We start from the raw sequence: 1,140,171 nt of genomic DNA on the forward strand, positions 1-1,140,171 counted from the left end.
GAATGTTATGATTTTTGAGCCACTTTTTAAAGTGTGAATGTGTCTGTTTTATTTTTCCTTAATGCTCCAGCCCAAGCAGTCACACAGAGAGTTTAGATAATTTACTTCCTTCAACAAAGTCGCTTGTGACCTTCAGCTTCCTTCCTGGTTACCAAATCCATCTCTCCCCACCCCTACCCCTTACTTTCCTTGGGGATGCAGCTCAGCCCATCTGTATTTCACTTTTGCCCTTACCCCTCGTGTATTAAATCCGGAGATCCAGCTACCCATTTGGAATTCATTTTCATCCTTCCATTCTCTACTTCCTGCAAAACCATCTTTCTTGCACTACTCCGTGGTCTGCAGCAAACCATTATGCTACCCTATCCACCCTTCCCAGAACTCTTGGTAGACTCCTGTGGCTCTCATGCTAAACAAGATGGTGCTTATGTCACCAAAGAGTATTGCTGCCACCAGTTTCCTGGCCATAAGGAGGTTTTCCACAGGGCTTCAGTTTTTCCCACCTCCTACATTCCAGAGGATCCAAAATAAATGCATATAGCACTGACAGTATGCTCAGCAGATAAGCTGAATGCACGTGGTATTGCAACAGGAGATGATGCTGACAGGATGGTAATTTCAGCTTAGCATTCTTGTGGCCAATACTGTCGGGGCTGGCTGGCAGAGGGAATGGGAACATTCAGTGTCCGCCTTGGACCTGGAGAGTTTGCCTGACCCCTGCCCTTTCCTTGAGCAGTGGACACCTTTTGAAGACCCTGCAAGGTGATTACTTGGAGACTGAAGAACATCTAAAATGCGTATTTACTGCCCATACCCACACAGCTTGATTACAAACCTAGAAGTGTTAAGCAGGATTTAGGACTGAGAAGTGCGAGAAGTTGTATGTATGACTCCTTACTTTAAAGCAAGGAAGCAATCATTTGTCAAGGCAATCTGTTTTCCCTGGTTTATCTTCTGAGAAGAAATGTATGGCTGATAAATTTATAGAAGTTAGCATGAGCAGGTAGTTTTAAAGGAAATATTCACCACCCTCACAAAGTCCTTTCCTCTCAAATCTGTCTGGCCACTAAATGTCTCGCAGAAGGGCTAGTACTGACTGTTTTAATTCTCCCTCCTGTCCTCCACAGCTTTGTATTCTCAATCCCTCCCTTCAGGTTAACCTCCACTTTATTCTGAAGGTTGCACAGCTGTGGAGAGGAGCGACATTTGTTCAGTACAAGAATGCCATCCACTTACGTACTATGTGCTACGAAAGAACAAGCAACCTCTATCCTGTCAACTGGATTTAAGCATGATGGGAATCATGATGAATGTCTGAACTGTGGTGGCTATTCATTCATTAATGTATCTCTCCTTGATGCTTACTGTGTTGCATGAGTCCCTATGATCGTGCTATGACTGATCTGCTATGAGGAATGAAACAGGGCTCGCCTCCTGCCAGCCTCAGTATTCCTGCGTCTCGATCCCATCTCTGGGCTTCTTTGGCCTGTAGGTCTCTGAGTGGCTGCACCATCTGCACACCTGATGGATCTTCTTGTAATTACACTCTCACCATCTTCAGTGGCGTCTGCCATGATCCAGAATGGATCAGATGAACCGTGTCCATTAACTATGCAGAGACACCGGTCTGATGAGCTGAGCTTTGAAGTTCTTCACTGTAGACATCCAAAGTCTTGGTGCCTGGTACCCCCACTCTTCCCTGCAAATATGAGGTCTGCAGTTCTCTTTTGGTCAGTCACATCTGAAAGCTGTCCGCGACCATCCTGAGAGGGACCTATAGGGAGTATGAATTTAAAGACAGCAGGAAAGGAGTGAAAACTCTGTCACTTCGCTGAGATAAGCTAACATGCTGTACTCACGTGGCTACATATTCTGAACAAAACCAACTATTAATGTTCTAATTCTAGTGGGGTTCTTTTCTCCTTTTCTTTTCTTTTCTTTTCTTTTCTTTTCTTTTCTTTTCTTTTCTTTTCTTTTCTTTTCTTTTCTTTTCTTTTCTTTTCTTTTCTTTTCTTTTCTTTTCTTTTCTTTTCTTTTCTCTTCTCTTCTCTTCTCTTCTCTTCTCTTCTCTTCTCTTCTCTTCTCCCTTTCTTTTCTTTCTTTTCTTTTTCCACTTCTTGTATAAATAAAAATCTAAGTGCAATGCAGATCAGTAGTGATCTTTCTTTATATTAGTTTAGGTAAACCAGGAGAGGACACTGTATAAAGCACTTAATCAAGTAATAGGCTTAGTACTAACATATTGGGCAAATAGAAAAAGAAATTCCCAGAGGGCTCAGTGCTTTGTGTTTAGCTCACTGCCTTACCTAGTTCCTTATCCTGGTAATAGACTCCCAGTAAAGTAAAATAATGCTTAATAAAACTTACACTTGAAAAACTAATTTGCTTGGGCTATTGATTTAATTAACTTGAGTCCATTTGTTTAAGCACTGTTTGGTTTTAAATGCATAGCACAGAACCTACATAGCAGAATGTTCCTCGCTGCGGTTGAGCACTACGTACCTTGCTGCAGCGAGGTGATGTTCAGTGAGGCAGTTTCACTTTGCATGTGCCCTGTTGAAAATCTAAGGGTGGAGGGTTAAAATAATCCATTAATGACCTTGGGCCCCGGTTGAGACCTAGGCTGACATCTGTCCACTGGGATCCCTCGGTGTACTTGGTTTAATAGAATGTGTGGTTCTGGTAGGGAGAGTTGGCAGGTTTACATATATGGGGATTTTTGCCTGGAATTGGCTGTCTTTCCTTTTCATTTCAACAAATAATAATAATAAAAAGGCCTTTTAAATACCATGAAACTTTTCAGGCTTTGCAAAGCTAACACCTGTTCTACCAACTCCCTCTCTTTTTTTTTTTTTTTTGTTAAATTTATTCATCTCTATGATTTTGTGATGCCAATATCACTTCGTTAGCTATGAGTCATTCATGAGATCTGACAGAGCAAGCGTTCTAGAAGACCTCATCTGTGAAAGATCTTTCGCTGAGAGGTGGAAAGGTCCTTATTGCGCTTTCTTACTTGGTTTAGGGCTGGGAAACAGTCTTCAGGTAGAAGCAGCGGCAAGTAAAATAAGGTGATTTTAGGAAACTTAACCCTTTAGTTCAAGAGTATATAAACAGATTGCCTTGGCTTTATAATTGCTACTAAGAGATGAGAAAATGTCAGATATCTCTATTTATAAAGCTGAGATGTAAAGAGTGCTTCTTTCAGCAGTGGCATTCCTTACTCCAGTCGCTCACTCTGAACTGGAAGTCAGTAGCGTTCTGTAGGAGTGTCTCTAAAAATTATAGAACTGATTAAAAAGTGCATTTCTGTAAGGTTTTACTGGACTAGTACAGAATAAAAATTGTAGGGGAAGGTTACAACTGCCTATTGAATTCTGTGCATCACTCTTGTGGGCATGAGAATAAAGAATTACATATTCTACTAATACTAAACTTACTTTGTACAGAGAGTAGAAAGTTAAGAATATCCTCCTCTTCAAAACCTGCAGAACAAGGTGGCACAACTCTGCCATCTGGGGACCCTGACAGGTCCTGTCACCACTTAATTTTTGCCTGCAAGGCTCTTCAGCCCATATTTCCATTCATGAAATTTGCTTAAATATATTTGAGTGTTCACACTCAGATTTCGAGGACTAAGGGTGGTATGAGAACATGAACAGGATGAAGTAAAAAAAAAATAGTTTTATTCTGCTTCCTGTTAATGCACTGTATTCTTCATAAAACTCAAAGGTGGTTTTTATTTTCTTCTTCCAGCGTGATATAATTGTGTATATTGCCCTGACATTTCATTTCCCTCCTCTGCCACAGAGCTGCCTCCTTCATTAGAGTTGGAAAAGGGGGGAAGGAATTAGACAACTCCACAGAAATCAGGAAGTCACTTGGTGTCTTGGTGGGGTTCAGGCAGCTAAGTGGACACATTCACGGTGCAGCTAGTAACCTCTACTCCTTTGACAGCCAAGATACACCCCATCAAGCCGATGAAGTACGTCAAACTAAACACTCTCATTAGGTTTTGCAGTGAGGGACTCAACACATAAGCTATTGATATTTCAACTCATTTGGAGAACTCTCAGCATCCTTGAGGTGCCTGGTGCTTACCAACTGCTGGCCTTCATGGTTAGTGATGCTAATGCTCTGTTAGTTATGAGCAGGTTCATGCTCTTAAAAAATGCTGATGTGTTTACTGTCAGAGAAATGATTTCATGGTCAGCAAAGGTTTGGACAGGAAGAGCTGTTGGTAGTATTCCTCTTCTTGATTTAGATTCTCATGGACTTCAAAAGTGTTTTTATTAGTTTATTTAAGTCCCTTTATTCAATATCTCTGCCTAAAGAGAACTCAGAGCAAGAAGACACTGGGATTTATTCTGTCTATTTCCTAACATGAATGATATGTCAGAATTTTTTCAGATTGCAAATCCAGATATAAAGAACTTAGAAAATTACAGCCATACCTCTTCTTCTTTGTGCATCATTTAATTAGGCACACAAGGGAAAAAACGTGTGAAAGTGCAGTTAAAGATTTCATCGTGATGCATTTATGGATGGACTGCTTGCTTTGTATGGAATTTCACAGGGCTTTCTTTTTTAAAAGCTAAGATCACAAAGTTCACTGTGTAACCACTAGCACCTCAAGACTATATCTGAACATTGGGAAATTGTTTCCTCACGAGTATTACCCCGTCATCCTCTGGAGCTTTGAAATCTGTTCACCTAGGTGTAGAAACTGGGTTTTTCATACCAACATAGCAAAGATTATGTGTGAGTTCTAGCGTAAGAGCTGTGCAAGATGCAGTATAACATTACAAATCACCTCAGCCGTTCTACATACTGTGAGCCCTTCTGCTCCTCACCAGTTCGCCTGTGAAACCACCATTTGCAATGTTACTGGTCATTCTGGGTAGCATCTCTCCTGAAGCCATAGCAGAGGAGAAAAAAAAAAGGAAGCTGGGAGACCACTGGTACCATATTGATTGTGTGCAAATCTTTCTCAGTGCTGTTGAGAATAAGAATAAAGAAAAGGAACAGCTTTTAAATAATTAATAATTATATTAATTAAATAATATAATAGCAAGCAAGTGCTAGCTTTGTTTTTTGTTATTATTTTTAAAGAAGAGCTTATTGTCTAGCCAAGCAGGATTTTTACTGCCTTAATGAAAGCAATCATAAAACCCATAATGTGTCCCCTTCCTCCCCATCGTCTCCTCGTTGAGCTAAGACATACTTGGCCAGCTGCTGCAGTGTACTGATACTTTTAAATCCAAGCCATCCATCTCATAATTGGTTGCAATCAGTGAGGTCAAGAAAGCTTTGCAGAATCAGCTTTTTTAGGCTCAATACATGCAAAAAAATTAAAAGCCCATACTTTTGAGCTGAAGAATTCATTCAGCAAATTCTTCCTTTAATCACAATCAAACCCGATTTCTATTAACACTCACTCAGCACTTGACTGCACATGTTATAGGAACCACAGTAAATGAGGTACTAGTTGTCTTTTTTCCTTTCCTTTCCTATGACCCTTAAATCTGTACAATATCCATCGAGTACAACTAACTCCAATCCCCATATTTAATCTTAAAAAGTAATTAAAACAAAGAAGTGTGAAATGAAAAGCAATCAGACAGAAAATACAGACTCCAGTCAGAGCACTTCTATCTTTTGTTTTGGGAATATAGATTGGACTGATCGCATAACTTGGACCAGTCTAATCAAAATAGTACTGGAAATCCAAGCCAGTTTTTGAGGAGAAAAAACAGATGTCATCCATAGTTTTTCCACTGTATAGTGGACAAAAAGCAGCCAACATTGCAAAGGTCTTCTCCAGTGTTGAGTCAAGCTTGGACTGTAGGGGATGAGCCTGTGCTGGGAGTCCATGGAAAGGCTTGGGTTCTTGTTCTCCAAGGGAGGGAACAAGTGCCAGCCCTGCCAGTTCTAGTTATCACTCTGTAGCTGCTGAGTCCAAAATTACAACAGTGGGCATGCACTCTTGGCCAAATGAACAGCAGCCATGTCTGTTTTCATTTGGCATGATTCTCATGTCAGATCTTAGCCATATTCTCCTCTGGTTTTCTATTTTTATCTGATCTTCACCAAGGAGGATTTGCAACCATTAAACAAATAGTTTAAAGCTTAATCCCTTCTGTGCCAGGCTTCCTACCCTGCAGAAAAAAAAAAAAAACCAAACCAAAAAAAAGCCAGGAAAAAAAGAGAAAATAATTTCTGAGTTTAGGAACTCCTTGGGCAAGGTTTGCATGATATATATGTGTACAGCTCCCAGCCTAGCGGGAGCTTCATCTCTTTTGACTGTTTTCATGTTACCAGGATCCCTATAATAAATGAAAAGTTCATGGTCATGTTGTTTTTATGCTATAGATCAGCCCATTTGACTCAAAAATTAAATAATAATAATATGAACATCAGGTACTGATACAGATAATAAAGTTCTCAATCAGCATATCTAGGAGTGCTTCATGAAGGTGGTCAAGTACAGCAGTAACTAGACTGCAAACAAAGCAAATGTGTAATACTCAGTGTTCTCTTTCCCAATATAAGACAGGCAGGGGTCCATTTGTCCTTATCATTGTCCTTATTGTGCACTGGCTGGGCTATAAACTGTTCAAGTGGCAAATTATTTTTTTTATCAGCATTATCTATGGTCATGCAGTGGGAAAGCATCTCATAGTCTTTCATAGATGGTTTTAAAACAAACCTGCTGTGTGTCCTCTCAGGAACTTAAAATGAAAGGGAGGATCTCTAGCACCATTGGCAGGTTTTGCTCTGTTGGTAAATTCACTTCTGCATTTGGCCTATATCCACCATCAGTCTTTGGCAGAATTAGGATCAGTTCCATTGCTGCACCTCTTGGATGGATAGTGGAGGGAACTGTGAAAATATCCATGGAAAAAATAGCTTTCTCAAGGGCTATTTTTATCTTTATTTGAATCAGGATTATGAAAAATCTCAGGGCTGTGCTGTCCTTCCAGGCTGCAGATCTGATTAACATGAGCTCAAGAAGTTTGGGGATGAATCTTGCATTTAGCTGTGGTTAGGTGTAGAAGGTGGAGAGCTATGCAGCAGCAGGAAGAGGACATCCTTATCACCTTGTCCAGGCTGGTAGTCCTTGGGTCAGGGAGCAGCTGCTCCTTCCCAGACCGCAGAGCTCACTTAACTGGAGACACCTCTCCTTGATGTGAGGATGCAGTGTGCAGGGACTGGGAGACGTGAAACGGGGCTGTAGAAAGAGGGGGTAACCAGGAAAATCTGGAGGGTGTCAAGGAGCAGAGCCACATTCAAGCCGTCAGGGTGAAGGAAAGAGACATTTCTTACAGATCCGGAGGGATGCAGAGTCCACTGAGCCTCAGAAGTCACTGAGGGTTCCTGGGCTGGGATCCACTTGGGAGGAATGAACCCAACGTGAGGACCAGGAGAGATCTGTTTACAACTCCTTTACTTTCTCGTCCTGGTCTACCACACCCGTAAGACCCAAATTTAATCCACCTAAAAGTTACCTCCTCCTACTCTGTGCTCTGATAAAGTGCAGATCTTGGGCTTCCAAGACCTCTGGGAGTTTTTGATGGGGAATACGAAGGTAGATCCCTCTTGAAGCCTGGTGCCTTCACACAGCACCAGAGAGCCCAGCCAGGCTTATGTTGGGGTCAAGCCATGGTGTCCAGCAGGGACTTCACCCTCAGTCTCCCCAGCACCGAGCTAAGACCCTCGCACCAGGTGGTGGAGGAGAGGAGTCCTGCACCTTGTTTTCTGAGAACACCATGTGCCTGGGAAGGGTTGGGAAATGGCTCGGTGCAGCCAAATTTCTGACCACAAAGCCAGACCTCCCCCAGCAGGACTGAGTAGAAAAGAGGAAAATCCTGGAAATTGCCTTTGGTCCTCTCCAGTTGATAGTTTCCATAGTTTGACAGGAAGGATGACTCTGTATCTTTCATCTGGTCATTTTAACATGCCTCATGGCTTCAGGTCAAAGGGAAGAGGGAAGCAGGTGGAACACAGCATTGGATGGAGTGCTGCTCCAATGCTTGCTCATCCGGAGGGTGTGCTGTCCACCAACTAGAGGAGAGGTTCTGGATGTGCTAAGGTCTTCAACTACCCGCCTTTCCAGTCTGGCAACATGGCAACACCACAAATTAATTTATGTCCCTCATTCTTCCCGCTTCTGGTAGTGTTCCTCTCTCCTCTGTTTAGTTTTCCTGCTCTCTGTTCCTTTTCTCAAACTAATTCTCTCAGCATTTTCATCAGTGCACTGCCAGCACTGTCTCCTAATTTCTTCTTTCATGACAGCTCCCTCTTATCTTCTTTTGAGCCCAGATTACTTTTGTTTAGTACCACCCGGTGTTCTCTCACCAGCTCTATTCTTCCTCTTTACAACCCAAACTCTGTTTCCCCAGGAGGCCTGGCTCATCCCAGCTCTTTGAATTCAATTAATTGATCTTCATCATCCAGATTGCCGTTGGCAAAGAAACCCAGCACGCTGACTGTCTTTGTGCTTTAACTTCTGTTTTATCCTCATTTAATTTGTGCCCTTTGCAGCTTACTGAGCCCTAATTACCTCTGCTGCCACCTCGCTGTATTCAATTATAGCCTTCATCTCACTGACCTGATGTCTCTGTCCTCATCAAATCTCACCTCTCTGACATTGCCCATTATTTTTGTACAAAGTCAGTACCCTCCACGGGGACCTCAGCTCTTTCCATCTCACTTTGTTTTCTTGACTACTCCCAAGCATGAAGGACATGCTTGCTTTGCATTTCCCTGCCTTCACCTCTCCCAGCTATTGTGGGGTCCACCAGAGCATGGATGGGCCAGTGCCACTCAAGACAGTGGCTTCAACCAGCACACCTTGACCTGACTTGAGGAAACTTGGATCTATACACCAACATTTTACATATTTTCATACGTAAATTCATAATTCATATGGCAGAATTGAGCTCTGGGTTATGCCCATGGCTCTGTCCTCTTTCAGCAGGTTTCTTGTCAGTGCTGGTATCTCTGTGGATCACCTGAAGCAAAATTTATCTACTGATGCCAATATACCATGGTCCATGGTGCCTCTGTATCTGTTAATTCCACTCATGTCATTAGTGTTTCTTGAAAAAAAGAAATTCTGCAACTGGCAACTGCTGCCATAGTGCCCCATGTCGGGGATATTATGAGGGGAGAAGATCTGGGCATGAGGACCTGCTGCAGGAGCACAAGCCTATTAAAAAAAACCCATTTGTGTAATTTATTTCTGTTTTTTAACCCATCTCAGAGGTGAGGAGGGTCTGGGCAATTACCCTTTCTAGGTTGCACGAGCCCCAAACTCATTAATCCGGTTTCTGATTCCTTGCAACAGTCTGATTCCCATTTCAGCTCACTTCTCAGTTAGATGTTGTGCTTCATCAGTGATCCCAGGAGCTCCACTCCTCTGGTTTGGCTGAAGAGCGGCGCTTGTTTCTCACAGTGCTGATGGTGAGAAGTGGCCATGAGAACCTGTGTGCCATAGGTCTCGTGGTGTACGTGAAACCTACCCACCTGGGTCTTTCGCTGTGTGCAGGGAGCCAGGGGCTTGCAGCTGAGCCCCACCGCAGGGGAAGTCTCCAATACTGACCTTGAGCTTCTCTCTCTCACAGTGAGAGCTATTGCCCTGGGTGGGAGAGTGGCTTCTGAAATCCCATGCAAATTCCCCAGCTGCTAGTGCAATCTCAGATGAATATTCCTCCTGCGAGGGAGCAGGCTGTGAGATTTCCGCTGATTTTCTTACCTGGGACTTGCTCCAGAGGCAACGAGCAGAATTACTGCTCAATCTCTCAGTTGCAAAGGAGTGAAATATGGCATGCCAGGTTCCTCCTCTGACCTTATGTTAGAAGAGAAAGTACTTTTTAGTACTTTTTCTTTTTGACATAACTGTACTCATTTGCCTCCTTCATATTCTTCCTGAACATTAAACTCAATTGCAATCCCTTTGCTCACTACAGAAGTCCTTTCTTCCTCCCTGCCTTAACTTTGCTGTGCTATTTTAGAGAGAATAAAACTATGAGAAATGAGAATAAAACAAAAGAAAGTGTAAATTTGGAAAATACAGACCTATTTTATCTGGTTGCGCCATCCTTAAAAATACTATTTCTGTGTAGGATACTGTTTTTTGGTTTGTTTTTTTTTTTTTTTTTTAAATTGGGAGAACTCTCTGCTTTCACTGCTCATTGAGATGTTTTGTGGTACACACAGGTACAAAAATTTGACAGCAGAGCTTCAGGTATGTTCAGATTCCCATTTATCCCAAAGCTTTCCATGAAAGCAAAGTATCACAAGGTCATTGAGTGAGTCTTTTTTTAAGGCTCGCAGTCTGGACCCAGCCCCTTCCCAGGACACAATGAAATGATGTCTTCAACCCTGTTGCAATATTTAAACCAAGACATTAGAGGGGAGCGACAGAGTTGAATACTGTAATTACTGTAATTACAGTAGTGTTTTTTATCATGTCCAACTTATATCTCAGCTTTGCTTTAATTTACTTACCTTTAAGTTCAGTGTATTTATGCTCCAAATGTGCACTGTGGCTGTTTCTGCCTGGTAAAAAATAGATCATGTGTGTGCTTACAGCTTGTCATGAATGTGTATGGAAACACATTAGGAGTGTCAGATTTTCAGCAGATACAAACCAACACTAATTTCATTAACGTGTTTTGAAATACCAGCCAACTTGCACTGCTTAGAGCTATTCATAGCCATTTCCCCCTTGATAAAATGCATGGGTATCGGGGCCGTGGTTAGCAATACAACAGTGAAGAACTGGGTCAGACTGGAATGTCTGCAAGATGAATAAACTACTTCAAAGTGGTGGTGGTGCTGTAGACACCAGCTGACATCTAAATAGGCGAGTGTTAAGTGTGTGGGCTTGGGAGCTTAGTGTCTGGCAGGAGGGATTGGAAGTTTTGCTGCCTGTTTGCTCATGGACGTGCTGTAAGTGAAGCAGAATGATGCAACGACGATGGCACTGGGCGAATTACTCAGGGTGTTGTGCAGTTTGGGGCGTATCCTTCACCTAGCCACAGCCTCTGCTCACTGCGGTGAAATAAAGGTACTCCTCCTCTCCTCTGTACCGAGGACCTGACAGAAGAGCAGCTTTTTTTTTTTTTTTTAACACCAAGCCCTCATTGAGAAAGACAGGTCATCCCTGCCCCAATATGCTGCCTGTGGGGGTGAACACCAGAGCTCTTCTGTTTTGAGAGTGAATCATAAGCCCTCCTGCCAATTTTTGGGTTCCCTGGGGGAACAGGTAAAGGCAAATCTCTACAACTCGCATGAATACTCAGATGTTTTGTGAAACCTGCTAACAGGCTTCCTAGCCTGGCTAACAGAGACTTTGCCTTGATGTCATGAAAGACACTTTTACGTGTAATGTGCTTTCGGTCCCCACACTCCTCCGGGCAATTTTCTTCCAAAGCAATCTCAGAGTGGTAATTTGGGAAGTCATGCTTTAAGTTTCCAATTCCTCTGTTGACAGACCTCTTTCAGAGTCCAGGTCACTCTTTTAATGGTGATTCACCTTTTGCCACTCTGTGCAATAGGTTTGCTACTTCATAAATTTAAAGTAGGCTCAAAATGACACCTTCTGTTCTGAGGTGCTGGTAGAGCTGCAGCAGCGAAACACGGCAGCAAACCTCAGCCCATCTCCTCTCATTTAGGAGCTCTTCCATCCTTTGGAGCAGCTGGAGAGGTATTTCTTACCTTCTGTGACATCTGCTGCATGTTAGGCATCTGTCATGCCTTGGGACAGTTGCTGCACTTTGTGCCCTGTTTGCTTTTAGGGTGGATGGGTGGGAGGGGAGCACAGGCAGCCAAGGGTGGCTGAGCGTGGGGGTTTACTGCTGGGCTTTAGCTGGGAGCATCAGCTGCGTATCGCTCTGGAGCTCTGGCTCTGGAGTGAGGAGGAGACAAGGAAAGCAGGCATTTGAAGATGAAGCGTTTCTTAAGCAAGGAACATGGTCCTTGGTGCAGGGTCTCTCCAGGAGAGCACTGCACAGGAAAAGGGACTGTAAGGGAGGTGAGAAAAATAGCGCTTTTTTTTGAATGGAAGACCTTAAGGAAGATATGAAAGGTACTGGCGAGTGAGAAGAAAACAGTTCAGTCCATTTTTGATATCTGTATTAATTATCTGTGCCTGACTAATGTCTTGGGACCAGGCAGTGATTCAGCCTTGCTTTTGTGCTTAGGGGTGTGCAAGGACCTGAGAGCCAAGACCCCATTACTCGAGATCTTCTGTGGCTGAAAGACAGCTTCATCCAAACAGACAAGATCTGGGACATTTTTGAATCTCTCATTGGCCTTCTGTGTCTTGTGTCTGACATGACCTTGAGTGGCATCGCCATGTACACAGCCGAGTTCCCAGTGCCGACTCCAGTCTCCCTTCCTGGCTCCTGTTTGCAGATGACTTACTACAAAAGGGTTAATAATTCAGCTTAGAGTTTGTTCGTGCTTTGCCAGTGTTGCCACCAATAATGACTGAACAAACTTAAAGGCTAACCTGCAATGAATGAGGCTTGCTAAAGAATAATTCACTGACTTCCCAGGATCGTACCTTGCTGAGATATTTCTTCTCCTTTGGGGAAAACGAATGCTTATGTGACTGGTGCTAGAACTGGGCACAGTCTCTAGCTCCTCATCTTTCTGGCAGCATTTTTTCCAGGACCACTGGTAATTGCTTCAAGGCTGATGATGTTGAAAATTAATAATTCCCCACTTGAATTAATTAATGTATTTCAATTGTCTTAGTATTAGGAATGTAATGAAGAAAAAAGGAGATAGAGGGGAGGTGAACGCAGTTAAAATGTAATTGTTTTATTCAATTCACAGTCTTGCATTAGTGAGTCTGTGAAAAGGAGCTTTTATAATTAAAAACAAAAATAGGTTTGATGATGACCACGACCACATTGGGAGTCCATCTACATTACAACAAAATGAAATTCAAGATGCCTGTGTTTGGAAAGAGCATCTGCTATGTACCACTCCTTTCTGAGTTGCTAAGAGTCTATTAATCATTTACGTGTGAATAGGAAAAACCAGTCAGAAGAAGAAAATCTATAATGATCTTTTACATCTTTTACCACCATTTCTGGAAATATGTCATGCCTCATGGTGGGGACCCTCCTCCAGCATGGTAAGGTTTATAAGCTTGATGAAATGACTACCTACTAACTAAATTCCATCTGTTCAAAATTCTCCAGGAAGTACCGCATTGCACTAGGTTTTGGCAAACTGTTATATGAAGTTCAGCCCTGTATTAGCATTTTAATTGCTGGCTGATTGCTTTTATGTTGCAAAACTCGGTTCACAACAGTATGTAAGTTGCAATTAGTTTTTACTGTGTGATTCATTAGTTCCTATAAAGCATGTCGTGCTGCAACATTTGGAAGGTAATACACTAGAAACATTAGCACTCCCATTAAAAAGTGTGGAGTGGCATTGAAAATGTACTAGACCTGCCTTTCACAAACACATACTCGGCATTTGTTGGCAGACATATTCTCTCAAATGAGATTTAGCTGACAGCTGCAGATAAAATTGTTTCATAGTGACAGGTTTTCCATGTAAACAGCATCTTGGTCCCGCAGTCTGTTCCGTCTGGGTTTACATCTGCCTGGGATTTGACCAAAGTTGGTGGAACGGACACAGGTGTGAGAGTTTCCTTTATGAGAGCTTTCGCTGCTGAGCTCAGCCAGGTTTGTGATATTCCTCCGGGGAAGTATCTGACATCTTTTTCATGCCTCAAGAATCACATGTTTCTTTTGGAGATGCTGTCTTGCCCACATTGCTGGTGATGGGGAGGATGGGTATGTTTAAGTTACAATAATCAGTTCTGCCCTGAGAAAGGAGGATAAATTAAACAGCATCTTCAAAACTTTCCTACCTCTAGCATCCTATATTCCTTAAGCAAAACAGCAGGCATTTTGACTGTGTTAAAAACCAGCCAAGAATTATTGGCTTCATTCTGATAAGAACTGAGGTTCATTTTGCTTTGTTCCATCTCTTTTGGAAATTGTTGTCTCTGGCAGAAAATTTCAACAAATAATGCATGAGGACATGATCAGCGAGTTTTCCACTACTTACATGCATGGTATGACAGCTTTTTGAGTATCTGTGTCACTCGTGTTATTTTTATCTTCCCTGGCTGCGTGAAACTACTCTGGAAAGGTTATTCTGCATGTGGGTGCTGGCAGTCCAGATTGCAAATCCAGGCTGCAGATGGTCTGTCTGGGTGGTGGTGCCATGTCTGCTGTGCCGTGTCATACATGGCCCTTCAGCACCCACTGTTAGTACCTTGCTGACGGCGTAAAACTCAAATTGTAGCCTATGCTTTTGATAGGGTATTTGTATTTTTCAAGGCTGATGAGTGAAGAATGGATGCAAAGAACAATAGTTGAAAAATCTCTCCCCCAGGGCAATTTCCCATTGTTTTTTCTAGGTTTTCTTTCTTCTGTTTTCACAAAAACCCTGAAGATTTGATCTGAAGCCAAAATTTTGTCCCTGTTGGCAACCAGAAGTTTTACACCAGGAGCATTTGCCCAGCAAAGAAAACCACTGCTTATTCCTGCAGAAATATACTTAAGTCAAACTAAACTTGTACTTTTATAATTGCACAGCAAATTAGGTAAAATACAAACTTTCAAGACTTCATCTCAGACTCAGCTCAATTTTCTAGCATATGCTTTACACCTGTAGAAGCCAAAAGCAGCTGTAGCTGTTCAGTCTTCCCCATTGATTGGGAATAAGCAGCAGCTGTCTCCTAACCCTGGTTCTGATCTCTTGGTTTAAGCATTTGCTGCTCACACTGCACTGTGATGCAAGGTGTGGTTTGTGCTGGGAGACTTTAGTTGTGGACTCTGGTTATATGTTGATAACTTTGGTTTTGGAATAGGAGTTTCTTCATCATTATTTTTTTTTTTACTTAAGTGGTGCGACATGATCTCTGTTGTGCTAGGACAGAATGACTACTGAGAGCGTCAATGCCATGGTCAGATGTACTGATGCAGCAGCTTGAAATGCAGGTAAGATGATGACTCCAAAGGTTTTGTGTCAGTTTATGGCTCTTTTCATGTTTTTGGTGTCTGGAAAGTGCAAACCATAGCAGCTGTCCTGCCAGCGAAAGAGGTAACACTAAAGTGGGAGAGATGGAAATATTTCCCCTTCCTTTTCCTATTCTAATAGTGTATGGTGCATGGAGCCCAAGCAGCCAAAACCTTCACTGAAGTCTTGGGTGGTAGTCGCAGCTGGTCTGCTGTGCCAGCAGTGCCTGTGAATGATTTCTGTTTGAGTTTTTGTACAGTAAGAACACGTGGGATTTCCTGAACATGGGTTTGCCTTGCTCGGGTCTGAGGACCAAGTCCCACTTGACTGGCGTGAATCAACTGCTCTTTTTGTGGTGAAATAGGGGTGACTTTCCTGGGTGGCTGCACTTGGTTTATTTAAAGCCTTGCTCCAAATGTAAGAGTTCATGAAGCATCAGCTGGAGAAACCATGAGCACCATTAGCTCTGCTGATCCGCCCCCTGCTTCGAGCGCTGTGGTGAACGGGCAAGGTTCTGAAAAAGTTTATTCTTTGAGTGGGAAGGTGGAAATATGGGGGGAGCGCAGAGCAGGTGGTGTGTATCAGGGGAGGGGAAAGAATGGGCAGAGATCTGAATGGTGCAAATGCTTGTCTGGTGTGCGGGGTGGAGGAAAGCGGACAGTGAGTCTACTGAGCTGTGACTGGTCTAGACACCCTGGATTTAGTCATGTGCCACCCAAACTCTCCCTGGGATGGTGGTTATTCAACACCCAGCAGAGCTGATCTCCAGCAGTGTGGCTAAGACTCTTGAAAATCATAAGAATGTAACCATGAGGACAGAACTCCCTTGTAGGTCCCTCTCTGTTGTAGTGAAAATATTTTTTTATTTTTATTTTTTTTTTTTGGCACAGCTTAAACTGGTTAAAATGACAAGCTAAGCTGGAAAAAAGGCCACGTTAAGCTAGAGGAGTGTCTGTGGGGCATACGAGTATAACTGTGAGCAACCCAGAAGTACATGGTGCGTTATAGTGATCAAACTTCACTGCAGAGACAAATCCTTAGGCCGGACTAGTAATGCATTTGTCAGATAGCATGGCCGGAAAGGAGTTTTTTCCACGGTCATATTTTATGTCTAAGCTGTAAAGGAAAATGGTGACTTCTTTGATGTCCTATAAATTTGCATTCAAGAAATAAGTAAATACACCAAGAATTTTCTTTAAATGTGAAATTTTCTCCCCCCTCCACATTTCCCAAACATTTCTTTGGTGAAGGAAGGTGGGATGGGAGCGTCACCAACGTTTCCATGTTTCATCCTAGCACTGCTGGTCTGTGGTGGGTTTACAGTCCTCTGTAATCTGTACTGAATTCATGATATGTGGCTTCAGATGGTAACCTGCTCCTTCATCGGCTAAAATGGAAAGACGTATTTACATGTTAAGTGCTTTTTTGTCTGCTGGAAACTGAGTTTCTAAACTGACTAAATTAACTTGAGAGGTGTTTAATTTCAGAGGTTTCAGCCTCCTCTGGCTGCTGTTAGAGCTTACCCCGGAGACTCCTTTTGCAGGGATGAGGAAGGTGTTTAGAGATAAGGCATTTGCTTTGTGATGCTGCGGGGAAACAGAGGAACAAAAGCTGATGATAGCATAGGTATCGGTACGTACTGTTTAAAAAATACATGGCAGCCCAGTGCTGCTCAGACTTCCAGCTTTCTTCTCTTGTTCTTTTTTTTGCGAGCACAAGCTGTAGGTGGGGAGAGTTGAATGGAGGTGGCAGAGGCATGTTGTGTGAATCTATACTCCTTTTAACATATCCCACGTGTCACTGGCAGTGTTAGCCAGCACTGCTGCTTCCCTGAGATTTTTGATGGTGAGGTAGTGGTTTGCTCAAAACTTTCTGGATGTCCAGAAATCCTGGAAAGAAATTTTACTATTTCACTGTTTCTTATGGATTATTTTTCAAATGAAAAGCTGAACTTCTTTGCGACTCAAATCATACGGCATTGCAAGGGGAGAGGAGGGTTCATAGGCCAGCTTTGCAAATGGAAAGTGAGCGCAAAATCCTGTGTATGGGAGAAGAAAATTTGCTCCTTGCTTGGATGCCTGTGTGGGCTGAGGGAAGGGGGTTAAGGCAAGCCTGAGGTCAGCCTGGCATGGGTGCAAGGGGGTGTGTTTGGTGTCTGCTTTGCTCTGCGAGGCCATGCCAGGTCAAAGGTGTGGGCACATCTTTGGTATTTTGGCATAATGGAAAATCCAGTGTAACAGACAGCCTAACATTCTTAGGAGCTACCAGGAAACTCCTGCTCTTGTGCAGGAAATGGGAGCACAGGAAATTTTACCTTTAAAGAGAGTCTTTATATAGAAGTGTCAGATCAGAGGTGGCATGAAGCAAATGCATAAGATCCCCCCCACTCCCCCTTCTAGGTTTGGCACCAGACCAGCCGTGTGCTCCAAGATGCTATGGGAGTGCCTAGTGGTGGCAAAAGCTCATGATAAGATGAAAATAAAAATGTGGCAGTCGCTTTCAACTTGGCAAACTAGCCGATCTCTATGCTACAGCAGATCCATTAATGGCTGATTGATTTATCCGTGTATTTCTCTGGCACACCTAGCCTCCGTTTCTGGAAAAGCAAAGCATTTGTGTGGCTGCAGCATGTAAGAGTTGATTTGTCAGTGGAGTGGCTCAGGGTGTTAGTTAAACGCAAAATAATTTTGTGTATTTTACTAAATGTAATTCATCAGAAGCTCTGCAGATTAACTGGGTAGAGCTACAGTGAACACAATGGCATCTGCAGATAAAAAATGACAAATGATGATATTACTCCTGCTCTGTGATTCATTGGGAAGAACTCAGAAGCCAAGCATTTTCTTCAAACAAATTATTCAATGAAGACTGAACAGCGACTATAAAACAACAAAAACACCTCCTTTGCAATGTTTTTAAATATTGTTGTACATAAAATCTAATTTATATGGTACTAAAGGCTTTTCTTTGGACTACAAATCATCTCTGGAAAATGCTATCTTCAAAATGGTTCATCAAACACATCTCAAATACTTTTATGATTATTAGTAAATGGAATTAGAGCACCTTGTAGTAGTTTTATTACATTTTGCACAGCTGTAATGGATTACAGAGAGGCTCACACTGCTGTAGTTCAGGCTGCATAGCAGCTTCTAAGTCCGTACACGTTTTTCATAGGTTCTTTTGCTTTCTGGGAAGATACACCACTTTGCTCTGAAATGATCCATGCCTGATCTCAGCTGAAAGTGGGAGCAGTGGAACTGAGCTGCATAGGTTGGTTAAGAAAGCCCATTAGGTGTGCAAGTCCTTCACCTTTACCACCTATTTTTTGTTTCTTGCTTTATCTGGCAATTAGAAGGAGATCTGCTATGCCCCACTGAGCCATTAACAAGGCAGAAGACAGGGAGGGGTTCACCTTTAGGTAATGTTGGGTGTTGCTTGCGTAGGGTTCAGGTGACGTTAGCCCCTAAGCTCCCATGCTATGCAGTGGTGCCAAGGGAGTGATGCCAGACCTGCACCCTGCTGGGGTGGCAGCTGGTGAGTGTGCGGGGTAACCCATGGCACCCAGGACAGGGCTGGGCTCCTGTGGTTATGGGGCTGAATCTAGCCCTCTCTCTGCAGCTAAGCTAGCCAATGTAGGCTGGGCTGGAGAGAAATTAGTACGTTTAGGCCATGAGCCATCTCCATTTAGAGGTCTACTTTGTGGCATGTTAGTCTGCAACATGAATGTCTTCGTTAGGGCTGGACACGTGTATTTGGTCAGATGAAGCCAATGTGTTTAAACTAGTTGTGTGGGCTTTTCCAACAACACAGAAACAGAGTGATTCTTCTTACCTTTCTTAGTAATCCATCCCATCCGAAGGTTTCCATCTAGAGATGTTCTCCATTGCCTGCTGAGAAATCCTGGGTGACTTGTTTAGAGAGCATAGCTTACCTGTCACCAGCTCAGGTCAAATGGGATGAATCCCAGCTTTACCAGGCTGAAGAAAGATTTCTTCTGCCTAAAGTTTGCAAGTTTTATCCAGCTACGTACCATGTAGTAAAGAATACTATTTCCTCCAGAACTCATGTATTTTTGTCCTTAAATTGCCATAGTTACAGCACTGTGGCTAGGTCACACTAGAAACTGGTCTTGCCTTCTGATTTGTATAGATAATCTAAAAAATATAAGCCATTACCCAAGTAGGTTAGTGTCTTATCCTGGTAGTGGCTGGCCTAATAGCATTGGTAGGACAGTTCTTGCAGCTCCCATGTTTTTTGCTATTCACAAAAGGGTCTATGTGCATGCTAGATATGTGTTGAAGTTAAAAGCACACACATAAGTGCCTTGTTGAACAGGGATTGATTAAAATACATGCTTTGGGGCCTTAGTTAATTATGTGTCAGGGACTGCATAATTGGCACTATACTGGAGACATCTAATAGCTTTCTTCTGATAAATCTGTACATGCACAGCGGTCCTGAACTGTAATTTAGCATGATAATGCCAGCTTCATCAAAGCCCACAGAAAAAGCAGAAAGACATTTGGATCTCTGAGTCCTTGTGAGCTGACTGAATTAGTGATTGTGGTCTCTGATCTGATAAAAAGCAGCTTCAGTGTGTTGTTCCACTGAAATAGCTTCTTATTTGAGTGGAACCAAGGAGTCCCTGGACATCTGGCAGAAGCTGTGCTTCCCAAGGTAATAAGGTACGTTTTCAGCCACTAGTCAGTCATGCTGACAAACAGAAGCACAAGGTAAATTCACTGCATAATTTAGAGATATTATAATGCCCTAAATAAGTTTTAAATGGAAGTCCAGTGTGTGGTGTGCAGGACACTCACTAAAGTCTGGGTATCCTAAAAGACATTAAACTATTTCTGAGTCCTCAGCCCTGCACTTTCAGGGTCATTAGAAAACTACTACACCACCAGCAGTGACAGAGCCTCACAAAACATGCACCTTTCCTTGAGATGCAGTTCTGCCCATTTTCTTCATTTTTCTTGTAATACAGAGAGAAAAAGACACATTCTTGTGCTATCAGAGTGCAGGCATGTGTTGATGCCCACACCGAATACAAGCAGAAAGAGGTGGGAGAGAGACTGCTGAGGAAGGTGCAAGCTGTGATCCAAAGGTTGCACAGGTCAGCTTTCCAAATAAAAGTTGTGGATGTATCTACTGGGTTGCCATTCCTAGCCATGGACAGGGCTTACAACTTTTCTTCCCTGCTACTGTTTTTCTTCTCTTGGTCATTCTGCAGGGCCTTTCTCATGTCTATATGCTGGTGTGATCTCTGCTGAAGAAAGCCCAAATGAAGACTTGTAAGATGTGTTGGGGGAAAAAAATGTGGCTTTCATTGCAACTGAGAAGGCATTGATGTGTATCTTTGAGTTTTCCCGTGTGGTCCTGGAACTCAGCATGTACTGTATTGTGTAGCGCAGGGAAATAAACCTGTGCAACATTAATAACCCTGTGGCCAGGGAGTCCGTGGTGGGTGCAAGGTCCTCTCTACCTCTAAGAACCTGCAAGAAGCAGACAGGTGAATCGTGAAGTCATGAGATGTTTAAATTTTCCAAGAAAACTGGCATTTGCCAAGAAAAGCTTTTGAACACCCACCATAAAAGTGGGAAATGGTTACTCTGCAGGATAACTTGCTGCCTCCTCCAGCCAGTGCTTCAGAGCTCATGGGAAGGAGGGGTCTGCCTAGCCTAAGGCACACCTGGGGGTATTTGTCATGGGATTGGATTCATCCTACCAGCCCATGTTCAGGGCCTTGTTAAGAGTTTTTTTTCCACCAAGAGGAGAGCTGATGACTTGAACAGATACTCTTTCCTGTTCATTTACTAAAAACATTCAAAACCAAGTTCTGCTCCCCTAGGGATTATAGAAGTTTGCAGTAGTGGAGGGTTTTACTACTAGAAGTTTCTTATCCTGTAGCAGTCCATCCTCAGTATGGTTTATTTTGTCACTCAAACTTCTAGGAAAAATATTTGGCTTATTTTCAATAAATCTGAAGGCCGTTAAGTAACGAGGGATTAGGTTTATGTGGACATCTATGTATCATCACAAAATGAAGGGAGGAGGAGAGTTTGCCTTGTGTATGTTAAAGTCCTACAGTGAGAATACTTTTCTGTGAAAGCAGAGATCCAAAAGCCATGCTCCACTCTGAATCTGGCTGAAGGAGTATTTCATCAGTTCTTCCACTGTGCAGGGAGGGATGCTACCTGCTAAGCTGTCAGAACTGAAGGGTCACCTGGAGTGCACCAAACCTGCCACAGCATCTCTTCTGACATGTGCAACTGCAACCCACCAAACCCCCTTACTCATGTTCCTACAATGAATACTTTTTGGTCTTCCTGCTTCTTGCTCAGGCCTTCAGGAAGACCAGTGCTGTGCATGGTGGCTGCTGCAGTGTTGGACCTGAGGGCTCCATGCATGATCAATGTAATGACAGGGTCAGAGGTACCGAAAGCCTAGATCTGTAATGAGAATTATGAATGATTGCATTAGAAACACTCATGTTTACTGCCAACCATACTTTGTGTATTGGTATTGATGTTGAGAGCTTTTGAGGATGTACAAAGCTACAAAAAATCCTTTAACACTCCAAAAAAAACCCCAGCATCATCATCTTGAAAATGGACACATTGCATTGCTAGGATGTACTTATAGCACCTCCAGCCAAGACTGACCAGATGAGCCACTGCTTATGTGACCTTACACTGTCACAACCCAAGGAGATCTGCCTGCAGCTGTTCAGACAGAAGCATCCTTGGACGTTCATGCTTGCCTCTGAAGGCGTGAGCACAGCCTCAGGTGAAGCTGAGACTCCCTGAGTGGTGACCTGGACATGTTCACTGTAGAGCTAATAGGGCTGTAGTGCCCCCGCACCTGTTGTGCAATGAGAAGGGGCAGCACAGACCCACTCCATCTCCAAGTGAGCATCTACAGCTTAAAGGTCACCCTGGTCAAAAGGCACTTTGAAGCTCTAGTGTAGGCTGCTACGTAGCCTAAGTCCATGCGCGATCAAACACAGATCCCAAAGACATGGAGAAGGATGCATGACTGTCTGGAGGGTACTTCCATATGTGGACTGGCTCAACTTTGCCAGCAGCAAACTGGAGTGAAAAGTGGCAGGGGACCTGGAGAGAGGGCAGATGGCACAGCTTCGGATATGCTTTGCACGCTGAAGAGAAAAGTTGGTTGCATGAAACAAAGCATTTGCCAGATTCTCCCATAATTATTATATTTCCAAGCATTTAAGAAACTGAATGTATGCTTTTCTTCTCTTTTTCTTTATTATACCTTCTGTTGTTTAGATTAAATTAATTTTCTGTTGGCTTCTCTAGCACTATTGTTGCAGTGTGTTTTTACATTACTAGGACTAGATGAATAAAAGGAGGTTAAATAGCTTTTCTTTGTTTATGAACATACTGCTGATATAAATATTTTAATATCATTAAGTGGCTGTTCATCTTCATGAGAGTGCTAAATATCATGGAAAACTGAAATAGATGTTATATCGGGGAACTCCAGGGAGCAATAAGAAAAATAGTCTTTAAATCAGGACCAGAACAGTAATTTATGTTTTTACTTAATTCTGTTTCCCAGGAAATTATCCAGGTTTATAGTATAAAAAGAGTGATCTTGTCCAAAGGGGAGATATATTTTACTAAATATTGTATCACCTTAAATCAGGACTTACTCCTTCTTGAATAAGGTGGAACAGATGTTAGAACAGCATAAAAGAAAACAAAGCATCTTTGACAGTCCCCTGAAGTTAAGCAAATGGCATGCAATTGTTAAATGGAAGGTAGAAAATGGGATGTAATTTTCTAGTAGGTTTCTTTGGGGGGTGGGGGGGACGTGTAACTCCCAACCATTTCAAGATGTTTGGGAAAGGTGAAAGGTACAATCCAAAGAGATGGAGTTGTCTTCAGCAGAAGTGTTTGCTGTGCAAGGCAAACAATAAGTAGGCACAGATGCAGGTGGCCATCTCATCGTGGCCTTGCTTGTCAGAGCTGGTGCCCCCTTCTGTAGCTGCAGGCAGCCCGCAGCCATTCCAGGTAAGGTTTCTTTGGCTGCGTGAACCTTTGGAGTCCCTCTGTGATCCCTTTGTAGTCGGTAGAAGGTCAGTACTCGGCAGTAGAAACTGGATCGCTGGCATAGACTATCTACAGCAAGCCAGAGACTGTGTTCTTAAGGTCGTTTCATGGGAAGGAAGGGGATTGTGAGCTACCAGCTCAGCTGCAGCAAGTTTCCACAGGCACAGCAGCTGTGGCATGGATGGTGAGTTTTTGGGCCATGCCGCTCACTGTGTGCTATCTCCCGTGCTTTGCGGTTGAGCTTTAGCATCCAAGTATGAGTGTTGCTCGAGGGAGCGGGAGATGTGTGAAGGTGTGGGCAGGGCATGGGGATGTCTCTATGCCCTCCTCACTTCACAGAGCTGCCCGCTTTGTCTGAAGAACTATCACATCTATCCGTAGGGGCACACAAGAGGAATGGCAGGCATCTAAATTTAATGAGAGGTGTACCACAAACAAGGTAGGAGGAATATTAATTTAATGATTGTTAAGGAGCTAATAGAGAACCACAAAACTTCTGGGAATAGACAGTGATGAGGATTGAAGAGTTGTGAATAATTAACTTCTTGCCATCAGAGGCAGAGTGCCACTGGTCCTCTCTACTTCCCTGCTATGTGACTTAAATTCACCTTAGATTACAGAATCTGCCATAAAAATTAAATCACCTTGCTAAGAAAATTTCAAGGCCAAAGACAAAATGTTGAAGGACACTCCCACCTCTGCAGATGCTGGTGTTTGACAAACAGTAAAAATTTACCCAGCAGTTCAAATTTGCACCCCAGGGTTTTCTGCTGCATGTTGGTGACAATCTCACTATTCCTTCAGTCCCTGTGTCTCCTTTGAAGGAGCGTCCCTTCTGGTTCGCTCCTGCAAAGGCAAAAAGGTGCATGTGAATGAGCGTAGCTCTATCAGAGTTACGCACTGTGTTGTAGCCAGCCATATGAGATATTCCCATCGCCTTGCCAGTCCTCTGGCTGTGTGACCCCAGTCGTCTCCTATTGAAATTGCCCCTCCTCAAGTATTTGGATACTCCTCCCTCTTCTTGTGAACCAGATGGGATGCTGTTGTCCAGCTGTGCTATGAGCAGGGATCGAAGTGCTGTTGAATGGGTTCGTCCCCTGTTTTAGCTGCATGCATCTAGAGGTACCACAGAGCAAGCACCCGAACCCCTCTCTGTCCTGCATCCCAGCTACTTTTTGTGTTTGTCAGGAGGTGAGTTGGATCAATGAATGATATAAGACCCTTTTATTTGCAGCTGAATTTTCAGCTGTCAATGCATCCTGATGTAGCTTGAATGGCTCGAATGGCTACTGGCCAGCCTGGCACTGAAATGCCCAGACAGATGGTGTGACCCTGCGCTCGCTTATGAGGCAGGATTTTGAGCTTGCATGACTTTGACTCTCCGCTGTCTCCCATGCAATATCTTCTCCTTCATGCTGCTGTCACCAAAAAGCACGCGGGGATTGCTCTTGCAGCAGATTTCAGGCTGATAACAGTCCGTTGACAAATGGTGCTAGGTAATACAGAGCTTGTTCGTGTTCTGCTTTGCTCAGCTCTGCTATCAACTACCAGTTAGTTCTGGTTTCATCATTATCAGGCTGCTACAGAGACCTTAGTGTGAGGTGCAGTGTAAATTAAAGACAAAGAGGTGTATCCAATAACTCATGCCTTTCTCACTTCTGATTTAGCACTGGGAGAATATCACTTCCTAAAACAACATTTGGTGCTTGGCAAAATGCTAAATTTAGGTATTCATTGTCCCCTGTTTACCATTTTCATGCAGAAATAAATATTGCTTGTCAGCTCATTGTTATTACCTTAGAAATAGTTCAGCTGCCCTAAAAACTTACTCCTTAATTGAAATGGGCAAAAGGTGTGACAAGTACAGAAAGTAGAACAGCTAGCAGAGGTGATGCTATGCCCTTTCCTTGTATACAACTTGATTAATTCCTATTGTTTACTGCCTGGAGGGAAACGTTGCGCATCACTTCTAGGTAAATATTGTAGGGCATGACTTCATCTTTAATACTGGAGGTGATGACACTGCATTTATTATCACATTCTTAGCTATTGCAATTTGTTTTTCCTGACAAGCACAGATCCCAGTGCAGTCTATCTCAGAAGGACGTTGCTAATGGGGAAGTAGTTTCTCCAGAATGGAACTCTTTGTGGGAAAATTAACAAAAGAGCTTCTCCTTACCACTGCTCCCTTCCCTTGCTGACTTTGATAAGCAGATAGTAGGGACTGACCACAGCTTGTGCACAAGAACTTGCCGTCTACACATAGACCGTGCCCTAATTCATCTGGAGGCAGGACAGCCACCTACTCGTTGGCTTTGGTGAATTTTCTGCAGTTTCCCATGTGAGTGTATTTTGCTTTTTTATTTTTGTTTCCTTTCCTGTTTTCTTGTCTTAGGCAAAAGGATTATCTTTGCCCTGTGTGTTTGCAGAGCCGCCCACGAGGAAGGTTTGTTTCTTGACAGAAGCCCTGGGTGCTCCTGTATGTGGGTGAGCCATGAGTGTCCCTCTTGGTGCCAGAGCAGGTGTCAAAGCCAGAAGGTGATGTAAACGCACAGCTCAGGCTGTATGTATAGCTGCCATTTCTTTTCTTAGCTGCTAACGTGCAGAAACTATGCTACAAAGATGCCATAGCATTAAGATATGAGCTCAGTTTTGCAATGTTTTACACTACTAAGAGCTGCTCAGAAGCTGGAAAGTGAATTTTGTTTGCAAACCACACCTGCCTCTTGCTGGCTTGTTTGGCTGGCAGGCACAGGGAAGGCACAGGCCACTTGTTTCTGCTTCTATGTGAGAGCGTAGTGACATCTGTTCTGCTTGACGTTGCCTGTGCTGTGTGCAGGATGCTGAAACACAGGTTTTATGACTGCTGCCTCTTCGGGAACTCCAAGAAAATTAGATATTTGTCTCACGAGGTTCTTCCAGGAGGAAAAAAATATTTAAATAACAGCACAAGTCTGGAGTGATGCCATTCTTTTCCCTTAAGGTGAGAAAGCAAATTGGTTTGGTTTTGGCCCTTCACCTCCGCTGTGCATACATTTTATCTCATACTCCAGCTGATGGTTATCACCGACAAAGAGAAAAGGCTGATTTCCACAGTGCTTTTGGGCAGCATTTATACCAGTGCACACATACCAGTTTTTAACACTGGTTAATTATAATTAATAATAATAAAAGCAGTATGTGGAAATATTTAGATTTATATGAGTGTCGTGGAGCAGTGAGAATGACTCCTTCTGCATATACCTGTGCCTGTTAATTATTGGCCTGAATGAGTTAAATTTGACAATAACTGGCTATGTCTGTGTTAGGAAAGACAACCTGGAGCCGCTGGTGCTGAGCCCTCCACTAGAGCTACATACTATGATGGATTTTATTTCAGACTGAATTTAACCTGGTGCTCTGGAATGAGCATTTCCACCTTGCAGATAGCTTGAAGCTGTTCAAAGGACCAGCCCTTGGTTTGGATCCCCAAACCCTGGTTGGGAGTGGGATTTGGTGAACACCCGGGGACGAGCTTGTGCTGTAGTTTCCTCCAGAGGAAATCTATTTCACCTGTGGCAACACTACACTGTGGACCAAACCAATGCATCTGGAAGTCAGGATCATTTGGGGATTCACTTCAAAACCTGCTTGCTGCTTTGAACCAGAAAAAACACTCCAATGCACACACAACCATTGTGAACTAGGCATGACTCTTGATTTTTTTCACATGCCCTGTCCACATCAACAAGAACAAATCTATCTGCTCCCACCCTATCTGTGTTTTGGCTGTAAATGGGAAAAACAATCAATCAAAAAAATGCACATAGGAATTGGATGGGAAGTGAGTTGTAAACCCTTTATTTATCACTAGACCGGGTGAATTGTGGTCCTGAGCCAAGGCACCTTGAAGCTGTATGGGATTCATTAGCCCATGGTGACAGCCCAGCCAGGGGTCTGGCCCAAGGACCAGGACAGAAGAAACAACACAACACCCCCCCGAAAGACTCTTGAATCACATTAGAACCTGTATTTTTTGGCAGATTTTGTGGTCTTTCTCTCCCCACTCCCCTTTAATTCATATTGTTAAGCTTTTCACTTGAAGTTTGCAATTATCCTAAGAGCACACTTTGAATGAACACAATTTTCCAGTATAAGGCCATTATTAAACATTTTTGATCAGCTCTGTTGATTGTTGAATTCTTAAAGATTTCCTCTTGGCATGGTAATTCAGACTTTAAAAAGGAAATTTCTTATGAGAGATCTCAGTGGTTGGTTGTAAAAAAAAAAAAAAAACGCAAACAGATGTGGTTAGCAATGAAATCACACCATGATGTCTTTTAATTCCATATTAATACATAATTGAGTAATAAAGTAGTAGCCTAATGTTTTGCATGCTGCAGTTTTACGTACCCATAATTTAGCTTGTAAAGTTACCTGGCTTTCTTAATCTCATCACAGTATAAAATTGGAATTTCATTATTGGAATTAAATTCTAGTTCTGCTACACTTTATGTCTGAATATGCCAGGCGGTACTGAAAGCCTTCAGGACAATTTACTAGAAGCTAAAAGTGCTGTTTATCTTTCAGTATAAGATGCAAATTAGACAAAATGACATCTTCCAGTAATGTGGGTAATATGCAAAAACTGATCTCTATTTAAAAAAAAAAACCACCAACAAACAAACGGTGTGTGTTTATTTATAATTAAGAGTAGGATAGTCCCTAAGCCTATAAAGCCAGCATCCAGAATTGATACTGAAATGTTTATTCCACAGATAGTCTGGTGGTTTTTTGTGGTTGGGTTTTTTTTTCTTCAGGTATCTGTAATCTTTCAGAAAACATACAAAGCCCTGGCTTACCAACATATTTTGAATGCAACTGAAACAGTTTTTTTTTACAGCAATCCTTCAGTGAAGCTTTTCTATTGCCTACAGATTCAGTTCCCTCCTGGCTCACTCTTATGTCTAAACATTTCTTATAGAACAACATTCCTGGCTTTAATGATGTACCAAATAAAAGTATAATTGTGCTTATTCCTGTAAGTCACGATAATTTCTCTAGGATGGAAACAATACATGTGTGATTTGAAAGTGGTGTTAATGCAGAGGCTGCTGCTGCTTCAAATGCTCTGGACATGAGATTGCTTTTGGATATGGGGAGAGAATTAGATTAAACACACAAAACGGAGATCATCAGATAATTTTGGGGCTCGTTTTTTATCTCTAAGCTGGGATTTTTAGAGATGCCTTAGCTAGGTGCAATGTTTCTAAACTATAGAAGATTTGACCTGTTTTCAACAGCACATTAAGAAAAAAATACATGGATAGTTAATCTGTGGATCTAGCAAATCATAAATGTTGCATTTAAAAGCTGAGGTAGATTTGATTTTTAACAGTAGCTGGTGTACCTACCTGAAAAGCCTTGCTGAAAAATGAGGTTTTCGTTTGAAAATGCTCATTCAGCAAAGCCATGTTGCCAGAGGCGAAGCCTTTGGGAAGCACTTTGGACTCTGTGTGCAGCGCTGGCGGACGGAGCCTGGTCTGATGTGTTTCGGAGAAATGCAGCCTGTGACCTTTTGGGACTAAATGGCTTTTTGGTACCAGGTCACAGCCATGGGGAACAGGTCTGAGCTAGGACAGAAACATGGAGAAGTGCAGAAAAAGGCTTTTTTAATTTTTTTTTTATTTTAGACAATTTTCCAGGAAAACAACATTTCCCTTGGTATATCACGTGTTTTTACTGCCTTCAAATGTACTGCCAGTCATCACAAGCCTCTATTTATTGGTGAAAATGCTACATGTTATCACCTTTCATATATTTCAGTACATTTTGTTTTCGTAAACCAACTCTTAAAAATCCATACCTGTTCCACTAACAATTTTAATAGAAGTTCAGCCTTAGCAGAATCCGTATTCAGCAAGCTGCTGCGTCTGCCCAAATCCATTTACAGAGAAAAACATTCTTTCTGTTGCTGCACTAGAGATAGGAAGGGATGTAATAAATTTCACATTTTTAAAAAAGTTGAGCGAACGGATGTCAAAGGTTCTGGAAGTCTGTGTGTACTCACTGTACCAAGTCACTAGGTACAAGGTATTTCTAACAGAAAAAGTTCAGATCCAACCTTTTTCTAAGGTTTGGCCCATCAGTGCTGGGGATAACCTTAAAAGTAACCTTTTTTTTTTCCCCTTCAGAGAAAATGACTGATACGGGGTAAGATTACCTTATTTGCTGTGAAACTGGGTATCCGAGACCCAACGTACTTCACTGAATGAAATTATTTTCCTTTTTTTTTTTTTTTCCCTTTTTTTTTTTTCCTCTGACATGTTTTTAGGCGAGTTACACTTCTGAGTACAGAATTTGTTCTGGTTATTTTTGTTATAACTTGCTCTTCAGTGAATCTTTTGTGTCATAGACTTGAATACACCCCAGATGAGACTGCTCTACTTCTAAGACAGCACCTTGAAATTTTTAGCATGCAATTTTAGCACATAATTAGTATTCAGTCACCAAAAGAGTCTTTCCACTATCTTTATCTTTGCCACTGTGAAGAAAAGTTAAACTTCACCTTGACTCTACAGAAAGTGGTAATTGTTGGAGATAATTGTTTAAGAGCCTTTCAATATACATGCAATTAGTCTGGGTGTGCCTCAACATTTTGCTGTGCTGAAGGCTGACAAATGGATTTCCTATAATTTTGAAATTTCCTTGGCAGATGAAAAGTGACTGAGAGCTTATGTTACATAAACTTCCAGATCAAAGGATGGCTTTCTGACTGTGCTCTGCTGTGTTACGCAGTATGGGAGGGAAGCACCTGGGTGGAAGAAAATCATAGGGTTGTAGAATTATAGAATAGTTTGGGTCTGAAGGGACCTTAAAGATCACCTAGTTCCCAGCCCCCTGCCACGGGCAGGGACACCTGCCACCAGCCCAGGTTGCTCCCAGCCCCGTCCAGCCTGGCCTTGGGCACTGCCAGGGATGGGGCACCCACAGCTGCTCTGGGCAGTGCCTCACCATCCTTGCAGTAAAGAATGTCTTCCTTATATCTAATCTAAATCTCCCCTCTTTCAGTTTAAAGCCGTTCCCCTTTGTCCTATCGCTACATGCCCCTGTAAAGAAATCCCTCTACAGCTTTGTTGTTGACTCTTCTAGGAAATATTTATTCTTGTTTTCCTTTGAATAGTGAATGTATTAAAATTAGCAGCTCCAAGTGTGGTTGCGTTTTTCAAAGTCCCAGCCATTTCTTTGATTGCAGTAACCTTTTTCCATCAGTAGCTACTCTAAATTAACTTTCGCTGCTGCCTGTCAGATAATCAGACAATGGATTGTTTCTCTTTGAAGCACAAAGAAACAAGCAGGTTTTGGAGACATAGTTGTATATCCATGATTTCAAATATTAGTGGCTGCAGAGAAAAAATAAGCTTTATTCCAACCATTTAATGTATTGGGTTTTTTTCGTTGGAAAAGGTGCGTGTATATATATGTATAAGGTATGTAAAGGAAAGGCAGTTATATTTTTGGCCATGCACAAAGCTACTGAGATACACCCTGTTATCTCTAAGTTTTTTCCAAGATTCGCACTTACCTTTGCAGTTACTTTTGGGGGATCCCTGTGAGTGACTGTGAGTAATGCTAAAGGACTCTTCCATCCCTTCTGTAACCTTGCTGTTTTCTATCTCCTCCAAGGTTTTTGGCAACAAAGTGTTTCAACAGTCTTGCTCTTCAAAGCTATACAAATTTATTATGATTTGCTCCATTTTCATGCTGCCTTCTGAAGATCCACCATGAGCAACTGAGAAACTCTGCCTGCATAAACTACAATAAAACTTAAGGCGATTATTGCTTTCTTCAGTGATCCATGGAAAATCATATCTCCACTCATTTAAGAAAATGCAAAGCTTTTCCTTCTTTCAGGGCTTATGTCTTGCCTTGCTGATAGGATGTTAAAATCTCTGCCACTGTATTGGTCATAAGCCCTTTAATGCTCTAATGCAACCAACTGTAAGACATAAATAATCCACTGATTTGAGTTTAGCTCAAGTTCACTTAGTCTGCTTGTGTTCCCCCTGTGCTGGCTCATAGCTTCCCAGACACTGTGTCTAAGTATGATCAGTACTCATCATGGACAGCCAGCCCATGGTTGAAATCATTTTTGGAAAGTAAAAGAGCATGTGCATATGGTAATCTTCATGCACTAATCTCTTTTTCTGGCCAGGTTTGAGGCTGTTCTAAGAAATTGTTTCACAGTTGGTGGTCTGTCTTTTTTTTTTTTTTTTCCACATCAGTAGTGGAAATTCCATCAGTTTGAAGTTTCTAGTGAAGCTTATGATCCCTTGTTCTTAAAAGGGTTGCATGACTGTATGATTTTTGTCTAGGATCAAAAGTAGTGGATATGATATTGAGTAATAAAGCGTTTCAGAGATACACTTCAGTCTTCCCTAAAGTCCATTTTTTTTAATGTGCTAAAATTGCCAGATGAATAGCTTTTCCGGGAGTTGCCTAGTTTGTGCCCTTCGTTACACATTTGATTTTTTTAGACTTATTTGAAAGGTATCAATAAACTGTTGTGCTGCCTACCACGTAGTTAATAATTTTAGATTACGTACCTGTGTCATCTCAAGGGATGGACATTGAAGAAGGAGTCAGTAGCATTCCCTTCCTAGGAAGGCAGAATTGCTACTTCAAGAATGTTAACTGCCAGCTTAGCATCAGCAATGGATGCAATCTAATGGAACATTCTTCTGAGCTTCCCGGATCCACAGCCATTTCCACCTCCAGGTGCTATCAAAGCCTTGTTAAAAAGGAGATACCACAGATTCAAAATCCTCTTAACCGTTGGAGCAGTTTCCTGGTAAAAACACTTCTGAATGTAATCAAAAAACCTGGGCATTGGGACTCTAATGAGGGAAACTTCAAGGAAATCACCGAGGTGGGCTGCAAGCTGGTCAATGACATGTAAGCTGCAGTACATCTCTCAGAAATAAAATATGTACTTGAAAAGACAAAGTGCTAATGAAGTATTGGGTAAGTGCAATACATTTAGATGAAGATGGGCAAGTAGAAAATAACTTGGCTAAGATGATAGGTGGAAGGGTTCCCACCATTGCTCATATAAATACTGCACAAGGTCCCTGGGCCAGTAGTTATTATCACTGTACATAAAATCAAGAACAAAACCAGAAGTGCGGAATACAGTTAACATTAGTAATATATACACTGCAGTAGAAAATGTTGCATTCATCAGAAACGAACCTTTTGCTAATGGCTTCCTAACTCCAGATTTCACAGAACGGTGAGTTGAAGCTTCCGAAGTAAGAGATGACATCCAAGTACAAAAGATGGTCTCCTTGCTTTGAAACGCATTGTAGTCAATCATACCTTTTCTTCTTGTGAAATTGTCAAGAGAGTCAAAAGTAGTTCATCGGAGGTACTACTAAGTTATTTCAGTGATGCCTTATGTAACTGCAGATGGAAAAATAGTTCTGCTGAAAGCTCATTTTGGTTCTGTTTGCTCTGGTCACTAATACGGATTTTCTGAAAACAGCAATGCCATCTTATTCTTAGCAAATTAATGAATTACTTGTACAGTTCTACAGGGTTTAGCCTTCAGAAGTTAGGATTTGTTTCAGAACAACATGTTTACGAGAAATGTTGATCTTGCATGTTTTCTACTCCAGCTTGGAGCAACACAAGTAGACTGAAGAGGTGGGTGAGTGTAGGTGTCTAGGCTGAGCTGGATAACTGCTGATTGACTTTTTTACCTGGCTGGTAATACTGGAAAGAGTAAACAGAGAAAAGTCAACATCACAACACTGTATCTGCAGAATGGTTATAGAGAAATGTTTTTCGATTTCTGCTTTACAGATACGAGAGATTGCAAATGCTGAGAGGGAGCAAAGAATAAGTATCTGGATGCTCACATATATTCCCAAATAATTCTGTTTTCTGGCTATAGGTCTGTACCGCTAATAGATTGAGTGTGGCTGAAACAGTGAGTGGCGTTAACAAGACATTAGCCAAATGGCACATCTCTGGTCATTAGAGCTCTGTAACAATGCAGAAAGTCATGGAATTAACGTGGTGTTCAGCATCTATAAGGAGATGTCAATTAAAGATGCAGAGAAATGAAATGGGGGTTAAACACAAACATTTATTTCAGGAACACAGGTGCAGATTACAAAATCCAATCTATAGTCTCATCAGCAAGCCAAACCTTACCACATTGCAGCCAGAAAAATGGGCATAAAAAAGGATTAGAAAGATGCGGTATGCAAATTGTCTATAGTACTTGCCAGCCTCTCTGATTCAGTTAACTTAGAACACCAAAAGGAAGGAGAACTTGTGCACATGCCTCCTGAGGACCATGATCCAGCGGCTTTCTGCACGCACTGTTTGAATCCGGTAATGGATACAGAACGGTCAAACAGAGGATTGCAGTCTTGGGCTCTCTGCCTTGTGTTCAGCAATGGTAACTGTTTTCTGGTGTATAAACAGTTGGAAGAGACTTGGACACGGTTTATTGACATTAATCAATTTGCATTTTCCTTTGAAACCGTTGCATGGAAAACACTTTTTCCTGCTTGGCTTTTCAGGGGACTTTGGTAAGTGGGACCTTATTATGGATTTTACTGGTAAGAGAAAGCTGGTAAACCAAAAACTTTTCAAAGCCCACATCAGTGAACGCCTTTACCAACCCTCCTATGCCGAGAGGAGTGAATTTGAGGCTAATCACCCTGTTCCTGCGTGTGTGATGTGCAGACCATTAACAAGGAATGGGGCCATTCCTGACAGTGGGAACGTGATGGTGGGCAGGACACCTATGCTGCAGATGCCAGTGGGGTTTGTTTAGGTAGGTCATGGCAGCCAGGTGCAAAGCTGCCCTGGGGGCTGTGAAAGGCAGCTGTCTCCATTTTTGACAAATCAATGAATGCAGGTGTGTTAGTAATGTACTTGACTGTGTGGTGATGCACAAGTGTTACCAGTCAGAAGGCTGATACTGAAGAGGAAAAGAGGGTGTTAGATCGTTTCAATGAAGATAATAAGGAGGAAAAATTCACCATAGTGTCCGAAGGCTACATCAAGTGTCTCACAAGTGCCTTACCATATGTCTGATGTTCTTTTATCAGAAGAAAATACTGAGTTATTTATGTCACTTCTAAAAAGGAATATATTACATATATTTAGTTCCTTGTATGTATTAAAAACCTCCTTTTTGAGTAACAAGTAGTAAGATTTAAGTGCAAACCTAAATAATATATAAGATTAAAGATTGTCACTGTTCAGATTACCATACTGCTGCTGAGCTATCCCTCAGGGAAGGATATCATACCCAAACCATGTCTGTGACCATAGATACATTCAAAGAGCATCTGCAGTGTTTGCCTTAACAGGTAAAGTCCTGGCAACAACTAGTTTGTCTGAGGCTGGTTCGCTGCTGATTGCCAGAATCATCTTTCTGTTGTGTGTCATTTGTTTATTGAAAGCAGGAGTATTTACTAGGAGTAAATCACATTTTCAGAAGTCTTCAGCAGGAAGCGAAACTCTTATTGTTTACTTTATGTTGTCAATTCAATGTAGAATTGTCCAATTCTGTAAATTAGATAATTTTGTAGAAAAAGAATTCCCTTTATTTTTCCTTCCCATTACCTTCTGTTGGAGTACGGGGTATGTAGTCCACTTTTCCACACAGCAGCCTCTGACCCAGCTGTACTCATTGCTAGCTTGGACAGCACACGCTGGGTTGCCACGCTGCATGTGTGGTATGTGGATGATTCTCTCTTGGGAGCTGACCAGAAACTACATTGCTTTAAGTAAATAACATCTTAATGTGTTTATTTGGCATATGTCAATTGCTAGTGGCCTCAGGTCTAACCTGACTTCTGTTTTCGAAGGACTACTGGGACCATTTAGACAAGGCAGATTGTAAATGTGTTGGAAATACTATGAAGCCATTTGTCTGATATATTTTTTTTTTTTTTAAGCGTTGCTGGACTTAAGGGCAAACTCCCAGACTTTGAAGGTCTATTTCTGTCTCACTAAAGTTAGTGGGTATGTTGTTATTGATTCCCGCAGAGGGAAGGCTGAATGGTGCAGTGTGCAGCTTTCGTGCTTCATTTCCCAGTGCTGGAGGAGGTATGATGCGGATGAGAGCAGAGTGGGTGGTTTGAAAGCACCAACTAAGACACTGATCTTAGTTTTAGGTCAAAAATGACTGTGCTCCAGGTACCTAATGAGAAATCCTTATATGAGGCCAAGCACTTAGGCCAGAGTTTAAAGGCCATCCTCACTAAGGAAAATACTATGCTCTTCGTGAAGTGTATTGCCTGTGTAGGTCTGACGGAGTTCAATGGGACCAAAGCAAATAATTGAAGTTTCTACAGTGTGAGATACTCTCTGTAGCATTTTTTTTTTACCTTGCTCAATGTATTTTGTGACTACTAAAAGATCACCTCATTTGGCATGTGGTGCGATCAGGCACAACAAACTTTAATCTCCTTGTGCTTGTTCTGATAGCAGCTTTTCCCCAGCATACTTCAGATGTGTGGGGATTCCTTCTTTAATTTGACAAGCGTAAGTAGCTACAGAGCTATTTTAATAAAATTAAGATGAGTTGTTATTAGGGCTTTTTTCCATACTCCTTAGGATTCCTGTTTAGTTTTTATCTCTGAGAGATCTTTGGTCTTTTGCTTTTAGATGGAGAACAGAAAGTTGAGGACAGAAGCAATGAAGTCTTTTATATTTAATTTTTTAAAATTTTTGGTTTATTTTTTAACGCTAGATGTTATTGTAGTGGATACATCCCATGATGCTGATAATAACGATGAAAGATCAGGCACAGATCATAGAATACTATGATGCAAGAGATAATGAATTAAATGCAACTGCATTTTTTTTTATTCTGAGTCAAGTTTAAATTAAATGTGACATTCAGATCAATGAGATGGTTTTGATATTAAATACCCCAGTAGCCTCTAATGGAACAATAAATAGTGATGTAGGTGTTCCTCGATAGTAAGTCTATTTGGAATACAGTTTATCTGACTGTAGAACACTTTAGCATTCAAATAATAATAACATTTAATATGTTTGTGTGTTAACCTGATATTTTAAGATTACTGGAACCACCCTTAGGGAAAGAAAATGACAGATGCAGATCTCTTCATGAACTTGCTTATCACTCGTACTTAGTATCTCCAAGTTTTTTGTCTGAGAAGGTACTGCAGTCAGTATGTAGTTAGACTTGCTAAACGAACAGTAGAAAAGACGTAATTGAAGGGAGTCACAATAATGAAAAAACAGACAGCATAGTTAGGGTATAAATCATGATATATTTAAACAGGAAAGCAATGCCATGTCTTCATACCTCCACCCCTTGTTTCTCTTTATGCATGCAAGAGCAGGGGGCATTAATTTCAAAGTGGAAAAGCTAAACATGCAAGATTTGAGTTGTACGCTGGGTTTCTTGCCTATGCCAGGATTGACTAGGGCCTCAGAAGAAACTGGAGAACAGTGGGAGCTCTGTTAGCACTGTCCAGTTCACTGCAGAGGGACAACTAGGGGTACAGGGCTCTCAAGGGAAGATGATCTCCAAGGGAAGGAAGTCTGTCACCTTCTGGGCACTCACAAGGCTGAGAAGATCAGTGGCATTGTAGCCTACAACAGCACCATCCCTGCAAGAGGTACTCTGAAGGCAAAGCTCCTTTCTTCAGGTAGGGCTAGGTGGCTAGAACAGGTCTTGGGAAGGGTTTCCAACAAGATGAAGAAAATTCAACACACCAAACAGTAACAATGGGTTATCCTTTAACTTGCTCTTCAAACATGACTGGGTCCAATTCCTAGGTGGTGTGAATTATCATGTGTTCCTTTTTCCTTTGGGGAGAGGTTTTCTTGGACTGTGTGATGTTTTTAACAATGGGTTATCCTTTAACTTGCTCTTCAAACATGACTGGGTCCAATTCCTAGGTGGTGTGAATTATCATGTGTTCCTTTTTCCTTTGGGGAGAGGTTTTCTTGGACTGTGTGATGTTTTTAACTTCCCAAGTCCAGGCAATGGCAGTCTACCTTGGGGAGAGCACAACAGTGTCGTTAATCTAAGAGACATGTAATGCTATGGGAAAAGAATTGGCTGTGTAACCGTGGGGTTACACAGGCTCGGTACACCTAGGACTCAGTGGAACCAGAGACCCACCACCCAACGTAAACCTCTCCTGTGAGTCACTTCTGAGGTCTTTTAACTCATAGACTCATGGATGACATTTAGTTGTTTATGTGTATTCTGTTGAGGCAAAACTTTTTTTGAAGTACAAGTGAGAAAGCCATATTGCTTGGGTCTGATCTTATTAAGAAATCTCCTGAATGTTACAGATATCCATTTCCTGCAAACTTTGCAGTCAGGCTGACTTCAAAGACAGAGTGGATCTGAAGAAGTATCTGACCAGGACCCAGCTTCACAAAGAAAATAAATGTGACTGGCTTATGCCGTGATCTGCTTTCCCCAAGATTCCTCCTGCAGTTCTTCCAGGGATGACTCTACTGTGCAGAAAATATGTCAGATACTAAACTCTGAAGGCAAAATTAGTGACAGAGGTCAGAATTCACGTCGTGCTGAGTGCAGTCTGGGAAGTCTGTTCGGGAGCAGTGTGAATTTCCCTCCCTTGGAAGCAGCTAAAGCTGGGCCCTTATGAGAGCTTAGAGAGCACTTTTAGAGCACTTTTTAGAGTTGTAACACTTTGAAAGACACAGGTCAGCAGATGCAGTGCATGAAAATTATTTCCCTGTATTCAGCTGTTTTGAGTACGGTGGAGGAGCATGTTTTAGATGGCATTTGTGATTACTGCAGTGTTTACAATAGACAAATGCAGTAAATAATACACAACAGTGGTGGTGTCTCACATCTGGTGCACCTACTGCTGCTAGGTAAGGCATGCCAAATACTTTCTGTATAGCCTGATATTTTTAGATTTTTTGATTGCATTTTGTTTTTCCTGAGTGTCAAGTTTGTTTTGCCATTGAACAGAATATGAAAGTAAGAAGGTTTCATATGGGTGTGCTTTAGCTTTGCTTTGGGGTTTTTGGATGCAATACCAACAAAAAACAAAGGTTGGGCAATCCAAGCCTGATCTTGAGGTCTGTGTTGCTCCTGGGTTTAGCTTAGTGTTAACCCAATCCTCATTTTTTGAATGGGAAGGGTGGAACTGAGCTCTTGTCGACCCAGTAAACCCCTTGGGTATGAACGAATTTTGTTTGTAAGCATTATATCATGACAACTTGTTTAGTCAACTAAAAAGAACATATAGGAAACCTTGTTTATCATAGGCATTGTGGTGGCTTGTACCCTGGCTGGACATGAGAGGCCCACAAAAGCTGCTCTATCGCTCCCCTCCCCAACCAGGCAGGGGAGAGAAAATATAACGGAAGGTTCATGGGTCGAGATAAGGACAGGGAGATCGCTCAGCAATTACTGTCACAGGCAAAACAGACCCAATTTGGGCAAAATTATCTGATGATCATCCACATCAGAAAAAACACCTTTCCCCCACCCTTCCCCTTCTCCAAGGCTTAACTTAGTTCCAGATTACTCTACCTCACCCCCAGCCCCAGCAGTGCAGGGGGATGGGGAATGAGGGTTATGGTCAGTTCATCACATGTTGTTTCCGCCCCGCTCCTTCCTCCTCACACCCTTTCCCTGCCCCAGCATGGGGTCCCTTCCCACAGAGACAGTCCTTCATGAACATCTCCAATGTGACTCCTTCCCATGGGCTGCAGTTCTTCACACACTGCTCCAGCATGGGCCCCTTCCATGGGGTGCAGCCCTGCAGGAACAGCCTGCTCCAGCGTGGGTCCCCATGAGGGCACAGGCTCTGCCAGCAACCAGGAGGCTTCAGACATCCCTCTGCTCTGGCATGGCGTCCTCCAGGGGCTGCAGGTGGGATCTGCTTCACTGTGGACCTCCATGGGCTGAGGGCACAGCATGCCTCACCATGGGCTTCACCAGGGGCTGCCGGGGAATCTCTGCTCCGGCACCTGGAGCCCCCCCTGTCTCCTCCTGCACTGACCCGGGGGCTGCAGGGCTGCTGCTCTCACAGCATCGCACTCCTCTCTCATGCTAGCACAGATATTTTTTAATACATTATCCCAGAGGTGCCACCACCTTTGCTGATGTGTTTGGCCTTGGCCAGTGGTGGGTCTTGGAGCCAGCTGGCACTGGCCTTATTGGACATGGGGGAAGCTTCTGGCGTCTTCTTACAAAAGCCACCTTTGTAGCGCCCCCCCCCCCCCCCCCCCAAAAAAAAAAAAAAAACCCTTTCCATGCAAACCCATTACAGGCATGCACAAGACTGCTCCTGCTCCCCCCGAGTGTATATATCCCCTGCTGTTGCCTGTTACATCACATTGAGCAAATGGCCAGTGTCAGTCTCCTGCCCAAACTTTGCTGAGTAAGTTAACATGCTCAGACCTTTGCTTCCATTGTGTATTAACTGTGGCTAGCCTGATCTTAAACTCTGTCACATTTTGATTAATGAGTGTATTAAACTCTGATCTTGTGATGCAGCAAGAAAGAGTAATAGTATGGACAAGTGTGTTTCTGTCAAAATACGTAAAGCATAACTTAAGAAGTCTTGTATCTGACTTGGAAGCCTTTAAACCTTTAAGTACATATCTTAAAGGTTTAAGTACCTATCTTCTGTTTGTGGTCAGTGGGAAAAGCCTCCATTCTAGTTACACATGTCTGGATCCAAAATAGCTTCTCTTAAAACAATAAATCAAGGGCTTGGCTTTGCTGAAGTGATCTCAGGTTTACCAGGGTGCAGGAAAGAGCAGCACCTCGCCTATTGAAGGTGTCTAAAGGACCAAAGTAAACAGTCACTGGGACTTGGCTTGAGTAAATGGAAGAAGAGTTTGACTGAAAAGCTAAGTACACACCAAGACATGTAGTTACAGAAGATGAATTAATATTATTCTTCTTTCCTTACTTTATTTCAGTTTACTTATAGCCAGGGAAGGAGGGGAAATTAAATGTTTTTTGAGAAAATAGAAATGTTCCTGCTGAAGCTTTTGGTTCGGAAACTATTATTTTCCACTGGAACTAACATTTTGACTGGCTGATCATTCCTCTGGCTGGCAGTTTATACTGCAGCTCTGTATATTTGCTTTCAGTGTGAGCTTGGTATGCCACGTTGTGGTCCTGTTTCCTCACTGGAGTAGCTGTGAGTGTGTCAGCACTGACTAATCCACTGTGCTACATCAGTGGTCATCTTAATCCCCTTTGTACTCAAGTTGAGGCCAATATAATCTGAAATGAAGAAATCAATAGAGAGTTGGTGTCTCGGAGGGAGTGAAAAATGAAACTTGAGTTGTGAAAAAGATGCACATAAGTATGATGGTGAAAATGGCCTTAGGTAAAACAGTTTCACCTGCTTTGCTCCGCCTTTCCTAGAGAACTGGTGACTGTTGTGTTTGCCAGAACAAGCAGCATTTTCTGATAGTTTTGCACCATTTCTTATACTTGATGTGATGTTGCTCAGGTCACTGTCTTTGCTGGTCTGTCTTGCCTCCTTTTCTCAGTCTGATGTGTTTTAGTAGTTCTTTCATTTGCCTGCTCTTCAGAGACCACGTGTTGTTCTGAGCCTGCAACGTCTCCTCCTACCTCGCAACTTACTCTTTTTTATCTTTCTCTTGCTTCTGGCATCCTTCTACCATTCATGCAGCACTCCACACTTTTTGAATTGTTATCTTGTGTGCTGATTGCGATCCTTATCCTTCTTTAAATCTCATTTATTTTCTAATAAATATGGCTCTAATAAAAATCCCCCAGGCTCTAACAAAACCTTTTGAAATGGGCTGGTGCTTCTTGCATTGACATCAGCAGCCTCTAGATGAGTCTAAGCTGCTTTCCCTTAATATCTTAATTCATTAAGCTGCAAGACCTTACTGGTGAATAGCCACCTTGTCTTCTAGCCTGCAAACTCCAAATATTAGTAAAGTTGGCTTATGAGTGAGTAAGAGTTAACTCACTAATGCTGAGCCTGCAAGCGTTGAGAAGAGCTGCAAAACTGAGATCCAGACAGGTTTAAAAATACAACAGTTTGCCACCAAGGGAACTGAAATCTTGGTTTCCTGTGGCTTTATATTGTGTGGTTGGATTATTCTCCATCAAATTAAGTGCAGGCTCTGACTGAAACTTTTCCTGAATTTGTAACAGCATTTGTAACAGTCTGCACTCAGGGGGATTCTCTGATGTCTAACTCCATAATTAAACTCATGCTGAACTAATTTAAGTTTCTTTCCTCTGCACTGGAATCTCTTCACAAAACTTTTACGGACTAAATGCATTTAAGACTTCAGTTCCTCTCTTCAGAGTTTCACTGACACTGGCTGAGTGGCTCAGATGTTAAGAGAACACACGGAGCAGTATGATTGCCAACCCCTTTTTGTCTCAAACCAACCTTAGAAAAATGGTTGGAGCAGGATTCATGATCCAAATCTTTTGAAAATTGATGGCAGTTTCCTAGTGATGGGAATGGATGGAGGATCGTCTACAAAATTCTCTGCTTGTCTTTAGTGTAAAGTGTCAGTAAAACTCAACAGATACTCGCTGGATGACAAATATACTGTCAGTATCCATCATCCACGGGCATGAATAAAAACCATTTTGGCATGTCAGAAGATGTAGAGAGCAAAGTTGATTCCTGTTTTACATATAATTTGTTAAGACAGTTTCATTCTAAGTAAAAAATGGGAGATAGAACTTTGTAGAAATTTAAAATATCTCCCCTTTTCATGGAGTTATTTTTGAAGCGTGCTCCTATAGAATTAGAAAGCATGGACAACTTACTGTATAAATAATGTAAAAAGCAAGAATGTAATTTGGTTTTTGGAAGTCATTAGACAAAATCCCAGATTTTTAAGCAGCCAGAGGGCACTTGCATACTTGCCTTTTGAAAGAGATTCTGCTGGTCTGGGTAGTGTACACATCTGGCTTTTATAGTTATTGGGCAGCACAGGGGGGCATGCTTGCGTTGATTTAGGTACTTGTTCTGAATGGGGAAACCACAAAAGTGGCTTGACAGGGTCTGGGTGCTGGTAGAGAGTGGGAAGGAGTGGGCTGCTGTTGTGCATAGTCAGGTAATAAAGTACTGGTGTCTATCAATCTAAGAATGCTGCCCGTGAAAACAGAAAGGACTGGCTCCTCCACCCCCCAGTTTTTCACGCTGATGAAGCTAGGTGATGGCACAGGGTTAAATTTGCCCCCATTCACTGTGCTGCCTTGCTGTGCATTAGGTTTGAACATTTTTGAGGCAGGCATCATCTTCCCCCATTGAAATCCCAGTTGACGGCTAATGCCCATCTGCCTTATAGAAATGTCAAATGAAAAAACAAAGATGACGTGGCCTCTGATGTGAGGAACCACTTTGAAAACAATTTCTGCAGTGCTTTCTGAACACAGTGTTATTTTCCTCTGCAGAAACACTGAGAAAGGGAGTGCCTGTAAAAGTGTATTGGGATTTAGTCAAACCTGTCTTGTACTAAGTCTCCCTGAATAAACGTTATTTTTCCAAAACATGTATTTTAGAAAGGTGGGTTTTATTTAACTGCAAGGAATGGCCAGTGCCTTCTAGTCATTTGTAAGCATTGTGTAGTGATTAATTATTCTCTCCTAAAAATTTGGGTTTATTTCTTGCTGGAATTTGTTTCACTTCAGATATTGGACCATGTTACGCCTTTCTCTGCTAACCTAAAGATCCTGTTAAGTCAGAAAAATCTTCTCCTTTGAGTAGGTATTTACAGACTAATTCACCACTTAAGCCAAATTGAGCGTTTTTAAATCTCTTGGTGCAAAGCTGAGTTTTACAGACCTTGAATTATTTTGCTTTATCCTTTGTGAACCCTTTTCTGACCTCCCCACTCTAAGAATGATGATGACAAAAATCTAATGGGCTGATCTCTGGTCATGATATCTCCATGGTCTTGTGAACAGGTGGTCCTATGTTCCCATGGGATATTCCTATTTTTAGATTTCACAGTTCCACAGCCATCTCAGAGTATTGTTAAAACATCACCTGAGGTATATAGAGAAGATGTATATTTATTCTTTTTAGCTTAATAATTTAATGCTTTGCCTTTTAGGCTTCACTGGAATTTTAAAGTAAACTATAACATTTTATTATTTTTTTTCACTCTCTCCTCTTGCCTGTTTATCTGAAAACTTCAGAGAAATTAACTTCTTTTTTTTTTTGTAAAGTAAGATGTGCATGCTTAGGGGTAGAAAAGTCTCCCAAAAGGTTTTGCTGTCTGCTCTTCACTGCATCCCAGTCAAGTCCTAGGAGCTGATGAAACAGCAGTCACCGATGATTCAGAGAAAGCCAGTGGGTAACTAATCCATATTCCTCATTACTTCATTGTGTGTTCCTTGTTCTGGTGTTATCAGGCAGCAGAGTTAAAACATTTTTTTCCACTCACCAAATATATGATTAAGCCACGGAACTTGTTGCTACAGAAAAATATGAAAACCAAGTGGGATGGGACAATTTCACACAATTGCTCCACTTTTGGCTATTAAACACAATCATCCAGCTGCAACCTTCAGTTCAGAAAATTGCTAGTCATCTTCTTGCTAGGAGTATACATCATGTCGTCTTGTGAAGGAGACTTCTGCAGAGTTGTCAAAGCCAGCTCAGTGGGCATGAGTACCCTGAGGATAAGTTTCTACAGCACATGATTCCTGCCAATGGCAGAGAGAGACATCCCGGCCAAAAGGTGTCGTGAGCATCAGGGCTACAGGAATGAAAGGATTTAAAATGAGATTAGAGAAGAAAAATGGGTTTGTAATGACTGCAAGACATTCGTTTCTCAGTGTTGCTTGAGTATCAACAAATCTCTGGGACCTCTGCTCCGCAGCAAGCGGTGTCTCTTTTGCCTCAGCCGATGCTGGGGTTACACTGTCCACAGTGAAACAAGCTTCTACAGAGAGAAGTAACCTGGGGTTTACTTCTGGGTTTGGTCCTATTAGTCTTTGCTTTTTTTTAGAAGCACTCCAGCACAGCACATTCCAAGAAGGGCTTTCAGTAATAGGAACAGAGCTCAGGAAGCTATCGGGCTTCTTCCTCTCTCTGGGCAATAAGATGTACTTTCTCATTATGGAGCTTTGTTGTGGGCACATTAATCTGAAACCAGGAAGAAAAGACCAACAAGTGCTAAGGGTGATATGGGATTTGCTGATGTTTCGTGAAGGCAGCTAGATTGCTGCAGTACAGCTGGGAAATAGGAATATTAAAGTCTACTCTAAACTTCATTTTACTGTAATGATTCTTAAAATATTGGCTCTTTGCTTTAAGAGACTGTGGCTGTACAGTGGCTATGCATTTCTGGAGAAAGTATCTCTAAGTTGGGTATTAAGACTAATTTATCAAATTGAGAGGAAATGAGCAAAAGAGTTAGATTATTATTTTTTTTTAAGCCCAAATGTGATTTCTGGCCCCAGATTTTTGAGTAAAAATTGAAGATAAATCTTAAGGAAAGAAAAAATAAACTATAAATGTAATAACTTGCTAGAGCACTTTATGAACCCTCAGTACAAACAATATTTCTTGTGATAGCTTTGAAGATGGAATTTGGGTCATATTTCATGTGCTGATGCATACAACAGTAGCTGTAGTATGTGACAGATGTAATTTTTTTGAGATAGCCTATATCCCATCAGAGCAAAGACCTACCACCCAGAACTCATATTATACTTTGTTATTTTGTTCACTATAAATCTACAAGTGTTTTGTTGAGGGGAAACAAAGGACAGCAAAAAGCTGGATTATCATCTCTTTCAGTTTAGTTGAGTTCTTTATTTCTTTCGTTGGACTTCAATTTGAAGTGGACTCTAGAAATGCTGTTTGCAATGAAATCATGTCAAAGAGCCAGGTCTTTAATTCATGAAAGTAATGATGCTCTACAGAAGTCAGCGGAATTGCTCCAGATAACCCCGGCGGAGGTCTGCTCCATCTGTTCGGTGTCAGAACAGCTTAAAGCAGGGCTGATATCATTCTTCCTAGGTTCAGTTTGCTGTACAGTTATTAAGGGTGACCTCATCCTGTTCGGCTCTAGATGTCTGTAATCTAGTCATCTGCAGCTGAACCCAGCCAGTCTGTGCTCCTTTTAGTCAACAGGTCAGGTGAATTGCACCCTAAAATTGTCTGTTCCAGGGAGATGGATGAAATATGAAGTAGGGATCTAACCTTTGTAAAAAGAGGCAGAAAACAGATATTTCAAGTCCTTTGTAGATGGTTATGAGCTTGTTTTGCTCTTGGTCTGCATTTGAAAGAAATGTACTCGTATTAATGTGAATGTGTCCTGTGTTTGAGCGGGCTATACACCTGGGACATACAACAGGTACCCATACTTGCTTGGATTTGAATTTGGAGCAAGAGAAGGGCAAGCGTGTCTACCAGCACAGTGCCTCTGAGGCTGCATCCTAACTATGACCAGCCCCATCCCATGCAAGGACCTGACGTGATTTACATGTACTAATGCAGCAAGGTGGGTGAGCAGCTGAGCCAGCACTACCCGGTGTCCCCCTCAGCTGTGCGAATCCACAGCTAGGTAGCATGGGATATGAGAAAAGCTGCTGTAGGCGTGCCTTCTGGCTGGTTTTACCCCGCAAACTGCTTTTGTGTTTCACAGGTATCATCTAGCACATCTCGGTCATTTGAAGCAGGTACCCAAAGAGGGGAAGGAAGATGCTCAATGCAGAGTGCGTAGCCCTCAGGACTAACCTGCTGATAAGGAGACAGTACACAGCGAGTATCATGGAAGTACACTTATTTACACCACATGTTTTCCTTTCCCTTGTTTTGCTGCTATATCTCAAGGAGGCTGCCTGTGTCTCCTGTTGCCATAGAGCCTGCACCAGCCAGGCAGCAAAAACGGAGTTGGGTCAGAATAGCAATTTTTGGCCTCTTGTGATTACTGCAGCCTAGTGAAAACTCAAAAAGCCTGGAATTTGTTGTAAATGTGAGGGGAATATGAAGGAAGCCTGCTAGCCATCTTTTCACATCTCCTTGTCATTTTTGCTGCTTTATTCTGCTCCAGCTCACAGCAGCTGCCCAGTGAACAAGCTGAAATACAGTTTAGAGCGCCCAAGCCAGGGCAGGAATACTGAGGATGACCTTGCCTTGCAACAAGGACTCCGGTGCTGTGCGCCTTGCAATATTGTGGTGATGGGCAACATCAGTGTCCTTAAATTTGATTTTTGCTCTCAGGAGCAGACTCTGGACAGCAGTTATTGCAGCAGGCTTTAAAGGGAATGGTGAGTGGCAAACACTATGCTAGAGAGTGATTTCTCCACAATTTACCCTTGACACCTTCTCCGTCTTTCCTAGCACAGCTAAGGAAAGGTGTGAGGAAGTAGCAGCAGCTGCTTCATCGGAACCTGTGTGTACCTGCCAGGGTGGTGAGCTGGGACAGTGGCTCCGTTGCTCAAAAAGCAATGTGAGGATGTGGTTGTAGGAACAGATGACACCGAACTGTATCTCATCCTGCCCTGAGCCACTTCCAGTCCTGAATTCAGAAGTACAGTGTAGTGGTGCAGCTAACACAGCCTGCTCCTCCTGCCCGCTTCTAACCAATACAGACTTTTTTCTGGATTTAGTTACTCAGAGAAAAAAAAAATTCTCTTAAAAGATCCTTAAATCTGTGTCCAGAGATAAAATTATATTAGTGCACAAGTTAGCCTGCCTCAGGAACTGGGCAATAATCTAAATCAGTCATCAGTCCAACATACAGCAGCACAATATGCAGTGAAAAAAAAAAAAACAAACCCACATCATCTTTTTCCCTAAGCAGACTCCAATATAGTGATAACATTTAACCTTCTCTCCTATTCTGTAAATATCTGTCCCCTGAGAACCCAGACAATGGTTTAAACCCAACTGTTCAGTCCATCAGAGCTCCAGAGACATCCTGCTGTTCTAAAATGGTGACTGTGAAACAGGATGGCGATATGTCTAATTATAAAAATACCCTGTGATACCATTTGGGAGTCAATTTAGTATTCAAGAAGTGTCTTGGAGCAGGATAGAGGCTTTCTTATTTTTCATTCTCCTCTGTGATATCATCTGTGTAGGAGGCAGCTGTTAGAAGGCCTGCAGGAGCTTGAGAATTTGACTGAAAGCCATAAAGTTCCACAAATATATTCAAAAGCTTTGTACAGTTTCCACTGGAATTTGGGCTGCAAGTTTATGATGAAATCAGAAAACTTTCTCTGCCTATTATCTTTTTTGATGTGAATGTTTCAAAACATCTAATTTGAAATATTAAAATATATCTGTAATAAAAAAGAGGTATAAATACTTTCCTGGAATCAGCCCCCATGCAAGAAATTAATTACAGAAGAGAATTCTCTGCCACAGCTAGCCGTACGTCTGTTTGCATCTAGGGCTGCCGTTCATTGCTATTCAGAGGTACTTTCAAACTGTTTTGCACTATCGTGTTAATTAAGATGATGTTTTCATTAGTTTCAGTTCACATATTATTTTAATCTAGATATTTGAAGAGAAGGATTTTAGCAGATAATGGAATGTGGGCAGCACGGTGGAGGCTACAGGGAGCTCATTACCCTTTTCTCAATTCATTGTAGTTTCATCAGTCATTAATTCCACTTTAAGCTTCCCTGTTGTTAGAATGTACTTTGTGAGTGACTTTATTTTTCATATTGAACAATGTGCCACTTTCTACACATAATACAAAGGTAGAATGCAATTATTGGCAGTATTAGAATACTTCAAAAGGTTTAAAGATGTGGAAGAAGGCTCCCTGAGGAGGTGCGTTTGAGAGTGTTTGAGACAGCAACACAAATAACCTTGTAAGGCTGAAGAAAAAGGCAGAGAAGGGATGGTGTTGAACTTGATCTCTCTTATATCACAGAGTCATGGAGTGAGATAGGTTGGAAGAGACCTCTCTGGTCCAAGTCTCTGCTTAAAGCAGGGCTGACTTCAGTGTTAGGTTGTGTTGCCCAGGTCCTTTCCCAAGTGGGCTGTGAATGTCTCCAAGGATGGAGATTCCTCAGCCTCTGAGGATACTGATTCCAGGCTTTGACTACCCTCATGGTGATAAACTTTTACTTATATCTAATAGGAATTTTCCTGGTGGGAAGTAGCATCTCTTAGCCCTTGTTCTATTGCTGTTCACCTCTGAAAGAAGTGTTGGTGTGTCTTCTCTCTATAACACTCCTGATTAGGAAGTTAAAGGCAGTAATAAGATCCTCCCTTAGATCCACTCTCTTTTCCAGGCTGAACTAACCCAGCTTTTACAGCCTCCCATGGTACTTTATCTGCTCCAGACCCTGGAGCACCGCGGTGGCCATCTGCTGTACTTGCTCTGGTATGTCTGTGTGTCTCTCATCCATGGGAGCCCAAGTGAGATGCAGTACTCCACATGGTACTCCATATGCTGTCTTTCAAATGCCAGACAGAGAGGAAAAGACCACTTCCCTTGACTTGATGTCTGTGCTTTTGCCTAGTATTTGGTTGCTTTTACTTGGTGCACTGCTCACTCCTGTTCAACTTGTCCACTAGCACCCACGGGTCCTTGCCTGTGGAGCTGCTTTCCAGCTGGCTGGCCTCTAGCCTGTGCCACCGTGCAGGTTATTCCTTCCCACATACAGGGCTTTGCGATTGCTGAACTCCGGGAAATTTCTGCCAGCTCATTTCTCCAGCCTGTTAAGTCCCCCCAAATGGCAACCCTCCAGTGTATCGACGACTACTCTCCTGTTTGGTGTCATCTGCAAGGTTGCTGACTGGAGTCCATGCTTTTGCCCAGTTGTCAACATAATGCTCAACACTGTTGGCCCTCGTGTAAACCCATGAGCCGTAGGCCTCCAGTGGTGCTGTTAACCTCTTACTGCTGCTCCCTGTGTCTAACAATTTGGACAGCCATCCACTCATCTTTTACACAACACATCTGGTCCATATGTCACCACTGTGGCTAAAAGGATATCATGGGATGCCCCGCTGAAATATTTCTATATCAACAACCACTGCTCTTTTCTTGTCTTCTCTTACTGTAGAATGCAATCATGTTTGTCAGGTATGATTTGCTCCTGGCAAATCTGTCCTGGCTGATCCCAAACACCTGCCTGTCCCACACATGGCTGGAACTTGCTTCAAGAAGGGTGTGCTCCATAGCCTTCCCAGGGCTGGGGCAAGGCTGGCCTGCCATTTCCCAAGTTCCCCTTTGGTGCTGTCCTTGAAGAGGTATATGATGTTTGCCTTTTTCAAGTCATCAGAAGCCTCCACAGTCACCATGACCTTTCAAAGACTTAAAGAACAGATTCTTAATGACATCAGCCAGCAGCCTTGGATGCATCCTGCCTGGTCTTACATACTTTGGTACAGACTTATGTAGTCCTTAACTTGATGACCTTCTACCACAAGTAGCACGTCACTGCCCTTGACTCTGCCCTAAGCACAGGGATGTGGGAGGACTGAGAGAAGATCTTTCCAGTAAAGACAAGGCAGTGAAAACACAAAATACCTCAAAATACCTCATTTTTCTGTGGAGGGTTAATGTCCACACCCACATAAATTCACACATATGTGCTCATATCTTCACATCCTCCCCCCACCTGATTCACACACAAGAACCAAGGGCAGCACTATGTATATACATACAAAACCTTGTGCTCTGACATCCCTATCTCCTTTTAACTCTGCAAATGTATTATATGTGTATTACAGCCCTCACCTGGGAGCTGGAAGCAAGCTCCCCAAAATGGATTGAGCTGGTGTGGTGGTTTAACCTCCAGCTGGCAACTAAGCCCCACACAGCCACTTGCTGGCTTCCTGCTGGTGGGATGGGGAAAACAGTTGGAAGGGTATAAGTGAAAAAATTCTTGGGTTGGGATAAAGACAGTTTAATAGCTAAAGCAAAAGCCACGCACTCAAGCAAAGAAAACAAGGAAGTCATTCTTTGCTTCCCATGGGCTGGCAGGTGCTCAGCCACCATCAGGACAGCCGGGCTACAGTACCAGTAATGGCTCCTTGGGAAGAAAAATGTCATCACTGAACATCTCCCCCTTCTTCCTCCTCCCCCAGCTTTATGTGCTGAGCATGATGTCATATGGTAAGAAATGTCCCCTGGGGGGGGGGGCGGGGGGGCAGCTGTCCCACCTGTGTCCCCTCCCAGCTCCTTGTGCCCCCCAGCCAGCGCTGGTGGGGTGGGGTGAGGAGCAGAGAAGCCCTCGGCTCTGTGTGAGGCTGCTGGGCAATAACGAAAACATTCCTCTGTTATCAACGCTGTTTCCAGCACAAATCCAAAACTCAGCCCTGTAACAGCTACTGTGAAGAAAATTAACTCCATCCCAGCCAAAACCAGCGCAGCTGGTTACAGATTTATGGCTGTACTATGTTTCATTAATAGATTTACTCTCTTCTGTTGGTTGCTTATGAGGTGTCACAGCTTGGTCAGATCCAGAAGTGAAGGGTGCCCCTAGGAAAATGAAGTGATGGCAGGTTATAAGTCAGCTCTTAAGCAGATGTATGCAGGGAAAGGTAGGATAGAGAACTACCAATGATCAGAAAAGCTGAAGAATAATCCTGGCACAGTCTTATAACACACAGAGCATATTAGGTGCTGAAATTCTTATTCCTCATTTTCTTGATGAATGATGCAACAAGAGCAGAAAATGGCTAATATGAATCTTGTCTCAAGACTATGATTGCAGCAGTAATAAGGAATGATGTAAACTTAACTCATTCTTGTTATAGAGTACTAAAGGGAGTGACTTGGACTACAGGAGCAGTGTGCAGTCAGTGCAGAAGTTTGCTATGAAATATCTCTTTAATCACATTCATAATTTTTGAACTCTGTTTAACAGGAGTGGTTCTTGTGTAACAGTGACAGAAAACAAACGCCTCTTGGCTGTACCCTTTCACCAGCAAAGAGAATTTTATTTAAAGGAAGGATTTTTTGTAAGGATTATAGAATCATAGAATGATTTGGATTGGAAGGGACGTTTAAAGGTCATCTAGCCTAACCCCCTGCAATAATCTCCAACAGGTTGCTCAGAACTTGAAAGTGTCCAGGGATGGGGCATCTACCACCTCTCTGGTCTACCTCTTCCAGTGTTTCCCTAAATATTATTAAAAAAACAATGTGGTAAAAAATGCCATCCTTATATCTAGTCCAAATCTACTGTCAAAGGCCATGAAACATTTGCTCACAGGCAACGTTCTGGCCAGGCTCAGTGCTGGTTTGCTTTACTTGAACATGAAATCTTGCAGAAAACAAAATATATGATATAGAAACCATGGGAAAAGGAGGCTTCTGTTCCTGGAGAACTCTCTTTACTACTCTGTCTTTTGATTGCTTTCTACCCGATTTTAAGTGAAATATTACCAAACTAGTAAGCTCTACCCCTTTAGTTGGCTTTTATGCAGCTTTAATGTGTCTCAGTGCCTTAGGACGGGGGCACAGCCTTTGGAGGTCACTTTTTGCAGTCCTCTGGGGCAGCACGCTGCTGAGCTGTCAGAACACGATTACCAGGTGTCTGCCCCTTTTACTTGTTTCTGTCAAATTCTGAGGACTCTCCAAAGCTTGATTCCCTTAAAGATCTTGTCTTCATCTCTCATTAGTGACATGATTGAAAAGATTCTTTCTGGAACGTGTTAGCTTGGCTTAGCACTGTCCATTTTGCCAAATTTTTGTCGCTTTTTTTTTTTTTTTTTAAACTGTGGAATCACTTTTCTTCATTTGTTTGAAATGCTTTGTTATCAGCATCTCTGTTTATTTTTTGGTACGTTAGTATTTCTTTAATGCCTCCATTTATCTGTGGTCAAATGAGAACTGTCTCACTTTATTGGGATTTTCTGATTCTGGTATTTTCCTTTCTGTCACTGTAGGAGTTGGTTTGTTCAGTCCTGAAAAGAATCCCAGACAACAGTGTTAGTATTTTGATAGCAGAAATATGCGCACAGGCTGATTTTCTTGTATTTGCAATGTTTCTTCTCAAGTGATTTGTTTCTGGTTCACCTTGCAGACTTGCAGATTCAATGCAAAGCTTTTTATCATGTTTGCATGCAGGTTTACTGCTTGTTTCAGATCATTAGCTGCTCTTGAAAGTGTTTTTGCTATTACTAATGGCACCCAAGCTGAACCTCAGTTGTGATGAAGTACTGCCATATTTGCAAAACTCTCTGTGGTGATATCTGTTAGAGTTTCTTTTTTGGGTCTTGCAGCCAGTGCTCATTGATTAGTTTCTGCTTTGAAAATGCAACTCCAGAGGAAACTTGGAAATGTTATTCATAGATCCTTCCTTAGGTCAATATAGCAAATGTACCATCTATTTCAATTTGTGTACACATCTTCAAGTAGCTCTCAAACCTGTGGGTGTGTAAGAGGCTAATAAACAACGTGCTCTGTGGCTCCCAGCAGCACTGTTCCCAACCCTCCCTGCTGCTTCTGTGAGGAGAGTTTGATGTTTCAACAGGTCAAAAGTTGTTGTTTGCTGCTGATGCCAAAAGGTTCTTCTTTTCTTGCGCTCTTCTGGTTCTGTAGCATCAACACGCACTTGCCAATCTAGCACAGGTTCTCTGAGCTTTGCAGAAAGCTTACACTTACACCTCTGATTTTTGAACTGTTTTATCTTCTAGCCTTGACACATGTAATATAACTTGAAAATGAGTTTCATGGGACAAGTTATTTTGCACCTGAGAATGATAGGCTCTTGCTTGAAAGTAAGGTTTGGCTTCTTCTATGGCTTAAGATCCTTTGCTTTAGTTATTCCTAATGTTTGCTGCAGCTCAAATCCCTATGCCATCAGTATGCCCTTTCGCATTTCTCAGATACACAATGTCTGGCTTGTTGTCCAGTGAAATTTCTTTGGAGACAAACATATTCCTATAGAATGCTTAAATGGTGAGGTTGGCATGGATGTAAAGGATTCACCTCTGCTTATCAATTTAGTACTCTGTTTTCCCATTTTGCTCTCTCTTATGGCACAGAAGCTGCAAAAAGTGCCATTGTGGATTATTTGCTGCATCCCATGGCCTCGTCATGAGGGAAAGGGAATGCTCAGCTCCTTCTCTTATTAATTTTGACACTGTTGCAACTTTTTGACCAATTGCATATCAGAATTGAAAACTGTGCAGTCCAAGATAACAGTCCAGAATTCTTCCAAGGTGAAGAAAATGGTGCCTACTGCAATAGAACTTACTGTGCAAGGGAAATGTGCTGGAGGGCCACCTCCCTCTGATGGAGTTGCATAAGTATACCCAAGCTATCAACATATGTACACTTATCTAACCTGTTTTAGAAAACTGTATGAGGAATATTCAGCAGCTTCTCTAGATGGCATGCAAATATTTTTTTAATTTTGATATAACATTGCCTTCCTCCTTGCTTCACTGGTAGCCCAGGAGAAGTAAAATCTGCTGATTTGGCTCTTCACCGAATAACGACTCTTGCTTTTGTATAACAGATGCCACAGGCTCCACATCTTTTCTGAACTCCTGTGGTTTTGCTGATATACTGTGTTGAGTCATAGGATACTCTTTTGGTGAAACCTAGCAGTTCCCATTGTGCTTAATTTGGTTGCCTTCTTTAGCTATACTTGTTCCTCTGTGTCCATCTTGTATGTGTTAGGTGTGTTATTGGAATACTATTTAATTAGCAAGATCTCTTAAGAACAATGTTTAAAAATCCTTTCTGTGTTTAGAACATATCTTACTGATTTGTTGGTATACTGGAGCATAAGCGTTCCACAACAGCATAACCTTTTTTCCATTGCCTGTGCAGGCTTGAACAGGAACGTTTCCTGTACTTGTGCTGATTGCTGTGTTTCTGGCATTGCTTCCTGCTTTCCACCCTTTGCAAAATACATCAAATATGTCTCTATTGCATTTTTTCCACAATTTTGCTTACATATGCTTATTGATATATCTTCCTGGCCTTTCTCTAGGGTTCTGTGTAACTGTTTCTTTTGCTGCTTGATATATGCGTATCTGTATATATCTTGACTTCCGTGGTGTCAAATCCATCCCAGTAGAGCTCAGGAACTTGCTTTTTAATAGTTATAACCTGTCTGGTTTTTAATAAGAAAGTCTTTTATGACCCCATCTTCAGTGAAAAGAGTCCCTAAATTTGTCTTTTCATTCCATCTCCTCCTGATTGCAGTTTTTTAATAAGTAACACACAAGGCTCTAGACTTGCTATGGATCTGTAAATGCATTTCCATCTTTGCTGAGTTTTTCTATTAATTTTCACAGAATACATTGAATTCACAGGATGAAAGAAAAATAAGGTAAATGAGACTTTCTTCAAAAAATTGGCAGAAACCTGACATTCACAAGCCCTAAATCTCACGGTGGACTTAAGCCACCATGGTATCTGCTGCAAAGGCCATGCAGCAGGGCACAAGCAATCCAGCAGCTTTCTGGAGGGCACTGATGGCTGCTTCTTGACGCAGATGATTGAAAAGCTGATGAGTAGGGAAACATTCTGCTGAACCTCATGCTTACAAACAGGGAGACGGTGCTGGGGGATGTGAAATGTGGCAGAAACCTTGATGACACTGACTGTGTGGATAGTAAAAGTCAGGGTTATGAAAGAAGGGAACAAGGCAAAAAGTAGAATCGGCGCTCCAGACTTTGATAGAACACGTTTTGGCCTCTTCAGGGACCAGGGCCTTGGCCTGTCCAGTTTGAAAGTCTCCAAATCCAGAGAGCACCACTCTCCCTGTGAATTCTTTTTCCCTCTTCCATTGTCCTATCTTCTGTCCCTTCGTGGTGCAGCTGTTGGATCGTCCTGCCTCTCTTCAGCAGCTAAACACTTTCACTGAACTGAACTGTTGAAGTCAATCTGCTGTGGTCAGCCATACAGACACAGGTTTCAATTTCAGTGACTTGTTCAGGTTTCCTCTTTTGTGGGGCTTTTATTCTCTCCAGTGAACGTTTCAGCACTGCAGGTCAAAGTAGTCATAAGGTTGCTGGGGAGAGGCAAGGATGAGAAAAAAAAGGGCACAGCTGGTATTACTGTCATGCCATTCAGTCTGGGGCAGGTGTACAGGGAATGCCAACATGCATCTTGGAAGTAAATGCATGGCTACGTACCAGGAAGCTTTTGTTTTCCTTACCCAACAATGACGTTTGACATGGTGATGAGTAAAAATGGAGACCAGTGAAGATATTCGACTTGGAATTAGTCAGTCCCAGAAGTAGCATAAACAGTGATGACTTAAATGGATGTAAAAACCAGGCTGGGTTGTTCTTTGTAAAGTCATAAGACTGGATAGCAATCACTGTAATGCAAGAAGGATGAAGAATAAGCAGAAAGAGCTCTAAGTCTTTATGGAGGTTATTAGAAATGTATTTCAGAGAGTCTGTTTAGAAAGCTCTTTGAATATGCTTCTGGTGGACTTTGCTAAAGATGATTAAGATAACTAGAATAGGATGAACTTTGATTAGATACTGAACAATCGGAATAGACATTTCATTTGGTAGTGTCTAGACAAAGGCCAGGTTAGGTGAGAATGATCATGAAATGATACATCTATGATTCATAGGACTTGAAGGAAGGTAAGTAGCAAAACCGTAACAATAGTTTTCAAGCAGGAAGACTTCAACACTCATAAAATTTGTAGGTGTTGCCTGGGAGGCAAGCCTGATGGAACAGGGGATTTAAGAAAGCTGGCAGTTTCTTAAAGAGGAATATTAATAAGGCTCTCTCCTTGTGGAGGAGAGATAAGGAGTCAGTAAGAGATCAGCTTGGCTAAATTACGAGCCTTTCATTGACTTCAAACACAGGAGGAAAGCATACAGAAAGTAGAAACTAGGTCAGGCTACTAAGAAGGGGAATAAAGGCATTGCAAGAACTCTCATTGACCTAATCAAAAAGGTCAAGACATAAAGTGAGATGAAATAGCAAGGTGCATTAGTTATGAGAAGTCCAGACGTTGACATTTAATAGACAGAAGATTTGGAGAAGCCTGAAGCGATGAATGCTTTATTCTGTATTGATCTTCACTTGCCATCAGGTGGACAGCACTATTAATACCAGTGCCCAACGAGTGAAATGCCTGCCTAGAGTAGAAGAACACAGCCAAAATGATCATGAGAAGTTTTTTGTTGAAGCAATTTTAGCAGCCCTTAGCATTTTTTCTTTTTTTTTTTTTTTTTTTTTTTCTTTTTTTCTGAGAGTGCTTGGAGATAAGTAGGATACTCGGTGGGCGTAGAATGTGGATGGACACTAGGGATGTATGGTCTAGGGGAGATGACTGTACACTGATTAGTAATCTCAGAACAACATAACACACAAGCACTTCATGTTGAAAGAAAAGATAGTGTCAGTGAAGCTCTTCAGGGGTGTCCTCTGATTTTGGCTGTGCCCAGTGTTTGTGTTAGTGACATGTACAATGGAGAGAATATGGAGATAAGAATCCCTATCAGTGTGATACAGACCATAATTCAAAATTATCTTGACAGAATGGAGGTATGATCTGAAAAATGAGAATAGTATTTAATAGGGAATGGCTACATTTATGTAGGAATAATCAAGTCTATGAATATAGGATGAGAAAACTATCTGGACCTTCAGAGATAGGTAGAGAGGTTATAGAGAACTGCAAACTAAACACAGGTGAATGACAGCAAGATGTTGCAAACCATTTAGTGTCACAGGGGACATGTGAACAGGAGCACAGTCTGCGATGTAATGCAGTTCTTCTATGTAGTGAAAGGGTGGCCTTAGATGAAGAATTGTGCCATTTTTGGTGCTGTCCTTCAAGAAAGAGAAGAAAAAGATAACCTGTTCTCTAGCTGAGAACAGCTAGAAGTGTGATCTACAAGGAAATATCAAACAAATTGGGCTTGTTCAAGGTAACAAAAGAATGCTGAAGAGGACATAGTCTCTTCCTCATTTAATTTTATTATTATTTTTAATTATCCCCCCCCCCCCTTTTCTCTATTTAAAGAAAAGAAGAGAGTATCTTCTGTAAATGTATTTTGAAAATAGAAAGAGAAAAGGACTTGCAGCAAGGAAGATTCAAGTTGAGTTGTGGATACTCTATCATTAGAGCTGGTTTAAGAGTAGGTTTGACAAATATTCATCAGGAATGTCACCAAGGATCCTGCCTCAGGCAGGGACATGGGTGGACCAGTTAATGCCCTCTGGGATTTCTTTCAGCCTAATTTTCTGCAGTGTTCATGAATGAGATTTTTATTTTCATGGCTGTTTGGAGGCAATGACCCTTCTTACTAATGCCATACTGGCTTGTGAACAGAATGACATGAGGATGAATGTAAATACTGCTGACAGTAATCATTGTTTGTTGCCCTATCTTTAGTTTCAGACACCTAGTCACTGAAAAGAGGGATAACATCACATGCCATAGCCGACTGCTCACTTTATAACAGCAGCTAGTGAAATTCAGATATAAGCGTTTGATTGAAAACTGTTTAACTCTGTAATGTGTAAATACTACATTCTCACTTCACAACAGATGAGTGAGCAGAAAAGTAAACATCTTTGTGATAATTTGTTCATAATACAGACAAATCTGTTCACAATATGAAATTAAATCATTTTGCCAGCTTCTGAGAATTTTTTTTTCCAGTGTTCGTTATGCTTCAGAATTGAATTAATCTGAAAGAGCAACTTCAACAGGAAAAAGTATAATTGCTGAAAATAGAAGTTGGCCAGGGTGTTAGGACTAAATTGTCCATCATCTGTCACCTGCCAGTTGTAGAGGGGGCATAGATGGCTCTTGTTAGACTCTGAGGTGGTTTATGTTAAGACAGGGTTTGTTGTGGTCAATGGCATGAAAGCTGTCTGTGAGGCAGTATGTTTCAGCCTTTAGTGCTCTCAGTTCTCTAAAGTATTTGTAGATAGAATTTCCTTGAAATAAATGCTGCTGTGGGTTGATGAATATATATGAGCCCAAAGCACCCAAAGACGATTTGGCAACAACAAAAAAAAGTTCTGAGGGAACGAGGACAAGAGTGACACTTTTCTTCCTAATAACTCTGTTCTCATAAATCATCATGAATACTTCTGATTTTTTTCAGCACAAAAAGCATCATGTTTCAGGGTTTGGTGTGGTTATGCTTACATGTCACTTGCTCCTGTATACAGAAAATAGCTGTATTCTGTTGAGGAAGCTAGTTTGAGTACAATCAGAATGTGTAATAAATTTTGTTTGTTTTAATATTTGTTACTTGTGGGAAGTTATGCATAATGCAACATCTGAAAATACCTTTAACACCACTGGTAAAGAAAATCCATTTTTTTGAAAATCTCAGAATTTAATGAATGCAGGAATGTGTTATTCCTTGCAGTCATTATTTTGAAGATTATCCCAGGTTATTAGATTTGATTAAAGGATTTTACACTTGGCTTGCTTGAGAGCTGAGGATTAAGCAATAAGGAGCTTTCTCCTATGCTGTATCTTTGAGCTTATCATTTCAGTACTGCAGGGCGCTGATTCTTTACCCATTTTTGTAAAACATACAGACTTTGTTCATTTACAGCTTATTAGAACAGTCAGAGCTATTAAGCCTGCTAGGTGATATCCTGGTTGACAAGTCCTATTCCAGGCTAGGTTTGCTTCTGTTGGCTTGACCGATGTGTGTCCTTTGTCAATGCAGAGCACTCAGGCCATGTGGCATCTACAGGGACTTCAGTGACAGTGGGTGTGGAAATTGCCTCCCTGTTAGCAAATACACAGAAAGTTTTGGGATCAGAAGCTTTTTTATTTAACTAATATGAAGGACTTGACATTCTTCAGCTTCACCCAGAGAGAAGGACAGACACTAAGATGATTTGGGGGATGTCCGGCTGGACTGTTTGTATACTTTACTGTAGTATATACTCCTCATCTGCTTTTGCACAAGACCAGGCTTCACGTTGTGCTTTCTTCTAAAAAGTGTTTGGAGGGTAAGGTGAGGAATCCAGGTGCTCGCTTTACTGTTATAGTGGTTTCCAGGCAAGAGAAAAAAATGCATTTCCACTCTGTGGAGGCTGGAGACTGAAGATGTATGTCTGTATGTCCCGTTTCTGAGGCAGCACAGAGGTGGTCAGAAGTGCACGAACAGGGTCAGAAAATCACTGTGAATTATCCTTCTGAGGAGGAAAAATTATCCTGCACGTGGTTCTGCCTGCCATGTACCAGGAGTTAGGGCTAGGAGAGGTCTTCTCCAGGCTGATGAGTATATGCCTGGCTGTTGGGATGCATTTGTTCTCATCCACAGCAGTCTGTGTACTGGGGGTGTGGAGATGGGAATCCTGTCACTCACATCCCTCCCAGTTAAGCTGTGGCAGTTTCTGCAGATACTCTGCTGAAAGCATCTCTGCAGCTCAGTCTTCCCAGATACACTGTCAAGTATCAGGTCGAATTCAAGGGTGTGGGTTTGTGTTTTGTGGTGTTCTTCAATTCCACTGGATGCATGTCACATAAATATGGTCTTTGCCCGTGACAAGTGACTTTCCTTGTCTCTAGACAGCTGCCTCAAGGTTACAGCTTGTGTTCCCCTGACACTCCCTTGTGATGGTCCTTCAGCTCATTTCCAGTGTGGGATGAAGGACCTTGGAGTTTAGGAAAAAACAAAACCTCTATTTCTTCAACCTAACCTAGGTTGCCAACAGAAGTAGCCCAGCAGACTTCCCAGGCTGCTTTTTGTTATTTCAAGACCTTGCATGCTTACAGATTCCTTGGATGTTCTTTTAAGCATGTGGACTGGCGGTCACTTCAGTGTTAAACCTAAGTGTACAGAAGCAGATAAATACAGTTGCTGAGCTTTCACAATTGCGAATGCGTTTAATTGTTACTGTCCCATCTGACTTGATGTTCCCACTTTGGTCTTTGATTTTTTTTTTTTTTCCAGCTTTGACCTCTTTTCTGTATCAAAGAGAAAAACAGACACCATTCTCTTACTTTTTATTCCCTGAGGTCAGTTCATAACTTATTCAGCCTATTAATTGTGCGTTGCATTGTGCTTGGCTTATCTTTCTTCAAACAACTCATTTGCAGAGTTGCAGTTCGGTCTTGTTGCTGGAGTTCTGCTGCTAGTTCTCATTTAAAAGGACTTAAACCCACATTTAGCAGAAAACAGTGTCTGTAGCTAATAACCCATGGGAGCTCAGGGAAAGCTCTTCATTGTGCAGTGAGTCAACTTCTAATATGTAAGGTGGTCCAGGTGGTGATGCAGGCATAGGAGGAAAATGTTACAGCAATGCTGGAGGAAAGGTGTGAAAGGGAGCCAAGACATTTCTAATGCCGTTGATCATGTATATTCCTTTGCTTTTCTTACTTGCCATTGCTTGCCAGGACCCTCCTTCTCCTTTACATACTTTCCTTGGTAGAGGCATTTTGACAGGTTTGATGGTACAAGGGTGCATGTTTCCACATAAGCAAAATGCTCTGTTCAGCTGCTTTTCTCTCTGCTGTCCCTTTGTAAGTTTGGGAGGGATGGACCTGGGTAACCCAAGGGAGCAATAAACAAATTACAGTGACTAATAATTCAGACACCCTTCCCGGCTGAAACACATCATATTTGTTTGGTTTTGTTTTTTTGGTTGTTTTTTTTTTGGGGGGGTATTGTTTTAATCATCCAATTAAACTTATTAAAATATAAACCATATTCAGACATCAAATGCCTTTCACCTAAAATAACTTTAGGTAGAACCATTTTATTTGTGTTCTTAGACCTCCAATGAAGAGTAATGATGGTAAATCATTAGTGTATGTTCTGCCATTTTAAAAATTAAATCTGTGCCATGATGTGTTTTACTGTTTTATAGCTAATATAGGAAGCCCCTTGGGATGTTCTCATAAAAGGTGCCCCATAAATTTTATATAGCCTTGTACTGCATTACAGTTTATTGCAATATTCCAGCTTTTCAAAAAACCTCCAAGGCATCATTTTTTTTCCTAAGGCCTCCATGGGAGAAAGACATCAAAATTTGTGTTGGCAATTTCTATTGCAAACACCTACCGTTTGCAATTGTCATCTCTGCTCCCAGTGACATATTGCCTTCTGTCATTTTCGATGGAAAAAGCTTAGGAGAAAAAGATACAAAGGGAAACAGAGCTGCAAGAATAAGAGGGATCTCTTTTGTAGGTATTTCTTCGGTGTCTGATTACACATCGGTTGGTTTCTCTCTGCTTGTTTTACCTTCCCACTGAGCTTCAGCATGCTTTCCTGCAGCTCAGCTACTTCTATAAAGACAGGTGAAGCCACAACCTACAGGGGAGCGCAGCGGCAGATGCTGGGTGTGATCCACATGCTCCCAACTCCTCATCATTGCCCCTAGGGTAAAAGAGTCAGCCCTGGGGCAGCATTGAAGCTTTGGGGACATTGCCCCATAACCCCTCGTGGTAGGAACAAACAGAGACATGCCGATTCTGTCAAGCCTCTGAAGGCTTGTAGACCCTACAGAGAAGAGGAAGGATGGTCTCATGGATGCTGGCCTGAAATTTACTACATAAACTTAATTCTGCTATATATCACAATGCACTGTCTGTATATTAGTATAACATTAGAAGAGGGCATGTTTTTATTTTTTTAAATTAAAAAAAAAAAACCAACAAAATTTGTTTTTTTTTTAGGTCTGAAGAGGCAGATCCTCTGTGCATTTTCAGTATAGGGATGCTGCGATGTTCTGGGGTGTTTCAATGGTAAAATATGGAGGTGGCTATGGGGAGGAGACTGTGGGGACAGGTGGCATCTCACTGAGTGTGTGGCACCCAAGGCAGTGCTGCCTGATGGGAAGGGAGTCCGTCAGGAAAGCAGTGCTGCTGGTGTCTGCGATTCTTGCATTCCAGAAACAACAGCTGCTCCGGCTCCAAGCTTTGATGAGGAGGGATTGCAGAAACCCAGCTGCTCAAAATAGACTTTTGCAGACATTGGGGAATACAGAGGAACTTCCTTTACACTGTGAATACTCTTCAACATCACATCAGTTGTTTCTTAATGTGGAAATGAGTTTGCTGCTAGCGCTTTGCTTAAGGATTGAAATTAGTCTTTGCTTGAATTACTTTGGGACATGCAGGAAGGATATACTTTCCAGGTCTTTCAATTTCTTCAAGATCCATCAATGCTTTTCCTTAAAGCCTTACTTGCAATGTTTCTCAATTATCAATTAAAATGCTCCCCTACTTTCCAAGTTAAGATCAGAAAACATTACAAATCAGAATTCTTAAAGCTGCTTTCAGAAGGGTCTCATGAGTTTTCAAGCTCCTGATGTTTCTGAGCACTTGTCAGCCTTTTCAGTTATTTTTGGCAGAACTGGTGATGTGCCAGCTAACTCTGCCCATCTACAGATCTCAGTCAGTACAGGACATATCAGAGTTGCTGCCTCTGAGCAAATTGCTTGAGAAGTAGTATCTCTTAAGTTGTGCCTTTTGAATGATGCATATATCTCCTACCCCCTTCGACACCCACTTCAGCTTATGATCTAATTCAAAGAGTAAACTAAAACTGGAAAAAGAAAGACTGTTTCAAAGCATGTTCACTTGAAATTTTACCTCCTGAGTTCTTCCCTTGTGATCTGGTTTTGCTGTTGTATTAGGTGTGCTGTTGTTTCTAATGCCTCCGTAAGCCCATTTACGGTTCTACTATTTGCTGTGCCTGATTCTGTTCATTATTTTCCCTCCTTGTCAGCAATTTTAACCACGGCGATGAAACCAGATTAAAACTATTTAAATATGCTAATATGGTGTCAGGCAATTGAATGGCTTCTTATAAATGATTCAGAATCAAACACAGCTTCCTGTGCCTCACACAGCTGCACCTTATTAGCTTTGATATTTCTGCTTGTCAAATACATTATATTGCCACTTACTTTCTTTGTGGTCTGACTTACCCTTTTGATTGCTCTCAGTCTATTTCACATTCTTCCCAAATTGCAGTCCTGTGTTTCTCTCATCACAAAAGTGGCTTCATAAAACTGCACCACCAATTGCGCCTGATTGCATTTCTTATGCATCATAACCTACCACAGAAACAGGTGATCGGCCACGAACAGTTAAACTGTCATGTTAAACAGTTAAACAAGCCGACTGATGGGCTTAAAAGGCTAAATCAGGAATTCTTGGCATCCATTTTGCAACTAGGAAGACTGGAGACTTAAATTCAAACTTTAGAAAACACTGACTAGCAAGACATAGGAATGCACCGGTAGCACAGGGTTGCCAAATCTGCCACTGAGGGGTTTCAGCACGACACCATGACAGTTACAGGGCTGATTTTATTGCCAAGCTTAATTTGGTCAGCTAGAAGTAAGACTTTATTTCATGCTCCTGGCTAACCTAATTATGGTAGCAAAACATCATGCATTAGCAGCCTCCAGTGTAACCCTAAATGGAAAAGACAGCCCAGATCCCAGCAGAGAACCTGGCCTCTTTCATAATTCTGGCAGAGTTAGAAGGGGTGGGAATAGAAAAACAGTGTTTCTGGTTTGTGGTTGTAGCAGAAGTGGTTGTCCTGAGTGGAGTTCTGCGGCGGACACAGGCTTTGCTAGAGGATGGGATCTCTAAACAGCTTTCCTCAAGAAGTTGTTGTTTTCTGCAGTGCTTACAAACCAAGCTAGTGAAGAAACTGTTTGCAAGTTCATAACATAAGAATTGAAAATACTGGATTTTTTGGGGGTTTAGATTGCATTGTTTAGAGAAAACTAATTTGTGAAATCTTAGAGCAAAAGTTTTCCCAGATATTAACATTTCAGAAAAATTAGGAAAGTCTAATTTTATGTATTGTCTTTTTGCAACATTGTCATGAACCCCTGTGTACTATGCTGTGCTGTTGTAAACCCATAGGTTAGGCTGGGACATGTATATACAAATACTTATTTGCAAGAGACTTTAAGTCTACACACATGTAGCAGTGGTTAGATCTCAACTCGATGTTATATACATATATTGGTAAGACACTTAAAGAAAATGCTGAGCAGTCATAGACACCCTGGAGAATGAACTGTGGAAGGAGAGGCCTAGAAAATCTGACCTAAGTCTTAAATTTGCTGAAAATAGGGAGTATGAATTTTGCAGTGCTCCAGGAGCTGGACAAGAAGTAATGAGCTTAACATGCAGAAAGTGAAATTCAGGTTAGAATTACATTCAGGTCAGGAAAAAGTCTTCTTGGAAGAGCTTTAGAGCTGTGTGGGAGATGTACAGTATCCATCACTGGAGGTCTCCAAGAAGCACTCAGTTCAGCATTGCTTGGGATGATTAAGGTACAGCAGATCCTCAGCTGGGACATAGCCTGTAGGTCTGCTAGAGTCCCATGTTTTCTAATTAATGAATCAAATGGGGTAATAATAAAGTATAAAGCCACACACACACAAAAAAAATCACAATAATTTATCATTTCAAATAAAATACAAACAAAAAAAATAAAATAATACCTGGACAGCCAGAAACTCTTCCTTTGAGAATGAATTCCCAATTTGAGACTCTGCATAAATAAATGGTAGATGAATTCCATAAGAATTGTGGAAAGAGTTGGAGAGATCAAATAACATGCACATCATTCTTTTCTAAGCAAGATTCCATTTGCATACTTTGTACCACAACAAATATAAAAGTGCAGTAATTTGCCAACTCTGTTTTTACTCAAGCAAAAATGTCTCTTACTGTCACCTACACCCAATATAGCCTCCTTGAAGGTGAGCTGGGAGAGAGTGAATTGCCTTTGTCAGAAGAAGCAGGTTGTGTGTTGAAGCTACCTTGGGATGCCTTGTCTCGTTACATCACCGTTGCGTGCACCTAAGGAAGTTTTTCATGAGGTAACCAAAATCCAGCTCTTACAGGGATTTACAGTCCAACACGATGAATCATGTCTGCTACCCAGGCATGAGATTAATCTTGATCCCATTGCTACTACTCATATAAGCAGGAGCTCACTTAATGTAGGAGCAGGCATCAAAAGCGGGCAAATAATTTTATTAATTTTCTGCCCTGGTATGCATAAATGAATCTACATGCACAAGATTTGCCTCTGAGTTTAAAGAGCTGATGGAAATAAATCAGTGTCTATAAAACCAAGAGAGAAATGTAATTAATGCCTCTTAGTGCACTCTTCTCCAAATAAGAAACCTCCAGCAAAACCAACAAAGCTGCACCTGCAAGCGGCTGGATAATGTAAAGTGTCACTTACAGCCTCAGCTAATGGAGCTCTTGGTGCATAAAATGATGAGCTCCTAGCCACAGGGTTTATGGAAGATGTTAAATTGTTCAAAGCCTATGAACACAAGCTGAACTGAACTTGCTGCTCGCTTTGCCAAGTGATCTGCAAAAGGGAGATTTAAACGGGAGATGGCAGAAAGCTGCTGCCCCGGCTCCTATCCCCCTCCCCAGCCAGAGCAAGGCTCCTCTTCAGCATTTTCTAGTGTTTGTCTATATATGATCTGTGATTGAGAGGGACAGATCTGAAGATAATTACATGCTATTTTAAACATAGCTTTGAATTAATACAGAATTAGTGTTGGGTACTGAAGTGCTGTTATTCCTTTGTTGAATTATTATTGTCTCGCTGAGCTGGACCAGCCAGAAGATGTTTTTTCTTTTCTCACATAGACTTATGCTGCAGTGTTCTGTGATTAGAGCAGCAGAAAAGCTGTATTTCAAAATCTGCCAGAAATCTTAATGTAAATGGACTTTAAAAACATCATTCCTTTTGTCAGCTTTTCACTGAAATTCTCAGCTTTAGTTTTGAGTTTTATACTTCATTTTCACCTATTTATATTCCAACCTGTGGCTTCAATAACACAAAATAGCGTATTTTATTTCTTTCCTGTTCTTTCCATTTTGTGTGTCCCAAAGCTTCAATGCCAGGTCTCAGCTATGAACCGTGGCACTGATTTAAATTCAGTTCCCTGAAAGATGTAATTAGGTTGTGGTCTGCAGAAGATCTGCTTTCCTGGAGTTTGGTTTCACAGAAGGTACGATTGGAGGGAACTTCCATCTCTATGAATGAGCAGCACTAGGCACAACAGAGTCTTAGGCTTGACTCCAGTCTTTAGGACCTTTTTAGTAAAAATAAATAATAATTAAAAAGTGATTAGAAGAACATAATTACAGAGCTGTTACTCAGCATCCACAATCAAGTACTTCCCCTGGCATCATTGTTAATAGTGTTCAGCTAATCCTTTGAAAAAGTTTTTACTGCTTATACTAAATTAAATTTATTTTCCATTTTTACTTCTATTTATCAGGTTTTATGACAATGAAAGCTTGATCCATCATTATGTATGATGTATGATCTTAGTATGATCCATTTTTGAACATTTTAATCTGATTATACCAACAACGTAGCACAGAGAATTAGCGCAGCAGAGTGTGAGCAGCAGGACATTGTCTGTCTTTTCTCTTGTGGGTAGTTTGTTTCAGGGGGTATTTCTATTTTTTTTAATGAAAACAAATGAAATGGCAGTGCTGAAGGGGAATGTAGGAGAAGAAAGGATTAAGCACAAGGTTTAAATGGGTTAATAACAGCCAGGCAGAGTAGTTGTGTGAGACCTTATTAGCATCACTCCCTCCCTGGATGGTATAACCGTTCAGGTGGGGATGGCTCCCCAGTGCTCTGGTCATTCATTTTTACTGGCTCTGTATAAAACCATAGAACTAAGAGAAACTTGAGAAAATAAGATACCAGTAATGCTATCAAAAGTGACAAGCCACAGACCAGACCAGACCTGTTTTCGATGTTATGTAGATAACCCAAAGCTGATGCCTTGTTGACTTTCAAGAAGAGTAAGACCTGAAGGCTGGCGATTGAGGGCCAGGGTAGTTGTATCGATGAGTATTTGGCTGGCCAAATGCAGGTGGGGAAAAGAAGTTTCTGCTGCCACAGCTTCTTCCTTTACCCTTGAGCAGTGCAGTGGCAAAATTACATGTGCAACACAACCACACTGCAAAGCTTTTGTCAGCACAGCTGTTGGTCACAAATCACAGCTTACCCGGCGGCTGGGTGAAAGTTGTGTAGCAGCAGCTGGTGACAAAGATCTCTGCTATTGGCCCTGTTCCTCCAAAAAACCCTCCTGCTGTAGCAATTCTGGCAAAACAAGGAACCCAGACCTTGCTTTGCTTACGCCAGCATAGATGCTATTAAAAGTTAATATCAGAACTATTTCATCCTAAAGCTGCTCCACTAAGTTGTATTGGGAACTAGTTTACAAAGCTTGAGCAGAGACAAGGTTGAGGCAGTTTTCCTTTGGACATAGTTCTCACCAGAACTTTTTAAACCTTGCCAAAACCTTTCTTGGCTGTTCAGTCTTAAGAGTGACGTGTTATAGAGGTACCAAGCTGTAGAGGTTTATAAAAACAGTATCGCATAATAAAAGAACCACACAGGTTATTCATTACCCAGATAATACGAATAAGGTAAAAATAAATAGTTATAAATGGAAGTTAAAAAAATGGTCATTTCCCTGTAAAGCATCTTGTAACTTCTTGCTGCACAGCCATATCCTGGTCAGCTCAAATCACCACTTTTCTCTGTGACACAGTAAGTTCCAGATGTGACAAACTGTTTCCATAAGATCATTTTCCCCCCCTCCCCTCGTGTTTGCACTTATTGCAGAGTTCTTGTGCATTTGTGTACCCATGCAGCAGACATTAGGGGACATTTTGCTGGCAAGCCAGGTATGTGGCAAACTTCCCTTGTGTAAAGCATATGTGCACACACACAGGTCTGCTACCACCGGCTTCTCACCAGCTAAGACACACCAAAGATATTATTGGACAAGGTTTTAAGCTTCTCTTTGCCTCAAGTCTTTTACTGTATCGAGGCTTCAAACTCACTAACAATTTTTCACAACCATTACCCCCAACTCCTAAAACCCCTTGCCCTGTAACGTAAGGGTTTGGAAAACATATGAGTTAGCCGAGGGGTGACCATCTCAGGGTCAGCTACCATATCCCTAGCCTGGAAAAAATGTGAGTAGAGTGATTTAGCTTCGCTTTCTCCTCCGCAGATCAGATTAACTTGAATTGCATCATGTTTGTGGCAGGCTGTGAGTTGCCTATTCAGAGCTGGGAAGTGTGGGAGTGTGTTCAAATCCTCCTGTCAAAATCAGAATCAAGATCAGTTCAGACATGGAAAAGGTGGAAATCTTGGTAAGCTCCATGTGAAAAAGACGAAGGAAAGAGAGAGAAAAGAAAAAAAAAAAGGAGTAAGTTAGCAGGCACATCTGTGAGAGCAAGAAGCTGCTCTGCACATCAAGGCAGAGGGGTGCAAGCTGAGTGGAGTCTTGGTGCAGGAGAGAAACAGCAGGAAAAAAGATCATATTATAGGCAGATTTATGTTGGACCTTTAAAGAAAAAAGTGGGAGATCTGGACTTGATCTATTAGGAAAGAATACCTGGATTCAGTTGGACAAACAATAGGAAGGAGATTTATGGACCTCTGTGGGCAACGTTGAGGACTCTGGCTTGTATGTCACTCCAGCCAGCCCTGTTTCCCCTGACCCTCGTATACTGAAGCATGGACCTGCTAGGAAAGCAATCAATGGAGAGGGGCCAGAGCACAGAGAAGGTGGCGAGCAGCTGGGGTAATGCTGCTGTAAGTGTGGCTAATGGAAAAGGCAGTCACAGAGCTGCTGAGATCCCTGATCCAGCTGATCAACGTATTTTTTGTAAAGCTAAAAGCTCTTAAAGAACAGTCTCCATTTGATAGGCAAGAGGAGGGAATCCTGCAAACTGATTAATCTTTCCCAAAGAGGACTAATAGCTCATACAAAGGCAGAATTATGTCCTAGCTCTTCTGCCACGAGCCGTTGAACTCACAGTGAAATATGAAAATCCCATTTTTGGCCGGATTGGATTAGTTAAACAACTGCATCTATTAGCAAAGCTTAAGGCACTGTGAGATACAGTTATCCCATGGAAAATAGTGTGCTGCAATATAAAAGGTAGGTTCATTTGGCATTCTTGATGCCTAATGGCTTTGAAACGGCTTTTGTTAGAACAGTGTGTGGGGGAGGGAGGGGGGGGCTTATGAATAGAAGCAAAAAAACTTTCATATATACAGTGTATATATTAGCTGTGAAATGACTTAGGGAACATAAAGAACACAGTTTTCCCTTGGTAGTCGGTTCTTTCTATCATTTTGTGTTGGATTCTTCCTCCATTGTCATGTTGTCAAAAATAGGATGGAAAACATATGTTAGACAAATGGACAACTTGCATTCCAGCTCTGTCACATTTCATTTCTCAGTGACAACGTCCCACCTGGGACATGACAGAGGAGACAGGTACCTCAACCCAAATTTTCAGAGTAATTTTGATAAAAAAAAAAAAAAAAAAAAGAAAAAAGATTTCTAAAATAATGTTATTACAGTCTCATATTGTTTCCATGAAGAGGGAACAAAACATTTTCACCCATGTATTAGGGATGTGCACCCAGCTCTGCCTCTGAATTTGCCGCAGCAGACAGCTTGCTGGGGTAGGGCAGGACAAGCTGCCCTGGGAGGCTGCATCTGCCTGGGATGCTGCACGGGGAGCTGCAGTAACAGCATGTGTGGAAATGATGTGGTTACCAGTTCTGCCCTGGTACTGTCCAGTAGCTCCCCTACTGCACATAACACTTCCATGGTTTCAAGAGCTGGTCTGCTGACTCCTTAAATTTTTAAAGTAGTAGGGTTTTTATCTTGCATTTATATTTCACGGGTATGCCACTGTTCCCCATAAGCAGACTTCACAGCATGGACGATGTAAAGAGCTTGCTTAGTTTTCCTTTTGTTTCAGCTGCGTCTTGTATTTGCAACACGCAGCTGGGAGCACTATAATGGGATATTAATTGAATTGTAAAGACCGTTTCCAGCGGATTAAAAAAGTAATAGAAACATTAGACTCAGGTTCTGCCTAAAAATAAAATTCACTGTAATATGCTAAATTTTAATGGATAGTTTCTGTAACGCTTGGGTGTAAAGAGTCTTCTAGACTAGGAGTATGTGGAAATATTAGCAGTCTGTGCTTAATGGTATTGCAGCATCCCAGTCTGTGTCAATATATCACAACGAATCCCAACATCAATACTTATTTGCTTTACGTACTTGCAAGACTGAATGATTAATTTAGCAGTTAAAAATAACAGAATGACAATTCCCTGCTGGAGACCGCTAGAGAGGCAGCATGATTCCCTTTTCAGTAGGGTTGGAAGCCCATATGTTTTGTTACATCTTGTTTCCAGATAGTGCTGCTTAGGTGCTTGCTCAATCAGTTGAACAAAAGATGATGCACGAGGGACTCATGGTGCTCAAAGTGAGGGATCGTGTGACCTCTGCCTTCTTGTGTTTCCACTGGATGTGGAAGATGGGGCAGGGGTTATCGTCTCAGTACACGGCCTGCCGAATCCTTTTCTAGAGCTCAGAAATTCCTGTACCACATTCATGCTTTGGACTGTTGTTTTTGTTTGTTTGTTTTTGTGTTTTTTTTTTTTTTTTTTTTTTTCCTGCACAGCTTTCAGCATTTTACTCAGTCATTGTTCAGCTGTCTCTTGAGATGGAGAGTCCAGCATTTTACTATGTTTATGAGTATTTTATAATACCCATACAAAATATGCTCCTTGTTTAGAGTCTGAAATTCATAGACTCATAGAATAGTTTGTGTTGGAAAAGACCTTTAAAGATCATCTAGTCCAATGCCCCTGCAATGAGCAGGGACATCTCAAACTAGAACAGGTTGCTCAGAGCCCTGTCCAACCTGACCTTGAATTTTCCAAGGATGGGGCATCTACCACCTCTGTGGGCAACCTGTTCCAGTATTTCTCCACCCTCATTGTACACATTTTCTTCCTTCTATCTAGTCTAAATCTACCCTCTTTTAGTTTAAAACCATTACCCCTTCTCCTATCATAAAAGGCCCTACAAAAAAAGTCTGTCCCCATCTTTTCTATAAACCTCCTTTAAGTACTGAAAGGCTGCAATAAGGTCTTCTCAGAGCCTTCTCTTCTCCAGGCTGAACAACCCCAAGTCTCTCAGCCTGTCTCCATAGGAGAAGAGTTTCATCCCTCTGATAATTTTCATGAACTCCTCTGGACCTGCTCCAACAGGTCCATGTCCTGCTTCATGCTGTCTTAAACATCTCATTCTACTTTCAGAAATCCTTTTTGTCTGTGGGATGCAAGGCTGACACAGTCGCTCTCTAGGAACCAAACTAAAACCACACCAGAATCCCTGAACTAAATAATTTCAGCTATGCCCACTGACCTCCTCACAACCAGCCTTGTGTCTGCTGTTGAGCTCGTGTATACAATACAACTTTGAGTGTTCAGCTCACCTTGGTTCTCAGAGCTGGACACCTTGACTTTCTGTAGATTTCAGTAGTTGAGTCTTTCCCCAGAAACCCATTTAGAGCCCTTTACTCTTTTCAGTCTTTTACCTGGGGTTTTGCTCTCCTGTAACATCACCTTCTTGGAGACGATGTCCATGCCAGGCTGACAGATGCTGCTAATATTCCTTCTGCACCACCTCTTCCCCTAGGCTGCTTCTCAGCATTTCTGCTGTCAAAACCAATTCCCTTGGACTCTGTTATGGACTTTGAAGAACAACCTGAATGCTATCACAGAGAGGCTGTTTGACACTGAGGTACTTAATGAAATGATGCTGGCGAAGCTTCATTTATTGTTGATTTCACCCCTTTCCCAGGGCAACTGTAACCCTTGTAACCCTTAGAAAATGTACTACTTGATGTAGAAATGCTAAGTGGTGAAGTGGCATTCAGTCTCCAAGAGCAGAAACAAAAGTGGTGGTATATGAGCCACTTGTTACGGTAAATTTCTGCACTTTGCATAGAAACAAGGACACAGCAGTGTGCCTGTGCATGCATTACCTCTGGGGCCTGGTGGAGGATGTCACTTTGGCAGAAATAAGTTCAAATCCCAGCCTTGCCTAGCTGATAACAATGCTTTCCTGTCCTTGTCATATCCTGGATCTGGTACAATTAGGGCAGAATTTATCTCTTCAGGCATCCATCTCCAGTAATAACTGTGTTTTACACCCCCAGCCTCTGGTGTGAGTTGCAGGAAAATGCAGAACCTTTGCCAAATTTTCTTTCTGATCAGTTCTGTACAGAGGAGGTATTACAAATGGTTCGTTTCCCAGACATGTGGAGTAGTGGAAATTGTACTTTCTAATTAAAGATGGAATTGCCACTTAAGTAGCCAGACAGGCATTAAACCACATTCTGATCTGAAGGAAATGGCTCCATGTCAGAAAACAGGCATAAATCAGCTGGAGAGATGAGCTTGAAAGTGGTTTGGTGGGTTGGTATATAAAGGACAGCTCTCTGAGCTTTTCTAAATAGCCTGTGTTCAGTTAAGAAATAACTTGAAATACTGAAAGGATATGCTTCAGACAAGCACTAATTACTCAGCTTGATGCAGGAGTGTCTTTGATAAAGGCAAGAAATTCTGTGGCCAGGTGATACAGAAGATAAGAGCTGATGTTATAATTGGTCTCATCGGATGTTGCAACCCACAGACACTGCAGGGAGAGGGAGAAGAATGGGATAGGAAATTTGCTTTGGGAGACAGCTGAACCTGTGAATGTCAAGACTTAAGGAAAACAATCAAGAGTTTAATTCAAAATGGGAAAAACATTTGCATTTAAAATATCAGGCCTTTTCATGCTTCTCCCTCTCCAGTTAGCTGCTGTAACTGCATTGAAAGATTCAGAAATACAAAAGATACTTACCATAGATCACATCTCCATCACTTTGTTAGTAAAAGATAATTTCTTCCAGAAAGACCACTATTGTGAGCCACTGCCCCAGCACTCTGCTCTGTGGGTAAGCCCCGGAGAAATCATATTATGTCAGTGGAGGAAGGTAAGAACTGCAATGTTGGTGGAATTGGTCCCATGTATCTGAAGATCAGACTTTTAGTCAGAGGGATTTTGTCACTTGTGACCTTAATTCCCTCACCGTTATCCATGGTGGACAGTGCCTCCTGCACGTGTCTCCCCAGTGACACCAAAGGCAGTTTGTTTTCTTTTTGTGTGCCTAGGCTTCGTTTAGCGCAGCGGGGAGGACAACGGTGTCTAAGGGTTGAAACGGCGTGTGGGCTCTCCTGTGAGTAGGTGGAGACAGCAAAGAGTTGCTCTGTGTTTTTTCAGTGCTCACTGGCAGAAAATACCTTCTTGCAAGTTGTCTGGAGCCATTAGCATTTCAATTGTATTAGTGTGCTTCCTTCATGCATGTAATCACAGCCCTTGCCACTGCTTCTCTTAGAGGAAATAATTATCTAAGAGAGAAAGGAGACCTCAAGGTCAGTTTTCTATCCGAGTGCTTTGTATTTCAGACACCAGCAGTGACACAAGCCCTGGGACCTCCCCGGTGAGCCTCACCTGCCTAAAAATAGGTGTCTCGTTGGTGGAAAGCAGTGTTTCCACACATGTCCTCCATATAAGTGATGGAAGTTTAGACACTTGCCTTGACCTTGTCACTTCCACATGGTTCCTATGGGGTGGAATGAACCCTGCCTTTACTGATTAAAAGGAATTTTCTCCGCTCTCCAAAAAAATGTGCCTTTCAAAGGGTTGGCAGTTGGTGTCAATGGGATTTCTTTATGCTTGATACAAGTCAGTCAGACTAGAACTTGGAGTTTTATGTATTTATGTACTTTAAAAGAAATTTACAGGTAAGTAAAATGGTATGACATTGGGCTTGACTTCCCTGTTTGAGGCTTTTCCCAATTTTTTTAATCTGTGGAAAGTGGGAGCAAACTTTGTTATTCTAAAATGCACTCAGGTCTCACCTTTCAATATGTAGAAAAATGACATAAAGAGCGAAGGAAAATTCAGTCCCTTAAACCTATTACATTAGGACATTGAATAGTCTCCGTTCCTTATATGATGGCAGCTGCTTAGCTGTGCTGCACAAAAGGGCATGATGGCCAGGTTTTTTTGACACCGTTAAAACCTCCTCCTTTTTCTATAATACTTCATGCTGCACTTTCCCTGGGTTTTTGCCTGCCAATTGTTGCACCCATTGTCTCGTTGTAAATATTTTTCTCTTTACACGTCAGTCAGAGAGGAGCAAACTTTCAGGAGAAGCAAATGCCAGATGGAATTTTTGTAGCTTTTTGTGGACTTTTCAGAGCCAATGTCTTTCTCCCTTCCTTTCATCTGAGAATTAGAGAAGGCTGCCTTGAAGATCTAGCATTGTTTATACTTACCCATGTGGAATAGCAGGGCTCAAAACTTCGCTGGTTTTGCTATCATTGCGCTCTGAGAGATGTGCTGTGAGGATAGGGACTCGACATAACATTTCTTTTCCTGTCATCTCTGATGATGCAGATGCACAAACGAGGTTCTAGCTGTTTACTTGCATGTTAATTTTAAGCTTAATTAGTAACACAAGGGGTGTGGGGAATTACTGTTTGACAAATGGAAAAAGACACATTCAGTAGGAAAATGAAGCAATGTTTACTTTTAAGCTCCTAAGAGGCTGTTGCAAACTATGAAGAGAAAAGGAAAACAAAGTTGAACTATAGGAAAAGTACTGAGAATGTTTCCTTTGAAGCAGTCATTCCTGTACTTTAGAAGGCTAACGACTACAAATATAAAGAATGCAGCAAATTTGTCCTGTATTTCATTTGCTAGAGGAACAAGAGCCAGTTTGAACCTGGATGTTCTTTCACCAAAGAAGATATGGGACTAAGTTACAAAGAAGGAAACATTGGCTATAACCTCTGTGCTGGTTACATCTTCCTCCTAAAAGTCCTACTTACTTCCTCCTACCTGGTCAAGTTGTTCAACTGACAGAGAGAGATTTACATTTTAAAAAGGTTTTGAGACATTTATACTCTTCCTCGAAGTTTCCTCAGTTTTATTTTGAGGGTCTTACCCCATCCATCAGCCATATCAAATCACAGTGGAGCACCTGATGTATTTTCTCCTAGGGGTCACTTGTTTGGGTGTTTTCCTGTTTATGACTGTGTCTTTGTCCCAAGACTTCCTGATCTTCTCTTAGTGTTGTCCAGACATGTAGGACTTCTTCAAGTTAAATGGATTTCATAAAATAAATTTCATGCTTAGGTTAGCTTCTACTTAAAAACCCTGTACCTCTGCTAGACCCACTTCTTTTCTCTTTCTCTTGCACTGATTTATTTGTTCCCTTCTGTTGGCTATGTTCAACCCAAAGCCAGACTTTGGCAAATAACAAAAGTGCATTTCTACTGAAGGATATGCTTGGTCTCCCTGTGGCCAGCAGGTAAATCACAAGCTACATGGAGAGGCTGGTTGAGGATCCAGCCTTCCCTTTCACAAGGCTGACAGCCATCCCACTCTGCTGCCCTGTATGTACTGAGGGTGTAGAAAGGGATCAGGGGAGCCTGAGAGCTGGGCTAGCAAACCTTGGCTTGGGATTGAAGTCAGGAAATAACAGAAGAAAGCATTCTATATAATTTTATTTTGGCCCCTCTGTGATTCCACACACACTTTATCCTAGCCTTGTGTTGGGTAAAAAGTCAATAGAAGAGTCATGACTGGAGCACAGGGACTTTGGCTTGGAGGACCCCTGCCAACCCGCTTTACTCCTAAACCTTCCCCTTCCTAGCTGAAAGCAGCCGTTGTGAAGAATCTCACCTGCTGTTATTTCTAAACTCCTTCTTAGACTGCAAAATGGTGCCAAGGGTCATATAAAAGCTATTGGAGGGTCAAGACCTGGTCTGAGGTGTAGGACATGTGTACAAATGCTAAGCAACTGCACCAGTTATTTGGGGACAAGATTTAACCCTGGCTTATGTCGTACTGTTGTCCTCAGTAGTCTTAGAGGCAATATCTCACCCTTCCCTGCTGTACATGCCACTCACTCACCTGGAAACATGGAACAGCAAGATCAAAGTGCGTGCAGCAGCTACATTGCACTTGCAAGGTACTTTAAAGTTTTGCACTTGTGTTCTCGGGAAGACTGCAAGCTGTCAGTTGCACAACCTCAGCAAAACATGATGGCTTTGCTCCACAGCTTGCTTTTGATTCTGAGTGACTCTGGAGGGCAAGCACTTGATTTATTGTTGGAGGAAAAGACTGTAAAAGCTCAGTAGGAGCAGGTGAAGGGTGGGAATTACTATGCAGCTTATGCATCAAAGTGGAGAGGTCACAGTTCCTGCAGCATTTAAGCTTTGAACGGTTATCTCTTTGGAACAGTACTTTGCACAAGAAACTTGTCTCAGGTCCTCCCAGCAGCTGGGGATCCTTCTGGTTTTGTTTTGTTTAAAATGTGATTCATCAAAAGGTCACATGGAGAGGGCACACTCAGTCACCCATGTTGAAGGTTATGAGAAACAGCTCAGCAACTTCTCATCACCAGGGAGGACTCCTTCCACCGCTGTCCTCCAACAGGATTTTCCTCTTGGTGCATTTATGCCAGTGCAGGAGCATGCAGAGTTGCTTTGTTGCCTGGTTTGATTCTGGGAGTTGCCCTCACCTGTGCCCTCTCTGCATGGACAGCAAAACCCAACAGCACCTTCTGGTTTTGCTGGTCCCTGGGAGACCTCCCATGAAGATATTAGGGGCTTCTTCCATTTCCCCCACCCCCAGCTCTGTCACTGAAACTTCAATGGCCAATTGTTATTAACATTTGGTATAAGCGTTGGTGTTCAGCGTGTTTCTTCTTGCATGTACAAAGAGTTGAAGAGTAAAGAGCACGTCTCTGCCAGGTATCTATTCTGTATTGATCTGCAGACCAGGTTTGAAGACCATATGGGTTGTAAAACCTGTTGATGTGGGTTTGTGTTTTTTTTTTTTTTTTCTCCCCCTTAGAAAAATACAACTTTGGTATTTGGCATTGGGCTCTCTTCTGTTCCTTGCTAAACTGGTGAGTGTTGAGAGAAATTTCTGTGTGGCTGGTAGTGAAGCGAATTACTTGGGGCTTCTGAGTGGAGCAGCTGGCTGCACATAGATATGTCTTCATTGTTGTGTATAAGCTGATCTATACAATTTTAATTCTGCTGGTTTACACCTCCCCTGAGAAACCATTTGCTTTTCCTTGAAATAACAGGGATTGCAATGGAAAATGGATTGGTTCCCAAATGCTGTAAGTCTTTTTTCCTGGTTTTGGGAGGGACTTTCAAAATCATTGACAAAGCTACAAGCACCTACAAGAAATCTATCTCTAATGTTTACACTATGTTAGCTATCTTTATGTCTGTTTTTTTAAAACCTGTTACAACTTTTCTTAGAGCTTCAAGCTGTTAGTGCATTCTGTAGTTATTTATGGATAAATGTAGTATATGGCATATGTGGGGAAATAGTAACCTTCAGCAGCCCTCTGCTGAGTTGCTTAGAAGGAAAAAGCCCATTCTATGTTTTAAATTTACCAGCTTTAATAAAAGTAAAAGGCATAGAGAGATTTCTCCTTCCTCCTTCAGACTGAGCTGAAGCCAAATATTTTCTGTCTTCCACAAGGGACTAAGTGAAGGATGTTCGGAGCACCCTCAGCAAGGTCTTCTGAAATCACAGGGGAGGGTCTCCTTGTCATGAATTCAAAAGGCGTCAGCACAAACTCTCGTTCTCAAACCAGCACTCACTAATACTTTTCTGTCTTTATCAAGTCAGCTTTCCCTAGATCAAAGAGGGAATTTTCTAGATCTAAGAGGCATGTGGGGGTATATGTTCTGGTCATATTCGCTATGCACAGGTCATCTGATATTGTTCCAGAAATTTTCTGGACTACTGTTGCAGTGTTTTATTTTTCCATTGCTTAGCATTATTATTTGACCTGGCTATTTCAATGGAATGTTGATATGAAAATTATAATCCTATTTTCTTCTCCTGCAAAGAGAATGGTGGGTTTGGGTTTGATTTATTGGTTTATTTATTTATTAAATGTCAGGATGTAACTCCATTTTTGCTGGCAAAGTTTTAGGTCACAATCATCTTCTGAGTACATGGCTATTATAACTGAGTTGAATCTGACAACTTTTTGTCAGTCTTCTGAAGCTGGATAATAACTCTATTGAAGTTTGTGTAACGATTCAATCCCACTTCACCTGCTTTTGCCAGTCACTCATGCTCAAGTAAATCTTATTAATAAGACATAATGCTACAGACCTATGTTGACTTTGATCCTGTTCTGCTTTAAGGATAACTCCCACCCTTTTCCCTGTGGTATCGGTTTCCTGTTCTTTGTGCTCCTACAGATGATATACTGTATGCTTTCAGGTTTTGTGTTGGTCTTTTTGCTGTACTTCCTTTATGCATTCTGCTCACCTGATTGAAATTATTAATGTAAAACTTCCCTGCTCAAGTCTCTTTGCATTTTTATAAAAGTTCATATTGCTCCCCTCAGAGATACTCTTGTCTCCAATCTGCACAGTAACTTTCTCATGCACCTAAATTTTTCCCTTAGAAAGAAATTCGTATCCTCTCTTAAGCTATACATTAAGATTTTTGTTCTGGTCTGTCCATTTGAATTTGGAGAACGAGAAAAGATGATTCAACTTGATCCAATTTTTTTTCAAATCCAGAGGACATTTCTGTGCAGCTTGTTACTGAAACCTATCCTTATTACTGACCCATTCTACTGTCTGGGAGCCCATTTAAGGACTAAGTTATCCCCAGTATTTTATAACGTATGTGGAAACAGCTTTTAGTTTCCCTGCTGGTGAATGCAGTGCTCTTTTTGATTTTGTGCATTCATGCCTTTTTTTCAGCATCTTAAAAAATTATTTACAAAATAGGATTTTTACCTACTTTTAGAAAAAGAAGAGTGGTATTTTCTTCTTTCTTTCACAGACTGCTTCCACCCTTGATGAAAACTGAGCTGTTGGCACTACATCTATCTCTTCGTGCCTCCTTACTCCAGTTCTTATATTAAGGGAGATTTGCTGGTTCTGTGTTGTCTAACCCAGTGGTTCAGGTGTTTCTTGTTAGCCTGGTTGGCTGCATTCCCATCTCTGTATGTGATGTTATAGTGCTGCTTATCAAGATGATAGATGAATAACTTGGCTCTGTGGGATCTGAACAAAACCAATACTGCACGGAAGGGAAGGATTAGTAAAGTAAATCAAAATAATGAAACAATTTCGAGAAAAAATGATGTTTCCTGGTCTTAATTCTGTCTGATATTCCCTTAATAGAGAAGACATTATCCTCACATATTTCCCTATCGTATCCAGATATCCCTCCTTTTCTTCTTCCCACTGAGGTGCTTTGTGTCTTACTCCTGTGTGGCTCCACAGAGGAAGTCCACACGGACCATGAGCAAGAGCAGTGGATAATTTGGACTACAAGAGGTTTTGTCTAGTAGAAGGTTGCGAGGCTCCCTGTGATGAATGGGCTGAATTTCTCTGACTCTTTGGAAAGACAGTGTGTGTATATATGTGTGGGTGTGTGAGAAAGGGCTGGCATCACAGCAGGAGAGCAAAGCCTTCTGTTGGTGTACGCCCTTTTGGGAGGGAATGACCAGCACAGCAGAGAAATGGAGCTGGAATTTTAATTTTGGCAGTGTAGGAAATAGTCATAAAGAACCAATAGTTTAAGGCTAAACACTCCATAGACCGCTGCTAGAGCAGGCTGGTCTTTCTACTTACACCTTCCCCTGAGCCACCACAACAGAGTCACTGTCTTCTGCCAGTATGTCTGGACCTACACAGTTCATGGCTAATGGTCCTTTATATGAACTGAGCAAAGCTGCTTTGTTCTTTGGTATCTTGCCTTCCCTGGGGCGAAAATAATTTGCATCCACTTTTGCTTTCCTCTGCTGCTGTCTTTCCCTAGGGAGGGGCCCTGGTACTTTTCCAGTGTCTCTTATCTAGGTGTGTTGAGGAGACCTAAACACTACCACTTCTTCCTAAATCCTCTGCTGTCACTGGTAGTACTAGAGGTAAACATAAATCAGGACTAATGACTTTTCTTTCTCTGTGGTAATACACCTGTCTCCATTAACTTGGCCCCATCTTTCAAAAAACATCACTAGTCTGACACATTCAGGTCCTGATGTGAAAAGCTTGGTGGTGAGGGAGGAGGAGCGCCACATCCCACCCAACCTTCACACACTGTTCCTTCCCTGAAAATGCTTGTGTTTACCAATGTTGACCATGAGCATAGGGCAAGTCCAAACATGGAGCTCAGCATGAGCTGGAAAACAGCAATTTTAAATGAGAGACAATTTACAGCAATCATCAGCAGCTGTAAGAGGTAACTCAAGGAGGCACCGCTGCCTTCCCACACCATTAGCATCAAGGGCAGCCACTGTGTGGAGAGGGACACAATGCAAACAAAACAAGAGTCAAACTGTCTCTCCCATGGACTCTGCTCCTACCCCCCTAGAGGCACAGCTATTCTCAAGCCCCACTTTGCCTTCCAGTCTCCCGGTGAGGATGAGGGCTCTTTCCTGCTTCTCTCCATTTTATAGCCAGGATCAGTCCCGAAAAGCTTGGGAGATGAACATAGGACTCCTGGTTCAAAAGTTGCTACCGATTTTGCTGGGCTGTTGTCCTTTGCTTGTCTTTCTCCAGACATTAGGTTTGATTTCTTTTTAAGAGATGCCGAGTAAGCAAATGTTAAAGAATAAAAAAAATTATAAATAAGTGTCTTAATTTGTAGTGATAGAAAGAAGTAACTTAGCACGGTACTTCTTTCCCCTGCTGTCCCACCTCTGTTATCTGAGGAGATGGTTATAAGACAATTCAGAGCCTGGCCCATGCTTTGCAAAATACAGAGTGTCTTTCCCCGCAGTGATGTTCTGAAATGGGTTTTTGGGAGGAATCTCTCATTTTGATCTTCCCACTCATCAGCTTTTGTTAATACTACCTGTAAGCTTAGGAAAAGACTAAATGGCCATAAAAGTCACCTGCTTACAGACTTTAAGGTCCTTAGACAGACATAAGAAATTATGTTCATCCCTCTGAGATAAAAAACCTGTTTGTATTTATACATGTTTTCTCTCACTACTCATCTGATATTGGGAAGGAAATAAATAATTTTATCCATTTGAGGACTTTTAACCATCACTTACTGGTGAACACATCTCTGAATAATAGCAGTAGGGTAGGGCACTTGTATCTGTGCCTCCTTCACTGTATTTCTGTACCTGAGCTACAGCAGCTGAAATGAGTGGTGATAGATACAGCACAGGTGGAGCAGCTTGGTGAGGGTGTACTGGCAGCACACCCAGAGCAGCATGGGGAGCACTTGTGCAAGGACTAGGCAGTGTCAGACGGCACCCCGAACATGTCTTGTGAATCAAAATTCCTCCAGTTTGTCAGCCCTAGAAGCAGCATCTCCAAATCTGTCCGAACTCACTGATGACAGAATCATCTCTTTACAGGACACTCTCAGAAGCACATCTCCAGCAACGCTCCCAGTGCTTATGTCAGCAGAACGATGGCAGTTTCACAATGTGAATAATTTCCTAACTCAAAAAAAAAAAAAAAAAAAAAAATGAGGGAGTAAAAATGATAGCTTAGAAAAGTTGAAACTCATAAAAGTAAATTGAGTTCAGTAAAGTCAAATGAGATCCGATGGTCTTGTATTTTTTGGCTCCCCAAAATCTTGTTAATTTTAGGTCCTAGTCACTGAAGTGTTTTACATAATGAGTTCACTAAAAATAATTAGGTATGTGTTGCTGATGTAAAGGAGATTCCAGCAATGTTTGTATATAAATATAAACTGATAAGAAATGTCTGCTGGTCAAGTTCCTGGACGTTGGAGTTGGAAAGAAGATAATTATTGTAGAAATCTTGTTGACACTAGTCAATGGTTACATGAAACTGTCCTGGTCTGTTAAAGGCAAACCTGTTTTCTCAGAAATAAGGCAAAATTTTTCACAACAAGGATATCATTTGTCATTGCTGCCATTCATTTAAGAAGAGCTATATTCCCTTCATAGAAGGAGGACTGTGCCTGTACATATAGAGCTATAATTTGGATAGGACTGTGTTTCAGATAAAACAAAAGGCACCTAAATCAGAGCTGGACTCATGGTTTTGGGTAAATTCTTATCTTTTCCTGCAATTATCAATTATTATGAAGGTGCATCTCACTTCAAGCCATTTCCATCTATAAGATCACAAGGAACCGGTAGCTTGCAATTACCGCCAAGGATCTGGGAAACTGGGGGCAGAGGAAGCTGTGGGTACAAGCGTTATTACAGAAGCCTGTAGGGCCACGACATGTCTCTGGTACCAGCCCTCACCTCCTGCAGGATTTGGAGTCCAAGCCAGAACTATGGGGAGCCCAAAGGCATGGCTCAGCATCGCCCAAGGGTCAAATCTCTAGGTGCCCAGCTTGGGGGCAGCCCTGGGGGGGTAAGTCCAAAAATACCCAGAAGTCGTCAGACTGGATTTTCCCTATTAATCTTTTTCAAAACAGCAGTCGCAGAGGGTGGCTTGCCAACAGCCTGCTTTTTTTTGGAGCCAAGGACAGCCCAGGCTCCTGGGTCTGTGCTCCTCCTGCGCAGAGGCATATGAGCATCTCCATCTCTCCATGTGCTGAGGTGTTAGGAATGTTGCAGGATTGAAGGTGCCAAGATGCACAATGAACTGAATAGTTTTCATTGGGTTTTTGATGGCATTTTCAAAGTAAGGCACAGAGGTTCTGCCTCTGCTGAGGAGCTGGGGAATAGCAGCTCTGTGAAGGAGGAATTTTGTCTTGATGTTTCCAGTCAGAGGGAAGGAGGGCTGGAGAATACTAGCACAAAATTCCTCATACAAAGGCAAGGTTCATAATGAAAACATGGAGACTCCATGAGGGCAGGAATATCTGTGTGGCAAACGCTGCCTGCTTGCAAGCCAATTCCTCTTTGCACTTGGCTTGCTCTTGGCTGCTACTAATCATTGATCTTGGTGTGACCCAGCTAGTTCTCAACCCTCAGAGCCAGAGAAAGTGCTTTGAACCCTACTGTCTGCTCCACAACAACTGTTTTCTTCTGCTGTCAGCTTCCATACAGGCTAATAATGTCTTGTTGTTTTGGAAGTGGAAATGCTGCATGCCTTGGGAGGCTTAGGTTCACCTCTTGGCAGATAATTGAGTCTGAATGTCACTGAATCAGCTTCTTAAAATGATTCACTTTGATTCAGTGCTCTTCCATGAATTCAGAACTATTCTTTTGTTTGCTTCACTTTTTCCCTAAAAGCTTGCACGCCTTCAAAAGCAAACTCCAGGTAAAAGTGCCAAAACTTTGTGTTCAGTGCCAGCGTTAAAAAGATACTGGAAGCAATTACACTGACACTAATAAAGGTAATTGGAATTGTTTGGCTTAGAGGAAGCATGGTGGTTTTAAAAGCCTAAAAGCTACTGAACTCTGCAAATATAGAGATCATACTCAACAAGGAATGATTTCATTTATTGTACAGATGTGAGCTTCTACCCTGGACAATGAGTACTGAGAACAGGGTTAGGAATGTTTTGGCTTTTAGAATAACTAGCCTGATAACTTGAGTCATAGAAGAAACTTGACTTCTTAAATCCTGGTCTTCAGAAAAACTTTGTCGGAGTCCCAGCATTTGGGAGTCTTTAGACCAATTTGTATTATGAGGCCAGTTATACTGTGCTCATGCTTACAAGGAAAAAGAAGCTTGAACTGAAATCCTGGTTTCAGTAATAGTGAAACTGTTAAGTGGGAAAAATTGCTTTCATGACTTACGTTGGGAGAAAATTGATGTGGTTTACAGGTACTGTAAAAAGCGATTTCTTGTGTAAAATTAATCCAAACTGTCAGAAATGTCCACCTAAAAACCAGGGAAAGGATGTTGGAAGCCAGTCTAAACTTAAGTTCATAACTGAGGCATAAAATGTTACTCTGTGTATCTGAAAAGAGAATAGAATAGCAGAAATAACTATACTGGGAGCATTTGAAGTCCAGGTAAACATGAGTTAATGAGGTTTAAACTTCTTCCACTGAGATGAAAGTAACTTGGATTACACGGTGCTTGCTGTGGGCAGCAGTGCCTGTGGATGGTTATCAAGGCTCAGCTAGCCCATGGTAGCCGTTCCTCAGTAACCTGACTGTACATATGAACCATAAAAAAAAAAGAAAAAAAAAGAGAAAAAAAAAAAGGCTCCAAACACTTCATAAAGCACCAGGGCAAGTGAGAGTGGGATTTTTCTTTATCATTATCTGGAAGATCAAAGCTGCTGGCTGTCTAGTTTGTCTTCTCCTCTCATACTATGGTGAGCAGCCCATTTAGCCCATAGGTATGTAACAGATGATCAAAAGCTTTTATGCTTTTTCTGGCTATATCAGCTAGCCTAATAAAAATAAAGTCATCTTCCCTATGCACGTTGCTTCTCTTGTATCTTTAAAAGCCTATAGCATTATCACTGCCATACCCTTAACACATACAAAATGAGAGGGAAAACAGATGAGAAATGAAGAATTAACCCTGTATCATTCCTCCCCACTCAGTTAAGACAGTCATGTAATGATACTGTATCTATTTTAGTGTTAAGAGTATTCAGGCTTAACTGAATACTATATTTTTGCTATTTCTTAATCGGCCCTGATCTGATCCACTGAAGTCTTGAAGCTTCTCTGTTGACTTTATCAAGCTCCCAATGAAAACCATTCAGCAGGTGGTAGAACCTGCTCAGAACTGTCTGCAGTTCAGGTAGGAGACACCCAGGTCTGCAAATATTGACTTTCTCCTTTGTACCCTGCTGTGAGTGGCATTTGTTGCTCTCTATTCTCTCCTTAAAGCCTGATTACTAATATTGAGGAGCTCAACATAATCCTGACTCCTTTTGTATTACTGAGCCAGTGACTCCTTTTGTGATATTGAACTAGTTAACCTCTGATCTATTAATATTAAATTATAAAATTCAATAAGTAAGGGCAATGCTTTAAATAATTGAGCACAGGCTAGCAGGGTAATTGGATATTATGAACTGGGGGTGAAGAAGATCTAATAATCTGGGGAGAGATGCAAATCCATAGAGAAAACATCTCTAGAGAGTTACTCCTTTTTCATTTCAGGGCTGCTAGGCAGACAATGTGTAATACATGTCTGCAAACTAGTCTGTCAATACTGTGTAAGTTCAGGAGGAAAATATGTATAATGCTAACATGACCAATATGGAATATGTGCCAGCCAGAGTCCAAATAATTCAGATTAATATTTCTTAATTAGCTTAGGAAACATGTTGTAATTCAAATATATGAACACTCCTAAGCATCTTCATGATTTATTCACGGCTGTTCCTAGCTGCTCTGGAAGCAAACCATACCATACTACAAACCTCTTAGCTTCCTCTTGATAATAAAACCAAATCCAGTGGTAATTAACTCCTTATCAAGTTATTAGTCCTATGCCCCAGAAGATTTTTCTCAGGCAGCGCTGCAGGGAAAAGGTCCAGATCTCAAATTTTCCTTATTTCTGAATGAGATTAAAATACTTACTCAGAGTTTATAGGATCACTGCAGTTGGAGACCCCAGAATTTAAGGCAGGGATGTGAGGTCCCTTGGCGACCACCAGAGAGCTCCTGTTGACACAATGTGTTTAAAAATCACCTTTTGTTTTCATGAAAGACACTGGTGCTTTGATCTGAACATTTTCAAGGAAATCTTGAGAAGGTTGGTAAGTAAGTGTCTCTTGCTGTTCCCTCCTGACATTTGCTTGCAAAAGTTGAGTCAGTTTGCACATACTGTTGAAATTGCCTGCAAATATCCACCAGTTCACAGCAATTGCTCAAACTGTGATAGGGAACAAGATTTTGGTATGATTAAGTCAAGACAGAGTCTTACTGGGCTAATGCATTTTGAACTCAATGGGACCTCTCATGTGGTTAGAATTAAGTGCCCATATAGCTCTAAAATTAGTAGGCAATGTCTAGATTTCACTATCATTTTATTCACTCCCTTTCTAAGGGCATATAACTGGAAATTGTGCATCTCAAAACAGGTGGCTATGAAGGGCATCCTCAAGTAGCTTTGAATCTCTGTTAGCACTTTGTTTTAAAAAACTGGATTGGAAAAAGGGGTATTTACTGCTCCTGAAAAGAGCAATTCATCTTTCTGAGCACCCACTGTTCCTAAAGAGGAGAGAAAATCCTCCAGGCAGTTGAATTACTGACATCTGTAGCTGGACCAGTCATCCCATCTAACTGACATGCACTGAATCTCTCCGTGGTTCAGCCTCTTTGTGCGTTAGAGTTGCTATGTGAACTTACTCCTATAGCCAGCTGTATCCAGGGAAGATATGTTTGAACCATTTGCAATGAGAAGCAAAGAATAATTCAGGCTTATATCCTTTTCTGTTCGCCTTTGAACCTTTTTCTAACACAAAAAAATGGGGAACTCTTCATCTTCAGCAGAGAAAACACAGATGTTAAGTTCCGATACAGAAGCTATTCCTGTTGATGCAGGCCATTTGGACAACTGTTCATATTCAATGAGTATTCATGACTGCCTAGTGATCTCAATAAAAACCCTGAGGTCCCTGGGTAGCCCAGGATGCAGAATCTCTTGTCTTAAATTAATTCTATTCAAGGCTTCCTCTGGAGTCCCAAGAAAAATCAGAATGGTGTCAATGTCCCTAGAAGGCATGAAGAGACAGCTCTGGAGGTAAACTTAGCATCTCAGCTCAGCTTTGGCATTTATTCATTATGTGGTAATTCCCAGTGAGGCTCCTACAATGTTCTGCCGGAAATTTACACAAATGGAAGTTCTCCAAAAGAGGGAACATAGATGCTGTTTATAGATTGAAAGTAGGTTATCAGGAAATTAAATTATTTTTGTAAAATTTTGGCAGAAAATCTTCAAGGTCTCTTGGGCTGAAATAAAAAAAGAAAAAAATATGCACTGATTTATTTCTATCTGTAATTTCTGATGACTTTGGTGGTCTGTAGAATTATGTCTTCTGTGTCAGCAACATTGCTGTACGGATCCAAATGAAAACATATTCCTCACCTTGAAGAGCAGAAATAAAGGCTATGAAAAGAGAAACAGCATAAAGTGTAAAAGGAATTTCCCTCTTTAATCCACTTTTATATCTATGCTACAAGCTTTGCTGCAAGACCCTTCATGCTAATCAGTCTATATCCTCCTTTTACAGTTTAAGCAGAAAAATGAGTGATTCAGCTTTCATATTCACTCCAAATACAAAGCTCACCGGCTTGTTTGTGAATCCTTTCTTTGCTCTTTCTTAATTGCATCCATGTGTATTAGCAATCACTCATGTCTCTAATAATGTGGCAAAACTTAGAAAGGGTGAATGCCAAGAGTGGGAATACTGAAGTGTGAGTGTGCTAACTAACACGGTGTTCTTTTTTTATTGTGTGGGTGTGGGATTTTGTTTTTGCAATGTGCTGCAGAAATGGCACCCCTCAGGGATGAAGAGATTGCTTTTAGTAACCGTAGCCAAAAGAAGAATTAGGAGTAAACAAGAGGGTTTTTCCTCTTTTTCTTTTCTTTTCTTTTTTTTTTTTTTTAATAAAATCTTCCTAGCTTTGATTTTGTGTGAAATGAGAAAACTTGCACTTGTAGTAACTGTTTAATGTTATATTTAACCAGTAAAATATGTCAGGCCTCACAGAGGTGATAATAGTGCATCTCAGGTGGCAATTTATTTATTTATTCATTCCCAATTTCTATATGTACATTAATGGAGCACCTTTTCCTGCATCTAGACACCCGACCAGATAATTAAAAGTTCCACCAAATTAAGACAAGAAAGAGCCTTGGCAAAGTAGGATAAGCCTTTCTGGACACTAAAATAGTTGTCTGCAAAGACCAGATTTCTCCTTTCCACGTGTCCCTCAGATCATCTCAACCCTTATGTGCAAACACAGACGCTGTATCTCTGAAGCGCAGTAAAGACCATCCCCAATGGGATTTTCACGTGCCCTCCAGAACAGCAGACCTGGGGTCCTTTGGAAGCAAAGAAAATGAGGATTACAAGCTGCAGCATTCTCACACAGCATGTTCCAGCAGTAGCTTCCTTTCATATGTTCAAAGCAAGGTTCAGCACTTCTGTTGGTCTTATCTGTGGGAACATAGGAAGAGAGATTGCCTTGGCTTAGAGAGAAGCTGTGAAGAGAAAATACACTGATCCAGAGATATAGAAGCGTTGCCAAATGCTGAAACAAAATATTTCAAACTAACACAGAATTATAAAAGTTGTACCCATGCATTTTAAAATTACTTACTGGGTATGCTTTATTTTTTTCTTGTTATAAAGAAACCATGCAGAACTCACCCTCTAACTGTATGCATAAACATTTAAAGATGTTCAGCTTTGCAAGACCAATACCTCAACAATTTAGAAAGTGCCAGTATAAAAGAATTATACTCAGTCTTTTTTTGGTCACTTTGGGCATATGCTGTCATGGTATTGACTTCAATAATTTGTAAGCATAGTTGATTTAATTAATTTCCACAGGATTTCTATATTTCAAGACCACAGCTTTCCTATTTTTTTGTACTCTTAGATGTCACCCAGCTGCAGAAGGAGCAATGAAAGGGAATGTTTTGCCTAATTCCTGTGGTCTTGAGTTAGACCCTTCTCAGTACAAGCAGTATATTCAGAAAGTGAAGTATGGCTGCATGTGTTTGTCGGGGTTTAACCCCAGCTGACAACTAATCCCCACGTAGCTGCTCGCTCGCTCCCCCCTGGTGGGATGGAGGAGAAAATTAGAAAGGTAAAAGTGAGAAACCTCATGGGTTGAGATAAAGACAGTTTAATAGGTAAAGCAAAAGCTGTGTGTGGAAGCAAAGCAGAACAAGGAATTCATTCATCACTTCCCATGGGCAGGCAGGTGCTCAGCCATCCCCAGGACAGCCGGGCTCCAGCACCAGTAACAGGGACTCAGGAAGACAAACACCATCACTCCCAGCGTCCCCCACTTCCTTCTTCTTCCCCCAACTTTATATACTGAGCAAGATGTTCTATGGTATGGAATATGGAATATGCCTTTGGCTAGTTCTGGGATGTCCTGGCTCTGCTCCCTCCTGGCTCCTCGTGCCCCTGCTCACTGGCAGAGCACGGGACACTGAAAAGTCCTTGACTTGGGGCAATCACTACTGAGCAACAACTAAAACATCAGCGTGTCATCAACATTATTCTCATCCTAAATCCAAAACACAACACTGTGCCAGCTACTGAAAAGAAAATTAAATTTATCCCATCCACAACCAAGACAGCGTTGTAATCTCTAACCAGATCCAATCCCCTTGATCACCTGGGCTGGGGTGAGGTAAAGTGAATTTTGCCCTTACTGACTATCAGGGGAGGCTGTGGGAAATATGTCATAGACAGATATCCAAGGCTGACACCTGAATTTCCTTTCAGGATAATTTAGCAAAGAGGCAGGAGTATGTCATGAGGATAGTGGTAAGTCTACAGTGCCAAGTGGAGTCCTGTATGACTGCTTTCTGAGGCACAGAAATATTTCCAGTTCAAGTGTGGTTGCTAGTCAGCAGAATGTATGGTGAATGCATATAATGACACATGTTGTAGAGCCTGCCCCTGGTTTTTTCCTAACTAATTGCATGGACCCATTAATAATGGGTGCAGGTGTGTTCTTAGATGGTAGAATAATTGATCCATATTCTTCATTTCACTAAAAGCACATTTTCTGTGCAGCTCATTAGTCACAGAGTGAGAAATAGGAACGTGACATGCATTCCTGATGGCAGTATTTGGCTGGGAGTGTGCTGGGCATGCTGGTGGCTGGCCAAGCGAGTATCCAGGTGGCAGGTGTGCAAAAAGCAACCTCAGTTGCAATGAGCTAACCCCAGAAGAGCTCCATGTGAAGAGAAACCTGAAGTGGCCCATAAATAACAAACCTGCTGCTTTCAGTTGATGGCGCTACAGGTGAGCCACTCGTAGTGCTATCTACAGTTTGCCAGCTCTCTGCAGAGTTTCAAGACTGGTTGGTTTTTGGGTTATGGACCTTAGGTTCCTTTTGGATAAGTAGTCACTGAAGCCAACAAACTTTGCACAGGAATTAACACGGAAAGAGAGCTTTAAGAACAAGCCAATGTGAAGAGCAGGGTCTGGTGGTTGGAACAGGGCATCAAATAGACAGAGATCTGGATCGTACTGTACAGGTAGCTGGAAAATGGGCTGGTGTGGTAACAATGTCAACACAAACTCATAAAAGAAGGAGAAATAAGAATGCACAATTTATCTACCCTGGAATACTCTGTGGTATATAAATAGCAGACTGAGAAAGCTGCCTCCTCAGATAATCCAATGTACTTGGAGGACCCACTCTTTTTCAGTTGGGCCAGAAACAACATGCATTAGAAAGTCCTATGCCAGTTTGAGTTCAGCTTGAACCTGTTGTTCAAAAACTCATCTTGTTTCCAAGTTCTGTGACCTCCCATAGCCCAACAACATTCTTCCCACTAAGACCATCAACTGAACAATGCAGCTGAAAGATTGTGAGATGCCCCAGAGGCAGAGATGTAACACTGAGACACCTCATGTGCAGGCTATGTCCCTTGTCCTGTAAAGATTTGGACAAGGCAAGAGTAACTGGATGCTAATGATGCAAATGGCACCTTTAACTATTCTATGCAACAGAAGAGGTGAATTTTTGCTGTTGGTCGCACCTATGTGAACCCAAGAGAAACTTCCCTGGATTTCCATCATGACTCAAGAGCAGAGCTTGATCTACTCTTTGTTTTTGTTCTCGCTTGTATTTGTCCTATCTGCTTTCCTCTGTCCTTCAAACCCAGTTTCATCTTTTAGAGCACCTCAAAGCATTGCACAAATGTAGGTTAATTAGCAGTTTCAGACCAGCCTTTAGAAATAAGCCAGAAGCCTTTATCTAACACAGGAAGGCTAGAATGGTTTGCCCTGTTTGCTTTGGATCTGAAGGATGATGGCTATCTGTTGGATAAAATGGGTATGTGCTGACACCAGGAATGATATTTTTTTCCTCTGGTGCAGGATGAAGTTTAGCTACAATGTTCTCAGAAACTTCTAATAGTGACAGTCTACACCCCTCCCTTCTGCCTGTTCCAGTTTTTAAATATCTGTACAGTAAGATATTTTTCCTAGTGTCTAAACATCCATTTGCGTAGCTTAAGCCTCTTAGTTCTCCTAGCTATAGCTGGCATGAAGAACAGTTTATTTCTGTCTTTTTTGTATCTGTCTTTTACGTTGATGATGTTTGTTTTCTCAGTGTTCTCTTTCCACACCCAACTGACCCCATGCTTTAAGCCTTTCCTATAGGTCACCTTTTCTAGAGCTCTTGTTTTTCTCTACTCTCTCTGATCCATACATTCCTTGAACTGTGATGCTCAAAGCAAAACATAATGCGTTCTTAGCAATTTGATCAGCTTTGAGTTGCAAAGAAGGTATTCTGCTTCTATTTCAAGAGTTATTTTACAGGTGTTTTGTTGTGTTTTTTTTTTTTAATGGCAGTTTGACATTTACTTCTGTTTACTTTGAGATCCTCTAGAAACTCCAAATCTTTTTTTGTAGAATAGCTGTATAACCAGCTGCTTCCCAGATTTTAGCAGTTGATTATTCTGTGGAGTCTGAACTTGTGCTCTGCATCATGTTCCTTACAGGCCACTTCTCCAAGGGGATAGTTTTATCAACTCTTCACACTGAAAGGCAGAACTCACTAGCCTTAATTTATAGATATGCTAAACATATTCACTGCGCTTCTGTCTGGTTTAGTGTCCAGGAAAAGTGTGTCTGCACGAAATGTGGAAAAAAGCATGTAATTTTTCTTTACTTTGAGCATCTTTTATCCCATTCATGCATAATATATGTACACACTGTTAACTACTGACATGGAACCATTTTGGAACAGAGGAAGATTCACATCTAGAAGGATAGGGGAGAATTGTAGCTCACTGGAGCATTTTTCTAGTGGAGTTTTACTGAAATCTGTAGAAACATTCAGGATTTGATGTCTTGGTATTTTCTGAGGCTGAAGTGGCAGACTTCCCACCAGTATTTCCCACCGGCTCTAGGTCCGAGCTGCGTTACAGCAGGGCTTTTTTTACAGGCCAAGTTATACAGAAGATGTAGGAACTTCCTGCTCTTTTCTTTACATGAGCCTGAGAATGTTAGCTACTGGTAATTAGTAACTAGTAGAAATTAATACATGACTAATATAAGGAAATAATTTAGGTCCTGCTTATGTTCTTCTGTAAAGAACAGCACTTGCGTTTTCATGATCGCTATTGTCACAGCGTGACCTCTGATAGAATAAGAGAACTGGGGGTGTAGATCAATTTATGATCAACAGAAATATATTCAGTCTGGATGAAGCCAATTCAGTGACTGAAGAATCCTAAACAATGTCATTGAAACTCAGTGCTGTTCACTCAGTGACCGTGCCGAGGGTTGCTGCTGTGTAAGCTGTAGTGTCACGGCTGTCATACTTCGCAACTTCCAGTAAGACAAGAATCCTGCAAGTGAAGTCAGCCTGCTGCAATCTGCATATCTGTTCCTGGCTGAATTTTCACTTGGTTGTGTCCTCTTTCTTGGATATAGTTTTGCACTGTCATGTACCCCCTGAGCTACTACCAGCACCTGCAGCTCTGTCCTCTGAGCTCATAGGGTGCTCCACGCTGTCTGCCAGCTAGAAGTAGCGTCAAATCTAATTACTATAGCACTCTCTCAGGCACCAATTAAAAATGATCTTAAAATGTCTTGTAGCATGTAGCCTGAGAAACCTGAGAGCTGTATTATGAGAAGTAGGAAGATAAGCTTTCTCCCATAATTGTGGGAGTATAACACAGTATTTGTGAACAATGACTATAAATATTATATGCGTCTTTTCCATACCTGTTTTAAAATACACAATCTGTTTAGGAGCTGGAATTAAATCTCTAAAACCTCTGTGAACTCTGCTTCACTTTTTCCCATCACAGGAACATAAATCTTCACTAGGGGAACTATTTGCAAACCCAAGCAGGGGATTTCAAGGCTGTGTGAGCACCTCTTGCCTGTATCGTGGTGGATCAGTGAATACCACAGCAGCGCGATAATGCTCTGCATCAAAAATTCTGCAGGAGCCTTATCAAGACCTACCAGGGAATGAAGTTGTAAAGCGTTACTTTGAGTGCAAAGGCTGGCCACACATTTTGAGGGTGTGACTGTTAATCTCAGCACTGTCAAAAAGCATGGTACCTGGGGAAGAAAGAAAAAAAATATTTCCTTGCTTTTGTTTCATATGGGGAATGCAGTATTTCCTTTTCTTAATCCTGTTTCTGCCTTTCTCAACGGATTTCCCACCATCGTTGTGTGATAGATCAAGTCAATAACTGATAGTGCCACTTGGTTTGACTAGAAAGAAGCAGATGGTATTTTTCCCCCTTTCTTTCTGTGTACTTTTGCTTGGCTGTCCATTTGTGGTATGCATATTTTACAGATTATCCTGGAGGACTCGGTTCCTAAGGCAGAAGAAGAAAAGCATTGTTACAGATTATTCACGTCATGCACATTTTGAAGCTGACTCTCCAGCATTTTGTTGCAATGCAGCTACTTTGGAAGGAAGTAAAATTGTATTTTAACCTACAAAGCATGGCTTGCTCTTGCTTCTTTTGGGGAAGAGATCATCATAATCTCTTCCAATAACACTCTTATTAGTCTTACAGTATTTACGTTAATCAGGGCCAAACAGCTGACCTAACGTGACTCATGTAGAAATCAAGAACTTACTGTGTCTCTTAGCTCAGCATCAGTGTGATGGGTAATCAAAAGCCAATCAAGTGGTGTCCCAGTGGTTCTGGGCCATAATTTACCACTGTAGCCAGCACGATGGATTAAAGCAGTAATTCTACCTGATAAGATAGAATCCATGCTGTTTTTCCTTGTTTTAATTCAAATGACAGAATTTCATCCTTTTGGTAAGGCAGGTGATGCCATTTCAGAATATTGTATGTTTGTGATATTTGTGGGTAGATTTAAGAAGGGAGGATATGATCATAAGTCACAGGGGAGAGGAGAAAGAGGTTGTTGATAGAGCAGTAAAATACAGACAGCACAGCAAGGTGGGCAAAAGAGCCCTCATAGAGCTCAGCCCCTTTCTAACAGGAGCTGCAGTTTGGAGCAGTTCAGCTTATGCATCCTCATGGATGCTCTGAGAGCTTGTGTGGAGGGTTTTTTCTGACAGAGGGGTTCCAATATACCTCCCCACCCCCAACCTCTTACTTCCTATTTCCTACTTTTCTCCTTTGAGAGAATCTCACCTACTTGGAAAGCGAAAGTGCAAAGCTCAGAAACTACAGGCTAGCTAGTGTAAATCACCATAGTACCTCGGGAGGCTTTGTTAGCTGTGAATCTGCTGTGATGTGTCTGTGAATGGTGAAACTGTCTGGATTGATGGGGATGCATATGAAAATATGCACTGATCATCCTCTTGACTCAGTATTAATTTTGATTTATAGTTCTAGCAGGAGCTGCCACCCCAGCCATTTGGTACCCTGGACCACTCTCTTAGTAGCACAAATGGAAACACAGAGCTAAACACTTGAGGCTGTTACATTCCTATAAGTTAAGTAAAAATCACACAGTGCAGGCTAGTCATGGGAAAAGTAAATGTTTAAGAATCTGAGCCTCTTGAAGGCCTTCATGAAATTGTGTAAGATGTATCATCCTACACTTACTAATGTTAAAAAGATACTATGATAAATTAAGATGCATAATGCACTTTTTTATTTAAAGCTAAATGCATGCTTCAGAGACTGAAACCAAGAGAAGCAGGGTTGAACAATGCTAGGTGTGCTTTGTGGCTTCATCATGACTTCCTAAAATTGTTAACGTCAATCTCTAACAAGAACATGCCTTTGCTATCTATCCTCAAAGCAGTGTCATTGCACTGCTTGCTTTAGTGAACGGAAAACCACTCTCTTCTCCTCAGCAAACTCACTTGCCTGGTGAGTTTGTCATTAAAATGATGCACTGCACTGGAAAGTTCAGTGCCTGTTTACAGTAAACACCACAACCTCATATTTGACTCCATGACATTTATCATTAGTGATAATTAGTTGTGGACTGAGTCCTACAGCTTTCTCTCCCCAACATGTTCTCTTCATTCTCCTTCGCTTAATTTTCCAGAGTTCTTCCTAGAGCATATTACACCAGGAATACCTGGTTACACTCAGGCTTGTTCTTCTCCTTGATGAAGAATATGAAGCACATGGTTAGCTAAGTTTAGACCTGAAAATAATCAACTATTAAGAAACACCTTGTTTTTACTGCTTGCAATTAATGTAATCAATACCTTACTGTTTAGAAACACTTCAAACAGCATTCTTGGAGGGATGGTGTCCTAGCTGCAAACCACCAAATATAAATAACAGGTTACATTTTTGATGGCCAGCGTTATTTCTTTCTTCCTTATACACTTCTGCTGAAGTGAGATACAGACTATGAACACACAGCTTTATAAGCCGTAACGTCAGTAGTGGATTTGAATTGAGAGAATAGCTAAGACTCCTTGAAAGCGCAGCTGCCACACAGTGACTTAATGCTGCTGTAGATCAGTGGCCCTTCTCTGGTGCTGAGCCAGCTCTGGGCATCCTCGCATGGTGGTCCCCAAGGAGCTGACTCTTCTCATGTGCCTCCTGGAATCCACCTGTGTGAAGAAAGAGGCTTTTATGGTAAACCTCTGTGTTCTTCCAACAAACCGTGCACTTGTTTCTCAATTCATTTATTTTCATCTGGTTCAGTGTTGTGCTGATTCTGCAATATAGCTGATTTTCTGCCCTTCCATAGCAATGACCGGTCTCTTAACAGGCAGTAATAAAACTTGACCTCTCGACCATTTATTTTTCCCAGATAGTGATTATATTTTAATGGGGAAGGAAATACTCTCTTGGAAAACATTTTTCAAAGGAGAAGGAATAAAAATAAATAAAGGAGTGAAGGAGTAGAAAGAAAATGGGACTTGCTCTGCTTATTCCACTCCCTGTGACCTGACAATAATTTATGTGCAGTATTAAGTAAAAGTTGCCATGAAGTTTCATATTGTCTCCCTCTTGAAGGTATAATAATAGTAAAATTGCAAAACCCAGATCCAGTTTACTGTTATAAATGGATTGTATATATGAATAACTTCTGGAGGTAAGTGGTGAAACTGTTGCTTATGAAGGTGTTTATTCTATATTGCTTTTGCATGCAGGGCGATCATTCTCCACTTGTTTGTGATTTTTATTAAATATGACGCCCACTCATATTTTATGAGAAATGTTTATGCAAAGTAATCTATTTGATTCAGCATCTTAATATTTACCTAATGAATAATACTGCGTATGATTAATCTTCTTATATTTTATTGCTCCAAGCATTTAAAAAAGACTATAACCAGAGTGGGCAGCTTCATGCTATGCAATAAACTGCAAATGAATAGAGGCTTTTAGCAGAGGTGTTTGAACTTATAGCTCATGGCTGTCTTGCAGTGTTTTGCTTTCAGACAAAATGAGTTTTTTAAAAGAATTCTATTTTTTTCTTCTTGTTCTGAACCAAACTGAACTGAAATGCCTGACTTGCAGTTTATATGATTTAAGAATTTGAACTGTGTAATTGGATGGCGTCTGCAATCTGTTTCCATCCTGTGGTTGTGTTTGTCTCTTCTTGTTTTGTCAGGTACTGCAGAGGGAAAAGCTAACCCTCTTCATAGTGAAACAGAAAACGCCAAAAATATTTACAAGTTTAGACACCTTTTGCAAAGCCCTTTTATTCCCTAATATGTTTTTATAAATTAAAAACTCCTGGAAGTTGTTCTTTCAGTTACTGGTGTCAGGGCAAAGGGTGGACTACCTTTGATACACATTGGGATTCTCTCTTAATCACTATATCCCCAGAGGTGGAAGTTTCAGAAGCTCTGCAGACAGATGGCCAAAGTGATATGTGACACGTTTTATGTGACCCTTTTGTCTTGGAATCAAAATTGTGTCATGGAGGTCTTGGTCTGTCGATTCCCCTCCTATAGCTTTTGGTGCAGTTGGCCATTTTCACTCAAAACTGATGCAGAATTAAAGATGATCTTAACGATATATTTTAAACATATGTAGATAAAAGACAAGAACACTGAAGAAGGAACTGAGTGAGACCCACTGAAAGAGGCATTTAGAAGGTAATTTGTCCTGAGGGGTAAAAGCCACCTAGCCAGCCTCCATCAGCCATGTCACATATGACCCAAATTGGTCTACTGGGAAGAGCTGGAAGTACTGGTTGGGGTGGATGGGAAAGAAAGCAGAAAGCGTGATGTAGGAAGTAGGACACATCTGTGAGAAAACTTTTTTAACTTTACCATTCATGAAACAGCTTGTTTATTTTGGGGCTGGATTGAGTTTCTGATATGGTTACAGCCATGCTGTGAGTCTCTACTGACAAGCAGGACACTTTTTGTTCATGACCGATGGTCCCTATATTGCCATGCAAGGTAACAGATTTGAAGAATTGAGTCTGTGGCAAAGTTGGAGTGATGGGGAAGTAGGGAAGCTGATTAAGATATGGATATTAGCCCAATAAGTAGGAAAACAAGGCAAATAATCCATTTTCCTATAGCCTGCCAATTTAAAAATTGTTTGTCCCATTGTTTTCACACCTCTCATTTTCATGCAGATGGACAGCAGTTTGGTTTAGTGCTTTGTAAACATGGGTAAGAATAGTGTTATTAAAAATAGAAGAACCGGCTTCCTGGGCTAGACAAAAAGCATGTAGTCTCCAACCCTGTCTCTCTTAGCAATCAGTGATTCACATGGATGAGCATTAATGGGCCCTGTATGAAGCTGTCTTTATCAGGTATAGCCTACCAGCTCCTGGCAAACAGCAGTTCAAAGAATTTCTGAGCCAGTGTTAATATGCAGTGACATCTTCTCTATCAATGGGTTTAAGCTCTTTTATGAACGAGGTTTTGCTTTTGTCTCTACAGTTTCCTGTGGCAATGAGTTCCACAACTTAATTATGAAGTGTATGAAAAAGTAATTTCTGTTGGGTTTGGGGTTTTTTTGTGTGTGTGTTTTGGTTTGTTTTTTTTTTTTTCAACATTCCTCCTGATCGTTTTATTTCAGACTGCCTATTTTTTGGGCATCGTGAATAATTATTTGCAGTTTTTCTTGTCTGCACAATTCCTAGCTACACAGACCTGTCCTATCCCTTTCTTCCCTCTCTGTAATTCCTACAACCTATAATTTTGTATGTGTGGTTATGTTTCTTTTTTTCCCCGCAAATGCATTACTTTGTATTCATCAGTATTGAAATTCAACTGCAATCTTATCACCCTGTCACTCAGCATTGTGAGATCCTTTTGTGAGTCTTTGAAATCAGCACAGAATTGACTATTCTGAATAATTTTGTGTTATTTATTCCCTTTTCCAGACCATTTATGAATATGCTGAACTGAACAAACTCTGGGGCAGATCCTTGAGGGACTTCCCTGGCAACTTTCCTTCACTCAGAAGAACTTCTTTGTTATTCCTTTTGTTTTTAAATTGGTTATTAATCTGTAAGGAGGTATTTGTTCGGTTGGTCTGTCCGTGCCTGTGGTCACAGTACATTGCTTCCTGTCCGTATTCACATGATCCTGCTCCCGCTGAGTGTTTATTTCACAAAGGGAGCCCTTCCCTACTGATTACATAGGGGCGAACTGGAAGCAAGGCTAGTGGAGTTAGGAGCAGCTCAGCAAACCTAGAGATCCCACTGGTAAGGGAGGCTGTGATGCCTTTCTCTTCCCTTCATCACCACCAGGAGAGAACAACTACAACTACTGCAATAAACGCAGCCTGTGCTTAGTGCAACAGCAAGACAAGGGAAGGGGAGAGCAGCAGACCTGGCTGGCCGTTAATTGAACTTGACAAGTGTTTACATGAGGAATCAGACTGACAGTGGCCTAAAAGCTCTGATTTATAAGGCTATTGATTAGCAGTGACCCAGTCAGCAAGAGAAATGGCAAACTGCTGCTTCAGCATTGCCCATATGAGCAAAGCTCAGTGCAAACGGCCCACGCGCGTGTATTTATAGAGGTATCCATATGCTCATTACCATCCCAGACTTCTGTTAACATGTCCATATATTACAACATCTATGCATTCACCAGACCAAACCCACACTCTGTTATCTTTCATATTGATTGGGTTTTTACACACATATTGAGACAGATGTACTAGATGCACTTGTTTTTAGCTGATACATATTTATAAAGGCAAACAACTAAGTATGCACCTGTGGTCACAGTTTATCTTTTGCTGCCTTGCTTTCCTAGGAATACAATGTAGCTCTCTTCAAGATTACTTCCTTTGTTATTGGTATCTCATCTTCCACACTGAAGCTGCTTCAGTCTCTAAAGTCCTTCAAATTATAAATACATCTTAGTACTCCCTGATGCAATACATTATATGTATGCATCTCACACTCCAAGTATGAAATATTCACTTGGTCTACTCGGCTTGCTGTACGTGGAATATTTTAATATTGTACAAATCAGCTTTTTCCAGGCAAATATTTTTAATCATCTTAATATTGCAGGACTTTTTTCAGATGTGTAAACAAATCCAGTATTTTAAAATCCTCATTTATACTACTGCTTTTGAACATGAGATACAAATACAGTGCAAAACAAGAGCTTCATCACTTGCCCTTTCTCTGATAGCTCAGAGAAATATTCTATTTCAAGTCCACTTTCAAGTCCAGTGAGCTGACTCCCTCAAATGCCTTCTGTTCTGATGAAGTTCCATCTCCTGAGAGGATGTGAGCCTTTTAACAGTAAATTCCCAACCAGTTCCAACATGCTCTGTGTTTGAAACTCTGCAATTCTCTTTCTCCATCTGTGCTGTATCTATCTATTTACGCACAAAATGCTGAGAAATATGGATGCAGAACCCAAATGCGCTGGAGCCCTAGGGAACCTTCTCAATAATATTGCCTCTCCTGATTTACACAGCTCATTCATATCAGTTGTTATTCACATTTATTATTTTTCCTTCCTCCCTTTGCACAACTTAGCAATGCTCAAGAGCCCTGGGGCTGGTGGCTGGGAAAGCTAGAGCAGCCAAGGGTAACACCAAAATGCCCTTCTGCGCATCCAGACTTCCCCTGACCATCCATCAGGCAGGGACTTCTCCCAGTTTACCATCACTAGGTGAAGGATATTTTTCTTTCTGCTTCTCAGGTGAATCAGACCTGACTTCATGATTTCCACATGCCATTGAGTTTCTAAGCTTCTTCGGGAGGGATCTAGCTTCTGGCAGGTGCCTCTTGAGAGATGGTGGCTGGAAGCAGGGTTTTGAAATCACAGGCTTTTCCTTTCAGAAGCAACATCGTAGATATTGAAGTCAGCCAGAGCCAGCAGCTAACACAGCTACCCAGTGTGGCACGGGCATACTTTGCTTCCTTGGGCAGCTTTTGGAGTCACCATCAACATCTGGGACTGAAAGCAACCTGGGTGTCACCACGTTGTCCCTACAGGTTAGATGCATTGCCATGAATCTTTGCTTGAGGCACTCAGAGGGACCTGCTGGTTTAGTTTTTTACAGCGCCAGGGAACATTTGGGATGGGCGCTGCAAAGTGCAGGATGAACAATATCCTTTACTAAAGAGTTAAGAGTGCAGAGTAGGGCAGTCATCAGCAAAGAGAGGACACAGTGCCATGAATGCCAGCTAGCAAAACACTGCAAAGTTTAGATTCTCTGTTAAATAAATAAATAGGTTTTTAACCATCAAAGCTCTCATTTGCACAGAAACTGTTCTGACCATTAGTCTGGAGTTTGCCTCAGACGTTACAGGAAGAAAGAATTTAAAAGCCAGAGCTGTGCCAATGGGCTTGGGAAGGAACATTATTTGTGAAGACCCATACTACAGCAATACTTGTAACAATACTTTTACTGGACTGGTCAGAGTCCCTGAAGCAACCCCCCTGTTCTCTCTGCCTCCTCCGCTTTGGTCCACTGCTGCAGCTCGCAGCTCCACGCAGTAACGTCTCATTAAGCAGATTAGTCTCCCACTGCGACCTGGGTAAGGCTGACCTGTGAGCAGGTCCTGGGTCCACATCACTAGCTCTCTCCTTCTGGAGAATGAAACGAGCTTTTTTGGGAGACAGGCAGGAGCTAGAACTGCTCATCCAGCACCACCAGGACCCTTTCTAACTGTCTTTCACTCTTCTACTAGTTCTACAAGAATCTTCGTAGGAAGCTGTGTATTCTGCAACTCTATAAATTGTCCTGGCAAGAAATCAATAAAGACTAAAGCCTAATGAATTAGGTTTCCACAACCGATTTCATTAGAGGCCCCAAATCAGCCAGGTGCTTAGGTAGGCTTACCTTTAAGCATCTGATCAGTCTTCTAGTCAGCGCCCTGATATCTTAGCTCCAGGCATGCGAGCAGTTCAAGTAAAGATGTCTTGATGGGGTAAGTTTATGAGTGTGATATATCATGATAAATGAAATATGTGCTTTCCTAAGCATAGACCTAACCAAAAAAAAGGGTGATTACTGGTCTGGTTTTGCTTTCAAAGTCCTTTGTATAGCAGTGTTCCTACTAACTTCAGGTAAGACTAAAATTCACTGGGCTGCACAAACAGAAAAATAACTAGAAGAATTTTCTAATGCACATTAGCTTTAATGCTCGGGAAAGTTCAGAGACTGCAGTCCGGATCTCCAAGCATCTGTTCTGAAGGCTGCTTTGGACGCTTGCTATGAACAAGCCTGGATTGCACCTTTCTACCCCTCTGCTGCCCCTACAGCATGACAGCCTGGAGTGATAAACAGCTATGCTTACACTTAACAATCCTTGTAACCTTTAGCAATGTCTGGCAGTTATTAATTATATTTCTTATTAGTGCCTATTATTAGAGAGGCTCTGTTTCCTTAACTAAGAAAGTGTGTTGGAGAGAGGCAGGATTTAAATGAACAGCAAGAACGGGGCTGGAATACTGAAGGTATCCTAGTTTGCAAAGTACATTCAGCTGTGACTGTTTTGCATATATCATTCTTGGTTTGCAGATAAATAGCAGCACAAATGGATTCACATGTAAATTTGTCCCATGATGATGCTATGTAGCAGAAAAGAACATGGCTCTCCAGGGCTTATCTGCTTCAGTTCACGGGGTAGCAAGTTCCTCCGTAAAGCTGGATGATGTGCTCAACGGTTGCAGGAGTGAGACCAGAGGAAAAAGTGACAAGTCACATGAATTCTTTTTTTTTATTTTTATTGATTTTGCGCAATTGTGAGCTAGCCTCTCCAGCAGGTTTATGGCATACATTAAAGTGTGTGGGGTTAAAGGGGCATATTTCTGTTAGGGAGCTGTTTTCCTTTAGAGCATCTCCACTTCCGAACCGGCACAGTCCCCGCCGCTGTTTAACTGCTGGTGCTCATCCCCCCGAGTGCAGAGGACAGGCACTGCATGGCTAAGGGGAGCCCAAGCAACCTGATGTTTTTCAAACAATGCAGACCCAGCTGTACTGAGTGATGGCACGCTTCTGTCTGCAGGAACGCTCAGTCCATTCCCCCTGAAAATCAGCTGTTTGTAATGGAAACGCGGTATCTTATCTGCAGTGACAATAATGGGGGAAACCATGAAATACACCCAGGGAGCCCCTTTATTGGTTTTAAAGTGGAAATGGAGGTACATTCACAACCGTAATCTGTTTAGGACAGAAATTTGCTCCTTGTTATCTGCAGGTCCAAATTTAATGTGGTTTTAATTGCCTATTCAACATACCTAGCAATTAAGGCAAAATGATATCTTTCCTTTTGAAAAATGTATGAGCTTTACAATTAGAAGTAATTCTTCTCGTTAATTGAAAGTACAGCTTTATTTTCTGTTGATTGTATTTTTTTTTATTAAAGGATTCTCAAGGCTTTTGAAATCCCCTTAAAGGGCAAACGCTACCATGTGCTTCCACTGCAGTCACAAAGGACAAACTTAGGGGTCAGCTCAGCACTTGGGGGCTCTTTCAGATCAGCATAAAGTTAGTGATATTTAAATATGCTAAGTTGTGCCCAAGTGTAACTTTCACACTGGACATCCTTTTCTCATGGCAGTCAGTAGGGCTCAGATTCTTGCCTCTTGGGACAGTGGCCATCGCTATATTATGTGTATGTGCTATGCTAAGGAAATAGTGCTGTGCCCTCGTGTGCTGCTGTTTGATGAAGGAAGACTAAATATAACGGCACTGCACGCATGTAGAAGAAGACACTGGGGGAACACTAAGAACTTTGACAGGCCCGGAATATGGGGCACAGTGTCAGCAAATCCATAGCTGGATCAAGCAACCAGTCAAAACAGAGCACACTGCACAGTGTCCCCAGCTGTGAAGGCTGCAGGAGGTCGGTGTGATCAGGCTGTTTTTCAAATGATCATCTTGTTCAGTGTACAAGGGAGAGCCCCCATCTGTTGCTCTAATGTCGCATGCTGGGAATGGTCAAACTAAGGAAGACAGGAAAAATGTTGAGCTCAGATGAAAATATTGAAGAAAATATATTTTGGGGACAGAAACACCAGGGCACCTCGTATGTCCTGAACACCTCACTTCATATACAGTGGTATCTGTAATATAAGCTGCATCACGATTTTGGTTACAACATCACACCTCTAGTAGAGGAACAGGGACATATTCAATATCCAGGCTACTCTGACTGGCAGTGAATGCCAAAATTAAACATCAGTGCATGAAATCAAGCCTCACTGCTGTGCAATGATCCTGCACAAGACCCTCAGAGACCCTCTTCGCCCTTCAGCAGAGAGCTGGAGCGTGCAGAGGTGCACTGACTTATGTGCAAAGTCATCTTTCATCTTTTCTCGTCCATACTTTTGCAAATGGAAGTAAATGGACATGGCCAGGCTTTTCTTCTGAAAACTCCCTCTTATTCTTCATGTCACCTTTAAATTACTAGATGCTGTGTTTCACAAAGCAGCTCCGAAGACAGACACAAGGCAACTGCTTCATTTAACACTGCTTGACAAAGTGATCCCTCCTGACCTCCCAGCAGCAACCTTCTCACTCATTTTAAGTACAATGTAATTGCTGGATGTCTGACTCACCTCGCTGTCTTTCAAGTGCACTTCTACGCTAACATTTTTAGACATGACTTCAAAATACACTGCTAAATATTATCTGCTCGTATTTCTATATTACTCTGGCATTCTGGCTGGGACATCTGTCAGTCAAATGGATGCTTAACCTTTCCTTCTGAGGGGAGAAAATAATGTGGGATAGTATTCATCGGTCTGTGAGAAATGACTACTTGAAAACTGTGTGCCTGTGTGTACTTGTCTGAGTGTGATTAGATATAATGGGACAATGTTTGGGTTGCTTCTCTCCAGACTTGGCAAACAGCTCAACCATTTGGTTTGTGAGTTTTTCAGTCAGGGTCCAATTCAGCTTTTGAGTGGTTCACTGCCTTTCTGACGAGGGGCTGTGTATTCCCAGCAGAATACTGGAGGATCCAAGCTCACTGGTAACAGGAAAAATGGAACTGTGGCTGTAGTCAACATTAAAGCACAAATATATTGTTTGTGCTGTATTCATGTCCAGAGACCCTCACCAAAATCATGATCCTACTGCAGCAGAGGAGGAGTGGGCAACATCCCCAGAAGATAATTAATCCTGTCTTAACAGCGGTGTCTGAGCAAGCAGCATGTAGTACTCTCAAGGGGTGCCTCTCTTTCCTTTAATTGTAGTGGAAAGCTGGACAACTAGCCAAGCTAAATAGTTAGTATTAGCTGAAATGAATTCCCATCATGCTGTCTATATAATCACAGTGTGATTAATGTGTTGGAAAATACCCCATGTGGAAAACCCTATTTATTCTACAAAGGAAATTCATCCTCATTCTTCTGACATGATGGGCTGAACAGCTCTGCCGAGGTGCCCCTCTCCCCACCAGCTATTCAAGGAGCCCAAGAGTGGACTTTCAGATAGCCAGAGTAGTGAAAACAACCCCAGCCTGGCTTGGTGAGCCAGATTGGCCACCTATTCCTTAGTTACAGTCTTTACATATAGTTTATTTATTATTTTTTTTTTAGCTGCAGTGAATATATTTAGAAGTTTAAATATATAAATGGCACATTATAGTATAATACAATATAATACAATTTAAAAACACATGAATAACGTTCCCTTATTCTGGGGCATTCAAGATCATGCTACCATTTGGCACTAAAAATAGGTGTCTTTAAAATCCATAATTACTTCTGATTCCTGCTGGGGAAGCTGCACTTAATTTGGACCTTAGGGACAGATTTTTGGCTGGTGTAAATTGGTGCCTGATGCTCTGTCTTCAAGTGCCAGATGTTATGTCTTCATCTGGAGATTAAAATGCTTTTCACCCCTGAGCATGTGTAGTCCAATGCACTGGGCAGTCCGGAGAAGTCTTTCCTTCTCCTTGCTGCTGCTCTGCTGAGGCTAGCCAGATGCTGCAGTTTTCCATCCCAGAGCCCCTTCCAGCAGGGAGTTTTTAAAAAGCAGGGCTTGCCTCCTTCCACGTGTCCTTGTCGATCTCATCTTTCCCAGCCTTCCCTCCTGCTGTAAATGAGACCTGATTCCTAAATCCAGAAGACAACTTTGCAAGAAAGTGATTACACAGGGTGTTGTTTACATTAAAAATTGTTAAAGTATGATGAGAATTTGGGGTGAAGCAGTTTTGCTACCTGCTAAGGCTTGAATGGTACCTCAGATTAATTTATAGTACTCATTCCTATGTTCTGTAATTCGTATGGATTTTTAATGCTCCTTCAAGAAACATACTGCCTACAGGGATGTGCGTTTTTTACCTTATTTGTTTCTCCTGCCATTCCCAAGCTGGTAAGTGGGGAGAAGGCATCTTTGAGATGTAGACTAGCAATTACCATTTCCATACGTAATTTAGCCGCAAGCAGTAGGATATGTCTGACTCAGTGTAGACTGAGTTGCAATGCAGATGAGCTGGTTGTCTGAAGCTGCCCAGGGTAATGGTGTGTGCTGGTTGTGGCTGGGATGGAGTTAATTTTCTTCATAGTAGCTGGTATGGGGTTATGTTTTGGATTTGTGCTGAAAGCAGCGTTGATAACAGAGGGATGTTTTTGTTATTGCCCAGCAGCCTCACACAGAGCCGAGGGCTTCTCTGCTCCTCACCCCACCCCACCAGCGCTGGCTGGGGGGCACAAGGAGCTGGGAGGGGACACGGGTGGGACAGCTGGCCCCCACTGAGCAAGGGGACATTCCATACTGTACCACATCATGGTTAGCAATAAAAGCTGGGGGAAGAAGGAGGAAGGTGGGGACGTTTGGAGTGATGGTGTTTGTCTTCCCAAGTCCCTGTTACTGATGCTGGAGCCCGGCTGTCCTGGGGATGGCTGAGCACCTGCCTGCCCATGGGAAGTGATGAATGAATTCCTTGCTCTGCTTTGCTTGAGTGTGTGGCTTTTGCTTTAGCTGTTAAACGGTCTTTATCTCAACCCATGAATTTTCTCACTTTCACTTTTCCAACTCTCTCCCCCATCCCACTGGGGGTGAGTGAGCAAGTGACTACGTGGGGCTGAGCTGCCAGCTGGGGTTAAACCACAACATGGTGTCAATATAGTACAGGATAAAATTTGTGCCCTCCTAAAGCAGATTTTTCAACTAAATCAGATACATCATGTCTTCTCTCTGTTTACTAGGAAGGGAGCTAAGAGCGAGTGGTTCACCTTTACAGTGTTTATACTATAGCTGTCTGAAGTTGAATAAAGTAACACCCCTCACTGACGGGTCCCATGTGATAACAGTTTATCGGGTTATGCCCAGTCATTGTCTGGGCTATTGTTAGGGCTGTGTCTCTCAAGATCATGAGCTGGCCACAGCAAACGACATTTTTGTAGTTCCATAAAATATGGTGCAGCTGCTGATGGGAAATGCTGATGGGAAATAGAGAGTTGAAGGTTTTTGTGTGGACATTCATTCTCCAACTTGCAAATCAGAATAGAAGTCTAGAGTTTTCATTCAGCCTGTCCCCAGAAATTTCTGTCCCTGCCTTTCTGTGGGGACTGGACTCTGTCCCTCGGAAAAACTCTGAACTGCTGTAGCCCATTCTCAGGGCATAAAATCCTAGTTTATTGGGTCCAAGTTCACATTTGCTAGGAGACCACTATGTGCTGTAGAAATGAGTTGACTTTGTCGCTACAGGAATGTCCAGAGACAGCTTTGAGTTCTAAGCATGGCTGTGAACTCATCCCACTCTGAGGACAGATGCCAGATACAACTGGGATGGGTGACCTGGGAGTTTCTATCTTCAGACCGGCATCACTCGCCTGTCTTTGCCTTGACCAGGACACAGCTGCTAATCTTGAAAAATCACCAAATAACTTTTATTTTGCTTATTCATGGTCTAAAGGAGTTGTGGAGTTGTTCATTATGAATTATTTAATGCTTTAGTATATATCATGCTATTTCAGTGCCTTCAGGGAAACACTAATCAGGATGGGGAGATGACGGAAAGCAAAACAAGAACTGTGTATTACCACTGAGGGAAAACCTAAAGGTACAGTTGTTTGTGATCAGCTTGGGTCCTACAAGAAATACCTGAACCATCACATGTCCATTCCCTCAGTCCCTAGTGCAAAGGGCTGCAGCGGGCTGTGAGGACCAGTGCCTCTTTGGGCATTGATGGGAGCCAGGCACAAGGATGATGGAAAACGATCTCTTAGGAGAAATAATTATGACCCTCATCTCTGTTTCGCTTGCTGTGCCAACAGGTAGGTAAGGCTACCCTGAATGTGGGGGAAAAATAACATTGAAAACCTAAGAAAATGCTAAAACTAAAAGTGAAAAGCCAGCACCCTCCAATTCCCATGTTTTCCTCTCACAGCAGCTTTCCTCAGTGTTTTCTGTCCTTTCACATATTCTTGGCAGATAACTCTGTTGCATCTTAGTGCTCTCCTGTGATCTCTTCCCATACAGGAACGGGTTTATTTTGATTTGTCATTTTAATGATTTCTGAGTGTTTGATTTTAATGATCACAGCATGGTCTGAGGTGAGGCAGTGCATCTGAACCGAATGGTTGATAATGTGGCTGATCATGACCTGAATCATATTAAGCAGTGTTTTCAGCAAACAGCAGGCTGGCTCCAGACAAAGGTATCTTCCTGGGAGGAAGGTAGTGTTTTACCTGGAATGTGACTGTCTTGTTTCATTGGTTGAGACTACTCACTGTGTACAGTAATGTCAGGGTAAAACATCATGACACAAACCATCCTCTGACAACCTTTTCCACTTTTCTGACGACTGACAGTGAATTAAGGCTTCCCTAGCACCATGCTGGGGGGAACTGGTGTGAAGCAATTCTCTTTGCTTAGGATGCTAAATTAGTGTTTCACCCATACTATGGTTATGTTCTCCATAGATAACAGGGGAGGTGGTCCCAATTTTAGGATATCATGATGGAGCTGGAGGAAAACATATTTGCAAAACATCATCAGTGACTTACATTAGTCACAAATTTTGGGGAGATTTCTCACCAGAGGGCAGTTTTCTCATTGGATTGAAGGTGGCTGGGGTGGGTTTCGTTGTAGAGGAGTGGAAAAAGGAGGTAAACCAGTTCTACAGACTGGGATGCAAGCATCCCTGTGCTTGGGCATTTCCTGGTAGGGTTGTAAGGATTAGGGGTGTGTCTGTTTCTTTTTAAACTATTTGTTAGTCCAAGTTTCTTGCCTACATTCTTGCTCATTCCCATTTTCTTTTACATGCTGAACTTCTTCCATTCCTCTGACGTTTCCTTTCTCTGTGTTTCTTTTCCCTGTGCTACACATCTGTTATTCTGTCTCTTCCTATTTATTTCCTCTTCCTACTGTCTAAAATCACTTAAAATCCTCCCCACTTCCCCCTTTCTTCTCTGTCAGCAACCCTCAGGCTTTCCATCTATTGATCTGTTATCCTGCATTTTGTCTTGTGTATTCTTGTCTGAAAAGTGAAGCTGAACTGTGCAGGGGACTTGTCATTCCTGCACCAACAAAGCACAGGACAGTTTAAATGGTATTAGACATATTTTCCAATAATATTCACCTATAATGTTTACATTTTCATGGCAAAATAATAACTGGAGGCAAGTTAGAGGCATAAATCCTGCAAATTATAGAGGTTTCTAATTATGTGGCTACAGCAATGACTTAATCATTATTGATGGCAGTTCTGTTCTTTCTGTGTATGATGTGAGAAGAGAGGTAGCAGGCACCTGTTACAGAATTTTCCTTTTACCTCACCCTGCCCTTACCAGAACAAGTACCACCACCAATTCAGCACTTAGTTATTTTTATCACAGATTTCTGAGCTCAGAACAGTGCAGCATTTTACAAATCATAAGTAGCTTTGTAGTTATAGTAACGTATGGCAGAAGATCAATAAATAAAAGGGTGGAAGCAAGGCTTTTTTTCTTTTTTAATGTTACATACTCACCACGTAGTAAACTTAAGCTCGAAAGATTTTAAAACAGTCTTTTATTACAGGTACACATTGAGCAGCAATGGGCAGGCCCCACACTCTCCAGAGTACAGGGGAATGTCACTGGGTCCTTTACAATGTGGCAATGGGTGTGTAGATGATGGCACATCATCACTAGTGAGATTTTCAAATATGTCTCAGGAATAAATCCTTATGAAAAGCAGACTCTTAAGCATTTAACTTCTGCTAACATCAGGTCCAAATTAAGTTCCTGGGGGCACTGTTGAAAGCAAAAGATGTCAGATTATACGAATGTGGCTTTTACTGTCACTTGAGTACCTAAACAAATCACAGATAGTTATGTTAACAAGCTGTTCCAGCACCCCAGCATAAAAAAATACTGCTTACACACAGACGAGCTATGCACATGTGTATGCCCACACTGGCATGCATACATACAACACCCCCCATACATGGGAAGAGAGAGAGGGAGAGGATTTTTTTGCACCATTACTTTCAAAGATATTTTAGAGCAAATTCAGGGAGATGTTAAGCTTTGTCTGCCACATTAAGTCAATGTGTATTAAAGATGCAATAACGATGCAAAGACATCAATGAGCACAACACCCAGTGCAGTCAGAACAGACAGGCTGAGGTCTCTGGAATACATGATTTCTTCCCTTTCCCTTTAAAGCTTTTTTTTTCAAAAATAGCAGTGAGCATAATTTACTGTCCTAGTGAGATATAAATTGTTTTCTGCGAAAAACACTGGGCTTTTACCTACATATTTCATGCAGCTGCAATTATAGAAAAAAAAGTTTTAGGAAACTGGCCTCCTCTGATTGCATCCTTTACATTCATTTTCATTTCTTTGCTTGTTACAACTGCAAAGATGTTTTGTGGGTTTTATTTTATTTCAATTAGTGTTTATTTTTTAATCAAAACAAATATGTCATAAGAAAGATAGTCCTTTTAAACAAGGTTCCTTACCCACGGTTTAGGTATCTTTTGATAATTTGTTTTCTCTCTCAGCAATGATTCTTCCTCTGATGGTCTCACATCAAGATTAGTTTTCTTTAAGGGGAGATTAAAGAATCATTACTGGTGGCTTTTTTTTTTTTGAATCAAAAGTCAAGATAGACAAGCTTGTGTCAGAAATGGCTGAGACACTTCTGATTCTGCATCTAAGGGCCGCTCCTAGTCTTGTTTTCCATGATTCTATGGTAAAACATCACCTCATCAAAGAAATTCCTGGACTAGTGTTCTGGGAGTGACAGAAAATGGGGAATGATATACCAGAGTTGTACTGTACTCTGTCATACTGTGTGTAAATTATGAAATTTCCAATGTTAGAAAATTTACAGGGCTGAGCCCTGACAACCTGGCTCAAGAAAGAGTCTCTGCTCAGAAAAGGTTCTGGGTAAGGACAACCTGTTAGTCATGTTCCACAGGGTCTTCCATGTGAACCTAGTCCAACCTTATCATGCTCTTGTAGAACACTGCAACGTCTGAGTACAAATACCAGATCCATAAAGACCCCAAAGCCTATCAGAAATATGCAAGAACTCAGGATTTCTCCTCGATCCCTGGTGGAGCAGACTGGAGTGGTAACATCTTCTTCACACCTGCCAGTCAAACACCTTTACAAACACAGTCCTCTCTGCTAGGACATCTAATTACAGTGAACACTCAAAATACAAAAATTTTGTAGTTCTTATAAAAAAAAAAAAAAAAAAAAAGAAGATTTAGAGTAGTGCCCATCCTACACAACCTCACAGCCTTACCGGTCCTCCATCCCGAGGAACTCCTCCTCAGAAGCAGAGTCAGCAGTTGGCATCACAGCAGGACTCATGGCAGGGATGTATGTGGGTCTGCAATATACAGCAAGATGGTGGGTGCTGCTGGAGCTTTAAGCTGAAATATGTTTTCAGATATGGCCAGATAAGTCTGTCTGAAGTCTTTGAGGGCTGCAGGTACTTGTCTGAGGGTAACATTAGGTATGTTCTGCACGGAGCCAAGACTGAATGTGGTGTATGTGGCAAGATGCACAGAGCTTCAGCACAAGAAACACATGTTTTCAGGTCACAGTGGCAAGGATTGTAAGCTTAGCTTACAGTCTGGACTTGCTGGATAAATTAGTTCTCTTCTCTGGTTCATAAAACTAAACAACAGCTATTACTACAAGAGGTGCAACACTGAAATAGCCTGGCCCCTCTTACATCTCTGGTCAGCCAGCATCCTCAGTTGTCCAATTCCCTGCATCTACAGCTGCTTCTTAGATGGGGCTAAACCCCTACCTAAACCTCTTTTTTATAACTGTTGGATCTGATGTTGCTATTTACCTGCATTCTCCATAATTATTGGAGACTTTCTGTTAGGATGTGGTGTGCAATTTACACTTTGTTGCTAATTCTGAAGTTGAAACGAAGACATCTTCTACTTAATAATGTCTTTTGTAACAGTGCCCTTGAATGGGTAATTTAGAGCTGAAAACATAGCTCTGTCTGTTTTGTTGATGGATTAGGTATTTAATGACAGTACAGATTCAAGAAACTTCCCTTTTGAGGCAGGCAATGGGGAAGTCAAAGATATACTGTTTATTATCCCTAAACAATGGAAATCTTGGAGCTCTGGAAATCAATTTCTGCTAAAAGAAATATCCATGCCATGCAATCTAGATATTGTCTTAATCTTAATTCTTACTAAAGTTTATATAATGCATTCATTGTGTAGGGAGATGTTGAGGAAAAGCAAATCAAACTCTCACTGCAGACAACCACAAAACCATTCACAATTCACTCTGCCTGGACAAATTAAGTCATAAAATAAACTCCCCGCTTGCAAGAACTTCCCCAGAGGCAAGACATCACCACAATGACAATATGGCCTTTCTTCAACACTGGCATCCAGAGAACTTATAAACATGGGTGTAGCAGAATCTTTAAGTGCCTCTCACAGTCAGAACAAAAAAAGGCTGTGTCTGTGCTAGGTAGGTAGGCAAATAATTAATCACTGTTTGACACTTTATGAAAATTAGAACAAATTGAACTTGGGGTTTTTGGGATGTTCTTACCTACTTCTGCATCTAATCATTTGAGTAATAACTATCTTTTTGCTCTTTAATGGGAAAAGACAAGTCCTTTGGTGGGAATGCTCCACGGTCTCAAGAGATTTGTTTGGGTTTTCCCATAACGAATGACAGGGAGAAAGGCTGTGTTGAGAAAGACATGAAGAAAATCATGTTCTGCTTAATTACGGTAGTTAAAGAACTTGTTCTTTTTTTTTTAGCTGAAAATTTGATTTACCACAAATATAAAGAAAATTTAATTAGAGTGTGTAAGCTTCTGGCATCATGTTTTGTACAGTACACAGCCATACCATGGGGAAATGTTGTAAGGAAGGTCCGTTTGTGTTCCACTTGCTGGCTTTTCTTCCTTGGAAAGATTCTTTGATGATAAATGTGTTTAAAAATCCATTACAACTAGTACATTGGGTTGTTTTCAATTGGAAAGGGGAGAAGAAAGCAGCATAAACAATTTTATATTTCAAATGCAATTCATGCTGAAACATTCTGCTGCAGCATAATTTAAACTGCAGACAGATTGGAACAAATAATGCAGAACTGCTTTGTTTTAAAATATTGGTACAGATAAAAAATGTATTATTCAAGGGAGCTCTTTGGACTAGTTCTGAAATAGAAAATAATGTATGCAGATGGTCTTATATACATATGTAAGCGAGAAATTTGAAGAAGCAGTAGCACATGGGACCCAGCTGTGATCTCATCAGATGCTCTACAGGGATGCTGTCTAGCTTGTAAAGTTTATTTTTCCTTCTTTCTCTTGCAATTCCAAAGGCCCTGGTAAATATTTTCCTTCCTTTATCCTCTTCTCTAACCTCCTTATCTAATCTTCCCTTGCCTTTTCCTTATTAGACATCCTTAATAAGGATACGATCATTGGTTAGCTTGCTTATACTTTTGTTTCCCCTGTTCAGTGTCACTGCTTTTGACTCTTCATCTGCAATCTGTCTTCAGTGGCTCCAAAGAAGACACCTTCTCTGTTCCCTACTCTGACCACCTCCACACCTCATTAGAGTGTTTTTTGGGTTGCTTGGACAGAGGCTGCTCTAATGCCCATGCCACATGCTCATGCTGTTGCTTGGTCTGGAAGGGGCCAGTGTACGGGTCTCCTTTGTGATACAGTGGACATTCCTTCTTACACAAAGGCCCTTTCTGCAGCCTCTCCATGAAGTCCTGTTGTCAAGATGCTTAAATGTTCTTGAACATCTTGTGTTTCTTCCATCATCCATCAGGGAGGTGGAGTCGTTGCACATTGTCCATTTTCAGAAAGCGATGGTGACCTACAGTCATGGGGGTCACTCTAATTGCTGTAACACACTTCAGAAGTGGAAACTTTCTACCCTAAAAGCAGCTGGACAAATGTGACACTGTTATTTTAAAGCGGGGATCACCAGCGTTTTACTTTGCAGCACAAATGCTTCGAGTGGGAAGTGCCCACTTGCAGTAAATCTTTAGCCTGTAGCTCAGGGAAAATGTGTGTTAGTTGTTGATGAGGACTGAATTATGGTAGGTGCTGTATGGTCAGAAAACAAAGAGACAGTGTGTCTGCAGGAGTCTGCGGTGCTGTCCACTGCTCGAGGGCAACATGCTGCCTGAGAGGCTTTCTGGCACTGCTTGCTGCCGGGGAAATGCCAGCCCCGGGGTTCAGGGCTGGCAGGGAGATGGAGGCGTGATGGTGACTGCAGTCTGCTGCTTCCTCCGTACAGCTGCCCGTCAGCCAGCAACAGCTGAACCCCCTTACCACCACCACCCCCCACCACCCCCAGCACATTTCCCCTTCTGTTCCCAGCACATAGTATTGAGAAAGGAGCTGGGATTTATCTTCTCCATTGCAAGCATCAAGACCAGTACTAGGAAATTGTCAGGGCTTACGCGTGCTGGTGCTTCCCTGGAGGGAAGACACGGGGGTTGTGGGGGACCCCCTTGCCAGCATGGCAGATCTGGGGGAGCTGGGGGGCAGCCTTAGCCCTGGGTATCAGGCATCTCCAAGGAGACAGGCTGAGGTCAATTCGCAACATTTCAACAACAACAACAAACGCTGCATTTTTGCACTCAGACTTGCTATGGGAGAGATGGAAGGCATCTGCCACAGGGCTGGCAGGTATTTTTATAATCCTCTTGATGTCCAGCAGCTGTAGATAGGCAAAATTATCTCAAACCCTACCGCCTTTCTCTGCCCCGGGACAAAATATTGATCTGCTCATGAGTAAGTTAGAAGGAGGGTAGTCTTCAACAAGTGCCATCACTGTTCCCCTGGCAAAAATTACAGTGAGCCTCCAAGGGAAGCATCAGAGTGTTGCCCTCTGTGGTGGCCTGAGTTTTAACTTTTTCATCTCCTGTCAATAAAGAGCAGCCAAACCTTTCTGATCACTTGAGATGCTCAGGACTACGTGAATCCACTTGCCATTACAGTCAGTTTTGATGCCAAAAATATAAGGCCAGTGCTTTAGCCAGAAAAGGTGTGGAGCATACCCTAGGCATGATTTATACCTGTTGCCATGTACTGACATAGGATGTGGTTTAACTTATTCTGGGCTAGTGTGAATGAGGGTTTAACATTTTCCAGTGTGCCTAAAAGACAGCTGTTGGAAGGGACTGCAAGCCTTATAGGCAAGGAGGAGTCTGTCTTCAAAGCCAATGTTGCCATATTGTAGATGACTGAGAATCTTGTGACAGCCTTTCTTTTGGTGTATGAGTAAAGAGACAATGTAGACTAAAGTACCGGAGAAAAAAATCAGTAGGCAAAACCACAGAAGGCAGAAAATCTATTTAATTTCTGTCCTTGAGAGAACTGGTGATGGGAGGGACATTTGAGAGCGAAGACTTAAAAGAGTGTTAAATTATTTTATCTTCCTAATGTGTTTTGCCATACATTTCTCTTTCACTCATTCAGCCAAAGAAACTGTATGTCAGGTGACATTTTATGTAAAAACAGATCTCCATAAATAACCAGATAAAATTGAGGGATGTCTTTAATATCAGTGATGTACATAAGTACCTTTAATAGGCACAACACTAGCTGTAAAAGTGACTGCTCTTTATGAATACCTCAAATTGGTATATTCTGTTGGATCCTTTGATGTGTAGATGTAATCTGTCTTTAAGCAGTAATCATGCAGCTCACACAATAGTATTAGTATGTAGACCATGCAGTTTGACTCTGTAACTGCATTCTGCTGCAGCAGATGGAGTAGCAGCTTGTTTTTGAAATTGAACTGAAATATAAAAAACTAGAGGCCATATATTATTTGTGTGTGTGTGTATGTGCAGTACTGATTGTAATTTTGGAAGTTCTCAAGACAGCAAGATCAAGCACCTGGACCCTCTTTAGCTAAAACTTTATCACCATGAGATAAAAACGTTGATTAATTCTTCACAATATAAGCATTCAGATTTTCAAAACCAACCAGTTATTTCTGGTGCCCCAGTTTCGAGTTTCCTAGATTTTTTCCACTATACAGAGACCTATTTTTGCAAAGAGACACTTCAGAAATCAAGCCTCTTCAATGAGATTTTAAATTGGATACACCAAATCCCTAGTTATTTGTGAATAATTCAGGCCCAGATAATTCTAATGTAAATACCCACTTTTTATCCATATCAGAATCAGTTAATACCAGAGAAACAGTTTAAACTGATATCAATTCCTTAATATTTTATGTGTATGCAAAAGGAAGGAATAAACTATTCATCAGGTCCACGTTGGACAGAAAGTGATGAGATTAAGCACAATGGTTTAGCTTAAATATGAAGAGCAGCTTTCTAGTGGAATCATCACCTGAATGGTTTACTGGGGAGGTTGGGCAATCTGCTGTTTGAAGTTTTTGTGAAAAGCTTAGATACCTGCCAAGAATGATCTGTTAGATCTGGTCCAGCTTTGCAGGAGATGGACTAGGTGATCTCACAAGGTCTTTTCCAGCCTCATTTTCTATCATCCTGTCCATGTATCATATCATGCTATATGATACATACATCCTGAACATCATGTATGTGATTTAATAGATGTAACTGATTCTCTTCCCACATACACACAGCTTACAGATCAACCTACACTGATAGTTTTCACATGTGGCCTGCTGAATGAGTAGTTTCATATTTGAATTTCTAATTTTTCACCATGTAGAATGAAAGGCTAATCAGGCTAATAATAACGAAGGCCACTTAATTTGCCAGGTTGGCAAGATCAGAGCAGATACAGAGGTTTTGCTAAAGAACCCATTCTTCCTATCTGGCTCTAGGAAAAGTCTGCAACAGGGCCACAAGGTGGCAGATGAGCTGCAAAGATTACAGATTAATAGCTGCAAAATGAAAAATAGATTGCAAATGACAAGTTAAAAAAAAAAAAAAAAAAAAAAAGAAGAAAGAAAGCATTAAGGATAGAGTAATTACTGTGCTTTTGCGTGCTTTCCTGAAAAACCCAGCAATGCTTCCTATCACATAACAAAGTAAATCAAATACCCCCGTCCCCATTGCAACTGGTTTGGATTCCAATTGCACTCAGTGGTAACTATACGCACTACAGGCAGGTTTTGGGTAGGCTCCTTGTCTTGGCTTGTCTTGGAGGTATTATTCCAAAAAATGTGCCGTGTTTGGCATTTCATCAATGTTCAGACTGAATCAGTCCAAGCATGAATTACATTTTATCTGATGCTTTGGAACTGTAGTGAAGACAAAGAAGAGGCTGCTTGAGACTGGAACGTAGCCTATCCGTTGTGTGTTTGTGCTGGAGCCCACACCGGATTGTTTAAATGCCTTTGTATAGCTGATGCCTGTAGCAGAATAGAGAGGAATGATAAAGAATTGGCAGCACCTATTTGGTGCGGTTCAGAACCAATGACCAGCAATAGGGAGCAGGGGATCCCAGTTCTGCTCTGAGTCGTTTGCTCAGTGTCTGGTAGACTCGTTCACTTTCTGATGGCTCCACAGTATACTTTTCCTGAACAACAGAAAGTCTGTTCTGCATGACTTACAACCAAGCTCAAAAAAACTTCTCATGAACTGCAATAATTTGTCTTTTGGGATGGACTAAATTATAGGTACTGTCTGAAGCACTCCCCACCTCAACAAACATGAAGCAGACAGAAAACACACCAAGCAAGCTCTAGTTCACTTCATCCTTTCTCAGACTAAACAAGCTAAGCCCCATCCTGCACCTTAAACACATTTAAGGCAAATTAATAAGCTTCCAGGATATTTATTGCTGCTTTAAACTACTGCTTCAATTTTCAGGTGCTATAAAACCCCGCAGCCTTTACAGATCAGCATGTCCTCTGTCCCTGGCCATCCTGGGGATGAGACCAGGAGGCCCCTGCATGCCATGACGTGTGGATGGTCATGAGGATGCTCGAAGTAGGCTGTTTTAGCCACCCGTGGGGATTCAGCATCCCAGAGCTGCCGTGGGGGCAAACAGCCAGCATCGCTCTGAGTGTTTTGCCTAAGTGCTAGCTGGTGGCCAGATCAGATCAAACCAGCCTCTGATAGACACAGCAGGTTGTGGATAGATATCTGAGAGCATGTGGAGCAGGGAACGCTGCAGATATCCTGGCCCCTTGACACTACCTCCCTGACCATCTCCCATTGCTTTGCAAGTCCTGTTCTACTTGGTTGATTTAAAGAAGACCGAGTTATCCTGCATATTATTCTCCGAGGCTGTTCTGATCCTGTTCTTGCAAGAGCCATTTGAAGCACAGAGTAGCTTTCAGACAGTGACAGCCCCTCGCTAGCAGTAATAAACCTAATCGGAACAAAGACATGCTACTCGTTAATGGAAACATTAATAACAGTTCAATTGCTTTTTTAGTTTTAAATAATTTTACTGAATAATTAAACAGCAATTTATTCTTTTCATTTTGAAAGCAGTCCTCTCACTCTTCAGCTTGTTTTTGTTATGTTGTTGATTTTCCTGTATTTGATCTTATATTTGCTATAAGAAGGATATATACTGAAGTACTTTTAACATGTAATGAATAAATTAATTTGCTGCCTGTGGTCTTATGAAAGGTCTTATGAAAACTATACAATTGAATCTTTTTTCATAAATAATTCAGTCATTATTAATTAAAATTTCTTGTTTAGTAATTACTGGGTTCCATGTCTTCTGTTTATTAGTTTTCCTGTTACTACAGTAGCCTCTCATAAATTATTGTCATTAAAGGAACTTTCCAAGCATATTCCACAAGGATCTTGTGACAGAGTAAGTGGCTGAAAAAAGATTCCTGTCAATGTTTTTTTAAAGGTTCATCCACTTTCTGTTACTTTTCTTACTTCCCTGTTCTAAGAAAAAGAGTAGCCAAAATTTCAGAGTGAAAAGAGAAATGTTCGCAGCGCTTTTTGCTTTATGGTTGGTTATGGTGGTTTATCATAATAAATCAAGAATATTCAATGATTAAATTAATCAGAATTCAGCAAAATAAAGAATGCTTTTATACTTTCTCCATTTCAAAAGGTAAGTATGAATTAGTAGCTTATACCTATAAAAAAATCCAGCTTATTATAGTCAGAGAAAGAAGGAAAAAAGATGTTATGAGATTGTCCTCTTTTCGGCTGGGACAGGGTTAATTTTTCTCCTAGTAGCTGGTACAGTGCTGTGTTTTTGGTTTAGGATGAGAATAAATGTTGATACCACACTGATGTTGTAGTTGTTGCTAAGCAGTGTTCACATTAAGCTTCTCACCCTACTCCACCAGTGAGTAGGCTGAGGGAGGCACAAGATCCTGGGAGGGGACATGGCCAGGACCGCTGACCCAAACTGGCCAAAGGGATATTCAATACTGTATGATGTCTACCCAGTACACGAACTGGGGGGAAAGCTGGCCAGAAGCCGCTGCTCTGGAACTGACTGGGCATCAGTCGGCAGGTGGTGAGCAGTTGCGTAGCACATCACTTGTTTTGTATGTTCTCATTCTTTCATGATGATGATGGTGATGATGATGATTTTCTGTTCCTTTTCTGTCCTACAAAACTGTCTTTATCTCAACCAACAAATTTTACTTTTTTTTCCCAGTTCTGTCCCCCATCCCACTGGCAGGGGGGGGAGGGAGTGAGCAGCTGTGTAGTGTTTAACTGCCTGCCAAGTGAAACCACGACAGAGAGAGAGATTTCTGGAGTATCTGAGCTGAACAACCAGAATGGTAAATTCCTAGCCTTGTGGTGATGTGAGCATCCGTAACTTTGACTGGCTTTGGGGGACTCAAGGGCATTCAGTGCATCTCAGGTGTGGGCACAAGCGCTGGAAGCATGAACAGAAGAGTCTAATGGCTCCTTGCTGGAGCTGGCACAGCAGAGACTGGAAGTGCTGATTTTCTCTAAGCTGCAGTACTTACACTAATGAGATAAAATAATTTGATTCAGGTAGTATTTGTTCACTCTTCTCCTCTGCATTTCCCAGTTTATCTTGGTTAGTTATTTTGGTCCCTGAACAGCATTTCCAACAAAGCCTCATCACTGCAAAGAATATGTTTGTCATAGTTATCACAAACCTTATAAAAATCAAGTGCTCTTTTAAAATCAGCTCTTTTGATATTACTCATCAAAAAAATGAACCCACTAGGATTTGCCATTCAGTGAATTGGTTTTTTTAGGGGAGAATGATATATATCATTACCTATATTGACCACACCACTTTGAGTATTTAAACCTTTAAGCAGCAGGGAAATGGCAGTTAAGAAGTTACGAGGAGTGCACAGTTTGTTAAGCCTTCTGGACCTTCTCAGTCTCTTGAATTGTGTTTCAAATTTTGTCTGACATCCTGAATGAAGTCAGTATTCTTTTGGAAAAACTCAAACAGTGAGACCCTGTGCACAGCAGTTACTTGCACAGGTATCTACATCTGCACTCGTCACCCTTGCCTCCCTTTAGACACCAGAGTCAAAACACGGGACTTGTAAGGTGTTACTCTTCCCATCCTAAAATAATCTAAATTAATCACATCCTTGAAGCACCTAATTCTTCCTGCTGACCACAAAGAGACATTGAAGTATTAGTTTGGCACCTGACATCCTTTCTGTGGATGTTTGAAATGAGATGAAATCCCACATAGAATTTGTGAGACAAGGCTTTGTATAATATAGCATTGAGAGAACTTAAATGGTGTAAACTTATACTCACTGATGAGTCAATGTCGAGGTTTTTGGAATAGCTAAATCAACATCATGACTATAGCATCAGACTTTTTGCATATTTATAGTTACAATACTGTGATTAGATATAATATTATGCCATAGTTACAAGGATAATATTATGATCATGAGTTATGCTATGATGTATTTCCTAGGTCAGAAAAAAGAGAAGTTACCTCTGGAAGACTGAACTGAAATTATTACTGATTTGAAAGCCTATGTGCTTTCCTTATGGATCAGGTTTAAACATAGTATTTATAATGTTAAACAGGCATTTATGAATTCTTGCTCAGAGTCCTATCTGGGGGATCTCAGATAGTTCATATTCTTGTTATAAAGTGCTAATGTGATACCCCACTTGAGAACTGAAGTGAAGAAGCTCTGGCTTGGTAATAGCTGTGGCTGAACATTATCTCCATTTTATAACCTACTGTATGTTAGTTATACACTAGAGTAAACGGATATAGTACTTAGAAGGGGAGTTTTTTCTGCCATTATATGCCTGCAGTGCACATGAAGACCTGCCTTGCTGATGGGCAATGGGATGGAGCGGAGGCAATACCAGAAGATAGGGATGACAATTATGGTTCTTGGCAGTTTTGGCAGAAGACATCTTGAAAACTAGGTTATTGCTAAATCTAGGTAACAGCTGTATTCCTACAACTTCCTACATAGAAATGAAAGCATGAATGGAGAAATCTATGAAAGGAACGGCATGTTACAGTCTTGGAAACTGTTACAAGCGAAACTTTGAAGAAGGCAAGGTGAAGGAGATGATGGATTGGGAATATGTTCCCACTGATCCTGGCAACATGTACATGTCAGAATCTATCTCTAGACAACATCTCTTGTCTCACACTCCCATTATCTTACCTGTAAGGAACCTGCAAGAGAATACTCAGGGTATATTGTAGCAGATGAAAGACTGCCAAAGTTGATTAGCTGGAGTTAGCCTTCTTTATATAGTTTTTATCAGAGTCCTGAAATTAATTTTATGTCCTTTGGTATTGTGAACTCTATTTCTTCCAATGGCAGACAATACAAGACAGGGGATTTTCACAGATATAGGGTATATATATATATATATATGCACTTTTCCTTTGCTTTCTTCTCTCTGGAGAAGGTCCTTTCTGTGGTCAATGTTTCATCCAGGTTTAAGCTGGAAAAGCTCTGCACAATGACTCTATGAGTCAGTGTTGTACAACACTGATAAGAAGTTATCAACAGCTGAATCCATAGCATCTTCATTTTTCTTTTCAAGTCCTACCTACACTACAGACAAAAGATACTTGTCAGCTAAAAACATGTCCATTCAGTGGAGATGTTCTTATATATATCTTTATCATCTGGGTTTTTTTTCCTGTATTAACACTGCAGCCAACCCTTTGCTCAAAACCTCCTCAAACTAGTTTTTATAATACAGGAAATATAGACCATCAATTATAATATTCTTCACTCCAGTGTAGCTGGCCACTCTTCAAAAATGCAGGAACACAGCGGGCACCTGACTTCTACAACAGGACACTTCCACTGGGACTTTTGCCGATGAAGGTACCAGGAGATAGATTTAGCCCTTTTGCCTGCAGCTGTGCTAAGAAATTAAACTTGTCTGGGACCGGCACAATGTTGAAGTGGCACCATACAGCCCATGTCCATATTGCCAGATTCTCCTACCCTCTAAAGTAATCTACTGGGAATGGCCAACTGTGCCCAGAAATCTTGTGAAGTTCTGGGAGACACTGGTCAAATCTGCCCTTGGAAGGACTCTGACAGTGCACCAAGGTGGACAACACTTCACAGTCTGGGGACATCGCCTGGCATTTTTTTGGTTTAGTAGTGGAGATACAGTTTTTGCAATAACCAGAGTTACATAAATTTTGGTATCACAAATGCCAGCACTCCAAAAGCTGCCTTTATCAGCAATGCTTAAAGAGTTATGTGCCAGTTACATATGCTGCCAGTACAAAAAAAAAAAAAAAAAAAAAAGTTTTACAGTTGCTGGGGATGAGGATTAGGGGAAGAATACATGATTCAAGAATTCAGAAACTAATTTGTTCTATTAGATAGTATCCCTTCTAGACAAATACTTCTAAAAGCCAAGAGTTCACACTATACCTCAGTTGCCTCCATCCTGAGATACAGCTGCCTCCTTTCAGACATTGTGGCTATTGGTGGGAATTGAATCCGTGACCTTCAACACCCAAAGAGTAAAATCTGAGCCAAAAAAGTAAGCCTTTTATCTGTAAGAAACCAGTGGACTATTACAGACACTGGGGCTCGCTATTAGATGAAGACATGATTATATACTAAGCCAGCGTATTATTACACTTTCATTTCCTCTGCTGAAAGGTCTATTATCCTCTCTGTGAGCATGATCTAATGTCTGTTGAAGCCAGTGTGAGCTTTTCAATGAGTTTAATCAGCTCTGAATCATGATCTAAATGTGTGAGCCTGTTCATACCAGCTAGAATTAAACAAGATATAAGAAGTATGAAGAGGTGATCTTTAAGTATCTATATCTACCTATCTATATATACACCTGTTTTCCATGTAAACACTGCTTTGGATACAACAGAATAGCTATCTGAAGATGATAACATGATGTGTGAAGGAATCCAGCCTGAATTTAATCAAGGGGTTGGTTGTAAAGGTCAATTTGTGTAGAACTGATAGAAAGACAAAGGAAATTTGTGGGTGAAAGGAAAAGAGGAGTCAGGAGTTCTCAAGGGTAACCTTCCCAAAGAAAGGAAGAAGCTGAGACATGGTTTCATGGTGGATGGTTGTCCTTCTGTTGCTCTGAATAACCTGGCTATCCCAGTTCTGATAAACACATTATCTTAACATAGTTTTTTTATAATCATCATATATTTGTTTGAGGATAATTTTCTACTTCTTTCTTTCTATGCTACTGCAAGGAATATATGGCTTTTTTCTCCCTGGGAATATTTACCTCAGAATTTTGGCCACTGATTTCATCATAGTTCTAAATAGAATATTAGAGTGGAGTGGCTCATTATAAAGTTGTATAAAGTCATTTGTTCTAGGTAAGACATCTAAGCTCACCCTTTAATCAATGGAGGCTGACAGCTCCACAGAAAAATGTATAGCACACACCTTAGCCACTTAGGATGAAACACTTTTTTGGAAGATGCTCATCAGCTTGCAGAAGATTCCTGGGCCACTTATGCCTGTGAGTGGTCACCAGTCTTTGCCTCTGTACCTGTGAGATCCCAGGTCTTTCCTGTTCCAGCTCTTAAACATCTGTTTCACATCAACTGAACAGCTCCTACCCATGACCTGCCTGAGCAGCTCCATCAGTGGGCTCGTTTGCATTTCCCACTTTACCACGCACTAAGTTTCACTACGAAGGCCTTAAACCCATGCGACAGCGAGTGCGACAGCTGTCATCAAAGGCTGATTCTCTGAAGGCAGAGTGGGTCCAATCCAAAATCCATCAGCAACTAATCAGCGCTCTGAAGGTTGTGTAAATCATATGTAAAATTTTCCCATCTTTCTCATCCCAGACCGTGTGAAATAGGCCCCAAAGTCTGAATATTTAATTATTTGAAATTTTTGCCAGGAGGCAATGCTCTTATAAGAATAAGACTGGGGCTTTAGGGCAGTTTTATATGGCAGGAAAAGGGTTCTCAGTCATCTTCAGGTACTTGACCTGAATCTGTTAGGTCTACTTATACTACTGCATGTAAGAATGACAACACTGGTTGAACCAAAGCTTTGTCTAGCACTTTCTCCTGTGGCTGACATTCAATAGGCACTGATATTCAGTAAACACATAGGAAACTAACAGAAAATCCATATAGAGGTGTCTTGCTGTACGTACCATTTAGCTTCTGTTAGTCAACAGTCTAGGAAATTTCTGCGCCGTAGGTTTCATAAGTGCTATTATGTTTAACAGCCAGTCTCAGTCTGCCCCTCTGGCATTCTAGTTAAAATTTCCAGCAGAGTAGGGGATTTTCTAATGTATTTCTATCTTGACAACTCTGGTTTATTTGCATATATTCTCATGGCAATTCATTGACGAGCAACCGAGTCAGACTCTAAAAGGAGCTGTATATACTGCAGTTCTGCCTACACCTCAGATTTCCCAACTTTTGCCCACTGATAGAACTGCACAATTACAAATCTTTATTGTGACAGCCAAAACTTCCATTTCCACCAGTGGAAATTGCCCCTGTTGGAAAACAGGCAAATATATTATCCTGCAAATTGTGGTTGATTGTCATAAAGAGTCCATTCAAATGGAACTGCAGTTCTGCAGCTACAGGAGTAGATGGATCAGTTTAAATCTATAGTATAGACAAATATAGACATAAATCAGTAAACATTCTCAGTTGACTAGCTATTTCAGCCACAATTATTTATTGTAGTAGAGATTAACATACATTTGATGTGTGTATATAAAAGATGACGGAATATACCAGCTGAGAGTATTACATAGCATACAGCTGTGGGTTGCATACTGCTGGGATCAAATTCTCCTTTGCATCAAACTCATAGAAATACCAACACAATTTAAATCTTTTCGAGCTTGTCACTGCCAATAGAGAAATCACCTGGCCAGTATTATGCTGTCTGTAAATAAAGGAAAACTATCATAAATCAGTCACTCAATTTTTAAATAAAAAAATATGCTTAGTACCAACACAGTGCTGGCAATGTCAAGCTCTTGGAAGGGCTCATGGAAACTTGCATCCAAAACCCTCTGCAGAGAGTAGAAATAACTTTCAAGGATTTGGGTCCAGGCTTTCTGAATTTCCTTATCTTCACCCGCTTCTTCCAGTCAGCTGGCATTGACATCAATTACTGTATGTGCTGCAAGAAATGAGAATGCTTTTCATACTGTATTATTGGTCTACAGATCATATTTTATCAACTGAACGTGGCAATTCAAAACAGAGACCAAATCATGTGTTATGTAGCAGGAACACAGGTGTAGGATGGGAAACACTGTGGTTTGTGTCTCTACTTTCTCCTGCCAGAGTAACGGAGTGGCCATGGCACAAAGCCAGAAGTCATCTCCCTGAGGGTCCCTGCGTTTCCAAGGACCTTGCCAGAAGACACATGTCTGAGGATGTGGCCCCATCCTGCAACTTCCCTCTTTCTCACCCTTCTCCTATCACATGACTTGATGTGGGTCCCTTTTCATCACTTGGTCCGAAGAGGCAGAGGTGCAGAAGGTAGTGAGAGGAGGCTGGAAGATGCATTTTCTGGAGGTCCAGGCCATGCTTTCATGCTGCTTTGGCACCCTGAGCATAGGATGCATCTGTTCTCTGTCGCATCTTCTGCTTGCCCCATAGGCAGCATGAATAGCTTGGATTGTGACCATAACTGTGGATGAATGTTGCTTTTTTGAGAACAGCATTAAGCTTCTGCTGTGGACAACAAACCTATTAATAAAACTTTCTCCAGTAACAACGTGGCATCCCTAGGGAGCTGGTTTAGACAGGAAATGAGGATAAAAAGGAAGGAAATATAATTTAGGGCAACAGTAATTATTTTTTTACATTACCATTTTGATGCACTTAGCAGGGGTGGGCAGGCTGTCTGATCAAATTTGCTTTTGACCTAATGACCTCTGTCTGCCTTAATATCAGTGGAGACAAGTAGGTACTGCTAAGGCATGACTCATCTCCTGAAAGCAGACGTCTGAATCAGATGAAGACTCCAGAAGTGCCTGTTCCTTTCCATTGATCATATAGGTCAGATGTAATTGCTCACATTATTGATATATAAAGATGGGGGGTGTGAAGCCTCCCGTAAAGACACTACATGGTTCAGAAAAGCACTTCCTACCTGTCCATCCACATGTAACAAGCCAAACAATTACATGATTAAATGTTTTAGGCAGGAGATATCTCCCTGAGATGCTGTTGCAGGTACAAGTCTTGGAAGAGCAGTAAAGGCTCTCAGTAATATCAGAAGAGAAATAATAATAATTTATATATCTTACTCTCTTTGGGCTGATATCTGATTTCTAGTGAGCCGTAGATGTTCAGCATTTTGCAGTGTGGAAGCTCAACCACTACACTGAGATCTGTCACAGAATCTATGAAGAACAACTGACATTAAAAGAAAGTTAAAATAAAGAAGGGTAATTTGGTAACCTCTTAACTATTCTGGGTGAAATTAGTTTTTATCAGTTTAGAGGATTATGTTTCCGCATAAACTTTTATTGGCTACGACATCTTTATTACTTGAATCAAACAGGGTCTGGTTTTCTGGATCTTATTTTGGTCTGGCAGAGATAGTTTTATTAGACTGTTTGATCTTGTCGAAGTGCAGCTGTTAATCAGGCCCTTTCTACATCCTCCTTTCTTGCTCTGTCTTTTCTGGAAAATTATTTCTGTCATTAAGACCAAACTCTGCTAGTCTTAGTAAAAAACATCTTGCCCATTGCCATCATAGGAAAAATTTACATTCTTTGCAGAAACCCAGATGGTTTCCATAGGACTCCACATCTATCAAGTAGGTGAAGGAAGATCTTTGTGGGTTTGGGCAGCTTTGTTACACTTGCCTCTGTGCTTTGGTTTAGGCTCTCAGGTCATTAGCCCCACACATTATTTGCACAGGATTACTGAGGATTTAGACCTTGGTGCTTTAATTACATATATGAAATATTAAGATCTCATCTTTTTTTTTTTTTTTTTTTTTTTAATATTACACTTAAATATAGATGAATACTGCCAACAGGGACAGCTGTGAGATAACTTTCATTTTGTGCTTCTGTTCATATTTTTTTTTTAGTTTAACCTAGTTTCAATCTTCTTGAATCTCAAAGGTTTTCTAAATGTTTTTTCTGTCTTTGTTTATGCAAGAATAAAAATAGCCTGCTGTAAAATAAAGCAGGTATGTATTCTTTATAAATAGAAGGTTAGTTTGTTGTTTTACAGGTTGCAAGCTATCCACTGCTACACAGTTTAGAAATGTATTACTAATTTCTGCAGAAAATCAAGGAACATGAATCAAAAATGAAGACGAAAAGAAAACCAATGTTGAACTGACCTGTTCTTTCAGCATCTATAATTGGACATTACAAAAATCCTAATTTAGTTTTACACCACAAAGGATATAACAAAGCTAAAAACAGAGTTAAATTAGCCATCCTATATCTCAATAATATACTATGTGAATGTATGTTCCTGAGAAAACAGCAATGTTCCACATATACAAAAAGATTGAAAGGTATAGTTAGGAGTCTACTGTTCTGAATTGGATTAGTTTCAAAGGAGATAATGAGGTGATACAAAGGATGCTCTAAAGTTGTTCATTTCCTATTTATTGTCGACCTCTAAGTGCCCCCAGCGGGCGTTGTTAGTGGATATGCAGTCAGTCCACATCACTACCAGGTTATAATTCTGTCGTTTGCATCAGTGGCCTGCATAAGTAATTGCAACTATGCAAAAGGTTCACGAGCTGCTGGAGTTTGTGGGGGTTTTAGTTGTTTGGGTTTGGGGATTTTTTGTTTGTTCGGCTCATGATGTAATTTCAGCAGGTAGGATATAAATAGCCAGTCTTTCTAGCTTGGCCCTCAAAGGAACCAACATTTTCCCCTGCCACCTCTGTGTTGGGCTATGTATGGTACTGACATTCTCTTTGTACATTTGGATATTTTCATGAACTGTTTGTGGAGGATTGCATTAAGCCAAGCGGCATAGATTAGCGCACTTCGAAAAGATCAAACCTACAAATGTCACATTAGAGACCACGCTTTGACCACTTTTCTGATGTTAACGTAAGCAGGATAATGGAGGCAATGGAGAAACATTAACCTCAGGAAATCATCTCCCCTCTCCCGGTCCATGCTGTAATTGTCCCCTAGCTGGAGAGGGGCACAGCCCCAGTGCCACGTCTCGCTCCTACATGGTAAAGTGGGTAAAGCGACCCACTGCACAGCTCAGGGCACGTTAACTCAGGGAAAACCCTGGGCTTACAAAATACCACCAGTCTTTTTAATTTGGTCCATTCCAAGCTGGGCACACGATTCCACTGTGTGTCTGGCGCAGCAGTTCTGCCTTGATTTTGGTTGGTTGCAGCATGTTGACTTGTAGGATGGAAGAAGTGATGCTCAGCTGCAATGACCTGGTGGTGTGTGCTCCTCTGCCAGCATACCGGCAAATAAATCAACACATACTGTGTCTCCCTTTCAGGATATCTCCAAATGCTGATCATTAACCCATAGGCTCTTGCAACCCCTGTATCATATGGTTTGTGTACATAATATGCTTTTTGCAGCTGATAATTGAGTCTAAAAGGAGGAATTACTGTACTAGCTCAGTGGCATTGCTTCTTCTGTAGCTATATTCTTCTTGTCCTTACCAGTTCATTCCCCTCCAGAAGCTTAACAGGCTGAGCCGGTCTTTGAGTTTGAAAATCTCAATTGTGTAAAATGCAGTTTAACAAACTGTGAAACTCCCGACAGTACAGAAACAATATTAACCGTAGATGATGATTAGAGCTATTGGAGCCCAATTGTTAATTGGATTGTTACAAATGAAACACATGGACCATTAAAAGGACATCGAACATGGTGGCTTGGGGTAGGGGCAGCAGGCTCTGGCAAAGACAGATTGTTCATTAAGGCCATATGATGACTGTAAGTAGCAGTCATTAACACCAAATTTCACTCTAATGGGATGCTCTTTGGTGCCTGGCTAATTTCCCTTCTCATCTTCTTGTGCTGCTTTAATGGGCTTTTTCTTTTTCTGTGTGTTTTCTTTGGATCTGTCACTGTCAGCTGCACACACTCTTGCCCTGACAGTCTCCTGACAGGTTTGCTGTTTACCTGTTTGTTTGTGCAGCCATTTCTTAACTAAGTCACTGATGTACACCAGGAGACACATCAGTCCTTTTTAGCCTGGTGGGAATGCTCCAGTGCACATGAGAGCCCCTTACTACACTTTATTATCCTGCTTGTTTCTCCTTTCTGTTCCACTACAGCTACCTGCACAGCCACGCCAGACCTAGAAATACCTGTTGTCCTGTACCCCATCTGCTTCTTTTCTTATTTACCCTGCACAGATCAGAAGGAATTCCACCAAATTGACAGAATGTAATACCAGTGTATGCAAAATCAGGAGCAAGGCCTCCATAAAGAGACCCTCCACATATGCCAAGAAGATATGTTAGTGCTCTAAGCAGAGTTGGTTCTGGGGAAATGTTTCAGCTTGCATTTCTTAGGTGTTTTTGACTGAATTGATGATTGAACCTTTATTTTTCTAGTATTTCATTTCTGGAGGAGTTCTACACTAAGCAGCATTTAGCACTAGGCAGTTAGTGGCAGCATCTGAGCTGAGGACCGGGCGCATCCTGCCATGTGCCTTGAGGTCCTGCCTCCCTGTTTCCCACATCAGTGTCCTTGCTCCAGTGCTGGGTCTTGTCTGCAGCTGCTCGTGGAGGCTTTTTTTTTCCTCAAAGGAGCAGGTCAGGTGCATGTTGCAAACTCAGGCTTCGTCCCAAGCCCCTACACTCAGTTTGGGATATAGCTATGATATATACACCTTTGCTTAGGGTCTTGGAAATGCCCAGAGTTTGACTGCTTTTCCCAAAAAAGTGCTGGCCATGGGCTAACAGCAACAGCCAGTGACTATGCTACCTCTTCAGATGGGCTTATATAGCTTTGCCTGGTCATGCAGTTGAGTGCAGTGCTAGATTTAGCACATTCCATCATTGAAAGCCTCTGTTTTATTGCTTCTGAGAGGGTGCCTGAAAGTCCAAGTCCCCAAAACCCCAAGCTCAATGCACTAAAGATACAGTTCCTTTTTGTGTGTATTTGACCAGTTGTTTATACATTATGTAGCAATAGGAAAATCACTGCAGTGGTTCTCATCAAGCATCTGTCGTGCCTATTTTTATTGCTTAATTACTTTACCATACTCCTAGCACACAAACTAGCTCCAGTCTTTAGCCAGACCAAGTATTCCATTCACACCATGTATCTTTAAATGCTGTATTTGAACATTTTCCTGATCTACTCATCCTCCTCCACACAAGTACCCAACGTGTCTTGTGCAGACCTGCATTAGTCCTCTGATGGACTACAGGCAGCCTGCTCATTATTCTTTTATTTAATTGGTTATCAGTCACCCTCTTAAGCTTTCCATCCTTTGAGTTGCAAGGCTACTTTTATTGAATTTCACTTTTTTTCCAAGCCTTTCCAGCATTTTGTTAGCCCTTGCTTGGATAGTGGAAGCCTCAAAAGTTTCTAAAGGCACAGTGCTGGTCAAGAAGAGTGAAGAGGGGAGGGATGCTCTATTACAGCTTTGTCCCAAATAGGTGAGGGACTTCTAGGGCTCACGGCAATGTCCTTTTAGCTTGATGTGGCAAAGTCCTTTCAGCCTGATTCACCCTCTTTAGTGGCTCACGTTGTATGTTTATATCCAGTGGGATCTGCCTGTATGCAGCCCTGCCTGTATGCAATCATGTGCAGATTCAAGGCAGGTAGTTCCGTGAACTGACCAAATGCTTATGTGCTTATTTAATCCGTGTGAAGCAACATAACCAGGTACTGCGCTGGGGGAAGGGGCTGTCAGTTTGGCATGTAGCTTTGCTTGAAAAATTAGACTGAATGAATTCATGCAGGTGCTCTGTCAATCAGTTGCTGCAGCTATGTGGCTTTGAGGTGGTTGAGATTCATTGATGTCCTTCAGGGACAAGCCTGCGGCAGACACATGGTGTGATAACAGCATCCATCTCCATACAGACCTTGATTTTGATGCTGATATTGTGAGCAGAAGTCTCTTTCCATGAGAAAACCCGCTGATGAAGTTTTCCCAGGGTGGGCAGGGCCATCTGCAAACAGGTGACCATATTTGCAACACGGTGGCCTGTGCTCTACAGGAATAGAAAAGTATTTGATAACAGACTTACTTTCAGTAAGGACTAAATAATGCTTCCCTCCTGTTGGTAAGATTAATACATCATATGTACTTAAATATCGTCTCTCAAGCTGTCTGGCTTAAATTTGGGGCAATGGAAATTATATTTTTTTCCTCCTTCCCACTTACAGTACTCTTCCGTTGTTGAAGAAATAGCTTTCACAGGAGAGGCCACACTTGGCAATGCTTTAATTTTTGTAAACTCAGAAATCTGAAGTTTATAATCACTTCCAATTATTTCTTATAGCAGGCCTTTCTAACATTAAGGTTATTAATGTAACTGTGTTGGATCCTTGCTAGGCAAATGATATCCTGTAGAGTGTTTTGAGCAAAATTAATTGCTCTTTTATTGATCTGTTTGGTTCATGCAATTGATTTACTTTTTATTATTGATTGGCTGATGATATTTGCAATACAAGCAGATAGATAAATCCTTTTCTTGTGCCAAGTATCACAAAAGAATTTGCGCACCAAAATCCTTTTCTTTGCAATAGGTGTTTAACTGGTGCAAAAGGAGATCTGTCACAATGAATAAAAAGCAAAAGTAATTTTTTCAATGGGGAGAGATAATTTCTGAGAATTGAATCTGCTTTCTCTGGTCACGGATAGACTATTCCCTATGGAAAATACCCTTCTCCCTAAAATACCTTCTCCTGTAAATTTAAATGATCATTAAGTTCACTAAACCCGTTATGGAGAATGAATGATGGACAATGAATGCAGAATGAGACAGCATGTGAAGCTTTTTCTGTGAAATTACCCTCTGTAATGCCACTTCTTGAGGATATCCAAATTCATAGCTGGTGGCAAATTACATTATTGTTGAAAGATGCAACAGGAAGGTGAAGCCCTTTGACTGCTCTGTTGCCCTTAGTCAGCCTTTTCCAAGCCGTCTGGCTGAAGTAAATAGCCTGAGGTCTGAGTCCATCACCCAGTGTGTGTAAAGGCAGCTCTTGTTTGACTTAAACATGGCATGTGCCTAATGGGATGCTGTCGGTCTGCTACCTACTCTAGCACTGTAAGGGCCCTTTCTGAGAAAAGGCTTCGTTCCTTGTCAGGGTGCCAGGCTGCAGAGTGATTGTGCCTTAAAGTGTAGTGAGGAAGCAATTCACACTAAATCTGGCTCTCTGAGCTCACCTGCAGATCAGCCCCGTGCACACCTGTCTGCAATGAGGGGCTGCCCAAAGCCTCCCAGCGAGGGGCAAGCCCACCACCTCCCCCAGCTTAAGTATTGGGGAAGAAGAGGCCTCCTCAGGTGAGCATGGAGGGAGTAAACAGCTTGGTGGAGTGTGAGCTGGCTGCAAAGGTGCTTTGCTACACCTGGGTGTATTCCAGGGCAGAACCTGGGTGGGTAAGTGGTTGTATATAACCAGCACTTATGTGGACAGTAAAGGATCTTACTTGGGGTCTGTGCCTTCATATTCCACATAGCACTATACTCCTTAGTAGTGCATCATAATAAAGGAGGGTTGGGAGTCTAGTCTAATGAGGTTTAGCTCCTTTTGTACTTGTCTTGCAGCAGCTTGAAGGGGAGAGTGGATGGCAGGCATACAGTGGTGGCTTTCAGCCAGTATGCTATGGAGTCATAGGCATTACCTTATGATCTGTGTTCTATGGGCCTTCTGAAAGATCTGTGAATTGTGACAAAAAGTAACTTTACCTGTGCTGTGTGTCCAACTGTGTATGTGAACTCTCTAAATTGAGCCTTACCCCCTTTGAAAGGGATCTACCAACCTGGAGAAGCAAGGCAGAGCTACTTTAAGAAGATGGAGAAGCACTTACTCTTTCTTTTATCTCTTTAATCATCTTCAGGATCAGCTTTTAAATGCAGAAGATATCAAAGGTGTATAGATAGGTACAAAGTTTTTCTGAAATGAAAGCCTTAAAAAACTCCCAAAGCCTGCAGTATCATTGTGTAACGTGGATTCAGTTGTGAAATGTGCTTGGACCCACTGTCCTGTGCCAGTCCTGTCCTGGGGGATGGGAAGGGTTTGGAGACCATTGGCTTGTGAGCATTTTAACTCACTGGGCCCGAGTAGTAGGCTTGGATAAGATGTTGGTAACTTCTACCACCCCTAAACAGGAACAAAAGGTGTTTGTTGTCAGTACTCAAATTGTTGGTAGTTTTCCAATCCATACAGCATTGCAGGGAGGTAGAGTTCAGGTGCCAAAGTATAAGGTACCATTTACATGTGATTTTAAGTGAGTTCTTGGAAATCAAGAGAGGGTTATCTGTCCATAAAAACATAGCTTGACAATTGGGACCCAAACTGCTTATGCTGAAGTTAATAGTAATTTCTGCCTTCTTTTTTGCATGATCAGGAGCAGGACATGAGAAAGCTGCTTCCACAGGAGTTACTGAAGGTAGGAAATGATGAAGTAACCAGAATCCTGCCCTCTGATTATTTTCTGCTGCTCAGTTCTGACCTTCTGACCTGCTGCTTCTTTTTGTCAGAAAATGCAGGACAATATTAATTTGTCTTACACAAACCCCATGTTCTTATTAAATAGACTCCTGCCCCAGGATCAGCGCTCTCCGAGAGCAACTTTGCATATCCCAGTCTCTAATTGCCAGCCACACTGACCTTCAAGATCTTTCAGCAAAATGCTGAAGAATGTCCAAGAGCAACGTTTTAATAACTTTGCTAGCATGTTAAAATATGGGAAAAGAGCTACTTTATTGTGTGGGGCAGCTGGTACTCATTCCAATAGGATTTACTGAAAAACTTTTTCGCTTCTGGCTTTAGGATGAACCATAATTGATCCCAAGAGGATCAACTAATCTCTGAACAAAACATAATTATGGTAAGTATTTTGGAAAATTTAATTATTCTGCCCTGGGAATTTACAGCCTTTAGAAGAGATCAGCTTCATACCAGATTTATTTGAACTAGTGATTTGTAAAAGGACAAATAATGTTTAACTCCCATTATAAAAGAACGTTAAATTTGGTGTCACGAAGAAAATGAATCAAGGGACATACTCTTTACTCTAAATTACATTGGTGTGTGAGCCAAGACCCAGGTCCTCAAAGGCAAGCAGTTGTCCAGATAGGAATTAGACACCTAACATGCATTAATTTTGATGGAATTATTTGCTGAACTACCTTTGTGGATCTGAAACGAAATCCTAGTGGGGACCTGGGCTTTCAAGAGATGCTTGCAAGCACCAGCTGGCATATATGATGCTGTGTAAATGCTGATGTTACACAGCAGTGACTGAGATACTGAGAGAAAGGCTTTACATGGTCTGTGGCTGATAAATGTGGGAGACTGGTAGTTTGGGCAGCGGAGGCAGAAAGCAGAGCAATGTCAATGCCATCAGACAGAGAAGGGTAATGGTTTCACACGAGGGGAGCAAAGACCATATCTTAACTTTTCTAAGTATTAGAAGAAATTTGCCATAATTCATTATTGCTCAAGTGTATTCACAAACATCTCCTGAATGGCATCTATATTTTATGGGTTCAGACATCATCTAGAGCATCTGGCAAAAATATATTGAGGCAAAGACTGGAGCTAGAGAGGCTACATACTAGAGTAATAGCAAATCTTGGTCAGTCAGGTAACACTCAGATTTTGGTTTCCAGGACTACTGCTGGAGGTGTGATTCCACAGAAAAAAATTAATTCTCCGGTTGTATGGTGACTGGAACAACATATTCCTAGCTTGTTTTAATAGGGAGCAGAAACCAGTGGTAAATCTGCTCCTAGGCTTCAGCAGAAACAGTGTAGAAATATTTTCAGGAAAAAATTTTGTCTACAAGGTACAAAAAAACCCTTTAAAATGAAAAAAACCCGCACCCAAACAACCAAACCACAAAACAAAACAAGGAGAAAACAATGGTATTTTCTACTGAGTTCAAACGAGCATTCAGTCTTTCTGTCTGTGGTAAAATAGTCAAAAAATTTGAAAGAATCTATTTTGGTGTCCCACAAAAATAATGTCTGCTTTAGTTAAATAGTGTAAATATATTTTTGTTGGTTGGAAAAAATACGTTGTAATCCTAAACTATTTTCTCAATTCCATGAAATAGTCTTAATAGGGGACCCTGAAGCTAAACAAGTGCTCACACTTAGCAAATTCATTGTCACTGCATACCTGACACAGTAACGCTTAAGAATGGAAGGAGGTTGGAGTCTACAGTGAAGTGTAGATTTAAATGTTGTGTCACTAATTTCCATCATACAAAAACTATATCAAGTGATAACGCTGATACCAAAAAAGATAGGGAGCTGGACTCTGGTCCATACACAGCACTGTCACTATTCAGTTGTATGTGTGACCCATTGTTGCCATTTGCCGGAACGGAGGGAAGAAGCAGTCGCTCAATATGAGAGATCAGCATACTTCATTTATTAAGCTACGGTTACATATTTTATAGCAGTTATAATTAGGTCATACATATTGCAAAAGTTAAGCTCCTCATTGGCTGGCCACCTAAAAGGTCAACCTTCGTCAGCACTCTTTGTTTCTGGGCATAGTTCTCATTTCTTTAACCATAAGGTCCTTGTTCTTACTTTCACCAAAGATAACAAGAATAGAGTGTCTTTGTGAACCAGTAGTCTTCACGTAAGCTGTCTTCGATACTTTTTAAGATCTTGATGACTCAACATTCCGATGTTAAAGTGCCCTTGTTCAGCTAACCAATTCTCCACAATTCCCCCGTTTTCTTTTTGGACAAGGAAGGATTGAGTAACACGTTCAAATAATTTTCGGATACAAGAAAGAATACAAGGTAACAAAAGCAATAATAAAGCAATAAACAGCAATACAGATAAACCCTGTTTTAACAAGTCTCTTAACCATCCATTTATGCCTAAAGAAGCAAACCAAGAATCTATGCCTGATGAACCTTCTTTGACATGATGCATACGATTTCTTAACTCTTCTAGCTGTCGATGAATACTTTGTGAATGATCAGAAAGATTTAGGCAACACATGCCTTCAAAATCCTGACATCCATGCCCATTTGCTAAAAGCAAAAAATCTATAGCAGCTCTATTTTGCAAGATTGCGTGGCGTAAGCTATCAACATCAGTGGCAAGACCTGATAAAATGTCAGTTGTAGAATTAAATTGTTTCACTGCCCAGCAAGCTAGAGTTTTTATTTTAGCCCAATTCGCAGCTGCTGCGCCACCAGGAAGAAAAAATGAAAGAGCTACAGTTCCAGCCACTGTGCCAAGATTTACATTATCATTACAATCTGGCTTTATATCATTAAGACTGCGTTTTGCTCTATTCGCTTGTCTTACCAAGTCACGCATGGTGGGTGCAAACATGGTTAACTTGCCTATATAACAGGGTCCTCCCACGGGACGAAATGGTATGGCAGGCCACGCTCTGTCTCCACATATTAGAAAATATCCTTCCGGTAATAATTTCGCCGTAACACTTTCCACATCAAATTCACCGGCATATTTTGAGGTGTTCCAATGGTTAGAATTCCCTGATACATTCTGATATCCTAAGTAAAATTGTATTACATTATCACGGTGCATGATGCGTTTCCATTCATCTCCAAACATGATAGCACCTGAGCCATTGATAGGTCGAAATAGGGGGTAAACTCTGGTACAATTAAGCTTTTGACTAACATTTACTAAAGGCCCAGCAGCTGGAAAAGAACCCCATAGGTCTAATTCTTGCTGAGGTAAATGGATTGATTTATTTAAATGGTAAATCAACTGTTGTAAAAAATACGTATTCTTAACAAGTGTACTATTCCACCAGGTACAGTTATCACCAAAGCCAAAATTCATGTCATTATACTTCCGGTTTAACCAGGTTAAGTATGATTGATCTATGGTTGTATAATTTACTCCCAAAGGTTCAAAATCAGGCCAATGTATATAAGGGTAACCAATGAGACATGTTCGGAAAGGATCACTTGCTTTCTGCAGGGAAAGACAAAAATCTGTAACTCCTGATTGATTTGCCCATGTAACCCACATATTTTGTCTAGGGTCTATTTTATGTAAAGCAAAAACAACAACCACATTTAATAGACTAATCCCCAAAAACAGTGCCATCATCTATGTTTACACTAATGTTGTATGATATGAGACTCAAAACTTTTCTTAATAATGTGGACCTAAAAGATAAATCACTGTTTCAAAGATGTTTTTCACTTGGTCTTACTTAATTTTCAAACAAACCGTTGATCTTCTTTGGAGACAGGCCAAATATCCAGCATTAGATTAGTCTTACTGTACTCGAGACCGCCAACCAATAATCTTTTTGTCAGCTCAATTATCAATTCGACCCAGTGAGTTTGGTAGTAGAAATATTAGTCACTGTTTAACAATTCATGCCCTGTAGCAAGCAACAGCTTAGTTAATATAAACTGTTCGTTTAAGCAACTCTCACACTAGCAATTTGCAAGCTTTTTACAACACCACTACTCTTTTCCATAAGTGTAACATCTACATAAAACCTAAGGATCATAATAATAGTATATAATACAAATTATTACGGTAACAGATAGTTCTTTCAGTTCGCTCACACGTGAGCCTTCCCCTGTGATAGCATCTGACGTGGTACTACGTCTCGTCACGGACGGGAGCAGTATTTCGTACTGTTTTTTGCTGCTCTTCGGGACTATTTTTATTATTCTCTTCTACTACCGGCTTCACCCATCGGCTAGGGACCCAGAGTGTACCTTGATAGTCTTTATCAATCAGGCCCGTTAACACAGTGAGACCCTCCATAGTGGCTGAGGAGCGACCTATTAATAATGCTCCAACGGCTTGGCCATTTACTCGAACAGGTCCTTGTACACCCGTAGCAATTCGCGTGGTGTTAGAGTCTATTAGGGTGCAATTTACTGCTGTTGCCAGGTCCAGCCCAAGGCTTCCGCTGGTGGCGGGTTGGAGAGAAAAGGGTTGTTGTTGGTGGATGCTGGATAAGCGGCCGCATTTTGTGTCGACGCGGGGCGGTTCCTCCCGCTGGTCGTCCCGTTTCCCGACCTTCTTTGTTTACAAGTTGTTTCAGCATGCGAGTCAGAATTGCATCGTTTACACCAGACTGGACCTGTGTTGCATTCTCTTCTCATATGTCCGATTACTCCGCAACGGTAACACCGGGGACGAACCGATCCACGGGGCGCCGGACGAGTTACCGGAGTTTGCAAAGGTGCAAGAGCTGCCATAATTTGGCTGTGCGATGAGCGGGTATGCTCTTGTAAGTTTTTCCCTAACTCTTTCACAGCTTCCACTAGCATAGCTTGTGGTCCCACTGGTACCTGTGCCATCCGCTCTAAACCCTCCTCGATTGACCAAGTGGCGGGAAGGGTGGCTAAGATGTTTCGAGTAGCAGGATTAGAGTTTTGGATTGCGCATTGCTTTAAAATGGTACCTTTCAGATAGTCGGGAACGCCTGCCGCTTGTATAGCGCTGGCCACCCTGTCAATGAACAATCCAAAAGGCTCTTCCCTTCCTTGTTTAATTCCCATGTAGGAAGGAATTCCCCCAGGCTCTTTAAGCTGATCAAAAGCTTGTCGAGCAAGTAACATTGCCTCCTTAGCTTTATCTGGACCTATTAACGCCTGAGCTTCAAGACGTAAATAGGGGCCAAGTCCCATAAGCTCATCAAGTGTAACCCCGTGCAAAGGGTCGCCTGGTTGTCTCACTTCGGCTACGGACCTCATACAGGCTGCTTGCCAGTGTGCATTAAACAATAGTTGTTGATGTTGTGTAAGAATTAACTTCATTATACTTCGTATATCCCCTGGAAGCAAGATGTTAGTTCCCCAAAGGTAGTCTAACATCTGGCGTGTAGGCTCTCCCTTAATACCTGAATCATTAACTGTGGCTCGTAACTGAGTAAGTAGTTTCCAATCTAAATTCTGAATTGTGGCCATTAGGTTACCTTGGCCATCTGGCTGATACATGACTGGAAATGCAGATATTTCAGTTATGAGATTAGCTGCAGCTTCTTGATCGCCTGAGCTCATAGCCGCCTCCGCGACCTTTTGCCAACATCGCTGACGTTCTGAAGCAAGGTTTGACACACCACGGCCCAAAAAGGGATTATTTCCTCGTCCAGAGGCTGGTGCGACAGTACCTAGCACCGGTTGTTCTGCCTCACTAGTGTCGATTATTGCTGTGGAGGCAGGAGGAGCCGTGAGCATCTCCCTTAGAGCTACCCCGTCAGCTTGATGTGAGCTTGTCGACCCATTTCCTAAAGTGGAACTTAAATGGGATAGATCCCAAGGTCCACTAGGGTTCTGTGGGACAACCAAGGTGCGCACGGAAGGGGGCAAAGGGCAGTCAGGCGAAGGAGTAGCACTTGCTTGCTGCACAGAGGGCACTCTGGTAGAAGCCGTACCGTCTAGCCTCTCAGCTGCAGCAGCAGCAACTTTTTGTTCAGCTTTATGCATAGTGATAGTATTTATAACTGCCCGCCACGGCTTCATTAATTTCTTTGCTGTTTTTTCCTCACTTATAACAGCATCGAATAATTTATCCCCTAGCTTTCGCCACTCGCTTTCCTCAAAAACTGTATTAGGATCTGCAAAAAATCCCCTGACCACGCCATAGCTTAATAAGTCAGGAAGTTCCTTTTTCAGATCTATCCCCTCAGTGCCCCGCTTTTCTAAAAAGCATTCGAGCAAATTATACGCCGCTTGTCTGTTCATACCTCAATTTGCGCGCAATTGCAGCCTTTGCAGACTTCGGCGGCGCGTAGCAGGCGGGACAGCCTCTATAGGTGCTCCCGGGCGCGGGGAAGATATCCCTTCCGCCTCCTGCGCTGCTTACAGGACCGCACTCAAATTCTCCGCCGACCGTGGCTCCCGGACTCCGCTATCGGGTCGCCGGGTCCGGACTCCGCTATCGGGTCGCCGGTCCTATGTCCTCTGGTCCCGTTCCTGGTCCCTGTTCGGGCGCCAATTTGTTGCCATTTGCCGGAACGGAGGGAAGAAGCAGTCGCTCAATATGAGAGATCAGCATACTTCATTTATTAAGCTACGGTTACATATTTTATAGCAGTTATAATTAGGTCATACATATTGCAAAAGTTAAGCTCCTCATTGGCTGGCCACCTAAAAGGTCAACCTTCGTCAGCACTCTTTGTTTCTGGGCATAGTTCTCATTTCTTTAACCATAAGGTCCTTGTTCTTACTTTCACCAAAGATAACAAGAATAGAGTGTCTTTGTGAACCAGTAGTCTTCACGTAAGCTGTCTTCGATACTTTTTAAGATCTTGATGACTCAACATTCCGATGTTAAAGTGCCCTTGTTCAGCTAACCAATTCTCCACAACCCATCAGCTGTCACCTGTTGATGTTCAGATATAGAGTGCCAAAAGAAGGGTGTAAGGGTGTGTTTCTGCCGTATGCTAATGTCAGATCCAGTTAGGAGCTGCAGATGTTGGAACAGTTTGGAGTCAGATGTGGGAGCTCCAATAGGAGAAAACTGCTCTTTCTCATAGACACAAACTGCACTGGTGCTGCTAGAGATAAACTTTGTCATCATCTGGAGAGTGCAGATGGAAACACCCCTCGGGGAAACAGGCAGCACTTCTGAATCCAGAAAAGAAGGAGCCAAGCCTCATGGATTCAGTTACGTGGCCCCAGGTTTGGGGAAAACAGCAACTGTCTGGAGGTGAAAAGCCCTGCAGTATCTATAAGCTGCAGTGCTTATCGTGGTGGAGGTGTCCCAAGGGTTCTGCACTATCAATGCCACTGCTCAGGGTATTTTAAAGATGGTTAGCTAGTATGATGTGCATGTATAATCACGTCTGTGTGGTTTTTCTTTGGTACGACTATGCTTTCTGGGGAGGGCTGTAACTGCAGGAAGCTCCCATAAGCTCTGCTTGCTGTGCTGCGGACCATATTCACGTAACTTGCACTCTGGAGAGCTGGAGAAAGTGGATTGCAGAATAGAAGTGTACAGGTTGGTGTTTCACAGACCTCTCCATAGATTTATTTGTCTTGCAAGTAAAAGATTCATTTAGTCATTTCTGCCAAATATCAAGTCCAAATACGGACTCAAATCTGGACGTCAAGCTGGAGACCACTTCCCATTCATCATCACTAGTGATAGGAGTTCTTCCTGTCAAGCTATGCCTGTGCATATCCATGAGCCTTCAGCTGGACTGTAGGATTTCTGTAGCTGGGCTCAGTGCGCAATTTGCATTCAATGGAGTTATACATTTGAAAATGTAGTGTACTGTCTGTGACTTCCGCTTTTGATCTACAAGATGATCTTTATTGGTGAGCCACTCTTTTCCCTTACATTTTTTCCTCTTCATTGTTTATGAGGATTTCAAACAGCTTTTTCTTTCTCCATCTTTTCTGGGGCTTTTTATTGACACTGATGGGCGGCTGTTGTTTAAATGAATAATTGAGTGGATTCAGGGTTAAATATTGATTAATTGTTAAGGAGTCTGGATTCAAGTGGGTGGCTGTACAAAGGGCTGGCACATGTGAGGAGGGAAATGCCAGGAAGGAAAAGATCATATTTATTGGCTGATTTTGTCATAAATTAATACACAGCTTTAAAAAATAATGTCATAAGCTTTCCAGCTCCTGATCTGATCCTGCTATAAAAAGAGAAAATTATTTTCCCTGTTACTCTGCTACAAAGCAAGAATTATGTGACATGACTATGTCTCCTTGCAGAGATGCAAAGAGAATCCAGTCACCATATCCAGATGTTCTTGTCACACCATCATGTTGCCTCATTGTACTTGAAGGGTGGTTGGTGTTTGAAATCCAGGTGCATTTCCCAAACTGTAAATTCCTCACCAGTAAGATTCCAGTTCCCCTAAATGCTCAGACTGCGAATGAGTCCTAATGTACACCGATATATGGAAGCTTGGAGTCTTTGAATTTATGGTGCAGCTATGTTGTCCTAATGGCAAATCCTTAGTTGAAACAAACAGTCTGTGTGCTATTGAAATCAGACAAGTCACAGTGGTTTAGAATAGAATTGGAATAAATTTGTTTAGCAGAAGCAGTTAATGAAAGACAGAAATATCCTGTAGGATGTTGCAGCCCAATGGATCACCAGTTTTAGGAAGCAGAAGAATCTCTCAATTGCAGATCTCCCCTACGATCTCCTGCATTACCATCTCTTGCAACAGGGGATGATAGCTGTGTGGCACGAGCAGTTACACTACTGAAACCAGCTGAATTGGTTTAGATTTACTATGGCAAAAACAGGATTAGAATTTGGTTTCTGTTTTTATAGCTCGGATGTGTGTCAGTTCATGTGTTTGTTAGATCTCTGCCTAGGTGGAGATTGGCCACAAAGAGCTAGGTTTAATAGACAGATAAACCCATTTCTATCGGGAAGCAGGAAGAAAAAAAAAAAAAAAAAAGGCAGCTCTTTGCTTGCTGACCCATACAAAACAGCCCATTTTTCTTTCATAACAAAACCAAGGAAGTAATTTTCATTCTGGAGGAAACTGCAGAAATGACATGAAAAGTGCTTCTTCCAAGGATTTTTCTCCAAGGCAGATGCACCTCGCATCCCAATGACAACTGAGGGCTGGTGTTCTGTGCAGTCCCTGTGCTTCAGAGGAGGATGAGGTTTATTAGTCCCATATTACAAATGAATGAGCTATGTCCTCCTGCTACATTCAGATCAGGGTGATCAGTCTGTCCATCAGTCTCAGCAACCGGTGCTGCTGCCCATCGTTATGACACATTAGCACTCGCCATGCAAAATTCACTGGCGATAGCAGTTTCTGATTTGGTTCCATTATCATTCATTTCACTATCAGGCTGCAAAACCCATGTGGCTAAGAGACTTGGAGAGAGAGTTAAAGGAGCCCATTCTGTGTGAAATAACTAGTAAATCTCTGATGCAGTTTTCTGTTTAGGTGTATCTGATATGCAAGCCTGGACATACTGTTTCTGGTAACATCGATTTATCAAATAAAGGGATGTAGGGTCACTCTCAGAAGCAGAAGCTCCAAACGTCTCTGTGCGTCTATGTGGAAAGTCAAAAGAAGGAGGGGATTCTGGCTTTGGCTCTTTTTGTTACATATTTTTGTGGAAACTGGTGATCTGAGGCAAGCATGAATTTTAAGGGGAAAAGTAAAATTGTAGAGACCAGTGCTCCAGAGATTTCTGCTGCTCAGCATCGAGCAATACATTTCCACAAGCCAGTGCATTTGTTTCTAGGAGGGGGGGGACAAATAGGACCGTGGGGATTCATTTTTTGTCCCAGTCAGCAGTGTTTGCTGCTTTGTGGGCTGGTTGGTAACCCTGCACAACAGCAGTCTTTATTACTTACTTGGCTACTCCATGAGTAGTATCGCTGCCTTCCTTGCTGCCACTTGGCTTTTTGTGCTGTCAAAGATCTGCGCTGCCAGGGTGAGAAACAGCCAGCAGGCTGGAGGAGAGGCAGCTTGGAGGAAGATGACCATGGGGAGATCTTCGGTCTTTTCAACAGCCAAACAAAAGACCTTTGTGTTTGTACTTTCAGATGGCGAACTCGTGTCTTGTGATTTGATAAATCAATATCTCCAGAAACAATCTGGCCAGGCCTGGATATCAAACATGCCCACATAGTAAACTACTTCAGAGCTGTGCTGCATGCCGGGGGTGAGCAGAGAGGTCATTTATCTACATCTATATGCTCCAGCAGAGCTGCCCTGTAGCACTGCTGAAACTCTTGGCACAAATAAACTCTCTACTACCCAGCTGAGAACTAGAAAGCTGCAGTGTAGCTTGCCTGGTTTTAAAAGAAACAGAATTAGACTAGCAGTAAGTGATTCCTAAAACTTCAGCTCTCCTTGAGCATTTTTGACAATTCCAATTCTTTCTTTGATGCGCTACCTGCAGAAATGCCTGTATCCAGTATTAGTTTGAAGAAACTGCAGTTTTGCTCTCATAAATTAAAGCAACACCAAAATGCAGGCTTGGCCTTTTGCAAACAGCCAGGGCAAGATGCCACCAGAGTGTAAGAACATAAAAACAGCCATACCAATGGAGATCAATCCCAGCAGTGTATCCACTAATCTCAGCAGCGTATCCTGTTGCTGCTCATGAAACTTCTATGCCCGCTTCCTGAAAAACCCTGAAGTGGAGGGATGAGCTCCAAAAAACCCATCTCATGGCTGTATCAAGATCACTGGCTTTGAGGGGTTCGGCCAGTTGTGTTGTGTTTTCCAGCCCTTTGCTGCCGCACGGGCAGCAGCCCCTGGAGCTGGTGCAGTGCTGACAACAGCAGCAGTGGCTGGACTGACTGCCCACCCAGTGCTGAAACGAGGGGAGTCAAAGCTGAAACAAATCACATCTAATCTAACATTTCTGTTTTCTTTCCTTATTATGGCTTCTACTAACTCACCTGGTGCAGCTATCAAGCTTTCAGGTTGTTAGTGACCCAGGTCCCTCTGTGATCCTTTTATTTTCCACCCTCTGCCTGCCTCAGTTCCCAACGAAGCTTTAAGTGAAAGGTTAAATGTTGCCATTGGTAATTCTGCTATTTCATCGCTGGGCTCCCTTCAGAGGAATGGACGCCCTGGGCAGCTGCTAGTGTTCACTTTGCCTGTTTGTAGGCACCTCTGCTGTGAAAATTTCACTCTGAGACATACCTACAGGCTACCAAAGAGAATACAAAACACTTCCCAGTTTCTTCTACAGCAAATACCAGTACAAAGAATTTATTAGCTGCCTGGCAATGGCTTTGTCTTCCCTGAGTGCTCCTTGTCTACTGGGATTATCTGTTTGCCCTACAGACTCTTTGGGCAGGCCTTTTGCTTTTGGTGTATTAGAAGAAGAAATTACAATTTGTTTTAATCTTTTAGTTGATTGCTTCTAAAACTTTTTTCATCTGCCTGATTTTATTTTGTGTTTACTAAAAAGAATTTATGATACTTCACTATTATTTTTGTTATTATTATTTGGTTTGGGTACAGTTTCAGTCTGTTGAATGATGCCTTCTTAATTCTAACAACCTCTTTTTCTTTGCTGTGTCATCACACTGGTTTCCTTTTATCTTTTTTCAAGACTTTCTTAATGGGTGCTACTCACTGGTGCTGTGCTTCCCGTTTTGCATCCTTCAGTAGTCTTCATACTGCCTAAAAATTTTAATTCCCTTAGCTGCCTGCGTCAACTTTTTAACAAGCTTTCTCATTTTTACTGAAGCTGTCTTATGGAGTTTAGCTCTACTGTACTGGATTTTTGTTGGTCTTACAAGGATATTGAATCTAAGTGCATTTTAGGCACTGTTAAAATGTGCAGCTTCCACTGTGCAAGTTTGAATCTGATCCAGTGTATTGCTCAGCATTAAGGCAAAGGTTGCTTTTCATCTCACCATCTGCTCCGATGAACTACTGCAGATAACAGAAATCCCTGATACATTAAAAATGTAATTCCTGTTTCACCGAGGTCATTGCAATCACCATTTTAGAGGATCCACTTAAAGACGCTACAAGTGTACAAGGTTCAAACCCATGCTCCTGAGGTTATCCACTTAAAGCCAATCTTCATCAGTGGGGTGGAGAATAAATTGAGGAATGGGAGCTATTCTTGAATTTTGGAGTATCATTTCCCCTTCCATGCATCTCATTTCACCAGCAGGCAGTCCTTAGTCTTTGCTGGATGTGATAACACTGCTCCCTGGTTCACCCCGTTGTGCTATTTGCCAGTCTTGTAGAGACATCCTGTACCCACAGGGTGGCTGCAGGGTGGGAGAGGAGGAGATCTTAACAGTGACACAGAAGGAAAATCCCCTCCAACTGCAAGTCAGACACAGCCTTCAGGGTTGTGCTTGTACCATATGGCACCGCACAGCGCTGAAAAACAAACCTGACGGAGCAGGCTTTGCACAGTCAACCTAACATGTTGTTTCTTGCTGTTATTTCACACTTCTTAGATGCAGCTCTGGGAAATGTTCAGCATATGCCTGCATAACCCAAATATGTATTCTTCTTTGTCTTTTTTTTTTTTTTTTTTTTTTTTTTTTTTTTGTCTTTTTTTTTTCTGGGGTCAGTAGTGTTCAGTAGTATTCGGAAGAAGCTGTAGAGTAAGGAACTAAGTGATGTCAAACGTACCTTATTCTGCACTGAGATAAGGTGATAGTCTAATTTCATTCACAAATGTCTATTCCCTATTCTATATTCACTGACGTCTGTGATAAATTTTCAAGTGTTTTTAGGAGGAGCAGGATTATGAAACAGGGCTGGAGTAGTTTTTGCAGGAGAGAAAAACCACATTTCTAAATCCTGAATGTATGATTTGTATCATCACAGGCAGTAGCTCTTACCCTGTACTGTTAAACACTTCTACAAATCTGGCTCCAGACACAGATGAGTTGAAAGCAGACCGATGCCTGCTGAAACTCTGGCATTTTTATTCTTGCACTGTGAATATCTTTAGAGGAGAGGAAAACTTACCAAGGACGAAAGACATGGCTATGCCATCCTGGCAAAACCCATAGCAAGAGGAAGGTATGCAGGTAAGAAAGACTAAGTAAGGGAAAACATTCTTCTTCTCCTGAAAAATCTTATTTTTGTTTGAAAACAAACAAACAAAAAAAGTCCATGCTCCAAAAGCAACAATCAAAATAATTATAAGTATCTACCTCTCCCTCTTACTGTAACTGGGTGAGGACAAGTCCTGTTGCTGAGGTGCACTCATGCTGCTTTTGGATTCAGTTTGGCAATGGTGTCATGCTACTGGCAAGAACGCAGGTGAACAGAAACCCATGAAGATACCTAATGACACATTATAATTTCTGAATGTGTTTGTCTAGTGGCTTGTGCATTCTTAATTACTTATCCTGCTGACCAGCTCTTGGCACTGACAGCCCCAGTTGTAGGCTTGGCCGCTGGATGGAGCGTAAAAGAATGCAGAGATCAATGAAACACAAGTAAAACACACATTGGAATTCCCACTGTATTTCCCTGGGCTGTCAGATAACAAATATTTGATCAGTCTTAGATCAGTAAACCACACATCCCACCTGCCAGGCTCTTTATTTGGAAGCAAAGCCTTTAGGAGCCAGACCATTGCAATACAACTCTTGTTAAGGGTGTGTAGAACGGGGAGAACATGGCTGTTGATGGCAGTCTAATTTGCAGCCATTTGTAATTTCATTAGGATTTGATTGTTTCTCCTAGACAATTTTTTGAGGCTTCTTTTTGTTGCTATAGATTGTTAGAGAAGCTCACACTGTTCTGTCAGGTCTTACAGCAAGTGCTCTTATGAACTCTGGATGCTATGTACACTGTTGGGAGCTTTTGCCTTTTACGGTGAATTGCAAAGCTGAAATGAGAAATCCAAGTTTGCACCCTTTATTGCTTCTTTATGATGCATAAAGGCAGTTTCAGTGTCTATTCTGCCACTGGCCTTTCAATACAAATATCAAGCCCTGAATACCTGGTTTTGCTCACAAGCTCTGAAATAGGTTAAATGGGACAGAAATATCACAACAGACAGAAGCAGAACCTGATTTTTATTCCTCATTCAGCCCCTGAACTGCCGTGTGACTCCCAAACTTTACTTTCTCTGTGTTGGGGTCTACCTTTTTGCCAAGATTGATTTCCCTTAACTTTAGGTGTCACCCTTTTAAATCAAGGGAGTGAAATAGGTGTGTTTAGGGAGTGGCTCATGTGACCTATCTTAGATGACATCTGCAGTTTGAGAAGAATCACACCATTGATCCAGACACACTTCACCCTGTCATAAAGAAGATACCCAGAACAGGTCAGAAGAATCACTTAAACTCGTGGAAGAAAAATCACTGACAGGAGAACTTGGTGCCTCCTTAGCCTTATTTGCACATAAACACTTCAGCTACGCAGCAGAGAGAGTCACCAAGGCCACCAAGGCCTTCATCCGTTTCCTGCGATCACATACTGAGCAGCACTATCTGATTCCCAGGGCACAGCTCTGCTTTATTTATGGGTCTGGTTATTTTAAGGCAGAAAAACATCAGAGCTTCTTCTGAAGAAATGCTCTAGCTTTTCATCCAAGAGTAAGAAGCTGCTTGTAGGCAAAATAAAAATCAGCTGGGGAGATGGGGTATGACAGTACCTTCCAACTATATTTAAGCATAAGAAAAGTAATTCCAGATGTTGTGTGGATGGAGCTGGCTGATGGCACAAGCCGTGGTGAACTTGAGTCCTCGTCTGAGCAGAGATAGTGAAGACGCTCTAGAAATAGATGGTGGGTCTCACATACAACTCATGTTTCAGTCTATTTTGATCGCTACCAAATAAACCCCAGGCTAAAAGGATAAAAGCAAACTTTCTTATTCTTGGTAGATAACAGGAAAGAAAAACCAACATTCTGATTAAAGGGGCATAGTGACAGGCATGTGAAAGATTGACCTAACACTTGATCAAACACTTCTAATATGTTAGAAAATGTATTCTTGTTGAATGCTGGTGCTGGTAGGCCCTCGGGACACATAACAAGGACCAGGCTTGAATAGAAATGTGTGCTGGAAAGGTTGTGCTCTGAGCAGGGGAAATCTGTGCATCGTGATTGCCTCTCATGCAGATCACAGCAGCTGCTGGTGGCAATCTGTTGTAGATAACATGAATGTATCCCCATACTGCACTGTTATCCACACCTCCACCTCCACCAGAGTTTTATATACCCACACTTCTTAAGCAGAGGTAGGGAAGGAGGACAGAGAAATGAATGGAGGATTGTGTATCATCTTTGTCACATACCAAGTCGGTGTTCCGAGGCTGGTTAGGTTCCTGGTGGGTATCTTCTAAGAAGAGTTGATCCCACCCACAGATCTATTGTGTCTGAATATGGAGGAAGCCTTGAAGCTTGTTTAAATGAGACAGGTAAAGTGGGATCAGTCAGAGTGCTTGAGTTCTTCCTCCCAGAGACAGGAACCATTTTATCTTACTTTATCTCCTTTTTCAGTCAATTAACATAAAGGAGCAATTTAGAGGATGATGTATACGATTGCTTAGACATCTGCTTTAGGGTGAGATAAATCATAACACCGATTCCCTTGACTGGACAGGAAGGCAAAGGTTGAGTCATGTCTAAGTGAATGTGAGCCAAACCTTACTGAATCTTTTCTGCCTCGAAACTCCTTCTCTTTCCTTCCTGCTCTCTTCTTGCCATTTCACGGGCAGTAGTTAGTGCAGTGCAGAGTGATGTTGGTCCAGCAACACAAGCAGCAAACCCAGCAGTACTGAAGTATCACCTTCTAATAAAAAATTGGCAGGCAAATCTGACGAACAGGCTGCGTGAAAGATACCTATCATACTGCATTTTGGAGGCAGCACCGGAGCATAGCTTCCTTGGAAAAATAAAATAATGTACTTCAGATTTTAGCTTTGGGTTGAAAAGTCAACATATGTAGTTGCCTGAACCAGTGGCTTCAGTTTCCTATGTTCACTTCTGGAAAATTGCTGCTCATCCAACTGTGAATATCTGACAGCGAGCCAGACACCCCTGAGGGCACCTCAGGAGCAGGCAGTTTCAGTGGATACTGGTATATCATTGCCTTATACTCGCTGAGCAGAAGTGTGCTGGTGAGTCCTATTCCCGAATGATAGCAAGTAAATCAGAAATAATAACCTAGGCCAAAAGATTGCATCTCCGGAGGTTGTTGTGGTGTAGTTAAATGGACAGAAAGTGAATGTGAATGACCTTTAGATGCAAGGAAAGAGAGGGAGGTATCTGGGTTTAATGAGGTAACTCCTGAGATGGAGAGGCAGGACTCTGAAGGGCCCGTGGGGGTTCAGATAGCAGGGAGCACTAACAGCCACCATGGAGATGGGACTGTTGTGGTTGGAGGGGAATTAGACTAACGTTTGCAGCTGATGCATGAGAAAAGTGTCTCTGGGCAGGAGTTAAGTGAATGTCCCGCACCCTGATGAGACAGCAAATAGATCAAGTGGAAGACGATGGGGCCAAATCACACTGGCAGCACGGACCTTGACAGACTGCAGCAACCGAAAATGGACCTGGGAGCAGGGTGTGGATTACAGGTGCATCAATCCAGAGGCACCCATGCCCGCCCCAGGGACCACCACTTCTGTTCTTGCACCAAAACCAGAAGAGCACAGTGGCGAGGTGACCGAGCCTCAGGCTGACCCAGTTATCTGGCTGGTGCACCCCACGAGGAGTGATGGTCTGTACTTGGTTCAGCTTCTTCGCTCTTAGCCAGCCCTTCAAGGGGCTAACTAAAGGCTTGCTCCAGCAGGAAAAAGTCTGGAAAAGCCAGAGTATAAAGCCAAGACAGAGAACTTGGTTTTCTGTACTGATGAAATAACTTGATCCAGGCCAGCTAGTGTGTGGGAAGAGCCAGAGAACACCAGGTTTTAAGGGGAAGCCACTGTACTTTTGGGGTAAAGAACAGAATTTAGCTAGACTTAAGCCAGTTAGAGTCAGAAGACATTTCGTTTACCAATACATGTATAGTACTCAGATCAAATGGAAGAGAAGAAAATTCAGGAAAATTGTTAATGAGGCTAAGCATCCTGTTGAGATAGTCTGAAAATGTAATTTTTCTCATCCAAATGTTTTGACTTAGCAAAATTCAGATGTTTTCCATGGAGATCACAGATTTTGCTGAAGCTTCAGTAAAACAGTGATCACCATGTACTTTTTGGAACCTTCTTGTGACCTTTGTGCCCTGCCACTGGCATGCACGTTCCTGGGGTATGATTTTGTGACACAGCCAGCCTGCTGAAATGAGCAGTGCCACTTTGCCATTTCCCCAGCCCTGGCTGGCTATTTCCATCCTCCGCTTTGTATTGCCACTGCTCTTCATCAAATCCTACAAGGAACTCTATCTTTCTCCACTTGCTTTCATTGTCATTTAAATATACACTTTTGGTTTTCTGCAAGCACATCATCAGTCCTCTCTTACAAGTGCCTCTTTGTGGCACTCAGACACATTGTAAAGACCATCTTAAATTATTGCACAGACACATCTGGTTTTATTTGCACTATTATGCTTCCAGTCTCATCCAGCCGAGGAATGGTGCTGGAGGTAGAGCTTGTAACTGGCACTGATTAGCTTTGGCATCTGAATGTCAGGGCACAGCCAGAGCAGGGCCATGCTGTGAGCAGGGGAGAGATGCCTGTGACAGCCAGGCTGGCATGGGATGTGGTTGGAGTCTGGAAACTTCTTGTATTTCTTTTTCAAACTTTGCGGATTTCAAAGAAAACTTATCCCAGATTACAGGTAACATCAGGTGGGAGCAGACCTCGTGTGCAGGCAGCCAGAAACCTGGGAGGGGAATGAGAGAAAAGATCACAAAGGAAGATTGCACAGAAAGGTGGTGACAGGCTACTCCGGGGAGTTAGAGCCTGTTGGTGCACTCAGGGCTTGGCTCTGTGTGTTTCTCTCACAGACTTTCTGAGTATTTAAGTGCTTTTGGATCATATTTATAAGGAATCTCGAGAAAAGCCTAATTCACAGTCAGAACGGTGACCAAAGGTATATTTGCTTTTAATACTTCTGTGCCCGTTTCTTTCCTGGAGAGCAGAGGCATTATGCTTCCTTACTCCACAGAGGTCTTGGTGGGTGGCTGTGTCAGGATTAATGTGGGCAGCTATGGAGTTAACAGTTTCCAGTATGACACAGCTTGCTTGTAGGAGGGTGTTTTGCAAGCAAAAAGGACATGTCTGTATATTTTAAGGTAGAGTTATGTTTTATAGCATTCTGCACGATGTCTCCCCAAGGCCAGTGCTGATGTGTTGTATCTGCTACAATCACTTGAACAGAACTACTTCTGTTGCTCAAGAGAGGAGTGAATTTGCATTATTTTGTACTTCAGTCAGAGCAGGGATCTCACTCTGATGGTTTAGAGAGTCTCTGTTGGAAATGGATAGGAGCTCAGCTATCACCATATTCTGGGTAAAAATCTGATAGCAACTTCTGCATGAGGAAAAGCTTTGAAGAAGTCCACATTTCCGTTTCTCCTCCTTTTCTGCACTGAACTTTTTCATAGCAATATGATGTGCAAGGTCCTATAAATGGCATTTATTTTTAGCCCGTTGCAGCTGAAAAAGTGACTAATGATGTCTGCACAGGTGAGGTGGACGGAGGGCTTCCCATGTCTCATCTGAACCCATCCTTTTGCTAACAGTGAGTCCAAAGTGATTGTTATTAATACTATTTGAGGCACATGAAGTGCAGACCCTGTCTTGCCACTGGGAGGGTATCTGAGAACAGATTGCAGTTTCCTAACGTGGTTTGCTCTTCAGTCTTAATAAATCTGGGTTATGAAGGGTTTGGTTTTGGGTCCTGTTTTCTGAAGTCTGAACTCACTCAATCATTAGAGAGCATTTCTGTTTCTGTGGCTGGAGGTCCCCAGGATCTATCCCTGTTGCATCTGGTAGTGGCTGCTGGAGAGCCACGGGGGTGATGCACTGCTCAGGGACCCTCGCTGGGCACAGCTTTCCTCCTCATGCCCAGACCACAATTCCTCCCGCCACATCCCAGCATGGACACTAAGTCCCATTCCAGTGGAGCTCGCGAACTGATCTTCTCATCCCTTGCTAGTAGCTGACCACGTTAGATACCCAATGCTTCTTCAGTCTCCACCACAGCAGAGGTCCAGGGAACCAAAACCGATCCCCTGCTTTTGTCACTCTCTGCCATACCTGAGCAAGCCGATCCCTAGTGAAGAACCAACCAAAGTGTGAGGTATGTGAGGTGAATATCAAAAATCACCGTGTGATGAAAAGCTCCACTGAAGGGCATGAGCGTGAAGGAGAACAAGGTAGCAGAGCTGCCTTGACACCACCTCACCAGGTATGCTGTAGCCCTTCGTGCCCGCAATGAATTGTGTTCAGCAAGTAAAACCAGATATCAGATTCATGTGAATCCAATAGACTAAGCTATAAAATTGCTAATATGATATGGAGGTGTTACTCTGATGTAATAGGCCATTTAGAAAAAAATGGGTATAGATTTTCTGTCTTTTACCTGATCCATTTCCTTTCTCACAAAGGAACAGCTAAGAAGGAAAGTGCTGTGCTCTTGTTTCATAACCATTCCTCTGATGCTTATGGCAATGCTTTAATGGAAATGCTTTGAATCATTTTGCTTTAAACTGCTGTTACCTATTATTTTCATATCCGTTTTGCATTACAGTTAAGCCAAGCACCTGTTTAGTAATTCTTACCCAAGGCCACGAGCAAACAATAGCAAGACATTTAGTGTTACTAAGAAGCCTCAGGAACTTAGTGTGTGTGTCCATAAATTGTACAAATATTTCCATGAAGCCAAGGAGTTTGCACACATGGCTGGGATTTGTGCTTAAAGTTGTAGTGGTTAGTTGTGCAGGATTCTTGGCACCTGTGCTCCAGGAGGAGGAGATTTCAGTATTTTAATAAAAAATGATGGATTATGAAAGGTGTGAACACTTTTCTAATGCAAAGGATTGAGTTTATGTTGCATATCCCTCACACCTTGTCTGCAGGGTTGTTAGGCTCACAGCAACGCAAGCAAAAGCAAATCCCTTGCTGAAGCAGTAAAACTCCTGGATTTGGCCCTGGGGATCCTTAATATCAGTGTCAGGGCAGATGAGTGATGTGGCTGCTTCCAGATTTGATTGCAATTTCCTATTATTATGACTTTCTGTCAAAAAAATTGTGATTTCATTAAAAATAAATAAATAAATAAATATATAAGGTCAACAGGAATCTATCAGCTTCAACAACATTTTGCTCAAAACAAATAAAATGCTCTAAGCCACGCTGTCTCTCCCTGTCACACACAGTCACCCTTTGGAAACCTAAGGAAAGATTTTGAAGGCAGCAAAACATTCTGATTTTGACATTTTCTGAATGCATCATTTTTCACTGGAAAGTCATCTCATAGTTTAGAATTTCCTAAACCTTTGAGACTTATATTAAAAAACTGCACGAACGAAAGGGTATGACAACAGCAGCAAAACAGCACATACTTCAACTGAAGCCTTTAAATAAAATTGTTTTTCCCATTTTGTCTTACAGGCGATGAGTCCCTTGAGTTGATTTGTTCTCATCCGGATGCTAAGAGATGTGGTAAGTTTGGGATTTGGCAGAAGAAAGGGTTCTGCTGGAGATATCCCATGCAATCCTTCACTTTTCAGCCTCTGGTAATTATTTAATTCTTCAGGCATGACATCGTGGATATACACGTAGCATATAGGCACTTATCTGCATCTTACAACCAAGTGGTGTCAGGAATGGGAGCCTGGGGAGCAGTGGGAAGCTATACTGTAGTATATTGTATAGCATATCGTATGAAGCAAGGGACGAGTTCACTGTCTTTCAGCCATGAGGGCAAAGTCCATCAGCTGAGTGCTGTGGGAATGAATAAGCTACATCCCCTGACCAAAGTGGCTGGTTTATCCATATGTACCTCTTCACTTATATTAGGTGCCAAATGCAGGCCTCTTTCCAAATTTAGAAAAGAATTAGTTGGATGCAACCAAATGCAATTTGAGCAAGGCCAAGAGAATTAATGATTTGTCAAGTCTGTGTTTAGTAAATACCAAAGCAGAAATTAAGACACTGTCAAAAAGATTTGCTTCAAAAGGTAAGTAAAAAGTTTTTATTATAAAGTGTAAATCAAACCCTTTATGTTTTGCTAATTCATACTGTCATGCTTAGTATTTATTATGTATCCTGTGGTTTTCCCACTACCTTACTCTTAATTCAGTGAGACAAACTTAGTAGGTGACTGATTCAGTAGTAATGTAATTAAAAGCCTATAAATCATATTGGCTCAGTGTTTAGCAGTGTTTGGCTTTCACTCCTTTTTGAAAACTTGTTCCCAAAGCATTAGGACATGATTTAGTGGACATGAGGGATTAATCTTTCTTTACTGTTCTTGTTTTTACAAGATGGTTTCAAAAAATAAATTAAAAAAAAGTTGTTTGAGTCACACTATAGTGCTAACAGAAAAAGGCACAAAAGAAATTATTCTCAGCATAATTGCTGCTGCAATTCCAGTGCCTGCCCCACCTGGTTTATATAGTATAATAAGAAAACTGTGTTGGAGTTGTGATACAAAATTCTAGTTCCTTTATTACTGTCCACAGTGGGGATCACAAAGTACTTGCTCCTTAACCATTCCTAAAGGGTGTAAGGGGTTCATCAGTCTGATCCTTCAACAGTCCCTGAACTGCCCAGCCTGGATTTCAGCAAGTTCTCAGACAGCTCCATTTCAGCCAAAATTTCCCCCATAACTGGGAAATGTGCCTTTCTTATGAGCAGGCTATAGATTGCTCCATCTATCAAACTAAGGACAGATTTGTCCTATGTCGAGAAAGGCTCTTCCCATGGAAGAGCGGTACTAGTGGCAGCTTTGGATTCTCCTGGGACATCCTTGCTTGCTCCTGGGCCCTGTGATGGCGAGTGTGCTGGGATGGCTGGTGCACTCTCTTGGAAGGGGTTCTCTCCCTTCCCTGCCTTTATACTAAGCCCAGTCTCTCTGCAGGGGTCTTGTAGGTACCAGAGTAATGGTGTTCATCTTGCAGCATAAGTGTGTGCTCTCACTGCAACTCCTGTGGTAACTCCAAAAGTTAATAGGATTGTAAAATAACAGAGGTGGATAATTTGCACCCAAGAATTTTAAAGGAGCCGGCCCAGGTACTCTGTGTGTCATTAAAATGGATGGTTAGCAAGGCCATGACACCTCAGAGAAGTGAATACACCAGTATTTATAAGGATAAATAGAATGGCTTGGGTAATTGCAGTTCTTTGGGTATGACATCGATCCCAGAGAAGATAATGAAACATTCAGTATGGGATTTGACTGATAAAGGATTAAAATACAGTAATGTAATTAATGCTAAACTACCTAAGATTATTGGCAATAGATCTTGTCAAACTAAAGTGGATAACTTTACTTGATGGCTTTACAAACTCTGTTGGTAAGGGGAATAATATCAGTTTGATGAACTTAGGCTTTGCTGAAATATTTGCCTTAGTCCCAGACAGAAAAATGGAAAATCATCATGGATGCATTAAATTGATTAAAAGCTGCTAATGGGAAGAACTCAAAACATTCCTGTAAATTGGGTGAACTGCTAGTTAAGACTGCTGTTTAACAATTTTGTCAATGCATCGAAAAAAAGCTTAGCATCCTTCCTGATAAAGCATGGTGATGACAGTAATATTGGGGAAGCGATAAATAATGAGAGAAGGGGTGATGGCCATGGAGCGGTCTGAATCGATTGGTAAACTGAGCTTGGCCAAGCAATGTGCCTTTTACAACAGCAAATATGAAGTTGTAAATCAAACAAAGAACAAAAAGGCATTGATGCTGGATGAAGGCTGCTGCTCAAGAAGCTGATTGCCTGGAAAGGCTGACCATGGCAGACAAAACTGACTCCTCAGACAACTGAGGGGTTCCTTAGATTATCAAATAGGGGACTATCCAGTTGGATTTGTGAGGTCTGAACATCCCACATCCAGCTAGGTTGTTGCCATGGGCTGGTTTTGTTTTATTATATGTCTGTACATAACTAAAGCCTTCAGTTCACAAGATACATAGGACCATGCTAAGTCCTCTCTTCCATTAAGCATATGCTTAAAGAGTTTGCTGAGCTGGGGACCTTCACCACAAGATCTTCTTCCATTATCTTGTGGTTGTTTTTTCCCCCCTTGGTTTCATAAACTCATTTGGATGCAGTGGTTTTCTGTGGTTTAATTTACTTTCACTGTGTTATTATTGTCTCCAAACTGTGTATATTTACAAAAGCAATTAAATGAGTACTATTTATTTTACAGCCTGTAATGGCCCTTTTGGAGGGAAGCCATTATGTAGATACTTATAACATACATCTTTTCCTATTAGAGAGCTCTCATGACATAAATACAACAAAACAAATATTGGGCTCCAGTTTCTCGCAAAACAGGCTTTATTTCCAAGAACAGCTTTGTAAAAACACTAAAGTATTCATTCAGCTTCACAGAGGCTGGGAGTGTCTCCTGATTTTATCCCACTACAGCAGATGTGTGGTTATAGACGTCTGGGTAGACGTGTCCTTAAAAAATGGATATGCTTGTGTGCAAACAATTGCATGTGCAAAAATCTCAACCAATTTCAGTAGGACTGTTCCTGTTCCTCCCAGTTTCAGCTCAGTAAGCAAACTTACGGTGATTTTAAAACCTTTTTGTGCCACAGAGTCAGTACAGAAAACTTAAGCAGAAAACTGGCTCTGGAGCAATGTATTGAATTTTACATAAAAAGGTGAAAAAGTATTTCTGTTAAAGTAAGAGAGCAGAGAAAAGCAGAGAAAAATGAGAGGGAGAGGGAAAGGAAAAGATGGAAAAGGAAAATAAAAAAGGAAAAAAGGAAAAGGGAAAGTAAGAAATAAAGGAGAACAAAGGAATGGCAGGAAATAAACTGTTCCCTTTCTCCCACATTTGTTCCTTTCCGAAAGCTGATGAAAATAAAAGCATTGCAGACACCTATTTTTCTCTTTGAACAAAGTATTTTAAAATCTTGGAATAATTCAGGTTGGAAGAGATCTCAGGAGTTCTCTAGCCCAATCTCCTGCTCAAAGTAGGTCAGCTCTGAAGTCAGACCAAGTCATCCAGGGCTTTGTTCAGTCAGGTCTTAAAAACCTCCAAGGATGGGGACTGCACAACCTCACTGGGCAACCTGTCCCACAACATGTCTGTCCTCATGGAGAGAAATGTCCCTCCAGACAGCAAACTTGCCCTCAAGTATATCATCTGGTCATCCTAGTTTGGCATCATCTGCATTTTTGAGCAAGTACTCCATCACCTCCTCCAGGTCATTGATAAAGATGTAAGGACAGGACACCTCCCAGGATACACCCCTGTGGTACCTCACTGACTGCTGGCCTCCAGGTGGATTATGACCCATTAACCGAGATGCTCTGAGGCCAATTATCCAACTAGCTTTTTATCCAGCTGGTTGCCTACCCGTCTACACTATAGCATCCTAACTTGGATACATGAATATTGTGGGAGACGGTGTGGAAAGCCTTGCTAAAACTGAGGTAAATTACATCCATCACTCTCCTCTTGCCCACAAATCCATTTGTTTTATCATAGAAAGCAATTGGGCAGACCAGGCATGAATTATTGTGATCCATGTAACTGTTTCCCATCACCTCCTTGTTTTCCATGGCCTGTGGAATGGCTGTATAATTTTCCCAGGGACTGGAGGAAGGCTGACTGGCTTGTTCTTTTGATTGCCTTTGGAGGTGGGCTCAACATTTTCCTTTCTCCAGTCTTTGGCGGCCTCCTCTGATTTCTGTGACCTTTCCAACAATTATAGAAAGTGGACTTTGTTATGAAATTGGCCAATTCTTTTGACACATTCAGATACAGCCCATCTGGTCCCGTGGACTTGTATGTGTAAATGCAGAATCTGTAACATGGAGGCTTCTCTGAGCTGTTTAAAGGTTTCATCCCCCTCCTCACCCTGCCTGCTGGTTGGTAACATGCTGCCACGCCAACATCACCCTCACAGGCTTCTCCTCTGATCCTGACCCCCAAGCTCTCACGTCCCATCAAGTACCATATAAGAACTTTATATATCTGAGCTGCCGCTTTGCATAGAGGGTAACCTCTTCCCCATTTTCCATGTGCCTCCTGAAGAGTCTGTATCCATCCACTGCAGCACTTCAGTCACACGAGCTATCCCACCACATCTCAGTTATTCCAGAGGCGTTTGAGTTTGCTGACAGATGGCTATAAAAGATATTCAAATGTTTATTATATATCTGCTGGAAGCACCCACACCCTCTCAGGGTAGGGTTAAGCCAGCATCCCAGAATGTAAGATGCTGTACAAATGTAGAGCAAAAACTAGCACCTGCCTTGAAAGCACAAGGCAGTTCCCAGCCTGCCTTGTCGTCAGGAGGTTGTTTGGGACAATGTCACGTGTTTCTAGCAGCCATGAGAACCAACTTAACAGAGGGAAAGTAAAGTTTGGGGTTGCCTGCAGTGCGTGCTATTCTCCACTTCCATGTGTCAGGGACACAGGGACAACGATGACTGCTCTTTCAAATTTTGGCTGGGGGTGCATTAACCCCCTTTGTCAAAAATACATAGGTCTGCTTCAGCCTGAATGAAGCGGTATTTTAAAAAATGAGTGTACTAGGAAAGTTTTGTGGAGTATCGTATATTCTGCCTACACTCAGTTTTGAAAATAATTTGTGTAGGCTTAAATGCAATTGGTCTACCACAGATGAAACCAAGGGGTCTTATATTAAACATAAAAATTGTCTGGGTGTATTTAATGGGACAACAATGATTTATCCCAGCTGAGAATCTGGCTCTGCATGATGATTTATTTTCTTTGTTTTCTTTCTCTTCCTTACTCCTATACTTGCCTTCTCTCATCCCTCCCTGCTCCTTCTGCACACAGACATACATATATATATATATATATATATATATATACACACACCTAGACTTGTTTCTCATTCATGGTTTTTTTCATTTTGCTATCAGGCTTAAGTCTTATTTCTGAACAGAGCCAGGAGTGCTTCAGGTTTTAAACTCAAGAAATTTTTGCACTCTTTATGCAACTCAAACCCAACAATTTGTACAGGATAAAGGCAGGCTGTGACTAGCCAGGCTCAAATATTGTTTCTTAAATGCATTTTAATGCCAGAAAACTTGGTTCTTTTATTCTGGTCACTGCTGCTCTGTGGACACAGGAAAACACTTTTATTGTTTTTGTATGTCCTGGAAAATCAACTCAATTTTCTTTGAAAGCCTCTCTTGCAAGAATGCATCCCTCTGATGCAAAGCCTGGTATGTTGATCTTATGTCTAACTCACAGCTGGGTACCAAAGACCTTGAATAATTTACTTCAGAAGTGAGATGAAACAGATTTATCATCTACTGAACTGATACTTCTTGGGCAGCAAACATTTTTTATTTTTCTTTAATGATACTCCCCATGTCTGATCCTGAAAATCGAGCGACTTAGGACTTTTCTTGTCACAGCCGCATTGATTAGCTGAGGCACTGGAGCCATCCATGGGACTAGTACTCTTGAAAGTGATAAGCTGGTCGATCTTATCACTTTCTTCTGGCCATATCACCTTCCTGCTTCAGTCTTGGTGGCTTTCTATATCATATATCAGAGCTTTTGGACTCTGCATAGCTTCTTGTTCTATCCCATGCTCCAACTCAAGCATTAGGCTTTGCCCATGTGCAACTTACAGAAAATGGGAAATGTGATGTTGTTTCCAAAATTATTTCTTTGTTATGGAGAGCCCCAGAAAGAGATGTAAAGAAGAATAGTGGTTGTATAAATACTTCTACAAAGAATTTTGCCTAAATTCTTGCAAATATGACAAGCTACAATTAAATGAACCCCTTTGTATTTCCTCCCTCTTGCATGTGTTGGATTGGCTCTTACTTTCTCTTGCCAGTGTCTTTGGGTGTTCCCCATTTTGATTTATCTGTACAGATCTTTAAGGTTTATTGCAAGAAGTAGGTACCAAGAATTTTTCTGCTTCTGCTTTAGTTTGAAATTCACACTGACAATACTGATAGTTGGTGGAAAGGGAACAGATAAAAGAGAGTCCAAGTCTTTCAGTCCTTGGATTCTAGCTGGGTTCAGCCAGGAGAGCCAGCCTGTGGTCAGCCCCATGTGACAAAACCAAGCACTTGGCATAGGGACATGAGGAGTAAAAGCAAAGCAAGGCAGGTAGTGCCTCATACAGTTTAGTTTGTGTCAGTTTCCATTCTAACCCCTAGTTTCATTAGCTGGTAAGTTTGTTAAATATAACTATTTTAGGTGAGATTTCCAAGTAAGATGCCACCTCAAGTTGATGTCTTTTTTTTTTTTTTTTTTTTTTCCTTTTCTAATTTCAGCTACAATATTCAAAGCATGAATCTATGGATAAAAATGTTGTGTCAGCTATGGTAAAGGCTTTTTTGCAGTCATGCTGTTGAGAAGCTGTAGCCTTCTGTGTTTTGAGCCAAAGGCTGATGTCTGCAGCTAGAAGGCCTGTGTTTCAGATCTGCGCTTTTGCCCTTCCTCTGAAAAATCTGCCAACATAAATCTAATGTAATAACCTTTGGAAAAAGGTGATTTGTACATGTTTCTCATCAGGTACAGAGATCCAAGGTCATGAGCATCAGAGAGAGTAGGGTGGAACAAGGACCAAGTGTGATGACATGCAAGGGTTAGGAGACCAAAGACGGGTCTGGAATAAGAGAGGTCTAGTGATGAGAAACCCGAGATGATACTTTGCTGGGAACAGCAGAAGACAGCACCATAACCTTTGCAGTGCATCTGTCAGCTTGTAACACAGCTTGCAGAGACTCAATAATCTCTGGCTGGTAGCAAACACTTGTCAAATCCAGTAGTGAAGTGCGTACTTTAACTGTGTTTGATGCTGATTCCATATAGGTTGATGACTGTTGATATGGGTAATGCCCCTATCCCTTCTGACAACGTAAGGGTTGAAGGTTTCAGGGGGGATTTTACCCGAGGTCTACTTTGTCCTTAGTAGGCAGAAAGGAAAAAAAGGAGAAAAAGGTAACCAGGAAACTGATGATTTCAGAGAGCACACATAAGGAAAACTGTTGCCTAAAACTGAAAGAGAGGAAAAGCTGTCATAGCAGAAGGCAGTAGAAAAATTCTGGTGACCAAAACACTGAGTGAGTAAAGGGAAAGAGCCTTGCTGTCATGGTGGCTAGAAGGCCAGAAGTGCTTGTTGAAAAGGAACAATAATATTTTAAGTTACTGTTCTCTATGACAAGGCTAGCAGGTATTTGCTGATTGGTTGGCAGAGCTGTAAAGTTCCCACATGTTATGCATTGGATCCATAATATTCCTAAACGTTTCTTTTAATGGTGCCATTAATTCAAGACTTCTTTGTTTTATACCCTCCCATAATAGGGAGAGCAAACAGAGAACCTTGTAAAACCAGGAAATTTGTAGGCAAGCTGTTGTCGTCTTAAGGGTTTTGCATTCCTCCATGTGTTTCACCTTCACTTAAACACTTGCATAGTTTGGAATTCCCTATGTTTGTAGACATTTCTGGGCTTCATCTTTCTGCAAAGAGCACTGACACCTCCATCGTAATAAAGGCTACTTTCATGGCCAACTGACAGCCAGACTTGGATCTGAGTGGTCAAGAAAATGAGAAATTTACCAGGTTAACAGGGGAATTAGTGGCTTTGCTGTCTCCTGCAGCCTTCAAATCAAGACTGGATGCCTTTCTGGAAGGCAGGCTTTAGCCAGACACTAATTATTGGACTTATCACAAGAGTAAGCAGATGGAACGGGATGGTTTCTGATCTGCTGGAGAAACAGGTAGTCCCTGCTGACTTTAAAGTGTGTGAATCTCTAACAAGCAGACATAAAGAAACACTCAGGCACTGTGCTGTTGTCAACCTGTTGCCAGTGTGGAGTGTTTGTGAACAGGAACTCTTCTTGCCCTACTAGATCTAATTTTCACTGTGGCTTTGGCAAAGAGCAGTTCAGATCTTGCCTGTCATGCTTGTGTGGTCAACTCAGTGTCTTCTGTGGGACCTGAAGTGGGACTGCACAGGTACCAGCACTACCAGTGTGCTGATAATTGGACCAGGGCAAAGGCAGCATTACATTATGAACTTTGCATCTCCTTTTTTTTAGTTGTTTACCTTGAATATTCAGAAAGGCCCAAGGCATAAGCAGGTAGTCTTTCTTCAGGACTAATAAATTTTTGGGGCTATAGCAAACAATAGTAGTTAAGCAAGACATTTTAAAGGGGTTAAATTTAATCACCAACAATACTTTTGTGGTTGCAGTAGTAACAGTTTTGTTCACGCTAAAGTTAATGGAAATCTTGAGCCATGGACTTCAGTACATCCAAATTGATAAGACCTGATGACCTTCTGCTTCCATTCTTACAGTCAATAACGATGCTGCATTGTCAATAGTGGGGACAGAAGGAAGCCGTAAGGAAAGTGGTTACTTCTAAATAATTTGTCTTTAAATGATTTCCACCCCACAGGGTACCAGGTCATAGAGCCTTAGAAAAATGGCTTAAGGCTGCAATTAGATTGGTGCTGCTTTTTTTTCCCTGTGCAATGCTCATCAGTGTCGTAAATCTAAAGGAAATAAATGCTCTGAAGCAAACTTATGTGGCTTCACGGACTGATCAATGGATTAGTTAATATAAGAAGGTTTAGCACCTCTCACAAACACTTCATTCTAGTAGCTGTTCATCATCTGCCTAGGAAAGGGTTGCAAGACTCCCAGATGCATCTCCTGCATATATCTCACTCTGCTCTGAACAGTGAAGGAAGGGGTGTCTAGGATGCAGGGATTAAGCTGTGGACTTAACAGGCAAGGGGAAGGAATGGTCAAATCTAAGGAGAAGATTTGGCATGAACTTTGTTAAATTATCACTGTTTTTTTTATTTCGTATGTGAATTTCATGCCCAGTATGGTTGCATGGTTGCTCTGTTGTGCTTTATAGGTTAAAAGATATCTGGCATTTATAAATGTCTGACAGAAATTCAATAGTTACTGTTTATATTCAAGGTCATGGGCCTGGGAAATTGGAACCAACCCATAGCCAGAAGCGTGCTTTCAGCTGTGGACTGCCTTTTATAATAGGAGAAGTACCTGATCTCGGAGCAATTGCAAGGAATGCTTTTGTTGGTTTGTTTTTGTTTTCTTTAATGCATGCATTGCAAATTACCACAGCCTTCAGATTTTTAGGGAAAAAAAAGTCATTAAGAGGTAACCATTCCACATTTGTAGGATGGTTCGCTGGCAACATTTGCTCTAATTGATCCATTCAGGAGAGTTATGTTGGTAGTGTGAATATAATCGACCCACAGCAGATTATTATTTCTGTCACAGAGCTTCTCTGCAGATGTGATAGAAAGTAACTTTGGCAGGGGCTTACAGGCTTCAGAGAATCTCATCAGCCTTGAGCAGTACACATACTTGTATGCTACTGAGATAAACATGAAATACAACATTCATAAATACCAGACCCTTGGGCTCTGAACACCTAATGAATGTGAAATGTGTTTCTTATATTTAAGTAGCTGAGAGGGAATGCTACATGCTAACTGAGTGCTATTCATGAAACATCCTTTGTAAAAATATGTATTTATGTTTATCCTTAATTAATACATTGCAATCACATCTGTTCATATTATAGTAAAAAAATTGTATACTCAAATACAATTTATGTGAACAATCATAGTTCTCTGACTGACAGCTTGCTAGAAACATTCGCATTTTATACCTGCATCATGACAGGTCTGGCAAATTGTATCTTACTAGCTCCCTAACATTCAGAAAAATATCAATAATGTCCTTGTTGGAAGATATTTATTTATTTTGGTCATCTATCATATAGGAAAAAAAAAACAAATTAAGTGAGATTTGTTTCAGTTTACCATGAAGACACTGTACTTTGTAAAGAACAAACTATAATTGGAATGTACTGAGGAGATTAATTAAAGGATATCTCTTGGTATTGGACTTAATACTTTAATCAAGTCTTTTCTGAAACCGTGGCATGCATGTAATCCTGTATTTATGGTGGTGGCAGAGAAATACCTTCAGTGGCCCACTGCTAATAGATTTTATAGAAGCTGTGATTTGGCAGCAGCTCCCCAAATCCTAATTGTATTCTCTTCTTGCCCACCATCAGTACATTGCCAGGGTTTTTTTTGTATTTAAATTAAAAATGAAAATACATCATGTGCAAACTGTGAAGTAAGCCAGTATATGAATCATTTAAACTGCAATATATACCACTCCAGAAAGTGGTTTAGACTGTCTTTCTGAAAAGAAAATAGTTTGAAAAAATGACACCATCTTATCCATAGATTTGTGGCTTCCTATGTTTATTTCAGGAAGATTGCCTGGTTTTGGTGACAAATGCACTTTATTACTGTTGTAGCCAAGACAACTGCACAGCGAAGAGGCAATGAACTGTGCATTCGATTCTCTGTGTGTGTTATCATCAGAGTTTCTTTCCTGCCTCCAAGTTGTGCCTGTGCAAAGCCATTGAAAACAATGGCATTGAAAAAAATGCTTCTGTGAGCAGTTAAGGCTGAAAACCTTTTGCCTTTGCTGCAAAACAAATTTAAGATTTTCGGCTCTTAGCTTAAGCCTTGCACACACAAAATAATCTATGAGGTGGAATGAGATGGTGCTTTAAAGTACACAGAGTAGACTGGTCTTTATAGGTCACGTAAGCCAGAATCTAAGTTCATGCAACTCATCAGATTTTGCAAGGCAATCATTTCATGGTTCCATACAAATCCTAAAAGTCTGTCAATGTCTTGTTGAAATGGTTTCCCCCTTTCTGCTCCTCCTGACTACAAAGACAGAAAAGTAGAAGAAGGCATAGAAAGACACAGTTTACAGCAGTGCCAAGAGTTTGGCATTCCAGAGCTGGAACCAAAGGCTCTCTCTGCATCATCAGATGATTTCAGCATGAGTCCCTGGCTCCCTGATAATCCAAACTGTAGTGCTTATTCAGGCTGGAACATCAGCACATCCTGGCTGGCCATCCTGGCAGGATGATGGGCTCTGAGCTGTACTCAAGCTCTGATATGTTGTATGGATGCCAAAGCGTAGATTAGGTTGGATCCATAATAAATCTGTTCCCTATTTAGCCCTTTTTGGCACCCCAGCAGGCTCTGCACCCCCACCCCCCACCCCCACCCCCACACTCACCCATGTCCTCCATGCACTCTCCATCACAGCCCCCTTCTTGCTCATCTTTTGCTGGCAACTCAGTTCAGAAACACCACAGCCTGGGTGCTGGAGGAATGGAGCTCATCGCTTTGTGGAGGCAGCATGGACACACCTGAAATTGTGCCACTGGCAAAACCTTTAGGTGCCAAGCTTGATGTGGGATTGGATCTATGACATATCCCGAGAGGAAAGGGTGAGGAAAGACAGGAAAGGGAAAAGGGAAGGCAAGTAGGATGAATGAAAGCCACAAACATGCATACCTGTATGGCTGGAAGCAAGATACTGGCAGCTTTTGTATTTGCCTGCGTGTGAGATAAATATGATACTCCACAGCCCGGGCTCCTGGATCACCCTGCCTCTGTCCTCCCCAGGCTCCAAGGGATCAAACAAACCCGTCCTGGGCCGTGTGTGTAACAGGGGGTTCGCAAGGAGGATGCTTTGCTATGAGAAATGAGCTCTCAGCCAGAGTACAGGGTGTGACAAAGACCCTGCTGCTGCCAGGCTTACCCAGAGGCAGCCCCTGACATCTCTTCATCTGTGAAGATCACCTAGGCTGTGATCCTCAGGGCACCTTCATCTTCAGTCCCAAAGTGCATCCTAAAAGAGCAGATGTGTATCTCCTTGGATGGCACCCCTGCACACAAACAGCCAGCTTAGCTATGTCCAGGAGGAGTAGGGATGCAGCTGTGGCAAGGAAAGCTGGCAGATACGCTGGGACATTGGTCTCGGGGCCACCATAACCTCCAGTATTATTTCTGGAGAGCTCAATTTCTCTTGTTTTTTTGTTTTTTTTTTTTTTTTAATTTGACTCTCCAGCCAGACTGATATTTAAATTTATCTGGTATCCATAATACTGTACTGACTCATGGGAGGACTGTTTTATCGCTCTTGATTTTGAGACTCCTGCAGCAGGCTTTACTGAGGTGAAAAGCTGTCGTTTAAGTCTGCAGAATGGTTTGTGGCTGCATCAGCTACACGCTGTGTGTTTTTTGCTTTTCTTTTGTTTCCTTCAGGAAAGTATGTTTGAGACTGGAGTAGCCCCGTGTGAAAATGACTCAGTTCCTGAGTCCATTTCATTTGGAAACCACTGAGAAGCAATAAACACAGAATCTCACACTGGCATTAATACAAAACCACTTTTTAGAGCAGAAGTTGACGTTACCAGGCGCCAACTGATGCCTTTTATGAGCCACTGATAAAGTGCTATTTGTGGAGATAATTCAGCATATTAACTATGTAGGGAGAAAGAACCAGGGTTGCCTTGTTTTTATCAGATTATTTTGCATGAAACTATCACATTTGCTTCTCAAATGTTAACTTATTCCTCTTGCTGCTGCTTTACTTGAATGGATTAAGCCAAATTTCTATAAGGTGCAATTCTGACTTGAACTAAGGTAAAAGCCACCTTTAATCAAGTACCTCATGCTCTGCAGCTCCCCAGCCATGCCTTGTCTATTATTTGAGCACATTACTTACTTCCTTGTCCTTTTAATTTTGTGTCAACAATTGCCAAGATTGGTTGTCATTGTCCTCCCTGACCAGCAAATACTTTAATAGAAACAGTTGGGCATGGCCAGGTTGTTTCAAACAAAAGAAAGCAAAGCTTTAGCACTATTTGTTTGTGTTGAAACTAGTCCCTAGAGCCTTCTTGGCAAGTGAAGAGTTCTGTTTTTTAGACAAACTCCTGGTTTTCAGGTGTCTTCTCTATTTCCATGCAACTTCAATGCCTTGGCTGATGAAGTGACAGAATTCTGGAGATGTTTCTCTATAGACAGGTATTTTCGACCCTTGTAACCCTGGAGAGAAGGAGGGATTGCTCTAGGTGGCAGAGGGAAGCTCCTAGAGGGGTTCATATGGCTGGGGTTTGAGCTTTTGACTTTGCAGGGGACCCAAGCATTATGCCTTTCACATGTAAGCTCTCCAGTAAATAGAAATACCAGCAGGGCTTCTAAAATAAGCTGTAGGACTTGGAACAAAAGCAGTATCTCCAGTTTATTTGGGATGGTTACTTTTTTGTTTGTTTGTTTGTTTGTTTCTAAAGAACAGTAAAACTTTTATTAACATTTGCCCTCAGGTTTCCCACTACTGCACCAGGACAGTTCAAGTGGCAGCAGTAGGAGAACCAGTCTGCAGAACTAGTACCATCTATGCCAGGTCATTGAAATGGAGCTGGTGACTTCAGGCTGCTCCTTATTTCAAAACCTGGACTGGGCTATGTTTCTGAGAGAGAGAATTTGATGTGATTCTCTGGAGAGACCTGTTTTGTTTCAGGTTATGCAGTTGGTAAAAGAGGCCTCCAGAATCACCACTTACTTGAGAAAGTGCAGAAGAGTAACTGAAACTAACTGTTGTCACTGGCAGTCCCACGGTGTACACCCCTGTTGGATTTTCCCTCATTTTCCATGGGATATAGTGGGAAATGTAAGAGAGCGTGGGTAACAACAGAAGCAAACATAGAACTACTGTCCCTGACAAGTTAATGAGATATGCTGACCACACAGATCTGCTTTACAGTTTTTGAGACATAATTTCTTTCCTCTTCTCAAAATGAGTTGTCAGATCAAGGTACAAAACAATCTCTCTGGGCTGTGATTCGGATTGTTATGGCTTGAGAGAGGTACTGCTGTTTAAAGGGATATACTTACGTTTATAGCAAGACACCACAACACAGCCTTTGTGCAGAGACCTGTCAGTAGAATCACAGGATTATAGAATGGTTTGGGTGGGAAGAGACCTTAAAAATTGCCTAGTTCCACCCCCTGCCATGGGCACGGACACCTTCCACTAGACCAGGTTGCTCAAAGCCCCATCCAGCCTGTCCTTGAACTCTTCCAGGGATGGGGCATCCTGGAATATAATTAGGACCATAATTAGGAATAGAAACTGCTCTATTCCTAATAATACCCAAATATTTGCGGTCCAGACTTTAGAGGGCCCATTCTTTCAGAGAAAAAAATCAGTCCAGGCACGAGTTACATAAAAAACTTTAAAAAAAAAAAAAAAAAGACCAGCTTTTAGCTGTGAGATGTTGAAAGCAAATCTTAATAACTGGATCATTTCTCATTTTGATTTACAGTATTCAAACTCTATGAGCCCCAACATGTTACTTTAAGAGTCTGTTTTGTTCTGGACTGGTTTTCAGTGCATTTGGAACAGGCTCTGAAATGGGAAGGCACAGACAGAGAGCTACAAACAGTCTGGCTGGAGAGATACTGAAAAATCTATGTGGCCTGATTTTCAGCTTATGGTCTGTGGTCCCCTGGAGGGAGGATGAGGGCAGGGGGCTAAGAGGGTTTGTGCTTCCTTCTTAGGGATCCTGAAGGAGTAATTAGGAAAAAAAAAATACTCTGGCTAACTATTCAGAGGTTCCTGCCTCTGTGGGAGATGTCCAAAGGTCTGCAAAATAAAAAAAAATAATAATAAAAAAAAAAAGAGAGAGAAAAAAAGAGCTGAAACCCACCAAAATACACCAACATTGGAACAGCACAATGTTTCCAGACTTTGCTATGAATTTGCTTGCTTCCAGGGGATGCTGAGTGAATAATGCATAACAAATAATTTATTTGACCTGTTTGTTTGGGGTTTTTTTCTTGTTCTTTTATTGTCTGTATATTGATCACAACTTTTAACTGTGCCTCTGGGCTTGTTTGTAAAATGGGGGCCCTAATGCTCACCTATCACAGAAGGGTCTTGCAAGCATAGCTGGGTGAACTCTGCAATGTGATTATGCAGCCCAGTGCTGCAAGTTCTTGGAAAGTTCAATGAACTTCAGTGTTGAAGAGACCAGGCGGGATTTGCCTCACAGAGCTGTGCAAACAGCCTCACTCCAGGGCTGAAAAGGCTTTGGGGAGTGCTACACTGGTGTCTGTGAGTGTAGATCCAGCTTGTACAGATCCAAGGCTCTATGCAAACACTTAAAGCAGCCCTAAGTTGCTAGGCTTTGTTCATTCCCTCTGTAAAGTCCTCTTGAAGGATTAAAGGTGTTACCAGAGTGCATGATGAATTATTAATTTGTAATAAATGGATGTAATTTTAAGTATGGTCTGCACATCTGCACATAGAGGCCATATCAGCAACAACAACAACAACAAAAAAAACCAAAAAAGAAAAGAAAAGAAAAGAAAAAAAAAGACTGGTATTTTGAAGAATGGCACATGTGGAAGGACAGTATATTATTATAAAGTAACGTAGGAAACATCCCAAGGCCGCCTTCTGTGTCTCATATAAATAGGAGTCCTGGGCTAATAGTATTCTGCCAGCCTGTGGGGTAACAATGATATGACCCACAAACCACCTGCACGATTTACTGACAACTGGAGCATCTGCTTCTTTGAATAAACAGAGCTATTCTTTATGGCAAGCTCACGGCAGGACGTTTAAGTTCTAGATCCTTATGGCAGGTAAAGGAGGACATCCCCAGAGGTCTGTTCTGGGAGCGTTCATTGCTGCATGGAGATCTCCTCCACTGGGTGCATGAGTGTAACTGTGAAGAAGATGAAGTCTCATAGATAATGCTAGTTGCCATTCTGAGGTTTCATCATGGTGGGGGGTGGGCTGGGGGGGTGGGGAGAGACCAACCAACAAATATTTAGTTTTCCACTTCTAACTAATTTCATGTAAAAGAGAATTCTATAGGATTGTCCTCAAGAAACCATACCAGAAATTTCAGAGAAGCAGATCTTTTCTAAGATTTTTGATAAACTTTGGATCTAAGCTGCGTACATCATGACAACAATCTTTCTGAGAGTACATTTTATTCTAATCATAGACAAATCAAGAGGTATAATTAAAAAAAAAAAAAGCATGAAAGTTCACAGTATTCTTGTTTCTGTTTTTGTTCCACCAGTTGGATATAGGTCTATGTGGCTTCTTGGCTCTAATTTGAGCTATTGACCGTTACCAGCCAAAGACTGCACCCAGCTGATGGATTTATTAACAGAAATGACAGAGGTCTGCATTTGAGCTTGAATGTCTCAAGTTTAATGTCTCCTGACAATCACTCAGTCTTGCTCTTAAAGAATTTGAAGCAATTTGCCCACAATTCCCAACTGCTAGTGAGCCAGCTCTAGTCAGTGTGTCCATCTCTTCGAGGAAAAATGTTGCCATTTGTTCTCTGTGAAAGAAGTTCTGGTACTATTTTCACTTGGAGAGGGGAGAAAGCCCTGCATAAAATAACCTGATTTATCCAGGAGAGGTATGATAAGGATGTTATTTTTAATGATAGCTCAGCTAAAATAATACGTGCAATGACTAGGAGATTATCATTTGAGAATCAGAACCGCACAAAGACAGAAAAAGGGCAGCATAAAAAATTGATCACAGGGATACGAATCTCACACAGAAGATGTTTTTCAAAGGGGAACTCCTTTTATGCTTTCAAAGGGAGCCCTACCACCTGAAAAGATGTTTATCAGAGACAGCAAGCAAGACTGCTGTAAAACTTGCAACCTGAAACTGAAAACTGCAGAAACACATCCCTGGCTTTGTTGCAAACTTGAAATTTTGGATATATTCACTGAAAGCTCTGGGTAAATTCTTGCAAATCTTTGAGCGAATCTAGGCAGGTTTAGGAGTGTCACTGAAGCCTGGGTGGCTGCAGTAAGAGATCATTTTTGGTTTCCATGTCTTAAAACATCCCCCCAATACATAAAACTTCAGAGAAGTCCTGGCCTTAGTCCTGATGTTGGGAAAGGGTCTAAGTAAGGTACTAGAAGTACTGCCTTTTCTTTTTCATGGGATTCTAGGAAGTACCAAAGTGGCCTCATTGTATGAAAGCAATGCCCATTACAATCAGTAGAAGCAAAAAGTGCTTAAGAACCTCAGAAAAAAAAAAGGCCACATACCTATATTTATATATTTTAAAGCCTACTTTTAGTTTGATGCAATAAAAAAAACCCTAAGATAAAACATGGAGTATATTTCAGTCCCTTCCTTTAATTCATCCCAAACCCAGACACACAAGTCCGTGTGTCCTGAGTGCAGTTCTGCTCTACCAGATCAAGCTGGCCAAGTCTTTTGCATCAGGCTCAAATTTTTAATCTTTAAAACTCGGTTAGATTTTCCCCTCTGAGCACATTAGCAGTTGTACTAGTCTGGGCCATAAAACCTCACAGATTTTGTAGCACTGCTGCTAGATCTGCTGCTAGGTCTCCTGGAGATGCTCCCAGACACAGGATGTAGCTGTGTGATATTTTAAAGGCTGTTATCAATAATGCTCTTAAGCTTGCTGTGAGCACAGTTTGCTTCTCACGCTTGTACACTCCTATTTTCCCTGTGCATTTGGTTTGGACTGATATAACAACATTTGCTGATTATGGTGATTTTTTTTGTGTGTGTCAGACTGAAGGTGCTGGAACTTGGGTGTATTTCATGAATATCTGGGACTGTTTTGCATCACAGATAGATCAACACTTACCTTGGCAAAAAACTCCAGGGATTTGTATCTCTGCGCAGAAGACAAGCACTTTCTTGAGCCAAGCTCTCATTCTGACAGCTAATGGGATTAATGTTTTGGCTTTGCACACCACTGCCAGAGTAACTGATGCAGCACACAACAGTGACCTATAACTTGTCCATTCATCAGAACCTGAACTGAACAGGTTCATGGTGTTTTCTCTATGACTGGATAAACAGCTTCATCCCAATGCCACTGGAATCAGTGACAAGATTGTGTTAACTTTGCTGGGTTTTAGGCTGAACCCACAGATAGTAGAGATTTTTGGATGGGAGATATTTTTGAATGGCCTTTTGAAATCTGTCCTTCCAGACAGACATCCTACATAGGATGTGTGCTGAAGGTTTAACAGTACACATCATCACAACTCATTAGGGTCGTCACATGGAGATTCATACACTTCTATATTTTTATATAGAAGTTTGCTCAGCAAAACTAGGTATTTTATAGTCTCTAGAGTCTCAAAGTCCCTTCTAGAGGTAGATAATGTTCTTGTAGTTCACACGTCACTTCACAACTGGGATCCACGTTCAGGCTATTCTGCTTATGGCCCACTGATGGATTTACTGTTAAAGGTCATAGTTCACTGGCTGTCATACTCAGATGAAACATTGCGCTGAATGTAGGGATTTTATGGAATAAATAAACCGGGCCAGTTGTGGGCAGTTTCTAACACCTGTACTGGATACTTAAAAAGCCTGTGATGCTAATGGTATCCCATTAAGGCCATGGCAGTCTGCATCTTGCTGAGAATACAAATGGTTTGCAGTAGTGCCTGTGCCTTGTGCTCATTGCCTTGCCAGGAAGTGAATACATATGGACTCGTATTTGCTGACAACCAACAACATGGTTTTGACATAAATTGCAGTTTTGACATAAATGTCCTTTTGCATGGCACTCCAATGAATATTTACACAAAGCCAAATTCACTCCAAGGACAGTGCTCAACTGAATTTAGAATAGGAGAGAAAACAGGAGTATCCTTTTTTTATGGTGTGAAGTCTGTAGACCAATTCAGATCTTCATAAAAGCTACAGCATCTTCTTCAGAGCCTTAGAAACGCCAGAACTGATCATAGGAAAAGTTGGTGTCTTCTCTCTTTGCAGTCTTGTCCATTATCAGAATGGTTTAGAGGGAAAAAAAGCTTTCATTGGTAATGAGTGACCAAGGGTGACTGCTCCCCTGGCCAGCAGTAACACCACAGAAGCCATGAGAGCCTGGGCTTCTGAGAACCAGAGTCATGAAAATCACTGAAGATCCTTGATGAACAGCCAGGTAGATGGCCAGGGAGCTGGGGCAAGGTGATGGGAAACCAGGTCTCCAAAGCTATGGGGCAGGCAAAGATCAGCTGGCAGTCAACATATGACCTGCTGAAACTTCTTCAAAACTAATACCTCCTTGGAGAACTTTCCCTTTCCAACAAACCAATAAGGTCAAATAGCAGAGTATCTATTAATACATATGACATGGATCTCTGTCTGATCAGGCATCAGCTTTCTTCTTCTCACAGTTAACTATGTCTCAGAGTAAGTTCAATTTTTGATCACAGTCTAGTCCTAGGCTTGTGTCCTTCCTGGATCTGCTTCAGACAGCTGAAGCATAGCTGATGCTCCTGACAGCTTCAGACTGATGGAAAGTTGTTTTACTTCATAGATTCTGAAAGGATTATATTTTTATTCCACCACCATTTAACTATCTATTCTTCCAACCTCCATTAGTGCATTTGATATCATATTCAAGTTTATGTGCTTCATTCTAATCTGTAATGACTTCTTCCTCATGACTTCCATGACTTGCAGCAAGATTGGTGTTTTGGTATTTTAAACTGTAGGGAAAGGTGGAGAAAAGCATTGTAAGAAGAAAACAGAAGTGTCTGGCTCACCTCAGCAGCCTTTAATAAAAAATCTCAGACAGTCCTGGTTCACTTTTGAAAGTGAGTTACATCCTTTTGGACTGGAACAGTGCCATTGAACAAGTGCTACCTCTAGGCTCCTACCACATGTAAAGCCCTGTAATACCAAACTGGAGAAAGGAAGGACTAGTCTTAATTGTGTCTAACAAACATTAGAGAAGAAAAATATTTTGCACTTTAAAATGGTTGCTTTCCAACTGTGAGCTGAACAGAGATGTATAGCTTTAGTTAAGCAGCAGTTTTATTTTACAAATTAGGAGACTATGTGTTCATTTCCCCAGGATGAAAAATGAGATGCTTTCTTCTCCTTTTTTGTCCTTTGGAGAAAAACCGCGTGTGGATGTTGTAGGAAACTGTTGTTGCCTGTGAAATAACAGAGGAGAATTGAGGGGAAAGAAATGTTTCATCCAAAGGTCAGAATTGCAGCAACACAAAATTACTATAAGTTTTCTGTGAATAAATTTAGACTGGATTGCTCTAATTAACAAAACTACCTTTCAGTTAGTTTAATAAGGGCAAAGCAACTTGTCAACTCTTGAAGCAGAGCTCAGTAAGCTTGCAAGATAAACTATGTAATGTAGTAACTGTGATGGGAGCACCGCAGCAGTGCCTGCAGCTGGCAGCAGCTGCAGAGGTCCCCCCGGGAAGGCCCTTCTACCTGCTGCATGATGTGACTACTGGGCACGAATGGCCAAACTCCTTTCCCTGGGCACATGTGCAGCCCCAAGCTGTTGCTGCTGCCACTGTCACCATGAAAGGTGCTGTGGAGACCTAGCTTGTCTGAAAATGTCATTAATTTTCTTTGTCTGCATATAGTGTGGGTTGGTTCAGTTGCAAACACACCTGGGGCTGATTGAGATGTTCAAGCGATTCCCCCCCAACCAGTGTCACTGCAGCAGGCAAGTCTTCTGTAGATCTTCTGTCTTACCTGCAAGACTCACGTCCCAGATACCCAAGGGCATTTTGCATGGCAAGTACACTTACTTTTAGGAAACTAATTATGGCCCCACACAGAAGTTTGTCTGAGTAAATCTACACATCTACAATGCAGACATCTGTATGAGTTAGTCAATAAGCCCATTGACTACACTATGACTAAATCAATTGAGATTTAGTCAGTATAAGTCACTGGAATCTATGGTGCAGTTCATCTAATCCTGAAGCAGACGTCTAAAACTGGCCACATGACTCCCACCTTAGAAGTGCCAATTTCTCTCCTTTAACTACAAAGGGAGCCCACCATAAGGTGGTCTGATGTAACCCTCCATTTTCAGGTGTCAACAGTTAAGTGACACCTTGTCAATTACTTTCTTGTTGTACCGGTCATGCATGAACCCTGACGAAATCCAAGGAACCTCCCCAAATGCATGAGTTTCTGGTTGGAAGAAGGAGCGGTACAGTTTTAATAACTTCTGAACCGAAGTTTTGTCTGAGTGATAGGGTCAGCTCAGCCATCCGCAGTGATGGCAGGCAGCCCAGTGACTCGTGGTGACTAGCTCAGCTCGGAGCAACGGCCGCAGCCTGACCAACAAACCAGCTGCTGAAGCTGCCCACCTAAACAGCTATGGGTTCAGGGGACGTTGCCCAGCTTGGAAATCAGAATGAAAAAGAATTTGTTAAACTGTGCAGGTGCATTATCCTGTCTCTTCTTTAACATTTATGGTATCTGCAGTATTTAAATATTATGCCTTTTTTTCTCCTTAGGCAACCAGTGGCTGGTTGCAGTCAAGAGCAGAACAGCTCTGTAGATAGTGCTGTGCTTGTTTCCCTCAGTACCTCTGAGGACAGAATTAACTGATATAAGAAATTATAAGACTACAAGATTCATAATTGACCTCCTTTGGAGTGACTATATAAGATAAATGGATATGATGCCACTAAACTGCTCTCTGATTATCCTTTAAAATCACAAACATTCTTCCATATAACACTTGGGATGTTCTGTAGGAACAAATACAAAATTCATTGATGGCATATTGATTTTATACAGTGACTCAAAGCATTTATCTTATCTCTACTTATTACTTAACTCCAGGATGCCAGCAGAATCGGATTCTCACTAACAGAAAAAGGTTTTCAGGTTTCTCTGAAGAGAGGTACAAATTGCTTGGTAATAATATTTTGCATAATGACCTGTTTAAATAATTACCAGCATCATTCTCCTGCTGATGTTTTATAATAAACCTAATGATTTCTGAAAACATTGTATAACCTTCTCTAACTGGCCCAGACATGTCAAGGTTTTCTGGTCTAGCAGTCAGCAAGGTGAAGAAATCGTGCTTTGCATACATAAGCTTTTTTCCTCCCGTGTCAAAGCTAAATGTTTTGTCAAAGAGCTTGCTCATGTGTAGTGTTTTCTGCACACATCCCGCTGACACTGCCCTGCATCACAGAGCTTCTTGGATGAAGAAGAGAGAAAACCGTTTTGTCTCTGGGATTAATCTAGTGATTTATCTTTACAGTTTTCGTGTTGATTTTTTTTTTTCAGATAGAGTAACTATGGTTACTTGATGCTGTTGTTTTAATCTATGATATTTATATAGTCTTTTCCTGTCAGGGAAGTGGGAAATCGACTCCTCAGTGGGGCTGAAAGTGTGTTTAAATAAAGAGCAGTATAAAATGTAAAGCCTGTTGTGATTTTAGTTTGCCATTCCTTTCAAAATGAAAGAAAATTTGGAGGATATATTTCAGCGAAAAACTTCCTTTGCTTTAATTATGATAGCATTTAACCCTAATGGAAGCCTGTAAGCTTTCTGCAATGACACATTGAATGCTTATGGTAGACAAGGGTGGTCGCATGCAAAAGTTTTCATAGATGTGCCGATCTCTTTTGCAGATTCAAAGTGTGTGGACCAGGTGGGTTCCTTCAGTGCTTATAGGTGCACAGTGTAGAAGAGTCAAATACTTGCCCTTAAAACAGGGAGATCATCTGTCAGAAGGTGAGAAGTCCTCAGTAAAAACAATCTGGAAAGAGTCAGTCTTAGCCTAGAACACGGGTTGAGTTTTGCTTCATGTTCCAATGAATCCAGAAGAAACCTCCTAGAAAAAGGAGACACTGCAATGACTTGTGGAGTTCCCAACTGCCAGGCAGTTTGCTCCTGTTCCTGCTCTGGAGCACAGCTCCTTCATCCATGCCTGCCAAGCTGTATAATGAATCAAACAACAGATCTGGGTAAAAAATATCTCTCCCTCCTTTTTTTGTGACACCACCATTCAGAAAGTGGTGGTTTATAGCAGTGTAATAATAACCAGCACTGCAATAGTGTGACTTGTAGCTGTGATGGCATCAGACTGTGGCTCCAGCCTGGACACCTCATGGTGGCAGTGGCACATCCCTTTCTGGCTCTGCTTGCTTGGTGGTTCATTCTACTGGTACTTGCCCTTTAAATTGAACAAAGATGAGATGTTTTAATTATCCTTCTCAGTTTAGTGGAAGCGAGGTCATTATTTAACTTTAATATTTTCTGTGTCAGCATCATTGTTTTTTCCACTAAATGTCCTTATTTTCCGTTGTGCTTTGAAATCCCTGAGAAGATCACAGGTCCTCTGTAGAATGAAATTTTAAATATATCGATGTTAAAACCCACAGATACAGATAAGCCAGTATTAATGATTAAATCCCAAGGGCTTCCAAATGTCAAAGACAACATGGGGGTTGTGCAAGGAACTGATCTGAAAACTTCCACAAAGACTGCTTGTCAACAAACACTGATTTTCACTTGTTCCAGGCATTTCATTCAAATTCTTGTTCTCAGAAATTAACACTTAAGAAGGTTACACACTACTTCAGTTTCTGGGAGGATTGATTACACTGAGTGCAATTATCATTCCCAACCTGTGGTGCAATGAAGTACTTGATGCTAAAAGCAGCAGGGATGCTGGGTGTTTGGCCCCCCCTTTTAAAAGCACATCCGTCTGTACGCACTGGATGTGCTGCAGTCTGTTTTCCTGCTACATCTTGTGGTTGGCTGTCTAGTGACTAATGACGTGTGTGTTTATGTTGCATCTTTTAGTGCTTTACAAGCTTTTGTTGGCAGCCAATTTTCATGAAACGTCTCTGAGACTTCTGCTCTTATGTTGAATTTGGTTTTATTATAGCAGGGAGAGTCACACCGTTTCTCTTGCACACACACATGCAGCAAATAGCTGCTTAAACTCAATATCTTCAGAGAAGGGGTTTAAAGAAGTCTTGGATACAAATAGTTACACGAATTCTGAATTTGCTTGCTGGGTTTGCTTGTGTGCAAATCACTGTTGCAATGGTCAATTTATGTATTGACTAGTTGTTGCATGAGTCCATGCCTTGACCTTCCAGTGATGTTCTTGCAGAAGAAAGTTGCCTTGGGATTGTATACATCAGGGAAGTGTGATGGCTATGAATGCTATTGAAAAGAATTTACTGGTCTGGAGGGTTTTCTTTTGTCAAATGAATTCTAGGGGGTAGCACTTTGTAGTTTGAAACTTAGCCTGGTGATTGCAGTGAAATTACAGCTCGTGGCAGAAACAGATGATGGTTGTGTCTGGGACACAGAGTCAGAACATTTGAGTGAGGTTTTAATGAGGCAGAATATTGTTACCCAGCCCTAGATCCAATAGCTTGTCATCTAGTTGTGTGCAGCATAATTACCAGTGATAAGGATTCATTAGAAAGGTAACTTGCTTTTAAAAGGAACTGCTGTCAGAAGCTCAGCCTTTGGGCATTCAAACCTCTGAGTGGGACGCAGGGGAAGGCGATGAGATGGCAGTCAGCGTGCGGCTCGGAGGATTGGGATGGAGCAGAACACTTTGTAATGTCACCCTCCATTTGCTGAAGGAGTACATTGGATAGAAGTAAGAGGAATACCCAGCTGTAAGAACTGCAACGGGTCTTATCACTCCCAACCTTTTTAACTATAGAAAATATGAAGAACTCAATAATATCTGGCTCCACAGATGTGAACAGACTAAATAGCAGGGACAAAGGCAGCAAATTGGATCTGAAATGAATAAGAGAGGAAAAGCATTTAGAGCAACAATGACTCCGGGAGCTTCAGAGGTGAAGACGCTTTTGGGGAGATAGGAAGAAAAAGGAAATCTTTTGTTCCTTTTAGGAACGATGCCTTCACAACTTTTTTTGCCCTTGGATCTTGTGAAGGAGTGATTGGGCTGACTGGCAGAACAGACAGAGCTGTAGAAGTTTGCTGGCTTGTATGTGCTTAGGAGAAGGGTCGACATCAATTTTTGCCCTCTTACGGAGCTACTTGGTGAGAGACTCATAGCTAAATGCCTTGAGATGAAGTTAGGAGAAAGTACACTTGTTTTGAGATTGGAAACGCACCTTCCTCCATTGCTGGATGGGACTGTCGGGAGGGAGGGGACTGTCATTTGGGGAGATGGCAGGTTCCCTTCCCTAGGGCAGCCTGGGTGGGCAGCAAGTGGCTAACGCTGGAATATGCTCATGTTCTCACAGCATAGCTGGGTACTGCAATTAGACTGTTCACTTTGTAAAGCATTTCCAGGTACTCATGAAAGCAGCCAAGGGGGTGTGATTTCACTAGTGGTTTGATGGCTGGGAGATATGTAACCAGCTCTCCCCACTCCAGCATGGACACAAGTCGATGCAAAGACAACCAGTTTGCTTTGCTTATTTTCAGTGTTCATTCGGTTTGGTGCCCTGGAGCAGCTGCTTTCCTGCCTTTGCAGCACCCAGACCCCAGCACACTGAAGAGGACCTTAGCCTGGGAGCCTGCCTCCCAGCTGAGGTTGTAGGCATGGTTCCCCTGACGCTGCTCAGCTGAGAATCCTGGTGGTTCAGACACCTCCTGTGGACTTTTTCTTCTTGTGCTGGTGGTAATTCTTTCCCTTTAGAAATCTCACCAAACTACACATTTTTCCTCTGGCTGCCAGTATGTGAGTGGGAAGCGTGGAGGCTAAACTGAGGAGATAAAGAAGGAAAAAGCTTTGAGGTTTTTAGAGACTTTTCTCCAAAAATTAGCAATTTTCTCAAGCCCACATTCACAATCGACATGGAGGGAAATTAAAAAAATGTAGTAGTAGTATTATATACTATGTATTTTGTGTATTGACATAATTTTACTTTATTAGCAGGTTAAGTGTATGGCTTTCTAGTAATTCTCTCTTCCAAGCTCAGCACAGTTATGTGACTTCCTTCTCTCTACATTTGGGAAGACTTTTGATGTAGCTTGCTTAGGGAGGAAGGGGACAGTGCACCCCTGCTCTGGTGGCTTTCCTGCACCCTTCCTCCTGGGGCCACGAGGTCTCTTCTGCTGTCTGTCTGTCCACCTCTTTTACAGCCCTTTAATACATGCCCTTCCAGAGCATGTGCAGTGAACCAAAACCCCCCAGGACCGAAGATGTCAGAATTTAATTTGCATTTTCTTGGGTACCAGACCATCCTGCTTGAGATTGCTCAATGCATTTTGGTCCTGTTACTCCAACAATTATTTTTCAGTTAAGGTTGAGCAATAAAGCTGAAATCCCACTCCTTCTCTCTCTCTCTCTTTACTCTTGTGGCACTGCAAAGTACATTTTAAGGCACATTTTTGTGTTCTGCCTTAGGAGTACACACTGACCAGGGACGAATGGTCCCTGTAGTTCTATCAATGTTAAATGAGGCTTTTCATAAATCATGACCAGATTTCCTATTACGTTATGCCAGAAATTCTTATCTTAGTGCTCAGTGAAATTAAAGTACCAAACAAGGATTGATATTTAAGTTGCATATCTACCTAAAAATATCTTAGAAACTCCGTTTAAAAGTTGAAGACCTTTTAAACACATTAATTTATATTAATGTCATTAAGTAGAAATACAGTATATTTTTAATGCTGAAAAATGTTTATCTGGCAGCTTAATGAAATATTTAGAACAAACAGAAACAGCTGAGATCTAATTTTCAGATGCTTCTGAGTCATATTTGGAGAAGGGTAAATATACCTGCATCTGTCTGCCTTTCCAAACAGAAAGGTTGTTAGCTACAGGGGATCACTGGAAGGTTTATATGTCTCTTTTTGTCTTTCATCTACCTAAAACAAATAAAATTTGTGCTGCAGCTATAATGATGGAGGTAATAAGGCAAATGGTACGCAAGCAGAATTTAACACTCTGAAATTGCCTAGAAATGAGTTACTTTAAACGAATGTTTAAACTGCATAATAATTTATTGGGAGCTTGGGAAATGAGGACTTATCAGACACTGCAGATAGACAGATGGAGAGCTGAGGGTCATCCTTTTCCATGAGTTCAGCGCTCACTGATGAAAGTGCCCCTCCCACGGGTTGCTGTGACTTGCACACCTCATTCTGCAAAGCTCCATCCCTATTTCTATGTTTACACTTGAGGCCTCACCATATTCGTACCACTTTGGGACTGACTGATCATCTGCACAGCCTCCTCCTCTCCCTTCAGATGCTGGGTTTGCAGGAATTGCTGCAACTGCCCTACACTGCCTAGTCCATCTCCCCCAGGCCCCTGCCTTGCACAGACCCTGGTTCCCCTGCGAAGGCAAGGCAGCACAGATGAGGGCTGGGAGTATTTACAGTATTTATCTGTGTGTCTTAGTTGACAGCATCTCCTAGGGGCAAGGCTGGAGGCTATCCCTGTGGCTGTATGAGCCAGAGCCATTTGAAGGAGAGAAAGCAGTGCCTTGCTTCTCTTTTGCTATTTACAGTCATTTGCACACTCATCAGTCAGTATGGAAGTACTTCACACCCATTTAGAGTGGTGAAAAATCACAGCAGGACATACTGGAGAATCCCAGCTTGGGGCCCTTTAGTGTCTGCAGACTGCAAATAGGGCACAACTGTGTCACTGTCTTGGCTAAACCTCCCTGGGTCACTTTGGCTTGTGCCAGTCTGGTGCAAAACAAGCCTTAGCACTGAAGGTGTGAGATGAATAGAGAAGTTCTGCAGAACCTGGGTCCTTCTGCCCCCCCTGCTCTAATTCCTACTATAGGAATTCATTTTACTGAAGCAGAGCAATGCAGCCTTAGAAGAAAAAGAGTTATTACTAGTGTCAGTCCGCAAAAGTGGGCCCAATACTGTGGGGCTGGTGATGTTCCCAGCTAGTTCAAGCTGATGCATGGCTGAAGCTTTTCTCCTCTCCTTTCATTGTGTTGCCCTGTTCTGAGAGCACTGAAGAGCCTTCCTTGCCTGCTGGAAAATTCCTCAGGAAAACATGGCTCATTTTGGCTGGTCTTTCCTCATGGTAGCTACAAACGTGGCTACAGGAAAGATGTTAATGGGCAATATCCAATTCCTGGCACACCCGCAGGGATCTACAAGACACAACCTGCAGCAGCAGCAGTACGGCTGATCCTGAGGGGGTACCTGTGTCACCTGAGATGTCTTTGCTCATTTAAGCCATCCACACGAGGCTGGCAGATATTGTAAGGCATAAGAAGGACCTCATTGTTCCAGACGACAGCCTCCACATATGAACAGCCTCTAATAAAGCATGTGATAATATTTTTTCAGGAGCACTGGCCCCAAAAGGGAGGTTTATCCATATGCCGGAGTCTGCAGACTGTGACAATGCACCTGCTTCCGCGGCAGCATCCCTGGCCGTGCAGTGGTGGTGTGTTTCTCTGTTTCAAAGCAGTAGATTACTGTTTGAAAAAGTCAGTGGCCTTATAAAGAAATGTTTCAACTGGGTGAAATCTCTCCAGGCCTCTATTATTTTTGTACTTGCCAGCTTTCCCTATGGGTGAGTTTTTCCTCCTCTCGTTCAGAGGTTTAACAAAAGTCATTAAAATTGCCACAAAGCTGCCTGTGAGCAATTCCTGTGTGTGCAAGAAAACAGACAGGAGGATGTTGGAAGAAACGTTTAGTTTTGAAAAACTCTTTTCATTTTGCCGATCTCCTTGTCGTCTTCAATCATGTGAAATAGAAGCAATCATTTAACTAATAAGACATTTGTGTAAAATTACTTTTTTCTTGCCCTTGTTTTATATTACATGAATCTATCCATTTCCCCTGCGTAAACAAACAAGATTAATAATTCCTGGACATCTGAGAATATATCTACCTCTTATCATCAAGCCCATTCAAATGATTAAAGGGCCTAATAAGAACAATATTTCATACAGAATAAAATGCCTTTTATTTGGGCATTAATGCACTGTGGTCCTTACTTACCAACACCCTAAGCAACAAAATTCTCATGAGGTAGATTAGCCTTTGAGGGCTAATCAGGAACCCGACAGAAGCACGTTTGAAGGGGCACATATTTCAGGAGCTGGCTGAAGGATGGATGTTAAGAAGTACTTTTGAATGCAAACTGCTCAGAGCAGAAAATGGTTTGTTGTCACCAGAAGTGAGCGTGAATCCATTTTCCTGACATGTGAAAAATGTTGAAGCTTCAAGGAGTTCTTTGTGTCAAACCCATGCACGTTGGAGACCTATCAAAATGTTTGTGTTTACCTATTTATTTTTCCTGAGAAAAGAGGAAGGGAGGCTGAGAAACAGAGGAGGCTTGGGAGAGCAAAGAGCTTGGTAGTCGGGTCCCTCTCCTGCATCCCCTGTGGGATGCTCTGCTTGTTAGGAGGGAAGGGGCTCTTTCTACCTCCCTTCTGAGCAAACAACTCTGCATGACACATATTAGAACAGAGTGGTTTGTGCCTCCTTCCTCTACTGAGCTACTGATTGGGGATTTTGGTTTCTCATCTTCTCCAAAGAAAATGACCTGGTCTTGGGGGCAAAGAAAAAAAAAATAGCAAAGGCTCTTGTTGCTTCATCATTTTTTAAGAAGGAATATGTTGCTGAGCATTTTCCAATCAATTAACTCTGCTTTTTCTGTGTTCAGCTCATCTCCTAACTTTTCTTCCCTGTGCTAAAAGTTATGGCACTGCTGTGATATAGAAGACAAAAGTACTGCTTTGCTTCTTTCAACGCAATGAGGAGAGATTGAGACATAACCGGCAGCATTTTGTAAGATTAGGATGAGTCTTGAGCACTCGCTTGGTGTCTTAAGAAAGCAACAGCACAGGGAGGCAGAGGACAGACCCTTCAAGTCTTCTGGAGCCAGACCCAGTGGGCTTAGCCTGTATCAGCACCATTCCTACTTACGTGAAATACTCAGCTATGCAAACAGGAGTAACAAGGCAAAATGAGAACACCCTGTCAGCATCAGGAGGAAAGGGAGATAAGGCAGAGTCTCCTCTTCTTTCCTTATCCTGTCCCTTGACTCCACAACTTGTAGGTTTGACTCTTTATCCAAAGGACAAACCCTCTTGGCAGCAAAGCATCCTTTCGAGATGGATCAGCTACAAGAGAAAGTAAAAGCAAACTGATACATGGCTGAGCAGTAAAATGCACCGAAGAGGATGACAGTGACTGTTTTGGAGCTGTACCATTACATGGGCAAATTTCTACTGGTGCAAGAGCATTCAGTGGGGGTCCACCTAGTTTGGGACCATCACCCAAGCCATGCAGGCACAGAAACATGGTGATGTTTATCTCTTTCCACTTCTCTTACTCCTTTCACCTGACCTTCTTATGTTCAGTGTTTTAATGCTTCTGGAAACCTGAACTGAAGAAATCACCGGTGCTGCTGGTCTGATAGAAACCTGCAGTGTTCTGGTGGCACTCTACAGCCCACTCTTGTACATTCAGAGCCTCAAACATCTCTGTCCTCTGTCACATTCCTACTGGACTTGGTCTAAGTCACAAAGTTAATGGATATCTCTCTCTTCATTTCCCCTCCCTTTTCTTTCTCCTTTGGTCTATGGATATGGGAAAGATTTTATGCTGGGTTCATCTTCAGTTCAACCTTCATCAATAAACACTATAAAAGTAAAAAATTTACCAAAGAAAACTTATTCTGTCAGCGCGAACATGTACTCAAGTCAGACGTGCTCAGACAGGTGGGTGAGGGGAGCGTTACGTGACCGACTTCAGAAGGGTTGTTCCGTCAAGTGTCACGGCTGCTTGAATTTAAAATGTCAGAGATTTGCTCCAGTTATAGCACCTGCTGGGCACCAAAGCCTGTTGAAAACCCCTAAAAGACAGCTGGAAAGAGAGTATCGTTAGAAATGTCAGTGTGTTTTAATTGACTGGTCTGAGCAAGGAAATCCACAAAATACTGAGAGGCCAAATCTTTGCCCTCCGATAGTTGGCTTCAGGAGAACTTGCAGGTGCCTTCAAAGTGTACGTCACGCATTCCTGTTGTCTAAGAAGATAAGAGTCTAATGCAGCTCGTGAAGTTCAGCTTTGAGTTTGAGAGGTGTAGATCTGTGTTCAGCTCCACAGGTCAGGGGTTCAAACCTTGCTAACGACTCTTCAAGAAGCAAATCTCACACATCTATGGAAGTTCATTCCCAGAAGTTCAACACCGGTGAGTTCTCATTAATCTATTGAAAAGCAATACTGCGAAGAAGGGAAGCTTTCTGCCTTTGAAAATGCAATCTCCACACCCTACTGTATCTGAAATTGTGCTTTAGTGGTGGTGAAAATGTCACATTATCACCAGCGCTGAGCTCGCCGCATTGGACAGACCTGCTCAAAGCAGACAGGGACCATTTAATATACTTTGGCAATGAGTAGAGACTGTCAGTGCTCAGTGCATTTGAGGAGATTTGACATTTGAGGACTAGCATTTGAGCTAGATTTGAGCCAACCCACCAGGGAGGGATGCTCCATTTTCCTTAGTCACCTGTCTTTTCACACTTGTTCATGACTTTCTCCTAAAGAACACAGAAGGTGTGGTAAGGCGGCTTGCTCTGCAGAAGGCAGGAGAGCTAACACATCTCAGATATGAAGATGTGCTGTTATGGAGCTAAGGGCGCAGGCCTGGGCAGGATGGCATGGGTCAAAATATCTTGAAATCCCTTTCAATCAAAGAATTATAAAAGCTTCTGGGAAAAAAATATCCGTCAGGTATCACCTTCGGAGCTGATGCTACAATGTTTTTTATATGTAACTAAATAACAATAAGGCCAGTGTGCAGCAATTACTTATTTCTTTCATTCCTCTCACGCTGACTTTTGCTTACTTCCATATATGTGGGAAAAAAAAAAACCCAAAACCAAAACCAAAGAGCTTTATTTCCAGTAATAGTAATATAGTAATAGTAATTTCTAGCTTTATTTCTAGTAATAGTTTTGTGGAGGACTTTCTAATATCTTACAGGGCAACAACAGCCGTTAGAGGTGCAGAACCAGGCACCATAGATGCAACTTTCCTGCATCTGGGACATGTGCAACATGTTGTGATGGTCATTGGAAAAGACAAAAAATATGGGAGAGGGCAGCAGCAGCCAAGGAAAGCTGGTAGCAGGCAGAGGTGGCTTAAGTAATTTAGAAAGAAGATATGAATACCTATTCCTTGTGATATAGAACCTACTCTGCTGTAAATCCCCTGGCATGATGCAGAAAGAAACGAGTGCTTACCTTGCAGCACAGCCCTTTAAAGAGTGAAAAAGATGCTTTAGCTCCTCTGAAGTTTACTTCAAATAAAGTTCCAGTTTTGGCTTGTGAAGAAGAGAGCCACCTTGCTCTTTTGCATCCCTGCTCCCACGTGTGTGCACACAGTGTGTGCTGAGAGGAAAGCTCCCACTCCCGAGTGGTGCATCTGCTCATGGCAGCACCCAGGACAGGGAGGGAGCAGCTCAGATCTCAAGTGAGGGTGGAGGGTTAAAACAGAAACATAACCTGAGAGGACTGGTATATTTTTTGTGTTGTGAGAAGCGTCAGGCACCGAAAAGAGATGAAAGAAAAATCCACTTCTGTCCCCAGAGATCCAGCAGTATAAACAGACAAGTGAACAAAAGGTGGGAGAGGAAAGAGAAGCCTGGAGAGGTGAATGAGTGGCCGAAGGTCACGGAGCCAGGGCATGGTTCGTGGAGTCGAAGCTTTCCCGATTGCAGCCCATCCTTTGTCTATTTGTTGGACGATCTTGACTTAAGCTGCCATTTTCAAAGCTGAGTTAACAACTGTAATTGCACTCCAGTCATCTTTAGTGCATTCTTACAGTTTACTCCGACAGCCTTTTAGGCACAGCACTTTATGACCCTCTAAAATGGCAGGTATCTGCTGTGAGCAGCTCAGTTTAGACTGTGCTTAGCACTGTAAAGTAATGGCAGACAATAAACTAAAGAAGACAGGTGGGAGGGCTGTAACATTGAATGTGCTGATATATCAAAGAAAAGGTAATGAAATTCTACGTGGTCAGATCATCCTTCATCCGTAAAACAGGACAGTTCACAGCAAGGGAGGATTACATTTAAATGCAGCTCTACCTTACTAACAGTTTTTGGCCATCTTCCCTTCTCTCTTGCCTGTGCTGTGCTGACCACCAGAATTCCCCTTTGATCTCAAGGTTAGTGGGTGAGCAAGGAAAGAAGAAGATTTTTATAACCTTTAAGGATGAACAAAATATAGGTCAAAAACTGAACGTTTACCTAGCATCACTTTTCAAGCAAATGGATGAGGCTGGACCTGGAAGTAAAGGTGTGCTGGCCAGTAAGAATGCACATGTGGAAAAATACATTGCTAAAAGTAAGGGAATAGTGAACACCAAGAGATTAACGTGCTGCTCTTGGGGGCACTGGAGAATCACTGTTCTGCACTTCCAGCGTATTTCACCCAGAAGGGTGAAATTGCATTCATAGCGGCAATTCTGTAAATGTATGCTATGACTCTTGGAGAATAGTGTTGTCATTGAGAAAAAAAAGCAGGGAAACTGGTAGAGACAACTAAAGAGTAATAAACTGATTGTAATTGTACCAAATGTCTTTGAATCTGTGTGAAAGCAAGGAACAAGGAAGGACATGGAGGTGAGAAGAAGGCAGACTGAAAAATAACACATTTATCAAAGGGAGACCATGTCATGCTGCCTGATATCTTCCTTTGATAAAGAGGTTATATCCATGGGATTTCCCTTGTATAAGAAACTGAAAAGCATTAGAGACAGTCCCACGTGGGAAACTATCAGTAAAATCAGAAAATGTGAGGACCAGTGCAAGAACCGTTTGGTGAATAAGGAAATGTCTTTAGTAGTTGCACGAGGAGAAGCTGTGTCAGTCTCAGGGAAGTTACTGACAATCTTTCTTAAGAATCCTTGCAAGATCATGCAATAGATAAATAAAGGAGAAAGGTAAAGAAAGATAATACTTTTCTTCACAAGATGGCCATGAGCCATGGATGTGGCATGGCTATGAAAAGGCAAATACCATGGTAGGCTGCACTGGGAGAAGCACACCCAGTAGAGGCAGTGACACCACAGTGTAAGGCACTGGTCAGGCATCAGGAATTGTAACATTTTTCTATATGAAATATAAATGTAAAATTCTGGCTGTCTACATTCAAGTGAGAATAATCACTAACTGACAGGAGTGGGAAAATAAAGTCGATAGGAGCAAGATACTGTCTTTTACAAAAAGAGCGTAGAAGGGTCCTTGTGGCTTAACCCCAGCCAGAAACTAAGCACCATGCAGCCACTACCTCCCTCTCCCACCGACCCCCCACCCCCAACCCCACTGGTGGGATGGAGAGGAGAACTGGAAAAAGATAAGAACAGTTAATAGTTGAAACAAAGTAAAAAAAAAGAAAGAAAACACCCCCCCCCCAACTACAATAGAAATAATTGCAATGAAGAGGAGAGGGAGGGAGAGCAATAACTCCAAGGGGGAAAAACACCCAAACAAGACTGTGAGGTGCAATTGCTCACCACCTGCTGACCGATGCCCAGCCAGGCCCCGAGCAGAGACTAGCGGCTCCCAGCTGACTCCTCCCAGTTTATATACTGGGCATGACGTTCTATGGTATGGAATATCCCTTTGGCTAGTTCGGGTCAGCTGTCCTGGCTCTGCTCCATCCCGGCTCCCTGTGCCCCTGCTCACTGGCAGAGCACGGGACACTGGAAAGTTCTTGACTTGGAGGAAGTACTACTGAGCAACAACTAAAACATCAGCGTGTTATCAACGTTATTCTCATCATAAATCCAAACCACAGAACTGTACCAGCTATTGAGAAGAAAATTAACTTTATTCCAGCCAAAAGCAGCACAGAAGTATAACTTACAGCCTAGCAAAAGAAGGATGAGCAAGTGTATGACCAGTGTCAGCAAATATGTGAGGATGAACAAATGCACAGGATGACTACTCAGCACCAGAGAAGAAAAGATTAATGCAGCCAAAAGAACAGATACTCACAGAGTAGCTAGGGATACTCCTGAGCTAGAAATTTCTAACCATCAGAGGAGCAAGGCCCTGGAACAGTTTCTGGATAGGGTCAGGATACAAGACTGAACTATTTTGAAGATGGTGTGTAATTTGGCTACCTGCAACAGCAGGGTCTAGATGCAATGAGCTGGGGAACCTCTTGCCAAGCTCCTCTACCTTAAGGAGGAATGGGCAATATCATGGGTGCATGTAAAATCTCCGCCTGAATTGTTATTCACCGCTCTCTACTGGGGATTTTTTTTGGCTCTCTTGGCAGTGTTTGAACACTGGCTGACTGAGTCTTGGATGTGATAACTTTTGGAGTAATCTGCACACCTTTCTTGCCAACCCTGAAAGCATCCAGCAGAGAGTACATCCCTGAGCATCCTGCCTTTCAAGGATATGTCCAAAAAAGCTGGGTGTCACTGGGAGAAGGCAATGAATCATTGAGGCGTAAATGCAGGTATGCAGTTGTAAGAGACGCTCTGTTTTATGTGTCTGCTGTGGGGAAGAGGTAGTGTGCAAAGTACAGAAAATAAACTGTGGGTCGAGCACTGCTTTTACGATTACTAAGAGACTTCACACTCCATCAATTCTAAAAAGACCTCTGGTCTTTAATCCAATAGCTGAGGCTTACAAACAACTTGCTACCATAACTCACTAAATCTTCATGACTCTGTGGGTCAGAAATGCAGCGCTGGTGATTAGAATTCAATAGATCTCCACCTCTTTACAGCATGATTGGGTCTGGACGCACAGTCATCCTGGTGGCCTCTGGCTTAGACTGTGTATTAATTTAGATACAGCATTTATCTCTGCAGTTCAACAGAGTAAAGTTATCAGTTATCTGAATAAAATAATATGAAAGGGAAATACAACTTCATTTAGAGATCTACAGGGATAATTTAGTGTTCCAAACAGCCTCTTGACAGGTACCTGCAAATTAAAGGTTACTATCTTCCTCAATTTAATAACAGAGCTCTCCTACTTGCATCCATCTTAGTAAAAAAAAAAAAAAATATCTAATTTAGCAACTCCCACATAGTGCTGAGATATTTATAAGCAAGTAATATCTGAATTATTTCAGCCTTTAATAACTCTAAAAATATCACTTACAGCAAAAGACACCGATACTTCTCCTTCTGTGAGCTGGACTCACTAGGTTACCATTCAAATCCTCCCAAACAACCCCCAGCAGCTGGGCTTCAGAATTCTGGCTCCACAGGAAGCTACTAAAGTCAATGCCAGATTCATGATTTTGATTTATATTAGTTGTATACAGTGTCTCAGAGTATATTTATAGCCATATCTCAAGATTTTCCCAGTTAAAAAGATTATCATCTTGTGAAAACAGGACTCTCCCTTCTGTGACATGTAGAAAAGAGCTGTGAGATCTGTCTGAACCCCATCCCAGAAGCAGGAGCTTTGTTCTTGCTAGCCCTACCAATTTCATTACTCAGTTCCAGCCAGCCTATGGCAAAGACGTGTTCCCCAGAGCTCTCCTTCTCGATTTGCTCCACGGGTATCTGGAGAGAGAGTGTGAGTTCCTGAACTTGGCAATAGATCCAAACACTTTGAAGGCCATCACTGTAGCTGAACTTTCAATGGCCTGGTTTGCATGCTCAGCTAGGCAAAAACACCCTGAAGCTTGGACCAGCTTCTTGAAGCCCAGACTCCTGACCAGCACTGTGTAAAGACTCTAATGCTACCTTGGTCCTTATTGGGATCTTTGGATGGTGCCATAGTTGGAAAAATAACTGGGAAGATTTTATTTTGTAAGGCTAAATCACTAAGGGTAGAGAGACTGCATAGGTCAAGCCTTATATCCAGTGATTCTTTTAAATTGTGCTGCCAGTAAGCGGCACAACCTTCATTTACCAGGATATGAGTATGTCTCGGTGCTTAGCAGGAGACAGCACTTAAAGAGAGGAACAACACTTGAGAAACAGAAGGCTGCTGCTGGAAATGAGCAATCATTTCTTATCATGCCATTGAAGGATTATAATTTTTGTCCTTGTTTTAATCTGCCATCCTGAGAAGTTTGTACAGAAAGAAGTCATTTATATGAAATGAATGAAGCCTTGGAAGACTTAGAGAGACCTTTTGAAACATATAGCTGATTTTATTTCAATTAATATGTGAAAATGTAAAGTTAAAAGAAAAAAGACAGAGTTCCTTTGCCACTGACAGTCGTCACCCAAGAAAGGTAACATAACTTCTGAAATAAGGATTTCTGTTCATTAACATCTAGGCTTCTACAAAATAAATTTTTGCCAGCATAGTTACTTTGCTGCTCACGTGATGAGGCTGATTTCATCTTGAATTTGGCATCCAGGCAAAAGGCCCTAGTTCACCTGTGGTGACACTGCCATTCTGCTGATACAGTTTATTTCCAGATGACTGAACTGTTGGAGGGTAGAAACCAAGACCCAGATTCTTAAAGGATGCCACTTAACTTCTCCTTCACCATCTGATTAACGACAATATCAATTTGTCCCCTTTCTTTGTTCAAGAAAAAAACTTTGCAGTATTAACATAAAAGGTTCAGACAACATATGTCTCCGGATCAATTATCAGGGTTTAGCAATGTGGCCCTTCCCATCATACCTGTGTCTTCCTATATCTCTGAAAATTACTTGCTGCAGTGGCTGCCTTTAGTGTCCCAGGTGGAGGTGTTTGATTTGTGCTAGTCTTTGGCATTCTTTTTGGCCCAGCTTCATGGGACTGCAAGCAAAGCAAAGACAACAAAGAAGTATCTTGTATCTTGAGCTTAAAGCATTTTTAAAATAACCCAACTGAGTGCCAGAGTGAATAGAAGGTCACAGGGATCTCTGTCTAAACTAGGAAATTCTTGTTCCTCTCATCAGATAACCAATGTGCTTGGATAATAAATTCCTAAATTAGTAACATGCTAATTTATTATCCCTTGTCTGAGTTATATGACTGGGACACAGCGCTCTGCATTCAGAGAGGATGGACGGGTAGTGCTGCTACCTGCCTGTGGCATTTTCTTTCCTCCCTGGGATGTACACTCCTCTGAGTCACTATCAAACAACATTTCTGCAGTCTTGGTTCTCTGCTCAAAGCTGGGTTTCAGACCAGATCCCAGGAAACACCAAACGTATCTTTTAAATTCCTGTTGAAAAAGACACATACAGTGAGAGTCTTAACACCTACTCAGGTCAGGTACTTCTTTGATTCTGCTACAAAAGAGGGAAGCCGTGAGCTGCAGTTCCCGCAGAGTTATTCAGTGTTTATCTCCAAAGGGGTATGACATTTGAGGCTTAGTAAGGAGCACCTATCCTCCTAAGCAGACAAAGGTAAATGCAAATTTCATGGCAATGCAAATGCGGAATTTCCATTTCATGCTTGGAAGAAAGAGGTGGCTTTGTATGACCTGATCCAATTTCAGAGTCTTTCTGATCTGATCCAAACTAGCTGCTTCTGCCCTTGTGCCTGCAGTCCTTGCTGTTTTCTTGCTGTTTCTGTATTTCTTTCCTGAAATCTGATCATCTGCCCTTCCCTGTCCCCCAGCACTGGCTCCATTTCGCTGCTTTGTGAAGTTCCTGCTTCTGTCCCATGGGGTTCATTTAGGAGCCCACAGCGCTAATCTAAACTCCTCTCTTTGGCCACACCAGCCCACTCCAGCCTCTCCAAGTTCTAACTTCTCTCTATCTACAGCATTAACACTTCCATCGCCCACCCCATGTCAAAGCATTGAAATCACCTCCCATAGGGGACAGTCCTGCTGGCTGGTAGTGATTACTGGGATAACAGGTTGTAGGAAAGATAACAGCCATCTACGCTGATTGATTGATAAATATTTATTGTGGTACCACTTCACTGTGTTCTGCACAAAGCCTTGCATGTGACACCAACAGGAGCAGCCTCCCTAGGGAGCCACTGGCCCCTTCCCAACCCGATCCAGCTGTTACGTGCCCTGACAGGGCTGATCTATGTGGGGGTAGGGGGAGGTGGTGGTTTTGCCTCTTTGGTTTTGGTAACTATTTTTTTTTTTTTTTGTAACTCTGGTTTTTTTCCCCAGATGAAAATCTGGCCTTGCCTTGCCTTTTGTTTTCCCCTTTCCCTTTCCACCATCAGGTACTCACCTACAGTATCTGTTGGCTGGAGCAGGTCCCAGATGGCACAGGGCAGCTACCCAAGAGCACATAGGTAGTCTGTGGTAGAGCAGGAAATCAGCCATTCACCAAAATGTCAAATCATCGTTTTCAGAGAACTAAAACGGTGACATTTTTCTCATTCTTTCATTTCAGAGCACAGACAAAATGCCAGGGCCCATGACTGCTGCTGTGGGGAATGGAAGTGACTCTGCTGACTTCATGTAAGTGTTGTCCTCACAGCAGAGATAGAGCCTGGGGCTGTCACACAGGGACACAAGTGACCCTCCAAATCTGCAACTGTAAAGGCTTGGGCTCCATCCTTGAACATGGACATGACAGTGCTGCCCTTCACAGAGCTGCTGTGTGGAGCACTCAAGAGCTTATTAACGATGTGCCCTAAAGATAGGAGTGAAGCTTTCACAGGTCCTGATTACGAATCATGAAACAAACCATGGCCGCTCTGACGTCAGTTTGTCCACATTTTCAGGAAAAGTGGTGATGCAGAAGTGTCCTGTAAGGCTGCACCCCATGCTCCCTCCAGCCCTGTGACCATGGGCTCACAATAAGGGAGAGCAGTGAAAGGGTCTCACCTGCCCAGACTAGCCCATGCAGAGCAGGGTGAACACCTGGCACCTAACCCACAGCACACTCCTAAAGCTCTCCTCTCACTGCAGCCAGGGCAATGCCATGGCCTTTAATCAAATTCCTCCCCGGAGCAGCCATGCATGCAGTCTGGATCCTCTCACTGCAGTGCATTTATTCCCACTAAGTGTATGGTGTGTGCAAGAGGTACTGTCCTGATAACTATTGCTGTCTTAATATATTATTGATAAAGCTTCTCCTTGACAGATTGCAAAGCCAGGGAGCCCTGGGCAATTCCGCTCCTCCCCTAAAATGTTCTAACACTTCTATTTATCTGAAGAACATACGCATGTTTTCCCTGATGACTTTGCAGCTTTTTTAATTGTCGTCTTCTTCAGGAACATGAATTCTTTGGCTTCCTGCAGCTAGGAAAACCACTTTCTCCCCTCTGCTCTCAACTTTTCATATTGCTTTTGGGTTCAATAGGTAAATACTCTACAGATTATGTGATCGGACTGCTTACTGACAGATCATGCAGTATTAACTCTAGGCTGACAGTCGGCTTTGGTGTAAGTGGTCAACAAAGCAGCAAACCAATACCCAAACGCTGTTTTACAGTTGTAGCTGACTTGTGCTGAATGTTGCTCTGCGATCTTGTTGGCAAGGGACAAAAGCAGTACTGTCTCAAGTAGGCTCCTTAAGGAAAGCCCTTTTGGACAATGGGAATGAGCAGAAAGCAATGGGGTGACTGCAAATATTTAAAATACATGGTTCTGGTGCTCTTTTCCTCCTGTTTGTATGGGCTGGCATTGTATGTACTTGTCTGTCCACTCTGCAGATCTGTATACAACCTTCTAGCAGACCACAGGAGTGATCCTTTGGCTGTTGCAAAAGTCTGGGAGCCAGGATTATCAGGTTTTATTCAGGAAATGATCCTAACACTGCTGTGTGTTGCAGGAAACTCATTGAGCACTTTCTTGACTGAGCTAATCCATCTAAAACAGCAAACAGTGTCCAATGCTTTTTAAACCTTAAAAGCACTATGCATAATTAACAGATGTGTGGCAATTCTCAAAGGAGAGGCCAATGCCAGCAAGACTGATGTTGTTACTGGTTTTATTATTAATCTTGGTTCCCACCGGGAGCATGCAGTTTTTCATTGGGGTGGAGCAGTACTTCATGGGTTATGTTTCTGTACAGCTGCATATCTAAAGAGCCAAAGAGCTTGGGATTGTTCAGGTTTTATAAATGCAGGAGGTTCTCAGGTCAGCAGGAAAAAGTCATTTTAGTAGAGTTTTCCCAAACACAGGCTCAAATGGATCACCTGGGAGCCAGCATGGCAAATGGGAGCTTCTTGGCAGTGTGCCTGGAGGGGTATCTGCCCCCAAAAAAGCTGCCTGGTAGAAAAGAACCTGGAGATGCTGTTTGGCAGGCGGCTGAACATGAGCCAGCAGTGTGCCCAGGTGACCAAGGCAGCCAACAGTGTCCTGGCTTGTGTCAGAAAACGTGTGGCCAGCAGGGCTAGGGAAGAGATCATCCCGTTACCCACCACTGGTCAGGCCGCCCCTCGAACCTTGTGTTCAGGGTTGGGCCCCTCGCTACAGGAGGGACACTGAGGGGCTGGAGCGTGTCCAGAGCCGGGCAGGGGCTGGGGAAGGGGCTGGGGCACAAGGCTGGTGGGGGGCGGCTGGGGGGGGTTAGCCTGGAGCATAGCAGGCTCGGGGAGGACATTATCGCTCCCTACATCTACTTGACAGGAGGGTGTAGGCAGGTGGAGTTAGATCTCTCCTTCCAGATAACAAGCAGTAGGACAAGAGGAAATGGCCTCAAGTTGTGCCAGGGGGAGGTTTAGATTGGATATTAGGAAAAATTTCTTCACTGAAAGGGTTGCCAAGCATTGCAACAGGCTGCCCAGGGAGGTGGTGGAATCACCATCTCTGGAAGTGTTCAAAAAACACATTGATGCGGTGCTTAGGGACACAGTTTAGTGGTGGACTTGACAGTCCTGGGTTAATGATTGGACCTGATGATCTTAAAGGTCTTTTCCAGTTTAAATGACTGTATGATTCTAAGTCATCCTTTAATTTCTCAGACCATTAAAAACATGAGGCAGAGCCATATCTCTGTTGGAAACTCTGTTCCCCAGGTACATTCTGACTGCAGAAAGTTGCCTTGGAGGTCTGTTAGCAGGCAAAACCTGAATTCTCTCTAGAAGCAGACAGAATAACCTTCAAATGGCACTGTTGAATATATTTTACTGTTAGTAAAGCCACATACAGCACATCCTGTCCCAGGTTCAGCCAAGGCTGTGCTGGGTTCAGGGTACTCATAGCATCGCTTGAGCCAAACAGGCAGGCTTGGGATAGGCAGCTCTCTGGAGCCATGCCCATGCACAGGTCATGTCATGTTTGTAGGGCTTTATCGGTTACTGGAAGCTGGTTTGCAGTTTTTAGAAAGTGGGGTAACCATCAAACTTTATATACTTTTCAATTTCCCTCAAGACATCTTTCTAAAATTCTGCATACATTTACTGTGCCAAAAATATTTTTAAATATTCCCTTTTAAGTCAGAAAAATCTCCTGCTATTTCTATATTTAACTTCAGTATTATTTTTATCTGCTCCGTTTTGCGTTTCTGGAGTCAGGTAGAACTTCTTTGTTCTCTTTGAAAGCTGCAAATGCTCCGCTACTGGGCTGGTTTTGTGCTGGCTCTAACCACCGGCTTCATGGACAGGGCTTCTTCAAATTCCCCAGGGAAGAGAGTGTAAGAAGGAGGAGGGATGGTCAAAAGCAGGTAGAGATTAGAAGACGGTCAACACTTACAAGCTCTGTTTCTGTGGGTGGTTACATATATTCACATTTGAAGCATTCAGAGCTGTCAATGACAGCCCTTGCATGGCAAGAGCTTTCACCTTCAGGGTTTTCTTTTTTAAATTCGACATAACTTTTATCTCCATAATCCATCAGATATTATGTCCCAATGGCCATTGTTTCCTTGCTAGGAAGCTAGGAATTAGCTTCCAAGCTAGTTTTCCTTCAGTACCCCTGTCCCATTGGGCCAATCCTTGTTTCACCATATGAAATATCATAAGTTCTGTGTGAGACTGTTGTTTTCCCTGTATTTTTCACTATTTTCAATGTAGGCTTTCAGGCAAAAGCCACATACACTAAAAAACCACATTTTTTCTACTTCTTCTTCCAGACCTGATGTTTGGCTCAATTATTGATTCATGGGTAAAACTTAAGGGTACAATCCATTAACCCCATCTTGCTTTTACATATCTCCTTTGCTGCCCGAGACCTGCATTTGAAACTTTAATCCAGAGCGAGCTGATAGGAAAAGCATTGACTGCTGGCTAGAATGGATATTTCTAATTCACCTTCATCAAATGTACACCCATTTCAGTCTCAATCCTAAATTACAACTATTTTCTACATACTTGGGAAAGAGAGTTAATAGTGAAAATAAACTACCTGGAGTGCCCCAGGGCAACATCTGTGGTAGCAATTACCTTCCCAGGGAGGTAATCCCTCCCTTCAGCTTTTAAAGGTTAGAGTTTTCAGTGCCAGGATCTTTTAAAGTCTTCCATCAGGATGATGAGTTTTCAGAGGTCTTGCACTCTAGTTAGGATCTCTTTATATAAGGGTGTTTTGGTGTTTTTTTGGTTTTTTTTTGCATTACCAGTGAATGTTTTTTAAATCACTACTGAAATGATCGTGCAAAAGGACACCAACAGAACTGGGACCTCAGATGCCCCCTGACCTGTTAGAGAGAGCGCAAAGCACTGTCTGCAACTAACTATGAACACAGTTTCTGGGTCCTGATCTGGGGAACAAGGGGCTTATTTCTGGAGCTAATATTGTAAGATTAATCTCAATGAAATCCTCCAGTCTGAGCATCTCAAAATAAGATCTCTTCTTGCCTATTTGACAGGTTTGGGGAAAAGTGTCTCAAATTTTCTGGACCACAGAAAGATCTCACAGCCCCAGCTGCAGCTCACCCATCCATGCCCCTGGTGAAAGATTTGTAAAGGCAGGAGGGATGTGTTGACCAGCTGTGTCAACTTCTAGAGTCCCACAAACTGTAACTGGGGGACCACTGGGACTGAGCCTCATGGGCATGTGCTGAACAAACTGAATACAAACACTGAATTACAGTCTGAATGCCCAAGAGTTTGCAACTTAAAACACAGATACTTCGTTCCAGGGACTTTTTCAAAACTGGAAGAGTGATTTCACATTCAGTTTTGTGCCTCAGTATCCTAAATCATGGCATGTCAAACTGTGGGATAGAATATAGTATGGAGAAGACAAGGGCCAGTAGTGACCCACGGTGGCACAGCACACACCGCGGTGCAGAACTGTGGGGAGATGTCAGCTGTGGTCTGGCAGCCGTGAAGCTGCTCAGGCTATGGTCCAGCTGACCTATCGTGCATTTCCACAGGACACACTAACTTGGATGACAACACTTGTACACCATTTCTTGTTCTGGTACTACCTTGGTCATCAGTGGTTCAGGGCTTGTGAGGCCACTTGGTAGGAAGCATATAAGGAACTTTTGAGGATGATGTTCTTGAAGCTTATGCTCCTGTCTGATAGGTATAGAGGTTATTTTACAAGGATGACACAAAGGATTTTTACAGCCATCCTAATTCAAACAAAAACAGTGCAACTGTGTGTTTCATTTCCACACTAAGCTCTGGAACAACTAGTTACTCTGCATCAAAAATTTTCAGTTTGTGGGACATAGATAAAAGTGTCACAGGGAAAGAGGAGATTTTTCTTAAAAAGGCACAATATAAAAAGAATTTTTCTTACATCATGTATATACTAGAAGACCATGAACAAGGCAGAAGCATCAGGCTTTCATATTTTCTAAAGGATCCTGCTCTGGATTCTGTTGTACTTCAAATCCATGTCTAATACATGTATAAGAAAACCATCAACTGTTCTATTCTACTGATCCCCAAGAATTGCAGTTTTGATGGTATAGCGGTACAGCAGAACCTCTTGTCACCGGACCTATGACTCTGTGCTCATAGAATCACAGAATGGTTTGGATTGTTTGGGTTGAAAGGGACTTTTAAAGATCATCTAGTCCAACCTGCCTGCCATGGGTGGAGACATCTTTCACGAGACCAGATTGCTTTGCTGATCAAACCTGACTTTGAAGACTTCCAGTCATGGGGCATCTACAAGTTCTTTGGGCAACCTGTTCCAATGTCTCACCCCTCTCACCGTATGACACCACAGGAGCCTGTCTGCCCGTGTCCCACCCCCCCACCCCCCCCACCCCCCCCAACCGGGCACAGACATCTGTAAGACAGACTTGATCTTATCCATCCAGTCTGCTCCCACCACTGCTTCCTGTGCCTCCAAGCTCACAAAGGCAATGCAACCTGGAGCTAAAGAAGGGGTTGGCTGGGAACCTTCCCAAGGACCATATACTTTTCAAAGGTATTTGGATAACTATGTTATTCCTGAAGGGTGTCCGAGATGGTTGGCAGATTTGGATATGAATAAGAGAGAAAAGAGTTTCTGAAGTTTCTGACTCTGAAAAGGCTGGCTCTGACCTGGGTCATCAAGTCCAGACACCTTTCACCTTTGTGAACATTGTAAATCCTGTTCACAGTTTGGCCAAGCTCTATCTTGAAATCATCTAGATCTCCTTTCCTCCATTACTTTTACTAGCAGGGCATTTTAAATCCTCACTCTTCTAACAGAAACTGCCATACAGTTCTGAGCCCAAACTTACAGACAGCTAAGTCCCTGTTCCAGCACTTCTTTTAATAGTCCTCCCTCTGTGGTTTATACCCAACTCTTCATCTCATGTTATACAGCATGATCACCTCTCTTCCATTTGTTAAGTTGAGGAAGTTAAACAAGATAAATGGCTTCATGTTGAGAGGAGATCAGACTTGTCTCACAGAATTGCACAGCAACCCTGAAGCAACTCTTCCAAACTGTGCTTACTGTTCTAGATCACAGGGGGCTGGAGCTGTGTAGTGAAGTACTAAAGACAGGGATTTGCCGATTCCGGTGGAAAAATACCTGTCCTGACAGCATTACTGGAAATATCTCATCTGACAAGTCCCCAGCTCACAGTGATTATTTCCATGCTGAAATCCCTCCTCTCCCAGCCATGCTATTTTCCAGTCATGTGGGACTATTACCAATTCAGCAAGCTTTTTAATAGTTCCTGCTGTTGGGGTTTGATTTTCTGTGCTGTTTTTTCCAGCATTCTGGGTTGGAGATGTTTCAGTCCCCTGTGTGTACTGACATCTCTGGACTTGACTTTTACCTGGGATATGGCTGTACTCTTCTATGTGTGCTCCATTCTCCTGATCACCCGGGTTTTACAAGCAACGCTGCATCTTCCTCCTTGTTAAAACAAGAAACACAATGCTCAGTTCATGTTTTGTCTAAGGCTTTAGTCCTCTCCCATTCTGTACTGGCTCTGCCTCTTTTCTTCTTCCTTTTAGTAGTTAGACACCTTTCACCGCCTCATATTTATTTCTTTCACCAGAAATAACTCAGTTTGACTCTTGGGGCTTCTCATCCTGCTGACAGCATTAACAGATTGAATATTTTGCTAATGCTTCTGAAGGGATGGTCCCAATTTGCCTTTCTTATTCAGGTTGAATTATAGAAGCCGTTTGCTAAAAGCGAATAAACAAGAACTCTTTACTTGTAAACAGAACTTAATTGGTAATGGAATAATTTAGGTAACATCACGGTGCCCTCCTGGCATGAGGTGCACTATCACTTTCATGTTCATTGATCCTATTTAATTTCCATGGCATGCAGACTGCAGCTCCCATCAGACCTCCAGAGCCCACCATGGACAGGTCACTAGATTTGACATGTGCATTCAATTTAATGTCCCTCACAAGGGACTCTCCCTTGATTTCCCATTTCCCTGTCTCCCACCTTATGAGACATGCAAGCTCTGCTGGGCAGGCGCCACTCATCCATTTGGTGTGTGGACAGCATCCAGCCCAGGAGGAGTGCACCTCACCACAGGGCTCTTAGATGTCACCATAGTGAGAAAAAAATGGTGGTGCTTTTCTCCAGTTTAATCATATCTCTCAATTTTTTAAGCATTAAAACCACCCAAAGTATTTTGATGTAAGTCTAGCTGACAGCTTTTTCTTTGTGAATAATGAAAAAAAGTAGGGTGAAATTAAATACCTCTAAAATGTTTTGTCAGTTTCCCCCCTATGTTCCAACTCTGCTTTGCACTGACAGACAGATAAGATGCATATGAAAATAACATCGCCAATGAATAACGCATTTCTTCAGGAGAGCATGTAAAGTCAGGAAGATTGTCTTCCCATTTATGAATTTAAAGCATGAATAATTTAGCAACATACTGGCACACTAAATATTTATTTGTGGGACTGCTCTGAGTAGAAAAGATTAAAAAAGTCGCAGAAAACAAACTTTGACTATGAAGATATGAATAGGAGATTTGCAAACTGACTTAAGGGGTTTAGGAGCATGTACCACAATTGCAATAGAATTTATGTTATTAAAGCCTTGGGTTTCTTCTGGAACTGTCCTCTAACATCCTGTGTGGTTCTTAGACACTTACATTGGTTTGCCTTGATGTGCCTCCTACTTCTACAACTTTCTGAACACAGTATGTGCTAATATTCTGCAATCAGCAATTGAAAAAAAGGCACATCGACTGCATTGCTTTTAATTATGAATATGCTTCATGCAATTAAAAATTAAATCCCCCAGCCTTGACTAGCTTTTCTGAAACCAGGCTGACAATCTCAGTACTTGTTTTGGTTTCTGCAAAGCAAATCATGGTCAGGCCTCTCTGGAATCAGTTTCTGGAGGGAAGATGGGGGTGGAAAAAGAGGATAGCAGGGTCTGTTTGCTGTAAATAGAGAGGAAGGAACCTGGGGATGTGTTTGCCACCTCCTGGTTTCCAAAGATGAAAAGCAAACACCTAAATCCCCTCAGGCAACTCAGTGTCTCTGTTTTCTCTCTGTTGTCAGATGTCATCATTTGAAATGGTACTTAGGCTCCTAAATCTCTGAGTTACTTTTCTGTAGCAGCTTTACAACAGTGCATGAAGGGACAGCACAGAGTGGGCGATACATTCAGACACAGCCCCGCTTTTAAGTACTTGTCTTTATAGTTCATACACCATGATTTTAAGGCCTGACTGCATGTAATTTTAGCTAGAGACAAACAACACATGCAAAGCTGTAAAAAGAGATCATATTTTAAATAGAGAAGCACAGGATGCCAGAGCTATGACTGAGCATCTGAGTTTTTGCTTTCTGAGTCATATTAGGAGTATCTTCTCAAGAAGCTTTCTTCATACTGTTCATTTTGCAGCTCTCTTTTTTTTTAACAAGCGGATCATATTGTTTTCCTCTGCAAAGTGATAAGATGAACACAGCATTTTCAAGCTAGTAAATGGGCTGCCTGCATCCTGCAACACCACCGCATTTAAAACCAGTGACTGCCAAATCTCCCATGAAGGAGAAGTACCCTGTGAACCTGATGGTCTGCCCATAGCAGAGCCTGGGAAACTCCGGCTTCAAATGCACTTAGTTCCCAGGAGAGGTGCAAAAAATTTAAAGTGTCAATGAGATGGCTTTCTAAAAGAGGAGTCCTAGCTAAAAGTTGGGGCAGGCATATGGAAAGGGTTGGATGGTGTTCTCTGGCCTGTGTTACAGCAGATGGCTGGAGTTAGACTGGATAATAACAATGGTCCTTTGTGGTTGTATAAGCCATAAGTGGCATGAAGATAGCCATGTATATTTATGTTACACCCATAAAAACTATTTGAAACTATCACTAGGATTGCAAAATCCAGTACAGAGAGGCTAGGGAAAGCCACAATTAAGTGAGGATTGCTAATTTGTGCACAGGCACTATGATTGTCTTTTAATTTCATAATTAATTACGCATATTACTCTGTGATGTGAGGGTTTAGGAGGAAAAAGAGCTTATTCTGACCTCTCCTGACCAAGCCAGCATGAGAAGACCTGTGTCACAGGCTGCTGGGAACATCTGCCTTTGGATGAACCCTGGAGGCAGGGACCTGGGCACAGGGTTCCCCTCTCACACTGCCCGGTCTGAACCCCCACAACATCAGCGGGGTTGGACTTCAGCTTTCTTTTGGATGAGTGCTCCAGCTGGTAAGGCTCTGAGCATCACCCTTGCAGACAGGCTGATGGTAACATCCAACCCTGCAGTGCCCCAGTCCATCAGTGGACTAGACCTCAGCCCACAGGTCCCAGCTGGAAAACAGAAGTGAGAGTGTTTCCCTGCTGCACAGGGATGCTGCGAGGGCAGAAAAGTCCATTACAGACAGACGGCAAGGTGCTCAGATAACAGCAGTTGAACAAATGGGAAATGTCTCACACAAGCCGGTCAGCTCCCCCTCTGATCTTCTCCAGAGCAGAGGCTGGTAATTATAGCCCCGTCCATTAAATTAAATGGTGACTTTGTCCAACAAAGCATAAGTTAATTAATTTTTACTTGTTCTCTGTAAGATTTGAGCTGAACTCATTTGTGTTCAAAGGACAATGCCTTAACTCACTGCCTTAAGTGATTTCTAGTCTCACTGTCTTGGTTTAGCTACAACTCAAATCACATCGCTCTGGAGCTTGTGCTATTCACCGGCTAAATGTGTAAAAGCCGATTCCCAACCCCCACTCCACTGCCCCTTTGCCTGGTGGTAGGTGACTGCATATCTGAAATTAGAATCGTGGCCATTGTTTACTATTCCGAGTATAAAGTTTTCCTGCTTGAATTCCCTCTTTATTCTTGACATGGTTTCAGGCTTTTTAATTATTCGACACAATGAATATTTTCATCTTCATTTCATAACTTTGTATATTTTAATTTCTTCTCCCCTTCTTAAAAAAAAAAAAAATCATGATTTGTTTTGCCATTTGGAATAAGCAGTCTTCTGGGAGCTTGAGAGAGCATTCATCTTTCATCTGTAGGTGAAAACAAGCAGCTGCCATGCACTAGTCAGTGGCACACACATGCCAGCAGTGTTCACAGTGGGACACCGTTCTGTCCTCTGCCTCTGAATCCTCTTTACTTGCACAGTCATCTCCTTGGTTTGAGGAGCTAGAGTCACTTTCCTCAGCATATCACTGCATCAGCTGGGTGTTGTTGATGGATTTTCTTGATGGGGATACTGCAGTGCTTGGGGCAGTCAAGCATGTGGTAGCTTCTGAAGAAGGGGTGGGATTATGCAGAGTGACAGCTACCACTGGGGGGGGGGGGGGGGGGAGAAGTGTTGTCCACCTCCATGGTGACCAGTACATTGGGCTCCTTAGGGCTTCCCTCCCATTTCCACCAGTGACCTTTCTTTGTCCCCTTCCCATGGCAGCAAGGGTCTAGCCCAGGCTTGGCACTTCTCTATGGATGGGGAAGCAAAGGCATCCCAGGAGAGCCAAGAATCTGTGCCCCCCCACCCCCCCACCCCCTCCACCCCCACCTGCACAACCTGGCACTGTTTTCTGCACTATAAGACATTGCTGAAAGGTCCAGTCCCAAGCTGCTGGCGATTTTACTTACATACCTCTGTTTTTCAAGCTCCAGGTCTCACAGGTAAGCTCAGAAATGAACATTCGGAGGGTCTGTTTTGTCAAACTCTGGATCTGGCTGTAGAATAAACACTCGGCAACAAAGAAAGAAGCACCTAAAAGCTGGGAAATTTACTACCTAAGTATACATTTAGAAGTCAGGCTCTACAATGCATTGCTCTTGTAAAAAATCATCTCCTTTGAGGAGGACTTACCTTTCTTCATTTGGGTATATCAACTGATCTTTCTTAAGGGCAACCTGCATTTTTTAGAATGGCTAACTGCAAACGTGCAGTAAATTAATATATACAGCACTGAGTGAAGGTCCAATCAAGAATACTCAAAAGTTAACTTAAACAACAGAAAATCAACTCCTGAGCCACAGTTTACAATTACTTAAATAAATATATAGAGTTATTCCTGCGTATATAGGTAAATGTATTTTTGCCTTAGTTTATACTTTCAAAGACTGTGTTGCAAATGGTTTATCTACATCAAAACAATAACTCTTTTTCTGCGGAGGAAGAGAAGTGGTTAATATGCAGCTTTTAATGGCTTTCTGGGAATAAAAGATGAGGAGAATGCTCCAAACTTTTTAGTGAAAGATGAACCAATGACAAAGATGCAAGAGAAACCCACAGCCCACAAGTGCCTTTCATCAAATACTGCCCAATCAATACAACGCTAAACAAAATTTAGACTGCTGGGGTAAAAATAACACATTCAAGATCACTTTGGAAATTGGACTAAAAATAAAGATCAGGTTTTGCCTTGGGATTAGATGGGTTAATTGTTCTTCTTTTTGTATTTTAATTTTTAAAATTGCAGGGTGGTTTGTTTAGTTGGGGTCTTCTGTTGGAGAAGGTAAAAAAAAAAAAAAAAAGAGTGTTAATAGCAGGGCATCATAGCGGGAAAAGGAGAAAATACAAGATGTTTATCTCTTTGCAGAGGCAGTTCCCAGCCCTGCAGCTCTCCCCAGCCTACCTGCAGCAGAGCCTTGCTCAAAGCAGGAGGATCATGCTTCTGTAAGGAGCTGGAGGCTTGAGCTTTCTGGGTGTGACATCTGTTTGCTTTTGTGAAAGGTATAACTTCTGGGCAGTTTTCAAAAAGCCATAATATATTTGGCAGTTTAGACACCAGCTAAAACAGTTGCTGCGTGAGGTTGGTGGGAGCAAGGGGATGGACAAAGTTAGCTCATTACTCCCTCTGCCACGGACAGCAGGGCTATCTCCTGCTGGATTAGCTCATCAGAAGGAATTAGAGCAGCAAAAGTGCACTGGCACTGGCATGTTTCAGCCAACCCCTGTTTCTTTGCATCCCAAGGCTACCTTGGGATGGAGAGGGCTTGACAGTCATTATTGATGAAAATGGTTTTACAGCGTGACTCTTTGAAAAGAGAGCTATCTGAGCAGGGAAGGTCTGATCTGCAGAAAAGGTGTAAAATGGGTATTTTAAAATACATTAGAAAGGAGGCACCATAGGCAACATATATATGATGGGGTCTCACCCAGAATACTTCATTCAACACTGGGACCCCAAGCATAAGAACACATGGAGCTGTTACAGTGGGTCCAATGGGGGAGTCGATCAAGGGGCTGGACCACCTGTGAAGAAAGGCTGGAAGAGTTGGGGTTGTTCATCCTGGGGAATAGAAGGTTCTGGGCAGACCTTACAGCAGCCTCCCAGTACCTAAAGGGGCCAACAAGAAAGCTGGAGGGGGACACTTTATCAATGATAGGAAAGAGTAATTGTTTTAAGCTGAAAGAGGGTAGATTTAGTTTAGCTATAAGGAAGAAATTCTTAACTGTGAGGGTGGTGAGGCGCTGGCACAGGTGAGCATGGATACAAGGCAAGTGTTCTGCTGAAGTGAGGCTCCCAGCTCACTGTGTGAGTTTAGAGAAAAAGCAAATTGAATTTCTGTCCATGATGCTATCATTAGAAGCAGATTTTAACACTAAAGCACAACAAACTAATTAAAGAGCAATCTATCTCAGGGTGAGTTGGAAGAGGAGGAAAATGTTTGATCTGCTTTTGAGTAGTAGAAGTGAGGCTTTTCTGTTTTATAATAAGACTTTCTCTGTTGAAAGAATTGATACACAACTAGAAAATTAGTGATCTTAGTGGGCTAACTAATGAATTTTTATTATCAAAGGAGATTTTAAAGAAACATGAAAGTCAGTCTGATGCTGGCATCTGTGTCATACAACCAAATTTGTATTGTAAACATAAAGATTTTATGTTTTGGCATAATTATATTCCTTCTTATTGTTGACTAGCCTCAAGGTATTTAAAAAGCAATTTTTGCTTACTTTGCTTTTAAAAAATGCAAAATGTGACATTTTTATACCTCTTAGACACAATTTTTATTGCTTGTTACCTGTTCATGGGAAACAGGAGCTGTGTGGAAGAAGGAATGATAAAATTATCTTCTGTAACACAGGACTGTATTCAGCCTTACTGTAACCTCACAGTGTTTTGGAAAATTTATTAGTTACAGCTAGGTTAAATTCAGTCCACACTGCCAGTTCACTTACTTATATCTGGGGTGGACTGCTTAAACCTTCGTATATGCAAATGCATTAGGGAATTAAGTAGTTGTAGACATAATCTGCTGGATAGCACATGTACTAATCCAGTGTTTCAGCTACTAAAATATCTTCTATCTGATGCAGTCTGTACTCTATTCTCTTCCATTTGACCAACTTGCTGCTACAAATTATGATATTTTAAACTTGGTCTTCAATATTATTTTAAACTTATTCTTATGTAGTTCTTAGCACTGCCCACTTGTTTATCACAGTCTCTTACTGCAGTACTACACACACACACTTGTGTACTAACATGGGTTGTATTAGCTAAATCTGATTTTTTTTTCATCCCTGTAAATATAGAGAACCTGTGACTTGCAGTGGATTGTCATGCTTTAAAGAGAGCAGAATTTGATCCTTCGTGTGTGGCTCACTACCTTTCTGTGGTTAAATGCTAAAGAAAGTTAGCTCTTCTCCAAAAGATTCACGTCCTTCCAGCCCACATCCACAAATTGATTCTTGTCTATAAATTGTTGTAGTGTTTGAGATGGTTTTACTATCCACTGAGGTTTCTGATTCACTGCTGTATTTGAAGTGGCACTTTCTATTTCAAGGCACTCTGATTCAAGCACTTCTGATCTTATTGCATGAAAAAGGTTATTTTGATCATCATTGCCTTCATGGAAGTCACAACGCCAAGATGATGCTGCACAGGTTGGGTTTGCGCAGCTGCTCTCATCGCCTGGATGGTGTTCAAACACTCCAAGTTGACAAATGTCTCAGAAGTTGAGAGCATCCAAATGGCCTCATATTCCCTGCTGTTTCTGGAAGAAAAGCTATCTTTGTTTACATGTGGAGATGGAGTCAGGACATCAGTGGCTTCTGGCTTCTGCCTTTAGAATGGAGATGAAGGTACCTGTCTGGAAATACATGTGGGCAGTGGAAGACAATGGGCCAACTGGAAGGAGAAATGACATCTGTCCAGTGAAAAGTAGGCAATGGCTAAGCTAAGGGTAGACCCTGAGGAACATTGAAAGACAAGTGAATAGGCTTATATCTGAAGGGATACAGAAGACGTCATTGGAAAATGCAGAGTTAAAAGAAACAAAGCGGTGGGGAAAACTGCATTGTCAAGATCATTTGGGGACTATTCTTGGGCAGAATTACATTTGCCAAGCCCAGAGCAGAGGGTGTTTGAAGGAACACAGGAGGAGAGGCAGACACCTGTCTCTCCCCTCTAATCAGCTTCTCAGTTCTGTTTGATTATTTTTTAGGTAATGTTACAACTAAATGCTTCTTGCAGCTAAACTCCTCCTTCTCTAATGATAAATTGAATAGGACAGTTGTAGACATGATTATGAAATGTGATGTTACTAAGGAGAATGAAGAAGATGTGAATTGTTATTAGGAATGGCATTGGGGTTGTGAATAAGGTTGCTCAGCAGCAGTGGCGTTAAAGGCACTGTGTGAATTGTGTGCTGCAGATCTGGAGTGTCCGCAGAATGAAAAGAAGACATATGACTTACAATTTCCTGCAAGGAAATTGAGTGGTTGGTAAGGTCTGTCCTAAACTCCCGGGAGGAATCACTGAGAGAAGTCATTTGATTTCTCAAAATCGTAACAGCGTAGTATCGGAAAGGACCTCCAAAGGTCAGCCAGTACATCCACTGCCCAAGGCAGGACGACCTTTATCTGTGTTATTCCTGTCAAACTTGTTCTTGAAGATATCCAGTGCTAAAGATCCGTACGCGCCCCAGTCAGCCCCTTCTCTTGCACCCTGACCTGCTTATACTTGGAGTGAACTTCAGTCCTCACGCCTCTTTCTTTTTTGTCATGTAAGCACTACTGTAACATTTCTGAAACCTTTCCTCATTTTGTTATTTATGCAGAAACAATGCATTGAATTAAATAGATTCAATAGATCCAGATGCCCCAAAATGGCATTCCCAGCACAGAAAGAAGTCAGAGGATTAACCCCTTTGGATTTGTGCAGATATGGGGAGAAATTACTTATCCGCTTCAGGAAAAAGGGAAAGCAAAACAGGGGATAAAGGGCTTAAGTTTTCATGTAAGATGTGAGCTCCTTGTGTCAAGAATTCTGCTTAACTGTCTCTAAACTGCTTTACATGTTTTCTGCTGTCATATTAATAATATCTATTAGGAATAATAAAATTGTCCTTGTGTCCTTCTGCCATGAGCCAGGGCAGACACGCCAAAGCCAAAGTACCAGCACTTTGTTTAGTAGACACGTATTTATTTAGTAGCACATATTTAGCAGACAGTTACTGCTTCTAACCATCAAAAGGTCCTTCCAAAGCATAAAGAACTTAGCGTATGTTTCAAATGCAACAGTTCTCCACAGCTGTGGAGAACAACATACTTGGCTTGAAAAACTGAGATCAGTTGAAATGCTGAAATAGCAACAACTCTGGGCTTGCACTTTGGGTGAACTTTGTGTCAGGTAAGGGTACAGGGACCTAAAGTACCAGGCTAAGGCATTTACACATGTGCTGGTAAAATGGGGGGGTTCTGCTCTTCCTTCCACCCCCAGCACACAGTTATCAGCACTTGAGAGTTCATGTCCGGTTTCTGCTCTTCCTCTGTCTTCCCATAGTCACTTGGGCAAGTCATAGCCTTTCTTTCTTCCTATCATAACTGTCTTTAAAGTAGGCAACAGTGCTTCATGGATGAAAGAAATGTACCCTAGTAGGTGGAACATTTTGTAGAGACATCTAGTTTCCATTCCTGACTCTGGCCTATTTGGTATCCACAGAGAAGTGTCATCACCTCACCCTGCCTCATTTTCCCCAAGAGTAAACAGAGATATTAATGCTTACATTTCTTTTTGCAAATAATTTTGTTCTTTGCTGATGAAAGATGTACCAAAGTTAGTTGTTTTGTTATCAGTATTCATACTAAAGATTTCATATGTATTTTAGGAAGGAGGAAAATAAATGTACACTCCCAAAAAACCCCCAAACCTGTCTTTCAGGAGCTGGATTGTTGTGCACTGGAGAGTGTGCAGCTATTCAGATCTGGTGCTTGTATGGTCCTGGACGGGGCTGTGTGTCTTGTGCCATGCTCCAGGCAGTGGACTTCTGCCTGCAGTCTGCGGCTGGGACAGAGTTCCCCTTTCAAATGGCCACCGAGCACTAGCAGGGTACTTCAGAAGTGTATTGAGACAGTTCATCCTGGAAAATGTGATTTCACAGTTAGTAAAACATTAGACATGGTGATAAAAAGGCTTAATATGTGTTGTTTGTTTTTCTGGCAAGACTGATTTTTTTTTTTTTATTGCACTTTTGAAGCTGAGCAAAATGAAGTCTCTACAGAATTTTCTGAGTGATTTGGTTTTGATTTTCATCTGGAAGATTATTGTTTCCTCCCGGACAGTAAAAAATAAGACCCACAAAAATAACTGTTTCTCTGAGGTTTTGACAATAACATGTGCAAGCCCCAGACACACCGGCCTTGCAGCTTGTCTGACATCCCCCCCCCCCCCCCCCCCCCAGTAAAACAGCCACTTCAGATGTAAAGGGGTGCTTTCATCTCTCCTTGTGTTGGCCTGTAAAACTATCAGATAAAGAATGTAGTTTAATACTGGTTTAAGACAGCCAAAGTCTGCACTGCTTTCTGCCCCAGCAGCCAGATGCTCCAAAATCATCCCTCCCAGCTAGGCAGGGAAAGCCTGAGGAACCTGACCCAGCACCATCCTGATGCAGCAAATAAATGGGGCTCCATCCAGAGCAGCTCCCGGGGACCGCAGAGCCTGTGGCAGGAGGAGGGATGGGACCAGCACTTCCAACAGCGATATCAAACTGTGTAGCCCTGTTTTCAGGTTTGCAGGCAATTAAGTCAGGACTGCTGAAGCCCAGGGCATTAATATAACCTGTAGCTGGCATTGATTTACATGAACCCAGGGGCTGTGAACTGTAGCATTTCAGGGTAGCTCTAAGCTCAGTTTGGGTACCACTGTGAGGAGGGAGACGGAGCTTAAACTTCAGGCACCCTTAAATTGACTGTGAAATGTGAGTCAGAGCCTTGATTTAATTCTTTATTATGATGGGAAGGTTCAAAGTGATGCGTTACATTTTACCTCTGAGCTTTTAGCAGTGAAGGCAACAGGATGGAAACAGCAAAAAGCCAAGCACAGGGGCAGGGGGATTAGTATGTCTGCTTCAAGTTTAAAGTGAACCATTTTTCTCACCTGCAGAGCATCAGTTATCTTCTGTGATGCTTCCTATGTTTTCCAGTGTCTCATTTTCCCTGAAAATGGGAGTTGAAAACTAAGAAGAGTTTTATGCCGTGAAACAATCAATATCATGTCTGTGCAGAGGCAGGGCTGGGGCAACAGGAGCAACTGTGGGCAGAGGGGTCTGTCAGGAGCTGCATAACACTCCTGTGTTAATGCGTAACATCTGGGATCAAATCAGTGTCAGCTGAAATGAGGGAGACCGGCAATAAAAACAGCGAGGAGTAAAATAGACAGAGAAGAAGTAGGGTTAGGTGTATCCTCTGTTTCTTTATAAGCAGTTCTGCTCTTCTTGTATTTGCACCTGGACAGGTGGGTACTCTTCATGCAACTCTAAGAGCTTCCTAAAAGTGGGGAGGGAGGAAACCTCTTCAGATCCACTGGGAACCAAAAATGCCAATGAAATAAAACTCTCTTGATCAAGGGCATCAAAGACAAAAGGTGGGTCTAAAGGAATTGAACAGATATGTGATCACAATCTGTTACCAGGATGCTGGTGTGGGTTGTGGGTCTTGGAAATGTTGTTGCTTGAGAGCAAATTGAAGTCTCACCTATCCAGCAAATTTCAGGAAATAAAGAGTCCCTGCAATCACAAAGGATTTAATCTTTTAACCTTAAAACACACTTTAGCCTCTCTGTTTAATAGCTGCCAGTAGACCTGCCACCCACTAATATGTCTTATGATTAGTTTGGCTGTTAATCTACTTATTTTTCTGGCTTGTATGATACATCACAGAAATTGGTTTCACAATTTGTGTGGTGTTCATGCAGACTACTTATTCTTGTGGTCTGCTTATCCTACTGAGAAATAGTCAACCATTCTCTAAGTGCAATAAGGCTTTCCAGCTTTTTTTACCTGTCACCTTACAGCAAAGGTGACACCTACCTCCTGTAGGATAAGAATTGTGGGGCAGCTGGGATTTTTCACCTGTATTTGCTATTCCTTCACCTCCCTTTTGTTTCATCTGCTGCCATGTACTGTCTTCAGACATTATAAACCACATTTAATTCATGTTTTTAGTGAGTTTTGGCACATTTTGGTACTCCGGGCTCTCCTTTATGGTTTTGTGTTTGTTCTCATGTTGTTTATCAGCCATCTCTGCCATAGTGGCTCACAAAGTGAATTCAGGCTGCTCACCATTCTTTAACATGAGCCTCTGCTTCATGTAAGCAGTTCCAGCTGGCTTGGTGCACAGCCCCTGAAAATCCCCAAAGGCAGGCATAGTTTTCAGTGGACATCACAAAAATTTCATTAATTAGATGCTTGTACCTTATCAGCTTGTCAGTATATAGCTTTGCCAGTCCATTTATCTTTCCAGTCACTGCATATAGAGTTGTCTCTCTAACTCCTCTGCAAAAGATATCTATCTGTACCTTTGCAGATGTCTTTCTCTGGCATCTCATTCTTTAAACCAATGCAAATCAGTGGATTCTTGACTCTCATGAGAAACATACTGGCAATGTACATAAGATTAAAATCTTTGTTAAAGGAGGCAAATCTAATACAAATAAAGGAAGCAAAGCTGTTGCTTTGACTAACAGGTTGGTTTTCTATGGTGATGGAGCCTAATTAAAATCAGGCTGCTACAAGTGGATACAAACTTTTTTTTTTTTTTTTTTTGGGGGGGGGGGTGGCAGTAAGGGTATACACTCGAGCACTACCCAAATGAAGGTATTAGTTATGAACCCACCAGATTGTACCTCTGCTCGAGGGATTTTTCCATCACTCAGCTATGTATTGATAGGAAGGTTGGCTGATTATTTAGAAAACATAGAATGAAAGAATAAGTGGCATTATGCTGATCAAGGCTTAGGCCTACTGGTTTATGACAGTTATAAAAATTGAAATGTTATTTACTGGTCACAATAGTGCTCTCTGAACAAGCAGCACTGTAAATTGTTATAAAATGTGCATCTCCTAACCAGATATACTTCTCATGTATATACTTCTTGAGTAGCTTATACCTCTTATATGGCTTATTTACACTCCTCTAACTACCAAAGAAAATGCAATAACTTTGAGCTGAAATGAGCTGAGTTATTGTTTCTTGTGTCCTGGCTTGGGAAGGCCAAACAGGCAGGGATGCAAGGCGAGTCAGACCTAAGCTGCTTCTTGCATATGTACCCTCATTGTACGCACAGATGGCTAAATAAGCAGATCTCTGACAGCGCTATTGTATATGTACCATCATGGTAGCTGACAGGACAAGCTAAAGTTGCAGAAATGAATGTATACCTGCTTTAACTGACAGATCTGTACCATAGACCATGCTTCTGAATAAACCCTGTTTTAGGGGTGAACTGGGGAAGCTGAGCTAGGTTAACATTTTTATGAAGTAGTCTTGGCTCAGTGTTGGTTGAAGTCAATAGAAGTTTTGTGCCTCAAGCTATTTTTTTAGTTGTTACTATGTCAGCTATGGAAACCTGAAATTAGGTGTTCATCCAAATAGTAAAGGTTCTATAGTACTGCAGCTTTTTCAGCCCTGGTATCAAATAGAGGTAAAAAATAGGTCCCAACAGAAATTTAGTCTTTGTGAAAATGTTGATGATGAAATGGAAAGTACTTAGAACACCACCTTGGAAAATGCTTCAAGTTATTGCAGGGAAAATTATTTAGTCTGGCCCACTGGTACATTAATTACAGTGTGATAGCTCTGATGTGCCTGTCCTTCCAAATGCTTAGCAATGGAAAGATTTTGACATAATAATGCACTGCTGGGGAGTAGTCAGTCACTCTGTGTCAGCTGCTTCATGATCATTACCCAGGTACATGCACTTCTCTTAGGGGACCTGACAGTAAATGCGAGGGATTTGGGGCTAACACACTTAATGAAAAAGGGACATGTTAACTTATATTCACTGGGGACTAAAAGCATGACCACAGGTCAGCTGCCATAAGGTAACTGGTGTACACTGACTTGTAAGTCTGTGGAAGGGATTCATATTTCTATATCAGTGTTTTAAAAACTGGTTTCTAAAAATCAGCATCCCCCCCATCTGAGAGAAACAGTACTCTGCAGTACATAAAAATGTACATCTCCATTTTATGAATATATAGAGTTTTTTCTTAATGATCAAATGAAGTCTTATTTTGCCCTTGTTTGCTGGCTGAAATTTCAGAAGGGATATTGTTATTCTTTACCTTGAAGTGTTTATGGGTCTGTGATGTGTCTGGCTTTATGGTTACCCTGTCAAATGTGTTTGGCAATTGCCATCTGGATGGCCAACTGCACAAGCCTCAGAGGCACCCGCATGGTTTCTTGAAAAAACAGTCCAGTGAAACATTTAGGGCTGATTGCTAAAGCTGTTAGGTGGTCCCTGTATCTAATGGACATAATTTCAGAAAGTTGATAATAAAAGTGTGGGAATGTCAGGGAAGATTGTGACTGAAATAGACACAGAGCTGCCAGGTGCTTAGATGCCCATTTCTTGCTGGCATGAAGAGCAGATGCTTTATACCCAGGGTGGAGGACTGTGTGTCTTCCTCGTGTCTCTCCTTTGTGGTTGGGAAATGGATCATCAGTGGGGAAAAGAAGGCAGCAGTATTGAGAGATCTCACGTCCGAGCCCTGTTAGAGGGAGGTATCCCAGGGTAAATGGCTGCAGTAAATCAGGTTTGTCCTGGGAATGGCAGGCAGCTAATCAGGTCTCTGATTGCTGAATGTGTTCACTGTCATTTCCAAAGGAGAAGAGAAGGTGTTTAGTGCCACTCAGTGCAAAGTGCCTGTTTCTGCCATAAGGGAAGAAACCATGAGTTGGAGCAGGTTTTTTTCTGCTTGCTTCCCTCCATGTTACATCTGTACTCTAGTTTCTCAAAACACCTTTTCTGCTACTGGGCTTTTTGCTGTCCTTCATCATGTCCAGCCTGATAACCCTTTGGTTTGCTTCCTAGCATAGAATCACAGGATCATACAATCATTTATGTTGGAAAAGACCTTTAAGTTCATTAACCCAAGACTGCCAAGTCCGTCGTTAAACCATGTCCCTAAGCACTGCATCTACACATTTTTTGAACACTTTCAGGGATGGTGATCCCAGCACCTCCCTGGGAAGCCTCTTCCAGTACTTGACCACCCTTGCAGTGAAGAAATGTTTCCTAATATCCTCCTCTGGTGAAACTTGAGGCCATTCCCTCTTGCCCTGTTGTTTCCTACTGGGAGAAGACACTGACACCCACCTCGCTATAACCTCCTTTCAGGTAGTTGTAGAGAGCAGTAAGGTCCCCCCTGAGCCTCCTTTTCATAATATAAGCCTTAAATGTAAAAAGTTTTAAGTACTCTGAAGTCAACAAGCCAGATGCTAGATCTAACTGCTCTGACTCTGCTTTTATGTGTTGCTCTTTTCTCAGCATCTCTAGGCTCATGTGTTTTCATTAAGGGCATAGTATCTGCCCTGTTCAAATGTAGGCATCAAACTAATTGGCAACATCCTCAAATGAGGTTAAGGACTTAGATCATGAAGTCTTGATACAAAGATCACAGGGAAAATCCCCATAATCTTCTTTTTCCCCTCTATCTTTTTCTAGCTATACAGCAAAAGGAACAAGAAAAATGCAAGGCAGATATGCTAAAGGGTGATGAGACAAAGTATGCATTGAAACTTCTCCCTTTGGAGAGATGAATTCACAGCATGGAAGGGGTTGAGACCCTCTGACCTACACAAAGCCTCCAGACACTCAAAAGCATTTCCTTGGCTGCTTGCAGTAGTAGTCTTTTGAAAATATTGCCCCATTTAGAGTTTCTGAACACCAAGAGTTTCTGAACATTGAGCTCAGTGAAAATGAAGACAAAACATCCCACAGCTTGGTTCTTACAAGGAGACAAAGTGCCAAACAGATCCCATTGCCAGATGCTGCCTACTTTGCTGCTTTTGTCAGCCATCATCTGCTCTTATACACTCAGTGATTAATGTAGGCCAGTCCCAGTCCCTGGGCAGAAGTTGTTGTAACTAGATTAATATTAAATGTGTTTGGCTTATTAACATAATAATTTTGGGTTTGCCTAATTAAAATCTTTAAGAGATTATATATAATTTTTTTCCTCTCCATATGGCAGCCCTAAGAGCTCAGTAGTTATTGATCAGCCCTTCACCACGAATCCTAATAGAACCACAAAAGTACGTGATGCAGCTCTGATCTGTCTCAGCACTGCTAATTAATGCACTGCAAGAAAATGAGATTAACTGCAGCTTTATGTAGCTCATGCAGAAGCTTTCAAAATATATGAAATAAGAGTCCTTTTGTTAATTTCGACGTTATTAGAGATAAGAGTCTTATCATGACTTGCGGTAGCATCCTAATTTCTTTTGAAAGCTGCCAGTGTAAACCTGGGGCTCTGAATCTGCCCACTAGGCTTGTTGTGTTCTGCAGCAAGGGGAGATCAGCAAGAGATAAAGACCATGATACCCCACAGCCCTGAGGGATGGGGCAATGGAAATGGCAGCAAATAATGATCAAAAACATATATGTTAAAGCTCAGCCCTGGAACAGTTTGCATTGTCTGTTCACGTTCTTCCTTTGTAAAATACGGTCTGCTTCAAAAGGTCCTCATGAAACTCACACATTCTGTTCTGCTTCAAGGTGAAGGTGCAAGGTTAGAAATAGCGGCTTGACATGTTAACAGAAAAGGAAAAAGAGGAGTTTTTCAACTAGTCTTTCCATGTCCCTGCAGCAGGACTTTTGCAGTGGTAGGTACTCAAAAGGAGCCTTTAATGACGTTTCCTGTTTGACTGTGATGAGACCAAGTGCGACCGCTCTGCAGAGCATGGGAGGCCAAAGAGGCAAAGTTTGTCTCCAAGTGATTGGGAGGAAACTTCTTGGGATTGACTCCTCTGACAACTAAACCAACTTTTTCATGTCCCAGATCTGGATATTGAAGTTTGATACACAATTCTGACAATGAGGGCTGAGTTATGACCTCTAGTGTGGTGGCAGTTCATAATCCTATTAAGACTGTACAGGATCTCAGCACTTGTTTTAAGATCTTGCACTGTCCATGCTAATTTTCTTCAACCATCAATGGCTCGAGTCTTCATATTTTACATTACTACATCTCTAGGGTGCTACAACACCAAAAAAACCCTTAATGATTACCAGCTCTTTAGATCCTGTGGTAATAAAGCCATATTAGTTGCCAGAAAAAGAGTCAGTAATTGATTGGGGTGATGCAGCATGAATTGGATGACAGTTTATTTTTAGGTAAGAGGTTTTCAACCATTTTAACATTTCACACTTGTTCTCAGAACCCTGAAACTCTAACGACGACCATTTTAGAAATTAAAAATGTATGGCATGAGGCTATTTGATGTTACCATTAAGGCACTTCACTGCTATATTCCTGGATCATCAGGGGAGGAGGAGGAGGGGTGCCCTGCAAATTAGCAGCAAGCATTGGCAGAGCCTGAGTGCATTTTACTCGGGGGTGGGGGGTGGGGAAGTAGTGGTGGCCAGCAAGAGCTGCCTTATGTAAGAGAAGTGGCAAACAGCTGTTGGGTGCGCACTCAAGAAGGAGACAGGCCTCTGGACATGACATGTTAAAACACTTGGGCTACTTTGCCACTGCGTCCCAGTTGTTCAGAGAGCCCAGTGGCAGCGAAAACATCCCACCACATACATGTTATTTGCTTTAGGTGCTTATTACTACTTTTAGGAAGAAACCATGCTCTGTCTTTCCAGTCACACCAGTTTGGCTTTGTCCTGTTGCTGTACAACTTCTAACTGCCTCTGCAGATAGCTTTTCTCAGATGTCAGTGTCATGTATGAAGAACAGAGTTGGAAAAGGCCAGGGCTGGGTTAATCGTATGCTGCTGTTGTGCAGATGTGCTCAACACTTGCTTTAAGTTCCTGTTGGCTAAAGGGTTCAAAGCCAGGGGGCTGAAACTTGGCTGCTAATGCTGCATCTAAGCACCCAGATGGTGTCCGTCGATTTTTACAAGTCAGGCCATTTACAACAGGAATTCCCCATCCTTCTCTGGACACATATGGGAAATTTTCATAAAAAGACTACAATATTAGTTCTTTCATCTTCCAGCAGGGTAACCGTGAGGGCTTGACTAACGCTCAAGGACTGAGCTCTGTGGCTCCTCTGTTGGGCTCTTATGTTTATCCCCGATGAGCTGGAATGTGGGGCAAGAGAAGGTCAGGACAAAATTGATGCCCTGAATCACTAACAGAGCTGGAAGGAAAAGAAGGCTGTAATCATTCTGTTTCTTGCTCCAAGTCGTCTTGTGGTAAAGCCTGGCTGATTATGGATTGTTGGTGCTCCTTATTGCCATTATTTTACTCTCTCTACTTCTGCAAAAGCTACCATGTTCGTTCTTGGCCTGGTTGTCTAAAGGAAGGGAGATCAGAGACCCCAGTGTAAGACAGGGTAAATAACCTCTATTTGCCTGTGGGTGCTGGAGCTCCTTCTGGAGGAATGTGCAGCTCTGAGCCTGTCCCCACCTGATTGCAAAGAACCAGCTTCTCTCAGGGCTTTGTAAATATTCCTCCAGACTGTACCCAGGGAAATAAAGCTTTGTCAAGTACTTCTTACTGTTTACATCACATTCTGGTATTGGGGATATTAAAAAAATAGTGTTCTGGGGCCTGACTGAAACTCTCTGAATGTTTGGCCATTTTCAAGAGCAGCTTTAGGTGAAAGTAGATGAAGTTTTTCATCTTGGAGGGACACTAGTAGTCAAGAAAAGTATTTCTTCTGTAGACTTCAGTAGGAAGATTTCTAGAAGGTAAAAAATACTTCATGTTTTAATAACAGACTTCCATTTATGTTTAAATGAAGGATAGCTCACTATGGTATGATATGAAGACCAGCTCTTCCCAGTTCTGTGTTGTCATACAATGTTTCATCAAAAGCTCCTTAAAGGCTCACAGTGGTACCACCTGGGGCTCATTTTTGCACCCCCTGCTGGGGCTGGCTTAACTCCACAAAAAACTCTTCTCATATTTTAATTTGGCTCTGAGATTTGAAGCTGAAACGGCTTCAGTGCATTCCCTCTGCAGTGGTGGAATACAGAAGCTGCATTTGCTATGAAACTTGTGGTACGGTACTTCTTAGTCCTGACGTGAAGCACTAAATCACGGGAGAGCAGCAGGAAGGGTTGCTCTGTGACTGCAAAGTTGTTAGCACTGCTGTGACAAGCCGATCATACTTAGTTAAGCAACCTGTTCCTTTTTACTCTTCCCGAGGAAGGGGTCAAGGGAAGTTCAGTGTAATTAACAGTATAAGAGATACATGGGATGGAAAAGTATGAAACAGTGTTTATTTAAAGAGCTATAAAACTGGTCGAAAAATGATTTTCCTACCAGAGAGGGAGCTATTAGAATCGGCTTTTGTTAGGAATGTTTCTGTACTAAAGCACTGCAACTCCATTAAAAGAGTGTGAAACTGTCTGAATAAAACCCAAGGAACAGATTTCTGCAGCCCAGGAGCCGCAGGGGATGGGAGCACCAAGTATTGCCCATCACTCTTTTACCTTGGGCTCATGTGCCTGTGGGAAGCTGCATTCCCACAAATGACCAGTCCATAATGATCCGCTATTGTCCAGCGGCTGAAATGGAAATTTAGGAGTCTGGGTGGGGAGCTACCCCTGCAGTGCCTGCATGAGAAATGCTGCAGTGCTTTCACAGTGCATGCACTGTAGCTCGGTACGCTGCTCTACATCAGTTCATTCTGGCCACAGCTGTAACCCCTGGTAATAAGGTTAGTAACTAACGCTGGGACTGATGATGGTCCTTGGCATGGGTTTCCCAAGATGCAAAGCTTTTTTTGTGCCCTAAGGCTGTCCACTGCTGTGGGCTGTTCCTTCCCCTCCTCTCCTAGGAGCTCCTAGCCAGCTGTGCTTGGCTAGTTTGGGGCCACATGTTTATATTTTAATGCAGTGCCAAAATAAATGTTTAAACAAAGGTGAGGGATTTTTTGAGGGATGCTCTTAAACACCTTTCATGTCCCTGGGATCTCTCAAAATGCTGGTGTTTACTGGTGAGCACAAATATTCTTGTTGGGAGTTGGTTTAATGTTTAATTCATGATAGCTTTCATTTTTAAATTGTTTCTTGTCCCTCTCATATATTATCAATCATCTCCTGAGGCAGATTCTCTATTCTAAAGCACCAGAAAACAAAAATAATAATTTCAAAAAATGTTCAATTGAAATTATGGAGTAATGTATTTGCTTTACATAGCAAGGTTTTGGTAGTAGGATGGGAGCTGCAGGGGTGGCTGCTGTGAGAAGTTGCCAGAAGCTTCCCCTGCATCCAACAGAGCCAATGCCAGCTAGGTCCATGATGGACCCACTGCTGGCCAAGGCCAAGCCCATCAGCAGCAGTGGTAACACCTCTGCGATAACGTATGTCAATGCATTAATATTTGCTTGCACCTCAAAACGAAACAAGCCTGTGGTTTAAAATTGCAGAAATTCTCCAAAATATTCATTCAAATATTCTGGAAAGGATTTCCCCCACCACCACTGTTTCCATGAAAATAAACATGCTGTTTGAAAGTGCCAGTATTGCAAAGTATTGCTTCACAAGGAAATATTTCATTCTGAAACTCCCCATCAGAAAATATACATTATGTTTGTATTTCCTAGGAAGAACTCTCCTGCTCCATTGATTCCTATGCCAGCCGCCTCCTTCCTCCTTTTCCTCACTGTTTCATTGGGGATAAAAAGTTAACTGAAAATTAGTGGCCAGTTCCACTTATTACATAGATCACACACACTAGATCACTGCAACCAAACCAATGAGCAGAGATGCTGGAGACGTGTCCCTCTCGTATGCTTCTGGGCTTCCTACAGCTACCATCTCCTGAGTGCACAGACAACTTCCATCCCCAAAGTCCCAGTGGTCTTCATGGGTGGCAGGTGCTTTACACTTGAGCTCTTATTGACCTTTTATTTTGCTTCCAGTGTATCAGTGAGAGTCTTGCAATGGATGTAAGTGGGAGTAACTCCATGTCCCGGAAACAAAATATTTTGTGAATTCTTCTTTTTGCCAAGGTGCTGAATATTCATGGCAGGTTTGCTATTTACCAGCAGCATGCTCACATTGAGTACAGTATGGGTTGCAACAAGCGAAATGTGGCCATCCGTTAACCTGGTTTTAACTCCAGCTCTTAGTTTGACCACATCACTGCTAACCAGGCACTTTCTTGGACCAGAATTTCATTACAGTGGCTCATTTCTTTTGTTTTAAAATGTATAAAAGGACATTTTCCCCCCACTTAGGATACTGTTGTGTGATCCTAGAAATATGAAATAGCTTCTGTAGCTGTGCTTATAGACAGAGTAATTCATATTTATGTATTTCTCAGAAGAATATGCAGTTATTCCTCTTACAGCATAAAGGACCCGACTGGTCACAAGGCACATCGGATTTGTGCTTTCTCTAGGAATCACCACTGTTGGGGAACATCTGAATCATTGTTGCAGTAGGTGTATCGCTGGTGACAACTTAAATCTGAGAGAATGATTGATCCACAAACAGTTTATTAAAAATTAATTTGATGTCTTGCATAGCGTTGGCTCCGGTGCTGCTTTCTCTGAACTCCTGCTTCCTTTGAAGTTTTGTCACTGTCTTCTTCAATAGCAAGATCAGATACTTCTTCTGCACAAGTGTTGCCATTCAGGGCATCGCTGTGTGTGACCTGTTTCCTTGATCAAGATTTTCTGTTGACCTATGCAATCAATTTGTATCTGTTATACTGCTGAACATTGTATAGCTCAGCTGCACAGCCAGGAAGACTTTAATGGTTTGCTTTTTTTCTTTTTTTTTTCTATTTTGAGTGTGTGGCATTTGTGGGGGGGTTTTTTGTTTGTTTGTTTGTTTAAATATCCTGAAACAGTTAGAGATTTTGGGGTTGAATACAGTTAGAAAGGATTTTATGCTTCACATCCTTTATTCTTATACTATGCAATCATGGCGTCCCAAGAAAATTCCCAAGTATCTTGACGGCAGTTGACAAAACATACATCACTTTTATTTATCATTAGACCTGTCCAAATGGAATAAGAATTAGAAGTCTGATTTTCTTTATAGCCTTTTGCCCTAGTCACAGAGAGCAAGTTCACATTTATTAGGCTCCTACCAAGTCACCAGCATTGCTCTGCTGTTCTGCAATTTCATCAGTTTATGACAGAACACTTACATTAGCATGATTGTTTCCTTCTTCCAATTTTCCTTGCTCTGAAAGTATTCCTCCTTTGGATACTTCTGAATATTACTGTTATTATTATTTGCATTGCTCTCCTGAGGCATAAGGCAGCATATAAGTGTGTGTGTAATAATTTTTGAACCATTGCCCAGTTTCAGTCAAATTGGTGAGAAATGATGAGGTAGTAAGAATAATGAAATTCTAAAAGGTTTTGTGGATGGGCACCAAGCTGGAGTCTGTAATTGCCCCACATGAGTTAAAGCCTGCAGCCTGAAGTTCCACGGTATTATCAGAGATCCCAAACTGAAGAGGTGCCAAACTGAAAGGCAGGAGAGAGAAGAGACCTTTTCTGTACTCCAGCCATGGGAAGCTCTCAGTTAGGGTTTGTACTTTAAGACCAAGGCAGGAACGTACCAGGCAAGATGGGAAATGAAGCTCCAATGCTCACGGAATCGTGTTGCTGCAGTTAATGCATAGAGTAATGCACAGAGCAGGACCACTGCCTCATTTTGCTTGTGTCTGTTCCATCACCTGCTCTGATGGGGGAGCTCATAGTACAAGTAGATAGGACAGATACAGGAGATGGCGCTACAGCTGGTATTAGGAACAAGGAGACTAAATGTGACAATCCCGCAAATTGTCCAAGTGCAGGAACTTAGATTCTTTAACTCTTGTTGGTGAGTACTTTCAAAAATTTTAGGTATATCACTCCACTGATTTAAGGACTATGAGGATCCGAGTGCTGGAAAATTGTCTCTCAGGTATGTCATTCAAGGTCACATATAAACAGCCTATATAAGAGTTTGGATCAAATATTTTGAGACATGATTAGCCACAGGACCACGTGCCTTTTTGTTTATTCCCTCTCATGTGGTCACTGCAGCACCACACATTGTCCTCACTTACATTTGGCTAGTGGAAAAGTTGCCTTCCAATATGCTGAGGATATTGCTTTGTCTCTTGTATTTCAAACGTTCCGAACTACAAAGCTAAAGGAAACAAATGTCTTCAGCTCCTCATTTATCATTTCTGTTCTCTAAGGATCTGTCACTGCAGAATTTGTTTTCAAAGTAAGTTAAGGGAAAAATTCTTCTTAATTGCTAAATTTTCTGGCTCTTCTCTTATTAGTTGCAATTAAACACACAAATTCATCAAAGATCATCATAAAGAATCTTTTTAAAGCGCTTCAATTTTCAGCAATTCTTTTCCCCTTTTAGGGATCATGTGATGACAACATAAGAGGAACTTGCCAAAATTGCTTTCTTGGGGGTAATAAATCGATGTAGTAAACATCAGCTCAAGTAATATTGAAGGCAAAAGGCTCTATGGAGATCTGCCATAAGTAGGTGTGTTCTCATCCTTGTGGATGTTTTGTTTGTACAGCTATCATATTTCACTGCCAGCATGTTATAATCTGAATCCTTCTGAGACAATAAAAACAACAGTCACGCTCATTGCTTCCAAATAGTTTGCAAATTATTCAATCCATTTTGCCATTTCCTCGGAAAATCAATTCCATGTCTCTATTTTAGCTCTGGTGAGCACAAAGACAGCTGTTTGGGAAAGTGCTGGTGCGCCAGGATGTTCTGTGTCCAAGTGGGATCAGCACCCATCAACCCACAGTGTCTTTCCAACCTTAAGCTTTATATATGAACACACCTAGCAAAGAAATGCAAATATTTCATCATCTTTGAGGAAAAAGGTGTTATGGAAACAAAATGTGGTTACTAGCTTGCAAGTCTATGGTTAAAACAAAAAAGCAAGGAATGCACCTGCATGGTGTGGGTTTGTTTTTGGTTAATAGCAAGAAATAATTCCCTCTGGGTTAGCACACAGTGACTTATGCTGGCTCCTGCAGCAACGGCACACGGTAAATGCCATAAATAGCACCTGACATCTTTTTGTCACCCAAGAAGAACCAGGTTGGAGATGATTTGGCTGGGATAATGGCATAATTCTTGTCATAATTCCTTATAAATATGCAAACTCATCCGTTATTAGCTTCCACACAGCATTTAAATTGCTTGTCGAAGTTTTCAGGCAAATAAAGAAGTAAATGGGCATTTTCAGAACTGCTTTTTGCATACGTGGGAGCGGTGAGATGTCTACGATTGTTAAGCAGATTTCAAAACTATGTACAGCTTCTTAGCTAAATACTGGTTACCATTAGACTTGGGCAGTGTAGCTCTCGTGCCTTCACACTGAAAATCTTCTCTATTCTAATGTGGCTTCTGCCAGGATTTCCAGCTGAATAGAAGGTAATTTTTTTCCAACCGACTAAACTCTGATACCAGCTGTCTTTTCGTTTAAGTAACCTGTCTATACAAAGCAAGGAGCAATTCCCCAGTACACAGTTTACAAGCCTCTGCTCCAGCCATGCCTTCAGCTATGGCCACAACTCAAAACAGTAAACTATGACCCGAAGTTAAATTCCCACCACCACAGGAATAATATTTTCTGTACGGATTCAGGGTTGAAAGAGTGAAACGTTTAGACAGTGTAAGATAAAGTTGCAACATGCTTAAAACTGCAAAGCCAACCAGCAGGAAGAGTTGCCAAGGAGATTCCCAGCGGATGGAGTTGTGAAGGAGATTCCCAGCGGATGGTCCATGTTTCCGTGGCAGGGAGGAGAGCAGCTCACAGCGCTACCAAACAGCTGGCAGTGCTGAGCAGTGTGCAGCACCATCACAGGCCTGGGCAGAGATTTAATGGAGCAGAAAGTAGAGATGGGAAGGCAGAAGCATAAGATGGCCCAATTTTAGCTCCATCCCTACGGCTCCACCACCCTGAGCATCACTGCAGCCACAGCAACGGCCGTAGGGCTTGGCAGAGCTGGCTCGCCAGCCCCCTCCTCGGTTGTGATGGAGCCTGTTTTTATGGGCATCTATTTACGCTGTAATCATAATACTTGTTTTGAAATGTTTAGTTTCATTTGGGTGGGCTGTAAAAGCCTTTTGTTTTTCCTCTGCTCTTCAAATTTAGATCTGTTTTGGAACGGAAAATGTGGCTTCAAGATGATAACTCAAGAGCTTCATTTTGAAAGCTGTTAAAATGAAAAGCTCCATCATGTTAGAAAGAAAATAATTTATTTGTGAAACTTGGAAACAAAACTTCAATATTTCTAAAATCTTCCCCTTTTTTCAGCAGAAAAAACCCCACCACCACCACCACCAAACTCTTGAAATCAGATATGAATCTGCAGGCAGTTCCACTCACATAAAAGCTGCATTTCACTCCCACTGAAACTCCTTTCTCCATTCAATTTGGTGGTTAAAAGGGGTGGGGTGGGGTGGTTGAAAGTCCCTTCGCTGTGTAAGGAAACAAGCAGAAGGGAATGACAGCAATGTCACTTAAGGGGTGGGGTGGGGTGGTTGAAAGTCCCTTCGCTGTGTAAGGAAACAAGCAGAAGGGAATGACAGCAATGTCACTTGCAGGGACTTGGGAGGTGCCAGCACTTCCAGTCTTTTTTTCAACTTCTCATGGGACTTTGACAATGGGATTTTAGCCTGTGTTTTGAGGGTACCAGAGATATCCTTGAAATAGAAGCAGCCTGATTTTCAGAAATACCCAATGCCTTCCACTTTTGCTGACTGCACTGAAACATCACTAAACTGAAAGAAGGGACGTTTTAGTGTAGGTGCTTGGCCAGTAACACTCCAGTTACCTTATAGCTGACATCCAGTGTATAAAGTATAGTTTCTGTTATTAATACCAGGTATTTTATCTATAAACAGGCATGTAAGCATCTTTTGGAGAAGTGGTCAGGCTCTCAGAAAAGATTATGACAGTTTCACACATGTTAAAAAAATACCGCTTTACTGCATGTGTGCAGCTCCTGTGGGACTCAAGGCTACCAAAGCAAATACTTGTGGAAATTTGACACGAAGGCAGTCATGTTACAATGTTCTTTTTAAAGCCAGATTTAACAGTTATCTCTTGTTTTTCTTAATTTTTATTAGCTGACTGCTTTTCAAATCAAAATGAATAGAGGCAGAACTCCTCTGAGACTCTGGGAGTATGTTGTGCTATATCTGCTTGTTTCACTTTGAATTGCATCAGATTTTGGAGTGTAATAGACTGTTAATAGGTGCTGTCACACGCAGTTTGACACAATTGTATCTCTACATTCTGAATTTGCAGCTCTGATCTAACCCCTGTTGGAGCCATGAGAAGAGTTTCAGTCCTCTGTAAGGGTCTTCTTTTAAATCTATGTCCATGCATTTTGGAAGAACCTTCTGAGGCTGCACCATTGCATAGTTGACATTGGAAAAGACTGGTTATTTTCTGCATCATAGGCCTGTCCCAGAGGTGTCAAAGTCAACAGTCTATGAATCCATTCATTTCACAGTTGCAGATCCCTGAGTGCTAGTGAAAGAGCCAGTTTGCACCACTGAATTTAAAGAGAAAGTCACTAATAAACAGCATAGCAATGTATGTGATCATGGTGTGTAGGAAAAACTAAAAGAATTCATGGATGCAAGTGGCTTTAGAAGAAATCTCTGTGAAGAAAAGGACTAGAACAGTGAGTGTGGAATAAAATTGAGAAAGAAACAGGTAAAGTTGGGTGCATAGGGCTGGTGTGAAGATAAAAGTGACATGAAGGAAAGTTCAGTCTATTCCACAGAAAAGAGAGAAAGCTTCACAGATGTTGCAGCTACTGCAACTGCTCCTGCAAGCGGGATTCCCTTTGGTGAAGTTGCCTCTGAGATCTCAGATAAGGAAATGCAACGGGGAGGAAGATGTCAGGAAAGGATCACAGGATTCTTGAGTCCTCTAGGTAAGGTCAGGTCGTCTCTGCCTTTAAGACTGTCCATCATGTGATGCTACCACTCCTCTTTGCAGTGACCCAAGAGATCTTTGCTCTCTGTAGATATGTATGGGTAAAACAGAATTCAGGCTGAAAATGGGGCATCTAAATTATATTTTAAAAGCAAATTAACTGCTTCAAGGAGGTAAAAACTATCACTGGATCAGTCCATTCTGGAGAACGTTGACCTAGACATGTAGATCTCCAGGGTGAGCTATTTGGCTTCAGCAGAGAGTTGTTAATTCACCCTGAGAGCCCAGCTGGAAATTTGCAAAACATTAAGCTTGCATCGGATACTTACGCAGTGAACCAAATTCTTGCCTTCAGCAACATTAATTTCAGACTGGAGTTTCTCTGAACTACAGCTAATGGAAATGAGAGGCAAATCTGATCTAGAATCTCATGTGGAAACTGGCAATATAGATTGATCGAGACATTATTTTAGAAGTATTTCATAGTCAATACCATGACTTCAAAGCTCAATGTCATCTCAAGTCTCCTGGCATGAATACATGACATTTATTAATAGAGGTGCTGAAGGACTGGCATCCAGTTGATGTCATCAGACAAATTACTTCTCCATTATGTATTGATTACTGTTCTGCCTGGCAAAGACTACGTGCTTGCTTTTCATACCAATGGGAAATAGAAAAATTCAATAGCTGACCACTTTCAGTAATTATCCAGTTCTTGAAACGCTTCACCTATGGCCAGAAAGAAACTGCGGCTTTTCCAGCACCCAGTAATCTGTCTTCTCAGCAGAAGAGTCTCAGAGAACTTATTGCTCTTGGGGTCCTCACGTTTCCCTGTATCTTTTCTGTTAGAAAATAGCTTTAATTCACGCTCCTGTCCTTATTTTCCACAGGTGGGGCACAGTTAATCAAAGGATGACTTTATTATGTCTGATCCACAAAATAAGAGAGAATCATCAGTAGGGTGTATGAAAAATTTGGATTCATCAGCTTTCTACAAAAAATCACAATTATTGAAACAAAAATGCTTGTAAGAAGTTTCACAGAATATGACAGGGAAAAATCAAAGCGTTTTTTCCTCTTGTTTTCCTTTAAGATGAAAAAGCTTTGTTCTGACTATATTGTCCAGACTCATTTTGCCTAGACTGCTCTATCACATGCCAATAAATATTTTCCAGTGTCGCAAAAGCATCACATAAGCTGAAATGCTATTACCTTATCTCTGCAAAACATTTTGGCACTATTGAAATCAAATGCTTCTGTAGTCTCAAAACCAAATGTTTTTTTAGATTGCTGTGTATGAGAAGTCTTTTCATTTCATTTTGTTTCCTACTTTTCATGAAACCACCTAATATGACCGCAGATGTTACGATGTGTTCTGGTGACAGAATAGTATAATCTATTTCCTAGTCATAGTTGAGAATATAGTTAAAAGGTCCAGATTGGTTCTTGTTCTCAGGAATCTTTCCATATGGAAAAAGCCAGTGTAACACTCCTTCCCAGGAAATAAACTTGATGGTGTTGCTTCTGTGTAGAGATGATGTGGAGGGTAACTGTTTATAGACCTTCTAATTAAACCTGAGGTAGGATAGACACGGCACTGAGAAGCATCATCCCATCTCAAGATGGGAATGCAACGGGTACGTGTTCAGGGTACAGCCCATTGAAGAAAGGATGGAGAATAACCAAGTGCCCTTAGAATGCTGATGAAGGAAACTGTCTCTTTTCAAGCATCAACAAAAAAGGGATTTGTCTTGTCCAGTCTTGTGATTCACCGCTAAAGATGCAAGAAAGCTCACTGGGCAACTCAGACCTTCTGATCCCTCTGTGAAGCCCAAGGACAGTGAACTGGGATGGACAGTGGCACTGGGGTGGAAAGAAAACTGAAATTCATGGGAAACATGAGGGCAGCCAGCATCTTGGTGCCAGATTTCAGCAGTGGCCCAGAAGTTCATTATTAATATTTTAGTGCTTCCAAATACCTCCTTAAGAGGATGGATGTGAGGAGACATTTCTGCTGGAGCTAGGGGACAGCTGTACAAGGACACACAGAAGCAACCCCCTACCTCAGCACCCCTGTAAGCATCCTGGGTGTGCTCTGCAGGGCTGTGCAAGCACAGCCAAGTAGTTGATTTAAGACCTCTAAAAACTACATGGAAAGGACTTTGACACACCCTGCTCTGATTTACATCTTTCGCAACTCCAAAATTTTAGCCAGCTTCCACAGGGAGTAAATCAGAAGAGGATGCATCTCACTGATTATTTACTTACTCTGCAGCTGCTTAGCAGCTGTCTAGGTAGGCACACAATGGATAGGGAGCATCAGGACCCATTTTGATTTCTTGCAGAGCATGAGGTAATCAAAAAATGCCTTTCTTTTATCTACATGCTCAAGGACAAAGTAGTGACCCACTGGAAAAATGGTCAGTGAGCTGGGCTTGATCAGTTAAAAGAAAATAAATGCAAAGCCCACAGGCTTTGTTTTCAAGACTTGTTGTAACTACAGCTGGGGGAAGGTTGAAACCTTGCACTAGTCTGTATGCCACCCCTAATAAATTAATAAAAAACCAGATGAATAAAACTATTTAGAAAACAACTATTCAAATCTATCGTTAACATTTACTTCGCAGAGAAGGACTCGGTACCTGTGGTTGTCCTACAGCATACCCATTCCTCAGCAGTGAATCTGTGACCAACTCCTGCCTTTCTGCTTCCCAAACTGGAGACAGAAAACACCCCTCCGGCACGCAGTGTACATCTTAGCTATTCTGTAGTCTCTGCTTCGAGAATTTCAGACAGTTTCTGGACATCACATGGTTGTCTAAACACTCTGGTTATTTGTCAATATTATGAACGCGGAAAATAAGATCACCCATAAAAAGCCGAATGAACTCTGAACAGGAGTCAACACTGAGGAGCTGGATTCCTTATCTGCTGAAGATAGTGCTTTGTATGTGGGAAATGGGTGCATGGGTGGTTGCAGAGCTACGGGAAGTGTGTGACTGATGAGGTGATGCTTTCTCCACTCGTGAATAGGATCATGTTGTTCTTGCTCTTCTGCCTCCAGCCCTTTTGACCAGGGTGACTTTTCCTCAGCAGGACTGGAGTCTTGGCCATTTTTCATTTGCACAGTGAGCCCTGTTGCTCCTGTTGCAGTCATGTACCTTTATCAGCCATAAGCAATAGTGTATGTATTATCTATATCCATACTTGAGGGTTACTCGTGCCTCCCGGTGCTGACTGAGCTAGCACTCAGGCCATCTTTCAGAAGATGAATAAATGAAGAGACATTCGCTTTTTATTACTTCTGCGATGTATGTAAGTGCTTTTGCTAAGTGACTACTTCAGTTTTAGCAGCTGAAAGTTAAGCAGCCTTAAAAGAGAGTATAGTTTTGTGGTCACTGAAGTAGAAAGGATAACTTTTCTGGCATGATGGAGGTTTTTGAATGTTATTACATGCCCTGTGAGCAAGTGTGGTTTTAAGATCACAGTTCCAGAACTGAAACCTGTTGAGTGATACACCGGGGATTTGAGACTGAAACATAAGCTGTGGGTAGGTCTGTTATCAAGGATGAGGCATGTATGGCATGTAATCAGCATCCGAAACATGTGAGCATGACTCTTGAAAGGAAGTATTCTTTCTCTGTGAAATTGAGCAATATGCAGAAATTTCCAAATAAGCTCTGATCAGCCTGACCAGAAGCAGGAGCATGTTGGTTGTGTCACTGCAGTGGCATGCCCAAATGTTGCCCTAGGTACCAACTTCTCACTGTGCAGTCAGGAGAGTGCACTGGTGCAAGACTGCTGGCTAACGAGCAGAAATACCCTCTCTTCATTTTTGCAGAAGGACCCACAGCATTTGGACTGGCTTCATCTTTATTGTTCAGAACCCAAAGTAGAAATAATAAAAGTTTCCAAATGGTTGATAAGCAGACAAAGCAATCTAGTCCATGACTTCCCAGTGTTGCTGGCTTTGTCACTGTGATGATGTCCACCGACTGTTGATTCCCAGTTTTTACTGTACCTCTTTTGGTAGCATAAATTGCACAGAGCATTCCTGCTCTTGTTTAATAGCACTTTCTGGAGATTGATTCCTTGGATTGACATCTTACCTTTGTTCAACTGTCAAAAGTAATACATGCAACAGTGCAAAACGTATTTGAGACAAATAATAGCACTATAATGAATATAAACCATGTAGCATTGCACTGCAGGTGAAACAAATGGGGAAGGAGATGAAAGAATTAATAACTACAAATGCTGGAAATGGATTCTTTTTTTTAAAGATAAATACAGGGTGATAAATATCAGCCTAAAAAGCAAAAATATGTGCAGCCTGGAAACAAGGTGTAGACAAGCAGAACACAGTCACTCCTTAAAGCAGCAGAAAAATAATTAGAAAATATCTGGCAAGAGAAACTAAGTCATCTTTAAAGCATGCCAACAAATAATGCATAATGCATTTGATTACATGCTTTGCTCTTTGCGTACCCAGAGCAGGTGTCAGAGGGAAATCTGGCAAAGTCAAAGGGGTAAAGTGAAGATCTGAACAGGAATCCAACACAAATTCTGCATCACTTACATCCTTCCCTGCCCTACATAAGCTTATAGGCTTTCATACCATTGCTCATTACTGTAACACCTGAAAGCTCAGCAGGACTGATCTACATAATGTTACATCTGAGCTTATTTATCTGGAACAGCACTGCAAGTTTGGTTGAATCTTTTGGTGTTTGTTTGGTGTTTTTTGTTTGTGTTTCTTTTTTCTTCTTTTTTCTTTTAATGTATTATTACATTAAATATCAGTGGTGTTCACACCAGAGAAAAGCTGAATTTTTGTCAAACTTCACAAAATAGAATTTCACAAGATGAAGACCTGATTTAAGCACATTTATGGAAGTCCTTAAATCCCTCACTGTTTAAAACACCACTTAAGCATGTGCATAAGTATGTTCTTTCAGCCCACTGCCAACAAGGTCAAGTAAATGTGTTTGCCCAGGAATTTTTCCTGGTGGCACAAAAGAACATTTTATTGTACAAGGTTCCTACTTAAAATAATATCTGATTTTTTCTGAATAAGAACTTACTATAAGGCAGGAGGTGCAAAGGTGGGGCCCCTTCCTAGCCTGTCCTCAGGCTACATACAAGGGAGAGATCTCCCAGGTTGTAGTCATGCTCCAGAATAACAATATTCTCCATTTCCACATCAGCAAAGGACTGAGGAGAAGGGGGACAGGTCAGACCATGTTATATCACTTTCTAGCTGTAGACAGGCAGCCTGGCCTTTGCAGTCACACTGCCCATTAGTAGTGGTGGTTGGGGCAAGCATGAGAAGGGCAGATCTCATCGGAGTGATGAAAATCAATTACTTTAATAATTTTAGTTGTGCAAAAAAATTCTTTCTCCAAGCGAGGTGGTTCATTTTGGTTTCAGAGGCATTTTAAATCATTACATTTTAGAGGAATGGTGATAGTTTTGATCCAAGAGCTCCACTTGGAAAAGCAAACCATGCTGTCCATGGACATTATGTTAATGTCATATTAAACCTTTGTTTTGGGACTCCTCCTGGTCATCTCGGGGGCCAGGAAAGATTGATTTCCCCTGTTTTTAAGCCATACTTGGGCTGCTGGGAGGGAAAAACAATGAAAAATTGTTGTGGTTAGAAGTGTGTGATAGGGAGGATGTGCTGGGTGCTCCTAGTGGCATCAGTCTTTATATACCCTGTTACTGTGTTTTGTCTGCACTGCTCCAGAAGGGATTTTTCTCCTAGGTTTGTTTGTGGGAGCGTAAGGAAGTGGATTGATCTTCTCTGTGGAATGGGCTGCATTTGCTTTCCTAGGGTACCTGGGAAAAAGCACCTAGCAAAGAAGAAAAGGTACTTAGCAAATCCTCCAATAAAGAAGGTATCTAAAGTAGGAAGGAAGGCAGTTTTTGGTCCAGGAATTTTAGATTTATTCACTGTGTAAGCCACGTTTTCTCTTCTTTTCAAGAACAGTACCCAGCTATGTTCCTGGGAGGTATAGGATTAAATCTCTATAAACAGAACCCGAGTGAGTCCAGGTTTGCACCAAACTGAAGGATCCATAGGTAAATAAAAGGGGCTGATACTACTAGTGTCACACCCAGGCTCCATCTGGACATCCAGACACCCAGAGTCCATCACACATCAGTGATGTGGCACATTACTTGTGTCCGTATTGGTTTCCCACTCTGCACCTTTGGTCAGTGTAGGGTGTTGGGAAGGTCTGCAATGTGAGGAAAAATATTCCCTGAGCCAGCTGAAGAAAAAATCAGAATGTTTCAGTTAGGGAATGTGGCAATGAAAAGTTTGGGGTTTGCCTTTTTTCCCCACCTTTTGACTTTTGCCACATTTGACCTGAATTCATAGATTTGGGTGAAGAAGCTCAAAAGATTGAGCCCCTTTTTGGAAGGGAAGTGTTGTACACCGGTTCATTTGTCTCCTCTGGACCTACAGAGCTGTTAAGAGACAAGAAGCTCTGGCTCTTTTCGAAGCAGGGGAAATATTTTTCCACTAAGCTGTGTCTTTCTCACATAGAAAAATTGCATATGTTTTGTCTATGCCTAAAATAAAATGCAAGCTGGATACTAGAAAGCATTTTTGCATGCTGGTATTAAATGGGGTTTGTAAAGCACCTTGATGACTAATTTTCTTCCATTTCAATAGTGCCAGGTGATTTAGAAAATGCTGATAGATATCTCTCTTACTATTCTATAAATATCTTACAATATCTGACCTGCGTGACCCAGCTAAAAGCAGACAACACAGTTGCAATTTGGATGCTTTGTGGGTGGTAAATGATCCACACTGATTTCCTGCTTCCTCTCCCCAGTTAGAGTGTCTCCTCCCACGGTGGCCCTGAGAAGGACAGGACTTCCTGAAGTTAATAAGAATTACACGCATGAGTAAGGGAGTGGAGCTGCTCAAAGCGGGCGGACAGCTTCGTCTGGCAGCAAGGAGGATCCTCCTAAGATCATAGAGGTAACTTTGGAAAATATTCCTGCAGGGGACAGATCTTGACATCATCTGAGTCACTTAAACCAAGATTGGAAATAAGCAGGGCCAAATTTAAGTTATTCTGGCAGAGGAAATGTGGGAATAGATGCATTTTCTAGCCTGTGCTGTTCTTGCCTCAGACACAGCTTGAAAATGGAGGCGTTATATTTATTTGTGTATGGATTTGCCAAGGTGTCAAACAGTTTCTAATGCATCATTTGAAGATGTTCAGATGCTCAAGAGGCTCTCACCATGATGTGCTCACATCCTACTGTGGAGAGGCAGGAAAGACTTTGTGTACTTCTGTGTCCAACTCTTCTACTTTTTGAGACTTTCTTAGAAAAAAAAAAAAAGTTTGGGATTTCTTGGACTTTGGGAATTGGGGAATTTGGGCACTCAGGTTTAAAAAAATGGTTGTTTTTTTTTAATTAAAAAAAGTCCTTCTTGAATTCTATAAGCCTCGAGGATTCTTTCCTTTCCTATTAGATGTTTTTGGGAACAGTAATAGGAAGTATCCTTTGCTCTATCACAAGACAGGAAAAAATCCTGTAGAGAACTGAGAGGCAAGTTCCATTTAGAAAACATTTTTGATAAGCATGCATCTCCATTGAAGAGGCTCATTTAATTTCACAAAAAGAAAAGAAAATCTCCCTTTCTCAAATTCTCTCTCCTTTTTTCTTCTTACCGAACTATAGCACTTAGCAACTACTGCGTGCTGGCATGTCAGGAGATTGGTGACAGGTGCTATTAACATTTACACGTCCTTGAATGTGGTAGGGAGTGTTTCCTTGATACTGCAGTGGGGTTTTTTCTTGTTTGATGATCTAGCTTGTAAAACTGGTGAGAGTATACTGGAAGAGAGTGAATGCTTCACTTTTTCTTTTAAATTCCTGTCACCTGTTGTTGTCAGAAGCTATAATGTAGCAAGCTAAGTGCCACAGTACAAAAACGGAGATATTTTCCTTCTACCAGTTCGTTTTATTCTTCTGCACTGCCAGCTCATGAGTTAGTATTTGATAGTTGTGCCCTTCAGTTCAACTTTTTACAGATCCTCTTTACGTGTTATTTAAACTTTTCAAAGAATGCCACTAAACTTTCACCGAAAGTGCACCAAACACTGTACATCAATATAAACTTGTTCCCACCATTCTAGCTATTTTGGAGAGAAAAGTTAAAATAGAAAAATAAAAATAAAAATAATAAAAAAAAGGAACAATAAAACATAGATTGTTTCTAACTCCTGGCAGATCTTGCAGACATTTCCTGACTTTCTATCCATAGACATTCTGGTTATTAAAGCAAAAGTTATGAGTACTAATTGTGACTTGTACAGTATCAACATGGGAACAATAAAGCAAAATACAAGCAAGCAAGGGAATTAGGAGACTTACTGCAAAAATGCAGCATAGGTATGGCTCAAGATGTTGGATTCAGTAAAGTTCTGGCCATGCACTTCTGAAAGGAGACTAGCACTGAGGTGTCCAGCTAGAACCAAGGCCTCCAGATAACCCAAGTCAGACCGAGGATTGCTCCTTCCCAGCTCAAGGTTCCCCGGCTGTGCAAGACAAATGCTGTCTGGGTACAACACAAGAAGAGGATGTCAAAGGAAGCGTGAGACAGCAAGACACTCACATGTGGGGAATATAAAGCCAGGAGTGGGCAAGTGGAGAGAACCAAGGAGCTTTTCCCATCTTTACCACAGTTGGAGTTGGCCAAGTGGTGGTGATGGACAAGGAGTAGACCTTGATGGTGCTGTCTCTGGGGGAAATAACCTCCCAATGAGAGCAGCAGATGCTCCAGTGACTGAGCCCTTCTAAACAGCGTGGATTAAACACTGGAGCTATTAGCTCATGATCTCAGAGACTTATCCACACAGTAAAGAAACCATGCTAGGGTAAATGCCCTGGCTCTGAAGCCAGCTGGTGCAGTGCTGCTTGCCTCCATACAACCACTTCCCTCAAGAGAGTGGCATCCTCTATACTGCCTTTTGGGACCAGACACTGACCTATATGATCCCCCAGGAGACTAACACTACTGCCATACTTCCCTGTGGATGTAGGCTGGGAGATGTCACAAGTGAAAACCGTTCCAGGATTCCCCCAGCAGTGACAAGCATGGGCTTGTGACCAAGCCCTGCTTAGCCTAGCTGTAGTCTGAGGGACCATTGTCCTGTAGGCGTAAGAACTGAAGGAATGTAACAAAAGTACAGTCTTGTTCCAAAGACTTTGTAGCTTTTTCAGAAATATTCTAAAAATCTTTATGAGGCGGATGAGATAAACGTGTAGGAAAATACGTACAACAAGTGAAGAGATGTCCTCCAGAATGCAGTCATAACCTTACTTATTAGACACTTGGACCTCCTTACCATCTAGGGATAATCTCATCATTTGTTTGTGTTAATAAACTTCAGTAAACTCTCTACTAACCCTGGAATGGGCCCTGGGGTACAATGGCTAGAGAAGAGACGGGGTAACACTGCTTCCTTGAGCCCAGGGTAATTCAGGCAGGTTTGCATCACTCTCCTGGAACAGAAGGAAATGTGTCCAAGAGACTGTGGAGGGCTTTGGGACAGGGCTGAGTTTAGAGGGAGAAAGGACATGTAGGATAGCTTTTCCTTCTCTCCAGGCTTTGTCAGGTCTGTGCTGGCCAAGACAGAGCTGGTTTATAGATAAACAATACCAGTTTATCCACTGGTAAGGAACTGATGCCAGCAAATTAATTTTTACTTGGAATTTTCTGTACAGCCCTCCTAAGTGTCATTTTTCATAGGCTTGAGGGATGGGTTCAAATGCCAGCAGAGGATGATCTTGCTGTTCCTCATGCAGGGAAAAACCAGCTCTTCTGCATGTGGCTTCTTGGATGAGTCTGCATTTGCTTGTGGTAGAGTTCTCAGTGCAGCAGGGCTTTTATTTTAATGCTGTAATAAAATACCTGACTATAAACTCTTCTGTAATTATCAGTGCTCTGTTTTCATCAGAAACTTCCAATATACCCGACTTCAAAAGATAAAGTTCTTTGCCAGGTAGACTAGGTCAGTTATTTCTTGCCAGTAAATACTGTGTCTAATAGCACATCTATTTTTACTGAAGTCAAAATTATTATTTTAATGCATTACTAGTTGGTATTATTCACCTGAATGTGTCACATTAAAGTATAACATTCAGCATCCAGGTGTTGCAAAAAAAACCCAAGATGTGAAGAAGCACAACGTCACCTGCAAAAATCAAAACAAGTGAACAGAGCCAGGCACTTGATGATCGCCTTACAGGCAACGTCATAGCGAAGGGTCACATCCTGTCCCTAGTGTCCCCAGTGTAAATGCACCAGGAGCACTGGCAATGAGCATTTCCATTATATTCCTGCTATAAAGCAAGACAGTGAATGCGGTTCCTGGGAAGAACTGTGTGCTTGAATCTGGGAACCCAGCGTATGGAGCAAAGTGCTAACTGAATCAGTGAGAAATGTACGTGGCAAAGGTATAATGTGTCTTCTCAGCTGGCTTAAACAAAGTCTACCATGGAAAGGAAGAGTCCTTCCTCATCTCTCATGCCCTCACCTGCATGGTTCCTCTCCTTCTTTTCATGGCTCATGCAATTCTACTGAGTGAGTGAAATTTTTTAGCCAGCTCAGTGGTGCTGGCTTGTGATGCTTAATTTGGCGTTTCCAGTCCAGCAAAACTAGGGAACTTCTCATCTTCCAAGTTCAGATATGTGCCTTCATCACATCATGACCTCTTCTGCCTCATCCTGATTTCCACCAGATAGAAACCTAGATCTGTATGCCAGAAGGGAGCACGACACGCTGTGGCAGATCCTTATCTGTACATCAGGGCCACAGAACCCTGAGGTGGTCAAAGCCTTTACCCCTCAGGTAGAAACACAGGAAAGAAATACATGGATATGTAAAATGCCATACATGAACTCTGCTTCAGAGCTGGAGATAATTCTCTTAAATATCAGTCAATAGTCTCAGTCACAGGGTCTTGAGATGTCATCAGCACTTGCCACTGAACTGAGCTCTGCCTGAACTGGGGGAGATTGATACAAGTGTGATGACTCCTACACCAGTGAGCCAGCCAGCTTGGCTTGAGATCAAACTAGCCAGAGGAATATCACTGTCAATAAGTTATGGTTTCCAGAAGTCAATGTGTTTTAACTATTCTACCACAAAAGTGCTACTGGGACGTGTTTTCTATTATCTAATTTGGTGCAGCCCGTCCTTATTTAACATTATTTCAAAGTTTAATATCATTTGTCTTTTTTTTACGTCACAGGACCCACAAATCAATATGTATTGAGTCAGCCAACCACAACGAGATAGTTAATTCTCATGCACTGTGCTTTCAGCACTGCCTGCATTGACTAGAGAAGGCAGAACTGGCTTCTTACACCGAAAAGCAAGGCAAAAAAAGACTAACGACATTGCCAAAAACTGACCCCAAGTTATTTAAGTTGGAATTTTTACTGAATTAAACTACCAGTTCCTCCACACTGAGCAATGACTTTTTTAAACAAGCTCATAGGCATTCATTTGAAGCTTCTAGCTGCACTGTACAGTTTATAGTCTATGGCAAATTTCAACCACATTAAAGGCAAGAATGCTACAACTGACTTATAATGACATTCAGGTTCTTTCTGTGTTGTATGAATTGCATTTTTTTGCAATTCACTAAGAAATTTCTATATAAGCCTTGGTGCCACAGGTGAAAATAAATTCACTGCAGGGTATTTGGCAACTAGGCAACACCATAAGCCCGTCTACACAGCTTATTGTTACACATAGACTTTGCCAGCTAGGAGCAAGCAGTTATCCCATCTGTAACAGTGTGAAAGGTTTTAGCCCTATAAAGCACGAGCTGTCACTGCCAATTTTTTCACAAAGGTCCACGTACTCATTGTTTTTCTTCAAATGTTAGTGTTCAGGTCTATGGGATCATGCACAGCTCTTCCTCTGATTAAAGGTAAAGACATTAATGGCTTTAAGATTAATGAGAAAAGCTTGGAAATGTAATTATTCACAACTTAAAACTCACAAGATGAAGTTATAATCCCAATGCATTTGGCTTAAAATTAGCAGAGTAATATGTAAATAAATATAAGTTGAAAAAACACAAACAAACCCCAAATTTCATACTGGCAGTTATGAATGGCCTGGAAAGGCAATTTATGGTTCACTAAGAGGGGGGGTGAATGTATTTGTCTCAGTCCCACCACAGCAGGATCCCGAACCCATGAAATGGTTGCTTAGCTTTACTAAAGCACACACGGGTAATATAGTTTTTCTAAGCGCAGTGCTCAGAGTCTTAGCATCTTTTAGTAATGCTGAATAGAAGATAATGCCTGAAGCAGCTTTCAGTCTCTGGGGGATTAAGTCGATGACTGCCCAAAGCCCTATTGAATTATCACTTTGAGGATACCTACCAGGTAGTGAGAGACTAGAGAGAAGTCATCCCCAGTCTTGGTGTAACACCCTACAACACCACAGGCAGAGCGAGTGCCAAGGTGTGACTTGTGTAGCAGTGATGGCACCCAAACCATGGCACGGTCATACCTGAGCTGGCACAGGTCCAGGACCTACTTGCCCTCCTTGTGGAACCAGGTCCCACCACCAGCATTGATGGAGGTATCTCACAAAAGTAGTGTGTGGGCTTCTGCTCATGCAGAGCTGGGAGTGAAGCCATTTTAAAACTCTTTTCCTTCATCAGTTCTTTACAACCTTCTCGATCCAAATTTTCCGTGTTCGGTTTTGCTTCAAGCTGCATTTACGCTATGTTTTTGGTTAAAGTAGTTTCGCTTTTTCAGCAAACAGAGATGAGGAATTATCTCAGCCAGCTTCCATTGAGATTTCTTAATATTTTTAAGGACATAACTTTGCAATCTGAATTGTTTACTGCATTTTTGTTTAACCACGTACAACCAGGCAAAGGCCATGTACAAAGGGAAAAGCAGGCTCCTTGCACTTGCCACTTCTCTGGATTTGAGAAGTATGTAGTGGTGTTTTTTTTCTAACCCTCTTTTGGTTTATGAACACAAAAGTAGTGAAAATCATGATGTTCCTGTGACATTAAACTTTTATTCATAAAATCCCCAGGAAACAGCATTTGTAAAGGAATCAAGCCAAAATACTGCTAATTTTTTTTTTTTTCTCATAACTTTGCTCATCAGGGAAGAATGTAAAATTACTGCTATTTTTTTCTCATCATTCCCCTATGTCACTATCTTTCTGTCTTTCTCCAATATTATTGTAATTCCTATTGAATTTTGTGTGTCTCATATATGACTATAGAGCAGTTTTCTGGGAACGTTTTTGTCTCTCCCTTGTATCAAACTCTGAAGAAGATGCTACACTGACATCTACTCAACTATTTTCTTACAGAAAGACAGAAGAGAAGGTAGCAAATAAAACCTTGGCAACTCTCTAAATAAATGCATTTAAGGGAGTAAGTTGCAGACAAGCTGTGGATATGGGTATTTAGGTTATTGTGATGGCATTAACACTACGGGGCTACGGCCATGTATAAATCTCTTAATCACAACCTAATTTTTCCCACCTGCAACATGAACTAGTATCAAGAGCAGATGATACTGTTGAGGATTAACTTTTAGTGCAGATGGTAATGTTGAGGATTAACTTTTAGTTACTTTTTGTGCAGTAATCCAAATGTGTGCAAAAGACCTGTGCTAACCTTACATTTCTTTAAATAGTCCCGATACACTGCCTGACGTGAGCTTTCAGTACTTGCAGAAAGACCTTTTCAAGCAGAAGTTTCTCAGTTCCTCTTAGTGCCATCAAAGCTGTTCCCTTGGATCTGGTACTTCACTTAATACCTAGGTGTTTTGTGTCTTTTTTTTTTTTTTTTTTTTTTTAAAGAAGCTGCATTTAGCTAAAATACGAAGAGACCAGCAAACTCAAAGGTTAGCTGTTTTGTACATATGTTTTTTCCTGAATGTATTAGCTACCCTCTCAAAATCTTTGTACAATATTGCAAATAAATCCTCAGAGTTTAAGGGTAAGGTTATAGAAAGTCTGTCTTGCATTTGTTCCAGTTCCAACAGAAAGCCTTTCTCTCAAATGCATCTGTTTCTGGTTTTGGTTCCAGATAAGATTGTGAACTTTGGTTAAAAGTGGTTTTTCTCACTCTGCATCTTCAAAATTTTAACACAAATGGAGTCTCTGCTAATGGCTTGCTTTATTTATGGCCTGGTCTCTGCAGTTTCAAATACGTACTTTTCCAGGGAGACTTAAAAAGGGAGGGTCCACTCATTGTCCTTGTTCATAAAGAGCAGCTGAGGTGGAAGAAAAATTGTCATTAAAGAATTTTCCTGGAAATCTTCCAAGGGAAAACCTCAAGACTGAGTGAATGAGAAAGGCGATCTCCATCAGTTACACCTGACTGTTCAGATAATTAAGCTTGTAATAGGAATGATAACAAATGCATTTTCTGTCAGTGGGAGGTTTGCTGGCAAGGCTCGAGCCAGAGGAGGAACATCGGGCTGTACCAAAATTACCTAACGCTAATGTTAGTGATGTTACAGTTCGTATCTGCTGCAGCTTATTTTGAGTTGCCATACGTTGCCATTTTCTTGCTGGTGCTGGCAGGGGTGTTGTGCACTCACTGAAACAGGCTGATGTCACCAAGCCCATCCATCATTGTTGGTTATGTCACTGATAACTGAATAATGCAAACTAAGGCATCCTGCCTAAATGGAGCAAGAGCCATTTAGAGGCAGTCTTGCCCGCACCAGGGAGAAGAGAGGGGCAGGTATGTTGCACAAGGGACTATAAAAAGGGACAGAAAAATAGGTAAGTAAATTTATACCTGAATTGCATACAACAATTGCAACCTCTAGTGCCACTGTAATAGTTTAATCAAAAAATGTTTGAGCACAGCTAATTTTAACTTTCATGGTTATTATCTCTGCATTGATAAACAATGACAGCCGAAGCCAGACAGCAGCCTTTTGTTCCCATGTCCTGTGACTGGTTGAATCCTGCTGTATTTTGCACCCAAATCCAGTTGTATATTGGGGTCAGTGAGCAGAGCCAAGAGAAGGTAGGTTACCATAAGCAGAACCTCTGGTCCCACTACTACTTCTATAAACAAATAAGCAAAACTCTAAATAGTTGAATTCAGAAAAAAGAGCACCAGAGATGGAATTTTTTTCGTACTTCCCACAACTCTCTGCAATACTGTTTATGTCTTTTCTCTCCCTGCTATGTGGGTCATGGACATACTTGTCTGCTCCTAAAAAGTCATTGCATTCTTTTATCTGCCATCAGGACCAGTCACGCTGCTGCAGATCTACCTACCCCATACCCTGCCGTGGCCCATGAGTGTTATTTATTCCAACTCATGCGATGTGCCAGAAACTGCATTTTCCTACAAAGCTGCATTGTTATTACAGGTATATAAGAACTAGAGGGTAGGCTGTGGAAGGTGCACATGGATGAAAAGAAGCAGGCTGTATCTCATTTTCCAACCTCAGGAACTGCTCGATTTCCCTTAAGGGCAGCTCTCCTAAGCCTCCCTCCCTCTTTGCACAGAGCAGGGCTGGTCCCACAGCGTGCACTGCCTGCTGCCCGCTGCGTGCTCCTTCTCCAGCTGCACCTGCTTGCAAACTGCTGTGCATAGCTCCTCCCTGCTGCTCCCTCTGTCCAAATTCTGCTCTCGTGGCAGGATGGCCCTCATAGGAAGAGTGCTCAGACCTGGCTGCAGCAGAATGTGAATTTATCTGCCTGTCCCAGGACAGCAGAGACTGCTTTCTGCTCAATCTATCCTTGGTAGCACCAGCTCAGGTCTGGTCACCTGCTTTGCTCCCACTTTGTCTTTTGACAATAGGAACATTTTTTTTATAGTTGTTGTTGGTTTTTTCCCCTAATCATGTACTAGATGAGTACTAGGGACGAGTACTCCGCAATCATGTACTAGGGAGAGAGTGTGAGACCTGCATTTCTAAGGGAATGGACACCAGAAAAAGGTGGGCACAGGTGTTTCCAATGTGTGCAGATCACAGTAGGGACCAAAGTTACCGGCAATGCCTGCAATACTGCTTATTAAATTATTAAATCAGTGCTCTCCATTTTTAAAAATACTTTGATGTGCTTGGAGCGGGAACATGCTTTATTTGCACTTCAGCTGGAACAAAGAATAGGCTGTGAGTTTATTAGATGCATTGCAATTGCTCCCATGTATTCCTCCAGGCAAGCACCCAGGATTTATTTACTGTAATGCAGCAACACTGGCCAGTTGGTGGTTGTGCGCAAGAGGATGGGAACAGGGGCAATTTCCCTGCCTGGCTGTCTGTTTTTTTGGGTTTTTTTTTTTGCAGAAGCTGATTCCTGCCTTCCGTCTGGTTCCCTCCAAGCGGGAGAGAACATTGGCTAAAGATTTGTGCATTGACCTCCAGCTGGTCTAGATCAGAGCCCAGAGGACAGAGAAGTTTGCTGAGAAAAGAGAAGGAAGGGCACTGCAGCCTTTCAAAGGTCACTTATGCCTCCAGGGCTGATCAAAAAGTCTGAGAGGTTGTTTGGGCATGTCACTGACAAACAGGCATCCAGTCAATCATGTTGCATTTGAGATCCTTTGCCCAGATGGAGAGAAAGAGCTAAGACAAAAAGCAGCAGTCAGCAGAACACATCCCTCAGTGTATCAGCTCAGCCATTGCTGCCTTTGGTGCATCAGCTGTCTGTCTTTCCTGCTGGGGGACAGAGCTGCAAGATATTCTCACTTTGCATGATCTGTTAAGTCCTGCAGCTGAGCTTTTCATCGTTAATAACTATTAGTAGCTAACATCTACCCAAAAGCATGGATTTGGCAGTGAAAGAAGAACAGCAGCCCTGGGTGATCCCTTCTGTGCCCAACTATCTCCACAGCAATGTGGGTTTAAGAGCAATTTCAGCATTAATTGCAGACGTTGGAAACTCCTCAGTCTTCTTTTTACTCCAGACATCTTTTCAACACAGCCTGTCAATGGCCTCTGGAGTCTTTCTGCGGATATCAAACTTCTTTTTCTAGTGCTGTTCCCTTCTTTCTTTTGGTTTGTACACAGGCAGTAAACATATCTGAATCCGTGGGATATTTTTGGAAAATTAGAAAAGAAAACATTGCGTTTATTTTGGGAAAACAAAGGCGGCGGCACATATTCTGTAACAGACCCAAAGTGGCTGTTTAAAATATTGATAGTGATACAGAAGGCCTGTTGACAGAATGATAGTTCAGCTTTGCATGTATTTGTCTTTTCCTTTGTTCTCCAATGAGACAAGGCTGTTTATTTATGCCGGGGGCAGATTGCATTGTGCAGATAAAGGTACTAAGAATGAATAACGAGCACACTGGACAGGCGAGGAGCATGCAGCAGCCTTCCCCAGCCCCAGAAGGCTGGCTGTAGTTCAGGGTCATGCATGGTGGATCACGCACTGCTAGGGCAGGAGGGGAAAGCTGCCCCTTGAGCCCTGCCGTGCTCCTGCTTGGGGTGGATTTAACCTCACATGGCTTTGGACATCTATAGCATCAGCCTTTACAATCAGTAAGAGGAATAGACACCTACAGCAGGGTTACATACGCCTGTTTTCAGAGGAGGTCACACACACACACACCCTGGCCCCCGACACTGCCCACCCCATTGCCTGGATCTCCGCTGACTCTGAAGGCAGCCTTGGGCAGCTGGTGTGGATTGAGATATTTAAGCACAAGTCGCCACATTTAACCATCTGAATGCCTCCTTGGTGGGTAGAAGGATGGTTTTTTTCCTTCCATCAACTAGAAGTTCTCTTTGCTGTAAATGTACACATTCCAACTTTTTACCTGCAACCATTCCCTGGCTTGGAATGGTTAGGGAGGATGCACATGTAACAAATTTAAGCCTACTGAAAATAAGCTTGTTTTTCTTATGTAGCTTTCTCTGACTCCACAGCAATAGTCCTCCCGCTTGCTGGGCTCCATGGACAAAACAACCAAGTTTTAGAAAGTGTATTGTGAGCGAAGCTATGAAAATAACCTTAGTGACACCGCTAGTGGCTTGTGGTTTATGAACCAGTGAGGCACCTCCAGAGAAGGTAATAACAAATTATGGAGGATGGAGAAATCAGAAAATTTTGCTCTCCCTACACTGATAGAAGTGTGGAAAACAGTTACCTGGCAGTGCTCATGGTGGGTTTTATCGAAGCGGTTGTTGGCCTAATTCTCCTCTCCAGTCAGGCAGGTTTTGACCTTCATGACAGCGGAGTTAAAGCAGCCTAAAAGTGTACTGCTTCTCTCCGTCCCCAAGATGAGTGCCTCTGGCACTGGAAGTGTTGCAGGCATCCCAGTCCATGTGAACAATTTTACTGCCCTTAGACCCACCTTGACTTTATATTTAGGAATTATTTTGTCTCCAGGTACAGCCTCTAATGGTGGAGAAGAGACATCACAGGTGCTTTTCACGAGGCCTTTCCTTATGTGCTGTACTTATAGTGTAAGGAAAGGCTGCCTTGACTGAAAAGTACACATTTTTTCTGGGAAACGATGAAATCCATCCATTGCCTGCTGGCGATGAGGAATATCCATCTATGTGTTTTGCAAAGAGACAAAAGCATTCTGCTGTTGCCCTATTAAAATAATGACTGGTATAAAGAACAGATTTTGAAAAATCAAGCAGGGGGAGTGAGACTGCACGTGAGCCTGTGTGCATGTTGAATAAAAGGCTGAGTGAGGATTAATATTATATTAGAAATTCAACATCTCTGAATCACTGCAGTTTTCATTTTAATGTTTCACCAAATGACTATAACCTTAAAAGTCAAATACATGACAGATGCACTTAATTACCTCACTGGAAGAATAATAATGCTCAGGACTGTTAAATGGAAGAAATGAAACATGACTAAGCTGGCGTTTGTTACAGTGCCTAGTTTTAGACTTTTCCAAGCCATTTGATGGTAAGGCAAGTCGCTAAGCAGCAGGTAGTTACTAATGCCTTTTCATCTTCAGGGCAATGGCAGTCATGGTCAAAATCACACTTTCTGTGCCACTTCCCATGCTGGACATGGTGTGTGTTAGGTCCTCACCAGGATGCTTCTGCCAAAAGAAAGGGAGAACTGGGCTGAAGAGAGGGCTAGAACCTGAGAACACCAGTCTGTCCTCATCACTGTCACCACTGGAACTGGGGGAGCCACCCTTTCCAAACCATAGGCCCAGCGTGAGATGACCAAGAAATTAACAACTTTAGGAGGTTTAAACTGAAAAAAGAACAATTATTTTAAAAATTATTTATTATGGCAAAATGCAATGCCCAGTGCCTCACATGCATGGTTCAGCATTCAATAGGCACCAGCAAATGTAACATGTAGTTTTTGTGAGCAAACATAGCCAGGTGCTTAATGTAGACAACATTACCAGCAGGGGGAAATGCTTTTTGACATAACTTGTGCTCACCTTTATCTGTTGAGAATAGTTCTAATTTTGAAAAAAAAACAACTTTCATGTTAATCGTAAATCTAGCCATAGGCTGCAAGAAATGTACCTGGTGAATGTCCCTGGCTACTCCATGAAAACACAAGGTTTCTGATAGGAGTACTTTTAATGTAGTGTTTCTTTCTTCTTCTTCTTTTCTTCTTCTTTACTCAAATTTTTATTCATTACAAAGTAAAAAACTGTTGAGCTGAAAAATAGTCACGTTTAAATTTCTTTTATGTTAAATACGTCAGTGAAGCAGCAAAATGTTTTTTGTATTTCTCCATTGCCCAAGGCATTTCTTAAAGCCTTTTCTCATGAGCTACTTCTACCCAAATGCCTGGGAAAACAAAAAAAAAATATCCCTGAATGAACTGATTTATGAACACAGCTATTGGTTTTTAACACACGTTTCATTTTTTGTTTTTCTCTCCTGCATGAAAGATATTTAGTCTATGAATATTATTGGTTTTAAAACCCCTCTCTCATATATCTCATGTAATCACAGAGATTAGAGATAGAGAAGACTTATTGGGTCATTTAATTAATTCCCTTACTATTACAGGACTGTCATCCAGAGTATATACAGTACTTTGTTTTGTCCAACTCAAGAAAATCTGGTATATGTGGGCTTTGAAAATGTCAAAAAAATAGTTCCAGTGTCTCATCAGTCTGATATTGACCAGCATCAGTCGAGATAACCCAGCTGGACTAGCATGGTCACAGCATGGCTGTTTTTGTGTATAATTGCAAAGATCCAGTGGTGCAACTGCCACTACACGTGGCTGCTTCCAAGCCCATCCATTTCTATGGCTCAGGCTAGGGCAGCTTTTGATGTGACCCTACAGCAATGTTCATACTTGTCCCTTTACACCCTTCCATCTCTTCCAGTTTGAGGGCTGGGAACAGGAGGGAGTTTTTGTAAAACTTTCATATCCTAGTTTCTAAGGATGCTCTGCAAACCAGCATGCTCTAACAGTCGTGCTTAGGAATTTCAGATATAGCTTTTTGGGTGGTGCTTTTTGGTATGTAGCTACTTGTGATTTTCATTCTTGGAGAGTTTTCAATCCTATGGAGCAGAGTGCAGCAGTAATTTTGCTTGTTGCAGATGGAAGATGCACACCAAATACTCTGTGTATCAGGGACTTTTCCTCAATTTTTCGCTTTTGCTCAGAATGTCCTAGGTTAAAACCACTCTTTGCTGGCTGTATCCTGACTGCAATTCGGTATTGGCATCCTCCTTCCCATATGCTGTTTTTTGGGGGCAGCTGAGATGCAAGTTGAAGTACGTAATTGCTCTTTTGTATGTGAGTGCCTTTGGCATATTCAGATATATTTATTTTTTAATCAGGAATGAGTATAACATCCTGCAAGGGCCAAGTAAGCGATTTGTATTTGCTCCTGACAAAGTGTTTTATTTCTGAGCAGAAAACATCACATTGCCCAAACAACATAAATGCTAGCTAAGGTCAGTACCTTTTCAACAATATTTTATTTTGAGGTTTCCATCAGTATTACATTTTTCCAATAACACAAAACTCAAAGACAAACAATTGACTGTCCTGTTTCCTTGAAGGGACTGGTGCCAGATCCATTTGCAAAGTCTATCACTGGGCTGAGTTTCCCATTACGTGTGGGGCCAGGGTGCAGGTTCTCCGCAGACCTTTTGTGTCGGCAGCTGAGGAGCAGGCTTTTGTGTGACACAGCACAGTGATGACACCGAGCCTACACCAGGCGAGGCTACTTGTTTGAAAACCTACCAGTTTTTAACATCTGAAGTATCCAAGAATGAGGGTTGAGGAAAAAAGAGCAGAAACCAAGTCTTTCTGACAGGCAGTCCTTCAGGCAGCCTCCTGTTGAGGGTTATGAATGGAATGCTCAGGTTTTCCTACTTCACTGTTTGTTTTTGTTTGCTTGTTTGTCAACATGAAACAAAAGAACAGCTTCCACATATCTCAAGCTCTTCCAGGGGGTGCTTTTAAGCAGTAAAGTACCTGCTCCTCTTTTTCAAAGCTGATATTTTTCACAGCCTTTAGTGCTTATTGCTGTAATCAATTTAGGAGACTATGGTGAACTTTTTTGTAACTTAAACTCCTAAATACACATCCAAGAACCAAAGTAAGTGCCTGGATTTCCAAGTGCCAATGCCCAGGATCTCCCATGGATACAAGGGACTGAGAAAAGAAAAAAAAACCCAAGGACTTTATAAAGATGCCTAATATCATGTAGTTCCTTTTGGAAAAATAATGGTCTAGGAACATCAATATTTACCTACAGCCACTCAGGCAGAGGTTTAAAGCTCAGACTCACTTGTAGCACTGAGATGTATGTACTGGCTATGTGCCATTCGCTATGGGGACAGCAAGGTCCCAGAAAAGGACCTCCTCAGAGACAGATCCACATGAAATGCTTGATGACCTTGGACAGGGAGTTCAGATGCCTGTGCACGTGCAAAGCTGTCTTGCTGGTTCAGGGTGCTTTGCATTGAAAATGGCCACACTGGTTGGAGCCCAGACAGATAGCCACTCGACCAGCATGGACCTGTCTTCTCTTCCTCAGCCCTCTAGTGCTGCACCATCCAGAGGCTGGCTCCTGCCTGTGAGCAGCAGCCTCGGGAATAGCCCCGGCTTGGCTCTTTCCAGCTTCGGCAGTGGCTGCTGTGTGGTGAACACAGTGTGTTTCCAGGGGACTGGTTGTGATCCCTCCATTGGCCTCTGCAACAGACTTTACAGGTTTCCGCACTCTGTTAAGTGAATCTTCCTCCTACTAGATGGCACAACAGGGCTTTCATATTGCTCTGAAAGAGGTTTTTCTTGTTTGCCAGCTCATGTGGTGAAAATGTGATGTGTGAGAGTGATACGGTTGGAGGCAAGATTTGAAGCGATGCATGCAGGTTGTGAGCTAGAAGGAGTCTGAGGACAAAGCCTTGCCATTCTTGGCTGCAACACAGCACCATGGCTCCTCTGCTCAGTAGGACCTCACGTTCCAGCTGCACCTGACAAGGGAAAGACACTGCTAAGCTCCACCGAGTGCCTGCTAGACCAGGCTTTTTGGCACAGGAACACGGGATAAAGACCTTATTCCAGTACAAAGTTTATGGTGAGATTCAAGAGGGGCTGATGGGCTGTTTCTTCCCATGGAGTTACTCCAGCAGGGCTCCAAAAAGAGGAACTTTCAGAAGGAAGAAGATACTATTTATTATAACTCCTACAGACATGTCTTTCCTATGTACATTCTCATCCTGCCCACATCTACATTTGACCCCACTCTTCTCAGAATATCCCATAAATTAGGAGACTTATTTGCTTGGAAGCGCTTCCTAGGCTATCCTCTCTTTGGCTTAATTTCTCCTCTCTGCTCTGTGTTCTGCTGCCTTTGGCTCTGGTGCAGGAGTGGGCACTGAAGTTGGTGAGATATCGGTGGGATCAACAAGAAGCCAGTGATGATTTTGTGAGATACTACAGAGACACTAGGCAAGTCCAAAGCTCTGCACTTGACCCTCCTTTTTTCATGTACCATGCAGGTGGTGATGGAGGGACAAACAATTTGCGTAGTTTCATTCATATTATAATGAAAAGAATAGCAGCAGAAAAGAGAGTGGATACTATCATTAAAAAATCCAGTTGAAAAATCCAGAAAGCTTAGCTCTCTGATGAGCAGTTTTAAGCAGCAAGTATTTTGTTTATAAGGATGTTAACTGATAGAAGAACTAGGAATACTGTTTCACAACTGGAGACTTTTCTTCTTCAGAGCAATGTTCCACTGAATACTTTCTTATAACTTGCTCATCACACAGATCATGAAAAGTGGAGGTTGAGAACCAGGAATCCAGGGAAACATTCTAAACCTATTATTTAAACAGTTACTTCTATTAATCACGTAAAATAAAAAGCTTTGGGTCTCAAAGAGTCATGCTGGGAAATTGAAGTTTAGAGTGTGAATACCTTTGATATATTTCTTTTAGACTTGCTGGGGCTTGGTCTTCTTTCAGTATGGATTTTCACCTGTAGCAATCTAGCTGGCATCATCACTGTCAGGGGAGTTTTTCAGGGTAAATGAGATGGGAATCTGGCTTTCAGTGTTATAAAAAGTTTGTATTAAATTCAGCTGGGTAAACTTTGTCCTCTGCTCGGTTGCAGGTCTCTGCCCAATGGCAAAGGGATGTGGAGAAGAATGGGGAAGTAACTGATGCTTCTTCATGTTTATTCTTCACTAAGGCATCACTGAATCCTGATCCAAACATTTCTCCATGACTGTATAGCAGCAGTTTCTATTAATGTCAAAGAGTCTTTGCTACCTTTGCTGCTCACTGTTTTGACGTTTTGGGCCTACATCCACACCACTTATGTAATTTTTGGCCTAGAAGACAGAGGATGACTGGTAGGTCTCAGCACAAGCTGTGTCAAAGCATAGGGTGGCTGGCTGTGTTTGTGCCAAGTGTTATTAAAGCAACAGCTGCCAGCACATGCTGGCTGAAGATACGGCTCGCTTTACTTCCAAAAAACAGCCTGCAAGGTGCAACACCCACTCATCCTACTCCAGCAAGTCATGTCTGCTTAAAGATAAGCAAATATCTGTGAATACGTTCACTGAAATCTACATTTCTGTCTGGATTAATGGTTGCACTGCTGTACCACTTGGAAGCTGTAGTCATAAATCCAGGCTCTCAATGTACGAGGTGCTGTACAAAGGCAGGAAAATTAATTTTGGGGTGTTTCTAATGTTTGTTTGGGTCTGCAGGGTCCCGCATCCCTGTTCACCCATCTGTTGGGTAATCTTAACACTTTCCTAAGCAATTGTGTTGTTCCTTGTGACGTGCGGAATTAGACTCTATAACTCGAAAGTTATAAAGTAGGTATGTTTATTGCGCGCAGATGCACGGGGGATCGCTCCTCCACAAGCGTGCATACCCGAAGTGAGGAACCATCCTACATTTATACAATGAAACAAATGAATATTCAATTAACGCCTATACATATTCGTTACCTAAACCCCGCTTCGTATGTTAATTAGCTTATCAGTCCGTTTCCTGGAATGTGGTGGTCTTGCAGGTTTTTAGGTGATTCATGTTCTTGTGACCATCTGATCTTCTCCAGCAAGGAGACTTAGCACTCCCTCCCTCTAGATAGCATTTGAATGTCTCTCATCTTCTCTCATTCTCTTTTAAATAGCCCCTTTGTTAGAGAAAGAAGGGCAGGCGTCTCCCCGTCTCCCCGTCTCCCCTTTGTTAGAGGAAGAAGGGCAGGCGTCTCCTCAAAAACTGTAGTTGTCTCCTCAGAGCTGTGTGCCTATGTGACCAGACACCGCACCCATGACTAGTCACCATACCCACATTTCTGAGTAGACATATACAATCACAGTCGGTGTTAAGCGTCCCCATTTCACACTATTTCTCCATATCACTTGGGAAGGTAGCATTGGTTACAATCCACTCTGACTGTTTTAGATATTACATTAAAATATTAGTAGTCTAGCAGTGTGTAGAGACAGACGATCCTTGGTATTGTCCTAAAAATACCATAATCATTATCCAGTTTTCTCTATATAAGGATGGAGCAGGAGGTCACAAAGTAGAAAATCAAAGGCAAAATCAGCAGTAAGCAAGATTAATAAGGAGAATGAATGGAATAACAACTGAGTAGCATAAAGCTGACAGGTTCTCCTCTTAGAAGAGGATGTGTAATACAGGTTTTTCTAGTAATCATCATCATTTCTTATGAAGTATCAAAGAAGCTGAGGAAGGAGGAAAGATTGGGAAAGCAGTGCTTCCAATCCTGCTTGAGCAACAGCTTAAAATTCTGCCTCCCTCATGCAGCTGCTTGTCAGTGGAGCACAGGACTCCAAACCCATGTCTGTAATTCAGCCCTTTCAACTTGATTCTAAGCAGGGCACTGACAATATCTGGGTAATTGCAGATTACTTGCAGATATTCCCCAGTTCCCAGTATAAGGTCTCTCACAGCAACAGAAACAACAATAAAATTGCTTAGATTGTCACTTCAGAAACACTCAGAAATCACTGGTCTGCTTTTCAAGATGCTCCCATGAAGCACAATATTACCATTGTTTGTGGGGGAGCAGAATGAGAGCCAGCACTAAGTGTTGTGACATACATCTGTAGTGGAAAAGTGTTGATGGGGAGTACGGAACATGGGTAGGAAAAAAGAGAGATGGGAAAGTGCTTTCCATAGCTCTTTGTTGCTGTGGTGAATAGCATCACAATATCTCTTAATGAAGCAGATGTTCAGATAAACAATTTCAGGCTACAAACACCAAAAAATAGAATCTTCCACAGGGCTTGAGTTCCAGCTCTGTTTCCCTTGTTAACCAGTTGTCATGCTCTGCTTGGCAACACCATAAGCACAAAGGCATCTAGTGGATAGAGAGTATTTTAGAAGAACTGCCAATACGATTTCTTAAGCACATCTTGCTTTGGTCTCCTTCATCTTAGATGGAAACTTTGGTTTTCAGATTTGTGAACTCCATTGCTATTTCTCCTTCTCATGTGGGACATTATGTCCCTAACACAGTCCTGTTGTAAAATTAGGAAATAAGTTTATGTGAAACAGATGCATTTTGCTTTATTTGCTTTTTGCTCTAATCATGTGTCAGCACTTGCTAACTGAGACTGTGTCAAATAATCTCCAAAGCCTCATGATAAAATTGTTACGTTAACATCCACATTTCCTAATATTCTAATACAATTACTTTTGATACTTTTGCTCATTTTTGGATGTATAGATGACAAAATTGTAAGGTGAAGGGGAGAAGACCTTTTAGAGGAGAGGTCTGGTTTGTACAGTAAGTATGGGGTAAAAAAGTTACACCTCACTATGGAGAAACCTGAATCACCTGTGGGTCTCACCATTCCCAAAGTGGAAAACAAGGGATGGCTTTGGAGACTACTTCAGAGCACACAGCAGCTGCTAAAAAGGCTTGGTGCACCTAGCATTAGGTTCAGGGCAAAGACAATTAGACCACTGGGCCAAAACCAGTGTTAGCACTGGGAACATCTGCTCTAGGTTTGTGTCCAGACACTTGTGATCTTCTGTAAACAAGAAACTTGGGCATAAAGTCCAAGCAGCCACCTAAGGAGCATCTATCAGAAGATGTCAAACAGAGGTATGGGCAAAGGAATAAATCAGCCCTGTGGACACTGCTTAGCAATCTGCACTTCTTTTTAAGCTGCCATGGTTGATTTTGAAGTGGCCTGCCTGGCTCCTTGACAAGCAGGGATTTGGCAACTGGAAGCATAAAGCTGGTTAACGGGGAAAGGTGCACAAATCTCTGCAAAAACAATAGCTGGCTCTGTGCAATCTGAATGCAAAGCAGAAACCATCATGTGCACCGAGGTATAGAATGAATCAAATAAAAAGAAAAATAAAGACTGTAAAGGGCAATAGCAGTGTCTGCAGTGTAGCTGTGCTGCTTATGGCCTCCTACAGCCCGTGTTAGCACAGATGCTGTAATCGCTCCTCTCGTGCGTTTGACTGAGGAGCCAAGTATTTTCCTCGTGGTGTGGAAGAGCTGTGTTATGTGGTGGTCAAGGCTGTGTGCCAGCACCTGTGCACCTGCCTACCTGCAGCACACAGCGCGAGAGCGCACGTCCTTGTGAAAGTGATACAGAAAGGCTGCCCTAACCTAACTCAAACTATGAAGTAACAGGGTCTTGAGAGCCCTGCAGCGAAACCTCTGTGGGGACAGCTGGAAATGGAGTAAGTCTACTACAATAACAAGAGGGGAGAGGTAAAATTAAAGCTTTGGAATGCAGCAGCGTTTGTGTAGACTGCGAGAATATACATGTGCTTAACTCATCATGCCTGGGCTCCACAGCTGAGTGTGGGTTTGTGTCCACAATGTGAGTCCTGGGCAAGCCAGGTGTGGGAATGGCATCTGTTCTACAGGACCTGCAGTGGCAAGTGCTGAGATGCACAAAGCTCAGTTTAGTACTCCATAAGACAGACAGGCACCTGAATACACAAGGAGGTATAGAGTGTAGAAGTCATGTGGATTATGCCAAATTTTGAAGGGCTGGTGTTAGGTTTTCACGCTTACTAACACCTATGGATGCTTGGTGTTCCTATGAAGACAGACTGGATGCTGAGACTCGTTATGGACAGGTTTCTTTCCTTGGCCACAAGGACACGCTTGTCTGGAGTCCACAAATGCAGGAAAGGGGTTGTATGGCTCGAAAGCAGAATTTTGCCCTATGGCTTCCACATCTTCAGGCCTTTGCATCTAAAGACCACAGGCTACTCCTGGGCTACGCTAATACGCCTCAGGGAGATTGCTTTCCCGTTTGAGTCTATGTCAGGAACTGCAGCACCCTATCCCCTTCGTTTATTATTTCAGTTAATGGCTAAAGATGACTCCAGAAAAAGAGGGTTTGTGAATAAAAAGGACTTTGTAAGACCAAAGTGTAATCACACAGAAATCAAAATAACTTTCCCCATTCAGACTTATCAGGAAAATCTGTCTCTATGGGACTCTTTGTTGTCAACGGATAGAAAAAGACAGTTTTAAGAGTGGAGGTCATCTGACCTATTTTAGATGTCTCTCTCAGTACGATGCTTTTCCCCCCACCTCTGTCCCTATTCACTGGTTCTCCATCGACTTGAAAGGGAGCCTACAGTAACTAGCTCAGCTACAGACATCTCCATTTAGTCAGCTAAATCCACTGTCTGATACAGAGAATCTGGGTCACAGATGTCAAGTGCAAAACTAATAAAGAAATGAACAGACACATTCATCAAACTCTTTTATTGGCTGAAAAGCTGGTGCACTAGCAGCAGGACACAGCTATTTCTTCCCTTTCATTAAAACCTGCTTAACTTGGATTGCTATTCACTTAAAGGTCCTCCTTCACATTTCACCTTTTCCCTTAGAATTAGCCTTGGCACTCATAGCATTTTCTCTGAACATCATGACCTCAACCTGTGCTAAGATCGGGTTATTCTTTTTACCAAGATTGCTCTTGTCTAAACAATGCTGTATGTTAATTAGGTCAAAACACTAATCCAGTTTCCTTATTATTTGGGAAGGGGAGGGCATTCAGGATGTTTAAATGATGCTGGAAACCTAATTAAACAAGTCCAAAAGACTCTGGGTTTTCCCAGTTGAGAATATTTCCTGTGCTTCTTTCACTGATGCTGATGGTCCTCCCAGTCACCTCTGCAGCCCCCGGGAGGTGTGAGGCTTTGCAGAACGAGCAGTTTGCATAGGAAAATAAAATGTACTCAGCGCTCATGGAAGTCTTCTGACTGATAACATGCCCAAAGCACAGCATGTGGACTGCTTTCTCTTCTTTGGCTGGGGGCTGGGTGCGGTGCACTGTCTGGAAGTCTACAGACACTGATTTATCTAGACACCTCGCTGCAGTCGTGGAGGTGATGGAAGGAAGTTGCCAGGGTCTGAGTTCAAAGCTCAGTAAGTGCAGTACACTGGCACTAATAGCAGACTACTGTATTTCTGTCACTGAAGGCTCTGTCTGGAAGTGCAAGTGAAGACCTTTCCCAGACATTTAAGAGGAGCATAGGAGCCAGCAACATGAAGGAAGCTGTCAGAGAAAATCCTCAATAGCATGAAACATAATGCTAACACAACACCCAACCCTGGAACAATGTGACATGACTTCTGTTCTTCATTTTTGTTGAAGTGATACAATTTCCTGAAAACCAGAAGCAGCTTGACAGGCCAGATGAACCATGCCAGTCACAGGGATGATTGACTGCAGTCTGGGACTAAGTCTGTGAGGAGGAGAGCATTCCCTTCTGCTCCTGTTGACCTCCAAGGATTGCTGATGCTCCTCAGAGATGTACTCTGTGCCTTCCAGAAGAGAACATCTGAGAGGCCACCTGTCTGTAGTCAGAGATTTTGTAAATCCCTTTGCTGCCTGGTCTCTGGACTTTGGATGATAAGGCTCTAGCATGCGAGGCTGACTGTAGAGGAATTGTAGAGGAATGAAGGCAGGTTAATTAACAATATACAGCTGGGGGCTGGCTTCAGGGGCGGTGGGTTTGCTGACGTGGAGAAAGTGCAGGTGTGGCTGGTTCCTGCTGAGTAGTTAAATAGCTCTAAGGGGGAGGGAAGGGGAGTGTCCAATGAAAGGAGACCTGGAAGAAGCAGAGGGAAGAGAGAGAGTGCTTCACTTGGGGTGCTTCACTTCAGCAGCAATCTCAAATTCTTTGCAATCAGTGGTTGCGTGGGTCCTTTGCTCACCGGTAAGCGTCAGCCTGTGCAAAAAATAAATAGGCAAATAACTTACCCAATAGTCCAGTGGTTGTGCTAAACTTGGACCTAACTAATGTGGTGTCCAGACCAGTTTGCTGCACTGACCACTTTTTTCTGTGGCACTTCCAAGAAATTCACCACTGAGTGACTTGAGAATTTACCAGCCTATTGCTTCTCCTGCTGATCGTCTTAGGCTCCTTCTGCTGGGCCATAAATCATAACTTCTTCCTGAATGTTTGTACTGTGCATAGTACAGATGGAGCTGTGACCCATGGATGAGGTCATTAGGCCTCCTATAATGCCAGCAATAACAGAAATGATAACAATAACAAGCTTGAAAGAAATCTTTGCCTTCCTAGAGGTGCAGGGAAAGGCATCTGTTGTAAGCAATTCTTCCATACAAGATGCAAAGAAATACTGTGAAAGTCAGCTTGTGACTTGTCACTGATTTCTGTGCCATTGTCACCCTTTCTCTAATCCAAATATTTTCATCTTCAGTTGTTCCCATATTGTTAATCCCTTTATTGTCATCATTGTTTTGGTGGACACAATTTCTCCTCATAAGTGACTTTTCATTGTTATAAGCATTGTTTCATCACTGTATTGTGTTGTACAGCTGCTATTTTTCCTAGAATTGCGTTCTTTGTGTGTAATTTCCTGCTTAGTACTTAGCACAAAACCCTATTGTCCTTGCCTATAATTTTTGCCTTTTCCCCTCCCTGGTCCAGTTTTGCTCTTGTCTGTGATTCAGCCTCCACAGACGTGTGTTCTGCAGTATCCTTTTGCCTCCCTGTAATTTGTATCTTTTGCAATATTCAGTCTGTTCCTTTCCCATTTCAAAGGAAACCTGCAGCAGTGTGTTAATCAGATTCTCTCTTTTCCTACATGCAGTTCTCTTCCAGATTCAGCTATCCTTTCTTTTTCCTCTCATGTCCACTATTATATTACCAGTGAGTTTCTTTCTTTATTATAATGCATTCTTCTCTGTGCTTTTATTCTGTTACTTTCTGCCTGTGCCTTTTTAAGCTTTGGCACGTTTCTGTACTTCCAAGTTTTTGTTCTCTTTGCAGTACCACATTCTTGATTTGCTTATATTTTCCCCACTCTCTAAAACAATTTCTGATACTATCATGCCATTCCAACTCTGGGCTTACACCATTTCTAAAGTTGATTTTGCTCCTTAGTTTCGTGTCCTGCTGGTTTGTTCTGTGGTTTGGCAGGTGCTGGTGGCTGTGCACTGAGACCAGTAAATCCAGTGCTCAGGGACAGACTCCGAGCCCACATCTGTTGGTGGGTGGAACATCACCACTGCTAGCTGCAGGACTGGGCTTTTGATGCCCACCTGGATGCCTCAGGATGCTGCTGTTGAGCCCAGAGGGCTTAAAGGGGCTGGTGCAGGAGGGTGACCTTAGGCATGAGAGGGCTTTCCCTGCCTGTGCCAGTGAGCTTAGCCCTCCCTGGAGGCAGGCAGTAAAGCTGTGGAGGTTTGTACAGGGAAGGAGATGGCTGTGTTTGCAAACTGGTGCTCTCCCAGCCCACCGCATGTTGTAGGGCTCTCTGTGGGTGCTGCACTTAATGGTGGGCAGGGAGCACAAATCTGCACTGCTCCCTCCCTGCCAGAGCATCGCTGGCATGAGCCTCCCACATTTCCCAAATAAATCACATCACCCTCTCCTTTCCCACAGAAACCCGACGACTGGGCGCTGCCTCTCATCTGCCTCTTACCCCCCACATCAGCCTGGTTTTCCCTTTCTTTCTTTGCCTCCCCTGCCCACCCTTTGCATCTCCCTCACTGAGCCACTACGTGTCTGCTTAAGCACTCTGACAGTGGGATCTAAATAATTATTTTGCTGTCAGATGTTCCATTTGCTTTTCTTTCTCCGCTCTATAATTCTTCTGTGAATGGTGACTGCATAGTTAATCGCAATTCATTACATGGCTGTCAGAAATCCAGGCCCTGGCTCCTCTTGATATATTCAATCAGTGTCCTTGGCTTGCATGCAGCAATGTGTAGTGGGCTTCAGATTAAATTGTTATTGTTTTTTTAACAGCTTATACATCTTCCAGTGCAGTCATTGCAGGACCTTGGGGGCGCTTGGATGGAGCGCCAGATAGAGTGAGCAGCAGGAGAAACAACTGCCTCCGTGATCAGAAGAGATGCAACATTAGCAGTGGCTGGACCACTGGTGGGAGGAGGCCACTGCCCTGCAGCTGCCTCCTATGTTGTGTGGCCAGGCAGGGCTCGGGGATCTTGGTCCAGGTGGCAGCAGAAGCTGACAGCACTGCTTTGAAAAGTCATGGAAATATTTAGTAAGCTTTGAAGCTTGATAGGCCAAGGGTGTAAGTAAAGCGAATTATGTGGAAAGAGGTAAAATAGTTTTCTGGATCAGTTGTCACCACTGTCCAAAATAGGGAATCTTTTAGGTAAATAAGTCCTTCTTCCAGCCCAAAGCAAAATCTCTCCCCTTCAAAGCTAATTGAAGTTGAAGGTACAGCTTAAACTACCTTGTTGCTAGCATTCCATGAAGGATGCCCGCTGGTATTGCACCCTCGGTGCAGCGCAGCCTGTCCTGTGTGCCTACAGCCTCTGCTGAGGACCTGTCAGAATGAAGCCAACCTATAGGCTGGCCTAAATATATTGCCAAGTTAATCTTGCTCATAGCCCTCGCCAACACCATCCCTCCAGCCTGTATGAACAGAAGCAGGCACCAAAGTGACTTCACACTACTTCATCATTCAATACTTAAGAAGTTTAAAAAACCATAGTTTGAAGCCAACTTTAACCAGCATTTTACCTGAGAAACACAGATGGCATCTTTATAGTTTGGGCTGAAAGCTTGGATTCCCTCACTGGTTTCTGTGATATATGTAGCACACTTCTGTCCTCCATCATACTATTTCTTGAACAGTGCCTCTAGCAGTATCAAAGTCCAGCAAACCATGGCCAGCATAAAAATGGTAACCAAAAAACTATGTTATATAAAAATGTTCAAGCCAGCATACCCACCTACACAAAACTACCAGTCATCCAAAACATACCAAAAAGATATAATAGGGTGTCAGGTTTTCAATGCCACCACACCTGCTTTTAGGTGAACCATACCCATCTTGACAGTGTAAAGAGGCTGCTTGCCCAGCAAATATTTTCAACAAAGACAGTAAAATATGATGCAACTTTTACAGTTTTCTGAGTTTTCTACAGTTTCTTGCTTCCCAAACCTTAAACTGCACCACCACAGAGCATGTACCAAGTAAAATCAGATTATTCCTTGAATAATGTGCATGAAAATTGTCAATATATTCCCAATCTTAAAAACATCCTTCAATCCTACGCCTGCTCCTCTCAAAACGTAATATACTTCACTGACTACCCAATGTTCTCATAGAAATTTTATGGATGAAACAACCCCCATGAATCAGACAAAAAGTTTCACAGCCAAAGCAAAAGGGCAAACCCACCCAGCTATTAGTAGACAACCAACTTTTACAACACAACCACTCAATTTCCACTCTCTCAGTCTTGATCCTCAAAAGAAAGCTACAAAACACTTTCCAAAGGTGACAATCAAAAGACATTACTCATGATAAGAAAAAGTCACAGCATCAACAGAAAAAAACATTTATGACATGTAATAATTCTTCCCTTTCATCACCACTCCAACTCACTTCCCCGCAAAACCACCCATGTGCCTTCAGCTATAAATTCTCACTCCCTCCTTTCTCTCGCCCTGTCTGTCTCTTTCCAGTAGAAGATACTGCCATGTCACCTTTCACTTTGTAAAATCTTTTCTTGTATACCACAGGTACCAAACTTTTTTACTGTTTTCCCCCCTGATTAAGACAACCTAGTTAAATTCCACCCTTTGTTCTTGGCTCATCCTCAGTTTTGAAGTTTGGTGTGCCTATCCCTGGCCCAGCAAAGAGCTTTTGAGCCTGAAATCTGTTTGTTGTTTCAAAGTGCTATCAAAGATGCTACCTTCTCCCTACAAACTTTGCCTATTGTAATAAATAACTTAGAATAGTGCTGAAAAAATAACACTCCAAATCTATTTTGTTGCATACATATTATTCAGACTTGATCTTCATGGCTTAACTTGTATTTTTTTTTTCCTGTATTTTTTTTTAAACAGGTAGGAGCTCTGGTTGGATGATACTGCTGGTCTTATTAGGAATTATATGAACTGACTTCATTTTTGAAAAATGTGTGCAGATTTATGTGTATCAAATTATCTCTACATAAACCTGGATGGTTTGCTGTGGCAACACAACACTTCATTCCTGTTCCTTTTGTAACGCATTAGAGGTCATGTTTAACTGCCTCAGCACCTACATGTGAAATATCAGGCTTTTAAAGCACTGTGCCTGTGTTAAGTTGTAATATCTGTGTTTGGGTATCATCTACCACAATAAGACTCTGATTCATGATTTGGTCCCCTAGGTACTACCACCAAGGAAACTCCACGCAGGCCCTAATCTTGCCATCCATCTGAAGTGGTGTCTTGAACTTAAAACTGAGGGGGTGCTAGCTGTGCTGCTCAGCATGGGGGTTGCAGGCAGGGGCGAGCAAAAGGTCTTTTTGAACTGTGAGTACAGGAATCAGAAGAGCACTGGGTTCCTCATAGCAGCTGATCGTAGATGGAAAGCCCCCAAATGATTTACATAGTCTGGTACATCATGGTGAGCAGCGTCTTTGAGATTGGGAAGGTTTTGCTTTTCCTCCCACTGAGTGGAGCACGTGATGTGAGTGTAGAAACATGTCTCCTGCTGCTCAGGTGAGTGAAATGGTTTGATAGTAAAGCAGCCAACAGGCACGAACACTTGGATTCAGGCACCTCATTTATGCTACCTTTGAAATTTAAACTGGCTAAGTGACTCATCCCAAATTACTGTCATCATTCTGCAAGGATTATATTTTATCTGTTTGTTGGGTGTTTTTTTTAAGACATGTTTTCTTTCAGACAGTAAAAGCCCATCAGACTACAAATCACTTATGTACTCCCTGTGTCCCTAATAACAGCATATTATCTCCTAATCTCTGTGTACAGGAATGCACTAAGGAAGCTCTTGGGGACTGAAATTCCAGGGAAATATTTCTCCAGGTGAACCGAAGCAGGTGGGATGGCAGCTTTTACTGAAACATCTCCCACGAGTGATGTTTCACTCCAGGGTAACATGTACCCAGGCCTCTCCCTGGGTTAGGTGCAAGCTACCTGTGTTGCAAACCTGAATAATAACACATTCAGTCCTGCTTCCTTCAATATTAAATTCATCCACCACAGATTTCATATGTGTGACCCTGTGGCAGAGTCAAAGTTACCTGCACACTCCCAAACTGCAGAAAATGCCTGGACGAAATGTAACTTCTCAGGAATTGATGGTGCTTTGATGTCAGTTAATTCCTGTCCTTTTGGCATAGAATAGCACAGAAAAAAAAAAAAAAAAAAGAAAAAGAAAACTCTAAACGTGTCTTTGCTCACTGTTTATGGCAGGACTTGTTCCTGGTTCCTGTAGGAGATGCAAAGGGGATGCTATTGGAGATTATTTATTTATAAAAATGCATTAGATGCAGCAGTTCAGTGAAGACAAGTGCCTGGTTCCAGCTGGGTGGAAACAATCAGCTGCACAAAGCACTGGCTAAGGAGTGCTGGCATGGGTAACAGCGCTGCGGCAAAGCATTTGGAGATATGAGTAGGTGCTATGGCAAATGCATATTGGAGATTCATGGAATTAGTTATCGGTTGGGATGCTTCGAAATGGTGGCATAGGTGATACGTAGTTCCTTGCAGGAAAAGTACCGATTCAGCTCAACCGCTTCATTCGGTCCAGAGTGCTCCAGTAGTAACATGGACCACCTGTGAAAGGTTTGAGGGGTTAAATGAAGTTGTTTAGTTACAGATGAGGGACAGTAACAGCCTTCAGAGATGCAAAAAAATGTTCTAAGCAGCAAGGGATGAACAGCTCACCCTATTCCTTGTGGGCAGGAGGGAAAGAAACGGAATTGGGCTGCCAGAACAGAGACTCATGTTAAGCATTAGGAAAAACTAAAGTTACTGAGGCACTAGGAGGGCCCAGCATTTCCACCTTTTCAGGTCGTTACGAAGAAGCTGTGCAGACACCTTTCAGCGATGATATGTTGATGTTTCTGAGCAGCTGACCTCTGAAGGTCTCATCTGCTATGAGTGGGAAGGCAGCAGTTCGTGTAGTGCCCATACATAATTTAGGAAGCTTGCAACTGCTGCCTATAGGTTTCCAAAACCAGCAGTGCTGGAAAGTCCTTGGCAGCACTTTTCTGTCTTTCTCAGTGGCACCCAGGGGTGTGTGTGCAGGGAATTATTTTTTTTCTGTCTGAACATCAAAGTCCTCTGTTCACTTATCCTTGGCAAACCCTATGTGTTCATCGGTGAAGTAAAAGGCAATGGGTGCATTTTAGGAAGCTAAATCACTTGCTTTTCCTCAAATACTGGTTTGGTAAAACAGAATTTTTCTTCAAATGTGGGTCAAACTTAAAAAGAAGTATCCAGAAGTTGTTAAAAAACCCAACCTTTAAAACAAAGTTTCAGCCCATTAATTGCCTTGACAGTTTTTCAACAAGACATTTTATATTAGCCTAGTAATTCTGGTTTTCCATTTTTTCCCCTCAAGTTCTGTATTTTAAAAGAATATTCAAAGAACAAAAAAGAATTGTATGAAGTAATTTTTCCTATTGATCCACAACAGTTTTTGAAGCTGGTTGGATACAGGCAAGTCTGTGCCTTACTTCTAATTATATCCACTCTGGCTACTTTAAGGTGCAAATAAACATCTGAGAATCCCATTCAGAGCTTTTTCTGATGGTCTCAGAAAGTTCATTTCTTGTTGATTTCCCCATGCAGAAAGAAACTAGTGCAGCAGGGTGCTCAGGCCAGGTCCTGTATCACTCTTCCTAGGAAGAAATGATAGGGTTTAGATTGGATTAGAGAAACGCTTTACTCTGCTTTACTCCCAGTTCTAGCAGTCTCGTAATATCTTAATCCATCTTTAACTTGATGCCAGTGGTCTGATGAGCTTGACCATACTTTGAGAGCAGACAGAGAAATGCTACATGGTAAGAAATGCAATGATTTTCTCTCTAGTGGGGAGCTATGAAAAAACATTAAAAGATGCCTCTAAGAAAACATATTTCTAGAGCCACCAGTGCTAACTGAAGAGCAGGGTGTCCTTGTAAGTTTATAGATTCTTTCCTTAGCCCAGCATGTGCAATATTTACAAGCTCATTGAGTAGATGTTAAATAATGTATTCAATTCCTAATTATCCTCGCAGATGAGAACAGCTATATCACAACCATCATGTAGTCCAGCTCCACTTTTCTTATAAGCATCGATATTTGCTTAGCAGGTTTGCCAACTGGATGCTCCATTTTACTTGCTTGCAGTGAGCACGAACGTGGAAGATCTTATGATCCTTTAGCAAACCGTTAGCTTCTCTGCATCCTGACTCATTTCTGGAGAGAGCAGAGAGGTCTTAGCACCTCGCAAGGCCAGATTTGCACACAAGTGGAATAGTTTAACATGAAAAATACTGTTGTTGTCAGCAAAATATTTGCCTGTAGGATTAGTGAATGTAGCAGGAAAGCAAAGGAAGTTAATGTTTGCCAGAAGGGAAATGAGAAAGCTCTCCAGTATGGGGCTCAGCTGAGCAATCAATCCTGAATATGCAGCCCAGCACGCCCAGAGCCAAACACCCTACTCCTTCTTCCCAGCAGGAATTTATTAGTTTGAGGCACTTTCCACAGGTTTCTCTCTGAACTATGTTTTCACAGCTTAGAAATGCTCCTGCAGAGCAGGTGCCCTAAAAGTGTGATTTGGGTAATTGTTGCATTGCTCCTTGAGAAAAGCAAGTGAGGAGCCACACGCATCCCTTTCTCCGATCAGGCTGGCTGATGTACAGTAGCATGTGTCTTCAACAGAAGAGGAGGGTGGCACCTAGATGCTTTGGGCGGGGGTGCCACCCCTAGTGCTGAGGCTGCTATCTCCTCCACGAGTTTTCCTCAGAGGAACTGTTAAGTGTGGTGCTGGGTTTTTGACCTACACCCAAGGACAGCCTGTACCAGAACTGCTGGCTGAGCGCAGTTTTTAAGACTGATTCCTCTTCAACCCCCTGGGCGTCTATTGTAGCCATTCAGGAAATATCTTAATCTTCCAGGACATCACAGCGGAGATAGTGATTATTTTTAGCTGTAATTACTGCTTTCTTTAGGATCTATTGCACTTGTGAACAAGAGAACTGATCATCTTTGTCTCTGCCGTGCTGGGATAGCCGTGCTGGGGTTACCATGGATGAGACTTGCATTCATCTCACTGACTCCCTTGGGCTGGCCGCTGGGGTGGGATGACCTTGCTTAACCTGGGATGCCTGCAGAGTGGACAATTCCATCTCAACCAGTCGCCCCTGCAGTCAGTGTGGATGGGTAGGAACAGGCAGGACGTAGTTAGACCTTTCTTTCAGATGACTCACTCTGAAAGCACCTATTGCCCAATGACTGTAATGGATGCCATGGTCTCCTCATGGCTCCAGACACCCACATTTGGTCAGAATCACCCCCTATGCAGACTTGTGTCACATGTGGAAGGTCTCTGGGGACAGGACAATGTTTCTGCCTACTATACAGTGCCTGACACTGTAAGGAACCATATCCCTTACTGAGACCACCAGTTCTAACGGAGAGTCCAAAGGTTCAATAACTAACATGCTGTTACTATAAACCTGTGATCAATAATAAACATGCTATTTCTATCAACTTATTTTCAGTTTGTTTTCTGAAGAGGGATTCCCAAGGCAGTAGCAAACTGACCAGAGGTCAGATCAGAGGCTTTGTTGACCTCCGTTTGCTGGTGCCACCACTAAATCTTGAACACCCATTACAAAAGAGACCATGACATTTCGAACAGCCACTACTTAGTTTGAATGATGCTGTTATTTTTAAGCCTCCATCTGTAATGAATGCTCTCAGCCTGACAAATCTTTATTTTGTGGACTTGGTTAAAGATTTTGAAGAACATTTTTCAGGAAGAGACTGCTTTGATGATATACTTTGCACATAATACTTGAACAATCCCTATCTGAAAGCTGTGTTGTTAAGATATCATTTTACTTCTGGTGGAAGCAGGAAAATGCTGATGGATTGTCTATAAGATGCATGAGCAGAGGAGACAAATTAAACAGCGGGCTCTGGGTGAATAATTATTTTGTGTGCTTACCAGAGGAAATTGATTATCAGACATTCCTGATCAATTCATTTTCCCTACATCTGCTTTTTCACAAGAATGAATATATTTCACTTTATTAAAATTTCATGGTCTAAGGGAGCTTTTAATACTGTGAACCAATAATGCCAATAAACTGTTAGTATGAGCAGTCCAGCCTAGTGGTGATGTGCAAAAACTTCAAATGTGGAAGTAAAGCAGCGGCGAAAGACAGGGCAAACAGGAACAGCTACATGAAAAGAAAGAAAGGTTTAGTCAGTGGTAAACTTACCCTTTGCCTCTTCCTCCTTGTGTTACTCATTGATTAGGGTTTTCTGGCTATAACTCTGTCTGGAACTGTCTCCTTGCTCTCTAAAGCATAGTGCGTGTGTAAGTTGAAGAAGAAATACTCTATCTAGAATGTCACAATGATTTTTGAGACTCGTTTTGCAAAATTAATGACATCTACCCAGTGCTGTTACCAAAACTCTGGGCTTTGAAATTTGTAGCTCAGTACCTGGAGCCCACAGAAAGCAGCAATACAACAATGTGTCATTAGCCCAGAATTATACAGAGGGGACAGAAGACACACACTTTCAGCCGTTCAGTGCAGTCAAGAATCATGAGTTTCTCCACCTACCCTGATGCTGTGGTTTGCTCCGTCTGGTGGTGATGTGACTCTGCATGAACCTGCAGGATTGATTTACCCTCTTACTTTCTTCCTGGCTCTTCTTGCTGTCTTGTCAGCTGTGAAAAGGTCCATACAGTCTCTGGCTGGAGAGTATCTGCCACCTTTCACCTTTGCCTTTGCCAGCATTACCAGAAGCAGCCAGAAATCTGGCCCCAGAGATGAACTTTCACTCCTGCTTGGAAACTCCTAGGGGTGTGAGAGGAATTTTTGTTTAACTATTCGATGTTTGTGGCTGATTCAAGGTGCTATTGAATGTTAAGCATACATACTTTCTACCTCAACTTCAATTCTTTTTATTACAGGGTGTGTCTTGGTTCAACTGTGTCACCATACAGCATGGGAATGGGAGCCAGAAAGAGTTTGCAGTCTGGTAGAATACCTTAATGTGATGTACCCATAACTACTTCTGCAGGAGCTGCTGTGCTAAGTGGGGAAAGACCAACCACAGGCAGTGAAGGAGCTAAAGCCTGGTTTCACCCAATCTAGCTTTAGCATCCACTCGGAACACCCAAGCTGGAAGCAAGCTTACTACCTAGTCATTGGGAAGAAATGGCACAACTAAATAGTGGCTTAGAGCCCAGTGGACTATTTTGGTTTGTTCACTGGTCAGGAGGCCTGGGTAGACACCTATGTTTGAGCAAGAGCTATGGAAGTCAGTGTTTGTCCTGCAGCAGCAGCTGTGGTGCAGCAGGGAGTCAGGGCTGTGCCTGTGCAAAAAAATATTTTTATGTTTCAGAGCAATTTGTACATTTTGACATGTTGTTTAATACCCTAGATGGAGAATCTCTAAGGTAGTTCTCACTGCAAAATTGATCAAATTCTACGTAGATAAGAAAATAGACCATAGAAACTTCTCTTGCAGATACAGAAAGGGTCACAAAGGACAGGGTTTTGTTATTCTGTACTGTTGTATGTTTTTACTAAGACAGGAAATGTTTGTAGTTTAAGATAACCAATAACTACGAATGATGCATTTGCTGTAGTTGTCATGTAGAGGCTGGATGTAAGAACTGCACTTTGGGGAGTCTCATATAATCCAGCTGGAGATGCTCTTGCAAGGTTGCTTGCAACTCAGGCTCCTGACACTATCTAGGCAGCAACCAGACACAGTTCCAGAGTTTTGATACCCCATGGGAGCATTATCTTTTGCAAAAAATATCAAATAAATCATTTTTTATCAAACATCTTGTTGATGCAACAGTTAGATGATGGAAAGTAAGTGAGACTCATTAATATCTGAACACATAAAACTGATTTCTACTACAGCAAATTACCTAATCAAGGAGCTAAATATGTCATACAGTGTATAGGAAAATTTATCATGGGTTTGTGAGATGCAGTGCTTTGTTGCAAATTCTATCAGTTCAGAGTAGAGTTCCGCTTATAATATTGTGTCCTCTTCTAGGAAATGCTTTCTGCAGCAGTCTTAAGAGTAGGTGTGTTTTCTTCACCAGCTGTAGACCAGTTGGACAAGAGGGAATAGCAGCAAGGACGAAAGTAATGTCCTTGAATCCTTCATAGAAATAATTCAGATTCAATCTGTTTACAGAGGTTACATACCAGTACATTATTCAAATCCCATTAGACTGTAACATCAAAGGTGAGATGGTATTTAGATAGATCCTGCAAACACAAATCTCCATTTTCCTTTCTTAATGCAGTTAACCTAACACATTTCACCTTACAGTGCAGAATAAGCACTCTAAAGAAGCAGAAAGGAAACATAATTAAAAGCAAAACCCCAGTTTCTTGATTAATCTTGCAAGCAAGATTGTTGTTTGCATGGCTACAACTGTATTGCATGGTTACAACTGTCAGGACTCATCTGAATTTCCAGGTTAAAGTCACAACTTTAAAATAAAAGAAAATACTTTTCACCATGCATTATGAAGGACAGAAGGACAGCCAAAAAAAATTAATTTGAGGGCTCCTTGTTGACTGGAATACTTACTCACTGTGATCATTACTGTGGAATTAACCTAACAGAATTTAGACACATACAATTTGACTTCTGTACAGGCGTTGGTAGCTGCCCTGGGCTCCCTGCGTGGCTGTTGGAAACTCAGCCAGGAAATTTTTAGAAAAGTTAAGATCTATTTCATCTCATCCTAAAGACAATTCCAATCATGACTTTAAAATGTTTGCTTCTCTCCACGAACTGAAGAAAACACCTTAGCAGAGTCACTCACTTGCAGGCTGCAGAAGTGTAGTGTTAGTTTGGGTGGCACCTACACTATTCATTAGTGAAAAAGAAGCCATAAGAGCATTTAAACATCTTGGCTGAACCCGTGAGTACTAAACTGGCTGCTTTTCTTGTTGTCTCGGTTCTGAAGAAAGGAGTCACACTGCCATGAGTCCATGAAATTCCCAAAGGAACCCCTGGGAATGTCCCCGTCTCAGGCACATCTTATAAAACCTTGGTCTTGCCTCACGGTGTAGGACAATGGGGAGGGGAAATGTCATGCTCATTTTCAGGACTAGAAAGAGTATAGTTGTAAAAAATTGTAGGGGAAATTGGAAAACCTCTGAATCTTTGTTATCCGATGGGAGCTAGGGACCAGCCTGACTTTCTGGAAACAACTGCATGCAAGAGCGTGCACTCGCGTGCATTTCTATGGCAGACCTCGGTCAGCAAGACCCCTTTGCTCAGTTGTAAATTCTGCTGGAGTAAGTAACTAGATTACAATGTCACAGCCACATACGATCCTTACACCCAGTGAATCAAAACTTCCCTGCCTCTCCAGAGTCGCTGCTGCTGCCAAAACAAAGGTATTTTGCACCAAACTTGAAATCTATGACTTTAAGTATGTCTTGCTCCAAAAGCTAGGCTCACTTAAAAAACGATGGTTTAGCCGATGACCAGTCTGTTCATTTACTGAAGAGGTTATTGAATCTTGTCAAAATGCAGAAAGAAAAAGAGCTGGGCTTTTCTATCACCACTAATAAAAAACGTGAAAGTGATGAGACAAACTGTGTGAATGGGAAATTAGATCTCTGGGACAAAACAAGCTGGTTAGCTAGAAAGGGAGCCAAGCAACCAGGAGACAGTGGCACTGCAATCATAAAATATCCCCATTTTTGGCTTCCAGGTTCTTAACAAATGCTCCCCTTGCTTCAGTGTTTTTCTCTCCACCTTCTGTCTATTCCTTTTCTTACCCTGGAATTAAGCTTCCCAACTCATTCCTGCTTTTCAGTTCTGTATTCCAGCTTTCTCAGAGTTATTCTGTGCTATGCTGTGCTATCTGTACATCATGTCAAGGTATCCAGAAAACTATGGTACAAATTTGGGAATGACAACACTTCCTCTTCCAAGTGTTTTCCCAGGAATCAGCACAGAGGCACTTTGCTCCATGGTGGAGTTCCTAGGTGATTCCGCAGACAGGTTCTGTCCCTTCTCATGGTCAGCCTTGTTTATTGTAAGATCTTGACTCCTGACAGAGTAGGAAGTTCCAAATGTGGGTAGCTAATATTAAAAGTATAGAAACAAACTATTATTAACAAAACTAGCCATCTTAATCATGAGGACAGTGTTTAGTTTGGAGTTGTTGGTCCAATAGTTGCTCTCCCTCCTTGAAGACCCCTTCAGGAAGAAGAAAGAGAGCCCCTCAAGCTTCATTTCATGAAGTCTGGCTGAACATTGACAAGCAGATTCTGAGATCCAAGAAACTCTTCCAAAACAAGCTGATGCAGTGGTCCTTCAGACAACATGATATCTGGGAAACCCTGTACTACATAACATGCACGTGTGTAATCATGGATCAAAATCATGGACTTCCAGGATGACTGCACATCAACCAAACCTCATTTTCTGAGCATCCAACTAGCACAGCAAGGACTGTGACTGTGACTGTCACAAGATACTATTTCTAAAAACCAAATATTCACAAACAGTTTGAAGACTGGTTGCTGCTGAATGCTTATCGTTATAATTATTTTTAATTATAGAGCTTGTCGTAGTGAAATGTTTATGAGGCTCCCAGCTTTCACCGACTGTCAAAGGGAACAGAAGAGCTTACTCCCTTCACGCCATTGGAAAAACTGGCACAGTATAAACCCATCAAGTGGAAACAAGGAATTAAGCACCAGTGGTTTGCCAGGGCTTTGGTGACAGCCTTCTCCTCCCCTCTTTTCATTGCCACACTAACAACTGATAGATGCACAAGAAAAGGCAAAAGAAAAGAATCCCTTCAACAAGAGACAAAAATGAATCACTTTAGAATAAACATAATTCCTCAGCCATGAAGGGCAATTAAACTTATTTTACTAGTGAAAAGGGGAGCTTAATAAAGTTATGAGTGTTTTAAAACTCATAAAAGCAGTTTTTACATTCCCCCTTCACGGATGAGCTCTCGCAAGTCACAAGTTTGTGAGCTCATTATCAGCTGCCATTCGGGGAGCGGCAGGCTGTTACACGGCTTTGTCAACTCTCTCCGTTTCCAAGCTTTTCACCATTAATTCAAGACTCCTGGTTTTTTTTTCCTTCCATCCAAGGAATCGGAACTCAATAACAATTATGATTAAAAAGATAAATAATGCCTTCAGATGCCCGTCTCCTCTCTTTATTTCTGTACAATGATCAGCCAAATAACTGGTAGGTTTTCTGGTTTTTGTTTCTCCCTCCCCATGTAGCTGTTGAAACATAGGTAAGCAAAACCATGTTACTTAGGCTCTGAACACACAGTGGGAGAAGCAAAGCTCAAGGTAATGTGATGGAGCAAATCCTGAAACATAGGAGCAATAAGCAGCTAAGGAGGTTAAAGACAGGCATTTGAAAGCCTGGAAGGTTTAACCCACGTGCACAATGGCCACCGCCTGAGCGGATCCATACTGCTTTGAATGTTTGCGTCATGTCTGGGGTTTTCTGTATTATTTGGATTTTTTCACCTAGTCTGGATAACTTGACTTGCCACAGATTGACTTATTTTAGTGGCTCTGGCCTAAAATTGATTTGGATTTACTGACGGAAATTGCATTGTTTTTCAGCGCTTATACAATTTCACATATGATAGGGGAGAGGAGTGAGCTGGGAGGAGAGTTCTTGATTCATTTATGTTCCTAGGAGTTAAAATACGATAGAAATGAACCTTATTTGTGACCTGCTCGTCACATTGACGATTCCCGCATCTGCAAATGCTTCAGGAAGTGAATGTAATTCCGATGATAACAGTGAGTGAAAGCTGTATGCAGAAGTCCCATCTTTGAACAGCAGCTGCCTTGTACCCAGCGATATAAATCGTGAGCTGAGGTGCAGTGCTTTTGTCACACCTCGCCTTTCTGCAGTGAACCATACAAAAGGTACCAACTCAGATGAAATTTCAGACACTAAAATAATAGCCCAAAATAGACACACCCCAGGTGATATTTCCAGTGGGATGAGCATAGAAGCAGTTGTAAGGAGATTGCTAAAAACTCCACTTTCCTTCAGGCACCTCTGTAAGTGGCCACCCCTTAAAAGCCAGCCACTTTGTTCCTGCATGTAAAATGTTGAAGGTTTCAGATATTACTTACCAAGACAACAACACAGCAAGAAAATCACACTGCCTGCAAATTGCCCTCCCAACCTTTTATTCAATCCTGCTGTCCTGCACATTTTAATGCATGATATTAAATGCACTGTAATGAAAGGGCAATTAGGCTTCTGCAGTGGTAGCGGTGCAGTTAGCTACAGTTGCTTCTGAAGGCTAATTCTGCAATGTTTTTGCTGGACCATGCACCATCAGGTTTCTCCTCTGATTATCCTCATCAGGATCTGGGCGCTGTACAAGCACACATGTGTGCACATGTGTATTTCAGGAAGCAAATGCCTCTTTGAACCCTCAGGTATCAGGATTATGCGTATCACATTTGTTCTCTGGGACAAATATACTGTGTGCTTGTGTCTTACTTATTAAGCCAGAGGCCATATCAACAAACCTACTGAAGATATTCCCAGTGTTAATCTTGTTTGTTTTTAAACCCTAGCACAGGAAACAATTTTTGAAACAAGGTGAACAACAACAACAAAAAAGCTATCAATTTTATATTTTTACAACCTTAGCTCTGCTGCAAGAATAAAATCACATCTAAGCCTTGCCACACCAAGATCCTCTGCAGGTTCCGTGGGCCAAAAAGGAATCACATCTCTATATGCAGCCCTCTGCATGGTCATTGCAGAATAACACATGGATCAGCATCATTTATAGCACCAAAGTCAGAAAGGTTACACTAGCACCAACTGCATGTTGGCAGACTAAACTTCTGAAAATAATGCACATTTTTCCCCCTTACAATGGTCATGTTTTTAACAAATGTCCCCTTCAGACACAAATTCAATAAGCCCTTGGTATTCTGTGCGGTGTCCATATATAATATCGTTATGTGATACACACCATTTTACTGTTTTCTAATATTACAGCTCTCCAGTGTGAAATAGTGTTAATGATCAGCATAAAATACCGATCACTTTATTACAGTTGTAAATCAAAATTTATTTTGTACCTGGGCTGCCATGAGGGTATGATTAACTTTTATAAAATGGGCAGGATTTGGGGAGACATTTGATTGGTCAATATTAGCTCTAAGCCACAGGTATAAATCTTTATGACTAAACAGGTCGAAATTCATTAGCGCCATGCCCCTCCTTCATATCACATTGCTGTAAAATGGCAAAGGAAAAAAGTGCCAGTGGAAAAAAAACAACTTTGTGTTCATTCCCTGATTTATTTTCTCCTAGCAGAATACAAATATACTGTAAGCTTTAGGTCCACTCTTGCCACATGACAGTCCTTACGGGTCGGTTAGAGCCAGGGGCTGGCCCTCTTTGGACAGCCCCGTGAGGGCTGCACAGTCTGGGGGGGCTTGCAGAAGCCAGCGTGCTGCAAAAGATGCTTGCCCCTCTCGGCCAAGGCCAGAGCCATCACTGCAACTTTCCTGCATCCAAAGCCAAGACCGAGCAGCATGAAAGCCACCTGGTGCTGCTCAGAGAGCCAAAATGAGTGGAAAAACACGGCATGGATTGAACAGAAGTCCCTGATGTTATCCAGTCTCTGTCATTGCCTCCTCCATGGCCTGGGGCAACCCTCAGGGCAGCTTCTATTTAAATTAGAAGCACTTCATTTTGCTCTGTTTGTTCGTTGCACGCTTTTAGCCTTCCTCCCCAGTGCACAGGCATCAAAGTCCACAGAAGACAGGGGATTCCATGCCTACAGTGCTGCTGCCCAAAGCCATCAACACCAGCATGGCTGTGCTGGAAGGAACAAGGGTCTGCTTCTCACTTGCTGTTTGATCTCCTCCCTCCCTGCCTGGGTAGGCGTGGGTGCTGAGCTGCCTGGTGCACTGCGATGAAAATGTCCCGTGGGCAGCTCAGCCCCCCGCTGGAGTCATGAGGCACCTGCCTGTGCCAGCCACTGCATTGCACAGAGGTGCTCATGGAGCTGAGAAGAATTTAATGTCTACCCCTCCCTTTGGGGAGGCATAAGGAATATCTCTGTGCCTCCTTGGAAACACTGGATTTTCTGCATAAAAAAATAACCAAGGAACAAGAAGCCTTGCTACTGAGTGTGGGCACCTCCAAAGGTTTAGCCCTGCCGATGACCTGCTCTGCAGCTAGGAAATTGCCTGCCAACCATCAGACCAATGAAGGGACCACGAGTGTGGAGCAGCACCACAAGAATGTGTCCTGGAGAAGCTAATGCCCACACCTGCTGCAGTGTATGGGCACTGAGCACCATACCTGGTGGCTTCAGATCCACAGCCACCAGGTACCTCAGAACCACACAGAGCTCATCTCCAAGTGATGGTGACAAGGACACATGGAGAGGCTGTGTCACAGCAGGAGCTAAGCCAGGACCTTTGTCATTCATCTGTGCCATCTGTCTGGCAGTAAAACTGTAATAATTGTGTCCAGGCAGTTAATAGCGTGTTTCTGTACCAGTGTTTCTAACACTGTAAGTGATTCTTACCATCCCTTTAAACGCCTGCCTTCAGCCATTTTCAACTGCTGTTCCCATGAGATCTATAAATGAATATTATTCATCAGTGAAGAACGTTAGTGAAGGAATCCAAATTGAATCTGTTGCTTTATATCTGGGAATTAGGTGGCTTTATTATGGAAAGTCTTCTGAAACTTTAATTACAGTGTTACTTTTGACTGTGCATATTAAAAATAATATTCTTGATCTCTTGTAAATGCTAAATTATTGGCTCCAAAAATGAATCCAAGAAAACAACAGAAAATATCTAGTGAAATATTTGTTATTTTGTTTCTTTAAAGCAGTCAGGGCATGACTAGTGCAGAATCAGGATTAGGATAATAATAAAACCCCTATTAGATGCAAAATAGCTTTCTTTGCTCAAAGGAAACCTGAAGAGATTTCTGCACTCTAAACAACACATTTAAAAGAAAGTTTAATCAAAAGTGGAAGGAGCACACATGCAAAACTTATTAAGCAAAGAGGACTCATTTCTCATCTGAGTGGTCAGAGGTTTTCCCTGTCTGTGGAGTAAATATCCTCTGCAGGAGATTTTAGCACCTGGTAGCCAAAAAAGTGCAGCCGAGCAGGCGAAAACTTGCTCATCGCTTCCTGGACACTCACTGCTTCTTGTTTAGATAAGAAATGAGTCATCTGCAATTTTAATAGGCAGCATAGCTGGCCTCATTGCACAGACTTTTTGACTTCAGAGGGCAATTCCCTGCCTCAGACTGTTCCTTCCAAGGGAGAATGCGCTGTTCTGTGTCTGGAGCAGCATCAAGCACAGCACAGCACTTCAATGCATCCAGGGTTCTTCAGAGCGATTTAGTTTGTTTGATTTGATTGCTGTTAAAAGAAAACAAACAGATAAATAGCTATGCTGATATAAAAGCTCTTTCCCTTATGGACTACTATTTCAGGAACGGAAGACTCTCTTCTTTCCAAGCAGCGGATGAATGGACACATTTAGCTTCTTAGATGCAACCAGCAGCCCCCTTAACTGGGACTCATATGATGACACCATACAATATATATAATGACAACAATAATCCCCAGTACTACTTCCAGATAGCATCTCTCCTCCATTAACAACAATGGCTGAGTGCAGGCTGGGCAGACCTTTAAATGTTCTTGTTTGACTTGTGCCCTCCGCATCCCGGGTTGATTCACAGTCTTTAGTGCCATCGCACAGCCATCTGTTCTCCTGGCCAGCTGCCCGGGGACAACCTGCTCCTACCCTCGCCCGTGGACATACGGTATCAGTGCTGAGCGAGGGCAGCCGCCGCCGCAGGGAGAGAGGTGGTGAGGGCAGGGAACTGGGAAATCTGGGGAAATTCTCCTCTGCATTCCCCTCCGCTCTCAGTCTCTGCTCCACCAGAGAGAAGCCAGGGAAAAGCCAGAAAATCCAGGGAAAGCCAGGCTGAAGAAAAATAGAAGGAGCGAGCCTGAGGGGTCCCAGGGTCCCTGGTTGCTCCTGTTGCTCCCAAAGGACTTACAGCCAGGCATAGGGGACCCGAGGTGGGCGACCCCCTTGGAGCAGTTTTCCCGGAGCTGCCTTGATAATCTACAGAGCTTTTTGAGTTACCCGCCGTCTGACTTGCTTCAGGCTGCGTTCAGATGAACACACCCAGCTCCAAAGGGAGATGGGGAGGGCTGGATCCTGTTAGACACCCTGCCCGCAGCCATCTACCCGTGGGCTGTGGGTAGAGGCCCTGCCTGCTTCCTACAGGCTTCACCCAGTAACAGCTCCCACAGGATGCCGATGGGAAAGGCATTCTGGCGGGGAGCACAGCCCCCAGGCACCCACCCTTAAAGGCTGGATTTGCATTTTGCACAGATGGGTGCATGTCATTTTAAGGTCTGGATAGCACAGCATCAAAACCACGGCTGCAGTTCTTCTAGGTGTAGCTTGTGGAAAGCTGATGTTCCCCAAAGCCACTCTCCTTTTCACAGCAATTGCCAAAACTCATCTCCCTAAGAGTTTAGTTTGTGTACAGGCTGGCAGAAAGCAGCAGGTCACTCTCATCACAGGATAAGTGGACAGGGATAATGAGCTCCAGGCTTTCATGCTTAGGGATGATAGAGTTCTTTGAAGGGAGCAGATATCCCTAGGGGGATAGGAGGCAGCAGGTCCAAACTGATGGGAAATCATGGCAGTACTTCTTCCAGGAGATAGTCGATCTGCCATGATTTGTCACACATGTATAATTCAAAAATTAGTGTGCAGTTCTCTTCATTCGATAGTGCCTTCTAATGTTTTTTGAAAAGATTTATTTACAAAGTCTTGTTGTGATATTTATTAATTTTATTTCAACATTTTATTACAGACAGCAAAAGCTGAGAAATACTTTGAAATATTGCTACCTCTTATTATGTTCATAAAGTACTCTTGACTAGACAGTGCAATACTAGCTGTTTTACAAAAAAGTAAAATTAAATTCTTGCTTCATGGTTCACTACACATTTAGAAGATTCCTACACCCAAACAATGCTTCACACCTGCAGAACTGGAAAAAAATGGTTTTCAATGAAGTGCCTATAGAGTAGATTTAGGAGTAAATGAATAGATTAAACAGGCACAAATTATTAGAGCCAGATGATATTAATGCAAAGGTTCAAATAGTACTCAGATATGAAACTGAGGAATCACTTAAGTATTGTTTAACTGAGCCTTCCAGTACGAGCAATGCAGGGCAATAAATATAATCTCACTGGCAAATATATTACTACTCTTTAAAAAAGCTTTAGGAGAGGCATAAGGATTCAGAGATTAGTGATTCTGTCTTTTGCACCAGGCAAAAAGTTATAAGTTACAATAAAGAAAAGAATTAGAATATACTGATATGAAAACCTGATATATTGTGAAGAATTAATGGGATTTTTGTAAAAAAAGAAATTATGTTTTACAAATCTCTTAGGATTATTTTCAATGAATCAATGAGCATGAAGATAAATAAGGTTTTGTCAGTGTAAAGAAGCTGGAGTTTCAAAAAACTTAAATGTGTCACCAAAGACTATTAAGGAAACTAAGTTCTCATGGGATAAGAAGGAAAGTCCTACTCCAGATTAATTACTGGAAGCAATTAACTAGGAATTGCTTAATTAATTAAGCAATAGGGTAGGAATGAGCACTTTGCTTTCACATTAAAGAGTGAGAAGAAGTAGGGTCCTGCATTAAAGATCTCTATTAAAGTCTGTGTTGTTTGCATGTTCAAAAATCACTCAGGAAAAGGGGAAGATATTTAACCAAATCAACACCCGACTGATGAGCTGTGGAAAAGTCTTGTGATATTCTGCAGCTTCAAGAAAAAAAGACATATTTCATTCATTTCAGATCCCTTTCCCAGCTCTCGCCAGCAGGTATGTTATATGGAAACGCCAGACATGCCTTATCCTTTCTGTCACTGGTAGAAGGGAGGTCTGTGAAGGATGTGGTGGATGTCTGTTGAAGCCATAGGAGATATTTCTTTGGAAAACCCTGTCCTTTGGCACCAGACCTCTGGCCACTGTCTGATGTATATGCACATGGTTGGCCTGGTTTCAACTGGGATAGAGTTAATTTTCCTTTTAGTAGCTGGCACAGTGCTGTGTTTTGGATTTAGGATGAGAACAATGCTGATAACACACCAATGGTTTAGTTGTTGCTCAGTAGTGCTTGCCCTAAGTCAAGGACTTTTCCGTGTCCCGTGCTCTGCCAGTGAGCAGGGGCACAAGGAGCTGGGATGGAGCAGAGCCAGGACAGCTGACCCGAACTAGCCAAAGGGATATTCCATACCATAGAATGTCATGCTTGGTATGTAAACTGGGGAGCTGCCAGTCTCTGCTCAGGGCCTGGCTGGGTGTCAGTCAGCAGGTGGTGAGCAATTGTAATGCATAATTTTATATTTTTTTCCCTTGGGTTTAATTTCTCTCTCTTTCTCTCTCCTTTTCATTACAATTGTTGTTATTTTTTAAAAATTATTTTTTATTATATTTTACTTTATTTCAATTATTAAAATGTTCTTATCTTACCCCATGAGTTTTACCTTTTTCTGATTCTCCTCCCCATCCCACCAGGGCAGTGGGGGATGGAGCGAGCAGTTGTGTGGTTCTTAGTTGCCGGCTGGGTCTAAACCACGACAATGGTGCCATGTGGGCTCCTTGTGTATCCTGTACCAGGGGCAGTGGGTAGGAGGAGCAAAGGAAAACATTTGGGCTCAGGAGTGAGATGCCCACCACCCCAAAGCAGCCACAGGACCATGGGCTTTGTGCCCATGCAGGAGCCCAGTACAGACAATGTGAACACCCTTCAAAGGCAATTTGCCAGACTTTAATTTTATCTTGCAGTGCTCACGTAGCTCCACATAAAAATACAGACTGAATAACAGAGGCTGACAACACATCACTAGCAAAATAAGTCAAACTAGATAGAAAAGGTAAAGCAATGTCACTGCGGCGAATGTGAAGTCCAATAAACCAAGATAGCAGTGATATGAATATATTAGAAAAAATATTTATGGAAGTCAATACTGTAAATCCTTTTAAATCTATCCCACTTCTTGGCAAAATGGAAACCTGCCCTTTCTGTGGCTCACTGTCCTGGCACCGTACACAAATCCTCCTAGGCAAATAAATGATGCTGAAATTTACTTGGGTTTGGTGGTTGGGTTTTTTTTGCTTTTAGTCTTAAACAAAACACAAGTGTCTCCTCGTGCTCAATCTGTAAGCAGTCAATGTTTAGATTACGAGCTGAAAATTGGACTTCTTGACAGCACACGCCATGTAAAGCCCAGAGGATCTTTCATCCCATGTGAAGGGAAGGAGGGGGCATCGTCAGTACAGTCATTCACCACCTTGTGTTCAATCAGTCTTTCCTCAGTGCTGAACCAGTTCCTTTTTCTCCATGTCCTGTCTTTCCCTTATGCAGGGTGAATCAGTCCCACCCGGTATTTATGGCTGCCCTTATTTCATATTGATTATTTTTAGCTCTCAGTATTCAGCAGCAGCAGAATTCTCTATTGCAGTTCAATGTGAAATCTAACTAGAGCAGCACTCTTGTGATAATTATTTTATGAATTAATTACAGGTAAGTGGCTGTGTGTAAGGGCAATTGCAATTTTCTGTATCATACAGTGAACTCCTGCAAACTGTCATGCACTTGGGCTAGTATACTTTTCCCCTGCCTCTTCAGAAGAAGCCCACCGAAGCAAACGGAACTCCTTGCACCAGAATTTGGCTCACAGGCTGTGTTCCTTGAATGTAATATTTCTGTCTTAGGCCTGTGAGTTTTTCCCCTGAAGATCCTATTAGCAGCTTTCTCTTCTTTTCTATATTCTTATTCAGTTGGTACACAATGCAAGTTTCAAGGTCAGGCAATATCACCATGGACCTTTATTCTAACACCCCTTCTTGGGGCAAAACTCCCATCAAAATTAATCAGGAAGGAATGTGGAGGCATCTTTCTAATATTGCTTACTTGTTTTGGGGATCTGGCAGATTAGTTACGTGGTATTTCATGTCTGCTGCTCCACTCCATCTTCTGAATTATTCCAAGAGGAGTATTAAGACTGAAGCCAAACAATCATGAAGTAATATAGACAATAAATTCAGGGCTTACGCATATCTCCCCTCACACATGCTCAATTGCAGTTTCATATCTCAGAAAACTTTATGGTTTGAAAAGCTCAAGAGCAGAACTGGGTGTCACTGGTGCATCCCAGAGTGTGGGGGGGAGGTATTTCCCCAATATCTCTGTAGGGTCAGAGGTATGACCCGACCAGGATGTCCCCTGCATGAGCTTCTCCAGCAGGAGCTGAGCCAGAGGTGCCTCCAGCCTCCCCTGCTCTGCCTGCAGTCTCACACCAAGCCTGGAAATATTTGCAACTATTTCTCATTGCCACAGGTGCTCACCATCCCTGATCGTCTTTCTTTGCTTCCCACATCCCTTGGTCTTCTTTAGCTTGTGCTTTTCTGGGCAAGACTCCAGATACACAGGAGCTTTTGGGCACTTAATTCCAGCACGGAGCAGGAGATTTAGGCATCATTGTGGATCTGGGTGGAAGGAAACTATCCTTCCCCCAGCTAGTTCAGCTGTGAACATCTGTAGGAAAGACATCTAAGCTTGTTCAATATGGACTGGGGCAGAACTGCAAAGGCAGATCAGGGTTTAATGAGTGATTCTTAGATATTCAGAATCTATCAATATCTTGCACAACTAGGAGGGACTCTCTATAGGGGTATCGAAACATTTCTGCTGATCGGGAAGGTACCATCACAACACTTGGAGATGGGCGAGATCATAGCTCAGCCCAGACCTGAGAGCTTAAGTGTCCTTTTGCTGTCCTCTTCTCTCATGGGGATGTCTTCACACCTTCTGTGTAGCCCCCTAAGATCAGCTCCAGAAGGAAAACTAGTTTTTGAAATCAGAGAAGATAGCTTCTGTGGGAAGAAGAAAAGATAAAATAATTAAATGGATCTTAGGAAACGAACCACAGCTCAAGCAAGAAAGAAACTAGGAAAGAGAGATCCTGTACTGCAGAGCTCCAATCTGGAGAGCTGAAGTACCCTGCACAGTCCGCAGTGAGACCAAGAATTCTTGTAGCATTTCAATAACAAAGGTGAGACAGGGTGAAAATAGAAACATTTTTCTACAAAACAAGCTACAAAACAGTCAAGGAAAACTAGAACAATGTATAACCTCTACTAAGTGCTGTCTCAAATGTGCAACTTTTTAAAAAATGTCAAAATCAATATAAGTTATGAGGAATAGAAGTCATTGCCCCCAAAAGCGGCTCTGAGAACATTTTGCTTACAGTGTTGGAAGGCACAGCATGTTAACTGCTCTTCAGCCCTTCTTCAAGAAGTTCTGAGTATTTAAAACACCAGTGGAAGTTACGAGAGCTATAGCTTCTGAACAACTCCAAAAATCAATCTTTTAATGCTTCCATCTTCTGGCCACTGTAAAACATTTTAATAAAATTTCTGGACATCCACAAGGCAAGGAGCTGGTGTTCTTCTCTTTACACAGGAAAAACAGTTTGTTAGACTTCGATTCTTCCAAAATTCCCTGAGCAGAGCTAAATAAGAGAATATGGATTAGTAAAATGCATGGGAAAGGGTTAAAAGAGAGCAAAGGCTGAAACCTGGCCCTGTTGAAGCATATTTAAAATTGACCTTCACGGGGGAAGAACAACACATCTGCTTTGGAGAAGATGAGTTTCATTTTATAACAGGTTTACACAGCTGCTCTGAAGGAGACTCATTCAGCCCTAATTGCTTTCAACTTTATGACAGTCTTTTGCAGCCTTCATCTTTGATGCTGAAATGGCTGAGAGGGACAAAAACCTAGCTGAGCTTTGGATTCTGGCCTCACTGGGGAGGTGAACCTCCATGTCTAAGAGCAAAACTGGAGGCTGGATTTGCTGGGATCTGAGGGCAGAGCCTTTCCCATCCATTTTGCAGTTTCAACGTATGCTCCTGCCTGGGATGTATCTATGGAGGGGAAGATGTCCTGGAAGTACCAAGCTGACATTTTGCATAAGCCCTCACAATCTCATGATCTTGTCAAACCACAGGGTTTGGGGAAGTTGATGGCACAAGTAGGCTAAACACCCAGCAACACCCAAACACCTCAACCTTGCTTCACAGGCCTCTGACATTTAAACAAGTTGAGTGTTTAGCTCTTCTGAAAATCAGGCAATGAGGCTGAAATTTATCTGTGTTATACACATATCTGAGCAAGCTGATGGAGGTCACAGAGGGGAGGAAACAGCTGAGCAGCCAGCGGTGGAGACTGTGAATGGAAATGAGAAATCATGACCCCAAAGTGCCTATGGTCTCTCCAGTGACCATGAAGAGTGATTAGCTTGGTTCATAAGCTAGGTGAGATGAATCACAACCCTAGTTAGCTAGAAAAGAGTACACTGCATGAAAAATAAAGCTCTAGGACTTTGCTGGTTTGGTCCTCAATGAAGATACAAATTCCCAGATTGTCTGCTGTAATGGTTGTAGACTCAGAACAACTATTGAGCTTAGTAAGGAGGCAACTCAGCCCTCACCCTGTGTAGAGGGATGAAGGCAGTGGGCTGATTAGCATTGATAACATGCAGCTGTGGCCTTGCCTCAAGGCAGTGGGTTAATTAACATGGATGATGTGCAGCTGTAGCTCGTTCCCACAAAACAGTTAAATAGCCCTGAGGAGTGTGGGAGAGGGGTTTGGGTGGAGGAGGAGCAGTGTGGTCTGGTCTCTGGAGGAAGGAGAAATGATGTGGTATGGACAGTAGAATCTGACCAATGGTAAAGCCTTGTTGCAGCCTGCTAGTTTGTTTGTGCTGTAACAATTGGTGCCCTGTGTGAGGCTGACTGAGTTGGACTCTGACTACAACAACTGGTGCCCAATATAGTTGAGACAAGTGGGAGAACCTGTGACTCATCACAGATGATGTGAGAGGTGAGCCATTGACAACTAATTGATATGGGTGTATTGTAATATTTGTTGTCCATCTTAACTCAAATTGCAACTACCCTGTAAAGATCTGAACTGCTTTGCAATTACTGATGAATGGTGATTTTCTGAAGAAGTTGAGACAGAAACTAAGGGTCATATCCCTTGCCTGTGCCATCAGGAATTCTTGCAATAGTTGGGGAATAAACCAGTTGCCCTTGTTCCTCTTAATTTCTGTCTCATGAATGCCTGTGAAACCATTCTTTCTCTGTCTGAAATAAGTGGCAGGACATAGCTCCAGAAATGTATTTCAGACTCCTTGCATGTTAAGTCACCTTCTGTTATGAAGGGTGGAGAGCTGACAACCTGGTGTTTATGCTTCTTAGCCATGTCCTTTCAAAGAAAAATTTCCTTCACCTATTTTGAACTGTTTGTTTAAATACTGGAAGTATGGGTTTACTCCAGCTGGTAACTCTGCCTCACACAGCTGCTTGCATGCTCCCCCATGGTGGGATGGGGAAGAGAATCAGAAAAGTGAGAGAACTGGTGGGTTGAGATAAGGACAGTTTAATAGGTAAAGCAAAAGCCACACAGGCAAGCAAAGGAAGGAACTGGTTCACCACTTCCCATGGCAGGCAGGTGCTCAGCCACCCCCAGGACAGCCCAACTCCAGTGCACCTAATGGTTGCTTGGGAAGACAAACACCATCACTCCAAACATCCCCTTCTTCCTTCTTCTTCTCCAGCTTTATATGCTGAGCACGATGTCATATGGTATGGAATGTCCCCTTGGTCAGTGGGGGGCAGCTGTCCCACCTGTGTCCCCTCCCAGCTCCTTGTGCCCCCCAGCCAGCACTGGTGGGGTGGGATGAGGAGCAGAGAAGCCCTCGGCTCTGTGTGAGGCTGCTGGGCAATAATGAAAACATCCCTCTGTTATCAACGCTGTTTCCAGCACAAATCCAAAACACAGTCCTGTACCCGCTACTGTGAAGAAAATTAACTCTATCCCAGCCAAACCCAACAAAATAAGAAAGTTTTGTTTACATGGAATTAAATTTATTGTTCATCCCTGGACACATCCATAATCTTGTCTTCTACTGCGGTTGAAGCAAAGTCCAAAAGTGATGTGTGGCCAAAGACAGGTTTATGATTATTTCCTTAGAATTACCTATTTATTTATGAGCTAGGTCAGCCTGGCTTAAGTAATGTATTTGGCAGTCCCACTTCTTTTGTCAGGAATATAAAATATCATGAGTGTTTGAGAAGTTGATTCTTATTAATCCTCAACCCTTTCAAAAGTCAGTTTTACTGCTGTCCTTTCAAGTGTTCCTCTCTAAACCCAGGTGTTGACTACAGCAGCTCTCCCTGGGAAGTTATCAAAACCACTGGCGGAGAATACTTTCTGGGAATCAGCCTGGGAGAAAGCACATCTCATAGTCAGGCTGGCTCAGCTACCTAGAGATGCACAAAGTGACATCTGTCTCCATCACCTCCTATTCTTGGCTGTGAGTGGCTCCCACATCTCAGCTTGGATCAGCCCTTTCCTCAGAGCAGAAATGTGGGGTTCTGGTTGGTGTCCCAACATGACCTTGGGGAAGCCACCTAGCCATTTATGTCTATGAAATAGATTGTAAAACTGAATCCTGCAGGGACTAATCAGTACAAGCTGGGGTATCAGGGGAGGCAGAACATGTCTCTAATGTGGGTCTCTTACTTTCCCTTTCCAAGATTTTACACCTTCCTGTTAAATCACTTTACACTCTAGAGCTGCTTTACAGAGTTGTAAACAATAATGTTTTTCCAAGTTGCCCGTTTCCGTTCTTTCACCTTTCCCTCCACACAGGTGAGCTCTGGGGGCTGAAGAATCAATTTGCATCTTCAAAGATTTTAAAGCAGCTCATAAGATTTATAAAGGCTACTTTCATCTCCAGATAAAGTTAGCCAACTTTTATTCACTGCTCTGTATGTCAAGATTTTCTACCCCTCCTTTAGAAAAAAAAATAATTAATTCTTGACCGGTATCCTATAAAGATTTGCAGACACAAAGGAATGTGGGAAATTACTGGGGACAGAACTAATTTTCCTATTGTTTTTAGATATTTTATGAAAAGGGCACTGGAAGTTATAACTATTGAGGGTTTTAAAGCTTCTATATATCTCTGTTACAATAAGTATTTACAGCAATGAAACATCTCTGTTGAAAATCTGCATTTCCTAATTTTTGACTGCTTGACTTTGCAGTCTCTGTAACGGTCTTCTAATGAAAGTTTTGTTTAACATGAAGGTTCATCCATCTTTTAAAAATCCGAACAGAACCTTCCCACAACACAAGATAAATCTCGGCATATGGTGTTGTATAGATTAGTCCATCTGCCAAAACTAGCAGAGCGGATGCATGGGGTTTGGTCATGGTCATCTGGACTAATAAAGGGCAGCAGTAGCAGGTCACTGTTACCAGTGCAGACTGCCACTGAAAAACAGGGCACATAGCTGGCTGGAGAGCTTTGCACTTCCTTGTGGCAGGAGAGTCTGATGAAGATCTGAACCTCTTTCCCATCCATGGTGGTCAGAGCTTTTTCCATGTAGCGCAAACGCACTGTGTTTCCCTTTTTCTCCTGTTTGGTTCCGGTTTTACCCTCCTTTCCTTGACGCCTCTACCTCTTAGTGCTCATCTGTTTGCCCAAGCATTTTTTTCTAACTTTCTTCCCTTATCTCTACTTAATTAAATTACCTTCTTCACCAGGCACTGTCTAGCCCAGCAATTTCCCTCCCCACATTCATACTACTGGTTTACTGGGAACAAAGAAGAGAAAGCCATGGGAAGCACAGGAGAGGCAGAAACACTTTTTTCCCATGCCTGGCCTCCCCCTGGCACTGGGGAGCTGGAATGTGTTCTGGGAACATCTGGGTCTGCCCTGGAGGTAAGAAGAATAAGCGGAGTCACTGTGTTCACACAAGTGCAGTTCAGCAGGAGTAAAAGCTGAAAGGCTGGAGAGCCCTCAGTGGAAACTGGAGCCTGGAAGATGTTAGCTTGTCAAGCTTTCAGAAGTGTCTACTGATCTAGAAAAAAAGGTGCCTTCCAAAAAACTTTGCCTCAACGGATTTTCTAGGGATTGGCACAGTTATCCTTGGCATAAAGGTAACTCTCCTGCCAGTTTCAAATGGGGGAAGGGGTACTACAGCTGCTAAGAAAAGTCTCAAGTGCTGGCTGGCATGAGCAGTGCAGCATGTTTTCCTCTATCCTCAAAACAGTCATGGGGCCTCTGCTGAGAGTTTCTGTGCAAGTCTAGCCTGAGGCAGACACATGATGTTGAGTTTTATTCAGCTAATGGTTGTTTGGCAAAATGAAAAGCAACCGAAAGCAGGTTCTTAAACAGGGACCTGAGTAACCGTGCTGCACCCACGATGTGTGCAGGTGTGTGCCCTTTGTGTGTATGTGTTTGTTCACAAGTCAAGAAGCATGAAGGAAATTGTTTCCCATCAAGTGAGTAGTTGTAATAACTTGACAGAACCTCCGAATCAAAAGGTCATGGGAAAAGTCAAAGCACACAAAACCCACTTTGCTCTATGGGTCTTGCAGTTGGCTGCATAGGAATTGCTTCAAGGAATAATTCAGGCGAGCATCCTACACCTACACCAGCCAAGACGTGCAAGCTCTCACTGATGGGATTCAGAAAACAGAATGAAAAGCATGGAAGCAGTCTCATCTTGCAAACATTTGTTCAAAAAAGCAGTTCCACCGAGCAACCATGCTAATAAAAAAAAGAAACTGCAATAGCAGCCATATCGCCAGGACTTTCATGCTCTGCTTAAGCTGCACCTTTGATCCTGCACAAAATCCCCAAAGCTTCATGCCTCCTCACGGCGATGCCTTATCTCCTGTGAATGGGACTGGTTTAAAGAAGGGATCTGTTTCTAAAGGACACACAATGTGTGATACAGGCTCTACTTTGGAAAACCCATGTGATTTCATAAAAAGAGGGTTATGCTTCACTAGTTTGTTAGAACATGTTGAGTTTTACTGTCAGTGTAAAGGCTTCTGTAATGAAACCGATCACTACACTAGGTAGGATATTCATAAAGCTTTTAACCCAATTCCTTGGTTTCCAATTAAAATAACATCCAAGAGGCAGAGTTACAAAGCCATGAGATATTAGTGCAGTACTTAAATTAGGCTAATTCTAGAAACCATCTCTTAAAAAAAAAAAAAAAATTAATGACCATGAGAGACTGCAGAAGCCAGCTGTGGGATGTGAGTTTTGTTACTGTTTATATTAACACTGGGTATAATGACACTGAAATCAAGGTTTTCTGGTTTGTAAATTATGCTAAAGACCAACAAATGATAATGGGCTTTGAAATTGGACTCTGAAGTAATATCAAATAGTGAATGTGATTAAATATAGATAAACAGAGAACAATCAGTCATGGAACAAGAAACCAAAAAAGCAATTGCAGAAATGGAAATTTACCACTGCAAACTGCCAAGAAAAGAGATTTGTCAAAGAAAGAGAAAATGGATCAGAAGGTATCCTGAATTCAGGCAGCAGCTTCACTAATGAATGCAAACAGGACTTTTTCTGTACTGCTGGGGAATATAATAATTTGTAAACCAAAAGGAGAGGTAGTGCAGTGTTTCTATACAATGTATTAGCTAAAGACCACCTTTAGTAACTGTCAATACGCCTTTGAAAGGATCTCATTTCTCTTAAGGGGAAAAATAGAGATGAAGCCTAATATCATGCACCTCAAAGATTCAAATGATGAAGAAGTGTAATAGAAATCAGGCTTCTTCAGTGCCTGAACAAAAAGGCTGTATATGTAAACATTCTCACGTCGAATTGGTAACATTGCTCTTAAATAATACACAAGGGTAGGTGTAGGAGAGAAGAAATAGTCACTTCCAACGACTTTTACCCAAATGTCCTCCCTCCCATGCCCTGCCCCTGCCATACAAGCGCACCACTGTTCACTGGGCAGGTGGCGGTGAAATATTCAAAAGGGAGGTGCTGGAGAAGGTTTCCCTCTATGAAGTGTCCTTGGTGCAGTCATGGACATGCCAGAAACATCCTGAGGACCCAGTGACTACTGTTACGTACCATTTACAAAGAGCTGTGCTCTGCTCTAGAGAGCTTTCAGTGCCAATAGGGAAAACAGAACCACGGAAAGCAAGATGTTTATACTGACTTGGATGGGTGGCGGGAGTAGAAAGAGCATCCCCACACACCACAGTTTTACAGGTTTAGAAATAGACCACTGTATTTCTGAGGTGCAAAACATATGTGCAGCGAAGATTAATTCTCTTCAAAGCTTTCCCATGGGCTTTTTCAGCAACCGTGCTTCTTTTCATTTCTGACCCTCAATTTCCAGATCTGCTGTGTGCCCCACTCCTTTATTGGTGCTGCTGTAAAGCTGAGCTCTCTAATGCATTTAATACATCCATCCTGTACAGCACAAGCTGTTCAGCATGAATGTATTGCTCTTTGCTTGTCTCTCTTGTGTTCCCACGACACTATTGTTGACAGGTTTTGAACATGTCACAGATAGAAAGGAGGGGAATGAGAAATGAATCAAACTAAAACCCCAGGCAATGAGCTTTCTTGCTTTTGAAATGTCTTTTTGCTTTATGTTTGATGAGAAAGTTCATTTATTACCCTGTTTTTACGTGAGTTGCTATTCTACTTTCAGGATCCTAATTGCTTTTCAGATTGGGTATATCATTAATACTGTATATCTTAATTTTCTAGCCTAGGTAGTAATCGAGCGTTCAGTCATTGTTATACTCACTGTTCTGCCAACATTTATTAAAATGAAGCAATTAACTATTGTCTTAAATGGAGTTTAGAGGTAAGGCTCATTAGTTTTAGACCCATTACCATTAAGTGGGATGATAAATGTAAAATTATTTTATCGCAGCTTTGTCCAGAAACCTTGTTTGATTATGGAATGTCAATGTTCACTTTGTGCTGTGGTTTTGCAGTTCATCTGGCTCCACCTGATGAAAACACAAATCATCATATGGACACTCATACCTGGGAAATAGTCCATCCACAGACCCTGTGTTTGACATTGGAGTGGTCCATACTCACAGCCAGTCCAAGGCAACTCCCTGGGGACAGATCTGCCGCCTTCTGAAAGCAGCCAGACCTTTCAGTCCCAGGAGCCGTTTTCTTCTCTGTCTTGCCCCCTTGGCATCTGATTTTTCCCCTCACTAGTTATGAGTACATCGGTTCAAAAAGGCCCGTACGTTAGCATGAGGAGGTTGTTACTCCTCCGTTCCCCTGGCGAGTCTCTCCGTGTCACTGTAAGCATTGCTCTCTCCGGGTTAGCTAGTTGTGATGGACGATGTCCTGCTGGCAGGCCCACGAGCTTTTGAAGCTATGGTCCTCAAAGCATCTTGAGAAAGATTCTTTATTTGCCAAGACACTAATGCACTCCCATGGCTGGCAGAAAGAAAACAGCACCCTTCTGGACAAGACCTCCAAATCCAGATATCTAAAGCTAAGGGCTATCACACAGAGCAGCCTGGTTTCCCAGCTGCTCTGAGCTCAGCTATGAACCTTTCAGATGAAGTCTTTTTCTAATTAAGGTCCTTAATGCAGATGAACCTGATGATGTAGCTACGTGTTCAAGAGCAAGGTCAGAGAGATGAGGACTCCTGAAGAGGTCCAGGAGGAGTACTCTGGGGCATAATGTTAAGGCACATAATTAAGTACCTTGCTGAATGAAGGCCTCAGGATCTAAATATACCCAACCAGGCTCCCCAGAGGCCCCATACTGCATCAGCTCGGACCTAAACATGATACAGCTGCTTCACTCCTTGAAAGTTTCTCTTTTAACACATAACTTCCAGGGTAGTATTTAACCATATTCCTCAGTTTGGCTTGTTCTTTCTCCACTGACACAAGGGGAAGAAATATTATAAATAGGTAAGATAGGAGAGTCTGAGGAAAAAAATAAACAATACTCATGTCACAAGATACCCCCCTAGGACATAACTCTAAAGTATAGCTTTTCTGTACTTCTGGCCAGCAGCTAAAGAGAGCACTTTGAAGGTGTCTGCAGTTCTCAAAGACGGGGTATTCTTGCCCCGACATCCAAGTATACTCACTCTTGTGGGATGTCTTCTGTTGCAGCTTTCATGTTACTTCAGAGGTAAATAGTATCACCACTTTGCTTATATTCATTTTAGAAGATGGAGGAAAGTCATCAGAATAGGGAAGGATCTGGATCTGCCTGGCTCCACGCATCACTAGCTTCCTCCCCTGTCTCCACAATGAGATAAAAAGGGTACAGTTGGTAAATGGCTCTTTGAAACCTGCCAAGTTTTTCTCCTGGTTCATGACAGCTTTGAGAATCCCTGGGCTGGCTGTAAAAATGTTGCTATTGTAGTCCTTGCTCTGCTCTCCTCGTGGTTGTGAAGCTGGGCTGCTAAAATGAAGGGTAATCTGGCTTCTACCTACAGGGAGGTCGTGATCCAATACCTAAGAAATGCATAAGAAAATTGCAGAGTCACAAATGGTCTTGCTCATCACAGAGATGCTACTGGCAAAGGAAGACTCTGTTCACTCCAGCCCTCATCTCAGGGCAGAGCCAGCTTAGCTTTGCTTGCTTGAGGCCACGTTCAGCTGAGTTTTGAATGTCTCCAAGAATGGAGATGTGTCCAGCCACCCATTAAGCGAGACAGTCACAGAGTACCACTAGACGGGCTTGCACAGGAGGGGAAATCCAGACTGCGGACACATGATGCACCAGCCACCTGCCACTGCTGGGCAGCAGGGTGACAGTCATGCTGTCCAGCATCCAGCTATTGATGCTGCTCTACAAATGAGGAATATAAACAGCTTTTTCAGAGACTCTAGGAAAATGCGATTTCTAACCCAGCCACCACTCACAGATGGAGTTAGTGAGTGAGGCTGAACCTGTGCTGTGCACAGCAGCACCTGGGCACCACACTGGCTGATGGTGCTGATCCTCAGCACACAAGTTTCATGAGGAGAGATGGTGCCTTGGGAAACCTGCAGAAGGATTCACTATTCTTTCACTAGATCTGCAGGCAGAGCTTATAAAATGTCAAATATGACCCAAAGCGAGGACAAAAAAGCCAGTCTGGGACTTGCCAGCAGCTCATTTGAGAATCGATTATTTGGGGATGATATAAAACTTGCATTATTGGTTTGGTTTGTAAAAACCTTTCCCTGAGAACCTACCACCTTAACGATTTTCCAGTGACAATTTTTCTAGAAATCCCATTGATTCACTTTGGTCAGTGATTTGACCAATTAGTTGTACAATGTAATACAACATACAATTTAAAATCACAAAATGAAAGCAAACAATTTCTGCCTAAACAAAATGACTTGATCTTTCCAAGAAAAAATATTCCAGTAGGGACAAGTACATTATTTCAAACTGTTCTGCATTAAGGGAAGAAAAACCCCAGAAACTACAAACAAATAACACTGAGCTTGTGTTTTCATCATGGTACCAGATTAAATTTCAAACTGAGAATGCTTCTTGGGTCAGAAATTTTGTTTTTCAGCTTGTACTCATTTCCTGGGAGAGTTGGCGAGGTAGCAAAGCAGACTCCAGAGAAACTATGGATATGTCAAAAGATTGTAAGTAATATTGCAGGAAAGGTCCTTTGCCATTTTTGGGGGGTGGTGCCGCTTCCATGCAATCAGAAAGGGAATTTGTGCTTTTCAGGGGGAACTTCCCCAGAATCAGTCACTGCCATTCTTCAGCGTCAAATCCTCAGGAACCAGCAGATTCATACTTCCAGCAAAGAAAATAAGATCAGCACTGAATTGTCAGCTTCAGCAGTAAAATTCCAGGCAGCAAGCCTCATTCCTCTTGTTCGGAAAGGGAATTTCCATGAATGAAATTCAAAGCATCTGACTTACAGTGCCACCCTGCAAATGGCCTATAACTCCTGTAAATCACTCTCAGCTGCCAGCGTACCGCAGACTTTCTGCTCATGATATGATACACTCACTCTGATTTAAAAAAATCTGCTTGTTGCTCACGTAGGAAGCCCAGGTCACCTGCCTTCACCCCCGCGCCCTGTGTTTACACGGAGAATAACGGCAGTGGGTGCACTGATTTACCGGATTAGACATGGCCCTGCTTGGTGTCTTGCTCAGAATAGAGTGCCATGATTAGTAGCTATCTGTGAAATGTTCAAAGTGAACCGAGACTTAGCACTCTCATCTGACTCCCTAATGGTCTATAATCCCTCCGCACCGGGGTTGAGATGAGTTGATGTGACGTAATTTGTAATTAGACAGCTTGGCTAGCAGAGAGCCTTCAGCTAGCTGGGTAAATCCTGCTTTCTCCAGGGAGTGTTTTACACAGTGTAAGGAAAAAAAGCAGTAAAGCAACCACACAGCTTCTAATAAAGCCAAGAAACAGCCACTCATGCTGCCTATGGCTTCTTCATTTGCTTTCTCCTTGCCTGCTACAAATAACCTCTTTTCTAGGAGGTTCCCTATGCTTGATAATGTGGTTCATTTCCAGAATCAGTAGTTGCTTCCCATATCGGTGATGTGAATATCCCAGTTGTGGCTCTACAGAAAAGGAAAGCAACACTACACTGATTCAGATCCTCAGTTTATGCTTATTTAGATCATCACTGACTTCAGTAACCCTGAAATAATTCTGTTCCTGTTTGCAGCAGATTTAATGGTCGGTTGTCACTCTATTTTAAACGTTAGTATCACAGTTTATTTCTATATATGGAAGACCTGGATGTTTTCTCAGGATTAAAAGAGGATATTTTTTGTCTTCTTTCTCTTTAATTTCCTGCTAGAATTCAGAAAGATCTGGATCCTGCATCTCCTGACTCTAAATCCTTGCTAGAATACAGGGGGTCTGTGTCAGGGCTCCTGGGGATCTGAGCCTTGCTCTGAAGAGGGCTGTTTCATATCGCAAGTTCATCTTAAGTCACTGCATTGCATTTTCACTGTTCAGCCTCCAATCCAAGATTATCTTTGCCCATCTGTTATTTATCCCACTGGTTACATGACCTGTGGATCACCCAGCTTTTCTTTTAAAATCTCATTCTGTTTATGTCCATTCATTATTTGCTGCTTATTTGGAAAAATGAAAAATAATAAAAAAAATGCCAGTATGTAGTTTTACCTGAAATAGTAGTAAGATGCATAATGCACAAGAGAAGTGCTTGTGCACACCTCTGTAGCTACATGTGTTACTGCAACCTCAGCTCCCTGCCCTGAGCGTGTTGTCTCTGTGTTACACAGGGAGAGCAGAAGCCAGGAGAAGCACACAAGTGTCCGCTGCAGCCCCTGGGGAAGCCCAGATGGCCACGATGTGAGATTTCACATGTGTGATGCTCCTTGAACAAACGCATACCCATCAGTGTGAGCTGGAAATTGATATTAGAAATTTTCACTGATTGTTTTTTAACTGACCTCTGTAATCTGCACTCACAATCACCTAACACTGCCTGTGCATGAGCACACAGCCTTGCAAAAGTACTCTTTGGCGATCAGCTGATTTAGGGAGAAATGTTGCTGTCATCCCTGAATTGCTGTACTTCTGCCTTTCTGTCTTGCAGAAAGGTTTTGGCTATGCCTATTCTTGCTGAACATATGGTGAATGTTCTAGCACTAAGGTACAATCTGACCAAAAAGAATATCATGCCATCCCCCCCCCGGTGTCATGTCCTGTCCCCCCACCCCATCTCCCCCCTAGTTCTAATTCAACTACAGTTATTGCACCTGAAACGTGAATTGATACAAAGCCGTACCCTGGGTTTGTGTGACACGAAGGTCTGACACGTTGTTCACCCAAAGTCCCTTCTAGCTTTAAAGACATTCTTCCTGTCTTTTTTCATACTAAATAATTTCTCAAGAGGGTGACTGAAAATGTGATATTGCTGCTACGGATACGCACTGTGCATCACATTGCACCTTTAAAGCTTTACTCAGGGCTGTGCCCCATTATGCTTGGAGCTGTAAAAGCAGAGGGAAAGTCACTGTTGACCTCAGGAAAATCAGCTTTTAATTTAATTGCATAAAACAAGTAGCTGTGAAAACTTGAGGCTGCCAAGGCCTGGGAGCATGTTGTACAAATAGAGGGAAGAGGCTAATGGGAGTAGTTCAGACAGGAGGGGAATATATGGAAAGATAAATTCTGATTTTTTCCATTCTCACTCCTCTCCACTGCAATCCCTTGTTTAGGCTGCTGTAAAAGCAGAATTAGTCCCAACTGTTTTGTTTCCATTCCCATGTAAAATATAATCAATTTATCCAGTTTTAAATGCTTTGAATTCTTTACATTCTTTGTTCTTGTAAAACTGTTGCTATTACCTGGTGGTAAAGCCATCCTTTCAGTCAGGACCTGGATATGAGACTAATGCCTTACCATTTGCAGAGGGCTACTGCAACCAGAACTCGGAGTGGTGTCCTACCCCCAAGCTCAGCATGGTACCCACCAGCTGTACTCCCTGTTGCTCGCCCTTTCATGCGTGCGTACAAGTTTTTGCTACCTAAGGACAACTAATGAAAGCCCTAGGGAAAACACAGAGGTGCCTGGCATCAGCTCTGCCCTTCAGTGATAAGGAATTGGTGGACAGGGGAAGATAAGCTAGGAAATGGTGTGAGGAGATATTACTGGTGTTGCAGGTGGGCTCTCAATGCTGAGCTCACGGGCGTATCTTTCTCTGCGGCACACGAGGCCAGACATCCTCTTCGAGGCTTGGGAAGGCAGCGGGAGGCCAAGGCAGGCTGCTGGCTTGCTCCAGGCTTGATTCCCTCCATCTCTCCTGTCCTACAATGAAAAATACTGTCCTAAGTGGCTGAAAACCGATAGTCTAACGCGGTTTTAATGGGCCACCCACAGAAAAGAAAGTGCTACTGGCTCTGCCTGTTACATGATGCAAAGAGAACAAAGACATATTTGTGTTCTGAGAAACCGTAGTTTACTACCGACAGAAACAGGGAAGTCATGTTTTCAACCTCACAGCCACAGGAGGATCCCAAGCAAGGGACTGTCCTCATGCTCCCTGAAACCTTATTCTCAGATATGTGGCTCAAAATGCTTGTTGTTGCTCGTGGAAAGGAAAGGGAGCTCCCATGTCCCCTTGTCCCGTTATTGCCCGTGTCTGTGCAGAGACAGATAGGTTCTGGTAGCCATGTGCAAAGACACATTTAAATGGAAAAAATAGCTTTTCCACAACACCAAATTAAAGGCAACATTTTTTTTCCTTTTTTTTTTTTTTTTAATTAATTTTTTCCTAAGTAGAATTTACAAGCCATTACCCATCACATCCAGAGTATTACCAGAGCTGTCAAGAGAAAGGAATCAGTGTAGAAAGATCATTCCACTGGGAAATGTAAAATGGCAACAAGTTGGTCCCTCTGCAATATGTCCAACACATAATATAAAATGATGTACAGCTAACCTGCAATGAGATCTGTGCAGCAGCTCTCTTCTGGGATGCTTGCTTGTGATTTTCTTGCTTGTTCAGAAAAACAGCTTCTTATAAATAAAATCCATTTTTCCCATCTCTTTTTCAGCACAGACTAATGAAGAAGCTGAGTGATTCAGCTGCTGATGTGATCATAGAGGGGGATACATTTCATCATTTATGATTATTCTATGGTGATTATAACTCCTTCTCAGCCACTTTTCATGCTCTTTACATGAGTAACAGTTGGCTTCAGGCACTTTTCTGCAGTGGAGGGTTCAGTGACCGAGTCTCCTCTCTGATCTGCTTGCTGTCCCTGACTGCTTTGTGCCCTTCTCTCTTCCATTTGCTTTCCCCTCACATGCTCAGTCTCTTCCCAAAACTTCATTTTACATTCCAGCTTTGATTAACCTGTGCCAGTGCATGGTTAATGCACCCAAAGGGGTCTCAGGGACACTGGAGGACTTTCCTGTGAGCATTTTCCCTGTGCTCCTTCAGCTCCGATTCCAGCTCCCAGGCTGAATCCCACACCAGCAAACTGTGGCACAGTGGCTAACAGCTGCAGCCTCCTCTATCTTTCCTTCTTCATGATCTTGCCTTTTCTTCCTTCATTCTCCCTTGTTCTTCTTGCTCTGACTTTGAGGTCTCTTGCTCTTTATCCCCCGTTCTTTTCTCCATTGATGAACCTTGCATTCCCAGCTATTAGCTGCCTTTATTTCCTTCACAGCTTCCTTTCCTTAAGTGGTCCACTCCTTCAATGCTCAAATAATTCTGAGGGAAAAGGCACTTCACCACCTGAGCTAACTTTACCGGCCGTTGCCCATTACACCCACCACGTTACCCTCCCAGCTAACTGGGATTAAATTACAGGGCTGTACTCCCCTGCTTCCCTGATAACCCTACTGCCTCCCTGATATCCTGCTCCTCTTAGCTCACTGGGAATGCCGATGACAATGATGAATTGGAGTTTATATTCCCCCAGCCTTTTTTCTTTCTTGCTCTTCACCCAACTTTAGCTTATCCCTGAACACTTGCTGACAACGTTTTTGGCCATGTCTCTAGACCTCTGTTCCCTCCCCATCCCCTCTGATGCTTAAACAACTTCTAATGTTGTTTTTGTCATTTTAAACACTTTATGGCCTATAGTCTCCTACAGTAACAACTCTCTTCTAACTAGTTATACTTGTATCCATGTTTTTTATTTCTGCTCTTTTATAGGCCTTCCTCTGATCACTTCTCTTCTGAGTGGTGTCAACCTCATTCCTCCCTCCATGGTCCCAGCAATCACCAGTGTGTTCAGTCCTGTAATCAGCTTTCTCTGCCACCCCTCCATTGTCTTTCCTGGCATCCCAGATGCATCACGCTCACCTCAATTCTCCATACACAAAAACCAGACAGGCTGGTAGCTGAGGAACAGCTTTCCATGGGAGAGCTTTGGTGTTGAGCAGCTTCCTGCACATTTTACACTTCCATGTAAATTCAGATGACTATTTGTAAATAAATGTTGCTGAAATGGCATTTTATGGGTGATCCAAACATTTGTAAAAGTTAGGTCATAGGCAAGCACATTTTTACACTACGGCAGAATTTTTACAGCAGGAATTTCCCAGGACCTGCTAGACACTATGTCCTATTAAGATGATCTGTTGTAAACACTGTTCCTCCCTTAGGATACAGTAAAGAGTAATTCCTTATATATTATTTACGCTGAGCTCTAGCCTGGGCAAATATATATGGTAATGCTGAGTGTGTCATTTTGCACCTCGCTGTATCCATGTTATTTTACTCGCTGCGGTAATACACTTGTATGCAGTGGCTGTTTCATCAGAATATCCTTTAGCAGGGCTAGTATCGTCTCTCAGGCTGTGATGCATACATTTTCTGAGGGATACAGAGAAAATTGAAACAGAAGAGATTATTTTTTAAACCCTAAGATGTTTGTCACTTAGGCTGTAAATCAGCTGTGCGTTACACAGATCCGTTACTGCTTTTTAAAGTGTTTGTATTTGAAAACCAACTATGGAGGAAGTTGCAAACTCCCCCTGGACTTCTGTCGTTAGATTATTTTAATCATGCAGCAACTTCATTCTCATTTTGAATACAAAGGGCCCAACTTCCATTAACCTTGAAGACCCCCAGGCTCTTTGTAGTCAGAGCAAAGGAGTGTTACTAGGAGCAGCTCAGAACTCTTCACCCTTGTTCCCACTAAGCTGCCAGCTTTCATATGGCTGGGGAGAAGGGGATGACTCTGGTGACCAGACATCCCCAATGGGCAATGCCAGACCAGATGCTCAACCTCAGCAATGTTGCAGATGGATGGTGTGGCTGGGAGGTCCATAAAGCACAACGCTTTGGAGGTGCTTGGGGTCCCTGTGGGCAGGAGCAGCCCATGGTGACAGCATCATGGTGTGCAGCTCCCAGGGCTTGGTGTGGGTTTGTCACACAGGAGAAGGTAGCAGGGGGCTGAGCATCTTGCTCTGGTTTTGTTGTTGTGTGCAAGTTGTCTTTACTGAATTTTCTTACCACAACTCTCTGAGCTAGACAGTAACTGTACAACATTCCCTCATTTTGGGGTGGTATGAAGAATTAATTGTGGCTCAGCCAATGTCTTTTTTCCTCTCCAAGACATACAGAAAAATTTATTTGGTGCCATTCTTGAGTGCTGCACTCACCACACAACTAGGGAGCAGAGTGTGAACAGGCAGTGCTGCTGCCCCACTGCACTCGCACTCGCCCAACCTCCCACCATACCTGGTCCAAGGAACCCCTGGGACTGGGGTGGCACCTCCGTGCAACAGCGCTTCATAGATCTTTCTGCCCTGAACTTGTACAGTCATTTCGTTAAGTCTATGCAAACTTTCAGCATTTACATCACCTGTACGTCTGACAAAACTACCACAGCTTAAATATTCATTGTGCAAAAAGCACCCAGTCTGTCTTTTTTTTTAAAGCTGCCACCTCACATCGTCCCTTGATGGCCTCTAATCCCTGTATTATGAGGACTGTGTGCAATCATCACCTGGCCACCTCCACCATGATATTCACAATTTCTATCTCTGCTCAGTGGTTCTACTCAGTCTCGTCACTTGCATGGAAATAATTTCATACCTCTGTTCACCTTTGTGACCTCCTCTGAGCATTCTCCAATTGACTGTATCCTTTTCAAGACGAGGGATTAAAATGGCAAATGTTACTTCAGACGTAGGGTGATTTAATGGATTCATATAATGGCACAATGATATTTTCTGTTCTATTCTCTATTCTTTTGCTTTTTATTTTCTTTGATTGCCAGTGAGCATCCAGCTAATAGTTGTATGAATGTGACTTTTCTAACCTTCAGATGTTTTTCTTGAGTGGTAATATCTAGCTCAGAGCTCAATATCATGTATGCAAAGTTAAGACTGTGCTTTTTGTGTGTGTGTGTTTTTTTTAAAAGAAGTGCATCACTTTACACTTAGGTGTTAAATTTCATCTGTCATTTTATCATGTAGCCACATAATACTGCAATTCTTCTGCAATTGTTTGCAGTTAGCTTGTCTTTTACTACTCTGAATAATAAAATATGAGCAAGCTTCCCCACCTCACTGATAAGACTCTTCCCTGCATCCTCTATGTATAATTTGAAAAATAGCGTGCTGGAACCATCTGTAGGATGACACTAGTGACACCCTCCCACATTCCTGCCCTTTTATTCCTACCTTTCAGCTAGCTGCTCATTCATGCAAAGACCTTCTCATTCATATATGAAAACAGCTAACTTTTTAAGAATATCTAGTAAACATCTAGTTTCTCAAAAACCTTTAGGAAATGTAAGGAAATCTGTCATCTTATTAGAGTCCTTTGTCCATAGACAAGATTCTTTTGAAGTATCCCGATAGGCTTGTGCAACGTGATCTTTTTTTCTACAAAAGTCTTAACTTTTCCTGATATATATATCTGGTTTTGTCCACAGACCTGCTAGTTTTGTTCTAAGCTGCAGCTTCTATCAGTTTACCCAGTATGAATGCCATCCTTCCCCAGAGTTAAAATTTCCTGATTCTTCTGCCACCATATTTTAAATCAGCATCATATTTGGGCACCATATGGCCATCTGCTCCTCTAGTATTAAGAGAGTTTTAAACAAAAGAGTAGGTATTACCTAGTAGCTCACCTATTTCATACTTCAGTACCTTTAGATTTTGGTGAATACCATCTAGTCTATGCCTTTTGTTGTACCTCACTACGATCAGTGGTCATATTTGGCCTTATATTTTATTGTTATGCCTTGAACATCTTTTGGCCCTTCAAGGTTCTTGCAAATGATCTGCCTGGAAAGGTTAGGCAAAGATTTAAACAAAAAGAATAATAAGTGGGTTTTGGTTTGCATTCTGCTTGTGCATTTAGTGTGATAGAACATATGATTTTTTTTTTTTCCTTTGGACACATCCTCAGCATTTTATCTGTATTTCAGTATGTTATATTTAAACAATTCAAACATTCTTTAAGCTGCATGCCAGCTTTTTACCTTTTCAGATGAAACTAGAAGCTAAAGGATTAAAATGCTATAGGAAGACTGGGGATTGAGTGCTCAGTCGCTCAGGGGATTTATTAGCTAATTTTCTAAGCACAGTGACTTTACAAGAACTGTATAATCTGGGCAGGTTATATATACAGTTTAACAGAATGTACTAATCTGTCAGCTGAATTCAAAGATCTTTGAGAGAAACTCTTCATTGATAAGAAATTATCCAGTGGTCCACCCCTCTCCTGTTGCAGCCTGTGCTCAAATCTCTGCTTTGTCCTAGCTGCCCTGGATAGCAGGTGATCCATTGCAGCATGCAGGGGCTTTGCTCCGGTGAAATAGCAACAAGGGTCACTCCTGCAGGCCACCGGACTGAAAAACTGGTGCAACTGTATGAAAAGTAACATTGGTGAAAAATCTGCACTTATGTAGGGTCTGCAAGTTGATTAAGGAGAGCAAGAAGGTAACAGGTGAACAGGTAAAGCCAAATCATGGTTCAGGCAATAGGTAATTTGTCCTTCAGGCAGATCCAGCTGGCACTTCTGAAACACCTGGAAGAAAAACCCTGCAGCTTGAATGCTGGAGAGCTTTAAAATGGGGGAACAGAGACAGAGGTGAGCAGGTTGATGGTTTATGTGTCTTCTGTGGAGCAGATGCTCTGTCTTTGGGACTTGATCAAGGCAGCAATGGGTTCCTGGGGGTCTACTGCATTGTCGTTCCTGATAATGTCATTCAGCTGATTGACTAAACCATACTGATCTGAAAGCTGTAGTGAGTTCAGACTTGGGGACCAGGAAGATGAAGGTATGTATGAAAAAAATTACACTGGGTTTACATCTGTTGTTTTCCTTATCTCTAGATCTTGTTTCAAATACCAGCTCTAAACCCATGGATTATATGCTTCTTGTCTTTTAAAGATAACAAAACAGGTTACATGGTTTAACAGAGCCTGCTCTAGCAGCTGAGTTCCAGCTGCCTGAGTAGTATTTCACAACTGAGTTAATGTATTCCCTTCAGTTTTTTCTTCAGAAAACATCTAAGCTTGAGATTCTGGGAGTGATGTTTTTGGGAGAACTGGGCAAGAAATGCTATTCTGTGATCTCAGAACTTTCACTTTGCTGGTCCATTTAGTGATTTTCTTTTGCACTGCAAAATCCATGTATTAGAAATGAAGGGGGTGTACAGCTAAACACTGCTGGACCACAAAATTACTGACTTTCCTCCTACAATAGTTATGTGGCACTAAGATAAACAGTTACATGCTTAATAACAATTATCATCTGAAAAATATAGCCTTTGCTTAGTAAATCTTTGGAAGATATGGAAGCTCTGTAGGTAATAGCTCAGATAAACTCATGACTGGCAGGAAAACTTTATGATCTCATTGTATATACACAGGCTGCTTAGCAGGCCTTATGCAAGAACTTTTATTATCTGGTATACAGCCCTTACAATAAGGCTACGTTCTAAAGGTCTCCACTGGTGAAGGGTCACACTGTGCTGAGGACTCTGAATATAAAACCTGGGTAACAAGGGAGCAGCAGGAATTAATAGGATTACAAAATCTGTTATGAAGCACTTGCCTTAAAACTTGTTTGAAGTCAGAAGGATTTTTAATGCAACGGTCCCTTGAGTTGAAATTCAGTCCTTTCAAGACTTGCTTCTTAAATTTACTACAGACTATTGGCCCAGGTAGCCTTACTTCTTGCATACCAAAGACAAAAGGCTTTCATTTAGCTGTTCACCCGGAGTCTATACAAGGAACCTAAATTGTAGATAATCTTTAAGCACCTATGCAGGAGCAGTGTGTTTCTCCTCTAATGCTGTTGCTGGATTTCTGAATAAAACACCTTTTGGCCATAAACTTGCAGCTTTAAGTTTCTTTCTCTTCTTTTTCAGTCAACTCAGTAAAACTCTTCCTCCGCTGAAGCAGCTGAGGGACTAACCTTTGAAATTCCATAAAGCTAGGACTGAAAACGGTGACTCTAACTTCCTTCCAGTAGCGAGAATGACTTCATTGATCTAAACAGCAAAGGGATGAGCTACATTGACTCACAAGTTCCCATAACATGAACATACTGTTTGCAGACACCTGTGCGTCTGCTGAATTGCAAAGGGCTGAGGTGGTCCCAGTCTAAATGGAGAAGCAGGGGCTTCAGCTGCCACATAATCAGGGGTCCATATTTCCATCCGGGTGATGCTGAACAAATGTACATTGTGCAGTAGATGATCTTCAACACACATCAGTTTATGTGCCTGTGCTGTAGCACAGCTGATGTGTTATACATCAGACAATATCTGAATGTTTTGGACTTTTTTTTTTTTTCCACTAAAGCAATACTTCCTGAAGAGGGAAAGAAAGAAAAGAGATGATGACAGACACCAAGTTGGAAAGGTAATGCCTTATCCTTAAACTGAGTTTGCTCCTGATAGTTCTTAATCCATATTTCACACTGCATTAATTTGAAAAGGTTTGCAAATGAAAGCTACAAAAATAATTTCCTTGTTAGAGGAAGATGTCCTAAAGCAGGACACTTAGGTTTGCCCATCCAGTTAATGGAAGACATTAAAATCAACTGGGATTGTTGTTGTGGGAGTACTGATGTGCATGGAATGTCCTACTTTTAAAAGGGTTCTTTAACCTAGAAAGGGATAACAACCAGTGTCTGGAAGCGAAAACAAAGCTAAATTGGAAAGAAGCATGTCTTTTAGCATGGTGATGTAACTGCCAGAAAATATTCCCAAAGGAAATGATGGATTTTTCCATTTGTTTGTCAGCCAGCACAAGTTTTCTGGAGTAAATGTTACAAACACAAATTTCTCAGCTAAATAACTGTATCTGTTTGTGAACTGGAATGGTGAGGGACACCAGAGGTCAAAATAAGGGATCTAATGATTTATTTAGTGTCTAAAGTCCTCTGAGTTCATGAAGCTGATCATGTACCTGGGCTCAGTACGGTTGTAGGGATGCACGAGTTACCCCAGATGTATGATCAGGCCTGGTCATACATTTGCAATTAGACAGATGGCTATCATCACGTAAAACTCAGACACCTATTGCATTTTTAGGAAACAGGGCATCACCTTGGAGGGACAATAAGTTCTCAGTGCAGTCGCGTTTGACCAGGTAATGACATGATCCTGAACAGGGGTATCAGCTTAAGCAATCAGAAGAAAAGGGTATCAGAGAAGAATTTCATCCCAGTTTGAACTCAGATTACTTGAGCCTACTTCAATATGTTTTTTTTTTCTTTTTCTAAAGAACATAAATCCCCTAATATTTAGGCTATCTACATTAAGAGTCAATGATACTGTCAACACAATTTTGCCATCTCCATTTACTTTAACAAGATGCCACACTAAACTAAGACTCATCACCACAATGTAGGATTTTATTATCTAACCCTTTGAATATTGTCCATTCCTTAAAAAGTATGTTCCAATTTTCTAAAAGAAAAAGGCATAGCTCCCAGAAATCAAACTACTTTAGAGAATATAAAGAGCACCATTGCCATTTTTTGCATTTTCCATCCTAGAAAATCAAAGCAGAATTGTTAGGAGCTGTTCTCAGATCCTCTAATATGTTTACTAACAAAAATGTTGTCTTGCTTTTTTCCACTAGGTTGTAACAGGAAAAAAAAAAAAAAATCACAATCTAGCATCAAGAGGGAAACTTGGCACTAATTTCACACTGTCTAAACAACTGTTTATGATACATTTGCTAAAAAGTTACATATATATGCTTAAATGCGTAGTTGAATCAGGACTTTTCTATGCAGCGAGACTGCGTTCAGCCTTTTTTCTCCAGCACAACCAGAATTTGAAACATGAGGATGTGTAAGCTCAGATAACCTTAACCCTTCCCTCCATTCAAAATAATTAACCGAGATGCCTAAGCTTAGCTGGCTCAGCCACTGGTGGAAGTACCTTACTCCTGCTGACATGGGCCGCCTAGGGCTACAAATCTCCATAGACAACCCCCCACCCCTGCCCTCAGACCCCTGGTGTGTAACTGCCATTTTCCAGCAGTGGGAGACAAAGCTATGAATCATCGGGATCAGCTTCCAAAGCAGTCCACCAGTCCACAAAGACCAGTAATTACATACAGTGCTGCTGACCTAAGGGGAGGGGGGAACAAGCTGCTGCTCCTCCAAATGCTGTCTCTGCCAAGCCAGCACTGCAAACCCTGCCTCCTCCCGGAGGCAGTGACCTTGGAAACCACTTACCCCAGCATTATCCATTATCATCCTGTCTTATTAAGGAAGTGGTTATTTAGTATGTCTCTTGTTAGGAAGATACGTGATGGTAAAGCTTAGGTTTCCATGTTCTTACCTCTCCATCTATCACCACTAGAATAACAAAGACACAAGAGCTTAATGCTGAGAGATGAAAATTATTGAAATGAATAGCAACTGAGCCTTATCTATCCGATTTTTATCTTGTGCGCTCTCTCTCTCCTCTGCTTACTTTTGAGAGTAGAGCTCTGTCAATTATCAGGCATCAACCGAATCAGAAAGAAATCATCAAGGTAGGTCTGTGTGCAGCTTTCCTTGTATTGTTTGTTCTCTCCTGTCTCTGTGCAAACCATGGCAATTTTTTTTTTTTTTTTTTTTTTTGCTGCTCTTGTCTGTTTTTTTTTTTCCCACCAGCTTCACAATTAATGCATCCAAAAGCTGTGCAGGATGTTTCGAGCACCACACAGAGAGCAACAAGCTCTCAAAAGTAAGGTTAGAAAGGCAGGAAAAAAAATAACAACATGTGATTCCTCAGTGGTAAGCTTCACTCGCACTGTGAAGCAAATGGACTCCTTTCTTCAGGTCTGGATGAAATGTTTCATGCTTAGAACATCCCCACATCTCTTTTCTGCCTGCCTGGTTCAAAATGTAGATTATGGACATTTTACTGCTGGGGCCTGCTGTTTCCATTTATTTCATGTCACTTGAATTCCCCCACCCCATCCCCCTTAATTGTATTTTTGAGATGGCCACACTGGAACTGCGGCTCTAGTGCTAACTCTGTGTTAAGCCCCAGTGATGGGCTAAGCCATGTGGAAATGACCTCTCCCCCAGGTTTCCCTAATTCCAGAGACCAGGAATTAATTTCCTATGGGAAGGAATCATCAACTACGTAGGAGGAGGGAGGACAAGGGATCGCATCCTTTCCCCTTTCTTCCGTTATCCCACTTGTTGAAGAGCTGCACCGCTGCCCTGGCAGAGCACAGGGGCAGGCAGCAGTGCTGCCTGGTTGGACGGGGTGCGTGTGCCTGCAGGATGGAGGCAGCATGCAAATCAATGGAACAGCTGCTGCAGGCGTGGGTGAGAAGCATCGTGCCCCATCTGCACCTTGTTCTGAATTCATCTTATCTAATTTGGGCGTTCAGATGTGCTGGGAGTCCAGTCATTTCTACAGCTGGTGCAGGAGTCATTACATGTTACTGCGCTACTGAGCACAGCTGGATCGTTGGCCCATTAGCTTTACAGCTTAGGGTGCCTTAGGTCAGTGCCTTCAATTTGAGGAGAGGGAAAAGCGAGAACTCCAGACCTTCACTTCTGAAGAGAAGGAATATTTTTTTTCCTGTAGGGAAAGTGGGGAATATTGCTTGAAGACCAAAGTAAGGGAAACCACCTAAGAAAGATCCCTTTCTCATCTAACATATATATCTGATAAGGGGAATAAAGTGTCAATACAGACCATGCACCAGGTAAGTGTATAGAGTAAATAAATTTCTTCTAAGTATGAAAGTCCCAGAGTGGATATGTGCTGAAGAAGCTTGGCTAATATTGCCGCTGCAAGATGCAGAAGTGGATGGGTCATAAATCAACTTCATTGAAGCTGTAGGAAAACTGCCTGGGAAAACAGATTCTAATGCAGCTTCATGAGCTGCATGAGAAACCTCAGGCAGCTCAGCTGTGACTTCCTAAGAAAATTAGATGTTTTCCCTAGACCTTGCCTTTTGTCCAAAACAGAAGTCACTCTACTTAAATTATTACCTTCAACATGTCTTGCATACATGAAGTGAGCACATACGGTTTGACATCAACTGAACAAGGCCAATTTACTTCAGTGGTGCTGGTATGTGAGCAAAGTTCTGTTACTGAAGACATTTTTAGTAGAAAATTAATTAATACATTGTGTTTGCACTGAACTTTGCTCTGTGATGCATCTCACTGGACTAAAAGTGGTTCTAGCAAAATGTATTTAGAAAAATGCAGTAGGCAAAAAGTTCTGTTATGAATTTACTTTTGGAGACTTTTACATGTTTCCTAAACAGCTTAATCTAGAAGGTGGAAAGAGTAAAATGGGTGGTATATCTATCAGAAAAAGCAGATTTCTAATCCTCCATCAGATTTACATGTAGCCTACTACAGTAGCATCTATTACATACTAAGTAATATCTATTACATGGCTAAATATGAGGTTGAAGAAGCATCTAGTTATTACTCAGCCTATATTTATAATTAACAGTGATTTCTGTGATTATAACTATTATACCTCATTAACTGGAGTGTAACCATGGCACCACAGTCACCACCCCATCATCTGTGGTGTTGGTATGTTGGAATACTCTGGATAACAGCAAATTCCGGGTAGCACCAATATGCTGGGGCAGATGAGGTCATTCAAGCTTATTAGTTTTGCTCCCCTGCCCCCAGACCAGGCAGGCTGCTGTGCATCACTGGGTTTTCACTGCACTCAGCTCTTCATGCTTGGTGTTCCTGGAGGAAACACAAGCCAAGGTACAATGCAAATGCATGGGACCAAATCTGGCCTCATAGCTAAGCAAACAAAGTGGAACCTGTTTGGATTCAGAAGGACTTTTCTGATCCAATCCCAGCAGTTCGGGACCCGGGCTCTCTGCTGTGAAGATGCTCAGGTTATGCCCGTACCAAAGGATTCAGGAGTACTTTCCCAGTCTCAGTCCCACATCCTGATTGCATGGCACCACCTGGCAAAAGGCATCCTTCCCCCCAGTTCCTCATTCCCCATGGTCATAGGAGTCAGTCTCCAGATGACAGTCTGGATGTCCTGAGACCAGTCATGACCTCACTGTCTTGCACAGTTATCTTGAAGGTGATTCTGGCAGATGGTTTGTTATCTTAGTTGTGATTCCCAGCAGGAACTAGGAAGGTGCATTTGTCTTGATCCATCATGGTTGGAACTAATGATCCTAGCTCAGTCTGAGCCAACTGAATGTAGAATAGTAGGGTGGGAGTTCAGACCTTGGTCCAGCCCATACACAGAAGAGTTCTAGATAGAGTGACTTCTATTCTGATCAGGTTTTTAATTCAAGTTGGCACAGTCCAAAAATGAATGGTCTTATTTCTGGCCCTGGAAATAATACAGCTGTATCTCCACGTGCTTCCTCAAACAGCACAGCTCTAGAGCTGAGCCAGCTCTGATGCTCTGGCATGGACAACCCTCAGCCCAGGCAGCTGAGAGTCAACTGAACTCAGCAGTGCAAGATCTTACACATGCACTCTTCAGGAGGGCAGGAATTCAGTGAAGTGTTGGCATTAGACTTCAGTAGACGAACCTTTGATGTCAGCTAAGTAGCTAACGAAATTTATGCTCTGAAAGAGCAGACCATGTAGTTAAAAGGAACAAAGACGTTATGTGAAACCTAGAACAGTAATCCTCACGTCAGCAATACAGATGTTTAACAGGTACAGCTGTTCAGCTCTCCTTATGTACAGCTCCCACTGACATCACCATGTGAATGTTTGCACAAGGGTGGTGGGATCAAGTCTGTGGTGGTCCGAGAATCTGTAAATGGGAGATGACTGCTTTTTATTGAAGAGGATAATGCACAAGTCCAAGACTAATTTAAAATGTTTGGCCTCACAGAATTCCAGGAACAAAAAGATTTTTTCATTAGAAAATGGCTAGTCAAAACCATGTCTCCAATACAGAAAGTTTGACCCTTAGGCAAAAGGGATAAACCATATATCTTTCCTTGAAGCAGCCAAGGCCCAAATGGCCAAAGCTCCTTCACGACCAGAGGAGAAACCAAGGGAGAATGGTGCTTTAACTCAAGTGGAAAGATGGGTCACCAGTGTCCCAGTTTATGAGCTATTCTGAGGTTTCTCTGTTGAATTTTCCTATGTAAGATCTCATTTTTTATTCTGATCCTGAACAAAATCTTCAAAACCTTTTTGTGTGTGTAAAGTACGTTGTTTTGTTTTTCTGGCCAGGCCAAGCTGTCAGTTCCCTTGAGGAGAGGAAAGAGGGAACCCACACAGCATATGGTAATATTTGGCTGCATTGCTGTTCCCAAAGCAAGCTGCCTGGCTCTCCTAAAACATGGACAGCCAAAGCATGCCAGGAGAAGTACTGTGGACTAGCTCTGAAATGCTGTGTTATCACAAACACGACAGTTGGTGTGTTTTTTTTTAGAATAAGACATAAAGAATCAATAGGACAAGATAATTAAACATATACTTAAAATAGTGAGCGTTCCTGTGTGAATGACTGAAATTACTCAATCTTCTAACCTCCCAGATTAGGTTTATATCGGTATGCTGAAATGAAAGTCTAACTATGCCCTCTCAGAGTTCACAAGTACAGCTAAACATAAGGTCCAAAGCATGGGTGCAAGAAATGGAACTCTGATTTTCCACTCCACTTGGTCATCAGCTGGCTCCTTGGCTGTACCACGGGCCTCCCTAGCTCCCTTTCTCCCCAACACGAAATTTGACATGGTTCTAGGGCTTTACTTTCCAGAGATGGTGCCCTGGAGGATGCATGGACAAGGGTCCCTTGTTAGGTCCCTTCCCCAAAAGCAGTCTTCCAGTAAGCCCAGAGACAGGTCCTATGTAACGTGGATGTTGATGGTCTTCTCCAACGAGCTAGCCCAGAGCAAGGTGCACGCAACCCAGTCTGTGCGCAGGGACTAGGGACTAGACACTACCGCCAGACCTGCTTTCATTATATATGCTGAACAGTACATTTATAGTAGGTACGCTGGTAGATCCATAGCCCCAAGGCACACGCTAAGCCTGTATCATAGCCCGCAGTCTGAGTCCTAATCTGGTTACTGTTCATGAACTGCCTCAAGCAGTGTCTCGCCTAGCCCCTAAAACTCACCGCCTCTTTAGGATCATTGCAAGGAAAAGAGATCTTGCATCAGATTCATATGCAGTGTAAATGTACTTGAACAGGATTGCCTCAGGCAATCTTGTTCAGGTCTGTTCCTTTAAAAATTGTGCTGAGCCGTGTTGATTACGAATGCTCCCTGGCAAGCGTATTTACCAGCAGCACTCTTCCCAGCCTCACTGGTGGTCAAATGCCTGCTGAAACACCCAGAAACCAAGAGCTTTGCAGTCTTAATTAAAATGCTAGTATGCCATTGAAAATTATCAGCAGCCTCCCTACCCCTGGTTATCAAAAGGCCTTGGGAATTAATAGTTTAGTGATAGCCAACAAAAGCTATCTGAAAAGCCCCCTCCCTGTCCTTTTCCTTTGTCACGACTCACCTGGTGACCACTGACCCTCTGATTTAAGTGTGTAAAGTGTTAACGTAGCAATTAGTGGAAGAGCTTAGAGCAGGGCAGGGACTTTGCCTAACAGCACGGATAAGGTACTCGAGGATTTTGCTAATCATTTAAGTGGATTTACTACGTGCCTGGCTTTCTCGGTTCTCAGGCAACCTTAGCTGCAAGTGCAGTTTTAGATAAGTTGAGGGGAAATGCATGTTATCAGAGATGATTCATCTGATATAATTTAGATGTCTATTCCACAGTGAGATTATGTCTTTGAGTGCACTGAGTGATAGATGAAATCTGCATTGACGAGAAAGTGAGCCCTTAGTGTAACTCAGAGGTAGACAACTCCACTGTAGCTGCCTACTGCCAGGCAGACAAGTCCCATACTAATTACCAGTCCCAGAAAGTCTGAGGCCCAGGATTTTTGACTCAAGCCACATGTGAAAGGTGAATGTGCCTTAAACTGACAGTTTGGGATCCCTCTGCTTACATTTCAGTAATAGTACTGCCAATGGAAGGATGGTTGTTTTCTTTCATTATGCAATTGACTACCTGCTCTGCAGATCTGATTTTGGGGAGTAAAGCAATTGGGTATCCGAGCCCTGTAAATCAGTTTAATCACCCTACTTGTCTTGGTATATGGAGTGGCTACAACAAAGAATTTAGCTGACCATCTTTCTTCAGCTGTCAGCTGCTCTAGAGCAGTGGAGAGATTTCTGTCCTTTAGAAAGAGCTCTGCAGCTGCCAAGTGTCTAAAGCAATTCAGGGACCTGTCATAGGCTTTCCTTCTGACAGCCGTGAGTGAAGTTTCACTACAGAGGGGAAGGAAGTGAACATATTTTGCTCTTTTAGTATGGATGTAATCAGCATCATTACCCAAGGGAATTGAGCCGTAAATCTAATGTCAACTTCAAGGTTACTATCATCCAGAGGACTTCCTAGGGAGAGACGGGTTCGCTGTGATTAAGTGTTTTGACTTACTGCTGTTGTGTTAGTTTTGATTATGTAGTCCTGCAACTACACAAGCTGTCACCTCTGTGGCCATTTCCTACCAGTGTCCCCTTATGAAGGGGGACTTATGCAGACTGAGATGGTGCGCCCTGCAAATCCACGTGTCAGAGGAGGGGTTGAAATGTAGCACTGGGAGCCAGGTCTCAAACTGCCGGGCTCCTTGGCCATCATAACCCCAAATCCAGAGGAGAGGGTGTCTCATGAAACAGCAACTTCAGGATGAATTTCAGCCCTAGCCCCTCCTTCCCCTGCAGTATCACCTTCCGGTGTGTAGGGGCTTTCTGCATGAGCAACGGGCCTTTCTTTCGCATGTACTTGTGATGAGATTTAACCAGCACCATCCAGAGCTGTGACCAATGCCAGAGTAATTTGAGCCACTGAATGCCTTCATTCCACCTCCTTTGCTTGGTCAGCTCTTCTGGAGAACAACCTTCTCTTCCTGGGGGTCTTCCAAGTTTCTTGGGGAACTCTGAGGTCACAGGCATGCTTCTCTCCCTTCTTCAGATGTTTGTCCATAAGTGAGTCTCTGTCTTTCCCTCTACTTTTCCTTTTCTGTTCCTACAGTTCTTCAGGGAGAGCAACCTCAGAGCTACTCTGCAACAGTCTGTCAACCACACTACAGCCAAGCATGTTTCTCCAGAAGACCTTGTGCTTACAGATGTCATGGGAGAAAGAATATGGAGTTTATCTACAAATCAAAATAAACACAAAGCAATCACAGACCCTTAAAGGTAACTGATTTTAATCCTGTATGGCCTCATTTCCTCATAGCTCTGTGCAGTGTTATGACCATACCGAGTTATGTGACCACAATGCCCAGATGCATATCACTCAATCCTACAGGGTACGGTCTTTCACATATTAGAAAATCTTCAGCAATCCTCTTCCTTCTTTACACTACTTCAGGCCTCCCAGAATGGCGGGCTGATGCCAGGCGCCTTGAGCTGACTCTTCCTGAAATAGTCTCCAGGATGGGCTCACACATGGCTCCAAAAAAGGACCCGACTGTTGTTAAAACCTTTAAGCACAAGCCTAATGATTACAGACAGGGGTATAAACACTTGTTAGAACTAAGTGTACCTCACAGTTCCTTGGTATATGATGACAGGTCATGAATTATATCGGAATGGTGGTGTTTCTGAAAGAAGCCAGAGAGGTTTCTCCAGCACTGTTATTTCCAAAAGCTGCATTTTCTTAGTCCCTTTCTTATGGGCCCAGAAGTACACCTTTCTAAATGTCTTTGTGGTGAAGGTAAGAATTTCAACGCACAGAGATGTTACAGTCAGCAGCCTGATATTTATTGTAACAAACACTGAGGCACTCCATTGAGCATGGGCTGTGAGTGGCTATAACCGTATATAATACAGGACAACAGGGGACCATCCCATGGAACATAGTTTTAAATCACAGATCAAAACACGAGAGCGAACAAAGTAATCACAGTACAATCAATGGTGCTGTTAACCAGCAAAGTCCCATGAAAGAGAAATGAAGGGGTTGTGGGTTTTTTTTCTCAAGACTGCTGACTGTGCTCCATCTTTAAGAATGAAACCTGCTTTATTTTACTAACACATTTCAATCCCAAATTGGCAAAAAATCTCCAAATGTTCTTTCCCCTTTCTATCCCCTTTCCCATCTATGTTCCCTTCCCCATCTCTTTTTTTTTCCCTGTATCCAAATAACTTGAAAGCGAATACTCATGTTTAAACACCTGTAATTGGATATTTTTCTGTCCTAGCTCAAATGAATCTGTCCCCAGTGCATTACTTTGTAAACTGCCTTCAAATCTGAATACCTGCTGATGTTGGGTGGACATTGCAAAATCCTCTGTTGGAATTCCACTGCACTTTCTAAATTCTCAGAATAAATTATCACAGCAGTTCCTCCTGATATGACTGAAATGGTAGCAAGGTTCCCAGTAAGATCATTCCAAGAGGAAAAATTTTCCTCTTGTTTTATTCCCATGTAAACCCACAGGCAATATTTCAGTCAAAATACTTCAAAGCAACATCTGCGTAACGAAAGTTTTTGATTTTGCAGAGCTCGGTAAGACCTCACGGGATCAGATTTCTCTAATCTGAAGCCTGGCCCTAATGCATATTTATGCACACAGAGGCTCACCACTGTGCAGCCAAATCATGTAAACTTCCATTTGTATATGATAAGCTTTACACATGCAAGGGCTGTAGTTGTTCTTGTAAACAGAGGGCTTGTGAAGGCACTTGCAATTATGTGCAGGGGTAGCAGGGCTCTTTTCAGGCCTGCTGGCTTTTGCTACCAAATTAGCGAGAAACAGACTTCAGCACCGCTTTTGTATAACCCTTTTTATCATAACCACATGACTTCTTCCACCGTTTTCAACTGAGATGCTGAATGTGCACCTCAAGATCTTCAGTGATTAGCTCTGCTCTCTCTAAAGGAAGTTTGACATCCTACAGTTAGGCTGAAAAATAGGTAGCGTGCATGTTTCACTGTACTCTCCTAAGTTTAATTTGTGCTATATAAGTTCAATTTCTACTATATAATGAAAGCTAATAAGACTAGAAACCGCTTTTGTAGGAAACCAGATAATAGCTTCTACCTAGATTGCTTCTTGGCATAATGACTTTGTTTGGTGGCATCTCATCACAAGACTGATGGGGCTATGCCTCTTTGTGGAGAATGGATACTGAAGTACTGCAGTGAGGACCCGCCATTGTTTAATTAGGAGCAAAATACATAATGTGCCAGCTTGTAACATATGGGGCAGGAAAGAGATTTGCAATGTAACACATTTCCCATTTTCTTGTCTTTTATTTTTTCAGCATACAAACTAATAATCTGTATCATATAATTATAATAATTAGAATTCTAGTATATAATGTGCATGACTGTAATTTAAACCAAGCAGAGCTGCATGGTGACAGCAAGAAGTCTCAACTTTCATGGCAGTATAGTTGTAATAGTCATCATGCATGTTTCTGTGAGTCCTAAGGAAGGATTAAGGCCATGTATTACTAGAGTCAGCTCTATCCTGAGAATGTTCTACCTACTTCTACAAATAATTGACGATATAGTGCCAAATAAATCTGGCCATATATCAGTGTGCCTTTCACAAAATGACTGTTTGGTGAAAATGCCTATTGCCTCCTACGCGGATTCCTTTTCACAGAGCAAATGGTCTAGTGGGGAGAATGCTAACCCAGGTCCAATTTCTTGCTTTGCTAAGGATACCTTGAGAGCTGGGAGCAGCCTTTTAGTCTCCCTGGCCCACTGGGCCCACAAAGGATTTGAATACTTGGCCCTTGGAACTTCTAATTGTTCAGGAACTCCTAACGTCACCTCGCTGTCCCATGCAACGCCTGGGGAAGCCACATGCCTCAGAAAGGAGTTCACACCCCAGGTAGGAAGGTGGCTGCACCAGCTGACCAGAGATGCAGCAGATGTGTTTCTTAAATCCTGCTCTCTCCACAGTTCAAGCACTTAATACATCACTTTCTTCCATTCAGAACTGAGCCTGAATTCTGTTCTTTCCTTGAGACATACAGCAGAGATCGATACTGCCTAACAGAGGACAGGTGGCGGTAGTGGCAAGGCTTATGTATCATGCCCCGTGTTGGATAATTCAGCTGCCAAAAGGCACCAGCATCACCTACAAACGTACTAAAGCCTTTAGCACCCACTGTCTATAGAGGGCAGTGAGCAAGCTTGCAGGCTCCTACTTCTCCTCAACTGTTGCAAGCTAGTACCTAAACAGACCTAAACCAACCACTGCTCGAGCCGTGCTTTTGGGTCTGGTGGATCTTTATTCAAAGTGCAATGGAGCAGCTGCAACAAGAGCAAATGAGAGTGACTTTCTTGCTTCTCAGTCCTCCCTCACCACAAAGAAACCCCATACACATCCCAGGTTCACCTTCAGTCTTAAGGCAGGAGATGCACCCATAACCACCTGCAATAAAAGAAAGCTGAACTCAGGCCCCATAGATCCTGGTGGAGTGCTTTAAGAAGCTAGTTATTTCTGAAAGATGGAGATCACACACCCAACTCAAGCAAAATTTTGAAGGAATGCAGCAAGTGATGTTTGTTTTTTGGAGTCTAGCCTCAGCAAGATGCCTTTCAGGCCAGGGTCGGAAAAGCAGATGGGGAAACATAACCTTCTCCATGTTCTCTAGGCAGTTCTCCTAACTCTTCCCACACAGAGAACTTGAGACATGTTGGGAGTTTTAACATTCACATTACAGATGGCCAGTCTTTCACTACCTCCAGGGTGAGGTGAGAGAGCAGCAGCCAGTGTTGAGGCTTTCTTTGGATCTACTCCTGGGTGTATCCATCTCTAATGGGAAAAAAGCATTATTGAGGGTAAATAGACTGAAAATTGCAATAAGGATAGTTAGATGTGGTGGCAATTGGAATGTTGTCTCATCTGGGCAGAATCAGATTCCAGGCAAATCTGTCTCCCAGAGAAAATCAATCTGAATCAAAACCCAAATCAAAACCATGAAGAAAACAGAATTAGAGTGGGGAAAGTTCTAATCTGCCACTTTCCAGACCTTATGAAGAGAAAAGCCAATACAACACTCCACTGAAATGGTATTATTAAACAAAATTAAAGAGAATGTCAAGCCAACACTTTTAAATGTACAAACTGCATTTGTACATTTTTTTTTTAAAAAAAGTGTGCAAGTCAAGCAAGAAAAATCTGTGGAATTTCAATTTTCTGCTGACACAAATAAAAGGAGTGACTGAAACCTTGTAACCTCTACTGTTTTTTTTTATTTGTTTTTCTGTTCAGAGACCCTTTAAAGTTATAATTTCTGACATCAGATTGCTAAATAACTTTCTTTTTCTGTACACTAATAAACATTTACAGCATAAAAAACTTCCTGTTGAGTTGACAGCTTCTGCCACATTCAGTCAAGTTTACAGAGCTCGCAAAAACACTGGACATTGCACTCAAGCTGTCACAAATGACAGCTAAAAACTGCTTAGCTCTAAAATCTGAATTAAAAATATTTTTTTATATATGAAACTTGAAAACTAGCCAAAGATGAACTGCAGTTTAAATTTCCTACCCACTCCACAGCTCCAGAGGTAAGACCAGTAAGGTTTTGGTTAACCTATAGAGGTCAAAATGGGTTGAACTTTGCAATGCAGAGAACGAGTGCCTCAGTAATGACTTCATAGGCTGCAATTAAGTTCACCCACTGCAAGACTCACAATAAATCTGTATCGTTATCATCCATCAGGAATTATCAATTGGAGAAGAAATGAGATAGATACTGGCAGATGCACGGTTGGTCCTTCAACTCAGTTTGCTAAAAATATAGATATAGATACAATCATACTGTGCATGTCTGGGTGCACATCTCTGGGCACATACGTTGGTCTGTTCCTCCGTAAAACCTTTTGCAGGAATTGGCGATTTTTAACCAGATTGCATGGAGAATTAAGAGTCTCAGAGTTATTTATAAGATCCGTGTAAATAGCTAGCCTGGGAGAGGAGGGATAGAGAGGAAAGAGCTGCAGCATGAAGACAGCTCATACTAGAGAACCCAAATTGAGGGCAGCTGTTAGGAACATCCCAGCTGGAACAAATGCTTCAGCTGAGCCTCGCCCTGTTTTGGAGACCAGAAAGCTCCCTTCCTTCCTAAGAACTTCATCTTCATTTCCTTAATGTTTGTGGGGCTCTTTCCCCTGATTTCCCCCGTGTTCTTCTTCCACTGGTAAACCTTTCTGTCTTGGTCACGCTGCACTGTATGAGAGAAATACAAAGATTTTTAATTCATCTGGAAGAGGAGAAATGTAACACTTCTGAAGAACCAGGATTAACTGTAGGGAGAAAAGAAAGGGAAGGGTAGGGTAGGGTGGGGAAAGCAATCAGAGGTAGATTCACATGGTGGGTTTTTTTCAGTGAGCTTCACTTCTTTTTTTGTTTCATCACATTTGTTTTTCATGGTGACATTTTTTGTTGATTTCTAATGTTTAGTTTTCAGGAACTTGGTGTGGCACTCTGTCAAATGGGTGTTTTCATTTATTGCAGTCAACATTTCAGAACAAATAGTAAGAGCAGTTTTGCTGCTGATTGTAGCGCTAAAGAAATGTGTGCTGAGTCACTTCGGATAGGCTTTGACCATAAAACAGGTGAGCTGTACACGCTACTGATTCAGCTGAGCACTCTCAGCATCTGGATATTCTTTGGATCACAACTGCACTGGACACAGCATATGTAGAAATCCTGTTCCCTCCTTTACTTTCTTCTACTATCTCACAGACCCCTCAGCAGCTTTTCCTGAAAAAAACATCAGACCGGGCCCAGTGACTTTAAAACAACAGCTGGGATCTAGTTCTTTCGCAACAGGTAAGTATGCACTTGCGATGACTGTTAATGCTGGGTGCTGTTTCTGTGTAACTTTTAATGAAGAAAGTGAGCGTTTTATGATTGTAACAACTATCCTAACAACGTACCTCCCAATCAGTCCTACACTGATTAATTCTAAATGTAACCTGTCAGCAAGAACACCCCAGTGGCTTAATTTATTTGTCAAATTAAGAGTATGCATGCGTTGCTGTAGAACCACCCATGTGCAGTGTGAGGTTAAAGTGTAGGGCTTGACTATAATGCTTCAGTCAATTGTAGTTTTTTTTTTTGTTTGTTTGAATAATTCATCATTAAAAGAATCAGCTTAATTTCCCCCTCTCCTTCCCAGACAGACTGTAATTAACAGAGACCACATTTCTTAGGAGGTTTTACAACTTTAAGTACATAAGCTACACTGTGTTTTTGGTTTAGAAGACTGGACATCATTCCTTTAATATTAATTAAATTAAGTGTCTGCTTGGGTTGCAAGTTTTTCATCTTATTGATGAATTCTTTTGAGTTTCTGTAAAGCATCTGTCCTGGTTTTAGCTACAATACGGTAGTAGCTGCTATAGTGTCATGCTTTGGATTAGCTATATGCCATATCAATGGCGTTACAGCAAAATTACCCAGATTAATGAAGAATTAATGTTAACGATAGAACCAGACAAGCACAGAACTGGCTTCAGCATGCAACAGTCCAACATTGCATACCATCTCTTCTGCCCTGATGGCTATGCTGACAGATGGAGCCCAGAGTCATAGACTAAATTAACTCAATGGATGCTTTAAAAGGGTGACCCACAGACTAAGAGAATGATATCTGTGTGCACGTATCAAAAGAAAGGAAAGGTGATGGTGATTAACTGGGATGTATCGGAAAGTGTGGGACCTGGGCATGACATAAATGGTATAGAATAAGGGGTAGATTCTGTCCTGGTTTGTGTTGGGATAGAGTTAATTTTTTTCCTAGTAGCTGGTTCAGTGCAGTATTTTGGATTTAGGATGAGAACAACGTTGATAACACACCGATGGTTTAGTTGTTGCTCAGTAGTGCTTGCCCTAAGTCAAGGATTTTTCAGCTTCTCGTGCCCTACCAGGGAGAAGCTGGGGGGGCCGGCACAAGAAGCTGGGAGGGGACACAGCCAGGACAGCTGACCCAAACTGGCCAAAGGGATATTCCATACCATATGACATCATGCTCAGTATATAAACTGGAGGGAAAGATGGCCAGGGGATGCTGCTCGAGAACTGGCTGGGTGTTGGTCAACAAATGGTGAGCAATTGCATTGTGCAGTGCTTGTTGTGTATATTCTAATTCTTTTATTATTATAATTATTACAATTATTATTATTTTCTGTCCTATCAAACTGTCTTTATCTCAGCCCATGAGTTTTCTCACTTTTATTCTCCCGATTCCCTCTCCCATCCCTCTGGCGGAGGTGGGGGCAGTGAGCAAGCGGCTGCCTGGTGCTTAGTCGCTGACTGGGTTAAACCACAATAGCATCATAGTGCAAATTATTCCTCATTGATCTCTTATATGGAGGTGGGGGGAGAGCCTAGACAGAGTCTATGTTTCAAAGTAACTGGCTGTTAAATATTGATCCATTTAAGTTAACAAGAGCCTTCCTGTTGAGTTTTCTCTAAGCTTCCATATGGTTTTCACTTTATTTAGTAGTCTATACAAAAGAACTTATTTCTGCAAATGGTTTGATATAGACACCAGAAACAGCATGCAGAAGGGAAAAAAAATAAAAAAGAAAGGCACTTACACCTGCACAGCAACACATCGTTAATTCTTCCTGTAACTGCTATAGCAATGATTTCTTCATTTGCTGCCCTTGATGCAGGGAGAATCTCTCACCTCAAAGGTTTTCTCATGCTAATATATATATATTCTCCTGAATGTATTCTGCTCATTCTGCTGTGGGATACCCCACTTGTCTTCCCAGGCAACTAGAAGCTGGCCCCATGCAGGAATGCCACGAGTTAACTAACCCTGGAGATATAATATAGCCTGCTTTAAAACAAAACAAAAAACTCCAAAGCAAACAAAAAATAAACCTCAGCTAAACCATAAGACATGAAGAGGCTGAAATGCCCTGTTAGAGTATGCTGTAATGTGTATTTTCAGGTTTTGCACAATGAGGGTACTTTCAGCTGTAATAGTTTTTGTAAATGTCTGATAGCCCTTGGCAGCAGGTTTTATGGATGCTATTAACTTGGAGTTAATTGGGGGTGCCTGAAGATGCCACCTTATGTTGAGGGAAGGGTTGACCTAAGGCACGTACAGTCTAAGGGTTGATTCCAGCCTTCAGTTTGTTTGGGGCCATAGACCTGACCCAACCACCAAGCCCTTCCCCAAGGCTGGTTGTGTTGGATGTCCTGTTGTAACTTTCTGCTCACAGCTGGGAGGCACTGGGGTGAGATGAGGGTTGCAGCTGAAGAGCAGAGGAAGGGAAGGACCCTGGCAGACAGTCAGGCTAGCTGAGCCTGCAGGATGGGCCCTGAGGATGAGATGAAGGAGCATGTGCTCGGAGCTACATTTACTCTAAGTTCAGACAGTAACTTATAGGCAGCTAACATCAGGCTTCAGACCATAAGATACACAAGGTTGTTTGGTTCAGTGAATGAACAGCTAAAACTTACTACCGCAAGCTGTGCTTGAACTCTTCTGAGACCAGCCCTGAAACCCAAGAGCTGCAGAAGGTCTTGTGAGAAAAGAACCCTATAGCACAAGAAGATTTTTGTCTGGTGTGAAACTTGACTTGTCTCCAGCTGCCTTTCAGGATCTCCCTTTGAGGTCAAATTTGGCATTGCAATACAGAGCAGGAGCCGCATCCTGCAGTAGAAGCTCCCTGGTCCCCAATTCTTGAGCAGCAGAGCCGCCTGTCCTGCTCTTCTGAATACTTCCACCCTTTGCAGGAGATAAGCAAAACTTGCCCCAAACTTTGTATTCAAGGCTAAATCCTGCCTTCTGGTGTGCTGCTGCTGAAGGGGGAAGGAAGACCTGACTTCTCTTTCTGTACAAAACTAATGCACCTCATTTACTCCTGAATTTTCTGTCCATCAGGTTGCAGCAGTTATCGCTATCTTTCAGCAGATGGGCTTGTTTTGCAAAGCGGAACATTGGCATTAGGGAGGTCTGTAGTGTGTCAGTTATGGTTGCCAACATGTATCTCTGTCTTTGAGTTCTGGGTTTGGGTTTTTGCTGTGTGGTTTATTTTTTGGGGGGGAGGTTTAAGGCTCGGTGTTAAGCAGTAAGTTTTCTTGTTGCTGCTTTGCAGATTTTGTGTGTATTCAACATCTCTTGTGATAATTATAAGTTAAATTCTGTCCAAGCCAATTATGCTTATACTGAAAGTGCAAGGTAAAATGCTTAAGAAACAGTAGAGGGAAGATAGAGTGGGTTCCTGAGCCATTACTCCAAACACTGTGTGACAGTCTGATAATTTCAGTGCTGTGTAGCTTCACGTGCCTGCTACGGTGTTCTCTAGAAATATATTTTTAGGATCTTTGACTTCTTCAGAGCTTGCGGTGACCATGATGGGAACAAGACTTTAACCCGGGGTCCCACCCCAGGCTTAGGCTGCTGAGCTGGGTTGGTTTATAGTGATGAAGTGAGGCATAATGGATATTCCACCCGTCTGCCTCAGCTCTACCAAACCGACCTGGTCAACCCTCCATCACGCAAGAGTGATACCACAGAAAGGATGCAGATTAAATGCTTCTGTGCAATTTTCAGTGGCTGATGTCACCTTCACCAGCTTATTTGTGTTTCTGTCCACCTGACTGTGGTTTTCAAAACCTGGAGTTTAAAATATTTCAACTTAATATTGCTTTTGGGGGTTTGGGTTTTTTATGGCTTGTAAAAGTCGGTGGTTTGAACAGTGGTCCTTGGCAGAAAACAAGTAGTCTTTACATGGAGATAACAGAGGTTTGGTCATTGACTCTAACAAATTGGCAAACACACATGTGGCAATATTGCATTGATGTAGTTAGAAGAGACTATTTTACAGCAAATTGTATGGGCTTAGAGATTGGGGTTGAACAAGTTTTTGAATTGCTTCATCTTTTAACTTGCTCTTCCATGTCAAGAACAGGAGGATAAAGGGAGGGTAAAATCCCTTCTGACCAGAAGGGACTGCCCAGGCGGAGGTGTGGGGGGCTGACTGCTGAGGGGCTGTGGTACAGACCACTCCAAACTGGAGGGACCTGCTGCAGCCTGGTGGGTCGTATGATGCTCATTCTCTCCTGCAAGTTGACCAAATAGTTAAAAATGCAATTCAGAATTCAGAAGCTGCTATTCAATCTCTTCAGGAGCCTAATGCAAGCAGTCTTAAAAGCACCTGATTTTAGGGAGTGAAAGCTCAAGGCTCAGCACTCTGTGAAAATGAGGAAGGTCTTTCAGGCTGGTTGTCCGATAACTGAAGCATTCAGAATAACTCATCTGGTTTCAAAAATCTTGGCTTAAAATATCTTTTTGCTATTCCTTTTCCATCTAAGCAAATGCTTTTGTTGCCTCGGGGACACTGTGTGTCTGTGTTGCACATCCTTCATGCTAAAAAGCAGTTCACACAGAAAGAAAAGAAAACTAAGGCTGCTTGGGAATTTTCCATCAAAATTGACCCTTGAAAAATACTGTGCTGTCAAGTCAAAAAAGACAGGGTGGATTTCCTCACCTCCTCAAAGAAAAAAACTTTTCTTAAGGGGGTGGGGGAAGACTTTAGTAATTTCTGCTGGAAAGTTGTAATGCTCTGATTTTGAAATATTATTATCTTTTATTAAAAAAATCTATTTTTGATGGATCCAAGCCTCCTTATCCTTCTCTGATGTTCAGGATCTGCAGAGGCGCTGCAGACCCCATGCTGGATTTCCTGCTGCTTCTCCGAAACACAACCGTTTTGCCACAGGACAGCTGAAGAGCAATGAGAAGTGCAGGGAAATGGACTTGAATTACTGTTGCAGAGTTGCTCATAGGAGCAGTATTTCCAACTGCTTTTAGTTTATTTTTTTTTCTGACATAGTATGGAACTTGACCTTTTAATTATTTTTTTCCTGATTTTTTTTGTTTGGTTTTCTATTTTTATTTTTCTTTTGCAAGAATCTTCCTTTCTAAGAAAAAAAATCTAACTTCAGCTTGCTCTGAAGAGAAATTTTCTCTGAAGAAGTGTCTAGTAAAACTTTTTTCCTTTTTTTTTTTTCATTAGCATGGATTTTGTACATTGACAGCTGTCTAAAGTGGCTTGAAGTTCCAAAACATTGAAGTGGTGACCAGTGCAAGGGTCTGTGATGCTCTTTGAAGGGGTCACCCAACTTGTGCATGGCCGAAATTGTGGTCAGCAGGCTTATGGCACCACTGCAGAAAACCCTGCCCACCTCTCATGGAGGAGGCAGCGCTGGAGCTCCAGCTAGATCGCTACCCTTCATTTTCACCACAGATACACCCATCTTTTATCTGCTTCAAACAGCTTGCTGCCTCTGCAAAGGTGAGATTTGAACAAAATTATTTCTCATTGATTTATTAAATTAAAAGACCTCGTGTAGCCTTAATCTAGCCTCAAGAACACCTGATGGCAGAGTTTATTGGATGATTTTTCTTGTGTTTATAATCTATATAAATTATGCAATATTTTTGTAACATGTCATATATCATGATGTGATTTAATATCCCATCTATATTCTTGTGCCTCAAAGTAATGTGGAGAGATGTCTTTGAAAGGCCATTAAGTATAAATAAATCAGAGTGAGAGCTAGTGATACTCATGAATAACATTCCTCGATAAGGAGGCCTCATAGACTAAATGGGATGAGTAAATTATTACTTAATAATGCCATGCTTAAAACATTCCTAATAGTTAGGGCATTCATCTGGGAGTGTTCATGCATCTGGCCGAAGGACTGCTTATCCAGCAGCTGCGTAACGTAAAATAAAATGCAGTTCTAGAAGCAGGCACAAATCCCAGAAACACTATGAAAACAGACTGTAGGCAATGTTCACCTCGGACGTGTGCTCTCCAGCCTTATAAACCCTCACCTCTCTACTGGACAAGTTCATAGCTCTCAGGGGATGCGGGCTGAGTGCCTCAGCTGGGGCTTTCTGGGCATCCCTGGTACCCGGTGTGTTTAGGACCCTGTGGAACCTAAAAAAAAAAAAAATACAAAAGTGAGGTTGGCTGTTTTCTAACTAATGAGGGTGTTTCACTTCCACTAAAGTCCTTTACCAAATCTAGTGTGTTGTCTGGGCTCCAAAGGTGTTAGAGCAGCTGCTCAGCTGACCTGCAGCTGGAGGAATATGTGGATGACCCAAGGAGCTGAAAGGATCCTGTGGATCAACAGCTGAGCCAAAAGCAAAGCTTGGATCCCAGATCCCATGCTTGTGCATAAGTGCTTGACCTACCACTTCCTCCTGAATTGTGATGGTGGGATGAGGTAAGTAGGCAGACACAGGCAGGGGGAGTATTGGGGGCAAGCAGGGGGGTCCAGCATCTGTGGAATTAATTGGTGCTTGCTTTATTAAGCTCCTTTTTGCCATCATGCCTTGGGGGAACAACAGGCCAGGTAAAAGAAGAGATGGAAAACATAACTGAGGAGACGGGATGGGCTTGGTCAAATGAGGGCTGCTATGAGTACACTAGGAGGAGAACAATCACAGAGAAGTGTGGACGTTTTTTGGATCACTCTCACTTCTCAGGTGCATATTGGGTCAACTCCTTTCAGGAATGGTTTTGCCACCAGTCAGTGCTGCAGCCTGCAGGGGACCGCAGAGAAGCTGTCAGCTGGCTCTAAGCCCGCTCCTGCCAGTACTGAAATCCCTCCTTCTTGGGGGGCGATATTGGACCAAGCTGGTCTCTGTGCTGGAGGCATCAGCTTGGGTATCCATTGAGTATTCACCCTAAGTTAACAGCCAGCATGGATATGTCCTGACAGAGCCTGCTGAGCAAAGATTTGTCTTCATGATCTGGGTTTTGGGGGACTCGAAACACCTCTTTTTTTCCCTGCTTCTTCACAAAGCCTGGAAGTCCACAGAGATGGCTCTGTTCTGGGGAGGTTTAATGTTCACATCAGTGTTACTCTACACTGGCATTTTCCCCATCCTTACATTAGCTTTGATTAACCTCCACTGCTGGTAGCGATGAGAGAGAAGCAAAAGTGGAGATCGGATCCTTGCAATTTCACTGCAGAGCCACTGAACACAGTGTGGGCAGAACAGGTCAAGTGCTGCTGGGGTTATTCCTGCTTTCCAGTGTTTGGCTGAGTCCACATCAGTGGTCCCAGAAGCACAGCTGCAAAAGGAGGTGCTCAGCCTTGTCTGCAGGAATCTCTTTTCCATGGTGTGAGAACCCCCTCTTTGTACTCGTGGGTTTTTACCTCTATTGCCATAATAGAGACAAAAAGGTACTGTGAACCTCCTCTGTGTTGCTGTCATGAGAAGAACTGAAACCATCAAGCCAAATTCTGCATTAACTGTGTCCACTTGAGCGGATTCAAAAAGCTCAGTCAGGCTCCTGGCTATGACTAAATGATCTAATTATAGCCTTCCCGTGCTGTGCTTTTTGCATTCGTTCCTGATCCATCATTGCATTGATTTTTAGAATTGTGTTCTTTAGCACTCCATGGTCTCAATTTTCACATCCTCCTCGTCTCCTGTGCTCTCAACTTCTCCGGGCCTACTGCATGTGGACTACTCATCTTTTCCTTAAACCAGGCTTTTAATCACATTTCTTTTCCGAGGTTGACAGCAAGGTGAACCTTGATGGTTTCTGCAACACTTTGACCTTTGTACAAGTGCAAGTTCGTACTAGACTGTCTGTAGCCCTGTACTGTGGCTTTTGACTTGTGCAAAATGGATGTACCTTTCTGGTTAAGTTACAAGTGATGTCAAAAATTGTGGAGTGGTAAAGTGTGAGACTATCTCGGTCAGCTTTCTGCTGAAAATATCAGTGAAGGAAATGGGAAGCGCGGTGACTTTGCCATGTGAAAACCTGAAAACTCCTGGAGCTCACACAGCGGTGATACCACGCCACAGACAGCTCAAATTTAGATCGAAACAGGCTCCTGGGAAGAACTTACAAACATGGGGGAGTATTTCAAAGGTCCTCCTCTAAGACTGAGCTTGGACTTGAAACTGGCTGAATTGAACAGCGCTGGCAATCCGGCTGTTTTATCTTTGAGTTTTGTAACACTGGATGTTTTCTCCAAAAGCTTCAACTTTTGGAGTCAGGGTAAATATGTAAAGCTCTTGATTTTGATTTTCTCTCAATTTTACAGGGTTCATCTATGAAGTATGAAGAACAAAAAGAAGCACTCGGCACGTTATTAAATTTTGTGACATAATTCTGGCTTGAAAACTTTGTTTTGTTTTTAAATCTGGTGTCAGGACTGCATGAATTTTCTTGCGTCCATTTTGCGTAGCTTTAGCTCAGCTCCAAAGGCAGATTAGCTCTCTTTCTAAATGTTCCCCAAAAGTATGACTGAGATTCCTTTTTAATACTGTTCTCAGCTGAGCTTATGTATAATCCTTTTCAAAGTGTAAAATGCCAAGGGATGTTTATATGCTACAGCTTATATGACAGTATATTGTTCCTTCACACTTCACTGAACAGTCACAGAATACTAATCTATAAATCACTTTTCTCACAGGCACTTGAAAACTTTGTGCTGCTTGTGGTATTGTCTGTTCTTTTCTAGATATATAAACCACTTCAGTTGGAAGAACAACAGATACTAATGATTCTGCATTTGTTTTTCTGCAGCGTTTAGGGACACTCGCCCTACAAGGGCCAAATAATGCTGGACTCTGTAGGCATCGTATGCCAATGCATGAGTATGTCCTGCCTTAGGGAAGCTGTACGCGGAAGGGCAGAGGTGGGATCTTCCTCAATGCAGGAGGGGCACCGAAGGGCAAAGGAGGATGGTGGTGGGTTTTCCCCCAGGATCATGTAGGGAGGCCTGGCCAGAGTTTGGAATTGGATCAATTCTCCCAGATTTCAAAGGCTGCACTTCCACTATGTGGTCAGCAGTCTCCTTTCAAGGGTTAGTAAACATCAGCACGCTTACTCGTATTTTTGAAAGCAAAAGCTGCCTTCTGCAAACTCTCCCCACTACCCCAGTTGGGAGCTGCCCTTTCCTGTACAGAAGGGAGGTCTGATGCCATAAGGTTTGTCTTGGTTTTAGGGAAGAATGCAGATTCCCATGAGTGGGGCAGGCATTAAGCAGAAAAATGAGAGGAAGCAGGAGACTTTCCCCAGCTCTTTTTTTGCCAGGGCATTAGACGAAACATGCCCTATGGTGAAGATAGACTCCCTGCCTACTCTAGCAGACTGGCTGCAGAATGGAGAGGCAGCTGCTCCCTGGAAAGGGTAGTGGAGTGGTGTCTTTCATATTCTGCTTTGCTTCAGGACAAAACTGTCATAAACCAGCATGGGGCAACACTCCCATGATCAGTCTGTGTAATGTGAAAAATTTGTTGTGCGAGAAAGAATGTGTAGGCAGGAATACATTTTATTCTTTTTTTTCTTTTTTTTCACCTGAAGAATTTGCCTTTAGAGGTGGGATATGAGTACAGATTTGTCACCTGCTCCATATAGTGGCCAGAAGGGTCTGCCAATCTCTTTTTGGGTGGTTTTGCTTGCCTGTCTCAGTTTTCAAAAATTATTCTGCATGTTTTTACAACTGCAAATAATTCCAGGGGTTTCTGCTTGTCTCAGTGCAACAAACTGTACTGAATGAATATAATGCAGCCAGGGCCTATCAAATATACAACTCAAAGTCCATAATTGGATTTATTAGCAGACACTTTGCTTGGGAAGATACGAAAACCAAACCACTGAATGGAGCAGTCAGGCAGCCATCAGAAGGCTGTAGCGGGGAATAGTAATAATGTGGTATTTGGGGCTGAGCATCCTTGATAGGTCAGCCAGGATGCCAGCACCTACTGCTCACGAAGGTTGGTGGGACACTCGTCCCTGAAGGGGACTTATTGGCAGCAGTTCTGAGCTAAACACCTTGTTCTAGCAAAGCAAGGGGAGCAGGTGCTGCAAGATTAAGGAGCAGAGTATGGACATTGCAATACGAGAGCTCCTTGGAGAGGAAGGAAAGACGGTTTCTTCCTCAGGGGATCTGCTTCTCTCATCAAACCAGTCCTTGGATGCCTGCACTTCTCCCAGAATCAGTGTGCCCTGCTGACGGGCGGGATGTTTGACAGCACACTCTGGCTTTGGGACCTCTCTTCTGCCTCAGAACTGAAAGGCCAGCTGCTCTAATCGTGTTTACCCTTTACCTACGCTTTCTTCGGCTATCTGCCTCCATGGTGGTCTCTCCAAATGCATTCTAGCCACAAGGCGGGAAGATACAGCCAGTTAAGCACATGGTGGGATATGTACCCTTCAGAAATGAAGGAGCGGGGATTCTTCAAAGCAGTGCTGGCTCTGGTGCATGATGAGCAACAAGAGCACTTCTGTTCTTCTTAACCTGAAAAAGGAGCAACATCCAGAAAAGATTTTAATTATTTAAAGGTTTTAAAGTATGCTGTAGAAACACAACAAAAATACTCAAAACAATCAACTCTGATAGATTAATCCCTAAGAAAAAAACCCAAACAATTTTGTAAGATGAAGTATGGATGCTTTTAACCTTGGCTATCCAGACCTTCTTACTCAGATATAAGGTGGGTTGGGTTTGGGTGTTTTGTTTGTTTTGGGGTGGTTGGTTGTTTACTACTCTGGGAACTGACTTTCACCAAGTTTTTGTTGCAAGAACAGCAAAGGCAGCGTCTGGCCTCATGGGCTGGTTGGAGTGGTGAAACAGGGGTAGTAGAAAACATCTGGATAATGACTCATGACTTGGATTTTTATTTGTTTAAAAAACAAACTTAAACCACCAAATTTTGACCAGCAAGGCGGAGTTGGCTATGCAGCCCTTATTTCGCCAAACAAACAAATAAGGAAGGGGAAACAAAACAAAAAGTAAAACAAACAAACAACAAAAAAAAACCCCAAAACCCAAAAACCACCTGAACTCTAGCACACCTGGAAAAGAAATTACAGAAAAAAGGAAGACCCCAACCCTACAGCTTGGTAGTAAGCAAACGCCTGCCAGTCAGAATATACCCAAGCATTTCATTTCAGTGGAAACAGCTGGGGTGAGTGCCCTGGGCACCAACAGGGCAGACCCCAGCGCCGGCGGCAGCCTTGTCCGCGGTACCGCCATCTCCCCCCCCACCCCCACCGCCCGCGGGAGGGGGCATTAGCACGGAGCAGCGCCCGAGAGCGCGGGGGGGCCGGGCTGGGCTGCGGGACCGCCACGGCGTGGGACGGCGCGTCCCGCGGAGCGGCCCGGGCCAGCCCCTCGGAGCGGAGCCGAGCCGAGCCGTGCCAGCCCGCCCCGCTGCCGCGGCGGCCCCGGAGGGCGGGGGGCGGGCAGAACCGGGCTCGCCTCGCCTCTGCTTTGGAGGGCGGGGGAGGAAAGCGGTGCCGGGGACGGGGAGGGGGGGAGCGGTTCGGGTTTTGTTTTGGAGCCGGGAAGCCGGGAGCGCCGCTAGCGCGCAGAGCCCGGCGGCCGGGGGCGAGGTCCCGGTGCGGAGTGGCCCGGCCGCGCCTTCCTGCCCCGCTCCGCCGCCCCGCGGGGTGCCGCGCCCGGAGCCCAACTTTCCTGCGCGCCCGCCGGCCCCAGCATGAACCAGACGGCCGGGGTGAGCAACAACGTCCGCTGCTCCAGCGGCAAGGGGCCCAAGGTAAGGCCGGCCGCCGGGCTCCGCGGGGCGCGCAGCGCGGGCGAAGCGGGCTCGCTGGGCTGCGTGGCGGGGCCCCTCCGCTGCGCCCCTCCGCTGCGCCCCTCCGCTGCGCCCGTGCCTGACCTGTAGCTGAGAGCGTGTGTCCCCGGCACCCCCGCAGCGTGCGCCCCGCACTTGGCCAAGTTGCGCGCCCCCCGCGCGGCTGCCCGGGCCCGGCGCGGTGCTGGCCAGGGGGGTCACCCCGCACCCCTCCGCGCAGGGCTGCTCCCCGGCTGCCGCCGGACCGGGCTGCGGCGGCCCCAGCGCGAACTCGTGCTCCTGCTTCAACCGGGCTAAAATGCCGCGAAGGTAAGGGTTTGTGCCGCGTGTGATGCGGGAGCAGGTGTATATATATATATATATATCTTCGATCTGCCGCTTTTGCTTCTTGCCACGGTGTGTTTGCATAGCCAGCGTTAAAAAAACATAACTGGTTTAGAACATCTTGTTGTGCACTCCACTTAATTCAACAGTTATGTCATCGGGTGCTCGCACTTCATTTCCAGATGAAATTTGCGTTAACCTTTTTTCCCTTTTTTTTCTGTAGTAGTGAACATGGCCTTTGCATCTGCATTTACAGCACTGATACGCTGCAATGTAGAGTCATGTAGATGTATGTGCCCTCTTGCAGACAGTTCTGTTGATGCTGTTCTGCAACTCTTTGAAGTGTTTTTCAGTGTTTATGTTTCTGTTTTAGGGTGTGCCGCCCCCCCCTGCAGCGAAATATTCCAAGTGCCTTTTTGAGGCTAGCATTTTGTCAAGAGTCATGATTCCGTATTGGCTAATGGGATGTACCGTAAAGAAAAGCAATATTTACCTTTCACCAGAAATGGTGGTGTGCTAACTTCTTTTTAATTTTACCTCTTAATGCTGGCCTCCTGTTCCATCTTCTAGACTTGATGTCATGTTGTTTGAAATGCTTTTTTGAGTGCTGCTGCTCACCTGGTTGGTTACTTTATGTTTAGTCGGTGCAGACCTGGTTCTGCAAACTCTTTAGGCACGCAGATATGCCTCATACCTCTCCTTCTGTAAAGTGAATACAATTATTTATCCTTTTCTCATATGGTCGTTTTAGGATTAAACCCACTAATCATAAGGCTATGCGAGTATTAAAAGATGCAACATGATGAGGGCTGTTGAAGTACACAAACAGATTAGATGAGTCTGCTGAAATTATTTGCTTAGCTCCATGACTAATCATATATTTGAAGTTAAACCCATACATAAGCTCTTTGCATAATTCGTGGACCTTCAGTTTAAGGTCCTCCATGGATCTTGCCTGTAATTTCAGAAATTTCAACGCTGGGCCTCCTGTCTTTGGACTTTATGGTTTTCTTGGAGTTTTGGGTTGAACAGCTAAGGTTATTGCATATTAGTAATAATTTATTGTATCAAGCTGCTGACCTAACACTTTAATGCAGAAGGAAGGGATGAGGCTCGAATGTGTATATTCTTAGCGCATGATAACTGATACATTTGTATTTCTCTGGAAGGCACCTTCATCTTATCTTCAAATGCTGTGGGATGTGGATTTTTTTTCTAGTGGAAATAAATATATTTTTTCAAGCCAGAAGATTGACATGATTGATGGTTTCAGATTTTTTAATTAAAACACAGAAAGCTCCGTGCATGACTGATTCAGTTGTAAGGAAACCTTGCAGAGTTCAGAAATGAGAGTTTATCAAACCAGGCTGAAAAAACAAATAACTGATCTGTCAGAGGTCTGTGATGGAGTTGACAAGAGGCAGAATAGCCAAGTTTTTTGTGATACTGACTTCTAAAGCATAGAAATGCTTGTGAGATGTTTAATATCTGGGTGGGGGTGGGGTTCTGAAAAATGAACAAACAAAACCCCAACCAAAAATAAAACAACAAAACCACAAACAGGACTTGTCTGACTTTCCAGATTTCCTAACTTTTGAACTAACTGGCCAATTTTAACTAGATTGACAGAACCAGAGAAGTGTTGCAAATGTCAACTTTCTACAAGTGTCATAGAAATAAATTGCTTAATAGAGAAGAAGGACTATTTAATACCCGAGCAGAGGAAGAAGCAGGGAGAAGCCTGCCCATCCCTCCTTTACTCACCCCGTCCCAGCAACCCAGTCAGCACATGGCTGTGGCTACCTCGTGCGCTGTCGTTTGCCCATCACAGGCTGTGTAAAGATTGGGAGGGAACAGGAGAAAGGAAGGAGTCAGAAGGATCTTGTAGAAGAATTGGAAGTTTATGGTGGAAAAGAGGCAGCCGTGAGCAAGAGCTGGAGTATTTGCAAGAGGGAGTGGGCTGAGCAAATAATGCAGGGCAAAAATCTGTCAGAAATCAAACTGTTGTTTGCACTACTCATGAAACAACTTGTTAGGCTTTTTTTACACACACCACCCCCTCCCCCCAAAAAAAAAAAAAAAAAGTCATCACGTTTGTGTCGACTAAAAGAGCTGCAAATGCCAACTCGCCGAAGCAAAGTCACTCTTCTTCCTGGCTTCACTCTGAGTTTTCCACTCACTAGGCAATGGACACCAAGACTTCAAATTTCCTTCACAAATTTACAGCTTTGCACAGTTGTGATGGGCAAGGGAGGTAACATTTTAAAGGAGGGATACAGTTAAAGCCCTTAAGTAGATAGCTTGATTCTAATTCCAAACTCTAGTAACACATGGCCACTAACACGTACATATTTTTTGAAATTTCTATGTAACGCTTTTTAGCTGTTTTTAACCAAGATCTAGCTCTAAGCCACTTGTAAATGCTATTGAAAGACTGATTTATTGGCTAGAGAGAACTATTTTTAAGAAATAGTTTGTGTACATACAGCTTCTGATGCTCTTTTTTTCTGCCTGTGACTAATCTTACTGCCTTTCCTAAGAAAATTTGTGGGAGGAAGGCAAGAGGATTCACCCCAGTGCTGTAAGGAAAAGCTTCATCATCGGAACATATCTGATGTGGCTGGGGTGTTGAGCCCTCCAGCTGCTGAGAGTCTGCACAAAACTGGGCACCTCTCTCATGGGCTGGGAGCAGGCTGCGACTCCAGTTAAGAAAGTGCACCTTATTAGAAAGTTATTCGGGTGCTGGCATAAGAACTTGAGGTTCAGTTCCGAGCTGTCACATTTCAACAGATTTCTTGAAGGAATTAATGAAGGCTAATTCCATCTGGGGACTCTGGCTTTTCAACACTGCGTGGTGCAGCTCCTGGCGTTTGGCTTTTATTCAGCAGTCCAGAGCCCCATGCTAGCCAAGGCAAGGCACAGGAATTTTGTCTTGAATTTAACTTATTTTCTTAGATTAGTACCAAGGACGATGCTGTGAGAAGGCACTTTGTTTCATGTTGAGACTCCCAATTGCATCTGTCTCAATGGAGGGAAATCTACAGAAAACATGGGGAGTAATTTCTTTCTTTAGAAACAACTCTATTTGGGGTGCTTCATCTGGGTACACCGAGCAAGGAGGTATCCCATGGAGCAGAATTTGTGGATCTCGTGGCCTTCGAAGTGTTGATGAGGATTCGGAGACCCACCAGCTCCCATCCTTCAGGGCACTGCGGTATCCAGCAGGAGATGGGCTGCTCCACAGCGGGAGCCCTCCCATCTCCCCTTTTGGAGAGGGGCCAGTGCAGAGCGCAGGGCTGTTCTTTGGAGTGGGGAAGATGGAAAGCCACAGTGTCTTCTGGGGATAGGGGGAGGCACTGTCTCTCTGGTTTACATGGAAGTGCATTTAGGCACACCATTGGCAGACACACAGTCTGGAGGGCATTTACCCCAGCTTCCTACAGCAGCCTTGGCTGTACATTAACGCATACTGGTTGGCACAACGCTGCTGCTGATTCGGTTGCTTTCCACATCTCTCTGACCATACTCTTGAATGACTATAACTGTTGTAGCTGTTCTGTGTGGAGCTCGGTCTTGGACATGGTCACTGTATATCTTCTGGATCAGGTCTCTTAACTCTGAGACCCATGGTCAGGACAGCTCCTTTGGCACACACTCATATTATGGCCCCAGTAGGGCATCACTGATGAGTACCCAAGTAGCTTATATGTGTTTTGAGGGTAATGCAGTCATTTTACTTCCTAAAACGCACTGCTGTTTTATTAGACATTTAACTCTCTTTGTGGATCTAGGCTGTAATGTCTTCCTGATTCCGATCACGTTGTGTGAGTAGGAGACAAGTGTTTTCCAGTCGCAACAGGAGCGATGAGAGTCACTTAAGCTGTATGGTAAAATCAAACAGCGCCGAGTTAAACCTGAGCAGATGTTGTGTGTTTCCATCATGGATTTCCTCGATGTGGCTTACAGGACTGTAGCAACCACCCTTCCTCTCTCAGCTTGTCAGCATTAAGAAACGCTTGTTGAATCAAAGTCTGGAGGTTAGGACATCTGCCAGAGTAACTGTAACCTGATTTTTAATCAGCAATAATGAATGCTTAAGGATAACAGCAAATCATTTGGACCGATTTTTATATTTTTTTTCTTTTAAAGGAGAGACAATTGAACTAAGTGGCAATATTGGTATGCAAGAAAGTGAGTGTGGAAACAACTCATTGTACTAATTTAAAGTCTTTGTTAAAGTACACTCAATAAGATGATCTGGAAATACAGTTTTGATTGTGCCCTTGTTTTGAAAAGAACCAAATTAACCTATAAGACAAGTAAATTGCTGATGTGGGGTGTTCCTCTAGAACTTCACTTTGCAGGGAGTTTCCCTGATCTAAAGGCGCAGTGCAGTGTTCATACAGCCGTGGTCAACAGGTCAATAATGTCCCTTTAACAGGATATGAGAGAGTTTGGTTCTGATAGTGGTTTATTCTTTAAACACTTAATAAGAGATTATTGCATCTACACTGGGAGAATCTAGTTTTCTTCTCTTTTACATGAACTATTCCCCTCATGTGCATTGCACTGATTTCAGTTGAATTACTGCTTATTTATGTTAGTTTAATTGCAAAGAGATTCAATACCTCTGAAGTTATGGAAGCAATAGAGCCACAGCACTTCTAGCACTCTTGGATGCAGAAAAAATGAAGAGCAGCTACGCTAGCTCCTCTGTATTATTGCTGAAGTGGAAAGAAGTTCAGTTTTACTTGCACATTGCATTTTACTATGTGTGGTAAGTTACCATGTATGGGCACAGCTAAGCAATATATTTTTCGAGTTGTCCAATTTTAATACTCTAGTGGGAATGCAAGGTTGACTTCCACACCTAATAAGTATTAAAGTAGGACTTATGTAGCTCCCAGGGCTTTAAAACATGATCAGTCAGCTATCTTCAAAATCCAGCCTCGCTCAGGGTGCAGTCCCTTAGAAATTACATTTCTATCTCAAAACAGTAACCTTTCATGGTCTAATACAGCATTGCACGAGAGCCCCAGCCAAGATTGACGCCCAGCCCTGCTGGATGCTGTAAACCCCCTATAGGCAGACGTGGCTTTGCCTTCAGTGTTTACCATTTAAGTTGTCAAATAAGAAGCAAAAAGCTGGGAGAGGGGAGAATTACTCTGGTTTTACAGGCACTGAAGTGAGGTGCTGAGTGTAACCCACCAAACCTGCCAAGCTTAGCAGAACGGTAACGATCCTAAATGCTGTGACAGTTGCAGGCTAGGTAGAGATGGCAGGATGAAGTTGAACTTGTCTGCCATGGAGAATGAAGGTAGTACTAGATATTGTCCATTTAAGAGCCAGCTGGCTCATCAGAATGTGCTCCTGACATCCCACCAGTATATCCCTCTCTGTGAAGCATGTTATCCCTTGCCCCGGTGTAGGTGTCAGCAGAAAAAAGCTGTGGGCAAAGAAGGGGGAGAAAACATTTGGCTTGGGTCGTCTGTCCATGAGGAATCCAGGTGTTGGTTTGGCTTGTTGTGGAACAACGTGGTGCTTGCATGTGGTGTGGAACTGTGTAGCATTGATTTAACTCTTTTGCCTATACCAGTTTGTATAGATCCTGTATCTTCTCTGTCCTTTGTGGGGGATCTTTCACAAAGCTGCAGAGGCAAAACCTGTCCTAGGAATGGTGAATTCTAAATCAGGGGGAAAAAACTGCAGGGAACTTAAGGGGAGGTGTTTGAAACTGATTTTTATCACATTCTCTGTCTTCCTTGTAAACTGTAAGTTTTCAGTTGACATTTTCTGGTTGCAGGTGCTGACTTAGAGAAGTTTTGCTTCTGTTGATGTAAAAGGAAGATTTCAGAAATTTCTAAGACCTTAACCAACCCAGCCATAAGGATTTTAGGAGTCACGGCTGTGGGAAGTTCTTGACCAGATCTTGTGTGTGTGGATGAAAGAAGTGAAATCCTTTCTTTATAATTCTACCCGTGACCCTGATGTTTTTTGTTGGTTAATTCCAGCCATGTTCCCTTGAGTGCTTCCTGGGACTGCCCAAGTGTCAGCTGTCCTGTAAACTTCCCATTGAAAGGAAATTTTACAAGGATGATGATGGCTGGTTTGAGACTAGAAATTTCAGTGAAAGGCTTAAACACCCCTTTGAAGGATGGTAAGACAAAGGGAGATGGCTAGACCAACCTGTTAAATGCCCTGAGTGATCAAAATCCTCCTGGCAGGGTTCATGCTTTCCCCAGCTGGAGGGAATCCAACTGCGAGATGCAGCCTGGGGAAGAACAGGCTCCTCTAGTCCTGGTGTTGATGGAGCATCTTGTCAAGGGTATGTTGGGCGATGGGGAGCAAAAGGATCTGTGGGTTTTGTACCATAGTGCAGGTATGCACCAGCAAGGGTGTACTTTGCCTAGAACAATTGTTATTTTAAGGCTTTAGGGGGTGCATGAGAAAGGGGCCAGAGACAACCATTCTTCCCCAGTAAATATTTGCCAGGAGGGTTACGGCAGGGCTGTGTGGAGCTCAAGGGATTTCCAGTGGTGCCTGGTATTTCGTTCCCCGTACCTCTGCAGTGCTCTCCCACGCAGGGAGCCCTGAGCCCTGAATCTGAATGAGCTCAGGGGATCGGTGACACCAGAGCCGTCCTGCTCCCTGTTTATTTGTGGGTGCTGCTCTCTGCTGCTGTTTTTCATCTTTAATGAGGGCTGAACACACCATAAAATTTTATTGGGTGTTTATGCTAACAAAATTAACTAACAGTTGGTGCCTTAAAAATGCAGCCGGAGCTCTGAGCGCTATAACTAGAGTCTTCAATGGCTTTTTAACTGGTATAGGACAGAGCAAATGTGTGAGTACCAATGTCATTTAACAGTAAACCATTTTTATATTAACTTTTTATTGACCAGAACTGATTAATTGAAATTTAAAAAAAAAAATATCTTAGCACAGTATGTGCTTAAACAAAATCATGTTTTCAGGCATTAGATAGCTAGAAGCTCTGTCAAAATTGTGTGGTTAATTTATAATACCAAGACCAATGGGCTGATAATCAAAATAAATTAGCTTAGCCATTTCAATACTTTAAAGCTTAAGTCAAGTAATAGGAAGAAGATGTGTTTTAGCATTTCAATTATTGTGTTTCCCAATGAAATAGATATAATATCATGCTGTGAATGCTGTATGGATCACTTGGGGCCATGACTTCAATGGGAGTACAAAGGACCTCTAGGTTATAGAAAAAAAGAAAAAGGATTAAGTTTAGGCTCAATTTCTTGTTCACTAGAATTCATTTGGCTTATTTCTATATTAGTGCTGTTAGGTAAACATAGGGAAGTCATTTGCTTTCATTCATTTATTTATTGAGCATTTTTATTTATTTTCATGCAATTTTCCTGCGCCTAGTCTGGAGAGAGTTTGATGTTTATGATCTTTACATTATGCTGGGGATTTTTATGCTGGTTTTAAAACAAAATAACCAGATTGACATGCTGGGATATTTGTTTGTGTGTGTGTGTGAATGAAATAGTTTGATTATCAGTTAGCACTGATTTACCACATATTTACCTAGGTATTAGATAGGGCTGATTTGCATTTCGGGGCACTGCCAGAAATAAATTTTGGCTGAAAGACTTGTGCTAGCACTCAAAGGGAATGTCCCAGTTCCTGGATTAAGCCCTGAGTTACGCTGGGATGCTGGCCAAGTGGTTTAGGCTTTACATTTTCACGTTGTCGCATTATCATAGATCCCAGCTGATTTTCAAGGCCAGACACTGCTGCCATCAAGAAAATGTTCTCCAACCTGCTTTTAGCCTCCCGGTGTAAGGATGGTCTTGGGGATCTAACATGAACTCACAGTAGTCAGCGGTAGTCTCACTGAGACTGGGGCAAATATTCTGCCCATGCTTTAGTTTTTTCTGTTGGTAAAAATAAGGATGAGCATTTCCCTTGCATGGTCTGGCAGCTCTTTGGTGGAGGATAATAACCTGGTAACCCACTAAGTGGGCTTCCCATCCTTACTGTTGGCCTTACGCTCTTGTGCTTGACATCTGAGAATTTAGCAAACTTCAATGTCATTAAGAACATACCCTTCTTTGTCCCTCCTACACTTCTTTTCCTTTGTTCCAGAGGTATAGGAGGTTGCACGGTCCCTATACCATGACATGATATGGTCCAGAGGATGGCCTCGGAGGTTAGTGTACCCAAAGGAGTGAGTTGTGTTGCAAGCATAGAGCAGGTGGAAGATGGGAGCACATCAGTATTTCAGCTCACTTGAAAGAAAGGTTGTTAAGATTATAAAACCTCGGGTAATTTAAAAAGAGAGCATGTATGGCCCTCCTAGGTGTTGTGCCTTCAAGCAGACAGAATGAAAGCCAAGGCTTCGTGAGAGCCCCAGGGGGAGGGCTGGGGGCTGGCAAAGTTGGTGAGTGCTGGGCTCATCTCAGCTCTGCCAGCAGGTTGAAAAGGGGCAAGACATCGACATTTGGAGGTCAGCTAACTTGCTTATTTGCAGATGGTGTCTAAAATTGGAATGCTAGGAAGAGACTGAAATTATGGCACAGATGTGTGCTGCTGATAATTTACTGCTACTCAGGGCAGCAGATACGCCATATGCTTTTCTTTTTTTCTTTTTTTTTTTCTTTTTTCTTTTGATATATTAGTTTATGCTTCTAGGCTTTTGACTTGTCTTGGACTTCTGCTTAGCATCCCAAGATCCTAGTGTTTGCAGAATTTTAGTGCAGTTTTTTATTCAAGTCAGATTTTCTGGATAATGACCTCACACAGAGCCTTTGCCACTGCTTTAACTCTGTTCTCCTAAGTGGAGGATCAGATAGCTTTTCGTAAGTAAAAAGTCCACGAAAGGTCCAGCAGCAGGCATTCACATCAGTGTTATTTCTATTGCGGCACTCCATGGGAACACTAGCTGCATGTTGGGATTCAATCGAACAAGAGGCTCTCCAGCCAGAAAGCACAATACTGCTTCTTACATCAAAGAGCTTAGATTTTAAATTTGTTCATTGGTTCATGGTCATCTCTCAAACTAACGATTTTATTCTTCACTTTATATTCTCGCTGCTTAGCATTGATTTCAGTGTGTGATCCCATTGATTGTCCTGGGGTTTCTCTTATGCTGCTTAACATGAATCTGGGTTGCACCTGGGCCCCATAGTATAACACATTTTCCTTGAAACGATGCGTTGCCTCATTGCCAGTCCTCTTGTCTGACCACCCATTGCACAATTAATCTGCCAGCAGAGAGGCCGCCGAAGTTTTTCAGTCACTTACTCCAAGTTTAGCTGCTCTTTATTGTTATAGATCTCCAGCGCGTCACAACTATTCTTGAATGTCCCAGGTGCTGCTTTCTGTACCTCTCCATATTTTCTGATTTGTTCTGACTTTAGTCACTTGAGTTACCCTGATATTGCTAAAATTCTCTAAGGCTGCAGCTGTGTTACAGAGCACACCTGTACCTTGCCCTTGTCTTTCACTCCCTCATTTGGAGTTTATTCCTGCGGACTTCCTATACCTGCTCTGCTCCTACTGTTTTGATTTTTTTTTTTTTTTTAATGGCAGGGGAGAGCACTGAAGATTCCACTTTACAAAGAAGTTAATTTACTTCCAGTGAATAAAACCAGCTTTCCTTCCCCCCCCCCCCCCCCCCCCCTTACTTTACATGGTAAGGGAATTTTGCTTGTGCTTTTTGTTAATTTGTGTGACTTGTTGCCCATAAAGGGCATTTATAGCATAAAAAATAAACCACCTTGCTGGTTTATCCTGCTCAGGGACACTGAAGGACTGATTTGGGTTGAAACACAGGTATCTTCACACGGTCCTCTGAGAAGGTAATGATGGTTCTTGGTCGCTGCAGCTTGGGCTTTTACTAAGGTGTTTCAAGTTGCCACTCAGGAACTGCAGCTAGAATTTCTAGCCATGGATGATCATGATGGAGGTGACGAAGGTATTAGCCAAGGACAGAGGGAGGAAGGAAATTGTTTATGGACCCTCAAACTCTTTATTTATGGTATTAATTCAAGTGTCTGGATATTTCTTTTTTGTCTGTTGTCCCCTTTTTCTTTATAGAACAGTAGGAAACTTCAGTGCTCTTTTCTGACTTTAATGGAAAGTAATCAATGCTGTGCACTATCACAGTATTATGATAAAAATACCTCAGCTAAAACCATCTTTGACAGCAAAATATTGTAAGTGACCTCCAATGGTTAGCCTTCCTTAGGTACTTCGCTGCTGTAGCTTCATTATGTTTTACAGCAGATATTTTTCTCCACAGAAATTCTGACTGGCAGCTGATACGGACTAGCTGAAACAGAGGGAGATTATTCTGGTTTTGTTTTAAGCACAGGAGAGATGTCCACATATAACTTCCAGTGATGTCAGGAGAAACAAAATACCTAAATCTCTTGTGTGCTGATAGAAGAATTGCCTCTAAAACTTTTTCAGTGTAAAGCATGAAGTTCATTGAAGAACCCAGTAATGAAGAACTATGGTTCCTAGTGCTTAAAATTTCAGTGATTGTACAAAAATAAAGCCTCGAGCACTTTAAATTATAGTTTTTAGGGACATTACCACAAATTACTTATTCTTTCTTGAAAGCTCCTCTCTTACTTCCTTGTAAGCATTTGTTAGATTTGGATTTTAATATGGACATCATCCAGGAGAAAAAAAAAATATAATCAGTGTTCTATTTGATAGGAGCTGTCACTTACTTACTGTCACACTTTGGAAACAGAAATTGAAAAGATTTAGGAGAAAGCTAGCAGATTCCAGTGTGGTCTTACCACTGTTATTACCAGACTTAGCAAATTAACTGAGAGTGTAACACTTTGTAAGAACGACGACTATCCAGCTGAGGAATAGCTGTTCTTTGCAAAGGCTGAAGCACACAGATGCACTCAAATACTACAATAAGATGATAAAATGTGCTGTCAAAGCAAAAGTGTATGTTTACACTGTGTTGTACGAAAGGTATCTACTGCCCCATGAGCTCTTTGAAAGCCAGTATGCGTGATCTTGTCGGCAGCACCGCGGAGTCCAGGTGATAGTGTTTGCCAGTAAAGGGATTGTTTTGGTGAGTGGGAAGGGTATACTGGACCATCGCTGAAAAGGCACCTTCTTTCTGATGTGTAAATGTGAATGAGTCTTCACATTTTGGCTACATGTTTGTGTGTGCTGTAACAGCACTCCTAAGTATTGCTGCCACAGCATTCCTAAGCATGAAATGTCATGCCTTTTCCAAGGTTTCAATTTTATTTCATAAAACAAGAAAAGAAAAGCAAAAAATAGCTCAAGTGTATAGCCAGTGTTGCTGCAGAGGTGAAAAAACACCATCAAAATGATGCAGAGGTGTTGACTTATCTCATCAAAGACTGAAACTCTCTTCCTACACTAAATGGGTAATCAATGTAAGATGATCCTTCAAGGACAGGACTCAGTTTAAGGATTACAGCACCAATATTTAGGCATCCAATTTCTGTTCACATGTGACCTAGGGTCAGGATTTTTCTGCATTAGTGCTGTGGAACATGTGCTGGTTATCTTTTCAGCTGCTGTAGCCCAGCGGTATGAATTTCCCACAGATCTTGTGTCTGCCAGCAACAGCAGTATGTCTTGCAGATGCCTGGACATCTCCAGTGATGCTGGGTATCTTCGTTTAGGCAGTGGAGTTGGACAGGCAATACCTAAGCTCCCATTATAGTCAATGGGACACCATCAGTAAAGTCTAGAGAGCAATGAAGCTCACTGTAAGGTCGCTGTGGGCTGGCTGCTCCCTAACTTGCTTCTTACATTCCATTGAATTTTTTTGACTGGATCCCTGTAGACTGTAATTGGAGTTTAGACACCTGGCACTAATATAAGCCCCTGATTGTAGGCATCCTAATCTCAAATTGCATCCCTCTTGTAGTGTCAGCCTTGTCTACTGTGTTACTAGTTGTCAGTGTGGGTAAGAAAAACTGGGAAGAATTAAGGTATTAAATTCTTGCCTGCCATTTCCCAAGAGCCAGAACATTTCTTGTGGGTCAGGATGGATGGCTGAATACTACAGCGTAATCAGCGTACCTGAGACTGATTTATCTATAATAATACAAGGCACAGCAGTGAGAGCTTGGGGAAAAATGACTGGTTTTATTTTCCTGAAGTTCAGGTTTCAGAAAAGCTTGCGTTATTCTGATCAGGGTAATTGTGCAGCAGGCTTAGGTTGATGTCTGCATTTCAATCTTGATGAATCCTTGGAGAGGCAGTCTGTTGTCTGACCAAGAGAAAAAGGATTCTTACGTGAATTGGGAGATAATCTTTTTCCCCTTTTTTTTTAAAGGTTAGTCCAGCCAAGCCAATCCTTTTGAGACGGGTGAGTAAGAGTTGCAGAAATGCTGATACCGGTGCGCAGAAGATTTATGAATCTCTATGTGGAGTGGAAGGCAGATGTAGATAAAGCAGGCGAGGTTAAATCATGCTTTGCCTGTAATTGTGAGCGTGATATCAGCGTCGGTGTCTTTGACTGCAAGGTCCCTTGGGAGCTTTATAGGGCACGGCACAAACATTAGCTGGTCAGCTACTACTCAGGCCATGCCTTATTTCGTAAATGCTGCTCTAAATAAATGTAATCAATAATGAGATCTTGTGTTAAAAAATACACTGCTTTCTGTTGATACTATTTTTTTTTTTTTTGGCACAGCAGATTCCCCTCCCCTTACTGCTCTAAGAACTAAAGATGGGGTTTTCACGTCAGCGTTCAAAATAAGGGCCAAGGCTCATTCTTTACTCCCTTAACATGGGTTTAAGCCAGCATGATGACATTTCTCTTAGTCCTGTTGTCATAACCTCAAGTGGACTTAATCCAGCTCATGGCTGATGGTAAAGAAAAATCAGGCTGTGTCAGTATTGCTAACAGCTCTTGTTATATGAACAGTCTTGGCAGCCTACCATGGTTCTTTCATATTTAGGAAATCAGATCTAAATTATTTAGAACTTTGAGATGAGCAAATGTTTGGAAGGTTATTTTTTGGGAAATATTGCTGGGTTTAGTCTCTTTTTTTCTGGTAGGCAGCTTTAGCTCATTACATTTAGAGGTTGGTGGTTTTTTTTTAATTTACTTACGTTTTTTAAAGAAGATCTATTTTTCTATTTAGAAATAACTCTAAATAACTCTATAGCTAAGTAACAAAATGATTTTTAAAAATCATTGGGGAAAACATCACCTCCTAGGGGAAAATGTGGATGCATTAGAAAGTTATTTTCAAAACTCTGCCAGAATTCAGTAAACTGTGTTTTAGAGGCATTACCATCAGGCGGGAGGAGGTCAGGAGTGAAGGAAGAGGCAATCATCAGCCAAACTATTTCTGTGGGCTTCATTACTCTGGTGTTTCAGATCCTCAAAACCTCTAATGAGGCAACTACTGATTGCTGTTAGAATGGATTGGATTATGCTAGGTTAGTGTTACTCCAATGTTAAAGACAGTGGAACTGAGAAACAAGGGACAGCAGGAGCCAGGTTTTGAAAAATATTTAGTCACTTACGTGTTAAGACTTGGCAGGCATTTGCGCAGAGCCCACCAAATGCCATTACATGGGGGATGGGAGCTCTTTGTAGGGTTTTTTGGGTTTGTTTGTTTCTTTTGTGAGCATCCTAGGGGTGCTTTCCTGAAACAGGCCAGGTAATTTTGAAGCCCACCTAATTCTCCTGGGTTCCTCTGTGCAGTCTGTGGAAGAGCAAAACAAAGGAGTCCAGGCTTCACCGTTGTCTGTCAATAAATCAGCTGCTCAATTATTTTTTCCTCTGGCTGGCAGAAGGTGTTTGTATTCAGGTGGTCTAGTGACATCCTTGGAGACCACTGGCCGTTGCTAGTGACCTGTATATCCTTGGAAATGTAAGTTCCTATCTTGCACTGATTTCAGTAGACTTACACGTCTAAACACTTGAGATGCCCTAGCCCATTAAAACTGCTCCTGGGTGATTTTCACTGAGGAATATCCACTGCCGTCAGGAGTAACAGTTTCATGTGCAGTCCCTGGCTTCCATCTTCTCACTGTCAAAAATGCAATCCATTTTGTGCTAATGAAACACTTAGACCATGATTTCAAGTAAATTTAAACATGAACTTAAAATTATTTTTAAATTAACTGGCATAATTGGATGGCATTTGTAAGTGTTAATTTTGTGTAGTCAGAACTGGGGACCATATATGATAATGGAAGGATGCTCCACAGTGGTATTGAGGTGATGTTTTGCAAGCTAAGTCCAAAAGTGCCATCAGCTTCACTGCCACTAACTTTGGAAATAACTTAAGGTGCATCACCAGTGAGTTACATGACTTCAGTAGTCCTCAGAGCTTCATAATCATAGAATCATAGAATAGTTTGGGTTGGAAGGCACCTTTAAAGGTCATGTAGTCCAACCTCAGCCACTCAATGAGCAGGGACATCTTCAACTGGACCAGGTTGCTCAGAGCCCTGTCCAACCTGACCTTGAATGTTTCTAGGGATGGGGCATCTACCACCTCTCCAGGCAACCTGATCCAGTGCTTCACCACCCTTAGTGTAAAAAATTTCTTCCTTACACCTAGTCTGAATGTACAGTCTTTTAATTTAAAACCATGAACCCTTGTCCTGTTGCAACTGACCCTGCTAAAAAGTTTGTCCCCATTTTTCTTATAAGCCCTGTTAGGTACTGGGAGGCTGCTGTAAGGTCTCCCTGCAGCCTTCTCTTCTCCAGGTTGCACAACCCCAACTCGCTCGGCCTGTCTCCATAGGAGAGGTGCTCCAGCCCTCTGATAATTTTGGTGGCCCTCCTGTGGACCCTTTTAACAGGTTTGATAGGACTGAGACACTCAAAGCCTCCTATGTGTCCAGAGGCAGTGGGAATCTTGGGGAAAAAAAGGGTTTCTAAAAGTCTGCTTAAATCGCAGGGGGATTGAACTGGGGAGGAGGTTAAAAGCAGGCCCAAAACATGGATGAGATTTGGTTTCTCCCATTTCCAGACATGCTTTAAAAGAAAGACATCAGCTTCTAGTGGTGCTCTGGGGAAATAAGGGTGTTGATTTGTCCAGGGGAAGAGCGGGCAGTGTGAATCCAGAGCCAGTGGAAGTCTGCTCTCAGCCCCAAGGAAAGAAGGGTTCAGAATTGAAGATGCCCAATTTTTTTAGCTTTTTGCAGCAGGCAGCTACTGAGCAGTTTCAGGCTAGTTTTCAGGAAGTCCCTGTGCAGTAAAATGACAACAGCCTGTTTTGAGGTGCTTAGTTCTCTTCAAGGCAGTAGATGTAATCTAGGGGTTTGGACTTTACCAATGTTTTGCTCTGTTACTAAGTTTTCTATGGGCTCTTCACATTAAAAATTATAAACAGTCTTCCTGTTCTTTACTACACATTGTAAAATATCATATATATCACACAGGTAAGGAACACTGATGCCCAGAACTCCTATGGGATGAATGTAGAATACTACTTACTAATTGTTTATTACTGTAAGCTCACAGTGCTGCCAAAGGGGGTTTTCTGGGATCTCCTGTTTCATCTGGTCAGGTCTGATGGCTTTCTGCATGGCATGCCCATGATAGGTGAAAAGATGTAAATCCTTCGCTTGGCTTCTGCTGAGCAAAACTCCTCCGTGACATTTAATTAGCTCCAGTTTCCAAAGCCCTGAACAAAAGTCACTGAGAATCTCCCTCCTTTGCTTTCTTCCTGTGTTTGCTGCATGCAGAGAACAGGAGCAGGGGACTGTACAGTGACCTCAGTGTTTTAAGCTGTGGGTTTTTTGCTGAGTACTACTTGGCACCTTTTCACAGAGGACCTCCATTCCCCAGCACTATTTATGGGTGGTGAAGCAGATGCCTGTCTTGAGTGAAGCTCTGAGGTCTCCTCATTGAAGCCCAGCCCAGGTTTTTGTTCACTTGGACCCATAGACACTGTGCTAATCACTAGGTTGCTCTGCTGCTCCTTAGAATATTTTGATCATGAGATTTTTGACAGTTTTTTTCTCTCTGTAACACCCCTGTTTTCCCATTTCCTTCATTATATGAAGAATAAAGGGCAGGGAAAGATTGTGGAATACATGCATGCTTAATTTTCTGTAAGCTGACTTGTGTCTTTCTGCTTTGCTGTGGCTTGAAATGAATTTTAGATTTTTAGAGCAGTGATACACACCATTAAAGAGCCTTGCTGTCTAACCAGGCACAGTACTTCTGCAAAGCAACTTCTCAAATTGGGAAGATAGCAAACAGAGAAAACTATTCTGTTTAGGAATGAATAACATGTTTTATTGAACCAGAACAAGGGGGCTGCAGTGATGTGCTATAGGTGTGCATCATCTTTACTCATGCATTGGTTGTGCTTATGGGTTGATAGCTGGCAGTAGTTGACTGCTAGCTTAAGATCATAGCCATGCCCTGTGCTTGAGGGCAGATTTTCAGAAGAAAATGTGTCGTGTGAGCAGTTACAGCATATTTTGACCCTGATCTTTTGGGTATAGCCAAATACCACAAGGGAAATTCAGGAAAGCACAGGGGAACAGAGATGGCTTTAAGGCTGCTGAAGCAGACACTAGCTTCCAGCATCCCAAGAAACTAGTACAACAGCCAGAGATCAGCAGTAATGGACCAGCTGAGTCTCAACACTATTGTGACTTTGAAATGTTTGAGTTAGGTACTTTGTGTCCCAACCTAACTCTGCCATGCCGTTCCCAGCAAAAAGCTATCCTTTCTCCTCCCCTCTGGAGTGACCGTTGTGTGTGAAACCTTGAAGCCAAAAAGGAGTTGCAGCGCTGTATTTTTCCAGCCAACACTGCTCCTCGCAGCAGAGTCCTTCTTACTCTCTGGGTGGCTGCCAGACATTGCAACCCCGTCCTGCTACAGCGTGTCATGCAATGCATGTCCACACATTCCCAGCTTAGCAAGCTCTCTCTGCTCTTTGCCCTTCACAGCACCCCAGTGATGGAGACCCTGAGCTCCAGGGGGTCAAGCCAGGAAGTCTTCATGTGCCAGTGGCAAGTAGAGACTGTTGCAGGACGTGCAATATTTAGCACACCATCCACCTCCTGAGCTACTTCTAAGGCTCCTTCTCTCCACCTGCTCTGAACAGAAGGTCTCAAGCCTGACTGAGAATCAGGACTGTTCTGTCTAATTTGGTGTTATCCTTTGGCAGCAGAAAATTAACTATTTTCTAATAAACCTCAGATATAATAGTAAGTTGCGTGCTGAATTCTTTGCCTTTCTTTTCTTTAATTCAATTCTTGTTGTGTTATGGAGAAGCTACATTATTTTTTCCCCCTAGGGAAAACAAACATTATTGGTCCTGACTATTCATTTTTGCCTGTCCCTTGATTTGTAGGCTGTGCTGTCATTTCAGTTCAGTTTGTGCTGATACCTGTAGCACTTGTGGTGGGTTTGCATATTTTCAAGATGAGTGGCAATGTCAAGCTATCCGGTTTTTATTCTGTTCAGCTTTTTAGCTCAGATTTGGCCTCTTTTTTTTGGTGGGTCGAATGGCCAGTATTTGCACCTGTTGACTGCTGTCTTGGCATCTGAATTTGGGTTTGGGTTCTCTGACAGTTCCCCCTGTGAAGGGACTGTTTCTAGAAGGGCTTTAGCTTTCCACAGGAGAAGAATGAGGTCATTTATTCAGCAAAGTTAGGTAGCTGCATATCAGTTTTAAAAAATCCTAACCAAAGTATACATTATTTTTTTTCCACTATGGAATTCATCTATCTAGATCTCTTTAAAAAGTAGCTCCGTTTCATAAAAGGAAAGCATTTACCATGACATCCGTTTTATCCTGCCCCTTTCCATCTGAAAAGCCTTAAGTTGCCACCTGTTTGGTTTTCAGTTACTTCTGTAATTCTTTTTTAAAAAGTTCCTTTCATGGTGCACTGCAGAAGTTGAAAAAAAGACAAGACACGGAGAGATTTTATATGCTAAGGAGGCTACTTCAGACAGAGGCAATTAACTGGCAGTGTATAGCTCATACAAGAAAATTGGGAGATGTGAACTGAAGATCAGTCTTTGAAAATGTGGTTAGCAGGCAGAGCTTGAAAGACTCCTGCTGCAGCCGATCGGGCCGAGGGCACGGTGGTTTGATCCTGGTCCTGAGCAGTTTCCTTACTGCAAACTGAGATGAGGAGCTTGGTTCCCCCGATCCTCAGCTTGGCAGATGCAGGGTAATTCTGCATGGTGCTGGATAGAGGCAGCCCAGAAGTCTCTTATATAAAGGTAGCCTGGGATTATTGTTTTGTTTTATTACATATATCACAGATGGAGTCGTGCACTGGACTTGTAAGACAGAAGGGGAAACATGTCTATTGATATGAAACAGTGATTTAATGAAGTTCGGTAGTAAATGCGACAGTAGTTTAATAAGATTTGATGGCAAGGTACTCGATTACTTACCGCATAGAGGACAGGGCCAGGGAGACCCTCCCGTTGAATCACGAGGTTCAGAAAGGACCCCCTTCCATTTTAAACTCCTCCTCAGAGGGAAGTTTAAGTGCAGCTGGATCCACACTTAGTTCCAGAGTTGGTCAATGGTTTGTGGCTAAAGTGTTATATATGTGCTTTTTATCACTTAGCTAAAATTTTGAAGTTTTAGTGCTCTTATTCCCAATTAACTTACTGAGTATCTGATGCGGTGAGTCTCTCAACCTTGAGGAATAACCTTGAGAGGTGTCCCTGCTCAAGGGGAGGTCCTGGTGTGCAGCCCACTGCGCTGCAGGAATGTTCAGTGGGCCCCAGGCTGTCCGTTATTTATGGAAGATGATGATTAACTCATAGTCATATTTGCATACCGACTACAGATAGTAGTATCTTTCCAATTTGGCTGAAGTCAGACATTGACCAGTGCTGTAGTTAGGTGGGCACATTGCTCACATTAGCCCTTGGCTAATAGTTACCTGTCTCCCCTGAAACTGCTTGGAGCTGGGTGCAACCATCATGACCAGACACATCCATTACGACTGCCACTGGTGGTAATTGCTTCAGCAGGGTTATGGCAAATAAAAGTCAGGTTTGGGGTGGGAATTACACCATCTCGACATGCCAGTATCTACTGAATTATTTTTGGGGTATTTATTTAAAAAAAAAAACCACAAATGCTTTTCATCATAATGAAACAAGTTCTCTAAGCTATGTTGAAGGTCCCATGGGCTGTATTTACTCATTACAGCTGTGCAAAGCTGATGAGAAATGCTGCCAAAATAGAAATCCTCCGCTGCTTGGGAACAGCCTGTTTGAGAGGGGTGAGCAACTTCCCCACAGGTGCATGGCTGCTGAAATCAACCCTACACTCCTGCTGACCACGAGCTTAGGATTTAATTCAGCTCACTGGCTGGTAACTCAAACATAAAGAAGACTACCCATCTGTATCATCTTTGTTAGTGCAGGAACCACGCGGCCAAATTCTTTGTTGCTGTCAGTGCTGCTGGGGTCAGTGGAAATGTGCTTGTTCACACTAGCAGAAATTTTGGCACAGCTTTGTGGTAAACAGTCAGACACCCCCAAAGAGGGCTTGTGCATATGTGGAGAGCTGCAGCTGCTCCAGAACTTCTGTGGGGGTGGAGGACTGCTTGGATCTACCCTAAAGTCCAGTCATCCAACAAGTGAAATGGTAAGATGGAGAAAAACAACTACTAATGCCTCTGCAAATTAAAATACTGGGAAAAGGTCCTACTCCAGCAGTACCAAAGGTGTACAGATAGACTTCACTGTGACTCAGGGGTCTAAATCATCTTTGAGCACCTGGGCAGCAGTCCAGTAAAAGCCAGATTTGTGCTACACAACAGATTTTCCCTTGTTCACCCTGAAACAATGCATTTCTGGGACATATTTTATGCATATGGAATACTGCTAAGAAAGCAGAGATGGAAAATTTGCAGATACCTTCTGAGACAGGAGTTGGGAGGTCTCTGTCTACATGAGATTTCTCTAACATCTTTTTTTTCCAGTCAGCAACCCAACTGTAAATCCAAAAGCTTGGGGTTGTCATACACAATTGTGACATACCTTGTAGACCAGTGGGTCTGTAAGGCAAGAAGTGATTTATTTTCTTTCATCAGTGTGGTTTTTCGTCATGAGAGGAATTATTTGTGTCCTTTGTTTAATACACAAAGTAATTCAGGCTGCTATTGTATGTTAAAAATCAGGGATTAGCTCAAGCTATAAAATTCCTTTAAACTTAAGGGCTTGGGGGGTGGGGTCCAAAGTGGCAATGCTCACACCATTGCAACCGACTGGGGAATAAGCCAGGCCAACCAGAGCAGCGACCAGTGTTCCTTAGGTGCCTCCCAAGATACAAAACAGAAGACCAACCACCTCAAGCGTATGTATACCAATGCCTGCAGCCTGGGGAACAAACAGGAGGAACTGGAGCTCCACGCCCAGTCAGAAAGTTATGATATCATAGAAATAACTGAAGCATGGTGGGACAACTGACATGACTGGAGGACTGCGATGGATGGCCATAGGCTATTTCGTAGAGATAGGCAGGAATGAAGAGGAGGAGTCGCGATCAATGTTAAGTCAACCACGGTGATTGTGGAAGCCTGGTCAAATGCCTCTGGGTCTAGATCAGAAGGGTCATCTCCAAGGGGGATCTTACAGTAGGTACCTGCTACCAACCTCCAAACCATGGTGATAAGGCCAATGAAGCAATATTTGAGTCACTTAAGCAAGCTTTGGGTCAACAGGACCTGGGTCTTATGAGTGACTTACACCATCCAGACATTCATTGGAAGAACAGTACAGCAGGCTACATATCATCCATCAAGTTCCTGGGATGTGTAGACGACTGCTTCCTCATACAGATGTTAGATGTGCCTACCAGGAATGAGGCATTGCTTGACTTGCTACTCATAAACCAAGAAAACCTTCTTTGTAATATCAGAGTTAGTGATAGCTTTGGCTGCAGTGATCACAATATTGTGCAGTGTGGGATCCTGCTGAGCACACTGAAAGTGGTAAGATAAAGATTTTAGATTTTTAGAAGAGCAAACTTCAGCTTGCTCACATCTCGGGAGAGATTGCATGGGAAACTTCCATGGAAAATGAAGGAGCTAGCATGTGCTGGGAATTTTTCAAGAATGCTCTTCTGGAAGCACAAAAACAGTTCTTCCCTTCTAAAGGTAAGGGCAGTAGGTGGAGCAAGAGACCCCAGTGGCTTAACTGTGAGCTTCTGAGTCAGCTAAAAACCAAAAGCAGCATACCAGAGATGGGAAAGTGGATGAATCCCCATTGAGAACTACAAAGGCATTGCCAGGGTGCACGGAGATGCAGTTAGAAAAAGCAAAAGCTCAGCTCAAATTTAAATTAGCTAGAGATGTCAAAAACTACAAGAAAGGGTTCTTCAGGTACATAACATGCAGAAACTGAAGGAAAATGTTGGCCCACTGTTAAACAGGTGAGGTGAACTAGTCACCAGCAGTGCTGAAAAGGCAGAGCTTCTCAACAGCTTCTTCACCTCTGTCTTTAACCAGCACTGTTTGGCCCCAAACCTGGGGAACAAAAATCCAGGTTGATGCAAACACGGGCTCACCATCAGTGAAGGAAAAGTTGGTGTGTGAACTGTTACCTGAGCTTGACACTACAAATTGACTGGCCCTGTCAATATCCACCCAAGGGTGTTAAGAGACCTGGCTGCCATCATTGCAGAGCTGGTCTTCATAATCTTTGAGAAGTCATGGAGATCAGGGGATGTCCCAAAAGAGTGGAAGAAGGCTAATGTCAACCCCATCTACAAGAAAGGCTTAAAGAAGGATCCTGGAAGCTATAGGCCCATCAGTCTTATTTCAGCCCCCTTGGAAAACTATGGAATGAATCCTCCTGGGGGCTATCACAAGTCAAATAAAGCACATGACTGGGAAAAGGCAGCATGGATTCACCAAGGGCAAATTATGCTATATAAACCTGATCACCTCTATGACAAAGTGACCTGCTCAGTTGATGTGGGGAGAGTGGTGGACATTGTCTGCCTGGATTTCTCCAAGGCTTTGGATTTCTACAACCTCTTCCCAGAGAAGCAGGTGTGTTATGGACTAGACAAGTGGTCTGTGTGGTGGATGGGAAACTGGCTGACAGGCCGCACCCAGAGGGTGGTAGTAAATAGCTCCTTTTCAAACTGTCACCCTGTCACGAGTGGGGTCCCCCAGGGATTGATATTGGGCCTGTTTGATATCTCCATAAGTGATCTAGATGATGGGATCAAGTGTTTCCTGATGGAGTTTGCTGATGGTACCAAACTGAGTGAAGTGGACACTTCAGAAGGGAGGTCCATCCTGCAGAAAGATGTGGATGGCTGGAAGAGTGGGGTAACAAGAACCTGAAGTTCAACAAGGACAGGTGTAAGAGTCTTGCACCTGGGACAAAATAATCCAGTAGTGCAGCACAGGCTGGGACCTACCCGGCTGGGGAGCAGCTCTGTGGAAAGGGACCTGGGGGTCCTGGTGGACAACAAGCTCAATATGAGCTAACAGTGTGATGCTGCAGCAAAGAAAGCCAACAGGATGCTGGGCATCATCAACAAGGGCATCACCAGCAGAGATCAAGAAGTCATTGTCCCAATCTACTCAGAGCTTGTCAGGGCACACCTGGAGTAATAGGTTCAATTTTGGTCTCTGCTATGCAAAAAAGATGTGGACAGGCTGGAGATGTCTGGAGAAGGACCACAAAGATGATCAAAGGGCTGGGAAGCCTGCCATGTGAGGAAGGGCTGAGAGAATGGAGTTTGTTCAGCCTTGAGAAGAGAAGGCTTAGGGAGCAACTTACCACCATGGTCCAGTATTTAAAGGGTGGCTACAAAGAAGATAAGAGACTCTCATTTTACAAAGAGTGATATAGAAAAGATGAGGGGTAGTGGGTACAAGTTACTTCTGGGAAGTTTCCGATTGGACATGAGGAAAATTTTTCACAAGAATAAAGAGCCATTGGGATAATATCCCCAGGGAAGTGGTGGATTCCTCAACACTAGGCACTTCTAACATTCACCTGGACCAGGGTGCTGGGCCATCTTGTCTAGACAGTGCTTTTGTCAGGAAAGGTTGGACCAGATGATCCTTGAGGTCACTTCCAACCTGGTATTCTATGAATTAATCTTTGCATTCTTAGGTTTTCCTACCTGATGTTTTCTGGGACCCAACGATACCCACGCAGCTGGCAGGGTTCAAGCACTGATGGGCAATTGGAGGACATTGTCTTTCTTAGTTTGCCTCAGAGAAGTTTTGGGCTCCTTGTCATTTATCCTGATGTATATCATCTCTTGTATATAAATATCTGGTGTTCCAAATACTCTCTTCTTCTGGCTTTCCTAATTAGTGTGGTTTTCCAGATTAATTACAGAGATTTGTGGTGGTTAATTATGCAGATTACTTGTTCAGGGGTTGTTGATCGGGAGGCATTAGTTCATTGGTAGAACCTAAGCTTTTTGTCTCTCTTTTTTCAGCTCCCTCTTTACTTTTAATCTACTCTGTATTAAGTGTGGATTGCTGACAGGTTCAGGGCTGATGATCTCAAGGGCTACTTCTATTAACCAAAGCCATCCACTTTGTTTCTGGAGATGGGATTTGTGCTTTGGGAACTAAAGGCTGCAGGTTCACTGCCACCTTTTATAGGAGCTTCTCTAGTTCCTAGTGTTTTATTCAGGGATTTAGGTAGAAGTCACTCATAATAGCAAAATTTCAGTACCCATTTGAAAGCTGCAGAATAAAATTCAGGCTTTGTAGCGTTTGAACCTGTAATACAGGCTGTCCATACGTTAATGTAGCTGTTGGAAGGACGGAGGCTCTGCATCTCTCAGTAATAATGTGGTGCATTAGTCTGTGATTCAGTGTTGACTAAGCTGCACAATTTTGGTTGAAATACTTGAAGGCAGAGCTCTGTTCACCAGTCCTGAAGTTTTTCTTGCAGCACTGCTCTTGCTCTAAGCGTACAGATATGCATAAGAAGCAACCGATGCCCCTGCCATGCATGTTAATCTAATGCAGTAGTAACAGAGGGGTTTTTGCCCTCATAATATCAAAAAAACCACTGCTTCAAGTCTCATACCAGCAGACTGCAGAAGTGATTAATGTGTAATTGGATCCAGCTCTTTTTTTCTGCTCATTCAAGTTTTCTACTTGAGGAGCCAGTATATGCAAAAATCTATAAAGGATGAGGTTTCAGTTCCGTACGTTTTTTAGTGCATGAGTCAACTGCTGAGACTGGAGCTGATCAAAAATCAGAATTTACCTTTCCTCCAGAATTTTGTCAAAATTGGTATGACTGCATAAACAGATCTGGTTTTTCTCAATCTGCCTTTTCCTGATGGAGATCTTTTCCACTGGAAATCCTCTGCCAGATCTTGTTCAAGAGCATATGGATCCCAAAACCTCTGTGATTGAGGAATGAGACAGTTGCCTGCTTGTGCATTTAAAAATAAATAAATAAAATAAAATCCCCAACAACAACAAGAGGAACCACTGTTTTGGGACTTCTTGCTCTCCGTCATCTCCAGATTCAGCTCTTGGTCTGGCAAGAATTCCTAAGCACTGATCTTCATTTCTGGAAAAACAGTTTTAGCACATATAGCCAAACGCATCTCTCTGGAGCAAACAAAGCATTACACAAAACTAGATTCAAGGAAATTTAAATAAATTCAAGGAAAATTAAATAAATATGTTTACTGCCTGTGATGTAAAGCTGTAGGTATGTGACAGAGGCATATTCAAACTTAAGATGCAAAGCGTGCTATCAGGGAGCAGAATATGCTGTCAGATAAATAAAAGCACTGTAGAAAGCAGCACATTCATAGTAACATTCAGAGAGATAATACATTCCAGATAAAAGACAAGCATCCTAATATATGTCCTTCAATTGCATGCACCAAGTTAAATCGTGGAAATACACTTTCTTACAACGAATACGAGCATCCTCTAACAGCAGTGCTGAATTTGGCTTATTGGCTCAATTTCATTCTTTTTGCTTATTCATATGAATAGTATTTCTAACACAGTTAATTAAGCAGGTCAGTTAGTGGGGGTTTGCCAGCTTCTATAGCATTCTCCCAGCACAAGTGGTCACTGGCTAAAGATCCTCCAGGGAGGGTCAAGTGTTGGCAGGAAGAAGTTGCGGTTCCTGCAGGGACTTGGCTGGGGCCTGGAGTTGAAATGGAAATGTCACTGGTTTGCTGCAGTAGAGAAGCAAAGATGCTTCTTTGCCAACACTGACATCCCAGATGTTGTTCCCACATTATTTTAAATTCATGGAAATTAGATATTTATAGCACCGTGCTCATTAATTCAAATAGAAATGGAGTCTCAAATAGTAAGCAAATGTCTTCAACTTTCATGTGCTCAGTTGCATCAGCCTATTCTTAGTTTATTCATTCCAGGTTGTGATCAAACTGGATTAAGACGTGCATTTGTGTGTAGTGACAAGTTTGACGCAGTGCCTTGAAAGGTAGAAGGATAGTTAACTGATTTCCACAGCTATCAAAGTATTTGCTTGTAATTAGCAATCAGAATCATGAAAGGTTTTTGTTGCAGCAGGGATAAATCTTTAAATAATGCCAGCACATTTCCCAAAGCTCGCCTCATACTGGCCTCTGTGGTTAAGGCAAATTAATAGAATTAGAGATGAACCAGAGGGAAAAGTGGCACTGGAGGGAAAGGGGCAAAAATCTAATATCTTTTGAGAAGATGCGTATCACAGAATTGCTTTGCATTTGAGTTGCAGTGAGCCTTTCATTAGAGATGTGTGCTAGTTGTTTTTTTAAACCATTCTAAGAGAACATCCTTACTGTTCATCATCCCCCAGATAAACAACAAATAATGTATGAAACATGGAATCAGAGAGGCAAAGTCTTTTGCTCACTGTCTCATTGCAGGTCAGTGGCAGAATGGGGGAAAGACTTGTAGGTCCCCAGTTCCTCCTGCTTAGACGTTACTGACTCTTCTTAGTAGCTTCTGTCTGGAAAAGGGCCGTTGAACCCCCAGCTGGCTTTCCTGGGATGTTTTTGATCCTGAGAGCTCTTGTCAATGAATGCCAGGAATGACTTGGGTGCCTCTGGCTGCTGCTGCTAAGTCAGAAATGGAAGGAACATGTAGCTCTGAGCATTAAACCTGCCTGTGTTTTGGGGGATGCACATGTGCTTTATACCCTGGAGTGCAAACTTGAAACAGCTTGTTAGGGGAGGTCTTATACAGCTGGCTGCTAATTGTGGTAGGAGGTTTTTCTGTGCCAGGAGGGGACTGTCTCCAGCTGACCATGACCTGCAGGGGAAAACGTCCACCTGAGCGTGCAGAACAGATTTCAGCTGAGCTCTGGAGAAACATGGGTGCTGCTCTGAGCCCTTGTGCCACTGAGGGCTCTGGTGCGGACCAGGAAGGTGGGGTCCTGCTTCAAGTGTCCGGTGGGTTGGGCAAGACTATTGCCATCACGTTAAATGAGTTTGGATCTCTTCTGGACCAAGTCCTTTGGTTGTCCGTGAACAGAAGACTGAATTATCTGGTGTGGCCTGAAAACTGGGTGCCAGCAGCTGGCTGGAAGTCCTGTGCCGCTGTGGTGTGGTATGACTTGCTCCTTTCCCTGTTGTGTTCCTCATGTTAGAGCACTCTACAGCTACCCTGTAACCTGCCAGCAACAGCTTTTGGATTGAGACTTAGTGGGATTTAATTCATTGTCCCTGGTACTCCCAGGCACAGTGCTGCCTCCTCTGCTGCTGCTTCCCTATCTCTTCTGTAACGCCTGGTCCTTATGGAGAGGCAGCAGAAGGGTACATGATGTCCCCGTGCAGAACAGCCTGCACATTTGTGTTCCCTTAGACTGATGGGCTGCCTCGACTCCAGTAGATGAAATGTGCCTGGGACAGTTCTCAGACACTGAAGCCATCTGGCATGAACTGCCTTCGTCTCCCTTGCTAACCTCCTGGAGCCTCCCGAGCAGGGTGCTGGTTGCTTTTCCGCAGTGGGCCAGCACGCGTGTTAATGCCCAAACTGCACCCAGCAGTTGCTTGGGGGAGCACTAGGTGGCAAGGGCCAAACCCATGCCTGTGACTGCGTGAACAATTTAATTTCATGAAGGCCTTGGTACTAGTGCCCACGAATGGTCCTTGACACTGGTTAATTTATTAGCACAGAGGCACATGGCCTTTTTTCCTCCTTTTTTTTCTTTCAGGGGACCGGTCCCACAGTCATGCCCAGTGCCCCTGTGTGCACAAGGCACAGGAAGGTGCCAATTATTGTAAGACCGTAGAGAAGAATCTTTTCTTAAAGTCATGCAGTTTCCTGATTTCCTTGCTCCCCTAGCTCCAAGCTAGGACTAAAATTCAGAGGAATACTTCTCCTGAAATGTTTCGCTTACTGTCACAAGTCAGTAAGTAGTTTCATGGCATCTTTAGAGAATGGGAAAATGAAAGGACTGAAAACGAGCACTGGCATCCCAAAGGTGCCTTGGCTTGTTTTCAGTGTCTTTTTAAGGTAGCTATTCTGTTACTTAGATATCAGAGTCACTTGGCAGAGCTGCTTCTTTGAAGACCCCTGAATGGATAGACTACGTGTCAAAATGCAATTTCAAAATAAAAAAAAGGCACATAATAAAAACAATATCATTCCATAACTCTCAGTACCATTAAACCAGCTAGCAGAGGATGTAGAAGTCACCCAGGAAAGAAAAAGCATGATAATTTTTTAGAAGAACATAAGCTGCTAAATTACTTTGCAGCTTCCAACCATCTGGGGAGAAAAATAAAGTATGCTCATCCCTGCTTGAACTGATGAATTGAAACTGCAAAAAAAGACTGGTTTTGGTTTTTTTTCTTGCTGGTCTGCATGTTAAATCAGAGCCTGGAGCTGGTGGCTCCTGCATTGACTGAGCTTAGTTAGCACAGCGTATGTGTTGAGAACTTGCCTCTGTGATGCAGTCGGAACAATTTCATTCTGGTGGAAATGGTTGCTCAATGACCTGTACAGAGAGGCAGATCTTTAGGCTGGTTTCCTGGGGAAATGAGGTGTTATGTGATCACGACGTGTGTGTGAATGCACACTTGCTTCTCCTGCTCCTCCCCGGCAGTTTTTTGATTCAGCTGGCTAATATCAACCGGATCTGATGAAAGGCCCAACAAGCTTCATGAAAATCAGTGGCTTCATAGAGGAGAGGGACTCTTTTTGTGCCTCCACCATATAAAAGGCTGCAGTATGAATTTACTCACTGGGACACTGGAGGCACTGTACAAAGGAGGATTAATAGGAATGCTCCAGCCAAGGAAGAAGCATCAGCGGGAGCTGATACCTTGTTAGACATCAGAAAATCCAGCCGTGAGCCACAGAGCCATAGAAGACCAGACTTCAGTAGCTCCATTGCCCAGGGAGCTAATCTTTTTCCCCCTTGTTTTTCTTTCTCTCTGTTCTTCCAGCCAGCAATGTAATGCTATTTTAAGGGCTATGGCTCACTAACAAATAAAGAAGATATGATGTCCTGCTTAAGGCTTCTGGAAAGCAGCCAGCAAAGAAATTACTAGCAAAGAAACTGCCATCTAGAGCACGCCATCTTCCTGAGGCAACGACATGATGGTGAAGCCTCGGGTCTCTACATCTTCCTTTGAACTTGTGGCATTCCCTTTGTAAGGAATAGTTGGGCCCTTTGTGGGTGAGGAGCAGCTGTTGCTGCCAGGATTTGCTGTGCCACGATGGGGTTGTGGAGCTTTTGTATCACCGCCTGCGACCTGTGCCCTTAGGACCAGCAGGTGAAAGGGAAGTGTGTAGTTTTTTGCAGGTCTTGCTCGTTTTTGGATTGAGCAGGTTATTTGTGATGAGTTGTTGTGAGTGGTGGTATTCCTTGGGCAAATGACCCTTGTACAGAGCCCCAGGTCTATGGGTTTGGTGGTGACCCAGAGGAGGCTGAGCTGACACCCACTAGTGACTTTAGAGACAGCACAAGTGGAAACGGAAGGAAAGCAGTTTCTGTGAGAGCAGTTGGGCAGAAAAAAAATATCTGTGTCCAGACTTAGCATCCTTTGGTGCCTTTCAATAGCGTGGTTATGTGTGCAAGAATTAAAAGATAAAAAGGAATGAAAACAGCTAACGAGCAGTTTGAGCCATACTCGCAAGATGTGATGGTACATGTGAGTGCCGTTTACCTAGATAAATCTTCGAATAAGGACTTCCACATTTTCTTCCTTTGCATGAGAGGATCTCTGTGTAAGCATTCATGAAACTATCCCATTATCATCCTTTATCAACCTTCAAATAACTGCCGCCATTCATTCCCTTCCCTGTTTCTCTCCTGTCTGTATCTGTTTGCTGTCTCCTCTCTGGAATTTGGCTTGAGATTTCTCATGCAGAAGCTCTCTTTCTGTTCTGATTTATACAGCACGTTACACAATGGGTCAGAACCCATATGTGATAAAAATATGGGTTTACTTTTTTAATAGTCACACTTCACACAGATATTTACTCCCTTTGTTGGAAGTGAAAAGACAAATGTGTACTTTCTGGCATTTTGATAAAAAAAATCTTCCAGGTAGAGTTGTTTGTGAGTTTTTGTTTTATTTTGGGGGGCTTTTTTTCCTCAACTACAAGGGACTTTTATTCAGAATTTTACAGTGTTTGTGTTTTTCCTTGGGCCTGGCTGGAGTTTGGCTAGTGCTTTATCAGGTCCTGGGTCTTGTTCCTACCTTATTTTTTTAATCTTTTTTAGCATTTGTATCATTTTTGGTAGTAACCTGCCCAGTTCCATCCCTGCTATATCCATACAGTAGGATCCTCTCCTACTTCCAACAGGTAGCTTGGATAACAGCACCAGCATTTTTTAATTATGTGTGCATTAACTTTTAATGCACAGACCTGGTTCTCTTTGCCACAGGGAGTTACATGCCTGGGTTCATCCAACTTTACTAACAAATTCAAGTGAGAAGGCTGGTCCCCTGAACACTCTCTTTATAGTCAGTGGGGTTTGATGGACATGCCCAGAAGTAATTTTTTTCCACCTGATGTATGAAACATTCTCCACAAGTATCTGTCCCAGAGCATCCAGCTTTAGCCTAGGCAATGTCAGCATTTGGCCATTGTGTTTCATGTGCTGAAAAACGTTGCAGAACACTCATATATTAGGAAATTAGACTTGTGACATTACTGCTGTTTTGATTTCTATCATAATAAGAAATGAGACATTTGGTAATGAGTTTTTCTTATGTATTGCTTGTGGTTTATGACTACAATGCTGCAGTTTCTATGGCTAACTATATTCAACAAACTTAGAACCAAGGCCAATAGATCAAGAAAGAGATCGTTAAGGGGGATACATGAGTTACAAATGAGGAAGCATGAACTAAGATCTTTGGAGTCACCTGAAGTGCAGTGACAAAGGAAGCCTGAGAGAGCCGATTCCCCAGGGTAGAGACTGGCCAGCTGACACAAGGCGCTGATGATGGAGTAGGGTGACTGAGGTGTTGGATTGAAACTCTACCTTAGTAGATGGGCTGTAGTTTGACCTCTTCTGGAGAGGCCATAGCTGAAGTCATTGAGGGAAACCATTTCTGGGCATAAACTACTCGGTGTGAGCTGCACTCCCAACTTACTGCTTTAAGGCAAGAGCTAGAAGTCAGATGGGATGACTCTGGATCATTCTTTATCTTTTTGTACACATGTAAAAACTGAGAGCCATGTCCTATGACTTTCACATGCGGCATCCATTCCATATTTTGCATCCTTTATTTCTAAAATCTACCAGAGTATGTCTGGGGTGCAAGGGAGACAGAACCTGCCGATTTGTTAAAAGAAGTAACGTTTCATTTAAGTTATTCCATTGTTTTTAATGCGTTCATTGTCATGTTACTCCTGGAAGGCAGGGAAGTTGTCCTTGCCCCTTCCTGCAGTTGGAAACTGTGGCATGAAGAAGTCCAAGGTATTTCAGGAGGCCTCTGCTGTAAGGATGCTTGGATCGAGGTCCAAGGCTCACTTCTGAATCAGTGTGAGATGAGATCTCACTTGGGGTCTTTACTGATGGGTTGGGACTGGCTACAAAGGTGGGCTACTTTTGACCAGGACAGATTTGGGACTTTGAAGCAGCTTCTACTGTAACTTCAGAGAGATGGTGGACACAGGGATGGTTAGGAGCTGTTTGGGTAATTCATTGATTTCAAGAAAGGGCAAGAATTTTAATAAATAACCAATCTTTGGGGCTGACAGGCCTCAATAGATATTTTTTTGATGAATAATACCCAGTGTTCAGACTCACATCTGTCATATTTTGTCTTCTGCTGTTTGTGAGTTTCTCATCCAAGCTGGTTCTGTAGTTAATAATTTAAATTTTGCAGGCTTGCTGTTCACATTGTTTTGCTCTGCACTGCATTCTTTGAAAAAGCGTGGGAGCTTTCCTCGAGATGATAACTGAGACGAGGTACAATATACCCAGAGAGGTCTTATCACTTCTTTACAGTGTATAGCAGTTATAGTAGTGCTTTTGATTTATATTATATTCCCCTAGCAACCACACATTTTGTTTGCCGCCTTCATTTCAACTACAGATTGGAGTAACGGCTTTGGGATTTTTTTCTCACAGTAAAAATCCTTAATCTCTTAAACAGCTCCAAATAATTTTCTCAGTCAGCACACTAAATCTTTTCATTTTTATCACGGATTCTCTTTATTATTTGTACTGCTTCACCCTGGCCCAGCCCCATCCCTGGCCCAAGGCCTGTTACTTTCTTCATTTTTGCATAAAATTTAAGATTAATACCTCTCTGTACAATTATTTTTTTTAGATTTGAGAGGTTGATATAAATACTCTTTGTCTACTACAAGTTGGTATTTGCAAACTTACCAACCCTATCCAAGTTTTTTGTGCAGAGTAAAGGCTGGCACCCGGGAAGCATCTACTCCATCCACAATACTTCCACCTTTTGTGCTGCTGTTGAATTTCTGCTGTGAATGCCTTTAAGGGAAAATAGCATTTCCAGCCTCCTGCTATCCACTGGGAAGAGAAGAACCACTCCGAAGAGTTCATTTCTGTTGGGTGGGTGTTAATTTATTATGGTGTTCTAAATATATGTATAAACAAATGTTAATTTGAGGGCAGGCAGCATTTATAGCGACAGAGCCATCTGTAGGGGACTGATTCTAATTTCATTTCTTTATTTCTGTTGTTATATCTAGAGCACAGCTATCACTCAGCCCATAGTCGGTGTGAAGGCAGGTGAGGGCAGCCACAGGCAGAACCCAGTGGATGTTGAGATGCAACCCAGGTGGTGCTTGCCTGGGAGCTGTTTTCTCACATGAATTGCTCCAAAGGCATTTCTCCCAGTCCTGACCTCTCCGTGCTGTTTAATGTCCACAGGCTCAAACCCTAAGGCTCTCTTGTGAGACTATTTTGGCAGGCGCTAGCCCTGCAGAGGCATTAGGAGAGTAATGAGAGCAAGTGTCAGTGTGTGAGTTCAACTTGAACTTCATTTTCCCATCACCTTTAATGATTTAATCCCATGTGGTACAGAGGCCAGCCCAGGTTCCTCTCATAAGCACATACTAATCATGAACTCAGGGCTTACTCCTCGCTGTTATTTATCCGGTCTTTGAGCCTATTCCAGCATCAGAGCAAGTGTCAGCCTTGGTTTGGGTGGAAGATCTGAGCATCAGTGGTGCTGAGCAGAGGCATGTGTGTATGGGGAGCATTTGGAAATTGGGGATATGGGAGATGTTCGTTTATTTTGTGATCCATCCAAAACTATTGTGATTGTATCATCTTGGGAACGTTACAAGCAAATATGAAATCAACTCCTTTTGAAAAGGCATGTTAAATGTGAAAAGCAGCAGAGAATGAAGCATATGTGTAGAACTGGGTATTTTAGCAGTTTCCAGTCCAAGAACTTGCATTCCTCAATTGAAAAGTTTTCTTGCTTCTGGGGGGCTTTCAAGGAGTAAGATTTATCTCATTACAGTGCCATTTGTAGGGCATGCCCCTTGGCTTTTGTGGCTTTTGTTGTTTGTTTTGGTTTTTTTGTTTGTTTGTTTTTGGTTTTTTAATAGTAAAAAAAAATCAGATAACTTGAGCACAAGATTTAGGAGTATGTTCTCTTACTCTGCATGTTTCAGAATGTGAAAAACTTTTTGACTTTTGCAAGTGCTTTGGATAGATTCAAATACAGGATGCAAGAAAACAAATCAACAAGTAAAATGTAGTGTTAAAGCCATAGTAGGAAAACACTGGAAAATGTCTGTGCAGTGTGAGAAAACTAATAGTTTCTGAACTGTAGCACAACATGGGTATGTGACATGAGGGCTATAAATGGGCTAGGCACACTGATCCCATTTCCCCCTCTTTGGATGTCTCTGGAAACAATTTTCTTTTCATGCTGCTCATCTATATTTGTAATTGGTAGCATTTACACTGTCAGGAACAAGAGAAGTCTTGAAGTAATTTCAATTAAAATTGGATCTACATTACCCTAAATTCAAAAGATCAACCATTACCTTTATTGTTCATGGGAATACATTTTTTCCTGTGACCTTGGCACCTTAGATAGCGCCCCAGGGCATTTTATCTCATCATCTCAGTTCAAGCAAGATGATTATAGGGGGAAATTTCTGATTGATATAACAAGAAAGGAAAATTAAACCTGTATAAAAACTTTGGGCAATCTCTGGCTTAATACTAAATTATTGCTTAATAAAAAAATGAATTAGCAGAGAACGTATTTGTGAAAGATGGGCATGTGAGAGATTTCACTCATAGTGATGGTGCTATGAATTCCAACCAAAAAAACTTACAGAAGAAATCTCGGATGCATTGACAATTTATTTGGCAATGTTTTCTGTGTTTCTGTCCAGAATAAGCTCTGAAACCATTTTATAGAACACCTTTGGAATCAGGTTCTACAAATTTGAAGCAGTAGCAAGGTCTTTAAAAGACAGTGCAACAACCTGACAGTGAATGGTCCTGAAAATCTCACAGCTTTGATTTGTAGATCATTTCTGTGGAGACAGACCCTTTCCAATGGGTGTTTCTGTGTATTGCAGGAACTCACAGCTGACTTCTTCATGCTGGCTGATGACTGGTTTCTTTTAGGCCACACGATTTCAGTGTAGGTGTGGAGTGAGACCTAGTGCCATTTCAATACCAGTGGACTCCTAAACAAATACCTATCCCACTGTCTTCGTTGTTTCCCCACTAACTGCTGACCCTGAAATTCACCCCGAGATGAACAAACAGAGGAACATCAGATGATCGTTCAGGTGCAAAGATGCTTTTCCATCTTTCACCCACTCAGCCATTTCTGCTGCCCTTTTCTTCTATCAGCAGAAAAAAACCCCAGATTTGTAAAGCATTTAGTTGTATTCATCTCCAGGGTGGCTTCATGTCTTTCAAGGCCCAAAAGTCCTCAGGGATTTTTAACTCGTGCTGTGACCTGGTACAGTTGAAGGATGATAACTTAAGGTGACATATTTGCAAGGCCGTGACTATTAGTTAACTGATGTGAGTTCGCCTTTGGCAAGAGCCAGGTCATGTCAATGGTACTTTTGAAAACCCCACCCTCTACCTGTAGCAGACATAGCCTTCAGGTGTAACTGTCATAGGCAGATCAAAAAAATGCTGAATATTATAAACCACTGATAATCTATGTTAGCATACACTTTTCATTTTCTTCTTTATTGTTTTGATGTTTGGGTGTTTTCATTACAAATTTGAAGTGTTTGTGAGAGTTGTGCTTGGTGATTGGAACTGCGGAGTTTCAAGCATACACTTGAAGAAAAGTTAGATTTTGCCACGTTGACTTAATAAATTCCCCAGTCTGACTTCAAGCCGGGAAGCAGACTGGAAGGAGCAGTGATGGATGCATCTCACTACTCTGGAAAGGAGCAGACTCTTATTCCCAGTTCTGCACCTTCTGCAGTGCTCAGCATAACTGACAGTGCTGTTCTGCTGTCCTGCCGAAGGATGGTGGCAGCACTCCAGGAAAATATTTTGTAATGATTGATGCTTTCCTTTGAGGACTGTGTGCAGAGTCCCCCAGCCCTCTCTGGATTTCCACAGTGCCAAAGTCTCATCCTCCCCCTACATAACTCAATTTGGTTGTCCCATAAGGAGGCTGCCCCACTCCAGCGGCAGCCCTGATGTCACCTCTGATCTCTGTCTGTCCCTTCAGTTTGGAAGCTAACTGAACCCAGGTACCAGCTTGGTAAAAGTTGCATTTGTAGGAAACTGTGTTTTCCTTGGGAACCTTTCCGTGTAGCACCACTGATGAATTACCTGTCTTCCTCTCCATTTTCTATAGGAGAAAGCACCTTATCACCCTGACCTCTGCAAACACCCCCTCCTGCTTCACAGGTGCACGCTGCCTTTTCTGTCAGGTGGTCTAACTGATTAAGATAATTCATTAAACTCTAAACATCTGCTAGCTTGCATTTGTTTTTGAAGATTGGTGATTCTGTCAGACCTGGGGGAAGGTCTTTGTGTGTCCAAAAAGTTGACAGTTTTTCCAACTTTATCGATTGGTCCAGTAAAATATATCCTCTCTCTCCACAGAGAGGCAGAAAGGAAAAATCTGGGGGGACTCATCAATAGAAGGTAGTCTTCTGCCCATGGCAAACTGTCAACAGAGTCTGCGATTTTGAGTTTTCCTTCCTAAACATTTCACAAACTCAGAATGGCACATAGCAATCTCTGACGCATGTGCACACACACACAGAAAAAAAAAAAAAAAAAAAAAAAAGCACACTTTCCCATCTCTGGGGAGCTATATGCCATCTTTGCCAGAAATAATGCAGGCTTGATGGCTTGATCATACACTAAATGCCTTCAGTACTTCCCACCTCTATTATTGCAACATACTTTATCTGACCTTGAAAAGAATTATGCTTTTATGCCCAGGAAAAAAAAAATGTCAGAATGGATCTGTAAGCCTCTCCAGCAACATGGATTACTGAAATCACATCACCTCTGTGCTCTGCTCACTCCACTGACTGCCTATATAGAGCAGCAAAGGGATTATGCAACTCTCTAATAGACTGGCTGTCATAACAAGACCCAAAATCAGGTGAGTTTGGTCTAAATTTGGGTTGTTGTCAATGCTTTTCAGGTAGCTCTATACAACTCCAGGTGTCTCATTCTGAGAAAAATGGAGATTCATTAAAACTTAACATTGAGCTTTCTGATCTGATTTTTATATTACACATAATTACATTTAGACTTGAAATCCCTAGAAGTCCCTTTCATAGTTTGTCTTAATTAGCACTGGTCTGGACACACTGAGCAAAAGCTAAAATTTTAGCTTTGCCTTGTTCCATTCTTCCCTTTACTAGAGTAGTTTAAAGAATCAACTTGTCAAAAAGAATAAAAGACTCTCTCATGTTGAGAGTTCTCATAAAAAGCCCTAAGAGCTTCTGTAGAGCTATTACTGTCTATTGTGCGCAGCAGATCTGTAAAATACTGACATGGGGCTATATTTAATGCACTGAACTCTGTTAACATGATTAGGAATCAGCATGGTTTCCTGTGGAATTGGGCATCTTCAGCCCCTCTCTCCCAGACAGCCCGCTATTGTGTACTTTCCATTACTTTATTGCTTTGAAACAGTGTGTTTTGTGGAGGAAGAAAAAATGTAAAAATATGGGGGAAGACAGGAGACACTGGCGTTACAAGTATGAGTAAGCTTTGTGCCATGACAGCTTACGTATCTGAAAAAAAAAAAAAACAGCTTAAGGAAAATTCATTTCTATTAAGAGTGAAAGAATGAATGTGAAGAAACATGAATGAAATGCATAAAATTGCAACAGATGAAGGAAATAGTGTGTGTCACAAAACTGCATCAGGCTGAAAAAAAAAAGCACAGGAGGAGATACTGAAACTTTGAAGAAAGATTGATGTGACAACAGCTGCAGGTAAATACTGAAGGGGAAAAAGTCATTCCTACAGAAAGTACTGCAACTGTTAACTTTTAAATTAGTTTACAATGGCAGGAATACCTCAGCATGCATAAGGGTACAAAAGAACACAGAGGATTTGTGTAAAGGTAATTAAGATAATGAATTGTGCTTTTTTGGCAGTCTTGACCACTGAAAAACGTTGACATTATAGTATAAAATTATCCTTTGGTATTATTTTCCAGTGTCATATATACAGTCTGCAGCAGCCAGACTATCTCAGGGAAGACATACCAAGGCCATCTCGTACACTGTGAGATCTTGGCAGTTTTTTCAAACAGCTCCCCCAGCAAACCACCCCATAACTGCAAAAAGAAAAAGGAAATCAAGCCCATCTTAAAAAAAAATAAAAAAATTCCTGCAGCAAAAAGACATTTTGTCAGCAAAGAGAAAAGTGGGTAAAAGGCAACAGAGTCCATTAAGAATTTTGCTATTATTGCCAATTTTTAAAGTCATGCTCCAGTACTGTGTGGAACTAAGAAATGCTAAAATAGCTGAGTGGAACTAATCGACCTTAAAACAAAGATCAGCTTTTTATGTGGCTAACAGAAATGCCCACTGTTACTACATGAAATGCTGCAAGCATCTTGTTTTTTCTGATTTCTTTGCTTGTTTGGGGTGCACTTTGTTTCTCCTAACTGAGGGCCATGAGAGTTATTTTCTGGGTGAGCTAGTCACTGGAAGGATGATGCTCACAAGAAAGAGACACCTCAAGGACTGCTTATCACCAGCTGAGACATTTAAATGAATACTGCTGGAAATGCCCATTTCTCTCCATTGGCAGTATCTGATATTGATGCTAGAGGTTATGGTGTCAGCCTTCATATTTAACCTTAGCCATCACAACGTTACAATGATGGAATTTCAGGCTATAGTTCATGCTGCATTCTATGGGCTTTATTCAAGCAAGGTTCATTTTTGCAAGGACGCTGGCTAAACTTCAGTAACTTGTCTAGAGCTTAATGATAGTGACAGTAGGGGCGAGTGTTTATGGGTAGGAAACAGGGGGAAGGCCAACAAGGCAGGTATCGTAGCAGGAGTCTGTTATAGACCACCCAACCAGTATGACGAGGCAAACAAAACACACTATAAGCAGCTAGGAGAAGTCTCATAATTGCCCACCCTTGTTCTTGTGGGGGACTTCAACTTAGCAGATACCTACTGGAAATACAATACAGCAGTGACAAAACAGTCTAGAGGTTCCTGGAGTGTGTGGAGGAGACCTTCCTGATGCAGCTGGTGAGTGAGCTGTTGTTTGTGACCAGAGAAGGACTTGTGGCACAGCGGTCACGACACTGTAGACTTTTTGATTCTTGGAGAAATGAGGAGGGGGGTCAGCAGAATTGCTGCCTTGGACTTCAAGAGGGCCAGCTTTGGCCTGTTTAGGAGATTGGTTGACAGAGTCCCTTGGGAGGCAGTCCCGAAAGGCAGAGGGGTCCAGGAAGGCTGGATGTTCTTCAAGAAGGAGATTTTAAAGGCGCAGGAGCAGGCCGTGCCCATGTGCTGATAGATGAGCTGGTGGGGAACACCGGCCCGGCTGAGCAGAGAGCTTTGGCTGGAACTCAGGAAAAAAAAGAGAGTTTATGACCTTTGGAAGGAGGGGCAGGCATCTCTGGAGGGCACCGTCTGCCACAGCATTTTCTTGGAGAAACTGGTGCTCATGGCTTGGACGGGTGTGCTGTACGCTGGGTAACAAACTGGCTGCACGGCCGGCCCCAAAGAGCGGTGGTGACTGGAGTGCCACCCAGCCGGCACCAGTCACGAGTGGTGTTCCCCAGCGCTCCGTGCTGGGGCCAGTCCCCTTTAATCTCTTTATCGATGACCTGGACAGGGGGATCGAGGGCACCCTCGGTCAGTTTGCAGATGGCACCGCGCTGGGTGGGAGCACTGCCCTGCCGGGGGGCAGGGGGCTCTGCAGGGTCTGGGCAGGCCGGGCTGAGGGGCCGAGCGAGCTGTGTGAGGGTCACCCCGGCCCCGTGCCGGGCCCTGCCCGGGGGTCACACACAGCATCCCCCTGTGCTCGGCCTGGTCAGGCCGCCCCTCGAACCCTGTGTTCAGGGTTGGGCCCCTCGCTACAGGAGGGACACTGAGGGGCTGGAGCGTGTCCAGAGCCGGGCAGGGGCTGGGGAAGGGGCTGGGGCACAAGGCTGGTGGGGGGCGGCTGGGGAAACTGGGGGGGTTAGCCTGGAGCATAATAGGCTCAGGGGGGATCTTATCGCTCCCTACAAACTACCTGAAAGGAGGGTGTAGGCAGGTGGCAGTCGGTCTCTTCTCCCAGGTAACAAGTGATAAGACAAGAGGAAACAGCCTCAAGTTGTGTCAGAGGAGGTTTAGATTGGATATTAAGAAAAAATTACTGAAAGGGTTATCAAGCACTGGAACAGGCTGCCCAGGGAAACAGCTGAGTCACCATCCCTGGGACGTGTAGCTGTGGCACTTAGGGACATGGTTTAGTGGTGAACTTGGCACTGCTGGGTTAACAGTTGGACTTGATGATCTGAAAGGTCTTTTCCAACCTAAATGATTCTCTGATTCTAACTTAGTGAACCTTGGCATTCATCCCTGCAGCTTTTCTCATACCTTTCTGCTTATTTGCTTTGGATGCCACTGTACTGCTGTGCTGCTGGTGGAATACCTTCTTCAAAAGATGTGTTTGTGCTGTGGGAGTGTTACAACACGTTGCAGGCAATGTACGTGCTTCCTGCCTTGCAGCCAAGCTGGCCAAAGTGGGATCCTGGTTTAGCAAGGGCTGAAAAGGTTTAAGCCATCAGGCAAATAGACTGAGTGCAGACACAGGAATCTGGGCATAGCTGCTGGTGCAGTGCCTGTCGAGTGTCCAGACGCAGGCACAGAGGAAGAGAAGAGACTACAGCATGGCCCTCATGAAAAAAAAAAAAAAAAAAAGATATTCTTTCATAAAGCTTTTTGCCAAAAAGTGTGAGGTTCAGTATTGTATTTCAGGACATTACCTTCCCACCATGTTCAAGGAAATAAAAAGATTTTGTGAATGTTTTTCTGCGAATAAGCAGAATTATATATATCTGACTGTCATCCACCAAGAAAAAACATCAAAGATTGTCTGAGCATTCGGATCAAAAAGAACTCTTAATTTCTTTGATCTTGACCTTAAAACTTCTATAATTGGTTTCTGGTGGTTTTGCTAGTTCTTACCTAAATTTCAATCTTTAGTATTGCTGTCTTTTGTCTCCTGGTACTGTTGAACTTGTAAATCAGGTGGTAGCTCCTAGTATAACAACTCAGCTTCATTGATTTCATGCACCAGTCACTCTGTTACTTGAAAATAAGTGGAAAAAACAGCTTATGTTTTTGCATTATCCAAACACAGTATTCCAGAATGCATTCACTTATAGAATCAAGAATTTGTTCCTCATGCCTTTTTTACTGTTTGATCAATTTATGTGTGTATAGTTGAAGTAGTTATTGCCCCGTTCAGAAAACCTGGGCTCTTTAGTTCGTTTCTCTATCTCAAAATTTGTCTTTACCTTGCAGTGAGATGATAGAACCATGTCAGTATTTTTATATTCCAATAGCAAATGTCTGCATCCATGCAGATTCAGGAGCTTAATGTCCGCATCCGTCCAGATTCAGGAGCTTAATCTATTTGCAGAACTTTTTTCATACAGTGCTACCCCACTAATTAATTTTTTCAAGGGGTTGAATATATCAACCAATTTTTTGTTTTTTCATAGATAGACCATTGGCAATTCTCTCTGTGGAGCAATCCTGATTTGTAAGTGCCCTTTCTTGCTACAGGAATTTGAATTCATGCATGATTGCTTTCAGATTTTTTGGCATTACTGCTTTCACAACACTGTAGCCAAAGTAACCTGAATTAATTTAGGTCTACTGGTTTTAGGAGCAATTTGCAGTAATTCATGATCTGTCCTTTATGGTTAATGCTTTTTATATGTGCTTATTTTCACTTGCTGCCTTAGCTTGGCACCAGAATTAAAATAGGTGAAGTTACTGCATACTTTTGTCAAATTTTGCCTCATACACATACTGGTCATTTGACAAAATACTAGATTTGATCTAATAATCCTGTAATTTGCCTTGTTAACGCACAAATACAGTTTCTGCCAGTGCTTCCTAGCCTGACTGCAGCTATTTCTCCCACTGCAGGTCTGGCCACTTCTGAGAACACATTACCCCCCAAAATCTATAAACAGAGATCTTAGGAAAAAAACTCTTCCTATCCTCACTATGTTGAAAAGTGCCATGTATTCTTACTGTTTCATTTTGTTACATGTGTCCATGTATTACTTTCTCTCCCAGGCTGTGAGTCTGTAGAGCCTAATACAAGCCCACTGAAGCTCTTGTGAGTCTCTTTCTGTTGCCTTTAGAGGGCTTTGGATTAAAACCAGTGTTTTCCCCATAGCGTCTGCTGAGGGATTTTATTTAAAATAAATAAATAAATAAATTACAAATTGCTATGATATAATTGTTAGCCTTTTCCGTTCTGTTATGAAAGCACTGTATGATGACAGAGGTCTCACTTTTTCCCTCTAAAACCACTGTATTGAGTGTGTCTGTCCCAGTGAACTGCACAGGGCCAGGGCAGGGCCTGACAGCTGCTTGTGGTTGTCCATACTGTTCGTCTGTTAACAGAGTTGCTGGCACAGTTGTCATCCGTTGCTATCCCCAGAAGTGTTCGGGCATGGCTCCAGACATAGCAGAGGCTAAAGACCTGTCCCAGCGGGCCGTCAGCATATGCTCCCTGTTTTGGAGGAGCAGGGGACATCAGCTGGATGGATGGAACTGTACTGCTTGGCCTCCAGACAGGAGACTGTTCAGTGGGTTATTTTATCTTTTAGCATAGACATAACTATGCAAACCAGTAATGAAACAAGCCATTTTAAGCCATGTATTTTGTGTATCATGGTAGGTTGGTGCAGAAGACAGTGTTGCACTTGATGCATGAACTGATGGTGGGGAATTGAAGGCCTGAGGAAAAACTGGCAGGATTGTCACTCACTACTAGATGCTAAGAGGCACAGAAGGAAATGGGAATGAGTTTTGGTGTCCTGTCCTTCAGTCTTTGTCTCCAGAGTGCCCTCCTACTTATAGCTCAGCAGACATAAAATGTCCTGGGCTGAGATCATGACGGGGGTCATTCTCCAGGTGATCTACGCAGGATGTTCAGTGGTGCTTTTAAAACTGACGGTTGCCTTTTTAGTTAGTTGGACATTATGTGTAGGCAGTTGGCTGAGACAAAGATGATACCCTTCACATGTGTCCTTTAAGGCAAGAACCTGCTATTTCATTAATTCAACCAGAAACAGTGAAGTTCACTGTCAAGTGATCCACATAAAGAAACTCTCACAACCCCAAACAAAAAGCACTATATAAAAATTTCAAACAGAAACTACAACGTTGCAGAGAGTCTTCAACTATACGATTTCACTTTTCAAAGGCAAAAGTAAGTACGAGAGTGACATTTAGATAAGAGACTATCCTTGCCCCAGAGTAACCCTGTTTATGAAGTGCAATTGTCTTCTGCCCTTAAATGCTATGTCTGTTGAAAACATTTTTGGTAGCCCCTTAAGTCACAAAAGGTATATTTTCAGTTCCCTCTGAGAGGGACTTACCTTTAAAAAACCCCCAAAGCTATAACAACACCCCCACCCACCCCACCCCGCAAAAAAAACAAAAACCCAACAAAAAAACCCAACCTTCTCCCACCCACCCCCACCCACCCACCCGCCCAACCCTGAAAACAGAGGGAGACTGCACCCTGAGGGAACCCTGTATTGGGCATTTCAGGGCATGTGGAAGACCAGAGATCCCTCCAAGATTTCTCAGAAAACCTGCCGGCCTCATAAGATGCTTTGCATTGGAACACAGTCTGGGGAATGAGAAGTTGCAGTTCACCAGGCTCACAGTTTTGTAGAGTAGCTGTTCAAGTGACCAAAGCATGTTTCCGTGCCTTAAAATAAATAATTAATTAAATAAATACGAGGAACTCTATTAATAGGTGGGATGAGATGTTCATGGAGTAGATGTAGTTGTGCTCTTCTATGTACACCTCCACAAAGGCACTGGCACTTAGCAAGAACAAGGCCAGTGCAGCCAGGGGGCATGACTGGGTACCAAGAAAAGATGTCACCGAAGTGAGAGGCAGCAGGAGAGCTGCCTTCTCAGGTAGCTGGAAGTGATGAACAGCCAGGAATGAGTAATCAAGAACAGCTCCTGTCCCCCTGACTGCCACTTGTCTCCATCTCCTTCACTCAGAAATTTATGAACTACCTTACTTCACAATTTTGCTTGAATCACATTGTAGCACTCAACGCTCGGTGTATAAAAATATCAAGTGAGAAGGGAATGTTAAGATTAAGAGTTGTAAGGAAGTGGCCATGGTTTGCTTCCCTCAAAAAAGACTGTGCTTTCACAAGGATGGTATTCTTCTTGCCTTGGCTTACCTTTGTCTTTCACCTGCGTTTCTTGTACAATGAGCATTTTAGCACCACACCACTTCACTTGTGCTAATGAGCTCTGTTATTTGTGTCTTAAAATATAACTCCTGCATGCAGGGACCTTTTTGCAGTGTTTGGAAAGCAAGGTGCACATCAGTGGCACTGCAAAATGGAATCACTCAGAAAAAACCCAAAAAAATTGGAATTAAAAGGCATCATGATATAGCATTCAATAAGGAATTGAATTAACACCTTAAATTACTTAGGAATGTGGGGCTGTAAAGGATATCTGGGGCTGAGGCCAGCCCCTTGCCATAGCCAGCCTCTGTCAGATAAACCCTTTCATAAACTAATTAACTGATCCATCTTAGAACAAATTAGGTCATTTGCTACCATTACTCCCACTGGGAAATTGTTCAAGAGCGTCACTTCTCTGTTGCTTTGAAACGTTCTTCTAATTTTCAGCCTCAATTTATTCATGGACAGTTTATATCCATTTGTTCTTGTGCCAGTGTTGTCCTTTAGCTTAAATAGCTCTCCTTCCTCTCTTGTTGTATTCCTTGATGTATTTATAGACAACATTCATATCCCCTCTAAGCTTTTGTTTTACTAGGCTGAACAAGACAAGCTTCTCTTTTCTCGTAGCACAGGCTCGGTGTTGGTGTAATCATCCTCATCTTTCTTTTTAGCACCTGGTCTTGTTTGGTTTTGTTTCCCCTCTGTGTGTACAGTGACAAATAGAAATAATCGACAACAAGAGCAGACATCTCTATTCAGAGTTCAATAAGGAAGAAATAATCTGCATCAAAAATGGGAAATGATACCTGCAGTAGATGAAGTGGCAGTATTTCTTATTTTTGGTAGCACTTACACAATTCTGAGCTTATTTCAAACACAAAAGAAAACCTATTCCATGCTCCAGAAAGTTTGCACGTTGCTTTCCCCCACTGTCTGTATCTAATAGTGTGGGCCTTTTTTGCCACTTCTGGCTAATGTTTTCTCCTCCCAGGCGCTTTGTCAAGCCATTGTTTTCTTTTTAATGTCTGGGGTGGGCTCAAAGGAACAAGTGGTGTAACTTGTGCCCCTGTGTGGCCAGATCACTTCAGCAGGCTTTGAAAGATTTCCCCTTGCTACCCCTTCTTCACCTGCAATCGTATGCCAGAGAAGGAGCTGCTATGTCATTTTGCAGCACGCTGCCTCATTACAGCTAACAGCACAGGTTTCCTCCTGTCCCAGTGCAGAGGTGGGTGGCCTGAGCACTGCCTTCTGCTCCAAAAGGCTTGAGGAGCTGTAACAAAGATGTGTGACGTGGCTTGGGACATGTGGCATGCCAGCAAAGGGTCACACAGGGCATGGAAGTCACTTGGGTCCCTTGAATAAATCCAAGCCTTGGAGACTGGCTTCGTCTTTTGTCAAACAGATATAGTTCTGTTTCATGCTTTCACATGCCCCCCAAAGCATTTCCTGAAAAGTCATGATCTATTACTGTGTATTTGTTCTAGGGCAAGAAACAAAGATGTTGACAGTAGTGTATGAGATACATAGGAAAATAGTTTCAGGGAGTTTATATTCTGATGCTTCAGTACTGCATAGATTTAGGTATCTATTCCACTTGAAAAAAATATGTGTCTTTTAAAAATACATGTAACATTTAGAAATATGTGTTCATCTGCTTCAGGTTAAGTAACTGTGAAAGCATTTGAAGAGTCAGAGTCTAAAGATGCACATAGCTGAGGTGCACTGGGAGATGGAGAAAAAGCGTTAACACAGATTTATTAATTCAGTTACAAAAATTCTCCACATGTTCTTTATACTAAGAAATGTGACATTTATGAGCCTCACTGGTGAAGCAGGAGTCTAGAAGGGTCCTAATAACCTGGTGCGTCAGGTGTGGGAGATCATTTAATGTGTAGGAACTAATAAGACATATACAATATTTCAGAAAAAATTCTGAAATCATTTGTTACTCCTTTCTCTCTTCATCTCTCTGACACATGCCATCATCAAATAGCCATTTCACATACCTAGTATCTAGTCACTCTCTGTTTTTCATCTAAAATACTTTCTGGTTTGAGCAGTTTCTAGACTTTAAGAGGTCTCTCAATTAGAGATGATCAAAAACATGTCAAATTTAACAACCATCAGGAAATGCAGCTTAATCAAAGTAGACACATTCTTCAGGAACAAATTGGTGTCAGTTTTGATACAATTTTAGATGGAGAATGAATGTAAATGAATTGTATCAGCTTTGTTTCATTTGAATATACAAAATATTTCATTTTTACTGTTTTGATTCATTTTGTTTCAGCTGTCCTACTGTTGGTCAGAACACTGTATTGCTGCTCATTGTGTATATCAGTTTATATTTAATATTTAATTAAAATGCTTTGGGCTTAGAACGTTCCTGTATTGTGATGGACTTTTTTTTATTTTCTACCCTTTAGAGTTTTGTGTTGGTGAGAAATTTAGATGGTCGATTTTTCTTTCAAATTCAGAATTTCCTGCTTCCAGCAATAAACTTTCAGTGAGCCCCTTCATATTTCTTATGCCATGGGGGGCATAGAACTTCCTGAGATTTGGATTTTATTACTGAATGCTCCAGATCAGAGATCAGTCCTGCTCAGCCAGCCTTTGGCACCAGAGGGTTCATCCAGATGTCACTGAGTACCAAAAACTGGCTTGGCAGTTACAGATACGCCTTTCTCCAGGAGGTGATTCACTGTGTGGAGGACAGCAGAGGGGTTTGGAGAAGGTGGATTTGAAGACTGTCTCTAAGAAGCAAAGGTACAAAGAGTGGAGGGAGGCATGCTGAAGGAGCTTGGATGAGTCACAGGCTATCATCAACGCCATTAAACAAAAATAAGTGAACTATTGTGGCAGACAAGTTTTGTAGCTGAGACCACAGCATAGAAGGCTGGAACGGCACTGCTCGGGTTTGGGTACTTGTAATGTGGATTTAGCTGTCTTTGCCATCCAGTGCCCTGTGAGCAGTTTATTATCTGGAAAGTTTTAGAGCCCTGTATTTCACCGATGGTTGTGCATCAAGTGTTGCCTTGGTTGCCAGGCAGTGCTCAGACATCTTTCGAAATTATAGTAAATATTGATTTAGTGCCCTGCTTAAACATGCATCCCTGGCACAGACTTCAGCCAGTGTGCCTGTGTCACACAGAAGAATTAAATTCACAGCCAGAGTTCATTACAATAGCTGTCTTATTCATCTTCTGCTTGCCTTCTTGGAAAGCATCATGCTGTCATGTGTGTCTCTGAAGTACGTAAATCAAATAAATGTATTAAAATGTTAAGATCTTTGACAGTGAAATATCCCTAGCCCCTTAATGCCGGAAAAGTCACTTTTGAAAAGTGATTGTAAAAATGGTGTGTTACGGCTGTGTGTCTCGGCTCCTAAGGGAGAGGCTCGCATCATCCCTTCCTCCGTTCTCCAGCTGTACTTCCCTTAGTTTCTAGCGTACTAGTTTCAGCTTGAGAACTTGTAGTGTGATGACTGTTGCATCTCACCCGGTATCCGAAGAAAAACAGACATCCCTAGAAGGAGCAGTGTTCTTGGCTTCAGCAGTGAAACCAGAGCGTCCAGAGATGTGATGGGCTTGAGTGTTCTGTGTGTGATGCCTGACGTGGAGTCCTTTTCAGCAGTGATGGGCCAAGGTAACATCTGTGAATAGGTAAGCTTTTCTGCTGAGATTGGCAGAGAAGCCTGCAGTGATTTATGTGGCCAGTGGTCTTCCTGGAGAACTTCCACGTGACCCCCTGAGAAGCACACTGATGTTACTAAATTGGGATCTTTGCTAATTCAGTCTAATAGTAAAATGAGTTTCTAATTCCTCAGTATTAGATGCCTTGACTATGATTTTTACAACAACAAAACCTGCTTATATATGTAAAATGATATAGCAAAGTAGAAGAGGGTTTAGATGGTTCTCTGGAATGGTTTGAGGCACAGAAAGAATTAAGCACACTCAATTTAAGAAAGAAAAAAGCTAACTTCTGCATCATAAGAAGCTATGTTAAGTTGTGCACACCCCATCTAGTTTTTGAGTTTTTTTCAGTGTATATACAAAGCCAAAAATACTATTCTCTTTGATGTTGCATAAAGCCCAGCTACTAGCAGTGTTTAGTAGCTACCACCTCTAGGAATTCATTCTACTAGAGGAATTAAATTTCTTTTATGAGATACATAACGGCTGGCTGTACTGGATATGACCATTGGTCCAGTTTCTGGCTATGAGGACTTTTACTCCTGACCAATATTGGCTCTGTTATTAACTGATCAGGTTCTGCCACATCCTGCAGGAATGGCACAGCCCTCAGCAGATGCATGAGGACATTTGCCTGGTAACTTCTGCTGCTCTGCTTGCACAGGACCTTTTCTTGGTCCTTCCCTTTCATGATGCCACCTGTGACCTGCATTCACTGGCAGCTTAGTACTCCATACAGCGTCTCTCCTAGAGCCACATCTTTTGTAATCTGCCTACATGCAGTGAAATAAGTGAAGCCTTAGTTCTTTTTATTTCAGTGTGTAAAATGTGTAAAAATACAAGGTTTTGAGGTCCTTCCTTCTGCAGAAAACTCACCCATGGTGAAGGGAGACACTGGAAATTCCAAAATGCAGGGAAGCATCTGCAGTTATAAGGGCAGGGGCAGGCAGCAGACACAGAACTTGAAGCTTTTTTCTGGAAAAGTGGATTGCAACCTTAACTTGGGCCCTGTCTGCGTCTAGGAGGTTAACTTTCCAGTTAGACATTTCTTCGCAGCTAGACTTCACACTGAAAAGGCAAAAAAAGAAAACGGCTGATTCTGAGCTCTGCAGTAGCCTTTTCATTCTCTGAAAAGGTAAACATAGAATTAGATCAGCACAATATTTGCGCTGCTTACTTTTCTTTGTCTCTTTTGTTCCTTTGTGTCTCCCTTTCTTCTTTTCAATGCCTGTACCAGACACCTTCAGAGGAAAGCATGTGTTTTGTGGGAGACTTGAGGCAAGGCAGCTGCTGATGGCTCTGGGGAAGGAAAAGGACATAATTCTTGGTGGTGTCAGTTTAAGTTACTGATGGGTGTCCCTAACAAGATCAATAATGAAAGGTTAGTTAATGACACATGGCTCATTTAGATTAAGAGGGGCATCAGCTGGGCAGACCATGAGATGGATTTGCTGAAGAGGCATCACAGCTGAAACTGGTTGTTCTTGCAAAAATGAGCTCTTCAGGTGGACTTTCCTTCACCAGCCTCATTGACTTGTGATCTAGGGGGATTTGCTTGAGTGTGCTTTACATACCATCGTTGGCTCCCTAAATATCTTAGAGAAGCTAAGGGTCTTCTGAGGGAGGATATCACTGATGGTTTCTGAAGAGCCAGCTGAACCAAATCTGGGTCCTACTGAGCACGCTGGCTCCAGACCAAGAAGGTGTTTAACAATGTGCTGAACTTTCATCATGGGAATGGGCACTGTAGGTCAAAGTACATGCATAAATGCTTGTCTGGCTTGAGTTGGGTTGCTCAGCTTTTTGCAAGATGGAGAGAGACTGTAATGAGCAAGACTGCTCACTGGGAAATCCTGTGTTTCCCAGAATTCAGACACGATGGTGATTTTCATTTAAGCACTTCATACAGGCTGTTGTTTTGCCTCATTTTACTAATGGAGAAGGTCTTTTGCTCAAGATTGCCCATCAGGCCAGTGGCAGATTCGCAAGTAAAAGTCAAATCTCTTGAGCCATGGCCTGTTTGGGGAGTTTGTTCAGCTGAACCTCCCTGAGGAGCCACTATCCTGTATGGATAGTACCTACTGGAGTGCAGCTCTAATCCCTTTGGCTCTAACATCATAAAAAGTCACTGTGTAAGGAATTAGTAGTTGCCACTTGGCCTCTATATCTCATACTGGTAAGTCCATTGGGTGATGGAAGGAGTGAGTAGGACCCTTTCTTCCTTGAGTCACTGCGAACGATGGTATCTCCTGTGGGGATAAGCTTGCTGGGGGGGGGGGGGGGGGGGGTGGCATGAGGAAGGGTGTCATTCATCAGGTTTCCAACAGGAGTAAGCACTACCACTGGCTGGTAATTTTACTGCTTATCCTATAGAAAGAGAGTTGTTTGAGTGGGAGTTGAACTCCTTGCACCTCTACCTGTTGGCTGTGAGCCATTAGTTCTGTGAGAGAAACAGGGCATACATGTGAAGCAGTCTTCTAGAAGCAAAAAATGGTTTATTTGATGCATCTAGGCAGGGCCATGTAAGGTATTGTGGGGAAGGTTGCAGCTACTGTGCGTAGCCAATAACAGCAGCACGAGGCTGTTTGTGCTAGAGGCAAGAGGTTCTTCAAGAAAATATTCTGCAAAAATGCTTGCATTCCTTCGTCTAACCCAGAACCCCGCATTTCAAGTAAATGCTTCAGTTTTAGACAGCAGCTAAGTGAAAATGAAACTGCTTGAAGCAGGTGTGCTGATATGTATTATTAAGAGCAGGGAGGTGAGTTCTTAATTTCTCTGTTATATACATGGGCAGCCTCCAGAAAATAGGTGTGTAATTACTGATCAATCAAGTATTTGAATTACTGGGATAAAATGGTACATTAATGGAAAATATTCAAAATTTATATTGTTCCTTATCAGTTTGTTAATTTGGTAATAAATATTCATTTGGCTGAAGAAGCACTGAGTGATAGGTATGATTGATGCTGTTTCATCTTGTAAGTTCTGGTGCTGTAGGTTGCTACATATCTTTATAGGTTATCAAATGAAAGATAAATATGTCTGAACATCTGCCGTTGACTGTCTTAGGAACACTTTGAGAATATATAGGCTAAGTTTGCCCTCTACTGGATTGCAAAATCACATCACTGACTATTACCAGCTAGAGATGTTGTGTTCTTGTTATTCCCAAGGAAGTTTTCCATTATATGATATAACAGATACACACTTCATCCTCAAGACTACGTAAGTTTTTTTTCTGTCATCTTTTCAGTCAGTCAGCTTTGCTGTGTGAACTGTTCCCTGAGTTATTTTGTTAAGAGTTGTCCCTTTTTAAAAGGACTCTCTACGATGCTACTTTTGAATAGGGTTGTTTCGGGGTGTTTTTTTCTTTGGATGAAAAGTTTCTGCAGTGGGAGTAATTCCAAACATCAGGAATAACCTAACAACTGATTGACAGGAGCCATCTGCATGAACAGAGCTGCTCTGTTCTCTGACAGCTTGTCTCTAGCAAAGCCCAGGGTCTCCAGCAAGCTGTATTCACAGCCAGGGAATAGCCCCCGCGGGGCTGCAGCTCCTGCTCTTTCTCTGCCAGTTAGGCTGCCTGCCACGTATTTACTGAACACGTCCAACGTGGATGCAGCTACTTGCAGTCCAGGCATGAAATGACGCTGCATCCTACTTCTAAGTCTGTGCTCGGATTTTGAGGCTCATTTGGTTTTTTTGCTTTTAATAATAGCAACAAGCATATACCTCTGTGACACACTGTATTTTGACATCAGCACAAGAATGATCCCAGATATGGATATGGATAACCTGAAACAGGCATAGAGATTGAATATTATCTGAGCTGCCCACCAGTCAGGACTAAATTTGGAGGTGAGGAGGAAACCAGCATATCTTAGAGCATCGGGTAATAGAAGGGGAGATATTTCTGGCTGGCTGATTTATTTGCCTATTTATTTCACCATCAATTTTGGAGTTAAGGTAAGTCTCTGGGAAAATGGGATAGGCAACAAATGATCAGTGGTGAAAGGTGTATGATAAATTAATGTGCCCATGGCTCTATAGTTCAGCTCAGGGGCAGCACCTCCCAGGCAGTCAGAGGATAGTCAGCTGCTTGTGTTTAGGAAGAAAGCATTTTTAAAAAGAACAAAAAAAAAAAAGGCATTTGGATATTTGAATGCTGGGTAGGTGGAAAAGGGGGACCACTGTATTAGTGGGGAGCCCACTAATTGCTATGGCCAGGGAGGCTTCTTTCAAAGTCTAGGGGGGTCAACCTCATCATCCTTCGATACGAGAATCGCCTTAGGAGAAGTCAAAGCTTGGCATTTGTCCCAGTAATTCACATCTCATAGGTTCCAGCCAGTCTCACAGTCTCTGTGGGAACTTTGTGCTGTAGTTTCTTAGGCTGGACAAATTCTGGTTGCACTGGGGAATGTGTCTGAAGGCAGAAACCAGCAGAAACTCCTCAAGTCAGGAGGTGTAACTGCACAGAGGATAGCTCTGCTGAGAAAGGAGTTTCTGTGATTTAGGGGTTGAGGTATTTTAAATCGTTCCCAACTAGCCCCTCTGTGCTGAAGTAGAACTGCATGGAGGTCCTATCCTGGATGTCCTGAATCTTATGTTTCCTGAAATCTCAGATTTCAGGACTCTTTGGGACGCACAGAACCCCTTCACAGGGAAGATGATTCAGCTCTGCTTCGTAAGCTTTGTGAGCAAAGCTGGTGATGGAAGGCAACACACAGGGTATTCACCCACCGCATGGACCCTACTCAGTGCCTGGAGGAGCTGGAGGGGGTCTGCTGGGTGCAAGCAGATCTGTAAATTCTGCCATTTAATGTAATTTTTTTCCTCTTTATTGGTGAACATTCAAGAACAGAGTATGCAGGTAAGACCTGTATTATTGCTGGGCAAGCTCTTTTCTTGACAGTAGTGACTTGACTTCAGGCCTCTAAGAGATACTTGAGAAAATCCTGAACACCGGTACATCTTTCCTAAGGATAAGCCTGGAATACAGCTAGTATTGTCCTAGTTTTTCCATGGACTGATGCACAAAGAAGATAAGATCTGGGTCCTCAAAGGTTTTTGGCACTTAACATCAGGGTTGTGAATGCACTAACAGGCCTGATTTGCCCTGATCAGCCTCATCTCAGACCTCTGCCCGTACTCTCTGCTCATGGCTCAGGAGCGCTGTTTCGGCTTGGGTCAGGTGTCCAGGGCTTACCTGAACTAAGTTGTAGGTGTCCTTGAGCCCAGCCCTGTCTCCTGCTGCCCTGGCACTGACTGCGCTCCCTGGATGGACCCCAAACCTACTGTGCTGGTAGCTTATCTCCAGACTGGTCTGCTGGAGCTTGCTACATAGACCTGGAGCTGACCCACCATTACACCTTAGGGCTGGACCTGTTCCCACCATGGCCCTGCTGAGTTGCTGTTTGATGGTGCCCTGTCAGTGAGGGTTGCTCTGTGTCGCCATCGGCTCCTGGCCCATCCTCCCCTGGGGAGCAGCCCTGCTTTTGCTGCGCCCTGGCACTCAGCCCTGTTGAGGTCAGTGGGCCATTTATAGACATTTCAAGAACTAGCCCGTGTCTTGCCTGAGAAGGAATATCAGCAGACATGAGAAGTCTTCATTGAACCATCTTTCTTTTGTGCTGCATCGATCCTCTGTAATTAATAAGATTTACAAACTTAGGTCCATTACTTAATTGCTTCTGTATTCATAAAAATGTCACCGCATTTTAGTTCCTTTTACATTTAGAGGCTAGAACTATACAATCTGTGGGGCAACATGCAGATTACCATTTTAATATAAACCTGGTAGATAAAAACATGAAAGTCTTTGTTGTTATCTCAAGCCTGAGAATTGACCACTGTAGACTACAGGCTATGTTAATAAAAACACACTTTTCACAGAGAAAGCGAAGACAAGTCGTGGAAAATAATTTTGGAAGATTAAAGCAAATCTGAAGGGTAGGTTGATCATTTGAAAAGATAAGTCCTTTAAAAGGGTTTGGGAGTAAATGGGGAGAGAAAGAAGAGAAGGGGACCGGGATTGTGAGCACATTGTTCAGAAATGGTCAGGGGATATGCAGTGCCTCTCATACAGGACACAGAACCGCTCCATTTTTCTGTTAGGCACATGAAAGGAGAAAAACCACCTGTGTCCGTTTTACTTGTGCAGGAGCCTGGCTTTGAACTCAGTTCTGTAGGTATCGCAGAGCTATTGTGCTAACTCAACTAGTAGTCTTCCATTTTCATTTATAAAAACAATAGCTATGGCATTAGAATGAATCTGTGAGAGTTCTAAAGGAACGAAAGTAATTTATCTTATGTTCCATCATCTCAGCTCGCATCTAATTTATTCACTTCATAGATGCATAAATTCACACAGAAGTCAGACTCAGCTGAAAACAAAGTAGATGGAGTATTTATTGCACAGGCAAAAGCAGCTCGAGGAACATCAGGAGAAAGAGAACACCAAAATACATATTCTAAACTCCTGTCTCATAAGCACCTTTGATTTCAAATTCTGTTGCAAAGAAGGAAATAGTATCAGAACAACTGCTGTAACAGGCATTATGTTGCAAAGAAGGAAATAGTATCAGAACAACTGCTGTAACAGGCATTATGTTACAGCTGACTAGGGAACTGTTTCATCTCCTGTACCAAAAAGTGCCTACTTTCTATTTAATTTTTTTAAAAGCAATGATTTTAAGAGGGAGTAAGGCATAATACCAGTAATGGCCCATCACTGGAATTACATCAAATTGCTCCACCCTGACTTTGGCCCAGATCTGTAAGACCTGTTTTCAGTTCAGAGGTTATTTTGTTTGCATTCTGTATAAATATTGAAGATGTGAATTTCAAGGCGATAGCAAGTATCTGTGTGGAAGTGAATGGGAGGCAGAGGAGAGAGTGAGTGGCTACCTGAGGTTAGGATCTCAGTCCACTTCTAACTACAATAACAGATGTGGGAAAATAACTTTTGTCCCTCAGTAAAGTTTTGAGAAAATAATGTAATGCTCTCCCTAAAAACTGCTGCCAAGCTCTCTTTCTCCGCAGCTCTTCAGGGTATCTGCACGTCCCCCATAGCTCTTGGCCCTGGAGGACTTTGGGACCCAGCTCTTTCCTTGTGGGGAGGGCTGAGGAGAGGACACCTTGACCCAGAGCTATAGAGTGGTTGCTGGGTGTTGGTTTGCAGGCAACCCAAGCACACAGGCAAGCTCTGGAGCATCGTGGCTACTCAAAACCAGGGCAAGGTGTGTCAGAGCCCAGGTGTACATGAGCCGAGGCCAGCTTTGCAGGTCACAAACCCCAGTGCCAATGGAGCTGAAGAGGTACCAGTGAGGTGTGGGCTGAGCATCAGCCATCATAAGACTCCAGTTTTAGACCCAAACACCTAAATTCCATTTATGTCCTGCTTTAGGCCTCCAAGTCTTCCACTGGCCCTAATTCCTTTTGCTCCATGTGTTTCCACTTAAGAACTTCTGTGGTAATGTTTTCCCAACTCTGCCAGTTCCGCTATGTGCTTGATCTCTGTGTCCTTTTACAGCATGGATTTGTTAAAATGTGCTGTTTACCTTTTGAATTCACCACTAGATCATTCTTGGAATCAGTGATTTCCCTCGTAAAACGCATTATTTTTTTTATATTACAAATTATAATTGAGATGGGTTCACTTTGTAAAACACCTTGCAGATAGCTATCACAGAAGTCAACAGCTTTTGTTACATAAAATATGCAAGTATTGGTTACAAAAGCCTTCCTTTTAAAAGATATTTTTTAGCTTAGTTTGTGAGAAATGGTAGCCTGATTTTTTTTCAGCGGTCTGTACAGTTGCACTTGATGCCACAGTTACTGGGAGCTTCCAGGACACAGCTTCTCTGGAAATCAGTGGTTTAATAAATACTTAAATATTTTCAAACAAAAAGATGCAGTTTGCAGGCTGTGATAAATAAAAGTTTTCATGGCCAGGATTTCCACAGAAACATTCGCATTTTCTTTTTGCTTGTATATTTGGTTGCATTTGGAGAGGGGAAAGAAGTTTTTGCTGTCTCCTAACTGTGCTTTGGCTTTTCACGCCCCTGTTGTTTCTGGTTAGGGTTCCTTCTGCAAGTCGCATCATTCTTATCCAGGATGTGTATAGTACAGGTGGTAAAGAATACTGCAGTTTACAACAAATGTCATTTAACCAAGGATCCAGGTCTATTAAAAGACTTCATGGCATGTGAGCTCCCATGATGCAAAACAGCTGCATTTCAAGCCCAAGTTACTCATGCAGAATATTTTTTTCTTTAAAAACTTCAGCATAAAAATATATTCTTGTCTGTAAGAGGTTTTAATCAGATGCACTTCAAAATGTTTTCTCTTGCTGTATTCCAAACACCGAACTCCATTGTTTCGCTTGTACTGATATGTAATAAATTGGTTTTGTTTTTCAGCCATGACAAGGCAAGATGAATCTTGTGGAAAAGTACTGTCTAATGGAGATGTGGTGTATAATTTGGATGATGAATTATCAGAGAGCCGGAGTAGCCTGTGTTGTGGTTATTTTATTGTTCATTGCAGTAATGGAGTTGAGTTATATTTACATTTTCTAATTGTATTTTGTTATGCAAAAAAATTCTACGTAAATATCCTCTTGCCAAACCAACCACTGAACTCTATTCCTCTCTCAGAAAAAAACAGAACAACTAAGACTGAAATAGAAAACAAAATAGATAATGAAAGCCCACTGAAATCACTAAGAGGCTCCACACTACGTTCCAGACAAGCATCCTGCTTTTCATCACAGCCATGGTGTTTGCTTGTCCACCAAGTCCACAGCTCAAGGTCTCCTCCTGCCAACAGCCTTGGCCAGGATCCCTCTCTCACTGCTGCTTTGGAAAACACATCTTTAAAATCCCTTGATTTTGGGATCAGCCAGGGAATGTGCTTGCTAGAGGTGGTAGCACCCGAAAAGCTGTTTGAAATTCTGCTGGGCTGTGCCATGTGCAAAGGAGCTATAATGGGAACACGGCGATCAGATGACAGCGTATGCCATCTTCTCCCCGCAGACTCCAGGCACAAAGTCCTTTGCTCCAAAGGGATGGCTCAAGCTTTAGTGCTTCTCCATGCAGGGCGGTCACTCAGGAGCCAGGTGAGCTGCCTGGGCTGTTCCTCCTCTGGGGTAATTACAGAGAGGGAGGGACAAAGCTTTGAGCAAGGGGTATTTTTTTTTCGTATCTTTCTGCAGAATACCTCAGCCAGCTACTCTCTGCATCGCTGTATTGGAGCAACACGCTGTATCTGCCAAAGTTCACTGACCTGGGAGTCTACAGAGATCCCACTCTCCCATATGAGCGCCAATAGCTGAATTTCCTAAAACCCCTTACAGTCAGTGGATTTGGTTCATCCGTTTATATCTCTGTGCCGTTGTAAGCGAAGTATGTCATAATTCTTACTTTTCTTGATGGGACTTCTAGGGCCTGTTTTTTGCTGCTTTCCAGGCATTTGTTGCAATGAACACCATTTTCCTTCCTTAGGCGTTTTCCCACATTTAAATGACTGTCTCTAAGTTAGACACAATGGAATGCATTAGAAAGCAAGTTAAGAAGATGTATTAATTCACGATTCCAAGGAAAATCGAGCTTATGACTATATCTTTTAATGAACATAAAGTCAGAGGCAGGTTTAAGCTTTGGTTCTTCTACCTCAAAGCTGGCAATTTAACCTGATATCTAGAAAAAGTAATAACTTTCCCAAAGCTCCTTTTGCTTCCACTAGGGAAAGTGCTGGCCCTATATTAGGCAGCACTGAGTCTGTAACTGAAGGCAAAATGATTATGTAAGTTATCATTTGCATTCTAAATACCTTGATTAGAGCTGAAACTTGACAAAAGGAATTAGATCCTTGACTGTTCTTCCTCAATATTTTAGGCATTCAGAGACAAACTCTTGGTGTGAACCTGTCTTACTAACATGGGAAAACCGATTATTCTAGTGTAATATATTATGTTGTTGGATAGAAGTCAGCATTGCTATAGCGTTTTATAAATGTTATAAAAAGTAGGCCCTGATCTAGAGGGGAAACTCATAAACTCTAGAGAGAAGATTTTCATAAACTCAAATAATGAAAGTTAAGTGATTGGCACAACAGATTAACTAAATCCTTGACTTTGGTGAGCTCCATAACACCATCCTAACAACTGGTTCACACCGATTGACAGTACAGATAACCTGTAGGCATGATATCCACTTCTTCAGATGGATTTAGGCACCTAATCTCAAATAACTGAGAATTTGTGTTTCACTTACTACATACACCTAGGAAGATTAAATTGTGTGTTGTGCTGCCGATGTTGCAAGGTTTGGTCATCCACTGTAATGAAATTCCATTGAAAGTTCACTGAAAAGTAGAGCAAAAATATCTGCAGGTGTGGTAGGAACATCATCCCACAGCTAGAAGCATTAGCATTGCCCTCAAGGTGAAGAACTCGAAGTGAATTGACAGGCTTATATCAACCTCTTGTCATAAAAAAAAAGGAGTAATGCAATTAAATGTAGTCTTACTTTGTGGAAATATTTTATGTCAGGCACAGGGTGTTCTGAGGTGATACAGATAATTAGCAGAGAAATTTAATCATCCATATCACAATGAAAAAAAAAATTGGCCCCTTAATCAAAACATAGACTCACCTGATCTGAAATTGGAATGTTTCAGTATGTCTTCCAGGCTAGAAAGTCTAGTTAAAAATTAATGAAAGTTGGCAAGCATTAAATTATCTACCTAAAAGATCCTATACAATTTCGTGAATTAAATAGAAATATATTGATGTTCACAAAATAAGTTATCTGCAAGACTACAGCATTGAAACAGTGAAATGACATATACCAAAGGCAGGACGCCATCGCTAGGGCATGTATCAAAAAGAAAGTCCGTTTGTGGGTCCAGGTTTTCTACTTGGCTCAAGTGGGAACTGTCCTATTCTGTACTAATGGTGAGCCTGACGCATGGTGGTGTTGCACCTTGGAGGAAAGTTTATGGCTAGACCCTGGCTGCAGCTGTGGGACTCACTGGCAGGACTTCTGTTGATTTCGATGCGATAAGCTTGCTTGGCTCTTAACGCTTGGCATTTTCTTGGCAATATGTGAGATTCTTCTTCGTTCTAGGACTTGTGGTTTTGATGGGTTTCCAGCTTGGCTGGAATCACCGTCAGGAGTGAACACTCGAGTGAAGGGGACTGATGCTTTTTGCCTTCTCAACATAATTGTCATTAAAAAATGTAAGTGTCAGATAGGTACTGAAATAAAATTGAAAAGGTTTTAGAGGATGAAATCTGTTGCATAACAAACTTTCAAACATTTAACACAAGCCTGTCTATACTTTCAAATCAGTGTTAATGAAAAAAAATCTTAGCACATATGTTGCTTTTAGTTACTATGTTTTAGTTATACTTTTATGTATTTTTATGCTTGTTTCTTAAAACTCTGCAGTACCCACTTCTACTGGGAGAAGCTGGGTAGCACAGGCTGCTCTTACTTTAGGTACTCGAATTGGTGAAGTCCAGCTGGAAATCCAAAGTGTGTTTAAGGGTGAGGGTACTTACTAGAAAAGATTAATGAAGTGTACATGATTTCTACTACAGAACTTGTAGTTTTTACAGTTTAACAAAATACTAACTCTGATTAACCAGAAGTGTTACCTGCCTGAAAAGCAAGGTCTTGTAATGCTTCCTATTAGTGTTTTCCTCTTACCCCTAGTGAGTATAACGATTCTGCCCAGATTTTTCTAGCATTCCCATATATTTAAATTTCATATGCCCAACCATTATGCAGAAATTATATTCTGAATGCTTTTCCTCTGACTCTGAATCTTTTAGCAACTTCAACAATTTCATTCATGGAAAAGTAATTATTTTGAATTCTGTATATTTTTAGCTTTTATTAATGAAGTTTCAAAGCTGGAAACATGAAAAACCAGAAGCTTTAGGGGGGAATCTATACTTTTAGTAGAAATCCTCCAGATTTTGCCCTCCTGTCTTAGCCCACAGCTGTGAATATTGCCTCGTGCTCAGGCTGCGCTGTGGAGTGTATCTGCTGCCTGTCTTAAGAGGAAACATGCTCAGTGCGGATGGGGACTCTTTTGAGTCCCAGAATTTGAAACATAAACTGGGTACTTCTTCCTAATGAAGTAAAAATACAGCACACCCAATTAGTACTGTGGATCTTCGCATTAGACCTCCTGATCTACTTTTCTGAGAGCACAGGGGAAGTTTCTGTTTAGGCTAGGTGAGATGTCAGCACAACAACGTGAAGGCAGTGCTCCATGTGAGCCTGTAAGCTCTTGGATTGATCACAGACTACATGAAAACAAGCTGAGGATCTCTGTACAGATCTCATGGTCTATTTGCAGCTGAATAATTCACTTGCCAATAATGGGGAGTTGACTGCGTTCCAGGTAGCTGTCCAGAGGTGATGTCTCTCAAGCCAAATCCCTGATGAATCTAACCAATTACCGGGTTTTCTGTCAGAGCACATATATGAGCATTTAGTGTCTAAGTAGTGTCAGGAGAAATGGAACGTGTTGAGCTCCCCACTGTTTCCCCCAGGATGGAGTTGATACATGACAAACTGTCCAATTATGCCTTTGGGAAAGTATGTTCCTCTTGGTGTCACAGGACCACATCGGTGAGTCTTTTCTCAAAGGCAAGTTTTCAGCTATGCCGTTGCAAATTCCCCGAGTGTGTAAAGTTGCTAAGTCCTGCGTCTCACTGGGAGGGATGAGAAGTGAATGGCCATACCTGAAACGAAATAAGGTGAAGAACATGGGGAGAGGAGGAGAATGTCATCATGCAGTGATAATGTTGGTAGTAACCCACCAAAATATAGGTAAAGGTTAAAAAGAATAAATAAAAGTCAATGGTCCGAAGACAAATAATTCTAAAATTCAGTGGCTTCTATCGTATTCCTTTTTTCCTGAGGAAACAGAGGAAACGGAGGATGTTTCCTGCGATAATGTAATTGCCTTTTTTCACAGTCTTCTCTCACATTTGGGTTAACAAAAGTGGCTTAAGTACCCTCATGCAGTAAAAGCTGGCAAATATTAACTTTTTAACAGCAGTTGCTCTGTCGTTATTCTAATTTATTGAAGAAGTAGCAATCCTCAGAAGTAATTTTTAGATTTATTTAACAATGTATTTACTTTATCTGTTTCCCCAGTGTCTTCCCTAGAAGACAAGCATAGACTTCTATAGAAGATGAGACTAGAAGGCGCAATCACTACGGTTGTAAATGCATGGGCAAAGTTATAGCATAGTAGGAGATTTTTCAGAGTAGACATGTAGCATGGCTTGAGTAACAGAATTCTCAAAATTGATCCACTTAGGAAGGAAAAATGCTTGCTGTAAATCTCTTGTTTTCTGTGTTGTACAACCAAATAGTGTTATAGAATATATTTACTATTACCAAAGATGTTTCTGACTTCCGTTAGTTTTGCACAACGTAACACTCAACCATTTCATTTGGGATATCACCAACCCCATTCCTCTTGAATAAGTTAATAGCAAAGCAAGTACTACAGATGATCTCTCCCTCAGCAATTACCTCCTCTTCTTGGCACTCGTGAGACCAAGTGTGGTCTAGCTTTGGGCCCTCGGTGCAAGCCTGATGCAGATTGTAGCAAGTTCAACAGAAAGCCAGGATGGCCAGCGGCTTAGCCCTTGTGGAGAGGCTGGGGGAGCTGGACTTGTTCATCCTGGAGAAGGGATGGGTCTGGAGGGACCTGACAGCAACATTCCAGTTTCTTGGAGAGGTTATCGAGAAGATGGAGCCAGGCTCTTCACCGTGAGGCATGGCAGGAGGATGAGAGGCAATGGGCATAAGTTGAAACAAGAGAAGTTCAGACTGAATGTAAGGAAAATCTTTTTCACTGTCAGAAGAGTCAGCTTGCAGACAGGTTGCCTAGTGAGGCTCTGCGGTCCCCATTCCTGGAGGATTTCAGGACGTGACTTGACAAATCTCTGAGCGCCCTGGTCTGACATCAGCACTGACCCTGCTTGAGCAGGAGGTCAGGCTAGAGACCTCCTGACGTCCTTCCAGCCTGAAGGAACGATCTTACGATCTCAAGCATTTGAGCGGGGTTCCTTCTCAGCATTTCTGTTGAAAAGCACTGACTTCCCTGGCTGCTTGACAGAAAGTGAAAATCAGACTTCCCTCATGTTCAGTTCAACCTACTGGCACAGTGAAGGGAAGAAGACATGGGTCACACCATGAAACAGTGTGCTGTGGACCTGGGTCTGATGGGATGTAAGGGATGGGAAGAATTCAGGGTGAAGGTGTAATATGACTTGGCCTGATCTTAGAGAGCATGGTCTTGGAATGAGGCTGGAGAGAAACCTGAGCACAGGCTTGTAGGATCAGGCTGACAGGAAGAAGATGGGATCCTCACAAAAGGGGCTGACTGAGAAGAAAAAGCTTTGTTGTATTTTGAAAACATGGATTCTTTTATTTGGGAGAATAAATATAACCTTAAATTAAGGAGAGGAAGTGAAATCCCAGTACTCTTAGAACTGACTTTTAGTACAACAGCTGTTGTATTTGTCTGTGGCCTTACATCCTTAAAATATTTTTCTTTAAAAATACTGTATAAATAAAAGTCTGCACGATGCAGCCAGCTAATACTGTGTGAAATTAATTCTTCCCTTCTATTCAGAAGGACTGTTCCCAGGCTTGTTTGTCTAGTGAGAAGGAGAGCCAGCATCAAATGCACTGAATGGGTTTTATTTGATAAAATAAATTCTCCCACTCTGTTATCATCATAGCTTTAAATAAAGTATTGTGAATAGGATGTAAGCATTGTAGCCTGTGTTCCTTTTCAGATAAAGAAAGTCAGCCTTAGACTACTGAAACCCACAAAGAACAGAGTATCTGTAAGGCTTTCTTTTTTTTTTTTTTTCCCCCACTATATACTTCATTCTGTGAGGGATGCGAGAAAAGTACATTTCCTCAAATGGCTTATAAAAATGTTGGCAGATGAAGATGCCATGTCGGTTTTGTCATAGTATCTGCGATAATGCAGAGTATCTTTAGATAAGAGATAAAATTAAGCCTGTCTTGAGTTCCCAGGGTTTTCCTTCTGGTATGCACCTTGGATACAAATAGACCAATTGCAGGAAAACCTTCCTTATACAAGGGTTTCGTTTAAGATCTTGCTGTTAAGATGTAACTGAGTCTGGGCTGAGCTTCCCGTGTTTATATCAAAAGTAACTCTACTGACAAAGGAGGTGCACCAAGACTAAACCAATAAATGCAAAACTCATGAATTTTGACAGTTTTCCTCCGATAAAAAGCCTGAGATGATGAAGAAACATTATCATGTTTTATTGAGGTTTCCTGGAGCAGATCTTTGGCCTTAAATACAGAATAACCAGCAGCAGGCTTTTTAACTACTTAAATCGTACTATTTTCTTGGGTCCCAGGGTGACTGGATATCCTTCCATTTCATCCAAAGAAAGTAAAAAGACATTCCCTACAAAAATGTGGATGAAATTTCAGATCCTCTTTCTGCATTCTCCATTTCACTTCCTAATCATATAAGAAGTTGATTCCTTATTCAGTGAGAGTATGTATTTGTTGCAGCTCTAGTGAATTTCCATTAAGATGCCATGGAGAACATCCATCAAGAAGAAAAGCTCAACAGTTGTTTAAATGCTAGATGAAAAAGAGTCCAGTGGGGTTAATGTACTCGAGGGATTAATGTGGTAATATCACTTGTAGCTGTCTTAAATGTCCCAAATCTGAAGGACAGTTTCATTGACTGTTTGCAACGGAATCACCTGGCCATGGCTCAGGATACAAATGTGCAGCCTCACACTTCAAGATCCGAGAGCAAGTCTTAGCTGTTGTATCAGCCAAACAAAAGCAGTTTAGACATGAAAAATAACAGCCAAAGTCATGATTGGCAGAAGCCAAAGTCTTCAGGAACTTGAAGGATGCAGTTTTGGAATCATCTTAGGAAGTAACACAACAGTAATTTCTTAGACATTGTAATTTATAATGGAAAAGGTCACTCCATTCGGAGTGGTGTGATCTTATGGGTCACAGGGTAATGTAGGCTGGAGGAGACCTCAGGAGGTCTGTAGCTCAACCTCCAGTTCGGAGCAGGGTGAGCTCTGAGATCAGAACAGGTTGATTAGGGCTTTATCCAGTCGGCTTTTGGCAACCTCCAAAGGTGGACTCTGGGCATAAAACTTTCAGAGATAAACTGTTGACCATGTCTTTTCTTAAAGTGTCAAATGACTCAAGAAAGAAAAAGAGAACTAAAAGCTGTAAACAAGATTTTCTCTCTCATAATGGGATTTTTTTGCCCCAGTATCACCAACGTCATTTTGCAGGGTGTTGCAGAACACTGACTTTTTTTGCTATTTCTCATGAAACCTCTGGATTATGATGATGGCAGCATAGTTCATGGCAGAAGTGGAAACACAATAATGTACAAATGCTGGCCAAATAGACCCTGGTTGGTGTTTAATAATAAAAAAAACAGCTCAACAACCTGATGCTGTCAAAGGTAAAACTAAGCATTTTGCCAGTAGTCTCAACTTTAAACAAAGCTGTTTTAATCAAGACAATTGCTATGGTTATGCCAATAGCACATAAATTAAATATTAAATAATTATAAGCAGAAGACCCCAGTAACTGCATTATGACAAAGCTGAGGGAAAAATATCCAAACCTCCACTATTGCCACAGTTCAGTACATGGTAATTCTGTTGGTGTATAAAGTAATGCAGGAGGCAAATGGGACTACTAACTGTGAAGCAGATAAATATTTTGCCTTCATATATAATTAAAACACCTGAGGGTAAAATACTGAGATGCAACAGGAACTGTCTGATAAAACATCAAAATTGAAGTGAAGAAAGCAAGAGATGAGAGGTTGAGGAACATGATAATGAACTTGCTGCTCCAGGTACACCATGTATGAGGTGTAAGCAGTTCCCAGATAAAGACAAGGGAGAAAATAATCAAGACCTGCAAGTGAGGGGAGACATTTTTGCAGAACAACCACCCCCCCAGGGAATCTTCAGGGACACCAGCATCATTTTCTGTCAGCATTTCCCACAAGTGGCTTGGGGTCTCGCTTCCCTATTACCCTTGTTTTCAAGATAACACACTTAATGTCTTAGATGAGAGATTTCAGATTTGAGAATCTGTCAACGGCTGGATGGCTTAAAGAAAAATATAATGTGAGCAAGACTGTGGGATTGCACGTGTTGTATCCTATTGCTAGTGAACAGCCATTGCCTATGAAATGAAGATGCTGCAGTCTGTGAAGGACCAGAGTTCAAGGTGCTACGGATGGGCATAACAAAAGGACCCACTGAAGGGTCTGCAATTCCCTCACTGATAAAACAGAAGAGAGCTTTTGCTGTAGCTGTTGGCTTGGTTAAGCCTTGGGTAAGAAGATGAGTTTCAGCTTTTTCTTCTTGGTTTCCCTTGTCAGATCTTAAGAAAATCACTTACTTTCTTCTCGGTTTCTTTTCTCCTTTTGAGTGGGCAACATCAGAAGCAGCCCTGTTCACGCCAGGTGAACTCGATGGGCACCTAATTCTCCTGGCGCTGGCTGTAATTACTTCTGGTGCATCGGGGGGAGACAAAAGAGACAGCTCTCCGCAAGGATTTTTTTTTTTTTTTTTTTCACGCGTGCAGGCTGAGGTGTAAACCTTTGGGACGGCTGGCAAGGCAGTGTGGAAAGCTGCACCAAGGCGAGGAGGGGCCACTTTCTCGCCAGGGCAGCAGGAAAGGCCCATCTCCAGCAGCTGCTCCAGCCACCTGTGGGGCAGCTCGGCTGAGGGTCCTGCAGCTTACGGCGGGGGAAGAGCTCCCAGGCCGAGGGCAGCGCTGGAGAGGGGCCGGGGGCACGGCCCAGGGAGGCTCAGCAGCGGGGGGGCGAGCTCCAGCATCCTCCCCCCTTCCAGCGGCGTGCTAGGAGGGGGAGGGGTCTGCCCCGGAGCCCAGAGCCTGGCGCAGGTCCCTGAAAGTGCCCCCCGCCCCCTCCGACAGGTCCTCGCGGGCCGGGGGGGCAGCCATGGGAGCGCGGTGCGCGTCCCCGCGGCAGGCGCTGCCTTATCCCCACCCTCCCTGCACCAGCCTGGCCGGGGCCGTGCCGGCCCCGGCCGCTGAACAGTTAACACGGGAGGGGCGGCTCCGCTCCCCCTCCCCTGGTTGTAAAAGCGTGTGCACCCCCCCGGGAGAGCAGTGAGCCGGGCACAGCTAGGGGAGGGGGCGGGCGCCCCTCCGCCCTCTCCAGCTCCCTCCTTTTATTTATTCCCCCCCCCCGCCCCTTTACTGCAACTGGTCTCCCGGGGTGGCCGCGGCTCGGCGGGACCGCCCGGGCCCGGGGGGGCGGCGGGGCATGGCCGGGGCGGGGGGCGTGTGTGCGGCTCCCTCCTGCCCACCCCGCCCCGGCGGCTCCCGCAGGGCAAAAGCTGAATCCGGGCGGTGACTGAGCCTGGCCGCCCCCCACCTCTCCTGTCTCCCCTCCCCTTTGCTAGGGGCCTTTTTATTTTTATTGTGGTTTTTTTTGTTGGTTTTGTTTTTTTTTTTGGGGGGGGGGGAAGGAAAAATATATTGAAAGGGTGGGGAAGGGGAAAGAAAGAAAAAAAAAAAAAAAGGCAAGCAGGCAGCCTCCCCCTCTGCTGCTCGTAGCCCCCTCCACTCCACACCGAACCATCGCCAAGTGCACGCCAGTTCCTCGCGAAAGTGATCCAGCCGCTGGATTAAGTAACTCTCGGAGAGCAGCGCCCGCACGCACACACACGGCAAAAATGAAGGAAAAGGCGATATTTCAAACGGCCAAAATGCAAGGAAACATGATGGTAAGTGGCTGCTGCTGGCGCCTCCAGTGACTGGAAGTAAGTGGCGGGGCTCGCTGCTGGGGCTCGCTGCTGCCCAGACCCCTTCCACCTCCCGCACGGGCAGCGCGGACCCCCGGTGCGGGGGCTGAGCTGGCCGGGGAGCCGGGCGATGGGGCGCCTTTGCTTGGTGCCTGCCCCCCTACCCCGAGGAGGGTGGCGGGGGCTGCGGAGCGCCCCCCTTGCGCCGGGGAGCTGGGAGGCGGGGGGCGCCGGGGCAGGGGCTGGGCAGCGCTGGGCTGCGGGCACCGCGCTCCGGGCACGGCGCTCCGGCACGGCCAACTTCGCCAAGTTGGTGGCCAAGGGGGTGTGCGTGCGAGCTGGGGGGTGCGGGGTTACCTTGCCTTTCCTCCGGCATTGCTAGTGGAAACATTTGTCTTGATGCCATTTGGTGGTGGGGAGTGTGTGTCTAAACCTACTCGGGATGCCTTTGAAATCATCCCCCCCCCCCCAAATAATAATAATTAAAAAAGCCAGCTGCTCTCCCGGAAGAAGTGCTGGTTGCCATCTTGTGCTGATGGAAATATATTTGTGTGTTTTGCCTGCTGGCTTGACCCGCTGGGGGCGGCGGGGTGCGGGGGCTGCGCCCCGCTTGCGGGCTGCCCCGGGGCTGCGGGAGGGCGGCTCTGCACCGCAGGGGGGGGCAGCGCCACGGCTTCGGGGCGCTCTGCTCTAAAAACAACTTATTTCAAATAACCTGAGGCTTGTAAAGGGTACCTGTTGGTCTCCCGCCCCCTCCCCTCTTCTCAAGCAAAGCACTCCCGTCTGCATTTTGCCTCCCCTGTGAGGGGAATCGCTGATATTTAATACAAACGTAGTATGCGTTTATATCATTGTGTTGACGTGTGTGAGAAGTGGCCAAAGTATTCTCCATCCTTTAATTAAGTTCCATAGTAGAATGGTTTGGTGCTTTTTTTTTTTTAAGGAAATGCCTCCCTTTCCAACTCAAATAATGCTGGTTTTTCCAGCAGTAGTTTTTAAGAGGAAGGTGCAATGCTATGTGACCTGCGAATTCAACTAAGGGAACTGAACAGGAACTTCTGCAAACATTTTTCTGGGAGAATTGCACAGCTTGTGTGACTGCATCGTATTCCTTTCATTATGCCTTATAAATGCCTGGGAAATATCTGGTGCTGGAACTTTTTTTTAACATGGGCAAATTTAGATTATTATTTGCTTAAGCTGCTGATCTTAAGCGTCATTATAGTCTTTGATTAGGATGTTCTCTATTAATAAGAAAAAATAATTAACCACCTGAGATGACATTGTTCGATTAAAGTACAGGATTAACCTAATTTACATATAAAATGTCACAGAATTAATAAAACCCTCTCACACGTTTTCCTTGCTGGTCTCTGAAGCCAGGGAAAGATGAGCGGGCAGGGATTCCCCCACTGCCACTCAGCAAAGCTGGAGCGGCTGCTGGGATTTTTGGCTAGTGCTTCTGAGCGGCAAAATGGATCCGCACATCCACACCTCTGCGAGATGAGCAAAGGCTGGAGCGATCAATCTGCACGCAGAGCTGTGTAGCAGGGGCTGTCCACAACTCAAAACCTGCTGCCAGAGACAATAGTTTTTGCCTCTGATTCAAACAGGAGCAGGATCTGGCTCCCCAGGCTGCTAAGTCACAATTATTTCTTGCTGTCACTCAGAGCAGTCAGTCTCCCTGGACCCGAATGCAAGGTTTTCATCTGAAGAACTCATTCCTGAGACACTCAATGAAATTTCAAGACGAGGAAACTGTTATGCTGACACAGATTTCTTTAATTAATGTCTGTGCCTGTTTTATGGGCCACCTAAACCACACACAGCTGGTTCCCATGTTAATCTGGTCTGTGGTTGCAAGTGGATCTGCAGTTTATTTAAGCAAGAATTAAATTTAGGTGAACATTTGAACTTTAAGATATTTGGACAGATTTTATATTTCCTCAAGATAATAGAGGACCTAATCCTGAAATCTCAGATAAGCTTTTGCTAGACGTTCTAGCAAGTTAAGACTTGTACTTTCTTTACCTCTTTCCTTAAGCTCTTGTTAAAAAAATTAGTATTTTTACTTATTTACCTCTTTTGGTGCAATTAAAATTAGAAACCTGAACTAGTCATGTCTAAACCTAATGCTGTGAGTGTCCTCTCTGACATACCTGGCAGTCATTGAGAATATAGGGTTGGGGGTGTGTGGAGTTCCAGGAGGTGCATTACAGTGTGTGCTGCATTAATTGCCTAGCAGAATTTGAAGTGATTGAAAATTCAAAGCCCGCCACGGTTTGCTTTTTTTTTTTTTTTTTTTTTTCTTTGGTTTGTTTTTCTGGCAGTCTTGCTGTAGCTTAGAATCTTGACAAGTCTCTAACTATGTATTGATTTTTCTTCTCTTTAAAAATCTTTCTTAAATTGAGCTATTTCATTCTTAAAATGATGTGACAGCAAGCAATAATACTGGCATGCTGGTCCCTTGCCATGCAGTGGGCCCTTTTTAAGTGCGGTGATAGCTCATGAAGTCACTACACCTGTGATTTCTTTATTACCTAATTAGACCAGCAAAAGCGAAGCTGTTCTTGTGACACCGAGATAAATGTTTTTGTCCCTGTGACACTATTTCACCAGGTTTTGTTTTGGCTTTTTTAAACAACAACATTTACCTGGAAAGGTGCCTATTTTTATTTTACTTCTCTATTTCCCATTCATCATTTGAGTCAGGGGAATGTAACTTCCAGAAATAGTTCAAGCTCTTACAATGGGATTTCTCTTAATTCTACATAAATACTGTAGGGAGTGATTAATGCACAGTGGATTCTTCTAGTAAGAACTGAAATACCCTATGAGTTTTCCAGTCTTTTTCAAGTTAATGTGCAACAGTAGGGTGTGGAGATAAATGCTTATCACTTTTGGAGATAAATTTTATGCACTTACATTTAATCCTAACCTTAGGTACAGCTATAGAATTTATTTCATTAAAATATTCCTTTCTTTTCCCTTAAACATTCAGTTGTCAGGTCAAGGACGATCATGTCAACTGTTCTTGTTTTATTCTACTCTTGCTTGTGTCTTCCCAGGGACTGATCTATTATGTACATGGCCTTTTTCCCTTTGTTTGATGAATTTGCAAGCAAATACATCCAAAAAAGAAGCTGTTTTGGAGAGGACCTCTAGAGTAGTGCCAGATCCTTCTATTATGTACACCCATACGAACTGTAAGAACCCAATTTGGTAGAGGTACAGCTGCAGCAAGGATAAAAAGGAGCTACTGCCTTTGGAGGGAGACAGTTAAGTGCCTGGAAACGATGGGCTTAGAGTGCATAAGGGTCTTGAAGGCAAAATTCCATGTGCAGTGTGTGAGCATGCTGTTATTTTGGCACATTTAGTTGTCAGTGAAAGGAATGAACACTTTGCTGTAGCTAGCTATCTCTGTTAGAAGGGTGTGTTGCTGTGAAACTCTTGTTCTGAATTTCAGTCTAGCCAGCAGCTGCTCTAGTGTTTGAAAACTACCAAGAGAAACTGTGATGGATGTGTCACTTTTCTGCTTTGCTCTGATGAATAAATTATGAATGGGGCAAGAGAGCCAGTTTTGGTTCATGGAGAGGACTTGTAGAAGAGTCTGGAGATTTAAATGTTTAGTTTGACCATTTAAATCCCAACTCTGATAGCTGCAGTTTGGATGTACATATAAAAAACAAATAAAAAGAATCCCAGCAGCAAGCATTATCCCCTAGGAAGTCTGCTGGCACCTGTGAGGCCTCGGAGACCTCAAGGTACAATTGGCATGAAGGCTAAGCTACTCTGTCATCCTTGGAGTGCTCCTGCTCTTCCTGGAGACACACTGGTGCAGCTAAATAGAAAAACCAGCTTTGCTCCTGCGCATTTTGTATTTCTGGTGCCTCTCATGAGCAGTAAATTCATATTAAAAACATAAATAAAAGACCTTGATGTTCCATTGTAATTTCCCTTATTTGCTGTATTTTACCTACAGGTTACAAGCAAGATTTCTTGCTTGCAGTGATCAGTCACCTTGCACTGAGACATGGTGTAATGCTTCTCAGCCAAGAAGGCAGCTGTCCTACCATGGGGTAAAGAAGCTGCATAGAGATTAATTTTTCTTGAAACTCCCACGCTGAAGTAGATGGTGCAGTTTCTGATCCCGTGCAGACTCCCTGCTACTTTATGCTTCTCTCTGTCTTAGATTCCACTTGACTCAGACACAAAATACAGTCCAGACTTGGTGTGCTATTCATTAGCTGTCTACTGCCTCGGCTAAAGCACAGGGACCTCTGGAGCTGAAAGCAGGGGAACTATGGTAGCAGTTCCCAGATGAGCTATCGTACTCCAGCTGAAGTTTAAAGCCAGACAGAAATTCAATTGCCAAACTACAGCAAGAATCGTGGCAGAAAATCTTTGGGGCTGCTGCTGCTTAGTGAGAGGCAAGCTGTGTTTTGAGGACTGTAACAGTCTGGTATCCTTTCTGGGTCAGGCATGAAGGGGAACAAGCATTCCCCTTTGTTAGGATAATATATGCAGTAGGAGGTACAATCCATAAGAGGTGCTGGAATCACTGCATTGTGGGCCAGTGGAAAAGCTGTGAAATGTTTTGAGCCTATTCTAATACCATGTTGCGAGCTGATGGAAATTAAAGAGTCTGCACATTTAAGGTGGGATGGCAGAGCTCCAGAAGGAAAGAGCCAGTAGGATCCCAATGTTGTCCGCTTAATGTAGAGTGTCCCTTTAGATACATCCTTACTTGGAGGATAGAAGTCCAAGCCTGCCCACGGTGTGTTGGAATGATAAGGGACCACTGAAGTTGCAGGTTCCATGAGAAATGCGTGGGGCCAGGCTGTCTCAGAATAATTCTGGGAGCCACGTGAGGTAGTCCGCATTGCTAGCTTGCTATTTAGCAATGTGAGAATGAAGGGGGGCTGGTGGTCTAACTTTAATTCTCATAATCCAGAAGCTTCAAAATCTTGAATCTGATGGTGCTCCTCATGCCTGCATCTCTCTTTTGAATGCTACCCAGCAGCTTGTCTGGTTCCTCTTGCTTGCAAGGAAAAAGGAAACTTGTGTTCATTTCTCCTTCCGTCCTCTGAGTTGTTTGACTGTTCATAGGATAGTCTGTCCTCTCCCTTCTCTTTCTGGACCTCTTCACTGCTTTCCCAAACAGGGAGAGAGGAGAAACTGAAGGGACTGTTAGGGTTTTACTGCTACCCACTTAGCTGTTGTTCAGTAGAGCCCTGAGTAGCAACAGAGCCACAGAGCTGTCTCTGCAGCTGGGAAGACAGCCCTGCAGTCATCCATATCTGAGAGTTACTTCTGTTCATTAATAAAGTCTGGATTTGCTTGTTCTTTCTAAAGATAAATACCTAAAATGTAAGTTTTGGAGGTGTTGATGGCCTGAGGCTTTATTTGATGAGGAAAGCTCCCCTCTCTGCCCTGTGGAATGAGTCTTTCAATTGTCGGAAAATACGTCTTGCATGTTGCCTTGCACCAAGTGTCGCTCCTGTACATCTTGGAGGTCGTGTTCCTTGGTGGAGCTTTGAACTCAGAGTTGGTCTAACTGACTATATAAAAGGGAAGGCAGTAGAGAATCGTGCCTAAGAACACCTCTGGCTGGTACAAAGCCTCTAGTAGCAACAGGCTCTTTCATGTACCTGACAAAGGCAGAGCAAGATTCAAAGCTGGAAGTTGGAGTCAGAACATTTTGGACTAGAAGATAAAGTACCCAGTTTTTACAATGAAGGTGATGAGCTACTGGAGCAGCGTCTGTGGGCGTGAAGTCGTTTCTCTTACTCTTGAAGTTCTTCATTAGAACAAGACGGGAATAAAATTCCTCTGACTAAACATTGCCGCCTTCAGTATAGACATCTACATCGAAGTTAGTCAGCCGGGGCTTGCTCTGTAATTTAGTCAGTGGAGTCTGGGGCATGATTCATCCCATCTTCATGTAGATGTGTCAGATGGGCCGGAGGACCTGCGCTCTTAAACGCCAGTTTCTCTCCATTGACTTAAGGAAATATGGGGTACAAGCTGAACCGCAAATGTCTGCCTTGCAGATATCTAAGTCTTAAGTCTGTTGCTTAAACATAGTTGTAAGATACTCCAGAGCACCTCAGATGACACTAAGCACCCCATTAGGCCTCTGCTGTTCCTTGAGACAAGTACTACTCTGCACATCTAGCCGGGGTTTGTCTACCACATCTGCAGTGGGATTATGGGCTACGTGAGCTGCGTATTTGGAGCTTTACTCTTTCCAGGTCCCAGCATGCTTGTGTGGAAGCACGTTGGGTCTCCCAGCACCGCAGTCCAGCTGTAGTGAGAGAGAACCTCCCCCTCAACCAGATGCCATCTTACTGCAGAAATCACTTGGTCCATGGTTTGCATATATACAGAGCTGCCCTAGAACATTATAATGCACTTCTGGCTTTAAAATGGCTTAATCCAAATGGTTTAATGCCATCACAAGTGCAATACATGCTTCTTTTTTCTAGGTCTGTGTGTTTGGATGTGTATTGTCTCTACCATATTATAATAAGCAGTGACTCACGTGAGATTAACAAGCAAAGCCCATTTATTAAATTGTTTTATGTACTGTAAATCTTATGTAATCCGCTAATGCATAATGCTGTCACTTAGGAACCTTAGCGTTTCTTTCCAATGGAGCATCACATTTGGCAAGTTCCTATAGTGTTCACTCCCTTTGAAAAGGCTGCAATTGAGAAGAAAAATTAAAAAAATAAATCTAATTTACAGAGTAAACCTAAACCATTAGACCCTCAATGCTCACGATACAGTGATAACTGTATCCCAGCTGTAGCATGTATTTACCTGGAGATGCTATGGATTTTCTACTCTTTTTAAGGACACTGTAGTAGCAAGCAGAGCTTGCATCATAGCAAGCAAGGCATTGTAGCAGGCAAAGTTTGCATTTCTAGTGTCCTGGTTGCCCTTGAAGTGGATTATCAAGGTTATGTTAAAATACTGCTTTTGCAAAAACTGGCTTTGTGCATCTGTGGTGGTATTGGTAAGGTCCTGGGCGTTCCTGGAGCATCTGTGGTGTAATGCTTATGCTCTGCACTGGGAAGAAGTGTGTGTCGTGCAGGTGGTCTCCAAGCACATTTTCCCTGTATGTCCAGTGATCTCTTCTTCATCACTATAGAAATGAAGGGTGGGAACAGGAGCAGTGGAATCGATGGTATTTTGACCAGAGGGGAGAACTGTTGCATGTGTAGCTGAATCTGAGTTCAGCCCTTGATTGTAAATAGGTGGTTCCCCGTCTGTGCACTTACAAGGCACAACAGAATTGAAAACTCAGTGCATGTCCAGCAACCACTACAGGATTTTGTTTGTGATGAGGCCTCTTTCATGGTGTGACAATGTTTATTGACTTTATTACCTCCTATGGAGTATTTCTGCCATCTCATCCCTAATTACAACGGAATGATGACTTTAGAGGTTACCCTGAGATGCACCCAAATGCCCAGTCAAAACAAGTATGAGAAAAGCAACCGTTCAAGCCAGCGGGGTTAGGTGCGGTGGTGTATGTTGCACGCCCAGGTGAAGCACTGGATGATAAGCAGAGTGGTCAATGCTGTGAAAAATCCCTCTCAAATTACGGGGAATACTAGCCAGAAGATTTTGTCAACTCAGGCATGTTTAGAGACAGTTAGACTTGGCATGAATTCCAGTCACACATTAGATGGCCTCATTCTGTAGTCATTATTCAGCACTTACTCAAGCAAAACTTTTGCTGAACTTAATGGGTTTACTACTCGTGCTGAAATCGGTAGGAGATTTGTCTGAGGCTCAGGTGCCTTCAGACCTGAGTCTCAACACAAAACCCCACCATAGTCTGTGTCACTAAGGATTTTGCTATCTTTTAAAAACATTCTGAAACAGTGGAATTGACCAAAAAAAGAGGGTGAAGGACAGGGTAAGAAAGCAAGCAGAAGAAAAGCGGGGTGAGGTGCTTATCCCAGAGGCTGTTGCAGGTTAAGAAAAGCACTCTGGAGTTTTTACTTCATCTGATTTTATAAGCTGTCCCCCACAGAGAGCCCCATCAGATGTTTCACAGAGCGTGCTGCATGCCTACACTTTTGCTTACGTTTGTTTTCACTGATGATGATAAACTGGAAGACATGCTGGAAATGAAACATTTTTGTTTGTTTGTCATTTGGGACTGAAGTTATTAAAAACAGGAAGAAAAATGGAAATGATAGCTTGGCATGTTTTCTGTAAATACTGAGTAGTTCTTCTGTAGTGTATGATATAACCAAAGTAACCTAGAAATGAGCTTGTATTGCTCTTTTCTTGTGCCTAATTATGAGGATGTGAAAAATATGCTCATATTAATTCCTTCTCATCCGGCAGTGAGGGGGCTGAAAGGACCTCTCAGGAAGATCTAGTTTGTAAAGCGAATGATTGTAATGCAGGAGTATTACTATTCATGAGCTCTGAGTTTAATGACTCTGTTAAAAACCAGATCTGTGGTCCACATGAGGGATATGTAGAATACTGTGGGTAGAGCAGTAATTCAGATATAAATTATAGTTCATATCAGTATGACTGGACCTTTCCAGATCTCACTGTTTGAGAGTTTTTCTCAGCGAAGGGAAGTTCATGCCATATTCCTTGTTGCTTGTACGTTGTTCTCTGTGCATTTTATTTCATTTGCATTAACTATGTAGGTTGACATTTGCAATTCATTAAAAACTTCGTTAAGGAAGATACTATTCAGTGTGATTTGGATATTCTTGTAGGAATCAAAATCTATAAAATATTCCAGAAATTTTGAAAATAAAATCTACTTCTCTCCTTTCTTTTCCCAGTATCTTGGGGTTTACAAATACACCTTGTTTTTTATAAATAAAGCATCTCTCACCATTTTATTGTTCAGATTTTAACAAAGCTGTCTTGGTAGGGGAATGAGGCTGTGGTAATATCTAAGGGCAACAAAAAAATAAACCTGTCTGTATGCAATAGCAATTAAAGCAACAATCACGTACTCCAGAGGCGTGCTCCTGGTTATGTTCCCTGTTCAGCAGCGTACTTAAGCACCTGTTTAACATTAATGGTAAGCATATGCTTAAATGTTTCTGCTGACTTGGGAGTTATGAGAAGTCTGCCTTGCACACACAGTAGTTGAACAGCCCGTTTTCCATCTGTGTGTGAGCCGAGAGCATGGTGCTAGCTGAGCATTTTCCAGGTTAATTAGATTGGCATAACAAGATCCCTAGTGAACTCTGTGCAGTCATCAGCTCTTCTGCTTCTGCACTCTCAGGCTATCGGGAGCTCTGCTTGAAGTTGTGTATCTTTTGCTAGCAGCTGAAACAGAATATTGCACTGTATTTCACCAGTGTGTTCAATTGGAAACAGATTTGAATGGATTGTGAGTACACCATAAATATCGATTTGTCTCCATATTGCTAGTGTGAATATGGTGCATCCTTCAAATGCAGTGTCTACCACAGACTGTCTGTTCTATAGAGCTACCAATAATAGCTGTGCTTTCATGAATTATGCATGTATTGGTCCCTAAACCTCACCTGACCATGATTTGGAGTATTTAAGATTTGAAGCTGGCTGTAAGTATGTATTTGGGTTATTTTTCATAAAATATAATGTCCTTACAGGTGTCTTTGCAATAGTAGTCAGTCCATCATGCCTGTATCTACAATTAAAAAAACAACAACAAACAAACAAACAAACAAAAAAAAAGGAATCAAAAGAATTCTAATTTCGTAAAGGAAAGAAAGAAAAGAAAAAAAAGAGCTTGGTGCTCTGAAGTCTTGCAAGAAAAGTCAAAATTACATGAAGTCAAAAGTGATCTATCCATCTATTCACAAAAAGCAAGAGAAATGAGATGGAGTCTCATTATAGAAATAAGGAGGTGGTTATTTACCAAATGAAGAAAGGAAAATGATCCCACAGTATGCCTAGAAGCAACTTGCCAAGGTGTGAAAATGTAGCGATGAGAATCGTATTAGCCATTCAGGTCTTCTGATGGGTTAAAATGAGGGGAAAAAAAGCACATGCTTTTAGGGAGAGATTAAATAGATGAGGAAGAATATGGTCATTTTAGCTGAATTCAGTGGCACAACACTTAACTTTGCACTATTTTCAGGGAGAGGCTGCCTCGGTTTCCTCTGAAGATTCCCTATTTTACCTGTTTATCCAGCCTACCACATTTGAATGTGATGGGTTTCTAGAGAATTCCCTAGTATTTCATTTTCACATCCAGGTTTGATGGGCATTTTTAACCTAATCCCTTAAGTTTTTAAGGAGTTATATCTTTGTGAAGCATTGTATATTAACAGTGACATCACAGAAAACATTAAGATGAAGGGGGCTAATCCACAGAATGGTGACAAATGGCTGTAGTGCTGCCCTGAGCTCTCTGCTTCCTGCTATATTAAAGGAGACATGTTATGAATAGATGCGACTAAGGAAAGGCAGAACAATGGAAAGACCAGAAGGCTTTGGGCAATTTGCATTTGGTTATGGGAAAGCTTTCAATCTTCAGTCACAGTCTGAATCTATCCTAAATTGATAGTTATTGATGGTTGCTAACATCCATTGCCTACTTGCTAATCTTTGTGTGCTGTAGGAGAAAGAGAGCCCCAGCTGCATGAGTAATGGCTGTGAACCAGCTTGTGACCGCACTGCTCAGGCACTCTGGAGGTGACTGATGAGTCCACATTGCACATCACTTTGCAGGAACCTCCCTGGTCCCCAAGTGGCCTCATAGTTACTGGAATTTAAATAATTTCCATGCATCTTTTCAGATCGAAGGGCAAGATTCAGTCCTGAATGATGCTTTTGTTCTGTGATGTGCAAATGTGTGTGTGTTGCATGCCATGGTTGAGCGTGGAAGACCTACTTAGTGAGACGAGGCTGGAGAAGAGTTGCAGAAAGAGGAGATGTGGTCTACGTGTGCACCATCTATGTGAGGCAGGCTCTGGTGTGGACTGTCTTTGTGAACTGTGCCTTTTGCAGGGAGCTCGCAGTATGCTTGGAAAGCAGCTTAGAGATAAATTGCCACATAAGAAGCACGGACACTCAAGTCCTGATTCCTGGAGTGAAATAAAGAATGAGCTAAATCTGTAGTCAGGACACATGCAGTCTCCACTTATGGGTAGAGTCCGTATGTCAAAGAATGCTGCAGTTGGTGAATTCATGCACAGGCACATTAAGAACTTGCAGTGCATAGGAGGTGTTGGATTGGATGATACAGAGTCTAGTACCCAGCTATCTAAACTAATAATAGTGTAGTATCTTTCTTGTTGGTGTACATAGGAAAAATCGTGCTGGAAGCTGGTAGAGTCCATTGGATCACATAAGTTGATCCCAGTAAATACATTTACTGTCTGAAAAGTGAATTCAGTTATTTCTCTTGTGCCTTGTAAATGTGTCGGACTGGCAGATCCACTCTGCTAAATTCAGTATCTTGTGCTTTCTCCTTTTGGAGATTTTCATAGTAAGCCATTCTTCCTTTCACATGATTAAACATGTAGAGACTTGTAACAGAAATATTGGGATTGGAATGAATGAAATACGGATACAAATGTGTTTCTGTAAACACTGGAAAAAATAGTGAAATAAGTGTGAGAAGAATGTCATGTATTGATAGTAAAGAACATTGTTCCCAGCAATAAAACTGGGAATGTACTGTGCTGTCAAGTGCAGGAGGCCTGGGCTCTAATAAAAGTCACAGTACAGGCATCTCTCCAGCACAGGACCCTGCTTTCTGAGGACGATAAATGACTGCAAGATACTAACACACCATGCACACTAGCACAATTCCTTCCCCTGTTAGGCCAACAGGGAGCTACATGGTAGCCGAGCAGATGTTTTTTCAGACATACTCCATACAAGCAAAGCCAGGTAATGAGCAGCAACCTGCTAATACTTACGAATGCTTAAGCAGGTAGCCGAGCAGATGTTTTTTCAGACATACTCCATACAAGCAAAGCCAGGTAATGAGCAGCAACCTGCTAATACTTACAAATGCTTAAGCAGGCAAGATCCTGTAGCAAAGGACCACCCCTTCTCAACTGTTGACTCACAAAAGGTATAAAAGACATGCCAAAGAACCAGAAAAACTAAGTGTTGCTATGCGAACTTACTAGTTAGTATCCCTTGTCCCCTGTGGCATGTACGGGTCTTCTCAGCAGGATCACCTAAACACACGTCTTGGTGCACGTGACAGTGAGATGAATGAACTCTGAGAGAATGAGTGTGAGTGGCTAAAACCAGCATATTCCGATTTTGTTAAGTACCATCTTCTTCCATAAGGTCATGCACTGGGGCTTGTTACACTAATTTCACACGTACCCAGGAACTGATGTCTTTTATTCACTGCGTGCTAACAGCAAGGATCTGTGTGTTGTGGTAGGTCACATCTCCTGACCTCTCCAACCATGTGATAGCAGCCATGCCAATGAAAGATATGTCTGGAGAACTAGGTAGCAGGGTGGGCTGGGGCTGTCAGGGTCCAATGATGGAATGTGTTCGAATAATGAAGCCACATGCATTTCCAAATGTCTCAGTCTATTGCACCTACATCATTGCCTTTATCAATCAAATCTGTAATTTCATCAAGAAATGAAATCAGGCTTGTTTGACAAGACCTATTTTCCAGAAACCCGCATAGACTAATATTAGTTATACTCATATCCTTTAGCTCTTTCTTAACTGACTCCCATATCAGCTTTACTACTTTTCTGTTCTTAGGAACACTAAAGGGATGCTAGCCAAGCTGTATCATTTCTGTGAGTAAATAGAGCATTAGTTTTGAAAAGGCTAGTTGTAAATGCTGTAAGTCATGAGAGTAAAATCAGCAAGGGTGAAGAGGAGAGGCAGGGAGCTACTTTGTGATACAAGGTGAGACAAAGCACCATCAGCAGGAAGGTCCGCTGAAGATTCTGTGGCACCAGTAAAATGATAGAGTGCGTGTGTCCATAAGAGGAGAGGAGAGTGTGATGCAGAGCAAATTGATTTTAGTGAAAGTCCTAAGTCGGTGGTATTGTTTGTTACACATTCTGTTTTCAAGCAGTAGGAATGGATGCTGAAGGTGTGAGGGGAGGCAAAAGTGATATTGATGATTCTGTAGAGAAACAACTTTATGATGAGAAGAAAGGCACTAACAATTCTCAGCTATAATGAGGACAGTCTGGGGTGAGAAGCAAAAGAATACTGATGCAGTTCTGTGTATGCCATGCTGGAGTAGAAGTGTGTGTCACGCAATCTGAATGAAAAGCCCATGCCACATTGCTATGATATGGAGCAACTTAAGAAGTTGTTAATGCAAATGTGTCCTGCCATGGGGAGAAAAGCAAGTCTAGAGATTTGACTATAAAAGAGAGGAAGGACTAACCTATGGTAATGAAATGCAAAGTGTCTGATCAAAATTCAGCATGTTAATCTGAATAGTAAATCTTTTATATGAATGTGTCACTTGAGCCCCATAGTATACAAGGTTTTCTTCTTACAGTATGTATTGCCCTTGATGTCCGTTTTAATTGCAGTGTGGTAGCATTTCACTGCTGCCACTTCGTTTGCCTGCTGAAGCTGCATGGAGTCAAATGGCTTTAAAGGTTTCCTGACTACTGGAGGCTCCAGGATGTGTAAGGCAACTGTGATTTGTTAGTATGGAAAGTGTAGGGCCTTTGCATGTGAGTGAGAGTGCATGATGTTTAACCAGTGGGCAGTGTGTCTGATCTAGTCTCAAAAAAATGAGATTTAAAATAAAAACTGTATTTAAATACCAGTAAGTTTAATGCTCACAGGAACCCATGCTGAGCCGTGGCTGTTGTGGTATCCTCAGCTTATCTCCTTCATGCAGACTTTGACATGTCATATGGTTTCTGAGGAGAAACGCTGTCCTGCAGTGAGTATTCTTGGATTGGCATGCAACAAATTTGTATTTAGAGGGAATATGATACTGATTTCTTGCGTGACCTTGAGCAAACCTCATAATACCACCGTGCGTAGGACAGCTGGTCAGTGCAGGGCAGCTCTACCACCTCCTTCAGTGGTAACTGCACCCTGCATGAAGCTTCTCACTGGTCTTTACCTCTGTTCCCCATTTGTAAAATAGGGATATTCATTACTTCCATTCCTTTTCTTTGTGTGTTTTGACTGTGGTATTTTGAGCTCCTGTACTCTCCAACTGTATTCATTTAGTACAAAAACTGTGTCTTATTGTGCTAAGTTGAAGTACTTGTCTGTAATTAACATGATATTAAACGGTACAAATGATCTATTGAAGATAACGATGTTCAGTAAGAGATGATAGGAACATGTAAATCTGTACAATAGCAGTTGAGCTACACTTGTAGAACAGGTTTATTCTAAATTACAAAGAAAACTGAGGATAATGTCTTCTATTTGTGTCCACGCAAATTTTGTCTGAGTTTGTCTGAATCGGGGTTTTATTATTAATCTAAACAGTATTTGTCACAGATGGTGCACAGCAATTAACATTTGTTACTGAATCAGGCAATATTCTGTGTATTAATAAATTGGTAATATTTCAGCTGATGATAAAGTTCTGAAAGTGGAATCTAGTATAAAATATTCAGATCAAATATTTCTTTCTGTATTTGTGCCATAAACCTCATATAAGAACGTCATGGATTTGATAAGGCTTTGTTTAGAAAAAGAGAAATTAAGGTACTCTGCCAAAATCTGACATCTGGAAAAAACTTTGAAATGTAATCCTTTATGGCTGTTTGCTTTTATGTTATATAAATAATAGCCATAAAATTAATTATTTCAGTTTTAATAAAATGAAACATTTTGATTGATGGGAACTAATTTTTTTTTTTACTGGGTAGTTTCTTTAGTCCTTGTTTTCATCTTGCTTGAGAAGGAAAACAAACAGAAATAATTTTTCTGCTAAATGGAGATTTAATTTCCTTTCCTCACTTTGGTTTTGCTTTTTAGCACATAATTTTCCCATCTGTCTACAGCCTATCAATACCATTAAAAATGTATTGTAAATTGAACTGACAGAAGAAAGTATATTTAGACGCAAGCTATTAGTCTGTGCTTCATTCTTCCTTTGCTTCTGCTAGACCACAATCTCCATGCATGATTCCTTTAATATCCAGCATGGTATTTCAAGCATGAATTGACTCCTTTCAGGTTGTTTATATACATAAAGTGAGCAGGATTGGATCTAGAACTTCCTGCAGGTTGGAAACATGTTATATTGAGGGGTGTCTTGTTTCTGTGTCTTCATCAGAAAAACAGACATCTGCCGTTTGAGATCTGTAATGGGTGTGCATAGCTTGCTTTATTTTGATGCCCCATGGGATCTGAGATGATTCCACAGGAGTCGTTACAGCTTTTGCAATAAGAATGCAACAGCTCCTTTGCAGCCATGAATATTCCCATAAAAATGTACTTTCAAAGTTGCTCATTACCAAGACTACACTGATGAGTATTGAAGGTGTCCCTAAAGTCCTTGGCGTATGCCATGAGTTAGTTTCAAGCAGACTGTTCTAAGGTCTTCAAACGGACAAAACTTTCAAACATGCCAAGCTGAATATGGCATCCACTTTTCACATTGGGTATTCACTCCGGTTTCAGTGCCACCCATTTAGACCTTGGCTCTCTATGCATGTCGTAGGCGGTTGTGCCTTTCAAGAGAAGCGCAGAGAAGGAAATAATGCCTGTTGTGAAACCACTGCACATAAAGACATTCTTCATCCTATTTTCAAGTAGTCAGCCACTGACAGTGAATCTGGGTCAGGCAGTTACTCTGAGCACCACGTTCCCATGACTTGTCTAATATCATCCCAGACCTACTTGTATAGATGTATCACAGCTGCTGTCACACTCGACTACATGACTACATTTAAACTTGCCCTTGATCACAGTCCCACCTCTGTTCATTTGTTCTAAGTACAGTTTATTCTGTCCTTGTTTGCCTTGGTAAATTTGCTGAGATGTGTGTGTCGGCTTTAGACAAATAGCTCCTAGAGAAATACAATCACTTACAGTAATCCTTATTCCATAGCAGGTTTGTGTGGCTGGTAGAGTGTGGGGTGTATTCTCAGGAGTGTGACTTTGGTGACACGTCCCAGGGTAGCTGGCAGCTGTCTACAAGAATGGTGCCAGCTGACACAGAAAAGTTATGGACAAAAGTTGGCCTGGTGGTTTGCTCTTTTTTCATAGAGCAGACACCTCAAAGTTTACATTATAAGTAGTGTGAGCTTTTTTAGAAGGAAATATAAGAAAAGAAGAAGTAAAAGAAGAAAAGTGCTGAAGCTGTGCTGAAGCATAGCACTTTTGAGTTCTTTGGAGCTAATTTGCAAAGAATTACTAATTCAAATACTGTTTCAGTTTTTACAGTGTTATTACTCCTTGCATGGACCACATGCTTCTGGCTCATTGTCCAAGATAACTCTGTGAAAGCATCAGTTACAACATTTCTAACTGCAGTCCTAACCCTGTTGATTTTCTCTTAAGCATGAAAGCTCTACTTTCCACCCTCTCCTTCCTTCAGGCCTTTCCTGTGATCGCAAGTGTACTGTGGGGTGAAAGTCACACCCTCCTCATGGTTTATCTCTCTGTACCTTTACAGGGTTACGGTGTATATTAGGTCATGGTCTTGTTATGTGGTGATGTACAGGAGGAGCAGACAGTCTCTGAACTTCACCAGGAGAGAATTTGGATGTTACACTGTAGTGTTCCTATTTCGTATATTTTTTCACTCATCAGTGTGGCAAGTAGCACTGCTGTGTATACTTTATTGCAAAATGTAATTGATAAATATTGAATCCAAAGCACTGGATTTAGTCATTAGCAAGGTAGCTGCATATTTCTGTACACAAAAGCTGTCATGGAGTTTGGTTGCCAACTGCTATTGAGAATGAGGTGATGTGGCTTTTTTAAAGCATAACAAATCTCAAAGCTGCAGTGCATAAGGACTATATTTTTCTATCCATGCTACCTGCAGTCTTCTCTGTTGTAATGACAGAAATTCATGGCTATTAGCGAACTGACCTGCATAGACTAAAGGATGTTTTTGTTGCAAAGGATGTTAGTTTCCTTTCCACTCGGGCTGCCCCTGCACTGCATAGCAGAAACATGTCATGGGATGTGAGTAGGATGGAGTGATCCTAGAAAACGCAGAGTCACTTATGAAAGTGATTATTGGGGTCATTTATAACGAAATGACCAACGAAGCAAAAGATATTGAACAAGATTTTCAATTATAACAAATGGAATCTGTGCTGTCTAATCAGATTGTTTTATAGGTGGCTGTTATTCATTGCTAAAAGTTAAAACAATTAAACTTCAGGCAGTCATTGGGCATATTATATCAAGGAATTACTTCATCTGAAGATTTGGTAGTTTTGGGTTTGGTGATTTGTTTTTTTTAATTACTGTCTTTAGTGGAAACTGACAGTATATTGATCTTTCAGATCTGTCTAAAGGTGAAGCATTAATATTGGTGCCAAAACAGCTGCTTCAGGTAGCACTGTTATAGACTTGAAAACCTGAACAAATTTAATATTGGGTTCCCATTGTATGAGACAACAAAGGGAGTAGAAAGTAATTTAGGGTTTTCTTTTCTATTTTTTTTTTTCTTCCTAGCACATCTCTCCTTATCTGCATTTTCTGTGTCTGAGCTGACTTTACTACATCCTTTCTCCTTTTCTTTCCACATGATCAAAGCTGACTACTTGCCTTTTAGACAAGTGTGGAAGGGGTATCTATTTTGGCGGTTTTGGAGACTAGGGTGTTCTGGAGCAACACTGAGAGTGGATGTGGTCTCCCAGTTCAGTATGCAGTTATTTGCTGAGGCATTATGATCCTGCTTTGAAGAATAAAGCATACTGCTCCTTTGTAACATATTTATGCCATGGATTTGCACTGATGAAGCTACTTTGGTGCAAAAAATCACTATTTCTGCAAACTCTAATGGACCTCATTCTGTCTGTGTTTACCAGTTTGTAAAGTGGGCAACTTAACGTTTGTCTGTCACATGGGAGTGTTGTATGGCTTGCTGAAAAGCAACTTTTAAAGCATTTGGAGATCCTTGGATGGCAGAAACTGTAGGGAAACACTGATTCTGTACGCTATTTTGCTGGGTTTTCTTTTGTATTTTATGTCCAGTTCAGCACTTACACCGTAACATCAGTGCTTTGCTCCTGAACAAAAGCAGGTTTGCTCACTCTTTTGATTGAGAAGTGGTATTTGTATTCCCCATGCATGCACACACAATGCCTTCAAAAATTAGAACAAAGCCACCTAATTCCAAGTAGATTTAATGCACAGCAGGGCACACTAGGAAGGTGCTTCCACATCTAGGCCAAATGTTGCCAGAATTCCTCAGCAGGCTTTAGTTACAGAAGCGAGGAAGAAAGCAGAGTTTGTAGTTCAATTGCTCTTCACTTCAGGCGTGGTCATTTAGAATCACAGAACCAACTAGTTACTGAAGTGAGCATTGAGTCATAGTATCCTTCTTAAAGGATAAAAGTTGCTGCTTAGTCGGATGTTTTCCAAAAGCCTTGATGAGATTTGAATGCCCAGCTCTCAGGGAACAGAATACTCCTCCAAGTGGCCTGAAGAGGTCCGGCTGAACACTGTGCTTTCGGAATAACCCGTGCTTTATTACCCTACGCTCCGGCTGGGGATCCAAAGCCGTTTCTTTGGACGGGCCTTTGGCGGAGCTTAAGACTCTTGGAGGAGGGAGCGGCCAGGGAGGCTGCGGGGGGGGGGGGGGGGGGGGGGCGGCGCTGTCCGTGGTGCTGAACGCGGCCGGTTGTGCTCAGCCGGGGCGGGGTGTGTGTGTGTGTGCCTGCACCCCCCGAGTTCATCGCCCGCAGGTCTCTGCTCTCTTCTTGCCAGTCAGCGCACGGGGATTCGCTTGACGGTAACAAGTGATTGTAACAGAACCCTGTGTGCCAAGAACTGTGCAGAGGCTGGCTCCGGAGCTACAGAGGGATGGCGGCTTCCTCAAACACAGCCGCCCTTAGCTGTTGAGGGGCCAGTCGGAAAATGTAGCACTGCTGCTCCCTGCCTTGTCCGATATCAGTTTGTTCCAGATGAGGAGGAACATTTACACCAGACCACCTGCCCCTTCTCTTATTTCAGTTTGGACACTCTCAGAGGTCACCTACTTGGTGGTCCTCGGCAAGGTTCTTCTGTATTAACTAAATAGTTGTCAATGGGCTGTTTGAGCCAAATGGAACTCTCATGCAGAATTAAAGTAGCCTTCGTTTCGTTTTATTTATTTTACTCATGAAGTGAATTAAGCTAAATTAAATTAAAGCCATTTTAATTCCATATGGGACTATCCTCTCAGACATTTAATGTGGCATAACTCGTCCTTCTATTAAGCAAATTTAAATGTATCTTCCCAAGAATCTCAGTGTAAACAGGTCTTTAGTCCTTATCAAGAAAACCTTTATTTGCTGTTTAACAGTATGCTTTGGAAGTGTTTAAGTTATAATGAACAAGGGCACCAAGTGTTCACCTGGGGAACTGGCATGGAAAAGCAAATGGGCTATAAATTCACATCCTAGTTTAATTTGTAGTACTTTTCCCTCTCTATAGAGAAAGCAGGTTTTGTCAAGGTCTGTAAGCATTGTCCTGTGGAATATATGACTATAGGCTCTGCTTAGAAACACAATGATGACAGATTTGTAAAGCAAAGTTGGGATCGGAGGCCTGATTCAGCAGGGAACACTGTGCACATGCTTAGCTTTAAATATAGAGGTAGTTTGATTGACTGGTTAAGAATTGTGCTGAATCAGAGCCAAAGTGCCGTGGCTTTATGTGACATTTATATGGCTTCAGGATACAGACGTTCAATGAAAACTCCAATGACAGTCTTCCTTAATAATGCACAAGTCCCAATTTTTCTTCAGAATTAATATCAGTCTGGATGATACAATCATTCTGCAGATTTGAGTCCTGGCTGTATAAGGACTTATATTCAGGATGTAGCTTACTGATTACAGCTTTATTACAGGCAGCAGGAGCATCAGGCTGTGACCCCTTTTTTTAATTAAAGTTGTTTGTCATTTATTAAGGCTATTTTTAAACTATTTTTTAGTTTTCTGGGAAAACAGTGGTGTGCTTTCCAGCAAGTTTAATTTAGTTATCTTTATATATGTGCAGCTTTTACTACAAGAAGCCTCTCTTCATCATTAGGAGGTAAAAGCATGAACAACACTTATCATGAAGTAATGCAAAGCTGTTGATGTAATTTATTGTAGTCACAGTTTAATATTTGCTGGGCAAGTAATGGTACAAAAGGATCACTGGGGAAGGCTATGGGAAGTCATGCAGTACCTTATAATCAGTATGAAATTCACACATTTTTGCCACTGTAAAGAAATCCTCCACCACTAATCCTCTTTTTATTTTTAAAACTAAAAATAACTTTTTTAAATTAAAAAGAGCATCTTTGAAGGTGAAAAATAACCAAATGAATAACTGTAAGGATTTACCTAAGCAGTTGAAAATTTCTAATATGAGTGACTGTTCCCCTTCAGTGTCATTGGAATAGCACAGAAAACATCCAGTTTGTGCCCCTAGCATTCCTGCAAAATACTGCAAAGCAACTGCAAAAACCACAGTTACCTCATATGTGAGTGATCTGTCAGCGGAGCTTTAGGAAACATGAAGTATACTTCAAGAAGAAAGAATTTTATATAATGCATATATATTATTTGATACTGATAGATACGTTCTTTTTTTCAAGTCTGTGGACTGAGGTTACAGATACATTTGAATATGCTGAAAAACCTTAAATAGCTCAAAGTTAATATCCTAAAAGAAGTATCTCAGTAAACAGGGAGAAAAAACAAATGACAAAACAAGTGTATTTTCCTAAGAGCTTGGAAGGAGTAATTATTTTTTTTCCCTTGTAAAAAGTTATCTCTTGATTGTAATTGCAAACTTGCAATGGGTTTCTACACAGATGTATAAAGTAAATTTTGGAAAGGAGAAATGCATTATATATATATTAAAAAATATACATATATAAAAATATATATAAATATATCTATATATAAAAATATATATATATAAATATATATATAAATCTATTCCGTAAGAAATAATGTGCTTACTGAAAAGTTAAACATAAAATTGAAACAGTTTGGTCCTGGCCGGGTGTAATTTTCCTCATTTGAGGCCTAGGTGAAAGCCAGGGGTTTGAATCTGTAAATGCTGAAGTGCATGAGCAACTTGCATCTGTGTTTCGCACTTGGAACTCACTGGAGAGTGTGTGGTATGCAGAGATGCTCATATGGATGAGCATTTGCAGGCCACCAGGGCAGGTCTTACACAACGGTGATGCAGCAAGTGTTCGGAGTGCACTAGTTCAGCCCTCCCCCTTTTCCAGCTTCAGGGATTGCGGCTGTGCCACAACCGCTTGTCTTCAAGTTCTTACCCCAAAGCATGTTTTAAAGCATTTTTGATTGCTTGTAACCCTGTAAAAGAGGAGCTAGTGACTTCACTTATGCATGTCAAGAGGCAGGAAGCAAGGCAGTAGAGACAGAGGTAAGACAGGACCTCGAGGTGGGCTGAGGCAAATTGGGATTAATGCTGAGCTGTGCCTCTAAATCTCACTTAAGGCCCTGTATTGTGTAAGGTCAGCCCTACCCTACAACCTGTTCTAATATTTCATCGTTAAGTAAATTGATGTAACATTCATGTCCTTCCTATAAAGGAAATTCTACCGTGGGAACTATTACAGCTTTTTCCTTTAACTACTTTGTTCTGTCTTTTAGTACAGGACTATTTTAAATTAATTATCTTCTAATTTGTAGTTGAGGCACTCAGTGGCTGTAAGTGATAACATCTCCACAGTGCAGTTAATGTTGTTTCTTTGTGTACATAAATACTTCACAAATGCATTTTTCTCCAATATAAATTGAGATCTAATAGGCTAAACAGGATCATTTCTGTATAGTACTTAGCAATGCATTCCAGGTGCTTGAAAGAAATTTGGGGAGGGTGAAAAATTTCCACAAATCATTCATATCTTAGAATTTCTGTTCAGTTCTCCAGTAGACCTAATACTCGGTTAGTAGGAAATGTCAACATGTTTTTGAGTATGAATTTAGCTATTTGGGTGCAAAGACAGTGAACTAATTTGGATTTTCTGTATTTTTGATTTATTTAATACAGGTTCAGTTAGAAAATTCTGATGAAAAACATATTTGGAGGTTAAGAAAAAGTGAGGCATGATTCTCTTTATGTTCTAATATAGAACATTTTTGCTATAATGGTGTGAAATCAAGAATTACAGGAGTGATTTCTGTAGGGGGCTTTTGTTTTTCCAGTGTTCAAGAGGACATTTTAAAGATTCTTGGTGGAGAATCTCTGCACTTTTGGGAAATAAGGCCCAGTAAAAGGTGGGTTGCACTGGAGAAAAAATTATGAGCTGTCTTGGAAGTCTTGGTCTTTGGAATTACAATCTCCCATTAAAAAAAATGGGATAAGATCTAACATTTTCTGGGATTCAAAAAAGCTGTGTGATAAATGAATGCTAGAGAGTAAACTTAATGTAAATTTCATATCTGTGCTGTTAATAGATTGTCTTATTAATCCATCCACAAGGAGAGAAAAAAAAAAAAAAAAAAAAGACGTGGTTACTAGATGGGTTTTGCTCTTTTAGATAAAGCCCTAAACTTTTAAAGCACTCTCTGAGACATTTTTATGCATGTCTTGATTGTTATCCCTCCATCATTTATGCTATAATGCATTACTGGAAGATCTGGAGTAAATTTAATTTCCTTACCAGCTGCAGTCTTTTCCTTTTGGCACAGAGTGATTATGTTTGCCTGTGTTTAGAATAAGAATAGAAAAAGCTTTTCACAGGGCTTCTCAGATCTGTGGTGTTGTACAAAGAACTGAAGTAGAAACTTGTCATGGGAGACACCCTGTGAGATGGGAAACGAGACATTCTGCTACAGCAGCAGAGTTCCTGTTCTGCAGTGACATTGCAAGAACTCTGAAGGAAATAACTTCTTTTTGCCAATACTGGGAATATAAACCATATTAATACTGCGGGCAAGATCACTGAAACTCTTAACAGTGAGAGAACAATCTGGGATATTTTTTATCAAGTCTTCATCCGGGATGATGTAGTTAAAAGACAGCAAAAAGCTTGATCAGCAGTTCAGTGTCACAGATGTGATTACCAAAAATGTCAGGCTTAGCAGTGCTCTCGTTGAAGTCAGCAAGTATTTTCTCAATGACATTATGGGTATGGGGAACTTGCATGTTTTAAATAAGCAGTTTGCAAATGCATGTCCCATGGGTGCATTTCAGAGTGTCACTGCAAGAGCTCCATCATACACTGCTCTTGTAATTTCTTTTGATTGTACCATGCTAATGTTGGCTGTTCTAATATGTGGGGTAGGCATACTCCAGCATTGCTATTAAGTCTGCTCTGTTACTCATTAGCATTTATCTAAGTCCCCGGTATGACTGCATCTTTAGGAGTGGTTTTGCACCATGGATGTTTGTTTCCCTGACCTTTATGTACTGTAGAAAACCCCTTAGAAAACAACGGAAAAGATGAACACAGCATGATAACAGCAACAACTCAGCAAGCTTCATTCTTTCCTAAATGCAAATCAGCGCAAACTTAGACTAATTAAATTCTGCAGTTAATGACAGACTCTACAAGCCTGATTTAGCAGATCCTCTAATGAGACCCTTGGGGCTTGGAAAACAGAAGCATGCTGCCCTCTGAGGTTATTAAGGCATAGCACCGTCTTCACCTAAGATTGTGGAGTGACTACTGCCACTGCAGAGTGGGAGGCCAGGGCACCCGATAGCCAGCCCAGGTTTCCTAGAGCAAGTAAGAGCTAGAAGAAATAGCAGGGAAGCACAACACCCTGTTATTGCTCCCCTAGTTATTGCCCACTTAGCCTGAGAGATGAAAAGTTTTCGAAGGAAGAAAAATCAAAGTGTTTGGGCCTTTTCCAGTACATTATGCAACAAAAGATTCTTGCTTTTTGCCTGTAATCAGAAAGCTAATAACAAATGTGTTTTCATTTGCATTTTTGAGCTTTGAAAATTATTTGTGCACTGTTCAGAGAAAGATGCTTTTGATTTTTTTTTTTCTTTTTACCATGCAGTTTGGTGTGATTTGTTGGACATCTGTAACCAGTACCATTTTTGGCACATTTGACATGTTTGGAGTGTGTTGCCAAAGAAGTTAAATGTGGGGAAAGAATTAGTGCCATGTTTTGCATGTTGGAAAGATTCCATTGTACACATAAGCAAAGGCCTTGAGCTTTCACTCTGAAGTCAGAGTTAACACTGATACCTGCAAGCTGTGAAAAACTGTGACATGGAAAGGCATTCTAGGGATTAACATGCAAATAAGGGCACAAGTCTTGTGGTTTGTTTCCGAATTCCCACATTCAGTACTGCTACAATAGACTTTTGAAAGTAGAGCAAAGCTTGCCCACAGGATAGGTTTATAAGATCACTACAGAAGCTTATTCACTGCTGTTAGATCTTAACACTCTGATGCGCTGATTTGACTTCTGTGCTAGGATCCAAATTCTCTTTCAGCACAGCTCCATTTTCACAGGAAAGCAATGTCAGAGCACTGTCACGTGTAAGGTTTGGGTGAAACAAGCTAGCTGGTTTTGTTAAAGTGAGCTGTTTCTCTTAGCTGTGTGTACTTAGAAAAACAAACCCAGACAAAACCCCTTCAAACTGAACAATCGGATAATTTGCTTCTGAGCAAAGAAAGCATCTCCTGAACCCCTGGCAGACCACCACATTGTGTGATCCCTTCGTGACTCTTCACTGACAGGCTAAAAATCTTCTTTTTTGCCAAGTTCCCATAATCTGCATCTGGGAGGAGATAAAATAAGCATGTACGGTGATACTCCATTGCTTGGCTAGTGCTTGGTGTCCCCATTGGGTCAAAGTGAGTATTTGTTCATACGGGTGGCTGTTTACTAGTTTGACAATGGTTTGTAGAGCATCTGGCACCGTAAGTGAGGCCCTCAGATGCCCCAGCCCAGCAGTGACTGCCATAACCTTTTTCCTGCTGCCACATCTTCTGAGAAAGAAGATGCCAGGCTGAAGTGGACATTTACACATTTACTATGGTTCAAAAATACATCTAATTTTCAAAGAGTAACAAGGGAAAGAACAAAACATTGAGGGTGGAGGACAAAGAAGGAATATCAGTGTTACTCAGCATTAAGCATTTTACATTCAGAACTGGTTTTGGTGGAAAGGAAGTGATGTTGGTGTAAATTTAAATATTGGCAGTTTCTCTTTGAGTGAAGGTTTTTCTAGGAGAGAGGACTAGTAATACGGAGGGGCACTCAAAGATGTTCTAAGGATGCAGATCGGGAAAGGATTCTTTGCAGATGGAGAATTAATTTGTGCTTTTCTGACTTATCTCACTACTTCTGTTAAAACAAAAGCAAACCTGGGTCTAACTGTTGTCTGGAAAAAGGTATGAGACTGGATGGTGCAAATTAATTTCTCATCCTCCCAAGCCCAATTCCCCGTGAATCTTTATTCCCTTGGTCTGTTTCCTCCAGTCTGTCCCCAGCGTTATGGATAAAGATGTTGAGTCCATCTAGTTCCTCACTTGCCTCTTGTGTTTTGATTGTGGGATTTGTTCCATTCTTCAACCACAAGTCCTTACTCATCTCCACTGCTTGTTCTTGAGAGATCGGTGTATTCTCCAGCGTAATGGTGGATGATATCCTCCCCCACTGCAGCACAGGGTGCCAGGGGCTGGGAGTCCTGAGGAGCTGCCTAGTATGTTGGATGCTGCTGGGAGAACTTGTTTTGAGCTCAGTAAAATTCTCTTAACTAGTGAGCCTGACTGAACAGCTAAAGCAAAAATGTTGTGAGATGTGGGACATGATATAATCATTGCCTTTAATTATGAATGGCTGTGTATGACTTTAGTGCCTGTGAGGCACTAAAGTTACAGACCAGAACATGGCACTCAAAGCAGAATAAACACGTGGTAACTGCCCCCAAAAAATCATAATGTAAGATTTACAATCCAGCTGGCTGCAAAAATTTGGAATCTGGAAATTGACTATGGTATCAGAAAAAAAGCTCACAAGGAAATAGGAAATCATTACTCTGAAGGCAGATGAGACCTGAGCAAATTTAGATCTAACAAGAAATCTACCAGTTTGGAAGTAGTCATCTGGATGTAAATTATATTTTTTTAAAGCATGTTTTGTTAATATAGTGGTTGATTATATATTCCCTGTGTCTGGTCCTTATTTGTTGAAAATACTTTTTTTTTTTCTTTTAAAAAGTTCTTTTCCAAACTTTCAGTTTTTCAAAAATATTGCAAGTTTTACAAATAATCATGTCACTGTGACTACTAGCAAAATGAGTAATAATTACTTATATCTGTCATGTTAGTATCAAGATCTACTTTCATGAATGGAAAATGTTGAGAATGACTTTCTCTTTTCATAAAACATTTAAATATTGATTGATAAATGTGTGTATATGTACATGTATTTTCTGAGTCTGTTAAAAACATCTCAAAAAGAAACCATTTCAGTATTTCAAAACCATCATTTCATTTCTCAGCCAACTGTCTGATGAGATAGTTTGGGTACAGACAATGCTAAAGAAATACATCATTTCTCTAACACAGCATTAATGTCTAATTTTCAGCATTTTCAAGTGGCAGTTGAATTTTTTTTTTCACTACAATTTGTCTTACAAGGTTAGGCCTCCTGCTGGGGAGTAGAGTGCTGTATCACTGGAGGTAGCGGTCAAAGCAGCGTGCTTGTTTTTTCTTTTTTCTTCTTCTTCCCTTTCCTTCCTGATAAGGAATAAAGCATCCTTAAGGACCTGGCCTCCACTGGGAAATCTAAGTGTCCCACTCGTTCATCTACAAATGATGAACTATCAGCTGGCACTGGTGTTTTAATCCACAATCCTGAGTAACCCTGCTGAGAGTGGGCACAGCAGTAATGGCCCAGAGGTGATGAAAATTCCCAGGTGTAGTCAGAACTAATGGTTAAGTGGTGTTCTCTCATTGTGGCTTTTAGGACTATCAGAGCTTTAAGTTTTGGGTTTTTTTTTTTTTTGTTTGGTTGTTTTTTTTGGCTCAATACTGTGATCTAGGTTCTCTAAAGACTCTTGCAGCCATGTCCAGCAAAAAGAGGGGAGGATGAGGATCTGATTTTCGCAGCATAATAGATTCCAGGAAACCAGTACTAGCTTAGAAGATGTTTCTTATAACTGGGAAATTTTATTATTATTTTTTCATAACTTACTGGAATAATAAATTGATGTGGGGTAACTTGTGAAGGAGAATGGTGTAAAGGAGACACTTGGGACAAAATAACCAATTCTAAAAGCCGGAAGGACTAATTTCGTGGGCCTAGTCTTGGCATACTATAGCTGTGTAGACAGTGCTGAGAATTGCCAGTGAAAGAGAAAACACAAAGCTTAGAAGCTACTGCAGAGTTGCTACAGGGTAGATACAAACCTTACTCACTATTCTCCAGTAATGCTTTGTGTGGCCAGTCCTATTCCATAATCAAATTGTCATTGTGTGGTTTTTAGAAATTAATGTCATGGTCCTCTTGATCTAATAAGGGGGGTTGTTTCAGTGTGGTAAGAAAGGCTGAGACAGATCTGAGTGAACAAAGACTAGCAAATTCGTAAGAATGATACAGACAGGGCATGTCGGAAGCAGGATGGTTTGATGCTTCTAGCTGGAATTAGTTACCTAAACTGAGGGGAACTTAAAAAGTCTAAACAAGGAGAAGAAATGTAAGACACAGGAAATTTTTACTACTTTCCTGTTTTGCTCCATGTGCTTCATCCTTTTGGGGAGCTGATTAAATAATGCTTCATGGTGGAGTTCTAGAGCCATTTTAATCAGCTGACTGTTCAGATATCCCTTGAGTAGAAGAGCTTAGAGATGTCAGATGCAGTTACTCTTGTTGCATTGAGAGTGCTAGAAAATGGAGGAACAAGAGAGACAGTTGGATGATCCCAGTGTAGTTGAAGCAGGTGGTTCTGCTCGGAGTGCGGTGCAGAAATCCCAGCCTGTCATCTCAAATATAAATTAAAGAAAGATTCCTGGGGCTCTCTGACACAAGTCTCATGGGGGCATGATGCTGTCTTTGTCTAATAAAAGCCTGTCCTCAGTAGGGTGAGTGAAAACTTATTCCCATATTTTTTTTTAATGAACTAGCCTCAAACCTGGTACCCTTGTTCCGTAGAAGCTTGAAGATTTTAGGGAATCAATGTAAATCTGGATTTTCTTTTTACATCAGAAGTGTCTAAAAGTTCATCTGACTTCCCTTTGTGATTTCAGCAATTCAGATGTCTTTTTGAACTTGGTTCCTTTTCAACAGGAGTTACTCGGTTCTTGTGGTATGCTGATTACATGTTAGGAACAACTTTGAAATGTGCCGTGGGCAAAAGGTCACCAGACTACCAATTTGTGAAAATCACTTAAATCATTCCTGTGAGGAATTCAGTTTAGATTTCAAGAAATTAATTACTTTTAACTAGATACAATTAATTTTAGCCCATTTTGTAAAACAGAAAAGGTAATTCCTTAAAAGCATTGAACTTCGGTGATATTTCTTGTCCACAGAGATAAAACTGCTTTTCAAAGGAGAATAAATGACTTCATTCCAGTTATTCAACAGGGAAACTAAGTCACCAAAGAGCTGACCTGAGCAAGACACATACCAACAAGCCATCTACAGTGGGAATGTCTCCATTTGTGTTAGTTATTCTGGGCTTCCCTTATAGCCAGTGGAGAGAAATTGGCATGTTCAGAGTATAATTCCTCTGACCTATTTTAGGTACCTACATTAGAAAGAGAGGAATCTTGCCTCACGGGCTGTTAGCTGTCAAGGAAGCTGAGGATGGCCAGTTCAGAAGTCTACAGTATCTACATTTGATCAGATAATTCCTGTTCTTTATAAGTATTCCATTCTCTGGAGTGATTTGTTGCAGTGTCTTAGTTTCCCTTTATGGATAGTGAGCGCTTAGCCAAGGCCCACTGGAATCTGATGTGGAGGATGGCCAAAAATAAACTGTGGTAAATGGCTGTCTGCCAATAGGTATCTCTAAGTCAGGGAATGGTTCCCCTGTCTCTCTTTGCGACCCTCCACTTTTCAAGGCCCAGAGGTGAATCTGTGATACAGCTGATCACTATGTGAACCTCAGGGTGTCTCTTTGCTGGGAGGTCCATACTGGGAGCGTTAGACAGTAGCTGGTTTATCAATTATCATTTTCACATGTAGTCATCACTTACCATTTTCCTACTCTTAAGAGGTTCCCACTCCTTGCAGAAGAACCTGACCATCTTTACTGGAGATCTCCACTTGAAGTTTTGATTCGGTGTTTGCAACAACATAGGCGATGGTGGGAGGAATACGGGGTGGTAGTGACAGACTGAAGTGGTCAGCTGCATTCTCCACTTACGCATATCCAAGTACTTCTGTGCTTCTTCCCTCCTCCATCCCACGCGGGAAATTTCTGACTCCTGAGGGGCAGTTTGAATGGCTGCACTCCCAGCAAGGCATTTTGCAGTCCAAGTCAGTCTGGAACTCTCTCCCATGCTCCCCCTCTCTGCTCCCATAGCTGCATGGTACTTTGCCTTCCTTTGCTCAGCAGCAGGACTCATGTTCAGTGAGATGAGCTCACTGATCCAGCTGAAACTGAATCTTATTTTCTTTTGCTGGGTCTGGCTGGTTGAATGAGCTGATCTGATTCACTGAGCTACAGCATGACATCTGGGCCAACATGGAGCACACAGCAAAGAGGCTGGAGAAAGAACTTCTCTGTTTAGTGTTGGTATGGTGTTAGAGGAGCTTAAACACGGCTTAATGAAGGGAAAGGGGAACCTTCTGTGTTTAAAGGTGATAATTGTTTGGGTTTGGTGTTTTTTTTTTTTTTTAAATGTACTTCAGTAATGAACTAGTAGTTGTGCTTGCAAGGCAAAATTAGCAGTGACGATATAAATGGATGGAACTGGCTCAGTTCACAGTAACCCTCGTGGTATGTACGGTGCAGCGTAGTGCAGTGTGGCAACAGCCTGGGTGGCTGTGTGTGCACTACCTGTGCATATGCTTCAGTTTCCTGCCTGTTTCTGAGAAAAAAGTTTCCAAAGGAAGAAGGAAAAAGGCAGGAGCTGCCAAATCAGTGAGCAGTGTGGCTGCCTTGGAACCAACCAGGGTGAATGCTGACACATGCATCAGTGGTTATTTGGTCACTGTAGCAATGCAGGGTAATAATCAATGCTGCAAGAACTTTTTCATTTTCTGCAAGTCAAAAGCGATATCAATAGAAAAGATTAATTATACTTCTGTTGCTACATGGGTCTTAATTTCAGAATAAACATTATTTCAGAATAAAAGTTATTTTATTCCAGATTAGAGTATTTGTACTGGAACAATATTAATTTATTTCTAGGCATGTATTTTTTTTTTCTGCTTTGTAGACACAGCAGTTAATTTCCCCAGTAGCTGAATACTGAAATGGGTTGGCTTTGAAGCCAAAATGCAGCTGTAAGTGAGATGTGATACAGTGTGAAAATTGATCTGAATGTCACACCTTGTCGTGTAAAGGACACAGGTACCTGTTAGTACCTGTAATGTCCTACTCCTCAGCCCCAGGCACGATGGAGTAATCACTCTGAAAATTATCCAGAGCAGAGGGCCATCTCAAACAATTTGCTGAAAATCAGTTCCTGTGTAGATGTTCCTGCTAAGCAAGTACCTCATTTAAGCTTCATGCTGATTAAGGAGGTCTTTCTATATAAAAGGATATTAAAATGAGGTTGTTCATTTTTTTTTCTTGTAGATTTAACATTTTGTCTCCTGGGAAGAACTTTATTGTTATCAGTTTCATTTGTTAGGAAGTAATAAAGTTGCATTTATTACACAGTAACCAAGGAGAGAGCCCTGGTATCTATGAGACTACGGACACAGAGGACCGGCAGCTCTTACCCTAAAAGCGTGTGGTCTGTGCGAGAGAGATCTGTGAGGAATAGGTCAGGAGTCCATAGCTTAGGCTTCGTACAGGCATTAAGACAGTCTCATGTGCACGGAGCAGGGCAGTGCACTTTCATAATAGCTTCTGGGACATTTTACAGTGGTTCTGCTTATTCAGCTGGGACTCAGCTATAAGCAAGGCAATGGAATAGGTGTGAAGTGAAGCTTGAGGGCAGAAGATGTGAGAGGCAGAGGTGGAGAGAGCTTGAGCACAGAGCATATTAGTACACAGTGGAGGAAGTCCAGGCAGCACAGCAGGTGTTTCTGTGAAGAGTCAAAGGCTCCTCATGTATTTTCTTCCACAGTTGTTTGTACTTTATAGGGTGTCTGGAAAACTCTCTGCAGCTTTTACTGGTAATCTTTACTGGAGAAGGGGACACCAGCAGGACTTCACAGTTGATAAACCATCCTCTTCTCAGTTTCTGGACCAGAGGAGAAAGAAGTTGTCCTCACTGGACATCACATTACTGTCCCTATCTTTCTCTGATCCACCTCCCCATCTGATAATAAGAAGAAATTCTCAAGTAGCATTGCTACTGGCTTACTGATAAGACAGGGGTTTGCTTCTTGCTCACTACAGCAGTATTTCTATCATTTCAGCTTTCACCAGTTGTAACAGAATTTTATGGAATGTAAAGATGTTGGTAATGTCAACAATATTAGTTCTATGTAATTTCATGGGTAGCATCCTCTTTCTAGAGAGAACAGACAAAAGAGGAGGTTGGAAAATAGACCTGTAGGTGTTAAGTGAAATCGAGGGAATCACTGAGGTGTCCCAATCAAAAATAACAGAATTTTTTTAATTCAGACTGACATGACACCTTCTACCATCCTGTTGAAAACATGTGCTGCAAAACGTGCAGCAGCATCAGAGCTGATTCTAGAATGAGATTGCAGAGCAAGAAATACTAAGCCTGAATCCCAGTTCCGACAGCTATTCCCACTGACCTGGAGGATAATTTCTGGCCTGCCATATTTGCTTCATTCTAGGGCAGTGTGTGACTCCCAACAACCACACGCTGCCCCATACCCCTGCATGGATCATAGCACTTATTGCTGTGAACTCTAAATAATAAGCTCATGTACTGCCAAGGGAGGGGGTCTTAAGCATGACATTTTGTCCCCAGCCCTGATAAGGTTGGTTGGTCCACCCCAATTCAAATGATCACTTCAGGGGGAAAAAACAAGACATCATCGTTAACCTCTATATCCCTGTTCCCACACAGTGGCAGAGGAATAAAAATTGAGATTATTAGACAAGTCTGTATCAGTAGTATTTATTGCCTCAGGACTTCACATTAATGCAGGTAATAAAATGCGTATCAATACTGGCTCACATACAGCTGTGCATAAGAAAACTGTTCTGAGAGAAGGGACAGTTTCTCATTCTTTTCTATAAAATGTCAATGAAATCATGAGCTTGGTGAGACCTTATAGGTATGTCTGTGGTAAAAATTATAAACACTGACAATTAGGGCTGTATTTAATTGAGCTGGGATTCTCTGGTAGTTTAAATGCAAAGTTGTTTCATGCCAGTGACTGTCACCAGAAAGGATCTATCTTGTTTGGTCATAGTGTATTGAAAAGATGGATCCCTTAGCAATAAAGAAAACTGCAAATATCACTTTAAATCTTTGAAATGTGAGATAAACCTTAACTGATGTGAGCTTTCATTCTCCCTGCCTATTGCAACCCAGGGAACAAGTTGATAATACCACTACCTACATGTCACCTCACTGTCAAAAGCAGCTTCTGATAGGTATCTAGCAGAAGGCTTTTTTATTCTCTGGAGTCTATGGTATAGAAAAGATGTTCAGTGTTACTCTGTACAGATGCTTTTCTGAAGTGTGTTAGTCTGGGGCTGGATTTCAGCATTTCTATGTGAGAGAGAATATCTGAAAGAAATGCAGTGTTGACATAGAATTGTAGAATCATTTAGATCGGAAAAGACCTTTGAGATTGTAAAGTCCAACCATTAACCCAGGACTGCCAAGTCCGTCAGTAAACCATGCTGCTAAGCACTGCATCTATGTATTTTTTGAACCCTTCCAGGGATGGTGATTCCACCACCTCCCTGGGCAGCCTGTTCCAATGCTTGACCACCCTTTCAGTGAGGAAATTTTTCCTAATATCCAATCTAAACCTCTCCTGGCACAACTTGAGGCCATTTCCTCTTGTCCTACTGCTTGTTATCTGGGAGAAGAGACTAACCCCCACCTGTCTGCAACCTCCTTTTGGGTAGTTGTAAAGAGCAGTAAGATCCCCCCTGAGTCTCCTTTAGCCTAAACCACCCCTGCTTCCTCAGCTGCTCCTCATAAGACTTGTTCTCTGGACCTTTCACCAGCTGCATTGCCCTTCTCTGGACACGCATATATAGTCTTTTAATGAAATGGATCTCTCGATGATAAACCTCTTTGCTATTATAAAGGGTATCTTTTAGAAGAGTATATTGAGAAAGAAGCAAACATTTGATCAGCAGAGTCTTACACCACTACCTTAAAATCTTTTATTAAGATATATAGTTTCTCTAGGCAATCCAGGGATGACATAAATTTCTTGTTAATTATGGAGTTTGAGGTCTGGATAAACATTGGGCAGTAATTGCAAGGTATTGTAACTGAATATGTGTATTACTTTTACACCTGTATTTTACTCTGAGAACATGCTTAAATAAAGTCTGTGCTGAGGAGGCTGCACAAAGAGTGATTCTTCATTTTTATTGGTGTGTTGTTTTTTGTTTGGTTTTTGTTTTTAATTAGTACATATTGGCCAAGTTATTATTGTCTTGGGTTTACCTCTACAACTATAAAATAATTGTGCCACTGAAAAAGCAGTTGTGAATCTTGACTCCATGAATTTTCTTAAGCAAGCTGGGAAAGGGGTATATACCTACCCCAAAATTAGAAATTTTATAAAGAAATATTCATTCATCTGTATACTGATGTAAGCAGGTCATCAGCTATAGCCAACAGGGTAAAATTGTGCAAAGGTTCCTGTAACAGAGTGCAATGCTCATTAGCACAGAGACCCATTGGTCAGTTATGCCTGGGGTATTACAGCAAAAATGGTTTGAACTTCTAGAACTCAACAGTTCTACAACATTATCCTGTCCCTTTGAGTTGTATGTACTGAATGGAATAATTAGGTCAGTAATCAAGAGCTGAACCTTTGCTGATGGGTAATAATCCACTTTCTGGTAATGGTTGACCCCTGTGAAGAGTCAGCATGAGTTGCATTCATTAACAAGATGAGAGACTGCAGATGGATAGGAACTTACACTTATTACTGTAAAACAATAGACTTATTGTAAATTGTGTGGGCTAACAAATGAGACAGCAGGAATAAATTGATGCTTGGGCGTTTTGAGATCTCTTGATGGAAACCCCTGTATAGCATGAACAATAAACTACACTTCTTCACTTTTAGCTTCTCTACGGGAAAGCAAAACAGACCAGTATAGCAGAGAAAAAGCAATGGATGTTCGCTAACTGGTTGTTCATGGTACACATTGGTATTTAAATTATTAGTCTACACAAATAATCTATGGCAAAGATCAGGAGTGGTGACAGAAGGCATAAATAACGTGCTTGGTAAGCAACTGACCTCCTAGAAGCAGAAAAGAAAATCAATAAACTGTAGCTGGTAAAATCATATATATGCTTAACTTAAAAAAAGTATATCTAGGACCTCCTCTGAGTAAGGTCTGAGAAGCTCCATGCCAGGCTTTATGCTTACACTGTTCTCAGAGGTATGCAACATACTGTCTATTATAACTACTAGCAAAGAGCTGCCAGGAAGTTTGGGACAGACTTAGATATATGAGGTTACTTCCTTGAATCCTGTGTTATCACTCAGTTTTTCCAAGGAAGGACTGGGGTGACATCCCTTTGTAGATTAAATGCCAGAGGGGACAAGATCACACCCAGAGAGAAAGTTCTTTGTTGTGGACTGTGGGGTAGGAACCTCATATTTATAAATATTTTCAAAAAGAAAAAATGGGGGAAAAAGATATATTTGATGGAGGTTTTACAGGCTCCATTTTTTGACTCTCGTCATAGAGGAAATATCTGAAGCAAAAAATAATTAAATATTGATTATGGAAAAAATATACACATTACTGAACTTTGTACTGTTTTGTAGTTGGGACAAATTCCAGGAAGGAAAATTGTACTATAAAAGTAAAACCACAGCAGCAATTATAAATGAAAGCAAATAGGAATAAAAAAAATGTTGCAGAAAAATCCCCAGCAACGCAAAATGTTTCCATTCATTACGTGAATTTTCTGCTGACATCATGGAAAGAGGGCTAGGAGCAAAGGTGCAAAGTTTGACAAAAGATGTTACTTAAACTGTCAAGACAGTTTTGATGGGCCTGTCAAGGCTGCGTAGAAACCTAATCTCACATGTGATGCCAGGGCCACAAATTTGAGATAATTTATTTATGGAGAATTATTTTGCCAATGTCAAATGTTTATTATGAGAGTTCCTTTACTGATATATGGCCTCAGTACAAAACACAGAAATCTACTCAATGAAAATATCTTTAACACATGTTGGCAGTAAATACCTACATTCAATCATAACAAGAAAAAACATCCTCTTGGTCCTTACTATTGATTGGTGATGTTCCTTCAGAGGGGTGAAATCCAGGTTCAGTGGGGGTGAGCATTCTTGATGCTTACTGTGTCCTATGTAAATCTGTTCCTGAAAGGTTCTTGTAACTGTGATCCAGTGCACAATAAGCTGCCACAGGCACTTGGTGGAACATGAAGCCTGAAGGGCTTTTAGGCTGCGTATCATGCTATAATGTTGTGTTTTAGATGGGATGAGATTACTCAAGTGGCAAGCTTATGCAACAGTGTATTTTCAAGTCAGCCAAAAGTTGTCAATAAATTTGCTCTGAAACTGTCAAATCACTTTGAACCCCAGAAAGGGGAAAGGAAGACTTGTAAGTCAAAATGTTTTGCTTTAGCATCTTCCAAATGAAATATTTTTACTTTTTCTCTCAAAACAGCATTTTGCTTTGTAGTTAAACAACATTTGCTTACTTTCTCCAAAGCACAAAGGTGATACATGTTTAATAGAAGCAAAATTAATGTTTTCTGTTATTTCTTTATAAAGATACAACAGCCAACTTTTTGCCTAAAATCTTCACATTCATGCTCTCCATTTCTGTCTGGTAAGTCACTAGTGAAAAATAAGAGGTTCACACAACTCAGGTTTTATTCTTGACAACACCTCCTGTTCTCGTTGAGGTCAGTGGAAAACATTTCAGGGTAACAGTAAAGGACAGGGTTAGATAATGTTTTTGTCTGCCTTAGAAACGTAGAGGTTACCTGTTGGAGTTCATCAGAACTTCTGGTTCCTTTCAAAGATGGCTGGGCTAACCTAAATTTTAGATTCAATTTTACCTTCTTAGAGGAGGAAGAAATTACAATAGCAACAAACCATTGCTTTCAGCAGGGTTATGAGCTCATCATGGTGATTCCTGAAGTTTGGAAGACTCATAGGTCTCAGTGAGAAGCTTGAAGGGATCAGCTTCATTCAGAGGTTGCTCTTAATGGATGTGGAAAACTTACATCTATCTATTCAATGACTTTTCCAGGTGGAGGTGGGAGAAACTTAAGATGATGAAATGGCTACATGCATTTCCTGAACTCTCAAAGCATGATTCTTCTTGTCACGAATGATGTGGTTCACCTTGTTTAAACAAAATCTCATGGTGGCATTAAATGCAGAATAAAGAAGATAATATAAAGAAAATTAAGAAAAAAACCCAACCCTTCGTTTGTAGGAAGTTGTCTTTTCTGGTTTTTTTTTAAAAACATTTGTAGTGTCAGGTCTCTCATCCCTCTGACTTTGGGTGTACTTTTCCTTGTCCGCATTAATTTTGTATGTTACTTAATCTATAATACTCTGTGATTTCATGTCTTCTTAAGAGTCTCTAGGGGATATTTGCATGTTTTGTGCTTTGGGGAGATGGCCTTTAATTTGGACATCACCACCATCACCAGTCTATCACAAAAAACATCAGAGCAGTATTGCCTCATCAGTCATGTTATTATGCAGAATGCTGATGCTTGTGATATTATTTACTATACAGAACAAAAATAAAGGGGCCTGATTCTGTACTGCTCCTTTAGGCAAAGATCCTGCTGTAATCACAATTAGCTCCAGGATCTAACCAGAGAGTGCTAATGCCCATGGTGATTTCTATTGCTTTGCAACAGCTAAATCTTTATTTTATTGTCTAGCATTACCCAATATTTCAGACCAACCTGTTCTTTACTCCAAAGAAAAACTGAAATGGGATCTGATATGTGATCAGTCTCGTTTTTACTTTCTGTGTCTCTTGGGTATGCATAAACTAGTCTCATAATCCTAACTTGTGGTAATCAGTAACTAGGAATTTACTGCAAATTCCAATAGGTAAGATTAGATTTTGGAAAACAGAGCAGCTTAAATAACTTTTTATTCTTAAATCAGATGAGAAAGTACAAATCTGATCAAAAATAATCTATACCGTCCTTCTCCCATTCTATTTTATTAATTTAACACACTGCAAGAATTAATTGGATCTGTAATAGTAATTGTTTTCTAGAGAGAAAGATTGTGGGCAGTGTGTTCAGATGAGTGTTACTCAGTCTCATGAGCATCTTTTCCTCCTGGTCTTCCGAATCTGTGTTTTGGGAGGTAAGCTAAAGACTTTTTGGGTTTCTCTTCCCCACACCTATCCCCTATGTAGTATTGATTTGTTGTCCCATTTTAAACACAGAGTTCAATATTCAGGTGTATAAGTGTGACATAAATAAGTGTGGCATACCCTGCTGAGCCAAAGGGGCTATTTTCCTGAGAGCTGCTGTAATTTAAGGTAGGCTTGACACCAGCATAAATATTGTTGGCTTGTTATCACAACCAAATGGTAAACTACTTTGGGCTCATGGCAGCACAGCTGTGACTGGACCAGCCTTGCACACTGCCACACATGGCTGGGGAAGGGAAGCTGGTTTCCTTGAATGGAGGAAATTGTGATTTTTGATTTGGCGATTGATTGAACTGTGAGGAAGGTGATGGGAGGCCGATGAAAAAACTGATGAAAAGACCCCAAGGCACAGGGACAAGATCCATCGGGGCCTGGAGTGGGGCAAGCCTTGACCTGACTGTAGGAAGTGGGATTTTTCCTTCCCTTTCCCACCAGCTTTGCCACAAAGTCAGTGATGATTTCAGCTCGGCAGGTGACCACCACCACCTCCTCCTCAGCCTCCATGTCTCTCAGCAAGCCGGTAGATGTCCTGCCCTGGCACCCCAGCCATGCGCCTCCCTGGCTGCTCGCCCCGTCTCCCTGCAGCCCTCCTGGGGCAGGCCATGCCGAGTAATGTTTATCTATAATAAACATCCCTCTGGTTTGCCCACCCAGGAGAAAAACCTCCCCGGGCTTTGCTTATGGAGAAGCTCTTTCCCTCCGGCCCCGCTGCACAGCCCGTGGTGGCTGCAGGGCTCGGCGCTGAGGAGGCGCCTCAGGCGAGGTGCGGGAGAGGGTGGGACGTGCCAACTGGAGCCGCTTTTAAAATATAGCCACAAAGAGCGCCAGTCGTAAAACGGAGGCATAAATTGATGTCCACCATGCAGTTTCACTGTTGCTGCGACCTACAAGGTCCTATGGAAATTGTGTTTCTCAGCTGCCCCCGCTGCCGGCTCTCCTCAGGCGGGTGAGCGGAGGCAGAGGACAGCGGCGGGGCGAGCTGCCACCCTCAGCCCATGGCCGCGGCCCAGCCCCGCGCTGCAGCCGGGAGCTGGCGGGACTCACGCTGCTGCCCGTTGGAAACAGCGTGGGGAGAGGCGGCGGGAGGGACAAGAGGGAGGACAAGGCCCCACCGAGCAGGGCAAGGCTGCTCGGCGCTCAGCAGGGCTGCCCTGCCTTCTCCCCGCCGAGCGCGGCGGGAGGGGGGCCGGTGCCTGGCGCGGCGCGGCGGGAAGCGGGCGCTGGGCTGGGGCGCCGCGACGCCCCTGCGTTGCCCGGCTGGCAGCGTGTGGGGCTGCGCCTGTCTCTGAGGAGAAAAACGGCTTAAATCTCGGTCACCGTTCTCCTCTAAACTCCGGGGAGCAGGGGGAGACAGTTTTGTTCCCAGACAGCGATCTGGAGCTGTGCACAGTGCCAAACTGGGCGGTGCGAGGTGTGCTGGTTATGTATTTGCTTGATGGATCCTCCTCCTGGATGCCCCTCCCCTTTGCCTTTCTGATAGTTGCCAGATTTTGGGTTGATGCATGGCAATTGGTACACGTGTCAGTTTTTTTAAATATTAAAGAAGGAACTGTTATGCAGCATCCCTCATATTTCTTGCTGATGCTCTTCCGTCAGAGATGTGAAGACCACTGAACCAGAAGTTAGTCCTAAGATTTAGTTTATCACCTGCATGTCTATAAGATCAGTCATCTGAATGCCCTTAAGAGAAAGGCAATTTTTTTTTGAGGATTAATCTCAAAGTAGGGGGGAAACCATTCCCCAGGATAATGTCTCAGTAATGCTTCATCCGGGTTAAAATGCTGGTGTTTTTCATCCCTTAAGCACTGGGCTAATAGAAGGTAATAATTGGGTTGATTATAATGTTTAGTTTGTTTTGTTGGTTTATTCTGTTTCCTGCTGTGAGAAATAAATTTAAGGTGGCTTTAAGTGTTCCATTTTGTAGCTTGAAATAAAAATTAATCATAAGGCTCTTTCTTCTTTTTAATATAATGAACTGTTTCAAGTTGTAAGATTCAGCTTGCGTTGTACGCCATCTCATACAAGCTGCATGCTTCACGGAGTTAAATAACAGAGTCAGGGCTTTTAATCATAAGTAATGGCAAAGGCAGAAGCAAATTAAGGGCTGCAGGCAAGAGCAGAATAATGTGTCCTGGTGAGATTTGAGAACTGATGGTTTATGTATTATTTCTACTTCAGGAGCACCTGTGGGCTTTGCTCATGGAAGAAGGGCCAGGTGTGGTAGACACAGGTTGTGCAGGATGTTCCTGATGGACAACAAGAGGCAAAAGGTGGACAAAATACACAGATGGAGCAGAGGATGATGCAACAGAAATATGCCCAGTAATGTTTTTAGTAGCTCTGTGGATGTTACAGACAATTGGCAGCAGCAGGAGTGGAAGAGGTCCGGTCATGGCTTCTTGAGGGAATTTGGAAGCATGAAGAGACAGTGATGTGCACAAAGTGGTTCCAGGGCACAAGAGCTGCAAAGGAAAAGGTTTAAACTCGCAGTTCCCAGGTGATATAAAGAGACAGCAAGTAACTTCATTCTAGGTAGGAAAACCTCATTATGGAGGTGATGTCATACTTGAAGCTGGTTTGTTTGTTGTTTTTTTTTTTTTTTTTTTTTTTTAATAAATAAAGCTTTTAGTAATATTGCAGAAAATGCCAGCTCTTCCCTGGGAACTGAGCACACAGTTGCAAAGCCCCGAGAAGAGATTTGCCAGCTGAACCTTGCTGAAAATTTCAGATTTCTGGAAAACCAATGCATGGAAAATGAATTGATAGAACTTCAAATATTAAGAATTTGTATTAATATTTATCAGTGTGCATGTGTATAAAGTATGCAAATTCAGTGCAATTTGATTATCATAGCATTTAATATATTTGGCTGATTGCTTAACTCATTACCATTTCCAGCCTGCCTCTCCAATGCTTTGTGCTCAAGGCAGTCATTAACCGCCTGGGCAAGGAGGAATAACCCTTTGCCACAACAGAGTTGTTGTGATTTACTCTCATTTTGCATGAGTGGAAATCATTTCACATGCTGGGAAATAACCTGAGAGGGCTTGAGAATCTTGAAATAAAACAGCCATAGGTTAAGGGAAGATTTTTACCCTGACGTGACAATTTTGGCTGATACTCAGTCCATAGATAGACAGACTAAATTTGTGCTGCTCCTGTGAAGTTTTCCTGCTGCTGCCTGTGCACCACCCTGAGAGTCCCTTGCAGTGTCCTATGTAATTCTTGTCTTTTGCATGGCAGCGTGCAAGACACATGGTTGCATTTGTTGCACATTTTTGGATGTGGCTGTTAATAATAAACTGATCAGTCATTCCTTGTTGTTTTTGGTGTTGTAGAGGACTTCGTTATTGGCTGACACTGTAGTGATCCTGGAGTTCTTCAACGTAAAGCAAGCAGAAGGCTCTCTTCGCTTGCCCTATTCACCCCTTTTGGTCTGTTTCGCTGCATTTAGTTTAATTTAGTTTTAGTTTAGAAGGTTTCGTTACCTTCTCTACTGCTTAGTTATGTTCTCTGCTGCTCTCCCCCCACCCCACTTCACCGAGTCTGTAGCTGTTTGGTATGATGTGTTTTCTACTGCAGTTAAGCTCATTTCCTTTATGTGGATGTTTCAGAGTTGGAAGCAGCCCAGATCATCTGTTTGCAGTGGCTTTAGGTTCTTGGCTTCTTTGTGTCAGTAGGATGCCTCCCTGGTTTTGACTTCTTTTAGCTGCTTTCATGGCTTGATGGTCATTTTTCTGCTAGGCTGCAGTTGTCTATTCTGAAGAGACCAGGCAGAATCCCAACTCTCTGTCCACTGGAAGAAGGTAATTGCAGTGTTTCAGCATTCTTGAGTAGGGACTCCATATTTTCCCTCTTGCTTCTGCTGTTTAGTCTCTTGGTTTTCTCTACTGCTGCTTCTGCCTTCCTTCATGGATAAACAGGAAGAAGTGGCACTATGATGCTTCTGTATTTCACCACATTCTGGTTGCATTCTACTTTAGTCCCTTGTCTGAACTCATCACAACAGATATGCTACCAATGGAAAACTTCCCTTTTGTTTCAACAGCCCATGGTTGAACATCTCCAGATCTCCTAGCTGAGAGAAACTGAAGCAGCAACCTGTGAGCAGACACATCCCCATTCAGTGCTGTAGAAAGTGAATTCAAGTCAAAGCCAGTCCTTGGTGTTCATAATTTTTTTTTTTTTGTCCTGTTGATCATCAACTCAGTGGTCATTTCAGTTAGTTCCATGATCTCTTTCAGTGACTCCCATGAATTCTGTATTTCATTAGCATCAATGACTCCCATGAATTCTGTATTTCACTAGCATCCTGAGCTGTATGGGTTAGTTGTTTCTAGATCTAGCGTGCTATGTTTTAGTCCCTTACCTCAAAATGTTTTTTGATTGTAATGCAATGCAGCTTAAAGGCTCAGGTGACGGTTCACCCTCCTATATCACATTGAGATTTCCTAATGTTTTACTATAATTAAATCTGTAGCTTGTGCTTTTCAACAGTGGTTGGTTCTCCTGTATGTCATCTACTGTGAACTTCATGCACTACTTGCTCTTGATTTTGTGGCTTTCTTACCGACATCTTGCATTTGCCCATTGGTCTCAACATAACTTTATTGTCTGTTATCAGCTCTTGCTCACACATATTATGGTTTGCTGTTACTGCCTTGTCAGTGTTGTAGGGACAGCATTGCAGCTGGCTGTTCAATCCTGCTGGAACAGAATTGGTCATTGACCTAACAGACGTAGCTGCCAACATGGTGATTGAATTGTTGGCAGTCCTTTCCTATAGTGTGTACACATTGATAACTCTTGGATTTGCTGAGGTCACATTGTGTAGCTTTGTTTAATTGGAAATCTCTACATCTTCAATCACTGCCTACATTGCCTTCTCTCTTCTCTGAATGGTTGTGTTTTTCTAAAATTAAAAGGTAGTGATTTTCAGCACATGATATGCCTGTCTTTCTTTTGCCTTCTTCACCCCCAGCCTTCTCCATGTACCCTGGACCCGAATGCCTGTGTATTGGTTCTGCTTCTTGTTTCCTTTTTACCTTGGGCTTCAGTACCTGTTCTGACTGTTCCTGTTTTAACCTTTTGTCTGTCAGATCATTTACCTTTGCTGTTCGCAACCATTTGTCTAAAGTCAGGTGCAATTCAAGCCTCTCTCCTATATGATAGAATCAAATGTTCCAAACATTTCTCTGATTAAGGTTCTCTGATGCCTGTAAAGTTACATGCTGATTGCAGAAAGCTCCTATTACTACCAGACGTGTCCCCTCAGCACTATGTTGCTCAGCAATGCTTGGTCAACAATGAGGAACTGCACTGTTCAATTTCTTGGTTCTGGCTATATGAAGAAAGGTATTTCTCTCCAGGCTTTCCCGCCCCCCCCCCCTTTCTTTTTTCCCTTGAATGTTGGTACTTACTAAACACTCTTATTAGCTGTTACTGGATTTGAGGCAGTATTCCTGGCAAGTCTGTCTCATAGGCCTTTCATTTTTTTCCCACAATTAAATTGTAATAATTCTCATCTTTATTCCTGATATTTAGCTGTTAATACAGATTTTTCTTTCTTTCACTGTCCCCATGTCTGTGCAAACATTTTGTGCACAAAACTGCTTTCCTCCAGTTGCCAACCAGAAATCTGAATCCCCATCTGTCTGTCTTAGTTTCTAGCAAATAATCTTGTGTCCTGTTACTCTTTTTTTTCCTCTTTTTTTTCTATGTTTCTGTGGGTTTGTATCAATTGCTAGGTCATAAGAATTCTGATTTTTAAAACTGAACTTTTGTTCAGAGAAATACTTGAAAAAATGCTGTATGTAATAAGAAAGCTGTGTGAAAACATATTGATTGACCTACAATCTTCACCAGACTCTTTTCAAGATCTGTTTTATCCTCTTCTGCTTTCATGATGTTTGGCCAGTGTGGAAGACAAATGATTCAGCAGTATATGAGGCAACAAAAAACTTTATTTCATTTCTGGATTGAAAACTAAGTCGTGAATATTGTTACTCACCATTACATATCTATGTTTTCTGGGTATTCATCTTTATAGTCTTGCAAGTGGCCATTTCCCAAGCTTTCAGGTCTATTGTTTTCTTTTCACACATGGCTAAAGTAAGAATTTCATAGTATTCTGGACCTCTGGTTTTCCTCAGTCCACATCAGTCTTATTTTTTGCACAGACTGTGGGTAAAGTTGTGATACAGACATGCTTATTGTAGGGAATGAGAGCTTAATCCAAAACCAGGATTCAGACGATTAAAGGTGAAGCTGTCAAGAATTTAGCCATGTAAATCTAGAATTACAGTCCTGAGACCCTTGGCTCAGCTACAGCCTAAAACTGAAGATACCTACATGGCTTTAATATCTTTTTAATCTTAGTCTGCTAAGTACCTGGACAGCCTCTGTTTTACGCTAAGGTTTGTCTGTTTTCTGTAGTGGAACAGCCTCCTGCCTGTGCTGTGTTAGGAGGAAGTGTCCAAGTCCCAGCAAGGCTGTTCTAGTAGGTGTACCTGCCAGGAATTCATGAAATCTTACTGAAAAAAACCCACAGCTGCTGCTTCAGGTAGAATGGTGGAGTACAGAGGAGAGAGAGTTTATCTTTTTTCCATAGGACCTAGTGGTTGGTTTTCACCTGTATGAAGTGCGAGACTCTTCCTCTGTATGAGTGGGCTCAAGCCTGTATTTCGCCTCCTAGATATAGAAGAGCATTTTCCCTTTATCCTTTACAATGCTAGCTTGCATGCAGTTTGTGATTCATGGGACAAGGGACACCACAAAGACCCACTGGCCAGCTGATTAAAACACTTACCTTTGACTGGGGAGTCTTAGGTTCTCATTATTGCTTCTCTGTGTGTTTCTATATTTTGAATTAACCAGTTACTGGTTATGGCTTTGCGTCCTTCACACTGACATTGGATGGCTTGTTCCATTGTATTTGTAAATAGCATACCTGTCCTAAAGAGCCAGGTGATAAACTGTGTCTGTCAAATAAAAACCTATTTAAATAAATGTAAGTATCCATTAGGCCAGGGAAATAGCAAGTTTACCTTGCTATTTTTGCAGTAATAAAAACACTTGGGAAGAATCAGCACCTCAACTTCAAAAGGAGTTTTATACAGGAGAAAAATTAAGGTGGGAGAAATATGTGCAAAAGAAGTTTACTCCTTTCAATGGCTTTCTGAGATCCCCCTTTGTTTAACCTTTATCCACAACATATACTTTAAAAGCATTCTCTCCATACCTGACCTAAGAATCCTTAAACAGATCTTCATCACTTTAGTCTGTTGCAAATAGAGATTGGAGAGAAATCACAAATCTGGCATTTTATACACACAGCCAATAACCTCTAGTGAGGTGCTGTGACTTGTCTGTGCTGGCACTGGTACCTGTGACCTTGGGCAAATCCTGGAGGCTTCCTTGCTACTTCTAAAATAAAAAGAACCTACTTTGTAAGGGGTGTTAAGACGTACAGAGTAACATACTGAAATACTTCACTCTTCTGCAATTACTAGTTTTGTTACATAGTCTCGTATATGTCTGAAAGTCAATCCAGGCATAGGTCATACAACTGGGTTGTCACAGACCCTGTCCCTCCTTTTAGGAACCCTGGGAAGTTCTCATATAGCTGCACCAGGCTTATGCCTGACCATCACTTATGCATAGACATTGTTAACTCTTCTCCCTCTGGGATCCTAAAATCCAGTGAATACCTTTTGTAGCCATTGGCACAGGTGTTAGTTGGTAATTAGCAGGACTTCCTCTAGAAATGTGTATGAGGATTGATTGGCCTGTAACCAGACTTAAGAAGGACCCTCAAAAGGCCGGCTGTATTCAGGCTCTGTACTTTGCAACTCAGTAGCAAAAAAGTAGCAGCTCAGCTGGGCGTTAGAGTAGGGACATGCTTCCTTCCCTGGGCTTGGAGAGCAATCCCTTGCCCTTAAGACAAGGGAGAAACATCCATTGCTGCCAAGCACTACAAAACTCTAGAGTGCTACTCTTGCTTGTCTATTGTCTATATACAAGCATTAGCAACAAGAAGAAATGTAATGGAAAGGTCAGAGCATAATGCTAATGAACTGGATGCTCCATCACTGCATGTACGTTGCCCCAGTCAGTTTGGGCAGACATAGATTGTCTTCCAGCAGACCTCAGCTTTAATTAAATTTATTGAGAGGTGAAAGAAGTACTGTGTTCTTACTGGCATTTTGTATTAATATGTTGCAAAATCACTAGACTAAGCTACTTTCGTGGTTTATGCATTTTAGATGTACATTTTCTGGATTGCAAAATAATTAATATTTATGTCAATGCAAATGTCTTTCCTGTTTATGCTATGGTCTCATTATTGTCTTATGTTCCTCTCCTGTCTGTTATATTTGGCTATTGTATTCTCATGTACATTGAGACAATAATAGCCTTTGTATTACCAGTTTTTATGGTTTTGAGAGTATGTCAGTGTTGCTTAACATTTTATAGTGAACTTTCTCCCATCTTACAGTCACAATCTTGCAGTCATGTTTATATTGGAAAATCTAATATTCAATTACAGTCTTTTTAAAGGCAGTTTCTGTTCATGATGCTTATGAAGGAACTTTCAAATAGTAATTTTAGTCATTTGAAAAGCAAACAACAAATAAAAACACTGTAAGTAAATAATTTTAGGCCTCATGATTTTTAGGCTAATTGCAGTATTTGGGGAAGTCCAGTACTGGAAATAATTCATACCTGTTGAAAACATGCAGCGCTGACTTTTTTGTGTATGTTTTTTATATCATGTATTCAGTGATGCCTCTGGGTGCTATTTGGAAATATAATTAATAATAGCTTGAATAATTGGACAGAGTACAGTATAAAGAATTACAAGCATGCACATGCAGAGGGGAGAAAACACTGGTTTGGGGTGGGTTTTTTTGAAGTTTTTCTCCAGTATGAAAATTCCCATATGAAAAACACACTTTAAAGAAACATAATAAATCTTCAGTAGAGTTCTTAAACTTAACTGCAGCAGGTGCTACTGAAAAGATAATAGATCCTCCAGTATCTTCTCATTAATTCCAGGTTATTACATACTGTACTAAACATATGGCACCATATTAGCAGAGTTTCAAAAAGTACAGACAGGCAGAAAGTGAGAGTTTATGTACATTTTCCCTTATTTACAAGGAAATGTTCACCCAGCTTAAAAAGATACCAATTCAGGTTGAGTAGTACCTCTGAGCCCCATTCGCAAACCAGAACTGTGACTTTGTCTGGTGCTATGAAAACACTGCACAAAGTCCTAATCCAGGTGCTTAGAAGTATGTACAGTGATTTCCCTCTCTACTAGGGTAAACACATGTAGGGGAAAATCCATACAGTGAAATAGGGTTGTTTTTTGTCCAGGAATGAGCCATGATGGAGATGCTGAAAGTGTTGAGGGATATACTTGTATGTCGGGACCATCTTTAACAAGTGTGTTTTTCTGCCATGTCCCTCTGGTTGTCAGATGCCAATTGATGTTTGACTTTCACCTCTTAAAATACAATTTTTTTTCTCGATTGAAGATCATTCTAAAAGCTACCAGTATCATAAGGAATAGTATTTCAAAAGTACTTTGTGATGGGTGGATCACCTTGGCTGTCTGCTTGTTTTAGTGAGATGTGGTGTTTGTTCCAATATCCCACTCAATATAGGACTGAGGATCAATTTTAGTTTTAGTTAACTGCCAAGGCCCAAATAGTGCAGAAGTTATATTTATGTCAGTTTAGGTATTGAAAACTCCTTGAAACAGAGTAAAGAGCTACAAATGCTGCTTGGTTTCCTGATTGTGAAAATACTGTAGGAAAAAAACACAGTCCTGCTAACAAATCATGTCAGCTTAAGGATATTTCTATTACAACACGTTCATCTAAATGTGACTGTTGTATAGTGTGTGTTTATATGTCTTCTAGTGATGACTTAGTTACTAAATACTTTATTATGTTTTTAAGTACTTTATTTCCCCTCAAAAAATAAGTGCAGCCAACCAGCGTTTAGTGCTATGCATCATTGACGAGGTAGAAATGTTTGAAGTGTGACTGATAACATTCTGGTCTGCTTCAGACTATGGAGAGCTCGATTTAAGTCTGTGTTTAACCCCAGCGATTTTTTTAAAAACTCTCTATATTTCATGTATTTTCAGTCCATCTTGAAGAAGTGAATAGAATTGGTCCAAGCCAGGTCTCATTTGTGACTTAGTAACAGAGAAGTTCTGTTGGGCCTGCCCACCAGAAAAGGGCTGCTGTTAGACTATGTGCAGCCATACCTATCTTGCACCAGTATTTATTTTTTGTATGTACTTCCAAAAAATAATAGTTTTTTAATTGCAAAACTCATCATTCTTATGAATTTTGCATGTACAAAGAGAGAACAGTTTTTTGGCCTCATTGGAAAATCAAACTCCCAAGATTTTTCATAGGTAGTACCCTCACCAGAAACAGTTGTTTTGTGTCTGTACTCATACGCTTTTTAGACTCTCAGCAACTTAGGAAACTAACCAAGAGCTCACCACTTGAAAGCCTCTGAAATAGTAAGGTGGATATTATTTCTGCCTTTCCTCTTTTGATTTGCATTTCTGGGCTTCTGTTAGAATTGCTGAGTTGCCCAGAAATGCTGCAACACAGTAAACAAAGCTATTTTTGCTGTTCTGTGCTGGGTTGAGGTCCAGACTTCCTCTTGTCTTGTACTGTTGCTGTTGAAGCTTTTCAAACTATATTAAAGCTTGAGGGCAGTACAGATCTGTGGGAGTAGGCAGGCCTGTCTGTGTTCCCTGGAGAAGACAGAAGCTAGGTGTTCAAAATCGTTTGTACTCCTCTGTGGACTACTGGATCACCTGGCAAGATGAACTGGATCTAATCTGGGTTCTGGCACGTGCCCACATTTCTGTCAGCTTCCCTTAGCATGCATACTGGCTTTCAGGGCTGCTGTGCAAGACAGAACCACACCTGATCTCACCACAAGCCTGCTGGTGCAACCTCGACTTGTCCATACTTCTTTGCGTCATATAGCTAGAAGATTTTTGATCTGGTGCTCTGAGCCTTACAGCCAGATGAGCTATGGTCTGAGCAAGGAAATGTGACATTTAGAAATTCTTTACTACTTAGTTCTGCTTGTAAATAGAGGGCAAGGACATACTTGTTGCAATAGGAATTTTAATAGAATAAGGTCTATTACAAACTTGCATGAAAATGGATTTGCATTAACAAGTCTAGTTTATACTTTTCATAAAATAAGTTACATGTAAGACATTTATAGCTTGCTACAGATGCCAATGGCAAGTGGACCTGTGAACGCAGTGCACTCTGAAATCCCACTGCTCAGGCTGTCAGTATTGTTTTCACACTTCAGAAGTTGGTAAGACTTCACTTACTATTTTTTTCTAGGAGATTGACCACAGAGAGTAAAGAAGCCTTACAGAGGATAAACAGTTATTTTCTGAAGGCTTTGAGATCTACTCTGTGTTTGACTTTCACAAAGCATTTCACATGATGTTAATAGTTTAGGTCAGGCCTGTTGCTAAACTCCCCCCTCCCCCCACCTTCTGTTTTCAAATAAGAACCAAGAATGATAGTAATGTCCTGGTTTGGCACTGCTTGTCAAAGTACCAGAGGCTAATACATGCCAAGAAAGATGCCCCTTTCCAGCCTGACAACTTGAGTAGGCTTTTGAAACGGGGTGGTTGAGTTGGTAGTAAACCCTGTCTTAATTTGGCCACTCTGCACTTGAATAATTGATCCATGTAGTAGACATCTGATTGTTGAGAATCTACTTTATCACTAGATAAGATTTAATGATAAAAACATAAACCAAATGTTTAGTAAATAAACAAAGAAACAAGAGTTACAATACCAAAACATGTCCCCAACATTATGCTTAGCAATAGGGATTTTCCTTACCTGTTCCAAGCAAGTCAGCTAATTAACTTCTACAACCCATCACACCTGCTGTGCCCTGGAGACTTCTTAGAGCTATATCTCCTGCTTTTCTTTTGTTTTTAAAAAGCAACCTGCTTTCTTTGTAATGTAAGTTAGAATATTCTAGCCTCAATCTGTCCTCCTTTTACAAGACTTCATTTCTTTGTTACTTGTGATTTGGTACCGGGACATCACAGGTACCATGACAGTATTAAATAATATCTTTCCCCTGTCTTTTGTAAGATTTCTTAATTAATACTTTTATGGCATATATGGATTGGATTATATTCCTGGCTTTAGGCTTTAATATGTCTACCCCATTTTATAGCCTTTTTAAAGGGTGATGAAATGAATTTAAAAAATACATTATGAGGAATATTAGCAGCCTACAGTAATCTTAAAATCTGTAATATGTAGCTCACCACAGACTTTTCTCAGGAATATATGTATATGTGTTTATGTATATATGCAGATAAAAGTTAGTCTTTTAGTGAACGTGTAAGGCTAGAAAATCAAAACTGCCTAACCCTTCGCTTCCTTTAACTTACACTTTGTTAGGTTTGAAGGGATTTGGCAGACTTTCCATTGCAAGAGTCTAGTGCTATACCGTATGCTCAGAGACTTATTTTAGGAAATACTAGACTATTTTCTGACACAATACCTGACTTCAAATGCAGCAGCCGTATGTCTGTTGCCTTTTGTTGTCTGTATCTGTCGTGCCAATTGCTATTGCTCAGAAGAGGTATAATTTTAAGGAGGCATTCCTGGTTTGGCTCCGATATCACCTTAAAACTGATGTCTTTGTCAGACTGGGCCAAAAACCTGTGTTCTATAGTGCATCAATGGAGGGGAAAAAAAAAAAAAAAAAAAAGAAAACAAATATACATATCTTCAAAGAATGCCAACATAAATTTTTGAAGCTGTGCATAGGAGTAAAAGAAGTCTCTTCATGTTCTCTTCTCACTTTCATTTGTCTTCTAGTTGCAAAAAGAGCCAATTTGACCTTTTCAGGACTTTGACTTTTCTCATATATACAAATTTCTAGTGGTCAGGATAGACTTTAAAAGAATCAGTGAAAATAATTAGAAGTACTGATGTGAGGCAGGAAGAAAGCTTGATTCTTGGTGTGTCCATGTGGTGGGTTGACCTTGGTTGGATGCCAGGAGCCCACCAAAGCAGCTCTATCACCCCTTCCTCAACTGGACAGGGAAAAAAAAATTAACAAAATGCTGCTGAGTTGAGATAAAGATAGGGAAATCACCAATTACTGTCATGGGCAAAATTTTCAGACTCGACTTGGGGAAAATTAATTTAATTTATTACCAATCAAATCAGAGTAGGATAATGAAAAATAAAAACTACATCTTAAAACATCATCTCCCCCACCCCTCTCTTCTTCTGGGGGTCAACTTTACTCCTGATTTTTTTTATGTCCTCCCCCAAAATGGCACTGGGGGATGGGGAATGGGGGCTATGGTCTGTTCATCGCATGTTTCTGCTGCTCCTTCCTCCTCAGGGGAAGGACTCCTCACACTCTTGCCCTGCTCCAGGGTGGGATCCCTCCCATGAAAGACAATCCTCTATGAACTTCTCCAACACAAGTCCTTCCCATGGGCTGCAGGTCTTCATGAACTGCTCCAGCGTGGGTCCCTCCTACGAGGTGCAGCCCTGCAGGAGCAGACTGCTCCAGCTTGTGTCCCCCATGGGGTCACAAGTCCTGTCAGCAACACTGTTTTTCAACATGGGATCCTCTCTCCACAGGACCGCAGGTCCTGCCAATAGTCTGCCCCAGTGAGTGCTTCCCATGGGGTCACATTTTCCCTCAGGCATCCACCTTCTCTGGTGTGGGGTCCTCCAGGGGCTGCAGGTGGGATCTGCTCCACTGTGGACCTCCATGGGCTGAGGGGCACAGCATGCCTCACCATGGGCTTCACCAGGGGCTGCTGGGGAATCTCTGCTCCAGCACCTGGAGCACCTCCAGCCTCCTCCTGCACTGACCCGGGGGCTGCAGGGCTGCTGCTCTCACATCATCTCACTTCTGTCTGGCTGCTGATAAGCAGGGCTTTTTTCCCTTCCTTAATTACATTATCCCAGTGGTGCTACCACTATTGCTGATGGCCTTGGCCAGCAGCAGGTCTGTCTTGGAGCTGGCTGGCATTGGCTCTGTTGACATAGTGGAAGCTTCTGGCGGCTTCTCACAGAAGGCATCCCTGTAACCTTCCTGCTACCAAAACCTTGCCACGCTAAAATAGAGTCCATTTTCCAGTCTTGTTCTTTTCTGTGGGGGAAAAAAAAAAAAAAAAAACCAACAAAAAAATCCCAAAAACCCACCCACAACCCTCTGATGTTTTGGGCTGGAAAACTGGCGTGTATTAAAACATTTTAAATGCTGTAATTGTTTTGCAGAGCGTTTTTCTCCAACGTAAACATCAGTCAGAGAGTTAACCATGTTGGCTGAGAAGTAGTTGTCTGACTGAGGCATTTTCTACTCCGGTGCTCAGCGTGGTTGAGGAGCTGTAGGTACCAGTTCAAAATTAGTAGCTCATTATGTACTAATCTTGCATGTCTCGGGATACATATTTTTGGGCAAGAAAATCGGTAGGGTTTGTGGAATATTTCTTTTTTTCTTCCCCAGATAATTCAGTTAGCCAAAGGGCTCCAGAGCAACACGGGCTATTTTGTAAAGCAAGGTTAGTTTAGTGGCTTGTTGTAAAGCAGTGCTTGCAGCCCAGTGAAACCCTGTGCGTGCTGGCCTTTGTCCTTCTGCAGGTGAAGAGTTACTAGGGCTGGGGGCTACTGCTTGTGCTAGGCTAGGAGAGGGACTCGGATGCTGTGCCAGTGAAGTATGCTCAGAGTAGGTTGTCAGACTGTGACTGGATGCCTGATTTTTACTGCTCCTTGTGTGCTGATGAGAAGGGGGAGGACCTCTAAGTTCTAATTTTTCTGCTGGTGTATATTTGCTTTTCAGTAGGTGGCTCTTCTCTCCTGACTGTTTTCTTGATGGATGCTTTGGCCAAAAAAGTGCTGTGCAGTGCCTCACCCTCAGTTCACTTCCAAGCGTGATGCAATGGGGTGAGTCAAGAGATTATCTAAGGTGTTTGCTCATGGTAAGGGTCCTTATTGATGAATGTGTACATTTAGGATCTCTAAGAATAAAACTGAAGATTATATTATATGATTGCATTAGTTTATAACAGGAATGCATCAGGGGAAGCTGGTGTCTTGACAGCTGTGATGTCTACTGATTTGTTTCCAAAACAGACTTTTTAGTTCTTTGAAAAGCTATTGGAAAATCTACTCCTGCATAGGAAGAGGTTAAGGAAGGTTTGTCCTGTCATTACATCCTAGAGTTTTTTTTCTCTGAATTCATTGATAAAAGCAATAAGATGTTTAAGTGCAACTGTTAGCTAATGTCAATTAGGCCAGAGAAACTTACCAGGAATTCAGAGGACTCTTGTTGTTTGACTAAGCAAATAGACTCTTGATACTTTCCGAGTTCTGCAAATATTACAGTCTGTTACTGATGCAGTGGATACACACAAGGACTCTTAGGAATTTATTTTAATGTTCAGAGTATTGATTGAATAGTATTCTGAGTTTCTCTAATGTTGACATCAGTTTACAAAATTATCTCTGATAATGTGCTAGTTCAGATTATGGAAACAATCATAGATTTTGTGGCCTAAAGGGGATCATTATGCTAACCTAATCAGAGTTTCTGTGCAACACAAGTCCACAGGGGACCTGGTAGAGCTTCTGTGCTAGTTTGGCTGGTAGCCTTTACTTGCAGAGTGTACTGCCTCTTACCTTACATTAGACTGGAATGCTTTCTGACCATTCTTCTGCTCTATGCGTGTACTGGGACCCAATATATGACAGCCTTCTGGTCAATGCCAGTAGCTCAAAGAATCCGATGAGGAAGGGGAAATCTGGAAGGTTTCTTTCTTCTGTTTTTGCATGAGCTTGTGTCTGGTTGTGTGTTAATACTGGAGAGTTGTTTTGATGTTCTACAGAAAGTAACATCAATAACCCTAAAGAGCCTTAAGACAGATGAATGATAGAGATAAAGATCTTGACATTTTATCAAAGTCCTGTTTGAGTAAAACTTTAAACAAGGACTTGGGGGTGTGAACTGAGGTTTCTTGTTTAGGAAACTTTGAATAAGTAATCTGAAAATGGTAGAAAGAACAGTCTTGCTAGAGAGTGGAAAGAAAAACAGGTGGAAATCCTGGCTTTGGAGAGCTTAGAAGAAGATATAGGGGCCTTGTTGAATGTCGTGAGGTTTGCACAGGCCCACTCCTCAAACTTGTCAATGTCTTTCTGGATGGCATCACAATTACTAAAGGTTATGTGTGAGCAAGATCCAGTTAAAAAGGTGTATGAGTTGTAACTTTTCATCTTAAAATAGGAGCAAACTCCAGGTCTGCTGTTCCAAAAGTTTTGAGTGTACCCTGGTCCCTGCATTCAGGCCACAATTTTATTAGTTCTAGTAAATGGTGAATACCTACCTAAAGCAAAGCATACTATGATATTAAGGGGATGTCTGGTTCACGGACATAGCCAATGTGCAGTTTTATTTTGTCAGTTGATTTCTCCATGTCTTTGCTCTCCTGGTTTTAGTTCTCTGCAGTTTTTCCCAATTTTCCGTGCAGTGGAAGGGTTATGAACTTATGATCGATGCCACCAGACCTGTTTTTTACATTCTTTTCTGAATAGCTTTTTGCAGCTCTAACTTTGAAATAGTTTCAAAAATGCAGTTTTGCTGTAAGCGCAGATCCACTTACACTGCTTAAGGCAACATACCTTTCATGCATACCCAAACAGCTTTACTCAACTACCATTTGTCAACAGCACTTCTCTTGCTCTAGGCTATTTTGGGTAGGATATGTCATTCAAAACCAGGTCATTCTAGCTATGTGATTATGTGAGTATCTTTAGTCATGCACCTCCCCATTAATTAGTACTTGTTCCTTCAAGTTGATTAACAAACTAATTTATTCTGCTAATCGCCAGAAGATTTGACCCCTGACCTGGAGAATTATCATAGATTTGAAACAGAACAATGTTCAAGATTTCTTCTGTGACTAGCTTATTAGAGATCCTCTCAGCTGTTGACAGTCTGCACAATCAAGGGAACAGTTCACTCTTGAAATGGGTTCCTATCAATGGTGTACTATGTGAGGAACAGCAGGAGCTCTTTTACAGAGAGGAGAGGCTAAGCATTGCTTTTGGAGAGCTTATCTGATTGACGATCCACAGAAGTGTTCATGGCATCCTCAGTTAACCCCAGCTCTGGAGCTGAGATTGGGTTCCAAATGCTGGGGTTTATGGGCTGTCCTCCATTTTAGGCACTTCCTTTTTACTTCTCTTCTAGGATTCCAGCATCTTTGGCTTATATCATTTGCAGAAATCAGAAATTCTCCATTATAAAATTTCCCATGACTTCTCTTACAAGAAAAGTGTTAGGCAGGCAAAATTCCTTTGCTGTGAAAGTAATGAAACTCTCTTCTACCTGAAAAACACTTCTGTTACCTATTTATACTTGTAAGGGAAGATAATCTTTGTGATTATCAGCACTGTGGATTTCCTCAGGTTCAACCTTCATGAAAGAGTTTAACAACCAAAAAGGGGTCCTGACATATAACTTGATGTCTCCTGGTTCCCTAAAAAGACAGTTTGCCACTGCCAGTTATCTTCCAGGGGAAAACAATGTTTTGTAAGCAGACCTAAACTAGCTTTAATTTGTTTTAGGATTAGACCCTTTACCCTTTTGATTCTCTAAAAGACAACTATGTTCAGAGAAAAGCAAACTTAAAGTTACCTACTGTGACTTTCCTAGAGCCTTCAGAGGTAGAGTATCTTCTGGGATGTCAGGATTATTTACTCTTGCAGGGGCTCCAGGAAGGATCGTTTCAGCAATGCTGTCTTTGGGAGTTGAGTGTTCTTCATATTTAGTGAGTATGCCCCTATTTTGGGTGTAGGCTTCTTCAGGGAGTTCTCTGAGATATAAAGAGGCAAGTTCTCATTCATGAGTTTTCTGTTCAAATCATATGAGTTCCAGTTTAACATTCTGAAGCTGGAGAAGCTTTATGTCTGTAAAAATGAAATTTGTGTGTGGAAGATGCCCACTTGAGCAATGATGTGGCACTGCTGGGGATCTCTGGTATTTTAATATTGAATGTAATTTTAGAATACTTAGTAGAATGTAGTTTCACAGGATCTTTCATTTAGTTTAACTTAGGTTAGATTTATTGTTGGGGTAATTCTTTTATGAGTTTCCTCAGATCCAGCCTGTGTGTAAAATATTGAAGATCATTAAGGCTTTTGTCTAGAGGTGGACTGAGGTCTAAAAAGAGCCCCAGCTTTTCAGTATTCCTTACTTCGTGCTGCTGCATTCATGAACTCAGAAGTGCAACTCACCAGGGGATGCAGTCACAGCAAGTAACTGGAAAACCCAGTCTTTCGGGGAAGCTTGTCTTATTCTGTGAGCATTTTCTTACAATGAGATGAATATACTCAGTCACTTCTATTGTTTTTAAACAGACTGCTGTATTCAGCAGCTTGCTGAAGAGCTTTTCATGTTACCTGTATTTAAGAACTGCTGGATTGCATTACAGATCAATCTAGCCCCAGCTGCAGGGTTCTGCAGGGGTTCATCGGTCTTTCCGTGCTTATGGAAGCAAGTGGTGTCTTAAAGAAACACATTCCTGCCACTGCCATCAAAGGGACAATTTATAGGCATAAATGAAACCTGGAGAACAGTAGTAAATTGCAAAAAGGCCCCAGAACATTAAGATCTTGTAATCCCAAATCCATTTTACTACTTTAGGGCTGGGTCTATTCTCATTTAGAATAGTGTAAAACCAGAAGGAATAATGTTATTGAAGTCAGCAGGAGTGGTGCCTGCTAAAGTGAGAACAGAATCAAAGTATAATCAAGTGAGATATGTGTAGTATAATGAAAATCATCTTTAAAATACCTACTCTGACACATGATGGTTTGAAGGCTCTGAAGGATTCTTGCAGAATTGTATCATTTCAAATGTGGCCAGTTTCCACAGAATAGAAAGATATATATTTTTGCACATTTAAGCCCTGCAATCTCCCATGAGCACCTGAGAGCCATACTGTGGACATTCCGTCTTGTTTACCCATAGGAGAAATAAAACAAAAAAGAAACAAAGCTCACCACTACTGACAAAAAAGTAGGGCTAAAAGGGAACATTCAGTTTTATCTAGTTCATTGCCCAGCTGCAAGCCAAGATCAGCTCTGCCTTAGTCACTCTTGCTATGTGTCTGTTACTTTTTGAAAATTGTAATGAGGAAGGGTTGACAATCTTCCTGGGTGATACTGCACCATCTTTAGAAAGGTTTTCTATCCATAGAAAGGTTTTCCCTCTCTTACTGCTTGTGCTAACTTGTATGATCTGTTCTGCCCACCACAGACACGACAATTTTTGCTACTTCCTTTATAACCGGCTGTTAAAAAGCTGTTGGGCTTTTTTTTACCCCTCTCAATTAAACAGTTTTCCTTTTGTGTAAGTGTCTCTCCTTGTTTTTCTCCTTCCAAACTAATCTGCATTTTGTGTCTAAAAATGGGCACAGAACCCTGAACGCTGAGTCAAGTAAAAATCTGACTGGAATTTTATCAAAAGCTTTTATCTCGTTCACTGGTTGCATCATAGTATTTACACTTCCCAAAACCATGATGTATTTTTGATATGAGATGATTGTTTTATACTGAGTTTGAGGTTCATTTTAATGCAACATCCTTTCCCTTCAGAACTTCCACGTATCTGGAAATTCCCCAACCTGTATTTGTGTACTTCATTATTCTCAGTGGAATGTGAGTTTCTTGTCCTTATTGTTGGGGTGTTTTTTTTTTAATTTTTCCAGTTTAAAATCTGTCTGAATTTTGATACTCTGGTATTGACTGAAAGAATAGTGTGTTGATCAGCTTATTCGAAAATATGACATACCTGTGCACTGTAATGAGCTGGAGTGATATGTTACAGGTGTTGCACTTACCTTTGTTGACTTTGCAGTGGGTAGGAGGAGTACAGCTCTACCCTTGTCATGACAAAGTAAGTGCTGATTGCATACTGACTGTAGATCTGTCCAGTCTGTGGTGTTAACATCACCTTTCCAAGCCAAACCTTAGTGGTTCATTAATGTAAACTGCAGAGTAAGGCAAGCAATCTGCTCAGCTCCTGATATAGAGGTATTCATCTCTTTGCAGGATTATACCCAGCTGTATTTCATAAACAATGAGATACTACAGCGTTTTCCAAACATCTATTAATATCCAGGAAATACAAGTGCTAGTGATAAAAATCACTGCAGCATTTCCAGTTTCTTCACAGGGAGAATGTTGCTGTCATTCTCAGGCTGAAGGCAAAGCAGAAGAAATGTATTTTTTCTGTAATACTTTTACTCTCCAAAGAAATCAAGGTGAAATTAAACCCATCATAGCTGAAAAATAAAATTTACATGAGGAGAATGCAGTTTGTCGGCAGAGTCCATTTTCTGCCTCTAGGAAATTTAGGGTTAATGCATGGAATGCAGGATTAATTTATGATTGATTCGGGTTTCCTGATTATGAGTAGAAATATGGATGATAGACCCATTACATCTGAGCTGGTTATCCCAGTTTCCTACTGAAATTTGTGGGGATCTAGTGAGTGTACTTACTGTGGCTTGCACAGAACTCATCTCTGTATGAAATAGGTGCTCAAATAGATCAAGTGACTCCTAACCTGAAGTGGTTATTACTTATGAAGGGACCTTATGTGAATAGAGATTAGCTATAAATATTTAAATTGTGGGCGCTTAACGGTGCGAAAGAAAGCTCAGCTCATACAGTCAGGGTATAGCATGGCCACAGCTCAGGTGATAAGGAAACAGTGAGTTAACTATGAACTCCATGCTTGGTTTCTATGGAAAGTTTGACACGCTGTTGGCTTGAGATCCTTCTCTGTCATTGCTGGGTTTTTCTTGTGTGACCTTGCAGACATAGCTGAAGATGCAGGTTGAAAATGTGCAGCTGTGGTGCATTGGACCTGTGTAAGTATGTGTTCATCTAAATATCACAGAAGAGAAGATTCACCGTGTAGGGAGCAAATCCATAGAACAGAATGCATGTCTACGTAGCGTACTTTACACTGGCCTATCTGTCTTGTTTCCACAACAGAGAACAACTTAGAAGGAGAAAAATTGAGCTGTTGTATTGAAATGCAGGAACCTGCATTTTGTACCTGCTGAATGGTTTATTGCATGCTGTTAGTGAAGTTATATGAAGAAGGAAGACTTACCATGTTGCTATGTGTAAACTCTGAGGCTGGTACTCAGTATTGATTTAGTCATTGTCCACAAGAACACTAAGAATTATGCCTGCTGTGGTTGTTACGCTTTCATCGTAAAGCCTTTATTGAGCAGCCTTGGCCAGTAATACTAATGGATGGAGCACTATTAAGCTCACTGCTCTTGTAGGTCAAATGAAGTCTCAAAATTTAGTAGATGTTCAGTGTGTCCTTTCTTCATCAGTGATTCTGCCCACAGTTTTCCTGGAGCGTGTTGCAACAACTAAATTGTGTGAAAAATCTGGTTCTTCAAATAATGTGGCTTCAAAGACTAGACACATGAGGAACCTGAACTGACAGTTACTGGAGCCATTTGGAGCTATCACATAAACTGAGACTTAACCTGTTCTCCTAACTCTGAGAAGAGACCTGTATTCCAGTCCTGGATATACTTGAAGCAGGGACTTGAGCAGAATTTCTGGTGTCGGCATTGTGTTATCAGCTACTCTATTGTAAATACTGTTTTCCATCAAAGTGTTCAGAGTGTGGGAAAACCACTTGCTAGTGGCTGTAAACTGCAAAACTAATGGGCCAGATAATTGCATAACTGTGTCATCTGGCAATATTAACAAGTGGTTTTAAAAGCTTAGAATTTCCTGTGGATCTAATGAAAACTCCAGGTCAGCAGACCCTGCATAAGTATAGTTGTCTTTGGTTTCATTGGAATCAGATCTCAGTGTAGCTAGGTACCTAATTCATCTTGTAAACGTCATTGATTTATTTGCACATAAAAGCTTTCTTGCTTTGAATGTTTTGTTCTCCGTTTTGTCAAAAGTAAGGAGGCATTGACAAAGAGTGGCCAGAAAGCAAGGCTGCTTTTAGCTGAAAAATATATCCACCTGAGGGAGTGGATAATGGAGAAGAATGTAGAAGGTATTTCTAGAGACAGTAGAGTCCACGGGCTTGTAGTTTATTCCTAGGAAAGGTATTGGATCCTAACAATTGTTGATCCTTAGGGAAGCAAGTGGCCTTTTGATGAAAGTGAATATTTGAGTTAGGAAGTTCTTAAAAAATACAGATTCTTAATATGTTCTTTTCTGGTTTAACTTTCTAAGGAAATCTTCCTGTTCCACATAATTTTATTCCTTATATACTGGAAAGAGTCTTCTTGTTTCGAAGGACTTTAGAATATGAAATTACAGAATTAATTTTGTAAGGACAGACATTATTAGTCTATTTTCAGAAGCATTTTCCATAAAATTGAAATGTCAGTATTACAGTATATTTATTTAAATGGCCGCTTGTGAGTCACGGTCCTTCCTGACCCTGTTGAATACTGTGGTTATCTGCATATATGAGCGTGTGTGTACTGTCTAGTACATGTACAAATAATCCTGTAATTACAGCATCAGCATCACCTCTTGATAAAATAGCCACAAGCTTTTCCTTCACTACAGACAGCTTGAATGCAAGTAACCCATCTTTAGTCTGTGAGTTTCTTCAATCTTGTGTTGCCTTATGTGGAGAAATTTCAGAGAACAGTCATCTATTGTGAATGACATCATTTTTTGGTGGTGTGAAGTGAGACCTCTGGAATTAGTGCAAACAAAAATCAGTAAAAAAAGATACAAAATAGCAGTACTGAGGAAAAATAATTGCTTGATGTTATTCTGCAAAGACATTGTATTTTAGGCATGTGCAGGGTTTAAATTTCTGTCAGCTTCACCTGCTGGGGAATTTATTTTCTCAAGAACAACTTATTAAAATGTAGTTAAGCATCATATGTGAAAAATCATTGTGACTGATAGCCCTTTAAGAGGTTGGCAAAGGGCAGTCTATCATGATGCTTGTAAATCATAAATTTAATATAGATGTGTATCTAGGAGCAGAGACAGGTCTGAGACAGGTAAAAAAATCCATTAATGGACATATGTTAAGTCTAGCAAATTAAAACTCTCAAATGAAATTAGTCTCTGACCTTTCACCACCTTTGGAACATGCTAAAATATTTTAGTGGACAAGTTAATGGCAAGAGTTTTTCTTTCTTCACTGTCGTTTTTATCCTGCCGGTGTTTGAGATATGCCACAGAAGCATAACAAAGGCATTTGTCTATTCTTGGAAGTTGATGATGAACCTTGTAGTCATTCCCATACTTCTTTCAGTGGAGAAGATCATGCACACAGAGAGGAATAAATCTCCTTTATGCTTTCATAGTCTTATGGCTTCATACTTCAGGAGATGAGGTGACCTACTTAGGGAAAAAAAAAAAAAAAAGATGGTAAAAGAGAAATAAAGGACAAAGGAGCAATAACCTAGTATGGATTCATGAAGAATTATAGCAGAATAAACTGATCATTTTGGTTTCTGGAGATGTGATTCAGCTTGCTTTCTGCTTGGGGCCCCTCATACCTTAGCTTGCAGAGATACTCCTGAAAGTGAAAGCATTCAAGGTGTCAAACTGTTCAGATCAGCAGGCAGTATGACGGACTGGACAGAGGATAGGCTTCAGTATTTGGAGGGAGACAGTATTACTCTTAGCTTTGCGACTGATTTTGCTGTGTGTATGTTAGTTCTCTTTCTTTTCTCACCTTCTGTCTGTCTTGCCTCTGAAGACTGTAAGCTCTTCAGAGCCAAAATTGGCTTCTACTGTATGTTTTTATGTTGTCTGGCACACTGAGACTCAGATCACAGTTGGAGTTGCTACATGCTGCTGGAATATAAATAATAAACTTCCTTTTTCTTTCACTAATTCTAACTCTGCATCTTTGGATATTTCCCTAGTAGTGCTCACTTATTTGACAAGATTGCTGAGACGTTTCAGAAAACGCACACTGTCCTTGCTTATCATCAGTCATCCTACTGATGTCAGAACAGAACTCCAGTGAATGCAGCTGAGCTTGGGATGGAGCATTACCAGAAATAAAGTTGAAAAAGTGGTCCCAAATGGCCTTCCAGTAGTGACAGGTGCAGGAATGGTGATGCCTTTCTGTACATGTGATGCAGTTTGTTTTGTGCACATCGAACTGGTGTAAAGAGCAATTGTTTCAGCCAAATGCAACATCCTTCTCTTGCTGAAACAGTACTCTCATCACGCCACATCTTAATAGCCACAAATATCCCAGGGGATGTGTCCTGTCTTTGCAAGAACAGTCTCACAAAAGCTCTGTACCTTTGAAATCTTGTCACTCATTGGTTTTGTGCTAGATGCTCTTTGACATAAGCGATCCACTTGCTTCTTTCCCTAGAAGTGCTTCACAGATGCACAGTCACAGTCATGGTTTTGTGTTTCTGTCTTATTTTTCCTATTTCATTAATTTTATAACCAACTCTGAAAGGCATGTGAGGGTAGAAGTCTGTATTGCCACAATTTTCTTTGAAAATAGGTAGTCTGGTAAGAAAAACACAATTCATAGACCCTTGAAGGGAGGCTGCAGTGTAATTTTTAGTCTTATCAAGCACTAGAGGACTTATAAAGGAAGAGCTGTTATGAAATGCCTTACCTGCAGGACAAATTTCAGTTGGAGCTGATACCTCATTAGAGAATCTAACCATTAGCTATGTCTTCATAGAAAAGTTTGCTTCACTAGTTCTGCTGCTCCACATGTGGGTTTTTTTATCTCTTGCTTTTATCGTCTGCTTTTAGGCCAGTTGTTTGTTATGTGACTGGCAAATAGGAGTACTGCAATTTGCAAGCAGCAGTGCAAAAATCCATTTGCTGTGAATGACCCTCATTGCTATGTACCCATTAGAACATCACCAAAGAAATATGTTAAGGTACGATGGAAGGCTGCAGGAGACAGAAATGCAGCTGAAGCAACATTTTGCTGCACGCGTGATCCCATTGACACCAGTAGGATTGTCTGAAATTTAAATTAGCATATAACCTGACCTCAGCTGTTTAACATTAAGCGGTAGGGACAAATCTATTTCCATTAATCATGGCAATGCTGGTTGTAAAATGTCTACATTAACTCATTGTGCTAATCGAAGAAAACAAAGGTTGCTGCACTGATTTGAGACAGTAAGAAATAGGAAGGAAATCAGTAAGGAAATAGGCAAAATAAGTGGTATCGAAAGTTGCTTTCATGAAGCCCTTTTTGTGCTGCATTAGTTTTTTGCATTGCTTTGCTAAAAGGACACCAGTGTGATTCCAGCTGGAAAAGAACAGTGCCCGCTTCATACGGATTTGTGGCATTGATATTATATCAGGCCACTGAACTTAAAGGTTCTTCTTCCCTTTTGACATATATAGTAGGTTATTGCTTTTCCTGTGCATATTTGCTTTTCAAACAGTAGGAAGAAATTTGGTTATTGTAGATGGTCAGTTCATTCAGGCTCATAGCATTTCTCAGCTTGTAATGTAGGAGCTTGGGCAGGCAAGCTAAGCAATAAAATAGTATTCTGAACTTCTCCCTTTTTTTGGGTCGTCAACGGGAAGCAGGTTTTAGAAAGATTAAAATGTATTTTGTAGTTGTAATATGCCATATATTTTACTGCATTGTAGTACACTAGTGAGATGACTGGTGGTACTTTGAAATATCTGCGGTACTCATTTGTGCCAGTCATGAAAGATGTGTACAGACAAGGGCATCACAGGTAAAGTTCAGAGTTCAAGAGGAGAGTTCAAGAGAGCCCCATTATATAAATAGAAAAGCCTACTGAAATATCAAAAGACTGCTCATTTAAACAAAATACTGTGGCTGTACTTTCTGTGCAAATAAACAAGAAATGAAACCTGGTTCTTCACATATAAAGAATCCCAGTGATGAATGTAGTATCTCATAAATGTTCTGCTCCCTTAGTCAGTACCTATCTGGGTTTAATTTGCCAGTCTTGGGAGAATTCCATTCTTTCACTACACAGAGGCCTAATGTCTGGAGACTGAAAAGACTTCCTTTGTTTTTAGTGGACTTTGGATCAAGCCTGGTTCCAGCTTCAGCCTGTCAAGAGTTGGGAAGCCCTGCATGTCTCCTGTGTGGACAGGGGTTCCAAACGTTGCCATGCCAGGGCTTTCTCTATGTTTGTATGTGTGTCCCAACATATTGATAAGCACTGACATATTTGCCAGCATTTTCAAAAGTGAATCTGGAGTGCTGGAAGTTAGCTTCTCTCTCCAGTCATGTCTGGGTGTGGATGAAGGTGAGCTGCTTGAACTTCATCTACAGCAATATGGAGGTCTTGAGGGTAGGAGGAGGAAGCAGGTATTACCTGTATGTCAGAAAGAAAGATTTGCACCTAATCCCCTTTGGACAATGCCTGCTGGCCTTTCTTCTCAGCTGCCTTGTCTATGCCTGGTTCATCTACGGCCAGATTATTGTCATACTGTCGCAGGCCAGCTGTGGAGATGCACAGATTTTTCTTCTGAGGGAAACATTTGGATTGACGTGGCAAGCTCAGGATCTCCACTGGCCATTTGTAGGTCGTGGGTGGTGCATAAGATGCCAATTTTGATCTATTGTGCCCGGAGCTTGTCCAGCATGAGAATCATGCTTGCATCATCAAGCTGAGATCAGAAGGGCACTTGACCCATATGCCCATTAAAAGCTAAAGCTATTAGCAGAGTGTTCTCCAGGACTCTGGAATGTGTTTCTAATCACAGATCTGAAATAGCCCATATTTAAAGAATTGGAGTATGTTGCAGAAGGCAGAGGTCTTTGGTTTTCTTCCTCTTGCACTGAAGCAAGTGATAGCTGTGAAAGTGGCTGGGTGGCTGGGTGACTGGGTTTCTGTAAAACTGATTATTTTAAAGCTGTTGAAATTTTATTGAGTAGTTAATAATGTTAGGGCACTGAGGCTGGTGGAGAGGCAAATTTGTTAATAATTTTAAAACTAAATAAACAAATAAGTTGTCATAGCACCTGCAGTTATTTCTATTCAGTTCTTTATGAATTACCTTTTCCTCTAGAACTCCCCTTTGCTCAGTGGGCAGGCAAAATGCATCTCATTGATTTAGTTAAATGATTTTAAGGAATGGATGTGAATCTTTCCATACTTTCTCAGCTCACCAGTAAACCTAGAAATAGGAAAGTAGCTGGGCACAGATACACTGCTTCTATACTCCTGCCTTCCCGTACTATGCTGCCCTGGATTGCAGAGCCCTCTGACCATCCTGTGTGGAGAGACAGTCTGGAAGCAAGAGCATATGGTGCTGCTTGTGCCAGGGAAGCAAAAGAAGTTGGCATCGCATGCTATTGGCTACATAGTCTGCTCTTCTGCTGCCTAAAGACCCAGAGTCTCAGAGAAGAAAGGGGAAGCCTGCCTCTCCTCTGCCCTTGTACTGGCACATGGTAAATCAGAATTGCTGTATGTAAAGGTGAAGTACAGGTATCTTCCTCTGCTATGTCCTGAAGCTTAGCAGAGCTCTGAAAGAGATATGTAAATGGCAGACTATGATGGTCAGTGTTTCTTTACACACAGCATCATGTATGTAGCTCTTTGCCCAACAAACAGCTTTCTCTGGGGTACCCAAACACCAGCTCAGAAGCAATATGTCTCAAAGCAGAACATAAATAAGCACTCATGCCTAAACAGGAGGTGTTATTTCAGGCCTTTCCACAAACTTGATGGGAACCAGGCAACTTCAATACTCAAAAAGCTCAACCTTGAAATGCAGTGCTTTTGCAAAGGATATTCTAGCATAGACCAACCCTTTTTAAGAGTAAGGAAGACTTTCCCTCTTTGTACTTGAGCTAGGAGGGAACGAGTTGTGCAGACTAGGAACTGCCTGCCTGCAGTGTTTGGCCAGGGCTGTGTTTATGAGAAGGGTATGTGCATGCCATGAAGATGCACATCTGGTGATTGGGCTTAGGAAGCAAGGAGCTGTGTGTAGTGACAAGCTTGGCGAGAGCTGTCTGTGTCCTAGGGAAGAGGTGCTTGGGGAAAATCCCTCCAGAGCATGGAAAGATGTCTTCAAGAGAGAAATGAAGTAGGCTACTAGGCTGGGATAGCATGAAAGGAAAGATGAGTTTTTCAGCTGCTTTTTCTAGGGGTCCTGAATTAAAACACAGGGTTGTTGATAAGTCTTAATTCTGCTTTACATGTTTTTCACTCCCCATGAGGTGCAAAAGAAGTTACTAAGTACTGAGAAGTACTCAAGCTTTATCCTTAACAGGAAAAAGAATGATAGACCTGGAGAAAACAAGGAGTGAAAGAAGGATTGTAGATCCTCACAGAGTAAGGAGGAGGGTGCTAGTTTGAGGTGATTGTTCAGCGTGTTACCACCGTAACATAGAGCTGTAGCCCTGATCATGCAAAGTTTTCTGTGGAGACTGAATAACATTTCTTACAGGACTGGACCATATAATCACATTATTAGGATCACCCTTTTCTAAGGATGAGCATTTCCAACTTCAGGTGCAATCCTGCTGTTACTGAACTCGGTGCAGAGCTTTGCAGGTGCTTTGCTGATGCAGGATAGATGCTTAAGTAAAGAATATAATGCGCAAACACACACGTTTTCCTGCAAAGATTGGGTAGCAGATTGTAGTTCTGGAGTGTGTTCTAGCTTCTTGCTTCCCCTCCCATCCAGCTGTTAATTATTCTTCTGGTTTAGATCTTCAGGGAGGAATTATTTATCTTTTGCTATTTGTGTTTCAGTGAAACATTAACAATCTCTTATTAATTGCCTGTGCTAATTATCTCAACAGTAGCAGTATTCCTGCTCATCTAGTGAAGCCATGAAGGGACAATATGGAGCAGGAATAAAGAAATCACTTTGTTGTTTCCTTTCTATGCACGTTGCACAGGAGCAAAAGCACAGTGGGTCCTGACCCTGCTACACACAAAATGTGGTTCAGAAGACCTCCCTGTAGGAGGGCAGATACTCTGAAATGCTTCTGTGGAGAAGTTTGGGGTGTTTTGCAGTATGCCATAATTCAGTGTTTACACAGCTGTCACTCTCTCCTGTGTACCTTGACTCAAAGCAACCACATGCTCCTTGGAATGAAATATTTCATCCCAAAAATCTGAATGTTTTAAAAACATTTGTACATAGCAAACCACAGTGGTTTGATACGAGTGACAAACATTCCTCATTTATAATGAGTGCTTACAGGCATTTTGCTATGATACCTGTTATTTACAGAAGGAAAATTTGAAATGTTACCCAGCATGTTACTGGTATAATTAAACTGACTGAAATATAAAGTACAGTGTGCAATAAATAATAAGATTATTGAAAAAGTTAAGGGCTGCTAACACATCTAATAAAAAAAGATTTTGCAATGGCAGACTTAATAAATATGCCTTTTCTGTAGTGCCGTTTTCCACAAAACATAAATCCTTTTTGTTAAATAAGATGACTGAAAGAAAGCACAGAGTTATGGAAATACATGACGGATGAAGAGAAGGTGATATGAGTTATTCTAATGTAAAAGGCTGTCTCATATCTCTAATGCTGACCTTTTCCCAGTGAAATACATTTACAGAGTTACATGTTCCTTGTTAATAATTTCAACTACTCTGGTCTTTGAGTTCACAACTCTTAGCTTGAATATGTATTTTAAAGTAACTGTGACTGTTTTCTGAGAGACAAAAGAGTCTGATCATTTTTCATATGTAGACGTAACTAGGACAAATGTCTGTCCTTGGCATCCAGGTGCTTTCCTACCATTAATCTTCACAGCCCCTTCTGGGTAGGTGGAGGTTATTATGCAGACATTTTATTCCTGGGGTAACTGAAACAGAATCAAAGCAACTTGCCCAAAATTTAATCCTGGTCTGACTAAAATTAATAGGAGGTAAATGTATCACTTTGCTGGAGGCATAATTTCCCACATAGTAAAGATGCAAATCAACAATCAGGAGCTCTTGTCCATGCATCTGACAGCCAAATCACTTGGCTGTGGCCTGTTTACTGACTCTCTCTATATGTGTAGGCCAGGCTGGAACTCCATACAAACCTCTGTGAGATGGGCTCATGCTTTAAGTGAGGCCAAGACCGTATTCTACCTTCTTCTATTTTTGTCTTCGAAAAAAAGTCCTGACAGCAGTTTTTTTAGCTTGTAAAAATTATACATATCTTTTATTTTGCTCACTGGAAATGTTCATCTGGTATTTGTGACCTTGTTATAGGGAAGTGGGTAGGTCTTGTGCTAATGTTAATGATGTGTAAAGGTATTTAAAATATTACCATTCTCAGAGGAATAATCAGGACACTGTCTGCGAAGTAATGAAAATTTAAAAATAACTAGTTGAACAATGCAATGTAGAAATGAATAGGCTGTAGAAAAGCGCACATAGTGTCAAGATTGTCTGTCTATTTCTAACACACTTTTTGTAAAGAAAGGGAATATTGACATTAATTTCAGATGCCCTAATAAAACAGTGTCTTGCTACATAGGCTCAGGGTTTACTCCTCTCTCTACATCTACAGCATCCACAGTAGCTTTTGCTCTGTTTTTCTGATGCTGAGTATTGCAATATAGGGGCCAAATGAGAGCTAAGGCCAAAGAAGTGTGTTCTTCATATCATTTGCAGAATGAACTTCTGGCTCTTACACACCTCTCCTTGATACATTCACCCTCATCTCATTGCTTTCCCTTTGGTGTCTTTTGCTATGAAAGTGAGGCGCAAGCATTTGTTGGGTTGTGTGTATGTACTCTGTAACAATGTTCATTGGGGTTAAATTCAATCTTTAAAATTTGGGTCAGTTCCTTATCTATGTGAGTACAGTCCTGGGAAGTGCATATTGTGGATCGTGGGTGGTATCGATTTCAGCAGCAGCAGCAATTCAGCTGTTGAACAGTCACTGAAGGGATAGGACATGGGAGGAGGGTGAGACTGCCTCTCATTGCAAAGGACTATTCCTAGTACTCACCTGTTCATAGTACTCACCTGTTCATAGATTATATTCACCCTTGCAGCAAGGCAGTCTTACTCTTCCAGCTGATTGCAGTACATTGACTTCAGGCCCAAGGTCCAGATAATTATCATGTTTTTCAATAGTTTTAGAACTATTTCAACCTACCATGTTCTACTGGGCACCCAGCAAAGAGATTAGAGCTGAGAAACTCGGGTTTCAAGGCTTCAAAAACTTTGCTGCTCTGAGTTGGGTTGGGAAATAGATCTTGGAAATGTCTGCTCTGTAGCAAGCCAAAGAATAAAATCAGTTTGGGTCAACTAAAATTTTTTATTTTTATTTCTGACTTTTTTTTTTTGGCCATACTTCATCAGCATTTCAGAATCGCTTCATTTTTGGAAATAAATGTGTGTTATTTTCAGTCTGAAAGTGGTCCATTTATATCTTCTAACCTTAAGAAATAAATCCCTCTCCACAAATGTCTTTGAACTGGGAATTTTCTTTTAAACCAGCTCTTTTTCTGCCAGCAGTTTTAACTTTGGTGGATCAGTGTTTTCCAAGAGTATCACCAAATAGTCCCTGATCAGCTCTCTTGACTGTCTGATAAGAGTCAAATAAAAGAACTAGAATTGAACATGCTTTCTAAACGAGAGCTCATTTTATGTGCAGTCACTATGCTTTCACAGATGTAGTGATTTCATAAGTTTCTTTTAACTTCATTATTGTCTGTTCTTTTTTTTTTTTTTTTTTTTTTTTTTTGTGGCTTTATATCCTCTTGAGAAAATAGCATTTTTTATGATAAAAGGGAGGCTCCACAAAACAGCAGAATCATAGATAATGTTTGACTCAGACTCTCCATTTAGGTTGCTGTGGCTTTTTTGAACCATTTTCTATTGTATTGTATTTTGGTATTGCTTTGTGTTTTACTGACTATTCAATATATTTCCCACAGAGACTAGTTCTGTGTGTTTCCTGTAGTGAAGACTATCAAATGGACTATAATCCTGTAATAGTTTATAGCAAAATCAATTTGATATGCCTTGGAAAACATTTGCTCGTACTACAGTCAAAGGAAATGTGTGCAGAGCTGAGAATTTATACTTGTAATGAATTTTTTGAAGTTTGAAATGCATGTGCTTGCATAATTGAGGGTCCTCTTTTGTTCTACTTAATTTTTCCTTTTTCCACCTCTTTTTAAGGAGAATCCTATTTTATCATCTTAATTAATTATGAAGGTTTTAAGATTTAAACCTCTATTTGGGAACAAGACCTCCTGTTCAGCTGTATTTTGTGCGAATTTAGCTCCAAATGTTTCATGTGCCTCCATGGAAGTAATTAGGTGAATTATTGCCGTGTAGCTCTGTGTACAGTACCTGCCTGGTAGCACATCTTTGAGTTAATATTTAAGAACTACTGCAGCACCCTCAAGTGGTGATGCTGATCTGTATTTACAGGGTTTTTCTTCAAATGTTTATTTCTAGGGTTGTGAATCATTTTAATGTTTTGGGCTGACCTGCTCAGATATTGTCAGACCCTGCAGTCCTCACTCAAGTAAAGCTCCCACTGAATACAATTAATCGCACTGGAATCTGAACAACAGACTCAGGAAAGTTTTCCTTGGATTGTCAAATGATTTTATGGAGGGCATAAAACATTCTCTGTGCTCGCAGTAGCTCTGAATTTTCTGTCAGTTGGGCTGGAATAAATAACCTGAGAACCCTACAGAAAGAGAAACCAGCACGTTAGGGTTTTTCTCAGGACTGCAGTTGCAAACATAGAACAACTGTGGCATAAGAAATACAATTGCTTCAGCACATACACACACACCAGTGACATCCGTAGTAATGACTTCGGAAGAATGCTGTTTCTCAGGGAAGTTTTACTATCTGTGTAGTGTAGTCCTCTGACTTCAGCTTTTTTTCTGTTAGCTGCCTATTTTACGCAAGCAGCTGTGTACTGTGTACAGATGAATGGTCCTGATTGGGGGCCTGTTGCTTCCAAATTTAGCAAGTGGCATCTCTTCTGATGCTCCACCTCCTTCCAATTCAGCTGAGCTTTCTCACTGCTTGACATAAAGAGAGTTTGTTACTCTGTGGAATACACAGCCATAGGATGAAGTCTGTGCACTCTTCTGCCCCCAGTACAGACTTGCATGAACAAATCACTTAGCTCTGCTGGTCTCATCTGTAAAACACCAAGAAGGAGTTCTATTTCAGAAGTTTACTGTAAGTCTTAATGGATGTTGTCTCCACTTTAAGGGCCTTAAGTGAAAACAGATATCAAAATACTTGCTCTCTTGTCACTTATAATAATGTGTGCTGGGCAGAGGGCACAGACTAGCGGGAGTGGAACTGCTCCCTTGCCACCAGTACTGCTTTGTGCCATATGTGCTAATGCTGCAGTTTAGCAGAATAGCACAGCTGCTTGTTTACCACTGCAACTTCTACCAGGTCTGGCATGTTTTCTTTATCAAACTCAGAGAACAGGCTTGACAAGCACTATAAACAAAACAATTTTATTTCTGAAGGGTAGAAGATGATCCAGACTTTTATTTATAAAATTGTATTCATCCCAATGAATTGTCTTCAGCTTATTATTAAGAATTGATTAGTAATTATTAAGAAGATTTGATATTTTTTTTCTTTTTGCCCTGTCTCCCAGTTATTTGACATAGGAAATAGAAATCACTATCATTTTAGGCTTTGTCCTCCTGTCATTCCCTCTTTTTTGCCTCTTTCCATAAAAGACTTATTTAAAGTGTGCCATCTAGGTTGTCATGTGTATAGCAGACTGCATTGTGTTCACAAGAAAAGCATGTCAGTAGAGGGCAGGGTCCAACAGTAGTGAGTTTCCAAAGGTATCTGATAAAAAAATGACAACTATTTTATAATATGAACTAGATAATAGGCAAAAAATATGTGCGATGGAGCATATTTAATATAATGTCTGTGCCTTCATCTTAAAGGCCTGCTGTCAGCTTAGAAATCACACTGTGAACATATCAGTATCTTTTTTATTTTTTCTATAGAAAGGCCCTATCGGTAACACAAAAGAAAGAGAAAGAGATTACTTTGTAAACTTGCCTTAGGCTGCTCCAAAAATAAGTAGAAAGGTGCAATCAGACCTCTCCCACCATGACTGCAGTACTAAGCTGGGATATGCTAGCAGTCTACACTGCAGCTGACCCACAAACCTACTTTAAAACATTTTGGAGCACATGTGGGGCTTGCAAGGTGGCAGGATGTGTGGCTTCTACTGCCTCTTAAATTAGGTGGCATGGCTAGAGAATTGCCCATGGTGGAGAGAGGAGCTGAAGTTCTCCTCTCTCCCAGTCAACCATCAGTCATGAGAACAGGGAGTTCCTCAGACGTGGGTCATATGCTCAACACACAGGTACATTACAGTTAAAGCTGTGCTTCTCTACAGCTCTCTGGGAAAAGCAGGCCAAAGATGAAATCATTGCCTGTGTATTTATTTAGAAATAGGCCTCGGTGAGTGTTCTGAAAGTAACACTATTTTGGGCTTAAAAGACCAGCAAATTCCAAAGGTTTGAGCCCCTTGCAAGTGTTTTCTTTCCTTTTTTGTAGAATCAGAGAATCATTTAGGTTGAAAAAGACCTTTAAGATCATTGAGTCCAACCGTTAACCCAGCACTGCTAAGTCCACCCCTAAACCATGTCCCTAAGCACCACAGCCACACATTTTTTAAATACCTCCAGGGATGGTGACTCAACCATGTCCCTGGGCAGCCTGTTCCAATGCTCAATAACCCTTTCAGTGAAGAAATTTTTCCTAATATCCAACCTAAAACTCCCCTGGTGCAACTTAAAGCCTTTTCCTCTCATCCTATTGCTTGTAACTTGGGAGAAGAGACTGACAGCCACATCACTACAACCTCCTTTAAGGTAGTTGTAGAGAGCAATAAGGTCTCCTGAGCTTCCTCCTCTCCAAGCTAAAACACCCCACTTCCCTGAACTCAGAAGACTTGTGCTCTGGACCCTTCACCAGCTGCGTTGCCCTTCTCTGGACAAGCTCCAGCACCTTAATGTCTTTCTTGAAGTGAGGGGCCCAAAACTGAACACAGTATTTGGGGTGCAGCCTCACCAGCACCGAGCACATTGAGATAATCACTTCACTTGTCCTGCTGGCCACACTATTTCTGATACAACCCAGGCTGCACTACTTTCTTGCAAATTCTGTGACACAAAGAAAGCTCTGTGTGTTTGAAGATGAGGCAGATGCCTTTGGTAGGAAAATCCCAGGTCCTTTAGATTCTTAAAAGTGCAGTGTGATGTCTGAAATTCTAGCCAAAACACATTTTTTTCCCCTCTTTGAGGTGACTGTCCCACTTTCTGTTTATGTCATCTCTGTTATCCAGCAAACGTTTCCACCTCTGACAAGTTGTTGCCTGCATTTGTCGTAATGTCAGTGCTGCATGTGCTTTATCTTGAAGAACCTGTACATTTCTAGATGACACAACTAGGCCATGCTAATTGGTTTTGAGGTGTCACACACTTCCAAAAATAACAAGCAATACCAATACAAGGATATGGTCCTCTGAATGGAGATACTCTTTTCTCAGTAGAGGATATTTTCAAGAAATTTGTTATCCCCAGAATCAGTAGTGAATTCTGGTTTACTGAGTTACTGGATAGGCAAAGACATACTTAAATTGGTGAATAATGGCTAGAATAAACAATTCCCGCTGGAAAATGGTAAGCTTTGTTCAATCTCATGAAATTGGAGAAGGTTTTAGTGTGGTTATTTGTATGAAATCATTCAGAATGTAGTGTTGAGAAACAATTTAGTGATTATCAAGAACATTAAATTCCAGATAAATGGTGGTGCTGTTTCTGTCCGCTCATTGCTGCTAGTGTTCCTGGGGGGAGGCATCAACTGGCATAGCAAGTGGTGTTTCATCAGAAATTATTACTGCCTTAAGTCATGGTGGCTTCATTTTTTCAATAACTGCTTTCAGTGTTGGTGCCTTTACAAAATGCATCTCTGGCTGTGTTGCTGAATTCTTGTTGATGTCACTGTTGCAGAAGCTGTGATGGACTCAAAGGTTGGTTCTTTGAGCCCTGTTGTGACATTTTTAGCTGCCTAGTTGCTGCTTGCCTGCTTTGTGGAAAAAAGAGGATCTGAATACTGCTGTGTGCTTGTGTAACTTGGAGGGAATTAGATTATTTTTCTCTGGAAGAGCAAATTAGACTTCTTTCAGAGATTTGAAATTATCAGTTGCAGTCAAAGTTTCACAGGATTATCTTTGTCACAGTCATATTCAGATCATGATGAAGCAGCTTGTATTCTCTTGGTTAGCCGAGTCCTGGATTGCATTTATCTTTGTGGTGAAATTATTGAACATCCCTAAACTTAATTTTCACCCTTTCTTTAGTTTGATTCACTTGACATGCTTTTAAGATTCCTTGGCATATGCAAATAATTACGCATATAGATCTACCTCTAAGTAGAATGGACTAGAAATATGCATGTCTTGTTTCACAAAGCTTTGCGCTTATTTATTTTTTAAAGGTATTACTTAGTAAGCCAGTAAGATCTATATCGGCTTAACTAGCAACTAGGAATCAAATGCCCCTAAATTTGGGTGCATACAGTGAATACATCAAGATGCATGTGAATATCTACTGGAATTTTCCAAAGCAGCAGCTCATATTGATTACACCATTACTGATCTGATTTTGGTAATTCCTATGTGTATTCCACTACCTCACATCACATCACTAAATAGCTTTGCAAACCTGACCTTAGTCCCTCTGTTTGACGTACTTTGAAAGAGCGCAGTAAGGTTAAAGGGAAGCACATATGTTGATGAGTTAAATCAGGGCACATCCTAAGAGGTACTTAAAATGAAAATTTCTCTTTGGTTGGCTTGTTTGCTGATCCTAAATAACTGTTCTCATAAACCTCTGTTAAATCAGTAAGGACATAATTTATTAATCTCCTATCAGTATTCCATTCTTGTCCTTGTGTCTCCCACTTCTTGAAAAATGAATACACTGTTTGGACAGCCATTTATAATCCTATATATTTGCTGCTACATAATGGCAGTTGACCAAAAGCATTAACAAACCTTCAAAATAGCTTCCAAGAGCCTCAGTCGTTTTAGACTTTTATGTTATTAAGACAGGTGGATTGGATAAATGGGGTAATTTTTACTTAGAAAACTATGAGTGATCTGGTAGGCTTTTTTTCTAATCAATTTATGAAGACAAACGGGCGTGAAAGAATATGCACCAGCACTAATAGGGAAGTAGCACAAACATCTACAAATTCAAATTAGTGCCACATCTAAAAAGGAATTATTTAATTTTAGGTGATTTCAGGGGACTTCAGACAGCTAATCTAGAACTGTGTTCCATAAAGTCCCTGCTTAAAGTCCACTAACTCCAGATGACTGGAACTCATTAGATGCTTTTCTGTTCAGTCTGAAAACTTTCTGAATTACCTGTAGTGGCAGTTCTGTACATTCAAATCTGCCCTGAGAAGACACATCTCAAGACAGCTCCTCACCTGTCTGTAGTCCTAATGGGAGACAGAAACTGGACTGAATTGTACCTACAACCTTCAAGATTCCCTGATCCAGTATTTATTCCTAGAGAATATCCAACATGCGCCCTCACAGGGTGGGTTTTTTACAAACCTCCATCATTGCTCTGTTCTTTGTAAAAGCCTGCAGGAGAAGAATATTTGAACATGCTGAAGCTGTGCCAAACTGGTGGAAGAAATCTATGGCTGTCAGGGCCAGAATGAGAACAACAGAGTGGAAGAATATCTTGTTAGCCTGATGGTAACTGGCCTTTTTGAGATGTCCATCTCTCTATGTATGCTTTTTTTTTAATTCCTTTTTCTCTCCAGGGTTTTCCTTCAGCTGTGGGGTTCCAAACCCTAAACTTGTGTTGTCATTACATCCCCATGGTCTTTTATTAGATGTAGGTTTTAGTTGTCTTCCAAGCAACCAGACAGCTGTGAATTTAGTGCCAGCTAGTCCAAGGAGTCACAGATCTGTTTAAAAAAAAAATAATCTCTGTTTTATAAAGAAGTCGTCTTTAAATGAAAGTATTTTGTCTTGTCTGCTCCCTTTGAAATCTGTGCCATGCATTTGAAATGCTGACTGGTTAAAAAATCCCTTCAGTTTCTCTAAGATTCTGCATGCACAAGTTCTTTTCAGCAAGTGGAAATTCAGAATTTCTCCAAGGTATGCTGCTTCTGTGTGCTACCAATTTATAGTGCTGAATTTGAGAGGAATTGTATTGTCTTCTCCCAACACGGGCAATTAAAGATGTGCAGATGTGGCTCAGGCACTTAAGATGGAGCAGGAACCTTGTGCATCCCTTTCACATAGAGAGCTGAGCATAATCTCCTTGCCTCAAGACAAGAGTCCATCTGAGGTAGCTGACTGAAGTGTCAGTGGATACTATTGCAAGATGGTTACTTTTTTGATAGACCTGCAACAGCATGCTTTGCCTTTCTAAAAAAACCCCAATAACATATTTCCTTTTCTTACTGAAGACCCCCTTGAGAGATCATATTAATCAGGCAAACTGGTTGTTGTCATGACATATCTGACTTGAGCATCAAATACCGGCAATTTACAAAGCAGAGAAGAATATGCACAGTGGAGACCAGTTCAGCAACATTAGCCGAGTCTTGCATGGCTGCCAACAGCTCTTGGCATCTGAAGAAAAATGTATTTATCTGTAACTTTAATGCTTAACTTCCTGGGTTTTTTTGAAGACATGGAATTGGGATCTCATCCTAATGTCTCTCAGATAAAGCTTCCAAAGACGGAATACCAATTAAGGCAAGAAAGACAGTATTCAGTGCAAAATTCCTATTTCAATGTGTGGCAATACAAGGTATAGTGGTAGACCAGGACCCCAGTGTGGGGTGCAGCTGTACAAACACGTGTACATCTGCACCTTCTTTTACATAGGCTTTGCACTTACCTTTTCTAGCAGCAAACTTGTACAACCATTGATCCTGAGCACTCTCCTCTGTGGTTTTTTTTACTGCCTTTCATCACCCCTGCACCAGTTGCAAAATCATAAAAAATCATATGGGAAAGACCTTCTTGGTCATGTGGTTTATCTTTTTTGCCAATTTGGCAGGATTATGCCTCACAGCACATTTTCTAGTGCCTCATACAGGCTATTTATAAATGTCCTCAGCATTAGGACTTTCACCCATTTTCTTTGGAAACAGTCCTTCTCACACTACCAGGAAGTACTTGCTGATATTCAGCCGTGTTCTCGATTTCATTTAATTAGACCTAGGTGTGTATCAGGACTCTTGGTGGATAAAATCAGCTGTCTACTGACCACTGAGCAAACATTTATCCACCAGGTGTTGGAAGTACCCTCTGGAGCAGCTGGTCTCCCTGGCTTTGAAAATCCTCTCACCATGTGGCTCCAATTAACCTTGTACTGCTCCAGCCTGTCTCCTTGCTCTTCGGGTGTGTCGGTGCTTTCCATCTCTGCCAGTTTTGGTCCATTTCTTCTCTGCCTCTTTGACCTCACTTGCCTTCATCTCCTTTCTCGCTCAACCCTCCTGGTACTTCACTGTGTCCCTGCCTTTTCTATGTGCTTTTGGTTTCTTTCTTTGCTGCTCCCTCTGGCTCCATCTCTTCCCATGAAGAGCCTTTTCTTCCAGCCTACTTTCTTTTTTTCCCCAAATTTTTTATCCTGTAAAGCCACTTTTGCCTACTGTTCCCAGTACTTGAGTAGCAGTGTTTTCCCCACAAAAAGCCCTCATTCAACCACTTGTGGAAGACTGAATTATTCTTGCAGTGCCCATAAAACTGATTTTTCCAATGCTTCTTTTAGTCCAGCCTGGAAAGCTAGACTGTTTGTTTGTTTAGGGATTTGGGTTTCTTTGGGTTTTTTGGTTGTTGGGTTGTTTTTGTGTTTGTTTGGGGTTTTTTTTATAATTTTAAGACCTGCAAGATATTTTTTTGAATAATCTGTGTGGTGCCAGAGATGCCTCTTTGTGTCCCATGCTCACTCATTGTCCAGTGCTTACTAGCGCAAATAACAACATAAGAAAGTGAACAGATCAGCATACTAATTCCAAAGTACATAATACCCCTCAGTCTTCAGCATCCCCAGTGTCACGTATTCTTGCCACAGTGGTATGCTCCCCCCAGCACACACGTTAGATCAAAATAAATGATCAAGTGTATCCTCAGGGACTGCTGAATTGCTGCATTTGATAAAGGAAAGAGAATTTCTGTTCTGTCTTGGTTTGGTTGGGCTTTTAGATGACACCAGACAGTACGTATATAGATGATATAAGCCAGGGGCCATTAGAGATTCACAAGTTGGACGCTTTTGTCTTGGCTAACAATAGTAATAGACATTAAAATAGTGTATCTTTGTTTCTGTAGTGCCTGCAGAGTTGCTATTATAATAAATCAGAGGGATTATATTAATAAAAACGGTCAATGTAAGAGCAAATATTCATTTGGTGTTTTCTGGAGTGATACAAAAATATAATCAGGAAATTCTAAAATCCCTTTAGAAGTTCATTGGAAAAGGAAAATATAATATTTTAAATAATAAAAAGTGTACCTTAACTATTGAAAAATTATTTTTTATTAAAATATATAACTGTCACCACATGAAAACTAGAAACATGTTTAGCTGATGAGTTCAAAGTCTAAGCAAACAAAAATTGCTTAGTCAGAACAGAAAAATGGAACATGAAGAACAATGCTTGAGTTCCCTGAGAGAGAGAGAACTAATATTTTTTTTAAATATCCAAGAGAAATATTGCTGGATTGTTTTCTTTTCCAGTGTTATTCTGAGAAGCCTTTTCCAGAAAGAGATATTTTATGTGTAGTTTTAAAGGCAGTAGGGCTTGGGTCTGACCTGCTTTTGATAGTGTTACATTAATAGTGCTGAAATGTGGGGATGCTTTTTATTTATACAATGTGGAAAAAAAAAGTGTTGTTTTTATCTGCATGCTTTAAAAATGTCAGTAAAACATACTTTGCTGCTGCAGGGAAAATATGTTAAGCTAACACACTTTATTTTGATGGAAACATCACTAGTTAGGAATCAAACCTCCTCGCAAAACTTTGGATACTGAATTAAATATACAACTACGAGACACTTGAGGACACTGTTTGTTTTGAAATGCCTTGATTTTTTATCTTGGGATCTCTTGGCAGGATTTAGGGAAATAATATAAGATATAAGATGTTTGTTTAAAGACAAGAATGTTACATTTATACATCTGAAATATTTTGCCTCTTTAAAGTGTATTATGTAATGCAAGTTGCTTTCTTCTGCTCAGATCTCACAATAGGCTGAAATGGTCTTTTGCTGTTATGAAACCCCAGTTACTGATATGGTGTTTGTTTCTTGCCATTTTACTATCATGTCTCAACAAGTCCTGCGTTTCTTTTTTTGGCTCTATCCTGTTTTCCATGCCTTGTTGGTGTGTGCACTGTATGACAGTGTCTGGTTGTATAACTGGGACATTGTATGGGACTCTGGGCTCCAAGTCATGCACAGGTGAACAGCAAATGAACCATGGAATTGCAAGTGAATAGTACAGGACTTCCAGCACTGAGCTGTGACTCAGGAGCACTGGGTTGTGTCCCTCCGTGAGAGGCGGAGAGGACTACCATAATACATGCTTGTAGGGGACAAGCTACATCCTGAGATAACTTGTGTGCAGGCAGACTGAAGTGCTCTCCAGAGTCCCTAATGAAATCATCTGGCTCCCCTATGACTCAGAAAAACCCTTCTGCTTTCAATAACTGCATCGACAGACTGATTCTGGTGAATCTTATTGCAGGGGGGTTATTCAAGATATTTCTGCCTCCAGCTGCCTGCTCAGCCCTTCTACACAAGGTCACTCTTGCTGTAGCAGGGCTACAGAAATAATGTGTCTTGCTGTTCCCAACTGGTGCAAACCATCTTCCTTCACCCACCATGATACCCGGAGCACGACATGACTTTGCTTCTGCTGTCCCTGGTCTGTCATGGTGTAGAGAGCTGGAATCGGGAAGTCCTTTAAATAGCTGTAATTATTTATTTCAGGGCAAATGAATCACAGCCCAGAGCTGCATGATCAGGATTTTTTGGTGGGTGAGGACCATTTGGCTGGCTGTTTTTCACTGAGCTTTTAAAGTATTTGACTTCTAAAGTATTGCAATTTTATGTTCCCGTAATATATTTTTTCCATGAATTGTGTACACACATACATGCACGATATCTGTGTGCATGACTAGACAAACTCAATTATGTGAAAGCTTGATTCTTAAGAATTAAAACCATAAACTGAATGTATTTGGAATGGAAGTGGCTCTTTCAGTTTTGAACTGAGCTGTGAGGCAGAATGTTTTCTTTTTTCTGTACTTTGAGAATTTTTAATTCAGACATTTCATCTTTGGTGGTTTTTTCTGCCTCGTGGTTTCATCTTGCCTTTTTGTGGCTTTCTTTGATTATTCCTTTGTGTCCTAGTTTTCCTTAGAAGTTAAAAATGTATTATTTCTTTTAATTTGATTCTCTTGTTCTTTTTTTTTTTTGGTGCTAGTTGTCACCAATTCCAAATAGTCATAAAGTCACTCTTTATGCAGTTCAAGATGGAATTCAATTGAGCTAACTGTCCAGATTTTTGGTAGCATGTAGTCAGTTTGTGTCCAAAACATAGCTTACGGGGTGTCCAAGTAGCTTTTGGAAGTTTACGTCTGTTATGACGTATGTCGCTAGGACTTGGAAGCTAGACCTTTGCATTGTGTGCTCATGTTGTCTTTTAATTAAATGTCAGGATCTCAGTAGTGAAGATCAAAATGATTCCTTCTTTCAAGTTCCATCAGGAAGGAGGCAGAGCGTTTCTGTTTGTTTTCTCTCTTGATGAGATAAGGTTCCTTTTTCATCTAAATGTTAAGACTTTTCATCCCTGACTTTGAAGATACAAAAAAAGAAAAAAAGCAGTGGATGAAACTACTCAAATGTAAAGATATTTTGATCAGGCAGTTGTTGAATTTGTAAAAGGGGGCATAGTTGCACTTTAGAATATCATATACATGATTTGCTGAGGTGGGATTTTCTTTAAGACTGAAGTTACATATGTCAAAGGTGGTATTTTCTTAACAGCTAAAACTTTAAGAACCATGTTTAGAAACATCACAGCCCATCAAGTCCACTTGCTAAAGTATAATCAAGTTTGTGAGCTCTTCAGCAGCAAGTCTCCCAGCCGTAATGGGCAAACTGACTTGTGCTTTGTGTGTTTCCCACAGGAGGACACCCAGTAATCCCAATATCTCTGGCAAATTTAGAGATCAAAGAGGAGGATGATTTTGGGAAGGAGAGGAGGTGACAGCAACTCTGCCACTTTCCTTTAAACCTGAGCATCTGTTGCTATGGAAACCCCGGAGCTTGATGATGGGGCAACAGGAATTGTTCCCCTCCGTCCCGATGCCGCCGTGCTGGAAGCGCCGGACACCCGCTGCCAGCTCGCCCGGTGCCTACCCGAGCACATGCCCGATTTCTCCCCGGGGAGCGTTAATTCGCGGCCGCGGTTTTCCGGGTCCCCGCGCAAGGGCCACTCAAAGGCGGCGCAAGGGCCGCGGCGGCGGGGGTCGCCGGGCGCGCTCCCTCTTCGGGCCGGTCCGATCCCGGTCCCGACCCCGGCCCAACCCGGCCCGGCCGCCCCCGGCGCTGGGACCGGGGTTGTTTATCCCCGGCCGGTGCTCCGGGAGCCACTTTGGGTGGATTTCCACTGAGGGGCGCTGAAGCACGTTTTAATGCAGCAAAAATGAATTAATACAAAAATAGTAAGAGACACAATTTACCGGATTCTTTTAAAAAGCGACAACAACAACCTCCCCAAACCCGCAATATTCCCCCACCCCCCACCCCCTCCTCCCACTCTCCCCAGCCATGGGAAAGCGGGGTAAGGAGGAGGACTGGGTGGAGGGGACGGGGACGGGGCACTTGCCCGCTGTGCCGCGGCCGGCTGGGGCAGGGCAGCGCAGCGGAGGGGCTTCCCCGGCCGCCCCTCGCCCCTTCCCCGGGGCCGAGCCGCTCCGGACACACCGGCCTCCCCGCGCCCCTCCAGCTGCCGGTCCCGCCTCGCTCCTCCCCGCCTCGCCTTTCCTCTCCCCACCTCTTTTTCTCTCTCACGGCTGGCGATCAGGTGTCTGTTGCTCTTATTTTGGTTTTGGTGGTTTTTTTTCCAAGTTGTTTCCCCGGGAAAAAAAAAAAAAAATAGGAAGAAGAAAAACAAGGTGCCGAAAAGGAGATGATTGTAGAAGAGCCCTCCCTCCCCAGAAGAGCAACGTGCTTTGAATGAGGCTTCCCAGCCTCTTCCACTCCGTCTCACACACTCTGTCACTCTGCCTCTCGCTTGTGCACACTGTTGGTATGCGACCTCGGAGGCGACTGCTCCGCCACCTCTGCCTGGGGAGCCGCTGACAGCCAGCCATTGAGCCAGCCCCCCTTCCATTTTTTTTTTTTTCTCTCCTGCTTTTGCAAACACACGCACACCCCCAAAGCACATTTAATGCTGATCCACTCAGACGCCATTATCGGGGGTACGTCTTCGTGGAGTGTTTTGGTTCTTTTTTTTTCTTTCTTTTTTTTTTTTTTTTTTTTTTCCTTCCCAACACTGGATGGTGCAGCATTCCCGGGGCCTGTGGTGTTACGGCTCGATTGCGTTTTATTATTTATTTATCTATCTTCTCTCCTCTCCCCCTCTATTACTCCTCCGTCTCTGCTCTCTCGATTCCCTCCCCACCCCCCCACCCCCCCCCCCGCTTCTCTCCGGGTGCCGGTGCAGAGGACCGGGGAGCAGGATCCCTCACTCTCCCTTCCCCTGATGTGGGACTGATCCTCGTCCGCGTGTAGCATGCTGTAGCCAAAAAAGAAGAAAGGAGGGGGAGAAAAAAAGGGAGAGGGAGAAGCGTCTCTCTTTCCCTCCCTCCCCCTCGTTTGCCGCGGATTGACTTCATGGCTTCACTGTACCAGCGGTTCAGCGGGAAGATCAACACCTCCCGCTCTTTCCCCGTTCCCCCCGAAGCGAGTCACCTCCTGGGCGCCCAGAGCACCGAGGAGGACGGCGCTGCCGGCAAGACCCCGCGTCCATTGCAACAGGAAAGCAGCCGGCCCCGCTTCCAGTACCAGCCGCGAAGTGACTGCGAGGAGGAGGATGTAAGCGCCGGTGGCGTTCGCGTTGGGCTGGGTCGGGTTTCGGGTGTGCCCCCTCTCCGCGCCCCCGTCCTGCCGGATGCCTCAGTGCCCCTCCAGGCTGGCGGCGATTTCTCGTGGTTTGTCCGCTCTTCCCAGCGGCTCTTTGCGCTCCTCTTCTTCGCCCGAAGTGCCGGGGATAGTACGGGACGGAGCCGAGCCGAGCCGGGGCTCGCTCGCCCCCGCGCTGCCCCCGCACCGCTCCCCGTTACCTGGCGGCTGGCGCGGCTCCCCGCTGCCGCGGAGCAGGGCTGGGGCGCGGGGGCAGCACGTTTGGAAACGGCAAGTGGAAGCTCCGGCCGTCTCCCTCCCAGCGAGGCGGCAGGGCTCCCCGCTCTTCCCCCCCCCCCCCCCCCCCCCTTTTTTTTTTTTTTTTTTATTGTTATTCCATGTTTCACCCGTTAACACACCCTGGGGCAGAAGTCTTCACCTTGTTCCTCCCTCCTGGCTTTCTCGTCAGCCTCCCCCCCAAGCTGGCAGCAGGGAAACTTTTTAACCCCTGAGCAGCCGTTTCTGCGTCTCCTTCCCTTCCCTGCCCGCCGCCCCGGGGTGAGCCCCCACGGGGAAGCGCAAACTTTGGCCGCGCACCTTGCGCTCCCGCGGTGCCTGCGAGAGCAGCGACTTCAAAGGGCGCATCTGCGTATTGCCTTAGTAACGAGTGACACCCCGGCCGCCGGCTCGCTGCCGCGCCTGATGGAGTTAAACTGGCTCGGGTCGATCGCGCCTAGTTCTCGCGGGGTGGGGGTGTGTGGGAAGAGTGGGTTCGGAAAGATTTGGAAAGCTGGGAGACTAAGGGCCGGCGGTAAATCAAACCAGGTGGCTCCCTATCGCCGGGTAGCCTTGGGTTTGCAGAGGGGTTTGAATGTGTTTTGCCTCTGTAGAAGCACGCACAAGAGGAAGCAAATGGCTGCTGTTGGGAATAACGTTTGCGTCTGTTAAAAATACTTCTTGCCCGGGTGGGACGCGGTAGCTTTGCGGCAGGGATCGGCTCTGGCTCTGGGAGCCTTCCCAGGAAAGGCTTCCAGCCGGTCTGCCTCCCTCGGAGGAGAGAGTTGTCCTCGCAGGGAAACTTCCGCGGGTTGTCGTCGAATTCCCTGTGCCTTTCCCCGTCCTTTCGTAAAGACTTCCGCGGCCCGTAGAACAAGAGCTGTTTCGCAGCACCGAGGCAAACCGACCTAAACCTCCCCGAGGTGACTGCCACACTCAGCCCCGGGGGCCAGCGGTGACAGGACCCTGAATTAACCCTTGCCCGTGACCCCCTCACCGATCTCGGCACTGTTGCTCCTTGGCCCTGGCCAGCTGCGGAAGGGGACCTGTCCCTATGCCCGATCGCCACCCGCTCCCCTTCCCCGGCGTGCCGGGGGACACGGGCCCCTTCCCGGCGCCTTGCCGGGCTGTAGGTGTCGCTGCCAGCCAGCGCAGTGCCGCCGCCGCGGGCTCGGCCCCAGCCGCCTCGGGGCTTGGCTGTTGTCATTTCGCTTTCCTGGACTGGGGGACGACACATATCTAGAGCCGCTTCTCTGATCACCAGAACCGCTGAGCCCGGAAGCAAAGGATGCAGTTTAGCATGTGCGAGTGATTTATGCTGACAGGCTCCAAAACAATATTAATAACATTAAACTGCTAAAAGGAGAGGTTTGGGTGTGGGGATGTGTGCCTGTGTTTGGGTGGTTGGTTTTTTGGTTTTGTTTTTTTTTTTTGTTGTTGTTGTTGTTCGTTTATTTGTGGGTTTTTTTCTCCCCTTAGGGTTTGTGTGTGGCTGGACAGCACTGTTGGGCAGTGCCATCTGTAGAGGGACGGGTGCCTGCAATGAAGTGTGAAAAGCGTGGCCAGAAACAGGGCTTTGGGGTGACTTCTGAACGCACGTGGGCACTTTGGGTGAATTATGTTTCAAGGAGGCAACGTGCCTGAGAAAGCGCAGTGGGGCGGCGCGGGCAGTTCCCAGGTGCCCCCGTCCAACAGAGGCGGCGCTGGGGGTCGCCGGTAGAGGGTCGGTCAGGTCGGAAGGATGAAGACGTGACGAAGCCAGTAGAAATGGCCGTTAAAGCGTGTGCTGCGGGAGGAAGGGTCCTGCCCACGGGGAGCGTGGAGGCGGAGGGCAGGCGGGGCCGCCCGCCGTGCTGAGCGGGCCGGAGCGAGGCCGGCGGAGCTGCCCACGGTGCTGAACCCGCTCGGGACCGGCGGAGCTGCCCACGGTGCTGAACCCGCTCGGGACCGGCGGAGCTGCCCGCCGTGCTGAACCCGCTCGGGACCGGCGCCGACCTGGTGGCAGCTTCTCTCGCCCTTAGCCGGGGAGAGATGGCTTTGTCTCCCGCCCCAGGACGAGGGAATGCAGGCCTGAGCATGAAATCCCCGAGGAACAGGGAAAAGCGAGTCAGGCAGCAGGCAAGGGCTATGGGCGCAGTGCAAGGAGAGCAGAGAGCAGGCTGTTTGTGCAGGGTGCCAGGAGCATGTGCTGTAGCTTATCATGGGGCAGAGCTTAATGAGACGGTATTGAAAACCATTTTCGAAGGTGATCAGACTTTTATTTTCTTTTTTACACAAACACTTTAGCAGGGCTTTCATATTGTCTTTCATTTTTCTTCATTAATCTACTAGGAAAAGCTAGAGCTTAAACATCTAGAAACAAAGTTTTGTTGCTTGCCCACACACCAAAACAAACCTGAGAATGAGACTGTTCTAACTTTGTCATGTGATTAATAACCGGGAGAGAACTGAGGTTTTTTCATAGGGCACTGTTGATGACTTTCCCTATTGAAATATACATGCTGCATTCAGTACTGTATTTTTATAGCACCGGTACAGACCTCAATGCAGTACAAAACAGAGGGAAAGACAGGATCTTGCTTTTGAAGGTCACAGTATTGTTAGTAAGCATTTTGTCCACTGGAAGTACTATCGGTGGAAAAATACAAGATGAAACCTATATGAAGCTAAATAGGAAGCAGTAACTTGGTAATAAACAACATCTTAAACAAAGACAGTCATAATTTAATATGACAACTACTCACTTCACTTTGCAGCCACCATTGAGGCAGACTTGGGAACATTGGTTTTGTAACATGTAAGTGTAGCAAAGCAGAAGTAACAACAGTGTTGAAGTATTTTAACAAGTTTTTACTGTATTTCAAATTGTGGTAGGAATATGAGAAATACATAGAGTAGACCTAACTTGTGAGAAAAACTTGGGTTACATATTGCAAATTTTTCATGTTATCGTTAGTTTGTGGAGACAGTCATGTTATTTATGGGAGGAGTAATGAGGAAACTAGGTCCTGTATAAATGACCTCAGAGACCACTTCCCAGTTGTCTCTGTGGCAGTATTGATGCTGAAGTTAATTATTGCAATAGCTGTAAACAAGGGTTTGATGGCATTTTTGCTTTGTTATGGGATAATATTTTTGCTACATTCAGTTAGATATGAGGCATTTATCTGTGAAGACTCTTAATAAAATCTAGTGTGGTGGTATAGCAGATTACAAAGAATTTTGGTAATTTGATTCTTCTTTTTAGATTAATGAGGTTAGCGCTTTCCGTATTGTACTGCAGAAGGGGTTTTCTCCTAGATGTTGACTTGAGAATTTTTTCCCGTAAAATAGAGCTTCTTCATCTTTTCCAAGCTTTTTCTTCTTTGGCATCACAGTGATTAATGAGTTTAATTTTTGCAGGCAACTGCCAGGAGGTGCTGAGTAAGATGTATCATGCTGATTGTGTATAACCCCGCTCCTTTTAATTACTGGGATGATAACAATGCATTAATCAGGTGCACAAGAAATTCAGCACTTTTCTGTAACACAGAATATGGATTTGCTTTGTAAGACACTGACTATACAGTGATCATCACAGAAGTCCCTTTTAAGTTAGATTTTGTATGGTAAGTTATGTGTTAAAAATATTGAACCCTCCACTGAAACATCGTAAGACTTTTCTATATACACAGATGTGCACTGCATTCTACAGATTTAGTACTTAGCCAAAGCTTCTATTGGCTTTAATAGGAGACTTAACCATATAAAAATGGCCAGACCCAAAGTACAAGAGCTTTCGTTACTGTGGATATTCTTTCCATAACTGAATTCTGAATATTACTTTCTCTCCCGCATTTACTTAAAACTACATATGGCCATATATTATACTTTACTAGTTTTGCAATTGATTATTCAGAATTATTTCCATTTTGAGAGGTTTTTCATTCATATATATTTTTAAATGCCTCAGTAAAACTGTGTTTCCTGCTTGAATAAATTAAGGATTAAGTAAATCAAATATTATTTGTTAATAGATTGAGTCTGAGGAAGCGAGAACCAAAGCCATTAGTGTAAAAAAAATTGTAATTTAGGATGTCAGACTTGCTCTTGCATGTAATTGAAAGTGTTAATTTTCAGTTCATTATTTGTCTAATGAGAAGAGGTATTGCCTCCTAGAAATGTATGTCAAGGAGAATGTTTCAGAAAGGTTGGGGCCTGAGCTGCAGACAACAGGCATTTCAGAAATGATGTGGTCTTTTCCCAAAGAGATGTGTGGTGTGATTGTATAGAAGGGTTTGTAGTTCTGACAGGAATCATAATGATACTGTAAGATAAGTAATCAGAAGTCTATCTACAGATCCAAACTGCTGTGCTTATTGACAGAAACTGCTGTCTGAGTCTCTAAGAATCTCCTCTTCTGCCTCTTCTTGGTGAGTTCTTGTGTGCTGAACCCAGTTGTCCTACAGCCATGAAGCTGTAGTTAGCTGGGGGTAGTTCTTTCAGTGGAATTAGTTAGGCCCTACTGACATTCTGTAAGCTCACATTTTGCAATTAATAAAAAGTACAACTTGCTTCCTTCAAAATAAATAGTTACAAACGTTATAAAAATAATGGGGTTTATTTGCATGGAGGTCCATCATATATTTTGTGATTACTGAATAATGAACACTTTACTCTGGGGGTGATATGTTTTTTATACTTTGCTTTATAGCTATATTTAGAAGTAAGCCACCTTATGATATTTACTTCCAGTTTAAAATCAGCCTCTGATTCTGCAGTCTTTACTAGCCATGATGATGCATACACTAAAAAAAATCTGCCAGAGAGAATGTATTTTTAAGTATTCAGGAACAACCGTGTGAAGAGGCTGAATCATCTTCCTAATAGTAGTGAACTGAATGATAAGTTGCGGTAGCTCATGTAGACTACTCAGCTCAAGTTATTTCTCCTGAGCTAGGGCTAGTAGCTCAAGTACAGAAAGAATACACTGAACCCAGGGGCAAAGGAGCTTGTGTTGGTTTCCCAAGGGGCTTTCAGAGACTTAGGGTCTGGGAAGAATACCTATGAGTGTGTGCTGCTCTCTATTCCTCTGTATATTTTTGTTTCAGAAAAGGCCAGAAAGAAGACAGTTCTTAGGGCGTCCATCACAGCTTTGAAAATTATCTTTGGGAGTCAGATTTTGTCCCTTGAAATAAAAACCTTTACATTAATTTGGGCTAACATATTTATTCTTGTGATGGTTCAGCAAAATCTCCCATTAAAATTAATTAACTGCAAGTTGATTTTACTGGGATTTTTGCCTGGTATGCTGGATGCTTCCCACCCGGCACATTGCCATGATGTACGAGTATTTTCATCCTGTGACCAAGGGGTGGCAGTGTGTCTTGATTACACTGTTCCTGTAGAGCACTTGGCATTTCATTGCTTTTATGGTAAAGTACCAACAAACCATTTCTTTATGTACTCATACCTACGTGTGAGGGTTAGGTTCAATTCCTTATTGCTTTTTATAGATTTGATTGACCTAATTGCAGTTTTGTAACTCTCTTCTTCACCATCAGGGAGAAATATTTGTTTTCAAAGCTCATAAAAAAAAGGGTTCAACAACTGTTTTAAATGGTCCCGTATTCAAGCATGGGAGAAGGAGAGGAGGAACAAATCTTTTTTTTTTTCTGAGGGAATGTTTTTCTCTTTTCTCCCAAAGGAAAACAAAACCCTCCAGTCTTTTTCAAAAAAGCAGGTGCATTGTGATACAGTGTAGATTTTCAAACATACACGCAGATAATTCAGGTTTGTAAATTCAGGGTTTTTGAAAAGATATTTGTGATCAAACCCCAAAATATGTATTATAATCTATTTCTTAATTAGGTGCATAAATACTCATTTTGGATCAGGTTCTTAGTCACTCATGCACCTTTGGTAAATGTTATCTGTATTCATTAAATTGCAGGTGTTTGGTAGAGTCTGTGCATTACCTTGCATGAAGAGATCTATGTGCCATGGTCTTTACTGCCGATATGTAACTAAAAATGAGAGCAAGACATGGGCATTGGGCACGTGTATGTTTTGCAGCACATAGCAGTGTAGAAAGGAACAGAGGAAGAGTGTAGTGGTACAATGCAGTAAGGTGTTTTGAGGGGTGAATGGGCTGTGGGTTTTGTGTAGTGGAAACACGAGTACTTCACAACTTTTCCACCTGTAGAGTGTTTGGGAACCTTCATTTCCCACAATCAATGGGAGTTTTAGTTACTTCTCAGCTTTTAAGCACGTTAATTTAGAGATCTTTCATACTTTGCCTTGTTAAAGTAACACTTGAAAGTCATAAAGATTACAGCAAGGACTGACACAGTTTTTAAGCCTCAGGACACTTGTAATGTGGAGCCAGGGAGAGAAGAAGAGCAGGGTCTGACGCTCATCCACATTGTGAGAAGTAAGTTTAAGCAAAGCTAATGGAGTATGTGAGGTAATGTGTAGGTCATGTAAGGCTGATAGTGAGTCTCTGCTGATGAAATCTTACCAGACTTCCATTGAGCATATTTTGTAATTGCTTAGCACTGGTGTAGTGTAGATTATTTTCCTCTAAACAAGGTGCTTGTTGGTAGAGCTCTGCTGTTACATAGATTCTTCCATGAGCTGCTGTCTCTGTGCCTTCTGAAATGGCATTTAATGTTATTATCTTCACTTCGCAGGTGGAAAACCAGAGGCTGAGTTGACACACTGTCTCATAGTGCATCTCAGCTCTATGGCAGTGATGGTTTGCTGTGGCTCAGCTCTGTGAACTATTGCAGTTTCTGGTCCTGGGCCACCAGGGGCTTTAAGACTAAAAATTATTCCAGTTATCACCAAGGATATTCTTACAGGTGTAAAACTAATGGTGCAGTCCGACACATTTAAGTCATTGCTGTATCTAGCACTTGTTCGTGACAGTTTTCATGTGATGTTTCAAATGTCTGATGTTTTCCTTTAGCTGTTCGAGTGTTTAGAGTTTGCTTTGAGAGAAGAGAAATTTAAAGTATCCAAAAGGAAGGATAGGAGCATCTTAATACTTTCATTACATAATATTTCAGTGTATGTGTGTGTTGGTTGGTTGGGGTTTTTTTTCCTGTGTTTGTCAATAGCATCTGCTCTAGCATTTCAAGTAGATTTCATTCTAGGCAGACCTCAAAAGCAAATGCAAATTTCTCCCGAGGCTTGCTATCTTGGACATACAGAGCTACATGAAATGGAAAAGCAGCAGTGGGAAATGCCTGGTAACCTCAGCTCTAGTCATACTATAGTGATTAATTCTAAAGTGTTTATGACAACAGTATGTATGTGTTCCTTATTTTCCATTAAAATGAGCTCCAACACTCTGTAAAAGAAAGTAGCTGTGGTATTTTGGTCAGAGGAGAAATGAAACCTATTGGAGACTGAGCAAATACAGATGTTACAGCAGTCTTCAAGTTGTAGATCTGAAGCCACCTGGTGAGCAGAGCCAGCAGGAGTTTTACACAGGATCCCTGGGCCTGCTGCTTTCCTCCCTTTCTGACAGATGCAGAGGGAGAATAATGCCCAGCATCTGGGCAGCAGCAGGGGCTTGTTACTGCTCTTTGTCCCTTCTCAAGGGTACAAGCAGTGGTTTGCAGAGCCCAGTCATGTAGAGTTTGTCTGTGAAGATGAACCCAAAAGTCCTGCAGTGCCTCTAGGTAAGATGGACAAAAAAATACTTGTATTCGTAAAGGCAGCCTTTGGCAAAAGAAAAAGTATGAACTGCTGGCAGTAGCAAAACAGACATTTATGCTTGTGTCAGGGTCAGAGAAAAGCAATCTGGTGGCAGCTGTTGCTGCTGGAAGGTAGGGTGGTATGAGAGGTGGCTCTGGGGTGGATGGCTCTTCCCATTTACTCCCTAGACCTCCCAGTACCTTAAAAGCAATAGAGGCTGCAAGCACAGCTCAGCCTTTCCTCTCTCCGTTTCTCCAGACCTACCTCGTAGGCGAAAAACTCAGTTTGGTTTGCACTGCCAGGAAGCCATGAGTCAGTCCGTCCTCCCTGTCTAACAGGTGGCTGCTGGCAACCTTATCTCTCTCTGCCCTGGCGCCTAAAGATGGATCTCCCAGCAAAGACCTCAGATGGCTCCTCTCCAGCAGCTTCACAGTGACATGCCCTCTGGCATTGCAAAATGCAAGTTTCAGCTGCTGCCTGTCTCCGTTGCTCTTCTTTCAGGACAGGCAGGTCAGGTTATCTCATGTTCCAGCGGAACCAGGAAGCCTCAAGCAGAGAGGAAAGAGGGTGTTGGGATCTGCTTTAAATAGCACTTGACCTCTTGCATAAGAGACTGATTGTCCCAAGATAAGTTTATTGCATACACAGCTCTGAGATTTGCAGAGATTGCTCATGGGATTATGTTTCATGTGACTGTAGAATCCTATCTTTATTTGCTTGTAATTTATTGCTAAATCCCTCCTCATGTTTGTGGATAATCTATATTAAATGTGGTTTGTCTTTGATTTTTTTTTTTTTTTTTTTGTTTTTTTTTTTTGTATTTCCTTTAGGTGCTAGAAAAGAAAGGTAATACTTAAAAGGCCAAATATCTATTACACTGGTAATAGGGAAGCTGTAGAAATCAACAATGATGTTGCCATAGAGACATAAATGGTTTATAGTGAACTGAAGATTTCCACTTTTACTAGTCTTCCTGCTGGGCATACTGAATGTAAGCATGTTATTGATACAGTTCTTCTGTCTGTTCTATATTAACTTCTTTTTCTTTTTTTTTTTTTTTTTTAATTTGGGTCTTTGTAATCCCAGATACAAGTTAAGGCACCTGGAGAAAACACTAAATGCATTATATTGCTTCACAATGGTTCTCTAATAAAGTGGGTGCTGTTGAAGCAGCTTCATTGTATTGTGAACTGCAGTGCAAACAACGTGTGTCAAAACACATACAGTGATTCATTGCAAACGAGTAATTAGTAAAGACTGATGTAGCCAAGGTTTAGGACCACAGTAACCTGATCCATTGTACTTGCCTTATTTACACTCTCTGTGTTTGGGTTCAGTGTGCTTGGAACAGGCTTCTTCAGGGAGTGGGTAATTGTCACAGATTTCTGGGCACATTTCTATACCTTCTGTTTGAGGTGACACAGATCTGTGGTACAGCACTGGAAAGACGGGTAGGAAACCTGCTGCATGACCTGCAGCTAGTTATTTATCCCTGTGGGGCAGGAACTGCATCTGTTGGCTACCATAAAAGAATCAAGGCTGTGACTTCATCTGTGGCTTCACTGTGGTGGTGCAGAATTAAATCATTTCTGCGTTTGGCCTAAAGCTTTGGGCTAAAAAGAACCCTTAGAAACATGAGATTATTAATTAGCAGTGTTGTCGTTAATTCTGACAGTGGCAACATTTATGGGAGCATTGCTAATAACCAAAACAGGCTTGTTTGTGCTTGTTTACAGTGGGCTAAAGGTCTCTTTCATTACAATGTTTCACAGGCAGTGCCAGGAGCTGATAATCACTATAATGCACATTTTTCTTTTAGCTAAGAAAAGCTAATAAGCATCTGTAGTTTTGAAAATGTCAGATTGAGCCAAAGTGCATGCAATTAGATAAGGATAATGTAGCTGATAATAAGAAGATACATGATGCTGGATGAGCAGTTATCAGACTATTGTGTTTTGGCTGCTGAAGTGCTGTGTGTCATATAAAAGAAAGTGGTTGTTGGTTGAGGGAAAACATGCCACAAGTTGTCAGAGATGGAAATGTGAGCTAATGTGGTAAAGTGACAAGGTTAGTCCTGAGGGAGTATAAACATGCATGTCAGTCTCTTGATAGATGGGAGGGTTGTCTGGGTTAAAAGTCATGTACTTGGGAAGGTGAGAAAGGCCACTGAGAAAAAAAAAAAAAAAAAAAAAAGAAGCAGCAAATGTGGAAAGGAAGATGGGCAGAATGGAGTCATTTGTGGTTGCTTTCTCTAAGTTTTTTTTCCCTGTTTTCAAAGACTGTCTTGTGTCTGTGATGTCTGGGCTACTCTGGCTGCTTTAGTGTGTTAAAACCTTTCTAAGATAACTTCTTTGCCCAAAAGGGGATACAGTCAGGATGCACTGATTAAGAGGCTGGATGTGAATTTTCAAGCAGTGTCCTCAGTTTAATTTGCCATTGGGGGAAAGAATGAAGCAGACTCTAAAAGCAAGAGAAAACAGCAAGAAGATGAAAACCAGACAGGGGACAATGAAAGGAAAGAAGAAAGAGGGAAGCTGAGATGCACAGAACTGGATGCCAGCTCTAATACTGGAAATGAAGAAATTTTGCTTCTGAAATGTTTTTTGCTATAGGGCAAAATATTTCTTGTGATTGACACAGAATATTCTGCGCTTACCCTTTCCTCCTACTTAGCGTAATCCAGGAACTAGCTCTGGGCCGAAAGGAAGGTTCTCCCAAACCTGGGTAAAGAGGATTTTTTTGTCTCATATTTTTTCCCAAAATGTCTTTCACACCTTTATCCCACCTCTGTTGAAATATTCTGATGTCCTCAGAGAGGAGAAGTTGGAAACCATTTCTCCCATATTTTGGTTCTATGATAAGTTTTACCAGTTTTTTTCTCTTTAGAATGCTGCAAGCATTACATATCTTTCTTAAATACTTGATAGAAAAGCTGCTTGTGTATAGTTTGCATCCTCTCTTCTGTATTTTCTTTAGGAAGATATTCTATAAATGCATAATTAGTGACCAATTGTGTAGTGCTACAGCTGCAATCTCAGAAAAAAAATGTATTATCCTTATTAAATGTTTGCATTGTGGATAACAAATTCAAGGTATGTTTTAGCACTTACAAAACATTGTCCATTTCTGTTTCATTTTACACTCTTTTTGGTGTAACTTCAGCCTAGATTAACTGTTTGTATTACAGGGGTGCACAGAAGCATGTGTTTGATGGGTGTGTGTGGAGAGGTCTCAAGGACAATCTTCTTATACCCTCCGGTCTTCACCTTATGGATGGGAGCTGAGTTTCCCATGCTATCACCATTCCTGTGCTGCATGACATGATTGCACTTCTGTGTCTTTTCAGGCTGTCTTCAACTTTCCTGACCCTTCCCCATGATGTGTGGCTGCTCAGCTAGGAGATCTGTAACTGAAAAGCACATTTTTGATAGCCCTTTCTTCTTGCATTCAGTCATTCTGAAAGACTTCTCCATGTCTATCAATGTGGGTTTGAAAGAACGGAGTTCATGGCATGGGCTCAGGTCAGGTTTCTGGTAAGAAAGCTTTCAGAAAGCATCACTGTAACATTCGCTGTCTGGGGGCATTTAAGCTCAGGGTGGGTTGAAATTCTCTTCCTATGAATGTTCAGGGGAAGTCACTTAGCACATTCCCAGGACACAAATTCACAGCATGTGTAAACTTGGCCAAAAGGATTACTTTTGTCATAATTTTTTTGTTTGTTTGTTTTGTTTTTACAATTTGGTCAATAGAAAATTATGTGCTCCTTAATAAGCTGTTCTTCCCCAGACCTTCGGCAAGCTTCATGTTAGAGGAGAGGAAGAAGAGAGGAGATCAGCTGTCTCCTCTCATGTTGGGTCATGAGGGAATACTGTCTTTCACAGATACAAGGATGTTCATAGCAACTGCACAGCTCTGTGGTGGCTCTCTCCTCTTTGGATGAGCTAGAAAGAAGGGCCTCATGGGACTGGAAAGAGAAGGTTAGGAGCAAGGTCAAAGTCAGTTTAATTCCATTCTGTAAATCTGCATGTGAAATTCCTCAAATTACAGCCATGTTCCTTCAGTGTTTCTTCCTGTCTGTGCTAAACTGAAGCAATTCTGGAAGTGGGTTTTTGGCAGATAGCACAGAGCTATCGGGCTGGAAAGATATGTGAGAATGCCATAGTCAGCTTTTTAACTGTGCAATTTAGTATAAAATGTAGGGAGCAGCAATGTGAATCAGAGGATTGAATTTGCTCTAAAAGTTCCACAAAAGGCTCCTCTTTTGCTGAAGACAGATTGTGTCAGTCCAACCTGAAAAACTGTAATTTAATTTGAAAGCACCGTTCTGCATTCCTCTCACCTGATCTCGATTGGTGACAAGCCATAAAATTTCTCTGTGGTCCGCTGGAGTTCAATAGATGAGAATTTCCTAACTTCATAAAATGATTAAAAGCACTCCAAATGTATATTATTAACAAGGCTTCTGTGAGGCAACTTAATCAGGTTCAGGTGTCTTTATGAAAGGCTTGGTGAGCATTGTTTGAATGGCAGATTGCTGAGCGAGGTATTAATTGGGGAGAAGACTAATAAGATGTCAGGCTTTAAGCTTAAAGGATAGGACATGTGTATGACAGATTTTTCCTGTTTGACACAGTGTTGTGTAGATTAATTGTACAAAGATCAACATCTCTAGCAGCGATAAGTGGTATCTGTGTGGCTGATTTGGGCAGTAGCCCACTCCTGTGTTTTTCTTTAACCCAGTGCCTTGGACAGCACTGGAAGGCAGAAAGAAGATTGGGTTTATGTGTACTGCCTGTATCTCATCTAGAAAACTCATCTTCTCCAGCGTGCTGTATCATAAACCAAAAACCAAATCCGCTTTCATCAAATGTTTTAAGTGATGGACCATTTCAGGACAGTTCTGTTCTGTTCAAGGCATTTCTACAAAGAGAAGAATGATTGATCGACTCACTGCAGAATGCATGTTGGGCATTACGGACGGCCTTCCCTCTCTCCCTTTCCCCCTTTCATGCAGGCTGGCTGTGACTTTCCAGACAAGACAATGTGATTATTTCTATATTATTTTTCTGTTCCATTTTTTTCCATGAACGCCAGGAAGAGGCTTATTAAGGAGTGAATGGGAAACCAGAGCCTCTTAAAATTGGTTTGAAATCCCACAATTTCTAAGATTGGATGAAGAAATCTAGTGTCTGATTTTAGACAAATGAGTTATTTGGGAGTTTGTCTATTGACATTGTGAAACTTCCTGATGAAATCTTAGAATAAATATCTGTCATAGGGCTTTCTTCTCTGTTCTTCCCCTGGAGCTCAGAGCACTCCAGCAAGGTACTATACCAAAATCTGTTCTTTACTTCATAGTGATGTAATCTTCAGTTTCTAAATGTAAATTCATGTGCTTGCTAAGAGCCAAAGAGGCTTTTTATACTTAATGGATCTTATCTCTTATGAAAGCAGGAGATTAGAATTTTCTATGACTTTGGTAATGGTGGAAATGGAGAATCTATGCATCCTCAGGATATCTATTAGCAGAAAGTTTTATTGTCGGACCCAGGCATTCCCAGCATTTTTCTTGGTCAGCTTCAATAATCACTGCTTCTCATTTATTCAGGTCAATAGGCCCTTCTCTGGGGGACAATAAAGTTTTTTAAGATGAAGGGTATTGTTGGAATATGAATAGATGGCTGTAATCTGGTCATAAATTGGGTTAGGCTGGAAAGATCTTGAGCACTGAAGCATTGGAAGAGCACGCAAAGATAAAAGTCATATTTAGCTTTAAGACAGACCTCAGTAACTCTATTTTTATGGGATTGCATACCTGCTCTTGGAACCAGAGAAAACATAAGGTCCCCTTTTACAACTAAGTGTATTGAAATTTTGCATGCAGCCAGTGAAGACATCACTGCCTCCAGCTAGGTAACAGGAACTTCAGGTTTAATTATGCAGGCTAAACATCTTTTCAAAGAATATCCTGAAGGGTTAAAGTTTATTATACTCAGTGTTTTTTTTTGGGGGGAAAAAAAAAAGCAAAATGTATTATACAGGGCTGAATCCATCCTTTGCACATATTTTTAAGATTGTTCGGTCAGGTTTATTCAAGAGTCCCTGGGCTGCTGCATTGCTGCATTTTAAACAAATTGTGTCAGGTATACCAGGTATATGATATTTCTCTAAGGGTTTCTAGCTACCTCCCCTGTAGGCCAAACACTTTTCCATTTCAAGAGGCAAGATGTTAAGATGTCTGCCACTACAAGGGCAGCAGCATCTATAGGCATTTAAATTGCAGATGGTCTGTGTGGGTAAATCTAATTCATGGCAGTTCTTTTCCCCTTATTGTTGTAGCATTGTTTCGCCAAAGTGCTTTGTTCTAATGTTTCTGCACAGTCCCAGAGTCCTTTACAGACAGTATCTTTGCTTATCTTCTTAACAATGACAGATTGCAAAGGAAATTCTATAGCTGAGAAGCTATGGAAGAATATCAGACAGTTTGTTTTGTGTTATAGGACCACTATAGTGTAATCTGAATGCAATGATCTCCAAATTATATGAGTTGCAGGTTTGGATATCTAAAGAGAATTTAGTAGCTCAACAGATCCAAATGATTGAGAAAACTAGCTCAGAGTTTGAACAACCTTACTGGATGTTTCCCTTTTTAAACATAAATTATCCCTAGGCCGCAAGAGCAGTGCTGTTTGTGTGACAAAATTGCCCAGTTTATGTAAGCATCTAAGTCTTACATAAGTGTAAGCATCAGTCTCTCTGTGAATCAGAAACAGGCAGAGCAGGAGTTCATTTCACCTAGGAACACACCTGGTGCCCTTCAATAGCTCATTGTATTATGTAGGTTCAGAGTGGGCTTAACATACATTGGAAGGTCTGAGTCCCTTATAAAACACCGATTATTTTAGGAACTGTGGCTGGACGAGGCAAAACTGCCCACTTGCTACATGATGCTCTAACAGCTGTGGCATTCATCTAGTGAAAAGTCTGGGTTTGGTTCTCAGCCTTGCTCAAAACCCCGTCTCCCAGGATGAGTTCTTGGCTGTTGCTGCAGACTCAGAAGGGTTCTCCTGTCTCTTGTCCTTTCTGAACACAGGAGAGACAGGTGAGTTGGAAAGGAAACTGAGGGAAAGCAACCGTGGTGGTGGGAAGAGCTCTGAGATGTAGGGCTCTGTTCCTTAGCAGATGGTAAGTGTAAAAAAAAGGGGGTACCACAGCTGCTGGGCAATTCCTGTTAGCTTCTTCCCCTCAGTACCCCTAATGCTCATTTTTCAAGCTCACAGTGGGCTCAGAATGTTGACAATTAGGAACAGCTTAAAAGCAGCTGTGTCCTTTACTGAATCTGGCCCTGAGCAATTTTTAAATTTTGACCTACGGCACAGACTTGTTTAAAACTAATGCAGCCACTTCAAATAAAGCGATGAGAAGCATACGTGTGAAGATATTTAATGTAGCAAGGGCAGCAAATTTCTTTCTGACTATTCCAGCATTGGCTGAGAAGAAGGGCCTCTTCCTTTTTGGACAATGCAGGAGTGGAGGTCCAGATGTGGTGCTTTCTGAAATGGAGGCTGAGGGAGAGGTGGTGATGCTATATCAGTGCAGTTAAGAGGCAAGGGGTGGAGATGACAGTTTCTCACAAGTGTGGAGAAGTGATTTTGGTGCATAGGACAGCAGGTATGTTGATGTGGTGGGAATCACCAAAGTAATCTCCAGTTATTTCATCCCAGCAGCAAAGGGAAAGCATGCTGCACATGAGCAGTAAGTCAGCAAACACCATGGCTGTAGCACATGACTGGGAGTTAGAAGGCTGGCTTCTATACCACTTAATTTTTCCGGAGCTTTTAAATCCCAGTATAGTATTGGGCCGATTTTTCAGAAGATTTTGGTTATGCAATAAAAGCCATCTGATATTGTTTCTACACTGCTCTTAAGATGAAACATTTATATTATATCCTATAATCTTACTCCTGCTTTCTATTCTTGATGTTTTTTCTAAGCCCTGGGCTAAAAGGCATTGTGATAGAAATGATTCGCCCAACAAAACGTCCAAACTCTGAAGCACTAAAACCCCTGCCTTTTTTTTTTTTTTGCTTCTCAAGAAAGCAAAGATCAAGCGGTACAGCTTATACTGCTTGAAAGTGCTAATATATGTTGAAGACTCAGGGTTTTAGTTTCACATGCCACCAAACACACAGTTGATGTAGATCAGTGCCTCCCCAGGGCCATGTCTGCCCAAGGGATAAGCTTCCCTCGCGCCAAGGCTGTATGTGCCCAGCCCGGTGGGGTACTCCTGTGGAAGAGCTGAGGGTGCTGCAAGCACTGTGTTGTGCTGATGCAGTGCCAGCTTTCAGCTGCTGCTCATTCATATTAGTCAGAACTAATTTAACTACCAATTACTCACATGCCTGTGAACTTCCAGTTGCTGATAGAGGTTGTTCAGGGCTCCTTTATATATCTTTGCACGTTATTACAGTATGCATCAGAGAAATCATCAGCACATCAAGCACTCAAAAGATAGGGACAGCGCTGGACTTAGAGTTTCCGGCGAATCTCTTCATTCAACTTTTTCTTGTATTCATTACTCTAGTTTCCTCATGTGTCTTATGTTAGTCTTTAATTAAATGATTGCATGTCATAGTGGGTTTTTTTGCACAGGACCCCTCTTCCCATGCTCACAGTGGTTTAATGAAAAGCTCTTCAACGTTTCATTTTCCTCCCCATTGTTTAATGTATAGCCCTAGGCCTTAATCTGCACTCTCTTCAGATGCTGTTTAATTTTCTCGTGGGCTCTTCTCTAGCATTTACTGCCACAGTATTTGAATGCGTCTCAAAACCCAGTGAATTTGTTTTCACAGGATGGCTGCTGAACACGCGGAGGGGTTTAATTCCCATTCCATAGATAGCAAATTGAGGAACAATTGTTAATGTGTCAAGAATACCATGATGTGGGGACTATTTTTATTGGAGTCCTAAACACAAGTCAGTGACCTCAGTGATAATGCAGACCCTCAGCATTTCTACAAATAGTATCAGAAGTCCCAGAGGTGAACATTTGTGAAATAACACTGTAGTGCTCACTTAGCAGAATCCAGCTTAAATGTTTTGCCCAGCATCACAGGATCTGGTTGTACAAGATACAGGGAAATCACCTGTGTTTTCAGGGTGTCAGTTCACTTGCTTAGTCACGAAGCTGTCCTTCCTCTTTCCTTCCAGATCAGTGCTTCATTTACTGCATGCTGTTTCTTTTCAGTCATGCATGTCACTGTGGGCCTTACTAATTCCCTCATGAGGTTGACGGCTTTTGTAGCAGAAATACCTGTGTGCTTGAAGAGAAGGCTGAGTTAAGATTACATTAGACTACATCAGTTCTATGTAGACGCTCAATATTGTGCCATACTTAGTTTTAAAGCAAGACTTGTAGGGTGAAGTAACATCTTTTATTAGGGTAAATGGTCCTGTGGGTATACAAACTTTCAAGCCCTTCAGATTTGAAGTTATTCCTCTTACATTGGTTGACTTAATGACACGTCTTCCTCCAAATCCTGTCTCTTTTGTGTCCTCAGACCACTGAAGCAGCCCCATCTTAAAAAAGCAAGCAGGAAAACAAGAGATGACATTATATGACAGCGAGTGGAGTCCCCAGTGATTCATCAGTAGGTTAGAAGTAGGAGATTGTGGCCACAGACCATTAACAGAGTAACTTGAGAATAGTTTTGTTCTCATCCTTGCTAAGAATCAGCTGTTGCGGGGAAATAGGTCCATCTTTTCTCTCTGGTTTCATAGCTGTCAGGACACTGGACATACATAGTGATATTGGGAATGCTGAATTCTTTTCTAATAATAGCAGATTTCTAATAATAGCAAAGGTCATACTTTTGTAATTTCTACTTGACTTACTAGGAAATTAGATCAACTGTCTCTGGCACATTTCCACTCTCTGTTCCTCTTTTGTATGCATCTGTCTGTCTTTTGTATTGTACTTTAACAATAAATTATTTCTGGTAGAACTTACCTTACTGTTGGTATTCATAAAGTTCCTAGCACAGAGAGAATGAATGAGCTGTAATCTTTTTCCAAACTGTGTAATTTCAGTTTTCTTGAAACCAGCATGGTTGTCCTGACTTTATGGACGTTTTTGGCAATAAAAATTTAAGACTAAATTAAAAAAAGGAGAAGGGAGTTATAGCAATCTGCCCAGATGGGTGAAATAATCTTTCAGAATGTTTCCTAATCACCAAGACACAGGATTTTATGGATCTGCCTTATAGAAGCCATACCACCTTGTAGAGATAATTAAACATTCCCAGTAGCAAAGTTTTAAACCCAAGTATCCAATTTCCCAAGAAAGTGTTAGACCCCGTGGTAGAAAACTGTTACTGTTCTCTGACCTACATAATAATTTAAGTATTCCATGCAAAGCGGATCAGCTTATGTTGAAAAGGACAGTATCCTCTCACAGCACAGTTCCAAAATCTTTAGCCTGAAATATGCAACGGTGAAATTCCAGAACGTCCAGCGGTAGAGCAAAAACAAATAAGCTGAAAGAAGCAGTATGCGTGAAAACATAGAGTACAACTAGTTTTTCATGATTCTTCTTGTTCTCATGCATGCTATTCTGGAATTTCATATTATTCTAGGTGTTACTGCACACAGTTTATTTCTGCTGAAGCATTTTGGGACACATTTATCTTTTGTATCTTCAGTGTTTTTATTCCTGAGAAAGACTAATTGAAATCTGTCTCCCATTCATCTTCCTGCTCTGTGGGATATCACATTTGAGTTAAGTTTAGAGAGAACTTCAGAGCTGATGTAACATACCTAGAGAATTTACTTACTTTTAATAAAACAGAGCATCCTTAGGGTTTTCAAACAGTTCCTGGAGGAGTTAATAGGAGGAAATGTTCATCATTGCTTAATGGAAAACAATAGTCCTCCTGCTAAGAAAGAAATGCAGCACTGCAAGATCAGTTTTTTTTTATTAGTATTATTTTTATTGTTTCATATGATGAAAGAGCTGCTTCCAAATTCTCTGAGGCTGGAGAAGCTTCATGTACCTGGAAAAGAGAAATCTTCCTGTGTCTTGAGTGGCTTAATGGACTACATTTGAGGGGAGAAATTAAAAGAAAGAAATGCACGAATGAATGCAGAAGGAATTATTCCTGTGTGTGGTCTGAGGATCTAAATGTCTTTTGGGAACAAGATTTGCATAGAGTTGGCTGCAAGAGGAAAACAAGTTTGAAGTGTGGTTTGTTTGGAAGAAAGCTCAGTAAGGGTGATATTCCTGAGACTGTTAAGAAGTCATTCTGGAAAGAAAGTTCAATTTTAGTTTGTGGCCTGTTAATATTTAGTAGTTTGTGTTCAGGAAAAATAAATTGGGGATTTAAGATCAAACAGAACAGTATTTGGTGCTGTGTCCTATGCCAAAAGAATAGTTCTGAAATACCCGGACAAATAAAGTAGATGTATTCACTCTTTACCATAATTATGTTGCTTTGTCTCATCCTCAGGTCACAACATTCTGCTGCGTTAGAACTATGCTTTTGGGTATGGATACCAAACCAGCAAAGAAGCTGGTAGCTGTGAGAGCACCAGACAGCAGTCAGTATTCCCCAGTCACCCTGAGCTCCGGTGTCAGAAAGGCGTTTGCTGCATTGCTGGAAAAGTGCAGGCATATTCAATGCAGACAAGGGCAGCTTGCCTGCCTGATGTATGGAATGAGCTTGCACCTGCCTGATAAGAAAGAAATCACAGAGTTTAGGTGCATGAGCTGTTAAGTGGCAGTTCTCAGGCAGTGAGTGCCCTGTAAAGGCTAAACTAATCCAAATGACCTTACATTTGCCATGGACTAAGAGTATGCCTAAAGAAAGTTACTGCAAGTAATAGTTATGTTGCTTGCTGCAGCTTGCCTGTTTGCATCTGAGCCCCAAGGAGCATTCCATCCTTTGGAGACAGCCTGTTTGTGCCTTGCCCAGTGGAGTCTTGATCTGTGAGTGGCACTATGACAATATAGTGATGGACTGATCAGTGTGAGTGAGAGCTATCTGCTGTGCCACTGCAAATCTCAGATTATACTTGTGACCTTCACTTGAATTTTGAGTGCATAAAGCCATCAGTATCCCTGCCCCTATCCTATCCATCTCATTCCATGCTTCCTAACTACCAATGAAGTATTGCTTTAACCTGCCACTAGTTTGGGAACTGTATTTCTCATTTTCCCTGAGACTGGTAGGAGTCTGTCATCTGCTCTGCAGATAACCAGCTCGTACTCTTTCTACACCTTCCCAGAACAACCATCTGGATATCCCTTGGCTGATTATATCTAAGGATTTCTCCTTCACCCAAAACTCATAAGGATACTTTACTGGCATGACAATTCATCATGCCGACCTAGACTGGACTGTAATAAATTAAGAAATGGTGCACTTAATACAGATGTGTTTATCTACTAGACAGTTAAAGTCATTGCAATCATCTAGTCTGTTGTGGTCTTCTGGTAGCTCACAGGTCAGATGTGGTCCATGGGTCCATCCATCTCTTCTAGCCTGGTGAAGTCAATAGGCAAGCGCTTGCTCAGGCACTGCTGCACTTCCTTTGCTTATGGAATAAGGGGAGCTGCTGCTGCCAGGGCTTTGTGGCAGATGCTGGTGGAGCCAGAATCGTGTCTCATCCTGTTCAGGGTGGTCCAGCAATGCATGGAGTATCAGGTTGTGGCTGAAAGGCATCTTCAAAACTGTAAAGCGCTACATGAGGTTGAATTGATCTGAAGTTGTCTGACTGACAGTTGACTGCAGAACTGTTTGAGATAGAGTGTAATCAAACAAAAATACCCAGTCTGATCTGAGCATGCCCTGGTGACAGAGAATCCATCAAGGTGTTTAAGTCATGCAGTCATTAATGACTTTGCTCTTAACTGTGTGCCTCATTTTTCACCTGAAATTGTCTGAATTTGTCTGGCTTCAGATTTCAGGCATTGATCTCTGCTGAGAGGCTGAAAAACTTTCTATCATTCGAAATACATGGTAGGGGAAGAAACTGGTGCTTGATAAATGTGGGTCTGTGCTAATGTCACTTCCTTTTTTTCACTTCTTTTTCTACCTTTGACTTTGAATGTCAGAAAAAAACCTTGACTTGCTTCTGCAAAGGTTTGGAATGGAATTACTGCGACTGTGGGGCCAGAACTGCAACTCCTGTAGGCGCAGCCGTGTCTGGTAACAGGCTAATTTGACTGGGTGCTGTTAGGAGTTTAGTCCTGGCAGCACAAACCTCACTTGTGGGCTCCTTATGGCTGTCAGAGACAAGTTTGTGTTTGCATGGCCAACCTTGCTGAACTTGCTGCTGGGACTTAACTGCTCTAGGGATCTGAACTTGCTAGAATAAAGGGAGTGTGGGCTGCAGTCTCCTATCAGTAGGTATGAAGATATACTGTGTTTCTTAATTTCTTTCTCCCTGATCGGTATCTCTTGTCATGAAATTCAAATTAATTTTTACCACTTAGGAGTCAGCAAATTGTCTGTTTATTGTCTGTGGGACAGATCAGAATAGAAATTCTGTGGAATGATATTACTGAAGTTTGAATAAACAAGCACACTTCTGGTAGTGTCTGTCTTTTGTAGTTTTAACAGAAAACAAAGGTTTAGAAAGTACCACTCTTTAAAATCAGGATAAAACATGTTACAAAATAATAATTTGCTTGAACATTAAAGTCTGGCTATGTGAAAGGACTGAGCTCTGCAGGGCTTTGGCATTTAAATATCTCTGTGGAACTGGCCTAGAATCCTGCACCTTGGGCACCAAAATGATAGTTTTGTGGCTTCTGTGTGCAGACCCCAAATGACATTCAAGAACAAAAGAAACAAAAAGGGGGAGAAGTATCAGTAAGGAGGGGAACAGCCAGTTCTGTTGCCCCAAATATACTATAGGTATATGATGAAACACAGCAGCCTACTGTGAGACAAAATCAGAAGCAAAAATACAGTAATGGTGGCAAAAGGACTAAGAGACTAGGCTGGGAATATGTACAGAAAACATCTTGACAAGATCCAGTACTGATGCAGAGGGAGAGATTAATTTCTCCTTCCCGTTGAGAGGGTATATGGGTAGATGGTAAGCTAACCTGGATAACTTTGGGCATGGCTAAACTGAAATTCATAGCTGCTGGAGAACCTGATTTGCAGAGATCTGATGCTTCACTAGATGCATCTGCAGGTCCTCAGCTCTGCAGCTAACGCTGGTTTTCCTGATGTGCTTAGGTCTGCTTTTTAAACAGATGCTTCACAGGATGGCCCTGAAGTTACTCCACTGGGCAGAACATTTTCCATCTTAAGTTCTTAACACAGTTGAAGTCATGAGGAGAGAGATGAGATCAAGGATGTTATCTCCTATCTTTCCAGAGCAGGCTTTTCTCCATAATACATTGTTGTGTTTGTCCATTTTGACTTTAAATTATTCAAACTATGGGCATCCCTGAAGTAACCTGTTTTGTAACCTGAATCTCAATGAGCCCCTTGGTTCACAGAACAAACCCTGCTGCATGCCTCCAAGAGCTGTGTGTGCTGACTTGGGATGGGCTGTAGACCATGGAATATAAATCGTTCATGGCCAGCCACAGGGGTTGAGCATGACCCTGTGATCTAAGCTTTGAGTCTCAGCTTAAAACAAACCAGCTGACCATGTGTGCATTAATCTCTCTCTGTAGGCATTTTGAAGTACCATTCTGTAAGGGCCACAGGGGGACTGGTTGCAGCGGAGCCTATGTTATAGCTGCTGTATTTAGACACCATTAATGGGATTATGCATGATCTGTGATTTGGCATTGCTCTGTCGTTCCTCTCAATTGCTAGTCTCCAGATCAATGTACAGAGTAGCAAACTCCTTCCTTGTAAGGAGCTAAGTCAATGGAAATCCCCAAAGAAAAATTGGACTCAACATTGATCAGTTGGTGGTAGCAGGTCAGCCGGGCTTATTTTGCAGCTTCGACTGTGCGTGTCTGTTTTGCCATCTGGAAGTCCTACACAGCTTGCTTTCCCTCCTAGGAGTGAACATCAAGTGTGGCTGAGCTTCGCCAAATCTTTAATTTTTCTGCTTCTGTGTTGCTGCTGGGAAGGGGCAGAGGATATGGAGGCACTTGGAAGATTCACATCATGATCCCTGTTGCATCACAAGACCAGGCAGTGTGTCAGATGGCAGCACATGCACGTGCTGTTCTATTATACATGTCATCATAAACACATAGGCTGAGAGGAGCATCCAGAGCAATGCATAGCCCAACTCCTCTGTTCCTGCCGCCTCCCAGCTTCTTCCTGGAACAGGACAGCAGGAGAAAACACCTTTATGAGTTGAGCAATGCACTACCATGGAGAAAAGTAGCAGGCAAGCACTGAAGTGGAAGTGGTGCGGCATCAATGTTGCTGATTCCTAGCATCTGTAAACTTGAGCCTCCACATTTTGAGATTCTCTGAAGATAATCAGGAGATTTAACAATTCTGACTCCTTTAGGCCTTTTGTAATTTCCTTCTATGATTTCAGGCACTGGGGTTTTAAAAGAAATCTGAAGTCACCAAGTACATTGCAGTACTAAAGCATAGCAGAGCGCATACTGGATCACACCAAAGATCAAAAGTGTTTCTTTTTTCATTTATCTGATAATTGTCAATAGCAGTTGCCTAGAGAAAGAATATTAGACTAGCGTAAGCAGACTGTGTAGCTCTTCGCGCGTGCACTCCAAGCAGGCTGTGGCTGAGGATGTTTCTGTGCCCAGGGTGGTGTTGCTGGATTTTTCATACAAACACACATGAACTTCTAGCATACACAACATCCTGGGGCAATAAGCTTTACAGTTTACCTGCTGTTTGGAAGGGAAAAGAAAGAAAGAAAGAGGTCTTTTGTAAAAAGAGGAGAAAATATTAGTAGCATTATTGTTCCTGCACACCCGAGCCCTGACATCCCCCTTCACTGCTTGCCCTACCCTTGCAGCGAAACCATCTGTTCTGTATTTCCACATATGACCTGGTCAGCCCCTATCCCCTTTCCTTCTGAGACATCAGTGGGGTGATCCTTCTCTTGGGACACAGTGGAATAGTTTCCCTTATGTCCTGTCTCAGTATATCAAGGAACAGGGCTCCCCTCTGCAGTCTAAATCACTGTCTAGCAAACAGAGAAACTGGGACTGACGGAGGCTGACCTTGTGCCCATTCAGAGCAATCCATGGGCACAATGCAATAAATTTGCCAGCTATTCTAAGCAAGATGTGTATTATTATTTACCAGCGAGGTGAACTTGGCTGGTTTCCCCAAGTGAGGGTGAGCAGAAAAGGTCTGGATATTCTGGAAGTCTCTGGATTGCATTAGCAGTATGTTTGAAATGTGTGATGTGGGGAGTAGAGGTGGGGAAGGCAGAGTAGGTTGCTGTGAAGTTACCCTGCTGCTTCCCAAGAAGGTGTGTGTGAGTCCAGCTTTCCTGCCGCTCTTGCCCTCATGGCTTTAAGTTTGTGCTGGAGTGGAGAAAGCAAGCACCAGTCTCTCCTAAGCAGTGTGATGCAAACTTGACTTCGATTTTTAGCTCTCAGCTGGGAATTGTTTTAAAACTCACATGAGTTTCGAGCTGCTGTAGAAGTTTTCCAAGTTTCCAGGAAAAGAGGGGAAGGTAGAAAGGGAAGACAAACTGAAAAAGAGAGAACAGGGTACAATGCACACAAAAAGGAGAAATGAATAGACGTGTGTCACTGCTTTTCATCCAAGTGGCCTTGCCACCAGGCTGGCATGCTTGTGCGTCGTAATGCATTTTTCAAGGTATATGGTGATTTGAAGCCATGTCTGGTATCAGAGACTGGAATGAAAGGAAAAAGCTGTCTGCCTTCTGCCCTGAAATTCATTCCTTGCCTTGGCTGTAAGCCACTAAACCGCAATTAAAATAGCATGAACAGGATGTGTCACTGAAAGGGAGATCACAGTGTTCCCTCAAACCCTCTGGTTGTGCCCTCCGGAGACCCTGCGACAGAAGGTAAGCCCTGTGTATGGCTTGTGTCCCTTGGGCACCTAGGTACAGGTAAAAGGCCTTACAAGCACAGCCAGAGATTTATGGCAGGAACAGATGACGAGACAAAAACAAGAAAATAAAGCGACAGAACTGGAGACAAGACAATTGCAAGTAAATAGCCTTTGCTTTTTCCTCCCTCCTTTTCTCTGGTACTTTAGTACCAAGAACAGGGCTCAGCATTGTCAGCAGTAAAGAAATGTTCTCTGTGTCTCCAAGCCATTCAGCATGTCTTCAGTAAATCAGCAATTTGACGATCGTTGTGGCAGCAGAAACCCTCCTTTGCATTGCCACTGCCGCCTGCAGTAGTGGATTACACAAGCTGATGAAACCACGCTGCGTGTACTTTGACTGCACATTCAGGGCCTAAGCTGCTGTCTGCGTTGGCTGTTTTGGCCCTTTTGCTGTACAGTTTCAGTCCTAACAGGAGACTGGTGCCACATGTAAAAGATTTTAGAAGGTCATTGTTTTTTGAGTTGCCTCCTGCTGTTTCATCATCCTCAAGGCCTTTGATAGTGGCAGAGCCCACGTCCTTGCCTAGTAAGATGATTTATCCTCCTGCGATAGGATCTTTCTGTAGAAAACAGTGGTGAATCAGTTGCCCAAGTTTGTAGTAATGGCTACTTAGATGGCAGGGTGCTCTGGCTTCTCCCACTCCTCCAAGTTCTAGTTGTGCCCTGTATTTGCTTGTTCTCTGACACATCTTCAGCTCGATAGCAGATCTGAGCCTCTTCAGTATCACACTGATTTATTTTGAGTTCGTGCCCATATCTACCTTAAGCATACATCCATCGTGCCCCAGAGACCCACCAGGCCCTCGTGCGCTCTGTGTGCAGCTGCTGGAAGTTGGTTTGCAGAGGCTGCCTCCCAGAATGAAGAGTCATTCTTCATGGGACTCTTGGCTCAGCAGAAGATCCGTGTTCTCACAACATACTGGTTTAAGCATGTGCTTAAAACCGAGCATATGCAAGAGCTTTGCTGAGTCAGGGTAAGTGAGAGCAAACTGCTGTGCCATGAATAGCAATGAAAGCCAGACAAGATTTTTAAGGACACCATCAACTTGAAAATCACACTCTGCCTGAAAAGTGTATCTCTTTTAATTAGCGGTAGCCCTGTGACTGAGAGAAAGTAGCAGGGCATAAAATGTCTCTCCTCTTGGGTTGATAATTGTTCTCTTGATTGTGCTTTGAGCTATGTTGTTCTTACTGCTTTATTTGTTTTTTCATGCCTGCTTTGCCATCTCCTCATGCATTAGCAAGATGGCCTTGCTCTTGCGTGTGGCACGCTCTTGCCGTGTGCTGTGCAGCCGGGCACATCCCGGAGCAGCTGCAGGAGGACTTACGCCACTCTTGCGGTGTTGGGTCTCTGCAGGCATCTTGCTTTCCCAGTGAATCCTCTGAGGGCAGAGGAACAGCCTTACTGACGTGCATAACAGACCTGAGGAGTGAGCAGGCAGCTTTCACTGCTGAGCAATAGCACCTTTCTCTCCCTAGCCCATCCTTGGGTGAGGGTTAAGAGTCTTTCAGATTTTTGGGGTCTCTCATGGCAGCGACAGGGAACTGAAACGAATAGTTAACTGTGAGCTCCCATGCTGGGAGAAAAGGGCAAATTCTGATGCAGGGTAAAACTTGACTTTCATCCCTTTGCTGGAGCTATTTCTAGCTTCCCCACTCTGTGTCATCATGTGGCCCCACAGACATCTGCGTCACTGGCAGGGCTGGAGAAGACAGGACATCTTTTGGCTGTGGTGTCAGCTCAAGCCATCTTTGCAGCTATAGCACCATGGGGCAAATGAGTCCTGCTGTAATGAGAGCAACAGAAAAGTTTCCCCAGGTGTTTCCAGTCTTTCAGCTATCATCCAGTCCCAGCTAAGTGCTCTGTGGGTCACCTGGAGTCTCTATTCAGGACTTCTCTGCAAGTTGGCACCCAACTCTTCCTCCACGGTGTAGCTTCCCAGCCTGGGACTGGCAGGTTGTGGCATGGAGCCATTGGGCAGGGAAGAAGTTGTGATTTATGGGCCCCTCCCTACCTTTCTACCTGCCCGTCCAGATGTGTCTCAGCATGACAAGCTTTGTGCCAGGCCTTGCTGATGCCTAGCAGTCTTCAGGGGGGAACAAAAAAAAAAAAAAAAATCACTGAAAATTCTGGTAACTCCTCAGTTTTGAAAGAGAAATGCAGTGCATACACCTGACAGCTCTCAGCGATGCTGCCAGTGCATCAGTAAACTCTGGCCACCACTCTAAAAATCCACTGACCTGCTGATCTCTGCCCCTCAAGTGCTATTTTGGTTTTGATGACTGCTTGGATTTCGGTTTATAGCAATCATAAAGGTGTATATGCTGCAACCACATATTTTTTCGCACAGTGGGAGGGAGGCATACACCATTTATGTAGTTCAGCTAGAAACATTTTTGTTGTAACCTGATGCCTGTTTGGAAAAAGAATTTAGCAAATGGCTTTAAATATAGCTGTTGAATATGGTGTCTAAAAAAAGGCTTTTACCAAAAGTCAAGTACATATCTGGATTTCACAGTTTTCCCGTTGTCTGTGGAAGGCTTCGATTTCTGATTGTACAAATGTGATAAGTTTAGTACCCTGATTATTCCAATCATTCATTTATTGTCTCTGTAATTTCTTTTGCCAGTGTTGCCTGGTGTGGTGTGACTTCAAAGTAGCAATGCCCAGTGTGTGAAATGTGTCTTTATCTCAGCTTTGCAGGTGTGGGGGCAGAGATGGGCTCAAGCATGTTCTTCTACACAGCAGCCTGACTGGCTGAAGCGTTTGCTCTTTCAGTGGCAGAAGGATGAGGCTGGACAATAATTCTGCTGTACTGTGTGATCAGTCTGGAAAGAGTGATGTTTTTTTTCATAGAACACAAAAGGGGTGAATACAACACAAATTCTTTATGTATATAACGCACGTGGCCCTTAGGGTAGGTAAGATGAGCACTTCTTTGAAACAGAAATAAACAAAAAATACAATTTTTATTAAGACCTTAAGAGGGAATAAATAAAAGCCAAAGCATGCTACTGAATGGATTTTTGCTCGCATTTTTCATTGCAATGTACGTGTAAATCGGAAAAAAAACCAACCCAGGTGTGCATCTGCGTGTGGCACTAACGGCATTTAGTCAGCAGAGGGCAGGGTTTGCTGAGTAGAAATTCTTTCTGCTAGGGGAAATATGGCTCAGGAAAGCGCTAAAGAGCCCCCGAAGGAGGAATTTTGAAGATGTCGATACTTACACTACCACCACTCCGCTCCCCCCGCCTTGTCGCCACCCCCACCTCAGTTCACCCTTTCTCAGTTTCAGCTTTGGCTTTCCTACTTCGATCTGCTTGAAAAAAAAGCTACAATCTCTGGCTTTCCACCTACAACATACCACTAACTTTGGTTTGGTTAAAGTATTTTGGATATATCTATGAGCTTTGTAGGTTTAGGGATAATATTTTAATTTTCATAAATACAGTTTGGAGAATCATTTCTGGCCATATTGTCTCTTTTGGGAAATGTTAAAAAAGTGGCAGAGTTTAACCAAGTGAAATTGCAATACAGAAGAAGTCACAGGAATATTTTTATTTTCAAAGCTGAGGTCAGGAAGAAGCCAAAAACTCTTGCAGGAAGGAGTTTCAATTACAGTGAACAAGTATAAATTCTGAACTTTGTCGTCCTAGCATGGTAATAAGTACCAGAAAAAATTGTTGGGGAGAATATTACATATGTTGGCAGTCTTTTATTTGAATCAGTGATAAAGACATTTGAGGTTTTAAACCTTTTGGACCACATATGACAAATTATTTAGCTATTTATGTTATCTGATATTGGTATGTAACACCTGTGAGCAGTGTGCTCACAGTAGCAAAGTTTGTTGAACTGCATAATAAACCCAGTATTTTCCCTTGTTTGTTAAGATTAGAATGAGTGGCACAGTGCAAGGACCCATAGGCAGTGATTAAGAAAACTATTTCCTTGTAAAAATCCCGGAAGGAAAAGCTGATTATGTATTGGAAAACTTAGATCTAGACCTGCTAACTTTAGAAGTTTCCTTTTAGCTGCTCTTATCTGTGGCTGAATTTTAAGCAGGTTTACAAGTGATTGCACATATGAAACGTGTGCAAGGTTAGAGGAAAATGTCACTGGGGGAAAAAAAGAGCCACAGTGACAACCATGAAAATGTTGTTTGTAATCTCTGAAATGCTTGAGATAACTTATTTTTGTGTTAGCCTAGTTCTACTTTCACTATACTCTGGAGTTCCTATTGCTGTTCAGTGTATATTATTAGAGGAGTTCTGTTAACTTTTCAAAGCAGTTAAACTCTAGTAATCTAAGGAAATGCTACCGATGCTTCAGACATACCTAATATTGATGGGATGACAGAATCAGCTGCTCTAGCTCTTTTAGTTCTGATGAGAGCTGTTCCACTGAGATGCCACTGCTGTGCTTCAAAGGAATAGTAAGAAAGGCGGGAATATTCAGATCCTTGGAGTGGAATGAATATTTTGGAATAGTCACATCCTCAAGGGGGAATTAGTATTTTGTCTGAGAGAGGCTAGTCCTTTCGATTAGCCTCTTTTAGGCACCAGCTGGTGTTCTGAAATTAGAAATTGGGATCTTCAACTAACAATATTCTCTCACTTAACCCAATAATATGGAAGAATTTGGGTAGGAAGCAGTTAATTGGTTCATCATTAATAGTTGCTTCATTTGCTGCTTTAAAAAAAAAAAAAAACTAACAAAAAAACCAAAGGAGGGACAGTGTAATGTCTAAGCAGAGAAGCAGTAAGTTGTACCACACGGTGACAGTCTGGAGTTCTGGAAAAGTCCCACACTCCCACCCGCTGACTGCACTGATGCAGTGTGTTCCCTTAATGCTTGAGATGATCACTGGTGAACTTGGTGTGTCAAATAGAGGGCTCCTCATACCATTTAGCAGGTGGTGAACTGAGGGAAGAAGAGGCAGAGAGTATTGCCTGTGCTGGGTGGGGGAAGCCTGTGGCACTGAAAGGAATTAACCCTAGCTTCCAGGCTAACGCTTCTGACCGTGGTCCATCCTCCTTTCCTGAAGCTTTTATCGTTTATTGTGGATAAAGGAATTACTTCTTGTGTGCCATGTCTGGCTCTCTAAGCAATGAGACTCTTGCAGAGGTCTTCTCTTGGTTCTGCTGTTCATACCTACAATCTTTCAGAGAAGTAAGCAGGTAAAAGTGAAGCTAAAAAAAATATTTTTTAGAACCAAACTTTGCCAGAAAGTTGATTTCCGAAGTTGTGGATTTGTTAGACATGTTCAGATTAATGTGCACTGTGGTGAATATTAAAGGAACTGTCAAGAAGGAAAGTCTGTGTACAGGATAAATTAGGACTCTCCAAGGATTAAAAAGATGTAGGATTTTTTTTAAGTAGCTAGCCTACTATTGAAAAATAATGAGTAGTTTCCATAGCAACCTCACTTTCACATGGCGCACACATACCGTAGCAACATAAAAAAGAACAGTATCAAAGAAGGAATGAAACTGAGCTATGCTATTTGGATTTTTAAAAATATTCCTCCATCTTAAACTCTCTGTTTACAATGCAAAGATCAGTAAACCACAGAGGTTTGTGGGTTTTTTTCAGAGAAAGTAATTATTATAACTTTCATCCAAACACTTGGAAAAAGGAAACAAAGTGAGAAATATTGCTGAAAAGAGGACTGGAAAAGATTATGGTTGTTTCTTGTCTGTACTGTAGCTTGAACAAAGCCAAAGGTATCTCAGATTATCAGCATCTTCTGGTGGCCCTGTATCCCCAGTTGAGTTGAGTGTGATGGGAGACTGCTGCTGTTATTTCCTGAATGCATGTCACAGTGTTTGGCAATGTGTGGTACACACATGTTGATCGTCATTTGAACTGTGCAGAATATTTGTGAGAGAGACCAAGGGAAAGTCAAATTCTCCTGGCTATAAGTTCTCAAAATTAAGGTTAGGTTCCTCTGAAGGTTGACTAAGGGCTATGATTTCTTCAGGCAAGGCTGGATTCCTGTATAGTTTCACAGAGAAATCAAGTAGAAATGACATCATCTTAAAAGAGAAAGTCCAACCCGCAGCTGACAATTTTGACAGAGGTTTGCTGTGGTTTTTGCATGTCAGTTTGAATCCAGAATTCCCAACAACTGCTGAAGGCCGTGACCTTCAGGGAACTGAAGCTCAGGAAAGTTTCAGATACCCTAACTTTGACAAGAGGATCTCTTCCTGTGTGTTCTGCTCAGGAATAGTCTTCTAAGTGACCCGACCCCACATTCTAGGAAAAATATACTATTTCTCTTTTCTAACCTATATGTTTTAGAGGAGAAGTGAAAGGAGACTTTTAAATGCAAAGAGGGAAGGGACTATAAATATAAGACTACTAAATGACGATGGGAGCAAAGAAAAACTTCGTAGTAGTAATCATTATAATAAATGAGAAAATTGAGTTTCTAGACCTTTGGTAAGGAAAGACAAAGATGATGACATCCTAAAGATCAAGTCTCGTCAGACACAAACTTTTTTCCCCCAAGAACGGTCTTAGCTGGGTGATGGATGTGACATCTGAGAGTTTCTGGCTCTGTACCACAGACCCCCACAGTACTTGAGAAACTGCAGGCGCACTAGTTCCACACGTGTAGCCTCCTTAGGCTGTCTGGCCAATTACTCTATCTTGGTATAATTACACATGGAGAATCATCATAGAGCAAATGTGCTTCTCAGTCCTGCAAGGATTGGTTCTTGATCCACCACCTCAAACCTTGTGTAAATCACCCGTAAGAATGCAGCAAGCAGTGGCAGATAAAGTTTTCTGATTATGTTATACTGATCTTTGTGTCAATACTAAAGATAATGGGACGGATCCAGGCTGGCTGGGATCTGTTGGTAAGCAGAAAGAACAGAAAAAACATCTATTTCAAAAAAGTCACATATGACAACAAAGAATATGGGTCATATCTGAAGGGTGAGGGAAGTAATGTCTGTGAAAAAGACTTGGTGTCATTGAGAAATATCCAGTGAAGGACAAGCTCTCTGTGCATTAGGTGTGTTGAAAAACGTTCACATATATTTGACCCTTCAATAAGAAGGAAATTACAGTAGATCTTTGACTGACCCTGATGGGATCCTTAATTAAAAATTACACAAGTGACTAGTATCCATGCACAGTGAAGAGGATCCGGAGAAGCTCTGGTGTTGAATATGAGAAGGAAAAATATGCCTTGCTGAGCTGAATGTTTAGTTTATCAAAGTGAAAGTGCAGGGCTCTATTGCATCTCTCCAATCTACTTGAAAAAGAGGTAAACAGAACATAGTAAAGGAAACTGAAGGTAAATAAAGGTTTCTTAATGAGGCAGGTAGGTGTAGCCTGCCAGTTTCAAAACTTGCCAAGAGTTATTTATAATCAACTTCAACCTGGGAAATTTTTCAGTGAGGGCTAACGAATTGTCTAATTCAAACAATTAAAATTCAGAGAAGACCTGCAGCTATCAGGATTTCTGAATAAATGACTATAAATGTCCTTTATGGTTGATGAATGTATTAATATCTCTGATTTGTGAAAGCTTTGCCATGTGAATCTGTTATTGCACTACAGGAATTGCTTCAGGACAGCTGCTTCAGGATTGTTGAAATACATCTGCCTTACTCCACCATCAACTCTTTGAGGTAGCTTGTCCCCCTTTTAACTCAAGATATCATTCAAGCAGTCTAGCCTTGATTAACTCAGCTTACCTTACACTTACATCTGAGCGCCAGGTCATAAAAGTGGATACGTGCATAGTTATTGCAGAGAAACTGATATCTGGCAATTTCCTCTGTGCAAGTCCTTTAGAAATGCCAGCAGGTAATGTACTATAAACTTTTTTTTTTTTCTGCTCCCAGCTTTCAAAAATAGAAAGGAACTATTTATTAATTGCAAACAGGTGAAAAAAAGCTATAAAGATCATGATATTTTGCTTTTGCAGCAAAAATTCTTCCAGGCGGTAAAATGTGGTAAAGTCTGTCCTGTCAAATGTAGATACCCACCACCTCAAACCTTGTGTTAATCACCCATAAGAATGCATAAAGCAGTGGCAGACAGTTGATGAACCATCAAGCCTGATACCAGAAGGCTCGTATCCCTGAAATTAAGAACTTGCTTATGTGATTTCCTGAACTGGGCTATTTATTTACAGGCAAAAGTGCCATTTTCAAGTCAGAATGCTGCAAGTGATTGTTTTTCTTGCTGATATTTTCCATCTGTTTTCCTTCTTCCTTGTACAGAACTTTTCATATGGCTTTAGTTTCATTAATATTCAAATAAAATTTGACAATAATGAAAAGGTTCTGATTATAACTCCACAAAGACAAATTAATAGGTAAGACCAACAGTCACCTTAACCTTTCATTAATACTATCCGACACTTCTAGTTGTGCTACTTATAGCTATGGCAGCTTTCTTCATAAAATACTTCTTAATGCAAAATGCTAATTATTCATGGGACTATGCTTTTCTGTAGCCCCAGGTTGTTGCAGAAAATGACAGCTTTTGATATTACTAAATAAAATAATATATTGTTTTTCCTGTGGCGTTTTAGCGTGTACCACACTTAATGAAACGTAGATTTTTAAGGTCATTTCATTAGTGATGAACCCAATAGGATTCTTTTTTTTCTTTTTCCCTGATTGTACTGTGGTAGTTTCAAAAACAAGTTTCTGAGCAATTTTATTTTTCTACAGAGTTCATTGGAGTTTCTTAAACTTTTAAAGTCTATTTTCTCTACTTATATCAGGAAAAAAAAATCTTATACGATTGCTTGGAAGAAAGCTGTGATGTGAAAAGCTGAAAAAGTTTCCAACTCATTTTGTTTCTGTGAAGATCTGAAGTGCATTTCCCCTTCATCAGTTATATGACTCTCCATCCCACATCACTTACTTTTCAATTAATATTTTTTTCCAATTCCATGCTCTTTGGGGAACATATTTTTATTACTTCAGGAATCCTCTGCTGCTTTTTACAACTCTTTGGATTATTTTAAATACTTTCCTTGTGAATTATGAAAACCTCTAGGTACTACGGAAAGACCTGGTGTTCACCAGAGAGTTGTTTTAACCCATGTCTGCAGGCCTGATGCTGACCCATATGAATCAGTAGGGAATTTTGCCAGTAATGCCATGGAGATGTATCCCAGTCACATGGACGCAGCCTGCTGCGTTTTTGCAGATGAAGACAAAGCAGTGCCTTAGCTGTTGTCCTTGTAGGAATTTCCTCTCTTTGGAGTCCCTTAAAACCACTAACCTGTGTGAGACCACAAGTGGCACAAGATCAGCCTTTGCAAAGCCTGTCCCCACTCAGTACAGCCTTGCAGGATGCCTCAGTCTTGATTTTCCCATCTGCCGTTGCTCCAAAGGGACATTTCCACTCCCGGTAACTCTTTGAAACCACACTGTAGCACTGAAATGGTTAAATAACTGCCCCTTTTTAGGTACCACTACTGATAAAAAGCACCTTCTTGTTCTAGCTTCATGCCAAAGCACGTTGCTAGCTGCTGGTGATACATCTTCTTCAAAGGATGGCTGCCATCCTTGCTTACTTCTCTGCAGAGAGCAAAGAGCCTTGGAAAGCTTCTTCCGCCTCATTGGAGTAAGGAACGCTTAAAAAAAAAAAAAAAAAAGGGAAAAAAACCCAACCCGAGAATCAGCTCAGTTGTTCAGAATTTTGCTGGATTCTGTGTAATTAATTAAGATTTTTTTTAAACATTGGTTGCTCTGCCAGTCTGTGTATCTAGGTTGTGCCAGTTTCTAGGATTCCCCTCCACCCCCATCCCCGCCCCTCGCCCCGGTTCCTTGCACAGACGTGAGCAGCTGCAGCAATGGAAGAGTTCTTTGTAGAGGAGGCAGCTCCAGTGGAACAGGTAGGTGGGCTGGGGTGGGCACCCAGCGCCCTGAGTGTGCCGTGATGGCCGGCAATACTAAAAGCCAATGGACCTAGGCTCCAACCAGCTTACAAGCTCTTGCTACCTGCAAAGGAGCAGGGATGATAAGATCTCTCAGAGACACATCAGGTGTGGCTGAGTGTGGTGTCTAATGCTGAATGAAGATGCCCTAGTGTCTGCCAGGAGAAGGTTAAAAACTTCCCTGTGTGACCAGAAACCTCTGTGTTTTGCTCACGGGGGTGGGTGCTGCTGTAAGCAGAGCTCTTTCTTCCAGAGAGGAGGGAATTCAGCAGGCGTGAGGCTGAGCAGAGAAGCTCTGAAGTCTTGCGGGAGTGGGGAAGGAGAGGAGCAGGCTGGAGGTTTTCCGTACAGGCCCGGGTGCGACGGGTGTTTCACTGATCACTGCTCAGATGGGTCTGTCGGCACCATCATTGCTTCTGTCAGACTTTTCCATTTCATGTTGCGTTAGAGCTGGATAACTGAGGACATCATTGCAGTACAGGTTACATCAGGACCAGATTTGCCCTTTCTGCCTTACATTGACATGCAATGTTTTCTTCCTATGTGATTCCTTTTTTTTTTTTTTTTTTTTTTTTTCCCCTGTGATGGTTACTCTTTAGCTACTTACCTCTTTTCTAACCCTCTTGCTTCAGCCATGCCCTAGACAGGCGTATTTCTAAGCAAACGATACCCTCCGACAAAACGAGTTATAGCAATCATTGCGTGGGGAAGAAATTTGAAGCTGGTTCATGTTATGGAGTTTGAACAAAACGATGCAGTGCAGCAGGTGACTTGATAATGTTGCAGATACTTTAGTCCAAACTTGATTTCATGAGCATTCTCTTCATTAGGAGAAATGACAAGTGCAGCAGTTACCTGTTATACTTCTCTCCACCATATTGATGCTGTAGTGTGTAGTGACACAAGTCAAGACAGACTGAAAAACACTATGTCTACGTGGCTGGGTTTGGACAAAATGGCCTTTACTGTTTATACAAATTGCTTATATATCTTAGATAGTACATGTGTCAGACCCTGATAGGCTTTCTGTGTTCTTCTTGCTTGCTATTTGCTGTTGCTGTAGGTGCCCGTATGCTGCGGCTCTAAGTTCCAGTTCTTCACATCCTGTTTACATACCTGACAATTTGTGGCTGTCCTAAAGGTACACGACTAAATCTTTCGACTAACTCGTCTGCAGACCCACTGCAGACCCCAACAGTAGTGTTTGAAGAGTTGTACATTAGCATTGTTGCCTAAGATGCAACTGTACAAACTGAGATTTTGAAAGTGGAAAATAATGTTAAATATATGCTAATTTTTTGAACTGGCTTATTAATTGATGGGCATATTTTGAAGTGAGCTATTCTCTTTGGCCACATCAAGAATGTGGGCTGAGTGTGTTGCTGTTCGGGTAACTCCTAAAAACATCTGCTGCCTTAGCAGTATCAGAACCTGCTGCACTTAACAGTGATCCTAATCCAAAAGTAATGTGCAGGAAATAATAGCTGAGAGCACACAATAACCTATGCTGGCAGATAAGCCTGTGAAAGCAGAGATCTGTACAGTGAATGGGAGTCACTGGATTTGGTGTTGCCACTGTGTCCCATGATGGTGCAAGGCCTGGCTGCCAAAGCAGGATGTTGTGTTTGAGTGATGGTTCAGATGGTTCATACAAAAATACATTTCTCATCTGGCTCCTGGGCAGACTCAGGATGCACCAGCTTAGGGACTCACTATCCTGAGCTCTGCTGCGTGGATAGGCAGTTACACATCTATGGGGCTTTCACTGTGAAACGGGGATAATAGCATTCCTTACCTCCTGGGGATGTGGTGAGGGCAAATACTCATAAGTCTCCCAGATACTATGGGACCTCAGCTACATAGGAGGGACTGAAATGGGGTGAATATGTTCACATCATGCCTGAAATTGTGTTTTAAACCTGGTAAATCTGTGTCTCTGATTAGAGAAGTTGAAAAAGAATTGGAGCTTGCTCAGTAGCTTCAGAAGATATGCAGGACATTCATCTGATGATAATATTTTGAAGTGGAAGATTAATGTTTTGCAAAGTCATGTCATGTTTCCCGACTCTTCTTTGAAGTGAAAGCCCATTGTTTCTAAACTAATTTGGCAAGTAAATGTACATTGAGCTTGGCAATTTTTCTTTATGGATAGCTGACAGTATCTGTGAGAAGAGTGAGGAGTTGCATTCCTGTGTTAAATAATGAAGTAGGCACATCAGTAATAGGCTACCACTTCTTTAAGCAGATTTATTTGGGTGATTTAGATATAAGCTCATAATTCAGTCTATATGGGCAATTCTCTTGTGCTGGATAGCTCGTTTGCATCTGCATTGATGCAGATGTTTGGCTGCCAAGCAGAACAGGAGTCCAGCTTAATGTTAGTGCCAATCTGGAATTTATGAGTTTGAAAGCGCCCTGTTTAATTGCTTGTTTCCCCTGGGAGTGGTGTGTCAGCATGTAAAGAGCACCGTAGGACCCCTACAGAGGGTTATGTTCAGCCCTTTCTTTTAAAAGTACTCCTGGAAGGAGGTGCTGGGGGATGGTGGCTTTGAATTGGTCAAATTCTGACCTGGGGAAGGTTTGGGGTTTTTGTTTCTTTTAATAGAAGGCCTTATTTACAATGATTATATCTTACTGTAGATTTACACGTGCTTGCACTGTTTTTAAAAAGGCTGATATTTTAGTATGAGGAGGAGAGAATGTACACTATAGCTATGTGTTTGTTCCATAAGCATTTTGGATAACGGAATAAGGATTACAATTAAAGTCTGCAAAATTGGTAATTGCAAGCACTCAAAGAAGACAAGCATAGAATTTTAGATTATCATGATAAATTTGAGTGACAGTGTGAAATCAGTAAGATAAAATTCAATAAAAACAAATGCTAAGTATTGTAGTTAAGAAGGAAAATCATATGACACCAGGAGGAAGATGGGGAATAATTGGCTGAACAGCTTTCTGCAGAAAAGGGGGCTTGTGGCTTCTATATATATAGCAGATGACAAGTTAAATATAGATCCAAAATGCATGCAATTGCAGAAGTGGTAATGCTCATTTCAGGATATATTGATGGATATGTTGTATTTAAGTTATGGGAAGTAATTATTCAGCTCTGTTTGGTACTGAAGTAATCTGAAATTGAGTACTGGCCCTAATGCTTGGAGGAAAATTAGGGAAACTGGAAGGAGTCCAGATGAACTCAGAAGGGTTGAGAAACATGACAAAAGTTTGAAAACCTGTTACTTGTTTAGTTGAAAAAAGGGAAAACTGAGAGAAACAATTTTAACAGTCTTAGCTGTGCAAAGACTTTTCTTGTTATGAAGGTTTCTTCTGGGAAATCTTAATTTGCAACAGTGAGATTTTGGTTAGATTTTAGGAGAAACTCTGTAATAATACATGGCTTTAGGAAGGATCATGGAGTACTTTTTTATTAAGAGAACAACTCAGAACAGAGAAGAGAAACGTCTGTCAGTGGTAGTTGGGAAACTGTGATGGAAGGGACTGGAAATTCTCCTGGGGTTTTTTTCAACAATGTCTTTCTGTAGATTTTATTGCTATGGAAAGTACATGCTATGTGCTCTGAAAAAAAAAAAAAAAATTGCGCACTTCAGAGGAGTTTTGTTGTGGCATAGAAGAGATATGCAGAAACAAGACCTACATACGAGCTACCGTTAAGGTCCCGTAGAGTCAGTCACAGTGCATAGCATCCTTAGCTGTCGTGGCTGTTTCTCAAACAGAAAAGTGCTGCTGCTGCTCTCCTTTGGGTTAAATGCCAGGGAGGCATTCCTATAATTCCTGCAGATGAACAGCTTACTAACAAAACATAGTTTTGTAAATGTCCATTTTGGATGAATTCTGGTTCTTTAAGTGATGCAAGTGATTGATCCTACATTGCTCAACACCATCCTTTACATCAAATAACAACCTGTCCCTACTGCAAAATTGCCTCCTGAGACATATAACTGCAGAGACGATCATTATTTTAGAGCTTTCTCAGTTTTTGACTAAAAGGAGGATATTTCACTGTGGTTTATGTTGAGGTGGGGGAAACATGAATAAGAGAGTGAGCTGGAGAAAGCTTTGAGGGTAGCTGCTATGATTACTTTGCTGGAAAAGGTCCCGTTTTGCCACTTGGCGCTAGCAGAGGAAGAGCTAAACAGAAATGTTTTCCCCATGGGTTCTAGTAAACAAAACGGGGGATTGAGAGTTGTCATCTACCAAGCCAATTTTAGAAGAAGGTCTGTAACCCTTGTGTGGCAGGCAAAAGATGTGTCTGGTGAGTCAGTGCCTAGCAAAATCCTTAAATGAAAATAAGTAAATGAGGCTGCTGCTGGTAGCTTGATATTCTTGGATTTCTAAGTCTGGTGATATTTACCAAGGTTATAATGCAAGACATGAAAAACGCCTAATGTTTTCTGCTGAGAAGGGAGGTTGTTACAGCTTAAGCATGATTTAACAGAGCAAACTGACATTTTAAGGAGCACACTGATATGTCATGCATGTTTTAATCACTTTGATGGCGTTCTTCTGGATTATCTGTGGCTGTGACAATCCAAAACTCTACTATAAAGCATGAAATGGGCTAAAGCCATTAGAGTATAGCTAGCAAACATGTTTTGCTGAAGAAAAAAGCAGCCTTAGTAACAACTCATTTCCTGGATGATCAAGACAGTATATCAGACTGTTTAAGTTTTCACAATAAAGTAAGAGGAAATAGAGAATGCTGTACTATGGTATCACTAGAGCTGGATCAATAAGCAATTAAAATAAATGTATCAAATTAACTTAGCCCTTTCATCTATTCTTAAGCTGTCTGCAGATCAGGCTTGTCTCCTGTGTATTTGTCTTTGCTGTTTGAGTACAAAACACATTTCAGCATCTAGATCCTCTTCCTCTGCAAATTATGATCAGAATGTTTTTCCTGTTCTGTGGTTGAATAACTAATAAATTTTAAAAAGGATACTGTAAAACCAACATTTTGTTTCTGGTTTGGTTATTTAGATAATGAAACATTTTGAAATTCATAGATTTTCAGGGTTCAGGAACATATACTACTAGACATTTTAAAGAACATCTTTGTGGCCTCCAGCAATTTCATGAGCCAGAGCTCTCCATGCATTTAGTAGTCCTAAATTAATTTTTCTTCTATGAACGTGTCTAATACCTTTTGAGTCCATGTAACATTTCAGGCCATTTTATATGATGTTGCATAGTAGTTATATCGGAAGATAGAATAAAGAAGCATACCCTGTTGACCTTCTCCCTTCCATACCTCCTTATATACATCCCTATCCTCTTGTCCCTTTCTGGGCTGAAAAGTCTGAGTTAATACGGAAGCCAGTCTCTATTTTCAGTCATCCTTCTCACCTTGTCTGTCTGTTGTCCATTTCTACTACATCCTTTTAGGGGCAGGGAGCAGCATGGGGACTGTGCACTGACTTCAGGATGAGGTTGTCCCATAGATTTGTGCAGCGGTATGGTGTTTTTTTTCTGTTTTGTTCCCTATTTCTTTCCTAGCAATTCTCAGCATTTGATTTGTATCCTTGCCAGCTCCTGATCACTAAGCTGACATTTTCAGAGTCTTATTTATTATAATCCAAGCTCTCTTCCCTGCGTACTAATTGCTCAAACCCATCACTGTCTATGTAAACCTTAGGATTGTTTCTCCTTTGTGCATCACTTTACATGTATTTACATGGGGCTCATCGTTCAGTTACCCATGAGGGTTTGGTCTCAAGATACTTAACAGTCACTTGAGCAAATCTTAATGTCATTCCTTTCCTATCCCACTTACTGTCTGTGACATGTTGGCTTTTCTGTCTTGTTATTAGAGCTAGTTATTGGCATTAATCCTAGTTCTACTGAAACTGGTGGACACGTTCACAAGGACATCACCGGGAGAGATGTGTGTCCTGTGCATGTCGTGTTAAATTCCCTTTCCATGTGGTCTCTAACCTGTTGGTTTGATTTAGTAGTTGACGTCTTGATTTTCTTCCTGGAAGCATGATCAAAGTTGCAGTCATTTTCTTCAGGAAGATAATAAGTTTGTTACAAGTTATATAATAAATCATAAAATAAACTGGCATTTTGGGGTTCTTCTTATGATTCTTGCAGTTTTACCACTAGACCTTGGGAGATTATACTATCGGAAAAATTTAATCACTCTACAGAAATAATTTGTCAATGGTTTGAAAATTGGACATGCTAGATTTATGGTTCTGGCAAACTAATGATCTCTTTTTTCGATGCTTTGTCAAAGCCTGGTATGCTGCCCATAAGTCAGCCTAAGCCTTGGTGTCTGTATGGGAAAGTGTTTTGGTGATTAACAAAGCGTTGTTTTCATTGTTATATATTTATTACAATGGATCTTGTCAGAACAGTTCTGATCCAGCACATTTTTAGATTGTATCTCTTCAGGTCGTTGATGCCACTGTGATAGTTTGCTGTGTCTGGTTGCAATAAAATAAATGTAAAAAATAATACCCAAAGAGCAAGGTATATATTTGCATAGATTGCTGGAAAAGGTGTTAGAGAAAATATTTCTGTGGCTTTATATTCTGGGAATGTCTTGACTTGCAGCCTTCCACCAGCAGATAAATTCCCTAGGTCAGATATAGTTGAATGAATTTTTACCTTGGTAAGTCAGAATAAAGATGTGTCAGTTGTTTGGAGAATCCACAAGTTGAAAGGAATATGCAGTGAAGGTGGGAGAGTCCATATGCTTTCAAGGCCTAGAACCATTCACCCTTGATTAGGCTGCGTGTGTGATGTGATGCAAGCTCAGGTTTATGTCTTGATAAGAAGAAACCTTTCCTTTAACTCCCTTTCCTTTAACAGTAACCCAGTAACTTCAGAGAATATCTATGTCCCCTTCTCTATGTGTTTGATGTGAGTTGCGTTAACACTATTGCTCACTAAATCTTGCTGTTAATAAAGACGGTAACCCTGTAGAATCCCTTGCTGTGATTTAAAAATACTTCAAGGGAGATTTTTCAGAAGCACAGCAGGGATTCAGGTGCCTAATGCTCTTTGAAAGTCAGCAGAAACAGTAGTAACTTTTGCCCCATATAATCCCAGACCAGAAAAGCTTGTGGTGCTGTGCCTGTTTCAGGGTTTGCACCACCGTGCTTTGGGAGTAGCCCCGTATCACTCCACAGTGACAGGTGAAACCAAATTCCTTTTGGCTTCAAGGGAAATGTCCATGTCCTCCTCCGAGCATTAGTGCCCCGTATTGTGCTTTATCTGCCAGGACACAGATAGGTAAGCACCTGAGCCTGCTTCTTTCTAAGGCAGCAGAATAGTACTGTAGTGGGTAAGAAGCCACAACAAAATAAGGCTACAGAAAGGGAAGGGAACATGTTATTAGCAGCCAGGGGCTGTTTGGTTTATTTTATTTTACTTTATTTTTGCTGTAGACAGGAGCTGGAGCTGCTACAAATAACTGTTCATTTTCTCCCCAAGTGAAGTATTTTACAATGTATGTTTTAAATACTTCCCAAATAATCTTTTCTAGTACACACTCTACTGTATTTATTAATATTAGTAAAAACAGTTTAAAAAATCTAGTTAATATCTGCATTTTTCTATCATATCCTGATCAGGCTTTTTGCTAGGCAGATTTTCTTGCCATTTTTCAGTGCACCTGATAAATGTCATGCATGTTTTTGTCCTTCTGGGTCTCCAGTTACTTTCAGGCTGCAGGTTTATTTAGCATTTAAACAATGTCACAACATCCACTTGTTAATCAGGGGTATGAGAGGCCAGGCAGCCATTTCCTGAGTCTTTATTAACAAAGAAGAACAGAGAAACATGGAGTGCATGAAAGAACATTGTTTTCTCTGGCATCATAGAGCACAGCTGTACTGTAAGGGCTTAGTAACAAAGGTCTCCTGGAAGAGCCCTCTAGCATGAGATGCAGCTTAAAATGCAGCAAGAGCTTTTTTACAATGTAGCTAGTGTTCCATTAGCAGAAGATACACCAAGTCCTTACAGAAGGCATGTGGACCTGTTGGCATAGGTATGTCAGCAGAAAATTAGCATGGGGGGAGAGGTACTAACTGCCTCATCTTACCGTGTTGTGCAAACAGCTCTTCCCAGTGTACACCTTTGCCTTAGGAAAGGACTGCGGTGTGACCTCTGATGCACAAGGCACAGCTGTGACTCTGTAATTTACTTAAAGTTTTCTTCCATGCATGTGAATACTGGTGGAAGTGTTAGAAGCTCAAGCAGACTTCTGCATGGTGTGAGGCTGCAGGAGGATGTGCCTCAGCGAGGGCGTTACACCCACTGTAATCAAATACAGACACCTAATGTCAGTTCTCCCAGCTATTTCATGTTGTCCCTGCTGTGACACCCCTTCCCTTTCAAGTCTCTATGTAACCTGAGGAACTGATGCTTATTACTGTTTCTCAAGCCAGAGGTTTCCTTTGAAGAGACTTTTTCTTAAAGAGTTGTGAAGACTAATGCAATCTTCAAATTTTCTCCTTCAATCAGCTCCTCGCCAATGACCTCTCCTGCCCGTTCGTCTGAGGAAAGGCTTTGTGTCCTCCATCGGCCTTGCACAGACTGTGCAGCATGTGGCCCAGCCATATCCCGTATCCGCTGCGTGCAGGGATTCGGCTGGGTGAGCGGTGCCTGGAGCCGTTAACACTGATCTCAGGGAAAAGAGTAGGAGTGATTTGAGAGGCGTTTCAGGAGACACTGTATACCACATAGGCAGCTTAAGGAAGAGTGATTCATGTGATCAAGACTCATATGGGAATGAGATAAACAGGAGTTTAAGTTACACAAGAAATACTGTCCTGGTATATGTACTCATGGTAGGTTACTCCGCTATTAGCTGCTTATGTAGCATTTCAGATAATGTCTGTTCCTTATTTAATAGCAGAGACCAAGCAAGACCTCGAGCTGGGTAGATGTCAGTGTTTCGTTGGATTCATGCCTGGTGTCTATAGAAGAGGCTCCCTCTTTGAGTAAGAGTTTGGCTGTACCTATCAGGACAGACTTTGTGTGTAGTTTTAAAAGCACAGCTACATCTATTTATTCATTCAGCCTTGCAAAACTGTCATGGAAATTTATCAGCTCATCCACAAAGACTAATCTTCCAGCTTTAGCAGGATGGAAGTACTAATGACATTTTACTCGTCCATCAAAAATAATTACTCGTCCCAGCTGAGTGGGCAAGTAGAATTTGCAAGAGTCAATTAATACCTACATTTAGAAGAGTTTATATGATGTTCTTGTTATAAAGCACTTCGATCCTTACCAGAGCTGTATAAATTAACCACTTCAGTGCTTTCTGAGAAACCTCCTATGGGTCAGAACTCAGATTTTTGCACTGTTATGAGTAACTTGCACTGGGAAGCAGGTAATAGAAAATGTCTACAGTAGCAAAGTAATTGCTACTGAATGCACTAGTGGTATATACATAATACTAAATGATAGATAATAATAAATGAAATGGTATTGTATAAAAAGGACCAGTATTTTCTCAAATCTTTTAATGAGACTTCAGTGCTCACTTAGCCAGTTAGGAGCCACACATCAAACTGAGACCCGCTGAAGCAAAGCCCAGCAATGAGGACTGGTGTGGAGCCAGTCCAGAGATGCTTGTGAAATTATGAATTTCATGGAGAAACTAGGTTTCTCACATCTTGCTGCTGTGCCTCCAGTGCACATACCCTGATCCTCCAGAGGCCAGCCTTGGGGAAGAAGTCCCTTTGCTTTCTACTCTCCTTTAGAGAGAGTTGAAGAGGAGGCACTATGCTGTCCTGAGCACTGCAGTGAGCAGGTGCAGCTGGATTTTGGAGCACCTCTTACCTTAATGGTGTTATCTTATCATCAACAGGGTTGTGATAAGCAAAGTCCCCGGATTACAGAAAGCCAGTGTTTGCAATGAATAAAGCACAAGTATATCCACGTACCATGAGCCTTCCCTATAGTTACTGTGCATCAGCTAATGATGTTCCTGAGAAACAGGGGACCAGTGGTCATCACCTGCAGAGACACTGTGTCAGACCTATTTGTGCCTGTCGTTTTGAGGGAGGAAGATTTCTTAAGCTGTTTCCTCGGACCTTCCACATACCTTAGCAGCTAAAACATTGCTTCCAAGTAGTTGGTTTCCACTGCTGCAAAGGCATATGTTCTCCAGATAGGTAGTTCTGGGTCTAATTTCTGACAAAGAAGAGATTAGTTCAGGATTTATGCAATGAAGTCCTGGATGTAGGATAAATTGAATAGCTCCATTTGTTCTGACATAAATCACTAAACACCTGCAGTCTGAGTGACTGTCCCTTAAATATCACAGGAACATGGGTCATTGTGGAAATATTACAGGTTTGAGTCACACACTTAAATAGAAACATGAAAATCGGAAATCAAAGAGGGCTGTCAACTCATCAGCTCATCACCTCACTTGTACTGAATATGCCCTAGGACCCATCCGGAGCAGTGTCTGTTGCCTAGACTGATACTCCACCATCATCAAGTCAGCTCACTGCAAATCTTGAAAGATACCAACTAAATATAAATGTGAAACGCTCTGATGACATAAATGCATTCAAAAATACATTTTTTAAAGTATGCCTGGCTAGGGCTTTGGATAGAATATTTCTGAATAGTGTAAGAAAATAAAATGACTCTTAACAAAAAAGACCATGACAGGAAGATTTCAGATGTGTTCTGATATGTTTTATAGCTGATACCGAGACAGTATGCAAAAAAGGGCAAATAATAAAACATGTTCTTCTTAAAAACCAAAAAAGCTTCCATCTACATTAAAACCTATGGACCACCCACCAGTTAATTAAGCCTACAGCAGCAAAATGACCATTCAGCTGCGTTAAGCACTCCAAATTAGGTAACAAATTTTCTCAGCCAGGCAGTGGCATTAAATAACCATACATAACCTCAGCTCGTCAATAAATCAAAGCTACACAAAACCATTACTCTCTTGCATGTCTTATCTTCTCTGAGATTTCTGCTTCCTTTCCAACAATTGTGCACATTAATGGTCTTTCCAGGGTGCCTGTTGGAAGGGCATCCAGTTGAGATGGACAAGGAGAGGGAACAAGTGCCGTGCCTCAAAGAAGCAGTCTGATCAGGGCTCCTTCCTGCAAGGGGCTTACAGCTCAAATGCCTCTCCTTTGTGTGAATGAACAGAGGTACTCCTGGAGACTTGGCAACTAGTAGTTAAATCTGTTATGAGCAGATTAGTCCTTGTGCTCAATTTCAGTGTTTGTACAGACAGTTGGTCAATGCACTTAGTTTCTTGGTGCCTTGGTTTCCACCCTTTAAAGAGCAAACAATATCAGTTCCTTCCATCACAGAGAGAATAAATATGTAGTAAATGGTGAGACAGTCAAATACCAGACAAGTAGAGCCAAATAACTGCCTTAAATTATAGGACAATCTAAATCATGACCTGTGTGCTATAAGCAACCCAAAGGCCTGTCCACAGGGATCCTCAGCTCATCTGTCATGTTCTCCATGAAATGCTCTATGTTTATTGCATCACCTCTGAGCAGGTACAAGGTGAAGCCTCCTGGACAGTGCATTACCTTGAGCTCATCTTACAGTTGCATGATTTTCTATGTCTTACAGTCTAGAAGTTGCCTTGTGTTGTTATATAATGTAAACCTCTTTTGTTTGAGCATGGTTGGCTCATCTCATCAGACTGGACAGTGAAGTTCCCACCATGGAAAATTAGATTACTGGTCAGATAGCTGCTGGGAGACAAGCTGTGACCTGGAGGATTGTCCTTGCCACCAGGTTTTTCTTTCTCCTCAAACCAGACATTTATTCTGAAGCCTTCCCATGAGCAGATGCCACTGGAAGTTGTATGTCAATGCATGAAGTGTAGGGTGACAATGAATTTTCTCAGGAAAGAAAAAAAAAGTTAAAAATTTCCAAACAGCTCTGTTGAAACTCTGATATAAACTTCTACCACTTCCGATGCTTTCTATGTGACTCTAAGATGGTTAGAAATATAAAGGGCTCAGTTTTAAAGGTTACATATAAAGAGTGAAAGCAATAAACAAAGACTGGATAAAACTGCAAGTTGGGACTAAGTGAGTGGGCAAGAGGAAGGATGAAAAAGCTGTAAAAAACAGGTAGAAAATTATCTATCTGTAGCAGGCAGGAAAACTAACATGAAGTGTAGGAATAAAAACTCTTTTATGAATATCGATCTATACTCATGCTTTACAAAAATGGGCTGGGAGAAAGCAGAGTCCCCTCCTTGTGAAACTCACTATTCAAAGGGGGAAATACAGGACTGCAGAAAAGTGCTTGCTGTATGTACAGTTGTGTTTTCTGTATTCTATTATGCAAACTAGTCTCAAATTATTCCCCCCCCCCCCGGCCTTTACAATTATCAGTTTGTCATCGTGGTGCCTTTTGGTTTCAAGAAATGTGGCATTTCATGAAGGAGAAATCAAATGCAAAATCAGGTACTTGTAGAAACAGACTCCAGAAAGCCAGAATTTATGATTCCTATAAACCCTGTATAGCAGTTCCTGCAAATTAGGCAAAATGTAGCAGTTCAAGATTGCCAGTTTATCAGGTCAAGTGAAAAGTGCATCACTGAGCCAGGCTCCATCCAGTGCCAGCTGAATTTGAGTCTCTGGCAAATCTATGTAGACAGTAGTGGTATGTGAACAAAACCCCAGTTGATCAGGTTTGCAGCACAGACCCAAAATGAGTTTGTCACTCTTTTAAATTCCCACATACACTGGTGGAAAATTGCTGGAAAATGAAATGAAGAAGCAGCAGAAGCAGTTTAGTTTCCTGTCAGCTACAGCCTCACATGAATATGATACACAGGCAAGCTCTTGTCAGCCTAATCTGGGTAGGCACGCTAGCATAACAGAGAAGGTGCTCAGGCATTAATAGTCCATGGCTGGAGTTCTGTTCCTGGGTCTTAGTGGTCTCATCACTGCAGTGGGTCTCTCTGTTGGCTCTTTCCTACCCTCTGCTTCTCAGGTAGGTTGAGCTCAAGCTGCTCATCCTACAGCTGGTCATATGAAAAACCAGGGGCAATCTGCCAGGCTCCTGGCAAGGCATGCACATACTTAAGGTTGCAGTGCTGGAGCTCCAAGTTTCTCGTGCCACACAGTAGCTCGTAAGTCTAATTTTGTTTAAATGTGAGCCCAGCACAACGTGGCACTGACTTTTGCTGGGCCTCAGGGCATAGTTTTAAGTTCTGTTTATTGGTTTAAAAGAAAAAGAAAGAGATGGGTGAAATCAGTAAATTCTTTTTCCCGCTTATTATGAGGTTAGGTGGTGCTGTTGACTTTTAAAGTGGATTCAAGAACCTCACCTTGAGACACACTTCATATGTGGAAGACTGTGCATGTGGTGAGTTATTTGGAATAGCTTCTCTTGAACATCTGTTTCTGGAGTAATTTCTGTTTGAAACAAGCCCTTGTTACTTGATAGTTTTCATTCTGCCAAGCTCAAACTTATCTTTTTCTAGCCTCCTTCTAGAAGCCAGTTACAATTGCAGAGGTTGTAAAGGATGTAGAGTCTGATCGACTAGCATTGCAAGTACTCAGTTTTAGTACTAAGTTGGATTCCAGCCACTCTCTCTCATATCTGTGCCCAGATCTTGGGTACTGGAGAAAAAACAGGGGAGCTGAAAGTATACAGTATGTGCCTGTGGATCTCCTGAGAAGGGCTGAATATGTTATTATTTAATTCCAGAGGATATACTGAGATTTAAAAATGCAGTCTCTTAAATGGTCAGGTCCTTAGTAGCAGCAACAGTGTGACACACAAACTGAAACGGTGTGTGGGGTCACACCTCTCAGATGGCAGAAAGTGACTTACATAAGGAAACCCCTGTGATTACAAACAGGTGTCACATCAGTTTTTCTATTAAAGTGATCAAATGGGTTGAAACCCCCAGAGATGCTGTTATTGAGGTTTGTGCTTGGGGCTGCGTAGCCCAGTTGTTTGCAATCTCAGGGGAGGGGGAGCTTTGCACGGGAAATGAACTCTGGTCAGCTGAATATTTCTTTAATAATTGCCTCAAAATCTTATTATGTGTGCACCACATCAAATAATTACAGGTATCCCTCCTTTTTTTATAACCTGTTACCTAGGACTGTTTGGCTTGGAAAATCAAACTCCTTGAACTGTTTCTTCCTCTGTCTTCACTGCATTAAAGGATTTATCGCTGGGCAGAGTAAAACCCCATTAAGCAATAGTAATCTTAAAAGTATAGTGATAATGTGAATTGGCCAAGCAGAGTAAAGAGCACTGAAGTCAGGCTGTTGTTTCTTGCAGTGTTACTGATAAGTGGAATAAACCAATTTTTGGTGTTCACAGGTTTTACAAACTGTTCCTTTGAGCCATTTTCAGGTTCATCTTTCATTTTGCATAGGGCAAAGATGTTTATTGAAAGCAAAGCATTTTATTTCACAGTGATGAATTATCAGCCAGTGAATTATTCCTGTGAACCCAGTGGATGTTTGTAATCTCTGGGAACCCTATCTTACCTATTCGTGCTACTCCTCCAGACTTCCCAATGAATAGGCTTCCATCTCCCTTCTTATGAATGGATTTTTTTTTTCTTGTCATTCAAAACTAATAGAACCCAGGAGAAGTTTTAAAGGGAGGAGATGGCCTTCCTCCTGTAAGATGCCAGTGCCCTTGACTGACCACAACCAGGTTGTTTGAGAGCCCAGCTAAAAATCAAATACCTGTGCTTGAAAGCAATCCTAGGCAACAGCCTACATTAGGTGGCGGGTGATAAACTAAGCACTGATTCTCAGAGCTTCTTGGCGCTACTGCTGTGGTACCAAAAGGTGGGAAATAGTGCACAAGCACTGGATTTTCCCTTGCCATCACATATTTTCTGACTCTGGCTCTGATGGATATGTGCAGGTGCAGTGGAGCACACAGATGCTTGGAGGGAGTTTTGAATTTCAATTTCTGTTTCAGGCTGGGTTTTTTGCTTGCAATGTATGGGTGTGATACAGTGAAACCTACCACCACATTAAGTGGTTGGAATGATTTCTTTGCATTTGAAGTAGCAGCACTCATCTTTTTCTATCAGGTAACATTTCAGCTTTCCATGAATGCCCAATCCCAATTCCCTTGTAATTAAGCTGTTCCTCTTCTGCCATAAATATGGTTGAAATATGGTATTCTGTAGCACTGCACCCTTTGGACGGCAGTCCTTCTGCAGGTGTGCTGCAGTAAGCCATGGAAATGCAGCTGCCATGAAAGCGTCTGGGAGAGCAGGGCCCAAATTACTCCAGCTGCATAGCAATCAGGCTAAATTGCTGTCAGTTTGATCGAAAGGACAAATAGGTTGACAATAATACACGACCATATTGACAGACAGCCTTTCGCAACAGCTATATAAGCTGAATAGAAAAAAGGTAGGACAGGACTTCAGTGCATAGCCTAACAATTAGATTGCCCATTTCTGTTTTATTTCTCCACTAAATGCTATTATACTTGACATTTATGTGTGTTCACCGCTATAATTTTAAATTGTATTATTGAAATAAAGAATGGTATGTGAAAGCCACAAATGATAGCTCATTTAGTGCTTTCCTTGTGGCTTTGGCTCATCATGTTTTTTGACTTACAAAAGACTTGGCAATTGCACAAGTGGACACACTGGGGGGAAAAAATACACACATTTTGGACCAGATTTTTAGGTTAGTTGAATCTTCTTTGTAGTGGATGTGTGTGGTCTGGTAGGACACGTCCACAAACAGGGCATTTATGTGGTCATAGGTCCTTGTGCAGCTGAGCAGACTGCTAGCAACATGTTGTGGGGGAAATTGTGACATGATGCTTTTCTGATATTTTCTACTCTAGTGTTGTGGTTTAACCCCAGCCAGCAGATAAGTACCACGCAGCTGCTCGCTCATTCCCCACTGCTGCCCCCTGCCCCAGTGGGATGCGGAGGAGAATTGGAAAAAGGTAAAACCCGTGGGTTGAGTTAAGAACAGTTTAATAATAGAATTAAAGTAAAATATAATCATCATAATAGTAATGAAAACAGTGACAATAAAATGAGAGATGAGGAAGACAAGCAATGCGCAATACAAATGCTTACCAGCCAAAACGCCCAGCCATTCCCCAAGCAGCGGTTGGCCCTTCTGAGCCAACTCCCCCCCCCCCAGTTTATATACTGAGCATGACGTTCTGTGGTATGGAATATCCCTTTAGCTAGTTCGGGTCAGCTGTCCTGGCTCTGCTCCATCCCGGCTTCTTGTGCCCCTGCTCACTGGCAGCGCATGGAAAACTTGAAAAGTCCTTGACTTAGGGCAAGCGCTACTGAGCAACAACTAAACCATCGGTGTGTTATCGGCATCGTTCTCATCCTAAATCCAAAACACAGCCCTGTGCCAGCTACTAAAGAAGAAAATTATCCCAGCCGAAACAAGGACGCGCAGGCAACAAATTACACGTTACGCTGTCAGAGGATGGATTGTTTTAAAAGGCAGCTTAGAAAGCCAGACATGAAGGAATAACACAAGAATTTGGAAAGAGAGGGAATTGAGCTGAGGCACAGAATAACTTGCAGCAAGCAAGTCACTAAAAGACAGCAAGACGAGGTACTATAAATACATTAGGAACATGTGGAAGGCAAAAGAAAGTAAAAGACAATTACTTAATGTGTAAAGAAAAAAACCAAGAAGGCTAAGAAAAGGCTGAATTTTTTATTGTCTTTCGTTTCACTTTTCTAAAATAAATTTGTGACTCTATAATTAAAGCAATTAATTTTAATAAGAAGACAGGTGACCAAGTGGAAACAGGGGAGGAGAAAAGGCTACAAAATACGTAGATAAGTCAAATGCATTAAGTTCAGGAGTACCCAACTGAAATTGCTTGTGAGTACTTTGGGAATGAACCACAAGGAGGAAAAAAGAAGCCTGAGAGAACGGTTGACCAGCCAACCTGACTCCTGTAGCACAAAGCAGAATCCATTAATAAGCCTGTAATAAGGAGATAAAAATAGACCATGTGGGTTTGTCAAGTATAAATTGTGTCATCCCTGTAAAAGGATAAGAACCGCCAAGTGGATAAAAAGTGGTAGATGTGATATATTGTGAATGTAAGCAAGGCTTTCAACAGCATTCCAAATGACACTTCCCAAGCAGTGCAGGGGAAAACACATTAGGGCACAATCATCTGAAGTGGTGTAGAGCTGCTTGAAAAGTGTTAGAGTAACCTGTTGATGGTTTGCTGTTGAGCTGGGAGAGCATTTCACTGGAATTTACGGAGGCATCTGGCGCTGGGGGTTGTTGTCAATATTTTCAGTGATTCAGGTGACAGAGGATAATCTGCCCTTTAATTTTTCCTGTTGATGCCAGGCTGGGATGGGTTGCAGACACCTTGAAGTACAGAATTAGAATAGAGAGTGACATGGATATGCTTGCCAAATAGCCTAAAATCATTAAAATGAAGTTAAATAAACACAAAGTACAAGACTGAAGGAAGAGAAATCAATTGCAGACATATAAAACAGGGAATATCTCACGGGGCAGCAACAGTGCACATAGGGACCTGCTGTTAGAGCGGATCATAAACTAGACAGGCATTGCTGATGCTGTTTTAAAGGTGTATGGGAATTTCATGTGGGGATGTATTAGCAGGAGTATCACGAGCAGGATGTGGGAAATACTTACTCTGCTGTGTATACTTCTTTGTGCTTTGAGCCACACGTTAAGAATGATATGCACAGATCCAAGAGAGTCCAGGGGAAAGCAAGAAAAATGACAAGATTTAAAAAATAAAATATAATAACCCTGTTGGAAGGCTGAGTTTGATTTGAAATGAGAGGATTTCAAGTCATCTCCAATGCAGAAGAGCTTCTTAGAAAATGGAGAGCAGTGAGTCAGAAACAGAGTAAGAGTGAAGGGAAACAGAGTAAGGGCTTAATTTTCAGTAAGAAAGATTTAAGTTTATTAGCAGGAAAAAAACTTTATGATTCTAAGAATAATAATTAAGCATTGGAACAAGCTTGAAATGGTTGGTCACAGCAACAGGAAATACGAACTTGTCTGTTCAAAGATACTGTGCTCAAACTGATAATGATGAAGACACTTAGTAATTGTTTTCACTATCCACCACTCAGAAATTCTCAGAGTCATCAGGGCTGTGATATAAGGGCAAGTCATTGACCAAGGCAACTTTCATTTTCTGTGACTCACTCTTTGCCCGTCCTCAAATCCAGGGCAAGACTGCAATCCATCAGATGCGTCCTTGCAAAAAGGTCAGGTTCTTCCTTACTCTTTGCTGGCTATTCCCATTCAGTGTCTCAGATTCAACATACAGCAAACCTACAGCTGTTGATTCCTGATGGTTGATGATTGTTTAATGACAGATAACTAAAAAAACCCCAAATGCAATGCAACTATTTGCATTATATCACATGTAGTATTTACATATACTAATATAGCGTAATACAAAATGTTACGCCCAACACTTGACTTGAAATAATTTGAGGGCAGTTTGCATTGCAGATTTCCAGATGATAATTAGCTCTGTTTGGTGGCATTTGCCTGCGAGCATTAGGATGGTTGTGCATGAGTAGAACTGTGTGATGCCAAAGGTGGTGAATGAAATCCTGGTCCTACTGAGATCCATGATCACAGCTCTAGTGCCTTCTATGAAGGGAAAATTGTACCAAGAGAAGCAGAGAAAAGAAATGAAATGCAGCCAGTTTGAAACTTATAAATAACAGTAAGTCACAACAGCTATGGCTGAAGTCCCAAAACCAAATGCCCAATCTGACTCAGCACCCATGTTTGTCAGGCCTGGGGATACAGGGATGTACTGTGCTGAGACAACTCATCTGTTTCCCCAGTCACTGGCAGGGGAAGTTAACTGCCCTTCATAGTAGGACATGTGAAGGGTGTTAGACAGTGATCAGCACTTGTAGTCTGCCTGCTGAAATCAGTACAGGTCACAGGCAATATTTCAGTGAAGCTAAAGATCTAACTTTGCCCTCCCACCCAGGGACAGAAGTTTTTCTCTGCTCCCCCCCCCCCCCCCCCCATATATGGGGTGAAATCTAAAGAACTTAATAGTATAATTGTGCTCTTAGTAGGTAATATACTATTAATAATTATTTGGGATAAATATAATTTGCATTTTACAGATGTCTTACAGAGAGAGGTTTTCTGAGAAAGATGCATCACTAGTCCCAGGTGAGTTTAGCATACACTGAAACAGATACGTTGCCTTTTTTTTTTTCTTTTTTTTTTTTTTTTTTGGAGCCTGGAGGGGGAAGCAAGCTGTTCTGATCTGAAGTTCTTTTGGATCAAAAATATTTTATTTGATCAGTAAATGAAAGAAAAAACAGAAAGAAATTCTGTCCTTCTTTTGGTCCTAGCTGCAGGCTACAATATTAACTAAAGTTTGAGAAAGAGAGGGGGGTTTAAAGAAAGAAAACTAATTCTGTTTGTAACATGTCCCTTTTTTAACATTCCTGTTTATGAGAAAACAAATGCATAATGCAACATAGATCTTTGTATAGTGCAAATTCTGTTTGAAATTGAAATGCATTCCATTTCAGAAATTGTATGCTGTTCTGAAAAGTTAAATATGAGCTTGAAAAATGTGGAAATAAATTAGGTCTTTTCATTCTCTCACTAGTAAACTTTAACAAATAAATTTTAATACCCTTGAAGGACAAATGATTCAGAGCACTGAAAGCAGAAAGCCTCCATGGATTTGGGTCATGCACTCAATCATTTCTTCTAAACTTAAACATAGCTATGAGAAACACCCTGAGTTCTTTATACATTAAAGCCTGGATCTGAACTCCATACTATTGTCACAATTTGATATTGAGATATAAATCTCTAAATAGAAATCTCCGTAAAGCCTCGTTATAGAAGGGGCTTCTTTTAGTATCATTGATGGATTTGCTGATTTACTGCATGCTCAGCATTGATCAGATGAAGTTCTCAGCCTGCTAAATATAGTCCACTTGCATCTAGGGAAGCTAGTGTTTATGAAATCAAATACACTGGAACTCAAGACAGTTGTGCCTTTCCCAAACATGGTTTGAGCTTGGTACCTCATTAAATTGTAACTGGCATTTGTAATCATAAGGCCAATTAAAGAAATTACTTATTTCTGAAAATGGGTTTTCGTCCCATGGAAATCCACAGTATTTAAGCTTATGCTTAATTCTGTTATACTTGTGCTTTAATTTGCCTGAATGCTACCCATGGTTTAATATTTATGTTTTGGTATCTAAAAGAAAGATGCTTGATTGTGTTCAATGCACACAGTTAAGCTTTTGAATTCCTATTTCTGAAAAAAAAACCCAAACAACCAAACCCCCATTACTTTTCATTTTAATCCTTGTGTATTTATTCTTATTGTTGTTGTTGCTGTTATACAACTTTTGAGCCTGACAGATATTTGAACACAAATTCTGTTGAACACATTAGCACACATGTGGTCTGAAGTATCCAAAACAGACTCTAAGATATGGAGGTCACAGTCATCTTCTTGAACAAGTAATAAAGAACATTATTTCATGGCTTCTTCACAGAAGCAAGTGATTCCTCTTTTATTATACTTTCTTCATTCTTCATATTAAAGAAGGATTTTATAAGGTTTTTCAGTGCTATTGATAAAAATAAATGCAGGTGTTGGCATTTTTTCCTCATCTGCAACTAGTCCGAAAAATAAACCCATCAAATTGGAAGCACTTTGGTCATAGTGATGTATTTATTTCTACTCAGTTTTGACTGGTTTATCTCATATCTTCCACTAGAAACAAAGTGAAGAAAGCTTAAGGAAAGGTAAAGGAGGAAAAGTTTTTTTTTCTTGGTTCAGGCATTGAAGTCCTTACTTCCAACATGGAATTCTTATTGTGGTTTGGACAGTATGAGTAGTTTACACCTCCTCTAAAATAGACAGAATTTATTTTTTTCTGGTTTTAATCTCTTTTGTCATGTAAGGTTTGTCACTAGTGTTGTAGAGGACATCTTAGACCATTTTTGTGTAACAACAGTCAAGGTAGAGGAGTGGTTGCAGCACTAATAGAAATAAATGCATGGATCTGACCTGATGTTTGCATTCAGAGTATGCGCTCAATAAAAAGTCAAAATAACTAAAAACACAGGTTATTGCAGATACTTGGGGAGCCATATCTCGTGCCTCATATGATGAGGAAGTATTTTTCATAAAAATCTTAGTGTAGTCTTATTCCAGCAAGAACAAATTCCTTCTGGGAGAATAAAACAGCTGAGAAATTCACAGCAAACCACAGCAGGTTCCATTTCAGAGAAGCAGGCATTCAGAAAAGCTTCTAAAATTCATACAGCAGGTACTTACGTGGGTAAAATGTGATCGAAACACTGTGATAGGCTTGTCTTCATGCTCTACACACCTATCAGTTCAGTTAGCCTCCCTCTGTCTGATGAAATAATTACATAGAGAGAATGATGATGCACAGTTTTAAGCCTGCGATTGCTGATGGCTTATTATGTCGTCTACTTGAACTTTAAAAAGTGCAAAGAATGTGAAACCAGAATGCACAAACCTCTGGTCCCACTGGCAGAAAGTTTGATTTACCGGATTTCCTCTAACAGCATGACTGGAATATCTGAAGAGCAAGAACAAGCATGTCTTAGAAGCAAAAAATTAACACCCGATTTTGTCCTCTGCAGACAGCTCATTTGAAGCATGGAATGAATTTTTCTATGTGTGCCAGAGGAACCTGGGCTGTCCCTGGACAGCTGCTTGGAGGACGATCTGACCACTCTTGCTCCATACCTGGTCTTCTGTCAGATTTGCCAAATACTGGACTTTTCAATATTTGTATCTGCTTCACCTAGGCATCTCCACTGTCTTGCAGCATGACATGCAGAGCTCTGCAGTACACCCTTTGCACTTCATGGGCAAAGTTCAGTTGTCTTAAATTGACTTGCCTACCAGGCTAGATTTACTGCATTAAGATTAGCTGGCCCTTTCTGTTAGACTTGGTTGTCCTTCAGTCTGTAAATCTGTTGTAAAAAGTAAGTTTCATGCATTCTGTATCTTTCAACATAATTATACTGTCTAGTCCAAGAATTGTGGTGAGACAAATTCACCTTTATGTCTGCTGTTAAGATGTTTATAATCCATGTTACTTTGTTGGTCAGTATATTTTTCACTTTGTGACTTCCAAAGCCCTGAAGATGCATCATCGTATTCAAAACAACATCAAAGTTGGCCATTTACAGCAGAAGGATGAACTTTCCCTGACTTGGAGATTTTAATTATATTCCAACTCTAACATAAGGCCCATCATTTTTAATGTCTTTGAAAGTGTTAAGTGATGGTCAGCATCTGTCTCTATGGGATTAGAATGAGATAAACGTTACAGCATTTCTGGCAGTTGCATGGTACAGAAGAGCAATAGGTCTTAAATTCAGATTGGGACAGTGAGAGGTTTTTTCCTTCCTTCCTTCCTGCTTTGGTAATGAACATGTCCCTTCTGCCACAGGGCACAAGTGGGAACTGCACTGAGAAAGTCTGTCTTAGTGAAGGGGATGTTTAAGAAAAAAAACCTTCAGTCCCAGACCTGTGTAAATGCCCTGAGTGAGCTCGTCAAGGAAGCTGACAGATAGACAAAGGCATCTGAGCATATAAAACCCTTTAGTTTTTCTTCTGTGGTTCATAGATGTCAGATCTTGTTCCTTTGATGATTTTCTTCGAGTTCTTTGCATCTCTGGTAGTAACAGCTGAGAAGGATGAAATCTGCAATTTGTTCATGGTCAAGCAAAAGGTGCTTAGGCAGTGGTAGTTTAATTAGAATTAGAAAAGGCAGTAACACCATTGTGCTTTTGGTTGTGTTATTACAGAGCATTAAAGTCCCAGTAAATGGCATGTCCTCCTTTGGTTAAATGCAGATGTTTCCAGAACAGTAATATCTTGGCTGCCAGTTAGTCCATGGGCATGCTAACTTAATAAAGCAGTCAAAGTCATAGTTGACCTATCTATATTCCCAAAATACAGCTTCTAAATTCCCTTCAACTGAAAAGCCAAAGTTATTTTTCAAGTGTTTTAACAAAGACCCCACCAGGCTTAGTTCTGTACAAACACAGAGCAGACAGATGGTCCCTGCCCTGGAGAGCTGGACTCTGAGACCTTTCGTTTCTCCTGGTGACTTTCTGGGTTTTCTCCAATTTAGACATAAGCACTGGCAGGCCAGCAGACCTTGTTAGCTCCTCCTTCCCCCAACTTCTTTCATATGTATGCGACATTCAGCAGTTTTAGACTTTTGGGGTTTTTTTCTTTTCTTTCATAACCCAGTACTACTTTATAAACTCTTTCAGAATCTGAATGGTGCCGAGTCAATGCAATCCTTCCTTGTTATTGCATCCCCTAAAAGCTCTATCAATCTGGTAATTGTCTGGTGCATTACTCCTCATCTGCAAGCAAATTGGCCTTCTGAATGGAGGTAGAAACATTCGATACGTAATCCACTATGGAAAATTACTCTTTGATGTCGAGTAAATTGTAAGATCTACAATTGTGCTACTTCACATTAATAAAACACAGATATAATATTAGCAGAGTTGCTATCTTTTATTAATAAATCAAACCTTACTTTTGTCTGTAAAGGGAACAAAAGTTCATTCAGGCTGGAAACAGATAAAGGAAGTGACTTGTATTTTGTTCTGGAGAAGAAATTTCCTCTCCTTCCTTCGCTTTCCCATCCTTTTTACTTGATTTGGCCGTAAATTTTTATGTCTTTTCAAAAATTCTCGCAGCATTTTTTTTCCACTGTTCCTGTCTTCTTTCCTTTCTTTCTGCTGTCACCTCTCTAGAGGTGAGGAAAGAAGGATGCCTTTATCCTTTCTTTCAGATTTACTTGAAGAGAAGGAAGGAGAGGAAAAAGAGAAGACAGTAGAAACAGGAAAATCAGGGAAGAGAGCAGGAAAAAAAAGAAAACTTTCTATTTCACTATGAGTTTTCTAGTTTTTTTCCAAAATTTTAATTTTTCTCTGAAAGATTGACATAGCATACTTTTTTTTTTTTTTTCCCAAAAAACCCAAACAACTACTAATATTGGAAATTGTTTTCGTGGATTTTTATTCTGAGCCTTATTGTGGTTTTTTTCCATTAATTTTTCTTTCCATTTTTCTCTTTATCTGTTGATGTGTTCCAAGATTAGTCTAATATGTCTCTTTCCAGCAGACGCCACACGCCACTGAGCCCTAGTTCCCTACTCACTCGTATTAGCCTGTAGCGTACCAACCTGCAGAGGGTACTCTCCATACTCCTGTGTGTGTGTACGAACTACATGCACATTGTCAGTTCATTGGGACCTGGGGCTGCATCGTTTGCTTTGTATGTTTGTACCACACCCAGCATGATGGGATTCATTAAAGCCAGAAATGTGCCTGCCAGGCTTTTTGTTTATCAGCTTGTTGCTGCTCTTACCTTCCATATCTCTTCTATCTTTCCCTTTTCTCTGCCTGTTTCTCCAAGGCTGCCCAGTTTTCTGAGTGCTTAGTCTTCTTTTGTGCCTGCTGCACTCTTGTGCTCCCCTTATATCTGCTGCCTCCTTTGATTAATCTATCCCCAGAAGCCAAATTCCTTCCCTGCTTCACCTTCCTATCAACCTTCCTTGCCTCTCCAAGTCACAGATCTTGCTGCACTGTGGTGGCTTCCCCAGGGAGCAGCGTGATGCATGGTCCTGGTGTTTAGGTCATCAGCACTTGTACACAATGATAATTAAAGGGTTAGTAGTGTTAAGTGTAAAGGATGTTGGATTAAAAGTTATGCAATGAATTCAGTTAAACTGACAACAGCGAGCTGGGGAGGCAGGGGTTCAATTTCTTATCCCAACTGGCAGCTATTTTACCTCCTTGGCTATCATTAAAGAGAGAAAAAAACTACCCCCTAGAGACATCCCTAACTGTCAGTGCAAATATTCTCATGAAAGCACAATAAAATCCTTAGCACGTAGATAGGACTTATACCTTCTAAGCAATGTACTTGACAGTCCTTAATCCTGTTGACTTAAGGCATTCTGTGAATATTCTTTTCACATTTCTGTAAGAATGTCTGAAAAGTGGGACAGGAGATTTTCTGCCAAAAATGGTATGTGAGCATCAAATCAATTTTACCGCTTGCAGATGTAGATTGTTCTGGAGGTAAACAGAGTGGTTTTTGAAGATAAGAGGAAACACCTCAGATCCAATTACATATAAGAGAAATAACCTCAAAGTCAACTGGTTTTGTAAGTCCCAAACAATATGTCAACTTTTGGCCTCCCCATACTGTAGCTGACTATATGATTCAGCATGAATATAATCTCATTTATAGATGTTAAGGTCAGAAAGGACTATCCCATGCATGCAGAGGTCATTAAACTTTCCCTTGACATCCTTGTATTCACTCCAGTGACTTCCAGTAAGGACAGGGATTTTAAAACATACTGGGGGGAGCAAAACCAAGGGAAAAAAAATACAAATGCAGTGTAGACCTTTGCTGTGGTCTAAGTGCTAACATTTTAGAAAAAGAAAGGCTAAACATGATCATTGCATCCCTTTTGTGTGATGGTGTGGATGGACAAAAAGTATACTGTCTTTTTATATGGAGGTATTTTGAACAGGCTTCTTTTCCATCTTTTTTTAACAGAGTTTTAACAAGAATTGGGAAATAGGGTAGTGCTCTGGTCATTGCAGCCTTCCTGGCAGCCTGCTCTGAACAGCCACTCTATGCCACGTGCGTATCAACCCGTTCAGTAGTGATATAAAGTGCTGGAGGTGGCTTAAATTCACAGATTAAGACACCTAAATATCAGTGTCTACGTGATTGTCTAAATTCCCATTACATCCTGTGCAGATCGAGCTGATACAGTCAATCCTGCCTAGAGAATAAAGGTGATTTTCAGGCTAATATACATCCTTCATTTTAGGTACTTTAATTTGCATATTGCATCCCACACCTATGTCCCACTGCTGCCTGGTGGCAGTCCCTAATAACCAGGCACAGATCTCCCAGAGGAGCTGTGGGATTTTTAGCCTTGTTTTCATCCCACTGTACACACATGTGGCTCTGGGCATTTGCGCTGTCTGTGTCAGATGCCACATTTAGGGAGCTACAGGGAAGCTATGGCTCTGGGAACAGCTTCCCAATCACATCAGGGTTAAGTAGATGGAGAAAGCTAAAGCTTTACCCCGTTTGAATCTTTGAATCCTGTAAGGCCTGCTTTCATCAGCCGTAGAGTCGTTTCACAGAATCATGGAATCACCAAACAGTCAGGGTTGGAAGGCACCTCTGGTGATCATCTAGCCCAACCCCCTGCTAAAGCAGGCTCACCTGGGGCAGGCTGCGCAGAGAGTCACTTCCATGCGGGTTTTGAATGTCCCCAGAGGAGACCCCACAGCCTCTCTGGGCAGCCTGTCCCAGGGCTCCGTCACCCTCGGAGTACAGATGTTCTTCCTCACCTTCAGACGGAGCTCCCTGTGTTGCAGTTTGTGCCCGTTGCCCCTTGTCCTGTCGCTGGGCACCACTGAGAAGAGCCTGGCCCCAGCCTCCTGCCACTTGCCCTTAAGATACTTGTAGACGTTGCTGGGATCCCCTCTCAGTCTTCTCTTCTGCAGGCTACGCAGGCCCAGCTCACTCAGCCTTTCCTCATCAGGGAGATGTTCCAGTCCCCTCATCATCTTCACAGCCCCCCACTGGACCCTCTCTGGTAGTTCTCCATCTCTCTTGAACTGGGGAGTCCAGAACTGTTTCCACCTCTGATACTCTAGATCATTAATTATCTCTACCCTCACTACTGGGTCTGGCCACCTCCTCCAGCCTGTTCCTCTTTAGGAGTGTGCTATTATTAAAAGATGCTTTGCTCCCCACCCCAGAATAGGTGCAGCATCACAAGTGACATTGCCAGGAGATCAAGGACAGCATCATATTAGTAACCTAACAACTCCCTGTTCATGGAGGAGAAAGGAAACGGAGAAACATACTGCCCTTGCAGCAATTTCAATGTTATTTTATTGCTCCCCTGAGTGTGCCAGGCATTTTCCAGATGTGAAATGCTCAGTTTTCACTTCCAATAGCTTCCCACATAGTCCTAACTAAACAACATTGCAGCACATAGTTTGGCAGGTCAGAGAACATTTTCTTGTGGTCTTGTGGACAATCAGCTTGTCCTAGTTGTGTCATAGCTGCTGGTCCTCAGCCTGGTCCTCAGCCAGCCCACCTGTCCACAGTCATCTTGAAAGCCAAAAAGGTCTTTTGAAATCACTGTTTGTCAGTGCCCAGGTTGGAGGGAGGTGGCTGCTATTTCTGCTGCTTACTCTGAGGAGTTACCACCTCAACTAAACCTGCAGGGAAAAATAATCTCCTGTTAGGAACTTTATTTATATTTACTATATTATGAATCAGTTGTTTTTAGGCTGGTAGACCCTTGGTTTTATTCTTTTCTCATGTGAATCGGATTTTCTTTATAGAAGAAGTGCTGACATGGCTAACAATATTATTTTAACAGTATTTTACATATCTGAGAGGTTCCTTAAAAATCAGTATAGTTTAACACTCGCTCTAATATAAAAGCCAATACATTTCACATAACATCTGGAATTAGGCAGTTAGGCATATAATTAATCTGAATGGAAATAGTAATTTTATGAAATATTTTGGTGACAGTTCTGATACTTTACTAAGCATAAAAATTTCTGAGAAAGTCAAAGTTATCTATCATACTTTGATCTGCTTTCAAGTGATGCCCTTCTTGATGGGCTCTTGATGAGCTTGTTTGTTAGGATATAGAAAAGTGCTACTCTCAAATTGATGGCTATGTTCTGTTTTTTTTTATTTTATCGACTCCTGTAGCACCTTTCTCTAGTTTTTTTTTCAAAGTGATGACTCTGAAACAAACCTAAAAGCAGGCTATAGTCTTTGCAATGCTAGAGTTGGAGTATATTCCTTTATACAGACTAATTTATGAGATACCAGCATCTTCCGTATTCCTAATGCAGTGGAGTAATGCAGAACACACTGAAGTTAATCTGGACCCTACCAGTTGTCAACAGTGTGAGTCTGCTGCGTGCTTCCACCCAGGTGGTAACTCTCATCCTGGAAGTCCCACAGAAGAAATAAGGCACTGCTCAGAAGAATATATTGTACACTCAGCAGACATTGACTGTGAACATAAATCAACGCATTAGCTGGGAAATTTACATTTTTTTTCAGTTTTTCCAGAAGTTTACTTTTCCTCCCTGTGTTATTAGGAAAAGGGGATGTGTCTTTCCATTCATTAGTGTGCTTGATCTCAACACCTCAATTAAGCCAACAAATGAAAGCACAGTCTCACTTGTTCTGTGGCAAGAAAAGAACAAATTACGTTTAAAACGACCTCTGATTCTGAGGCCCAATGGGAGATACTGAAGGTCAGGTTGTTTTTTTTTTTTAAAGTAACAAGCTCAATTAAAGCAATGTGATACCCAGTAAAAGATGCCTATTTTTCAAAAACATAGGCACTGACTATGCTGTGTCTTTCATGAGTCTTTAACGACTGCATAGACTATTGTAAAGGATAAGCTTCAGGACACTGGAGTTTATGTGACCATGTATCACTGCAAGTGATGTAGTGACATTTTTTGGGCACATCTCCAGACAAAGCAGAGACACAGAGAGCAGCAGTGTCATTTCAACCAGATAAAATGTGGTTTATCTGCAGATGTTTCAAGAACAACTGCATCTGACCAGAGCATTACCTACAGCATCCAGTTAAAACAATAAAACTCAGAATAAACTCACCATTCAGTGGGTAGATACTGTTCCTGACAGTTTTTCAATAGGTCTTCTGACAAACCTGTCTTTTTTTAAGATGAATAATCAGTGAGCCTTTATTCTATGAATTTTTCTTCACCATTAAGGTTACTGTATTACCTAACTCTTTCTTGGTGTAGAGCAGTATTTATAGAAACCCAGATCCTTTAGAAAGCCCAGTTCTCTTCCTCAGGGCAAACACAGCAAGGAGTTTTATTTTGCTTGCTTCTCCATAAGGATTAAGAAAGAGCAGCAGTTTCCAAAGCCAGGAGCACTGATAATCCATACCTCTCTAACAGATCTCTATCAACAGTCTTTAATCTGACAGATTCAGAGGGTTTACAGTGAACCATGTAGCATTACCTGTTAGACCACTTGCATTTTTCAGATGATAGTCACTTACATAGAGCTTATATAATAAATAATAATTCTGCAACTCATACAAAGGAAACAATACAGCTGATACAGAAAAGGCAAGCAGTACAGCTCACTGTACCAATACAAAACCAGTACAACACAAAATAATACTATGACACACCTTTTTTGGTGCCTCAGTCACTGAATTCTGCCATTGACCTCCTTTGAAACTGGCTTGTGCTTCACAGAGAAGCTAGACTGAAAATTTGAGGGCAGAAGTTTTGGGTTTACTCCATCCGGTGGAGAACATTTGGCTACAGTTCCATGAGTGCTGAAAAGGGTAAAAAAAATTTTTTTTTTAATTAAATAGCAAACAGATTAGTTTGATACTGCTGCACCATTTATATGATAGGATATTTAAACAATGTAAGAGAATAGAAAAGGCCATTTTCAGAAAAACAAGCCCTCTATGGGAGACAGCTGGAGCTCTGCTGGTACCTTGTGATATGTTGGATGGCACCATCACCTGTGTTTAGGCAACTGAAACAAACCCTAAGGATGGGATCTAAACTGCAAACATCTAAACATGACCCAGACCACTCAGTTCTCATGATAGTGCAGGTTGTTGATTAAATTAGGGGAGTCAGAAGAATTCAGATCATGCTAAAACAGAAATCTATGTCTCATCTGTTGAACTGTGCCCAAAGCTCCATTAGCTGCATTGACTGGATCTCCATGATTTGTCGGAACACAAAGACGTGGTTTGTGTGGCCACACTTGGGCATCAGTCTGCAAGCTCAGTCCCACCCTAAGTGCTGTGTAATGCTCCCTACTTTTTTGGTTTTAGCATTGCATGAGACTCTGCATATGCAGTTCTTTATAGCCTTATGAAGGTTCTCATAGACGCAAAATATATAGGGCATTTGGTCCAAAAAATGCCTGTGAAGTATTTGGATACTTTATAATAATTATAATTGCTGTTTTCATGTAAAATTTTTCAAAAGGGAAACAGTTAATGAAGTGATTGTTGCAGTTCAGGGTTTATTTGAAGTTTGTGGCTGAGAATCAGTTGCGGAGACCAAAACAGATATTGCTCTTCCCCCCACTCCTCTGTTGCTTCACAGCTATCTGTACGTTAAGGAGGAATTCAGTGGGTTTGCTTAGCTCACACATTCTAGGTTTTCCTCACAGCCCTTGCAGCTAGGAACAGCACTTCCAAATGAGAGATGAAATGCTATTTCATGTTAATGAAATGAATGTGACAGCAGCCTGAAAACGTTGCTAATCACAATTCTGCCTAGGGATAGAAGAGCATTATTCCTGCCCTGGTTGCTAGAGTATTAAATACTGATTAGACTCCAGTAAAAGTAACAGGTATGAGAGAAAATGAGCTATCCCTGTTTCAAGCAGTGCTTCCTTTTGTCACAGTGGGTAGTTTAACCTCTTTAGGATCTATTTTTCTAGCTATAAAAATGTCTGCAGATGATTGGGAATTACTGACTCCAGAGCACAAATCAACATTTTTGGATCTCTTAGCCCCCATTAGTCACAGTCCTGTTCCTTCTCCAAAACACTGTTTCTTCATCCTTTGGTCTTTTTTCCTCCCTTTAGAAGCAAGCAGGCACTGCCATCCCACTGCTTGGTGCACCGCACAGTTTCAGCTGCCTCTCAGACTTTCTATTGTGAGGTTCAGGTTCGGAGGGCTTTTGGAGAGAGAGGAAACTCATGCTCATACTTAAATTACCCAGGGAAGTAGCAACTGGCTTTCTGCTGTGTCCTAAGCTGCCTGTGGCCCCTCTTGAGAGCTCAGTTCAGCCTGAAATGTAAGTGAATGAGGAACTCAAAAGGTGGTGCAAGATGCTTTTCAATCTATGCTTAATTAAAAAGTGTAAAACCAGGAAAGAATGAACCTTTCTGTCTTTCTCAGATCCTTTATAAGAGCCCAGATTTTAATTTAAGTTTAACCTCATTCCTTTCTCTCATTTTTACTGACACTTATAGGCAATCCATTAAGACTACATCTAGTGACAATTAAGGAAAGTTCAGTAGGAACAGATTGTGCTCTGGGCTTCTCAACAGTTACCAATAATGATGTTAAAATGAAAGAACTGCTCAAAATCCAGAATGTGTATTTACATAGGGTACAAAGAAAGGATGCAGTGAAGAAGGTTTGGGTTGCAGGAGGCATGTGCTCTGCAGCTATCCTTGGGAAGTCACTTTGTTCCATGTCCCTTTGTTCTTCTCTAGTCCTCTGTATGGAGATTTTTATTTTTTTTCTTAATGGTAGTACTTAATGGCAAGGAGTGCCTCCTGGTAGATGTTTACATGACAACTAGTCCACAGGCTCTAATTTCAGAAGGGGCTGTGGCAAAATTATAAGGATCATTAATTATCTCTTCTGTAAGTAATTGCATTTTTTTTGGATGAGTAGCTTGTTTCCAGAACTATCAGTCTGCTAAATAATAGCACCTGCACATATCAAAAAATGTGAAGAACAAGAAAAGTCTCTGCCATTGACCATCTGAAGGATACAGTAGTTAATGCAAGACCCTGCTAGTTCTGTATTAGTATTTCTACTTTTTGAGGCACTTTTGACTCAACTGAAAATATGACATGTGCTGAACTCAGTTCAGTTTAAAATCAGCAACTTTTTCTATGATATTTATGGTGATACTGAGCCCCCTTATCCAAAGTTCATTGCAACCCTGCAATGAAATGGACAGTTTGTTTAGGAAGCTATAGGGATTTCAGGGACTCTGAGGAGATGCTGAACATTTTTTTAGTATTTCCCACTTAGGGAACTTGAAATCTAATGGTCAAAATGCTTAAGTGCGTTTAAGCATCACTATGAGTGCAAAAGACTTCTGATTCACATGTGACCATTATGAAAAAGAGATTTATTTTATACTTTCTATGTTCTTTGTTATTCAACTGTTTGGTCTGCTTTTAGGACTGTGATTGTTCTCTTCAGCCTTTGAGTACTTATGTCAGTGAAAGACTAAGCTGTTTCTAGTTGTCCTCAAAATGCAGACGAGAGAAGGTTTTGTGATATCACATTGGCGTGCTCCTTCCTCTGGCATCTATTGTTTCTTTTAAAAGGGGAAATAAAGCAAAATGTTCAGTTTAAATACAACATTTAAACCTGTGGGATTGTTTGCTTTGAATGTGAGGTAGGCAGGTGAATTTCTAAAGCCTCTGAGGTAGTTTTGAAGGCAGGAAACAAGCACAAGTGGTTTTTAAGTCACACTACCATGTGGCATTTGTGTAAATGGACATTTGAATTGCTACATGCTTGGGAATTGTAGAAATGCACTTTTGAGGTACAGAAGCTATTTTTATATCTTGTTAGATAATTTCTGAATCCATCCTGAAGTGGTGCATCCCTTGTTTTAAGCAGGGAGTGGCTGTGGGATCCTGTTAGAGGGGGTATGTTGGGCAGGAGTCAGAGTGGGTCTTCTCAGCAAGGGAAGGTCAGCCAGGAGCCAGGGGGCCAGCGAGGCTGGCAGGGCAGAGCAAGGCGAGCAGAAGTGGTCCAGGGGTAGTAGCCAGGACGTGCCAACAGGCCAGGTCTCCACACATACCTGTGGGATGATATAGGTCCACAGTGAAGTGAGAACTCAAATCAGCAGGTCAGGACCAGCAGGGCGCATGGCCAGGCTCAGACATAGCTGCAGCGTCACCAGGGCAAGGACCTGGGGCGAGGGCTGGAGCGAAGGGGTCAGCTCCCGATGGGGCTTCTCCCAGCTCATCTCACACAGCCCCTCTCCCAGCAACCCGCTCCCAGGTTGTGGCTGCACCGCATCCCAGCCGGCCCGGAGCACCGGCAGCCAAACCCTGGGAGGGAAGATGAGGTGTTGCAGAGGCTGTTGGTGCACCCAGGGTCTGGACCCACTAGCATCTGGTACCGACTGTCCCAGCCCCCAGGGGGACCAGCAAGGGCAACCTGCCTTTCCCTTGACTGCATTTCCCCTGCATGCCTCCCAGTTACCTGCAGGACTGCTGTGGAAGAAGGAAGCTGGGTTAGTTAGCATTGATAACATACAGCTGTGGGTTGGCTTCAGGGCGGTGCATTGGCTGATGTAGATAAGGTGCAGCTGTGGCTGGTTAAGTGGTTGAGAGCCAGTGAAGAGAGAGCAGCCGAGGAAGAGAAGGAGAGAGTGGGCACTGAATGAGGTGAGGAGAAGGCAGCAGAGGGACTGGCATGAAGGGTATGTAAGGTGGTACATGAGTGGTAAAAGACCTTGTTGCAGCTTGATAGTTTGGAGAGTGCTGTGACAGACTGCCAGTGCCTTATGTCCCCACTGCACCGTGCTGGATGTTACAGATGCTTCTGAGGCATCTGCAGTGAGTGCTCCTCACAGTGTCCTTTCTCAGCTATGGCTTCTGGGTGTAGCATAAAACTGATGTCTTGACCACTGTGACTGCATCCCCAGCTTGTTGAATAAAAGTAGAGATGATCTCTACTCTTTCCTTGCCATGTTTCAGTGTGGAAAATTTAAGCAGAGGCATGCAAGTTACTCCTGTACTTTCTATGCAGAAGGTTGTCTTTTTGCTATCTTCACCTTGCTGCTGTAATAGATGAGTCAGAGATGATAGTGTGTCCTCCTCAGTGTTCAGGCTGACCACATGAGTTTGCTGAAGGATGCATGAGAGCATGCATTAAACTCAAGGGAAATTTTCAGGTCTCAAGTTCTGCAGTTCAGTCTCTGGGGTTAGTCCAAATGGCCTTTGCTTTCTTGTATGTATGTGCTGAAGTCTCATTCAACTGGAAGTCAGAGTGGTGCTTGTGCTGCGCTACTCTGGAAGCACAAACTTCTGCTTCAAATGCAAACACTTGGTAAGAGAAGAAAAAAAAAATCAACTATAAAATATAAGATATAAAATATGGTAGTTATTTTGATTTGACAGTACATAATGGCATTTGTATATAAATCAAAAATATTAAGGAGAGCTCGGGTTGACTCCCAACTTCTGCAAAACCACTGTGCAGCTATGAAGGAAAGATGACACTGTACTACCCCAGTAGCATTGAAAATTTCTACGTCTTCATGAGACATTCAGAGAGCAACCTAGGGGAACAGATGGCACAAACCACCACATAGCATCCTTATTCTGATGCACAGCAGTACAGATCTGATCTCTCCCTCCAGGGCTACACTAGCATCTCAAGAGAGATCACTGGATGGGCTCACAGTGAGACATGACGTGTCGTGATTGCCGCCTCTGTGATTCTAGAGATATTCTGGAGAGTCTGATGACGCCATCTGAGATTACTGGATGTTCTCTCTTCTTTGGCACATCAGACTAATTGGTTTCTACTTATATGAGAATACAGAAAGTTCAGTAGCTCCATTCCCCCTGGGTTTATTTGCTGAGAGCAAGCTGTTGAAAGCACGCTGCTTTATGGTATAGAGGATTTCAGGGTCTAAAGCTACCAAAGGCTCATGTATTTGTGGGTGAAAAGGAAAGTGGAGATTAATATGGGTAGGTTAAAGAGCAGCTCCCCAACACATTTGCACCTCTGCATGCAGAATGCATGGTCACAGCTGTGTTGAAAGGCGTAGATGTGCAGTGGTGTCTCATGGCTGCAGCCACCTTGGAGGGATGGGGAGGTCAGACTTTCTCTGTTCTCCCAGTAAAGGACTTCAGGAAATCAAGGATATGTGGAACAAAGCTGTGCTAGAAATGCAGACTCATTTTCTGACAAGCCTATTATAAAACCATAATTCGCTCACTGCAAAATGAATCCCTTTTCTTCTTTGCTTTGATAGGGAGAAATGGGAGGTAACATTAAACAAAGGTTATTCTTAAGAACTTAGACAGGAACTCCTTCCCTGAAGTTTCCAGTTTTGCCTTTGACAAGAGGGACTGAAGTTGTAATATAAAGCCCTTTTCTGAAATCTTTTAGAGTTCACAAAGACTCTGTGCTGGTCTTTCTTATTCAAAACAAAACGTCGTGTCTGTGGAGGGGAGAAAAGAAAATGGAAGTGGTTGAGCATTCAAGGAAAGTTCTAAGCTCCTAAGTAAGGTGCTGAAAGCAGCAGGAAGTACCTTTTTATAACATTGACAAGGGAGAGGAGGAATCTGGTGCAATGTTGTTTGCATGTGGAGCTCACAGAGCTCCCCTCTTCAGTCTGGAAAATCAGAGCTTGCAAGTAGTTAGAAATAAGCATGCATGAGGTCTTAAACTTTTAGGAAAATGCTGCCTGCAAGAAGAGGCAGAGATTGCACAGGGAAAGGCAAGCAGAGCAGTGCACAAACTGCAGCAGGCTTTGAAATGACAGGAAACTCAAAATCATTGAACTGTTAATCAATTAAGAGATCATGCCGTGCTGTAATGACAAAATAATCTGATCCATTACTTTGCCCACTAATTTTAAGAACTGAAATTTGAGTTTGGATAGTGTGATAGTCAGTAGCCTAATGAGGCCGGTAGCAGGCAGGGTAGGGTGGCTGGCCGGGAGGTGTCAGGTTTATGATCAAAGGTTGGAAGTCTCGTCACAGGTGTCTGCAGCATGTCACCCTGCAATAGCCTCATTTACATTGTAAACCTCGTTACAAAAAAACATTTTCAGTGTTTCAGTTGCAGGTTATTTGCAGTTCACGGTTTGTCCTTATGTTGTATGTATGCTGCTTTTCAAGTCTCTATTTTTTTATAGGATTTATATTGACAAAAGACCATGGGATATGTTTTTGGTTTGTTGTGGGTTTTTTTGATTTCACCTGTCTCTGGGTCAAACCCTGCAATTCGTGCAGTTTGTCATCCAGAAAGACATTCCTGTCTTATCTAGCAGTAGAAATACCAGAGAATCTTCCCATTCTCTTGGCAGGGATGTACACTCACTTGGAAAACCAGAATCTCTGCTATCTCTGATTTAACATGCAAAGCACTTTGTTTATGTGAAGGGAATTATCTCAGTGTCCTTAAACCAGGTTTGTTTCAGATGTTTAAGTGAATTACGACGGGGTGCATTGATTTCATTTAAACGTGTTATTGAACATGCTGTTCAGGGGCCACGTTGTCCATCCTGTGCCCACGTGTGCCCTTGGTACACAGAGGACACATGCATGGGTGTTGTGCTGGGTGGGTCTTGTGCTTATATCAACCATAGCTAAGACTGTGTCACCTGAGAACTGGGTCTGTAATGAAAATGGGGCTATCAGGCATCTGACCTAAGACAAATCCCAGCAGCTCAGGATGAGGACAGACCAGGGTGTAGCTAACTCAGATGAAGATGTTTGCGTTCATTTTGGTAAACCAAAACATTGTCTTTCAGCAATGCAGATATGAAAAACTGAAATATGTGAGCAGAAGTCTTCCATGGAAAACATTGATTTTTCTGGAAATTGTTTCCTACTGTGAAGAAAAAAGTTATTTCGGTGGTATATTCCCAACTCATTTTAATACAGAGTCTGTCTGAATCTTAGTAATGCCATCTGGCACCCAGTTGGAGAACCACAACAGCATATGCTTCTTTTATGTTACTATTTGATATTTATGAGTAAGACAACTTGATAATATATTTGGCTAATTACTTTTTAAAATTCCATGTCCAGAAAATTCATTGGAAATGTAGTGCAAAACTGTGTTGAACACAAATGAGCAGGAAACTGTTTGCAACCTGAAATAGAGAGGAAATCTAAACAGCGCACAACCACACTACAAAGAAAAGCTCATCTCTGCAACATGCTTGGTTGATCATGCGAGGCTTCAGTTCTCAGGTGGGAAGTGATGAGCAATCAGGGAGTCAAAATCGTGGGCTCCCAAATCAGAAACATTTATGATAATGTTCTAGTTGAAAATAATTGGTTCTAAATGTAATGGGTATTGCTGTCCTTGGGTTGACCCCCCTCTTTTCTATGCCCCTGAAAATTATGCCTGCTTTTTAAAGAACATCCAAATATGAAATTCTGATTGAAAACCAATCAAAATAATTTTGTTTTACAAATGACACGACAGTGTTTCGCATCATTCAGGTGCCTCATTTTCCGCACAGAGTGTGGCTCCTTAGAAAAATGACAGCTAAAACTAATCAGTCAGTGATGCAGCACAGTAGGAGCAGATCAGTAGAGCAAAGCAGTTGATGTGCAGGATCCTCCACTGTACACATCTCGGAGTTATGTCAGTCCAGATTAGAGTTATTCTGGTCTCCTAAACCAAACATCTCCACCATGTGTGTGATTTGAAGCTGTCTGGAGAAAAGCTGTCCTACAAACCTGTCCTGCTTGCCTCTGAACCTGCCACTCTTGGGAGTAACACACTGCCACGTTTCATACAAATGACCATACTATTTCTCTGTTCTTCCATCCTCACTTATGTGCAGCCTCATACATGAAACAAGCCTTATTTCTGTTCCTGTCCACTCTGTTCCTGCTTGCTTATGCATGGCACCATAGCACCTGCTCCTGACCCCCATCCCAGCTCTCCATTTAGCCATCAGCAAAACAAACAAATGTTATGGGGAAAAATATATGCTCAATCCTGCAGCTACAGCAGCTATTTTGCATGAACATTCTGGATAAACTGAAACCATACCTTCCTAGAAATCCTCTTGCCTGGGGCCTCCTGGGAGACTTTGCTGCTGCAGCTGCTTTGTCTCTAAGCAAATGGAGGTTTGGAGCTGGGAGACAAGCTCAAGCTGATGGAACAACATTGTCCTTGAGACATGGAATAACAAGTAGTAGGTGCAAAATGTTTTGAATTTGGAGGTGCACAATAGAGACCCTCTGCTCTGAGCTGTTGGCAATGTTTTATCATTAGATGAAGTTCCTGGAGTTCCTTCTGTATTCAAGAGAGTGATTGTTGCACTGTGCAGTTGCACAGGTTCTGCCTCCTTCTGGCTGAGGACTGAAAGGTTTTAGGTAGGATAGTTTTTTGTGGGCAAAAACATGATCTGAGTTTTCCGGGGCTGTCCTCCAAACTCTTAACTAATGGTAAGACATTTGTGATACACCACAGCAAAACCACCTGAGCATCTACTCTACATGGGCTCCCAAACTCTGTAGGGGATATTTAGCATATTACCAGCTCAGCCCAGATCATCCATGATGGTATAAATTGTTTTTCACATTCATTGTGCAGGTCCTGGTGGACCACTGTGCTAGACTTATGGCCTTGTCAGAAAGTTTCCCAGGAAAACTTCAAGAGATGCATGTTTTTCGCTATTCCAGTCTCAGATTAAAAAGGAAAGTTGGCACCTTTCCAAGCAGGGACCAGATCATCTGTGGTCTTCGCATCCCTACTTTTATTGTCAGAGAAGCTGTATTCTCCCTGTGCAGGTGGCTTATAAACTTAGGTAACGATGGAGCCTGTCTCACATTTAATCGTGGCCTTACCATATACCACATGCCACACTGACCCAGTCCCTGTGTCATCTCTTCATCTCCGCATAAACACACACTCACACTCCCTAGTGGCACTTAGTCTCCCATTCCCTTTGGGCACACATGGTTACTCCAAATACATCTCCCTGTGTCCTTGTTGGCATTGTCTGTGCCTTGGGGTGTGCCTGCAACTGCTGTTTAAAGAGTCCTGAGGAGACCTCAGACCAGGGCCTGAGTTGTTTGCAAGGGAAAAATCCATCTGAGAAGCAGAAGATTCAGGAGACAGCGTGGGGTCAGCAAGCATTTGGTGCAGAAAAGATTTACTTGGAAATGGCAGAGAGGGGAGAGCACAGAGGAGAGGAAAAGAACTCTGCTAGCTGCTACACCTTGAGTGCGTGCGAGTTGTGGAGTAGTAGGGTGTAGCCAGAGGATCCCTACACCTTGTGGGACAGAGGGGCACACTCTTTACAAGGCAGCCCCCCCTCCTGCTTCCCTTCCCAGTGAGGTGACAGCTTTTGTTCTGGTCCTTTGTCCTCCCTCCTTTAAGGAGAATGATCCACAAATGATCCACCTCTCCTATCAACAACTGAAACACTTAGAGCATCACCAGGCCTTCCAGGTTTGTGATGGGCCTGCAGAGCCCCATAAGGCTGGTGGAGGACAATAGTTATGAATGGGACGGACACGTTTGGCCCTTCACATTGTGCAAGAAGTTCTTCTGGCTGTTGCATGAGCTCATAGTGGCTTGAGAGCATTGTGCTGGGGAACAAGTGCTCAGTACATGTTGGAGGACTTCACAGTCCCTTGGTTTGAACCTCTATGCTCTTCTTAACAGTTGGAACACATTACATGCACATCTCGAGTAGGGCTGCCAGTTTGGTTTCCTCCAAAAGGAATCCATTCATTGTGCTAGACCCATTCTCTAGCTGACACCAAGATGTGGTAAGTGAGGACTGTCAAGGGATCCACCTCAGAACTGCCCTACTGCTCTGAACTGAGTGCTGAGGTCAGCCAGCATTTCTGATGTACTCTCTACTTGAAGAGCCAAAGCCATGAGAAGTTGTTGTCTTTATATGTCATGCGGTAGTCCAAAACATCCAGGATGGGAGGCAGCTGAACAACAAATCTCCACTGGCCTCTTAGTGGTACTGCAAAGTATTTTGGATTCCCCTTCTTAAATCATTTACTGCTGAACTGTTCAGTAATTCAAGGAAAAAGATGGAAATTTACATTTTTGCTACACAGAGTTGCCACCTTTTGTGAAATACTTAGAAAAATAACAATAGTCCCTTTGAAATGTCCTCTCTGGAGCTCCCAGCATAAGAAGGGCATGGACCTGTTGGAGTGAGTCCAGGGGAGGGCCATGAAGATGATCAGAGGGCTGGAGCCCCTCTGCTATGGAGACAGGCTGAGAGAGTTGGGGTTGCTCAGCCTGGAGAAGAGAAGGCTCCGGGGACACCTTATAGCAGCCTCCCAGTACCTAAAGGGGCCTGCAACAAAGCTGGAGAGGGGCTTTTTACAAGGGCATGCAGTGATAGGACAAGGGGGAATGGCTTTAAACTGGAAGAGGGCAGGTTTAGATTAGGTATTTGGAAGAAATTCTTCACTGTGAGGGTGGTGAGGCGCTGGCCCAGGCTGCCCAGGGAAGCTGTGGCTGCCCCATCCCTGGCAGTGCCCAAGGCCAGGCTGGACGGGGCTGGGAGCAACCTGGGCTGGTGGCAGGTGTCCCTGCCCGTGGCAGGGGGGTGGGAACTGGGTGATCTTTAAGGTCCCTTTGAACCCAAACCATTCTGTGATTCTATGATTCTATGAAAATCAGTTCTGAATATCCTTAACATAATTAAAAAAAAATAATCTTCCATACAAACGGTTTTTTGACTAACGAAAAGCCTACATTTTTTTTTAACACAGCAGAACAAAAATAGCTGTGGAAGGTGTTAAGTGCCATGTGGAAACTCCAGTAGAGTTCACTGGGCTGTTACTAGAATCCTGCTATAAGTTCTTATTAATTAATAACTGCAGAACTTTTTGGTATTATAAATAGCAGGCTTAGATGCGAAAATATCAAAACCTAATCCTTTAGACCTTAAACTGAATCCAGAGGTATTAAGGAAAGGACAGCCACCAACTGTGGTGGAAGCTGGCTCAGATTCTGAGAGACTCCATGAAACTATATATTACTTTAATAGAGCCACATTTCACAATGCAATGCAATTTAACATTTAAATTGCACAACAAAGAATGTACTGTTTTCTAAGAGCAGTATAAAAACTAAAGCTACCTTTGGTAGAGTGTGTGCAGAGAAAATGAGAAAGGAACAGATGGGGAAGCATTTACATAGGAGATGGCAGGCAATTTCATTTTTTCTATTGGCATGCTAATTAATGATCTTTCCAAAGAAGGAATGCTGTATAAATCTCCTAAAGGAAGGATAATAGCAAGGTCAGATGTATCTGCTAAACTGTGCAGGAATTTGAATGCACAAGTATTGCAAAATCCTGTGTCAGATTAATAACCTGTTATAAAGAAAAATTTGAAGTACTTGGTAAATACAATTTGAAATACAGATATGAGACAGGAGGGTGATGCACTGGAATTTCAAGTTGCAAAACTTGAACTCTTGAGCTGTCCTGGATCCTGCAATTTGTTTAAACCCATTGCACAGGGTGAATGTTGAAAAGCAGAGGGGGAACTCAAATCTGTCATTTTCTCCCCTTTCCTGAGTCAGTGGATGTCTTTGAAGGTCTGCATCAGCTAGCTGAGAGGTAGGGGTTCAAAGACTTCAAAGCATTCAGCTTAGCTGAGATAAACATTTGAAATAGAGGAGGCTTTTCTATAGTTTATAATAATAGTTATAATATATGCGCTATTTGGTGTAACTAAAAGCTATGCAATGCTTCTAGCTCTGTAGTGCTAAGAAGTTATCAATTACTCTGGCTGGTCCAGTACAGCTCACAGCTACCAGGTAGTCTGAGTTGCAGGGTTTGGTGTGCTGCTCAACTAAGGAGTGTCGCAGTGCCTTATGCACACCAAACCCTGTGGCAATGTAGGATTTTTCCCTTTTTCATAAAATAAGTGGTAAAATTGTCTAAAGTCACCTGGATGGGTTATACCAGAGAATATTAACCCAGGACTTTCCACCCCCAGCGCTGTGGGACCGCAAGGCTGCAGTGCCCTAGTGCATTTCTGCAGTCTCTCCAGCCTCATCTCTCTCCTTATCTCATAGTCTCAGACATTTTTGGCTTTCTTCCTCTATGATCTCTGCTGACTTTCTGTCCCTACAGCCAAGTCCCTGAGAATTCAGGGTTTCGTCATCTCTGGCAATGCTGAATTATGTTTTTTAACACATAGAAATTATAAACCTAAAATACACTGTGGCTGGAGACCACTTAGAAAACATTTTGAATAGGATGACTGTGAGGGGAGTTAAAAGATGTTTTGAGGAAAAGACCACAGGGCCGTGCTGTGCCCAACAGGCTGGTGGAGGACTGCAGTTCTGGGAAGAGTTTGATCCATAATGTCTGTAGGAAATCTCTGTGCTCGCTCAGTGCCCAGACTGCTGACTGTTAAACTGAGCGAGGAATTGCTTGTTCCCAGCAGGTATTTGATCCTCACTTTGGATCGGTTCCACTTGTAAATAGCTCTGGGCTAAATTCACAAGGAAGATTGAGATAAGCTCTAAAGTCCAAAATGGAGAGTAGGAACAGCCCTCTGACAGCCTTCTTAGAAGCCCTGCTGCTGGCCTTGGGCAGAGCGATGAGCACCTTGGCAGTGTGGAGCTACCTGGTTTATGTATCTCCCATTGTAGGACTCACGGGCTCCATCCATTCCACTCCTTTTCTTGAGAGCTGCCATACTGGCTGAGCCTCTTCTGCACAGGGGAATTTGTAATGACTTTTCTCTTCATCAGCCCTTAGTGTGAAGCTGAGAGTGTGTATTTCATATCCAGAAATTACCTCTGCAGCACTAGAGCAAAACTCCATGGATGCCTGCAAATAAACCTTAGGGAAATAAAGAGAAAAAAAAAGGTACAGGTTGGAAATCAAGACCCTGAACAGTAGTAGCACAAATGTGACTGTTAAAAGTAGCAGCTGACAATATAAAACAGTAGAGTCTACTAATGAGTATTTGCACCTCACCAGGTGGAAAACTGTCCCCATCCCAACATTTAAAAAGAAGAAATTTAGATGGAAGAAATTAGCATTGGGATTTTGTTCTGTATTTTCAGTAATAGATGAGATTCCTTAACAAAACGTGACTTGGAGGACTTGACAAGCAAGTAGGATTCAAATGAGTATGCCAACACTGAAAAAATGAATGAATAGAGCTAGAAATACAAGGCAAGCATTGAAAAATATTTTTAACCTTGGGATTGCAGAAAATGTTAGGTGTTATGCATTGTTATAGTTGTCTGAAAAGGTGCAAATTCTGAACACTGCATGAGCAAGAAAGGCTAACATCTCCAGTAATACAGTTTCTGAAATTATTATTTTGTTAAAAAAATTTAGAGGTAAGGGCAGCTGTTAGCTCAGCTGGGATAGCATCTAACTTAACAGAAAATGAGGCGCTGGCAATAAAATATATAATGCTCTTTAATTACAGTCACGACCTTTAGTAATTGCTCTATTGTTGCTTGGTATTGTAAGAGATGTATTGTATTTACTGAAACAATTGGTTTTTAGCCCTGCAAAAACCATCAAGCATTGGAACTGGAAAATATCTATTAGATTGTCTGGTTTGTGTATCCCCTGCTATGCCCCCTGCAATGTCTTGCCTGATTCTGCTGTAAATATCTCCAAGTGCTGTTTTGTGTGAAACGCACTAGAAGGTTACTCTACCGCCTGAAATACTGGTTATTCTTACCATGGAAACATTTTTGCCTCCGTTGAGTTGAGATGCAGGTTGCTTCCATCTCATTTCTGCTGTGTGAAATGTTTTTTTTCATGCTTCTCTTAATTTACAATGGTTTTATTAACCCATTCTTCACTGCTTTCACTCTTCTAAGAGTTAAAGCCATATCAAAAGGGAATACTTCATGTCGACTCATATGACTGCTTCTCTGATATTGAAGAAAATACGAAAATGTGCATTTTTTTCATCAAATCTGTACAACATTTGTGCAATTATTAATGCAAAAAAAAAAAAGCACAAATAATGAGCGCAGTAGAGCTGGTGTTCTTTGAAACTGCAAACTCAGAGACATTCCCTGCTGCCCCTAATTTCATAGAGTCCTAATGACAACAGGAGAAATTTCTAGGGCAAATGGTAGTAGTTTACAAGCAAAAAATAATAAAAAACCTAAAAACAGACCCCGCCTAGCATCTTTTGCATGTCCAGGCCTAGTGAATAATATTGGAAAGGCTCAATAAAAACTGCACTTCAGGAGAGGAAAATAAATGCAGGGAACTATAGCTAATATTTAAGATGTATAACCAGTAGATCATAGTCTGGCATATGTAGTGAGCTCTCACACTCTTCCCTCAGATAAAAATTTGAAGAATTGTCAGAAATCTGCAATGCTCTGTCATTCTGCCAGTTTATAGCATTTGGCTTTATTGAGTGGTCAGGTGAAATATATAAGCGACTGACAACATGGGACTCCTGGGTATATGTACAGAGGTTGACACGGGATGTGTGTATATACCTCCAAAAATAGATTAGAAAAACCACTTATTAAATGCATCTAACTCATGCATCTGTTGTACACAGGAAATTAATATCTGAACCTCAGGGGGAAAGAAAAAAGAATAAATCAACAAACTTTGAAAAAGTTATCTGTTTTTAGAAGAAATAAGTGTGCCTAAAGAGTCAGTGTTGAAAGGATACCAACTGGTTATTCTGCACCCTCTGCTGTCACTCCTCTGCAGTCCCCTGTGCCTCAGTTTCCCTTCAGCACTGCTTTCTCGTTGGTTTCTTTCTGAGGCATGTGTGAGTGAGTGAAGACAAAGGTCATTTGTATGGCAGAAGGCAAATCCCAGCCTTGCTGGAAGCTGAACACCATGAAGGGACTTGAAATTAAGTAATTTATCCATATGAATAAAACATCAAGTGTTATTTTTAGAAGCTTGACTGTTCTGGCAGACCCAGTAATTTTTCGGCTAATCTCACCACTGGTCCTTCTGAGCCAAGGGCTATCCCCTGTCCTCCAGAATTCAGAAAGTAACATCATTAATGATAATACTATGATTTTGATGGAATTTGCTACCTTTTAGCCAAGCACATTCCACTGGGGCCTGAAGGCTCATTTCAGAGGCAGTCTCCCTTAGATAAACTACCTTGGCCAAACTTTCAAAAACTCATTCAGATTGTTTAATTGAACCTCTCACTCTTGCAAGGAGATATTGCTTATACTCAAAGACTTAATAAGTCTCCTGGTGAAGGTAGTTCCCTCTCTGATTATTACAAGAGGCAGGGCCATTAATATCAACTTATCAAACTTTGCTGCCCTGTCATATTTTCCCTTCTTTTAATTTTACTGGAAGTGTTATATTAGCACAGTGATTCTGCAGAAATAGGAATTTTTTGTCCTGATTTTCCTCTTGACTGTCCATATTTTCAAGATAGGTTGTTTTGCTTATCAGCCCGTTGGAGCCACAAGCCTTTTATTTCCTTCTCAATGGATGGGAAACACACTTCACCTGTGATGGCTGCAAAGGGGGTCCTCATTGGGGTCTGATATATGCAGCCAGACCTAGAAATTCTTCTGACTCCCCATGTTTTAAATCTAGAGCTTGCATTGCCTCCTGCTGCTGCACTGAGCTGAGCTTGGGAGGTTGCAGCACCCTGTCTCCAGGCTCCATAAGGCTGCATTGCTACGAGGCAAATGGCTATGCATTAGCTGTCTGCAAGTCTCTGGAGTTGAGCACTTCTAGGCAGAGAGTCGCTCAGCTCGTCTGGCTAACAGTGCTATCGGATGGTGCCTCCAGAAATCATGGGCCATGTGAGTCAGACTTTCTGCAAGCAGGAGAAGCCCATGTCCATGTTCTCCTACTGGACCCATCTAACTGAATCCAACCTGAGCACATATTTGCTTGTCCAGTGGTTTGTATGCAGTATAAATTTGGGGTTTAAATGGAACATAGATGTCCCATGGTTTTTTGAGCCATTCCCAAGCTCATCACTTACGGGGGGAGAGCAGTGTGGGCTATAGTTGCCAGTGACAAAACTGATCTGTCTTAGGATCCTCTTTCTCACTGAAAGCTGCCTGGATTGGTGATGCCGCTTCAATTTATCTCTGATAGACACACAAGGGGCTCCCAAAATCTTGTTCTAGCTCACTAAATTCCAGTGGTGACAGAAGAGCAGCAGGTTCAGAGAAACATACTGACCAAGAGATCCAACAAGAAGCTTTGTTTAATCATCCTGCTTATGTACTGAATAGATTGCATCCATCTTTTGACAAGTGTAAAATTCAACAACAAAAGTCATAAAAATTGCCTAGTAAAGCTTCTGCTATTATTTTCAAAGAAAAATGAAATCTATACCCTTTCAGAGAACTCGGTAGGACGTTGGCTTTTTTTCGTTGTTGTTCTTATTGTTCATTGTATTCAGGATGGAATTAATGATTTTCTCAAAGGCTTGTTCCTTTCAGAAATCAGTTCAGAAAAATCATTTGTCTTGGCAAAACAGCCAGAACTCTTCCAAAACAAGCCTTTCTAACTAATGGATTGCTCCTTGAACTTCGATGACCTTTATAAAGACTTCAGCTAGGAGGAGATAGCTCTTGTCCCACAGAAACGTTGGCCGCAGTGTGCAGGGGAAGACAATGTTACAGACGTGCATTACCCCACACACAAATGATGAATATTAGCATAGTCTTGAGCTTGCTTAATGTGACTTCAGACAGTTGAAGGTTTTGATGGAGGCAGTGGCGGGGGCGGGGGGGGGGGGGGTCGGGGAATGGAAAAAATGTGGAAGTTGTTAAAACATGTCTATAGATAGGAATCGCCATTTCCTTCTCTAAATAGGGGACAAGATGATGTTCTATTTTGGGAGCTACTGTGTCCCAGATAACATTTCTTCTGTCTGTCCTCACTTTGTCAGGACAGAATATCTTTCCTCTTGGCACCTCTCTTCGCCTTTTAGCAACCTCCCCCTCCTGTAACCTTTGCTTATTCATATCCTTCTCACCAGGCTACTTTATCGTGGTTTCCTTGAGATTCTCTATTTCTTTGTTCCCTGGCCTTCAATCTCCTCAGATGTGCTCTAAGAGGATCTTTCTTATCCCCTATCTTTCAGCTCTAGGCTTGCCTTCCTATCCACCCTCATAAATTCCTTCTCTCGCAGCCTCCTCTCCCTCCCTGCTCTGTGGGAAGGCTCAGGCAGAAGCAGCCCTATGGTGTGTGGTCCTGTGCCTCCAGAGCGTACCCAGCACATCCCAGCCTGGACATCTACAGCCCCAGGAGCAGCACTCCTGGCAGGTTCCTTCCTGCCCTCGGGCACAGCAGCCCTGCACTGCTGCCCACATTGTCCGTCCCTATGCACTAGCAAATTGCTGCTGCTGCAGGGATGGTTTGCGGGAGGTATGGGGTGTCATGACAAGGCACCCAGAAGCTTTATGTCATATTTTACAGAAAGTCCTAGAAAGGAATTTTCCATACCCCTCGATATGAATGTTTATTTTTTGCCAAACACAGACTCTGTGTGTGTGCATCCTCTGCCCTTCCCCATCCCCAGGTGCTTCCATTGCTGGAACAGCTGATTTGGGGCTTACTATGGAGTCTGGGAACCTGTTATATGAGACTGTATTAGTTCAGGCCTTTCTCTCAAGCTACTTTAATTTTTTATGTGAAAAAATGTGGTCGAAGTATTCAATTCAGTGCAAATTGGACACTTGGCTATTCAGGTAACACAAAAAAAATTCTCCAAGTGACATTTCTGAAATAAACAGTCTCTTGGATGCCAATCCCCTGCTCAGGACTGCCCGTGCAGATGCACTCTCACAAGACTGGGTTTAGTCCAGCTGCTTTCTATTGTGAAGCAGAAAAACATTTCTGGCAAATGCGTGTTCTGGAAGAGAGGCCACACAGATGTGAGGGGTGAGCTGAAAAAGAGGCATTTCAGCAAGATAATATCCTCTGTCTGAGCTCTCTGAGCAATGCGACCCTCTTTTGTAAGGTGTACAGAAACAGCAGGAGCCTCTTGCCCTTAAAGCTTGGCTTCTCTGGGCTCCAGGTGTCAGGTACATGGGTAGCATTTGCCTCTGGTTGCTCCAGAGTGCTCAGCTGTATCTCTACAGTATCACATGGGAAGGAGGGCTGCATATCTGATGTCACCAGTAGTGATGCAGCTTTGTGTCCTCTCTACTCAATGTGATGCCTTATTGGTACAAACCTGCTCCAGAGTTCAGTTCGTGCAGCAAACTCCATTTAATCAGTGATGAATATGTCATTGCTGGTGCAGCCCTGTGAAACTCATTGGCAAAGTCACCACTTTGACATTTCATCACTGTAACTTAAGGGAACAAAGATCAGCCAAAAATGACATATGAATGTTCCTATCAACCTCTGAGTGCAACCATAATATGTATTTTAAAAGGCCATACAGCAACAAGGAATCCTTCATGAAATCAACTGGTAAACAACAAATCTATTTCTACTGGGTGTTTTCAGGCTTTATTCAGTTTATAAAAATCAACAGGGGAAAATTATCTACTTTCCTGTGTTATTAAAAAAACACAAAACAAAACAAAACAAAAAAATCATTCAATTTCTCAACTTGTACCAGCCTGTTCTAACAGAAAGTGAGGCAGTTTGCCAGAGGCTAATGATTCAGTTTTATATGATTAGTTTCTTTAGCTAGATCCAGATATTTAGAGGAACTAATAATTTGTTACACTGCTAATCCCTAAAATGCCTGCAAGGACTCACATCTAACTACACTACTGCAGTCATGACATTTTTTTGTTCCTATTTTTTTTCTATATTGTTTGGAATTAATATGTTAATGTAAGAACAGAACAATGACAAGATTAGATGACCCATATGATTTTTCACAGCTTGGCATTATAAGGGTGTATAAGCAAAAACAACGTAAGGGAGAAATACCTAGACAGAAGCTGGGGGTTTAATTAGAGGTAATTATGGGGCTATAAAATTCTCCATATTACACATAGCTGACCTTGATAATCAAACTGCCCTTAAGTGGGGGCACAAGCTAAACTTCTGACTGTGTTTCCATGGTTTAGATCAGACTTTGATATTGCAGAGTGTCATTTCAATGATGTCTGATACTTTGGGATGCCTTTATTTTTACGTGTGACATGGAAAGATCTCTGATATTCAGAAATACAGTGAAAATCAGTTCCCTTTATGGTCACTTCTGCTGGACCTTTTGCAGTCTGATATGCTCAGGATTACTGGTAATTTCTAAAAATGTAACCTTATTGCATGTTGTAATATAGTCAGTTTTTTTTCTGTATCCAAGTACCAGCCAACAGAACTGGGGTTCTTGAGGAAACCTTCGGGCATCTGTACAATGCTGACTGTAATCCCACTAAACACTGCATTTACTGGTACATATCATTCAGTACTTAAATCTTATAAAAAGTTTAAAAGGCATCTGCCAAATTCGCAGATAACAACTGTGGAAAGTGTTCCCCTTTTCATTGCGTGTCTGAAGTCACAGTGGAAGCCCAGCTCTTGACTCCTGAAATCTGCAGTGCCCCTTTCTTCCTTCAAAGTACTGTGCTGTGACAATCTCCATTAAAAAAAATAAAATGCTTCTCAATAGGAAGGGAGGATGGGGGAAAGGCAGTGTCAGGTTTGCAGTTGGACTCATTGAAGGACTCTTAAAGGTCTTTTCCAACCTAAATGATTCTATGATTCTTTTCCTATAATAAAATTGACTCAGACTGGGTTCTGTGGCCAATGCCCATCTAAATTCTTGTAAAAATTAACATAGGAATTACCAGATCAGAATGTCACAAACCAATGCTCCATCTGGTCCAGTGTTCTGTTTCCAGAAGTGACTTATCCCAGATGCTTCAAAGGAGGAATAAAATATCAAACATTTAGAGGGTGCTACAAGTGCCCTAACCAACCACTAAAATGGTTGTTGGACAGCTGCTAGGAAATCTAGTGGCAGAAGGAGCCTGCCAGCATTTCTGCTTTTCTAGTAAACAGAGCAAAGAAATGCATGCCCCTGTGGGATACTGGTGTCTGCTGTATCCAGCACTGTGCGCTCCCGACCTCACGTACACACGTGCATCCAGATGCGCTCACAAATCCTGTTCTCTAAGTGCAAAAAATGTGCAAGGCTGGCAGCGCAATGGATTTTGTCGGAGGTGAAAAGTTGCTTAGGAGACTCATGGGGCAGAATTTGTTTTAATCAAGCTAAGACATTTCCTTCTGATCTCGTCACCCTAGACCCCCTTTATAATCAATACCAGCACTTCCAGGTCATGACTCTTCTGACGGGGTTCAGATGTCTGCTTTAGGAGGCAGTGACTCCACTGACCTGAGCTCCATCGCCTGCGGGAGGAGTCCAGGACGGCGAGCTCACATGGAGACTCTACAGGGCAGATGTCTCTGTTTCACCAAATGAGTCCCACCTTTGGTGGCAAAGCTAATATTTTTAGTATGATAAGGAGTTTTAAAGAATTAAGATCCAAAATAGTTAAGGCACTTGGGGACATATTTCAGTCTGCCCCTTTCCTTAGTCTCCCTTATCGCCTGGCAGTAATTACATCTAACAGAGTCTAGATGATTATGGGAGTGGGATAAGGAGCTTTTTGCTTTTAACTAGCAGCTCAAAATGATCTGTCTTCATAATGACCAAAATGTGTTACCAGTAGATGGCCATGAATGGATTGATTGCATCGCTAATGGTTGATCACACAAAATGTCCTCTGGATTAACATTAATTGTTCACCTTGGTGGAGACTTCAGATGAAAAATCTGTCTGAACAGGGGCAGTGACTGGGATTCTATTTCCCTTGTAGAGTTTGTCCTTTAAAAGAGGTGGAAGAACCCTGAGGGGACGGTTGCACAGCTGCTAGATGTACAGAGAGTTACCTGCCTTCTCTAAGTCTGGTATCTTCCAAAGTCACAATGTCTGTCTGTCCTAATTGCTTTATATTTTGTGTTGTTTATAAGTCAATTGTTGGTTATCTTAAATACAGGTTATGTTCTTAGGGGTAGAAACTAGCTTGCTGTGTATTTTCTTAAAGCCTTTTTTGTTGATCTTTTCATTTTATAAATTTTTGTCACCCGTGGTTCGGGTCTAGCTGACTTTAGGTGGCTAGGCAACCCTAATGGAAATAATACCAGGGCTGGAAACCCATTACTGTTCCTAAGTACCTAGGTCTGCACGGGATATATAAACAAAAGCAGAAAACTGCAAGGCACAGGGTTGTATCACCAATCAATGTCAGAGAGCAACATAATATAGAAAGACAAAACACACTCTCCCAAGGAACAGCACATTGTTAAATACTATGGAAATCTTTATCTGTACCTAATAAGGGAGAGAAACTGGAACTGCCTCTATAAAAGAATATATTATGAGGTCTGAGAATTAATATTACACCACGGATGGAAAATTGATTTGTAAAGTCTAAACCCAGGTATTGTTTAATGCCTTCCCTCACAATGACACACAGTGACAGTTTTTATTTCTCTAAAGAGTAATTGCAAAGAGGGAAAAACTATCACTAGCTCTTGTGTAGGCATGGCATAGAATAACGAGCTTGAAAAATTAACTTTCTAGCTGTAGGGGCTGGGATAGATTGCCTACAAAGTTGTCAGGTCTCCATCAGTGGAATTTTCTAAACCAAGGTTGGACAAATATTTGACAGGAATGACTTAAATCTCTACTCCTACTTTTTAAAGTGTTTTGGTTTTGTTTTGTTTTTTTTTTAATTTTGTTTCAGAGAATCAGGACTTTCTTATAATAAAAATGAAACACAAAAACCCAGCTGTATTTTGTTATATATTGAACAGTTATACAGTGCCCTGGTTTCTGAGCTCAGTCAAACTACAGAAATTCAGTGGCGGAGAGACCTGCACCTGCTTGTCCTGAAGGTTACTGCTCACCTGGGCAGCCTCAGCTCCAGGGTACCTGGAAAGCTGAGATGCTGGGGAAGATCTGGTAACTCAGACAAGTGCATCTTCCCACGGACCCCAGATCTCTTGTCTACATGTATTTGACAGTTTGTAATACATTTAGTCTCTTAATAGACTTTCAGGATAGTTGAGGTTTGCACTGTCTTTTGTGCTTCTGTCTATCCATTTCTCTCTCCTACTCACTTTCTTAGCCCTCTTCCTCCCCGGCAAGAAAAGCGGTTCACCCAGATGTCTCTTAAAGCAGACCATGGACCCCACAGTCCTCAGTCTCTGTTGCTGCTCCCAGTCCTTTCAGCAGTCCAGAAGTTCAAGACATTTGGCTCCTGAACACAACAGCAGCATATCACGCTGGTGCTGCTGGTGAAGGAACCAGGACTTCCTTCCCAGTGAACCCAGTGGCACAAATCAGGAGTAGCTGTTGCTGTAAAACTGCCATGTGGGTGAGAATGGAAGTTTTCAGGTAGTTGATTTAGAAACTATAATAATAATAATAAAAACCTGATTAATTACTGATTGTATTTACCTTAGATATGAATAAGAAGGTTTTGCCTCTTGGGACTGAATTTCATGAAGGCATAGGGTACCTTGGATACTGTGGTCTAAACACTCTGGTGGAGATGTGACAATGTTATTGCTTTTTCTTCTTGAGTTCAACAGATTTTATATATGCTGAGATATAGAACATATGCAATGCAGGGAAGGAGAACTTACTAAATGCCTCATACTGAAACCCTACAGTCTGTGTAGCTGAGTTTGATGAAGACGCTGCTTGCAAAAAGTATAAAATCTATAACAAATGGGGCATTTCGTGACAGACAGTGGTGATGGCAGGCTGTCTCAGAGTATTTTGTTCCACCCAGAGCACATGCTGTTTTCAAGGCTTCTCTCCCACATCTCCCGCAGACTGGAATTTAGCCACTAAGCGTGGCTTTGAATAACTAAGCAATAGGTGCTACTTTTCGCAAAGACTCCATGCCTGCAAGTGTGCACACTCATATATGAGGATGGACTTTTCTTCCTTTCATATTTCTCTAGCACAGTGCGTGGATGTGGCTGAAGTATTCATTTGAGTTAATATATATGCAAATAGTAGAGACCATTAAATATACATCATCTCCTCCTGCTAATGATCTTCAGTATTTTCACATTGCTGTACTGTGACTTCTTCCCAATGCTTTTTGCTTCCAAATGGCTGATTCTCACCCTGAGAGGGTTGCTGTTTCTAAGGAGTGGGGGGCAGGTTCAGGAGTTCACTGCAGCTCCCAGCATGAAGGGCTGGAAGGTAATGCCAGCGAAGGAAGCTGTTTGTCCTCAGCTTGCCAACGCAACTGCTTGCACAGCTGCGCTGTGAGGCAGGTCAATGCACTGTAAGTGAACTGATCTGCCTTGAAAATAACCTGGTAAAAAAGATGATTTTTCTGATCCACCTCACAGCATGACCCCACAAGTAGTTGCATTGGCACAACCAAGGGGGCCGCACACTGCAGCATGCTTCATGTTTAAGGGAGTAACATCATTGAAAGTATTTTCTGGTTTTGTCTGTTAAAGTTATTGAAGTGAACAGGAGTTTGTGTTCAGCCATCTTTGTAGCTCACATGGGCACCAGCTGACAGGGCAACGTGGGGTAGGCAATGGGCATGTTGTTCATGAGTCTCCTGATAGTGGCAGTCAGCAGGGAAGTGCTGTTTGGGGGTGACTTATCTCACTGGTGCAAGTGGGCAAGTGTCGCCATGCTAAGCCCTGCTTCTGAGCATGCTGCAGAATCAATGCTGTCAGTGGCAGACTGAGCACAAACAGTCCTGGTGGCAAGGGAGCAATGGAGCACTTTGGTTTTCTGGGGTTTGGCCAAAAGCTGCTGTCATCTTTGGAGGCAAGAATGAGCAGCTCAGGCTGGAGATATAGGGGAAAGGTCTAGGTGTAAAAATTTTTCTCTACAGGCTTTTGACCGTGAGCCACAACTGTCTGTGGGCAGAGCTGAGCAAAGCATCTACCTGTCAGTGTAGCATTGAGTGTTTGCACCCATTTTCATCACAGTGCTCAACAGTAGTAGCACATGTCCTAGTTTCAGCAATTGTAAGATCTTGAAACAGGATGGAGAGTTGTGTGTTTCAGTTCCCCTTGTTTTACTTCTGGCAGGTGCTGCTTTTGTTGCAATACTAATTTTTTTTTTTTGTGTCTGTTTTTTGCCATGGGTTTAGCTTCTCACTTTCCCTGTTCATTGGTTTGAGCTGTGGCTCTATGTATCATCCCCTTTTCCAGAGCCAGTTCATGAGCAACTATGGGAGTCAGTGTGTGATTCTGCTCCTCTCACTTACGAGAATTTCATAAGCAAATAGGACTGCAGATTGCCATCTTTTCCTCTCTGTAGCTTTTTATTTATTTATTTTTATATACATATTCTTTATTTTGTTTGTTGGAGCATTCTGCCTCTCCTACCTGAGGTGCTGCCGTGGTCTTGTGCAGCTACTCGTTCTGTTAGCTGTTAGAGAAATCATGGTGTCCCCCAAATTTCCCCTATTAATAAGGATGGGGTATGTGCAAGCAACTAAGCACCTGCTCATTCCATGTAGTCAGGAATCCAGGAAAAGGTTTAAAGGCTGATGAAGGCTGTTGGAGTAAGAGCGCTCATATAATGATAACCTCTAGGCTAAGGATGTCACATTTGAACTTGATAATGGACAAGCTTTGAGTGTTCTCACATCTGTAAACCAAGAGGGTCCTGTGCCTTCTTCAGCTTGGGAGCCAACCAACTGAAATGTGAGCTGAGTTAGCTTTGAAAGCCAAGGTTCAAACTCAGATGTGATCTGCAATGTGAACACATCGTTTGTATCTAATTTGCTGGCAAGGAGACATCTAATTCTGGTGGAAAGTAGGGCTTCAGCTATGCTGTCCTTTGGTTTGTTCCTGAAATAGGGCAGCTCTGCATGTGAACTTGGCTGTTGTGACTGATTCCCAGTGCAGGGGTATGATCAGATCATGACCTAATGAGCAGGTAATGCCCTCGTGGCATATGGAGGATCCATGGGCTTATGTAAGTAGATGGTGAAAGTTAGATCAGTCCTTAGACTGCTTCATGGGGCAGCGTATACTCACCAGAAGAAGAGGGTCACAGCAGGTCCAGCATGAAAAGATGTTTGCCTAATTCTGTCACAAGAGCACTCTGAGGAGTAGGAAATTACTAGTAGCTTCAGGGTAGTTTGCTCCCTTCATACTGCAGGCACTCTGTCGTCCTGTCCCACTTATTAACTATTTGACCATGATCTTAGACTCATGTAACAGTTTTTCCCTTCTAGTCTTATTAGGAATTAAAGTTTCTTAATTATTCTTATTAGGAATTAGAGATTAAAAAAAAATATCTTCTGATTTTTAGCTTACTTTTGTCCTTTCTTGTTTATATACATCTGTCCTGTCTTGGTGCTGACCTTGGGTTTAAATAGCTTTTCTTCCCCATTTCTGCTTCCTTCCCCAGTGTATTTATAGATGGCAGTCATATCCCCTCTTAGCCTTACTTTAATTAGGCCCCTGTAGTTTCTCTCACATGACAGGTTCTCCATTGTCCTGATCATCTGCCAGCCATTAGTTGCATCTGTTCCAGTTTTACTTTGATTTCTCGTGAATATGAGTGACCAAAATTGTACCCACTATCCAAATGAGGTATCAGCAGTACTCTTGATTTCCTACTAATATTTCTCAGTCTTTAATGGAAAGTAAAGACTTTCCCTGTAACTTCTTGCATTGCAGATTTCTTTTTCACTGCCTGCCACACTGGTAGTTTCTAATTCTGTGATCGATTAGTACAATATCAAATTTTATTCCTCGTCTGTTAATTTGAGAGCTGCTATAGGAACCTGATTATACTTACAGGAACACACATAGTGCTATTGTTCTCAGTAAATGCAGCTGAGGTGAGATTTTCAGCTTGCAGTAAGTATCTAGGATGATTTCATTCCATTATGTTTAACTGAATTACTGGGTAAAAGCTGAGCATCTCACCTTACTGGAAGCAAAGCACCAAAACCTGCCAACAGCAGTTATTGCTGGATGGCACAAAGAGCTTGTTGTGTAATCCACCAGGGCAACCAAATGGAGATGGTTAATACTGAAATATGAGCTGTAAGAACCTCAGGACAGTTTGATAGTTTTCATGTCCAAGGTGTTCCATTGCATTTTTTACAAAACATCGATATGACGTTGTACCTGTGTTTGTCTCCTTTTCTTCATCTGGCTCTTGTTTCTTACAAAGCACTGGTCGTGTAGGAGTTATAAGGTTCAATGAAGAGAGGGCGGGAGTTCAACTGACACCTTTTACTTGCTCTAAGGAGGTTTATTTTGAGGTCAGAGTTTATGTGGAAGGGAGTTGGGGGACACGAGAGAGTGATTTGGTCATTAACAGCTGGGGTCTACTCCGACCTCATCCAGCTCCCTCACCTTGTTAGCAGTACCTTGGAAATGCTAGTGCTTTGACATTTGTGGTCTTCAGACTTCTTAAATCGAGAGGGAAGCTATTTTCCCGAAGTGTGCCTGTCAGTGTAAGAAGTGTAGTGAATGAATTAAGCCATTTTATTTACGAATTAGAATTTTACCCTGAAACCATGATAAAAATGTGCTGGAAGCCCCTTTTCAGCACATTACCATGTCAAAAGCCCTTAAACTGGTGAAAGCATTGTGAGTGATTCTGAAGTGGGTTTAATTCAGAAGAAATATTTTTCTTGGCTTCTAACCATAACATTCAAACCACAAAGAAGAAAGCCACAAGGTAGACTCACGTTTGGCTTGACCTTGGCCTGGGCATGCAGTGTTATTTTACAAGCCCTGATCACACCAAGCAAAAGGAATTTCCTGAACAATTTCCATTATTATACTATGTAAAGCCAGCAGCTCATGTCTATCTTTTGAGGACAAAGAAATATAAAGCAGGTTCTTCTACTGCTTAGAGGAGCCATTTCAAGGAATGGCTCCATTTCATTTTGGTTATCACTGGAGTCTAGGAAAACGCACCTTCAGCTGTAGGTGTCTAGTGGTGTATAAGCAAAGATAGGAAAGAGGAGAAGAGAACTAAGAAACTGACCCAGCTTTTACTGGGCAGGCACGTGGTAGCATGAGGCATGACCATGGTTTTGGTCAGAGGCATAGTTCCGTGCAGAAGACATACACCGGCACCTTACCTGCACCCACAGTCAGTGCATTTGCTCCCGTAACAGCACTTGTCTGCAGGGAGCTTAACTGCAAATGCTCGGTGCCTCGGTACTAATTTGACATGACATCAAGAAATGTTTCTAGACATTCTCTTACATCTAACTAGTCATAAACAAATACAACCAACAGAAAACACTAAGAAATTTTAAATATTCTTGTCTGTCTTTTCAGTGGCAGGCAGATTAAGAGCTTATTGTCAGGATGACTGAAAATTACATCTGAAAAATTATTGGAATGCTGTTAGATAATTGAGAAGCTGATTACTAAGGAGGGATGAAGTGCTTACAGAAAATCTAATGAGGTATAGCTAGTCCTTTTAGATAAAAACAAGACATGAGTCACTTTTATTCTTTATTAAACGAATGTAAGATTCTACTGCCATTAAAATAAATGGGAATGCTCCTAGCAGAACAACATTAGGAGCTTGACATCAAATGTGAGAATAAAATGATGAAATGGAACCCTAGGACCAGTCTGAAAATAGCATGTAACAGCTCTTAAGTGTCAACTAAATTTGGAATCCATGTCTGAAATGGAACTTTACATTTAGCAAAACATCTCATGACCATTGGAAAGTGTGGGTCAAGTCCTGAATTACCGGTAAATGCACATCCCCATAGGGGTTTTGCTCTACCATGTAAGTAATGACATATTGCACAAGTAGAACCTTGCCGCTTCAGACCTGCAGCACTTCTGTCTAGACCTTTCCTTGCAGAGAAAGAGAGGGCAAGTTTAATAAGGACTGCATCGCTATTGACCAGTAATATCAAATATGGCTTTATATGCAGTGTACTCTGATCAAATACACACTGCACAGTGTTTTAAGATGGGAAGAGAAGGTTTCTGTGATGCCATAACACCACGATAAAGATCTAGGATAGCACTATGTGGCAAAGAAAGCAGTATCATTCGCATGAGAAAGTGTGATCAGCCCTTTTTTCTTGCAAGAGCGCCACTCAGGATGCCAGATATTCAAAGCAAAACTCTTGTATGTATCTCTGCTGAAAAACTTCCTTCCAGCCACCTGAGTTGTTACATTACCAGGCTTTCAATTAGAGCTGACGCTTAAAAACGGTGTCCTCTACATCGTCACATCTGCAGGGATGGCTCATTGCACACCACAGCACCACAGGAGATCAGCTTTGAGTTGTAGCTCTCTGTAATAAATCATAGTGTTTGTCAAAAAAACTTATTTTCTCATTCCAGAAATGGACTTGAAATATGGTGGGGGTTTTTATGTTTTATCAAAGAGATCTATTTCACACATTTTTCTGCTTTGTTTTCCATTCCCTGAAATTATAAAAGGGAACATAAGAAGCCTAGACGTATGAACAATAAACCCAAATGGCTCTTCTCTATCACAGTGGTCTGTGAGCTGGATAACAAGAACTGTGATCAGAATTTTTTCATGATTGGGACTTTCCATGGGATCTTCCTCCTGGAAAGGTTCTCTCACTGCCGCCTTTCCGTTAGAATAGGAACCAGTACAATTTCCTGAGTCATTCATTGATTTTCAGGAAACTTAAAAATCAGCATCTCTGAGACATCTATTTTATATTATTTTTTACTTTTTATTTAAAAAGGGACAAAGGGTTAAAAATTATTTGGGAGGAATGACAGGTGTGCACACTCTCACCATCATATAAACCTCACATCCTTAGGAAACCACAAAAATAAAGTAGGAAACACTACATGAAGTATTTCTCAGCATCATTCCATAGCACTACATTGCAGGTATTTTTGTAATATCCTGTGATTTCCATACATCTTAAGTAGCTTTCATATTTTATTTTTTTTTTAATATAGGATTAAAACAATCCCTTTGTACAGACTCATCATGACAGTGCTTTAAAGTGCCATAACTCTCAGCTCACAAGTCTTCTTAAAATTGGACGGCTGACATAATAGCATCTTTTTTTTTTTTTTTTTCACTGACCTAAATCAAGTATTGGATGGATCAAGACTTCTCCCTCTGTGATCTCAAAGAAGGGATTTTGGGGTTTTTTTTTGTTTTTTTTTTTAATGTCATGTTCGGCTATTGGTTACTTTATGCTGAGCTGTGAACTGTGTGGTTATTGGAAGCAGCATTAAAAGCCAGGGAGTGCCTCTGTTTTCAAGAATATCTATCACACTACTGTTTTAGGCACCCAACCGGTTGTAGGATATATTTACAGCCCTATAGGATACGTATTTGACCTGCAGACATCAAGAGATGAACAAATCCAAATTGTCCCGAGTGAAGAGATTAAAAAAATTATGGAGGGTGAGTGAAAAATATGCATTAGTCTATTAGAAAGATTGCAATGATAACAAAGAATTACAAGCAGATAATTTTGATGTTTGTGGACAAGCTGTCCTGCTGCATGCATGTTATTTGATCAAACTTTTCATTGCAGGGTTTGATTGTGTGCTTATTGTTTTGCAGATTAGTTGCATCATTGCAAATCTGTAAGAGACATTAAGCAGTCAGGTTAATTTGACTTTCGAGAAAAGTTTTAGAGAATTTGAAACAACAATATTCTTATGGTAAAAACCCTTGAGGAAACTAACCTAAACCAATTTCCTGTGTGGCCTTTAAAAACGCCATTTAAGGGTGGATGAATATAAAAAAAGCATTACAAAACCCCACTCATTTCCCCTCGGGCTGTGCTTTAGTGCTGAGATATATTGTAGAGCTGAACTATATGGACTGTGCTTAAAGTCCATGTAGCATTGGAATCTAGCGTGATGGTCAAATGAATTAAATAATAATAATAATAGAATGGGATATTTACTTTATAAACAATTGCATGTCTTACAGGTTGGAAATAAGAACACAGAGAAATTGAACAGATGATTCTTTACCAAATATGAAGTTAATTAGGTGCAACAAGTGAAATGGACATCTCTCTGATGTCTCATAAACTGTTTTTATGGGGTTTCTTGAGAAGTTTGGGGTTAGTTTTTCCCATTGTTAAATATGATGCAAACAGTAGTAATTTTAAAAGTAATTAAAAAGTCATTCAATACATTCGTTTTCATGCTTTCAGAAGATAGGGCTCTGATACCAGTGAATTAAGTTACATAAATTGTCTTACATTATTAGTTAAATAATGTATATTTTCCCTCATCTGAAAATCTGTTGACTTGCTGCCTGATAATATTGATTTGAGTATTTAAAAATAGCTTTGATTTCTGATTCCATCAATGATGAGAAATGGCTGATTTCTGTAAGATACAGCAATTTATAGTCAGGGCATTGAGTAGCAGAGAATTTCCACATTTTTAAGTCTGTCTTCAGATAGAAGTAATGTCTCTATTTATGGTTTTGTTTGTTGAAAAGTGGTATTGCCTGAGTGAAAATTATATTTTAATCATCATACAAGTTTCATTTGTGCAAACAGGCACAGTTTCCTTAGAAATTAAAACATATCCATTAAGCATAAGTAGATATTATATCATATTAAGTGACATGAGATAATTACCGTAGTCAAAGCATGGTACTTAAATGGGCTTAGGGAGCATTTTAGTTTTAAAAGGCAAAACGTCCTTCTTGGATAGAAATATTTTATTTGCATATAGCTGTGTATGTTGTTGTGCAGCTGAATGCTTTGTCCTTTACCTCCTATTTGTAAAAGCTATTAAACTGCAGGCTGTTAAGCATCCTTTAATTGATGCGTTTTCTGCTCTTCTCCCTGAAGTATTTGTCCCTATTCCATCATTGTGGTACCTGATATTTCAGGGTAATATAGCTCAAAATTAAATTTCTGCAGAAGCAAATGTCGGTTTTAAATGCTACTGTTTCTTTTTTTTTACTTCAAACTATTCTGGATGGAAGTATGACTAAATCTGGAAGAGGGCTGTTATGGTTGAGATTAAAACAAAAGGGGTAGACCTGTTACTGTGCAAAGTGTGCATTTATTATAAGCCATAATATATTTATGCAGGAGATTATATGTCTCTGATATGGCGCATACTCCCTTCCTCCACTTAACTCTCCGCATTAACTTGCTCAGTATTTATGGATATATCAAAATTATGATTTACACTGTACTTATCATTAACATCCCTTGCAATAGCTTTCCATAGTTCTTGCCATCCTTCAGAATCCAGTCATAAAATGAAGAGATTAACAGATAATTAAATTAAATCCTTAATTATTTGGAGATGATGAATTCACTCTGTGATTCCAGAAAGGTATAGAGAGCCTTTTTCACAAGCAGTATAAATTGAAACCAATGGAGCTGTGCTGATTTATGCCTGCTTGACGATCTGACTCATACTGTTAATTATCTACCCCTCTTTTAAAAACATATTAATAAAAATTGGTTGTAGGAACTGTTTATTAAAATATGAAGCTTTCAAGATATTTTTGAAATATTGTATACACTCCAAGATAACACTGCTTGAAAAGTATCAGACATTTTTCACACCAAATAGAATGTCCTTTGGCACGAGGCAGGGAGACTTCACTTTTGTTTCTCCAATGGTTTCTGACATTCATGGGAAGCTTCTCATTTTTTTTTTCAATTAATTCTTGATCTGGCCTGTGTTTCATGTCCATCTCCAAAGTGTTGGCATATATCACCGACAGTTAAATGTTCCAAAGTATTTTGCAACTACCCAGTTCTGCTGGTGAAGTGTCTGGTAGCTAAAGACTCCTGAAAGTATGGCCAACTCGGCTAATTAAGGACAGAAAGACAAACTTATTGGAAAAAACAGGAAAATGAATTATAGGGTCAAAACTGGCAGCAACAATAGGCAATCAATCGTTCTGTACTCATTTGAGTACATTTGCTAAAAATAAAATAAAATAAAAAAAATCTTGCAGTCGTTACAAAGAAGATTACAGATTACAATATTTATTGGGCATGCTGGGCTGTTGTGAGGACTGAAGGTTATAATATTTAACTTACGTACTGAGCTGTCTCGAGACCTTATTAGTAATGTTTGTTAGTGATGCAGAGATATTTGGTTAACACTTGCACCAAGCTTGGAAGGAACGCTGTGACACGTTTTGTTTAGTAATAAAACAGTAAAGCAATCGTCATGGAAACATGAAAATTGGTTTAAAAGTATACAATGGGTACTTCAAAGCCACCGAGTCTCTCGTGTAAACCTTTATTTAGAAAATGTTTAGAGCACACATTATTTACTCAATAGTATACCCCGTTGTGATCCATCATATGTGTTAAGTATTTAAGCTCCTTTTTTAAAAATGGATTTTTGACCCAATAGACTGTGATGGCTATAAAACCTTACTATGGTCTTCCATGCCAAGTATTCGAAGGGATGTTTGGAGTAAAAATGCCTTTTTAAAAAATCCCTATAATCTGCTCTTGAAAATGCTTATGGTGGTGGGCTGAAGCAATTTGTTCTCTTCAGGAACAGCTCCTGGAACTGTCAACGATTCCTTCAGAAAGCTGTACTTTCCTGCTTCATAATTTGTGTATTTTAGGCTGTAAATTGATATAAAAGCACTGAAAAAAAAAATATATATATGATATATATAAATATATATATAAATATATATATTATAAAAGCAATTTCTCTGTCTCGCTCCTTCTTAAACATGTGTCTTGATAAATATTATTTTAGGTGGCTTGCGTTAGGATGCACAGGGACTGAGATGTAAAAAGACTATCTTATTTAAGCACTTTTGAAATGCATTATAATTGTAAAGAATTATAGTCTGGCACCCCAGCGCCAAAAGCAACAACGCTGAAATGGTTAAACCTGTTAACAGATGTATATCCCGTCCTGTAATCCTGACTTTTCAATGAAAAGGCTTTCACCCTCCCTCAAGTGGCAGTGACCCGCAGCGTCATGGCTGAGGCAGAGGGTGTGAGTGCAGGTTCCAGCTAGTGGGGCCTCGTGTATTCTGGTTGCTCTGCATAGCACATCCGTCAGGCTGTGTGCAGGGCAGACGCGTCTGGGTCCTGTTGTGTCATAGCAATCTGCAGGGGCTCTGCCTGAGAAAGCATGTGTGCATCATAAAAGCTAATGGCATGAGATTTGAATGAGTGAAGATGGATTTAGGAAAGGAGCACGCACCTCAGGAAATTTCTTGATGGCTTCTTTTCTGCCTCTCCCTCTAGCAGCTTTTAACAGGAGACTAATGGGTGCAAAAGTCCATCAATTAACACGCCTCCGCCCCTTCCATTTTCAAGGTTGTCTCTCTCATCCTCTGCAGCAGGCACTAATGGGTGAAGGATGATTGGGAGAAGAGTGGGGAAGAGGGAGGAGGCATCTAAAAGTCTTCAGGTGACCCTCAGCCCAGGAAGGCAGGCAGGCAGAGAAGGGCTTGGGCAGCCTCTGGCCCCTGGCTGAGGACCTCCTCCCTCCCTGCAGCAGAGAATGAGCCTGCAGCACCCATGGGTGCCTGCCCGGGCGGAGCTGGAGCAGCCATCCTGCAGCGTGAGCAACGGGGACCTGCCCGATGCTGATCCGGTTAGTGCTGGCAGGTAGGAATGGGGGGCTGAGAGGCACAAGGGTGACAGAGACCCCCCCAGATCTAAGGTACAGGGGTGGGAGGTGGGTTGGGGGAACTGCTTACTGTGTTGGCACAGGGCAACAGAGGGGTCAGGATTTCTGGTTTTGTGGTCATCCCCTTTGATGGCTTTGCCATCAGCTGGTGGAGGAGAGGAGGAGGAAGGAGGGGTTTGGGTGTAGCAGTCACATCACCACTGCTTTTGCTGGGACCAGCTCCTGTCCTGCAGTGCTTGGGTAAGGAGCAACAGTGACTTATGTGGCCTGTAGTCTCCATCTTTGTGGAAAGATTCGGCCATGTCCCCCTCAAGTCCCCTGCTTTCAAGGACTTCTTCCCGTGGCTGAGTCAGGAGGCTCTGCTGTTCTCCCCTCCAGGCGGGTTGTTTGTGCACTGGCCCTGGACTCAGCCATGCTGAAAGGGCTCGCTTGGAAAGTGCTCAGATTAAACATCAACCAATTGCATGTAAACGTGAATCAATCACTTACTACTTTCTGTTTATGAAACTGAAAAATTCTAAATCTTCATCTTGGGAGGCCGCTTGGCACTGCTGCTCTGTGTGTGATGCATTTTGCTGCTGAGGGTGGCTGAAAACAAACTGCATTGGTTTTAAAATAATAATGGAAGACATTTTAATGTACTCTTGTGCATGGTAATTGGTGTTCCAGAGGTCTTCTCTGCAAAGATAGTTTTGCCTGAACTAGTCTTAGTTGTTCAGGGCCTGTCTCTGTGCATGTGAAACTAGTGGAAGAAACTATAAATCAATAGAAATGTAGATTACAGATATTGGTGTGTATTGTTCCTTTTTATAACTCCTATAATTACACTTGCCTATTAGTATCTGCTGTATTGGTTCAAAATGAGAACTACTTAATTCACTGCTTACAAGTGGCGGATCTATGGCAGCTCATTCCCCAAGGTCAGGAAGGGACTCCCAAGTATGGTAAAGGTGTTAAATGTAAACTGGATTAGAGAATTTACACGTGCTTACAGATCTCAGTGACCAGGCTTTAAATTACTTGATTTAAATTTTTTAATGAATTTTGTAAAGCAATCTACAAATATATCCTATTACAACTTCAGATTAAAACATAGAATGAGTGGAATTACACATGCTGTTTTAAAATGCTGCTTCTGCTTTCCATTTGAATTTTCCAAACCTCTATGGCTAAAAAACAATATTGCAACTTAACACGTTGATCATGCAAAGCCTGATTCACGGAAGTGATTTCACTCGTGACAACAGTTATTTTAGTTTCTGTGGGGGCTGCCCATAAAACTAAACATACCTATAAATGTTTACTGCACCATCAGACAAATTTAATGAATTGCATTGTTAAAAAATGAAGTTAAGTGTTCATTATCCTGGCAACGTTGTGAGGTTTTTTATAGAGTCGGTTGTAATATAGCTAAGCTGTAGCGACACAGACCAGGAGCCTAAGGGTGATCTTCTGGTGGATCGTGTATTTATCTTCCTCACCTGTGGGATGCACGACCCAGGCAATAAACTGCCAAGGGGACCTCCCAACATTTTGGCTGTCTTAGCAAGGTCCCTTCATTTGGAGGTGATTTTGTCTGAAGAGGGGCTGCTTGTTTATTAACTTCTTCTCAGTTTGAGTTACAGTCACACCAGGGGTGACATCAGGATCCCTTTAGCACAGGGGCAGCATTTTAAATGAAATTTTACAGAAGAAATAATGCTCTCAGAATATCATGCTGCAGTTCAGGCACTTCAGCAATGTAAAATTAATACGGAAAATTCAGCAAGGAAATGAAAACGTGCATTTAAACTTTCTTTAAAGCGTTCATTTTCTTTGTAAATGACTTTTCGCTTGTGATCCTCATTTCACAATAGAACATGCTAAGAAGTTGACCACACATCTATTCGGAAGTCAGTCTTGCTGATGCTGTGATAATGGCTGTTTGTAATCACCGTTAGCAGTGACAGCATGCTGTACAAAATTTACTTTAGCATTTCTAGTCAGCATTTTCACTGTGAATGATGAGATCCGAGGTTTCTGGAGCAAAATCCTGGCCTGCTTGAAGTCATTGGCAGACCTCCATCAGCTTTGATAGGTCAAGAATCAGATGCTGAGGGTCTCTTCTGGGTGAATGCATCTAATTTAACAAGCCATGTGGCGTAGGGGCTTAGTTACATTGCTTGCACGGTTAGGTAGCCTCATATACTCTGCTCTTATTTTAAATGAGATGCAGCATGCTCTTAATTGATTTAATTTATTTTTAAATTATAAAGAGAGGGGAAAGGGGAAAGACAGCACTGGAATTCAGCTCTCCTATTCAGGGACAACACGAGCAGCTTCTCTGATTTTGCATTATTTTCTCCAGGGCAGAGGGACCTCTTACTGCCACAGCTCAGTCTGCTTTTGCTCTTTTCTGAAAGTGCCCACGTGGGCTGCATCAGCATGGGTTTAGCTTCTGTGGACTGAGCTGCTTGGCGCTAACAAAACAACAAAGGGGAGCCAGTGCTTGGCCTTTGATTCATTTAATATAGCCACAACGGTAGTCTTTGTAGAGTCTCGGGGTTTATTAAAATAAAGGGTCCATATACCACTATGGAATATAGAAGCTTGACTCCAGTCCTAATTTAAGTTCCTAAATAGGACCTAGCCTTTCCTGTCCCTTTCCAAGCAGGAAAAAGGGTGGAAGCTGTGAGCAGCTTTGTCTTCCCAAATGTGTTAATGGGAGAGAAGCTGAAATGTAATGTATTTACACTCAGCAAAAAATAGGGTTTTTTTATGCAAAACCCACGGTATTTTTTACTGTCCATATTTAAAGGACTGACAAAATGCTAACGTAAAATGAAAGCTCCCGTCTCACACAATTTTAGTACTACAGATCACTTCCTTGCTAGTCAAGTCAGGGGGTTTTGCCAACTGAAAACAGAGCACCAGTGGGTTGAATTGCTCTTGACTGGCAGTTGCATGGTGCTCTGGGGGGTTGTCCTGCTCAGCTCTGTGCTCTGGTCCCAGCACGAAGCCAGATCTTCTTTTGGACATGCTACTGCCCCATCGCCCAAAGTGCTGAGGGGTCCCTAGGTTCTAGCAGGACTGTGGGAGCCAGGCTGTGTTGTGACAGAGCTTGCCAGTACCACAGCCGGTGGCATTTGTTCTCTCTCCAATATAAAACATGGAGCACGGAGCAGTCCTTTCCCTTTTGCTGACATCTCTGTTGAGCAATGCCTTTCTTATAGAGGCTTTCTCCACACAGCTCCGTTACAGTTTGCTGCCTTCAAGTCGAGGGCAAGTGTTTGTTACCCAAGGGCTCATGCATCTTTGATACGAGGAATAGTTTACATTAAACAAGGAAGCGTGTGAGCCTGGCCCAAGCCAGCACCCAAGGAACATGGCTGGTTAATCTTGCACACGCCCTGTGCTAGACTGAATATTTGATCTGAAAATTTTATAGATTATACTGATGCAAACTAATGTGCTGAATTTAATGGCAAATTACACAGTCAGTGAAGGCCTACTAATAGTCACTTATTATTGTTTTTTGGCTTGTGGGTTTTTTTAAGACCCGTTGAGATTGTACTGTGACTCTTCTTGACCCTGTCTCCTTAGAGGGTAATGGTTACTTTTCCTCCTTTGCTCAGCAACAGCACTGGAGGGTGGGAAGGTGAAAGTATCCTTGAAATGTGGTGCAGAATATCTGGTAGATAATTGCTGCATTTAGAGAGGGTACAGAATTAATGCTGTGGTGTCCTTCTGGCAAAAAAAATCACACATATTAGAGAAACAGTGCTAATAGCTCAGAATGCCTCTGCAAATGCAGAAATTTGCATAATTACACAAATTTGGTGAGTGTAAAAGCCATGTAAAAGTAATGATTTCTGATGGCAGTAAACAAAATGGCAAGTCTTTCAGTTCATAAAGAATTTTTTTTATGCAAACTCTGGAGTTTACTGAACTTTTAAGGACTTGCTGCTTTTTCATTTAAGTGTTTTACTAGGTGCTCTGAGATGAGATGTTTTTTGCCTGTGGTTATCAGTTCATGTCTTCAGGCAGGATGACTGGCTTTTGCCCACACCTCGTATCATATTTTGAAAATCAGATGGAGGATTGGTCAGGAAGGCAGTTACCTCCTTCCTCTCCAGTAAGTTTTGGACAGATTTACCAAAGGTTAATAAAAAGAAATTTTTTTCTTTCCATCTCGCTACCAGAGCAACTCCCATATCCCTTTTGTCCTTGATTCAGACGTATCTTTGTTGTATTTATGGCAGTTTTTCTCCCATTATGATTTCCTTTTGTTACTATTGGCTTCCAAATAACTCATGTATGAGGTAAGGCGGGAAAGTATTTCTGTGTGTTGACTCTTTTCTCCTCTAATACCTAGAGGTAGGGGAAGAAGGACGTCTTTTGCACCTTTCTGAGGTCAATCTTAATTTTGTCATTCTTGCTCATTGCTGAGAAGGAAACACCCTTTCCATTTTCTGCACAAAGGGAAGGACAACATCTGGAGCCGAGCGATGCCAGCAGGCACCCTTGTGTTGGTAGAAAGCCCAAGAGAGGGTATTTAACTGAGAGGGTGGATGGAAACCTGGTAGGGTACATCTGAGAGCATGTAGCTGAATTCTGTCAGCCTCAGAGACTAAGAAGGGGAAAAATAAGGTCTTTCTTAATATGTTCACTGTTAACAAAACCAGCTTTCCCAGATGGTTGATGCTATTGAAAGCTCTGTCATTCGAAGTACCCATTTGTTTTGAACATCTCTGTTGTGTTAATGCGTTAGTGTAGCTGAGCTGCATTAAGTGCAATAAAGCTGCGTCCCACAGATGTTCTCGGAGAATAAAGGTGCAGTGACTCAGAGGAGGGTATGTGATTTACCCCAAGATGGTATTCACATCTAGACTTTGGACTTGTACAAAGCTGAGCCCTTGCAAGCAGGGAGGCCTTAGAGTTGACTAGTTGCCTTGGCTGGCCCTTTGGGAATACGGTGATATTGCTAGTTGGGAAGTCAATAGTAGGACAGAATTAATGATTGTTTGTTTTGAGGCTGAGATCTGATCTGTACGGAGTATGGAAAGGATTTTGAGTGAGCATTTATTGCCATTCCTTCTCCTGTCCAGTTGTTGCTCCCCATAAAGCTTGGAGGAAGCACTTTCTAGACAACATGAATGAAACAGACTTATGGCTGCTTCCTGAATTTCACTGCTTTTATTGCTTCTATGGAAGTTCCTGAGAACTAAATATCTCTCAAATAGTAACTTGATTGACAATGAGTAGACGGGATATTACTCTCCTCAACATCTGCTACAGTTTCAGGCTATGTATAGCAATTGATAGGGTAAAAAGTCCTCTTGCAGAAGGACACATCATCCCAGTCTGTCTTTCAGGAAAGTGCAATTCCTCCTGGAGCATATCGAGACTGATAGAGAGCTGCAACTAAAAGCCCCACTAGGGTGGACTGAAGTTTTTTGGCACTCCATTCTTTATAGAGGTACTGCAAAGAGCTGTGACACAGAGACCTTCCAGCTCTCAGCTTCAGTCATGTTCCCTGTCAGCTCTGCCGGAAGCATTTGTTTGCTCAGAAAATGAAGCAGTAAAGGCATATATATCTTAGAATGAATTCACCTTATTTTAAAAGCAATAAAATAATAAGGTGGAGCTGATCTTTTTTGAAAGACATGTGGATGTCTCACCACAAATCTTAGGATTTGTAGTGACTCATAAATTCCTTATGGATTCTTCTTCAACAACTTTTTGCCTTTTAAATGTGAACTAGTTTTTGTTGGTTTATGACTAATTGGTTTAGCCATCTTGATAATACGAAAACTGTAGATAATAAGTGTGGCAAAGGCCTTTACTTTCCCAGTCCTTCACCGTGAGGTTTGACGATTTCCTCAGAACTTGCATCTCAGGTATGCATGCACGTTAATTTTGACCATTGCAGATCACGGACTTGATTTTGCATTGGGGTTGTGTATAAGGGATCTATCAAGCACAGCCGTGATGCTCTCCAGGTTCAAAGTCTGTGCAGATTGCTCTAGCTGTCCTATGCATGTTGCTCCTCTGGCTGACAACCTAAATTAGATCCTGGTATCTGAATACTGGGTACAACTCTGGCAGAGCTATGCCCTGCTGACAGAGTACCCAAAAAGCAGGGATCACAGTCCTTTTGGCAAGACTCAGCCCACTGCTTAGGCCAGCTCTTAGCGTCTGTGGTAAATCCTCTTCCTGTACTCATTTCTCCCCTCTACTTCTAATCACGCCTCTGTATAAACTGATAGAATTTTCAATGGGTTTGCTTATAAGCACTCTAAACCCACTGGTCTGTTCCAAGGGCCACGTCTGCATAGCCAGTCAGATCTTGTGGAGGCTTTGCAGGGAGAGCGAGCTCTATGTAATTCATTAGTAAAAAACTCTCAGGCTCTTTCCTTCACCACGGGGACTGCTCCTGGCTGTGAGTCTGCTCCTCCTTCCTCATCACCGAGTGCTCGGGGACCCACGGGAGTCCCCTGAGGAGCTCGCTGCTTGCTGTGGGGTGCAGCAGCGCTGGGTGCAGGGCGCTCTGCCTCGCAGGGGATAGCACACCTCCCTCGTGGCTGTGTTACTGCCGGTACCCTTCCGATATCTGTAAACTGTACCGATTTGCCTTCCTCGTCCTCTCTTCACCTGGTTTCTTGTCTGCCTGTTGTACATCAGGACAATGTAAAGAGGACTCTACCTCCTGGTTTGTGATAAAAGTGTTTCTAAGAATATCTTGGAGATAACCCCTTGGCCTCTTCCCACCATATTAAATCCAGAAAATACATTTGCCTTACCCCTGTTTGTTTTGCTTTCTGCTATGAATTTGTCTCCTTCAGCACTCTTTCATAGGATTACACCTGTAGCGAGAGGAAATGATCGAAGGATTGCAACAATTAGTGTACGAAAGAACATTAAAATACGTGTAAAATGCTTTGATTTAATGACAAGTAATGTAGAGGTGAGTTGTTTACGACTGTCTACAGATTTATGAAAGATGTAAACATGAGGAAAACGAGAAAATATTTGTCATAACAATTTGGAATTTAATTTACATTTAAGGAATGAAATTTTAAATGGAATAACATATGCTGAATATAAAGCAAAGCTTCCTGCCTGTAACATCTCTTCAGCTATGAAATAGTTCCCAGGGGATGCAGCTAAATCCCTTTGCCATTATATGAAAATTTTCAACTTGACCTAGAGGAAACACTAAAATATTGATTTAGGAGAACAGTCTTGCATCAGTAAAGAGGTAGTCTGAATGATCTAATGGTTGGGGTTGTTTTCTATCACTGATTCCCAGGATACAATGGTCTTTCAATTTAGCAAGATCTGCAGAGAGTAAACAATTTCAGAGATGTAGTTTCTAGGTTTTGTGCTATGCAGTGAGGATAAACAGCAACTGCTGACATGAATTCCAGCCTTCGTGAGGCTATGATGGTATCACATCTAATTGCTTTGCAGACTATATTATATTTTAGATTGATACTGCTTAGGGAAAAAAAAAAGTTTCTTATTTCCTTTTTGCATCAGCAGTGCTTTAATTGAGAAGTGCTAAGTTTGTTCTAGCAGAAACGGTGTTGGTGTGGTGTGGTTGATATGGGTCCAGAGAAAACAATGTTAGACTACCTGTAGCAGGATTTATTCCTCAGCTCTTCCACAATATCTAGAAATTTCACAGGATAACACAAGCAGTAATTAATTCTTGAGCAGCCCTCTGAGGCGAGCAAGCATCAGTATCCTCATTTTACAGGCTAGGCTCCTCGGAAAGACATTAAATCTCTCTCAGACTTAGAGGCATGATGTGAATATCCACTGCTGTATGCACTGGAGTTACTCAGCACCTTTCAAAACCAGCTTGCTTGTGAGTGTCTAGAAATGGGCTTAGATCCTAGCATTAGTCTTCTATATTAGAAAACTGTATCTTTTCACACCAGCACAAAGGAACTGATGGTAAAGCCAGCATTATAATGTCTTTATGTTACAAAGTACTAGCTTTTTCCTCTATTCCAACTTTTATGCCTGTTCGCTTTTAAACAGGCATCCTGCATTCCAGCGCTAGTGGTTTCTTCAAAGGTTTTTCGACAGCATCTGCCTGTCTTGCAGCCCAAGTGAAGCTCTCCTGGCAGAGTATGTACTGGGCAGATGAGGGAGATGGACCCAACCTGCAGGTCCATAGGCTGTGATGTTTCCCCAGGCTTGCACGGGTCAAAGCCCTGCCACCCTCCTTGGCCTGACCATTATCTGCACCAGTGCAGACCTCCTGCAACCCCATTGCACAGCTGGGAGCTGGCATGGCATGGCAGCTCCTCAAAACTTAAGTGTGTCGCACCTCAGAGGTCTGGCACTGAGAGCAGTCTTGGGTAGCATTTCACCTGATGTGGAGATGTCCCATAATGCAAGAGAAGTAATACCTGTGCAAGGCTTTCAGAACCTAATTGTTTTGCATTATCAAAGTACATATACCATTCAAGATTACACACTAGTATGCAGTTTTCTTTGTGGACTCCAGATTGAGTTGGAAAACATGATATTCAAAGGAAGAAAAAGCTGGAGACAGACTGTTTACAAGGGCATGTAGTAATAGGACAAAAGGGAATGGCTTTAAACTGGAAGAGGGCAGGTTTAGATTAGATATAAGGAAGAAATTCTTTGCTGTGAGGGTGGTGAGACACTGCCCAGAGCAGCTGTGGGTGCCCCATCCCTGGCAGTGCCCAAGGCCAGGCTGGACGGGGCTGGGAGCCACCGGGGCTGGTGGCAGGTGTCCCTGCCCATGGCAGGAGGGTGGGAACTAGATGGTCTTTAAGGTCCCATTGAACCAAAAACATTACATGAATCTGTGATTTTTTAAGAGCATTTTCCAAAGAAATTGGGTGCTTGCAGTACTAACAATTTTGCTTTGGGTTTTACATACTTAGGAGAAGGTGATACAGAGATGATGTGACAGATTTATGTATTACAGTCACACAGAACATATGAATGTGTGCTATGTGGACGAGAATTGATAAAGAAAAGAAATGTAAAAAAGAAGATAATTTTTTTAAAATCAAGCCAGAAAACAAAAACCAGTAGTAACCGGGAGATAACCTAATCGGGGAGAAAATCTTCCCTGACTTACCTCAGTTCAGAGGTATACATTAAGATTCAGGAGAGGTTTGGGGCCATCTGCTAATGTAAAGCAGGTATAGTGCCAAGGAACACCATTTTGGTATGAAACCAATCTGCCTTTTATTATCCTATAAGTTGTATAACGTTTGCTTAATTTCTCTAAGGCAACTAAATATGATATTACAAAATTATCTTAATACAAGCATAGTAAACAAATATCCATACTGCTATTTATGAAGTTGTTTTACTCTCTGTAAGGTAATGAATATATTTGTTCACTGATTTGGAACCCAGCTGACTTTCTAACTTATGCCTATAGAAAGCTCCAGGCCACTTTTGAATATATTTTAATTCTAATGTTTTCTCAAAATCTTTATTTTCTATTTGCGTAACTAAAAAGAGCAGATGAAGCCTACAGTTACTACTTGTCTATGCTAGGCTCCTTCATGTATTGTTACATTATTATTAATATCTTATTATTGTTCTTTGTTTTATCTGTTGCCAAGTAGTACATATAGGACTGCAGAAAGAGTTAAGATTAGGTGACAGGACTGCACTAAGCTCAGTCTTTCTGCCATTCTTCAGCATTACTTGGGATTTAGGTCAGTCATCTAAGGATTCATCTCCTAACTAGCAGATATGTTTTCTTTGAATCATTAAGTCTCACAGGTCTCTTCCCACATTTCTGAAGTGGTTCATGAGAGGGTCTTTCATTTATAAGCTCCTGGCATGCTCAGATAACTTTCTTACATGGTTTGACACAGTATCAAAGTCCATTATTTACTTACCAACCGTAATCCCTCCTCTGGCTTCCCTGTGGTGGAACAGAGCTGAAGCACCAGCCTGTCTGGGACTCAGCCGAACCCTAGCTGAGGGAGGCTTCATGCAAAAGAGCTTTTCATAAATGACAAAATCCCCTCATTTGCAAGCCCAGTGCTGGAGGCAAGAATTCCTCTTATCCTCACAAACTCAATACAGGGGAGAGAAGTAGAAAAAAGGCAAACAAATTCCATGCCTAAAAACGAAATAGCACTTTGACATAGATATGTGGTTCTTGATATCAAATGTGATTCAAAGGATTTCAGAAGCAGATTTGCTATATCTTTGTATTCTGTTTGTACAGATAGATATATATTTACTTATATACACAGGCATGCAAACTATATATGCCATAGTCACATTATGCATGGCTGTGGATGCACATGTACAGTAGTCATTCTGAGGGAGAAGAGCTATATTGCTTCACCAAGAGGTGTTTAGAGAGAACTTTGAACACTGTAGTGGTAAAGCCATTCCAGCAGTACAAACTTAGGCAAGATGAACCTCTCTTAGCTGAAATGAACTCTGTGTAGGTTGAAAAACCTCTTTTTCAACACTGCCAAATCTTTGAAGTGGAAATCTGCCATTGTGAGGGAATGACTGAAGTGTGAAAATCACCTGCCCATGAGAAGCCTGTAAAAGATAGCCACCTGCACTGATTAGCGTGACTGTGTAATAGAAGCTCTTGCAATATGCTGCTCTGTCTTTATACCGTGTATTTTTCCAGCCCCAATGTCAGTGTACAGCTAATGCCGTATCACTGTGGAGTTGCCTGTCAAACGCAGTGTCTCAGGGCCACCCTGACAGTCTAATGGTCACGGGACACAGAACTGGGGCAGCCAGCTTTGCTGGTGAGCTGACAGGGTAAGAGGATAAAAAGCTTCATACCCCAGGGGTGCAAAGGAAAGTCCTGCAATGAGCAGAGATCGCATATCCAAGTGGTGCTGTTTGGGTTGCATCAGCATGGCAAAATTCATAGGAAACTTAACTGAGAAAATTAGAAGAAAACCTTGATAAAGGTTTCCTCTGTTTTTTATTTAAGAGAGATAAACACTCTTGTTCTGGTTTTGGAAAACTCCTGGCAGTAGAGTTCAGATCCTGGAACCCCTTTGGTCAAGGGACCAGCACCTTCCTATGCCCATTTCTATAGGTACAAGGCACTTGCAAGAGTCCCATTCCAAAGCACCAAGACTCTGCTTAAGACATAAGGCTGCATCCCCCAGGGATGTGCAAGCCCAGTCACATGGCTGGGGTTTGCCTTGGTCTTTATCAGCTGTTCTCTGTCGCAATCACAAACCAGGTTTCAGAAAAGTCTAATCAAGATGAAAGGATTGTGGCGGCTGCTTGGGTTCTGTGATGCCTGAGCAGACAACAAAATAACGCTTGGGTAAAGGTATTATTAAGCACTTGTGGTAGATATACATTTTTTTCTGCAGGGAGAAAATAACCCTCTTTTTTTATTATTTTTTTTGGGGGGACGGGGGAGTTCAGTACCCTCATGTTTCAACTGTTACCATAAAGCAACCACTGCATATAGATAAAATGGAAGGCACACTATTGATGGCTTTTCAGAGAGTTTGACAATTTGATTGGTTGAATGCCCTATAAATGGTGAGTTGTGAATGTCCTATAAATATTTTAGAACTCCAGCTTCAGCTACAGCCTCACTGCAATCCATACTGAGGCTTCATTTTCCTGACAGCTGCCTTTGGAGCTGCAATTCTGTCTGTTCCTGCTGTTACAAAACTTAATCGAGAAGAACAGGACATTGCTGGTTTGAGCTTACTCTCAATGTATTTGGTTTAAGCTTGTATTTCAATCATCACCACCTTCTTGCATAGTCTTTCTTAGACCATTTTCCCAGACCGATGGGTTATAGGTCCCTTTGCAAATCTCTACAATGTTGTCAGGGGTTAGTTACACCAAACATTTATTCTGAGGCTGCGGGGGGCGACTAACTGGAGCTTACAGCCCTCTGATAAAAATGATGCCTCTTCTACCTCCTTGCTTCTCTTGAGATATGTTTTGTATGGTGTCCTCCATGCGTCAAACCCAAGGCTTTGTGAAAAGTGGGTGAGAAGGACAATCCCCCGGACAAGGCATGACTGGAGAGCCAAGCCCAGTCCTTTCCTTAGTCACAGATACTTTGACAAGTATATGCTTTATCTTGCAAATAGATAACCCTTATTTTTTCAAAAAATAGTTATGATAACACTTCCATACTGCACAAACATGCTGGGAAGATAATATCCACCGAGGAGGGAGAAGTTCAGACACAGAAATTATTAGGATTGGATTTGTGCATAGATCAATGACAGTGAAACACCCTTGAATTATCTCTGCCTCAAAGCAAAATTTGGCTTGCCTAATGATCTCATTTTGTCTTGTTGGGTGACTAAAAGGTTATGATAATCTCAAGGGATCCTGTAATTCGTCCACTGAATGACTATGTGCAATAGGGCTACTTTTTCTGCACAAACATGAAGGAAATTAAGAGTTTCAGGGCTCAGCAGGTGGAGGAATTTCCGTAACAGTTCTGAGTACAAAAGGAATGCGGCATCTGCCCCGCTGTCATTTGTATGAGGGTCACTCATACAAACAGAGAGGTGTAAATTAAACCCCACCTATGTGTACCAAGTCAATCATAGTGGGGCTAACAGAAAATTATGCTGAATCCTAGAGGGTATGTTTTTTTAAAAGCCACTCCTTCCTAAGTGGCCTACCTATGATATTCCTACCTACTGATTTTCTATAAATAGTCACTAGAAAGCTCCTAGACTTACCAAGGATTTTAAAATATATTTTACTATTAACTGATATCCTATAATATGTACGTGGCTTCTACTTTTCCAGATGTAAAGTCTTCCACCATCTTCCAAATTCTGTGGTTTTCAAACAAACAAACCCCCTCGGCTGACTATCTCACTGAAATATTTCAGAGAGTCACTCCAGTTGTGTCTTGTTTTCTGCACTTTATAATAAGTACCAAGCAATTACACTGTGGTTATGTAATTTGCAAAATTGATCTGCTAACTAAAAGTCTGATTCACTGACAAAGGAAAAGTAAAGGCAAATGAAATGTCTTCTGTAAAGGTTAAGTGCATATTTTATTTGCAACAGAGGATTACGGATCTTCCCAGTAAAATTTTGTGTATCTGAGCAACCTTGTGAAAATGAATTTTCTTTATTTAAGAGCTTTAGTTCTGTAGTTAGTGAATTTTATGAATCCTGACTGTTGTGGATAGTCTCTGGGGTAGATTCCCCAGTGCCCACTAACTATAGATGATGTGTTTATCATCTATCACTTCGTTCTGTGCAGGAGTTAACTCTCATCTGTATTCCCTACCAGGCTCCCCATTTCCACAAAATTTTGGGGACCCTTAATATAGTTGTTGAACTTCTTTGCCAAATTTTGCTGAGTAGCCCCAAGTTCAAAAGTGAGCATATATACACATACATAACACTACAGTCACATCAGATTTGTTTCCTTAGAAAACCAGTTTGGTGGGTTTTTTTGGTTTTTTTTTTTTTTTTAAAAAAACACGTTAAAAAAGCAGCCAGTGAGGAATTATGTGAATCCCATTTTCAGTTTTTGAGGACATGATGGTGCTCTGCAGGGTCTCAGCAGAGTTGGCATCACAGTCAAAAGCAAAAGCAACGAGAAGGGATTTATGTAACTATACATAAACTGTTCAGGATCCTCTGCAGCAGATTCTCTGCAAAAAGAGTGGAAGATAAGGCAAAGAAACAAGTAGAGCAAAACTTGTCTGAGCAGGGAGGGACTGCAATGGGAAGTAAAGCTGGAGATGACACCAAGTGTTTGCCCTCTTGCTCTGTGCCTTCTGCTTTCGGGGGCTCGCATGCAGAAAGGACATGCAAAGCTCTTCTTCCCTGTACTTAGTTTTTCAGGCTTTGCTGGTAACAGAGCTGCTTCCCTAAATTATGGATCCGTTGTCTCTGAGGGCAGATAGGCAGCATTAGTTTGTATTGTGCTCCACTCAATAAAGCACAGCAAGATTATATTCTGAAAAGAACTCGGACTTGATTGTTGCAAATCTTGCTTGAATATATTGTATGAAAATTATTTGTGTAATTTCTCTGTGTGGTGTCTTAGACTTGCAGTTTGTTACGCCCGTTCTGGAGCACAGGATGGAAGCGGAGGCATAAATCTCTAATCTTTGCAATCAAAAAAAACTGTGCTCCATGTCATGTGAGATTTAACTACCTAGAGCTAGGGATCCTGTTTTGAGCAGCCTTCGGCCTGTGAGCCAACTTGTAAACCAATGGCACTGAATTAAGCAGCACACAACCTGTTCTAAAGCAAGATGAAATTATTTTTAAGTACCCAGCCAGTTGATGGGTGATTAGCGTATGCTTTTGCTCATTACTCCATCAAGAAACTTGCTTTCAGTCAAATGACAAGCAATGAGAAATCCTTTAATTGTTCCTAAATTATTTTATAGTAATTAGTCAGCTTCAATCCTTAGGAAGAGGAATAATTTGAGGATAATGGCAATATTTCCTGAAGAAATATTTGTACCCAACAATGATTGCCTAAAAGCATGTTAATGCTTTACAGCCTTATATGTGCCTAGGAGGATGTGTGCCTATACCAGAGTCCTCACTCTTTGCTCTATGCTGTCTGGGTACTTATCAGCTGAACATAAATGCTAAAATTCTGCCCCTGTTTTACATCTTGGGTCATGCTTCGTACATTCTCCAAGAGTTAATAACTACAGAAAGCATAAATAGGGGAACTTTATATATTCTTTACACCGTGTGACCTCCATTGTAAGGTTAAATCACCTAACCACAGTTCTCCACCCCATTGCCCTCCATTTACATTGATACGTCTGCCATTAGTCAGCTGTTAACTGTTGCAGCACAGCTCTTGTTTGAAGGTTTCTTGGAAAAATTTGAAAGCCACAGAAACGATGCTATGAATGGTGGCTGCTGCATCTTAGTCTGTCTAATGGTAATGCAGGGATAGTTTCAGCGTGGGAGTGAAAAAACACCTCCAAAATTGAATGTATACAGCTAACTCTGTGTGTGCATGAAACTTTTTTTGTCTTTGTATATGTGCAGACTTGTACATGTAGTTTGATATTTCATTAATGATAGTGAATGAAAAATAGGTAAAGGCATAACTCTCAACAAATTGTTTAGAATCAGACCACTCCATAACTTCCTTGATAGCTTTTATATTTCTGGGCATGAAACATGTAATTTCTTCTGTAATCATGATTTTGGGATACTCCCAAAATGTTCCGTGTTAATCTACTAAATGTGTGTTTACTTTATCTAGTGCTAAATCCTATGTGAGTCAAAAGTAATTTTATTTTTTTCCTGAGTACATTTACCAATAAGACATCATCTATTCTGGATAGGTAATTGAACAGCTGGCACTAGTCCTGTCAATGAGTACAAAAGGTACCACAACAGGTAGCCCAGCAGCTTTTCTTCTGTAGTTGTAACTTCCACAATGCATCCTGTTTTTTTCCCTATGTCTAAATCGGGCAGCTGTACAGCAATTACTGTCAGCATAAATTGAGCAAGCTTGCAAATATTCTTCAAAGTCATCCAAGAAAGCAACTGTATCCTTCAAAGTAACTGAAATATTATGTTGATATTATATACAATTATTCAGGTAATTTATAAGTTTTCTTTGGGACAAGTTAAGTGCACTTGTTGTGTTTTATCTGGATGACTCCTAATGCATGGAAATGTGAATTATTCATAAGCTGCCTTTTGGTTCCAGGAGTCTTTATATAGCTTTGTTTGCTAATGCATTTGATAGGCTATTTGCTGCACTAACACATTATACAGCTAATGCTGGCAATAAAATAAATGCTAAATTATACATTCTGTAGTTCTGCATTAAAAGCCAGTACAGTGTGCTTCACCATTTTTCCTCTGTTCTACTTCACAAATCTAAAGATAATTGGTACCGTGAAACTATCATCTAACTCTGCTGCTGAACTATTACTGTATATGTTGATGTAGAAATGGCATTGTTGACCAATTTATTAAAGCATTGAAAATCTAAATACCTAAGCTGGAAGCTTCAATATAATACCCAGAGTCCATTTAGGGCTTCTTAAATTTGTAATATGAACAAATAGAATTTATAGTTATCTTCCAAACAAAGTAACTGATAATGATCTTGAGTGCTTGTGTGTCAATGTTGACCTCTAGCTAAACTGATGACCTAACTTTGCTTTCACAAAGGAAAAAAAAAAAAAAGAAAGAAAAAAAAAGAAAATAGAGAAGAGAGCAACCTCCTTAATTTTTCATCCAAAAAGACACAAGATCTAAAGTACTACAAACGTTTGTTGCTTCTTTTTATATCACAAAAGGTTTCTTAAGGATGAAAACATTGCCAAGGCAGTAGCTGTGGAAGTCTTCCATTGCAAAGCAGTGAACCTTTCCAGGGACCGTACTTAATTTGGTCAGTATGGTGCCTTGAAGCTGCTAAGCAGACCCAGATCTCTATTTTACTTGTGTCTGTTATGAACACAGAAGGTGGTTCCTGCTGGGAAGAGCCTGCCCATTGCTTTCCTGACGCGCTGTTCACAGTACGAATGAGCCAAGGTGCTTTAGGGAGGATTCTGCAAACACAAAATCCTGCATGATATGAAGGTGGCACAATAGCTGGCTCCACCTACCTCCTGCCAGATCACCTGAGGTAGCAGATCCCTCACACCTTTCCCCAGTCAAGGATTGCTATGATAATAATTAACAAGCATTTTTAATACAATGTGGAGTTTCAAGTGCTTATCATAAAGTAGTAACTGAGTTAAGAGTATTCACTCGTGCTCTGGGGCGCTTTGCACTGCTGGATCTGTTCAGAGACATAAGCACCGTGACCGTTAGGCAGGGCTAAGCCCTTTGCTTTGGGTTGTTCACACTGTCCTTGGAAACAATCACCGGCAAGTTAACATTGCTCATGGTCATTTTTCATGAGCAGCGTCATCTTAATAGACTTCTGTAGTCTCTCAAAGCCTTTATTAAGATTTATAACTCCTCTCTGCTGGCCATCTTGATGTAGGATTGCTCTTGAACTCTGGGTTTTCACAGCTAGATGGGGCCTATCCTTCCCCTCAAAGGTCAGCATTCAAAGGAATGGTTGAATGACTTAAACCCTGCTGCAGTCCTCCTATAAACTTGGCAGTGCTAACTCTGCCCCAGGTATATAAAGTGGACCCTTGTGGATTTGAACACTTTGGGACCACAGCATCATTCATCTTAGTGAAAGTTCCTATTATCAAAATGTGGCTGCTGTGGCAGATACGTATCCCTCGGGTACGCTGAGGGGATTTTTCACTGGAAATAGTTATTTCAGCAAAGACAGCAAAAGAAACAATAACCCTAGAAGGCAAGTACCAGGCACAAAAATTCTGAATTAACAACAGAGGCAGGAGCAGGAATGATCTTCTAAATCGGTAAGATTACCTTTTTATGTGGAATTTATAATTATGACTTTAGCCTAATGTCTTGGACGTTTCCATAGCCGTTTGGATCCTTAGGTCACGCTTTCTCTACCAGATGTAAGATACCTTTCCTTGTATCTATTTGAGCACCTTTTAGTGCTAGCACCATTTATATTACCTTTAGCTATTGTTGAGAGGCACTGGTGTAGATGGATGTCCTATTGCATATGTAGCAATTGAATTGCGGTGGTAAACAGTCACCATCTGCAATTTTGCAGAGGCTGTGTTCAGCTTGAGCCTGGCACCAAATACATGTTCCAAGTCCAGCCTGAGTCCCGCTTAGCATCTGGTTCGCTTGTTACTGTCAAAAAGGTGTTCATCTGTTAGGTTTGTATCTTGCCTTTGGCAATGATCAATATGTAATGTTTCAGAAAAGGAACTAAAGGGGGGGGGGGGGGAAAGCCCCAAACCATAATGCACTAAACCAGTTGTACAACACTATTAATTCATTCTCAATGCCCTATAAGCATTTTTGTGAATTCTCCAGCCTAAGCTGAGTCTGGCCCTAGGTTGCACAAATAAAATATAATTACTGTTAATGAACATTTTTAGCATCTGGATTCAAACTAGCCTATCTTAATTAACTCAGAGCTGCTTTTCCTTAGTTTTTGAAAAAAAGAGCACTCTGAAATACCACTAAAAGCCGAAGAGGATTTGCAGTGCATATTTTTCCGTGTTCATACAGACCACCAGAATCCTTATTTCATTGGCACCATTCAGCTGCATTTATTAAACTTTTCCCATTCCTTTTGTATGGATTCACATAACCCCCACTGATATAAAACAAAAGGATCCCATTAATAGCACCATACTATTCTTAAGGGTCGATCTGTGGCTATCCTCACCTATGAATTAAGCTTTTAAATAGTTGAAGAACAGTGGATGCGTTAACGTTTCATAATTTAGATTAACAGTTATTACATGAAAACAATCTTCCATTGATTGTTTTAATTTGCGGATGGTTTCTCAGTGGTCTGCTGCAAATGTCCTTCCCCACTGCATTATCTTTCCTTTCATTATGGATTTTTATTGCTTCTGATAACTCAGTTGGTAGTCATCTGAACATATTCATTCAGGGGAGCTGTACTTATCAGAAAAAATTGCAAAAGATATTATATACTTTTGAAAAGGTTATAAAAAATGTGGTTTGGTTGTTGTTGTTTTTTTAAAGATTGTTTCATTTTTATCTTAAATTTTCAGAGCTTCTCTGAATTTCCAGGGGAGCCATTGGTTAAAAGTCATCAGAGTTTAGTTATTAAACTCTCTGGAATTAAGAGTGTGAATGGATGAGCAACTTTGGAGGGGATCCAAATCTTCATAAACTTTGTGAATTAGGATATAAGCACTTACTAAAACATATCATTATTCAATTAATCCTTAATATAATGGGAGCCTTGTTTCTATATTGCTTAATCTTTATGCTTATTAGCCTACAAAATATTTCCCAGACTAGTAGAATATACTAAGGATTACTGCTTAAACTAGCTTAGGAACCTGTTTCTCCATTGCCTTGTGACTTAAGTGGTTTTTTCATGCTAGGGAAGATTCAGGATGAAATGGTCTTAAATTAGAATTCTCCATTCACATCACTTGCAGCCTGATCCTACCCCATGCTTTTTTCATGGGTATGTAGTTATATGGCAAGAGCTGCAGACTTGTATGTTGTACGGCTTCCTGGGGTTGAGAAGAGTGTGGAGATACCGAGCTTTAGAGGACTTCTGGGAGATAATGTGGTTCAGGACCAGAGGTATGTACAATATAAACACAGTGTCAGTCCTAATGAAGATTTAACATATATTCTTAATGGAGAAGGGTCAGCATGTTGTCTCATTGAGAAGCTTTGCCCCTTCTATTGCCTTTTGGTCCCTTTTAGAGCACATTATAGCTCAGAATATAACAACAGACGAGGAGTAGGGAACTCATTAAGCTTGCCTTGGAGCGTCAGGACTGTTGGCACACCCAGTCATGCTCTGTTAGCTGCCATCTCATGGAAATGACTGCTGTGGACTAGTCCTAATCACATAATAGGTTTGAAAAGTAATTTTTCATGGAATGGGATGTGAATGGAGTGTTGAACACTTTGGAGATCTTCTGATTTAGATTTTGTCTGGCTTTGATTCCTGATTAAATAAGTTCACCCACAAGAAGAAACTTTTAGAATCAATTGCAACTGTTTTTAGAAGTAAAATTTCAGGTAGGTCAACTGTGGAATGACAGCAGAAGGAAAAAAGATTAAAAGAGCTGTGAAGCTCTGAAAAGCAGGATGGTTAGGAAAGCAATTTCCTAGATACTCCTATCACTCCAAGTAAGGGGACTGCGTACTTGCCCCCTTGAATCCATCAGCAGAGGCTACTCACTGTCTCTTTGTGTGCGCCACACTTATGCACACTGAAACCAACATAGATTTGTTTTGTTGTTTGGTTTGGGGTTTTTTTTGCATTTGCTGCTTTTTTCTTCTCTGCTTTCCTCGTTGGGAAAACAATTTACAGAAGCCAGAGAGTTGTGGATTTCAACTCTCCAATTTATTTTAAACATAACACAGCAGCCAGAGTTTCCAAAAAGAGCAAATCTAATCTCTTCAGAAGTGCTTTCTCGTTCCAGATGTGAATTGCAGAATCTCTTAAATATAGTGTATAGAATTATTGTTAAGGAGATTAGGCCAATTTGTACAATTGGTTCTAAAAGCCCGTAATTTAATAAAAACATGAACTAAGTGTGGTCATACTGAGGAGAAGAGAGAATATTAATGAGGCAATCGTAAGATTTGATCTCCAAAAATAAATTGATTGGGTTTTATTTTAACAGGGTAATTAGAAAAAAATATTCACATTTTACTAATTTCATTTCTTATTATCTGTATAAGGACATAAAAATTACTAATAAAATTTCTATGCGGAATACTGATTTAGGTATATCTTCTTAGTTTCCTACTTAAATTTTGTGTTCGTCATTATTCTTCATGTATTGCAGTGCTTTACAGCTGAGATTTCTGAGATACACACTTCCCGCTGACATTAATGGGAATGGTACATCAAAATCCACTAGGTGGCTTTGAAAATTTCAGATATATTTTCAGTGTACTGTGGAAATACTGCTGAATTTATCCTTACACCACCCCTCAGAGACAGGTAAATATCCTTTAAATATATTTTATTGAAGTTGAACTGCACAGAACAGAGATGTGAGAGACATAATGGGCCTAATCCTATTGACTTAATCTGGCATTTGCAGCATAATCACGAGCCAAAAACATTAAGCATTCATCAGCAAAACTAGCCTGATATTGTATTTGCCTAATACTGTTTAAAAAGATGAGTTAGGAGAAAAAAAATCTGTGGCACTCTGATTCCTTTTTTTGGTGTGTGAAGGGTGGGGAGTGCATTTTCATATGTTTTGAAGTGAAAACCAAAATCCTTATTTATAATTGGCACTGTAATTCTTCTTGCTTCATGGGTGACATAGCTCTTGAGATCCATAGTCCCTTCCCCTTGGCAGAGCTACACACCGTTTTCTCTCTTGGGCTCAAGAGCACCTCTGGTCATGCCCATCACAAAATACATTGCCTGGTTACTCTTTACCCATAGATAAAGTGGCCAATCCTCTGTTAGTAAAACCAGCATATTTTTTTTTATTACAGTCATTTGGTATTAACATTTGCTGCAAAAAGGAGAAACCTGTTAAGAACACTTTAACTGTGTCAAAAACAGTTTCTCATCAAAACAATGCTGACCAGCTGATTATTTGTCCAACAGACTCCACCAGCCAGGCCAGATGCAGATTTTTTTCCCCCCATTGCCTTTAATTTCTGTACAATTCCTCTGCACTTTATAACTGATCTTTCCCCTCTGTCCACCACTTGTGAGACCTCATCTGGGGAACTGTGTCCATTTCGGGGATCCCTGGAAAAAGGAAGACATTGATAAACTGGACTGAGTTGAGGGGAGGCCACCAGGATGGTCAAGAGCTGGGGAAGGGGGTCTGTGTGGGCGATGGCTTTGTCCAGCCTGGAGAAGAGCCAGACTCGACATGCCTTGGAGGTGCACAACTGAAAGGACCACAGGGCGGGGAGGCAGGTTACAACAGTAGCAAATAATGAGTTGCTGTAGAATTTCATTTAAATCATTGTGCATCGTGTCTTCACATGAGAAATAACAACACTGTGAGGAGGCCTCAGTTGAAAGTGTTGGCAAAAAGTGTTATGAATCGTGGGTTTGTTGTGATTATGACAAGAAATTCCAGGCTTCAGTAATTTGTGATTGACATCAGACGTTAGGAGATAGCGGATCAGATGTTAGGAAACGGAACTTTAAATAAAGGGGGGAGAGAGTCAGCTTTCAGTAGTGTGGGGGATCCCCTTTACCGGGGTGATTCAGGACATCCTGGATGAACACCTTTCAGGAATGGCCTATGGGGAGTTTACTTAGTTTTTTGGAAGGGCAGTTAGACAAAATAATCTTTCCCAGGCTCTTCCACACCTGTTTCTATGGTTTTTTTCAATTAAAGTGTAGGGCAAAACTCAGGGTTAGTGCCTTGGCTCGGCTTCAGTCTTCTTGACCTTGGGTACCTCGGTTAATTTGAGCTGTGTTTCAACTCTTCGTCTCCACGATGGAGATTATTGTTAGTGTTTAGCATGAGAGGTGCAGTGAAGGTATAATCCATTAATGCTTTTAAAGCAGCAGCATATTACATTAATGATAAAGAAATGTCCTGGCCCTGCAGAATTTATACTCCAAAAAGATCAGACAAGGAATGTGAGAGGAAACATCAATATCCTTGCCTTACAGATGAACAACAGAGCCGCAAGAAGAAGTGATTTGTCAAACGTGGTAAAGCAGGACTGAGACAAAACATTCAGATTTGTCGTGTATTCCTTAAAGACAAGACTGTGCTTCCTCTCAGCATAAGTAATCACAAATATTATAAGCAATTTCCTTTCTTTAAGCTCCTCTGTCGATGTTTCTTCACAGGAGTCATTTTTTCTGCCAGCTTCAGTAGGAGTAGTATAACCTGCAGCCATTCAATTTGGCTTTATTTTAAGACAGCAGCAAGTATTTCAAAATTAACAGGACTAACTCACTGGCATAGCACATCCTCCCGTCTCCTGCCCAGCCACAACCTTGTTCACGCTGATGTCCTCCTCAAAGGGTGTCTCGCTTTACACCGTGGAGGCAATGCTGTTAATAATCCTTATGTTACTCATTTTTTATGGCTTCCTGATATTGCCTGGCATCCCTTTGTGCTTTTTGACTTCGAGATCTTTGGACCAGCAGTTCTGCTGGTCACTTCGATGCAACATTCACTTGTGCTCAGAGTAGTTGTCCTCCAGACCACCATGAGCTTTGCCTCAGTACTTCTCTTTCTGCATAAGTAAAGATCACCTCTGCAGCTTTGCTGGGTTTTGTAGAATATGCTGAGGCCTGAGGGAAAACACATTGAACAACTTATTTATTTTAAAAAAAATTAATTCATCCAAGAAAACGCATGAAAGGGCTGGAGTGCGTTTTACCTTTGGGTGAGAGCTGTTTGCTGCACACTGAGTGAAAGCACACACAACCCGTGACTCATAAGAATATTATGCTGTTGGAACAGCCTGTCATACATAGGCTGATGCATGATGTCATGGCAGGACACCATCTCCTAGGAACTGCTCAGAGTTGCTGTCTTCACATTTAACCCTTCCAAATTTCCATGCACGCCAGGATGCCACCAGGATGTGTTTGCACAGCAGCTTCTGCTGCAATTTAATCAATACTTCTCTTCCACTATTCTTTGAACAATACAGGGCAGGCCAGAGGGCTCCAGCAGATTGACTCAGCTAAATGGGATGGATCAATCTGTGATGCCAATGTGATGGCATGAAACTTGTTCCCCTTCTTTTACCTTTCAGGTTCTTTTCCCTGTGCTTTTTAGAGGTGGGTTTCTTTCTACTTTATTGCGTGTTCAATAACTCCTATGTTTTCACTGAAGTCTACCTTGCATGGCTCTAAGTTCATGATATCCAAAAGGAACATTTTTAAATGATCAACTGGTTCAAATAAGGCAGGGGATGATCCAGCAGCAGTATGAACTTGAAGACTTCTACTTTGTTATAGACCGGTATATTGATGATGCATCTCCATGATGCAGCAGCTCCTCTCCCATTCCCAGTTCCTGCCACATGTAAGAAGTGCAATGTGACAGTGGGACAGATGTTTCCACGCAGAAAGGAAAATTGGTAACAAATTTTTCTGCAAAGTCCTTCATTACACTTTTCTGAAAAAAAAGGATATGGGTGGATTTTGTGGAGCAAATTCAATCTCAGCAGGCTAAGTAAAAGGAACTCTTGAGCCATTGATTTAGAGGTACGTAAGAGTTAACAAGATGATGGAAGGTACTTATCAGTTGTATAATTGTAAAGGAATGGCTTGTGCCTAGGTTGCTGTGTTTAGTAAACTGTTGTCTCAGATCAGGCAGGAATGAACTTCAGTCTTTAACTCTTCTTATATGTCTGTGCTTTTGTGCCCGGGAGCACTTATCTGAATGAAAAGGAAACTTCATATTTTGCTTTTGATCTAATTTTTTTTGAATCATTTAGGCATTCATTTAAACAGCATTAGGGAAGGTGGCTCAGTCCAGTTGCTGCTGGAAGTGTGCTGTTTGTACCAGTTGGGTGTACGAACTGACAATACTATCCTTGTGCTCTGACCTTCAGCTCACATGCTTGTTGGATGTCCCATCTCAAAGCATACACAGCAGTTAGACCTTTTTCTACCCAAAGCCAGTATGAGCTGGGAAACTGGCACTTGCTAAGCACATGCAAATTGGAAAGCTAATTTGAAAATTGAAAATTAACACCAAATGGAGTCCTCACCCCTCATGTTGATTCTCCGTTCCCAGGTCAAGTTGTGAATGACTGAGAGGGGTGGCAAGGATGCAGAGGCGAAGTGCACGCACCAGCTGTCTTCCCAACCTAACCTCGCGTGCATCCTGACATCAAAGGCCCTTCCTTTATCTCTGCTTACCAGCACTAAAATCCCTATTGCAAATCACTTTGGTAGTAGCCATCAAGAATTTATTTTTGTGAATTAGCTCATTGCAACAGCACTGCTGCTGAATGGCAGTGCTTTGCTATAGTGCAATCTATGTTCATTACAGAAAAAAGTTTCAGACTCCTCACAAGTTTGTGCAATATTGCAAATCTTTCAACATCTATTAGAGCTAAAGCTTGGGGCTTGAATGCTAATGGTACTGAAACTTAACACTGAGGTGATCTGACAAAGTCGCCTAAGGAGGTTTTCATAAACCTTTTGTACAATATCTCTGCTTCTTTGCCAGTGAAAATTAACCTCTACTTGCACAAAACCGAAACTTCACCTAACTCATTTAGAAATAGCAGAGGGAAAGAGAAAATCAATCCATAATGAACAGTATCACATTAAGAAAATCTAATTAGCAATGGCTTCTCTTTTATTGCACTGATAATGGTAAGCTTTAAGAATGACATCATTACAAAATCCAATAGCGTATAACTGAGTGAATTTTTTAAAAAGTGTTTAAACTACCAGATCAATAATTTCACACACCACATAATTAAATTGTACAGAAATTCTCAATAAACACTAATGTTAGAAATGTGGTACTCTATTTTAAAATAAATTATATGTTATCTTGTGCTGCATGTACTTCTAAAATTGTCCTGATATTTCTGAAGAGTGAGAATCTCTCTTTACACAATATACTGAGGACAGTCTTCCCTACTTAGTCTTATTTGTCCTCAGCTGGAGTTGGGTGGAATAGTTTCCTGGGTCTATGCAGCAACTTCTCCCTAGAAATGGTACTCGAATTTGCATGGGTTGTGTTTTTGTTTGTTTGGGTTTGGGGTTTTTTTTTTGGTTGGTTTTTTTTAAGACTAGGACTTGAAGAAAAAGTAGAAAATTTCAAAACTGCACAGTGTGGCTTCCAGTATTTCCTTTTCAAATTATTCCCTTAATTTCTTCAGAAACAAACAAAACTAGGGACACTTCTACTAACTGGAAACTGGCCCTAATTGTAAAATGTTATCCAGGGTTCCCTCTGTTCCACAGTTTCCAAACCAACTTCAGTTTTACAAAAGTAAAACACTCACTAATGAGTTTTTATTCAGCCATTGCATAATTTAATACTTGGGATAATCCATCAAGGTTTGAATGCAGCTAAAATACAATAGTGTACTTCATACCCGTTATATACAATGGCCTAAGGTACCATTTACCAGTGGCAAAATTATTTTTTCTAAATGTGCACAGATAATCTGCGCTCACATATTATGCCCACTGAGGGAGCAGCATATCTTATGTGTAATCTTTTTGTAATGAGCCTATTACTCTGGATTCTAGGTAGAGTTCCACCAGGCATATCTGTGGGCAGTTTTGTTCGTACACTCATTAAAAAATGTCTTAGTAAGATTAGCTGCTGTTTGGCAATTTGCATGGCTGGATGTATTTGTTTATAACAAGAGCAAGAGATAATTAATACACTTTATACAGAAAGCTTCAGCCATGAAAATAAAGAGGTACAAGACAAAATCAGTTCTGTTTTCTTTTTAACCAGTCAAGTGTTGCAGGAGTTTCAAAAAGTGTAGGAAAAGGATTCAAGGTTACACAACAAAAGAATTTCTCTAGCATGGAACTTGCAGATAAGAAACAATGTACTGCACATAATACTTCTGAGATTTGAATTAAAACCACCAGGGATATTGGCAGTGGAGATGAGCACTGTTATGCAAAAGGAGTTCATCACTGGTAACAGAATTTGAATTATGCTTTACTAGATTTCTTGCATATGTCAAAAGTAAGTAATTGCCAATTATCCTGCTCAAAAGAGCTGGTGGGATACAATCATTTCACTTAAGCGTTAGTGCAGAGCTGCAAAGCGCTGAGGAAAAAGCTCTGCAGAGGGAAAGCTTCAAGTAGTTGCTGATAAATGGAGATAACTTCAACTAAAGCAAAGGCTAATTTTAACTTGGTCCTAGCATGCAGGTGTTCAATAGTACTTAATAATCTGCAGCAGCACACCAACGAAAGCAATGGGTTAATTCTAACAATACGCTTGCTCAATAAGGCAATACCATTAACTTTATTGCTCAGAAAAGAAACAGCTACAGAGACTGTGGCTTGCTTGGAATACTTGTGGAAGACCAAGAATGAACCTGGGTCTCTTAAGCTCACCACCCTATGCACTGCAGTCTGCTTTCTCTGGATGACCAGAAGAGAATTAATGAGAAAATACAGTCCCTTTTTTAGTAGGCTCGGGTTTTTTTCTTTTTCTTTCTTTCTGCAACATTTATTGAATCCGTATAGAAGCCAGAAAATTAATGGTTAGATCAGTGTTCAGAGCCAGAGCTCCAAATTTCTATTCCAGATTCTGCTGCTAATTCATTTTAGGCAGGTCACTTGTTACCTTCCCCAGTGGCTGAAATAGAAACAATTATATGGAGTTTATAGTGGTACTATGAGACATACTCATTTTAGATTGCTTTGGGATCTTTGCAGGAAAGATGATAAAGACATGTCAAGAGTTGAAGTATTGCAATCTTTTCAATGCCTGAAAAGTTACGCCTAGAAACTGTGCGCACAGAAAAAAAAAAAGAATGATAGAACAAAAAAAGTTATGAATTATATAACCATATCATAATTGTATAGGTTTGCCTATAAATATACTCACCTTATACAATGCTTGGTATGACTAAACTCCCTTTGGCACAGGTAGAACTGAGTTGGACTCCAAATGTCAAGCAGGTCTAGGTTTTGCATGTTTTGGGGTTTCTGTATAAGTTTGTTTGATACATGTATTGGATCAAGAAGAGATTTGGTAAATAGATTTCTGTGAGCCAGGCTTGACTGCAGTTTTGAAGTGTTGGGAATTCACTAAAATCACTTAAGTTACACCCCTCTGGTCCTTGGTGCCTACACATAAATTCTCAAGACCCGAGTATTGCAAATGGGACCCATAACCATCATGTGGGAGACAGCCAGAGAATTCCCCAGGAGCAAAGCAAGCAGCCAGATAGTCTCCTGCAGCACAAAGCAAACGCTATCAGCTACATAAAGCAGGGGAAATCATCACCTAAACCTTCTCAAACCCAGCCTGCTGTGGGGCTGATATAATTAAATTACATATAATTAAATACTGTAACTAGCACATCTGTGCAGAGGACTGGTCGGTTCTGCCCCAGGTGATCCTCTTTGACATCTCAGGATCCTGGGGTAGCTCTTTTGCTCCCTGGGTGCAGAAGAGCAGCTGTCAGCAGGTTGTGATGGTGCCTCCAGGCTCACAAGATTGCAGTGGGACCTTGTAGAAGGCTGCCAGGTTCCTGTAGCCTCTGGGATCTGCTCAGCACTGAATGTTTTAGGGACTGGAGTTGGAGGACTAAGAGCACTGAGAGGTGCTTATGCAGGTTGTGCATCCTGGAGTCCCAGGTAAGGATTTGATCTCAGTGGTTCTCTGGGTCTAGACTTGGGTTCTTGAAATAGTGGACAAAAACTGCTAAGAGTAGCACAGCAAGTGGTGAACTTCACCCCTAAAGTTAAATGGGTCTTGCATTACCATTTAAATTCATCTTTGAGTTTTCACTTGACCCCTTCAAACTGTTTATCTGACCTGACAGATCTGGCAGCCAGAAACTGAGGAAATGCAAGGATTGTTTGCTCGGAAATTTAGAAGAGAAGTTATTTAAGGCTGTTGTCTTTAAAAAACCTTATTAGCTTCTTAGTTCATCTGAGTCCTAAATTTAGAGAGGGAGAACTGATGAGGAAGAGACTAGTAAATGTAGACGTCTGTGAAACTCCAGCAAGATCTGAGACAGTTGCTGTGATTGTACCATCGACTTTGGGGTTTTATAGTATAGAAGGTGGCTTGTGCTCTGCAGGGCAATCTGCTGCCTGAACCTGTCACCAGTGTCACGTGGGTTCCTCTGCCAGCTCCAAACCCATGTCAGCTAAAATAGCCTCATTGCACACAGTGAAGTCACTGCAACATCTCTCTCTTTTTTTTTTTTTTTTTTTTTTTTTTTTTTAATAGGATTGTGCCCATCTTAAGAAAATAGGGTCAGAAAAAGGTGATCTTTCAGGTGAAAGCAAGAATAAATCAGGTAAAAACTTTTTTCCAGGTTTTTTAAAAAATATTATTTTCTTTTTTTACTGTAAGTACATAACATGTACTTAACCTGTCAGTCAGCTTGCCCAGAGGCTTGATAACTTCTGAGCTAGGCTGACCTCTGGGAGAGAATCCGTTCCCTTCCCCGTCCATGGGAGACTGTGGCCTCAGTGGGATTCAGCTGTGGAGTGCAAACCCAGCTGTGTTCATAGCACTGCCTTCTATGGGGAAGCAGTTGCTGCATTTTAGTATCTGACTGGAGAGAAAAGTAGGTTAGAAGGTTTTGGCGTCCCCCCTGGAGCTTCATCCCTGGCTGAGCAGATAATAACTCTCTAGGAATGCACTCCAGAGGTCTGGTGGTTTCAGTCCTCCTTCCCTGAAAAACCTGCTTGCTGCTCTTCCATGAGGAGGTGAGGAGGGTAAACCTCTGCAGTTAGCAGCTGATCTTGCATGGAGCAGCTCTGGAAGGTTTGACTGGCATTTCAGGTATGAAGTGCTTTTGAAACAACTGGTCCATAATCTTCACCTGACATCCCTCGGTAGTACGGAAAAACTGATGTGCTGCAGGCAGGACCCTGTTTTGCTGTGAATCTGGTCTGTAATGCCGGCATGTTCTGTAGGGTTTGATACACACTTGCAGTAGGGAAAAAAACCATGAGAAGAGAATGGTGCCTTAAAGACAATGATACCAGGCTGTTTGTGATCTCTCTCTCTGAAGTATAAATGTCAGAAAAATTCATACCTGGGTATATATTTGACTTAAGTCACTCCAGGCTCTTTCTACAGTCATAGAAGAGAAAATGGCAGTTTAAAGGTGTGATTTCTGACCTGGGTTCCCTCAGGCTTCCTGTGGAAAATATTGGCAGATAGCTGGAAAGCCAGTGACCCTATGGAGAGCTCAGGTGTGGGTATCTTCCTTTAGTCAGGTGAAGCCTGTGCCCAGGAGCTGGAGCAGCCTGCTCCTCTCTGCCATCACCCTGCAGTGTGCCAAGAATAATGCACATCTAATACTACACTTTCTTCCCTGAAGTCTGACAGAAGTCTATTCCCCTCCGTCTCTGGGTTACTACCTGAATATCATTCTGAGGAAAGCCTGTTTGGAAGGTCTTTTTGGAAATCCACTGTTATTTTTCAGCTTTTTTGTTATGTCTGTTCTGAGAAAGAGTAACACACTTAGTGGCTTGACCCCAGCTTCCCCTTCTCATCTTATTTGGCTCAATTGCTCTGGCAAATACTACAGTGGTTTGTGGGTTTGGCCATATCTGCTGTTCTTTAGAAAAAGAACTGAATTGCTTTTTCCCATCCTTCTCTTTCTCGATCAGTGTCCCCTCTGCTCATCCCTGTTACTGAGACAAGATGGGACAATGCGTATCTCATAGCCCTCTCTCACCTCTAACATCCTTCTTAACACACAGGCATTGCTTTGGCCACCCCCTCCCAGTTCAAAGCTGTGATTCAAATGGTTTAATACTAAAATACACGTTTACATTAGTTGCTCACCTTCATTTCTTCTACACTCTTGGAGTGATACCAACCAGCCTGAGTGATTTATTGCATTTTAATTTATTGAACTCTTCTTTCACCTCTTTTGTCAATACATCTGCCTTTGTGAGTGCCTCGGCTTCATTACCTGTAAAGTGTCACCTTGGGGTGGATATTTCTCCTTCAGTTTCTGAAGTGAAAGAGAAATTAAAAGACATCCATTTAGTTTCTCTGCTCTTGGACTGAATAATTTACTCTATCATTCTCTTTGATCGCCGCTTTTACACCACAGTGGTGCTGCTAACGAACCTTCCTGTGGGCTTCCGGCTGCTGGCAAACCAGGAGCTGGGTTATCCCTCACCTGTACAGGCTTGGTTAATTCATCTTCACCTCTACCAGCTCCTCTTTAGTAGGAAGTTTGCAGTAGACCTGGAAAGTAGAAGTGTGCACATGGGTGAATGACTATATTATTTGCCTCTCTTTGCCTGAACGTTTTTCTGGCCTGATACCATGTGCCCTGCTGGTTAATTGTATTTGGAGAAAGGAGAGGAGCTCTCTGGTAGTTTTGATTGTTTGATTATTTTTTTTCTTTTTTTTTGTGAACTTGCCTGGATCCTTACAAGTTGGGTGTTATTAAACTGCACACAGATTTTGTATGTTTTGTTTCCAACGGGGTGTGTGGGGAGGGGGAAATGAAAAAGGATTTTAAAGAATTTACTGTGACTTTCTTTGTTCTTTAGAAATGCCCTAAAAGGAAAATTTAAGAGAATAACAAAAAGTGTCTTAAATCAGCATGGCAGTATATAAGGAGCACCTTGCTGGAGTTCCTGGAGGGTTTTCAAGTCGGTAAACAAAAGCAGACGCGCATATGAAGAAATGACCCATTCCATGGCTTTAAACTGCTCCAAGAGGAAGGGGATTAGTGCTGGTACTTCAGGGCTTTCCCTTTCCTGGGCAGTGGGTGAAGGGCGCTGATGTTCCCCACCTGTCTGCTCTGGGGATGGTTTGCTTTCCCCTATTTACCTAGCCATAAGAAAGTATTATATCAAGAACAGCATTTCTGCTGCTTCTAGCAAAATCTAACTTCAAGATTAGTCTATTTAAAATGTGACTGCTTTGACTTGTTGACTCAGTCACCTCTAATTACAGATTCAGTGCTTGTATGATACTGGAATTTATGTAATTTCCTCATTTTTCCTTTACAGATTTTATTTATTCTCATTCTACATTTTCTTCTTGGTATTAAAAATCTCAGCTCTTTTTTTTTTTTTTTTTTTTTTTTCAGTTCAGCAAAAGTGGATATTTATAAATATCAAACAGTTTCTGAATGAAATTAAACATCTAATTTGGTCCAGTGTTTAGACATCAGGATCGACTACACTGTATTTAGCAACACCAGGTTTACCTTTTCCTATCAGGCTTCTTGGATCCATTCTCATTAGACTATCCTTTCTTAGCCCTGCCTGCCAACATCTAAACCACTATTATCTGATCCGTATAAATACATAGTTCTGCTCCTCATAGAATTAATCATCTGACATGATTCTTCCAAAGCGCCTCTTGGCTTCCTTTCCCCCACTTACCAAACCTCTTGTACCAGTTGCCCAGATACTATTTATTTTCATTACCAACAGCATGCATCATTTTTTGTCTGGTGTGTCAATCAAGCCACCTTAATAAGCTCCATCCTCAAAAAGTTCCCTGGCGCCTGTTTAAGTTAACCATTCCTCATTATTCTTCTACCCTATCATGTCCTTAACACATGGAGACAATGCAGTTATGGTTGGGGGTTTTTTTTGGGGGGGAGGGTTTGGTTTGTTGTGGGTTAGTTTTTTTTTTGGTTGGTTGGTTGTTTTTATATGTAGCTACATCTGTTTTAAACCTCAGTAAAACACAACAGTTGGCAGTTTACCCTGCCGCCCGAGCAGCTGGAATTCAGCCCTACTCTTCAACACCAATACAGGTTTGCAGCCTGGGTCAAGCATCAGCTAAGAGGTGTGTTAGAATAGAGTAAGATTTCACATCCTTTGCATTAGACAGAATTAGTTCTTATTGACCAGCACCTCTTTGTATCCTGGCTTATCTAGGGAAGTTCACCATTCTTTCATCTTCTACCCTAATTTTTTAACAGAGGGCCTGAATCTGACATGACATATTCAGCAGCTCCAGTGTGGCCTTCTGTTGCACTTTTCTGTATCAATATAATTACTACATGCTTTATACTGAACTTTGTATTTCATTATTCTGAGATTTTATTATTTCTTAAGATTCTGCTGTATTAGAAGTGCCCTTTAGATTACATTCTCCTAAAAAAAACCAAAACAAAAACCAAAACAAAACCAACAAAAAAAAAAAAAAAAAAAAAAAAACCAAAAAAAAACCACCTTAGGACTATCCCCTTCTTTATTAGTCCAGAGACTACAATTCCCATCTTACATGAAAAGACCAGCAGCTATTGCCAGAGTTCACTGTCCAGTTTCCAAGCCTTAAAAACTTCTCCATCTGGTTCCTCCTGCGGGAAAACCAGGGAAACTACCATCAGCAGCCATCCCTAAACTTCTGTGACATTTCCCAGACCCATCCAGCACCACTGAAGGAGCACGGAAACCCTTTTTAAAAGAATGTAGGATTTGAATGAGTGGACTCAATAAGAGAAACTTACAGTAGCTGGCACATGTCCTGTAGAGAATAAATTACCTTGTCCAGTAGTGTTGGCTTTGTCCTCCAAAAGGCTCCCCTTTGGTCACGATGCTCACCTTGCCACCACACACAGGCATCTGAGGTGGGACACATTCTTGTGCTGTTTGTGGGACATAATCGAAATTCAGCATCCAGTCTGTGGCCTTGTCCAAATACAGAAGTTGTTTAATTTTACCGTTAGGGTCATGGCTAATACATCACTCCTGGTGTGGAGGCAGCGTGTGTAACGTAGGGCTGGTGTAGCCCCATCAGCAGTAAAAACCTCTCTGGTCCATGTAAGGATGTGGGGGCTTTGCCCCACAGCAATAGCAACAGAAACTGGGCAGCGTAGATGGGGCTAAAAAGCAAGGAAAGGCTGTTGCATTTGGGCAGGCAGGCAGAAGTGTTTTTACTTGTTAATGCAGATGTGGAGAGTTCTGCATTGAGTTTGCCCTGCTTTACTTTAAAGCCTTGTCACTTAGAAGACTCTTGCAAAAGATAAACAGTTTCCAATAAGAAGTTTTTTGGTTTTCTCCCACTGGAAATGTCTTACTTTTCCAGCCAATCCTCATTAAGGACAAAAAAAAAAAGTATTTCTGAATCACCTAGATGCCCAGAATTCCTTGGAAGTGAAAAGAACATAATGAATAGTACTTGCTTGAGAAAAGTTACTGGTTTAAAGGAATATGAGAAAGAAAATGTGAGGTCTAGGTTTGCACAGAAAATCTTTTGCAGAGCTGTAATTAATACAAAAAAATTCTGATTCAACATCCAATGCCTCCTCTTCTAAGTACAAGTATCTAAATGAGCAGATAAATAAATAACTAGAGCAAAGCCAATTGTTGCAACTGAGAAATTCAGAACAGAGAATTAAATACAGGAGATGAGGATGAAGGGAGGTAATTAAAACAAAATGGAAATCTTAATAGGTAGAAATAAAAATGGGGAACTTTCTATCAATGAGTAATCTCTATTGCCAAAGTACTTGCAGATGGCTTTCAGCTTAGAGGATTTCAGCTGGGAGTACAGTGAGCTCTGCAAGTGCTGACCCATAGTAAATACCTTACCTAATCTTAATTTAAAATATCTAGGGAATCAGGAAACAACTGACTCTTACCCAAGCTTTTCTCAGGTGCATTTTGCAAAGGCTCCCAGCAGACAGAATGGAGCTGCTCACAAAGACATCAGCAATCTTCCCAACCTCATCTGTTCTTGTACGGACTTGTATTAAAAATGAAAGAGCCCTGGTGAAATTAATGCAAAATACAGTTGGGAACATAATGAAAATGCTTTTCTGACAGTCTTCAGGCTGCTGCAAGCATCCCTCACTTCCCTGTTCCAAAAAGGATATAATAGTCCTTTTTAGTGTTTTATTATATTGGAAAGAGGAACACAAAAGTGTTTTCTACTTTTTTTTACCATTTTTTAGTAACCTACATGCAAATTGGATGAGGACAACATATAATGTCCTCGCTTATGATTTTTTTTTTTCCTGCAGAAAAGATACGTTCAGTATTTTAATAGCACCATCTGTCACAGTAGCAAGTGCCAAGCTGCAATATTGATCTTGTCACTTTGGGGAACGGTATGATATTTAGGATTATAAATAACATTTTTCTTTGCTCTGTTCATGTGTTTAGTTTTTATATAGAAACCAAATTCAAGAAACTGCTCTTACCACCTAATAAGACAAGTACTTTCTTAGAATCCGTAGCAGAGGTATCATTAGGACCTGAAGCGGTATTTGTATTATTAGCTGCCACACCTTAGTGATGTGAATAACCCAACTGGTCTATGCGATATATACAGTAACAACTATAGTCACAACTAAGTGAAGATGATGGCTTCTAGTGACCATAAGTCATCACTGGGCACTAGTTTTATCTCTTTAAAAGAGAGATGATTATGCTGATGAGATTTAAATGAAGAGCACTCAGCTGAGTTTACAAAGGAAGCAAGTCCTGAATTTTTTGCTATTTTATATATAGAACAGCAGTCTTGGGTGTTTAAGAGCTTTGTCCCCTTCATATCATCTGGATTTTCTTTTAAATATTCATTTTAGTCTGCCTTGGAAAAGAGGAGATGCAGTATGTAGCTCATTTTTGTCTCCAAACAGACTCTCTAGAGAGACTAGAATGGTAGGATCAGGTTGAGGTTATATGAACCTGGAAAGGTTTCCCTGTGTTGAGCTGCTTGATTCAGAAGGAGACTTTTCCTGGCAGGTTGCTGCCAAGGCGGAGGCAGTTCTCCTGTTCATGTAAAAACTCGTGGGTGTTCCCTTCCTGTTTGCATTTCTGGATCTAGCTGCAATTTTCAGTGCACTGGGCAAAACTCTGGTGCTTATAGATGATTGAACACAAAGATGCTGGATAGATGTAAGGGGTAATGAAATTTTCCAAGTTACAGAGATATTTTCCAGGATTTACAGGGCTGAATACTTTTGTCTGTACTACTCTGTTGAACATGGTTAACATTTTAGTATGCCGGCTTTTTTTCTTCCTACTCCACAAACTTCTTTCTTTTGGGTTGGACGTTACACGAGTTTATGCCTGCTCTAGTAAGATTTCTCTTGGGATTTGTAGTGTTAAAGTGTTAAAATAGAAATACTTTAATACCGTTTCTTCTGTTGGTAGTTCTCCTGCTGATGAACATATATTTACCCTCTGCATGCAATTTCACTCACAACTTCAAGGCAGCACATGGTGCTCATAAGTACTGCATTTAATAGATTTTCAGCAGTTGTCATTAAACATCTCTCTTGGGGGAAAAAAACACCCACAAAACCCAAAAACATTTACGCAAAACATCAAAAGCTTGTACTAAAATAATCCATTATAATCCTATTCTTCATCTCTCAGTCTGTGCAAATTGATTTCATCCAAGATATTGCCCCACTATATTCAAGGTTGGGGTTGGTTCTTTTATCAGTTTCATTTCTTGTAACTCAGAGATTTACAGAGTGCAGTATTTTTACTGGGAAAGAATAAAATCTAGTAAATAGTTATCTGAATGCTTGATGGTGAGATCTGGATAATCCATTCTCTAAATCATTGCTGGGTTTTGCTGCCTGATTGCTCAGACACTTGCTCAGCTCTTTCTGAGTGTCAGCATTTCATTAAAGTAATATCCGGTGTAGAGGACTGCCAAGCTGTAGCCATGGATGCAGTGGAATTATATACAGATAGCACATTGAGTTGCTTAGAGAGGCTATTGTATGTAGATTTTCAAGCAGTCTGTAGTAGACACCAACCCATCACTACAGAAAATTTCACATGTAAGTGTGTGTGTATGTATATATCATGAGATAAGGGCAGTTGCCAAAGACTCTCCCTCATGGTCCTAGCATTGCCTTTGGGTAACAAATGTGATTCCTTTCCTAGTATTTCCTGTGGCTACCGAATGTGAGTCCTGTGTAGCTTTTCAGTGTTGTGTGACGTTCTGGCAAGGCCTGATCAGCAGCTCTCAAGGCTGTGGGAAATCTGGTCAGGCAGTGTCCAACCTGTGATTTGTGGGAACTTGTCCTGCTCTCCATGCACCTTAGCATCATGGTGGATGGGCAGCACGCTAGTCTGGGAGGGTCCAGGGTCCCTGCTTCTCCAGAAGGAAACTATGGATTAGAATAGCAATAGGCATTGTTTTCCCTAATTAGGTGGGAAAAAAAAGGAGGGATTTTTTTTTCCCTTTTCTTCCAAGTAAAAAGGAATATCTACCTCACCTTCTCCTTGCTCTCTGGCAAAACTGGTACAGAGTAGTCCTGCATCCATTACCTTACATCTGTAGTTATTTAATGCTAGTGTTTTCCTACAAGTGGGTTGCTGCTTACGGGTGCTAACTGCTGATCTAACCTCCTTTACCTGACACCCCGCTAGCCCTCAGAGCCAGTAATGCCTGGCTATACGTGGGAAAGGAGACAACAAGAAATGCTGCTCTGTTTGAGTCGTGACACAGTCAGCTTTTGTGTATGTGACCGTCTGTCTGGTGGTGGTGGAGGGGAGCTGTGCGGTCATTATCAGACAGCGGGGTGTTTTAGGAGATGTGTTTGTACAGTGAATCTGAGTCCCCTCGTGACTTAGGCACCTGCCTGCCTTCCCAGGTGCAGAAAGTGGAGGAAGTGCTGGGCTGTCTGGGTCGGCAGGACCCGAGCTGTTGGGGAGAAAGGCAAACTGGCAAGTCTCCCCTTTTCCTTGGAAATGTGGGGTGATCTGCCTGGCCTGGGGACACCAGGGGTTGTGCAGAGAGCCAGGGCGGGAGGAGAGCTGCAAGGAGCTGGAGGGGATAGGGTGAGAGCATGTTTTGTAGGTAAATCAGTGGAAAGAATGGGGGGAAAGGATTACATGCATCTCTGTGATCAATAAAAAAAAGATTTTGTGTGCTTGTTTGACCAAAAGTTGCATCTTCTGTCATGGCTGGATTACATGACTAGCTTTCAGAGCTGTCTTTCCCTTTCAATGATCAAACAGAAAAGATGCATAAAGTTACCTAAAGTGTCTAGTTAAAACCGAATATCCCCCCTTACAAAAGCCCATGCTGACAGTTGTTTCTAAATATGGGAAGTTTCATCCAGCTGTATCCAGCCCATACATACAAGGCTATACCTGAGAAAAGGAAGCAATTATTATCCCCAGGGAAGCAGAGTGCGAGTGCAGCAGGGAGCACCAACCAGAGCAGAAGCATTGGTCTGAGGACAGGGAAGAGGGACAGGCACTCTGAGTGCAGGTTGATTAAGCACCAAAATTTATCTGAGGTTTATGGGCATGACTATGAAAGAAAACATGTCAGACTTGTTACAGTTAAAAGTATTTATGTCTGTAAATAGGTTGGATGAATTCACAAATCCAAAAGTGCAGAAAAAAGCAGCTGGTTTGGAGATGAGGATAGATGTAGGAAGGTAGACGTCCCTTCATCATCATGATGGAAGTGGCTAGGAAGGGTTTGTGGGGACTAGTACCCTGTGTGATAGCTAAGGAGGAATGAGTGTAGAGTGATGCATAGCCTTGTTTGTTAAGGAAAAGAAAAAAGGGAAAATGCTTGTCTGTAAGTATTAGCAGAAATAAAGACTAGAGGCAAATGCTTGGAGGCAGATGATCTCTGGTAATAAATTGTGCTGAATATCATGACACCTCTTTGTTATAGAGGCCAAGAGGATGGTTAGAAATGTAAAAAATGCCAATAACAGCTGCAGCAAGACTTGAGGAATATCCTGCCTCAGTGAAGGGTAGACCAAATCATGTAACAGACAGCAACGCTGCAAGCATCTTCCCTGTCCTTAGTGGCCCACTGAGATTGACATTTCCAAGTGATTTACAGGCAGTTGGGTGTCTCCCTTCCCTGGTGTGGGTGTCTTAGTGGAGGATCCAGAACTGAGATGCTCTCTGATGCCCAGAGGAAGGACTTTCACCTCGGCCCCAGCATCCTGAGGTGCAGCGGTTCCAGCGCTTTCCTTTATTACAGCACTTGCTGGATTTCTTGCCCTTGAAATACAGAATTGGCAGGGGACTGAGCATCCATTGCTCAGCCACAGGATCCAAGGGGAGATGCAACCCCAGAGAAGCAGCGCATGCATTTTGGGTCTAAAATGTGAGGCTTAGGGCTGCAGGGCTTCTGGCTGTGACAGCTGCTGTCTGTAAGAGAAGTTTGGGCAGGCGACCTACTCAATCAAAGCATCAGAGAAAATAGGAATGGAAAGGATCTCTAAAGGTCATCTAGTTCACCCTTTTGTCCGAAGGCAAGTTTAATTATACCCACACTGTTCCTGAGAGATGTTACATCTCCTCGGCCTCTGACTCTCTAAATTAAACCATCTGAATTCTTTCAAGCTTTTTCTCAGATATGATGTATTTTTGGAAATCTGTAAGCCTCTTCTGGACTTTCTCCAATTGATTTGTGTCCTTCGACAGCCAAGGGCTGAGTGTGGCTGGTACCTATACATGACCTCTCCAACTCTGGAGAAAACCAAGGGTCACCAGTCTTGTTTCATGCTGTTGATGACTGCATAGATGCGTTCAGCTTTTTGTACTGTTTTGGAGGGAGTATCCACAGAGATCAATTTAACGTCTTGAAAAATTCTTGGGTTTGTGTTATGGGCCTTTTTAAACTAATTTCTGTCAGGGTAACATAATGGGCCCAGTCTAAATGTGAAAACTTGTAGAAAATGCCTCAATGTAAACAACTTTGAGTGGACTGAAATTTAGTACAAAGTTTTTGATAAATGGCAAAGACTCTATTTACAAGGAAATGCTTATTGCAGCTGTCTGTGTTAGGTCAGGTCTCATTTAGCATCTTCATTTAATGGTCCTGAAGAGGGAGTAAACAGCCTGTTAATGAATTTGTGTGTGATGCTATATAGGGAGGAACTGTGAGTAATAGGCAGAAAAGAAAAAGACTACAAAGGGACATAGAGATGATAAACACTCGCAGATAATGGAGTTAATTTCATCTCTGCATAACACAAATTAATGCATTTGGGTGAAATGGAGGAAGGGAATATGCTTCAAAAACCCTGACTAGTTGAAAACCTTTTATAAGAAAAGTAGACGTTTGCCATGTGATATTACTCCCCAAGAGCTGAATGCCTGTTTGGACTGTTCAAGGAACAGGTCACACATAGGTGGGACATAGGAATCTCTCCTCTCTAATCACTGCTGGTCTCTGTGCTTTAATATCAAGGTGATGCTTGAATATGCACAAAAATAGTAGTGAAGATGAAAGGGGAACCGGTTAGTGAGACTGGATTAAAAGAACTTGGATTGGCTGATTAACCCAAGCAACAGAGCAGCCTATGAATATAGGTTTCAGCAAAGAAAACAGAGGTAAAGTTATGGCAAAAGGGGAGATGTATAAGAAAATGCATTTAAGAATGGGGAAACTGGCAACAGCAACAAGGCATTTGGGCTGATTGTGTGTGTGTAGGTAGTTTAGATTGATGCTTAGAAAAGTCTGTGTAGTATATGGGAAAAAAGCAGGGAAAAGCTGAATGGCTGGGAAAGTTGGCATAGACGATAAGGGGTGTCATCCTCATTCTTATTTTAATTTATTTTAACTTCTTCTCACATTGTTCTGACAAGAGTAGCACAAGAGGAAGCTTAATGTAAATGAGAGTCTGGCCCAAAAAGCCGCAGTTGAAAGCCAGTACCCTCCAGTATTTCAGCTCTTCAGTCCCCTCTGCAAACAGAGCTGAACACGAGGATCAGACGTATCGGTAACTCAAAGATTTGGGTGTAAAGACTACAGGTTTTTATTTCAGATTATTTCCTCTCTTCCTCTTGTGAGCATCCCAGTATGCTGGGGGTTTGAATAAAGAAAATTACCGATCTAAACTAGAACACATCCAAAACCAATTCCCAAATTAATGTGTGTGTACACGTGTATAAAGAGAGTGAGGGGATGTTTAATTATGGTTTTCCTTTAAAAAAAAAGTTAGGCCCTTTTTTCAGTGCAACTATCAGTCTTATCACATCATTGTGAGAAAAACTTTACAAAATAATAATAATTTAAAAACTGCACAAAGTAAAAGGCATCCAAAAATTAAGACGATCCAGTTAGGCAGTAAGTGGATTATGAATAAACAGCAGCAATGTCCTTAAATATCACAGAAACAATGTAGCAATGCAGAGGTTGACGAGGGCATTGAGAGACATGAGTAGGGAGTGACAGATGAGGTTGTCATTGCAAAAAGAACATCCATGAGTTCTTTGCCATTAGTATTAAGAGAAAAAGCTGAAGGTCGTATCAGAGACTAAAATACATTTTCCTGGGGGCAATACAAAATGCTAAAAGGTTTTATGGTTATGCCAGAGCAGATAGTTAGGCAATTAGAGCTGTTAAAAGTTGTCAAGGCACTGGGTCCAGATGAGTTACATCCGAGAAGTGAGATGGAAGCAGCAAGTGGAATTGAAAGCTTTGGCAGATATTTTTTGATCCATCTCCAAGGATGGGGTGGTTCAAGAGGATTGGGCAGAGGGGCTAATGCGGTTGCTATATATCAGCAATGGTCATGAAAAAGCCTAGTGCCAATGCAATTCTTTGGTAATAATATAATTGATAAGGGAGAAATATGTTTCACTTCTGCAAGCACATGATAGAGGACTGTTTGCTTGGACTCAGGAAAAGGGAGGTCTTGGCTTATAAATTTACTTGAGTTTCTGAAACACATTATTGCACCAGAAGACAAATGTCAAGCAAAGTCCATAATTTATCTGACTTTCCTGAACGCGTAGCATGCAAAATATTGGTCCGCTTAATAAATGCACATTATCTCCTGAAAATGATTAAAAAATAGCTCAGGAATAGTGTCAGTAACATTGCAGAGGGACAACAGAGGGCCGGAGAACAAACATGCATTGTGTGCTGTCTGTTAGCATTAGGTGGGCTCTTACACATCCTTGTGCAACATTTGCATTGTTTTGAGCATTAGGCTTAAAATATTGTAAAGGAAAAAGGGGGAAATCTTGTTCTTCCTTGTGTCACAGGTCACGTTCAGTAAGGGAGAGGGCCATGACAAGCCATTGAAGACTGTGCCTGATAATTTTTAGTCTTTGTAAAGTCTTATGTCCACTGTTGGCAGAGGCTGCCCTTCAGGCACAACTGCATATTCAAAGGAGCTCAGCTCTGTCAGGGGTGATGATCAGCCTCATAAGTATTGATGATGGCCAACTAGATTGTTTCAAACACAGCTGAATGTGCTGTGAGGAAATACTTAACAAAAGGTGAAGAATGCAGTATGATAGTTTCAACGTTTCTCTTTGTGCTGAGCTCCTTCCCTAGGGAGGATTCCCATGGTTGATGGGAGACAGGAGCCCCCAGAAGCAACAGCAATGGACAGCTGTCCATCCCTGTCCTGTGTGTGATGTTCTGTTTGGCTCCTTACCTTTCAAAGGGATAGAGGTCAGTGTTACATTGACGCTGCTGTGTCCCAAGGCAGTAGACCTGGACTGGAGGTGCAACCTTCCCCGGCCCCACCACTTTTGGCTATGTGCATTTCTTTCTTGGGGTGTTTTGTCGTCTTTTGCAGACAGAAAAAGCTGTAAGAGGTTTCTTGCAGGTGAGATTTTTATTCAAAGCAGATGGAACTATAGTCATACCACGACACTGTAGGATCCGTCCCACTGTGTAGAGGGAGCATACTTCTCTGCATCCCTCCGCTGCAGTTCTCTGTGTTGCACTCTACCTTGCCAGAACAGCTCTCTTGCACTGACCCAGCAGGAATGCAAATAGGAATTGTAAGCACTCAGCACCTTCAGGGATCTGGCATTGTGGTAATCTCCTCCTCTAGCATAATCTTCATAGCTGAACCACTGTTAATGTGTTTGCTATTCATCCGTTCTAGCATTTAAATAGTAATTATTAGTGGCATATTCTTTTGGGTGATCAGCCCAAAGCTGCAGTGGAATAGGGTGACCTTGAGTTTTTCTGTAGACAATGGAAATTAGTTGATAATGGACAACAGTAATTGCTTGGATGACAGTGCACCTCTGGAGCTACAGCACCACAGTACATCACCAAGGCCAGGAGCTTAGCAGGATTCAGAAAAAAGGCATTAACAAAATGCAAACAAGATGTTAAAATGCATAAAAAATGGGATGGAGGATAATGCAGAGGGTAATTATAATGTAATTATATAAATATAATTATGTAAGTAAGCACTGTAGCTTCGTTGGGAACACTGCACACAGACTGGGCTGAGAGATGGCTGATGAGTATGTTTTGAGGCTTGAGCAGATCTAGCACACAGGGAAACTGTTATGTTATTTAGTTTTGGAAAGGAGACCACAAAGAGGACATCAAACTCAGCGCAGGGCTCTTCAGGTGTCACCATGGGCCAGAGGTAGCCCTGAAAGGCAAGCATCCTGCCACGAGTTCGCATCCCCAATTTTACCCCGTGCATGAGGAGAATGAGAAGTTGTGGATGAGGAGCTGAGGACACTGCGGAGAGGGGAGCTCTGCCCTACTGCTCTCTGTCCCTAGGGTGGTGAGGGAGCCTGGGGCACGGAGGGTGGCTGCAGAAGAGGGATGCAGTAAATGGACCTGTGGCATGGCTGGGGGATAGGAAGGTCCTGGGATGGGGGATCTGGGTGAGTGTTTGAGAGGTGCTGAGGTCTGAAGGAGCTGGGCAGAAACAAACAAACGGCGTCCTGTATAGGAGGAGTGGGTGGTTGAGCAAATAAAGCTAAACAGTCATTCAGCAGTCAGGCAACAGGACGTGTGTTTCTGACTGGGAATGTACAAAATAACCGGAGGGGAGGGGAGGGAGGGGATGTGTGTGGGGCATAGGGCCAAGGCACCTGCAAGTCTGAAGCCCTTTTCTCTCACTGTAGAAGAGGGCAAAGCAAGGAGATGGGATAAAACCTATTATCAGGACATCTTTTCCCCCTCTTCAGATGTAGATGGACAACCGGCTATGGTCGTTGTTGAACAGATACACCAGAAGATAGAGAGAGGAAACCAGGGTAGCAGAGAACAGAGTAATGAGATTATACCACCAAGACTCCTGTTAAATAGTTTTCCTTCTTACCCACTTCCCCCCAGTATTTCCCCATATACCTGAAGTTCTGCTGCAAGGCATGATCTGGAGAAGGGAAACCAAAAGCTTTTGAAGAAGTGGAAAGCCTGACACATCCAATGTTTGAGTTCAAACTGAATACAAGGACATTATTTTCACTCACAGCTTGTTGCTACCAGAAGGTGCCGAAAGAAGTATTCTTCCAGGTTTGGGAAGAGTATGGAAACTTGTATCAAAACTAAGAATGCTGCTGCTGTTCTGGTTAGCAGTAGCACACTTTAGGAGGGGTAGTCAAACTCCATGACTTAAGTCAAATTTTAAGTATTAGGGATAAAGATAAAAAGCTAAGCTGGAAGCACAGCATCTTTCCTGGTTTTTGTCGTTTTCTGGAATTAATTATGCTTTCTGCACAATTAATTCACCCATTTCTGCTTTCTAGTCAGGTCTTCTCTGTGCTTCTGTGTTTACATGAATAAAAAACACTCATAAGTGTAAAGTTTAGAAATGTATAAAAAGGGCTTTTGGAAGGAATATTAATATCTCTCAAGAACAGAAACTTCATGCCTTTAAGCAGGTTTCTGAAAGTCTTTTTGCACTTTGGCTGATTCTGGCTGTCATAATAGGAGCTAAACCGATCATTGGTTTGATCCAGCGTAATGTGTTTTGTGCTTTTATCTTGCCTGCTGATGCAAAGATATCTTTCATTTAGAAATGGTCTCACCTGTAAGGTGGATGTACTTAGAGGCTCCAGTTTTATTGCAATATTTGACAGATTGATGCACTCACTCAGTTTAGTATTGCTGTATCGCAGATAATAGCAAAACTAACTACAAAACCAAAAAAAACACTTTAACTTTTACATATTGAAAATGAGCTTAAATTCATTTTTTGTCAGGCAGCCTTCAAGCTGAGGAGAAAATGTATAATTTCATTACTTTGTGTTAAACCGTTATTTTTCCTTTGGATTTTCTCCAGTGAAAGCAGCATGACCAAAATCTTGTTCGCTTTTGATTGTTTTTTTCATGAAACATGAAAATGGGTAATATTTCTGTGATTTTTCCACTCCATGGTTTTATTGCTGGGACAATATTGTTTCTGTTATGGCTTGTGAGCAGTACTTTGTATCTGTTCTTAAACAGATCTGATGCATGAAATGATGATGTTCCTGTGCTTTCTCAGGCTTTGAAGTTATTAGAGCTAAGTATTGTCAAGTTTGCTAAATGTTTGGGTGGACAAGCTGCTGTACTGTCAGACCTGAATGTTTAAAAAGAAATAATCCATACTAACAAGAAAAGAAAAAGAGTATCAGCATTTAAAATAAAGAAAAAGGATATTGGCGTTTTAAAAATGAATGTATTTTCGAGCCTTTTTATCTCTCTTCTGGGTTTTGCACTTTTTGTGTTAATGAAGTCAAGCATTACCCTGTCTTCAGGAGGGCCAGGAATTGATTGTTTTCTTCTTTTTAATGGAATTTGGGCTTCTCACATGCCTCACTGAGTGAGGCGTTTAAAGAAATCTCTGTACATCGTTCATTCCTGAAGATTTAGTCACGCCTTCTAGCATCCTCTCCAAACATGCCTGTCCACACTATCCTTTATCATAAGTACTTTCCCTATTTGCAAATGTATTTTAGTCCTGAGTAAAAGACCAATAGCTGAAGGAAATCCTGGAAAAAATGGGCCAGTGCTATTCCTTAGTTGCTGACTGACTTGTCATTAGGGTTTGTTGTGATTTGGGAAGAGCTGCCTCGCTTCACCCCAGCACTGACTGTGCTGCTGTAGCGGGTAAAGCAATTATTGTTGGCTTGCCTTGTAAATGTTGAAAGGCGGCTGCTGTTCCTCTGAGGTGAATGGTGAAATGGAAATTGATACTGATAATAAACATAATTATAAGCAAGGCTGCTGGAAAGACTCCTGATATGTAAGGGAAAAGTGACATTTTAAGAGCTGTGCTATGGATCTAATGAGAATCGGTACTGCCTTCTTAACCATCGTACTGAGGCTGGAATGATGTCTGGTCAAGTCACGCTCATTATGTGACACTATATTGCAAAAAGTTCTTGTTATATCAAATGTCCATGATGGTGCAATGGGTGAGGCTGGAAGTTCTTTCATCCTGTACCTCATTTTCAAACCTCTGGGTCTGGGCTTTCATCAAGTTTTGGGATGGTTGGTTTTTTAATACAGAAGGGAAAGAAGTTTAAAGACATTCCCTTTGAAACCTTTCCCGAGTTCAGTAAGGCTTAGACTGGCCAATCCAGACCATCATCAGGGACCTGCAGGGTTGCAAAATACGAAGAAATATGAGTATCTGGGTTTGGTGCAAAGTGTCTGGCTTGATGTGCCTGCACAGTCTAGTCTTGCAAATAGCAATGTTGAAGAGGATGAGAACATGTATTATTCTAGAAGATCCATGCTACCTGGTAGTTTATGAGCCAGGTGTCTCGACTGAGGTCACAAAATATCAGCCTTTAAATTAGAGACAGCTTTGTGTAAATGTCAGTGGCCAAAGAGTCGAGTTGAAAATAACATTAAATAATTACTGTGAAATTAAAGGACTATTTTCAAGTTGTAATCGAGTTTGATGCATCTTGATTATGTTATTGGTAGCAGTTCATGGCTCATCCAATGTTATTACTGTAGAATCGATGTTTTCATTTAATGTTTTCTGGATCATTGTAATCTTCTGTGGTACTTAATTGAATAAAACACAAGATTCACTTGGAATAGATGCAGATGCAAAGTACTAAATTTCTCAGAGGAAGAATGTTTTCACTTTGTTTAACCCAAAGCATACGTTTATTTGCAAATGTAATTGATACTGCCTTGAAGAGCATTCCTAGAGTACATTAAACAGGACAGCCATAACAACAGTATTAGATTTATGGCAGATGAGTGTAAATAGTGCAATATTAGCTGTAATGGATCCTGGACTGTAAATAAGCCATCACGTCCCACTATGTATGGATCAGGAGTCTTATTCATGAATGACTCTTTAGATGTGCATTGTGCAAAAGGAAAAAAAAGCCCTGTACTTTGAATTACCTCCTGATACCTAACACAGAGCTGTATGTTTCTGTACCTCTGAGCTTGCAGGGTAAAGCCCAGGTCCCGGCCCCCAGCAAGGCTGCGGTCTTGGTGTCCAAGCCCAGCGCTGCAAGTGGAAACGCAATGTTGAGTTCAGCGGAGGCTGCATCAAACCTCAGCTGCCAATGGAGGGCTGGCAGAGGCTGGGAACCTGGGCAGGGGACTGCACCTTTTAAATCCTTGCTCAACCCAAATGGCGGTGTAACATCAATGGAAGCTACTGAATGCTGACGTGAACCATTCAAGCTTTTTGTTATCTAGGAAGGGCGCTTTGAAACAGTCTATGAAAGGATGAGGAGAGATGCAAGGCTGCACGCACAGAAAGAGTCTTTTAACAGGGTGCCTCAGAAGTGAGTACTGGAAAAAGAAATGTCTGTCCTATGTGGGCAGAGAAACTCACTAATAGTAAAAATGGTCTCTTTAGGAATAGACAGCAGCATGCTGGGCAGATGGCAGGCAGAATGTTCTTCTTGGGACTGTAAGTTATTTTCAGCAGGGTCTCTTCTTTTGGAAACGGCTCTAACCCATAGCACAGGGAACCCTGGGCTGTGCAGCTCTTGGGTGCTGCTGTAATACAAATAATTAAAACAAAAAAAATTATTTTTTTATTTAGTATCATTACAATTAATTCCTAATATGTTGACTAGATTGATTGCATGCAACTATACTACAAGACTACTTTATGAATAGATGCTTTCGGGTTTTGACTTCAGCACAAAAAATGGATTTTCATTTATACTGTGTCTGCATTGCACTTCTCTGACTGTAAAGAGGCTTTAAAATTGATGTGCATTGCACTTACAGCCACTTATAGCCACTTTGCAGAGCCAGAGTAATGTCAAGGAGCTTTAGTGCCTGGGAGAAGAAGATGCATAGGATTTTGCCAGGATGGAAGCTCTATCAACCTTTAAAAGCAATCAAGTATCTTTGATTATAAAAATTTAAACCTCATTTACAGTCCAAAATCTGATGAATATACTTAAGTTTCTGTCTCCCAGAAAAGAATTTGTCCCAGGTAAACTAAGTGCCCCATTTTCCATATGGAAGAAAGTCAAAGGTGAAGAGGCATTCTGGTACCATGCTCCACAACACAGTGGGGGCTCTACTGGTTCAGCAGATGTCTACGTGTATCATAAGGGTTTATTCTAACATTCTGTGTTTGTGTTAACCTCTGTTAATATGCCATACTCTTATTGGGGAGAAAATTAAATCTTTAAAAAAGGTTTCTCTAAGGGGACTGCTTGAATCCTCTAAGTGTGTTGCTAAGGAATATATCAGTACCAAAGAAAATGATACTGCAGAGTTTATTTGGCAATGAGATAGAAAAGAGTCGATTTGTATTACTATTCATACCATCCTAACAGGCCAGTTGATAAAAAAAGCATTAAAATGCAACGCTGGATGGATTATAAATGAATATTTGTTTACCTTCTACTACTACCACATAGGTAAACCAACAGTCTCAGCCTAGTACCTAGCTGGTAAGATGAGCTAATGAATCAGGTGTACGTCATTCTGCTGCCAATACTATTTGAAGTGAAATCAGTTTTAATAAAGTACCAAATGAAAGCATCCTTTCAAGAGTGTAAATGACTGTGCTGCTATTTTTGTAATTTTAATCACATGCAGCCTGTCTCTGTCATCTATGAAGGGGAAAAAAGCATTGAAAATAGATTAATCTGTTTTGGAAAGCTTGTCTCTTGACTTCATTTCTGGACATAATTAAAAGACTGGTCTGTTGGTTAGAATTTTCCCATTTACTTTGACTTTTCTTTGACTACTGGAAGGGGAAAAGGGATCAGGGGAAGTACTGCTGAAGAACCCTGTCAGTTAAAGCTTTGTACAATACTTTTCCTTTCATGCTGAGCTCAGATTTACTGGCAAGCATGAATGTGTATACTTTTCCCATCAATCTATTATGCCTTCTCCTTGTATTAATCCTTTCAGAGTAGTTGTTGCTTGTTCTGATATCACCAAACTACAACATGAAGTGAAAAGTAGTTTAAACAACTATGAAGTGCTCTGGATTGCTTTATAAAGCGGATGGAATTGATTTTTTTTCCCCCCGCTGGCCAACCTCTATTTCCAGTATTCCAGGCTCTTGTGGCTTAAGCCTCTAAATATCCCATTCTGCAGCCACTTCCCACACCAGCAGAAGCTCAATCTATAGAGGAGAACAATAGAAATTAAAAGACTGTTGATTCTGTGAATAAATATGAGCCCCAAGCTGCCTCATTATCCCTGGAAAACATGTCCAAATGACTGTCTTTGGGTAGTACTTGCAATAACAGGCTGATATTGTTCCCTGATGTGACAAAATCTGCCCCTTCTTGTTTTATACGGTCTGATTTGCTCAGCAGAGCATGCAGTGATGGGTGTTGCAACTTTTTCCCAACGTGAGTTCATGGAGGAAGGTGATGCTCTGTGAGCTTTCCAAATGCAGCACGCTGCAGTGCGGATACTTCACAGGCAGAGCTGGGCGATGACCCCGGGGCGTTTCAGAACTCGTTGTTTAAGGGAAAGCGTCATCTGAGGACGTGGTATCGATCGGCTGTTGCCTCCTACTGCTGACATTTAGCCAATGGGGTTTAGGTCCTTCTGCATCTCTTGTAACTAGGCCCTAGGCTGGGGTAACAGAAAGCTTGGCTGACAGCTGGAAGCAGGAGTGGGCTCAGCTTTTGTCTCTTTGCTGTTGTACTACAGCATGTATAGACAATCACGTGCCACTTGTATCGGTGATGTACACGTGATGTGATTTTTTATATGATGGGCATACTGCATATAGAATCATAGTATCATTTAGGTTGGAAAAGACCTTTAAGATCACCAAGTCCAGCTGTTAACTCAGGACTGCCATGTAATTACATGCAATTTGAGAGTTATATGAGACATGTATTAGTTATGTGTGACAGCCATATAGTTCTGTCTGGTACTTTATCACACTCAAGCTCAAATTTCATACTCGCCTGGTTTCCTAAGGGACACATGTTTTGGCGGAAAAATACACATTCTCGCATAGCTTTTTTTTTTTTTTTAGCTCCTAGGATTTGTAGGAGTTGCTTAGCAATGTTATGGCACTATCTATTAGTCTCCAGATATCTCAAATTCCCATCCTTGTGCTATTTTCTAAACTAAGGGAAATCACAGATTATTTTTTTTTTTTTAATGGAATGATTCAGACACATGCTCATTTATTCAGCTGTAGGCTACTTGGAAATGTTTGTGTCATTATTTCTTCTTTGTCTTCAGAATACGGTAAAATGAAAAGGTCACAGATATCGTATCAAACAATAATACGGTGAAAGCTGTTACTGGAGACAAACTCATTATAGTGAGTGCTATAGAAAGGATGTGTTTGTTGATTTGGGTTGTGTGGTGGAAGGTATGATTGAGTATATCACAGTAAGCGTCTGGGCAATGTTTTGGCGTGGCTGTAATGTATTTTATTCATTTTCACAAACAAGAATGAAGCTCTGCAAATTGCAGTGGGACGGTCTCAAAGTCATATTGAGTCACTATGTGTTAAGCAGTCTTCAGTCCCTTACTGAATGCTGCGCACTACTCCTGAGACCCTACAGCAGCACTTAGACATCCAGGGCAATTACATGTACCCAGATCACTGCCACTCTACTGCTTCACCCTTCCTCTGCCTGGCTGTTAGACCTCAAAGGAACAAACATATCAGATGCAAAGACACCGGGAGTAGTCTTGAACCCTGGCAAGAGAATTTTATGCTCCCTGTACCTTTTGGCCATCCCACCTCTGCTGCTGTTGCTTTTGTGCTGCTGGCAATTGCAGCCTTTTAAAGCCTTGTTCTCGCTTCCAGTACTGACAGGTGGGGACAAAGTTGAGGCACTCTTTGTAATTTCAAGTAGAGATGTGAGGGCTTTCACACTGCCTCTGCTAGCCACACATCAGGTGCTGTGCAAGCTGCCCTTGCTCCATCTCTGCCTGAGTGACCAAGGTGGCCTTGCTCAATACCTGCTATGTCTCTGTAGTTAATGAACTTTATAATGCTAAGTAAAGGATCTCTTATCCCCTTTTAGAGGTCTTATGGTGTGCTCAGATCCCTAATGTTCTCCAGGAGATCTCAGTAAGATGTGTAGGATATAGAACTCTTACGCATCCCTTCGGCATCAATTCTTTTGTGTTACAAGCAGATCAAATAAATGGATGGCAACAGGACCTTGCTGCTACATTAATTAAATTACTTATGCTATTTAAGTTTGTATTCTGGCAGCTATGTATTTTATATGTTAGCACATCATGCAGTAAGTTTTCCACTTTCTTTATTGTGTTGTCTGGTTTCAGGTGAGTTGGGGACCTGGTTTCAATTCAACAGAGGAGTACCCCACTGAGGCAGCTAAAACAAAGCCATAGTGCTAGCCTGCTTTCGAAGAACACCTCTCATTCGCTGAAAACAAAACCTCTCAAAGGTGCTCCAAGTGGCATATCAAGACTGCCGGTCAATTTTTAAAAATTAGAGCAAGTCATTGTTCTGGTTTCTGTTTGCTTCATCGCAAGGAAAGCAGACTATTGAGGCTGTACTAGTAAGAAGTCTGTTTATCCCCTTCTTTCTCTTTTTTAATGGACACATACCATTACCTCTGTGTTAGGGATTCCGGGTAGGCTTTTCCAGTTGGCCCATTTTCCATAAATAGCATTTCCACTAGAGGGCATTCAAAATACTGGTGACAAGTTTTAGCTGTCCTCTGCTTTGGGCCATGGACTGTGGAAGACCCCAGCCCAGAGAGGTGGATGCTGAGGAGGTGCTGAGGCACAGAGAGTGGGCAAAGTGACATGTATCTGTGCACCATATGTTTCATCCAGCTAGGGAAGTAGAATAATGCCTCAGTGTTGTTTTCTGCCTCTTCCTTATACCTTCAAAGACTTGAGTACAGGAATCTGAAAATATTTTGGGGTTGCCTTCTCCAAAAATAAAGTAATGAAGCGGGCAGGAAGGGCCTTGAATCCTTTTGTGCCTCTTTTAGAGAAGACAAGCATCCGCAGTGTTTTCATTATTGAGACTCCTGAAAAGGCTGTTTTGGCTGGTGGAAAGGCTTATCTACCATGGAGCTAGTAGGAATGCAGCAACCTGTATTTACCATAACAAATCTCACTTGAAGAGATCTAGAAACACTTGAGAAAAAAACCACGAGTATACAAACGCTTGCAGCCATCACGTCACTCAGCAGTCACTGAGGGCGGTGACCACCACAAGCCACCCAACTCCAGTAAGCATTTTGCGGAGACAGTAAACTCCAGTGCAAATCCCAGTGCAGGTGGCAGAGCTGACACCCGTCTTGGTGTTTGTTGCTTGGGGACGTTTTTGAAAGTTATCACGAGGCTCATGGTGTTCAGTGGCTCACCACCGCTTATCAGGGTCGCATGGTCCCACCCTTTGCTAGAGGTGGTAGCAGTCCCGAGGAGATCCTCTGCACTGTGTAAAGCTGGGCTCAGCCCTGCCCTGCCTACAGGATCCAGTGCAGCCACCTGTCAGGTTATACATTCCGAAACTGAGGACGTTTGATCCTTATGCCTGCATCACTTGTGAGATCTCGTCAGTTGTGGTGGTATAACTTCCGTCTAAATGTGCCAGCTTTAAGATGAGTGTATATTATATGCACCTATTTAATAGTGACAGTATTTTGCATAACCTCACTATTGAAAGTGTATGGGTCGTGTTATAAGTTCAAGTACTTTTTTTCTTTTTTTTTTTTTTTTTGGTTAAAGCTAATATAAAAGTAAATGAAAAATAACAACCATTGCAATGAAAAGTGTACTTCATAAAACAAATGCTTAAAAAGCCACTTGCTCCAGCTGTGGCTTTTATGTACGAGGATCTCTCAGGCAATTGTATGTGCTTACATAAGAAGTCTTTCACAGCATTTACATTTAAACCAGTCATCATCTTATATGCAGATCATTTATTTGTCCTATAAATCACTGTTGCAGCTAAAAATGAAGATGAGGCTCTCCCTTTCCCAAGCAGTAGGCTGCTAAATAGCCTCACATGTTTGCAGCTGTTATGAAGGTGGGATTCTGTGTTTGACAGTGATTGGGGGTGTGGGGGTGTGTATGTTTTGTTATCTCTGTTTTCTCATCACTGGTGTTCTCTTTTACATTTTCTGACCTGGATAGTTGAGTTACAAAATATGTATTATGGCTATTCTGTAAAACATTGTATTTAAATAAAGGGGTGGGGGTAGGGGGGAAGTAGGGAGCAAAGAAATAAATCCTTCCAACAGTTAAAAATGAGGAAGGAATTCAGCTACCTAGAAATAATCAGAGAAGGGAGGAAATGTCAGTGAAGATTGATCCCAAAGATTGCAGGGAGCAGAAATACTAAGCCAGACTGTGAAGAGGCAAACTTTGAAAAAACAATTTGGAGATGATTCACAGCTGGCACTGAAGTTGGGGCCTCAGAAGTCTCTCTCACACAGATAAACAAGCGAGAAAGAGGCATCTGTTGCATTACAGCTGCCAAGGTCACACCAGCAGGAACAGGCAGAGGGGAAGAAAAAAGCCAACGGTACGGTCCGTGTTCCTTGCAGGGATAACACAGTGCCAAAGAACTATTGCACTGCTAATCATGTGCCTTTGAGACCGGAATGATGTATTAAAATATATATGCTGCCTCAAAAAATAACCCCACAGTGGATCTAAAGTAATGTTTTTGAAAATATATAATCCACTTAAATAGGAAAGTCTGACTATGAGTACACATGCTTGATCTTTAGGGTAAGCAAACCAAAGTGGATACATAATCCAGAAGTGAGAAGGGCACAAGTACCTGCTGTGTTCCCCAGAGTCATGCTCCAATTTAGGCAGGAAAGTGCTATGCAAAATATCTCTAGCTGCGCATGAGCGAGCAGACTTCACAGCTTGCATCCCACGGCTGTCTTATTTGTTTACCATGAACTGTGGGGTCCTGGATCTTGAAACAGCAGCAAGAAACAGGAAGTGGCAGAATATAGTGCTTCATATAAAACTTTTATAATCACTTTAAACAACCTTCTCAGGCTCAAGTTGAAAAAAAAAAAAAAAAAGCAACTTAGTGATGCTTCAGTAATGCACAAATAGTAGCTACACCATGAGAGAGTTATGCAGAGCCACAAGTCATTCTTGCAATGCCCATTGTCTCCTCTGCTGCACGTACCTGCTGTCTCAGACAGCAGTTCTCAAGCTTGTAGGAATATTTTGAAGTGTATCCCCTGTAGGAACAGATATTCATGCAAATAACTAATTAATAGCATTGACTAAATAAACTGGATTTGATCTGTTAAATGAAAATACCACTCCAAATTGCTTTCTTAATGATCTTGGTCATGGGCAATGGAAATGTGTTATATTTTTATCTGTAACTATATTCATAATCTATTATTGCCTCTAGCATGTTCACAGAACCTTTGAAATCTGGAAAATCATCTGAGTGGATCCCCAAGCCACAGAGGTCCTCAATGGAGCCTCTGAAAATTTGTCTGGACATAGAGATTCCCTCGTGACTAACCCTGGGCAGAACCAATATGTTGGAGACAGCTGGAGAGGGGCAAAAGTAGCAGGGCTGGTGCGAGATAAAGCTAGCTAATACGTATCCTTAAAGGCCAAAGCTTTTCCCCCCTTTATAATAAAACTGTTTCTGTGATAGCCTTTGACAAGCTGAGAAGTCTTGCCAAAGATAGGGATTAATTTGGAACAACAATGAGTGTTCTTGTGGTCTTCTAATAGAAGCAAGGTTGAGAAGCAGTGCTGGGGATGCTGTGTAAGCAACAGAGATGCTCTGCAGCCTCTGTAGGAGTAGGGCTGGTATCAGCTGATCTACCATCCAAGTGTTTCCAATTCCCAATTCCAACTGGGGTCATTGCTGTGCAATAATGTGATATTACTGTTGTCACATTCTTGGAGAAGGGCAGGGCACAAACCGTGCTTTCAGAACAAAACAAAATTAAATTCTCCCTCTCCAAAGCTTATTCAGATGAACACAGAACAGAAATCTCCAGAATGAACAGCCAGGATGTCTGGCTGCCTCTGCAGCATCTAAAAGCATAAACTCCTGTAATGAGAGTTTTTAAGCATGCAGCCCTCGTGGTTTTACAGCAATCTGTTCTGCTCTGGCATCTCCTGTATGAGGAGCGCTTGACCTCTAGAAGGATCTGCAGTGGAGGAGCACAGATCCCTCTGACTTGTGGCATCTGGGCCATAGAGGTGCAGCATGAAGAAGAGCTTTGCCATTGCTTTTTGTGTGGATGAGATGTTGGCACAGGGACTCAGGAGAGCGAATTGGTCACCGGCATGCCTTGGCACATCTGAAGGACCATGATGGTGCCGTGGACAGCCTGCTTTGTACAGTTCCCTCCTGTTCCTCTTCAAAATTTTCTAGGAAAGCTGGAATAGTGGGGCTATAGGGCAGTTGCAAATGTATTAAATCAGACTTGGAGATTTAATGGATTTAACTTTTGGGAAGTATGCCACTCTTCTTAGAATAGCATGGGTCAGGTAGACCTTTTTCTCAGATAGTTGCTAGAGGAGCTGCCAGCCTTGTGTGCCCACCCTGCTGTCTCCATCTTGGAAAGCAGCCCAGTGTATACGAAGCACTGTTGCCCTTGCATCCTGTGGGCCTGTTTGATCCAAGCTACGTCAGTCACCTTTCAAATGACTGAATGCTGAAATCCATGGCTACAACGTTTTTACAGGCTCATCTCACCTTTCTTATAGTGGATGTCTGTGCTGGCAGAGACAGCACGGGATCATAACTCTTCCTGAGTTACCTTACTAACATCTACTACCTCCATAACGCTGCATCCTAAAAAACCTGTAGCCCTTAGGACTTTTCCTTTGTAACCTACCTGTGAGCAGGTTTTTCAGCTGTCATAGCTTGCCAGAGTACATGCTTTCCTGGGCCGTGTGTCCTCCCTGAACGCAGCAAACCAGCCAAACCAATGGGAACTGTAGGGAGTGTGAAGCTCCGAGGGACTGGCTGTACAAGCAGAGATTGTGTGGTGTGTTCTGCTGGAGGTAGCACATTACCACATCCCAGTTACTAATGGTTTAGACCCATTAAAATTTCAGATATGTAGCTGCCCTTTACCTGGAGAAGGGAGAACATCAGCAGACTCTGCAAAGGTAGAGTTAATGAAGCAGAATTCATTTCTACCCAGTCTGCCCACTGGTTTCAACTTCCTTGATGTGGTAATGAAGGGGGACTAAATAGCCCAGTGTGGCAGAGCCAGAACCCCAGGTTTCAAAGGAGCAGAAGGGTTCTGCATCCACTGCTGCTGCAGACTAATTACTGCCCTTGCATAGTCTATACTCCATTGAACAGATGCGTGCAGCTGGAGGGCTCCCTGTGAGCACAGCCTGCCGTTGGATCTGGCAGAGGGAATGCGAATGCTTCGCACTGACTTCTGAGAGCCCACTGCTGCTTCCCATGAAGGGACTGCCCTGCATCCGCAGACAGCAGAGACCTCTATCTACCTGAAGGGGTGGAATCAAGGATGGTCTTAGCACACTGATCAACTTAAAAATGTTGGGAGCAATAACCGCTTCTTTCCCTGGCATGCGTTGAGGTAATATGTGCTCATAAACAATGGTTGTTGTGCTTTAGTTCCTAAGAGTTCATAGGTCTTCATGGCAACGACTTTTGAAGTTTTTAATCCACCTAATCTTCCAGAGCCATTGCAGCGTCATTTTCCATTTGCAACGTGCAAGGTTTGCAATGATCTTTGAGAGTGAGGGAGCTTTGTGCTGGTGGTAGAGATGCTCTCCAATAACTGCAATTAGTGTTTTGAGAATGATTCCAGACCACAATCCTGTTCCTGCCAGTCTCAGGAGAATGAAACACTTCCCTTCTAACAGGAAAGGCTCTAGGACATGTGTGACTAATTTGTTACAAGGTAATTAAAATTTATCTTACTGCAGTGCTGCATGATTTTGTTGAAACAAGCACTCTGGGTGAAGATGAGTTGAGAAGCTGGGAACAGTTCCTTTCACCTGTCACTGATTTCTCTCCCGATGGGAGGGAAATGACTGTCTGTCCTGCCATGGTGCTGGGGGAGCTAATTGCTGTCAGCTGTGGGGATGCCATTCACATGGCTGTAGTTGGCACTTTGAACATGCATCTTGGTTAACAGGGAGAGCTGTCTGTGCTCATAGCAGTGCTCCTGAGCTGTCCCAGTGGTGGTATGGTGTGGACTACATGGAGTAATGGAGGATGATCATGACGGGAGTGCAGCTCATATAACAAGGAGCAAGCCTGGAGGTAGACCCTTCACATAGGCCAGGCAGCTCTTGAAGACAAACCTGTTGCAAATGATGGGTGGTAGGGGATGAACCCTGATGCATCTTCAAACCTGGCAGGGAGGAAACATGTGTTCCCTATATTCCTGTGATCAGCTGGGGTGTTGTGGGGTGGGATGGATGGGAAGGTCATATTTCTAGGGTTCTTATCTGCCAGTGCTTCCTACAATGCCCTAAATGGGACTGTCTGTGTAAATCCTGCCTGGGCAGCTGCTAGGGTTGGTAGATAACTGATTATTGTCCTGTGATATGGATGTATTAATCTTTCATAAGCGATGACTCAGCTAAGCAGTTAAGTTGGTACCCTAAAACAGCACAGAGGTCAGGATGGATGGCCTCAGCCCTGCTAATATGCGAGCAGATTATTCTGTGTTGGTTAGTAATGACTATTTCTGATACGGCAATGGCCACTGCTTCTTCCTCTAGCATCTCCCCAGGAGATGCTTGGTAACCTCTGAACCCCTTTGATCAAGGAAGGATGGTGGCAGAGAGCTGGAAAACATGACCATCCCTTGCTTGCATGTCTTCCTGGCAGTGAGCAGCCACTTAGGGCCATCTGAGGGGATGAAACCCCCTGCACAGGTCAGGTGTGACAGAGAGGTACTGCCAGGCAGAGAGATCAAGGCATTTCAATAACACTGGGGTAGCTGTGCCAAAATGTTGGCAGGTGCAACAAGAACAGTAATGCACCTGTGTAATGAGGCTAAGCCATAGGTGTTTGCATAACTAACTGCTGGACTAGTTAGCACAATCAACTTCTTATGTGTCCAACAACAAGCTTAGTGAGAAAAATCTACATTGTAAGGAAAAGTGGCCATTTCCTGAAAACTAGTGAAAACTGTGTGTCTTAAATTGTTAACTGTGAAAGAACTGAATACACATGGAGAGAGCATGTGAGAGTAAATAGACAGGTACAAATATATTTATTTTCAATAATAGTGAAGTCCAGTGATTGCCCGCCTACTGAGGGGTCAGGGACACAGTGTATGGTTTGTGTTCTGAAAGGGTTCTGTTTTGCAGAAATTTCCAGGATATACTGTAAGGAAGTATAAAACCCACAAGATACAGTTTTATTTTGTTTGAATTCCTCTTGGAAAGAAAAACAGCAAAGGTGTGGATTAAAGCAAACCTTCATTACTACCCACAACAGGTAGAAAAATAGACCAAGCCAATTGTAAAATTCAAACTGATCCACTTATATAAGACCTTGAAAGCAATTCTGCTCTGATGGCTGGGGAAAAATGTATGAGCAAGAATAACCTCACTATAAACATATACAAAATATTGGGACTAAAACTATTGGGACTAAAGAGATGAAATTGCAATGTAAGCTAGGACTATGTCATAGTATGACCCAGCAAGAGGTTGATACAGGCTGTTAAATTTAAATGTAAATTATTGCTTCTTGTTAGAGAGGTGCTATTCACTTTTTTTTAATGAGCAGTTGCCTGGATCCTGGCGCCTGGGACCAGGCAAGGTTGTTGAGTTTCCTACCAGCACAATTCTGTGTTGCAGATCTTTTATGTTGTAGCCTCTGTGAACTGATGTAATGGTGAAAATGCAGAAATGCTTAGGAGGTGTGAGTAGTACCTAGTAGGTAATCTGTAGGAAAGCTTGGCCTGCCATTGATCGTGTCCATGAACCAAGGGTCACATTTATCCCAGGTATAAAGGAGAGGTTACCTCTAGCAGAGTTGAGTTGTGTTCCTGGTGAATGTGACCTTGTATAATTAATCTGTGCTGTAAAATTGAGGATCAAATGGAGCATAATCACTTCCTTGTCAGAAAAATGCTCTGATGTTCCCTTTCCCTAGCTGGTTATCTGCAGACTCAGTAGAGAGCCCAGTATCACGTGAGTGAGAAAACATTTAGCTTTATACAGCACTACAGCACAGGGGCAAGCTCCAGGCTTGATCCAGCCCAGTACACTGGGGAGGGGGTGAGGAGGCAAAAAGCACCAATGTGGCAGGTAGATGTTGCCTGATGTTGAGGTGAGTGAGGGCTTGCATCAGTCCTGAGCAAATACTGAGCAGCCTGCACGCTGCTCAAAGTTTTGCCCAACTATGTGAGGTCCCCTGAGGGTTACTGGAGAGCGGTTCTCGCTTTATGCCTCATGCTCAGGCACACCCCGTGTCACCCCATGCCGCCAGCAAGGTGGGCGAGCAGGCTAGGAAGGCTTGTTTTACAGCCCCATCGTGTTGGAGAGATCTCCATTATGACAGGGAGTCTGCAGGGAGCTACAGCAGCGTGGAGTGGAGCAGGCAGCACACGCTGGTGTGTCACCCTGCAACGTGACCTACATGGCAGCTGCAAGTGCGCAGGAGGCAGCCACGGTATCACAACCACAAAGGGACCCCCGTCACGTCAGGGACATGGACGGGGCCGGGGGAGGATGGGGGCATGTTTACTTTGGTGAACATGTCACCCTTTGGCTGCGAGTCAAGCAGCTCGCTGGGGAGTGCTGGTGCTTTCTGTGTCCCATCGTTGGGCACCTGCTTCCCTGGGAGCGCACACTGCATCCTCCAGGACTGCCCTGGGAGCGCGCACTGCATCCTCCAGGACTGCCCTGACCGCGGGGCAGAGGCTGCCCTTGGCACAGCTTCCCCTCATAGCCGGGAACTGCCCAGGCACTGAAACCTCTGCGAGCTGGGAGAAGACAAGAGTGTGTCTGCCAGAAACTCCGCATCCACGGGATTCCCATCGCTAGCAATGCAGGGAAGGCAGGATTTAATTCCCGAGCACAGGGTTCCTGCGGTCCCTTTCCCACGGCTGCAGGAGGGGAGATGACTGCCGAGCTCTAGCTCTGCACATCGCCAGCGAGCAGCACATTGTGCTACGAGGCGGCCGGTGCATGCGCAACTCGCGGGCTGCCGCCGTGGAGGTGGGGAGCGAGGAGGACCACATCGCTGCCTCCCGCTCCGAGCTGCCAGTTGCTCGTTGCCAAGCAGTTATCATTGTTTCTGTGACGATTGCAGAGGCTGTTGCTAATTGAAGAAGCCCCCACAGCATCCTTCTCTCTGCTCCTGCTTCTGCTTTTATTTTAGAGGCTCAAGGGGGAAGACAGCTAGACTAGTGCTTTTTTACATTGCATTTTTATTTATTTCTTTTTGTGGGGGTGGGAATTTTCTCAGCTGGTGATTAAGTGATGGACTAGTTACTCATCCTTATCCCTGTAGTCTTTGTGTGTGTGTGTGTGCGTGTATGTCTGAAAACACACGGACAAGCTTACACACACACACACACACACACTGTAAAATCCTGTTTGCCACTGCAGTGGGCACAAATAGGTGAGCATGACTACAGCCAAGGAGCAAAATGCATCAGGGAAACAAGCCCAACAACAAGAACAGGTAATGCTTATTTTCCTCAATTTCAAACAAATACAGTTTTGCATTGTATAGCTCTATGTTTCTTGTATGATTTTTTTTTTCCTTGAATCTTCTTGGTGTGCATTCCTAAAATTGTCAACTGAGTCACCAGCCAGTGGCAGGAGGAAAGTACTGTGTGGCTGGGTTCAAGGTCTGCTTTCTCGGTGTTGTGGAGGCTGGCAGGGGGAAGCTGAAACTGTGCTATTTTTAACAGCCTGTACCTCTTGCTGAAGGCTATAGAGGTTTGTTCTGTAACTTGTTCCTTACGTGTGTGTGGGGCAGGATGCTGGGACGGAGGCCCCTTCTTGCTGGAGGAAGGGGGTAAGGCTTTTTAACAGCCCCTCTGCAGATGGATGTAAAACTGCAAAAGTGGGGTTTAGCTTCTTTGTCGTGCACTTTCAGGGATATTTTTTTTTTTTATCTGTCATTTTCTTAGAGGGACACTTCAGAGTATAGCGTGTGCTCAGGCTGTGCGTGTGCAAGTGATGGGGGGGCAGGAGGGGGGCAAAAAGCAGCTGTAAGTAGGTATAACTCCCGTTGACTTTGGGGAAAATTGCAGTGCTTACACCATATCTGAACTTGACTCATTTATTTCTCTTGGTAGCTGCTTTATGTGTTTCTGTAGAGGCAGAAAGTTAAAGACTTAATTTCCCCTGTCATGCCAGTTTTCTAGAGGGTATTTCTGTCTGACTGCACTTACCAGGACAGGATGAAGTCAAAACTTTCCCTGTCAAAAAAAAGCAGCGGGTGGCAGAAAAAGAGGACAGATCATCAGCTGTAAAGGATAGGCATAGTTAGGAAGTGATGGCATAAGGGAAAGTCTGGGTAGGATCTCTGAGCTCCAGCTGAGGACGGCAAAGGTTCCTGGGCTCCTGGTGCACCGGCAGATCAGCAGCTCCATCCTCACCGGCACCCGCTTGCCCTCCCCGTGCTCAGCCCCGTGCCTGGGGGGACCGCGGCGGAGCCCGTACGCTCCAGTTCTTCAATTTTCGTCGTCTCCTTAAGACATTGGAAGTTCACCGCTTTAATCTTCGGTTAGGACAACACGGGAGGATAATTTAAACAGATCTCTCAGGGCACAAATTAATTCTTAAATTAGTTCTTCCTGGCTTGATAGGCTGAGTGCCTCGCACATTGTTTTTCTTTTTTTTTTTTTATCTTTTTTTTTTTCCTCTTTGTGCTTTATTTTAGAGAACTGGGGAAGGGAAAAGCATGGAAAGACATGAGGCACCACAAGTAGCATCATATGATCAGCGTTTTCTGGGTGACATTTTACTAATGGCCAAAAGAGGCTCAATGGTTCAGTGAAAACAAGAAAACAACTTTCATACTGAGAGTAAAGAAACGAAACTGCGTCTTCATCTAACCTTACATCTGTCAGGCTCCTCTGTCTGTTGCTTTTAGAATGTGCATTTTTGTCACTGTTTGCTGCAGATTAAAATCAGTCTCGCTGTGTTTCTGGGAGGCAGGGGTGTGTAAGTGCCGTTTCTGAACAAAGAGAGCTGTGGGGCTGTCCCCTCCTCCTCCGTAAAGCTGTGTAAAAGTGTTGGGGGTTGTAAGTCAAGAAGTGTAAGTCAGCTGCCTTTTATAAAGGAGCAGTGGTTTTGTTTCAGGTAGTGTTACCTGCCTAATGCCATTTTGCTAGTGGTATGCCATGTCTTTGCTACTTCGCTCTTCACATATGAAGTATAAAATGCCCAAAATAGGTCTTTGGTATTATACAGTCTTGATTGAATATATTCTGTGACTGATTGAGTTGCAATTATACCCATATGGTATGCCTAAATATTCTGAAAGTACATGCTCTCTCAGCTCTGCTCTAGTGTGAGCATGAAATAGAAATATCAAGCATATATAAATATCAATGATATCGATGAATATTAACGTTTGAGTCTGTAAGCATCTTTGCTCACTCCCATAATTTCTGGTTGTTTGTTTTCACAATACATTATTAGTCAAATGGCTTGGCACTGGGGGGTTGAATCCAATCTGTGTCCATTGATTTGAGTGCACTTTTATCTTCCAACACCAAAACCAGATCTAAAGCCTTATTTTATTTCAAACAGTTCATAACTGAAAAAGGGGTCTATCCAAATTCTACTTCCAGCTGAAATTCTATTTCCAGGCTTGAGCATAACAAGAATTCCTGAGATATTTTTTTTCTTGCTTAAAACTGATCAAGAAACTGGAAATTGTAGCTGGGAGAATATTGAAGGCAAAGTGCTAGTCTGTCTTTAGAGGGACTGAGTTTTTTCTCAGAAGCAGCGGCTGCTGTCATAAGAGATTGTGACCATCCTTTTTCAGTATTCCTTGCTGTGGCATTCACTGCATCCAGACACATGCAAGTGACACAGTTGGCTTAAGTCTATGCTGTGTCCTTCCATGCTAACCCAAACAGGTGCTGGGCACAAAAAGATACTGCAGGAACAGAGCGGGGAAAGTTTGAAAATGTCTGCAGAAGCTTTGTAGGCATAAATTTAAAAATCTAATTCAGACCCATGTGCCTATATGCAAATAAAGTTCTGTCTTGAGATTTGCAAAAATTATAATAATTAGAAAATGATTGGGACGTGGAGATAAGCAATGCACTGCCTTACCTGCTTGAAGCCAGGTAATTAACATCTCTTTCTTCCCTTTGTTAATTAAAAATGTTTCAATACGGTTTCTTTCTGATAAGCAATGTTGCTCACCTCCATGCCAGTTAAATTATTCAGAATTTTAATCATTTATCTCCTTGCTTATCTGTTTCCTGGGTCTGAACTTTAAGTCTTTTGGGCATCATGTGCAGAAAACATTCTGTAAGTGATATGTAATACCGTCTCTTACTGTCACGTTGTGATTGCTTGATCAAGATGTAAGTTGAATGTGGTTGCCTCTGTAGGCGTAGGTGCTTTTGACACAGCTATGGTTTCTTGTTCAGATGGCTGGAGCTGGATGCCGTGCAGTGTACGGTGATTACAGTTGGCTTTCAGCTAGACCCCGTGCTCAGAAGTCTGTAGAAAAGCAGCAGCCACTAATAGACTTGGGATCTGGCTCAAGAGGACGAGTGAATCTTGTTCTCTGTCTTGGGGATTGTTAGCTGGATGTGTGAATATACCATTAAAACCACTTTTCCATTAAAAAAAAAAAAAAAAAAAAAAAAAAGGAGAAGAAAATAGCAACAACAGGTCAAGTGCTGGGTCAATGTGCTTTCGTAATTTACTTTGACTGAAGATCCTTGTGTTTTAACATAAGCCTGTAAATTTGTTATCTTAGTTTAGCCCAGTTCTTGTTACTTTTAATGGCCTCTGGGAATGCAAATAGCTCTACAGTCATACATAAAAATGAGGAGGCTGAGTTTTTTTATGAAAATGTGGTAATAGGCATAATGCTAAAATGAGACTTTTAAGTATTTTTAAAAATGAGTCAGCATATCAAGGATAACAGAATCACAGATTCTCAAAGAACACCTTTTATAAAACATACTTAAAGAGTTGATTGGTTAATTGGGTACTTGAACACTCAGAATAAATGATTTTTCCCATTTCTTTTTCTGTATAGAAAACTATCATGGACTTGCAGGGAGCGAGATCCTGCTCTGAAATGTGCACATGTCCTAGACAAGGTTGTTAATGATTGTTTGCATGCAGGTCCATGCAAAAGATCAAAAATTAAGTAAGAAGGAAAAATAGCTTGAGGGCTGCCTTTTATTGAAGTGGGGTCCATGGAGGAGTGGAGTCAGATCAATAGAACAGTTCTGCCTATTAGTTGTCATTAAGGTAATCAGTTTTGAATTTTACGGAACAGGTGGAATATCAAATAGTAAGTGTCTTCAAGTGGAGACAGAACACATTTAACTTGGAAAACCTAGACCAGACTCAGGAATAAAATGATGGAAAGATTAATATTTCATGCTTCTAATGTTCCCCTGCCACTCTGTACTTCACAGAAATAGCCTGTAGTAGCTTGAAGAGTGAGTACAGTTGGAGTATCTAATATACCATGCTGAAATGTGCCTCTATTTGAGTAAATTTATCCAAATAAGAAAAAAAGGGTGCACTTTAGGTGCATTATGCTGGTTCTTCCCATACATACTTATAATTCAGGTAATTCTGGGATTCTTGCAGCAAGGGTTGTCAACCCCTGTGCGCCCTGACGTCTCCCTTGAAGGTCATAAATATCCTCAAGCATCGTGAGATAAGTCCTATGCTGCTACCTCATTCCCAAAGTAGATTAAACTTAAAAATATGGGTATGCTTACATTGGGAAGCAGTGTGGACCCACCCCATGAGAGTGAGAGAGATGGTATTGAGCTCCCAAATATGCATTTTTTCAAGCTATTTCCAGGCTGGTGTGAATGTTCATTAGTGGTTGAACAGCATCTTCTCATTTAGCTTCATCCAAAAGGAAACTAGTCTGTGTGCTCTGAAGCCACTATAAAATACAAGTTAGAGCGTGGTAGATAGGAACAACTGGGAGATTTGGTCAGTAGTGCAGTTTTGAATTGAACAAAAGTACTAGATGCACCCCACGTGTCTTTAGTACGGATGGGGGAATACAGTTAAATAAATGTAACTTAATGTGAGCTATGTTCCTGTGTCTGAAGATATTCTTAAATGGTTTGTTTGTTTGTTTTTTTCTGTGAGGTGTGACTTAAAATCATTTGAGATCTGCTCTGCTTACCTGAGTGCTGTCTAGAAAATCATCACCCCTGGGTGCCAAATGTCTTAGTTCAACATGCTGTACCTGAAATACTGGAATAATCCTGATTCTCTGTGACACTAAAGCCTCCTTACATCACATGAGCAATACAAATTGGGTCCAAAGAGTGCAGGACCCCTTCACCTTGTAAACAGGCTGCAGTGTGCGGCTGGTTCAGGCACGTATTGTAAGTTATGAATTTCATCTGTCGAGATAGGGAAGGGACTTTACCCTTTTATTTGTCAACACTATCCCTGGTGTATTGTAGACCACAAAGAGCCACTACTGAATCCTTTACATTTTCTTAGCAAGGTTGGAGATGACGCGTCTATGTTCGGAAGCAGGCTGAGCTGCGGATTTGTTACCAGAAAGCCCTGATTTGCAGTGCCACTAGCTGGCACCGTCAGACTCCCCACTGCAGCACCCCAGTGCCATAAAAGCCACGGAGAGGAACTGAAGAGCAGTGTGACATACCTCTGCAGTACCCAGATTCAACAGTGGGCTGAAAGGAGCTTGGCCTGGAGCTGTTGAACAGGTGGGAGGGAGTATCCCAGGAGATGAGCTAATTTAGCGTATTATCTCAGTGACTTGTGATAGCAGAGCTCCTACGTTCTTGGCTGGAGATGAAAACTGTCAAATCCCAAAGGTGAGTCCCTGCTTGTGAGAATCCCTCATTCTTACTGACTTGCTGCAGTATTCTGGCTCTGGTTATTACAGCTGTGCAGAAATCAGGGAACTATGTCCGCTTTTGGACTGCGTCTGCCAAAGAGAAGGGGAAGAGGAGAAACCTGACTCACTTGCATAAAAACCAAAGGATTTTTTAATTTTTTTTTTTAGTTTTACTGGAACTGTTTAGTGTTAGCTGTTTAAGCACATCATTTTTAAAAAATAAAATTGTTGATATGAGATAGCACTTCTTTTTTCTTGATAACAATTCTTGTAAATTACATCTCCTGTTGTAGACCCAACACAGGCTTTCTCCAGGAAGTCATAGGGAACATTTGTGTTTCATTCTATTAATGATATCTAATCTATTTCTCAAGAGGTTAAATTTCCGTAATAGTGCTGCTGAGGATACTGTAGTCAAGAACATGAAATTGCATCAAACTGGCAGCCTTTTCAAGCTGTTAATTTGCCACCAGGAATGCAAGCAGCTGAGCCATGGCAAGGGGGAGACAGAGATAGAAAGGACCATGTCTGGCATAAAACTGGAGTCTCAACATGAGAAGGCTGTAGGAAAGCTTTTTTGGTGTTCAGTACTGAAGTGGAAGTGCTTCTGGAAGGCTTCAGACGTGTCAAGACCGTGCTCTAGTTGGTGATCCTCTAAGTACACCACTTCTAAGGGTTGGTATACTTCCATAGGATGCTGCTTGAGATTAGCTATGCTATATGCTTTGGCTGTACCTTGATAGGTCAAGTGGGAGATGTTCTGCCACTTGTCTTTGGGACCGTGCTGGTTGCTGCTGCTTCCTCCATTCCTGGCAGAGGTACCCTGTGTTGCAGTCTTCCTCATTAAGTCTTGCTTTTGCTGTTGAGTCAAGATAGAATCATTTGTCTCTGAAGTTCACCAGTTATCTAGGGGTCATGCGAGAGTGTTTAAGCCCTACAAGAAAAAAATTTTCTAAGATTTCTATTTTTTTTAAAACTTTTACCTCAGAGCATCGGATCCTTCATTCCAGTGGTGGTCCATTAGCACCACTATGCATTGCTGCAGTAATTTTGTGAACAAAGGTTTTTCAGTTCTTATGCCTTTAACGCTGCTTCTTTGTCACCTTTATCATGCATTAACTTGTGGTGAATTACGGTCACTTTGGATGATATGAGAGAAGGTAGGACTTTTTAAATTATGTAGCATACAGTAATATATATTATTTATGTAGTTTATTCTGCATGTTTTGCATTCAAGTCTTTTGTTCTTTTGCCCTTTCTGTTTTCCTTCCTTTCATCCTTTATTTTGTCCTTCTACTCTGCCTTGTGTGATTCTTAAATGAGATTTAAGCAAGTGAAATAGATTCAGAGAATGTCAGCAGAAATAGAACAGGAAAGTTGAACACATTTCTCCAAAGGGCTGCTGCAGCTGTGGGGAAGAACTGACTGCAGAAGTGAGAGGAGTGCATTAAGCAAGTTTGCAAAACCTTTGTTAAACAGAAATTTGGAGAGGGACCTATATTTGAAATCAATGAAGGTGATCAAGAGTGGAAGGGTGAGTTAGTATCTATTTCTGATTCCAGAGCAAAATTTGAGTGGGATTATCAGATGGCTTTGAGTGAAAGCTCAGCTGGTTGGAGCATGGAACCTCGTGCTTCTTGTGCTGCAGACTTCCATTGCAGCTTTGAGCAAGAGTGTTAGACTTAGGTCCTCAGTGGCAGTCCGCAGCTACTCTTCTGCTCAGATATTCCATTGAAAAAAAAAAAAAAAAAGACCTTGGATTCTTGTGAGGATAACTGCATGAAATACAAAGTTCTGAGATACTGTAGTAACTCAGGCTGCACAAGTAGCTGAGATATCAGAGAGACATACTCCTTGACGTTTAGAGAATGTAGGGAAAGGGTTATAGGAGAAAACCTGAAAGTTAAAACTCATTCTGAAGACATAGATATGAATAAAAATTTCAGCAGAAAAAGATCAAGATAAAAGTAAATCCTGGCAGGACTTCAGGTAGTTATAAGCAAACTTGCAAATGAGGGAGATAATGCACAGAATTATGGGATTGTGCCTGACTCTAGGATTTTGGGAACTTGAATCAATTTTATATTTTGAGGTAAGATAGAGATGCATCCTTGCATTCGCTGTTCCATAATGCAATTAGACCTTTTCCGAGAAGGAGTAATTCAATTTTTTCAATAGGAATATTGTGGTGTCATTAGGAGCCATAGAGATTAAATGCAAAAGTGAATGGGGGGATGATGAGCCAGGGATATGTGTGGTCAAAGGTAAAAACAAAATCTGTCAGAAGTGGGGGCTAAATACTGAAGTTTGGGGGGCAGGAGGTCAATGGAGAGCATCTTCCTGAAAGTCAGGATGAGACTATGAGCCAAGGCTGGAGCCCAGAGCCTGGCACTTGTAGAGAGAAAGCCCTAACAAAAGTTGTGGAAGTTGTGGAGAGAGCCCTTAAGTGTGATGGAAATGGAGAGGACACAGCTACTTCTCACCACCATTGGTGAAAGTCCTCCACAGGTCAAGGAAAGTGAGAGAGGAGAAGATGAGTGGGCTAGAGAATAACTCTTAACTATCTGGAGCAGAAGTAGGATTGGTTTTGGTGGTGAAAGGGGCTTGTGGAGGAAGAAGCTGCAGGTAGGCAGGTGGTTCATAAGGAAGTAGGGAACACATGGCAGCACCCTTCCCTGTTCCACAGGAAGGTGGCAGCAGGAGCAGTGAGGCAGGGAGAGGAGGAAAATCAGCTATGGCCACGTTGTATAGGGTTATGGTTAGGGTGATGGTCCGTTGTCCAACAGCCTGGTTGTACAGAGCTGCAGTGACTCCTGTCATTCCCAGGAATGCATTCAGTGGAAGATCTCAGCAGGCTTTGCGACCTTCCTGAGGGCTCACAGAGCGGGACAGTGGCTGCTCTCCATGCAGCGTGTGGGTGATGCAGTGACACCAACAGAGGAATGAGATACAAGGTGAGGGCTAGCTGCAAGCCTTGTGTGTTGAGGGAGTTCAGGGCACTGCCTCTTCTCTTGCCTTTGCCAAGTGTTGGAGTTGTGGCCTTGGGCAGTGCTTTGTCTCAGTATCTCCATCCTGTAACACACCAGTAACTGTTTACTTGCCTGCCTGGAGTGAAATGGTGAAGATGGCTGTATTTGTGCCAGCTTTCAGATGCCCTGTGTCTCTTCAGAAATACCCTGCCTTTAAAATAAGTGCTTAAGTAACACATTAACCAAAGTCACTGCCTTCTATTCCTCACATAGGGGGGTGCGGTGGGGAAAGAGCCACAGCTCTCTTTGCCAGGGGAGAAGATACCCAGAAGAACAAGAGGAAGAAAAGGGTTAAGGTCCTCTTCTCACCCAGGGAAAGAGCTCTGCTTCCCTCATCCTCCTTTGTATTACCATCCCTGAATGCCCGGGTTGCCTCTGCCCCTAGTGCTGCTGGAACAAGGCGTTCGAGAGACAGCCTGTATGCTGTACGCGTGATGTATGGTAACTGGCAAGCAATGTATGGCTATCACTGTTACAAGGTATTGTGATATTGTGTTGTGATAGAAATGGCAGGTGAAAAGTGCAGACAGCCCATGATTTCTTAGAGTGGGATTTGTCCCAGTCTGCTGGACAACATCTGGTCACAGAGGTGTAACAGAGACTCTGTTTTGGGATCTTGTTAAATAGCCCTGTGGTGCCAGCAGTGTGGCTGTGCCTCTGGGCTCAGCGCTGTGGCAGGAGAGGATGGCAAAAGGATGGAACAATCTCCCTACAACCCTGCAAGTGGGGAGTGCTGTTGGAAGGCTGTCTCCATGACCCTGTCTCCATGACCACCTTAAAAAAGCCAAATTGCAGATGATCATGTGCAGAAGATAGGCCAGTTTCCTTAGAACTGGTACATGCTGGGATGGAGAGACTTAGTCCATGGGATCCTGAGGAGTCACCAAGGGAGCAGGAACGTGGAGACATCTTCTCTCTGCTGGTGCCTCAAACTTGGTGTGTCCCTTACAGCTCTTTGGTGGACATACACGCTGCCACCATCCCCATGTGGGAAAGCCTCCTGCCCTCATTGCATCTGCTTGTACAGGTGTGAAGACCCAAATCTAAGCAGAGCGGGGAATCATCCCTGAGTATGTCTCGTTAGGAGGAGTTAAGCTGAGCTTACACATTAAATGATCATGTGAAAACCCATTAGCAAGGGGGAGAGGAAGAGTTTGTGCAAAATAGTAAACAAGCAAATCTGAAGGCTGAACTGTTGTTTGTTTGTTTGTTTTTTAACCCTTCAGCTTTACATCCTTACCTTTGTTGGTCTGAAAACAAATGGCTGTTTCTTTTATTGTTTGTAAAAAACGAGAGAGATAAAAATAAAAGCAAATTTTATATAAAGATTCACAATGCTTTGACTAAAGTAGTTTGTATTATTGCTTAACTGCTGCTGAGCTTGAACTTGGAGAGATAATAAGCCTTCATCTGAAGCAATTAGTCTGCAGTTTTTGACTCCATTACCTTCACTTATGTCTGTAGCAAATAGTTACATGCAGATACTTAAGGCTTTGTTGTAGTATATTATTGTCAAAAGTTAAATCACAATATAGACATTAATTTATTGTTAATTTAGCTTGTCAGAGTTACCACAAGAAACATGTAATTGACTGGGGGTGAATGTATACAGTAGCATATTCTGTGGAATGCATTTGGGGTCTTTAATTTAGCTTAATCACACACTGTGACCAACCTCTCAACTCTTTCTGTCTAGGGTTTAAAGGGGTCTGATACTTAATCTTAATGTGGTTGTAGGATTTAATGAATGGTACATTAAGCTGTAACTATCCTTAAGTGTGCTGACAGCTTTACACTTTTATCTTTCTGTTTTCACGGCTAGGAGCAAACAGGTTATTTTCAAGTGCATATGCAGTATTCTGTGATTACTGGTAGAAAGAAAGTCAAGGATGGACAGGGGAAACATATTCCAACTTCGCTCATACCAAAATGAGAGAGAGAAGAGGCACAAAGTCGTAGGGTTTTAACTGTACAAAATGGTCTATGGCAAGGCAGATGATATAGCTTGAGGGATGTAGCAAGCAAAACCTTCAGGGGGTTTATTATTCTGAGATACTGTGGTACTAGATGAAAAGGAGGAATTGCTCAAGGTGGGGAAAGATAATGAAAACTTCTTTATTTTTTATTATCTAAATTTCAGGTTCTGTAGATGCCATTGCTCTGAGCGTAATAAGCATTGACTAGTCCTTGTAGCAGGAAATATGTACCTAAACTTCGTTTCTTCTAGTTAACAAACCCTGGCAATTCACAGTTTAGTAGAAACTAATACCAGCAGCATTCTTTTTTATAATTTTCATGTTCCAATATCTGTGGTGTAAAAGTTAATTTACAGACATTGCTGAGAACGCTGATCCATTGAATCTAATGAGTATTTGAGATTAATCTTTGTGAGCTTAATCGTTGGAGGCTTCAGTGGCATTAAATTGAATTCTTTTCCATGGTCTTTTCCTCATAAGGTATGATACATGGTTTTACATGGATTATATTGATGCTTGACTTTGCTGTTGCAAGTCGTGCTATAATTAGAAGTTTTATTCCAACAATCCAAGCTAAACTAGCCAGATAAAACAGAGCAGTTGTGAATGTATGGGACAGCAAAATCCAAGGAGAAATTGATTGAAATAGCCCTGGTAAATACATAACACATAAAATTTGTCCATTGCTAAAATGTATATCGATTAGGAAATGTTTTGACTTTCCTTGCTGAAGGCTCTTCAGTTCTCTCTTGTTCAAATAGATATCTTCTGGTGGGACTAGCTGACTTAGTTGCTACTTATTTACTTAAGAAATGTAACCTTCCTACCCATAACATCTTTAAGGTTGATAGCAAGTAAATAGATGATGTCTTCATTTGGCTTTGCTCCTTGTTTACAAGCTGGACTTTCTAATGCCCTTCTGAGAGATTAAGAGACTGTGTTGTTATCTACTAGGCATCTTTCACTCAAATGTGTTGAGGAATTCAGCACTGATACTGGGCTGCATGTTGACAGAGTATCCCTGTATAAAAAGAGAATTCTAAGGAATTCTGGAAGGTGAATTTATCTAAAATGTTATGAAGAGATGGTTGGAGCAAGTGGTTAAATGGAAAATAAATCTATTGACTTCAAGCCTTGAGCTGACCCCTGTACCATCTTTCAATAGTCTGAAAACCCATATGTAGAAAATTGAGGCTTTAAATCTGCAAGAGCAACAAACTTAGAACTGTTTTATTCCAGCTGGCCCATTCTGTTTTCATGTGATTTTTGTGATAGAAAAAGCAGATAGCATAAGTGGCTCTTCTCTGTACTCTTCTGTCACGATGGGGAGAAATGCTTCTTTCAGAAGTGGAATTTCTCTTAGGTACTCAGATATGTGAACTCTTATGGAGCTCTGTCTGAGAATGGACTTCAGGATTAGGACCACAATATAAATCAGGCTGTGTTTACATGCTGGAATAAGGTTGCAGGCCTGGTTTCCTCATCATTTGTTTCAGAAGATTCATTTTAGCACCCATTGGCTCCCATCCTCTTGCTTGGGAGGAAATACTGCACACGTTGGTCCTCTCCTGACCTCGAGGTGGGAGGTGACTACAACGCACTTGAGGATCAAGTCAGTCCACTGCCAAACCTCCATGCTAGATAGTGTTCTTCCTATAAATTCCTGTAGTTTCCTATAAATTCTTGTAAGTTGCTATAAATTTTAGAACTTCTTCAGTCAGTTATAATGCTCTTAGCATTTTGGGTGGGTCAGTAAATAAATTGTCATCTTGTATGTCATGCCAGAAGGGAGCATTTTTCTTTTTTGCTCTTCAGCATCCTGCTGTGAATTCCAGAAAGACTACAGTGATCAATAGCACACAGCCACTGTCACAGGCTAAGCCCAGGTTTTAAGTCGTCAGTGTTCACCCTGCTGTAAATTAGAGCAGTTTGAAACTATGATGCATAGGTTTTGTTCTGTAAAATGCAGTTCATTCATGCAGGGATATTCCCACTATATCATCTAAATCAAAGTATTCTGGAGGCACCTTTCAAATTTCCATAGAGTTCTGCCTGGGGATACAGGAGTTGCTGACTGAGAGCTTATGGGTCAGGATTAAAGCAAGGGGTGGGGACAGGTGACATTATGGTGAGGATCTGCCATTTTTGAGAAGGGAAAAAAGGAAGACCTGGAGAACTACAAGCCAATCAGTCTCACCTCTTCGCCTGTCAAGGTCATGGAGCAGATCCTCTTGGAAGCTATGCTAAGACACATGGAAAATAAGGAGGTGATTGATGACAGCCAACATGGCTTTGTAAGGGCAAATTGTGCCTGGCAGATTTGGTGGCCTTCTAAAGTGGTGTTACAGCATTGGTGGATAATGGAAGAGCAACTGATGCCATCTACCTCGACCTGTGCAAAGCAATTGACAACATCCTTGTCTCTAAATTGGAGAGACACGGATTTGACAGGTGGACTGCTCAGTGGGTAACGAATTGGCTGGGTGGTCACGCTCAAAGAGTTGTGGTCAACAGCTCGATGTCCAAGTGGAGACCAGTGACTAGTGGCATTTGTCAGGGGTTGGTACTGGGACCAGCACTGTTTAATGTCCTTGTCGGCAATATGGATGGTGGGATCAAATGCACCCTCAGTAAGTCTGCCAATGACATCAAGATGTGTACTGGGGTCAACATGCTGGAGGGAAGGGATGCTGTCCACAGGGACTTCGACAGGCTTGAGAGGTGGGCCTGTGAGAACCTCATGAAGTTCAGCCAGGCCAAGCACAGGGCCCTGCACATGGATCGTGGATCAAGGCAGTCCCAAACACAAATACAGACTGGGTGGAGAATGGATTGAAGGCAGCCATGAGGAGAAGGACTTATGGGTGCTGGTGGATGAGAAGCACAACATGACTGGGCAATGTGCATTTGCAGCCCAGAGAGCCAACTATATCCTGAGCTGCATCAAAATAAGCGTGGCCAGCACAGGTCAAGGGAGGTGATTCTTCCCTTTTTTCAGCTCTCCTGAGACCCCACCTGCAGTGCTGCATCCAGCTCTGGGGGCCCCAACATAAGAAGGACATGGACCTGTTGGAGTGAGTCCAGGGGAGGGTCAGGAAGATGATCAGGGAGCTGGAGCACCTCCCTTATGGAGACAGGCTGAGAGAGCTGGGGTTGCTCAGCCCAGAGAAGAGAAGGCTCCAGGGAGACCTTCCAGCAGCCTCCCAGTACCTAAAGGGCCTACAACAAAGCTGGAGAGGGATTTTCTTAAAGGGGCCTGTAGCGATAGGACAAGGGGGAACGGCTTTAAACTGAAAGAGGGGAGATTTAGATTAGATATAAGGAAGAAATTCTTTGCTGTGAGGGTGGTGAGACACTGCCCAGAGCAGCTGTGGGTGCCCCATCCCTGGCAGTGCCCAAGGCCAGGCTGGACGGGGCTGGGAGCAACCTGGGCTGGTGGCAGGTGTCCCTGCCCATGGCAGGGGGGTGGGAACTAGGTGATCTTTGAGATGATCTTTGAACCCAAACCATTTATGATTCTATAAACCATTCTATGTTGAACATGTCTGGACCATAAGTCCAATTTTACTTAAGGATTTATATGCATCTACATTAAAATGGAAAACCAAAAAAGATTGAAATCAAGATTTGATGGAATGGGAAGTTACCAAATCAAAAAATTTTCATTGTTCTAAAAATTATTTCTGCTGCCAAAATATGCAATAAGCTTCTGGTTTTATTCTTACGGGTTTAAAAACCTGAAAACTGAAAGTTTGTTCGTTTGTGATACAACTGGAGTTAATTACACCCCTCAGTAAATATTGAAAAGCTCTTCCCCATCTTGCTCTAGGAAAGAAAAGAGGGCTTTGGTTGCTACTTCTGTAATAAAAATTTCTGGGAATACTGTTTTATGTACACAAAGATATGAGGTAATTGACCTCAACAGGCCATGTAAAATACACATGAGAAATAACATGTACTTGAGGCTGAAAATATAAGCCTAAATCAATCCAAGTGGGATGCTTGTTGCTCATGCTACTTCTAGTCCTCTCACTGAAACTAGAACTTATTTCTCTTTGTTTTGTTTCCCAAGTAGTTTCTTTGTCATTTTTTCTTGACCTCTATGAAAATGTTTGAGTAAGAATCAATTCTTTATTCATCTAAGTTGCTATGGCATGGTCTACTGTAATACCCAAGTTGTGTGTAGTCCTGCAAGAAGAAGAATAGATGTGGCAGAAGTTTGGGGAAGCAGTTAATGAGACTGTAATGAAGCTACACGAGTGGGCTGTTTCTCGGGGGAGTCACTGTGTAGGGACACAGTGATGAACATTTTTCAAACCATGTTCCAGATTACGTTTCATTCTGTTCTATCCAGACTCATATTTTTGATCACAAATGCCTGTGGGTTGCAAGAAACAGAGACTCTGATATCCACTGAACTGATGTTTTGTCTTTCCTTGGCCCATCTTTTGAGAAAATGCTTTGTGTCAGTCAAAAAGAAGATGTTTTTGTGAGGAAAAAGGGATTGCCTTCTTGCAAGCTATTCACCAAATACTGTTTCTACTTTTACTTGTGGCTGGCTGCTTGTCAGGTGTAATGCATAACTTTTATTTATTTTTATTGCTGAAACTGCTGATAAAACAAGAGATGACAGTTCCTATGAGGCTGAATTTAGGTGACACTCGAATGTTTATATTTCATTATTTTTCATTGTCTTGACAGTTTCCATAGAGTTTCTTTCTATCATATAAGCCTTCAATTACCAAATGAAGATTAGTCCATGGCCCCAAGCCAAAAAATTTTTGAACAGCATTTTTTATATTATTCATCAAACTTGTATAATATAAGTAACTCCAGAATAGATCAACTTCAGCTAAGGCATTCTTCAAGGCTGGTTGTGATGTCAGTGTGCAAAAGGGGAGACCGAACTCTGTCTGAAAAAGGTGTGGCATTCACTTGTGCTAACTCTGTTTGCAAAACGTTACCTATCATTAATTTTTCCTTTTGCTTTCATCTCCTGGGAAGGAGGGAAGGATACACAAAAAACACATATTAAGCCAGACTATTAGCTTAAGCAAACAGACCAATAAAATCATTGGTGTCTGCTTTGTGAATTTCCAGTGAGCGAGAGAAGACTAGGAGCTTTCTTTAAAAAAGAAAGAAAGAAAATCCACCTGTGACTCCTGCCTGCAGGAATGACGGATTTAAGGGAAGACAAATTTTTTGCAGAAGTAGCTGCAGCCGTTGCTAGTCTCTGGGATCGCCTCCTCCCCACCTGAGCGGGGGTTTGTGGAGGGGTTGGGAGAGGGAAGGCAGTGGCTGCCTGTGGCATTCGTCCCCCAGGTACCTCGCTGCGGCACGCTCCGGCACCAACACCGCGGCAGAGGCAGGTGGCTGAGGGTGGCACTGGAGGCTCACGTCCATTTTTAGCAGCAGATACCAGTGCCTGCTAGCCATTTACTCTTTTGGTCAGTTGGTCGATGCTTGAAACTTTGGCCACATATTCAGCTTCTAAAAAGCTAGGGTAGCTCCTGATTATTTTATATATATTTTTTTTTAGAGCATTTGGGACAAATATCCTTCTGGGTTTTTTCTCGGTCGTGCCACTGAAAGATGCGATCCTGTTTGCTGTGAAATGCACTCTGCATACACAAAACACAGCTATAACTACTGAATGAGCTGCAGAGTCTTATTTAGGTAGCTGGGATTTGGCAGGAGATGACCAGTCAACACAAAAAGCCAGGGAGAAAATCAAATAGTTGTGGGAGATGTTGAAAGTAACAGATGAGAAGAGGTTGGTTGCAGAATTTTGATTCTACACAATAAATTACTGCTGGCAAATTGAACTGTTGCCTGCTTTTGAGTGACATTAGAGAGCTGGAAATAATGCACATTTTGGCCAGGTGATCATATACTGTCTTTTATTGACAGGCAAGTAAAACTTGAATGAGGAAAAAGACTAAGTAATCACTACTGCATGTAACCTTTAGCAGCATGAAACAGCTTTTACATTTGAGTCCTAGTGTGCGGTATTTATTTAAATTAGGTCTGGGTTGTTTTTTTTTCCTGTAAGATCCAGGAATAAAACACGTGAAAATACTTGGGGGTGTTTTAGGGGAGCCTAATAGAGTGAGGTGTCCAAGTCCAACTGAAAATGACAGTCTCAAATATCTGAGCTTTCTGTATACCACATAGCTGGTTAATAATGCCCTGGGGGGAAATTGCTGAGTCCTGATAAATTGTTGAGCATCCAAAAGCTATTCTTGGTCTCACTGGGGACCGCTGATAGCTCAGTGCTCTTGAAAATCCAGCCAATTATGTAGGTGCTTATGCACAGGCTTTGAAGGCTCACTTTTCTTGTGTATTAAAAAGGATGATTTTTTTAAAAGCTTTCTGCCCTTACTGACCATTTATTTTCCCCTCTGTTTTCTTTTGAAAACACCTAAAAAGGTAACACACATTTATCAAACGCATTTGAACTGCTGTGCGGTCAAATTATGGCATGTGATGCTGAGAAACTGAGGGTAGTCTGTTCGTCAGCATTAAGAAGGAAAAGGTAGCAGTTTCTCAGATTTTAGAGCATTAGATAATCCTGTTGAGTTCTTTTTCTTTGCATCTAAAGGATAATAACAGAACTGAATTGCCATTTTAGTGATAGAATATAGTTTGTTTTCTTTTTCAATTGGGATGTAACAGACTTTGAAAGACCTCAGGACAGGAGATGCTCTAAAATAACTATTTATACTATTAATGATAATGAAATGTAATTATAGGGTTATGTTATTTAAATATAGCCTCCCTACAGAAAGGTGTGTGTTGCTAAAATGGCACTTTCCACATGTAATAATAATACCTAATGCATTCTTCGTGCTTTATGTCTTCAAATTGCTTTAAAAAATATCCTTTCTGACATCTCAGTAATGTAGGTAAACTGTATTACTCACACTTGGCAGAAAGGGAATCTTAATAAGAGAATTAAGTGACTTGCCCGGGGCTAAATTGCTCCCGTGTTCCAGCCTCTGAGCCCGTACAATGCAATGTTGTTCAGTGCTGTGGGGACCATCAGTTGGGCCAGCACTGGCTTCAGGTGGTTTGTTGCAAGGTATAGATGTGTCCTACATTGCTTAAGCATTTTGAAAATGCTAACAATGTTTTATTCATTCATTCATTCAGTATACTCGGGTTTTGGTTCTTTTAAAGAAGATCAGACAACCTTGGGCCTTTGAATCTTTATGGGCACCTCTAGAGATTTTATAGTCATTTAAAGAAACTCCTCCTAAACCAGACTTTGTCAAGTAACTGGGTATTAGCACTCCATCAGGAGAGCTTGTGCACACTAGGATTATATATGTTCATGTGTACATGCCCAAATATGCAGACATACAACCCTGTCATGAAAATAATGAATCCTTGTACTGACAGCATCTATTAGAACCCAAGAGCAAGAAATCACTGCTGTCAGGCCAAGATGCTTCCAGAAAGATGCTGGGCAGTATTTCTCCTCATTGAGAGGCAGTATTTTCCAGCTTCTACTGGATTTCTACTGGCCTAAGTAATAACTGACTTGGGAAAGTAAAAGCAGACTGGTATACTGCTCTCAAAAAATGTATCATCTCTAGAGCAAAGAATGGTGCCCTTCCCTTGCAGATGGTTTTAAATTTGAAGTGGTTTGTGAATTCTTTGCAGTGACAGGAGACAATGAGCCCCAGAGCTGCATATCAGATGTGCTGATATAACCTCCTCCCGTATCTGAATGCCTCACGATTGTTAATGAATTTAACCTCAATGGTAGGGGTGCTGGCATAGCTTATGAAGCCTGAACAGACTAATTTGGTTACCTGCTTAGTCTTCCTAACTATCAGAGGCTGCACACTTCGTGCTTCTCCTTTCACAGAGAGAGGACAGAGGCACAAAGAGATGATCCAGCTCTGTCTCAGACCCAGCGCTTAACCCTTGCCTCCCAAGTCATCAGTGCTTTCACCACCGAACTAGCCTTTCTCCTCGAAAATTCGGTATTTCCTGTCCTCACCCAGCAGCGACAGGAGTATTTCATAACCTGGGAATGGGTTTGCTTCCCTTGAGGGGCAGAATATATGTCATTCCTTAGTGGGCAGATAGGAATGGCATGAGGAGGGATGTGCGAACAGTGCTGCTTTTAGCTGTCCTGCTAGACAGAGAGTTCTGTGGCCACAGGTCACTGGCCTGGGAAAAAGAAATATGATGATGTTTCAGGAAAATCCCTGAATTTTTTTTCTTTCTTGTTTTCACGGCATGGCAAAGAAACTGCATTTTCAGTAAGCTACAACTAATGAGGACAAGGAGGGCCTAGGGAAAGTGTGGAGGCTGGAGGAAAGGGAACCTTCCCTTGAAAATAGATGTAGTAGTGTGTTAAAAATATGTATGTGGGGAAGAGGAAAAATCACTAGGAAAATAAATCATCATCACCCTCTGGTTTTTGTTCTTTCTGGCAATTCTGTATCAGAAACTACCAGTTTCTGTCCTGAAATACTCCAAGTGGGCTTTCCAGTCCCTGTGGCTCTAGCAGTGTTATTGGCATACTGCTGGCCAGACAGTGCTGCATTTTCCAAGGATTCTGGCACTTGGTTGGCTGCAATAAATGCTGTTTTCAATAAATGTTTTCCAATTAAGTAAGATAGCCCTTCGCTGCTAATGATTTCAAATGACTCTCCTTCCTCGCCTTAGTAGTTCAACTTTAAATGTATCTATAGTAGATATGGTTTTGGTTGTTTGACTAACTTTGACTCTTCTGTAAAGGTTCATAATATGGAAATATTATGAATACTACCAGAGTATATCTTTTATTTTAATTACATCCATGTATTATGAAGCAATACATACAAACATGTGCATGTAAATGGCCATACCCACCCACCCAAAACCAACCTCTCCTATCCAAAGAAACAACCGAATAAGACTTGAGCCAAATGTTAGGAAGCTTGAAAAAAGCCCAAATATCTAATTTAAGGGCTTTCAGAAAAGCAGTCTTTGATATTAATGGTGATTTTTAGAGTGTAATACAGATGTGTTTACCATTTAGGACTTTGAGTTCGGTTGTTGAAGGTATCAGATAAGGTGTAGGGACCGAGTAAGATGGTCTGGTGGCTGAGCAGGTGGAATGCCATCGTGTGGCCCCTCACACTTGTGCCGTAGTTTCTGTGTGATCCTAAGGGATCCTTTTAGCCAAATATTTCACAGTTTTCATAGTTCCAGTTTGTCGCTTTTTTTTTTCTGAATGCTCAGCTGGTTATAGCTGCTCAGTAAGGCTCTGGATTCTAAACGAGTATAATTTTTTTCCTGACTTTCAGACATTTCCAGCTACAATTGGGCTAGATAGGAGCTATACTTAACTATATAAAGTTATGATAATTACTCTGAAAAAAACCCTGATCTCGGGCATCTGAAATTGAACACCCTAAATTAGCAAAACGTTTGACCTTAATCATTCTGACACAGCTCCCCATCCGTGCAATGGGATGATATCTTCTCTTCACCATGCAGAAGTGCTGTGGGAAGAAAGCGATGAATATTTGAAGCACTCACATATTGTAGTGATGAGCTCCATAGAAACCGCTATAAGAAAATTGATAACTCTGCCTTTAAAGCAGGTTGGGATTGTGTGCTGCAAATAAGGCCACACACACAACAGTGAGGATCAAATTAAATACTGAAGAGGCCTCATTATGCGTGAGCACCAGCTACTTGGTGCAACATCTGAGGCGGTTGAAAATCTGTAGGACATGTGATTAGACTGTAGCAAAACAGAAATGCACAAGGGGCTGAATTACAGTTTGTGGACCTTGAGCCTTAAATCTGACATTTCCCAACTTACTGCCTGTGTATGAACCTTAACCTTAAAGTAGTTATTGTTGAATACAGGTGAGATTTTCAAAAGCGCTTGGCTCTGTCCTGTCTCTGTTGCCAGTAAAGATAACAGGACTTTATGGATGACTTTAGTGGGAACAGAGTTAGGCCAGTGTTGAGTACTTTCAAGTCACAAACTATGATTTATGTTGCAAATTGTCTGAAAAATACAGTCTGGGAAAAAATGCAGTACTTAATGCTTGAACTCCGTGAAGCTCTTGTCATTCCTAAGGGCTGTTAGCTTTCTCTATTAAGAACAACCTTGTATGTGAGATGCTAAAATTAGGTATTGGCAGTGTTTATTGTTGTTTGCTAGTGCATAACATGAGTAGGCACAATTTCTCTTATTAACCCTGAATGCAGAATTTCATGATCTGATTTTGAACATCAGAAACCTTGAGGTAAGCTGCAGAGGTTTTTATCTGATGTGCACTGAGTGGTATTTAAATGACCCGGAGTTAAGTTTTAGTATTATTTATATTAGGGAAAGCATCACAGATCAAACCCTGATTGTGTCAGGTTCTTATCAAACACTGCCATGAAGATCTGGCACTATAAATCGACAAATGGACTTTTCTTGTTCCTGTTTTACATGCAGAGGAGGCAGAATCTGGCCTGCAGGGAACGGAACTTGTTTTACGCTCACTGAAGAAGAGGAGAGACTTCCTCAAATCAGGCACAAAACCTTTAGCAGAGTCACTAACAGAATCCAGAGCTGTTGGGTCAGAACTGTAATTTTAGCAGCGTTAATTCATTTATCTTCTTTGCAGTTACAGTCTCCCAGCCTGCATGCTGAGATTTTGCCTTTTTTTTTCCCCTTTCCCTTTTCCATATGCAATGTCTTATGTTAAAAGTAAATAACTACCTTTACAAAAGAGAAATTTTTTCATCGTAGCTGTACTGATGGCACCTACCATGTCTTTTTTGGACTTTGGAAATGAGAGTGTACTGAAGTCAATACTACGGAGCATTCCTCCCACCCCCAGCATAATTTTCTGCTGTACCCTTGGCATAGCCTCCCCAATCCTGCACATTTTCTTAGCAGTAAAGAAGAAACATTTTAACTGCTACAATTTATGGGACCTCACAGGGAAAACATTATGTCCTTAGAAGTTGCAGAAGCAAATAGAAGTATACCTCACAGTGAGACTTCAAGTGAGCTAGCAATTGAATTGAAATACCTGTCTTAACTCCCAGAAGCTGTCCACTTTCAGAAACTAAGGGAGTGCTTTGGAAAGCATCTTGTCAGCCTTCTCTCCCATGGAAGCCCACTGCTCCAGCACACAATATTTTTCCTGCTGTTTCATGGGTGCCACCTACCATGGTGAGTTTTGATATCAAATAGCAATAGTAATTTTTCAATAGCTCAAACATGGCCAGGTACAAACTGACATGCACGTCATGGAAGAATGTCTCTTTACTGTGCTGGACAGGGTCCGTCATGCTGAATTCTGTTTTAGAGGCAACCACATCTGCAGGTGGCTAGACTAGATGAAGATACTATCCTTTCTGGGAAATAATTGTCTAAATTTTTGTCTAATTTTTCTAATTCAGTTGACTTTCCAACACCCTTTATTCTCTCTTAGCCACAAATTGTAACTCGTATTTTTAAGTTACCATGTATTTATTCATATTGTAATAATATCTAGTAGCTCTGGTCATTACAGTGGTCTGTATTTCCAAAGAAATAAAGATCTAAGTGTAAAGAAAGAGATCATGTTGACGATGAGTACAAACAGTGAAACAGAAAGAATGCAATAGAAAGGCCACTTTTTTTCCTAGAATTTGATAAGGATCTTGAAGTACAGGATTATACACTGAGCACATTATAATACATAGGATCAATTAGTTGAAATTAATAAGGTTCTTGTCCCAAAATAATGTGACTTTCAAAATCAGTGTTTTCTTCAGTGGGATTCTGAAAGGAAGGATAAATGGCCTGGCAATCCCTTCTCCCGTTGTCTTTAGGAGGGAAGTTCAACCTGCAGCTCAACAAGCGCAGCTGGATGGTGGCACAAAAAGAGACTCTGCATTGCTTGTTGCCTGCAGTGGTTCTGGCAACACAATTCAGAGTGGAATTCAAAGTGATTTCATTATTCCTTCTCCCCTAGTATCTCATCCCCTTCTGTTTTATGAGTACTGAAGTCTCTGTCTTAAATTTGTTTTAAATCACATTTCTGTATTGTTTCATTTTTTATTGTGTTTATTATTGCCAAAAAAAAAAATTTTAACAACTCTAATGAGATAGTAGCAGTCCATATGATGATGAGATTTTAAATGTTAGATATAAATTAGTCTTAGGAATAACAAGATTTTATTCTCTTACACAACAGGAATGTATCACTAAATCTCTAATATGATGTGCTAAATGTGTTCTTAAGAGCAGTAGGGATTTCACATGGTGTGCACTCAGATAAGCCCATCTGTAAGAGATGAGTCAACTTCTGGAAGTTTCTGTTACTTTGTAGCTTGAAATCTCACTCGTCTATCTACCACACTTAAAGATTTATTCTTAAAAAGAGCAAAATTATATTTCTGAAAGACCAAACTGTGTGCTAGTGCACACCTGTGGGTTTTGTGGGTATCTGTGAGATTGCTGTCTGTTCCTCTGAAGGAAAAACATCAGTCCCTTGTTCCAGCTTAGCTGATTTAGTAAGAGAGAGAGCAAAAACTTCGATCCCAGTAAATTTCTGTAAAATAAAGAAAACATATGAAAATGAGATTATACCAGAAATTGAATTATGGTGTGCACTACAAAGCTCCATTTAATAGTGAAGGTAATGTCTAATGTATTTTCATATTCCATTCCCTCTGAGACTTCAGATGTTCTTCTAGAGCTGGATGGAGAAGCTATTCCTCAGCTGAATAGGAACAGCATCCATCATTACTGCGGCAGGATGACTCTTGGGAGAAGTTTATAGGAAATAACTTTTCTCCGCTGCTAGAAGGTTTCTGCAGCTCTTGAGCTGTTCTGTTTCTGCAGGTCGGTCCATGGAAGGACCTGGACCGTCCCACTCTTTGCAGAGTACCTCTTTATCTGCATGAGCCATTGCAAACAGGTCCATCACTGGGATTATTTTCTTGAAGTAAACAAGATATGTTCTTCCATGTCTCTAGCAATTGGTTTAAATACTCCATTTGTTACCTTCTGCAAGTCATGACAGAAAACACTTACAACCAAACCATTCAAAAACCAAGACCAACGTGTAATTATGGGAACTGGGATTACTATTTATGAGTAGGAAGAGAATGTAGTGTAATCAGTAACCGCACATCAGGCTTCCTGAAATGTTAGTATTATTTTAAAAGTACTTACAAGGCAAGTGATACTTGGAGGCCCTAAACCCTACTACTTGAAACACTGTTATCCTTTTAGTTGTATTGATTTCTTTTCTGACTCTTGGTTTCTTTCCCAGGAACTTACAATGCTTGCTAAAAGCTCGTGTTATTTATCTTCCATGAACTCTTGCAGATCTATGATATTTCAGCCAAATTCTACTTCTTAGCAATCTGCTCCAGATGACACATTTTTTGCAGATTTTAGCCACAGGCTAGATTGTTTTTCATCTGATATCCAAATTATTCGAAGAAGTGATGTCTGAGAGATGCTGGGAGCAATACAAAGGAAGGATTCTGGAATTTGTGGGTGCAAAACTAGTCAAAAGCAGGACTTTTTTAGTATCTCTCTGAACCTTACAACACTGATTTAATATTATTCCATGCTTTCATCCCTCCTTGCTCCTGTTGAGCTCAGGATGCCAGTCATATCAATGTGGGAAAATGTCTGCAAGCTACTTACAAATGTCTACTAGCAAAGAATGCTGGGCTCAGTTTTGCTTGAAGTATGCCCAAATTGTGGGAGCTATTCAGTAAGTCTTAAATTACACATTTACTACTACTGCATCTACTACTGTCTGGGCTGTTGGTAACTGCATTGCTTTCATGCCTTCCTGAAACACCTTTCTGATGGTGAATTTGGGTGAGATACCCTCTCTGTGTCTACTGGGGCAACATCTGCTCCTGAGGAAAAGGAAATAAACTGTTGGTGTCTGCAATTTGCATGTCTGCAGTTGTACATATTTCTCTATTGGCAAATGTGCAGGAATGAGCGTGTTGGAAGCATTTTCTGCTGTGTAAATATTACAAGCCTTTCCCTGTATAGTTCTAATAAAACATTTCTTAGTTCCCACTTTTAGCTTAGATACATCAGAGACATTATTGATCTCTCTTGATAAGCAGACTTCCAGTTATGCTTAGTGGCTGCTGTTTATTATAATGATATTTTGCAACTTTTTATGTGTATGACTTATGAATAGTTCTTCACTTTTCAATTTCTGTCTATTCAGTTTTATTACTGATATTAGAAAATGTGTGGTATTTAGTATTTTTATTTGATACCTGTAAACAGAAAAATGGCTGCTCAGCACTGCAGGAACCTTGATAGATATCTTTGGCTTACCATTATTGCACAGAAGTCATTGTTACACAAAGTGTAAATGTGCTTGAATGAGCAATAGGATATTGGAAGTTTCTGTAGGAATAGCCTCGCAGTGACTTGGACATGTTCTTTGAAGTGCTGTGTTGGAAGAAATACCCTATTTCTGATAAAGATATTCTATCTGAAATGGATGAAATAATCATTACTTACTTCACCTCCTTTGGCCAATGAACCTGACAACATCCTCAAGCATTAAACTTGCATTCTACTTAACATCCCTACTGTACCAAGGCAAAAATAATGTTGAGAAATTTCATTGCTGGTTATAAGTAGGGATATCATTAGTCATCAAAGTCATTATTAAATTATATGGTTTGTTTAATAGACCTACAGTATATTTCAATTGCTGAAAAATCGATTAAATTTTTTTTCTGCATAAGGAGTTATAGGAGAGAGCCCACGACATACATAAATAGAAATTTATGTGAGACTGTTCTAGTAGTAGCTAGACTGAAGACTGAACTGCTGTGATAATTACTGATTGTATAAAGCGCTTCTTATTCCTAAGAGCTGGAACTTGGTCCCATTGAAAGATAGCATTTATGTCAGACATGTTTGTACTTTGACCTTAAGTCAAAGCTTGAAGTTAGGCCAAAACATTGCCCATAAGCAGTCATCACCTCACAGTTATTCATTTTGCCTGCAAATTACTTCAGATATGATTGTGGGGCTTTTTTCCTAGCATTAGAAATGGAATTCAGTTATTTAAATGTAAATGCCTAGTGCCATTTTCATGCCCTTCATTGTCCAAGAGACTTGTGTAGCATTGACATCTACCATATACAGAGATCTTAAGACCTGCATCTTTCTGGAGTGGCAGAGGGAAGCCAAGCAGAATGCCCCACGACATCTAAAATAGTATGTAACATCTGCAATTAGGGAACAGAATCCTACTGTTATCCTTTTAGTTATATTCATTTATTTAGTGATCTTTCGTTTCTATTTGGTTTCCTGCAATGCTCTCTAACAGCTGTTGTTACTTGCCTTCCATGCCATCCTGCAGATCCACAGTACTTCAGCAGTATTTAGTTACTTAGGAGACTGTTCCAGCTAATGCTTTTTATAAAGATCTTACATGAGTTTTCTTTCCTGTAGTGTCTTTTGTATCCCATAGCTGTAGTTCCATATTAAGTTCTGTGTGCTTCATCTTGGATAATAATGATACAGATTTATGAATGACTTAAAGATAACAAATTTTTTTTGTAAAATATATGCAGACATTATTTCAACTTCCATAGAAATGAAATAAAAGTGCTTGGCATTTACAGAATATTTCTTGTCTGCCTGAAAGAATTATAGTATGGATTACTTTCTGTAATTTAAGTTTCTAGGATGTAAAAGTTATTTTATCTTCTATATTTATCATGAGCTAAACACTGCATATATGAACCACAGAATCTGGTTCATACAAGACAATGTAGACAAAACAGACTAAATGATTATGACCTAAGTTAAAAATATGTGCTACTTATGCAGTCCTCTAAAAAGCAGAATTTTTGCATTTTGCAAGAACGATGGTATAAATTGTTTTGTATAGCTCAGCAAAGAACAATGACTGCCAAAAGATTCTGTACGTACTTGCTGTAACTCATATAGAAGAAATGTCTCAGTTGCTTACATTGAAACTAGATGTAAGACAGCATGCAACCGGAGGGGATCGTAAATTGTAATTTCAAAACCCCAAATTCTTGAACTACTTTTTGTTCAGGAATGCAGCTGGAAATACAAAAAGTGGTAGTGGCTGCTGGAGAATGAGAAAAAGTATACCAGGTATTCATATAGTCTGCTTGGAAAATGACAGAAAAATGTAATAGAGTTATTTGCTAGATAAGTTCATACCTGCAACTATACATTCTGGTAGGACAAAGCCTTTACATATTGATACCGAAAACTCTTAATAGAAAAAACAACTTCTAGGCTTGATTAGGAAGGGTATGAACAGCCATGCTTTTTGTTTGTGCCTTCAACTTTCCGTCCATCTCTACCAGTAATTGTGGAATCCAACAGCTGATTTCAGCCAAATGTGAGAAAGCAGGCAGTCATCTCAAAATTATTAAGTCCAAATATGAAAATTAGTAGCTGCATAGGAATAAAGAAACTCAGCTTAATTCCTCCACGGGGGGGGAGGATGGAGGATGAACTTGACAGTTGCGTGGTCTGGCTGCCCTGCCAGCTGGCTGATTAACTACTGAGTCATTTTCTTTTCTATGGCAAATTTTCTGCTTTGGGCTGTATCTCTGTCCAGATCACAGCTGTAAAGTTCCCTGACCCTTTTTCTGTGGATTGGATGAGGTTTGATACTCCCTTTTCAGCAACAGTAACTTTCAGGGGAACAAAATAATCAGAATTCATAAACTACATAGGCAGTCGAGTTAATGTTGAAAAAGTGTCTAGGAGGTGAAGTTTGAGGTTCTAAGCAAGAAAAGTGTTGGAAGTTTTTCAGTTTGGCGGCAATTGTCAGGATTCCTGTAGGTTTTAGTGCTTGTCCCAGAAGTTTTCCTCAAGCAAAGAAGTTTGGATTTAATGGAGCTTAGCGACAGGACTATTGCAGCTTGGGAAGTGGGCTTTAAATCCTGGGTGGCTGTAGTAATTCCCAAGGGAATAGCATATGTCACCACAAATGAAGTGTGAAGCTGATAGCTTTTCTGTCTCAGATACATCAGAGAGAAAACACATGTAGTAGGGACTCAACAGCTTTGTAAATCTCCACCTAAAGAATGTAATTTGCTTGAAGGACTCCAGGCAGACTACTGGCTTCCAGCTGGAATTGCATGGATGTACATTTTTTTGTATGTTGGTTAATGTTATATTAGCGTAAGAAATGTTTCTTTCCTGTGGAAGTCTGAATAGGGAAACAATTTTAGAGCTCATCAAATCAAGAATCCCCACACAGAATATAGCCACTTGAGATTTATAGCTGTAATGTTTAGCTTTCCTTAACTTCCATAATTCTAGTTTTTCTCCATCAGTCTGCTCATCTGCCCCCATCTCCACACAGAGATACACTGGCTTTCTTAAGCTGTTTTTTTTTTCCCCACCATAAACTCTTTAGTGCTTTTGGGTTCAACTTTTCTTTTTTTCCTTTTTTCCTCCTTTTTTCCTTTTTTTCCTCCCTTTTTTCCCTTTTCCCCTTCTCTTTCTTTTCTATTATAACCTTTTGTTGGTGGTGGGTTTTTTCTCTTAATACATAAAGTTTTGGTTAGGTGCCAGCTTTGCTCGTATCGTCCACACACTCAAGTTACAACCTGTGTCCAAAGTTTCCAGCCAAAATGAGGTAGGCTAAGGTTAGCCTTCAAACGAGTGTGCAGAAGTCAGTGTGTCATTGCCTCTACTCCTGAAAATTCAGGACTTCCCTGATGCCCAGAGCCAGCAAGTCGATAATCACTCGTCAGGAGAGTTCATGGCCCCAGACCTTTTTCCTGTAGCTGGCTGCTGTCAGACTGGATGTTTGTGCCCATGCAGCACCATGTGGTCTTCACAAGGATTCTGCAGGAAGGAAAATGTGCCTCTGAGCAAAAGCTATTACAAATGGCACTAATCCTCCTCTATAATTCATGCCCACAGGATGTACTGATGGGGATGATGCTGCCAAATTGGGATTTGAAGTCACATGCAGTTCAGGGCAGGATCTGTATTTCTGCTGATTTCTGTAAAGCATCCAGGATAGTCCCATCCTACACAGATGTTTTATTATTGTATATTAATATGCATTACTGAAATACTACCTGAAGGCCAGGAACAATTTGAGCTGTATTGTGCTGGGCATGAATAAAAATAACAGTAAGCAACAGTCACGGCTCCCAGTGGGCTGCTGTCTGAAAAACATGGACCATGCGGAAGAGATGGGCAGAAGTAGGAGGTACTGATGGGAAAGAGAGGCAACTAACTACTAACGAGATAAATGCAAGCCCAATAAAGACTAATACCAGGTGTGGAACAATTCCAATTAGAGGCAGAATTTATTCAATAACAAATATTGCTGTCCTGATGAGCTGCTTTCTCCAAGAAGACAAGCATAGTGAAGTGAGGTGATCTGTTTCCATAGGCATTGTTGTGATTGTGTGTGCATGGCAATGCTTCTGATTTCTTCCAAATGCAGTTGAGACAAAGAACTTCCAGCTACTTCGGAGCCAGATAAAAGTGTCACCAGGAAGCTTAATTTTTCAAGATGTGTTACGAATATACATGATTTAAGTGGTAGACCAATGCATTTATTAAATACCAAGCTGCTCTGTGCCCCCTTTTTCACCCGTATCTTTTGCACTTCTTTCCATTTCTAGTTACATAAAAGTATTAATTATGTATCTGTAATGAATAAAGTATAAGTTGTGATTGCAGTTACTACTTCCTCAAGACTTTATATTACTGGTTGTGTTACATTTATGGGCAAATCCTGAACACCTGACTTATGCATTAAGTTTAGAGGGGGTTTCTTTTAATTAAAAATTTTTCATATAATAATGACAGATCAAACAATGACACTCAGCTGAGAATTTGTTTGTTAATATTCACTTTTATTTTAGAAGTGCCCATGAAAACACCTTTTGTTTTCTCGGACTCTCCTCACCGTATGAAATGCTGAAGAGAGAACCGTAAAATTATCAGACTTTAAATCCTGCATCACTTTTGGGATATCACGGTCTGCAAAAAAACTTTTGTACAAAGTTTACAAGCTGTCTGCAGCCCAAGAAAACAATCCAGTGCAGGAAAAGCAAAGCTTATATTAAATGGTCCTGTAAACTCAGAATAAAAGATAGATATCTCTATACTTGCATTTTCTGCATTCTTTAAAAATGTTTGAAACATCAAGAATTCTAGGGTTTGATTTCTTATTTTGAAGGAGTACAGAAAGTCAGTTGTGTTGTCTCTTAGTTTATTAAAAGGGGGCCCAGGCTATTGGATCTTTCCCAAAGTCTTTTACTGAAAATTATAGGTAGTCATTGAAAGACATAATACACGTAGCTATATAAAGCATAATATTTTCATAGGCTGTCCATTTACCATAGCCTGTCTGTATCAGAAGAGCCTGTATCAAGTAGAGGATAAGAAAGGATAATGGAATAGGAAGCAACCATTTTAAGTCTTTGTTTATCAGAATGAAGCAGAACTAAAGTGCAGAGGTAAAATTAAAATGCCTTGCTGTGTGAAAGGGTTCAGGATCATATATGTGTCTGTGTATATATATATTTGTGTATATGTTTTGCATGCAGCATTATAGAAGTATTAGCTCTAATTTTCTATTTCCTAATGCATTATACACAAGATTTTTTAACTGCATAGAGAATTTTCAGTCTTATTAATGCAGATTATAACTTAAACTTGTTCTTAGGATTTTGCTATAAGCTTGGGACATCTACTTTAAATATTCTACTGCTTATTTACTGTATGTTTTATAGGTTTGTCTAGGTGTGAGGCCCATTTACAAGCGATATTTTGATTCAAGAGAGAAAGTCTTACAGTGGTAGCATGAGTATCTTTCACCGAGGCAGCAGGTGTTGGCCTCGGGGCGCTCACTGAGATGGCAATGGTGAATGGGTTGTGATGAGGTACATGTGGGAATGGTATTTTGCATCCCTGTGTGCAGAATGTAGTTGGAGATTATTTCTTTCCCCCCAGCACATTTTAGATAAGAGACTTTTTTTTTTTCCCCCCCTCAGTGATGATGCTTTCAGTTTTAACTGCTGGCATTTTATTCTTCTATTTCGCAAAATAGTTTTGACTATCCTATGTCATCTTTTAGTAAATATATTTTTTGTCACTATCAGTTGCTGGATTATTTATTGATCAAGCGAATCAGCATTATGAGGATGAATTTTTATCCTAGTTTACCAAGAGCAAACAAGAGGACGCCACATAACCTTAAATGACAGTATTTTTAACCTTAACCCACAAAGATAAATACACATAGCCTCCCTTCCAGAAAGCAGATTAATGAGGACACAGCTCTGACCTGAGATTAGTCCTTAACTTTCATCATAAAATCAGAACTAAAATTATAGAAATGGCCTAGGAACCGAAATATACTGAAATATTCCTTTGCTGAGTCTGCAGTATCTATTTTTATGGAAGTAAATAACGTTCCTAAATTACTTGAAGTATTCGCTAAATCAGGGAGTTTTAAACTAGCCCATCCAGGGCCAGGATTTCTGCTTGTCTGATCCTGCCTGCTCTCCAAGGCATGGCTCTTTGCACAGAAATGTGCTGTTACTAGTCCTACTTGTTCTGGGTTTCTCGTAGTTGGCTGTGGAGCGCAAATGCATCTCTTTGAGGTTAAAAGTGTTAGTGACGCTTGGAAATAGGGTACCCACTCAGCTAGAGCATCGTTCTGATCCTCAATATAGAATCTAAGGTTCACTTTGTTGTTTTGTTCAGTTTGATTTGACTTGACTGGAGTTTGAAAGTACTAGGGGAATTTTGTCAGTGTCCTGTTTCAAGGAAATCTTATTAATCACTTTCAGTCCTGCTGCATAGTTTCCTGCTGTGTATTGTGCTAAAGAAGGAAATTCCAGCCTGATATTTTCATTAATGATTGCAGAAAGTTGGACTGGTACTACCTACAAACACTGAACAGAAAGGGGTTATATGAAGACTTTTCATAATGTGAACTACATCGTAAGAGAAGAGTTGTACCATGGTCATATTCTGTCTCCATTAAGAATTACACTACATGAAAGCAGCAGCTAAAGCAGTTACCTGCAGAGAATAGTAGCCTTAAGAAAGCATTGGAGGTATTTCTAGCTGTCTCTTTGTATGTTGGAAACTTGCAAAAATATAGGGAGTCAATCTCTCAATGGGTTCTTGTAAAGTTTTTGTGGTTTTTTTTTCCTTTAATGCAGCTTAATGAATAATAACCAAGGTACACCAGCACCATGAGATCATCCACTTCTGTGAATGCTCTGTGTGTTTCCATAGATCAGTGTCTTCACCCTGTCTTATTCAAGGACCATATACCCTTTAGAAAAGAATTTCAAACTTGTTGTGCAGAATTGCATAAGAATATAAACTTTAGGCTAAGCTTTGCATTTTCATTTTTTGTTGGTATTTTTTCTCTGGTTTATTTGTATTCTTGTTTTCCCATGTGGGAATCTGTGTTACCTTTGGGGAGGCTGTTTTGTGAACTGTGTTCTGGTGAAACGTGGACCAGTAGTGGCCCAAAGACTATTGATGGAGGATACACTTCCAGGCACCACAGTCTGGGAATCCATGAGCCAAGCTATTATCCAGTGAGTCGTTAGATACTTCATGAAATGCGTGTTTCTCTAATATTAGAGGATGAGACTCCTCAAAATCCTCTGAAAATGTAGTTCAAAATTAGATGCCTGGAGTCAATTAGCCTAGCTAACTTGCTCTCCTACTCATCTGTTTTACATGAAAGATCAGGATTATGCTTCTACTTATAGATAGTTACGTATTTGCAGACTCCTGATTCATGGTTCGTATTGATATATGGCGTGAATTGGGTTTTGAAATATATTTCAAATCCCATTATATTTCCAACGTATTCTGAGTATAGAGCTTAATATGCAGTGTTTCATCGTGATGCAGAATAGATGCAAGCAACTCAGGATCAGGGAGAAGTGAATAAATTGTTCTGACTGTTCCTTAAGGCATTTCTGTGATAAGGAGATACTGGGAAAGGATGTGACTATTGCATCAGAGGAGCATAAATTAAGTCAGAGGAAGAAATTTGAGTGCCGCAATGGAGAGTATTGATGCTCTGGATTGGATAGCAGATAAGACGCCTGTAGATAAAAGCCAGTGCTGGCATGCTCCAACATGCTGTTTGGAGAAATATAAACTACAGCCTCAGAGATTTTAGAGAATAAAGAATTTAGAGAGCAGTACTATGGTGGAATATTGAAAGGGAAAAGAATTAAAAGTTTCTCTGTGAAGACAGCTATGACTCATTTGATATAAATTCTAGCTGATACTGGTTTACGTAGTACGTATGAAGGACTTGTTTGATGTAAATGAGGTTCTGTATCCTTTCCTAGCATTTGAAGTATTGCATAAAATGCAACAATACTTTTAAATAGTTTATCATATATAAGTAATGTAAGTTGTTTCATATTTTTTATTTCCTCTTGATAAACGATTTCCTTAGCTTGTTGAAGCAGGACTTTTCTATTGAAATCTGGTGGAAACCTCCGTGAATGATGTATAAGGTCTCACTTAATTGGTCTTTTGGTCTTTCCATTGTCTACTGAATTCACTTTGCTTCCTGACTGAGTTTAATGAACTTGCTGTCTGTAGGGAACATTGATATTAATGCTGCAGTAGTGCTCAAAGGCCGCAGGCAGGACTGGTGCAAGGTGCTGTGCAAACACACAGATGTGATCATCAGCTTCAATTTCATTTTGCCAAACTCGTTACTTTAATGCAGCAACTTCAGCTAAAAAAGGTTCCCTTTAAAACCACATTGTGGTGGTATAGTAACTGCTCAGCAGCAACAAGGGCTGTCCCTGGAACCCTGCAGAGGAGGATTCAAGGGACTGAATAGCTGGGACCATTAAAAACGTTGTCAGCTCTGTCCATGCCCTCAAGTGGGAATTGTGCAGAAGTAAGAGCAACAGGTCCTTCTGTATTGGCCTCAACAGCTCAGCTTTCTTGAGTCAGGTTTGCAGGTTTAGTTTTTCTGCATCACCCGGTTCATTCCCATATTACTGCGTGGATCACCATGTTGTGTGATGAAGGGGACATGAAAAATATCCTCCCAGTATTAAGCAGATATTAAGGTCTTGCTGGAGCTCTCATTCTGCAGTTTAATAAAAGGGTAATGTGGAGCACGGAAGGCACTCCCCTACAAATACCTGCTTTAATGAGAGAAGAGGACATTTACCCAGGAATGGACACAGAGCTGTGTCACACTTGTGCTCACATCAACTGGACATGTCTGATTGAGCCTTGTGGGACCCCTCCTCCTCCCATGGCAGCACGGTGCTGGGACACTCACAGACCTCACAGTTATTGCAGCGGCCAGTTGGACCTGGACAACTGCTCTGTGCCAGACTGGGATGTGCCAGGAGACGGGTATTCTGTCTTAAGTTCTCTAGATGTATGATGGGTAAACAAAAGAACTTGCAGGCTGTAATTAAGAAAATATAAAGATGGAATTGATATGCAGGCAGAATTAATTTTCATTAATGTAAATTAATTTTTAAAATTTAAAATTAATTCATTTTAATACAGTTGTTTCCATTAGGAGCTGAGTGCTGCAGTCGGTCATTTGATCACCTCTGCAACACAGTTGCAGAGAGAGAAGTACTTTTCCAGGTTTAATGTATGAAAATTGGACTCTCAGTGTTCCTATCCCTGTTTCCAATTTTATCACCAATTATTAGAGTAGCCTTGGTAAAATCGATTATTCACCGTGGACCTTCTTTCACTTTTTTCCTCTAAAAGAACTCTGTAGAGTAGCTTTCAGTTCACAGGGGTAATGTAGTTTAAGCTTTCATAAGTATTGTAAAGTGTTTTGAAATTACTAGATGAAAACAGGTTATCGGTGCAGGGTATTGTTATTTCACTGCCAGATGATTCATCTCAAGAAGTTAAAAATAGGGTGCCAAGGGGTTTTGTTTTGCAATTGTGTCGTGACTCTGGAATTACATTGCTGCAGTTGCACAGTCAACTCAAAGGCCGTGTTGCCCTACTGTAACAAAGAGTTCGTAAGCATCCTTCTGCTCTGATGGTCTGCAGGCACTGGAGTTGTTTGTATCTGGGGCAGATGTTCATGAGAGACTTCACTTTGAGCAGGGAGGGAATTGAATAATGGAAGAGACTTTTCCATGCTGTTGTGAGGGAAGCTCTACAATTCCTTATACTCTGGTCTTACACTCAGAAATGCATTTTGTGATGTTTGTAACTGCAGCTGGAAGCTTTGCAGAGAACATGCCTTACATGTGTTTCTGCTTTCCTGCCTCAAGCAAGTTTGATGAAATACTCCCAGTTATTCACCTCTCAACTAGATTTATTTCCTCATTCAAGCTGAGCAGTTTCAGTGTGCTCCTCAGCCAGATATGTCGAACAGTCACAAAAAAAAAAAATTACATCCATTTCTTTGGTTTTGGTTCCTATACTTCTGGTTGTTTCTTGGTTTTGTTTTGTTGAGGTAGGTGAGGAAAGGTAAATGGAAAAATGAGAGAGGAAAATGTGACTTCCCACAATGATTTCTGTTCGTTTGCTTTTTGCTTATCTGAGGTCAGACTACGACATTTAAACCTTTTAGGTTTAGAGAAGAATATTAAAACACAGCAGTGAGTTTTCTCACTTGACACCACCACAAGTTAGCATAAGTTACATGTGATGGAAGGAGAAACCAGCTCCTGCCCCTACCTCCTCCATCTGACTATGGCACTGAGTCCTCAGGTTTACACAGACTTGGTGTCACCCACATCCTAGAGTTTTCCATGCCTAGAAAGGCTTAGGGGCAGCCAAAGAAGCAGCACTATATGTTGGGATCTGAATGAGATCAAGCCTGTGTGAAACTGAGGCAGTGGTGCTCCACAGAGGGATCTGCTCTTCTACAGAAACCCCTTCCAGTGAGTTCTGCTCAGGGCCACCCTTTTTGTTTGCTCAGAGGCAGTGTGGCTCCCTTGGAAAGAGAGGTGCTTTGGTTCTCTGTAGAATAACATCTGTAATGTGAGCTCAATCATTTGGCGCAGTAAAGGCATGAAGGCATCTCCGTAAAGTGGCCTGGAAGGGGATGGAAACTGGCGGCTCTATTAATTTGAGAGTGAGCTTTGGTGAATCAGGTTGATTCAGGCAGGGATGACTAGTCCTTCAGGTGGTGAATCTCCTATGTGAGACTTCTGAGGAGCTACAGCATGGGGATTGCGACAGGAGAGAGGAAAGCAAACCAGCACGATAGACTTGTCTAAGCAGGAAAGATGGCAAGAGCATCTCAGCATGGTGCAACCTGGTTCCATGTCCAGAGTTACAGCCTTCCTAAGGTCCTACCTTGCAGTTTTGCAAAGCAGTTATACTTCCAAGTTTTCTGTGGTCTTTCCCAGAGCCAGATTTGGCCATAAATCTACAGGCTTGCTTTGTTATTCCCATGTCTCGATAAGATCCCCAGCTGCCCTGAAGACAGTTCCTGGGCAGTATCCCCAGGCTTAGCCTGGGCCATGTCCTTTCTCTCCATTGTGTGAGATACTTTGTCGTTGCTTGACTGGAAGCATTGTAATACCGAGTTCAACTGGAGAGCCCACCAGCCAACTGAGCTCCTCTGAACGTGTGGCAGATCCTGTCCTCACAGTGGAGTGCAGCTCACCGACAGATGAAGGATCCATCAGTGGCTGTATCTGGTACTGGGGGAAGGAGTGTAAGAGAGGCTGCAGAGCCGCATAAATGTAACTGCAGGGATGTAGGGAGTGGGATGAAAAAGTGTGGTCTCAACCTGAATGTACTAAACTTAACAGGTCTGATTATCCTTTTGACAACAGCTGAATGATGCAGAAGTCTGGTTGGGTGGAACATTTTGCAGCTTTCTGGAAGTTCTGGCTGGCTTGCTGGAGATCTCGTATGCCTCTCTGGAGACCCAACAAGTATCTCATGCAGATGCGTATTTCTAACTAAGAGGTGTGTGGTGAACTCAAAATGTGTTTGTATAACCTTGATATGTCTATGTAAAAATTAGCTTTTACATCTGGCAAATCAAATACTGTGTAAACTTCCTGTGACCAAAAGATGACATTAACACAAAACGAATTGTAATTAATCTTAGTTGACTGCTAATTACCTGTAAAATCTGATTAAAGGGAAAACTAAATTTGCCTGCAGTAATTAGTGTTTTAATATGAAGTCTATGTCCATGTAAATATGTCTAGTTCTCTGTGCTAATTTATCACCACTGTTATTTATAAGCTTTTCTTTTATTTCTGCGAAGGACAGAGGATGAAGGACAAAATTAGAATAATGAATCTTTGGTTATTAACACAGCAACAGAACAAATATTGTATAGATATTTTATAGATGCCAACATTATGATAGTGTCAGAGAAAGAGTGTTTCAAACATATTAGCATAGAAATAGGTTCATTTCCTATTACTTCAAATAGTTCTGCTTGCGCTGGTTTGTCATTCAGCTGTCAGTAGAAAGGCAACAAACATTCAGTGTGAATTGACCCCCAAGAAAGGACTGGCAATTCTGCTATTCATTGACAAATGGATTTTGAAATATTCACATAATGAAATCCCCAGAGCAAATGGACTTTAATAGCTGATAGGGCTTTGTAAAGCAACATAAAATCACAGCTGGACATCCAGAGTGAATTTTCAGTAGGGATAGCAAGCTAGTATATACCCACTTACTAGCGTGATTGAAAGGAGTAGGGCATGTAATTCTCCAGTCTGACAGGTAGTAAGTCTTCTCTTTTTAGCGCCAATTCATTAACTCCCTTGTCCTCCATCAAATTGTCTTAAGAATATTCCTATACCAGGAAAAGTTTGTAGGAATCATGTTCAACTGCAACAAGAGCAATCTATAAAGTATTCTTCACAGAAGACTCACAAAGCTACACTTACTGCTGCACTATTCAAAGCACACCCCATGCTCATGATGTAGTTAGACATCGCTGCATCTGCGCTGGGGGCAGATGCACATAGCCCATCTCAGCCTTCTCGGCACAGCTATCAGTGCAGCAAGATACTTTTCTATGGAAATAATTACATCTTTGAATAAACCACCTGAAGAACAACACAATCAAGCACACCACTGGAAAATGTCTAGGAGCTTTACGCTACTGCCCAATATGGGATACAGGAGATCGCTCCATGATTACCTCCTGCTTTGGAAAAATAACATGCTGATCCTCTGCCTTCTATCCTTTAGACAGCTCTCCCTAAACCTCACCAAACTGATTATCAGAAGCCTTATTATAGAATTAGGTTGTTTGGAAAAAAAAAAAAAAAACAACCCAAAAAAACACTAAACAACAAATAAAACCCAAATACAAAAGCTGCTAAAATATCTCCAAAGCCACCACACACACAAAAAATGTTCTTGACAACCACTTCACCAGTGAACTCCACACGTGGAAACCTTAGAGTGGGATGTACTTTCTCTAACATACCAATTACCCTCCTGGAGTTCTGTGAGTAAAACAGTGACTTTGCACCAAAGTACTTCTGCACTGATAATTGGAAAAGGACAGAAAAGAGAGTTCTCAGAGAAGAACATTTCTGGCAAACAACTACTTTATCTCTGACTTGCTGAGCCTGGTTCTCAAGGGAGATGTACAAAATACCTTTGAGGGAGGCGATTTGGGATAAAATGCATAACTTTGCTGGATATTAGAAATACAGACAGAACAGATTCATTTTTATTCTGAATTACAATTTTTCCTAAGCCTTCCTACTTGATAAACCCATTCTGTTCTACCTTCTGTCCCACCGATAAGGAAATGAGCCTTATCGCCTCTCCCCTTGGTTACCCTTCATGACGCTCTTCTCTCAAGTTGTTTAGCTGATTAACATAACTAAACGAAGCTCAGAACAGTGTGTCCCACTTTGTACTGAGATTAAAGTTTGCTGTCTCTGTTTCAGCCCAAACTGTATCAATTGCCCTATAAAAGTTATCCAGAACTTCAAATCTTGCCAGTCTCATATGGATAAAACATGGTATTCAGATGTTTGTAACAAGGCTACTGGTAGCTCTCTCTTGAAATTGCTCTCCCATGAGAACAAGGGAGCAAAAGTTGCGGCAGGTTTTCTCATTCAAATAGGAACCAGAAGGATATCAAAACAACTCTCTGGATGTGATCCTCTTTCTCTGTTTCTCCTTGGAGTAAGGGTGAATGGATGTTCTCCTAGAAGATATGTACCGTAATGCTCTGCTTATACAAAGTTAATTAAGAAAACTGTAAAAGTTTTCAGCAAGATCTCCAAAGAAATGCAGTTCTGAATTAAGCCCTTAACACTGCCCTAATGCACCCAAAAATTATTTTATTAATGGTTAATTACTAAATGATCTCATGACACAAGCTATTTTACCATCTGTGTATGTGTCTCTGAAAAATTGTACTGTGACATAAATCTAGGTGGGCCAGAATTTGTTTCTGTACAGAGAAATTGATAAAACATTTATGTAATTTAATCTTGATGATATATCCTGGGTTATTTCTATGCAATCTCATGATTTTCAAGGTCTAACCATTTGTTACAGTCAGCAAAATTTACCAAGAAATACAAATAGACCGTGTGTATGTATATATGTGTGTATATATATATATATAAACAAAACCAGCAAAAAATTGTTTGGTAGTTTCTATGGCCTGTACTTTCTAACATTTAATCTATATTATGCTGTTGTAAATTTAATTGGACAATGCACAGTGGCCAGACCAGGGTCTCACCTGATGACTATTCAGTGGTTTGTGTAGTTGTTAACAGGCAAAAGTCGTCAAGAAAACTTTGCGTGTCTCTGAAACAACGATGCTGTCTGTCACCCTGGGAACCATTTCACCAGAGGTGCCACAGACCATGCCCATGGAGCCTGAGCTGCCCAGTTAGTCCTTGAGTGGACATTTCCATGTTCAGAGCTTAATCCCAGCTAGATATCTGAGAGTGTATATAGCTACGTTCTTATGGGTTTCTATCCATTAATGTTAATTTACCCAAAAAGGGATACTATCTTAAAACTAGTGACTTGATTGCTTGATTCTGTAAGAAAATTGACACTGGATTTGAAGATGATCAGGGTGTGCATTTATGGGACTGTCTTATTCTATTCATGTTACCATCATTCTTTCTTCCTTTCTTTTCCATATTCAGTCATTTCATGCAGTTCTCATAAAACTCTGCTTGTCTTTAAGCTGGGGTCATGCGTCAATTGCAATGCCTGAAACTGTGAAAGCAGTTTCAACTAGAACATTTTGCAGTAGAAATAACGATTCCAGTGAAAACCTCTCTGATAGGTACAAAACATTGCAAAAGCATTGTAACAGATCCTTTGTGGCAGATTTTCAGGCTACAGAGTTTGCTCTCGCTTTGAGATGAGAAGGCATCTCTCATTTTATTGTGGGGAGCAGAAGGTGAGCTCAACATCCTTTAAATAAATGTTTTGCTTTTTCCCCCGCTGTATTCCTCTGCAAGGGTTCACTTGGATATTTGATCATATTTAAAATTCACTCATTTGGCTGTGTTTTTCAGGAACTGTTGGGTCAGTTGCTCATATTCAGCAGATTGAAACCCGGGTGGTTTTGGTCATTGGGTACTAAAGAAACTCTTCTATCTACTCTTCCCTAACACTTACTTGCATCTTGCGGAGAAACAGTTGTAAAATTGCATCTCTGCTTTATCCACCTTGTAGGTAATAATTGGCATCATTCTGAGGGGCTGAACTACTGATGCTTCCTTTGGCAATGCAGCCCAGCAAAAAAGCCTACAGAGGTTTTTGCTGATTTAGGGGGCAGGGAGTGTGTCTGTATTTCATTCCTCCAGTGCAACTCGGTTTCTCTCTAGAAATCCATGAAGAAGAGCATGTGAATCAATGCTCTTAGGCCAGCTTGAGTTTGTCCCAATACTGCTAATACAACCTAGATTCTCTGTAAATAGGACTGGAGTTATACAATAGTAGCTTAATACTTTGACAAGTTTCAACTACTAGGAACTGTTTGTCACTGATTACTCTTGTAAATGCAGTGAAATCTGTGTAGCAGATCCAAACTTCCTCCAGCCAAAATTGTTTAGAAACCTGAGACTAAGGATAAAAAAATCCATTAGTTGCATGGCACCTTTGTCTTGCTGGGTGTTGCAAAGCCTTTAATCTTTTTGTTTTCTGAAACCCTCCAGTCTTCCAGGTGAGTTGATCTGGTAGGCAACCGTTACATCCTGCAGTAACAAATACCTATTTTCTCAGAAGAGCTAATTCCAGCAGACCTGAGTCGATGGGAGATGGAGGAAACTACCTATCCCTCATGCCATAGTCCTGAGCTGGCTTGCTGTAGGCTTTCACGCCTGGCCTTGCTTCCTTATAGATTGAATTTTCAACTGATCCTCCTGTTATGACAACTGAATGTGTTAGAAACACTTAAAAGATCCCCAGGACAAGAGCAAAACTTAGAGCATCTTCATAAACAGCAATAACTTGCCTTGCCAGGAATGACTGAGCTTTTCACTTCTGTCCGGGAGAGCGGGTAATATCGTCACTTTGACTAACACCGAGAGCTGTAGCCATTATTTTTGAAACAAACTGCTTTCATTTCTCTTCCTGAATGCTGTGTGCGGCAATGATTTCAGAAATTAGTATCCCAAGTTTCAGAGAAAATGAGCGAGCCTTCATTAAAAAGCAGCCGCCCCAAGGAGCAGATAGTGCTTTCTCTCCAGCGCTGGGCTGGGGTTCATGTCCTTCCCTACACCTCGTTCCTGAACTTAGGGGTGTCACATAGTAGGATGACACTTAGAAATGCATTTGAGAGATAAGGTCATGAACCTTTCTCTACTAGAGAATATTTTGCACCAGGGTGATACATGGAAGCAGACAGACCTGCCTGTGTCACGTGGAATTCCGTTGGTAATGCCAATGTAATGGAAATGCAGTGAAACTGTCTTTTATAGGTAAAACTTGTAGTCTGATTATAGAAATATGTAGATTTGAGAGTGAGGGGAACCTGCAGGTTTTTTTTAAAAAAATTAAAATAATTGGAAAAAGGAGTTTATAGGAGCAGATGTAAAAATGTCTTTTGTCTCATGGGGTAACCTGCATCTAAACAGTTTTAGGTGATAAAAGGTACAAAATGAGAAATGACTGAAAATGCCAGGTGAATTTTCCTATGAACAATTTAGGGACAATTCCATGTAATTAAATAGGGTGAAGTATGCCTTTCCTCTGATGATAATTATCAAAGAGCTGGTAAAATACCTAACCAGATTAAAAGATCTTTGGTTATTAGGCTTGGGCTAAAGGGATTTTAACAGTGCTCTCTTTATGCAGTGGGCATGTGGGGGTTTTGGCACGGGGAAGTAGAGTGGGTTTTTATTCCTCCTAGTGTTGAGATTTAGCTCTGATTACTGAGGCTGATTCTTCTTTTATGTAAGAGACAAAGGCAGCCAATGATTCAGTCTATTAAAGCCGAACTGTGTCGAAATGACTGGTGATTCTGTGCTGGAAATCAGCAATGGGCTACTGCTTGCATCAGAATAAAAACCAATCCTGATAACATCATCGATTCAAGACTATCCAGTCTACATCTTTAAAATTCACAAGAAAAACAAAAGGACACTTCACTGCTGAATTAATCAACACAAGCTGAACTTCTCTCCAGCAAACAGATTATCTTCAAAGGAAAAATAAAAAATAAGAAAAAAAAAAAAAAGAAAGGAAAAAAAAAAACCGGAGAAAAATTGAGCAAGCAGATAAGAAAGATGTATGACAGGAGCGTAAAATGGAAGCTACAGAAAACAGACCCTGAGCAAGCTTTATACACTTCTGATGCAAGAAGCCAGGTAAGATTAAGTCCCTTAGGTTCCTAAGAAAAGAGTAGAGCATCCTTCCCCTGGCTATTGCAACAGAAGACGGAGGTGAGAGGGTCTGAGACAAGCTTGCATATCTTTCAGTGCTCATTTCCAAGTGCCTTTTTTGTTCCTAATTTCTCTAGGCTTCCAATATACCTGTTACACTGACTCAAATAACCTGAGGGCTAACCATGTGCTTGAACCATCCTTCAGAAAATAAATGGTGCAGCAAGACAACCCAGCAAGATATGTTGAATGAATGCTGAAGGCAGAAATAATGTGCATCTTCATAAATCCTAAGGAGAAGATAGTTGAAAGCAAGTAGCCCTCACAGCAGCAGCACGCTTCAGTCTGTGCCAGCCCGTTCCTTCCTCCTCCCACTCTCTGCAGGAGCCAGAGCTCTGAAAGGACTGATGCTGGGTTTCGCTGCTGGAGGTTTCTGGAAGTCTATTCAGCATAAACTGTTGCTCTCAGCTGTTTCAATTCTCTAAAGGAGCTGTGATCAATGACAAGTCAGGGTGAATGACAGGTTTCCTAATTCAGATCATGTCCGGTAGTGGATTTTGTATCACCAGGCTACTGCATGTAAACTGCATGGTTTGAGCTAGATTTTCTTTTCCAGATAACATTCAAAATGGAGCATTTTTAGCTGAAGTTAATAACATTAGGCCAGATTCTCAATGGGTACAAAACAGCTCTGATTTTCTGTGGAGATGCTGAGTACTGTCTCACTCTTCTGGTCCATCTGGGATTATCACATTGCCTAGGGGAATCTGGCAACTTCATCAGTTGCCCAATTTCCTTTTGGTGTTTTGAAAATACCAGATGTGATTAGTGGTTCTTCTTCCACTGTGGACTACAGGCTCTTTTCTTTCCCCATGATTTCCAGGTGCATCTGCAGGGCATGGGAAGGCCATAGGACCATGGATCTGCTCTTGCCTCTTCCCATTCCCCAGACTATGCAAATGATCATTTTTTCTTTCTATAGCAGTTCTAAGGCAAAAAAGAAAAATGGTTCTTCCCCAAAGGCTGGGAAAAAATTAATAGCTTTGAACCAAATTAAAAATGTTGTTGTCTGTCTTCGCCTTTGAAAAGAGACAAGAGCAGGCTCATTTTGGAAACATCACAAGGGAAAAATCAACTTTCTATTAATCAAATGTTTTCCAGAAACTCTGTTCTTGTTGCTGTTATTAATATAGCGTTTTGGCTGGCTCTAGGTCCACCTTGCTCCTGCTCCTTGGGGCTGGAGCTCTGGCCCACTCTATGTCAAGGCAGCTTTGCAGTCTCGGTGCTTTACTGAGGCCATAACAGGGTTTGTCTGTGCCTGCATCACATAAAGATGCATAAAGGAGTATTTATTCTTCCACGACAGCCTACAATTAAAAAGTATTTAGGCTGTCTGTCATTAGCAAAAGTTTTCTGCAGTCATCCATATTGTTATTCCATAAGCTTCGTAAGTTGAGGTTCTAGGTTAGAAAAAAAGTTTATTACAGAGTCAGGTGTCTGAGATCAGGTTAATATGCTGTTTGAATGCTTTTAGTGGTATCGTGAATGTAGATTGGTTGAAACACTGTATCTCTCTCTAATCATATACCTACTACTGGAATCAATAAAGTTAAGCACGTGGAGATCTGTTTGAAATACAAATCCAAAGAAAAGACACTTACCTTCTTTAATCTTGGGCCAATACTTGTATAGAGGCTGTTTCATTAAAATATTATCTCTGAAAGGTAACTGGGTTTGTTGGAGTTGAAATAAGATTAAATGAATCAGCTATTGTAGTTCATCCGTTAAATCACAGCACTTTGCTCTCGGTTTGTAAAATAATTTCCAGACTAATGAAGTAGGGTCAATCACATGCATTTTTGATGGAACCAGATTGCCATTAATTGTGTCACAGCTATGGGTAGGTCAATAAATGTTGCCGTTGTACATTGACTATTGCAGAACCAGAAGATAAGCCATTTTTTCATTACGTGTTGCGGATTTAGACTCTGCACAGGTTAGTGTCTAATTTCTGCAGCGCCGAGGCTCCCCACATAGCTCACCTTTCTTGCAGAAATATCACTGGCTACTTCATCTGAAAATGCCCCATTGCTGAAACTGCTGATTTAGCTTTGGGCAGCTGGTATTTAGCACTGTGGTAGATGTAGGAATCATTCAACTCCCCCACAGATCCCTTTGTAATTTCAGTGTATTGAGCAACTTCTGAAAAACATATATTACCCACAGTGGTGCTGTTTCGGCTTGTGGTTCACTGGCAGATGAGAATGACAGGAGAAACATTTGTGATAAGTAATGCATGCAATGTGTTGACTAGCTGCTGCAGTGATTTCATCAAGGCACATAGGGAGTATTTAATTTGCTTATAAAAAATAGCCAAGAACGGAAAGGAGAGGGAGAGGGAGGACAGTGTTAGTTGGTATATCACACCTCCTGGTTGATGTTTCAAGGGATATCAGACAATGTAGAGCCATCTGCTTTGATACACACCTCTGACACTCTGCAGAAGAGGTTTAACCAGGCAGACAAGACACAGACAATAGCAATGACCTTGGGGGGGATTTCAAAAGGGCAGGTGAGATGAGGTGAAAAGGAGAGAACAGCTGCCCCATCTCAAAGGGGATGGGGTAGGAGTGCCCTACATAAAAGGCTTGGGTAAACTACATCTCATCATGGATTTTTTTTTTCTCTGTATTAGAATTTTTTTTTTATTCAGTATTTATGTTTGTTTCTTTTGTGAAGATTTGATAATCTTTGACCAATCTGATCACTTCTGCTAGCCTTGTGTTGCAATCCTTGGAGAAAAAAGGGCTCCTGGAGCAGAGCCTGCTGTGAGATGTCTTCAAAAGGGAAGATCCTTTCCTGAAAAGCAGGTATGAGGAGAGTCTTATCAACTCAGTCCATACAGGAACCAAAGTTGCACTACCCTTTTTATTTGTGGTTGTGTGTGAAGAGAAATACTTCTGTCTAACAAAAAATATAGTTTGTGGTTTGTTCGGGGTTTTGTTGTTTCGTTTTGGGTTTGTTTTTTCTTTTAAGATACGGGAGTTTTTTCCTTGTTTTGTGTGGATGAAACCCCAAGAACTGAGTAAGTTCTTGGTTAAAAAATAGAGCTTAGAAGAGCAAACTGCAGAGAAATGAAGGTATCTGCCATTCTTCAACCTCCCCAAGGAATGTGCTAACCATTCAGCAGTTAGCTGCTCTGGGCTCCGTTTCTCTCAGTCTTTCTTGCTGCAGCTGCATAAACAATTAAATATTAATTGGACTAGAAAAACAGATTGGTCATGCAGAGAAAAAAGATGGTCACCTGGGACATGGGTGGCCAAGTTCAGCTCTCAGCTCTGAAACTGGGAAAGTAAATTTTTCTGACCTACTTCTGAGCTGTTGGTCTTGGTCATCCAGTTATATTTTCTCTCTCTTTATTGTTATCGCCTATGGTCTTTCTTATGTTCAGACCATTCTAAACATAAAACACCTTTTCTAAAGATTTCATCAAAATTAGCGCATTCCCAGCAGAAGTGTTGTTTTCAGTGAGTAGATTGTGTCAGGTTCAACACTTTTGTTTCAAAAAATTTCACTAGCTCCTAAGTGTGAGAAATATTTCTTCAAATGGACCCCCCTGCCACAGTTTTTTCCCCCCAAATAAACCTTGGAAGCTGAAGCATGAAAACATATGCCTGTTAACTTACTCTGCCCTTTCTGCTGAGAGGATGAATATTATGTTACCTTTTGCGACTTGCTAGATGCTTTCTTAGACAAGACAAAGCGTATGCCATTTCTCTGTCCAGATGTATTATAGTTGCTCTTGGGAATCCAAATACTGAGTTTGTTGCCTCAGAGGAGCTCTCAAGCCCCTGTATTTTTTCAGCGCACAGTGCAAAAAGGCCAAAGAGAGGAGTCTGTTGTGACTCCTAACATAATGTAATGTCGTAGCTAACTCAAAAAGCAAACAAGAAGTACTGGGTGTCCAAAATGTCCCCAGGGAGTTTTGCATGTTTATACATTAGGAACAAAGCTCTGGTTTTGCACTATGAGCATAGAAATTTCTCGTATACCAAATCGCTGTTATGACATAACCTCTTATGTACATTCAGGCTTACTTGTACTTGGCATTCCAGCTGGAGGGGAATGCTCAGAGACTAAATGGAGACTATTGCTCAGAGAGGACTCTTGACTAACATTCTTTCAGCTGTTTTCAGCTTTGAATGTGATCTCTTTTGGTCTCAATTGTTAATAATCAAATGTGATACTTGGGATGCCATTCTGTTCCTGGTTTGCTTCTAATTCTCTCAAAATTTCTGTAACTGAGATTATAAAGTAGCTACTGGACAAAATTTCGCAGCAATGCTCTGCATCAAGTTCTGAAACCCGGGCTTAACTGTTCTCTGTTTGCTGTGATCTTCTTTGAAGCTAGCAGGGCTGGCGTGGGAAGAACAGCATTTGACTACTGCTCTTGCTGTCTGCTGCAGCTCATCTTAAAATTTTAAACTGGGTAAGGCACAAGGGAATTTTTCGGGAGATCTCAGTTGTGAAAAGGGCACGAGATTCCCAGTAATTCTCACAGAAGAGCTTGGGTTCTTGTTGTCATTGTTTTTAACACTGTTATAACAAGTGTGGTCTGTATTTGTCAGTATTGCAACAACATAGTATGCTGTTAAATTCAGCTGGGTAGCAGCATTTGCCAAAAATTGTTATTCAATGAGGCAAATAAACAAATGAGGGGGTGGTGGTGGCGTATTTTATTTTTTTCTTTCTTATTAATGAAATGATTAAAAGCCAAGTCACATAGACGCTCCTTTGAGCTATTTTAATCAGTAAACCTGCAGGAGCAAATGTGTTACAGGGGCATCTGTTATGGGAGGATGGAAATGATCACAGAGAGGTTTGAGCCATACAAGTAGGATTTTCAGGGGAAGGGGGAATCTGTTTCTTAATGCAGTCTGTGTTCAGAGTCACTGCCCAACGCCATCCCCGCATTCGGCTGTTGTCACTGGAGATATAGTCAAGGGCAATGAGGCAAACTGTTTTAATCAGGGATCTGTTCTGATTTTGTCACCCTGCTGGTCTTTTGCATTCGGAGAATGTGACTTTGCCAGCAGCACGTTTTTAAGGACGAAGCCTCCAAAATCTGCAAGTCATTGAGATGCACATTTGTTTTTCACTTGTCCTTCTTGCACTTATGGGCAGCGCATTACCATCTCCAGGGGGCTCCTGAGAAATCCAGCTGCTGGGTCAGCCCAGAGCAGGCATCAGGGAGGTGCCTCACAGTGAGATAGGGTTGAACGTTGTCCCTTGTGCCACACTCAGCACACCAGTAGATTGCAGTAGCCCTGCTAAGAATTGACACTGCTGCACGCAAGGTTCCTTTTTCATGTATTTCTGCCCCACCAAACCCCAGCTGCCAGGGCAGTGTTCACTGGTAGTTGCTTTGAGAACCGATAGATGCTGGTCAGCTAAAGCAACAAAGGGGTTTTAATCATCACAGAAGTGTTGGCCTCAGGGGTTTATCAATCATCATTTGAGTTCTCAAGAAATTAGTGATTGCCCTAGAAATCAGGAAATTTAAACTGTTGTGTTGTCTTGAATTACCTTTTAGATTTCTGAATCTCTGAGGGGTCATTAAAATCATGTTAACAACTTCCCCTGCACTATAAAAGATTTTTTTTTCCTAAAAAGAAGCATTTTTTTATTAATCACATGGCTAAAGGAATAGGAGCATTAAGGAAGTATCAGGAGTTTGCCAATATTGATGAGTAAATCTGCAGGCCCACAGCTCTTGTTAAACTAAGTAAGAGTCATGGGAATTGGAAGACTCTGGAAAGGAAGTTTTAAATCATTAAATCGTTCTGATAACTCCATGGGGCATACGTTTTCTATTTTATTTACAGCCTTCTGGCCCCTTTACTCATCACTGATCTTTACTTATAATGTTACCTGGCCACACCAAATCAAGGGACCAGTGCCCCTGGCTGAGCACTGGACCCCTCAGAACTGCTCTCAGGATAGACGTGGAAAACAGACGCTTCCAGCCTGTCCCAATTCCCGTTTCCCAGTGCAGGTCCTGTGGGTAGGGTAGCATTCTGCTAAGAGAGAAAGAGATGACAGAAATGCTTCTTTGGAAAGGGTTTTGAAAAATACCGATCTGTAGCATGTTTGGATGAGACATCATAGGGAATTTGAGGTTTGCAGGGTAGCGCTCTGCTGTTGGAGAAAGAACTAACTTGTGTAGCAGTTGGTCTTTCCTCAACATGGGCTGTGTTTGGGAGCTCTCGGCCACAGCTGTTCCCTCTGGTCATATGTCTGGTTGCCTGGTAATTAGGAAAACCTGTTAAGTGTGAGCATGATTTCTGATGGTCCTTCAGCTTTTGGGCCATTAGTAGATGGGAGCAACAGGGTTGGTAGCAACCTGCTTTTCTAGTAGGTTTGCGGCTCTTACTGGTGTGTAAAATATGCACTGTGTTATAAATCTGAGATTATTTTTTTTTTTTTTTTTTTGCCATAAGGGTGAGGAGGTCCATGTTTGATGGTTGGGATACTTACTGGAAACCTGGGTGCTCTACTGGGTGGCACTGGAGGAGTCCAGCAGGTTGGACTCTTCCTTCACTGGAGCCAACGGAGCTGTGATTTTTTTTCCTGTTAGTCTCTGTACCTTGAGCCTCCTTGAAGTGAAGTGAGCCCAGGAGTACTGCAGCATTTCACAGGAACGCAGGGAGGACAAGTCCTTATGATTTACCTAAAGTGAAGCTAGTACGGCTCAGCCTGACTAATGATTTAAAAATCCAATCAGACACTAGATCAGATGAATGGAGCTGTGAAACTTCTTTTTCTTTTGACATGAATTGCTTCTATAAAGCATTCCTAAAAGCAAGGTACCCTTCTGCTGATTAATCTTACTTAGCAGGGGGAAGCAGGAATACAGCCACAGTGTTCCACACGGTCCTACAGGGCTGAACTGATCCAAGCTAGTTTGTTCCACTGCTTCAAAAGACAGATGAAGTAGAGAATTAATTATAATATTGATTCCAAATTAACCAGGTTAGGTTAAATGGTTTGTTCAATACCAGGTGGTTTTAAAAATGTATTAAACAGTGCATTATTTACAATCTGCACTTAAACAAGAGGGTCCAAATATTTTATGCAATTAAAGAAATGGATTCTGAGGTGTAACTTTACTTTACTGGCTAAATTAGTAGGCTAGGTGCACTTCTGAAGATTTTTGCTCTACAAAAAAATGTAAGAATGGCCTTAGGAGGGCAGGCAGAGTATCCGTCTTGTCTAGTGCATTGCCTCGGACAGTGGTCAGGAGCAGACAGCTGCAGAAGAGCATAAAAAAGGCAAATGCACAGGTGTATTTTCTCAAACCATTTTCCCAGTTTCCAGTTGTGTGTGGAGAAGGGCTTGCACCACCAAATACAGCTTTCTCTAGGTGTAACCGTGTATTATGTCACTGAAATCAGTGGTATTGCAATAGATTTACACTGCTGAAACGAGTAAAGTCTAGCTTTTTAGCTTCTCACCAGGAGAATGCCATTGAGTCCCTCACTGACTCCAAAAGAAATGAACAAGAAAAAGTGATTTTATTGTATTATGCCTCAACAAGGCCAAATGGACACCTTTAACAGGAATCAGACTACAATAAAAGCCAGGAGTGCAGTAGTATGTCAGTGATAAAAATCACATATCAAGATTATGAAGATGAATTATACAGCAGTTTGCTGTTTCTTTGAGTGTGCAGATTTCTCTAGAGAATTTGAGATTTAGATATAAAATGTTTCTGGCTGATAGAGCTGCTCACGTTGTTGCCATATCTTCCTGATGTTTTCCCCTAAATTGATATATTTAAGTAACATCTAAGGTTTGTGTCCTGCAGTCCTATCAGTGCTGACACTCCTTAAGAGACAGAAAATGAAAGGAGATGAGTATCTCTGAGCTGAAGAGACTGGTTTTCACTTTAAAATTTCCAGGGGTAGCCAGCGTCTCTGGATTGTCACTGTAACTGTGCTTGGGATGTGGATCTCATGATCCAAAATTTTATCTTCGGCACAGATGGCTCAAAGGCCTGATGCATTGCTAGGCTGAGATGTGTCCATGAAGATGGAAAAACAGGAAAAGTTTACATTCTCACCAGTCCCCATGTGGCCTGTTTCTCATCAATTCCCTGTTGCTTGTGTTCCTGACCCATCCCATTACAATCCTGACCACACACCATACAAATACTGCAGCCTTTTCTCCCACTGCCAGAGACAGTCTGTAGCCACCAGCATCTGCAAAAGTTTCGAGTGAGGTCTGGAGAACAGCAGATCTGGGGCTTACCTGGCTTCCTCTGGCAAAACATGGGTGGAGGGGAAGTCTTAGCTGGGTTGTAAGCCACAGTTTTTATCATAGTTCTCACAATATTTGCCATTTCTCTTTGATGTCCCTGCTCCACAAGGAAGTGGCTACATGCAGACCTCAACTTAAAGCAATCAAACAAGTGAACAAAAAAGCCCTTGAAATGAATGAGCTGGAAAAATCAAATCCAGAAAGCTAATGATACATTTTAGGTTTTCTGCTTGAAAATATTCATGGCTTTTCAAGTAATCCCATAATTTGGTGTATATATGAGCCTCACTCATGACTTTTTGATTACTGGAAGGTTGGCAATGTTCAGTTATCAAAAAAAAAACCAACCCCAAAAAAAAACCCCAACCCTGGAGAATGGTGCTTCTCTGTCTTTATGGGCTATAGTATCCAGGTATTTGAGTCTCCTGTGCAGAACAGAGTTCAGCGTATGAGATCTGTGAGGATGAGCCCTGGCTTGCAGCATGTTTTCCTGGTGACTGGGAGAACTTCCTAATGGAAGAGTGTCAAACCATGCTTTAAAGAGGGTTTGTGTGCGGCAAGGCAGGGAAAATAGCCACAGTCAGACAAAGTAGCTCTGCTGCACATGGAAGGTAGAATCCTGGAGCACAGTAGAACTTCTCCCATACCTGTATTTTTCAGTTTTCTTAGCTGTTTTTTTGGATGAGACTCCAGCCAAATCTGTTCTCTGTGCTGGTGAATCAGTGGGAATGCTCTGTGCATACTCATTAGACTTCAAAATCCTCATGCATGAAGAGGGCTCACAGTCAGGGCAAGTGATTGTGTTCAACCAGCTGCATTCTTACTGAATTTCTTTCATGTCCAGTGCTGAGAAATGTTGCACTTTAAATTGTAGTTTGGCTTTTTTTTTTAATTGCTTTTTTTCCTCTTAGCATGTGTTTTTCTTTATGGAAAATATTATGCTGTTTGGTAGATGTTAAGCAATTAATAAAACAGCGTATTTTGCATCCTATTATGTGGATGGAATGACAAAGCTCTTCTTGTGTGAACAAAGGCAGCAACAATAAATTCCCGTTGTACTACTAAAACATGTTCTATGCTAGACTTGCACTCTACTGCTGTTGTAGGGATGGAGGTTTTTAATGTTATGTAGACTAAATATTTTACATTGTGTTTTCTTTTAAAGGATTTTTTTCTTTCATTATTCAAAGCTGGAAGCAAAGGGTTTTTACATAGTTTCTCTCAGCCTTCTTTATAGTATTAGAAATCCTATATGGAGAGTCAGTTTTGTCATTGGCTTGGGACACAAAAGATCTGAGTTCATCTTCTGCCAGATACACCCTATGTGACTTTTGAGGGCTGGGCATTTGTAATAGCCTTTTGCTATAAACAGATCAGAGGCAAAGAAAGATTGCTGACAAGCCATGGGCTTGTAACGACTCTAACACCTTGATTATCATACAACAATTATGATTAAAATGTGGTGATTTATTTAGAGAACTTAACACACCCACCCCACCCCCCACACCCACACCCCCCACACCCCGAATCCTGTAGTCATTAATTTAGGGTCATATCACCTTCATAGAACTCTATACAGAACAGTTTGCAAGTCTGTACTGAGAGCATCTCGATGGGTCTGTAGGAGGCATGGTCAGATCCTCCTCTGAAATCATCTGCTTAGGACTTCTTCTGCATGGTATACCAATAATCAGAGAACCATATGCTACATTTGATACTCAAACTGAAATAGCCTTCATTTCCACTGATAAGAGTAGTAGGAATACTGTCATATTTTGCATTTAATTAGGAAAAATGAGTTGAGAGAGTATGTCATTTTCTTTTATATGACAATTAGAAACGTGCCAAAAATTTCAGTCTGGAATTTATGTGCAGCTATCCTTTGCAATTAGTCATCTTATTTACTGCCAAATAAATGTGTTTTTAGCAGAATTTCTGTGAAACTGCAATTACATCTAGGGAACGAATAGATTAATCCCATCTGCATATGCCGTATGGATCTTTCTGCAGATACTCTGCATCCCATCCCCACGTGCGCTGTTTGTGGGTGACATTCTGAATCCAGTAAGACTGGAAGGAAATTCTCTTCTCTCTTCAAATGAAAAAGTGAAGCAATATAACTTAACCTTATTTACCAAAGAAATATTACATTTCCCTATCCACCTGCTATCATGGCAATTGTGAGCAGGCAGAATGCATCGTTTTGCTTTGAGGAGAATGTTGGTTGGAGGTCAGGACCTAATCCTTCAGCCCTTCCTCCCTTTGCTAAAAGCAGGGTGACTTATAAGAGAAAGGACTACAGGATCAGGCCATGGCACAAAGAACAATTGGATTATTGCATGAGCTGCAGGGAATAATAAATCATGTCAGGATTAACTTTTTGTTTGTCTCTTTCAGAGACAGTATGTGCTTCCAGAAACTCCTCTTCTTCAAAATGAATATGGTACAGAGGTCCTGTTTTGAGAACTAATTGGGACTATTTCTTGTAAGAGTTGTTAGGTGATAAATTCAGATCACGCTTTGAGAATGTCAAGAATCATGTTTTGTACTTGTATACAATACACAAAATCTTGCTCTTTGTAGGACTGTGCACTGGTGAAGTCTATGTGTTGTAAGGCAGCAAAATGTGTCTCCCAGACATACTCATGTACCTACACATTGCAGCACATATATGAATATATGAGTTGACAGCAGGGCTGGACAGAGGCCTGAGCACTGTCCCATTAGTGGTCCTCGGTACTCTCTTGGCACATGACAATCAGTGTTCTTCCAGGAACACCAGAGACACAGTTTGGGGTATAAGACAGCCCATGAGCCTTCCAAACTTGACCACCATGCTTTGAGGAGCAGTTGTGGCATTTGGCCTTGGAAAGGGGGAATGGACTCTGGCCTTCTTTATTTAACAAGTTGTAGCTTTTCAACATAATTTACCGATGCACATGCTGGTCTTACGTTTTTCATACCCTGGAAGATCTTCCAGCTGCCTCAAATAAGAGTTATTTCAAAGTGAGAATCATGGATTCTGAGCTTGACATATTCATTATCACTGATGGTAAATCAGTTAATCGTGGTCATGTTTAAGTTTTTATTAAACTACTTTTTGAAAGTGAGGAATATCTGCGGGAAATGTCCTCTGAAATTTTACCGATGTATTTCACTGAATGTACCCAATCAGAAGGCCCCATTCACACCTGCAGGTTGGTATTTCTGCAAATATTGCTATTTTAATATGTCTTAGGAGTTAAACTGTACCCGTATGATGATTACAGCCATTTGCTAGACCATCTGTCTTTCAGGACCATCAGAAAGTCTAGATGGATGATACTATAATTTGGAACTAGGTATTTCATTCTCTTGAATTTACTTATGTCAGACAGAATATAGCTCACTACTATGTCCAGTAATGATGATCTAATTGCCTCAGCCAAACTGTAGCATCTCACTGGGTATATACATTTGTGTGATGATTACTCAGTCATGGGGAGACCTAGAAGGAATCGTGTGTAAATAACCCGTCATGCATGAGTATGATTGTACAAATGTGTCCTGGTTTCGGCACCGTACCTTCAAAATTAAGTCGGTCAGCAATGTGGCCCATTTATTTTCTTCTCATTTTGAACAACAAGCACGTCCGTGGTGCAGTGGGGGGAGTCTTTACACCCCACTGTGCAGCATAAGATGTGTGGAGGCATCACAGGAGAGTCACAGGAAGGCTTAGATGTAAGGTACCGCTGCAGTAACCTAGCCCAAACCCACTCCAAGCAGAGCTAGAATGCAGTTACATCAGGTTGCTCAGAACCTTGTGCAGTGCAGCACTGAAAGTCTTCAAGGGTAGGGATGACATAGCTTCTCTAGCCCTTGTTTCAATGCTTTACCACGCCTACTATGATTCTTTTTTAACGTCTAATCAGAATTACCCGTGTTGTAACTTGTAGTCATTGCACTTGCACTTTGCTGTGCCTGGAAGAGCTACCAAGAAGCCTTCCTCTGTTCACCAAAGGTCTATATAAAAAAGAGAAGAATCAGGAGCACGAGAGAAACACCATTAATTAGCAGTGCTTGCTTAGAAGCTGCCTGTAGATTGACCAGTATAGTCAGGCTGCATGCAAATATAAAGTGTCCGTTACCTATACAGGTATCCTTGCGCAGTCTTTAATTACATGTTCACCCCAGGTGTTTTTTTTCATTGGACTCTCTATCCTATTCAGTCTCCAGGCTTGATGACTTCAGAGATAAAGCTGAGGTTCTGTAGTAAAATAAATTGTCTTCAAGATTGGTTGCAGGAGCTGAGACAGACATGGTGAATGTTACATTAGGCATCTCAAATTAGAAGTCAATTTGGACATTTGTCTGTCTAGGTGTTGATTCTACATTTGTAAGAAGAGGATGATAATTCTCACTTCCTTGAAAAAAAGTGTTGGGAAGAAAAGTTCCTGAAGTGAATAAAGCCTGAGGGTTTTAGACTGACGAACACCGCAGAGCATGCCCACACCGCTAGGTGAAAAGCAGGCTCACCAGTATGCTATTCACACCCGTCCGCAGCCGGTATGTGGCCTGTCAACATTGACACCTGTGGTATATAATCTTAATAATTGCAAGTCTCTGAAGACGTGGTGTCCAGATATTTATTAGTGGGCTGGGCTGCAATACACTGACACACCATGCCCAGTCCATCCGGGCAGGAACGAGAGCTTGAAGCAGTGCTGAAGCGCTAAGCCTTGTCCTGGAGGCTGTCTGCGGCAGAGGATGTGCTTGCAAATCCCTCGTGTGAACAGTGGGAGAGTCTAGGCTTCACGAAGCGCTCCAACCTTGTCTGAGGGTGTACTAATGCTAGTGGAAAACTTTCGAGGGAGTTAACAATCTTTAAATGTAACCAGATTTGAGTGGTGAGTAGTAAAAAGGTAAGATACACAAATGGAAGAAAAATAATTAGTGAAATAGTTGCGTGGAGCATACCCACTGTGTGAAATAAACTTTGTGAAATAGATAAGATAGTCTCAGGCAAGGATACTCTATGACCAGGGTATGGGGTTGTGTCCAAATGCTTACAGCCTGAAAAGGCAAAATAAGCCTTGGCTGTTCTGAATTCCTGAGACCTGACTTTGCAACCCAGCTAATTTAGTTTATTTTCTTTTAAACATTTAATGTTATTAGTATTAAAGCATCCAAAACTGGGCCAGCATTTTTTAGAGGCCAAATACATTAGCACTCATCCGTAACAAACATGTTGCATATTCAGATTATTCATATGGTGCTTTGGAGAATCAGCTGGTAACGGGTATTTTGCTGGACATGTGGAGATTTGTGATTTGTGGTGAAGGACAGACTAGCCATGGATTTGAGCAGATGGTGGTCATTACTTGTGCCAACATGTGACTGCATTTAATTATAACAGAAGTGCTGAGGCAGATTATTTTGCTGGGCTCTTTAGATATATCTTCATAGCAAAGTGAATAAGTATTCAAAGAAGCATTGCATATAAAGAATCAGAACTGCAACAAATTCAGCCTATCATACAGCAAACTATAGCATTGCTGTGTGATACAATGTCTAATATTTAGAAATTCATGGTCCCATGTATGTTTCCAGGTAGATCTTTCACTTGAGAGCAATAGTCTGTTCTTCTCAATGTGCAGTGACCACTTATGCAATTCAATTTGATGGGAACTACATTTTTCCTTGAATTTGTGAAGCAGTAGAGTTAACTGGCTGCACGTAATAAATATGTCTGCACACCTTAAAATACAAATACAGCTTGCCATTTTAAACTACATTGTATGGAATTATCTGTAATGCAATATGATTCCATCTCAGGGACCATACTATTTTATGTTTATATGGTCTCACTGAGTCATATTTTCAATTTTTATGGGTTATTTTATTATTGTTTTGCTAATGACACTCAAACCTCTTTCTTTCTCCCACATAATGCATCTTCAGTCACAGCTATTGTGTTCTCTTGGCTGTGAGTTTGCGGTTGTGGAATAAATTTTAGCAATTAAACACTTTATTGATTAAACTGTCCCTTCTGTTCCATGATTGATGTCACTAGACAGTGCACAGTGAACACAAAACAGCTGCAAAGAGAACAAAGTGTAGAGAAGAAGAGGCTTGTGCTGGATTCTCCTTCACCAACCCTAGCTTTTACAGCTAACTTGCAGCCTCAACAACATCTTGCAGCCAACAACCCTTGCTGAAATGCTCTGGTAGAAACCACATACTACATGCAGAAGTAGCGCATTGAGCAAGTGCTGCTGGAAGCCGTACTGGAATTTCCTACGTGCTTTGAGGTATTGACTGGAAAAGTGGCAAAAAGGTGGTTACAGGCTTAGCAGCCTGTGGCAGTGTCTTGTCTGCCCTACCTGGTGTGGCTTGGGAATAGGCCTGCAGAAGCTGGCATTCAGTGTACTCCTTTTATACTTAGAGAAAAGGCTATCTAGCTTTTCCAGAGATTTCATCTCCCTGCCTGTATTCTACATCCCATACTGGCTGCGTTATGTCCTGTGGCTTGAGTTTCCCTGGGCCAGCACGTACACTGTCAGAGGAATTATGATGAAACCAGCTGGAAGCATTTGTACATGCTCCTTTATGAATGTAAAAAGCAGTGAAAATAAAACTCTTCCTTCTTTTAAAATCTTACGTTTGTTGTCATATGGCTCATTTTGCTGCCCACGGTTGCTGACCATCTCCTAAACCCAGCTGCTACCTGCCTGCCAGGGTCACTGGTACCAGCCGATATTGTACAGCTTTTCAACTGTTTCTATATATATTTTTATGTGCTTCTGAACCAGCACTTCTAAACTTGTCTCTATCAACACCTTATCTGTCACCATAATTTTGTTAATATTCTAGTAAAAGGGGCTTCTGCTTCATCCATCACATGATGCAAAGGCCTTTGGAGGCTGGTTCCTGGGCATCCTCGAATGATGGTGTTTATATTTAGGGAATTTTAGCTGCTTGTGATTAGGGCCTCAAGCACTTTTAATGTGTGTGGGGTGGATGCAGAGTAAGGAATTTCAGTACTGGGTAGGGTTTGTAGCTCTGTGTGGGTATCTAGGGAAGAGGAGCAGACCACGCATGTCTGTATGGGAGTCCTTGGCTCTCTGTGGTGTGGGAGAGCAGGGTGAGATGTGTGGGGTGAAACGGGCTAGTCTGGGGTGAGAAGCCATGTTCTCCTGCTGAGGAGGAACTAGAGGCAAGACAAAAATATTGCAATTTATTCTTTGAAGCTTTGCATGCAACTGACCTTGACTTAAGCATTTTGTACTGTATAAATATTTCAAGTGAGCCATGAATCAAGATTAATGCATTAGGTGACTACCAAATCATTAGCAGTGCAGGATGTAATAAAGTTGATGCCAGGGCTTTATTAAACAGGGCGTGTTAGTCATTAAGATAAAGTAATGGTATTGTGTAAATGTGAGAGCAGAACCCCATTTCCTCCGGGTGTCTCATCTTAAACAGGTGGCAATGTTAGGAATGGCAAGTAGCAAGGTACGAAGTCAGAGATGGTTTAAATCCTTATGGTGACTGGATTCTGATTAACTTATTTTCTGCATCTCTTCTCACAAGGAAGATGGTGCTATATCTTATTTCCTATTTGGCCTCACAACCGTAATCTGGAGGTGCTAAGAAAGCTGATTTGTCAGAGTCAAAACCAAATACTGAAAATAACAGAGCCAGGGAACAAGGCAAAACTCATAGATTACAGCAAGTACACAAATGTCTAATCTTCTCCCTTTTCTTTGGTAGTAACTGAATAAGAATAGGCAATGAAACGTTTTTAATCAATGGTCAAAGCAGACTTTTCAAGAATAAACAGAAAAAAACCCAGAACCCACAAATTCTGTTTACACTTGAAAATTCCCAAGTTCAATTGGTCATCATCCATTTAGTTTAATTTTATTTGGGCTTCCACATAGTCTGAGTTTATGCTGTGGTTTAGATTTAAAAAAAAAAATAAATCTGCAGGTTTCTGGCTAATACCTGAAAAGTTCACTATGCTGGCATCTTCCTTTGTGTCTATTTCTGTGAATTCCCAATGATGAGAACATCAGCCTATTTAATAACTGCAAACCATGATTTGTATTCAAACAGGAATTCTTCACTTGCACCTGTGTTCACATGCAGAAAACTCAGCATTCCTTTCCCATCTCTTGGTGGGCCGTGGTTAATCACCCAGAGACCAGGGAGATAAAATGACCTTCACTTCTCTCTGGTGTCAGCAGCTTTCTTCCCCTTTCATCTGCTATAACTCAGGCTTTCCGTAACTTTTAGACCACCAGTGTTGATTTCATAACTATTTTGAGCTCCTCATGATTTGGTTTTTTTATGCTTTTAAATTAACCCCTTGAGATATTGGTGCTGATTGTCCTGCTTATTTCCAGTTTTAGTCTTGTTCTACCATGTTCTCTTCTGTCTCAAGTAGAAACTTTGCCACTCCTCCTCTCACTGTTTCTGGTGAAAACCCTGGTTTTGTTACCTTTCTGTGCCATTTAGCATTTAATTAGTCACTGTCTTTTCTCACCCCCTTATACCAATATATTTAAGGGATCCGTCCAAACATTGGATCCATACTGACAGTAGCCACCCAACCTTGGCTGCAGAGATCCTCCAGCCAGGATGGGAGCCTTTGATTTTCTTTTCTCTTTCATCTTAAAACAATTTTTGCAGATTTAAGATTTTTATCTGCTCCTTACTCGTGCAGTGGGGTTTTTTTGTTCACAGGTTTCTCATCTTCAGTTTTCTTCTTGAAATGTCATTCATCATCTTCTTCAGGTTGTTTCCTTCTTTAGCTGTCAGGGAGCCTTTATGTGTGTGGTAGTTACAGGGTGAAAAACTAACACAACGCTTTCCAGTGGCCAAATTCTGCAAACCAGTCATCTGCTATTATATAGGTTTTGAGGGAAAAAAATAAAAAAAAAAGCCCATGGTGACTTTAAAGACTGATAGGCAGGACTGAAGTATATCACTGAAGAATATAAACTTCATGTAGATACGCGTTTTTGCTGATGGCTCTGCCTTGTAAACTGCCCTGTCTTTCATAATACATTGTCCTTAGCTGAAGTAAACATATTTTTCACATTGCTTATTTTTTGTGAGCAATAACTAACATGTGATTTAAATGATCAATTTATAACTATGGGAGGCTTATACCTTATCTTATGGTGATTTATTTTTGGGTAGAATGTGCTTTTACTACAAGTGAGATTTCAATAGCATATTACAGTCTCTGGAGTCCTTGAACTATTTCCAAGCAGTGAGCGTGCTGGGGTGTAAGCCAGTTTGGAAATCTGTCTGTTGGGTTGATGGATTATAGTCCATGTAGTGAGCACTCAGCCTCCACAAGGTTCATGGCATCTTCACCTTTAAGTATCTAATTTATGTAGAAATGCCAATAAATTATTTAGAAGGGCATGCTTGCTGATATCAGCAGTTCTGGAGCAAGTAAAAATGGTATGACTTTGAAAATCATTGGAAATGTTGGCAGATCTTCAACAATTCTTTATAGGTTCTGGCTATTAAATATTTGAGGAGAAAAAAACATGTTTTTCTCCTTTCTCCCAGGATTTTCTTGTCAGTTCTTTAGAAATTTATCAGCTTGTTCTTGGAATAAAGTCCACATTGATTCTGGAAAAGCATGCATCCCAGAAAGGTATGAGAGGACAGCAAACATTCAATACAATATAAATATAAAAGAGCTTCTTCCTTTCTTTCTGGCTCATTAGGGATTTGTTCCTGAGTTTGCAGGAACCTCACATCTATACCAATAAACTAAACGCAGTAATGGCCCGTTGAGTGATGGCAGGACACGCTCGGACACCTCCACCCCGTTCAGCTCTTCAACGCTGCACATCGGCTTGTTCGCTTGATGCTCCTGGGCTGAACTCAAAACTTTCCTCTGGTCTTTTTCCCTTTTTTTTTTTTTTTTTTTTTTTTTTTTTGTGGCATGAGTCAAAGCCATGCCAAGGAGTTGCTATGGTATGGACAGCTCAGTCCCACTGCCTGGGCCAGACGACTTTTAACTACTTAATATAGGCACATCTATAGGGGCAAGGCAAGAATCCAAGTGAGCACAACAGGCAGCACATTTGATGATGTAAAACTTTGCACTGAAAGCCTCAGTAATCCTGCTGGAGAAGTGCAAATGTTTACTTTTCAGGTTAAATACCTAAATCTGTCTGAAGGTGTCTATCTAAATGGCAGTGGTTTTGCAAGTGCTGAACACCTACGTTCTTTATTAAATCAACAAGAATTTGGCTTAAAGGAATCTGCTTTAAAAGAGAGAGAAAAACCCAGTTATGCCATTTCTACTCTTGGGGTCTGTAAGATACCACCAGTCAGAGGGGCATTTACAAACTCTAACAGCCTCTCTATCCCCCAAAACTTCTCTCTGCTCCCCCCGAGATATCCCTGAAAGCAAAAAAAACATGGAAAGCAAAGACAGAAATTGAAAAAAAATAGCTTGACTAATTTTTTTATTATTATTCTTGAAAATGCAAATTGTCATTGCAATGCTATATCAGATGTCTAAGAAAAGGTAGGTGCCACTGTGTTGCCTCCCCTTTCAGTGGCTGTTCAGACCCAGGGCTTCTGCCTCCTGAGCCACTCCAAAAAGTGCTTTACTTTACAAGGACATTACTTGGCCACCTGTTGTAAAAAGAAATGTGCTTGTATGGAAGGAGAATATTTCTTACTTTTTTTTTTTTATATTTAATGCTTACACCATAATAGCAGTCACTGAAAGCTGGACTTAAATTTTAACTTCATGTGCAAATGAGAAAACAAGCTATACTGCAGATAATATTTTGCAGCAGTATGACACAGTATATCGATTTTCTTTAATCCTGAAATTCACTGGAATAGTGGTGCAGCTTTGTTCTTAGCTTAGATCTGTTTATCTAAAACTTTAATGACTAATATTTTAATTTTTTTTTGCGAAGCCTAATTGAATTTTACAAACAGGATTAGATCTTTAAACTCTGAAGCATAGCTGGGAACGGTTATGGCAGACCGAACTAAAGCAGTTTTCTGTTATTCGCAGTGACAGCATGGCAAGCTGCTTTCTCAGGGCGTCATGTGCAAACAGCTGTTATCTTAGCATGGATCTGGCTTAGGACTTTACAGCAATTTGGAAAGCTGGTGGGTTTTCACCTGAAAGAGTAACTTTGGGCCACAGAGCCTGATTTCTGACACATGCTGCTAAGCTGGGGAGCAACGTGCATTGCTTGCTACGGCAGGTAGTGCCACCTGCTTGGGCTTTGGTGCTGTACTGACTGCTACTACTGCGTCCATGTGGTAGCTCATTGCCTATTTCAAAGGAGATACCCATCACATCTGTGCAATAATCTTATTTTTAACCAGTAAACATATGGTGAACATTGTTGCTTTTTACTGTGGCCAGAATACTGCGATTTTAGGTGTGACTCTGCTGCAGGGCATCAGCTTGAGACAGGATTTGGTAGCAGAAGATAGACCTTCTTGACATAGATCGTAATTCACATGAATTTGATTCCTATTAACAAATAAACTCTTTGGCATTGTGTCAATATGTAGAGGTTGAGGGAGACTCCAAAAGCACTTTTTTACAGCCAGGGTTGGGAGAAGCACCTTGACAGTTTCAGAGAACATCATGGTTTTCAGCTGCTGGCTGCTTCAGAGGTATAATAATGATGTTAAAACATTTCAGGTTGTCAAAAGTGATTTGCTTATCAGAGGCTCTAGGGTCAACACTGCCTTTTTAATTACACTCTTTACATGTAATGCTAGGATAGTTTTTAACACAGGGAGGTCATAGTTCTGATGGGAACTTTTAGTGTCCACTGTCAGGACTGCTGAGAATTTGAAAATGTGGTTATTAGCAGAATGATAGTTACTACTGGTAAATTCTTTTCTATTTCTTGTGGATATATGAGTATATGTATTGCCTGCATCTTGCCCTCCCCATGCGATGCCAACCTAACCATTGCGATCTTCTTTAGAAGCTGCAACATTCCTTCTGGTAATTGCCTATTTATCCAATCACCCCATTACCTTACTGGGAGGCTGGCTGAATTTAGAGGAGTCTGTAAATGAATTACTCTGAGGAGAAATAATATCTGAGAGAGGAGTAAAGGAGTGGTGTTAGTGTAGGAAATTTCCTTTTTTGAATAGGTATGTGTCAGTTGTGATCATTGTATTTTGTTCTCCCATATGTTTCTTGGCTGCTGCAGGAATGCTTTTAGTTTTTATTAATTTCCAAGAGTTTTTCAAATTATTTGATGGATGCTGGGCTTTTCCTTTTAGCTCTATCTGGAAACATTCCTCAAGGACAAGTAAGGACCTGTCTGGCTATCTCAGGGACTGTATCTCTCATAGCTGCTTTGATGAGTAAGTAACCACCTGTCTTGCAGTAGCTGGAGTTCATTTAGGAAGAAAGACAATTCAGAGCTACAAACCAAAATAAAACTAATGGTTGCATCCTACAAAATGTTACAGCATTGTCCATAAGAGCCTTGTTAGTAAAACTAAATGAGCTGCCTCTTGAAATGTTTAAATGTCTCTCAGAGAATTCCCTGTCTAAACAGAGGAAACAATAGAGGATGCTATCCTCCCTGAATAAACATGCATTTAAGAAGGCTTATAGGTATATAGCATGCTTTTAAAATAAGAAAAATACAGTATGAAACATGATGAAAAAGGCCATCAGGAATAAGATGAGTATGAGATCTGTATTTCAGGTTTAATTTTTAATCGCTATCAAGTCTATTAGAGAAGCTAAAATAGACTATGATCAATTGATATAGAAGTACTTTTTCCAAAAAAGTTAACAGCTTTATTATGAAGTAGCACCTGCTACTGCATCGAAAGTTATTAGATTGTATGTGCATGAAGTAATACTCATAGAAGTTAGATGAATAACCCGTAATAAATCATATACCACAAGGGTATGCAGTTAATATCAAGATTAATTACGCGCTGATTTGTAAGTCATTATATCATAGGTATCAATGCTGAGATTTAATTTTTCTCTAAAAACTGATTAATTCTGATATAGCTGTTTAACTATTTCTAAACACTCTTGAGATGCAGGCTAAAGCAAGACAAGGAGACATACCACTGTTTCGTTCGTTTGCCTTGTAAAATGGAGTGGTTAAATCTACAGTATCAATTATATCAAAACTCATTTATAGTTTCTGTTTTCTGACCCAGCCTTCTAAACACCTTGTTGTGTTTTGTCTTCCAAGGTGTGTGGTAGCAGGCTGTTTTTCTTACTTTTACACTCCTTATAATCTTCTCTTGGAATGATTACATTGTGGCATCCTTTTTATCTGATTTATTACAATGATTAAAAAGCAGGAAAACACAGGGTATATTCTGCCATGTTGATGAAGTTTTAAGAGACATCTAATATGATGTGTCAAATATAATTTATAGCTTTGAGTCATTAGCATGTGAAACACCATAATCTTTAGTTCCCTTTCCTGGTTAAGGGCCAGATCCACTTAGAGACAGATACCCATAAGCTGGGCTCCGTTCCCCACACTGTGCACAGGGAGCGCTGGGTGCTGCAGGGAGCTGATGAGTTTGTGCACAGGGCAGGCACCCTCCTGCCAGGGAAAGGATGCCCCTGTTATGGACACCTATGTTTTATCTTGAGTCTTTCTCTGCAGAGGAAGCGTTGATGTTGGTAAATCATATACCAAAATATCTAGGAAGTGCCTAAGCACACATATCTGCATCCCATTGAATTCCATGGGACTTCAGCACAAGTTTAAATGGTTTCCTTGCTGCAGAAAGGCATCCCATTAAATGCTTTCCTGAGTTTGTCTACATCTGAGCCTATGGGGTCTGTGGGGCCAAAGGAAACCATTGCCCTTTCCCAGCAGTATTTTCCCTGTGGATGGAGGAGAGCATCCTATCAGAAAGGAGGCGGAAAAGCCATAGTGCAGTATTATGCATTAACTGACAGCCACATTTCTTAATTGTTATCAAAAGGATTTAGTAAGATATTAAATACAGTTACTGATTTTAGGAGCTGCCCATAATATACAGTGTTAAATTTTTATTTAGGTGAAGAAATCAACAATACTCCAAGGCACCCTCTGCAGTTATCTAACAAAACATCAACAGGCAAACAAAATGTAACTATAACAGAGTCATGTTTTACTCTTCTGGAATGTACCTGTTTTCTATTCCATTTTTAAATTGCCTACATTTTCCTTTAAAAAAAAAAATAACCTACATGCACACGTGCAGTTCAGAAGAACTGCACACAACCTCCTCATACACTATGCATCATCTCTTTGAGCTCAGAGTTTAAATGGTGCACAGAGGGTGATGTATGTCATCTGGACTAAGGAAAATGTCATCCTTAATGGACATGGGAAGCATTTTTCTGGAGGTTGATTTCAAGTGCAGCTCCATTATCAGGCAGGCCAAGCGTACCCACCTCTTGCTGATGCCATGTCTACCCACGGCACTGGTCTTTGCTGAATCAGACTGTGAAAGATACTCAGGCAGTTTGCTGTGACTGTTACGATTATCCCAGCAGACATAGAGGGAAACGGGATTCTTCTTCCGTCTGCAACAAATGGTTTAATAATTGATAATGAAAGTGGTAAGCTGGAACTATACATGGTATTCATTCAAGAAGCCTAACAGGAGCTAATAAAATATACGGAGATTACATCTGCCTGTGCAGAACAGCAGATAGCGAACAGCATGCCCGATGGTATTCTTAAGCCGAGTTCAAATGCTTCTGTCCTGACAAGGCGATGAAGGCAGTTGATTAGCTGTAACCGCCTGCTCCTCTCACTTGAAGTGATGTCCTTACCTCCCCCTTGCTGCTCGCACCACAGATGTGCTGCCTGTGGGCATGGATGCAAGACCAGCTGCAGCGCGGGAGCATGTGTTCCGTTATCTGGCCATGGCTCCAGAGGAGACATCGCTGGCAGGCGGGAGCAGGGTGGGAGGCTGGTGTGCCGCGGGGGAGCTCTGGCCTCTGGTGCTGAGCAGGAGCAAGGGGAGCTGCACCCTTGCTCTCCACCCTGGCCAGCAAACCGCTTGTGCGTTAACACTAACCTTCGAAGGTTATGCCCCTGCCTCAAAACCCTCATGGGGGATTATGTTTTTTGCTGTATGTGAGGAGGAAACCCGTAAGACTATGGCTTCTAGAAGGTGCTATCTCAAATGCAGAGGTGCTTAGGAATCAGGGCATCATTTTGTAGGGGTGTTTGGGAGCCTTGCCTACAGGGAAGCTGAGGGCAATCAGGCACCTAAGTGGCTTTTTACAACCTAGCCCTACTTTCGATGCAGTTACCGAAATACCTTGTACAGACGACCTGGTAATCCCTCCATTTTCCCCACAAATCTCTGGTCCTGGAGTGAGGATGTCTCATCTCCTCACACTAGGAAAACTGTGGCGCAAACAGCGGCAGCAAAAGCTACAAACAAGGGATGAGGCAGGAACATGCAATTAGGGGCTTTGCGTCACTACTAATGAGGTTTACAAATATATATACACTGGATAGTATATTCAGTACACTGAATATATGTAACTGGTCAGTTACTGGATCAAAACCTGGGCCCATACCATGGGCTCCCACCATGCACGGTTAGTCACTTCTACCATGGAGTGACCAGCTGATGGGGAGAGGGATTAGTTCAAAATCAGAAAACTGAACTAGTACAAGCATGGAAAAGTCTACAAAAGTTAAACTTTTTTCCATCATTTCACTCATTTGGGCTTTTCCACAGATTTTTTTTCTGCAATAGATGCATTTGCTAGTTTAGAAATTTTAATTCTTAATATAAGGCTTACTTATAAGTGAGAAATTGAGGTGTAATTAAGAGGTATGTAAAGTGTAGATGGTATAGTATTCTATACTATTCTATACCATTCTATAGGTGGCTCGGGGGAAGTCCATGCTGCACAGGAACCCAAGCATGACGTTGCATAGACTCATCTTTTGAGGGCATCTGGGTTCAGGATTCTTGTTGTCAAAGGATCAGTATTATATCAAGACATCTTTCATTCCTGTGGGGGATAATGACTTCCTGCCTGGATGGCAAATGTTCTCATTTCCCATGAAAAGCTGTAGGACAAAGGTTAAGTACCTCCTGTAATTTCACAAAGAAATTTGATACAAGCCTCTAGCTACCTTTTCTACCTGTGCCAGACATTTTTTGTTGTTCTAGAAGCTGACTGCATGGTACAGCCTGTAACACAGGGGCTTGCTAGGACCTTGGAAGATTGATTATTTTACATTTCATGTCTTCAGCCTGCAAAGGGCGATGTGCTGTGTGACTGCATAACTCACACTGAGAGTACCTCCTCACATGGCACTTGCATCTGGACTCTTGGCATTGCTGGACTCATGTTACAAGACCCCAGGGAAAAAAGTAGAACTGGGTTTATTCCCTGCAAGGGAATTTTTTTGTTAATATATCTTTTGCAGAAGCACAACAGAAGCAGACAGATTCCATCTCTTTGTCCTATTACCCAGGAGAGATTTTATCTCTCTCAGGAGGGGAAAAAAATACTGAAATAACAAATAAATAGTGATGAAGCCATTAAACAAAATGGAAATTAAAGGAAAAGTGGGAACAAGATACTGTTGATGTGAATTCTAAGAGTCCTTCACAAAGGGTTATATAAGAGAAAGAACTAGATTCTGATTATTTTTTGTTAAATTCATGCCAAGAAGATGAAAAAAAGAACATTCTGAGGTTTGTAGTGCCCCATTAGATTGCTGTGAGGTTTCCTAAAAATAATACGATTTTTTCATTTTACATTATAAGGCTATGATAGCAATTTTTTACGAAAGCTAAATACTACGTACAAAAAAGCAATGCTTTTTCTTTTCTATTCCATGACCGCAAAAAAGTCTTGTGCACTAAGGTACAACCTTAACATATTTCTTGTTAACGAGGAGAGGTCATAAAACATACAGGTTTTTCCTCCTCCATCCTCCCCCTACTAAAAAGTAAATGAGAACATGTCTGCTTTGCAGTCACTGTCACAAGTCCTGGCTTTAAATTAGCTCGCCGGGGGTCCCAAGAGCATGTGGCTGCAAAAGCCTGAAGCCCAGCCCAGGCTGACTGCCCCAGCATTTATCCCAGCTTCGCAGGCAGGTGGTGTAGCGTGAAAATCCTTGTCTCAAACACAGTGCAGCTCAAGCTGCCCTAGTGACCTGCTGGAGACACAGGGTGGATACATCACACCATCAGCCCCATGCTCCAAGGAGCACACATGGTGATGGAGCATGCTTTCAGATTTAAGGGTCTCTCCTTCCCCCAGTCCAAAGTAGCCCATGGGAAAAACAGAAAGAAAAGGGGGGGGGGGGGGGGAGGAAACTACTAACTTTTACTTCTGCAGTTCCTCTGATTCTTTTGAACTTCTGATCAGACGTATTTTTCATTAATTATTCACTACAGTCATAGTCCCTCACCATATGGGGACAGGATTAGCTGAAACAATGAACCTCTGCTGCAGTTCGCCACTGGTGCTTGGTCCTACCCAACAGGGAAGGGGCTGCAGCTACCGACTCGTGAGCTGTTTCTTCAGAGGAAACAAGGTCCAGCTGGCTTACACAGGGACGGTTTGGTTCACATTTCAAAAGAGACGACAACTGATGGGTAAAACCAAACTGACTCACTGTACAGACCTAAGTAGGGGTGTGTATGTATAGGGTGAGTCTCTCTCATGCCAAGAAATTGAAAGAAAAAAGGCATGTGTGTGTGTTTTTTATATATATGTATATATAAAATAATAAGGATATATTACACATATATCCTTCTCTGCTGTAGCAATAGAATGCAGTGAATGAATCTGTGCAAGTCTAATTGGTTTTGCTTGGGTAATTGGTATTGCTTGGGTTCTTTTGATCCTGCCTCCCTCATTCCCCATCGTCCAAATGAATATCACAAAAATGACTGCAAATATTTTAGTACCATGGCTTGCTTGTTTGGTTATTTTTGATTTTTTGGTGAAATGGTGGCTTTGACGATGTGTTTTATCCTGGCAACCAAAAGACTAGCATTTGACACTCCCTTCATTAATAGCTCAAACCAGCTGTAAGAGGAGGGAGTAAATGGTCCACAGCAGCCTGCTCACATGTGAAAGGCTATAGTTATATATAGTCATATAGTCTTGACATTATTTATCAACAGATGAAGAATTTCTGGAGAGAGGTAGAAAATCCCACAGTACTGTGAAGGGACAGGCTGGGCAATGTGGGGCCTGATCAGCAACATGGGGATGCTGCAGGAATGAAAAATGCCAAGAGCAGAACAGTCTTGGCCTTTCTTCTTCAAGGCAGCAGCATTTGGCAGCGGTTGAAGATTCATCTGTCACCATTTCTTTACATTGACAATTATCTGCGCTCTGTAGAGGGAGGTTTCATTGACGGACCAGATGAAAAGCTGTTGAATACACAAGGGGAACAACGCAGGTAGTTATGTCAATGAAGTGGAAGGAAAATAACACAGCTGATTTATCTCGAGTAGCTCATACGACCTGTCTGTCCCTTCATTGTGCTGCCGATATCTTTTGGCACCCAGCACAGCCGCCAACGTATGATCACACATCAGTTGTGTCATATTCTTTCTTCACTTCATTGACGCAGAACGTGTCATCAAATCTTGCTGTCCTCAGCGCCACTTTAAATTCCTGAGCTTGGTGACAGCAAATGTCACTTGAGAAAAGCACAAGGGCTATGACTGGTGATAATTTTGGGGAACACCATGTGGGGCTGTGTCACCTTGAAGACGTGTTCTCGTAGCCTAAAGTGTGAATGTCACTGTACTGCTGGGTGTTCTCTCCAGGTGAAGAAGGTACCCTATGTATAGTCATCGTGAGCGGGAGAGGAGTCCATAGTTTGCCAGTCAGATAATGGGTAGTAAAGAGCCTGTGGCAATGCCAGCAAGTTATGGGAACCATTTTAAGCCTCTTGAAAAAAGCAGGATTTCAGCTGAGGTTCACTCTTGTGCCAGCTAAAATTGGTGGCAACCTGAAAACTGGTTCAGATCTTCCATACAGGTACCATGAGTCCAATAGCTTCATTGGTTTTGCCCTTATATTTCTCCATGTCTTCAGCTACAGCTAAGCTGCTGTAAGATCTCACTGCATGGGAAGCCTGGCATTCAGAAGCCGAATCCTGTTTTTTCCAAGTATGTGGAAGCATGTGCGACCGGAGCGTTCGCAGTCTGGTGAACGTGAGGAGAGCTGACAAATGGGATTTCTAAACAGAACGACTTTATATTACATTACAGAAAATGTTGAGCTTTGCAGGCTGGTAGGAGGGAGAGTCCTGCTTCTAATTATGATGCAACATTACCTTTCACTGATAATAGCCTTTTTGTAATCAAAGAAAGTAAAAATGAAATGCATGTTGCCGATTTTTTTGTGTGCACCAATGAGCAATGCAATCACAATGTAGTTTTAAATTAAATCCTTTTGTTCCTTTTGTTAATTTGAGTTTGATGGTTTTCCCCGGTGCCAGAGCCTAATTTACAGCAGAGAAAATTCCCTTAAATTGATTTTTAAAAATGCACTCACATACACTACGCTAACCTTTTCATTCCCTTATGGTGCATGCCAAAGAAAAATGATCCCTGTAACTCCGCTTATTGGAGAGATGCATCTGTAGAGTATATTAATTGGTAGAGTTCCCATTCTGCTCTTGACAGATTTTTCACATGGTTAATGAAATCCTGGCTGTGCTAATGCTCGTGTCTCTCTTTAAAACCAGTACCCCAGCCCCCATCATTTGCCTTCTCTCACTGCTATGTATCTGGTCACTTCTGAACTCTTTTATTCATTAGGGAAGACTTTTATCTTTGAATTTAGAGGGAGAGGCACCAAGGCTCAGGTCCTTAGGAGTGTTTCTGTGCCAGGCTCCTGGTGAAGCCACAGGACACCTCTGAGGACCCTGCCTGTGCGTGGTGCAGCGTGGGGTTTGCAGCAGCACGTGAGAGGGCTGGTGGGGTGCTTGATAGGGAAGTCTGTACTGGAAGGTTTGTTGCAGCATCACATGAATTTAGGATGTCTTTGATTCTTGAGAAGTGAGAGAGATGATCAGGGAGAGGAAGATAGAGGAGCTTTTTGCTTGCGTTTAGATCAGGAGTTGGTCTGAAGCTCTGCTTAGCACTGTAGGGAAATGTGGACGGGGCTGTCTCTGCCTGCTGGGTCTGTTAAAACCCCTTAATTTCAGAAGGCAAACCCTGCTTCTTGAGAGAGTAACAGGCTGGTGAGGTGTGGAGAAGAAACTCCTTTCTTGGTCACTTGCCTTTTTCCTTCCCATCTCTGGAGCATTTTTTCACGGGATGCAGTGAAACTGCCACGCACAAGTCATTGCGTCTGCTTGGGTGATTTTTCTCTTTTCAAATCCTACAGCGTGTTTAAATCAATATGATAACCTTACATTTAACTTCAGTCTCAAATACAGAGGGTACCTGTCTAACCCACAGTCTCTCACTTTTGACGTCAGAAGTGAGTGTGTCCCAAAATTAAAAGAGGAATTTTGATTACAGCGGAAACTTTCCAGCGTGAAGCCAGTGAAAAGCAGACAGATAAACCAGCAGCATGATGCAGGAGAAGAGATGCTTTTATCAATGCTGTTTAGATGCTGACATGAATTGTGCAGGGAGATAAAAAATGATCATGATAATGCAGTGGCTTTGCTGGTGGGTGGCAGTGACCCCAGTGGAATAGATCTTCTAGGAGAAAAAAAATTGCAATTTGTGTGTCAGTCAGTTTTACTTGCTTTATTTATTTATTTATTTATTTTATTTATTTATTTAGTGGGATTGTGGCTGTCTCAGTTCCATTCTGTAATCCACTTACTGAGTCTTGGGTTTGTATTGAATTAAGGGTATTTCTTTCAAATGAAAAATGAGCAAGAAAAATGTTCTTTTCATAGAAGGAGCCGTGCTCCTGTGGTGGTGTGCCGTGGTTAACATAGCTCAGTATGGGAAAGAAAGTTGGTGTCTTGCTTTCCCAAGGAAAAATCACTTACTGTTTGTTGGTTGTGTTCACTGCCGCCCAGAAAATTTTGAAAATGAAAACAAATGACTTTGCAAAGCTCTTTGCAATGTGCTGTGAGGACCCTAATAAAAATAGAAATCAATTAAAACAGACCAAGCATAAGACTTTTAAACCTTTGGAGACTTTGGAGTCACTTTGCCTGACAGCAGTGCTCGGGGCTGAGCCAGCCCGCTGGTGTTGGACACCAGAAGCCCGAGCACCCTTCGAAGAATTCTTTGAAGTACAGTTTTCCTCAGCTAGAGCTGGACAAGGGCCAGGGAGAATTAAGACTGTTTGGGGGTTTTTTAAACTTAATGAACATCAAATCAGGATATCCGTGAAGTGGTTTCTGGTTCGAGAATAGCTGAGAAAAGCCCAAGCACATCCCAGTCGAGGAACTGAGATGTCTCCCAGCTATTCTGAGGACAGTCTCACAGCCTGTGGGCTCTGCTCCCTGCCTCACCATCCAAGCACCACGCATGGAAGTCAGGCAGGATGCTGCCAGCCAGAAGGAAAGAATTAACATTATAAACCCGGAAAAGACAGCCATCCTTTTGCTGTTGTGTCCCTTGCTCCTTGCTTCTGTGTGAGCAGCGGTTCGAGCTCAAGCAAATGATTTTCCTTAAGAGTAAGAACTGGAGAACTGGGTGGGTTGGGGACCGTAGCTTAGGTTTAGGATCTGGGATTCGGGTGGCGTTAAGAGCTGCATTTGAAGTGGCCTGAAGGTTGCAGAGGACCAAGCATAGGTCGTTACTGGTGTGGTTTGTTAGCGTGCTCCCAGACGGTGTTAGCCCATCACTAGCAGGACTGTCCCGCGGATGCTGCAGCAAAGCCTAGGGTCCAGGTGGGCCAGGGGCTGTTTTGGTAAAGAAGTTGTGACATGATCATGCTGCACTGCAGTGTCAGAGCGCTTGGCTGTTGTGGGTGAGAGATGTGCTCTGCCAATTGCTCTTGAAATGAGAGAACAGATTTTGGTCTGCTTTATTTACTGGTCTGTGTTTACTTATGAAACTAAAAATGAACGATTGAGGAGATGAGAAGAAGGGGAGAGAGACCACACAAAAAGAACTTGGTTGTACAGGCTGAGGAGAAGGGGACTTAGCTGGGAGAGAAAAGCCTTCATACTGCATCCTACTCCAAGGCCTGCTAACGTCTTTTCATTTAAAAGCATTTGTAAAACACAGGCCCACAATTCCACATTGTTTTTCCATTGCTCAACATCTTTAAAACTTGTATCAGAGAAGAATATTCCTTCTCTAATTTTCATTAAAATCTTGACTACCTACTACAGATGGAAACAGCATTAGAGACCCGCAAATAAAATATGACTTGATCCTAGAAACAATAGAAAATTAAGATCCTCTTGAAGGTAAAATTTTAAGATAAGTAGCATCTTAATATAACTATTGCTACAGTGATGAATAATGCAAGTGCGTTGTCTTTGAAACATCCATACATCAAACAACTTGTGTTTTTCAAAACAGTGAATGACTGGTGCTTGAAATAAAAGTTGTGTTAGAGATGTATAAAAATAATCTGTGAATTTTAGCATCCAGAATAACTCTAGAGTTTGCGTTTTACATGCCACGTACACTGTACTTTGATTTTAATAGGACACTCAGATGCTTGAGTGTCCAGCACCATAATCTGATTAACTATGATATATGGAAAAGAATAAAGGACTCAGGCATGCTACTGAAAATGTTGTTATTGACCTCAGTAAGGGCAAGTTCTGGCTTGAAATGGGGATGAACTTCTGTCTCTTGTGAGATCCTACTGGCTTATTTGAAGGATTTTATATTTTTTTTCCTGAACTCAACTTTCATGTAAAACACACATTGCTCGAGTCCCACGGAGGGCAGAAATACATGATTTTTACTGGTTCTTTGCTAGATTTATAGAGGGTTTTAGTGAGCCCACAAAATAGTTTTTATCATAACATGCTTGTTTGTTTGGACATGTTTCTTTGTTCAGTATGTAAAAGCATTTTATGTTGTGTCTTATCATGGAGGTTCAGGTAATTTTCATTACTTTTGAAATCCCATTATTATGGGCTCTGATCAGATGTTCTTTCCCTGCAAAAAGTTCTGAATTGGCACTACATGCTCCTCCACCCTGCAGTGCCATCTATGCCATCCTCTTACCCCTTGGTCTGTCCATGTCCCTCACCTGCCCATGCAACTCCAGGACTCAGGGATCAATGCTGTCTCTGACCTGGTTTGACCAACTGTTCCCACAGCTGTAGGACCTTCAGGAGCCATCACACTGCAGCCCTCATGCCAGCCAGGGACCTCATTTGAAATCCTCAATCCACCATCATCTTTAGTGGGATTGTGGATGTCTCAGTTCATCAGTAAGAAGTGATGACAAGAAAGATGCATTTTGAACAAAAAGCAGTTGATGTGTTTCAGAAACTAATGCTAGATGGTGGTTGGCATGGGAGGTTGTACACTTAAGGACATGGTTTAGTGGTGGACTAGGCAGCGCTAGGTTAATGTTGGACTTGATGATCTTAAAGGTCTTTTCCAACCTAAACGATTCTATGATTCTAGGCATGAAGCTTTGCTGCATGTTAATGAGAGTCACGTATGTGGACCAATGGAGGAGTGACCCTCCCCTAGCCCCCAGCTGCTTTAATTCACACATGAATTCATATAATAATTACTCTATCACAGAAGTGTTTGCAAGTAACCTGGCGAGGTAATTTTTTCTTTCTTACCACGCAGTGCAATTTTTTGCATCCTGAGTTTGATGGACACCTCAGGAGAGTGCAAAATGAAATTGATAAACCTGTTTTCTTCCCCCCTGCTGTACACATGGTTTTTGTGTTTCTCTTCTCACTGTCTCTGCAGTGCTGTGACCTCAAAAATTGGCTGTTTTCACAGCTCTTTCTCACCTTGTTCCCAAACAAATTATTTAGGAATTAGATTTTGTTCACATCATGTTTTCCTTCCTCTACCATTTAGAAACAAATTATTTACAAACTAGATTACAGAAAAAAACACCTAGGAGTTAGTAGAATATAATATTAAACAGAATTTCTAATGCTGTCTTTCTACCCAGGGAGATTAAACACCTCACTACTTTCCTTATCACAGATTCTTCCCTGGTGTTCAGAGTCATAAATTGAATGATATTTTCTTTTTTTCTGCAATATAGTTTCACTAAAAATTGTAATTGCCTTTTTACAAATGTAAGCAGAATGGCATTTCATTGGAATTGGGGGGAGACGACAAAGCTGAGAGGTGGTTTTGCCAAGCTCTCAAATCTTGCAGAGAAGCTTCTTTTCCCATTTCTTGAGAGCATAATTCTTCAAGAAAGAGAGAGATGTCATCCTGGTATGCCTTGGCAGTATCACCTTTGCAGATGCTTTCTGCATGCGTATGAACTGTTTTCAAGGCTCATGTGTGTGTTGTGGCTCGGTTTGGAGGGACCCAGGCTGTCAGAGCATCATAGTGGGAAGACTGGAGCTAAGCAAGGGCTGTGGCATAGAGGGGTCCTGGAATCAGTGATATTATCTGTGTCTTTTGGGTTTGCCAAGCTTTTTCATGGGTTTGATGAACACACAGACTCTCATGTAATAAAATCCTAAGTGTCAAACCAGGTTTTACTGGTGCCATGGCAGATATTTCACACTAGGAGATGATTTGTTTCTGTTTTAGTGGATGAACGTGTGTGCTTGTATCAAACACTGAAATAAAGAAATGCTGTTGGTTTTATGGGATCTGTCACTGTTGGGAATGCATCTTTAATTATGACTTGAATTACAGGAGCAGCTAAGGGCCCCTGTGAGGGTTCACAGTCCCGATGCATCAGGTGCTGTAAAAACATCTAGGTTAGCACAGATGAATGAACCAAACTGATGGTGGGAAAATGAAGAAGATCAATAAAATGACATTACATAAGATCACCACAGTTCTCGTCTAAAAGTATCTCTAATCACATATGTCATGTGCCATACAGATGTACAGTATGGCCATCTCCCTTTTCCTGGACATGGGTCAAAAGATGGCCATGCCCTTGGCTGGAGCCACTCTTAGTGCAACAGGTGCAGCTGGTGTTCACAGCTTGAATTTTTGTCATCTTGAGAACTAGGCAGGATTTCAGTGTCCACATTGCCAACTTCTAACTTATTTTGGAAATACCATCTACTCGCTCTGTCCCTAAGCACTAGGAATAATTTGGGAATGCTTCAAACAGCAGCACTGCTTATTTCTACATCGTAATGGGGTAGGAGGATGTTGCAATGTGGTTACTGTAGTTAGGTACACAAGTCATGTCAGATGCCAGTTCAAAATATAGAGATACTAAATGAATATTTTAGTGCTGCCAGGTCTGGAGGTGATCCAAAACTGTTTCATCATAATGCTTATAAAAATAATGGGAAGTTATTAAATATCTATTTCTGCAATACCAGTACAGCTAGGAATTCCAGATATTACTGTATCTAGATCTTGTTACATATATTTTTCTTTTTTTTAATTTAGAAGTAGCAGTGGGTTTCACTGGTAGCTGACACAGACTGGCTTTGCTCCAGTGGAGCCAGTGATCTGTGTCGGTCAATGCTAGCTGAGGATCTGATGCCTTCTGCTCTAAAAATGTGGGAGACTCGTCATTTGTTAAAGGTAACGCTTAGGTGTAAGGTGCAGATGGCATTCATTTTCTTCTGCTGGCTTTGTAATAGAAACTTGTAAGACTGAAAGCTCTATCAAAGCATAAAAGATGCAAGGTTTATTTTTTACAGGGAGCTGAGTGTTACAGATACAGTGTTCTCCTCGCTCGCTCTCAAACCCTCCATTAATGCCCAACCTCAAAACATTTGCGTATGTGCACTTTGCAGAAAATTGTGAGAGGAGATGGAGCTACAGGGCCAAAAGGAGTGGCTTTAGGGCATTCATAAAAGAGCCTCCCAGAAATGCAAGGCAGTATAATGTGTTGCCTTGTGTGCAGGGTAAAAGATTTTTCTCATGGTGCTGAGGAGTAGACAGTGAAGATGTTAAATGTTACTAAGTCATTGCTCCCTATCACTAAAAGCATTTATTATCATCAGAGAAGGAAGGAAAACATAACGTAGTTGTCTCTCATCACCACAACAGCCAGGATGGTTTCATCCCTCTGAATCTTTCTCTTGGGGCCTTGCAGGAAAGTCCACATACATGCCATGCCTCATTTATAAAAACAGACCAAGTTTTTAATCCTCTGGCTCTAAAGTGTCACCTTTAGCATCTGAACAACTGAGTTTACTGTAGCCTCAGGCTCAGGCTCTGAGTCTTATCTGCAAGCTGATTACTATTCAGCATCACACTTCAGCTGGAGCACAGCTCAGGGTGGTCTGCAGCAGCAAGAGGGGAGGGAGGCGAGTGGGGAGGAGAGGAAAGATAATAAATAAAAAGCCCTGGACAAAACTAACTCAGCTTGGATTCGGAGATGAGGAGGATGCAGTTACATGCTTATTATTGTTTATCCGTGTTACGATACTGCTAAAGTTCTTTAGTGATTGAGGTTTCCACTGTGCCAGGCAGGGTACAAAAAATGACTCCTGCCCACAAAGAACCTCCATCCTAAATTTAAGGCAGGAAAACAGCAGAGGATCCAGGCAGACGGAGGACTGCAATGAGACAGTGAGGCAGTATCGATCACAATAACCAGAGGTCTCAGAGAACCTCCTGCTGTAACCACTGCAATGCATCTAGTTTACTGCCATTGTCATTGCAATTAATATTTCTTTTTTGCAACACAAGTCTAATAATCTAACCATATGGGTTACCTACTCTTTATCTCCTTTGTTGTACTGTTTAGCAGTTATAATCTGCAGCAATTTTGTATTGTAAAGAACTAATTAACAGTGAAATTATTTTTCCACTGAACATCATAGGAGCTTTTGCCAGGGACAAGTGTGTTCCTGTACTTTAATTCCTCAGCAAAGTTTTTGTTCTGCACCATGTTCTGAAATTGGAGAGCTGACTTGCCAGAGACATTGCACTCACTGTTGCGTCACCAGGCAAAAGTTTTAATTCAGAACAAGGTAGGTGAAGGCAGAATACATATTTTTCGATTACATGTGTGTTAACAAGCTTGCTAGATTATTTTTTTTCATTTAGTGTGTTTATGAGTGTAGTATTTCAGGTTATTTAGTCAAAATGTAGAAACAAAAAAAAAATCAAGAAGCAGAGCTTGCAAGAATGGCAAGCATGGAAATCATGCAAAGCTACTGCTATAAACCCCATCCTGCCATTGTTTCAGACCATTAATTTCTTGGGGTTTCTTTTTATTTCTGCTTTCACTGCTGTACCTGAGATGACAGCTCAGTCTCCTGCCCCCAGCCATGGCCCAGTGTCACCTGGCCCAGCAAAGGCCCTCACGTACAGCGCATGGATCTGGAATGCGAATATTTTGGTATAACACACCTAGGTTTTGTTGGTATTGCACAGAAGTGGCAACTCCATGTTGAAAAAGACAAAGAGGCCCACCATGACCACCCCACTGTTGATACTTCAGAGAGTTTGGTCCAGGGCATACAGCTTTAATTAAATAATGCCAATACTTGACAAGCGTTGTCTATATTGTCTTGCTTTCATTTAGCACTATAGACATGGCTATTAAAACCCAAAAGCTGTGCTTGATGAAACTTTTGTTTTAAGAAGCTATTACATTATTGTAATATGGCCACTGTGCTGGCAGACTTCTGGCAGGTTTCAAATAAACATGCCAGAAATAATTTTGTTGACAGCATCTTGGATTGGAGCACATCCAGCCTTCATCCATAACATGTCAGTACAGTGATTCTTTCACAGGCAGGAAAATATGTCATCACAGATGTGTATTTTAGAGTCTTAAAATACTGTAGATGTCTGGATTTATGGCTTCAAAGTCAACTTCACAGGTGGTTAGGGTTATTTTTCAATCAGAAATGAAGATGAAAGTGATAACATTTACAGTTTTTCATACACAGCATCAATGAAGTGTGCTTATGTTAAAACCTGTGGTAACATCTGTTTTACTTTCCTAATCCAAAAACAATTAAGGTTTTATGTAAGAGAAAGAAGGGGCTGGAAAGCTAACAGCAAAAGAAAAAAGGAGGAAAAAAAAACAGGCTGCAGGGCTTTAGCTTGCTTGCAGAGGTCGTGCAGGCACCGTTCTTCATGAGAAGCCGAGAGCAGGTGACTCCTGCCGGTGACTGCCTTTGTTTTAACGTTCCCTTTTATGTTATTTTCAGTAGAATCACTTCATCAGAGCAGAAACTTTGTGCATTTGGTTTATATCCATTTGTGCACTATGCTCAGATTTCAGCATTAAATCCAAAGCGGTTCTTTTAGGATTAACAGCCGTGGTTCACGAAGGGTATCTGCCTGCCGGCTGGTTTAGATCTCTGTTTGCTTCGGTGAGCTGGGATCGTGCAGGAATGGGCAAACTAAAGCTTTGTGCTGTGCTGGAGACAAACCTTTTGAGGTGCCACTTCAAGAACGTTATTTATGTGCTTGGATTTGTACCTGCCTAGGGCTTAATTAAACACCTTCTTGGCTTCAGTCCCAAGCACAGAGGCTTTCCTGGGCACGGTGAGCATGTGTCCGCTGGTGGGAACCCCTGTAAAAGGGTGGGAGCTGGCTGCCGAGGGCATGGGGTATCGTGGACCGGTGGTGAGGCTGAAATCTCCCGGAAGTAAAAGCTGGTCGCAGTGACAGAGCAACATCTCTCTGGAATTAACAGAAAAATAGATAGGAAAGCTCTGAGGTGGTGCTATCACATACGTGTGTGCAGCAGTTTGGTGGTGATTCCATCGAAAGAGACTTCAAATGACTGAGAACAAAAAAGCTGCTTTCCAAACCTGTGCAGAATAAAGCTGTTTACATTTATTTGAAATGCCATTTGTCTTTTCTTGCTTTTTATCAAGGGAAATTTCCTGATGGGATTTTGAAAATAAAGTGAAAACATTCCTTCCTGCTTCCTTGCAGTGTATTAAACCCCAAACTTGGGATCTTGAATAGTTTTCCTCCTCTTGATACACTAGAAATTCCCAGTCTTTTTTGTTGTTATTTTGCTCAAACATTGATTGGATGCTTGAAGAATGAATGGATTATGATGTGATAATGGATTCAGGGGAAGTATTAATATGCTGAAAACTTAAGCATGTCTGTGGATTTCTATCACACTGGGACTCATGGATTCATGGATGAGGAAACCTCACTTAATGCAAGGTTTTATTAAGCTTTTGAACTACATCTGGGTTTGTACATCTAATTAAAGTCCATGAACTTTTTGTTGTTGTTGTTCAATTTTAAAACTTCTGACATTCAAGGGGAAGAGAGTTGTGAGATTATTTTCAGGAATGTGACTGTTGCCATCAGCCCTGTAAAGCTGTGTCTTTCCTCTGTCCTTGGACAGTTAGGACTTGGCTGGGTAGAAGCGCTGTGGTTTCTCAGCTGCATCTCCCCAATTCTCCTGTCACCCCTCTAGGTCCCACTGTGCCCTGCTGTGAGAGGAAGAATATTTCTGTCACTTACTAAAAAGCCCTGGATTCTTTTCCTGGCTTTATTTCTCAATTTGTGCATAACCCTGGGAAAGTCACAGACTCTCTTTTGAGCCTATTTACATCACCTGAAAAATGGAGACCGTAACAGTTTCCTAAAAAAGGTGTTGGAATACAAAAAATTAATTAACATTTGTATTCGTGCTTAGGGTGAAGACATTATAAAAATGCACGTATTTGTATTCTTTCTGTTTGCTTGTTGGCAAAATTGCATTTCTCAAGGCTCCTGACCTACTTTTCAGATCTTTCTGCAGTGAGAGTAATAAACTATACATTTGTTCCTTCTAATTATTTTTCATTTTAAATAGAAAGCCAAATGCAAATGAGAGGAAGGCAAGGCAGAGAGGGGGTGCTAACTTCTACCCCTTTTTGCCAGAAGGAAGGGAACCATTGTGTCTTTTCCAGAACTAGAATAAATAATGAAATACAGATGCTACCTCAGATGTTCAGTGCATCAAACCTGGCTTTCCACTGCAGTTTTATAGCCTTTGTAATGGATTCATCCCCAAACATGTAGGAAGAGAGTCTCAACATTATCTTTTTCTGTGAAATGGATTCTTGATTTGGAAAGGCTGAAAAATATTTTCCAGCATTTTCTGAAATCAAAACTGTGAGGTTTTCCTGACCTCCCTGTTCAAGTCATTTTGCTGTGTATAAGAAAAAGTTACAGTGAGTGAAACACTTTCTCTGAATTACAGAACTCAGTCTATTATAAATCTTTTTGTTTTCCTGATAAAATTAAAAAAGAAAAAAAGAAGAATCTTTTAAAGAGGTACCAGCAGGTCTGTCTTAGACCCTCCTTCCCTCATAATCAAAGAAATAAGGCAAAAGTTCTAACCTGGTGAGGTAAATGAGAAGGAGGAGCATCCAGAGTTGTTCTGGCTGTGAGGCCAGATCCCTTGAGTGAATTCAGCTTTCCAGGAAAGTGAAGTGTGCTGATATTTCATACAATTCCTGGGGATGCTTCAATGTGTGCATGAAATCTCATTTAGTGCACAGTGCTAAGGAGAATCCAGCAAAAAGCATGAAAGGGATAAAGTGCAATAAATATTTAAGATCATGTGAATGCGAACACAGCACTTCATAAAAGCCTCAGTCTCGAGAGCAAGAGTGCTGTATACATCGTAGACAGAACATATGGTACAACCACAGTGAAGTCAAAGCTAATCAGTGAATAGTGATGGAGCTTTTATTCTAAAGTTTTAAGGATGTGATTAAATTTAATGTATGTGCTAGACATGAAGCCTGTCTTCACATTCTCAGACCTACCAGCCTGCGAATGCATGCAAGGTGGCCTGAGGAGATGTGATATTTTCTGGGATGGCAGGAGAGTTCACCATGGGGATATCCTTATTGATTTTTTACTCCATACATGCCCCTGTGAATTATTTATCTTCCTGTATTCTTCTCTGGCATCTTATTATAAGTCTCTTGAAAGTTACAGTAAAGCTCTTTATTCCCAGACTTGATGAGGGTTGGTAGGAAATTGGCTTTTGATAAGTGAGTTTGGATCGGTGCTGGTGGGGATGGCTGGTGCCTGTATGCAAGGAGGTGATGGGGAGTGTGGGTTTCGCTACCGTATATCCTATGGGTGCCTTGCGTTTATTCGTTGCACAATATGATTTGGCATGGATTCAGTTAATAACACAACATATTCTAACAGCATGAATTGTATTTGGCTGATGGGCTTCACCCACCATGGTCGCAGGGTGCATGTTGTCGTTTTGCGGATGTACATTGCTGTTTGGGTTCTGCTGTTTGTTTCCTTGTCTAAGTGCCTTTTCTAAATGTTCACTTTCCTTTCATGTTTCTAGGAGCTGGTGGGGAGTAATCCTCCTCAAAGAAACTGGAAAGGAATTGCAATTGCCTTACTTGTTATTCTTGTTATCTGCTCCCTGATTGTCACCTCTGTTATACTCCTGACACCAGGTATTTATAACCTTTAACTCACTTCCATTCTGTTTTTCATCTGTAATTTTACACTTCCAAGGGTAAAGGGATTGCAAACTGACTGCAAAGCCAACATCAAAGGAATCATCCTTCCTGTTCTTTATCTTGGTGTGACACTGAGTTCAAGGCCATTCTTAGGTAGATTGTTTTAGAGATTTACACTTCAATTCAAAGATCAGGGCTGTTGAGCTGAAGGTACAAGCCTGAACCTTGGTGGCCTAAACATGGATGGGGAGTGTTATTTTAGATGTGCCAGGGTATGAGAAACATCTGCATAGAGCAGTCAGTCAGGTCGCAGAACTTCCTGAAGTTCAGCCACATGGAGCAGCAAACCCAGGTTGGGTGGAATATCCCAGACCATCTGAAATGGCATCAGATGCCTATGCTTAGGCATGTGACTCCCATCCCATTCATCTGGATTGACTTTTTTTGATCAGACTATAGTATTTCATCTTTACAAAGCAATTCCAGATAACTGTGTGTCAGATAGCACTTAACGACAGCAAATAATTAGTAACTTCCCAAGAAGGGATTCTTTGCATTAATACCCTTACCAAGCTTCAGCAAAGTTCTGTGCATGTAACCTCTGTAAATTACTTCTCTTACAATAGCTGCTGAGCTTGTAGGCTTGAATTTTAATGTGGTATCATTATGATTATTGATTATTACATATTTATACAGCCCTGTAAATTTCTGTGCCTACTTATGGTGTAGAAATAACATGCTTGTGCGGCTCTGAGAAGATTGTGATCTGAATATGAAAAGGCAAACAAGAGAGAGACAAGACACAGAAAAGAGAAGTCAGTGTCTGAAAGGGTGAGGAGCTACAAAACACAGGAGAAGGCAGAATATCATCTGCAGAAGGACATAGAGGAGAGGAAAAGGGGCTCCTTCTTGAATGAGTACATGCGAGGGATTCTAGGGGACAACAGAGCAAAGAGCACAGAGCTGAGGAGGGGAATGGACACGAGGGAGAAACAAAACCGTAGGAAATGGAAGAGCAAAGGATGGTGAAGTGGAAAAAATGAGGTGGAAGTTGTGTGGTAGAAATTTCTAGCTCATAGCATGTGAATCACTACGTTATCCTTTTTTTATTTATCATGATTCCATGTCCAGTTTATTTCATGCTATCCTGAAGTTTTCAATGGAAATGTAAGTAGCACATTGTCATGCCAGAGTAATTAAGTATTTAAGCAATTAAGTTAATTAAGGTTAAACATAATTAAGGATCATTTTTAAATTACCTTTGCTAGGGTTCAGATTCAATACTATTGGGCAGTGCAGTTCATCTCTGAGATGTTTTGGGGTGTGTTCTGTGGACCGTACTCAAATCAGGCACCATGTACTTGCAGTGAAAAATATCAACCCTTACGCATTATGTGCGGAAATGTTGCCTTCTGTTTTATAGAAGTGCAGTCCCAGACTTTTCAAAAATGCATGCTGAAGCGCAGGTTCCTTAACCCATACCTGTGGGCTTCAAGAAGCTGTTGGTGACTTGCACTGCATAGAGGAGATAATGAGTGACACTTCCATTGAAGAGCAGGATTCTGTATAGATAGATACATAGGAAGAAACATAAAAATAGCTTTTTTCAGTCCTAAATACAGTCAAAGTCACAAATATTTCCTTTTACAAGACCATCTGTAAGAATGATTTCTTTATAAGGTTGATATCTGGTGAGGATTATCAGCTCTGAATTCAATTCTGAGCTCCACTGTAGACCTCATTTAGGAATTCTCCTGAATTCTGCTCCCATTTCTCCATAAAGAAAATCACATATAAATCCACTAATGACTATTATGACTATAGATACTGCAGTATCTATATGCAGTAGTCCAGATAACTACCTAGGCAGAAAAGGTATACCAATCATTGAGACCCTGGAGTTAATGTTCTCTAATTTAGGAAGATACAAGTAAATATGAGTTATTGTGATGACATTCTATTTTACGTAGCATGAAGTAGGAATGCGAAATACCCACATTCAGTTATAAATAAAATTCACAAGTGTATTTGTGTTTAATTTTTGTATTTTCATAGAAATATATGCACACACAAAGTGTTTGGGGTATGTATGCACACACATGCATACACACAAATCACACGGGTGTTAGTATGTACTTAGCAACAAGTCCAAGCAGCACAGTTAAAGAGTGCTTAATATTTAGGAATATGCAAAGTTATTTTCCATGCTAGAATTTCCATTCATGGTTTTTGAGATTTCCAGTTACCTGATCTGCTGGTAAACTGGATTTGGGTTGTTTCTTCCCCTGCTGGTGTTTCAGAACTGTCCCCTACATGCAAATACAAAAACTCTGAGCTCAGTACTGCTTCTGTTTTTAATATGCATCCAGACTGCTTCATGGTGTGACTCTGCAAAGGGTAAAATAGATAGCTTAGGTTGCTGCTGTGGCTTGGTAGCAGCCGACTTCAGTCTTCGTTTGGGCCACTGGCCCTGGAGCTTGTTATGAGGACATGCTGTGGCAGGGGGTAACAGCAGGCTTGTTTGGCAAGCATTTCCCACCAGCCAGTGCTAAGCCAGACACTGAGGCTGGTTTGACAAACATAAAACATATTACATTGATAATCCTGGCTGGGGATAGCACATTCTGACAAGGTAGGAGTAGGGGAGATGGAGGAGCCTGTCTGAAAGGAGATGCAGAATCTGAATTTCCCTGCCATCAAATAGTGCAGTGGAAGAAGGAATGTTTATCCTTTGGTAGCCAAACTGAAAAATAAGTGATGGATATTGGAATAAGATGCAATGAAGGGACAGAAGGACAGTGAAGGAAGGAAGTGAAGCAGTTTTTTCTATGTTCATGGGGAGCTACTGCCAAGTGCAAGAGTGACATCAGGAAAAAAAAAACCCAAAAAAAACCCTCTTCACTGGAAATGTCTCAGGTGGGGTGATGCAGTCTGGCATGGGCAAAGCACAATGCCTGAAAATACTTTTAATATTATTTTTAAGTTGGTAATATTTTTAAGTCTTCCTTCTTATAAGAATGTTGGCATCAAGACTGACACTGTCATACCAGTACAAATAACCTGTTGCATTTTACTTCTGAATGCCTTACTTATTCCTGTCTAGCTTGGCCCTTTCCCTGTGTGGGAAACCGTTATTCTCTAAGTATTTGCTGTTGGTTCAAAGGCCTGTTTCGCAGTGCAATACCAAGGCATGCAAAGCAGAGATGCTGTAAACCCAGCACTGCACATCATGTGATCCCTACGGAGAGTAATCTGGGACGTGTATGGGATGGAGTGCAGCATGCAGGCTTGTGGTCCCTGTTCAGGCAAAGAAAAGTGGTTAACTGGACCCATAACTTGCATCACGATGGTGGCATTTCCCAGTACTGTGAAAGCTGGGGTAGTCTCCTTGGTAGTCTCCTGCAAATGCAAGAGTGAGTGGTAGAATGGGGAATGGGGAAGGTTTGCTTAACAGAACAGATAATGATTAAGGTATTTAATAATTGAGGAAAAAGGGGATTTATATATCTCTCCAAGAATCTTCTGCAAAGCAGGCCAAACCTTTAAAGAAGGTTTTAACTCTGGATTCAGCTGCGGAAAGGCTGAAATCTGTGCTGCTCTGGGTTTCTCAGAGGCAGGTCACTCACCCTGCTTTAAGATTAGCTCATAAACTGAGAACAACGCTCTTTGCATTCAGCAGACATTGTAATTACAGTAGCAGTGCTTTATTGCTAGCTAATGCTTAGGTCTTATGTTATAAAATCCTAATAAAATTTCAACATTTTAATGATTTGTGTATCCTGGGTACTCTAGAACAATATTTTCAAAAGAAGTAGTAACGTGTGGAAGTTTGCATTTAATTACACAACAGCACACCACATGCGCGCAGTTGCCTACGCCGAGATTCTTTGATTTCGTGTGTGTGTGAGTCCTGCCATTCCACCCACCTTTGAAAAGTGTGAAGCTATTTATACAAACGATAAAAGTGTGGGACTGAGCCTTTCCTAATTGGCGGTTGCTCACTTGTCACAGCATATGGTCCCTGTATGGGTCCCATCCCAGCAGTGTTTGTGTATTTATATGAAGACACGCAAAACTATAGATATGCATGTGTGCACGTGCACGCGCACAAATCTGAAGAGAGGACCCAACCCTACAGAAATATTACTGCAGGAGGCAGTAAGGGAATCTCAGCAACATGCCTTGGGCAGGCTCCTGGGCGTGCATGCTTCACTTGCTCCCTCTCCCTCCTCCTGCTGTCCCTCAGGAGGAGTTTGAAGCGCTGTGAAGATATGGAAATGGTGCAGCTCCCGGACTGCTGTCTCCACCCTGCACAGACAGAGGGAATGAGAAGGGCTTCCCACCCTGTCCCTTCCCAAATCTCCAGCACATAGGTTTGCTGGTGCCTGTCCTTATGCCCTCATGGTGGGAAAGAGGGTATCCTTGCCCTCAGGGTGCGTTTGGGAAGTGATGCCTGGTAAGCCCAGGCTGTGCGTGTGCTCCCATCTCCTGCTCTGCACCACCTGGTCTGCCTGGGGACCCAGTGCTGGGACCTTGCACCATGGTGGGAACTAGCTGGCACATTTCCTTGGAGTTCCCCTGACCTGTATTTTCCATTTTAATAAATAAAACAATGCAGAAGAGCTTGGCATAATGCTGTCACAGATAAGGATTTGGCTGAGGACCCATATTAATCTGTCTTGGTATTTGGGAGCACATTGAGCAGTGTGATTGCTCAGTCAGACCTGGACAAATAAGAAAATTAAAGAATATAATTTAATTTGGTAAAAATTATAGTTTCTATTGGAATACCTTCTAGCCGAACAAAACACTGTAGGTAATTTTCAATCATCTCAGGTACCTCAGGGGCTTCAATTTAGTGTAGTAAAGAAGACTTTTTTCTGCTAGTAAATGGCTTCAGAGAGTCTGACTCCACTGTTTCTAATCACCTGTATGTTCAGTGTAAGTTTATCACTAAACAACATTACAGATCACTCAGGCTGCATGATATCAATAGGCCTCAGGCATGAGGATGCTGTAGTGAGTAGAGATGCTGAAGCACACATCCCTGCTATGGAAATACTCAGAATGTGGCTTCATGTGTTCCTTTAAAGAGCAAATGTGTTTAAAGCTGACTGAAAGGTTTCCATGAAAATATTTTTTCAGCAAAAAATTGAATGTTGAAAACATTATTTATAGAAGGTGATTGCTTGTCATAGCAAAAAAAAAAAAAAATAAAAATCACTGTTAAGAGCAAAAAAGAAAAGAAGGAATATATTAATCAAAATTGTTGGGTTTCGTTTTTCTCTAAATGTTTAATCTTTGAGAAAATTAAAAAATATTTTCTTATAAACTAAGTACCCACTGTAGAATTCTGTGATGAAATATATGTGCTTTTCATCTGTAAGGCCCAAGAATCCATTGATTCAACATAAACACTTCAGTTACGATCCCAGGAGCCCCTGGGGAGTGTTTATGAGAACTGTTACGTAGTGGAGACATGGTGATAGAAATGAGAAGGTATAATTGTGGCATGGGGGAAGATGCTAACTGCAGCAAACTTCAAGTGGTTAAATTTGTGCCTTTATTCTATTCAGTTGGACTTAAGCGCGTTTAGTCTTGGTGACATCCTAGATGAGACAGATTTCCTTGTAGCAATAATATATACACAGAAAGAAATCAGTTCTGCATTTTCTTCAGATTGTGCTTTGTCTCAGAAATCTATGGACAGTCTCTGGCTGAATCACGAGAAATGTGGAGAGGACCATGTAAGGGACAGTGGAAGAAGAGATACAGCACGTATTTCTTTGGGGGAGAAAGTGCTACAGAGCAGAGGAAGGAAGAATTAACTAAATGAAGAACACTTTTGTTATTACAAGTTGATCTTACAGGATCTTAAACTGACAGTCTGGTTCTTCATTGTAAAAGCTGTCCAGATTCTCGTGTTTGCAAAAGAAACTATATATCTTTTCACTAAAAATTAAAATCAGTACGGGACAGCTATGCGACACCTAAGGATTTAGGGTTATGTCTCTCAGATTTTTCAAAAGTGTTCCTGCAGCCAAGTGTCTGATTCCCATGGAAAATTTTTTATGAATTCCTGAAGTAATCCGTATGAGCCCTTCTAAGGCTAAATAATTTTCCAAATGTGGTTCTGCATGACAGTTTTTAAGGAAATAAAAACATAAGCTATAAAAACTTGGTCACTTTTAATTACGATTTTTAAATTTATCTGATGATTTCAGAATAGTCTTAGTGCTAAGTAGCTTTATAATTCTTCAGAATAGTCAGGATTGTATAGCACTATGACATCTGTAGGTTTGTTTTCATAACTTTAAAAATCTTTTTGGATCAGTTTATGCCTGAAAATGTGTAACCACATCTTGGTTTTTTTGTAGTTGCTGAATACATGCATAAATAACAAGGAGGTTTCTGTTCGTGACCCACTGGATGGTCCTTTTATAACACTGACAATGGGAAGGGGCTTAAGCATGGCAGAATGCCTAACGTGGACTGTTCCAAATGAGATATGACGTGGCCCTATTCACAGTTGCTGTATTTTCAGATACATTTCAAAGTTGAAGTAATGGCAGTTTGTTTTCAAATCTTTTACAGTTGAAGACAACAGCTTGTCTCAGAAGAAGAAGATAACAGTGGAAGATCTCTTCAGTGATGATTTCAAAATTCATGACCCAGAGGCTAAATGGATAACTGGTGAGTGAGGCATGAAGATGTTGCAGTGTCTTTGCTTTGCTTCCTTGCCCCCTGAGCATCTTTTTAAAATTTTTTAATTTATTTATTTATTTCTGTATTCCTTCTGTTCTTTATTTTGCTTCTGAAATTACAGAATCAAGGAGTGGTTGTGGTTGGAAAGGACCTCAGGAGATCACCTTGTCCAACTCCCTGTTCAAGCAAGGGCAGCCAGAGCTGGTTGCCCAGAGCCATGCCAAAATATTCAATCATAAAATTCCTATTCCAGCTTTCCTCCTCATAAATATGCAAACACTGCTGCTCTGTTATTATAATTTTTTTTTTTATTTAGGGCTCTCCAGTGGGCTCATAGCTATGCATTAAAAACTAGAGCCTTTGTCCCAAAGAGTATTCAGTAGGTGATGTAGCATGAGGTTGGAAGAAGTGGTTGGAGCACTATCAGTCATTATTTTACCATAAACAAAAAATCAGGTTTATATTCCCTCATTGAAACTCTTTTTTCCAGCAGAGAAGTGAAATATTGCTAAGCAACAGGCAAACAGTGGTCCAGCAGCAGCTGGGCTGGTGCTTGCACACAAGCTATGTGCTCTTTTTATCCTCTGCTGCCTTACATTTTCTAGTCAGGGGAAAACCAAATAATGCTTGAATTAATGCATGTAGTATTTTCTGGAGTAGAGCTGTTTGGGGGGGATGTAGATTCCAGCTCTCGCTGGAAATCGCTGCAGTTGGAACAAGCTTTGGCGAGAATAAAATGATTTGTGGTATGCTGTTCATGTAGGTTCCAGTCCAACTCCTATTATCACTGAAGTTATTAGTTTTTCTTTTGAATTTAATGGGGAACTGGATGAAATCCTTCCACGTGTTTGGCTTTCCTTGTCTTTTATGTCCATTGGGGAACAATTTTAATACCTGTACTGAAAAGAGAGAGTGTTAAAGGGTAGTGCTGAATAAACATGTTCCCCAGCTGCCCCCAGCACAGCTGTCTCCAACTTCTCCCACCAATTCAGCTACAGGGGAATGCAATTGCAGACACCAGGCACCTTCACAACCACACCTGACGATGGGCAGGAGCTCTTTTTCAGGCTCAGTGTACTCCTGGGAATGGTGCTGCCCATAACCACTCTCTGGGAATAATGATAATGGAAACATTAGCTGCATCGCCGTTCAGAATTATTTGTCTAGCATCCTTTTTTTAGCACTGCTATTCCTAATAGCCCTAATGAAGGAAGAGGTGTCTTGTTGAAAGCTTTACTTCTATTTTCTTTCTTTGGTAGAGTACAGGGGAATGATGATGTTAATGCATTAGCTTAATTCATAAATCTAATTCACGAGTTTATTTAATTACAAACTTTTGCATGAACAGAGAATGAAGTATTGCCTTAGAGCTAGGTATTATATCCCCCCTCTGGTGAGTATAGCTTTACATGGACAGAAGGCATATTTTCCACAAAACTGCAGTCTTCTGTGAAAAAAAACAGTATTTCTCATGCTTTTCCAATTATGGGCACATACTGGTGCCATATAAAGTTTTATTAAGACTCCAATCTTGAATGTTTTCAAATCCATCTCAGTCCTCCCATGTACTCTTAGTGTCTGCAGCGCAATCGAACATCAGTCTTACCTGATCTGAAATTACTAAAATACTGTTTCTGCAATGGACAAAGCACAAAATAGTATTGTGCAAACATGCACAGATATTTTAGAAGGGCTTGTTCTGTTGTTGTGCTACTAATACCATTGATACTGACTTTAATACATCCAGAGGACGTTTTATAAAGCCAATAGATATTCCTGAAATTTACCCAAGGGTGACTTCACATTTAAGGGCAAGATGCTAATCTGAAATGTCACTCATCCAAGGACCCAAAGCCATTTTACAACACTAATTACTTTTCTGCATTATAGTTGTTTTTCACAGCTTTCTCTAACTGGCTAAGTGGTGAAATCTTGATTAAGGTCCCTGATAAGCAAGATGAAAGACCAGTAGCCCAATTCCCAAGCACACATTGCTGTTGGTCTCCCATTCTCAGTTTTTATAATGCAAATTAAAGAACCTGAAAATGCCAAAGCCAAATTCATAAAACATTATAACAAGAGTGTTGGAATGCCTTAGCAGAATAACTGCATATTTTAAACCTGCATGTTTAGAATGGCATGACTCACAAAATGAATTAATGTTTTGTGGGGAATCTGCATAATTGTTAAAATATAGGTAGCTGTTGTGTATCCTTCTTCCCCTTCTTCTCCTGTTAATTATACAGCAAAATATCACGGTCATTCCGAGATCTGCAAAATTCAGTCTTCTTGGCTTCTCAAAGCTCTGTTTCTTTCCTTTCCCTCTTCATTGTTGCAGAAGATAGGAGTTTGGTGGTCTTGCCAAAGATGAAGCATGCTGCACGTTTAGGAGTATTTGAATCATCTCAGGGATTTGCTCTGAATATAGTTTAGTCAGTAAAATATCAGTGTTCTTCCCAGTAAGCAAGGGGCTAATCCAAACCATCTGAAGGAGCAAGGTCTTTCCTTTGACCTGAATGAGTCTTAGAACAAGTGTTAAAATAATAATTAAAAAAAAATAAAATAAAAAGTTATTTCTATTCAGGGTGGCACTTAAAAATATACTCAAAGCTCACTGATTGATGGGATGAGCTGATGTTTAACTATTTTCTGGATTCCCAGCGGGCAAGTGGAAAAATAACATATTTCTGATTGATAGATTTGTCATTCCATTGATTTTAAAGGAGCTAGGGAGAAAGAGAAAAAAAAAAGAAGAAAAAAAAAAGAAAAGAAAAAAAGAGAGCCAGTCTCAAAGCTGTCATAACTACACTTTCAGTGCAAAGGTTAGAGGCTTTCTCTAAGCTTTCAGTCACAACTTGTGGCTGTTTTGTGGATGTTTGCATCTTTTTCTATTGGAATTGCAATTAAATTTACTTACACGAAGTGAGAGATGTGCAAAGATGGAACTTTGAACTTTTGACAATTTTTGTGATGCTACTGTCATTTCAAATTTCAGTTTGCAGTTTTTATCCAGTGGTTTAGTGAAAAGAAAGATTATTTTGTTTAATTAGCTGCTGTCTTTTACTGCCCTGACCGTTGTTGTTATTGACTCAGTTAAGAGCACTCGGGAGGTGAGCACATTCATAGACCAGAACTGACTGCGCCAGTTATTTCTAGTTGCAATTCCAGGGACTGCTATTGCTTAGATTTTCCCTGTAGTGTATGTAAACGCTGGATTTATTGCAAAGGTTTCATGTAGAGGAATTACAGAGGAATTAAGGCAAGTTAATTAACATTGATAATATACAGCTGGGGGCTGTCTTCAGGGGCGGTGGGTTGGCTGACCTGGACAATGTGCAGCTGTGGCTGGTTCCTGCTGAGTAGTTAAATAGCTCTAAGGGGGATGGGAGAGGAGCCCTGGAGGAAGAGAGACCTGGAAGAAGCAGAGGGAGGAAAGAGTGTGCCCTGGATGTAGGAGAGACAAGGAGAAGGATGCAGCAGAGGCAAGAAGCAGGGTGGACTGGCCTGAAGAGGATGAAGAAACAGCACAAACAGTAGATGAACTTTTGAAACCTTATGGGGCATTGGTGGCTGTGCTGGGGCAAGGTGGGGGAACCTCTTATTGAAGTTAACCTGGTATGGGGTGGTGAAAGCCTTGCTGCAGCCCACTGGTTTGCTAGTGCTGCGACAGTTTCACTTCTCAAGACAACATAGTATATAGTAGTATAGTATATATGGTACACAATAGTTGGTATAAAGCAGTGAAATACAGAAGGTCTGACATTGTGCTGGTGATCATATGCCATCTCCCTGCCCTGCAATCCAAGTGCAAAGAAGCTGAGCTGCATCTCTGTTCCAGCCCCATCCATCTCGTGCCTTCTCCTGTGCTCATGCCTCGGTGCATCACACCACGCACAGTTCTGTTATCATCCTCTGTTGTGAACTCCCCTTTACTATACAACTAGAATCATGTTGTCCATATGCTAAGCATGCATATGAGCTCCAATTCTCAGCTCGTCTCGTACTGTGTATCTTAAATGTTGTATTTGGTCATTTCCTCGTTTTGCGTATCCTCTTCCATACATTGTCAGGAGTTGTGCCTGACCTTTCCTTAGCCCTCTTGCAGATGACTGATGGCCCGCTCATTAATCTAGTTTCTGACTGCTTATCAGTTCTTCTCTTGAGCTCTACGTCACTTCTAATTAGGTTTTACAATTACTAGGCTTTTCTGGTAATTTCTCTCACACAGGACTTTAACTCAGGTTTCTGAAAAGCTCAGTGGGATGCTGCAGTGTTCCCATAAAGGTGGTCAAAACCCAGGATAAAGAAAGGTGCTAGCATTTCAGGCTGAAGAGCAGCTCAGTTGCCTGATTCATCCTGAAATCAATAATTTGTCATCGTTACCTGGATCTGGCCTAAGAAGCTGGTCGGGCAATGAGTGCTGCCTTTGTGGCCCTGCACAACCGCAAGGATTTCCGTCAGCTGTGAACCTCACCTCCAGCATCTCAGAACACTGGGGGAAACCCCTCCTTTTTCACGGGGTGGCAGCATCCTGTCCAATGTCAAAAAAGGCAGCAAAGACAGAATCATATATACCGCTTATGGAGACTTATGCTTATCTTCTGTCTTTGTACTTAATGGCAAAAACATTTTGCCCACGTTGAAAGCACTTGGCTGCTGTTGTAGTTAGAAAAACATAATAGCATCCTGTAATATACTGCCTGTGGTTATTGCGATTGATTGGATGCAACAAGCAGTCATTATTTACTTCTTGGAGGATGTTTTTCGAGCCTTGCTGTTGGCATCTTGCAAGACAGAGTGTATGTATCAGTGGCTGTTGCCAGGATTTTTGGCTGTATGTTAGTGACTGGAGGCTCCAAATAGGAATGCATCTTCTGTCTGCTAGACACTGGCCAGACTCGGCGAGACAGTCCTTGCACAGAGGTTGTAGCCAAATGAGAAGAATAAAGAAAATGAAGAGCACAATATATTCAAGCAGTGAGGAGCACTGAGGCACAGGATACCAAAGGACATGTTCAGGGCATAGGAAGTTGACTTAAAATCTGAAAATCAAGACCTCCTCTCTAAGGTCCCTGCCCACTTGCTTCACCAGTAACACTGGCAAAATAATATTTATTCTCATCCGAAGAGGCATAGTGGGTAAATTAGCAAAAGGCTCTGAATGGCATTTTCAGAAAAGGCTCAGTTATTTGGAAACCTGCCACCCAGTGAGAGCCAGAACCACCGATTGCCTGGCTCACAACTGAGAATGGCAGTGAGGCTTTTATATCAAAAGTCCTGAAAAATGCGCTAATAACTAATATGTAAATATAACAGAGCAATTTTTTTATCTTTAATACTGAAACACATATGTTTTGTGGCATGTTTTGCTAATAACATCATAGAATCTCTAGGCTCTTTTAAAGTCTAATATTGAATTTAATGACCTAGAACTAATAAGTTTTATTTACCATGCTGAAAAAAATCATCATGTAGTAACTAAGGTAATTTATTTCAGTTTACCTTTAGTAATAATGCTCAGATCAACAATACTTGGATAGCCCAAATGCCCTCAAGTCTTATTTTGTGCAGTGTAAGTTCATTGCACTGTATTGATAAAAGCAATGATGCATTTCAAATGATGCAGATGCATGAGGAGGAAATGAATTATTTATCGTTTGGTTTGGATACATACTAAGAACTTTGTAAGAAAGTGCTAATATTTTTCATTGTGAAAAGGGTTTGCATTTAGGTACCACTCTGACAGCCCTTCAGACTAAAATTGCCCTGCTTGAGAGCTACAACAGTTAGCTGGAGTGCAGCTTCCCTGGGCTGCTTGTCCATGGGCCGAAAGATTAACCACTTCAAGCAACCATCCAAATTGTAAGGCAGCAGAAGCCTTTCCTTTGGCAAGGATGAGCTGTTGGCATGAAAGAAAACCTCATCTTTCTGTCTATCATCGGAGGAACAAAGTTGCCGTGCAGTTTGCGGTCTTGTGGGTGTTTGGGGTCTGCCTTAGGAAGGAGCCACACCGCCATGCAGGTGTGTTTGAGGTGCTGCCAGGTGAGCACCCCAGCATGGGTGCTGCCAGATGAGGGCCACACACTCACCCCAGCCCCTACCTTATGTTAAATGAATGTGAGCTAGAAACTGTTCACAGGTTGTTAGTGTAAACCTGGTGAAGGCATAAATAAAATTGGGATATTCACTTCGTTGTCCACCTTGCTAAACAGAGATACTAAATTCAATCTAGTTTAAATATGTGTTAAAAAGGCTGAAGTGATTGGGTTTACTGGTCTTAATCGTTCAAAGAAAACTTGCCCCATTCCCAATTTAATATCCCATCTCATGGTAGCTTGTTTCTGCAATATTTTTTGTGAGAGCTCTGGCTTTTCAAACACTCTTGAAATATTTTCTAAGACATGCAGCAAGTTACTTGGAGCACAGCACTTCGGTTTGTGGTGTTTAAGGTTTCAGTGAACTTCCTGCCCCAACTGCAAGGAGCCCCACAACCCTGAGAAGCTGTAAGGCTGACCTTATGCTGAGATAAAGACAAGCCACTAAAGGAAAGCGCTGTGTGGACCAGAGGGAAAGACTGGAGAAGGATCTTCTGGTCTAGCACCGCACAGAAGTGTGTGGCAGTGCTGCTCCATACCGATGTGGAGGTTTTGTTGGGGATGGCCTTCAGAAACCCTCTGTTGTGATTCATGGAGATATGCTAGTTAAGGAAGCCCACAGTGAGCTTTTAGGTAGTGGTGGTGTCAGTGGAAGTATCTGTGCTTTAGAGATGGGTGATTACTATTCTTAATCTAAATCACAGAATCACCGAACAGTCGGGGTTGGAAGGCACCTCTGGTGGTCATCTAGCCCAACCCCCTGCTAAAGCAGGCTCACCTGGGGCAGGCTGCGCAGAGAGTCACTTCCATGTGGGTTTTGAATGTCCCCAGAGGAGACCCCACAGCCTCTCTGGGCAGCCTGTCCCAGGGCTCCGTCACCCTCGGAGTACAGACGTTCTTCCTCACCTTCAGACGGAGCTCCCTGTGTTGCAGTTTGTCCCCGTTGCCCCTTGTCCTGTCGCTGGGCACCACTGAGAAGAGCCTGGCCCCAGCCTCCTGCCACTTGTCCTTAAGATACTTGTAGATGTTGCTGGGATCCCCTCTCAGTCTTCTCTTCTGCAGGCTACGCAGGCCGAGCTCGCTCAGCCTTTCCTCATCAGGGAGATGTTCCAGTCCCCTCATCATCTTCACAGCCCCCCACTGGACCCTCTCTGGTAGTTCTCTGTCTCTCTTGAACTGGGCATGCCATTGCATGCCTTCACAAAGTGACATCCTGTGCTGCCAAAGCAAAATAGATAAGAGATCATGCTCTGCCACAATAAGCAAGAAGAGAAGAGTATGTTAAACCATCTGAATGATAATTTTGGTTTTGGAGCTCATCCTGGATCATCTTCTTCAGGGACTTCTGTGGATCTGTTCTCTGAGAGCACCAAAGAGAAGTTGCCCTAGTCCATCCTTCCAGCTGCCAGGCAATTGCCAAAGTTCAGTAGTGACAGTAACCTGTTCACTAAAGACAGGAAACCCAGGAATTAATGGCTTTTTAACACACTGTAATAGGCTGTGGAGGAGAGCACTTCTGCCATGTAGCTGTTTTGTTCATTACTGCTAGAGAGAACGAAATGAGAAATCAATTTGGCTCTTTTAAAAATTAATACAGTCTGCAGGAGCGAGCTGGGGAGGAGCTCTGTACCTTGGCTTTAGCAGCCCCTCCGTGCCCAGCTGCTCTGCAGTGCTGGGTTGCTGGTGGGGCACGTGTGCTGCTGTTAGACTGAGAAAGTCATCCTTCCACGTGTACAGCAACTTCTGAATTTAGAGGGAGAAATGTACTGGAGAAAGTCCTGTTGAAAATATTTTGTGAATATTGCACCCTAGAAAAGTGTAGTAATGTTGTAATGGTCAGATGGGGGTGTGGGGGGTGTTTGTGTTTTTATTGAGTAGTTCAATGGCTTGAGGACGTCAGGATTTTCATATGTGCCTAACACTATATTTAGGAGCCTCCATAGGTAACCTGATTTCTCCAAAACCTGCTCAGTCCAGACAGTCCCCTGTCTATCACTGAGTCAAATGTCCTCTTGAGGTACCAAAATATGGCCTTAGCTATTGAACATCTAAATATCCACATGCAGTAAAAATGGCCTCAGACTTTCAATGTGGTAGCTTTGTATTTTATGTCTCTGCATCTTGCCAGGTTGAGTGAAGAGTCTGGCCCAGGGACAGGGCTGGTGGCATGAAGGACACCTGGGAGAGGTGAGATGAAAGGGAACATGTGATGTGGAGGACATTGGCAGCGTGATGCTGCACAGGGAGGACAGGCTGCAGAGTCGCTTGGGGGAGAAGCCCAGGCAAGCAGGGAGGATCTTGGAGGTGTACAAGGAGGAGCAGGAGCTGGAGTTGTGCAAAGGGTGAAAATGAGCCTGGAAGTCAGTCCTGTGATGTTGCCTGAGAAATGGCTCAATGGCCTAAGATTAAGAGCTGGAAAACACATTCAATTGCTAAGGTAATATCAGAGGGAATGATTAGCAAATCAAAGACAGCTGGAAGAGGCAGGAGATGTCCTTGGACTTCACTTCTTGTCTGGGTTCTACTAACACCTACTCCCTATAACTGCCTAATTCTGTTCCCACTGACAAAGCAGAAAAAACAGGCTTCCCCCCGACAGGCAGCATGATGGTCGCACTCTCACGTGTTGCACCAGCAATCTGGGTTCCTACACTTTCTATAGCCATTAGCAGAAACAGATTCCCCATTTCCCTTTCAAGCCTGGCTCCACTAAAATTACTGCTTTTCTCTCCAATTAACTCAGCAGGGAGGCTGGTGGTGCCTCCTGTGGGGATGGGGTCTGCTAGTGAGGAGCAGCTTTGGGGAATAATTTGAGGTAACAGGTGTGTGAAAGCTAGGACCGCTTGGGCTCCTTTGTGTGTTACATTTGTTTGCAGATTTGTGGTGAAAACCCATGGGAATCAGGTAGATGCTGCCTCCTTTGCTCCTCCCCGCCGTCATGCTTTGTCACACCAAGGTGTGTTTCTGTGCTCTGTATTGCTGGCAGTGAAGGCGAAGCTGCTAAATTCAGTGCTGGGTCCATTTACCCTGCCAGCCAGGCAGATGTACTGCAGCTGCACCCAGTTCACAGGGGGGAGACTTTTGATTAAAAAAAAAAAAAAAAAAGGGGGGAGAACAGCAGGAATGGAGACAGGAAGGAAACGGCACACTGCCACGGGGATCGCTGCATCTGTGGGGGACTTTTGAAGATGCGGCTCACATCTGCAGTGTTTCTGCTGATGGAAGAAAAGGAACACACGCGGCAGTTCTGCCTATGTGCTTAACAGTTTGAATCCAGTTTAAAAAGGATTGGGTTTTTGTTGTTTTTTTTTTTTTTTTTTCATCTGTTTCAAAGCGGTTTTAAATCAAAACCTGCTGTTCTCGGAGCCAACAGAAAAGCACTGGTTTTAGCAGGGTTTAACTGGGAGAGGGATTAGGTGTTCCCTCGGTGGGTGCTAGCTATAAACCCAGATGAACAACTAGAGGTACAGCCTGACACCGGTAGATGCGCTTCCCCAGCTGACACCTGGGAAACAGGTAACGGTGAGCTCCCAGCTGTCCCCAGGCCCTGGGGAAGGGGGGAACTGCTGCAAAAAAAATTACCTTCCATAATCCTTTAAAAGGGTGGTTGTAACTGGAGCCTGGCTGGTTGAATTTGTACTAAAATAAAGCTAGGGTTTTTTTTCCTTTGCCTCTTCAGATGAGTGCAACACAGGAAAGAGGAGGGAGAGGAACAAGGAAAGCCATACTCCTGGGTGACGGAGCAAGCAGAGGGTGACAGTCTTCTCCTTTGCCCAGTGTCTTATCATGATCAAGGTTGCTTTGGGAGGGAGTAAGAAATATGTTTCTTCTAGATCCAGCACTGCTAAGGAAATCTGGGCAGGTAGGTGGGGACTCAGTTTTGAACTGCAGGTAAGGAAGATCAAGAATGAGGGATTGCATGAACTCGCTGAAGGATTTCCTAACAGTCAGGCTGGTGGAAGGGTAGAAAAGTTTTGGAAAAGGAGCACCTGGGAGATGAGAACCTAGGAAAAAACAGAGGGAGGAAATGAGGTGTGTAATCACAAGATATGCTGGGCAAGAAACACATTCAAAGGAGGATTGTAAAGGGATGATGGAGAAAGGAGAGGCACTTCAGGGTGTTTGGGCCTCTTAAGCAGCTGGTCCCAGTCACTGGATACTGCTGGTACCTTCAACAGTGATGGCCAGAAAGGTTTATGTCTTTTGACACAGTCCATCTTTAGGTGCCCTCTATTCTGCAAGAGGCAACTTCTTTACGTTTTCCTTTTCTTGTTTGGTTGTTTGGGGTTTTTTTAACTTTAAACTGAAGTACTTTTCCATTTTTCACACTGCCCTGTCCAACTCTGATTCCTTCTTGAAGGTTTTTCACTTGGTGCAAAGCACATTTTCCTAATTCAATAGCTTTTCCTGAGCTTGCTGCACTGCTCTTGGAGTGCTTACCAAGGATTAATTAAAGCAGTATGTGTTCTTCTACTTGTTCCTTTTAATGAACATTAAATAAATATATGCTGAGATACCATAATTTCATAATTTGGAGTTGGGAAATGCTGTATTTCTGGTGATTAAACTTTATATCAGATATTTATAACTGAAAATTTAGCAGGCAAAGATTTACTTATCTAAGAAAAGTCCCTGGTGAGCCTGGATCTCCTGACTGTATTAAGCTGTTGAACACATAAGAAGCAGTACTTTTTTTTTTTTTTTTTCCTTACAAGAAGTAGCACCAGACTTATATAATTCATTAAAAGACATTTAGAATTAGATAATTATCACTGATCAAGGGAATATAATTATACTTTAAAATGTAGATATACAAATTTCACATCAGTGAGTATTCAATTAAGAACTGAAGAGACCAAAGGTTTGCCCAGCCCCAGATCCTGTTTCCACCAGAGGTGAGTTGTATGTGCACAAGGACTGGAGAGCAGGGAACTTCACACACTTTTTAGCTCAGGGAATTACCAGATCCTCTTATAGTTTTTCTGTTTAGTAACCCCAAATGTTTTGCTCTTCCAAGTCACTTGCCAAGTGCCCTCCAGAGCCTTTTGCATCCACCACATCCTTCAGCAACCTGTTTCACTGGCCTAAGACCTGTTTCGTGAGGAACTGCTTCCTTCTGCTTACTTAGGAGCTTGCTCCTGTTTGCTTTGCTTGATGAGCCTTAGATTAGTACCTTGGACCATCCTTGCCATTTCTTGACTGTTTTGCATCTTTAATATATTGGTTTAGAGAGGATGGGATGGGAACTACAGGCAAGGATTACACAGGAGTATCAGGGTTGGCTTCTCAAATGTGCTCAAATGATTTGAGATTCATGGCACTTTAAGGCAAGTGCATGCATGTAATATAATTTGTTTGACCCCAAGGAAAAGCCAGAAGATTTTGCACTTTGTTAGAATTAAAATCTATAGGTCCCAGTACCAAGTTATACCACACTGAGTGATCACGATGCCATAAAATCATGTAATGTAGGTCCCCAGCAGGACTTCCACAGCTTTATGTGGAACCAGCGCTAGGTCTATACCCATACTCCTGAGTTTTAAAACCGATTACTTTGCTGACATCTCTTTCCATTGCCTGTAATGAGAAATAATCTCTGACAGAAAATAAGGTGATCCTGTAAGTGATCACGAGACAGAAGTGGCTGTGCATGCTGAGAAACAATCCCTGATGATCAGAGTTTAACACCTCTAAAAGCCACTTCTAGTCCCATGCTTAGCAGGGAAAGAACTCAAGGTAAGAAAGCCAGTATGAAGAGATGAAAGAAGGAAAACAAAACACAAGGACAAGAGTGGGGAACAACTCCCTAGGACATTGGATTGATGGGGAGAAGGAACTGAACAGGTAACCAGGTTTGTGTATGGCTGGGCAGGGAGTTTGCCTTCACAACACTGCCAGCTGCCTATGATGCCAAATGTTAATTTTGCTACTTGTCTTAAAGTTCCAGCTTCTGGGGACAGGTGACATACAACAATACTTAGTCTGAATAAAAAAGAGAATGAAATAAATGTTAATTTTTTTAACAGTCAAAGACATTATTAAAATTATATCTAAATGGCCATTCAGAAGCTAAACATAGCTGGAAGGTAAATGAAAATAATCTAGTATTTGATTTCCTTAGAAAATCTATTTTAAAATGTCAGGTTCCTTTGAAGATTTATACCTGATTTGTCAATGTTTAAGATTTATAATAATTCACAAAATCTGGTTAATCAGCTTCAAAGCATTTTCACTTTCCAGAGAAGGCAGATTACAGTGGTGTGGATGGAAAAAAAGTAAACAAAGTCTAGTAAAAAGGCAGGGGAAAAATTCGAGACTCAAGCCAAGAAGAGAAAAAAATTTCAGCTCAGAAACAATTTCCCCATAAAGGGCAAAATTTTTGATTTACTGGGATAAATTATGGTTACTTTGGCATGCAGTGGGTGAAAAATCAGCTGTACATTGAAGGGGTGGTATATCCAGCAGTTCAAAGAGACTTCAGGCTCATTACAGTTACGTTCAGTGTGGTCATTTATGCAGAGTAAGTCAGTCCAGGTGTTGCCTGGAGGTGTTGGCCGTGCCATGCGTGTGCTGTGGTAACACCTGAATACCATGGTACCTTCAGGTACCCTCAGCTACAAAGAACCAGCAAGACATGGACATACATATAAAATCCACCAATTCTGCCTGGACAAAGCATCCAGAATTTTTTCCAGGCGTCTAATTTATTATCACCCTAATAAACACTTATTCTCGGCTCGACAGTCAATTTTCCTGTTTCCTAGTGGAGAAGAGCCCACTGCCAAGCCCTGCTCCTGCAGCTAGTGCTGGTTGCTCACCCGCTGGCAGCAGCAGCAGAGAGCGGAGCTGGCGAGGGCTGAGCTGGCCCATCCGCGCCGTGACGGGGTTCACGCACATATGCGTGTACGTATGTGAAGCTGTTATCACTGCTGTTTGTTACTGCTTAGGCTGATGGACTGACTCATTTCACAAGACATACTTCTTGGAAGGCTTGTGCGTAAGCCAGGACTCTTATTCATAATTTGGAGGTATCTTTTAGTTCCTTATTCTCCTTCCCAGTGGGAGTGCAGGCTGTGATTAGTGGCATAAAAATTGCCTTAAAACATTTTTTTCAAAATATCACCAAAAGTCTATGTGTACATATACATATTTGTTCCATGTGTTCCGTATTTTCCTTCTTCCAGGTTTTAATTTCAGGGGCAGCATTTGTAGAGAGTTTACTATTAACTTTTCCTTTGAAGCATTTAGTTGATGCCAAACTTGGTAGCATGCATAAAACAACATTAAAACATGCCCTAAAACAGATTAACCTGTAATGTTTAGTCTTTTTTCTTTTTCTATTTTTAATGCTTCACAAAGGAAGATATTTTTATAAGCAGAATTATATACCAATAATTCTAAAAGTCCTGATTTTTTTTTTCCTAATGGGCACGGAATGGCTAATTTAGCTAAATTATCAAGCCAGGATAGTATGAGTATGAAAAACAGGAAAGGATTTGTTAGAATTCCACGTTTTATATTTGCTTTCCTTCTCTTGGGGCAGAAAACTAAGAACATATAATAATTTCTCCTTTGTAATCAACTTTTTTAGGGGAAACAATATTGCACAATACTCAGGAGATAACAATACTGAAAATAACATGGTTTTATCCAGTTTGAGGCACATTATCACCTTGATCACTACAGTGAGTTTGGGTTGCTCCATCCTAAAAAAATTGATTGTAGTGTGAATAGGCATGGTCCAGAGAAGGATGAAGACCATGACAGAGGAATGGAAATGCGTAATAAAAAGAATTGCCCTGAGTAACAAATTATGTAAGGATAGAAAATAAAGAAAAATAGGAAGAAGTCAAGTCCTTTTCATTGAATAAGGGCATTCTTTGGTTTTAATGCCATCTGCTGAAAACTATTGAGAAGATATTTTTGGACAAAAGGTTGGGGTTGACAAGGATACAGGAAAGGACCAGGCATTCATTTGATGTAGCCAGTTTTCATCTGTTGCACTTAAACCAGGTGTTGGTATCAGCCCTTCTGCTTCAGCACCTGCCTCGGCATGTCAGCCCTCCTAGCAGCAAACCCCCATTTATGCAAGGCAGTAAATGATGCAGGTTGTCGGTTCCTTGGTGCAGAAAGGAGTAGGAAATAACTCAAATCAGAAATTGAGGAATCATTTTTGGGATTTGGTATGGGACTCCCTGCAGGAGCTGGCCCGGTTGCTGCAGGCAAAACGATTTGAGATGTTCGGGGAAAGCTACTTCACTGACAAATTGTTTTCATTCACTCATCAGCTTAAAAACGATGGGATTGTATGTATAATTGCAAACTGCTCCTCCAGTAGCAGTTCTCTCGCATCTGGGTGCAGGGAGTTTCTGTTCTCCCCCAGGTGCCATTCCTTGCCAGGTCCACCGCCCAGCACCGCATCCAATTATTTATTAATTCTTCTTTGCGAGTGTTTAATGTGTTTCCATCGGCTCTGTAATATGGTGCCCTCTTGTGACCAGTCCAAAACCGGTAATCGTGCACTGGTGGCCAGAAGGTGTAGGATGTTGGGATTTCATGACATACCCAGCTTGATTTTCAAAAGTGTGAAATCAGGGTGATGGCCATGACTCTGCCAGACTCCTTGCACCGTTAAACTTCAGGAGTCACACTTCTCCAAACACACTGGAAATGACAGAGTAGCGTAAAAGCAATCATGAAATATTACCCACAAAAATGATTTAAAGTTTATCCAGAGCTGTATATTTGTGTATTTGTATATCCAGTGAATTTGGATATTTGTATACGCAGTGAATTTGCCTGTTAATATACAAAGATCTCATTCAGTCTGTACCGAAATTTCATTACGCTGCCCATGATAATAAAAATGAAAAGGAAGAAAAAAACCAAACACTTCATATTTTCTTTCCATCATGGCCACTAAACGAGAGTAATTTGGTTGGGGGCAAAGAGCAGGAGACAAGGAAATGCACAGAGGGATTAAGCAAGCAAGCTGTGGGGTCACATTTTAATGAAAATTTATTCATGGATTCCTTTTTTTTTTTCTCCGTGTCAAATGGATTATTGCATTAACATGTAACATTTTGGGTTATGCACTCCCCTGTGCGAAGCCGAACTAAATGAGGCAGATAAGCCCCGGTGCATTAGGCAGAGAAGAGAGCGGTCACTGCACGGTGCTGCACTGGCCTGGGGGACAGCGCGGGAGTGCTTGGAGCAGGCAAGGTGGGGACGAGCAAGCAGGAATGACAGCCTGAGCTCTCAGAGGAGCTGAAAACTACTATGGCAGAATCCCTGGAGGTTTTTATACCCCCAGTACCCACGCCGACCACGTCGCAGAGCTGGGATAAGCTGATACGCGCAACCTGTTGTCCGCACTTTGTTTCGCTGTTCAGATCCATGGTGAGACCATGAAAAATATGTGGGGTGTGGATAAAGGCGTTGGGGACTATTTCCTGGGAAATTAGTTGTTTGGGGTTAAATTGCTTTTGGCCTGTGCTGAATGCAGGAAGTTTCTGGCAGGGAATCAAAGGGATGAGTGTAATCTGGTATCTCCAGCTGTCTGGACTCGGGTAACCTAGGGGTCATCTGCACTTTTCCTGCTATAACGTTAGGGTTTGAAGAGCACATGGCATCAGCACAACTGAACTGGAAAAGGAGATGACAGAGAATTTTTGAGGAAGATTTCTGAGCTCTGGGATACACCAAAGTCAGCTCAGTGTGCTGCAAAGTCCCCATGCTGCTGTCAGTCATTACGGAGAGATAAACTGAGGGCAGCAAGCAATAAAATGTGTGGGTTTGCTGTTGTTGTTAGGATTCTGTAGCAGTTTTGTAATCAGGATGATTTGCCCTGGATGGAGTCAAAATGGATTTACTCCAGAGGATTTCTCATTCATTTTTTCCCTAATTGTAGCATGTCTCTTCACACCACCACCACCCCCCACCCCCACCCCCCACCCCCCATGTGTTACAAAAGCAGGTAGAAGCAGAGAAGAGGAGTTATTTGAAGCTGAAAGGAGTTCTCTGTGTCTCACGTGGACTTCAGCTTTTCATGCCTAGGCCACTAAGCCGTGATCTGAGCCTACAGAGTTCCCAGACTGGGGCTCTTTGAAGCGGAGTTCAGTCTCACAAACGAGAGGCAGCAGCAGAATTGTACCCGGTTTCAAATTTGGGACTGAAATTTCAAAGGTGTGCTCCTCCTGGATTTCAGGCTTGGTGCTGAGGTCTTCTCTCAATGAGATTGAATTAGTTTTTTTTTTTTGTTGAGTTTGGATCTTGAAAGATTTGGGATTAGACAAAAAAGAGGAACAAACTGGCATTAGTGATTTTTATAGTTTTAAGTTTTCCCAGGACAGCCTTCTTCAAGCTTTTGTCAAGTTTATTTACAACCTTGCTAGCGATGCACATGGATATGGGAATTTTTCTGAGCTATAATTGTGTTTTATTTTACTGGTACTACTGTAAAGGCACTATATTGGTGCACCAAGTGCAACTGTATTGAGATGATGAGCAATTAAAACCACTTCTTGCATAACAAAGCACATTCTATCATGTTGCACTTACTTAATATACCAGTGCAATGTGTTATACAGCATTTAGCTAAATTATGGTAAATCACCTATTTAAAGAAGTTTTCCTTTCAGCCTCTCATGTGATAAAAAAAATAGGCTGGAAACAGTAAAAGGGTAATGACCCATAATGCCAGAAAGATAAAAATGGGATTTCAGTCGTCTCCTGGAATTAAAGGCTGTAGCGATGTTGTTAAAGGCAAGCTGTTCCCTGTCCCCTGTTGCTTCCTTGCATCAGCATCATGAAGTATAACCGACTCTTCCTTATTTCTGCACTGCAGAGTAGCAAGACTGAAGAAAAAGGAGTTGCTGGTGGGGGCAGGTGTGTTGAAGGCAAAAGGCAGGGTGGTGGCAGCGGGCTGTGATGAGATACAGGTGTCAAGGTCTACAGGGACCATCCCTAAGGACCAGCTCTCACTGTGGGTGGGATGAAGCTGCAGGTATGGAAATGGGGTTTCTTTGCTGTTCACCGCTCATGATCCTTGCTGCCATCTCTCTCGTTATCCCAGAGCCAGCTTACTGCAGCACCAGGGGACAGGGGATGGGAAGCCTTCCCTGCATTTTCTCTCTGGGAAGCAGCTCGGTATCAAAACAAGCTTGGCTTCTGCTTTGGGGAGGGAATTTCAGATTCAGTTGTTTTACGGGTACATGCTACAAATATCAAATAGATGAACTGCAGGACTTGAAAGAACAACAAATCATAGTATTAAATGCATCATCACAATGGTCACCTTTTCCACCTCAATTTGGGATTGCATCTGTCTGGACACCTGAATAGGCTTCCATCAGGGGCTGATTGTGCTTTTATTTTGCTTTATGTTCTGTGTGGTTAAGTCCTAAAGCAGTTAGTGACCATGCATGGTCCTTGCATTTGTGGAATATTTATTCCCTGTGCTTTTCTGAGGCGTAAACCACACCTCCCCCAGGGAGTGTAGGTCCGGGGGGGGGGGGGGGGGGGGGGGGCACTCTCCTCCAGGACTCCAGTTAGGCACATACTGTCCTAAATGAGTCAATAATCCTGCAGGCTTACTAAATAAGGTCGTTTCCCCTGCCATGAAAGCACAGTAAAATAAGTATTTCCCCAAGCCTGTGTTCATCCTTCTCCCTGTTCATATCATGTTCCACCTTCTCCCTCGTTTGGTACTTTTTGTTAATGTTTGCTGGGTTTTTCTTCTGTCAGTTTTTATTTCCTCTGTGAATTTCCCGTGTGCTGTCGTTTTCCTCTCTGCTTCCATTGTTTCCCAAAACCTCAGGCTCTCTCTCTCTCACAAGCAGTCTCTGAAGACAGTAGGCTCATGCTTCTGCTGCATCTGGCAGGATTAAGGGATTTTTTAAGATCTTGACCCCACACACTGCAGCCTCTTAACCTCAGCTTATCCTCTTCCCTCCCCTGTGTCACTCAGAAAGTGCATCATTTTTTTTTACAGGAAATCCCAAGTCCCCCCCAGTTTCCTTGCCATGGGAGATGCTCCCAAGCTGTGTGGATGGCTGTACCCACACAGGCGCCTGGTGCCTCGCCTGTGCTGACAGGCTGCTCTCTCCCCTCGGGGCTGTGGGTGGGTGGGCTGGCTTGCGGGTGGGAATGCCGGTAGTCACAGCAGGGAATGCTCCCTGCTGCCCACCCCACAGCTTGCCCGGGTACCCGCTTCAGTCGTGATGCTGTTCCCACGGAGACACACTATATTTCAGTGTAAACTGGCAGCCTCCCCCAGTCCTGCAAATGTGGGTAATCACTTATAAGCCAGTTTGATTTGGTTGTTTTAGTGGGTTTTTTTTTTTCCCTGTGTGCCACAGGTCAGCTGTGGATGGTCCAGGTTTGCTCTCTCCAGCCAGCCCCCCCTCTTTGCCCCCGGTGTGTGCGTGCTGGGGGTGAGGGCTGTGGCATGCCCAAGCCCACCCAAGGGGCATACCCCTTCTGTTCCCCACCTCTGGTCTCCAGCCCCTGTGCTGGGGCTCACCTGGCAATCCAGAAGACTTGCTGGGATGCTAAACAAGCAGAAGATTTTTTTAATTTTAATTCCACTTCCTCATCTTCATATGTTTTTCCAAATGAATATGGCTATAGTACATGCCATTGCCAGCCTGAAAATACCAATTCCATCTGAAAAAATATCTGTCCTACTGTTGCAAACATTCTGCCCATTATCTTGTTAGATGTTAAGTGCTAACCAGTTGTGTGTGATCGATACCCGCCTGGAAGGACGCCAAGAAACCCTTTGCTGGTTCAGGCATTGCTGTTGTGTCAGCCAAGGGGGGCTCAGCCTGGCTGCGTGCTGAGTGATGCCCTGCACCGCGGTGGGCAGTGCTGCAGGGCTGGTGGAAGGCTTGTCCTTCAGATGGAAGATAAAATTCTAAAGACCTGACTGCTTTCCATCGTTAAAAACCTCACAGCACCTTTTGTTTTTTCGGAAGAGAGAGGGTGATAGCATCAGGCTCTTGACTTGTTTCCAGCTGCAGTAATCGGTTTCATTGGGTTGGACAAGGGGGTTGCGAAGCTCAGAGGAATCTTCCAGGGGTTCTGACCCCACTGTAAAGCCCAGCAGATGCAAACAGCCTGCCAGCTGCCGTAGGTCATGCCTGAGGTCAGGTCGAGCAAGGGCCTTGCTACAGCGGCAGGGATGAGAAATAACAGGAGAGTGCCAGTCCCCTCTTGGTGGCCCGGTGACGTTCGCTGCGCCAGCGCAGAGCTCCGTCCCAGCAGCACGTGGCCTGCCGCAACGTGACCTCGGTCCCTGCACAGCGATGTGGGCTGAGTCCCGCAGGATGTGCTGCCGCCTGCTCTCTTGACATGGCATCATTTGTTTGTCAGGCTTGTTGGTCATGCTGGTATCTGGAGGTTTACTTATCTGAAATGGTTCAGAACAACTTCAGGACTTAAATTCCCTTTATTCACCAATCTTCCTTAATCTTAGGGATTGAGAACAATAATTCCCTTGACACTGCCTTTCATCAGACTAAGACTCATTCAATTATCTTCCGCGTCTGTTGATCTGAAACTACAGGACTTGGGAAGTTGCCTTTTCCTCTAAATCTGTGGCTCTAAATGATGGGAGCTGTCCTAACAGTCCTGATACTGCCTTCTGCCTTTTGCTGAGTCCTGCTGCTGACTTGCTGCATGTGAATAACTTTTTTTTCCCCCTGTTTTTCATTTGTCAGTTGCTAAACTGATAGAAAATTACAGTTTCATCAAAAATATTTTTTTAGAGCTGGATTTAAATTCTGATTCCTTCTCATATTTTATCACATAGTTCTGCTTTCTGGTCTCCGTAATGTCTGACAAATAATGAAAATTCTCCTCGAAAGCATGCTGGTCCTGCTGTTACCTTACTAACCAGTCTCTCATCTCTGATAGCGTGTAGTTACTTAGTCTCATCAGAGGAGCTGTACAGCCATAGATTTGTGAGCATTGACATTAATGCAAATCTGTGTTCCTGTAGCAGGATGCAATTCCTTCTATTCTTTGCGCCGCCAGCACTCAAACTTACTCCTAGAAGTAAAATTGTCCCAGACATTCTTGGCCACTGTGGTGAGCTGCTTAGTCTGGTGCCTGGTCTGACACACTGCAATGTAAAAAGAAGTGGTTTTGGCACAGGCAAGTGCTCCTCTAGCCCAGTGCTGGATCTCTAACCACGGCAATAGCTGATGCTATGTTAGACTTAAGCCTGGCCCCTTTTAGTGGTTCATAATGAGGCAGCCCTGCATTAGGGATGATCGATAGTATATCCTAGCTTTTTTCTTTAATATCTGACAGTTTATCAATTGCCCATGAGTTTTTGTACTCCCTTGTTTTATATCATGGCAAATCATCTGTGCTGTCTTGCTCTCTTAGTGATGTCCAACGTTTTGTTGGCTGTTTAGGATGCCTCTGCCTATCGAGCTGATAATTCAAGGTCCCCAAATGATACCAGTGACAGCTTCATGATCTTTCTCCTGAGTTACAACTGCCAGTTGCAGGTTCAGCAGCACAGCAGCACAGGTGGGCGAGTTTCCAGAGAACCCTGTGCCTTTCCTGATGGTCAAACCTTGGAAAGGGTTGGCCAGGTAGCATGCCTGAAAATGCAAAACCTGCACTGGAGCCACAGGGCATAATGAATTGTACTTTTAAGAAAAATCCCATGGTTTTGTCTTGTTTCATCCTAAACAAGAGGCCAACGGGCAGAGCTGCCAGGCTAAGCAAACCCATGTGTGTGCTGTTCCTGCCGAGGACTCAGCAACTGCAAGGGGCACGAGCTCCCTGTCACTAGATCTGTTCTCTCTGCACGTGTATTTCCTGACTGAATTTAAAAGAAAGATGTGTACAAAGAAGCTGGGAAACTCTGACACTGCAAATATATCATTGGTGTTGGGTTTTCTGCTTTCACTCGTTCTGCTTAGCAGGTTTTTAAAAATTTCTGCCAAGGCTGCCCCATTCCTCTGTGCTGACTCTCTGCAGCACCAAGGCTGCTCTGCTATTTCTAGTTACCACTGCTTTTTGTAATCAGTCACTTTGTGAGCTTGACTACATATCCGTGTCTACACTCACAGACACGTAATATATCCTACCAACCAGACATCTTCCTGGAAGTTGAAAGAGGGGGAGGAGTTGGCAAAGTGAACTCTGCTGTTAAGAAATGGAGTACATGGCTTTATGCCTGAAAGTTACAATTTTCAGCATCATTTACACTGAACACCAGCCCCAAAGAAAGGCAGGTATGAAAAATAAGATGCAGTGATGACCTTTATCAGCTGTGGTGACAACTATAAATCAGGCTGCAAATTCTCATCAGCTCACTGAACAGAATTCATTACAGGCAGAGGCTGCTGCATTGCTTTTCGTCTTTGATTGAGGTATGTCCCATTTAAATAAATGCTCTTGCACTGGAACAAATCACACATTTCAAAACAAAGTCCAGGAATATTATTCATTAATTGTTTTGAGGTCCAAGATAATACAACTTACAGACCAGCTAAACCTCATGGTGTTTTGCTTGGAGTATAATGCAGAACAATTTGTTCTTCTCTTAAGCAGACCAATTTTCTGTTCATTAATTCAAATGCTGTGTTGATGGCTTGTATTGAATATAATAGCAAGATTTACAGCCCTAACAAATCAGTGCTGCTTCATTTATTCTTCCTTATTCATACCAGAAGTACATGCAGCAGATTAGCACCTGATTTTAAAATTGTTGCACTTTAACAAATAATGAGAAAGTCTTTCATCTCCTACTTCCAACTATGGAGCAACTTTTATGTAATCATCTTGAAGTTTCACAGTTTATTAAAATGTTATGTTTTTCTGGAACACAGGGAGCAATAAAAGTTTAGTAGCAATTTCATTACGGGCACTAATGTAACTTCCATCAGTTCGTGCAATGTTCAGGAAACAGCTACCAAGTATTAACAGCCCCACAGACTCATTAGATTAATAAGCTACTTTACCTGGGTACCGAACTTTGAGCTGAGTTTCACTGCTAGGTTGGGGTTTTTTTCCCCGTAATTAGGATATATCCTGAGAGGCTTACAATTATCCAAATGCTTTGCCGACCATATTTAAAATGTGATTTTTCTGCCTAGAACTTAGTATGTAATTGGAAAACATTCTGTGTTGTTGTCATAGGGTGATTATTAAAGCAGCAATCTTTTTCAAAATGTCTTGTAGTCAGGTAATATTCTGTCTCTCAGTTTAGTTATTCTTGCTATTTCTGGAATATCTGAAAAAAAACATTTGGACTGCATACTTTCCCCATATAACAAATGATGCCTCAGCCCTAGTGGCCTAAGAATATAAAGGCAAGGTATGTAGAAAGCATTAATACCTTTTATTATATCAGTCCCTAAATTGTCAGTAAAAAATATTTTTTTTAGGGATTTGGCCACAGAAGCTAGAAGTTAAAGTTGTAAATAAGTCGATGCTGGATCAGACCCCAGAGGTTGTCTCTTCTGGTGTCTGGCCTGGGACAAGAGCAAATACCTAGTGAAGATTTTTAGAAAGTAGGTGAATTTCTCAAGATGATAATTTGCGATATGCTAGTCGTCCCTTGCAATTGAAGGTTCAAGGGCTTTCTGAAAAGTGCCTCCCCTCAAGATCCACAATCTTTGATGGATTTTTCTTCCATTTTTCTAGTTCTTGCTTGGAGCCACATGCAGTCCTGGCACCTGCTCTCCTCTGGGACCGTGACTTCCACAGCTTGTTTACCTTCTGCGGGAAGGAATAATCCCTTTTATTTGTGCTGAACCTGTCACTGGCTGGTGTCACTTAGTACCTCCCCATACTTATTTTGGAAAAGCAGGGAATGAGCATTCATTATTTATCTTCACGCTGCTTATGACTTTTTTGACTTCTGTCCTCGTTCTGTTCAATCACTTCTTTCCCACCCAGGGTTAAGAATCTTCATTTGTTCTGTTATAAATTGTATGAAGCAATACTGTAAAGTCCTGAGTATAATAAGGCATACTTAGGAAAGTGCCATGCCCTTGGACAACACTCCAGAACTATTGACAAAATTTTAATACTGTCAAACCCAAACAGGAGCTCTCTTCATTATTCTGGTCTCAAATGCAAGTCTTAATCTAATTCAGATCCTGCATATTTTATTCATCACTGAAGATGTTGATAACATTTATTCTGTAGTTAAAAGAAAGAGGTGCTTTGAGAATTTTTTTGCCTACAAGTGTAAAGGGCTGCTGCTGTGATTTGGACACTGAGAAGAATCTTTCTAAGTCTCTAATATCTTGTTGTCTGTTTGTAAAGGATCATCTGTTTTACAGCAACAGCTTGGCCTCACAGAATATGATTCATCCCAATCTCAGAAAAGATTTTTTTCTTCCTACGCTTACATATAAAACTGTGATATGTAGGAGATGACTGTTTTTGATAGTAGTAAGTTGAGCATAGAAGCTTTTCATCTACACTTCCAGAGCTTTTTACAAAGATGGTTAATGACTGTAATGAGGATTGCTGTCTCCAGCTTAGAAATAAAAGAAGACTGAGAAATAGGTAGGGAAAGAGTATGCTAGTTCCATACATCCAGGTTTTGAAAGAACTGGGTCTCTGTATCCAGTGTTGTCTTCAGGAGGTTACACCGAGCTGGGCAGTGTGTACCTGCTTGTGGTTACAATGAGTTGGGTCTGTGTTTGAATAGATCCCATAGGACATAAACTCGCCTTTGACTCATTCCAGGACAACTCGTGGATAATGTTTAACCATTCATGTGCCCCTAACACTTGTGGAATGCATCATGGTAGCCACCCTGGGGTAGCCACAGCGGGGGCAGGCAATGAGGAATCATTTTCCTAACTGAAGCTGAAGGCAGGCATTTGGTAGGATCCATCAGTTCTCAATCTTAGTTTAGCCAGGTTGCAAAAAAGCAATAACCCTACTCCCGTGTCAAGAAAAGCTGTCAAATATTTTAATGGAAGTGTGCTCGGGACTTAGGTTTTAGGTTTTATCTGTGGGGCAGTGCATGTAAGGACTGGTCAGACTCAAACTTCAGTTTATGACATCTGACAAGATGACAACCCTTTACTGCTGTAACATTTTTCATCCTGAACCTTTGACCCTTACTCATTTGGAGTTTTTTTCATGTGTCTACCCCAGCCTTTCTGTCAAGTAGGCTTTGAGCTTTGAGAGCTGGAGACTCTCTCCTGCCTGTGCAGAAGCTACCACCAGAGGGGATCCTTGTCCTTGCCCACATATCCGGAGTGCTGGAGTAGTCCCAAAGTGCCAGAGGGACAAGCCAACTTGTCTCGTTCCATGTGAAAATTGCAGTTCCTTTGTACGCATCTCCTTTCTGGTGTAGGTTTGCAGGACAAAGGGTGGAGCTGGAAGATCTGCACAATATTAGGTTCCAGAATCTGCTTTGTTAGAGGGTGATTTGCTTTTAACTTTCAGAGAATTTCCAGGCATCTGGCTAATTAAACTCCTACAGAAACCGAGGATCTTACAAACCTTTAAGGATAAGGAGTGGTGTTCGACCTGGAATTTTTTCCTACACTAACCATGAAGCAAGCTGCGTATGTACTATTCAAAACAGGTCCCCCTCTTGCATTCAGGTCTGCAAAAGTATGGCAGAATAAACACATGACAAGTGCTAACCATGTTGTTAATGACTAACCTGGAAGCCACTGTAACATCACAGCAATGGCTGCGTTAAAAAAAAAAAAGTATCTGTGTTCTTTAGAGGGAAGTTCCCAACAGTACTTTTGGTTCAAGTCCATAGTTAGGTTCAACACAAACAGACAATTTCAGATTTCCTTAATGTTCTTTTCTTTTTCCTCCTTGCAGATAATGAATTCATTTATAGGAACCAGAATGGCACAGTGATTCTGAGGAATGTTGAAACTAACAATTCAACAATATTAATAGAAAACAAAAAAATTGTAAGTATTTTCTATAACAAGTAGCAGAATTTCACAGTTTTCTTGCAGTTGAATCAGTAAAGCAGAAAATTAGTTTGGTTTCAACTTCATGTATTGTCAAGGAGAAGCGATACACCAGTAATACTATGGGCTACACAATGACTGATAATGTGAAATTGAACTCCAGCTTTTGTTATTGTTCTGCAAGCTCAGTTTCTTTCATGCTACAGGAATGTATCATATAGATATTTGAAACTAGTCTTGCATATCATATATAATTGAAAGATGCAGAATTCTCATCTTTGCATGCTTAATAGAAAAGACAATTGATATAATTAACTGTCTTTTGGTAGCATTCTCCACATTCCGCCATGCAAATATTTATATTTTTAATTTGTGGATTTGCTGATTTTTCTTGCCTAATGGTCGAGATGTAATTTCAGTCTTGTTATGAATAGTGTTGATGAATGGAAGTGGAGTTGCATATGAGAGAAACCCTAAGAAATTATTGGGAAAAGAAGTTAGGAGGTGGCTATTAAAATAAATGAAAATAAATTCACCGCTGATACAGAGTATTATTTATAAATGATCTAAGTGTTTTGTAGCATTGTTTTTCATCACAGATGAAGCCAGCATTGCAGCAGAAGTTAGTAAATTAAATGTCAGAGTGTTTTCTATATTTCCAGCAAGAAATTAATTTCTGAAGTAAAATACACTTATGCGTATTTATGATGACATATGAATCACGTTGTCCTGCTAAAATTGTCACTTATGCAGGACCTGCTTAAAGTTTTGGTTAGCTTGAGGTAGTTTTGTTGTACTGTCTCATTGTGAAACTACAAAAGCAGAGGATGGCTAACAAAGACTGATCTTAATGACCCAAGTTCTGCCAAAACCAGCTTTAGAAACTCAAAAGCTGAAAGTAAATCTACAAGAAAGCTATAAACCCACATTCCAGGTTGATTTTATTTTGCAATATGAGTATATGACTCAAAAAAAGCTCAAGTACAGTATTAATTCTTTTTTAATGAGACAAAGAATTTATCACTGAATTATTATTGCAGAACCCAACCTTAATCTTCACATGCTGCCATTTAACCTTACACCTTTGCTACATCACATAAGCAGTCCTCTTTTATCAGAGTGGAACCCCTTTGTTCACACTGCTGTTAAGGCTAAAGGAATGGGCTGGCTTCCTTTAATGCCGAGGTCTGTTGAAGTCAATCTTCTTCCATTTGGCCTCTGTTTATTCCCCTGGTTTTAATTTTTTTCAATCTGTAAGAAAAGCACAGTGTTGCAAGATAATCCTACTTTTTCATGCCGTGGCCTCCCTACTGCCTGTCCTACCCTTGCTCCTCTGCCCTCTCAGTAAATCAACCTGCAGAGCATCACCTCCACATCAATCCAGAAAGTCCCGATAGAAGAGCTGCTGTTACACCTTATCCAGGCACGCTGTCTATGTCCTTTTCCTTCCCACCCCTGGGTCAAAGAAACTTTTGCTACCTTGGCATGTTTTCCTTTCTCTGTGTTATTAATATAACAGTAAGTAAAATCTGTCTTCATGCTGACACTGCTGGCTCTCACACTCCCCATCCTGACCCAAACTGTCCATTACCTCGCCCAAAGGGGTAGATGCCACATCCTTTGAAACACTCAATGTCAGGCTGGACAGGGCTCTAAGCAACCTGACTGTCATGGTCCACTCAGTGGACTCATGATGGTTCTTTAACTATGATCTCGAAGCGCAAAAATCAAGGCGACCATGCCAAGCGGTTATGCTTCAATCAAACAGCACAATTTTATTGTTTGCCCGTAAAGCAGCGTGCAATAGGTAGAAAGACAGAAAGTGAATAAAGGGTAAAGTAAAAAGAAAAGGAAAGAGGATGATAGCTACCGCCACGGGTCCAAGGCATCCCTATGGTCCCAGGTCCAGGCAGCATCCTGCCGGTCCTTCCGATCGTCATAATCCTTGGTGGGGACCTTCCGATCCTTGGTGGGGAATATCTCCAAAGTTCAGTTGCTAAGGAGGCATCTTTTTATGCCAAGCAACACACCTTGCTCCACCTCTGGTCCATGGACTTCCACCAGTCTCCGCCCTCTCGAGCCAGGTTATCTTGCCCCAGAGGTGGGTAGCTTCAGACCAGGAGGCGTGTTCTTGTATTGTTTTCTGGTTCATTGTTATGACCACGGTTGTGATCCATCTTCTGGACAGCTGTTATGCTGTTATTCAATCCCAGGCTGCAGGGAGCGGCATAGTATTCCTCCTCGTACCGTGCAGTTCTCTTTCCCAGGGTCTTTGTGTCTTGGTGTCCATGAGGACCATATTCCATCTCCAGTCTCTGTTGGCAATGTTGAGACAATATTGTTCTCTTTAGACCGACTCTTACACTGACTTACACTCAAGGCCAGGCTGGACGGGGCTCTGAGCAACCTGACCTAGTTGAAGATGTCCCTGCTCATTGCAGGGGCATTGGACTAGGTGGCCTCTAAAGGTCCCTTCCAACACAAACTGTATGATTCTGCACCGGTCCCCTCTGGCTGTGTGCTGGGTGCCCATGCAGCACCTCCAGCCTCGCTGGCGGCGGGGAGGGCTCGCCCAGCGGGATGCTGTGTGTCTCCCTGCAGCCCAAATTCCCCCTTCCGTTCTGCTCCATGGGAATCTCTCAAGGACTTACATCTAATTCATGAGGTGAGAGGGTGAGATTTAAAAAGCCGTGGGTGAGCGTTGTGTTAGTGGCACCTCTCTTTGACCTTGCCGCTGTGCGTGCCAGCAATGTATCATATCGAAATGTGCTGGAAAGGAGAAATGTCAGCACTATACAAACGAGCAGTGGAGCAGCAAAAAGGTATTTCCTGACAAGCCTTAAGATATTTTGGCATCTCTTCTTGTTAGGAAGACTTACAGCGCAGCTTTTTGCAGAACCCAGGTCAGGTTGCACCTGGAAAGCTGTATCACCACAGCATCCCAAAGACTTGTATAACTGGGTGAAATGGGATGGTTTTCCTCAGTGTTGTCTTAATTGGAAGAGGTAGTGGTGGCTCTTTATGCTAATTTGCTCCAGCAGCTATTTACTGGTTTTTATCACCGGCTCTTTGGCCAGTGACTGCAGGGACTGGGAGGGAATTAATAAACTAAGTTTTCTACTCAGAGCTTTCAGCTACCTGCTGCCCGCAGCTGCCCCACCAGCCACTGTGCAGTAAGTTCATAAGGAAAATCCTGATTTTTTGAGATAGCTGTCTGCTCTCAGTCTCAATGCAGTAATGCTTTCTCTAATGGGCGCATATAAGTGCCCACTTAACATTTCTGGGTTTTGAAAAGAGGTGTGTTGTATTATTTTTCAAGACACTTCGTCTGGCAGAATTCTTCATTGCTAGAAAGATGGTCATAACAATTAGTTGCAGAAGTCATTGGCTTGAAAACTGAAAAATATTTATTTCAATGTTTGATTTATTTTCTAGGTCTCCTTAAAGGCTATTCGATATGAAGTATCACCTGACCGGGAATATGCACTATTTGCTTTTAATGTTGAGCCAGTAAGTAAATAGATTTTATTTCAAAATACACTGCTTCCCCCCACCCCCACCCCCACCCCCACCCCCCAGTTCTATGCCAGTAAGATATTTAAAATTAATTGCTTCCTATGAAACAAAGAAAACCCCTCACTTAGATATTCTCAGAGCGTGTCATACTGCCATCTAGTAGAGAAGGGAGGTAGAAATTACACCGTAGAGGAAACACTGCCATTGCCAAGATTTTATGGTCTTTGCGAGGGGGATTGTAAGGACATGTCTTTGCTACAAGGATTTCTATTCCTCTTCTGTGATTTTTTTTTTTTTTCATGGTGCCTTTTTCAGTCACACTATAAATTTCTTCCCCTGAACAAAAAGCAACTGTCAGTGTCTCCCACAACTGAAATAATACATTAATTATGGTGTCACTGTTCCCAGTGCTGCAGTTAGGGTTGAGCTATCACTTTCATTATAAATTCTTTTCTTCAGATGGTTAGGTATAAATCATTCGTAAGAAATCACTGTTGGGTTACTACTAAGTTTTAGATTATGGTGAATTTTCTACCAAACTTCAAAAAAGAAAAGTGTAATGAGTCATTTTTAAATGATGACTAAAGAATCAAATGCATGGGAAGCAGTTCTTCAACATGAATAATATTTATTTTCTTTTTAAATCCTACTAGTAGAAGACCTGAAATCATTGAAGGGTAGCTATGTTGTACTACTTGGATAAACTATAAGCCCTATATATTTTCTTTCCATAATCTAGAATTACATTGATTCCTCAAAATGAAAATAATTCATTCACTAGCAACTGTAATTCTTCTTCCGTAAAATAAATCAAGTTTCAGCTGCTAACCAGAGGAAATTTGTTGGTCTTTTAGGTGGTAGAGGTTGTGGCTCTGTTGCTCATCTGATTTCTCTGCTGTCATCTTTGGAGTTACTCCTGACTCGCAGTACTATAAAAGTCAGTTGAACCATGCCTGGTGTTAGAAAAAGTTCAAATAAAACTGTATCAGAAACTTCAGGGATAATTCATAATGACTGCTTCTTGGGAAATCATTGCTGGTGTGACTTCATTTACCCGAAGCATTTACCTAGCAGAGCTCTAGACAGAGATGCATGTGGAAGTGTGAAGTTAAATGTAAATATGAGGAAGACAGCCTCATGGCCACAGAGCAAGCAAAGCCTTTGCCTAAACCCCCTCCACCCCACCTTGTGTGCTAGGGACGTTTTATAAAATTCAATTATTTTAATGGAGATTGGCCTTTGGCTGTGGCAGCCCTTTGCTGATACTGCTCAGGTGCGATGTGCAAGCTGGAGGAGCCCCGAGGAGAGAGGCCTTCCTCAGTTCCTCTGAGAATGAGGAGGAAATGTCTATAACAACAAGAAGCATAATAACAGGAAAAAAAAAAAAATCATTCCTGAAAAGCAGCAGTAAGAAATTCACTTTTTATTCTCAACCTTATTTCACCAAAAGGACTGCACACTCCTAAGATCTGCAAGAAACCAAGTTGCAGCCTGGACTGTGTTCAGCCTGCAGAGTAATGCTTGATGTAGGCAGTGGAGGAGGAGGAGGAGGATGGGGATGGAAAGGGGTGGGCTGGACCTGCTTCCTCCACATCCTCCTCCCTCCATTTCAGCGCTTGCAGATCTGTGGGTTTGAGGTACAAGCGAAACACAGAGTGTGTGGTGCTTAAGGCACCTGGCTGGAGGAGAAAGAGCAGCACACAGCCAGGTAGTCCCCTCCTCACACCACGTCCTCTTCCAGAAAGGAAAACCCAAGGTGGAAAGCTGGAAACATGACCTTTGGGAAGATTTTGGGATGTGAAATACATTCAGTATATATATTTATTTAATATAAATATAAAGAGAGCATTGCAAATTGTTCACGTATTCATATAGGGGTTTATGATAGCAAGAGTTCCTGAAATAGTTTTCTGAAACAAAACCAAACCAAACAAAATAAAATTAACCCCCCTTCTTTTTCCTTTAAGATCCATGCTTGTGAAGGGTACAAAGATTTTATTTTTTTTTTTTTAAGAAGCATAGTAACAGAGGGATGGTAAGATTCACTCTTCGATGTTGCATCCTTAAGCCATGATGGGTGGCTCTTTGTGCATTACAGTTGCAATAATCCTTGAATTACTTATTCAGCTTTCTTCTCACTTGATATGCAGACTGTGGCTACAAATAATTGCATGTTAGTTAGCTTTTCACATTTTCTGCATTTCAAACTCTATTCTTGGACAAAATTCAAATTATGCTGTTTTCTGCAACACAAGAAATTGATTAGCAAAGCCTTGGGCAGTTGTCCTTGTTCCAAAGTCAAAGGGAAATTTCAGGAAATGTAATGGCAAAGGACATTTGTTGGAAATTTAATTCTACAAACACTTTTAAAAAAGAAACTTCTTGAAATTATTGTGTACTTATTTCATAGGTGTCAGAAAGTGTTGCTTTCATTTTTGCCATTTGAAAGTGTGATGTGGTGCCTTTTAATTTTTTATGAGTATAGATGATTTCATCATTTTTTCACACAATACATTTATGCTGCATTTACATATGTGTATAATATCTTCATATACATAATATGAGTTACTCATTTTATAGTTTATATGTAGTTTATAGCTATATTTTATATAGCTGAATTCTAATATCAAATGGGTTCAGCCTCTATTTTTAATAGCAGCTAGGAATAAACATCAAAACAGAAGAGCATAATATGTCGCTGAAAATTTCAATGAAGTGAAATGTTTTTTAAGAAAATGCTACAAAGTCATCCCCTGCCACTAACGGTTCCTTCTAAGAATTTTCTATTTATTTGCACAGGAGCATCTCTGCTCAGTGTTGGTCTGGGTAATGGCACTGACACCCACATTTGAACAACACAGCCCTGAACTGGCAGACACCTATTTTGCAGAGATATTGAGGCAACTAATGTGTGTTTTCCTGTTGTATCTCTTCATCGTCTTAGAGGATGATGAATTAAAGTGTGTTCCCAAAAATATATTTCTCCCAGGAAGCTTGGCACGCAGTTGCGAGACTGGTGTGGGTACAGTGTGGCTGGTTGGGCTGTCAGGTTTCATTCTAAATGCTTTTTTGCAGTGCTTGTATTTACAGAAGCTTAATCTTTCAGGCAGCAATATTCTGGGTAAGCCTTGTGCTAATAGGGAGCTTTTCTAACCTTGAACACAGAAGATTTGGTCTTTTTCTGGAAAGGTCATAGGGAAGGCAGTTGGCTGCTTTGTCAGTAAAATACTCTTGCAATTTTTCTGTTGTTTTTATGTTTTTGGTTTCTTTACACTAAAACAAGGTCCAACCTCAGGCTGAATTCACAAGGTGAAGTTTTGGGCAAACATTGGGGAATAAATACACGGGTAGAGAAACAATGGTTTCAAATCATCCTTCACCAGAAGAAGTGTGTGGGGCTCCAGCTATAGAGCTCAGTAACCCCAAAACACATAAGCAAATCAAGGTTTAGCCACAGCATCTCAGCAGAAAGGGTGCAGAGGGTCAAGGCTGCCTGGTGGTGTCAGGTCAAGGTCACTCCTGCCCAGCACATGGCTCCCCCAGCACTGCTGGCTGAGCTCCGCGCTCCCTGCCTGCCTCCCAGCGAGACGGCAGAGGTCTCGGTGGTGTTGGGGCTGGGATCACGCTTGTGGGTCTCCGTGGCCTCCACGAGAGATTTCCTAAGTAGCCCAGTGACAAACCACCTCTTCAATTCCGCGACTGGGAGAGCGATAGGGTAGGAATAGTGATGAGTAGCCAGGCACACGGCATTGCAGCCCCCCGCGGTAGTCAGTTACCAGTGGGGTTTGTGTAACCGCAATAAAAGAAATAGAGGAAAGAAAATGAGAGGAAAAGTGATTTTCTTGAGTGACATGGTAAGACATTAAGTAGAGAATATTTAATTGCCTTTATTATGAATAGCTGTCTTTGTAATGCAAGAGAGGAAATAAAGTGGCCGAGGTTCTTCTTAAAGCTATTTGTTCTTCGTTTCCAATTTACCAGTCCATTACTGTGTTTGAGCTAGTTAAGAGCAATTACACACAGGAAATCCTGGCTGATTAATATGGACCAAACTGCTAAGTCTTCTGAACAACAATTAGGGCTTAGAGACTTTTATAGCTGATACAACAGACGCTATTACCTATTTTGCAGTTAAAGGAATGCGTTTTTATAATGCTGAAAGCTGCAAAGAATTAATCATCGTTGTAATTAGAACAGGCCTGACTATTTTTTTTTTCAGTAGTGATGTGGTGACTTTAGTATTTCTTTTCTCCCTGCCTGTTGCCATAGATCTCATGGGAGTGGTGGGACCAAAGAGAGCTCAGAAAGCCCTGGTCCAAACCCTGGACTTCGTATTTAGAGCATGAATGAAGTAAAAAGCATTATTCAGGAAAAGCAGCATATTAGTATTGTTGTTATTACTATTTTTTACTATTTGTCCCAAGTCTGGTTGTTATGTGGAAGGAACAGGTTTGGTGCTTACAGCTCCAATTACAATCTCAATCTGCTTTAATTAGTTGTGTAAAAATTAAAATAATATAAAGCTTGTTATTTCCCAAACAGTAATGGGTATAAATATTAATGAGTCCTCACAGCATCCTTTTGAGTTAGGTGAGAACTATTATTATGATAAATATACCTCTGAAAATTAGACACTGTCATAACTATCATCAGTAACACTGCTAATATTATAGCTATGATATTTATTACTTAATTTAAATGGATTTACCAGTGCTACAAATAGGTTTGCATAAACCTGTTTTCTATCTGTGGCAATAAATATATTTCAAATTTACTTTTTTCATACCCACCCAATGTTGTTTTCAGGAACAATTGAAATGATATAGTGATTGCACTATGTAAATTGAGCACAGTTAGAACATTTGTACCATGAAATAATGCTACCTGGTTTCGTGATTTGTTCAATTTTTGGTGTTTGTTGTAAACCTGTAGAATTTTTGAGTGGAGCATTTTGAGGGAAAAAGCTTATATTTATAGTTTTCATATCCTTTTGTTTATTTGGATGTAGTTTTGAATCTTTGTTGCTCATAAACCAGAAGGACTCTTCTATTGTAAAGCTGCACAATAGAAGGACAGCGTTGGCATTTATCAAAGGCTAGCAGCTAAACCTTTTTCCCCAACATTTTCAAGCCTAAAGCAGTGTAGCTTTGTTTACTTATGAGAATTAGTTGCCTGTTATTAGGGTAAATAACTGTAGTTTCACTTCCTACATTAAAAAAAAAAAAAAAAATCAGTCCTGATAATGTGAAGTTTTCCTGTTATTACATCTGTGCATGTGTATATCTTCAAGCAAAATACCTTCTAATTTCTGGGTTCACCAGAGGACTGTAGTCATTCACTGCTGCTGGGATGAGCAGAAGTCAAGTTATTAATGAATTAGTGCAATCACATAGACCAGCCACTCATCAGATCTGATGATTTGCTAAATCTCGGGTCTTTTTCATGAAAACAACATCTTCTATTGATTCCCATAGAATAAATATTATTAGTAGCACTCAGCTAATATTTAATATTTCAGTGAAATGCTCAAAACTTCTGAAAATTACAGCATTTTTATGAGCGTACCTGTGTGGGGCTTTAGCGAGGTGATTCTGGAGCTCCAGGGCTGAAAGTGGGGACCACCTTTTGTCTCCTTCTTCTGCCATATTCTTGCATCCTGCTTTGAGTCATATTATTTCAACAGCCAAGATCAGTAAATATCCTTGTTCAATAATGTGCTTTTTATCCTGTTTGTAGTGATAAGGAGATCAGAAGTGGTCCGGCTACATTTACATAATAAAAGCTAAAGCTTGTGTGTCCAGAAGTATCATATTAGCAAGGAAGTTTTGAGAACATAGGAGAGGTTAATTTTTCTGGGAGATAGTTTACTTTGGACTTGAAGCTGAGGCAGCAGCTATTATTTGACAGAATTTAGAGCGAGTCATTTATTTTAAAAGGGGAGTGTTGTGGGTTGTTTTTTGTTGTTTTGTTTGCTTGTTTTTTTTAATTATGAATCTGGTCTACTTAAAATACCCATTATGAAAGACTGCCTATCTTTTCTAATCTCTAAGCCCACCACGAATAAATTCCCTAATCTGCTATTTTCAGTGCGAGCAACACTGAACAGCAACGAGATAGACAAAAGAGGATTTTGAAAGGCATCAGAGAAGGTTGATTCAAAAACATTTCTCTGCTTCCATTTGCTTTTCTGTTGGACCTGGAGGTGTGCAGCTCACCCAGGACACCAGCACTTTGCGGTCACCTTGCATTAAATAAACTAAAGCTGCTAATAAATGAAGTCTGGGCAACGGGGAGGTTTTCCTACCGATGAATCTCAGTTCAGGCAGAAGTAGCAATATCTCTGTCAGACATACCAACATGCCGAGTTTTTCTGTTGTGTGTTGGTATCAGTAATTGGTTCCGCCTAATTAATATTTGATATCTGCAGTGGCACAGAGAGAGAGGGAATTTTGCCACACAACTCTAGAGGGATTTATTGGTTTTCAAAACTCTATTACAGCGTTGTGCAAACACTGTCTTCTCAGGTGTCCTCAGTTGTGCCTTCAGCAGCAGAGCCCTTTGGATGCCAATTTTTTTCCCGCTGCGCATGCTTGCAAAATTAAAAATTCTTGCTATGGGAGGGTGAATAGCCATTTTAATTGAGTAAACATGTTATCAGGTGATGGGAATATTTGTTCTTACTGCTCAGAAGTCATCGGTCTGTCCAATTTCTGTTACGTTGTGTTTTTAGAATAGAAATTTTTTGGACACGGACACAGGACAGTAGGGCAATAATTAGTGACAGGTTTAATCCTAGAGCTCCCTTTTGAAGGAGAAACTACAGAAACTAATCTGTCATGGTTTAGCCAAAACCAGGACAATTTCATATTGGTAACTTTCAGGACAAATTTGGGACTAACAAGGGGCAGGGGGGGGAGCAGGTGTAGTTGGGAAGAGGTCAGACCTGTTCTTTACTTTATTTGTGTTGGAGGAGCATCACGGTTCATTTCAAATCCCTACAAAGCTCCAGCAGAAAATGTGTTCCTTTATGTAGCCTGAATGTGGGGGTTTTTTTGCTCTTAGCAGCAATCCTGATCTGGCACAGCTCAGTTTAATTACAGAAACATTTCCAGCTTAAACAAGGAGTTAAGAGTGGGGTTAGGCACTCAGTGCACAAACTGCAGGGCCATTTCAGTAGTTAAGCTCCTTGGGCCATGGGCCATGGGATTCTTATTTAAAATTAAGGGTCTGTAACTCTGGGTAGATGCAGCGACAAAAAACTTGGAGTGAAATGACATCTCCCATATCTTTTTCTTTATTTTCCATTCGTAATACAGGAGAAATGAGGCACTGAATCTCAGCAGAGTAGTGAGTAGGTGCAGGCTTCCTGTGTTTATTGTCCGTGGAAAAAGGTGTTTGCACCCCTTAAATGCAAGGAATGGGTCCCCAGCCCAGCATCCCATCCCCCACAGGTATTCTAGGAATGGGATCATCTCAGTGTTGAAGGAAATGGTGGGGACCCTGCATTTATCGTGAGTAGCCACCGTGGTTGCTTGTGGGCTGCAGCTTCTTCCTGGAGCAAACAATAAAACCATATTGGGATCCCAGGTTTTTAGCTCTGTTGCTCCCCATTATTAGAGAATATTTTCAGCAGGAAGTGGGTGCTTATGAAATGATGATATAGATAAATTCTTAAAACACAATATGATGTGTTTGCATGAGCTGAGAGGCAAAGCTCTGCCCAGCAGTTCTTCCTGCGGTCCTCATTCCCTACAGTCCAGTTTTGCTAATGCATGCTCCCTCTATAGCAATGGTTTCAGTAAAACTGCATCAGATCTCAATTTCTCACTGAGTCTCCATTCTGGCAGTGTCATTTAGTGTGATTATTGCAACAAAATACTAACTGCATGAAATGGAGCACATTAAAAACAGAATATGCTGACTTCAGCTGTTGTGCCACCTCTGAGCTTTAACTAGTTTCTAGTAAAAACAAAGGATTAAACTCTTGCTGTTCTAATAATGTAGATAAATGGAGTTAGGGCTCAACTTTAAGCCTCCTGATTTGAGCTGGTAGACTTCAGCACAAATTGCACAGACATGACTGAGTGCAAAATAATATTTCAGACTAAGTCGGACAGCCTTGCTCACGTAGCAGAGGCCAACAAACAGTATCTTCTATTTATTCACAGGCACAGATATACATCAATAAACTGAAAAGCAAATCCACAGTTCCAGGGAAGACTACAGTAATATCAGAAGTCAGAAATAATTAGCCTGTCATGCAAGAGTACATAGGTATATTATGTATCAGTATCAGCCATCAGCAGTCTTCCTCTGTAAATATTTTCTTTAGCAAATGAGATTTTCATCACACAGAGAAGAGAAAATAAAAACACTCAAGGCAAAACACTATGGTACAGAAATAACCAATTTTTCTTTGCTTGGATAAGATTAGATTTTTCATTCTACTTCCTTTTCTGAGTGTATAGGTGAGCTAACTTGAAGAGACAGACTGGCAGAGATTAATGATCCAACAAAATTCACAAAACATCTTAAAAATAATCTGCAATTTACATTTGAATAAAACATAGGTAAGGTAATTGTACAAGGGCTCCTAGATAGTCAAAATCAGATAGACAGCAGTAAAATTATTGCAGTTTTCTTTCTTGCACTCGTATGGGAATCCATCTTAGTGAAACACAGGGGAACATTCTTTGCTTTAAGAGGAATGAAATAAATGTAGCTATATGAAAACTATTGGAACAACATAGAACTTAATAAAGAAGTAGGTTCCTTGCAATGTACAGAGGCTTCAAAATTACATTACAGGTGAGTTCCTGGTTTTAGCAAATTTTGCTTCCTAAGTTTTTAGGGACAATAAAAATCCCACTTTGTTTTGGACTATGATAAGTATAGATAGTTATTTGAAAATGCTATGGAAAAATATATTAAAAATAGGATGCAAAATGGGAAAAAAACAGTAATTTAAAAGGCATTAGAAAGCAAACTAAGCGATAATTTAATTCTGGTGTTTGTGCAGAAATATAGGAAGCAGCCCCAGCCTGCAGGAGTTTATTTTCTAATTCTTCCGATTTCCTGTCTCTTTTATTTATTTATTTTTAATCACTGAAGTAGGGGGGTCGGGAAATATATTTAGTGCCCTCTTCTGGAAAACCAGCTCTTACTGTGCAGGGCACCCCAATGAAATTCCTGTACTGAGAAATACTGATCTTCTGATGAAAAGATTCTCCACTTTAGCTGAGTTACACGGCTAAATCCAAGGAGCGTGGGGCTCTGTGTTTACCCTGAACAAGTGCCTTTTATCTCTTTAACTGCCTGCAGAGCTGTCTTTTATCAGGGCTATGTTAAAACCAGTAATTAACATTCCTCCTTGGGCAGCTAATGACCCAGATTTGAAAATGGAATCTTCTATTCTCTTTTCTTCTATTCTCTGCTCAAAACAAGCTCTTTCTTCAAAAGGGACACAAATCATAGGGCTTTAGTCAGGTCTTTAAAAGCATGAGTCCCCAGACTTTTACGTGCAAGAGTGGAAGAGTACCCGTGCAGTGGTGCTGTTGACGGTGGTGCTGTGAAGGGTTGTGCAGCAGGCAGGGAGCAAGGGATGCTCTGTGCTTCCTCCTGTCCTCTTTGCTTTGCTCCCCCCACTTTCTGAAGGGATGCCCATCATCACCACAGTCCATTTAGCCCCTGGAAGATGTCCACAGTATCACAAAGATGACACACAAAATGTCCCACTGTCTTGCATGATTTCAGTTTATTTTTCCTTATGTCAGAAAATAGCAATGTCGCCTCCAGTGAGTTAGTTCCACGTGTACATCGAGATACAGCTCAGAGTCTTCTGACCTCATATGGAACTGGAAAATGAGTCTTTCACTGAACAGAGAGAGGATTTTGGACCAAGGTTCCTGGCATGTATCTGAATACTTTCATTCTTCTTTCACATCCACTCCAGTGCTCTTACTACTTTCCAATGCTTTTTGAAGGTCTCATCTTTCTTGTCTTGGATTCCTTTCTTTGAGACTTCTAAGGGTGCCCTAAGCCTATGATCGTCATAAAAGATTTCAATGACAGTACTAACATCTTTGTAATATTATCCTTCTCAATTGCTATAGCAGAAAAAGGATTTTTTATATGCTAAGAGTAAATTTTAATAGAAAGAACATATGCTGTGGTTCTGTAGTTGCTAATTTCTGCCACTAAAATGAGTTATTTAAAAGTGAATAAATTAATTAGATACACTAAGCATTTAGCCCATTTTCATGGCTTGGTTCTCACGTAATTGCTACAAAGCTGCACCATTTGCATTGTAAGTGTCACAAAAAAGAGTTTTTTAGAATCTTTCCACATTCAGTCTGCTCAGCTCAAGAAATGTTTCATTTAAAGAAGGCATTATCTAATGTTTCATTAAAAGCATTGATTTTTAAACATGGATTTCTCATGCTGTCCTTCAGCCCTCACACCTGCAACTCCAAACTCAACAGAGGTGAGTGTCAGTCAAGGTGTGTGTACCTTGTGTACAACAGAAAGCGAGTGTACCTGTGACCAACATAAACTCATCTGCATCAGCTACCCTGGGCTGCCTTTATAATTACTGTACTCCAGGGTGTAAATCTAAGTCATCAAAGACTGGTCAGAGGAATCGTACCCTAAACAGCCTTTTGGCATCATTGTCTGGGAAGAAAGTGTTGCTACATGAGGTTGTAGGTGCAAGAAGAGTAAATGCTTGTGAAGAACAACTGGAGAGGTCAATGGCAGGGACATCCCTCAAGGCAGACAGCTGCAAAGAGAGTGGCTCCAAGCTGCAAACTGCAAGAGCCTGGGAAAGTTTGGGGAAGGATGACCATAAATAAGATAACTCTAGTCTTCATTCTGAAGAGGATGGTGAACTGGGTGGACTTTGGGTCTGACCCAATACTGATATTATTATGACCACAGATATTGCAGGAGAATCACGGTTGTATGTTTTGAGTGTGATTGTATGGATTTGAAGGGTTTCTGTGTTTCCTGGGTTTGGAATAATTGTTGTCTTCTTCTAAAACTTTTATTCAGCCCTAGGCTACTTCTGTACTCTTATTCTTATTACATAGTAATATTGTTTGCTTATCTTTTACTTCTTTCCCTTAGATACATTGTTTGGTATGTTAGAATCACAACATTAATTGTATGCTAGATAATTTAATTCTCATTTCCACATTACTGAAGAGTACTATAAAACAGGCAAGTGCAGTGCTTGAAGAATCTCCATCCAGTCTTACACTATGCCTGCTGCAGAGTGGGAGAGGAACCTAGGAATTTATACCACGTGATGAGAATACTGATAAAAGTTAAAAAAAACCCAAGATTAACATCAAAACAAGCTCATTATTCATAACCCTCACTCATAATTCTTAGTAACACGGTTGCAGATTCTTCCCAATAACCTGAGCAACAAGTGCACAAAGGGTGGTGCAAAAATCCGACTGTTTTGTAGCTGCCTTTTTATTTACCAGGTAAAAATGGAGCAGTTGTCCTTTAAGCCATGGCTGCAAGTGCCTGCTGGTGCTGCCGGTGCCAGCGGAGTGCTGTGAGGGACAGGTGGCTCTGGAGCAAAAGGAGGCTTTTGTAATTGCTTGGCAGGGCAGAGCTGTATTAGAGTGCAGCAGCAGTTGGCAGATTGGATTAACGCTCTCCTAGGGGTGAGATCTGGCACACGAGCTGTGTGTTAATACCTGTAGCCTAAGTTGGTTCTGGAGCTGCATTTGTAACAAAAAAGAGCATCCAGTTTACCTCCACCATGTCACAAAGTCATAAATCCTAAAGCCAGCCTTGAAATTCCCTTTCGGCATTGTCAGCAGGATAAAGCTTTCAAAAGTGTAATTTGGCAACATATCTTTTAATAAAGAATTAATATCATGAAACAACTGAGATAGATCATCAGTTTGTGGAACATGAAGTAACAGCATTATCTCACAACACTGCAGTCTGTCTATTACTCTGGTGAATGTTGCCATCACACCTTATTTATGGTTATTTTGCAAACTAGAGACATCGTGATTTGCAAAGGAGTAACTCCTTGGCTTTTCTTGTTCAGAGACCTTTGGTTTTGTGGTGGCTGGAAAATCAGCTTCTAATCCCAGCACCCTCCCTGTGTGTCTGTGGGAGAGATTTACATATTAACCGTGCGCGTTGCCTGCAGCACATTACCCGATTACGATTGGCTTGAGCTTGAGTCACAAATGCTTCTAAAATGCAAGTCCCTGTGACATCAGTGTGCTGTCCCTTCCTGATGTCACATTGATGTGAAATTGTTGCTCCAAGGAAGCCTCTCTGGTGTGGGTGACAGGGCATTCACAGCACTGCGTGACTGGAGAGCTGTTCTGGTTGTCCTCTACACACCAAGGACAAGCTTATGGAGAAAGGCTCCTTCAGGCTTGTATTGCAATGATTTAATTTTCAGTCTGAGAGATTAAATTGTTAACAGATTTGAAAAACAGAGCCATGCAAAGGCTCTTTCTGATGATCCATTGTCTCTTGTGTTCTTCCACTTTCCATCCCAGTATTAAGCATTTCCTCCAAATAGATTGCTAAAATTTCTTCTTGGTTCTGGAGATATCCAACTGCTGATCTTTGATTTTCTACAACATTGTGGAGCAGTGGAGCAGCTCCACATGCCCACTGGTGTGACTGAGATAAGGTGCTGACCTGTTGGGTCTCTCTGAGACATCGACCTCTCAGTGTTGGCTGTGTCATTTCACCCAGGCACCGTTACACTGCTGGGTTGGGATCCTCCCCTCCTCTTTCTAGAGAAAAATAGTTTCCTCCCAGAACTCAACTGTAATACGTGCATTCCCCAGATATCTTGCTCCTTTTGCCCAAATGTGAATCTAAATTAGTTCCTTTGGAACACAGAGACAATTATAGCAAAGGCAACCAGTCGCTAAATGCTCTGTATGCCAACTGACCCAGAGACCCTTTCTTCTTATCACCTTTCCAGCTCAAACCTATTTATTTCCCCCATCTCTGCCCTTTCCTGAGCTCCCCAGACCACCCTGGAGGGGCACAGCTCTCTTGGTGTGCACTTTCTGTAGCTGTGACTGCATTGCACATGTGGCTGATCAGCTCAATACAGTGTAGTGGGAAAGGGCATCCCAAATCAGGTGTTTGGTAACAGCTGTGGGTTATTTGGCTGCCAGCTGAACCAATGCACAGGAAATGCTCGTTGATAGCATTTCATTATGGTTTTCCTCATTTATTTGAGGCACAAAGAGAAATGGGCAGTGTTCCTTGGAGGGCTGTAGAAGCAGGTTGGCACATGGTATGAGACTGTATTAGAGGTACATTACTTGAGAAGTGATAAAGTATAAAAGGATAATTCAATGTAGAGGTAAAAGAGAATTTGCTGTCTCAGAAGAAAACAAAACAGGTCAGTATCACAATGAATTTGAAAGGTGAGAATGTTGAAGAGACCTCAAATTATATGCCTTTATTGATTTGTTTAGTTCTCACAAGCAATCAAGCTTCACTGAGTGTAGGGTACAAAATACCAGTATGGATTTTGGTGCGGTGGTTGTTTTTTTTTATTATTACAGTGACACAAAAGGAATAGATAGCATGTGGGTTTTAAGAGAATCTAATTCCGGGCGGGTTACTATGGAGTGCCTATTAGCAATAAAAAGGTGGTAATACATTGCTGAAGTGGTTGGGCTGAGGAGAATACTGCTACTGGTCTATCTCCACTGATAGGAAAATGAAAAGACTGTTACCTACCTTCCCACAAACTGTGCCTCAGCCAGAGGTAACCCCTTGTCCTCTAAATCATGAAAACATGAGAGAATGAGGGATCAGAAATTAAGCATTACCAAGAAGTTGGTGGTTAGTTACTGGAATGGATTTTTCATCCCTTTTGAGGGCCAGTTCAACACATAATGGGAAAAAAGAGGATTTCTTCCTAACGGAACAGAAGGGTTCAAGTTACTCATCAGTTTTCAGGTTGCACAGCCCCAGAAAAACCAATGGTATCACAAAGAATTTTGATGAAGTTAAATGATGTTGGCGTAAGTGGAAACTTAGTCTTTGATGTCAACTTTCTTCAAAAATACAGAAAATTCTGCGAACAGGTACAGTGACCTGCTTTAATTCTCCACATAATACCATAAAGAAGTACAGGAGTGAGGTATTTTTAGTCAGACAATTATCTTTTTTTCTCTACTGGAAGATTTGTGCGAATGGCATAATTAACCTGTAAAGATAACACAACATTTGCTTGTTGGTGACTGGCCAATAGCAGAATCAGTGTGGCAGTGTGGTAGTGACTTATGTCATCCTTTTCTGTGCAAGGTATGTGCACGCAGTAGAAGGAAACACAACTTCTGGCTAACGTTTCCTTGTGGCTTTCCTTATGAACCTGTTTTCCCCTCCCTTTCATGCCTTCGTTAGATAACAGGGTACCAAATACGTGAACTGTTTGCCAATGCAGAGCAGCAGCCTTCCTACATTCTACTTTAATCTCTTCTCCCTCTTAATTTGTCAACTTCAGAGCCTGGTTAAATATCACAGATATTAAAGGCCAAATGGCAAATCATCTTTCACCTGCATATTTTGCATCACAGCATGAGTTACTGTTTAAGGGTGCCAGGACCGTTTTGAAAGGTGGAGTATGTAATTATGGCGAATGTTTGGGATTATTCAATTGGTTTGACATTCACATGTGCATTTGGGAATTTGGCTGCTCATAGCACAAGTAGGAAAATGGGCTATATAATCCACTTGCATCAAATATCTTTTTAGAGACTATTCATGGGAAACCCTTTTAGTGGATCTGGCAGTTCCTGTTCCACTGGCCACTTGTGCTGTATTTTTACTGTCTTACTGTAGAGTATAAAATGGAATAGATTATGAAGATAATTTGGGTCTGTTAGGAATCCTGAGGGGATCTATTATTTGCAGGTATTCATTATTGTTACAGAATTAAAAGTGATTCCTTTTACCTAGCTAACTACTAAGTGCTTTATGATTAATTACATTAAAACATATTCTTGCTGTTTTCAGACTTTAGCCAACCATTGTATAGTTTTATTTTCGATGACTATTTAGCATGTTCATTTTTATTTGGGGATACATGGATGACTTTTTGGATGAAATGTAGTTCCTGAAAAAAAGAAAGACACTAAATATTAGAAATTTTGTACTAAGCCTTGCAAACTGCTTTATAACGCAGCTTGCACTTCTACTCTGCCCTGTGGCGGTTTCAGACTTCAAGTTTTATGGAGGTTTTGTGAGTTTTCTAGATGATTCATTAATGTAAATAACACTCCTGCTTGAAGGACCAGGTGGCAGTATGGAGTAATTTAGAAAATGGATGCAAAAGATGTTTTATTCCTGCATTTATCAAGTAAGTAATAATCATGAGATCATGGCAGCCAGTCCACCTGGTTTTTAATCTCAGCTCTGCAAACTGTTTGAAATGCTGAGTGGCAAGACCCTAAATTAGCTGATTTGATAGAACAGCCTGTTGGAAGATGAGAGGATTGGGCTGATCTGGGGAGTCCTCTTCTAAGGGTTTTTTTCCCCCCTTCTTTGCTTATAAGCCTCCTTGGAAGAAAGTCTGCATGTGCCTCTTGTTTGTATGAGCATAGAAGAAAGCCTTTTGATGCCAATTACTGCCGGTGCTAGCACGGTATCAGCCCACAAAGTGTGACAGGAATAGGCACAGAAAGTGGAAGTGTAAACTAAACTCTTCTTTTTTTTTTCTGATGCTAGTGATAAATCCTCAGCAGGTAGCGTAATCTTTCATACCAGCAAAAATAGGCTGAAACACATTTCACAATCGCCTTCTAAAAATTCCCTAATTGCAATCTAAAAACTTTTCCTAATCCTTTGTGAGTGGCACAAGTGCTGCCTAATTGAAAAAAATGGTGGCAATGTAAGCCTTCTAACAAGAAGTTAATGAAGGTGAAGGCTCTGTGTGTCTACTTTACGTCTGTGTGACAAACCAGGTGAGATGGAGGGAGGTAACCAGGATCCTGCCTGTCTTTTTGGACTTATATCGAGTATTTGTGCACTTACTTTGGGGCAAGAACAGGAGCTATGGATTCTAATTTAAAGTATATGAGTAGCCATAAGGAATAAATGAGTCCAAATCCATCCTATACCTAAATAACATGTATTTCCTATTGAAGTAAGCCCTGCTGGACTAGGACCTCTCTCCTTGGAGATGAAGCAGGTGCTTTCAAGAAGGCGTTACTCCACCATTCACACCATACTTTGCTCAGCAGTGATGTAGCACAGAAATTGCTTCTTCCATTTTGTTTCTGTAGCTTGTAGGAACCACAATTTACTTGTTATTTTGGAATCTGGTGGTGGGGAAGAGGTGGATGCTCTTCTCTGCTGCTATAAATGCTGCAGCGTTTACATTCCTGTTGTCACCTGGCCAGGTCCAGGTTTCTTTTGTTGATTATATAAAATGAGGTCAGTGGCCTCATAACAAAGTGTTGTCATATATAATTAGTCCTGCACTTTTCTGAATTTTAGAGAGATAATTGCCTTTCCAAGACAAGTGGAAACAGATAGATCCGTCTCTTAGACTCTTGGTGATTTCATTGTAAACACACACGTGTTGCAGAATGTAATGCAGATTGAAAGTAAGCAAGATCTGTGCTGTGACCTGGGATGAGAAGCCCAGTGGGAGCATGTTTCTGGCACAGTGGTTTTATTATAATGACTTTTACAACATTGGTCACAGCTGGCATGGGAGCTTTTGTAACCCGATTTTGGTAACACCTAGAACCCTTCAGAGAAGTCTCAAACCTGTTCTAACTTATGTTGGCGTGATGACTTGGCACAGAGGGTCTACAGAGCAAAATGTTTGCCAAAAACTTTGCTACCTTCAAATATGCCTCTCTACTGAGAGGAGCTGTGTGCTTCTGGGATCCAGCCAAAATCAGGGCTAAGAGCATCAGATCAGTGCAATGGCTTTTACTGCACCCCTTGGGTAGAAGGGGAGCAGAGGGAGTTAATACCGTTATTTTCGTAGGCTAAGCCTCAGGAACAGTGAGGTTAAATGAAATGAATACTAACTTTTAAGCACTGTCCAGTTTCTGAGGCTTAGCTTTAGAATTCAGAAAAATGCTTATCTCTTTCCTTCACTTTTCCCTGGTGTTGGGTTTTCCTACTGGTAAGTGAATAGCCTAGGTCAGCTCGACCCCAGCAAAAAAGCCAAAAATTTAGTTGAGATATTAAGCAGACATAGTCATCCTCTTGAAAAGTTAACATAACTTCATTCGATTTTCATATCTAAGAGGAAAGCAGCCATTTCATTTCTCAAAAAGGCATTAAGTGATGTTTTCCCTGGATTCCTGCCTGCTAAGGAGGATTGTTCACAGTGTGTTTTGCAAACAGTTTTGAAATAGTGGGGATGAGGACTTTTGAGCTGCATGTACTCTTGTCCTAAAGAACTATAATAAAAATAAATGTCTAATCCTGAAATCTTTGCTCATAAAAGTAGCTGTTGTTTACATGAGCAAGCCCACTGATTTTAAGGATTTATTTGAGAAAGGATTGCTCCTGTAACTGAGCTCTGCCAGCTGCAAGCCTTTGAAGGCTAGATGCTGCAGGAACAGCTGATGTGAGATATTTCAGAGTCTGCCCAAAGACCCAAGAGGATGACAAATGATGTTCAGAAAATAAAGGAGTTCTTTGAAAGTCCCACAACTTACGTCTTCCCCACTCCTAAACTGTCTTGGCAAAGAAAATGTTTTACCTCAGTCTCCATTAATGGCACTAAGACAGCTCTGAGCACTCGAACTTGGCTGTGGGGACTCTGTACCACAAGCAGGGACATCAGCAGATGTCCTGCTTGAAACTTCCCTAGCCGTTTCTTTTCTCTCCAGCCTGACACATTTCCTTATTTCCCCCTGAAGTTGTCCACGTTCATCTGGGGGGTTGGCTTCTGCCTCTGATAGCTGACAACACAGCATGGCTTGTGACCTTGAACACCAGTCCTTGCCTCAGATCACAACTGATATATCTACATCATTTTCTACATCTTACTACTGGGATATTTGAAGACAAAAGTTGCCCAGTATTTAATGGCAATATGGTATTAGGTTTTTCAGCTCTGTGGAGAAATTTAGTCTTCCAGTGCATTTTCTTTAAGGAATTTTAGCAGCCTTAGAACTTCAGCACAGCTGGAATAAAATCTAAGGCCACATGCATCAGGCAGGTTTCCAATATCAGCACTGTAAGATTCAGGAGCTCTTTGGTATGATTGGATGGAGACGAGATAATGCTAATTCATTTGACATCATCCGAAACAGGTGGATCCAAAAAAACAGCTGTAGTAAAATAAATGCTGGTTTGCAGTGAATTCAGTTGTGTTGCTGGGGCTTCCCCGATATCCATATACTACAGACTCACTGGGCTCAAGGAGTCTTTATGTATCTGGATGCCTGAAAGGAGATAAGGTTTTGGGGTCTGACCTGATGATGTCCTTGTAACTAAGGGAGTGAATTTAAAGGAGAAGAAGGGGATCACACCAGTCCAGTATCAGTCTCTGCACTTCATAGGCAGATATCCAGTGGGTTTACCTCTGTACTCTGGTGGTAGCTTTTTTTCAGGGGGTTCATGCAATAGTGTAAGGATTTAGAGTCTGGATTCAAATTGTAAGAGAGAAGGGTTTTTTTAATAGCTACAGGATGATGTGCCTTGTGTTGATCTGCCTCTCTACTGTGTCTCCAAAAGATGTAAGCCTACTATAGATGCTATTATGCAGGCTTGCCCTTGAGAGTGATGGGTAGTAAGTCATGGTCACCTGTCTGTAATGCTAGCAATGTGCTTGGGATGGCCACTGCTGAGGCTGGCAGCACCATCCGGAACATCTCGTGGGCTCTTGACATAAGTTAAAAAAAAAATATATATATAGCTGAGCAAAAACAGAGGTACCTAGGAAAAACAATTTGATCAGATAGGCTTCATTGGTGAAGCAAATATTCAAGAAGTTTTATCCTCTGGGACAGGATGCTTTATGAGAGCCACTGGAGAGCGAGTGGCTTAAAACGTAAGTAGAAGTCAAATGAAATGACTGTTAGGAGACTTATTTATTTAGTAGCACACAGTAACAGGACAGAGTTGGAAGAGTGAGTGCCTGTATAAATGTGTATAAAGTCATTCATAGTTAGACCTTTCACACTGGTGCCCTGACTCTTGTGTTGCTCAGCATTGCTCCCCTTGGGCAACCACAGATCACTGTTAGGGGTTGCATTGTCACTAGTAGAAAATCACCAACTCTTAAATCTCTGACCTTGACTCAGTATTATTATTATTATTTACTACTTAGAAAATAAGTAATAAACCCTCCCTTCTGAGATGACCTGCCATGCTTCCTTCCCAAGGCCCAAAGAGTGCAAATTGATATGAAGATGCAACTTAGCAGATCAAACAAATGGGAGGTCAGCTTTACACCCTAAGTCAATAAGGTTTTATTTGATGACTGACAGGGGTCTTACAACTGCCTCTGAGATCACCCAGCATCACTCCCTGTTTTATTTATGTGGGAATAAAGAAAAAAATACACATATAGCCCTGTCGTGTCTAGTTATAATGATGGAGAATGTCTCCAGCTGACCAAGGTGTCCTCATTAATGATTGTTCTATATTTAGCCCTTGCAGAGACCATGTGCCCCCAGTTTAATCAAAGACCTGGTAGTCATGGTAACGACACAGAGCATCTGGATGTATACGATTTGCCAAACACTGTAATAAAGTGCAAGATGAAAAGAACACACAACAGCATTAGGTGAATTATTGTATTGTTCTTTTCTACTACAGATTTTGAAATGTTTATAAGAGCTCCCTAGCCATAAATGCAAGATTGTTTTTGCAGAAAAAGGAGCCCTATTAACACAGGTGACAATTACTAATCTCTTTTTTTTGTTTTGTTTTGTTTCTTAATTTCGTTTTGCAGGTGTATCAGCATTCATATACGGCATATTATGTCCTCAGCAAAATACCTCATGGGTAAGCAATTTTTCAATGTCTTCATTTTAGAACTCAGCCATTAAGAATTCTGCAAAATAATGCATATTGTGAAAAATGGTTTCCTGTGACAATCCTTTGCAATGGTCTGGCATTCAGCTGCAGCCTCCACTGAGCTGTGTGTTTTACAAAAGATGACATAGTCTGGAAACAGAAATACTCAGCTTCCCCGGGGAGTCAGACTACATGAATTTCATATTCCGGTTTTCAAGTTTTTGGCTAGAATATAGATGTGTTGGCATCTGGCTGAGAGCTGTGGTTGGCCACCTCCCAGAGCACTGTCAGAGGATCTATCCGAGGGTGTTTAGTCCCTTAAATTTGGTCAGAATTGAGGCATTGCCCTTCAGTTTTGTGTGTCTTGGCAGATTCCCTTGATACAAATGCTCTCTCTAGCATCCCATCTGAAGGCGGATAGACCAGTAGTCTGTTCCCAGGATCCCAATGCTGCTTAGATACATGCACTCACAATTACACTGAAGCTACGAGCCTTTGGGTTTACAGTTTATCTTTTCGGAGAGTGTGAGGTAAGTGCAGACAAGCAAGAATGCCACACAGGCTTTACACAGCATTTCTAAACTTAATGAAAGCATATTGCTTTACCTAAAGCACGTAGCATGGAAGGTTATGTATCATTGCAAGTAATAAACTTCCATCACACAATGCCTCTTCATTTAGGTCCCCCTATCCAGGAGGTCCTGATGTAGGTTCAGTATTTAACATAGGCATCATTTAGCATGAAGGGATCCTTCTTTAGCTTTGATTATTAATTGCAGGTTTTTTAGTCCCCCTTTCTCAACTTTTGTGGTATTGTAGGTCACCTGCAGCTCCATCTCCATCACCCTGCAGCTCATCTCATCTGTCTTGTTTCTCTAGAGTTTATCCCACAGTTCTACCTGCTTTTCCCTTAAAAGATACCTATTGTTAAATATATATACTTTAAGGACTGGCCCAACTGGTCAGGGGTGGGATGCCACCATACTGATAAGACATGTGTAGGCATATGATGATATATGGTGTTTCAGAGTGACATTTCCATAGCACCAGTGGAAATACGTAAGTTGCACAGCAAAATTCCTCACATCATGGTCAATAACACAAAGCTAAAAGCCAAGAAGCTGATGCCAGGTTGTGTTTTTGAAGTATCATACTGGTGATAACTGTGTGGGAATGGTATAAAGGGACAATATACTTGTGTTTTGCCCTTTCTGTAGAACATCGCACATGACTGGTTACAAACCACATAATTTCAGTATTTGCTACACTTCTTCACTAAGTTGTCACTTCTATACATTATGGCTAAACAGGCAGTAGATGTTTTGGATCCTTGGGATAGATGGCAAAACCTGCAAAGTTTAAAGAAATCTGCCTGGTTTATAGACAGGCTAGAAAAGCAGATTACTGAGAGCTTTATCCAGCTGAGTTTTGAAAACTTGCAGGGCTGGGGACTGCACAGCCTCACTGGGCAACCTGTCCCCTGACTGTCCTCATGGGGAGAAAGTTTGTCCTTATATCCAGTCTGAACCTTCCCCTTCAGTTTATACCCACTCTCTCTTACCCATAGCACTGTATTAAATGGATTACTGTGTCTCTGACTTAGGAAAACACGGGGGCATGTCCTAAAGTCCTGTTGATTTCTGCATCCACGGGCCAGGCGCCTGCCCCTGAGAGAAGGCAGGACCCTGGCCACCCCTGGGTGCTCAGTGTTTCCTACTGCTTTTGTAGGCAGCTCCCACCATGCCTGTGTCTAGCGGCTCGGCAGCCTTCCCACTGGGCACTCCTGGGAACCTCACTGTTTACCACAGGAATGATATTTTAAAGGCAAAAGTCCTAAAGTCAGACACTGCAACAAACACCTATGTTTTTGAGGCTATGTCCTCTTTCCAGTCCGGTGTCTTTGGTACAGTAACAAGGGGGTTTAGCAGTAGAGAAGTACAGATTCAATGGCAAGATAGAAACACATCACTCAGCATTTTTTTTCCTTGTAAAAACTTCAGTGACATTCAGATGTTCCTCAAGGACAAGCACACTTGTACATACACACACACGCAAAAAACCCAACAGAAAGAAACAAAAAAACCAAAACCAAAAATCCTCCATCCCACCCCCAAACAACAACAAAAAGCTGAAATAACTTTCTTTGGCTTCTACTTAGCAACAGAGACATAATACTTTGTACAAAAACATCTGTACTAGGCACATACATGTTTTAAAATCTGTGAGCCCTGGAGCTTGTGCAGCCTGCTTCCCTACAGCTTGTATCTGGTGATTGACTCACCACAAAAAATCATAAGCTCGAGGTTAAGTTGTTTCCATGTACAGTTAGAACATGGGAATCAGGACATTTCTCACTATCATCCATGTCAAAGCTCTGGTCTCCCAGTGTGATGTGCTCCAGACTTCTTCGGTCTTTCCTTCCCTGCCTCAATCTGGTCTTTGGTTTTGCACACACACACACACATACTCGAATATACTGGCTTTATTTAATTTTTCAAAACTTCTCTCTGGCAATATATCCGAAATTAGCTTCTGGGCTGAAAGGGTGTAGAAAACCAGGATGAACACTCAGCATGAGCACATAAGCTTTGTATCTGCAGTAATCCTGGCTAAGAGCAAAAGCACTTGACTGACAGCACAGTTCTATTCCAGACAAAACAAAGGTGGAAAAAATAGAAGTATCACACATAGTAGGCATTAGAAAGGCTAAAAAATAACAATATAGTGGTCCAGGAAGTTTGCTACTACTAATTCATCATCCTTTTTCATCCCTGACAACCAGCTTCTTGCTCCCCGTAGCTTCAACTATATTGCACATTCAGCTGTGTTTCTCTTTGCTCTCCATGTTTGGTTTGGTGCAGGCAGCTGGGGGGCTGGATGTGTCAGAGAAGTACCCAGTATAAGGGCAAGATTTGGAAAGTGAGGGGGTGCGAGAAGGCACACAGGTGTGTCTGGCATTGGTGTCCCCGCAGTGTGAAATAGTGATGGATCAGGCAACCAGTGGCAGGAGGAGGGCTGGAAGGATTGCTACGTGTCCTGTTGGTACAGGTATGGTTTACACAGTGGTTTGGGCTGTAGGTACTTATATGTAAGGGCCCTTTCTGAGAAAAGGCTTCATTCCTTGTCTGGGTGCCAGGCTGGAGAGTGATTGTGCCTTAAAGTGTAGTGAGGAAGCAATTCACACTAGATCTGGCTCTCTGAGCTCACCTGCAGATCAGCCCCGTGCACACCTGTCTGCAATGAGGGTCTGCCCAAAGCCTCCCAGCGAGGGGCAAGCCCACCACCTCCCCCAGCTTAAGTATCAGGGAAGAAGAGGCCTCCTCAGGTGAGCATGGAGGGAGTAAACAGCTTGGTGGAGTGTGAGCTGGCTGCAAAGGTGCTTTGCTACACCTGGTTGTATTCCAGGGCAGAACCTGGGTGGGTAAGTGGTTGTATATAACCAGCACTTATGTGGGCAGTAAAGGATCTCACTTGGGGTCTGTGCCTTCATATGCCACACTTACAGAGGTATTGCAAACCATATTGTACAGTAGCAATTGCATTGATGTTTTGGGTAGTCACAGGGCATGTGCGTGGTGGAAAGGGTGGCACATTACTATTTCCCTGGAATGTGGGCATTTATTGTTCGTTTGGAGTTCTGCATGTATTTTAGGGTGGTGCATTGAGAGAGAGGACAGGTGTAGCAGTTGAACATGATGTAACAGGTGATGAAATACTTCAACTGAAAGTGCAGCCTCTGTTGAATGAAGGACTAAAAATCTCTTCACGTATTTCATATTTAGGACAGGAACATTGGTGTGATGGATATGTGTGGATGAAGATTCTTGAGGGCAGACCAAGCACACTGACACAGCACAAGGTTCAGTTCAGTTTGATATTCCAGGTCCTTTGGTGATGACGAATTTGCAACTCAAAGGCAGCATCCTTGCCTTCCACATGAGTGACAAAAGTTCTTGGCACTGAGCAACAGCTCCTTTGCCATTTGTAAAAACTGTTTTCCTGCATTAGTCATCTTCTGCAAGTAGGCACCAGCTTTCCACCCCATCAGTGTGTGCCAGTGGTGCCTCAGCGTACTTCCAAACCAGCAGCCAAGGCAGTGGCTGCTGGTGAACAAACTCACTCCCCTCTGCAATATCCCTCCTGCTCATTAAACACTCCTGGAAACAGGCTGTGACAGTGTGGCTTTCCTGGTGCCCTTCCTACCCTGTTCCTCATCTCAGCTATGATCTGCCTCATCAGGAAGGCCAGACAGTACAGACTTTGTACCCACTCATGCCCCTGCTAACCCCTGCTGAGACTAACTAGTAAGTAAGCGAATTAATCTAATCTGTGGCATCACTTTTTAAATAATGTGACGTTAATCTGCCAGCATAAATTGCTTTTTAAAGGGAAATTTCTAATTATTTTCACTGTGTTCTGCAGAATTCCCAGGTTCAGGCTTTGTTTGAAGTCAAAAGGGGCTTGTACCAGCATTTTCCAAGTTTCATTCTGAGCTCTCCATAAGTTTGACAAGCCAATTTGGGCATGTCCTTAAAACAGACGTTTGAAAATGTTATTTTATACAGGATGCAGGACTGCAACGCTTTTTTCTGAAGCTATTGTGGAAGTAAACTCCCCGCATGAGGAGCAGCAGCACAGTTTGACTCTCTACAGGGCAACTAATACATGCCAATGACATAGACTCCAAGCATCTAGTCTAAAAATTTAAATAAACCCAAGGTAGGAGAAAGAGTGAATATCTCTGCAGGGGTACTTACTGCACAGATTTCATTTCTCCTCCGTTTTTTTTCTTACTTCAGCCTTCTGACTGCCTCTTGCTAAACTTGGGGTAGAAACCCCCTACCGTGCTTGCCACGTTTACCTTCCGTTTTCAACAGCCCATAGTTTCCAGTTTTCACCGGGGGAGCCGGCTGAGGCCCGCAGTTCCCATTTTCCTGTGCTGAGGGGTGCAGCGGGGTCATGTTCGGCTCAGCTTTGCTGCCGGTCACCCCGCGTGTCCCTCCAGCTGCGCGCCCAACCCAGCCGCTGGCGCCGGCTGCCACCTGGTGGAACCAGCCCCTGCGCTGGCTGCCCGTGGGCTCTGCCACCACATCGCCCCCTCGGCTCTCCGGTGACTGCTTAATTCTATAAGAAATATTTTTGCAAAGCTCCTCCCAGACCCCCCCGCCCAAGTTTTGCACTTGCCGCATCGTAATTGCCAGCCAGTTGTAATTTATCGGTGCTGCGAGAGCATCTGCAGGTCTAGAAGCGGAACAGGATGCTCTCATGCAAGGTGCTGGGAGAATGTGGGACACAAATATCATATGCAGTTATTTCCTAGGATTATTTGTTCCTTATTTTGGAAAATAAAAATTTAGTAATACAATGTAGACAACAGCCAACTTATGAAATCCAGTCACTGAAAATTGTTTTATTCTTTCGTGGGTTTTAATAATGTTGCTCCTGCTGAGTCCAGTATGGATGAGCGTAGTCATTCGCATCCTTCACTGAAAGAAAGGAAGAAGCTTAGTTTGTTTAGGGTTTTTATGGTCAGGCTCTGACCGGCCAGAGCATTTCTCTGACCTTGTTGCAGGATTTCCCTCACCAGTGTTAAAGCCATTTCACACCCGTACGTGCTGCTGGACCACTGGTTTGATCTAGGTCCTAAGCAAGAGCTAATTTTAGATTAACAGCTGAGGGGGTACCTCTATGTTTTAAGGTTTTGCTGGGCCAGCAGAAATCTTATACTTTTTTACACTTCTCTGTGGTGTTTGCATTCCCCAAAATAAAACATCCGTTTCCTCAGACCTCATAGTGTTCATCCAGTTCTGCATGAGCTGTTTCCCTCTGAGCACAGCTCAGTGGCAGGGGTTAGTGCTGACCCCCCGGTGTGAGCTCTCAGCACAGTGTTAGCACATCCAGCTGGGGCACGTCAATGGGAGCTTCCAGGCATGCTTATAGGGATCAGAGAGAAAATCAGTTATTCCCACTCCTCATTGGTTTTGTGTATGGGAAGGAAGGAGTTACTTCACAAGTTACTTCTAAGTGGCATCCATGTTTCTTCCCAAATTTATACGGTGTAGTGAGAGGAACGTGGTAAGTAGATCAGAGGAGCAGTCACAGAGCTGAGCCGTCTGCATTGCTGAGGACCTGTAAAATCCTGCAGGCATTGCCCACACTGAACTCCCAGTAACCTCAAGAGAAGTCCTATGAGTGGAATGAGTGCAGAATCCACACTGGAGACCCACAATAGCAATAACAGGAGGAGGAGCTGTGCCCATGCTTCACTCGAGTAGATTTTTAAAGTCATGTCTGTAGACTTGTCTGCAGTGCTGTCACTAATGTGCCTGTCTCCTCCTTTTATGCAAGCTACTGGATGGAAAGAGGTTAAAGTTATTTAAAGAAAACTTAATCAGATTTGTGCATACCCTATTGTAGAATATTTTGAAAGACAACAAGGTTTTCTTTGCACATGCTCCCATTTCCATGTTCACAGTAAGAGGAATACATGTTTCATTATTTAAAGTCATGTTTTAAAAACTTCAGGGAACTGGATCTGCTCCAGACATCTGTCTGACCAAGACCATTCTATTTTATCTTATTTTGCCTGTTATGCCCCTTCTCTGTAGCATTAAAGAGACTTCCTGTGCCTCAGTGTCCCCACCTGCAGAGCAAGGGGAGAAATACCCAACAGAGGGGATAAGCGATAATTACTATAGAGTGCTGCACAATTTCACTCTTTAACATTAATAAACTTCTACTAGAGCCCACATTTTAGAAGAAAAAGTATTGTAATTAATAGTCTGTTCTCAGCTAATTACATTTTACTTAGAGGAACTTAATATTTTCACCCAACAATGATATATAGAGGTTGAAACAAGCCCTTATAAAAAGGTATGTAAAACCAAAGAACAACGTGAAGTTTGTTAAATAAGTAGAAAAACATATTCTGCAGTTTGTAAAGAATCTGCCGTTGCTAGTTCTTCTCTTTCCTCCCTGTTTAAGGATTGTTATTCCATAGTTTTTATCGTCTTTTTGAGAGAGCTTGTAGAGTTAATTAAGGCACCTTTGCTGCATAGTGTGGTGTAGCCCTTGGAACAGGTAAACTTGATAGCTTGATTGTGAAGCCTGACCTTAAATCCTCTGAAGTGGATAGGAATATTTCAGTTGAGTTTACTGGCATTTGGCTCAACCCTGATGGAGCTGTTGAGCTTCTTGCTTTTTATAATGATCTGAATTAAATATTCTGTAAATCACTGGAACAGTGGTTAAATCACATACTGGCTTATTGCTTGCGAATACATTTTGTACCTCTTTAAAAAAGAAAGAGCCAGCATTTTATTAAGCAAAGCCATTATTTGAGCATCACTCACTTCCAGGCAGTGGCAGGCTGAAAGCAGCTCAGCCTTGGAAGGCAGTTCAGGCAGGACTCAGCTGTGCTGGTGGGAGGAAATCCACTTCAGCAGCTTAGCACCGTATCATTTCCCTGGGGGATTTGCCATTTGCTCGCCCATGTTGGTCACTCCATAGCATTTTTTATATGAAAAGTTCCTTTCCTGTGTAGGCAAAGCAATTCTTACCACACGCTTCTCTCTTCCAGAATCAGCTGTGATGTGGGTGGACACCTTAGAAACCATGTATAGTGATAATAATGAGTAGTCCCCTGATGGGAGGATTTGATATTAAGGGTTACAGTAACGACTGCTGAGACTGAAAAAAAAAAAATCTCGGGTAATTAATAGCTAGATGCAGATGTTAGCAGTTTAGCAGAGAAAAGCCCAGCAACCACCTCCTTATGTTACAGAAAAGGTCAATAGCTTATGGCTCATCAGGGGGAAAAAAAACAGAAAGACAAAAGGTTTGAAGCAAACTCTCCCATAGTGTTTGTCTGAGGCAGTACCCCCTGAAATGGAGGCAGGGCACCTATTAAATTCTGTTCTTGAATAAAATATGCTTTGCTGGTGAGAAACTTCTCTGGATTTGGAAATGGCTGCGTGTGTCAGTGCGAATGAACCTCCTCTGGTCCTCAGGCTGCAGTCAGCCCCAAACCGTAGACACTGCTGCAGGGTACACACACATCCCCACACTGACCACCACCAAAACTTTGCACGTTGGCATGGGTTTTCCTACTTATTCATTCTCAACAGGGTTGAGTTAGTACATAGAGTTTTGACAGAAAAGGGAAATAAAGGTGGAGGAAAGAGAATGTGTAAAATGATGGTGCATAGTGCTGAATAGGCAATTAACCACAGCCTGTACAATTGCTGTTCCCATGCATCGCTTTCCTAGAAATAAAATTGTTCTGTATGTGGGGATTTCATACTATGTAGGGATGTTCATAGTGGGGATGGGGATATTTTTGTTTGTATTTTTGTCCTAATATTCAAGATTCTGTGGGGTTTTCCACCAAAACAGGAACAAGAAACATGCATCTCCCAGGGGGCTGGTTTTGCCCCATCACTACATCGCTACATCCTGCAGCCTGGACCTTGATTATTTGTTGCTGTGGTTGGGTGATAAGCTCTTTCAGCCTACTTCAACTACTGCATTGTTGTTTGATTACACAGCAAAAAGAGTGTGTACTGCATGTTACAAAACACAGATACATTTTTTTGTGAGCACTGGAAAAAAAAAAAAAAAAAGCTAGTTTTGAGGGCCTGAACCTGCAAGATTATGGGCATTTCCTTGCTGTTGTGGGGTTTAATGGGGCCTGGGCTGAGGTTATATAGTGAGGGCTGTAAAGGAACCTGTGCCCAGTTGCTGAGGGCTATATAGTGATGGGTGCCCCACCTCTGAGGTATGTGTAACTGTCTGTGCCATAACACTTGTGTGCCTCAGCAATGTCCTGGGGTTCCCTTTCGTCCTTGCTACCTGCTTCTGTGACCACTTCACAGGTAGGCACTAACCAAATGTAATAGGCTGAAAATGTCTTGTAACCCAAAAATAGGCATCCTGCCTCCCTGGAGAGCTCAGAACATACAGGGAAGAAGGGAATGGGAAACATAAGGAAATGCAAAAAAGGACCTTTGGGTGGAGAAAGGATGCTACAGCCAGGGCTTTCGTTGGTGCAGTAACCACTGAGAAAGTCTCTATGGCAAAAGTGAGATAATTCCAGGCTGATAGCCCAGGCCGTGTTACACCAGCCCTAACGTCTCTTCGTCCCTTACCCTAACCCTCTGTTTATTGAATGCTCCACTGCAAATTTAAGAACAAGAATAGAAAAGGTTGTTTTCCCATGTCATGCATGAGAAGGAGGTAGAGGAGTGAAAGGACCATCCAGATGCAGAGTTGTGAAGGCAAAAGTTACGCCCCATTTCAAATGCAAGCATTTCCTCTTGTGTGTATACTTGAGGTTTATACATCTCTGTTATGGGGCAGAGACGTAGGACTAGAGCGGTACTTTAGTCCTTTAGATAAGGAGAGTATTTTAGAATCCACTTTTAAACTGTATCTGAAATCAGGCTAATCGTGTTATTCCTTAAAAGTGATCATATCACTGTTGATAAGAAATGGAAATAATGGCTCTGTTAAGTGTATGCCTTGTTGATTTTAACTAATGAGGACACGGTCTATGTGGGGACAGGCTGTTTAGAAGAGTACTATGTTTCGATATTCGTGAGAACCTATGCACAAACCTCCAGGAACTCCTTATCCTGTTGACATGAGAAAAAACAGGATTTGCTCAAAGACTCTTAGTTTTCAAAGATACAGAGAATACTGAGTCATTCTGATTTTTTCTAAAACCCAGTAGCACAAACCTTTAGATTAGTTTAGAGCACAAGCCCAAGAATCAATCTCTTGCCCCAATTAAAAGTGTGACCTAGCATCCAGTGAAGTCTGACTGTAACTAGGTACTTCTGCTGGCTCTGGTAGCAGGAGATCACAGCTGTATCTCATTTTAGGTACTAATAATCCCATATTGCTCTCTGCAGGCATCACATCATGGTGCTATATTGTTATTAGGGCTTAGAAGTCAGACAAGGTCAGCTGGATGGAAATGTTAAGGTTTCATCACAAACATCCTTTCCTGGAGACTAGCAGAGTTGCTCTGAAGAGCCATGTACATTCATCCCAGAATCACCATTGTTAAGCTATTACTAGTGCATTTTTAAACATCTCGGTGCTTACTGAGTTGCTTTTTTCAACCTGTATTTTTTTGCCTGTATTTTGGATAACTGATCCTTGGCTAGCTGTAATCCTGACTAGCCTTCTTGATAGCATTCAAATATGTAGTTTCTCATTTTTCTCTTCCTCTGTTGTAGATAAGTAGACTTGAAGTCCTGATAAATGCATTACCTTAGCTCATGCCTTGAGTAGCTCTGAGATCAGAGTTGGCTGAGAAACCTCGACAGAGTAAGGAGAAAATTACATGAGTAAGAGAAAATTACTTTTAAGTTGTTGTGTTTATCACCTGAGTGCTATCACCTCTCATTGTCTGTTTAGGAGACAAAATATGACTCCAGGAACAAAAGTTCTTTTAAAAAAATGCAGTAAAAATTCATTCTGTCATCCACGATTTAGAGGGGTCACATGAGAAACGTGATAATGTCATCACTTAAAAAGTAATGCTGCCGGTATCTAAGGACCATTTCCAGTGTTTGCTTACTCAGGGAAACCTAGAGATTTTGATCAATGGCTTGCAGTCCTCCAGCCTGCATTACCAGGACTCCTAGCCATGTCCTAGTCTCCAATGCGTTTTTAAATAAGTTTTTGCAGATCTTCACCAGAGAGGCAAGCCTGTGCCATCATTTTACATAATACCCAATGGATGTCAGTGGCTTCTTTTCTGACAAGTGATTGATTTTAAAGTGGTATTAGTATTGTGCAAGATTTTGCAGCCCCACTGCCAGCTCTTACATTGATGGATGCTTTACAGACACAGACTATAATCAAAACCACCTCTGAGCTCATGTTGTTGGCTTGAATCTGACTGGATTGCCAAATTAGGGTCAAATGTTTTAGATTCCCTTGCTTTTTGCCTTTTATGCTCTAAATCCATAGAATTCATTCATCTTGGACAAATTGTTGGTGAGTTCAGTTGTTTTCAAGGGCAGCTGAATGATCTGATGTGTATCTGTGGATGAAATTAATAAGTTCAAATTACTTCCATTACCTCCTTCTACTTTTGTTCACTGAAAAGTTCTGTCAGGAAAATATGTGTATGCGTGTGCATTAAATATTTTATAGCGGACAAGCTTAGATGAATGGAAAAGCCTTCCCCATCCATTTAAGCACTTTTATTAGAATTCCAGGAGGATTCTTTTAGTTGCATCTTCTGACAGTCTGATTTCTTGACTATCTGTTCTGGCAAGTCTTTGATCCCCATTGGTATTATATTTTATTCTATCTCACTGGGAGTCTCTGCAGAGCTGTGTCTCTCCTGGGAAGGAATTTTCTTAATGGCACCTGTCTCCTTTTCTCCTTGGTGAATACTTAAGTAAACAAGTCATTTAATCATTTAAGAATGCATTTTTGCTTCTCAAGAAATGGCATTCCTGCTTCTTGGAAATCTTTCTCCAATTCCTTATCTATGATTCTTTGTACATTTCTGAACAAGTGTTTTACATACTTTTATTTCATTTTTCAAATTTTCTTCAGTGTGCTTTTTTTTCCAACATGCAGCAAAAACTTTTAAATATTATTTCCAGTTCTTTATAACCCTTCCAGTTTCTTCTCTACTTGGTAGTTTGTAACTCTTTGTTTATTTTCTTCTTTCTAAGGAAGAAGAAATTGTCTAAGCTGCTGTCTGATTTTACGCTATTAGATGTAGACATGAAGACACCGAGTTCTGGTGCTGAGGCAGATAATTTAGACAGATAGATACTTTTTATAGTTAACCATGAAAAATGCTTAAAGTACTGTGAGCTGATGTGCTTAGGGCTGTTGTCTTTCAAAATATTCAGTGCTGGCTTGATGCAAATAACAAAAAGGGATATTTCTGCCTTCCCCACACTTTTTTTTTTATAACTGTCTTTATTTCTCCAGGTTCTTTGCATATACTACAGAAATCTTAATATACTTTTTTATATTTTCCAAAATTATGGCATAGTTAAGCAAGGAGGTTTGAAGTTTTCCTTAAAAACTGGCTCCAGCTTATATGCATAGTTTGGGTTATTTGTTTGGAGAATGGGCATGTCAGCAGCCCTTGGTGCAAACTACTGTATGTTTGCTCACATTGGCAGCATGTGCAAATAATTTCCATACAAAACCTGTTGTTCTGTATTTGAAATTAAAATTAAAAGTTATTAAAACAGACCCTAAAAGAACAGCGTATATCATACCACAGACTTCAACTGCTTGTTCAGCTTCAGAATTTTTCAGTCTGGCATTGCAAAATATTTTTCTTGAAGTAAAAGGAAGCTGTCCCTCAATTACAGTGGAAAATGTCTATTGTTTTTTTAAGTTGCTTTTGAAGAACTTAATATAGAACAGTTTGTCATGTTTGTGCTCAGGGGGAGACTCAGTGCCGTGAAGTCCCTGAGGGAAATTGGTCTTCTTTAGAACAGCAGAAAATGTCAGAAGAGGGAACACAGATGTAAAATTTTCAGGAAAAATAAAAAAAAAAGAAACAGTTTCTTTAAAATAGTTCCTCATTAATCATAGTGTCTTTTTAAGGTCAAAACCAGGCAACCTGATATGATTGATAAGATTTTTTTATTGTTCCGATCTAAATTACAAGCAAAAATGATTTGGCAGACAGCATGCTAATTGCAGTCAGAAATTTTCCTTATTCAGAAATTTTAAGGGAAGACATTTTGGCAGAAAGCTTCATTGACATGAGCAAATGTAACAGTTTACTACTTCAGTAATGTTTTTTGAACATTGTGCTGAAATCATGCCTGTGTCTGAAGCAATTTGTCAGCCTCTGGTCCAGACAACGTCGTCTTAACACGGGAGAGTTTATACAGCACCTGCTCCATCTTCTGTCTGGCATAAAACAACATTATTATTCCCTTCTTTCCTGGGCTTTAAAAATCAATCATTTTAAGAGAGGAAAGAAATAACACAACCCTTTAACAAGGTCCTGCCGTTTCTTTGGCTGGAAATGAAGATTAAGGTTCTTTTCCGTAAGGAAATAGTGAAGATGGTGGGAGGATGCAGTGAATCTGGTTCTTCATGCAAACCAGTAACAGGAGATGCCCAGGCTGCCTTCCGAACAGCCCGTTTGCAAGCCAGCATCCAGCACAAATGAGCTCACAAGGGGAAGGCTCAGATCCAAACAAGCCCTAATTATGAGGGTCTGTGAGGAGCACTGGCTCTTTGGAGAGGCTGAGATGACCCATGATATTGATTGATTCAATAAAAAAAAAAAATACAGGGGAATTCTAAGCAGGCTGTTTTGAAGGAGAAGGAAGGATGTAGCTGTTGAGGACTATAGCTTATCAGCAATAACATACCTCCCAGAAGGAGCTGACTGGCGTGAGATCCCGTTTATGCAGCACTTGGAAACTGGACGAGTGCTCCCGCGGAACAGGTGTGCATTTGCTCTGAGTCCCTTAAGGGATTTTTACCAAGGAGAGTTAAAGGTCCAGAATAGTATGAGATAATTGGAAATGTGTTTGATAGCTGCTCTCCAAACGGCTTTTCAGTTTGTGGATCACTGGGAGCCTTCGGGGGAAGAGCAGTAGAGGGTTATGGCCATCCTGCCTAGAGCAGCTGTGTAGACAACTCCTCCTCTTCTCTCTGTAGGTGATATAATGGGTTTGTAAAGGGGTTGCTTGGATCTGCCAGGGAGGGAGTCCACACATACTCCGCCACAGACCATGCACCCAATGTAGCCCAAGTAAGCGTGTAGGAATCTGGTCTTTCATGGTAAGGTTCACAAGTAGGTGAACTCTCTTTTCATGCCACTGTCAGGCTTGCTGACAGCCTGGTCTCCCCTGGCTACTGCTAACAGATCCCATCTGCAGATCATTCCTGCAGTTTCTCTGAAGCCTGCTGGATCAAGCTTGGCAAGGAGGGATGCCTTCTCGGTCCCCTTGTGCATCAGGCTGAAGTTTCCTGCAGGTGAGGGAGTGAATGCTGCTACTCTAAGGAAGAGGATTCTCTTCAGAAGAGATGAGGAACAAGCCAAAATCTACCAGGAGGAGAATGTCCATCTCTCAGGAGTGTTTAGAGGGGAGAAATTAGGATCTTGGACTGCTTTCTTAGCCTGTGGTAGAAAATAGCTCCCAGCACAAGGATGGCTGCCTGGCTACGCCTGCCTCCATTGGGCTGCATCACAACCTGGACGTGCATTCTGTTATGTGATGAATATCGGGGCAGTTTATGATAACGAGGTTTGTAAATCAGGCACCTCCAGACAATGTGCAATTCCATCAGTCAGCCTTTCTACCCGCATTATTTATCAAAAGGTTTCAAGGCAAACAAACAAGATTTTGCTACAAAAGAAGTTTTCCAGCCATTCTGAACAACTTAAGAAGGAATTCAGGAGATGCAATTCTGTTTTTCGTCAGCCCTACCAGAGAAAGGAAGATGACTTAGCTTTTTTGTCTGCAGCAGAGCTCTTTGCTGGTAGATCGAATGCAGTGCTATTCCTTCTGCCTTATTAGCTACCAAAGCTGGTTTATGCAGCATTTCTCATCGTGTTAGAGTTTTCCTCTTCTAAAAGATGATACAGTGAGCAGAACTGACAGGACTTGTCTGGGCTCTGCTCTGAATTATTGGCTGTAATTGGTATGTCTGTCCCTTAGCTCCGCCTGTGTTATCTGAAGCATTACAGGTTTAAATTCTTCTAATTTGTATAATCTGTTTATTTAAGGATTCTATTTCCCCCTCTGCTTGTAATGTCTTGCTCCTTTTCTCACCACACCATGGGTAAAATAACCCAAGAACTAGATAGTTCATTTGACAGTGAAGTACTTTTTTTTTTTTCCCCTCTTCCCTTCCCATAAGAGGTTTTGATTTAATTCACTATTTTTCTCTCTTCCTTCTGCACTCAGAGGTTACTCTCTGTTAAGATAATAAAGACAGCCAACCAAAGAGATTGAGTCTTAACGGGAACAGCTGACTTGAAACTTAAGTAGCTGATTTATACAATCTTGGAAAGATCCAGAAGAAGTTGTATGTCTATTCTTACTGGAATAGGAATTCTGTGGCTGCTATTAGTAGGAGTTCAGTATAAGAGTTATGTGTTCTCTTATCCATACCTTACAAAAATGACTTTAGGCTACTCACAAAGAAATCTTCTGGTTAAAAAACATAACGAGAAAAGATTTAATTTTACTCCACCAGCAGCAGTTGCCTATAGAGCCAAAAGCTATCTGGGCACCCTGCAGTATGCTCAGACTTGAAGGGTCAGCGGCTCAACAAACCGCTCTTGCCCCTCCACGTTCCTACTGGATCCCATCTGCATCAAACCTCTCATTTTGAGCACTTTAATTTTAATCGGCTCCACAAACCTCTTCCCAGGGGCCTTGCAGACATTACAGATTATGGTTTGTAACCACTGATAGAAACACCTTCTAGCTGGAGAGCAGAAGTTGCTGTTCCAACGGCAAGAGTTATGGAAGGGGAAGACTGTAGGCATCAGTGTCCTCATCTGGGATCTGTCCTGATTCTAGCTGGCCTTTGGACAGGAAAAGCTAGGGGTTTTCACATTGGAAAGACTGCACAAAATCGATTTCTAAACATTCCTCTTGCTGCTATCTTTGAACTTGCTACAAGAGCTCCAGCGCAGCAAGAACGTGCAGCCAAGGGAATTCTTGCCTGAAAGGGCAGAGCCGGAGTGTAACTGTGGAACAGCCCCAGGTCACAAAACAAGCAATAAAGAGAATTCACTTAGTGTCTGATTATCCCATTCAATTCTGTTCATTTTGAAAATATGGTCTGGAAAACATTTCCTTTAGTGAAGGAATGAACTCTGTAGAAGAAGAGAAGAGAAGGCCTTTTGCTTGAAGGCTGGGCAGGCTTTGGCTCTGTCTTCAAGTGATGTCGGCCCCAAATTGCCTTGTTATTCCTATCTCTAGACCAATGATGATAATACCCTTACTTTTTAAAGCAGTTTGAGATATGCTAATGAGATATGCATACTGTATACAGGCTTTATTAGTGTTCTTGTTTGCAGAATATTACTATACACAGAGTTGTAGCAATGTGACTTCAGCATATGTAATGTAATTACTTGTGCTGAGAATAAATACAGTCAAGGCAATGCTGCCTGTGCTGTGATAAAATGACATTATGCTGCTCTGACATTTACCAAAAAGCCTCCTTTTTCTATATTGCATTTGCTACATCTCACTGATGTTCTGCTACAAAATGAAGGTAATGGATGAAAGAGCAAGAAAAGCATTTTGATTTTCTTTTCTTAAAAAAAAAAAAGAATGAGATATTTGGTATTAATAGCAGCTTTTCCCTTCCAAGCCAGGCTGCACATCAGTTATACAGTTGCTAAGCTTTTCTGACGTCATGTTCAAAGGAAAATTATTAGGCAGAAAAGCCACAGGGTAAAGAAGATGAAATTATATTTTTCTTGTGGCAGTATGATTCAAATATATAATTGTTTATCCTTTGTGGACATCGTCACTGTTGATAAATACAATTACTTTGTTTGTCATCCCTTGACTAATTCTTAAGGCTTAGGCAAGTCAGCAGTGGAACTAATGTGTTTAACTTCATATTAATAAGAAACAGAAATTTTCAGTTAAATACTTGATCCTACCAATGCTTGCTAGTGTTATAGTGCTTACCTTACGGTAAAAAAAATCTACTGAAATCTGGCACTAAATGATAGATGATTCCAGCTGAAAGATGCCTTACGAGGTCATGGTGGATTTCCAAAGCAGGTGTGCACCAGCTTAAATAAGGACATTTCTGAAGCTGAAATCTTATTTTTCTCTTTTTGCAGGGATCCCCAGAATTTGTATCCCCCTGAGGTCAGCAATGCAAAGCTTCAGTATGCTGGTTGGGGTCCAAAAGGGCAACAGCTGGTAAGAGAAAGAACAAGTGTGCAAATTAATTCAGAGACCATGCTGCTATTGTTTGGAAGTAAAGAAAGAATAATTCTTTGTTGACTAGTTTCTTGAAACCTGTGGGGTAGCTGCTAGCATCTTTATGGGGATTGTTTTATCATGTAATTTATTTATAAAATTCCCATGTATATATTTACTTCAAAGTAATCGTGTCTAAAAACACAGAGGAGGAACACTCTGGAAGCTCTTTGAGAGGATGCACCTGCTTCTCCCAATGCTGGACACAGGACAGATGATAGACACGATAGTATGATTTAGTTAGCATGTCATTGCTTCACAAGGGCATCTTCAGACTTGCAAACTTGGCACTAGGGATATGTTAATATTAGCAGCCCTGTTTGGAGAACACATCTTTCTAGAACAGAGTTGCTCTGAATTTGACCTGTAGTTGTTTGCAAAAGTAGGAGCGTATTCTGGGAAGTTTCCAGAGCTGGCTTTTAACAAAAACAGATTCATTGTGTTTCCTGGAGCCTTTCATACTGCAACAGTCCTAAAATCTCAAGTGTTTTGTCCCTCAACCATTGCCATCTTGGATTTGCCCATTTTTAGAGCACGTTATTTCCTGGCCAGATCCCCTGGCTTCATTTCCTTGTGCAAATCCAGTATTAAGGTTTTACGTATTCCAAACGCTGTCTTTGTACTGTAACAAGAAAAGAAAAAGTGGCAACTTCTTTTTTGATACTGAATTTTCATACCAAGAAATGAGTTTTAAAAGCTAATTATCCAAGAAAATCTGGCATGTGTGTCCTGTCCCTAGTCCTCTCTCGGGGATTTTTTGTCTGCGTCCTTAACTAGATTGTATCCAAATTTTGTAATTTAAAAAAATAGCAATAGGAGACAGTATAATTGCCAGTCTGCAAATCAGGTTGGAGGAAGCAGAACAGATATAGGCACAGGAAAGTCTCTCCTCTGCTCCATCAGGAAAATCATGTTTGTGAGAGTTATCGACCTCAAATCTGATAGGAATGGAGATGCAGCAGCCCCTTAGCTCTATGCAAAATAACTTCTGAGGAGCTTATTTTTTTCACTGCACTTCCCCACTTTCATCCTCTAACATGTGCCATTTCAAATTCCTTGGTTTCCTGCCCAACAGATCCCTGCTGAGCAGTGTGTATCGATTCTCAGAGATTGGGGTCTGATGAGGACCAAACACTTTCTTTTCTATTCATTGGTGCAGACACATGCGATCTCATCGCCAGGCTTCTGCCCAACTGATAATAATGTACAATCAGTTGATAACATGTTATGTTCAAAACTAGAGACTACCTTTAGGACATGGCAAAGAAAACAAAAACAGACCAGCAATTTTTTATTCACTGTTCACTAGCTCTTTCTATTTTAGGTATAACAAACTGAGCTTCATAATGTATAATAAAAGATACATCTGCTAGTTGAAAGCCAATATTAAGTTGCATTAGTGATTTTCTCCATTTCACAAGTGAATCTTCCTTTCTTTAATACAGTTTTGCTTTAATATAGAACTTGCATGCCTTCAGCACCTTGAGTCACAGCATGTTATTGATTCACATTCCTGTTAGTTTTACCAAGCTGACTGGGTGTACTTAAATTCCACCTTGAAAAGAAAATCTAATTTTTTTCAAGCCAAAGTCAAGATGATCAATTTACTCCCTCCATTGTCTTCTCTACCAAAGGAACATAACTATACAGAAAGGAAAAATATTAATACCTAAATGGACAATTTATATACACAACAGGACAGTATATACAGTCCAGGAGAAGAAAAGTCTTCTTTACTCCCAGCTTTATCCTTTAATGCTGAAATATTTAATACCACTTTCCACCAATTTTTATTAAAAAATATATAGTGAAAACTTAATTCCCTAAGAATTTCCCAAGACATCAAGCTCACTACTTGTCCCTTCTTGGGATGCATGGCAGGTAATTTTTAAAGTACTTTCAAATATTGCTGTTACTGTTGAATTCCATATGAATCTTAGAAATACCTTGGAACAGTGTATTTTTTCTGTATGTTTCTTTTTTTTTTCTTTTTTCCTTACAATTATGTCAATCTGTTGGCCTGTAATTCAGCTGTATTCTCTGTTCTTGCGTTTGGAATCAGAGTAGGTGAGGAAAACCTTACTGGTAGTTTAAGCGTTACCTTGCGTACCTCTAACATAAGTCCCTTTTTTCTCTTTTCCTTGCCACTTACTTACCTTAAAATAAAATTATAGCTGTACTTTTTGAAATAAGCAGGCTTTTACATGTATCAATTTATAGGTAGTGATCAACAGAGAATTGCCAGAGAAAAAAGAAGCTTTTTTTAAAAAAAAAAATCTACAAGCATTATAAATGAGGTAGAGAAAATACACAATGATCAGTGTTCTGTATTTCAGGACTAATTGAGTTACTCAGAACATAATTGCCAGTGAAATTTATGTCTCCTTCTGTAAGGACAACATCAAGTGCAAAGGCAGAGAAAAAATAAAGTCTATTTAAACTTGATAGTGTGAAGGTGTTTGCTAAATGTAGGCTGGGTTGTGTTGCAGGAGAAGGAGGGAAAAAGAGTCAAGTGGGATGGAAAGGAGTAACGCGCTTGGAACTACGTGTCAGCTCCCCTGGTTCTAGGTGGTTACAGGGCCGAGTATTTGAGGGGGGTCCCCCACCTGTGCTAAGGTACCCCAGCCTGTGCCAGCTCCAGTGCTGCTCACGGCAGCACCCCTCTCTGCACAGCCAGCAACCCGTGCTGTGTCTCCCACAAAAGGGGGGAGCAAAGAATGCGTGGGGTTTGCATCACCTTGAAGATATCCCAAATTTCAGGAAATGAAAAGCTTTCTCCTTGAAATCTCCCAGTTTATTCTTCTTTGGCAACACAAGGGAGAGGCCGGGCAGGAGAGTGGGAGGGTTTGGGTCTGAAATTTTTTATTCCCTTTGTAGCTTCTATTTCATCCTTCCTAGGGGAACTTTTGGTTGCTGTGTCTGACCTCTTTCTCTCTTGCATGTTGAATCATTCAGAAAAGAAACAAATCTGAAACAGAAGCAGCCTGAATGATCTGCATTCTTTGTGATTAAAAATAAACAGTGGAACTTTCCCAGGAGCAATTTTCTATTTATCTTGTTTTCTTTTGTCCTTACTCATTAAATTACATGCCAAGTTTTAGATGATGAACTCCTCAGAGCATGGTTCTTGACTTCTTACTAGCCTGCAGAATGCCACACATGCCAGCAGAGCTGTATAAATAATGGCAGATATTGGATCTGAGAAAATCTATGTAAGAAGATCAGAATGCAAAAAACCCATTGCTTCTGGCACCTCGGAAGAATGCTTCAGCCTTTCTCAGATGTCAGCCAGCCTTAACAAATTAAGTCTTCCAAAGCTGTTAGAAGAATGGGGCCCTTACCAGTATTAGCTCCTGAGTCAATAGAAAGAGAGCCCCGAACTTCAGTGCAAGAGGGAACACATTCCCTACGTGCGACTGTTATTAGAGCTCATCCTTCTCTTGTGTCCCCTGACACGAGCCACCATTTATGCCGTTGTGTAATGAGTGGAAAACGCTGTTGGATTGGAATAGCAGTATGACGGGTGTAAATGACTATGCAAATGTCTATGAAAAAAATCCGTCCTTTCCACAGTGCACCCAACAGCCCAAAGTCCTCCTTAGTATTCAATGGCACCAGCCCACCAGCCTTCAGCATGGTGCTTGGTGGTTTTCAGTGAATAGGCTCTATTATCCTCAGTTTGTGTGATACTTTTGAGCAATATGAGGATGTTGAAGACACGATAGTCTGCAAAAAAGTGTTAGGCTTTACCTTTGCCCTGTTCGGTGCGTGCTTATTTCCTCTCTTTTTCTGATCTTACCATTTATGACGCAACAGCTACCCACTTTTGGTGTTTCAGTTCTGCCACGAAAAAGCTTCTGTTAATTGATCTTATTGGAATATTTTACCAGTTTCGTCACCATTACATCTTTTAGAGTGAGGTTCTGCCCACGTGCAGAGGGCTCATGTGAGGTTTCTGTGGTACATTTGCCCCAGTGCTATCTATGCAAAGGTTAATAGTTACTATGACCTTGAACTCAGTTTTCATAAAACGTGTGGCTGACAGGCTTGTACAACCCTAATTATTAAAAACAAAACAAAACAAAAAAATTACAGTGTGAAGAGATTCCCTTTTCTGGTTTGCTTGGCAGCATGGCTGAAGTCGGGGAGTGCTTTGGGAGCAAGAGACTGTCTAGTACATATCTGTAGCTGAAGAGCTCAAGGAATCAAAGCACCCTGAAGGTTTCAGGAGGCTTTTGTCTAAATTATCCCGAAGTGAGCCCATCCAGGTTCAAAATATTTGCTTTAAGAACAAGCTAGGTATATACATGCGCCCTGTTGTCAACAGGAAGGAGCAAGCAGCAGGACTGCTCTGATGGGCAGGGAATAAATATTGTTGACATTTCTGTGTTGACAGCAGTAAAGTACAGTTTGCAGGAGTTGTTAAACTCTGATTTCAAAACCACAAGAACTTCTGCTGTGCTGCTACTTCCCTTTTTTAAAAACAGAATCTGTAACGGCCCTGACAGATACTAATGGTAGCAGTGACACATCAGATGCTGGGAGAAGCAGTTCTGCACAACTATAGAGGCAGCAGTTATATTTAAAAAAAAAAAATTCTCTCATAGATCCTAGTATTTATTCTTCAGCAAAGAGAAACATTTTTTTGAGGTTCTCCTGGCCAGCCAGTCTTTTAATGTTCCACTGTTTTTTTTAAGTACCAAAAGCATACAGGAAAAGGATTACAGTTGTTGGGAGTTCTGTGTGCCCTGCCACTGGCTGCAGCCCCATAGAACGGCCAAAACGGGATTCTCCTGCATTCATAGTCAATAAACCTTTCCCAGTGTCAACTCTTCTGGAGCAGCAGCTAACTCTCATTCTTGTAGATTATGCAGCAATCAAGTGTATAATTGGTTGTAAAGTAACAGAAGTTACGTTTCACAGCAGGTGCAGAAGTTGCATTAAGAAATCTTTATTTCAGTGAAAGGCAAATGCCAGGAAAAAAAGGAGGAGCAGGTCTTTCAGCCCCTACAATGTTAGGGTTTTGGAGGTACCCTCAAACAGTGAATGCTAATGCTTGTAAACAGCTTATTGTCACACATATTTCTGTTTGAAAAGTGCAATACAGTTAAGAGAAATACTGAATTTCCTTCATATATAAAACATTTGCATGATAGATCCTGCTGCACAGGGCCAGAACCTATACATCTCATTTGTTGTTATCAAGTTTTTTTAACACTGCAGCACAGTGTCTTGCCAACTAGGATATCTAGATTTAAAAAAGCTGGTTAAGTGATGACACCTGGAACTAAACTGGAGTGACTCCTCTAATTAGCAGGGTTTTCCTTGCTTGAATTTGTGCCTGTCATGCCAGCTTAGTTCCAGGCAGAAGGGCTCCACAGATATGAAGTGAGGAGGACTATTTTCGCAGGAGGTACTGAATCATCTGCTGTTGTTCCTAATTCAGCAGGGCTTTTGAACTGCTGTGTGTATAATTGCTGTAGGTCTATCTGTCTCCACCATTATTTCATAGATTTTTACATCATTATTTTCAAGCTGCTGTTCTCTCTTTTTCTTTTTGCAACGACTTTGAAATCAATATTTAGTAGTGGTCTGTTGTACGTAATTATTCTGTCTTGGTTATCTTGTGAGCTGCAAGGAAGAAAAGCCTCCCCCTGCTCCAAAGTCTATATAAGCCCTATTTAAGCATGGTGAGGGATATTCAGACAGCTTTTTACACGGTCCCTGCATTCTGGGAAAACCAGAGTTTCAGAATAATAATGTACTGTCTCCCCCTCATCCCTGTTTCCAGTTTCAGAATATATTATTTTTTTTAATTGAAACTCCAGTAAGATACATTACATGTACACTGAACACTTGGACAGGTTACTCTGGTCAGGCAATTCCCCTTCCCCTTTCCCCACATTTTCTTCAAAGAAATCCACTGGAAAAGTGTTGGTTTTGGTTTTTTCTTTTGATTCTTTGCTCTTTGGTTGCAGTGGCAATAGTGTCCTATTTTTATTTTTGCACATTCTTGACATTTCCTTTGGCATCAGTAAGCTTGATGTGTTTGGTCCTTGTTCACCAAAGGGAAGCTTTGGCACGGTCGATGTTATGAGCACTGCTGAGAACAGAAGTGTCTCTTCCCATCTCGGTATTCTTGGTACTTCATATTCATCAGTGGCAAAAGAGCAAGATGTCTAAGATAATTGAAGATGCTGCAATAAATGTTACTGAAAGAAGAGATAGGTTATTTTATTGTAAATAAGATGTTTCTCTCTTTGTGGGTGTGAAATATTGCAGAGGAAAAAATGAAATTGATTATTTGCTGTAGAGGTCTTACCAATAAATTAGAAAAACATTTCTACTCTCATATCCAAATGTGAGACGCAGGATGATGTAGCGTTTAGTGCACCACCCCTGGAGGTGAGACACTGCCACAGGCTTCCTCTGTGACTTCATATATGTCGCTTCATTTTCTGGTTAAGCTACAGCATGAAGATGACAATATTCCTACCTTACAGCAGACTTACAGAATTAATATATTAAATGTTGTGGACATTCACACTCTGCATTAAAGAAACTGAGTGTGTACCTACAGGAAATGCACGTATTGATGGACTTGCTAGCTTACAGCAATTCACCAGCTTGTTCCACTATAGGGCAAATACTGAATTATCTTTCTTTATACGTTACCACATTTTGTTACATGCAACTGCAATTGCGTAAAGTGCAAGATTCCTAACAGTGCAGCGCTTTAGCATAGGGTCATTTCCACTGAAAGTAATTCCCTCCTTTACAGAGATCTAAAATGTTGATATTCCTTTAATTTCAATTGTGCTTTATGGATATTGAACATGTATCCTTTGTTAAGGGCATTTTTCGTTTCCGAGTTGAAATGCCTAGAAGTACCTCCTTTAGGTCTGTGCATAAGGGTTTCTGGCATCTTACAAAACTGTGGTTGGTAGATGATGTCGACTGAAATCAGTGCTTATGAAAAGTGTTGTTCTTGGAAAGCTGCTGTTTTCTCCTGTGAAAATAGTTCCCTTTCACTTTAGATAGCAACAGTCATTGGTGAGAATAAGTGAGAGTGAGGGATGGTAGGATGCTAGAAGCAAGACCAAGCAGTGCCACCTAAGGGATGTGGAGTGGCTCACCTTCGATTGTGGCAGCGGTCTCTCCTTCCTCAGAAACTGCCATTCATCAGAGCCACGAGAAGGCTTCAGGAACAGCTCTCTTAGCTCTGCTTTTCAGCTGATGGAATAGATGCTGATAATTTCTATTACTAAACATTGTATTAAAGAGGAATATTACACCTACTAGCTCGCTGTCCAAGGTCAGATGTGTACCTGGAGGAACCCTGAATCCCAGTTACCAGTTTCATTATGCTGACAAGTGATCTCTGTGTTCTCGTTAGCCTGATATTCATTCTCTAACACAATAAAATATTTAAAATTAAGTACCGTATCATCTCACATTAAATAATCTAATTTATAGTGATGCCCTACATAACCATCAGCAATATTAGGTTACAGAATACAAGATAATCCATCAAGCAGAACTTAAAAGCAGAATCAGAGTTCCATACTAAATGGTACATTTACTGATACATTCTTTAAAATAACCCCAATTAGAATCCAGGGCAAGGAAATCCAAGCAGACATGGTTCTCTTTGTTGAGGTGAAATAAACGCTTTTCTTCCCTGAAGAACAGAAAATAGGACGGCATATTTTTCTTGAAAAGTACATTTTTAAATTTCCAGAATCATGATAACTGCTTATTTGGCTGGACTCTGCCAGATTCTAGGTGTGATTAGAATCTGTGTTGTGGACTAGCCTGTTCACAGAATACAAATGGAAAAGCACAGCGTTCGTAATGATGCAGTGTCAAAAATGTAGAGAAGTTTGTAGAAACCTGGGCAGAATATTAATGCACTTAAGAACTTAAGCTGGGAGAAGCAAGACAAAAACATCTCTTCTGTGCCCAATTTGAAAAGAAAAAAACTTCGGGGATGTGTCTCCAGATCATAGAATTCAGTCATTACTCCTCTAGTCAATTACGTGGGACTTTATCTCGAGTTTCGGGTTTGCAAATTTTGGATTGTCTCTGAAGACCTTAGAAAGCACAGGGTCTTACAAACTTTTCGACTTTCCAAAGGGAGCCTTAACATTTCTTGAAGAATAGGTCTCCAGACTTTACTGAATATTGTAGACACACCACAAATGTGGTTTAGTATGAATGATAATCTTGGAAAAACCTTAACTATTTCTAACAAGGGATTGCAATATATAGGCTTTATAGAAGATGCTTAATAAATACTACTACTTGTAGCAGATCTGGATTTTCCCTAGACTTTCCTTTGCTGCTGATGTACCTGTAGCAGCCATTCTTACTGCCCTTCATGTCCCTCACTGAATTCAGCTCCAGACAAGCTTTGGTTTTCCTAACTCCATCCATGCACAACCAGACAACGCCTCTGTATTCCTCCCAGGTCACCTGTCCCTACTGCTACCTCTTGTATACTCCTTGGTTACATTTGAGTTGTGTCAGGAGCAATGTACTTATCCACACAGGCCTCCTGCCTCGTTTGCTTGCTAGCATACACATCAGAGTGGACCATTCTCAGGCTTGGAGGTGATACTTGAAAATCCAACAGCCTTGCCGGACCTCTTTTCTCTCCAGGGCTGTATTCCATGGGATTCCTCCAAGCAAGTCCCTGAACTGGCCAGACTCTGCTCTCCTGAAGGCCAGGGCTTAAAGGCTTTTGCAATGATATTTCCTGTCATGATCCTGAACTGGACTCTGGCAGATTATAGGTGTGATTAGAATCTGTACATGTTATGGACGAGCCTGCTCACAGAATACAACCACCTCATGGTGTGTGCAACTGAGGCTGCCCCCAGCTTTCACCTTCCCCTGCTGTTTGTCCTTGTTTGAAAGCGTGAGGTCAGGCAGAGCATCTCCCTTCACCAGCACCTTAATCACCTTTGTCAGGACGTTGTCGTCAATGCTTTCCACACACCTCCTGCGTTGTTGTGCCCAGGTTGTAGTCCCTCTAGCAGATAACGGTTAAGGTTCCCCATGGGGATCAGGGCTTTGAATGTGGGGTTTCTTCCAGTTATATGAAGGTGGCCTCATTTACTTCTCCCTGACTGGTCAGTTGGTAGCAGATGTGCACGACAACATCACCCACACTAGTCTGTTGGCAAATCTCGACCTATAAGTTATTGTCTGGCTCTTCATGCATCTCCAGGTACAGCTCTGTGCATCTCTGCTGCTCTCTCACATCAAGGGAAACTCGCTCTCCTCGGCATCCTGGCCTGTCCTTCCTAAAGAGCCTGTATCCATCCATCACAGCACTACAGTCATATGAGCTGTCCCACCACAGCTCCATGATCCTATTGAGATTTTAGCTCTACAAATGTACAGAAACCTTAATTCCTCCTGTTTATTCCCCATGCTGCATGCATTAGTGTATAGGCACAGAGAGGCACCCAGCTGTGATGGTTTCCCAGGAAAAGTATGAAAAATCTGCTCAGGGAGTTGTGTGCTTGGCTTCAGACCTGTTCACCGGACTCTCCCTTGTTCACATCTCCCTTTTCTTGCCAGCCTGGTCTACCACTGCCTTGCCTGCCTGTGGTCCGCCACCTCCCTCCCCCATTGTTCTGTGTTTAAAGTTCTCCTCCCCAGATAGGACAGAGGTCCCAGCCCCAGAGCCAGGGCACTGAACCCAGTGTGTAGCTGCAGAACTATCGGCAGAGCAAGACCCTTCCTCTTGGTGCCTGAAGTCACCAGCTTCCAGCCCTTCTCCTGTGCAGGAGTCTCCATTTCCCAGCCCAGTCAGCTCAGGCTCTACCTGCCCTTCCTTTTCTACAGGATCTCAGAGGAGATCCTTCAACATCCTTTTTGATACCTCTGGTGTTGCAGAGTCTTCTGGCCTTTTCCCACTGCTCCTTTACTTACTCCACCAATGCCCACCTGCAGGCAAGGTGATGATCTCCCCCCACCCCAGAGAGAAGTCACCCCCAGACCTTGGAGAGCCACATCCTCTCTTGAGAGCTCTTAAATGGGGCCCAGACACTGTTCGTAGAAACAGAAAATACTTCCTTATTTGAAGACATGAAGGAATGCTTTTCCATTCTCTCAGACTTCCTAGTATCTTTGTTGATCACGTGCAATGAAAGGAAAATTAAATTCTTAATGTTTATTTTACAAGGCGTATTAGCAATCTCTAAGACATGTGGGTAAACCCAGGAGATCTGCACAACTTACAAGTTGCGACTCCTCCCTTTCCTAGATATGTAATCAAAGCCACTGAAGGCAGCAGATTTTTCCTTTGTCTTTTGCAGTAACTGACGGTTTTCCTTTGCAGAATCAATTACATTTCTTTTCATTGCATTGATTTCCATGCAGTTAATCTCTTACACTACTGATACCAGATGTGTACAAGCCTTCGATCTGCACTGAGAATTCATGAGTACTGGGTTTGATGTGTTTATGGATCAGCATGATTCTTACGTGCATCAATCTGTACTACTGTATTCTCTGGTTTTAGTGGTCCCCTGGGGTGTTTTCAGTTTCTCTGTTCTGAAAGCCTTCCTGTAGAATTATTTTAAAACTGATGTAGTCCTCACTTTGGTCTAAACATCACCATTGTCCATCTCTGGGTAGGGTCAAGTTGAATTCAAGTAAGCCATTTCTATTTGTTTTTTACGTTCAGAAACTTCTGTGTCTTCTAAATCCTTGGCTTGGTAAGGAGTTAGCTTCTTACTCTGAATTAAAGCAAAGATAAACCCTGGTACACAACCCAGAAACTGTCTATGCCAATAATTTATCAAGATGTGATTCTCTGCAGTGTATTGATTGTGTGGAAGAGTTTCATTGGTTTATCACTGATTTTAATAATGACATTTTGGTTTTGTAAAGAAAAGAAGTTGATTTAAAAATTCTTTATCTCACTCCTCCATCATAATTGCTATCTGTCTCTTTCCTAAGTTGCGAACATGAACCATTTGATGGAGAGAATGAAAATATTTTTAAGTATTTTGTGTTACACTTTTTTTTCCCACCTGCTATTGAGCTATATTTAAGTGACAACAAGAAAAGCCTAATTAAAATCCTAGCTCTCATTATGTAAGCTCACTGGTGAGGCGCAGTTTATAGCTTTATTATCTTTTTTGAAGAACTGATAAGCATTGGCGTAATCATGTCATATGCATTAAGAACAACACTCATGACAATGCGTTACTGAAAGCTATTTGAACATCAAAGTTTGCATTTTATGAGGTTCAAAAGAAGAAATTGATGGATTATTCATTAAATAACGTGTAGTCAATCAGCAACAGGCTTTAGAACTGATTTTTAATTGATCACACACTTTTTCTGCTGTGGTAAGAATGAGAACTGCAGAATGCCAAGACCTTTCCAGTACCATAGTCAGATTTCCTTGATATCCCAAAGTGAAAACACAGTTATCATATCTGCTTCAAGATGTTGTGTGGGCAAGGATGGGCATGCTAATTCCTTGTAGTAAGGACAAGTTTTAACTTGGACAAAACAGCGGCAAATCTTTCTCTCTTTGCAGTTTTTCATTTTCACAGTCCTCAGCTTCCAGGTTTCATATGGCAGTGGAAAAACAAAACTGGCTTGAGAAGGGTTATCTCCAAAATATTTGGATGGAATTAGAGAGCACTAGAAATGGAGGGGAGAGGAGAGGTCCTTTTGTGTGTGCATTTCCAGGAAGAGCTTGATCATGTTTAAAACTGGTTTTGTTTGTGATCTGACATTTCCAAACCCCAGTTACATGCTGTGACTCTCTAGTTACTTAGCATATAAATAAAGAGGTAATATTTTTCTACTTCCTGGAAATATTGGGAAACTAAATCTGTGTATTTTCCTGAGGCTTTCAGACCAGTGTGATGTGTAACGCCATATAAATATGTAGATATTTAATACACAGTTCAGCACAAAGCATTCCTATCACTCACACCCAAAAAATAAATGAATAGAAGTTAAAAAACTTTAAGGAACTATCTTACACTGAAAAGTTAAAAAAATGTTCTTCATTGAAGTGTAGGGCTGTTGTAGTGAGTTGACCTTGGCTGGCTACTAGATGCCCACCAAGCTGCTCTGTTGTTTCCCTTCCTCAGTGAGACTAGAGGAGAAAATACTATGAAAAGCTCATGGGTCAGGATAAGGACAGGGACATCACTTAGAAGTTACCATCATGGGCAAAACAGACTCGGCTTGGGGAAATTGATTTATTGCCATTTAATTGTAACACTCTAGGACAGTGAGAAATGAAACAAAACTAAAACCACATTCCCTTCCCCGCACCCCTCCCTTCTTCCCAGGCCCGACTCCACTCTCCCCTCTTCTACCTCCTCCCCTGAGCAGCGCAGGGGGGACGGGGAACAGGCTGCGGTCGGTTCATATCACTTTCTCTGCTGCTCTTCCTCTTCCATCCACCTGCTGCAGCGTAGGGTCCCTCCCACGGGAGATGGTCCTCATGAACTTCTTTAGCATGGGGCCTTCTCATGGGCTACAGTTCTTCACGAACTGCTCCAGCATGGGTCCCTTCCATGGGGTGCAGCCCTGCAAGAACAGTCTGCTCCAGCATGGGTCCTCCATGGGCCACAGGTCCTGCCAGCAACCCTGCTCCAATGTGGGCTCCTCTTCACAGGCTGCAGGTCCTGCCAGGAATGTTCTCCAGCTCGGGCTCTCCAGGGGCTGCAGCATCCTTCAACATGCATCCATCTGCTCCAGCATGGGGGCTTCCATGGGCTGCTGGGAGAATACCTGCTCCACCATGGACCTCCACAGGCTGCAGGGAACAACCAGCATCACCATGCTGATCTCTGCTCCAGTGCCTGGAGCACCTCCTCCCCCTCCTTCTTCTCTGACCTTAGTGTCTGCAGGGCTGTTTCTCTCACATTTTCTCACTCCTCTCTCACATCCGTTGCACAGCATTTTTACCCTTTTATAAATATATTGTCACAGAGGCAGTACCAATGTTGCTGATGGGCTCAGCTCTGAGTAGCGGTGAGTCTGTCTCAGAGCCGTTTGGAACTGGCTGTCGGACATGGGGACAGCTCCTGGTGTCTTCACACAGAAACCACCCCTGCAGCCTTCCCCTGCTGCTACCACTTGCCAGGTAAACACAATACAAAGCACTCTTGATTGAAGAGATAAGTAACAGAAAGTAGGTAGAAACCTTAAATTGCACATAGATTGATTTCAGGCAGTTGAACTCCCACTTACATACAAGACTGATGTGGTCCTGCACCATGCAAGAACTGCCTGACCTTACAGAAGTCTGGATTTACTTCAAATGATTAATTTAATTTGCCCCCACATATTCTTGTAGGGCTTGTGTGGTGAAATGAGTGGCAGTTGCTTAAGAATGTGTTGTGATTGGGGTTTAGGTAGAAGAGCCCAGGGACTTGGATGTGGTTAGGACTATGAGCAACAGCATTGAGGCAGTAGTCACTGAACATATGCTACAGTCCTTCTTTTGAGGCTGTGCTGCCCTGCAGCTGGAGGAGAGGGCCTTTGGAGACTTTGAAGGATGTGCATGAGGAGGCCAGAGTCTGGCTTATTAGTAGGACTGGGAGGGAGGATGTTCTGTTCTCCAAGATTGTTTTCATGGTGCATTTTAATTTATTTTTCCCATATTAATCTATTGTTTGTCTAATTTGAATGCATGCTTGTGTTACCATTACCCTCAAAGAGCTAATGGATCAAAGTTTGAATGGATGAAGGCAACTGATACTGGCTGTTTGAACTCAGTGGAAGTGCTAGACATCTATACAAACTGCATTGATGGACTTTATTTGGACTTGGGAGCACCCAGCATACCATAAAAGCTGCTGTAGAATAATCGCTGGTGTTAGGCAGATTTTATATTCCTTTCTGTCTTTATTGGTACATGCCTCTCTCTGCTGACTCTGTTTGGCATCTGTCTAAGGCAGACTAGATCATCATGCCATCTACAAAAGGCCACAGAAAGGTGAGGTGGTATTGAATCCTACCAATGTATGTTGGCAATGTACGATGGCAGATGTAGAGAGCAAGATACATACAAGAACTAGTTTTCTCTATTATTTAGCAAAAGGGATTTTACAGTGGCCATAGGTCTGCCTTTGCAGGAGGAAGTGTGAGTTCAGGTAAGTATCATGTTGAAGCTGACGATGACTCTGCTAATAACTAGATCTTTTAGATGTGCAGTTCATGTCTAACATGCAGGACGGTGCACGTTTTGGATCCCTTTTCTCCCAGTGTTTACAAGCTTATAATAGTCTACCTGAAATAATTACAGTAAGGATGATTTTATGGTTAAGTTGTTGGAACAGAGCTCAAGCTACTCAGGTCTGACTGATGGTTTTGCAAGTCTTCCTGTGTGACATTTAAAATAGGATTTGCCTGCTTAAACATAGGTTCCCAGACCACCTCAGCTGAATAGTGTTAGAAGTATGTGGCCTCTAGATGCTACTCTGTGAGAGCAGAGGTTTCGCTTATGTTCTATATCATATCTGCCAGATGTTTTAAACTCATCAAGGGCCTTAACATGGCTCTAGGTGCCTACATTTGGGCAACTGAGTCTTGTCTTCAGCATCCCTGTCTCTCATTTTTTCACATGTTGAATGGGGACAATAGTACTTTTCTGTCTATTAAAATGATTGCGTAAAATATGCTGTTGGGGGCAGGGACTGTCTTTTCAGTGCATTTATTCAGCATCTACAACAGTGAAGTTCATGGATAAGTACCTTTCACAGATATTTTTACTGATTCTGCAAAATAAGTATCAGCATTTCTGAAAGATGCACAGAATTATAAAATGCATCTGTTATTTTATTTCTTCTGTAGAATACACCCTCAGGTAAACTGGTTTTCCAGCAAATGAGCAGACTTCTACATGGGGAGAAAAAAAAATAAAAGCTTTAACATTAAAACTAGAAAATAATTAAGTACCTTATGTTGGATGAGGAGTGAGTAGCATGTTGATTTGTAGTTATGTTTCCCCACTCACTGAGTCTTCCATTTTGTGACTGTTTTTTTCAGCCTCCAAGGAAGGTTGGACTGATTTGGAATTTAAAACAGTGTCAAAGCAAGACTTTGTGCCTGTCTATACAGGAAGGCCAGTTCTTGTTGACCAAACCCTCCATGTTAAATGGCCAACCTTTCCGTGGTAACTACTCTCTTGTAGTTAAATCCTGTGGACTGGCCTTGCAGTGTGGAAGGCTGCTTCCAATGTGTAGAAAGAATTCACACTTCTACAATGTCCTAATAATGTAAAGTAATAAGCATCCAGGCATTAACTTTATGCTTGGAAATACTAAATTTGAGTGATGTCGCTTATTCAATTGACAAGTTACATGTGTTAGAAACTATGGGGTAAAGAGAATATAAACTTAGAATGCCACCCTACAGTTAGAAAATAAATAGAAGCATTAAAAATGCAGATTAGTGCGCATTAATTTATTTTCTCTTGGTCTGTGAAGGAATAGGAACTTCATTCACCTCTCAAAGGAAGGGGTGTTGAACAACCATAAAAGCAAGTGTAACGTTCATCTTCTCAAAATAGTTGGTCACTATGAGTTTTGCAGTAGTCTTAAAGAGATTATTTTCATTAGATTCCTGAAAAGGTCCATAAATGAATCCATGTAAAAGTATCAGTATTTTAACTACTGCAGCATAATTACTTAATACCACTCTGGGTGGGTGTGGCAGAGGACATTACTTCAGAAGCCCTTAAACAGTTGCAAAAACATTTTAAACAAATCCTCATTAAATCAATCAGTGTTGTTGAGGCTCTGTATGTCTTAAGTGAATTAAGTTTATTTTGTTGTTAGTTTAAACATTTATCTTACTGTATATATTTATCTTATTGGATAAATACTTAATCTCTGATTTAAAGTTCTCCTGTCTCATGATTGTGGTCCAATCAGCCTAGTGTTTTTTCTCCAGTATTAGTTGTGTCGCACAAGGATGTCAAATGGTTTGAAGTAACGGGTTCTAATACAAGTTGCAAACAGGCAGAGCTGTCTTCCCAGCCCACATGATTTAGTGGTGTGTTGATACCTGAGGCTAAATGGATTGTATCTTATGCTGAAAAGTTTCAGGTGACATCCTGAGCCACATAAAGCCAACAGCAAAATCTGCATTGATTTCTATTACCCTGGGATTAACTGAATGCATTTAAAAAAAAACACCCAAACTTTATCTTAGTCCCTCTGGGCATTCCAGTCCTCTTTGTTAAGTATTTCATCTTTCGAGCATCTATTATAACATCCAGCAGGAAGAGAATGAAGTTCTTGTCTTCCAGTGGCAAGGAGTTCCGTGCATTAGTTCTGATTTCATTACGAAAAATATTTTTATACCCTTTTAAACAGCTTTCTTCTAGGTTTCATTGATTTTCCTGTTGTTTTGGAGAAATAAAAGGGTGAAAGCATCCTTTTCCTTTTATCCGTATCCTCTCCATTATCTTGTACAGCTGCTGTCTTCCTTGTTTATTCTATAGAGTTAACAATTTCAATTTCTTCAATCTGTGTATGGATGTTTTCATTCCTCTTACTTCTTTCAGAATATCTTCTCTTTTGTCTGTGTTGAAAGTGTCATGATGAAAACAAAAATGCTATTCAACGTGGGGCTATTTTCCTGACATAACACAGGTTTATTTTCCATGCCATTGGTTGTGCTCAGTGTTGGACTTTATGTGCTGTCCATGATAAAAAGCATATATATTGGAAGAATGTCAGGGGTAAAGTCTTGCTTAAATATGTGCACTAAATGAGAAGACATCAGAAATTTTGGGTCTGGTCTTTGTCTCCAGCCCAGAGAGCCGCAAAACTGAGCTTGACCCCTTCTGTTGCCAGTTTTACAGTAGTCTAGAACTGCTAGGTAAAGCAAGTATAAAATAATGTGAAAGTGATCTCCATATATTTTTTAATTATTTTTCTTTACTAAAAATACTTATCCTATGATTATCTGAAAGGTTTGTGATCAATTGATAGAAAGGACTGCTTTGATGTCATAAAACCAAAACCGTAAAAAATATTATATAGGTATTTCATAATATCATCTAATATCTTTCTAACCCAGAATGTGAAGTAATCCAAAGACATTTCTTTTTGATGAATAACGGAAGTTCAAAGGCTTTTTCTTAATTTATAAGATACATTACACAGAAATCTTCCTTGTGCTGCTTCAGTTATCTTTTATCTTGATTATGGCTGACGTTTTTAGGGTACAAGGCACTGTAGTTAGCAGGATAATTTTAAGTTCTCTATGAGGTGCTGCAGTTTGGCTCTGAATTACATGGGAGACAGTTTGAAGCCAAAGCACTATTTTTCCATTGCAGCTACTGGATACCTCATGCAGCCTGATAAGTGCAATGGAGCTTTGAAAGACAAAACACTGAAGACAGAAAACATTGCAATGCTTTACAAAGCAAAAGGCAGGAACAGGTTGTCAGGCCACCTGCTTTATTTTTTTTTTTTTTCTGTAAACTCATTTAAAATTTAATACAGTACAAAGTATTGCAAAACCTTCATTTGCTGGGAGAATCTGGGCAAGGGAAGGGTTGCATCACTTGAATAACTCCCCTCGGTGGTGTGCCTGTCACAGAAGAGCCCCCACACAAGCAACCCCAGCAACTTTATCTCTTAGACACAGAGATTTGGATTCATTTGGCCCCAGAGTCTTCCTGATTTTTATGTACATTTAAGCTTGAACAGCCCTCCCATATGCAGACTAGCTGACACATAAAATTCTTTACTTGGCATTCCTCCTCTGGCTTCTTTGATTACTAAAACTCAAGATAGGAAAGAAAATGTAGTATCTTCTGCAACATGTTTTTTACTTTCAAAAAACATTAATTGGATGCATCTTTTCTTAATTTAAAAGGAATAAAAACACGCTATGATTTCAGTCATACTTTTTACCTTTAGGCAAACTCGCTATAACTGCTGCCAAAATTAAATTAGGATCTATACTTTCTTCTGGAATCTTTCCAGCTCATCTTTAGGTGAAACACATACCGTAATAGGATGTGAAATAGAAGCTGAAAGCAAATATTTTTCCCAGTTCTGTCTTTTCATGAGTATAATGTGAGAAATTGCATTCTAGTGTCATAGTAAAGATACCTAACATTCCAGTATCTTCAAGTGTATAAAAACCCATCTGTAGATGTCTACTAAATTATATTAACAGCTTGTCTTTCAGTCTAAGTGGCTTCTTGATATGCTGTTCAGTACATCTTTGCAGTCTGAACAGAGTTTAAAATTATTTTAAAGATGGGGATGGGGGGCAGAATGAAGCCCCTGTAATCCAAGGGGAAAGGTCAGCGACCTGCTGCACCACTTAGACACACACAGGTCTATGGGGCAGGGTGAGATCCACACGAGGGTACTGAAGGAGCTGGTGGAAGTGCTCACCAAGCTGCTTTCCATCATTTATCGGCAGTTCTGGCAAAACAGGGATGTCCCATCTGACTGGAGGTCGGCAAACGTGATGCCCAGGGCTGGAAGAAGGATCCAGGGAACTACAGGCCTATCAGCCAGACCTCGGTGCCGAGGAAGGTTATGGAGCAGGTCATCCTGAGTGCCCTCACAGGCACGTGCAGGACAACCAGGGGATCAGGCCCAGCCAGCGGGGGTTAATGAAAGGCTGATCCTCCCTGACTAACCTGATCCCCTTCTATGACAAGGAGATCCACCTAATGGCTGAGGGAAAGGCTGTGGATGGTGTCTACCTAGACTTCAGTGAAGCCCTTGACACCGTCTCCCACACCATTCTCCCAGAGAAACTGGTGCTCATGGCTTGGACGGGTGTGCTGTACGCTGGGTAACAAACTGGCTGCACGGCCGGCCCCAAAGAGCGGTGGTGACTGGAGTGCCACCCAGCCGGCACCAGTCACGAGTGGTGTTCCCCAGTGCTCCGTGCTGGGGCCAGTCCTGTTTAATCTCTTTATCGATGACCTGGACAGGGGGATCGAGGGCACCCTCGGTCAGTTTGCAGATGGCACCGCGCTGGGTGGGAGCACTGCCCTGCCGGGGGGCAGGGGGCTCTGCAGGGTCTGGGCAGGCCGGGCCGAGGGGCCGAGCGAGCTGTGTGAGGGTCACCCCGGCCCCGTGCCGGGCCCTGCCCGGGGGTCACACACAGCATCCCCCTGTGCTCGGCCTGGTCAGGCCACCCCTCGAACCCTGTGTTCAGGGTTGGGCCCCTCGCTACAGGAGGGACACTGAGGGGCTGGAGCGTGTCCAGAGCCGGGCAGGGGCTGGGGAAGGGGCTGGGGCACAAGGCTGGTGGGGGGCGGCTGGGGGAACTGGGGGGGTTAGCCTGGAGAAAGCGGCTGAGGAGACCTTATTGCTCCCTACAACTACCTGAAAGGAGGGTGTAGGCAGGTGGGGTCGGTCTCTTCTCCCAAGTAACAAGTGACAGGACAAGAGGAAATGGCCTCAAGATGTGCCAGGGGAGGCTTAGATTGGATATTAGGAAAAAATTCTTCACCAAAAGGGTTGCCAAGCACTGGAACAGGCTGCCCAGAGACATGGTTGAGTCACCATCCCTGGAGGTATTTAAAAGGACTATGGATGTGGTACTTAAGGACAGGGTTTATTGGTGAACTTGGCAGTGCCGGGTTAACAGTTGGACTTGATGATCTGAAAGGTCTTTTCCAACCTCAACAGTTCAATGATTTTACTTAGAACAGGATGTGGTTCACTGTGGGATGAGGAGGGGACAGGATCTGTGACATCAGTGACAGCAAAGCACAGAACAAAGCATTTCACCACATGATAAAGATTGATGCCATGGAACAATTTTTTTTTAAATGGCTGGCTAAAGCTTTGCTTACTGATCAGCACTTAAACACCTAAATAAACAGCCTGATTCCCAAAAGCATTCTCGTAGCAGTAGCACTAATGTCTCACGTGGAATTAGCTTTAAATAAACCAGGAGCCTTATGTCAGGCTCCTTTCCTGAGAGTGGTGAATTGAAATACGTATGATTGAAAGAATTTTCCATTTATAAATTCTTCTCCGGGATTGAATTTCTTTCCCACCGACAGCACCAGCTGTGTGAGCAGGTGTTTGCAGAGGCAGGCTTAGGTACCCGATGGTGATCCTTGGTGTGGACCTGCCCTTGTCCTCCCAAGGAGCTGCGAGGTCCCATGACATTTTCATCATGTAAACTTTCAGCAACCTGAATCCACTAGATTTTTGCAACAGGAGGGGAGAGGTTTCCAAAGACAGGCTGGAGGTTATGGCAGCTGCATCCATGCTGGTAGGGAGGTGAGACCCCATGGGTGCCTTTGTCCCACCACCCTCGTTTCTGTAGGAAGGTGACCTGGGGACCAGGGCAGGGCTAGAGGTCTAGCACACCCCTCTGGTCCTTGGCACATGTGCACCTCCTCCCCGGCCAAAACACCGACCTGCTGTGCGTTCTTGGCGAGCATGCTGCAGTCACAGAGACTGCCCCCTTTTCAGTAGTACAAGTTGTTTTGTTGAATCTGCATTAAAAACTGGATTCACATTTATTTAATGGGTTGCCAGCTGTGTTTTAAGGAAGCAGCAGCAGCTGGAAACAAGCAAGAAGCCATTTCCAGTAGCCAGTTCAGTCACCACATAGCATCAACAGCAGCTCTGCAAACTGCTACTGTGTCCTGGGCCACTTTTTCAAAATCCTGAGCAATGTCATTCTTCATTTCATGCCCTCTAACTGCACTGTTCAATTTCTGAAATGAAGACAGGAGCAAGAAAAATAAAGCTTGTATCAAAGGACCAAGGCTTCAGTTTGTTGTAAATTAGCATCTTTCTATTAGCTGATGACATTGGAAGCAAGCTGTGGAAATCCTTTTTTGACAAAAGATGTTATAAAAATGTGATATGTGATTTTGTACTGCCAATTACTGTAAAAGCAAAATGCAACATTTTATAATGGAGCCACTGCTTAATGCTGTTCTCTTTTTCTTTTTCCCTTCAAATCAGATATTTATCTTTGAGAATAACATCTATTACTGTGCCCATGTGGGGAAACAAGCCATCCGAGTGGTCTCCACAGGAAAGGAAGGTGTTATTTTCAATGGGCTCAGCGACTGGCTGTATGAAGGTAGGACACGGCATTTAAGGTAGCAGTTAGTTATGACTTTAAGTTACACCCCAGATTTATAGAACTGTCTGGAATTAGACATTCAGCATTGCATTTCTGGGGACTGGTGGACCACGGAACTGAAAATCTGCTGTACTAACAGTTGTCTAAAGTGCTGGACTGGAAATAATGTGAAATGATGTAAGAATTCTGTTTTCAGGCTGTTTTTCTTTCCCTTAGTCCAAAGGTAATAAATCACCAGTCTTTAATGAACAGAACTGCTTCATTATTTAATGGCACCTCCAATCACTCATGGATGTGTCAGTTTTCAAATCACAGAAAAGGACAGAAATGGGGAGGGAAAGGGGTTTTATTTTAAAGGAAGAAGCAAGGAAACAATTTTACTTGATGAGTTGTTTGCCACACCACTAGGTGGGCCCTGGGATCTGCCCAGATCTTGCTACTTAAAAAATTTCTAAAAGCAGACAGGTCCTCACAGTAGATGGGTTCTTTCCCTTGAAAATGGGCCTGATGTGTCATCACTGGAGCACTTCTTTACTTGGGTCCTTTCTGCTGGCAAATGGCCATTTAGGTGTCCATGAGTAGCTGCTTGCAAAATAATCTCACCTGCTCACTAGCTTAGTAAAGGATCCCAGCTATTCCCCAGTTCTTTTGGGGGATGCTACAGGCTAATACTTCACCAGAATAAAAGTTAAAGTATATATATTAGCTTATGTGTATAACATGCACACAACATGCATCCCTCTCTCTGTTGCTGGCTAATGCTGCCAGCAGTTCCTTTTTGCAAGGATCCTTGTTTTGGGACCTGGCAGTGTCTCCTTACTATGACACAGTTTCCCTCTAAAGTCACACTTTCTGCTGCAGGTCCCAGCACATTTCCAAGCTTGTCCTACCTCTACAGAAAGACCTGTCTACGAACATTATCCACACACATCTATTAACTGTGCCCTATTGGCTGCTCCCAGTTTGCTTGAGGCTTAATGGAATAGAACAGGTTGCAAAATGCCATTCACCATGAATTGGTGTAAAAATATGAATCATTTCTTAAATTACTCTGTCTCACAGCTCAGCTGGGGCTGTTGGACTTAAAAATGAGGGAATTATAATAAATTATTTGGTTTGCCACTCCCAGAGAAGCTGGTCCCATAAATCAGTGTACAAACCCGTCAAACACATCAGTGGAAAAATCTGATAGCAGTTTAGATTACTTTTAATGTTTAATTGTGTGTTTACATTGTACCACAGAATATTTGCAACTGAGTGTCCTCCTTGTGGTCCACTTTGTAACTAGAGGAGTGGCTAAGAAATTACAAAATGTTAATTTTCTATAAGTTTTCTTTATTTCTTAATTTGTTGCTGAAGCTGTAGGCAGGCCTGTTTGTAGGTCAAATGCGCATATTAGTACTCGTATTTTGCTGATAAACATCATCCAGTACAAAAGGTCCTCTTGTAGAGTCTTGCACACAGCACCATGCTGAGAGGAGTTTGTCAAGCCAGTGAACTCCAAGCACGCCGGCAAGCCTGTGGTGACACTTGTTTTGCTGACAAGTATTTTTATTCAATTACGGGATTGCTCAGGCAATTTCCTGGCTGACATTGACTTTCAGGTTTGTCCTTTATAATGAACTTTCTTGTTACCTTTATGTTAATGTACTGGGATAAGAAATGAATGTATGATCAAATACAGGCTGGTTATACCGGGCCAGATTCTGTAACCTCTTGGAGCAGCGTGTACGGAGTAGGACCACTGAACCTGCTGTTCACTGGGAGTACATTTTGTAGCAATTAAGAAATGACATCCCTTTGGAAATGTCACTTTGTGTCCAAATACGGTTTATATTGAAATAAAAACTTCTCTTACTTCACAAGCAAGGTGTAAAAGGACCCACGGGAAAACCTGAGATACAACCATTGCAAAGTGATGAGGTGCAGGATCCAAAATCAGATCCAGAGCTGGACTGTGTGAGCTGAGCTCCTCCTCTTGCACTACATCACTAATGCAGTGCTCATGGAGGTAAACCTGGGACCGGAGTCAGGACGGAGGATTCATGGCAGATGCTTGAACAAGCTGTAGGGCCACGGGATCAGGTGGATCTGCAGTGTTCAGACGTCAGCTCTGCGTGCATGGATGGATGGAGTGGGATCCCAGAAGAAATTGGGTATTGCATGGTGGTAAATGGGTAAGGAGCACTGGGAGATGGATGAAAACTCCCGCCAGAGTCCATGGGAATTCAGGCACTGTTGCCTGAGGCTGAAGTTTTACCCTAGCCAACACACTGTTTCCAGTGCCTTTATTTTTCAAAAATCTCTGCTTTTTTTGGATGCCTCCTCTTCGGTAGGATAGAGTGAAACATTTAAATCCAAACTTACCTGACTGGAATTGCTTGAAATCTGGGCAAAGATTGAAATTTAACAGCTATGGGCTATTTTTCCCCTTCCCCTGTTCCCACTGACATTTGTAGATGTGTCTTCCCCACCTCCCTAACGAAGCTGGGTGGGATGCTCAGACCTATGTTTGTTTGCGCTGCCGCCATCTCAGCGAGCTACCAGGATGTATGCTGAGCATATGTAGAAATCTCGTTCCATCTGTGCAGCCGTCTCCAGCAGACAGTCTGCAAAGGAGCTGTGAGAAATGCTGAAACAGGATCACAGAGAGTTCAGTGCACTTCTCTTCCCTCGCGTGCTCTTTTTGTTGCTGAAGTTCACCACCTCCGGCAGTGGCAGCCGAGCCTTCCCCCACAGCACCCGCTGGGTTACTGTGACAGCTCACGACCTGCTTCACACTTTCCATAAACACAGTGCAAAAAAAAAAAAAAATCCCCCCAAACCTCGGTGTTTTCTATTGGAGGAAGTAAATTTTTGAGATCTTTTATTGCAATCAGCAAGGTCACATCAACAAAAATCCCACCCACCCTGCCCCTTTCCAAGAGCGGTTTGCCCAGCATGCGATGCGGATGGCAGTCCCAGCAGCACCACTGTTTGGGGTAACTCTTGATGCTTCATATGAATAGTAGACCCAGAGGGAACACTTTTCTTCATAACATGATTGCTTTTGTCATGACATAATAGATGCACCGTACTATTAATCACAAGTTTTCACTAAGTCCGGAAGCAGAGCAGATCTAGAGTAGATTTGACAGGCTTTTTGCCCTGGAAAAATGCAGAAGTTCATTTCAATTCAAGTTAAGCTCTGCTTTTGTAAATCTGCCAAAGGGGAAAAAATTTCCACAAGGTATTTATGCTGCTCTGTAAACTTTTGATAATATAGTGAAAAACATTTCAAATCAATCAGAGCTTAATCTACTTAGTGCATTTAGCTGGAAGGTTGTAGATTGATACATAGATTACTGTAACATGAAAGCATAGATTAAACATGGGTTTTATTACTAAAATAAGCATTGACAATGTTTTCATAGTCTGACAACATTTTCAGAGCTGTGTCTGATAGATGCTTATACTAAAATGGAGTGATATCCTATAAAAAAGAGTTTAAAGTTCTGCAGCTGAAACCAGCTAAACATTTAAATGCATAGCAGCAGCAGAGTGTTTTATATTTCAGTTTGCTGTATGATGGTTTGAGAATATGTTTTAGCAACAATGAGTCTTAAAGAGAATTTTAAAGTGAGTGGTAGTATAGCGCAAAGTACTTTCAGTGCGATAGGATAAGAGTATTTATATGGGTTTTATACATATAGTACTTTAATAAAAATAATGTACATTTAAAAAATTAAAGTGCAGGTAAAATTAATTTCATTTAAACACTTTGTTAGAGCACTTTTCAGCAGAAATGAATTCTGTCATGGTGCAATTAAACTATCTTCCTTGCTACCAAGCACTGGGAGAGACAGTTCAGGTGTTGTGAGAGAGTGGCAGCAAGGCGCTGTGCCAGAGGTCACCTGTGTGATCCTGCTAAGTGACAAAGAGAAGGTTGTGGCATCCCTTTGTTGCAGTTTGGAAGCTCATCGAGTTTGGAAGTGTGTGATGCTGAATTCTGGAGAATGGGGCAGGAGGTCCTCTCTCCATGCTGGCACACTGCTGCCAGACCAGGGACACCCCAGCAGGGTAATTCAGGGTCCCTCCCCATGGCTCATGTCCCCATGAGCAGGACAGGGATGTTTTCAGTGCTGCACTGCTATTAAGTCCTGGTGCAACTGTTCAGCAAGTCTGTGTTCACAGATAGAGGTCAGACAGGGTGGTGGATGCTCCTGTCACTGGTGGGAGGGGAAGGAAGGATTTTTCACCTATATATGGGCCTGTCCCATCCCTACAGTGTAGAACCGAGGGTTTTCCTTGTGTTTTGCTGCATGTGTCATGATGTGTCCTCAGCATGTGTCCTCAGATGTAAGACTAGTCCCTTAGAAGCTATTTTGCAACTTGGTCTACAGGACACATTTTTGGGTTTTAGGGGCTTTGGTTGCAAAAGGAAGAACTGCATGTGAGTTACTCCATCATCTCATGTCGCTGTCAGAGTGATAAGGGATCGTCCTGTAAGTCTCTAAAGATCATCTCAAAGTGAGCATCCCCATCCCAGACACAGTCCTGACACCGTGGCTGTGATGTCTCATCTGGACGTCTCCCCATCCCCATGTCAGAGCCAAGCAGCCAGGCACCAGCTCCAGCTCACACGGCATACATTTAAAACCCTAACACAAGATGAGCTATACGTATCCATCATTTAAAACTGATACTCTCCTCTGTTGAGCTTAATGCACAGCAGTGTTGCAATGCTTTATTTTTGGCTATGGAGCAAGAGGGGGAGTGAAAAAAGACTTTTTCAGCGATGATTCGTATGCCTTATTAATCTTCATTCTGCCAGCATCTTACATTATCACCCACAGATCCTCTTATGTGACTTCGCAGTGACACCTGGTGGGAGAGGCCAGGATGTCATCATCATTAAGACAATGAAACTGCAGAATTTTTTTGCTGCAAGATCTAGTAAAGGCTCCCAATTTCCCCTCACATACATTTCCCTGAAACATTCTGAGCTTATGGGAACTTTACATCCAAAGCTACTGGCTGATTCATGCTAATAGTGGTTCTGTTTCTTTTCTATACTTTATAAAGAGAGGAAAGAGAACACAGTAATAAAGAAAAATCTTTTCTGTAATTTAATCTGCATCTCACAAAACTCAGAGGGTATATTTAGAACGTGTGGCTGGTCTCAGAAGTGCAGTGCCTGGCAGCAGCTGCCAAATCAAAAAGCAGTTATTTTGAGCAGTATCTTTTATGCTTATAGTATTTCAAGCAAATGAAGTAGATATATTTCTTGAGTTTAGAAGTATTAATCCTGGGACTCTGGAAGTGGTCTTAATACTGGGAAAATGCTAGACAAGTCTGCTGAAATAGTGCCTTACCTAATTTGTCTGTGTGCTATTTTTTTCACGAAAATGCTGAACTTCTGCTGGGAAACAGGAACTTTGCTGGTCAAATTATACCTGAATTTGAAAACAGACATTGATAATCAGGCTGAAAGCATGCAACTCCTAAAATTCCTGTTCTGTGTCACCAGAGAAGGAGAGCAGATATCCTAATATTTCACACTGTAAGGCTAACCTTTCCTAGTAATTAGTAGCTCCAAGACCTGGTGGGTGAGGATGAGATGAATAATTAGACTGAGTCATCACTGAATTCCTTAAGATACTCCAGATAAATAAAATCTGTTGCCAAGAGAATGCTAAAGCCAGGGCTCCAGATAGTAAAAGGGGCCAGCCCTTAAGGGACTACAAATAATTCCTTTTTGACAAGGTATGTAAAGAATCACTGGGACAGTGAAAACAGATTTTAATTTGTTTTTAAGATCTTCCACATTTTCAGTCACATAGAAAATATTTCATGGACATGGATAAATTTGCAGTTCTGCACATCTGCTGTGGGGTAGGGAGATACTTGGAACGGGGAAATGCCATCAGGGAGTGCCACAATCGCACCCCAAGTCTAAAAATTACCAGTTTGTCCTCAAGTATGTGTTGATGTTATTCACGGCTTTTGAGGAAACTGTGTGGAACTTGTTCCCTTGTTTCTGTGCTTGTTCAGGTGAGTTAGCAAAGCCAGTGTGATGCTTCAGTGACATTGTCAGCATACTAAAATAGAAAATTTTCCTCTTTTTTGCATATTGGACATCATTCAGTGTTGCCCATTCAGTACATGCAGCTGTTGTGCAGCACTTGGGGCTGTACAATTTCCAGTTGACCATTATTTTGCTGCCTATTGAACACGTAGGTGACTATTTTTTGGTACTTTTATTTGCATGCTCATTTATACCAAATGCACATAAAATCTGGCCATTTCAGTCACAGTCAAAATAAGAATGAAGAGAAGCTCTTGGCCTCAGCCATGTGTTTGAAGCAGACGTTTCCACTGTATATAATGCTGTTGCAAGGAAGATTAATCACATGCAACATTATTTTGCCTTATTCATGTTCAAGCAGAGGAAAAGAGAGCCTTACATTTCACCAGATCATATTATGAAAGGTTTGGTAGAAGTTCCCTCACCTTCCTGCTTTGGTGGAGGTTTCCCTGTCATAGGGAAGTCCCATTATAGACTGCGTCACCAGGAACAGGCTCCTGGCCCTTCTCAGTTGGCTAAGGTCAGGGAAAATTGAACCATTTACAATGCACATTGCGGATGCCTGCCTAGAAACCAGCAAGCTCCTGAAAACTTTAAAATGTGCTGTTACCTGGGCTGGCTTCAAAATCCAGCACTGCACCACGATAAACCTTGCCAACTCTAGCCCAGTCTTTAACCTTCCCTTTCTGTAGAAGGTTGTTTGGAAGGGGGCTGCCAGCCAAACTCGACACCTGTCATCCTCTAATTTTTGGATCGCCATCATTCAGGCTTCAGGATGGCTTTTGGAAGGAAAATAAAATATTATTTACTGTGGCCAGTGATCTCCTTGGGATGGTGGAAGAAAGCCAGTTGTCCATCCTGATGTTACTGGTCAGCCAGCAGCTGCCAGTACTCTTAAGGCAAGAGATGTCCAGTGAGTGAAGTTGTTTGTATTTGTCCTGAAGCTGTGATAGTTATCTGAAAATAGATATTGTATCACTGAATCAATTATTTTTTAAAAAAAGGTATATTAAAAGTTGTATAACAGAGCTCTTATGATTTTCTGCTTGTACATGAGTTCTGTGTCTCTGTACCAAATTCATTACAGTAGCCTTGGGTTAAATACTCTATTGGAGATCTGTGTCCCCATTTTCTGATTATGCTGGTATTTTTAATAACTAATTAGTATATTAGTACTCTAGATATTGCAGAATAGGTTTTGACTTGTGTTGTGCTAATCTGAGGTCTGGAATATCTCCATGGAAGCTAATAGTGGTGCTCTGGGTCTGCACCAGGGTGCTGATAGTGAGGTTCTTGCTGTAACATTCATACTGTATGTCCATTATCAGGGTTGCAAAGGAAATACCTTAAACTGACATTATTCCCAGAAAAAAAGTGTGAACGTTAGAGAGCATTTGCAAATTCACTCAAATTTGAGATCTATGTTTTTCCTGCATAAAATCCTATCTGTGGTTTGGTATGGTAAAACACAGAAAATACATTTAGGTGATCAGGTTTACTGCGGATAAAACAAAAATGCATGATTTCTGTGTCAGTAGAATTCAACCTGGGGACTAGGACATGCATAAGAGTCTTCCAGGCTATAGAATGTTGTAGAAGATTAAAAGAATTGGGTTAATTTGTATAAAAAATATGTACATTAATACTGGGGAAAAATACACCTGCTAGGGCATGTTGCCCAGGGATACTGTAGGGAACTCTGTCCTGGGGGATTTTTAAAAGTGAATTAGATTTTTGTCGTAGGTTGTTGAGATAAACATCAATCCTATTTCAGTGCAAGGGGGGGACTAGAAGATTTCTTTGGGTTTCTTCTAGACCTACAATTATAGATTTTATGTATAGTTTTGATGACTTTCTCTGATCTCTTTGCAGTTAGACATGTTGGCTCTGATTTTACAATGCCACTGTAAAAGCTTTTGGAATATCCCTTCAGAAGTTACAGAATACCTGTTTTTATATAGAATAGGGTAAATACGCATAAACTGCTTGCACAAGATAGGTGGAGGCAATGGAGCTCTCTGTCACGATACATTTACATTTGCCTTATTATTCTCCTGAAGGAAATCAGTGGTTTTCTTCTTCTAAGGGTATCCATGAACTTTTTGTTGAAGAACATGTTTTAAAGAAAAAAAAAAATCCAAGCCTAATTTTTTTTAAATGCTGCAATCATGAAGTGGTAAAAAGGACAGAAAAAACAACCAAATTGAAAGATAGCCATAGAAATTTTATGTTGTTCCATCAATTTGACCTGAAAAGTAAATTTCTGTAATTTTTTTTTTTCCTTGACAGACCAGTTCTTCCTTGGTGTGGCCTTGCTTATGGAAATTCAGGGGGCAGTGCAAAAACCACAGGCTGTTGAAATAGCTATCCTCTTTGTCTCACTGCTTCTTGGCCTGCAAAAAGAGTATCTGCTGTAAGAAATAAAAAAAGCAAAAATAATTGTACTCTGTCCAAATTGGAACAAGTGAAACTTACATGAAAGGGATGAAAATTCTGCTGTTATGTGATTCTCACTAGAGCGTTGGCTTATCCATTGTTGTATGATAATAGGAAAATAGAAAGAAATCAGAAATAATGACAGAAGTCAGCTCATAATTTGTGTATGTCAGCTCTCCTAATTAAAAGAAAAATGAAATAAGGAGGGGAGGGGGGGATAAAAAAAGAAACCAAACTGAAGTGCAGTTAAAAAACTACGACTCCAAATCCTAATGCCAGTCGGTAGCAGTCAGAGGCTGGAGTGGGTCTTTGCCTGGAAGAGCAGAGGAAGCAATGACCTGTGAAACGCAAAGGGTGTTACTGCCAAGGGCCAGCTGGAGATGAGGGATGCCACCACTGAGCTGAAGCCCACTGTATTCTCCAGCAGAACAGGCAGGAGGTTCAGTCTTTGTGTGTGAAAAACGACCTTCAATATTCTTATCTGTGCTGCACATTCTTGACATTGCAGGACTAACGACAACCAGCTGCTCAGATCCTGGTACTGGGAAAACAAAACTGGTTGTTGTTGGGGTTTTTTTTGCACCAGCATTTCAAGCTACCAGCTCTCCATGGGACTTCAGACCTTTAGTACATGAGGGACGTTGGTGTTACAGTACAAGGTATCTTTCAAATTGGGGCCAAGAAGCCCAGTGGTGACTGCAGTGTTGATGCCAACCAGGACATGTAGATGACTCTCCCTGGATTTTGCTCTGAATCAGGAGAATTAAAGAATTAGAGCAGATCTTTAAAGCGATCAGATTGACATACCAGCAGTTTCTAAAAGATGAAGCATCCAGGGATTATATCACCCTCAACACTCAATTAGTTTATGTTGCTATAAGTAACTACCATATGGCGTAGCTTCTGTACCAGCTGTTTTTCAGTCTTCAGTGGGTCCAGGTCTACAAAGGAAACTATGCCACAGAGCTAACAGTAATTAGAAAAGTGAAGGAAAATAGCGTATTTTAAAGATGATCTTAAAACTTGCAGATGGATAAAAATTGAGTGGTCAGGGATGGTGTGGCTGTCGTGTGTCAGGCTGGGCATACCAGGTGCCTGCAAACACCACATGCCTGCAGCAAGGTGGGCTGCAGAGGTTACAGCTGCTCCTGGTCTGCACTGCTGCAAAGCAGCCAGCGTGGGACAGCAGGGACCAAATCTGGGCAGATGGCAGAAACCTTTAATCACATCCTGGTATCCTGGGACACGGGCTGAGGTCCGCAGGAACCGAGGAACTCTAACCAGGAGATGTTTTCCTTCCAATCCATGGCAAAGTATGGCAGGCACTGCTCTGACCTGCACGCTGCTTCTGTTTCCCTGCAGCCCTCACCCATGTGATTTCTTGGGATCTGGAGGTGGGATGATACATCATGAGCCAGGTTTCATTGCCCACCATCCACACTGGGGAGAAGACAGGAATAAATCAGTGTTCCTACAGTTGCTCAGGTCTGCAGCCTCCAGCCAGAACAATGCCAACTGCTGCTGTCTTTCCCCAGCCTTTTTGCCTGCTTTCCACTCTTCCCATTGCAAACTGGGTTTCCTGCTTTGAGAAATATTTCCATGGTGCAGCTGGGCCGTGTAGAGCTGTATTTGATGCCGTTCTCCCCAGTTCTTTCCTTCTAAGGGGACCATGGCCACTTCTGTGTCCAACTGTGTCATCTTGGTGCTGAATGATCACGCTTTCAGTCAGCTTGTGCTACCGGCTTGACAAGCTACTGTTTGCATACCAGAAAATTATTATTAGACTACCTTTTTTTCTTTCTTTTTTTCCACCCCTCCCTGGATAATGACTGAAAAATTGCTGTGCCCTAATCTCCAACTATGTTTTTAAGACCACACAAGAGCTTGCATGGTGCTCTGCACTGGAAAATTTTAGTCTGCTGTTTTGAATCACATGAAACAGCATGGCAACACAAAATGCTGCTAAGAGGTATATACTGTAATTTATTTATAATTATTTAAAGTGCTTTTTATTAACAAATTTCTTAATTGTGGATTTTGAAGGAATCTCTTTTCACTTTTAAAGGATTTGTGAGATTTTTGTGAGAGTGGAAGCAAACTATCAAGTGCTCTGTGGTTTTATCCATAAAATTTCCTGTGATGTAGCTAGGTCTCCTGTATGGATTTCCAGCTGTAGTGGCTGTATGGATGTAAGCTACACCATGAAAGCATTTACATTTTTTCTTAGCTGGTACTGATTATACAGTGAAGGGCAACCACTGCAATCTGTTGGGCAGAGTATTTGAATTCCAATCTATTATCAGAAAAATATTTTCCATAATTCACACAAATGAGCCAGAAAAGTAGACGTAAAGTTCACAATTACAATCTCATTTAGTATGTACAATAACCTGTTTTATATATTAGATCCAGAGCAAAATTATACAGTTAAGCAGAAGCTGATACCTCTAACATGCATGTTCCTTAAACTTCTGAGTTTTGCTTCAAGGGTTTTTTTTTCTTTTTTGAGTGTTTTCACTGACTTATATAGTGCTGTATTCTTGCATATAACCAATTCAGCCTTAAATCTGTGGTGTCTGGGCTGTGTCCAGAGAATTATACCTTTCTACTGAGACCTGGTAATGTTATATTCCAATCTGAGAGGTATCAACAGTTTTTCAAAAATGCAGAAAAAAGGTTTACATCATAGTTTAGATGTAGACTATCTCTACATACTGATTTTAAAATGAAGTAGTAACAAATAGATATTTTTTTTTTTTATTTTCTCAGTAACACAGTCATTTAAAATGAAGACTACAGGTTTACAAAGGCCTGATTTCTAATGGATAACCTTATCTTGTGCATCTGTAATTCCCTTCCAGGCTGAACATTTTACTGGTTGTTGTTGTTGTTGCTATTTACATTTTCCTAATTTTTCTTTTTTGTGTTTCACGTGTTCTTTTAAAGCTGGTTTTAAATCATTTGTGACTTGCCCCCCCCCCCCCCCCCCCCCCAGTTCCAATGAGGGGGCAAAAAAAGTGACATAGACTAAAGGAGAGAGGTACTGTCTTGGAGAAAAAGAGTTAATACAGAATGGCATATGAAATTTGCTTGTTGGCGGAAAGCAGTAATTCCAGAATGGTCCTCAAAACTTCATTAGAGCTCAGAGAAACATGCAATATTGCATTAGCTGAAAGAAAACCTCTTATATAACAGAGCTTAATGTCCTTGGAAATGTTGCAGAGTTTATTTGAAAAATAAACCCAACAATACTCTATTAAATTTATAGAGGAAATGGAAAGCAGAAACTCAGAAGACTGTAATTGCCACCTACAGATGTAATCATTAAGAGTAAGAAGTAATGAAGGGGGAAATCAGAGGCAACTCACCTCCTTAGCAGGAAGGTGGAAGTTCTGTTGCCACCCTGTGGTAAGCCTATGGAGAGCTAGGAGCAGCTATCTGCACCGTCAGGATTCGATAGGAGTGCCGCTGCCAGAAATCTCCATGAGTTGCTGGAAAAATATAGTATGCAAATAGCATCCTGATTAGAAAGGAGCAATGCGAGTTGAAATCCCATTTTGCATTTAATTAGTGTGCATGGTCAGTTCTTTGGTGGGGTGGGGTGGGGGGGAGGGGTATTGACTCGCATTTTAATTCAAAACTCTTACATGAAATATTCAGTGGGAAAGAAAAGTGAGCAGAGTGAAGAAAAGAGTTTTTTAAAGTTCTCTTTTTAAAATGAGGTCATTTATAAGCTTTTATAAGTACAAACATCCATCATTCTGTTGCATGTCTTCTTGAAATCATCTCTAAAGTTTTTGCATTAATTTTAATTTTTTCTCAAGTTCTTCTGATAATCCTGGGATACTTCATAGTTCTAGTACGTTTAGAAATATGAGCGTTAGTGTTTCACAAAGAACTTTTTAGAGCACACTGTATAGAAACACGATTATTTTTCAAATGGGAAGTCTTCCAGGTTTGCCTACAGCAGGATTTGGGATTCACAAAAGTGTGTCAGCTTGTTCTTTCCCCCCCCAGCTTTAGATCGTAATTCTTCATGATGTGACAACTGGTTGCTGTAGAAATTATTAGGATTCAAGAGCATGATTTCACAGCCTGAGTCGCATGAGCTTTTCACAATCCCCTTTTTGATCAGATTAACACTGGCCCCTGAGCTGACCCGCAGCCCAGAGAGCCAGACAAGCCTCTCCTGCCAGACCAGGGATTGCTGGCAGCCCGCTCACTTTCCCTTTGGAGAAGTCTGTCCTGCTCCACTGCAAGGTCCCTTTCTCCACTGTGATGTTAACCCTTCTGTCATGTGTATAACATCACTTGCGCGGGGTTGTTCTGGTGTCGGTGTAATGAAGTGCTTGAATTTCATGCTAAATATGGTGATCGCCTTTGTAAGAACAGCTCTCCTAAGAACTCACACACTTGTAGCTAAAATACAAAAATGAGATTAAACAGGCATCACAGATGACGTTCAACTGTATCTCTCGGTACACGTCTAATTATGACCTTCACTGAGGCAATTATTCTGTCTTGATCTTAATGCCTTTTGCAACCATCAATTAATAAAACTTCACATAATGTCCTGGTAGAACAGGAATTACTACCATCTTTTTAGAAGCAGGCAAACTGAGGCATAATTGTTGACCTGTTTTTAGATGAGATGAGAGAAATGAGGACGCAAAATTTAGGTAAGACTCTCACCTTGGCCCCTAGACACCAAAATAAAATGCAGAGAATTACACAAAGACCCAGATCTGGCTGTTCTTAGCACATTCCTGGGATCGCCTCCAGCACAGACCCCTGGCAGGTCCCCTTCAGGTGTGGTATCGGGGCATGAGCGATGCACAGCTGGTGAGATGTGCCTGGGGGGGTCACTGTGCAGGAAGGCTGGGCTGGTCCCTCAACAGGAGCAGGAGCCTTTCCAACCCATGGAGCACCCCACAAGCAGAAGGCAAAAGTCTGCTGTAAAAGCTGCCCCAGCTCTGCCAGGCTATTACTTCTCTTTTGTGTTGTGGAGGTGCTGATAGACTCTTACCTGACTTGCAAATCCCAGAAAATACAAGCAAATCACTGGAATCCTTCCCTTTTTTTACACATATGACTCACAAACATTTGCCTCCTACATTAGTGTTGCTTTTCCTCGAAGTTGAGTCATTGTCTTGTATCTGATTTAACAACAATAGCAAGGAAAAAAACACAGCATCAGTTGCTACTGTGTAAGACTAGATCAAAAGCAATTCTTTAAAGGAGGCTTTCCAGATAGCTAGATTAAAGATTTGAGAGAATGGTAAAAAATAGAACCGAAGAAAAACAGCTCCTAAAAGCAAAACATTACGTTTTCATGCTATTGTGCTTTTAAAATTGAAGGCAACAGTCTGAAAACAGACATCAAAATAAATCTGACTTGATGGGAATTATCTGGAGATCATTGTATTTATTGCATTTGTTTTGATTTTCCAGTCCCTGCCTCACGCAGCAGGCAAAGATATGACTTAAAAGATTCAATATCTCATTTCAAAAATTAAACTTCACTTGATTATCGAACTGACCCATACTAACCCAGAGAATGTTATGTATTATTCTGGAGTATCACCAGCAGGCTGGGAATCGTGAGAGTAGGACAGAAGGCAAAGTCTCTGTGTCCCCAGTATTTAAAGGGTTCCTGATAACTGATGCTGTGCTGCCCCTCGGAGGCACGGCACAGAGCTGCAGGAATGAGGAGGGAAAGGATTCATTCCGGTGCTTTAAAATTATCTTGGTTTTTTGCTCTCCTTCCTCTCCGCCCTTCTCCCCCCACACACACCCTGTGTGTTGCCCAAAGGTCTATACGTGTGGAGTCTCTTGATAAGGGTCTGAAAGCCCTATCATGTAGCATTTCTTGCCCAGATTGTATTACGTGCAATGATACCCTGGAGAAATATTTTTCCAGCCAAATGTGGGTATTTTAGGATCCTTTCCTACTTCTCAGCTCATTTCTCTAATATTTGGCATCTGGTACAACTGTGGAGCTCTTATCATCTATGGAGTATAAAAAAAAATATGATGAGTGGGTCAGGAGAAGGTTCAGGTAGTTGGTGCGGTTATTGTCGAGCATTATGGAGCAGGGAATAGATTTTGGAATTTCCCTGTGAATTTCCCCCATTTTAGCCAGGTCTCTCATTGAAGCTGCTGCTGTGGCTCATGGGCACTGCTATCAGCACCAGACCCAGAGCAGCAGTGGGAGAAGTTGGCATTCTTCTGCTTGTACAGCTCCAGTGATAACATATTGAGATGAACAAGAAGTTCACTTCTGCCCACTCACAAAATCAGGGTTCTTAAAGAAAAAAAAATATTTCTTGGGAATGCTGAACTCAGTTAAAATCTTATGTTGTTTGAGTAAGAACACCACAAGGCTGCATATGAGGCATCTCCTGTTCAGGAGCCTATGAATTTTGGTCGTCTGGTTATGACCTTGCTAATGAGAAGAATTTGACCTGGATGCTGACCTGGCAAATGGTGAACCAGGAAGGTGTGGCACGCATCAGAAATGTTCCAGTGCTTTGGTGAGATTTACAGTGATGCAAGACAGAATAACAGCCCCAGAAAGGAGAAACAATAACTTTAACGGGGTGGTTCTGGCTCTAGCAGCAGAGAGCATGTGGTGCCAGATGAGAGGTGGGAGTAGTAAGACAGAAACGCAGACATAACAACAATTTCCTTCTAGTTTGAGCTGCCATTCGGAAGTGTTGTAGTACATGATCTACTCATTACCGAGGCCCAAGATTATCTTCAACGAGCAGATCAAGCAGCACAGCAAACTGAACACAGCTGAATGGCACCTCAGCCTGAAGGGAAGTTGCAGGAAGAGTGGAGAAACCAAGAGGCGTGTTTTCCTCCATCCCGTGGGAATCTTCAAAATGGCAACTGCAGAATCCAGTCGTGGCACAGCTCCTTTCCCTGGGAGAGGAGGAAAGTGGCAGTACAATGGATGTAGTCATGTTGCTCAAAGCCCAAGCGCTGTCCCTGACTAAGTGTATTAGGGTTAAAACAGCCTTTCTGTTCCCCTCCCAGAACTGATATTCAGCTGCATGAATTATTGGCTTGGACTGTGTAGAAATTGCAAACGCAAGTCCATCAAGTGCTTGGTAGTAAACAGTGGATCACAAAGCATTTGGCTTTGGTTCCAGCAAAATAACGTTCCTGGCAACGTCCAGAGACTGTCCCTGACCAGCGCTGTCCCATGTTTGACCTGTTCTTCTCCAGGAGAAAGTATGCCTTTGAAAGCACAGCTAAGATATGGTTTAGAGAGGAAAGCAGCCCTTTGTCTTCCAAGCAGGAGCTAAAATGTGCCTGAAGGTCAAGAGTCACTTCTCCTGTCTGACTTTACTTGATTTTAAGCTGATAGTTTAGATTAGTGGAAACAGTGTGCACTTTGCAGCCCACTTCAAAAAGGAAAGAAAGCATAAAATAGTTGGTTGGCTGCATGGTTTTCCTGAGTAAATGTCTATTTTGGTTTTCAAGTGGAAAAAAGTTAATCGCATAGTACATTCACACTGTATGAAAGGAGTGGATTTGGCTCCTTTGAACACATAAGTACTTACTGGGCAAGCATAACATAATTTCTTTATATAACATTGAAAACCAAGAATTGGATCCTTAGTTGGTGTGTATCACTGGATACATTATTTATGCCAGTTATGGATTTGGACTTAAAACTGTACTAAACCAGCTCTCTGAGTACACAAGGCACAGAAAGATAATTTAGAGGCAATTAGTCAACCAGGTGGTTGTGCTCATAGCAGTACATCATGATCCTTTTTTCAGTTTGTGAATGTAGATCTGCGAAACAGAAACCAGACATCCTGGTAGCATTCCTTAAAGAAATGTTCTTCACTCTGAAAAATAATAGAAGTTGGTGTAATCATGATGTAACCACGCTTTGAGTATTTTCACATGCTGGTGGAATCCTGCTAAGCCTGATGAAGATGAAACCTCACACCTAATGTGCCAACAATGTAATTGGGATTTATAGCCGCAGACTGGAGCATGCAATCTCTGGGGGCTGGAGAGAGTGACAGAGAAATATCACTCTGAAGAAGCCAGAAGAGTAAATCACAACCTCCCTCTCTGATGGACGTTCCCACACGCAGGTCTCTGTCCCCGCAGGAGCAGGGCAGAGCACCCACCTCGGGGGCTGCTGCAGCCATGCATCGTCAGTGGGAAGGGATGTTCAGCCAGCCCAGAGCTGCTGTGTTTTCCAGGGGGAACGTTATCATGAGAAGATGAAAAGCATCCAAGGAAGCCTTAGAAAGAAAGAAAAATGCACAATGAAATTGGCATCCCTGGGTGTAACCCACATCCAGATACTCCAGGAATAACATGACTCAGAAAATGACTTTTTTTAGCAATAAAGAATAAAAGGCAAGGAGTACAACTCTGCGGTTCTGGTCCTGCTCACTGAGGATGATGGTATTTTCTTTGCAATTTGATAACGTTTGCCATCTGAACACCTTGAGGCATTTCAAAACATGCATTTCGTAGTCTGGTGGTGGGAAAATACTTGCCAGCTTGGTATGTCCTATGGCCTGGCTGTGCCTAGCGCTAAGCAAACACCCCATGAAACCATCCAGCCCCTGCACTGCTGAAGGGGATGGTGAGACATCGGTCAGCCATGCTCTAATGTCGTGGGGGTCATGGTAAAAATACACCAGTGGAAAAAGAAGCTGCTATAATGAGTCTTTTTTTTTATGTGGGAATTGTCCTCGATACTAAATAGGAAGTGTTTAAGGGTAGAGCAGGCTGTGAGGGGCCTGGAAATGAAGATTAGTCTATGTTAGATATAGTGAGCTATTAGGTAGATAAAAATGGAGCCATCTCCATCCTGCCAATAAATGCAACAGATAAAGAGGGGGAAAGGGGGAGGACATTTTTTTCCAAAGCCACCCTTAATCAGCAAAAAACAGCAGACAAAATTATCTTTGGTAGAAGGGGATTTGTGGGGTATGGGTTACATTTATTATCTGATAGGTTATAAGCTTGATTTTAATTTCCGGTATTTGCCTGCTACATCCCAAGGAACAATAGGAGCTGGATCTTGTGCGTGTCATTTATAACTGTGTGCATGTCATTTATATGGTAATGGGGGAGTTTCCCCTCATCCCCAGCGATTTCTGCAAAATTCTACATGCTGGTTCTCAGTATATTTAGCTTACTCCAGTGTAAATTAAAATGCACATTCATGATCTTTGAACAAAGCGGGCAAGGATAATTAGTAATTTGATGCTGTTCTGTACGATGCAATTCAAAGTAATACTTATAATTTGCAGTTAATTAATCAGGACTTTTCCCCTTAAAATTCTTAATTGCCTTTCTATGATGTTCATTTTTAATAAATTTTTTCCTACCAGTTTTAGATCCAATTATGCAGACAATTTCTTTTTGCTGTTACTGCATGGTTGTGTGTGTATGTGTTTATATGTACATTTCTGTTCATTCTGGTGGGGTTTTTTTCAGAAATTTTTATGTGTTGGCTTATGGGTGGGGGTTTTGTCAGCTGAAATTAAAAAGTTGAAAACAATGGAGTCGGTGCACAAGTATGAGAAACAAGATACAACAGGGAATAGAAAACTCAAATCGACAACAAAATTAAAAAAAAAATCTAAATCTCTGGAATGCCATTGCCACTATGAATAGTTAACCTCATCTGGTATTTAATTCACTATCCAATTAAAACTCTCATTAGAAGACTCTAATTGTTGTAGCTTTAAAGTAAAACCAGCAGTCGTTAGAGACACAAACTTTGAACTCTCCAAGGAAATTAAAGTGGTCATAAAGTCAAAAATAAAATTGTTAGCAAATGTAGACGTACGTGGGGGTGGTGCCTGTGGTGAGAAGGGTGTCACGGACCATCCCTTCCCCGCGCAAGGCGCTGAGCGCTCCGTGCCGCACAAAGCCCAGCAGCTCCCCTCTCGTGAGCAAGAGCTGGGTGACACCCCCTTGCTCCCCCTGCCAGTGTCACTTCCCTTTGTGAACAGAAACTTTCTTTCCACCTCCTTCCACCTCTCTAGAAGAGGAAGTGTTTCCCTCATCTGTCCTTGCCTGGGCATGTGCTTATTGCCTTAATACAAAGGGCTTTTTAAGTGGTTGTTGCAGAAATGGCCTTCACTGCAAATTGACTTACGTTTTGCCAACATTCCCCTACTGGGCACTCCACATATGCAAAATGTTGGGATTTATTTACTGTATCTCACTGACAGGAGTTGCTGGGCTGTAGGTGTTACACAGACTTGGTGCCCCAGCCCGAGGTGCAGGGTACCACACAGCTTTCCCTCTTGCGTAGTGCAGCTGGAGGCATCACCTGTATCCAAAGCATCTGTAACTGTCTTTTGGCCATTAGTGGGGTTTAACCTGAGGTCTGCAGCTCCCTGGAGAGATGTGGGGTAATTCTGAGTGGTCCTAGGAAGGTGACTATGCAAGCTTTTGCCAGCAGGTTTAGAATTGCTACGCAGTAGTCCACAGCTCAAAAATATTGGGGAAAAAAAAGTAGTTCCTGGTAATAGAGAGAAAAGAGATTTTGATGGGTGGACATTATCCTAAAGGTATGTTTGTCTTTTCTGTGTGCTTCTGCACATCCATAGTGGAGGTCCTTCAAGACTTGCACCTAGGAAAAACAGAATTTCTGTTTAACATGCAAGTGCTGCCACTCTGATAAACAGTTAAACCACACTGATCCATCAGTGACATAACCTTATTATATGCCATTACTTTCATTAATAATAAACATTTATGTTATTTAATAAGAGTATTTTTTTCTGAAATATTGCTATAAGCTAATTTGAATTCTGTTTGTATCCTGCTCTCTTTTTTATTGTTCCTGGGTAACTCTATTGATCTCAGTAGTTCCTCTGATTATTCAGTACTGGAAAATCAGGTTCATCCTCTAACTCATTATTGAACTGAATCTCTCCGTTAGCCAGATCCTGAATCACTGTTCAGGTTGAAACCTCTGGGAATATTGCTGTAGTAGGGCAATATAAACTCTGAGTGGGTTTTTAATGGTGTTCAATGACTGTAGCAGTTTAAACTGGGTAAGAAATTTGGAGCTAAACTAAATTCTGTCAATGTGCTACACTTTCCATTTCATAAAGCAGGTCTGTATTTTGCTATATTAGCTGGCGTTTATTAGCACTCATGCTAGGTGACTAGCAGGTGCTGCTCAGGGTGAATAAATCATGCAAGTGATGCCGGTGAAAGACAGCTTGCAGAGGTGCTGATAAAAGTCCATGGGGTTGAAGAATCAAGTTCTTTAATAGTGATGTCAGGCTGTTCAGTCTTCTTATCTCTCATATTTCTTTATGAAACACTAAAAGAGATTGCTTTTGGGCACTTGTGTTCTTGAACTATTGCAATCGTCTAATGAATTTTTGATAGGCGAATTCAGAGGGTTTTGTGATCACTAACTTTCTTGATACGTCTGTAGCTATTGAAATGGATCCCTTGTGTCAAGGTTGGCTGTCCATCTTCCTCCTATCATAAAACACATAGATTAGTTAGGAAGAACCTGTAACTTTAATTTAAAGGAAAGGTGAAGTGGAAGCTACTTGAGCAGGTTTGAATAGGGTAATATTCAGCATATAATGAAAGCCTCGATTTGTCTCACTGCATTGCACAGATAAGCAAATTGTATTTCCAGACGTGGCAACCTGTTAAGTGGCAGGGGGGCGGGGCAGTCAGTTGAGCAACATGAATTCTGTCTTGTCTAGGTCCTTAGCCATTGAAAAGGTATGGTATGACCTTGCAGTGAACGTTTACCCGGAGCAATGAGCTGCAGTGCAAATTACTCAGAAGCCTTTTACCAGGAAAAGTTTCTACAGATTTAGTGCCTCTAGCTAACAGGCTTTCATGGAGAGCTGACAGCAGGCTGTGGTCTTATGTTTATGCCAGGTGATGGAAAAATACTTTCTTATTATGCATCAGTGTCATGCAGCAGTGTGCCACTGCAGACAGGTTTTCTAGGTGCATTTGGTCTTTGCAGTGAGTGCTAGAAACAGGAATATCTGATGATGCGATCTCCAAGTAATATTTCTACTTTTGTAATTCAGTCCTCATTTTCATTATTACATCTGGACATCCTGACAGATCACAGAATTGCCTGCGCTGATGAAATGTCTGCATGTCAGTCTAGCCAGGATGATCCAAGAGGTTTTTACCATGGCTGAGACTGACTTACCACACCAAAGGAGGAAACCTGCTAATTGTTAGGAGCTATTGCGAGCATTAATCATTAATGCTTTTGAAAGCAAACAACTCTAGGGTTACTAAGGATGGTGCACAGGGGAGAAAAAGCCAGAAGCACAGAGAAGGAAACTTCTGAGAAGAGCAGAAGGAGGATGTGGAGGCAACTCAGCATTGTTCTGCTGTGTTTGTCCAAAGAGGACAGCATTTCTTGCGAAACAGGCCCCGAAATACTGATGTGCCCTCAGGATAGTATGGCACTTGTGTATGACACAAGGTCACCCTGCCTGCCATGGCTGCCTGCCTGCCCAGGTTGCTCTGGAGGGGGTGCCAGACCTCCTGGGGAGCTGCTTGTTGCTCCTGGTGGAGGCACAGGGTCCACATGAGGTACGGCTCCTCACCAGGGCTCTTTGCACCTCAAGTAGGAGTTGTACAGCTGAGCGTGCTCAGTGTGTGCGGATGTAAAGATGGCCTGGAGGAGCCCCTGTCCCCTCTGGATATTTTCAAATAGCTGAATTCTTCTCTTATTTGTGAGAATGCATCTGTACATCTCAGGTGACATCACACACTTGTGTGCATCTGTGCTGTTGGATTGGTTTTCTTTCCACAAATCTGTTTGTATGAATGAGGGAGATTTTAAACATTCATGCTTTCTCGGTTATTACAGCCTGAGCCTTGCCTCCTGCATTTGTTCTGTTAGGAGCTGCAGAGATGTACCTGAGGACAGGATCAGGACAGTGGTCAATGCCACCAGCGTTTTGAAGCCCCCCCCCAGACACTTAGACAGCCAAGAAGGTCTGGCAGCTACTTGTCAATAACCTTATGAACAACACCCCAGTGCCCTGGCTCATATAACATCTACAGGATCCTTTAGTGTTGGAAACACAACAAATTAGAAGAATCAATGGACCAGGGGAAAAAAAGAAAAAAACAGGATCATTAAACTAGCAGTTTTGATATGGGTGAGATGAGTAGCCTCAGAAAGTCTCTTCTGTCAGCAGCTTGACGTCATCCTAACATGATTTCAGTACTGCTCTTTGGGGAAAGGCATCCTAAAGACTGTCCTCAGAGAAACACCAGTCGGTATTGCTGGTAGTTGGGGCTATGGATAAGAAGCCCAGGTTGGAGTGGTCAGGATTTAGCCAGGGTGGCTGGCAGAGGTGCCTCTGATGTGCACACTGTGGCTCTGCTAGACCCTGGTTGCCCTTCATCCCTGTGTCGTTCCCTCAGAGGTCCTTTCCAGGTATCAGAGAGTATCTAATAGTGACACATCTGCTGGAACACAGCAGCCTGTGGTGTTGTTACACTGATCCACCTTCATCTTGCAGAAGCAAAGGTGGACCAAGGCCCATTCACCTTTAGAATTCGTGGAGTTTGCCTGTTTGCTGAGCTTGGCTCAGGCCATGCAGCAGCTCTGGGGCCCCCATAAGAGATGTGCAGGTAAGATGTGACCTTGTTGACCATGCAGAACACATGAAGAGTCCCATGAGGTTGTCTTCAGCACTCAGCATGAGCCACCCCTGCTGAAACGAGGTTCTCTCCAGATCCTCAGCATCTGGGCACAGGGAGGCAGAAAGCACTCGCCAAACCCTCGCATGCTGCCTCGACACAGTGCTCTGCAGGAGCAAGGGGCTGCAAAGCTGTGTGACCAGAAAACATGTGTTTCAAGCAATTAAACCACATGACTAAGTGGAAATTAATTACACCTGCAGCCCACACCTTCCCTGGGCTTGCAGAGATGCAAATCTCATGGCTGGGCTCCTTTCCCCGAGATGAGGGGCTGCCACTTTCTTGCAGCTCCTTGCTGCCGTCATAACGCTGCTGCCGTCAGGCGGTGAGCTTTTTGGAGCAGGATTTGATGTTTAGAACATGTTTTCTAAAGCATGTCCTCCAAAATGCCATGAAAGTAAGTAATGTTTTGTTCTTCATAAGCTTGTTGCCTGTCAGTGGCAGCAGAGGCTGTGTGCTTTGAGTATATTTAGTATATGTCAAGAATAAAGGGTCACTGGCATGAGCGTGGCAACTCAGGCTTTCTTAAGGACCTCTTGGATGATGACACAAACACCTTGAGAGCAGTTGTTTGCATACAGGGATTGTGGGATTGGGCTGAGCCTGGAGCTTGGGCTAGGTTAAAAAATAGTTTACTTTTCTTTTTTTTTTTTTTTTCTACAAGAGGTTGTTGAATTGTTTAGTAGCCCTGTAAAATTACTTTGTTTCCACCTGGCTCAACTAGACAAGTGGGAAAGAGGATTAATTTCATTGAAATCAATAGTGCTGCAGGGTTATTGCTGACACCAGCACAAAATAATGTCAACCCAGGAAAATGTAGATTGGATATAGTAATATAAACCAATTTTACACCATTTGCACACACATAACTACTTTTACACCCATTTTATACCTATAACTATCACTTAATGGAGGTTGGTGTAGATCTACGCTGGAGCAACTGAGAGAAAACCTTGTACATGTATGAAGATGGCTCGGTGGTCTTCTAAAGCCATCCCTGAAACACGTCAGTGATGGCCAATACAAACAACTAGTTTTCCCTGACTGAGTAAAACTACTTGTTTTCAAACTATGCAGTAGCAATTGATTTGGATGTGTGGTTGGTGCTTTGAGATGATCTAGTAATTGATTTTAAAACAGATGGCAGCTGTCAAATAAGCATTTGTATTTGATGTTTCTGTAAGAACCCTTGGGGGTTTGCTACCTCAGAAGTCTTTGTTTTCACCTTTCCTAGACCCCCTTTCTGTTTGATCTCTCATCCTCTTAAGTTCTTCTGACATGTCCTACTGACAAATTCTTTTGAGCTTTCTTTCCTAATGTACCCCATGGCCTTTATGTTAGGCTTTCATTTCATTTTGTTTAAAATTCCTTTTTATTAACAGTTTTAATAGAACAGCAAAATGTCTTCAGCACACCAAATACTGATCTGAGCATCAGCTACAATACGTTGCACTAACAAAACATTGGTTATGCTTCCTGGAATTGCTGCACTTCACATCAACAATAAATAACATAGAAAGGGAAGTTCCTTCTGTAGACAAAATCTTGCTTTACTTTCTGTAAAAATTAAAATATTCTGAAATTAATGGGCCTACTGGCAGAAAACTAGATATGTTTGCACGTGTGTATGTGAATGTATCTATATCTACTTAGAGGAGAATTAAACTGTTTAGTACATGTCTTTTTCTTCTGTGGGCTGACTAATGATACTGTTTTGATTTCCTACTGAAGAAGAAAATACAAGGTCTGGAACAAGAAGAGAATTTTACTTGTATAAAAGAAATTGATTTATTTAATAGGCAAAACCTCCTTAGTGCCTCTACCCATTACACCCTTATTTTGACCTCCTGGCATGCAGAAAGCCTCTACTTTTCTAGATGCAGTTAAAAACCTCTTTCTGCTCAGTTTCCAAGATCACCTCCTCAGTTGTTACAAATGGAAGTTACTTTGTTGAAGTTAGTGACTCTGCAGTTGTTATCTGCAGGCACATCTGTATAACACAAGGGGCTTCACCAAGGGTGCACACACCATTTGGATCTCCAGAAGATCTCCTGTTTATCTGCAGTACAGATCTATGAGTCATTTTTTCTTGGAAGAGAAAAGGTTGGTTTCTTGGCATTAATTGTAATATTTTTCCTGGGCCACCTTATTTGAAGACATTAGCAGTTAAAAATTGAAAAGCTCTTAGACAGGTCTTTCACCAGCTTACTCATTCCTTTAGAAGGGCCTTATGTGCCACTGCTTGGGAGGCTGTGCTGGCATCATCACCACTGCCCTCCCAACGAGGGGTGGCCTCTTGGCCACGTGGGCATGGGCACATCTGGAGGATGGCTGTGGAGTGACAGGATCCTGCCTTGCACAGAGCAGAAGCATGTGGGTGGTCAAAGGAAAGTGGCTTATTGGTGTGGTGTCTCCAGCTGCTTTCATTGTACATGGGAATTGGGGTATTGATGCTTGTAATATGTATAACGTCAGTATATAGAGCATACAGCTAATACAGCTATGTGCCCCTGTTGATTGTGATGACAGAAAAACATATTTTTTCACTTGAAAATTATTTCTTTATTCCTTTTTCTCAGTTTTTCCTCCTGACATCATTTTTTTTCTTTTTCTGGAAGAGATAGAAAGGGGTTGCAGTGGTACCTGTCAGAGGACTGCTGTGTCCAAACATCCTTGTGCAAGCCTCAGTTTCTGTTCACTCACACTGGAAAATTACAGTTTATTTGTGACAACTGCAAAAATTGGAAGAAACCTCTAAGCTACCAGTGGATTTCCCAGCCAGTCATTGCTAAAGGCTTCATCCTTTCCCTAACAGCAAGCCAGAGCTTTGTCACCTTCAGCAGAAAGGCATAATTCCCAAATGTGACTCAGGATGGACAAAGGCTGCAGAACTAGTTAGATTTTTAGAAATGCATGAAGAAACCCCCATGGCCATGACATTGACATGTACTTATTAACAAAGAGGAGCTCTGCCAGTCTAGGACTCTGTGCAAGCCTGGGAAGTGGATTTGTCATGGAAATGTATGTAGAAATACTACAATGGCAGATTATGGTTCACAACATTAAAACCATCTGTGTGGATTTCCAAATGTGGTCCATATGACAGGTTTTATCCAGAATCTGCTGGTTGCCGCTGAACTTGCAGAAGATAAAGCCCTGATGTTTTTCCCTGCATTGCCTCTACAAGGCAAGGCAGAGGTCTGGATGCACTTCAGTGGGACTGTTCAGTGCTCAGACAGAGATGGGCATGAAAATTAAAGTGTTTGATTTCTATGGCCAAACCTCTGCTAAAGGTGCTATACAAGTGTCAGAAGGGATAGCAAAATTCAATTGTGAAGATTCTCACAGGGTTAGGGTAGATATTGTCCATGGAGGAAGGAGCCAGATAATTTTTTTAAGTCCCTTCCAGCCCTGTTTCCTATGATTCCTTGAGGAGTTTGCTACCTAAAGTAAGATACAAGTCTCCCATTTCATTGCTCCTGCAAGTACTGCTGGCTTTAACTCAGTTTGAAACAAGCAGGTGCTTCCTTTCCTTTTACACACGTGCTGGGCTAGTTTTGGATAACACACCTCGCAGACATGTCTATCCAATCTCTGATCAACAGTGCAGTCCATCCAGGGACCGCCTGTATGGTATCACAGCCAAATGCTACATCCAAATACAGATACATCACACCTCGTTCCTTAGCAGCCAAGAACCTCAGCACAGGACTTCTTTCTGCATCCTGACAGTAAGCCAGAAAGCATCTATCAGGAAACATGTTCTTCTGAATAGATGGCATTCCTGCTGGGCACAGCCTGACTAACTCTGGATGCTGTTCAGGTCTTGATACCAAAGATGACCATCTACATAATGCACTGAATGCAGCACCCTTTAATTCAGCTCGGGTAAGATTCCTCTCACCACACCTCTGTTACCATCTTCAGGTTTATTTTCTCATCAAGTGATAGTAAAGTCTCTGAAATGGATATATACCCAGCTCTCACTGAATACACTCCAACCTAGGACTTCAAATGCTCCTCCTGAGCATGAACTTAGAAGACTCTTTGTTTCACACCACTTCGAAGTGGTCATTTGTAGAGGATTCATAGAGGAATGAAGGCAGGTTAATTAACATTGATAACATACAGCTGTGGGCTGTCTTCAGGGGCGGTGGGTTGGCTGACCTGGACAATGTGCAGCTGTGGCTCGTTCCTGCTGAGTAGTTAAATAGCTCTAAGGGGGATGGAAGAGGAGCCCTGGAGGAAGAGAGACCTGGAAGAAGCAGAGGGAAGAGAAAGAGTGTGCCCTGGATGTAGGAGAGACAAGGAGAAGAATGCAGCAGAGGTAAGAAGCAGGGTGGACTGGCCTGAAGAGGATGAAGAAACAACACAAATAATAGATGAACTTTTGAAACCTTGTGGGGCATTGGTGGCTGTGCTGGGGCAAGGTGGGGGAGCCACTTACTGAAGTTAACCTGGTATGGGATGGTGAAAGCCTTGTAGCAGCTCACTAGTTTGCTTGTGCTGTGACAGTTGTCCAATTGAATCTTACTCGGCTGGAATAGAGATTGAAATGTGCACAATGTGACACTCCTTGAGCATAAACATGTCACTAGGTTACCAGTTAGCTCCTATGTGTCCCAGCCAAAGAGTCACTGCTTGTGAGCAAGGTCATCTAGCTGTTTCAGAGTGGTTCAATTTTGAATGTGATGACATAGAATAAGCACTGACTTGCCTCAGACACTGGGCTTGAACCCAGCCATCAAGTCTGAACAGTCCTTGTTCAGTGAAGGTGACTGCACACTTCATTCTCACTATTTTAAAGGTTTGCGTGCCCTGGTGTGATGGTTGGCGAGGAGAGGTGTGGCGAAAGGAAAAAGCACAGAGCCACCAGCAACTGACTGTGAGGAATCTCTGCAGCTCACTTGCAGCATCCCTACATCATCACTTAGCACCCAGCAGGTGCAAGCTTTGAGGAAGAGAGCAAAAGTTTTGATCAATTATCACTTTATAGTCTAGGAGGTCATGAGGTATATGTGGAGAAGGGGTTTGGTTTTAAGGAGAACGTGGTTTCTTATATATGTGAGACAGGATCTGAGCTAACTTTAGAAAGACCCAGGAGTATTGAATGCAGCTGGTTTTCTGAGCATGTAGTAAATGCAAGCACAAGGAATAAAGCGTTCCAAAGAACAAATTGTCTGCAAATCATGTTTTACTTCTGGTACTAAAGTATTTTATATTTCATAAGAATGTTCTCTGGTTTGCTAAAACTAACTGATCTCTAATAATCTGATGTCTCCAATAATGGCAAGGTCCTGGCTTTGTTTCAAGACAAACGTTCACACAATTAAATCTGGTTAACAGAGGACCACAAAACCTGCACTAAAACCTTTCTTGGCATGTGACCTTCAGCAGGACTGCTTCATTAAGTCTGAGATCCTGGAGAAAATGTTTGCTGAATAACATAATTCTTAATTAATGTTAAAATGTCAAGGACTCATCTGCCAGCCATTCTTACTTCTTTTCCTTTATGCTCTTAATTATCTCTTTAATGAGCAACCAATATAAAAGTCAAAAGCAGCATCTTTTAAATGTACACACAACAGGTGGGACAGCGCAGCAAAGTAAATTTGCCAGATGTGCTTTCCCACGTAGTATTTGCAACTTCCTAGACATCTTTTCAAAACCTCACTTACATGTTGCCATTAAGTATTGATTAATGAACTTGTTATTTGTAGAAAACACAACTACTGAGGATGATTTTCTCTTGCATCCTTTCTAAGGTTACCTTGAGTTTTACCTCAAGCTGTATGCAAGCCCAGATTAATAAAGGTGTTCACTTGCTCTGTGGTGAATATAATTGCCTGTCTGTTCTCCAAGGGTCACTCATCCAAGATTTTTTTTAAAGGAAATTAAAAAGTCTTTGAGTTTCTACTCTTCAGACCAGAGGGACATCTCTGTTGGATTGAGGGGTCCTCATAGGGTGGTTGTACAAACATGGTGGGTCTGAACCCTGAAAATCCTCATTCATTTTTCCAGTGACCAGCGATAGCAGCAGATGTTGGAGCTGCTTGGACTTGTGTAGCAGGACTTCATGGTGAAGGCTTGGAAACACTCTGCAGCCTCTTTAATTCTTATTCTCACATTAAAGTAATGAGACCTGTCTTCCTGCCCATCAATCTGTACAGCATATGCAAGCCCTTCTGCTATGGTTTAAATAGGAATAACTCGTATGATATTAAGCCTCTTAATGAAAATGGATTACATTATTGCCTTTTGCAAAATGGGAGGTTTAAAAAGCCAGGTTAGTGTCTTCCAAATGTCAGTAACTGGAGACACTTTGGACAAAGAGTGAATTTTATAGCTTTTCTGGATATCTATAAGCTGAAGTCATCTTTGCAATGAAGGATATTAAATGATAAGAAAAAGCATTAGAAATTAGAAGTTCTTTAAATTTGTGTTTAATGAGAATTAGGTTCTGCCAGTCTTCAAAATAGCGTTTTATGATGGCAGTCTTGTTTTCTCCTTACAGACTGAAACTCTGATGTTCGTACTGCATCTTTCTGAGTACCTTTTCAATAGCAAATACATTATTCAAATCATCAAAAAATCTGTAAGCCCAAAACTCAGCAGTAACAAGGATCAGTCTCTAACCCTGACTACTTATGGAAAATTGCTTTGCAAAAGTGATTTTAAAAATTAAATAGGGATAAAACTCAAGGTGGTGTCCAAGTCACATTCTCTAAGCCTGGTATCTTGTAGTGTTTCAAAGTTCCAGCATTGCATAGATAATAGAAAATTGCTGGTTTTGTTTATTCCCAACTGGCAACAGAGCTCAGGAAGACTTAAATTGTAGCGGAGGCACTTGTGTCCAAGTATAAATGATGTTTGCATCCATTTATATGTGTCTAATATGGCTTTGTGAAGCCACATTTTTTTATGGAGAAGCACTAAACCTCAGTCATTACAGTTCCCCATTAGCCCCAGGGGACCCTCGGATACGTTGCCATCCTATTCCTACCAGGTAGGAACCCAGTGTACATATATATGTTCACATATCCATGTACAGGACACACAGTAGGAGTAGCAGTGCCTTTTCTGCTGTCATGAATATGTGTACTAATATGAATAATATGATGTTTCTTGAGCAAGATAATTATACTTAATAACCTATATATTCAGAGTAATTGTTATCAATTGTGTTCATTTGTGTATACAGCATAATTTAATGAGTGTTTTTAATTGATATTCCTGTGGCATTCTCCCTGTGCTGTGATTAGACTGGGATTTTCGTATCTATACTGTTTCATTTATTGCTAACTATAATTTCCCCCTAATAGACTTTTTTCTGTTCTTGCTTTTTTTTTTTAATAATTAGAGGAGATCTTGAAGACTCATATTGCTCATTGGTGGTCTCCCGATGGTACCAGGTTAGCATATGCAACAATTAATGCCTCCAGAGTCCCAACCATGGAGATCCCGGTATACACTGGCAGCCTTTACCCAACCGTGAAAACGTATCATTATCCAAAGGTAAGGGAAAATAAAACAAACAGTCCTGTTCTATATTTTTTTTTCCCAGTAGGCTCAGGCAGGAGACTGTATAATACTGCACATTCATAGGCAATGAAAATAAACAGATCTAAGGGAAGATCAGCTGTTCCCCAGTGAACATGGTCCTCATTACTCTTCAGTTGTATTTGTAAAATTTCAGTTTCCTGATTCCGGTATTAGTCATTCTAAATATAATGAAAACAAAATTTAAAAATTCGTCCTCTGTACACACACAAAGGCAATTGTGCTTCCACACTAGAATGGAATTGTTGATGCCTGAGAGTTTGGAAGCCAACTTTTCTACAATAATACATTTTATTTTATAATTAAGGGAAATGCAGTATCTGGGCTTCCTTAGATTACCCAGGATGGCCTGATGTCAGAGGAGATAGCCTGGGCTTGGAGACACGTTGTGTCTGAGCATTACAAAGAACACAATGAAGACAGAAAAGGCTCTAAAAGCCCATCTCTCCTTGACTGTGGAGACCTGTACAGCAGCCTTGCAGTGGGTACACAGCACCGGCAGAGCTCTCTGCCAGTATTGATACACTGCTGCTGTTATTGCTGTAATTTTCTGCTATAAAACAGTACAGGAGTGTACTGTGCTGCAGTCATTTCTTCTGGGTGTCTTGGTTTATGCGCTGATTACCTAAGCCCTCACATGTTGGTCCAAATTGAACCATAATTTAACAGGAGAGGTATCCACATACATGCAGGTTTTGTGGAAAGTAACAATGATTCAGCAGGGGATGCCCTTTCCTACAATACAAAATGAACCCGTATTTCACTCTATCGACCATCATCCTGTTAGACAACCTTTTATCAAAAGATACATAAAATAGCAATATTTCTAGTCACCGTGAAAAGTGGTATTTTTTACCAAGGCTAGAGGTCTCCTAAGTAAAATTAACACTTGGTTGTGATCACAACCTTTCCACACCTCTGTGCCACATCACTACGGTTGCAGTTTCCCTGGGAATGACCACAGCGGTCCAGTCCACAACCCCATACAATGGGAATGCATTTTGTAATTCATGGGGATATAATAAATCAAAACCATTGAGTGTTGTATAAGGTATGATAATTTATTCTTATTTTAAAATCCAGGCTGGAATGGAAAATCCAACTATTTCTTTGCATGTGATTGGTCTGAATGGACCTACCCATGACCTGGAGATGACTCCCCCAGATGATCAGAGAATGAGGTAGGTGCTTTCTCACCCTGGGATGCTGGACCCAAATTCTTTTGGGGTTTGAAATCAGGCTCACTCTGAGTTTTTTCAAGATCGTTTTACAGTATCTTTCTTTGCCACTATTAGAGTTCCATTTTGTGTAAATCTGCTTGAAATTTTTCAAATTATTTTTCTTCTTCCGTGTATTTTGTAGACCATTATTTATTTTTTACTTGAAGTTGCTGTGACACAGACTGACTTCAGAGTAGGGCTATTTTTGGAGAACTTGGCAGAATGTCCCCATATCTGTAAGAACACGTTCATTTCACATGTAATCACTGTGGAAGGGATCTTGTCTGCAGCCTGTATGAAAGACTGTGAAGCAGGAACAGGGCAGCCCTATAGGACAGCAACCACGAGCTCACTGCTTTGTGACATAAACCAGTGAAACCAGGCAGACGTTCTGCAAATACATTGCCCAGTCTTCCTTAAAAATAGAAAGGAAAACTCTTTGTTGCTTTTAGGGCAAGTGTATTTTAGAAGTTGGCCTGCAATTCAGCCAACTACTTAGACACTCATTTCTAATTAAGTAAGCACTTAAGTCTGCGTGCAGCAAAGTTTAAAAGTTTGGCTTGGACTTCAGCATGTGGTACATAAGATGGAGCTGCATTTATGTTTATGTTGTGTGTGTTTATGTTACATGGTGTATGATGTTTATGTTTACATTGAGCTAACTTTCCCTTGTTCAGCAGAGAAGCAGCTTTAGGGAATGCATGGCACTCCTCCCAGCAGAGCTCACGGATTAGAACCCAAATCTCAGTAGCTTGAAGTAGCTTTATGCAGGGCAAGAGAAACCAGACTCTGCTTCTACGTCTAAAGTACCCGTAGTGACCCTGCCAAATGTCATGCAAGGTTATCATTCCCAGGCGCATCGCTTGTTTGTGTAGGAGCGTCCAGCCAACATACGTGCTCACCTGTTTTTATCGATTGCTAAATGAGATTGCTGGATCTGTAATTCCAGTGCCAATAAAGACAGAGATACAGCACAGAGCTGATGAAACAGGACAGCTTGGAGGGCAGGGGAGGGTGCAGGGGTGATCTTTATTATGCAGGATAAATATATGAGGCTGGTGGATAGGCTGTGTAGTCATCTGGTGAGCGGGTACTAAACCAGTGGGATCATTTATGGTGGGAGCTGCCTTTCTTTGCTAGAAAAGGTAGTGTCAGCCTCACAACATGTTTTCACTGAGTAACTCTAAAATACTCCAAATCTATTTATGCAACAAAAAATGTATATGACCTGTGACCAATTCAAATGGGCATTAATGCACTGGCCTTTCAAAAATACAACTTCAGGTCTGTATACAGCAGGCAGCAATTCAGGATTGCAGCATCCCCTTTGCAGTATCCCAAGAACAGTATCAGAACTGCAGCTCCTGGACAATATAATTTTTTCTATTGCTAGCATACTCTGTAAACGGCAAGACTCAGAAATATTTTAATTATAGTAATAACTTCAGACTGCAGGATCTAAGTGTTGTTAATAAATTTGTTCTATATGGTTATGAGTGGCTGCAATTTATTTGGTTGCAATCAATATTTTAAAATGATGCAAAATATATCATAATTAATTACTCTCTGTATATTTCATCAGAACCGTGGCAACTGCCATCCCTAGGGCATGATATAAGTAGTGCTGCTAGAGCAATAGGGGTGCATTTTCATTATGCATCTGTTCTCTGAAATGAGAGGATTAGTGTGATAACAATTCATTAAAATAGGCAAGAGGGATGTACCGTACAGTTAGTTACAGAAGGGAGTTTAAAAGAAGCAGGGGAAGCTGGTGATAAGGATCTTCAAGCAGAGCGGTCCTATCTGAAGCATTTCAATGTGCTCAATCTGTTCATGCAGGTGATATATGGACACAGTGGTGCTTCTCGGTGTTCCTTTTATCGGAGCAAAGTGGTTTAGTACAATTAATAAAGCTGAGAATAAAGTGCAGATATACCAGGGTCTTTTTTTCTTTCAGAATTAAAGGAAGTCAGAAATTTTCCACACAATTGGGGTATTTTTCAGTTAAAAACAAAACAAGAAAGAAAAAAAGCAAAGCTGATAATGGGAAAACATATTTTGGGGGAAAAGGTACAGTTGTGATCATTCTTCCTTTTAAAATTCTTTTTTATTCCAGCATTTTTGCCAAACTTTCTCCAATGCCACGCTTTTCTGGAAGAAAAAAAGGGTTGGGAAGGGGTAGAAATTGCAGGGGGAAAAAGAAGTATTATAACATTTAATGCCTGACAGGCGTTTCTTATTTTGTTGAAAACCATTGGACCCCAAGAATTACATCAGCAGGTGGTCAGAATTAGACCATGATCTGACCTATTTCTCATGTCATATTTGCATCCCAGGTGGCAAATTAAAGAAAGATCTTATCTCCCCTGCATGCAGAAATCATCAATGGTCCTTGCATAGGTCATGAGCAAATAAATAATGGAGAAATCAGACAACTGGAGTCTGGATCAGAGGCTGGAGCCAGCTGTGCCCCAGGGACGGCGGGCTGGGCTGCTGCCCATCATTTGGCCATATAATGTGCCGTTGTCTGTTCTTTGTGGTGTTTATGGCTTTATCACTGTTGTCATGCTTTAAGTATTCATATTGTAGATCCATACCTGCAGAAATCAGCCAAGTAGAGCTAGGGTATGAATAAGGGCACTGCACAATAATCAGTCTCAGGTGATTGCAAACCCAACCACCAACATCTTTACTGGGATGGAGAAATATATCACAAAGTTCAGCATAACTGCACCCTTCCTGAAGGAGCTTAGTTGAGTTGTTCTTTTCCTGGGGGAGGGTGTAACCCTGTGTGGATACCTACAAATGAAGTGCTCAGGTCCCAGCTGGTCTAGATTTTGCTCTATGCAAAGAAATAGCTTCTACTTAAATTCTGCTTAAATCAGCTCTATATAAAATCTGGGACAGGTCGGGTGCAGAGGGCTTGGGAAGTGCACGGACTCCCCATGTCTCTCTGCTGGCTGCTCAACCGGTGCAGCTGCCGGAGCTGCAGATGTTTAAAATTAACTGCAATGAATCGCACCTTATTGTCTTATTTTCCTCTGCAAAATAGGAAATGTAAAACTTGGTTGTCCTACCAAAAAGATGTGAAATGAAGTAAATTAAAGACTCCACGCTACTCTGAGACTAGAGTAATAACTGTACGAGCATCTGCAGTTGTCTGCTGGCTGGGGTATCTTTGGGCTTGATGGGTGGGAGAGGCTTCAGAAAGAAATTGAGACTCCATGCCTATCTCTGGGATGGTAGGGAAGAGAATGTTTGACCTAAAATAATGATTAAAAGTTTCTGAGAAAGAACTGTGGCTCCTGTGTTCAAACAGTGAGAGGGATGTAAAAATTGAATATATGTCCTTCAAACTTTAAATTGGATCTATGGAAAAAATGCTCCAAGCCACAACATGTACTAAATTCACATTGCTTTTCTGGGGAGACTGAATCTGCTCAGTTAATTTTGGAAAGAAAGAAGAGATGGTTATACAGTTTAATTTTGCTTTGTTGGTTTTTTCCTCTTAGGGCCTATACTGTTGCTGATAAAAAGTAAAATTACAATTCTATTTCAGACACTGAGTTTTCAGACTGCTGTTGTCTCACCTGGAAGCATCCTTCCTTCCAGTGCAGCGGGTGCAGTCACTGAGGTCTTCTGTTGTTTTTCCCCAGCCAAATTCAAGCACTAAATATTACTGAAACCTACAAAATCAATTTCCAACTTGTTATTTCACTAGACAAACAGGCCTTTGTTGCTTTTGCCCTTTCTCTTCAGTATATGCAGGAGCGCTTGCCAGAACACAAAGTACTCTCCAGTGACACAGCACATTAATTCCAATGAGAGCAACAATTCCTTGTACATATTTCACAGCAAACAAATGAACTAATAAATTTTTTACAGACTGTATGCTGTGAAAAGTCATATTACAATTTAAGGATGTCTTTGGCCCACGTAGCCCAGCAATATGTTATAACATCACTGGTGTTATCAGCTCAGCCAGTTTTACCCTACAGATCAGGTGGTGAAGCCCTAAATTGCTGCAGAGGTGAACAGCTGTGGGTACCAATGCACGCTGGCTCTGTGAAGGCGGCCATCGGGGTATTTACTTGTGATCCTGTATTTTCCAGCCCAGCCCGAGTGGTTCCATTACTCACTGGGGATTTACTCCAAGTATTACCCCAACTTGAATATGTCCAGCAGTAGTACAAGGAGTGTGGGACGCCAGTTTTGCCAATTCAGACTCGCATCTCTGCTGACATTTTATGGCAACCAGATGCTTTACAGAAATCCTGTGTCTCTAAACCATATCCTTCTTGCTGTTTTCCTTTTAATGCAACACTCATGGATATTTTGGTATGTAGTAGGCATATTTAGAGGCCATTAGCTCTTCGTAAGCATAAAGAATCCAACCATTGCTGGTGATGGGTCTGAGTCAACTGCTTAGTGTGCTCAGAATGGAAATTATTTGCAATTTCTTTTCCACCTGTGCATAAATTTGTAGCTGAAGGTGTTTCAATCCTTCTAATATGATGGAATAACTTTAAAGATTCTTTATCTCTGCATTCGTCTCTTCTTTGAAAATGACTTTCAGAAGTGGCAGATAAAACACCTACGCAGCCCTAAAAATGTCATTTTTAGGGGTTAAAATCCATACCTAAGGCAGCCTAGAGATGCCAAGACACAGCTTTCTTAATAACCAGAGATCTCTCCTGGACCACTTCCCTTCAGCAGCCTCCGACTGCTCTGCCATGTGCCAGTTCATTGGGATGTCAGTATTGTGAGTTCTTTGATTTATGTCTGTGTTTGCAGAGACTACTACATAACCATGGTGAAGTGGGCAACCAGCACCAAGGTGGCAGTAAACTGGCTGAACAGGGCCCAGAACGTGTCTATCCTGACTCTGTGTGATGCCACCACGGGAGTCTGCACAAAGGTAGGAGAGATGAGCCACATGGCCTCTTGCCATAGGTTTTCAGAACCCACACAAGGAGGAACTATCTCAATTTTACCTGGCGACAACTCAGCTGACACACATTTATTTAGGCAGACAGGGAATATAAACAGTTTGCAATAATTACTTGTTGTTTGGGGTTTTTTTACACCTTCTAGAAAGCCAGAAACACTCTGTGTGTCTGTGTGCGTAAGAGAGGCATTACTTGTCTTGAAATAACTGTACACATGCACAAGCACACACACACCCCAACAGTTTGTAACCTTGATATCTTTTCAACATTCTAGTTTAATGGTGTTATATATATTTAATTCCATTTAAAATGCTTCGTGCTTATCTACCTGCATTTCAGTTGTAGTAAATTAATCCCTTCTCTAGACACATTAATGTAAATGGTGCAATGATATAACCTGTGTAATTATCAGCAGATACAATCTTTTAAACTGGCATAGGTGTTTCCACAGTAGAAAATTGTTCTGATACATCCATCCCTTGAAAAAATGATGCAGTACTGTTGCATACAGCACAGTGCAGAGTCTTTTCTTAACAACTTTCATTTCAACCTTTATTTATTTCTTAACAAGCTTTATTTCTTTGGCAAATAATGTACCTTGTGCATTTATGTGTTTCATCTGTATGAGTAAAATGCTTTCTTGAATGAGTGCATGCTTATTCATCGGAAAGACAAGCAGAGCAGCAGTGGATAACACTCCTGAAGCACATATTTAAACAGTTTCTTTGTATTTCTGAACAACTTTTCAGATTCAATCCAACTGCTTCCTGCACTAATAAGCAAAATGTAATACGTGCAGTCTGGTATTAATGATCTTCTTCTGTTTTAGAAACATGAAGACGAAAGTGAAGGCTGGCTGCACAGACAGGTAATAGCGATCTTCTCTTTGCAATCAAGTTTTTGGTAGGCTTTTTGTTTCATTGCTTTTCCCCCAAAGAGAAAAAGCTGATTTCCAGACCTGAGAAAGCTGCTTGGAAGATGGCACGATTTGTATTATACAGAAGAGTTTCTTAGTAATAAACAAGCTCTTATGGAAGGTGCCACCTTCTCCGGTAGGTCCCGTAGTTCTTGCCTGCAATTTACTTGGATTTAAGAGATGAAAAGCTGATGCTGGTGGAAGGTCACCCTGACAGTAACTATGTAAGACTCATCAACCTCAGAGGGAGTCCTTCATATCCTTCTTTGAGACTAATGATGATTTTAAACAGTATCGTGGTTGTTTTCTGGTCCTCTAGACAGGAGAGAAGTCTACTGTTGAAAAGAGATGATCAAAGGTCATTTTATCAAGAGGGGCTATGTCCATTCAGAGCCAAAATCATGCAGACAGGACTTTTAAGTCACTTAAGCTAAAATCAACAAATTTTTCTGTGTTACTCTGCAGTTATTTGCAGATGTTAGAAAGGTGAAAAAATGAAGCTGAGTTGTCGATGGGGCAGTTAAAACAACAAGGGCTTATGTGGAGCACAGAACGGGGAAAAGCTGCCTGATGGATTTTAATACCCTATTTTAACAGACAACAGTGGCACATAATTCTTCTGACACTGTAACTTATGCATGACATATTACTTTATATGGCTACATGCTCCCATCCCCCAAATGAAATAAAACAAAGATGAAAATAAATTCTGGGGAAAAGAATAGGTATACAAAATAGGACAGAACATTTTAACCTGCAAGAAGTTTTGATTTATGGGATTTTTCTATTCCTTTTTTCTTTTTCCTTTTTTTTTTATTTTAATTTTTGGAACAGAGTTGGGTTTTTTCAACATATGTCTGTATAAAACCTGTAGATTTCCAGCATGTAAATCTCTGGAAGATCATTTATAACACTTCCCCAGGAGTCAGTTTGTGAAGTGACCTCAGATTTGATTAAGCTGTTCTTGGGAGAGAAGCTGCTGATACTAATTCAGCCACAACACTGAACTGTTTTTCATGGAATATGTGAATGCCAGGCAGGGAGTAGCATGTCAGATAAAGGTCTTGTGCTATATTTTTTCTAGTCCAGATTTAAAGCATTTCACATTTTTGTCACAGCTTGTTCAAAGGATCCAAGAACCTGTAGAAACCGCAGTTCATCAGTTCATGGCAAGAACAGTGATCTGCTCTGTTCCAGTGACTGTCCTACAGCAATGGGCTATGTCTGATCCAGATAAAAATGGGTTTTACAGAGGAAATAGATTTTGTGCTCCAAGCATTTGAAATAATCTTTTGCTGGTATACTCAGGTATAGAATAAAAATGCTGCCAAAGTATTCTTTACATTCATAAGAACAACGTTGGATTGAGTAGAAAACAAAAGCTTAAAAGATAAGCCAAGTAAAGAGAAAATTAGATTCCCCAGGTTTTGGATCTTAAAAAATAATAATCTTCAAAGGATTCATTTATTTTATAGATCCAAGGATACTTTAATACTTTCACTGCTATTTACTGGGGCTTCCATTAATGCAGTATAGTAGAACTTGTGTTTTTACACTGCTGTGGTTCTTTGTGGTTCTTTAGTCATTTACCTACTACATGGACAGACATTAAAAGATGGTGCTTTGCACTGAATAACTGTAGTAAATGATCTGCCAGCCTCTAATGGACCTGCTCCAGGGAAATATACTTTGTTTTACTGCATCTCCAAACAGCATATACTTTAGTTTGAGGTTAGAGAAGCATGTTCATTACAGCCAAATGGGTCAGACATCTCAGTACTAAACTCAGATGACATTTCCTATGGACTTTGGAGACATTTGACAGTATTCTCCAAAAGCTTTTGTAAGAGTCTGAGGAATGATAGAGCTCTTTCACCTGTATTTCTGACAGCAAAATTACTTAAAATTCTAGTTTTGACTCAATATATGATTACTAGGATAATTGTATTTTCTATATTTACCTTTTATTCTATGACACATTAATTGAGACAACCAGAAAGTTATTTTCTTGGCATGTGTGTCTGACTGTGAGAGTGATGTGAAAATGTTAAGTGCTGGTGTGAGTCCCCTAACCTCTTTAAGAGAGAGATGAATTGCACATTCGCCAGCTACTGAAGGAACTCGGGAGTGTGACTCAGCTCAGGATGAAGACTCCCTGGTTGAGACGTTTTAATATAGGTAAATGCATATGAGCCAGGTGCCCAGTTCCCCTCTGTAGCCAGCTGGTACGGTGAGCAGTGTGGTCACACAGTCAGTGGACCAACCTGTTCCGTATGCTCCCTTGACCAGATCTCCTTTTGAGCAGTACCCCAGTTTTAAATCAATAGGACTGAGGAACTGAACTGCTTGCCTCATTCTTTAAAATTCTTCTTCAAAGTCCTCCATACACCTGGTTTGAAAATCATACAGGAGCTTTACCTTTTCATTGGGAATTCAAGTGCATCTGGTCTTCCTGGAATAGGGGCAAACTTCACAGTAGGCTGGGAGCAGGAGGTGAGGAGAGAACATCCATATCAGAAGATACCAGGGGCCAAGGATGGCAGGGCTGACTTTTTTCACTGGTCTGAAATAGTGGGAATTCTGAGATAGGGCATAAGATATAAGAATTTGAATTTTGTTGGTTTTATAGTAGTTTGGTAATGCAATGACATTCAATAGTCTGCATATGAAAGTTCATAGTAAATGATCTCATGTTCCCTTCTATACTTAAGTTCACGGATAAATTTCATTGAAATCCAAAATCTTTGGAAAGCCTCTCTCCAACACAGGCAAAGAGAAATACTGCTGTTACTGTCTGTGGAGCTGAAAAATAGGATAAATTACTCAAATTATAATGAGAACTACACTGTATTCACACAGGTTTTGCTAGAAAGTATCTGTCACTCCTTGCCAGATGATATGGACAGTGTTTTTAAACCTTTTGTACAGATAGGAACAGACACACGTTCACCAAAACTGCCTGGGACTTTGGAAGTTTTTACTGCTTTTATTTATATATCTGCTTGTGCACTTCTGAGCATAAGAGTCAGACTGAACTTTACTCATACTTTTGCTTAAATTTACGAATTATTTGAAACATTAATTCTAGCTGTAAACAATTTTGTTTCAATTTTTGGTAAGAGGCCATTTTCCAACAGTGCCAGTGATGTCATATACAGACAATGAGTCAGCCAGGGAGAAATAGGACAATTTCTGAGCACCTGCTGAAGATAAATTTTACTGGCATTTTAATCAATTTATTTAATTATGAATGTGGCCTGAACAAATCTAATTATGACCCAGGGTGCAAATCCAACTCCACCAAAGGCTGTAAGCTTTGACATTGACATTGGCAGGACCAGGAGATTGCCACAAGCTTATTTAGAGACATATGACCTCCTAACCCACCTGCATGGGCTGACTGGCCTCCCCTGATAATAGTTCCTTTGAGCTGCATTTTTCTTTCCAGTCCTTCTATTTCCCTAGTGTTTCAGATCATCTCAGTCTGAAACTAAAGACTCTTGCTTTGTCAAAAGGTTGAGATGTTGAAAACCTCACACCATTTTTCCTTCACAACTTCCTTGCCTTAATGTGGCGACGAATTGCTGGAATATGTAATCATTAATCTGCCTTACTGATAAGCCAGTAATGATTCTTACACATAGTTAATACACAGTATGAAATGAGATTATTAAAATAAAAAGGGGTCAGAGACCCTTACAAACAAGACTGACTTTTTCACCCTGTAAAACCCTTTTGTCATGTAACAACCCCATAACTGACCTAATGTTGCCCTGAAGACAAAGGATGCAGCAGAAATAGGACCTAGAGGCCCATAATTCAAATACCCAAATTCATCTGCCCGAGTTAATGAAGCAGCTTCTGGCTACAAACAGAGCCTCTGATGCTTAAACAAAGAGTTCTGATGTCATCCAGTTGAGGGATTGATACCCAGAGGCATGGGCTCCTCTCCTCGCCAGTTGATGACCCTGTATCTTGGTGCAGGTGCCCTGGCTTCAGAGATGGCGGTTGGTGTGGTGCACCCAAGCACAGATGAGCGTGTGGACAGGGATGGAGCATTGCCACAGGGTGCTGAGTGTGGCAGGGGATGAAAAGAGAGCTTCCCTTTGTGCCCAAAAGAGGAAGTGCCTTCATTGTCACAGTAAAGCCAATGCACATTTTTAACAATTTGTTGGATTTCCACAAAGTGTTTACCAAAATGCAGAGTTAAAAGGATTCATGTCACACCCAGCTGTTTGTCAGAGCTATGGCCCTGTGACACTTCAAAGTACTGGGACATTTCCATGAAACAATAAATACCTGCAGAGCAAAATCATGAACTATGGGATCTGGGCAAAGGTGGATCAGACAGAGAGGCGAGGAGACCATGCTGAGGAAGGAAAAAAGCATCAGAGGATCAGTTGGAAGGGATTAGGTTATTCAGATTATTTGCTTTCCTTTCTAAAACTTGATGATGAATCAGAACAACGTAATTCTCACCAAAGTATAATTCCTAGTCTGTAATAAAAACAAATTTCAAAGAATCTGCATTCCCTCTGATTTCCGTGAGGAGATACAGGGAGTCCAGCCAAAAGCATGTGAGGCACTATACTGCAGAAGAGCAGGAGGCAGGGAGTGTGTTGAACCATGAAAGCACAGGCAGGCCAGTTTGGAGCTGCAACTTGTGATGCTGCAATATGATGATTGTTTGGCCCATGTTAATGTGTGGGTGGGCTTGGTGGTGCTGTACTTAGAGGTCCACATGGATTTCTCACATTCCAACTCACCATAAAGGGGGCAATTTCTCTTTCAAAGTTCATTGCAGTGCATGTTTGGTCATGCAAATCCTCCAGGTCAGAGACACCTGTGCACTCCCCACCATCCTGCATGCTCCTTGCCTTTCCTGCTTTCACCAGAGGGGTCTTCCTCAGGTGGCTGTAGATCCAGTGATGCTCAGTGATCCCTCTCCAAACACAGCTGAACATGCTCAATACATTCTATCTTTTTTTTTTTTTCTTTTGTTATTTCTTACTTCAGGACTTAATGCCCCACTCTACAAGATACAGAAGCTCAGACTGCGTTTAGCATGTCCCCTCATCCATCCTGATTCTACCTAACTTGGGATAAGCCTCTGAGGCACTCCTTGGTTTCTTCTCCCGACCATTTGCAGATACACTGACCTGTGTTGCACAACTCTGAACTGCAGCACTGACCCTTCCAGAGTTACAGTGCCCTCCTGCAGCCTGCCATCACCTTATCTTTTCCACCAAAGCTGAAGTCTTTGGTGGCATCATTTTGATACACAGCGGGAAACACATTGCTGGAGATGGAGTTGCTGTCCCTTTCTTTTGCTGATAGCAATGTAGGTTTGTTAGTCCCATCGATTGCTTCTCCAGCCACAGGGTCATCCTTTGTTTAGTGATTTTCTTTCAGCTTAGAGGCTGACTGGGTAGTCCTCAGCTCCAGCTTTCTATGTCCTTCCTCCTCCACCCAGGGGACACTCGCCCATTGCAGATGAGCAGTCCTAGGTAGATCTGCTTCCTGAACCACTGTCTGTTCACATGGGTCCCAGAAGGGCCAGTGGCTCCAGGGACCCACACTTGGTCAGATTTAAGCTTTAGTTTAAGCTGCTGTGGATTTGTTTCTCCCTTACACCTAAGTCTGAGAGCACTGCGTTATTGCTACGTGCAGCTGACATGAGAACAGCTTTGTCCTTCATCTGCACAAAGTAGAGGATTTTTGGAAACTGGCCGTGACTGTTTGGGTAGAATTCATGTGTCTAAATACAGAGATATAGCTGAGCAGAAGGGCAAGAAGAGCCATAAGGACTTAAGAAGTGCCCTGAGTCTCACCACTGCTCCCTCTGCTCCATCATTCTGTCCTTACCAGGCACAGCAGCTGATGGTATTTAAGGACGGTGTGTGAGCCAGCTGCTTTCCGCCCTCCAGTCCTCTCATATTTCACCACCATCCACAATAAAATGATTGCAGACATTTGAGACTATATCCATGTCTATTCCCTTTAGGATCTGTTAATGAATCATGAGTTTATTCAATCCCGTTTTGCACCTTCTAATACCAACTGCTTCCGTAATCCTCCTGTGGCAACAATATCCAAAAATTCCCTACATACTGCATGGGAAAAGTATTTTCTTTTACCAGCACTTAAACCAATCTCCTATTGTTTTCAAGGAGGGCTATTCTGTTCTAGAGTTGTTTGTGGGATCCAGTCAATAATAGTCAACCAAAGGCTCAAACTGTTTGTATCACATGCAGAATATTTTAATTATGTGCCCGTTATAGCTCCCTACAGTATAAAGTCCTGTTCCAAAAGCCTTTCAGCCTGATGTCCTGTCCCCCTACATTTGCCATCTGGGATAAGTCATCATCTCTGCCAAGACCCTAAACAAAGTTCTGGTTGTATTAATGCATTGTCTTTCCAGCAACAGAGGCAAACAGGCTGTCTCACAATATCAGCCGAGTGTTAAAGCCTCACATCTGTCACCTGTGCCACGTACCTCCTTCCCCTGTAACTCCGAATGAACCTCAAACTAATCTGCACAACGCCTGCTCTCGCTGGCAGAGACCGATTGCTGGAATATATAATGCAGCAGGCACAGATACAGGGATGTAGGGTGAACTCATTGCTATTTACCTCAGTAAAGGAAAACTTATCAAGCAGAAGGTTTGCCCAAGTTATCACAGTTGTTTTTCAATGAGGTTTCTCCTGTCATGAAAGACATTTGGAAATAATATAGAGTTTCATGTTTCAGGTTCCAGAACAATGTCAGAAGCAAATAAAACCATTATTTCATAGAGCTGCAACAAGCTGTAAATGGGCATGTTTTAAAATATACTGAAAACCTAAGCAGGAGGAAATAAAAGGAAAAACAAACAGTTTGAACACCTAACGCAGTATTGATAGATCTGATAAACAGTGGAAAAGAATTAATCAGTAAAGAACTGGGAACAAAAGAACGTACAGTAAGAGTAATGTGGTAGCTTATGAGAAATAAAAATGTTTATTTCTTTGCTGTAGGTGTTTGCATTAGCCATAAGTTCTCCCTGTACAATCAAGTTCTTGCTGGCTCCGTGCACTATCTCGACATGGGCCAAGCAGAAAGCTGGTGTGTTTAACACTGAACCAAAGGAGAACCCCGAAGAGGCTGAGCAACAGCTCCCCTGTTGACTGCCCTTGAAGAAGAAGGATCCACAAAGCTGGTCCAGGGAAGGCAGGGCTCAAGCCAGTCCCCAGAAAAGCCTGACATCACAGGGGAGCTTCAGCAGAGGTTCAGCTCTAGTTTTATTCTCAACTATTTCAGATTCAGAGTAGAGGAGCTTCATATAGCTAGTTCCCTCGGTACAGTGCTACTGTGCCACACCATATGGACCATCCTTCTGCTTTCCCTTGTAATCTGTTGTTCAACCATCTCCTGCAGTGGAGACTTCCCCTGTGCCTCAGGGTTCCTGTACAAAAAGAAGACAAAGACCCTTCCAGGAAATGCTTGCTTGCCATATGTGGTATTTGATTTCCTTCTGCTGAGTCTCTTCTATCTGGTTGAAAGTTCTAGTCACCCAATAAAAGTCAATCATCACGTTCACCTGGGAGCTCTGTGTCAAAGATGGTTTTTCAAGATATCCTTGCTTTCATAAATAATTCAGTGAAATAAGCATTTGTAAGAGAGTAGGAAAAGACAGCAGTTAGATGCTGGTAGTTGTGTTTCCTCGAGGACAGAAATAGATCAGTTCTTCCAGCAGAGCAAACAGGGTTTGTCATACTTGTGCCAGTGAGATTCAAACCATTTCTAAAAGCTTTATTCCAATTGCCCCGAGCAGTCAGCTGTATGTGTGTATTTTGCTTTGCAAATGGGAATTTACTTTGTAGCCCAGGAACTCTCCTTGCTGCCTTTCTCCCTGTCCTCCCACAGCTGAGAGGTGTCTGGTTTCCTGAGAGCAAGGAGCAATCATCTTCAAAACTTTCTCCAGTTTTCAGTGGGCTTTTCATTTGCCTCAGGTTGCTGTTAAAGAGCACTCCCTATTCCACTGTGAATTAATTTGACAGGTTTTTGCAGTGCTGAGCAATTTTAAATACAATAAATTGCTGTTAATACAACCCTCACATTTGCCACTTACAGAATGAAGAGCCAATTTTTTCCAAGGATGGGCGGAAGTTTTTCTTTGTCCGAGCCATTCCCCAGGGAGGACGAGGGAAGTTCTATCACATCGCCATGTCGTCATCACAGGTGACTCACTCGCTGCCACTTTCCTGGGTCTCACCTGCAGCAGAAAGCAATAAAAAGCAGTATCTGTGTTTCTGCTGGCAAGAGTGGAAGGTGCAAATGTAGAATGTGGGTCTTGCGCATAAAAGAAAACCTTGAATGATGCTATTTGGGGCATAAGATAACATGAATTTCCAAATGAAAAACTCAGAAGAAAAAGATCGACCAACTGCCTCTTGCCAAACAATATCATTGCTTTGTTTTGGTTTTTTAATGTCGCCTGAATTGTACGTAAATAAGTAAATCCCTGCACTGCCATGAAGGATTAATCAGAAGCTCGTGGGCATGCTGGATTAGAGGAAGGGGTTTGAAGCTGTTCTGTGCTGTGTTCATCCCATTATCTTCACTGGAGTTATGGTTGAGTCTGACTCTCTATTATTTCTATGCCTGCAAATTCACAGAAATAGCAGGGGGAGGGGTGGAAATTGCAGATGCCTGGTTTATTTTTAAAAGGCAATGGAGTCTGAAGAGCTCCCTTTTTCAGAAGAGCAGCTTTGCTCAGATATCTTCTTTTAAGGATAAAGAAAACTAATTCTCTTTTCTTTCCGGCAGCCCAATAGTAGCAGTGACAACTTACAGTCTATTACATCGGGCGACTGGGATGTGACAAAGATATTGGCATATGATGAAAAGAGGCATAAAATGTAAGTCAACTTTGGTCTGATGAATCAGCTGTCCTTTGTTTAGCCCTGGACTATAGGGTTAGTTACAATGGTGGTGTCTATGTGCCTGAAATATTTGAGTATAAGACGATGGAGATAAGAGAGGAGAAGCTCTCTCCATTTTGGCTTAACCTCTCACACCATTACTTATATCTTTTGCTTTGTTTTGATTTCCTCTGTATAGTTTGAACCTCTTGTTCTGTGACTATATAGAAAGTGCTGTGACTATACGTTTGTGCAGAAGAGTGATTTCTCCTGCTACAACTTGTGATATTAACCTCTGAAGGAACGAATCTATTTTCATTGACCACCTAGTCAGTTTTAGGAAGAATCCTTCATTGACCTGCAAAAATATCAATGCATTAGAAAAAAAGTATTTAGTTAGAATACCAAAAAAAATGCCTTCTTCACACTTGCCCTTTATGTTTGTAAAGTAAGTCCTGTAAATGTTTATTTTTTAAAAAAATTCCTTTCAAGAAACTATGTAAGAAAATGTTTGGAAGGCTTGCTGAAATCAAATACTATATAGTTTCCTTTCCAGGCAAAGTTTCAGGTGGATACAAGACTTTCACCTCTCAGTTTCTTAAGGTCACTGAATAGCTGAGTAAAAAGTCTCTGGAATATGGCAGTCTTTGAATGATCATTAAGAGCACGATGCTCCTTCAAGGTTCTGAATGCCCTCAATTACCAATAACTTCAGTACAATATAAGTGTCTTTAGCACTTGGCAGAGCTGAGCAGCAAGCTAACACCAAAGTCCTATTTGCATTTGAGCTGGCCAGTCAAGCAGAAAACACCACGTACAATTTGTGCATCAAAACGTACATCTAGGCAAGTGCAGGTTCTTGGAAGCAGATCGGCAGGGCTGAATATCCTGCCTGATGTGTGATTCACCCCACGGACACTACATTTGATCCTGTGGTCTGTCATTATTCACGTGAAATGCGCCTGGGGGATCAGTCTAGAGCTGCACGTTGGGCTGAGGTTGGCCACCTCCAGCGGCACCTCTCTGTTACCTTCAGTGCACAACAGGGCTGTCACTCTTTAGCCCCAGAAGGAGTTCACCACAGTCTCGGCACAAAACAAGGGAAACGAGGGATTCTTTAACTTCATACTCGTCTTCCCTCAAAGTCCAATTCCCTTCTTCAAAGAGGACATTTCAGTGAGATTTGCGTCAGACCCCGGTTAGATGTGTATCTGGGCAAAGAACGAAAAGTGGTAAGAGAAGTAAAAACCAGTTGTAAAGAAAAAAAAAAGAAAGGTGTTGAAAGGAAATTCTGAGCCATAAATCTTGAGGCAAAAATGTGAAGTTCTTTCACTTAATCATTTGATCCTTTTTGATCCACTGCCATGACCACTCTAGGACCATTTCTATGCTTGTTTTAACTGTAGTGCAGCCTACAACATACTTGCTTGAACCTCTGCAGCGGTGTGTCCCTCTGTATGTTTTTCCAATTCATTTTGAACTTTCCTTGCCTTTACAAGATCAGGAAAATGGCAATGTGAATGAAAATCTTGTGTGAAATACTTGTAAACACCCTTCTGATGATACAATTATGATACAGTTTTCTTTTGATTTTTTTCTCCCCAGTTATTTCCACAGCACAGAAGATTTGCCAAGGAGGCGACATTTATACAGGTATGTGCTTTATTAACTTCACATACAGAATTTCCCATTTTTTCAGTCTTACACGAATCATTACATAAGTGATGGCAATAGAAATAGTTTCTTATGTGTTTGTCTTTAATGGCATTGCAAGATTTTGCAATGTGTCACTGGAATAGATAGAACAGTGTAACAAGAGAGCACAAAATGCTTGACATTTGGAAATGTTTTACATTTAGCAATTTTCTCATTTTAATGCAAATTTTAAATTGGTCTCAAGACTGATAAACTGTCACAAAACTTTCCAGCAGAACTGCTTAACACTTGAAAGAATTCAGAATTACATAAACTAATGGTATAAAGTGGCTTTATACTTTCAGATAGCAGTTTCCCTGGAAGCTTCTAGCACCTCACCTTTTCATGAAATTGAGAAGAAATAGCAATATGTTATGTTTGCAAATGTTTTTTTCTGAAATTCCAGATGTCTTTAGTATTCTACCTAACTGTATGATAAATAAAAAACTGGTTTATACTAAGCTATTGGTAGTGTAGCTATTGTGAAGTATCGTGGGAGCAGATTAAAAAGGGGAGGAAGCCCCAACTTTTTAATAATAATTCTGGAATCACTATTCCATTTGTCCTATTTTTCTTCTCAATCACCCTGCTGTCATCTCAGCCTCTCCAGCGAAGGGCAGAGCTGGCTACAGCATCAGTTGATGAGGGACAGTCAGTACGTTTTCCTTCTTTAACATGATGTCATACCTTTTTTCCCTCAGTGGAAAGGAAACTAGAGCGAACTAAATTACCTGTAATTGAATCATTTTTCCCTTTCGAGACCTCTGTGCCTTGCCTCTGCACTCCGCATTTTTTTGAGAGTAGCTCAGCTCAGTGTTTATTTTCTTGAAGAGAAAAAAAATCAAAATTATATTGACCATTCATTTCTATTAAAATGGAAAGAAAATCTCATTTTAAAAGCCGAGTCATGAGCTGCTGGCATGAGTCAAACTGCTTCCCACACCTTGCTCAGCTTGGCATGCAGCTCATCCTGGTTCCTCATTAACCTCATCTCCCCACATAGGCAACAGGTAAAGAGATGCCCAAAATGTCAACGTCCTTGACCTTACTTGGATTACACTGTGACCCTGGCCTCACTTCAGATTTTTGATTTCTTGCACTGGGTAGTCTGCCTGTCTCTCATTCCAGCCCAGGGGCATCAGCTCAGCAGCTACCTTGGCATATGTTCATTCACAGAGCTCCACTGGAGCTCTGACAGCTTATATCAGATGAAGATCTTTCTGGATTTTTGTTTTTGGTGTTGTTGTTTTTTTTTTTTTCTTTTTCTGTTTGATTTAGTAGCTTTAAACAGGATTTAAGTCAGAGACACAATCTGAACCATATAAGATGCAAGAGCTACTCATTTCAGTCTCTGTGGCCCTAAACAGGTTGCTCAGCCTCGTCTCTTCCTACCATGAAACTGTAGCAAAAAACACTGATCTGCTTTACAGTAACACTGGAAAAATCTATTAGTTAATATTCGGAAAGCATTTTGAAGTTTCAAAATGCTATAGCAATGCAAAATGTTATTTATTAATATTTGCTCATAATCTGCTCATTCTTCAATGTATAATAGACTCTTACAAGGCACTTCTGAGCATATGGACAGGCCACGTTACCTTCTTCAGAAGCAGATCCCTAAATACAGTCTTTCCTTTCTACTTGGATGTTATAAGAGCATCTATTCAAACCCAAAACAAGGGCTTTGGCCTCTGAGGCACCTGCTAGCAAATCAGACCTGTGAGGCAACCAGTAAGAAGCTTTAAGAAAACAATTCCAGCTCTTCATTTTCTGTCATAAGTAGATATAGAAATACTGCTCCATTGTTTCACACCTTTATTCACCAAATTATGACTTCCTCTTGTGCAATTGCAACCATCATTTTCTTTTAAAAACTGTACCTTCCTTCATAACCACCTGACCTTGCAAAAAAAGACCAGTATCCTTTTATACATTCTCCATTCAGGGGAAAAAAAAAAAAAAAAAAAAAAAAAAAAGCCATTACTGCTATTTAAACTCAACCAAATGGAAATGCTTTGTCTCTTACTAATGTTGGACACATTGTATTTATGTTCTTGTTCTACAGTACAGTAAGGTTGAAGTAATGTTGCTCCCAGATAATATTTGCTCAGTGACCTTCATGGACTTGTATTAACTTTTTCAGCGCAAGCACAAATGGAAACTTCAACAGGCGGTGTCTGTCTTGTGATCTGATTGAAAACTGTACTTATTTCAGTGCATCCTTCAGTCACAATCTGGAATACTTCCTACTGACATGTGAAGGTATGTTGGGGGGTTTTATTACAGTTGTTGTGCCTAAGGATAGCATTTAGAGCCACCACCGATATCTTTAGATATCCTGTGTAACTGTGGCCAGCTTTGAAAGACTGGCCGTAAGTATCTGAGTCACTTTGCATTTAAATTACTCTTAATTTTTTTTTCTTTTGTGTTTCCCCCACACAGACACACACACTAGAAAGCAGATGTGTGCAACCTTTTTCTGACTTTTGGAAATAGAGGCACATTCCTCTAGCCACTCTGAGCATCCTTAAATTAAAGTAACAGCAAAACCTAGAGGACATAAAATGTCAGAAAGCTTGTGGGTCATAAGCCAGCCAGGTGGGATGAATTGTGGGTGACTGAGACTGAGTTCCCAATGCATCAGCTCATACCAGTACTGTGAACAGGGGGATTCAAAGTTACAATGAAAAGACATTTTGCCAAGAAAGGGCAGTTTTCAGAAAGCTACCTAATGGGCAATGTGAGTAGAGAGTATCTAGTGTTTCACTGCTCCTTTTCACCATAAATTTACCCTGACTTGGAGTAATCTCCAGGTCCGACAGAGATTTCCTGTGATGAAAATGCCATAAAGTATCCAAAAGGCTAAAGATAGAGAACATTTCAGAAGAGTCATAGAAGAAGAAACTCCAGGTCTGTTAAGACAAAATGCAGAACTCCATAGCATTTAATCCTATGTAATTTAATTCTGCTTGATTATCCTAAATTGCACGCACAATGCATGCACACCAGTCATCCGCTGCTATGATCAAAGCTGCGTAAATGGCTGCATACCCTCTAAAACAAGTATTGCAAAACAGCGAGCCAACAAGAAATGCCTTATTTTCAACAGCTCAGGAGAAAGCAAATGTTTGTAGCGTAAAGAAAAGTATATGCTGTCACAGAGCAGCTTAGTCTTGTCTCTGCTGAACATCAGCAGTTTGTTTGGCAATGCATGGGCAGCCCCTTCTCTGGCTGGCGAAAATTCATTGGTGCCAGTGCCTGCTTGGGGTGAAGACCAAGGACAGAGAAGTGTTTCAGATGGCAAAATGGGAAAAAAACAAGATAATCAAGATAAAGTGAAGAAATAGAATGGTTAACATAATACCAAGCAAAACGTCTGGACATGGATTTTTGTAAAAATATGTTCTGCCCCAAGAAGGAAAGACAGACTGTATTTTAGGGGCATTTATAGCTATTCTAAAAAACACATGGCAGTACAGTACAGAGAAGTAGCATTAATAGTACAGTGGCCTAATTAACTTAATGGACTACCTGTATATCTCTGAATCTATACTTACAGCACACGTATGCAGAGAAGTGTCATTTCCCATCAAACATACAGTTCTGTGCTAAGTGTTATCATATTTATGAAGTCTATCTCTTTAAAAGAAAAACCCTATATATTTTTCTTCTTGTTTTCATTTCAAGAATAGCTGTCAGTAGCTGCTAGAGACAGTGTCCGTTTCCTTTGCAACAAGATAATTGTTTTACTGTAATTAGAAGCTTTTGCGAATAACAAGATTACGGTTTCTAAAGGGTCCTATCAACAAGTTATGAGGTGATATGTTTGGATTACATTATACCTCGTTCACAAACCCCTGCAGTGATACCTAAAGAGATTAATGAGTTTTATTAGCATGTACGTTAATCCAAGTATACAAGATAATGATTTTGCATAACAAGCTGTGGGCCAGATTCTCAGCTGCTGTAAATAATAGTTCCGTTATAACATCAGTAGAGTTAAATCTGTTTACATCTGCTGAATATATCTTTGAATTTTCATTATACAGGACTAAATTCTCAAACTGTATTTTCAGTGTAGCACAAATGCAGCAAAGCTTGAACTATGGAGCTGATGTCAATGTCTCCAGATACATTTGCAAATTATGTGTGCAGGAGAAAGTAGAGATACCTTGGTAGGATTTCCATTTTCAATGATTTTGTTAAAATATCATTGCATTTGATGGAGTTATTCCTTACTTACGTAACTGAAAGTGAGAGGTCTTTCAACCTCTTTGCTTTCAAGCAGTTTACAAAAACATTTATTTTTACTGCTTTTTGTGTAGAAACCATTTAACTTCAGATATCTGCTGTGGGTACATTTACAGCAGAGACAACTCCACTTGGTTTCTGTTACAGCTGATGTGGGTGAGGTCAGTGGAAACATCTGTTCTGGCTGAAATGCAGACTTCTGGATAAAAGTAATCTTCCCATCAGATTTTGGCCGTACAACTGGGGTAGAGCTGTTGAGGTCGATGGAGAATCACTCGGATGAACTAATAGAGTTCCTTTGCCCCAGCTCCTCAGGCTGCTTAGCTAGACCTTGCCCTTGCCTCACTTCCTCAGGGTATTATTTTGTTGCCCATAAGCGGTCATGCTCTAGTATCTTTTTGATTAGCAGGAAATCATATTTATTCATATGTACATATAACACAAGGATGGAAAAGCTACTTGAACGAGGCTATATAAAGGAGCCCAGCTTATCCTGCCTGCAGTTGATCAAGCAGGTAGAGCAGCATCCACCCAGCAGAGCAAACAACTGTTGATCTTAAAATGTCTGTTACCCAAGTGCTTCTGCCAGGAGTTCCCACCTCTGCTTCCCCCAAAAAATCACAGCTGGAGTCGATGTTAATGATCAGACAGTGGCAGGTAGTACTTAGTGCTGTTTGGTGCTTTCTTCTACATCTACGTTGTATAAAAAACACCCAGAGCTCAGGTCTTGGTGTATACTCTGTGACTGCCTGCAAAAGTGTGTGTTTGTAGCAGTAACTGGTGTATGATTTTATGTCAGACCCATATGTATCTTCAAAGGTAACTAAACATAAATTATTTTTCTGTGATCAAGCCTGAAATAATTTAAAAAATGGTATTTTCTCAGCTGTCCATAGGACATATGCATAGGCAATTATTTATGGCTTGAAAACAATTTCTGTACTGACACTTAGAGACTAACTTCCACCATACCTCAGTTTCTCTCTATCCCTTTTGTTAAGTTGCTTTGTTACCTTCAGTTGCAAACTTCACTGAGTTTAGAGACAAAGACACGACTGTGACTCAGCTTAACTTCTCTAAAATGGATGGCAAGATCTCAAAGATTTGATTAAGCAACTAATGTTTATAAAGTACTCTGTGATACTTAAAGGAAAGTCAATGGAAAGGGAAAATATATAACTTGAGAAACAAACAAAGAAAGAAAGAAAAGTCTGGCATTGCTTATTTGATTCCAGTAGTCAAGAGTTGGTAGTTTTCTGCTCGCTGCTTTGGTACCTTAGAGACAGCATATAATTGTCCTATAGGATTTTTTGCTGTCCTGCCAGACCAGGCTTGACAGCAGTGCTACCTGGCACAGACTGAAATGAGAGAAGAAGTATGCTATAATAAAAGGTAACCTCTCTTTCAAGAGGACAATGTAATGCTTACTGTCAGGAGGCAACGTTTATTACAATCACTCAGTCCCAGAAGGCTAGTTACCTTATTTTTCATCTAATTTTATATGCTCATGATTGAATTACTGTAGCAGGATCTAAGGAAACATGATGCTTTGCAGACTGCTGTTAGATTATCTCCTCTAGACACTGTCAAAAAAGCAATATGTGCTGGACCAAGGTCACTCCTACTGTCATTTTCATCATAAAATATGGTCTTACACTTCTATCTCCTCTCGTAAGGCAGCACTGGCACTGCCACTGATTCCCTCTAAGATAAACAGAAAGAAGATCTGAATGGAAGAGTTTTGCTACTTCATACATAAATTTAATTGAGGATGAGGTTTTTCTCAGTTGGAATGGGATGTAAATTTTAATTGCATAGAGAAAAGGATAAGAAATTACAAGATTTGGCTGTGGAAAGCAATTTATTCCTATTTCTTTAATGGGGCTCAGACATGTACGGTGCAAGGCTGGATGACACTGAGCCAGTAAAAAGCACTGAAGCCCATTTTTAGGTGATAGCTCCTTCTCCTCTGAGGGATGAAGCCTTATCAACAACTACCACTGTAGTCAGCTGTGCAGTTTTAGTATTTCCACCTTAAATAGATGCAACTTGTCTTCAGTGACTCCTTCCCTCACTCCCCAGTGTAACCTGCCAGCACTATTAAAACGAGTCCTAATGAGGTTGTTCATGGGGGAAGAAAGGACGTGCAACCATTTCTGTTGCAGTCTGACTTGTACTCCATGTAGCTGATTTGGTTACAGTGTCTTCACTCTCATAAAAAAGTCTGTGAAGTCTCTGAGACTTTTGCTTGAATACACAGAACTGGCAACGATTTTCTGGACCCTGGAGTTCAGGTCCCTGCTTATTGCGGTCAGTGGCATCATAGCATCCTTTACGTTAGCTGGTCAGTCTCCACCAACTGACCTCAGCCATAAGCTGACCTTGTCCAGCTCAATGCACTTGAAGAGGTGTGAGGTTCCCCACAAAGTGTTAATGCCTTGTAGCTCTGAGACAAGAGGAACAGTGAAGAAGACCTCTGGCACATGCATACGTTGCTGCAGTTAATGCCATTTAATACACGATGAAAATTATAGGGGGGGTGTTGTTCATGGAATGCCTACCAGCCTGCTAATTAAAGTTCTCTGTAATCGTGCGTTATCAGGAAAGTATTAATCATTTTTAGGGATGACACAAAGAAAATTGTTAGTTACACAGAGGGAAGGGGACTGTAATGAGGATTAAGAGAAAACTATTGTCTCACGCTTGGCAGGGTTGCTGGTGATAGAGCAGTGCCTTTGCTGCTGCTCTCTGTGTTATCCTTTCACGCACTGACCAGTTTGGGAAAAATCAGCTTTCACTTTCATAAGAGATCAACAGAACAGGGAACACCGTCTTCTTCTATAGGTCTCAAGTCCTTCCTCCTTTTCCAGAAACAGTAAGATTGTTTTGATTCAAAATACCATAAAATCTCTATAGTTTACTGTAGCTCTTTGAAGATTATCTCTGCTGGAACCCATGTTTGTAGCTGACTGGTCAATACTGTCTACTGTCAGTATTGTGCAGGTCAAATGACTTTAAAGTCACTCTCTCTTTGGAGAAAGGAAAGTAGAGTCTTCTAACAAAAATGGTAAAGTATTATCACCTGAATTGAATGTCCTCTCTATCACTGTGGTTATCGGTAGCTTATCCTAGAGGCTGTAGATCAGTAATTGCAGGTAACAGGAATGAAGTCATTTCTGCCTTTCCCAGCAGACAGTTTAGTGGCTGTAGACCAAAATGATATAACTGAGCTGTGCTTGATAAAATACCTAAAGAACCAAGAGGAAAGGGATTTATCTGGGTATACATCTGCTGTTCCCCAGGTATGGCCAACAGCTCTGTAACTACACTCCTGGCCCTACGGTGCTGAAGGATGCCTGTAGGCCTGTGAAATCTTTAAAAATAGGATTTATAGCTCTTAGGTCCTACCAGATAAAATCTTGGTTCAGTTCCATAAAAAGGGAACAAGTGGTGCAAAAGCACAGGGTAGGAAAACTTTGCAATTTAAGGATCTCCTTCGAGGGGGAAGCAACACAAGCAAATTTACGATAATCTGAGTCAGGTTCCTCATACCATTGTACACGTAATTCATTCTGTCTGTGTATTTATGAGTTTCAAAGACAAGTGCTGCGGGTTTATTCTTTATAGAGGCAGCCATGTAGCTATAAACTTCTCAGCTCCTTAAACTGTTCCTTGAGAATTTAATTATCTTCTTCCCTCCTTTTTGGTGGAATATGGAAGCGCCATCTGGACATGGGAACACTTAGCATTACTTGCTGCTTCCACTTTCTAGGTTTATTCTGAGCATTAAAAAGTCCCTTCATTATTCTACATTTCTTTTATTTTCCAGATTTTTGTTGGCATCAGCAAAGACTTTCACTACCAATGTTCATCAAATCATCTGGCTCTGCTTTCTGGCAGGGTGTCCTGACCTCACATTTAATGACATTTTAACACCATTGAGTCCAGGGCATGATTTAGCAAGGTTCAGCCTTTCAGTATGGAGAGGTCTAAACCCATCTTTGGGAATCATTTTCCAAATCTAAATTTTTCTGCTCTCTGATGTGGTCACAGCGCAAGCTGCTGCCCACAGAGATGATACAAGTCTGAAATGTATGGTTGCACTTCTGGAGGATAGCATATGCACAGAAATTTTTAGTGTGAGTCTAAGTTGTGAAAGACATTAAGTGACTTCGTTAATTTATAATGAGGGCTGCTTTAGAGGAATGCATCAGCTCAGCTTTCATGCTTGTTGGGACCAGAATTCAAAACAGGGCTCATGCCCTTGATCAGTGCAATCTTTCTAAACCCAGTTAGTGACTGCTAACCGGCACCTCTCCTGCCTTCTTTTAACAACGTGGCAAGGGCTTTTTACTAAAAACCACTAGCCAGCACTCCTGTGCAGAAGAACTTTTAAAGGAGGCTGGGGGTGGTCGGGAAAGCCAGGTCATTGATGCCGCTTCATGTACAGCCCCATGCTGTACAGCATGAGATAAACTCGGCCAACAGCCAGATGGGTGGGAACACCCTTGGAAATGCCAGCATCCAGAACCATTACCATTGCCGTAGTACAGCTCAAGGATTTAAAACCCATGATATTTTTTTTTTTTTAATGTGAGTAAACATAAAATTCTGGGCATTGTTTCTAGTATTATGGCTATTACTTACATGCCATTACTGCATAAAGACCTTGTCTTCTTTAAGGAGGTCTATACCTTGGAAAATCTCCTAGTATTTTATTCTCTCTTGGGATTACCAGCTAATTTGGATAGGCTTGAATGCATTCCAAAGAAAAGCTAAATTAAAAGCAATAAGGTGCTTGGATTTGTTGAAGAATTTCACTGTAACAAACATTTTATTTTTCCCATCTTCTTATGGATTCAGTCAGTTTCACCTGCATGTTTTATAATTCTGACTTTCAGGAAATTTTTTCCCTTAAAATACCATAACATCGTAGAAGTATGAGTTTTAGTCAACAAATCACAAAAAATGGCCTAGTTCTAGCATATAGCTCAAGAGAAATTTTTGCCTGTAATATTCATCACAAAAAAAACAGAGGCTTCTACTGCTAGCGACTGACTTTCTGAATAAAAGTGCCTGAATCCATTCTGCCTCAGTAAAGAAGATCACGAGATTTGTCTTTCACCATGGGTGAGTTAAACCACATTTTGATTCAGTTTCTCCATTGATATGAGAGGGCCATGGGATCATTACAGAGAAATTATTGGCAGTGATTTATACATCTAAGTCTCTTTTAACAGGAAAAGCTCAATATTATTTATTATCTCAGGATAATTCTATATTGAGATTTATCAGCATACAGGGAACAGGGTGTAGAAGTTTTATTGTTGGTAAAATAAATACTGCACTAAGTGTTTCTTTTGAGTTATGGAAAGACGTGTAAAGCCCTTTGCAGCCTTTCCCCCGATGATAATTTTCATGCTTTTACCAAGTGGGGAGCAGAGGTACAGCGAGAATTAGTGGCTCGCCTATGGCCACATCTCAAGTCAAGTATCGTGACCCCCATTTCCTTCCTCATATTGCAAGACAGCACTCCAAGGGAAAGCACCATGGGCTACTGGAACAGAGCAGAAATGCGTCTAGCTCTGTAGCCTGTCTCCATCAGCGCATGGTGCATAATTAACCTCTTCAGGATTTTTGCAATAATGTACCCATCAGGGACGTGTCTGCCCAGCTCTGCAATAAGAGGTTGGTTCATGCCTTCAGGCAGGAGAATAATGAACCTTTTTCAACATCTTTCTCAGTTCCTTCATTTAATCAGACCTTTTAACCTGTGCCATTTGGGCCAGACCAACCATCCCCGGAAAGCAATGGAAAATCTGGAGACAAGGTTTTTTTGTACTAACTATGGACAAGCAGATGCCAGGAGCTGCGAATCAGTAGATGTTTACCAACCATTGATAAAGCACAAGTTCCTAAACCTATGTTTCGTCCACAAAACCTAACCCCATTGCTCATATATTGCCTTATGCATCACCCAGAAATCTTGCACATCACAGTCTCATCAATAGCACTCCTGGAACCAGACTGTTCTTAGTAGTTTTTATGCTCAGGAAAACATCACTGCAAGCAGTAATGAAAGCCCACAGCTTAGCTCTTCCCTGGGTATATTTGGCTATTTATGGCCTATAAACCAACACGATATTTAGGCAAATGTGTCTGCAAAAAGTAGATGAGTTGTTTTCTTTTTACCCTTTCTATAACAAAATAATATTATTTGTATAGTACCGTTGGATTCTCTAAATCCTGAGTTGAATGTGGTCACCTGTGATACATATACTTATAAACAGGTGGGTTTTATGATAGTTGTCCTAATTTATTGGCTTGTATGTAGGCATGGAGGGTCAAAGGCATGTTTGGTAGCAGTGGTCCGAGAAGTCCTAACCAGCGGCAAAATGCTGGTTAGGACACATGGGTTTGATTCTTTTCTCTGCCACAAGTTCCTTTAGAGAACTGAAGCAGGTCTTGTATTTCCAGCTTCCTAGAGGTGTTGGGAAAATAAAATCCATTACTGACTGCACTGTTCAAATGTGCAGTGACAATACAGGGCATAGAGGTTCCTAGATGGATAAATTACCAGAGTGGTTTTGAAAGATTCAGTGAATCTTCAATCTTTTCACTGCAGGGAAACCTTCCCAGCAGAAACCCAGAGATTAGTATGCAGGAGAGTGCTCCTGTAACAAACCAGCATGTAACATGATTAAATCATACCGTAGTGAAGAGTTAACAAGGCATGGCTGCACACGTTTGCTGTTAGCTCACAGCACCACACAATGTTTCGTCTCAATGGCAGCTCAATAACTAGTCTGTAATTACATTGCAGGCCTTAATAAGTGCAGGGCCAGTCCTCCCAGGTGCTGGATGCTCTTAACTCCCACCAGCCACAGCGGGAGCTGGAGGTACCCCAAGAAGCAGAGGAGCCCCTTGGCACATTGCGGGATGGGTCTGCAGCAAGACCAGCCTCCCACGGCACCATAGCATCGCTCGGTGCCTTCAGAGATAGGCAACGATCTCTCAAAAAGGGATTGGATTTTGAGTTATAGCAGCAGTAAAACAGTTATGAAAAATATAATAACCCATTTTGGCTTAAAGCACGTCATTATGTATTTTATGTTTTTACAGCACTGTGAGTGTTTCAGGCACTGGGAGACCCAGTGCTACTCCCAGGGGGAATATCATCCCACGGTTTTTAGGGTTTGGAGGATTATTAGATGCGTAAGTGTGTGCGTTTTGCTCCTTGTGGGTGATACAGAAGTATTGATATTCTAAGCAGGACTTGAACAGGGGAGGAAGTGTTGGCTTGTCAAAGGCTACAGGGCCAGTGTTTCGTTGGAAGTGCTTTCTGTCAGTAACACCCAGGTTAGATTCGTAGAAAGTCTTTCTTGCCCTTGAGAGATGAAGAAGGTGAAGTTCCTATTTAACCTCTCCAGGTCACCATTCCACATGCCTTGGGACATCTCTGGCAGGTATCTGGGGAAAACTTGCTGCTGTGGGTACAAGTATCTCACTCTAAGGCCTGAAACAAACCTTAAATGCACAGAGGGGAAATACCTACATTTAATCACTACTTAAACTTAGTTACATAGAATGGCAAAGCATCTTAGAGAATCTCCAAAGCACTTTTTACTGAAATTCAAGTAAATGCTTTCTAAGGCCAGAGCTTGGCAATTCAGGTGACCTTTGGTGAGGGTCATAATCAATGATGTCATTGAGGTAGCCTAAAGAGACTTAATTAGATGCTGAAATAACCACTAGTGCTGAAAAGGAGTTTTATTAACCAACCCATGAGCCTATAGATAGAGAAGTGCAGTAAACCCTGGTTTAAATAAATGTGAAAGGCTGATTCCTGCGTCTGGGAGGGCGATACACCAGCTGCCTCCACACCTCAGTGTAGCCATGTCAGTAGCTCTGAAGTCCTCAGCCAAGGCTTTAAGTACTTTCAAGTCCTCAGCCAAGTACTTTAAGTACTTTCCTTACTGCAGGTGCCATAAGCAATAGCTCGCAGGTGGTGACTAGGAGGAGGAGGAGGCTCATGGGAAGGTGGTTTCTACCTGCTGTCCTGAGTGATCATGCCTCTCTGCTCCCCATCTCACCGTGCTGTGAAATGCAATAACGCCCTATAAAGCACTTTGTATTTTTCATCAGTGCGTCTCAGAGGACCACAGCACTGTATGTCCACAAGGACTGGCAGACAAAGTCGGTGGTGCCATTGAAAGAGGTGACTTCATCCTCTGTCCACCTTGGGGGCTTTTTCACCAGTCTGCTATTAGTGCCACAACTAGGCTCGCTGTGAGCTGGGTCCGGGAACTGAACTGAATGAAAATTAAATATTATTTTTCTGCTAGGATCAGTTCTAGAAGCTCTTCTGCTATTCTGCTGGATGGTTGTACAAACATTTCTGATCACAAGAAATGCTTGGGATGGGACCAAGTGGCCAAGGTGGGGACGGAAGTGGATGGTACTAGTTTAAATTTTTAAGGGAACCATAGAGTGAGGATTTGGGAGTATTTCGTGGGCCATCTGATGACTGCAGCTTATTACTGTTGCCCCCCAGAGTAGAGTAGTATCTATAGCGTCTATTATTCAAAAATACATGATGTTTTTATCTGCCATTATTTTCCATTACAGCAAGTGTTGTAATACTTGAATATTCTTGAATAAAAATAATATTCTTCAACAGAAAGGTTTGCTACTTATTACCTTATGTGCAGCTCGTGGAGGTTAAGATTTGCTGAACTATCTGAGCTGTCCTTGGCCTGGATCTGGAGTCTACCGTTAGGGGTGGCAAGCCAGTGCCTGACACTCTGTGCTGCGGGGGTCTGAGCATGGCGGTGTCTTTCTTGGTAGAGCAGCACAGGCAATCCCCAAGAGCATGCTATCCTTGTGCTACTGCACAAGCCAGGCATCCCCGTCAAAATATCTGGCTAACAACATCTGAGTTGCCTAAGAAACATGGACATCATGCTGAAGTGCTGCTAAATGTCCTGCAATGTGATAACGGCCTCCAGGAACCAGGCATGACCCAACAGTGTGCACGCATCTTCCCACCCAGCTGAATGCTAAATGAGCACAGCGCCCGTGCTTGTGCCTGCAAGGCATTCCCGGTGGTTGCTCACATATTAGGTCACTGTGTGACTGTTATCTGTTGTGACCAGAATGGTTTCCTATACAAGGATGATTACGACAACGCTTGGTTTTTTGTATACCCAGTAGCGGGAGGCTGTAATTAGTGCTTCCAGGCAAACTGTGACCTTTTGGAACTTTTCCTGAGGCTTATGAGGCTTAAATTAGTTTCTGCTGTTTGAAAGCATGCACAGACTTAATCTCTGGGTCCTATTTATATTATAATTACTATATAATTCATATTTGCATTCACTTGACTCTCTTTCTTACTTAACAGCCAAGGTTGGCTCTCGCGTCTCCACTCCTTTGTGTGCAGTTCATGGGTCAGAAATCCCGTGGGTAAAGGCAGGGTGGGGAGTGCTCATTCTCGCTCCCTCACATGCTCGTACGACCTCAGAATAGCAGGCTGGTATGAAAAATCCCTTTTGCACAAACAGAAGATACCACAAGGGCTTTTTCTCCAGGAAAAGAGAGGATGCTATTAGGGGTTTGGAATTTGAAAGAGAACTTCTTTTCTATCAGCTGTTAACAATGTTGTGATTAAAGTAGTATGAGATTAATTTAAATGATTGCTTTTGTGGCTGTTCTGGTTGCATTTTGTCTTCCTTTAAGTAGACCATTCATTTATGCTATAAAATATTTCACTGTATTGTTGTACATCTTTAATCTAATGTGAAGTACCCATAAATACTAGGTAGCATAGAGTAAGTGGGGGAAAAAAACAATATGCATGAATATTTAATAAACAAAAAAATTGAAAATACCTGTAATTTCCAGTGTATGAAAAAGTATTGTGGAATGAATGTGAAAGTCCTATCCCCTTTAAAATGCCCTCCTCCTGCAAAGCACTATGTGTCCCTTGCTTTTACATGCTTTGATCCTGTTTTCATTTTGATTCTTGCTTGTAAATATGAGCTGTCTGGCATTGCCCAGAGGAAGGTGATCTATCATCTGCTTACAGCCAGGGTTCTTGTCATTTGGTCATTCCGTATATATAAAATTTTATCTGAACTCCACTCGTAGGAGATAAATGACCATGACAACAGGCTTCCTCCAATGCTTCAAATAATGAAGCTTCACAAATCAGGCAGTGGCCTCCTGCATGTTCAGACTAGGGTGCATGTGCGTTATTTCCAGCTATATGAGCGACCTTCGATGAACTCATTATTCTGCAGTGGATAGTACAGATGTTACCATCCCACAAGATTTAAAGCTTCCTCTAAGGAAAACTGCTTCTTTCACCTTGTTTGCCAGCTGGATCAGCTGTAAGGTTTATTGCTAGCTTTTGTTTTCTGTTTGCATGATACTTGTTTAGTCCCTTATTAATGCAGTCAGTGCATTAAGGATATATTAAAACCTGAGAACTCATGAGAGGAAAACAGCTTAATAACCAGAAAATGTGAAGCAACATTATTTATGGTTTGTTGTTGTTATTTTTAAAGTTAATATCCAGCATCGGTTATTACGTAAGTAGTTAGGATATCATTATTCTATTGCAAGAGGATTTTACTCATGGAAAAGAATAAATTATGATTATTTAAATCAATTTCTACTAGGCTTTTAATGGAACAAACACAAAATATACAATGAAGTTTTATTCTGTCAGTGTTAATGAATTTTAAATGGCACTGAAGAGTGATTGTTTTCTTTCATGCTGCGATTACAAGGAAATACCCTTTTCCCTTGAATATATCAGCAGTAGGTTTGTTAGACGAGCTGGGAAGAGTAACAGGGACTGCAATGCTCTTCCTCCCCTCCCCCAGCTCTACCGGGGGGACATGGCTACACAGTCTCTCCATCATGACAGTCCTGACATTTGTGGTACTTTTTAATCATGGAATCACAAAATCTTAGGAGAATTCAGGTTGGAAAGAACCTTAGGAGGTTTCTAGTGCAACTTCCTGCTCCAAGCAGTATCAGAGAAGAGATCAGAGCAGGTTGCTCAGGGCTCTGTCTAGTCTTGTCTTCAAAGCCTCCAAGGATGGAGAATGCACAACCTCCCTGGGTATCCTGAGTTATCCAGTGACTTCCCAAGGTAGACAGAGAATACAGGAAACGTCAGGCATGTTTCTTTGCATATAGTATTTCTCTTAGGATTAGCATATACTAATCCAATAAGAAACCTACATTTTAAAAACAGGGACAAATGTTAAACTTTTGCTTTCACCTCTTTTCAAAGTTTGCAGAAAGCCTGGATTAATTTTGAATTGAGAGAGGTTAAATTAATGAGGAGTTCAATTAGAAATAGCAGGAAATAGAACACAAATTGGAAAAAGAAAGAGCTGGGTGCAGGGGTTTCTCTGTTCAGATTTGTTCTTCCAGCCATAGCCCTGAAGCAGCACGCTAGAACAAAACACCCTGGCCTGTTGGGAAGTCAGTGGTCCCCAGGTGAGCTAGAGTGGTTCCCTCCTGCCTCTGGTACATCTCCAGGTACACAGTCGTGGTGCACTGTCAGGTTCAGGAACGCTGCAAGCAAATTCTCCTCACCTACCTCCTTTTTACAGCTGATCTTATCACTATGATGGGTGAATGTACCTGCAGCATTTCTTGAAGGTCTTGGGTGTTTTGTGCTCCTCTTTGGAACCGTCCACATGCATTTATTGCTTTATGGCTTTTGCAAACCTTAGCCAAAGCCTCATGAAAGGAAACAAATACTTTCACTCAGCCCACTCAATGTGATACCTCATTGGATGATATTAATTAAGAAGGAGAGGACGGGGATTAGTAAAAGAATTGTAAGGGAGCCATAAATCAAAGGCAGTAGATTATGATGAAGGGAAATATAAAGCTAATTGGAGATCAGCAGCAGGGTTCATTAGGATCTGGTCTTGGGAATGACCTTGCTTAGATTGTTCCCTGGCAGCCTGGGAACCCAAGGCTAGACACAGCTAATGGAATTTGTTAAGGCCACAAAGCTGATAAGCATCATCAGAAGCCAGAGAGAAATACTGGAGAAGCTGGCTGTCTTGCAGGGCTGGAGTGGGAGAAATTAATAGTACAAAGAGCAAAATTAAGCACATGGTGACTCAGGGCAAGGGTTTGTCTCATGTGCTTGAAGTTCAAGAGTTACAAATTCCCCAGAAGAGCACATGGGTGCCTGGGCATGCAGTGCTGGTCACTGGAGTCTGCAAACTGCTTACCAGCTGCGGTCGTGGAAAAGGCAAATGCTCTTTTAGGATGGAACAGGGAAACAAGTGTCTGTGGAACCGGGCAAGTAGCAGTTTCACTGTATAAGGACCAGTTAAGACACCCTCTGCAGCAGGGGTAGAGTCCTGGTCATTAGTGTTCAGGAAGGAGGAACTGAATGTAAAACGCTCTTGCATTAGAGTGAGAGAAAAAGAAACTATGTCTTACAAAAGGGAGCTAAAATATTCTAGTTTATCCTACTGGATGAGAGCTCTGGGACACGTGACTGCTCTAAATATAATGGGAATACTCATGATTAGTAGAAAACAGCTTGTTGGAACAACCCCAAAAAGGTGTAAATCAGAGTGACATCCAGGGTAGCTTCAAGTCAGAAGACAGCTCCAACCAGAAAAGCAAGACAACAGTAGGAATTACATCAGTGGAAACAGATTTAGAGGGCATTTGTCAGTACTTTTTGAATACACAATTACCTGAAGAAGCAAGAGGGGGTCTTCTCAGACCTGGAGGTCCCCCATCCTTCAGTGTTTCGGTGACCATAGAGGGAAGTCAGTGGGATGGAACCAGTTAGTGTCAGTCCAGCTGCCCACACCGCTGCTTGTAGGCGCCTCTCAAAATCCCTTGGAACAGACTGAGGACCTGACCATGCCTATTCACTCGAGCAACCTTTTGAAGAACTCATCGGACCTATTTTGTGTGGTATAATTAAGGACAAAGCTCTTGCTCATTTGCCTCTAGTCACTGCTAACTGAAGCCACCTCAGAATAACCAGATTTATTTCTGCTCTACATAAAATAAGCATGAAATTTATTACTAGTATCAGACAGGGCAGAAACAAGCAGTACCATCCGTGTGGTTTGTGCAGTCCTGCGTCTTGCCCAAGAACAAGACAGTATTGATTATTTTACAAGACAAGTTACATTTGAGGAAGTAAAGATTAGATTAAAAAATTAAATGCCTTGGGGAGGGTGAATAGCAGCACAAATCTGTTTGATGTTTGTGTCAACAAGGCGGCCAAAGCAAGCAGCATGAACATCTGTCTGTAGCGTACGCTGGAAAATACTGTAAAGGGGGAAATATTTTAATTGTAAGCACCGGTTCACAGAACTCCCCATGTCTTTATTTATTGGGCTGATAATATCACCCCAACATATGAACTTTATGCAGCACACATAAATAATTCATGGATTAGCAAATAAAGAGATCTGGAATCTGTACACAGAGATGGCTGTTGACAATTATCTCACTTGTGCAGAGCCAGACCCTCTCAGCTCCCATCGCTTGCAGCTGCTCTTTTAAATCATTCATCAGCGCTTAAGAGATATGCTGGTGGCGCTGGCAGAGAGTATTTGAATTTTCATTGTTTACACACTGTGAATTTAGCTTCTGGTCTGAAATTATCTGCCACATTGAAGCCTTTGAGAATATGGATGAGGAGAAAAAGACAATTCCTCTTTTTTCCCTTCCTTAACACTCAGATAACTTTGAATACCATTTTTAATTTTTTTGCAATTTTAGTTCATATTCTTTTTATAATCACTACTTATATTTTCAAGTTGAAACTGATATAATTCCTGATGCTGTTTAGACCATGAAAACATCGGGAATACTGTGAAATAATTCTCTTTAAAGTATTACCAAAAAAATGTCTGGTAAATATTTTGTTGAAAGTTGTACGATTTTCCATTTTTATTCTGGAAATCTATACCTTACCACCTAAATATCCAGAGTTCCTTCTTTCTGATGGTGTCTAAGCAGAACGCTGTTGGAAATAATAATGAAAGCTGCTTAAAAAATTGATGACAAGCCACAACCAATGCTTTTTCTTGTCAAATTACTGAGGCACTGAGTTTCTGTGCACTTTCAGATCACAGCGGGTAGTACTTCCTTCATGATAAATTTGCCCATGTCATTATAGTAGTACGGCTTAATTTACTTCTAGCATGGAAAATGAGAGTAACATTTTTAAAGTCATAGGCCTTATGATGAAGCCAGACAGAATTCTACCTGTATTAATTGAAAATCTCATTCCTGTAACTAGAGATTTACGCCATGTTATTAACTACGCGTCTATCCAGGAATGTATAGACATACACAGAGAAGTTCTCCTGTCAATAGTTTTGGTCCTTTCTCTTAGGCTATAAATAAAGCAGCAGTATTAAAACAGCTGTCAGGTTACTGGAGTTAGCTGGTGCAACGCTGGCGCCGAGGAGAGGGGAGTGGAGCCTGCAAGCCTGGTGAAGCAGTTCCAGCTGACAGCAATCCAGCGCTCCTGGTCCTGCTCCTGCCAGAGGGATGCAGAGAGGGATCATGGGGTTACAGAGCCCCTACGGTGCCACCCAGCATCCTAAAAATTCTGGGGGAGATGGCAGGGAGCAGCAATGCCAGGTCCCACGCCTCGGGGTGTATCGCAGCCCTGGTTGTAACTACCCCTAGGCAGCCAGGACCGGGGGAAGAAACCCAAGAGCATCATCATCATCCCCTCGGCATGCAGGGAGGTGGCCTGCCCAGGATTTTGGAAACAGCCATCCAGGCTATGCGGTATGCGCTGGGTGTCTCTTTAACTTTCTACATCAGGGCCAAAGCAGCTTGGTATCTGCTTTACTTTCTTAAAGGGCAGCACTTTGTGCTTTATTCTGCATGGGCCACAGGCAAATGCTGAATTCCAGCCTGCGCCTGAAGTTGATCTGCACACAGGACCTGTGTAAGCAAGAGGCAGAGCGTTTGCAAAGTTTCCAAGGGGGACAGGCAGCCACAGGCACTCATCAGCACTGATTAAAGAACAGAAGCAGCAGAATGTGCCAGGGCTCAGGAGTCCCAATCAAAGCCCGTTTGAAAGGGCTCTGGAGAGAGGAGACACGGAGCAGAGGATGTCCTCGCTCTGCTTCTGTCAGCTCCCAGCAGTTCACTGAACAAATTAGGTTTCACTCTCAGATCCACAAATGACAGTGGATGGCATTTACCAGATGGCATGTGTAATGGGACTGTCACACCGTTATAGGTTTAAAAATAAAGTATGGGAGGCAGCTAATGAATATACACTTCCTAATTTCAAGAATTTCTTTCTATCCCTGTCAGGTGTTAGGCACTCAACTTGTGAGTGTTGAAAGACTTTTGATGTGTGTTATGAAAAGACATAGTCTAGCATGTAACTAGGTTGTTTTACTTTAAAAATTGGCATTAAGTAATTTACGTCATTCCTAAAAAAGTGATTTTTCTCTTAATGACTTTCAGCCTGCTCACAAGTAAAATGCATTGTTTAACTGGAATGTCATCTTTAGGAATATTTAATATTGACAGTAATCTTTCCCATAAAGCTGGTGATTCTACTCTGTAGATTTCTGTCTTTGCCATTTTTCCTCATTTGTTTAAAAATAAAAATTCAGCAACTCAGAAGTCTTATTTTTTCAAGGATACTCATGCATATTTTTAAATATTTTTGTTTTACATTACCTCAAACTGAATATCTTTGTATGGGACCTCACTTTAAAATATGATTTGAGGAGACAACAGTAAGACAGTGACAGACCGAGGGAGCACAATATGTAATACGTGGAATTTTCTAAACTACATACCAGCTTTTTTCTTTATTAGCTTCTCACAGGTTTTCCAGTGCCAACACAGAAAGAAAAAATAAATTAGAAAATAAAAGGATTATATGCATTGTATTTCTCTCTTTATCATTTTCTTTTTGTTAGGCATTTTTGTGTTAATTAAAGGACAGCTCTAGCTCCAATTGAAGCCATTTGGGAGGATTGCTTTTATTTTCAGTGATGATTTTATCATGCCCATGTTTATTAGATTTGTTGCTTTTCCAGCAGACTGGCTTCTGGGACTGCAGGGAAAAAGCAGGGCAGATTTATAAGCAGGTATGGTCAGCATATCAATGTGTATTGGCAGTAGAAAGGTAGATTCAGCTAAATCCTGATAAGTAAAACACAGTTTTCCTCTGTGCATTATACTTACCTAGCTGCAGTCTAAGAAAATGATGCAAACAAAGAAATTGGCTTGTTAATGAAGAAAATTCTCAATTACTAGGAAACAAAAGTCAGGTTGCCATATCAGTCAGGTTAATTTTAAATAAAACCCTTTTCTGCCTCTTGTCTGTATAGGTAAGACCTACACAAAACACTCTTGATTGTATGCAATGGGATGGGATGGGATGGGATGGGATGGGATGGGATGGGATGGGATGGGATGGGATGGGGAAAGCCACCGGCACAGTTATACCGCCCTAAAGTCTTTTTATCTCTCAAGAACTTATTTCGCTTCCCAAACCAGTATGGATGGGGATGGCTCAGTGGCCCGTTTCTGTTGCCATTTGTGTGCACACTTTCAGTTACTGTGTTTCAGGGTTGTTTTTTTTTCTCAACCAGCTTTACACAAATCGCTGGTGCACATGACTGGTGATGACACAGGATTTGCCTGTAGGTTCAAGGACTCAAGGCATCTTAAAGGGGCTTGGCACCTTGAAGCTGTCTTCATTTTGAAGCATAAAAAAAACCTGGGCTTTTTGATATTCAATGTAGTTCAACAGCAGGTTTCCCCTGCACGCTGGCAGCATGGCCCCAGACTGTCAGAGCCCGAGAAAGGAGGAAACATGGTTTCTAACACCCTTTCTTCCATGGGTCTTTCATAAAGACAGTTCCAAATTTTGCCATCCCCACCAATTTCTCAACCTCATTACATAGTAAATTTGAACTGGGAATACAGCATATACAAAAGAGAAATCCTGGTACCTCAGACCCTGTGCTGGAGCATGTCCAGAGCCGGGCAGGGGCTGGGGAAGGGGCTGGGGGACAAGGCTGATGGGGGGCGTCTGAGGGAACTGGACGGGTTTAGCCTGGAGAGGAGGAGGCCGAGGGGGGACCTTATTGCTCCCTACAAATTCCTGAAAAGAGGGTGTAGTGAGCTGGGTGTGGGTCTCTTCTCCTGGGTAACAAGTGATAGGACAAGAGGAAAGAGCCTCAAGTTGTGCCAGGAGAGGTTTAGATTGGGTATTAGGAAGAGTTTCTTCACCAAAAGAGTTGTCAAGCACTGGAACAGGCTGCCCAGGGACATGGTTAAGTCACCATCCCTGGAGGTATTTAAAAAACATGTAGATGTGGCATCTCAGGACATGGTTTAGTGGTGGACCTGGCAGCATTAGGTTTATGGTCTTGAGGGTCTTTTCCAATGTAAATGATTCTATGATCTATGATCTTCACCAACACGCAGCGTGGGAGGACTCTGGCTCTGCTGCTGGGGTCTTTGCTGGGCGCAGGGATGATCTTTTCCCCAGCTGCTCACACTTGCTGCTGCTGCTGCATCGTATCGCATTATTAGGAAAGGGAAGGAAAGTAAGACAACCACTATCTCTGAGGTTAAGAATTAACAATTTGCATCATTGCAGTACTTCTTCCACCTTCCTGATCAGTATTATCAAACTCATTGGAAAAGCTACGAACGGGTATGGTAGTAACATACAGGTGGTTGTACTGTGTCAGACGGGAGTTCATCTTGGCCCAGCGTCCTGTCTCCGAGAGCAGCCAGCAGATGATAACTGCAAACCAGACAGAAAGAAGCTGACGACAAAATGAACCTAATCTCATGTACCATCCCATTTTTCTATCAACCAGCCACTTGGTGACTTTCTGAAGAAGCAGCTGAATCCAGACCACTGTGCTAAGGGCTATAGCATCCTACAGCATCCTGTGCTGGAGCCTGCAGCATCCTGTGGTAGAGACTATAGCATCCTAAAGACTGTAACATCCTACAGCAATGAATTCTGTGGTTCACTGATGTGCATTGCATAGTAATGATAATCCTCTTTGTATTATACTGACTGATTTCAATACCCAAATGCTGCATTTTAAGATAGCATATGTGGTTGTCTTTAGTGTGAGCACCAAACTGGTATTTAATTCATTTAAAGGAAAAAAAAAAAGAAAAAAAAAAACGAAAAAACTGAAAGCAAACAACTCAAAACATTTGCAAAACAGCAACAGTTACCCATGGCATACAAAATGTAAATGCTTTGTGCTGTGATGTTTGGGTGTCATTAGAATAATTTTAAAGCAAGTGATTTAATTGTGTTTGTGCTAATTATAATGTTTACAAATTAGGGAAAGATGCATTTAGTGGTCTGTTGGGAAAGGGCTTTGAAGCCTCAAATGTCTTTGAGTCTACAGTACTGTCATTTATTCATAGACTCTTTCTCATACCAGGGTGATTTGCTTTTTAGATTACTCTTGCATGGAAAGCCAGTCTCAGGAGTCTTCAGCTCCGTGGAATTCAAAACCAGGTTCACGTGTGTCTGTGTGTGCTTCAATAGAAATTTAATCAAGTTCTTTTCTTCTTTTTTTCAAGGTCCTCGTGTCCCGATGGTGACTGTTCACAACACAACCGACGCACAGAGTAAGAATGGGCTTGAGCTTTGCAATTCTTCAGAGAAGAGTAGCCAGGCAGGACAGTGAGATGTGGTTGCTCTTTGGTAAACTCACACCAGCAAGGAGCCCAGGCTCTGCCTAAATACAAGTCTTCTGCAAGGGAAAGGGACTTGCAGAGCTGTTGTGGTGCCATCACAACACCTTGGTGTTTGGAGTACAAACACAGTGGTTTAGGCATGATGTTTGCCATCACCTTTCTCAAAAAAAAAAAAAAAAAAAGCAAAGTCCAGATCGCTCTGTCTTTTGTTAGTCTTCCACAAACTTCGTTTTACATCCCACTCAAGACAAAACAAAGATTTAGCTTAATCTATGGGTTTAATAAAATCACTCTGATAGGGATTACCAGGCTGAGAGAGAGAATGCAGAAGAGTAAGCCCTACAACTTGTACCTCTGCCTGGTTTCCTGACCTGTTCCTGGGGATTGTAGCACCTATTTTCTGGTAAGGCTTTTTCATGCTAATGATTCACATCTACGCCAGTGTGAAGCTGAAATTACTCCAAATACAGGCTTCTTCCCTCAAAATCTGTGGTACTTACTGGCTGTGGCCATTGCCAGACTGGTCAGGACTCCTTGTAGAGTCCAGAGAGCCACCAGGTTTCTGGGGTTCCTCCTTCACACCCGTAGCAATAGAAATTATCCAGAAAGATCCATTTTTTACCCCAAGTCAGCATGGCTGGGAGCCTCAGGGATAGAGCCTTTCTCTGTCCCTACTATATAGGGGTCTTAAACCAAGATGCCCCTTGCTGGTTTTCATGAGTCTGGGAAGACTTCATAGCACGGTGTGGGATTCTCACTGTGAAACCAAGATTTATCTGCTCCCATCATTTTGATGGGAGACCTTTATCTTTCATTTTAATGTAGACTTTAGCCCAGCTTTAACCTACAGTTAGGGACTTCAGGCATTGCTGTGATCCACATAATAAGCAACACTTTTATTCTACCTGCTTTGTACATGGCCGGTATCAGTTTATCAGGTATCAATTTCATTTAACTGGATTTACAGCAGCTCACTGCTGTTGCCTCTGCAAAGAAACAGACCAAAGCAGGTAATCTGGCTCTTATACTAAGGTTTTCTGAGAAATGCTGAGCTGCTTCATTTCCCACTGAGGGTGACAAGTGTTAAAGCAAAGAATCCCGTAGCACCAGGACATGTAAGAGAAAAGCACAGGATCAGTCTTCCTGTATACAGTTTCTGTGTGTTCCGTGTTTTATTCCCTGTTTTCTCAATTTCTGTTGGCAACACACATTTCAAGCCCTTATCACACCTAGAAAAGTTTTGCTTGTAAGCAGGATGTGTAGAGTGCAATACCAAATTCTGATTGAATTTTTTTTTAAATCCAATTTACAATCAGATTTGTGGCATATTGTATCCTTTGCCATTAAAATAGAAATACTCGGTAGTGTTTCACTTAGTGTCAGCAGTGTCCAATATTGTTAATGAGATATATTGTACATTTAACACAAATCTATCTTTCCACCATTTTCCATAATTTTTTTTCCAATTAAAATGTTCCTTTGGAGAGAAAGACATGCATAACATTTAGCAGCATCCTGGAACAAGTTAGCTTAAAGCAATATACTGCTGCATGACTGTCCTGTAAGGATAGCGAGATAAATCTTTGCTGCCAGAGAAAAGCTGTGCAACGTACCCTGGCCCATGGCTGAGACCATCTGCCATCACCTTGCTTATGGGGTGACTGTGAAATAAATGCTTCATTTCCCCGTGACTCAGTTTCCCCACCGCTCTTTAATTTCTGGATAAAAGTGCCATGATGGAGCTGATTGATTTTGCTGTCCGGAGTAGGGCTCTCACCGAGGAACCAGGGTTATTGCTGCTGGCAATGGTGGGCTAGAGGTATGGCTCCATGTGCCTGTCTGCTCCCTTGTGAAACAACTTCTGCTGTAAATATGCAAAAGTTGGCACGTGTAGCTAGCTCTTCTGGTCTACAAAAATACAAGAATTGATTTTTCAAGCAATACAGAAAGCAAATTGCAAGCTCCTAGCTTTTCAGTCTCTCTGCACCAGTGACCACTGGTATCTCAGCCAGTGCACAAGGATGTCTCATCTTTTCCTCCCAGCAGAGATGTGGGTTTGGCAGTGCCCTCACTGAGCATGACCCCAGGGCAGCCCTGGGGATGCCTGCAAGGCTCTACAGCCCACAGACAAGGTTGCCACAGGACCAGGAGAGTTTCTTAGCTCTGACCTGCAGCTCCAATGTCACTTTCTGGTTTTTCCCTGTTAAACACACCACCTTAATTTTACCATAGACATGGAGATGGCTGACTGGCTGTAACAGCGTGTACAGAATAGTGCTCTCATGAACTGTGTTATAGCCTGCTGCATAGTTTTATAAAATACTTCTAGGTGAATAAAATGAGAGAGACCATAAAAAAAGAAACAGCAAATGAAGGGCTTGAAAAAGTAACATAAAACACACTAAGACTAATTTTATTCTGACAGGTATATATGTGTAGCATTTATTACATAGAGAGCTCAATCTAGTCATGTATAGAACACATCCCCTACTGAAATTCATGATTTTCTGCATATGATTAGCATCTCCCCTGGTTCCTTTTTTCCCCTCATTCTTTTCCTTTTGAATAAAGGGCAACTGACAGTTGCATGTTACTGAATTTACTTATTTAATATGAGCCCATTACTCTATAAAGGGAGTTTGCCTCTGTATTCTGCAATAATCTGATAATAGTGAGTTGCACTGAATATTATAGCGTGCTTACATTTAATTAAGCAATGACCATTTGTACTCCACAGACTCAAGCTCCCTGTGGTCCTAAAGCAGAAAAGAAAGTCCTTTAGGAGATATGCCAATCTTTTTTATTTCCTCCACAGTCTTCTTGGCTTTCTGTGAATGCAATTATATGAACAAATAAAACGGCTTGACTGAATTCCCCTACGTGGCAAGCCCCTTTCTGCTGATAAAGCTACTTGTGTGTGCCATAATTAAATGAGATTCTTAATATTTAACTAAACGTAATAGGCTGTTGCTTTGGCACTTTTGAGGGGGTTGTGCTTTCAATAGAGATGAGCCAAGCTTTTCAGAAGCAGGGTGAATAGTCACTGAACCAATACACTATTGCTGAAAGATCTGTGAAATGTATTAACTGGGAAGGGCACGGTTTTGTGCTGTGCCTGCCTGTTCAGCAGAGATGTGCAATGAAAGCATGATAATCAGGTACCATAAGTATTATTTGAGGAGCTGGGGTTACACAGCTATTGATCAGTGCATCTTGAAAGGGAAGTTACAGTCAATGAAACACATAATTTGGTGTGAAACCTCAAACCCTCCTTGGGTTCGCATGGCAGAGACAATGCCTGGATCCCCCTGGTTCAAACGCAGCCTGATGCCACGGGGATGAGCCCTGCAATGGGCCCCCCCCCAGACCAGGTTTCACTGCCCCCACCGCGGCATCCCCCTGGCCCCTGGATCCCTCCTCCGTGGGACTCAGGAGCCTCACCATCACCAGGAGACATTTCCCACCACTTAGGACATACAGCCTGAAATGTGTCCTAAAGATGGGCCCTTTCCTTACCACCTGGGAAGGACTTGCTCTTTCTGGTGTTGGAGATGGACTTTTTTCTAGAAGAGGCTCAGCGGTTAGAGCGCGTGGCCAGGATGTGGGGAATAAAGGTTAAATACTGGGAAGGAGGAAGGATTCCTCTATTTCATCCCAGAGTCCCTGGATAAGACACACAAGCCAAATGGACAAAGCTTGAAACACTCCAAAAAACAAGGTTGCTCCAAAACCTGACATCACAGGTTTGTATGATCTTTGTCCTCTCTTCTTTCCCCATGGCTTTCCTTCCCACCGATTTTCTCTTGTGCAGCAGCACAACTTTATCCTCAAGCCCTCCACAGACTCCTCCCTTTCCCCATGCTTTATGTGTAACTTGGGCATAGACTTGAGGACCACTTCAGTTGATACCTAGCTTTGCATGGCAGGTAGATAGATGTCTGACTGGGACCCATAGCAGTGTCTCAGCACTGAAGGTCACATTCCATCTGCTGTAAGTCAGGTGAATGCCACTGATTTCAGGAATATAGCTTTATGCCAATGCAGAACCTGGAAGGGGTTTCAAAGACTTCACTGAATTAGACATCTGTGAGGACTAGAAGGAAATTCTTTCATAAGGAAATTTGTGTTACGAATACTAAGATGACTATAAAACGTTAAAATGCTTTTTCACAAACAATGCCCAAAGTTTTTATGTTCTTGTCCTTATTCTTTCAGAAATTTTTGAGCTGGAGGTAAATGAAAATGTGCAGCTGGCTGTAAACGACAGGCAAATGCCTAAGGTAGAATACATGGAAATCAAGATAGATGATTACAGTAAGTGGCACCTTTCCTCTGTCTTATTTTTATTTTTCACTGCCATTGGTGTGAAATGATACAGTCATCTTGGCTAGACTGGCAGGAGGAAAAATGACTTTGTCTCTCAATAAACTCACACAGTTTGCAAAGCACTCTTTTAGGATGTGCTACATGAGGAGATTATTACAGAGACAGGATTTGATGAGAATGCAGCTGAAGAAAGGCAAATTATAGGGTTGGGTTTGGGGGGTTTTTTTGCCTTTTAATGTTTTCTTTGCAGAGAAAAAGCCACTTTGGGAAATGACACAGTGTGGTGCCCCCATTGTTCAGGGCATTTGTGCTAGCTGGACTAGTGTTATTATTTGAGATGGGTTTGAAGTGGGATACTGTATGTACTTGCTGGCTACAGCTGTGGCTGCCTTTCAGTGTGCAATACTGCATGGGAGTGAATGAAAGCAGCTCACCAATGACCGCCCATCAGAACCATTCAGGATTCTTTGAGAAAGCCATATCATTTGACAGGGTTGGGAAAAAAAAAAAACAACCAAAAAACAAAAAACAAAAAACCAACAGCTTTATGAGAGAAACCAGAAGAGATTGCACCTGGAATAAAGAAGGCAGAAACTTGGAGCGGTTTATATCCACAGCTGGTGCATTGTTTGTACCACTTGTATAATCAGTCCCCACATAACTATATGCCTGCCAAAAAGAGAGAGAAAAGCCTCGTGACAAACAGCCAAAGTGTAAGCATTTTCTGCCTGTCTCTGTAGTTGTACCTGAAACAACCTAAAAAGCATCTTTGCTGGCTCTAAGCAGATATCTTGTCTAGATGTGGAAAATCCCCGTACTCAGAGTCGCGCAATGGCTCCCAAAAATCCCCATTTGCGTGTACAGTGGCAACTCTAAAAAAAGAAAACAACCACCCCAAAGATCCTGGGTTCAGAATATGACCTGTAATATCTCCCATGCCCAAAAGGAGCATACCTCTCAGATTGAATGCATTGATACGGGAGCAGTGAGGTGTGAGAGCAGTGAGGTGTGATGGATGGCGGGTTACTAATTCCAGCCATTACCGGGTGTTATAAAATGTGATGCAAAGGCTGAGAGACAGTTGCTATTTGAAAAGGATAATAATGGCCCTAAAATGTTCTGCTTGCCACATGGGCATTAGGAACATAAACCAGTGCATAAAATAACAGGAGCAGACATGCACTTCCAGGCCTTATGGGCAGGGAAAGACGGGGGGAAAAACCTGTCATAAAGATCACATCTATCCCCCCGTGAGCCATCTATCTCATCATGACGCTGGCAGCTTGTTAGGAGTAACTCAGCTTGATGCTGAATTTCTAAACTGCAGGTAACACTGAGATGCAATTTTGCTCTTTTAACCAAAAATATATGTGTGTGTGTGTGTGTGTGCATGTGTGTAATAAATGCAAGCTGGCCACAGCCAGGCAGCTGTTCTGTGCCTTCTCTGCATCTTCCAAGCTTTGGGCTGAACAGCCTTGGGAACGCTACACGGAGTGCTCAGTTATATTTAAAGTCAAGCGATGGCCTTTTTGGCTGTCCCTGGGCCATTGATCCAATTTGCAGCTATTAGCATTCAGATGGAATAACTAATTAGGCAGAGTGTCAGACAATGATTGCAAAGCAAACCACTTAAACCGCGCAATTAATCTGTGTATTAATCTACTGAAAATGCTTCTAATACCGATTTAATTGCTGGGCCTTTGCTAATCTGGATTGTAGCTAACATTTTAAAAATAAATGCGCTCTCATTAATGTGGAAAGCATTTGTATGGCAGCATTTTTAGCTGTCGATATGAAGCCATAGGAAGCAATTAAATGAAGCTTTGGTGAGCACGTCCCTCACTCATATTGGTTCAGTACCAGTACAACAACGTGGGCTTCAGCACAGCTACCTCCTGTTTTACAGGAAAATTAAGCCCTCTGGAAGTTAGGATTAAAATACGTTTCTCTATCTGTCTTCACACCATTACAGCAAGATAATCCTATTCTTTCCCCCAGCCCCCATACTTAATTGGGTTTTAAATTATCATTTTCATCGCCAATTTTCCCCCTCCTCTGCTGCCCTGAAATATTGATTTCTGGCTGCATCATTCATCCAGCTGCCAAAAAGGAAAATTATAGCTATTGCCAGATGTTAATTGAATGCTGTAAAAGTGATGCATGACTGAACAGCTTGCGCCGTAGTCCCGATTTACATTTCTTGTCACCTCGGCTATCATAATATGGGTCTTTTCTTTGACAACATCTGTGTTTCTAAGGTGTTATTTACCAGTGCCTCTGATGAAATGCCATTTTATTCCTGCTTGTAAGTGGCCGAAACACTAGAAAAATCTATTAAAGTTATGTCAATGTTTCCACGCTGAAGATATGTTGTTATTTGGTTTGGGTTTTTTTGTCTAGAATTGCCAATGCAGATCTTAAAGCCAGCGACCTTCTCGGACACTGCGCACTACCCCTTGCTTTTGGTTGTGTAAGTTCTCGCTCATCTTTTCTTTCTCTTCATGTTATTAGGGCAGCATGGAAACCTTGGCCACAATCAGAGCCTTTTTAAGATATAATTTGTACAAGGAATGCCTGTCCACTTTAGCACCTGAGTCCAGCACGTTGGTCCCTAGCCCCTGCCTCCCCTCGGGGCTGGGAGAGGCTAGACATTGGTCCCTTCTTCCCAAGGGTTTCAGCTCCCAGGAGGGTACCCTAGTGAAACGCTTCAGAATAAATGGGAGGGGGTTCTAAAATTGTTCAATTTTGTAAAATTATTCAATAATTTGGGGGGCAGAAACAGGAGGGGGAAGAATAAAAGCTGGATGTTGACCTTCTGTCCCAGTGCTTAGGGCACTCACCCTGTGCTTAACAGGTAGTTTTAGAGTGGGATGCTTTCAGGGTTACTACAGCTTAAATTTTAGGCGCCCGCATGCAGCAATCCTTCCCATGTAAATGCTGGTGTTCCCTGAAGTGACAGTAAAGAGAGAGCTAGAAACCTTTGAAGATCTCCACGACATTAGCATTTATATTAGGTAGGAAGGATTGCCTCCTGGCAGATGGGTATTTCTTTATGCAACATTTAGTAATAATAATACACATTACTGAGCTTTTTCTGGCAATTTGGAAAGGAACTGAGGGAGGGAAGTCACTGACCTTAGCAGAACCTGTTTGGCCCTGGCTGTGTCCCACTTCATCGCTTGCTCCCTGCCAGGGAACTCCCCGCAAAAGAGCTGCCTCATATGGGAGTGATGAATGCCTGATGAACGCCTGAACACCGCCCTGCATACCTCTCCATGAAGGACGAAAACACTGCAATAAGTGTGTCGTTACATCATAAAATTACTGCAGAGAAAATGTACTTCATTATACAAGTGCTTGAGGAAGATTGGTGCTCATCAAGCTAACAGCACTTGATCAGGCTGCCTCTGAAGCTGGATGCGCCTGGGTCTCGCTTGAATAAATGCAAATGACTGAAGTCACATGCACATTAAAATCCTGCAGTGAGTTGCCTGATGTCTCAAAGAACCCCAAAATGGACAAGAAGTAGTTGGAAGAGCCAGCGGCTCTACAGTATTGCCAGTCCTAAAATATTACTTACAATCATCAGCAGCAGCTCTTGATTTTTCGGAGCTGCCTGCCTGAAGTGTGATCAATATTTCTTGAGACACTTCCCCTGTACAGGATCGGGCCCCAAGCAGAAAGGTGAAGAGAGAGTGTTGCCCACCAATTTGGGGCCAACCTGGGCAATTTTAAGCGTTTAAAGGTGTCCTTTCCCTCTGTACTTGCATGAAGCAGTGGTGACAGCAGTGATTGACAGCTCCATCTGTGGCCCCTCTACAGAACCTGGTGGGAGAGAGGAGGTCTGAGCTGGGTGAAGGGGGGCAGCAAATGAACCCCCAGTGCCTGCCAGTGAAGGAAAGGACGGTTGGTGTCTGCAAGCTTCATCCAACTTATTTTGGCAGTGCCAGCGCACCTCAAAGACAGGCTCCTCACAGGAACCCCTCCACCAGAAAAATACCGTCTTTGGGGAACAGAGTAAACAGATATAAATTAGGACAGGTGTGTAAAGGGAAAACTCCACTGACCTCTGTATTGCTGCCCAGTTTTACGCACAGGAGTAATCGTGCCCGATTAGTGACATGCTTGCTGGGCTTGTTCAAAGCTCAGCTTAGTGCAGCAATAGCTGCTGTGCAAAGAGGGAGGTGGAAACCAACCTGCAGCTTCCACCTCAACCTCAAAACCCACCCACACAACCGGCACAACCTCCGCACATTATTATTGCAGAGCCTGGTCTCCCCTTCTTCAAACCTGCCCTGCCTTACGGTGCACATGGGAGCTGCTTGTCCCCACTGCCGTGGCATGCTCACAGCCCCGGGAGGGTGTTTGGCCCCAGCGTGGTGCCATTGCCTTTGCTTGACGCCTATTTCTGTTTTAGAGACGGGACGCCTGGCAGCCAGATCGTAACAGAGAGATTTGAAGTGACGTGGGAGAGCGTCATGGTCAGCTCTCACAACGCCATCGTGCTGAAGTTTGACGGCCGTGGGAGCGGCTTCCAAGGCACCAAGCTGTTGCACGAGGTTAAGAGGAGGCTGGGCCTTTTGGAAGAGAAGGATCAGCTGGAAGCTGTCCGGTGAATGACGCTGTTATTGAAGAAATTCATTCATTCATTATAATTAACCCAAGACTGTCATCAGCCCTGGTTGCTTTAGTGGTGTAGGGTGGAGCAAGGAGGTGGGAGGGAAGGACGATGTAGTCACACAGCTGTGACCAAGTGATGGCATGTAAGAGAGCTCGTGCTAACCAGTGCAGAGGAGAAAAACAAGCCTTAAGCAGAGCTAAATTACAGCATGCTTATCTGTATCACTTGTTCAAAGCCTATTTATTTTTAGCTCTGTACAGTCATACAGCTACAAACAAGTAAGCCTGAATTTCAGCTCCCACATTAATTTTTGCTGGCTTGGTAGTTGTAAAAAAATCCACCTTTAAATGTAGTGGAAGGAAGCTGGGTTAGTTAGCATTGATAATATACAACTGTGGGTTGGCTTCAGGGGCGGCGCGTTGGCTGATGTAGATAAGGTGCAGCTGTGGCTGGTTAAGTGGTTGAGAGCCAATAAAGAGAGAGCAGCCAAGGAAGAAGTAGAGAGAAGAAGCAAGAGAAGAGAAGGTGGGCACTGGATGAGGCAAGATGAGGAAAAGGCAGCAGAGGGGCTGGCATGAAGAGTATGCTGGTATGAGGTGGTAAAAGACCTTGTTGCAGCTTGATAGTTTGGAGAGTGCTGTGACATTTAAAATCTTAAACTTTTTAAAACAGAAAAAGACAGTGCAAAACCCTAAATGTCAAGTCCTGTCATATTAGGTTTATTCTGCACATGATAATACTAAAAACACTATTAGAGTAGTGTCATAGCATTGGCTTTATTGTGACTTTCAGAGGCAGTGCAGCTTATGTGTTGCCATTGCTTGGTCGAGCCCAACTCAACAGGTCACAGGATTAAATAGAGGAAAGACTCGTGTGAGAGCAGTGTGCAGCAGTGTGATTTAGGTTGTCTATATCAAGCGGGAATGGCTTTAAACTGAAAGAGGGGAGATTTATATTAGATATAAGGAAGAAATTCTTTACTGCAACGGTGGTGAGACACTGCCCAGAGCAGCTGTGGGTGCCCCATCCCTGGCAGTGCCCAAGGCCAGGCTGGACGGGGCTGGGAGCAACCTGGGCTGGTGGCAGGTGTCCCTGCCTGTGGCAGGGGGGTGGGAACTAGATGTGATTCTTATGATTTTTTCCACGGCCATCCCAAATTCAAGCTGACAAAAATCACACTATGTTTGCTATATCTAAGGGGAAAGAATTTTTAACCCATTTTTTCTCCTCTCTCGTGTTCTAGGACCATGCTGAAGGAGCATTACATTGATAAAATGCGAGTCGGTGTGTTTGGGAAGGTAATGTTTTTCCATTGTTCCTCTGTGCTGTTCTAGTTTGCTGATGTGGCTAAGTAGCTGGGCTAAATCTTGATTATTTTTTTTTAATATGTCAGTGATGGCTTTTTTATTATTATTTATTTTGAGATAGACTGCCTCTTGCTCAGAGATGTTAAAGATGAAAGTTTCATTTTATCAGTGCATTCATCATTTTTTTTAAATTAACTTCCAAGTGCAGAAAGTGACTATTTGTCAGAAAAATAATGTTGGATAACTAATTATTTTTTTCCCCTTGCAAAATTTCATTTCATTTTCATCTCGTCCCTTAAGACCTATGGGAATGTGGCTAGATCTAGTTCATGTCGTACAAATGTACAACAACAATATTGATTTCTGAGGGTGATTTGCACCACTGTGTGCCCAGCTGGGAAACAGCAATTGCGAAGTACACGCGGTTTGAAATGAGAATGGGACTGTGAGTAGAAATTGTTTATTGTGGGAGATGCAGGCTTAGAGCAGGCAAAGAGAGCTGCACATACAGCAGCATCTCTGCAGGGAATTGTTAACAGGCTGGCGGCAGACGCTGAAATTGTGATGTCCATTTTAAATAACGAAAGACTGGGGTGATATTTTGGAGAGGTAACATACCTGATCAGATATACAGCCATAAAGTGGGGTGAAAAGAGGCAAGCTCTTAGGCACACAGCCCTGCTGCCTTCAGGAGAGTGCAATGGATACAGAGCTCATGTTCAGCCGCATCTACCAAAGCCGGGGCAATGCCCCTTGTTTTATATTTTCAGGGCATGATGTTAAAGACTCTACAATGGCTGAAAGTTTGCTGCAAGGTCTCAGCTGCCCTGTTTCTGTACCCAAAAGCAGCAGGACCTCACACCAGGACCACTGATGCCCCTGTCCCCTTTGTGTTCCAGGATTACGGTGGCTACCTGAGCACTTACATGCTTCCAGCCGGTGAAGAGAACCAGGTGTTCGCCTGCGGAGCTGCTCTTTCCCCACTGACAGACTTCAAACTATATGGTAAACCCCATCCCAGAGCCCACAGACTCTCTTACTGACCACAAATGATGTTTCTGCCTTGTCCTTTCCCAGTTTTCTTCTTTCTTCCGCAAGATCCTGCCTGTTTTGTACTGTGTGTCTTCTTAGGACTAGCCATAAATCCTTCTTTCCCCCTCAAGAGCAATTCTGCTGGCCCCTGTGGGACCAGCAATGGTGGTGAGAGCAATCAAATAACTTTTATTACTCCTTTTAAATAAAGAAGAATTGGCTCTAAACCCCTCCAGCCTCTGCCACCAACCTGTACCACTGCCTTGAACGTGCTTCTTTCTTGCCTGACCCATCCATCCTTGCAGCCTGTGGTCCAGTCTCCCTGCCCCATCATCTCTGTGATGGCAACATCCACTGCACATGGTGGTCCTTTCTCTCAGGGATGCCAGTTCCCTGTGTACTTAGTGCCAATGAAAATCAGGGGACTGCTGTGAAAGTCAGCGATGTTAAGCCAGCCTTCAGGTCCTGTACAGTTATCCCCGAGACCAATGGGAACTTGCAGTCAGTTGTTGATGGAGATGGTCCCACGTGAAAGGAGAAAGGGGCACAACAAGATAGTGCTCTTCTCTATTATCTCAATTGCATTAAGGAGGAGAAAAAAAAAGAAAGGCTTTTCTGTGACTGATTTAGAAACCATAAGCTCATGGTGATAATGAAAGACTGTAGTATCATACATATCCTTAGTACGTTTTCAAAAACTTTTAGAAATATGGCCTCTTTAATTAAAGCAATGTTAGAAAATAAAGTCTTTTTAACATTTGCAATGTTTGACTCGGAAGCACCAGTGTACTCACTTATGACTGAAAAAGATGTTTTCATTTTTTCTGTTCTAGCTTCAGCCTTTTCTGAAAGATACCTGGGCTTGCACGGGATTGATAACAGAGCATATGAGGTAACTGCATGGACACTGTGTTTCCCTGATAAAACATGAATTGGGTTTTAACTCTTTAACTCCATGTTAGGATATGCAGGAGAGACTCGCTAGTAAAACTGAAGGTGTCCTTCAGCCTGCTTACTGCTTTTCTTGTCTTAAGAGTAATAATGGATATGTTTTTTATTGGTTAGCCTTCATGTCTGCCTCTCTAAATTGGGTAAATACAGTTATTCCAGTTTTACAGATTGAAAGAGATAAGGATGAGTGGCTCAGATGCCCAAGTGGACACAATGTCAGGACCTCCTTTAACGTTCATCCCAATGGCCTTGCCACTTTCATTCTCTCTGAGATATGATTTTTGACCCAATGTCAAGTGAAGCTTAGCTTCTCCTGGCTTTTTTAAAGTAAGCACAGATGTGATACTTCAGGTAGGCAGAACTCTGTACCAAAATTGAACAGGACATGGAAAAGGAGACATGGCACCAGTTAACAAAGATATTATTTAATATGTGTGATGGGATCATTTGGTTCACATGCTTTAATTACTTGGAGGAAAATCCTAGGAGTAGTCACACAAACAAAATTTGTTATAGATAAAACCTTGTTAAGTTTGCTAAGTCTTGTCTTCAGCTAGAAGACATGAAGGCAGCAAAGGTTTGAAACTGTTTTCCTACAGAGAAGGCAGGTGGCATCCTATGCCCCTGCAGCAAAAGTTTTTTCCTGGTCATTTAAACACGGAGTCCAACGTCTCCCAAATCTTGCACTCATGCTCATTGCAAACTCTGAAGGCAGGTCAGTAGAGGTGAAAATATTCCAGAAATGAGAGCTTTGAATTGTCACATGTTCTTTGTATATTGAAAAGTTGGCCTAAGCAAATAGTGCTACTTTTGGTTGATTTGGGATTGACTGCTTGGAACAGCACCAGAGCTCTCTGCGGAGCATGGCGCTGTTCCAGGCTGGGTCCCTAACTGATACACATCTCCTACACACCATAGTTGAGCCACAAATTGCTCAGGGAGAAGAACTGCTCCTAATGTGTCGGCCAGACATTAGCTTTATGGAGGTCACGAAATTAAAGACCTGATGTAGATTCCAAAAAGCATGTATTGTGGTAGGTGACATCTGGGGCAGCAGAAAAGGAGCCATATAGGGGGAGAACAGAGTGCAAGACATGTACACACCATCAAAAGACTTAGGCATCACAGCCCGCAATCTGGGGATAAGAGAACTCATTAAATCAAATTATATAGGGAAGTTCAGAGGCATCCTTGCAAATTTTGCAAACACTTGCTGACTTCATGCAGTGTGGAGCTGCAAGAAAGCCAGAAGAAGCCTGCACCCAGCAAAACTTCCCAAAACTTGCCTTCAAGGAAACATGAAGGGCACCTTCTGATGTTCAGGGCTGCTTCACTTTTAAAAAGAGAAGAGACACATTTAATCTGTAACCTAAAATGACAGTGACCATATCTTAATAATACATACCAATGTTTTCAGCCTAATTTAATCTCTGTAGCCAAACATGGAAGGTCCTGTTGCTGTTGGAGATGCTTTAGTCTATCTTCTGTGGAAACAATGTAGGACAGTGGAAAGATGAAAGTAGGTGTAAGGTAGAATTGATACAAGGGTGTCTTAACTGAAAAACACACTAACTCACATAAGTGAACCAGAGCTAGGGCACGTGAATTTGAACAGTGAAGGAAACACAAATTTAAGGTGAGGCAGGTATTCTTCCCTGCCCCCCTATAAAACAGTAACATCTGTGACTTGAGACACACATTCCTTTTGCCACTCCAAGACCTTTCTGGAGTCCTTTGGAGTCTCTTTGAGACTTGTGTTCTTCTGAACAATACAGCAAAAGGGGGAGAATTCCTTCATTTCTCTTACCCTGTACTGTTTGCAGTCACTCAGGTTTGTATTTATTTCCCCCGTGCATTTGAAAGACAGTTTGGGGCAAAGGCATTCTCAGCAGCGGACACTTGAACTGAGTACCAGATCCTCCCCTGGGCTGTCAAAGCTCTTTGAGGTTGGCTTTCAAACCATACTAAAGTCACACCAGCTCTCTGAAGAGTTCTTAGGCATAGGTACCTGGGCACACTTTTCATCAGTGTTTTGCATTCACTGGAAATTTGCTTTGACATTTTCCATGTGTTCTGCAGTTCAGGCTTTTAGTGAACATTATCAGTACAGATGAGGGTCTCTGACCCCTTCCTGCTGCTGATACTGAGCCTTGAAGGACAGGGTGGGTGTCTATTTTACATCTAGATGGATTCAAGTAGCCAAGAGAATACGCTGTGCTGGTGCCTTCTCGTTATCCTTGTGATGAAGTATCAAACGGAATGGAGCACTTCTATATTTTTTTTCCATAAAAATTGCTAATTTCTAGCAAGATTTTTAACCTTATTGCAACCTTTGCCTTCACAGATCAACAAATTAGCACACAGAGTCTCATTACTGAAGGAACAGACGTTTTTGATCATTCATGCTACTGCTGATGGTAAGTCAGCTCATCATTTGAGCTCATTATATGTTTGGGATGGCTTTGATTTTTCTTAATTAAATTTGCCTCTTTAATGATTGTAATCTGTTTTTACAGAAAAAATCCATTTTCAGCATACTGCGGACCTTATCACACACCTAATTAGGGCAAAGGCTAATTACAGCTTGCAGGTACAGTATGTGTTTCCTTTTTTTCATATTTGAACAGTTATTTCCCAGTTTGATCTCAAGCTTCTGTTGTAAAGCAGACTTTGAAAAATCCAGTTGGAAACTTAGGCTGGCATTAGAAATAGCACTAGTGTATGATGTGTTCCTGTGTGCTCCTGTGCTTATTTGATACCACTATTTTGGTTTGGACAGTTGAAGAACAACTATTAAATTACAGTAAATTAGGTTTTGAGAGACATATCTCTAAGGAATTGATGCCTGTTGACTTTCTTTGGGAACAACAGGCCAAATTCAGAGTTGCAGGGAAATAAGGATCTAAATTAAATCAACTATAAACATCAAGGAGAGAAATGTCGCTTAAATCCGACATCCCGCTGTGAACGACATACTCTGGTCTAGAAAACTCCTCTGTTCACCCAGTTACATCTCTGATTTGCTAAATGGCCCATGTCCAAGCCAGTAAAGCTTCCCAAATGAACCCATCCTCCAGCCACGGGGATGGTCCCTACCCTCTGCCACATCCCAAGCCACAGCCAGGAGAGTGCCAGTAGCCCAGGCTCAGTACACACTATGGACCATGCTACAACTCACCTGTATAGACGGTTGTGTTGCAGTGCCCAGGTCCTAGTAAAGCTTGATTTACTGAATACCAGCTCCCTCTGGCTGCATTTCTGCGGAGCTTCATGTGATGAGTATGCTCACTCCATCGTGCTCCATCATGCATCAAGGAAGATAGGACGGAGCACAGGCACAGGAGCTAAGCAATGAGGCCGGCTCGGATTTGGTCAGTGCTACAATGACTGCACATTCCCCAGTGCAGAAGCATGAGTTCACTGGAGCTTGGAGGTACCAACGGGCCTGATGCATATCAAAGGTTATTTGAAGACTGAATGGAGGGCTGAGGGATCTGTATCTTGGATTGAGGTGCTCGGAGCAGCAGTGAGACACCTCAGTCCTGCCTGCAAGCATCCACCCCTAGAAACTCATTTTTCCCCCTTCAATATCCCAGTCTAGACAACCTATTACGATCCTCCTTTCCTTCAACCTATGCAGAAGTTACCTGTTCCATTTAAATGGAAAGTTGTGCTTAAACTATTTAATTTCTAGCTTCCCACATCTTTTCCATTAAATTACTTCCCCAGCAAGCTTTTTTTTTTTTTTTTTTTTTTTTTTTTACTTTAAAGCCCTCATTTTAGTTGGTAAAAACCTAACACCACTTCTCTCCAAAGACTTTTGTGTGGGGTTTTTTCGGTTTTCACAAGGAGCAAGCACTGTTATTTGTAAGCATGTTCTGGTTCTGCTTACCCTGAATTTGTTCAGAATGGAATTAAATGGAAAATCCTCCCCCCAAAAAAAGTTCCCTTTGAAGGAAGGTGCCAGTCTGAAAGCACTGTGGTGCCTGAATTAGCCTGGACCTCACGTGTGCCTACAGGAAGACGCACAATGCTGAGGAGCAGCAGAGCTCAAGCTCCAGGTGTGGGTGGCCAGTGCTGAGACTTGAAGCTGCTAACGGGGTGTGTTTGCCTGCTCCTTTGCAGATTTACCCTGATGAAAGCCATTACTTCAGCAATGTAGCACTGGAGCAGCATTTGTACAACTCCATCGTCAACTTCTTTGTGGCGTGTTTCCAAGTTCAGGACAAACTGCCCATAGTCCCGCTGAAAGAGGAGGAGGACGACGATTAACTCTACTTGTCCGTGCGAAGCACAAGGCAGATCTCTCTAACAATATGCAACTGGATCATTTTCCTGAAGAAACAGATGTTACATTGTTAGCATGTATTTTAAAAAAAACAAAACACTGAAAGCAGCTCATCTGCTTTACTTGACAGCAACTCCTTCCTAAATGGAAGAACATTAAGCATGGTGAACTCAGCAGAAACTGCTGTCTGAAATTAAACCATCACAACCAACATCTTTTTCTTTGTGTTTTTTCCTTTTTTTTTTTTTTTCTTTTTTCTTTTTTGGTTGCCACAAAGTGACTTCTAGCATGAAAGTGGTAAGACGTTGAACTTGAAGGAACACCCCAAGAATCCACTTTGAGGACTGGAAGATTTAATGTCTCTCTACATTCAAGCAATCAAGCAGTAGCAGTGAAATCCATCATCCATGTTAAGGTTACTATAGTTAGCATCACACTGTGTCAGAAAAAATCTAACCTAATAGATGGAAAAGATTATAGCACAATTATTTTAAAGGATACTGATTCATACGTATTTGCCTGCTCTTTCCCATGTTCAGAAGGTTTGTCGTTGCTACAGGACATACAAACTCAGTTGTGTGAAATACCACTATAGTTACGCAATCTTTACTTTCCTGTAATTATTTCTTAATTTTGTATGGATTTCATTGGGTCTCATGCTTACCTTATTAGCTTCTGAGCTTGCTCTGGATGGGGAAAAAACATTCACCGACGTAAACAACTCACTTTAGACCTCAGAGGTCTAAAGAAGCAATAGGAGTCGAGGTACCCAGATATTAAAAAATCTATTAGAAAAAAGCAAAGGAAATTTCACTTATTTTCCCTGCATAGCCTTTGCCTGCAAGATTGAGTATTTTCTTTGGCAGCCTTGAAAAATATGCACATAAATAAGCTACATCAGCTTAACTGAGATATTTCTATTGTACTATATTAAAACATACGACAGTCACAATTGTTCTTTTTCTTCTTTTAGTGTTGGAACAATTGGTGGGCAACCAGTTGGGGAATGGCTAGATGATGCTATGGTAGCAGGACTTTGTACCAGATACTTTGCAGATCATCTCATAAAAGCATTTAAACAGAACTAATGTGCAGAGATTTATTGCACATGCTGTCTGCAGCTTTGTTTTATTCCAGGTCAATGATTAGCATATTCCAAACACATTTAATTATCTCTTCTGCTCACACCAGCTTTGCCAAACATAAAAGAAAAGAAAAAAAAAGGGGGGGGTGTGTGGATTTTTGCTTTAAAATATCTAACACTTCATTATAGCGGTGCAAAGCAACTTCTAAAACTTCTTGTGAACACATATAACTCTCAGAAAGAAATCCAGCCTTCACTCACTTCCACTTACTGCATCATAAGAATTTTGACTAGTGTCGCTCCTTGTAAAATATTATGACCAAATGTACAGCCAGTATTAATACTGTATATTTCATTTTGTTGTATATAAAGGAATGTAAGTCAGTTATTCGTCAGGTCCCCAATCCAATATTAGTCTTGTGTTCAGCATGCATGCGATAACACTTCTTTGCTGATCAGGACTCTTTAGAAGTACTCGCTTGGAAATATAACAATTAATGTAATTTCTCTTCCTGTTTTGACAGCTTGAATGTCAATGCCAGTTTCTACTTTTTACATAGTACTGTGGGTAAACTCACATCCTGACAGCAATGATGATGTCTCCTTGTGTTCTTTAGTGTGTCTTTTTTATTATCTTTATTTTAAGCTTTGAATGTTGGTTGTACTTTGACTACCATAAAAAAAAATATATTGATAAACCACAGAAATTACCTAGTTTGGTTTTGATTATCTTCTTTAATTTACAGTGCATCAACATTGTGTGAACAAGAACTACTGTATAAATCTGCTTTATCTGGCAAAATGCCAAATAGACAATAAGAATGCTGCGTGTCCAGATTTTGCTACACTGATCAGGCTCAAAAGCCTGAAATGAACTTGACCCAAGAAATGTAAAAATCTGCTCTGTCCACAATCTTTTGTAGAGACAACTTTAGGATGTGGCATGATAGTGTTTGTTCATTCATGGAATAAAACATTATTTTACCACCCTGGTTGCTACTGCCGTTATTTAGCGTTAAGTATTTAAATACGCATCAAGTTGCTAGAAATGCTGTTCCGGGTTGAACTGAACCCAAACTCCAGGGTGCAGGTCAGAAAAATGAAAACAAGTCTTTATAAATCAATACACATCACAATTTAGTCTGCCTGTGACAACCTGGGTAAATGGTGTCACCATGGTAAATGGTGACTGCTTTGGGGGGAAATATGAAGCAGCACGAAGTGGGTTCAGTTGCAAAGTAGCAGTTGATGAGAAGACCCCTGTCCCCCTCTAGCCTTTGGTTAAGATGCACCTTTCCTTCTCCCTTTCTGCCTGCTGACCTGGCACATGGGCTTCCTGAGGGCATCAGCCAGCCATGACAGCTTGATCAAAGGGATTGTTGCCATTTCATCCATTGTCCTTTTCCCCAAAAGTCGTGTGTGCATTATCAAGTGGAACAAACCGCTAAAACTTATCAAGTCGGCCGTAGCGGATTTTTCTGCAGATGATGCTCCATCAGGGAAAGGATAAGCAAGAGGAGGAAGTCATCCCACCTGAATTCCGGTGCGCTTCCCTTCAGGCCAAGCAGAGAGCCATGTACCTTCCAGGGCCACCCTCAGACACCTACCTCCAACAAGCAGCAGCTTTTCCCTGTGCCCGGTTTGTTCCGCTGGCTGCAGGGACAGGAGCGGCTATCCCAGGCTGAAGCAGCTGGGGACAAGTGAGGGCCATCCCTAGCTGTCCCCTGTAACAGCATTTGTGGACTGCAAGATCAGCTGGATGTTCCTACACCTTCTTTACTCCTGGAAAGTGAACCCTTTCATTTAAAAGCTTTCCTGGGAAAATTGAGATTTTTTCCTCAAATTCTGAATTCTGGCTATGACTGCCCCTGCAATAATACACTGTCCTCTTTACCTCAAGCAATAACTTCAGGAAAGATTTAAATCTGCACAAACATCCACATCTCCAGGCCTAATGAAGACATGATGGACGTTTTTTCCCTAAAAGACTATCCCACACAGCAAGGCTGCAGTGCTAACCAGCCGCTGTGTAGGATACAGGGGTGACCAGGATGGCACCTGCTGACTCGCTGCTGCTTATCAGTGTCCAGGGTGATGTCCCACCGGCTGGTACCAACTTGTCTGAACTGGATTTACAGGAAGATAAGTTTAATATTTCACAGCAAATGCAAGAAACTGTTGTGGACACTTACTCTAATTTTTGGTGCCAACAACTCAGGAAACAAGAAGCTTGAGCACTGGTACAGGGCAGATTGCACTAGTGCAAAATAGCTTTGCTGTTATTTTGCTTAATTACCTAAATGTAACTAATATTTTTTGATTGTCCAAACAAATCAAGCTTATACTCTCAACTAACTGGCATTTCTGGATGCCATAATGTTCAACTGTGGCATCCCAAAGCGGAAGAGAACTAATGAACGGTGCCCTACTAATGCAGAAGGAAACCACAGAGGGAAAAAATGAGGCTTTGCTGGTAGCTAATTAACAAAGCCAGGCATCCAGCCATGTTTGTAATTGTCTATGGGTTCAGGCATGGAGCATATAAACCCCATCCAAGCTCTGCCTGCAAGCTCAGGCCAAATAAATGCTGCATCTCTGAAGGGTAGGAAGGGGGAAAAGAGTGAATGAGAAAGGATATGCGGGATGCTCACAACATCTTTCCCATGAGAAGACCAGTGGAGAGCACTGTTACCTATGGAGAGAAATGGGTGTTTAGTGGGGGAGACCAAAGGAATGAGGCCAGTGCTGGTACCCTCACGGAGCTGAGCTGGTACCTGGAGAGGAGCTCTTTGCTTTGGCTCGCACACTCACATTCTCCCCACAGCTCACTCAGGCTGGAGGCAGTAAGGCTCTGGGTGTTTTAACTTTATGTGTCAGGTCATAGGGCACATCTGCCCTGCAACACTTCCTGGGATGCAGCGAGGCTGCCAGGCATGCCTCGGTGAGGGCTGGGGTGAGGGCACTTTCTTCCTTGCCCTGGGTAAGTACTGGCTCCTCGGTGCTCATTCTTCCCTGGACGACTTAGCTGCTATTTGCAAAAGAAGAAGAAAGAGCAAAAATGGAAAAGGTAACAGAGAAGCTCAAGGTCTCAGTTGCCAGTTCCTTAGTCACTGCCTCTTACTGAGCCAGCTGTTTGTTTATTTTCTATTTTGTTCTCCCAACTTAAGCTTCAAGCTGGAGGCTCTGAGCAGAGCTAAGGGCACTTGCTAAGACCTGTCTCCTCTTTCCACTTCATCTTTCTGTCTTCCCCCATCCAGCATGATTACAGACTGAAAGCAAACCCAGCACCCCATTGGAAACCGGGAGCAGACAAATATAAAAGCTGTGTGGTGAGCCCTCCCAATTAGACATAGCCAAAATAAAGTCTTTATTCTAATAGCTAATTCACGCCTGGCCAGCGTGCTTTGCATGGTGGTCATTCTGCGGCAGTGAGGGAATAAAGAAGGGAAGATCCCCAAAGGTGAATTATTTGTCCTCCCCATCACATCAGCCACCGCTCAGCTGGCCCTCCATCTGCCTTTCCAAACTGATGGTGGGTGCAGAACCAGGAAGCCCTCAGAGGGAAGGGAGTGGGTGGTTGGGAAGGGTAGGAGACCATACCGTGGCATTCCGGTTTTGACAGAGGACAGGATGAGCGTAGAGAGGCCTGTAGCCAACCAGCATGTCCAGTTGTGTTGTTCAAAGTCATGCAGGGTCCCACGTTACCCTCCCGCTGCCCACTGCAGCAGGCAGGTAGGGCACTATACTTCTGCTGTTGGAAGAATCCATCTGTTTGATATAGCCCTGAGCAGGACATCACCTATTACCCACAGTAGGTGCCAGGAGCTCACCTCCACGGTGACACAAGCCACCGAGCAAGCAACTACGTGGAAATAAAGCTTTGGTCTTCCCTCCTTTTTGGAATTCTCCACCTAATTCAGCTCCAGAGCCAAGGGGAAAGTAGGATATGTCTAGTCTGCATGGCAGGAAAACTGGGTAAACCATGAACCTGCCCTCCAGGAGCATCTGCCAACAACTTTGTTAACAGAGGCAAATCTTCAACTGTCTCAATGTCACAACATTGATGTGACCCTGTCACTTTTCTTAAAACATCCCAGTGTGGGACCCAGGTGTTTATATAAGAACTAGAGTTCTCATTTCCAAAACAAGCCCCAAAACCCAACCGCTGTCTGCAGCTTATTTTTGTGATTGGAACAACCTGAAAACACTGCCTGGCTTTTCCACTGCAGCTCAAGAAATGAAGGGCTGAGGACACCCTTTTTCTGAGTGCCTTCAGCTGGGATCACCCTGGCTGATCATCTCCAAAGGGCACAGAGAGAATGTGGAGGGACCTTTGAGGACAGGGACCAGTGGGAGAGGTTTCTCCTGGTGCAAGGCAGCTGGGGCAGGTCTCCAAGCCACCAGCCGGGGCAGGTCTCCAAGCCACCAGCCTTGGTCCTGCCCCAGGATGGGGGAACCAGCTTCTCCCCATCCCGCTGCCAAGTGCAAGACCATCCTCCCAGAGTGGTCTTGGGTCATATATTTAGCCACAATAATCAATGTCCTTTGTAAGCAACAATTTCTGCTACAGCAGTTGTATTGCCAGCAGCTGTGAAGGAAGATTTAGAAAACCTTTGTAAAATGGATTTTTTTTTCCCCTTCAAGACATTCATTAAAAGCCTCACATTAAATGAAGCTACATTCTGCCTCCTCACTGGGATAACAGCTTTAATCAAAATGTCCATTTCCATGATCGAGAGAGAAGAGTAAAAAGCAAATATAGATGGAACAAGGCCCCAGGAAAGCACAAAAGTAAACCATGTTCCAGTATTCTTGTGGAATAACAAGGTACCCTCCAGGTTTTTTTCCTTCCTTCGTTATAAATGTAGCTTTTGGGTCATTTTAAAGCAACAAACACCTCTTTGAGCTGATGTGAATCCTCTCATCCTGGCTGGAAAAGGTACCCAGGCCTTACACTGTCTTTGCAACAGCTGTTATCAGTGTCCTGAAATGTAGTTTGTGCTGAGCATTTCCAGTAACTCGAATTGACATGTAATTTGTAGTGAGCATTGGTAACCAGCCTGCACAAGCTCCCGAGAACCTGCTCCCCACCACCTCATCTAGGGGCACCTCCAAGTGGGGTAAATCCTTCACATGGAAAAAACCAAATACAGAGCAAAACATGAACAAGGAAAATCCTTTGCTCCTCGTTCTTCTCTGAAACACCACGGGAAAAGGGTGCAGAGACTCAGGAGCCCAGCTGGGCAGTCCTTTGCAACAGTTTCTGACCAACTTTTGTTCCCTGTAAATTCACATTTGGATGCACAGAAAGCAGGAAATTCAGGCTGTTTTACCTGTACTTGGCTCCTTCATCAAAGCAACGTAGCCACCGTGTGAGGCAGGGTACACACGAGGCAGTGTAGCCATCACATGAGTCTGGCATGCCCCCAAAAGTTTACTACCTATTACAAAGTGCTGCAGAGGAAGGGGAAAAGACAGAGGGGAGCCCAGAGATGAAAGAGCCCACCCTGAGGTGCAGTCCCTCCCCTGGCATGTTAGGGTTATTCCTGTGAAAAACAGAGACCCTCCACCTGAGACATTTTCGGTGTGTGCACTAGGAGATCCACAAAAGGCAGGTGAGAAAAGCAAGCCTAGCACTAGTAAGCTTAAATTTAGTAGCTAGCAAGCCTCGGTGGGAAATCTTTAAGAGTCTAGAAATCAAAGTGATGTGAAAACAGCTGAGATCTGGCTTCCAGCTGGTCCCCTGAGGCAGAGGCCCTGAGCTGCTCATCTCAGCCTGCACCCTCAGAGCTGCCAGGAGCAAGAAGCACTGCACCCATGATGATGCTGAGGGGGGGCAGGGAGGGGAGCCGAAAAGGGCATGTTCTCACCCAAAAGCTGCCAGCCATGCCTGCAATGTTATCCTGCAACTTATGTTCATGAAAGTTAATGGTCACTGAGGAAATCGGTGGTGGCAATGCGAGCAGCAACCACTTCAGCAGTGCAAAGAATTGCACTGAAAGCCAGAGAGCGTCTGGTGCTGTAACAGGAATAGAAACTTCTGGGCTATCAACACTGGAGCCGGCAATAAGGTGTTCGCCATATGATGATGATGATGATGGTGTGGTAGGGGAAAGGAGCAAACAACGTCCCAGCTTTGAGTGGAAACCAGAGCTGGTGTTACATCAGTATTTTTCATCCTTGTTAAGCCTGCACGGTGGGCGGCAGTTCTTTTTGAAGAGGCATTTCTTGACTGTAAAAGGCCTGGAAACATTAGATTCAAACCTCACTAACTGTGTAGGATTTCTCTGTGATCCAGTAGACTTTTGGTTTTGCCATGATGATTCTTGTAATTACAATTTACGAAGAAGTTGGGATGGGAGAAACTTTTCTCACTTGCCTCTAGTGGCAGACTAAATTTACCATGCAACAGAGCAACAGCAGCCAAAAACTCAGCCCCAAACTTCCTTGGAAAAATCTGCAACTCCAGCTCGACAAAGAACAGTTGGAAAAGCACTGCCCTTTCCTGCATCAGGATTTGAAAGACAAAATCTTCTTCCTCACTCAACGCCTTCAGAAAAGAAAGTAAAGAGGAAGAAATCCCTGTCTGAGGCATTCCGTTGGATGCAGAGGCTCCCTTTGCCTGCAGAGCCTTTGGGTTACCTGCTCTGGGAACTCCTGTACCAGGATGCTTTTAAGAAAAAGTTACAGTGCCACAGTTTTTGCTGGACAAGTGTCAGTTGGTTTCATGAAGTGAAATGTAGATGCTCACACCGAACATCTCTGCAGCTGAGACACCCAATCTAGGCTTCCTTCATAACTTTTTTTGGCAGAAGACTTACAGGCACTTTAGGGCACAATTTATCCAGCCGGCACCAGACGCCCGCTATGGGTGCTGGGTGGGCTGTGTGCACCAGGCGGATCTGGCTGAGCAGGTCAGCTACAGATACCTCTTTTCACCAGAGGACACAAGGGAAAGCGAACAAAGTATTAGATTTGCAAAGGAATGACTTTTAAGAAATGAACAAGCCCCTCAATTTTCTACCACATTGCTGACTGCAGCTGTAAGCAGAGCACAGCCACTTGCTATTATATATTTATTATACTTTACAGCGCCAGGGAAGCTTCCGAGGGGTAGGATGCCATCTGCTGCTCCGAACAGTTATTTCCTCCCTTCTTATCCCTTCCCAGCAGGCAGCTTGTGCCAATGGGGGGAAATATGAAATATGTCTGGATCATCTGCAAAGTGAAAATATTTTCATCTGCAAAACAAAATTTGCCTGGGTAATAGAAAATGGAGTGAAGAGTTTAATCTCACAAGTGCTGGTGCAGTTATGAAGAAAAGTTTGTACAATGAATGAGGCATCCCAGAGAAGACATATGATATTTACCCACGGACCAGCTTGCAAAGAAGATTGGATTTTGTATCATTTCCAGTTTAATGCCAAGACTTGCTGCTAATTCTACTAGTGCCCATCTCCATTACCACAGAAACAATCATCTGCACATCTGTGAGTCGATGCGATGCCCTGTGACCCTGAAATATAGCCCCAGCATGTCTTCCTAAAGTCTGCGGAGTGAAGAACAAATTAAAACACAGTCGGCTCTTGGGGGATGGAACTTAAACCTGTGAGCAAGCTCTATTAAGTCCAGTAATAGACACCAGTCATACTCAGCCACACAATGGAAGTAAAACAGGATGAATAGCACACCATCAGCTCCGGCACTCCAGCAGTAATAAGCATCACGCTGGGCTCACTGCACTGACTAATCCATAATTTATTGGGCTTCATAAATATCAAAACATACCACAGCTGTTAGTACTTCAGTGCAAAACCCACAAATATTGCTTCAATTATTCAGGAGCTCATTGCAGGAGCCAGTCAACTGCTTTGAAGGTGCAATTATAGAAGGTATCACTTACTCGGGAGTTTCAGCCTGGCTTCAGGGTGGCTAGCATGGGGAGCACTGGGAGCACCAACAACAAGAGGAAAAATTGCTTCTGCCTCAAAAATAGCCTAAAGCCTTGAACCCCACACAGAGAGAGCTGCAAGCAGCTCTGTGGCAGGGTTCAGAGGGGTTACATGTAGTCCCTTACAACCTTTGCTCTGCTTCAGCATCTCACTCTGAGGGGCTGCCAAAACAGTCATTAAATCAACAGTCCCAAGAGCCTGCACTCCTAAATTTACCCTCCATGCAGGACACAAGCCAAACTTGCTTAAACGATGAAGCCCAGCAGTTCAAGTCACATCTCCAGCAAGGAAACACCATTTGAAGCCATCCCGGGCTTTCCCTCCTGAAGACACATCGCCCTCCCCATGGCTTTTGGGTGCGGAAGACAAGACCAGAGATTGCAGCCAGTTGCTTGGTGGAGTGAGGTCAGGGTTACAAATACCAGGTGGCACCGTGGCTAGCGCATGGGCATCAGGTCCCATGCACATCATCACTGTCCGTGCCCAACTGCAGCTCCCCCCCTTCACTAGGGTTCATGTATCACATCCTCTCTGTTTAAAGCCAGGTTTACAGGTTGGACTAATTCAACCACAATGACCATGTGCTACTTTGCTAGTTGTTTTTACAGGCCAACACCTTTTTCCCATGCAGAAAAAAAAAAAAAACCACAAACCAAAAAAAACAGATCAGTTTAACTGTAACTTCTCTCCTGTGCCATCCTCCTGCAAAGAACTGGGGACATGAGAATAAGTTGCTTGAAGGAGCAAATGGCATCTTGCCAGTGCTCCCCCATGATAAGGTATATACCCAGTGGTCATTTGCTACTGGCAAAGGAAAATCTCAAGGATAATTAGGTATTTGCAAGCTTCAGGAAAAAAGGCATCCAGTAGGAGATGATGAGATTTCCTATCGAGAGGAAAGGCTGAGCTCAACTATATGAGGCAACGAATAAGCCACATAGAAAAGCTTGACGGCAAAACACAAGGAAATCAAGTCTCGCTCACTGGGCTCGGAGTGGGGGGCTCTTCTGTAGTGCAAGATGCAGTGTGGGAACCCCAGGTACAGGGCAGCCTGACCTGGCTCCGTCCCCGTGGGAGAAGAGGCAGGAGAAAGCCTGGAGCACCCTGAGGAGGGACACAGTGTCTAAGAGGTGGAAAAGGACCTTCAGAAATGAGGGCAGGGGAAAATGTCTCAAATGAGCAGGGCCTCCAGGGGCAAGGGAGGAAATCAAGCTTCAAAACATTAAAATAGATAAAAGTCTAGGAAAGGTTTGACACAGGACATGACTGGTCCCTGTCACTGAAATGTTACAGAAAAATTTTATTCCTGCTGCAGAGAACATCTGCTGCTGTTGAAAGAAATTTCTGGAGCAGTTTTGGATACAGGCAAGTGCAGCTCCTTCACATTGGGCCGTGCTTCATGGTGGGGGGTGCTGGTGGGAAACATCTACAACCCACTGATCAGCTGCTGGTCTGAGGAAGGGGACAGTCCCAGGGAAGTCACACTCACAGGGATTGCAGCCATCACTATCACATAGGGATGCATAAAACCCCTCCCTCCTCATCTCCCCTCCCCTCCAAAAGTAAACCTAGAGGTTGTCTCAGTGCAGAGACACAGCCTAACCCAGTGTGTCTGAAGCATCCTCGTGCTCAGAGGCAGTCCTGCCACCATCCAGGTACACCACCACAGCAGTGTCACCATCCACCCAACCCACAGGGCAACAGCCATGGAATGGTCCAGCTTCATGGGAGGCACAGTGGGGGCAAAAGAGGAGGCAAAGTCCTCTATCCAGAGGGTCTAGAGAAGAGTCATATGGCTGCTCACCTCCATGAAATCCTGGACGTAGATTTTGAGTCATCTACAAGCATGCCTGCGCAGAGACACCTCAGTGTAACTCTTCCCTTGGCTTCCCTGCGACTGGTGGAGTTCCAGTACCCGTTCAGGCCATACACCTGGCTTTCCTTCCTGGGGCAGCCAGGGTGTGGGGGAAAGGGAAGCCCCAGGGGCCAGCAACCGTCACAGGCTCAGCACAGAGACTAAGTACATGCATGGGTTTGAGGTCCTCACATCGTTCATGAAACAAGACCAAGGATATTATCTGAGGTAGATGTTAGTGTACCCCAGGAGAGGGATTTAGCCCAGCTAATGCCTACAATACCTTTAGTCAAGCAGGCAGGACAAAGTCAGATAAAACACAAGCTTGACCAGACCTTCCACAAATCCTATTTGAGGACCTGAAGCCAAACTTCATAAATTCAACTCAGATTTATTTTCATGTCCAGGCGTTAGAGACCTGCAAGCCCAACTTGGTCCACTCCTTTGCTCCAGAACTAGGAAGTGTCCTTCCTGCATCTCCAAAGTCTGTAGGATGGGGCTTTTTTTATCTCTAATGATACCAGAGCAAAATCCTGATGTTTCAACACAGCAAAAGCTGTCAAAAGGCTTCCCAGGTCTCCAAAGTCCAGCTACTGTTTTTTTAATAAACAACAGTCCCATGACTTCCGCAAATCAAAACAAAAACAACCCAAACAAAAAACCTTTGCATATTGTATTTCTATTAAAGGGTTTGCTGAAGCAAAGCAGGGTCGTTTCCTGCAGTAAGGGGAAGGGCAGCACGGGAGGGAAGGGCACCCGCTGCCAGGCAGGGCTCCCGTGAGCAAACAGCGTGAAATTTTCATGCAAATTTCCCACCAGGACCTCTTAAATAAAGCTCCAGATTTCCCTGCCCTTAATGAATAAATCACTCAGCCTCGTTAGCAGAGTCTCCAGCACGAGGGCAGCAAGCATCACCTTTGCTGCTGAGTTCACCACTGAACTGACGTGACCAGAGATAAATATTACTTTTAAACTTGTGCTGAAGAAGACAAGTAAAACACCTTAGCTCATAATCTCACAGACAGCAACACAACACAAGGATAATTGAGATATAAGTGCTGCTCAGGCACCAACTTCAGAAAGCTATTTCCCCCCCCCCCCCCCCCCCTTAGTAAGGTAACAAATCATTTCCATAGTGGTAAAGCTCTTTAATGTTTTGGGTTGGTTTTATTTTTCCCCTAGTATAAGTGTTCCCTGAGTCTTTTGGGAACTGGTATTTTCTTCTAGGATGGCAGGTGCATCTTGGGCGGGGGGCTTTTACACAGTATCAAAAACAAAGGGGCTCTGGAAAGGGCCTCTTGGTATAGCTCTGATAAAACTAATACCACGGAGCTGCGTGCTCTACATTTGCACAGCACAGGGAGCTGCCCAGATCAGCCCCGCACATCCCCAAAGCCTGCAGCAATGGTATCACAGCCCCCCCCAACCTCCTTGAAACTCTGCGAGCATGGTGTGCCCTGCTTCATACACCACCTCCCCCAGCCCAGCTGGCCCCAACCCAAGCACACAGCCAAGACTAGCAACGATGGGGCTGATGCACGCTGCCTGGTGAGCTGCAGGAGAGGCATCTGGGTCAGTGCCCTGTGCACTGACATATCCTGGTGTTCTGCAGAAGACCAGTAGTTCAGACTTCTCCCATAACCCACATCCCATTGCTATCCTAATCCTGCAGGACCCTTTCTGAGGAGGGGCTGTGCTTGGTGAAGCTCCACAAACAGGACCGGTGAAGGTCTATTGCAATTTGAGCCCAACTCAGCTGGCCTCACACAAGGCACCAGCTGTCACAACACAAGCAAAACTAGCAGGCTGCAACAAGGCTTTACCATAGGTCAAATTCTACTGTCCATGCTGTTTCTCCATCCTCCAAAAGCCAGGCCATTCTGCTCCTTCACTCTGCTACATCCAGGTTCTTCTTCCTTCTCCAGGCTGCTCCTCCACCCAAGCCCCTCTCCCACACTCCTCAGGACTATTTAACCACCTAGCGGGAACGAGCTACAGCTGCACATCATCCATGTCAATCAACCCACTGCGTTTGAAGCAAGGCCACAGCTGCATGTTATCAATGTCAATCAACCCACTGCCTTCATTCCTCTACAAAGCTCCACAGGAGCAAGAATGCATGGTTATGGGTGGGTTGCCACATCCACTCTGATGCCTGTTAGTGGTGCAGGGCAGTATAGCTCCCCAGTTATGCTGTCTGGCTCTCCCTCCAGCTCTGTCTTCTCCCTGCTTTATCATAAATAAAATTTTAAAAGGAAATAAAAAGTCATTTTTCTGGAGCTGACTCACCTTTCAGAGCAGCTGATGGTCTCATTTTTGTAATCAGGTGCTGGATATGGCAGCAAGAGGTCCAGCTCCAAATCCAGCCCTGTCTCTGTGCATACCAGGTGAGCTCAGTCCTGGTACGGCACTGGTACAGAAAGTGAGGAGAAGCATCAGTAGTGCTGGTTCAAGAGCAGAGCTCTCCTGTTCCACAATGTGAATGTGTCTGGTCCCCCTGAAGAGGTGGAAGACATTTAGGGCATGCAAGAAATCATCGAGCACGTGCCCACAGAACAAAGAAGTGCCAGCGTTGAAGCAAAAGGCTTCTTGTGCAACCTTCTCTCCCTGCACGTGCTGGTGAACAGGCAGGTCCGCACACCAGCACTGCATTTACACAGGACACTGGCCTGCTTTAAGGCATGGGCATTGCCTAGAAAATCCTTGCTGGATCTTCAGGCCATCCAAATGCCTCTCTCTGTTACTCAGAGGCCAGCTTTTTTAAACTTGCTTGTATTTTGTACCTGTGACCATTGCCCTATCTCCAAGTGCAGTCATACCCTGGCATGGACATTGCTTGTCTCCCGAGCACTCCCAGGCTACAAGGCTTATGGGTTGGTTCCCACATGCAGAAGCCACGAAGCAGGGTGTTGGTGCATTTGTGCTGTAATTTACTTAGCTTATAAGTAACAATATTCTTGGAAGGGGGATGGAAAACATGGAAAAACAAACCCACCTGCCATGTGTCTCCCCAGGACTGACCACTTGCTCACACTTTAAGAAGCACGGTTAGTGGCTCGTGCCATGATCAGCCTCTACCGCACACTTCAAGCCCCACTGTTTTGAGCCAGGGATTTGCAGCACCTTCTTTACTGCAAAAGCTCTGTAAATCCAATGCATATACATTGAGTCTAGCTGCTGTCAAGGAAAACATCAATACGGAAAGTCTACTGCAAGAAATGTAGACTAGCAATTCCCAGGCTTTCAGACGGTATATAAACATATGGAGGTTGTCTGCTTTTAAACTTCATGACTTTCTCACTCTGCAAAGTACTGTGAACAGCCACTTGTCTGTATATGCCTCTGACAGCTCTAACTTCAGTAGCACATAGAAGGAAAGAGGCAAACACCTCTTCCGTGACCGGTGGATTATATTTGTTTCACAGTTCAGTTGATCTGGGTTACCTGGGGAGGTGTCCCTGCTGCAATGAGCTCTACTCAACACTTCCAGTCCCATGGGGCTGCTGCTGCTTGTGCTGCTAACACCCTGTTTCCCAAAGCAGGGATTTGCTTCAAGACAGGAACATTTGGAGTAATGAAAAAAACCAAACAAAAAAAAAAAAAAACAACCAAAAAACCCAAACATATTAGGACACCGTTCCTGCTTTTGGAAAAGCACCAGGCTAAGATCCACACTAACTCACCCTGTCATGCCGCCATGGTGCAGAAGCTCATGATTCAGACCTTGAAACAAGCTGAGACACATTGAGTACAAAGCCCCTCAAATGGCTAATGGAGCCCCCAAGAGCTTCTGAAGAGGAATGTTGGGTATTTAGCTGGATACCCAGTTTGTTGAGAAGGCAAAGGAATACCAGACCTCAGGTCTGCCTGCTCTCGTGTTGTTTCACCTCTGGAATTACTCTGTCTGGGACCTTTCTGCTCCTTAAGCCCTGAGCAGCCTGTGGTGCATCCCTACAGTGAGTAGACCCCCAAAATGCTGCACAGATAGGTGAGGCTCTGCCAGGAGGCAAAGGGATGCTGAATTCATCTCCTGCTTGTTGCACCCAAACTTTCCTTCCTCTGCACCTCCGCCAGCCTGCAGAGGCAGAACACAGAGATGTGACCCATGAGGTCTGGGGGACATCTCCACAGGGACAGAAACTGCAGCAAATCCAGCTGTTTGAACAGGGAGCTAGTGCTCTGGCTTTGGGCCGTCCTTCCCTCCCAGTGAAACAAATTCTTCTCGGTTTCCATAAGAGCAATTGAATGAGATGTTCATCCAGAAGCTAAAGAACATTTTAGAGCTGTGACTCACGATTGTGTGAGATGGATAATTAGGCAATTAGAACCACTAAGTATTAAAAATACACCATGTCTAGAAATGAGGATGAAGAAGAAGGGAAGACAGGAAAATTCTTGCAGTTGTTTTGTTTTTTGTTTTTTTTTTTCTCAGGTTTTTTTTGGATGGCACTGATGTAGGAGCAAGAAGCTGGAAAGAAGAGAAGGGAGGGAGGAGACAGATGAGACACCGAGTTGTGGGTTATAAGTTATCTTGGGCGAGGCATACAAAAATGAGTAGCTGCCCCTGTGGATTTAAGGTGTGATTTCCTAGGTGGGTGCTTTAGCTCATCAAAATCATCTATCAAAAACCTCCAGAGAACACCAGCCACACATCGCTTGACTTTGGGGACATTAAGTCACTTTTTGCAACCCTAACGTTTTGATGCCATGGTAAGCCAGAGCCACCGTTCAGAGCACAGTCCTGCCTCCATCGCCCTGGGGAGCTGCCGGTCAGGCTGCAACAGCCTCTTCTTCTGGGGGATAAACTTTGCTTTGTCTGCCTGGGCTTTTGGAGTCTCTCGTGTCTCATAGGTGGCAGACCAAAATGCGCTCTTATCAGAATTGGATAAAACTGATCACAGCGTCACTTGTGGTCTTTGCTTTTTGCAGGCTGTTAATTTGTTCAGGCACACAAAAGCTTCAAGGTGAACCTTGGTTTGGGACAAACCTCAGTCTGCCACGTCGGGACAGTCGTTGGCTGCACAGGTCGGGTCTTCTCTTCGCAACACCACAAGGATTTAACGTGGCGTTTGCAAGTGGCCCAAGCTGTGTTTCACACGTGTGCCCCAAGTCCCCTCTTTGGTGAGAACCAGGGTGGTAAGCAGAGACAAGGTGGGTTATGGTTTCCAAAGCATCCCCCTGATCAGGACTAAGAGGTGAATGGAGACACACCCAGTCAGCTGTCTCTGAACCCCTTCCAGCTTTGCATGGCCACACTGGCTGCCCACCCCTTGCATTTCTTTATGGCACAAACGTGCTGTGCCAGCAGCATTTCCCATGCTTATGCAGGCGTTGGTGCTGCAGCTGTGGCTTCATGCCAGTGGTGTCCCTGGGGCAGAGCCCTGGCTGCCCCCAGCTCTGGCCACCACGCGTGGGTGGAGGTGGCTATCGCTGCATACAGTGGCATGCTGGTGGAGGCTTCAGAGAGGTCCCCCTGGAAACAACAAAAAACGAGTCCTCCTTCCCTCACAAAGGAGCCAACATCTCGGGTGCACCAGCCAACGGAGTCTCAACCAGAGAAGGTACATTTGCAGGACTAAAGAGCTTGTGAAGCTTAACACAGCAAAACCCACACAGCCAGCTCTTCAACTGCTCTGCCAGTCAACCTGCCAGGAGCTGCTCTGCTTCTTGTGACAAAGGCCAGATCTGGTACCGGTATGGAGAAGGGGCTACGGTTCTTCAGACTGGGACTTGGAGAGATGTCCAAAGATTGTCCCCAGCTCTCTGGATGGCAACTGGATTTGTCTGACTTCCTATCTGGAAAAATGCATCCAGAGATGTGGAGCACAAGGTTGGGTTTGGGTTTATGGGCTGGGATTTAGGTAACTGGGTGCAGCTTGTACCTCTGCTCCTGGTTTTCTGGGAATCCTTAACCACTTCCTGGCTAGTCCAGGCACTGGTGCCCACAGATGTGGAAAGCAGTACTGATTCTCCTTGTCAAAGCCCACCCGGTAAAACCACTTCAGCACAAATAGACATTCCTTTCCTCCTGCAGCAGTACAGAAAGGCTCAAATCGCTAACGCTAACACTCAAGGGTTTTTTCAGCATTTATCTCTGCCTCGCACATTGGGCTCTCCAACCTCCCATCACCCGGTGCAGAAGACTGGGCACATTCCCAACCTCTTCACCCCACCCCACACCTCCACTTGTGCCTGAAAAGGCCACCCCCACCTCCGCAGCCCCTGCTCACCTCTCCCCCGTTGCCATGTCTTGTTAAACCAGCCCTCCCCAGCGTTTTGCGCTGCTCTCAATGGAAGGAGAAAAAAAGCAACTTTTAAGTGCAAAAGAGCTTTTCTGGTTTTCACTGGGTCTGTTGGGTTTTTTCCCTGGAAGAAGCCCTGATGTTTGGGAAAGGGGCGGATGCAGCCTTTGTGTCACTGCAGCACATCCCTGCTGACAGGACCACAGTGCAAGGTATCACCACACTCATCTGTCCTCCTGCCACACCAGCCTCCAGGCTCGGCTGAAATAATCCCTTCTTAACCCAGCAGGCAGCTAGAAAAACATTATGAAGATCCACTTCCCACTTTCTGCATATGCCAGCAGAGTGAAGAGGTCACACGGGGAAGCTCTTGCCCTACTCTCCCCCTGTGCCTACTCCCCAGCCCCTCCTGAGACTGGCTGGTTTATATTTTACCTTCCCTCCCTTGCATTTGTTTTATATTTTACCTCCACTCTCTTGCATTTATTCCAGCCAAAACTCACTTTTCACTTTGATGTCCAAAAATTCCCTGATACTTTTCAGTGAGTGCTTGCCAACATTTCGGGAGCATAACATCTTCTAAGCAAATCTGTCCATCCCATGATCCTGTCCACATCTCACCACAAGGATTAGACTCCCCTCACTATTCCATATATGCCCTTTTACTGCTACTGCTATATAGGAGTGCCAGCCATGTCTAAGTTTCCTATGGGATTCCTTGCCACAATCAGGTTTTATGATGAGGTTACCCTTTCTCATGCCCACTGACACACTTCTTTAAGTGGCTGAGGTACCTGTGCTGCAAACACTTTAAAACATAACTTCATCTATTCAAATTAAATGTGTAATGGCATTAAAAAAAAAAAAAAAGTGGCTGAAATTTTGACCTTATTGAAGCAAATGGGAGCTTTGTCACCGATGTCAGTGAAGCAAAGGTTTTACTCAGAATTTGAGCAAGGGAGCTCAGATAAGCTGATAATAGAAACAAGCCAGCTGTGAAAGCTGGATCTGCAATCTCAGCCTGAACTCCCCCACCCCACAAAGATTATATCAGGCTCTGCCTCTAATTGCTGTAAGAATAGCCGTCTTATTGTCTACATCTTCTGCAATGCCATTACCAAATGAAGGACACTTTGGATACAAATGAAAGGGGAAAAAAAATAAAAACGAAACACCAAAACCCACATGTATTATCCTGCCTTATGCACTTATGAAATGAGGAGGTTATTACAGCAGAGAGGAGTTAAGCTGCAATGCTGATGCTCTGTCTCGCTGAGGGTTTACAGAGTGGCAATTAAGAGAAACACTTTCTGCATAAGAGAGCTCTTCTGCTGCAGAGGAAGAAAAAATATTTCTGCTCATTTTAATCAGGCATTGATGGATGGCGTTAATCAGTTATGATATCATGTCAGCATGTCCCTCATGCTACAGCTCTGTAGATCTCCCGTAGCTGCCGGATAGCCCCAGCACACTGTTTCAGCCTGGACCACAGCCCACAGCTCTAGGAAGATGTGCAGCAGTTTCAGCAGGCACTGGATGCGGTCCTTTTCAGATTTATTAGGACAGGGAAACACCAACCCCTCTGTTTATTTATTTAAACATTTCCAGCATGGCTTTGAAGCCCCTGCCACTTGGCAGATGCTAAACCCCAGTGTCTCCATGCACACCAGAATGAAGGCAAGTCCCTCTCCCCTAGGCGAGGCGGCTTTTCCCTGTGGGCATAAATCACTGAGCGAGTTTCAAAGCAAGTCATACAAGCTGGGCACTTATCTGCAGCAGAGATGGACTTGAAGGACTTTATATGGCAAGTGCTTTGTTCCCAGATGGTCCTTGTCCACATCCATGAGCAACCCATCTTTGGGAAGCTGCAGAAGGCACATCAGAAGCAGTGTGGTGCTTCAAAGGTCTCTTTGCACCACCCCACACCACAGCACTGGGAGCATCATCCCTAGGAGGCTGGGGACTCCCCTCCTCTTCACATTATGGGCAGAGAAGCAGAGCGTGGCAAGGATAAAGTGCTCTGCCCTACGTTCCAAACCAGCAATACCAGCTGCACTAAGTGAGGTGACCTGGGAGGACTGGGGTGAGTGTGGCTACTCACCACGCAATAGCAGAACCACATTTAAAACAGTCTCCAGCGCTGCAGCCCATGATGGGCATCAGGGCTCAATCCAAAACTTGCTGAAGGTCATCAAATCCTTCAGGGGTTTCCATCTGCTCGAAATCTTTTGAGGCTGGGTGAAAAAAAGAAGTGCAAAAGGCACATAATTATGACTAACAGGAATGATATCCACTGTGCTGGAGTGAGAGAGGGTAGAGAACAGTACAGACCTGGGGGCCTGAAACTCAGATGCCTGATCCTGCTCCTCTGTTTATCCACAGCACTATTCTCTCGGGGTCTGAGGGGTTTTGAGCCAAGGGAAGCTGTGAAGATATGCAGACAGGGACAGAAATCTGAGCCACCTTATTCGGGAAATGCTTCTTTTGCAGCATGTGCTTCTGGAGAGGAAAAGTTGGAAATTATTTGCTTATCCTCCTGCATGCCCCAAATCAGCAGGGGACTTTCTCCAGTGTCTATCTCCTTGGGACCTCATGGGTAGCTTTCATTTTATTTTCAAGCATGTCTTTAAAATGCAAGGAGAGGGAACATCCCCTGGACATGCTTCAGCAGAGGGTCGAGCTGGGTGCCAGAGGCAAAGCACTGGGTACGATGCCAGCAAGGTGTAAACACACATGCCCTGTGGTCCCTCTCAGCAGCCCTTGTCCTGCAAGTGCCACAGCGCAGAGCCATGGCTGCGGGGGAGCAAAATACAGGATAAAATGGTGTTTCTTTGAGTGAAAAAGAGTCTTCCAAGGAGACAGCTGTCTTTTTGAGGAGTGGGGCAGGAAAAACCATGGGGGTCTTTCTTTATTGTGCTACTCATTGCCAAAGGCACCATCCAAAGGAAGAAAAAGGACTGTTGGAAAGCACAGGCTGGCCAGCCTGGGCTCTGAATGAGTGCCAGGAGCAACTCTGCACTGTCCCTCAAGGCAAGGCAAGGTTTTTGAAAAGGACTGGGATTTTGGAAAGCGTTATCCTTTCCACTGCTCTGCTCTGAACCAAGTTCAACAGCAGGAAGGAAGAGAAGAATGAAATGATTTGTGGAAGGTAGACTTGAGTTGGCCAGGGGGTGCCCTGGTGCAGGTACTGGGAGCATCAGATGCCCCTGGCAGCACTCGCAGGGACACACGGCTGGTTTGGAGCAGTATCTGCCTGGCCTTGCCTGCTGCTGGGTGCACCTTGCTCCAAAACAGGGTGCTAAGGGAGCTTAAATACTGCCAGGGCGTGTCTGGACATAAATAAACGTAATTAGACCGGCCAAAGGAGAGAATCATCATGCCTGAATTTGAGCAAATTGCAATGGTCTTAATCATGCGTAAAGGAAGCACATAAACGACTGGGCAACTTGAAGGACAGCCCAGACGATTATTCCTGCAGATGCAGCATCCAGCTGTAAGTCACGATGGCACTATGACAATTTTGGAAGCAAGACCCTGGTACTGAGCACATCATGGGGTTCCCATCCCACCAGCTGGTGGGGAAGGTGGTGGATAAAGGCATCACCTAAATCTCTCTGAGCAAAATCAGGCACCACCATGACCTCGGCAGCATCATGACTGTGGCTGGGCTGGAAAATGCAGATGAAGAGCAGAGTTGGTATCAAAGGGAATGAATTTGTGACTGCTTGGTTGAAGTTCCCAAGTAGAAGTAAAGCAGAGAGAAAACTGGGGTAAGAGAAGAAGAAGCAGCAGAAAAAATGTCTGTGCTGATGCAGGTTGAGTTTTGCTTGGCTCAGATGTGGCTTTTCTGGGACAGCTTCTATTTACCGTGAGGGAAAAGGAAAAAATCTAGTGTGGTTTTGACTTTAATCATCTCTTAAGGAAACCACATATGACACCTTGGTCATGCTGACTTGTACTAGCCCACGAGGGCTGCAGGTGGCCTCCCCCTCTGGCCTCCCAGGCAGCAGACAGTGCAGATCCTGCCTTTTCCCCCAGCCTGGGACAGAAGATCATCCAGAGCTCTGGAACAGAGAAGGCAGATGCTGAATAGATCCACAAAGACTTTCTCTCCAGCCTCTGTTGTGTGCGAAGGGGTGATGAAGGGGCCAGTATACCGTCCCCAACCTGCCACTGCACAGCAAAATGCAGCTTTTCGGAAGGTAACTGAGCTGTCAGTACCCAGGGATAACGCTGCGCGTGTGTCTTTTCCAGGGACAAGGGACAGGAGAAGAAGAGAGACTCACATTTGCCAGATTTTTAATAGTCTGCTGCAAAGTGCTCCAACGTAAGAGTTATAGAGATTACAACTTTCAAGCACAGGAGTAGCTGAGAACAACCTTTGCTTTATGTAAAGTGTAAACAAAGAAGCAAACAAAAAAAAACTTTTAAAAAGCGTCAGCAAACAAGTCTAAGGTTGCCAGCCAATACATGTGATTTCAAAAGCTGAATTTCTGACTCTTTCTGGTTTTTTAAACCAAGGTTGAATGTCTTTCAGAGTTATGGTTTAGATTACAGTTTTGCCCTCAAATGGAATATATCTACCTGTCTGTGCCAGCAACGAAAAATGCTGCCATTCACATCTCATTGGCACTGCTAGAAGAAAGTAAGCGCTGCCGGTAAATAAGCTGCCTCAATAATTAATTGCCCACACAGACAGTAGAATAGACGATAGAAAAGCTCCAGAAATAAGTTACTGCAAATACAATTTCAAACTAACGGTGCATGAATAGCTTTTGAAAAAGCCTCCAAAAAGCAGACCCTGAGTTTCAGAGAGAGTAAAACACCACCAAACAACCTGTCTCTGCTTTCTGAATGAGATCTCAGCCTATTCCACTTCAGATGAGGCAGCACACAGCCCAGAAATGAGCCCACATCACCAGCCCCTGGTTGGCAAAGGAAAAAAAAAGGGATTCAAAGTGGCAGGAATAAATAAGCAGTGGCATGGGTATAGGGAGCACGGGGGTGGAGGGAGGAAGAAATTTGGTGGGTGGGTGCGTGGATGTGGTCCATGAACATGGTCAGTGACAAATGTCATCATACACAGAGAGCAGCCACATGGCCACCACAAGCATCCTCTGCCCAGGGCAGCTACATCCAACAGCAATGGGAAGAAGAGGAGGGTGAGGAAGGCAGGACATCTTTAGCCCCTGCCAGAGAGCATAGACATTATCTGCACCCTCCCCCAAAAAGCACAGTGTGAGGCACATGGAGGAGACAAATTTTAATGAGGCTGGGCTGCCACACACTTGGCCTCACCAGAGGAACATCTCAGCAGTCTGTCCCTCAGACCACACAAGCCACAGAGACATCCCAAGCTGTCAGGAGAGCAGACAGGCAAGGGCTCGGGGTGTACTTTGGCACAGACTTTATGCAGGACGAGGCGCTGGCATGGTTACATACATGGCTGTGTACATGTACATCCAAAAGCCAGATTCTCTGAAAAGAAGTACAAAAGGGAAGAATATGAGGTGCTCGATGACAAGCCTGTCAGTGTTGAGAGGCATTTGGGCAATTTCCTTAATAACATGCTTTAGCTTTTGGTCAGCCCTGAACTGGTCAGGCAGTTGAATTAGATGCTACTGTAGGTCACTTCCAACTGAAATATTCTATTCTATTCTATTCTATTCTATTCTGTTCTGTTCTGTTCTATTCTATTCTGTTCTGTTCTGTTCTATTCTGTTCTGTTCTATTCTATTCTATCTATTCTATCAATATGGTGATAGGTGCTTTATATATAAATATAAATATAAATATAAAGATAAATATAAAGATAAATATAAATATGGTATATATGGATAAATATAAAGATAAATATGAATATAAAGATAAATATAAATATATATGTATAAATATATATAAATATATAATATATGTTTTAATATATTATATATATTAAAATATATATTATTTTATTATATATGATAGTCTATTCTACTCTATTCTATTCTATTCTGTGACTTAGGACAATTCAAACCTCACTTAAAGATATCATTAGCAAATAGGGGAGGGATGGCAATGAAAGGAAGCAGGGAGGAGAAATTGTAACTAGAAAAGGAAGAAAAAAAATACACATCCAAGCAAAATTTGTAATTCCCACATAAAGGAAAGGAGAGGTAATGATGCACATCAAACTAATGAAATTATCCTGCAGACTGACTACTAGCTAATTAAATTTCTTACTTAGCATACATTAACCGAGCTGCAACTGGCGTTTCACTGCACTCAGATTAGCCAAAACTCTTCTCGTCAGCAGTGAGAAAAATGCCACAAGGGCAGAGCGAGACAGCTTTATTTCACACTACACCCACCACGAAGGGCAGGAGTCGGCGGATAGCCCAGGCAGGGGGTCAGCCGCCCACGAGGCTGGGGCTCAGCTCTGAGCAATGCCTGGGGGGGACCGCAGCCCACCGCCTCAGCACAGTGCCGCAGGCACAGGCGTCAGCACCACCGTGTGTAGCCCTCAGATAAAAGGCCACCCTCTACAAGTGACGTGGTGGAGGGGTCACATTCATGGTTTCTCAGGGGCTGCAGACCAGGCGTGCTCTGACTGAGAACCGAGGAATATGTTCTTCTGATCTGACAACCCCATTCGTGAGAGCTGGAGCACAGAAGGGAAATCAGATTTATTCTGGTTCATGTGGGTAACCCAGCAGGACTATTTTGTGGCTGGAGATTCATTATTTAGCAATTTTACTGAGGTCAGTAGAGCTGTATTAGGATACATCTCTCCACGACTGGAAGCTAATAGCTCTAGGACAGCAGACCAGCACACCTCTCTGTGCGCACACCCCCACACCCAGGGTGCCTTTTTTTACCCTTAAAATGTGATAGACTCCAGACAAGAAGTTAAGATACTTCAGGTTTAAAAGTAATAAGTGTGCCTGTCGGGATTTTTTCTTTTCTAGAAACATGAAGTCAGAGGTTGGTATCACCTGCAGAGCCCATAGAAGTCCTCCCAGTAGTTTGAGCCGGGAACAGGAGGTGGGCAGCAGTCAGACGTGTTGGGGAGCCCAGGAATTAGATGGAGAAACTGTCCTGTTGCCCATCCCATTTTACATCCTGCTGGTACAGGTCTGCTCTCCCATATCCCTGTGGTAAGGCTAAAAGCAAACTTGCTGAGTGGAGCCACATCTCTGTTTGCACTTTTCTAGGGTATTTCACAATCTCCGTCACTTAGCATATCCGTGGGCACAACTAAATAACACCAGCCACAGCTTGGCACCATTCAGGTGGGCAGAAGGGCTTCGTAAGGCCTCCAGAGAGCAACCCTCCTAATGGCAATTACTGCTTTTTAGAAAAGGATTAGAGGTTAACGGTAGAAAAGTACCCACACAGGAGCTGACGGCTGCTGTTATGGAAGACTCTTCCCCCCCTGGTTTGCTTCAGTTTGGTTTTAAGGAGCCTTTGGGAGCATGATGCTGTCACGATGCTGAAGTTCAGCTGGAGACAAGTGCTGAATCACAGCAAATGTTTCACTTAAAGTGAACCTCATTCTAGATTTCGGAGAGATGGGATTAGATTATTTTTCTGAATTTTAGTCAGATAGTATACACATTCCCTTACCAAATGATGTAATCCTTAATCAATACTTAAAGCTTTAAGATACATAAATTTATCTCTTTTTTTTTGGCATTTTTCTCATACTTTTCAGCTAAATTGCAAACAACCACAAAACTTGACTGAAAAGCTCTCCATCATGCATTTTTGTCCCTCTACATTAGGATTCAAGGTAAATCATTCAGCAAAGTTTATCTGGGTCTGCAATCCAACGATAAAGGTCAGGCACACTGGAAATCCTGATTCTACCACACACCTCCCCCCAAAACAGTAAATATCTTACAGGGAGGGCTCATCGCATCAAGCGTCAGAGAGTCTACCTCCAGAACAGACCCCACGATGAACCACAAGAAGGGTCATCCCACTTTTCCAGGCATGTGCTTATACCCGTCTGTATGCACTGCCTTAAAAAAGCCCTTCTCAAACACCAAAACAATCACTTCTGTGTTACTCAACCATTGCTGAATAATCACTCTGAGTCTACTGTGTCTTCCTGCTGGCTGAAACAACTCCCATCCATAAAAACCATAAAAAGGTCTTTGGGACAAGAGCTGAAAAATCATCAAACTGGAAGGCCCATGAGTCAAAGCTCTGTTCCAATGCTTAGCTGATGCATTGCAGAGCAAAAGAAAGAGTTTCCGCTTCCCACAGACCAATGTTTCTTCAATTCCTACCCTTCAAGGTCAGTTAAAGTTTCCAAAATGTACTTGACAAAAGTTGTGCAGCTTTAGCAAGCGGCCACCTCTCCGGGGCCCCGGCTCATCTGAATAGCGTGCCGTAACCTTCAGCCTGTCTTGATGTCTGATTCCCTGCTTGGATCCTATTATCATTACTCACTGGGGACACCAGGTATGTTTGAAGGAAGCCAAGTCTTCCAGCTTGTCAGCTATGAAATATGTTGCCTGAGGCTGCCCAGGCTTTTGTTATTCCTTATTCAGTATATGGGCTAAGGCTACCTGCAGCTTTCACCCTCTTTGCTGCGCAGATGGATTTATCTTTTGACCACTGACGTTTAGGAAGAGGGGAGAGTTGTCTTGCAGCATCGGACACATACAGCCTTCAGCCGTACAAAACACAACGTTATTCAGAATTGCAGTGCCTCGAAGTGACAGAGGGAGCATTGCCCAGTAAAACCTGTGGCAGTAAAGCCAGCTCAGGCTCACGGCTGGTCTGCAGCTGGACGTGCATCTCTAATTCACCCCAGTTTCTTTACTTGGTCATCCATTTGCCACTCCTTCCCTATCTCCTCTCACAGCACATCTCTAAGAAAAGAAGGGTTGCTGTCAAATGGAAAGCATCGCCACCCAGGCCCTCACCCCACGCCAGCACGTGCCCTCTTGATGGCAGGGCACTGGCTCTGGGATTCTGCAGCTTTGTGCCCGCACCTCTGCCACAGACTGCTTCTGAGATGCACACCTCCTTGCACAAGCGCCCGACACTGCAGCTCTTGAAACATATGCACGCACCACGGGATGCCTCTGCGTGTGGACGTGTCAGGACTTCAAGAGCACAAGCCGATGTGCAGCTAACAGCAGGGCTGGGAGAGGCGGGGGCAGGCTCTCCCCGTTTGCCTCCAGCACAGGGTAGTTTTGCTGGCACCCTTCTCCAAAGCTGGTGGCACCGGCCACCCCAGAAGGGACAATGAGGGAGATGGACCCCAGCACTGACCCACAGCGTGGGGCCATGCAGGTCAGAGCCACGTGCTGTCATTGCACTCTGGTAAATGCATGTGCCCATTCAGTGGCAGCAAAGCCAGGAAGGGACAATGTGCCTGATGCAGGCAAGTGGTCCCCAAGCACCAGCCCCTAGAGCATGTCTGATCTCCCACATCCAGGTAAATGCCTTGGCTGTGGCCAGGCACCATGCTGGAGGGCAACGTGGGTGCTGTCACCTTCTCCAGCACTGGTATGGACTCCAGGAGAAGCAGCACTTGGGCACCTGAGAGCCAGGCTTCCCTGCCTGCACCCCGCTTGCCACGTGGCCCAGGCTGCCTCTGGCAGGGGTGGATGGGTGGGTGGGTGTGAAATCAGTTCATGCTGCAACGTGGGTGGACTCAAGACTCTCAAGCTGAAGAGAGAGCTTCCAGGTGGTGCCAAGGCTCTCAGGAACATCCATCTCAGTGCCAAAAGCCACGCCGGACCCAGGGAGGCACTGCGCTGCTGCGAGGACGGTCATGGGTGGCACAGCAGGATTGGGTACCTACCGCAGAAGGGGTGGAGAGATGGGGGCTCCAGAGAGGGGTCTCTGAAGTGAGTGAGCAGGCCCAGAGACATGATATGAGGGTGTCACCGTCCTGTAACACAAGGTCACGGGTGCCACTGACTACTCCTCCCACAGCAAGGGCTGCCAGGAGGTCACTTCATTCCAAGGTCATAGGAGGAAAGCTGCATTTCCCGACAGGGAAACAGATCCTCACATATGTCAGCTGGGAGACTTTTCTTTTATAAAGAAATATTGGGAAAAGGAAAACCTTTTACATTCAACGGCTGTTTCCCTCGCAGTTGCTTTAAAATCACATCCAAGCCTTTCCCCGGGTTTGCTGTGGCTCAGACACGCTCCATCTAGTGGCAATGCCACCGCCGCGGCGCGAGGACCCCTGGCCACCCGAGCTGTGAAACACGAGGGCAGTGACACAGAGAAGGCTCCGGGCCAGTCATGGTGCAGGCTGCACGCTGCTGCCGGGGCCAAAGGATGGGGACAGCTGAGCTCCGACCCTCATTTCTGCTGCAACACCCACTGATGCTCAGGGCACGTGGGGAGGATGCTCAAGAGAGTGGCAAAAGCAAAGCTGGGAATTAAGTTCTTACCAGTCACGTAGCCCTGAAAACCTTCACAAACCCACTGACTCAAGGAGTGTGTGCTCCTGGTCCATCTCGATGCAGAAAAACTGCACAACATGTCTTCAGGTGAGGATTTGAGCAGAAAGATCTCCACCTTCCACCAGCCTGCTCCAGTGAGCCAGTCACTGCCCGCTCCTTCCCTCCCCTCCCATCTTGGGGATGCACCTCCCTACTAAGTTTAGCCCTTAATTTTCAAATTTCCATTGACTTTTTGATAAAATGCCTAAAAAATATATATAATTAGATCAGAAAGAAAGTCTTTAAGCCTGGAGGGTTTTACTTACAACTCACTGGCTGCTCTGTAACATGCCAGCAATCAAGCAAACAGGTTATAGACCAGTTCAGCCACAGAAACAGAAAATTTGCTTATTCCACTAAAGATAAAAAAGAAGAACCTGAAGATATCATATGACAAAGAGAGGGACACGAGGATGCAGGGTTACTCACATTTTTAGCTAGGCTTCTGCAATCGTTCCTCTCAGGTACACGTGCTGATTTTGTTTGTCCTCCTCCCTTCCTCATCCCCAACAGCTCCCTAACCTTCTGCTCAATGTCAGCGGAGATAATGGTCTCAACGATACCGAGCTACAAGTTGTGTGAAAACAGGTGCTTGCATGGAACATTAGCCTTAAATGTCCTCACTGAAAGACAGTGGCGTTTACTGTGAAGTCACACATGAGAAAGTCCCTGGAAAGCAGGTGGTGGTTGTCCTACTGATCTAGAAACAATTTCTTTCTTGTGGAGTGAGCAGAGAGATGAGATTAGCTTTTACCTGGCTAAGATCCATAGCTCTCATTTTAAATAGGAAGGGAAAAGTCAGACAAGCAAATCAAAGTCATGGGGGCAATTTCACATTTGTGCAGGATGGACACTGCTGGTTTGGTTCATAAACTCCCTCTCCCCACGTCCCAGGCCTTGCACTGATGCAAAGGCTGCTAGCTCACCGTCAGCAGAGCTGGGTAAAGCTCAGGCTTAGCATAAAAGATCCAGATTCACTGACACAGCTCATGCGGTACCCAGCATCCTGGCCAGTGCTTTGGAAGAGGTTCCTAACCTCAGGACGCTGCATCGCTGTTGGAGGGGAACTACGTGAGGACAGCAGAAGTGACTCAGCCTGTCAACGCTGTCTGCACTTTGTAATTATAATATATAGCACTTTCCTCAAGGAGCCGCACACACAGTAATGAAGCAAGTGTCACACCAGCCCTCCATGGGCGGCATGGGGAGCCCTGTGTGACCGCTGGGAACGCTGGTGGAGTGAGGAGCCTCGGCTGAGGTTTGAGCAAGGGCTTGTGCAACAGGGATGGGGCTAGGTGGGGATCCCCTGGCTCCAGCTCCACACTCCCACTGTCAAAGGCAGCGGCTGTGCCAGCAGCTCTCAGAAGGCAGTTCAGCTGTCTGAGCTGAAGGCTCAGCAGTTCAGCGGGGACCCTCTCCCAGAACACAGTGACTCTGAACCCCAGCAAAAAAAAGCCCTGGAAACAGCATTAGTTGGTGGAGGCATAAGCAGGACTTTTTTCTGCAGCCTTGAAAGTGGTCTGGGCTTTTGTGGTTCCTGATGGAGAAACACCTCACACTGTCCAGGTTCCCTTGGGGTGAGCAAAGCTAGGACGAGGAGCCCTGCCTTGCAGGGCAGGCGTGCGGAGGTGGGCCCTCGCCCACACGGGTGGCAGGACCACCGCTAAGCTGCCCCTGGGAAAGGGCTTCCCTGGAAGCTGTGGCAGCATTTGTGGGGGGAAATAATAATTTTCCTCATTTTCCTAAGAGTCAAAACCAGTGGGGACGGGCCCCGTGCCCTGAGTGGGGTCGGCGCCGGGAGCCGGGCGGTGCGGGCGGCAGGTGGCAGCAGAGGCCGCGCTGAGCAGCCGTCGGGCGGCGCCGGGTCTCGCATCTCCCCTGCCCCGCATCTCCCCTGCCCCGCATCTCCCCTGCCCCGCATCTCCCCTGCTCTGCATCTCCCCTGCCCTGCATCTCCCCTGCCCCGCATCTCCCCTGCCCCGCATCTCCCCTGCTCTGCATCTCCCCTGCTCTGCATCTCCCCCTGCTCCGCATCTTCCCTGCACCGCATCTCCCCCTGCTCCGCATCTTCCCTGCACCGCATCTCCCCTGCACCGCATCTCCCCTGCACCGCATCTCCCCTGCACCGCATCTCCCCTGCACCGAATCTCCCCTGCCCCGAATCTCTCCTGCCCCGCATCTCCCCCTGCTCCGCATCTCCCCCTGTTCTGCATCTCCCCTGCACCGCATCTCCCCTGCACCGCATCTCCCCCTGCCCCGCATCCCCCCCTGTCCCGCAGCGCCGGGTCTCCGCATCTCCCCCTGCCCCGCATCTCCCCCTGCCCCGCAACTCCCCCTGCCCCGCATCTCGCACTGCACCGCATCTCCCCTGCCCCGCATCTCCCCTGCACCGCATCTCCCCCTACTCCACATCTCCCCCTGCCCCGCATCTCCCCCTCCCCCGCATCTACCCTGCACCGCATCTCCCCCTGCTCCGCATCTCCCCTGCTCGCATCTCCCCCTGCCAGCAGCACTCCCTGTCCCGCATCTCCCCCTGCCCCGCATTTCCCTCTGCTCTGCAGCAGTCCCTGCCCCGCAGCGCTCCCTCCCCCCCACAGGTTGTCCCCGCAGGGTGCCCCCAGCCCTGCAGAAGATGTGCCCAGCACTGGCACTGGGCCCGGCGGGCAGCCAACAGCTGGAGGGGACCTTGTCACTGGGTTTGGGGTTTTCCCCCCTTTTCCAAACGCAGCCGCCCTCCCTGGGACCAGCCCCGCACAGCGGTTTAGGGGATCACCCGGAGCTGCCTGCTGCTCCCACTGCAGCCAGTCTAGAAGGGGCAGGTATTTTGGACAGACTGTGACAGCCGGGAGCAAGGAGGGACGCAGTATACCGCTGCAGTATATCCCAGTTTAAAGCTTCCCAGCAGTGGAACACTTCCCTGTGTTTTCACCTCATCCTTTCTGCACAATACAGTGTTCTGCAGGGAAGGCGCCTTGCTGCAGTGTCCCCTGGCACCTTCATTGGCCTTAGTTCAGCGGCATCCCATCCACAAAGGCACTTGCCTTTCCAGCCCAGATCCATCATAACGTTGAGACTCCACCTTGGTGAGAGGTCCAGGCATCTGGATCCAGGTGTCAGCTCTGCGTGCCGTGATTTTCTGCCCTTACTGCACGCACAGTGTTGTCTTCTGGGGACCTGAGATCCAAACAAATTCCAGCATTTCTTATTTCTGTGGCTCTTTCCATTTCCTATCGTAACATAAAGGAATAGAAAAGCCATCCCAGTAAAGGGACAGGGGATAAAAGAAAAGACTTTTTGCTGGTATTTGTGATCAAAGGTCCAAATCTAGGGACTGCTGAGCAGAGATCAGGTACCCCCTCCGGCAACATTTCCACGGAGGTGACCACAGACCTTAACGACCGATGCAATGAAGAACAATTTACTTCAGTATTTCTTGTACTGTTACCTTTCTTTGTGAGAAGCAGGTTCGAATCATATTTTGAAGACGCTGTTTCATCCAGTCCCGTTTGTCTCGTTGGTGCCGATGTGGAGTACAACCTTCTGTCTTGTGGGGCATCACCTCCAGCGGCCACTGTGCAATCCCTGGTTCATCTGAGAGCGATCCCGTCTGCGCTGCGTGCAGGGCTGCCGTGCTGTGGGTATGCAGGGTACTAAACAAGTAATTCTGGGTGATTCTGAAAACTGAAGTGTCCCTCCTCTCTACCAACAAAAGAAATAATAAGGGACAAGATAATTGGCAGATGATCTTTTTCATTTTCCTTTCTAGGTTTAATGAGTACAATGAGCCTTTTGATTTATTTACACAGAAGCCAGAAGGGCCTGGATTCAGACAACAAGAAGTTTTGAGGAACCAAAACTCACTCTGAAACCCAAACAGAAGCAAACAATTGCAGCGACCCAGGTACTGCTGTGCCTCGGAGGTACAGGGTGGGGGCTCACCTAGAGAGTCCAGATGTAAAGTGATGCTCTCCAAAGACGGGCATGAACAGGATGAATCCACAGCTTTCTGAAAAGACAAGTGCCAGCCATTCCCACCCCCCTGGAAAGACTCCTTCATTGTCACTTCAAAGATGCTCATTCTTGTGAAAGCTGATCTTGCTGTTAGAATAAGCCTTATTTATAGCATAAGCTATAAATTGCAGCTCCCTTTATATTCATTTTCTTCTCTCCCATTTTCATATCATGTTTATATTTAGTTAGGAGACTCTGTCCTTGTGGCTCTCAGAACCCTCACAGTTACAAAACTTCTTCCTGAAGCTGAATTACAGCTTTACTGTGCTGTACACAAAACGCTTTAAAGAAACTTTAACATGACCTGCAGTATCTTCCTAAAAGACTAAGCAATTTTTTAAGTGCTGCAGCAGTACATTTGTACAGGTAAAATTACATATGGGTGTGTTTTCTTAATGTTTTTATCGTAGCTGCATCACACTAGTAAGTTGTAGGGCATAAACTGTGGACAAGACATAATTAGGAGCACTATTTATTTTCATTAAAGTGTATTATTAGATGCAGTATTCCAAACCCCCAGAGGTGCAGCAACAGGTTTCTAAAGGAATGTATGCAAAATATCTTCTCATCATACAGAAATTCTGCTTCACATGCTGTATCTCCTGTGCAAAACGTACTCACTGAGGAAAACAGCTACCTCTTGTAAGTGCTTAGGAAATACTGCTTTGCTGGTGAATGTGAGAGAGTTTCAAGGGGGAAATATTGCTGTAACTCAGGTATTGAACGCATGGCGAAGAAGTCTCTCAGCTCGTGACCTAATCCATATTGATGGTGAACAAGTTTTGCTGCTTGGTGACTTGGTGACGTCCCTTGCTGGCCGCAGCTGGTCTTACCTCTGGGCTGGCATCAGGCTGTGGTGAGGGACAGCGCAGGGAAAGGTGAGCCCTGCCTGGTGGCATCAGCTCTGCCCACACCAGGGACATGCGGACCTGGTCTAGCAGGTGATTGCTCCAGGGCCAAGCCACTCCTGGCTGACCAGGCCACCAGGAGGTCTGTACTTTGCCCCTTTGAATGCAGGTTCCCTATAAATGAAGAGGTCAGTTTTCCAGGATTTCTCTTCCAGGCTCAGAGGACACTGTTGTATTTGGACATCTTTTACCTCTGTCCAACAAAACTTCTGTTTAATACAGGCTGAGCTCAGAGCCGTCACCTGAAGAGGGGAGACACCACTCAATGGTGCTTCTGGTGTTTTCTGATGTTTCCAGTTGAACAGAAAAGCAGATAAAGGAAAAACTTCACACTCTAAAATCTACCCAGCCCACCTGCATCTGGCTTTCCACCTGCTGAGACTACCCTGGACGCTGCTGCCTGTGTCCCTGTCAGGATTGCAGCAGATGTCCCCGGGGCTAGCAACCGCAGCCCTGCCCGTGCCATGGCCCAGGTTGCCCAGGTTGCTTCCCAGTGCCCAGGTTGCCCTCTTGCAGCTCCTGGGGCAGGAGTAGCCAAACCACCCAGCACAAGGCATCTGCTCGGGTGACACCGCCTTTGGATAAAATGATGCTACGAGGCCAGCTTAGATAAAACGTCATTTACAGGGAGAGGTAATAGCTAAAAATGGAGCAGTCACACCAAAGTCTGAACTCAGACGATCCCTCACCCCACAACTCAGACTGCTAAAACCATGTCTAGAAATCCTAAACCCACAAAAGAGAGCTCTGAACCAGAGGGATCAGGAGGAGCCTGGTGTCATGGCAAACAGGCTGAAGGACCCTGGCAGGCAGCACCCTCCTTCTCCTCTTTCTGCAGAGGAGCTGGATCTCACCATTCTGGTTTATGTCCCTGACCAGTAGGATTCGAGATATCACACTGGGATGATGAGATTTCTCCTGGAATGCCCTAGGACTTTCAGGGTTTTTAAACAGTGTTTCTGAACAGCTAGTCATTTTAAGCCACTTGAGGAAAGTTGCAATAGTTAATCACTACTCTTTCCATGAGTGGGAAAAAAATGACAAGAACTATCTCTAGAGAAAGTTTCCATCTCTGAAGAGCAGAGAAACGTACTCCTGTTTCTTTGCAAGCACGATCAGAAGGAAGAAGATCTCTGAATTTTAATGCGTGCCTCTGCGTGTGATTAAGCCCATGTGAGAAGATGGCAGCAGTGCCGCTGCCTGTATGGACAACTGAAGATTTGTGTTGGCAGGGGAAGGAGAGGATGGACAAAGGTCACAGCAAACCCCAGGGGTGTCCTTTACAATATCCCCTTGGCTTTCAGTGCACACAGAAGCAGCACCGACGGGGCTCCGCTCTGGGCAATTGCACCGATGCATGGCCAGTGCCCTCCCATGCCAGCACCGCTGCACCGGCCCCTCTGACATGTCTCTGGTGTCGATTTATGAGTGGGGAAGAAGGAGCTGCCCAGAGCAGCTGTCACGTTGTCATCTTTGCTGCACTTTCATGTCTGCAGTTCCTGTTCTCCTGCACACATGGATACCAAGTAGGCTAACAAGCCTAGTGTGAAGCCACCCCACAGCAGACACACGATCTCATATTATCTTAACTCCTTCACCTTTAAAAGCTGATCTGATTAATTGGACTCAAAAATCACAGGTATCTAACAGGTAGGTGCCGGTGCCCGGGAGGGAGCCTTGGCTGGATGCAGGGCGCAGCAAAGTGATCTACGGAGTCATCCTTCAGTAAAATAATCAGTAAAACACACAGATGAGCTGTTCTCCGGGCGTGCAGCCACAGCCCAGCCTGGGCAGCTTCTGATCGAGTGAGAGGTTGCAAAGGGTCAGCAACAAACAGCCTCAGGGCACAAGCAGATGAGAGCAGTCTTCATCCCTGGGGCCAGCTGAAGATAGAAACGGAGCCCAAAGAAAACCATTCTGATAAACAGGAATTATTTTCTAGTTTATGCTGATCCCATGCTTACCTGCAACTTCCAGCTCTTTCCACTTCTACTAATGTTAAAACAGGGGTAAATACGTTCAAGTGGCTTTGTTAAACTGCCACCAAGAACATTAAAAGCAGAGCTGTAAGGCGTGAGTGTCTGTCCCTGCTTTTCTCAGGATTTTCCTAGGGCAAGGGGAATCCCACAGACCCTGTGAGAGAAGGATGCTCCTCAGCTCCTGACTGTCACTCCACACCTCTGGCGTGAGCACATGGCATTCCCTGTCTCAATTTCTTCCTCTAACAGAAGGACTAAAATCAATCATAGCGAAAAAGGAAAGTCAAATTAACACAGTCCATATTAATGGGCAACTTATTAAATGGAGAGGAAAGCCTTTTCACAGCAACCTACGCAGATGCATACATCTGCAATTATCTTTTTTAATTCTAAATCAAAGCAAATTAGCAGTCTAGTGCCAAGCAGTAAACATGATTTGATTACACATTTCATACCCAGGATAAAACAGGATTTTTTGAAGAACCCAATTACTCTCATGCATCCTGCTTTCTCTGTGTTACACACAGCTCACCACCACAGCAGTGGCAGCTCAGCGCATGGTCAGCTTCTCAAAGCTTTCCTTTTGGCCTGGCAGACTGAGTAGATACTAAGATTGTAGGAACTGGCATTACCACAACTCACTGCGTGTTGGGTGGTACTTTTAGTGTCACCTACAGCTCCAGCTCCTGGAGTGGCCAAGAGCAAGGTCCTGCCCCTGGGTCGGGGCAATCCCCAGTATCAGTACAGGTGGGGGGATAAACGGATGGAGAGCAGCCCTGTGGAGAAGGACCTGGGGACACTGGTGGGTGAAAAATGGAACATGAGCCAGCAATGGGTGCTTGCAGTCCAGAAAGTGAGCCATGCGCTGGGCTGCACCACAAGAAGCATGGCCAGCAGTTAAAGGAGGTGATTCTCCCCTTCTATTCTGCTCCTGAGACCCCACCTGGAGTGCTGCATCCAGCTCTGGGGTCCTCAGCACACGAAAGACATGGACGTGTTACAGCAGGTCCAGAGGAGGGCCATGAAGATGGTCAGAGGGCAGGAACACAAAAAGAGATTTTTTTATGCTGAGGGTGATGAGGTACTGGAACTGGCTGCCCAGAGAAGTTGTAGATCTCCCACCCCTGGAAGTGTTCAAGGCCAGGCTGGACAGGGCTTTGAGCAACCCCATCTAGTGGAAGATACCCCTGTCCATGGCAGGGAGGTTGTACTAGATGGTCTTTAAAGGTCCCTGCCAACCCAAGCCATTCTACGATTCTACTCAGCCCCATGCAGCCACTCACTCACTCCCCCACAGTGGGATGGGGAAGAGGATCAGAAGAGTAAAAGTGAGAAACCTCATGGGCTGAGATAAAGGTAGTTTGATAGGTAAAGCAGAAGCCGTGCATGAAAGCAAAGCAAAACAAGGAATTCATTCACTACTTTCCATCTCAGGCAGGTGTCCAGCCATCCCCAGGAAAGCTGGGCTCCATCATGTGTAACAGTTACCTGGGAAGACAAACTCCATAATGCTGAACGTTGCCCCCTTCGTTCTTCTTCCCCCAGCTCATATACTCTGCATGATGTTATACGGTATGGAATATCCCTTCTGTCAGTTCAGGCCAGCTGTCCTGGCTGTGGCTGAAGCCAGGACAGTGATGTTGCCAGACCAACAGAGCAAACAAGAGGCTCCAGAGGAACTTTACAATGAATTTGGCCGTCACTAAGGTCATGTTTTTGTGCTCAAAAGCTGTACGGCAGATGAACTCAAACACGAGACAAGGATGCGTCTTTGGGAGACTCAGCATACGAATGTCTCAACAGCCTATTTAGAGTTAAATGTAAGCATTCAATATAAATAAATATATTCTTACAGGAGGGACATTTCTGTCCAGCAAACATCACGTACAAGTTGTTGTGACGGTGGGTATATAAACAATAAATCTTGGCTAATAAACCTGTCTGTAATGGCTTGCTCTCGCCAGCTTTTGATTTACTCTTATCGCAAAGCAGGAGGCAAACACCAGGAACCAGTGTTCCGCCAGGCTGCAGAACCCAAGAAAATCAACAAATAGAATAAACCAGCATTAGCAGGCTTGTTACAGCCACGCCAGAGCAAGACCCCACTACACAATCTGGTCCCTCCAAGCACTTTGTTCCATGCTGACCTAAAGAAAAACCTTCTTGTGTTCAGTGCTGCCTTTAACTCTGAGTGTGGCCACATTTCTGCATGAAGATCACAGAGTCAATCAAGAAGAGCACAGCTGGAGGGAGAGATGGGGTGTAGGTGGCAGATGGCAGACAGACGTGCCGCGACTCTCCTCCTCCTTCCATAAACGAACTGTCTTGCCCTTGCCATAACCACAGAGCACAAATGATCCTCTTTTTCCCATCAGAAGTCACAAGACCCTGAAACTGCAGCCAGTTTTGCTTAGAAAGCAGCACGCTGGTGTGCCTGTCACATGTAACTGGTGACACTCTCTTGCCACTGTCTAGTCTCACCTGTTTGGAGAAGGGCTCAGAAGTACCTATTTGTGTCAGAGGAGCGGCATGTTGAGGAGCAGCAAGTACCAACTACAGCAGAAACCTCTGCCACACGTGCTAACTGGTCGTTTATCACTCCGAGAGCCTGGGGCTGCAGGTGACGGATGACAGTGCAGAACTTTTCAGACACCAGGATTATGTCTTGACCTACGGCATGAAAGAGGACAGGTGACAAAACCCAACCAGAACTTAAAGAACAGCGCCCAGCAACAGATCACGCTGTAAAGGCTGTCAGTGTTTTCTTCTATGCAGACACAATAACTAGCGCTGTCACACAGATTCACTGTCACATAAAGTCAGTCACATATTCTGTGCATTTTGTGGGTGGAAGAAGTGAGGCAAAGATTATTCTTCTTCTTTAGTGCTGCTGAGTTATTATTACAAGTTTTCATCCATGCCGAAATTGGGATTCACACTGCAAACTGGCAGACCATAGAATTGCAAGAAGTCAGCAACAAAACCAGAGGTCTAGCTCTGCGTGTTTGCAGCCACCAAACACGTACTTTGGAAGAAACTTTGCCACAATGGATAAAACTACCGGGGAGTAGTGAGTGGTGTTGATGCAGGAGGGTGGGACTAGATGGCCGTGGCGGTGTCCGTGCTGCTGTCAGTAGGCTGTCCACCTGGTACTTGGTTAAACCCAGCTGCGCTGCTTTCAGTGCAGGTTTAAGTTTGGTGATAATCGCAAGAGAGGTCAGTGCGGCTACTTCCATGCTTCATGTTAAACGTGTTTTCATTCCCCAGGGACTGAAGTTACTTGGGCTTTCATCACTGGATTCAGCAGCTAAAGGGCAAAACCCAGGGAGAGCAATTCAGTCTTTGCTGATGTATTAAATTCCCTTCCAATGACACAAAGTGTACATCGCTTTGCTAAAAATCCAGGGAGCCCGACTCACCACAGCAAAGCAAACCAGAGCTTCTGTTGAAAGAAGCAAAGCAAAGCAGCACTGAGTGCAACAGGTCCTTTGACCTTCTTTGTCATTTCCAAATTCAATAAGCAGAGAAGCCCAGGAATCATGGTTTTTTCCACTATGAAACATAGCCCACTGTAAGTTGGGTTTGGTATGGGTGTTTTTCAGAAGGGAAGGAAAGGAATTAAATTATTTATAGGTAGAAAAAGAGCTCATTTTCTGCCTTTGTATTTTCTCATGCTGCACTTTTTAAGTTTATAGGATGGTGCTACCAAAGCTGTAATTTTCCTGCAGTCCTTTGAAGGACACACCTCTCCTTATACTTCTGCCCCTCTTTTTTTCTTAGCACACTGCTCTGGTTTCAGCTGAGAAAAAGTTAATTTTCTTCTTAGTGCTGTGTTTTGGATTTAGGATGAGAACAATGCTGATAACACACCGATGGTTTAGTTGTTGCTCAGTAGTGCTTGCCCTAAGTCAAGGACTTTTCAGTGTCCCGTGCTCTGCCAGTGAGCAGGAGCACAAGGAGCTGGGATGGAGCAGAGCCAGGACAGCTGACCCGAACTAGCCAAAGGGATATTCCATACCATAGAATGTCATGCTTGGTATGTAAACTGGGGGGGAATTGGCTGGGGGCTGCTGATCACTGGCTGGGCATCGGTCAGCAGGTGGTGAGGAACTGTAACATCACTTGGTTTGGTTTTTTTCCCTTGGGTTTTATTCCTCTCAGTTTCTCTCTCCTTTTCATTACAATTGTTATTATTATTTTATTTTATTTCAATTATTAAATTGTTCTTATCTCAACCCAGAAGTTTTATCTTCTTCTGATTCTCCTCCCCATGCCACTGGCAGGGGAGGGGGCAGGGATTGAGGGAGCAGCTGTGTGGTACTTACCTGTGGCTGGGGTCGGTCCATGACACCCACTCACGCAGAGGATGCTCAGGCCAGAGACTTCACCTTTGCTCACTAAGGGCTAGCACGGCTGCTTGCAGCTTCTGTGTGGCGGGAGGGTGATGAGTTTCTAGAGGTCTGTGCAATTGAAGGTTAAACAATTAGTAATGTCAGTTATGTCACCTATATAAATGACTGAACTACTCTGAAGTGCTGCACAATGTGCTAGCGTTTTTGTTAGAGGCACGTGCTACAAGAAGTACCTGGTAAGTTTGCAGTTATGCTTAGTGTGGTGCTTGAGGAAAAAATAAACTTGAAAAGTTCAGACTCTGGATAAACTGCAAGACTTCTGCAGCATTTCAGCACTTACAAAGTGATGCTGCTGCTGCACAACTGGATATATGAATTCCCATTTCAGTTTCCCTACATTGAGCACATTTGATTATAGTTTTATAATCAAATATATATATATAATTATAATTATAAAATGGTTTGTTTCTACTTCGTTTTCTCTATTAGTTTCATTCCAATTACTTTACTGTTTGATACTTTGTTAATTCTTTTGCCTTCCTAGTCAAAAAGTCCCAAGCTGGTTTCATCAAAATAGACAGTTTCTTGCAATATAGTTCAATTTAAATGGAATCATTTACTAATTTGTCAGCTCCCAGAGGCTCCTAGCTTCGCAAAATCCCACCCACACACCTTTTTTGGTGGGCAGGGGACATTTTCCTTCGTTGCTCAGAGGCACTAGCATCAAGTTTCCAGTCTCACTTGATATTGCCCCCGTATCTCTTTCAATGCAAGCACAGTGGTACTTACTATGCCTCCACAGGATGCCCACCTGCTCCAGCTTCAGGCTGACAACCAGCGGCTCAGATTTTTAGAGCCACCTCAGCATGTACCATCACATCTCTTGCGTTCCCTTGTCCTCGTTGGCCCAGCTATTGAGCTCAATATTTCATTTAACCCTTATACATTGGTTCTTGGAAAGTCCCGAGGTCTCACATCCATTTGGAAATAGGTTTTTAATGGCTCTGTAAACAGTTTAGCATTTGAAATGATCAGAGAGAAGCACCGCAGCTCCAGCCCATGGGCAAGTTTTGTTCTCTTGTCATCGCATTGCTCACGAGTGACTGATGCTCCAGGGGTTCAGTGCAGCTCACTGACACAGGGCAGCAACCGCATTGGGAGGGACAACATCCTTTACTTAATCAGATGATATCACCAGATAAAGCCGAGGAGTTTTCAATGACAAAAGCCTTCCTCCAGGTGCACACATGATCCAGAGCTTAGCCACTTTGATCATCTGTGTATCAGCTCTTTTAGGAAGAGATATTTCCTCTCCTTGTAAGGCTTTTTCTAGTACTTCTGGGTCATCACAGCTGTAATGGTGCTGCCAACAGTTTGTCAAGATCAGCCTTTCACCCCAAATGCAGATGAACGGCTGTCGGACAGAGCTTGCGTTTGATCCCTTTGCATTTCAGGTATGTTGCTACCTTAGGGCACAGCAAATCAGAGCAGTTCACCAATGCCGTTTTCTCCTACCTAACTTCCGTCTCCAAGATCAAGATAAATACTACTTTTAATAACTAGCCTTTGTTGTATCATCTGTTCCACGGAAGCAGAAATGCAGTTCACATAAAAAAACCTTCTTGGGCTGGTAAGAGAGGAAATGAAGCTGTATCAGTCACTGCTGACCGAGAGGGAAAGGCTTTATATAGAACAGACATGTTGGGATGTTCATTGCAAAGGAACTCTGGGGAACTTGCTAGTGAGCAAAGTGCTTGATATCCTCTCCAGAGCCGAGCCGTGACCCCACATTCACATGAGGACAGACATGTTGAAGAGCACAGGAGGAAATCAGTGCTGCTGTTCACCCCGCAGACATCATCCTGGGGGGCCAGAGGCTGGTCAGAGGCTGAAGACACAAAATAGATTACTTTTAATGCCCTCAGTAGCATTTTTAATATCCTGGATCATTTATATACCGCACTGGGTGGTCTGTCAGAAAGATGGTGGCATTTGGGAGGCCAAGTAAAGCAGTCTTCAGCCCAGCAAGAGCTAGCGAGTCTGGAAAGTTAAATACATGGTTGTTGCAGCCTTCTCTGGACAAAGAGGGAGAAGAAGGAGCCAGAGGGAAAAGCACTGTGAAATTAGAGGGTAAGAAGCACCGGACCGACCAATGCACCACATGAGAAACAAAGATGCTGGTTTTGCTGGGGAGATGTGAGTCTCATTCTCACCCAGTCCAGGCAGAGTCAGAAAAATGGGTTTGCTGTATTCAAAACTCCGCTAAAAAGCCGATTTAAGTATGCCTTGGACCACCGTTCCTCTGAGTTCTCCCCTGAAGTGGTGCGAGCTGTAACCATCAAGCCCCTCCACTAAAGGATGCTGGAAGAGGAAGGATACGGCTGTGCTCTGATTCCTTCTGTCCCTCCCAGTTTCAGTCAGGGTCTCTCCTGCCAGCTCCCCCCTGGCTGGGCTGAGAGCACAAAAATACACTTGTCCGTAGGATTATACCATAGAATAATAGTAGGATTATCCAGGTTTGAACGCTGGAGCGAGTTTCCACAGAAGGACTCTGTGGATGCACTTTAGCCAGGCAAGAGAGCAAAACTTCACTGCAGGCAGAACCAGGCTGGGTTACTTCCCATCTGGGGTGGCCTTGGAGCACACAGCCCAGCCAGGGCTCCGTAACTTTTTACCCCTCCTGACTCCTCTGCAATTCCCATCTTTCTCCAAGCTGGCCTAGTGGCTCCAGCCTGCCTCTCTCCACGCGGGGCTGGAAGCCACCACATCGCCACGTGAAGTATCGCGCACTTCTCTTCACACACACCCCCCTTTATTTTTCTCCTTTGAAAGTGTTTTATTGCTTTAACAGAACATAGGAAATTCTAAGCACGTTGGAAATACTCACGCATTTTTCTTCAGAGGGTTCCTTCTGGGAAGGCTGACCGACCTCGCCTGGGCTCTTGGCTGGTGTATCACCGAGCTCCTGCTCCAGCCTGGCCTCTGGAAGGCTGGTGGGCCCCAAGTTTTTGGGCCCCAGGGATCAACTCTGACTTCCCAAATGTAGCTCAAAGACACAGCTTTTCTGACAAAGCCATTTCTCTCTCTTCTCTCACAAAGTCTCTTTGTACTGCAGGAAGGGACTGTATGATATAATTGCTGTCAATAAAAAGCTGTGAGTTCATCAAATGTAAATGTCACATTCCAAAAGCCATGAAAAGGGTGAGGAGGTATCATTGCTTAGCAAAGTATTTTCAGTATCTGGAAAGAGAAACCTCCTGTTCACCAGAAAGGACCGTGTGATTTCCCACATCCCCAAACACCCCAAGCCGAATGAAATAAAGTGAAGATCAGTCCTACAAAGCCACAGAGAACAGGGAAGGAGATATCTTGTTTCACCTCCTTTCTCTTTGATGTAGCTGCTTCATTTAAAAGCCGTCTAGTTGACATGCTAATAAAATTTGGCCTCTTGAACTTAAAAGATTAATTATTTTTTTTCTTTTTGGTAGCTTGCTGTGAGGAAATGTCCTAGGCAGGCCCATTCCAAGCTGTGTCGGATCTGGGATGCCCCTGGACACCAGGCTTCCTCCCTGGCAGACACAGCCTGCTCTCCTGACAAAACATGGCTTGAGGATCAAAGAAATGTATGCTATTGATAAAGGGTAGGAATATTTTTCCAAGCATCACTCACTCTTCACAATTGTCTGCGTACATACTCCGCAAGTTAAAATTCCCTTAGCAGAGCTCCAAGCATCTCCTGAGGGCTCAGTCACCTTCCTCTTGGCTTCCTCCAGGGAAAGCTCCTGTATCCCAGAGGAAGCTTCTCAAGCTATGCCTTTCCCTCACGAGGAGCCTGTTGTATTTCAAAGAGACAGTGGATTGCTTTTTTAAGAAAATGGTGGCACTTCCTAATGCACCACCTAGTGCTAGCGCTGCCTGCTCTGCACCAAACAGCCGGTACGCAGATCCCGCTCCCAAAGAGCCACACAGATCCCACTCCCAAAGAACGTGGATGGGCAGCAAGCCCATGGGGATGGCAGCACCAGCAGCAGAATGAAATGGCCTGGGTAGGCGCTGCTTGTGCCAGAACTGCTGGCCCACGGTCCGTGCAAGCCACAGCAGCAGCCAGGCTCAAGATGTTTAGGAACCCCAACAACTAGAAAGCATTTTCCTTCAACACCAGCAGACTTTCTGAAGACTAAGAAATCAACAAGTGAGCACCTGTAGCTGGCAGTGCTTCCTGCAGAATGAATTTTATCAAACGAAATCATTTTGGAGACAGCCTCTCTGGTGATTGCCTCTCCTCTCACAGCCATGCAGCTCAAACGGAACACATCTGCAACTTCCTTATTAATATTTTTGCATTCATTTCTGCTATTCCATAGAAATTCTAGGAAAACTTACCCCCGTTAAACCCTGAAATAATTTGTTCAAGTTTGTTCCGAGGGTTCAGCCTCTCTCTTTCCTTGTTTCATTCCTCGGTGCACGCTTTCTCCTGTTGCCGCTCCTTGGCTCCGCTGCTTTAGTGTTTCTTTATTCTTGCTGCGAGCAGCATAGGACAGGCAGAAGAGAAAGGGAGAAGCCTTTGACTGGCTGTCAAGATGTGAACTTTGAATTTAGCTACCCTGGGTTTTATTCCCTGCTTCACCATTCACAGTGCAAATTCCTCTCAATCTTAATTTCCATCCATCAAAAGGGCAGCTCTTGCCTAACATACATTCGTCTATGTAAACTCCTAGCACTCGGTAAAGCATCACAGCATTTAAACATAAAGTATATACACATCAACAAAGCTGTCTTCTCATCTAACCTTTTGTCTTGAGGTAGGACAAATTAAACGGCGCTTAGAAAATGTTTGATGAATTTTTAATAGCAGAGCTCTGCAAAGACTGAAGTTGCACAACCTTCCCAAACACATCCACTCCGGTGCTTACCTGCTCTGCTTGGATGTTTTATACAACTCGAACCTTGTAGTTGATTTTCCATTCAGGAGAAGCTCTACCCGAGTTGAAACCAGCAAGAGTCGTGAAAAGATTCTGTAAACACATCAGCAGCAAAAAAGAAAAGAAAGGACAAGGGAAGTCTGCTGCTCAGTGTGGCAAGGGACCTAGTGATGAAAGGTGTGAAAAAGGCCAAGGTATCCAGTGCCTTTTTTTTCTCTTTTCACAGTTTCGGGCTCCCCCAGAGGGTAAAATGACGACCTACTAGAGCAAGTCCAGCAGAAGCCCGTCAAGGTGATGAGGGGTGTAGGCCCACAACGTGCAAGGAGAGGCTGAGCTGAGTGTGCTCAGCCTTAGGAACAGAAGGTCTTGTTGCCTCTTACAGCTCCTGCTAGGAGCACAGAATGAAGACAAGAGCCAGACTCTGCCTGTAGGTGCATGTGGATGAAATTAAGTCAACAGCCACTTGTGGAAAAATGGACATTCTGATTAGATATGAGGACAGTTTATTTATTACCTTGAGGGTAGCAAAATACAGACACAGAATGCCCACAGAGATTGTGGCATCGCCATCGTTCAAGATACTGAAAATTTGCCTGGTCCTCCAGAGGTGTCTTCCAGCTGTACTTCTACAGTTCTGGTCTACAATTGTACTTTACAACTCATGGCAAAGAAAGCTGCAGGGTGATTAGCGGAGACCATGTCTCCCTGACTTCCAGCAGATCCCTACCTGACAGGACGTCTTTGCTCTTACAGACACATTCTACATTTATCTTTAAATAACTGCTGTATCAGGAGAGAATTTCTAGGAAGAACACAAGCTTACATTACAGACCTCACGCTTCTGCAAGCAACTACACATGAAAGGCACTTATATTTTCCCTGACTATAGGAGTCAGGATCGAACAGACACTTAAGTATTATAACCTTACACTAAAGGAAAAGTGTAACAGCAACCTGGTATCAGAACACTTCATCAAACCCTTTCCCTATCACTAATCACACACACAGCAACATCTGTGCAGGCCAGTTGGCTCTGGACGGCTCCTGTGGTTCTTGAAAGACTATTTCTTGGCAGGTTCTGTTTTTGACTCTAATTGAAAGGTTAATCAAATCAGTCATACTTGTATGTTGGCTAAATAAACACACTGTCTCCACTGATGATGAAACAGATGCAGTAGCACTCCCAGCTCCCACGGGGTTCATTTGTTCCATGATTACGTTAGGTTTTCTTCAAGCTCCTCTATGCAGTATCTGACAGCATTTTGGATAGTTTTCATAAGGAAATTTACCTTTCAGATGCTATTGCATTCACATGTCTCTTAACTCCAGCAGCTTTGGGCAAACACACTGTATATCCACTGCACTGCTTCAGCATGGAAGAAGTTAATCCTGCAAAAGGTGAGAACTCTTATCGGGGCAAAAACGCACGGTCGAGTCTAGCAGTTTACGTTGCTGAGGCAGAACCTGCTAACACATTCAAACCTGGTTTCTCTCTGCCTCTCCTCCCTCCGTGCCAAGTTTCATTTTGCAGAAAACTATTTTAGCAGGTCTTGTTACCTCCTAGAACCCAGTCCTGCACATTCATACGCCTCGTGTTCGATTTCATGCATAGTTAAATGATGCCGCCGACTCCTTACCTGTGTCTATCCTCTCTTTCAAACCAGTGTTTACATTTAACACAGCAATTCATTGTTTGTAAGGCATGCAGAAGATATGCTGAATACATGACAGTTAGAAAATATTTATTCAAGTTAAGAGGTTTTGCGTATCACAACATTTTCACAAGTCCAAAAGCTACAACAGCTGTTGTTTCAAAGGAAAAGGCATCCAAAAACTACCTGCAACCTGCTAACTAGTATAATAAAGTCTCAAGCCGTACAGAGATTAACACAGATATAGATTATTTCAATATTACACCTTCTGAAGTGTATTTAAAGGAGAAAAAAAGTGTACTTTTCTCTCCATTAAGAAAACGATACCTATGCAATGCACTATGAAGTTCTTTAGGGTGGGATTCATCTCATCTATTTTCTGTGTTATAAAAGATACATACAACTAAACTCGTTTGCTAAAGTGTTAAGAGATGCGCTCTCTGCAAGAGTCTTTAAGTCAGATTTCAGAGATCCTCCCCCTCCATTGACAGTAAAGGGAGAACAGACTTTCCAGGTCTACACGTTTGAACAATTTGAGTCATTTGCACAACTACTCATCAGCCAGCAGTTAACTCCCACGGCAGTTCTTCCTTCTTTGTTTTTGAAAGTTAAAGCATAAAATCATGCCATCAACTTCTGACCTTAAGTTTCCACATTAAAATCTTCTTCCTAATCTACCTCATAATGAAGAGGAAACTATTACGGAGAGCTGAATAGCAGCTAAGAAAAAGCACCTAACTTTGCTGTTACAAGTAAATAGCATTTGGGAAAAAGCACCATTCCCTCCCGCCCCGTACCACTTTTTTAACCTCCGATCCACCTAACACCATCTTGAGTCAAAGTATAACATTCTCATTTACTACATTTTGTCATCTTACCAAAATCACGCTGATAGGAATTTTACCATTCTCGTTACCAACACCTAGCCTCTCATCACTTACAACTGCAACATCAAACAGGAGTAAATCGGGATAGCCGAGGAACCCAGAGCCAGCAGTAACAGGCAACAGGCACAGTGCTGACCTCCACGGGACTTCATTTATCTTGAAATTTTACTACCACTGTGTTCTTACAGCTTCAGTTTGTTACTTGCTTAAGCACTTTGTGGAACTGAGGCATGGGAAGAAAGGCAACAGATGCAGTGGTCAAGTATCAGGTGGATTCAGATTTTAAGCCGTAGCACAAGAGAGAGATTCATAATTTCTCTGTAGAAAGCTTTGCATGGGACAGGAAGAAACCACATCAAGTTACGCCAGGAGAGGTTTAGATTAGATATTTAGGAAAAAAAAATTTCACTGCAAGGGTGGTCACGTGTTGGAACAGGCTGCTCAAGGAGGTGGTGAATCACCATCCCTGGAGGTGTTTAAAAAAATACTTTGATGCGGTGCTTAGGGACATGGTTTAGTGACTGGCTTGGCAGTCCTGGGTCAACGGTTGGACTTGATGAGCTCAATGGTCTTTTCCAACCTAAATGATCCCATAAGCTAAGAATAGCAGCTTACCTCAGTTTTGTAAAAGCTTCCCTGTGAAACGGTACTGCATAAAAATACAAAATCCTTGGGGATACAAAGTGTGATAAGCTACTGTTTATTCTTTCATCTTGCATTTTGAATTGTTCTGTGATTGGTTCACCAGGTAGTATAATGTATTTGATGCCGTACAGACAAATGATTATCTGCACTCCCCCACCAAAGTTCAATGGCTTGCTGATCAGAGAATAAATGCTTTCAGGACGGCCTTTTCATCTACTAGAATCTAAACTGACAAAAAATGGTAAAGTCACATTATTAGAACTGTGTGTGTACTAGGAAATACAACTGAATATAGAATTGGGAAATTGTTTTTTAATATTTATTTAGTAAAACTCACTATACAAACAAAAGTTATCACAACAGCGTAATAATGCAGGATTATAGTTTCTCCTTCCTTCGAGCTGCTTCTTTGTTTCAGTAAAAACATGTATATACATTTACAATGATTTCCCTTTAAAGCACTGGGATTTCATATATTAAAACATACCTGGTAAAATAAGCTTAAAATAATTTTACATTGCTTGGAAAAAGATTTGAGTAATTTACTCTTACCAGAGTGCGATTGTTGCACAGTATTCAAAAAAATGAACCACCACTAAAATATAGAGTAAAACATTTAAAAGTACATTTATTTAAAATGTGGGCAAAATATCAATATAAAAGAAAATAGAGTATAAGAAATAAAAATAAAGTACAAAACATTTTCATCTTCAACATCCATAATTTAATAGATAGCAAGCCCTTTTATTTTTACATCCAAATTACACGTTTGGCTGAAGTACCGTCATTTACGTTAAAATGTTTAAAAACGGGCTAATCATGATACCTGAAGTGGGCTCTTTTAAAATGGTAGTATAATACAAAACATAGTAAATTATGTTTCAGCATAATAAAATTACACATCCTAAAAAAGATGCAGCTTATTTATGCTTTCCTGCTTTACACTGCTCATCATCCCTAGGAAAACAGCTGGAAAACAGCATCCACAGGAAGTTTTAGTTGCTTTGTACAATGGCTGAACAGCTAGATTTAATGCTCCAAGGATTCCGAAGCAGTAAGGCATTTTACTATCCATCAAGTAAATTTATATGTATGCTTGTTAAGAAAGAAGAACTTCAAGAAGTGACTGCAAAATAGAAATTATATAAAAAGCATGCATAAAGACACAGAACCCTTACTGGTCCCTTCACTTCATTTATCAAACAAGGTTTATAATCTTCTTCAGCAAAAAGGGATTTTCCTCACCTGCAAGTAAATCCTGAGAAGTATTATCCTTAGTGACAAGTGCTTTTTTCCTGTTGCTTAATACTCTACTACTATTACTTTTTGACAACCCTGACTCCCCCCTCCCCTGAAGTATTTCCTATCAAAAAGTAATCCCACTCTGAATTTAAGCTAGGTTTCTACGTGTTAAACTAGCCTCCTATCAAGTAAACATTACACATCCCAAAAAACCTAAATATCAGTTCCTAGTTAAGAAAAACTTCTAGCAAACCACACTTCCCTTAGCAGCAGACAGCCTTCACACAAAAAGGATATGATTCATAATCCAGTGTTTGAGTAAGTACTCCAGTCAGGACAAACTCAGCATTGTGGACATCTGGAAATATCGAAAACATGCACACAGTTTACACCCTACAAAGACATTCCTTCTCATTCTGTATGCACGTCAGGAGGGGCCATTCTGTACCCTCCTGCTCTTCACACAAAGGCATATGGGAGTATTGCCCCACCGCTATCAGGGCCCTATTATTAGCCATCACACACTTCACATCGCAAATACTCGGCTTCCTCGTGCATACCTTTGTTAACTTTTCACCTTAGCTGTTTTTACTTCAGTGTAAAACCCCAAATCTTTAAGTAACTTGATGAATACTGAGACAGTAATCCTGCCTCATGCAGGACTGAAGCCCCAAGTTCAAGCCTACCCTTCCAGAGATTTATGGTGACCTGGCTATAAAATACCTCTATCAGAAATACCTAGCAATCAGCTGGCTCAGATTTCTCCATGGTTTGCAGAATAGACCATATATTTCTCTATCGTTATTTGAAAGCTTCAAAAGATGTCTGTACTTGTAAAATAATAAGTAAAAAAATTTATCAGAATAACCACTACACTATACAAATTACATTGATAGTTTATACATACCTATGCCTCTTGCAAAATATTCTCGACATAAATGAAGGTCGTTTTCACAGGAAATCAAGATTATCTCCGGCAAACTCTAAATGAAAGAAACGAATTCTAAGCTCAGAACAACACAGAAAGATATTACCAGTAAATTTTAAAAATCAACACTCTACACACTTTATTCTGCTTATGCTCCATGAGTTTTCGAAAAGAAGGTTGTTTAGATAATACTTTTCCTCCAGCGCATTCCACAATAGCTTTCATGGTGGAAAGACTAGGACAAATTCCAGGTGTAATGTAAAAATATTTTCCCTACAAGACAAAAAAAAGAATATAAGAAAAAACGTTAGTTAACTGATTTCTGCAACGTGTTAAGTTTTATTATCACATAACTCTTCTCCGCATATTCAACCATGAGGCAGGCTTTGTAAGATGGTATTAGGTATCACAGCTTATGGCAACAAATTTACCAGCTTGTGAGTTGTCCATAATTACCACTGATGTCTTCTCTGGAGGGGAAAACCCACAATTTAGGTAACTTTGAATATCTTAGGTGTGCCTATTCAACACCTGTAAAATAACAACCAGGAAACCTTCAAATGCCCACTGGTTAAACTAGCATTAAAACAAAAAACCAAACAAAACAAAAATAAAATAAAACCACTCCAAAAAATAAAAAAGGTAACTGCAGGTTGGCAAGACATATAAAAGCAACAATGCTCCTTGCTGCTTCAAGCACAGGGATGTCTCTAAGTGTTGCAGAAGAACTTTCAGCTTTTAATTAAGAGACAGTTTATTACTTCCTGATAAAAATTATCCTACTACTTGACTGAGCCTGATACAGGTGATCAGATCACAAAGTAGATAATCTTTGTTTACCAGCTAGAAATAAAAAAAACACCTGCTATTTAGACTGCAAAATGGAGTGAAATGTAGTATTTAGACTTAATAAATTGAGACATCAATTCTTATTCATTACAGGCTGTAAAAATACCCTTTTTAGGTGGTTTGCCTCAATAAACAGTCTCAAATTCAGTTAGGCTTAAGAATCTCAAGCAACTTGGATCTTCAGATACCTCTCTGCAATATAATGTGATTTTAACCAGAGGCATAAAAACCATCTTGCACCATCCTAGCAAACAGCCTGGTGGTAAGCACAGTCTTCAAGGAGAATCAAACTGGAACTCCCTGAGGCTGAAGGGCAAACTCACCCTCAGACTTCCATTCTTACGGACATGTGTTCTGACTACCAAGCTAGTGTAACAAAGAAAAGAGAAGAAAAACACAAAACCCATATCCCTTCTGTACATGGCTTTTTGCAAGCAACAGAGCTATGTTCTAGATTTTGTAAGGGAACAAACACTGTCAAGTATACTGAGCACGTTTTGTTCACATCTACAGAAATCCACTCCCTCCCTCAGAGGGCTTAGATCCACCCCAATGATGCTTAGACAGGAAACAGGCATCCAGTAAAAAATAAAATTTTTAACAAATGCTTCACACTATATACTGGTCATTGCCCTCAGCTATAAACCTGTGGTCCCAATTCTGAAAAAAATGAGGCAGAAAAGCTTCAAGTACTTAAATGTCATTTTAAACTGCATACCTTGAACAGTGGAGCTACTTGTGCTCTCTTCAGAGACTCCTCTAAACTGAAGCAGAAAAGTACCTCGGCTTCAGCATCTCTGAGCACAAAGTTCTGCTCATCTGAAAAAGAAAGACTGACAATGTAACACGCAGCAGACAAAAACATCCACCTACCCCAGGATGTAATCTGATCAGAAAATGGTGGTGGTAGGGTGACTCTAAACCTACCAATTTTAACATGATTATAATACCCCTTTTTTTAGGCTTCTTACAGTGATGACCCACAATTACTTGAAGAATAAAACTGCACGTGTATTTCATACTTGTATACCTAACGATAGCCACTGTCTTATAAAGTCCCTTTTTCTAACTTATTGGAGGAACTTGCAAATTTTTATTTGTTAATTCTCTGCAGGTAAAGGAGCAGAAGGATTAAGCTGAAGTTCAAACCCCTGTGACAACCTATGGAAACCCAGAAAGTGTCTTCAATTCCTCATGCTGCTTTAACAGAGCAAGCTTTTCATCTGTTTCCCATGTCCTCTTATTCAACTGATTGTTCATTTTTTATTAGGGATAGAGTTTCAGTTTTAACTTTATCGTTTCACTAAAAGCTGTCAAACATATTGCTAAAACAGACTTAATTCAAAACACCCAAGTCAAAGAAGAAAATATTCTACATGGAGAACAAATTGATCTTTCAAAGGACAATTCCAACAATCTGCAAGAGATGGTGTTAAGAGTCTTCTGTAAGAAATCCAGTAAGACAGTTTTTCTAAACAATTGCCATATTTTCCATCATTGTACTAGGTATGAAAGTGAAGGCAGACCATTAGCTACAAATCAACTAAATTTCAGTAGACAAGTGAAGTACTTCACGTACTAGATCAAAACAGCCATCCTTCTAAATCCCCAGACTTTCTTTATCTTCTAATAGCTTTCAAATGGATTGATTTCTCAGTTCACTGATGCTGAACCAAGGAAGTTGCCTTCTTGAGATTTATAAAAATGTTTGCTGGGTTATTGGTTAATTATTTGCAGATTTAAGTCTCTATGACGGTTAGGCAGCAACATTATATAATGGCGCCTTACAAACAAGTCATAAAAAGCATAGAACAATCATAAAAGAAATAAACGGCCTTTAAGAAGACTTAAATAAAATAATGCAACCATAAGTAAAAATCTACAAATGGCTACACAAGAAAGAAATACAATGCTTAACAACATCCAAGTACTTAAATCACTCTAAAGCAAACTTTTAAAATACATTTTTACTTCATTTCAGGAAAAGAAACTGTATTAAATCAAATGAAAACTAAATGAAACAAAATGTTCTCTTGAAAGAGAATTTTAAAAAAAAACAAAAAACAAAAACACAAAACTTCCCCATAATTTAGTCTTATGACAGCCTTATTTAACCATACTAACATAATCCTCTAACTGAAGTGGAATACATACTAGCTGCTAATGTAATTGTTTAAAAACTCTGTGCATAATTCTTCAAGAGCTGTGACAAACTTGCAGAAGAATTAATAACTCCGCTTTCAAAAACTGAACTGTTTAGAAAACTGGCAAGAAACGCTGAAGTCAGAAGTCAACACAACAAAGTATATTTAAATATGCTTGTCATGAACCTGAAGGGGTTTTTTTACTATATAAATTGATACTAGCTTAACTTACCGACAAACTTCTGGCATTTGAAACACTCTTCTAACCACTCCGGAGTTACGATGTGCTTGACTACCGAAATTGCTGTCAGGAATTTGACAGTTCGCGTCACTTTACTGGCAATTAGGTGGGTACATTTCTGGGCAGATTCTGCTACTTCACCTCCAAGGATATACAGTTTCTGAAAGTTGTAGAAAACACACATCAGAATGGAATAGTCCTTTAAAAATTGGATGAAAAGAATGAAGAACCATAACATCACCATAAAATAAAACTAAGTTCCTAATAAAACAGTAAACATAGGAGATTTCTGTATTACAGTCATTTCTTTACTAATAAAGCTGATTAATCTTGACAGAATTTACAGCCACCGTGACGAAATTTACAGCCACCACAAAGGCATTTCCAGACATATATTTCATCTGGCAAGACTGAAAGCTACATTCTGCTTCTGCAGTTTTTCAGGTTTGGGTTGTGGTTTTTTAAGAAAGAAAATAACTGTTAAGATACAAATTAAAACCTTTTTTAAGTGAAACATTCTATTAAATTTGAATAAGCAGAAAATGTAGTAATTCTTTTCTGTGGAAGGTGTGGTATACACTGTAGCTACAGTAAACTCAATTTCTTTATTTTGCTAGTCTTTTCTTTGAAGAGAAAAGCACCTCATGAAAAACATGTATTCTTTTCATACACTAGCTCCACATGTATTTTTGATGATACTGAGTAATCCCTTTCTCCTGGTTTAAACTACAACCCCAAACTAACTCATCACAGCTGCTATCTTGTCAGTTAAGATCCAAGTCATTATCCGAAGGGATCAGTAACACAACTGATCAACAGGTGAGGCATATCAAACTACCACAGATGTTTAGAGATAAGAGTGTTTCCTCTCATAAAACTTTAAAGAAGAAAAAAATATTTGGACAGCTTTATTAGTATCTATGCATCATGAATTTCTGATTTTCTATGACAAGTATTTCATACAAATAAATTAACAAAACACCAATATCTTTAAGTATAAATATTTAAGATACTAGGGTGATTTTATTACATCAGTCATCAGGAGTCACCCAAGCAAGAAGGCCTACTAGGTATATTAGAACCCTGAAAATCTCTGGCATCCCTCTGCACTCTACTGCTCTGATAATAAGGAACAAGTAGGATAGAGAGGGACAATGTTTTAAGCTTTTTTTTACAGTGCTGGCTTACTTTGATGGTTTGCATAAAGACAATACACAAAAGTATTATGCAATGACACCAAACCTCTCTAGTAATTTATTTCCTTCAGGGCATGTATAAACACATAGTACACTTACACACCTACGAAAGGCAAAGGCTGTTATTTCCATAGTTAACGCACGTTCACCTCAAACACTGTGTATCCTATGAATGCAGACCTTGCAAGATTTCCTTTCTGATGTTCAAAGAAAATTTTGGGCATACAGGAAAAAAAACAAAAAAGACTACCCCTCCATCTCAAGAAGATGAGAAGTAGCTAGAAACCTAAATTTGAAAGGTCTTGATGGTATCTTAGTTGCCAAGTTTAGATGGAACTTCACAAGCCTCAAGGCTGAAGTTCATTTTTTGTATTTGTGAGCCATAGCTGTTACCAAAACAGATTCTCCATATAATTAACACAGTGCCAACTCGACAGAAAATGAGGAATTGAGGCTGGAATTTTACGGGATCTACTAAAAAATATTTTATGCTCCAAAATATTTACTATGAAGTTTCAAATGCAAACACTGCAGGGGGAAAAAGCCTCCAAAGCCCAACTACTTTAGAAACAACTATAGGTATAATAAAGGTATTAGATACTTTTGAGCACACCAAAGTGATGCATATTTCTAAGAAATGTAGTGGACTCAAACTAGGCTTCACTTTTCACTACTGGAGCAGGCATCAGTAGCAGCATCTTTCCATGCACTACTGAGGTCAGCAGTTAAAAAACCCTCTGCTTCAAACCTCAGCCAAAAAGTGAAAAATAACATAAATGAAAAGTTCTGTTGGAAAAAACATTTAGTCATTATTATGGTTCGAAGAATTTTTGGATTTTTATGCCATTAAAAGAAGGTTAAAAATTAAGAGTGAAGTTTTGGGGCAATTTTATTCGGGAACAAAACAAAATCTCTATGGGAACTTATTATCTCACATCTGCCATAAGCTTTGCCACCAGTTTTCTTTGAAGCGTTTGGCATTAGACATAACAACTACACTAGAAGAATCTTGGCTCTTATCCACTACAACCATCACTACTTTTCTGACCTAAACTTGGTCATGCCGTTTGCTGATTTAAAACCAAATGTAGAAGGTTTCTTAATTTTCAAAACAACCACATGGAAAGGAAAACCAAGTAGCACAGAAGTATAAAGTTAACTAAAGCAGAACAGTTACCACATAAAGCTCCTTTCATGTAAATCTACACTCTAGCCCCAGCCCCAGTAAGTATACATTTGTATCCACTAGATGTCTGCTAATCAAGCCTTAGCTAGCAAAAATTCAACATGAAGAAAAAAAGTTGTCAGGTGTTTCAGTGTAGTTCACAAGACAAAAGGATGAAAGTCACCTTAATGTACTGCTGAACTTGCATAGGCTCAAATCCTGTGAAGAGCACCACTGGCGTCAGTTCTGGGGTGAGTTTTTTAGTAGGTGGTGGTAGGTCTTCAATCCTAGGAAATACATGAAATACAGCAGGATGTGAAGTTTGGGGCCAGAGTATTATTATGTCAAAACTAGACCAGCACACTCTTGCTACTTCTACCAATGGAAGCACTCAGATGAACAAGAATTAGGCAGGATCAATCTTCTGAAGAAAAAAATTACTGTGTTGAGAAGAGGACATATTCTCCCATTTCTCTTCTCTCCCAATTCTCTTACTACTTCACTCTAGTTATTATTTTATTCTTGCCAGTTGAGTAGCTGGTAATATGCAAAAAACATTGATAGCTATTTCAATTAGCAGGGCTCAGGATGGAACCAGACTGATGACCAGCTGACACTTATGTGGAAAAGTAAATTAAGGACTACTAGCACCGATTGCTTGCTATTCTTACCTTGCTCTTTTAGAAGATGGCTGAAGACTGGATTCATTTTGCTTTGGTTTCAAAGGCAATCTCACACCCTGAAATTAAACCATCTACATGTTTATATTTGAATTGAGCAGGGAAACCAACTTCTATTCTGAAAGAGAAAAACTATACAACAATATTCTGAGAACATATTAAAGAGAATCAAACACAAACCAAAAAGACATGTTACTGAACATGTACTGGTGCACCTGTTGCTTACACAACTGACTTGAGCGAAGCTTGAGCAGTAACTAAAGCTTCTCCACAAAGTATGTAACCATTTAAGTGTACACCAAATAAAACAGTGTGGGACTTTTTTTTTTTCCTTTAAAGATGATAAATCATCAATAGAAAACCCAAAGAATTAAATGACTGAAAAACCTGTCCATTTATTAAATACATGAAGACTACTACTCTTCTCGGTGTTTAAATATCAACAGAAAATACTGGCACCTGCATTCTAAACATTCAGGTTCCCCAACTACATAAACAGAAGCTCCAGTGTATGCTCAGGTACTCCCTGGTCAGACTCTCCTGCCTCCCCAGCCATGACAGCATTTGCCCAGGGGTACAGAAGTGGAGCTTTTAGGTTCTCCTTGGCCTGGGAAAGTTGAAACCACAGCTCTCAAGTCGCAGGAGTGTGTGACTTCTATTCCTTTTTAACCTTCAAATCTACACCTGCAATTTAATGAGGAATGCTACAGGCAAATGACCAGAAAGACAGGCAGCATATTCCAGCCTTGCGGCGAGGGTGGCCCTTTGGGAGGAACAGGCCGCAGGGGTTTGTTCCCTACGCTCAGGAACATGCGTTTTTATGCTAGACAGTCACTAGTAGGAGCATCTGGAAAGAAAAGTGCACACACTCGCTTTTTGATAGACATTTCAACTATGCAAATGGAAAAGGTAGATTGCATCAACACCACCTGACAGCCAGCTGTCCTTAAGAGGACCCCATACTTTAAATCCCCAGACAAACAGAAAAGCCTACTGTGAAAGCAGTGAAGTACTGGTCTGAAACTCCTACACGCCCTGCATTTTCTATTACCAAATCATATTCTTCATATGTGGGCATCCTGCAGGGAGCTGGACAAGATTATGCCCAGAAGTCTCTTTTGATCTAAGTTACAAGATTCTCACATCACATGGCCACGAAGGGTACCCACAGAGTAAATACAGAAAGGGAGGTGCTAAATTAGGCTTCTGATCCCTAAGTTCCCTCCCATTTCCTACAGAACACAGGACATGGACCACCACCTGCTCTGGTGAAATCACACGAAGGCGGCACATGCCCCATTTTAAGATGAGCTCAACTGCAGTATGGATGCAAAGGGTGGTGGTAACAAGTCCAAAACTGAGTTGGTTAAAAAATATTTAAAGTAATAATAGTGCATACTGATTCTCCTCAAGGATTTTTTTATTTTGCCACTAGTAGAATCCATCCTTCTCCAGGAAAACATGAAGTACACAAATTTTTAAAAGCATTTAATTTTCTAAAGCTGGTTTCCTACAGGTCCACAAACAACTCCACACGGGTCTATAAGAAGAAGGAAATTTCAAACTTCTGGCCAGGGATACAGGAGTGGCTATTTCTAAAGCTGAAAGGTATTAAAAATAGTGCTTAGATCCCATTTTAAAGTATTAGTGCAAACTAAGTTAAGACAGTTACTAAGCTCCTCTATTCTGAAGAGTATACAAAACGACTGAGGTAAGTGATCCAGAACACAAAAGGTGTGGCAAAACATTTTTGTGCAATGTAAAATGTTACCTGACAGTCACCTGTTGTACAAATGAACTGAAAGCTTAGTAGCTTAAACTGGGATTTACCTACGTCAAGACAGACACTGTGAAAACAGTTACCAAGTATAAATCTGAAAACAGGAGATACAAATATTTTTTTTGTACATTACAGTACAAAAACTGAAACAGTTTTCTGCATGTTCAGAACAAAGAAACAGTTCAGAAGACGTTGCATTTTCCACCTCACTTCTTACATCTGGCTCCTGTTTTGCATGTTTCATAAAATACATTACAAAAATTGAATGTTTTCTGTCTTTTTTAAGGTACATTCTTCTTTGTTCACTTACACTGCTGTTATTTCCAAGGCTATCACCTACACTTTCTAAAGCATGAAATATTTTTAAATTACAAAATATATGGATTATATGCCCATGGTTTTAGTTCTTAGAATATTTCAAGAGATTTTATAAAGTAGTTCCACCCTTAATTTACATTGTCTATCCTATTCAAAATTTAGCCAATAGTCTATCAAAATTCTTACTGATTTTGGGTGTTCTGCCTTAAAAACCCTTATGTGGCCTGATTTTCAGATAGGTACTGACTCAAATACTAAGCCCTTTCTAAAGGTCTGATGTAAAAATTAAGGAATAACTAGCCCAAAATGTCTCAAAAGTAACTTAATTTTGTACATCGCACTCCAGTTTCTTAGTTCTGCAAAACCTTATTCCTCAGATTTCTCAAAATAAAATAGATACAGAAATAAAATAAAACATTAGTAGGAAGTACAGCCAGGAGGTTCGGTATGGGTCTGTGTAAGCCCCCCTGTCATGTTGCTCACACTAAAAACACTAAAGAGCAATTTTACAAAACCAGCTGTATATATACAATAATTCCACATACCATTAGAAGTTCTGGTGATACCTTTAATGGGACTCTCCAAGCATCTAGGAATTTAAGAACAAAACAAAAATTAAACCATTGCAGTGTTATTTATAACAGAAAAACACATGCTTTTATTAAGCAGGTGCATATACGCATGCTAGAGAACACAGGGTTTTGTGACTGAAACTTACCCAGAAGGTTTAGAACTAGATGTTGACTAGGAGAAAGCGGATCCTGAAGACTGAATACCGTATACCGACTGTGCTGTATCTGCCGTAAAGCTTCAAAATTTCCTAGCAGTATGTCACAGAGCCATTGCGCATTTACACATGGTATTCTCCACTCTTTAGCTTTCTCATACTTCAAGCCACTGGGTCTTATTGTTCAGAAATGAAGAAAAATAAAATTACATTCTGATAAAATAGGTAAAATTGCAATTTCTAATAATAAACCTAAAATACCAGTATTTCTTTGTTGGCCTACTATCTGTTTTAACTGTGACAGAGTAGATACTCTGAAAAAATACTTTTGTTCTAGGTGCCAGAACAAGTCAGTCAGGGTAGAATTTCTGCCCCAAACGGAATCCAATTAGACCTGGATTTAACTTAGTTTTCCCATGTCAAACTTTAACAATTATTAAAAAGAAAGGTATTTTATTTATAGATTATGTAACTAACAGTCAGCATCGCTTACAAAATATTTTAAAATAGTAAAATTTTTTTTTTGCCTGGGTCCAGAAGGCCAAATTCATTGCGTAACAGTATGCACTAACTTAGTTCAAGGAACAACATCACTAAGTTCTGCTATCTAATTGCAGAATTTATTAAAATTAACATTCTTATAACGAGGTGAAACTAGCACCTCACGGTAAGGAAAACACTAACTGGCAATAGGCTACAAGAACATGAATACTGCAGAAATAAACCACTTACTCTTTACAGATGAGAACGGTATTGCTGCGACAGAGATAGCCTGTGTATTTGGCACCTGCTAGGTAGGCCATCAGTTTGAGGTCATCTCTGTCACTATCAACAAATCCTGTCACAGAGATTATCTACAGATAGAAAGAGGCAGTTACAAATAACAGAACATCAACAGTTACTTACAAAATGCTCCTGTTGAAAATATTTTACCATTACTAATCGTTTTACATTACAATGAAATACAGAGTACCGTAACTATGGCATATAGGCACTTAATTAAAACATGGCTTGTGGGATACATGAAGTACAATCTAAAACTAATTTGTTTATACATAAAAAATTGAGGTTTCTAGCACTAGTTCTGCAGGAATAATCATCTTCATTCTGATGGTCAGCTTTTCTCATTTACAAAGACTATTATGAAATAGCTCACACCTAATTTTCTTCTCGTACATCTCACCTCTTTCTCCTGCTGCTGTTTATATTCAGGGAGACACAGAAATGCTCACACTTACTTTGCCCTTCTCTGCTTTTAAAAATCTTTATAATGCTCTGCTCTACTCTGCCATGAAGCCAAATAAACCATGCCAGCCGATTATCGGTAGTGAACTGTAATTCCACTTCTTCCATTCTTATCCTTAGTTTTGCCAGGTTGCCACTCTCTCTTTTTATTTAGGAAAAAGCAACAGCAATTCTGTTGTTGATAATAAGCTACATTTATTATGTTACATATTACATTTACTACCAACCCCTGTGCTCACAGGCATATTTTTGTATTCTATTTTCCCAAACCTGTATTTCTTTTTATGTCTTTTAGAACAGGCTAGCAGCAAGGCCATCATCCTGTATGTCTGTATTCAGCAAAAAGAAACGCGATGCGAGACATACTTTGGCATCTTGTTTCATATTGCACAGTCTTATTTCAAGATGCATCTGATTCAACTCTGCACGTTTCCCTTTCCACCCCACAAAATTCAGCTTGCCCAGTGCTCCTCACTGCATGGGCTGCTTGTAACTGCAACCTCCTATTCTCTGATTAACAATATGAGCTTCCTTTTTTTATATTTGCTGGGTATTGAACCAGAAAAAGAAACCCCTCAAAAAATCCCCTCAAAACATTGGGTTATGGTAAAGGAAGCAGAGACTGTTAGATGTGCTGTTAGTAAAAAAACGACACAGCTTGGATTCCTGCCGTCTTGCTATGTACAACTCATAGAAACTGAGATGCAAACATTACAAGAGGCTCATTCCCAAACAAGGTGTTACTCCTCAGCACTCAGAACTCAGTAAAAAGCACCCATAATCACCCAGCAGCATGCACCACATCAACACGGGACCTTAAGATTAACAGCAGCTTTTCTTCCAAGACAAAAGAAATGCCTATTATGCTTCGAGTAACCACTTTCTAGCTACATTTTAATGTTGCTCTTGTAAGGAAACAAGCATTCTTTAGAAGTAAGCTTTTTCATCTTACATGTTGAGAGCATGGCTTTCCTCCTGGTGGAAATGCCACTGGAAAATGAAGGGCTCGATGAGGTGGTACCATTTTCTTCTTCTTCAAGATTGAGTTGAGCCAATGTGCTGTAATGCATCTCTTCCTTTCTCTTAAAGCCTATGAATACAGGCATAAAAACAGCTTTTAAAAAGCAAAATACATCTTCATTTTATTTTAAACTTTTTCTACAACACAAAGCTTCAATTTTAATAATTTTTCTCTTTCTTTTCAGTATCCTCCTTCTCACAGCATCTTTCTCAGTGCTCTCTGGAATAAATCCATGACATGCATTATGAAAATTTGTTATACCATAAACCACAAATCATAAAAAAGCACATCATGAAAGACTGTCATTTTATACTTGCAATCTAACCATTAAGTACATACTGAAAAGCCCTACCTTTCCAGTAATGAAAGCATGCATGAATAGACGATACTGGTTTGCATACCTGAGCATACATGTTACTGACTTGGCTTTCACAAAGAAGATGTGTACATCTGCTTGTTAGAGTAGGGTCCACTGTCCCACCATGTGCTTGTATGATCTGATAAAGACAACAAACCCACAACTTCTAATATATGCAACGATTTTTAAATTACCCTAAGAAATAAACAGTCTGAAATGAAAGTCTACTCTTTAGGACACTGCCACCATCAGCACCATTTCACTGAAGAGTTACCCCCCCAAAAAAAGGTTTGTTATCTACCTTAAGAACATTTTGGAAAAGAATTAAAAAAAAAAAAAAAAAAAAAAAGAGAAAACAAAATTAAATATGCACCTTCTCACTGAGCTACCAAAAAAATAATCTATATTTTAGAATCAATTAAAAAACCAAATAAATATATATAAACAAAAATAACCCTTCTCACGTTTTTTATTGTTGCAGTATAACTATTAAACAATTCTTCATGAACTATTCAATTCTATCTCAGCAATAAACACAAGTGCTGTTAAAAATGTCAACAGCTTACTTGATTATGCAAAATTGTAGGGAAAATTCAACTATAAAATCCATCAGAAGTTTCTGAAGAACATCAAAGTCCTCTCATTTAGGAAAGGATACAATCAGATTTTTCTGAAAAATAGAAGTTGGCAAAAAATAGAAACACTCTATTCTTCCATCTTATTCACTCAGGTGGATACCTCACAGGCTATTAAATGCCAAAATTATATGCAAAAAAAGAGTCTTTTTATACAATCAAGTTAAAGATAGATAGCAATGCTATATTACATTTGCTGTACTACAGCTGCCTGATTAAAAGCATAATAGTTGGGAAATAGTTAAGGCTATAACTTATTTAGCTAATGTTCTCACTAAAGACCTAATTGAACCAGGCTGCAGATCTAAAGCGTTTTTATTACTTTTTCTGGTCAGCTGCAGTTGAATCATGTTTTTTAGGTTGTAACACACATTACACAAAAGGATGCCTAAAGAAAAGCAAATAGTGCTGAAATACTTCCAAAGATTTCTTCTAGAATTTAGTTACTATGACATTACATTATCATAGCTGTTTAAAAAATACAGCAGAATCTTACCCGTTTCCAGGTTGCTAACAGCTGTTTGTCAGACATCTGTTCTGGGTAATCAGCAATTGCAAAGACACAGCCCAGTAGGAAATAGTCTTCTGGAACTGGAATAGTTTGGCACATAAAAGAACAAAAAATTAAATACTTACAAGTCTGAAGAGTTCATCTCAGAACATATTTGCTACACTAACCTTTTCTATTACCACATTATAAACGTTATTCAATTTTCAAGTAAATCTTGGAAAAAGTAGGATCCAAAATTTCAAAGCTGACAGCCCACATCTAAAGGCACAGTTCAGCCCAGGATGGTTTTGTTCTGGGTGGTTTTCATCCTGGGGAAGGGGGGCTAAAGGGGCACCAAAAGGAAAACTAACAACTATTTTATACAGATCAGCAATTAATAGTCAAAACAATAAAAAGCTTTCAGTTCTACTAGCACGGACAGAATTCAAAGGTATGACAGCTTTCTATCTGATACTGAATCCTCATTAATGTACTAGTACTACCATTATTTAAGCTGTCTTTCCAGTTGCTATGCTGTTTGAAAGCTTCCCCATTCCCCTCTTCCAAAGTTAAAAAAACCCTTATGGTATGCATAGACTATCACTGTTCTCACAGTATAATTTATATGCTAGGGGCAAAAAGTATATATTTGAAAAGAGAATGTTCTCAGTGCTCTCATGCTTTTCAGATTTCTGGATCATCCTTGGTTATAATTGAAATCTGTTTGTCTAAAAATTAGTAAAAGAGGTCCGGCGCCATGAATGACATTTCTAAGTCTTACAATCCCATACTTACATACAAAGTAAACAGAGCATTACTTTTTTTATATTCTAAACCACATTATATCATGTCATTAGCCACTTTTTTCCAGAATCAGAAGGCAGTAATTACTAACTCTCCGCTGCTGGATCGTGTCCAAAAAGCGGCTGCTGTTGCAGTTGTTGCTGTTGCTGCTGGTGGTGTTGTGGCTGCTGGGCTGCAACTTGATGCTGTAGTGTTTGAGATGTCTGAGTTAAGTGCTGTGTTGCCTGATTCTGCATTTGTTGTTGCTGATGCTGTTGGTGTAATCGCTGCAAGTGCTGCTGCTGCATTTGCTGCTGCTGCATTTGCTGCTGCTGATGTTGCAGCTGTTGTTGCAGATTCTGTTGCTGTAGCTGCTGCAACTGTTGCTGCTGTAGCTGCTGCTGCTGCAGCTGATGAAGTTGCTGTTGCAAAGCATGCTGCTGTTGGAACTGGAGCTGTTGCTGAGGTCGATGTAGCTGCTGTTGAGCATGTAACTGCTGCTGGGGAAACTGAAGCTGCTGCTGTGTGAACTGGTGCTGCTGATGAACTTGCTGTTGCTGTTGCGAAAACTGATGAGGCTGTTGCTGTTGGAAAGACTGCTGGGAAATCTGGGGCTGTTGCTGCTGCTGCTGTTGTAGCTGCATAAGTTGTTGAGGTTGAAGGTGTAAAAGAGGATGGTGCTGTTGCTGCTGTGCTTGATGTGACTGCTGTAATAAATGTGTCTCTGGTGTTAGTTTCACTTGACTAAACAGCACCACATTTGGATGTCCCTGTTGGCTATGATTTACTTGTTGTTCTAAACTTTTTGTAGGTGCTGAAAGTGATTGTAATATCTAGAAAACAAAGATTAGTTTTGTGACCTTTTTGTTGTCATTCAGTTTTTAAAATATTAAAGAACTACTGGGCAAATACAGTTTTCAAAAGAAGAGAACCCTATGCTTAAATATATTGTGAGCTAAACAAAAATCTTTAAATTACTAGCAAAATGAAAAGTGGACTGACACGCAGAAATGCATGGAGCTACAGATGGCTCCTAATATAAGGCAATGCATGTTTTAGCAAAATTTAAGATTAAAACCCACCCTTGTATTACTGATGATACCTCCAATAGCATTATGACTATTAACACTATAGTAATAATGACATTGATCAACTCAATCAACTGTAAATATGTATTTTACAATTCTGATGGCCTGTTACATTAAATTTAGTTCCATAGCCTTAATTAACTTAAAAACTGCTAATAAAGTCTCTACTAATTAGTGCTGTTTGAAACATGGGAACCTAGCCAACCCATACTTAGTAATAATAGATTTTAGGTTTATACAGAATGCTGAAGTAACATGGAGTTTAATTCATTTTTAGGTATGTAACTCACAGTTAAGGGAAGAATCATTTCACGCTAAGGAGACACAAGTTAGCAAGTGTGTTTTTAAAGCATCAGAAAAGGGAAAATTAGGCAATCTCCTGATAATCAGCATGAGCTCTACATATTTATTAGAACATTTTAATATCAACTACCTATTAAAAATTGGAAGGAGCAATAGGAAACTAGACTCGCCACTCAAAGTCTTTTAAACATGAAGTCAGCTTTAGTGAATTCTGCAAAGCTTGTTTCCTTCACCCACACCATTTCATCACATACAGTGTGAACTTCAGTGATGCATGTGGGCGAGAGAGAGGAATCAAAGCACACCACTAAAACACTAAGCCAATTAACTGTATCCTCTCAATGAGCTGTCCATCTACTCTTCATCAGAGGTGGCTCAAGTATTTTTTACAATGCACTTCAAAACATCCCAGAATTTTGATGTTGGTACAGCATACATGTACAACCACATTTATGAATGCATTACCCATCACTAATGTCTAGACAGCACCACAGTATAACTTCAATAACTAAAAATAACACACAAAAAGAGTGTTTCTGATGCTCAGTATGAGATCTTCCTGCTGCTCTGCACAAGAAGCCCCAAAAGTCAAAATTACAGAAGCTTCAGGACACATATTTCAAAATAAAGGAATAAAACTTTCAAAAGTATCCAAGACTATATTCAGAAAGTAACTTTCTATCTGCAAAATTCCTTATTACAGATCTTGCCATTCAGCAGAAATCTGAGGTTTGAATTAAACATGAACTTCCCAAGACTGCGCACCAAGGCATGGAATCCACCCAAGACTGGTACCCAAGCAGGATACAAAGCACAATTAAGACTAGCCAGAAGGAAGTTAGAAGGAAAAAGGTAGAATTGGTATTCCTCCCTCTAGGAAGCAGATTCACAGCTCTTAAGACGCAAAGCTTTTCTCCTCATGCTGGAGCTAGAATGGCAACATACAGCAGCCTGATGTGGTACTTAAGAACACTCCTTGCAGACCATAGTCGTGTCCCTAGTCTAACAGACTTTGGGAGAACAAAGTCTAGCCAAAGCACGATACCATCAACTGCCCTGGGGCTCTATAAATATTACTTACAGAAAAATACTTCCACAGAGGTGCCACTAAAGAGTATTTGATAGTACAATGACTGGGTTGTAGAAGATGTGGTGTTCAGACATGAAAGCATCAGCCAATTTTCCAGGCACTGGCCAACTGCCCAGGATGCTGATGGTTCTCCTCAGTCCTGACCCAAAAGTCTCAGTCCTTAAAACAATTCAAGGCACTGAGAAGAGGAATCTAAGATTCAGTTTTAAAATGAAGCCTGTATTTCCATTTCATATTCAGAACCCATATGGAAACAAAGAATATTTCTGAGTGACTCCACCTTTTGTGTTTAAGTACTAGCTGTAAGCTTCTAGATTATTCAGGCACCTTTGAAAGTTTTACCATCAGATGAGCATCCAAATAAATGCACCAGTGCAATTACTTAAGTAAAGATATGTCTAACATTTACCAGAACCTACTTTTCTCATGTTCCCTTCCCATGAACATCTAAGAATTTCAATGCTGCAAGTTATTTCAGTGCATGCTCACTCACTTTTTTTCTTCCAAAAATAAATTCAATACAAAAGCTGCAAGTATTTCAACTATACGAGCAGCATAAGAACTTATGTATTAGAACTACCGCATCATAATCCTGACTATACCATATAACAACTTAATGATGCCCAGCAGAACACAGTATAGAGCTGAACCTGCTATGAGAACGATCAATTTCAGTTATATGTGTTTATAGGACAAATAATCCCTTGCACTGAATGAAAAGCTTGAATGGTATGAAATCAGGTTTTCTGAGCTAGCCAAGTAATACTAAATTGAAGAACTATTTTTTCTTTTTGCTCTTACCGAGAAATCAGTATTGAAACTAAAGCACACTATAGTTGAACACAGCTCTACACTTCCACACATTTTTTCCAAATGCGTTCTTACTTCCATGAACCTGCTAGGAATTAAGTTACTTATTATGGGGAGGTTACTAATTTGGCCACAACTTCTACGTAATACGGGGAACTTTTAATCCTCTATACATTTAAAGAACAGTAACAGGAAACTGAAGTTCCTGGATGTGATAGTTCCTAAGAAAAAGTCCAATATCATATAAATTAAAAATCCAACACTTACATGTGCTACATTTGATGGTCTATTAATCTGCTGAATATCAGCACTATTAGTAATATTCCTTAATGTCCGCACGGCTGGACTCCACGTAGCCATCATTTCCTGTCGATCAGAACTTTGGGCACCTTGTACTGAAGCCATTAGATTGCCTCTCATATCTGGAGGCAAAATATTACCTGGCACTGGTGGGACATTGGCACATAAATTAATTAACCCAGAGTCTTTCCCTTGAGGCAACCTACGCTTTGCTGTAGATGCCTGTGGGACTTCAGCTGGTGTCCAATTCAAATTCCTTTCTTGCTTTTCTGGAGAGGAATCTGAAGAATCATCAAACATCAGTTCCCCTTTTGCCTTATCAGCAGTAGTAGATTTCGGTGAAAAAACTTGATCACCCAAAGGTGATCCTTCTCGAGAAGATGCAGGGCTTGATAATTTTTCATCAGTACTAGCTTCATTTTGAGAATCTTGTTCCTCGTTTTCTGCTTCTTCCTCCTCTTCCTCCTCCTCCTCTTCTTCCTCCTCGTATATAATTAAACGAGGATGATAAGGAGTCTCTTCTTTTCTAGTCTTATCAGCTATAGAATCTAGTACCCAGTCTGGTGTCACAATTTTAATGCTGTCCCGTTTACAAGCACATTCATATTTTTCCTGGAGAGAAACAGGAGGGGAGGGGGGGAAGAATAAGTTTTATTTCAAGACAAAAAAATCCCAAATAATGTTTTTGAGGGCAGGGCCAGAGCATGGAGAGGCAGACCAAAAGAGGCTGTCCAATAAGAAAAAGTGATCTCTCCCAGAACCAACAGGATAATCCACACTACTGTGTGAAACCACAAGTTCCAAGAGATTGTAACAAAAACCTCCATATTTACAATATAAAGGACTCAGAAGGCACAACTGCAGAAGATTAAGTCTTCACTTGCAAAAAAACCACTGCTCAAATTCTTCTCAAACCAAATCACCAAAGGTTTCAAAATCATGACATTTGGTTCTGAAAAAGCCTTCAGAACTCCAGCAATTAGGAACACCACAGTCAATACTAAGAAGCAGCTGATTTTTAGGTGGACATTACTGTGAGTCTAAATACAGTGTATACTTAGATTTTCTCCACTAAAAAAAAATATGGATAAATAACCACCAAAAAAACCAAACAACAAAAAACCCAAAACACCACCGTGAAAAATCACTTAGGGAAAACCTCAGAATTTCACAATAGAGACAAGTATTTACAAGGTGATCGCTGGGGTATTTCCCATGTGCCTTCTCAGAAGCTGCAAACTGTAATGTTGCCCTCAACTGGAAAACGACACTTCCATCCAAATATTGGCTAAATCTATTTCAGTGAGAGCTTACAATGACAACAAAGTATAAAACTTTATCCCTCTCTCCTTCCTTATAATTTCATCATTTCAAGATATATACAAATAGTAAAACTTTACTGCTTCCTTTCTTATGAAATAGAAATAAGACACAGTCAGTGCTCTATTGATACAAGCATCCTTTTGATGGAAGCCCCTCACAAATATCGAGACAGTGGGGGGAAAAAAAAAAAAAAGAAAACTTTCTTCAGAAGATTTGAAACTAATTTCAGGATCTCATATTTAAAAGTGATTGAACTGGGATTTTCTTTGTATGTCAAACAATAAAAATTAACAACCAGCACATTCACAGGAAATTAATTTAATTTAATGATTCTCTAGAGTTATTTCCTACGATGAAACTGTCATTCATACACAATAAAGAGATTACAGATGAAACCAAGTTTATTTGCAGATATGAGTTTTCATTCTTTCTTTGTGGTGAGAATTATTAAGAATCTTGTTTTATCATCTTGTGTCTAGTCAAAGCAAGCATTTCAATTTTCCTAGTGTCAAAACTGTTCTCATTACAAACGGCTGCAGATTCCCTTGTAGTAGTATGTCAGAGCAACAGGACTAGAAGCATTTTAAAGTAATCATCCTATAAAACTGTTCCCATTCAAAGATTATGTAAATTTAAACAAGATACTTATTTTATTGCACAGATATGAAATGCTAATGGGGGGGGGGGGGTCAGTTTCTTGACTGGCAAGCTCAAGACAACATCCTTGAGTCTAAAAAGCTTACAATTTAAGGCAACACTTCTTAAACATGTATTACTGCCTCTTAAAAACACCATTTTAGGTAGCAAAGCTCTTTGTCCAAACACTACATTTTGCTGTGATGGAGGAGACAACTAGGATGCTGTTTGGTAAACCTTTTAACTCCTCCATAGAATAAAGACCATGCACTTAAAAAAAAAAAACAGCCAAAACCAAAACACCCACATCCCCTTCCAAAAAAAACCTCTGCAAAGATTCCTAAGAGTTTTAAATGTAACAGGGAAGAAAAAGCAAGCATTTCCAATGTCCATACCTTCTCTTCCAATGCCAGCCCATGTTTTATTGTAAAGTACTTTCCTATGTATTGCACACACAATACATAAAATAAATACAATAAACAGTTTATTGTCATCCTACTAGCCACGTTTTCCCCTCAGTATTAAGAGAGTTTACACTAACTCCAAAATATGAAAAGCATTATTGGTGGGACAATAATATACTCTATTTGTATAAAGCAACATCAGAAACTTGACAAAGTTTTACAGATTTATCTAAGGAGGTAGCACATAGAACCTGATCTTAAGAGTTACTCACATTCTAACTAAACTGTGTGACTCCTCACACTGATTTGAAACTTTAAAAAATGGTAATGGAAATGTGCTCATGTTATTAAAGGACAAAAAATAAAACACAAAAAACAAAACAAAAGCTTGCTCTGTCCACCACGTTAACTAAAAGCATCCAAGCAATCATTTTTAAGTGAGCTTCTATTTGTTTTCAGTTATTTTCAGTCTCTGAACAAACATGCTACATCAATTATAAATGTATTTCTTTTTCAGGAGGAGTACCTGAACACTTCCTGAAGTTCCAGTGAACTATTACAACCGAAACATTACCAGCATTACAGTAGAGAAGGGTATTCTGATGTGCTTAATGCTGCCTTTAGCCAGTTACCTGGCCTGATTCAGTTTCCCCGTTTGCATGAAGACAGCAACATTCGACTTCCTACATGGGAGTAGGAAGTCAAGCGATGACACTATTTGATACCCTTGAGAGTAGAGAGGCTTTACAGAAAGATGGGGACAGACTACAGAGAGCTGGACAATCACCAACCGTATTAAATTTAACAACAGCAAGTGCCACATTCTGCACCTGGGACAGTGTAACCCTAGTTACACATACAAACTGGAGGACGAGAGACTGAAGAGCAGCCCTGTTGGAAAGAGATACGGGGGTTTGGGTGAACAGTCAGTCAGATACAATTCAACAGTGTGCCCTGGCAGCCAAAAGGGACAACCAAGCCAAAAGGGGTGAATCAAGCAGAGCATAGCTAGCCACCCGAGGAAGGTGATTGCTGCACTTTACACTGCACTGGTGTGGCTGCACCTCGAGTACTATGCGCAGTTCTGGGCAACTCAGTTTATAGGAGGAGGAGATCAAACTATTAGTGTGTCCAGAGGAGGCCAACCAAGATGGTGAAAGGTCTTGGCTTGTAAGGAGCAGCTGAGATCACTTTGTTTGTTCAGCTTGGAGAAGAGAAGGCTGAGGGGTGACCTCCTCACACTCTACAGCTTCCTCAAGGGGGGTAGTGAAGGGGGAGCTGCTGCTGATCCTCTCTCTGGCAACCAGCGATAGGATTTGAAGAAATGGAATGAAGCTGCATCAGGGGAAGTTCAGATGAGACATTAGGAAAAGCTTCTTCACCAAGAGGGTGGCTGGTCACTGGAACGGGCTCCCCAGGGAAGTGCTCATGGCACCAAGTCTGTCAGAGTTCAAGGGGCGTCTGGACAAGAGTTCAAGGGGTGTCTCAAGTCATATGGTTTAGCTTTAGGGAGTTCTGCCAGGAGCGAGGAGTTGGATGAGATGATCCTTATGGTTCCCTTCCAACTTGAGATAGTCTATGATGCTATGATGGGAGTGATTTGAACTACGACTACTTTATCAGCAATTGGACAGCAACACTGTGTACTGTTTATCCTACCATCTAAGAGGAATGAGCTGAGCGATTTTGAGACTTCTCTGTTCTTTAAAAAAAAAAAAAAACAATCAAAAAAAACCCCAACCCTGTTCCTCCTTCTGCACTCTTTAGCTCTTTCTCCCTCAAAACATCGAAGAGCATTTTATCTATTTTTCAATGTTGTCCTTTGTTTTTCTTCACTGATTCTGTATCTACAGATTTACAAACCACAACCACTAGCTATTAGGACATGTCAAAATTAGGTTAAGACAAACAAAATAAAGAATAACATGCTTTATTCAATCAGAAATACAAATACCGATATGAAACTGGACATCTTTTGAATTAATCAGGCTTAAAGCGATGCAGAAAATAAATACAGACTGAATAGCTGCAATGCATAATTGTGTTGAATTTAGCTGTTCAGGACTAATGAACAGTTCTAAGAATCCTAACTTCAGGGAGACGGAAAATTTTTGATTATTCAAAAGCAAATGAGAGCTACAACAAGGAGAATTGTACATGTAATAAACTCTTACCCCCTTTGGCTCAGGCACAATCAAATGAGTACACTTATTATTGAGGCTCAGCTGGCAATTCCCTCCATAAAAAGTAATCAAAGCCCACAGCGTACTTCGGTCTTCAGATAAAACCTAAAAGGAAGGTAATAAGCCCTTTAGTTCTATGCAACCAGCTGCCTTCTGCTTGAAGAATTTTAGTACAATCCATGACATGCTATTTACAAGTCTGACTGCTGTATTACCTATCAGTTTTAAATACCAAATTAGCATGAAAGTTACAAAGAAAAAAAAGAGTGGCAAAGAGACGCAACAAAAAAGACATTGAACAATCATTTTTAACCTGCACAGAGAAAAACCTTCTTCACTTCTGTAAAACTCAACACTAATACATCACCTTCCACAGGAGAAAAAAGTTAAATAATTCTTGTTTGCTGGATTACTATCTCAGACAACCTGTTTAAATTCATTAAACAGAATTTTAACAAGTAGACCAAATTAACAGCCTGCGTAAACTCATGAAGTGTTTATTTCTAACAATTTATGTCACAGTAATGTCCCCCTCCCTTGACAAGAAAGCACATGTATTTAAGCCATCAGCACTGGGAGTAAGTGACAGTATTACAGAAGCAATCTGAAAGTCTAAAGCACATACATGCGTATATTCCATCAGCACCTAGGCCCTGATCCTGTCCGTCTGTGCACACACCCTGGTCACAGACCCATGGGGCTGGCTATGGACACAGGCCACTGAAGCCCACCTTTCCTTACTTTACTTGCTGGCACCCTCGTTAAGGTTTCAGTGCATAAGCAGGTAAAACATGTTGACTGAATATTGTGTTAATGCAGAAACAGAAGAACAGGAGCAAAGACTTATAGTCTAGTGTACTCTTCATTTTAGAATCACTATAAGGCTTAATACTGGATAAATTACTGATTGAATGTTCACAGTCTGAAATGTCCATGCCCTCATTTTCAGTGAAAAACTGTCTTTGGCGATAATTCACCTAACATACGGGGAAAAAAGTCAAGAGTACAACAGAAAAACTGGGATCTCCTCAAAAAAACAAAGCATCACACAGATACTGTGATTGCAGTAGACTGAAACATGGTACACTTCTTACCTGAGAGAGACAGGCAGTGACTCCAAAAAAGATCTGACACGATTCTGGTGAAAAGCCATTTACACTGGAAAGCAGGTGTCAAGGATGCAAAACAATTTAAATGACAGTTTCCTGAGGGACATCAGAAGGAAATTAAACAGTGTGCACAGCACTCCTCAGCTATTGTTGTACTGGGTCTGGCTGAGCCCCGCAGCAGCCCTCACAGCGCTGTGCTTGTACTGCTGGCTAGAAGGGTGGTGATCACACAACAGTTTTGGCTGCTACTGAGCAGCGCTCGCGCAGCATCAGGGCTGTCCCTCCAACCTTCCCCCACACACACACCAGTAGGCTGTGGGTGGGCAAGATCCTGGGAGGGGACACAGCCAGGACAGCTGACCCAAACTGACCAAAGGGATATTCCATACCGTATGATGCCTGCTCAGATAGAAAAGCTAAGAGAAAGGAGGAGGAAGGGGGGGGGGGCATTCATTTTTTACAACATTTGTCTTCTGGAGCAACCACGCGTACTGAAGCCCTGCTTCCCGGGAAGAGCCTGAATATCACCTGCTGATGGGAAGTAAAGAATAACATCTTTTGTTTTCCTTCACTTCCACACATGTGACTTTTGCTACTGCTTCATTAAACTGCCTTTATTGTGACCCACAATTTCTTTTTTCCATCTTATTTTCTCCCCCTCATTCTTCTGAGGTGGGGAGTGATAAAGCAGCTTAGTGGGCACCTGGCGTTCAGCCAAGGTCAATGTACCACAATTATCAAGTATTTGACCATTCAAAAACTTTTATCTTTAAAAGCACAATGTCTGTTTCAAACTGAAGTTGTATGGATAAAAAAAAAATAATAATGTGGTGGAAACTGGATCAGGACAACTCCAATATTATGACCAATTCTGGTAACAACATAAACTTGCCTCTTCCCAGAACACCTCCCTCAGCCCATCTCAGGATGCTCAGCTTGTAGGAGTCAGTCATTAGCAAGAGCTTCCTTCCATTATCAAGAGCTTATGTTCCATGCTTAAAAATAAAGAATAATATGAAGAAGAAATTTTTACTTAGAGTCAGTAACAGACCATATAGAATTATTATGATGCACAAGAAATTCAATAAAACAAGACAGACCAAGAAAAGTGTGAAATAAAAGCTAATAGCAGACAGCTTTGAAAAACTTAAAAGTGCCCGTTTTGCATGCTTATTAAAAAGGACAGCAATTTGGTGGATGAGTTTGTTTTAAACCAGAAAGAAATAAAAGCACAGCCTTAAAAAAATGAAAAGAAAATGGGTTAGAAAGCAATACAGAAGCCAAAGGTTTCAGAAATGGCTAAGTTTGGTAACCAAATGGGGGAATTTTTGGTTGAAGAGATCTTTTGCAACCTAACCTGCCCTTTGTAATTTCCCAAAGGCTGGAAAAGTAGAAACTGTTCCCTAGCACACAGCATGACTATTACCTCCACACAAGGCACTGAACAACAAAAATACCAAGAGACAAGCTCATGTATCAAGAAAAACAACAAACCAAAGTATTAGAGAAATTAACTGCAATGAGTAGTAGGCAAGTCAGTATAAGCAACTATCAAATCTTCCATTTGATTTTTCCTACCGAGGTATGTAACTCTACACTGGAAGTCAGCTAGGCACCTGATACAGGGAGGAGGGAAGAAGTCTAGGAGCTACTGTGAGACAGAAACAGAAAATACCACACCGGCATGTAACAGCAGAAACATTACCTGAAACTAACATGAAATTTTCCACCCTACTTTCAAAATTCAGCAAGACCTCTGGAAGCAATGCATATTTGTTTTCAGATACATGAAACAATATGTGAAAAAGAACAGTGAGAATTTATACAGACCTAGTAAACATGACTTACAAGAGGAAACTTGAAAGACCAGAATTGATGTGTTTTAAGAAACTAAGATGACGCATTACCAAATCCTTGAAAGGCTGCCAAATGAAGAGAGAAGTAGTTTCTTCTTTTTCTTTTGCATGGTCCAGAACTTTTCCATTGGCACCCAGGATTCAGACAGCAAAAAGACACCCAGCACAGCAGGACAAGGTGACACATTCACAACTGAGGTGTAAAAGCAGGAAAGAAACACAAGTGTAGGCTTCCTGGGGAGGGAAGTCTGTAACTAGCTAGTTTGAAGGACCTGGAGAAAAGGGACACAAGAGCTGCAGATAAGGGGATTTTGAGAAAGCAAAAAGCTAAGGATTGAAAGCTTTGCTAGGGCCCTGAGCACTATGACTTTGGAGCAAAGAGTCAGGAACTGGTAAGCTGAGCAAATGTGTTTAAGCCCCAGAGACTGCCACTCCATGCAGTGGAAGTGTTGGTGAAGGCAAATGAACATGCTAAGAAATGAAGATGAACGGAGGAGAAAGAGGCTGCCAGTACTGGAGCAGCCAACCTAAGAGGAGCAGCTTGGGTGATTTCTGGATCCCAGCTGGGCTTGGGATAAAAGAGGATAAAATTGTAGCTGGAGGAGCCTGAGTGTGAAGAGGGACACAGCTGTAAATACCTGAGAGAAGCTGCGGTTGAAAAGGCAGCCACAAGTGGATTTTATTTTGTTTCCTTTTTAGATATAGGCACTTAACTGCCCAGTCTCGCTTTCAGCACTTTCATCCTTTATTGGAGCTCATCCTTACAATGCATTTCTTTTTGCGAATTGGAACAATACCATAAGCAGGATATTAGCTCAGCTCCTCAACTGCCTCTGCTAAAGTAATGGTTCAAAATAAGAAAATAATCTCTTAGCAAATGTATTTAGAGATTTAAATATTTTTGCATTTTTTATCTGTGTTGATAATGGTCACTACTATTTTGGCTGTAGAGATACTTCAGGAAAAGAAACACTGTGGTTCAAAAAAAAAAAATAGCACTGAAGCCCTTGCTTAGACGGTTAGTGTGTAAGCTATATACAACCACAGTTACACCTGTTTGACAATATTAACACTAAATTTAACTGTGGAGGATGAACTCAGGCTCTAATAAGATATTTATCAATGATCTGGACAAGAAGATTGAGTGCACCCTTAGTAAGTTTGCAGATGACATCAAGTTGGGGAGGAGTGTTGATCCGCCTGAGGGCAGGAGGCTCTGCAGAGGGATCTGGACAGGCTGGAAAGATGGGCTGAGGCTAGCTGTGTATGAGGTTCAAGAAGGCTCATTGCCAGGTCCTGCACCTGGGTCACAAAAACCCCACGCAGCTGCAGGCTTGGGGAAGGGCAGCTGAAAAGCTGCCTGGCAGAAAAAGACCTGGGGGTGCTGGCTGACAGCTAGCTGAACAAAAGCCAGCAGTGTGCCCAGGTAGCCAAGAAGGCAAACAGCATCCTGGTTCATATCCAAACCAGTGTGGCCAGCAGGACTAGGGGTTTGATTGTTCCCCTGTGCTCAGCACCAGTGAGGCCGTACCTTAAACCCGGTGTTCAGGTTTGGGCCCCTCGCTACAAGAAAGACGCTGAGGGGCTGGAGCGTGTCCAGAGACAGGCAGGGGGCTGGGGCACAAGTCTTATGAAGAACGGCTGAGGGAACTCGGCTGATGGAACTCGGGGGGGGGGGGGGGGGGGGGGGGGGGGGGGCGGGGGCGCGGTGTTTAGCCTGGAGATAAGGAGGCTCAGAGAGGACCTTATCACTCTCTACAACTACCTGAAAGGAGGCTGCATCGAGGTGCATGTCACTGTCTTCTCTCAATCAACAAGTGACAGGACAAGAGGAAAAGGCCTCAAGTTGCACCTGGGGAGGTTTAGATTGGATATTAGGAAAAAATTTTCACCAGAAGGGTTGTCAAGCATTGGAACAGGCTGCCCAGGGAAGTGTTGGAGTCACCATCCCTGGAGGTATTTAAAAGACATGTAGATGCGGCACTTCAGGACATGGTTTAGCGGTGGACTTGGCAGTGTTACATTAACAGTTGGACTCAATGATCTTAAAGGTCTTTTCCACCCTAAACTATACTGTGATTCTACTCTATGATTGTTCTCCCCATTCAGAGTTGGCTCAGATAAATCAAAACAGGGTTAGACTGCAGCACGGTAATGGGGTTAAACGCTAGCAACACAACAGTGAGGCACTGTAAATTGACTGGGGAGACTATGAAACCTCTACTATGGGAGGGGCCTTGTGAAACAGGAGAGAGAATGGTTTTGACAGAAGCGACCTGAAAAAGACAGATGGACCACTTGATTTCTGTAACTTCCCTCCCTTTTCCACACTTTCATAATGATTTTGTGTTTAAGATGCATGCACAGCGCATCTTGTTGGAAAAAATGACTACAGAAACAGATGTGCATTGTGTTACAAGTACACACTGCAATTTTTGAAATGAAACAAAATTATTTTTCCCCTGCTGTTGACAGACATACCAGCAATACTTAAATTTTGAGACACAGAAGAGATAACACACAGCAGGCTGACAACAATGCCCAGAGCACTTTTAAAACCTAAGACTGTATTACTGCCATTATCCAGAATACTCCAAGAAGTTCAAGTCTGATATCATCCTAAATTCTAAGGTAGAGATTCAGTACTAGATCCTTCAAAAGTGTACAGTTGTCTACTTGCTGCCTTAACATCTGCTCCTAGCACATAAAGCAGCAACAGCTCAGTATTTAACTGTTAAGACCCTCCGTTTGACTGCAGCTTGCACTCTCTAAAGAGCAGGAGTGAAACAGACAAAACAGTTACAAGCAGCACAACAATAATGTTCCAAGCAGGTCTGGAAAACAGAAAGAGGGAATAGCAAAAAAACACTCTTTTTTTTTTTTTTTCTCCTCCCAGCAACAAGAATTCTAAAGTGCTCTGACCCTCTCTCATTTGTACAAGATCGTGGAAAAATAAACCTTTCTCATTCTTGCTTTTGCTGCTATGAACAGAATTAAGAAAGAAATCACCAGCCTTCTTTATGGCACTGTAACTGAGGTTTTCACATACGAAACTGTCTTTCCTTCTTCACGAAATCTGCTTCTAGATCAATTTTTATGTTATTACCCTTCAACTGCAGGTTAGTCAGGTTTTGCAAACATTAGTTAGCAGGGAACAGGAGAACACTCTGCCTTCTGAAGTCCCCCCGGTGAAAACAACTTTCATAGTAGAATGCCAAAATGTATTTATAAGAAACAGGCAAAAAACCTTATGCTTTTATATTGTATTAAATCTTTCTACATTAAACTTCAACAGTTGACAGGCAAATACTCATCAAGTAAGTACCAGAATTGGTAAACCAACATAAAATTTTTAAGGCTTTTATTAGATCCATGTATCTGACAAAAGATGTTTCCAGGACTTGTTTCTTCAGAAATTCAATGACCACTTTGAGCATTGCATCTCCAAATTAAAACATAAACAAAAGACAAAACCATAGAATCTCAAACCTCTACCTAAACAGGGTCCAAAACCAATCAAATGGAAAAAGTAAGCTATTCCTATTAACTACTATATTTTTTTCATTATGGTAGTACCTAAAACCCTAAGGAGAGGCCGGATGCCACTGCGCTAGAAGTCGTAAAGAGACTGAAACAGAACAAAGTTAAGACTTAACAACCCATTTTAGTGAGCACTATAAGGCTCAGAATAAAATCTAAAACCACCAGGTTCTAAGGACATGAAGTGCTAGAAAGAATGAAGTCAAAGGTCTGAGACACATTTATTGCTGACAGGTGTACTAAACTTCCTTCATCCATGCAACTCAGGAATACGATACTACTGAGACCTGGTCTTTTCATTTGCCCATTCCTGTACACCCACAATAAAGACTTCCTGAGCAATAGCCATTGAGAGCTATATTCACACATTTATTGCTACAATTTAGTTATGGACTGCATCACTCAGTGGTTTTATCTGTTGATTTCTCTTCTGGGTATTTAATAACGTCAGCTTTTAAGAGTACCCTTCTGTCTGAAACCAGGGGGGTTTAAAAGACCAATTTTCTAATAATGCTACTTCTCCATGGGAAAGAAGAACACTAATAAAGCAATGCTAGATTACTTAAACTGGAAATTGTAGCTAATTCCAAACTATTTTATTACTTTTTCAGCCAGTCTTCAGGAACAGGGAGAAGGCTTACAGATGTGTAAAATAAGCAGTGGTACACTCCCATCCCGATGATGAAAGGATGATAAACACATTATTTCCAGATGCAAAAGACAAAATCCACCAGCCTAGATCACATCACAATAATTTTATTTTTTTTTTTTTAATATAGGAGTAGCTCTGCTAATTTGGATTTTGCCGTGTAATTTTGGTGCATTTTTTTCCATTTGGAAGCCAAGTTATTCATGGAAAACTTTCTTCTGCTTCAGTCAGAAGACTATCCACAACTACAGCAAGCTTTTCACACTAACTGCTGAATCCTATCTGACACATTGATTATCATGATCAAAACAGCTGTAAAGACCTCACTGTATCATTTTATCTGACAAATTCAATGCTTTCTCTTCCTACAGTTCACTCCCTGAGCTGAATTTTCTTGGAGAAGTAGAGAATATGCAGGCTATTTCCAAAACAGTAGAGACACTGCGAGATGCAAAAGCACATACCTTGAAATAAAGGTATAAAACATGAACTCTGAATCACTGAAGCACATTAAGACCCTACTTCCTAATACAAACACCTGGATTTTTGCATCTACCACCTCTTGTTTTCCATTATAGACACTACCACCTGCTAACCTCATTCCAAAATGAGATCTCATGCCTGACAGCATACCTCTCTAGTCCTGGCACTATTTATTGGAATCATCCGCTTATCTTTACTGAAATGTATTGCCCTGCTTCAGCTTTTCCATATATAGACCCTTTATCATGGTCTGAGAAAAAGATGTATGAATCTTTATGTATGATAATAGCTGCTGTCACCGTTCCTATGATGCACAGAAAAAAGTGAGTGGAACATAAATAAAGATGAAACAGTAATAACTGACAAGAAGAGGAAGGAATATGCCATCCATATGCAAGAATATATGCTCCAAACAACTCAAGAAACATAGATCTAGCCAAACGTGACCAACAAGGATCTACACCAAAGACTGCCCCAAAAAAGGGAATACTGAAACTACCTGTTTATAAGGTGTTATTTGTAATACAGTGCTGTTTGAGTGACTGTGTGTTTATACCTTACTTAATTCTACTTCTAGAAAAGGCAGAATAGGCCATTCTACCATGAACTATCATTTGCCCCCTTACTGCACTTCAGCATTTTTCCTGGATCCTCACAGTTAATTATCAACTTCCATCTTCCACCTAAATTGTTTTGAGTCCATTTGATGACAGTTTTCTTGCCAGTGCCTATTAAGCATCTGAAGTAGCCAGAAGGACAGGAAAAGTGATGTAAGACAAAGAAGCTCCAGGCACGTGCAATTTTGGCAGGCATTTAGGTATCCTATCATTTTTTTAAAATGAAGCTGTACATACTTGAAACATTCTTTAATCCCTCCATGGTATCTATTTTAACATGTTTCCTGTAGAATTGATTCAAATTTGAACTTAAAGGATACGGCAGAAGAGCTCCACAGCGAACAGACAAGATCACCCAGGAAGGCTGAAAAATAAAAACCACAAAACATTAAAAACCTCAGTCTGCATGTCCAAAATACGAATTACCTTCTAAGTTCATATTGCAGCTAGTTTTAAGATGTATCTTCCAGCTTCAAAAGTCTTAAGTGGTTCACAGGCATTGTATTTAGGCCTTTACAAAAAAAGGCTGTTCTGCTTTGTTTCTAAAAGTTAATATGAAGACTGCTCAAAGGTTGTGCAGCAATATGGTAGCTAGGTCCCTTTCTCTTGTCCTGCTATTGTGCCAGGAAAACCACTTACCGTATTATCATTCTCTCCCTTTTTCCCATTCTCCCTGCTCTAAACAAAACAAAACCAAACCCCACACAAAAAAACCCTACCTTACAATCACCACCAAGGAGTCAGGAACCATAACCTTACACAGAAAGAAGTTTCTAAACATGCAGCAATGCTGGCTGCTAAGCACACAGGTGATCTCCCGTAACTGACAGTATTCTGGGACAGAAGGGCTCAAAGGGAAACAGGGAGGTGGAGGAGAATGGAGGAGATGTAGGACAGTGGTCCCAATACAGCACAGAAGGAAGAAGGGGGTAACAGTAACATCACGTTCAGTATGAAATCACTTTTCCTCAAAAAACAGACAAAAAATATATTGTGGTAACAGTTTATGGTGTCCCAATTCTTGCTATTCTCTTTCCCTTAGAAGATGGTACAAAAAAAAAAGAAAAACATTTAATTTGTAACTCCTCAGTCAGGAAGGGGAGATTTTCCTCCCTTAAGATTTTCTCTTCCTTATTCTCTACAAGCTACCTTTACCTCCAACTTGTGTTTGCTTAATGCTTAGTCAGATCTTCTTGATTACAGATCATGCTGCAATGTGTTCAAGTCAAACTAAGTGAAACTACTGAAAGACTTGTTCTCATTTGCAAATGAAATAGCTGAGCAATTATAAGTAAAATGAAATTATTTAAGTAAATGGCATTAGAAAGCACAAAGCACTGTTATGATGCTGATGTCCTTCCTTCACACAAGAACGGCAGCAGTTTTCTTGTTTATAAGGTTAAAATTATGCCACAGAACACTTCAGACAAAGGAACTAAAAATTTATCAGCTCACCAACCATAACCATAAGGTCTCTAGCTAAGCACCTTTTATTTTTTGGAATGAATTCATACTTATACACTGTCAGGTGAACTTTCATGACATAAGCTATAAAAATTTACTACTGTCACCTACAACCATATAGAAAAGATAACCCAAAATCATCTACCCAAAGGTATTGGCAGTGAAATACTGGTGTTTCTTCTTCTAATAATTCCCATGACTTGCAGAGTCACAAGCTCAAATTTTCAAAGATGAAGCCCAGAATCTTTCACTGGAAATATAACCCAGTGGTGCCAGATAGTTACAAAATAGCAGTCTTCCAGTACCTAAAGGGGCCAACAAGAAAGCTGGAGAGGGACTTTTTACAAGGGCATGCAGTGATAGGACAAGGGGTGATGGCTTTAGACTGAAAGAGGGGAGATTTAGATTAGATATAAGAAAGAAGTTATTTTCTGTGAGGGTGATGAGGCACTGGATTGCCTCAAAAAATCTGTGGGTTGCCCAGAGCAGCTGTGGGTGCCCCATCCCTGGCAGTGCCCAAGGCCAGGCTGGACGGGCTTGGAGCAACCTGGGCTGGAGGCAGGTGTCCCTGCCCATGGCAGGGGGTGGGAACTAGGTGATCTTTAAGGTCCTTTCCAACACAAACCATTCAGATTCTATAAAAATACAGGTAATTCCAGTATGGGTAAGAAAAAAGGAAGAAAAAAAACAACTTGAAAAACTAAAATCAAGAGAATAAAAATCTATTTTTCTACAAGTTCCTATTGTTTAAAATTGGTATAGTACACATACACAGTATCAACAAAACCGTTTTGCACTTTGCCAATTATATTTTTTTTTAAAGTCACTGCAGTCTGCATTCTAAATTCAGGTCTTCCATTGCCAGAAGCTTCCAATAACCTTCCCATCAGAAACATTTCTGAAGTACAGCTAGTAGGACACCATCTCACAGATGACTAAAGGAAGAATCTGGGGAAAAAAAAACCAAACAGAAAACAAACAAACCAACAAAAAACAGCGAAGCACTGACAGATACAGAGCAACATTAGAAAGGAGAGAACAGAATTGTAGTAAAAGTCTGTCAGTCAGGATAAAAGTTTGTGTAACAAAAAATTTTTAAAGATATGTTTCATTTGGTCATCATCCAATCATGGACATTTTCTGTTAATAATAATGAAATAGATATGTCAGTACTTTGACACCATCGTGGATGAGTCATTCACCTTTACCACAGGGAGATCAAAAACTTCACGAGATTCTCCAACTTCTGGATTGTCCCCATCTTCTGAAATAATATGTGAAGCCAGTGCATTGTAAGAGACTTCCTTTGCTTTCCCAGCTTTCAGAAGTTGAATAACCTAAACCCAAAAGAGAACACGGAGAAGCCTTTTTAGCACCTTTTATTTGAGAAAAACGTTAATGAAAAAACACACTAACATGAGAGGAATGAATATCACCTTCTGTCTTAGCTGCCCTCCTGTAAGTGGCTAGCACTATTTTTGAAGTTGCCAAACGCATCCCGTTTAAAACCTGGCTGCCAATGGTTTATGCCTCTGCCATATTTTAATCATTTAAGTTAAGGATTTACTTTCCAAAATAATTCAGGCTGGGCAGAAATCTGGAAAACGTGAACATTCTTCCAAAACACATATTCCTCAAAAAACATCTCAAAACAATTATATCTCAGGCAGGGCAAGAAAGTCTTTCTTCTCACTGTTTGTTTTTGCATATGGTGGCTTTGGAAGCATTTCAATATACTTTAAAATACAAATTTGAAGTTTTAAGAAAAGGTGATCCAATGGTTACCTTAGAAAAGGTAGCACCATAATGGTACATTGCAGTCTTCATAGGAATTCTTCCAGATTTTGCTAGTTATTTACTTGGGGGGGTGGGGGTGGATTGTGCATTTCCTGTAAATGCTCATTTAACAGCTAAAAGAAGAACTCCACCTTTACCAAACACATTTGTTTCCATTATTTCTAGATCAAATCAACATGCCTCATCCCAGAGCATATAAGTAAGTTTGAAGAAGCCACCCAGCTGCTCCAAAACAGTGCAGACAGACAGAACTGAGGAAAGAACATGCCTAATACCCCCTTGGTATGAGAAGGATCTGCAAGCAAAAAAAAAGTTGTAAGCAATGCCTTGAGAAGAGAAAACGTTCTAACAAAGGGTTGACATGTTGGGAAAAGAAGTGATGGAAGGCTAAGTGATTTAGAGAAATAAGAAAAAGAAAAAAATAAAAGTAGGAGGACACATGCCCCCTAAGTTACAGCCTTAGAGAGCTGGAATTGAAATGTCTCACTCCATCGCTCTGTCCTCAGAAAACGCAAAACACCTCATAACTCACAAAGCATATCTTACTCCTGCTTTTGCAAGGCCCATATAGAAGATGTTGAAGAGCTCAGCATTCTCTCAGCTCAACTGTAGAAATGTGTGCTGAATTCAGCCATGTCCCCCAAAAATGGGACTTACTTTTATTTGAATAAAAGTAGCAGAGAAGGTAGTGGGGTGTAGAGGGGAGGAAGAGAAAAATGTTTTAAAACATTAAGGTCTAGAGTTCAAATGTCAAAATGCCAATCAAAATTATCCTCTCCTTTTTTCTTTTATTATTCAGAAATAAATAGCATTTCTCTTCATAATGATTTCGCAGAACCAAACTGATGCTCATTCTCCAAAACCTGCTGGGGACATTCCCTTCATAACAGGATGCCGTTATGAACAGCAGAGAGCAAAGCACCATATTCATCAAACAAAATATTAAGTAATTGGTCCTTCAGCAATTCCTACTTACCCTGTACGCTAAACAGGACAGAGAAAGCACTGAAAAGGAGACTCTCAAAAGGTGGTTTTGGGCTATTATAAAGCATCTATGCTAAACAGAAAAACAAGGCTGGAAAAATCACCACTCAGCGAGGACACAATTTTGGTATTTCCTCAATGAAGCACTCAACTTTACAACTGCATTTAAAAAAAAATAATAAATCAACTTTTTTCTGCAGTGGATGAATATGTGACATTATCAAATTGCAACAGAATTACTCAAAAATAACCAAGAAAATTGATCACAAGCTTGCCGTTCTTGCCACCACACAAGAACAGGAGAGAATGTTTCCATTTTGCACACAATCTCCTAAATCACAGGATACCTTCCTGCATGAAATCCAGCTAACCACAGGGTAACACAGGATGCTAGAATTCCAATGGGAAAAGCTAAATCAAAATAAAGCACTTTTGAAAACAATAGATGTTTAAGACCAGCCCCCACCACACAAGCTCCTCATCTTGCGCAGCTCCCCTGAGTTACAAGCCCCATTCAACTGGTTTAAGGGAAGCCTAAAAACAGGAGTGAATATAATAAAAAGTGAGCACACAAATCTGACAGTTTGGGAAAGAAGTTACAACTAATGAGCTAGAAGTATGAATTTCTTTATATCAAAACAATGACACATTAAACTCTGCAGAGTCTGCTTATACAAAAGGTTCAGGTAGTAAGTTTAAACATTATGAATATCATAGATGATAACTTCAAATGATTACTTAAAGTGGTGTGAAAAAAGGCCTCCTAATTTAGCTCACATCAACTTCAAAAGGCCTCCCAGATCACAGGACTTCCTTCAGTTTAAGTAGAGCCTAGACTCAAAAGTTGTATTGGCACAATTAAAGGACTTCACCTATACTAGTATTAACCATATACCTGTAAATAGAAAATAAAATGCTGAAAAGCCCCAATATGATCATTGTAAAAATCCTGCACTTCAAGTGGTAGCCTGTATGACTTATAAATGAAATTTTGGGTTTGGGGCAAATAAATTTTATCTTTGTTCTCTGCCTCTCAAATCTGTGTTGGAAGAAACAAGAGGAAGAGCTCAAAACTAAGAAGACAATAGGCATAAAAAAAATAATAATAAAACAAGAGATAACCAGAAACCAAATATCCTGCTCAAAGTCCTTATGCTGCACTGCATTACTTTTTATCTCTTTTTGTATGAAATACTGATTTTAACTGGTGTTACCAAAGCATGACTGTTTCAGCTTACATCTTTTGGGAAAGCAGGAAAAGCATTTATCAAAAAAATAATAGCTGACATCTACTCATCACCCCCTGTAAGGTGTGAGCAGCCAAGTGCACATCCCAATGGAATGGCTTTAAAGTTGAGAGCCAGCAGCCTAATTCCCCCTCATTTGCCAAAGAACATCTAGGCACAATTCCAGACCTTTGTTTCCTTTCTAGTTTATGCTGCATATTTATAGGTACTGGGTATGCAGTTAATCACCTGAATATATTACTTTTTTTCATTCTCGGATTTGTTTTGATTAGAGTGCTCACTTGTACTAGGCCTGTTTTAATATTTATTAAGATAACTGGTTTTCCATGAAACCATTTGGAAATTTAAGCTGATCAAAGTGTGCTCCTCCCCAACAGATGAAGGAGGAAACTTCTTTTCAAAATCAAGCTAGCATCCGTTTGTACATGAAGAAGTAAAAAGCACAAAATATATTTGTAACTTTTGTATTAGTAATGGAACCCTTCACTAAAAGAACTGTTTTTAAAAGCTATTTGTGGAGTTCAATTTAGAAATTCTGCTTTCTGTCTTGTTTCAAAACACAACCGATAAATACTGCTCTGGTTCAGGTTGTTCCCAGGGTACCGCAGAGGGCACCTGCAGAAGAGAGGACAAAGGCAGCCACCACAAGCTGGCCAAGAGCTCAGCACAACACACCTCCCCGCTCCGACCTGGCTCTGCAACCCCCAACCCAGGCAGGACTCAGCCCTCCCCGGTGCCTTGTGCTCCCATGGGCTCACCAGCACAGAGGCGAGCCCCTGGCCTCCATGTAACGCTGTGCCATGCCAGCAAGCCATTTCAGAAATGAGAGCACCAGAAGGAAGAGCGTTTGAACAGGCCAGCTGGCCGCCTAAACAACTCAGATCTACAGAACTTCTCAATTCGGGCATCGATCATGATGAGGAAGTGGCTCAACAGCCTCCAGCATGGCCTGATCTTGGAAGGAGCGTAGCCTGTTCTGCGCAGTGCTGTGCCTGACCTTACCAACTCCGCCAGAGCCACCTTCCATGTCTGCCTGCAACCCAGAGAAGCCATCCACAAACAGAGGAGAGTTTAGTGTACTGATAAAACTAGAGCAAATCAAAGCCTTAAGACAATGACACTGACTGCTAAGAACAAAACCTAAGTAAGAAAACTAGCTTAAGAGAATGCTTGTTTACTCACTCTATGGGAATACCACTGATTGTCTTGTGTCAACACAGAACTAACTACATGCCTTTTGGGACATTATTTATGATAGATGATATATAAGAGCACAATTAGGTTTTTTGCACTCATCTTCATACACATAATATTGCTGCTATAGATATTTTTTTTAAATACAAAAATTGTTACTCAAGCTCTAACACACTGTCAAAAATTCTATGTCTTAAGACCTTGGGAATCTTTTCCTGCTCTTTCGAATTATTCCTAGACTGTCCTTCTATTAGCATATAATCCTATTCCTATGAATAAATACCATTGCAGCAGGTCAGTGCCTACAACTCAAGTTCACTTAAAGGCCTACAAGACTCAGCAAATGCCAAGGCATGAGAGTGAAGGAACCCAACGCTGAACTAAGAAGCTGCAGCAACTACCAAAGCAGCAAAGACTTTCATTTCAGCGTGAAACACGCAGCATCTGTGCAAAGGTGCTGTCCTGGAGCCAGATACGGTGGGCTTCAAATGCTTGTCTAATGGGACAAACCACGGAAACTTTTTAACCACTGTCACCAGAGGTGACTGGACCTTATTAGCGGCCAGCCCCAGCACCCGGGGGGCTGCCCTGGGCCGGATCCATCACCGGGGGGGCTGCCCCGGGCCGGCCCCGACACCCGGTGGGGCCGCCCTGGGCCACCGCAGGCCAACCTTGCCCCCAGGGCAGCGCCCTAGGCCGGAGGGCCGGGCAGCCGCCTGTCAGCGCCTGCCGCCCCCCGCCGCCGGCGCCCCCTCGCCCCCAACGCGGCCGGGCGGTCCCGGCCCGGGCACCACAGCCCCGGGGGGGCGCACGCGGCGGCCGGAGGGCAGGGCCCGGCGGCGGTAGGAGGGCAGCGCCAGGCCAGCCTTCCCCCGCGCCGCCGGCGGCCTGTCAGCGTCCCGCGGCCGGATACAGCGCCGGGGCGGGGACGGGAGGGGCCGGCGCCGAGGGCGGGCCGGCGGGGGACGGAGCGCGGCCTCGCGGAGCGGCCGGGGCGGAGGAGCGGCGAGCAGAGCCGCTGCCCGCCCGGGCCGGGCGCTCACAGGAAGTCCCTTCGCCCGCCCCTCCTCCGCTTAGGCGGCTCTACGGGGCCTGCGCGCCCGGGCCGCGGGCTCCATGGCGGGTGGCGGCGCGCTGTCCGCGGGCAGGGCCGGTACCGCCCGGTACCCCGCCCCCCCCCGCCGCGCGCGCTCCTTCTCCCCCCTCCCCCGCGCCGCCCCGGGGGCAGCAGGGCGCGTGCCGCGAAGCGCTGCGTGAGGCTCGAGCCCGCGTACGGAAACGTCGGGGGAAGGGGGGTACAGGGAGCTGGGCGATCCCACAGTGCCCCCCCGGGGGGTTGCGAGAAGGAGCTGAGGGAAGGGGCGAGGGGGAGGGTGACCCAGTACCTTGGGGTCGATGTCTCCCACCACGAAGAACTTGACATCTTTGAACATCTCCTCCGGGACTTTCAACTCCTCCTCGTCCGCCGACATGGTCCCGGCCGCCGACACGGCGCCCCCCCGCCACCCCCTCCCCGCTGTCCCCCGCGCTCACTGTGCAGAGCCGCCGGGGCCCGGGTCTCCCGTCCCCTCCCCCCGCCGAGCCGCCGAACCGCGCGAGCAAGGCGCGCGCTGTGGGACACACCATCCCCCGCCGGGACTCAGGGAGGGTAGAAGTGGGAAGGGAGAGCCGCCAGTACAAAACGACTCCCCCCGCCCGATCATCCCCTCCCCGCTGCCGCAGGATAGTGCCCACTCCTGACGGACGGGCGCTATCTCCGCTTCTCTTCCTCGCTCCGAACCGGACCGGGAACCAGCATCCGGGTCCGAAACTCCCCCCGCACGGAACGCAATGGACTCGCCCCGAACGACAGGGGCGGGCAGCGGAGATACTCGGACCCGCCCATTGGCAAACAGGCGAGGGAAGGGGGAGGGGAGCGCACCGCCCCCAGCCCCGCCCCTCCGGGCCTCGCAGGCCCCGCCCCGCCGCCCAGGCCCCGCCCCCCGCTCCCGCTGTGGGGGTGACAGCGACGATCGCTGCGGCTGCCCTGAGTGGCGGCCGCCCGTTCCGAGCCCGGCCCCACTTCCCCCCGCGCCCGCAGGGGACCCCCCCGGCTGGCGGAGAGGCCCTCCCAGAGCCGAGGGGAGCAGTGGGTGGCGGCCGGCGGCCTCTCAGCCGGCAGTGACCGGTGCCCCCCCGAGCCCTGGGCCCAGAGCTGGGCCCTGCGTGGCTGGGAGGGCCCGAGCGGGGCTGGAGCCGCGCTCCCCAAAAGCACGGTGATAGCGAGGGGGCTGGGCCCGCGGCACTCGGTTTTCCTCTATTTCTGCTTCAACTCTTCAGACGTACCACCTGGTCTTTTCCTTTTTCTCCACGAAGAGATCTCACCCTTTGGTTGCAGGTTTTGTTGCATTGCCCCCCCCCCCCCCCCCCCCCCCCCAATTTACTTTTTCAGTGAAAACCAAGGTTAAAGTCCTTAAACTTGTATATGATGCGCTTTTTTTTGTAGTACAGGAAAAAAACAGGCTTTCATCTATGTTCATCGGGGGGAATCAAGCAACAGCAGGTGACTACTGCACACTGTACAGGCTGTACACCGATTACAACATTTTGGATCCAGTTTCAAACCATTTTTTCAATCCATCAAGAACTCTTCAAAATCCAATTCTTTCCAAAGTAAAACACATTAGCCGTTCCAGCTGGGCGTGTCTGCAAATCCCATAGGCATAATAATTATTCCAGCATCCAACCCAATGAACATACTACTACTGATATCAGACATTTTCCCTCAAAAGCCTACTCAGAGCATCCTTCTGTGTTGATAGTAAATCATTCAAACCTGGAGGGGGATATGTCTTACCTAACTCTGGAAAACCGATCAGAAAACAGTAATTACCACTTTACCTTTATATAAATTACTTTTGTAGTCAACAGAGAGAAATGAGAACTTTCAGAGCCTGATTCATCTGGTGTAATTTAAACATCCATGCATAGTCAGATAAATCTTGCCCCCACGCTGTGCTTTCCAAAGGAATTTTGGACCCCTCATAATACTTTTACATGGGCAATATTTCCCTCCTGTTCTTATCTTAAGAGAGATGTTACAATGTGGCATCAAAAGCCTAACTGAAATAAAAATAAGGGGCACATATTGTTTGCCTCCTATCCATGAGGCCTGTCACACTTTCCCAGGATAAAACTAAATTAAAGTCAGTTTTCTCGAAAAATACCTGGTAGAAACTATTAATCTGTGTACAAGCAATCCATTATTTGTCAAGTATTTTGGGAGGAGTTGAAGTGAAATTTATAGTACACAAGTGCCTAACTTCCTTCTCATCATTTTTCAAGGTGCTTCACCTGCCTTTATTCTGATCTGGATCTCTACATGACACCCACCCCTTTCTACTCTAGCTATGTAAGAAATACCCAGCCTGTCACCTGTTCTTTGAGTACTCCAGGAAGAGATCTTACCCTTTGGTTGCAGATTTTATTGTGTTGCTCCCCCCAGTAACAATTTACTTTTACTTTTTTTACTTTTACAATTTACTTAAACTTTCACATGATACACTTTTTTTGTAGTAAAGAGGGGGGGGGGAAGTAGAAATAGCCATCTGCTTTTAAATTGGCTTACCTCTTTCATCCAATAATTTATATTCTTATCTCACTTTCTGTCTTTTCTAATAATTCTTGTTTAGAGTAATTTTTTTCTGCCCCAAGTATTACCTGGATATTCTTTGAAAAACACTTCTCTGAGCCTTCCCTTCCTTTATAGTCACTGCCCAGGCCCCTCAGTCCAGCCCTGGCTTTCTTTGTTCCATAATTTTCACTCTTTCCAACTCCATTTTTGATCCATTTTGACTTCTTCCCACTAAATTAGAACTACTTAGACCAAAATCTTCATTCACCCGCAGTGAAATCTTTTTCTTATTCTTCTTCATCTATCAGATATCATTAGCACCATTGCTTCCTGAGTTTCCTTTCCTTTTGGATTTCAGTGCCTCTGTAATCATCTGCATCTTGCAGCACTGGTAATTCTCACCTCTTTTCTTTCATAAATATTGCTGTCTCTCAAGTTTCTGTTCCACATTTTTTTCGGAGTTCTTTTCTCTTCATGATGTCCTTAATTACTTGGCTTTATCTTCTTTCTCAGTGTGATTGCTAAATTGCCCCTTCTCACAAGGGTACTTTCCTTATATCTAAACTTACATGCTATTGCGTATTCCCACTCCACACAAAGAAAACCAAAGTGATCTGTCCTCTTGATTTCCCTCCTCAGCCTATTTTCCTTGGTACTTATAATGAGTTCCCCTGGCCTTCCTATCCTTTGGATTTACCATAGCCACATTAATTTTTAGTTCTTTGTACAACTTCAAAATTACAAGTATTTCAAACCAGGCTGGGCTATGCTAATACTGACACAGAAGAAGCATAATGCAAACAACCAGCACACTTTGAATGGGATTTTAATCATAATGCCCCTTCCCAAACCTTCAGCTGAAATTGTGCTGTTGCAGCATCAGATGGGGCCACGTTGGATCTTCTGTTTGTTCAGCTAGTCACAGCAGAAGAATATGAGATAAATTTGGTATTTAAAATCCCAACAATTTGAAGATCCTCTACAATATATTATATATTAGCAATACAAGGTCTGGCTACTATGTTAAATCACTGAAGCTCATTGCAAAAGCAGTTTTTCACAAAAAGATATCCATTAATAAGGTGTCAACCTTAAGCAGAATTTGTCTTTTTCACTAATTATGACAAAAATCCAAGAATAAAGTTTAATTCCATCCACAGTATGGAAGAGTAATGCAATTGGAGGGGGGGGGGGGGCGGGGGGAGACAGGGAAGAGAGGCTAAGAATTAACTAAAATAGCTTTACCAAAATAAATTTGTTTTATAAATTCAGTCCCGGAAAGCAAAGATAAAGTTGTTGGAGCCCTCACCTGGGATGTGGGACATGGACCTTTTAGTGGCCCCTGAGAAGGAATTGTGTAAATCCCAGTGTTGGATTTTGTGTCATATAGACTGGCTGTTGTATTATCAGCAGTGGTACTAATCTCACACAGAAGTATCTTCATTCAAGATGACCACTTCCAGGAAAAAAGACTACTCACACGAGTTGCAAATTCTTCCCCTTAATTATCTTCTAAATAAGCAGTAGAATTCAATTAATGAACATACATTTTACCTCTTTATGTATTTCACGAGTCACCTGTCAACAAGTTCTTTAAATTCTAGTAATCTGACTATTTCTAATAAAAATTAACAGCTCCAATTTCTCCACTGTGTGTGTGATCTAGTCTGTGAACCATAAGAACAGAAAACTAGAGTGGAAAATTATGTTATCAAACAAGAAATAATATCCCCTGTATTTGGCAGAAATAAATTCTGGGTTCTGCACACAGGTCAGCACACAGAACTAAGATCAGTGGGCTGGTCCCACTGCTTAGACAGAACAAAGTGCTCACCTACATCTATCCATTATGGATTTGTTAGGTTATGAGATAAAACTTATCTGCACGAGAGTGACAATGGCAGGAGGGGGAGCCCAAATAACAGCCTGCCAGACTGCTCCCAGGCCTGTCTCAGGGACCATCAGCCCATCAAAGTCCCATCTGCACAAGCCAGAGGAGCACAGGGGCAGCAGGGCTGGTGGAACCCAAACTGAGGTAGCACCGCCTTGTGCGAGCCCCTCAGCCCCAGATCAAGCCGGAGCAGGCGGCGAGTGGGTGAAGTGGCCTGGGGGCAAAGGGGTGAGTGGGTCTCTAAGGGCCAGCTCTGGGTGTCAGAGGACCTGGGTATCTCTAAGGGTAGGAGCACAGGGGGGTGACTTTTGGGACCTGAGGACTCCTGGCCAGTTTGTGTGTGCCTGATGCTCTGTATCACCAACTGGAGCAGGGCTGCAGCCTCGGGGCTTTTACATCCAGATGCCAGTAACTGGGGATACAGGGATCGAGGGGCCAGCTACTGGGCAGGCTGAGTGTCTGAGAACAGCTGCTGAACAGACCTACGTTGTAGATGTCCATACATAGTCTCACTAGTGGAGTTCCATACTGTCCAGCCAGAGGGGGAGCAGGATAAGGCCGTTGGTGCTGTCCATGTTGGTGTGAGTGCTCTGAGTGTGCCTGTAATGTGTGTGGCTGGCCATGCATATGTGTACGTATGTAATGTATGTGTGTGCTTCCCTGTATGTGCCAGCTGGGAATACATGTTCAGCCTTGCTGCTAGTTGGACCTGGAGACAGGGAGCAGCAGCAGCCTCATCTCCCCAGGGCTGTAGGATCCAGGATGATACATTTCCTTCTAACAATATTCATTCTCCCCATTCATATCATGCTCTTTCAGAAGGGTTTGCAGCCTCTCCCTGTCACATCACTGGACTTGTGCCCATCAGGTAACATGGGATGCTGCTCTGTGTCATGGCAGCATGCTCCTGTGTCAAGCCAAGGTGTCTGACCAACACCACAGATGGATGAGAATAGTTCAAAGGAACTGAACTCCTGCAAAGGTGCTAAGCATGTGGCCGAACCTTAATCTACCCAAGAAACATCCAAGATTGGACTCGTACAAGTACAGTCTCTGCTCTGATGCAGCCACAACAGTGTAATTGCATGGGAGCCAGCACTCGCAGAGATCAATTACGCCTCGATACGAGTTTATTTCTGGGCTTACTCTAGTGAATAGAGTGAACAGAGATTGTGCACATTGCCATAGTCCACAATGATCTGAACAGCACTTATCTGTACTATAAACACACCAAGCACAGTACCCAATAAGTCTTAACTATGAGAGTTCTGTACACAGAAGTTTATGACCGTGTTTCCAGAAAAGCTCTAAAGCAATCTTTATTTTGCAACGGGTGTTGCTTGCACATAGGGAAAGCCAACTGAGCTGACAAGATTTGTGCAGACAATTAGCCTTTGCTTACATAAATGCCTTATTTGTGTGCACAAATGATTATATGAAAAATTCATATGCACCTACAATATCACATTTAGGCATAATTGCTTGTGAAAAAACAACAGTTTGATTTTTTCTTGCTGTTAATTAAATTCAAAGCTTAGATTAAATTGTACATTTGTTTTACTCCAGTGAGCAGAAGGCTTTCCAAGTCCTTTGTTAATAATACATACTTGTTGGTAGAAGCTGGCTCTCTAGATGCTACTTTTCCAATAAAATATATCTTCACAAAGCACCCAGTTTTTTACAGAAAGCTGATGTTGGTTTCAATGTGTCTGGAAAGTTGTTGAGAAGTCACAGAAGGCATGCTTCCTGCATTAATCACCATACTGATTTCTCAAGGTGAATAAGAATCTGGGTTTATAATCTGAACCAAAATATGCAAAACAGATACATAGAGGACTCTGCTTTGGCTTGAAAAATGCCTATGCATTTTTCCTTTCCTTCAGTGGGACTACTTGCAATGGGAAATATGATTTATAATTAAAAACTTTCTTTGTATCTGTACTGCAACACTGAATCCTAAAAGGCTCTCTTGGAACTGATAATTTCATTTTCAATTCTTTTCCAGTTCCGTAACTGCACAGCAAACGCCTTGTCATTTGCTTGACAGCTTTCTTTTTTAATATAATAGTTACAAAATGTTTTGCAAGTGCCAAGTAACAAGGTGTGCCTTTACTATAACTGTGCATAAGTGAGCAGGGGAGGAGAATGCTCTTATTAGGACATCTAATGTAAGGGCATTTTTTATCAGAAGTGAGACATTGTATGAAAGGAGGAGATACACTCCTTTCTATTACCTGCTAAGGAACGTACCTGGCATATTAGCCTACAGGGAGAGGGGAATGAAATGTTGTGTGTCACATTGCAAGGATAAAAAACCAGCCCTAAGCTGCAGCTGGGCATGTCTTTATCAAAACATAGCTAGCGGGACAGTGTACCATGTAATTGCACTAGTTACACTTGTCTAAAGCCACTCCTGCTCCAAGTTGTTCTCCAACAGGTGTCACCTAGCACCACATCATTGCAGGGCTTGCTTGGAGTTTTGAGTGGAAAAAAAAAAAAAAAAAAGAATTAATTACGCAGACTGATGCAGGGCTCTTCAAAACTGCTGAGCCTCCACACATACAGCTGAAAGGAGCTGCCAGCATGGATGGGGGAGAACAGAGCAACCCGTAGTTAATCCCTCTTCTTTCAAACTTCCAGTGATAACATCTACACAACCTTCCCGATACCTTGTTCTAGTGTTGTAAAAATCCCTTATGGTTAGAAAGCCTTCCCCCATATCTGATGGAAACCTTCTGTTCGGTAAATGAGGCTGATTCTTTCTTCCTCAGACTACCAGTAACCCTCTCTATGTAATTTTTTTTAGATACCTACATACATACTTTATATATATATATATAAGTATGTATGTATATATATAACATTATAGTACTTATATGTGTTCTGGACCCAACTGTAATGCACCATGAAAGAAGAATGCAAGTTCCCCCACTGCTCTGGGCAAGAACAAATAATTTGCCACAAATAAAATGCGATGCCGTAATTCATAGGCTCCATTCTTTGCATCTCAGGAGAATTTCTGTACATTTTCTGAGTTTGAGAAAAGATGTTTATGAAGTGTGGTGGGTAATTATCCCCATAGCTCTTCTTTGTAGCTTGTGAAGATTTCCTTCATTGATGGGCTTCCCATTTGGATAAAATGTATCAGCCAAACAATGGAGAATGGAAATTTTCCTTTAAGCCAAGGCTTTCATTCATGCAGGCTTGAAAAAAAGTTAATGAAACCTGGAGTTACTAAAAAGAGTTTTTCTAGAAAGGAACAAGCTTGGCATTATTTGTGCCAAATCTTTAATACGTGATTCACAGGATGCTAACACTCATATTTATTTTTACATTATTAATGCATAAATGCAGAAAAAGGCAACTGAAATTGGTGGCATTCCAGAGTATGTTACAGAAGAGTGTGAAGAGTGAGCTTGGGTACCTCTCTGAGATGATCTCTGTTATTCATTTATGGCTTTGTGTTCAGGACTAAAAACCCTAAATTTGTGCTGATAAAAACATTACATCACATTGCCCTCTTTTTTTATGCTGTCCAGAAAAGTTAAATGTTTTGCTTATCCAGAAAGAGGAATGGACACTTGCCTGAGTATGTGGCATCCATCACAGCTGTGCTACTCTGCTGGCTCACTGCAGCTCTAGGAGGGGCAGCTTTCCTCCCTCCTTGCCACGGCAGCCTGGGTGGGTGGGTGGGTTTTGCCAAATTTCTGTTGCTCCTCTCAAACAGGTTGTGACTCTTACCTGACCAACGTGGAGCCAAATTCACTGAAAGCTAATCATCTGCTCCCCTTCCTCAGCCTGGATTTCTGCAAGCAACATAAAGGAGAGCTCCATGGTGCTGAGGTGGGACTAGCTGTCTGCTGCTAACTTGGACTCTCCAACCTGCAATCCCATTTAAGTTGACTTTATCCACCCCAAAACCTTCCCTGGTTCTGGTCGCTCATTTCTGCCTTTGCACTTTTTGCATTACGATGCTCACACAAGAGTTCCAGTGCCTCAGGGGTGACCCAGGCTGATCTTGCTGAAAACAGACAATTAAAAATAGTTGGTTTGTCCGCAGGTGATTTTCCTGACTCGGTTAACCTGGTGCCGGCTCAGCGTGGGCAGTGACTCAGTGTCCATGGAGTGGGAGATGGAGAGCAGCAGCTACGCGAGCCTGCCTGGCTGCCCGTGACACCAAAGAAATTTGTACGTAGCCACGGTGTCTCAGCGCTAAAACCAACGAAAAACATTTCTGCCGGGAAGCTTTCCCTGGCTGACGTAAATTCACAGCAACTCCATCAACTTTGGAGCAGTTCCTCCAACTAACAGAGTGTAAGGCCAGAAGGTCACTTAGATTAACCGTTCACATGGAGCACTGGGAGCAGAATTGATCACTCCATTGTTTTTCTCTAAAAACAGCCCAGTCTGGGAGCATGTCTTCTTTATCGCTTTCCCCAATGCTGAAGCTTAGAGCAGTGTTTTCAGGGTAGCCGAAAAGACAGGTGCCTACACATCTTTACAGACAGACACAGAGATATATGTACTGATCTGCCTGTGATACGGTACAAACAGAGAAGCTGATTGCATTTGTCACACATACCGGTGGCAGCAGCTTTGGGAGGCTCCCAGTACTTACACATGGATGTAACTGTGCTGTGCAGGCAAGTAGTTATTGTTGCCAGTTTGGACTACCACTTTCTTTTTTCTGTGGATGGAACCTGATTTCTGTTTCTCACATATTTTCAAATGAAACACCGACATCTTTGAAAAATGTCTGATGACATTCTGGTAACAGCCTTGAGGCTAGAAGAAACCAGTAAGTCTTCTGGTCAGCCTTTCTTATAATTTGCCCTTGAATTTAATCCAAAATACTCTTGCTCTGAGCTGAGTATCCTGAGTGACTGGTTAGTCAAAGTGGAACTTCCTGAAAGATATCAAATCTTGATCTGAAGACATCAAGAGATGAAGAATCCATTACTGCTCTTAGCTGATCAATGGTTTTAACATGACCTAGCAGCAGCTTAATTAATTAGAGATTAAGATCTAGAACCCTCTGCCTTTTTCCTATGCCAAGCACAAAACATTATGAAGTAACACATTTGTTACTCAAGTCCCTAATTGTCTGCCACTCTTCAATGCAAAAAAAAAAAAAAAAAAAAAAAAAGAATTATTGATTTGCTATCCAGAGTAAGTCTGTTTTAATGATTTCAACTACTCAGTACTAACCAGGAGTTTGGATTCAAAGAAACAGGTTCATTGTCAATAGTTCTCTCATTAGAGCTAAGCTCAGGATGAATGCAGGCATACTGCTTATACGCTCAGGGCAGTCCTGGCTCTAACTGTCTTTTTTTTTTTTTTTTTCATCCAGGAGGCTTTCAGGGAAATAAAGGCTCTGAAGGTCCCTAAATGTTCCCGCTACTTCAAAGACATGCTCAGTGATACGCTGAGGCTCCCCCAATATGAACAGATAGTTCTCTGATTCAAGAAAGCCTACAACTGATTTATGTCTAGGAATTGATAAGGTCTAATTCCTCCATGAACTGGCTGAGGCCAAATAAGATTTAAGTTCACAGTGTGGCTCCTTCAGTGTCTAGCAAGGTCTTTCACGCCTACCATATCCCTGATGTCTCTACAGCCCAGTCAGATATGGTTAAAACTGCCCGGGAATTGGGGAAAAGGGAAAAGTGTCATATCACACGCAAAAAAAAATGTGATCACTTTGAACTTCAAGATGCCAGGCTATGATGAAGCTGTTTCTATCGATTCTGGCATGCTACAGCCTGAATTTGTTAGCTCTCCCATGTGCTTAAAGGACCATCCCCCTCCTTCATCCCTGAGGCTTCTGCCGTATCCGTGTCAGTGTTGGTCATTTTTAATCTATGACACTGCGTAGACACTCGGATACTGGTTTAGCCCTCAAAGAAGCCACTGAAAGCTTCTCTGGGTTTCTGTAGAGCTTGCTGCATTCCCTATATAAATTAGAGCAGCTTCAGGGTCCCAGGACTTGCTAAGTCTGAATTCTCAGTGTTGCAAATGGAAGAAATCATGGCATGAGGCAGCAAGCACCAAAGCTGTAATGATCTTCCTTCAGGGAGTCAATTACATTTGCTGTTTGCCTTATGGCACACGTAGGTGATTACAGTGTGGAGGCCAGGATACGTTTGTTTAATGTATCCTTGAACTCTATTACATTTTCCACTCATCTTGCTAGAGCCTTATCTTCAATTACACTCCTTTCCATATGCCCCAAGCTGTTATTTGTTACAAGACCAACCTGACCCTCTTGTATCCAAAATGTCAGTGAATTAAATCAAAATTTTATACTTTTCAACTTGAACAGTTATCTCACGATGCACATAACAAACAGAAAATGAGATCTACATTTTATTAGACACAGTGGCACTTACTGATTTTTAACTATTAGGCAGAACCATTTTGCTGTTTGCAGTTACAATTCCATTATTTTTCTCTGTGGCTGGATAGCTGTCAATTGATTTAACTCATTCTAAATGTGTAGGATAGTGTTCTCCATAGTGTTGCTTGCATTCAAAGAATTGGATACATTTCTATTCTTTTTTTCCTAAAAGGGAAGGCACATTTCCACAGTTACATTTCTCTACAGTCTAAGCTTTTTTGCCTCCCATATTTTGTGACAATTTTCCCAAGCTTTGTCTCTGAGTCAGGGATGCTCCAAAATCACATTCTTAGCTTTAATCATACCCTCAAACCCTGCTCATTTTGACAGGACTAAAGCACATAATTGAAATTAAACACAGTTGTGAATGAGGATGGGCTCCTGAAACAAGTCCATGTGAAAAACAACCCAGTGGGCACGTTCCAATGGCTAACATATTATCATCTAGTTGCCGTGCTGTGCTGTACACTTTTTACGCTTTATATGTACGTGCTAATAATTTATCATTCATGCAGTGTTCATAACGATTAAGTGATAAAGGCACCAAACTGGGATCTAATCAATGCAGATATTTAGGTCCATCACAGGATACAGGGAGGTTTGCCTCCCGCAGCACAGCCTAGCTACCACGTGGCTCTTCTACAAGCCAGAGTTGACTCACACGTTCATAAATAATCCAGTTGGTAAGCATCAAAAGGTTACAAACCCTCACTAGTTTTTTGTGTGAACTCCTGTTTCAGGGCAATGGAAGGAAGAGAGCCATGCAGGGAGGTGAATCTAACCCTCTTTACGTTAAATTGACAAAACCAGAAGCATATATGTCATCATTTACTGTATCTCAATTTGCAGAGGGTAATTTCTCATAATAGGCTGACTTGATTGTCTACTGAACATGCCCTGGAGACTGTTTGGTCTTGCTTTTGTATAGCAAAAGCTCACCCACGTCTCTCTTCACTCTGAAGGACAGAGGATATAAAAGCTACTATAGGAGTATTGTTATTCAGATAAAGAAAAGAAAGCTTAATTCAGATAGGGATGTCTTGTTGAGATTTACTAAGCAGTTCAGATGACTTAGATACCAACACTTTAGACAGTTCAGTTTTGCAAAAAAATCTTCTTACATTTTCAAATAATAATCCTCCTTGAAATGACTGGAAGAGATACACCCAGAGCCATAGATTTCTTAAGGAAATCTATTTCCTCACCTATTTCACTGATGCTTACACAAAGCAGCTGCCATAAATTTTTCTAATAAACACTATAGATGGCTAACTCCATTTACATGACCCAAGCCCTTGCACTAAACCTCACCTGTGTAAAGTAGTCCAGCTGGGTGTTTATCAGTAATTGTTTGCAAGGTTGCAAACCACCCCTGTGGTTCTCCATGACCCATGGTGCTCTTTCGTAACCCTTGTCATTAATGTGAGGCTGTAATGCAGTGTTTAACAGGGCATGCCTCTCACTGGGCAGGAGGGATTATCTGGAGCAAAGACACTGGGATATATGGTTCCTTGCAGTCACAGCTGTCATAAAAACAAAAAAGCGGCAAGAAAACCTCCTTGGAACAGAGAACATGCACTGTGGCAGGGACCATTTGTCTTTGTGCGTCTTCCTCACGAGGCAGCAAGCCCTGGGCTCCACTGGCAGATCCCAGGGAGGTGCGGCCGTGCTGCAGAAGGGGAGATGGCAGGAGAAGGACAGAGCACCAGCAGCCAGACTGGCTGGAGTGTAACCAGAACAGGAGGGATGGGGAGCACACGTGTGTGGGCAGCTCTGCAAAACGGAGAATAGTGCTAGAAGTAAAAGCTAAAAGATAGGAGATGTCATATGCGTGCATGTTGGATGAAAGGCTTTAAAACATGAAAACATTAAGTGGTTGTTTCTCATTTTTCTATTTAATTACTGGTCACAATTACAAAACCACTTTTATAACTCAACTGCCAAGTCAGTTGCTAGTGGTGATGTTGTAAAAGCTGACCATGTTAACTCCTCCAGTGCTCAATAAAGCACAGAAGAAAAGAGACGCATTAACATATAGTGAAGATGGTGAAATGTGTGGAGGAAGAAGGACACTGACAGTCTGCCCAGAAAGCTTTGAAGATGTATCAAGTCAGATGAGGAGTCCTTTTAAAAAACATAGTGATTTCTTTGTTTCCCAAATGATATTCAGCTTTTAAAGTAATACATGAGCCATCTTCTATGCAGATGGATAATACCTTCTTTTACGAAGACAGCCCGTGAAGTATGCTCATACGAGACCCTGAATAATTCAATGGTATCAAAATGGGAGGGTTTTGCTAAATTTACAGTGAAATTCTGATTGGGAAGTCACCTTTTTTGTTCCTTTAGCAGCTGAGTTTGAATCCACTGTGATACAGTTGAAACTTGAAAGTAGAAGGCAACCAACCACAGAAGAGGCAGAAAAAGGAGCTACAGAAAATGAACTTACAGAAGCCACCAGCTTAAAAGGCCAGCCGGGTCCCTTGCCTTTCAGATCACTTACTAAAATCTCTGCAGGGACAAGAACTACACGATACGTTGCATCTACCTGGAGGCACCTGAAGAGCGGTGGAAGGGGAGGGTCTGAGAAGAAAGGAAAAATGCGCTAGTTGCAGGTGCCAGCAGCTCCCTCTAAGCCTGGTGGCTTCACTTCGGGACAAGGCAAGGGTGGGCACGCAGTGGTACCCCGGGGTAATTCAGAGATGCAGGTCTCAGCCGCTCTTGCTGGGTCGGTTTTCCCCATCTCCAGCTCTCGCTTGAGCATTCTCCCACTGTCACACGTTGCGGGAGCTGAGCGTGAGCTCACAAACCACCAGGCCACCACCTCGGAGGTACAGTCTACCCACTTTGACTCACAGACCAGCAGGCAGAAGAAAACTAAGCTATTTTACAATAAAATGCGTTGCTAGACAATTAAGAAGAGTCTGGCAACATTTTGCTGTCAAAGTAGTGAATACTGGTTGTCAAAAATAATGATGCCACTAATAACAACCCTTGTGAGAAAGAGAGAGACATTTAGACACATTTATACAATCACTTTCATCCCATGAGTTCAGAGAATTTTACAGCAGTAGCAAGAAGACACTGCTGTGGTAGAAGAAACCAAAATAAAACATTTGTAACATGATACTGCGAAATTCTATGAGAGAAATTATGTTTGGGGTCCTTTAAAAGCAGCCGTCTCTTTCAAATAGCTGGAAAAGTTTGCTGTCTTGCCTGTGATCAAGAGGGAAGATTTTTGTCAGCCTACAGGAGACGCCTGCAAACACTTTTCTTGCACAGGCACGGGAGCAGAATCATTTTAGTTGCAGAAAGAAAATATGTGGTCATATCCTACCATTTGACTTTTTCTAACTTGTAAATAATTCCTCTCATTTGGATGAGCCTCTCACTCGCTTCAATAGCAACAAAGATATGAAACATAAATAAGTAAACTTCCACAGCGTTCCCATTTTCTCTAATGACCTGCCATGTTGCACAGCTTGTAAATACTGGGAATTTGGCCTTACTTAAATTAACAGCAGTTTTGCTGATCTGGATGACGTGGGCAGGCAGGGGCAGGGAAACATATAGGTATGCCGAATAATCAGGGGGAGGAAAATGTTCCACAGCTGGAAGGAAACAGCCTGTGACTGTGAATCCGAGACACTCATCAGCGACACTCAAGCTGAGAAAGCTGTACCCCTGTGCCTGTGCTTCCTCTGGCAGGTGGAGATGTGGCTGTGGCTGGTCAGAAATCTCCAGGGAGGAAAGCAGCAACCAAAGGCCTGTAAAGAAATTAGGCTGTTGGAGTGGAAGAACCACAGAATCACAGAATCAATCACAGAATCACAGAATGGGCTGGGCTGGAAGGGGTCTCAAAGATCGTTTGGTTCCCACCCCCCTGCCACAGGCAGGGTCCCCTCCCACCAGCCCAGGTTGCTCCCAGCCCCGTCCAGCCTGGCCTTGGGCACTGCCAGGGATGGGGCAGCCACAGCTTCCCTGGGCAGCCTGGGCCAGTGTCTCACCACTGAGAAAAGACATCCTTTGATGATGCATGTATTTTGTTGTCAATACATAATATTGACATTTTTGCACATATTGCCAATCAGTGGCAATAACAAAACCAGCCTGGAATGCTAAAGTTAATGGAGGATTGGGAATAAGGTACTCCAACCAAGGAAAACATGGGCATGGGAACACACTGCCAAGGAGCCAAAGGGAGTGGAATGGGGATAGAAGGAGATGTAAGAAAAAGAGTTGAAGAACTGCTGGTCTGGGAAAGTGTTTTAGAGCAATTTCTGTTCTTATTGTGGTAAACGGGTCTTAAAACTTTTTGCCTCTGGAGTTCTGAAACAACAGTTCTAGACTATGGATGTATTTATGTAAATAAAGGTTCAAAAACCTACCACCTGCAAGGAAGAAGAAAGGCAACCTGGAAAACAACACACAACAGAAAAACTTGTGTTCAGCCTGACACTATCACAGCCTTCCCTATAGCTTCACACCTGGGCAAATCATCTGCCAAAATGCATAAAGCTCAAGATAAACAAATCTCTTCCACAACTTGGCATATGGAAAAAGGGTCTGAACTGAAATGGTAATTGAGTTTTAGAGACCCATCCATTTGCTGTCATCGTGCCATCTGTCTCCCTGGCAGAGTCCTGATAGTTTGCATTGGCAGCTTTGATTGCCAAAGCTCATGTATTAAGTTAGAGCTACCTAGTCTTCCCACACAGTTTCTTATTTTCCTATAGACCTGCTATTCTAGATGATTCACAGAACTGCAGGATACTGTGTACTCCCAGAAGCCTAATATATTTTCATATTGTTAAACATTAAAAAAAAAAAAACCAAAAAAACAGAAATACAAATAATTTTTTATTGTGGTTTGTAAGCAACCTGCAGAGACCAAGTCCATCAGAGTCCAGAGAAAGGCTTACTTCTCCGGGACTGACAACAGGTAAGGAAGATGACAGGCGCTGGTGTATATATGTGTTAAGTATTTGCTATCACCAGAGTAATAAATGAAAATTGTGGATGTCTTATGAGGGCAGTACCCCCTGAGGCAGGCTCCAAGCTACTGCATTACTGTCATCACTACTCACTGTAAAGCACCTTTGACTAAAAGCCAATATGACACCTAGCATAACTCTGTTGACTCCCCTGCAGTTACACAAATGATGAATGTTGCCCCTTAAGGTATGAAAGAAGTGATAAAAGTATTTACATTTCATTTATTTACACAGAGTGCAACTTTAACTGCAGTGGCGAATGATGCGGGAGTTGCCCGAAGACTTTATCAAGTTACGTTCCACTGGTCCTTTGACCACAAACATGTTTTTGGCTACACAAGAACAAAGGGTTTAATTCCAGCAGGAGTTAATTCACGCTGGGCAGAAGACAGACCAGCACTCCTGGCAGTTCATTTACTGGGGCATACACAGTAATGTGCAAGGTACCAGAGTCCATCCTGCCTTTAGACCAGCTCTGTAATAGATTGTGGCCAAATTCAAGAAGCACAAGGACTGAGATGCTTACCAGGGAGTTTACATAAGGGAGGACTAAGCTTTAGGCAAGACAGATACGCTTTTGTTCTTGTTCTGCTTTGTTCCTATTGCAGATTTAAACAATACTTTAGTGATGTTGCTGAAGTCACACAATTGGTGACAATTCCTAGAGGAAGGCTTGCATGCCCTAAACCAAATAAGCCCTGCCACTAGAGGATGAGGAGTAGTTTTCCAGCCTTACAAATAAACAGACAACAGGATTTTAGCTCATTGTTTTAATTTCTGCCCCAAGACAGAGAGATTTGTCAAAGTTCCTCATAAGGATCTGGAGCAAGAGAACCCTGTTTGGCAAACAGGTCAGTCACTGGGCACTCTGGAGATGTGGGGCACTCAGGTCCCCCTTGTTCTTGTTCCTGCTCCAACATACTCCCCCAATCCTGCTGAGTGTCCTACTGACAGCAGGATTAATCTCTGCTTCTCAGTCAGTAGGAATTGCTCCACTTTGCAGTAAGTAATCACACGTTACTGGGAGAGAAAGCCGGACTCCATCTTCCAGTTGCTGCGGCACTTGGTTGGGATGTTAGAAAACCTCAGGTAAGTCTGTGCTCCAGCAAATACGCAATTAGTAACCAGCTTCAACATCAGAAACCTGAAAGGGCTACCCAAAACAGCCAGCTGCTTGGCAGTTGAAATGCTTATGTGAGACACATAGCATCACAATTCAAGCTCGTAGCCTGAGCTGCAATGCTTTGAACCTTGATTGCCTATTTCCCAAATGCACGCTGCCACGGACCACTGGAGTTGAGGGGAATCACCCAGTCTCCCTCCCAAACACAGCTGCTACCCTGCACCTGAGACAGCTTTTATGGGATGAATTAGATGAAGAGATGAATTTCAGAAAAGCTGGTGTGTGTCCCTGAAGAGCTCTGGTTCAGCATTCCCCTCCCCGCTTCCAAAACTACAGTCCTGCCACGACACGTGAGCCAGAGGTGGGGCATCAGGAGAGTCTACCCCAGTGCTGATACTGGCCGTCTCTGAAGATCTCGGGTTTGGAAGACTAGAGTGAGATCAGAAGTGTGGATGGGCTCGGAGGGTGTGAGAGCAACCTCACAGGCTGTGCGCTTTAACTGTGTTTGCGTTTGAACCTTTTGCTGTTCTAGGAGAGGAGTGGGTGGCCTGCAAGTGTGTTCAAAAAAGCATGTCTGGATGTAATAAGCGTGAGCTGGAGCTGACAAATGTTAAATGAAATTTAAGTGACGATTACCTGAGTTTTAGAGATTGCCTTGACAGGACGCACACTTACTGAGCAGTCTGGCTGGCAACTGAGCAGAGCTTTCAGTGTTGGCTCACACATACAGCGAGTAGATGTGTTCCTTTAATCCTTGTTTAACCTAGCAGCTCTGCCTACCCTGTAGACTGAAATTCTCATTCATTCATTTATTATGCCCAGCAAAAACACTTCCTGAGCCACCTCCTCTCCCTTTTCTGCCAGTTACAACAGAGGTTCAAAAGACCTGCATGCAGATTCACAATATAAGGCCATTCACCTGGCCCCCAAGAGCAGATACTACTTGGATGTGCACATAGGTGGTGGCACTGATTGTGTTGGGAATTCCCTCCAAACCTCCAACCATCCGCTACATATTTTTGAATGGGAATGTACCTCCAGTAAATGGTATTGAGTAGCAAGCAGCATTTAACATCTCTACTGGAGGGAACCCTGCTAAATCTAGGGACGTCCTGTTATTTTTTAATTCCTCTGGCTCCATCAGTGAGGATGTGAGATAAACATGACTTTGTAGTGTAGATCCGTTTCTCAGAGACTTTCACAGATGTGATCATTCCACAAACATTATCCACTCGCTACAGATTCCAGCCTTCCACTCACTTTACAAATATCAACAGTTCTGAGGAAATCAGTGGTCTTACTAATCTGTGTAAAGTAAAGAGCATTTTGTCCTTAAAAATAACAACATTCAGTCACCTCCAGAATCTGGTGCATTCAGGCAACGTGCTTAAAGACTGCAGAATCAGAACTGAGGAACGATCTAGGCTGGAAGGGACCTCTGAAAATCATCTAATCCAACCCCCTTTAAAGAAGGGCCAACTTCAAAGTTAGATCAGGTCACTCACAGTGCTGTCCAGCTGAATTTTGATCACCAAGGATGGAGATTTCACAGCCTCTTTGGACCCATTTCAGTCTTTGACCAGTCTCTAAGTGATTATTTATTTCCTAAATTCCAATAGGAGTATCAGATGCTGTGACTTGCGTTCATTGCATCTTGCCCTATAGCTATGGACCTCCAAGAAGAGTTTGCCTCCACCCTCTCTACATCCTTCCCTGAGGCAGCTGGAGACAGCACTAAGATTTTCCCCTTAACCTTCTCTTTTTAAGACTGATAAACTCAGTTCTCCCTATATATATACATCATAGGCCAGTCCACTCATCATCTTGATAACCCGGCACCGGACTTCCACCAGTAAGTCGGTGGCTTGTATTGAGGAACCCCAAACTGAACATAAAACTCCAAGGTTTTTTGGGTAGGGGGAAATAGCTACACCCCTCGACCTGACGGCCACACTTTTGCTCATATAGACCAGGATGCTCCAGGATGTGCAGTGGCACATTGCAGACTAAGCTTCTTGCCCAAAGGGCTACCCAGGCTCTCTTCTGCAAAATGTTGTCTACCCAGTCAGCCCCAAGCTTGTACTGTTCTATAGGGTTCTCCCATCCCAGTTGCACACCTTTGCATTTCTGTATATGTTTTCTTTGTGTGTGTGTGTATATATATATATATGTATTTGTCTACACTTTCTATTTCAAATTAGTACTCAGCTGACCCATTCAACTCCAGAATCTGCTAATATATATTTTTTAAAGTCCAGTAAGTAAGATAATGAAAATAATCATAATTTTTCATTAGAACATAATCTAGTTTTACTTCCTCAGATTTAATACATTTTATTTCCATTTCCCTTTAAATGTAATTTCTGTCTATTTGTTCCTGAAGCAAAAAATAATAGTATCTATTCAGAAGCACGTAGTCCATAATTTGTGGTTGATTCTGTTAATTCTGGGCTTTACATGCTTTTCTGGGAAGGGCCCACACAACAATAAGCTCTCGGTCCTAGCAGTTGCTAAGTGTTTTGATCGACTGAATGACAGTCAAGGATGTTTGGCACCTTGAAAACCAGGAATTTTAAATCAGGAAGCTTTATAAAAGCTTGCGAACCCCGTTTGTCCTTTGAGTCATGAGTAAAAATCCCGCCTGTTCCAAAATTCTCAGTATTCATGTGTATGACAGATAAAATCATCATCTCTCCCCTAAAAAGATGGCAAGAGATTTCCAAAATGATGGTATCGTCTCTAAGGCCACATCTGTCTAGTAACTACAGTAGGCCAGGTCCTGTTCCCCGGCTCTGAGGACAAGCATCAGTGCACAGCATGAGTGCATGCTGGGGAAATTCCCTGCCCACCAAAACAAGGGCCTGGATGTGTTTTGGATGTGCTGCCTTGTGTTTCACTTGGTAGCATGGAGACACAAGTAGCTGCACCAGAAAACACAGTGTTTCTTTAGCCGTTGTTATTGTTACTTTGCTGTTTTTCATTGAAACGTCCAGAGAGATTCAGGAGAGACAGCAGAAAGCACCGGTGTGGCTTTACCCCCTGTACCCCACGAGCACGGTGTGCACCAGGTGCTCCCCCAACTCCCTGAAAGTGCTGTTCACCAACAATGTCACCATCACCAATTCTCACGGCTGTTGCCCTTCCTTCCCTCCTCCTCCCCCCAAGATGCAGCCTACCAGCCCCATGCCAGCGCCTGCCAGCTTCTTACATCACGTGTCAGCTCCGACTGAAAAGCTCTTTGGGACCGTTATCCCGGGACCGTCCGGAGAAGCTGGGTGCCAGCACTGGCACAGCCCTGCCTGGATGCCACCCCAGGCTCGCTGGCTGGAGCTGGCATCCCTGCACGGTGCCGGTGCATGGGGAAACCTGCTCGCTGGGTTTAAATCCTGCCTGCCGCTGCGAGGCCCAGAATCCCACCTCCCATCACAACAGCCCGGTAACACCCGGCGAAACGCTCCAACCTGTCAGTAACGGTTCACGTTGTCAATTTAACCATTAGTAACAACAGCCAAGCGATGGATTCTTCCCAACCGAAGGCCCGCCAATCGTTAGGAAGTTAGGAAACGCCAGTGAGGAAGTTCCCAAAGACGTAATCCCCTGCCACATCCCCCCCCCCCCCCCCCCCCGCACGGAGCAACCCGCATCGCTGACGGGTCGGCCGGACACAGGCTCCAGCATGTATGGGAGCTGTAGGGTGCCCGTGACACCCCACCAACACCCCTTCAGGCGAGCCCAGGCGCAGCCGCCCAGGGATGCGAACTTTCTGCGCCTGACGGGGATGCGCCCCGCGGGGGGCGAAGCCGCCCCGAGCCGGAGCGGTGCGGGCGGAGCCGGGGCTGCCCCCGCGGGATGCGGGGTGCGGGGTGCTCTCGCCCCGCTCCGACCGGCGCCGGCTCCCGGGGCCGATCCGCGCACCGAAATGACTAAGCACCCACCGCCAGCCCCGCGCCGCTGCCCGCCGAGAGGCCGCTCGCTCCGCACCCGCGCACGGCGGGGGGGACTCACCTGCCCGCCCCGAGCCCCGCCAGCCGCCAGCGCCGGCTCCGCCGCAGGGACAGCCGCTCCGCCGCCAGCGCCAGCGCCGCCCCGCTCCGCAGCCGCGCACCCCGCCGCGCCCGCGGAGCCGCCGCCTCCCGCCCGCCGGGGCTGGCGCGCCGGGGCGGGCCGGGGGCTGCCGTCAGGCTGACGCAGGGCTCTTCCTCCCGGGGATGAAGACCCCGGCGGCGGGCAGGCAGCAGCCGCCGCGCCCGGCGCCTCTCGGGGCTGCCGCGGACCCTCCGCGCCCGCGGTAGGGCGGCGCTCCGCCCCCCCCCAGCCCCGCCGCCCCGGCAGTGCGCAGCGCCCAGCCCCGCCGCCGCGGCCCGGGGTGCCCGGGGTGCCCGGCGCATGGAGCGCCCGCTCAACCTCAGCTGCCTCGCCGAGATGCCGCCGGACACCGGCAACCGGAGCGGGTCCTCCGGCAGCCCGGACGGCGGCCGGGCGCAGCTCTCCGTCTTCAGCGTGCTGGTCCTCACCCTGTTGGCCATGCTGGTGGTGGCCACGTTCCTCTGGAATGGGCTGGTCCTGGCCACCATCCTCCGCGTGCGCACTTTCCACCGCGTGCCCCACAATCTGGTGGCCTCCATGGCCATCTCCGACGTGATGGTGGCGGCCCTCGTCATGCCCCTCAGCCTGGTACGCGAGCTGTCCGGGCGGCGGTGGCGGCTGGGCCGGTCGCTCTGCCAGGTGTGGATCTCCTTTGACGTCCTGTGCTGCACTGCCAGCATCTGGAACGTCACAGCCATCGCCCTTGACCGCTACTGGTCCATCACCCGCCATCTGGAGTACACACTCCGCATCCGGCGCCGCATCTCCAACATCATGATTGCCCTCACCTGGGCACTCTCTGCCTTCATCTCCTTGGCCCCGCTGCTCTTTGGTTGGGGAGAGACTTACTCAGAGGACAGCGAGGAGTGCCAAGTCAGCCAGGAGCCTTCCTACACCATCTTCTCCACCTTTGGCGCCTTCTACCTGCCCCTCTGCGTGGTGCTCTTTGTGTACTGGAAGATCTACAAGGCCGCCAAGTTTCGAATTGGATCACGGAAGAGTAACTCCATCACCCCCATTGCACCAGAAGCCCTGGAGGTAGGTCAGCTTGTTGTATTTTGCTCTAGTCTACTGCTGGCAGCAGCCAAACCCTGCAGCAGTGGGGGAAACTCAGAGCTAAAGCGTGTGAGCAAACAGCATCCCGCCAAAGCCCTGTGAATCCTGGAGGCTTTCAAGGGAAAGTTGACTGCGAAGCATGCAAGCCCAGTCTTCTGACTCCTTCCGAGTCCCCAGCTGAGAGCGCGCAAGGTGTAGCTAAAGCAACTTTGGGCCAGATTCCGAGCCTGAGCTCCACGTGGGCGTGCGGTGACTCACAGATGTCCCCCCGTGGAATGCTGAATCAGTGCTGGTGAGCGTGAGTAAGGGGTCACCGTTCCTCCCGTGGGGAGGCATGTGGGGGTGGGAATAGATGGGATCCCATCTCCTGCTGGGGACGGGAACCTGGCAGGCAGCTGTGGCTTTGGGGAGGCTGTGAATTTACCCACACAGAAGGCAACACCTGCAGAACATCCTTGTAAATCCTTTCTATTCGTGGCTGCATCGTGTCGGTTCATCCCAGGCACGGTGACTGTGCACTGCAAAGACTTCTTGGGGGGAGGAAGGAAATGTATGCTCATTTTCTCACCTCTCCTACCAAGGACTCTTAAAGTCAATGGGTTCAGAGAAAGCAAGGAGACTTTTGTGCATGGCGTGTGGGTGTGTGCCTGTTTGACTGATCTGATCGTAAATGGGGAAATGATCTTACTGCGACACTGTGTGAGCAGTTCCACGTGCCCGGATGTCACTTACTCTCTTTAGTTTCTAGCCTCACTTAAAAATAGTCTCTGCTACCCAGAAGAGGGTCATACAGCCACCCTCCCCTCAATTAGTGACGTGGGCGGTCTGCGTTCCCGCGTAAGCTCTGGCCATCACTTGCATAGTTTGGTCACGTACCTGCTGTGTGGGATCAGCTGACTGAGGCACATATGGTGCAACTTGTGTTTCTGTTTGGCAGGTAAAAGAAGCTGCCCAGCAGCCGCAGATGGTCTTCACTGTCCGTCACGCCACCGTTACGTTCCAGACGGAGGGAGACACGTGGAGAGAGCAGAAGGAAAAGAAAGCTGCCCTCATGGTGGGCATCCTTATCGGGGTCTTTGTGCTCTGCTGGATCCCCTTCTTCATCACAGAGCTCATCAACCCCCTCTGCTCCTGTGACATCCCACCCATTTGGAAGAGTATTTTTCTATGGCTAGGCTATTCAAATTCCTTTTTTAATCCACTCATCTACACTGCTTTCAACAAAAACTACAACAATGCCTTCAGGAACCTATTCTTTAGACAGCACTGAGCAGAAAAAGCTTTCCCACTGCCCCAGAAAGCTGATTTCAACTCTCAATGAATCCTACCAAATTCCTGAGGAAGTTCAAAGCCACAGGTACCGAGGTGATGCTAAAGACGCATCCCCACGGGTCGTATGTCCCAGCAACAGTCCCGGTTTCTACGCAGACTCTCCAGCCTCTAGGTCAGTTGCTATTTTTCCTGCAAACAGCATGTAAGAGTTTCTCTGGCCAGCAGCACAGCATTCTTCCTCCAGCGCACCACCGCTTTCCTCCCACCTCCCTAATGACATTCTGTTTGGTGGCAGCAATGGTGCAGAGGAGTCTTCTGGCAAAAAAAGTCATGTCTGAAACTCTGGCTTGGCCACTGCTAGTATCTCACAGCATTAATTGACTTTGTCCCACGTGCAAAACTGGGATCCTTTAATGTCAGGAGGTTTTGTGACTATGTATGAAACTAGATATTTTATGGCTTGGTTGAAAAAGCTGTTTGTCTTGTCTTTCCCTGGTAGAGACTGTTAAGCATTTGTATTTGGGGAATAAAACCCTCAGTAAGGGCTAAGAGCAGACTCCAAGTACAAAGCGTTTTCTCACATGCTTTATCAATAATTAATTGTGCTATTTGATATTGGATTCCATGTAGCAAGTTTTTAAAAAAATATTTATTGTGAAAGCTTAATGCATGGTGTACCCTGGAATGAGAGAGAATGCATGGGAAATACACCTCTTGTTCTCCAGCTGCTATGTGTCAGCATCTGGCTCAGACCTTTACTTCCAGAAATATCAGTTGTAAATGTTAATTTTTGTGTCTGTGGTTCCCATTCTAAACCATAAATGTATTTTGAGCAGCTGTTGGGGTGGGTTTCCTGTGGTTTGCAGGGGGTGCAAGGAGTGTATTTCAAATTGCCCGTCAATGAGGAGCTGTGTTTTACTATTTCTGAATGCGATTCAAGTCTTCTTGAAACCAAAGCAAAGACCCCACTTTGTTTCTGTGAGCACTGCTTCGCAGGCAAAGGGCAGCTAACGACCAGTGATGTTTCATTCTGGAAGCATAACAAAACCTTAGAGCTGCTCTTCCGCAAAGACTGGGCTGAAATATTTCTTCTTTTGCCGACCTGTCCTTCTGCTCCTCCCCGCTAAGGCTGCAGTCCTGCCTGGTCGTTATCACTCTGTTGCCTCCCCACCTTCCCATGTTGCCAACAAAATTATAGTCCTTGGCATTTCACTCCTAGAATTAGAACTGTGCACTTTATACTGCACCGCTGGAAGATTGACCGTCCTTCAGATAAAGAAAAGCATTAGTTTTAACTATCGGTTCTTAGGGGGCAGACACTGAAATCAGACCAGAACTGAAATAGTGGAGAAAAAGATGAGATAGGAATCAGATTGACATGATTTCATGTCAGATATCTCAAAGAGAAGAGATAAAAGGGAAAAACATAAATAAATCATGAGAAAGTTCCCTGGGGGTGGGTAGGATTATTTCCTATACTTAGCTCATGAGACATCAGGTGTTAAAACTGTCACTGGTCCTCTGAACCAGTCAAAAATCCTGGTAGAGTTGGTTATAAAAGTCCTTTTTATATCTTGGGACAGGTGAAAATGGAAGCAGAGCTCAAAGTGCTATCGAGTGTCGCAGGTCTTTCAGGACCAGTTAGACAAACATTTGTCAGGACTGACGTAGATGTGGCTGATCCTGCCTTGCAGCAAGAGGAATAGGATGGCCCTTGAGATCTTTTTCCACACTATTTTATAAAAGCCTGTTAGAAATATTAGGTGAAATCCTCCCTTCGTTGAAAGCAATGGACAAATTCTCAGTGATTTCAGGCAAATCAGAATTTTATCTAGCATGTCTTGTCTTGTAAAAGCATAGTTTTGATGTTAATTAATTCAAAGAGAAGATGGGTGGGATGGGAGCAATCTTCTAACTCCCCTGAAAGAGTGTCTGATCTGCACTAACAGTGGACCAGTCTCTCTACAGCTAGTAAAGAGCATTTTCTTTCTTTGTTACATGTTTTAAAGTATTACCAGTGACATCTCTGACGTTTCAAAAATTATAATAAACTCCTGAGCTGCTTCTTTTTTTACTGGATGTAAAGGTTGCATTGCTTTCTCTGGACAGTCCATCACTGATGTAGAGTTTTTATTTTCAGAAACTGACTTTTGTTATGTCAAGGGCTCTTTAGCCAAAAATGAGTTGGAAAAAATGCTTCCTTGTCCAAGCCAGACCTTCAACTAAGCTTGGTGGTGCATGAAAGTAGGAGACAACTTGTTAGGCCACCACGGCAACGCATTAAACAGTAAAGCATGGATTAACTGGGAAGTTGGACTTCAGCTCCCCCTTTCCACACATAACATCATGTCTACACAACCTTGTTTCAGTCCCGGCTGTGTCCATCCCATTTTTATTTGCTCTCTGATGAGTATTGCAGATTCTCTATCTGTGTTGTGTGGGATCCTTGCACAGGCTGTGGAATCAACTGCAAACTCAAATTAGTATCCTGTGTAAGCAGACAAAAATTAAACTGAAATCTATGGGGAATACCCCTACTTCTGCTGCGGCTCGGTGCTGGGATGAAGCTCCCTTTCATTACACCCTGTGTTTATTCATGCTATGCCTTAAACGGTGACAGGGAGACAGGAGAGAATTTTAAAACGGCACTGGATAATTCTAATTTGTCTGTAGTCATGGGCAGTCCACCATCCTGGTGTTAATTACATCCACATTTGACAGCTCACATCGCATACAATCCATATTGATCTTCTGCAAATAACAGCTTCCAGTTGGTCATAAGTTTTGTTCTTTCGAATCTCAACATAATTAGCAGCTACATTAGGGGCCAATTCCTGCAGCTCTTGCTTGAAACTTAAGACCACTGATTTTTCTCCTAAGTACCATTTCTGCAATGTAATATGACCATGCAGGGAAAAGATTCTGGAAATTGTGCTGAAGAATCATACTGAAACATGCCACGACGGTCCAAGCACAGTGAAGGGGCACAAAGAAACCTTGACTTCCAGTCCTGGCTCTGATGCCTTTTACAAACCTCTCAGCATTCACACACAGATGCTGAGTGGGGTCCCAGAGACCCAAATCATGTTTGAAGACGTATACAACACCAGCTTCAAAGCATCTATCTTGTACCTTCTTGTTCCCATTTATAAAACAGAACCAGTGGTGTGAAGAGATCTGCCTCACTGAGGCTTTGTGAGGATTAATTAGTAAATGTTTATCATGTACCAGGAAGATGGAACACGCTGGTTTGAATGCCGAGCAGCATTATAAATTGGGCTTCTATTAATTCCTCGGAAGAACATCATTACCCATTATTATTGAGTTTCCTATGCAATTTTATGGCTATATAATACTTCCAGAAAATATTTAAGTAACCTTCTTCCACTTACAATTAATTTATTTTCCTCTCGATGCTCTGACAGTTCAATGAACATCTGTATGGGAGCTTGATAGCTAGGGCAATGACGGCGGGTGCTGGAAGCTGCCTGCTGAATGCCTCCTCGCAATGCTGAATGCATATTGTCAAGGTTCAAGGAGCAGCAGCTCTGCAGGCAGTCTGCTACCGTGTTTCCTTCATTTTTTAAGGAGAAGAAAAGGTCACAAAAGAATGGCCTTGAATTACATGACAGGTTGGCTAACCACCTTCCTCCTCCACCCCCATCCCGCTGACCTTTCTTCTCGATGCAGGCAGGGCAGGCAGGTGACTCCAGGACACGCACCGATCCTGCACACCCAGAGGTGGGCCACGCATGACTTCATCCCTTGTTAATTTTCCTGGACTTTTCCTAAAAATTACCACTCGGAGACATGGCCTTTAAACTGGCAGCGGCAGCTGGAAGTGGGAGTTTGCTGGAAGTAAAGTTGCAGGCAATTAGAGAAATTTCACCTGACAAAGGTAATTAATGACTATTAGTTCCAGCGATTGCTGCAGTGAGGCACGACTGACAAAGTGTCAAAGTGATTTTTGCCATGCAGTGATTTGAGGTGCTTTGCTGGTGAGGGGCTCGTCGCTGTTTGAATCTTGCATCCCTTGTTTTACCTGCATTGGTACAGCAGTCAGCGAAGTCACGGTGAGCATGATACGGGCACCGTCAATGCTCCACATGGTTATAGTGGGGTGAAACATTCATGGCAAAATCTTCATCCCCACCACTACCCTCCCCGGCTGAACATCATGCAACTACCAGCATATTTATGGAATTTAAGAGGTGGCCAAAGAGCTCTTTAAATCATCATTATTTTCAGTAATACTGAAGTGCTGAGGAAGTGGCAGAAGACTGGAAGAGAGCAGAAGTTGTGCCAGTATTTTAAAATGGCAAACTGGGAAAGCCAAGTGTTTGTAAGGCTAATACTGTTACTGATTTGCAGCTTGAAACTGATCCTTGGCAAAAATGTGTAACAGCTGATAAAAGACTCAATGAATAAAAAATTACAGGAAATAAATATAATTAATATAAATCACATTGATGTCTGTCTTTGATTGCGGTGCATGGTTCGTTGCTGATGGTGATATAAAGTATTCACTCCTCAGTAACGAATCTGATTTGACAACTCTCAACACTTTCATGAAAAAGTGAAGAAGAAACCAATACGAGGTTCAGACTGTCCAATATTTGCTAATGACTCATGGACTGGGAAAGGTGTAAATACAGCAAATGAAGTCACTGGTACAGAGAAATGAGGATGCAAACAGGACGGGGGCATTTTAGCCTGGCAGGAGGGAAAGCTGTGCGTGCACCCAGGAGCAGTGGGATGGGACCCGTGTTGCAGGCAGGGAGGCATGGCAATGTCAGGGTGCATCAGGAGCTGAACGTATGGGACTGTTCAGCATTTTGGGGACAAGAAGACGTATTTCTTACCTGTGCACAGGCTGTGACCGGCTGTGGATTTTATTCTGGTCACTGGAGGAGAGGCTATGATTTCAGTTCATTGCCTTTTTGCTTTCCCCCTCTCCATGCCGCTGCCAGGCAGCCAGCCTTGGCATTGCCATTCTCTCAGCCATGAAATTTCCCATGCTGGCCAAGTCAAATACTTTCCCTAATCATCCTAAAAAGCAAGACAGATGGGCTCTTTCTCTGGATCCTCCAGTGCATTGCTCTAGTTTCTCTGTCTAACAGTTTCAGCAGTAAGAACAACAGCTTCTGCAATGCTGAACATCCACTGCCTGCTCGGTGGACAGGAGCAGGCAGGGCTGGGTGCAGCTCCAGAGGCTGGTCCATGGAGCAGGCACTGCCCCACCACTGCTGTCTGACAGCCACTAGGATGGGCAAGGAGAAAACGGGAGCTATACCCTTGCCTCAGATTTCTGCTGGAGGCATTCCTGATGAACCAGTCCCTAATCCTGCTTATAGCTGCCCTCCCTGCTGCTGGTGAGACCAAACCCGGCCAGGCTGAGCCTGCCATGGGTCTGATCATCTCTGCAGGAACACAAAAGGGAGGGGAATAAATTTCCCCAACCCACTGAAGCCCTAATTGCAGGGAAAAAATATATCCCCAGCCCTGCCTGCTTCTCTGGGAGATGACATGTCTTCTGCATGACTTGGGCATCCACCCTACCCAGTTCAGCCTCCTTCCCACTGCCAGCTGTAGAGGGTGAAGATCTCAAATCATTCAAAATTACCTGCTGCTGGCCAGGTCCCCAGGTTGGTTCAAGCATTGGCCTGAAAAGCTGCATTTTCCATCAGTTCAGGGCTGCAACCTGAGGCCAGTGCTCCTTCCTTGTGCCTTTCCGTCAGCGAATTGTGGTTACACACAGGTCTCACCAGCCTTGGCTGCTGGTACAGAGGATGGCAACCTTTCAAAATTAGCATCCCTACTTGTCAGGAAAAGCCCCTTGTATCTGGGTTCGGTTGAGGTGCCACAAAATCCCAAGATCTGCTTCCTGGACTACCGCGATTCAATGTTTGAATCACAAGACACCTGGCTGGGCAGTCCCAAAGCTTATACCATACCTGGTCTGTCTCATTTTGCTAAGGTCCATCACATGTCCCACCTTTCTACCACTCTCCTGTGATGCTGCATTAGTGCTCTGGACATCAGGCAGCTGTTCACATGTTGGTCGGGGTTCTGCCTCTGCAACAGCTCCCTGGCCTGGCACAGCTGGACCAAAAAGGGCTGCTTCCAACCCAAAAAAGCCTGTGGTACATACACCGCAGTAAAAATGAATGTGATCACCTTGCAATCCCCTTCTAGATCTGCTAACAGCCTTCCATCCCGCCCCACAGGTCACCAGTGCTCCTTCAGGCAGGATTTAAAGGGGAAAAGCAGACCTCGTGGTCACGTAGTTTCATGGTTTAAATGGAGATCTGCTTTCAAGGGTGGTGGTGGGGGGGAGATAATTTTGATGCAGTGCCAGACTCGGCTCTTTCGGCAGGCACTGGAGCATATGGAGCCTCTCGCACAATTGCCTGGGAGTTTCAGGTCTGTGATGTTCTTTCTCTTCTCAGCTGCTCACCTGGTGCCAAAGTTTCCAGGTGCATTAAGGCAGGATGCCCCCGCCGCATGTCTTGGACCTTCCACATCACAGTGTCGCGGTGAATATTAAGCAGGCAGGAGGAGCAGAGCAGATGCGAAGTGCAAGTACACTTGCTGGCACAAGGCGTTACTCAATATCTGGAATCTGAACAGAAAAAGAGACTGCAAGCCCACGGTTAGGTAATTAAGCTTTTCCAAGGCTTTTTAAAAGCAGGCAGGTAGACGCCAAGGTGAGATAATGCGGCACGCAGCCACACTCCTCTGCTTCCCACAGTTTTGCAGCACAGACCTCAGCCTTACCGGGGATTTCAGAGCACATTACCTGGGCTAAAGCCCTAGGGTTACTTTACAAGCTGTTAATAGTTGCCAACCAAAACGAGTGTCAGGGCTGTTTCTTATTAGAATGAGCATTTAAGGTACCTGGAGAAGAGTGTAAGTAGCATAAACCCTTTAAATTCCTTCCAAAACCCCAGAAGTAGCCAGCGTTTGCATGCAAAACACAGCAAATGACCTTTAAATGGAACCTATTTGACAGCAAATCTGCTGCTGCTCGCAGATCAGCTTCTTCACCACTTTTATTCACACGTGTCTCCAAAACAGCAGGTACCCACCTGCATCGCTGGTACATGCCCGTCCCACACAGGGCCATGCCCTGGTTTCCCCAGCTTTAGGTGCAAGGCAACAGGCCTGGCCACACAGACTCCTGTCCCCAGGTGTCCTGGCCTTTGGGGTGCACTGGGTAATTCATCTGGGTGTGGAGCAGCTGGGCTGGTTTTCACCCTGCTATCCCACACCCCTCCAGCCAACAGCCCCAGCTGAGCAGCAGCTCCCACCCCACGCCGCTTCTCCTGGCTCCCTTCTTGCTCTGGGGGGTGCCCAGAGGAGATCTCCGATGGGTTGGTGGAGCCTGGTTCCCTGTGCACTGCCAGGGTGGTGTTCCCAGAGCCGGGGCTGCTCCTCCACTCAAGGGCTCATAGTGACGATAACCCCGTCAACAACCAAATGAGCTGTGCCCCAGATCAAATGGGGTAGTTAGGAGCCGGTGGGCTGCACCAGGGCATCCCCCTGAAATGTCTGTTTGCAATGGGCTCTGGGTACCGCAGAACCATAAAGCAGGCATGATGCTCACAGTGGGAGGCATTTTTCAGGAGAAGAGGGAATCGTCTCAGCCCCAGCCTCTCCAGTGCTGTTAGTGGGAGAGTTGTTTTTGAGGACACCCTTTCCTACCGAGGGGCTTGCACGTGCCCTGGCAGCACAGCAGGACCCCCGTCCATGCACCCAGCACCAGAGCCACCGAGCAGACGAAGAGCACTGCACTTGTACCCCAGCTCGTACACGAAGATGTGGACCCGCAGGCAGCCTGGAGCCTGCCAGAAAGAGACGAGGCAGTTCTGGAGGCCGGGCAGAAGGGTGAGGAGAGAGCGGTTTGGCTCTGTCCCACAGGAGCAGGCGGCCATGGGGCAGCAGGAGCTGCAGGCGACAGACAGCGCGCTCTGCCCAGCTCCGCTGCCGCGGGCTTTGGCAGCAGGCAGACAGCGAGATGACTCGGCTGGCTTGCAGGGAAGAAGATGAGGTCAAAAGCACCATCTGGCCTGCTCACCTCTCTGCTCCTCTGTGGCAAGATAAGAGTCTGTTTGGCCAGACGTGAGGTCAAGGGCTGAGTGTGCTCTTATCTGCTCGAGGGTGGCCGACGCAGGGCACAGGGAGGCTGATTATCTTTCATTTTCTTCTGCCAGCTGCCATGCTGGGGGGGGGGGGGAGCAGCAATATCCCTTTGATTGTTGCCAGATGTGGTCCTTATACAGACAATGAGATGCTTTGGAAGTGTTGTTTGTTTTGTTTTTTTTTTTGAATGGTAACGAAGCACCTAAAGAACGCAGATAACCCAAACTTTAGTGCAGATGGTGGAAGGAAAGGGAAAGTGCTCTCTCCGCAGCTAAGCAAGTATCCTCCAGTTTTGCAAGATGTCTCAATACTATGCAAAATGAGCAGCGTGTACATGTTGTTCAGCACTTGGATGCTCAGCTTCGTACATCCCTTTGTAAGTGGAAAACACCTTTTCCCTTCCCCTTTCCAGCTGTTACAATAGCCTTCTGAACCAGATCGAATCCACTGTCCTACTTTCCCTTCCCCTTCGAGTGCTCTGAATTTTGAGATGCTTCAGAGTAGGATTAGCACTGAATGTTCCCAGGCTCCTTTATCCATCTAATATTTCTATTCCATGCAAAGGCAAAGCTCTTGCTGGCTGGAGTCCCCAGTGATACATGTTGCTCAGAGCCAGGGGCTTTGGGACGTCTGCGCAGCATCGAGGAAGAGGCAGCTCTGAATTAACTCAAGCCTTGCTGCCCCACATACTACATAGACACCCCACAGCACTGAGCAAGCAAGAAAACCACAAGTACCCAGATTGTAGGGTGATACTGTTTCTGAAGAATGGGTGATTTATTTTATGGGGCCGGGATGCAACTTTTTTACACACAAATGTCCTTAGAAGACTTCCAAGAGACAGGTCAGTACAGGAGCCTCTTTTGTCCTCTGCTCTCTGATCAGAGCAGCACAGGAGATGTGTGAATGCATACACACATCTGTTTCCCAGATTCATTGCTGTGAGTGCTCCCACCAAGCAAATGGCACTGCATACCTAAAGATACCCAGGAAAATATGTTCTCCTTGGGCACAACGATAAGTCCACACACACTGGAAAATGTGAATGCAGACACCTAATAATTTTCCTGCAAAACATACACACGTGAACATATGCACACAGTACTTTTTCACGCTGCATCAACCATTTTAGCTGGGTTTTGGTTATTTTGCTCTTGACTAGAAAGACTGTGCAAATGTATGAAGGACAAAAATCTCTCTCAGTAAAATCTTAATTACTACAGCCTCTCTCTGATCAAGGATAAAAGGAAAGGGATATCAAAAGCAAACTGATTTTCATCGAGGAAAATTCTGTTAAGTTGTTGAATTTTTCTGTTTTCATCACTTATATGTGATTTGAGGAGATAAAACATTTCCAGAACTCTTTCTGGAAGAGATTAGCCAAATATTTTTGGAAATCTCCCTGATCACTCAGGATTGATTGCTCTTTTACTAGTCACTATACACGAAGGGTCGATGTTATTGACAGAGGCTGTTACAGACAGAGCTAAGAAAAGGGACCAGGAGCTCACAGAATCACGGAATGCTTGAGGCTGGCAGGGACCTCTGGGGATTATCTGGTCCAGACCCCTGCTTCAGCAGGGCCACCTAGAGCCGGTTGCCCATGACCATGTCCAGATGGCTTTTGAGTATCTCCAAGGATGGAGACCCCACAACCATCCTGGGCAACCTGTGCCAATGCTTAGTCACGCAACAAAAAAGTGTTTCCTGATATTCAGAGGGAACCTCCTGTGTGTCAGTTTGTGCCCATTGCCTCTGGTCCTGTCACTGTGCACCACTGGAAAGAGCCTGGCTCCGTCTTCTTTGCACCCTCCCCTTCAGGTAGTTATATACAGGGCTCCCTGAGCCTTCTCTTCTCTAGATTCAACAGTCCCAGCTCTCTCAGACTTTCTTCACAGGAAAGAGGCTCTAGTCCCTTCATCATCCTTGCAGCTCTTCACTGGAATCTCTCCAGTATGTCCATGTCTCTCTTGTACTGAAGAGCCCAGAACTGGACACAGCACTCCAGGTGTGGCCTCAGCAGAGCTGAGTAAAGGGGCAGGATCACCTCCCTCAGCCCGCTGGCAATGCTTTGCCTAATGCAGCCCAGGACAGCATTCGCCCTCTTGGCTACCAGGGCATATTGCTGGCTCGTGTTCGACATGGAGTCCATCATGAGTCCAGCAGGACCCCCAGGTCCTTTTTCACCAAGGTGCTCTCCAGCTAGGTGTCCCCCCTGCATATATTGGTGCACGAGGTTGCTCCTTCCAGTGCAGGTCTTTGCACTTCTCCTTGTTGAACTTTGTGCAGTTCCTGTTGGCCCATTTCTCCAGCCAGTTGAGGTCCCTCTGGATGGCAAGCATGATCCTCTGGTCTGTCAGCCACTCCTCTCAGTTTAGTGTCATCTGCAAACTTGCTGAGGGTACATTCTGCCCCATCACCCAGATCATTAAGGAAGAGCATCAGCCTGTGGGGTACACCGGTAGTCACTGGCCTCCACCCAGACTTTGCCCTGCTGGCCACCACTCTCTAGGCCCAGCCATCCAGATGGTTTTCAACCCACCGCATCCAGCCCATGTATCAACACCCTCTCCATAAGGATCTTATGGGTGACAGTGGCAAGGGCCTTACTGAAGTCCAGGTAGACAATACAGTTGATGAACATGGTCACAACCAAGTAGTATTTTCTGAGTCATCTCGCTGCCTAATTTCCCATTCAAAAGAAATGAGGTGAAAATTACATATTTTTCCACTGAGTATGAAAAAAGCCTACAGAGACTAGTTCACATTCAAATATTAAACTTGGAAGACTTTTCTAGGCAGGTGCAATGAATCTTACTTGGGGTACAAATTAATTTAGAACCAGGAGAAGTGCAGAAAATTAGTTTACTTTTTTTTTCCTCTCTGATGACTGGATGAGTCTAGGAGGCTGGCAGGGATCTTTTCCTTCTTCCCTCTTTTGATTCTCCTCTCACACATTAAAAAAGACACACGGAGGGTCAGTTTTGGTCCTCTGGGCCTAGGGCATCTGGGCTGTGAAAACAAATTTTTACTGCTGTATCATGCTTGCTGCTGTGCTGTCCGTTTGCCAAGCTTCTTTGCTTTCTCTGAGGCCCCTCAGACTCCAGCTTACCTAAAGACACTTGTCACACTTGTCATCTTCACATTTTGCCCTGTCTCCAAATCATTGCAGGTGGCAATGGATATTACTACTGTGATGCCATAGAAGCAATAAAACCTCAGCCACTACTGAAGCCTGTGGTACCCACAGCTATCCTTTGCAATTATAAACCTCCATCATTTAATCCTTTTTGCTTCCATGCATGGTTGCATTCTAGGAAAATATTTTTACACACGTGCTTAGAGTCTTAGGTTCTCTAGTTACACCTTGAACAGGTCCAAGTATTCATGATGCTCCTGTTCGAGCAACTGGCTAAAACCAAAAGCATCTTGGACCATGGATGTTTCAAATTCTTTTCTGAGCCTAGAAACTGGTATTAGCAAAACCACTGCATTTGCAAAGCTGGTTTCTCCACCCCCTGTTCTGTAACCTGTGTAAGTCACTCTTATTTTCAGTGGCTCAGAACTGACTGTTAGTCTAAACCTATTGAAATGACCTGAGTGAGGTTTGGGGTTTTTTTTGAAAGGTCTTTAGCTTTAAACTAACTGGGCAGAAAAACATACAGGAGCAAGCACATCCTTTGGACTGCAATACAACAGATAACTTTATCTCTTCACATTCATATCCTCTATTGCAGTTAAATCCACTGTATTGTTCCAATGTCTGATTGCACGTAGGAAGCAGGGGTATAGCCTGTACTCTGACTTACAGTATTCTAGGAATTAATTAAAACTATTTTTTTAAATAAAGAAAAAAAATTGTCTCCTTTTTGTTGCTGCCATCAGAGATCATCTGGAGAATTCTTGTAGCTACATGTCTCACAAGTATTTAAAGTAGAAAAACATATAATAGTCTCCTTTTTTCACTTCTTTTTCTTCCTTTAGAAAAAAAAAATAGTGTGAGTTGCCTGAAAGTTGTTTGGTGGTGTGTGGGTGTATTATGTGTGTGTCAAACTCACCACAGGGAAGCTAATGAAGAGTGAGGAGTTTTTCCCACAACTTAAACATCTCTCCAAATCATTCATTTGACTGGCATTTCTAGGAAAAAGCCAATGGTTTGAGGATTAAAGAAAAGCCAGAAACGCAGAGGTGACAGACAGCAATGTTCAGCTGTGGCTGACGTTGCAACATATCCCTGCAATTTCTGCCGTAAGGCTGATCTGTCTGGGAAGGTGACAAGCTGCCATTTTGCCATCAGGTTGCTCTGTATTCAGCTCTACATGCCTTGTGGAGCTGAAAAATGCTCAGCCACCCCCGTGCACCCCCGAGGAGGCAGCCCCCATGTGCCCGGCAGCTATGTGCCATTTTGCCAACAGTTTCTTGGGTCTTGTGGCACTTCAGTGCTGGCTTATGGAAATGAAGGTTAATCTGGTCAGACAAGAAGAGGTTTTGGCAGCCCATTCCTGTTCTCATTGCGTGATGCTTCTGCCTGAGACAGTTAAAATGGACTTTGCGACAAGCCAGAGCTCAGATGTACGAACAGGGGTTATTGCTTCATGATAACGCAGCACATATCAGGCGTGAGAAAGCACTCCATAAACCTGTTAGCAGGAGGTGCTTGAAAATACAAGCATATCTTCATCCAAGATGAGACTTAGATGATATAAACCTTTGTTTCAAGAATATCCATCATTAATTATGTGGAGGTTTTTACTTGGTGGGGGTTTTTACTTGGTGGAATGAGAAGGAGCATAGCAGGACTTTCTTCTTTAGCCCAAGATCCTACCCATCAAATACCTCCTTGGAGCGAGTTCCTAAAATCCATGTAGAACAGGAGATTTACTACAGTACCTCAGAAGACAATGGGGAAATGTATGTTTTTTAACAGGTGACACACTGGTTCTTTGGCTACTGGCCATTCTTTGTAAATAAGAACATGAATATTCCTTGTGTCCTGTGGTCTCAACAGGAAACCACTCTCCCGCAGCTGAGTATTACAGTAAATACAAAAAGCCCTTCCACTGGCAACTGCAAGTGTTACATGTATTTTTGAGCCTGGAGACAAAACAGCAGGCTGAACTTCCAGCTCACAGTTTCATGTCAAAAGTGCCCATGCTTAAGATGCCAGAGCTTATGCTTTTTCGCCCATCAATGGTCAGTGGAAATGGATGTTTGATTTACCAGCTAGATTTTTGAGTAACATCTGCTCAGGAAATGATACATGGATACACGCTGCTCATGGGCGGGAACAATGCTTTAAAACACACCTGCCATTGACTAGTATTAAACAGGTCATATGGGGTTCTTACTTGGAATTTGAAAACCCATCAAGCAAATAGCAGGAAGTCACCACCTAGACAAGTGTTGCCTATTGGTAACACTGCCTTTCTTAATCATTGTCAGGTTACTCCCTAGCAATTCTGCATTGCAAAACAGTAGAAGGTGTCTGGCTGAAGCAATGATCACATTATTGCCCATATTATGGTCTGAAAGCACGAGAAAGTCCATGGGGTTGGTGCTGTTCTTGTGTTGCAGCCCTGCCTTTGCCTGGCCATAAGCTCTGTATGGGCCCTTTCCCCATCCCTGACGCACCTGAACTTGGCTCATCCCTGTTCCCATTCCCACAGAGATGCCCAACATGACTGGGCTCATGCTGAACGCACTTTTTTGGGAAATGCTGTTGAATGAGGGGAAAGTTTAGAACCAGGTTTCTCACTTCCCATGAGGTTAATATATAATATATATTATTTTTATATATAGCTTCAAGTGCCAAGTTCCTGGCCAAGGCTTGCACTTCAGAAGCTCCCTGAGGGCTCTGCAGTTTCCCCCTGGCCATTTACATGGGCTGCTCCTCTGAGCAAATTTCCATCACTGCTGAACCAGCCACAATCAGCCCAGGACAATCCTAGACACCAACTTTATGTTGTGTTGCAGTTGGATGCCTAAAGTATGCAGATAGGCAGAGTAGATCTTGCCTTTGATCTGTGCACACGCACCATCTCCTTTACGCTTTTACTACCAGTTGTAAAATTCTTCCCTCCAATGAGCTGTGATCCTTTTGAGGAGTGGGCTCCTTGCTGCTTCCCTGCTGCAGATGCCAAAAGGATTTATGGAGGGTGAAAGCTGAACAAAAGGCTCTGAGGAGGAGCTCTCAGTTAGCAGTGCTGGACTGGCAGCACTGGAGGACAAAACACCGCGTTTGCAGTTCAGGGTTCCACAAAGTGAGAGCCGGGAGCCCCCTCACTGGGCTGTAACCTCTCCTCGGTGCAACCTCAGAACAATGTCTCCGAGCTGGGCCAGCGGGCAAGGGGCACAGCAAGGCTGCATCCCTCCCTGGGGAATAACCCATTTGGGAAAACAGCGAGTTCCCATTGCCCACAGCCTGCAGCTGCAACCGTGTGCTCCTCAGCAGCACACACTGACATTTAGCAGCAATGTCTCAGGGCAGAGCAGGACCACTCTTGCAGGAAATTTTCTGTCCTGTGCTATAGAAGTTAGAACTGATGCTTCAGCAAGCTCTGCAGTCTTATGGAATATAGACTGTCCTCTTTGACCCACTTATCAGATGGTCTTTAATATTTTTGAAGACAATTTTTGCATGTAAGGTATACTGCTCAGCTGAATGGTAGGTACTGCTTGAGTTGAAAAAAAAAAACAAAACACCGTCCCCAAAAAACCTCAAACAATAAGCGCTCCGAGCACAACTGGTTCCACCCTCCTCCTCCATGGGCTGTTCTGAGATCATCATTCTACATTTTATTATATACATTCTTTCTAAACCCATTCATCCAAAACGCCTTTTTTTTAAAGTGAGGAAAAGGGAAAAGGGGCGGGTGGGTGTGTGCAGAAGAAAGAGGGAAGCTGTAACGGTTGACAAGGACTTGCTCCTGCAGGCAGCGCAGAGGGCACTGAACCTCTCCCAGGGTGGGGAAGTGGTGGGTTTGTGAGATGGAAATAACCTACACGTGGGTGATCCCAGCTTGGGCACTCACCCGCCCACCAACCTGGTGGAGCCTGGTCCTACTCATAATTCAGCAATAAACACTGGACACAGACAGAGTGAGTCCTAACACCAGAGGACCTTATTGCTTAAAGAAACAGCTTCTCATCCAGGCTTGGAAATGTCTTTTAGACTCACATATACATTATGAGGGGGCACCGCTCCATGGGCAGCTCTGTGACGTGGTCGTAGCAAATGGTGGAGGAAAGGCAAGAGTACTGGACTGGCCAGGTGCTGTGCCTGTCTTCCTTTGAATCAACTCCTGGCTGCAAACCCCAAAGGGCTCTGATGTGAGAAGTCAAAGAGAAAATGTAGTCAAAGCTGCTTATATGGTCCACTGGTTTCTGACGCTAAATCAGCAGAAAGAAAAATGCAGGCAGCGGTGACAGGAGCATTAGCAAGATGTTCTGAGCCCAATATTTGGGTTTTTCAAAAAGCAGCAAAGGATGAAGCAGCAAATACAGAACTTGGAGGGACTTGAACAATTGTGCTTGTATTTTCAAAGCATCCTAAATGGAAACACCCAGTTTAATTTTTGAATTTCTCTGAGATGTCAAAACATTCTACAGATATCAGAGTGACGGGAGAAAAAATACCTCTCCAGCCATTCATTGAGTCCCACTGGAAAAGGGCTGGGACAAGAAAACAGCCAGTCAGGCCAGAGCAGCATGCAACAAGTAAAGCAGCAATGGATATTTCTCCTGCAAGGACATTCATCACATCACCTTCAGACTGAACTGTAAAGCAAGTCACCATAGCTTAGTAGGCTCGCAAGAAGAGGTTTTCTTAGGAGGAAATTTTGAAAGGTTAAGAGTTTGCAGTGATTTTAGTTAAGGTTCTGAGCTCAGTGCTCAGTGCTGGATCTAGTTGTGCTGCTGCTCAGGGCTGCTGCTGGGTTTCAGAGGGGAATGAGCTGAAGTTATGTTATGGAAACATATTGCAGCACGTGCTCCATTGTGGTTGCAGTGTATATCTTTGAATTATACTACGTAGAATCATTTAATTCACAGTTTCATCCCGGCAAGTTACAGTAAACGTAGTACTGTGGAGCAACACCTTCCCTGCCTCCTCAAGTATCTGTATCACCCTCCCTTGTGTGCCAGCCATGGCTGTTTGCAGGCCAGAAGATCTGGGTCTGAACAGCCAGTTCCCTGCTCTCCTGTGACCTGTAAGTCCTCTTTGATGTCAAGATATGAGGTTGGTAGAGGGAAAAAATGACCTCTCAGTATGAGGATCACTGTGGAGCTTCATGAAGCTCTCACCATCACTCTCCTGTAGCAAACCACAGATCAGAGCTTCTCCCACTGCCAGATTTACACCCTCCCGTCTGCCCACTCACACAGAGGCTTTGACAGCAAGGACTCTCCCCAACAGGGACCAAGGTGAAATTCAACCACAAAAGAGGCCAAATTTTGCCAGGGCAGTTACCTGTGTGAAGAGCTAACCAAGCAATTTACCCCTATCTAGAAGCAAATAACTGGTTTGGGTTTTTTTTTTTGTAAAAGATTCAGACCAGGAGAGACAGAAGGGCTGAGGCTGGTGAAGGAAACAGGGTTGGAACCTATAGAAGTTGTAATAAGAGGGGGTCTTCTGGGATGATCCCAGTAGTCAATCAGAGATCTGGGATTACTTCTTAAGCTTCTTCTCAAATTTTGATTTTAGTTCCCTCTAACACTACTGGCTTCGATAATCGCTCTTCCTCATGTTTAAAAATTACTGCCCTGAAGACTGAATCTGAGAGATGCTCACATTAACATTAATGCAGCCTTGGACTCCTAGTCTGCTAACCCAAAAGAAACCCCACAATAAACCACTCCCTTGATCCAAATGGTCAATGATATGCACTGAGAAAACTGCAGGGAGACATCCTGGGGTGAACAAGTCCCCGGAGGGACATTAATGGTAGGAAGAGAAACTGGCGTTACACCAGCATCTGGATCTGGGCAGTGCCTGGGGCTGTTATAGAGAGGTGGGATATTAAAGACCTGAAGACTGCCAGGTTCTTACCTGCCCCCAAAACATAGCTTCAAGACCCAGAGCAAACCCTCCATGCTCCACAAACTGTTCATCATCCCCGTATGAAAGCTATGGAGGCGATACCAATCTAAACCCAAATGTCAGAATTGAGATTGCTGCTGAAATTTAGCTATAGTTAAGAGAATTACCCCCTAAAAATCCAACTCAAATATTTGGGAATGCTCACTGCTGAGCAGGAGCTAAGAAAACTTGTTTACAGCTGGCTCCCTGTTTAGAACAATTAATCACTAAGCCTTGGCTGCACTTGCCACAAATCACTGGAAAGGACGCTTGTCAGGTTGTGTTAAGCCGAAGCACTGTGATAGAGTCAGCTACTGCCTGGGATACGGAAGAAAACTGGCATGTTAGCTCACTGCTAATAGGTGACTTGCTAAAAGAAAAGAGAAACTATCCATTGAGGTCACAGGGACCACCTTTTTTCCCCTTAATTACTCTGTGATACCTGGACTGAATCCATGATCTGAGATGCTCCTGGAGCTCCACAGTCGTGGGCTCTTCTCTGGCCATCAAGGAATAAAATGCATTCAGAAGCATGCAAAAGATAAAACGAATGAGAGAGGAAGAAAAATTTCGGAAAAGAGGAACAATTTCTTCCACTATTCTTTGGAAGATGATGGAGCAGCAGCAGAAGTGGCCTTAACAGTAGATACAAATCTGCAAAACACCAGAAAACATGAGTTTGTGCGGGCAGACCCATCCACAAGGTGAGTCTTTGAGTTTACAAACTCTGAGCTTTACCCTGGCCAGGGGCTGGGTGAGGGACACAGGCTCTGCAGTTTCATCTTCAACCATGGGTATCCTCCACTGCTGACCCTTACCTTCCCGCTTGGTCACAGACCTGCCTGGTCACTAGGGACATGCCCAGAGACCTGGCTAGTGGCCATAGTTCTATCTGCACAGGCAGTCTAGATGGCTGGGTTAGACTATCAAAGGTTATTACCCCAGCTGGAAAAGAGATAAAAATGATAAATACTTCTCATTCACCAGCACGTGAGATAAGTTACACACACTGTAAAAGGAACCAGAAGCTGAGTTTAGAATTTTATGTGAAAGCAAGAGAGTATATTGGTCTGAAATAGTTATTTTTGTTTAAATGAGAAATAAAGTCAAGATGAATGTGTGCAATGTTCCCAAACTTTCCCTGAAGAAGCATGAACTTTACAGATTTATAGGCCTGTCTGGAAATATTCAGCAGCATTCACCTAGGTCATTATCACACACAAAGTAGTCCAGGTACAGACTTCTAATTACCATTAAAAATAATAAAGTATCTAGAACATAATTCCTTGGCATTTGCAATTGCATTTTTTCCCCATACTGCAGACATGAAGTGATCACTGTGGCTTTCAGCTGACGCCTAAGAAGCATCAAGGAAAATGGAGACATCAAATATTAAGAAGTCTTTTACTTATACGTTATCTCGGCAAAAGAATGGCTTTCTTCAGTTAAGCAATGAGTTGCTGTTTCAATCTGTTTCGGTGTCTCCTTCCTTGTTAAAGTGCAAAGCCTTCAGCAAGAAGAGTTATCTGTTTAGGAGGTCCTTCAGCCTCCTTACGCTATCTTTCTGAACACACTTACACTTATTTTGCCTCCAAGTGAACGCATTTGCATTTTATAATGCATTCTGATTCCAAAACACATTTCAGAAAAATCACATACCAAAGATATATTCTAGAGTAGATATCAGCTGATGTTTCCTTAAACTAATAGTTATTAGGGATAAAATTTTTCTCTTTCTTGAGTATCATCATCTAAAATTAATAGCAATAAGGTACAATTTGAGGTGTAGAATGTTGCTAATCAGACTGAAATTACAACACCAAGTCATTTAATACTGAAACAAGTCACCTTAGACAGAAAGGCAGTCCGGACCACCCAAAGACAGCTGGGTTGGTGCCAGCTACAGGCCTGCTCCTCAGGATGCTAAACTAGGCTCAGTAGCATTTGGTGACGATATTGGAAGTAAGGAACATTTCAAAAGGTCGTTTTTTTCTTTTTTTAATATGACCTTTCTGACCACCACTAAAATGTTTTTGATAAATGGCAAGGCTATCTCCAGGTCCCTGAGAAGAAACCAGCATCCTTGCAGTTAGGCAGGTGCATTAATTAGGGCTGGCTGTCTCCAGGGTAAAAGGTCTGCAGAGGACCAGGAGGAAGAAGAGGCAGAGTACTGATGGAGGAGAGGGGACATCAGTTCATAACTTACACTCCTGTGAAGTGCATGACATTTTGCTGTGGATACTGAGAAGTACAGCTAACAATACCAGGAAGCATTTCTGCACTGAGAGGGTGGTCAAACACTGGAAGAGGCTTCCTGGACGGATGGTCAGTGCCCCAAGCCTGCCAGTGTTTGAGAGGCATTTGGGCAATTTCCTTAATAACATGCTTTAGCTTTTGGTCAGCCCTGAACTGGTCAGGCAGTTGAATTAGATGCTTATTGTAGGTCACTTCCAACTGAAATACTTCATCCCATTCCATCCTATCCCATCCTATGCTACGCTATTCTAGGGAGTTGAAGGACTTTATGCACTAAAATTTTCTTCATCAAACTTGCCTACAGATTGGCCCTGCTAGCTCAGATGGCTCCTCCATTGGATCCACGTTCTGGCTGTCGGACAGGGCAGTTGGCTTCTCAGCCTGAGCCAGGACGCAAACTGGTTTCTATCTGGTGCATGAGGCTGTGCCCAGGGCTGGGCAGGGCTTGTCTGCAGGGATTTAGCCGGGGGCAGTGTGCCCCATGTCCTTGGTGCTGGCTTTAGGACTGGCACAGTGGCAAAACATAGCACGTGGGGTTTTTTTCAGGACTGCCTGAGAACAAACCCCCTCCTGCTTGTAAAGCGTACGGGGATCCGCACCCGGCTGCTCCCACCCCACCGCGTTGCCTCTTCCTAGCAGCAGTTCCCCACATCGCACACCAGCAATGCCAGGGCCATAACATTTACTGTGATTTTATCAGATTTGTGTAAAAAATATTCTTAAATAAGAAAAATGGGTAAACAAACCAGTTTTAATACAAACATGACCAAGCAGTCCAGACTGGAGCAGAGTGCTTGCCAGTGCTGGGGGTTTCGGTCCAAACCCCAATGCTGGCAGGAGCAGGAAAGGCCCCTCAGAGAAATCTGTTCCCTTTCAAGTTATTTGATGTTTCTCAGCTGCACTCTGCTTTTACCAAACAGACTTTCTCACATCAACAATTTGTCATCTGAGGAGGGAGAGAAGCAATTCCCATTTCCCGTTCTCCTAAACACTCATCTTTTTTTAAACAGGTTTGTTATGCCTCCTTTCGCGATGAGAAATGGGCAGAGTAAGAACACCACGAAGCAATTTATAGCACATTGGCTATATATATGAGCTCTTTTCTCAGATCAAGGCAGGTTTGTTCCCCCCACCTCCCTCTCAGTAGGGAAGCCAGCTGCTGTGCTCCCTGCGGGAAAGGGCTGGTCCCACACAAGGTTGCACGACTCGTGCTTGTGTATTGCAGAGATGCTGGAGGCCAGCGGGGTTCAGTCCCCATGCCTGCAGATGTGCCAGGCAGCCTTGCCTCCTGCTCTGCAGGGTGGTGCTCCAGGGGGAACCCCAAAGTGCAGCAGCTCTCGCTACACCAGCAGGAAGGCAGGAGAGTAGCCGGTTTAGCTGGAAGAAGCCTCACGGACTGAGGTTGTGGCCCTACGTGCTCCTTGCCTGGCCCAAATGGCTATGAAATCTGCACACACCTGCAATTTCTGAATTTTCATACTGGCTTGCTCATATATTTTCAGCCCACATGCAGGCATCTATACACAAGCCCTAGGCAGGTGAAGCATACGGACACTTAGGTGGCACTATCAGTTTTCTAACATGCATTTTGGTTTTGGTATCTAAGTTCTGTTCAAGCTTACAAATAGCATCCAAGATAGAAAGGGTACATACTGCTTACACTCTTCTAACCTACCTGGTGAATGAGAAAGAGTCATAACATTGCAGGAGGAGACTGCTTGAGACCACCTCCCCCAAGGCACATGAAATAGCCCATGTACATCTGCAGCAACCCATCTAACAAGTTCAGTCAGGCCTCATAAAACATTCTGGAGAGGCTGGATAAACATCACAAAGTGAGATCACTCTACACGTTTCACTCAACTTGTCCTCGTATCCCACTGCTTGCTTCAGGGCTGTAATTTCTTGTCCAGAACTGCTCATAGGAGCAGCTATCTTCCAACAGAAAAGGATTGAAACCCTCTGTAGTAAGGAATGTGTGGGCTTTTGCATGCTGTATCCACTTTGTTCACAGTTTGCAGGCAATTTAAAATCAGCTGTTGAAGATACTGAGGCAGGTTCTGCTTATTATGTGAAAAGCTTTTACAAAAAATCTTGGATCAAGTTTTCTGAGGGGTGTTTCATAGTACTGAATATCCGTAATTTTAACCACATACATTTTAAATAACACTTTTTAAAATTGTCATATGAAGTACTGCCACAGAATAATCCCGCCAGTTTGGAAACCCAGTGCAGCATTTAACTTGTCTCTTCTAAATTGCTCTTTTAGCACATATTCATTCCCCAAATCCTTTTTTAACAGGAGGGCTACCTTGAAAGCTGTGCAAAGTACATAAACCTCAGAACAAGATGTATAGTAATGCCCATTACTGCTCGCATACAACATTGCCCAACTGGTGTGTGAGCTCTTCAATGCAAGAATGCTATGCTCTTTAGAAAGCACTCCCATGTTATTCATGTTTATAAATAATATTAAACAGCTGTATGTATGTGTGCCTGGTGATGTGTAGATGGGTGTTTGACTGAACCTTGGGATTCCAAGTTCAACTGTTTTCAGACAAGCAAAGGATTCCTTCAAAAGAAGCAAAATCTGATTTTTGGAAAATGAGCCAAATTTCAAGCTTATAGCTAATGAAGAGGTGGAGGATGCTTTCAGTTGTGGATGTTTCCATGTGTCCAGCTGCAAGAATGAAGCCCACTCAAAGACAGCACGGACACATGGCTGTTCGGGAACTAGGGACACAATATATGAATTGAGAAGGATTAAAAACATCCATTACAGCTGAAATCAGTCAAGGGAATAATTCAACAGGCATGCCATGTAATGCTTTATCCATTTGTTAAACCAAGCAGACAGTGGTCACTCAGAAAAGAGCTTCCCTTTAAGCTCAAATCTCCAGTTTTGGGAACACTTGGATTTTACCCATTGTATCTGTGACTCTCCTGGTGTCACTGCTATCTCCCTATCAGAATTTCTATTTGCATTGCCTCTCAGTTTATTCTGTCAGGTGTATCTGCACTGCTTTTGCATGTTGAGACACTTATTCAATCCCCTCCAAAGCCTTCAAATCCTGCACATCAAAGCATCCAACAGGCAAATCCAGTTACTTCCAGCTAGTGTTTATATAACTAGATTTAGTAGTGGGCTCAATATGCAGAAATGTAGAAGATATTTTCCATGAATAAATTGAGAGGGATTTAGGTGCTTTATGTTTATTTGAAATTCAATAGGCATGCCATGTAATGCTTTCTCCATGAGCTTCCCAAATGTGCCAGGAACAATGCACAGGCTGAAAGCCATCATTTCAAGGTGCTGCAGGCTTTGTTCTGCTGCAAAGGCAGATTTCTCCCCATCCTCTGGATTCACTTCTATTTGTAATGTTTCAATTCTAACACAGAAAAACCAAACCCGAACCAGCTACAGTCCCCAGGAAGCCATATGTCTGTGCTAATGGATAAGAACCTTAAAAGTGACTTAATTTTGTTTGCTGCCATCTGTTTCTCCCAGTATCATCTTTTTGGCTGAACCAGTGCAGTACAACTTGTATCAAACAAAGTTGTACCCATGTTAGAGTAGGAGAGCATCTCCCAATTCCCAGTCGAAATCCCTCTTGGACCACCTACTGAGACTCCTTAACAAGTGCTGGGCTGTACTTCAGCAGCACTTCATGGTGATGTTGGGAGCTCAGCTTCATCCTCATGCCATTTGTTCTCCCACCAGCCTTATTTTACCCGCTGGCCAACATTCAGGGCTCACCACCCCTGCTCTGCTGTTTGCCGTGGACATTCAGCCCGTACAGGAGGCTCTGGCCTGTCTTGTGCACGGACAGATTCAGACCCATCTTCCCTTTCCCAAAATGCAGCTTCAGGCTGGTGCAGCTTCTTCTGCAGAAAATTTCTTCCCTGCAAACCAGCCAGGCCACATCTCAAAATGCAAATGCCACAGACAAACCTGCAGGCCACCTCTCAGATCCCCCGCATTTGCCTGAATAACACCACCCTCCCCACCCCCAAAGACTTGCTCAGCCATTCAGCAGAGCCAGGCTCCTTGCTTGAACTCCCCCAGCCCCATCTCCACGTCTTTTGGGGTGGTAGCCCCTGTCCCTTCACCTCACCTGTGGACACCACAGAGGTGGCTGCCCATTGGATCCATTCACTGACCTTCACAGCTCAGCTCAGCGCAGAGATGGCTTGTCTGGGACCCAGCACGCTGTTCCCATCACACGTCTGATTATGGAAGAGGTCAAATTCCTGTTGGTCTTGTTAACCTGCCCAGATGGAAACCAGACGTGCAGAGGTGATATTTCTACCTCCAACATTAGCTTCTTCAATTCAGTGTCCCTGTTTCACAGAACGGAGGAGTAACTTCAATTTTAGATGAATCTATCCTGGGTAGTCTTATATCTGTGGTAGCCCTTTTTCTTGCCAATTTTTCCAGTGTGACTGCCATTAACCGAACCGCTTCCCTTATTTTTTCCATGATTGCTAATTTCCCTGATACTGCAGACAGGATTTATGACTTTTTTGCAGCATCCAGTAATATCATAAGCCAGCTGAGGATGACTTTTTTCCTCATAAATATTAAAGCCAGCTGTACAGGGAGCTCACACTCTACCAACAACTTGCTTTCTAGCAAATGTCAGAATAAGAAAATGGAAAGAAGTTCTTCTTGCTGTGGTTTTCCCCAAACTCTGTGAGATCCCATGTTGTCCGAATGGGGAGATGTTGTAGGAAACATGACCTGACTCTTGATCGCCTGAGGTCCTTTCCAACCCAAACCCTTCTCCAGCTCCACAGAACTGCTGTAAATGTCACATCTCTACCAATTACACCAACTGGCCCAACTGCGTTGCCAAGCCACTGGCTCATGCTGAATCCTTTCTGGTGACGAATTTTTGCCTCCTGTGCTGCCCTTGACATCTGTCAGCAAATCCCAGGTCAGCCAATGTTTCTCTGCTTTCCACTATTTCATGAGAAAATTTCTTTAGCAGGATGGAGGTCATTTTTTTGAGCTGGTTTGCTGTTCCAAAAAGGGAGATTTGCAGATGGGCTCCCGACACATGCAGATGTTCAGCAGTTGCTGTTGACGGAAAGATGCTGTCTAGCTGTTTAGTGTTTCCAGGAAAACCGACACCTCTCGACAGAGATCTTGGTTTATCTCCTTTGGCAAAGTCTCTGGGCTTTAAATCCTTTTGCCACGTCCTGGTTTGTGACCCTTTCAATTTCATGCTCTGCCTTGGCCAGCTCACAATTCTCCTTATAAAGCTGGCTACTGCTGCTGTCTTACCCATCGCCTTTTTCTATTTTAGTGAGATATAAATCAGAGGTCCTGCAAGGTCTTCCGAGTGCAAGGCAGAAGGAGATGCACAGCCATCGGTCCTCAGTGTCACCATGTTTATGTGCAGAGACACCCACAGCACTGCTTTGCTGAGCACAGGAGTGAACCAGCAACCGCAAAGAATTCCATTGCTTCCCGTTCAGCCAGCACTTGGTCCCAGACCTCAGTCTCAAAGGCACACGGGATCGCAGGGGACATTAAAGCTTTGTTTGCTACCTGCATTGCTTCTCATCACCCGCTCATGCTCCTTCCAATGCCACGCTCTGCAAATCTCCTCCCAAACTGCTGGCACTCCTGAGTAATTCCACATTTGCTTTTATGAGTACGAGCTCCTGCTTAATTGCCTGTAACGCTGCCTTGCATTAAAGGTACCAATTAAACATCTCACTTCCAATTTAAGGTTTATTCCTCCTTAGAAAAGATCACCCCCAAGCTCGTGCCCGTGCCGCTGCCACAGCCAGCGCACAGCACTGCGCTGGTGACCTTGACTTTCCTCCCCAGAGAAGCCAGTCTTTAGTCATCCTTGTAGCAACCTTCCTGGGTTTATTCCTTTATTCAGCAGCCTTCTTCCACCGAACCCCTTCAGCTACTCTGACACCAGGGAAAAATAAGCGATGCGAGCAGAAATGGGCAAGGGACAGTTAGGGTAAAGCTCCATTATTTTGTGGTGTAACGTATGTCAAAGCTGTAGCAACCCTAAGTTCTCATGGTAATTCATTTGATGTTAAGTGTCCTGCAAGGGAACATCTGACAAAAAAATTAAACACTCAAACAAGTTCTGATTGCTTTCCTCCTAAGAAAAATCATTAATATATCGGCAAACCCAACCCCCTCTGCAATGATTTTTCCCAACATACCTCCGCAGCTAAGGAGGAAGATCTGTTTGCCATCTCTGCACGTCCCACAGGATGCCCAAGTTTGATTTCACCTCCACCCACAGCCCAGTTCACAATACCCAGATCACTTATGCAGTAAGTTTTCTTTTCTTTTCTGCCCTGGCCTAGGCTGAAAGCACTGTTGCAACACAAAATACAGTTTAGGAGTCTTGAAGCCATCGTTTCATACCATCTTTCTGCCATGGCTACTTACTTGGATCTCACTTCACTGGCAGAAATCCCCAAAAGAGATGCAATGCTTTTTGTATTTGTATGAGAAGATTGCAGCAGAACTGTTAAGTCTTTTATTCGCTCTGGCTAATCTTCCTGTTAGCATCGACTCTTGCTGGAGCAGCTGCATTTCCAGGCTGCGGTGATGGAGAAGAGCCCTGCCCTTCCCAGCAGTGCTGTGGCGGGCACCACGCAGCCTCTGCTCACACTGCCTATGGCCAAGATGTGTTTTGTAAGTGTGGGCTGTTTATATATAAAATATAAAATGTTTTATATATATATAAAAAAGAAGAATATGTTTCTCTTTCTTTCAGGCTAGAAAAGCAGGTCCACCCACATGTTGCACTGATGAGAGAAGCCGGCTCTGAGCAGTCAACAAGAAATTTCTGGGGGGAAGGGTTGGATGATCAGACTGACATTTTACACTTGCAAACCCAACCAGACTCTGAGCCCATAAATACATCTAGTGAAGGCCTGTGTGCATCAGAGGTGGCTGCTGGTTGCTCATCAAAGCTGGCATTGCCACGGCAGCAGGCACCTGGACGAGTCCCCCCTGCTCGCTCACAGGTGAGGTGGCTTTTGCCCTTGCCGGGGTAAAGGGGAAGGCCAGACGATAGTTGTAGGTTCTCTGTTTCACATGGCCACACCGAGGGTCTCTGCCTGTGTGTGCAGAGTTATTACTCACCGCCACATCCCAGGACTGGCCACAACGCCCTGATTCCAAAGGGAGTCAGGGTTGGGGGGGTGGCAATGCTTCGTGATCAGCCAGTGGAGCTGGAGAGGGAACTGGTAGGGAAAAGCTCCACAAAACTATATTTTTTAAAGGAATGAGTCAAAATGCTTTGTTTTGCAGTGTTCAAAATGTCACATTTCTATTTTACAGTTCTAAATGACATTTCTAAATTTTACTTCAACTTCAGTACAGAAGCCTCAAGAAATTCATGGGGCTGTTATTTGTCTTCCCTCTCTAGACATTTTTCAGTGAGTTTCTTCAACTTTAAATGATCTTTCCTTCAAACCCTTGGTGCGCCTGATGAACTAACACAGCAAATACGTGTATGAAGCTGTTTGCTACCTGGCTTCTGGGCTTTTGTCATGGCAGACCTCAGCATGAGATCATGGGATGTCAACCTCGGGACTTTCAGGTGCCAGCAACAGCCCAGTTCCACCGTGGGCACAAGCATGACCATTCGTAACTACCTCAAGTAACCAAAATGACAGCACCAACTTTAAATGATTTTTAAAATAAATGCCAGTACATAAATGTTTTGAATCAAGGACCATCTTTACATTCAACACGTGGTTCATGATGGGCCACTACACAGGTACTGCAGTTTACAGAACTGCGACATGTATACACCAACCAGTTTTTATGAATTTTTGTCTGTAGGTGGTTTCTCCTTTTTTAATTTTAGCCTGTGTTTTGGCCTTTGAAGCTTTCCTTTATGTCTATTAAGGTAAGGTTTTTCCAGGAGGGAGAGAGGAAAAGTTGTTAATACACTCCCACTGCTCCAAGATCTGGTGCTTTAGAAACACTGACTGTTATAAGGACTTGAAGAAAAAATGGCAGACTGGGACACTGGCTGCAATCTTCTCGTACAAATACAAAAAACACTGCATTGAGAAGTGCTGACTGAGCACCAAGCATTTTGTGGCTCCATCAGAAAGTACACAGTCTGTTCAGTTGTGCAGGAAACTCATTCAACTGAAATATATGCAGCCATTAGTAAAAATTTCATCAAGATGGATTTTTTTAACCACTCAAATCCCTTCTGATATAACTTAAAAGAACATATTGCAATAATGAGCTGTCTATATGGAGATAACACCTTGCAGAAACAAGGGACATGCCTCCAGTGTCCAGACAACCTTTGGAAGCATAAATACAAGCACACACTGAAACTCTTCAGGGAGTGGAGTTCTTACATTCACAGGTAGAGATCCAACTCTCAACATTGAAATTCAGAATAACAACCCAGGTCAGCCTCCCCCTCTATGAACTGTGGAAGCCAAACCATGTTTAGGAACGCAATGTCCCAGGGATGCTTTTAACCGGTACCCTAACTAGATGCATCACAGGGTCTTGATAACAAGAACCACAACCCTGCAAAGGCCTAATGCAGCACAGTCAGTGCTACAGTCAGCTGCTCAAACAGCTCTAGGAGCTGCAGAAGTTCTCTGGGTTACAGCTCAAAAGCACACAAGTGCAAAAAGATACATAGGAAAGGACTGACTAGGTCCAAAAGCTCCCAGGACTGGGAAGAAATAGGAACTAAATGCCGAAGGTATGGGGTGAGAAAGCACTGTTCCAGTTTCCTGCTGTAGAAACCAAGAAACAAGTGATGACTTTCACTGTTCTAGCCGTAAAAATTTAACCCTTTCATTTCACCAGAACGCTGATACTAACTGATGTTCACCTTCAACTAAAGAAGAGTGGGCTGGTGGAAGGAAGATCCTCAGTGACTTAATGAAAGTTAAAAAAAAAAAGAAGGAGAGAAGCAACGCCTTGTAATGGGAAGTACCTGGGAGGAGCCACCTCGCAGTCGGTCGGGAGCTGGTGGAGAAAGCTTGCGTGGAAGGAAGGCACCGCTCGGCCTTGCTCTGACCAAGGAGGCTGTGGGGAAGGAATGGCAATGCCCAGGTAGCTGGTGGTGCTCACAGGTTCATGTTATTGCTAGAGAGGCCATTCCATCAAAATGGTAGCTCACATCACACCCTCCTCCCTCTTGGCCAACAACACGGACAGTAAGTGCAAGGTTTGCCCACCCCACGCCCCCTGGCCATGGGGGCTGCATTTACCACTAAACCGTTCTGCTGCTGCTCCCTCCACCTAGCAAGGAAAACATCTCCCTGTGGGAGCTTGTAGGGAGCTGAGGCAGGGACATCCCAGCTCCTGAGATTTCTGTGCAGCCACCAAGTGGAACAGTGGGTCACAATGACCCTGAGGCTTCCTGCAGAGAGAACAAGGCAGGTTTCAAATTTTGCAAGATGAAAGGGCTCTTACTATTGAAATCTTTATTCACATTTCAGAAAAAATAAAATAAAAACAGGAGTCTTACGTCTGAGTTGAAGCACTCCTCCTGTGCATTGACTTCTCTGCCTGCAAAACTGCAAAGTGCTCCTGAGACCTCAGCCTCAGGCAGAGACAGCTTGTCCCATGCAGGCTGGGGGGCTGAGCAGTCAGGCAGGCTGTGCATTGAGGGTGAAAGAGCTGTACACGCCTGGGAGACATTAGTACTTAATTCTGTTCATCAACACCTACTATTCTACCAACACATAAAATGTAAGTGGAAACAGCACGAGAGCTACTCCTCCCAGGAAGCACCTCATGCTACTCACTGAGGCACAGCTCCACGCCATGCTGGTGTGGGCTACACGCCTGGCAAAAGACCAAACCAAACACATCCAACCAAAAAACCACAATAACCTCAGCAATCCATAAAAATACATCCAGTCCCCACAGTAAGCGCCCAAGGTGAAGCCTCATCGAAGACTGTCATTTACGTTCTTATCTCCCAACTTCCCACAAATCTCTGAGCTTGCTGCCCCCTGCCCTTGGTGGTGCACTTGGTTGCACACAACAGAAGGGAAATGATTTGTGAATGATGTGCAGAAATCAACACGGCTGAAAGCAGAGAGCAGTGCAAGCCTTGCAGTGACCATCGGTGTCCTGGGGGAACCTTCTGACCTTTCAGCCTGCCACACAGCACTCGGTCACTTCTTCTCTGGGACCCAAACACCTGGTAAGACTGTCATAATAAAAGATGATGCTCAAAAACCCTTCCAGACTAAGAACTCTTGCTTGCTTAATTCAGAAAAGCAGGCAAGAAACTCTTAGGTTTTGGTGAGTGAATTCCAAGCCATAGGATGTGATTTCATATTAAAAGCATGGTGCTATCTGCCGTACCACTGCAAGTAAGTGTAAAGCCAAAGTTATCAGCAACCTAACTGCCTGGCTAAGGTTGGCCAACTGTGTTACACTGGCGGTGTGTTTGAGGAGCAGGTCATGCATCCATTGCAAAGCCCTGCTCAGGACCATGAGTTTCTAGACAGCAGTAATGCTCATAGAGTGATCAGGAAAGAGTTTTCCTTTGGAGATCCCTTCAGCTCCAGGGTCAGCTCTGCACAGATCTTCATGTGAAAGCCACCTGGTTTTTCTGGAGTTTGCCTGCACATTGTCCCAAACACACAGCATCACTCCTTCCTGCACCCATCAGTGTCTTGCGTTCAGGAAGGCAGCTATTGACAATGAAACTTGTTTTGGGAAAAGCTCTTCTTTTGAGAGCTGCTTCTTGGTCTAGCACCCTTGTTCCTCCTACCAGCCTCATCGGGGGGAGCTGAGGGTGAAGTTCCAGCTGCTACTTCTACAATGGCAAAAAATATTGCATGCCATTGAATGTCACGCAGATCCAAGTATGCCATTATGTGTATCCACCTACTAGCTCTGCCCAAGAAAAAGGCTGTGAAAAGGCTTTATAGCTCTAAATGGGAGGAAATGAGGAATCTCATCACAGAATAAATCCTTCGGTCCCCTTCTGCATTCAGCAGATGGTACTAGATCTCTTCCCATGACATTGGTCCTAAAGGGAAAAAAAAAAAAAGCCTCAGTCATCTGCACATCATTCTGTTAATCCCAGCCCACATGCTGTGGAAGGGTACAAAGTCTTTGCTCAAAAATCCAGTTCCTGTCGCTAAATTTGTACTGGCATCTAATGGGTGCCATAAATAAGTATGCCTGATAGTACCCAAGTGACTTCGGTGCAGGTTTGGGATTTGCATTACAATTCTTATCAGTTGTTCCATAGACTGGTTCACTCATTAACTGATGCTTTGCCTGATAATTATTGCATAGCACTACCTGTGAAACAGTGATCCTATTTGGTGGATGACTTAATGCAGAAACCTCACTGCGTGAAGAAAACAGGAGAGGTGTCATGTTTATTAATGCTCAGTGGCTGCTACAGTAAGTGCCTTTGCAGACAATACCCACACTCGCTCTGCAAGAATGTATAACTAATGCACTTCTGGAAATGATCTCGTGAAGCAGAAACCATGAAGCCAAGAACAGATGGGAACCAAACTTTCACTCACTGTTGCGTTTTGAAATTAGAAATAATTTCTAAATAAGAACTCTAACAAACAAAGAGATCGCAGAAGCAGAAATGTTCAGGATATGGTACTTCTAGTCTTTATTCTGGAACACTGAAGTCTCCTCAGAAATGCATTTACTTTCAGTGATTATCTGCCTTTAAAAAAAAAAAAGGCATGTAATTGTGAGAAAATAATTACAGTGGAGTTGATGCGATGTGCTCAGTGAACACTTCTGCGTATCATTAAATAACCTCAAGGAAATTCTGCATGTGTATCAATTGCAAACAGGGCCGGGGGCAGGGGGGTGGTGGGTAGCTACAGCACGCTAGCACAGACAGCTTAAAGAGTGACAGGAAGAACAGGTTACTACTGGGAAGCAAGGAACACCTCTGTCCCACATCTTATTAGACTCAATCTAAGAAAAAAAAATATGAAAGGAAATTCATCACATACAAGACAGGAGGTAGAGGTGGGTGGAAGGACTGACAAGCAAGCAGAGAAGCAATTCTGGAGAAATAATGAGCAGGAAATAAGTGTGGCGAGACGACCAAGGGAAAGAGTTGTGAGTCTGATTAATCTGTAGAAAGCAGGCAGGCATGGTTTATTGTGTATTTTTTACCACCTGGGAAACAACTTTTTGTTGTTAGCCTAGTTCTCTCACCTTGCAGCTTTTTTTTGCTTGTAGAACAAGGAGCAAAGTAAAAACCATGAGGTTCACAGCTTTGAATTTCATGTTACAGATGGAAATGAGCATGGTCAGCTCACAGTGGCTCACACAGGCAATGCCCAACCACAAATTTCAGGGCTAGAGACTGCCTTTGCACCAGTCCATATTGCAATTTCGAATAGCTTAAGCAAAGATCTGTTGAAGAGGGTTGGTTCTGCCCTCCACGCAATGAATCCCATGGGCAGCTTTGCAATGCCTGAGGTGGGGGTAACTTGGACTTCAGCATGGACCATACAGTTACTCTGGCTTCTGCACTGGCAATGGTGAGGTCCTGCTAAAAGGATGAGCAGCTCAGAGATAACTGGGAGTAGAAATGCTGGAGACTGTCACACTGGTGGAAAATCACTGCCTGAGCGAGCAGGAGCCTGCTTCTTATGCAAGCCTAGAGATGAAAAGGCCATTTCAGTACATCTCATATGCACTACAGAGAACTCAAGCTGCCCAGACTTTAAGAGGAGATTAGGTCTCATCTTCTGGCTTATCATTGAATGATTGTAGACGAATACAGGGAAAATAATGGTAAAGGAATCAAAGAGAATGTGGATTAAGTAATAAGGTAACACACCCAATGGAGATAAAAACGATGGAGGTTAAAAGGGGGCATTGCTTGGCTCTTTTCTGTTTGTTCTTTGTTAAAAATACAAAGATGAAAGACATGCCATACCTTTGAAAAGTGCATGGCTGAAGTGCAAGAGTTGCATGAATTACACAGCATCTTCTCTAAAGAGAAGAGACTTCTGTACACAGCAACAGCCATGCTTCATCTTCCCAAGTCCTCTGAGCACTTACCTCCACCCCTCAAACATCCATCCCTGTCAAGAGGCAACAAAAGCAGACTGCTGCCTGCTGTTAACCTTTTCAAACAGATCAAGAAAGACCAAGGTGCTTGGCCTTGGGTCTGTCTGTCCCTGTAGCTCTTCAGAAAGACTAGTCAGAAACCAGCATTATCCTTTTCTCTACCTCTGATCTTCAATTCTTCTTCTCGCTTTATTTGCAGGATCTTTTGAAGCTCCTGGCAGCAGGTCCCTGGAGCTACTCTGTTCTGCTGCATCAGAGGATTTTGATCTTTAAAAAAAAAAAAAAAAAAAAAAAAAAAAAAAAAAAAAAGGAGATCCTGATGGTTGAGAGGCTCAGCTCTAGCCTGCTTTGGATCCACAAGTTTGTTGTCCAAATATTTGTCTCACACTGGTGCAAACTTCCCCCAACATCCAAATCTATCAGTCTGCAGTATCAGGTGTATGCTGAAGAGACCACAGGATGTTACAGGGTGACCTGTTTGCCATCACTTCTCTTTCTTGTTAGAAGTAGAAACTGCAAAAAGTTTTTTTACAATAAAAATAAATTGAAGAGAATGCACTGTGGTGGGTTGACCCTATCTGGATGCCAGAAGCCCCCAAAGCTGCTCTATTACCCTTCTTCTCAACAGGAGAAGGGAGAGGAAATATAAAATAAAGTCTCATGGGCTGAGGTAAGGACAGGGAAATCACTCACCAGTTACTGTCATAAGCAAAACAGACCTGACTTTGAGAAATTAATGTAATTTATTGACAATTAATCAGAGCAGGATAATGACAAGTAAGAACAAATCTAAAAACACCTCCCACTGCTCCCTTCTCCCCAGGCTCAGCTCCACTCCCTGCTCTTCTACCTCTTCCCCTGAGCACCGTGAGGGGATGGGGAATGGGGCTGCAGTCAGTCCATATCACTTCATCTCTGCCTCCTTCCCCCCCACACCACCCACCCGCCCCAGCATGGGGTCCCTCCCACGGAGACAGTCCTCCATGAACGTCTCCAACGTGAGCCCTTCCCACAGGCTGCAGTTCTTCACACACTGCTCCAGCGTGGGTCTCCCACGGGGTCACAAGCCCTGCCAGCAGCCCTGCTCCAGTGTGGGCTCCTCTCCCCACGGGGCCACAGGTCCTGCCAGGAGCCTGCCCCAGCGTGAGACTCCCACAGGGTCACATTCTCCCTTGGGCATCCCCCTGCTCCAGCATGGGGTCCTCCAGGGGCTGCAGGTGGGAGTCTGCACCATCACTAACCTCCATGGGCTGAGGAGGACAGCCAGCTTCACCATGGTCTTCCTCACAAGCTGCCAGGGAACCTCTGCTCCAGCACCTGGAGCCCCCCACCTCCTCCTGCACTGACCTGGGGGGCTGCAGGGCTGCTGCTCTTACATTGTCTCCCCCCCTCTCCCAGCTGATGTCACACAGCAGTTTCTACTCTTTCATAACAATGTTGTCACAGGTGCTACCACCATCACTGATGGGCTCAGCTTCAGCCCGTAGAGTAAGAATGGGCAGGTGTGAGAGAGGAGGGCTGGAAAAGTGAAGGAAAATGAGAGGCTCCAGCTCACTGCAAATGAGAAGGCAGCAGAAGGACATGCGGGTGGGCAAAGGTGACCAAAGCCATGGGCCAGACCGGGGCAGGGCAGAGCACAAGAGCATGTGCCATGGCCAGAGACAGCAAGGCGGCCACGGGGAGGATGCTTTGAGTGTATCGCCAGCACTGAGCCGCTGATTACCCTGTTAGAGGCAATGGCTAAATCCCAGCTGACTTCAGCAGCAGATGCATCAGGTCTCAAAGCTACAGGTCCTTTCTGTGTGGCTTTGAACAAAACATGCCCCACATGCAACATGTATTTTCCCTGCTGTTTTCACTGTTGCGCTTTGTGTGCTGTCTCCCCTTTCCTCCACCTAGTTTCCAGACAGGGAAAACTGTTCACATAAAAGTTGATATTTTTTTTTTAGGAATGTTTGAGAGCAATAAAGGAAGGCAGTGTCTTTGTTCGTGTTGCTGTGAGCACATCGCATAACAAAGAATCATTCTGTTCTATATATGCTGTGGAGCATCACATCTTGTTTTGCCAATTGTTTTGGCCTGCTAGGCAACAAAAATACAGGAATTTCAAGATAACTTGTAAGATCTTAAATTCTGGTTTGCAGGCACACCTTGAATTGCTGCCTTTGAAAATCTAAAAAGTTAATACACTTTTTGGCTATAAGAAGCAAATCACGAATACCTGAATGGGCTTAGCAGCAGGGGAAAAATACCTTTGATATGGAGTAGTACCCACATTATGAGGAGAGGCAAAATACTACCTGTTACTTTAACACACGGATTTGTTTGCTTTCTGCTTTGCATTGATTTTGTACCATGGAATTCACTGACTTTAATATAGTAACTATTGATTTGTACTAGTAAAAGAGAGTGGATAATCCAGCCCCATCTATTACAAAAAAAAAACAAACTCTTTTGGGGTTTATAGCAAACAATTTGCTTCAGCACAATTGTAAATGAAACTACAAATTCCAATTGAAATACAACTTTTTTCCAGGTTCATACTGCAGAATTTCTTTACAGAGGGTGGCAGAGGCTGTTCAGCCACCAGACAGTGTGCTTCTAGCATCGAGGGAACTAGAAAGTCTCCAAGCTGCCGAGGAGCTGTTTGTAGTGTGGCTGCGTCATATGTAACTCGTGGTTTTTGCAGTGATCAGAAGATGAGCGCCGAACAAATCTCCTGAGCTCTGTTTTTGCCCCCAGACCCACAGAGTCAGCTTGTAGCACTCAGACCACAGTCACTGCAATGGCTCAGCCCTGTCCCTGCACCGCTGCTGAGCCTGCCTGGCCCCATTCCTGCCTCCTGGGTGTCCTCCGTGTCTCCAGTGCTCAGCCTGGGAAGCACCACAGCAATTTCTGCAGATGCAGGGAAGGCAGGTATGCACCCCTAGCCAGGAGCCAACTGCAACCTGCTCTGCCCAGCCAACACCAGCATCTAACGTCTACCTTCAAACACTTCATTAACCTTCTTCATCTAATTCCAGCTAAATGCATTTACCCTGATTCACCGCCAATCAATCAGTGATTGGGTTTGTTGGCAATCATAAAGGCAGAAACGCACATCTCTGTGCTTCAGGCACCACATCTGATCATTCCTTCCTCCTGGCTGCTTTTCTTTTTTGTTTGCCCTTGTGCAATTTGGAGCTGGTAAAATGTTCCGTAGGTTGTAAGACCTGGGACTGTCACCATCAAAAATAAGCCAATAAATGCCCCTTGGTCTGGCAGGGGAGCATGAGTCATTTGGAGGTTTGAGGCTGTGAGTGGCCCAGCCAGTCTGTCTCAGCTGCCATTGCTTAATGAGCTTCTCAACGAACACCAAGCCCATGGCAGCACTCAGGAGAGCCCCTTATCTTGCCATGATCTCTGATTCACTGAAAAACGAGTGAGGCTTGTAGAGGCTGGGCCCCTTATGAGCATCTGTGAGGATCTCCAGCTGGAGCTGAGCTCTCCTAAATAGCTGCAATACCCAAACTAATCCCCAGGTAAAGACCAAGATTACAGCGTGCCTCTTGGCTTTGTGGAGAGAAGACTGAGCAAGCAGCAGCTGCCTGGGTACTGCAGGCATCTCTCATTTAGGGACCGCTCCTGTTAAGATGAGGTTGCTCCCCTGTAACTAAGCAGCACACACTGAGCAGACCTGAGCTACTGGAATTGCACTGAAGTTTCCAGGTGTAACACCAAAAATAAAAGCTGGCTGCATCTTCATACCAATCCCTGCTGGCAGCTGTGTCAGCCTGCAATTGCACCTCTCTGCAGCCCCATCGGCAGCGCTCTGCCAGGGAAACGTGGAGGTGAATGTCTCATCCTGGCAAAACTGCTCTCCCAGCAATGTGGCTTCTTCCCCTGGTGAAGGAAGGTTTTGCTATGCCTGCATAAAATATAGCTCTGTCACATTGTTGTGTTCACAGCAAATGCACTTTGCAGGTATAATACCCCCCAAGCCCAGGCTCAGGTGGGTGTTTGGAGCAGGCAAAGCCTCCGTGTTAAGCAGCAGGAGGGATAGTTTTCTAAGTTATGCATGGCCGAGGTAATTTATCACACTGAAAGTGCCATGCAAATAGGAGTAAATGAGATGGCTTGTTCAGTCTCTAATGAAAAGGAGAAGCCATTTCCACACAGAGCAGCTGTGAACCTTTTTGGCCTCCAGAAAGTTCACAGTGGGATGTAAATATCACTGTCAACAATGAGACAGTGCACAGTTACTGCAGAGGGGGAGAATACAGAGTTCCTGCAAAACAGGATCTCAAAGTAATCCCAAACACAGGAGCTAAGCACAAGGAATGATTTCGAGCCTTGCAGCAAGTAGGAAACAACAGACCCCGTCTCTCACCTGCCTCCTCAGGTGAATGGTGCGAAACAGCTCAGCTACCTGCACATCCTCAAACCTCAAGCTAAAGTCACAGAACTGACCTTTGTATGGCTGTCCACATGTGCTGACATGTTTGAGGAATCTAACAGGGTAGATAGATAAATAGGGAAGAAGAAAATGGTTTTATTCTCAATGTAGGAAAGCTGAAATGTCCTTTACTAAGACATTGATACATCCAGGAGCACAGCTTACAGCCCAAAACACTAGGTACTTGTGCTAGCTGCTGACCAGGAGTTACCTTCTGTACTGATGTCTGAAAAAATATTAGGCCATTTATATCCCATGGTGCTGATGGACTTCTGATTGATTGAGTAAATTAAAGCTGTATGAATAATTCATTAAATAAATCATTTATCTGAAGAATTTCTCTCCTGTTTTGTTTGCAGATCGGAGTGTGGCCCAAACAGTATCATACTGATTTAGAATTATTTCTCAGCTACTTCCTACCCATAATTGTAGCTCAGTCAATGATGCTGACAGCTTTTTTCCAGTGCTGGATAGTGGCAGCACTGTCGGCAGGGCACAGTTCTGGCTGGGTACTGACAGTCTCAGCCCCAGTGGAAGCGGTGCTGAGGTTTCCCCCAAGCCAAGGCCAAGGTCAATGCAATGCCATAAGGAATGGAGCAGAGGGATGAGGGTAACAGACGTCCCCCATTGTCTGGAGGGTGGAGAAACCCTGTGACAGCTCTGTCCTTTGGAGCAAGGTTTTCCAGGGTGTTGGTTATACTATTGGAAAGCCACTCTGGGCTTCCAAACCTAAAGATGTTGTTCATTGAGAGGACAGCCTGTAAAGCACCCATAAAGCCCTCTCGCCATGTCTCCACAGACCAGATTCACAGGTCACTGCCTGGAGAGCTCAGGCCTAGAGCCAGTCCCCATCTACTGCCCCTCCTGCCCTGACTCATTTGCAGGTGGAAAACTTTTCTCCTCGCCCTAATCCTTGAGCAGCAGTGACCAGTCTTGTCATGGCCAAAGAGAAATTGGGGTTTCCGTGGAAATTGTTACACATATTCATTTAAGCCAGCTATTTACAACTATTTTCCTGTTTACTCTGAAATACTCTATATTCAAGAGCATTCCTGTGAGTTCAGTCACTGCCTGGAATAACCATGCAAAAAGGTAATAACGCAACCTGCTTTATAACCACACACGTACGTTCAAGTCTTTGCCTCTGCAGCATTTTTCTAGCTTTAGAATTAAGATGGGAAGAGAATAAGCCAGGTGGAAGTGGGAAAAGAAAACCCATCCCCAAATTCAGGGTATCTTCCAGCTGGTGGTCCCTCCTGTTTCTTTGCTCCTTTGAAAAAAGACTAAAAAGCAAATTAAATGTCCACTTAATTAACATTTGGCTTATTTGGCCTTTCTGTCTGAAAGGACCGTTATTTTTAACCTATGTGATATGTGTTAAGTAAATGCATCGTCATTTGTGTACCATCTCTTAGAGGCTATATATATCTGGATTGTCCAAATTCCACTGAAATAAAGGTCAGGACCCTCTCAGTGCCATGTTCCCAAAGGCACACAGAAAACCTTCAGCTCACCAATGTTTTTAGCTTTCTTTGTGTACTTCCTGTTATATCTTTTTCTTTTAACAAACAAAAAATCCTCTTTTAAAACAAGATTTCAGTATTGATAGCACTGCAGGCACAGCTTTGTTGAGCTGGCTTCTGCCTAGGAATATTCAGTGCATTTTTTCAAGAATTAGCTTGATATATTTTTTCGTCCCTTCCTTTCGCAGTCTTGAAATCAATGGAATCATGCAAGTGGAAGGCAAAACTTCAAGATAATACAGAATTTCTTGGCACATTTATTATGAACAAAGACATGCCCGCCACAAAGGATTCTTCTGAAATTCAGAGCTTTTGGGTTTGTTGAGTAGTGGTATAAAGAGTATTGACTCTTTTTACTTATATATGAAGATCATCTACACTGCAAAGGTAAAAGCACAGAAGACAGGATCTGAACTAGTCTCCAAAATTACCCAGGTCCTCTTGAAAATTGTGGTTAGACTCTCCCAATATAGATTTGCTCAGGGCAGGACTGAATTTTGCCTGGTAAGAGTACATGAAAGGTAGAATATAATCCTATGCTTTGAGGGAAAGCAATCTTGAATTGGAGGAGATGAAGGAGATGAAAGAGATGAAAGCCCATCCAGATACCTTGATCTGTGCTGTGTGCTAGCAAATAAAACAGGGTCCAAGTGTACAATTTTCCAGTCACCAAGGGCCAGGGCCAGGGTGCACCAGGAACCACTAGAGGAGGTGTGGGGACAAGGTTAGGCTCCCTCCTGCCTGTGTGACAACTCCTCTGCTTTATTTAACAATGTTATTTATGCATTACTGTGCATATTTTTGTATCATTTACCCCCGTATGCGTTACTGTCTGTTTGGTGATGCTGTCTCACTGCCTGGGCACTCAGGAGGGCACGGTGAGACGTGCTGTGCAATGCCAGTGGTTTGGCATCAGCCATCACTGTCGCTTCACCTCGTTTTCCTTTTTCCCAAACATTCATTCTCTGAACAGCACAAGGCCCAGTGCCGATCCCACAGATCCTGCGCACAAGATCCCACAAGTAGTGTCCCTCTACTGTGAAAATTGAGCATTTCTTCCTATCACCTTTTTCCCACTGCTAAGACAGTTATTACACCCAAGGACAGTGTGCCCAGTACATTACAAGGCCCAAGGCAGGTGACCAGAGCCCTGACACACAGCATACCATCCACTTCTGCTCTGCTTGCATGTAAAACCAAGACCCACTGCACTTGTGATATCGAGGTGGCACCAGACGTATGCAGGTTCGTCCAACAGCCCTGTCCAAAGGACCTTCCCTTTTGGCTGACGTACCATCCTTAAGAACTTTAGGGAAAAGTCCTGCCAAAAGCTTCCCGAAATCCAGATATCATCTATTATCCATCCTGCCCTACACTCATTCACTCTTTTTGGAGAATTTATACTCCTGATACATATCTTCCCTCTAAAAATACAAAGTGAACATTCCCAGGAATCTAACCAAGCACTAATCAATCCTTCAGCAGGACAGATGTGTTTTCTAGTAATAATAGTAATTATCTCTAAAAGCCCTTGAAAGTTTGGCTGTTGTTTACCAAGCATAAATAGAAATAGAAGAGGAGCCATTTCAGGTTATAAAGCCAGGCTGCTGCTGCTGCTGCGCTCATAGAAGCATTTCTCTGCTGCAAAGATCTTTCAGTGGTCAGAGCTCCCAAAATGATTAGTTTACCAAGGATATTTCTGCAAGATGCAGGAAAGTAAAAGAATCGCAGGTGTAGAAGTATAAGCCAGCCTTGGAAAAGTGGGGCAATCGATAATGAATCACTGCTAAATAGCTCACATCTATTTAGATTTTGTTACTTAATAGAGAAATTACTCTCTAACAAGCTGATGTTCCTGATGGTCTTGGGAAATATGCTACAAATGAGCCCATAAATTGCCCCCGGATCAACTTACCCAGCCACAGCTAACTCTATTTTCCTCCCTCTCAGGTACGCACACATGTGAATGTGATCCAACACCTCCACCTTCTCAATCACTAACCTGTTATGGATAAACATAGAAAATTGGGGTTCCAAAGTACAGTGGAAAGTCAATTTAAAACCAAATCACTACAAGAAATGCACAAAGCTTTCATTAATTCAAATTATTTCAAAATTCAGAGGAGCTGTATGTATGGCATAGCAGGTCCTTCCACACACAGATTCCCAGCATTGCCGAAATCTCAGCACAGCTCAGATTATAGCCAAAAAGAGTTTTTAACACTCCAGGCTCAGAAAAACGTGTTGAAGAAAGCTTTTTCACAATCATTAGGACTCCAAGGGCAAAATAAGAATAAACTTTGTAACCCAGTGGCTGTGCTGGTCCTGTAAGGCATTGGGCACAGAGAGTGCTCGTCATCAAACCGAGACCTGTTCCTATGCAGAGGACACACGGAACATCACCAAACCTTAAATTCCAAACCCAGACTTCACTACCTTCCTTATATTACCTGTTTTTCAGGCACTATAATCCCTCCAAACAGCATTATCACCTGTCACAAGCAGCATCGTAACAAGTACTTTATACACACTAGAGGAATGAGGGGAAGAAATGTCATCTCAGGTTAAAAAAAAAACCAAAACCTAAGCAATTATTAAGAACAACAAAAAGAAATTATCATGTGAGTAGACATTGTTAAGACCCACAATATAAAAACGTACATTCTAGTCCAGGTTACTTCAAAGTCAGTGGAATTTTGCTCGTCGATATGCATTGGATACAAGGCTCTTGTTTCTGGCTTGGTTCTGCCGCCCTGAAGTCAGTGGTAAAATTTTCATTAAACTCTGGAGTGAGCTCAGTTGGGCTGTCATAACTGCTGTAAATAATTTGTCCTACAGATGTTAAAAAAAAAAAAAAAAAAAAAAAAACCAAAAAAAAACCAACAACAAAGCCTCTTTGTGGAAGTCTTATGGATGTTCAAAAACTATACTCACTATTTACAATCCCTTGCAATCAGCGGCAGAAGTAAAACAAATGCAAGTCTGAGTACCAGCATCCTTTACATCCCTTAGACTAATTCCATTCCCAGAAAGAACGGGAGAAAACAGAAGACAAAACGAGGGCTCCAAACCGGGGCTGTGCAGTGCCTGGCATTCAACTCTGCTCCAAAATTTGCCTCAGTTTGTTGTGCTAAACTTCCTCCTACTCCCCAATTATTTTTCATTTTATTCACAGCTGCACACATTGCGATAATTCGTTCCACAGGGAGAAAAGCGAAAGACACAGATTTCAAAAATCAACCCTTGTGCCGTGACTTTGTTTGAAAACTCTCCTAAATTAATTGCCCTTTGGCTCGGCAATGCGGCACAGCTTAGCGCCTTCCCTGCCGAAGCTGGGCTTCATTTAGGAGATGTCATGATGTCAGACTGAGGGATATTAAGGGAAGATCGGCACATCCCTGTGAATTTGCACGTTTCTCGGCTCACAGGCACCTCGCAGACACTTTCAGGTGGCTGCAGGAGGAATTTTTCCAGCGAGGAGTAAACACGAAGGTGTTGGCCTCTCTGGGAGATGGCAAGCAGTTAACTTCGGAGCTAATTACAGGGAGGCTGACAGATGTATCGTCCTGACAAAGAGCCTGCCGCCGGTTCTGCTGCGACAGAGGGAGTAAAGCCTCTCCCCATCTCTCGGCAGGGCCGTGACACCAGGGAGCAAGAAGACAAGGATGTCAGGACTTCTAATTATACACCAGGAACCTGCGAAGTTCGAGCATTAAAAGTGTTAGTTAAAAATAACGTCCCAGAGTGATGAAGTCAAGCAGCACGAGAAGGAAGAGTGCGGTGGTAGGAGTGAGGGGTTGGAGAGGGGGTCTTCTGCTCATCCTCTTGCTGGTGGGGTCAGTGGGGCTTCTCACCAGGGATCCACAGGACTTGCGTACAGCTTTGCATCTCCTGAAGCCTCGCCTGCATTTTCATTTGAGGTGTGTTTCCGAAAGCAGTTTTAAACTCAGTTTAAAGGCACTTCTGTTGAAAATATTGCCGGTATGATCTAACCAGCCAGTCGTCCTCCAGCCTGGAGGAAAGCCGCTTGCCTGTGAAGAGAGGAATGCACATTTACCGCTTAGCCTCAGGTTTTGAAGACCTGTGCTCAGTTCCCAGCTCTGCCACAGACTGACCAAGCTAAGACACACAGGCACCTCTCCAGATAAATTTATTGCAGATACACTTGAAATCTTCTGCATAAAAAGGAACTTGTGCTTATTGAGCTTTTGTCTGAAAATCATCTGGCATGTTAATGTAAGTCATTTACTTAAACCAACTTGGAGGAGCATTTATTGAAAATCTACCCACATCGTCACTGCGGGCTGATCCACTATGGGAGGTGCAGTTATGACAGATACTGAAATGCTCCTTGTCCTTGGAGCAAGACTAGAGGGCAGCTCCACACAAGGTGAAATGTCAGCCAACTGGGCTGTACCAGTGGCATGTACACCAAAGCCTGGGGAAGAAACTGCACGGTGCTGAGATGCTTTGAGGACATGGGCTATAGCACACATAGCTACATTTTGTATGTTCCCTTATTCATCTTCAGATCCAAATTGTCATTGATTTGGTGGCCTGTGAGGCACCCACCCTGTAAATCATTGGCTGTTAGTTGGACAGGAGAGCTGCCGTCCAGAGGGATGACCTAACAGCAGAAAGCAGATTCATTCTCATGTCTTGTTCAATATATTTAAAGCAGCTAATAGCAGTGGGAAGGACAGAGAAACTCTACCTACCAAAATACTCAGTTGGTGGCCTTCAGATGGGACCCCCTTTCCAGGACGTTGTCCATCTCTCAAGCAGCACTGAGTCCATCCAACCATCTCTGCACACTGGATGCCTTGACTCACCATCACCTCTGGTGGGCCTTTGAACCCACTCTAGACCAGCCCTAAGCCCAAAATTGGACAATTTAATAAACTTGTGGGACTATTGCTTTCCACCTGGCGTGACTGATCGCCTTGCAAACATGGCATCACAAAGGCTAAAACCGCATGCAGGAAAGATATTTTTATTAGAGCAGCACATCCCCAAATGAAAAAGTGCTGCTATCATAAAGCTGGCTCCTGCTTTTATCACTGCCCACAGCTCCAAACCAAAATGAAGTATTAGGAGGTAAATCACCTCCGTATGTTTCTCACAGGCACTTAGGAAGAGAAAGCAATTTTAGGGAGGACCACAAGGAATTCCTGTCCCTCAGTGGGGGAATTCTATTATCTCTCTTTGTGCTGTAGCAAAGCTTGTCAATATTAAACAAAATAAATAAGAGAAATGGGAAGAGAAAACCAGACAGAAGCAGTCAGGGGCCTCAGATGGCACAGGAGCACAGCTCTTTCTGCCTTGGCCCCCATGGAGACAACAGCACAACTCATCTGCTCTGATGGGTGTTTGGCTTTCTAAGGAGAATTACACACACACAGTTGTGTGTTTTGTTTGGGTTTTTTTAAGCATTTGCCACACTTTAGCATCTTCCAAGGGTACAAATGCAGCCAAGGTGAGCAGACATACCCACCTGCCAACCCCTGAAGAAATGCACCAGCAGTTACTGATGCTCTCATCATCTTTGGTTGCACTTCATTGGCCTACTCCTACTCATAGTCATCACTTGAAGGGTCACAGAATTTTTGCCATGAGTTTCCAGAGACAACTTTAAAAAGGTAAACTGGCATGAAAGGAGAGGAAAGAAAGATTTTGTTTGAGTCTGAGCCCCTGAACTGTGCAGACTGGACAGCTAGGTGCTCACAGAATAGGAGCTTCTGGAAGAAGAAAACATCCACCCGGAGCACTGAGTGCTGCCTTCAGTACTTCTGCACCGTGAAGTGATCTCAGATACCCTGATCATGACAATGATGCCATGTGCACATCAGCCAGTGGCCATCACTTTACAGAGAGGCACTGGCAAGGCATTAGCTGGAAAACTGTACAAAACCGTGCAACTGCAAAAAAACAGCCACAATTTTCAAGTGCAACTTGAAACACCAAGAAGGAATAATAATCAGCTCTATGTGTCTCTGGAAGAACCAGACAGTGGCAAGGGCAGTGCTGCAGGGAGATGTGTGCCTGGAGGCAGTGGAGCCTTCCCCTTTGGAGGGCTTTAGGAAGAGCTGCCAGGATTTCATGTGTAGTTGATTCACTTTCAGGGCAGCGGGAAAAATTTTGTACTCTCTTGAAGACCTTTGAGCCCTATCACCCACATGTCTGTATTGCACATAGCCCTTACATGCGTGATGCCTCCAATATCGCTGTGTGTCTGTTCTTTCCGGGGAGGGATCACTCTTCGCCACAGCAGAAGGGCTTTGAGGATGCAAAATCTAGACCATTTTCAAAGGACTGAGGCACTACTTTGATGAGAGTTAGTGATAGTGTTGCTTGCGTGACACACATCTCCCACGTTGGTTTTGCCAGTTATAAGGGGTTACGGTCATTCTAGACATTTGCTGCCCAACTCTGCACACACCCGACATCCATACGCAGTCAAGAGTAATCAGCAGGACACGCCAGGCTTCAGGCAGTGAAATACAGCACATGATCATGCTCTGACCATGCAGGACAAGGGAGTTGTTCCAGCAATCTCAGAACCACGAGACGAGCCGCTGGAGTGCGCAGGGTGAAATAGGGCCTTGTCATAAAATTGTCATTATGCACGGAAGGACAGTGGATGAGAAATTATAATAGAACTTGTCTATTCTAATGAGAAAAGGGATGTATGGTGGTGAGCAAAGAAAGGCATTTCAAAAGAAGGAGAACAATGCCTTGTGGAAATTGCATGAGGCTGCTGTTTGCTTGGAGGTAGCAGAGGCTAAGACCTGAGAGTTTCATCAAAGAAATTGTTTAGGAAATGGCCAAGGGAGCATACTTCATTGTTCAAATGTCAAACTGCTCATATCTAGAGAGGAGAGTGTACATTTATCAGCAGCAATAGCGCACATCCCACAAACAGCAGAGAAAACAAAAAAATTATCATGGATCTGCCGTGACTCAGATATGCCTGGTGCTCTGGCTGAAGATACTGCACAGGAGAGGAAGAATCATATTGCATTTCCTAGAAAAGTGGAGTGATGGGCAAATACTGAGCATGATATAAGCCGTGACAGAAGATAAAAAGCTTTTCCCAACCATTAGGTGGGGGGGAAAAGACTGTGCATCATCTCAGTGCAACAACAAGCAAGGGAGATGCATCTGGAGTAAATGACAGCTATTGAATTGGGGCAGCCATGAACAGACAGGAGGATTCAATCTAGGAGGTCAGGGGAGTACTGCTGAAGTAGTTTATTTTGTGGACAACAATAGATTAAGATAGATTTGCAAGAAAAAACATCTGCTGAAAGCAATTTTTCTTTACAAGAACAACTACCAGTTTTTAGGTGGAAAATGGACACATCTAAGGGAATCTGAGAGGGATATGTGTTGTGTCAAGAATAAACACGTTTGTTGTGATGCACCTCAAGAAAAGTGGACAGGAACACTTCTCTGCTGGAGGTGAATTGCACACAGGGTTTGTTGGAACAATTCTGGTGTAAGTAAAGATTTATTGTGTGACATGCCTCATGGTTCAAGCCCCTTTTCTTTTATATTGTTGTCTAAAAGCCAATGTTGATCACAAGAATCTTATTCACATCATAAGTTACTGAAGCCGAAGCACAAAACTAGAGTGTCAGAGGTGAGTTACATGTCTTAAAGATTGAGGCTTTTCATTTTACCTTTGTATCCATGTAAGTGATGAATGGACCCACCTGTGTTCTTCTTTATCATCAGACCCGCTGCATCCAGACTAAACTGCTTTGAATATTTGTGAATGAAATCTTAGGAAGGAAATCTAGGTCAATAGCTACGATGACAAATTTAGGCTAACATATGAGTTAACTGTGAAAAACTGCAAAAGCACTTTGTGCCACTAGGTGTCCAAGCAATAAAGTGACACATAAAAAACTGTGTAGATAAACGTAAAAAGTGATGCAACTGGAAAAACTATTCCAGTTTTGCTTGTGTAATGATGGACTGTGAGGTATTGCCAATCAGGAGAAAAAGACTAAGTTTATAATACATAGTTATATGAAACATCACCTTGGTGCAAAGGGTAAGTTGGGAATGGTTAGAAAAGCAACAGGGAACACAAAGAAAACATGCTACGCTAGCACATCAAACACAGTTCTGATACTCTAGCTGAAAATTAGTGTCACATAAAATTAATGTTGTAGAAAGGGAAGAATTACAGAGAAGGGCGATGGGATGATCAAATACATAGTAAGGTTTCTGCATAAAGAATTTCTGAATAGACAAGGACTCTTAAAGCAGGGAGGGAAAGAACTGGGAGGTTCTATGACAGTGATCTCAAAAATGATGAGCGCTGTTCATTAAGGTCATCATCTCTGACCCAGCAGCTCCACAAGCCATAAGTAACTGGAGTCTAGGACAGCATCCTAGGGAAGCCTTACGGCATGTATGGTTCTTTCACCCTTCCTGAGGTGTTCATTATTGGCCCCGGTTGGAGACAGGTTGCTGGGCTGGGTGGTCTAATCTGACTTTGCACCTCTCACAGTTTTTGGATACTTAGACCATGAATACAGCTATTTGTATCCCACACAACATAATGCAGCATTAGTACTTCTTATCTCCCCTAATCCCTCCTGCAGAAACCATACAGCTCCTCTCTCTCCTATTTGTTAGGATCAACAGTCTGACAGGGCTCCCAAATACGCTCATTTTTCTACTGCTTTCAGGTGGAAATTATTGCCCTGGGTGTCATAACGGGAACCAATTCCAGCAAATACATCTGTCACAGCACATTGCAAGCCACCTGTCTCCTTGCTCCTTCTCATATGCTACCCTCCAGCTTTCTTAAGAAGGTCCATCCACAGAGAAACACTGACATACCCCAGCCAATTCTATAATATATATATAAAAAAATATTATATATATATTAACAAAATTATATATATATATATATATATATAAGACCACAAATATAATAATACATGGTACAGAATGACTGGCTGGACCCATACAGCTCAGCACTGTGGTCTTGTTCAACCCAGACTCTACAACAATAAAGGCTGTTCTGCTTGCAGATGGCAATTTTGTTTGCATCCTGAAAACCAAGGCATGTGAAGAACGGGAGTTCACAGTTCAGCCTGCAGTGAAAAGGCAGCCCATGAGCCTCCCCCTGCTATTCTCAGAAGCTACTTGCATATTTTACACACCTCTCTGATTACTTATCAGCCTTTTTTACATGCATGCAGATATTCAATCATCTCCTGGCTCTTCAAGCTTCTAGGTCAATGGGAAAAAAGTTAGTGATTCAACAAATGAATTAAATTTATGCACCCTACAGATGAAGAAAAGAGGAGTACAGCAGGTTCCGAGCAGGAATGAAGATTCAGACAGGAAAATGACAGCAAAGCATTTGACACATATACAGCTTTGTATTTATGGTCATCCAAGATGCAATCAGGTAATTTCTGAACAGAACTGTGTCAGCTGGTGAAAACTGCTCCATGCAGGTGCTGGTAGGCTGATAATATGGTGACATGATTCACATCAGAAAATCTCTCATGCATAAGACCCAGTACCACTGCCTCAGCACAGGCACCATTTGCAACACCCTCAGTGTCCTGCCTGAGCTCCGCTCTGGAAGGGCACAGGACTCCCATGGGACCTGTGCTGTATCTGCCATGCCATGGAGCCACTGGTCTCCATGGGAAAGCTTTAGATGACCAAGTCATTTCAACCCAACAGTGTTCAGGCCACTCTGTAAAACATCAGTTTTCAAAGAAAACAGGCACAGAATAAGTGACAGTCAAGGCTTACACTTGATGATGTATGCAAATGAGTGGTGAAGCTAGAAAGGCTCTCAGCTTTCCCATCGTGCCTTCCCTTCCTGACGTACCGGCATCACCCTGCACCATGCGCACTGCAATGGCTTGCTTTGGGTGTGTAACGCTTGTGATGAGGATGCCCTGTCAGGTTGGAAGGACTCTGTAAATATTTGCATTTGGGCTCAAAGCAAACTTAATTAGTGACCTGTTTACTTGAAAGAGGGCTATGTGCCCAAGTGTTCTTGTCTTCAACTGTAAACAAAAAATTATCAAAAGGTTCTCAAGGATCTGAGATAGTAATTAAAAGGAGATGAGTGATCTTCACAAACTACAGCCCAGCTGCTTTCCAAATGCATGTTGTGAAGCTCCTTGGCTGGGGTGTTACTGTGATTGCAAATTACCATCTCTAAGGCTAAAGATATAACGTGATTCCCACACATCTCTCCCAGGCAGCTGTACATCGCCACGCGCAGGGTACACAGCCGCCACGTGACAGACGTTGTACTTGGAGCCGTGTGGAAGGGAAGGCAGCAAACTTGTAACCCGTGTCTGGATACAGAGTGAAAAAAGGGTGTAGACAGACCTGTCAAACCAAACCTGGTGGCAATGGGGTGTCTTTCACACGTCCTTCCTGCAGATCCCACCGCTTAAATGTAAAATTTCCCACTGGGAAAACGGAGATCAAGTTTTTCTTAGGGAGAACAGATTTGTGGGGAGCAGGCAGGTATGTGCAGTTCCAGGAAGCTGTTAATTGGAAACAGCGACATTAACAAAACCATTTTTAAGACATTGAAAAATTCCTCTGCTGCTTCTTGAATGGAAGGTATGTCCTTAGTCTGCTTAGTGCAAGCTAATCCCTCGGCTCATTTGTGAAGAAAATAGTGATATAAATGGATAAAGCTCTCAAGATAGCTGCTAACAATCATGTTCCAAGCCAATTTTCTGCTTCACTAATACTCTGAAGCTAATCAGCATTTTTCTAAATGATCTCTTGATTTTTCTGCCCCCAAAATATTTCCTTGGAAATATTTATGCTGGTCACAAACGCTGTCGCTTATTTATACTTACCAAATAGAATATATTTTGCAGAAAAATTTCTTCTGGCTGCAGCTTCCAAAACTGAGTGACATTCCCCCAGGCTCGGTGTTTCCCCGGCATCCAAAGCTGAGGGTGTCTGCGCGCAAGGCGAGGGACAGCAGGGTGACAGATGGCTGCCAGGGCGGACGCTGTGGCAGCAGGTGGCAGAGGGGTGGCAGGCACTGCGAGCTGGGCAGGTGGAGGCTTCACCAAGCCCCTGATATGGCCGACAAATTGAGGGGCTTGAGCTGGTTTTGCCTGGAATCAAGACTGGGATCTGCAGGTGGCTCTGAAGAAGATGCACAGGTGATGTACCTGCCTTTCAGGGCACGTCAAGCATGGGGCGACCAGGAACTGTGAGTTTTATTAAATTTCACCACACGGGTTTAAACTATTGCATTGCCCTCCCTAGTAACCTTTGTAACAGTTGGTATTAAATTCACCAGCTCTCAGTTTTCTAATAATGAGGTATATTTAAGGAGGGAAATAGACCATTGGTGGCAGTTCACCTGTTCCATCCCTGGCTTCTCACTGAGGTCCTGGATGACTATCACCCAGTCCTTCACTTTGCAGATTTCTTCCATAAGCTTTTCTACCAACACTTGGGATGTTGCTGTTGTTGTTTCTACCAGCAGTTTCGGATGAAGCCTGTGATGAGCCCCAAGTAAAGGTGGTCCCCAAGATGCATTAAGAGGAACATAGATGAAAAAATTAATCCATTTTTTCTGCAATAGCCTTACCTAAGTTCTCCTTCTATACCTCAGTCTTCTATGGGCTTTACCACACTTGGGCAGGCCTCCTGTCCTAAAATATTTTTTTAAAATGTTACCATATATTGTTATTTTTACACCTTTTGCAAGCTGTTCCTCAAACACTTTTTAGCCTTTCTTCTTTCATTTTTAAACCTTTAAAGCAGAGTTTAAACTAGCTACTACATGGAGGGCACCGGAGCTTCAAGGTCCTTGTAGGACACCTGACATAAGTAATCTCTAAAGATACACCTGCTATCACTTCCAAAAGGGTTTCAGGTCTCCAGGAGAGAAAGACTGAGCCATGGAAACTACAGAAATAGTAGATGGGTTCTGGGGAAAAAAAATAAAAAATAAAAACAAAAAAAAGAAGAAAAAAAAACCAACCAGAGAAAGTTAGAGATATGGGGCCTCTGCTTTCCCTGAGACATAGATAATTTTTAATTGAATTTGTGTTTGAGCACCTTAATTTTTGTTCAGTATCTCCATATGAAAAAATATTTAGCCTATTTCTACATGCAACACAGGACTATTGCTTATCTGGAGTTTTTCTGAAGGCAATGACTCCATTAAACAGCACCTTTTGCTACTAAATTTTACTGAAATACCTGGTGCTTGTTACTGTGAAAGGGTCAGGGAAGACGTTGCTGGCTACCTCTTAAGAGCCTTGCGAGGAGGAAAATGATGTGAGCTATGATAGGACCACAGGAATCAGACAGGAATGGGCTCAAAAAGCTCTATAATGGGCGAGATGTGGAAAGAATATTAAATTTGCAGTTAACTTCATTTAAGAAAAATCTTAGTGAAGGTAATTGCAGCATTTGCTATTTATATCTTTCCATTGACAGTAGAATTCATAATCTCCATAGAATGTGTTCAACAACATAATTTCCTTTTTTTCAGCTTCAGTTCCATTATTATCTGAATGAGATGTACTCCCAGAAACTGAAATCAAAGAATGCCTGCACAACCCCTTGCAAATGGCGCCCTTCAAAATGTTCTTTCCACGATGTGCAAATCCTTCTCAAGGATTCATGAGACACCATGGAAGACTCACAAGTCCTGCGAGCCAGAAAAATAACTGATTTAATTTATGCATTTTTAGTATTTAGTAGCATGTTTTACTCACTGGAGCAGAGAAGTATCAAGCAGGTAGATAAGAACAAGTCAAACAATTGCTTTGTCAGCAAGTTACACTGGATGCAGAGAAAGGGCAGCAATGCCACAGCTAGACTGAGTTAAATATTGGGGTTCCTGCTACCTAAAACCGTTGTTTTATAAAGCATTTATATTTATAAAGCATTCATAAAGCAGATACATTTTCAAAATTTCCATCTAGGTATAAATTACTAAAACAGATTAAGTTAAAAAATGAAAATCAAACCAAGGAATGCCGAACCATTTTTGCCGTTTTGAAGGGAAGAAATTCTTTTTACCCTGGGACTCTCCAGACCGCCCTGTAAAACTAAAGCCTAGAAGTCCCATGTATCCGCTTTTCAGAGACATTGAAGAGGCTTCCCACATGATGAAGCTCCTTCCCCCAGTGTCATAGCAACCTTGTCTTCAGATCAATTTAATAAACCAATCTATCTCAGCAGCATTTGGCACTGCTCCGGTGGGAATGCTGTGGGAACATTACTGTTCTGATAATTAGAAACTTCTGATTAATTTCCGGGTTAAATGTATTTGTGGTCATTTTATGCCCATTTGTTCTCCTGCTGAGATTGCCTACACCTGACAGCTGGGCACCCTGAGAGCTCCTGGGTGCCAAGGAAGCAGCACTGCTTCTGTTTTTCTCACCTTCATTTCAGCCAAAACATGTCAAAATCGACATGTACCATCAGAAACTTCCCAGCTAGCTCCAGCTGCAAACATCTGCTGATCCACTGATAATGCAAACCAAAAGACTTCATATCTGGGAGATTTTCAGGGAGACTCAGCTGAACAAATGCACAGAAGGGATTCGGTTCTCTAGATGTATAAGCATCTAGTGCCATTTCAGGCTTCTGGGAGGCCGGGATGGTGCAGGTGGATGTGGCACAGGATCTGAGAGGGTCTCACCACTCTCTGAAGGCCAGGCAGGCTATGTTAGGGCTCCCCCAATACTTTTAGACAACCCTGTTAGGGTCCTGAATCCCACCTGTGTGTCCACCGCAGTGTAAGCTGTATAGCTCTCCAGGATCTGTTGACGCGGTTTCCATTGACTACAATGGGAGCTTAGACACTATTCTCACAAATAAATATGGACATGTAGGCAACTGAATATAGGTCTCAATTTCTGACCCAAATTGTACTCAATCTTCCAATATTAACTGGAGAACCACCACTTTTCTGGACATCCTTATAGACAATTTTCCATACTCCCTTATGAACAATCTACCACATATTTGGGACATCTTTAGACAGTTCAGCATGTTAACAGATTGGGCTAAACAAAATGTAAAGCATAGGCACGCATTTTCTTCTTGCTTTCCTCCAAGGGGTCACAGTGGCACAAGAGTACTCCTAAATTTATTGTGGGCATATAGGGATTTTTTTCAGGCTAGATTTCCAATGTCAACGTTTGAGAATTCAACTTTTTATAGTTGGATTTTATGCTTTCCCAAGGTAAAAGCATAAAAATTATGAGAACACGATTAGAAAAACTGGGCTGACCTAGTTTCAATTATCCTTAGAAGGCATTAGTTAGAAAAGATGACATTGTAATAAAGATTTTGTCCTTTAGAAGTGATGTTTCTTGTGGCATCAGACTATTGTTACCTGAGGCTCTTGTACTAGAGTCAGAAGGTATCTCAAACATGGCAGGGAAGTCGGGGAGAGCATTGTAACAGAGAAGAGGAAGAAGAGCACAGCCACCAGTGATGAGATGGAAACTTAAGTAACGCATTGGACACCTCTAAATATAGGTTGATATAATTAAAAGGAGGGAAAAGACAAAAGAAGATTGCAACTGAACTTCATTATTTCAATACATCTCTGATGTGTTAGGATGGGTTGTTTCTTCATAGAGGCAGAAGGAGTATCTGAGAGGACTTGAATGTGGTGAAGGCTTCAGATGTCCTTGCCCTGTATGGTAGGACAGTTGGCAATCTGTCCCTCCAGGCAAGGGAAATGTCTGTAGGAAAATGCTTCAGGCACCTCAAGAGTAGCAATGGAAATAACCAGAGAGACAACAAGGAGTAGTATAAAGGAGTTTTGGGAGAAGAAAGCTGTATCTTTAAAGTGAAGAGCTGTAGTGATTAAAGCAGTCAAGTTTAGCCAGGCTTTGTGTGGTGGGTCGACCTTGGCTGGACACCAAGCTACTCTATCACTCCTCTTCTCAGAAGAACAGGGCAGGAGAAAATAAGATGAAAAAAAACCCTTGTGGGTCAAGATAAAGGCTGTTTAATGAAGCAGTAGCAAAAGTTGTGCACATGGAAGTGAAGGAAAACAAAAGATGTTATTCTCTATTTCCCATCAGCAGGTGATATTCAGGTTCTTCCCGGGAAGCAGGGCTTCAGTACGCGTAGTGGTTGCTCCAGAAGACAAATGTCATAAAAAATGAATGCTCCCCCCCCCCCTTCCTCCTCCTTTCTCTTAGCTTTTCTATCTGAGCAGGCATCATACGGTATGGAATATCCCTTTGGTCAGTTTGGGTCAGCTGTCCTGGCTGTGTCCCCTCCCAGGATCTTGCCCACCCGCAGCCTACTGGTGTGTGTGTGGGGGGGGGAAGGTTGGAGAGACAGCCCTGATGCTGCGCGAGCGCTGCTCAGCAGCAGCCAAAACTGTTGTGTGATCACCACCCTTCTAGCCAGCAGTACAAGCACAGCGCTGTGAGGGCTGCTGCGGGGCTCAGCCAGACCCAGTACACCTTGTTACAAACATTAAAGCCAGCAGAAAAATGTTCTGGTGGCACATACATGGACACAAACACAGAGAAACAGGCAACAAGAGGCACAGAAGCAAAACTGCACAGCAGACGCTTACCTCGAGCCCCATTTTCAGTAAAGTAGTGCTGATGCTACCCACGGGCCAGAACAAGGAGGATGGAAGCATGAGCAGGAGCACAGAGTTGGGCTGACCTTAAACTCCAGAAATTTCACATCCAGCAGCTGGAAGGACCCGCTTCCCTTCCCGAGTCCCACGTAGCACCTCTGGACAGCAACAAGCACTTTAAGCTAATCCGCCCAGCTAGGAATGGCATCATATGGCTGGAGAACAGCAAGTTTAAAAGGGAAAAATGAAAGGGAAGGAGTAAAATGCTGTTATGCTTGGCCTCAAAAACATGTAAGATTTAAGATCAGATTTTGAAGAAAAGTACAATGGAGACAAATGATATAACAAGTGGTATGGACTCACCAAAGTTAGCTCAGGAACATAATTGGCTTTATAGATAGAGAGAGTGCAGTAGGGCTCAGCCACGCTGGCTTGAAGAGAGCATTTGATTAAATACCATCCCCGAGATTAGCTGATATGGGAAGGGGGGATCCTAAATGAACTGCAAACTGGGTGTGCTGCTGGGTGAAGGGGAGATGGAAACACAAACTGCTGCAAAGGTGAGGATCAGGCTGGAGGGAAATTATTAGGAGTTCCCCAAGAAACACTCTTGAGACCGATATTTTTATTAATTGCTTGGGCACAGAAAATGCCTGACAAAATCTACTAAAGCTAAAATTTAGAGGCAATGTCAATATGGAAGTGGCGAGAGATAACAGAAGCACATGATCCTGAGGACTGAGGTAAGAGAGGAGAGATAAAATTCACTGGTGCGACATGCAAGGTAATGTATTTGGGAACCAAATAAAAATGCAGCCTTCTGACATAAATGTGTAGCTCATCCCCTGAAAATGATTGAGGAGTACTAGCTGATCAGAAAATTCAGCATAATGCAGCTATGAAAATGAGAAATGTGGTCTCAGTCTCAGGAGGGACTGGGTCTAACATCCCTCGGCTGGACTGGGGGGGAAGGGTCTCTGCAGCGGAGGTGGGAAACACAACTGTCCTTGCACAGCCCCCAAAATGCCTCCTCTTCGAGCTGCTTTGGAGGAAGCCCATCAAGTACAAGGTGTGCAGAGCCAGCTGATGGCCCGGTGGCCTTGGGTGCCCTGGATCTGGGTGCTAGGCACCATGGCCCAGGGTCCCAAGCCTCGGTCCTGCTTTAAGCCCCTTCCCTGGTGAGCCTGGCCAGCTCTGCGCTGCTTCTCCTCCTCCTCCAGATCTTGGCAAGCAACTTCATCTGCTGCTGGCAAGCCAAGAGGTGCTCAGGAGAGTCCAAGTCTACACAGTGTCATCCCCAGTTTTCCCTTTGGACTGGAAAGGACAAGCTGGGTAACAAGGTCTTATTAGAGGACAGTGCCCTCCAGGTGCACAGCTGCTATTTGGGGGGGATTTAAACTCCACGATCAGCCAAGGGTCTCTCCCTCTTACCTCAGCATGAAGAAGAAAGCAAAGTTACAAGAAGTCTGCAGAGGAGCCAGGAGCCAACCCTAGCTCTCAATAGAAATACACAGATGCTTCACCTGCAAGACTCTCCTTCCCTGGGGAAAAAACCAAAAACGCACCAAAAAAAATCACACTCACAAGCATTTGTACATTCATTATCCAGACTTGCTGAAAGCCACTGAAACTAATCAAAATTCTGCATCTCATTCATATTACGCAAGTGAAAAATATATACGATCTGCTTGGGTGTGCTGACACATGCCCCTGTCAGGTATAATTAAGGCTCCCATTCTTCTTCTTTCCTGCCACCAGTTGTATATATTCAGTTCCATTCCAATTTAATTACCCTTATTGCAGCATTTCTTCATTCGAAACAAATAGCTCCTAGGAATGGCGCTTTCAAGGGAACACAGTCGGCTTTTGGGGTGGGGGGGCACTAGTAATTGGCATTTGCAGTAAGCATGGGGAAATCCTAATTCCCAGTGCCTTGGGAAAGATAATGAAGTCTGCACAGTTCTGAGAAATTAGAAGGGAACTGGAGGTTTAAAACAACTTTTACAAAAGAAAACAGGAAATTTATGTTAGTTTTTGTTACAGGAGGCTCGCAGACAAGCTAAACCTGTGTAAAGGAATTCAATCCCCATGTTAATCTTACTTATGTGCCACACAGCAGCAACTGAGGGCTCTGTTCAAACCTGGGACCCCCTTGTTCTGGTACTGTCCAAGTAGGTTACAGTAAATCCTCCATGCCACCTTGAATCCACAACAAGAGCTTGGGGAAAATTTCCCTTAGACCAACTTTTCTGATAGGAATTGAAATGCCTGCAAAATGATCTGGTTTAACCCAGCTCCGATTATTTTGGATGGGGGAATGGGCCCAGACAGTTTGTGCTGGGCAGACACCTGCCCTCCTGCTGCCGGGGAATGCCCTCTGGTTTGGATTTAAGGGCTCTGTGCATTTCCTTGAAGATCCTGAGCGTGTTTTCTGTACAAGGGCAGCGCCTGATGCCTCTGAAACCTGTTGAACCTGCTGCAGCCTACAAGGAGTCTGTCCACATACATCCAAAAACTCCTGTGCAGAGCTCCTGGGGACCACATGAGCATAGATATTTCTGTTAGGGAAAGCCTTTTTCTTACCAGCGTGGCACATCATGGAGTATGTCCCCTTTTCAAGCATTTTACCAAAGGAAGCTGAAATACAGAGCAAGTGAAGCAGGAGTTTCCAAAAGGGAACACCAAAGGAATGCACCTGAAGCATGCCAGAAGTAAGTAATGATTACAGAGATGACAACAAAACCAAGCATCATCATCTAACTGAAAGGTCAGCCTTGCTGCTTTTTTTTTTCTTTTACTTTTGTAAGAATAAAAATGTTTGCAGATTCTGTATATGTTATTAACTTTTAATCTAAAAAGGTACATGGATAAGATGAGCAAACTGGGATAAAAATGGCTCAAGGACAGTGTTCTCAGGACACTCAAGCCCAAGCGCCTTTTGTTCTCAGTCCTAAGATTTAGAGCCACCAAATATTTTGGGTGGTTCCTTTTTAGACATCCATGCAATCTGTTTGTTGAAAATTGATGTTTTCCACCTCTTATCAAACAAAACCTTTCAAGAGTTTTTAGTTTAGCAGCCAAAAATTAAGGCACACAGATCACCAGTTGCTTTTGGAAATTGAGTAACCTGTAGAGTTAAAGAACAAAATTGTCCCACAAAGCCCATTCTCTCTTTACCACATCTTTTTCAAAAGCAGGTGTGGTGAATGCTCTGACTTAGTATGACCTTTTCAGTGTCTTGAATGCTTTGTGTTAACGAATGAAGCTGGTAGGAGAGCTGATGCCCCAGTCCTACCTGCTGGGCCATTCAGATTTGAGATTGGATTAGACAAACACCTTACAGAGACACAACTGCAGCTGACATCCCCCAGCTCAGCTGCTTTTACCTACCTCAATAACTGCAAAGAGCAACAATCCATGCAGGGAGAAGCAAAAATTTATTCTTCAAGCTCTGTCCCCAAATGTTGCTTAAATTCCCCAGGTCAGCATAACCCAGCCGTGAACTTCATCAGCAGGCTGCTAAGCTGTACTGCTGGCAGTTGGCGTGCAGTAACACAACCAGTTATTGATATTTCCTTGAATATTATACAACCCCTTGGTAATGTAATCCGTCATGAGAGTGAAAGCAGATAATTTCTTGGGAGCACATTGAATTCCTGTATTTAGTTTTCTTTTTGGCTAAGCCCACTTGCTGGTCCCATTGTATTGCTGCCTGTTCTTTGAATTGCCATTTATAAATTGCTCTGTGTACAACTAACTCTTGCGTAAAAGGCTTCAACAATAGCAATATATAGTCAAATGTGTATAATTGCTTTTACAAAAGGAAAAGAAATCACATCAAGGAACATAAACCTCAGTCCCTGTATACTGCAGTTTAAAATAGATTATGCCCTATGGCTGATAATGTACTTCAGCATAATCATCATGAGTCTACTAAATAAGAAGCCAATTATTGTTCTAACAAGGCATTCATTAGTAATCTGGACAGAGATCACATAGATGGTATATAACAGCTGGAAGTGGCAAAGAAAAGCGGGAGAGTGATGGGATGGAGGCACAGGTATAATAAGTAGAGCCTGTAGCCCTTTTCAAAAACCTGGCTTTAATTAGGAAGAACAGCAACCCGTCATCAGCGATGCGTGCTCCATCTTGCTGGGTTTCTGATGAGTGCCCTGCTTTCCCAAGCATTTAACACAGAGGGAAAGCAGAGCACAGCTCCAGAAAAGCCACCGCTGTGACCAGCACGAGCCGGGCTCGGCCCTCCAATGCAGGCGCACTCCAGCAAGTGCAGCACAAGGTCACACTAGGACATGAGCACCATATGTGTATAGGACAGGCCACCTAAGAATCATTTAAGCCAAGCAGCGCTATCATTTGTTCGGGTAACAGCAGGCTGAGGTATGAACTTCCCGAGCTCAAAGCACTGCCTGGACAGCAGATGAGCCACAGCCATGTGGACCTGTGTGGTGGTCACTGTGGTTCAGCTGATAAAACGATGGATTCCTGCGGCTAAGAGATTTTAAGCTGATCCTGCAGACAAGAGGTTCATAAACCATTCTGCAAGCCAATTGCAAGGTCCTACCATCAGGGTCTGGGTGCCACCATCGCTGAGCAATGCCACCAGCCAGATGGAGGCAGCAGCCACTTCGGTGGGATGTGCTCTCTGCAGCATGGATGCATCCAGGGAGCTTGATGGAAGAAATTCTCTCATTAGGGCTTTTTTCTGTTGCTGCTACCCAGGTCAGGAGCATAAGCTTTGGCTCTGGTGGTATGAGAACTGTTTACTTTAAAAAAGGAAAAGGGAGGGAAAACCAAAAAAAGTAAATATCTATAGTGAAAAACAAGAAAGAATTTGAAAAAGAGAGGGTGTTGGTTAAATCCTTACAAGCAGTTAGCAAAAAATGGCCTCAGGAGAAGGAACAGACACCATAAATAGGTCGAGCTGGGGCACAAGGTAAGCTGGAGGAGAACCAAATGGTTAATGAGACTAAACAGAAAATTACTGCAACTAGGTGTGAACTACCCTAATTATCACACTGAAAGATCCACCCTCCAGCAAAGAGAGCCCCCTACTAACCAAGCCCCCTCCCCACAAAACACTGTTCAGTGAAAAGAAAGAACAGTGTACCTTTAAATGGAGATGGCACTTGTAAGAACTGGTAAGAATTAAATGTGACAATTGTAAACAATTGTTCAAAGTGTGTAAAAAGTTCTGCTCTGTGTGAAGAGGGGTCCTAGCTTTGTGGGTTACCACCTAGCACCCATCCCTGCACAGACGGGCAATAAACATGTATCTTGACTTGGTGTGTGGATGTTATTGTATACTGGGCGAAGAACCCAGGTTTGGGGTAACTCTGGGGGAGAGAAATCCTCCCTCTGGGGATAGCTGTGTTAGATCAGTGCAGAAAGCTCTGCGGCAAACAAGTGTTGCTTTTAAGCTGCCTTCAAATAGACAAGTGAAATCTCCATGTACATGTGGGTGAGCGTGAAGATGCCACCCCAAGATGGCATGGAAGTCATCATTGTGGAGGAGGATAGAAATGGAGAGAAAATGAGTGTGGTGGGGCTGTTGGAGGGGAATGGATGGAAAGCCCTCGCCTGGGCCAGCACTGACAGCTGGTCTTTGCCTTGGTTGCAGGTGACCCCCGGCAAAGCACTGAGACCAACCCCCAGAGCACCACGTGTGGCAGTGACCAGCTGGGGGGGCAGCACGAGGTTTGCAGCGATGCAGCCAGGCCTTGGTACCATCTCCACCAAGTGCAGGATGCGTGTCCCAGGCCATCCCAAGGGCTGTCCCACGGCTTACTCATGCTTGTGCCAGGGGCTCCCCAGCTCCCCCCAGGCCTGGTGAAGATGTGATTGTGGCTCCTTGCTGAAAGCCGAGGCCAGCAGATGAATGACCACATGTGTTTCCTGATCTCAGTAATGCCTGTCTGCTTGAAGGTCCTGCCTCTCTCCCCTTGCTGGTGCCATGGGCATCAGGCTGCCATGCCAGCATGTCCCTGGAGATGATGGCCAGGGCCCTTGGTCGTGGGTGGGAACAGCAGAGTTTGCAACAGCGGCTGGGAAGGTAAATAAGCATGCCGATCACCAGTGCCTCTTTCTCTGTAGGAAGAGAGAGAGAACAGAAAATTGCCGTCCTGTTTGCCTTGCAGCATGACAGTGAAGGGATGGCTCCACAACCCCTCCACAGGCACTCCTGAAGATGAAGGAAGCAGAATCCCCTCCAGGAAGTTTTACTCTCAACATCGCCAGTGCACATCGGGCCACCATGGCAGTCCCTGTTTTCCCTTCGCCATTCCCACCCAGTAGCTGTGACCACCCTGACAGAGAAAGGGCTGGAGGACAACATCTGCCCCACATGAGCCCAGCTGCATGGGGTGTCTCTAGGAGAGCCCACCAAGGCACCACAGCAAGGGGACCTTCTCCCACCTCCACACTGCAGAGAGAAAAATTCACAGCCCTGTGAATCCTGTAGTTACCTTTAAACTACATGAAGACATAACAACTGTAGTTGTGCGTGTTCAGATATATCTGGGTGAACCACCCACAAACCTGGGGCAGACTTGCAAGGTTTGGGGGCAAGAAAAGGAGGAGGAGAAAAGGATGGTGCTGGTCACCAGCTGCTTGTCAGTTCTCAAGCTGAGAAAGACGCCTGTAACAAAGGCACCGAGGCAACCTTCCAGTTTGGTGAAAGTGGGAAAGGTCTCCTGATCCTTTTGGAATAGCTGGCACACCAACAGATCAGTGCAAATGCCAAACACATACCCTTGGTGGTTTGGGTTTGGGTTTTTTTTTTGCGTGTAGCAGTTCTGTTACCTTGTGTGCTGCTTTACTTGGAGTGGGAAATGCTGTGAAGGGAAGGGAAGGCACGGCTTTCTCCAGAACAGATGCTTCCAGAGAGTACAGAATTAACCTGAGCCAACGGAAAAAGTGAAATTCAGGCTAAGAACCAAAGGCTTCACTATTTAACCTGTGAAGGTGTGGTGGGCAGTTTTCAGTCAGATGGACTGACACGTGTGCCTCTGCCCATCTAAGAGGGCAGTGGGGTCTGCCCGAGGGCAGGGGATTGCAGCCTTCCCTCATTTACTGGATTTGCCAGCATGCTGCAAAGGGCTCGTTTTCTGTGTCTTTGGGAAGCCAGAGAACTCTCTGCCTGTATGTATATGCAGAATGGAAGAGCACACAAATGCTGAATTTTTAAAGTGTCTTACAAAAATCTTTCATTGAAGCCAACTCACAGAGTCTTGTTAAAGCACTGTCCCATGGACCTCACCAGAGAGTGCTGATACATATGCACTAAATATTCTCCACTGCCAAAATACACGTTTGCAGGAAGAGGCTTCTGACACGAACTGAAGAATTCAGTTGTATTTATTGTCTCTCTGGTTTCTGGATTTTTTGGTTTGGTTCAGTTTGGTTTGGTCTGTTTTCATTTTCTACAGTGATTGGTCCCTTTGGAAGGAATTCATCTTTCCTTATTTTAGGGGACTGATTCGGTGTCCAGCACACTGACATTGCACTTGGGATGAGCACATCAGACTGACTGATCCCCGCAGACCCCACCGCAGTCCAGCACCTCTGGGAGTGGCAGCTGTGGGGCACCCCACGGCAGCCCAAGCCCACCAGGAGTCCTCCCCACGCAGTCAGTCTCTCTTTCCCTGGCTCTCCCATTCCGCCCAATGCAGCACGCTGCAGTGCGGCATCTAACGTGCTGCTTGACCTACCTGCCTTCAGAGAGCGATGGAGAAGCAGACAGGAGTGTATGAGGATCTCGTAACAGCCTCCATTTAAAAATAAGGCAGCGTGCTAAACATCCTCTCCCAGCCTCTTTTTTATGGTTTTCCTCAGTTAAGCCTACCATTTTTTCTACCAGTAAAGATATAGGGGGCTGCAGGAGCTTACAGAGGTGGGAACAACTGTGATTAACAGCATGAAAACCCTCCTCCTTTCTTCTGATTTAAGGCTCTTCAGGAAAAGCTGGGTAGGGCATGGGAAACTGCAGAGGGTGGAATCCCAGAGATGCAGTGCAGAGGATGCTCTGCTGGGCTCCAGCACAGCCTTGAGCCCTCCCGTGCCTCAGTTTCCCCACAGGTGTGTCCCAGAGCTCAGCGTCCTCCTTGCCAGTGCTCTCAGGCCAGATTTGATACTTGTGGTGTTGCCTGGGAGAGGAGATGAAGGGTTTCACACCAGTGCAGAGCAAATTGTTACTAGAGAGCTAATGAATGATCATATGAATCCCAAACTGGAACAATTAGCCACTCTGTTGCTGCCAGGGGGTATTTACCCTGCTGCAACAATTGCCTCAAGGTGGCTGATTTTTAAATTATTCTTTCTTCATTGCTTCAAGACATTGCCTTGGGAACCAAACCAGCCTTTTTTTTCCCCCAAGTTTACAGCCAACAGCCATGCTCCTGCTGCAGTCCAGGTGGGGCTGACCCCTCACTCTGGATGTACTTTATTCCTGTTGAAAAAGCTGATTCGCTTGAAGGGAGGATACAAGCTGGGTGGTTACAAAGCAGCTTTGCACACACACACCTGCATGAGGTGTCTACATCACACATCTACATGTTGCAAGTGCATGGATGGCCATTGGCTTTGTCTGTGCAGGAAAATCTGCTTCATTTCTTGCAGCAGAGCTCACACCAAAGCAACAGGGTGACTTGCTACCAAGATTTCCACATGCTGGGACAGGAGCCAGTGTCTCTGGCCAGGTTACTATTATTATCCCTGGGTGCTGAGGCAGGAGGAGGGTGAGGCAGGACAGGCAAAGAGGTCTCCAAAGTCTCGCAAGAGGCAGCAGCAGGATCCCTGGAGCTGTGCAGAGAGTTGGATTCATGTGGCTACCAGCAATGGCCACGTCAAATGCTAACAAAAACCAGGCACAGAACCCAGCTTGGCAGGGGATAGGCTTGAAGAAGTCATAGGCTTAAAAAAAGATTCTTGTGAATCCTGGATGTTCAAAAGAGCCCCATCTTCATCAGTTTTTTGTGGCTGTGGCTGTGGGGATTTCTGTACCCAGACAAGCCTAGCCCCAGGGACTGAGGTGAGGTGTGACACACAGAGGCCCAAATTGCAGTCACCAGTGCCAGCAGCTCCAGGCCTTTTGCCTGAGTGTTTGTGTTTCATCCACTTTGTGTCCACTCTGGCTATACAAAAGCTCGGCACATGTCCCGGCTGGCAAACGAGTGTGATAGAAGAGATTTAGGCAACTGGCTTTTTTGCATTGCAAACCTGGCAAATGGCAGCAGGAGGGCAGAAAATGCTCTTCACTGCTGCATCCTTCCTGAAGGCATGTCTCATAAACTTCTTTATGGTTCATGTAATTATTTCACTCACCCATAATTAATGTCCTTTTGCTCCCTGCAAGCTGGGTAAGGTGGCTTTAACCACCCACAATGATGTGCCCATGTCTGTGGCTCTGCAGAGCTGCTGCCCTGGCTGGGAACAGGTACTCCTGCCAGCAAACCAGGTGATGCTGGTGGGATCTCAGCCATGGGTGAGTGGTAACCAGTTCACTTCAGCCCATTTTTCTTGACTGACTGCACCTTCTTAAGCCCTTACCTTGGTCTCTCATCATCAGTGCAAGTGCTGGGACCTCGCCATGCTCAGAGAGTTTGTTTGCTGGAGGGGTAGATGAGGGCAGGATCTGGCTGAGCACTGCCAGAGCTGTAGCCAGCCCTGACATTCTTTCCTTAGGTTATATCTAGTTCAGCTGGGCACATCCAGCTATGTTTGTATCTCATCAACACGAAAAAGTGACTTCACTGCCATGGAGACAGCTATGATTTGCATCTCAATTAAGCAATGACAGATGCCCTAGTGATAAAGGCAATCTTTAGCTATGGATCCCCATTGACTTCAAGTTCCAGAATTCCCATTTATTATTAGGTGCTTCTGAAATGAAAATTTTACCAGGCAATTGGCAGGCAGTTACGTCTTAATGCTTTTGCTGTGCTGGTGTTCTGATGTGAATAGGTATTTCTCGCCAGTGAGACAGTCAAATACTCTGGGCTGTAGCAGAGTGGGACTGGCAGAATACTGGCTGGTTCTGCATGGCAGAAGCCCCACTGCCCAAAGTTGGGGGGACCTGGGGAGTGGCACGAGGTGATCAGCAAAAGAATGGACATGGACACGGTGCTGACAGTGCAACACCAAGCTACCCAAAAGGTCTCCAAAGGCTGGAGAGTCAGGCACTCACAGGGCAGGCAATGCCCGTGCTGGATTTCCAGGCTTGGCAGCTCTTGCTCAGTTGTTGGACCCTGAAATCTTGTTTCCATCTCCTCTGTGCTGAAGGGACATTGCAGAAATAATTTTTTCCTGCTGATCTGTGCACATGGTAGCAAATAGGGTGCAAGGAGTCTGTTGCAAGGGTGCAAGGAGCAGAGTGCAAGGAGCTGGTCAGGCCATCATGCAGGGAGAAGGGGAGTGATGATGAGTGAGATGGAGCTAAGCCAGGTACAGTGCATGTCCCAGGCATTTGACACAGCCCATGCCATCGCACCTGCTCCCAGTGCAAACTGCTCCCATACTCAGGGACGTGTCCACAACCCTCTTATCTGTGTCTCAGAGCTTCAACTGCCATCAGTGGACACACCACCACAGCACTTACCACTTTCAGCAGCTTTATCATTCTTTTGCTGTGCATAGGGTACTGGGACAGAGAGAGACATGCTATAACTACCAGCAGTACCCACTAATTCGGGGTCCCCAGGGAGTAAGGATGGGAAATATAGTGGACTGGCAAAAACATGCTCCAAACCTGTTCTTGTTCAATGATGTACAGGTTTCAGAAAGTGCATGGTTCAGGTGCCAAAACAGACAAATCAGATCCTTAGAAATTAAGCTTGCGGTTCATCTCCTCCTGGTATGGCATCAACTAAACACTTAGGAACACACAAACCTTCAAAACAGGAGGTAACTTGGCCACAGGTTGGGCAGAGGTGGGTGCCTAGGTGGGTAAACATGAACTTGAGACATGTAAAGGTGAGCACCAGAGCTTCCAGAGCCTGATGCCTTTTGGGTTTTATCCCCTAGTTGATTTGCTGGCCTTAGAGAAAGTGTGAGCTTAAATCAAAGCACTTTGCACTTCAGTGGGTTTTATTCACATTTACAAGGGCTTTTTACCATGTGAGTTAGCTGGCACTTGATGTGGCCTGAGCACCTGTTGTGCCCTCCCTTTGGCAAAGGTCCACAACGCACATTTCTCCTCTGTCTGGCCACGCATTTTCCCCACATTCAGACAAACCCACTTATCTTTGCAGCTTCTCACCTGCAGAATTCGCTGAAACCTGGCCAAAGGCTTGAAAAGAATGGTGAAAGTGAGGGTACGCAGGCAGCAGACTAACACCTGTGCACGTCATAGGTAACCAATATGTCAGTTGTCACAAATTATGTATGAAAATTCAGTCCAAATGGTTATGCCTTCACGGGTTGATTTTGGAAATGCTGAATGCCGTGCTCTGTCCTACAAAATATGGTGACTCCAACATCAGAGGCATGGATTAGGCCAAGCAGGGAACAGACCTGGGAAGCGATGTATCTGCAGCTGATAACAGAAAACCTCCCTTTACCCACAGAGCTGGTTCACTGCGGCACTCTCTCTGTCTTTATGGCAGAGAGAGGGAATTTCTTGTTCTGTCAAGTACAACTTGAGTTAGCAGTCAGGTCAGGTGCCTCCCAGGAGGATCGTTTAGCCCCCTGCTCTCCTTCGAGCTTTATGGCATGCTGAACATCTCCTGCACTTGAAGGGCAGTAGACCCGTGCCCAAGTACACCAAAAAGTTAATTGGAAAGAGCAGCCGTGAAAAAGGCCTGACCTTTTCCTGAATTGCAGCCCAATGCTGAGTAGCAGAGGTCATCCAATTAACAGGGAAAATGATGCTGGAAGAGAACTTTCCACTTGGAAGGAGTGATGAGAATTGTTAGCGGGGCTCCATCACAGTGTGCTCGGTTTCAAGGTGAGATAGTCTTTGCAATGAGAAAAGAGAGACATTCCAGCCCTCGGACATGGATGGTCATCACCAACATTGAGATGGCTCCTTGAAATCCAGCAGCACTGCCAAAGATTGGACATGGTCCCCATAGCCTGATGAAATGATGCTCCTGGTTCCTGAGGCTTTTACTGTCAGTAAAGTTGAACTTTGTTCCAAGGGAAACAGCCAGGCAGGATGAAGGTTTTAGACCTAGAAATTGCCTGTGCTAACAGGAAAGTGAGAAGACCATTTCTGTGTCTCGTACTCTTAGCATATCCAAGCCCTAACAGGTTTCCTGCTCTCCATGGGCTCCGTTCAGTTTAAAAAGCATCTCCTCCCATGACACTTCTTAAACATTCCCAAGGTTATTCTCCAGGCTCCAGCAGACTGAATCAACAGGATTCCTTCAGGCTGGTTCGATGGACCACATCACTGAAGCATATCTAGTGGGATGTTTCTCATTTCTCTGGTTAACGAAAATGCTCCTCATCTATTTTCTGATGAAGGAAAGGAAACAATCACTGCTTGGGATCACGGGACATCAGCCAACAGTGTAACTGACTTACACAAATAAACTCAATTCCTTTGTGCTTCGAAAAGTTGAGAAATTGTGTCAATCTCATACAAGGTGCTGTGAGTATTTTTACAAGGTGTAAAATAAAAGCAGTTGAACCAGGATACTGATCTTTCCTCCATGCTGAGGATGTATACAGAAATGTATACAGCATAAACATCTGTAACCAGCCTGATCCCCAGGCCTGGGACTGTCCGTCTTTGGGTGTGATGACATATCCCGTACTCAGATCATTTTCCATGCTGTACTCATCAGACGGCCTTTAAAAGCCATGAGCAGTGCAAGAGAGAACCATGATTCAACTTTCTCAGCTTCTACAATCCCATACAAGTGTTAAAGCTAAAGCTAATACAAGAAAATGGACGAGGATGGATCTAGTTAGATTTTCTCTGAATCAGAACAGTTTTTTGCTTAGTCAGAGGTTCAGAAGCAAGCAGTCAGGGAATGCATAAAGCCAAAAAAAATGAATGGACCTGTTAACTTGTCAATGGTTTCCCCACCAGCCGTTACCAGCCACTCCAGTCATAGAGAAAACAAGAAACCTGGTGTGAGATCCTCCACAATTCATTGGTGCTGACTGACGGCACTTAGGAGCACCAGGAAAAGTGGGTAGAAAAAAAAGAGAAGTATCAGATGAACGAAGAGATGGAAACAAGTGCTGACAAGTAAATGGATGGCTGTTCAGGGGTCCATGGGAAAACCAAGCAGCTGGAATCTCGGATCGCAGCCGGCTTTTAAATAGCAGAAATGTAATGCAGATTAATACTTCTTAGAGTGCTTTCTCCAAAGAGGTTTGCTATTCTCTCACCAATTTTATTTATTGTGGTCATAAAGAGAACAACCAATACATGTGGAAATAAAAAGCAAACAGGGATTACCAGAGCACTATATTAGAGACACGCCAGATTTACTACAGCACCTGTTTAGCAAGCTTGAAATCATTAAAAAAAAATAAATATCTAATTTTCTCATTTTTTAAATAGGTCATTGATTACAGCTATTTGCTTCAAGAAGAAACATAAGCAGGTGTTACTAAGAGATTTACCCTTTTGGCAAGAATTATACCTGTCCCTCTAACAGAAGCCTATGAGCCCAGTGTGATGGCGGGGGGGGGGGGGGGGGGGGGGGGTCCCATCTCCCTGTTTAAAGCAGGAGAGATATGTGTAAATAAATGCTGTAATTAAAACTGACATTTTTTGCTTGACTGCTGACAGTGACCACAAGGATGAAAATGACATTAGTTCCACCAGGGGCAGAGATGCCGCTCACTGTAAGAGATTAGAGGAGAGCATTAAGGCGGTAATGAACTGACTTGTGAGCTCTCGCCCAGCGATGCTGGACCACTCCTGTGATCCTCAGTGCCATTTCCAGCATGATGGCTGGCACCAGCACTGATGGAAAGGAGAGGTGCCAGCTTTCATGAGAGCTGTTATTTGCAAATATACTCCATGGCTGAGCTGTAGCGAGAAAAACTCTGTGCTCGGTGAAGGCATAGCGCCGAGAGCTTCAAGGCACAGAGAGGGGTCTTGCGGCAATGAGAGCATGGTGGGTAGAGTTGGTTGCTTTAAAGGGACAGACTTCAAATACTGATGTGCTGGCATGGAAACTCCACGACCAAATATTCCCAAGGCTGTGGTCTTATTCTGCATCTTCTATGTTCATCATAGACCTAGGGACAGGCCAACTGTCAGAGGCTGCAGATGGATTACACACCCAGATTTTTCAGGAACATCTTTTGGCACTCATCTGGCATCACAAGTTCCCAAGGGCTGAACAAACTTACGGGAGTCATAGAAGTCATAGATTCATTTAGACTGGAAAAGACCTTTAAGATCATGAAGTCCAACCATTCTGCCATGACTGCCAAGTCCACCACTAAACCATGTCCCCAAGCACCACATCTACATGTTTTTTGAATGGTTCACCCGGGCCAGGTTCCTGAGGCCAAGGGAATGATGCGGCACTGGAGAGGATCACAGTGAATGGAGATCTGTGGAGATGTGGGAAACTCAAAGGCAGCGACACCAAGACGTGATGGCTGCTCTGGGTACCTGAGGTGTTCACACAGAGTTTTCTATCCACCAGTCTGCACCCACCTCTGGGGAAGACTCCTGCCAGGGGAGGCCGGGGAGAGACCTCAGCCGACCTTGTTAGCCTGTGTGTTGGCCAGGTGCATCCCCAGCCGTTGTGCTCAGCAGCTCTTCCTGGTGTCCAAACAAGACACTGTCCTTGGCAGCCACATCAGTGCTCATTTGCGAACGAATTAAAAAAAGATGTAGCAATTTCACAATGCCATAACATCAATCAGAATTCATAAGCAGCTTCCCGAAATTATCACATATGGCAACTGCACTGCTTTTTGCCAATGATTATATGTTAGTGTTTAAGAAAGTGTGGCTGATTTGGCTTCTCTGGCTTTTGTGATTTCTTTTCTGCTCTGGTTGCATCTTGAAATGGAAATTTAGATATTGGGGCCAACACAGCAGCATAAGAGCTTGAGTGCGAGTGCTGCACTTGTGTCTGAAAGAAGGCTCAGGGGTCCCAGCCCAACACCACCTACTGAACAACCAGGTCAATAGTACGGTCATTCTAACCTCTGCATGAAATTTGTGAGTGCTACCTGTCCCTTGATATATAATTACATGCTTTTCCTTTCCTCTGAAATAAAATGCAGACTTTAAATTAATATGGTCAGTTCTGTGAATCTCTCCCACGGAACTGGTGTGGGCTACCCCACAAGGAGTAAAACAGCATGAATGCAGCCAGTACCAGCTCATGACTTGTAAAAATCCCATTTTATTATCTCTAAAAAATAAGATAGAAGTGCCTTAAAATAAATGCTCAGCAGAAAATTGATCAAAACAACTTTAATTAGAGACATGAGGCTATTTACATTGGGTTCTGCTTTTCTAATTGAGCATTTTCATGCTTGAGAGTAACAAGCAAACCAAAACTCATGTGGCTTAGTGGAAACTTGTGCTGTTAGTGAAAGCATCTCTCACCCTGTGCCACAAAATAACAAAAGAGATAAGTAGGAAACGGCAATCCAGGTGCTGGTACTTTCTGAAATGCCGCAGAGTTTGTCAACATGCTTAGGATCCTTGCTCTAGCATGGTGATCTCCTGCCCAGGCATGACCCCTTCCTGGAGCTGCTCAGAGCTGGTGCCAGAGCTAATGTGTCCCCAGCTCCTGTGTGACCCACCCAAGGGACCTGCCACAGCCTGAACACCCCCTGCCCGCTATGTGCACACCCAGTGGCGAAGGTGCACCCAGAGCTACGCACTGAAGGGGACCAGCACCTCCGTCCCGATCACACCTGCATTTTGAGTTTGGATTTGACCTAATTCCTTACAGAAGCACAGTCTGCACACCTCCCACAGCACCTGCGCTTCACCTCTGGTGGTGCTGGCTTGAGAGTTGCCTCTACATTACAGAAAAATGGTTTCATCCCTCTAAACCAAACAACTCCTGCACCAGTAGGTTCCTCTGTCATTTGGAAAGGACATACAATTGGGAAACATACACAGGGAAATGCCATTTGGAAGAGGGGAAAACACTTTTGGCAGTATGAATGTGTCCAGAAAGATTTAAAAGTTCAAGACAGGTGTAAAACTTCCAGAAAATTTTCTTTTTTTCAATGCGTCCAATTTGAGTCCAATGTGAGCTGAGGGCAGCGAAGTCCCCCAACGACTTGGTTGAACCTGCAGGCTGCATCCACCCATCCTCAACGTACAGCTCTGAGGCAGCTGGCGGGGGGCGGGGGGCAAGACAAAAATTCAAAGCTCCAGAAGTTTCCTTCAGCCCACAGAAAAAAAAAAAAAAAAAAAAAACCAGAGGAAAAAATGGGTCAGAGGCCATTCTGCTAGGTGACCAGTTCTTTTAAAATAAATTCAGTAAGAACACCACTGTGTTGGGAAGAAGGCAGAGAAGGAAATGAGTTGGTGAGCCAGTCGGGATTCAGCCAGCAGAGTGCAGATAGCTAATGTTCAAAAGTCTTAGGTGTACAAACAAGGTGGATAGTCTAGTCCTGTTGCCTCAACTTTGAATATTACAATTTTTAAACTATCTGAGCTTTATTGAAGAATGGCCAAAATGCTAAAACTGGAACCGGATAAGGGACAAACTCTCCCATTTCCTTGGGGGAGTTCCTGGTTTTTCCTGGCAGGATTAATAGCTTGGGTCCCTTGCCTTACCTCTGCGGGTGGCAGATAATCTTTTTTAGGCATTTTCTTTCTTTCCAACCAGTCTTTTTCCTCTCACCCCAAAAGAGCAGAAGGTACATCATGGAGGAGGGATGGACGAAGCCCACGTTGGGTCTGCACTGCTTCTGCACCCCACCTCTGCCCACCACACCATGGGAGGCTGCCCTGCCCGGGCTCAGGCATCACCAGCCAAAACACACCCCGCTTTGGGGCTCAGGGGGTGCTGAGGGCACCGACCGGGTGGGCTCTGGCCCTCGCTACCAAAGGCAGTGTGTGGCAGCTACCGTAGGCCAGTAGATCGAGTCAAAACACTTTTGTGATTGATTATACATTCCTGCTGGCATTTAATCAACTCCAGCAGCTGTTGATTCCTATGTATCTTGCCCAGTACTAGAAACCCTGCCTTCATCCTCCCTGGCGAACAGGGGCTTGCTCCCCGGCGTCCCTCCGGGTGCCTGCGCCGCTATCGGAGCATTCAGCTGCTCCATCTCCAGCCCGGCAGCAGATGCAGAAGGGTGAAGGTAACCGGGAGAGGGGATGGCTTAAAGGTCAAGCAGCAAAGTTACGTGTATTGACGGGGGATGGAACAGCGAGGCAGTCGGTTCCCCCAGAGGTGCCTGTGCTCTTGCAAGATGAGAGGGAAGGAGGGGAAATTCTAATCAATGAAATGTGAGCAAGATGTTCAGAAATATTTATCGGGAGAAAAGGAACATAACTATGCAGAATGGGAGAAGCATCAGAGTTGGAGTAGGTGGGCAAAGGGCACGGACTTCAGGGAAGTACAGCTTTGCAGCTGCTGAAAAGAGAGCCCAAGCATGTCCCTCCATGGCACACTTCACCCATCTCTGATATGTCCAAGCACCTCCATGGGAATACAGTAACGGCTCTGGAAATAAAATCACTGGCTTCGGAAATGGAAAGCCACGTTCAGACAACAGCTCTGTCCCACCCCAAACACTGCTGCATTTCTTCCCCACCCTTCATCAACACTGGCATGTAAGGTAGGGGTCAGGTGCTCATGGAGGCACCTAAACCCAAGATACCCCTCTCTAAGCCAGCCTCCCTTAGGGGCTGCGGAGAGAGATGGGCACCCACCATAGCGTGGGATGGTGTTGAACTACTCACACAAGTCTCCCTCTGGAAACATCTCCTCCTTTCCACTGGCTGTACAGGGAAACAAGAGTCGCTGTCTAAAATTACCACATCTCAGCCTTCTCCTCCAGGTCTTCTCCAAAATTCCTGCTTGGCCACAGAAGAGCCAGCTGCCGGTCCACAAGGAGACAGGAGCCTCACCAAGCAGAGATGGAGTCACCCCACAAGGGCAGCCCTTCATTGATGGGGTAGGAATCCAGCCTGGGAAGCCACAGCCACTGTGCTTCCCTTTCCTTCTTCAGCTGCTGCTTCTTCTTACTGCCCTCAAATGCTCTGAAGTTTTAGTCTGGCCGTGCTGTGAGAGGAGAAAACTCTCCAGCAGGCAAGCAAGGCATTTAATCATTTTTCGTATTTCCCCCCTCCAAAACTACACTTCACTTACAAGCCAAATTTAACAGCATGACAGATGCTACCTGTGATTTCAGTTTCACACGGAAGCAGTGATAAGAACCAGGTGAGAATAAGTAAATAAAACCTGATTTGATCAAATACCCACAAACAATGCGTGCATTTTCTGAGCACATCTTGAGACATCTGCATGAAGGACAGCATCCCCGCCTGCACAGCGCAGCCTGCATGTGCACCAGCTAAGCCTCTTACTTCAAGTGATAAAGCTTGATTAATAAATCATTTCAGGCTATTACAGTACTTATCATCTGGGGTGCAAAAAAGGAATTAGGCATGAGCTTATACAGTAAGATTAGTGCAAGTGACTCTCTCTGCAGCAGGAGGGAGGACAAGGGCTTCCAGCACAAGAGCACAGCTGGATGGGAGATGGGTGAATGCGACCTGCAGGAAAGGCTCATAAACCTCTGAAGGAGACCAAAACCCACACTGTCCTCTCATAAACCTAGAACAGGCATAAATAACACTCCTGAAAACCTGTAACACCTGGCTCGAGTGAAAACCTGTATGAAACAAGAGGTACAGTAATGCAGTGACTTTAATTTTGGAAAAGACAGAAAAAGCGAAACACAAACCATTTTGAAGGAGCTGTTTCATGCCCAAGCGACAGCCACTGTGCCCTACCAGTGAACAAAAGCAGAGGAGGTGAGCAGGGACAACGGACACCCAGCAAGGACATGCACCACTTCGTTGTCTGCTCCACCAGCACCCAAGTGGCTGAGCCCTCTCTGGCAATCGGTGGCAAGGAGGTGACATCCACACTTGTCCATAAACATTTCCATCACCATCACTGGAGATGTCTTGGCCTCCAGTTCAAGTGGACACAAGCCTCTGTCTCTGAGGAAGGACTGAGAGGAGAAATAGTGCATTAGTGAGGTCCAAATCAAAAAATTCAGGCTAGTTTCCCTACTGTAAAAAAAAAACAAAAACAAAAACAAAAACACAGATTTATTGCTTTGATCTCACTAATGCTTCAAGCCCGGAGGGCAAACTGGAAAACCTACATCTGCTGTACACAATAAAGATGACTGAGAGAATTTCAGGCTGTTATAAAGCGGGAGAGGAAGGCGGAAAGGCAGTGCTACATCAGCATGAACATGGCACAAGTGAGCAGAGAGGGCTAATAAACTGGAGACTGGAAAAAAAAACTTATTAGATATGTAACTTGGAGCTAGAAAATGTCTTTGTCATTGAGATAGAGGACTCAGTTTTCCTCACCTCCAGTGCTACCCATAAAAGACAGCACCAATAGTGCCTCTAGTTCTGTTGTGTAATCAAGCCTGTATGCTCATTTATTTTTCATTCCCCCTCCCCCATTCCATAACCTTCTTGTTTCCACGGATGAAAAATATATGTAATCAACTTCTGAATTTTGCTTGCCTTTTACTGACAATGGACTTTGTCAGAAATATCAAATAAAATAGAAAAAAGGAGGTTTTGAAGCAACTTTTTTAAGACTTCCTTCTGTTCAGGATCTAATTGACAGTTGGCAATCAAACCACCAATGTTTGCAAAGACCTGACTCATGACCTTCCATTAAAAGGAAAAGACAAAAATCATAATAGTTTATTGCAAGCACCTCCAGCTTTCCCAGGGCAGGCGGTCACCTCTCCCTGCCCCTCCATCCCACATCCCGTTCCTAGGGAGGATGAGGAGGAGCACGCCAGCCAGGATGCTGAGGAGATCAGAGCCTGCTTTTGTGGGACTATCTGAAGTCAACCCCCCTGGCCCCACAAGGACACCTCCACGGGGACCTGAACCCCACTGAGAGTCCTTGTGCATCTTCTGCTTCTTCAGCAGCTGCATCCTTTCTTATGGATTCCCCCTCCTGTGGAATAGCTATTATTCATGCTATCTGCACCTGGAGACAGATCTTTAGGTGTGTGCCTGGATGTGGCCCTCAGCCCAAGGGCAGGCTTGAGCTGGGGCAGCGTGTTTACCCACCACTGGGTGCTGAGCTGCAATGCACGCTCCTGCTACTCAGGGCCGTGCTGTAACACCCTATTGACTGTCCGTGTTCAACAATCCCCCAAATTCTTCTGTAAATGCCTCCTACACACTTCCTTTATCTCTTTAACGGTCTCACAGTTATTTAATTTAGCTCCTCGGAGTTTCATTTTCGTTTTAATTTCCCCAAGGTTCTCTTGTAAAAAAAAAAAAAAAAAGTTTTTTTTTACTGCCTCTATTTCAACATCTGCAATCAGCCCTAACTGAAGTTCTTTCTGGACCAAGCCATGAGATGTGTAGCTGGTGAGAATTGCTCTAAATCATCCTTCTGCTTTTTTAATTCTGCTATTCAAGACGTTACGTTATTTGAAGAGGCTGTCTGAAGGCAGAAACTGCTGTTGCCCAAACGCTCTGCTTGGCCGAGGAGGCTTCTTGATGGCCGAGGTTAAAGCATGAGCATGAACACGTGTGTTGGTGTAGCCGCTGACCTCAGGTTCACGAGGGGTCACAGGCATATCTGTGTGGCCATTTGTATTAAGTTTCACAAGATCCCAGCTGCTCACCCTTGGCTGATTTTGCTGTGACAGAGCCTGAAAGAAAAACAGCAAGAGGTTATGACCCAAACGTGTGGTCAGTGACTCAGACCACAAGTATCTCCTGGGCACTACAGGACAAACTCCAGAAAGCTTGGTAGAGCTGACACACTTTCTGTCTGGAAATTATTAAGCCCCAGAGAACCAAGATAATTCTAAAGCAAAGTATGATCTGTTATCTTTGAAGTGTTGTTTCTAATTTAATTTTAATAGTACTTATGAGAAACGTGATGCCTGTGTGTCTGCTGTATGATTGCAGCCTATTCTATCTCCTAGGCTCTAATGTCATTTTATGGAGGGTCTGTCGAATTCCTGTTGGCTCTGTTGCAATGCAGCTCAGGGTATTTGGTAGATACTCTGGAAATTACAAATGATATTTTAAGTTCCCCCCTCAGACATGGGTTATGTGACAAAACCCATTTATTACTGTTGCAAAAGGCAACAGTAGCTGAGGTGGAATCGTGGATCCAAAAGTATTAGGGTCTGTTATGGAGGTGTATAAGGAAGTGTGATGCCAATAAGATATGGAAAATTATTGGAGAAAGTGGAGGTCTTCAGATGTTCTGACTTTGTCACATTCCTTGTCCCAGCAGTCACATTATCTGTCTTTAATTTGAGATTGCTGGTTTAATTCACTGTTTCTTTTTTCGTGTCAGTTGCCAGACAGTCCAAGATCTTTCTGCTCTTCCCGTTTCATTCTGTCTTGCTCTGCAAACAAATGCCCTTCAGGATCTAGCAGCACATTTTAAGAGATTATTTATTATTCTCTTCTGTTCCAACAGTGTTCCACTCCAGAAAAAAGAACACTCTGATTTTAGTTTTCATCTCTCCACCTCCTTGGGATACACCAAGAATTTTATTACAACAGTTTTTTCAAGTACCAGAAGTGTTCATTAAACACACCTGTATATATTTTTGGAAGCACTTCTAGCATATCCTGATCTCGGGTGCTCGTCTCAACCTTGACCACTGATCCCTCTCCTTACCTGTGCATAGCAGTGAAGCTACAGAAGAATCAAAGCAACATGTAAGAAGTTTGAATTCAAGCTCAGATCTGAGATTTTTGGCAGCCAGGTGTTCACCTTGAAATAAAACGGGAACAGATCTTCTATATCAATTGACATGGTCACCTCTCACTTATTGCCCACAATATTCCTCCATGCAAAACCTTGGTGCTAGCAGGCTGGAAAGCAGCTCCACAGAAAAGGGCACAGGTGTCCTACTGGACACCAAGTTGAAGACAAGTCAGCAATATGTCCCTGCAGCAAAGGCGGCCTCTTGCATACTGGGTTGCATTAGCAAAAGTGCCACCAGCAGGTCCAGGCAGTGATTTTCCTGCTGCACTTTGTTATGACTCTTGGGGCACTGAGGGCCATACCAGAAGAAAAGCCAAGCTCTTCTTGGAAGTGCGAAAGAATAGGACAAGATACAGCAGATATGAGCTGAAGTGTGGGAAATCCTGATTAGATGTAAGGAAAAAAGGGTTCCCAATGAAGGTGTGAAGGGGCCCAGAGGTAGTGGGGAACCTCCTCCCTTGGAGACAAGCAAAGCTTCACTGTACAAGGCAAACCACCTGATCTAGGTGTGTCCTGGGAATGACCTCCAAAGGACCCTTCCAGCTGACATCTCCCCACGAGCCGGTGATCCCACACCACAATGAGCACATGACTGACAGAACCAGCAATCATAAAGCCTCTGTTCTGAAGTCAGTTGAGTTATGCAAGTATAAAAGAAACCTAACACCTCTTTGTACTGGAAATAAACTAGCAAGCAGCTTTATGCCCATAAAACACCAGAAACAAACCCTTGCCAACCCCATTTCTCATCACTCTGTTCACACCATCACTTTAAGCTATTAGCACTGTAATACATAAATAATGCTTTCTTACTTAGCAGCCTTATTAAACCCTGGAAATTGACTTAAGCTCCTAGTTTGTTACATTATTAAGCTTGTCGTTCATTATCAGATCAGTCTGAGTTTACTGTAGCTCTGAGCTACAGTCTATTAAATGTCAAAATCGGCATTTACAGAACATTAAGACAGCACAGGCTGATGCAAGGTTGGCGGAGTCGACGTGTAAGCTGGCACTTCATTATTGATGCTCGTTGGAGAGGAAGAAGCTGGCTAGCAAGAATTGTGGTGACAAATTCTTGCTTGTGGCCTGATTCTTCATCGCCTTCCTCCCATAAGGAACGGCCATACCACAGCATCCACCTCCACAGTGATGGATGAGGTTGTGTTTGTTGGCTGGGGGGACCCCAGGCCCCGGAGGAGGTAATGGTCACTGAGCAGCTGGGCTGTCTGAAGGGGAGCTGGAGCAGTTTCTCTCCTCTTGGCAGAATCAGCTTCATCCCATTTTTCTTACAGAGTTCCCTGTCTGGCTCTTGTCTGATGCTGTTTCAGATCCCAACCTCGCCATATGAAGCAAGTTACGGCAACCAAGCCAAATGACATTTTTAAGGTGAAGCTTACCCAGTCCTTCAATCTCCTCAGGGTGATGTTGTCTTCTGAAAAACAGACAGGAGGTGTCCATACCAACAGCCAGCGTTTATTTTATGCTTTGCAGGGTCTGGCATGCAAATGCTGTGGGTGTAGAGCACCTGTTTGCCCGAGCCCCCCATCTAGCCACAAGTGGGGCTGCAGAACTGCACATGGCTGGGGCTTATAGCCCGTGAGCCAGCCCCAGTATGGATATGAGAGTGGCTCTAGCCCTGTGTGTCTGCAAGGTAACAGCCTACCCACCGGCAACGCTCAGCTGTGCAAGGTCGCACACTTCTTTGTTTCAATAGGAGTGAGTAAATGGGCTCTCGGGACAAATCCAGATCAGCCAAGGTGCTCAGCCCACTCCATGTGGGACCCTCTCCCCGCTGCAGGAGGCAAGCCTTGGCGTATGCAAAGAGGGAGAGCAAAGACAGAACCACTGTTGTTGGAGTTGCTTAGAAGGAGAGGTCTCACATTGTCTCTCTGCTGGTGGACTTTGCCCTATTTTCAGAGTTCATTTGATTTGCAGACAAAGAATTGTTCAGTATTTGAAATTTCCTTATATAACTTCAAGCTTCTAGAAAAGTAAAAGCAATTCCTGGCCATCTCTTGAAATACTGCTTTTCCAGGGTGCACCTTCTCGTACTTTTGATTTCAGATCCTACTAGTTTCTTTCCTCCCTCCAGCAATTCTAAATTGCCTGATGCATTTCTCAAAAGAGCCCTGAAAAAAATCACTTTTCAAAGCGTAGATATTTATGTAACTCAGTTATTGGGGTTTTTTTTTTGCAGAGCACACCTTTGATCTGTCAACCACATTTCATTTCCTTTCCATGACAAGGGTCACCTATTAGATGTTAATAGGGGATATTCTTCCATTCTTCTCCTAAACTGTTTTTCTTTACAGTTTACCAGGATCAAAGAGCAAACATTATAGCTTCTGATCAAACAGGGACTGATTTTGTGGCTCTCATCTTCTCCTTAATTATCTGGCCCTTAATAGAACACGTCTAATGTGCTCCTGGTGGGGTTATCAGCTGCTTCATCCTCCTGTTCAGTCCTTCTGGTCATGTTACCGTCCTTCTTTTTAATTCCTCTAATGAACTGAGAAAGAGAAAAAGAATGTGAATGAATTAATGTGCTGGGAAAGGTTTCACATACTGTTTAGGAAGTCAAGGAAGCTCAGAAGTCTGGTAAGCATGTATGGCAGTGAATCAGCATCTGAATGAGCACGAGCATCAGAAACACCTTTTGCTCAGCCACTCAGCAGCTCATCCACAGTCACATCAGCTTTTCCTGGCAGAAGGTCCCAACAGCATCACATTGCTGACAGCATCTAAAGGTCAACCCCCTGTTTACGAGTACTGCTTCATCCACATCTCAGGGGATGGGACCTGGGCCTTCGTTCACCCCACCACCCCCTGCTGTGGTACTGACAGTGATAAAGTGTTGGGTGGCCACATGTTTTTTACTGTTACGTTATCCACAGGTGGCATTAAAGGCTCCAGCATTTGTACCCAAAAACTCCCTCATCAGCCCTTGTGCTCAGCACCACCAGGTTAGCACTGAATCAATCCCCCGGGCTCTGTCTTGGTGTCTTCTCAATCTTTATTCCCAAATTGGTCTGAAGTTCAACAAGGCTGTACCAGAAGAAGGAACGAGCCAGGCTCACATTTCCCTTTCACCAGGTACCAGGAGATTTGGACAGAGAACAAATCAATGATGCAAAGTTGAGATACCTTTGAGAAGAATGACTTTAATTATAAAATCAAAGAACTTCTCAAAACCAAAGCTGTGTATGGAGAACAGGCTGTGTTTCAACAAGACAGTTACTAAAGAGGTTTCTCAGGTTTAAAAACACATCTCAAGGACTCTAGACATTTTGCTAACACCCAAATGACCTATGTTCAAATCCATCGTGCATCTTAACACGTACAACAGCAGTGTTGCCATAGCTGTCAGCTTTGGAGGTTGCTACTTTACTTCAAAGCTGAAGTACGCTTTGTGTACCTGAGAGCTTCTTTTTTTCTCTCCACCATCTTTTTCACTTGATTTAAAGTTAATGAGCCTTGCCGTGAAGGGTTTTGAAGGGCCTTGGTGTCACTCTGACAGAGAACAGCTTGACCCTGTTGTGAAACGTCATACTCCTCTTCCAGCTTTCTCTGTCAAAACCAGGAGTCCTTAAAAACCCCCATGAGCACTTTTACTGGCATAACTGCAGCTAAAGCAGCTTGCTCAGGAGTGAAGACACCATCCTCCATGTAACTCTCCAATGTAACACACTTTCCTCTTTTAATATTTCAGTCCACAGGGGAACCATCTCGACAGTTCTGAGTATTGGACACCCCTTTGTGCATCTTCTCTTCAGCAGAAAGGAACCACAGAAAAAATGCAACAGACCATCAGGCAAAGCGGAGCGTTCAACAAACACGAGCTCCTGAAATATATCCTGAGTGCTGTCCTTACTTGGAGTAACTTTATTTTAGTTAATGAGGAGTTTAAACCTGAATGCTTATGAATTGTTATTGTCTGCCTTTAGCAACTCCTGCCACTACAGCTGATTTAAAAATTTAGCATTTGAGGTCTATTTAGATCTAATATTCCAAATCTGAGTACATAAAAACTAGGAGAATTACAGAACTGTTAACTTTCGAATGTCCTCTCATTTGGCAGTCTGACTGCAAGAAAGACAATAAGGAAAAATCAGTGTTATTGCCATGGCAAATTAGTTGTGTGGCAGGAGAACAGCAGGTCCATTCCACAAGAAATTCATTGTTTATTTTCTGAATTTTCAAAATGATAAAATCTCTTTTAATTTTACAGCATTCTGTGTTCCTGGCTTGAAGCTGTTTAGGTACAAGATCATACCCACTTCAGCTCTTGTTTCAAGGTGGGCATCCAATTATTTTTACCAACTTCACTGATACTTTTCTACTAGGAAACTCTTTAGGCAAAAGCATTAAAAATTAAAAGATATATATAGAAAAGAAAAAAAAAAAGGCTGAAAATTTGTCTCAGATAATTAAACAGCATTATTCGTTTATTTTCCCAACTGGCTCTCCAGATCACACTGACGCATTGCTCAGGGCATCTTCCCCTTGCCTGTTCCTCTCAAGACCATGACTTTCAGAAACTTCCTAATTTTAATCACGTCTTGCAACAAAGCTCCAAATATAAAATTAGAAGTGCTACAAGAGACAATGTCACTGAAAAGTGAAAGGCTTGAAAGACCTTGCTCTGAAATGCAGGAGACATTACAGCTGATATCACCAAGCCCATGGAGTCCTTGTGTGTCCAGCTCATGATTACCAATGGAACTGGCCTGCAACACATGGAGCAAAATCTCCATGAGCATCCTTATGGGCTTCACAGAGGTAAATATGCTCTGACCTACTTCATGACCCAATGTCAGAGACTGTGGGTACTCTGAGCCTTCCAGACTGCCCCGTGTCATTTCCACAGGACCTAGTGCCTCTGCATAAGTGAGCTCCTACCTCAAGCAACTTCAGAGCAACTGCTTTAAGACCTTCAGTTTCTCCAGCATTCAGCATCGAAGTGGATACTCCCAGACAGCACATATGCTGGCAGTGTGGAGATGTCCCCAGGGGCCGTACAACTCTATGTGTGTCATGGTTATCTCTACTTTTCCATGAGATGGCAAGCATTGTGGGGCTGCAGTGGTGGGTTTCCTTCATAACATTTCTCCAGCAACGAAGAGCAGAAGCCCACGTCTCTGCTCCTGCACAACACAGCAATCTGAACGTGAAATATTAGCATGGTTATGAACCAGAACACATGGAGAGGAAGCTCTGTCTGGCAGGCTACCCCATGAGCCAAGCAGTTATGCACACTGGTGTGTGGGAAGATGTTGAGAAACATTGTTGTGAGGACTCCTTGGCTGTGCTGAGTGAAGAGCTAAAGCCGTCCTGGGCCACCACGGCATGAGGCCAGTGGTGGAGGCAAAGGATGGAAGGTGAAGCTGGAGCTAGGTTTTCCACTGCTGTTGGTAGATCCATCACTAGAGGGAGACCAAGTTCTACCCTATGGCTGGTGGGCACGCACCTCACCTCTGATCGGAATATAGGAGGAAACTTTGGCTTTTTCTCTTTTCCCAAAAATGTTTGGGGTCCAGCTCAGGGAGAGAGTTTGACGTGATTACTACTGTCATGCAGCACAGCCCCTGTTGATGGTGCATCATAGCCTCAGGATTTCCTCCCAGTTTAATGCCAGGGACCTGGTTCAAACTCACTAAGCACCACCATTTGCCTGATTTTATTATATGACTTAGAGAAGAAGATTTGGTCTGGTCTTAGGGAAGAAATTCCTACATCTGAAGCACATCCATTAGGTTTCATATACCGGCTGGGGCTTTGCTACTGGGAAAACTGTGCTGTTGCTATGTTTTAAACAAAGTGGAATTCAAAATTTTATACAGTAGGCTTGGAGTTTGCCTCTGTTTCTCATGACAGTTAAGAGTAGATTTCTCTGAGGGTTTATCCCACCTTTTTGCCAGCACTGTGCTGGAGAGGAGTTGCTGAAACACACCGGAGGTTTGGTTCACTGGAGCACAGCCAGTGCTCTGTACCTCTGCACCTTCAGCTGGTGCCTTGCGGTCAACCCTGGGGGACACTGGAGGTGACCTGTGCCAGGGCTGTTCCCCCATCATAACCCCAACCATCACACCCAAAGAAGAGGTGGCTATGCAACGACTAATTTTAACCCTAGCAGTAAACCATAGCTGTACAAAAGGTGACACAAGCTCTTTGCTTCATGAGCAACAAGCAAGCGGGGAAGGATCTCAGATGAAATTACATGCCAGCAGGTCAGTTCCCTTTCCTAAGTGAGGTGCTGTTTTTGTAGGAGAATAAGTAAATACACTGTCCAGTTTGAAACCTCTATGTCTCTTCTAACTTCCAAGATATCCTGGTAGTCAAAGTTTCTTGCCAAAGTTTCTTCAAAAAGTCTAATTCCTGGCACACTTCTATTTTCTGGCTCCTTCCTGGAGCACGTGCATGAACTGAAGTTTGTTTGCAGCTTGTGTGTGCTGGGTGCTCATGGCCTCTCCACCACGTCACTCCTCCAGGAGCAGCTGCTGCAGAAATATTTGCATTGCAACCTGATGAGCCTCCTAAAATTCTGTTAGTGTAAACACAATCAGCTCTACAAAACAGTATGTCTGACAGCTACTGGGGGCTGCTATCGATGGAGATGGTGACAGCCACCATTTGTCATTTGGTGAAAGGGCATAGCTCATGTCTCATTCCAGCCCTCGTTCTCATGCAGTCGGTGGGATGTCTGTCCTGCTGGGATACAGCCTAAGCTACAAGGGGCAGAGCGTTCTGGAGAGATGCCACCAAGCTACGCTCCACTTGACGTAGGCAGGAGAAGCAGCAGAGGATGGCACAGGGCTGGGGGCAGGAAAGCACTGCCTCGGCCCTGTCTTCACTCCAGTGTGCCAGCCACTGGTGGAGAAAGTTATTGATTTATTAGCTTTTTGCATCAGATTTCAGTGGTGCAGCTGGTCTGCGTTCCTGTGTTCCCAAAGGTCAATCCTCTCATGCACTCGGCTCCCTGGCAGAGAGCTGCTTGTTTGTCCCCCTCACTTTTTCACCCTTTGGCTGGTTTGTTATTTTTTTTCCTGGTGTTGCTGATGCTGTGGTATGTTGTCTGCAGATGAGATTTACAGGTACGTGACTGCCTGAGAGGTAGAGGGTGCCCAAAGACTTCTGCATGCATGCTGCACCTGTGCAGTTGTCTCCTGCGTAATGTAATCAGGAAACCAACCTGATGTTACCCTTTTTGTGATCACTACATGAAAATAAAATGTTGACCTGTTAATCAATTCACTGTGCAGTCCTTAAGACAGGTTTTCAGAGGAAAGAGCAGAGAATTAAGGGTTTAAAACAGTATCAGGATTCCTGCACGTAATCCTTTGCACAGCATTTTTGAAATGCAGGCTACAAATCACACTCACTCCTGTTCCCAACAAAATCTAATCAGGAGTTAATCTTGTCCAAGATAACTTCATCAACCAAAGCATTGTGATGGATACATTTAGCCACAGTATTAGATCATCAAAACACAGCCTCACTGCATGCTAATCTCCTCCCTAGCCCCAAAAGGAGTCACAAAGGCAATAACCCATCTCCCTCCGGCCCTTACGGCATTGTGGAAATACCTGTCTGTCCGTGACAGATTCAGGGTGACACCAACCATCCAGTCCAGCCATCTACCTACCTCCCCTGTATGCCCTGGGCTGAACAGCCCCACTGAGAGAAGAGCAGGTAACACTGGGAAGCTTTATTTAAAATAGCTGCTTCATTTAATCATCTTCTTTTGTGTGCAGGGCACCTGAGCACACCTGTGGTCTTGTTGGGCGCTGCCAAATACATTGGTCATTGCTGCTGATCTGGACTTTGCAAGTCAGAGGTGCTCCTGAGGCATTGCTTTGACATCACGTGTGTGTCCCAGCAGTGCTCCTGGCCCCTTGGCTGGTCCCCAGGGGCTCGGATCTCCATGGAGCTCCACATAAGCCGTGCAGAAAGCCGAGGCCCATCTGGACATGCCCTGCTGTGACAGAGAACACTGGAAATGGCTGCTTTTAGGGCTAGGGGGATCTTCTAGGTCCCTCACTTCAGGACCAGCCACACCAAAGTCGTGCCTATGGATCTGAGGAAGCACGGAGTTTTCTTTGGTCTCAGCCTGAGAGTCATCTGCTGAACCGGGGAGGGTTTTACCTGCTCTCAATAGCAAATCTTCCTAAACCAAAGCACTGGACATTGAATCAGGGAGGTAAGAAAGAGCAGACCTGAACACTAGAGATATTTTTTGACAAACTGGAAGGCTTGTGAAAGACCTGAATGAAGAAAAAACACCATGAGGAACAAGTCACAGTGAGACAGGAACCAGTCCAGGGGACAGCTTGGCTGCTGCAGCCCCCAGCGTGGCAGCTTACCGCACAAAGTTCGTTTCTTGTCTCCATCTGCTGTCGGGCCAGGTAATCCACATCACAGCCTGGCTTCTCTGGATGCTTAGAGATGCCCAAGAAGTGTCATGCCACTTGTTTCAGACAGACACTTGCTAGCTCAGCATGAGCCTAAATCAAATCACTGGCATATATGGACAAAACTTTCCTTGCAAATTTAATTTCTTGCTTAAAATAAATAATAGTTTGGTTTATTATTGCTTAAAATAAACGAGAGTCAGAGGCTTCTCTACAGATTTAGCCTAGCAATAATTCACATGGAAGCCCAACTCTGAGACACTTCAGCTGGGAATAGCCCTTTCACTTTGCGCGGGCAGGAGCTTGCTGATGGAGCAGTTCTGTACCGCCGTCAGCTGAAACAAGAGCCCTGAACGTGCCTCTCGCCGCTCTGTTTGTAGCGACCAAACTTATATATCAAAGCTCCCTAAATACTGTGGTGGACTGCCATGAGAAGGGTCCAAAAGAATACATTTTCCTGTCTGCCTTGAAATCAAAATATACTCCACCAGTGTTATTTACTGTAACTTTAAACCGACACAGACACTGCTGCTTTTTCTAGTAGGCAGGTGAGTGTAGAGGGATGGAGGCAGTGGGCTGATTAGCATCGATAACATGCAGCTGTGGCCTTGCTTCCAAGGCAGTGGGTTAATTAACATGGATGATGTGCAGCTGTAGCTCGTTCCCCCAAAACGGTTAAATAGCCCTGAGGAGTAGAGCTCTGGATGAAGCAGAGAGAGGGAGGAGAATGGTGTGGTCTCTGGAAGCTTGGAGAGACAACGTGGACAGTGGAGAATAACCTGTAGTGGCAGCAGCTGGACTTATGAACAGTAGAATCTGACCCACAGTAAAGTCTAGTTGCAGTCTGCTAGTTTTGCCTGTGTGGCAACAATTGATGTCAATCAACCCACCTTCATTCCTCCTACAGGTGGGGATGAAGAATGATGGCCAGAACTAGCGTAGCAGCAATGCTGTTTGCTTGCTGCCCACGTGTGCTTGGGAAGAAGCTGTTGACAGCAGTCAGTTGCAGCTGAATGTCATCCCAGAGAAATTAAGTCCTTTAACACTGTCTTGTTACCAGAAATCCATTCTGCAAGGTCTCCTTAGGAACACTTGCTCATGTTCAGGGTCTATTCAAGTTCATCCTCAGCACGGTCAACCGCAAGTGTCATCTGGCCCTGCTTTCACACTTACAGCAAAACCACCCTTGGTGCTGCCAGCACCCATCTCAATGCCCTTTTGGCCATGTTAAGTAGAAACGCTCAAGGAATCCCCCTCTGGTGTGACTAACTCTCTCTGTGGGTGTAGTGGAGAGACAACAGGGCTTACAAGGCCAGGGTAGGACTCTGATGTAAGCCACTGAAGAAGCCACAGTACTGCCTTCTAATCTTTAATGACTACTCTGGAGAGCTTTTCAATCCACTCCAGAGCAAACACACACCTACATTTGCTCTGCTGACTTATTCCATGGAAGAAAATGGGAGCTGTGACACCTAGCTCTCATGGGAACACCTACATGGTGACACCTCCTTTCGTTTGACAAGTTGACTCCCTCCCTGGAGGGAGAAGCGGGGATCTGTGGGATCAAGGTGAAGCCAGTAGATGATGCCTGTGGGAAGGAATGCGACGAGTTGCAGTTTTGCTTGGAAGAAGCAGAGGAATTGAAAGTCAACAGGGAAATGGACGTGGATGTAGAGGAACCTGATGTTTCATCCTGCCCTTCGGGGAAGGTTGTAGTTTGCAAGTGGGAGATGTGGCCATTGCAGCAGCACGGAGGCATGGGATGGGGAAGCAGAAGGGAGCACAGCATCTTCCTGGGCACCTCTGAGCTGTGGGCTGGCTGGGCTTTGTCCCACCGTGGTGACCTACATGCTCTCCGGGGGGAGATGCTGCACTGCTGTACCACAGCTGCGAAGATTGCACGTCAAAGCCGTCGTCACCTCGTCTTCACCGATGGTGTTTGGAGCAAGTCACGTGCAGGATCAGAGCATTGTTACTTAGCAACTTCAGTTGGCTTTGTACGTGACGTGGCACTTTGCGGGCTCTTCTGTGAAAGGAGCACGGTATTTGTGAGTAGGCTCCGGCTCCCTGCTTTTACCTTGGTGTTTGCTAAAACCTTTCCTTTTTATTTTCTCAACTGCATGTCAGTTTTTCTTAGTCTTAGGCTGCAAGCTGTTGGCAAATTCCACCACCTCTGTGTATTCAGCAGCAAGAGCTACAAAGTCCAAGTGTTTGACAGAGGCTCCAAGGTACTTTGATAATAATAAGCGTAAATAACAATAAGACCGATAATTAATCTCTGTGTGTTTTTTATGTGAATACACAGCTATCTATAAAACAACAGTTATGGGCTCAAAAGAAAAAAAAAACAGTGAAATTAATGTCTTGTTGGTATCCACTAATTAATTTAATTTAATATCTTGTTGGTAAGACCAGGCAGGCCCTAGAGTCATGGTTTCAAAAAAGAGGAATTACCCTAAATGATGTTTTAACCTCCACCAATACCTATGTCATCATTTCAAATCGAAAAATCAAGCTTCAACGTACGAAAGTTACAAATACTCCACTTTCCCCCGGTCAGTCAGAGGAAGGAGCTGCTGTCGGTTTCTTATTTTGGGAGATGAGCGCCTGTGCATCAAGAGGACCTATGGAGGCAGGGCTTTGGGAGGTAGCAGCCCTCTTGCAGCCTTGAGTCTGAACATGGGAAGGCATCAGTTCACCACCACTGAGCGAGGGGCTTGTTGATCTGTACGCATGAGAAAGGAGGAGCTGCAGCCCAAAATCATGAGGTTTAGTAAAACTGACACTTTATGAAGTCATTCTGGCAATGCCAAAGTGCAAGTCACATCAAGCCGGTGATCTTCATTCCAGCAACCTAAAGGTCATCACAAGCACTACATGCACTTAAGCTACTTAAAGCTGTCCATGTAGGGGACAGTCCCCTTCCCTGGCCTCCCGCACTGGCGCAAGGCCCACAGGACTAAACTCCAGAGCTGCAGCCCTGAGCACCACCACAAAGGTCAGCGTGCTCGGCCATCAAGAACAGAACCAGTTGTCCCTTCTCATAAACCACAACAGGCTACAGTGGGACAACACCCCACATGATATAAATGCTTGGAGCACTTTGTCAAAAGGCCGGAGCAAGGAGATAATTCGGCTGCTTCACATTCTGCCCTGCTCACCAAGCAGCAGGTGGTTGCACAACTGCTGCTTCCTATTCCCAGCCGTGTTTCAAAAGAAATTGGTTACTGCTGATGTTGGACGGAGCCCCATCCCATGTTCTCCCAAGGTTAGGGATCCTTGGGGAGTACTGTGTGTAGGAGCTCCCTGTGAAGTAACTTCTCTGAGTGGTGGCACCAGAACTGCAGAAGACACCAGGCTAGAGAGAAGGCAGAGGTCTGTGTGAGAGACACACGGAGCGAGAACAGCCCTTCCCACGCAAGAACTGCGGCTGGTTGAATGAGACAAGTAGACAGCAGGTTACAAGGAGTTTGTTATTTATTGCAGCAGGCTGTGGTTGGCCACAGGATGTGGTAGGTACCAGAAGTTTCCAAGGGCAAGCAGACATCAGCGTGAAAGCAGAGCCCTGTATAGGTCATTTGACACAAAGACACTCCTGGTTTAGGATGGTCCTGAATCACCCATCCCTGCAAAGTGGGGAGTACTCTGGGAAAGTATCCCTGGAAGTATCTCGGCTGGAGATGGGATACAGGCTTCGGTGATGCTTTGCCTGACAAAATTGTTCTTCTATTCTCACCTCAGGACAGTAATCCTTTAAGTAAAAAAGTAAAGAACTTTAGAAGTTACCAAAATGTAATTTACCTAAATGCTGAGGAGGGGAGTCAGAATTGCAGTCTTGGACTCAGACACCTACATTCTTTCCATGTCTTACCTGAAACACTTATACTGCCTACCGACTGACCAAGGACCTCACTAATTCTCTCATGTTTTGGGGAACCTGTCTTTTCCGAGATCCAGTCCCTTGTCTTGTCACCATGGTAATCCTAAAATTACAAGTTTACTTTCACTGCCTTAAAGTATCTTCTTAATTATGTTCAAGCTATTGAGTGATTAAGGTCATGCTGTATAAATGTCTGCCCTATCATCATGCCAACAATCACTGTGTCATCTGTATTTCCCCCTCAATTTATGCCAGCTTTATGATCCTATGATACATATATAGATATGTCTTGGGCAAAGGAATAATGCCTGAAAAGGAAAAATTGGCTGATAATTCCTAACTAAAAATATTGATTTACTTTTTGAGATTAGCTAGATAGTTTTCAGTCCATGTAATGTACTGCATCATTTTTTATGCAAACTTTTAGCAAAGTTAGAGCATACCATGTGATGATAATACTTAAAAAAGCATAACTACAGTGCATTCAATTGACCTCTATCAGCTAAATTCATTAGCTCAATAAAGAACACTACCAAAGCTATTCAAGAAAGAACTATTCTCTGTGAAAGCATCTTGATTGTTGCCAGTATCTTCCAGCTCATAAATTCAAGTAATCAGCTCATATTCAGGAGAGACATGAAGGGTGGCTGCTGCTGGAGACATCAGGGAGGAATGCAACAGCAGCAGCGCTTGCAATATGGTCTAGAGGTGTCAGGATTTCTCGGCAAGCTGTACCTATTTATATAAAACCTGCTTTATATAAAAACAAATATATACAATATAACTAAATGCATAAAAATTGGAACACAGCTAGTAAGGCAAATCTAAAGAATAGGTGATTGTACCCTGTAAAACTGCAACTCTGATAAGAATTTATAACCTGCAATGGACAAATAGCTCACCATTCTATTTTCTTTAAAAATGTGGGAAAAAAAGACTTACCAAAGGATAGAAAAATGTAAGACAGAGGAGTAACTTTTACCTGTATATGTATACCATTGGGGAGATTAGGTAGGGAAACTAAAATTCTGAATGCAGTTCTCACTGACATTTTTTAATGGATGTTTAATGATGGCAGAGGTTTTATTAAAAAGACACAGAAAGATCTGAGAAGTGAAAAGGGTGCCTAGCTACTACGAGAACCAAGAAGCTCCATCTCTTTGACTTCATCAAAAAGAAGATCAAAAATTGGTTTGATCGTAAAGCACAAGTACCTTTAAAGGAAGGAAATCCTTAGAAGAAAGGGGACATGAAACCAGACCCGGTGGATGAAAGTTGTGCCCAGACAATTGCCAATGAACTACAGAACACAATCTTTTCATGGGAAAGGTGATCAGCCACCAAGGCAAACAAATTAGAGAAGAGTTCATACCTTGGTGGTTTTCTGAGGAGGGAAAAGCATTGCCCCCGTTTCCTGCAGTCAATGTGATAACCAGCACATGGATTCCAATCCAGGAATTGGTTTCTTCTACCCTTTAACTATTCTGAATCAAAGATGCATCTGTGCCTCCTCTCCAGAAAGTGATGGAGGAACGTCATCCCGACTTCCTAGCCATAGCTGACCCTGCTAAAGCAAATCTGCCTCTTCTGGCACTCTCTTGTAAAGGAGCTGGACTTTGCAGCTATTGCCCGCAGAGCAATGCCCACACTGGGCTGCTGCAGGCAATGCTGCAGGAGCTGTGCAAGTGGGCTCAGCAGCAAATGAGGCTCTAGGAGATGCTTAGCAGGAATCCAGGCAGGACCCTGTCTGCAGCCTGCATTAAGATTCAGCAAAAACTTCTCCACAGAGAAAAACAAAGCACTTCAGGCTCAACAAACCAGTGCTGCACTTTGTGACACTATTTTGGATTATGCCAAGTGGCTCTAGCGAGCAGCACAAGTAACGGGTCACTGGACCCATGCACAGCAGGAGAAATGAGTGATGTACCTTCAAGTAAGAGGCATGGCTGATGGTTTTTATTAGTTCCACTGAGCTGTAATCCCCCACCACACTCTTCTCCTTGTACCTAAGAATTCACATCTCATCCTGCCTTTTTTTCCATAACAAATCTTGTTATTAGTTGGTGTGCAAAGCCAAAATGTATCCTGCTTTTGGAGATGCCTACACTATATCTTCGCAGCTGTCAAATCCACTGTCTGCAAAGCAGGTGTTATTTTTACCGCATGCACTCAAGGAAACAGCTTACCCTAGCTATGGTTTTCAAGAACACAGCCATAATATTTCAAATATGTGTACTATCATCATGACAAGTCTGTCAGTCAGTCTGTCTCGGGAGCAGCTTTATTTTTCCTGCATTAGCTGTGCTGTGATCAGACCTAAGAGCCTCAACGTGGCAGACGCTGTGTAAAAAAAGCAGCGAAAACCCAGTTCCTGCCAAGGTTCCTTGCATTCATTGCCGATCCCTTGGCAAGGCTGCTGGAGAAGTGGAGATCTCACACGAAGTCTGCTGTGGGGGTTAGAGAGACTTCATTGCTGTGGTACCTGCTGCCTAAGATCATCTTCAATGAACAAGTGAAGGAAGAAAAGGCTTTTTGCATGGATGGGATGGGATGTGCGTGTGGGGGCAGGAAATGCTCAGGGATAAAACATCAGCCTCCCTGGTGAAGTCCTCCATGTCCATGTAAAGAAAATACAAGCTGCTTCTGAATGAAAGCACTAATATTTTACTCCTATTTATTCATGTGATAATTCAAAGCCTGACACGGGGGAAAGCAAGACCCATTTCCCCATTGGAGTGTGACCCAAGAGCCTGCAGATGTCAGGGCTTTCCTCCTTTCTGCTAATGCCTCAAAAGAAAACATCCACCCTGCCAGCTGAAGGAAAACTAGCAAGAAAGTCTTCATTACCTTCCAGCCTGCTCCCCATTCATCAGGAGCCCATACAGGAGGGAAATCCTAGGAGAGATTAATAGGTTTCTTTTCCATGCAGACACTTTTAATGAAAGACAGTTCTTGAAAATCCCTCAAAAATAGGTTATGAGTAATTTCAGATTCTGGGAGATTGGTACAGGCTCTGTTCAGAACTGAAATGCACAATAAGCCCGTTGCTGTTCCCACCTCCCCCCTGCTAAGTGTAGGATGTAGTATCCATTAATTCTGCTCATTTCCAGCATTTTTATCCAGAATTAATAATCCTTGCCATTCTCGGCCCGGCATCACCCCAGTATAACCCCAGTGGAGCCATCCATCATTTACAGCACTGTAACCAGCCAAGCAAGGATATATAGTGGTATAGCCTTAGTTCATAGCACAAATATATTTGTACTTACGTGAGGAAAAGCTCCGCTCATGCCTCAGGGTCTCCATGTGGGACTGGGGCGACGCTGAGCGTGCACTCAGCTCTGGGTGTACGGAGAAGGATGCTGTTCGTGACTGATCCCACAGCCCTGACAGCACATGGATTAGTGCAAAGCAGAACTCAATTACGGGCTGCAGCAGCCCTTGCCATTCTCCAGAGTACACACCGTAACTTGGCTCAAAACGCCGTGCGCACAGCAGCCAGGCTATATGGAAAGCTAACTGTCCTTGGCAATAGCAAGCGATCACCTCAGCTTGCGATGGAGGCTGTCAGGTGTGTCCGACAACTCCCTCTGGGATGTCCAAAGGGACAAAGGAGTGGTGTTGTCCCTAAGGCAAACCACTTTTTTATGCCATTAAACTCTCCTGCAGAGGTATCAGCCCAACAGACACAGCCTCTGTGCCAGAGAGCTGTTGCAGGTGGCCGTAAGGGATGCTTAGTAGCAAACGCTGCACCTGTGAGCTGAGCTCAGATGTCTTCAGGGGAAAAAAAGCATCTTTGCTCCTTGCACATAGAGCACATGTTACATTACATCAAGAGTAGCCGGTCAGTCACGAATGATTGCGTTCATTAGTACAGACCCTTGTGGCTGGTAAGAATGGCATCATCAAAGCCCGGTGCATAAAAAAGCAGAATGATGACCCAGCTCGCCTTTTTGGTGTTAGGACACACAACCAAGCCAAAGGCATAAGGGCTGCATGCCAAGCCACCTGATTTGGCTCCCACCAGGAATCATTTCTCTTGACTCCAAGTAGATGAGCACAAAATCCAGATGCGAATGCTGCCATCACCTCAAATTAATATTTTTTATCTACACAGAAACGAAATGCATTAGTGCAAGGTTCCCTGGTCTATTAGAGTCACACATTCCTTAAGGCTTGCAGTGGAGAATTTCTCCTAGTCCTCCCGGTCACACACAACCCGGAGCCCACACGGGCTCCAGCCCCAGGCAGCAGCTCCCAGCCAGCAGCTTTTGCTGCCCAGGTGATAACTAACTGGTGTGAATGTGAATGTGGCTGTGGCCAGGCACTGCCCCGCAGCAGCAGGGGCTGCCTTTGTTCCCCAGCACTGCCTGGCATGGTCTCCAGGTCTCCATGACGTGGGGACTGGGGGTGTCTCTGCTGGTGGCTCAGTTATTCTGTGGGATCAGGGTTTTTCCCTTCACACTGTAGACACACGTATGCGGAGAAGACAATAAGTGTTTTTAGGACACACATGGGGCTCAATGTACATCAGCAGAGCTCCAGTGACATACATAAGTATAAAAACTCTCTTTATGATCTTTTTGTTTCCTTAGCACTATCACTGTTTATTCAACAGTGTCAAATTCACTATGGCCTGTAACTGTGAGAAGATGCTTAAATTGCCTTTTAAGTGTTCCCCGCTCCAACTTCTTTTCTTCTTCTTTCATAGATTCCATTTCCCTCTCTCTCCTTCACTGTTTCCCTCAATGATGCCCGGCTTCAAGCAATGCCTGGACTAATCCGTGAGAGGGATTACTCAATGAGCAGTGACCCAGGAAGCCCCTTCCAGAGCATCCCATGCTTTTAATGGCAGCTGTGCAATCCGGCAGGGCTTAACCTACCTGCCCACAAGGAGAGACGGCTGTTTAGTTCCCCAGCACTTCTTGGCTAACATCTCCAATTAACCTCCTCCCTTCTTTTTAATGTTGTTCCAGCTGCTTCTAGATTAAAAAAATAATAAATCACGGCAGTAGGTGGTTATTACCATCTCATTACTCCACCGAACCTACAGATTGCCTTTCCCTCTTTCATGCCCAGGCCCCTCTGGCTGGTGGCAACATTACACTAATGGGCGTTTTGACACCAAGCAGGGCTGTCCGCAAGCAACAGATACGGACCAAATACAGAATGTGACTCTACACTGTAAAGACACATACAATTCTGGACAAAGACCATCAGGCACAACACCACAATGCGGTATCAGAAGAAATGAAGAGCTACGGCGCCCTTGCAATGAGTGATGGTGGGGACAGAGGGAGGAGGTTGCTGAGATTAATCACATGTTTTTATTCTTTCTGCGGACATCCAGTTTGCCATGTAATAATACAGTCAATAGCTTTATCTACCTTTTGCAGCTGGCAGGCAGAGTATGTGTAGCAACATTACCCCCTACAGTTCAACACTAGGTTCCCACTTTCTTTAAGCTTTCGGTACTGCTCTGGGTTTTGCTTATCTTAAGCCACTGAGGAAACTTCTTACTTTAGTTAAAATCTATTAAACCTGTGAGTGTGTGGAAAACACTCGAAGGAGACTAAAGCAACAGGCAAGCTGGCAGCTTGTAAAGACGAATCACTGCAAATAAATCTTAAAAAACCACAATACGTTAAGTCAGCCTATGTAACCTTCCATTTGCACTTTCTCCTTATTTACAGCTTTGTGGTCACAAGTTTTCATTTGGCCACAAAACATGTTGACCTTTCCACCTTTTCTAATATTTTCATCTACTATTTGAGAAGGACATAAAACCTCTTTAAAAGATGGCAAAATCATATGACATTTCAAATTTGGGAGTTTTATTAGGAAAAAAGGTACGTCTTTACACAAAAAGTTGTCTTACGCAATTATTTTCTTGGGCCCAATGTTTTAAAGATAAACCGCAGTTACTGTAGCATTGCTGGCTGCCTCTGAGCCTTGGGGATCCCGTTGCTGTGGCCCTCACAGGGCTTGAGGTATTCCAGTCCGGCCTCGGTGGCTGCTCCCTTGTCCTGTTTTCTTTTTACTTCATTTTCTTAAAGTTGAATTCAAGAAGAAACACAATAGAATGCTTTTTAAAATATCATAAGCCTTGTGAAAACCAAAGCACCTTTAAAAGGGGATGGAAATACCTTTAGGGGTTAAATGTCTGTGGGTTTTTTAGTGGTATATTTAAGGCAAAGTTTCAGGGAGTGGTGCCTTAAAATACAGCTGGTGCAGCACAGCTCTGTAAAAGGTGAAATTGCTTTTTGGAGCTCATTTGCACTCCTGGGTAGAATTACAGTGAAGCGATGATAGCCAGGACACACGCAGTTACCTTTGCATTTCTCACAGTTTATCACTTATGGCTGTAAAACGCCTGAGGTTATTTATTATCTGAGAAAATACTACAGGGGATTTTGAAAGGTTCAGTGCCCAGGCGCAGGGCCAGGAGTGACATGCAGGTGCAGAGGGGGAGGAGGATGCTGAGCCTGTCCCCTGTTCCCAAAAGCCCACCCTCGTGCCCCAGTGGTGTGCAGCATGGTGCATCCCTGCCCTGCCCACACGGAAACCCCACCGGCAAAACCGCTTTCCTTCCCGTTCTGAGCAGGCAAGCGACTTCATCACCTGGCCGTGGTGATGGAGAGGGGAAGCCACCTCTGTAGGAACGCACCTAGTGGGCTGTAGCATCATCAGAGAGGAGCCGGCTTTGCATTTTGCAGTGTATTACACAAATTGCAGCTCATACCAATAGCAGGCGAGCGATTTCCTCAGCCAACCATGACAACTTCATCTATAACTCACATAAAAACAGCGGTATGGAAAATTATTGAAACAGAAACCCTGACACTGCAGTCACGAATCTGAATAGATTCTGGGTGGGTTAAGGGTAATAAATTTAGCCCCCATCAGGCTGTGGCTTTGCCTTTGCCACTGTTAAAAGCACATTTAATAATCCAGAAGAATTCAGTTTCCAGAATCATTTCTTGTGTCCTGCCCCCATTACCATACTTAGATTTTATCAGTGCAGACCAGATGACACGTGTGAGCGTTTCCTTGCTGGGAGTGGAAAGCTACAGGCAAAGCCTCTTCAGGCACAGCTTTTAATGGATCTTGTTAGATCACTGCAACCCTCTGCTCAGGACTATCTGATTTTTGGTTTAAAAGTATCTTATCTTGACTTAGCAGTGAGGAATCAATTTTGACTGCAGGTTGCTTTCAGCCACGGGCTCAAACTCTGTGGTATTTTGTTTGGAAGGACGGATGTATTCTTTGTCCGAAACAGGAACCTGTTAGCTGCAAGATGCTGCATCTGGGGGCTCCCAGCGCAGATAACGGCAGTCACGCCTTTGCTGTGCAAACAGCATTGCATACACTGAGTGTCGCTTTTTCCCCAGCAAATTCAGGGAACAGATCAGAATTTAAGAACTTATTCAAACTCATCTTGTTCTCTCTTCCTTCAGAGAATCCCTGATAGCAATGCCCAGTTGCAATTAATCTGGACATACGGTTGCAAGGAATCCCTCAGTTCTCCATCATGCTTTTAACTTCCTTGGAGTACAGAGCCTGAAGGAGAAGCGCAGAGTTAAGACCTCTACAGGCACATCTGTGCATTCGTAGATTAATCCTTTAAGAAAAGCTCAGGGCCAAGTGAGCCAAATACTGTATCAGAAATGAGGATTTCCAGTCCCAGCACCGGCTCTGCAGCTCAGGCTGCGACTGCCCCACTGCCTGGCTTGGGATAAGCATCAAGATACTCAGGTCCCAGGAAGAGCAAAAGGAAACCTGTGAACACTTTCAAATTGAGCTTGGGTTGTTTTTTTCTTTTCCTGGGTTTGTGGTTATAACTGCTGTTATTCCTATCTCCTTTTCAACCTAAATTGCCGTTATCCTGATTTTTGCCATGATGAAGATTGAAATGCCAGCATCCCCCAGGGTTGCCACCAACTTTTCCAAGCAGCTGTTACAAGGCTGGATACCTGCACCAGGCTCCTCTGGCACAGCACTAAGGACCAGCGCCCAGGATAATTTGAATTTAGCTCTGCGTGGGCTCTCACCCTCCCAACAGAGCAGTGGCGAGCGAGTTGCTCCTCAGTGTGCAGCTGATCCTCAAGTTATTCCAGTTTCCAACTCACTTGCTTCCCTGTGTGAAGGGTGTAAGCACAAGGTAGAGCAATGCTTTCTGAGCTGTACTAAAGCACCCCAAACACCTAAAATACATGCGACATATCAGCACTAACGTTAACGCTAAAAAATGAGGTCTCAGGGCAGCAATGACAGTGAGAAATGTGTCTTGCCACAAAAACTCACCAAAGGAATTTGAAACTTCATGTTTTAAAGAAAGCAAAACCTCAAAGCTCTGAACTCCTGCACAGCTTCACAGCAAGACCTGTGTAAAAAGAGCAATCAGAGCTCTCATCAAAACCAATTTCATATGCTAAAGCAATGCCAAGTAATTATTGTTAAGACACTGCAGTACAGCTGCCTCAAGTTCCTGTGTGATCAGCATATTTTAAGAAGAGTTTTGCAGAGCTGTTTCTGGCTGTTGCAATCACACAAAAGCCCTAGGGAACCACGGCACGCCGCCTGCCACGGCTGGGCTCCACCACCTCCTTCTCAAGGTGGGAGCCCACCATTAGCAGCAGCCTCTGAGATCCTCCAGGATCTGTTCCCTGCCTAGTCCCACTCTGCCTACGCCAAGGACTCCTTCTCCGGCTTGTGCTGGGGTGGGCACTGCAACTGAGGGACTGTCCAAATCCCGTGCTGCAGTCATGGGGATCCACCCCTCGGCCATAACCAGTTTCAGTGGGGCTTGAAGGCATCTGCTCAGATGTGTGGAGCAGGAGTCAGCTGCCAAAGCACAAGGCTGTAGATCCCTTTGAGAGACCCTAGGATATGCAAGACATTTTCCTAGAGCTTTTTCATGGGACCCTATAGGAGACCTACAACATTCTGGGTCAGCATCTGGAAGCTGGGCAAGATACCTTAGGGTGCCTCAAAAGGCACTGAATGTCCAGGTTTAGGTGACCAAATCCTGCATGAAGGATGAGATTTAGCTTGAAGATTAAGACACCTAAATCAAAGAGTCTTCACGCAGGTGTTGAGGTGAGCAAGATGTCTAGTCCCCACCACAGGCAGTGGATATCAGGGGCTTGATTCAATTGCCCAAAGGCAGGAATCTGGTGTACTCTGAAGTGCTGTAGGGTAACCCATCTGGACTCCAGCTGACACTCCAGAGGTTCATGTCTCTCACATAAGTTATATGTGGATGTCTCAGATATCCTAGGATATATTGGATGGCAATAGACGTCTACATGTGGACACCGAACTGAGCCCTGGATCCCCACCAGCTGTAATGGCAACTCAGCATTTTCCTCATACCCACACATAGACACCAAGTTATGCGTGTCTTCATCTGTGAGCCAAACCCCATCTGCAGCTTTTTTGTTGTTCTGTAGATCACAAGAAATATACCTTCACTGCTCATGTTGCTGCTTGTGGTATTATTTCCCTGTACTGTTCTTACAAGAACACAACAGGCTGTATCCCAGCCTGGTGGAGATTCCACATTGATGTTAATAGGATCAGGAACATGGCCTACAGAAAGATCAAATATAAGCCTCTTACCCTAGCACCTAGAGGTAGAATAGCATTAGGCACTTTAGAAATGCAGATAAATTCTATACTGATACAACGATGTCAAGAAAACAATAGAAAAAGATGGTTTTGTTGCCTGTTATTTTGAATTTGTAGGAGACATTGCACAGATCACCAGCAAACATTAACAATTAATCACGTCTAAAACATGTGCTTGGAAATTTTTCAGAATCTACAGAAATACAACAAAAGGCTTTTCTTCCTCAAAACAAACATAAAATGCTATCTAGTGTTGGCTCTCTGCTATTGCAGTCTCGTGTAACTACTTCTAAATTAAACAAAACGAGCTGTGAAGCATTAAGGTGCACGGGGCAGCGGGCACAGCAGCACCGCACACACTGGCTACAGAAGCCTTGTCCTGGTTCAGATTCTGTTGTGAATTTCAAAGACCAAATAAAGCTCACACTTGATGGATTCCCACCCTGCTGAGGAAAACTGGAGGAGGGGAGAATGATCAGGAAGAGAAGATGTGGAATGAAAGGTCTAACCAGCTGCTGACCCGGGCACCAGCATTGGCTTAGCTGTTCTCTTTTTTGGCTTAACACAGCACAGGATTCTCTCTAGGTAGAAAAATATGTATTATTTTAAATATATTTTAACTTTATGCATTGTGACATTGAATTACAGAAACTGTTAAAATAAAAAAAAAATAAAATATTTATTTAATGATAAATATCTGGATTTAAAGCTCAACGGAGGGAATGGCAATGGACTGAAGATCTCCAGGGGTTTCAGATCAATCCTTAATATTTATCTTATGTGTTAGTTAAAAAAAAAATAAATAAAACAAAAAAACCAAACTCTTGCAAGTAAGTGTTTGTGGTTTCCCTCCTGATGGCTGAGTTAATTAAAGATCAGAGCCTGCCTCCACAGCCACTCTTGCAGAACTCCTATACAATGCTGCTTTTCCACCAGCAGTTTTTCTGTCCATCAGCCAGGTGCTATGACATCTCAGCACGTACAAAAACATCTTCTTTAAATTGCCATCAGCCTTGCCTAAGATGGATCAAAACATCTCAGCTTCCCCCGTGTGATGTGTCTCAGAAATGTCACTTTCATCCTCAGCAGGTGACGCCCCAGCTAACAGTTTTCATGTCCTTCCAGGAGGAGGGAGCAGAGGGAGGCAAGGGGGAGAGGAGACAGCGTCAGCCATCAGCATGACTGCTCACATGCTCATTTTGCTTTCCGAGGCAAAATTTTCCATTGCTGACTCTATGAGACACATCATATACATCCGCTTGTGGCATGTATAGCTGGCACCACTCTGACTGTGAGGAGTCCACACAAGGGCTCACAAGATTTGGGGTTCTTGGAATAGAGACCATCAGCTCAAACTCTGGCCATAACATTTTTTCTATATGTTTCTAACGTGCCCTATGGAAGCGTATTTATTTTTAGTCAGACCACAGCAAGTAAAAGCTCAGAAACCTGCAGTGCTGCATGCAGCTCTGGAGCTCCCGACATAAGAAGGACATGGACCTGCTGGAGCGAGTCCAGGGGAGGGCCATGAAGATGATCAGGGGGCTGGAGCCCCTCTGCTATGGAGGCAGGCTGGGAGAGTTGGGGTTGCTCAGCCTGGAGCAGAGAAGGCTCTGGGCTGACCTTATAGCAGCCTCCCAGTACTACAAGTGGCCAACAAGAAAGCTGGAGAGGGACTTTTTACAAGGGCATGTAGTGACTGGACAAGGGGGAATGGCTTTAAACTGAAAGAGGGGAGATTTAGGTTAGATATAAGGAAGAAATTCTTCACTGTGAGGGTGGTGAGGCGCTGGCCCAGGCTGCCCAGAGCAGCTGTGGGTGCCCCATCCCTGGCAGTGCCCAAGGCCAGGCTGGACGGGGCTGGGAGCAACCTGGGCTGGTGGCAGGTGTCCCTGCCCATGGCAGGGGGGTGGGAACTAGGTGATCTTTAAGGTCCCTTCCAACCCAAACCATTCTATGATTCTATGAAACACTTTTCTTCTGGAATCCACAGTTTTCTTCCTGATGTAAAGGCAGAATGACAGGCTAGAAAAATACTATGTATTTGGAAAATTATTAGACATCTGGAAAACGATTATCAGAAGAATATGATCAACAGATCAAAACCATGTTCTCAACGGATTTTAATTCAAGTCTTATGTAAGCTCACTGTCCCAAACCTGTCCTGTTTTCAGCACTACACAGACCTTGATCAGGCAGATTCCTACTGACACCTCTGGAAGTTTTGCCTGGGTTAATCACAGTGCTCATAGTGGAAACCTAAAACTTGTCACTTCCCAGCATCTCTGCAAGGCTGGTCACAGGGTGTGCAAGCACAGGACACCCTTCATGCCCAGGTCCCCAGCTCTCACCGGAGGTGCTGGTCCTGTTGACAGGGCTGCACACTACACAGGTATGTTTTCCTACATGCCATTGTCAAAGTTTCCCAAAAATCAATTCACAAGATGGCAACTAATTCCCCATAACTCACACAGCAGAAAACAAGCCACCACGTCCCAGCAGGAGCAGCAGCACAGCACTGCCATTTGCCAAGCGGCAGAAGCGCAGGCCATCAGGGACCCCCGGAGCATCACGTCACCCCAAGGCCATTCAGCAGAGTCACACTTCTCACTAGCCCCAGGTGCACAAAAATGCCTCATTCCTCAGAAAACACAAACATGTGCTGATAAGGGAAAAGACGAGACCTCTGCATCCAGGACCCTTCTCCCATCCCAGAAATGGATAGGTGAATACAACCTGCCAATCCCAGCAGAGAAAATGTCCCATTCTGCAGCTACAGAGGACATATCTTCAGTGTTTATGGAGAAGCCCAAAGGATTTGGGAAAAGTCCCTCACCGACAGGAGGGGACACAGAAATGGGCAGCGATAGCCTGCCAGGGCACACGCCGGCCAGCCTTGGCATGCCAGCAGCTAATGGTGTCCAGCACCTCGCGCTGCAGAGAATAAATCCTTTGCCAGAATTTGGTATTCTGTGAGTGCTGGGCACCGACGTCACACCACGCACAGCGGGCAAGGACAACCTACAGACTGAACAGCGGCCATGGTACTGGCACAGAGCATGAGGGAAGATCTTGTTTTGTTTCTGCCTGAAAGAAGGAAGATTTAACTGGGACAACCAGAATATATTTTGTTCCCGCATCTGACTAGTAAAGAGACAGGCGCCAGTTCTCGTAATGTGATTTCATTGCTACTTGTTCCAGCTCCTGGGGTCATGCAGTTATGGACAAATGTCAGCTACCGCTGCAAAAATGAGCTCCAAGACTTTTTCCCTGCAGGGAACGATCGATCTTTTAAAATGCAACCCCAAAAGGCTGGAAAACAAAAGGCAAATAAAAATTGTTGTGCAAGCCATAGCACTCATCTTTTTTTTCATCTGTCTCCAAAGGTGAGATCCATGACATTTTAACAACGTGGGTTGGCACTATGAGACAAGAAGCCACGGGGGCTGGCTGGGAAAGAACAGAAGCACGTCACAAACCCTCATGCTGGGTCCCCATTTTACAGCTCTGGCTGAAAGGCATGCTCCAGGGTCAGGTAAAAAGACATATCACACCGAATGGTTATTATCTAATAAAAATACATATGGCACTCACCCTTGAATGAAGAACCAGAAAAGTGTAGTAACACTTCAAAGGGTCCTTCACTGCAACTGCATGTTCCAGGCTCGTGGAAGTTGAAGCAAAGGCAGCAAACTGTCTTGTCACACAGGGGGGAGGTGATCTCCTACTGAGGCCTTGGCTCCCCGGGGCGAATATGGGAAATACAATATCCTGAGCAGAAATAATGCAGGCTTCACACCCCAGACACAGGCATCACTTCGATATGTGTGAACTGGTCCACTGGCCCGTGATTCTGAGCATTTATCATACAGAAAGGCATCACTGACACAGGCTTTTTGAGCTGCAGGCTTGCAGAGTTCTAAGGGGAAGGAGGCAATGAAAATGAATGCCTGTGCTGAACAACAAGGTCTTTCAGATTTTTCTCTTTCACAAAAAGAGCATCTCCTAAAGGAAGATTAACGATGTATGGAAACACAGGGACTGACTGACTTGAACATATCAAGCTGCAGAGGTAGCTGCTGACAGCTTGGGAACAGTGAGCCACGAACTTGGCAGGCACTTGAGGGGGTGAAAGGCCGTGTTATGTGGCACGGGTACAGCCATGTTCCAGCCTCTCCTCATTCCTGCCTCCTCCTGCCAGCCCCCTGCCTGGCTGGCCATCCCAGCATCTGCCCAACATCATCCCCCATCTCACTTTCTAATGGCCTTTGCCAGTCTGTGCTGCCTCCCCCACGATCCAGCAACCCCTCAGCTCCAAGTCCTTCTCCCAGTCTCCCTCACGTCAATGTGGTCCCAGTTTCTGGTGGGTCAGTGCAGCACACGGACACTCATTCTGGTCTGTCGGGATAGAGACTTTACAAAGAAAAAGCACCTGGCACGTGCCCAGTGTGGGCAAGCATAGATTTTTTTGATTCCACTGAGCTCTTACTGAGCCTGTACCATGCACAGTGACAGCTGCTGGTGCAGATACAGGTTTTACCTGTTCAGTGCAGCTCCAATACTCCATCTACATCAGGACATTGCCAGCTTAGACAGGTCAATTAAATATATCATGTCCTTAATCAGTGTAGGTACGGTGGCAATCATGGGCCGAAGTGACCAGGGAAGGGCTTCTAAATTGCTAACTGACAAGCTGAACCTCCCCTGCTGATATCCTCTAGTCTTTTCTCTGCTTTTGTGTGGGTTTTTTTCCTTCATTTAATGTTCTCCTCCTCCTCTTTTGCTCCTGAAGAAATCCCCAAGGTCTGGCAGCAAACCTGCTGTTCCTGAGAGCTTTGCTCTCAGCAGCCGAGCTTTGCTTTTTCTGCATTCCTGCCACCAGGGAAACCCATCCCATTTGGGTAAAAATGAAAGACTGAGCCTGACATTATTGACACATCAAATGCTTTAAAGGAACAACCTCAAGTGCCTGTGGGAAGTGCCCTGAGATCAAGAACAAGAGCTCTATTCTGAGAGACGTTTTCAAACACTTGTAAACCTTCCCTTGATAACAAGAAGGTTAAAAACCCAACCCTCGAACACCTTTCTGCAGAGGTAACACGGCCTGAGGGTGGTTCATATCACCTTGAGACCAGAGCATCGTTCCTAACCCCCTTCCCTCTGGGGGGTTAAGGACATCATTACCTGAGCCTTGGGCACCTCACTCAGCATTTCAAAGAAAAAGAGGAAAAAGAAAGCACTGGGTCTCAAACAGCCATTCCTTACCCCAGGCTGATGCTGGTGCCGAGCATCCTGACACCTCAGTTTCACAAGTCACCCGTTTTCTGCTAATTTCAGAGCATTTTAGCAGCCTTCCCCTTAGGAAGCCCTTTCTTCCAACTATTTTTTGGCTCTACAGCTGGTTTCTTAAGCTTGTCACTGATACACTGCATTGAGGGAGAACTGAAAAACGAAGTGTGTTGCAGAAGAACTTGTGTTACAGGAGTGTGGTCCTGCCCAGGTATTTTAACCCCTTATTGCCAACCAAATCCGTAATGGTCCTGAGGCAGAGACCAGCGTAGTGGCTGCTCGTAGCTCACATCCCGCTGCTTTTTGGGCACAGATTTTTAAACGGAAAAATCCTGCAAATGACAAAACCTTGGGAAGGCAGCTATTTACCAAAAGAGAATGAGTCACTGTGTTTACTCTGCAGACTTCGATGTGAAAGACAAGAAGCCACAAAAGGTCACAGAGGAGTTGTCTCCTTGCCACTTATTTTGTCTGTTCCTCCAACAAAGGCAAAGCCATCTGCAGTACAAGCAATGAAGCAGTGATGACCAAAAGATTTCAAAAGGACATATGAAAAGTGCCAAACACTCTTGATAAAAAAGAGAATGAACAAGAGGAGTCATACAGCTCTTTGTGTAACCTTTACTCCATCGTTAAGTGCACCAGTTTATAGTAATTATGGAAAAGCCACTGCTTGTATTATAAATGTAATGACATTAGCAGGACTGTCACTGTGTTTGTAGCAACAGTTGTGAAATTAATTTTTTTCTTCATTAAGGAGATCCTGATTTGCATGATTAAAATGTCAGCCCAGATAAATGCATGTGCCGGAGAATGAATCACTGAGCAAAAATGCCACCTGCCAAGCCCGGAGAATAGGACAAATAAACAAGCAGTGAGGAGCAGCTCAAAACTTGATCCAGCTCCCAGTGGGAGCCATTCCATCATCCTCGGGAGCTGCAACAGGCTCCAAGTGAGTGCCAAGGCGAGGAGGCTCAGCCAAGCAACAGCCCAAATGCTTGGGATTTTCGCTTTGGCCATGCTTAACCATTACGGAAGGGAAAACTACAGCCTAATAAAAACAGAGTGTCTCCAGTGTGGTTTAGAGGGTACAAAAACCTACTCCCATGAAAGAGGGCAAAACACATGCAATCCAAACTTACTCCTTTGATACTTTTTGGTAAACCAAAAGCCCAGCCATGACCCCTCCCAAGTGGCTGAAGCTCATCGATCCTGCCTCCTACAACGAATCGACAATATTTCTTATTTACTTCCAAGCTCCACTCAAATACATGCAAAAGCAGACAAATCCACACCATGCAACCTTGTATGAAGTTCCAGCTCAGGATCACACCATCGCACCTCTGCTGGGGAGCAGAAATGCCCTGCTCCCAGGCAGGCAGCACCTACAGGGAAGGAGGGCTCCTGCACATCAGCTCGCCCTGCAGAGTGACTCAGTGGCAGGACAGGCAGAACAGGCAGCTGCCAGCTCAAGACAAGCTCCCAGTTCATCCCAGCTGAACTGAAGAGGCACGAACCTGCCGGAAAGCTGCATTAATCCCCACCAGCGGCCTCCTCTTCCTGAGCAGTTCAACACTGCTGGCATAAAATCTTTCTTCTGATCTTCACCAGAGCAGAATATTCTCATCAATACCCGCCTGTATTACATTTGTCTTAAAATAAAATATGGCCCAAAGGTATTTTAGCACAAAGACTTTTTCTCCATGACTCCAGTGAATCAAGTCTCTGCATGTTAGAAAAATGGTAAGGATTTTTCTAATATAGCTACACTCAGACTAGTGTGATCCATGTCAGACAAGCCATCTGAATCAGAAATCTTGTAAGATTTCAAAAATAAATTGGCTATTTTCGTAAAAGTTAGGAAAGAGTTGGCAATGTCAGTTCCTCAATGCTAATTTGCATGTACCAATTTTTTTATAAAAAGGCATACTTTGGTCCACCATGAAGCACCACTGGTGGGATGGAATAAAAAGAAGGCAGAAGGCTCTAACCAGGCGACACAGACCACAGTATATAGCTCAGATCTTCCAGCAGATGTTTTGATGCAGTTACAGCCAGCACACTAAAGGGTTTGGTCATGAACTGAAGGTGAAAACCCTTTTTCAAAGGGGATTGCTTGCAACTCTTCCCCAGGTGGACATGATGCTCTTCCCTTTCATTCAAACTTCTGATCACGGGGACCAGAAGCTATGTCCCTCTGCACTGTGGGAACCTGGCTAGCACAAAGCCATATATAAACCTTCCAGGGAGGGTGATCTACAAGAAGAAAATGCAGAAGACACAACAGAAGTGCTGCACATGACCCAGCAGCACAGCAAGAGCACAGCACCACCCTGCACCACACAAAGCCCAGGCTGCAGGAGCAGCATGCTGCAGAGACTGAGAAGATCAAACAACAGGCAAGGATGATGCCCTGCGTGCAGGCTGTCATAACAATGACAAGCAATAGCTGGATGGAGAGGAATCAAGTGTTTTGCTGGCCACATAGCTCAGTCTTGCAGGCAACAAGATGATTCAAGGTCAGGCCCAAGATAATGGAAACACTCCTGTTGGCCTCATCAGGCTTTTATGAGCCTTGGCTTTCAGTAAGAGGAGTGAACAGAAAACACAAAGTGGTTGTAAAACCAAGATTAACACAGCTTTATCCAAGGCCTTTATCCTGAGTGACTTCTGCTGTCACCCTTGCTTTCCATGAGAACTGGGTGGAGAAGCTTTCATAAATGCAGATCCCATTAACTTGTTGCCCAGGAGCTGTATAGATCAAACATGGCCCAACACAGCACCTTTGTGAGTCATGGAGAGCCTTTCCTGTGATTTCAAGAAGCCTTTAGATGGGACCTTGTGCTCAGGAAGGTGGAGCAGAGGCAAAGCAAGGTAAGAAAGTGCACGGAAAAGGGGAAAACAGCAGTTCTTTTCACCAGACTTTCAGGGTTTCATATTGAACTGCATGTACGTGCAGCTGATGATGCACCCTGCACCCCTGCAGCCCTGTCCCCTGTCATCCAGACTGGGGTCCAGGCTGCACTGCAGCACAGCTCCAAGCCACCGCACAAAGAGCCTCTCCCACAGGACCCAAGGCATGGTGTCGGCACGGGGAGGGAGAGGAGGTGGGACAGAAAGTGCACATCCAGGTGTCACCTCCTGATGGACTCGCCACATCACCAAGAAGATGGGGGAAGCCTCTTTGGCCAAAGTGTTTGATACAGAGGAAATCTCCACCTCACACAAGGGCAAAGCAGAGAGGCAGCAAGGTCCTGGTTGTGGAGCTAAACAGCCTCTTCCACAAAGCCTCCAGGGATTTAAGGGAGCTGTTGCCTCACCAGGAACATTAACTCTGTGTTACCTCCACTGGGTTTCAACTGAAGCTTTGCAGTGGTGCTCTTAAAGCCAAAGTGGAAAATACAAGAACCAGCCCATCTTGCCACATGGTCTGAAGGGCTGGACAAGAGGGCTTTACCACCTCTTCTGTCATCTGCTGCAATACCATGGCTGTGTGCCTTGAACTCCTGCTGGGTTCAGATCCCACCCTCTGCTTCTCCCTCTGCTGCTGCTGCTGAAGGGACTGGCAGCTGCAGCTGGGATCTCACTGCGTGAGAAAGAGAAGCTCTTTCCTCTGCAGGAAATAAAAAGAGCTCCAGATGCAGACTTCAGCAGCATTAGACTTGATGTTACTCAACATTAGGACAGGGCCTCTGGAGGACTATACCCTTGACCTACCAAAGTGAGCTTCTCTCAGCAAAATCAGATTGCAAAACTCACCATAGAGTACAAGAAGAAATTTTCCCGATTCCGATGAAAGCCTACTGACAACATAAGCTCTCTACAAGGGCTTGCTCTCCCTTCCCTCAGTCTTTCTCAGCAGAATTCTATTTCTGGCCTCAGATCTTGACTCTGGCATGCCCTGCCAATGATAACATCTGAATCCTGTGACGCACGCCCTGTGGCTCCACTTGGCATCCCCGATCGGCCAGCATGCCTGCTGGAGACAGACATGAGCTCATCCTCCTCTTCTGCATTCACAATGAGTTTCAGATAGCTGCAGACCAGTCTGCATCATCTTCCACCAAGACGACTCTCACTGACATCCAGGTACCTGCTCTGCGCTGGTAGGGGTCCCTGGCCCAGACCCGAGTCTGCGGGATCCAGGATGCACCTTTAACCACCAGCAATTATTTTTTCTTTAAATGTTATTTTCAACAGAGTTTCAGTATTTGAGTTTTGATATTATCTCCTACTGCTGTCATACAAAGAGGTAGAAAAGCCAAGAAATCCTTATTACTTATTGGTTTTCAGCTAAGTTGAAATCAATTTGTATTACAGTATGCTGGACGTATATTTAATTCTTGCATCCTTCCTGACACCAGGAAGATGGAGATTTTTTATTATTATTGTGGCATTTATGCTGAAAAGTTTTACAGCAACTGTGCAAAGGAAAGAAGAATGATAGAGTGATATGCACAAAGACAGATGATGCGAAAGAAAGCAACAATGCAGAATAAAAAACAACCGGTTGAACTCCACAACCTAAGACATCATGTAGAGGAAAGGCATAATTAAAACATTCTTAATTTGCAAGTTATTACCACTGCCAGCCCCGGGTCTCTGGGAGAATGGGCCCAAGCTGTGAGATTATCTGCAAAACCCCAGTGAAGTTAGTAAAAATTCATGAAGCGACAGCAGCGTCTCTCCCAGGTGTATCCCTGCTGCCTGAGCTCCCTGGGAAGTCCCTGTTTCTCTGGGTTCCCAATAAATGTCTTATCTGCATTTTAAACTGTGAACTTTGCAGTCACAGACTCCTTCCTCCACCATTGCCCCAATACGAGGCACATGAGAGTGTTCTCTAAAATTAGTTATGTTAGGGGGGAAAAAACTGTAATAATATAAAAGCTTTCCTTGACCTTGTTGTATAGTTAGATCAACATCTAATTGCTAAATGTTGCATGTTTCCCTAAAGGCAAAACAAATATGAAGGAAAGCCATGGATTGTGAAAGCTGGCAAAGCTATCTACCATCTGCAGAAATTCAGCTGGGCCTCCAGCAGATAACAACGGCAGACAATACCTTGATTTTCCTTGTTTTTCTCTTCTCTTACACAATGGACTATCTTCTCCACTTAGAACTGGAGTCCCCGTTAGTCTGACTGAGGAACTGTTTTCCTGGGACCCTGCTATTGTGATACGCTGGAACTAATTTTTTCTGTGTATTTGTGGTAAAAGTCAACATCATCTTGAAATTCCAGACCAGAATAATTGCCTCTGGTGTTAAAAACAATCCTCCTGCTACTTCAACTAGAAAAAGTGCTTGCAAAGCTTGTGCTGCAAGCACATGCAGTTGTAGAGGTCAGGCATAGGTTGGCTGTCTATTTTTTTGTAAAATCTCTTGGGTTTGGACTCCTTAAATGCTCAGAGCACAATGCAAGGCCATCTACTGCCTGTGTGATGGTTGCAAGGCACAGGAGGAAGGAGGTCTCTACAGGAATGACTTTTTGCTTTTGCATTTTAAGAACAAGCTGGAAGCGCTTTCTGTGCCTCGTGTCAGGATTGAGTCAGGCAGTTCTGTTCTGGAAATAAATGTCACAGCTTAGAAGTATGTCCACGTGCCCCAGGGACCACGATGGGGATTCAGCATGGCACTACACTGTCCACCTCTCACAGGCAGAGCTGTATCCCCATCACCACCACCACTCTTTTTTTTTTTTTTTTTTTTTACTGTGGATTTCAGGGGTTTTAGACCACTTAGATCTTTCTGCTTAGGTACAAAGGAAAACCACTGTCAAAAGATTACACTGGTCCTTGAGTTCCCAGATTGCCACCTTCTCCATAATTATGAACCGCCTCATCTCACCCACACAGACGATGCTGCTACAACATGAAGCTCACTTAGCTGGTTGCAGCACCCAGCATCCCTAGTCACAGAGCAGAGCTCACTGATGTTTGCCGTATTACACTGAGGGTGGCTACTTTCAAAATGACTCACTTTTTTAATGTATGCCTCTAATTCATCATCTAAATTAAAGCTTCTCCTGCAAGTATTTCTTTTTGACAGTCAAAGGCCAATATTTGGGGGCAATTGTTTCTAAACCAAGTGGCTAAAGTCAGGTTGATACTGTTATAATTACGTGAGTTTGCACTATGCAGACTTGTTTGCCTTTGTGTCCTCCTCTAGACTGTGGCAGATGCTGGTAATGGAGAATATGCTGCTGTATTATATCCTCAAATTTCAGCTTCCTGTTTTGGAAATTCACGTCTCATGTATTCCCCTCTGGTAAACATCCGTGCTCTGGGGAACTGCTCCCTTGCCCATGTGCTAATGAGTACTTCCTATCATTAGACCCAGGAATCATTACTGTCTAATCATAACTGGTTACAAAGCAATTAACAGGGAAAAAAACCCTCTTAAGAAGACCACTGATGGTGTTCAGGAGCAGGTCCCACTTTCCAGCTGCCACCTGACATGGGACTTATAGGGGGAAACACGCGAACCCTGCCTGGCTCCCACGCTGCCCCCCAGCCGGGGCAAGGCGCAGGGACTGCCCTTAGCCCCCACGCACACATGATAGGCTGGCTCACCAGTTAGCTACCCACACGCTGGGCAGAATTGCCCATGCTCGTCCCAGTATTGTCTCTGTTTCCCCTGCTCAGACACATATGACTGTATTTAGGCGGGTTTCCTCTTTTGAAGGAACTATTCCTTAAGAACTGTGATGGGAGACCTTCAGGTCCTTCGGGCTGCAAGCACATTCGTGTGGGACTCGCCTGGCAAAGGGCAGCCACCTGGGGCACTTGCCCCAGATTCCCTTAAACTAAAGGAGCTCAGCAGCGCAGTGAGGGGATGCAATGGCACAGTTCAGCTTCCTCCAAAGTAAAACCTAAATCCAGACAGCTGTACTCAAAAGGGAGCCTCAGGTGGGTGGCTCAGCACTAGGGCTCTGTCAGAGACAGCAAACGTTAGCTGAGACTTTATCCTCACCTTCAGGTTTCAAAGTTGTTTGGAGGATAATGGCAGAACTGAGGATTTTACTCCTGTTTTCTTGCATTTGCAACTGAGCCAGTGTTTTAGTGGTAAAGCTGCCACTACATCCAGGAAAGAAAATCAATAAACATGTTATCTAAACTCTGTATCCCAGAGATAAAGGGAACGACAATCTCTGTGAGCCCCCACCATACTATCAAGTACTTTATATCAGCCATGCATTCATTCTTACAAAAATTCCCTCAGATAGGGTGTTTGTTTATACCCATCTAATTGATAAGGCACAAAGATGACCAGAGTATTTGGTTTAGGGACCCAGTTCACTGCTAAGCTACACCAGCATCACTGGGAGCAGGCTGTGGTTCAGTTCAGACCAGGAGCAGGGCTCAGGTTTTCTCTGGGCATAAATCAGCAGATGTGGGTTGCGTACAGCCGGGGAAACGGGATTTCAAGTGACTTGCTCTTGGTCGGAAAGAAGAGGTTATGAGAAAATCAGGATTGAAACCTGGACTAGCTCAGTTTTGTATGTACACCTCCACCAGGCAACCATCTTTCTTCTCCCTCGACCAGGGTGGACGTGTAAAACCAGTATGGGATTCAAGCTGCCCTGTGGTTCAAGCAAGTTCTGTGCACTTACCTGGGAACCATCTCTGAGTCCCAGCCCCTGGCAGTTCTCACCAGGAAGTGGCATGTGCCTCTATACAAAGAACATGGTTTTAACACCTACAGGACACAGGGCATGATTCATCCTTCCTCACTGACCTACATAGTCATTTATCCCCCAGCACCATGGAAACAAAGCGCTTTTGGGAGCACGGCACTGCCTCCTTGCCCAGCTCTAACCAATGCTACAAGTCACGAGGCAGGGCAAGGCCAGGCGCACACAGGTAGCCAGACACACCACCCTTCCCCACATCTGTCGATCTAAACCGTGGCAGAATTTTCCTAGGTTTCAAGTCAAAATGCCGGTGTTTTAAAAGGAAAAGCAAAGGAACATCTTCAAGCCGTAAAATAAAAGACTGACTAGCAGAGGGCCCTGTGCTGGAAGAATAGCAGTGCTGGAGGGCAGGACCAAAAGCCATTAGCAGAGCTTTGTGAGGATGCTGGCACAAGTGCTCACATCACATATGATATCGTCAGGGTTTTCAGCCCCTCTGTTTAATGAAGGTTAAATTGCTCCCATAGGCAATTTAACCTACATGGAGGATTTTCTGAAATCTCACTACCCTCACTGAAGTGAGGCTCCACCAGCTCCAGCAATACAGGTATGTTGTTATTAATCCTGCTTGAGCAAGGTTATACAAAAAATGCCAGTCACAGCAACATTCATGCTGCCACGAGGCTACCATGATCAGAGGAACCAAGGCTTGTAGGAACACATAACATCTTTTATTAAACCAATGCTTTTTATTAGCTATTCCTGGAAAAACCAAGCAAGGATAAAAGCTGTAGGAGACAAAAAGTTGGCAATCAAACCTATTAAAATAATGAGTCCAAGCTTATTCTCTGTATAAACAGGCTGAACTGAAAATTATCACTCTCTGTCTACTCTAGGCAGCCAAGTAGAAGAAAAAACCTCTGGAAAGAGGTAAAAGAAGGTGAGAACTTTGTTGAAGGAAGCAGTTACCATGCCAAACAGAGGTAGTGTGGAGTGACATTATGAATGGAGAAGCTGCTCCCACAAGGTGCTGAACATCCCTCAAGTCCTGCTCTAACGAGTTAAGCCTGGCATCTCACAGTCAGAACCTGAGAAACTAGTGGAAAGCTTCCTGATTTATCAATATGCTGGAAGACAGGGCAGAGAGCCAACTGATTGAAAGCAGACAGTCCTGCGGCAGCTGCCAGGATGCTAAACCACAGGCAAAATTCAAACAGGGTGTAGAGGAGATTTATCATTGCCAATAGCTGGCAGCATTGTTTATTGATCCCTTTCTCGAAGAGTATTAGAGGCTGCCACCTTGCACAAGTGCAATACGCAGCACTCGGCACGCGGGGGGTGCTGCTGTTTGGGGGTGAGGCAGCCCTGCACAGCACGCCCTCACACTCCGCACCTAGCGTGGCAGCAGGTCTAGCTGCAGCAGGGACAGCGTGACAGCCTCACATGGCACACTGCTCTCGTTGAAAGCTGAAAGGGTGAAAGATCAGTAAAGAGCTCTCTGGCCATTGGGTTATATGTAAGGTGATAGTTGCGCCCTGCCTTTTTAGCTGATTGCTGCTGGCTTTTTTGAAATGTGTGCCCTAAGAAAACGCACCCTCATTCAGTCTTCAGCTATTCCCCAAATTGATAAAGTGCTCTCAAAAATCCGTGCTCTGAATCCTTGCTCTGAATATCACTTAGAATGAGTAAACAGTTGTAGTTTTACTAGACAAGGAGTAAAATTCATGCAAGTAACAACTTCTTAGCAACATCAGATGTGCTGCAGCATTGACAGCACCACTGTGCTGAAGCATGGCACGGGGCTCTGCAAATGGCTACGCTGGAGTACAAGTTAGCACTATACTAAAATGAGAATTAAATGGGGTTGCTCTAGCGAATGTCAGGACAAGTAATTCAATGTTGGAAAATATGGTCCACCTGATAGCCTGACCCTCCTCCTCCCTACATCGGAGATTCTCTTTGTTAGAAAGAGGATCTTTCTAACTAACTTTCTAACTAACTAGAGGATCTAACTAACTAACTAACTAACTAACTAACTAACTTTCTAACTAACTAGGTGTATTTTTCACCTAGGTTGACCAGAGGCAGAGATTGCACCTCCTGCGGGCGAGCAGCACCCTGCCTCTCCATGCTAACCCTGCTGCCGGAGGTCCAGGCACATGATGGCTTTCACCCATACGTGATGCCAAGAGAAGGAGGTTCGGTGGGATTTTGCTGAAAATGGCACATTTCCTTCCAAAAGATCCACTTCCTCAGTGATTTTCACTTCTCAACTTTTGCATAACTTGTTCTTTCGAAAGTTGGCAAGGGAACTTGCCCTGCAGATTAACTCTTTCCACCCCCTAACCAAATGCGTAAGCTAAAGGTTTATGATTCAACATCAGTCCAAGTGCAAGAGCACTCATGTTGCTTAGGCAGCTGAGCTGCAATGAATTGTAAACAATCACCTGGGATGCTTCTTTTAAGGGCTTTCTACATTCTTAAAAGTAGATTGCAAGAAAAAAAAAATAATCCTAGAGCTAACAAATCAACAGGAAATAATTGAAACCACCAGTTCTCAATCCGTCTATGCAACACCAGCACCTCTTGCCTGCACCAGTGCGACTGGAAAGACGCTGTGTCGCTGACTTCAGGGCTTTGCACTTTTAAGTGCCTGTGATAAATGGAGCCAGGGTGCCAGCGAAAACACCGATGCAAGGAACAGTGGTGAACTTTGCGTTGTTTCGGTAATATGGGCATGTCTTTAGCCTTCTGACTGGTGTAAAGAAGCTTAAGCAACGCAGACAACAATTACAGCTGTGCTAGAAACTTGACTCTGATCCCAGCAGAAATCTGCCGCACCAATAACATTTTTGAAAGCCTGTCAAAGCATTTTCTTAGTTTTTAATTAGCTTCTGCAAGAGGTCATGGCTTACAGCTTAGAACAGAGCTGGGAGCAGAGACATCCAGGGTCTCTTCCTAGCTGGGGAAGTGACAGGACAGGTGGCCCTGGGCCGCTGGCTGCGGCCCCTCTGCCCAACATCCATAACTGCAAAATGGGTAAAATAATACTTGCTGCTCAGGGATGATGCGAGACCTAATTAGCTGTTTGCAAGGAGCCCGCTGCCCCTCCGATGAATTGTGCAAGAGAAATGAATAGTATTATCATATGGGTAATGAGCTCTCACAAGACAGGGACTCCTTTGTTCAAAGAGATGGGCTTTTTCAGCGGCAGCCAGGTTCCAGCAGAAGTTTATTAGAGAAAAGTGAGTGTTGCTCATCTCTGTGTTACTGAGAATATATTGCTTTATATTAGGAGGATTTATCTGCAGCGTATTGCATTCCTCGGAGCCTTTACCTTTAGGGAAAGCCTTAGGAATAACTCCTTAACGCCTAGTTTTGTTATGAAAATGAACTTTAGCTATCTTATGAATTGTTTATCTTAAGGCTGCACAATCACTTTGATTATAAAAGTCTAGTGTTATTCAAAAGACTGCAGAATCTCAGGTGAGTAGATAAATATTGAAAAGATATGAGGGACATTCTGCTTTTCTGATTCTGTTTTGCTCAGGTGCCCATTTCTCGTATGAAGAGGAACAAGAGTGTAATTGTATTGCAACCTATTATTGCGATACAGAGGTAATTACTATATGTATACAAAAAGATCATTAAATATTTCCACCAGTAACCACAAACCATGCCAGAAACATATTACTAGCATACTGTATTTCATTACATTCCCCACAAGAGACTTGGTTAACAATTAATTCCAGCAACAGCATAAGGAAATCGAAGCAGAAGATAATTCTTCAGCCATCCTTACAAGTAAACTGAAATAAAAAAAGGAGGTAGCAAAAAGTAACCGAAACTTTGTAAATTGTTAGCTAGCAGATTAATATATGCAGACTTGAGTGACTACAGGGTTGGCAGCCACATGAGTGAAAGGTGGAGCTGTATCGGTGCACCAATGACTCCCTGCATGCTGAAGAGGTGAAGCAATCAGCCCAGCCCTCTGTTTTTCACCACTGAGAAAAAAAATAAGCACAGACATCCCTTCACACACCCGCACATTGCCACCTGCACCTGCAGTTCAAGGCAAAAGCTCCAACAGCTCCAGCACCTTACCTTAGAGCCCCGTGTGCTCACAGTCCAGGCCAGGAGACAGATGCCCTTGAAACATTCGGGGGTGGTGGCAAACGGTTCAGAGTCACTCACCGCTCTGTTTCTCTCACTTAAAGTGTATTTTCCTTTGTTTGGAGCCTTCACCAATGGTGGTAGGAAATACCAACGGGTTTTCTGTTGGTTGCTGTATCGTGTTTCCACTAACAAGAGGCTACATGCAACATCTCTACGGTATCACAGTCAGAAGTGTAAATGGCACAAACAGGGCTAAAGTATGACATTTATTAATTATATATGAACTTTATATAAAAATATATATATACCATGGTACCCACCAGACCAGCAATATCACTCTTGTGATCACCACACTGCACTGAATTGCCCTGGCTCTCCCACTCCCCCCCAGCTGCCAGCATCTAGCCTCCCAGCTCCACCACTGTGGCCACAGAGAGGAGGAGAGCTGGAAAGCATCCACACTGTCTCACCTGCCTTCCCAGACAGGCAGAGTGCCTCTGTCTCCCTGGAAAAGTGCTAGTTCAGAGCAGAGCATCTGTGGGGTCAGTGGCTGCACCAGATGAGGGGGAGTGGGAGTCCCCAACTCCAAGGTGGGTAACGGAGACAGAGGCATCCCAAAGAGGAGAAAGCAGTGCCAGAGGAGAAACTCCTGAGCCTCAGGAGGAGGATCACAAACAGACCTATAACATCTTGTGCTGCAGCATCCAAAAGGCAGCAAAGTCTCCCAGGCACAGGTCCCCGCCTGCCGGTGAAGTCTGCTGTGGCTCGGTGGAAAGGCAGAGAGAAGAGGCGCTCAGGCCCTCTAAATAAGAAGCTGTTGTGGTTATCAATGGACATTTTTAATTCCCTCACCCTGTGACAATGCCCAGTTAACAGGTAGGGTGCAAGACATACGTTTCTGCTGCAGTTATAGTGCAGAATGGGAAAATGCTAAATTCTCTCTCCTCTGAAATGTTAAGAGCAGCAGCAGAAGAAGAGAGTTTTAACTTCTCACAGCCAGATTACTTAACGAGGAACTCCAGGCAGTCATGAAATCGGTATAAAAGAGCGTTCCAGGGCTCCTGAGGTTCCACATGCATTAATCACAGATAAGTCAGAACGATGATAGCACCACAGCCATCAAGTTAGCTTCACTTGCAATTGAAGACAGATATTGCAACAAAGTGCTCCCCTTTCCACTGTTTATTTCCAGCTGTTTTGCAATTTGTCATAACTATAAAGCTTCTGGTCTTTCTCAGCTTTTCCAAGCTATGTAATCACTCGAGCAAGAAGACTAACAGGAGGCCAGTGTTGATTAACACTTCAGCAGAGTTCAGCTGTGATCTTCCCTGTTTTCTTGCATGTATGTAACTAAATTCAGCACCTGCAGTGTGACTGCATCCTCTAGCTGTGTAATACGCACACCAACTAAGAAGGAAAGCTTGCCTGGTTTGCTTCTTTAGTCTTCTTCCTAAAGGAATCACCAGCTGGAAGGAGAGGTAAGTCAGCTTGATGCCACTGTGATGGTGAAAGCTGCCACTTCAATGTAGATAACACTTATCATTAGCAAGTCAATGGAACGTCTTTCTCACGAGTTTTATGACTTGGAGATGACAAGTTCTGGATCCAGCTCCTATTTTCCTATCTCCATCCACCAGAAAATGTTCTGATTCCACCAAAATTAATATTGCGATATCCATTTAGGACAGCAAAGAATGCAGCACAACTCTCTATTACATCCAGTATTTAAATACCAGGTAAACTTGTTTAAAAATAATCAGTATAATGGGATCTACTCCAGATTAACAGAGGCACAAGCATAGAACCGGAGCTTAAGCTGAAGGCCTCAGGGTCCTTCTTTCTGGATCTCTATAGCTGTTCTACATCTCTATAGCTGCTCTCAATCTGGTAGATATGATGAAAGTAGGCTACGTAGCCAGAAAAGGTGTTTCCCTTTGCCAGCAGTTACTGCCAACACTTAAACTGGCAGATATTGGGTAATCCCTATGACTGGTGATGTTCTGGCATATCTCTCCTTGGAAAACACAAGTCAGCATCTGAGCAAAATGATTTCTGCTTTAACAAAAAACCAAATTATTTGCAAAGTAGTTCTTCCAACAGATGTTGTAAAGAAAAGGTTAGTAGCTCAACAGATGAAAATGTGATAGCATTTCTTTTACAGCATTTTCCAATCTCTTACTCAGTCTACTTCTGAAACTGAATGGCATTCATCCCTGGGGAACTTTCTTACTACATTCTAGATCTTAGGAAATACATGTTTTCTATTGCTAATCATTTTTGCCTTTCCTTAAATTCCCACTCTCTGTTCTTCTTGCACTAGTCGTGTCCTCACATAATTTTACCTGGTGCTTCTTTTATTAAATATTTTTGGGACAGCCTGGGACATCCACTGTCTGTTCTTCTAACCTGATGCAACTACTTGTGGTGTTCAGAGACGATGGACAACATGCTGAGCACACAGGACAGCCATCCTAGATCAAATCAAAGCTCTAGCTAGCCCAGTGTCTGACAACGGATTAAGAACAGCACAAGCTTGCATGGTTTGCCCTCCAGGATATTTTCCCAGCTTCTAATGACTTCTGGTTTAGCAACTTTATGAGCAGAATTGTTTTTCTATTTAGTTGATGTATACATTTTCTTTAGTTATTTGTTTTATCCCTTTCTCAGTCCTTGTAAACAACATACTGTTGTAGGTTGCAGATTTCAGATTCTGTGGTAGAAAACTAAAACAAATATTTTTTTTACTGTTATGTAAGTAGAATCTCATCATCTGTGATTAATTCATGCCTAATGAAAAGAACAAGACTATGTTCTAATCATATTCAGATTTCCAAAACTCATTTCGCTTCTTCAGGTTGGGATATCGGTGATTCAGTAGACTGCTTCTTTCCCTGAATCATTAAGAATATCGCCTCAGCATGTGGATATTGCCAGAGGTATCGGCATTAATATTGAATAAAAACACTAAGTTTTCAGGACTTTGGAGCTTTAAAGAAGAACCCATTCAGCTTGAGTATTGCTAGTTCTGCTTTCCTCAACCCGTACGGCTGAAATGATCTTATTGATAGCCACTTAAATGCTCATTTTTTGTCCTCGGCTGCCACATATACTTGCTTTATTTGACAATTGCCCTGTTCCATCCAAGAGGAAGCTGTATATGAGGAAGCTGTACAGAGCTGTACTTGGAGTCAAATTACTACGTTCATTAAGACCTCACCCCACACAGTTTTATGACTTTGGTGCTGGCAGTAATTACTGAATGGATTGAACAAGCTAGCAACCTATTATTAAGATTACCTGAAAACACAGCCGAGTCTAGCTATTAGAGGTGTGACCAACTTTGTTTTGGAAAAAAAATCTACATGAGAGCAACTCCTCCCCTTCTACCCAGTCTCACCTGACCTCTGCTGATCCGTCACACCCTTAGAATTTTCAGCTGATTAAGATGAAACTACAGAGGAAACCGTGAGTTATATGTGATTCAGTACCAGGTTAATAAGACAAAAGAAGCGTGTCCTTGTTCCTTTACTAGTGTGCTCTGCACAGCAACTCCTCTCTCCCCTCACTACACTGGCCATGCTTGCTAGTTAGCCTTGGAGTCAGTTCTGTTAATAGCAAACACACCTGTATGAGCCCATCTTTTCAAGTACACACTGCTAGTAAGTGGTTGACACAGGAGCTTCTGCAGAGTTGGCAGGAAAGGAGTTTGCTTAGCCAGGACTAGCACTGTCACTGACCGTGAGCACTCTCACTGCAATGGTGGCAGCACACCATCCCAGCAAGGACCAATAAAACCCTCCTGCTGTCATAAGCATTTGATTCTTGCAAAAAAGGGTCATCTAGGAATACAGACTGCCAGAAGTACACACAGACAAATAAACAACTTTTGGATGTGCGTAGCAGAATGGGGAAATATCCTAAAAACCAGGATGAGTAATTCAGTGGGAGAAATAATCCTGCTACCCCAGGATTCCAATTGCTACAGCGAAGTCAACGTGAATATGGCCAAAGACTTCAATGTGTACAGTATTGAACTGGACTTGGTTCTGCAAGGCATCAGGCACTCCCATACAGAGCTGAGAGTGCTGGCTTTCCTGTAGAAGCTCAGGAGATTTGAAGAGTCTGAAATGAAAAAAAACCTGCTAGTGCAGCTACTTCCTGAAAATGAAAGACCTGCAAAGACAGAGATGCAATACATGAGTTAATTACTTCTCACCTCTTTTCAACAGAAAGATAAATTACTGCTTTGACTGATTACAAGATTGCAAGAGCACAGTTAAAGGTGAGATAGCACTGGTGTTTAGAGTCTCTTCAGAATAATAAAAGATAGAGATAACAAAGTAAACACAAATCTATAATTTTTTTCAATTAAACTAGATCCTTTTTGTTGATATCATTTTAATATGGAGTCTATGATTTAAACATTTAAACATTTAAAATTGAACCAATGGCCTGCATTAAGGCCTAAACTCATGAGATTCTATTAATTTAATCTAAATACAAATGATGGTCAAGCAGTCCATGTTTGCTGTTGAAGGTGAAAAGGAAAAACATTTTGCTGGGGACACCAGCAGAGAAACACTTGGCACCAGAGCTTGCTGTAGCCATAACCCACTTCTGGAAACAGAAGCCCTGCCTACAAGCACAGTGTATTCAGTCTACTCCAATTCAGTACTAATTAAATTAAACTAACCAGTAACTAACTAGTTTATTTAAAGTCAGAAATCTGTCCTGTGCTGCTATTTATGGAGCAAAGAAGAATGTTTTCTCAGCTTCAGACAGCTGAGGGGCTGCCACTACAGGTCTCAGAGCATAAATAAGCCCAGCTTGATTCAAGGTAAAAGTGCAAAGAAGTATTATATCTCTGCCTTGCTCTCTCCAGTGCTCCTTTAGGAGCCTGATCATGACAGCTGATTCTGCACAGTGCCATCGGAGCCTGCAGAGGCTATCGCAGAAGCCTTCACGCAGCCATGACGCAGATAATCTGCTGCTGAACTGGAGGGAGCCATGGATTTGACAGATGTTCATGCAACACTCTGCTTGAATCAATACAGCCTGCTGGTCCAAAGTCAACTTTCCACGTGGTAAATAAACTGAGGTCAGTGCATCCCCAGCCTGGTTAATCCGCAATCCAGACAAGCCATGCGTAGATAACTGAGAATTGATTTCCACATTGAAATGGTAGACAAATGACTACAAACTGTCCATTCATTTGATGATCTAAAAGGAAAAAGACATGTTTTAACTATTATCGGTGGTACCTTTTTCTTTTAAAAAAGGAAAAAACCCAAAAAGATCCAAAACAAAAGACACTGAACTGGCTTATTTAAGGCATGGCTTCTTGTTTGCAGATTTGAAAAAAAAAGCAGTGCTACTAAGACAGATAAAAAAGCTTGAGCTGTCTCTCGGAACAGCGTACCCAGCATAACTTGACACAGATTAAGGGGTGAGCAGAAAAAAGTGAATTTAAACCAGATCTGGATCCTCCCTCTTTCTGTCTTCTCAGGAGATGAAATCATGTCTGGTAGCATTATCAGATGGACTAAATGAGGAAAGGAAATAGAAATCAGTTTGAAAAGCTATGGCTGAGGCAGTTTGGGGGGAAAAAAAGAAAAAATTGTGGTTACCAGCAGAAGTCATAGCAATGCTGATACAGTAGCGAATGCAGTCATAGATACTACAGTTTGCTGTATTTTCTCTTGTTCTTTAGTTATGTGTTTATATAGATATATACATATATTTATATAGTTTAGTTGTGGGACTGTAGGTCAAAGAAGAAGAGAAGTTTTATGTGCTTTGGTTTGGAATAAAGTACCAAATTTTGGTTTTCATCCTCTTGAGCAGTTGAGTCAGTGGATCTGTTCCTAATGCTGTCCAGAGGAGGATGAAGCTTTGTTTGCCTTCTTGATGTACTATGCAACAAACTGTAAAGGAACTGCAATAGACAAATAAACAGGATTTTAGTTATTGGGAACAAATCTTTGTAAAAGACCTGAACTAAAAATTTCATACCTCAGTACAAATTCAATTTTTCCCAAAAGATAGGATTGATCAACTATGCAGCTGCAGGCTGGTGCAAAACAGAACCCTAGAAAATTTGTTCAGTTCAGTATAACTCTGGGCAGCAAAAAAGCATTGGCAGCATTTTTGCTAAACATCATTACCACAAGCCTAGGTCCAAATTATTTTACTAATGCTTGGTTTAAGCAGATCTCATCCATCCATTTCTCTAGAGCAAAAGGCCCACCATGCTTCCACTGGTCATAAAGATTCTCTGTCCTCCTTGCACTTCTGCCATTCTTTTTTTCATGCTGAAAAGCAGCCTTTCAGAAAGGCGATGTAAAGTTGTTTGACAGTATTTTATAAAATTATGTTTTCAGTTGTTTTTCAGCTGGTTTGTATCTGTTTCTGAAGAATGGTTTATTGCAAAAGCAATGACATGCTGCACTGCGTGGGAAGAGTTAAAGACAAGCTACTGTGCAAGTTTGCTCCTCACGAGGACTGTGTTTGCTGAATGACCTTCTCCCAGTCCTTGTTCTCTCTATTCCCCTAGGAAAGACATTGATGGACATACTTCATCTTCAACATGAAATAGCAGCAGGCTTTATTTCTATGGAGAATCCAGATATGTTATGCAAGGAGAATATTAAAGACATGCCAGTAATTCTTACAGTATTTACTACATTGTAATCACAAACATCAGTTGAATTAATAGTTATCTGTAAAAGGTACAGTTAGTCTAGACTAAAACTTCCATAACAAATATATATTAAGTCTTTTAAAAAACTGTAATTTTCTTTTTTTATTCAGCAGAATTTTTCATGAATGAATCTTTTGGAACAAACCCAGGTTTTCGCTTTTCCCATTGAAATTTATTCGTAAAGGTATTTCCTAATACAAAGCAAAATGTTAATGACCTCCCTCAGCAAATTAGGTCGTGGACTTTAAATATGTGCTTAAAAATTTCAAGTGCAAATTTAACTTTTACTTCTGGGGAAAGTCATTGGACAGTTAGGCACTTCTGACTGGCTGCCAATCCAGATACCAGATTTTCATGACAAATCTCTTTTGTGAATGGACAAGAGTTGGCTTTAACAGATCCAGGTAAGTGAGCAGAAGCACAGAAGGACACATTACTTCCTCAGCGTCATGAAAGCTTCTCTGCTACTTAAATGAATCCTCAGTAACGTCCCAAGACCAAACAACAGGACAAATTCTGCTTGCCCAATTCAGATAAGCTTTCACACTACGTCAATGAAATACATATATAATCCAGGTTAGAAAGCTTTGTCCAAATCTTCAGGCAAAACCGGATGGAAGTGCTCAGAAAACACAGTGATGGTAGGATAAAGATCTGGTAGAGAATAAGAAATGTCCTAGGCTACTCACACACATATCATCAGCATCACTAAATGCAGCACCCAGAGAAAAGGCAAGACTTGAAGGAGGAACTAATTTCCATGGGTGGCTGCCTGAAGATGAGGACTGAGTGCCGCTGTACTATTACTACAGATTGTTTACACACAAGAAGCAGGAAAAACACTGTAGAGAAATAGGATTGGTAATACTAATCTCAAAATCATAAGGAAGTCGGTCTGTATATATTTAGTATGTTACTGAATATCAGGTTGTGGAACTGGTACCATTTTTAGCCTGCTTTCTTAATGAAAAAAGATCTATTCAGCCTTGCTGCCTTTTCTAGCATTTGCTTTCCTACTTATCCTATACCTTTAAAGCCACTGAACATTTTTAACCTGATTCTACAACTGGGTAAAGGTCACTAAGCAAATAATGTTCAAGATGTTTTCAGAATGAAGGTAGCAAGGAAAAACACAGAATCATACATGCTTTTTTATAAATTCCAGTTACACGTCACTGAGGGAAATAGTCAACGTGAGTTGACAGGGATCTAAAAAGGAGCTTACAAAGACCCCTACAACAAGAAAAGTTACAGTCAGTTTGCCATCAGTTGGTAGGCAAGAGCTCACAGGAAATTATTCAGCACAACCCTTGTGAAATGGCTTGGTGGTGAAGAGAGACGTGCTTTCCAAGCAGGGAAGGCAAAACAGGCAGTGTTACAACTGACCTCAGCAGGCTGCCTCTCTGCAGCTGCTTATTCTTACTCACCACGCCATTCGTAGGGATGGGGGAGAAGTGAATTAGATCAGAGAAGGGGTACAGCCCAAAGCAGCAAGGCAATCTGTGTTACCTGGCTCACATCCCCATTCTGCTTCATGGAACGATTCCACAGGGATATCTGCCAGCACACCATAGGGACTGGCGACAGGAATAATGAAGCAGGAGCAGAGATTGTGATGACTACCTGGTCAATGAATGCTTGCACAGAGACAAGCAGAGCTTCAATACACACATAGTAAAGGCAGACAAAAACCTGGGACCTGCAGTAAAGGACGAGGAGGAGTGGGGGAGTGGATGGCAACACTATGGTAATAAAAGGCTTAAAACAGATTGGGAGGTTTTACACCATCTGTGGGATACTTTGCTCCACAATTAATATCAATGAACCCAGTGGAACTAATGATGAAGTAAGATACCAGACAGTGTAAAAGCATCAGAGTTTGGCCCTGTGGAAGTGAAACTCTAAATTTATTTTTTGAAGACAAGAATAAATAGCTGAACGTTGAAGAAATACAGTGAGAATTTCAAACAAGACAAATAATTGTGAATAAAATAAAACTCTTACACTAAAGCTTTTTCTTAGACCCACAGACAGACACTTGTTCCCTTAAGGCATGCGTGAAGCAATGGCACTATGAGACTATGCAACTCTTTCAAGACTAGGCAGATAAATCAGCTGATGATAAGCTCCAGGCTTTCATAGCTACATCTACACAGAAGCTGAACTGGCGCCAGGTCTACACACACCTCAGCTTTGGAGTTCAATTTGACTTCTCCTTATGTCACAACCATTTTTATTAACCTTTGTACAAAGAAAGGCTGCATTACCTATTAACAGTCTCTTCAGTGATAAGTCTTTATTACAATCTCTTCATATGTGTGTAGATCTTTATAGTGTACTTTGTAGCTTAGCTAATGTTGATACATGCAGTAGTCACCTGGTAAGGTTTATACAAGGTATTTATTATATATACAAACACACCTTCCATGAGTACCACAAGCTTGCAATTGTCAAAACAGCTTCAGGCATTTAGACCTATTAATGTTCACTCAGGGAATTTCTACATCTGTGGAAAACTCACCCTTGATGTCCAAAGACAGGCGGGTAAATAAATGTCTTGTTTTTCAACAGGGCTAAGTCCCAGTAGAAGTCAAGCACCTTTGAACATGAAGTCGGTGAATAAGTCAGCTCTCCCCTTCATGGCTGTAATCACAAAACCTCCCAACTGGAAAATATAGTCCATCTGTAATTACAAATAAATACGGACATGACAGTTATTTATACTAAATCAACTTTACATGGCCTGACCATACGAAGTGGCCTTGTAGTTACCAATTTTATTTAAGACTTTACATTGCCAGGCTGATGTAAAATACCATTCATGTCAATAGGAATCCTACCCTCTTTGTCTTCTGTGCATGCATGTATAACATTGCAAATATTTACCCAGTTAGACAGTTAGCTCCACCCAAGTATGAACAAATAAAAACAACTGCTCATAGCATTCCAGAGAAACAACACAGTGCAAGAACAAAGATTTCCACAGGCAAACACAGGCAACCAACTAACCACAAAGCAAAAACAGCAGATTCTTAAAAGTTAAAAAATAGGGGCAGGTTCTCTTTAATATCCACAAGTTTTTGTGCTGCTGATTCAGATGCAGAGGACAGATGCCTGCTCGATTTTTCCAACTGAGATTCCTCCAGTGAATGTGAGAAAATTAAATACATATTCAGTTGAATACATGCCTAGGTTGGCTGACGAGAAGACCAACAGCTTCTCAGATGGAATGCAGAGACTTTTTAGCTTCTCAGATGGGACACAAATCCATTATATCTTGAGGCAATTTGTATTTGTTTCTTCTGTTTCCTCTGATGGGGTTATCATTCTTTATTCCTTGTGTTTGTTTCTCACTTGCCGGATATGGGACCTAACAAACCAGCAACACCCAAGAGGTTAATGCCTGTTTGTCTTTCTGCAATCACAGTTTCTGAGCCTCTGCAATAGATGTGAAGCCACCGATCTCACTTTGCAAATGTCACAGACACCTGACCTTGTGAGGCAATACACAAACAAACCTGACCAAACAATGAAACCTGGGTGAGTTCTGGACCTACAAGCCATTCTGTATGATAGCAGGGTAGAAACATATAGTTGCCTTCTGGCCTCAAAGCTCGAACCTATCCTTCTTTGTTTACCTCTGAACAAAGAAAGAGAAGCTTTCACCACAGTCAGAGGAGAGAAACAGACACCTCCCAAGGCCAGACCAGACAAACTGGGATCTCAGCAGCCTTCTGGACATACCATTTACCCCTGCTCCTGCCAAGGTCACCTGAAAGCAACAGCTACTAACTTCAGCACCTCCATTACGTGCGTTAATCTGAGCAAACTGAGCGGGCACAGTGCATGTTCCTAAGCCATGCACGTTGTTCTCCTATGTGTTTTGAACTCCTTCAGTACTTTGCATTAGGAGCATCCCAAAATAAGCCTGAATAAGCAAGTGAAGCTGGCAGTGCACAGCTCAGAACATTAACAGGTTGAAATTTGCAGAATCCTAACCCAGTATTTCATTTAAGACTAACGTTAGCAGTAGCTATAAAAATAGTAAAATTCACTGTGGTATATTTGAAGCTGTTGTATAAGGTCCAATCCTGCATTACAATGATATCAAGAGTTACGTTAGCATACAACTAGTCCAGTTTAGCACATAATTATGTTCTTTGAGTTTGCATGCAAATGGCCTGATCTCATTATTACAAGTAAAGTGTGTCCTTTTATAAGTAAAGGCTGAAGGGTTTGGCTTTAACTAAGTACATTTTTCAGAATAACCTAGCTTCAGTGGTTTCTGAAGCATTGCTCCAGGCAAAGTTGTAGGCTTCCCATATGCTGCACTTTTTTAACTTAAAGTTCAGCTTGGCAATCTAATAACATACCTAACAGCAATACTTACCGCCTAGGTATAGTGAACTGCATTTAAGAGAACTGATGGAATCACTGGAATCGGAATCTTAAGATTTTGCCTGAAAAGTGGCAATGTTACAGTACTAATCATGATGCCACGTGGAAGCCACACACTCATACCACATCATGCACTAGTGCATGCACATGTTCTCTCTGCAGTGTTGGGTTTCCTCTGCATTGGTCTTCCCGGTTGCATTGGGAACTTTACACTGGAAAGCTTTTCCCAATGTTCTGTTCAAAACCAAGACTGTTCTCTGAATATATGACTACAGCATGTCTGGAGAAAAAATCATGGTGAGATTAGCTCTACATATTCATGCTCTCAAGATGGCAGCCTGGAAGAGGCACTGGCAGTATTCAGGCACCTCCTCTGACCTCCTTCATGCAGTCATCCTGGAAGATAAGCGATAGATGTCTTCAAGGTCTATTTTTTTAAAAGCCATGTGAATTGGGCAGAATTGCCTTGTGTGGAAAAGCTCTGGAAGAACGTGTTTTGCATACAATAGCAACAGCTCTAAAGCTCTGGGCCACAGTGCTCCAGAGTTTAAGGGGCATGAAGATGTACAGATATAACCAGTGTGTGTGATACTGAATCTATTCTTTGTAGCCATAGCTCTGCTATTTATAGCTATTAGCACAGTGGGGACAGGGAAGAAAGGGGCAGAGCAGAAAATTGCTCATCTGATTTAGACCTTGGCTATCTCATCAGACACTGAGGCTGCAGCTAGGTCTCCTAGATGAGAACAGTCCTTCTACCTGACACAGTGGTAAGAGTTTATAAAATGAGGATGCTGTAAAGCTCCTTCCTCTCCTCTGTAATTACTTGTTCCAAGCTGAACAGCTACAGGAGAGTGCCATTCCATGTGGCACTACTGCGGCATGTTGAAGTCTAAAGCTTTAAGCATGTACAGGGGGAGTAACTCCTTTGTGGTGACTCCATGGTTAACACTACAAGCTAGCATATGAATTCCAGAAGCATCTTCCTCAGGCACATATGACAAGAAGGGAGTGGGAAGGTTGCCATCATGAGAGGACAAAAGTGCTGGAATTGTGTACCATGAGAAGAGGGCTGAGTAAGGACACTGTAGTTCACACCGCAATCCTTGAGGAAATTTCTGATTTTTTCCTATATGGGAAGTCCCAGGTCATCAAACAAGTGAAAAACACTTGAGCTAACAATCAGCCATGGACACACTTGCATGTACACCTCGAAGGAGCCCTTTTGCAAAACCTGACATTGTATAGGAACTGGTGATAGAAATGTAGTTTTCTTCTTCATGCAAGTAATGTTTGCATCAAGAAACAAATGCATATAAAAGACAAAACACAATGTTTCTTCTGTTTTTTTTTTTTAATCTGAATACCTCTGTTTATTTCTCCTATTCTTTAGACTATCTTGAACTATTATTATAAGGAACTGGACATCCCCTCATATAACGATTGACTAGCTACTCATTTACAAAGGTGTTACAGCCAATAATTTTACTTTCAAGGAAACCTGCTCCTTGTAGTGCCCTGCTTTTTACGTCACAGTGAACATGAAAAGAAAAAAGGGATGGAAACACCACTTCTAATTAGTAACTTTAAAGATCTGGAGATAGTATAAATAAATGTATGAAAGTAAATATAGGAAGACCAAAATTCCAACATTTTTTAACCACACCAAGGACAGAATACCTTGCCTCTGTAACACTGCTTATGCCAGCCTCACAAACCTACTATTATCATCCAACAAGTAACTTTATCACAATAATATAACCAACAAATAGTATTTTCTTTGTAAGGATGTTTAGATTAAATCACCATCTTGAATATCAAGCATGAACTCATTGAACTCACTGCTATAAATATGCAGAACAACGGTGATGAATGAAGACGAAACTGAGGCAAAAGATGCCGTCTTTGTGTCAGGACAGAGGTCCATTGACAGTGAGTAAGTACCCACAGCTGCACGTGGGATGTTGATTAGCTAATTATATGACGGTTGTTACATGAATTTATAGACACTTGAAGACTGCAGCCTACATATAATTGTCCTTTCTGTTTTGTTCTAGTCAAAAAGCAGCTAGAGAAACGTCGGCAAATAAACAAAAAAACTTCAGTTCACATTTGTCATGTGCCCACTACAATATTATTAACTACACAAAGACAGAGCTTTGTTAGGGTATTTTAGGGTTTCATTTCCATGCTCAGACTCCAACCATAGTTTCTCATCCTCAGATTATGTAAAAACAGACAAGTTTTTAAGTTCTGCTCACTGTGGATGACTCACATTACTATAGACTAACCACTAACACATTTTTTTTTACCTCTTTGTTTTACAAGCCTGAGGTGTTCTGGCTAGGGTTTGTCTTGTTCAGAGTCTGTATGTTTTGCATACTGCTTATTGTACCATGTAATCCCTCCCCATCCTTCTCCTTTTAGCTTTTAATGAGCTCCTGCCCTGGGACTTGGGCAATTTCACAAAACTATCCTACAGAACTCAGCATACACCATTTATTACCAGGATACACTGACCTCTGAGAAGGCACCACACCATCTGCAGGCTTCGCTGCAGATTCCTAAGAATTCACACTACTACATTGGAGACCGCTGATAAAGTAAAGAACTCAGTCTGATAAACTGCTGATGATGACAAAAGTTTTTTTGAACTCTTGTACATAAGGCTAGCATCAGGAATCAAACAAGGCATGTCACTAAATCCTTCTGTGGAGACACAGGGGACTAAGGCTTAGCTTATGACTCAAAGGTTTCTGTACTCTTGTATCAATAGGAGAAAGTCTTGAAGGTGAATAAACTCCAAAAAGTCTCCAGTGAGCAGAGGGAGAGCAGCTTTACACATAATACAGGTCTTGCTCCGTGATTCTCTACCACTGCCTTCTGAGATTGTATCAGCAGCCAGCTCATTTTTTTATCTAGTTGAAGTAGAGAGAAAAATAAAATGTCCAAGTATCCTAAGCTTCCCGTGTAAAAGGCCCATGAAACAGCCTTTGTGAGACAAACACGTTGTCAGATTTCAGAACATCACAGAGTTTAACACAGCAAGCATGAAAGAACAGGTGAAATTATTTATTTCTGTAATGAGTAGTGATGCTGGGTACTTGTACATCCTGCCGTCTTTGCTAAGGAATAAGATAAAAATAACAATGTCATTAATCTTACAAAGACACGTGAGCACTTCTTTCCAGAAATAACTGTTAAGTGTAAAATTTCAGGCATTACTCAAAGCATGCAGAGGCCTAACCTTTTTTAGGATTTGGAAAGGAAATGTAAAGCACTATGACTGTAAAGCAACATGAACATAAAGGGCATTTAACCTTTATTCTAAGTAGGTACCTTCAGGAAAAACATGCTTAGGTCCAGTTTCTCAACTAGTGTAGATTTGTATTGATTCTGCTGGTTTTAGCGAAGCTGCAGCAAGTTTTGCCACCTCAGAAGTTGGTCTCTGCTGTTTGAAAGAAACCTGGAAGAAAAAAGGGCACCACCACATGATATTATGAGTATGATAAACAAAAGTAATAAAATATGCTGCAGGAAGTAGCAAAAGAGACATAAGCATGAGGAAAGGAAAAACACAGAGTTAAAAAAAATGCTTAAGAGGTTCTTTCAGGAAGGAAAACTAGCAGACACAGCACAAGGGAATGTGAACTCTGCCCAGACACTCAGAAGATGGGCAAGACTCAAGGAAAAAAAATTTTAATACAGAAAGATATTATTTCAAATAAAGTAGAGATGTGGCACAAGCAACAATGAATTATACTTGTTTCCCACAGGTAAACTCCAGAAAGAGGTTTCTTACAAAGATGGGTCACTTTATCTCAGATCAACAGGACTGTGGATAAATCTCAAAGTGATTCTACAAGGAAGAAAATTTCCCAGGGAATGAGTTCTATCTCTTACTTAGGGTTGCCAAAGCTATTGTTTAGCGGTCTAGGGACACAGATAAATTGCCTGTGTCGATTCAAAACTCACACATGGTTGCCATGAAGGGAAGTGTTATGTCTGCATGTGATTTCCTGGAACAAATCAAATGTTTCTGCGGAGGAACCCATTAAATGCTAACAATATATTAAGGCTGTTTTCTCTGAAAATAGCTAAGTCAAACTTACAGTGCAGGTCCACTAGGTCAGAAGAAAACACGAAGAAAGGGAAATAAATTGTGTTGTTAAAAATCTGACAGAAGAATCCAAACAATTTTAGCCCACGAGACTAAAATCAAAAGCTGTTTCGGTACACTATTGAGAGAAAACAGCAGTGGAAATGGAGTATTTACCGCTCCACATACAAAGGACACATATACAGCAGTCCAGCAGTAAAGTCTGTGAGACAGGGCTGGGCTGATCCCAAAGCAGTCATTACTGAGAGAAAAATACTGGGCTCTTCTGTCACTTCCAGCAGTGTCACTAACAATTTGTTCATCACCAAGACAGTGAAGTACATCATCCAAAGGCACATTGCTCAGCAGGCTCGGCAATCCTGTTTGCGTCCCAGCTAGAACTGAGCAAAGATCAGAAAAGATAGCCATATCCCAGACAAATTTTACTTTTTATGATATACAGAAGACCTGGACCTGCCCTTTTCCGTATCTTTGGCTCTGTATTTTTTGTTACATTTAACACATCAATGAAAGACAACTGGAACCATCATTGAACATTGATGGTTCAAGAACTTGGACCATCATTCTGCCCATCACAGGCATGGCTAGCAACTGTTCTTCACCCCTCAGTGTCATTGCTTGGGAAGCCATTGGGTCCTATATTCTTTCCAGTTGTGAAGAGGGCGTACCTCACATGACAAAGAAGATGTGCTGGCTCCAGAGAGGCCAGCCAAATAAACAAGAAATCCAGTTATTCCCACTGCATCAACATACCGGTCTCTAATGTATTCTGGAGAACCGGCATCTTAAAAAAAGAAGCCTAGCAGCTGAGTCCTGCTCTGTAGACAACTTTTGGTGCTGAACTCTAACGTGATGTACAGCACATGCAGCTGACCAGCTCTACTAGGCCACTTTCCAGACCCTTGCAGAACCCAGGGGGTGAACTTGCATTTGACTGTGTTTTCATGACGCTACACTAGGCTGGGAGAACCACGACCCAGGCTCGGCGGGTGCTGGCAGAGTGGCTGCTCAGGCTGCCAGCACTGATGGCAACAGCCAGGAGTCTGGGATGTGCCAGGGACCCCGCGGTTGGGCGCTGATGCAGTGTCTGCGTTTGGCACCATCTTCTTACACAGTCATGGGTTTGGCGGGATCTCCTTGCACCATCATTGTAGAATTATGACAGTGAGGGTCACCGGTCCCTTCATCTTCAGGAGATGCCACAGCTGACACCTTCAACCTTCCCCGTGACTAACTGCCCTCTCCCAAGGGGGCAACCCACC

General features: G+C 42.4%; 3 protein-coding genes and 3 long non-coding RNA genes across 11 annotated transcripts; 4 read left to right on the plus strand and 2 right to left on the minus strand.

Annotated features, from left to right (window-relative positions):
* The first annotated feature begins 315,708 nt into the window (after positions 1-315,708).
* On the plus strand, positions 315,709-328,241 carry LOC308062342. The gene is made up of 2 exons (XR_013927541.1): positions 315,709-317,247; positions 322,097-328,241. It is a non-coding gene; the product is annotated as an uncharacterized lncRNA (long non-coding RNA).
* A 548-nt stretch (positions 328,242-328,789) lies between these two features.
* DPP6 (dipeptidyl peptidase like 6) lies at positions 328,790-900,262 on the plus strand. Of its 4 annotated transcripts, none has more exons than XM_080383697.1 (26): positions 328,790-328,981; positions 718,074-718,188; positions 724,789-724,887; positions 749,823-749,917; positions 753,356-753,430; positions 773,376-773,428; positions 790,269-790,350; positions 811,377-811,497; positions 841,077-841,231; positions 842,360-842,457; positions 847,291-847,414; positions 848,275-848,313; positions 856,475-856,582; positions 857,171-857,262; positions 858,871-858,918; positions 861,104-861,222; positions 881,827-881,874; positions 886,159-886,257; positions 888,670-888,739; positions 890,687-890,881; positions 892,134-892,188; positions 893,097-893,202; positions 894,063-894,121; positions 896,525-896,597; positions 896,697-896,770; positions 898,306-900,262. In XM_080383697.1, exons 1-26 carry the CDS (start codon positions 328,922-328,924, stop codon positions 898,450-898,452), a joined length of 2,409 nt encoding a protein of 802 aa, XP_080239823.1. In that variant the 5' UTR covers positions 328,790-328,921; the 3' UTR covers positions 898,453-900,262. The 4 variants fall into 4 exon arrangements, with proteins under 4 accessions (XP_080239823.1, XP_080239825.1, XP_080239822.1 ...); XM_080383699.1 differs by lacking the exon at positions 328,790-328,981 and adding an exon at positions 394,980-395,196; XM_080383696.1 differs by lacking the exon at positions 328,790-328,981 and adding an exon at positions 433,986-478,200.
* Positions 900,263-910,460: 10,198 nt separating this feature from the next.
* LOC308062343 lies at positions 910,461-921,494 on the minus strand. Its single transcript, XR_013927542.1, has 2 exons — positions 912,355-921,494; positions 910,461-911,856 (listed from the first exon to the last, which is right to left on the minus strand). It is a non-coding gene; the product is annotated as an uncharacterized lncRNA (long non-coding RNA).
* Positions 921,495-946,017: 24,523 nt separating this feature from the next.
* PAXIP1 (PAX interacting protein 1) lies at positions 946,018-986,219 on the minus strand. 3 transcript variants are annotated; one of them, XM_080383695.1, is made up of 21 exons: positions 985,679-986,219; positions 980,274-980,408; positions 977,928-977,971; positions 970,448-970,511; positions 969,345-969,458; positions 964,775-965,419; positions 961,329-961,923; positions 960,440-960,534; positions 959,352-959,447; positions 958,882-959,019; positions 957,417-957,538; positions 956,676-956,860; positions 956,503-956,546; positions 953,851-953,918; positions 953,364-953,466; positions 950,810-950,978; positions 949,152-949,252; positions 947,723-947,857; positions 947,564-947,639; positions 946,950-947,014; positions 946,018-946,500 (listed from the first exon to the last, which is right to left on the minus strand). In XM_080383695.1, exons 1-21 carry the CDS (start codon positions 985,763-985,765, stop codon positions 946,489-946,491), a joined length of 3,093 nt encoding a protein of 1,030 aa, XP_080239821.1. In that variant the 5' UTR covers positions 985,766-986,219; the 3' UTR covers positions 946,018-946,488. The 3 variants fall into 3 exon arrangements, with proteins under 3 accessions (XP_080239821.1, XP_080239820.1, XP_080239819.1); XM_080383694.1 differs by having other exon boundaries at positions 961,329-962,049; positions 985,679-986,217; XM_080383693.1 differs by having other exon boundaries at positions 946,018-947,014; positions 961,329-962,049; positions 985,679-986,218.
* A 6,598-nt stretch (positions 986,220-992,817) lies between these two features.
* On the plus strand, positions 992,818-1,015,816 carry HTR5A (5-hydroxytryptamine receptor 5A). Its single transcript, XM_080383701.1, has 2 exons — positions 992,818-1,007,435; positions 1,008,391-1,015,816. The coding sequence occupies exons 1-2, from the start codon at positions 1,006,698-1,006,700 to the stop codon at positions 1,008,721-1,008,723; spliced, it is 1,071 nt and encodes a 356-aa protein (XP_080239827.1). The 5' UTR covers positions 992,818-1,006,697; the 3' UTR covers positions 1,008,724-1,015,816.
* An 81,445-nt stretch (positions 1,015,817-1,097,261) lies between these two features.
* LOC308063598 lies at positions 1,097,262-1,117,976 on the plus strand. Its single transcript, XR_013927999.1, has 2 exons — positions 1,097,262-1,116,034; positions 1,116,900-1,117,976. It is a non-coding gene; the product is annotated as an uncharacterized lncRNA (long non-coding RNA).
* The last annotated feature ends 22,195 nt before the right edge of the window (positions 1,117,977-1,140,171 follow it).

This window comes from Falco punctatus (assembly GCF_963210335.1).
Source record: "Falco punctatus genome assembly, chromosome: 4".
In the NCBI taxonomy this organism is placed as follows: Eukaryota; Metazoa; Chordata; class Aves; order Falconiformes; family Falconidae; genus Falco; species Falco punctatus.

What these genes read in the sequence shown, in the direction of transcription:
- DPP6 (XM_080383696.1), top strand. Translation starts at nt 478,000, where the DNA reads ATGGCTTCACTGTACCAGCGGTTCAGCGGGAAGATCAACACCTCCCGC. An exon ending in AGGAGGCGACATTTATACAG is followed by an intron (nt 858,919 to 861,103) that starts GTATGTGCTTTA and finishes TAACTTTTTCAG; the next exon opens with CGCAAGCACAAATGGAAACT. An exon ending in GAGTCGGTGTGTTTGGGAAG is followed by an intron (nt 892,189 to 893,096) that starts GTAATGTTTTTC and finishes TTTGTGTTCCAG; the next exon opens with GATTACGGTGGCTACCTGAG.
- PAXIP1 (XM_080383693.1), bottom strand. Translation starts at nt 985,765, where the DNA reads ATGTCGGCGGACGAGGAGGAGTTGAAAGTCCCGGAGGAGATGTTCAAA. An exon ending in GAAAGCCATGCTCTCAACAT is followed by an intron (nt 957,539 to 958,881) that starts GTAAGATGAAAA and finishes TTCTATCTGTAG; the next exon opens with ATAATCTCTGTGACAGGATT. An exon ending in ATATTTTGCAAGAGGCATAG is followed by an intron (nt 947,015 to 947,563) that starts GTATGTATAAAC and finishes CGATATTTCCAG; the next exon opens with ATGTCCACAATGCTGAGTTT.
- HTR5A (XM_080383701.1), top strand. Translation starts at nt 1,006,698, where the DNA reads ATGGAGCGCCCGCTCAACCTCAGCTGCCTCGCCGAGATGCCGCCGGAC. An exon ending in TTGCACCAGAAGCCCTGGAG is followed by an intron (nt 1,007,436 to 1,008,390) that starts GTAGGTCAGCTT and finishes TCTGTTTGGCAG; the next exon opens with GTAAAAGAAGCTGCCCAGCA.